General features: G+C 42.3%; 3 protein-coding genes and 1 pseudogene across 3 annotated transcripts; all 4 read left to right on the forward strand.

Moving 5' to 3' along the window:
• Positions 1 to 245982: 245982 nt before the first annotated feature.
• Positions 245983 to 330813, forward strand: LOC145348273 (histone chaperone ASF1-like; annotated as a pseudogene).
• A 72651-nt stretch (positions 330814 to 403464) lies between these two features.
• Positions 403465 to 921484, forward strand: negr1 (neuronal growth regulator 1). The gene is made up of 7 exons (XM_080195565.1): positions 403465 to 403659; positions 747933 to 748165; positions 788037 to 788162; positions 810386 to 810520; positions 873628 to 873748; positions 880775 to 880926; positions 917760 to 921484. Exons 1-7 carry the CDS (start codon positions 403487 to 403489, stop codon positions 917858 to 917860), a joined length of 1041 nt encoding a protein of 346 aa, XP_080051691.1. The 5' UTR covers positions 403465 to 403486; the 3' UTR covers positions 917861 to 921484.
• An 83790-nt stretch (positions 921485 to 1005274) lies between these two features.
• zranb2 (zinc finger, RAN-binding domain containing 2) lies at positions 1005275 to 1039319 on the forward strand. Its single transcript, XM_080195566.1, has 10 exons — positions 1005275 to 1005575; positions 1011835 to 1011887; positions 1015807 to 1015915; positions 1016109 to 1016191; positions 1018477 to 1018553; positions 1024041 to 1024172; positions 1026855 to 1027012; positions 1031746 to 1031832; positions 1038706 to 1038873; positions 1039132 to 1039319. The coding sequence occupies exons 1-10, from the start codon at positions 1005505 to 1005507 to the stop codon at positions 1039193 to 1039195; spliced, it is 1002 nt and encodes a 333-aa protein (XP_080051692.1). The 5' UTR covers positions 1005275 to 1005504; the 3' UTR covers positions 1039196 to 1039319.
• Positions 1039320 to 1074190: 34871 nt separating this feature from the next.
• ptger3 (prostaglandin E receptor 3 (subtype EP3)) lies at positions 1074191 to 1095683 on the forward strand. The gene is made up of 2 exons (XM_080196572.1): positions 1074191 to 1075116; positions 1093596 to 1095683. Exons 1-2 carry the CDS (start codon positions 1074268 to 1074270, stop codon positions 1093905 to 1093907), a joined length of 1161 nt encoding a protein of 386 aa, XP_080052698.1. The 5' UTR covers positions 1074191 to 1074267; the 3' UTR covers positions 1093908 to 1095683.
• The last annotated feature ends 57750 nt before the right edge of the window (positions 1095684 to 1153433 follow it).

The raw sequence follows: 1153433 nt of genomic DNA on the forward strand, positions 1-1153433 counted from the left end.
TCTTATCCAATTCTTCCCCCTACAGCTTCATTGTTCCCATCCTCAGCCTCCAAGGACAAGTGCCATGTCAGGACCATAAATCACATCATTAACAGAGTCCTCTTTGGCACTAATTACCAGCCCTAAATGATTGTGATGGGAATAATTTGTATTAGCGTTGTAAATCCAGCAATTTCATGATCACTATAATGTTCAATGTGGAGCCTATCGTCAGAAGGAACTGTAGGCTTAGGCGAGATCAGTAGTGGGTCAACACAAGTCATTCAGCAATTTGTAGAAAATCAGATACATAGCATACAGCAACTTGCTGGATTTGTTTTTTTAAACAAATTAATGATAGCTGCTCTTAATGCATTATTATGATCCTAACAATTTCTGGTCCGAAATTTATCCAGAGATCCTCCTTTTGCAAAACTATTGTTTGTCCTTACACCTATTATTAGTGGTTGTAGCCACCTGAAACTTAGGACCAGTTCAGTGACGTATCTTTATTAATATCAGAATACAGGATCAGGAGTAGGTCATTTAGCCCTCAAACCTGTTCTGCCATCATGAGAACATGGCGGATCTATGTCCTAACTCCACGTACCCATCATTGCCCCATATCCCTTAGTACAATAGATGAACAAAAATCTATCAGTTGAAGGTTTTTAAAATTAACAGTGGATCCAGCATTAATTGCTGTTTGTAGATGAGAGACTTTTGCTTAACATACTTATGCCAATCTTTACATGCAGAATTGTTTTCTAATTCTGCTCCTGGACAGGTCTGACTCTAATGCTGAGACAATGTCTTCCAGTCTTAGATTCCCTAACAATGGAAACATTTCTGTCAATCTACCCATCTTTTCCCCTGAATATCTTGATCAAATAGCCTTGTAACCTTCTGATCTATTCTCAGACCTTAATGTTTGAAATGCACCCATTCGATTAAATCTACACTGCACTTCGCAAAAAGACAATATAACTTACCTAATGTGTGATTTCCAGAACTGCTGGAAACCTATTCTAGGTGTGTTTGAACCAGGGCTTTGTATAGCAGCATGATTTCTAGGCTTCTGTATTCTAGTTCTCTAGATAGAAAGATCAGTATTCTATTATTTCAGTACTCCATTGGCCTGAATGGCTATTTTCTGTACTTTTTCATGACAGTTTAACAATCAACGTATCTGGGAAATCCAAATCTCTTTGCACTGTTTTTAGATTTGTTTTCCTATTTAGAATGCTCTATCTGACTCATTTAGTTCCAAATGACCAACCTCATGCTTGTTTACATTGAATTCCATTTGCCTGTATTACAATACTGTCTACCTTTTCATCATCAGCAAATTTGGATATGTGGTTTTTTGTTCCATCATTTAAGTCATTAACTAATATGGGAAATAATTCAGAGCAGCACGGTGGCACAGTGGTTAGCACTGAGGCTTCACAGTGCCAGGGGCCGGATTCAATTTTGGTCTCAGGTCACTGTCTGTGTGGAGTTTGCACATTCTCCTCGTGTCTGCGTGGGTTTCCTCTGGGTGCTCCTGTTTTCTCCCGCAGTCCAAAGATGTGCAGGTTAGGTTGATTGGTCATGCTAAATTGCCCCTCAGTATCAGGGGGATTAGCAGGGTTAAAACATGTGGTGATGGGGGTAAGGCCTGGGTGAGATTGTTGTCAGTGCAGGCTCAATGGGCTGAATGGCCTCCTTCTGTACTGTAGGGATTCTATGATTCTAGGGCCCAGCTCAGGACCTTCTGGGATATCACTAGTCATATCCTGCTAGTTATGGTGTCTACCATTATCAGTATCCTTTGTCTCTTGTTGTTCAGCCTATTTCCCAACCAGTTTGCTTACAGTTCCGTAAGTTTCAACTTTAGCTAACAGGAGGGACTTAATCAAGTACCTTTCACACATCCATATAAGAAACATCCATAGCTATTTCTCTATCTCTGCACATTAGTCACCTCTTCAATAAACTCAATCAATTTTGTCAGGCATGACCTACTCTTTACAAATCTGCCTACCTTTTAATTAACTTTCCCCAGCAATTAGATGACTACTTCATGGTGGACCTTGCCAGAGCTCTGGGGTCAATTTCAGTTCTAAAGTTCATTGCTTACTATTTTAAAACTGAATCATAATTCCCTACTTAAATAGAGGCTGAAGGCTAACATTATACAACATAAAGTTAAATCAGTAGCAGTTATCCATCCATATTGAATGAAAGTCCATATGCTGCTGTCTAACTACATCTAAGGCAAAGCAACCGAGAAAGATATATTTTTCTACTAGACCATTGGTACTGTGCTAATAACAACAGCTAACTTCATAATTCTAGCTTGTATCAACCAAGAAGAACCCTGAAGGTATGAACAGATATTAAATCGATTTCTAGTTTCTAGTAGAAACTGCCTTTGAATCATAAAATAAAGGCCTCAGTATAAGATGGAAGCTGTACAATCTCATATAGCATAGCTTCTCTATGAATAACTCTAGTGAAGGTAACATCCTCAGAGCCATTCTTCAGCTGTTTGGATTTTGTGATACAAAAATCAACAATTCCCTTTGTGGATGGATGAGTTAAAGGAACAAATAATCTCAACTCTCTGCATTGATCTCATGATGACATCTGCAGCATAAAGGCTGTTGCTGTTTTTCAGGGTTATACTGAATTCTTACTGTTCATGGTTTTTGACAAATAAGATGTCTAAAAATGGACCTTGCTCAGGAGCACAAGATATATTTGTCAACAACACATTGAATAAAAAAAAGGATAGCTAGCTATTTAGTGTGACAGAGAATTGTACTATAATAACATGGCTGAGTGTAGAGCAGAGAAATGAAAATGACTGCAAATGCATAAAAAGCAAACCTGTGAATTCCCTCAGAGCTTCATCTAATTAGGGCAACTAAGTTATCCAGAGAAGACAGGTTCTAATTTCAATAAGATCAAAGCAAAATACTGCAGATGCTGGAATCTGAAACAAAAACAGAAAATGCTGGAAGATCTCAGTAGGTCTCAGCATCTGTGGGGAGAAAATAGAGCCAATGTTTTGCGCCTAGATGACCCTTCATCAGAACTTAGAGCAAAGAGAATCAGCAGAGATTTATGCTATGAGGAAGGGTAGTGGTTGGAATGGGACAAGGGAAATGTAAATGAGGACACAGAAGGCTGAGAAGGTGCTAAAAAGTGTCTATTAAGAGATCAGAATGCGTGAATGGCAGAATAGGGGTGCAGACTGTTAAAGGAGTGCCTGAGGAATGTGACAGTTGCCCTGAAGGGTGGAGGGAAGGGGGCAAGAAGGAAAGCTGGAGTGGAAAATGGGAAAATGTAAGTGAGAAAGAAGGATGATAAAATGATCATCCCTCATGACAGGCTGGTGCAAAAGATAAAATCTCAAAGCATTGAAGGTGAACTAGCTAGATGGGTACAGAACTGGCTTGGCCATAGAAGGCAGAGAGTAGCAGTGGAGAGGTCTTTTTCTGATCGGAGGTCTGTGACTAGTGATGTTCTGCAGACTCTGTACTGGAACCTCTGTTGTTTGTGATATATGTGTCTGCGTGGGTTTCATCCAGGTGCTCCAGTTTCCTTTCCCAGTCCAAACATTGTGGGTTAGATGGATTGGCCATGCCAAAAGAAAGTTGCCCCTTAACAACAGGAAAATTAGCAGGGTAAATTAATCTGGTTACTGGGATACAGTCTGGATGAGATTGTTGTCAGTGCAACTGAGTAGGCCGAATGGCCTCTTTCTGTACTATAGGGATTCTATGAGTAGAAAGCTTTGGTTAGGCAATAGTGAATTCACAGTGTTTGGTTTTCCAGCTACAAAATATATAAAGAAGGAGCAGGCCATTCAGCCCCTCACGCCTGCTCTGCCATTTAATAAGATCATGGCTGTTCTGATACTAAGCACGATCTGCATCCTGCCTACGCCTGATAACCCCACCTCCCTCTTGCTGACCAAGAATCTATCCACCTCATTGTTTTCCATCTATTACCATTAAATAGACGGAAAACAAAGTCAAAGGTTGCAGTCTGAGATTTTCCAAGCAACAATCTGTCTCTTATTGGGAGTGCCTAACCTTGGGAGTCATCCACCTTCTGAAGGAATTTCCTTTAGGTTGTCACAAACAATGGAGCCATTTTAACTGAATCCACCTGTTGGCCTCTTTTAAGGTCAAACCAAATAAACAAACTCGAATTAAATCAGAACAAAGTAAAAGGGGGAACAGCCCAAACAAAATCAAAGTACAAAGCAAACTTAAAAAATATCAAATTAAAATGTAATTATTAGGGTCAATAATGCACCCCAGCCCCTGTGGTGCCCAACGGGCGTGGAATGCCTGTTGGAAAACTGGCAGGGTTTGGTTGGCCTGTCATTTTGTAATCTGCAGGAATTTACTCTGCACCAAAATATATGAATGGCCATTTCCCATCTCCCCCTCATGGATCAGATTAAAGATGACCCCATGTGGGTATGGGGGTAAACAGCGTTAGGGAGGGGTGCGGGCCTGGGCTCTGGCAGAGAGTGGGTACAGATTCAATCGACCGAATGGTCTCTTCCTGCTGTATAGGGATTCTATATTTCTTTGTGAAACTAGCTGGGTTCTGCAAACCACATGGTGCTCATTGGAATGGTAAGCAATTCAGTGCTACCTAAAACCATTGACAACACAGATGGTCAATGTCAAAGTTAACTACACATGTAGCCTTTAAACTTCCCAGTTGTACTCACTTTCTTCCTGTGCCGTAACATAATTGCATTTGCTTTCCAGTTGATTTACTAACTTTGAAGTAATTGACTAATTGCCTGTGATTTGTGCCAGCACTGCTTTCATAATTTTAACTCAATTCACTTCATTTGATGTTTTTTTTGTAGATTTGGAAGTCCTTTTATTGTTCATAATGAAATGAATTGTCTCAAATTCCCCTAAGTATTTATACTGGAGGATACAAGTGCAGATGCAATTGACAATTTAATTGATGGGCTGTTTAGAGCAATCAAAGAACCATCAGCAAAACAGTGTCAGGCTGGGAATCTATCAGCTTTGAGATGAGCAACTTGCAGAGATTATACACAAGGTTTTGAACTCAGCAGATTTGGGACTGTACACACCTGTGACACATGTGCAGCTGCAAAAAGTGGCGTTCTAACAGATCATGCTGAATTTTGCAAATGAAGGTGCAGCTTTTATTATTCTGCAGACGTGGGGAGAGTTTGGCCAGAGATGTTGGACTGTAACAGACTTGATCGCGGAGCACAAAATCCAATGAGGCAGCTGTTCTTAAAGGGCCAGAATTCACTAGGAAAGAAAATGTTGCAGGGGTGAAAAAAAGACTAATTGTTGAAAATAGCATAGCAAAACTGATTGGAGCAAGGTGCACTGGACACCTGAAGGCAGTGAATCGGCTTCCTTGTAACTGGTTCCAACTCTTTTGCATTGTAACTGGTTCCAATTGATTTGTTTCTGTTCAGGCCGTTCCCCCCTCCTTTTGGGAAGCCGCCCCCTTTTTCTTTGTCCGAATGTAATTTGAGTTTGTTTACTTGGTTGACCTGAAAGACTTGAATGATGGAACAGGTTTGAGGGGCTGAATGGCCTCCTCCTCTTCCTCGAAGAAAAAACTGGTTCCAATTGAGGAAAAGTTGTATTGGTATTCGGAGCACAATAAAGGTGAGTGGGTTCCTCGCTCTATCACGTGTTTCTTATTTGATCAATGACACAAAGTTCAAGTGGAAACTGGCTGAACCTCTGGGAGGAAACTATTTGAATGAATTTCACAACTGTGGCTCTTCTCTCACATTGGCTGGAATGTTACTGTGGCTCACGGTGGTGGGATTTTCCCATCCCACTGCACTGAACGCAGATTTGACTGGCCGCCGATTTTCCAACCTCACTGCATGGGAGCATGGCCTGAAAGGCCAGTAAGATCGTACCCGTTATCTTTCATCTTCAAGTTAGGTATGGCTATCAAGATATAGCAAGCAAATGTGAAAGTATCTTAGAATGGTTACAGCACAGGAAGAGGTCATTTATGTCTGTGCTGCCTCTCCAAAGGAGTAATTCACTGATGTCTCCTCCTCCCTCCTCCCTTTAGATCTGGATATTTTTCATTTTGAAATATAATTCAATTCCATTTTCAATATCTCGACTGAATTCTAGATTCACTAGTTACTTTCTATGTTCTCTGTCCAGACCCCTCATGATTTTAAATACCTCTTATCGAATCTCCTCTCAACCTTCTCCAAGGAAAATAGTCCCAATTTCTCTAACCAATCTATATAGCTGAAGTTCTTCATGCCTGGAACTATTCTTGTGAATCTCTTTTGCACCCTCTCTAATGGCAAAGTGTTACTCTGCTCTTAGGTTTACTTTTACTGAGGTCAGAAACCAGGGATAGTTCTGCCTTTCTGCGAATTATTCACCCATTGATTCTCTCCTTCAAATGAGGAGAGCATAGTGGAGAGCACACTGAAGCAACCATGGCTGCTTTTGGTTAATGACCATTGACGATGTCATAAGTAACATGGGAGCTCAGGCAGATTTAGGTCATGATAAAGATCATGTGGCTGATTTGAAAAAGCCTAAGATGCCTAAATGGATTCTGCCCTCGAGGGCACTCTTTTACCTGGTGAAAGCAGTGCAGGACAAGAAAAGTTACAAATAAAGGGGACGGTTTAACAATTGAAATTGACCCAAGTGACTTACCAGCCTGATCCTATCTTCCCATTTTAACCTTCTACAGAGCATGAGGCAAAGGAAACAGCCTGAAATCCATGGGTTCTTCTTTAAATATGAAAATCTTGGTCTGATCAGGCCTGAATGCAATTTTAACTCTGCTATGACAGGGGGAAATTGCTATGATTTTCCTGTTGAGTGAAGCTGGTGAAAAGAGGTTCCTGAGTTAGATCAAGACTATTTAAAGTCAGCCTCCCATGACGACCTCTCAATATTTATTTACTGTGAATTTCCTGCTTGTTGGTGAACTTTCTTTTGGTGATGATCTGTGTCCATCTTTCACTTCCCGCAAATTTTGCATGGCAGTTTATCATGTGTGGCATGTGGATAAAAGGCCTCATACTGCTGTTATTGGATCTCTCACTTGCCTAAAAGGGCACAGTGGGGTCAGCAGGGTGGCACAGTGGTTAAAACTGCTGCCTCACAGCGCCAGGGTCCTAGCTTCGATTCCTGATCTTGGATCACTGTCTGTATGGAGTTTATACATTCTCTCCGCATCTGCATGAGTTTCTTCCGGGTGCTCCAGTTTCCTCCCACAGTCCAAAGATTGCAGGTTAGGTTGATTGGCCATGCTAAATTGACCCTAGTTTCGGGAGGTGATTAGCAGGGTAAAGATGTGGGGCTATGGGGATAGGGTGGGATTGTTGTCAGTGCAGACTTGATGGGCTGAATAGCCTCCTTGTGTACTGTAGGGATTCTATGGTTCAAATCCTGCTCCCAATTGCACTTCTCCTGTAGAAAATGTCACCATTTCGATATATGCAGACTTCCTTATGCAGAAGATATCTCCTGGGCTTATTGGACATCCAGTGTGTGCAAGCGTCATGCTGTGGTAATCTTTAGTTCTAAGTAAAGAGTTGTCACCCATCCAAATGTTGTGAATAGGTCACTATACAACAGATGGCACAGCCTTCTGACAGCATGTGCTGTGAAACAGAGTTGGCAGAGGGAGGACTCCTCTAACGTGACCAGGTACAGTTCCTGATTAATGAGAGGTAAGGCCTAAATGCCTCAAAAGTTATTACATATGTGCATTCGGAATCCCTAAAGCCAAAGGGTACCCATCCTCATATTTTCACGTGACATGATGATTAAAGGTATTGGGGGAAGAGAAACCTCACAAGTGCAACAACTGAGGCAAGTCTAGCACAAAGCAACAAGAGGAAAATGAAAATACCAAAGACGATTTCAATCTATATCAAACCACTTGTTTTCTGGCTTTAACAAATCTATTTAAAATGACCAGGCGCAGTAATATTTTGTGGTTCCCTTTGATGTAACCTGCACAATGCATTTCCTTTTTAACGTGGTTTTGTCCTAGTCTTACACACTAGCTATTAACAGCATCTCCAATTCATATATCCTGTTGACATGAAGCTGTGTTCACTTCAGTTTTAGATAATCGATTAAATGATTCTGACCAAAATCATTTCTGTCAACCCTTAGCAAACTGTCAAAAGATTCAAGGAAAAAATCCTAATGTTTTACTGCAAATAGTAACAAGATGAAATTATGCTGTAAGGCTATTAAAGTTGTTTTATGTTTTAGGGAATTCAAAACACTTGAATTATAATAAACCTCTTTGACATTGATCATTACGAAGTAATGCTAATTAAGGGATAACTAATAGCAATTAAAATGAGTGGCAAACTAATCAATATAATATTTTCATAAATTAATTGCAGCTTTAAATATTGCTAATTATTTGCTTTGAATTACACAAGATTGTTAAATCTCCTTGAGAATATTCTCATTGAATAGCTTCATGTTGTGGTTACAAAGCAGTGTTCACTACAATTCAAAGAGTAATTCTTTGGATGAAGCACCTTCTGACATTTTATATAGCGCAATGTAAAGGAAGTATTATTGTTTCCTACAAACTGATGAAAATGATCTGGTAATACTGAAGAAGCAACATTAGAATGATCGTTCATATCATCTTTTGTGTATCACAGAATGGACAGCTCCTTCCAAACCCACAATCACTTCCATCTAGAAAGACAAGGAAGAAGATACATGGGAGCACCACCACCTGCGAGTTCCCCTCCAAAACACTCCCCATTCAGGCTTGGAAATATATCGTTGTTCCTTGGCAGTTACTGGGTCAAAATCCTGGAATTCCCTCCGTAACGTCACTGTGGACTGCAGCTTTTCAAGAAGTGGAGATGCCTGCGTTGGACTGGGGTAAACACAGTAAGAAGTCTGACAACGCCAGGTTTAAGTCCAACCGATTTATTTGATAGTAAACTCGCAAGCTTTCGGGGTTTGCCCCTTCGTCGGGTGAATGGAGAGTTCTGGCTTATGCTCTGTCTGAAGCCAGAACTCTCCACTCACCTGACGAAGGGGCAAACCCCGAAAGCTTGCGAGTTTACTGCCAAATAAATCGGTTGGACTTAAACCTGGTGTTGTCAGACTTCTTGCTGTGCTTTTCAAGAAGGCAGCTCATCACCACTTTCTCAAGGGCAACTAGGATTGGGCAATAAATGCTAGCCAGCCAGTGATGCCCATATCCCACGACTGAATTTGAAAAAAAATGAATGTAAATTGTTCTTTTTTAAAAGTTGTGCATGTTATATAAAAACAATTCTAGATGAATCCTCCGTGAGATCTTTGCTTCTAAAAATGTATTTTTGAATTGGGTGCTTGTGCCAATTTCACATGATTAAAACTAAAGGGAATCAACATTCCTTCATGGCATACATACAATGAGCAATGGATGAGGTGCCTGCTGTGCCTCCTTGATGACATTGATGGAAAGCCCAAACAATTTCCATGGTTAAACCTGATTTGCATTGATTATGTATGCTGCCAATGCTAATTGTGCTGTTTATAGACAGCTTGCTGAAGGAGAGGGTTGAAATCCGGCAGGGTGAATCTCCCAGTGTCCTTTTCAAATAAAATCCCTTCATTCAACCTTCTGAGCATAATCAAATGGACTCTCTGTAACAGGGCACCTTCTGGCAAATCCTTTGTCTTTAACTCTCCATGACCCTCATTTCGTCAAAGTGGAATCTGTCCTCACAGCTCTCTGTTTAGTGGTGAACCCAAAAACCATCCTTTCCTTCTACCTGGCAGAACAACATCTGCTGTGGAGTTTCTTCTCCAAATCTTTCTGTCTGACAGACTATGAGTCTACACGAAGCATGACCAGCTGCTTTCTCCTTCATTTTAACCATTGCACTTTGCTTTCAATAGGTTTTGATCCAAATTTGTGTGTCTGTAGGTCAGAGGAGCTGATGGCATAGCGGTATTGTCACTCACTTAGTAATCTGGAGACCCTGGTTTCAAATCCCACCATGGTAAAATAAAAATCTGGAATTAAAAGTCTCATGTTGACCATTAAGCCATTTGTTGTAAAAGCCCACCTGCTTCACTAATATTCTTAGGGAAGGAAATCTGCCATCTGGCCCACGTGTGACTTCAGAGCCACAGCAATGTGGTTGACTCTCAAATTTGAGGGCAATTAGGGATAGGGAATAAATGTCCACATGCTGTAAATGAACAAAAACAAAACATGGGCTTATTTCAAGGCAGATTCCTTAGAAGGCCACATCCAACTCCTCCTATCCCCCCTCCAAACTGTTCCATTTTACAGTTAAAATATAACCTCAACTTATAAAGTCCAGTGTTCATAAAAGACCTGGTCATAATGTGATGAAAACTTTTGGAGTTCTAGCATCAGTCATCTGTTTAATACAACTTGGAACCGGGCACTGGTCAATATCACCTTCAGAGGCTTTCAAGCAGTGAATATAAAGAAAGACAAAAATAAAATATGTCAAATGCTGGAAATCTGAAATAGAAAGAGAAAATGTTGGAAATACTCAGCAGCTCAAATGTTAATGACAGAAAGTCAGATGGCAATGAGAGAAACAGAGTTAATGGGCTGAAACTTTGCCACAGAGGTAGAAACTGGAGCTGAGTATGTTTTCAGGTCAGAACCCAGGCTGGGATCGAGTTCAGGTTCTCATTAGAATGAAGGTGATGTCTTTCATGTCCTCTTGGAGCCAGTGGAGACGGGAACAGAGGCGGGGCAGCTGAAGTGTGGGATTCGATTGGACAACCATAGCAGATGTGATGAATGCTACTGATTGCCCAAATGGAGGGCATTTGTGGTTTGCACCAATGCCTTCCACTTCACCACAAGGAAGTAAGGGAGTTGAAGGCCTGCAACCTAGGGCAGAGCAGTCCCTTCCTTCATCAATGCCAACCCAGAGAAGGCTGAAGACTGCAAGGAAATGGAGGATGGCAGGCAGAGGCCTTTTCATAGTCTGGCCATCTCCCTCTGCCTCCTTTGAACATGCTAAATTGGGGGAAGGCTAATTACAACAATATTAGGCAGGAACTGAAGAATGTAGATTGGGGGCAGATGTTTGAGGGCAAAACAACATCTGGCATGTAGGAGGCTTTCAAGTGCAAGTTGATAGGGATTCAGGACCGGCACATTCCTGTAAGGATGAAGGATAAGTCTGGCAAGTTTTGGGAACCTTGGATAATGAAAAATATTGCGGGCCTAGTCAAAGAGAAAAAGGAAGCATTTGCCAAAGCTACGAGGCTGGGAACACATGAAGCAAATGTGGAATACAAGGAAAGAAGAAAGAAACTTAAGCAAGGAGTAAGAAGAGCTAAAAGGGATCATGAAAAAGCATTGGCCAGCAGGATTAAGGAAAATCCCAAGGCTTTTTACACATACATAAAGAGAGAGGGAGGGTTGGCCCACTCAAGGACAAGGGAGGGAATCTATGTGAGGAGCCGGAGGAAATGGGCGAGGTATTAAATGAGTACTTTGCGTCAGTGTTCACCAAAGAGAAGGACTTGGTGGATAATAAGTCTGGGAAAGGATGTGTAGATAGTTTGAGCCATGTTGAGATCAAGAAGGAGGTGGTATTGGGGTTCTTGAGAAACATTAAGACAGACAAGTACCCAGGGCCTGATGGGAAATACCCCCAAACACAGAGGGGCAAGGGAAGAAATTCTGGCGCCTTGAGAGAAATCTTTGTATCCTCATTGGCTATAGGGGAGGTCCCAGTGGATTGGAGAATAGCCAATGTTGTTCCTTTGTTTAAGAAGGGTAGCAAGAATAATCCAGATAATTACAAGCTGGTGAGCTTTACATCAGTGGTAGGGAAATTATTGGAGAGAATTCTTCGAGACAGGATGTAATCCCACTTCGAAATAAGTGGGCATATTAGTGAGAGGCAATATAGTTTTGTGAAGGGGAGGTTGTGTCTCACTAACTTGATTGAGTTTTTCGAGCAAGTGACAAAGATGATCGATGAGGGTAGGGCAGTGGATGTTGTCTACATGGACTTCAGTAAGGCCTTTGACACGGTCCCTCAAATCAGACTGGTGCAGAAGGTGAAATCCCATGGGATCAGAGGTGAGCTGGTAAGGTGGATACAGAACTAGCTCAGTCATAGAAGACAAGGGTAGCAGTGGAAGGGTGCACTTCTGAATGGAGGGCTGTGACAAGTGGTGTTCCTCAAGGGTCAGTGCTAGACATTTGCTGTTTGTAACATTTATAAATGACTTGGAGGAAAATGTAACTGGTTTGATTAGTAAGTTTACGGATGAAACAAATGTTGGTGGATTTGCGGATAGTGATAAGGACTATCAGAGGATATAGCTGGATATAGATTGGTTGAAGATTTGGGCAGAGAAATGGCAGATGGAGTTTAATCTGGACAAATTTGAAGTAATACATTTTGGAAGGTCTATTACAGATAGGAAATATACAGTAAATGGCAGAACCCTTAGGAGTATTGATAGGCAAAGGGATCTGGGTGTACAGGTACACAGTCACTAAAAGTGGCAACGCAGGTGGAGAAGATAGTCAAGAAGGCATACGGCATGCTTGCTTTCATCGGCTGGGGCATTGAGTTTAAAAATTGGCAAGTCGTGTTGTAGCTTTATAGAACCTTAGTTAGGCCGCACTTGGAATATAGTGCTCAATTCTGGTCGCCACACTACCAGAAGGATATGGAGGCTTTGGAGAGGGTACAGAAAAGATTTACCAGGATGTTGCCTGGCATGGAGGGCAATAGCTATGAAGAGAGGTTAGAGTAACTTGGTTTGTTCTCACCGGAACAACAGAGGTTGAGGGGCAACCAGATAGAAATCTAGAAGATTATGAGGGGCATGGACAGGATGGATAGTCAGAAGCTTTTTCACAGGGTGGATTACTAAGGGGCATGTTTAAGGTGTGAGGAGCAAGGTTTAAAGGAGATGTACAAGGCAAGTTTTTTACACAGAGGATGGTGAAGGCTTCGAACGCGCTGTCAGGAGAGGTAGTAGAAGCAGATGCGATAGAGACTTTTAGGAACGTATTGACAAATACATGAATAGGATACGAATAGAGGGATATGGTCCTTGGAAGGGTAGGGGATTTTAGTTAAGTCAGGCAGCATGGTCGGTTCCTGTTCTTGTGCTGTAATTTTCTTTGGTCTTTGTTCTTTCCTGCTTTCCCCTCATCACCACTGGGTCTAAAATCTGACAACTGTGCCTCCAATGTCAGCTACAGTGCGCCTTTGAGACGTGGCTGTCCTATTGCAATTGACAGCTTTGCCCCCATGCCCTCCTGCCCTGTAATGCCAGGGTTAAGATGAATTGGGACAGCCTTGATTTGTTCCCATTCTAGTACCTACTTCCCTTAACTTGGCCTGAAACTGATGGCTTCTACAGCTGAGTGCCTCTTCAAATATTCCACCCTCCCCTTTCAATAAACTCTAAATGACATTTTCAACTAAGTTCATGGACGTTATTTGGTAGGAGAGCAGGATTCAGTATTGTCCTCCCCCTGCTTTGGGATTATTGCCATCAGCAAGAATCATGCCTTGAAATAGATATGCTGCTTTATGAAGAGACTCCCCTACACCATCATTCCCACCTCGGAAGACCCTGAAAATTCAGCCCAACCTTTCAGATCAATGACTTTTCATCAGGACCGAGAAAAGTTAGAAATCTCAAATGATTTCAGCAGATGTAAGTGTGGGTGGGAGTGGGAAAGAGTATGTCTGTCTTCCAGTCTACCAGAAACAATGGACAGTGCTGTGCCAACTATGGCATTTGCTTGTACTGTACTTTGTGGCAGGTTCCCGAGAAAAGTTCTTCAACAGCTTACTCAGATTGCTATGGGGATGTCATGGGGCAGCTGTAGTGGCTCCACTGAGCATGATACTGCTTTCTTCTCTCTGAATGACAGCGTCTTTGCTGTGACTGCTGCCACTTTGCCAGTGCCCTTGTTGTTGACTGTCAGCAAGCCAACCTAGAATGCTGCTCCAAATGCCAATATTGTTCAGTGCAAACTTAGGCCTTCTACACCCAAGGTTCCACAAGGGAGTCCTCAAAGTTCATCTACAGTGACCCCCAACCAGTCAGCATCCTTCTACTGCTCTTGCTGTAGTAACTAGTGTGGCACCACATAAGAGCATGACTAGATCAGGCAAAGTCATCTGCAAGTCCAGCACTGAGGGAATACACAAGAGTGATTGGTGGATTTTTGTAAATTTGGAATATCAGATGTTTGTTTGATTAAAGTTGTTCTGAAATGGTCATTTTCTGATGGTTTTTATTTCAACACTGTGTTCATAATGACACCGTGATGATCAGCGGTTGAATGAAAGTAAGAAATATGGTGGTTTGTAGTTGAAAAAATGTATTCTTTCATAGGATGCAGGCATCACTGGCAAGGCTAGTGTTTATCACCTGTCCCTAATTTCCCTTGAGAAGGTTGATTTCAAATTGTGTTCAGTAGAACAAAAACAATCACAGGCAGCCCAATTGGGAAACTGATGTCCCTCCTCTCTTCCTCCTCCTTCTCTGCTTCCTCTTTCGCCTCCTCCTTCTCCTGAGCAGCTCACCATATGCCCGGTCTCAAAGGCTGTTGATGGCAAGGTTGTGCAGGGCACAGCAGACCATGATGGTCAGATACATGCTCTAGCAAATACTGCGTGGCTTTTGCTGAGTGGTCTAGTTAGTAGAACCATTGTTTGAGCAGACCGTTGATTTGTTCCATGATGTTTTGTGTGCTGTCGTAGCTGTCAGCGTTTGTAAGCTGGCCAAGTGTGGTTATTTCCTCACAGTCATGAGCCAGTTTTTAGCAGATCACCCATATTGCCAAGCAACAATCCTCTTATTTATCATGATGTCTTAAATCATGAGGAAACAACAGACAGGTGCTAAATAATGCTTCATGACTGCTGCCAGGATAATAGGCAGTAAGCTGCTTGAAAAGCAAAGTGTGGTGGCATACCAACTGTACATTCATGGAGTGGAAGGGTGTATGTCTGTGGGATGTGAATTCCAGGGAAGTGCCGGAAGATTGGAAAACGGCTAATGTTACACCGTTGTTTAAGACGGGTGCCAGGCAAAAGGCAGGGAATTATCGGCCGGTTAGTTTAACGTCTGTTGTAGGTAAAATGTTAGAATCCGTCATCAAGGAGGAAATAGCGAGGCATCTTGAGGGGAATTGCTTGATAGAGCAGACGCAGCACAGTTTCGTTAAGGGGAAGTCGTGTCTGACAAATTCATTGGAGTTCTATGAGGATGTGTCTAGGGCGCTGGATAGAGGAGAGCCGGTGGATGTGGTCTTTCTTGATTTTCAGAAGGCGTTTGACAAGGTACCTCACAAGAGGTTATTGCAGAAGGTAAGGGGGCATGGAGTTGGGGGTAGGGTGTTAGCGTGGATAGAGGATTGGTTGTCAAATAGGAGGCAGAGAGTGGGGGTCAATGGGTGCTATTCGGATTGGTGGTTGGTGACTAGTGGGGTGCCCCAGGGGTCGGTGCTGGGGCCTCAGCTATTCGCCATTTATATAGATGATCTGGAGGAGGGAACCGAGTGTATGGTGTCGAAATTTGCTGATGACACCAAGATTGGTGGAACGGCAAATTGCGCGGAGGGTGTGGAGAGTCTGCAGAAGGATCGAGATAGGCTGGGCGAATGGGCCAGGAACTGGCAAATGGAATTTAATGTTGGCAAGTGCGAGGTGGTCCACTTTGGTAGGAATAATGGTAGGAAGGACTATTACTTACGTGGCAAAAAACTGCAGCAGGCGACGGTGCAGAGGGACCTCGGGGTCCTTGTGCATGAGTCGCAAAAACCCAGCCTGCAGGTGCAGCAGGTGGTCAGGAAGACGAATGGGATGCTGGCCTTCATAGCGAGGGGGATTGAGTATAAAAGTAGGGAAGTCTTGCTGCAGCTGTATAGGGCACTGGTGAGGCCGCAGCTGGAGTACTGTGTGCAGTTTTGGTCGCCACACTTACGCAAGGATATTTTGGCCTTGGAGGGAGTGCAGAGGAGGTTTACTGGGCTGATACCGGAGTTGAGGGGGTTGAACTATGAGGAGAGGCTGAATAAACTAGGCTTGTACTCGTTAGAGTTTAGGAGAATGAAGGGAGATCTCATTGAGACATATAAGATGATGAATGGGATGGATAGGATAGAGGTGGAGAGACTCTTCCCGCTCAGAAAGGACAGTAGGACTAGGGGGCACAGCCTCAAGATAAAGGGGGGGCAGTTTAGAATGGAGTTGAGGAGGAACTTCTTCACTCAAAGGGTGGTGAATCTCTGGAATTCTCTGCCCGTTGAAGTGGTGGAGGCTGCCTCACTAAATATTCTTAAGATGCGGGTTGATGGGTTTTTGATAAGCGAGGGGATTAAGGGTTATGGGGAGAGGGCGGGAAGGTGGAACTGAGCCACGACAGATCAGCCATGGTCTTATTGAATGGCGGGGCAGGCTCGAAGGGCGAGATGGCCTACTCCTGCTCTTATTTCTTATGTTCTTATGTTGCTTTAATTTGGAACAACAGAGAAAGTCAGCTATTAGGAGTTATATTGTGTCATGTTTCAGTCTTGTAATTGGTAAAAGTTATGCTAATTATTTTTGTTATGTTTTAACTGTGTTCTTAGTTGTTTGATAAAATCTTCCTTGTGGATCACTTGAATCATATCTAGAGTGAAACACCTTTTGCCCGCCCATGCCAAAATCAAATGTAAAACTTAGGGTCTAGGCTAACTTCACACAATACCTTCGAGGTTCTGGCCTGCATCTTAACACATGCAACAATTCCTCCTACTACTTCACCACTATAAAACTTCAGGCACTTCTACAACTCACACAGAGCCAGTAGGAGTAATTACTCCTGAGAGTAGTTGATGATCCCTTGAAAGAATGATGATGGCTGTTGAACATATGTTTATGACATGAGGGTAAGAGAGGGTATCACAGTCTGCCTACTCTGCATACTTCTGGTACAGGCATCTAATGCTCGCCTAACTGAATTCCCCAAGATAGTGTCTGGTGGGTAGCAAGGTAATAGTTTGAGTACGGAGCACAGATGCCATTGTGGAATCAAAACAGCACTTGCATTGCCAAACTTTTGTGGCCTGTGTAGCTCGATCATGATAAAGCAAATATAATAGCTTAATAATGTTCCAGCAGGATTAAGAACACACAAATCTTGTACACAATATTAATTATAAATGCATAAGCATTTTGTTTTTACATAAGTGCAGCTTCATTTTTCACTCTTACGAAGTGGACTAACTCCAAAAGCATTATGCATTCTGTTTTTGTGACATTTCTATGGTTGCAGGATTTGTCACATAATGACATTGCTTATTGTTTTATTCATCTGTGGTTGTTTCAAGTGTTTCACCTCTTTACTTTCATTTTGTTGTATTTAATTTTTCATATTCTGCATCGGATATGAGGCAGTGAATTTCAAAAAGGGCAATAAATAATCCAGTATTTCAATAAAACCTTGCAGTTAGTGTGCTATTTCTGTCCACAGCTGCAACTTCCTGTAACACCTCAAAATGTAAAATGTTAGCATGTATATAAATGTCAAAAATAGGAAATCTGTATGCAAAATGTGAAAAATTGCATGTCATTGCTTGTTGATTCAGTCAAGTCATTCGAAAGGCATTTCTGTAATCAACAACGGGAATTTCTAAGGATAATAACCCCAGTATCCATTTTGAGGAGGGGGGGAGGGGTGGAATTGTGGTGATCCATGATGCCTGCTCATTGTGCCCTGGTGTTGCCTCTATAACAAATTCTACTGATATAGTTAGTTGAATATTTGAGCTGGAAATCCACACAACAAGGATGCTTATCCCACAGTCCCAATAAGAAATTCAGACTGGCATCTTGCTTGAGGTCTGATTTTATAAAATTTCTCCTTGGGAACAAGTGAAATGGCACTGCCATTCCTTATAGATATGGATAGCTACAATCTTCCTGAGTCAGGACAGGGTGCCCACACCATCAGGAAAATGGGAGGCTTTCCCATTGGCACTGAAAGCATCTGCCAGGTGGAATCAGGCTGAGCTCTGTCATGTGAATTTCCCACTGGAGGGTGAATGGAAAGGGGGTGGTGAATGGTCTGTCAAATTCATTCACTGTATTACAATTAATGGATTTGCATAATGATAGATATAATTATAGGCGAGTACCCAATTAGGGGCTGCAGGGTTGGCTGGGAGCACCACGGCAGGTTTGGGACCCAGTGCCAAACCCATTTTTTGCACAATGCCTGATCATCCGGGCTACCACGATTCTTGCAGGGAGCTAGCAGCACCGGAGGATCCCCCTAATATTTCCAGGACAGAACCATAGAATCATATCATGGTGGATTAATCATCTTTGTTTTTTTCCCCAAACTGAAGCCTACACTAGACCAAGAACAACTCTCATGTCTGCGCTCAGAATTTCAGATGTCCAGCAACAGCATCACAAATGCTTCAGAGAGCTGAGCTTTTCTTTGTATTCATCCATGGGACACAGACATCGCTGGCTGGCCAGCATTTATTGCCCATCCCTAGTTTCCCTTGAGAAGGTGGTGGTGAGCTGCCTTCTTGAGTCGCTGCAGTCCATGTCCTGTGAGTTGACCCACAATGCCGTTAGGAATTCTGGGATTTTGACCCAGCAACTGCGAAGGAACAGTGAAACATTTCTGAGTCAGGATGGTGAGTGGCTTGGAGGGGAACTTGCAGGTGGTGATGTTCCCATGTGTCTGCTGCCCTTGTCCTTCTAGATGGAAGTGTTTGTGGGTTTGGAAGGTGCTGTCTAAGAATCTTTGGAGAATTTCTGCAGTGCATCTTGTAGCTAGTACACGCAGCTGCTGCTGAGTGTCGGTGGTGGAGGGAGTGGATGTTTGTAAATGTGGTGCCGATCAAGTGGGCTGCTTTGTCCTGGATGGTGTCAAGCTTCTTGAGTGTTGTTGGAGCTGCACCCATCCAGGCAAGTGGGGAATTTTCCATCAGATTCCTGACTTGGGGCTTGTAGTTGGAGGATAAGCTTTGGGGAGTCAGGAGGTGAGTTACTTGCCACAGTCTTCCTAGCCTCTGACCTGCTCTTTTAGCCATTGTGTTTGTGTGAGCCCAGTTGAGTTCCTTGTCAAAGGTAACCAGCTGAAGCTCAGTAAAATGACCCATGGAGCACAATATCCTCTGCAAGTCGAGAAGGTGCAAACAGGGGAGACAGTGGCACAGTGGTATTGTCACTGGCCAAGTAGACCGGAGTAAGACCTAGGATCAGATGGTGAAATTTTTAATTCAGTAAAAATCTGGAATTAAAAGTCTAATGATGACCATCATGCACGTTGTTACAGGTAATGTATTAGCATGGATAGAGGATTGGTTAACTAACAGAAAGCAAAGAGTGGGGATAAATAGGTGTTTTTCTAGTAGGCAATCAATGACTAGTGGTGTGCCTCAGAGATCAGTGTTGGGAGTGCAATTGCTTACGATTTACATAGATGATTTAGGGACCAAGTGTAGTGTGTCAAAATTCGCAGATGACAATAAGATGGGTGGAAGAGCAAAGTGTATAGAGGATGCTGAAAGTCTGCAAAGGGATATAAATAATCTAAGTGAGTGGGCAAGAGTTTGGCAGATGGAGTACAATGTTGGTAAATGTGAGGTCATCCATTTTGGTAGGAAGAACAGCAAAGTGGACTATTATTTAAATATTAAAAAATTGCAGCACGCTGCTGTGCAGAGGGACCTGGGTGTCCTTGTGCAGGAATCTCAAGGAGTTGGTTTGCAGATGTAGCAGGTAATTAAGAAGGCAAATGGAATTTTTTCCTTCATTGCTAGAGGGATGGAGTTTAAAAACAGCGAGATTATGTTACAGCTGTATAAGCTGCTGGTGAGGCCACACCTGGAGTACAGTGTACAGTTTTGGTCTCTTTACTTGGGAAAGGATATACTGGCACTGGAGGGGGTACAGAGGAGATTCAATAGGTTGATTCCGGAGTTGAGAGGGTTGGCTTATGAGGAGAGACTGAGTAGACTGGGGCTATACTCATTGGAATTCAAAAAAAGAGGGGAAATCTTATAGAAACATATAAGATTATGAAGGAAATAGACAAGATAGAAGCAAAGGAGCTGTTTCCACTCGCGAGTGAAACTAGAACTAGGGAACATGGCCTCAAAATAAGGAGAAGCAGATTTAGGGCTGATTTGAGGAAGAACTTCTTCACACAAAGGATTGTGAAACTGAGGAATTCCCTGCCCAGTGAAGCAACTGAGGCTACCTCATTGAATACTTTTAAGGCTAGGATAGATAAATTTTTGAACAGTAAAAGAATTAGGAGTTATGGTAAGTGGGCGGGTAAGTGGAGCTGAGTTCACAAAAAGACCAGCCATGATCTTATTTAATAGCAAAGCAGGCTTGAGAGGCCAGATGGCCTACTCCTGCTCCTGGTTCTGATGTTTTTATTGTCAAGTATCGGGAAAAAACCACTTGGTTCCCCAAAGTCCACAGCAATATGGTTGACTCTCAAATGCCCTCTGCAATAGAGGTCAGTTAGGAATGGGCAATAAATGCTGGCCTGGCCAACAATTAACTTACATAATTACAGGAAAAGAGACTCAATTGGGTCATTCATTTTCCTGAATTGTTAGAAGAGAATGTACCCTGAACCCTCAGTTGCTGCTCTTAAGAAATTGGACTTTGATACTAATTGGTCTCCCATTCAGTTCTCTGAGGTCTATAAGCCATTACTCAATGCTTTATTGTGGATGGTGTTACAGCCACATAAAGGGGCGTAAAAATGGCTCCCCATTATACCACTCCAAGTTTGATTGTAACAGGCTTTTTGTGAATTTAGTCAGAAAGTGCTTGGCTAATACATCAGAACCCTCACTATGACGTCTTCATCTTATAAAGAATTAGCCAGACAGGTTTTCTAAGTTTAAACATAAATCAAGATTTATGCATCTGCATGAGTTTGCTCCGGGTACTCCAGTTTGCTCCCGCAGTCTGAAAGACCTGCTGGTTAGGTGCATTGGCCATGCTAAATTCTCCCTCAGTGTTCCTGAACAGTGCTGGAGTATGGCAATGAGGGAATTTTCACAGTAACTTCATTGCACTGTTAATGTAAGCCTATTTGTGACACTAATAAAGAAATCAACTAAGACAGGTTTTTGACACTACTTCCTGAATTAAATAAAAAAAAAGTAAATCACAATCACCATGCATGTATCACACACATTCACTGGGCCCATACATTGTACAGATAGTAGAAAAACAGGATAGGCTTAAAGATGTATTACCACTATGAATAAAATAAATAATCAAATAAATACATGGTTAACTGTTTCTTGGCTGGTGTTGATGCAGTGATTCTACTTTGTGGCTGTTTTGTTTGGTTGTCCTCCTTGGTGTAGATGTGGGAGCAGATTTCCACATTCTATTCCCAAATTATCTCATCCCTCCTCTCAGGGTGGTTATTTTTCCAATCTGGGTGCAATACTTTTGAGAGAGAGAGAAAGGAACATCTTGCAGCTTTTCACTGCAGCATTCTAAGCTCTCCTTCTGATCTCTCTGGCTTGTTAAAACAGTCCTTAAAAATCTTGCTTGTTGTATATTCCAAAGGAATTTGAATACCGTGTCTGCTGCAATCATTGTTTTTTAGAGCAGATAATTCTGATGTCTCATCTCAGAAACTTTTCTGAAAAGTTTCAAGACATTCTGAAAGCCAACAGGGTATGGGGTCTTTCACAGTACTCTGTGTTTGGGGGATTGGGGGAAGGTGGGGGCGGGGGGGAGGGTGTTGGGGTGCCTGTTCCCTTTTCATCCCAAATGGTTGGAATACAAGTTAAGTATTCTGGCTGGCTAGCTGTCCTCCATTGTATTGATGAGATTATTGTTTCTTGTCCACCCAAAGAAAAGAGAATTAGAAATTGTATCTTTATTTAAAAGAAACATCCTCATAACAAGGCATTTAGTACCTGTGGTGCTCCCTATAACTGGGAACGGATGCAGATATTCCAGCAGAGCCTCCATGGTGTATCTGCAAACATTATTTTCTTCAATACAGCACCCCTTCCCCCAAGATTATCTCAGCGTGTTAGCGTGCTTCAGACCTGTGGGGTCTAATTATGGCATTCCACTCAGGAACAGCATGATCCTTTTTACACTCCCACATTCTCTGTGATCATTGTGTTCTGTGACTCACCAGTGTCAATTCCTCATTTAAACTAATTCACTCTGTGATTGCCTCTCTGTGCTGGTGAATGGTCGAGAGGAGGGATGGGGGGACAGGTTCTGATGAAATGGGGAGTGTTTTTAGGTTGCTCTCTTCTCCTGAGGCCCCATGTAGCTATATCTCTCGGCTTTCTTATTTTTGAGCTCTTGTTCCTTTTGCAGAAATAAGAAAACAAATTAAATTTCACATTTTTTCAGGTTTCTACTCACTGATAGGAAAATATAGGAAACACCTATTTTCACAATACGATGTCTGTGCTCAGAAAGGACCTACTCATCCAAGTTTCAAACATATCAGCCGCACCATAAAATGGGGCCAGGAGGTCTACAGAAAACCATTTGCTGGTCCTCTATCTGTAGCCCTTTATCCATGGTTAGGATTGGCAGTCATAGAATACTACAGTGCAGAAGAGGCGCTTTGGCTCATCGAGAAACACCTGACCTCCCACCTAATTCCATTTACCAGCACTTGGCCCTCAGAATACTGACCCTCAGATAGTGCAGCACTCCCTCAATATTGACCTCTGACAGAGTAGCACTCCCTCAGTGCTGACCCTTTGACAGTGCAGCGTTCCCTCAATGCTGACCCTCTGACAGTGCAGCGTTCCCTCAGTGCTGACCCTCTGACAGTGCAGCACTCCCTCAGTGCTGACCCTCTGACAGTGCAGCATTCCCTCAGTGCTGACCCTTTGACAGTGCAGCGTTCCCTCAGTGCTGACACTCTGACAGTGCAGCACTCCCTCAGTGCTGACCCTCTGACAGTGCAGCGTTCCCTCAGTGCTGACCCTCTGACAGTGCAGCACTCCCTCAGTGCTGTCCCTCTGACAGTGCAGTGTTCCCTCAGTGCTGACCCTCTGACAGTGCAGCACTCCCTCAGTGCTGACCCTTTGACAGTGCAGCGTTCCCTCAGTGCTGACCCTTTGACAGTGCAGCACTCCCTCAGTGCTGTCCCTCTGACAGTGCAGTGTTCCCTCAGTGCTGACCCTTTGACAGTGCAGCGTTCCCTCAGTGCTGTCCCCCTGACAGTGCAGTGTTCCCTCAGTGCTGACCCTTTGACAGTGCAGCGTTCCCTCAGTGCTGACCCTCTGACACTGCAGCACTCCCTCAGTGCTGACCCTCTGACAGTGCAGCGTTCCCTCAGTGCTGACCCTTTGACAGTGCAGCGTTCCCTCAGTGCTGACCCTTTGACAGTGCAGTGTTCCCTCAGTGCTGACCCTTTGACAGTGCAGCGTTCCCTCAGTGCTGTCCCTCTGACAGTGCAGTGTTCCCTCAGTGCTGACCCTTTGACAGTGCAGCGTTCCCTCAGTGCTGACCCTCTGACAGTGCAGCACTCCCTCAGTGCTGACCCTCTGACAGTGCAGCGTTCCCTCAGTGCTGACCCTCTGACAGTGCAGCACTCCCTCAGTGCTGACCCTTTGACAGTGCAGCGTTCCCTCAGTGCTGACCCTTTGACAGTGCAGCGTTCCCTCAGTGCTGTCCCTCTGACAGTGCAGCGTTCCCTCAGTGCTGACCCTCTGACAGTGCAGTGTTCCCTCAGTGCTGACCCTTTGACAGTGCAGCACTCCCTCAGTGCTGACCCTCTGACAGTGCAGCGTTCCCTCAGTGCTGTCCCTCTGACAGTGCAGCGTTCCCTCAGTGCTGACCCTTTGACAGTGCAGCGTTCCCTCAGTGCTGACCCTCTGACAGTGCAGCGTTCCCTCAGTGCTGACCCTTTGACAGTGCAGCGTTCCCTCAGTGCTGACCCTTTGACAGTGCAGTGTTCCCTCAGTGCTGACCCTTTGACAGTGCAGCGTTCCCTCAGTGCTGTCCCTCTGACAGTGCAGTGTTCCCTCAGTGCTGACCCTTTGACAGTGCAGCGTTCCCTCAGTGCTGACCCTCTGACAGTGCAGCACTCCCTCAGTGCTGACCCTCTGACAGTGCAGCGTTCCCTCAGTGCTGACCCTCTGACAGTGCAGCGTTCCCTCAGTGCTGACCCTCTGACAGTGCAGCGTTCCCTCAGTGCTGTCCCTCTGACAGTGCAGAGTTCCCTCGGTGCTGACCCTCTGACAGTGCAGCGTTCCCTCAGTGCTGACCCTCTGACAGTGCAGTGTTCTCTCAGTGCTGACCCTCTGACAGTGCAGCGTTCCCTCAGTGCTGACCCTCTGACAGTGCAGCATTCCCTCAGTGCTGACCCTCTGACAGTGCAGCACTCCCTCAGTGCTGACCCTCTGACAGTGCAGCGTTCCCTCAGTGCTGACCCTCTGACAGTGCAGTGTTCTCTCAGTGCTGACCCTCTGACAGTGCAGCGTTCCCTCAGTGCTGACCCTCTGACAGTGCAGCGTTCCCTCAGTGCTGACCCTCTGACAGTGCAGTGTTCTCTCAGTGCTGTCCTCTGACAGTGCAGCGTTCCCCCAGTGCTGACCCTCTGACAGTGCAGTGTTCCCTCAGTGCTGACCCTTTGACAGTGCAGCGCTCTGTCAGGAAGGGACTGTTACAATCATGTGTTATATTCTCTTACCCTTGCTTTACTATTAATATGATCTTTTACCCCTTAAAATGGAATAATGGAAGATAGAAACAAACATGCATATGAAAGCTGGCCAGTGTAAAAACAGGCTTGCGTGTCCCTTTGCAAGCAGATCTCTAGTTATTCTGCAGGAAAGTGGTGCACCAGGGGTAAGAGAGAAGATGATACAGGTTTGGCAATTTTACTTTGGGTGACTATTCTTTCTGATCCAGAATGCCCTTTCAAATTATTGAACAGTTGCATGTTAATGGACAAGAGTTGGTAACTGCTGCTTTGTCAGATATGGCTACAGCTGATGAGGCATCATACCGCCTCCATCACTGGAAGCCACAGGTACAGGGTAATGCAGAAGGATTCTGGTGAAAGAGTAATTGCACAAACATTTCTCATTGACACTCACGAGTAAAACTGTAGTGGAGCACACATCAGTTCTCAACCGTACAAGTGTCAGGGAGAACTTTGTTAAGTGGCACTAGAGGGTGATGCTACTGTAAGGGCTTTGTGAAATTCCAGCAGCTTGCTAACTGGCTAATGCCACCAGCCTTATTGCATACTTTGAAAACTTTTTAGCAGAAAGATAGGCCTCATCTTAGCCATTCATATAATCTATGCTTTGAGTTTTTCCTGGGACTCAAGTTGCTGGGGAATGGAATGGCAATTAGGTAGGTTTTGTATGAGATCTGCCTCAGCAAACGACCAGTTGTGTAGTGAAGGTGAAAATCTACCTTATTATCAACATTTAGCTCCATCCATCTGCTAGAAACAGAGTTGTAACTGAGTTTGAGCATCAGTTACAGTTCTGTTCCCATTCTGCTAACATAGGTTTCCAGATGCCTATGGTGGGGCACATCAGCCTTCGGTGCTCCACACCAAATGTTACAATGGGTGAGGTCAGAAAAGATGAGTACAGGAATTAATTTGATTTGATTTATTATTGTCACATATATTAACGTACAGTGAAAAGTATTGTTTCTTGCACGCTATACAGAAAAAACATACCATTCATAGAGAAAGAAACAAGAGAGTGCAGAATATAGTGTTACAATCATAGCTAGGGTGTAGAGAAAGATTAACTTAATACAAGGTAAGTCCATTCAAAAGTCTGACAGCAGCAGGGAAGAAATTATTCTTGAGTCAGTTGGTACATGATCTCAGGCTTCTGTATCTTTTTCCCAAAGGAAGAAGGTGGAAAAGAGTTTGGGTGCATGGGGTCCTTAATTATGCTTAATTAATTATTTTGTGCAGCTAGGAAGAAGTAGAATAATGTTGGCTATTACGACAAACATATCAAGTTATTGTAAAAACTCTACTGGTTCCCTTTAATCCTTTAGGACAGGAGATCTGTTGTCCTTACCCAGCCTAACCTATTGTGACTCCAATCCACACTAACATGGTTGATTGATTCTTAATTTCCTCCTGAAATAGCCTAAGGCGCTTATTTTAAACTGCTGCAAAGAATAACAATCCCAGACTTGCACTGGTTCAAGAAAGCTCCCACCACCTCCTTGTCAGAGTAATAAATGCCAGCCTTTCCCACAAGACAATGAATACAAAATAGAAAGCTTCAAAAAAATAAACTAACTGAAAGAGATGAAAAAGAGACAGACAAATGTTTGTTCCTTCCTAGTTTGATTAACCATTTGCCTTCTGTTTTGTTTATAATGGAAAATTCAGGAAGAGATGTGCAGCCTTCCTCTATTGTCTGATGTCACACACACACGTGGAAATAGCATTAAAAAATTTAACTTCTGAAGGTGTTATAAGTCAGTGTTTGCAAATAAGTTAACCAAAGACAGCAATAATGCATTCCGTCAGCTGTGGCTTTAGTTTTTACCTTAGTGATAAGATACCACTTATCTTCAGGTGGTAAGATAAATATTGTCACAGCACATAACATTCCATTTTTCTGACATCTGGGATGCTACCACTTAGAACAAAGATTAGGCTTTTACTGGATCACTATGAGTGATCTCATCACCATAAAATGGGGTTTGGCTGGAAGTCTGATGTCTCCTGTTGGCAGGCAGGCTCCTGCTCTAACCAAAATCTCAAGAAACTACAAAGGGTTGTGAGCATAGCCTAGTATATCACGTAAACCAGCTTCCCATCTATTTGTTCCATATAAACTTCCCACTGCCTCGGAAAAGCAGCCAGCATAATCAAGGACTCCTTACACTCCAAACATACTTTCTTCCATCGGGAAAAAGATATAAAAGTCTGAGGACATGTACCAACTAACTCAAGAACAACTTCATCCCTGCTGCCATCAGACTTTTGAATGGATCTATCATATATTGAGTTGATCTTTTTCTATGCTCTACCTATGACTATAATACCACACTATGCATCCTCCCCTGTGTAATTTATGATGGTATGTTTTGTCTGTATAGTGCACAACAATATTTTTCACTGTATACAAATAAATGTGACAATAAATCGAATCAAAGTCTTAACATCGCAGGAACAGTGGAAGGCAGGTTTCCGACAATGATGTGGCTGCACATCAGGTAATGTATTTAGAATTGCAATTAACTCATTTTATGGTTGATCTCTAATTTTATTAATGGGGCATGGAAACTATATGACCTGATTAAACAAGTTGCCAAGGAGTTGAGGGTTTAGGGGTGCCACTGCCAACCAACCATCCAGTGAGCTAGTGAATGGTAGAAGGGAGGGTGATGAGTGGAGGGCATTGCCAGATGATGGCAGGATGGTGAAAGGGGTGTTAGTTGCCAGAACTAACGAATAATTTATGTTGAATGGGTCACAGACAGCAGTGATTAGCCACAGGCATATCAGCTTGACTGCACAGGCAGGACTGAGAGAGTGCCTACCCTGCCATCAGCCTAATCCACTCAGTCTTCATGGCACCTCTAAGGAGGAGATGGAGGGAGGTCCAAGTGCCAGCCGGGGCATATCAGGAACATCAGAAGCAGCAAGCGGGCTATCCTTTGGGTGGGAGTGCCAGAGAAGGGGGTAGAGGAATGTGCCTACAGCCTCCTGTACAAAGAAGGGTCTATTCCCAGTTAAGAGTCTGTTGTGCATTGTTCAACCATCTCTAGATGTCTGAGCAGCACTGTTAGTGTAGATTGAAACTCTCAAGGGAGGCTGTCACCTATCTCCGTGCTGTTACAGGACAAGCAGAGACTTGTGGGATTGGGTGGGCACCTTATGTTTGTGACCTTGAACATCAAGTGGCTCTCAACTTCTATTCCACTGGATTTTTCCAGGGATCCACTGGGGACAGGCAGGGCCTCACAGGCTGCAATCCAAAGAGGTAACCAATACCATTCTAGAGAACAAACAGTATTGTACCCCATCAAATGACCCTTCAATGCATATTACAACAGGAACCCACACTGGATTTGGGGCACCTTGCTATCAGTTCTTTCATTAAAACAAAAGTCAGACATAAAATGGAGGACATTGATGATCATAACAATCACCTAGGCACTGTCTCACTGTTCTTATGGAAAATTGCACCGAAATGGTTGTTAAAAGCCAAGAACACATGTAATAAAAATACAACTTGACTCATTCAGTGATTACGAATAATGTGTTACATGGCATGAGACCTTTGCGTTGCACTCTGACCTCGTACATGAAGAGTGGTCACTTACTTAGGTAATTAGTGCTTGTGGAATATTATCCTGTCATCAGTCAGTGCCTTTTGAAGCTGGGATTGAGAAAGAAAAGAGCAGTATGACAGGGCAGTCAGTCTTGGTCTTGATGAAATTAAAGCGGTTCCAATTAGCTAACCAGTTCCAATATAGTCCTGAATCAGAACTCATTAATTACTGCAGAAAAATTAAGGGTGACATGTTGTGCTAAAAACTTTGTGAAGCATATTAATACTTGACAGGATCCTGTTGTAATGCCACAGCCTTCACCAGGCAAGAGAAGCGTTTGCACTGTGTGGTTTCCAGTGAAATATTGCATCCTAAACAATGTCAACTCAAAGTACAGCTGCATCAGCTGCTATTGTAAATTTCAAATTATTAGTTAATAGTATTGGAGCCAAAAATAGATGCTTTATGCAAATTAGATAGTCAATTTGTTTTAAAAGCAGGCAGCTACAGGAGACGGAAATGAATGTATTGGGGAATCAGATCAATCTTTGCCAGCATCAATTAGAAATCCAAATGTTTAGTGATGGTTGTCAGATGACATGTTATGATCCTTGTTTTCTATTATTTTATAAGGGGATCTTTAATTCCCTATTGCGTTTGCATTTTTATTAATAAGTCAACAACTGCTCATCAAGTCATTGCGCAGTAGTTTGTTTCTCCTGTTGAATTTAGCTCTCAAACAATTAAATGGTGACTGCTACAGTGTGTAAAGGAAGATAATTTAATAGGATTCAATCTTGCCTTTTATGATATTTAATTTTACATTCATTACAAAGCCCAAATAAATAATTGCAGTTTAAAATAACGTCGAATGATGTCTTTAAATTGCTTTCTATGATACATACTGAGTGCTTCTTTGTCAAGGTTTTGCCTGGATTTGATCAAAGCAAGATCAAAAAAGTGTTTTACTGAGCTATTTTTTTCCTCTGGTTTTCTCCTTGTCTTTGCTGAAGGCATCAACAGCTGAAATGATCCAATTTTAAAGGTGCTGGCAGTCAGCTACTACCTTTTATAAGGTGTTAGTGCCTTGATTTTCCAAGTGGAGCAAAAATGGGTTTGAGTTTGTTGTATGAAGTAGGCCACATAGTTTCTTGAAGTGAATCTGCCATTGTATTTTGATCATTTTTCACTAGAGAAAATATGGAGAGAAGAATTATTTTGATCTTGGCTCTTTACACATTGGCACAATGGTTAGGTTAGCACTGCTGCCTCACAGCGCCAGGGACCCGGGTTCGATTGTCGGCTTGGGTCACTGTCTGTGTGGAGTCTGCACGTGTCTGCTCGCATTTCCTCCAGTTTCCTCCCACAATCCAAAAGACGTGCTGGTTAGGTACATTGGCCATGAATAAATTCTCCCTCAGTGCACCCAAACAGGCTACAGAGTGTAGCAACTAGGAGATTTTCACAGTAACTGGTGTTGTGGATGGTCTGGAAGGATGGAAAAAGTTGCAGCAGGACATAGATAGGATGCAGGACTGGGCGGAGAAGTGGCAGATGGACTTCAACGCGGATAAATGTGTAGTCGTCCATTTTGGCAGAACCAACGGGATGAACAAGTACACTATCAAGGGCAGAAGTCTGAGTAGTGTTGAAGAGCAGAAGGATCTAGGGGTCCGGGTCCACAGGACTCTTAAATCGGCCTCGCAGGTGGAGGAGGTGGTCAAGAAGGCGTATGGTATACTGGCCTTCATTAATTGAGGGATTGAGTTTAGGAGTCGGGAGGTAATGCTGCAACTTTATAAGACCCTTGTCAGGCCTCATTTAGAGTATTGTGCGCAGTTCTGGTCGCCTCACTATAGGAAAGATGTAGAAGCTATTGAGAGGGTACAGAGGAGATTTACAAGGATGTTGCCTGGACTGGGAGGCATGCCTTATGAAGTTAGGTTGAGGGAGCTGGGACTCTTTTCCCTGGAGAGACGAAGGTTGAGAGGCGACCTGATAGAAGTTTACAAAATGTTGGGAGGAATAGATAGGGTGGACTCTCAGAGGCTATTTCCCCGGGTTGAAATGGTTGCTACGAGAGGACGCAGATTTAAGGTGCAAGGAGGGAAGTTCAGAAGTGATGTTAGGGGTAAGTTTTTCACTCAGAGGGTGGTGAGTGAATGGAATCGGTTGCCGTCAGTGGTGGTGGAGGCGAACTCGCTGGGGTCTTTTAAAAGACTTCTGGATGAGTATATGGGGTTTAATGAGATTGAGGGTTATAGATAGGTCTGTAGGTTGGTAGGTGTTGATGTGATCGGTGCAACTCGTGGGCCGAAGGGCCTGTTTGTGCTGTAGTGTTCTATGTTCTATGTTCTATGTTCTATAAGCCTACTTGTGATGCTAATAAATAAACTTTAAACTGTAAAATAAAACTTCAATCTTTTACACAGGTTGAACTGGTATTAATGTTATTTCCCTATTGACTATAAATAATAATTTGCTAGAATAATCCAATCATCCACAAAACCTCAAATATATTGGGTGGGTTTTGATGGAAGTGACAGGGTTCCTCATATGCCAGCTGGAGAGTTGGCAAGAGCACCACATCACTTCTTCCAGGGGTGCCACAGAGACACTTAACAGGACAGCAGATGGCTATGCTCAGGATTGAGGACCCCTGGTAGAAATCTTGCCGGCCAAGACTTGTTGATCAATCAGAGACTGGCCACTTTATTGAATGGCGCTGAGTATCGCCACTGAATTCTAGGCTACAGTCACATTATGCGAGGAGAAGGTTTGGCATCAGAGGAAGTGAATGGTTCTTGCTGGGTCCCCCTTTGCAATGCCTAGTCCCTTGAACAAGGAACTTGTCCCTCTCTCCCCACTGGGATGTCACAAGCAGTCTCATATGGGTTTTCCCACATGGTGATCCCCCTGCTCGCTGCTGGCTTAATACCGACAGCACCAGGATGAGGCCGTTAAGCAGGCAACCATTTAAATGCCTCAGTTCACAGCAGGGAAGGAGGCTGTCCATGAGTCTTCCTGCCATGGACTTAATCGAGGTGGAGGCAGGTAGGCAGTGAGGTAGAGATGGACGGGGACAGGCCAGTGGGAATTTTAAGAAAGGAAGCCAGACAAGGTTTCTGAAGAGAAAGCTGGGGGGACTTCTTCTGTATTGAAGAAGTAAGAAATGCTAAGATTAAAAATAAATTTTATGTAAGTAAAGTCTCACTGAGGGTAGCAATGGCATGCTTTTTATCCTTCATTAATACGGAAAGATAAGTTGTGCTCTAAGCCTAACGATCAATGCTGTTCTGTACATTAATCATACTGTGAAGTAAAACAAGATAACAACAATTTGTCCGTGCCCTTGTTTCACCAGATCTTTGCCTGATACACGTCTGGAGAGATTGAGGAAGTACAAGTGCAAAAGAAACAAATATCCAGTTCAGGTCACAAGGGGGTACTCTTGTTACACCCAGGTCATACTAACATGCAAGTAGACATGGGCCAAGTGAGTCAACACCCATTAAAAAAAAGCTTGCACCACTTCCCGCTTGATTCTTCTTTATTTAAACATCATTTTTTGAAATACATGCTTTGCTAGATTTTGTTTCTTTTTTGTGTGCCATACTTAACATTTATGTACATTAACTTTTACATGTGATTTTTCTGTCTACTTGTATGTTTTCTCCCATTCATGGACTTGGATTTTCACTCAGTCGGTGTGCCTTTAAAATGGCAGGCAGGTCCTGAATCCAGGATTCCCAACCCTGTTCCTGGCCTGTCAGATTTTCAGGAGCGCCTTTTAAGGGGCAAGGCCTGTTTACTGTCAAAAGGCCTTATCTGGTACTCCAGACCTGATGTGGAGATGCTGGCGTTGGACTGGGATAAACACAGTAAGAAGCCTCACAACACCAGGTTAAAGTCCAACAGGTTTATTTGGTGTCAAATGCCACTAGCTTTCGGAGGGCTGCTCCTTTATCAGATGAATGGGGAGTCCTGATCACAAACAGTGCATATAAAGGCACACACTCAGCACACCTTTCAGATGGTGGGAGGAAACTAGAGCATCTGAAGGAAACTTCGCAGACACGGGGAGGACGTGCAAACTCCATACAGACAGTGACCCAAGCCGGGAATCGAACCTGGGTCCCTGGTGCAGTGAGGTAGCAGTGCTAACTATTGTGCCACCTTGTGTCATTTCCTAGTTGCCTTCTGCAATTCCATGGTTCCACAGGGAAGAGGAAAGGCTGTGCAATTAGGATTACGTTGTTCTATCAGGGAGCTGGCAGGGAGCATTTGGCCAATATGCTCTCTTTCTTTGCTGTGAACATCAATGGTGTTCCGGGATCCCAACGCCTCACCTAATTTGGTAGCATTTCAAGATTTGACAACTTCCCGTTGGGTCATTAATTAGAAGCAGGAGTGATTTTGACCTTGGAGCTCCCAGCACCACATCCAGTACATGCCCTCCAGCCTGACATAACTCATTTAACAGCTACTCATTTTCTTTCTGAACTTTCAATTTCTATATCCAAGGATTATCTTGAATTTACATAACTTTAAAGTTAATGAATAGCCTTTAGTGCACATCTTTATCAAGTGCATTTTACAAGTCTATACATCATATTTAAGGGCTTTCCACATTCTAATTGGATTGTCGCCTCCTCAAAAAAACATTAAGAGGTTAAGCAGGTCTTCCTCCTCCTGAATCATGTTGATTGCTACTTTTATTAGGTTATTATTGTCAGTATTTCAATCGCACTATACAAAGTAAGGCGGATGATCAAAATACACTACATAATTTACTCCACTTCATTGCTGCAGGGAAACCTTCAAGTATACCTGGGAGTTGCAACAGCTCTAACCATAGAAGGGAGCTTACCATCATGTTGAGCTTTCCTTCCACTGACCAGTCCTTCCAAATCACCAGAGAGTACACCCACCCCCATCAAACAGCCTGCTATCACTTCTATTTTACAAATGACAAAATGTTTGTAGTGAACAACAGTTTTATCATGTTTCCTGTGGTAAGGCAGCATCAGCCACACAGGGAACAATGTTTTCACTGGGTGACAGATTTCTCTTGGTAGCAACATGCTGTAGGTGACCTCCATGTGGTCATCAGAACTCTTTGTTTCAAATCAATGGGTCCTTAAGAAGAGAAAGATTTTATACTCATTTGCACTTCAGGTGCATCTGATCTTAGAAATTCATGGTGTCTGCATATATTGAAGGAGAAAATACAATGGACGTGTGTTTTTAAGATAAAAAAATTATCCTCTGCATGGCTGCTGATACCATTGAGAGCCATCATACTGCAGACTGTGTATCACTGCCCTACTGTGTATGCTTTTATTCTGCTTACACTGCTCAACCTAGGTTTCTTAAGAGTGGACATCTCAGCCAGGGAACAGGAAGCAGACAAGTGTGTCCAGTACTTCATATGATATCTTCCCTGATCCCAGCTTGGGATTGTTAGGCTCCCCAGGAAATGGAAATGGAAGAGCGTATTACTTCAACCTGCTCTTGTTACCAGCAAAGCCCTTCCCCTTTTGGAATCTGGCACAATGGATTGGACTAACATTTCTTTGTGTATCCATTTTTGCTTTAACTGGAAGGCATTTTATCCCCAAATAGAGCCACCCTCTGTTTGTGCACTAACCACAATAGAGGGTCTCCATAATAAGATTTAGTAATGCTGTCTGAATATCTACATTACCTTAATCTGTCTTTTAATGGAGCAATGCAACACCTTAAGAACTGATGTTTTGTCAACTTCTCTGCTCCCCAAGTGTGCTGCATTCCAAGCTCTTTGGCAAGATTTTAATCAAACCATAGAGGTTTACAGCACAGAGCAAGAGCACTGTGTTCGTGCTGCCTCTTTACTAGAGCAAACCATTGCCTGTGCTCCCCCCTTAACCTTGTATCTTCCTCTGCCTCAGATATTAATTCAATTTTCTTTTGAGATACAAAAATCTCTACCCCACAGCCTCCTATGGTAAAAATATTTCAGACATCAACAACCCTCAGCGCCAATAAACCTCATCACCGACTCCATACCTAGATTAAAGTCTTCCTTAATTGCACTCAAAGCATTTCATTATTTGAAAAGAAACACGATTATGCCTCCTTCAAGTCTTTTCTGTGGAAATCGTACCAATCATTTGTAGTTGTCCTCATAAGAAAGTTTCCTACTCTGCTCATCATCTTGCTGCACAACACTCTAAATACTGTCTAAGGCTTTTCTGTAATGGGATGACAGTAGAAACCCTACAGTGCAGAAGGAGGCCATTTGGTCCATCGAGTCTGCACTGACAACAATCCTACCCAGGCTCTATCCCTGTTATTCCACATATTTATAGAGTCACAGATTCATAGAGTCATAGAGGTTTACAGCATGGAAACAAGCTCTTTGGCTCAACTTGTCCATGCTGCCCTTTTTTTTAAATCCCTAAGTTAGTACTAATTGCCTGCATTTGGCCCATATCCCTCCATACCCATATAACTGTCTAAATACTTCTTAAAAGACAAAATTGTACCCACCTCTACTACTATGTCTGGTAGCTTGTTCCAGACACTCACCATCCTCTATGTGAAAGAATTGCCCCTGTGAACCCTTTTGTATCTCTCCTCTCTCACCTTAATCCTACGCCCTCTAGTTTTAAAACTCATCTAACCTTGGGAAAATATATTGACTATCTAACTGATCTATGCCCCTCATTACTTTATAGACCTCTATAAGATCACCTCTCAGCCTCCTACGTTCCAGAGGAAAAAGTCCCAATCTATCTAGTCTCTCCATATAATTCAAGCCATCAAGTCCTGGTAGTATTCTAATAAATCTCTTCTGCACTCTTTCTAGTTTAATAATATCCTTTCTATAATAGGGTGACCAGAACTGTACACAGTATTCCAAGTGTGGCCTTGCCAATGTCTTATACAACTTCAACAAGACGTCCCAACTCCTGTATTAATGTTCTGACCAATGAAACTAAGCATTTTGAATGCCTTCTTTACCACTCTTTCCACCTGTGACTCGACTTTCAAGGAGCTATGAACATGTACCCCTGGATCTCTTTGTTCTGTAATTTTCCCCCTATCATTAACTGAGTAACTCCTGCCTGGGTTCAATCTACCAAAATGCATCACCTCACATTTATCTAAATTAAACTCTGTCACTCGTCAGCCCACTGGCCTAATTAAGATCCTGTTGCAATCCTAGATAACCCTCTTCACTGTCCCCAAGCCATCAATCTTGGTGCCATCTGCAAACTTACTAAGCATGCTTCCTATATTCTCATCCAAAACATTAATATAAATGACAAATAACAGTGGACTCAGCACTGATTCCTGAGGCACATTGCTGGTCACATGCGTCCAGTTTGGAAAACAACCCTCTACAACCATCCTCTGGCTTCTGTCATCAAGCCAATTTTGTATCCATTTAGCCACCTCAACCTGAATCTTATGAGATTTAATCTTATGCAACAACCTACCATGTGGTACCTTGTCAAAGGCCTTGCTAAAGTCCATACAGACAACAGCAACAGCACTGCCCTCATCTACCTTCTTGGTTACCCCTTCAAAAAACTCTATCAAATTACCCCACTAATCCCTCTAACCTATGCATCCAGGGACACTAAGGAGTAATTTATCATAACCAATGCACCTAACACACACATCTTTGGACTGTGTGAGGAAACTGGAGCACACGGGGGAAACTCAGACACGGGGAGAATGTGCAAACTCCACACGGACAGTGATCCAAGCTAGGAATCAAACCCAGGTCCCTGGCCCTGTGAGGCAGCAGTGCTAATTACTGTGCCACTATGTCACCCTTTTCAAAAGTGCCATGGATCAGCTGACATCTGCTTATGCTAAATTAAAAACACTATGCTTTTTGCAGTAAGGCATCATACATGAAAAAAGGGTTAATTGAATTACAAATTACACTGAAAGCTGAATTGTTCCAAGTCCCCAGGAGTCATGACATTAAGGGCAGATTTTATTTCCCCATGTTTAACAGCTTGCAGGACAGATCATCATAAGCAGCTTGTGGTGCCTGAATATGAGAAAAGTGTTTCCGCTCTATCAAGCACTTATCCCAGTTGCAAAAGAGGAAAGTCTGGCCTGCTGCATTTCTTAGTGTGGCAAAATTGGTTAGCTGCTCTGATAGCTTCGGGTGAAATTGTAATGGATTTCCATAAATCAAAAGGTGGATAACATTGATCTTATTGGAGCATTTTTCAAAAATTGATTTAGCAAAATATTTTTCATGGCATGCGCATGCAGATGATCTATGCTAAAAATAATTGTGCTGAATTGGGTTAACTAAAATTTAAAAGAACAAGTATATTTCCCCAGAATTTACTATACAGAGCAGCTAATACTATCATCAATGTGAAAGGTTTCAGGATGGGGAAAGTCTAAGCCAAAGCTGCAAAATAGTATTTGATGAATGTGATAAGAAAAAGATTGCCCAATTTATTTTCTTTTTTTATATAATGAAGAACCCAAGTGAAAGATCACTGCTAGCAATTAGCATAGACAAGGATTCCCAGAACAAAGCTGTCCAACTTACAATCTGAATGTTTCCACATGATTCTATGTACAAGTGCCCCAGGGGAGCAATGAATAATCAGCAATAGATCTTTTAAATAAAATCCTCTGAGTAATTTGGACAAATCATGGGTATAAGAAGTAAAGTGATTCTGTACAGAAAGAAGGAGAAAAGCAGAGACCTCGTGCTAAACAAAGTATTTGCCTTTGAATTCCTGTAAAATTGCAAATTATATCAGTTGTTGCTTGCTAAACACCAGAACAGTTTTAAAATTCAGAACAGAGAGCAACTACAGGTCCAAAAACACAAGAAATAAACATGTTGGTCCCCACAAAGGAAGCCGCTTTACAAATTAAAGGAAAGGAATTACAGTCAAATAGTCAAAAGACAATGAGGCCTCAGTTGCAGATCAACTCAATTATCTCATTCTCATCCTGCACTGATTTCCTGCAATCATCGTCTATGGCTTTTGTCAGTTTCAGGCTTTTCATTTCCATCCCATTTAGACTGCACTTTATCTAAAATGCTATTACCCACATCCAAAACTACAATAAATCCTTTACTCTCATCAGCTTTGTCCTCATCACCATCTTTTGTGTCCGTACTTCCCAATGCATTGAATTCAAAATCCTGACCCTCTTTTGCAAATCACTCCATGGTGTCAAAGTTTCCTCTTTCAACATTATGCACCCTCTGGCCTGGCTTGTTGTACACTTTCTGCCCCAATTTCATTTTCTCTGCCTGAAAATATCTTCAGGTCTCCTAGGGGCACTTACAACAAATAAATTATGTATCAGTAAATATATAAGCAACCAATCTTGGGCTCAGAAAGGTCCCTTGTGCAACAATAATGTGAATATCTGTTCTACTCTAGTGGCATTGACAGAGGAATAAAAATTGGCAGAAATACTGGAGAACCTCAAGCTCTTTATTCAAAGGACGGCCAGAAGACTCTTCTATCCATTAAACTGGCAGATAGGGCTTGGTTTAACATCTCTCTCCAAGACAACACATTCTACAATGTAGCATCCCCTTAGTAAAGTGTCGGTATAGATTATATGTTCAAGCTCTGACGTGGGGCTTGAATCCATTTCTAACCCAAATGTTGAGCCAAGCTGTCAATGTAGATTAATGTTTGGGGAAAGCACCAAACTGCTTCAGGCTGAAAGGTGACCATTAATCAGCCACAACAACATTTTTAGGTAAGCGGTGTACAAAATGTTGATACCTCTGGGACAGGTTACTGATCGTGGATGAGGAGAGAGTGAAATGTAAACACGTCCCACTGATGGCTTCTGGACTTTTACTTCTTTGGAATTAAAGTTCAAATGCAATTGCTGTTGTATAAATGCCACTGACCTTCATTAAAAGTTAAATCTAATTAGTAGTATTTAATCTCTTGTCATTTTATGTTAATTTGGTGATTGAGTGTAGTGAAAAGTGAATAATAATCATATTAAGAAAAGGCTCGGGAAACAGTTGGAAGCCATGTCTCACCCAAGCAGGTTTCTGGAAATATCATCAGATCTGGCAGATCAAAGGACAAATTAGATCAGTAACAGGAATTCAGGGAAACTCTTGTGACAAATAACCCAAGGGAAACACAGGCCCAATTTGATAGAGGTATATGGACACAGTGGCTGGTACCAGCCCTAATCAAAGCCCATTGGTAAAATTGGCAATTACTACTGAGAGAATTGCTCCACTAATTGAATGGAGAAGGATAAGAAACCTACTATGTTTAATGAAATAATCCCTGTGCCTGCCTGAATCTAATCTGACATTATCAAACAAAGAGATGTGGAAGTGTGATTTGTGAATCAGTTCCCAAACCCTTAATTATCTGTGAGGGGAACTCATCAATTCTTTGTTGTTTGCAAGATTAGGTATGGGAGGGTCTCTGAATTGTTTAAGCAACCATTCTTAAAACGCAATGATTATATCCAACAGACAATCCAAGCTGGGAAGCCATGATATAACAAATAACCGCCCACACTTGGGTGCTCCCTGCTAGCACAATTCAGATGATCCCAAGCCACTGTCTCACACCCTATAGACTCATTAATTCACAGTAATTTTGAGAATGCTTTTTTCCTATGTGATTTAACTACATTTGCTGTCCACAGTTATATTAATACCAAGTATAAAGGCAGTTCTGGTACTCAACAGAGGAGAAACTCTGACGTTGGATTCAGGAGATGAATGCCAGAGATGAGAGTGTAGCTTTCCTTGATGTGAAGCCATCAGTTGACCCAATAACAAGATGAGCACAACCTAAGTCAATGGTAATCAAAGGGAAGAATCTCCAGTGATCGGTATACCTAAGGAAAAAGAAGATGGCTGTGGTTATCAGCAGCCAGTCATCATAGCCCAAGGGCATTATTTCAAGAATTCTTCAGAGAAGTACCTTTGGCCCAACCATCTTCAGTCGCTTCACCAGTGACCTTCACTTCGACATAAGCTCAGGAGTGGGGCTGTTCAACATTGTTCAGCTATATTCCAATAATGAAGCAACCCATGCCAACCAGGAGCAGGGTAATGTCCAGATTCAGGCTGACAAGTGGCAGATGATATTTATACCATGAAGATGCTGAGCATTGGTTATCTTGAACAAAAGGAATCTTGACCATCTCTTCTTGACCTTCAATGATCAACATTTTGAAGGGTAATGATTGATGAGAAACTGAACTGTTCCAAGCACGTTAATACATTAGTTGAAAGAAGAGGGCAAGAACCTGTGTTTTCTGCAGTGACTGACCCACCAGCTGACCCCCCTCAAAGCATATCCACCACATATAAGGCGATTGAAGTATTTAGCACTCACCTGAATGAATTCAGGTGTAAGAAACTCAACAACTTCCAGGTCAAGGTAGTTGATTTGTGAAGCTCACCATGTCACTTGTCTCAACAACTACCACTCAATGATACAGTTTACAAGATACACTACGATAAATTACTAAGATTACTTCAATAGCATCTCCTTTTCAGCAGCTGCTAGCATTGAGAAGGATAAGGACAGCACACGTGATGGGAACATCTAAATTCCCTTCCAAATCAAATAATAACCTAACTGGGATGTACCTCACTTCTCTCTGTCATCATTGTTGAGTCATTATTCTGGAATTTCCTAGTACCACCATTGTGGAAACATCATCACCGCAAGACTTTGGGTCGGATTTTATGAGATTTTTTCTAAGTGTCCAGCTAGTGTGAAAATGGGCGAGTTGCTGATACGTTTTTTGGGTGAGTTTTCACTCCCAATTTTATACACTTAGTTTGTGAAAATATGGGCTAGACCATTTCTAGTCACCAGATAGCCTGCAGCTCAGATCGGAGCCACAAACTATGTGTGCTCAAGAAAAACGAAAAAATAAACAGCTCTGCTGACAGTATCCCCCCCACTCCCCCGGACCAGATACAACCTCCCCATAACCCCAGATTGACATCAAAGGCCTCCCCCAAACATTACCTACTGCCCCCCCCCCAGGGCCCCCAACACATGGCTCCCTCAGCATTCCCCCCCCCTGCCCTAATAGCTGACTGACATTGCCCTTTCTCTCTCCTCCCCCAACCATCTCAGAGGCACAACTTCCACCACCCTCCCCCCTCCATCAGCACAACTGCAAGTGTTGATGTGGCTTTCCCTTCATGGTAACAAGGCAAACTGTATTAAACTCACGGACGCTGGAGTCACCCAAACTACCTGCAGCTGACTTCCCTAACAAGGGACAGCTCCATAAAAACCCCAAGGATGGACAGACAGGCAGGCAGTGCAGGAAGAAATGGCCTCCAGGAAGACAGCCCCCCTTTTTTTTTTGGATGTAGATCTGGCCAGATTGCTGGAGGCAGTGAGGTCAGGCTGGACACTCTCTTCCCCCTGCCCCCAGCACGATGCTGGCCCAGTGGAAGGGATAGAAGCACAACCTGAGAGGTGGTGGCAACATGCGTTAGTGTCAGGGCACTGGCCAGGATATCCGGGAAGCAGTGCTGCAAAAAACTGAACGTTGTTTTCCAGACTAGCTGCAGCAAATGAGGTGGTTAAGGGAGGTGGGCTTGGGTGATTGGGTGTGAAACTCGCTAATTACATTATGACGAATGCTAAAAAAATGCAAATTGACATTTTGCCAGTTTTTGGGTGGGTTCCCAATTATGTTGATTTTTTTTGGTAAAATGAGAATGAGCGTGAAAATGGGCACCATCTCCACATGTCACATTGTGCCCGATTTTACAACATTCTTCTGCCACAAAACGGGCACGATGAGGTAAAATTCTGCCCAATATTAGTCAACATGCTGGCTTGGATATATATCACCTGATCCTTCATGTCACCAGATCAATACCCAGGAATTCCCTACCTAATGCCTAAGACTACCAATAGTATTATTAAAAAGGCTAGGCATCAAGCTTGCAGTTAAAGTGATTCATAACAACTTTTGCAATTGCATAGTCAGTGGAAGCAGTACAGAGTATTTCTGGAGGTGCTGTGATGAGTTTCTATATTTAGCAGGAGTATGCTTTTGATTTGATTTGATTTATTACTGTCACATGTATTAGTATGCAGTGAAAAGTATTGTGTCTTGTGCGCTATATGAACAAAGCTTACCAATCATTGAAAAGGAAAGGAGAGAGCGCAGAATGTAGTGTTACAGTTATGGCTAGGGTGTAGAGAAGAATCAACTTAATATAAGGTAGGTCCATTCAAAAGCCTGATGACAGCAGAGAAGAAGTTGTTCTTGAGTCAGTTGGTACGTGACCTTAGACTTATGTATCTTTTTCCCAATGGAAGAAGGTGGAAGGGAGTATGACTGGGGTGGGTGGGGTCCTTGATTGTGCTGGCTGCTTTTCCGAGGCAGTGGTGTGGCTGGTCATGTGCCTCTTCTTGCATGTTTGAAAGCAGAATATCAGAAAGAGGAAGACATGAGTGAGAGAAGAAAGAGGTCCATGGTGACTCCAGCTTCAGCTTTCTCATCATGCAGATAGCAGAATAAGGCTGACATGGCATTTGAAAAGGGGCATAAAGCAGCAACATCTTTAATGTTCTCAGCAACACTGAATGCCATAGGCTCTCTTGCAGCTGGCCCCATAATATAGAGAACCAGCTTATCCATAGGGCTCGGGAGATGCAGGTGCTCTTGTCCCACACTAATTCTGGTCTGTCCTTCCTGTTGTGTGTTGTCTTGTCCAGTAAGAGAGAGCGACTGTGTTGCACTTTATTTGGGTTATGCACTTCTCATAGTTCAATATCTGGGTATATTTGGAAACAGGGGAGCTGGGTGTGAAGCTGGGAGCATTAGTAGTAGATGGTCTTAGGAAGATGTGGAGTATCTGAATGTAAAATGTGTGAGAAGGCCTGTTAATGGTTGAGTCATAGAGCTTGGTGTACTGAGCAGTGTGAGAGGCTATGGAACAATGTTTGATGATGAGATATGAAGGTTTACATACTAACTTGACCATCTGCATGAGCTCATTAGACTTCTTGTGACACTAGCTGCCAGGTCTTTGGTACCAGAATCTTAGAGCTAACCTTCCAAGCCACCTTCTCCCAATTCCTTCTGAGTGCTGTCCCTATGGGCCGCATGGCTCTTCCCACAGAATTATAATGTCTCTGCTCCTGTCTACTTCCATGATTAAGGCCTCCAGTGCTTCCTTCATAAATCTGGGAGCGCCTTTTCTGCCTTGAGTATTCCGTTTTCCCTGTCCATAATTGGACAGTAGTATTCAGCAGCAGTGTCCTGTAATTCAGCACTGCCTTCCTTTGAGGGACAAAATGCCTTTTAGAAAAGCAGCTGGCTACATCATGTCAGCCCTTGCTGCTTAGCCTCCTGCTGAATGCTCAACCAGAAGTGGAGCCCCGCTTGAACCAACACAACAATTAGGCAAATAAAGAGAAAGCACCGAGTTTGCAAGCTGCTTACCTCCGTGGCAATGAGCCTTGGTATGTTCTGCACCCAGAAAGTGACAACAACCAATTTTGCAACCCTTGGACATTTTAAATTTTATTTAGACTCCTTTGTGTGAATTTCTGTAGAGAGTTGTCCACCAGAACTTTAACTGAAGAGAATCAAAAAGATGGAAACTGATGGACAATTTGGCAATGCTCTATAGAAACTTCCCCTCCTAATGACTTGAGTTGATCAAACTGTAATTTAGTAGAGACATTGACAGATTGGAAATTATACAGAAGAATTTCTGTTTAATAAAGATGCATGAGGCAATAAATAACTGCCCTAATAATTCAATTTTAAAGGCACAGGTTAAATTGTTTAATTAAAACTCACAAGCCATTTAAGGCAGAAGTAGCTTTTAAGATCACCATTATTATTTTGATTTTACATATTAACAATCTAACTGTGAAGACTGAGAAAGACATATGGCTCAATTTGAATAATTGAATGTTAATCACCAGAGTTTATTTATTGGAAACTGCAAGAGTGTAAATGGGCATGAACCACAAAAACAAGATGCTTTTTTAGACACTGCCCTTAATGATTAAAAAACAAATCCGAGGCCATTCACAGAGGTGGAAGGGGAAAAGTGGATGTTGGCAGGGCAAATCAAAAGCTTTGTGAAGAGAAGGGGCCTTGGGAGGAGAAAGAGGTAGAAGCTCATAGAAAGAATAATAGAAATAGAAATTTACAGCACAGAAGGAGGCCATTCGGCTCATTGGGGTGAATTCTACCTGCCCGCCACAGGAATATGAGCAAGTGTGGGGCAGGCCTTGGGCTGGATTTTCTGTTTTTGGGGCAAGCACAGCTGGAAAATCCCGCCCACTGTGTCCATGAAGAGATATCCACCTAACCCCAGCTTGTTTCAGCTCTCAGTCCAACCTTGTAAGTTAAAGCACTTCACATGCATATACTACACTATTTTTAAAATGTTATGAGTGTTTTTGTTGCTAATATTCTTTCAGACAATGAATTCCAGGTTCCCACTAGCCTAGAGGTGAAAATGTTTCCCCTCAAATCCCCTCCAAACCTCCAACCTCTTACCCTAAATCTGTGCCTCCTAGTTTTGATCTCCTGAACCAAATAGGTCCTCGCTATCAACTCTATTTTGACCCCTAATAATTGTATACATTTCAATTAGGTCTCTTCTCAGTCTCCTTGGTTCCAACAAAAACAGCCCTTTTCTTTTCCACCCAAACTAAAGTTCTTCAGCCTTGGCAACGTCTTCACAAATCTTTGTACTGTGTCTTTTGCAATCACTATTTTCCTGCAGTTTGGTGCCTAGAACTTCATGTGGTATCTAACTGTGGTCTGACTAGCGTTGTAGAGAGTTCCAGCATAACCTCCCAGCTCTTAGATCTCTAAAGACAAAGAGTGGAATTCTAGCAAAAAAAGTTCAAAGTATTGAATTCACAGGAAACCTGCAGTAATTCATGCTCGATTCTTTTCAGTGGGAGTTCAGACTAGAATCTCCCACACTCTGTGCACTACAGAGGGCTCTGGCATGAACATCATTAGATTTCAGAGGGTGGGCCTAGGAAGCTGAAACCATTGAGCACCTGCACATGCACAGTGGCCCCGAACTGTCAGCCTCCCATATGCTGTCCAGCTCAATTGCTGGCCAGCCCGGGACCCCTGCAGTGCTGCTCCTCCCCCAACCCGCCCATGGCCCAATTGCAGCTCCTCTCCCATCCCAGACTGCCCCGGTCTCCATCCCCACCCACCACTCTGCAGCGTTGATCTCCCGCAGGCAGACTGTACCCCTGGCAGACATCCCCCGATTGCTGGCCTCCCTCCTGCTCCCATTGATCTCAAAGCAAAGTGGCAGTGGGATCCTGTACCAATCAGCCCCTAGGTCCCACCCCCAATAGGCCCTGCTGCCAGCCTCCCGAAAGTCGGGGGCTACTTAAAACTCCGCTGGAGTGTAACACTGTGGCAGGGTGAGGAGGCTAGCTATCCTGGAGGATTCAGTCCCGGGCCCGTTAATAGCATGTAAAGAATATTTAAATTATCATTTAAATGCTAGCCCTGCCTCCCCCTGATTTTTGGTGTAGAGCGGACCGTGCCGGAAATCTGGCGCTGGGAGTCATTAGCGGGGCACGAGCACTTGTGGGGACCCAATGAATCACCCACCCTTGTGATTCCCCTGGCCCGCTGCACTAGAAAATTAGTGAAGTGGGATGGGAGAATCGCCCCCAAGTATTTTGTGTGGCTCTTAACCATCTAATCAACATGTCCAGTCACTTTCAGAGATTTGTAGGCATGCATTGCTAGGTCCCTCTGTCTTTCCTTCAGAATTCTATTGTTTATTGCACATTCCTTTGCCTTGTTAGCCTTCCCTAAGAACAATTCTCTCGCTTCTTCAGGCTGGACTCCGCTAGCCACTGTTCCACCCACCTTAGCAGTCCACTGATATGTTCCTTAACTCTACAGCTTTTGTTTTCAGTATCAACCACACAGTAAATATCTTAACCATATCCACTTTGTTCAAGTCCAAATCATTAATATGGAGTTTAAAACAAAAAGCAAAGGATCTGAACCTGAGCCCTGTGGAACCCCACTGGAAATAATCTTCCAGCCATAAAAACACCCTTTGACTACTACTCTTTACTTTGTGCCTCTCAGCCGATTTTGAAATAAATTTGTTAATTTGCCTTGGCCTTCAAAGTTTCCATCATCTCTTAGATGCAGACATGGACAGTGAACTGGGAAATATTGGCAATGTTGCCTGCCCCCAGTTGGAAGAATCAGGTTGCATAGATATTGCGTGCAATGATGAACTTGATAACCACTCGCAGTGCCATCCTTGCCCTGCTCCAAACCTGTCCTGGTGAAGAAAGTAGCACTGTTCTATGCCCATCTACTTGGTGAATTACAGGTGCCTCAAGCCTTGCCCCTGTCTAAGGTGAGATCGGAAAAATCCTCCTGAAAACCCTTGAGGATTGCGGAATGTAACGCGGAGAGCCCTTTTCTCATCTCTACAGCCTTTACTTCAACCCGCTGTCCTGTTGTAGAACGAGTGGGATGGAAACTACCGCCCCCAATGTTGTAACAGACTTTCTATGGACAGGTTGCAAAACACCTCTAACCTCCCTTTCACAAATCCAGCAAGTCACCAGAACTCCTCCAAGAGTACATTGCTATATTTTAGTAAGACGAAAACTCCTCACCTGCAAGCTGACTTAGAGCTGGTCCTTTAAATGGTTTTAATTGAGGGATTCCTATGCTACTGAACACACATAGTCTTGTAGCCAATGACACTCATTGGACCTTTGTGCTCTAAGTTTACTGAATGTACATCAAATCAGCCGAGTGATTGCAGGATGCCACAATCCATCCATTATTAAAGATTCCGGGAGATGCCATTCCCACACTGTTCCAAACATGGGGTGCAACATGGGCCATGCCTGAACTGACTGGAAGCACGGCACTTGTCACTCTGAGGGCCTCCAGCTGCCATGGCTCCAGTGAGCAACAAAACTGGGAACACATCTTGGAATTCATATTAGGGGGATTAGCAGGGTCAATATATGGAGTTACAGGGATAGGGCCTGGGTGGGATCGTTGTCGGTGCAGGCTCAATGGGCCGAATGACTTCCATCTGCACTGTGGGGGTTCTACAGATTCTATGACCCTCTGGCACCAATAAATAACTGGGACATACATTGAGCTTGGGAGATCGAATGGGAAGTGAGAGCGAAAAGTGCTCATTGCAGAACCATGAAGGAAAATGAGAATGGCCTGAGTGGGTAGAAACTATTTTTCCTGATGCTTATTTTAAATAGAAAGCATGTGAAGCTCACAGGTAAAAGGGCAGTGAATTCAGAAACAATTCTTAGCAAACACCATAGACAGAGGCCTGAATTGCACAAAAGAAATGTTGAATGTTTCATTACTTCATGACAATATAGAGAACACTTTATGTTTCTAAAATAAGGATATGATGCAGTAATGTAATTAAGAATGGCAGAAGTTACGATGTTTATTTTAATGTGGCCAGAGGGGCAAAGTTTACCTCAGCAAAATAATTGACACTAGCTAAGGCCCAGTCTTATTTTTCCTGATCTTATCCTTCATTCCTCATTTCATGTGCCTAAATATTTCAAGTTTGATCCCATTCTCCCCGGTTCCACATGTGTAGTTTTTCCAGTATGAGTTACTAAGCAATAATTAGGAGCAGGATGCTGTGGCTTGATTTTTTTTTAGTATCCCAGCTTTACCTGCACTTAATCAGCTCCCTCAAGAATTTAAATAGATTTGGTCAAGTTTATGACGACACAAAGTAAATAAGATATTAATAGACACATCTATTGCTTATCCATAGGCTGGGAATTTGCATCTGCATTTGCCGTGGACACAAACTCCCACAAGAGGCTAAAAACAAGAATGCTGCCAGTGAGGTCTTCATTACAACTGTCCTACCCCACCCCACCTCCCGGCCGCCAAACCCCCCCCACCCCCACCCCCCACCCCCCAGCCATTGATGCAATGATGTTCCTGCTCAAGAAAATCATGCAAGTCATTTAAATCTCATCAGCGGATTTTTTCACTGCATCATCCCCACCTTCTCCCCAAACACCAGGATTTCCTTCCTCGCCAATGGGACACCATGCCAGCAAGGTGTACAACAGGTCTGGAGCAGCATGAAGCAGGCAAAGAAACCATGCAGGGGATGCACAGGGTTAAGTTGATAGGCAATTTTAAATTGATCCTTTGTGTCAGAGGGATTAGCTGGGTAAATACCTGAGGTGGCGGGATTAGGGCATGGGTAGGATTGTTTTCAATGCAGGCTTGATGGATTGAAAGGCCTTCTTCTGCACTGTTGGGATTCTATGATTCTATGAAATAAATGTGATTGTTTGATAAATTAACTATTTCTGAGTTCTTTCCTGTCTGATATCAGATGCTGGGTCGAATACTCTGACCTCGCCCACAGCTGAGATTCCCTAGTCTGAATGCTGTGAATGGAGACTCGGCTGAACACCATATTCTCCATTCTCGCTGGCAGTGGTGTGAGCCCGGAAATTCTGGCCGCTATCCATGTATTTGGTGGTGTTCAGCACTACTTCAAGAAGTGGTTAATTCTAAGGAACCGGGTCTTGAGAACCACTTATGATGAGCTGTAATGGCTGATGGAGCATCAAGCACCATTTTGCTGGCTGGAGGTGAGATCAGTTTTTGTTTCGGATGTATCTTTTACTTTTATCCCACTTCTGGAATAGGCTTATGGTCAGCTCCAACTTGCTCCTATTCTGAAACTTATCTCAGCCAGTGATACAGTGGCTTTCCTGCGACTATTTTGTGATAGGAATTCTGAATTTCTCTTTATTCTCCAGTTCACTTGTTCTTTGAACCTGTGAATGAAGCTGAGAATTTTCTGAATGCCGTAGTTATTCACAGCAGACGTGTCAGACTGTTATGCCATGATAAGTGTCTGTACTACTGCTATGCAGTGAAAATGTGAATCCCCATAGGCAGGGCAAAGCAAAGGCTAGAGATCAAATTAGATTTCAGTGTAATAATAAAACCATAATATTGAAGTATCGGGTCTCATTACATTGTGGTATAAGTCTGGGCACTAAATTGTAGCCATTGCTCATTGCTATTTAGAAGGAAGAGAGACAAAGGAGCTATACAATGTAAGTTCTTCAGTTGATATGAAATATTATCCCGCTGCTCCATTTTCTCCTGATTCAAAAGGGGATGATGGGGCGGTCTGTGTTTTCTTAATCACAGGAAATAAATTGTCATGGAGGAGGCGGTGGAGGTTCAACAAAGGAAATTGAAGAGTCACTGTCGTGCCAACTAGTAATCTATCCATGAGCCAAATAGTACAGGTTGGGTTGGCATCAGTGGCTCAATGTTGCACTTTTGAGACTATCTAAAGGTTAATTGTTGCACCAACCCCATGTGAGCACTAGAAACAGTTGAGGCATAGAGATCAGAAATATCAATTTCCTTGTCTAGATAATCTCAACTGAGGCAACAAGAAAAATGCTACAATTAGCCAGGTACAGGCTCTAATTCATTAGACACCAAAGTTCAGACTATTTATTACTATTTAGAGATTATGGCCAGAATTTTATGCAAAAAATTCTAAGTGTCCAGCAAGCGTGAAAATAAGAGAGTTGAAGATCCACTTTTTGGGTGAGTTGGACTAGACCATTTCTAGCTATTACAGGCAGTGGGCAGGGCTTAATTTGCCAGCCAGCAGCAGAGGAAGCTATTGTGCATGTGCAGACCTCTGTGTCTGCACATGTGTAATAGCAATAGCAGAGCACTGACAGAGAGAGAGAGAGAGAGCTGTCAGGCTACTGCTGTTGGAGCCAATCTGAACTAATTCCATCCTCTCCGGCAATTGCGGAGGCCTGCAGCCAATCATGAGCCCCACATCGGCTGAAAGTGTAATCCCTGCCACCCCACCCAATACCCAGACCAATCACGTTCTCCTCCCACCACCGATCTAATGCAGAGTGGCAGCAACCCCCCCCCCCCCCCCCCCCCCATCTTTTTATCCCACCGATCAGAGTGACAGTGGGGCCTCCTCCCTCACCGATCAGGCTGTCCCAGTCTGGCCCTGCCCTTGGTACTCCCCAGTGGGCACTGCGAAGGTGCCAGGCTGTCCCTACCCAAGGGGCACCCCCACCCTCAGCCTTCCCGGGGGCCTTAATGGGCTTCAGTTCTACTGGCGAGGGCAACATGAACTGTTTCATGGGCAGCAAATGTTTTTGGAGAGAACATCTCCCGGTGAGGCCATGAGGGCAAGTGAGCCCGGACAATTGCGCATCAGTCTCACTAGTGTAAATCAATATTTTAATGGATTTAAATAAAGTATTCAGCCTCTCGCCAGAAACGTGTGAGAGGCTGACCTCACCTCCAGGAATCTGGCTCCGGTAAGATCATGAGAGCTGAGAAATCAAGCACGATCCTGATTTTTCGCATGATTTTACTGGTTCACTCGGCCCATTAACGGCTGGGGTGAGCTGGTAAAATTCCACCCACTGGCTATGGTTTTCCGATTGCGTTGCGTCTGGGGCACATCGTGCCAATCCGGGAAAACTGCTTGTGGGCCAAGTCTGAATGGGCGGCAAACAATCTGCTGGTGCAAACCGGATCTCACCCAGAAAAGGTACAAGGCTGATTAGCACAAGATGACATGATTTCAATCTCGTTAGCAAATTTAGCGCAAAATCAACCTTCCCTGGAATGTTCCCCTCCTCCCAGCAGGAATCACACAAGCGCAAATCACTGGTCACTTGAAATGCTTTCCAGGTGCTAAGGATCGTGAAGGTGAGTGAATAGGTGAGTTCCGTTTAGCACTTAACTCCAGCATGCAAAAGGGCGAGTCAACCGTTACCATGGTCCTTGGTGGAGTGGGGGGGGGAGGAACCTTTCAGGATGCAAGGGGCTTCGGTGGGATTTACAGGGCTGGAGGTCCGCAGGCCGAGGCCCACCACTGGGTTGGGTCTCGTGTGGAGAGTACTCTCACTAACTCTTGACAAGCACTTGAAGGACTGCCTAAAATGCCAATTGCAAAGCCCATTAACGTCGCACTGGTTACTCTGCTGGACAAGCTCCGTGGTTTATTCCATCCCAGGTCTCACTAACAATTACAAACACCAGGCCTGGCAGCTGTCGCCTTGTTAAGAGAGCTTGTGACACAGCTCTTCTGTTTAAACTCTGAAATGCTTCCTTCAATGAGAACCACGATGTCTAATTGCATGGAAGTTAGGAAGGTTTTCCTTCTGTCTGAACTGCATGCCATTTGCACCAGACATCCACCCTGAAATCATTACACCCAGAAATAATAGTGCAAATGTTCCTCAATTGGAGCCTTCTCACAGCCACCGGGATTGTCTACATGAATGCTACAGGGTTCAACCTAATCTGCCACATGCTGCTGCCAATCCCCAGGGTTGCCAGGGTCCGTGTCTGGGTGGGAGAGACTCCCAGCATTGAAATGTGCCAGCACAAGGGGCTGACTGTATGTCGTCCAGAGACCTGAAGGCAGGTGAGGGGTCTAACATCTAACTGTCCTTCAGGCTCACAGTTCATGCACTGATTGCCCAGGAGTATCATAGCAAGATACCTTCATACTGGGGCAATAGGCTATCCCTGGTGTCTTCAAGGATCACCCCAGGCTACTGGGATGGTTCGTGTGGACAAGGGGCTACTACCCACTGCAGGTCATGGCTGATGACGCCAGTGCGGAGGCCTGAGATTGAGGTAGAGACCCGCTACAGTGAGGCCTAGGCTGCCACTCGATCTGGCATTGAGCATTGCATTGGCATGATCATGACACTGTTCCACTGCGTGGAGTGTTCTGATGGTACTCTTCGGTATAGCCCCAGAGGGTCTTGCACATTGTGGTGTGCATTGCGCAGCAGAGGAGTGACATTCTGGAGGAGGACAACCAAGCCAATTCAGGTGGCACATGTCAACACTATGCCTCTAAGAGGTCTCACAACACCAGGTTAAAGTCCAACCAGTTTATAAACCTGTCAGACTTTAACCTGGTGTTGTGAGACTTCTTACTGTGTTTACCCCAGTCCGACACTGGCATCTCCACATCATGAACACTATGCCCGGACAGGAAGAGGTGTTGACCCTCACCCTTGCAGCTTGAATGAGGACATTCATTTTCATGCGGTATTGGATGGCAGTCCTCAGTGTCAGACTGCTGGCACTGACTTGACTGCCCACAGCCCGAGTCCCCTTGGCACCTGTTTCGACATAAGTCTAGGCTTAAAGCCTTCTTCCACCATCACCAGCAGCTGCCTGCAGCCTGAGTCCCCACGGATACTGGCCCCAGTGACGGCCGCTCATTCGATGACCATGGCTAGCACTCCTTTCCTGTCTTTGACTGCAACCCAAGTCTCCTCTGTGGCTGCTTCCCGTGATGTTATCAGCTGGTTCGCAGGCAAGTGCTACCTTCCTTCTGAATGGTCTATTCATATGAACCAATGGTGGTCAGAACACTCCTACCCGTTCTTCGTGGGGCTGCCAAACTCCGGTTCCTTTCCAGCACCGTCCTCCCAAAGTCTGGGGTGATGCTCACTCCATCAGAATGTATAGACCATGAAGCAGCCTCATTGCCAGTTATTATGTATGCACCTATTGAGTTAGGGTGCAATGAATCACCAGATAGGCTTGACAACTTGAACACTGGAAGCTGTCTATCGTAGGTGTGCACTGTTCCACTGTCAGATCTACAACTACCCAACTGGGTCCCACACTGGGAGGATCCAGTATCCCCAGGGGTCACCTGACCCATATTCTTAAACGGACAGAATGTACCCCAAACCCTAACATGCATTACATACAAATATCACATCACTAGGTAGTCTGAATGGTCGTTGTCTCAAAAGAACAAATTAATATTAAGCAAGTGCAGACTCACAGATTTAGAAGTTAAATGCATCAATTAGCTTACATCTCCTATTTTAACAAAGCTTCATGCCTTTTCAGCATATAAATGAAGAGAACAAAGGAGCAGAATAATACAAAAGGAAGTACATCAGATAGAATCTTAGAGCAGGGAATGGGATTTCAACCTATCATGCCCAAGTCAGTCCTTTGAAAGATAAAAGCTCATTCATACAGCTTTGTGAAAGTTTAATAATGGAAAGCAAGGTCATAAACATTAAATAAATACCCTGAAATAAGGGAGTAATTGTTTAGCATCTGTACCCAGAGGATTGTCTATTCTTCTTGTTGGACGTGCATTACAGGAGGATGTGGGAGATAATGCTGCATAAAAGTACTTATTATAAAGCAGGAAAGTAAGCTGTGGTTTTGAAGCACTTCACGAATTGTTAGTCAATCCTTTTTGTGAGAATAATTTGCATTTCATGATGCTCAATATGCCACAACGCTGCCATTAAACAGGAGTAGAATGTTCAGTGACTTTGGCCAGACCAATGTCAGTATTTACACATTCATCTATCACAGTTTGCTCTGGGAACAACATGAATGAAGTTCTCCAAATGAAATCATTCTGAATTCTTTCTTCTGATTTTAAGACATGCATTGAGAATGCCAGAATGTAAAGATTAACCAGGAATTTTTTTTTGGAAAACCAGCCAGGATGAAGGATCTTGTTGCCGGGCAACTGACTGCACGGGTTTAGTAATAACACACCGTTTTTTAAGCTCAAATATCTTTTGCTGTTGCATTGATATTTTGCATTTTTTGATACGTTTGTATATATTAATTTTACAATTCTGTGAGTATGTAGAATGTTTGAGAAGTAAGAAGGTGTTATCTAAGGGACTGAGGCTCTTGTGTCAGGGGAGGAACTTTGTGCTCGTTAAGGTGAGGAATGTCAATGATGAGAAATGGAGCTCTTCCCGCATTTTGCTACCTAGTGCCAGTAAATAGGACAGGTCAGGAACAGTGCAGTTCGAAGCAGCCGAGAGCTCCCTCGACTGAGGATCCTGAAAAAAATCTGTTTCTGTTATCTCAGAAAGTGCCTTTTGTCCTCCTGGTGGATTTTATGCATTCCAGCCGGTGCTCATTGGCAGTGTAACCAAGCATAATATTTCTACAGTAGTTTTAATTAGAAAGATGTTAGTTTCTGGTTCTATTACCAACACAATGAACAGATGGAGCCTTGACCTGCTAAAAACAGGATTTCAACCATGGCTGATGCAAGAAGCACCGTGGGATCAGGAAGTGGCTGCCACAGTAGCAACAAAGCCAGCTGGTGTCATCATTACTAGCAAAAGAAGGCTTTGATTTTTGAAACAAGCTGCTGTCTAGGTGTCAGCCTTGGCTCAGAGGTAGCGCTCTTGCCTCTGACTCAGAGGGTTGTGTTTTCAAGCTCCATTTCATTGACTTGAATATATAATATATGCTGACACTTCATTGCTGTACTGAAGGAATGTTATACAATATAACATTCAGATGTTCCAGATATGATGCTCACTCAAGGTTCTGTCTGCCCTCCCAGAAGGGTGACACGTCCTGGCAGCATTTATTTCTCAACCGACATCACAGATACAAACCATCAGACTATTTATCTCATTGCTGCTAGTGGAATCTTTACAGTAGTGGCTGAACTTGCTAATCATTTGGGCATTTTCTGGGCATAAGATAGGCGCAGGATGGCACAGTGGTTAGCACTGTTGCCTCACAGCACTAGGGACCCTGGTTTAATTCAGGCCCCAGATCACTATCTTTGTGGAGTTTACATGTTCTTTCCATGTCTGCGTGGGTTTTCTCCAGGTGCTCCAGTTTCCTCCCACACTCCAATGATGTGTGGGTTAGGTTGATTGGCCTTGCTAAATTGCTCATTAGTGTCAGGAGGACTAGTAGGGTAAATACATGGCATTATGGGGATAGGGTCTGGGTGAGATTGTCTTCAGTGCAGGCTCGATGGGTCAAATGACCTTCTGCACTGTAGGGGTTCTATGATTTTATGAAAACAAGCTAATTTAGAAGTCAGATACTCTGCACCCAACTAAATCCATGATTCCATTTTTTTATGTGCAGCTTAGGTCCCTAAAATATCTAAATTAGGTTGCCTAAAGGCTGTTAAAGGACCTCATTGAGAAATTAGTCCATGTTTCTCACTGCAGCAAATCTCACTTGTGATTCCTCAGCAGCCCCCACGAGTACAGTGCAGGTAAACCATATGTTTAACAAAACCCACCCTGTGGAGCCAGGAGGAGTAGGAGTATTCCCCCAATATCACAGAAAAATCATTCTGATCCAAAATGTTAACAGTATTTCTCTCTCCACAAATGCTGCTGAGTTTATCCAGCATTTTCTGTTTTACCACAGGAGTCATGATTGCTCCCTTACCCCTGCCTAGCTCCAGTTCTTCTTGCAACCCTAACTGTGAGGCACTGACATCCAGGCAGGTACCCAACATTGATACCATCACTCAGACAAGCTGCAGTGGAAGTATGCCAATGATCAAATTCCACTGATCCTCAGACCTCTCAGTTCAGAATAGGAGTTGGCTAATTTCCCACCCATCCAACGATTTAACTACAGCAGGTCACCCTTTGGCACCTGGAGCTGACTGAAAGTATTTAAGCAATACCCAAAGTTTGAATTTGGGTCTGACTTCAAGCTAGCATATAATGAGTGAATGAAGCCTTCACCCCCTCCAATCTAATTGAATTTCTCAAGCAAAAGTACACATTGCAAAACCAAGAAGAAGTCCAACCGACATCACCTGGAAGTTAAAATGTAACCGCTCTTTAAAATCCTCAGCCAGACAATTAGCAGGTTTTGTTGTCCATTTCAATTGCAGCAATTGGTTTATCAATCATGCATGGAGTGAAAGAGAAATTCAAGATTATTATTAACCTCTGGCACCATTTATTTTCTGCTGTTGCTGTTGTGATAATTCAAAGTAACATGGGAACTCACAAAATAGCAGGCTGGTGACATGAAATGATGTGGGACATCACAGAATAATAGGTTCTTTGGGATGATGAATTACAAAGAAAGTCAGCTTCCTCCACATAATATGCATTCTTATTCTGCCTGGTTTGTCATCAGAATATTTAATTGAGTGCTATTAATTTGATTTCTGACTTAGCTGAAGCGGTCAGGATATTTTTATGCATACTCTTTCAGAGTGTACAACTATGCTCTGTTTTAGAAATCATACAAAATTGCCAAATCTACTTCATAAAGAAATGCAATCTTGTAGGCTAAGAAATATCTTTTTAATTTTGTTTTCTTAAACTGATTATTTTTATTATCATTAAAATGGAGGTTTTGAAGTGCTATAGAATCGATGTTTTATTGTCTTGATGCCAACTCAGCACTCTAAAGTTAGATATGAAGTAAAAAACAATGTGATAATGTGCCTTAATCCTAACATTACAGATGCACCCAGTGCCACCCTGGTATATGTGAATTTATCCTTCCTCAATTGACTAGTAAGAATACAGCATAATTGTACATAAAGGAGCAAGTTTTCATAAGGCCATTTTCAAGACCGGAATATTATGAGTACATTTGGTCTAATGTGATTGTGGAAGAACTTGGAAGGGCTCACACCATATCCCTGCAATTTTTTCTGCCAGAAACATTATCCAATTTACTTTCTAAGCTTATGTCTGATTTTAAGCTTGATCCACACTGGGAATGGGGCAGGCTGATGTTGGTTCAGTGTGTCTGTGACGGGCTTTTTAACTCAGCTATCTTATTGTTACTTTTCGTCCAGGTTTCTCATCCTATCACTGACAACAGGTTTGGTGTGGAGCCATATAATGTGATCTCGGTTCTGGGTCTTGCCATGTTGACAGTTACATAGGTAAGATGGATATAGAGAGAGATATGGGTCAAATGCAGGCAATTGGTAAAAACTGGGTGGCATGGATAAGTTGGGCCAAAAGGCCTGTTTCCATTCTGTAAAATTCTATGACTCTATTTAAAGATACAATCCAAACATCCAAGTTGTAGGAGTTGAAGTTGGCTGTCAGAGGACTGGAAGTGTCAGCGCATAGTCAAAATAGCCATGTGCCTTTTCATGAATCCCTCCCTCCATATGCTGCTATGTTCTGTGAGGAGGGAGTAGGACAAAGTTACCTTTGCTGAGTGATAGGAGGAAGGAACCTGCTGCTAAGACCAAGTAGGTGTGGCTGGAGGTGGCACAGACAGTTAGCAACAGGATTGTGACTCCTGTTTTTAGATTCAGTGCAGAACATGCTTTAATGGTAAAAGCAAGTCAGTAAAAATGAGTACAGTGACACAGTCATTCTACATCCTGCTGTGCGCATCATCCAGCTCTTCATTCTGCCTTGCCAAGATATTCCATTCCATCACCCCTCACACTCACTATCTCATGTACACATAATTCTCTTTTTGTGCACTACTGCACAGCCCCGTCAATCCATCCACTACTCCACTCACTCTTATCCTCATGCAACGTCATGCCTCTCTCTCATATTAACCTCAGTAAATCTACTCCAACCACCAAATGAACACACGCCATAAGCGTCACTCATTCATCATCCCCTTCCCGCTTTGGAAGAGAAGAAGGCATTGAACATAAAGAGTTTAATGTCTAAGTTTATTTATTAGTGTCACAAGCAGGCTTACATTAAGACTGCAATGAAGTTACTGTGAAAATTCCCTAGTTGCCACACTCTGGTGCCTGATTGGGTACACTGATACCACTGATGGCCAATACATTTAACCAGCACATCTTTCAGACTGTGGGAAGAAAGCGGAGCACCCGGAAGATATCCACGTCGACACGGGAAGCACATGCAGACTCCTCACAGGCAATGATCCAATCCGAGAATTGAACCAGTGTCTGTGTGAAACAGCAGTGCTAACCACTGTGCCACTATGCCACCCATGAAGGAGAAAACCAGAAGATGCCCTCAGCAGATCAATAATAAAGGAGGAGGGGCTGGAGGAAGATGGAGTTATGGTCTCTGGCTTTTGGAGATGGGGAACTGTAGCTACTTGTCGACACAATTAAACAAAACCACACACATATCTATGACACTCAGTTATGTGGCTTGGTTTCAACAGCAAGTGAAATATGGTCACCTTCATGATGATGATGTGCAACATTTTGACATTGTAAGGGCTAATTAATATCTTTTATCTCCCATAGGGCCATCATGTGTACAGCAGAAGTCGGTGAATGTAACGGTTGACAACTTTGCAGAGGAAATGAACCCTTCTGAGTTTGCACCATCACAGGATACATTCAGATCATACACTTCAGTGGGGCCAGTAAGGCAGAATGTGAAGCGCTCACTTGGTGAATCACACAGCCAAAGTGAGTAAGAAACATAGAATCGTAGAAAGCAGAAGCAGGAGTAGGCCATTCAGCCCTTGAAGTCTGCACCTCCATTCATTTTGATCATGGCTAATCATCAAATTCAATATCCTGATCCCACCTTCCCCTCCCCATATCCCTTGATCCCTTTAGCCCCAGAGTTATAGTTAGAGTAGATGGTGCAGTCAGGGACAAAAATTGAGTAATCAAATTGGAGGATACAATTTTCCAGGATCAACTGAGTTAAACATTGCTATAAATTGATAGAGTTGACAAAAGGAACATTGACTAGCAACAGGCAATGCAGTGATAGACCTTCAAAGTGGAATCAGTTTGATTGTATAAACACTGGAGGAGACCATATCAAGCATGAGTGCCCTGGGCCATTCAAATGATATCTCTTCCATGGACAGAGTGGGCAGCACAATATGCTCCAATCAAATGAGTCCAGCAGGCTTTCAACACCATTGAGTCAATTTTTGAATGCTTACATATCTACTATCTTAAATAGGATACCATAACTTTGACCACAAAGCACTTCACTGATCTTCAGCACAGTGCAAGTATACAGAGGTAGCAGTGAATTGTGGTAGAGCCATGGGAGGGACAAAGCTGAAAGGAGTCATGTAAATGGGAAAGCCATTCAAAGCACTTCCCATAGCTCCTTCTCAGTCAGAGGCCCACACTATGCCTTATCTTCCCAAGGCAGTGTCTGCCACTGAACAGGTCTAGACAGAGCAGTGTTTGCTGGTGCTCTCACAGGTTTTAAAGCCAAAAATATCTGAGCAATCAGAGCAGGGATGTGAGAACTCTGTCTATACATCCGCTGAAGGCAAAGGAATTGCATCATTAAGTTTTAAGTTCATTTACTATTGTCATAAGTAGGCTTATATTAACACTGCAATGAAGTTATTGTGAAAATCCCCTAGTTGCCACACTCCGGCATTTGTTTGGGTACACTGAGGGAGAATTTAGCACGGCCAATGCACCACCAGATCATGTCGGAGATTCAGGTATAGGAAGAGTAAGGTTTTGTAGTTCCATCGCGGTATGAACATTGATCTGAAAAGCTTTATTTCAATTTACTTCATATAAATGTTATTTCTTTTCATCACATTGCCTTTGTTTCCATTGGGTTCATGGCAGTAAGTGGTCTTCTAATCCATTAGTTGATTAGAAGTGAAGACATGAGTTGTTAGGGGCCTATGGTGGAGATTTGTTGAGGGGGGAATTGATTACTTGCAACTGCAAAAACAACAAAAAATTTATATAGCATCTTGAACATAATTAAATGCCCTCAAAGCACTTCACAAAGCATTATAAGCAAAAGTATGACGCCAGGTTCACATAGGTGGATGTTAGAAAAGCAAAATACTGCAGATGCTGGAAATCTGACACAGAAAATATTGGAAACACTCAGGTAATCGGGTAGCATCTGTGGAGAGAGAAAAGAATTAATATTTCACATCAATGATCTTTCCTCAGAAGTGAGGAAAGATAGAAGTGTAATAGATGTTGAGTAAGTGAAAGGTGGGCTGAGGAGAGAACAAAAGGGAAAGCCTATGATAGGGTAGAAGGTAGGAATGACAAAAAACCAAATGAAATGGTAATGTGTATAGTAAAGGAACAAAAGGGGTGTTCAGATGAGGTGTGTTTAAAAAACCCAGATGCTTACTTTAATTTTAATTCAAAGTCAGGACAGAAGATTAGGGCCTTCTGCACATGAGTTGTCTGAGAAATGGATGTACCATATCGCATGTGTGCTGTACATTCGTTCTCACATCCTTTATTGCCAGGAACAGACCCTGTGCACCTGAGCAGAAGGAAAGAACAGATCAGCCATGATCTTATTGAATGGCGGGGCAGGCTCGAAGGGCTAGATGGCCTACTCCTGCTCCTATTTCTTATGTTCTTATGTTCTAAAAAGAAGAGAAGACAGGGCAGATGACCTGAACCAGAGTCCCATTCCAGAAAAGGTGTCCCATGGAGCAGGTCACAGGATAAGGCACAGGGAGAAGGTCCCAAACTGGGAGGAAGGAATAGGCCAGGAAGGGGCTACACAAGAAGGTTCCAGGTAGGGATAAAGACAGGGTTCAGAGATGGATCCCATTGAGTTAAGAATAATAATTGGACCAATTCAAGAAAGAGTTGTGAGGAGCAGAATGCAAGCAAAGTGGGTTTGAAAGAAGACCAGAAAGGCTGGCCAAAGGTTCGTGACTCCATGCTGCAGGCCATAAGGGCAAAAGTACCTTTTAGAGCAATGGTATCCTTCTTGACAGAGCCGAAGATCTGACATTGTACTTGGAAGGTGAAGCTTGAGTATGCTTAGAAATCCAGGGGAAAAGAACCTCAGGAGGCACTCCCCCGTACAGGTTGCCAGTATTGCTGAGGTTTTGCTGAGCCTTATGGGTTGCAGGCCTCCCTGAAAATATTAGAGATTTCTTTATCTATTACCATGGTCAAGGCACCTTTATTGACCTCCATATTTAATGGACGCCCATTAACCATTAACCATAAGGGGAATTTCAGTGTGGGATGTCTTATTTAACTTTACAATGTTGAGCTTATAAACTTGGGCCTTCTCTTCCGAACCTTCCTTAATCTTGATCACTGGAGTCCTCACTTTTTTTGGGAACTAGGTGCGGATGGTCTGACTCTGCATATGGTTTGTATGTGGCCTTTCCAATTACATCTGAAACAAATGAACTCTTTATATTTTCATCCATCTTGGGGGTGGTCTGCCCAACAATGATAGTACCTCTCAAGTCCTTATGTTTGGCAATTCCTCTTCCTTATCTCAGGCTCTGCTGGGCCCTCACAACTGGTATTCCGAGCAGCCGCCATTGCAGTTCAAAAGTGCTTTGTCAATGCTCTCAGTCACTTGAGCCGATTCAACCAGTTTATCCAGGGACATTTTAGATTCTGTGAGCAGCTTCCTCTGAATGTTCAAACTGTTAGTTGCGCATACGAGGTGATCATGTGACATGTCACTTTAAGATGGGCCAAACTCTCAGGGTGGGATTTTCCAGCTGCCTTCGCTCCAAAACCCAAAAATTCCACCCGAGGCCAATGGACCTTTGCATGGTTCAGCTCCTGCCTGCTACGATTCCCATGGCAGCCGAGACAGGAAAATTCCCACCTCAGCATTCGACATTTTGGCGAAGTTTAGCGACAAAAGCAGGAACTGTCTCCCCGGGTCCCTAATGGCTGAGTGGAATTTATATCACTGCATAATAAAGGATGTCCAACAGGTTTATTTGATAGTAAACGCTACAAGCTTTCGGAAGTTGTGACGTTTACTATCAAATAAACCTGTTGGACTTGAACCTAGTGTTGCAATTTCTTACTGTGTTTACCCCAGTCCAACGCTGGCATCTCCACATAATAATGGATGATCAGGGAAAATATGCAAACTGTCAGCCAAGGCCAGAATCAAACCCGGCTCCATGGTGCTATGAGGCAGCAGTGCTAACCATGGTGCAGCCCGTGTTCCTATAGTGTTCTGATGAATCTAAAAACAACGTTACAGAACAGCACCTCATCTTTCAACAGTGTACTTTATACTTTCTTAACATCCTTCCTAACTTGCCCTGCCGTCTTCAGTGGTTTTTATACTGATATCTTAGCTCATGCACCCCTTTAAAATTTCATCTTCTCAATCTTCCCACATCCCCTGGAACAATCAACCCTAAACTTAGGGGTGTTGTTGTCTTTCATATTTAACCTGTTCTAAGATAAAAGCCAGCACAACTCTTTTGAAGTAAAATATTTGATTCCCTTGTCAATCTATTTAACTCAGCCTTTAAAAATATTCAACATTTCTGCTTTCACTGCTCTCCACAGAAGAGAATTCCACAGACTAATGGCTCTCTTAGGGGAAACATTCTCTTCCTTCCTATCTTAAATGCACAACCCAGTACATTTAACCTAACTCCCCAAGTCCTCGTCTCTCATAAAAGGGAAGACATCTTCTGAGCATCTACACTGTCAAGTTACCTCAAGACCTCAAACATTTCAATAAGATTGCCTCATTCTTCTGAACTCTAATGTAGATAGGGTTTTGAAATAGATACAAATTACATCCTACTATAAAACCCAGCTTTTGAAGAGAGAAATGCTAGAAATAATTTCCAGGTCCCCAGTTAATAAATGATTTTGCTATCATTCACTTTGAGGAAACGAATTATTCAGCTCCTTCTATAACAGGAGTGATGGGAGTCTTTTAGAGTTAACAGTTTAACTAATTACAACATATCTACACAATATCAGCATTGGTTCTCCAAAAAATATCAGCTGCACCTGTGGCCAAATGAAAATTAGTGGATGGAACATTGCGTACCTGAATTCCTGATGTGCATTCAAGTTGTGCAAAGCTCTGCACTGGGAGTGCTGAACACAAAGTATATCTCAAGTCTAAGCAGAAAGTAGCAATTAGATGACCGTGAGATTAGGTGTATAAGGCCTTGTAGATTACAGGAGAAAGTGAAGACTGATGGAAGGTAAGGAGATCTAGAAGTTGGTGAGAGGATTGTACTTTTCCAAAGGTGATAGTGGCTAATTTTAATCCTGACAGGAAACCGGACAATAATCATGAATGGGAGGCTTGATCACAGATCTGGCAAATTTTAACTACTGGGCCTTATTTCACTGGGACTGTTTGGACCGACTCTGTGCGCTTTTTAAAATGACAGTTGGGACTTGGGTATGAAAATTTCACCCGATTCCTAACAAGAAAGTTGGAATAATAGTGAGAAACTTAAAATCCACCCACTGAAAGCAGGTAACTGGCAGGATCATGTTCCAGAGCTGACTCACCGGGGTCTTGTGGCCTAACGAGGAAAGGGGGGCAGAACCATGGCAAAAGAAATATTGGCTTTCGTTGTAGAGTCCCCATGATAATCAAGTCACAAAAAGCATCCCCCACTTTTTCTGGGAAAGTGAAGAAAAAGTATTCTAAAATCTGGACTTATTTATTTGCATCACAAGTAGGCTTACGTTGACGCTGCAATTAAGTTACTATGAAAATCCCCTAGTCACCACACTCTGGCACTCATTCGGGTACACTGAGGGAAAATTTAGTATGGCCGATGCACCTAACCAGCATGTCTTTCAGACTGTGAGAGGAAACTGGAGTACCTGGTAGAAAATCCACGCAGACACAGGGAAAACTTGGAGACTCCACACAGATGGTGATCCAAGCCAATAATGGAACCTGGGTCCCCGGCGCTGTGAGGCAGCAGTGCTAACCACGGTGCCACCATGCCAGACATTTTGATACCTCTTTGTAATCCAGAGCTACTACTGCATTAGATCAATGTGTGGGACATGAACTGCAGTTTCCCACTCAGGCTGTTTAGTCAGGTCCCCAGGGCGTTACCGAGGCCTGGCAAGATTTTGTTTGAAAAAAGGACCATGGCAGCTTTGGCCTGCAGTTCTTGCAGTCTGCTCGCCTGCACAAATTAAACTCATAAACACTGGGGAGGTGGAGGGTTGTGAGTGGGGAATGTGGTTCGGTGATGTTAACTGTCCATCCGTTCAGTTTTGGATGAGAAGGGTTAAAACCACCTGCCGTGTTTGAGATCCCACTCAGAGGTACATCTGCCTCTGGCCACAAGACCCATGCTGTGGAATGTGGTACCCTCTTGCTTTAAAGCAGTAATTGTATCCCTCCTTTCTGCAACGTTGGTCAGCAGCCTCACAGAAGTTCGATAGTCGTCTGTTTTCTTCTTTAGCATCAGCCTGTTCAGACCTGAAAGAGCTTATTCAACCCTCTTAACTTCGCAAATCATAGAATCATAGAATCCTGTGTAGAAGGAGGCCATTTGGCCCATTAAGTTTGCACTATCCACAATCCCAATACCTGTAACCCCACATATTTACCCTGCTAATCCCCCTGACATTAAGGGGCAGTTTAGCAATCCACCTAACCTGCATATCATTGGAGTGTGGGGAGAAATTGGAGAACCCGAAGGAAACCTATGCAGACACGGGGAGAATGTGCAAACTGCACACAGTCACCTGAGGCTGGAATTGAAACCAGGTCCCTGGCACTGTGAGGCAGCAGTGCTAACTGCTGTATCACTGTGTCACCCAAGTGAAGGGCATTAACTATGTAAACATAGCTCCATTTGCCTCCCCATGCATTATGGGTTCCCTTGTTTGGTCAGCATTACTTAGGTATTCTGAAGCTTAAATTCAACAGGATCACGTTTCATTCATTCATGCAGATAAAATGCCTGCTCACATCAGAGTCCTAAGAATTCCCAGGCTTTCATTTTTAAAGATTTTTGGATAAATCTCACAAAAATGTTGATGAATAAATGCTTCTGCGACCAAGGGAGGTTTAAGCATGTACAAAATGAAATTGCTCAGACTGCATCAAATTCAAAGCAAAACAATTACCGCAACCATAGCGACAGAAATTTCTGGCATCATCTGCTGTGTGATTCAGACTATAATTACACAACTTTTCATTTCTCACCTGATGAAAGCTCATCCATGATTTTGAAAGCCAATGTAATTCCAACAGTTCTTTGAATATAATTAGAAATCTAATTACTGTCATTGTTATTGTTACATTCCCCGTAGAGACCAATAACTTTTTAAAAAAAAGCCAAACTTCCAGTGAATGGCTGAAAGGATCACTCAAGACTTCAGGGGCAATTCTCCCAAAAGAATTCTAAGTGTCGGAATTCGTGTAAGAATTGGAGTAAATCACGCTGGTTTTTTTCAGCAGAGATTTCAAAATGCATCTCCCACACTCTGAGCACTGTGGATTGCCCTAGTGTGAATCAGTCCAAAAATCAGGAGGTGTGACCTATTCCTGCTGGAGAGGCCGGCAGCATAATGCTGAGCGGGCCACTGTGCATATGCCAATCTGTCAGTGCAGAATTGGTGTGTGCACAATGGCTCCTGTCTGCCCGCCTCCCAATTGCTGGCCAGCCCCGCAACCCCCTCATCGCTTTCCATGTGCTCCCACCCCTCCCACAGCCCAATCACTTGGCCCCCAGACATGTCCAGGGCCAGCCTTGATTCCATCCCCAGCACGCCTCAATGCAAGTGGTGAGCCATACTAAACCCTGCTGGAATGAAATATCCCTGGCAGCAGGAGAAGAGGCTAGCAGGCCCAGAGGCTTCATTTAGTCCTGGTCCTGCTAATTATATGTTAAAGATATTATAATAAATATTTACATTAATTATTCAACTCTGCAACGATTTCCAGCGTGGCGCTAAAGGCGCTGGAAATCCGGCTGCTGGAGATGCGCGGAGGCCCTGGTGTCCAGTGGGGAGCCCATGAAATGGCCTCTGCTAGAGTCTTCCAGCCCACTGTGCTACAAAAACAGCAGAGCTGGTTGGGAGAATCACCCCTTTTAAGTTGAATACTTTTACTGTAACACAAACACTAAAAACAACATTGACTGGAACAACATTGGGTGGAATTTGCCTATTTTTCAGCAGAATGACGCAGTGGCGGGAGAAAGCATGTGGAAGCTTCCATTCCCAATGGTAGCATCCTCTGACAGTGGAACAAAAATGAAGCAGAAGATGCCATGACACCGCAAGGCAGAGCCTGCACTGCCTACAAGTTAGGTTTTAAAAGATCAGGGAACCCATTTTAGTGGGTGCCCCAATACAAAACATTAAAAATAGAACACCCACCAAACACCATACTACCCCATCAGCCACCTGAACACCCTCCTGAACGCCACCCTCCCTGCAAAAACCCCTTGCATGGGGCACCCAGTGTAGAATACCAGGCAGCAATGTCAGGGGACAATGCCAGGGATCAGTGCCAGGAAAATTTCAGGAGGCAGTGCCGAGGCATAACCGTCTTCCTGCTGAGCGATACACTCACTTTAACTTTGCTGGTTTCTGCTCACCATAGAACTGTAGAACCCTACAGTGTAGAAAGAGGCCCTTCGGCCCATCGAGTCTACACCGAACACAATCCCACCCAGGCCCTACCCCCACATCCCTACAAATTATATCCACTAATCCCTCTAACCTACGCATCCCTGGACACTAAGGGGCAATTTCTTTGCATGGCCAATCAACCTAACCCGCACACCTTTGGACTGTGGGAGGAAACCGGAGTACCCGGAGGAAACCCACGCAGACACGAGGAGAATATGCAAACTCCACACTGACAGTGACCTGAGCCGGCAATCAAACCCAGGATCCTGGAGCTGTGAAGCATTAGTGGTAACCACTGTGCTAACGTGCCTCACCAGATGCAAACCATGGGAGAGCAGTCATAATTCATATTGGCATGGCCTCATGCTGACATGAATGGATTATGTAATGGGTGGATTATCATAGGCATAGAGGCCTGATAAAGATGTAGATTTATTGTACTGGGCTTCCTGACATTAAATGTCAGGATTCCCGATGTACCATTGACGAGGACAGGGACATTTGCAATGGGAAATCTCACTTAAACATTGCAGACAATTCAGATTAGCTGGTTTCTTGGATGTGGCAAGATGAAGAAAAAGGTTGTAATTATTAAGAGGTCTCTGTTCGCTGGTGGGTTTCTGGTAGAGTTGGCTTTTTAAATCGGCTAAAATATTTATGCCAAAAGAGGGAGAGCGAGTCTGTTCCTCTGTTGAAGACTTTCTCAACATTGCCTGTGTCACTTGCAATCTCCCTCAACTGGCTGAGTAGGCTTGCCTTGAAATTCTTCACATATTGTATATTTCCAGTGAAGTTTTTGGGTGTGTCTGTCCGTAACAGCCATTGTTTCAATATCCAGTACTTACCATTTTTAATGTCTCTTACTCAGACAATTGTGAGTTTCAATGGGGGTTGAGATTATAGGAAATGTCTCTCTCTTCATTATTCCCTGAGGGCGATCTGTTTGTTTCTCATAGTCACCTTGGGAGGCGGCCTTGCATTGTTTAAAGCCTTTTGATCTGTTTCATGCTAAATTGCCAAATTTTCAATCAGTTCAAAGTTGAACAGTCAAATTTTCAAAAATAAAGCGATATAGCTTAATGACATAATGAACTACACAAACCATGCTGTAAGTTTGATGCCTGGAACAGGTTGACACAGCTGTTCTCAGAAAAGGCAGCAGTTAGAGTGTTAAAATGTACATTAGAGATCACGGACAAGGGAGTGGAAAATTAAAGAGTTACTGATGGTTATCCAGTGTGTTATAAATATGAGGTTTTATGAGATGGGTTATGTTTAAAATGCCTCTTTAATTCAAGGTAAAAAGGTGCAATGAAAAAAGAACACGTGACCTCCTGCTAGTTCTGCTGGAAGATGAGCTGATATGATTTGGTTACCATAGGACAGTGGACCCCAGTCAAGTGCAATTGAAACCCCAAATGCTAGGTTTAACATCTGAAAATAAAGAAGAGCACTGTTCTCTTTACTATGTGCAGGGTTACAGACTCACAAGCGCTCTAGTTTAAAAACATTCTGAGCACAGGCAGAGAGAGAAAGGAACACAGCTGTTGTGGTCAGTGGAGGGAAAAAGGCTGTTTTGCTATTAGTTACCAGATAGAATACATACATACAAATTAGGAGCAGGTGTAAGCCATTCAGTCCCTTGAGCAAGCCCCTCCATTCAGTAAGATCATAGTTAATCTGATTGCAACTCGACATTCACATCTACCCCGATAACCTTTCACCCCCTTGTCAAAAATTTATCTAGCTCTGACTTAAAAATACACAAGGATTCTGCCTTTTGAGGAAGTGAGTCCAAAAACTCACCACCTGAAGGGAAGAAGTTCTCCTTATCTCTGTTTCAAATGGGCAAACCTTTATTTTTAAACATTGACCCCTCAACCAAGAGTATCCAATAAGATGAAACATTCTGTCCACATCCACTCAGTCAACACTCCTCATAATCTTATCTGCTTCAGCCTAGTCCCCTCTTCCAGGTAGATCTCTAGTGGAAGAGATGGAACGCTTGGAAGGTTAAGGATGTTGGAAGATTCATTCTGGTGTTGCCATAAGAAGGAATCACTGATGTTGATCTTACAGCTGGATGTTGGTTCAGAGTTTCCCGGAGGGCTGAGAGAAAGGATCTTTGATGGTCACTGGACATTATGGATGTGAAAACACAACCTATCTGCACCACGGTGTGTTTTCCAGCGGTGGTGACAGCTTGCCATTGGCCACCAGCAGGACTTTTCAGCCCTGCCAATCTTTACTTTTGTATGGCTCACTTGTCCCACTGCCAAGCAACCTGCCATGAGGGGGTCACCTTGGGGGGAGAGCTAGAAGGTCCCACTGATGGGAAAATCCTGTCCTATGACTCAGTGAAAGCTAGATGTAACCTTAATCTGATTTCTGTAAAGATTAGAATAACTGCAGCATGGGGTTTTCAGGTGTGCTAAAATGCAATTAAGGAATGCCCCTTCTGTAGTTTAGAGTATTAATTACTTACTAAGTAATGTTTAGTCAATGCTAATTTTAAGATTTTTAAGTTTAAGTTTATTTATTAGTGTCACAAGTAGGCTTACATTAGAACTGCAGTTACTATGAAAATCTTCTAGTTGACATACTCCAGCATCTGTTCGGATACACTGAGGGAGAATTTAGCATGGCCAATGTACCTAACCAGCATCTCTTTCAGACTGTGGGAGAAAACCGGAGCATGCAGAGGAAACCCACACAGACACAGGGAGAGTGCTCAGACTCTGCACAGATGGTGACCTGAGCAGGAATTGCACCAGGGTCCCTGGCACTGTGAGGCAGTAATGCTAATCACTGTGCCATAATACAGCCCATAATTTTACTTTGTTTGTTGCAGTAGGAGTATAATTTCTTTGAGTCAATCACTGGGAATTCAAATCACTTTTTAAAGGTTATTGGTCTATATGTGGATATTAACAAATAATTCTTGCTGAAAAATGCACATGCATGAACACTTGGGTAGGACAAACTGTGACACATTTCATAACCAAGCAGCCTGTAGACATTCAGGGGGCGATCTTACCAAAATAGCACTGAACAAGCCTGAAAATGGGAGAAAATCATGCTTTCTTTGGGCAAGTTAAAAATTGAATCTTATCTCACTCTAAGGAAAAAAAATGAAGTAAGATTTCCTGCCAGCAAAGGGAGGGGCAGGGCCTAAGATCGTAAAAAGCCAGCAGATTACAGCAGAGGGCACCACTGCACATGCACAGATTTCTCTGTGCAAAAGCACGGAACAGAGCGATCTGTCAGTCACCTTCCCCCAGTTACCGCTGGCTTCTGCAACTAATTGCACCCCTCCCCCCACTATTGCTACCCTCCAGAGCCAATTCCCACCTGCTCCCACACAGTCCACCAATTGCCCCCCTACCCCTGCACGGACCAGCCAATCTCCAGCCACAGAGAGCACAGTGTTTCCACTCCCTCCCCACTCCCAGTTGCAGAGTGCACAGCATCCCCCTGCCCACTTCTGCCTTGGGCCCTGCTTCCTCACAAGCCCCACCCTCTTGGCACTGCATGGTGCCAGCACTGTCCAAGAGGCAACCGCCCTCTCCCTCCCTTCCATTTTGTACCTCCTGGGGGGCTTCAATGGCCTCCAGTCCTACTGATGTGGCCATCACAATGTGATGCTCACCAGTGAAGACCTTCACCGGCATGCCCACAAAGGCAACTGAACCCAGACAATAGCGTCCCATGCCCACTTGCAATATTTAACTTCTATTTTAAATAAAACTTAAATATTACAATCAGCCTCGTGAACATTCCGGCGCCAGTAAGATTGTGAGAGGCGAGAAATTGGGCCTAAACCTGATTTTTTGGCTTTCCTGTGATCTTAGCAGCTCACCCCCACTTATTGACTGGCATGGCAAGGAGGTAAAAGCACCCCCTCAGTGTCTGAGCCTGTGGAAACCCAGAAATAATCAGCACTTTCAGACCAGGAAAGAAGAATAAAGGCATTTTGTTCTTGCCTCATGGAAATTTGTTGATAAAACCGTCAATAGTCCAAATGTCTGACCAAAAACTTGAATAAAAGTTTACTGGCAAAATCTTTCTTCCAATGGTGGAATCGCAGTCAGGTGGAACTGCTGAGTTTCAAAAGAGATCGCTGAAGTTAAGGTTATATTTCTACATCGACTTGCACTGCGGTTCTGGGTTTTCTTGTTTTTATTTCAGATTTCCAAGATTTTCAGTATTTTGCTCTTAATTGAAAGTTTTAATTCTTCAGTTTCTCAGCCAATCCAAAAACAAATGTCTTGTCTGCACTCAGTGGCAATATTAAGTTTCCGGACTCAACATAAAAGCGTTCCTATGGATAACTGAAAGCCCACAACAACATTGAAAATCCATTCACTGATCCTATTTAACAGGCAATCAAAAAAGACTGCTTTTTTTCCCCAAGGGGAAACAAAATAATTACCATTTTTCAGGCTAGCTTCTATACTGTAGTTAATTTAGTTAATTAAGATAATTAAGATAGTTCCAGTAGCTTTTTTTTCGTAAGGCGTATTAGATGAATAGGTTAGGTGTTTCTCACATGTCATTGCAGACTCAATGGGCTGAAGGGCTTCTTCCGCACTATGAGATTCTGTGATGCTCGATGACGGAACTGGAGGAGGCTTTTATCTTTCCCATACGAATATAATTGAACAAAAAATGCAAGTACAATTAAATAAACATGATTTTGGAAACAATATTATCAGCACAGCTAGTGGATAATAGCTTCTTGAAATAAATAATCTTACCAATGTGTGATATTTTGTCAATTTTATTGATTCAGTGAGTTCTTATTAACAGCTGTGAGACTTCTTTATTACAAGATATTTCCAGATATGGTAATATGAAAGGTAAAGAATAGGGCACAGTTAATGGTAAACTGAATAAAAGAATGGGTTATGAGTTTGTCCTCAGCATTATCTGGAACAGGTAAACCTGATGGAAACATGTACTAGCATAATTTTGCACTGCTGCATATCAAATCTTATCTTCCAGAGACTGCTTTATTTCATCCACACAGCAACTGCTCAATTACTGTGAAATAAATTTATAATCTCAGCTATATATTACAAAAATATCGAGCACTTTTTCTTTATAAAGTTTTGTATATATTTTACTGTTTTAATATTCAATTTATTGGAACACTCCTTCTGCATTTAAAGCCAAGGCTGGAATCTAGCCTATAAAACTGGGACAAATTTTATAGAACAGAATCATGGAACCATAGAATTGTTACATCCACAGCAGAAAGCCATGGTACCCATACTGGATCTTTGGAAGAATAATCCAAATAATCACAGCCCTTATACTCTCTCCGTGGCCTTCCAAAATCTTTCTCTTCAGATGCTGATCCAGGTCTATTTTGAAAGCCACAACTTAATCTCCCTCCACTGGACTCTAAAGCAGTGCATTTTTGATCCTAACCACTCATTGTGTTAAACAAATTTTCCTCATGCCATTGTTGTTTCATTTGCCATTTACCTTAAATCAGTTCTTGACCATTGTGTCAATGAGAAAAGTTTCTCTTTATCTACTCTGTCCAGACCCCACATGATTTTGAACACTTCTATTAAATCTCTTCTCAATATGCACTTTTCAAAGGAGAACAACCCCAACTTCTCCAATTCATAGAGTAGATAGAGAGAAACTTGTCTCATTGACAGAATGGTCAAGAACTGATTTAAGGTAAATGGCAAATAAAACAAAATGGCATGAGGAAAAATTGTTTAACACAATTCATCCACATAATTGAGGTCCCCCATTCTTGGAACCATTCTCATAAATCTTTGCTTTGCCCTCTCTAAAGCCTTCATATCCTTCCTGAAATGTGATGGATCAAAATTGGAGACAATACTCCAGTTGAAACCCAACCTTACTAAGATTCATTATAACTTTTGAACCCAAGCCTTTATTTACGAAGCCCAGGACCACTTTCTTAATCTGCCAGCGTCAACGATTTATGTGCAAATACTCCATGGTCCCATTCAAATTTGTACCCTCTATTTCTTATTGCCTCTCTTTATTCTTCCAATAACGGTGTATCACTTTGCACTTTGCATTAAAATTTATCTGTTCCTTGTCCACCCATTTCATCAGTTTATGTGTTCGTGAATTCTATCACCGTTCTCCTCAGAGTGCACAATATTTACAAGGTTTGTGTCAACTCCAACTTTTGAAATTGTGGCCTGCACACCTATGTTTTAGGTCATAAATGTATTTCAAAAAAGCAATGGTCCTGGTACTGACCCCTGATCCTCCGTACTTTTTCAGTTTCTCTGCCTTTTGCGTGCTCTTCCCTTTCATGAACCTCAGATCCTGATCTCTTAATTTCCTTTTCACTCAAATAGCCCCTTGAATGAGTCAGAAATTGGTGTGGGAGAAATGGATTTCAGTTTATGTAATTCAAAATACTGGGATAACTAATGGGACTAAAGGCTGACAAATCTCCGGGACCTGATGGCGTGTATCCTACCACCATAAAATATGTGGCTGCAAAGATAGTAGGGTGCATTGGTTATAATTGTTCAAGATTCCTTAGATTCTGGGAAGGTTCCAGCAATTGGAAAACTACAAATGTAACTACTCTATTCAAAAAAGGAGGGATACAAAAAGCAGGAATCTGTGGGCCAGTTAGTCTGAGTTCTGTTATTGGGAAAATGCTGGAATCCATTAGTAAGGAGGTGGAAGCAGGATATTTAGAAAACCATAATACAATTAGGCTGAGCTTGTCGAAAGGAAATTGTGTTTGACAAAATGAATTAGAGATTGTTTCATAACAAAAGGGTAGATAACATTCAGGGCAGATAAGGGGGTGGCAGTAGTTATAGTGTATTTGGATTTCCAAAAGCTGCACAAAAGGTAGATAAGATCATGGTATTGAAGGTGATATATTAACAGGGGCAGAGGAACGGTTCACCAACAGGAATCAGAGAGTCAGGTAGAGGGATAATTCTCGAGTTTGGCAGATTGTAATAGTAGAATGCCACAGGAATCATTGCAGGGCCTCAACTATTAACAATCTATATTGCTGACCTGGATAAACGAATTGATTGTATTGTAGCCAAATTTGCCAATGGTAAGAAAATAGATAGGAAAACAAGTCTTGCGGAGGATATAAAGAGTCTGCAAAGAAATTGATTGGTTTAAAAAAGGGCAAAATATTGCTGGATGTTGCTGTTCTTGCTGTGCCTAATGGGGCACAAGGCAGGCTTTCATCTTCACCCAGATTGAGGTTTCCCTGCATCAGATCACCAGCCTGTCGCCAAAAGCTTATAGCTTGAGGGGCACCACTCCTCATCAAACATGGCTGATCAAGAGACTCTCCTGCTCTTACCCTCAACAATCGGTGTGTTGGAAGGATTTTGCAGGTTGATACTCAAGCTGTTGGCCATGTTATGAACACATCTTCCTTGGGTATCAAGCCCTGGGATAGGATCTGGACCGAAAGCTTCTGGATCAGAGGCTGGAATGTTGCTAACAGATGTGCCACAAGACCTCCTAGATGGGGTAAATGTCCAAATAGATATCATTGTCTAGTGATGAAATGTTGAGAAGGCTGGGTCAATACCAAAAGAACAAGAGGTGATCTTAAAATAAATATAAGATCATTAGGGGATTTTACAGTGTGGATGCTGAGAGGATATTTTTGCTTATGGGAGAGATTAGAACTAGGGGACGCAATAAAATTAAGGGGTCTCCCATTTAAAATGGTGACAAGGAGGAATTCTGTTTCACAGGGAGCAAGTTTGGGTCATTAAATGTATTCAATGCTGAATAGATTGAATGGTCTATTCCTGCTCTTACTTCTTATGATCTTATGATCTTGGTTGCCATGATGGCTGACATTGTTAATAGTTCCTTTTTCTCAGTTATTTTTCTGCTTTCTTTTATCATCACCCCTTTCTCAAAGAAACAGTCCAAGTCTTCGCCATCCTTTTCAACTGGTGTCTCATCTCTAATCTTCTTTGTCTCTCTAACAGCTTGAATGTGTCATTGTTTCCTGCTTCTGTTTCCTGCTGTCCCAGATTTCCAGGTAAAGTTCCTCCAATCCAATTTCCACCCTTTACAAAACACTGAGATGGCCATGGCTTAAGCTATAGGTTACTGCCTCTAGTGCCTTATCTCTTCTTCTCTTCATGTCTTCAGACTGTTTGTCACATAAAGTCATGGAAAAGTCACAATTTGAATCCAAGCGGTTCTTTGCAGTGCATAAAGAAGTTTATTGATGTTAACAAAGCAGCTAAGGAGGTTACAGTTCTTTTGATCTTCCTTGCAGTCACTCTTTTATGCATCATATCTCATTAAATATCCTCATGGTATCGTCAGTCTTCTAGGCTGGTGTATCAGCAATCCTCAGAGGTGAAAATAGCATCTAAAAGAAGATGTAGAAGCTCCACGGAAATCAACCTCTGCTTCAGTTCTGCTCAAAAATGAAAGGACGCTTGATACCCATGACACTTACACGGGAGCACTGAGTACCATCTCATAGAACCTCAAGCAGATAGCAGGGTCACCACAATATCCAAGGTCACTCTCAGTGCCAATATAATGATAGGCTATTTGGAGAAAGTTTGCACCAGTTCTCACTGAAAACATAGCTCCTTGGAACTCTTTGGGGTTAACACGCAAGCCAACTTCCAAGAGCTCTGGGACACCAACTCTTTCAAAATTGAGAGAGCCAAATTCTTTAGTGGATAAAATGGTTCAAATGCCAAATAACAAGTTATAAAGATTTGAAAATATGGAAGAAAATAAGCACCTTATCATCTAAAAGGCTTGTAGAATAGAATTCAGGACCTGTTGAGCAGGTTAAGCAGGCATTAAAAATTGATCTGAAAGACAATTGATGTTTTTGTTGCGGGAGGAATGTTGAAGCATAGAGTGAGAAAGCAGGTTGGTGTGTTGGTCTGCGAAAAATTGACAATCTTGCTAACTTTAATGGCCTTTTTCTGATCTTAAAATTCATCTGTTCTTGATCCTGTCCAGCTTTCATAGATAGTCTGTCCAATTCTTCTTTCAGTCTTATTTATCAATTCCTTCAGATTCATTTCTTCCCAAGTTCAGATATCAATTTCAGAACAGGGCAAGTTTTCTTCCAGAGTATTGTCCTTTTTTTAAAAAAAATTGTTTTGTTATTTCTGGTCACATTGTTTCCAAATTGCGAGATATACAAGGTCATGGCCTGCTGCTTGTCAACTCTACTTCGAGAGCAGTTGAAAGTACAGAAGGAGAGGGAACACAAACGTATCAGGTTTTCCTTTCTCTTCAGGCAGAAAATTACTCTTGTGACCCCCCCAAATAAGAATGGACGAAAATTATTACAGCTGCAAATGACAGATTCAAATGTGACTGAACGTCAGAAGCTCAGCCAATGATCGCCAGCGTGCCAGAGAACAATATACTTCATGTGATCATTTTTCCTTGTCAATATGTTATCATTTTCTTTCTCTCATCTTTGCTTTGTAAAGGCATCCTGAACGAAAGAGACACTCTGTGATATTTTCAAAGATCTAAAAGAAACTGACCCTTTCAGAACCATATGCAGCAAACTACCCGGCCTTCAGGAGAACAGTGACCACAATACCACACAACCCTGCCACAGCAACCTCTGCAAGACATGCCGGCTCATCGACACGGATACCATCATCACACGTGAGAATACCATCCACCAGGTACACGGTAAATACTCTTGCAACTCGGCCAACGTTGTCTACCTGATACGTTGCAAGAAAGGATGTCCCGAAGCATGGTACATTGGGGAGACCATGCAGACGCTACGACAACGGATGAATGAGCATCGCTCGACAATCACCAGGCAAGACTGTTCCCTTCCTGTTGGCGAACATTTCAGTGGTCATGGGCATTCAGCCTCTGATCTTCGGGTAAGCGTTCCCCAAGGCGGCCTTCACAACACACGACAGCGCAGAGTCGCTGAGCAGAGACTGATAGCCAAGTTCCGCACACATGAGGACGGTCTCAACAGGGATCTTGGGTTCATGTCGCACTATCTGTAACCCCCGTGACTTGCCTGGGTTTGCAAAACCTCACTTACTGTACTGTCTGGAGACAATACACATCTCTTTAACCTGTGATCAGTGCTCCTTCCACTCACATTGTCAGCCACTTTAAGACTTGAACAGCAGGTTAGGTGTAAAGATTCACATTCTAATCAGTAATCTGTAAACTGTCTGTGCTTTATATGCTCTGTCCGAGGCCAGAACTCTCCATTCACCTGACGAAGGGACTAACCCGAAAGCTAGTGAGTATATTATCAAATAAATCGGTTGGACTTAAACCTGGTGTTGTCAGACTTTTTACTGTGTTTACCCCAGTCCAACGTCGGCACATCCACATCATAGACCATTTCTAGCCACTAGAGGGACTGGGCAGGGCTGAATTCACCAGGAAGACTGCTGCAGCAGTGGAGGGTGCCATTGCATTTGAGCAGACTTTTACTTGTACATGCGCAAAGCAACCAGCAGAGAGCTGACAGGTCTGAGCGATTTGTCAGCCCTCTGCTGCTGCAGCCGGCCTCAATGAACCCACCCCCCAGCTATCCTGGGTCCTGCAGTCAATTGCAAGCACCCACTCCCAGCCCGGAAATATCACCTCTGCTCCGCCTATCATCCAGACTGATCACTCCTCTCCCTCCCCCACTTATTGCATGCAGAATCACAGTGGGAGCCTCCTCCCCCCACCAAGCATGACAGAGTAACAGCAGGCACCACCTCCCTACTTGATTGGCGTGCCCCCTATTGGTACCACCCCCAGAGACCCTGTACTAGGAGTCACCCCACCCCTTCAGGCCCCACCCTGCATAGGCCCCACCACTTCAGAGTCTGGGTGCCCAGTGGGCAATGTCAGGGACCAGGCTGACAGTGCCAGGGTGCCTGGTTGGCACTGCCAGGCTGGCACTGCCCTCCCTCTTGCCCTTGACCTCCCTGGAGTTGCGGGGGGGGGGGGGCGCAATGGCCTCCACTTCTACAGGTGAGGCCATCACAACAGTTCTCATTCGTAGGGGCCATACATGATCCTCACCGGAGAGAATCTCTCTCAGCAAGTGAGCCCAGACAATTGTGTCCCAGGCTCGCTAATTTGATTTCAATCAGGTTTTAAATAATTTATTCACCCTCTTGCTGAAATGGTCGAGTGGTTGAATGCACCAGATATCCAGTGCCGGTAAGATCGTAAGAGGCGAGAAATCAGGCATGAACCTGACTTCTTGGCTCTTACATGATTTTGCCGGCTCGCCCTGTCCATCAACGGGTTAAAATTGCCACCCATGGCTCTAAGTGGACTGACTAACATTTGCTCTCTAGGGGACTAAATCTAATAGAGCCTGAAAACAGGCATGGTGATGTCAACACGTGATTAACCTGCCTCCTTTGATTGCAATGCATTTAGTATGCAATTTTGTACTACAGGCTTATTTTAATAATTCCAGCATTCGGTCAACATTAATCTTGTTGTCCTTTGGTTGGACACATCAGCAAGGGCAAATGTCATAACTAGCATTCCTAAGATTAACCTGCAGTGTGGCTGAAGCAGATACTGGCCTTGGAAACAAAACAGAATGACACACATGGGAGAGAGAGTTGCAAGGTTTTTGGATCCTACACTGAAAGGTCAATGACAGGAGGAAATACAGGAGGACTCAGAGACGATGTCGCTAAAGATTCAATGATCTCATGCAAAGAATTAAGATCAGTGAATTCAACTTGAAAGGCCGTGCCCCACCAACCTGCAGCATTGCTCAATTCACTACACCAACTCACTCACTCACTCAAGTCACTCACCAACCAATAATCGCTATCAATCAGATTAATACCTGACAAACGTATGCTTCATTGCATCCTCAAACACTGCTGCAAACCTCAGATCCTTGCTCATAGTTTACAAGAACTGCCAACTATTCAACTCTCATTTGTGCGGAGAACATGGAAGCACAAGAAACAAACTGGAGGAGGACTGGTGCACCAGCACGTCCGAACCTCCATGGAGAAGACATGTGTTGCCAATATTGGAACATCCCTGCTGAGGTCTAATCTGAAAATATCAAAGGGATCTAACCATCCTCACCTCCCACTTCCTCTCATTCCATGACTTACAAGCTGCAGATGGTGTCAATGTGTACCTCTTACTAGACCCCCTCCCCATGCCAACACACATTGTGGCATTCTCCTCTCAGATACTAAACAAGAGCAGCACGACAAAATGCTTGGCCCATTAAGAAGTCTGCCAGGAAGCCTGCGCTCAGTATCAAGGGGGTTGGATGGATTTGGCACCAACCTGATGTTTGCTGATTAATTGTTGATGCTGCATCACAAGGGGTTGGAAATGGTTCCATGCAGTGCAAAGCCATTACCTTCTCTCAGAAAGGCAGCAAGCATGCTCCCATTCTATTAGTGTACGTTATTGCCCAGTAAGCAGCCAGCCCAGCCTGCAGCCAACATTTTATCAGATGTTGTAGTCTGAAACTGGTCCTAATAGGGCCAAAGCTCCTGCAAAGCCAGCTGCAGTCTCCTTTGTGAAAGACAGCAGCCTTCCATTAGTCATAACCCAGCCCTGGGACTAGCACTGCATAGGAGCACGAGGACATCCAAAGGCAAAACATGAACACACAAGGTTCTTTAGCTGACCTTTGTAGGCAAGATGGGCTGATTTCATTTATAAATATAGTTTGGGATATTTATTTCAACACTGTGATCAATTCCACACTGGTGTGGCCAATGGCAGAGGGAAGATATGGTCTGGTCTGTTGGTGAATGTGGATTTGGGTCACTGTTAAGGATATTGGAGCCCATGACTTGCCTGGGCTTGCAAAATCTCACTACCTGTCCTGGCTGGAGACAATACACATCTCTTTAACGTGTGCTTAACCCTCTCTCCACTCACATTGTCTGTACCTTTAAGACTTGAATACCTGTAAAAACTCACATTCCAATTGAGTTTGTGTCTATATATGCCCTGTTTGTGAACACAAGTCCTCACTCACCTGATGAAGGAGTCTCGTTTTGAAAGCTTGTGCTGCCAAATAAACCTCTTGGACTTTAACCTAGTGTTGTGAGACTTCTTAAGGGTATTGTACTCAGAGGAGTTATTCAAAGACAGTTCAACCAGCAGGGGCTATCAAAGTTGATGTCTCTCTTCCGTCTCTTTGTCCCTTTCCTTCTTATTCTCCTGCTCCGTAAAGCTGGTGGTAAGGGTTTTCCCCTAATGATGGCACCATGTAGCCCACCATGAATCTTAACACCCACTCTGCTGAGTACAGCAGTGCTCCTCCAGAATGATCCAGACAGCAGAAACATTGGCCGCGATTCTCCCATCACAATCCAAAACTTTTCTGGTGAGTTGTGGTGGGAGATGCACATCTCCGGCCTTGTTCCGGGATTTGTGCATGAGCCAGGAATGAGCTTCTCCCCGAGCCGGTGAATACTCGTCAGTCAGATCACGGCTGGAAACCAGCAGGAAGGCAGCTTAGTCATTTGAATCTCTCTTAAATGTAGTTTAAATATGTTTTCAATGTAATTATCCGGAACTTACCCATCCTGATTGAATCTCCCACCCCTCCAGGAGTACTTCATTCCGCTGGGGTTTAGAATAGTTCCCACATTCGGGGAACTAGCAGGGGAACCAGCCAGAATGAAGGGCGAGCAATCAGGGGCCCCCAGGGGTCAGGTGATGGGGGGGTGGTACCAACTGGCATGGGCACCCTGGCAGTGCCAACCTGTGCCCCTGGCACTGCCCAAGGAGCAAAGTGCCCATGCCAGGGGGAACTTTGGCACTGTCCATTGGGCATCAGGCAGTGACAAAGGTGTGGGGCCTACTGTGGGCAGGGCCTGGGGCAATCGGTAGGGGTGGAGGTCCTGTTGCCACTCTGCACACAGGATCGGTTTGAGATGGATGGAGGGCAGCAATTGGGGTGGGTTGGGAGAGGGGTCTGCCAGAGGGGCCTGCCTTAGGGTGGGGTCTGACTCCAGGGGGGGTCAGCATGGGGGAGGCGGGGGTCTGTCAGAGTGAGGGGAGAGGGGGGATCGCCACTGTTGGAGGGTTGTGTACTGGGGCACTCCGGGACGGAGGGGGGGAGGCGCGTCAGGGCTGGCCCGGGAATTGTTATGGGAGCCATTATCGGACCACGGGTGGAGTTAAAGGGCTGGCCAGCGACTGGGGAGTCTGACAGATTGGAACCACTGTACGCATGTGCAGAGTTCCTGAACTGTCAGACTCCAGTGTGAATAGACCCTGCCCCCCCAAGGTTTTAATGATCTCTGCAGTGCACAGAATGCAGAGATTCGGGTGAGAAACTGAACTGACAAAACAGTTGGGATTTAGGACAATTTTCCTGCCAATTCTGTGCTTTTGGGAGATTATTTCCAATGCTGTTTTACTACATATCTTGCACCAGTATGGATTGTATGCAAGTGCCCATCTGTTAATGCACTGAACACCAGAGTCATTCAGCAGATGCCCTTGTCACCCAATAGCTACCCTTTGATTTGCAATGTTGACTCACGTGCAGGCAGTACTGCTGATTGTCACAGAAGTATCATGACTGCTGCTAGGATATCAGGCATTGACCGCATGATTTGCTGAGTAGGGTTAATCATCAGTTAACTCTCAATGAATAGAAAACCTGAGTGATCTTTCTTATGCATGTGAATGACAAACTATAAGGTGTTGCAAATATCTCCAGTTCCATCCTGGAAAATGCCAGGTGCATAAATTTCCAACTGCTTCACAGTCATTAGCAGTTTGATCCTTTGCCTGTTCTGAGGCTGCAGCTGTAGTTGGTTGCAGCATGTGGCAGATTTCAATAAGTGAGTCCTTATTAAAGTATTGTCGACATTACCAACACTTGTTGCATCAAAGAATGAGCCAGAAGAATTCAACCAGCAACTAATCTGTAAGTTGCTAATGTTCTCTTTAAAGAGCATTGGTGGGGCACTTTCCTGCTGTTAAACATGTGTTCAACTGTGCAAGGTTCAGAGAAAGCATTAGGTGGAAAATTGAACTCCAAATTAGCACCGTGGTGTCAAATCGCCATTGTGTCCTGCTGATGTTATGATCTACTTACTCTGTGTAATACTGGAAACCATTTACTCTGTGTCCTAATACCTCATTAATATGTTGCCTGGCACAATTCACCCCAGAGGTGGGCTCTCTGGCTTCAAGCACTTGGAGGTGTAACTATTCATAGCATCCAAGAAACAAACTTTTCCAATGTTGTGTTCTTACCATATAACACAAATGAGCAGGATTTGGTCTTGATGACGGAAGAGAATAAACTTGCTATTTGGAAAGCCAGCTTGTCTCCAGATTTCACAGTATCTTCTTTAAGAGAAGAAGGTTTTCTAAGCATCATTGGGAACACTGCCAAGCAATGGCTGCAGATGGCAATTTAGATAGAAGAGTTCGATAGCCATACAAACACAAACTTACGCAATAATTTAGCAACACTGCAAAATTCACCGTGGAGCATATGGCAACAGCAGGTACCATCTGCCATTGAGTCCCCATGCCAGAGACCTTAAGGGCATCAGTGCTCCTTTTAAAGATGTTTAACCTGCAGTCTGAGAGAAGCTGGCTATCTCATTTATTTTCAAAAGACCTGGGTATTGATTGGAAGTAACTCAAGACGGGGCTTCATTGATCATTGATTCTATTAGAGTTTCTATCACACTGGTCAGTTGCTATGCTGAGGTTTTGCCCAGCAGCAAGTGTTTGGTTAAAATGGGCTCTAATGATAATGTTGTTTCTCAGGGTGTTAATACACTTACATCCTCCCATCAGCATCTTCTCATACCTGCATGTATGATTGATAGCTAATATAGTGACTCTTCTTACATTAATTCAGGATTTATCCTGAGTCCTGATCGCCTTTCCACTGTATCTCCTCTTCAGTCAATCCTCCTCTAAACATCCAGCATATAATCATGCATACCACTTCATCAACATTTTTCAGGCCACAATCTTTATGCAGATAACTTGCATTCTTTCTGCAATACAACACAATTAATGAGCCATTATATTATTATCTCATGTATGCATTTTACATAAAAAAGTTTTACCAGTCCCACAAAGTTTCAATTCTTTTGATGTCTCTGACAATTCTAATCAACAGTTAACACTTTCTATCTTTGGCTCTTTGCCTTCGTAGCCATGATGTGGAGATGCTGGCATTGGACTGGGGTGGGCACTGTGAGAAGTCCCACAACATCAGGTTAAAATCCAACAGGTTTATTTGGAATCACAACCTTTCAGATCCCCTCCTTCACTCACCTGATGAAGGAGTAGCGCTCCAAAAACTCATGATTCCAAATAAACCTGGTGTTGTGAGACTTCTTACTGTTATCCTGCTTCATTTATAGGTAGCAGCGACTGACAGTCACCTTGATAGGAAGGGAGGGAAATACACACTGGGCAAAGATTTCCCTATTTGAATTTCCCATCATTCATCATTTTTCTCCTGCCAGACTTCACTTGGGGCAGCAGTTTTGCAGTTTTGCAGTTTGCAGTTTTCTTCTTTGCTGTCCAAATGTAGAATGTATGCGGTTGTATTCTATAGTATTATTATTCTCCATCATAATATGCACCAATGTATCTTCATTATCAATTGTCATAGTTTTATTATAGCCTTTGTGCATCCTAATTTTAAGCGATATCTTTGTCAGTCCTAATAGAATAGAGATAGAAGCTGTTGTTCATGACAATACTCACAAATCATCAAAATATCAAATAAATCATTTACTTGAAATAAACAGTGTTGTGAATATGTAATCCTATTTTATCGGGCTTGCCATTCTAGATTCCTATGCAATCAGCAATGGCTCCCTAATTTCCAGCACACCTCAGAATTAATCCAGCACAATCTTGCTACACACTGAAAGGTTGGAGGAGGCATAGCAACAGCAGCAATCCTCAGCCTCCATAAAAAGAACAGAAGGTTGCTTTAACATGCAAGTGATTTCACAGGTAAACCCTTTACATGAATATTGAGGAGCTGGTTTAACCTGGCTGTATAGCAGGTTGTATCAATTCAACAGCAGTGTGAGAGTATTGGTGCAAACATTGTCGGACTGCCCCTTACTTGTATCAATACAGAAATCTGACTGTTAGACTCCTCCGGTTGACAGAAACATGGTATATCAAATAGTCTCTAGAGTTCAAAGCAGAACTTTAATCTCTGCCAAAGAATGTTATTGCCTTGAAAACAGATGGTAGCAAGATGACGTCAACTCGACCTGGCATTATCCTGCTAATTTGTATTTCAGCGCATCGCCATCATTGAATAGAGCTGTCAAACTACATCTGTGATTTCATTAAACCAGTTAAGTTGTGATTGAATGAGTAGTATCTTAGTAAACCTTATTGGATTTATACTACATCTTCGTAAAAGCACAGGCTAATAATATATGACGGTACCTCTGGCATAAGCCAGGGATCACTGGCTGTCCATCTATCCTCACCTGTGTACCTCAGCTGACCTTCATTGCTTGACTGCTCTGGGATTTTGCCAGAGTCAAGGGGAGAGGAATGAGATAGAGAAAGACAGAAACGAAAGAAACATTAGTTTTGCTTAGGTTGATATTGTCAACACTCATTTTGTTAATAATTGTTTTGCGTTTCTCACAGTTACTTTAATACACCAAATTTATATGAGTGGATGGAAAACAATTTCTTTCTTTTCTATCTCTGTGTTCAAAACTAATATATTTAATCAATGGAAGTGTGAGCGTTAACAGTGCTTATTTTGTGTAGGTCTGGCAAAGTTGTCCTTACAAAATGTTAGTTTTATTAACCTTGGGATAAGACATTTGGCTGCTCAAATTCTGCCAGCAACACTTAACTGAGAAGCTGTTAAAAACCTTTACTTCACATTATAGGGATCGCTAGGATCACCAAAACTAGGCAAATAATTGTAGATGCGCAGCAAAAAGCATTATTCTGTTTATAACCACTCTGATAGCTGAACTCATACATACACAACATACACAAACCCTTACAGTTTAAGTTAATTCTACCCATGATTTGTTGAGTTTATGATTATGCCATTAAGCCAATCTCACTAAAATAATTGGCATATATGTTTTAGAAATACAAAATAACCTTTCAACATACAGTGGGCACATGCATAAAATTATTAGTCACTGCTAATGGATCAAATATTTGACACAAACTGATCTCAAAGCTTCCAGTTGATATTCCCAAATATACATGGGGCTCTTATTGTTATACTTACAATATTCAGAGGAGGGAGCTATTAAATTACAATTGTCATTGTAATTGTCAACATCCCTTACAATGTCAAGGTATCTTAAAATGCAAATTATTTGATTCCTATTATTTGATATTTGTAGTGTCTTCACAGAAATGTAAGCCAAGAAGGAGAAAGTGCATTTACTTGTTCATGTGGGAGGAGGGTGTACTTAGCCACTGAAAAAGCATGGATAGGGAGCACTACTACTGTGTATACATGTGGAGTCCCTTTTGCAGAAGATACCATCTTGTTAAAGGAATTGAAAGTGTGTAATGAAATGGTTGTTCTGAGGACAATTAAGGCTCTGATGCCCAAATAATATGGCTCACTCGTTATGTACAGTGACCTTTCCTGGTTCTCTGGAGTTCCAGTGCACCTTAACCTTTGAATTCCAGCTGGGATTACAGTGGTGTGGAGGTGTAATAGAAGTTGGGTTCTAAGTGATTCCTGTTGAAAATCAGGAAATGTATAGATTTTCTATGACCACTGAATCTGGCCAAGTTGTAATGGTCCCACATTCAAATAACTTGCTGACATTCATTATGTACACTCCCATATGAAAGGTCAAGTTAGGTAAGACAGCAGGGAGTTATCAGTATTGGTGCAACTTCATCCTATCATAATCACTGCCTTCAGGAGAGAAGGAAAGTAAGGAGAGAAAGTAAGGAGTGAAGAGCCTTTGAGAAAAGTGGGAAATAATTTTTCATGGCTATTTAGCCACTAAAGAGTCCCTGAGGTGGCCAATGTGGGGCCTTGAGCTGGTTAGCCTGCCTTTTGCACAGGATACCATCTTGTTAAAGGAATTGAAATGTACACAGGAATGATTGTCCTCAGGACAATTAAGGCTCTGATGCTCAAATAATTTCTAAAATTTATTTATTAGTGTCACCATTAGGTTTACATAAATATTGCAATGAAGTTATGTGAAAATCCCCTAGTCGCCACACTGCAATACCTGTTCGGATACGCTGAGGGAGAATTTAGCATGGCTGATGCACCTAACCTGCACATCTTTCAAACTGTGGGAAGAAACTGGAGCACCTGGACAAAACCCATGCAGACATGGGGAGAACATGCAAACTCCACACAGATAGTGACCCAAGCCAGGAATTGAACTTGGGTCCCAGGTGCTGTGAGGCATCAGTGCCATCCATTGTGCCACCATGCCAGCCCAATAATGTGGCTAACACAATAATGTGACTCCTATCACTCATTATAGCTGCATGTCATTTTGCAGGATAACACTGCAATTAATAATCTCTCTTTACTGTGGCCAGCTGGAAGGAATAATGAAAAAGTCATTGCTAAGGATTGCAAGCACTGGAAGTCATACTGAACTTTCACTGTTCATTGCTGCTGGAGGTTGACCACAGTGTTTGAAGAGGATCCTGTTAAGTATCCAGAGAGTTTCTGGGAGACTTTGCATCATCTCAGCATGGGTTGGAACAGTCTGGGCTGCTTGGCTGACAGATAACAGCAAGAACAATGGCAGAGCAGCAAGACAGGAAGCAGGAATGTTACAAGCTGGAGAGAGGCCAGTCAGTTCCTGTTCCATAGTTACCTACACTACTAGCTTAGGATACCTGTTCAGCCATCCCACTGATACACTGCAAACCAAGACCACTATGGCAATAGCTGAGCTTCCGTTGCAGTATTTGGGAGTTGTTATATTGCAGTGGAGGCTGCAAGTTCAGTTATCAGGCACTGCACAATGTTGAGTCCGGATGTTAGAGATGGAAAGGTGGTAGGACTGGAGGATCTCGATGACATTACTGTTACTAGAGAGGTGGTGCTCGACTGACTGGAGGGGCTGATTGTGGACAAGTCCCCAGGACCGGATGGAATGCATCCGAGGGTCCTGAAAGAAATGGCGGAGGTGATAGTGGATGCCTTGGTGGTTATTTTCCAGACGTCGCTGGATTCCGGGGAAGTGCCGGAAGATTGGAAAACGGCTAATGTTACGCCGTTGTTTAAGAAGGGTGCCAGGCAAAAGGCGGGGAATTATAGGCCTGTTAGTTTAACGTCTGTTGTAGGTAAAATGTTAGAATCCGTCATCAAGGAGGAAATAGCGAGGCATCTTGAGGGGAACTGCTTGATAGAGCAGACGCAGCACGGTTTCCTTAAAGGGAAGTCGTGTCTGACAAATTTATTGGAGTTCTATGAGGATGTGTCTAGGGCGGTGGATAGAGGAGAGCCGGTGGATGTGGTCTTTCTTGATTTTCAGAAGGCGTTTGACAAGGTACCTCACAAGAGGTTATTGCAGAAGGTCAGGGGGCATGGAGTTGGGGGTAGGGTGTTAGCGTGGATAGAGGACTGGTTGTCAAATAGGAGGCAGAGAGTGGGGGTCAATGGGTGCTATTCGGATTGGCGGATGGTGACTAGTGGGGTGCTCCAGGGGTCGGTGCTGGGGCCTCAGCTATTTACCATTTATAAAGATGATCTGGAGAAGGGAACCAAGTGTAGGGTGTCGAAATTTGCTGATGACACCAAAATTGGTGGAACGGCAAATTGTGCGGAGGGTGGGGAGAGTCTACAGAAGGATCTAGATAGGCTGGGTGAATGGGCCACGAAATGGCAAATGGAATTTAATGTTGGCAAGTGCGAGGTGGTCCACTTTGGTAGGAATAAGGGTAGGAAGGATTATTACTTACGTGGAGAAAAACTGCAGCAGGCGACGGTGCAGAGGGACCTCGGGGTCCTTGTGCATGAGTCGCAAAAACCCAGCTTGCAGGTGCAGCAGGTGGTCAGGAAGGCGAATGGGATGCTGGCCTTCATCGCGAGGGGGATTGAATATAAAAGTAGGGAGGTCTTGCTGCAGCTGTATAGGGCATTGGTGAGGCTGCAGCTGGAGTACTGTGTGCAGTTTTGGGCGCCGTACTTACGCAAGGATATTTTGGCCTTGGAGGGAGTGCAGAGGTGGTTTACTAGGCTGATGCCGGAGTTGAGGGGGTTGAGCTCTGAGGAGAGGCTGAATAGATTAGGTTTGTACTCGTTAGAGTTTAGAAGAATGAGGGGAGATCTCATTGAGACATACAAGATGATGAATGCGATGGATAGGATAGAGGTGGAGAGACTCTTCCCGCTCAGAAAGGATAGTAGGACTAGGGGGCACAGCCTCAAGATAAAGGGGGGGGGCGGTTTAGAACAGAGTTGAGGAGGAACTTCTTCACTCAAAGGGTGGTGAATCTCTGGAATTCTCTGCCTGTTGAAGTGGTGGAGGCTGCCTCGCTAAATATTTTTAAGACGCGGGTTGATGGGTTTTTGATGAGAGAGGGGATTAAGGGTTATGGGGAGAGGGCGGGAAAGTGGAACTGAGCCACGACAGATCAGCCATGATCTTATTGAATGGTGGGGCAGGCTCGAAGGGCTAGATGGCCTACTCCTGCTCCTATTTCTTATGTTCTTATGAGTTACACATGTCGGAGGCTGAAATTGGGTAGCCTTTTCATACTAGAGAAGATGGGTTCAGGCTGTAAGCCAAGCCATCTGTCAAGGAGGGCGTAGACCTCATCATTCCCCTCCTCATATACTTTCAGACAGGCTCTCCATTACTTCTGGTAATTGGTTCATTAAGTCCATTGATCTCCTTATGCCATTTGACCCTGCAAGCCTCAACAGAACTAGTGTATAGCCATGTATCCTCATCACCCTGCCCACCACCCACACTCACAGCCTCATCAAGATCATATCAATGATCATACCCTTCCACTGAGCCTAAAGACACACACTCATTCCACTGTGAGGTTCTCTGTTCTACTCTAGCCTCTTAGTTATGTGTTGTACTCTACACTGAGCTGAAGTCTCTGACAGGAGTAGCGATTAACATAGTGTCTCCTTCCTCCTCTTCTTCTATGTGGGCACCTGAATGATGTAATGGTTTTTTTTCCTCTTACAATTTTTTTGGGATGAGGGAATGGGAGAGGGTGGGATTGTGGTGCAGGTGGATCTTGCTCTTGGAAACCTGCAATAAAAAGATAGAAGGGTTAGTGTCCTGAATGTGTGGTCATTAAAGGGAGTGTTTGATGAGATTGCCTGGTGTTGTGAGTAAAGATAGATTTAGGAGATTATGAATAAGGAATATTTATAAAAACATAAGGAAACCTCTAGTCCTGCCTGTGACAATAGTGTCTACCACTAGCCTCCTGATCACTGCCTGCACTGTCTTTTCAAGGAGAATAATCTCCGTGCTGTCATTCTTCCCCTGCCTCAGTCAGATCCAGCTATCACCTGTTATGTGCTATCCTATCCTGGAAGAGAGAGCACAATGATTGTGCATGAGCAGATTGACAAGTGTGTTTATGTGTGTGTAGGATACCTCACATGGTTGAAGAGCTGTGAGGTGTGCCTGAGGTGCAAGCTGTGCCTATGAAGGATACAATAGTGTGCATTGTCTGAATGTCAGTGTATAGTTAGATGGTGAATGCAGCACATTGTGATGCTGATAGGGATGCAGTTATTGAAAAGTGTATCTGTGAGGATTCCTACTTGACCACTTGTGTCAAATCATTACATTTTTAGATGCACTTGAGCCATTTTCTAGGGGCACTGCTTCTGGCTATGACCTCCCAAGTACTCTCCTCCCACACCCGCAGTTATTTCTGTGGGCTCCCTCCACTCTGCAGAATCCACATGCTGCAGTCTGATTATATTGATACCATTACTGCCCCGTTAGGGGCTGAAGTCAATAGCCTCTCCGTTCCATGTAAAATCCACTTGGCTAATAACTGAATATTAACATTGCCATTTAGAGAAATAAATGGCGTTTTAGGCAGTATGGAATTTAACACTCGACAGCACAACTGTTAAATCCAATATTACTCACGTCGGGGAGAGATTCTACCTATGATGAGATTGCTGGAAAATATCAGCACATAATGTTGCTCAGATGTCTTATACACATCAGTGAAAGGGTGCATTTGCACTGGAAAGGCAGTCAAGTAGCATTGCAGCAGTGACGTGTGTGACATTTGCATTTCTGCCTGGACAGCAACAATCACCTCTCAACAGGACATCATTTTGCAAACGGATAGAACAAATGGTGAGTTAGTTCACAGGTCTCTCTCTCTGCCTGCACCAGTCTTGAAAAATGCACCATTTTAAAGACACACAACTAGATGTCCTTTCTGAAATAAAAATTGCAAAGCCTGGAAATTACAGTGACTGGTATTAATGAATAAAAATATAACCTGTTTTTGTGACGCTCCTCTGTCTGTTATTTTAGTTGAAGCATTAGTCATTCATTTAAATGGGTTAAAGGGTCTGAAAGTCCACAGACTATTGATTCAGGCATAAGGACTGAGATCCAATCAGCTGGATTGGGTACAAGAGCAAGGAAATTGTGCTAAACCTTTTAAAATCCTGATTACATTCTCACTGGAGTATTAGTCCCAATTTTAACTTCACAGCACGCTGAGAGTGAAGTGGGAGTGGCTGCAGAGTGAGGGGGGTAGGATTGCGTATGGGAAACCCAGAAGTAAATGCAGCATGTCGGTAAGTAGCTGTTAAATGCAGTCGACTCATTTTAATCTCCCTTCCAGGTTTCCCATTCAATCAAAGGCAGCTTGTGTGATGTGGACCCACATGACGTGATCTGAATTCTTGTATATAAAAGGACATTCCAAGCATGCAATTTGGAGTTGGGAACAAAAGAGTAGCAAGTGGCAGCATGGATTCCAGATGGACTAAGGATGTGTTTCATTTCCACAGTAAGAAGTCTCACAACACCAGGTTAAAGTCCAACAAGTTTATTTGATAGTATACCCACAAGCTTTCGGAAACACTGATCCTTTGTCAGGTGTGTGGAAGGTTCTGATCAGAGTAGGGCATATAAAGGCACATACAGTTTACAGAATACTGATTAGAAAGCGAGTCCCCACAGCTAATCTGCTACTCAAGTTTTAAAGGTGCAGACAATGTGAGTGGAGATAGCATTAGCATAGGTTAAAGAGATGTTATTGTCTCCAGACAGGACAGTAAGTGAGATTTTACAAGCCCAGGCAAGTCATGGGGGTTACAGATAGTGTGACATGAACCCAAGATCCCAGCTGAGGCCATCCTCATGTGTGCGGAACTTGGCTATCAGTCTCTGCTCAGCGACTCTGCGCTGTTGTGTATTATGAAGGCCGCCTTGGCCGCTCACCCGAAGATCAGAGGCCAAATGCCCATGACTGCTGAAAATCCACAGACTATCCACATCATGACTTCATTTCCACAACAGCCTCCTGAATATACCACTGAGACCTGTGAGGAGGGTGGGAAAGAGAAGCCATTCCCTACGAGTTGGGGGAAGAAGTTTGAAGCTGAACCAGGATGGTGCGGCTTGGAGGTACATGAGGTCATCCATGGGACCATGCTTTTTCTTGTTCCTCCTACAGCTCCTAACCTCTGTTACTCAATATTGAACAACACACAGCACACCACGACCATTTTAGAGTCTGGCTGGACTGCAGCAGAAATGAAACATCATGGCAGTTCACCTGCGCAGACCTGTGTAACATCTTGCTGTGGTTGGACATCAGCTGAACATTGATGGATTAGAAGCATTTGCAGTTGATGAATACGCTTGGTTCCTCTGGAGATGCTCAGATTGCCACATGCAGTCAGTGGTAGCCTGCATCTGTGAAAAGCCAGCCAAAGTTGTTAAGTGGAGTACTCACTCATTCTGACTGGCATCACTGCTGCAAAGTTGATCAAATTGTCAGCTCTGACAAACAGCTCCAGTAAACTGTCTTATTAATTTTCCTGCAATATCCTGGAAGACCCTGCATGTCCCTGCAGCAGTACTCTGAAAAGATCCCAAAAGGTTGAAGATAATGGTGACTTTGAGAGTTGCTGGTAACTTGTAGCCACCATGTCCAACAGGCAACAGGTCTTTCAAGAAGCTGCCAATATCTAATACATTCTGACTTGACATCCTGAGCTTCCTGAAACACGGGTATTCAGACATGTCACTGATTCTTTATGTGTAGATCCATTGTTTCATGGATAGCATCTCCTTTGAGCTGCATCGTTCTCCTGGTTGCCACTCTGCTGGACCTTCTCTGCAGTGCAGCTACAGGTTTTTGTGCAGCAGGTTGCTATGGGTGCTGTTGCTAGTCATCTTGGGCCTCATCTGAGATCAAATCTAAGGCAGCAGTAGTGACACTTACCTTGACGTGATAGGACAAACTTCCAAAGTGTAGAAATAAATCTCTTAAATTAAACAAAGTATCCTTTCGGCAAAAGTACAGTGAATGAACTCTTTCTCACTAGCAATTAGGAAAGTAGCTGTGAGTGTTGGGTATTTTTGGCATGTTTGCCTAAGAGAGCATTTTAGCTGCTTCAATTGCATTGTGTTCTTAACTTGACTTCACTGGTGAGCTTCAGGAAGCTTGGGGAATCTGTGAACCCAACGTCAAAGTGAACATAGTGGGCCTGATTTTACCATTTTCATTCTAAATGCTGAATCTGGGCACAATTCAGATCTGACTTGGAAACCTGCCTTCAGGTGCCCCCATATGCACTTAGCTTGAAATAAAAATCGTGAGTCTGAATCGCTGTGGGTGGGGCTTAATGCACCTGAAACGATCGGAGCTCTGAACTGCACAGGCGCAGTTAGAAAAGAAATTTGAAAAACACACCACTGTCACATTGGTCCCTAGCCGCAAAAAAAGGATAAAGCAGCCCAGGATCGATAGCTCCCACAGTCATCACCTCCACCCCTACAACATAACTGTTCCCCTTATCCACGCACCCCTCCGCTACCCAGACTGATGGCGACCTCCTGCCCCCTTCCCCCTCACCAATCACCCGCAGAGTGGCAGTGGTCCCCCTGCCCCTGCCATCTCCCTGCCCACCCGAGATCCATCTGGCTACCCTCCCCCTCCCCCACTGCCAGACATACATCTTACCCACCTCCCTCCTCCACCGCCCCCCCTCCACCAAACCAGGGAATGATTGCCACCCTCCCACCCCGAGAACGATTGGGCCTCCCTCTTTCATCCCACATCCCCCCCTCCACCAGGCAGAGAGCAATCAGCCCTCCCTTTGTCCTTCCGCTGCCCCCCCACCACCCCCACCCCCCCGCTATGCATCAACGACTTGCACTCCTTCACCTCCCCCCCCCCGCCCACCAAAGAATGATCAGGCCTCCTTTCTGCTGCTCCCCCCTCCCCCCCCCGCCCCCCCCCCCGGCCCCACCTCCCCTTTCGCCACTGATCTTAGTTAGAGAGCTGCTGGAAGCTTTGAAACTTACCTCTTCAGAAGCTGGAGTGCCCAAAACAAACCTTTTGCTGAGCATGTTGTATTGCAAGCTGAATCTGGATGCACGAACGTAATGGTAAAAGGGGAAATGCTGCTAGTAAAGCTGGATGGGCAATACATTAATTCAATTTAAACACATGCAAATGCATTTAAATCGCTGTTGCACCCATCTTAAGCATGAACTGGATCACGGCCATTCCCAGACCTTGGTAAAGTGGGCATCTGTGTGGACGCAGGCGCGGATCGCATTAATGGCCTCATGCCCAACTTTACCAAATTTTTGCGCCCGAAAACAGGCATGATGCAATGGTAAAATCGGGCCCAGAGTGTCAATATCACTCAAAATGAATGATGAAATTGGCAACCTGCTTCTCCCAAAGATTTACATAGAAGGTAGTCTGACCCATTAAAGTCAAATGTAGAAGTAAGCGGGTCAGAGTGGCACGGTGGCACAGTGTTTAGCACTGTTGCTTCATCGTGCCAGGGACCCAGGTTCAATTCTGGCCTCGGGTGACTGTCTGTGTGTAGTTTGCACATTCTCCCCATGTTGGCATGGGTTTCCTCCGGGTGCTCTGGTTTTCTCCCACACTCCAAAGATGTGCAGGTTAGGTGGATTGGCTGTGGTAAATTGCTCCTTAGTGTCAGGGAGATTAACAGAGTAAAAATGTGGGGTTATGGGGATAAGGGCCTGGGTGGGATTGTGGTCGTTGTGGATGCGTTGGACTGAATGGCCTCCTTCTGACTGTAAAGTTTCTATGATTCCAATGCATTGTCAATTCTGCCAGTTTAATCTCATTCCCAACAAAATATACGCTTTTGCATATTAAATTTCAGTCCATTTTGTCCAATACTGGGGCCTAATTACAGAAAGGTGTTAAGGTCTTAGAGAGAGAGAGTGCAGGAGAGATCTACATATTGTCTACATATACATGAGAGACATTGAAGACCAGAAGTGGGCAGCAATTACCGTATTCTACAGAAACCAAGCAGTGGAACTATCTGTTCTAGTAATTGAAGGTCACAGATCTTGTCTAATTGAAGCAGATACATTTAGATTGGTTGGAAATATTTAACCTATCACTTGGAGGTTTTCTGGAGTTTCTGCGTAAATACACTAAGATTTTCCAAAAGGAACTGAGACAAATAAGAGGAGCTAAAGCCAAAATTTATTTGAACTCTGAGGCAACGCCAAAATTTTTTTGGGCCCACCAGTGCCTTGTGTACTTCAGCCATAAGTAGAACTTGGGAGATTGGAAGATTTAGGTATTATAAAACCTTTACTGTTCTCTGAAAGGGCTGCAGTCATAATGCCTATTTTCAAACTGGATTACACTATAAGAATCTGTAGGGATTATAAACTAACTGTAAATCAAAGAGCCCTGATAGATAGATACGACACTCCGAGGATCTCACTGCCAAATTAGCTGGGGGCCTAAAGTACACTAAGTTAGATTTCAGTCATGCCTACCCTTAGCGCGAATTGGATGAAGACTCCCAGCAGTTAGTTACTATCAACACCCACAAGGCGTTATATCAGTAGACACATTTACCTTTTGAAGACTCATCAGCCTGTGCCAATTTCCAGTATATGATGGAAAGTTTATGATGGTGCATTCCTGACGTAGTGGTGTATCTGGATAACATCCTAATCACAGGAGCCTCACCTGAGAAAGGGTAAACTCAGGGGGATCTTGGAGAAGGTTTAAAGAAGTGGGTGTCCGTTTGAAATGAGAGCAAAGCACTTTCCAGGTGGATGAAGTTACACACCTGGGTTTCAGGGTAGACGATAAAAGTTTACATCCTTTGGAAGATAAAGTTAAAGCCATTAAGGAAGTACCACAGTCTGAACATATATTGGAGATAAAATTGTGAGGAATGATGAACGTCAGATTCTTACAAAATGTGTCTACAACCTTAGCCCCATTTCACCAGCTTTTGAAGAAGCATCAGCATTGGAGTGGGGAGAGGAACAAAAAGAAGCTTTTTACCAAAATAAAGCAAAGTAAAGCAGGCCTGGCAGTCACCAGCACTTTGATCCAACCAAACCATTGGTAGTCATCTGTGATGCATCAGCAAATGGAGTGGGAGCAGTTTTTTCCCACAAGATGTAGGATGGAGTAGAAAATCCAAATGCATTTCCATCAAGAACCTTATCAAATGCTGAGAAAAGGTATTCTCAGATTGACAAAGAAAGCCTGTCAGTAACTTATGTGGTGAAGAAGCTTCATCAATGTGTATATATATATGGTAGACATTACACCATTGTAGTAGACTACAAGCTGTTGTTGGGTTTATTCTGAGAGGATAAACTAATTGCCTTTGTGAAGGTGCAGAGATGGGCTCTATTGTTAGCAGTGTAGTTACTCGCTCCAGCATTGACCAGGAATGCAAATAACTAATGTGGATGCATTCAGTAGTTTACCTTTGCCACTGACAGTACCTTCAGTACTGGTTCCAAAACAAATAGCATTGGCACTGCATATGATAGAGACATGTAAAGTCTTGGACCGAAGGCTCCATATAAACAGTTTGATATCGAGTGGGTGCGGGACTTGATAGGCCAAATGGTCTCCTTCTACACTGTAAGAATTCTATGGTTGTGTGGCTCCCAAGCACTCCCCACCACTTGGTTCCATAATGACTACAGGAGATGGCAGGCAAGAAGGCAGCACTGTGCTTTTCGGGGTTGTGGGGGGGGAGCGGGGAAACAATCACAAGGATGCTTGATGGAGTGAAGCAGAGGCAGAACACACCCTACCAGGAGATGGCCTTCCAGCAGCTTTACCATTTGGGATGCTGTGACAGCCCTGGTCAGTGCAAATGCATTCCAGAACAGGACAGGACAGCAGCGTCAGAAGAAGATAAATGATCTTCTTCGCTCAGTCAGGCTAAGTGAACCACCCCAGTCTCTCACTGGACCCCTCGCACCCCCAACCTTTTTCTCAGTGTTGGCAAAGCCAGCTTGGCCTTTGCCAACACCAGGCTCCAGGTTGCCCCCCCCACCTTCCCACAATCACCATGTTCCTCCAGTAGCTGCTATACTCCTCATACTCCAGGTTCCCTGGGTACCACACTTCATCACCATTTTAAATGTTAACACTCCTACCTACACTCTTCCTCTCTGTGTCACTGCAGGACAAACTCAACCACAACAAGTGTCAGTGGGCACAGCCAGCATGGGAGAATCCTCACCCACTTTGAGGAGTGAGTCCTCGACCTGGCCAGGGAGGAGGAAGAGCATGTCTGTACTGCTGATAAAGTGGGAGCAGCAGGGAAATGTGAGAATCCTCAACACATTGATTACTCATTTGAGAATTGAGGAATGACAACATACATTCCCTCTGATTCCTCTGTTTGGCACTGATACCAGCTCCCATCTCTTGCAGGCCAACCAGCAGAATAGGCCGGACCATCCTCACACTTCCTTGACTCACCACGTGTAGTAGCTCAGAGGGGGATTTCCCTAGCCCCACCGTTGAAGAACCTTCAGAGCTGTCACCCGCAGCCAACACCAATGCAGAAATTCACACCTCGATGGGTCCAGTATGTAGGTTGGCATCTGGCTCACTCACGGTGAGCACATCACAGCCGAAGATCCACAGCAGGTGGAGGCAGGGACATCCCAGGATACCTGCACTCAGAGGGATGCTGAAGCCCAAGATTCTGCTGAACCACTTGCTGATGATGTTTTCCCCTGGGCCCCGTTGTCCACAGTTGCTGGAGCAGCAAAGACAGAAGTCACGAGTATCAGGAAGGGATGACAGCAGCTCTCCATTGAGTGCAAGTCTATTGGAGGAGTCCCAATGCCTTCTATCTGAGGAGATGGTGCCATTACTGTAGTGCATCAAGACCAACATTATGAGGTTGGCATCCACAGTGGAAATCTTGGTGTGTGACGTGCAGTCCATGGCAGGAGATATCTGTACCTCAGTGTAGGGCTTTGACTGCATGCTGCAGGCACCGGTGAGAATCCAGGAGTGTCAGTGCCGGAGGACAATGTGGCTTCTAGATCTCACTCCAGCTGCCCATCCATGCCATGGAGGGACACAGGGGCCTCCAGGAACCCAAAGGGTAAATGATTGGCAGGAATACAGCCTGGGGCCCTCCAGCTCTGCTGTCTCTCCACAGATGCTGTCAGACCTGCAAAGATTTTCCAGCATTTTCTATTTTTGTTTCAGATTCCGGCATCCACAGTATCTTGCTTTTATTTTTTAGTGTATGGGTCTGTAAAATCCCAATAATTATATTGGCCAGTAAAGATAGGCTTGTATACACAATAGTAGAAAACTCATCAGCAGATTCCCCAACTAGCATCTTAAGGAAATAGAGCATACAGTGCTCCAGTTTCAAGGTGAATTTGAGTGCAGGTTGGCGTGCATTACAATGTGCGAGAAATTCTTACATGCAGCTGCAGGTTTGAATAGAACAAGCATATCATCTATGTATTGGAACAATTCCTCATGCGCTAAGAAGAAAACTAACAACACACTTAAGATTATCAGTCAGGTTTGCAATGTAGCTCAATAGATTTGTTGGAAGCTACACATATTCATGCGCAGGGATCTGTCCCCTGCAGACAAAATCATTTGTTTACAGCCACTGTGGCTTTTTTGTATTAAAGAAAAGCATTGGAACAATAGCTCTCTGGTGCATTCTCTACAGCAACATCTCAAACAATCAGAGCCAACTTGCCAACCAATCAGCACCCTTTCTCATGCAGTATAAATTGCTGCTCCCTCTCAAATTTGGCATTCTTGCATCTGTCCTGAAAAGTGCAAGATGAGAAACTTTGACAGCATGTGTCATTAATTGAGGTGCTCAAAATTATGAGTGGGTTGGACACAGTAACTAAGGAGAAATGATTTCCAGTGGAAGCAGGGCCAGGAACCTGAGGACATTGATTTAAGGACAAAAGCACCAGAGATGACATGAGGGGGATTTTTTTTAATAGAGGAAACAATTATGGTCCAGAATGCATTACCTGAAAGGATGGTAGAAGCTGATTCAGTAATAACTTTCCAGAGGGAATTGGATAAAAACATTTGCAGGGCCCTGGGAAAAGAACATGGGAGTGGGATTAATTGGATAACACTTCAAAGATTTGGCAAAGATGCAATGGACTATCACTTGTTTACGGTGTGAAAGATTATATTATGAGTTCTGATGTGCAACCAGTAGGTATTAGAAAATCACAGGTGCTCTGCTCAGAAGCCAAATTGCAATATCATGGATGACATTATCACTATTTTAAAATATACACAGGTGACAGCGAGAGCTTTTAAAATCTACCCTCGCAAATCTTTTCTAGCTCTTTTCTCATCTTCTCAAAAGCTATGTCAAACAATTTTCATGAACATAGTGCCCCTTTAAACCAGCCAAATGGAGGTGGGTGACTGAAATGTGTTAATCTCTTCCCTTGATGTTTCTCTCCGTGTACTGCCGAGTGTCACACATATGCTGGTTGCCTTCATCAGTTGGTTCTAGTGGGAGCAGGACTTCACCATGCGAAAAATCAAGCAAGCAAGACTATGCTGCAGCACACTGGTGCTCCTATGTGTCAGCACATTGTGTCACTGAATCTCTTACCAATCTTCACAACTTTTAATAACCCAGCTGGGTTGTAGCTGAAGATTATGATTCTATGTACTGCTGACATCCCCTAGTGATCAGTGCATTGAGATTAAACAAGAGACTGTTTAATAAAGTATTAATTATGTTGAGTATCTGAAAACATAGAACTGGATTTATTGTGGAGATTTCATTATTTAACACCATATATTGCATGCTGTCTATTATCTTCAAAAGCGGTGCTGAATATTGGAAGAATGGCACTTCTTTAATTTTAATACTGAAATATTCACTTTAAATACTAAGAACTTTCAGTTATTTGATTTTTTTTTATTTGACTTTATTTATTATTATCACATGTATTGGTATACAGTGAAAGATATTGTTTCTTGCATGTTATGCATACAAAGCATACCATGTACATAGGGAAGGAAAAGAGAGAGTGCAGAATGTAGTGCTACAATCATAGCTAGTGTGTCGAGAAAAATCAGCTTAATGCAAGGTAGGTCCATTCAAGAGCCTGATGGCAGCAGAGGAGAGGCTGCTCTTGAGTCGGTTGGTACATCACCTCAGATTTTTGTATCTTTTTCCCGATGTAAGAAGATGGGAGAGAGAATGTCCAGAGTCTAGGATGGGTCCTTAGTTATGCGGCTGCTTTCTCAAGGCAGTGGGAACTGTGGACAGAGTCAGTGAATGGGAGGCTGGTTTAGTTCTAATGATTTGCTAGATGATAATTGTGACCTTTGTTTTCTTACAACAGCAAGAATGTTAATGAAGATTCTGCTATAATTCCAGATTATGGTTTGATCTCGCCTGAAGCACTATCCATAGTTCTGGCTCCAAAGATTCAGATGGAGGGTTTCTTAAATCGTGTAGGCGCTACATAAAGAATCAATGACTCAGGAATTTGATCCACCTTCAATAAATGAATCACACTATCAGACTGACATTTCTGATAAATAGCTTACTTATCAAATAAATGGCTGTCAGACATACAATAAGGTTGCCTACGCATGTACCTACATGCTTTATTACTGTTCAGAATGATGAAGAGTTTATGCATCGGATAACAAAAGTTAAAAAATATTAAATGTGAGCAAGAATGGAAGCCGGATGGGGTTGTTTTGACACAAAGTTGCACCAATGTGATCATTAAACTGGTAAGCAAACAGGTTCATGCTTTTCAAGTGAGAGGGGGTTTAAAAAAGATAGGGTAAGTTCTGTGGAGAAGCAAATAATCAGCAGTTCTGGCAGCATCCGCAGAGAGGGAAATACAAAATTAGCATTCTAGATGATCTTTCATCAGAACCCAAGGAGCAGGATTTCCGGCTATGCTCATCCCAAGAACGGAAAATCCGGCCCAACATCAAAAGACCACGGTCTTTCCATGGTTCTCACCCTCTACAATTCCCATGGTGGACAGGATGGGAAAATTCTGCCCAAGGTCTCCATCAAGAGAAATTCTAACCATTTCTCTTAACATTCAGTGGTATTACCATCACCGAATACCCCACCATCAATACCCTGGGATTTACCATTGACCAGAAACATAACTGGACTAATATAAATACAGTGGCTACAAGAGCAGGTCAAAAGCTAGGAATCCTGCAGCGAGTAACTCACCTCCTGATTCCCTAAAGCCTGTCCACCATCCACAAGGCACAAGTCAGGAAGGTGGTGAAATGTCTCCCTTTGCTTGGATGAACACAGCACCAACAACACTCAAGTGGCTCAACACCATCCAGGACAAAGCAAGCCACTTAAATGGGACTCATTCCATAAATACTCACTGCTTCTGCCACCATCAAACAGTGACAACAACATGTATCATCTACAAGATACACTGTAGGGCACTCACCAAATCTCCTTACATAGTACATTCCAAACCTACGACCATTTAGAAGGAGAAGGGCAGCAAACACAGGGGACATCACCACCAGGATGTTTCCCTTCAAGCCACTCACCATCTTGGAATTATATCACTGTTCCTTTATTGTCACTGGGTCAAACTCCTGGAACCCCCTCCCTGATGTCACTATGGGCGTACCTACACAACAGTACTGCAGCGGTTCAAGAAGGCAGCTCTCCACTACCATCCCCTTCTTAAGGTCAGTGAGGATTGGGCAGTAAATGCTGGCCTAGCCAGTGACGCTCAGATCCTGTAAATGAATAACAAAAAAGATGTTGCTCGGCCTGTTGAGCATTTCCAGCATTTCAGATCTTTAGCATTGACAATATTTTGCTTTTGTATTGAAGATATGGGGCTAAATTTTTCAGTTGCAGGTTAACACTCCACTTCCACAAAAATGTTCAATTTTCCTTTGCTTCTTTTCTGCTGACTGGGGAGAGTGCAATCCCCCTTGTAAATCTGTGTATATACAGCAATATACATGACAGGATTGGCAATGTACTTGATGTTTATTGTTTCTTACAATTAATGGGCCACATGACAAAGCAGCACTACGCAATATCCTAAACATTAGGAAATAAATAAATAGTTGCTAAAATGTGACGTGTTCTCTCGCTGTGAGGCTTTACTGAGTTTGCAGTGAAAGTACTAGTGAGATACATTGTGAGGTGCAGCATTGTGCAGTTAAGAACATTTTAAATACGTAGCAACCATCCTGTGAATAAGAAATACCTTTCTCACTTGCCCTTTGTTTCAGGAAAGATTTGATGGCATTTACTTTGACACCCCTCCATACAGCATACACTGCCATTGTTTATGACTGGAGGAAGTGCTCCTATCTTCCAAAACAGCTTCCGAACCTGCTTCAATGAATGAAATACTGATTCAGCCATTTTGATTTCCTCCCAGTAACAGAACATATGACAAAACCTTTCAGGTGGAACTAGTGCCAGATAACCTACCCTTGGATTCAGTGCTCTCCATTATTTCGCACATGTCAAGAATGCCACAGATCTTTGTCAATGAGCCAACTTCACATTATTTTTATTCATAGAATTTGTAAATGATTATATAAGTTCAAATTTGACTTGACATTAAGTGAATATGTTCAACTTCTTTCAATATAATACATGGCCCACTGAGATGCCTCACTACACTAACATTGCACATTGTATTGAGAATAGACCTTTATATTTCCTTGGGTTTGTACATGAGTTTCAGCCCCTTTAGAGAGCCTTTCCTCGTTGAACTTTTGTGATGACTTCCCCAAGCTTTAATCCCTTGGCACATAGTTCTGAACTGTGTAACGTGCAAATCAGCAGCACTTGGTCGTGGACAGCTCCTTGCACTGAAAGACCAGCAGGTTTTGGGTGAACCAAAGAGGGTCTTTCACCAAGCTAGTGATAGTCCAGCAGCAGTTGATATTTGTCTTGGGGTACAACCCTGGGAATAGTTTATCGTGCACATTATACTTCAAGGCCAACTCACTGAACTGCAGACATGTATAGTGCTGAGGAACAGGCAAAAGGCATTATGGTTGAATCATGTATTTGCTTGAATCTCCGATGAGTAATTCACGATGATTGCCAGTGTCCCATACATTTGTTCCTTGATATCCATGTGCAGTTGGCTAAAAAGTATTCATTAGTTTTTAGTAGCTTTGCCTATCCATTACATCTTCAAATCATCTATGATGTTACAGCCCCTACAAAAATTGCGATTTAGTGTTATTCCTTTTAGTAAATACTTCTAGACATCAGCTCACACATCCAGAGGAAAAGTAAAATTACATGATGCATCCAAGAGGAAGGAGAAAGCTAAGTTCTTGATGGAGAGTTATGTTTCATTTTAATGTAGGGTACTAGGAAATATTAACATTAAAGATGTGGCAGATATGGTAGAAGATGTCACATGGAAAAAACTGCTTCTTTAATTCCTGCACAGACTTTTCGATCTATAACAAGACTGAAACTGAAATCTTCCAAGCTTCATAAGTGCAATTAGGCTGAAATTCTTCAGATAACTGACCATAAGAAAGAGATCAAAGCAGAGAAATAAATTAATGATAGTTTATGCAAAAGAGAAGCATCCTGTAAATTTTGGAAGGGTACTCAGACATTCAAACTCCAGACACTGCCATTTCAAAATTAAGAAGTTCCCTAAGGGTTTCTTTCTTGTGACATTTTTGCTCATTTCTTTGACTCAAAAGCTCGTTGGGAAAATCCCTCCGTTCAGTTAACAGTTGGAAATAAAAGAGGTGCCAAGTGCAGCAGCTACGTTTCCATCTATACACCTGACACCTCACCAGGCAGCTACAATACTCACCCATTCTACAGAAGACCATCACGATGATCAGCCAAACGAACCAAAGGTGACATGTGGAAAGTTTTTTTTGATTGCAATGACTTGCTACAATCTATAATGCACTGCCTGAAAGATTGGTAAAAGCTTTTGTAATTTGCCTTTGAGAGATATCAGCATAACATCGCCAGAAGGGAAATGTCATGAGCTAAAAATGAGAGTGTTATGTCTGGCAAGTAAGCCGGTGTATTTCTCCCAGGGAAACAATTGGTTTTCTCTCTAAATTCTACCACACTCTGGCAAAAAAATTTACAGGGTGTAATTCACGCCATCATAGAGAGAGCTGGAGCCTAAACATGCTGGCAAAACCCAGCTGCACAGAGATCAGGACACTCTTTAAGAATGGCGCCCTGATCAGAACAGCAATAAACCTCACCCCACCCCACCACTGAGAGCTCAGGGACTCGCCAACCCAACCCCCATCGGAACCAGCATTCAGTCTGACGACCCCTCCTCCCTGCAATCAACAGCTCCTTCTTTCCATTCCTGTCCCATGATCATCGGTGCCTTCCTGCCCCCCCCCCCCCCCCGCAGTCATCAGTCCCTTCTGCCCATCCCCCATGATCATGCACCTTCTTTCCCTCCAATCCCCATTGTCGTGCCCCTTCTCTCCCTCCACCGCCCCACGCTGCTCGCCTGTCTGCTCCAGGCCCACAGCAAAATCTGCACGAACCCCTTCCCCCCACCAACCCCATGGGGCTCGCATTGAGGCCCATCCCTTGACATAGGGTGGCACTGCCAGGATCACACAGTGTCAACCTGACAATGCCAATCTATGCCAAGGGGCAGTGCCGGAGACATTGTCAGTGCACTGCCTGACTGTGTCCCTTTATGCACCCAGGGAAACCCCCATAACAGATTCACGTCACATCATGTCGGTGCAGTTTGAAGATCTGGCAAGAAGTCAAGATACGGTCTGGTGTGTGTTAATTATATTAAAATCCATGGAAACGTATGTAAATCAGGTCCATTCACGTTGTGGGTGTGATCCTGGTGATGTCACTGACGACCGGTGAGGAAAATCTGATGTCACAATTTTGCCAGCGAGAATGGAAATTTTCAGACCTTGATCCCCCAGCAACAACTTCTCACACAGTGAACACTGGCTTGAGATGCCACCCACAAAATTCAGTCTTAGTTTTGCTTTGACTTTGAGCAGATCACACACACACACACACACACACACACCTCTGATGTCTTCAAGATTTGTGCCTATGTATAACTGTTCTCACGTGCTGAGTGTTAATTAATGAATCCACAATGTGTTTACCCAATCCATTATGAGCGAATGGTGCCTTGTGTCTTGTACAGTAAATAAGCTCAAAGAATAACATGACAGAGGCAGATTCAATAGTAATTTTCAATAGACTCAAAAAGGGAAAAAATGACTTGGCCCTAGCTATATGAATAGTATGTTTAGGGAGGTGGTCACACAGCAGATTAGGAACATGCAGGTAGGAAAAGAATGGGTGACTGCCGAGCAGTCTAAGAGCACCAGGCTAGTGCTGCAGGAGTCTCCTGCTTGCCAATTAGTTTCTCATTTTGAGTACTGGCGAAGATATTTCTTCTTCAGCGAAGTGCAGCCAAAGCCAAATCCATGTGGAATAATGTTAAAAAGACAAAGTTAAGGACACTGTACCTGAATGCATGCAGCATTCGCAGCAAAGTATATGATCTAAAGGCACAAATAGAAGTAAATCGGTATCATCTAATTGCCATTGTGGAAATGTAATTACAGATTGACCATTACTGGGGACCGAATATTCAAGGATATTCAACATTTAGAAAAGATAGTCAGAAAAGGAAAAGGAGGTGGTCTTGCACTGATAAGGGATGAGATCAGTGCATGAGTAAGGGATGATCTCAGGTTGGAAAATCAAATGTGGAATCAACTTGGGTAGAGATAAAAAAAATCAAGCCGCAGCAAACATTGATACATGTCATTTATATGCCAGCAAACAGTGGTGGTTGTGGGGCATGGTAGTAGTCAAGAGATTAAAGAAGGATGTAGCGTGGGTAATACAGTAATCATTGGTGACTTCAATCCACACATAGATTGGATAAATCTAATGAGGATTCATTCTGTGGAAGACGGATTTCTGGAGGTTGCAGTATAGAGATGGAGCAGTATGTTAAGGAACTGACTAGAGAACAGGTTATTTTAGATATATTATGTAATGATGAAGGGCTAACTAGTAACGTTGTTGTTAGTTATGAGTGACCATAATATGATGGAATTCTACATTCTATTTGAAAATGAAATAATTCAATCTGAAGCTAGGACATTAAATTTGAACAAAAGAAAATTATGAAGGAATGAGGGGCAAATTGGCTGAGGTGGATTGGGAAAATACACTAAAAGGTCTGATGCTCTGTTGGCAATGGATAATCTTTAAATAATTATTACGCTCTTTACAGCAATTATACATTCCTTCAAGGCATAAAAAACCCAAAAGAAAAGTCAGTCAGCCATGGCTAACAAAGGAAGTTAAGGATTTTGTAAGATTAAAAGCAAAAGCCAATAAAGTTGTCAGAAGTAGTAGTAAAACTGAAGATTGGGAACATTTTAGAATACAGTGAAGGAGTTTCAAGAAAGGAAGAATAGAATACGACTGTAAACTAGCAAAAAACACAACAACCGACTGCAAAAGCTCCCATAGGTATGTAAGGAGGAAGTGTTTGGTTTAGACAAATGTGGGTCCAAAACAGGCAGAGTCAGAAGACTTTATACAGCAGAATAGAGAAATGGCAGAAAAATTAAGTGATTACTTTGTGTCTGTCTTCACTGAGGAAGATACAAGAAATTTCCCAGAATTAGAGATCCGAGGGATTAGGGAAACTGAGAAATTAAAGGAAATTATTATAACGAAGAAGATTAGGGAAGAAGAAGGAAGAGGGATTAGTGGGTAAATATGTAGGGATACGGCGATAGGGCCTGGGTGGTTGGTGCAGACTCGATGGGCCGAATGGCTTCCTTCTGCAGTGTAGGGTTTCTATGATTCTATGAATTTAATGGGACTGAAGATGATAATTCGCCAGGACCTGATATTCTACATTGCAGAATGTTGAAAGAGGTAACTATGGATATAGTGGTTGCATTGGTAATCATCTTCCAATATTTTATAGATTCTGGGAAGGTCCCTACAAATTAGAAGGTAGCAAAGGTCACCCAGTGTTTAAAAAGAGAGGGAGCGAGAAATCTAGAAACTAGTGCCTAGTTCGGCTCACATCAGTAGTAGTGAAAATCTATAAATGGATACTTGGGTAACAATGATCTGATCGAGCATAGTCAAAATGGATTTTTGAATGGGAAATCCTGTTTGATGAACTTGTTTGGAATTTTTTTGAGGATGTCACTAACAAACCTGATAAAGGGGAGTCAGTGGACATCTGGACTTTCAGAAGGCTTTTGATAAAGTCTTCCACAGGAGGTTGGTTAGCAAAATTAGAAAGCACATGGGGATAGAAGGTAATATACTGGGGTGGATTAAGAGTTTCTTAATAGGCAGGAAACAGAAGTAGGAATAAACAAGTCATTCTTGCATTGGCAGGCTGTGACTAGCAAGATACCACAAGTTCACTACTTGGGCCCCAGCTATTCACAATGATTTGGATGTGGGGACCAAATGTAATATTTCCAAGTTTGCAGATGACACAAAACTAAGTGGGAATGTGTGATGGGAGAAAGATGCAAAAAGGCTTCAAGGAGTTTTAAACAAACTTAAGGGGCGGGATTTACTACACAACCTACCGCATGTTTGGTGGTGATGGGAGGCAACCTGCCATTGTCTGGCAGCGGGATCTTCTGTTCCTGCCATTGTCAACGGGGTTTCCCCATTGAATGAACCCTTTGCCGCTGTGAAACTCGCAGTGGGAGGGGTGTGGCATTGGCAGGACTGGAAGATCCTGCCATGCTGATTGGCTGGAAGATTCTGGCTGGTAAATGGGCAAGAACATGGTAGTTGGAATATAATGTGCAAAAATGCAATGTTATTCATATTGATAGGAGAAATGGATATGCAGTATTTCTTAAATGGTAAGAGTTTAGCAAGTGTAGATGTACAAAGGGATCTGGGTGTTCTCGTCCATAACTCACTGAAGGTGAACATGCAGGTACAGCAAGTAATAAGGAAGGCTGATGGAATGTTAGCCTTTATTTCAAGAGGAGTTGAGTACAGGAGTAACAATGCCCTCCTTCAATTGTATAGAACCTTCGTTAGACTGCTTCTGGAGTACTGTGTGCAGTCTTGGTCCCCGTACCTTAGGAAGGATATTATTGCCATAGAGGGAGTGTAATGTAGATTTGCCAGGCCTGTTCCTGGGATGACAGACAATCCTAAGCAGAGGGAGATTGAGGAAACTGGGCTTGTATTTTCTAGAGCTTCGAAGAATGAGAGGTGACCACACTGAAATCTATAAAATGTTTAAAGATATGGACAGGATGGTTGCAGATGAGATGTTTGCCTCAGCTGGAGAGTCTAGAACTGGAGGATGCTATTTCAAATAAACCATCGAGGACACAATGGGTCACAGTCTCAGGATATGGGGTAGGCACTTAGGACAAATATGAGGAGAAATTTTTTCACATTGAGAGTGATGTCCCTGTTGAATTCTCCACCACAGGAGGCTGTGGAAGCCAAATCGCTGAATATATTTAAGAAGATAATTGATATATTTCTATGGGTCAAGGTGCATGGGGAGAGAGAGCGGTAGTATGGCTTTGAGATAGAGAATCGGCAATGATCATGTTGAATGGCAGTGCAGGCATGAGGGGCCAAATGGCCTATTCTGGCTCCTATTTACAATGTTATTTCCTATATGGTGATAATGAGGGAAAAAAAATCTTTGAAGTGGATGATCATCTACAATGTATTTACTGGCAAAGCAGGATCAATGGGCTGAATGGCCTCCTGCTCTTGCTCCTGTGTTCCTTTGTTTCGAAGCAATTTATTTTGTTTCTACCAATCCTCTAAAATCAGTAACAGGAGAAAATTGTTTGATATAATCACACATTACTTACACTTTTGTCAGATTATGACACTGTCATAAAATTAGGGAAAGGCTCCACATTTGAACCGTTTGATTTTCAACTCAGCATCACAGGGCGCAGTAAATCTTCATGTATCTGGCCAAGCCTGGAGCAAAGTTGGCAGACAAGGCAACAAAGGAGGTGAAGGTTCATCTGTCTCATGAAATTTGAGAAGCACCTTTCAACATAGAAAGCCAAACCTTTCAAATGAGATGTTTATAGCTGAGACTAATTTACAGAATGACACAGCATTACTTCTCAGGGAACTGTAAAATCAGAAATCCCTTCCACTTGCACCTTGCCAGTTGTAAAAACAAGCAGAAACTAGTTTGTGACCTTTCCAAATAATCCTACAGCCTACTGGATTATATTTAAATAACCACGTTTCTAATAGGGTAAAGTTTATAGTTTTAATATTTTCCATCTATTTTCCTCCCTTCTTCTGAGGCTTTGATTCTTGGTTTGATGTGACTTTGTGTGTCTCAATACCTTCAGTAGCTCACTGACATGGCTATTTCTTAATAGTGAATACTGTTGGTTTTGACCAGCTATTCAAACACAGAGAATGTCATAACTAAGCTCAATCTTACATCATTCAATAATCATGTGTGTTCACTTTCAAGTCAGAGATAACTAGGTAATAATTGATAGCAGGAAACATGCATTTACAAAAAGAATTCTCAGAATGTGCTGATGCGAAACAACATTTATTGTCTATTTCTAGTCATCCTAAGAAAGTGATGGTGGGCTGACCTTGGTATGGTCCTGAGGCACATAGGCCAGACCAGGTAACAATGATATATTTCCTTTTCTAAACAACATCAGCTGGCTAAGATCAAACATCAGATCAAGCACAAGATGGGGTGCAATGCCTTACCTTGTCAGCTTGGATCTCGTTTGTCTCTCTTGTGGGTACCTTGAATTGGATTCAATTGGAATTTGAATTTGGTTTTTGGAGCGAGCAAAGAATGGGTTTGGGCTTGCCCAGTCTATTCTGAGCATTGGCTTTGTAACTTTAAGGATGGAGTTTTTTTTTAACTAGTTAGGTTTTTATCGCAATCAGACAACTTAATGGTCACTTTTACTGATACCAAAAAAAGCTTCTGGCCGCAGTTAAAACTCAGGCTTTAAGATTAATTACTGGATTGTGAGAAGGAGACAGAAATAATCATTGTAATCATTTTCAACAGAGGGGACTCTTTTACCAGAGGCTTATTCAGCTTTGTTTGTTGCTTCACTGAGAATTTATTGTTGTCGTTCCTGTGAGACAGCCCTGGATTCTATTTGATTGGCAGCTTTGTCTAAGTATGGAAAATATTTTGTTGATCTTATGTAATTATACTTGAATTTTGAAGGATGTATCACATGCTAGTACCTTGAATTCTTTAATTTCTGTTTCATGTATTGTTGTGTGGACACAGAAAACAAATAAAAGGTTTGTGAGTTTGCCTTTCTGGTGTAAGAGCATTTCATTAATTGTTAAATTCTTTCCTACTGAACAACTCACTCCACCAACAGGGAACACAGGTATTTATTACATTCTTATTCACTCCACACTCCCAACAACAATTGCCTTCTCAGAGTGGTTCCCAGGCAGATCATCCCGCACCCAAGGTCACTTGACTTGTTCCCTTAAAGGGGCTACGCCCCAACATACATAAAATTAAGAATGCAAGTTATTTAAATATTTTGGGGCAGAAACATGGAAGAAGAGGGAATGGTGTATCCCTTTCCATCAATGACTGGACTTCCACACTTTTTGAGTGGCTGGGAAATAAATGAGTAAATTCCCGTTGAAAACAAAGGGATTAAAACTTGACCCGCAATCCTTTGCAGGCATGGGGATCATAACAGGCAATGACTCTATGCTTGTTTGTGGTGATGCTAGAAGCATGCAATCTGAGTGCTGCCTGCAATGTACAGCCCAGTGCTAAACACACTACGGACTGGCTGCATTCTCAGCAGGGGGCTCAGACATGTGCACGGTAATCACAGGTTGCAGCTAACCTGCACTTCTTAAAAGGGGATGCATAATCAGGCTGCGGAAGATCGACTGAAAAAAATATTTCCGAGAAGGAATAAGATTACCACCAGAGCAGCAGGTCAGAGAGGATTCCCAGCTTCTCTCATACAGCACTGCAAGGCTGGGTCCAGAGATGAAAAGCAGGAGAGAGGTCATGTTTCTGTACTCAGGAACATTGGAAATAGAAGCAGGAGTAGCCCATCCAGTCAATCAAGCCTGATGTGCCATTTAATCAGATTAAGACTGATCATCTACATCCTGCACCATATTTCCCCACCGTCCCAAATCCTGTGACGTCATTAGTAACAGAAATCTATCAATTTCTATTTTGAACTTGTTTAGTGATTGAGTTCCACAATCCCCTGGGTGTGATGTGGGTGATCTATCTACACATGTTCACATGGCAGATCTCTCTGACGTCTCAGATCTCTAACATCCTCCTCTTAGCATGGTGACATTCATGTTTCCAGCACTGTCACCCCACCAATACTCCTGCCTTTGCCCCTCAGCCAGCAAGCCTGAACTGCTGATGTCCATGTTGAGATTGCCCAATCTGAAAAGAGCACCTCAAAGCCTTGGACTGCTCAAGGGTCGTCCTGAAAGGCCATCTGCAGTCTCCTCCACTGAAATTCGGCATCTTCCACCAGCCATACTGCAGCCACTGGGGTAGGACTGCCTAGGAGCATTAGGACAGGCAAAGAATGAATTTTGTATATATTATTGGATGTGTTGTTAAATAAAGTTGCTATGGAATGGATTTTTTTTATTTTAGGGTTTTGTTACGGAATGGATTTTTTTTATTTTAGGGTTTTGGCCAAGAGGGTGATATGGGAATAATTTTAAGGAAACAGAATTCCTATTATTCATGTGGATAAATGTGAGTTTATCCATTTTGGTAGCAATAATAGGAAGACAGATTATTACTTGAATGGGTGTAAATTGAATGAGGTGAATATTCAACAAGACCTTGTAATCCCCATGCATCAGTCGCTGAAAGTAAGCGCACAGCTGCAGCAGACAGTAAAAAAGGCAAATGCTACTTTGGCCTTCATAGTGAGAGGATTTGAATATAGGGATGTTTTGCTGCAATTGTATGGGGCATTGGGGAGGCCACACCTGGAGTACTGTATGCAGTTTTGGTGTCCTTACCTGAGGAAGGATAATCTTGCTCTGGAGGGAGTACAGCAAGGATTTACCAGACTGATTCCTGGAATGGCAGGTCTGTCATATGAGGAGAGACTAAATCTGTTAGGATTATACACAAAGGAGTTAGAAGGGTGAGAGGAGATCTCATAGAAACTTATAAAATTCTAACAGGGTTAGACAAGTTAGATTCAGAAAGAATGTTCCCATGTGGGGAGAGTCCAGAACTGAAGGTCATAGTTTGAGGATAAAGGGTAAATCTTTTAAAACTGAGGTGAGGAGAAATTTCTTCATCCAGGGGGTGGTAAATGTTTGGAATTCACTACCACTGAATGTAGTTGAGGCCGAAAAGTTGTCTGATTTCAAGAAGAAATTATTGGGGCTAAAGGGATCAAGGGATACGGTGGGAAGGGGAAATCAGGATATTGAATTCAATGATCAACCATGATCAAGATGAAAGGTGGAGCGACTTGAAGGGCCAAATGGCCGATGCCTGCTTCTAGCTTCTATGTTTCTTTGTTTCTAATAGCTGTTAGTTCAGAGTGATGGAGTCCTGAATGCCTTTTCCCGAAGTCTTACATGGTGGCAGGAGCTGTGTCCTCACCAGAGCTAGGTTTTATAACATACAGGAGCCTATCACAGAAAATGGAGACACAAACTGGCGCGTATTATCGGGCAGCTCCTGAGTGGTTGAGGGAGTTTTCTCCACAATACTCCTGGTGGTAGAATGATTCTTGTTGTGGGTGAACCATCTGCACGTATTCAGATGGCAGAGTGAAATAATGAGCCAGCCAAAGAACAGGTAGTCCTTGAACCAAGCAGCAACCGGGTCATTGTGGTTCAAATATGGCAGGAATAGGTAAAATCATGGGCTGCTTCAGGATAAACTCGTCTAAATTCACAGGCCTCTTGCTGAGATGCCATGCTCACAGAGCCATATGGCTGCAATAAATAACTCCCTGCACCACTGTGAATCCCAGTACCGAGGCAAAGCCATATCTTCACTCCTTCTTCTCTCAAAGAGAAGATAATGAAGCCTCCTCATAGAAATCCTACAGTGCAGAAAGAGGTCCTTTGGCCCATCGAGTCTGCACCAACCACAGTCCCACCCAGGCCCTACCCCCATATCCCTACATATTTACCTGGTAATCCCTCTAACCTACGCATCTTAGGGCACTAAGGGGCAATCAACCTAACCTGCACATCTTTGGACTGTGGGAGGAAACTGGAGCACCTGGAGGAAACCCACGCAGACACAAGGAGAATGTGCAAACTCCACACAGATAATGACCCGAGCCAGGAATCGAACCCAGGTCCCTAGAGCTGTGAAGCAGCAATGCTAACCACTGTGCTATCGTACCACCCTCTCTTTTAGTGTACAACATCTGTTACTTTTCTGATGCAATGGTGTTGTGATGACTTCAGTCAGGCTATTGAGTTTGGCTTGCTAGAGTATGAACTACCTGATGAGTCCTTTTGAAAGAAAAACCTGATGGGTCCGTTTTGATGGTTAAGTCAGGGAGCATCATACTCTATTTCAAGCAGGTGTGTCAAACTCCCAGGTTCATTCAGCAAGGAGCAACTGGAGAGCTGGCTGTGTACAGATGTATGGTGTTAATTAAGCAACTTGGTGATGAGACTTCTCACCTCCGTGGAGTATTACAGGTGCACACTGAACTGTAGAGCTTTCCATGATGTTAGCTGCTCTAGACTGGAAGCATCCACCTGCATAGAAACTGAGGACCATGATAATCTCGGAGCCTATGAAAAGTGTCGTTCTTACCCTGCCCTGTGGCTGCAGGCCCAGTTGCAGGAGGCAGTATACTTTAGTGATCAGTTCCTTGGCGAATCATAGCTACTGCCACAGACACTAATCCTGGTTGAGGTGAGGGTAGGAGACTGCGATATAAATATGCTTGCTGAGTACAGAATTCTTCATCTCTCTGTACATAATCCATCCTCTCTGCTAATTGTTTCCATGTCCTTGCCATGTTGCAGCCCAAGAGAGGCTGCAACAATGACCCCATTAGAACTAGCCGGCTTTCTGCTGACAAGCCTTCAAATTCCATTGAACTTGGAGAAGTTCAGCACTATTCCCTTCTGACTCCAATAACTTCTCAAAGCTCACTAACATAGTACACCAGAAGTCCATCTACTCTATAGCAAAAAGAGCAAGTCAAAAGTCACCTCAGGTCCCATGCTAATGCCTCTAAATAATATTAACGCAGGGGTCCCTCTTGCAGCAGAAGGCATGTTCAGATTGATGTGTTTCACAGAAGTTATTACCACAATCTGTGAGGCTAAAATGGCAGATTGGATGCCAAATTTGTATTAGATTTGAGTGACTTCACATTCTGTCCACTGTAGATGCTTATGGCAGACTAGCTAACACCCTTCCAAGAATGGTGTTTCATGTGAGCTACGCTGCAGAAGGCCTTCATTTTTAGCACACCAGATTCCTCTTCAGCCAACACAAGCCGCACTATACAGCACAATCTTGCAGCTGGCAAGCTTATTACACATTGTTCTGAAGTTAAGTTTATAAAGAATGTAAACAAAATAGAGTGAAACAACATAGTGTGGTCCCTTTAAAAGCTGGCTTTCTGTCAATCCCTTTAAAATCTGGTTTTGTTCAATGCTGAGATGTTTAAAATGCAAAGTACACATAGTGCCCAATTTTACCATTTTGATTCTGAATCTGGGCACAATTCAGATCCAACTTGGAAAGCTGCTCTCAGGCGCCCCCATACACACTTATCCTGAAAGAAAATCGCCTGTCTGAATTGCACTGTGGGTGGGGCCTTTTACGCCCGAAACCCTCTGCTCTGATTGGAGCTCTGAACTGTGTATGTGCAGTGAAAAATAATTTGAAGAATACACCCCTGTCACATCACTCCCAGACCGCAAAAAGTGAATAAAACAACTCAGGAGCGATGGCCCCCATGGGTATCGTCCCATCCCCACAACATAACTGACCCCCTTATCCATCCATCGCCACCCCCTGCTACCCAGACCAATGACAACTCCCTGCCCCATCTACCCCCCACCGATCACCCGCAGAGTCACAGCAGTCCCTCCTGACCTCCTCCCCCCCCACCCACCCCTCCTCCCCCCTCCCCCCTCCCCCCTCTCTCTCTCTCCCCCCCCCCCCCCCCACCAAGAGATCCATCTGGCCTCCCTATCCCCTTGCCAGAGAGCATTCAGACCTACTTCCCACCCCCACAACAAGAGAATGTTCAGGCCTCCCACTGCCCCCACTAGAGAATGATCGGGCCTCCCTCTCCCCCCCACCAGAGATACATCTGACCCACCTCCCTCCTTCCTCCTCCCCACCATTGAACGATCGGGGCTCCCTCCTCCCACACCTTACCAGAGAATGATCTGACCTGTCTCCCTCACCCCACCTCCCACCACCACCAATCTGAGTCAGAGAGTCATTGGAAGCTCTAAACTTACCTCTTCAGAAGCTGGAGTGCCTGAAACAGACCTTTGCCGAGCAGGTCTGTTTCACACCAAATTTGGACACCTGAACGTGGTGGCAAAGGGGGGAAATGCTGGTAAAGTTGGGCAGGCAGTCCATTGATTCAATTTAAATGCATTTTGGGCGCGGTTCAGATCATGGCCATTTTCGGACCTTGGTAAAGTGGACATTCTGCACAGATGTGGGCACGGATCATGCTAATCGCCTCTCACCTGACTTCACCAAGTTTTTGCACCCAAAAACAGGTGCAATGCAATGGTAAAATTGGGCCCATAGACTCTAAATTGCAACATCTGTTTCAGAGATCAAAACAGCTGGATTGCCTTGGTAACAGACTTTGCAGGTTTTTTGCATTTTGTTAGCCTATGAGTTTAAAGAAGACACTCAGCTGAAGTGAACCTATTGGATTTGAATTTGCTGTTGTTGTCAACATCAAACCAATCTGGGTACAGGAATGTTGATAGGTTATAAGGATTATAAAAGAGGAACTCAACTGCCTTGAGTTCAGTTCAGTTCCACTAGGGGTTGAGCCAGGAGTTCAACCAGAAGCAGGGTCAGGTCCATTGGAGCAATTAAGGGCAGTTAGATCAACTGAAACAGTTAGTTTTTAACTCTGCCAGCTTCACATATGTCAGAATAGAACTCAGTAAAAAGTCTGACAACACCAGGTTTTAGTCCAACCTATTTATTTGATAATATTCTCACAAGCTTTCGAGGGGACAGCCTCTTCGTCAGGTGAATGGAGAGTTCTGGCCTCAGACAGAGCATATAAAGCACAGACAGTTTAGAGATTACTGATTAAAATGCGAATCCTTACACCTAACCTGCTGTTCAAGACCTGAAGTGGCTGACAATGTGAGTGGTAGGAGCACTGATCACAGTTTAAAGAGATGTGTATTGTCTCCAGACAGTACAGTAAGTGAGGTTTTGCAAACCCAGGCAAGTCACGGGGGTTACAGATAGTGCGACATGAACCCAAGATCCCTGTTGAGACCGTCCTCATGTGTGCGGAACTTGGCTATCAGTCTCTGTTCAGCGACTCTGCGCTGTCGTGTGTTGTGAAGGCCGCCTTGGAGAATGCTTACCCGAAGGTCAGAGGCTGAATGCCCGTGACCACTGAAGTGTTCGCCAACAGGAAGGGAACAGTCTTGCCTGGTGACTGTCGAGCGATGTTCATTCATCCGTTGTCGTAGTGTCTGCATGGTCTCCCCAATGTACCATGCTTCGGGACATCCTTTCTTGCAACGTATCAGGTAGACAATGTTGGCCGAGTTGCAAGAGTATTTACCATGTACCTGGTGGATGGTATTCTCACGTGTGATGATGGTATCCATGTCGATGATCCGGCATGTCTTGCAGAGGTTGCTGTGACAGGGTTGTGTGGTATTGTGGTCACTGTTCTCCTGAAGGCTGGGTAGTTTGCTGCGAACAATGGTCTGTTTGAGGTTGTGTGGTTGTCTGAAAGCAAGAAGTGGGGGTGTGGGGATAGCCCTGGCGAGATGTTCGTCTTCATCAATGATATGTTGAAGACTCCGGAGAAGATGTCGTAGCTTCTCCGCTCCGGGGAAGTACTGGACTCACCATTTAACCAGCACAAATCATACAGCACCTATAGATAGCGGACAACTATCGAAGAACTCCAAAACTTCTGAACGCTATCAGACCTAGTTGTGTATTTTCTTTGAGAGTGACTAAAATTCTGTTACCAGTGTTTTGGTAATGAATGTTCCTTGTGTTTATTTGAACAGCATTTCAGTCAAACTTTCCTTTAATTAAAATGTTACTGGTTTAGTTAAAGTTCCTGTCTGATTAAAAATAAAATAACTTGTTAATTATTCTCTTAAAGTGAGTGTCAGGTCTTCATGTTAATGAACCTCTAAGTGTTAAGTTAGAGGAGTTAACACTTTCCCAAAAACTTTAACAGATTAAGAAGCGAGGTAAAGGGGATTAACCTCTGCATCATAACAATATGCTAATCAGTGCTGTACACCTCTCCCTGATGAGATTATACATTCAGGGAATGAGCCAGTGCCCCTTAAAAGAGTTCAAGTGACAAAGATAGCTCTGCCATTGATCCTGGTTAGGCTGACAGATGAAAGGCTGCTTCTGGCCCCACAGAATCTTTTTGCCAACTGCTGGTGATGCTCACTTGGGATTGCCTACTCCCCCTCCCCATGTTCCAGATCAGGTTCTGCAGAGGGGTGGCTGCTTTTTCTATTCCACTGCATAGCAACCTTCTGGCAGGGTTTGGGCAGCATCTTCAGCTCACGGTAATGAGGCCCAAGCAAAGCGTCTTTGGGAGACATATTGCACACCATCCCCTTTGCCTTTGCATCATCTGTTGGATTACATTGTTTAAAAAATGTTTTGTAAGTAAACAAAGCACGTAGAATAGATAATTCTAGCTGCTATTATTTGACTATTCAAGTTGATGTTATTTGTTAGTAACCTGATTATTAATTACACATATAGAGCCTGCAAGAGTATATTTGCCCATCAGTTAGAGTATGCTAAAGTTGCTGTTGCCAGTAGCGGGTTTATTATTGCTGTGGGACATGCTACCTCACAAGTTACTTTGGTTCATAGGTGGCTTGGGCTTGGGTGGCAAGATAGCACAGTGGTTAGCACTACTGCCTCACAGCACCAGAGACCTGGGTTTGATTCCTGATTTGGGTCACTGTCTGTGTGGAGTTTGCACATTCTCCCCATGTCTGTGTGGGTTTCCTCCCACACTCTGAAAGATATGCTGGTTAGACACATTGGCCTGAACAGGAACCAGACTGTGGCGACTAGGGGACTTGCACAGTAACTTCATTGCAGTGTTAATGTAAGCCTTACTTGTGACTAATAAATAAACTTTTTAAAAAAACTTTTGCGCTGGGCATAATCTGGAATAACAATGTAACAGTTTAATTGCATTCAGAGCCCTGTAGCAATTCTGATCTTGCACTGGGTAGATTGCGTACTCCGCTTTGTGGGTCTGAGTGTTAAATGACCTAACAGGAAATCCTTAAAGTTGATTCACAAGAACATACCTGCCATATCTGGGTTTTGACCTAGTTTCTAGCTGTCCTGATGAATCCCACCAGTATGCCAGCTAATTTTAGGGCTTTGATGTTGCACTTTGTAAAATATAGTTTTCAGGAAAAATAACAATAAAGTATTTGAAAAAATATCTTGACAACCATGATTGCTTCAGCTTTTGTTTGTTTTTAATTGCTGTTGGTTTGACACTTCACACTTGCTAAATTCTAAGCTCCCTCCAATTCTCAAACGTACTACCATTGTACCACGTGCATAAAATCTCTCCTGTTTGGCTATAGACCCTAGCACAAAATCCTCTTCACTGAAGTGGTACAGGATACCACCGCCTCCCCCCCACCACCCACTCTCAGTAGAGACCATACATGCCTTTACTTGTAAGAAATGGAGTCGAGGGACATGATTAGTGTGAGTGTTCTTTCATTCTTATAGTCTAGGTTAAGTGAAATTCAGATAAATGAACATCTGTTGCACATTTTCAGGCATTTTAGTTGGAAGATGTTTTTTAACTGTACATATCATGCCTCCCCAGAGTTTAAGTTTAGCTTTGCGCAGCCCTCCTCAGGGAGTTACTGGGTATTCTGATTTTTGGAAGCTGGAGCACAATTATATCCCCTCAAGTTGACCCAGAAACTGTGTTTCTTTCATGCTTCCTTGACAGCAAATATACTTACAAATTGATGAGAAATAACAAAGGTGAAAAGGATTGCAGTTGCTTTTTTTTGAATTACTCTGACTGAAACTTATGGTTATGGTTAATAGATTATAGGATGTTTAATTACCATACATGTGGGGGAAATTCTACATTATTCACTGGTATCAGCCTTTGTAATTGATTTCACTCTGGATCCAATCATGGGACCCCAGAGTATTAAATTATTCCTTATTGACGATTCTTTAAACTCACCAGGGTGTTAGTGTTTTCTCCCCAACAGCCACTTACGTTGCAAATTCTTAGCAACTGTCAGAATTTTGTTTTACCCAAACAACATGTTTGCTTAATTACCTGTTATCGTGCGCCGACCAACTCTTTAAATGATATGAATTTCTTACACTAACTTCACTTGCACAACATTTGCTTTCACTTTGACTGAGACAAATGTGATTCTGGGCTAGGGGCCAGTAATAGACAATGTTTGATTGGACATTTGACATATCAACAAATTCAATGGATTGGAAATTTGACAGGGAGGAAGTTATAAATCTTAAAAAAAACGCACCAGCGAACCTGAGTGATCAGATGTAATCTGGCATCCCGGAAAGACTGCCGTTATATCTGATTGAGTCTGGATCCGCAAACAATGGTTTCATCAACCAGCACACATTTTAGGTACAATTTCCCCCCCAAATTTCCAAGAACTCAATGATTTTCCTGCCTGTTTTTCGGGCAAGCTTAGTGTAATGAGTCCTTGGAAGCAGAAGTCCTTTCACCAAAATCACCTTATTTACAAGTCCGACAAGTGCCTACAGAGTGCTTTCAGTTCACAGTCTACACTTGGTGTCCCAGAGGAATTGACATGCCTGGTTAAATGCAGAGCAAGAGGCTCCCTGATTGGCCCATCAATTTGGCCCTTAATCAGGGAGCTCATATTCTAACAGGTTCCCCTCACTTGCCTGAATAAAGTTGTTACATGTGGTTAAATGAATTTGCGCCATGCCAGACAACACAGAGGCCATCAGGTGATTCATGTCAGCAGAATGGGGGCAAGGCCCAAATCCTACTCAAGTGGCTGGCCTCAGACTGCTCAGGGGGCCATTGGGCATGTGCTGATCTCCCAATATACTGGGAGCTGGGTTGACTCTCTCCCTTTCCCCGCCCCCCTGCCTCATATTGCCAGCCATCAGATTCCCAGCCCCAAACCGCACCCTAACCCCTGGTCATCACCAGCACCGATCCCCCCAATTGACAGCCTCCCAATGCCTGGCCCCATCCTCCCGGTAGCCAGCTCCAGCCTCCCGATCACCAGCCCTGACCTCTGATGGTCAGCCCCGCATCAGCCCCCATCCCTTGATGACCCTTGCTCATGGGGCACTGCCCCACCTGCCCCCAACCACCCAGGGGGGCACAACGTCCTCTGGTTCCACCAACGAGGCCATCATACCTGATCCCAATTGCTGGGGACTACCTGTGATCCCCACTGGTGGGAACCTTCACTAGAGAAGTTGGAAATCCAAATAAGCCCAGGCAATCGTCTCCCAGCTCACGAAACTGATTCAAATGGGGATATTCATTCTTAATCAGCCTCATGCTGTTCCCCAGTGAAAACTGGCTGCCTGAGATTTAAAATAAAATGATTATTAAAACTTTCCAGAAGTGGAGTGGTTGCCTACCAGTCATCCTGCCTCTGCTCAAACCAAAAGTGGATGTGTTGAACGGTTGGATTCAAGGGTGCCACAGTTGCACAATGGTTAGACTTGCTGCCTCACAGTGCCAGGGATCCAGGTTCAATTCCAGCCTTGGATCACTGTCCGTGTGGAGTTTGCACATTCTTCCCGTGTCTGCGTGGGTTTTGTCCCACCGTCCATAAATGTGCGGGTTGACTGGCCATGGTAAATTGACCCTTAGTGTCAGTAGGTTAACAGGGTAAATATGAGGGGTTACGGGAATAGGGCCTGGGTGGGATTGTGCTCGATGCAGACTTGATGGGCTCGATGACCTCTTCCTGCACTGTAGGGATTCTATGATTTCTGTTTCAGATTTCTAGCATTTTGACCTCTGACACGAACACACTGCCCCTGTTTTGTGGAGTTAAAATTCATCCTACGTACCTTTTTCACAAGAGGATAGCCTTCAGGAAGAGGAACCCTTGCTGAGCTATAGCATCCTAACTCAGACTATCGTAACACTCCTCCTTCTGCCCAGTTTAACCTCAGCAAATTCAAAAAGAGACTGAGGATTCGACTTGGGACTCCCATGGTCAGAAATGCAGCCTTGCTTTTTAACACTGTTTGTCGTTCACTCATTTTATATCAGCAGATTGGGTTGCGCTGAATATATTGACATTATATATAACAGATGATGTATCTGCGGCATTCTCTTGATCCATGTATGCATATTACTGATGGGTAATTCAAGTAAGTTCACAATTTATGGCCAAATTATACAACCTGATTTGCTTGAACTGGGTGCATCTAAATTCATCCCATATCATCCTATCCAGAATCCAATATAACGTGGACATTAATGATTCAGACTGCACACAGGCAGAGATTTAGTGTCTTGTGACTGCAGGCAGCACTTTCTATTTATCTGTGTGTGGCATATTCCCCTGATTAACCAAAGGAAGATTATCATTCAGATCGATTTTGCAATAAATGATGTGGCTAATAATTTCATTATGACATTACTTTTGTCTGCTACCTGCGTGAATTCATTGGAATGTATAAAATTTCAATCAGAAAAGTTTCACTACACCAAACATCATTGCCAATTATGATTTGTCTAAGGGAAGAACGCCAGAGGACACAGAGCCATTAAATCAGTCACAGACAATATTGTTTATCCAGGTTGATTGGTGATCTCAATCTCCATCTCAATTCGGAAAATAGAAGAATCACTGGGGAGAAATTGGGCTGTGCAGCACCTGATTTTTTAAGTGATACGCAGTCTCCTAAAATAGTTCTATTGTGTGCACATAAGGGGTTTACATGCTCACATCTAATGACTACCAGCAGCATGCAAAGCAGGCAGATAATGATGCCAATCATGCAGCACTACCAGTTTCAAATTCCAGGCTCCAGCCTACACACTGGGCAGGACTCTCCGATCTTTGGGGTGGCACGGTGGCACGGTGGTTGGCACTGCTGCTTCACAGCTCCAGGGACCTGGGATCGAATCCCGGCTCGGGTCACTGTCTGTGTGGAGTTTGCACATTCTCCTCGTGTCAGCGTGGGTTTCCTCCGGGTGCTCCGGTTTCCTCCCACAGTCTAAAGATGTGTGGGTTAGGTTGATTGACCATTCTAAATTGCCCCTTAGTGTCCCTGGATGCACAGGTTAGAGGGATTAATGGGTAAATATGTAGGGATATGGGGATGGGGCCTGGGTGGGATTGTGTTTGGTGCAGACTCGATGGGCCAAGTGGCCTCTTTCTGCACTGTAGGATTCTATGGTCTCATCTGTACCTGCCCGGCTGCAAATGAGAACAGGGATTTCAGCGTTCCAGCCAAAGTTCCATTCACTTTCAGTGGCACTGGAGAGTTCCAGGTGCCACAAGGATAGAGGTTTTCGCTGGCTGTCTTAACCTGACATTCAACAAAATGAAGGATTCCCTTTCCCAATCATAGAATCCCTACAGTACAGAAGGAGGCTATTTGGCCCATTGAGTCTGCACCAAAAACAATCCCACCCTATCTCACTTAACCCACTCATCTACCCTGCTGATTCCCCTGACACTACGGAGCAATGTAACATGGACAAACAATCTAACCCACACATCTGGTAAAATAGAATGATGCAGTGTCGATGAAGGCCTTTCAGTCCATCATGCTTATGCCAACTCTATTCCTGGCATTTCCCATTAACCCTGCAATTTTCTTCCTTTTGAAGCATTTATCCCATTCCCTTTTGAAAGTTATTATAACTCTGTTTCTGCAAAGTTTTCAAACAGAACATTTCTAGTCATAACAACTCACAATTTAAATTGTGATCCAAATTGCCCCTTTAAAAATGCAATGTACATTCCCAGTGAAAATTAGCAAGTTCAAAATTGCCAAACACAGCTCCTTTTCTGAGGTTTTTTTAATGATCCACCACAAGTTAGTGTTAATTAAATTCTAAAGCATTGTGATTCGACTCTCTTTCCTTCCGCTCCAACCAGAGACACACACACACACACACACACCATACTCACATCATATACACACACACACATTTCCAACCCCAGAGGTCACTCCCCACCATATGCCGCTAACCTGGTTCTCCCCAAGCTCACATTTCTTGCACCAAGTTCTCCCCCCAACTAAGATCTCCCCTACCTCATTCATCAAGTTCCACTCCACCCATCTCTGGCAGACTGAAGGGTGATCTTATAGAGATGTACAAGATCATGAGAGGCATGGATAGGGTGAATGTACTCAGTCTTTTTCCCACGGTTGGGGAATTGAGAACTAGAGGGCATAGGTTTAAGTTAAGATGGGAAAAAATTCATGGGAAGCTGAGGACTTTTTTTACACAGAGGGTGGTACGTATGTGCAATGAGCTGCTGGAGGATGTGGCTGAGGCAGGGACATTGACAACATTTAAAAGGCATTTGGATACATGGATAGGAAAGATTTAGATGGATATGGGCCAAATCAGGCAAACGGAGTTAGCTTATATAGGCTTTTTGGTCGGCATGGATGAGCTTGGGCCAAAGGGCCTGTCTCCATGCCACACATTCTATGATTCTATGATTCTATGTCATCACTTCATGAAAGAGGTCACTTGAAATCTACAAGTTCATGCAGCTATACTGCAAACTTAAAGTGTAACAAGGACAGCTGTCTGTGGTTGTCAAGGTGGCTGCAACTGTTAACATTCATGTCTCTTGCTCTTTCCAAGCTGCTGCTGGAGAAATATGCAACAATCTGGAGTTCACTGCCTCATAAGGGAGGTCACTGAGGCTCCCTATAAACAGAGAGATAACTTCACCTCATTCTCTTTTGTTAAACACAAACAGCTGGAGTAAACATGAGGATTTGTACAGATTCCAGGCTTTTTGATACAGAGTGCCACTGATGGTGTGCACATTTCCTTCTGTGCACCTCATGTGAACTTAACAGTGTTCATGAACTAAGAGGGATTTCACTCACTCAAAGTGCAGATGGCGTCTCACTACAGGCAGATTTCAACAGAGGTGAATGCCCATTATTCTGGCAGTCATCATGAATCTTTCACTTTTGTATTGCTTCTGTAACCCATCAAAGTCCTCACCCATGCTTTGCAGCAAAACTAGTGTGTGACCTTGCCCCGTGGCAAAGTGGCACCTGCATACCCATTCCTCCATTCTTGCTCCTAACCATTTGTGAACAGTTTCACACCTCATGCAGAACCCTCCTCTATTCTAGCCTCTAAAATACATATCGAGTGCCTCTTCATCTCAACATCTTTGTCCTCTTGCTCCCACTAGTTGGGAAGGTTCCAGTTTTAAGGGTCAAACCGTGCTGTGGGGAAAGGAGAGGGGAAAGTACAAAGGGCAACACCTCCAGTAGCCACGCCCTCAGTGAAGCCCTTTCCCATCACAGCTACCACTACCTCCTCCATGGAGAATAACATATCCAAAAGCACTTGTCTTTCTCTGGCTTTTTTGATGCTGCCTGCTGTCACCTTGTCTTGTCAGTGAGTGCCGTGCAATATATTTGGGTGATGGTGTTTAAATAGTTGCCACTGTGCAATTTCTGAATTGCCTGTGTGTGATTTGCAACGTTGCTGTGTCTGTGTGTGTGTGAGGTAAAGTATATGAATATGACAGAGCACTGATTGGCAAAAATTGTTGGCAGGTGGATGATAAGGGTGTCATGAATTAAGCAATGGATGAAGCTATTAAAGCGATTGGTTAGATATGCCATATGAAATTTGAACTCACTCACCTTGAAACTTGCGTTAAATTGTTAATCTTATTCCTTTACTGAAGCCATGTTCTTGGAGCAATACTCCTGTCACTCACTTCCAGCACTATTTCTGGGTTTCCTCCCCATCCAGCAGATACAGCATATCACCCCTTTCACACCTTCTTTCCATCTCCTTCACTATGACCATCAGCATACTCTCTGAAGATGTTTTTTTCACATGTTCTTGTCCACAGCACTACAACCCCAGACTGACCTCCAAAACAACTCCATATCTTGCAGCCACTAGAAGAATTGCAAGCTACATCTAGAGTTACAATATTAAGCCCCTATTGATGCATACCACAATGAATAGTGCGAGGAGAACTGACTGCAAGCAGCAATCATTAAAAGAGCAGACAGAATGAATTTACCAAGTTAGCTGCAATGCAATGAATGAGCCTATATTAATACTATACCATTATCCTCATGGCTGCTTCAAGGATTTAATCAATTTATCCTGTACCTGCAATTGATCCGAGGCTATGCAAGATAATGGACCAAAAAATCTTGGAAAGTTATAAATGGCAATGCAAACTGATAATCGTCTATCACCTCAGACTTTCTCTTATGAATTTTATAGAATCCCTACAATGCAGAAGGGGGCCATTTGGCCCATCAAGCCTGCAGCAATCACAATCCCACCCAGGCCCTATCCCCATAACCCCATGCACTTAATCTAGCTAGCCCCCCTGACATTCAGGGGCAATTTAGCATGGCCAATCAACCTAACCCGCACATCTTTGGACTGTGGGAGGAAACCACAGTCCAAAGGAACTGGAGGAAACTCACGCAGACATGGGGAGAATGTGTAAACTCCACACAGTCACCCAAGCCAGGAATTGAAGCCGGGTCTCTGGCACTCTGAGGCAACAGTGCTAACCAATGTGCCACTGTGCTGCCCAACTTACTCCAAAGTTTTCTGGAAAATCTAAATATACTGCAGTAAGTGTAATGGGGAATGAGGAACCTCAGTAACAACATTGACTAACACTGAAAACATTCACCAGCCTTATAGGCAGACCATGGAAAGAACTGTTGACCTTGGGCAGGATTTTACAGTTTTGGGACAAGTGTTGGATAAAAGTTTAATAAAGCAGTTTCTTGAAAACAATATTAATTGAAGTTGTTTCCTCATTGTATATTTGATTTCACTTTCACTGGAACAAAGTTCTGTTGTTTGTTATGTTATCTTATGTTATCTCCTCTTGCTCATGGTTCCTAGCCTCGGGACGACACCGGAAATGTAGTTTTATATGTTAACGTATTGTCTTTTTATTCCACAGGGTCGGTCCACCTTGTTGTCAAACGAGGGGCATGCACACGGTGGGTCATGCGTGGGCTGCTCTTGGAGGTTCTGGGAGTGGCCTAGTACTTTGTGTTGGTGTGTGTGCTTAATCCAGGACCAGCAGATGGGCGCCGCAACAGCTCAGTGACTAGCGCTGCTAGCTGTGCAGATACATGGATTGGGCCTGTGTCTGTGGGAGTTTGCACATTCTCCCTGTGGTTGCGTGGGTTTCCTCCGGGCGCTCCAGTTTCCTCCCACACCCCAAAGATGTGCTCTTAGGCTGATTGGTGTACCAAATTGACACTTTTCTCCCCTGAATGTGGCTACATTAGGGGTTCCACTCACATACACACAGGGCGGGGTAAGTGTAGGAGGATGCGGCGGCGCGGGCTCGTTGGGCCGAAGGGCCTGTTTCCCGTGCTGGGTTGTTCTTTGTTCTTTGTTTATCTTTTGCTCCTTGACTTTGCAGTCCCAGAGGGATCGATTCACTGTATCATTTTTTCGGTCATCTTTGTGCCTGATTGATACAGTGGAATTGATGTGCAGGTGTTTCAGAGGTTTGGGAGCTATCACCAGCAAACAGATGTGCCCCCAGATGCTTTTCGGCTGGATTCTTTGAAAGATTATTACACCCTGGCAGGGTTGGGTATGTAGGTTGGGATCCTTGGTTTCGATGGCATCTTATCTTTCAAGTCTAGACTGAGCTGATCCAGCAGAGGAAATTGTGCAGTGCACAGCAAACTTCATACATTTCCATAACCCTTCACATTTTGATGTGAACTATAAGATTATTGCCCCACCCCCAATATAAGACTATTCCCCCACCCCCCACCAAGACTATTCCCCCACCCCCAATAATAAGACTATTTCCCATCCCCCACCAAGACTATTCCCCCACCCCCGATATAAGACTAATTCCCCCCCAAAGACGATTCCCCCATCCCCAATATAAGACTATTCCTCACACCCCACCAAGACTATTCTCTCACCCCCAATATAAAACTATTCTCCCATCCCTCATATAAGACTACTCCCCCATCCCCCCCCAAGATGATTCCCCCACCCCCAATATAAGACTATTCCCCAACCTTTCACCAAGATTATTCCCCATGTCCAATATAAGACTTTTCCCCACCCTCCACTAAGAGTATTCTGTCAGCTCAAATATAAGACTATTCCCCCACCCCAGTATAAGACTATTCCCCCCCTCCAACCCCCCACAGCCCCAAGCAAGCTTTCAGCAACTTATGGTTCTGTCCTCGACTTGCCAGGTCGCCACATCTTTGTACATCTCCTGTGGTACATTATTGGTGATTCAGAATGTTACCATCAGCCATTGCTTCAGGGATTCAGCTTCACCATGCTGATCCTGCCACCTCCCTAATTTAATTTCCATTGTTTACTTATTAGTGTCACAAGTAGGCTTGCATTAACACTACAGTGAAATTACTGTGAAAATACCCTAGTCATCACACTCCAATACCTGTTCGGGCACACTGAGGGAGAATTTAGCATGGCACTTAAGCAGCACATCTTTCAGATTGTGAAAGGAAACCAGAGTACCTGGAGGAAACCCACACAGACATGGGGAGAATGTGCAAATTCCACACAGACAGTGACCCAATCCAGGAATTGAACCCTGGTCCCTGGTGCTGTGAGGCAGCAGTGCTAACCACTGTGCTATTGTATCATCCTAATCGCCCTTTGATGAATAAAGTATAGATGACATCTTCCCCAAAGCTTAGAACTTAATCCTTCATGATTAAATTTAATCCCTCATGTTCCCTTTGATCCCTTGTGTGGAATCTTCAGCATTACGTGGGTCCCCAGCATTATGAAAAAGTTGAAAATAATGTGGAAATTGGCAGTCCCATCTTAGATCCATCAGGAATATGCCATATTTCCCAAAGTTAGGTGCCTGAAGGAGAGGTCATCTTCAGTTGTTGAATGTAGACCCTTACTGATGCTGCAAAAATCTCCAGTGGATGACTGAAAGGAAGCAGAGCCATATACTGGAATTTTACCACCTTGCCTGCCTGAGGCTCATAAGATCCCTCCCGAAGCCAACAGAGAATGCTGTTCTGTGAGCCTCACGTGCCCCAATTTTGGGGCAGGTGAGGCGGTAAAATTCTGGCAATAGAATTTGAAAGATGTGGTCATCTTTATTTCAACCAGCAAACCCTGCCAGATATTCATAGAGATTTCAGGTCTTCCTGTAGCTTTTCACAGCGGTTTGTCTGAACATGCAAAACTCCTCCAATGGCTGGAACTCCCTTGAGGAGAAGGGCTAAAGGTGATCTGGTGCAGTCTCTGCCCATCATGCTTCACTTACCATACATCCTGCCTCCATTTCTCTTTCTCCTTCTCCTCCTCATCCTTGATAATTCACAATAACAGTAGCCCATTGCAGACCTGAGAAATGTCACGAGAAAGATGGGTCCTGAAAGTCTTGCGTTCAGATACTCACCAGTTTTGAATGGGAAATCTGCAAAATTTGAAGATTTCAGTGACAGAGAAACAAATCTGCGAGGTAAATTCCTGGCTGCAAAATTGAAGCTCCACCACCTTTTAGTGCTTTTCCCAGGACAACTATGTGAGAGCCATAAATCGCAGGCATACAAGGGCACACCTGTACCATTATTTTTCTGTTTAAATGATTGAAGCAAGAAATCTAGTGTCAATCCATGAAATTTGTGATTGCCATGGACTTGAGCGACAAGTCAAGCTATACTAATCAACTTATCATGGCAAAATTTTCAGTGGAGCAAAGGTCACGGGTAATGATGACACAACATGCATAGTGGCATAACTCATACCTTGATTTCCTGGGACTTTTGTATATTGGGCCTGGTCTGAAATGTATAAAACTGCAAACTCACAGTGATTAAAAGTGAGAAGAACTGTTTTATGGTTTGCAACAACAGAATTCATTGCCATTTATGTGCATTTTGTACAATAAAGTATTACAAGTGACCCTTAATGAATCGGAATCAAGGATGAATTTCAGAGCTGGGGTATAAAATGCTTGAGCTAAGATGATTTCCAGATCTCTATATCATCTGACTATCATAACTCTGTATCTGCCTTGTAACTCCTTTACAGCCATCTGTTTCGAGCATGTAGGCAAATCAGCAATATTGCACAATGCATCCAGGGTTCATACTCAATGTGCTGGGTAATCAATTACTGTTGCTTGGCGTTTCTTCAATTTACTATGATTTTTAATATTCTCATTTTTTTATATAAATTTAAACAAGTGGCTATGCACAGCAGGGGAAAATGGATTAGTTTTTTTATATTAATGCACCAAACACATTGTTAAATCATCTGTGAGTGTTAAAGGAATTGGCTTCGAAGTTAATAATAGACTAGAAGCTTTGCATGAATAACTAGCTGTCTGCAGATTTCAACCCCCTAGGTTTTTCTTTTTTTTGTGTTGTAGCTGCCTCATATCCTCAGCAACATAAATTAAATTATTTATTAATAATAATTAAGAATGAAGTAGTTAGCCTTATTCACTGTTTCAGGATTCCACTCTGCATGCAAAATTGCAAATAATAATGTCCCTTAATATTCCTCAAATGCAACACATTTTCAGATGTTCTTTAAAAGACATTTCAGTCACTTTTATAGAGTTTTCTTTCTCCTTTGCATTGTGCAATATTGCTGATTTGCCAACATGCTCAAAACAGATGGCTGTAAAGGAGTTTTTTTCCTTTTTCCCCGTGCTCCCTCCCCCCTTCCCCCGACAACTCTTTCTCTGCTTTCCCAATGATATTGACTCTTGCTGGATTTGATCTCCAAATACTGGAACTCCTTCAAAGGTCAAGTGCCTATTCTGTCTGTGGACCTTGTCCGTGAATACTGGCAACTTGCTCTACTGTGAAAGGTGTCAAAACCGAGTTCATTTTGCCCGACCGGATGGCCAAAAGAAGACCATGAAGACTGGAACAGGAAACAATCGGCAGTGGTGGGGGGTGGGGGGAGACTGGCACATGGCAGCAATTGGCTGGAGGGGAAGGGGGGTTGACTTGCATGGGGGGGAGGGGAAGGTGGGCCATGGAGGGGACCATGATGAGGGGACCCATCAGGAGGATCCTGATACCCTGATGCCACTAACCTGTGTGCCCTGGGTTGGGGTGGGGTGGGGGGAGTGGCAGGGGGGATTACATTGCTTTTGATGGGGGGGATGGTGATGACAATGGATGGCAGGAGGTCTCAGTTCACTGGAAGGTTAGGGCATGTGTGCCATGGCACCCGAACAGTCTTCAGCCAACAAACTTAGGGTCCGCCCCACCACTGGTGAGAATCGCACTTCTGTCAAAAAAATTGACAGTGTGTCGTAAGATTGTATTTTCAAACTCACTCAAAAAACTGGTCCGAAACTCTTCCGTTTTCCCGCTTTTTCAAATTGTTTTCATAAGATTGTGCCCAGGGTGACTGCGTTTCTTGAACTAAAAGTCAAGATCTGATGTTTGCTGTGAAGCATTGAATTCACCACATGCATTTGTGCAAGATGCTTTTTATAGAACTATAATTGACCTTAGAGCGGGTGGCATTTTCTGAATTATCGACAGCAGAACCCACCCCACTCCCTGCAACACTTAACAGATGCTTCACCACGGCTTACTTCTGATGTTATTGGTATCTTAGAAAGCAATATTCACTCAGCTCTTCTAGTTAGTTTTACCAAACTGGGTAATCGATTGGATTATATTCTGACGTTGGATTTCCACAACATTTCTAGTAGCGCTGCTACCTGCTCCCATCCAAATCACAGACTGACCGATAAACTATCCAGCAGCATTAACATGGCAGAAATGGGCACAAAAAAAACAAATGTTACAACAGCAATGCGATCCATTTGTGTGGACTGAGCCAAAAAGCAGACAAAGTTAAGAACATAAGAAATAGGAGCAGGAGTAGGCCATCTAGAAGCCGTAGTAGCATCGGATGTGGTGCATGCAGCTGCAGGACTGTCTCAGGACTGCAACGATACACCAGTATCCCAAATCCTTTCTCTATGCGAAGCAGCAGTAGTTAGTACTGCTGCCTCACAGCGTCAGGGATCCCAGTTCTATTATGGCCTAGGGTCACTATCTGTGTGCGTTTTGCAAGTTCTCCCCCATCTCTGCATGGGTTTCCTCCCACACTCCAAAGATGTTCTGGTTAAATGGATTGGCCACGCTAAATTGTCCTTTAGTGTTGGGGGAATTAGCGAGGCAAATATGTGGGGTTATGAGGTTAGGGACTAGGTGAGATGCTCTGAGGGGGAGTCAGTGTAGACTCAATGAGCCAAATGACCTCTTTCTGTACGGTAGACATTTTATGATTCTCCATAATCCTTTCCAGCCCAACACCTCGTCTTCTCTTCTCAGAGCAGTACTATCTGTAGGAAATGCAAAATTTAACAGACACTAACCATAGCAAAAAATAAGGGGGCGAATCTCCCAAAAAATTCTAAGTGTCGAATTCGTGTAAAAACTGGAGTAAATCCTGCTGAAAAATTCAGTGGGCAGGGCCTATTCCCACAGAGAGGCCAACAGTGTGGCGCTGAGCAGGCCACTGCGCATCTGTCAGCGTCAAGATCAGCACATGTATAGTAGCCTCGCACTGCCGGCTTCCCGATTGCCGGCGATCCTGCATCGCTGGCTGTGCAACCTGCCCACGGCCTGATCGCTGGCCTCCCTCCCTTCATCACTGATCCCAGTGCAGAGAGGCAGTGGGATCCCATACCCCAACCTCTCTCCCCACAGAAGCCCCGCTCCCCAATTAGGCCCTGCTCCATTTGGCCCCATCTCCTTGGCACTGCCCAATGGCCAGTTGCAGTGCTCATATGCCCCCTTGGGCATTGCCACTTTGCCCCTTGGGCAGTGCCAGGCTAAGGGGCCTAATGGGGCAGGGCCTCTGAGGGGAGATTGGTAGTGCCCTTACCCCTGACCCCCTGGTGGGGGGTGGGGGCTTGAATGGCTTCCCTGCACTCCAGTGGGATCGGGCCACCACCTCCCCACAAGTGGGGATCTGTTGTAAACCGTGCTGGAGTGAAACACGTCTGGCGGGGGTGGGTGTGGGTGGGGGTGGATAGGTTAGCAGGCTCCAGGCCCGCTGATAATATTCAAAAGTACATTTGCATAAATTAAACAGCTCCATGCTGATTTCTGGTGCGGAGCTGATGGCACTGAAAATCCAGTGCCTGGAGACTCGCTGAAGCCATGGCGCCCAGCAAGGAGCCCGCAAACGGTCTCCACTTGAGTCTCCCGGTTTGTTGCATTGCAGAAGCAGCTCAGCAGGCTGGGAGAATTCCACCCCCCCCCCCCACCCCCCCAGCTCCCCCTTCCAAATGTGCAGCATTAAATTCACTGTTAGCAGATTAAAACATAGAGTTGCATTCTCATTGAACGTAGAGACTTCCTTTGTAAAGTGTAAGTTTAGTGTAGCTGGAGATAAAAAGTTGAGGATGAATGAGTGGTAAATGAGGCCAACAATGGAGAATAGCTCACATCTGATTGAGTCAAGTGAGGTGAAGACAATGCATTCCACATTACTTGTGCGGTGACCATTTTGAATGGCAAATTTTTCACTGAGTAAGGATTCACATATCAGGAGACATACATTGAAAGGAAGAAGTTATAATTAAAACATGAAGTGGATTAATTTTTCACCCAAAGGTAGAAGAGTTATGAAAAAAAACATTGAAATGGACAGCATACACAAGTATGAAAGGCAACAAAATGCATTCTTGCATTGAAATGTATATGGAAGATATACGTCACCCATCAACTTTTCATGCTTGCATCATCAGGCTGTAATGTCCTTGAAATGAAATTAAATGTTGAATTGCCACTCTGTGCCCAATTACCTACATGGATTTTCTTCCGTGCAAGTCTCACTGGACCTTCTGACTCAGGCAGGCATGATCCACACAGTGCAGCTGCCATTGAGGCCTAACATCAAATTTGGATTGAAGGAGGAATGTTTCCTTATTTTGCCTTTGTGGGGAAGTGGATGGAGTGTATATATGCCATGATTTCAGGTGGATTTGACATGAGCATAAATGGTGACATGGGTGTAAAATATCGTGAGTGTCAGAAAAGGACAGCCCACCCTCATCACTGATACAACAAGGTTCCCACCCAGGAAGGGCAAGAACCTCATTGCAGATTTTAATAGATTTCAGTATGACTAACAGGCTTCCCTGCCATATCATCCCCACCACTGGCATTTCCCCCTCGCCAACATTACATCTCATTAGTGAGATTTACAATTGCTTTTCACAAACTTGAGGCAGTGAAGTGGAACCAGTCCAAAGTGCACAGTTAGGAACAACCTCCAGAGGGAGAGGGACATGCTTGGGCAATGGGCACGTGGCACTGCCAGTGGGCAGTGCCATGAGGGAAATGCTAGGCAGGGCCTCTGAAGCGTTCCACTGGGAGGTTCACCTTGTGCATATGGAGGGGTGGTGTTTGCCTGTTCCTTGCGGGGGGCAGGGGTGGAGGTTTGAGTGCTGGCCTGGTTCTTATGGCGGGAGGGGTTTGCTTTGGTGTTTGTAGAGACGGTTTCCCTGCATCTATGGGGAATTGCCCGGTTCTTGCAGGGAGGGCTGGGGTGGTGGGGGAGGGGGTGAGGGGGTTATCCCAGTGCTTTGCCCTGCTATTTGTGGAGGGAGTTGCCCTGTATCTGTGTTGGGGGGGGGGTTGCCCGATGCTTGTAGAGGGGCAAGGGGGGCATTACCTCAGTGCTTTGCCCTGATGTTTGTGGAGGGTGTTTCCCTGTATCTGTGTTGGTGGAGGGGGTGGGGGGGGGGGGTTGCATGCTTCTTGTAGGGGAGCTGGCGGGGGGTCTTGCTGCAGCTGTATAGGGCATTGGTGAGGCCGCAGCTGGAGTACTGTGTGCAGTTTTGGGCGCCGCACCTGCGCAAAGATATTTTGGCCCTGGAGGGAGTGCAGAGGAGGTTTACTAGGCTGATACCGGAGTTGAGGGGATTGAGCTATGAGGAGAGGCTGAATAAACTAGGCTTGTACTCGTTAGAGTTTAGAAGAATGAGGGGAGATCTCATTGAGACGTATAAGATGATGAATGGGATGGATAGGATAGAGGTGGAGAGACTCTTCCCGCTCAAAAAAGACAGTAGGACTAGGGGGCACAGCCTCAAGATAAAGGGGAGGTGGTTTAGAACGGAGTTGAGGAGGAACTTCTTCACTCAAAGGGTGGTGAATCTCTGGAATTCTCTGCCCGTTGAAGTGGTGGAGGCTGCCTCGCTAAATATTTTTAAGAAGCGGGTTGATGGGTTCTTGATAAGAGAGGGGATTAAGGGTTATGGGGAGAGGGCGGGAAAGTGGAACTGAGCCACGACAGATCAGCCATGATCTTATTGAATGGCGGGGCAGGCTCGAAGGGCTAGATGGCCTACTCCTGCTCCTATTTCTTATGTTCTTATGTTCTTATGTTCTTTGCGCTGATGTTTGTGGAGAGGGTTTCCCTGTATCTGTAGGGAGTTGCCTGGTGCTTGTAGGGGTGCTGGTGGGGTGGGGGGTGGGGGCAGGGGGGTACCCCAGTGCTTTGCCCTGGTGTTTGTGGGGAGGTTTTCTTTGTATCTGTGAGGGGTTTGCCCGGTGCTTGTAGAGGCGGGGGTGGGGCGGGTTACCCCAGTGTTTTGCCCTGGTGTTTGTGGAAGGGGTTTCCTGTGAGGTTTGCCCTGGTTCATGTTGTAGCAGAGTGGGTTTCTATATCTTTGCGGTGCTTGCTCCAGTGCATAACAAGGAGTTTCCCTGTATCTGTGGGGAGTGGGGGAGGGAGGTGATGCCTTATTTTTAAGCGCAGTTCAGTGTGCCTTTTTGTCTCTATGGAACCGGCATCGGCTGCTGTATCAGTATGGACCACGCCTTCAGGTTTTTTTTTGCACTGAGTGCCAGATTATCTGGTGAGAAAGCCCAGCTGTGCAGCTGGAGAGCTGAATGCTGGTTTTCCCACTTCAGGCAGCACTCTGTACACCGAGTGGAAAATCCTGCCCATTGCGTGGACAGGGTCTGGAGAAGATCCAGTGCCTCTAAACATTAGCGGGAGCAGGTTGCAATGGTAGAGGTAACAGTGTGTGAATTAATAGTCTGGTTGAAATGTTGAATCTTCAAAAGTGTCCTTGGAAGTTAATCTTCTTCATATTAAAATCTAACAATTTTGAGTTAAAATGAAGCAGAGTGCATCATTTTTAAATTTAAAAAAAAAATTGAGTGTACCCTCAATCACCTTAGAAATAGGTTTAATGCTTTGCTGCTTCAGGTCTGTTTTATCAGCATAAATAAAAGGATGATAGCTACACACACAGTGCAGAGTAAAAGTCCTGTGAAACTATGTGCTTATAATCAGGCCATTCTTGTGCTGCCACTTTAGTAGTGACAATGTCAGCTCCTGTAAGGTATGAATAAAAACACAAGAACAAAAGAACTAGGAGCGGGGCCTCTTGAGCCTGCTCCACCATTCAATAAGATTATGGCTGATCTTTTCACCCTAACTCAGCTCCACTTACCTGCCTGCTTACCCTTAATTCCTTCACTGTTCAAAAATCTATCTATCTTTGCCTTTAAAGCATTCAATGAGGCAGCGCCAACTGCTTCACTGTGCAGGGACTTCCAGAGATTCACAACCCTGGTTGGTCAGCTCCCCCTGTTCTTCCAGGCGATCTGGTATCTGTGGTGATATATGTAGGTAGGGTTGATCTAGGTTTGGTGAGTCTACAGACAAATTCCTGTTTAGCAACAACAGCAATATGCATTTAGATATCGCCAGCTTTAATGTGGAAAATACCCATGATGTTCCGATAAATTTTTGTTCCAAAATGATCACTTTGAAATTTTACACAAGTTTTTCAAAGTTTAGTTTGTGGATATTGCACATTACAGGTGCTGTACTGTCTGTTGATCCAACTATTTCGCTTCAAAATATTATAGAATCTTGTTTTCATCATAGAATCCTACAGTGCAGAAGGAGGTCATTTGGCCCATCAAGCCTACACCAACCACAATCCCACTTAACCCCATGTATTTATCCTAGCTAGCCTCCTTACACTAAGTGGCAATTTAGCATGGCCAATCCACCTAACCCGCATAACTTTGAACTGTGGGAGGAAACCAGAACACCCGGAGGAAACCCACACAGACATGTGAGAGTGTGCAAACTCTGCACAGATGGTCACCCAAGGCTAGGAATCGAACCCGGGTCCCTAGCAATGTGAGGCAGCAGTGCTAACCACTGTGCCACCCTAATTTTATTGATGAAAAGTATTTATAAATTGAAATGGATATTTCTGCCTATCCAATGGTAGGCTTTTTGCCTTGGAGTCAGAACTTTGTTCGTTTTATGTTCCAGTTCAGAGAAATGGGCCAATATTTTACGACCTCGCTTGGACAAGGCCCATAAAATTCTGTGCAAGGCCAGCAGAGAATTCTGTTCTGCGCACTGCACCCTTTCCAATTCTGGGGCGGGCATGGCAGTAACATTCCAGCCATGGGGCTGGATTTTACAGGGGGCTCACACTCAATCCTGACAGCTAGCCTACAATAAACTTGATAATATGATAGTTATCCGGCAGCATCAGCTGGGAGTTGCGACCATTACTGAGACCGTGAGTAATCCCACCATGCTGAACAGCATGGTTACATTGGGTCAGAGGTCACAGCAAAGGGGGTAAAGGGAGCTAGGTGTCAGATTCATTAGGCCACTGGAGGGTAAATTTGGGCAGGGTGGGGGAGTGGCCTGGATAGCTTTGAGAGTACCCTCTAATGGCCCAAGGGAACCTGCGAAGGAGGCACACCACTCTGCACGCCGCCCCCCCTCCCCCCACCCCACCACGCTCCCCTCCACTCTCCTGCATCCCTGCCACGTAAAATTTCAGACAGATTGGGGTGAGTGGTTAGGCAGCAGAAAAGCCACCGGCTGGATTTAATGTACTCCACCCACCTTTAAGTCTACCAACGGGGGCGTGGTGTAAAATCTACCCCCTAGGTGAGAAAATCTAGACTGACACTGCAGTGCAGTACTGAGGGAGTGCTGCATTGTTGGAGGGATTTTTTTTAAGAGTGAGATATTAAACCCAAGACCGCATCTGCTCTCTCAGGAGAGTATAAAAGATCTGCAGCAGAATTTTGAAGAAGATAAAGTGCAGATTATCTGATCATTATCACAATGCTGCACAATGTATGTGCCTTGGGATGCCTTGATGCCGCAAAAGGTGCCATGTAAGTGCAAAGTCTTTATGTCATCTGAAGGGAGTCACTCTGACATCAGAAATGCTGTACGTAGGAGCTTTTTAACATTTAGAGCAACGTGGTAATTAATTTAGAATTTGTGATTTGTTTTGGGAAAGGAAGACATGATATTCATAAAAGGAAGAATCATTGGGCTGGAGCATCGGAATCCATTACAGACCTTAATGACACATTAATAATCCATGATTTTCCTGCAGTGTCTCTGAATCTCAGTCATGAGCACCATACTGGGCATTTACAATCAAATAAGAAAATCAAATTTCCTACAATGTTTAAAATGATTATGTCACTCCTTTAACTTATTGTTTATTCCCTAGGCCTCATTATGGAGTTGTTATTAATCTCTATCATCGCAGTAGGGGTTATATGCTGATGGATACTGTAATAATGAATATGTTTATTGCCAATCCAGTGTATGTGAATGTAATGTAGGTGCTGTTCATTCACTGCAGAAGGTGTAATCTTGTACAGTGCTCTGGAGGACTAGACCATCACGTTCTTGGCTGTGGTGATGAGGCACTTATCAACAAACGCTAATAATGTGCTGGGATGTTTCTGCAGGACATTTAATTACAAATCAGTCCTGCATTTCTCACTGATTAAGCCGCATTGAGAATATGGTGCACCATAATTGTGGGCCGACTAACTTCAAAAAGAAGCAAACTTGCTTTGAATATAAAAAAGGAAATTTAGAGGGAATATGGTCCGGGTCTTTGAACACTGAACAGCATGGGTAATGTAGGTGTAAATAAGCAAAATAGTTTAACTCTTAGAGTGCCACAATGCATTGATTTAGGGCTCAAAGAGACTGGTATGGCCATCACTTAGCTAATTCATCAATCTCATAGAATCATAGAAACGCCACAGTGCAGAAAGAGGCCATCTGGCCCATCGAGTCTGCACCAGCCACAATCCCACCCAGGCCCTATCCCCTTATCCCTACACATTTACCCGCTAATCCCTCTGATTATCACTTGTGATAATCTTGTGAAGTTATCATAGAATCATAAAAACCCTACAGTGCAGAAGGAGGCCATTCAGCCCATCGAGTCTGCGCCGACAACAATTCCACCTCACTCTATCCCTGTAACCCCACATATTTACCCAGCTAATCCCTCTTACCTACGCCTCCCGGGACACTAAGGAGCAATTTAGCATGGCTACTCGACCTAACCCACACATCTTTTGGATGGTGGGAGGAAACTGGAGCTTCCGGAGGAAACCCACACAGACACGAGGAGAATGCACAAATTCCACACAGACAGTGACCCAAGCTGGGAATCAAACCCAGATATCTGGAGCTGTGAGACAGCAGTGTTAACCATTGTGCCACAGTGCCACCCAAGTTAGTGTTTGTAAAATTATAAAACGATTGTAAAAATGCTAAGAGCAGAAAGAATTGCATGGTCTGTTTAATAAAAAGATAGGTTTTTCTCTGTACTAAAAAGAAGCAGGTGCATGCTGTGCACACACTGAAGCGATGTATCGCGAGCCTAACAGCAATGCTGCCAAAATGACAGGTTGTTCTTTAATTTAACCAATCAATTTAAACTAGGCATTTGAATAGCAGCAGCCTATCAGATTTAAAATTGATGTTTTGATAGCTGGTAAACCAATTCTATTATGGGGGCTTTTGGTTGTTATCAGGGATATAAAAGCAGCTCCCAGCTCCCGAGAACTGCCAGACGACCACCTGCCAGCAACTGCCACAGTTCACAGTTCTCAGAGAGAGAGAGTGAGAGAGACAGCGAGAGACACACAAGTAGCAACTATCTGCCAGAGTAACAGCCACATTTATGACTTAAAAGAAATCTTCAGCTCATTGTAAAGGTGCCAATGGAAGGCAGAAGAAAATCAGCAAAGAAGACAGAAGGTCCCAGAAGATGACAAACCTGATTGAAATTTGAGGGTGACAAAAATTCCATTTTTTTTGTTAATAAGTGGGAATAGAACATAGAACATAGAACGCTACAGTACAAGCCCTTCAGCCCTTGATGGTGCACTGACCTGTGAAACCAATCTAAAGCCCATCTAACCTACACTACTCCAATATCATCCATATGTTTATCCAATGACCATTTAAACGCCCTTAATGCTGGTGAGTCCACTACTGTTGCAGGCAGGGCATTCCACGCCCTTACTATTCTGAGTAAAGAACCTACCTCTGACATCTGTCCTGTATCTATCACCCCTCAATATAAAGCCATGTCCCCATGAGCTAGCCATCTCCATCCAAGGAAAAAGGTTCTCATTGTAATTGTAATTATTTAAACAGCATTCCATTAGGATAGTGTTTTATTCAGTTTGTCAATGGTTTCGTTAACCTGCTCACTGTTAGTTAGAGAACTAAAATGTTACTTGATTTTACAGTGAGAATCTCAGGTAGTTATCTTGATTTGACCACTAATAGTTGTTGAAGTGCAGATAATCCCCATTCACACATACTTTTTAACAAATTATGAAGGGAGGTACTTCTCTTTGATTGGTTGCATGTTTGTTCTCAGAGAGACCAACTTCCCCTTTGTAACAATTAAACAATGACATTTCCAACCAAACCATCTTGCTCTACTGAGTATCTTTGCATTTCTATTGTTACCAAATGCAGCAATATGTCTGCCCAGTAATGTGTGGCAGTGAACCTCTTAAATTGAAAATACTCCCTCGATGGCTCAGCAGGGAATTGCAAAATATGATGTAACAGTGAGCCAAGAAGGAGCTTCATATTTAAGACATAGGGCGGGATAAGTGTGTATTAGGTCAGGACCCTGATGTTTGGATCATTTTCCTGTTGGCCAATCATTGATAGAAGGCTGCTTGCTATCCAAATGAAGGCCAATAGCAGGTCCTCCAACAGTGGAGCTGTAGCCTGCCATGGCAGGTAAAGACCTACATTGTGAGGCGCCCCCTCAGCAACTTTAAAAAACTTGGAATTTAGAAATTGGCACTGCTCTTGGGCTACAAACTTGGGGGTGGTGTGTAGCCACAACAGTGCCTAAGTAAGCAGGGAGGGCCTCAAATCTGCATGAACACTATCCCCCACCACCCACGCTCCCAACCCCCGATGTGCTGTCAGAAGGTATTTTCAGGCAGCTGATCTATTATCAATGTTGTGGGGTATGGTCCACAGGCCAACTGCAAAATTCCAGGTCACCCTCTGATGATTGGTCTTAACTGATCTTTCACTGTGGGTGAGTAGTTCTCCGCACCCCTTGACTGCCTCCAGGAAAATAGCCCAGAGATGAGCAAGTGCTGCCAACCCGCCTGCTGGCTGACAATGTAAAATTGTGTCCATCCACCTCCGTTCTTTCCCCCATATCAGGATGAAAATTCAGCCACCAATCTGTGCTGACAAATCTAATCTTAAATGGGATGACAATGGGAGTAACGCTGTTAGCCTTTGAGTTCCTATGCCAACAAAGAGAAAAATTTGAACTTTTGTTCAATCCAGTAGGACCTGTTAGAACTAAAAACAAGATCTACCACAGTAACTGTGGCAATGGCAACCATCTCTGGCACAGCAGGCTCGAGGGGCCAGATGGCCTAACTCCTGTTCCTAGTTTTTATGTTCTTATGTTCTTAGAGTTAGTGGGACAAACATTGCCTGCAGTCACCATGTTGGACTTTAACAAAGTGCCCTCTAGATAAAAGTGATGCTCAGTTAGAGCCTTGTCGACAGTCCCCACTACCTTTTCTGTGATATATTGGCATTGTTTCAGATCCTGGTCATCATCAGGAAGGATTTCTGGCTCCACAATGGGAACAAAGCCATTCTGCTGGCAGATACTAACATATAATGCCACAACATTGGCTTTCTCAGCAATACCAAGGGGGGATGGAATTGTGTCAATGATTTTCAAGACATAGCGCCACATTACAAAATCTGTTTCACCCTTCTTCCTGAACAAAGACATTGGTCGGATTTTACTGGTACACCCACCCCAGGGTGCGGGAGACTCGGAAAACAGCATTCTCCATTGGCCTCGGGCGGCATCATGTGAAACTCGGGCGAACGTGCCAGTAAATTTCTGCCCATTATGTTGAAGCCTTTTGTCTTGCATTCATCAGGACAAATTGCAAGAATACCAATGCCAGGGGAAACAACAACTTTATGCTGCAGGAGAAGAAGGTGTTGATTGGTTGGTAAGCGAACTGGTAGAGGCATTGCCATGGAGAATACACCAACTAAATAGACAATAAGTAAAATGCTGCAGAGATGTAACCACAAAACCCTAACTCCAGTTGAAGTTAATTGAATGCACCCTCCATAGGGATCACTGGTTAGCAACGGGTTTGGGGAAAATTGTTAATTTTTTTTCATGATGCTAATCTCTACTGCAACAGATGGTCGACTCATTGCTGTTTTGTCAACAAAATTCAGAAAACAGGTTCCTGAATGGTATTTTGGATCTATTAATAAAAAAAACTGTGGTATCTCCATGGTGTTGCATAAATTAAGAATGTATCAAGGAATCTTTTGGCACAGCATATTTTGATAGCAAGTTGTATTCCTTAAAATATATTGTAATTTTATGCAAGTTTTACATATGGACTGACGTTAGAATTCATAGAAATCACATATGAAAAGATAAACTTCCTGAATTTGGAAACCAGCTGCCAATTATTAGAATTGTGATAAAACTAAAACTCCACAGAGCAGGAGAAATTCAGAGTGTGGCTAAGAATTTGGACCATGTATGCAGACAGATGGTGGATGAAATTTTAATCCTAACAACCAGAAAGACTAGAAGATTGAATAAAGGATTGTGTAACATACAGTACTAAATCAATCGGATAACATTAGCACCAGGATGACAGAGAGGGAAAACTGGTAGCAATAACTGTTCCTTTGCTATTGATACCCAAACGCAGGGCGATTTAAAACTTTTACAAAATTACAGCATATACAGCCAGATGAGCATAATCCAAGTTTAATGAGGTTATACCAATATTGTATAATGCACTGATTATACTAAAACAATAATCTATATTGCATCCATAACCTAGTAAAACATGCCAATATATTCCACAGAAGTGGAAGTGGAAGGGTGGCATGGTGGCACAGTGGTTAACACTGCTGCCTCACAGCACCAGGGACCTGGGCTCGATTCCTGGCATGGGTCACTATCTGTGTGGAGTTTGCACATTCTCCCCATGTCTGCATGGGTCTCTTTCTGGTGCTCTGGTTTCCTCCTACAATCCAAAGATGTGCGAGTTAGGTTGATTGGCCATACTAAATTGGCTTCAGTTTCGGGGTGATTAGCAGGGTAAATATGTGGGGTTTTGGGGATAGGTTGGTATTGTTGTTGGGGCAGCCTTGATGGGTCAAATGGCCTCTGTACTGTAGGGATTCTGTGATTCTATGCAATGTGAACAAACAAAACGTGACACTAATCCAAAGATGGAAACATGCCCAAAATCTGAATCAAAGTGGTGAGTTTTAAGGACTGTCTGAAAGAATGAGAGAAAGGAAGAGGGGTCAAGAGGTTTTGGAAGAGAATTCCAGAGCTTATGGCCAAGACAGTCGAAGGCACAACCATCACCAACGGTGGGGTGGAAGCAGTCAAGATACACAAAAGATCAGATTTAGTGGAAGATAGAATTTCTGAAGTGTTATGGGAGGTGGTTACCAAGAAAGGAGTGGGGATGCCATGGAGGGATTTGAACATGAAGAAAAGCATTTTAAATTTCAGGAATCTATGCGCTGGCTGAAGTAATGCTGAGTGTTGCAATCATGCTACATCAAAAATGTGCATTCGTATAAGGCAACACAGTGAAGCGTAGTGGCCAATGACTGATCACAAAGGTTAAGAAATTAATCTTTGCAGACTAGAGAGAGAATAGGTGAGGGAAGACTTTGTGGAGGTATGTAAATATTAAATAGTAAATATTAAATCAGTCAGTGTAAATAGTTGCAATGCATTTAAAATAAGATCGGACAGTAGGACCAGACATCAGAAATGTAGATTAGGGGAAGGTAAGTTTCAGGCAGATACCAGGGTGTGGTGAAGACAATTTTAAAACATAGTTGGCCAATTTTAAAAGATTTGAATGTTTGATTAGGAAATGCAGAACAAAGAAGGTACAACTTCTGTGGCCTGAAAGTTCATTTTCCATCTTTAGGTTGTTTTATATAAATGTCATGTAATTATTCTAATTTTTGAAGAGATTGGGATTTGCAGCTAAACTATTCAGACAAAAACACTGTCATAGCAAATGAATAAGCAATCATTAACCAAGTTCATAAGACCACAGAATGGGTCAGAAATCACAGCAGTGGGAAGAAAAATACGTTAATTCAATGTTTTTAAACTTAACATTGACATCACACTATATTCTTGCTGCAAATTGCTGGGATTTCAATGCAATAATACCATCATGATGTTAATGTCATTTGTGGGGCATTGTGAATGTTGTGCCAATGGCTTATCCCCCTTAACGACGGTACAGTACTATAAAAACTCAATTAACATATGGTGTCCAGCGGCGAATGAGCGACAACTTCCCAAATGATCTTAAATCAATTTTAAAAAGTTATTAATATATAACCACTTTACAATGCATTAAAATGTCATTAACAGGTTTGTACTTACACATTTCCATATAAAAATGTCTTGTGGAAAAAGTAACAATTGCCGAACTTTGGAAAGAAGGGCCTGCGATCTCTTCTGTTCAAAGAGAAGATGTGGCATGAGCAGAGTGCACAGGCAAAGGCTCTCTCTTGCTGGTACACCAGCACAGTAATGAGAAGGGAGCTGATAGAGACCCAAACCACAATCTCCATAGTCTCATGAACAGGGAACCAATCCATGAATAAATATAATGATCTAAACAGGGAAAGCAAGGTAAGCTTTTTGAGAGCCTCAACTCAAGAAAAATGACAAAATTTGTTTTTTTTTTGAACGAGCAGGAAGGAGTGTTTGTTCTATACAGAACCCAAAGACAAACAATAAAATTTAGTTACCCTAGGAGATGGCCTTTCCATAAATATAAATTTCACAGCTTTTATCTGTTTAAGAGGTGATTCCACTGCATAAGATGAATGCTTCACAATATTCAACGCTTGTGACTTGCAGTGTTACCTTCATGTAGTGCAAGTCGGGAGAGGACACAGATGGGAGACTGATTCTCTTCCTCAAGGAAATTTCTTCCCATAAGGACAAAGCCCTGTAGAACCCAGCTCCTGAGCATTATCCTCCAGTGATTCAGCCATTACTCAGTAGTAACAGCCTGCATATTCTCCGCGCTCCTTCAAAGCAACATCCAGAACCAAACTCTCAATCTATGATACCATCCAAAAGAAGCTCTGCCCTTAGCACATGCTGAGACTAGGCATAAATGCACAAAAGTATAGACAATGTCCTCCCATTCAGTCTCACCCGTAGCTGACCTTCATAATCATTTCAGTCTCTTGTTAAAATAGAAGTGAGTGAAGGTATTGGATACTATTAAGGCCACAGGACCTGATAACATTTTACAATAGTTCTGAAGACTTATACTCTGGAACTAGCTGCACCTCTAGACAGGCTGTTCCAATACTTGAGGAAAATGAGCAGACATGAGGAAAAACATTTTCACCCACACGGTGGTGAGTACCTAGGATTCACTGCCCAAATTGACGGCTGAGGCAGAAATGCTCATCTCATTTAAAAGTTCCCTAGATCTGCATTAGGAAGCATGGTGGCACAGTGGTTAGCACTGCTGCCTCACAGCTAGAGTTCGGGATTCAATTCCAGTCTTGGTAACTGTGTGGAGTTTGCACATTCTCCCCGTGTCTTCGTGGATTTCCTCCAGGTGTTCCGGTTTCCTCCCACATTCCAAAGATATGCAGGTTAGGTTGATTGGCCATGCTAAATTGCCCTTTAGTGTCAGGGGGATTAGCAAGATAAATATGTGGGGTTACAGAGATAGGACTTAGGTAGATTGTTCTCGGTGCAATCTTGATGGGCCAAATGACCTCCTTCTGTACTGTATGTATTTTCTGCTTCTATGATCAGCTCCTGAAGTGCTGTAACCTGCAAGGCTATGAACCAGGTGCTGGAAAGTGGGGTTAAAGTAAATGGCTAGTTTATTTTCGCTCTCTCTTTTTCAGTGGGTGCAGCAAGAATGGGCTGAATGGACACTTGCTGTGCTTTTCTATGGTACTAGCTACAACATTGGCATCTACCTGGCAGTATTAATAATTGTTCAGATATGTCCTGTTTGCAAAAAGCAGGACAAACCCAACCTGGGCAATTACTGTCCCATCAGTCTATCCAACAATGTGATGGAAGGGGTCATCAACAATGCTATCAAGTGACACTTGCTCAGAAATAACCTGTTCATGATGCTCACTTTGGATTCCTCCAGGGGCACTCAGCTCCAGACTTCATTACAACTTTGGTCAAAAGATGGACAAAAGAGCTGAGCTCAAGAGAAGAGGAGAGAATGACTACCCTTGACATGAAGACAGCATTTGACAGAGTTTAGCATCAGGGAACCATAGGAAAACTGGGGTCCATGAGAATTCGGGGGGAAAAACTCTTCACTGGTTGGAGTCATACCTGACACAAAGGTTGTGGTGATTGGAGGTCAATCATCTCAGTTCCAGTGTGCATCACTGCAGGAGTTCCTCAGGGTAATGCCCCAGACCCAACCACCTTCAGCTGCTTCGTCAATGACCTTCCCTCCATAATGTCAGAAATGGAGATGTTTGCTAATTATTGCACAATATTCAGCACTATTCGTGACTCAGATACTGAAGCAGTCCATGTCAACATGCAGCAAGACGTGGACAATATCCAGTCTTTGGCTGGATGAGTGCACCTTAAATAACATACTCAAGGAAATCCTTCTCTAATGGCACTGTGAGTGTACTTACACAAAACAGACTGCTGCAGTTCAAGAAAGTAGCTCATTACCAGCTTTTCTATGAGAATTAAGGATGGACAACAAATACTGGCCAAGCCAGCAATGCTCACATCCCACAAAAGCATAAATTTAAAAAGTGTTTGATGTGTTTTTGATGTTCTTTTGTTGCTGTTATTTGCTACTCTTGCTGTTGCTGCTGTTAAATAATTCTTTAAGAAATAGTTTGAGGCTTTTTGATACTTTAATATTTAACTTGTTTAACATTTTCAAGTTTTAATAATTGAGAGCTTGTTTCAACTGCTTTGATACTTGAAAGTTTACTTCTTTTGAACAAACCTGCATTTGCAAGGGTTGCCACTGAAGAAATGATACAGAATTACATAGAATATTGAACACAATCCAGCCCAGTCAATCAATGCTGATGATTATGCTTCAGTCAAGCCTGGTGTCATCTTTTCTCTTCTAATTCCATCAGTATGACCCTTTAGAACATAGAGCATTACAGTGCAGTACAGGTACTTTGGCCCTCGATGTCATGCCGACCTGTGAAACCAATCTATAGCCCATCTAACCTACACTATTCCTATATCATCCATGTTTATCCAATGACCATTTAAATGCCCTTAATGCTGGTGAGTCCACTACAGTTGCAGGCAGAGCATTCCTCACCCTTACTACTCTCTGAGTAAAGAACTTACCTCTGACATCTGTCGTATATCTATCACCCCTCAATTTAAAGCTGTGCCCCTCGTGCTAGCCATCTCCATCCGAGAAAAAAGGCTCTCACTGTCCACCCTATCTAATCCTCTGATCATCTTATATGCCTCTACTAGGTCACCTCTTAACCTTCTTCTCTCGAACAAAAACAGTCTCAAGCCCCTCAGCCTTTCCTCATAAGACCTTCCCATCATACCAGGCAACATCCTGGTAAATCTCCTCTGCACCCTTTCCAATACTTTCACACCCTTCCTATAATGCAGCGACCAGAACTGTATGCAATACTCCAAGTGTGGCCGCACTAGAGTTTTCTACAGCTGCAACATGACCTCATGGCTCTGAAACTCAATCCCTCTACCAATAAAAGCTAACACACCGTACACCTTCTTAACAACCCTATCAACTTGGGTGCCAACTTTCAGGGATCTATGCACATGGACGCCAAGATCTCTCTGTTCATCCACACTACCAAGTAACTTACCATTAGCCCAGTACTCTATATTCCTGTTACTCCTTCCAAAGTGAATCACCTCACGCTTCTCCACATTAAACTCCATTTGCCACCTCTCAGCCCAGCTCTGCAGCTTATCTATGTCCCTCTGTAACCTGCAACATCCTTCCGCACAGTCCACAACTCCACCAACTTTAGTGTCATCCATAAATTTACTAACCAATCCTTCTACGCCCTCGTCCAGGTCATTTATTGAAATGACAAGCAGCAGTGGCCCCAAAACAGATTCTTGTGATACACCACTAATGACTGAACTCCAGGAAGAACATTTCCCATCAACTACCACCCTCTGCCTTCTTACAGCTAGCCAATTTCTGATCCAAACCACTAAATCACTCTCAATCTCATGCCTTCGTATCTTCTGCAATAGCTTATTGTGGGAAACTTTATCAAACACTTTACTGAAATTCATATATACCACATCAACTGCTTTACCCTCATCTATCTCTTTGGTCACCTTCTCAAAGAACTCAATAAGGTTTGTGAGGTACGACCTAGCCTTCACAAAACCGTACTGACTATCCCTAATCAAATTATTCCTTTCTAGATGATTATAAGTCCTATCTCTTATAATCCTTTCCAAAACTTTGCCCAATCTAGAAGTAAGGCTCACTGGTCTATAATTACCAGGGTTGTCTCTACTGCCCTTCTTGAACAAGGGGACAACATCTGTTATCTTCCAGTCTTCTGGCATTATTCCTGTAGAAAGTGACGACCTAAAGATCAAAGCCAAAGGCTCCACAATCTCCTCCCTAGCCTTCCAGGGAATCCTAGGATAAATTCCAGCCAGTCCAGAGAACTTATCTATATTCATACTTTCCAGAATTGCTAACAATATCCCATCTGGGCCAGATGGGCTATATCCTAGGATTCTTTGGGAGGAAAGGGATAAGATTGCAGAGCTTTTGGCTTTGACCTTTGGGTCTTCACTGTCCACGGAGATATTATCAGAAGACTGGAGAGTGGTGAATGTTGGTCCTCTGTTCAAGAAAGGAAATAGGAATGACCCTGGTAATTATAGGCTGGTTATTCTTACTTCGGTGGTCGGTAAGCTAATGGAAAATGTCCTGATGGTTAGGATTTATGACCATTTGGAAAGATGCAGCTTAGTCTGGGATAATTAGCACGGATTTGTGAAGGGTAAGTCTTGCCTCACAAATTTGATTGAATTCTTTGAGGAGATAATTTAGTGTGTAGATGAAGGTAGAGCAGTTGATGTTGTATACATGGATTTTAGTAAGGCTTTTGATAAGGTTCCCCATGGTAGGCTCATGAAGAAAGTAAGGAGGTATGGGACAGAGGAAAATATGGCCGATTGGATAAGTAACTGGCTATCTCACAGAAGACAGAGGGTGGTGGTGGATGGAAAATTTTCAGACTGGAGGCCAGTTACCAGTGGTGTACCACAGGGATCAGTGCTGGGTCCTCTGCTATTTGTGATTTTTATCAATGACTTCGAAGACGGGTCTGAAGGATGGGTCAGTAAATTTGCTGATGACACCAAGATTGGTGGAGTAGTGGATGAGGTGAAGGGTTGTTGTAGGCTGCAAAGAGACATTGATAGGATGCAGAGTTGGGCCAAAAAATGGCAGATGGAGTTTAACCCTGATAAATGTGAGGTGATTCATTTTGGTAGGACAAATTTGAATTCAAGATTCTGAGGAATGTGGAGGAACAGAGAGATCTTGGGGTTCATATCCACAGATCTCTGAAGATTGCCACTCAAGTGGATAGAGCAGTGAAGAAGGCCTAGCGTGTGTTAGCGTTTATTAATAGGGGGTTTGAGTTTAAGAGCCATAGCATTATGCTGAAACCGTACAGGGCCTTAGTGAGGCTGCATTTGGAATATTGTGTGCAGTTCTGGTCACTTCACTATAAGAAGGATGTGGAAGCATTGGAGAGAGTGCAGAGGAGATTTACCAGGATGTTGCCTGGTTTGGAGGGTAGGTCTTATGAGGAAAGGTTGAGGGAGCTGGGGCTTTTCTCTTTGGAGTGGAGGAGGATGAGAGGCAACTTAATAGAAGTTTATAAGATATTGAGGGGGATAGATAGAGTGGATGTCCAAAGACTATTTCCTCAGGTGGATGTAACTGTTACTAGGGGGCATAACTATCACATTCATGATGGGAGATACAGGAGGGATGTCTGAGGTAGGTTCTTTACTCAGAAAGTGGTTGGGGTGTGGAATGGACTGCCTGCTGTAATAGTGGAGTCGGACACCTTAGCGGCTATTGGATAGGCACATGGAGCACACCAGAATGATAGGGAGTAGGATAGCTTGATCTTGATTTCGGACAAAGCTCGGCACAACATCAAGAGCCGAAGGGCCTGTACTGTGTTGTACTGTTCTATGTTCTACCTCCTAAATTTATTCTCTCTTACGTGTTTAACTATCTTCCCCTTAGATACATCTAAAACTTCCACTTCAACAATGTACTGTGGCAGCAAATTCTTCATCCTCACTGCTCTGTGAGGAAAAGATTTCCTTCTGATTTCCCTTTTTGATGTCTTGATGAGTATTCTAAATTGAAGGCCTCAAGTTTTGTTTCTCCCCACAGACACTGGCTGGAATTTTACCACCTCGTCCGCCCCAGAATCGGGGCGGGTGAAGTTTGCTGAACAGAAAACTCCATTGGCCCCAGGCAGATTTTTACGAACTCGTCCGATCAAAATATTTCATAATTTAAATTGAAAACCTCCATTTGGTCATGATCAGCCTTCACAACTACTTTTAAAACAAACCGCTACTTTTAAACAAACTTCCCCAAGTAGCATTCCCAATACTGCTCAGTTAACAGGCAATGATGTTCACTGCAGAAAGATCATTTGCCATTGTTAACAAAGATCAGAACATATATTTTTGTGCTATTTATATAAAATAGTAGGCTAATCCCTTGTTAATTTTTTGTTGATGAGAGTGCACTGTTCCCTGTTGAATTTGTTGACCCCTGTTGTTTAAACTGTTATACTGAATAAAATCTCCATTGAATCCCTACAATGCCAGAATCTTGTCTTTTTATTCCGCAGGTGTCGGTCCACCTTGTTGTCAAACGAGGGGCATGCACACGGTGGGTCGTGCGTGGGCTGCTCTTGGAGGTTCCAGGAGTGGCCTAGTACTTCGTGTCGGTGTGTGCGCTTGATCCTGGACCGGTAGACGGGCGCCGCAACAGCTCGGTGACTAGCACTGCTAGCTGTGCAGGTACATGGATTTGGGCCTGTGTCTGTGGGAGTTTGTGCATTCTCCCTGTGGTTGCGTGGGTTTCCTCCGGGCGCTCCGGTTTCCTCCCACAGCCCAAAGACGTGCTCTTAGGCTGATTGGTTTTACCAAATTGACACTATTCTCCCCTGAATCTGGCTAAGTTAGGGGTTCCATTCGTAGACACGCAGGGTAGAATAGGTGTAGGGTGATGCAGCGGCGCAGGCTCATTGGGCCGAAGGGCCTGTTTCCCGTGCTGGGTTGTTCTTTGTTCTAATGCAGAAAGAGGTCACTCAGCCCTTTGTGCCTGAACTGACCACAATCCCACCTAGGCCCTATTTCCATAACCCCACATATTTACCCTGCAAATCCCTCTGACACCAGGGTCAATTTAGCATGGCCAATCGATTTAACCCGCACATCTTTGGACTGTGGGAGGAAACCAGAGCACCTGGAGGAAATCCATGCAGACATAGAACATAGAACATAGAACATAGAACATTACAGCGCAGAACAGGCCCTTCGGCCCACGATGTTGCGCCGACCAGTTACAAAAACAATGACCCACTAGCCTATACCAATCCCTTTTCGTCCATAAACCTATCCAGAGATCTCTTAAACGCCCCCAAACTAGACGCATTTACAACTGCAGCAGGCAGGGCATTCCAATCCCTCACCACCCGCTGGGTAAAGAACCTACCCCTGACATCCGTCCTGTAGCTACCCCCCCTTAATTTAAAGCCATGCCCCCTCGTGCTAGCTTTCTCCATCCGAGGAAAAAGGCTATCACTATCCACCCTATCTAAACCTCTAATCATCTTATATGTTTCAATAAGATCCCCTCTTAGCCGCCTTCTTTCCAACGAAAACAACCCTAAATCCCTCAGTCTCTCCTCATAGGACCTCCCCACCATACCAGGCAACATCCTAGTAAACCTCCTCTGCACCCTCTCCAACGCCTCCACATCTTTCTTGTAATGCGGGGACCAGAACTGCACACAGTACTCCAAGTGCGGCCGCACTAGAGTAGTGTACAGTTGCAACATTACACTGCGACTCCTAAATTCAATCCCCCTACCAATAAACGCCAAGACACCGTACGCCTTCTTAACTACCTTATCTACTTGATTCCCAACTTTCAGGGATCTATGTACACACACACCTAGATCCCTCTGTTCATCCACACTATTCAAAGTCCTCCCGTTAGCCCTATACTCGACACATCTGTTGCTCCTACCAAAGTGAATTACCTCACACTTCTCCGCATTAAATTCCATCTGCCACCTCTCGGCCCAGCTCTGCAACCTATCTAAGTCTCCCTGCAGACTATGACACCCTTCCTCACAATCTACCACACCTCCAATTTTGGTGTCATCAGCAAATTTACTAATCCACCCAACTATACCCTCATCCAGATCATTAATAAAAATTACAAACAACAGTGGCCCCAAAACAGATCCCTGAGGCACACCACTCGTAACTGTACTCCATGATGAATATTTACCATCCACCACCACCCTCTGTCTCCTATCTGATAGCCAATTCCTGATCCAACTTCCTAGATTACCCACAATCCCATACATCTGCATTTTCTGCAGAAGCCTACCATGGTGAACCTTATCGAACGCCTTACTAAAATCCATGTATACCACGTCAACTGCCTTGCCCCCATCCACCTCTTTGGTCACCTTCTCAAAAAACATGGGGAGAATGTGCAAACTCCACAGACTCAGTGACCTGAAGCTGGAATTGAACCCGGGTCCTTGGAGCTGTGAGGTGATAGTGCTAACCATTGTGCCACCATGCTGCCCTATGATACATTGCTTCACTTTAAAATTGACTGTCCTTCATTATTTTCAGCTAGAACCAGAAATCATTCTGTGGACACATTCCAGGCTTCCTGTTGCTTCCCACAATTCTGTTGGTAGAATCCCTAGCATGCAGGTAATGATCTCTGGCAGCAATCATTTTTCACGTATATGTGCCACCATCTCTCCTCCTGCATTATTCCATCATAGCTCCCTTGCAGCAGAGGGGGTTTGGCAAATCGGTGGGGTGGCCATCATGTGGGCTGAGATTCTACAGAGCCATCAACATCTTGTAATCCAGGTTGAGGGTCAGCCCTTCTTGCAGTGCAGTGCACAGCAGACCACTTTGCACAGTGAGTACTGTAAAGCTTCCCTGTTCGTCCAACACAGTGACTTGGAATCGAACAACTTAGTTGTTCTCTTTACCACTTGGCACATAACACAAACAGAGCTGTATCTTACTGGTGCTACATAGTTGATAATATGGGGGGTATCATCAACCATAGCTTCAGTGAGTAAGTCTCATACCACTGACTTACCCAGCTCAGTGGTACAAGACTCCAGCCAGCTCTTGTCTCCCCCTGCTCAGCAGTCCTGGGTATTGAGATAATGAAGAACAAAGGAATCATGCACGTCCACAATACTTGGCAAAAACATGTAGACATTAAAGACTATCATCACATTAAACAAGTGCCCACCGTTCCTACTCATGAGCATCATAAGTTCATCAGATAGTGCCTTTAGTGGCATGTGGGTTCTGTATTTCTGGGGAAGCCAGCATTTTATGAATGAACCTATATTTTTGTTACACGGTGGACATATCATCATTAACTCAGATTCATTGAGGAATTGAGGCACCTGAAAAGTTGGCTGTAGCCTTCCACACCACTTTGTGTAATATTATAGATGTCCTGGCTACCTGTTGGAACAAAGCCACACACTTAGAATTGAACACTGTCAGCAAATTCGTGGACACTGACAAGGGATTACAGGAGGTAAATTGTGGCTTCAGCACCTCTTTTAGTATCTCAGCGAGCTGGCCAAGTCCCTTCTTGTTGAAACATAGTGTAGGGGCTTTTTCAGAGGCTAAGTATTGAGTTTAATTAATACAAAGACTGGTGACTAAAGCATCTTGGTGAAAGATGTTCTTTATTGACCAACATGTGCTGGAAGAGAAGGGCTGGGCAGCCAAACACTTCTCTGAGGTTACATCACATTGGCAATATAATTATACAATTTCCAAAGTCATTTTATCCACACTCTGGCTCATTCCAGTCGGAAGTGAACCACTCATTATTAGTACAGGTCAATCATTAGTAAAGTGCACCTGTTCCAAAGTGAGAAGTCTAATAGGTAAAGCAGAGCCTGTATTAGTACTAGGAACTACAATATTGTTGCCATTACAGAGACTTGGTTAAGGGAAGGATGGGATTGGCAGCTTAACATTCCAGGATACAGACATTTCAGGTGGGATAGAGGGGGATGTAAAAGGGCTGGGGAAGTTGCACTACTGGTTAAGGACAATATCACAGTTATATTCCAGGAGGGCACCTTGGAGGGCTCATACAGCTAGGCAATATGGGTAGAGCTCAGAAATAGGAAAGATGTAGTCACAATATTGAGGGTTTACTATAGGCCACCCAACTGCCAGCAGGAAATAGAGGAACAGATATGTAGGCAGATTTTGGCAAGGTGTAAAAGTAACAGGATTGTTGTGGTGGGAGATTTTAACTTCCTCTATATTGACTGAGACTCATTTAGTGCTAAGGGCATGGATGGGGCAGAGTTTGTAAGGAGCATCCAGGAGGGCTTCTTGAAACAGTATGTAGATAGTCAACTAGGGAAGGGGCCATACTGGACCTGGTACTGGGGAATGAATGTAGCCAGGTGGTCAATGTTTCAGTAGGGGAGCAGTTCAGGAACAATGACCACAATTCAGTAAGCTTTAAGGTACTGATGGATAAAGATAAATATAGTCCTCAAGTTAAAGTACTAAATTGGGGGAATGCTAATTACAACAATATTAGCCAGGAACTGAAGAATGTAGATTGGGGGCAGATGTTTGAGGGCAAATCAACATCTAGCATGTGGGAGGTTTTCAAGTGTAAATTGATAGGGATTCAGGACCGGCACATTCCTGTAAGGATTAAGGATAAATATGACAAGTTTTGGCGACTTTGGATAATGAGAAATATTGTGAGCCTAGTCAAAGAGAAAAAGGAAGCATTTGCCAAAGCTAGGAGGCTGGGGACACACAAAGCAAATGTAGACTACAAGGAAAGTAGAAAGAAACTTAAGCAAGGAGTAAGGAGGACTAACAGGGGTCATGAAAAAGCATTGGCCAGCAGGATTAAGGAAGATCCCAAGGCTTTTTATACATATGTAAAGAACAAGAGGGTAGCCAGGGACAGGGTTGAACCACTCAAGGACAGGGGAGGGAATCTATGCATGGAGCCAGAGGAAATGGGCGAAGTATTAAATGAGTACTTTGCGTCAGTGTTCACCAAAGAGAAGGACTTGGTGGATGATGTGTCTGGGAAAGGATGTGTAGATAGTTTGAGTCATGTTGAGATCAAAAAGGAGGAGGTATTGAAGTTTTTAAGAAACATTAAGGTAGACAAGGCCCCAGGGCTTGATGGGGTATACCCCAGGATACTGAGAGAGGCAAGGGAGGAAATTGCTGGGGCCTTGAGAGAAATCTTTGTAGCTTCACTGGCTATAGGGGAAGTCTCAGAAGATTGGAGAATAACCAATGTTGTTTCTTTGTTTAAGAAGGGTAGCAAGAATAATCCAAGTAATTACAGGACAGTGAACCTTAGATCAGTGGTAGGGAAATTATTGGAGAGGGTTCTTTGAGACAGGATTTATTCCCACTTGGAAATAAGTGGACGTACTAGTGAGAGGCAACGTGGGACATTTGTGAAGGGGGGGTCAAGTCTCACGAGCTCGATTGGGTTTTTCAAGGAAGTGACGAAGATGATTGGTGAGGGTAGGGCAGTGAATGTTGTCTGAATGGACTTGAGTAAGGCCTTTGACAAGGTCTCTCATAGCAGGCTGGTGCAGAAGGTGAAGTGCATGGGATCAGAGGTGGGCTGGCAAGGTGGATACAAAACTGGATTGGTCAAAGAACAGTAAGAAGTCTCACAACACCAGATTAAAGTCCAACAGGTTTATTTGGCAGCACTAGCTTTCAGAGTCTCAGGATCCTTCATCAGGTAAGAGCTTTATCAGGTGACCCTGATAACCCTAACTATAACCAGATGACCCCTTATCAAAGCTTTGACAAAGGATCATCTGGACTCGAGACGTCAGCAATTTTCTCTTCTTACTGATACTGCCAGACCTGTTGAGATTTTCCAGTGTTTTCTCTTTTGGTTTCAGATTCCAGCATCCGCAGTAATTCGCTTTTATTAAGTTCTAGCAGTTTCTGCTTGACTTTCACATGGTCATTATTGCTTAATCCAGACTCCCTTATTTGGTTGAAGGTTTTGTCTATTCATTAAGCCATCTGTGTTTGATAGCTTTTCCATTGCTTTATGAATTTTCTATTCATAAGAAGTCTACAGTCCATGCCGATAAGAACAATGCTTCTGTAAGTGTATTGTTATAAAGAATATAGTTCACTTTATTGGACTATTTTCCCATTATGCCTTAGAATTCTGTGCCATCAGCCAAGCTGTAACACACTTTGCAGAAATAATTAAAATTAAATTCTCTAACTGTGGTTATATGTGTTTCTATGCAGACAATTCGTCTGTAAAATATATATAAGGCAGTCTGTGATCCTTATCCTAAGTTAAAACATTCTGTTTTAATAGTGTTTGTTAGTGTTTTAATCCTAGGGTATTTTGAATTCCTCTAACACATAACCTGTGCATACACAGCATCTCCACCATGATCTCAAAGGACATTCCTTGCCTGCTGACTGTCTGGAGGTTGGGGATAATGGTAGATAATAATTACAACTTTGAGGAGGCCAACGGCAGAATGACACAAATCATTCGGCACGCAGAACTGATAGGGTATTTCGTGTTCTGTGCAAATTGCTGGATTTTTAAATGAATTAATAATGGAGGGGAAAATTAATGCATCATTTTAATGAAGCTAGCAATTTCTGGGTCATTAGCAATATTTTCCAACAGAAAGAAAGTAAGAAAACATTGTAGGGATAGGATGAGGCGGGGGGAGAGAAAGATGGGAAACAGCAGGTGTGCATAATAATGAGCAGTGACAAAACATCTTTGACTGATTAAATTGCAATTAAGTAAATTGCACAATGTAGCAACAACAATGCATCACGTTGGAACCAGGTGGCAAGGGCTAAAGCAGAAAGAAATTGTGCTATGTAAGTAAAACTAGGGCAGACTATCTGATTACAGTTAAACCAGACAACCATTTTCCAGGAGCCAATCCAGTCAGTGAAGTTTCATACATTAGTCCTGTTATTCTTACATCGAAAGTTTAAAGTTAATTTATTGGTCACAAGAAGGCTTACATTAACATTGCAATGAAGATACTATGAAAATCCCCTAGTCGCCACTCTCTGGCGCCTGTTCGGGTGCACTGAGGGAGAATTTAGCATAGCCAATACACTTAACCAGCATGTCTTTCAGACAGTGGGAGGAAACCGGAGCACCTGGAGGGAATCCACACAGGGAGAAAGTACCGAACAAAAAGAAAAAAAGTAAGGTGATGCTGCAGAGTCATCAGGTTAGACAGCATTTGCAGGACCTGGATGGGATTGTTGTTGGTGTTTCTCAATGGGCCAAATGGCCTCCTTCTGCACTGTAGGGATTCTGTTCTATGATTCTAATCTTGCATACAATCAACTGATTAAATTGTAATTTAACTCTGCATAGACAGTGACTCAAGCTAGGAATTGAACCCTGGTCCTTGGTGCTGTGAGGCAGCAGTGTTAACCGTGCACCACATGCCACCCTAACAGCTTATCTTTAAAAAACAAAATATTGTGTAACAGAAACTTTTTGTTTTGCATGTCAGGGATCAAGAGTCAGTATGAGGCTCCCTCCCATCCTTCCTGATGCCAATATACCTCACCTAACACAAAGTGTCAGCTGTCAGTCTCACACTGACTCTCTTTTGGTGGGGGGGAATGTTTGGTGGAGGGGAAGCAGAAATCCCCGGGGTAGGGAGTCTCATCACCTCTAACATGACTAACCTTGTAACAGGTGGGTAAAGATTCCATCCCCAACAAAACCAAGCAGGATTTTCTTGCTCAGGTGAGGACCCAGCGCATCCTGGTCCTGGTCCTTTTTGGGGCTGTTCCCACTGTCTGTGTGGAGTTTGCACATTCTCCCCGTGTCTGCGTGGGTTTCCTCCAGGTGCTCTAGTTTCCTCTGACACTACAAAGATGTGCAGATTAGGTTGATGGGCCATGCTAAATTGCCCCTTAGTGTCAACGGAGGCTGGCAGTGTAAATACATGGGATTACATGGATAGGACCTTGATGGGATTGTTGTCGATGCAGGCTCAATGGCCAAATGGCCTCCTGCTGCACTATAGGATTCTATTCTATGATCCTAATCTTGCGTATAACCAACAGAATAGCCAATAAAATTCTGTCAAATCTTTTGACTCTGCAGAATCATCTCTTTTTTTTGGTACTTCATTCCAAGCAAAAAAGCCAAGTAAGTCCAATCAGTGTCCTCACATGAGGGACTAGCCAGATCCAAGCTGACAAACAAGGAAATACATCCCATCTTGGACTTTATCAAACAAGATCCAAGCTGACAGGATGAGGCATTATACTTCCTCCAGGGCTTGATCTAATGCTTCACCTTAGCCAAAAGACTGAGATGACTTTAAAAAATTGTATCAGGTGAAGCCTCAGTTTAACCTCATTTGGTCCCTTGAGCACTTGCACTTGATCTTCGCCGATAGGCCATTTTTTGTCAGACAAATCAACATTGACATCTGCTTGCCCAGAATCACTCCCTATCCAGTTCTTCATTGCTACTCCATTACAAGACATACCTTGGACTTACTGTAAGTGAGGCAAACAGCTCAAATACAATTGGGCACAGAGGTGAGCTGCTTCTGGAGGAGTGGCAGGTTGACTGTAATTACATAGAACATAGAACATTACAGCGCAGAACAGGCCCTTCGGCCCACAATGTTGCGCCGACCAATTAAAAAAGCAATGACCCTCTAACCTAAACCAATCCCTTTCCATCCATAAACCTATCCACGGATCTCTTAAACGCCCCTAAACTAGGCGCATTTACAACTGCAGCAGGCAGGGCATTCCAATCCCTCACCACCCTCTGGGTAAAGAACCTACCTCTGACATCCGTCCTATAACTACCACCCCTTAATTTAAAGCTATGCCCCCTCGTGCTAGCTTTCTCCATCCGAGGAAAAAGGCTATGACTGTCCACCCTCTCTAAACCTCTAATCATCTTGTATGTTTCAATAAGGTCCCCTCTTAGCCGCCTTCTTTCTAACGAAAACAACCTCAAATCCCTCAGTCTCTCCTCATAGGACCTCCCCTCCATACCAGGCAACATCCTGGTAAACCTCCTCTGTACCCTCTCCAAAGCCTCCACATCCTTCCTATAATGTGGGGACCAGAACTGCACATAATACTCCAAGTGCGGCCGCACCAGAGTTTTGTACAGTTGCAACTTGACACTGCGGCTCTTAAATTCAATCCCCCTACCAATAAACGCCAAGACACCGTACGCCTTCTTGACAACCTTATCTACTTGATTCCCAACTTTCAGGGATCTATGTACACATACACCTAGATCCCTCTGTTCATCAACACTATTCAGAGTCCTACCGTTAGCCCTATACTCTACACATCTGTTATTCCTGCCAAGGTGAATTACCTCACACTTTTCCGCATTAATTATTAAATTGTGACCCAAGGCCCAAATTGTAGCCAATATTCAGCCTCTGAACAGAGTTCCAGCATACCCTTGAACAAGCACATATACATCTGAAAACAGATTATGACAAATTTCTGCCTGGCATTTCAATCCACCGTCTCACCTCATTCCTGGCCTGACAAGAGAATTCTTATCCTTGATTGTAAAATATAGTACTGAAGTCAGATAATGTGTAGATTAGAATTGAAGCCTACTGAAGTCTTTGACATTTAATCCATAAAGGATCTGATTGGATCTCAGATGATATAGCAGTCACTTTTAATATTTTGACATCTAGGTTTTGATTTTCTGACTGTGAAAATAAACCTGCAATACTCTAGTATTTATCTTTGGAACCCAAACCAAGTATGTGTAAGGTAGATCATTACTATGTGGCTTTTAAATGTCTTTTGTAAGAGGTGTTGGAATGACACCACAACACGTTAATTCATCAGCATGAAGTGATAGGATAGAAGATTTTACACGTAGCTTTTAGGCCAGAAAGTTTTACCTTGGTATTACATTCAGGAAGAGTATTAAGCCTTTAAATTGGCAAGATTGGTTCTTGCTGAACCTTGCAGGCCAAGATCCCTGTACAGCCAAGTTCTACCACTGCGCCTCAGTACAAACACCTTACTTACTTGGGAGAGACACAAACAATGCTGTATATTACCAAGAGTGTCCCTTCCATAGACTAAGTGGCAGACTAATCATCTTAAACTCAAGAAATGAAGGGGCAATAACTTTTCTTCAGCAATTTGTCTTCACCAAAATAAACTTCTCTTTAAAAAAATAGGGAAAATAATACTTCAATCTTATAACAGAAGTGCCAATGCCACAGAGACGCAAGATGAGGTAAGTCTCTGCACCAAATGGTGCATTGTTTAGATGGTGACCAAAACTAGCATAGAGAAAATAATGCATGGGGAAATATTTTTAAAAGTTTTGAAGTATGCTCAGTCTAGTGTATTGCTTGCTCTAATTCACACAATTTGATGTTGACTCCTGTATGTTTTCTGTAGCAGGCTTCCTATGAGACCATAGTCAAGAAGATGGATCCTAGGCCAACAGCAACCCAGAGAGATATGTTTTATTAAGATTACTTGTGAGTCAAGGAGCAGAAATCTTTCTCCAGGCTCTGTAAGAGAACTTTGGGCCATCCTTTCCCAGGCTTCCTTACCCCTCTACCAACCATAATCCCTCCAACCTCCATCCTGATCAGCACCAACACAAGCAAAACTCCAACCCAAATACTATCTATGGTTAGGTGAATTGTAGTCTAATAGCACTGATGAGGTGAAAACTGGCAATGCTGTTACATTCCACATTCTTCATGAACTCTTCATTGCATACAGAACATTTCTGTTTAGTCAAATATGCAAGAACAGCAGATTGTCTAGCAATCCATAAAACTGAATCCTGTGTAGATGTGTCCTTACACAGTGCATTCAGAAACTACCAGCCATTTATGACAGTTGTAATATCCTTAGACACAGCTGGGTTTTATAAGCCGAACCGTAATTAACGCTGCTGAAATATGTGACTAATTATAATGTTGAACATTACCTGGTAATGCCTCAATAGGACAATAAAATAATAAGTGAGGCATAAATACACTGCTAATCTTCATTTTGTAATGAAGATTAAGAGTGACTGTGATATATGTATGGTGTTGGTTTACCATACAATGAAAATCATGGCAGTAACCCAGGATAATGCTTCCACTATGTGTAAAACATTGTTAATGCTCTTGAAAGCAGCATTAAAACCTACTCCTAGAAGTCTCTAAGGAGACATTACACTTTGGCAACTAGTGGCATGCTGATGCGGAGTCTGGACATATCTACTTGGATGTGTTTATTGATGGATCTTATTTATGTTTTGTGAAGATCCAAATAGTTGGTGAACAGTCCTGTCAGAGAGTTGGTGCAGACTTGATAGGCTGAATGGGCTCCATCTGCACTACAGGGAATCTATAATTCTATGATGCTGGGTGCTCCTTCCTCATTCCACATTACAATTTCTTTGCGAAGCTGAAATGCCACTCCAACCATGCATTCTGCTGTATATTTCAGAGGAATTTTTAGTTTCACAATAGTTTTTTTTTCAATGAGGTACCAGGTGGGGGGTGGTGGAGCGGTTGCCCTTGACTTCCAAGCAGCATTTGTCCAAGTATGGCATCAAGGAACCTGAGTAAAATTGAAATCACTGGGAACCAAGGGACAAATTCTCTGTTAGTTGGAGTTATACCTTGCACAAAGGAAGATGATTGTAATTGTTGGAGACCAATCATCCCAGCCCCAGCACATTGTTGTAGTAATTCCTCAAGGTGGTGTACCAGGACCAAACATCTTCAGCTGCTTCACCAATGACCTTCCGTCCATCATAAGGTCAGAACTGAGATGTTTGATGATGACTGCATGATGTTGAGTACTATTGATCTCTAATAAGATACAATGTAATAATCTCCCCTTGACATTTAATGGTCATTGCTGGAATCCCCACCATCAACATCAACATGCCAACCTTGACCAAATGACATTAAATTGGACAAGCCACATAAATATCTTGGCTACAAGAGCTGGCCAGAGGCTGCGAATTCTATGGTAAGTAACTCACTTTCCGACTCACAAAAGCCAGTCCACCATCTACAAGGCCAAAGCCAGGAGTGTGATGGAATACTGTCTACCTGCCTAGATACATGTAATCAAAGGGTGGTGAATCTCTGGAATTCTCTGCCCATTGAAGTGGTGGAGGCTACCTCGCTGAATATATTTAAATCACGGGTAGATAGGTTTCTGATAGACAGGGGAATTAAGGGTTATGGGGCGAAAGCGGGAAAGTGGAACTGATCCACTTCAGATAAGCTATGATCTTACTGAATGGCGGGGCAGGCTCGAAGGGCTAGATGGCCTACTCCTGCTCCTATTTCTGATGTTTTTATGTTCTTATGTACATGTAGTTCCAAAAATACTCAGGAAGTTAAACACCATCCAGGACAAAACAGCCTGCTTAATTGGTACCCCAACCACCACTTCAAAATATTCACTCCCTTCAAAACCAGCCCACCGAGGCCACTGTGTGTGCCACCCACAAGATGGCAACTGGCCAAGATTCCATTGACATCAGTGTGCAAACCTCAACTATCTCAAAAAACAAGGGTTTGGAACACCACCACCTACAAGTTCCTCTCCACATCACATACCAACCTGCCTTGTAAATGTTTCATCTGTCACTCTTTCAGTGTTGCTTGATCTAAATCCCAGAACTCTGTCCCTAACATCACATTCTTGCACCACATACACTACAGTAGTTCAAAAAGGAGGCTCAATGCAACCTTCTCAAGGGCCATTAACAGCAATAAGAATTTATTTTACTTATTAGTGTAACAAATAGGCTTACGCTAACACTGCAATGAAGTTACTGTGAAAATCCCTTCGTTGCCGCATTCTAATGCCTATTCAGGTAGACTGAGGGAGAATTTAGCATGCCCAATGTATCTAACCAGCATGTTTTTGGATTGTGGGTTGAAACCTGAGAACGCCAGGGAAACCCACACAAATATGGGGAGAAAATACTGACTCTACACTGACAGTGATCCAAGCTGAGAATCGAACCTGTGTCCCTGGTGCTGTGTGGCAGCAGTGCTAACCATTGTGCCACTGTGCCACCCCTGAACTCAGGTCCCTGGCGCTGTGAGGCAGCAGTGTTAACCGCTGCCAGCATGCTCACCAGTAATGCTCAATGTATTTTTTAACCATTTGTTCAGAGGAAATCAGGAATTCCTATTTACCAATGGGCATGGGCAGAAGAATGAGATTATGCCATATTTTAACATGGAACAATTAATGATGTAGATCGGATGTGCAAGAAGTCCCTTTCAGGACTGTAAAATTCTGCAATTCTAATATAAGCTACATCTGGAAGCAGAGCAAAGCAAGAGGAGCCATGAGTGGTAACAGAAAGGTTCAGACAGGAGCCCCTGAGAATGTAGGTTGGCAGCCTCAGGAGGCATACATTCCTCAAGAAGCAGAAAGTAATATTGTTGGATCTAGGTATGAATACATTATGGTTATGGGGAAGGTGATTTATGATTTCACAACATAGATTCAATACAAAGTTGAGCTAAAGTTGCTGATGTAGGTGATTAACTCAGTCAAGCTTCAGCCTATTTATGTGAACCAAAGCACAAGGCTGAAGCTGATTGTGAAAAAACATCCCCATCCTAAAGTGCCTGAAACAAAAATTTGTGTCTATCTTTATTTGCTACAAGATAAGAATACCCTCATTAGCCTTAAAGCATAAATTGGCTGCTGAGTTTCCTGAATTGCAACAGTGACTACATTCTTTGACTTAAATCACTTTGGGACAAAGTTAATCTTTGTTTTACTCTTTCTGCGACTCTACTGCCACTCCAAAAATAGGATGCCCAGTACTTCACACAGTATTTCCACTGTGGCCATACTATGGGTGGGATTTTCCAGCCCTACCCACTGACAGGATTTTCTGGAAATCTGCCATCATTTCTTGGTCTGGCTGCAGAGCCACAATGATGTGATTGACTCTGAAGTGGTCAACCAAGCCAAGCTTCTCAGGTCAAAGGCAATTAGGGATGGGCAATGAATGCCAACGCCCTACATCTCCATATCATGAATGCTGGCCCAGCCAGTGACAACCACATCCCTGGAATGAATTAAAAAAAGGGAGAGATTCACCATGCTGCTACCAACTAGTTGAAAGAGGTACCACTCTGCTGCTCATTCACCATAGCTCAGAAAACATTTTCAATTTATTTCCTTTGATTCTCCTTTTCCACCACCCTTTTAGACAGTCCATTCCAGATCATAACAATTCATTGCATTTTTTTTCTTCATGTTGCCTCTGGTTCTTTTGGAAACTGATTTAAATTAGTTCAAAGATGTGCAGGGGTTAGATGGATTAGCCACACTAAATTGCCCCTTAGTGTCAGGGGGACGAGCTAGGGTAAATGCATGGGGTTATGAAGATAGAGTGTGGATGGGATTGTGATTGGTGCAAACATGATGGACTGAATGGCTTCGTTCTACACTATAGGATTCTATGATTCCATCAACATCTTTTGGTTACTAACCCTATTACCACCAATTACTTATTTAACCCGACAAAGGTTTTGAACACGTTTATCATATTTCCACTTAATCTTCCCTAGTCCAAGGAGAGCAACACCACTCCATTTTGAGCATCTCAGCATTCAGTCTTCATCTCATTTTGTTGTTGTATTTAATGAAATAACTATTCAATTAAAGTATGACAAAAACATGAGATAAAGACTGAATGATGAGATACCCTGAAGTTTCCATTTATTGATGTCAAAATATTGGTATTTTTGGATATACATGCTGTGTTTGACCTGTTGGATTAATAAATTTGCTGATGACACCAAAGTCGGAGGTGCGGTAGATTGTGAGGAAGGGTGTCATAGTTTGCAGGGAGACTTAGACAGGTTGCAGAGCTGGGCCGAGAGGTGGCGAATGGAGTTTAATATGGAGAAGTGTGAGGTAATTCACTTTGGTAGGAATAACAGATGTGTCGAGTATAGGGCTAACGGGAAGACTCTGAATAGTGTGGATGAACAGAGGGATCTAGGTGTATGTGTACATAGATCCCTGAATGTTGGGAATCAAGTAGATAAGGTTGTTAAGAAGGCATACGGTGTCTTGGCATTTATTGGTAGGGGGATTGAATTTAGGAGTCGCAGCATCATGTTGCAACCGTACACAACTCTGGTGCGGCCGCACTTGGAGTATTGTGTGCAGTTCTGGTCCCCACATTATAGGAAGGATGTGGAGGCTTTGGAGAAGGTGCAGAGGAGGTTTACCAGGATGTTGCCTGGTATGGAGGGGAGGTCCTATGAGGAGAGACTGAGGGATTTGGGGTTGTTTTCGCTAGAAAGAAGGCGGCTAAGAGGGGATCTTATTGAAACATATAAGATGATTAGAGGTTTAGATAGGGTGGACAGTGATAGCCTTTTTCCTCTGATGGAGAAAGCTAGCACGAGGGGGCATGGCTTTAAATTAAGGGGGGGTAGTTATAGGACGGATGTCAGGGGTTGGTTCTTTATCCAGAGGGTGGTGGGGGAATGGAATGCCCTGCCTGCTGCAGTTGTAAATGCGCCTAGTTTGGGGGCGTTTAAGAGATCCGTGGATAGGTTTATGGATGAAAAGGGATTGGTTTAGGTTAGAGGGTCATTGTTTTTTAACTGGTCGGCGCAACATCGTGGGCCGAAGGGACTGTTCTGCGCTGTAATGTTCTATGTTCTATTTTGTTAAATAATGAAATGTAGAATCTGTAAGTTCCTCTAATCAATATGCATGGAAGAACTCTTTGTGAACAAAAGATCACTAAACCTTGCAACGAATATATGCATGGCCATAATGCTGCCTGTGGAAGTTGACTTTGTTCAATTCCGAATTATTTTTGTGAATGAAGACTCTCATAGTGATAACAAAGATGCTAGAATATAGCTGGTACTGAAGCAGAAAAATCAGGAATTCAGTTATAAAGAACAAAGAACAAAGAACAGCACAGCACAGGAAACAGGCCCTTCAGCCCTATATGCCAAGCTGCCCATTTTAACACTTAGTGAGTGCCTTATTCAAGACCTTCTTCTACCTACGAGTTTTGTCTACATCTAGTGGACTCCACAATAAAGGGCTGCAAATTTAGGGAATTATATGTGGGCCAGATTAAGGGAGGTCCAATTTAGGGACAATTTATTGACACCAGTCAGCCTAAAAGCACATTTTTGGGATGTGGGAGGAAACCGGAGCACCCGGTGAAAACCCATGCAAGCACAGGGAGAATATGCAAACTCCCACAGACATTGATCCAAGCCAGAGATCCGACCCGGGTCCCTGTAACTGCACAGCCGACAGTGATAGTCACTGAGCTGATGTGTTGCCCGTCAATTGGTCCAGATGTGAAGTACTAGGCAACTCTCGAAGCAACATCCGAGAGCAGCCCTCGCACGACCCACTGCATGTATGCCCCTTGTTGGCCAACAAGGCGGATCGAATCGTCTGTGGATGTAAAAAGGAGACATCAATAAACATACAACAGCCTATACAGACATTAATGGAAGATCCCCAATCACTCAAACGTAAGAGTTAGGTGGGCCTTAAAATTTGTTGGATGGCCAATAGGAATCTATTAATTCCCAAGAACGTCCTGAGGCTCTTGATCTTCAATTAGAACATTCTTTTGTGTCCCTCCATCTCCAGTCTGCTCATGTGCCTATATAGGTAAGTCTTAAACAACCCTAGCGTGTCTGCCTCCACTTATCTCCAATGGCCAAGTTAGATGACCCACTTCACAAGCCCAAGAATTATATAGAATGGTTAGAGCTCAGAAATTCCTGCTCGCCTTTTAGAGACTCTCCTTTAGTTTCTATTGCCTCTCCTCATTCTTTCTATCAAAATGTGTCACTCTGCATTTTTCTACACTAATTTTTATTTGCCACATGTCTGCCCATCCCACCAGCCTGTTTATGCTCTCTTCAGGTTCAACAGTATCATCGTCATAATTCACAATACTTCCAAGTTTTGTAATTTGCAAATTCTGAAATGTTGCCCTGTAAACCCAAGGCTAAGTTAATAAGATATATCAAGAAATGTAATGGTCCCAGTGCTGATGCTTCAGGAATACAATTTCATATCTTCCTCCAGTGTGAAAAATAACCATTCTCCACAACTCTCAGTTTCTTATCACTCAAGCAACCTGATATCCATATTGCCATTGTCCATTTTATTCCATGGGAGTTAACTTTGCTGACTGTTTTGTGGTACTTTGTTGAATACCTTTTGGAACTCACACTTCAATCCACTACATCAACTGTATTGCCTTTAACTAATTGGTGCTGGCTTTCCTTAATTGACCCACATTTATCCAACTGACAATTAATTTTGTCCTGACTTATCATTTCTTGAAGACTTCCCAACTTTAATAGACTGGGCTGTAGTTATTGGGTTTATCATTATACCTTTAATGTTTGCCATTTGTCATGTCTCTAATACCACCTCTTTATCTAAGATTAGATGGAAGATTACATGGTCAGTCTATAATTTCTACCCTTGTTTCTCGAAGCATCCTTGGATGCATTTTATGCAGTTCTGATGATTTATCAACTTAATAAATGATTTATGATTTATCAAAAGTACAGCTAGCTGTTCTAATAGCTCCTTCTTAAAAATTTTTAGTCCATCCTTCTTACCACCTTCTTCATTATGACTTTACCTAGTAAAGTATCTAGCTGTCACAGTGGTCATTCAGTAACTCAACTATGCTCTTTGCCTCCTTGCATAGATTCTTTTTGATCCCAAATCAGCCCTCCCCTCTTTTTTTTAACTATTTGTACTGCTATTTACTATTTTCTATACAAAGACATTTGAGGGGAAGTGCTGGAAGATTGGAAAGCGGCTAATGTTACGTCATTGTTTAAGAAGGGTGCCAGGCAAAAGGCAGGGAATTATAGGCCGGTTAGTTTAACGTCTGTTGTAGGTAAAATATGAGAATCCTTCATCAAGGAGAAAATAGCGAGGCATCTTGAGGGGAATTGCTTGATAGAGCAGACGCAGCACGGTTTCGTTAAGGGGAAGTCGTGTCTGACAAATTTACTGGAGTTCTATGAGGATGTGTCTAGGGCGGTGGATAGAGGAGGGCCGGTGGATGTGGTCTTTCTTGATTTTCAGAATGCGTTTGACAAGGTACCTCACAAGAGGTTATTGCAGAAGGTAAGGGGGCATGGAGTTGGGGATAGGGTGTTAGCGTGGATAGAGGATTGGTTGTCAAATAGGAGGCAGAGAGTGGGGGTTAATGGGTGCTATTCGGATTGGCGGTTGGTGACTAGTGGAGTGCCCCAGCAGCCATGATCTTATTGAATGGCGGGGCAGGCTCGAAGGGCTGGATGGCCTACTCCTGCTCCTGTTTCTTACGTTCTTATTAAGTCATTTTGTTACAATCTCCAAAGACATCTATAACTTTTAAAAAAGTGATTTGAACTTCCAGTTGATAGCTGAAAGAATGAGAAGATTTCACATTTTAAAACTTTTACTGTAACAAATGATTAAAAGCATGAATGACTAGGCACTTTTATTCTTGTAGGAAAAGTCCAAATGGAATGTTGCCCTATTATATTTATCATACTCCCCACTGAATTACAGTCTTACAGAAATAGTCAACATGGTTTTGTCAAGGGCAGGTCGTGCCTTACGAGCCTAGTTGAGTTATTTGAAAACGAGACTGAACACATTGACGAAGGAAGAGCGGTAGACGTGGTTTACATGGACTTCAGCAAGGCGTTTGATAAGGTCCCCCATGCAAGACTTCTTGAGAAGGTGAGAGGGCATGAGATCCAGGGGGCTTTGGCCTTGTGGATCCAGAACTGGCTTGCCTGCAGAAGGCAGAGAGTGGCTGTGGATGGGTCTTTTTCTACATGGAGGTCGGTCACCAGTGGAGTGCCCCAGGGATCTGTTCTAGGACCCTTGCTGTTTGTCATTTTCATAAATGACCTGGATGAGGAAGTGGAGGGATGGGTTAGTAAGTTTGCAGACGATACGAAGGTTGGTGTTGTGGATGGTCTGGAGGGATGTCAGAAGTTGCAGCGGGACATAGATAGGATGCAAGACTGGGCGGAGAAGTGGCAGATGGACTTCAACGCAGATAAATGTGTAGTGGTCCATTTTGGCAGGACCAATGGGATGAAGGAATACAATATCAAGAGTAGGAGTCTTAGCTGTGTTGAAGAGCAGAGGGATCTTGGGGTCTGGGTCCATAGGACTCTTAAATCGGCCTCGCAGGTGGAGGATGTGGTCAAGAAGGCGTATGGCGTACTGGCCTTCATTAATCGAGGGATTGAGTTTAGGAGTAGGGAGGTAATGCTGCAACTTTATAAGATCCTTATCAGACCCCACTTGGAGTACTGTGTGCAGTTCTGGTCGCCTCACTATAGGAAGGACATGGAAGCTATTGAAAGGGTGCAGAGGAGATTTACAAGGATGTTGCCTGGATTGGGAGGCATGCCTTATGAAGATAGGTTGAGGGAGCTGGGACTCTTCTCCCTGGAGAGACGAAGGTTGAGAGGCGACCTGATAGAGGTTTATAAAATGTTGAGGGGAATAGATAGGGTAGATTCTCAGAGGCTATTTCCCAGGGCTGAAATGGTCGCTACGAGAGGACACAGATTTAAGGTGCAGGGAAGCAAGTACAGGGGAGATGATAGGGGTAAGTTTTTCACTCAGAGGGTGGTGAGTGAATGGAATCGGCTGCTGTCGGTGGTGGTGGAGGTGAACTCGCTGGGGTCTTTTAAAAGACTTCTGGATGAGTATATGGGATCTAATGGGATTGGGGGTTATAGATAGGTCTATGTTAGTAGGTATAGAAGTCATCGGCGCAACTAGTGGGCCGAAGGGCCTGTTTGTGCTGTAGTGTTCTATGTTCTATGTAAAACCGTTTGCATCTCTTCCCAGCTTCACTAGTTCACTTAGTAGTAACTTTGAATGAATGTCTCCAGGTGCTTTCCTAAGTTTTCAGTGAGCATTCCAAATCTTCCATCAGGAGTAAGGCCTGGATCAATTATTCTTCTTCACCTTACCACGCCAAAACAAATCTCCTGGAATATATAGAATGCAGCAGAATGTATCTTTGTAGCTACGGATTGTCTCCCTTTTGCATCTGCTGTGAGCATTATAGGGCCAAGTAGCATTTTCTCTCTACTCACCGTGTAGATCCACTGTCTATGTGAAATGTTCACTGATTTGTAGGAAAGTCTGTAACTTGATCCTTAAAATAACTGCTGTCAACATCTTGCTGACACTTATACCAGCAGCATCTAATGGTCCAGCCAATACTACACCCCACCATGGGTTTCCCTGCAGCAAGGAGTGCATTCCCATTGATAATAGCAGGATCATAAGGTCCACCTCCGGCTGCCACAGAGGGGGGAGGAAAATTCCAAACATTACCGTTTTTTATGCAGTTAAGTTTTCACCATCATGTGCTATGTTGGATGCAGGTCCTTATCTTCCCATGTTGGCTAAACTCAGTTCCGGTCGGCTGACTTGGCAATTTTCCAGGTATGAAGATTGAGTTCTTCATTTGTTGGTTAGTAATTAGCTGTGCTTATCAAGCCTTGTGGATACCAAATGACATATATCACCTTTCCCAGACTTCCAAGGTCTGTTTAATTGTTTTTTTGACAATTCTTCTTTGTCCTCTGATAACACTGTCTGGCTTACATATGAGGAAACTATTTCACAAAAACATCTCACAGTGCAATAAGTTAGAGGAAAACAAACTAATTCCCACCAGTTCAGTAACTGTTGCCTGCTCACCCTCCTCCACCACCTGACAATGCTTTGCAGCTTCACAGTGACATCCATGAGGATAATGCAACAACTTGGATTCATATCTATAGATGCAGAAATACTCTTCTCTTCCCCAAATAATAGAATCAGAATCACTGTTGCTTTCTCAATTTTTTTCCTGCCCCCCTCCCCCCCCCCCCACCCCATCCACCTTAGCTCCTGCATTGTGCTGTGAAAATTGTGCTGTGAAATTGGCTCTAGCTGCACGTCCCAGATGAGACATTATCCTCATTAGCATTCAAAACTGAATACAACTGAAAAAGCGCAATGTGTTCAGCAAAGTCTTAAACTACCTGCCTGATCCTCTTTGACTGATTGGTTGTCAACACTTCCTTCTCTATCTGCACACCCTTACACTGTAGGATAACCATCTCCATCATTGAAAGGCTCAGCCTCCTGGATGCACCATGTTGATGCCAAATGCTCATCAACCTCCAAAACCTGAAGGTAAAGCTATTCCAGCTGATAACACAGCCCATGGTTTTTCATGTCCCAGATGTCCCAACACAGATGTCTGTGCATTCATTTGGACAGAGGTACTCCACTCTGTCTCTATTTATAAGAATAACTAACCAAGAACTGTTTTTTGTTGACTAACCTTTGCAAGCTCTTTATTCATATATGATCTTTTAAGTTCAACAATAGAACTCACACATCTTTCTGAATAATGCCAGTTCCAGCTCCTTATAATTTCCCCAAGTTCCTGCAATTTTCAGAAATGCACCAATTAGCATATTGAACTAATTATACAAAATTATAGAATCATTATGGCACAGAAGTAGGCCATTTGGCCCATACTGCCAGCTCTCTAAATGAGCCTTATGCCTTAATGCCATTCTCCTGCCTTTTCTTGCATAACGTTTCTATTCTGCCACCTATTTGCCCACTCCAACAACTTGTCAATGTTTTGAAGTTCTACACTGTCCTGCTCACAATTTACAATACTTCCAAACTTCATATCAACCACAAGGTTTGAAATTGATTCCTGCACACCAAGGTCTCGGTCATTTGTACCTATCAGGAAAAGCAAGAGTCCTAATACTGATACCGAGAGAATTCCACTACAAACCTTTTTCCAGTCGGAAAAATATCCGTTGACCATTACTCTCTTCTTCCTATTATTTAGCCAATTTCATATACATGTTGTGCCTGTGTCTTTTATTCCATGAGCCACAATTTTGTTCATAAATGTGTTGTGTGGCATAGTGTCAAATGCCTTTTGAAATGTGCAAGGCTCGATTTCACCATCAAGTTGTGCCTGTTTTCAAGCACAAAAGCTTGGTAAAGTTGGGTATGAGGCAAATGGCGCAATCCACGCCCGCTTCCGTGCCAGTTCCTCCTTTACCAAGACACGAAAATGGCCACGATTGAGACCACGCCTGAAACATGCATTTAAATTGACTTAGTGGGCTGCACACCCAACCTTGCTGACACTTCCCACTTTACAATCACGTTCGCCCATCCAGATTCGGCATGAAACAGACATGCTCCACAAAAGTCCGATTCAGGCACTCCAGTTAGTGAGGAGGTAAGTGCCGAGCATCTGACTGCTCTCTGCTTGAGATCAATAAGGGATGGGGGTGATCCGCTACCACTCTGCCTGTGATCAGTGAGGGGGAAGGGGGGGGTCCGCTGCCACTCCGCCTGTGATCAGTGAGGGGGAAGGGGGGTCCGCTGCCACTCCGCCTGTGATCAGTGAGGGGGAAGGGGGGTCCGCTGCCACTCCGCCTGCGATCAGTGAGGGGGAAGGGGGGTCCACTGCCACTCCGCCTGTGATCAGTGAGGGGGAAGGGGGGGTCCGCTGCCACTCCGCCTGTGATCAGTGAGGGGGAAGGGGGGTCCGCTGCCACTCCGCCTGTGATCAGTGAGGGGGAAGGGGGGTCCGCTGCCACTCTGCCTGTGATCAGTGAGGGGGAAGGGGGGTCCGCTGCCACTCCGCCTGTGATCAGTGAGGGGAAAGGGGGGTCCGCTGCCACTCCGCCTGTGATCAGTGAGGGGGAAGGGGGGGGTCCGCTGCCACTCCGCCTGTGATCAGTGAGGGGGAAGGGGGGGGTCCGCTGCCACTCCGCCTGTGATCAGTGAGGGGGAAAGGGGGGGTCCGCTGCCACTCCGCCTGTGATCAGTGAGGGGGAAGGGGGGGGTCCGCTGCCACTCCGCCTGTGATCAGTGAGGGGGAAGGGGGGTCCGCTGCCACTCCGCCTGTGATCAGTGAGGGGGAAGGGGGGTCCGCTGCCACCCTGCCTGTGATCAGTGAGGGGGAAGGGGGGTCCGCTGCCACCCTGCCTGTGATCAGTGAGGGGGAAGGGGGGTCCGCTGCCACTCCGCCTGTGATCAGTGAGGGGGAAGGGGGGTCCGCTGCCACTCTGCCTGCGATCAGTGAGGGGGAAGGGGGGTCTGCTGCCACTCCGCCTGTGATCAGTGAGGGGGAAGGGGGGTCCGCTGCCACTCCGCCTGTGATCAGTGAGGGGGAAGGGGGGTCCGCTGCCATGCTTTTTGAGATCTTTGGGGACAAAGGGGGAGTCAGGGACACTTGATCGGTCTGGGTGATGGAGGGAGCGGGGGGATAAGTGGGTCAGTAATGTAGTGTGGGTGGGGCAATGTCTGTGGGGCATTATCTGGCCTCGGAGCGATGTGGCAGGGGAGCCGCGTTCTGTCATTTTTTTCCTGCGTGTGGACGTTTGGAGGCACCGATCGGAGCTGCAGGATTTTGGGCGCATTAAACCCCACCCACAGGCCTGTGCAGCACTATTTGGAATTGCTGATACTTTTGCAGTCAGAGTGGGCATGGGGGCACTTGAGTGGGTATGGGGTCTAAAAGTCGGATCTGAAACACTCCCAGTTTCAAGTCCGCCCAGCAAGTAGAATCAAAATGGTAAAATAGGGCCCACAATATCAACAAAATTATCCTCATAGACCTTTCCTGTTATCTCTTCAAAAAACTCTAGGAAGTTAATTAAGCACAATTTCCCCTTAGAAATACATGCTGACTCTTCCTAATCAACTCATATTTATTCAGGTGACTATTGATTCTATCCCAAGTAGTTGTTTCTAGAAGCTTCCCACCACTGAAGAAAAAACTGACTAGTCTGTAATTTCTAGCATTAGCCTTACAACCATTTTTGAGCAGTGGCATAAAATTTGCAATTCCCGAGTCCTCTAGTAGCTCCTCTGAACCTAGAGATTATGGCCAGCCCTTTTACAACTTCCATTCTCACTTCCTTCAATGTCTTTGGATGTATCTAATCAGGTCCCGGTGCCTTGTTAACTTTAAGTCTATTCATCAATTCCTCCTCATCATATTGAATCCTTCTAGTGACAGGGTTTCCACCCCTGTCACCATGGTCTGGGTGGATCGACCTCCTTGGTAAAGACAGAAACAAAGTATTCATTTTATACCTCAGCCATGCCCCAAGATTCCCTGTGTAAATTCTCTTTTAGGTCCTTGATCAGCCTTACTCTGTCTTTTACAACCCTTTTACTATATTATATATATATAATATATTCATGTAGATAGAGGCAGCATGGCGGCACAGTGGTTAGCATTGCTGTCTTGCAGCACCAGGGACTTGGGTTCAATTCTGGCCTCGGGTCGTTGTCTGTGTGGAATTTGCACATTCTCTCCGTATCTGCGTGGGTTTCCTCTAGGTGCTTCAGCACCCTCCCACAGTCCAAACATTTGTGGATTAGACTGTTTGGCTATGATAAATTGCTTGTTGTTTTACTTTCAACATGCAATCCCAAGAACACCCAAAAACTAATCTGTGTTAACATATGAAACATATTATTTGCCATCAATCCATAAAGAAGACACAGTGAAGCAGAGTTTTATTTGCTACCATTGCTTTTCAATTAGAAGTGGACAGTAGTGGTACCAAAGTCACACAAAAAGAATCATCAGCTTGTCCCTAGTCGCCTCTCATTTTAATTTTCAGGGAGATCCAGATTTAAGCGGCCAGTGTTCCTCCCAGAAACATAGAAATATAGAGAATAGGAGCAGGAAGAGGACAAGTGGCCCTTCAAGCCTGCTCCACCATTCATTACAATCATGGCTGATCGTCCAACTCAATAGAGACAGGCTCATTGGTATACAAACGCTGGGGCCTGTCAGGATCCTGTTCCACTAGAATGTCTATTAGAGCTACCATTGCTGCTTCCTCAAACCACTCCTAAATTACAGACAGTACAACTCAGAAGGCAGCCACAGGCAGCACTGCTGAAGGGACCATGAACACATCTAACAAAATTGTTCTTTCATTCCTCTTGCTACTTCATAACTTTAAAAAGCACACTTCTCTGTTTAGCTCCTTACTGTTTGGTGTGCTTTTGACATTTTCATTTCACTGAAGTCTGCTGCCCCATTGACCTCTTCACCATCTTTTCACCTCTCCTTTTTACAGCTGCTGCTACAGGCCCACAACTGTTTGTCTCTATTAGACTTTCCATTGCTCAGAGATGTCGACACGCCTATAAGCAACATGATTTGTTCTGGAAACACTTCCGATATTTCAATGACAATTCTCATTCATCGCCCACTCAATATAACCCCGCTGCATTACACTTAACTGGTTTCTTCAGAATAATTGATCAGCACAGTTAGGTAGCAGTCATTTTGAGTACAGTGTCAGGGTGCTCAGGGCTGAAAGACTTTACGTGTGGGGTAGCATCAGTTTGGGAGAACCATCTGTTGAAAAATAAATCTACAATACACTAGATACTGTAACTCTTACCAAAGACCAACAAAATCAAAGCAAATAAGTCCAAGGGGAGACTACTGACCTTCCAAGCCTCACAAGGACATGGTCAGGCAGAGTCATGAAACCTCCAGATTGATTAGATCTATGAAGTCAGAGACTTGCAGGGAGAAGGGATTGTATGTAAATATAAATGTGCAATATATTTGGAAAAAGACTTGGAAGGAGGTGTGGTATTAGGGTGTTCAGGGCTGAAAGGGTTAATGCATGGAACTCAAGAAACAGTATTACCCACAGGATGCAACAGAGAGTCACATGACTAGGAATCATAGAATGTAGAACAGTAGAGCACAGCTACAGGCTCTTCGGAAACTAGGAATCAGTTGGAGAAAGTTCATGGCTAAGACTGACAAATACCTGTAGTTTTATACAGCTGTAAATGGTTATGTACTTACAATAAGCCAGTTATTGTTCAAATATCTATGCCTCTGAACTTGTTTCTTAGCCAAACCCAAATAACACTCAACAATGGGATCATATACATTGATTGAACTTCAACTTTATTCTCAAGGTTTCATATGATGGAATCCTAAAATGCCAAAGGCAAAAGTTATTGTCAATGTGTGTATGGGTATTTTGTCTGAGGACTGTAAGAGTCTAACCAACAAATGAAATAAAGTGGTAAGTATGCGATTCACAAGAGTCGAGGTCACCACCCTTGCAAAAATACTGATCTGTTACTCAGGAAAAAAAGGAAGAAAAACAGATACAACTGTCAGTTACAAATACAGTTCAGGTCACATTTTCTGAATTTGTCAGCTAGCTTCCTAAGACTTACATTGCCAAGCATAAAGAAATCAAATGATTTCAAAATCTGTATTGAACGCTCTCTTGATATATTGGTTTAGAGTGTCATTGTGTTGTACAAATCTGCAGTAACTTAACACCATAGCTGATTACCATCAATCCTACTTGCAGCTGATGGAATCTATCATGATGGAAACATGAGTGTATAGTAGCAGATAAAAAAAAACTCACAACAGTTTGTTGGCAAGTGATTCATATCAAAACCATTTAGCAGAAGCAAAAGTTGCCCAGAAAGCTCATGATCCAGGAATACAGTGCAAGGACATGAATTGTTTGAGGGGGGGTGCCTCCAGAAGCTAAAGGTTCCAAATGCACCATGCTGTGAATCAATTTGTAGCAGACATACTGCTGAATATAAAACTAGGAATCAACATGATTATTCTTGTATGCTTCATAAACAATATAAGAAAAATTACTTCAGCTATTATTACCATGCTGTTCTCACATTTATGATTACTGGAGTTACGAGTGCAACGTGACAAACATATTGATTTACTGCATCAAATACATAGCAGCCAAACTGTACCTTTTTATTTGAGCACCAATAATACTCATTTTGAGACCAAGTCAATTTTCTCTATAGTGTAGATGAGAGCATGACACAGTCCACAGTACGAGCAACATTATTTGATTTGATTTATTATATTCACATGTACTGGGATATATTAAAAAGAACATAACATAAGAACATAAGACTAGGAATAGGAATAGGCCATTTGGCCCCTCGAGCCTGCTCCATCATTCAATAAGGTCATGGCTGATCTTTTTATGAATTCAGCCCAACCTACTTGCCCACTCACCATAACCCTTAATTCCTTTACTGTTCAAAAATTTATCTGTCCTTACCTTAACAACATTCAATGAGGTAGCCTCAACTGCTTCACTGGGAAGGGAAGTCCACAGATTCACAACCCTTTGTGTGAAGAAGTTCCTCCTCAACTCAGTCCTAAATCTGCTTCCCCTTATTTTGAGGCTACGCCCCCTAGTTCTAGTTTCACTGTCCAGTGGAAAAAACTCACCTGCTTCTATCTTATCTATTCCCTTCATAATCTTACATGTTTCTATAAGATCTCTCCTCGTTCTTCTGAATTCCAATGAGTATAGCCCCAGTCTAGTCAGTCTCTCCTTATTAGCCAGCCCTCTCAATTCTGGAATCAATCTAGTGAATTTCCTCTACAACCTCCTCCAGTGCCAGCTGCATTGCGTCTTGCCTGCTATACAGGCAAAGCTTAAAATACATTGGGGAGAAAGAAAGGAGAGGGTGCAGAATGTAGTGTTACAGTCAAAACTAGGCTGTAGAGAGTTTAAAAGAGTTAGAGTACAGTTTTAAAATCATAGAACAAAAGTAAAAGATGCAATTAGAGGGTATGCTGTGGACAGCACACCAGAAGTCGCTACGGTCCGGCGCCATCTTATTTCTTGAGAACAATCAGAAGTATCTTTTTCCCCTGAAAGAGTTGATTATTTAATTGCAGTGTTGGAGAAAAGGGATGGGGGTGGGGGAGTCAGGAGTGTGGTGGCCAAGTAATGTCAGGAACTCCAGTCAAGTGATCATTGTCCATGAATCTTAAAAGTGAGCATCAGCAGATATCTGACTGCAGTGGACACCTAAACTGGGGCCAATCGTATCCATAACTGATGTATAAGTTGCAAACCTCTAGCAAGAATTGATGAATATTGATCAGGAAAAGGAACCTTGTCATGTTTTAAATTTTATCAACTTTTCACCTTCTTGCTCAGAGCGTTTGGGCTAAAATATAGCAACTCTACTGCCACAATTGCTGAGATCATCTCATCAGGGTTTCAATATTTACATGAATGAAGGTGACAGGCAAGTTGCTAGTGGGGAAAATGTTGCCTCTCGAAACATGGTCCAGAAAGGTGTTAATGCTCCCAGGAAGAGGGAATGAGAAAGGAGAAAAGTTATAAGAAGGATCTGGTGCTGAACCCAATCAATTTGAAAATGTATCAATTCTGCCATGACCCATGGTTATACTTGGCACAAAAATCAAACGTGACTAACGTCTTTTGGAGTTTACTATGAGAATAACGTATGCACCTGCATTGGAAATTTCACATGGAACACAGGGGCATCCATCAGATAATAAATCCAAGCTTTGGGGGCTGTCATGTATGCCTATAAAATGCACAATAGAAATAACAAAGATGTATAATACCAGTCTCTATCAGTTTCATAGTGCCCTGAAATTGTTGGCATATTTTCCAGGAGATGGGCTTCCCGTGTCTACAGATGATTTTTGTAATTCGATCCTGTAAATAGAATTCCACATAAATCAGAGGAAGTGCTTTAGGCGCTGGTGGGAGGCCTAGGCAATTTTATACACCTGCACTATTTAAATATCACAAACCTGCAAATCCAAGTTGGTTCAAGCCTGGTCAGGTGAAGTATAGTTGGAGTGCACTTTCTCAGTTATACAGTGATGTTTTGTTCAAGTGCTTGTGTATTTACTTCTGTACACCTGTCAAATGTGCTTAATAATTTAGATAGTTTTGTGGACAGGATATATTTACAGTATCACCTGGCATGGAGCATATTTTGTTTTAATATTAAGATGCAAAAATGTCAGTTGAAAATTTTACAAATTGATTTCTTCATCAGTGAAATAATTGCATATGTATTGATCTAATCAACATGATTACACACTCCAGAATTATACTCTTGAATCTTTGGTAATGGGCACAATCATGAAATGTCAGCAGTATTAATGTTTGCTGTAATCACACTGTTAGATGCATTCTGCAAGATAGAACTGTATTGCTGTGAGAATCCTTTGTGCTCCTTAGAACTTAGAAGCAGTTGTGAAAGAAATCTGAAGCTTTGATTTGTAGCTTTAACAACACTAGAGCAGTCAGGCAGTCACCTACAAATCATGGGGAATGTGCCCACCAATATTGACATCCTGCCTACCATATCCACTTTGTGCTGAGGTCATCACTTGTGCCAGTTTTTTCATTCTCTTGTGGACAGCTCCATTAGACTCCTTCCCAACTTCTGGCAGCCTTCAGAGAGCTGCCTGAGATTGTTCTTTACCTACCTCTGGGTCACTATTTGAGGCAACACCCGCCAGGATCCCAGACCCGCCAGCTGCACCGCACCAATGTCTGGCCACATTTCAAGTTAGTCCTCCAACAAGATGACAATCATGAAATTCAGGCCTGTGCTAACAAAGGAGTTCAGATTTGGAGATATGGGCCAGAATTTTACTGCTTGGCCCAGCCCAGAATGGCATTCTCCATTGGCTTTGGGCAAGATCTTGTGAACCTCGGGCGGGCAAGGCAGTAAAATTCTCACAGTGGGGCACGATCTTGAGTAGAGAGATGGCAGATGGAGATTAATTTGGACAAATGAGGTAATGCATTTTGGAAGGTCTAATGCAGATGGGAAATATACAGTAAATGGCAGAACACTTAACAGTATTGATAAGTAGAGAGATCTGGTGTACAGGTACACAGGTCACTGAAAGTCACAACACAGGTGGAGAAGGTACTCAAGAAGGCATTGAGTTTAAAAATTGGCAAGTCATATTGTAGCTTTATAGAACCTTACTTAGGCTGCACTTGAAATATAGTGTTCAATTCTGGTCGCCACACAATCAGAAAGATGTGGAGGCTTTGGACAGGGTACTGAAAATATTTACCAGGATGTTGCCTGGTATGGAGGGCATTAGCTATCAGGAGAGGTTGGAGAAACTCGGCTTGTTCTTATTGGAATGGCGGAGGTTGAGGGGTGCCCTGATAGAAGTCTACAAGATTATGAGGGGCATGGACAGAGTGGACAGTCAGAAGCTTTTTCCCAAGGGGGACGAGTCAATTACTAGGGGGCGCAAGTTTAAGGTGCGAAGGGCATGGTTTAAAGGAGATGTACGAGACAAATTTTTTACACAGAGGGTGGTGGGCGCCTGGATCTTGCTGCCGAGGGAGGTAGTGGAAGCAGATACAATAGAGACTCTTAAGGAGCATCCTGACAAATACATGAATAGGATGGGAATGGAGGGATATGTTCCCCAGAAGGATGGGAGGTTTTAGTTCAGTCGGGCATCATGGTCAGTGCAGGCTTGGAGAGCTGAAGGGCCTGTTCCTATGCTATAATTTTCTTTCTTCTGTGTTCTTTGATCTTACCACCTGCTCATGCCATGCCCCTGCTGAGGTGAGGCTGGAGAATTTGACAGCCAGCCAAATCTTCGTTCACTGCAGTAGAATGGGAAAATCTGTCAGCATTAACAGTGGAAAGATTCCGGCCAAGATGGATTTAATTCTAAATTTATTCCCTGTAATTGTTCAGATATTTCAATATTACAGGACCAGCATTTATTCCTTATGTTGATTTGATAATTGTTTTCACTGCCTCACTGAAATATTCCACCTGTGGATAAACATGGCATTGGTGCAGTACCGCTTGATACCATGCCATATCTAACCTCACTTTTTTATTTTAATATCTTTAAACTGGTAATTGACATGTAGCTCTCTGCGCAACGCATCCACAAATGTATGCACCCACTGCAATGAGACAAACCCAATTGAAGCCACCAACTTCTCCTGGTCCTCTTTCATCTCATCCAGGTATCTGACATGGTTGCTTTCCAATCCCTCATTTCCATAGTCCATCTACTGCACTCACCTGGCTCCACTCAAAAGGTGTCAGCTTCCCTGGCTTTGTCATCTGGAGACCTTTTTTTCATATGTTACCCCTCAGCAACATTATTTATAGGCTTGAAATCATTTTCAAGATGTGTGTTTTCAGCTCTCCAACTTCATCACCAGCCTCAGCTCAATGTGTTGTCAGACTGCACTTCCTACTTCAAGATGTAAAGGTTGACTTTTCCAACTGAGCATTGGGAAGACTCAAACTCTTTTGTTTGGTGCCAAAATCATTATTCCCCTGCCCTCTCTATCCTGCTTTCTGTAGCTGATCTCTCCAGTTGATATCCTGTTGATTATGTTAAGTTTCAAATATAGTATCATTTCTTTCATAAGACTGAGAGTTTGCCCCCCCTGTATCTGTGCTGCTGAAGGCCTTTTCCAGAATCTCAGAATAGAATTCCTACAGTGCAGAAGGAGGCCATTTGACTCATTGAGCCTGCACTGTCAACAATCCCACCCAGGCCCTATCCCTATAACCCCACATATTTACCTTGCTAATCCCTTGACACTAAGGGGCAATTTAGCATAGCCAACCCACCTAACCAGCACATCTTTGGACAGTGGGAGAAAACTGGAGCACCCAGAGGAAACTGGGGAACCTGGGGAGAATATGCAAATCCTGGGAATTCCAATGGTACTTAATGATAGACTGACTGGTTATGACCCCTGGTCCATTGATCCTGTGATGTGGAGATGCCGACGTTGAACTGGGGTAAGCACAGTAAGAAGTCTCAATACATTAAAGTCCAATACATTTATTTGGCAGCACAAGCTTTCAGAGCATTGCTCCTTCATCAGGATGAGTGAGGACTTGTGTTCATGACAGGGCAGATATAGACACAAACTCAATTTGTGTCTATATTCAAAGATAATAATTGGAATGTGAGTCTTTACAGGTAATCAAGTCTTAAAGGTACAGGTTAAAGAGGTGTGTATTGTCTCCAGCTAGGACAGTTCATGAAACTTTGTAAGCCCAGGCAAGTCGTGGGGGTTACCAATCATGTGACATGAACCCAGGATCCCAGTTGAGGTCGTCCACATGTGTGCGGAACTTAGCTATCAGTTTCTGCTCAGTGGTACTGCGTCATCATATGTCGTGAGGGCTACCTTGTAGAACGCATACCTGAATGCCCGTGACTGCTAAAGTGTTCCCCGACAGGAAGAGAGCACTCCTGCCTGGTGATTGTTGAGTGGTGTTCATTCATTCGTTGTCATAGCATCTGCATGGTCTCCCCAATGTACTATACCTCGGGACATCCTTTCCTATCAGGTAGACAACATTGGCCGAGTCGCAAGAGCATGTACCATGTACCTGGTGGATGGTGTTCTCACATGAGATGATTGCATCCATGTCGATGATCTGTCTTATCTTGCAGAAGTTGCTGTGGCAGGGTTGTTTGATGCCATGGTCACTGTTTTCCTGAAGCTGAGCAGTTTGCTGCCGACAATGGTCTGTTTGAGGTTGTGCAGTTGTTTCAAGGCAAGAAGTGGAGGTGTGGGGATGGCCTTCACAGGATGTTCATCTTCATTGATAAAATATTGAAGGCTCCAGAGAAGATGTCATAGCTTCTCCGCTGCGGGGAAGCATTGGACGATAAAGGGTATTCTGCCATATCCCGTGTTTGTCTTCTGAAGAGGTCGGTGTGGTTTTTCGCTGTGGTTCGTCGGAACTATCGATTGATGAGTCAAGCACCATATCCTGTTCTTATGAGGGCATCTTTCAGCATCTGTAGGTGCCTGTTGTGATCCTCCTCATCTAAGCATCTTTTAGTAAAAGATAGCGTGGATTTGTTCAGGGGATGTTGTGGCTGACTGACATGATTGATTATTTTGAGAAGGAACAAGGAGGGTCGACAAGGGTGGTGCATTTGATGCAGTCTATGCATTTTAGCCATGTGTTTGATAAGGTATCATGAGACTGGTCACAAAAATAAAAGTCCTTGGGATGCATGACCAAGTGACAAGCTGAATCCAAAATCAGTTCAGAGGGAGAAAGCGAAGGATAATCACCAAAAGATTTTTTCCATTGGTGTTCCAAAGGTTTCACTACTCGGTTTCTTGCTTTTTGTGTTATGTAGCAATAATTTGGGCTTAATGTATGATATGATTATGAAGTTGATAGATGATACAAAAATCGGCTTTGCGGTTGATAATGAAGAAAAAAGCTGTAGACTGCAGGAAGATATCAATGGACTTGGCAGCTGGGTGGAACAATGCACTCCAGTCCAAGGCCAGAGAAGTGAGAGATAATGCATCTGGGGAAGGCTAACAAGGCAAGGAAGTATACAATCAATGATAGGAAACTGAGAGTAGAGAGGAAAAGAGAAGCCTTGGAAGTACATGTGCACAGATCCCTGAAGGCAACAATATAGTTGGCTAGTGGTTTGAATTTTATACTCCCCCGGGATAGGTTGACGGGTCGGGGGAGGAAGAGTGTAAAATTAGGTATAATGTTAGAGGAGCTATTCCTCATCTATTCACCCACTCCAGCCCACAGCAGAATTTTGCCTGTGACATGGGCCACCCTTAAATGGACAATTAATAGTCACTTCAGGGCCTCATCTCAGTTTTTCATGAGACAGGTATTAGCTAGCACCCACGTGTGAAACTCGGGAGAGTCACTGCTTGGGGTGGTTGTGGGCAGAATGGGTACCCAGAAAGTCCCCAGTCAAGGTCATAAGGCCCTGTTCTATATGTCCCTCACCCTGGCTTTTCCATCCTCGCCCCCCACCTCACAGGAGGTTGCCAGCTTTGTCCAGGCAATACTTCCCCTCCTTACTTTCACATTTGACTGAATTGATGAGTGCTGTTGCAACAGTTCCAGCACTGGCCACTACTCCCATTCACATATCTGGGGCTAGAGAACTGTCAACCAGTTGATTGGGGAGGAATTACCACCTCCAAGATTTGTTAACCAATGAGTTTAGAAGGCCTGCCTCAAGCCAGTTAATGGCCTGCCAACTATTAAATGGCTGTGGGGAAAGCCAGCAGAGTGGGGGGCAGGATTATCCCTGATATTTATGCCAGGGGCCAGTGTATGAGGTTCAGAGTGAACTGAAGGTGTCACAGCAATGGGAAATTCAGACTGAAACTTGTACTTGTAACTTCATCAGCTAACCTGAAATGCCTTTTAGAAAACCATGCAAGAAGGAAAAAAATGACCAAAGATGGCTGCCACCAGTCACCTGACATCAGGTATTGTATGTTGACAATTTTTGGGCAAGTTCCTCTATGAATTGCAGTGCAGATCTGCCCTGATATGTTGCATGGAATTTCGTACCTGTGTGGTGGGGGGATCGGTGTCAAGATGGACTTTAAAAAAGAGACTTTTGAAACGAAAGCATTAAAAATGCAAAATGCAGGATTTTAACCAACTGCAATTCTGTCAAGACAATGGGAAACTGTGAACGCAAAGAATCCCTATAATGCAGAAGGAGGACACCCAGCCCATCAGGTTTGCACCAACTCTCCAACAGAGCATTTTACCCAGGCCCATATCTCCCATAACCACATGTACTTACCCTACTATACAACCTAACCTATGCATTTTGGGACACTAAGGGGAAGTTTAGCATGGCCAATCCACTTAACCCACACGTCTTTTGTCTGTGGGAGAAAAACAGAGCACCCAGAAGAAACAGGGAGAATGTGCAGACTCTGCACAGGCAGTCATCCAAGGATGGAATTGAAGTGGGGTCCCTGGTGCTGTGAGGTAACAGTGCAAATCATTGTGCCATTGGAACTAGGCAGGGTACTTCCATAAGACTCGCAGAAGCAACTGTGAAGGGTGAAATAACCCCATCTCTTGTTTCTTTCAACTATCTTGAAAGGTTTTAAAAGTTTCTGGGATGAAAAGTCAAAAATGGGATTACTCGTTCCACAAGAATAACTTTCTTGAAATATACAGTCAGGAGGTTTTCATAAGAATTGGTCTTGCCAATTCAAACTCGGAGAGAAGTCATTATAGTCATCTGGAAAAAACTGCTAAAGGAAGTAGCAAGAAATCTCTCTCTCCCTCTGTACAAAGCTAAGAAAAGCACTATCTCTTAACAGTCTAAAAATCATTCACAAAGATAGCATACTTCCATCAGAAAAAACCTCACCCATCGATTTCTGGGAGACAGATCAGGGAATTAAAAGGAAAGAAATTGTCTCCAACAAAGTGAAGTTACATGTCACAGCAGAGGCTGGGTGGGTGGAGGGAATCCTGCCCAAGGACTTGATCGTACATTCTTTTAACTCTTATTTGGATTCTAACTGTCTCACTTTTGAGTATGTGTGTGTGTGCGTGCATGTGTGCGTGCCTGCGTGTGTGTGTGTGCGCATGCGTGCATGCGGGTCGCCATGTCTTTTATTACTGTTTCTCAACTTGAGTAACTAATGTGTACTTCTTTTGACACAAGGAAACCTGATTTAATTGGCTCCTTATTAAAAAGTAAATTCATTTGGAACTGGAAAGGGTACGCACGGGTAAGTGAATTTTGTAACAAACGTTTGGTGTGACACTGAGGGGGCCTAATAAAGGGGATCCAGTTTGTCCCTCCTCAGCCAGTCAGAACAAAATTGAGGGGTCATTCTGGATTTGTCCCCACAGACTAACAAAATAATTAGAGTGCAAAAAGCAAATTGGTCCTTCGAAAATAATTTACAAACTGCAAATGTTTTCTTAGGTTTGTAATAAAGTGAAAAAATGTCCATATTTGGTGCCAATGCCATTCTAGAAGAGAGGAGAGTTACATAGAAGGGTTTAAAAGCTCTGTACTCGAACAGCTAAAAATGATTCCCAAGCACTTAGAATTAGAGCTTTATCTGATGTTAAAATACACAGCCAGAAAATTAGATTGCGAATCTATGACAAGGGCAAGAAGCAGAATTGGTGAGAATACAGCTTGTACAGCAACAGAGAAAGTTAGAATCTTCAAGCATTCAGGAAAATAGAGAGAGAGAGAGAGAAAATATATTAGGAGCAAGAGAGTAACAAGAGAAAGAGTACGTCCATTTAACAGCAACGGAGAGGACTAATAAGAACACAGAAAGTGGGTGAGGTTCTTAATGAGTACTTTGTATCGGTATTCACCATGGAGAAGGACATGACGATGTTGAGATCAGGAATAGGCGTGTGAATGTTCTAGAGAATGTCAATATATCAAAGGAGGAAATGTTGGGTATCCTAAATTGCCTTAAGGTAGACATGTCCTTCGGACTAGATGGGATCTATCCCAGGAAACCTCCGGAAGCAAGGGGAGAAAATAGCTGCGACCTTAATATATCCTCTTTGACCACGGCGAGGTTCCAGAGCACTGGAGAATAGCCAATGTTGTTCCCTTGTTTAAAAACGGAAGCAGGGATAATCCAGGAAATAATAGGCTCGTGAGCCTAACATCTGTGTTGGAGAAGCTTTTGGAGAAGATACTGAGGGACAGGATGTTTGCATATTTGGAAGGAAATGGACTAGTTAGTGTCGGGCAGCATGGTTTTGTATAGGGAAGATCATATCTCACCAACTTGATTGAGTTTTTTGAAGAGATGACAAAGTTAATTGATGAAGGAAGGGCTGTGGATATTGTTTATCTGGACTTTAGTAAGGCATTTGACAAGGTCCCTCAGGCAGACTGATACAAAACTAAAATCACACGGGATTCAGGATGGGCTGGCTAGATGGATACAGAACTGCTTAGTTATAGAAGACAGTGAGTAGCGGTAGAAGGATGTTTAACGACATACTCATAAACTCAACAAATCATGGGTGAAATTAACTTAAACTGTAAGTGTTTGTGTATATTGTGCATGTATGTGTTCAGTTATCAGAATGATTATGAATAGAGTAATGCTTTTTGCTGCACATCAAGGACATTGAGTACAGGAGTTGGGAAACTATGTTGCAGCTGTATGAAACCCTGGTTAGACACATTTGGAGTATTGCCTGCTGTTCTGGTCACCCCTCTATCAGAAGGACGTGGAAACTTTGGAGAGAGTGCAAAGAAGGTTCACAGGATGTTACCTAGTCTCAAGGGTGTGCTTCTTGGCCTTTTGACTAAGATCAAGTGTAGTATCGACATGCTGTACTTGGTTGAAGTCATTAGGATACATTTTAGCTTCATTTGAAGCCATTTTTTAAAGCAGCAACTCGGCCTTTTGGCTAAAATGCAAATGAGATCAAGCCTTGGAGGAGGAGCTATACCTACTCCAATCAGCTTGGATCATGTAGATCAAGCCCAAGATAGGAGGTGAGAGCCCTGTCTTATCAGCTTGGATTGGGAATGTCTCAACTTGTTGAGACTCTGAATTGGATTTGATTGGATTGAATTGGAATAAAAACAAAAAAAAATGGTGTTGGCTATGAGGAGAGTTTGAATAAACTAGGATCATTTTCTCTGGAAATACAGAGGCAGAGGGAGACCTGAGTTCTACAAAATTATGAGAGGCGTAGACAGGATGGATAGAGGCTTTTTCCCAGGGTGGAACTGTCAATTAAGAGGGCACAGGTCAAGGTGAGAGGGGAAAATTTTAAGGGAAATGTGAGAGGGGAGTTTTTCATGCAGAGAGCGGTGGGTGCCTAGAATGTGCTGCTTAGGAGGTGGTGGAGGCAGGCAAATTAGCAATGTTTAAGAGACATCTGTGGTGGGGAAGCTGTTGGAGAAGATACTGAGGGACAGGATGTTTGCACATTTGGAAGAAAATGGACTAGTTAGTGTTGGGCAATGTGGTTTTGTATGGGAAAGGTCATATCTCACCAACTTGATTGAGCTTTTTGAAGAGATGACAAAGATGATTGATGAGGGAAGGTCTCAGATATAGGAATTGTGAGAAATAGAGGGATATGGACTGAACAGAGGCAGGTTTGTTTTAGTTTAGTTAGGGCATCATGATCGGCATGGCTTGGAGGGCCGAAGGGCCTGTTCCTGTGCTGTACTTTTCTTTGTTCTTTGGAAGGAAAGAATGTGAACTGGAAAGGGAGATAAACATAAGAACATAAGAAATAGGAGCAGGAGCAGGAGTAGGCCATCTAGCCCTTCGAGCCTGCCCTGCCATTCAATAAGATCATGGCTGATCTGTCGTGGCTCAGTTCCACTTTCCCGCCCTCTCCCCATAACCCTTAATCCCCTCTCTTATCAAGAACCCATCAACCCGCTTCTTAAAAATATTTAGCGAGGCAGCCTCCACCACTTCAACGGGCAGAGAATTCCAGAGATTCACCACCCTTTGAGTGAAGAAGTTCCTCCTCAACTCCGTTCTAAACCGCCTCCCCTTTATCTTGAGGCTGTGCCCCCTAGTCCTACTGTCTTTTTTGAGCGGGAAGAGTCTCTCCACCTCTATCCTATCCATCCCATTCATCATCTTATACGTCTCAATGAGATCTCCCCTCATTCTTCTAAACTCTAACGAGTACAAGCCTAGTTTATTCAGCCTCTCCTCATAGCTCAACCCCCTCAACTCCGGTATCAGCCTAGTAAACCTCCTCTGCACTCCCTCCAGGGCAAAGGCAGCCAAAGCAGGTCAACAGGTAATAATTCTGAAAAGACACAAATAAATCAAATGAAACTGAGAAGGCTGGAAAAAACCAGCAGGAATCCATCCAAGTACAGGATCTGAAAATGATTCATAGGCTCTGCAGGATGTGATGGAACTTGTAAAGGTTGAAGTAGCTTGGAGATAACAGCTTAATTTAAAGAGTGAAAAGCAGTAGCATTCTGCAGGGCTGCAGAGAGCTGGAGAGAGGCCCAAAATGAGGCAATAGAACCAATAGGAGGTTGGAGTAGCTAAGAAACAGAGGCTTGAATTTAAAAAAGGCCAAGGTTAGGCCTTTGTAAGGTTAAAGGATGTTCAGGAAGGACCAGTAAAATTTAAAACTGATAAAGAGGATGACTCCAAAGTTGGTGGAAACTGGAAAAGTTAAAAGGACCAAAGCTGGATCAGCAGAAATAGAAGAGATTCATAAAGATGAGCGAGGCAAAGTGAAATAGGTCAATGATCAGCTTGGCAGACAGCTTCATGGTAGACTTAAAGAGGAACAAGGGGAGTTGCCAAACAGAAGATCATGGGGTAGATGCATTACCCAGTTGAAGAACCACAAGGTAGTATGACAGGAGCTGAACATGCAGCTGGGGCAGGAGTGTTCCAGGGGACATAGAAGGCAAAGCAGCAAGGGTTTGCTAATCAGCCAATGATCTGTTTGGTAGATAGCTTCATGACAGATTTAGAACGTCAGGGACGTTTCCAAAGAGAACAAGGGTGAGGGTGATGCCCCACTTAGTTGAGGAACAACAGAGGAATACAGTAGGAGCTGAACATCTAGCTGAAGGCAATAGTATTCCAGAGGACATGGGACAGGTTAGGGGTACACTCCTTCCTAAAGCAAAGGAGAAAGAGAGGAGAATATATGCCAAAGCAGGCAATATTTGTGGAAATCATAAGGGAAATACCTATGAAATCAATTCAGTGTTATCCATTAGTGAATCAAATGAGCAACTTCAAACCCTAATCCTCAACAAACTCAGCAGTGTAGAGGCCTGAATGATGAGCTATCAGAAATGAGTTCAGACACCATACCAGAGCTTAAACACAAGTTATAATCAGGTCTGTAAAGAAGAAACCCCAGAAGGTAACTTACCCCAAAGCAGGCATTACTTTTGAGATCACAAGGGGAATAGCAATGAAACTCACACAGGGTTAAAGCAGGACCAAGCAGACCAAGTTCTAAACCTCAACCAGAACCATATTGGCAGAACAAATTACTGAAAGTTCTAAATATACAGGATTTGATTTTCAACTCCCTTCAGAAGGTGAAAATCAAAGTACAGCCTAATAACCTTTCAGCAATGAGATTTGTAAATGTGCCAGAGCTTGAGCAAATAAATTCATGATTATAGAGGTGGGCAGGGAAGCATAAAGCCTGACCAGAGCAACTCAGCCCTACAGTCAAAAAATGTGCATATTGAAAGCCTTCGTGAAAAACAGCATGAAGCTAGGGTCAGGGAGGAGAATACTCCAACAGGTAACCCAGAAAAGCTTGGATGTTATTAACAATCTGGGAGATAACCATCAGATAAACCCACTAAATCCTTTTAGATGATACTTAATCCAGAGTTACAGCAAGGGACAGGCACAATGTTACTGACCAAAGATGACATGTACCAGTGGTCCAGTGGTTAACACTGCTGCCTCACAGCACCAGGGACCTGGGTTCAATTCTGGCCTTGGGTGATTGTGTGGAGTTTGCACATTCTGTGTGAGTTTCCTCCATGAGCTCTGGCTCCCTCACACAGTCCAAAGTTATGTAGGTTAGGTGGTTTGGCCATGCTAAATTTTCCCTTAGTGATCCAGGATGTGTGGGTTAGGGGGATTAGTGGGGCTACAGCGATAGGATCTGGATGGAACGTTTTGTCAGGGAGTTGATACAGACTCAATGGGCCAATTGGCCTCTTTCTGAACTGTAGAGATTCTATGATAAAGTAACTTCAAAATGTGTCGTAACAAAGAGAAAATGTTTTCACCCAGAGGGCGATGGAGATCTGTAACTCACTGCATGAAAGGATGTCAGTTGCAGAAACCCTCATAACATTTTAAAAGTAGTTGATTATAACTTGGACTGCAGTAACTTTCAGGACTACAGACCAAGAGCTGGATGATGATGTTAGAAGTAGAGAAATATACATAGCAAATAGAAGCAGGAGGATGCCATTCGGCCCTTCATTGGACTGGGTTCTACCTGTCAGCTGCTAAAGGCACAATGGCTGGGACTTTTCACTTCTGCCCACTGTGGGATGAGAAATTCCCAGCCAAAGTCAATGGTCCTTTGGATGGTCCATCAAATTTTCTATCTCACCTGTGACAATTCTAGCCACACGTGGGACTGGAAAATCCCAGCTGATGGGTTAATGATATTGAATTCGATGATCAGCCATGATCAAAATAAATGGCGGAAGAGGCTTGAAGGGCTTTTAGTTTCTATGTTTCTAAATGTAATAAATTGTGGTGATCCTGTGATTTTCTTTTCTCCCCTCAATGAAGTCAGTGGCAATGTGGTGATCATGAGTTAATTATTCTTTTAGCATTTTACAACATCCTTCAAATAATAATGTGGCTGGAATATGAGAAGCAGCAAAAATCAGTACTGGTTTTAAAAATGCAGCGTTAAACTAACACATACGACTTTGGCATTGCTCTTCTAATTGGATGAAGTGCTTTTCATGGCCTCACTGCCACAATTTCAGCCCTAAGTCCCTGTTGGACACATATAATTGCAGTTTGAAACATAGGAATAGCAGTTCATCAGTCAGTGTTACATTGTGCTTCAGGTCAGTGTACTGCTCCATTTTGGAAGCAGCCTCTGCATATAATAACCATCACTGTGTGTACAATTAAAACAACTTAAATCATACACTATACATCCCAGCAGGCTCCGCAAAATGTTGTTTCATCACCACCACATCAACCAGTCTGAGTTAAAGAGCGATACGACAAAAGCTTGTCCCCCATAATTGCTTTGTGCAAAATCCATCACCATGGTGATAGTCTCAAAGCCCCATTGGCTATTCAGACAAAACACGGCTCAGAGCAATGGGCTGGATTTTCCTGAGCTATTCCTGACAAAATCAGATGGAAAAGGGGGCAAAATCAAAGAGTCAATACTGAATCTTGCATTGTTCACTGTTGATTTCCAGCATCCTTTTCTGGAACCACAGTAAACTCCTATGATTAAAAACTGATGTATAAAGTCCAGCCTCATGGCTGATTGCCCTTTTTAAAAGTAAAGTCTTCATAGAATCCCTACAGTGCAGAAGGAGGCCACTTGGCGCATCCCCATCACCCCACTTATTTACCCTGCCAACCCCCTGGCACTAGGGTCAATTTAGCATGGCCAGTCAACCTAACGTGCACATCCTTGGAGTGTGGGGGAAGATCAAAACATCTGGAGGAAACCCACGCAGACACGGGAAGAATGTGCAAACTCGACCAGACAGTGACGCGAGGCTGGAATTGAGCCCAAGGTCCCTGTGAGGCAGCAGTGCTAACCATTGTGCCACCATGCACAAGTAGGCTTACGTTAACACTGCAATGAAGTTACTTGGAAAATCCCCTAGTCACCATACTCCAGCGCTGTTCGTGTACATTGAGGGAGAATTTAGCATGGCCAATGCACCTAACCAGCATATCTTTTGAACTGTGGGAGGAAACCCACACAGGTATGGGGAGAATGTGCAGACTCCACACAGACTGTGACCCAAGCTGGGAATTGAACCCCGATCTCTGGTGCTGTGAGGCAGCAGTGTTAACCACTGTGCCACCCCTCTTGCCGACAATTTTCACCAACCACAAAGACTGCTCAGAGAAATTTCGCAGTTGCTTCTGGGGCAATTCCAGTAAATCTCTGAAGTTGATCAATGCCAAATCTCACCCCCCTTCACCGGCCCCCCATAATGGTCTTAGACACTAATCTTTTTTTTAAACACCTTGGTCTCAGCTAATGAATCATGTTGATTTCTTTCAGGGTTCTCCCAAACCCTTTGAAAGTGCAACGAAAACAGAAATGTGGTTAAATACTCCATAGGGCAGTAGCATCTGGAGCAAAGTAGAGTTAATGTCTCAGGTTGATTCTTGAATTTTCCTGAATTAAGACTTATCTGGTATGCAGGCTACTCTCTCAACGTTACCCCTGGCACCAAGAAAGATCTCACTAATGCAGAAGGGGGAGTGGGGTAAGGATTCATGCCATTGCTGCATTGCTATAGCTCAAGAAAATGGAGCAATAGCTGCAGCTGAGGTATCAATCAAAAGTTCCTTCCTGCCTCTACCTACCCTGCTGAGGAGATCCAGTTTAATAGAGCCTAAATTTATTAGGCCCCAAAGGCTGCTGTTATTCTCAGGGTGAGTGAGCAGCAAAAAAGTAAGGGAGGCCTGAGGACTGCCTGAAATTCGCCAGAATTCATTTGTGTTACAGACAGCAGTGAGCTGGTATAGCCCAGCTGTTGGAAACCAACCAGTTTTTCATGGAACTGAGGCCCACTCGGCATCTCTAGGTAGATTGAGGGTGTGTGTGTGGGGCAGGGTGGGCGGGGGTTGTTAGCATGTGTTGGATATTCACAATTTATAATTTTAGTGACTGTATTGTATGTTGGGGCAGAGCCCCTTTAAGGGAATAGATAATGTGATCTGGAGTGTTGGTGAGCTGGCTGGGAACCAACCTGAGTGGGCAGTCAACATTTGGAGTGTGGAGCAAAGAGACCAAATAAAGATCTCTGTTCCCTGATGCCTGACTGTGGAATAGTTCTTGAGGGAGGCACCGCGATACTAAGAGACTAAACAGTTACATAGATTTACATGACGTAGAACTTATAGCACAGGAATAACCCATTTGGCCCAGCTAGCCTCTGCAGATATTTACACTCCAAACAAATATTAAAGATAAAAGCAAATTACTGCAGATGCTGGAATCTGAAAACAGAACAGAAAATGCTGGAAAATCTCAGCAGGCCTGACAGCATCTGTAAGGAGAGAAAAGAGCTGATGTTTCAAGTCCAGATGACCCTTTGTCAAAGCTGAGTATAAATGATCTGGGTTTTCTTTGCCAGTCCTTCCCCAAAGGTGGCATTCCTTTACTGATTTATATTGTGAAGTCTCAGAGGTGCAGACGGAAGTCACCCAATTCTTTCAAGTGTTCCCAGAAGTAGCAGTACAGCTTGTTAACTAACCAACAATGGATTATATACCAGGTTTTATGATAAAACGCACTCGGGATTTTATTTTGATCAACTCTGATCTCGACAATGGGCTTCATTTGAAACATACATCACTTCGTGATACCCACACACATCGACAATTCATTGCTGACACTCTAAAATAAATATAATACAGACTGAATCAAACTATTCTCTTGTTGCCAGTAAATAAGAGGCATGCTTTCACAAATTTTTTTCTGTCTATTGCCCTGCCAGATGTCCACCAAGAATTGATTCCTTGTCAGCCAGCTGCTCTCCCTCTCTCTCTCATACTTATTTCCTGATGTCTCTCTGAATTTCAGTGACTGACTGTCAGTATCATAATTACACTCAACCAATGATTTCCTTTTCCTTTCACTTCCAAAGTATTAGTAGAATCTTTCTTTCCAAAAAGTAAATTTGCGTTAGATTTTCGCATGGATTTAAAAAAAAACAACAGGGCTAAAAATTCAATTTAATATCCGAGAGTGCAGGGATCAGGATGAATGATGATCCTGTGCCCATTAGAGAGGATGAAGTTAACAGATATTCTTTGTGCTCACTCATCACGATATGGCATGCAGCCAAGCCCGTATTCCTGATGCTCATAGAGTCCAAAAATTATTTTTTAATAATCTATTAGTGTCACAACTAGGCTCACATTAACACTGCAGTGAAGTTACTGTGAAAATCCCCCAGTCGCCTCATGCCAGCACTTGTTCGGGTATACTGAGGGAGACTTCAGCATGGCCAACATACCTAACCAGCATGTCTTTTGGACTGTGGAAACCGGAGCACCTGGAGGAAACCCATGCAAACACAGGGAGAACGTGCAGACTCCGAACAAACACTGACCCAAGTTGGGAACCGAACCCGGGTCCCTGAAGCTGTGAGGCAGCAGTGCTAACCACTGTGCCACCATGCCACCCTGTGATCAATCTCATGGATCTACTCATGGACTGACATCCACATTATTGTGTAGTAAAGAACTCCAAAGAATTACAACTCTCTGAAAGAAGAAATTACAGTCTGAAATGGCAGACCTTTTATGCTGACATTCTGCCCCCAGGCCACTTCTTCCCAATATGAAAAGCATCTTCTTTTAATCTAATACAATCATTAACAACTTGATTGTGACACGTAACCCAGTCAGAAATGTGCTGTTGACTGCCTGCAGGATCAGTGGGAGTCTCAGGTGCATGTGAAGTCACAGCTAACAGTTCGTAATGGCAACTCGCCCTTTTTAAAGATCAGATCCATTCAGGCTGCAGGAGCTGGTGTAGTGGAACTGATTGTGAAAGGTTTGAGAGAAGAAAGAGGCTACCAATGAAGCGGCACACCAGAAAGAGGCTTTCCAGGTTCTCTGGTGTGGCACTGGGGGCCTTAATCCCAGGAAGCTGGGAGAAGGGCTGCTTGTGGGAGCCTATGGAGAGAATGGAGCAGATAACCAGTGAGGGGAAATCCAGGGATTTGGCCCATGAGTATCTTTCCAATGCCCCAAAAATCACAAGTGGTTAAGGTAAACAAATCCAACAATGATATCTCCAACGCACTATACAGCCAATCTCAAACACTGCTTAATGCACCACAGCCCCAACATTTCTCTATTCGCAGTTAAGATTTGAGCCTAATATTAAAGTATTCCACCTCTCTGTCAAGGATTACCAGTGCTGCAAGCTTCATACCCATATCTCACAGCTTCCACATACATCCATCTATTCAGCTATAATTACATATATATAGTGTATTGCAATATACACTGGAACCTATTTTTCCAGGACAAAGTTTTCAGTCACATGAAGTAGCAGCAGAAGGGATTAGACATGTCAACTTCTCCAGAGTCCATTGGAGGAGATTGTACTCTCCATTAATAGACCTGTGACTGAGGTATTATATCCAGCGTCTTGGAGAACATTCAGGATGAAGATATGTTCTTGCCTTATGCTGTCACTTCATCCTGATTCTGTTATCTGATACGAAGTACAAACCGGAGGTGATGTGACCTTGCACCTCTTTAGTTTCCACCTCACACCTCACCAGCATTTATACTTCCATATTTCCACAATGAGGGGTGCAAATAAGAGCAATTGTCTGAGGAAGAAGCACCATCATTTGATCTGACATTCAGCACTTTACAGGGTATATAGTCTCTATCAACACCTAATGAGTCACCAGACACAAGTGGGCTGAAGCCAGGGCAGGTGAAAAGGATAGTAAATGTGGCAGCGTCCTGGAAGGCAAAATTTCAGATGAGATCTGTTACAGGGGACTCAGAAGAAGATTTTGATGGGATGACATAAAGGAGGACACTCATGATTACAAATATAGAAATGCTTGGTGTTTTGAGAAGCTTGCCACAGAGCCTTTTGCTATTAACAAGGAGCTGGAGGAGTTTAGCTCCAACTTGGCACAGACCTTCCATCAGAGCTTGGAGCCCAATCTTTCCAGTGGTATTAGTGGTGGCCAAACAGCAATGCCAGCTTTTCCAGGCTCAGTGTGATGCAACATTTGGTGACCTCTGAGACACCTCAATGCAGCACAGACAGAAGCTATTCAATATCCACACGTTGCAGTGAAAGCTCAGCCTAAGGTCATGTGATCCATACCTGATGCCATATAGGCTCAGACTGCTGCTATCATGGCTGTAGATATCAATGTTCTCAAACCAATCCAGCAATCTCTGATAAAGCAGGTTACAATTGGACCATGACATACGGACCTGCTGTTCTCTCTCAGGTTACCGTCACTCTGCTGGTGTTCTTGCTGTTTCCTGTCAGCCAACCAGCCCAGGCTACTGTTGCCCAAGCAAAGGGGATGCAATCCAAAGCTGGGTCCGTAAGGTCCAGAGCTGCTTAAGGTTGTCCCGCAACACTACCTACAGCTTCCTCCACTGAATGTCAGCAGCTTTCTCCAATTATACTGCAGCCATTGGGATAATGCAGAATAGGGGGTCAACAAAATAGGCAGAAAGGGAATGTACAAAATTGATTAGTCGATATTTGTATTATTGGGAAGGTTGTTAGATAAAGTTATGGATTTTTTTTGTAGTTTCTTTTATTTCACGATTTTAGCCAAGAGGACATTTTGATGGAAAGGTCGGAAATCGGAGCAGTGCTAATGTGAGGATAACATTTTGGGTGAATCAAAGTTTTATCAGCCAGACTGAAATGAAAATGTCCTGGATGTGTCTTTCCTTCTCCCTCCCAAAGTCCACATTGAAGGCCTGGAGACTAGGATTGTATCTTCATGACAATCGGCTCATAGGCCACCACAAACTTGTAAACACACTCCACTGAAAAGTTCCTCCCCAATAATCTAGACAGATGAACTATTGTTTCAGGAGGCCAATTTTTGCTCCACACCATTTCAATAGGAAACAGGCCTCTCATTGTAGGTGAGCTCTTCACACAATCCTGGAATTCCTTCACTAACAGCACCGTAGGTGCACCTACACCACATAGACTGCAGCAGGTTAATAAGGCAGCTCATCGCCACCTTCTCAAGGGCAATAAATGCCGGCAATGTTGCCACTCACGACACCCCCACTGTCTGATCGCAGCCTGATTGCAACCTGCACAAGCAATCCTGGGCGTCATCATGCTCACTGACTTTGGAGAGTCAGACAGCAGTTATGAGCAAGTTTCCCAAATCCCTGCAATATGATTATTTGCAAGCATGTTCTAAGTAATTTGAAGCCAATCCCAGTTCATTGAATCCTTATAATGCAGAAGGAGGTCATTCGGCCCACTATGCCTGCACCAGCAACAATCCCACCCAGGCCCTATCCACCACATATTTACCCTGTTAAACCCCCTGGCAATTTAGGTTTAAATTGCCTAAACTAAGAGGCAATTTAGCCTGGCCAATCAACCTCACCTGCACATCTTTGGATTGTGGGGGGAAACTGGACTACCTGAAGGAAATCCACGCAGACATGAGGAGAACATGCAAATTCCACACAGACAGTGAACCCAAGGCCAGAACTGAACCAGGCTCCTTGGCGCTGTAAGGCAGCAATACTAACTGCTGTGCCATCAATGCCTGACTCAATTTATCCATGGCTGTATTTACAATTTTGTAGAAATAAATGACTGCTTCACTGATTCTGTAACCTGAGACAAATTGGGAGGAGTAGGCAGTACCATGGATCTGTCCTACATCTGTTCATTGCTCATCAATCTCCACCTCTGCTAGTCACTGTGGTTCAGTACGTGCTTCCTCATCCAAATAAAAATATACTTGTTGCAATGTATCAGCCCTGTTTTTGGCTCTGGATTTAAGAGTTGATGTACTGCTCTTCACGTGGAGATGAGAAGTATTGAAACAAAGGAGAGACTTAAGCATAAGGATGAGAATTTTACTGGCGTTCATTCTTTTGGGAATCAGAAGGTGGGGGTTGAGCTTGTGAGGAAATTGGGTGGCAGTTGATTTGAAGATATGAAACTGACATGAATAGCCTTTCACCCCATTTTGCTGCCAATACCAACTTGCCCCAAAGTAATGCTGAAAATGGTCTGGAAATTCTTGGTTATATTTGGTGAATTTCACCATCGCTGGAATTCTACTGCCCTGCCTGCCGCAGAATCAGAGACAACAGAAACGGCCATTGAATTCAAAGAATCCTACAGTGCAGAAGGAGACCATGTGGCCCATCAAGTATGCACCAACTGCAATCCCACCCAAGCCCTATCTCCATAACCCCATGCATTTATCCTAGCTAATCCCCCTGACACTAAGAGGCAATTTAGTATGGCCAATCCACCTAACCCGCACACGTTTGGTCTGTGGGAGGAAGCCAGAGCACCCGGAGGAAACCCACACAGACACGGGAAGAAGGTGCAAACTCCACACAGTGACCCCAGCTGGGAACCTGAGTCCCTGGCACTGTGAGACAGCAGTGCTAACCATTGTGCCACCGTGCTGCCTACAGGCGGGATTTTTCGGTCTCGCTCGAGTGAGGCTGTAAAATCCCACATATGTGATGTTATGTGTGCACACAGCAATCATACAGAAGTGTCAAATAGTTTTTTGATGATAGTACAACATTTAAATGGAGAAGTGTGTATTTGATATGCTCATTTCACAAAATCAGTAGAAAAAGTATATCTGGAATTTGGGCATTCTGCATTATTCCCCCCTACAACAAAATAAATGAAGGCTGACAATTTGGGAGTGTGTGCTGAGTAGCATAGGAGAGCTGAATTAAGAGATGTAATAAGGATGATAATGTTAACGTATAAGGACAGATTAAACAGTTTGGGCCTAAACTCGCCAGAGTTAGGATGATGGGGGATCTGAGATATATAAAATTTTAAGAGGTATTGATAAAGTAAATGTAGAACAAATGTTTCCTCTTATGGGGCAATCTAGAAAAAAAGATCACAGGTATAGATTGAGAGGTGGTAGATTTAAAACTGAGATGAAGAGGAATTACTTCTTGCAGAGGGTGAAATTGTAGAACTTGCTGCCCCATGGCACAGTGGGGTCTGAATCATTGAACGGTTTCAATAAGGAGATAGATATATTTCTAATAAAAAAAGGGATAAGGGAATATGGGGAACAGGTGGATATTTATAAAATATCCAAAAGAACATTGCAAATATTTCAAAATGGCCATCTCAAAATGTGCAATAATATTCAGGTTCTCTACATAGATTATGTTACACTCTGAAGTACTTCAATGCAGTCAAAGAGACATCACACACTTTTCAGAATGGTCATTATAAATGGTGCAAAGATATTTAAAATGTTTGTCGAGAGTAATATGCATGCTGAGTGCTTCCTCAATTGTGAGGCTTGTAATATTCACTGTGTATATTCAATCTGAGTCATAGAGCCTGAGGGTGTTCTATACAATTTCCCTCCCCTCAGTTCATTGTGGCTGCAAGGTCTTAGACAGCAACCTTCCTCATTGTGCCTATGTGGCAGCCCAAGCTTTAATGTGTCCATCAGTGCATAATCCTGGGCTTTGGAATATGCCAGTCTGCAACACTCTGTTGGGCACAACTTTTTGTACTGGAAGACCGACAAGTTTTGGGCAACCCAAAGAGTGTCTTTCACTGAATTGGTGATCCTTCAGCTACAGCTGAGGTTTGTCTCAGTGTGCATCCCTGGGAATAGCCTGTCGAGTACAGAGTCACGGAACTGCTTGGGAAAAACCACGATAAAAACCATCTCATCTCTCTCCAGACCTTCTCTGCAAAGTCACATTCCATAAAGAAGTGGACAATGCTCTCTTACCCATTGTAATCACCTTGACAGCACATGCAGATGGAGTGAGACTCGTGGGTAGGAAGGATCAGATGGGGAGAACCTTTCTCACTACCAGCCATGCAAGGTCTTGTTGCTTGTTTGAAAGTTCTGGTGATGAGGCATCCTGCCAAATGACTTTGAATGTCAGCTAAGGAAACCAACTGACAGGCTCCATCAAGTCCTTCTCCCTTTGGGCCTTGAGAACGTTACGTGCAGAGCACTGCGCAAGCTTGTGGTGGTCAAATGCACTTCTCTGCAGACATTTTTCCACGTGGAACAGGTGGTATAGCACAATCCAACTTCTTGGAGCATTCTGTTGCCCATTTCAGTTACCTTGAGACAACATTTTCAGACAGGAGGACAGTTAAAAGTCAATCATGCTGCTGTAAGGGATAGAGTCACATTTAGGTTATAATGACTTCAAACTGTCTTCTCTCATACTTACAGCTGCTTGCTTCAACTTTTCTTTGTTCAGTAACCACACCCAGGCTTAACTAATCACAAACAGTGAAGCCAGAACAGACACCAGAGACACAATCAACAATTGAACACAAGTAGTCAGAAGAGAAGTGGAATTCTTCTCTGGACTCACAGAAAAGGTTGCACCCTCCGATAGCTTGGGATCTGCTCCCTTTCCTAATTCATGGCCCTTCAGGAATCTCCTTCCTTACACTTTCCTACATGACATGAGGCAGCTTTTTAACTGCCTCATTTTCCAGAGTACAGCAACAACTTCCTGTCTACTTCCCACTTGGAGTAGGTATCTGGAGCACAAAGCTATCTGGCAAGTTTCTGCCCCAAATTTAGATGGTGAACATTTCAAGAAATTTAATGCTCTGCATGTATCGGTGGTTACATAGAACAGGAGGCGTAGGCCATTCAGCCCATCGAGCCTGCTCCACCATTTAAAGAGATCATGAATGGTCTGAAAGCTACCACAACTCTGCACTCCACCTATTCCCATTAACCTATCACACCTATCAAGAATCTATCTACTTCGGCCTTAAAAATATTCAGACTCTGCTTGCACCAGCTTTTCAGGGAGAGAACTCCAAAGACTCACAACCCCCAGAGTAAAAAGAATTCACCTCATCTCTGTTTTAAATGGGCAGCCATTTATTTTTAAGCAATGACCCCAATTCCAGATTGTCCCACAGGAGAAATCATCTTCTCCACATCCACCCTGCCAGGATCCCTTAGGATCTAATAGTTTCAATCAAGTCACCCATTATGCTTCTAAACACCAGCAGGTACAAGCCCAGCCTGTCCAACCTTTCGTCACAAGACAACCCGCCCTTTCCAGGTATAAGTCTGATAAACCTTCTCTGAAGGTTAGAGATCTGTCACCAACACTGGTAGTAATTGTAATGCTTTGAGACAATAAAGACCATTACAGATTACATTGGCAAACATTATAACATATTGAAGTACAGTTTTTCTACACAGTATTGGTAAACTTTGTAACAAAATTGAAGTGCATAATCATCACCGACTGTGTTCCTTGGAAATGATTGTCTCAGAATGCCAGCTCAATTAACTGATTGGCTGTATTCTACATGAGACAAAACACTATTCTTCATTCTCAGAGCTGAGTCTTTCATGCTACCATTATGATATCAGTGCAATTTTACAAACAGGGATGTTGAGTGCAGTATCTCAAAAAATGATTGGGGAAGACAAAACTAAATTGAACCTGAGACCCATTTTCAATCAATCATGTCCTCATCTGCCTGTTTGTCGGATTTTAAACTCGTAAGTAAAGAGCAAAAACCCGAAATGCTGAGTTGCTATTCAGTTTTTTGAATGTACAGAGAGGCAGAAAGGACACTCATATGTCAAAGTGACTTGGAAGTAAATTAAGTAGATCCTATTCTATATAAACAGCCACTCTGGATAACAATCTCTAATGTAAAATAACAACTAAAACACAAGATTATATTCAGAGCTACCTGGTCAACAGGAAACAGAAGATCAGTTTCTTCACAAAGACATAATTAGGTTGTTCAGGAAGATTATTTCAATGGAAGATTTCAACCAACAGTATGTACATTGGAAAATCCCCCCAAATTGTTCAGAGTGGAAGTTGGTAAAATGTAACACATGACTGCTTCTTGATTCAATCATGATCAAGTGCATGAGGGAAACCAGAAGAAACCACCCTTATCTTGACCCAGTGTTTGTAAGTGACCCAAGAAATGGAAGTCAAAGCATTCTTGTCGAACAGTGACACAGAATGAACAAGTTCAATGTGATCTGGGATTCAGTTACATCTAAGATCAGCAGCCAGAATTCTAACCTTACAAAGGACTAAGTTCAGAAAAAAATGGGGAAGGATTCAAAGGCATGCATTCAAAGAGGATGCTCATCACCATTTCAGTGGAAGAATATAACATCTTTCAAAGATAAGTTGGATTTCAATAAGCTAAACAAACATGGGCTCTAATTTAAAATTGAATATAAGAGGAAATTACTTCAACAAATCTTGGAAAAGGAAAAGTGTTTCACAAAAATATCTATAGGTTCGTGTAACATAAAGTTGATCTGACAGACATCCCAGAGGGAAAAAGAGACAGAGAGAAAAGCATAGCCACCAAGGCAAAATGTAATTGTAAAAAACTATTCCAGTATTGCAACAGCAGGATGGTCATAAGAGAAGAATAGGCACCAAAAAATAATAGGCTTACTGAATACCCACTTCACAAACTATTCACAAGGGACAACATGAACAACCTGCCCTCCTCAAAAAAAGCATCAATGCAAAATTCAGCACTTCAATATAAATGTTTGAAGCCTTCGACAAGCTAAAATTACACAAGAGAAATAAATCCCCAAGGTTGAATGTTATTTATCACATAGTGTTAGCAGAGACAGCAGATTAAGACCCAAATTTTCATGGAGTCATGGAGGCACCATGGAGACTCCAAAATGACAGACAAGACCTGGATTCAGAAGTCCCATTTGCATTTTGGACAGATGCCATTTTTGCCAGCCAGGAAGAACAAGGTGTGGTTTACACATGACAGAAACTCAAGCTCAACAAAGCTGTTTGAATGTGGCGCTGAATTTGACCAGACCCAAATTTTGGTGTTTCAAGGCTGTTTAATCTGGACTGTCAGAGTTACAAATTTTTAGATTTATTATAAATGCTGCTGTAGGAAATCTGAGGTCTGATGGACTGGAAATCCGCGAAGTTATTTAAATCCCCAGGCAGCTAAGAAATAAAAAAGGCTGCCTGTATCAGTGAGAGTTAAAGATAAACTGCTGTAGCATTTTGCTGCTTGTTGCCATTACTTCAAGGGTGATTATTATGTCATTATTAATGTTTGGCTACTTTCAAATATCTATCACTATCTCAGCAGGGAATCCTAAACTCACAGTTTGATGCTCAGCTTAAAGAGATCATTAAAATATTAGCTTTCCTTGATGTGGGGCTATCAATACAGTCTTTGTTTTTTATAAGAGATTAAGTCCTTGAGAAAAATCAGATATTTTGAATGGACTTTAATCAATGGACATAGTTTTAATAAAGTGAAGATTGTAATAGATACTTAGAACTTTATCTCAACATGCTCCTAATGGCTGCCCACAGTGGATACCTGGTTAGTTGGCAAGGAGGTTGTAAGAGCAAAGGGTGATGAGTGTGCTGGTATGGGTTTATAAGGGATCAGGGAGTTGGATGGGCATGAGGCTATGACTGGTAGATGTTGGTAAAGCTTTTAAATTAAAGGCCAAGTGTTGGTAAATGGGGTTAGCTGGGAGGTCAGGTGTTTCTCATGTGATGGTGCAGACTCAACGGGCTGAGTGGCCTCTTTTGTATATGAATGGTGAAATACTAACAGAATAGAGCAAGCAATTGTAATGCCCACATTCAAATAAAGGATGACAAAATAGGCACAGGCAATTGTAAACCTATTAATCTCCAAATAAATCAGCAGTAAATCTAACAGATATCTAATAAACAGCAGTCACATGGCTTTAGAAAGTGGTTATCCTCTTTCATTGACCTCCTTGATTTCTTTGTGGAAATGGGATACCAAGTAAGCCATACGAAGTTGAGTACATCCAAAAGCAATGCGATAAATTTCAGGAAAATCCTGAAAATGGATAAATACAAAATTATCTAAAGTGCAGAGAACAATGGAGTACTGGTTAGAGTGCAATGTCAGGGTGGGAGGATAAGGTTCGTAGCAAGTAAGATCTCTAAGGGCTCAGTGTGGTTTCCATTATTGCTACAAATATAAATTAATGATTCAGATTCAGAAAATCAACGCATATAGGTCAAATTTGTAAATGCCACCAAATGAAAAGAGGAAGTGAAATTGGTATTGATATTGATAATCAAAGTGAATGATATTATAATAGCTGAAAATTCTGTCGATCCTGCACTCCATATCCATAACCGCTTTAGTTCAGCAAAACTGAAAACCAATTGAATGATCTACATAATCGAAGCAGTGGAATACATGTCAGAGGAATCCATAAATGCACCAGGCTATAGTGCAGAATAGAGCCATAAGGCTGCTCCTTATTATGAGATATAAGGGATAGGTTAATACCTTTTACCCTGAAAGGAGAGCATTGGAGTTGAGTAAATGCTGTGGATCAAAAAGAGTATCCTTTAAATTCAATTGAAATTTAAACTAATATAATTTAATTTTAAGATTGAAATCTTTAGGCCCTTCTTCACATCACAGAGATTACTCAACATTTGAAATGGTGGTAGGGGTAAAACCTCTGAAATCATTTAAGAAACAACACAATGTACTAATACTGTCACCCAGAATAGTTCAGATGGACCAAATAATCTTTGTTGTCTGTCATGTGGCATGCTTTTCTCACCAGTAAAATTGGAGGTAGAGTTGTCAGGTCAATGTTCTATCTACCTGTCCAGGTGGTTATAAAAGATCCTATCTGACTGAGTTGGATGACAGACAGAGTGGTTGCAGATGAGCTACACTAGATGTCTGAGAATGGCGGAAGACTGATTAGTATTTTACACACAACAACAGCAGATTTACAATCAGTAGCAGCAGATACTTATTTTAAAGAGCTTTGCTGGTGTTTTGGCAACATGTGAGTAACACAGTGGTCAGCACTGCTACCTCACAGTGCTATGGACCTGGGTTCAATTTCTGGCTTGGGTCACTGTCTGTGTGGAGTCAGCATGTTCTCTGGGTATTCAGGATAGCTTGGCACAGGGAAATACAGACAAATAAATTATGACAACTTGAAAGATTCCAACAATTCTGAGACCACTTCAGATCTAACTTTCTTTAATCATTTGCTTTTATGTGGGACCTTAGGCTTTAACAAATTTTTACTTTTCCATTGTCTGAATCAATTGTTGTTGTTTGTCCATCGTCATCAATGAGGACCTTGACACCATTAGTCATCTTGAGGCTGGTTGCGATGTGTCCGAAGATGACTGATCAGGCCAATTTGGGCACGGAATGTTCTGGCACATATTGGGCAAACTTGTGTAGACACTGTAGTTGTTGCACTGGTGGCTCTGGACTTACGCAGCTTGCGCTTGAGTTGTGCTTCAGCAATACACCTTGCTTCATGAGCTTGACAGCCTTTGCAGATGAGGCAGCGCCAGGTAGGGTGGTTTTGTGCCAGCGTTTCCCAGGTGGTCGTGTATATGTCAAGTGACTTCAGCGAGGCCTTGAGTGTGTCTTTGAATCGTTTTGTCTGCCCTCCATGCGAGGGTCTTCCAGCAGAGAGTTCCCCAAAAAGGAGCTGCTTGGGTATGCGCTCATCTGGTATATGGATGACATGACCTGCCCACTGGGTCTGCACTCCCATCAGCAGTGTGTGGACTGATGGTAGACTTGCTCTAGAGAGAACTTCAGTGTCTGGTACTTTGTCTTGCCATCTGATGCGTAATATTCTGTGACGACAAGTCATGTGGAAATGATTGAGCTGTCTTGCATGCCTTTGATACACAGTCCACATTTCACAGGCATACAGGAGGGTAGTGAGTACCGCGGCGCTGTAGACCTTCAGTTTTGTTACTGGGCTGATTCCTCGATGTTCCCACACAGTGGAGCGGAGTCTACCGAAAGCAGAACTTGCCTTTGCTATTCTGCAGTTAACTTCTGCATCAATAGTCACTGCTTGGGAGAGAGTGCTGCCAAGATAAGTGAACTGTAGTTCACTGCCTGTAGTTTCTGCCCTTTGATTGTGATTATGGGTTCTGTGTACGGTGCATGAGGAGCAGGCTGGTGCATGACTTCGGTCTTTTTAATGTTGATGGTGAGTCCAAAGTTGTCACAAGCCATGGAAAATTTGTCAAGAACATAACATAAGAACATAAGAAATAGGAGCAGGAGTAGGCCATCTAGCCCTTCGAGCCTGCCCCGCCATTCAATAAGATCATGGCTGATCTGTTGTGGCTCAGTTCCACTTTCCCGCCCTCTCCCCATAACCCTTAATCCCCTCTCTTATCAAGAGCCCATCAACCCGCGTCTTAAAAATATTTAGCGAGGTAGCCTCCACCACTTCAACGGGCAGAGAATTCCAGAGATTCACCACCCTTTCATACTGACTTGCATCTTTGGCTCTGAGCCAGTATACAGGGGCAGTCATTGGCAAAGAGGAAATCTCTCAGAACAGTCTCCTTCACTTTGGTAATAGCTTCAAGTCTCCTCAGGTTGAAAAGCTTCCCATCCACTCTGTACTTGAGGCTGATTCCAGCAACACTGTCCTGGAAGGCAACATTCAGCATGGCAGTAAACATCATGCTGAGCAGTGTGCGAGCACACAGCCCTGTTTGATGCCATTGGTGACTGGGAATGCCTCAGAGGATTCTCCGCCATCCAGTACTCTGGCCATCATGCCATCAAGGAACTGACGTACCATCTGAATGAATTTGGGGGGCAGCCGAACTTTGACATGATCCTCCACAGGCCTTGTCGGCTTACAGCGTTGAAGGCTTTTGCAAGGTCAACAAAGGTTGTGAAGGGCTCGCGATTCTGCTCCTGACACTTCTCCTGAAGTTGGCACACAGCAAAAATCATGTCAGTAATCCCACGACCTTTGCGGAAGCCACACTGTGACTCTGGAAGCAGGCCCAGCTCCAGATGAGTGACCAGACGATTTAGCAGGACTCTTGCGAGGGTTTTTCCTGTGATGGAAAGCAGCGAGATTCCTCGGTGGTTGTTGCATACTTGCTGATTGCCCTTCCTCTTGTAGAGGTGTACAATGGAAGCATCTTTAAGTTCCTGAGGAATGGATCCTTGCCTCCAAGAGAACTGGAACAACTCGGTGAGCTTCTCGATAAGTGCAGGACCAGCAGCTTTATAGATCTCTGCGGATATGGCACCTGCCCCTGGGGCTTTGCCACTGGATAGCTGGCTGACAGCTTTCGTGACTTCGGCTACTACCAGTGGGTCATTCATGGTGTTGTTGATATCAACCTGGGGAATCCTGCCTATTGCCTCAATGTTAATAGATGACGGTTGGTTGAGGACGGCTTCAAAGGGTTCAGCCCATCCCTGCAGGATCTGAGCCTTCTCTGTAATGAAAGCTGTACTATCTGTACTCAGGAGGGCGGAACTCGCAAGAAATTGAGGTCAATAGGGAGTGTTGGGGTCTTCATAGAACCGTTTCAAGTCATTTCTGTCAGTGTATCCCTGTATTTCATCTGCCTTGGCTCTCAGCCAGGCATCCTGCATTTTACGCAGTTTATTCTGGACCGTCCTGCGAGCACTGGTAAAAGCATTTTTCTTGGCAGCTGAAGATGGGTCATTCAGACAGGCCCGAGGAAGACGGTGCTTTTCAACTGTATCTCCTCATCATTTTCATCAAACCAATCATGTTGCTTGTGGATAGAGGGCCCGAGCCTCTTCAGTGCAGATGTACGGACAGCATCCCTACAGCGTTCCCAGTCGTCCTCAGCCCTGCCTGCGAAGTGTAGGTCAGCAAGCTTGATTTTTAAGTCTTCAGCCAGTGCTGAAGCTATGCTGGGGTTCCTTAGCTTTCACAAATTTTTACTTTTCCATTGTCTGAATCAGTATTGTAGGATTGAAGGGTTTCCCAATAATAACCACTTATCATGAGATGCAGGTTGGACAATGAGTTACAAAAGAATGCAAGGCTAATTGGGCTGCACAGGAAATGTTCTAAAACTGCAGAGTAGAACTCTGCGTCTGCAGACAAAACTGAACAGACTTTGCTTTCGCAAATAATTCATGCATAGGGCAGGCTGCAGTCTGAAGGCAGGTTGTTAGAGTAGATCTGATGGCATTGATACACATGAAGACTCGACAACCTACTATTCACAATTGTTCTCAGAAGCATTCTGCCCACTATATGTCCTAGTTTACATTGTGCTGCATAAAAGACGCCTTGCCAGGGTGATCATCAGCTAATTAGCAGCAACCACCGAGATGACATGAACCATATTGTGCTAGTCTTGTGCACTTACCTGTTACATCCAAAAGACTTTGAGAGTTTCTTTCCCCCAAATGTGATAAAAAAAAGTCCTTTTAAATTTCACTGATGTGGATTTTTCCACCCTTACTAATGGAGCACTCCGTACCTTTGCCCTGGTGCTTCCCTGATTCTGTGAATAAGATGAGCTGCATTGGCTAATGCAAGCTTTTTTTTAACGTTTATCACTGAGGCAGATGAGCACATGTTCTTATGCTTTGATGTAGGCTTTATTCAAGTGGAAGAATATCAGCTCTTCTCTTTCCTGCAAACTCTTAGCTGGTCTATTAGTTCTTATTCTACTGCCAAGAACAATCCAATGGAATCCCTAATTATTTCCAAGCCAAGTCTAGCATGATTAAATATGGAGGAAAGCTTTATCTACCACATCAATGTGACATCTTTCTCTTCCCTACGCTGGTTTTTTCTGTGACCCAAGCAAAATTGTCAATATATGAAAGTTACACCATCAACATCCACCTTCTTCTGTCGTGAAAAAGATACAAAAGTCACATACCAACCGACTTGAAAACAGCTTCTTCCCTGCTGCCATTAGACATTTGAATGGACCTACCTCGCATTAAATTGAGCTTTTCTACACCCTAGCTATGACTGTAACACTACATTCTGCGCTCTCCTTTCCTTCTCTATGAACGATGTGCTTTTCTACGTAGCATGCAAGAAACAATACTTTTCACTGTATACTAGTACTATGACAATAATAAATCAAATCAAATTTGTCAAAGAACCTCTAAAGTTAATACAGAGGATTAATAAAGTCAATCATGATTTGACTGAAGCAGTTCATAGAGGTGAAAGATTTTTATAAAAGCAAATTATTGCGGATGCTGTAATCTGAAAAAAAAACAGAAGCTGCTAGAAAATCTCAGCAGGTCTGACAAAGAGTCACCCAGACTTGTAACTTCAGTTCTCCAGACCAGCTGAGCTTTTCCAGCATTTTCTGTTTTTGAAACAGTTTATTGTTATTTTGTTTGGCTTTTACAGATCTCCAGTCAAATCAGTTAGTGTGGTGTTCAACTATTTATCACCCAAAAGTGCAAGATCCAATTTATAGCAGGAAGGAAACATGTCCACTTCTGTTTCAGACATCCTAAAGAGCATTAGCCTTTATTAGACTTGTCCAGGAAGTACTTTTGCCCCAGTGTGAAGCTGACTCAGAGCTCAACACGCTCCATTGGAGACAAAATAGATCAGAAAGTCAGCAAATAGCGAGAAAACTGAGATCTCACCAACATAGGATCAGATGTACACATTGGAATCGTGACGATTCCTTTATTGTGACAGAAGCTGATATTTATTAATGCATGTCTCAGACCCTAACCAGCAGCAGCAACACCAATACATTATTACAGGGCTAACATTTATAATGTGGCAAATTCATGCCAAAATAAGATACTTCAACATCAACAAGGCATAGAAGGCATAGAGAAGCAGATACTCAGGATGGGGGAGCTTGCAAATCCACTAACCCTCTCAGAGCATTTCACATCCAATGATTTATAACTGAAATGTAAGCATTGCTCTTATGTGGGCACATTCAGCAGTCCACGGGCGACACGGGGGCATACTGGTTAGCACTGCTGCCTCACAGCACCAGAGACCCAGTTTCGATTCCAACCTTGGGCCACTGTCTGAGGACTTTGCACATTCTCCCTGTGCCTGCATGGGTTTCCTCCAGGTGCTCTGGTTTCCTCCCATAGTCCAAAGATGTGCAAATTAGGTGCATTAGCCATACTAAATTGTTCCTCAGTGTCGTAAAATGTATAGATTGGGGGATTAGTGGGGTAAATACAAGGGATAGGGGATGGGACTGGGTAAAATGCTCGATTGGAGAGTTGGTGCAGACCTGATGGGCCAAAGGCCTCCTTCTGACTGTAGGGATTCTATGGTTCTAACTTAAGTAAGAAAAGTCCAATAGACAAAAATGAGATGAATCATAGAAACTTACAGCACAGAAGGATCCATTTGATCATAGTGCCTATCCCCATCCAATATCTTTTCAATTAGAGCACTCACAATCCCACCAGTTCTCACATTTTCTCCTCATTTCTCCTCTAGGCCACATGTTTTGAACTTATGAGCTCTGATTATTGATCTATTCCCCAAAGGGAATGTACTCTACCTCACATCATCTTTAAAACCACTTACTAATCTTCACAAATTCAAACAGAAATTTCCAAAATCTGACCACCCACTCTTTATAACTAAAGTTCCTTATCTTTGGTAACATCCTGGTAAACCTCCTCTGTAACCTTGAAGGCCTTTACATCTTTTGTGATGTGCGATGTCCTGAATTGTCTACATTACTCGAGCTGAGGTCCAACCAGTGGATAGTACAATTCTAGTGTGATTATTTTGCTTTGATATTTCATCCTTCTGTTCACAAATCAAGTAACCGATATGCTTTTTTTCAAACTGTCTTATCCACTTACTGTACCATCTTTAAAGATTTGTGGAAATGGATACCCAGGTCTCTCTGCACATCTATATGAATGATAAGTTTCTTTGTCTTTTACTGGTGTTGATGAACATTTTATTGCCAATGATTCAGTGTTTTTCTAAACGTCTAAATCACTATTTGGACACTTCAAAAGGTGAGTAAGTTATTAATATTTGTCAGACAATAAACTCTTAACATATATTATATCTGGCCATGCTAAATTGACCCTTAGTGTCAGAAGATTAGCAGGGTAAATACAGGGATAGAGCAGGATCATTGTCAGTGCAGGTTCGATGGGCCAAATGGCCCCCTTCTGCAATATAGGGATTCAATGATTCTATGAAAACAATATAAATCACACAGACAGCTGACTAAAAATAAATGAAAAAATATAAGGTAGCAATTCACTTTGCATGAAACAAATAACGAGAACAGATCTTTTGTCACAATTGGAACAGTAAAATTAAAACCACCTCATATAGATAATAATATAACACATCTTGCGACTTTCAAAGCACATATCACACCTCTACAAATGGTGCTAGACCAGGCAGAAAAGTCAAACCTCAAACATAAAACAATCCAAATGCAGGCGCTGCAGGGATGCTTGTGAGTGGGCGGGCGGGCAGGCAGGGGAGCTGGGGGTTGGGGGGAGGGGGGGAGGCGGGTGGGGTCACCCTAATTTTCAGCAAGCAGGGACGGAGAATCTGACCTCAAATGGCTTTTAAGGAGTTTTGAAGTCTGCAACTAGTAGAATAGATAAGGGTAAACCACGTTGGTACAGTGTTTAGCATTGCGGCCTCACAGCTCCAGGGAACCAGCTTTGATTCCCGTCTTGGGTCACGGCCTGTGTGGAGTTTGCATGATCACCCTGTGTTTGCGTGGGTTTCCTCTGGGTGCTCCAGTTTCCTCCCCCAGTCCAAAGATGTATGGGTCAGGTTGATTGGCCGTGCTAAATTGCCCATTAGTGTCTGGGGGACTAGCAGGGTAAACGCGTGGGCTAAGGAGATTGTAGGCTGTGAAGACTTGATGGACTGAATGGCCTCCTTCTGCATTGTAGGGATTCTACATGATGTATTTGGATTTTCTGAAAGCTTTATTAAAGTCCCATATAAGAGGTTAGAGTGCAAAATCAAAGGGCATGGGATTGCGGGTAATATATTGGCGTGGATATAGAATTAGTTAGAGACAGAAGCAGAAAGTAGGAATAAATGGGTCTTTTTCAGATGGAAAGTGGCGACCAGTGCAGTTTCATAAGAATCAGTGCTTGGGCCCAGCTATTCAATATCAATGATTTGGAAGAGGAAATCGAATGTAATACTTCCAAGTTTGCTGATGACACAAAATTAGGTGACATTGCGGGTGGTGAGGAAGGGGTAAGTAGGCTTCAAGTCATGTAGACACATTGGCGGACTCTTATCAGAATTTGGCAAAACGTCAGGCTCAGAGAGAAAATTGGTGTGTAATTCTGCAGTCGCACAGACAATTTTTTCTGCAGGTTGTGAGCCTCCTTAAAGCACAAAAATGAGGGGGTGTGCTTTACGCCATCACTCTGGCATGGAGTGACCTGATAGAGCAGAAACACAGCTCCACAGAGAATAGGACACCATCTTTAAAGGGTGCCCCAATCAGAGCTGAAACTGAATGACTCCCAGCCCCCGCCACAGGTTCATTATAAATGGTTTAGCTTAATGATGAATCAAAATTAATAGAGGGAGAATTGCCTAAACATACTTGGAGTGATTTGATTGGTTCACCTTCTGCTCCTTGCTGTATGTTTTTGCCTCAAACATTTACGTGTTTGTTCTTTTAAATAAAGCAATTTAATTAAAACTGATTTAATTAAAAATTCCATAGCAAGCATGAACGAGGTGCGATAGCTGATGACATACTAAAGTTGGATACATTAAGTGTGACAATTACAAAGAATTCATTTAATTTTCTGGAGAACCTTGAACTCTCTTCAGAAATCCCAAAATTACTTTGGTGCAAAACAATGGGATTTGAATTGCTACTTGGAAGGGATCTATTTTATTTCTTATGCTTCGAGAGGTGATTTAACAGTGTAAATACATTTTTTAGATATACTTGCGGGGGAATGGTTCTCTGGGACTGCTAGCTGTAGGCAGAATTAGCGATGACCTGTTGAATTGTGTGTAAGGGCCATTAGGGTTATCTCACTGGTTGGCAAACACACTGCAAATATCACAGCCTCTTCCACCAACCCCCATCTGGATCTAGCCCTGAATGGGCGTGAACCTCATGAATTCTCATTAATATTAATTAGTTACCAGTTCTGAAGCCGGCTGGTTCAGCCTCCTGGTATGCTCCCCCACCAACCTAATGGTAGGTCCAGCAGGCATCAAACAGTATAGGTCCTGACAGGCATGAACCTGGCACCTTGGACTCCAGAGTGGGGCAAGGAGGTAAATACTATGCCCATCTACTGCTCTGTCACTGCCAGGATGCAGAGACAGTGTCCCTCAAGGCTTCTGGGGGCTGGATGGGCTCATGGTTGGGGGGGGAAGGGGTTCATCTCAGGACTCTCCTCTGGGATGAGGGTCTGCCGGCTGGACTTCTCCTGCCTCCTCAGGAAAATGAGGGGATCACTTTTTAACATAGTGATTTCGGACCACTTTCCGTTAAAAAATCTTTATTATTGTCTGTGTTCTGTAAAACCTTTTGAAACGATCACATTAATATCCATGCCCCCCGAACATTTGGAAGCCTTCAAAATCACAGCAGCACTCTATCCTACAGAAGGGATTGCCCCTGGCTGACTTCAGAAGCCCTGGGTGAGACCAGACCCCTTTGAAGTACCCTGAAAGGAGATGTCAGTTTCACTAATGAGAATTTGCCTTTGTGGCCTGAACGAGCCACGGGTGACACCTGACCACTATGAACAGATTTGATTGACAGCTTCAGAGCAGATCTGTCAGTTCACTGTTGAGGCAATCAATTCATGCTCCAGTAGTCTCAAAAACTTCCTTGTTTCACTGTGAAGTATCAATACTATGATGTCAACCACAGTACGGCAGGGAGAATTGTCAGGGTGGCACTGCCATGGGGCAGGGCCTTCAGTGACCCCATATCGGAGTGTCTGTCTTGTAAAGGGGAATGCGGGTGAGGTTTCTGACTGGGCTGGGCCTCCCTCATGCCTACATGGTGTGGTGGGGTTGGGAGGGGCGGGGGGGAGCGGGTGGTGGTGGTTGGAGTTGTTAGCACACACATGAAGTGGTGAGGGGGTAAGGAGAGGTCGCCTCTTTGTGGTGAAGATTTGGGGAACATGCCCTGGTCTGCAGGATGTCAACACAGTAAGAAGTCTCACAACACCAGGTTAGAGTCCAACATGCTTATTTGATAGTAAACCCACAAGCTTTCAGAAACACAGTGATTTTGTGTGACAGTCTGTGTGACTTTATATGCCCTTCTCTGATCAGGACCTTCCATACACCTGATAAAGGGACATCGTTTCTGAAAGCTTGTGATTGGTCTTTAACCTGGTTTTGTGAGACTTCTTACTGTGTTTACTCCAGTCCAACGCCAGCATCTCCACATCATGACTGCAGGAGATCATCGTTTCTGTGGTTGGGCGGGACAACTTTCACTTAACTCTCAGATTGGAGTGCCCTTTAACAATAGCACCCGCTCTCTGTGATGCTTGGCATGTTTCCTGTTGGGGATTTATTTCCCCAATAAAAGGTGGTTGAATCCCACAAGTCTACTGTCGCCAATGGCAGTGGGAAATACTCTGATTTTCCCACCAGTGGCAACATTTAGTTTTCACACTGGAGAATCACGGCCAGTATTTCTACACATATTGTACATTTACTGAAGATTTTATTTTGAAGAAAAGGATGGTGTTAGGATTATTCGTTTCTTTGAATTCTATTCACCTCATTAGAAATTCCATTGGAGAAAGAAAATGCATAACATTCTTTTTTTGAAATTTACGAGCCGCACACTTCAGGCGAGTGTAAATGTTCAGCACATCATATCAAAATATATGAACTAAGGGACTGATTTTTATGGCCCCCAGCAACATGTTTACAGGTGGGGAAGGGCATAAAATTCCATGGGCACCATGCCCACTACTTTCCTACTTGCCATGCTCCAGTCACAATTTACCAATGCTTTGGAAGGTGTTGGGCAGCCTGCCCATGGAGCAAATGAAGTCCGTAATTGATCAATTAATAGCCTCATCCTGCTGCCATTGGGATTACATCAGCAGCAGAAGTGGCCCACACCAAATATCCTGTCAGCAGTTTTCACTGTATAAGATTGTGAAGGGCAAGGTTGGGGGGGTGGGGGGGTGGTGTGGTAATCCTAATGGGTTCCCATCTACCCAGTTCCCCTCACACCCTTGCCTGTCTACCCCAGCCCCTACCCTTCTTGTCAGGGCCTTCTAGCTTGGCGCTGTTGATCCCCTTACCATCCTTCCCTAACCCCACCATGTGCTTTTGACTCCAGCTCCTTGTGTTTGGGGATTGGATGTAGTCCCAGCAGTGGCCAACATGTCAAGTGCAATTGCTGAAATCAGAGAATTGCATGCCATTTATCTGGTTGGCTGTATTTGGGACTTCCTCCCCAGTGGTGGCGTAAGAGCCACCTAATGGCTATTAGATACCCAAGGGCATTACACCAGAGTGGCAGCAGGCTTTCTCCCCTCCCTTTGCCTTTTGTCCATATCAATCTCCCCTTAGCTCTCATCTATCCTTGGCTTTTTTATTCTGCTCCACCTTCTCCAACTATGTAATCTATCATATTTCTACCCTTCTTTAGCTCTGAAGACTCACACGGGCTCAGAATATTAACTCTGTTTCTTTCTCCACAAATGCTGCCTGATTTGCTGAGTTGATCCAGCATTTCCTGGTTTTAATATGTGAAAATCGAGTGATTTAGGATGGATGATGCTTTCTCAGTCTATAACCATTATTTACATGATTTCATTAAGCGCTGACCTGGTCACATTTTTCTGATAGCAGATCAAGATGAAGAAGCTAACAGAGCACAAGATGGGATAATGAGGTAGATCGGAGGCACAGTAAAAATTCCAGATGGCCCCTGACAAGTTCCACTCTTCTCCCACCATAACCCAACATCAGAATTCAAGGTGCCTCTCCTCCAATTTTCTCCTGAAGGCAATGATCCATATTAAAGTTTCATTATCTGTGGAATTCCCTGCCCGGTGAAGCAGTTGAGGTACCTCATTGACTGTTTCTAAGGAAAGGATAGATACATTTTTGAACAGTAAAGGAATCAAGGGTTATATGGTGAGCGGGCAGGTAAGTGGAGCTGAGTCCATGAAAAGATCGATCATGATCTTATTGAATGGCAGAGCAGGATCAAGGGGCCAGATGGCCTACTCCTGCTCCTAGTTCCTACGTTCTTGGTACATGGTGCCAAAGGCCCTTTGTGACTTCACCCAAGTGGTATTGCTCATGTTTAATTTTACTGTTCAACCAAAGGGGTGGGGTGGAGGGGGAGGGGGGAGGTGTGGTGGCAGGGCAAGGCAATGATCCAAGCCAGACTTTCACACCTTTCCATTGGGATAGCTATTCAGAAATATCTGGATAAACCAAAGCCAACTGTTGTGCTGAGATGGGAAACACAGCACAGATCGCCAATTAAACGTGGGATATCCCTAGTCTCTATGGTTCCCTTCCATACACATTTACACTCCAGACCATCAGATGATGCCAGTAAATGTTTTAACAGTAAGACTGCTACCGCTGAAGTTTAATTGCCAATGCTTTCAATATGCATCAGTGGACAGAATTTTTATCCACATATGGAAGCAGGAGAGCAGGAAGGAGGATTTGTGTGGTATACAAGATTGCTGGCACCATTCTGGCCCAGGCCATTTTTCCAGAGGCAGGATCAGGAATGGAGGGGTCCTGTTGTGTAATGTTCTTTTAATGATGCAGGAGAATGTTAAATAAGGGACAGACTAGAATTATAATCTCTGAACTATTATAATGGTTTATTGAAAGACTGTAAATAATATGAAAGAAATGCAAGAGAAATGAAAACAAGCAGTGAGTGTCAAGCTTGTTCTGCACATCGGGGACCTTGGCCCTGGCACTGGCACTGTTCACAATCCCGGTCCAAGGTGAAATCCATGTATCTGGGTTGAAGCCCCCTTTAAAAGTGTGGCACAAGCAAGCTTACGGAAGACTTGTTTTAAAACACAGGCTTATTGACCTACTTTGCATTAAAGGTGATCTTTCTCTACACCCTAGCTATGACTGTAGCACTAAATTCTGCACTCTCTCTTTTCCTTCTCTATGAACAGCATGCTTCATTTGTATAGAGCCCAAGAAACAATACTTTTCATTGTATACTAATACATGTGACAATAATAAATCAAATCAAATACAGGCGTGGAAAACAACGTACAAAGATATACTTGAAAGTCAGCTAGTCATTGTAGAGCAGCTGCATTTTTAGATTCTCACAGTATGAATATTACTGAGTTGAATATCTTAATTCCTTATTTTCAATACAGGCCCCAGCCCACAAAGAGCGGGTAGTTAATTAAGGTAAGTAAATTGACAATTAAGGTCGATTGTCGGAATTGGAAAACTCCAGTCAGCCTGCAGAAACAGGCCAGCTGATTGGTGGCAGGCTCCTGAAGCAGACAGGGTTCTAGATCTGACGTCTTTCTTGCCCACAGCTGTGGCTGTTACGGAGAGGCTTCTGTCCACAGTGGTGGCCTGGCAACTGTGGCATTTTTAATTTAAAGTTTTAAATGTTGCTGACAGAAGGCCTCAAGATGGAGATGCCTCTCTCTCTCTTACCTGGAACAGTGGGCTGCTGCTCCTTCTGAGCTGGGAACCCTTCTATTTGCCTTTGAGCTTTGAAGGTTGAACTGTCATCTTTAACTGGATAGCAAACAAGGTATCTTGCTACTAATTGGCCAATTCAGACAAATTCATTGCCAAATGACTGATCCCCACACAATGTGGGGTCGTGACCCCATCTGACCAAACATGGGAATCAAAATACTGCCTGGCATTTCGATTGATTCTGGTGTTAGAATGTGCAGCGTTTTAATTTCACAAAAAGTGAGAAATGCTTCCTATGATAAAAAGCAGCTACTACCAGGCTCACACATAAAAAGGGAACTGAAGGAATAACCTAGATATGTTGCTCAACAAAGGGAAAACAATGCAGATTGACGGGTGACATGGTAGGGTTCAAGGCATCAGTCATGACCTTGAAGTTAAATTGTTATGAATCATTGAATCACAGAAACCCAAGAGAAGGAGGCCATTCAGCCCATCAAGCCTAAATTGACAACAATCCCACTGAGGCCCATCTATTTACAGCATTAATCCCCCTGACACTAAGTTGTAATTTAGCATGGCTAATCCACCTAACCTGCACATCTTTGGAGAGTGGGAGGAAACTGGAGCATCTGGTGGAGACCCACGCAGACACAGGGAGAACACGCAAACTCCACACAGATGGCCACCCAACCATGAATCAAACTCCAGCACTGTGAGGCAGCAATACTAATCACTGTGCTGCCCTCTTATGCTTTAAAATACATTAATACTACATTTTCTGTACGAGAATTAACCAATTAATTTCTCTGATTTTCCTTAGAATTGGCTGGAAGGATGGGATATAGGATTGCCAGCTGTGATTAAATGTATTCTCTGCAGGTTTCCTTACGTGACTGGTCCCATATTCCAACCATTAGTCGGCCAACACATCCATCCTTGTAATGTACAACTTCTCTATGACAAGTGGAAAGCAAAAAGACTCATTACCCAATTGGATGATGCTTGACCATCAAATACACAGTCCCTTTTTTTCCCCATTTTAAAATCTTTCCGTTTGGCACAGAGAAACGTTAAGAGAAAATGACAAAGAAAAAAAATCACCACTGATTTTTCACCAGGGTTGCACATAGCAGCATCCTAGAGATTAATCTTCAAATCCTGCAGACTCCGGGCCAATCCTGGAGAGTTGACAACGCTGGCAGGATATGATGCCTAACACTGGGAAAAATGTCATGCATTGTTGTTCCTGTTTCAAATATAAGCTCCAACTCCGACTGTCGTATTTTTGAAGAATAAAGGCTATAAAGCATAATCATGTAGCCAAGGTATGTTATATAAGCCCAAATATACAGGTGGCCTAGGACTGCCATATTTTCAGCATTATTACTGGGCAGCTAATGCAAGAGCATTGACATACCGGTAGAATGGTTTCCCAGGTGACACTCCTACAGAGATTTCTTCATGGCTTGCTTATTGAAACAATTGTCAACACTAACACCTCCCTTTTAGCACTGCTATTTTCCATAATGAAATCATCCAATATAATATCAGATAATTCTATACTAAAAAATTATTCAAGAATATGGAAACAGATAAAAGCCTATTGTAACTTATCAGATATTCCCACTCACAGCTCAAGATGTTAAAACCACACTTTCACTCCCATTCCCAATCAGATGCATTTTTTTACAATTTGGAGATAAAAAGGAATAATTACACTTCGCCACTTTGACTCATTTGAAAAATTAAGAGATAAAATTTTATTTACCTTCAATACATCTTTTTTCTGATATTTGCAAATAAGAAACAATCCACATCAAAACATGCCTCAATTTTGAAACTCTCCAACCATTCTAAAGGAATTAGAAATGGATAGACTTTTACTGAGCCCACCTGGGTCCAAGACATTAATTTCTCAATTTGTAGTCCTTATTTTCTAAACAAATGTGTGATTCCAATAACTTTCCTAGATACACACGGAGTGAGGCAATGGGGTTGAAGATATCAGACAATGTTTGGGAGGATAAAAGCAAATTACTGCAGATGCTGGAATCTGGAAAATCTCAGCAGATCTGGCAACATCTGTAAGCAAAGAAAAGAGCTGACATTTCAAGTCCAGGTGACCCTTTGTCAAAGCTTTTTGTAGTAAAACAAAAGGAAAAACCTATGCCAAAAATGTGAACCAATTATAGCAGTGGTACGAAAATGGGGATATAGTATTGCAACGAAGAGTGATTACGCAGAGTTTTGAGAAAGGGGTATCTGGACACAAAACGTCAGCTCTTTTCTCTCCTTACAGATGCTGCCAGACCTGCTGAGATTTTCCAGCATTTTCTCTTAAATGGGAGGAGACTCTGAAACAGAATGCATACTTACAGAATAAATATCAGACATCAACTAATTCAATACAAAGTAATGCACAGACTCCATTATTCAAAAACAAAGTTTCATAGGAACTATCATACAGTTTCCCCCTCTTGTAATAAATGTAAATTAGACGAGGGGACCTTAGTTCATCTTTCTGGACATGCCCTAAGCTTCACAAATTTTGGTCAGATGTATTCCAGCAGTATTCAGATGGATATGAATGCGATTTCACCCCCACCCTGAGATCACTGAATTGTGATGCTCTGATTAAGAAAGCTGAATGGGGGTGACTTACTGTACCATTTGGAATGGTAATAGCAAAATAAATCGTTATTCTACAAGCGTGGAGGCAAACAATATTGCTTTTTAATTCACAACCAATGAAATTAACATGAACATTGCATGTGGAAAGGGTCCACTTGATGTATCTTTTAAAATATGCAGCCATGTCTGGAGCACCTGGAGACTGGCGAAATAGAAGTGGGGCTAAAACCTACACCATAATTACCTTATAAATGATGCTTTAAAGCGATGACTAAAGGCTGACTTTCCTCATGAATACTTTTCCGTTAGGAGCAACAAGGTTCATTGGTGTTCTTTTTGTTTTTCTGCTTGCCTTTTTGTTCTGCTGAAGGATTTCTTTTCTTCTGTTTTAGCGCTCTGCATAATCACTCTTTGTTGCATTATTGTATTCCCATTTTTGTACCACTGCTGTAATTGGTTCACATTTTTGACAGGTTTTTCCTTTTGTTTTACTACAAACATAATACACACTAAAACAAAATATATAAAAAGATTAAAAAAAAACACATCATATTTTCAGGAAGAGGTCCTAGCCTAACAATCATATGTTTATCAGCTTAAAACAATCTTTTTGTCAGAAAACTGTCATTTTCTTGTTATAATGGCCATCAGACAAGCTTCCATATAAGGAAAGAGGAAAAAGAACTCGTACTTATATGAAGCCATTTTACATCTCTAATTAACAAATTAGTTATGAAGTATAATAACCTTAATAAAGGCAAATTTTTTTTGAGTAACCAAGATGCCATCTATTATCATAAATTTCTGCAATAAAGTCCTTCCTTAAGGTTCTGTATTACGCCTCTTTCGTTGACAAAGCCTACTCTTTAAAATTTGTTAAATCTGTCACTGGTTGCTAGGAGCTGTGCAACAGCACATCCCGACAGCATTCCTGGCCATTACAAGTAGGATTAAATTCTACTTGGTATCAGCATTAGCAGGCTGGCCAAAACCAGGAAGTCACCAATGGCCAGAATGATTCCATACCCCATTTTGCAGAATGTGCTAAAAATAATTGCTGTGACAAAATTATATCACTGTATCATGGGTCACTTCTGGCCATTAATGTTGAAACTTAAAAATATAACATTTTCTAGACATTTGTCAGAAACATAGACAAATATTATATTTAGTATGGCAGATGGTGGGAAATGGTTGTAATAAGTCTTTGGAGGCAGAGGCCTCTTCACCAAAATCCCCTTATTTACACTTCCAACAGCAGTACAGAGAGTGTTATCAGTCAGCAGTCTACCTTCAGGAGTGCCAGAGGAATTGACACCCCGGTTAAATACAGGGAAAAGACTCCTTGCTTGGCCCATCAATTGACCACTTAATCAGGGATATATTTTGTGTTAAACCAAATAAACAAAATCAAACTAACTTAAGGGCAACTCACGAAGGGCAGCTGCCTAAAAGGAGGAGAACTGCCCGAAACAAAAGACAAAATCAAAAGGAAATTTAAAACATCAAATTAAAATATGATTAAAGGGGTCAATAATGCGCCCCCATCCCTGCAGTGCCCAACAGGCATGGAATGCATCAGCTGTGCCCTCGGACACTGCATTCTCCCTTTCCAGCTGCGATAGAAGGGCAGACAGTTAGATTGGAACTCCTTAATCAGGGAGTTCATACTCCAATAGGTCAACCTCAATGGCCTGACTGAAGTTATTACAGTGGACTTCTGCAAGTATCAGTGCTGGAACCAATGCTGATCAATTTACATTTGATTATTGGATTCAAAATTGCTGGAACTGTAATCCCCTTGCCAAGGCAGGTTTGGGCAGGGGTGGAATTAAATTTGACAAGAGGGTACTGATGGAAACCGTTGCTTTCCCACCCCACCCTAATTAAGTCTGGGGTGGGATGGTTTATGGACAACCTTGACCGACTATGATTGATTGTGCCGTCTTAAGAGCTTCATCCCACCACAGATGGCATTCAACCAACAGCAGACAGGGCTATAACTAGGAAGATGGCCTGAAAAGCTAGCCCTGACTGCTTGAAAGTTGCCTGGAGAATCCTTCATTCAAAAACATTACCTGCTGTTCACACCACATTCCCACTGCAGCAAAGTCAGAGAATTTGGCGGCCAGCCCAAATTTCCATGCACTGCAGCAAAATGTGGAATGGGAAATTCCTGCTGGCGTAAAAAGTGTTAAGATTCTGGTGCCAGTGTGTGATCAAGAGACCCGGCTTTATGAAGGAGGGGCCCCACTGAGGCCCATCCTTTGCCTTGCTATGGTTTCCTCCTCCATCCCTCCCCCCCTTTACTCACCTTGCAGTCTCTTGCTGTTCCTGGGCCTCTGGATGCATTGCCAGCACCTACCAGAGCCCTCCCAGTCACATTGCCCGCTCCCATGCTATGTATCCCATACAAGAGCAACATTTATTAAAACCCACTACAATCCTCAATAACTCTAGCTGTATCATTAATCTTGGTGGAATTTGATTTTTTTTCAATTAATGATGGAAACTTCATTCCCATGAATCACACCTAAAACATGTAAATAACAATAATGTACATAATGTTCTAATTTATCTACATGTACTTGCCCTTCTTAGAACTGTGACCACAGCTTTTTATTTTAAATCTCGAAACAGCTCAGGAATGTGCTCTCTGTAAAATTGCAGTTCAGTACATTCAGACACCCTGTTAATATGGATGAACCAACATCTATTTCCTTTGGTTAAGTGATTTGCTCTATTTTGTCATTCTAACCTTTCCATGCTAATTAGTAAACGATTTAAACTAATGCCAGCTGTTTTTTAGTTAAATACCCTCATGCTTTCATCAAATCCATTCAATTGCTAATTGAGCAACTAAAGAATTGAGGGCAATTTTAAATTATAGATGGGTTAATTAGTCGATAGGATAGCATGAGGTAAGTGGTGGAATCTGCATTTTGGATCTCAAGTGAAAATATCATGTAGCAAGTACTACAACCCCCATTCTGCTCAAAAGCTTGCCGTCTTTAAATACCATAAAACAATACAATTTATTTCTTTTTTTTTGGAATTCATCCTCAGTGTTGTTTTTGACATTATTATTACCATTTTCTTGTCAAAGCTGTCAAATGCAAGTGTATGCAATTCTCGCTAAATTGGGTGATGTAATCAGAATCTACATAAAATTGCAATGGTAATCATTGGGTAAAGTGACTGACTTACCTATAATTATTTTATTACAAAATGGCTCATCTCAAATATTTCTTCAAATTGCTCTTAACACAATCGTATTGGAGTAAACATTACTATCGTCAGATTTCTTTTGAAAGCTAAACTGAAGTTACAAAAAAAAATCTACTTTTCTACAACTTCTTGGCTTAGTTGAAAGTGCTCAGAGTCATATTGACCAGATAACCATCTCACCTTTGTACCGTTTCAATATTTCATTCAGATCCTTGTGCCTTCAGATATCCATCTTTGTCTCAAGACTACTGTTATTTTCTGCTTCAAAGCCCTTTATTCATAATTTACTGCAGGGGAATATTATTTTTGAATTTGGTAAGTTCAATTGATTTTGCCACCCAGAAACTGGTCATTCAGCCCAACTAGACTATGTGCTGTTTATGATTCACATCAGCTCCGTCTCTGCTTACTTCATCTAACCCTATTGCTACATCTTTCCATTCCTTTCTCCCTAACTACTTCTCCAGCCTCCACTTAAATGCATCTATTACTTCCCTCAATTACTGCACGAGTAGGATATTCACTTATGGGCTTCTGAATCCTACTGCCAGGATCAAATGTGGGTCAGAAGCCTGAACAGTAATTTAAAATCATAGAATCCCTGTAGTGCAGAAGGAGGCCATTCGGCCCATCAAGCCTGCACCAACATCAATCCAAGGCCCTATCCCCCTAGAATTATTTTTTCTGGTTTAGCCAATTAGTGGGCAAAGGGTGATCCAATCAAGAATGGAGAGTGTGTTTTTGAGGCAGAGGATCAATAGGAAGCTTCTGAGTTTTCAATAGGCTGCTATATGACAAGTAAGTGAGGAGGAGGGCGCCCCTCAAATGAAGCACCCTCTCTACAATCATCACTGGATAGCTCTAAGCCTGCGTACTGGCGGAAAGACCATCACTGGGAGGCCACCTCCAGAGAGCTAAATTGTCCCTTGCTGCCTGTGGGGGCCTGAAGGTTGACAGGAAAATCCCAGTGGATCTCTGTTAATAAACCTTAACTTGCACTTAGCAGACTTAGGTTGCAAGCAGGTATCCCTGCTACTCCATACCCTGCTTCTGAGAAAATGGCTAAGAGTACATTGGAGCCATGGAACTGGCAAGCAGGCTGGCAGGACAGCCCCCATTCCTGTCCCTGCGGGTTTACAAATCCAGTCCTACCCAGCAGTAAGTTCCACATTGTAATCACTCTCAAAGAAGGTAGTCTCTGAAAACTGATAACATAGGATGCAAGGTTAGATGGATAGCATGGAGTTTTGCCAGGGTTACCTTTGGTGGTTCGGGCTAAAATTTTCAGAGTCTTTTCTCCAGAACTTAAATAATTTGGATAGGATAAAAACGTTTGATATAGAATTAATGAGAGGAATGGATTTCATGAGCTAACAACATTTCTTCATTTCATGATTTCCTGATCTTCTAATGCGCAGCTCAACATTTTTTAAATGTTTATTGGTGGGTTTTCTGTAGCATTGCTAATGCTAACTGGGAGTACTTTATTTAAAAGGATGGGAGAATTATAAATGGAATGTATTATTGTACTGTTGAGATGAAGATATGTCAAAGTTGGCCTTCCTGTTAAGCCACAAAGCCAAAGTGTTGTAATTCCTGAATTAATTTTGCGTTTTGTTGTTTGTGAGGGTATTTTGTTAGATTGGGAACTGCTTATAATTTTCTGGTTCAAGAGGACTATGAATGAATTAACTGCCACCCTTTCTCTCTCCACGTTTTTGAGAGTTTAAAATATGCCAATCACCAAAACATTTTGCACATCTCAGAAATAGTGATCAAATGGGAGAGGGGACGAATATAATAATTGAATGAAGTTCAAAAGAAGATTAAGATACTTTTGAAGAAGGTATTAGTTTGATGGGTTTCTAGAACATTTGCAAATCAAACTCACATGGGATATAACACTTCTTAACATCTCTCTAAAAATAAATATTGGCCAGAATTCTCTGGCTATTCATACCAGCAAGATTTTTCCCAGCAGTGTGAGGCGCAGTCAATGGGAAATTCCATAGGCAACTATGGGGCAGAAGATCCCACTGCAATGGCACACCACCTCTCACCATAAGAAACATGCTGCAGGGAGGCTAGAGAATCACCCCAATGATGCCTTTCTTCATCTGACATCTACTCTGTCCCTCTTGTAGCTGATCAACATTTCAGCTTGGATTAAGAACATAAGAACATAAGAAATAAGAGCAGGAGTAGGCCATCCAGCCCTTCGAGCCTGCCTCGCCATTCAATAAGATCATGGCTGATCTGTCGTGGCTCAGTTCCACATTCCCGCCCTCTCCCCATAACCCTTAATCCCCTCACTTATCAAAAACCCATCAACCCGCGTCTTAAAAATATTTAGCGAGGCAGCCTCCACCACCTCAACGGGCAGAGAATTCCAGAGATTCACCACCCTTTGAGTGAAGAAGTTCCTCCTCAACTCCATTCTAAACTGCCCCCCCCCCCCTTTATCTTGAGGCTGTAGGACTAGGCTGCCCCCTAGTCCTACTGTACTTTCTGAGCGGGAAGAGCCTCTCCACCTCTATCCTATCCATCCCATTCATCATCTTATATGTCTCAATGAGATCTCCCCTCATTCTTCTAAACTCTAACGAGTACAAGTCTAGTTTATTCAGCCTCTCCTCATAGCTCAACCCCCTCAACTCCGGAATCAGCCTAGTAAACCTCCTCTGCACTCCCTCCAAGGCCAAAATATCCTTGCGTAAGTGCGGCGACCAAAACTGCACACAGTACTCCAGCTGCGGCCTCACCAATGCCCTATACAGCCGCATGTGATGCATATTGCTGTGGAGATGGCACTTGAGTGAGGGAAGTTTACGGAGATATTACTAAAACTCAGGCACAGGCAGTCTGTCAGCATCTGGGAGCGGGGGAGCAGCTTGAGGCCAATAGTCTTTATGGTTCCAAATGTAGGTGAGATCTTGCACTTAGATTGAAAAGATCACATTTGTGAGGATGTGATATGGGGCTGAAAGAGTTACTTAGCTTGTACTCGAGAGAGAATCTTCAAGAAAAAGACACGTCTGTTATCAAGCTGTGAAAGGAAAGGAATTGAAGTAAACGCTCAGGATTTAAGAATCACTTCAGACCAGGTTCAGGAAAAACAAATGATTACTTAAGGTTAAATATGCTGTGAAGTGTGAAAAAAAAGAAGTCGGAATGCAAGGAGGAATTATGAAATTAAATTATCAATGGACATAAAGTAAAATATTTTACAACACATCAGTAAAAAGGAAATTAGAAAAGGACTATTAAGGGAAAGACAGGTTAATATCGCATGTAACATTCTCCCCATGTCTACAAGGGCTTCCTCTGGATGCTCCAATTTCTTCCCACAATCTGGAAGTGTGTGGGAGCTAGGTTGATTGGTCATGGTAACTTGCCCCTTATTGTCAGGGGGATTAGCAGAGTAAATAGATGGGGTTACAGGGATAAGGACTGGGTGGGATTGTTGTCAGTGTAGGCTTGTTGGGCTGAATAACCTTCTTCTGCAGTGCAGGGATTCTCTGATTATATGATAGAGTGATGGCCAAAATATTAAATAGTTTTATTTTGGCATTCAACACGGAGCTGGAACAGGCAGACATGAAATTGAATGAGGAGTATGAGATAAGTGCATTTAATATAAGGAAAAAGGGAACAAATTCAAAGAGGATAAAGCCCCTGACCTGGATGAATTCCTCCCATTTTTTGAAATATAGGAAAGAGATAGTGGAAGCATTACTACATATATTTAGTAACTGATTAGAAGGTGGTGTAGTGCCACAGGACTGGCAGGTGGCTAATGTAACTTCTATATTTCAGAAAGAGGACAGATCTAAGTATTTATAACTTACCATCTGTCATAGGACACGCAATGGAATTCCTGCTAAAGCCGAGAATGGAAAAACATCTTGAAATGAAGAATATAGTAAAGAGTGCACAGCATGAATTTCAAAAGAGAAAGATTTGCTTGATTGACCTTATTGAATTTTTGAGGAGTTTCCAGGGAAAGTTGACAATGGTAATGCAGCAGAAGTAATTTATCTGGATGTTCAAAAGGTCTTCGATAATAGACTAATCAATAACATCAAAAAATGGGGAATCAGAGGACAAATTGCAGAATGGATTGCTAGTTGACTTCAAAACAGAAAGCAGAGAGTGCAAGTCAAGGCTGGTTAATCAGAGTGATAGAAAATGGGAAGTGGTGTTCCTTCAGGGTCAGTGAGACCACTGCTACTCACAATTTATACTAACAATTTGAACTTTGGAATCAAAAACAAGATTTCTAAAGACACGGATAACAGCAGATTGGGAGGGATAGTCAACAGTTAAATTGTAAAAATTACAGGTGAGCATTAATACACTTGCATTGTGGGAAAATAATTGGCGAATGATGTTCTGCACCAATAAATATGTGGTTTTACATTTTGATAGGAAGGGTAGGGAGGTTGTTCATTACTTGGAAAGTGTGAGTCTAGACATGATACAGAAACAAAGGAATCTCAGAGTACAAATACACCAATCACTAAAAGTTGCACCATAGATTAGCAAGGCCATTAAACAAAAGTAAAGCAATTGCTTGGCTTTATTTCTAAAGGGATAGAGTTGAAAATGAGGAAAGTTGTGCTAAATCTGTATCACCCTTTGCTTACACAATGCCTAGTAATGTGTGCCATAGTATAAAGAAGGTATAGAGCCTGAGAAGCAGTGCAAGGAAGATTTACAAGTAAATGCTTGGCTGTACATATCAGGAGGAGGCCTGAAAGCCTTTTAGGTAGCACCCTGCTATTTAGCCAGAAGCTAAACTATCTCAGGACTTTAAAGCCAAGGAAGGTGCATTCATAACACAGACAAAAAGGTTGACTATCAACCTACAGATCCTTCCAATGTTTGCCAGTGGCAGGTGGTAAGACTGGGAGACACTCCTGGTTAGCCATGTAATAGAAAGAAAATTGGAACCCTTAATCATATTTCCAGATTACAACATGCAGGTAAAAGTGCATGTTGCCATAGCAACTGATTCCCTGAGTGAAATGCAACATACTACCACCAGGTATCAGGAAAAGATGAATAGGCAGAGTCTTTCTTTTCTTGACAAAAGAAATAGATATCAAACGAATAGAGATTTTAAAATGGAAACGTTTTGACAGAGTTTAAAGTTTACTTATTAGTGTCACAAGCAGGCTTACATTAACACTGCAATGAAGTTACTGTGAAAATCCCCCTGCCGCCACACTCCGGTACCTGTTCGGGTACTCTGAGGGAGAATTTAGCATGGCCAATGCACCTAACCAGTGGGTCTTTCAGACTGTGGTAGGAAACCAGAGCACCTGGAGGAAACCCATGCAGACACAAGGAAAATGTGCAGACTCCACACAGACAGTAACCCAAGCCAGGAATGCGAACACAGGTCCCTGGTGCTGTGAGGCAGCAGCGCTAACCATTGTTCCACCATGCAAGTGGATAGTTAATGGAAATCACTGACAGCCTATTTCAAAACTGTTGGATTGGTTGTCCTAGGCCAGAGGAAACTGACCACTACATGGAAGGAATGAAAAAAGTACTAGGTTAGTTGCAGTCCAATATGAGAGAATGGACTAACAAGACACTAGACCATGGATATGCATAAGAAGAGAACAATGTAAAGTGTGTGAATCAAGGGCTGAAAATCTCCGGCCTCCCAGCCTTGTGTTTCCCTCTGACGGGAAGTGGCGTGTTGTTAGCTAGCAATGGGATGCTCTGGTCCCAACATTGTCAATGGGAATTCCCATTAACGTCACCCCTTGCCAGCAGGAAACCCATGGGTGAGGGGTGTGTTACTGGGCAGTGGAGAATGCCACCAGTGTGGATGGCCAGAGAATTCCGGCCAACCTACTTTTCATGAAAGAGAAATCATGTTTATTTAAACCACTTTATTGGAGTTCTTCGAAGGAGCTGCATGTGCTAGTGATAAAATGGAACCGATGGCTGCACTGTACTTAGATTTCCAAAGGCATTTAACAAGGTGTCACATCAAAGGTTATTGCATAAAATAAAAGTTCATGGTGTGAAAGACAACATATTGCCATGGATTAACAATAAGCAGAGAGTTCGTATAAATGGGTCTTTTTCTGTTTGGCAGAATGTGATGAGTTGTGCCACAGGAAACAGTGCTGAGGCCTCAACCTTTTACAACTGGATGAAGGGACTGAAAGTATGGTTTCTAAATTTGCTGATGACACAAAGGCACATAGGAAAGCAAATTGTGAAGAGGATGTAAGTAGGCTAGAAAGATCATAGATAGGTTAAGTGAGTAGACAAAAATCTAACCAACAAATGAGAAACCAAAAGAGAAATTGCTGGAAAATCTCAGCAGGTCTGGTAGCATCTGTAAGGACAGAAAACAGCAGACGTTTCAAGCCCAGATGACCCTTTGCCAAAGCCCTGCTGAGATTTTCCAGCATTTTCTCTATTCGTTTCAGATTCCAGCATCTGCAGTAATTTGCTTTTATAGGCCACCAAATAATGGCACCATGGAGGGGCGAGAAATAAACAAAGAAATAACTGATGCATATAAAAAACTGGTACAGCAATTAACATGGGGGATTTTAATCTACATATCAATTGGTCAAACAGGGTCAGTCAAGGCAGCCTTGAGGAGGAGTTCATAGAATGTATCCACGATAGCTTTCTTGAACAGTGTGTGATGGAACCTACAAGGGAGCAAGCTATCCTAGATCTGGTCTTGTGTAATGAGACAGGAATAATTAATGATATTACAGTTAGGGATCCTCTCAAAAGGAGTGATTACAGTATGGTTGAATTTAAATTACAGATGAAGTGTGAGAAGGTAAAATCCAATACAAGTTCTAGTGCTAAATCAAAGGAGACTACAAAGGGATGAAGGAGCGTTGGGTAAGATAGATTGGGTGGCACGGTAGCACAGTGGTTAGCACTGCTGCTTCACAACTCCAGGGACCTGGATTCAATTCCCGGCTCGGGTCACTGTTTGTGTGGAGTTTGCACGTTGTCCTCGTGTCTGTGTGGGTTTCCTCTGGGTGCTCCGGTTTCCTCCTGCAGTCCAAAGATGTGCGGGTTTGGTTGATTGGCCATGCTAAAATTGCCCCTTAGTGTTCAAAGATGCTGAGGTTACAGGGATTAGCAGGTAATAGTATGTAGGGATATGGGGGTAGGGCCTGGGTGGGATTGTGATCGGTGCAGACTCGATGGGCCAATGGGCTCTTTCTGCACTGTAGGGTTCTATAGACTGGGAGCAAAAGCTTTATGGTGGGGCAATTGAGGAACAGTGGAGAGCTTTCTAAGTGATCTTTCACAGTGCACAGCAAAAGTATATACCAGTGATAAGGAAGGAGCGTAGAAAAAGAGATAATCAGCCACAGATATCTCAGGAAATAAAGGAGGGCATCAAATTGAAAGAAAAGGCATACTGAATGGCAAAGATTAGTGGGAAACAAGAGGATGGGAAATCTTTAAATGTCAGCAGAAAGCCACACAAAAGCTATAAAGAAAAGTAAGATGGGTTATGAAAGTAAACTAGCTCAGAATATAAAAACAGATAACAAAAGTTTCTACAAATATATAAAACAAAAAAGAGTAGCTAAAGTAAACATTGGTCTTTTAGAGGATGAGAAGGGGGATGTAATAACTGGAAATGAAAAAATGGCTGAGGCATTGTACAGATATTTTGTGTCGGTCTTCACAGTGGAGACACAAATGACATGACAAAAATTGATGACAGGAAGGCTATGGAAAGTGAGGGCCTAAAAAGTATCATTATCATGAAAGAGATAGTGTTGGGCAAGCTAATGGGGCTGAAGATATTCAAGTCTCCTGGCCCTGATGGAATGCATCCCAGGCCACTGAAAGAGATGGCAGGGGAAATAGCAATTCCCTAGTGGTAATTTATCAAAATTCGCTGGACTCTGGGGTGGTTCCCGCAGATTGGAAAACAGCAACTGAGTTTAAAAAAGGAGGAAGACAAAAGGCAGGTAACTATAGGCTGGTTAGTTTAACTTCTGTAGTAGAGAAAATGCTTGAATTTATCATCAAGGAAAAAAAGTATGACATTTGGATATAAATTGTCTCAAAGGTAAGACACAGCATAGGGGTCATGAAGGGCAAGTCATGTTTGACTGATTTGGTGGAATGCTTTGAGAATGTTACATGCACAGTGGACAATGGAAAACCTGTGGATGTGGTGATTCTGGATTTTCAGAAGGCATTTGACAAGATGCCGCACCAAAGACTGCTGCATAAGATAAAGGTGCACAGTGTTACAGGTAATGTGTTGGCATGGATACAGGATTGGCTAACTAACAGAAAGCAAAGAGTGGGGGTAAAAGGGTGTTTTTCTGGTTGACGATCAGTGACTAGTGGTAAGCTCAGGGATCAGTGTTGGGACCGCAATTGTTGACGATTTACATAGATGATTTGGAGTTGGGTACCAAGTGTAGTGTGTCAAAATTCACAGATGACATTAAGATGAGTGGCAGAGCAATGTGTGCAGAGGATGCTGAAAGTCTGCAAAGTGGTATAGATAGTCTAAGTGAGTGGCGAGGGTCTGGCAGATGGAGTACAATGTTGGTAAGTGTGAGGTCATCCCTTTTGGTCGGAACAACAGCAAAATGGACTATTATTTAAATGGTAAAAAATTGCAGCATGCTCCTGTGCAAAGGGACCTGGGTGTCCTTGTACAAGAATCACAAGGAGTTGGTTTGCCAATGCAGCAGGTAATTAAGAAAGCAAATGGAGTTTTGTCCTTCATTGCTAGAGGGATGGAGTTTAAAAACAGCGAGGTTATGTTGTAGCTGTATAGGGTGCTGGTGAGGCCATACCTGAAGAACTGTGTACAGTTTTGGTCTCCTTACTTGAGAAAGGATATACTGGCACTGGAGGGGGTGCAGAGGAGATTCACTAGGTTGATTCCAGAGTTGAGAGGGTTGGCTTATGAGGAGAGACTGAGTAGACTGGGGCTATACATATTGGAATTCAGAAGAATGAGGGGAGATTGTATTGAAACATATAACATTATGAAGGGAATAGATAAGATAGAAGCAGGGAAGTTGTTTCCACTGGTGGGTAAGACTAGAACTAGGGGGCATAGCCTCAAAACAAGGGGGAGCAGATTTAGGACTGAGTTGAAGAGGAACTTCTTCACAGAAAGGGTTGTGAATTGTGGAATTCCCTGCCCAGTGAAGCAGTTGAGACCACCTCATTAAATGTTTTTAAGGCAAGGATAGTTAAAGGTTTGAACAGTAAAAGAATTAAGGGTTATGGTGAGCGGGAGGGTAAGTGGAGCTGAGTCCACAAAAAGATCAGCCATGATCTTATTGAATGGGGCCAGGCTCAAGGGCCCAGATGGCCCACTCCTGCTCCTAGCTCTTATGTTCGTACATTCTTATCCAATTAAATGAGAATGTGAGCAAATGTGAAATTGTCCATTTTTGCAGGAAGAATAAAAATGAAGCTTATTATCAAAATGGTGAGAGATTGCAGAGCTCTGAGAGACAGAGAGGTCTGGTTGTCCCAATGCATGAATCACAAGAGGCTAGTATACAGGTACAGCAAGTAACTAGGAAAGCTAAGAGAATGTTATCATTTATTATGAAGGGACTTTATGACAAAAATAGGGAAGTTACACTTGGGTTGTACAGAGCATTGGTAAAACCACATCTGGAGTATTATGTTCAGCATTTGTCTCCTCATTTCAGGAAAGATGTAAATGCATTGGAAGCAGTTACAAGAAGGTATACTAGACTAATACCTTCTATTGGTCTAGTATACCTAGGAATGGGTGGGTTGGCTTATGAGGAAAGTTTGGAGAGGTTAAGTTTGGTCCACTGGAGTTTACAAGAGTAAGAGGTAACTTAATCTTTAATATCCTGATAGATATTGACAGAGTAGATGTGGAGATGATGTTTCTTCTTGTCAGAGAGCCTAGAGTTAGAGGTCACTGTTTAAAAATAAAAGGTCACTCATTTAAGACAGAGATGAGGAGAAATCTTTTCTCCCAGAAGGTTGAGTGTCTCCGGATCTGTCTTGCTCAACAGACAGTGGAAGCAGAGCCTTTAAATATCTTAAAGGCAGAACTAGATAGATTCTTGATTAACCAAGGAGAACAGTTACTGGGAATGTGAGATTGAAATTACAATCAGATCAGCAGTGATCTTATTGTCTGGTACAGCAGGCTGAGGGGCCAAGTGGCCTACTCCTGCTCCTAATGCACATGTTCTTTATATGTTCGCCCTAACCTTTGAACAACCTAACCTATCTAGTTTATGGTGTTCCAATGCTGAATGAACACGTCCACATCACAGGCTATATTAATGCTATTCAGATGACATTTGTCTCTCAAAAAAGTGGAGATGCCACTGTTCAATTTCTGATGGAAAAGGAAAAGCATTGAAAAGTGACAAGAAGCATGAATGGAAAATTGAAAGAAGCTCCTGTTTACTTTGACTACTGAGTGTCAGAAAATCTATTTTTAGTAATTAATTTGAACATTTTACAAATTACCCTCTAAAATCTTGTGCAAGTTGAAATTTATGTTTATTCATTCTCGCAATACAGATAATACTGGCAAGGCCTCATTTATTGTCTGTTGACCAGAAACTAAATTGGGTCACTGATATCAACAACATGACAACAAAAGCAGGGTCTGATGATGACGATGAAAGCAAAGGAAGCTCAGGATTTCAATGCACAAATAAAGGAGTTGGAACAGTTGGCCAAATCGTGATGTCTGACTTGGAGATGATGGTGTTCACGTGACTTTGCTGATCTCAGGAGTAAGAGTTCAAGGGACAGGAATGAATTGTTGGAGTTGCAATTATGTCAACATGTGGTAGACCACAATGTGGCAATGGTTTGAGGATGAATACTGAGCTCCTGGCACAGAAATTGATCAAACATCAACTTAACAATGCTGTATTGGAAGGAGTTGGATGTTTTAATTATTGATACAGCTGATGGTGGCGACTCTGATTGACAAAGTTCGTGTATTAACACTTGAACTTTCATTGTATTCCTATGTGCGCTTTCTTGTCTAACACATTTAAATTAAATAGATTATTGCTTGCGCATGAAAAGCACACATGGGCATGAAATGGAGGCATGTTATGGGCTTTTACATCAATTTCACAGACCTAATATCCTCTGCTTAATTTTCTCCCTGCTTTCTCTATTACAGCTCTTTTCTTTCTCTGCTACACAGAGCAATTGGTACTTTCCCCCACTTTGATGTGATGGCCTGGATTTTCTTTCTATTAATTGTGTCGAGTGCTTATTGATTCGGTACATTCAACATTCCTGCTGTTTCTTTAACCACTATAGACACCTCATGGTGCTGAAAAACAAAGGCACAGCAAAGAACACGGATAAGGAAATGAAACGATGGCATGGAAATCAGAAGTCAAAAGAAAGAAAAAAAACAATATCGGAAAAAGTGCTGAGGAAACAAAGATATCGAAAGCAAAAGAAGATCAAAAATGAAAGTAACCAGTAATAAAAGTAAGGCGAGCGAAAAACGAAGACGGACAGACTCAAAGGAAGAAATAAATCAAGAGCAAACAAAGGGGGAAATGGAATTTGTAGGTCTCTTTTTGGACGAGAGTCTGGTTATTTTGTTTCTTATTAACTATCCTAATTGATGCTGCGTGCAATGCTGTCAATGATAAAATCAGGACTATAGTCTCCTGTTCCAGGCAATCCACTGGGGAGCTTTTGCACAGAAGAATATGTCAAATGATGACTAGTACTTACATTCAGACACTGTGACAGCAGCTGGTAAATTACAATGGAATTTTTTTTCTCTCTCTTGTGTCAAGCTTAGATGCAATAAAGCAAACCAGAACATGAAGCTAAAAAGCTGCGTTAAACCATAACTGGGAATCTCATGATCAGCTTAAAAGGGGTGTGTTTGTTTTCTCCATCCTCTTTACTGTCTTGGCCATGAATCAAGCTGTGTATGCTTAGGGTAGGATTTTACAGCTGCCATGGTGTATGTTTTGCAGCGGCAGAGGTAGCTCGCCTTTAGACCAGAAACTCCTATCAATTTCTACAGCATTTTGCTTGGCTCACTCATCCCTTCGCCAAGGAGCCTGTCGTAAGCGGCCTGCCTTTAGGAGGACCAGAAGATCTCATCAGCGGGCAGGGCCAGATGATCCTGCCCTTTGACTGGAATTTTCCGGGGCTGTGCTCACCAGTAGGATATTCTGGTTCCGTTGACGACAGGCCCCGCAATGAGTTTCCCAGAGGTGGGGAGTGGGGGATGAAGGGATGCAGGAACTCCATTGACAGCAGTGGGATCTTACAATCCTACCACCGACCGTATCCCCTATACCGCTGTGAAACACACCACGGGGGGAGAGTGCAGATAATCCCATCTTTAATCATTGTTATTTAAACATGTTGCAACATGCTGCTTGCACTGTTGAAATGATTATATTGAGAATCAGATTTGGAACTCTTTTACATTTTTTCCTGGAACGTGGGTGCTCATTGCCCATCTCTAATTACCCTGAACTGAGGGACATTCTAGGCCATTTTGGAGGGATGCTTTAAGTTAAGAGTTAACCACATTGCTGTGGGTTTGGACTCACATATAGGCCAAACCCAGATAGAGATGGCAGAATAATGAACCTGATGGGTTTCATACCAATCGTTTCATGGGGACGAATTCCTCATCCCATCTGGGAATTGTAAAGAGCAGGGGTTGGGGGAGCAAACCATGCAAAGGTCCCTTGATCTTGGCAGTATTTTCCGCTTTTGGGTGAGCACATTGTCACCATTTTTGAGACCAGCTTTCAATTCCAAATTTACTAATTGATTTCAAATTCCACCAGCTAGGCCTGGTCTCTGGATTACTTGTCCAATGGATTACTCTATTTTGGGTTAAAACAATTCAGTAATTCAAATAAATCAAACAAACTGAAGGACAAATGAAAGGGGCAGCCCCTTAAAGGGTTACTGACTTTAACAAAAGCAAATCATAAATAATATTTAAAAACATCAAACCAAAAGGTGATTAAAGAGATTAATAAGGCACCCCAATCCCTGTGGTGCCCAATGGGCACGGATGGCCTTGATGGTGCCAATGGACACCGAGTGCTCCCTCCCGCAGTGGAGGGGCAAATAGTCAGGTTGGTTGACCCCCTCAATGGTCTGCTGCCTCGACCTGTTGATGGTGAGTTTGGCCAGCCCATGAGCAGGTTCTCAAGAAGGTCCTCCTCCTTCTCTGCCCCTCTCCACATGGGTGTCCATAGATCAGGATTGTGCGGCTGAAATGCCAAAAGAAAACTGTAATAATTTTTTTTTAAATAACTGAAAAGGGAGTGCAGCCTAAAGCAACCTATGTAAACATGGTGCATAGATTCCACAAGAAATTAACTAATTAGGGAAATTCAATAATGACGATAGAAGCCTACAGACCAGAGAGGTGCCATATTTCATTCAGATTGTACTCGGCTTATCTTAACTGTTATATTGAGGGAATTGTAATGTTCAAGTTGTAAAAAAGCTGTTATTATCCAGTGAACCCTGCTCAGAAGAGCACATGTTTGACATTAGAGTAAGTAGTAAGTTATTTTGACCATGAAGATCCCAAATTCCATCTTCAATGAATGCTGAGTTACTTGATCTTACCCACTGTAGTATGGTACAATTGTCTTTATTCAGATAAGATTTCCCTTAATGATCACCCTTCTGACAGATGGGATCCTGCTCAGCTGTAGTGGAAACAACAACAACATTTATTTATAAAGTACCATTAACATAGCGTAATACCTCAATGGAGCATGATCAAGCAAAGTTTGACACCAAGAAGCATTAGTAGCTATTTGGGGAGGTGACCAAGAACCCAGTCAAGAGGTCAATTTTAAGGACAGAGGCAGAGGTTGAGAAAGGGAATTCCAGAGTTGGGAGCTGAAGGCAGCATAGACCAATTCAAATTGGGAATGTGGGAGAGATCTGCCGAGGTGCAGAAATCTCCAAAATTGTAGGAATGGAGGAGATTGCAGGATGAGGAGGGTGGGACCATTGACATACTTGAAAACAACAAAGGGAATTTTGAAATGGTGGTGTTGCTGGACCAGGGGCCAACGTAGATAACATAAATTGTGGCTTATATGTTGACCTGGTGCATAAGATGATCCCACTTGCCTGGATGGGTGCAGTTCCAACAGCACTCAAAAAGCTCGGCACCATCCAGGACAAAGCAGCTCACTTGATTGGCATCACATCTATAAACATTCAATCCCTCCACCACTGACGTTCAGTAGCAGCAGTGTGTACTACCTACAAGATGCACTGTGGTAATTCACTAAAGATCCTTAGACAGCACCTTCCAAACCCACTTCCATCTAGATGGACAAGAGCAGCAGATATATGGGAGCACCACCACCTGCAAGTTCACTTCCCTGACTTAAGTAAAAATAAAATGAAGTTTATTTATTAATCATAAGTAGGCTTTCATTAACACTGCAATGAAGTTACTGTAAAATTCTCTTAGTCACTACACTCCAGCGCCTGTTCAGGTCAATGCACCTAACTAGCACATCTTTCAGATTCTGGGAGGAAACCAGAGCACCTGGAGGAAACTCATGTAGACACGGGGAGAATGTGCAAACTCCACACAGACAGTGACCCAAGACGGGAATCTAACCTGGGTACCTGGTGCTGTGAGGCAGCAGGGCTAACCACTGTGCATTTTGCCGCCTCTCCCGCTGTGCTGCCCCTTGGAAATCACCACTCCTTCGCAGTCACTGGGTCAAACTCCTGGAATTCCCTCCCTAACAGCATTGCGGATCAACCCTTGGCATGTGGACTACAGCGATTCAAGAAGGCAACTCACAATCACCTTCTCAAGGGCAACTAAAGATAGGCAATAAATGCTGGCCAACCAGTGATGCCCATGTCCCACAAATGAATATAAAAAATTGTCAACCTCAAAAATCCTGTTTTTTCATATACTCGGCATAAAAGTCAATGCTCCCTTTCATGTTAAACTCACATAAGGAGTCAGCTTCAATTTTCCCTCCACAAATGTATGTGTTGTTTTAAATCTGAGTGCAAGGGATCAAGCAGGTGCTGTGCTGCAAAGGTGCACGGAGGTTTAAAACACACTCACTCAGAGCAGACCCTGCACAGCAAATAACAAAGGTGGCGACTACACACACTGGCAGCTTACTTTTATAATCAGCGTTTAAGTTGAACCTGTCTTTGGAGGAATTTCTCAAGATTTCAAAGCTTAACTTCCATGCTGACATTCAGAGTGAGTGAGCACGTGGATCATGGATGAGTAGGACTTGGTGTGAATTAGGTTACGGCAGCAGGACCCTGAGTAAGTTCAAGTTTCTGGAGGTAGAAGATGACACAGCAAATAGTCATGTCTAGAAGTGGCAAAAGCATGGCTGGGGTTTCCAATGGGGAAGCTGAGCTGAGGAAGTGGGCTGGAGTTATGGAAAGCACTCACTGGTTAAACTTGCTCAGGAAGCATGGCACTTGGGCAAATTCTAAAAAGATGGGCAGTTTTGTACTCATCAGAGGAAAAGGGGTGGCTGAAGAACACAGTGGCAATTTTCACTCCCTTTCACATCGCAAGAGGAAATGAAACTTCTACGTCTCTCAGATTCTAATTCCCCGTTCCAAAGGGTTTGATATGCTTTATGGTCCCAGTACCTAGAGATTTTTGTAGAAAATTAACAGCAAGTGTGGTGACCCTGGACCAAACATTAATAAAACACTGGACAGGATCACAAGATCTAATCCAATCTCCGGGTTCAAATGCTTGGTTTAAAATCTCTCTTGGCCGCAACAATCCAGCCAGTGTCCTCTTGCATATTAGATTTAATAAATGCATAAACATATAATTCGACCAGTTCAATGGACTGTTCTGTTGAAAATTAGGATCCAACCTCTTACAAATTTTATATGAATTCTTAATATCAAATAATGCCGTCAGTTAGTTTCTGCGTGGTGTACCAATTGCATTATAAATTAGACAGGCACATTCATTATAATGCTAATCTCCCCCATGGTGTGATTTGTGTTAGCAGGTCTGCACTCAAACCAAATGCTGTTATGGAAATAAGGTCAGGTTACCAAGGCGAAGGATGGCTCAGTATCTCTGCTGGCAGAGGTCCACATATTCCAACAGATGCACAAGCAGCAATAACACATCACATGGATGTCAGCATTACATGAAATAAAATGCAAATTATATGAAGAGGAATTGACATCAATGTTGTGGAAAAGTAAAACAGACGTGAAAAATGCAAATATTGCTATAGAGTTTAATAGATCGAACATTTCTGTACATGAGCAGCTGTTAATAGCACAGACTGGGAAATTATTCAGAAATTGTCATAAACTCTAATTTATTTCAGACAAGGGAATATCCGAATTCAAAATATAATCAGACTTATGGATATTGATTCTTCTGGATAAATCTTTGCTTTCAAGCTAGAAAATCTTAAGATTTTCACAGTATATAGCATGACAGTTACTATAAATATTCTGGTTTCCAATTAGAATTTTTTTTAACACTGTCCACTATATATCCAAGAGCAGGATTTTTTGGATGGTGGAGGTTGCACCATCTAACTGGAGAGTCAGTGGGGAATGCAATCTGGCTGATATCAGTTGCCCTGCAACCATTTAACTCTTCTTCATGCTTTAATTGGCTAGAGTTGGGACTTTAGCCCCTCAGCTTAAAGAACTGCCAGCCAATAATCTCTATAGTTTCAGCAGTTCCAGGTTGGAGCATTGTCCACTACTGGAACTACAAAGAGTCCCTGAGGAGCTAATGGAGACTGGTCTTCAGGGAAATCTGGAGTATGGGTGGAGCCTGGCTTGCAGGCCCCAATGAACTGGGTGGGGACCAGTTTTCAAAAGAGGGAAGGTTAAAGGGGACGTATAACCTTGTGGGTTGGTGTCTCCAATTGGCACAGTTGGGAACCTCCAAAAGAGAACCCACTTGCCCAACACAAGCCTACCCTCTAAAAACTGATTCTACACAACTGACACGGACCTCTCCCTGCTGCAGACAAAATAACAGTGGGAGTAGGATGAGACACTTCGGGCCTCAGTTCAGAAAGAATGAGCAGACTATCTACCACCTCCATCATCTCCTATAAATTGGCAGAGAACTCAGGATGGGAGGATAAGCAATGAGCAGGCCACACACTGCACTTTACAAGGTTTTTACCTTCAAACCCAAAATGAGGGTGGGGGTAAAGTTGGAAGGGGCTGTGCCGGGGTGGGGGGTGGTGGGAGGGGGTGGGTGGTGGGCAAATTACTTCTCCAAATGTCTGTCAAATTAGCATCATGCTGAATCAGCAATCAACAAAAATGGACAATGTTGTACTCTGGGTGTGTTGCAAGATTTATTGTTTTTACATTAATGAGGCAGTCAGGGCCTCAAAATGAAGTCAGTAGATTTATCCCTCCATTAACGACAAGAGTCCAGCAATTACCATTTAGAAAGAGGCCTTGCCCAGCTTGTAGGAGGGCCCACCTGGAACAAATGAAAGATTTCTTATCAATGAAAATGAATGTCTTCACGACATAGTTAGGACTCTGATTTCAATTTTGTTGGAGGAAAGGGCACATTCTGTGCCGTGCGCTGATGTTGATCAGCCTAAGGGGCCTACAAAATGCCTCAGATGGAGAGAGGTAAAATAAACTGGCTTCCCATTGTCAACTCCTAGCTGCTGCTCTTTGTTAGACAGTATTTGGGTTATCACAGGATTAGACTTCTCTGGCCAGCCAGTCAAACACATAGAAACAATGCTCAGTCTGATAATTTATGAAGGATTCTGGCAGGCATGTAATTGTACTTCAGCATGAAAGGCCACCATCAGAAAAAAGTGGGAGAAAATTAGAGACAAATGTCACATTTTTAGAACTTATTATTGGGAGAATGTGTATTTATTGTGCTTGCCAGTGATGTGGCTGAGTGATCTAAGATGTTGTGCTAAAGTAGAATGGGTTTGAGTCCCCCTGCTACCAAAATTTCAGTGGTTTTCTCATTTTCATAGACCCCTCAGGATGCACCTGGTTATTTTTTACGTGTTATAATCCAGATCAGAAACTCCAAGGATTTTTATGAATTCAACCTGGATTATAAGTTTTACACTTTGAATTTTGGCACAGATAAGTATAAGGTGTTTCATTCCAGGTATGATTCAAATGACCCACAAGGGAACTTTTATCAAACGAAGTTTATTTAAGAATATGATTAACACATAGAAAATTAGCAATAACTTTTATCAATTACAAACAAGCAAACAAAAACAACCATGATATTGTATAAACCTTAACAGCTTAATGTACTGTTTCAACAAAATAAATATTCTTACAAACATATACCCATCCTAGGTTTAGCACAGGAGATAAGTATGCTGACTTGATGCTGAATTTGCAGCTTTCCAACCCCCTCTATGGTTTACTCCTTTGGATGTTGAGTTGAAAATGCTGAGGCCTTCTAACCTTTCAGTGCACTTCAAGACACACTTGTCTCTAGTCACTAGCCAGCCAGCCACTAAGAGCCAAACCTCCAATAACAGGGGAGAGAATCAGAAACATTATTTTCAGTCTGGATTCCAAACAGCTTCTAATGAGCCAAACTAGAATAACACTGGATTTCCCCATAAAGGAACCACATGACCTTGACCTAACAATCAGTCACAAGCCAGACAACTCATAAGAACATAAGAACATAAGAAATAGGAGCAGGAGTAGGCCATCCAGCCCTTCAAGCCTGCCCCGCCATTCAATAAGATCATGGCTGATCTGTCGTGTCTCAGTTCCACATTCCCGCCCTCTCCCCATAACCCTTAATCCCCTCATTTATCAAAAACCCATCAACCCGCGTCTTAAAAATATTTAGCAAGGCAGCCTCCACCACCTCAACGGGCAGAGAATTCCAGAGATTCACCATCCTTTGACTGAAGAAGTTCCTCCTCAACTCCATTCTAAACCGCCCCCCCTTTATCTTGAGGCTGTGCCCCCTAGTCCTACTGTCCTTTCTGAGCAGGAAGAGCCTCTCCACCTCTATCCTATCCATCCCATTCATCATTTTATACGTCTCAATGAGATCTCCCCTCATTCTTCTAAACTCTAACGAGTACAAGCCTAATTTATTCAGCCTCTCCTCATAGCTCAACCCCCTCAACTCCGGCATCAGCCTAGTAAACCTCCTCTGCACTCCCTCCAAGGCCAAAATATCCTTGCGTAAGTACGGCGACCAAAACTGCACACAGTACTCCAGCTGCGGCCTCACCAATGATTTCAAAAGGATTGTAAAACTCCAGGATATTGCCTTAGGCCCAAATTAAAAATAAACATGGCTATATTTATCCTGCTATAGCAACCATTAAAGATATTGGTACAGATAATACAGGCACAAAAGGCCAGGCCCTCTTAAAAGAACTTCAGAAAAACATGACTAAAATACATTTCTTAAAGGCACAGTAGTGTCACAGATGGCACAGTGGTTGGCAGTGCTTCCTCATAGCACCAGGAGCCCAGGTTCAATTCCAGCCTTGGATGACTGTCAGAATGGAGTTTGCACACTCTCCCTGTGTCTGCGTGGGTTTTCTCCTGTTGCTTCTCACAATCCAAAGATGTGCCGTTTAGGTGGATTGGTGATGCTAAATTGCCACTTAATGTCCAAAAATGTGTAAGTTATGTTAGCTACGATGAATGTGCAAGGTTATGGGGGTAGAGTGGGGGTGTTGGGTGGGCCTGGATGAGTTGGTGTAGACTCGATAGGCCAAATGGAATGACCTCATTTGCACAGTAGTGATTCTGTAGATTCTATCACATCTCAGGAAGGATTCATTGTCCTTGGGGAAAGTACATTGAATAGCAACAGAATGATAATGGGATTTAAAGTGATAAATTACAAGGGAGCTGGTTTCATAAGCTTAACTTATACTCCCTTGAGTCTGGAATATTGGGAGGTCATCAACTGTATAAAAGAATTTACAAATGGTACAAAGATACTGGCTGGAATTTTGCTGCCACACCCACCCTGGAATCTGGATGGGCGCGTCTTGCAGAACAGAATTTTCCGTTGGCCTCAGGTGGGATTTTACGAGCCTCACCCAAGCGAGGTTGTAAAATATCGGCCATTGTTTCTTCTGGCATGGAATCAGAAACTAAGGGAATAATCTTAATATTAGAGTGAGCTCATTTCGGAGAAAAATCAGGAAAGTGTTTTTTCTACAAAGCATAGTGAACATTTGGAATTCTTTCCCTTATAAGACTGTGGATGCTGGGAAAATCAGAACTTCCAGGGATGAAATTGTTAGATTTTTATTAGGTAGGACAATCAAGAGACATAGAGCTAAGAAGTAAATGGAGTTAAGATACAGGTCAACTATAATATAACTGAATGGAAGAACAGGTTTGAGGGGCTAAATGGCCTATTACTACATAGGGTAAGTGGCACAGAAACTGGTCATTTAGCCTAATGAGATCATGCTGGTATGCATTCTCCAAGCCAGCCTCCTTGTCTCTTCTTATCCATATCTGCCATTGTAACCCTTTATTTTCTCCTTCTTCAAAGGCTTGTCCAGCTTTCCTTTAAATCCAGCTATGCTATTCACTCCCATCACTCCTGCTAGTAGTGAGTTTCAAATTCTCACCATTCTTTAGGTAAAGAAGTTTCTATTGAATTCCCTATTTGATTTCTTGGTGATTATCTGGTATTAACGATATCTACTTCTGTTCTTTCCACAAGTGGAAACATTCTCTGTCTGCACACTCTATCAAAACTTTCAGAATTTTTAAAACTCTCTGTTAGTTCACTCCTTGGCCTTCTTTTCTCATGGGAAAAACCTCTTTTGGTTCACCCTTTCCCGATACACACATCCACACATTTCTGGTACCATCTTTGTAAATGTTCTCTGCTCCTTCTGCATTGCCTTTCATATATCCCTTTCACAAAGTAGTATGCTAAGTGTAATGTGATGTGGGTATGCCAGCGTTGGACTGGCGTAAACACAGTAAAAAGTCTGACAACACCAGGTTTTAGTCCAACCTATTTATTTGATAATATACTCACAAGCTTTCGAGGGGACTGCCTCTTCGTCAGGTGAATGGAGAGAACTCTCCGTTCACCTGACGAAGAGGCAGTCCCCTCGAAAGCTTGTGAGTATATTATCAAATAAATAGGTTGGACTAAAACCTGGTGTTGTCAGACTTTTTAAAGTGTAATGTGACCAAGCTTTGTTGCACATTTAATTTGACTTCCCTCTAGAAATAAAGCCTTGCTCTTGGTTTGCCTTCTTTATGGCCTCGCTAACCTATGGTGCAAATTTTAGTGATCAGTGTATTTGTTCCTCTATCCCACTAGATTCCACCTTTCACATAATAAGTGTTTTCATCAAGGGACATGGGGGAAAGGGAGATCAGGATATTGAATTTGATGACAGGCCATGATCATAATGAATGGTGGAATAGGTTTGATGGGCCAAATGGCCTTCTCCTGTTTCTAGTTTCCATGTTTCTATTACTCCTCTAGTTTTCCTATCAAAACGTACTACCTCACATTCAACTGTTTGGAGATCCATTTGCCAATTATTTGTCTATTCTACGAGTTTATTAATGTTCTCCTATAATTTATTGCAGTTATGCTCAATATTAACAATTCCCCCTCCCCCAATTTGGTGTCATCTATAAATTTTTGATTCCAAAGTCCATACTGAGAAGGTAAATTGGGAACAGCAGTGCTTCGCAACACAAAAATTATTTTTCAGCAAAGCAATCAGAATCCAATTCTAAGTCCAACTAAACCACTAGATCAACCTTACACTGTGGTGAACACTGCCAGTTTCTTCATGTTATAAAGTTGGCAGCACAAATACAACTAATAATGCATTACTTCTGCCACTTTTCTTAGTTGTGCTTAGTGTGTAACAAGTTGTTAAATGCAAGATGCTCATATAATTTGCGCTACAAAAAAAAGCTTGCTTCAATTATGCACTATTTCTTGTTGTTGGCAGATAAATACACAAGAGCTACCTGTAACACATGAAATAAATAATAACCCAGTTCAAGCATTATGTGTTCAACATTTTTTAATCTGATCTCCAAGGGCCCTTTTAATGTGTTGGCACTGATGAACCAAGAGTATTAAATGTGCTCATCTGTGAAGAAGCCGTTGATCGTGGCACATATCAGCTGTGCGGTTGCTCAGTGTCCACTAGGAGAGAGGAGATAGAAATGGAAAATGATATGTGATTAGTTCCTGATGAAGTGAACATTATGAAGCTAGACAACAAGGCATAGCTCTTTAATGAACAGCATGAATAGAATTCATATCAGTTTCCTCAATCAAGAGGTTGTTATTTTTCACTATAACAACTACAGTACAATGTAAAAAAAATTAAGGAGCCGCTGAGCAACACTTGTCAGTAAAATTCAGTTTATCTCTTCTACATTCACCTTATCAATGTATGAACAGACCACTGTGAAGAAGAAAAAGGTGTTTCTGTGTTTAAAGAACCCTTGAAAACTCTTAAATGAAGCCACATGTGGATGTTATAGATTGACATCAGTCGTATATTGCCACATTGATCAGTGTGACATGATGGACAAGTAGCAAAACATTGCTGAATCAAATATGATTCAGTTATGTTTTGATCGTTATGACATTTTCCCTGTTATGATGGCAAAATAAACAAAGGGATTGAAAAATGAAAGATGTAGGATAAGCAAGAAAAACATCAGTGGGATTCATAGAATCACTGTAGGATTCATAGAATCCTACGGTGCAGAAGGAGGCCATTCGGCCCATTGAGTCTGCACTGATCACAATCCCAGCTAGGTCCTATCCCCTTAACCCCACATATTTACCTTGCTAGCCCTCCTGACACTAAGGGACAATTTACCATGGATTATTTTGTGCCCTGCTGTATAATCAAAGAATTACAGATGAATTTGATTTTCTCATCTTAGTCAAAACTGGTATTCAACAAATGGTGGAGCCTATGGGTGGGATTTTTTTGGTCTTGTGTGCAGCGGACGTCTTTGCGAGTGGGATGGGGCATTTTGAAGAGCAGCCAAAAGTCACTTTTGGCCGCTCTCTGAATTTTCCTGTCCCGCCCACAACTATGCTCACTGCTGGCAGGATCAAAAACTGCCAGCCTAAGACTAAAAACACACTTCACATGAGGAGGAGAGGAGCTATTTAGAAAGCAGGGTCCAAAAGATGTTTCAGCTGTAGATTTTAGTGTGTATAAAAACATTGGTAATTAAGTAAGTTATGGTATCCTATGTTCCTATATTATACATTTAAATGCTCAGTGTAAAGTATGATAGCTTTCAAAACCTCAGGATGTCCAAAAGTACTTTACAGCCAATAAAGAACAAAAAAATTACAGCACAGGAACAGGCCCTTCGGCCTTCTAAGCCTGCACTGACCATGCTGCTTGACTTAACTAAAATTTGGTTCCTCCCGGGAACCATATCCCTTTATTCCCATCCTATCCGTGTATTTGTCAAGACGTCCCTTAAAAGTCACTACCATATCCGCTTCCACTACCTTCCCTGGCAACGAGTTCCAGGCACTTACTATTTTCTGTGTAAAACATCTGCCTCATACATCTCCTTTAAACTTTGCCCCTTGCACCTTAAACCTGTGACCCCCTAGTAATTGACTCTTCCATTCTGGGAAAAAGCTTCTGACTATCCACTCTGTCCATGCCTTTCATAGCCTTGTAGACTTCTATCAGGTCACCGTCTCCAAAGCCTCCACATCCTCTTGGTAGGGTGACGACCAGAATCGAACACGATATTCCAAATGTGACCTAATTATGGTTCTATAAAGCTGTAACATGACTTGCCACTTTTTAAACTCAATACCCTGGCCGATGAAGGCAAGCATGCCATATGCCTTCTTGACTACCTTCTCCACCTGCATTGCAACTTTGACCTGTGTACCTGTATACCCAGATCCCTTTGCCTATCAATACTCTTAAGGATTCTGACATTCACTGAGTATTTCCTATCTGTATTAGATCTTCGTTTCTTATCTATATTAGACCTGTATTAGAAGTACTTTTACAACCACAACAAAAAGAGAAAATGCTGGAAAACTTCAACAGGTTTGACAGGATCTGTGGAGAGAGAATAGAGCAAACATTTCGAAAAATGCTTCATTAGACCTGGTACTTTTTCAAGTGTTGTCACTTTTGTGATGTCAGAAACATGGCAGCCAAGTTGCATACAGCAAACTCCCACAAATAGCAATGTGCGATGATCAGGTAAGTTGGTTTCGTGATGTTAATTGAGAAAGAAACATTGGCCAGGATACCGAAGATAACTTCCCTACAAAACAGTGTCAAGGTCTTTTAAGTCCATCTGAACTGAATTGATTGAGAGGGCAGAGAGGACCTCCATTTAACATCCTACCTGATGGATAGCAACTCCAACTTTACGCAACTCCCTTTAGTACTGCATGGATTTGTTAGTCCCAATATTTTTGTGAGCTGAAGTCCTGAGCTGAGATTTTCTGGGATATCGGCAAAGGCTGATGTTGAGCAGGAAAAGTGGTGTTGAAACCATTGGAGGCACAGGTGCCTTTCTCTGGCATATAGGGGAGACTTTGAAAAAACCTTGAAATCACAGGTACCACAACACATTGTTGACAGGGCTGCCACTGATTCACCAGTTCCATCGGCAACTCAGACACAAAGTGAACCAGGACACCATTTTTAAAGGCTGCCCCCACACATAGCACAGTTCACCCAATTACACCTTCCTTGCACCACTACCTGACATCAATGCTTTGCACTGTTTAACCAGCATGCCACCATGGGTGGACTTTTTGACATGGGGGGATGATTCTGGCTTGTGCGCCTGATAATTGTATGCTAATTTATTATAATAGAGGTTCCCAATGTCAAACATTGGCAAATGCACCCCATCACTGATGGAGGGGAGGGGATAGGTGGAATGGACACTTGTGTTACGCTTTCGTGCCATTGTGAAATGTGACTTTAGCCTTCTCGTGATATTTTCTGCTCCCATTGCCAAACCCCCCTGATTCAGATGAGAGTGGAAAGTCCCAGCCCTAGAGTGGGGCTTAAACCCATAACCTAATGATTCAGAAGCAAGAGTGCAACCAATTAAGCCGCAGCCAATTCCTGTCTCAATGACAATACAATAAACAATTTATAATTCCTACATTACAACAGTGACTTAACTTCAAAAATACTTCATTGGCAGTAAAGCACTTTGAGATGTCCCCTAGTCATGAAAAGTTCAATATAAATACAAGTCCATCGATCTATCCAACTATCTACAATTATTTCTAGAATTTCCATTGGACTTCCCTGGAAGGAGACCATCAAATTCCCAGAGTAAGGGCATAAATGGCAAAAAATGGTCACTTAGATTTTCTGGATCTCCCACTAAATAACGAAAGGAGATAAAAAGAAGGTCTATGTAAAATCCCAGAGGACTACTGAAGCACACAAGTGATCAGGAGGAAGTCATCAATTTGATATGTCACAAGCTGGAAATTTACAACCTCCACCAGATGTTCAGGCAGCACAGTAACACAGCGGCTAGCGTTTCTTCCTCACAGCACCAGGAACTCAGGTTCCATTCCCAGCTTGAGTCAGTGCCTGTGTGGAGTCTGCGTGTTCTCCTTGTGTCTGAGTGGGTTTCCTCCAGGTGCTCCGGTTTCCTCCCACAATCCAAAAGATGTGCTGGATAGATGCATTGGCTGTACTCCCTCAATGTACCCAAACAGGCGCCAGAGTGTGGTGGCTAAGGGATTTTCACAGTAAATTCATTGCAGTGTTAATGTAAGTCTACTTGTGACTAATAAATAAACTTTCCAAAAGAAGGTTCCTGCCATCCAGTTTTTGTGCAGCTGAGTCTTTTCAGTGTGTTTTTGCAAATGTTAGTAAATTTAAACAGTCAGTGATTCACAGATAAATCAAGTAAATTACTGATCTATTCTGATTGCTTCAATTAGCAGGTAAATTGGATTCCCCATAGACATTTGCTCCAGGCATGACTGCGCATGGTAACTTTAAAGAGTTTCTGAATTCACCAAAGTATATGGATAGATTGTATTCACACAATCTTGACTGTAATCTGATCAATCGTATCAACAAGAAAGGAACCCATTCATTCAATGTTCAGTTTGTTTGGGACAAGTGGCATCTCATCGTGCATGCTCACTTCCCTTGGTACTGACATGTTTCTTTCATCTTGAGGGAGTTACTGTTACATTGCTGTTTTTGACAAGAAACTAAGTTTATGTAATGATCCTGGGGGAACAACACAACTCTTTACAATTCATACATAATGACATCTGTGTGTTTTCCCAGGATACCGGAGTCAGGTTCATTAATGTCATTTAGTGAGGAGAATATATTGTTCTTGTCTGGTCTGGCTTACACATGACTCCAGATCAACAACAAAGTGATTGGGCGGAATCAGCTCAGAAATTGGGCAGGTCCAATTTCAGGTGGAAAAAACAATGTCCACTGATGGCAATGGTAGCTCTTGCTGCCATTTTGTGCAAAGAATTGCAGGCACAGCTTCCATACTGTGTCACTGGTGGGCAGTTTCTGATTCACTCACCTTGCTATTAGTTCAGTGCTTTGATCATCCAGGCACCATGTTTAAAGACCACCCTTGCACACAGCTAGCACATTTGAGTTCACTGAGAAGACATGGCTGTCAGACCCAGGAAACATTCTGCACCCTCCCTCCAGTACCTGTTAGGTGCAGTGGAAGCCTGTCATGATGTACTGTGCCCACGTTCTGGACAAAGACATACAACCAAGCTGACAAGTCCAGCATGGAAGACAGCAGCAGTGGTGTAGGTGCTGAAGAAAAGCATAGCTACCCCGTGCTACAAGAGCTTGAATGATTCTCTCCATGCTGCCAGGGTAAGTCATGCTTCTCACAACTCACACACTCATAGACCCATCACACATCTACAGGGATCTCACTCAATACCAGTTCAAGGAACATCATCGCTAACCCTCCCAAACACATCTTCATCTCTCCTGTGGGTCATATCTTCATCACCTCACTCCTTCCACTCACTATCCACAAATGCCAGGCACCCATATCACCTGCACTGGCATGTGTCCTGATAAGACTCTGTCCATCTGTCTTCTTGCAGGACATGCTGGTACACAAGAGGGAGAGATTCCAGACAAGCAGAAGGAATGGGGATGTCAGAACTCAAGATCCCTCAGACTTTGAGGAGGGAGTCATCCAGCTGGGCAGTGAGGACACGGATCATGAGGTTGGTGGCACTCAACCAAGTGAGGATCCCAACACTGCAACATCCATCAGACTGCCATGTGATATCTCCTGTTTCTCAGACCTTTACTACACAATAACGACCTTTCCTCTTTTTCACAAGCACATCTGGGAAGGAAGTGAATGGGTCCTTGAGCCAGATTCTCGATTCCAGCCCTGACCATGAATTCAAGGATCTCAAAATACCCTCACCCACACCCTTCACCAGTATAGAAACATATACTTTGGTGGAACTTAACTCTAGAGTAGTCCTGGGACCACGATCTGGTGAGTACATCACACGGCGATGCAGAGCAGGTGGAGGGAGGGGCATGCCAGTGTGCCAGTACTTAGAGGATTGCTGGAGCTAGGAAACTACTGAGTCCCAGTCAGATACAGAGTCTCTGATCTTAGTCATGCCACAGTTGCTGAAGCTCCAAAGCCAAGATAGGAAAAATTAGAAATGGATATCTGCTGCATTCCTCAGATTGAAAAGCTCCATGGAGTCCGCTGTTTAGTCTAAGGTGATTATGCCGACAGGCCAATGCACTGAGGGCAACACAGCTAGGGTGGTGGCTGCCATTGAGACCTTGGCCTAAACCAGGAACTTCACTCCAAGACAGAAGTATAGGCTGATATCCAGGTTGGGGTGGGTGGGGCGGTGGGGGGGGCGGTGGGGGGGAGGTGGTGATCAGGCCATCTCAAGTTCACTCCAGCTGCCCCTCTCTCTCAGGAAGGCAGCCAGGGGCCCTCAGGAGCCATAGCATCACCCATCCATCTGGGTGAGTTTGGGAGTATCCTGCCCATCTGAATCCCCTTTTCCTGTGACACCAAATTAAAAAGAACGTTGTTGCCAACTGCAATTGACAATCTGATATCAGACATCTTCTTTTCACCAGTAAATTTGCCCAGTTCATTAACATTCCAGGGACATTCTTCCCCATTCATTTTGTTTGTCTATTAGTACACATAAACACATTCATAGATGTTGTAAGTCAGAATTGCAATTGAATGAAAGAAATACCATTCAACACTAAGCTTGGATTTTAAAAAACCTGAAGATCCACTGCCAGTTTTGGCCCCCACTGTGAAGTTGATTAATGGGTTTCCCTCCTTTATCAAAGACTCCCACTTCTTGCTTTGATTCAAAGGTTGCAACAGCAGCTAAGGTAATAAGAACTGCATATTTATAATTTAACACCTTCATTATTTTAAGCATTTAACAATAAATGTTTGTAATTTTAGCACATTATTTAAGAAAGGCTATAAAATTAAAATTTTATAGAAATAAGTTACTGGATAATGGATGCCATTTAAACACTCCACCAACTAATGGGTCTGAATTTTACCCATGCTGGTAAACACATAGCTGACAGGACTAGAAGTGGCCAAGTTTTTTACTTCTGCCCAAAATCTACCAAAAGACACAATATCGTGCTGGCTAGCCAGTTAAGAGCCAGACGGCATGAAACATGTCCGGACATAGATACTGCAAGACCATGATGATAGGAGTATGGGGGGGTGCCGTGACTCATGATAACCTAATAGAATGTTTAGAATCAGACCACAGAAGACCTTGGAGGAAACCTAGCAAGCTCTCCAAAATGGCAGCCTCACCCATAGGACACACCAAATCGGGTGGGTCAGTCAGTTTTCAGAAGATATCCTGTGCACTTGCAGGAGACAGTGAGTGCCAGGGAGGTCATCCTAATGCCCCGGGATGGCAAGAGGAGGACCCCCCCCCCACCTCACCAAGAAGGCCTGAGCAGAGGTGGCATCTGAGGTCGGGGGCACAACTTTGGTATGCTGCACATTGATACAGTGCCAATAAAGGTTCAATGATCTTGTGTGCTTGGCAAGAGTGTGTACTGAGTTGGTATAGCCTAGTACAGAGTTCTGGAAGGGTGCCTGTTTTTGGTACAGCTCAGGGCTGTAGGAATCAGAGTCATGGAGTATACATTTGCCCATGCGTGTTAAGATTGAAGATAAGATCAGAACCCTGGGTCACATCTAAGGGTCAGATGTAAAAAGATGTTGGGAACATCAAGATGATTCATGGGAGTGGGGTTGAGGAGCAGGGGAGCATGGTATGGTAGTGCAGATGGAGGGCTAAGTAATGAATGGACTTTTGCCATATAATGCCAATCAATCTGCAACTGGTGGGGTGGGTTGGCCAACCTAATAATCCTAACCAGCCATGAAATAGGTGCTCTGGAGTTCAAGTATGAGCATGAAGAAATGTCCTCCGGTCACGGAGAGGCAGACGTTCTATGGACGGAAGAAGGATAGGCAGGGAGTGAAAAGAATATTGGGTCATCTCATCCCTTTTAAAGGCTTCGGAAAAAGAGCCGCCAGTGATTCAAAGAACAAACAATAAAGAACAATACAGCACAGGAACAGGCCCTTCGGCCCTCCAAGCCTGCACCGATCATGTGTTCCTAACTAGACCATCCATTTGTATCCCTCTATTCCCAGTCTGTTCATGTAGCTATCTAGATAAATCTTAAATGATCCTAGTGTGTCTGCCTCAACCACCTTGCTTGGTAGTGCATTCCAAGCCCCCACCACCCTTATGTAAAAAACCCCCGCACATCTGTATTGAATCTTGCCCCCCTTAACCTTGAACTTGTGACCCCTTGTCTTTGTCATTTCCGACCTGGGAAAAAGCTTCTAACTGTTGACACTACATCTGCCCTTCATAATTTCATAAACTTCTATTAGGTCACCCCTCAACCTCTGTCTTTCCAGGGAGAACAACCCTAGTTTACTCAATCTCACCTCACAGCTAAAACCCTCCGTACCAGGCAACATCCTGGAAAACCTTTTCTGCACTGTCTCCAAAGCCTCCGCATCCTTCTGGTAGGGTGGTGATCAGAACTGGACACAGTACTCCTAATGTGGCCTAACCAATGTTCTATATGACTGCAACACCATACACCAACTTTTATACACTATGCCCTGTCCAATAAAGGCAACCATGTCATATGCCTTCTTCACCACCTTTTCCACCTGTGTTGCCACCTTTCAGGAACTTGGACTTGCACACCCAGATCCCTCTGTGTGCCTATACTCCTGATGGCTCTGTCTTTTATTGTATAGCTCCCCCCTGTATTAGATCTACCAAAATGCATCACTTTGCATTTATCTGGATTAAATTCCATCTGCCATTTCTCTGCCCAATTTTCCAGCCTATCTATATCCTGTCGTATTCTCTGACAATGTTCATCACCATCCGCAACTCCAGCAATCTTTGTGTCGTCCACAAACTTACTAATTAGACCATCATGATTTAACAATCATAAAGCCACTATGATGTATTTGATATCAGCCAAACTCAGCCAGCTAACATGGGTATTGATGTTGTGATGAGTAATAATATTAACCAATCGGTTTCCTTCCTCAGGTGAGCCATCCTCAGAACCAGTCAGGAACCCCAAGGCATTCCACCGAGACCTGAGGTAGTGCCACTGATAGATCCACCCAATCCTGCCCTCTCTCCACATGAAAAACCAGTCATGGCAGTTGTCAGTTGTCAGTGTATTGGCTCAGTTGGTGGTGCACAGTGGTGAGGGCACATCACGGTTGCATGGGTGGCTGGTGGAGGCAGAGAGTGCCCGGGGTGCCAGCATTCTAAGGACTGCTGGAGGCCAGGATGATGCTGAGTCCCAGGCAGACGATGGGTCTCTGGCAACAGTATCCATCAGGCAGATGTTGGATGTCCAGTGGGAGGAATGCAAGATCTGACAGATCTTAGCGCAGATCTTGCCCTAAGAGAAACCCATGCAGAGTGCGAACACTGAGTTGACTCTGCACATTGAGCGCACAGCCTTCTTCATTGAGAGAGTGATGACCCTGTGGAGAGACAGCTCCAAGAACAGAATGGGGTTCCTGGAGTTATGCACAGACCAGCAAAAAGCCACACAGGCAATGGCCTCAACAGGTCAATGCCTGTGTGAGAGATGGATGTGGTACCTCTGCTAGGTGCCCATCCATCAATGATAAGTGGGGAGGTAAATCAAGGTTTTATGCCAGCATCCTAAGTGTTCTATGTTTTTGCATGGCTGCAGGCCTTATCAGTGCTTTGTGATAGACAGTAGGGGCTGCAGCCCTTTTTACTGAGTTACTAAGGCGATATTGAGGTATTGACTGAAAGTTTGTGAAGGAGGCAGTGTTCTTGGGCTCAGAATGAAGGCAAGCCTTGGTAGCCTAGCTAAGAAACATTAAATCAAGGCCTCCCTGGTGTTCCTGCATCCTTAAACGTTCTTCATGTCTGGTTCCACATCCTCACCATGTTCTTGTCCAGGCTCCCCCTCACAGTCATCATTGAATTCTTCCTCTGAGGCACATACACCTGATTCAATGTCTTCCTGGTTGAGTGGTTTCATCCTTGTGAGAGCTACATTATGCAGAGTACCACACACAATGATCATGAAGAACACTCACTCTGGCAGATATTGCAGAGCCCTTTCTGGAGCAGTCCAGACACTGGAATCTCATTTTAAGCAGGCTTATTGTCCTCTCCACCACCACCCTTGTGGAGATGTGGTGATGATTGTATTTTTCCTCAGCCTCCGTCCTCAAGTGCCTGAGTAGCATCATGAGCCACCTCTTCAAAGGATACCCCTTGTCACCCAGCAACCATCCGTTGAAACAGGCTGTAGCTATGGACAGCCTTGGCACTTATGAGTGGTGTAAAATGTAGACATCATGTGAGCTGCCAGTGTATCTTGCACAGATCTATAGAACCTGTGGTTCGCACAATTTGAGGATTCATGGAGTGATACCCCTTCCTCTTGACAAAGATGTTCAGCTGGCCAGCTGGCACATTGATGGCCACATGAATGGAATTGACTGTACCCTAGATATGGGGGAACCCTACAATAGCCACAATGCCTCTGGCCCTCAGCCTGGCTAACTTGGTCCATTCTGAAATGGATGAAACTCATTACCTGCCTGAACAGTACAAGATACCACCTTGGCACAGCTATACACAACTAACTGAGAGACCCCCACAACGATCACCCATTAACCCCTGGAAAGATCCAGAAGCATATAAGTGACCTTGAGAACCACAGGCATTAGATGTCCACCCAACTGGGGACTATCTCTGGCCTAATCATTTGGAAGTGTCGGCTTCCTCTGAAAGCCAGAGCCTCCTGGCCACGTAAAGGCAGCTGCACTGTTGCCTGTACACCCTGGCAGCTGCACTGCTGCCTGTACACCCTGGCAGCTGCACTGTTGCCTGTACACCCTGGCAGTTGCACTGTTGCCTGTACACCCTGGCAGCTGTGCTGCTGCCTGTACATCCTGGCAGCTGCACTGTTGCCTGTACGCCCTGCCAGCTGCACTGCTGCCTGTACACCCTGGCAGTTGCACTGCTACCTGTACACCCTGGCAGCTGCACTGCTGCCTGTACACCCTGGCAGCTGTGCTGCTGCCTGTACATCCTGTCAGCTGCACTGTTGCCTGTGCACCCTGGCAGCTGCACTGCTGCCTGTACACCCTAGCAGCTGCACTGATACCTGTACACCCTGGCAGCTGTGCAGCTGCCTGTACACCTTGGCAGCTGCACTGCTGCCTGTACACACTAGCAGCTGCACTGCTGCCTGTAAACCCTGTGCAGTGATGATTTCTGTGAGGCTGTTCTTGTTGCTCTCCTGGCTGGTCTAAGGATAGGGCTTGGGTGGGATTATTGTCAGAGTGATGGGCTGAATGGCCTCCTTCAGCACTGTAGGGATTCTATAGGACACCCTGTAACTGCATCTCTCCTCTGAGGTGATGCCTGCAAGAACATGGCCTCCTCTCTCTTTGTCCCCTGTCTTCGTCCTGCAAGGCGCTACTCCCTATTGGGTAAACAGTACTCATCAGCTGAGGTGCAGATGGGACTGATCCGTGCACTGCAGATGCCAATGGGATGAAAATCTCAGAGAGATGTTACAGAACTAACATTTGTTTAGATTTTCATTCCATTCAAAAAAAATCAGATTGAATCCAATTCATGGTGCCCACAAGAGGAGCAAACAAGATCCAAGCTGACAAGATGAGGCATTGATCCCATCCTGGGCTTGATCTAATGCTTCGTCTTAGGTGAAACGTCCAGAGAAAATGCAAAAACCTCACAAGACAGCACTGAAAACAGTCACAAATCTTTACTTTAACCCTACACCAAGCTCTCACTAGCTCCAACCAACTTGTTTCTGCCTCTTTGGGTGAAACATTGGCACAAATGAATTGGCACCTGCCCGTGTCGCCCATGTGCCAACCTAAAAGCCTCATGGGCAACATAAAATTCAAATCAATTGGACGTTTAATCCTTTTAACTGGCTGCTTATTTGTCGGCGACTCCACTCATACCTGCCAACCACAATATCGCATGAGCGCATGATGGCTTTGAGCATTTTGGAGTCTGACGTGTACACTTCCAACATAACATCTGGCCACAATCCTGTTGCTAACAAGGCTCTTAGTGAGCCCTTAAATTGGTTAAACATATAAGGGTTCGTTTCTAAATTTCTGATGTAGGGTTTTAGAAGCAAATGTTGGGAATTTAGGAATGAAAGTCAGCACTCTTCAAATGATTTCTTTTTTGGCATTTATGTCAATATTCCTCTTCTGTTTATCTAGCCACTAAATTATAACAACGTACCCACATTTATCCAGTAGAGCAAGAAACTACATTTTTGGCACAAAGCCTGACTTTCCATAATTAATGGCAAAATTGTACCTGCATTCTGCAAAATATAAAATTAAATTCAATTAATCCATGATCCAGACGACCTTTCTTAAATAAATTCTGAATTGCTGCTTGGAAACAATTGTCAGAAATGATCCCTCAATAATTACCATTCCACGGGAATCCAAGTTTGAATGTCCAATCCTAAAGTAAAAGGATTGTTTCAGCTAATCACATAGTTGTAAAGATTCTCTTTACCCCACCTGCAATATGAAGAGTAATGAATTGTTCAACAACATCTCACAATGCTTCATACACAAGTATGATACGTGACAATTGGTAATAAACACACGATGACTAGTTCACAGAGTAAATAGATACTGTAAGGAGATTTAAATAAATGGTGTTATATTAAGTGGCTATCCAATGAGGAGTTGAATTTATTAGCACTATTCCATTGGAGGAAGATTTCTTCCAGTTCTTTAAAATTCATCCACCAAATCTAAACTTTCCTTATGAGACCTGGAGAAGCATTCATACTCATCCTGCCTGCCCCCTCCCCACTCCCCCATGATAAACTACTACTTTTGAGGAAGCAGGTTGTACTGTAGCACATATCCACACCAGATGCTCCCACAAGTGGGCCATTGGAATCGCTTCTGGTTCCTCTCAAGGCAATTTGGTATGAATTTACCAAATCCCTATTCAGGCAGAAATCTTGTAGAAGAACCATTGAATCATAAAATCCTTACAGTGCAAAAAGAAGCCATCCAGCCCACTGAGCCTACACTGACAACAATCCCACCCAGGCCCTATCCCCATAACCCACGCATTCACCCTGCTATTGCCCCTGGCACAAAGGGGCAATTGAACATGGTCAATCAACCGAACCTGCACATCTTTGGACTGTGGGAGGAAACTGAGCACCCAGAGGAAACCAACAAAGACACAGAAAGAATGTACAAACTCCACAAAGACAGTCACCCAAGGCCAGAATTAAACCCAGGTCCCTGGCGCTGTGAGGCAGCAGTACTAACCACTGTGCCACCATGTTGAACCATGCGGTGTTAAACCAGACATGGTGGTCTCTGAGTGGCAAAATGTGCCACACGGTTTTAATTCCCATTCCATCTAATTTCTGCTGGGTGCAGTGAGTCAAAATTCCTCCTACAGTCATTCTGATTGCTTTTTGTCAATGCTTAGAGATTTTAAAAAGCCCTTTCAGAAGTGTAAAGGTAGGGGTGAGCTAAAGTGAATTAATTACAGTTTGTGTACTTTATATATAAATGTGATCAGAAATTTTGGTACATTTAAGAAAAATAAATCTTTTGCATGAATTCAAATTAAGTACATTTCCACAACCCTTACATTAACTTATTCATGAATTGCATAGTCTCTTTGAGGAAAGAATTTAATCAATGTTATTGGCTTAAATTATTTCTCAGAATAAGTTTCAGGGGGCTGCATGGTGCCACAGTGGTTAGCACTGCCACCTCACAGTACCAGGGGCCAAGGTTCAGTTCCCAGCTTGGGTGACTGTCTGTGCAGAGTTTGCACGTTCTCCCCATGTTTGCATGGGTTTCCTCCAAGTGCTGCGGTTTCCTCCCACAGTCTGAAAAACATGCTGGTTAGGTGCATTGACCATGCTAAATTCCCCCTCAGTGTAGCCAAACAGGCGCCGGAGTGCGGCGATTAGGTGATTTTCACAGTAACTTCATTTCAGTGTTGATGTAAGACTACTTGTGACACTAATAAATAAACTTTAAAAAGAAATGTTCCCTAGATGGCTCAATGAACTTATCCATTGATTGGCTGAGGCATGCAGACCAGATAGTTCTTGGGTTTGATGTTCAATCATTGCTGAGGTATTAATTCTCCCCCTGGAGTATCAGCAATTAAGAGTATTATTGTACCTCAGTTAGCCTCACTGACCCTGGATTAGGGGAGAATATATGAGCCAGCAATTCCAGTCAATCACAATTTAAGCGTACCTATTGGAAATAACTGGTTATGAGAATAGGATTGAACTAGATGAAGGTTGCCATCAAGGCTCATGCTTAAGTAAAGGTCACCTGGGTGAGGCCTTTGTGGGTAACTATGACTGATAAAATCATAACTCAGTAAACAGTTGCTACTTCAGGAAAGGGAAGGAGAGATTATTGGAAAATAGGAGGAAATGTCATTTAACAAGATTCAGAGCTGTAATTAGTTTCAGAGTTCACACACAGTACACTCCAGCAAACATAAAACCTTTTGCTGACAGTGTGATATTTCCCTTTATTATAACAGGATGAACAAGCACAGGACAATAACACAATAACCAAAATTTTTGAGAATATCACCATGAATCCAATTTATTTAATAAGAGGATATTTTTGAGAATATTTCAGCTTCCGATACACCAGCCTCAGGGAGGATTCTTCTAGTTGTACTTATGAACAGAAGCAGCATCTTATTTCCTCCTATTTAAGATGTTTGCCCATGCCACACACATCTGTTAGGCTAAGAAGACTACCCTGACATTTGCATGGCTGCAGGCTGATGTTGATTGCTGGGAAATATAATTTGGGGAGTCGACCAAATTTAAATTTCTCCCAATCTCCCTCCCAATAGAGCTAATATCCTGCCAAGAGGTAATTTCTTCCCTTCACCACTTGAGCAGTGGTGGCATGGTAGCACAGTGGTTAGCACTGCTGCCTCATAGTGCCAGAGATCCGTTTCTGATTCCCAGCTTGGGTCACTGTCTGTGTGGAGTTTCCACATTTTCCCTGTGTCTGCGTGGGTTTTCTCCGGGTGCTCTGGTTTCCTCCCACAGTCTGAAAGATGTGCTGGTTATGTGCATTGGTCATGCTAAATCCCCTCTCAGTGTATTCAAACAGGCGCCAGAGTGCGGCGACTAAGGGATTTTTACAGTAACTTAATTGCAGTATCAATGTAAGCCTACTTGTGACACTAATAACTAAACTTAAAACAAACTTAAATCCCAGAGGAATTGATCACCTGTTTGATTTTTATTCCATATAAATCATAAGAATGAACATTATCATGTGGATAATCCACTCAAACTGGATCATTGTCCAGGCAATGGTGGTGGTGATGAAAATTTACTCCCAAGAAATTCATCATTGCATACTTTGTACAGATGTTCAGGACTAAAAGTTTACAAGCCCCTTAGACCTGTCGGCACACAACCAAAATTCTTAAAAGAAGTGGCACCAGATTTGGCGGATGCATTAGTTGTAATCTTCCAAAAATCCCTAGATTCTAAAAAGGTCCCAGAAGATTGGAAAGCCACAAATATAACACCCCATCAAGCTAAGAGGGATGCAAAAAGTAGGAAACTATAGACCAAGTAGCCTAACATTTATCATTTGGAATCCTTTAATAAGGAAATAATAGCAGAATGTTTAGGAAATTATAGTACAATCAAGCAGATTTTATTAAAGGAAATTCAAGTTTACAAATTTTATTCAAATTCTTTGAGGATGTTGTGAGAAAAGTGGATAAAGGAGAACTAGTAGATGTACTGTATTTGGATTTTCAAAAGGGAATTTATAAGATGCTATCTAAACGGTCAGAGATCATGGTGTTGGAGGTGATATATTAGTATGGATACTGTATTGACCAGCTAACCAGAGACAGAGAGATGAGTAAAAATGGGTCATTTTCAAATTGTAACATTTGGGATGCATAGGGATCAATGTGGAGCCTCAATTATTTAAAATTCATATTAATGGATAGAGTGTGTGTTCTAGCCAAATTTTCTGACAATACAAAGGTAACTCTGAAAGTAAGGAGGAGACAAAGGACAGGATTTCCTCCTCAAGTCAGGAAATGAGAGTCAAGCCATTTCCCATCATTACGGTATCAATTTCTAAAAGTCAGTCTATTCATCCAGATCATTTGTCTTCCAGAGACAGGGGCAAGCTGCAATTTTAGCCACCATATCTTAATGCAGCTATGCTGGCAAGTTAGGTTTCACTGGATACTAGCCCAGTTCTCTATATAACTGTGAGGTCCCTTAGCCCTCACTGTTCACAAATCATCATGCCCACATATGTCATTCATGTCCATTCACTCAGTGCCCACTATGTACAGAACTTATGAGCTATACTGGGCGCTCAGAAAATAATGAAAAACAGGCATTCAACTGTCAAGTTAAAAAATGCCCCTCATAAATGCTCCAAAAGAACTGTCAATCAAACACAAGAATATTGAAACTCCCTTTGATAAAACAAAGTGCTCAATAATCTGTCAAAATAAACAAACGGCCATTCAAAAACCTTTTCAAAATATTTAATTCGATTATCTTTTATGTTTATATATTGGTCCATTGTTGTCATCAAAGGAGCATTAAATGGATCTGAAAAATTAATAATTAACTTTCATCATTCAAGTACATTTCTAATTAGGAAACTTTACACTCAGAAAAACTATGTCAATGCTGACATATAATAGAAAACCAAACTGTAAATTAGTGGAAATTTGGACAAATGTTGAAAATGCTGCACATCATAGAAATCCAATTTGCATCAACTGACTCAGGAATAGCTTTAGCCCTGCTGCCATTAGATTTTTGAATAGACCTACCTTGTATTAATTTCATTTTTGTCTGCACCCAGTCTGTAACTCCAACACTTATTCTGCATCCACTCCTTTCCCAATCCCCTCTGTGCTCTATGAATGTTACATTTTGTCTGTATAGAGCAGAAGAAACAATACTTTTCACTATATCCCAACATATGTGGCAATAATAAATCAAATCAAAAAAAATAGAAGTGGCCTACCACCTGAAGCAGGCAGGCACTTTATTTCCCCAGTGACAAGTGACAGTGGGCGAGGCACCATCCCGAAGTCTACAAACATCATTTTACGACACATACTATCTACTTTACATTGATTTTGGTCAATTAAATTCGACCCTGCTGTGAGTTAGCTAATCTCAGTTCAGGTGGGAGTTAAGCTGCTAACAGTGGCCTCAGGAATTCTGACTTAGCAAGGATATAAAATCAGCATGTTGCTCCTGATTAATAGTCCCTAGACAGCAATGGAAAATACACATCTGTGAATATTGAGTGAGAACAAGACTGAGCTCAGCTGTGGAGCTCATTAGATACTTCACAAGATATTTCTACAAGATGGAATCTTGTAAAGTTAGTGTGACTGCTGCAGCGGGTTGAGAATTGGTTGATTGTGCATAGGCAGAAAATTGCTTTCAATGAATTTGTATCTGCTTTCACACTGCTGGTGACCCCTCCCTGTTGATCATAGTTATTTATTGTTGCTATTTATTATGTTTATTAATGGTCCAGGTATAAGTGCTAAGGGAAGGTTCGGCAGGTTTGCATTTAAGGGAAGGGATTTTCCGACTGTTCATACTGGCCAGATTCTCTGGTCCACTGCAGTGAACGAAGATTTGGTTGAACGGCAAATTTTCATCCTCGCTTGCAGCGGCAGCGGGGAGTGAATGGCCGCAGGTCTTTGAAAAGAGAGAATTTGCAGGGTTCTCCCACGGAGCAGGGAAGTGGGACAATTCCTTTGTTTTTTTCTCTTTAATTGGCTTGTGCTTTTTTCTGGCATCTCACCTCTCTCAGGAGATGGCATGGTCCCAGGTGAGTGGGGAGTATCTGTATCATGATGCGTAGGGCATCAGAATTATGTAGGCCAGGCTACCTAGAAACTAGAAAATATAAGCAGGAGTAGGACATCAACGCTTCATATCTACTCCACCATTCATTTTGATCATGACTGATCATCAAATTTGATATCCTGATCCCACCTTTCCTCCCTATCTCTTGTTCCCTTTAGCCCCAGGAGCTATATCTAATTTCTTCTTGAAATCACACAACATTTTGGCTTCAATTACTTTCTGTATTATTGAATTCCAAACCTTCACCACTTTCTGGGTGAAGAAATTTCTTCTCATCTCAATCCTTAAAAAAATTCCCTTATCTTCAAACTATGATCCCTAGTTCTGGATTCCACATCTCAGAAATATTCTTTTGAATCCATTTTGTCTAATCCTGTTGGAATTTTATATAAGTTTCTATGACGTCCCCTCTCACTGTTCTAAACTCCAGTGAATATAATCCTAACCAACTTGGTCTCTCCTCATATGACAGACCTGCCAACCAAGGAATCAGTCTGGTAAACTTTTGCTGCACTCCCCTTATAGTAAGGACATCTTTTCACAGATAAGGACACCAAAAATGCACATAATACTCCAAATGTGGCCTCACCAACACCCTATACAATTGCAGTAAAACATTCTAGAACTAGAAACCCCACAATACAGAAACAGGCCATTCAGCCCATCGAGTCTGCGCCAACCACAATCCCCCCCAGGCCCCACTCCCATATCCCTACATATTTACCCAATAATCTCTCCAACCTATGCATCCCAGGACACTAAGGGCAATTTTTAGCATGGCCAATGAACCTAACCCGCACATCTTTGGACTGTGGGAGGAAACCAGAGCACCCAGAGGAAACCCATGCAAACACGAGGAGAATGTGCAAACTCCATACAGACAGTGACCCAAGACAGGAATCAAACCCAGGTGCCTGGCACTGTGAAGCAGCAGCGCTAACGATTATGCTACCATGCCACCCCACGGAATATTCCTATTTCTATGCTCAATGATCCAGTGAGTCTTCCTTTCCATCGTTTTTGTTTGTTTAGTTTTATGTGTATCATGACAGTTGAATGCCAAATTGATATCATTAGCTCACAAATACAAGAGGAGTTTATCTCAGGATAAGGATAGGTCATTTTGGACTGAGATGTCTTTACTCAGAAGATTGTGAATTGTTGGAATTCTCCATCACAGAGGGCTGTGAATGCTCAATCAATAAGTATATTCAAGATTGAGATCAGTGATTTTTGGACACTAAGGCAATGTAGGATAAAAGCAAAACACTGTGAAACATCTGAAACATCTCAGCAATCTGACAGCGTCTATAGGGTGAGAATAGAACCAATGCTTCGAGTCTAGATGGCCCTTCGTCAGAGCGATGAAGGGTCATGTAGACTCAAAACGTTGGCTCTATTTTCTTCCTACAGATGCTGTCAGACCTGCTGAGGTTTTCCAGCATTTTCTGTATTTGTTGAAGGGAATGTAGGGATTTGGGGATCCGGTACGTAAGTGAAACTGAGGTAAAAGATTAACCATGACCATATTGAATGGTGGAAGGTGTTCAAGATTCCTTTTGACTTGCACATTCTCTACTTCTAATGTTCTTATGTTATTATCATGTAAGTTATGCCTCACAATATATATACTTCTTCCTCACCTGAGATCATAAAATCCCCTGAGAGAGGTGAAAAGCCAGAAAATAGCACAAGCCAATTACAGGACTGCTTTTGAAGCTATACCCCGCCTAGAATCGGCAACATCAAGAGAGGAAAGGGAAATAGATGGGGAAAATTGAGAAAATGCTAAAACTGATTGCAGAACTGGTAACACCTGAAAGGAAAGCCTCGGATATTGCGGTCAGAGGTCCTATTCAAAACATTAACCTAGCCTTCTTCTTCTGATGGTGACTACAATGTTGAGCATTTCCAGCATTTTCTGTTTTCATTTTAGCGTTGAAAGTTGCTTTAAAGGTTACCTACAAAGGCTTTTCCTTTCAATAAAACCTACATTTGAACATAAATGTGTTCTATTCTCATTTCACAAAATATCAAACATGTTTACCGTATTTTATTTCTCAGTGCTTGACATTTACCAAGAGCTACCTTGCTGCTTTGGACAAAAAAAAATCTTCACAACAGGGCGGGTGTCACCAGGAGCCAACCTGTCAATTATAGACTACTGGGCATGAAGTTCTTTCTTAAATGGAAAGCCTAAAAATATTTGTTTTTCTCTGGGATTATCCTGCAAACCAATCGCTGCATTAGAATAATGGTAAGATCTGTGAATTCTGGGATTTTGTTCACAAGTCACTAATAGAGCTCTTGAGCCATAGAAGATTACAGCACAAGAGAAAATTAATCATCCCATTATAGCTGTGCATCTCAGAGCAAGTCAAACCAAACCCTACTTCTTTGCTTCAAGTATTTATTTAATTCTCCTTTAAAAGATACAGGTTGGGATTTTCTGATTGCACTCCTCCCCCAAGACCGCAAATTCTCCCCCGAGGTCAACAGACCTTTAATGGCCCACTAAATTTTCCGTCCCAGTTGTGATGATACCCATAGTAGGGGCGGGACCAGAAAATTTACCTCACAGTGTCTTCTATCACAACCATTCCCAATGGCAATGAATTCAATGCTCCCGGCAACCCTGTGAAGAAATTTCTCCTAAACTCCCTCCTCACTGTAATCTTGGAATAATTTTATGTTGATGACTTTTTGTTCTGAACTCCAAATGGACATCACGTTTCTCTGTTCCCTGCATCAAAATTCTTTATACTTTTTAAAAAAAGCTTTATTAAATCCCCTCTTATTCTCTGCACCAGTGGAATATCTCAAGTATTGCCTCATAATTATGGCTGTCACCCCTTGACATCCTCATGGTTAATCTATGCTGTTAGGTGTAATCTTTGTGGGAGTTCTCCTGATCCTCCATTGAAGATACAGAAGAATCCCTGTGAAAATTCCAGACAGATGGCTTTTGCATCTTTCTTTATAATAGGGCATCCCAAAACTATACACAGTACTATAACATGGTCTAACCAATTTATCATTATTGCTAAACATCTGTATACTGTGTCCCTGTTGATAAAATTCAAAATTCTACTGAACATTTTTAATGGCTTTGCTATCCACACTCTCACTCCCAGGAAATTATGTATTTACAGGTCATCATTTCACTATTCATTCAAATCCTTCAGTATCTTTCCATTAAGGATATATTCCTAATGGTACTTATTCCTTGCTTTTTCTCCCAAAAGGGATTATCTCGCGAAACGAGATCCTGCCAGTGAGAAGCTCTTTTCTGGACTCTTGCTGGATTTTGCACCCACATTGCCATTTGTGTTTGCCATGAACACGGGCACAAAATCCTCCCCATTTCCTTTGGAGAAATTGGTAATAAACTGGTCAGGGATTGCATCCAGGACCAATTCCGATGTAAGGAGATAATCATAGTCCTGCACATCCAAGAGCCTAAAAACAATGCCTTGCAGAATATCAGTGCTAATGGGACAATGGGTTGACCAACCCCATTTTGAGACCCAATTTACTGACAGATTCAGCATAAAATTCACCTATTGCTATCCAACATAGAACAAATAACAAATCCACCAACGTATGTAGTGATGTTAAAAGCAAATTACGGCAGCTATTGGAATCTGAACCAAAAACAGAAAATGCTAGAAAATCTCAGCAGGTCTGACAGAATCTGTGGGAAGAGAATAGAGCCATTGTTTTGAGTCTGGATGCCAAAGAGCAGAACGTGGAATCGTTGTGGGTAGAGATTAGGAACAGCAAAGGGAGGAAGACGCTGGTGGGTGTCGTCTATAGGCCCCCGAATAATGATCTGGAGGTGGGGCGGGCTGTTAACGCGCAAATAAGTGTGGCGTGCCGGAATGGGACAGCCGTAATTATGGGGGATTTCAATCTACATATTGATTGGTCAACCCATGTTGGACGCAGTGGGCTCGAGGAGGAGTTCTTGGAATGCTGCCGGGATAGTTTCCTTGAACGTGTGCGTTGGAGCCGACAAGGGACCGAGCTATCTTGGATCTGGTGTTATGTAATGAGGCGGGTAGAATTAGGGACCTTGCGGTGAAGGATCCTCTTGGGGAGAGTGATCATTGTATGGTGGAGTTTCTGGTGCAGATGGAGGAGGAGAAAGTGGGTTCTCGGACACGCGTCCTTTGTTTGAACAGAGGGGAGTACGGTAGGATGAGAGAAGAATTGGCGAATGTGGACTGGGGGAGCGCGTTGGAAGGTAGGTCTGCTGAGGAGCAGTGGAGGATCTTTAAGGAGATCTTTCTTGGTGTTCAGCAGAAATTTATTCCGATGGTCAAAAAGGACCGTAGGAGGAGAAGTAATAAGCCGTGGATAACGAAGGAGGTGAAGGAAAGTGTTAAATTAAAAGCGGAGGCGTTTAGAGTAGCTAAGAGTAGTGGGCGAGAAGAGGATTGGGAGAGGTTTAAATGTGAACAAAGATTGACAAAGAATTTGATAAAGAAGGGTAGGAGAAACTATGAAGCTGGGCTAGCACTTAATATAAAAAAGGATAGCCAGAGTTTTTATAAATATATAAAAAGGAAGAGGCTGGCTAGGGTGAACGTTGGACCCTTAGAGGATGAGAAGGGGGACTTATTGGTAGGGGATGGGGAAATGGCTGAGGTCTTGAATAACTTTTTTGTTTCGGTCTTCACGGAGGAAGACATGAATAATTTGCCGGGTGTTAGAGATGGAAAGGTGGTAGGACTGGAGGGTCTCGATGACATTATTGTTACTAGAGAGGCGGTGCTCAACAGACTGGAGGGGCTGATTGTGGACAATCCCCAGGACCGGATGGAATGCATCCGAGGGTTCTGAAAGAAATGGCGGAGGTGATAGTGGATGCCTTGGTGGTTATTTTCCAAACGTCGCTGGATTCCGGGGATTGGAAAACGGCTAATGTTACGCCATTGTTTAAGAAGGGTGGCAGGCAAAAGGCAGGGAATTATAGGCCGGTTAGTTTAACGTCTGTTGTAGGTAAAATGTTAGAATCCGTCATCAAGGAGGAAATAGCGAGGCATCTTGAGGGGAATTGCTTGATAGAGCAGACGCAGCATGGTTTCGTTAAGGGGAAGTCGTGTCTGACAAATTTACTGGAGTTCTATGAGGATGTGTCTAGGGCGGTGGATAGAGGAGAGCTGGTGGATGTGGTCTTTCTTGATTTTCAGAAGGCGTTTGACAAGGTACCTCACAAGAGGTTATTGCAGAAGGTCAGGGGACGTGGAGTTGGGGGTAGGGTGTTAGCGTGGATAGAGGATTGGTTGTCAAATAGGAGGCAGAGAGTGGGGGTCAATGGGTGCTATTCGGATTGGCGGTTGGTGACTAGTGGAGTGCCCCAGGGGTCGGTGCTGGGGCCTCAGCTATTTACCATTTATATAGATGATCTGGAGGAGGGAACCGAGTGTATGGTGTCGAAATTTGCTGATGACACCAAGATTGGTGGAACAGCAAATTGCGCAGAGGGTGTGGAGAGTCTACAGAAGGATCTGGATAGGCTGGGTGAATGGGCCAGGAACTGGCAAATGGAATTTAATGTTGGCAAGTGCGAGGTGGTCCACTTTGGTAGGAATAATGGTAGGAAGGATTATTACTTACGTGGCGAAAAACTGCAGCATGCGACGGTGCAGAGGGACCTTGGGGTCCTTGTGCATGAGTCGCAAAAACCCAGCCTGCAGGTGCAGCAGGTGGTCAGGAAGGCGAATGGGATGCTGGCCTTCATAGCGAGGGGGATTGAATATAAAAGTAGGGAGGTCTTGCTGCGGCTATATAGGGCATTGGTGAGGCCGCAGCTGGAGTACTGTGTGCAGTTTTGGGCGCCGTACTTACGCAAGGATATTTTGGCCTTGGAGGGAGTGCAGAGGAGGCTTACTAGGCTGATGCTGGAGTTGAGGGGGTTGAGCTATGAGGAGAGGCTGAATAAACTAGGCTTGTACTCGTTAGAGTTTAGAAGAATGAGGGGAGATCTCATTGAGACGTATAAGATGATGAATGGGATGGATAGGATAGAGGTGGAGAGACTCTTCCCACTCAGAAAGGACAGTAGGACTAGGGGGCACAGCCTCAAGATAAAGGGGGGGCGGTTTAGAACGGAGTTGAGGAAGAACTTCTTCACTCAAAGGGTGGTGAATCTCTGGAATTCTCTGCCCGTTGAAGCGGTGGAGGCTGCCTCGCTAAATATTTTTAAGACGCGGGTTGATGGGTTTTTGATAAGCGAGGGGATTAAGGGTTATGGGGAGAGGGCGGGAATGTGGAACTGAGCCACGACAGATCAGCCATGATTTATTGAATGGCGGGGCAGGCTCGAGGGGCTAGATGGCCTACTCCTGCTCCTATTTCTTATGTTCTTATGTCCCTTCATCGAAGCTAAAGGCAGAGATGATATTTATATTTGGGGGAGGCAAGGTGGGTGGCAGTTGGGGGTGGCAGCTGATGCTTCTGAAAACCTGGAGCCTTGATTCTGACTCATCTTCAACACTCAGACGTTCAGTGAAGTCACGGGTAAATGTTAGTGATGTGAATGCAAATTTGCTTTCAAAAATATATTCAAACTTTAAGCAGTAACATAACCGTGGGCCACAGAAAATGTTGCCCTGCATGTGGGAAGGCTGTCTGTCACCAATATATGGGAAAACCAACACTGAGGCCAACTCACAACTCCAACCCAATCTACCACCAGCGGTCTGAACACCCCTTCCAGGGAAAATCTCCTACTTTCTTCCATTTCAGATATGGCATTTATTCTTTTAAATATTGACGTGTGCTGTAACATTCTTTATTTGTGTTTCAATTAAGAGTCTTTAAGAGGATTCTCTCCTTCAAGAGTTTTGTTTTTCTACTGCTTGGCAATGAAGGATCCACAATAGACATACTGATCCAGACCCTTCCAGTATTTGTACTATTGCATCATGAAAGTTAGCCCCCAAGGATGTCATTTTATGATACATTAGATGGCCCAATTCTACATGGTTTTTACTTTCAAGTATAGAATAGATTGCATGCCCATGCAGGGTTCTGTCAATCAGTTGACAGTGAAGAGAATTCTCCAAGAGAAGCATATATTCAAGGGCCACTGCTGTAGACCAAAGTCATAAAGTATATAACTATGTGTAATCACTACATTAAGAAAATAAACTGTACCTGAGCCTTCAAAACTGTCCTCAAGGCAACATCACTACAGTCACATAAAACTCAAAATGCTGGAAAATCTCAACAGGTCTGTCAGCTTCTGTGGAGAGAGAATAGAGCCAACATTTTGAGTCAGGATGACCCTTTGTGAGAGCTAAACACAAAGAAAATAGGATAAGATTTATCCTGTAAGGGTCTGAATTCATTGGAATTTGAAGGAATGAGACAGGATCTTATTGAAACATATGCATTTCCGTCAGGGCTGGACACAAGGAATGTTTGTTTCCTCTGGCTGAATGGTCCAAAACGAGAGGTCACGGTGTCAAGACATGATCAAGGCCATTTAGGATTTGATAAGGAGAGGATGGTGAACCTATGGAATTTTCTACCACAGAAGCTGTGGAGGCTAAATCACTGAATATATTTATGAAGGAAACAGATAGATTCTCGACCCTCATGGTCGAAGGCCATGGGGATGGAGCTTGAGTATGGTGTTGGGGTAGAGGATCAGCCAAGATGATTTAAATGGTGGAACAGGCTTGAAGTACCAACTTCTGCTCATATTTTCTATGTCTCCATGTTTCTATGTCAATGTTTTTGTGTTTCTGTGTCTCTGTTGCTATGTCTAGTTTAGTTTGTTTATTGGTGTCACAAGTAGGCTTACATTAACACTGCAATGAAATTATGTGAAAGTCCCCAAATCGCCACATTCCAGCGCCTGTTCGGGTACATCAGGGGAGAATTTAGCATGGCCAATGCACCTAACCAGCACATCCTCATGTTCTGCCACAGGCAAAATAACTCCTTGTTTTAACACAAGCGTCAATCTCCATCGTTATCTTTGGCAAGGGAGAATGAAGAATTTTCTAAATGTAATCGTGCTCATTGGCTTTGTTTCAGAATGTAAAGAGATGTGATAAGTTGTCTTCAGTTTTCTCAGTCATGTGAAAAGTTTAACATACTCCACTGAATTAATCATCTTTAGGATCTGATTTTCCCTGTCACCCCGAATCAATGATTGATTTTCTTCCTGATCTCAGCTTGTTTGCTTATGTGAATTGCCTTTAAGGTGAAGTTATCTCTCAACTGCCAAGTGGTCAGAAAATGTTTCATCCAAGATGCCAGCAACAATTCTCTCCATGATTACTTTATCTTTTAAGCCGGCATATTCACGATTCTCTGCAAGTCTGTACAGATTGTTTATATGGCACAGTGACACGATGGTTAGCACTGCTGTCTCACAGCTCCAAAGACGCAAGGTCAATTCCAAACTTGGGTGACATTCTGTGTGGAATTTACACATTTTGCCCATGTGTGTTTCCTCCAGCTGCTCCAGATTCCTCCCACAATCCAAAGAGATGCAGGTTAGGTGAATTGGCTATGCTAAATTGCCCCTTAATGTGCCAAGGTGTGCATGCTAAGTGTGTGGGGTTATGGGGATAGGGTAGGGATGACTGGGTAAAATACAGTCAGAGGGTTGGTACAGATGCATTGGGCCAAATGGCCTCTTCTGCACTATAGGTAGTGCTTGTATTACTTCATCGTATGTAGCTTTCTCTTCTCAATCCTTTGCCTGACTAGGTTATCGTCTGCACAGCCACCCATCACATATGACAGCATACTGACCTGTTCACCATGCATCTTTGCAGTGAGGCCCAATGTGGCGTGATAGCTGGTAAATCTTCGGTGCCAGTTTTCATAGAATCATAGAATCCTTACAGTGCAGAAGGAGCCCATTCAGCCCATTGTGTCTGCACCAGCCACAATCCTATCCAGGCCCTATTCCCATAGCCCCATTTATTTGCCCTACTAATCCCCTGATACTAGGGTCAGTTTAGTATGGCCAATCAACCTAACCACAGTTCAGCCACACTTCTGCTTGTTTGAGACCTGCAACCTGCCCAATTTTCTAGTAATGGACCTTCCCATAATTATTCCATTACTCACTGCTAGCATATAATATTCTTGGTCTTTGTACCGAAATAGAATATTTACAGAATCTGCTGAGGTGAGGAAAACATGAACTTTATTGGAAGATCTCTTACTTCAGACAAGAGAGAGCAAGATCATGAAACAATAAATCACTTCTGGTGTTGATTATATAATAGTGTCTGATTCGCATTTCACACTATTAAAATTAACCCCTTATGCCACATCTCCTCCAACTCTCTAATTCTCCCCATTAAACACAGCCAGTTGCCTTCACAACCACTGGCACAGCTGGCCTCACCTTACTGAGGTAGTAGGCCTACATGGAAGAGGTAGCAGATGGAGCTGTTGCAAATACTGTTCTTGCCTTAATTAGAAATAAGAGAAATGCTCTCAGGAAACCCTAGGTGGATAGAATGAGAACCCTTCTCTCTCTTCCTGTTGCCCTAGGGAGGCAGTGGCATAGTGTTATTGTCACTGGATTAGTAATCCAGAAACCCAGGGAAATGCCCAGGGCACCAGGTCTCAAATCCCACCAGATGATGAATTCAATAAAATTCTGGAATTAAAAGTCTAATGACTATCATGAAACTATTATTGCAAAAACCCATTTAGTTCATGAATGTCCTTGAGGGAAGGAAACCTGCCATTCTTACCCGGTCTGGCCCACATGTAACTCCAGGTTAGCAATTAAACAAATCTCTTCTCCTGTTTGCTCTGTGAGCAGTTTGTCCTCTCCTATGCTGCACCTGAGCAATTCCCCTTATGTGCTGCAGGTCAGGGGGGGTTGGTGACTACTGTTCCTGTGTCCTGACCTGAAAGTATTTGATGAGCCATTTAAATAGGACTGCTGGAGGAGGGGGACGGGTGTGGGTCCTTCCTGTAACTGAATGCATGTTCACCTGCATACCGTATGTTTAGAAAAAGATATTAGCTCAGTGACATGGTTGGTAATTGGCGTCAAATCAGCATACTGGCTGATATTCCCATCTGACTACGCTCCATACTTCAGACCTAACCTCCTAATTTAAGACCATAAGATATTGGAACAGAATTAGACCAGTCAGCCCATCAAGTCTGCTCTGCCATTCAATCATGGCTGATATGATTCTCATCCCCATTCTCTTGCCTTCTCCCCGTAACCCTTGGTCTCCTTATTGATCAAGAATCTATCTGTCTCTGTGTTAATGGCACTCAATGACCTGACCTGCAGTAAGTTCCACTGATTCACCACACTCTGGCTGAAGAAATTCCTTCTCATCTCAGTTTTAAAGGTGCATCCCTTCACTCTGAGGTTGTGCCCTTGAGTTTTAGTCTCTTCCACTGGTGGAAACATCCTCCCCACATCCACTCTATCCAGGCCTCTCAGTCCACATTACCATCTTCACCAAAATAGTGCCGAATACAGGTAAGCCCAGAACGTTGCATGCATGGCAGGATTGCCATTTTTGGCACAAAAATGCTATTGATAGTGTTGATATGACAGCTAAGAAGCCATGACTCATTGAAATCTTTCAAAGGCTATTACACATGAGTTCATAATGAATCACCTTAAGAAGGAAAAATTACTTTTCCTGTAATCTTTTTTGTAAATGGCAGTTAATCACATTTTGTGAAGCTGTAGGGATTGTGGGACTTGCCGAAGAGTGGATTGATAGCTTGTTATTGCTCTCCACTGTTACTGCCGGAACTTTTCCTGCTTCCCACACCCAAGTAAAAATCCAGGCCTGTCATTGATTGCTCTACCCATGGCTAAAAGAGACACGTTAGCCGTGAATTTTCATTTTATATTGTGCTTCTGCAGGTAAGTCAATACGATTGCAGTGATGTTGCTAAAATCACAAAGACCACCTTTATTCGGGAGGTGCTGCTGTTCCTTACATTTTTGAAAGCCACCAAAAAGCACTCAGTCAGCGTTTTATGTAACAGTGCAAGTTTGCCGAGTGTGCTGAGTGACTGTCCTCAGATGTAGGCAAGCAGGTACATGAGTAATGTTAGCTCGTTCAGTTCCATTCCCACGATAAGCTGATGACGAGGTCACTGGATTTCTGCTTCCCGATCTTTTCTCTCAACCGCATTCCCAATTTTTCTCAGAAAGTGGACGGTCAGGATCCACAGGCCTCCAATCTTGTTCTAAGCTCTCATTATGGTTGATGATTGATGATTAATTCGGGTGATTAAGAAATAAAAGTGAAAAAAATTGCACAATAATAGCTCAGGGTTAGCTTTATATAATGTTAACTATTGCTTTTGTTGCCAGAAGTTTTTGCCGTTCCTTAAAGAATTGAAAAGAAACAAGGCGGTGGATTCTACTGCCCTGCCTGCCATGTGAATCGGGGCAGGCAAGGGGCGAACCCTGGAAAGGTCCATTGACCTCAGGCAGGATTTTCAGGGTGAGTGTAGCCAGAAAATCCCACCCTTTGTTCCTTTTATGCACACACAGTGGCACGGATTAGCACTGCTACATCACTGCCCCCAGGATCTGGATTCAATTATGGCCTTAGGTGACTGTCTATGTGTTGTTTGCACATTCTCTCCATGTCTGTGTGGGTTTCCTTTGGGTGCTCGAGTTTCCTCCCACAGTCCAAAGATGTGCAGGTTAGGTGGATTGGCCATGGTAAATTGTCTCTTTGTCTTCCAAGGTGTATAGGTTAGGTAGATTAGCCATGGTAAATGTATGGAGGAATAGGGTGAGGGAGAGAGCTTGGGTAAGGTACTCTGACAGAGAGACTCGGTGTAGATACGATGGGCCGAATGGCCTCCTTCTGCATTGTAGGGATTCCATGAATGTTAAACAAAACCAATAAGAATTGAAAAGATAAAGCATCTGAAAATAAAAGAGAAGATTAACACTTGGATTGAAACTCTTTATCCATGATGTATTTTCTTCAAATGCTGACTGGTCTCCTTTGCATTTCCAGCTTTATTAAGAAGCTTACAGAAAAGTTTGCAAAGATTATTTTTAAAAATTGTTATCTGATTACTTTTATCAGAATCAGCAGATTCCTTGGGTAGAACTTCCCGAATTTAGAAATGGCATGCAGGTCCAATTGAATCTTTTGGACAATGACCCAGTAAGAAGCTCACTGCAGGATTGCTGCCCAATTAGTGACACACAGAGGGGATTGAGGGCATCCCATTGCGAGGGATGTTGGCACCCTCCATTGTGTTTGCAGTAGGAACGCTGCTGAAGGAAGTGGAGTAAGAGGAATGTAATCATTCAGTCAGTCTGTCACACTGCCTCACTCCTGGCATTATGAGAGACAGTAGCCCAGGGAACTCCTCACTCAATGGGAAGCCCCTGGCAGTGGAAGACATTAACCTCACTATTTTTCACTATTAAATGTTAGAAAACTTGAACTTTTCTACGAATCCATTCTCTGTGCAGCCACCTCTTTTAAGTTGCCGAGGTGTTGATATAGAGTTAGGTCTTGTAACAGTGGTAATGTTGCAAAATCAGTGCAGCTAGATGCCTAATTATCTACTTCAGTTAGCTTCTTGCTGATGTCAGGTGATCAGACTCAGCCCATCTCTGAGAAAAAAGGAACCTGATGTTTTTCTCTTCAATTTAGCTCACTCCACCACCTCGATTGCTGCTCTCGAGGGTTTGGTTAAAAACAAAAATCCTCCCTATTTTATCTGAATATGTCAAATATGTTGGATTTTTTGCTGTGTATTTTAGCTGCTGCTGCTGCAAGTTTCTGTAAGGCTTAGTTGTAGATGTGTTTGTAAGAATCTGTGTGTTTTTAGATACGTGTCTGTGTGCCCTTGCACAGAGGGAAATTTTAGCTTAGTTCATTCTCTCAGAAGAAGTGAGCTCAAACATAAAGGGGTTCAATCTAGACTTATGTGATCGTGTAAAACAGGTTGTTGTGACTCAGCAGCCTATCTTACAGCTGTTTTGATCTTTATTTCCATTGACTTCAAAGGGAATAAAAAATGGGGAGAGATGTAAACTACTGTCAACTCACTATCACCTGTTTTACATTATCACACAAAATCTAGATTGACTCGTGAGACCAATAATGTAAAGTCTACATTTTCCCTCTTGCCGTTATACTTCATATCTGCAAAGTGAGCACTGCCATTACCATGGTGATGTGCCTGCTTCTACACATTTAAAGGATATTCTAAGCAAGCATAACACTTCAGTAATTATAATTCCTAGCACTGATTTGATCTTCTTTGTGGGCGAGATTGTATTTTTGAGTATATTTGGCAGTTTAACTCCACAAGTTGGGGTGAATGATAAATCTGAAGTACTAATCGAAATTGAGAGCTACAGATTACTTGATGAGAATTTGAACTTGGTCCAAAATAGATAAATGCCTACATATTTTCCTCTGAAAGAAATGGCTCTCCATATACAAATGATCATACAAATTAGGAGCAGGAATCGGCCACTGGGCCCCTTGAGCCTGCTCCACCATTCAACAAAATCGTGACTGATCGCATTGTAAGTTCAACCCCACATACCTGCCTATCCTCGATAACCTTTCACCCCCTCCTTACTCAAGAATCTATCAAGCTCTGCCTTAAAAATACTCAAAGATTTTGCTTCCTTCACTGTCTTTTCAGGAAGAGAGTTCCAGAGACCCTCAGCCTTTTGAGAGAAATAAAACCTCCTCATCTTTGTCTTAAATGAACAACTCTTTATTTTTAAATGGTCTTCTAGCTTCTTCCACGAGGGGAAACATCATCTCCACATCCACTCTGTCCAGGTGCCTCAGGTTTTTAAAAGTTTTGACCAAGTAGCCTTACTCACCTGAATTCCAAGGGGTACAAGCCGAACATGTCCAACCTTTCCTCATAAGACAACCCACCTATCCCAGCATCGATCTAGTAAACCTTCACTGAACTGCTTCTAATGCATTTATATCTTTTCTTTAATAAGGGCACAGTATTCTACACAGTATTCCAGATGTGGCCGCACCAATGCCCTGTATAACTGAAGCATAACATCTCTATTTCTGTTATCAATTCCGCTCACAATAACCAATGACATTCCATTAGCTTTCCTAATTAATTGCCGTGCCTGATTTGATTTGAATTATTTTTGTCACATGTATTGGTATACAGTGAAAAGCGTTGCTTCTTGCGCACTATACAGACAAAGCATACCATTCATAGATAAGGAAAGGAGGGAGCGCAGAATGTAGTGTTACAGACATAGCTGGCATGTAGAGAAAGATCAACTTAATGTAAGGTAGGTTCATTCAAAAGTCTGATGGCAGCAGGGAAGAAACTGTTCTTGAGTCACTTGCTATCTTCTTGTGGTTCTTCCACCAGGATGCACAGAACACTCTAAATTGCAGATGTCTGCAATCTATTCCCATTTGGACAATAAGGTTCTTTTTCACTCTCCCTGCCAAAGTAGAGAATTTCACATTTCATGTTTTTATATCCTTTTAAAAATTATCCATGATAGACTCAAAAAGCATTTGAACGTTCCCTCTCTATTTTATAAAATCAGTGATACCAAGCTGATTGTGATATTTTACCACCATTTCTTCATCTGGCCTGATGTGTTTGGAAAGAAAGGAACTTGGCTGACTGAGGTTTTCTGAAAGTATACCTGTTCATTTCTTGAGTTCTCAGCAGTGGTAATGGTTGCATTTCAAACTCCTCTCTCCTTGCTCACAATCTGGTCTCTTTATTCAAATTTCAGGTATGGCTTAAGGTGAGGATGGCATGATGGCACAGTGGTTAGCAGTGCTGTCTCACAGTGCCAGCGACCTGGATTCAATTCCTGGCTTGGATCATTGTCTGTGTGGAGTTTGCACAGTCTCCCTCTGTATGCATGGGTTTCCTCCAGGTGCTCCGGTTTCCTCTCACAGTCCAAAGATGTACGGGTTAGATGGATTGGCCATGCTAAACTGGCCCATGGTGTCAGGGGGACTAGATAAGGCAAATGCATGGAGTTATGGGGGTAGGGCCAGGATGGGATTGTGATCATGCAGACTCATTGGGCTGAATGGCCTCCTTCTGCACTGTAGACTTTGTGGCTTTCAATTATATCAATTTTGAATATTCCAAATTTGAAATCTAAAAAAATCTTGTTCAAATTTTCATCCTGGTTTATACGTAGGTGCAGTTTTACATTTTGTTTATGTATATCTGCAGTTAAAATAAACCCTTTGGCATTACGCACCATTCTAATAGTGTTGCACAATTGGGAGTAGAGGTACTGGTGATAGTAGCTACTGCAGAGTAACCTGGCTGGGATGTACAAGGACAATTATGTTTTGTATCTTTGGATCACTGGTCTTCGACCAAATATTCATCACTGTTACAAGTGAATATTGATATTTCTTCATATCCTTGTTGGGCTTTTTCCTGTTAGACAACTTTATAGATTTTCTACTTAAAGAAGATGGCCTAGTTAGCTCAAGCAGTTAAACATCATGAATTCAAATCATAGTGCTGTCCTTGTCTCAGTCTCGTTTATCTCAATTAAATGAGTTTCATTGTTGTAGAGTTAAGTGACTAAATGAAAGGTGATTTATTCTGGAGGAGAGTGAAAACCAATCTCAGCCCTGGCAAAGTTTCACATCCTCCATCCCAAGATTAATGACTTAAAATCAAAGATTGTGGAACAGCATTGCTAATGGACATGGAAACATCTAAGGCCCAAACCAACTTGTGCCTGAGTTGACCAAGACAGACAACCTTTGATAAACTATCTTCAAAAACCAAATTCCTGGAGCACAAAAAACCCACAAGCTAATAGGTGGAAGATCACAAATATGCTTGAACATTTAGAAGGCTGAAAATAATGGTTACTAACGAATAGACAACATACAGTTATATTCACTCTGGGTAGGTACAGGCATAAAAACCCAGATTTAGCATTGGACAGCAATCTGTAGAGAAAGTGATGCCAAACTTCCCAGAACTAACCTCCTCTACCCAGAACATAAGATTAAGCTTCCAGATCTCATTTATATCCCATTGCTGCATGCCACCTGATGCTCCAGGGATGACTTCACCACTGACAGACAGGAATCAAAGCTCATGAGAGATCAGCTGCACAGAGGCCCATGAAAAGGGTTCTCAGCAAGATACGTACAGAGTTTGAGGGAGCTGAAAGTCCAATTTTGTAATTTTAAACTGGAAGCTCTCATACCCATACCTAGACGGTACTGATTCATGAGACAAATTATTCACAATTTTGAGCTACTTGTCAATTTTCCACAAATAATTTACAAACACGACCAGTATGGAATGGAAAAGTCATTACTGCAAAATGTGTCTCCTGATGTTCAAGTTAAAAATAAAAATTATCATAGAAATAGCACTAGCATCGTTCTGTTCTTTTAGGGACATCAATAGCAGACACATTTCAGGATCTACCTATGTTGTGTCATGCTTATTACATATAAACAACATCAAAGAACATGCATGATGATATCATCAACATAATCTGCAGATGCACCCTGGGATTCACAAAAGGAAAAGAGAATTTAGGATTTAAATATAAGGATATGGAAGGATTTGTTTTCTGCTAATCTACCAACACAACAACACAGGGAATTTATTAATGGAAATCAATAGAAACTAACCAGGATAATCCCTACACATAGATCTATTGTAGACTCTACCTCCCGTAACAACAGAAGGTCGAATTCTCCAAAATCAGTTCCAGATTCCTAAAGATAATCAGTATTCATCTATACACATTTCTCCGTTATTCGATGGCCTGCTGCCCTCCATGACAGCGTTATATATTTTAATTGGATGTGTTTGTGGTAAAATCTTTGTACTGCTACCATCAACAATGATAATTAAGGATCACTACTCCTTTAACAGCGAGTCTGTCATAACAGTCACACTTTTATAATCCAGAGATGTTTGCCCTTTCCACCCACACTTCTGCCTTGCTTAGTTCAGACGTCAGATATTTCATTTGATATCACAGCCTTTATTCTTTCATGATGTCAAGCCTGACAATTTCCATTTTTGCATTTTTCAGCTTCTCTTCATTTTTAAAAGACAGAAGGCCTTAGTTCTTAATCCTAACAATCCAGCCCTAAAACACATCCAAATGAGTCATTATGCAGCTTGATGCTAAATGTGAAAATTCTTATTTCCATTGCTGGTTTCAATAACTACCACATATGTCACTGCTTTTGCCCACATTATGTTTCTCTTATTGATTTTCAATACTTTACACACAGCCTTGCTGCTTCCTTTAGCTTTTTAAGACTTAAAAGCAGGGAATAATTTTGGCTATGACCTTTTATTGGGAAGCAAAGGGCAAGTATTGCTTGCAAACTTGACACAGTGCAGATCAAATGCATGACCCAACTTTTCAAGTAACATTTCCCAGAAAGTTCCTGAGGATTGTTTGACTGTTTAATACAACCCTGAGTATAAATCTCATGAAAGTATAAATGTTGCCTCTCTGGCTGTGGGTATGAAAGCATAAATGCTTTAGGTAAAAACGTTTATATCACCGAAAAACAGCTTTTGTTGTGATCAAGATGATAATCTTTGAGCTTTCCACCAGATAACCAAGGAGGCGGGTGGGTGTTGTGGGTGAGGGGTGCAAGTCAACCCACTGGTTTTCATGCAGCCACATGACAGGACTGAAAAGCTTATGGTCAAAATCTGATTACCTGATCTGAAACTACGAGTTGAGTAATATCAGCTGCTAATACAAGTGCAGCAACAAAGAATTCTATTTGTTACTGGCCACTGACCTTCCTCTTTGGATTTCAGTTTCTGTGAAAGCTTATATTGTCAGCAAAATGTCAGATTTCATCAGGGCACTTTTCCCCCGCAAAGAAGGAAATAGAAAAAGCTTTTGAGAAAACTGTGTTGGTTGCTATTTGAATATCTGTTACCTTGACATTCATCATTTTCCATTCAAAGATTATTTCAATTTAAATTGATGTGCTGGTTGTGAGCATCCTTCTTCATGCAACAACCACTTTAACTTTTTTACTCAGTTATGGTTCAAGTCAGAAACTCCAAAGTGTTTTATGAAGCCCACCTGAATCATAAGTTTTGCATCTCAAATTTGGCTATGATAAACATGATATGTTCCACTTCAGGTATGATTCAAAAGACCCTATAGGGAGCTTTTATCAAACAATGTTTATTTAAGAAATATAGTTAACATGTATGGAAAGAAAATTAGCAATACCTTCTATCAATTGTGAACAAGAAACAAAACAACTACTATAATGTATAACAATTAACAAAGGTATCTGATATGTTCCAATCAAACCAAAACCCTTGCCATAGACAAAACCCTTTAAACAAGTTCAATGTCTACTGCTCATGTGATAATGGAAATTGAACCCTTTGGTTGGAGTCTGCAGCTCCCTGGATTCATTCCGAACAGTTTGAAACAAGGCAACTTCCTAAAACACCAGACTCTAGTCCAGCTCCCAACAACAGCAGCTTTTCATCCTTCAAGAACACAAGATCTTGTTTTCAGCTAACCAACAGAATTTTCAAAACAACATGGAGAGAGGAAAAACTCTACGTTTTAGCTGCTGTCCCTTCTAAAACTAAAACTCAAACTTGCAGTTCCACACTGAAAATGAAAAAAACTGTCCAAAAACACATGACGATCCTCCTAACAATGCAGGATCATAAAACTAATCCCAGAGTAAACACAAACAACCCCATTTAAACCACTGAAATAGCAATAAAAGAACAATTCCAGTCAAGCTGGCAACTAAAGCTATGAAACCACTGAAATTGTGAGATCTGCAAAAACCATGGCTATGATTCTCCCATTGTGACCTGCAACTTTTCTGGCAGATTGTGATGGAATATATGCATCGCCGGCCTTGTTCTGGGACTTGCACATGCGCTGGGAACGCATGTGCATCTCCTAGAGCTGGAGAGCAATCAGAGACAAGATCATGCTGGAAACCAGCAGGAAAGCAGGTAATTTGAATTTTTTTAAGATGTATTTTAAATATGTTTTCAATGTGATTATCAGGAACTTTCAGGTTCTAATTAAGTCTCCCACCTGCTGGAAGTATTTCATTCCATAATATTTTACATTAGCTCCCCACGGTCAGGGAACTAATGGAAGACCCTGCTGGAATGAAGGGTGGGCAATCGGGGTCACCCAGTGGAAGGGTGGTGCCCCCTGGACATGGGCACCCTGGCAATGCGAGCCTTTGCCCCCAGCACTGCCCTAGGGGGCAATTGGTGGGATAGGGAGTCCCCCTGCAACTCTGCACTGGGATTGGTCTGGGCTGTAAGGAGGCCAGGGGCACATCTGCTGGGGGAGGGGGTCTGCCTCCAAGGGAGGCTCTGAACCCAGGGATGGTCACCTGGGGGGGAGGCTCTGCTGCAGTGAGGGGGTAGGGGCATCACCACTGTTGGGGTGATGCCACTGTTGGGTGTATTGGGGTGCTCCAAAACGGGGGTGGTCAGGGCTGGCCCAGGAGTTGTTGTGGGTGCAGCAATTGGGCTGTGAGAGGGCTGGAAGGGCAGCACCTTGGGGGTACCAGGCTGGCCAGGGAGTCTGACAGATCGGGGCTACCGAGCATGTGCAGAGTTCTAGAACTGTCAGGCACAAATAGGGTCCACCCCCAGGGTTTTTAATGATATTCATGATTGGGACCTCTGCAGTGCACAGAGTGCAGAGATTCGAATGAAAAGCTAAACTGACAAAACAATCAGGATTTAGAATAATTTTCCCACCGATTCAGTGCTTTTGGAACTCGCAACCTGCAACTTTTCTGGCGGGTTGTGGCGGGACATATGCATTGGAGGCCTTGTACTGGGATTTGTGCATGTGCTGGAAACGCATGCATATCGCCCAGAGCCGGAGAACAGTCACCGGTCAGACCACGCTGGAAACCGGTGGGAAAGCAGGTAAGTAATTTGAATCTTTTAAACATATATTTAAAGTATGTTTTAAATGTGACAATCGGGAACTATCGGGTCCCATCTCCCATCCCGCCAGGAGTACCTCATTTCAGCAGGGTTTAGACTAGTTCCCCACATTCGGGGAACTAGCAGGAGACCCCGCTGGAATGAAGCGAAGGCAATAAGGGCCCCCAAACGGGTCGGACGGTAGGTGGTAGTGCCCCCTGGGCATGGGCAACGTGGCAGTGCCCAAGGGGCAAAGTGCCCATGCCCAAGGGGCACCTTGGCACTGCCCACCAGACATCAGGCAGTGCCAAGAGGCCGGGGCTTATTGTGGGCAGGACCTAGGGGCAATTGGTGGGCATGGGGGGGGTCACACTGCACTCTGCAGACACGATCTGTCTGATGAAGAAGGAGGGTAGTGGTTGGGGTGGGCTAGTGGTATGGATGGTCTGCTGAGGGTGCCAGCTAGGGCGGGTAGGTAGGGAGGGGGCCTGCCAGGGTGTGGGGTTGGGGGGATTGTCACTGCTGGGGGGGTGGTGGGCTGGACATCAGGGCACTCTGGGGAGGAGGGACATCAGGGCTGGCCCAGGGAATTGTTGTGGGGGCTACAACGGGGCAGTGGGGGGGACTGGAGGGGCAACACTGCATGGGTCCTGGGCTAGCCAGAGATCAGGCTGGCCAACAAGTGGGGAAACTGACAAATCGGGACCACTGCGCACATGCAGAGTTCCAGAACTGCAGTGTGAATAGGCTCCACACCCTGGGTTTTTAATGAGATTCATGACTGGGACCTGCAATGCACAGAGTGAGGAGATTCGGGTGAGAAGCTGAACTGACAAAACAATCAGGATCTAGAACAGTATTCCCACCAATTCAGCACCTTTGGGAGAATTGCAACCCATGTTTTAAACAAAAACCTTTCCTAAAGATACACTAATGTTACAGCTATAAAGACCAGAATGTTACCAACATTCACGCTGATGGGATTTTCCCATCCTGCTGCAGTGAACGGAGATTTGGCTGGGCATGAAATTCCCCAACCTCGCTGCAGCAGGAGCATGGCATGAACAGCTGGTAAGAATGTGCCTAGTATCTTTGACATGTTCAAGCACACAATAAATATTGTGTACACCGTCCAAAAGAATGTGAATGATTCCCCCTCATGGATCGGTGCTGGGTCCACATTTATTTGTCACTTATATTAATGATTTGGATGAGAATTTAGTAGGCATACTTAGTAAGTTTGCAGGTGACACCAAGATTGGTGGCATAGTGGACAGGGAAAAAAATTATCTAGGATTGCAATGAGATCTTGATCAATTAGACCAATGGGCCAACGAATGGCAGATAAATGTGAGGTGATGCATTTTGGTAGATTGAATCAGGACAAGACCTACTCAGTTAATGGTAGGGCATTGGAGACAGTTATAGATCAAAGAGATCTCGGGGTACAGGTTCATAACTCCTTAAAAGTGGAGTCACAGGCAGACAGGATGGTGAAGAAGGCATTTGACATGTTTGGTTTCATTGGTCAGAACATTGAACACAGGAGTTGGGACATCTTGTTGAAGTTGTACAAGACATGTGTAAGGACACATTTGGAATACCATCTACAGTTCTGATCACCCTATTATAGAAAGAATATTTTTAAACTTGAAAGATTGCAGAAAAGATTTGCTAGGATGCTACTGGGACTTGATGATATGAATTATAAGATGGAGGCTGGATAGACTAGGACTGTTTTCGCTGAAGCGTAGGAGACTCAGGGTAATCTCATAGAGGTCTATAAAATAATGAGGGTAGATAATTAATATATTTTCCCAAACATAGGAGAGTCTAAAACTAGATTGCATAGATTTAAGGTGAGAGGTGAGAGATACAAAAGGGTCCAGAGGGACAACTCTTTCACACAGAGTGTAGTGAGCATCTGGAATGAGCTGCCAGAGGTAATAGTAGAGGTGGGTACAATGGTGTCTTTTAAAAAGCATTTTGACAGTTACATGGGTAAGATGGATATAGAGGGATATGGGCCAAATGCAGAAGTTGGGACTAACTTAGTGGTAAAAACTGAGCGACATGGACAAGTTGAGCCGAATGGCCTGTTTCCATGCTGTAAGTCTCTCTGACTCGATGACTCAATCATGGCTGCTATCTCAGACTTACATTGTCATTGGTTAGCTTGGGTTTTATTTTTCTATGTTGATTGTCTTAGTTCAAAGGGGCTCTGATGATTGCAATCCTCAAGTGGAGTTGTAATCTATTAGCATTTTGTACACATCTGGAAAGAATCCTAACCAAGGCACAATGAAAGTTGTCTGAGTCTGAGAAATAATTTTCTCTCGCCTAGCCTCTGATGCCTCTTTCCATTCCAACTAATTCTTTCTGTACTTTGTCAGTATTCTATCTTGGTCTTTTGAACCTCTCAGTTTTGTTCTTCCTAAACTATAAATGTGGCATTTTTGTCAAACAATTGAATCAAAATCAAAAGTGATCAAACCATATGCCGTGCAGTACAGTCCTCCGTGCAGTACAACCCCCTACTTCTTCCCACAGTTTAAATAATTTTAAATACCACCTTAAATAGCATTTTACAATGTTTTCCTTAGAGTTAGAACACAGAACATAGAACATAGAACATTACAGCGCAGAACAGGCCCTTCGGCCCACGATGTTGCGCCGACCAGTTACAAAACAATGACCCACTAACCTAAACCAATCCCTTCTCGTCCATAAACCTATCCACGGATCTCTTAAACGCCCCCAAACTAGGCGCATTTACAACTGCAGCAGGCAGGGCATTCCAGTCCCTCACCACCCTCTGGGTAAAGAACCTACCCCTGACATCCGTCCTATAACTACCACCCCTTAATTTAAAGCCATGCCCCCTCGTGCTAGCTTTCTCCATCAGAGTTCTCTCTTTTTTCTCCAATTCTTTTCAGCTTTGCTAGCATTCTGCATTGTGAGCCTTGGCCCTGTAACTATGTTTCTCAAATTGAAAATAAAAAACATTCAATTGTAAAATAGGCAGACAAAAGAGAAACAGACCATCCAAGCAGATCAAGTTAACATCTGTTCAGTATAGTCGCATGCATTTGATAATTCATTTTGTGTCTAAGCAGTCCTTGCAATATGTCCACTATTTAATTCTCTGAGGTTAATCCATCTCTCACCAAACTGTTTAACAGTTCCAAGCACCTGCTTGCTGTGTTCGAGCGCAGGAATTGGTATATTAAATAAAAACTTGCAAGCGATCCTTGATTTCAACTTCAATACTTCTAAATGCCTTAGTGTTGCAATATGTGAGATCTTGTGTTCCAATGCAAACAACTTTAACTTGAAAAACCTGTCACAGAGAAACATTTGATCATTTAAACTCAAATTTTGCTCACTTATGCAGACACCAGATGGCACTATGTTGTATTTCAAGTGATATTAATAACAATGATATAATCTTTGCAGAGAAGATAGTTTTTAATATTTATGTTTCACCTACCCTTCAAACCATCTGATGTGCATCAGCACTGTATAGTGCCATATGCAAACTAGATATGCAAGAATATCTGCATAAGTTGTCGCTGGTATAGTAGCTTGCATTCTTATTAAAGGAGTTCAGAACATACTGCCAAGATTTGGGTTTATTGAAGGAAAACAAATTACTTCAAGTCCAAAGCACGTATTTATCATTTTCATTTTGAAAACACAGTTATAGGAAAAGTTCCCTCTCTCATTTTCTGACTGAATTTTGCACTCATTGAGTTTATTAAGGTCACAGTTATTGGAGAATGGGACACTTTTATTTCAGAAGTGCAGGGGCAAATTTTCCCATTCCACCCATCACGGAAATCATAGAGGACGAGAGACAAACCATGGAAAGATCCACTGACCTCGGGTGGGATTTTCCGGCTTGGGGGAGTGTGGCCAGAAAATCCCACCCCCAATGTTTGCAGCAGATAATTCCCAGTCAGGAATAATATGTTTTAATGTTGGGAAGATTTCCTTTAATCATGGAAGAATACAGAACAGAAGTATACCATTGACCGATCAAGTCATTAAGTCTTAGTCATAGAGGTTTACAGTATGGAAACAGGCCCTTCAGCCCAACTTGTCCATGCTGTCCTTTTTTTTAAACCTCTAAGCTAATCCCAATTGCCAGCATTTGGCCCAAATCCGTCTATATCCATCATATCCATGTAACTATCTCAATGCTTTTTAAAAGCTAAAATTGTACCTGTCTCTACTACTATCTCTGGCAGCTTGTTCCAGACACTCACCACCCTCTGTGTGAAAAACTTGCCCCTCTGGACACTTTTGTATCTCTCCCCTCTCACCTTAAACCTATGCTTTTTGGTTTTTTTCCCCTTTCTTTGGGAAAAGATATTGACTATCTACCTTGTCTATGCTCCTTGACTATGGGTCAATTTTCAAAATGATTTCTTCAAGAGTTTTCATTTGCAATCTATCCAAATTTAGCTTATCTTTTCATTCTAATTTTGCTTTAAATTATAGAGGGAAAGTTTTCCAAACAATACTTATTCCAGAATGTTCACTTGTGGTCTAGGGGCAGAATTCTGCATAAAAATATTTGTGAATACATCATATATTCCTTTCTTCAACATGTTTTATTTTTACCTCTTAACATTCTTAAATCTGTAATCTGTGTGTACTGCTTTCAAATGCGGGAATGTGTATAAAAAAAAGCAAGTCTTGTAAGTGATCGCTGATTTCAACTTTGATATATCTAAATGCCACGAGATGGTGTACCAGATATACGAGTATGTGGAGGCCAACAGTCCTTGGCTCTTGCTGCCATAATGTCAGGAGAAGCTTGGGGGAGATAGTGGTGTTGTAGTAATGTCACTGGTTTAGTGATTCAGCAATCTGGGGACCTGTGTTCAAATCCAACTGAGGAGGCTGGTTAAATTTAAGAAATAAATCTGGGATTCAAAGCTAGCCTTAGTAATGGTGACCAGGGTACGCTTTTGTTAAAACCCATCTTGCTTTTCCTCTTATATATCAATGATCTAGATAGACCTTGGTGCACAGGGCACAACTTCAAAGTTTTTTTGCTGATATGAAACTTGGAAGTATTTTGAACTGTGAGGAGGAGAGCATAGAACTTCAAAAGGGCATAGGCAAATTGCTGGAATGGGTGGATAGGAGGCAGATGAAGTTCAATGCAGAGAAACGTGAGGTGATTCATTTTAATAGAAAGAACATGATGAGGCAATATAAAATAGAACATACAATTCTAAATGAGTGCAGGAGCAGAGAAACCTAGATGCATATGTGTATAAGTCATTCAAGAAGGCAGGACAGATTGAGAGCATGGTTAATAAAGCAGAATATCCTAGGCTCTGTTAATAAGGGAGTAGAATACAAGAGCAAGGACCATAGGATATAAGAGCAAAATTTGACCATCCTGCTCCGCCATCAGTCATAGCTGATAAGCCTTTCAACCTCATTTCTCCCGCCATTTCCCTGTAACCTTTGATCCCCTTACCAATCAAGAACTTATCTATCTCTGTTTTAAATGCACTCAGTGACTTGGTCTCCACAGTCTTCTGTGGCAACAAGTTCCATAGATTCACCACCCTCTGGTTGAAGAAATTTCTCCTCATCTTGGTTTTAAAGTGTCGTCCCTTTACTCTGAGGCTGTGCCCTCAGATTCTAGCCTTTCCTACTTATAGAAACATCTTTTCCATGTTCACTCTATCCAGGCTTTTCAGTATTCTGTAAGTTTCAATGATATCCCCCCTCATCCTTCTAAACTCCATCGAGTACAGATTCAGAGTCCTCAAACACTCCTTGGACATCAAGCTTTTTATTCCTGGGATTATTCTTGTGAACGTCCTCTGGAGCCTCTCCAAGGCCAGCACATCCTCCTTTAGATATGGGGCTCAAAATTTCACACAATGGGGGCGATTGTCCCAAAAGTGCTGAACTGGTGGGAAAACTGTTCTAGATCACGACTGTTTTCTCAGTTCAGCTCCGCACTCTGTGCACTACAGAAGTCCCAATCGTGAATCTCAATAAAAGCACAGGGGGCGGGGCCTATTCGTGCTGGAGTCTGACAGCTCAGGAACTCTGCGCACCCGCAGTGGCCAAAATCTGTCAGTCCCCCCATTTGCTAGTCAGCTCAATCACTGGCCAACCTGGGACCCCCACAGTGCTGCCCCTCCAGGCATCCCCATGGCCCAATTGCGGCCCCCACAACAACTCCCAGGCCAGCCCTGACCCCCCCCACTGTCCCAGAGCGCCCTGTTGTCCAGCCCTTCCCCCAGCAGTCTGATACCCCTACCCCACTCATCCCGGCAGACACTCACCAGCAGGCCCCCCTCCCAGCAGACCACGTCCCAATCGCTGCCCCCCACTTTATGCCAGACTGATGCAGAGTGGCAGTGGGACCCCCTACCCCCACTGATTGCCCCAGGCCCTGCCCACAATAGGCCCTGCTCCATTAGCACTGCCCAAAGCCTGGTGGGCAGTGCCAAAGTGCCCCCTGGGCATAGATACTGCCCCTTTGGGCAGTGCCAAGGGACACAGACAGGCACTGCAAGGGCACCCATGTCCATGGGACACCACCCCCACACTCACTACCTGACCCCTTTGGGGCCCTGATTGCCCCCCCCTTCATTGCAACAGGGTCTTTTGCTAGTTCCCCGAAGGTGGGAAGCTAGTCTGAAGCCTGCCGGAATGAAGTACTCCTGTCAGGATAGGAGATTCAGTCGGGACCTGCAAGTTCCCGATAATGAAATGTAAAACATATTTAAACTACATTGGAAAAAGATTCAATTGACTTACCTATCTTCCCGCTGGTTTCCAGCATGGTCTGGGCTCTGACTGTTCTCCGGCTCTGGGAGATGCGCATGCATTCCTGGTGCATATGCAAATCCCGAAACAAGACCAGTGACATGCATCTCCCACCCCAACCCACCAGATAAGTTGAGGGTTGCGATGGGAGAATCATCCTCAATATTCCAAGTGTGGCCTGATCAGAGCCTTATAAAGCCTCAGCAGTATATCCCTGCTTTTATATTCCAGACTTCTCAAAATGAATGCTAATATTGCATTTGCCTTCCAACCTACCAACTCAACCTGCACGTTAAACTTAAGAGAATCCTGCACTAGGACTCCCAAGTCCCTTCACACTTCTAATTTCTGAATTCTCTCCCCGTTTAGAAAGTAGCCTACGCCTCTATTCTTCCTACCAAAGAGCCAATAACCTCAGACTTTCCCATGTTATATTCCATTTCTTTTCTTTGCCCACTCTCCTAACCTGCCCAAGTCCTCTGCAGCCTTCCCACCTCTTCAATACTACCTCCACCTATCTTTGTATCGTCTGCAAACTTAGCTACAACGTCCTCAGTTCCTTTACCGACTCAAGAACAGCTTCTTCCCTTCTGCTGTCCTACTTTTGAATCGGCTTACCATGTATTAATTGATCTTTCTATACACCCTAGTTATGACTGTAACACTTTATTCTGCACTCTTCATTTGTCTGTATAGCATACAAGAAACAAAACTTTTCACTGTAAATACACGTGACAGTAATAAATCAAATCAAATCAAATGATGTATAAAGTGAAAAGTTGTGGTCCCAACACTGACCCCTGCGGAGCTCCATGAGTCACTGGCTGCCATCCTGAAAAGAACTCCTTTATCCCCACTATCTTCTTCCAGTCAGCCAATCTTCTAGCCATGCTAGTACCTTTCCTTTAACATCATGGGCTCATATCTTACTCAGCAGCCTCCTTTATGTTAATTTGTCACAGGCCTTCTCGAAATCCAAGTAGATAACATCCACCGACTCTCCTTTGTCTAACATATCCTTTTACCTCCTCAAAGAATTTGAACAGATTTGTCAGGTATGACCACCCCTTGACGAAACCATGCTGACTTTGCCATGTTTAACCATACACTTCAAAATATTCCAAAATCTCATCCTTAATAATGGATTCTAAAATCTTTCCAATGACTGAAGTCAGACTAACCAGCCTGTAATTCCCCATCTTTTGCCTCCCTCCCTTCTTAAACAGAAGTGTTACATTAGCTACTTTCCAGTCCTCTGGGACACCCTGACTTCAGTGATTCCTGAAAAATCACCACTAATGTGTCCACTATCTCCTCAGCTATCTCCTTCAGAACTCTGGGGTATAGTCCATCTGTCCAGGTGATTTATCCACCTTCAGAACTTTCAGCTTTCCTTGCACCTTCTCTTTAGTAATGGCCACCATACTCACCTCTGCCCCCGACTCTCTTGAATTTTTGTTATAGTGTGTTCCATCATGAAGATTGATGCAAAGTACCTATTCAATTCCTTCACTATTTCTTTGTTTCCCATTACTACTTCTCAAACCTCATTTTCCAGCTATTCAATGATCACATTTGCCTCTCTCTTACCCTTTATAAATCTTAAAAAAAACTCTTGCAGTCTTCTTTTATATTACTGGCTAGCTTACCCTCATATGCTTCTTCTTCCTTGGGATGAAATTTTGCCATGAATTACTCCCAGAAACTTCTGTCATTGCTGTTCCAATTTCTTTCCTGCTAGGCTCCTCTCCCCAAGCAACTCCGGCTAGCTCCTCTCTCATGCCTCTGTAGTTACCCTGGAGGTTATGTATAGGATACTAATTGGGCTTCAACTGGAGTATTTCATTCAGTTCTGGACACTGCACTTTAGGAAAGGCATCGGAGACTGTGGGGAGCACAGCATGGTGACATATTAGTATTGCTGCCTCACAGCACATAAAACAGAAATCCACATTTCATCTAATTCCCAAAATTTGAAAGCTTAACCTGTCCTTAGTGTCTTAATGCTGCTGAAACCTCATAAACTCTCACTCTCTCCACGGCACTGTGCACATTGTGAAAGATGTCATATAATCTATTGAAGATAGTAGATTCATTGCACTTTTCTATTATCCAAACCATCACCGCCTTCACTTTTCTTCATTTTTTTTAGTGATGTGGATGACACAAAGTGTTTATTGCTGATTCCTTTCCTGAAGAATATTATTGAAGCAATTGTGTTTTACAGCAACCCATTACTTTCATGGGCATTTTATTGGTGCCAACTGAAAAATTACAGGATTTATTGAATTAAAATTCACAATGCTCAACGGTGGGATGTGAACTTGTAACCCTTAAGTTTCTAAATCACCACTTTACCAACTCAGTTACCATTCCTTACATAGGAGCACAAGCCTTTTATTTCCAGAGCAGTGTGTGACTGTCTTAGTTTGTACATGATAATATGACTATTAACACAGCAGATATATTGAGCAAAATCTTTTTCTGGAAACATCGTCATTTAGTCAAAATGTTCAGGAGCAGTCAAAATGATATCAAACTGCATAATAATTTTCCAATACTGTATTATTCTCAGCTGTTGCTCCAGGGATTGTCAAACAACCTAGCAAAGACTGCAGCTCATGGAGCAGATAACAGAGATCCTTGAGGGTCTCAGTGACTACTGACTAGTGACATGACAGCAACTAGGGTCAGAAAAGTTCACATTTCATAGAAATAAAGTGATTTCTTTTCACATTCGGTGATCAGTAGGTCATAAGCGTGCTATGAAGGTGCAGAATACTTGAAATCCTCTTCTTACTCTTCATATGCATCAAACAACACGTCTCGTTAAATCTAAGCCTACTGCAGCAGAGACTGTCAAACCATTCTGGGAAGTTAATTCTCTCTCTGATCCTTGGGGACTGTCCTCCTCTTCTGATAACTCAGTGTCTTGTGAACACCTGGTATCCCTGACTTTCTGATATTGTCGATAGCCTCAGGCTCAAAGTGTATTCCTGTGCTGCTCTCGGCTTCAACACCATGACGTGTGATTTTATTGACACTATCAGTGGCAATACTTTAGTTGCAACCGGCGAACAGAATTATGCATGCGACTAACAGTGCATTATCGGACACTGGGTGAAATCTTACCACAAAATAGCGGAGTGTTGGTTCCGGTGGAAAAAACAAACTGTAGCTGTCGTGGACATTCCCCGAGGAATAGACATAGAGGTCATCAAGGTCATCATGCAGTCACAGACACATTGACGGAGTCGGATCTCTTGTGTTTATGCATGGTGCCATGTGGTGCTCTGGAGTGTGCAGGGCCATGTGGATGCAGCCAATCAAACCTTGCACCAGGGGCGAGGCTGCGAAAGTGGTGAAGCATCTGGACTCGCCTGGTCCTAGTCCAAGCTGATATACATGTGAACCCTTGCAGAAAGGGCATCTGTAATCCCCTGGCTGCATTCGTGTATGGCTGACTGGGAGTTGCCACACAGATCATAGAATCATACAATACAGAAGGCCATTCAGCCCATCATGTCTCTACCGACTACTGTCCCTATCCCCATACCTCCATGCATTTACCCTAGCTGATCCCCCTGACTACTAAGGAGTAATTTATCACAGCCAATCCACCTAACCCACACATCATTGGACTGTTGGAGGAAACCAGAGCCCCTGGAGAAAATCCACGCATACACGGGGAGAATGTGCAAAATCCTCACAGACAGTGACCCAAGCCCGGAATCGAACCCGGGTCTCTGGCGCTTTGAGGCAGCAGTGCTAATCGCTACGCTACCGTGCCACCCTGAAATGAGCCTCTCGCATAGGAATTTAGACTAGCTTTGTGTTTGAGGGCCAAAGACAGTGGGCGTCCTCCATTTCACATGATGCCAGCTCTTGCAGTGTCTGGCAGGTGCAGTCCAATGTCTCCAGTGATAGACGCAGCCTTCTACTGCCCCTCTGACATCTACAAGTATGATGCCTGACATTGGAATACCCTCAGCCAGTGCCTATGCATCTGCAATGCAGCTGCAGAATAGTAAATCCCCGAGAAATCTGATGTCACATTAGCAGGCAGTCGAGTGGCTGTACGTGAACAGTGTCTGCATCCTGAAGGGGGACCTTGCTGATGCACCCTGTCCTGACCTCCATTAGGTGATGAGCAACATCACCTTCAAGCCTTACACAAGGGGGCACATCAGTGTTGTGTGTGTGATGTTTTGGCCTTTCCAGGAATGTCAGCTCAATGCTTGGGACATCGGCTTACAAAGGGTGGCTGCCACTAAATGGCAGCGCTGGTTGACTGCACTGCATTTATTAGCATAACCACAAGTGAGGGGAGGTCGGGGTGCCTTCAATGACCCATTGAAATCAACTATTACACGCAAGCACCCCTGACACTGTCACCTTAGTCCTGGCACTGCTGCCTGAGTGTAGGTTGCAATCACACTGCGGTCATCCTCCCCTGAATGCGAGATCCTTCAGGCTGCATGAGGGGAAACACAGCCCATTACTGATTACTGTGCCCTGACAGCCCAGTCTCTCATGGGACCCCAGCCCAGCCTTTCATGGGACTCACAGTCACCCCCAGTGCTGAGCCTCTTATTTTCAAGCCTTCTCACCCTCTTGCCAGCCCCCAACAAGGAAGGGCACTATGTCAGCTGTGATATGGACAGGAATGCAGAGGAAGTGTTGCCTGCATACCAGCCTTCACAAATCCTGTAAAGCAAGCGGCACCCCAACAGGAAGGGAAGGTAAGGCTTGCAAGTGACTTCCCAACCCCCTCTCCCCGAAATGATGATTCTGGGACCCGCACCCCCAACCCCGAGCTGAGCCAAGCTGGGTCCCCTGAGTCCTCTCAGTGCCTCCTGAGCTGTGCACACAGTAGAGGGTCCTGACTGTCTGAGCGCTCAGCTCTGAAATCTGCCTCAGGGGTGAAGACACCAGGTTCATGCTTGTGTAGATCTGTTGTAAACCTTGCCAGCATGATGTCAGGCCAGCGCCTGCTGAATATCCCAGGAGGGGAGATGTCCTGGAGAGAGTGTTCACTAATGACATGCAAATGTATTAAAATGAGCTCTCTGCGGTCTTGCGGCGTGTTTCACACAACTCCACTGGCAAGGGGCCAGGAGGATCAGAAACTTGCTGGCGCGAGTCGCAGTCTCCAAATTCTGAGCATGTACTGCCATTCCCGCAGACAGAGAGTGCGGGCTCAAAATCGCCCCCCTATTACCAGAAGCACGATGCATACCAGCGTTCACTGGTAAAGTTGAAGACTGTAAAAAGTCTGACAACACCAGGTTTTAGTCCAACCTATTTATTTGATAATATACTCGCAAGCTTTCGGGTTAGCCCCTTCGTCAGGTGAAGACTAACAGCACGGACAACAAAGCATAATGGTGCATGATGCCACAATAGAAACAGTGATTTCTACAAAGGAATGATGGAATTGTGAACAAGATTCCTTACTCAGGGGTGCCCCATACTTTAGTGACTTGAGATCTACATTTTCAACAGTCATCCTAATACAATCTAACAACGCAGTCTTCCCCCCCTCCCCCCAACAGGGACACTCAGATGTACAATATAGGCCTTATATTGTCTGTCTATGGATAAAAAGACAAATGCAACAAGAACACTCTTCCACTCTGTTATGTAAAGATTTCCTCCCCCAAAGGATATTAGTGAAATAAATGGGTTTTGACAGCAATCTGGTGCTTTTGTGGTCAATTCTCCAGAATTTTGACCTAGTTTAATTCATTGAGTTTAAATTCTCTAACCGCATGATGGAATTTAACCTCTTGTCCTCTAGGAGCTCAGGCCACTGGATTCCAAATCTGTGACATAACACTGGCTTCTGTTCTTAAATAGCAAAGGTTTAATATTGTGTAATGATCAATTAGCACTTCTTCCAAGCGCCCAGAATGTCTTTTATTTTTAACTTGAATGCAAATAAGTGAGGAGATTTTTGTGCAGTAGATCCATACCCAATAGGAATTGAGTGGAGACATAAGGATAATGGGGACAATCTTACTAGGTTGTCAGGTCCACTGAGACAAGTGCAGTGAATCGTACCGGTGCCTCCACTGTAACTTCTGACCAAATCTTCAGCTTCATTAACAGAACTTCCTATGGCTACGAGAATAACGCCACGCCGCCAGTGACCTCCCCTAATTCACCTGCCATGGTTCCACTTAATCGCACTAATCACTGGGGAGATCAATACAAACAGCTCCCCAGTACTTGTTCCACAGCAGCTGCAGGGGATGACAGCCAGGAAGCTGGCACTACATTTCTCAGAGGGAGCCCTGACCAGACTCCTTGATGGAATGGAGCTAAAGCCAAATGCACTCCACCCCCGCTCCAGGAGAAAACCTCCCATCAAGTCCACCATTCCCACCTGGGATGCAGTGAGTATCAGATCGCTGCAAAAGAGGACAGGGCAGCAGTGCCACAAGAAAACGGCATGGTGGCACCGTGGTTAGCATTGCCGTCTCACAGCACCAGGGACCGGGGTTCGATTCCTGGCTCAGGTCACTGTCTGTGTGGAGTTTGCACATTCTCCCCGACCCGAGAATCTTCAAGACACGCTGTCATTCTTCAAGACTTGAGTAATCAATGTTCTCTCCTTTGTCCTCTATAATGCACTAATGCAGGCAAAGCAGCTGAATAGGCTGAGCCATCCTCACACTGTTGGATCCACCAGATTCTGAGGAAGATTTCTCAGATCCCACCATTGAAGTGGCTTCACAGCAGTCATCTGCTCCCAGCACAGATACTCACAGCTTGGTGGGATCACTAATTGGACAGTTATCTGCAGCGCTCAATAATGTGCATCTCATAGCTGAAGATCCACAGCAGGTAGAGACCTAGGCATCCCAGGGAACCAGCACTGGGCAAGATGCTGGAGACCAGGACTCTGCTCAGCCAGGGGTCAATGATGTGTCCCTGGGTGTGGCCATCCCAGAGCTGATGGAGCCGCAAAGGCCGAGTCAGGAATATCAGGAAGGGATGACAGCAGCCCTCCTAAGAGTGCTAGGCTGACTGAGGGAGTCCCATCACCTTATGCTAAGGAGATGGTGCCGTCACTTCAGTGCAACATGGCCAACTCTGAGGGTGGCATCCACAGTAGAGACCTTGATGCAGGACATGCACTCCATGGCAGGAGATCTCCACACTGACCTCCATGTCTGAGGGCTTCAACTGTACGGAGCAGGCACTGCTGGGAATTCACAAATGTCTGCATTACAGAATGGTAGGCCTTCTGGTCCTCACAGCTGCAGAAACATAACCTTCCTCCTACTGTCCACCTGCATGACGAAAGCTCTCATTCTGCATCCGTGAACCTAGGAGCCTTATCTCTTTCTAATGTTCCATTAGAGCAACTCCTAAAAGCAGAGGTGCCTGCAGCAGCTCCCTTTCACTTGATGGAGGACAGGTTCTCTTTAAGAGCAGCAAGCTAGCTGTATCCTAGATCACGTTGATTAAACCTCTGCTAGAAGCACAGTCAGCCAGCAGCATGGGCTCCCCCTTTTGATTTATTATTGTCACATGTATTAGGATACAGTGAAAAGTATTGTTTCTTGCACACTATACAGACAAAGCAGACCATTCATAGAGAATGAAATGAGAGAGTGCAGAATGTAGTGTTACAATCATAGCTAGGGTGTAGAGAAAGACCAACTTAATGCAAGGTAGTCCATCCAAAAGTCTGACAGCAGCACAGAAGAAGCAGTTCTTGAGTCAGTTGGTACGTGACCTCAGACTTTTGTACCTTTTTCCTGACGGAAGAAGGAGGAAGAGAGTATGCTCAGGGTGCATGGGTTTCATAATTATGCTGGCAGCTTTGCCTAGAAGTATAGACAGAGTCAATGGATGGGAGGCTGGTTTGTGTGATGGATTGGGCTATATTCACGACCTTTTGTAGTTTCTTGAGGTCTTGGGCAGAGCAAGAGCCATACCATGCTGTGAACCAACCAACAAAATGCTTTCTATGGTGCATCTGTAAAAGTTGGTGAGATTTATAGCTGACATGCCAAGTTTCCTTAGCCTTCTGAAAAAGTAGAGATGTTGGTGAGCTTTATTAACTATAGTGTCGGCATGGGGAGATCCGGAGAGATCCTTGGACCAATGTTACAGTAACATAATTGAGAAAAGCAGCACCAAATGGGTGATGGCAGGTCACAAAGTATGACACTCATGTTGAAAACTATCCACAACAAATTTTTAGCACTATGTAATGACCATTTTGGTGACTACAATTGTGTTGGGAATGAGAACGAACAGTATTATTACCTATTATACCTTTACTCTATGGTTTCTTCTCTTTATTGATTATTCGCCTGTATTGTTAGAAAGTCATTGGCTTTGAGGTGAGAGACAGTTTCAGTGTTCTTTAATACAGAATTTAGTGGATGGGAAGTGAATTGTGGAGATCACCATAATTGCGACTCAATCAATTGTATTGTTTGCTGCTGGCCCTCCTTGTGGTTCACCTCCTTCACCTTCAACTTTATCCAGTTCTTATCTATCTGATGATTTTCCTTCTTGCTTCCTTACCTTGACTCAAGTCTTCTTTGTATTTTTCTGCACAACATTAAAATGCAATAATGGTACTGATTATTGTTAAGGACTCCAGTGCTGTCACCATGTCTGATTTGGTTTGAAAGTACAAGCAGTGTGCCATATGATGTTCCTGATGAACCCATGGAATTTATTGCACTTGCGTTGTTTGCGTTCGTATTCTGGCATGGTTGTGACGGGTGACATCTGAGTAACCTTGTGCCCTATGGGCTACATTTTCATGTTCCAGAATAAAAAGAAAAGCATGAGGAAAGAATGAATGTCACAGAATGAAGGTATCATGTCAGCTGCCAGCAAAACTGTCACAGATGTAAATTATCCTTCTGCAGTGATGGCATACCAGTTGAAAATTGATAGTGCGGGAGTCCTTCCTATTGCCAGCTACTGGCTCACCTTTTGGAGCCCTAATACCAAGGAAGCTGACCACTGTTGCAAGTCCCATACTTCTATCATTCTGACTGTGGGCATCCATTATAAATGTAATTTACTGGCTTGCTCTGGCAGAGGGAGGTATTCGTGGACTGTTCGCTGTGCAATGCAGACTGAGTGATGCAAGCAACTATAACTGGTTTTTGCCCATAATACATTGCCCTGGAATTTGTGAGATGTCCCCAGTCAAGTGGTCCTTAGCCTGCAGATAAACCAAGTGTTGGGCCAGCAAGCTATGCTAATGAGGCAGAAGAGGAGGGTTCTCACTTTCTTATTGCATCAATCAGCTAAGGACGATCACTTGGAGGACTGTCCAGAAAAGCTCTCGGTGGCTTTTGTGTCTTGGGCCTCCTCAGATTTGAGCATTTGACTAAAGCAGGAAAACAGACAATGTTAAAACCCTGGCCCAGTAAACACTGATATTCTCAAGTCTGGTTCTAGTTCCTTGTTCTGGTCTATTGAGGGCTCGAGATGGAGGAGCAAGACCAATGCATGGAGGATTAATCAACACCAATATTTTGGAAGCTGCATTGGAAAACACAAACATGAGATTGATAGTTTATTATTAGGTATGGGTATCAAGTGTTACAGAATTAAGATGGGTAAGAGGAGTTAAGATAGAGATTAATTGTAATCTAATTGAGAGACTGAATGCCCTACTCCCGTTCCTCTGTTCTTTCCTTTGGTACTACAGTAACTTGAGGTGACTTGATGTGGTAACTGACTAATAAAAGGATTTATTTTTAAGAAGAACTATATGCCACAAAGGGATTAACAGCACTACTATGCAGGTGTACTCCGAACAATGCCCTGATTCCAGATGAGCTCTCCAGCCCAGGGAATGCTCCCCTTCCTTTCAAAATTGGCCAGGTTCACGTGCTCGAGCTCCATTGATTCTGGCCCAGTCTCGTGGCCACGAAGGATTGGCTCTTAACGTCATACAGCACTACTTGGGAAGAAATGATAGCATAGTGTTAATGTCACCAGACTCATAACTCAGAGGCCTGGGAGAACGTTCTGGGACATGAATTCAAATTCCAACTTCGCAACTGGTGGAATTTAAATCAAATTAATAAAATATGGAATTAAAAAGTGGTCTCCGTAATAGTGGCTATGGAACTGTTGTGAAAATCCATTCATTTCAGTCTGCTGTTTTAACCTAGCCCATGTATGGCTCTAGACCCACAGCAATGTAGCTGATCATTAACTGCCCTCCGAAATGAGGGCAACCTAGCAAGTCACTCTGTTCAAGGGGAATTAGAGGTGGGCAACAAATGCAGGATCTTGTCATTGGTGTCCACATCCCATGAAACAGTAAATTTAAAAAAAGTCAGTGGGTTAGCACATCAATTATTCCCTTAAATCAAAGGAAATATTGAATGTTTTGAAATAATATTTCTGAAAGAATATTTGTTGCATTTTGATTTTCAATAGCCAATTCACATTGAATGTATATTTTGACATTAATGAATGTTTTTAATCTAAATCAGTATTTTATCCTTGATCAAATCATCAATGAAACAAATGAACCATAGGTCAAAAGGCAATAAACCAGGGCTTAAATGATTCATTATAGTGACTAGACCATATCTCATCACCATGCACTCACACACCACCCTGTGTTACTGTTTATAACAGTAGCTTCAAAGTCAGAGGGAGTCTGAAAGCATTTTGTTTATTGAGCCAGTAATCAATATACAATGTTCAAAGCAGAGGTCAGTCCTATTTCTTATCTATTATCTGTAATGAATAAAATGCAGCTTTTTTCAACAATGCAATTGTTTCATTGTGGAAGCTGCTTGAAATTATTATTTGATTTGCATTTGTGCTGGAAGTAGGGGAATGCTCTTGCAGATTGGAGTAAAATCATGAAAGGTTTCCTCTTTCATTACTAATTATTTGGCATACTGATAGTTCTGGTGGCATCCGTGGGTCAGAGAGATTTGTCAAAATTGGAACCATGAAATTATCTTGTCACTTTAAGCAAAATTATACTTTCCAAGCCATGCTACTGATCTTTATATTTATGGACATTTAGGGTTTAACCCAATCTGCATTAAATTTGACCTAGAAATCCAATGATAACATGCACATTTTACAAACACAAAAAGGGTGCCCAAGCCTCAAATGGCGTTCCCAACAAAATCAGTGTCTGTGTTTGGAACAATCCTTTGCAAATGTAAATAAAGGGCCTCCTCTGCAACAGTGCTTTGTCCTGATGCCATCAGAACCAGCAACAGGTCTGCATGCAATGTAACTGGTGGCCCTTAAAGCAACAATTGCAGATGGCCCACCAGAAAGGTCAGTTTATTAAAGTGTTCCCCAGAATGTGGGGCCAAAAGGCATGGGAGTGCTCCTCCAACCATACATTAAAATTACCGTCTGCTCCCACTTGCCTCCATCATCATTCAAGTACCATCCATCTCATCACTTCTTTCTTAGTCAAACTGCTCACCAGTTTCCAGCTTCTTGACTGCTTCTGTCCCAAGCAACTCTTATCCCAGTCAACCTCTCAGGGACAAAGAACAAAGAACAGCACAGCACAGGAAACAAGCCTTTCAGTCCTACAAGCCTGCACCGCCCATTAAAAACTTAGCCAGCGGTTTCTGCTGTCAAAACAGAGGCCTAAACTACAACGGTCTCCACTATAGCAACCTGCCTGAGAATACCCATAGCTCATTGGTTCAAATATAATGAGGCCTGAAGCCAATTGTTAGGTGCACTTCAGGCTGTTTTATTTCAGTGCAAGGATCATTAAAGACAAATATATAAATTTACTCCTACTTCTAGTTAGGTTACATTATTAACACCTGCAATGGCAATACCTTCCAATGGGAGGGAAAGAGAACAGTGCAGAACAAAAGGCATTGGAGGTGGGCAGCAAATCATTGAGGAGGAAGATGCAGGTAGGGACCTCATCCCTTCACACCTCCACCCAGTTAAATTGGGGACAAGAAGGCTTGGGGATATATTTCCCACCTGGAAGCTTACTCAAACCCTTTAGTGAGCAATCAATGCCCAACAAGATCTTCACCTGGCTATTGCTGATATTCAACCTGCCACAGGCTGGTAGTCACTGCACAGGAAGCCTGAAAAACAAACCCTGACAAGTTTGCTTGGAGGCTTCCAAGGTAGAACCATAGAATCATAGAACTTTATAGCACAGAAACAGGCCTTTTGGCCCTTCTTGGCTGTGCCGAACCATTTTTCTGCCTAGTTCCACTGACTGCACCTGGACCATATCTCTCCACACCCCTCTCATCCATGTACCTATCCAAGTTTTTCTTAAATGTTAAAAGTGAGCCTGCATTCACCACTTCATCTAGCAGCTCATTCCACACTCACAACACTCTCTGTGTGAAGAACTCCCCCCACAATATTCCCTTTAAACTTTTCCCCCTTCACCCTTAACCCATATCCTCTAGTTTTTTTCTCCCCTAGCCTCAGTGGAAAAAGTCTGTTTGCATTCATTCTATCTCTACCCATCATAATTTTATACACCTCTATCAAATCTCCTCTCATTCTTCTACGCTCCAGGGTATAAAGTCCTAACCTATTCAATCTTTCTCTGTAACTCAGTTTCTCAAGTCCCGGCAACATTCTTATAAACCTTCTCTGCACTCTTTCAACCTTATTAATACGCTTCCTGTAATTAGGTGAGCAAAACTGCACACAATACTCCAAATTCGGATTCACCAATGTCTTATACAGCCTCATTATAACATTCCAACTCTTGTACTCAATACGTTGATTTATAAAGGCCAATGTTCCAAAAACACTCTTTACGACCCTATCTACCTGTGATGCCACTTGTAGGGAATTATGTATCTGTATTCCCAGATCCCTCTGTTCTACTATACTCTTCAGTGTCCTACCATTTACCTTGTATGTTCTATCTTAGTTTGTCCTTCCAAAGTGCAATACCTCACACTTGTCTGCATTAAACTCCATCTGCCATTTTTCAGCCCACTTTTCTAACTGGTCCAAATCTCTCTGCAAGCTTTTACAACAAGCTGTTACTAGAGAGGTGGTGCTTGTTACTAGAGAGGTGGTGCTCGACAGACTGGAGGGGCTGATTGTGGACAAGTCCCCAGGACCGGATGGAATGCATCCGAGGGTCCTGAAAGAAATGGTGGAGGTGATAGTGGATGCCTTGGTGGTTATTTTCCAGACGTCGCTGGATTCCGGGGAAGTGCCGGAAGATTGGAAAATGGCTAATGTTACGCCGTTGTTTAAGAAGGGTGCCAGACAAAAGGCGGGGAATTATAGGCCGGTTAGTTTAACGTCTGTTGTAGGAAAAATGTTAGAATCCGTGATCAAGGAGAAAATAGCGAGGCATCTTGAGGGGAACTGCTTGATAGAGCAGACGCAGCACGGTTTCCTTAAAGGGAAGTCGTGTCTGACAAATTTACTGGAGTTCTATGAGGATGTGTCTAGGGCGCTGGATAGAGGAGAGCCGGTGGATGTGGTCTTTCTGGATTTTCAGAAGGCAAGGTACCTCACAAGAGGTTATTGCAGAAGGTAAGGGGGCATGGAGTTGGGGGTAGGGTGTTAGCGTGGATAGAGGACTGATTGTCAAATAGGAGGCAGAGAGTGGGGGTCAATGGGTGCTATTCGGATTGGCGGATGGTGACTAGTGGAGTGCCCCAGGGGTCGGTGCTGGGGCCTCAGCTATTTACCATTTATATAGATGATCTGGAGGAGGGAACCGAGTGTAGGGTGTCGAAATTTGCTGATGACACCAAAATTGGTGGAAAGGCAAATTGTGCGGAGGGTGGGGAGAGTCTACAGAAGGATCTAGATAGGCTGGGCGAATGGGCCAGGAAATGGCAAATGGAATTTAATGTTGGCAAGTGCGAGGTGGTCCACTTTGGTAGGAATAATGGTAGGAAGGATTATTACTTACGTGGAGAAAAACTGCATCAGGCGACGGTGCAGAGGGACCTCGGGGTCCTTGTGCATGAGTCGCAAAAACCCAGCTTGCAGGTGCAGCAGGTGGTCAGGAAGGCGAATGGGATGCTGGCCTTCATCGCGAGGGGGATTGAATATAAAAGTAGGGAGGTCTTGCTGCGGCTGTATAGGGCATTGGTGAGGCCGCAGCTGGAGTACTGTGTGCAGTTTTGGGCGCCGTCCTTACGCAAGGATATTTTGGCCTTGGAGGGAGTGCAGAGGAGGTTTACTAGGCTGATGCTGGAGTTGAGGGGGTTGAGCTATGAGGAGAGGCTGAATAAATTAGGCTTGTACTCGTTGGAGTTTAGAAGAATGAGGGGAGATCTCATTGAGACATATAAGATGATGAATGGGATGGATAGGATAGAGGTGGAGAGACTCTTCCCGCTCAGAAAGGATAGTAGGACTAGGGGGCACAGCCTCAAGATAAAGGGGGGGCAGTTTAGAACGGAGTTGAGGAGGAACTTCTTCACTCAAAGGGTGGTGAATCTCTGGAATTCTCTGCCCGTTGAAGTGGTGGAGGCTACCTCGCTAAATATTTTTAAGACGCGGGTTGATGGGTTTTTGATAAGCGAGGGGATTAAGGGTTATGGGGAGAGGGCGGGAATGTGGAGCTGAGCCAAGACAGATCAGCCATGATCTTATTGAATGGCGGGGCAGGCTCGAAGGGCTAGTTGGCCTACTCCTGCTCCTATTTCTTATGTTCTTATGTTCTAAGCTTTGAAAATCTTCCTCACTATCCACTACATCTCCAATCTTTGTACCATCAACAAATTTGCTGATCCAATTTACCACATTATCATCCAGATCATTGATATAGATGACAAACAACAATGGATCCAACACTGATCCCTGTGGCATACCACTAGTCACAGGCCTCCACTCAGAGAAGTAATCCTCCAGTACCACTCTCTGGGCTTCTTCCACTGAGCCAATCTCTAATCCAATTTACCACCTCTCCATGTATACCTAGCGACAGAGCCTTCCTAACTAACCTCCCATGTGGGACCTTGCCAAAGGCCTTACTGAAGTCCATGTAGACAACATCCACTGCCTTCCCTTCATCCACTTTCCTGGTAACCTCCTCAAAAAACTCTAATAGATTGGTTAAACATGACCTACCACGCACAGAGCCATGTTGACTGTCCCTAATAAGTCTCTGTCCATCAAAGTATCTGTAGATCCTATCTCTTAGTACTCCTTCCAATAATTTATCTACTACTGACATCAAACTTACCAGCCTATAATTTCCTGGATTACTTTTTGAGCCTTTTTTAAACAAAGGAACAACATGAGCTATAGGAGGTTGGAGGTGGGGTTGTTCCTTGCTCAAAGGCATTGGAAAGCAGGGAAGCAACTGAAAACCGTCCTCCCAGGCTTTGTCTCTGACACCCCTCCTGTGATCCCCGCCCCACAACCTCTATCCTGCCTTAGCTCACCTTTGGCCTGGCATCCCTCAATGATTCTAGGTCCCTGGTGGATATATTACAGGCGGCTGCCACTACTCCCAGTGACATTGATGGCAATGGGGGGTTGCTGGCCTCTGATTGATTTTTCATCTCCCCAATCTTTATTTCTGTTGAAGCCACAGAAAGACAATCCATGAGGAGTCGAAGTAGCTTTGAGGAAACCGTGGATGGTTTATATCATCCCTTGGAAAATGCTTGTAAGCAACCTGCAAAATAATCACTGCACTGCAAGGCAGCTGCAGAAGTGACATTAGCACTGAGTCATTTTTGTAGTAGTCTCTTTCCAGATCATTTAATTTGTAGGTGATCTGTTTCAACCAGAACCACATATTCTCATCTTTAATCTAATGTGTGAGTGGTAACAATAGTCCTCAAGACCCATGGAAATCCTGGGCCTTTGTATCCTTTTGGAAAAAGCCGTGCGTGCTGAAAAGGCAAGCATCAGTTTCCTGAGTAGATAATGGGGAAATTATCCAACTCTTAATTTACAAACTGGAAAATGTTAAAGTAGCAGAGAGATCAGGTTCAAGGTTTATAATGGGAACCATAGAATCCCTGCAGTGCAGAAGGAGGCTATTCGGCCCATCAAGTCTGCAGCGACTCTCCAAAAGAGCATCTTACCCAGATGTACCCAGCCATCCTATTCCCCAAAAACTTACTCATTTACCATGGCTAATCCACCTAGCACATCTGTGGACACAACAGGCCCAAAAACAGGCGCAAAAACGCGGTAAATTTGGGTGTCGAGCCTTTAACGCAATCAGAACCTGAATCCAAGCAGATCATGGCTTTACCGACTCCCGATTTGGGCGTAGAGCCAGTCCGCAACCGAATCGGACGACCCAATGATTTAAATACATTAGCATGCATTTCAATTAATTTAATGAACCACGTGCCCAATATTACCACCAAATTCCACTTTACTGTCTTCTGGCCCATTCTGGATCCGCGCTGTAAGTGACCTGCAAAATAAAAATCCGAAGCCGATTTTTATTTTGCAGGGGAACCTCCGAAGCGGCTTCAGAGCCTGCAATGGCTCTCTGACCCAGATCTTTCCCTGGGGTGGGAGGAGGAGGAGGAGAGAGGTGGGTCAGAGCACTTTGGTAGGAGCAACAGATGTGTCGAGTATAGGGCTAACGGGAGGACTTTGAATAGTGTGGATGAACAGAGGGATCTAGGTGTATGTGTACATAGATCCCTGAAAGTTGGGAATCAAGTAGATAAGGTTGTTAAGAAGGCGTACGGTGTCTTGGCGTTTATTGGTAGGGGGATTGAATTTAGGAGTCGCAGCGTCATGTTGCAACTGTACACTACTCTAGTGCGGCCGCACTTGGAGTACTGTGTGCAGTTCTGGTCCCCGCATTACAAGAAGGATGTGGAGGCGTTGGAGAGGGTGCAGAGGAGGTTTACTAGGATGTTGCCTGGTATGGTGGGGAGGTCCTATGAGGAGAGACTGAGGGATTTGAGGTTGTTTTCGTTGGAAAGAAGGCGGCTAAGAGGGGATCTTATTGAAACATATAAGATGATTAGAGGTTTAGATAGGGTGGACAGTGATAGCCTTTTTCCTCGGATGGAGAAAGCTAGCACAAGGGGACATGGCTTTAAATTAAGGGGTGGTAGCTACAGGACGGATGTCAGGGGTAGGTTCTTTACCCAGAGGGTGGTGAGGGATTGGAATGCCCTGCCTGCTGCAGTTGTAAATGCGTCTAGTTTGGGGGCGTTTAAGAGATCCGTGGATAGGTTTATGGACGAAAAGGGATTGGTATAGGCTAGTGGGTCATTGTTTTTGTAACTGGTCGGCGCAACATCGTGGGCCGAAGGGCCTGTTCTGCGCTGTAATGTTCTATGTTCTATGTTCTATCCTCCGGGGTTGGGAGGGGGAGGAGGAGAGAGGTGGGTCAGAGCATCCTCCGGGGTTGGGGGGGTGGAGGAGGAGAGAGGTGGGTCAGAGCATCCTCCAGGGTTGGGAGGGGGAGGAGGAGAGAGGTGGGTCAGAGCATCCTCCAGGGTTGGGAGGGGGAGGAGGAGAGAGGTGGGTCAGAGCATCCTCCAGGGTTGGGAGGGGGAGGAGGAGAGAGGTGGGTCAGAGCATCCTCTGGGGGGGAGGGGAGGAGCAGGTGGGTCAGAGCGTCCTCTGGGGGTGGGGGAGGAGGAGGAGGCGGGTCACAGCATCCTCTGGAGGGGGAGGAGGAGGAGGCAGGTCAGATGTATCTCAGGGGTGTGTGTGAGAGGGCTGATCATTGTCTGGTGGTGGGGGGGAGGTCCGATCGCTCACTGATTGTGTGTGCGGGGGGTGGGAGGGCGGATGGATCTGTGGTCAGGGGGTGGGCAGCGGGGTCCGCTGCCACTTTGCGGGTGCTCAGTGGGGGGAGAGGCGGGGAGAAAGTGGGGGGGGGGCAAAAGTATTCACTGCTGCTCTGTACTCTGGGAGGAGGGATTCGTTCCTCGGGTGGGAAAGAGGGATTGCCCACAGAGAGGCAGCAGACACTCTGCCTCCCCCCCACCACAAATCCATCTACCCTCCCCATCAGTGAGTGATCGGGCCTCCTCCCCACCACCAGACAACGATAACGCCACCACCCCACCCCTCCCAGAGATACATCTGACCTGCCTCCTCCTCCTCCCCTGCCCGAGCTCCCAGAGGACGATCTGTGTCAGGGAGCCGTTCTTTCTGCTTTTTTGTTCTTTCCCTCCCAGGCGCGCTGCTTCGGATCTTTTTCGAACTGCACACGTGCAGTTCAGAGCTCCGATCATTCCAGCAGCTCTAAGCCCTGCCCACAGCGCGAATCGGACCAGCGCCAGCAAAAAGCATATGGGTGCACTGCAAAGAAGGCTCCAGGCTCGGATCTGTATTACGCTTGGATCCAGCCCTTAGGCTCCAAGTAGTAAAATCAGGCCCAACGGGTCAATTTACCATGGCTAATCTACCTAACCTGCACATCTTTGGTGCACCAACTTCCAAGCTGTGATGGTGTTCTTAGGTATCTCCTGCTCTTATCCTTCCAGGCAGCATGTTCCAATCCACCATCACTACCATCTAGAAGGACAAGAGCAGCAGATATGTGGGAACACCACCACATGGAGGAAGTGCACATTTTCACCATACCGTGGAATATTCTTGTCCACATGAAGATCAAAGTGGAAACAATGGCAGTTCAGGAGACTCTGAAGTATTAGGATGTCACGAGAAGATCCTAAGATCAACTGTAGCTTTGAGAGTGGTAGATGTTTTGGATAGATGCCTTGATGCACATTCCGAATCCAGGCTTTCAAGATCATATTGGAACTATTTATTTGCTTTCAAACAGACCTTTAGTGCAACAAATCACATGCATATTACTGGTAGTATTTGCATAAATTACTAATGCTCATGTAAGTGACAATATAGTTGCAGTAATTCATCCCTCCTGCAATATGAGCGCAAGAGAAAACTTAAAGCATGTGTCCAACAGCCAATGGACATGCCAACAATGTGAATGATAAGCAAGGAGATTGGCATCATTGAAAAGAGTGCCAGGTCAATCATTGCATCCCAACAGCAACAGGTGAGACAAGTACAAGTTAAGTGGTGAGGTGATGGTAGGACTCACCACTCAGATGTTCCCTTAATCTCTGCCTATTGGCCCACCTGGTTTGGTTCAGAATGAAGGCAAAGAATCTAGTCCCATGTGACAAAAGGCTAATCAAGCATGGAAAGCATTGAAGCTGAACCCAATCCCGTGTGCGTGCAGTTACTTCTCTATAGGAAGTCACTTCCCACAAATTGATGTTCACCTAATGAGTTCCTGGCATTAATTCCAAATGCAGCATCTCTGCTTTGAGATGTTTCTGAGAGCTGGCTTTATGACAATCCTTCCTTGCCAACCAAAACCAGTTTGCCAAATATTTTCTCTTAAAGCGTTGACCATCATACATTAATCATCCAAATACATGTGCTGCTAAAATATTCTAATGCTTAGAGGTAAGTGATAGTTATGAAGTGAAAATTACATCTGAGAATCTCCCAGGTTCCATAATCCAACATTATTTTTAGAGTGTGACACAGTATCAGGGAGGCAGTGACACAGTGGGAATGTCACTGGTCTAGTAATCCAGGGATCTAGGGCAATGCCCACACTCCACAAATGAATAAAAAAATCTGTGGCAATCTGTCGCTGAAAAATCATTACATGTAGTTTTAAGAATTTCTCACAGACACTAATAGCCAATGAGCAGATTATGCTTTATTAAACTATGTAATAGCAAACTGCCAGAGTTGCTGGTTTGCTAAATATTCAGGCATATGCATTCATGATGGGAACTGGACAAAGTATATAGAGCGAAACTGTTCCTACTGGGGGAAGGATTGAGAACCAAAAGCCGCAAGGTAATTGGCAATAGCAGCAATAGTGAACGTAAGGGCATCTAAAACTCTCAACAAGTCCCAATCAATCATCAATCCAGTGCTCACAGGTCTAAATCGATTTCCAAGACAGAAATACCTTAATTTTAAAATTTGTTTTCAAATTCCCCCATTGTCACACTCCCCCCTATTTGTGTTGACTCTTACAGCCCTATGATGCTCCAGGATGTATGAGCTTCACCAGTCCTGGCCTCTTATGCTAAAAATTTTAATCACTCTTAAGCCTTCTTCTTCCTAGGCCTCAGACTCAGGAACATTTTCCCTCTAAACCTTCTCCCTCTGTCTATTCCTCCAAATTGTTCCTTGAAACTTATTTTGACCAATCTTTTGGGCAACTATCCTAATAATTCTGTGTCAAATTTCCTTTGATACAGTTTCTCAAATGCCTTTTGACATTTTACAATGTGTTTTTGAATTTTGTTTCAATCAATACTTCTTTCAGAAGTAACGAAACACACCATAAAATTGCTGCTGGTTTTCACTGCTAGAAAATTCAAATGCCTATTTGCAGTAGAGACATACTGACACATACAAAATATATTTGGCTGCTTAAGATGGGCAGTTTTAGAATTTAAGAGGAAATGTTTCATTGATGGGAGTGAAGATTTAAGCATATTTCTAAATGTTCCCACACTGGTGTAGAGATTTTCTCACTGTTTCTTTTTCACATTTCCCAAAGCTGACAGACTGCTCGAGGTTACGATGTGCATTATTTGCACCTTAATTGACAGTATGGTACAGGTTTGAAGAAACTGAACTGCTCTTTTTTTCTCTATTTTTGATGGGTATGTGCTACTCTGTTAAAGGCTTAGATTGTTACTATTGATTACACTTAACATTATCCAATGGCCTATAATTGCATTAATCTACCATATTATTGTGTTAACTTTTCTTTCTTTTGTGTGCCCAGGTAAACCTCTTTACCTTCATGCACTGAGGCCTCATTTGATTTGACAGTAATTGCAGAGACAATTCCTTGTAAGAATGAGAAGGGACAGGAGGATGACACCAGGTCTCTTTTCATTCAAAATCAGTACTTATCCTTTTATAGGTATAAAATAATTTTAGTTCAGCTAAGTAAATCTATACAAGTAGAGGGTGTTCAATTATTATTTAACAAATTTTATAAACAAACAGTTGATAGCAGTGGTTGAATTGAGTTTTGAAATGTGTGAATTGTTCATTATTGTTTGACTGTTTAGCTATTTTGGTGCGAGTGGTGGTGCCAGATTTTTGTGGTGGTATTGTTGGTAGAGGTGGCTTCAGTACTGACCATTGTAGCCATGCCGGCAGTAAATGTTGTTCGGGTAGTTAGGATGAGAGAAACGATGCCAGTGCCTCATTGTTGTTTGTGATGCCCTTTCATAAACCAGTTCAGAGATAGAGGAATGAAACATTGATAGTGATTCAGATTGCATCCAAATAGAAACCGCTGCTCTCTTGAAGTAAGCTGAATGAAGGGTAGGGTTCACCTCTACTCATTTATTTCTGTCTTTTAATTTTGCACATCTCTCTTCCTTCAGTCCTAATTACATGTTTCCAGATCTAGAACATAGATCATTACAGCGCAGTACAGGTCCTTCGGCCCTCGATGTTGTGCCGACCAGTGGAACCAATCTAATGACCTTCTGTGTCAGGTCTAGAGTTAAGATGGGACTTGGGTGTGTCTCCAGTAAGAAAAGGACAATAAGGTGATTTTTCAAAGTTAATGACTCACCCAATCTGATTGAGTTAGGTTTAAATTAGGGCCCTAATCTTTTAACCTGCCTCTTGTTCAGTAAAACCATTGTCTCCAGAACTAAATCTGATTCATAGAAGAAAGCTGATAGTTTGTGTTCACTTTCAGCACTGACTGGGTTGATTGGTCATCCTTACCTGCACTTATATAGTTAGTATTCCTTTTATTTCAGCGAAGCAAAATCAGCCAGCTGTATAACGAAGCTCCATAAATCTGCTTTCCTGCATTACCACTCAGGTGGTGATGGAAATCTATCTTGAGGTGTGATAATCAGAATTTTTACAAGAGGTAGCAAACTGGCAGGCATTATGGAATTGTATTACATAATAAATTCTTGAAGAAAGAAAGGAATAACATATGGACAACTCATCAACTACAGGGAAATCTTGGTCATCCCAGCATACGCCAGGAATGGGATCTGCTACTTGATCAAGGATGTAAGGTGCGTTCCACTTTTCATCCGATGAGGAAGTTCTAGCATGATCATGCAGACATTGAGTTAGTGAATTGAGTAAATGCACTGAGGGCAGAGGGTGCTATAGAGCAATGGGAGGCTGAGACTGGATAAGCTGCTGATAGCTATGACCAGTGAGTGTGACATCTCCAATCAAGAAAAAAGACACCACAGTGCCTACCCCAGAATTCTGGTGATTAGAGGATTTAGGTTGGATAACAGAACTGTTATACATTTCACTGGCACGTTTAGATGAGGAAATCAACATTTGGACAGGCGTCAAAGGATTCTCAAAGTCTGCCTCACTTGGCTGACTTACGACTTGAGCGTAGATTGGTTTATGCAGTCTGATTTGCATTAAGGTGCTCCACAAGGGGTTGATGTGTGGCAAATAAAGAAAAGCTGTAGGAGAGCTTACTATAGGCTGATTTTCAAGTGGTTTAAAGTCAGTGAGAATAGCAAAGTTCTTTGCTTTACCATCAGCCTTATCACTGGTAGATTTAATTTTACTTGAAAAGGTCCAGAAGTTACTGAGGCTGAAAATGTAGCAGAGAATTTTAGGGGCCACTCCTATAAGAAGAGGGAGGGTTTTGTGGAAAACTGAAATGAATGGGCAGAAAACTGTGGGTTTCACTCTTGCAATGCTCTAGCAATGTACACCTTGCAAACCAGATTCACTGCTGGGAATGTGATACTGGTTAGGGTCACAATGTTAATGAAGGGTGGGGACAATACATTAGTGAGAGGAATTTAGATTGGAAGATCAAAATGTAGAATTATTTTGGGTGGAGCTAAGAAACACCAAATAGTATGATAATATAGGGAACGGAATATATCAGGGAAATAGAGATGCATGTAACTAAGGTAGAGTAGCACAGTAATCTGGGGGACTTCAATCTACATCTAGACTGAATTAGCGCTAATACTGGAATGTACATGTGATAGTTTTCTAGAGGAGTATGTTGAGGAACCAATTCAACTACAGGCAATTTTCAATGTTGTATTGTGCAATGAGAAAGAGCTAATTAATAACCTATTTGTAAAGGAACCTTTAAGTGGCCATAATATGATAGGATTTTACATGAGGTTTGAAAATGATATAGTTTAATCAGAAACTAGGGTCTTTAATTAGGATTCTTCCCGCTTAGAAAGGATAGCAGGACTAGAGGACACAGTCTCTAGATCAGAGTTGAGGAGGAACTTCTTCATTCAAAGGGTGGTGAATCTCTGGAATTCTCTGCCCGTTGAAGTGGTGGAGGCTACCTCGCTAAATATATTTAAGTCACGGGTAGATAGGTTTCTGATAGACAAGGGAATTAAGGGTTATGGGGAAGAAGTGGGAAAGTGGAACTGATCCACTTCAGATCAGCCATGATTTTATTGAATGGTGGGGCAGGCTAGATGGCCTACTCCTGCTCCTATTTCTTATGTTTTTATGTTCCTAATCTCAACAAAGGAACACATAAAGATATGAAGGGGAAATTGCAGAGGTAGATTAAAAGATATGATGGTAGATAGCAATGGCTAGACTTTAAAGGATATTTGTTTGCAACAAATTTACATTCCTTTAAGTTACAAAAAGCTAGCAGGGAAAGTAATCCAACTATCACCAACAAGAAAAGGTCAAGATTATATTGGATCAAAGGAAGAAACATATAAATTTGCCAAAAATGTAGTAAGCCTGAGGATTTGGAACATTTTAAAATTCAGCAAAGGAGAACCAAGATAGAGAAAATGGAATATGGAAGTAAACTAGTGAGGAGCATAAAAACAGACTGTAAAGGGCAGCATGGTGGCACAGTGGTACTCACAATGCTGCCTCACAATGCCAGGGACCTGGATTCAATTCCAGTCTTGGGTGACTGTGTAAAGTTTGCACATTCTTCCCGTGTTTGCGGGGCTTCCTTTGGACGCTGTGGTTTCCTGCCGCAGTCCAAAGATGTGTAGGTTGGGTGGGTTAACCATCGTAAATGTCTGGGGTCACGGGGATAGGGAGGGGCTGGTTAAGATACTCTGTCAGGGAACCGATGCAGACTCAATGGGCTGAATGGCCTCTTCTTCACTGCAGGGATTCTATGAAGGGAAGCTTCTGTAGGTAAGTAAAAAGGAAAAGGTTAGTAAAGTCAAGTGTGGGCCTACTACAGGCAGACATTGGAAAATTTATAATGGGTAATAAGGAAATGGTAAAGAAAGTAAAATACTTTGCATCTGTAAGAAGATACAAATGCCTTCCTGAAGTACTGAGAGGCCGAGAGACTGCTGAGCATGAGGAAGTGGAAGAAATTAGTATTACTTGAAAATGCTACTTGAGAAATTAACAGGACTGAAAGTTGATAAATCCCACAGACCTAATGATTTACATCCCAAAGTGTTGAAATAAGTGGTTATACAGATAGTGGATGCATCTTTCAAAATTCTATAGATTCTGTAAGGGTTCCTGCAGATTGGAATGTAGAAAATGTCACCACACTATTTAAGAAAGGAGGGAGAGACAAAAGAGGGGACTACAAGCCTGTTAGCCTGACATCAGTAGTAGAGAAATTACTAGAATCCACTGTAAAGGATGTGATAACTGGGCAGAGTCCACATGTACTTATGAAAGGGAAATCTTATTTGACATACCTGTTGGAGTTTGAGGATTCTATTAGTAGGATAGTAAAAGAGAACACCCGGTGATAAATTGAGAAGTGTTGATGTCTAAAAGGGCAACTATATTTTTGTTCAAAGTCACAGAAAGCAATTTAGAAAGGAAGTGATATGTTGGCCTTTATTGTAAGGAGGTTTGAGTACAAGAACAAGGAGGTCTTGCTGCAGTTGTAAAGGGCCTTACCAGAAGCAGTGTGTTCAGTTTTGGTTCCTTATCTAAGAAAGGATATACCAGCCATAGAGGGAGTGCAATAAGTGTTCACCAATTAATGGCTGGGATAGTGAGATTGTCCCATGAGGAAAAACTGAAGAGGCAATATTCTCTAGAGTTTAAAAAAGTGAGAGGAGATCTCATTGAAGAGTATAAAATTCCTACAGCGTTCAACAGGATAGTTGCAGAATTGATATATTCCCTGGCTGTGGGGGACATAGTCTCAAAATGAGGGGCAAGCCCCTCAAGGACCAAGGATGAATCTTATCACTCGAATAATGGTGAATCTTTGGAATTCTGTATCCGAGAAGGCTGTGGAGACATCATCATCAAGTGTGTTCAAAGCAGAGCTCAGTACATTTCTAGATACCAATGACATGAAGGGATATGGGGATAATGTGGGAGAAAGGTTGGCATGGTGGCATAGTGGTTAGCACTGCTGCCTCATAGAGCCAGGGACCTGGGTTTGATTCCCAGCTTGGGTAGAGTCTGCACGTTTTCCCTGTGTCTGCATGGGTTTCCTCCAGGTTCTCTGGTTTCCACCCACAGTTTGAAAGATGGAAAAAGTCAGTGTAGTCGAGGAGAATACAGGGTTGTAGACTAGACAGCATTAAGGTACATAAGGAAGAGGTGTTAGCAATTCTTAAGAGTATAAAAATAGATAAGTCCCTGGGCCAGATGGCATTTACTCTAGGATTCTCTGGGGGGCTAGGGAGAAGATTGCAGAGCCTTTGGTTTTGATCTTCATGTCATCATTGGCTACAGGTATAGTGCCGGAAGACTGGAGGATAGCAAATGTTGTCCCCTTGTTCAAGAAGGGGAGTAGAGACCATCCTGGGAATTATAGACCAGTGAGCCTTACTTCTGTTGTGGGCAAAGTTTTGGAAAGAATTATAAGGGATAGGATTTATAATCATCTAGAGAGAAATAAATTGATTAGGGATAGTCAACACGGTTTTGTGAAGGGTAGGTCGTGCCTCACAAACCTTATCGAGTTTTTTGAAAAGGTGACCAAGGAGGTGGTTAAGGGTAAGGCAGTTGACGTGGTGTATATGGATTTTAGTAAAGCGTTTGATAAGGTTCCCCATGGTAGGCTACTGCAGAAAATGCAGGTGCATGGGATTGAGGGTGATTTAGCAGTTTGGATCAGGCATTGGCTAGTTGATAGAAGACAGAGGGTGGTGGTTGATGGGAAATATTCAACCTGGAGTTCAGTTACAAGTGGTGTACCTCAGGGATTTGTTTTGGAGCCACTGCTGTTTGTCATTTTTATAAATGACCTAGATGGGGGTATAGAAGGATGGGTTAGTAAATTTGCTGACGACACCAAAGTCGGAGGAGTTGTAGACAGTGAGGATGGATGTTACAGTTTGCAGAGGGGCATAGATAAGCTGCAGAGCTGGGCCGAGAGGTGGCAGATGGAGTTTAATACGGAAAAGTGTGAGGTGATTCACTTTGGTAAGAGTAACAGGAATACAGAATATAGGGCTAATGGAAGGATTCTTAGTAGTGTTGACGAGCAGAGAGATCTCGGTGTACATGTGCATAGATCCCTGAAAATTGGCACCCAGGTTGATAAGGTTGTTAAGAAGGCGTACGGTATGTTAGTTTTTATTGGTAGAGGGGTTGAATTTCGGAGCCGTGAGGTCATGTTGCAACTGTACAAAACTCTGGTGTGGCCGCACTTGGAGTATTGTGTACAGTTCTGGTCACCGCATTATAAGAAAGATGTGGAGGCATTGGAAAGAGTGCAGAGGAGGTTTACCAGTATGTTGCCTGGTACGGTGGGAAAGTCTTATGAGGAAAGGCTGAGGGACTTGAGGTTATTTTCATTAGAGAGAAGAAGGTTACGAGGTGACCTAATTGAGGCATACAAGATGATCAGAGGGTTAGATAGGGTGGACAGTGAGAGCCTTTTTCCTCGGATGGTGATGGCTAACACGAGGGGACATAGCTTTAAATTAAGGGGTGGTAATTATAGGATGGATGTCAGAGGTAGGTTCTTTACTCAGAGGGTAGTAAGGGCGTGGAATGCCCTGCCTGCAGCAGTTGTGGACTTGCCAAATTTCAGGGCATTCAAATGGTCAGTGGATAGGCATATGGATAACATTGGAATAGTTTAGGTGAGAGGATCATTAGATTGGCTCCACTGGTCGGCGCAACATCGAGGGCCGAAGGGCCTGTACTGCGCTGTAATGTTCTATGTTCTATGTCCTAGATGTACTTGTTGAGTGTATTAGCCATGCTAAATTCTCCCTCAGTGTACCAGAACATGCGCTGCAGTGTGGCAACTAGGAGATTTTCACAGTAACTTCATTGCAATGTTAATGTAAGCATACTTGTGACAAATAAATAAACTTTAAAGAAAAGATGATGTTGAAGTAGAACACCAGCTACAATCCAGTTAAATAGCAGAGCAGGCTCAAGGGGCTGAATTGTCTTCCCCTGCTCCTATATTCCTATGAGTTATTTATAGCCAATGTAAATCCTGATCATGATCTCACTTGATATCCACGCACACATACGGACACATTTTAGTTGTGGCGGTAGGTGCACTGAATAAAAATCAAGCCAGACTAGGGGATTTTCGCAGTAACTTTATTGCAGTGACCAATAAATAAACTCTAATAAATAAACTTTAAATACAGAACCTCTGTGTAATTCAGAGATGCGGAGGTCACTTGTAACAACCTAGGTATTTGTTGATAAGATTATTGAATATGGTAGCATGTTCTCGGGCATCAAATCCTGGTCTTCAGTGGTCTGGGTGATACAGTGCCACACCAAGCATTACCTTTATCCATGAGAATGTGAGGAAAATAATAGAGATTATTTTCTAAATAATAATATTGTTGTCAGTGTTAAATATTCTTCAGTGATTGTTAGCTGATGCTTGGTTAGCTCAGAGAAACTGTTTATAATGAAGTAAAATGAATGCAGTGTGCATGTTACATGTGAATTCTGTCATAAGTCCAATCAAAAGCAGAAAAAAATGCCAAATGCTGATGGCACACTAATGAGAATACCTCCTCCTTCTGTAATCCTGATGTGTTGTTCTATGGTGGTGAATTGAGACTTAGTTAATGAAGAATTTTAATCACATGAAAAAACTGTAGTGTCTGACTATTATATAGATACAAAGAAAGAACAAACAGGTTGTTCCAGTGGCAGTTGAAAGGGCTCTTAACGTGCAAAGATACTGTTCTGCTGAATTGTTTGTTTCCCTTTCCCAAACCAAACATTTTGCCACTTCCACAAAATCAATTTTGACAAGCTAAAGGTCTCTATGGACTTGAGCTGATGTGTTTTTTTTAAAGCAGCTATATCAAGACAACAAATGACTATGGAACTGACTTGAAAACCTGTTTGAAGAGGTTTGGGTGGTGATATCTCAAGCATATGCACATTGTCAACATGTCTAATTGATCAGGCTTTGAAGTCTGTATATGCATTATTCTTTATTGGAATAGGTTTAGTAGACTTATAAATAAATAATGTGCATCTTCAAAAATGTTCAGATCACAGATACAAACAAAGAAACTCTGGGACAATCCACCTCATATTGTGAAAAATAAAAAAAATTGGAACAGAAGTTTGTTATTATAAATGTTTTGCAATACAATCCTCATGCATTTTCTCAGCAAAGCTCTATTGCCATCACTTTACAGATCATAAATTGAAGAAGACACAGCCTGATACCTTAAGGTTCCCCAATGGCTCATTGTTTATCCTGCGAATCGTTCAACCGTACAAACCAGGGAGGTCCCAGCTTCAGTCTCTTCGAAATCAGTTGAACTGAGCTGAGGAAGCAGCATTGAGATTAGGGAAAGGGAAAATATGACCAGAGTTGCCAATCCTGATCATTTTCCAATGGCTCCTCTTGCAAATAGGAGTATGCAATCACTGGGTGGGATAGGATGAGTCTGTGATACCCTCACTGTAAAATAGGGTACACAAACAGGGTCAATGCTGGTCCACACTGGCAGCTTTAATCCCAGCATAAGTAGCAGCTTCACAGTTTGTGTAAATTTTGCGTTGCCATCTACAGGTCCGCCTTGAAATCAAATACCTAGAAGCCTGAAATTCTATCATCTTTTCGACAGTAGTGTTCAATAAAAGGGAGGTCACCATCTAATGAAGGACACTTGGAGGGCCCCCAATGAGATATACAGCAAGATGGCAGGTCTGAAGCTGCAGCAGCCTGAAGGGTAACATTGGGGCATATATAACAAATAAGAATTTGGACAGGAGAGGAAATCCCTCTGGATGGTCCTCTGGAGCCAGGAAAGTGACTTTCCCTGCCTGTGGCTCCCTCTTTATGCCACAATGTTGGGAATACCATCCCTAATTAAACCACCTCTAATTTAATGGTCACAATCAGCTGCCCACCTCTATTGAATGGGAAGCCAACTCATGTGTAGGCACACGACTGAGAACTTCCCTGGCAGCAAGAGTGAGTCAGATGCCGTCTCAACACGACTCCCTGCTTGGTTCCCCACTCTCCCCATTGTAGGCTGCCACTCACCTTTTCTCTCTGCAGATTTGTTTTGAATTAGCCCCCATTTAAGCACAAACCACATTACTCCTACTTGTTTGCTCCAGATGTTACGGTTTACAGCACCTAATGCATTATGATAATCCCTGTAACACAACCTATTGATCAGCTAATAATATATCCATTTAAAAATATTTCCACTAATTCCTATGGAATTAAATGAAAGACCTTACTGTTATTCAAATGCAACACACTCATGACCTTACTTCTGTCCAGTTACTTTGTCACACCTTCAAAGAAAACCAGAGTGACCCATATTGGTTTTATTTAATTTTTCGATTTGTTTCAAATGCTCCATAATTTTGTCTGTAAAAACGATTGCCTATTTTACTCAAAATGGATGTCAAACTCAATGCTCTGTAATTTGCAGGGTCCCTTTTGCTACTTTCTTCAAAAAAAATAGGAATAACATCTGCCTTTCTCCAGTCCCCAGACGCCTCTTCAGTGTTAAATGTTTTCTGGAAGATTTTTGCCAACGTTCCTGCAATTTCCTCACTTATTTCCTGAAGAATCATCAGCTGCATTTAAACTGGCCACTGAGATTTCTTCACCGTATGTTTGCACAGCTGTTTGGCAACCATGTTGCTAGTAATGTGAATAGTGTCATAGCTTTTCTTGTCTGGTCGTCGGTTAAATCTGAAGGAAAAAAATGTATCTTCCACTTTGGTAGCTGATGTAGTATCAGTTGTCAGACCTTAACCTGACCCCCAAACCTGACTCCAATCACAGTGATTGTACTTCATCCTTCAGTTTTCTTCTCTTTTTACATTTAACAGTAAAATTCATAATTATTAATCCAATAGCTTTGTAGGGTGGGGGGGTATGATGGCACAGTGGTTAGCACTGCTGTCTCACAGTGCCAGGGACCCGGGTTCAATTCTGACCTTGTGTCACTGCCTGTTTGCACATTCTCCCCTTGTCTGAGTGGGTTTCTTCCCACACTCCAAAGATACGCGGGTTGGATTCAGTGGCCAAGCTAAATTGCCTTTTAGTGTTAGGGGGACTAAAAGGGTAAATTTGTGTAGTTAGAGGGATAGGGCCTGGGTGGAATTTTGTCAGTCCAGGCTCGATGGGCCGAATGGCTTCCTTTTGCACTGTAGGGATTCTATGATTGTTTTATCATATTCAATTTGAAAATTCTCTTTGCCATTTTGATGACCTTTTTAAAGTCTGACCCTACCTTGGTATTAGAGCCTGCAGTTCCTGAGAAATGTTGCCCATGGGAGCTTCTGGTAATTCTCAGAAATTTCTCCTGTTCCCCCAAATTATTCACATTGATAATGCAGAGAGACTTGTACTGGAAGCTTCCAAACCTGCATCTGTGAGACCAGAAAGATTGCATTCATTCAAATATTTAGTACGTCTATGGATGAAGGACTGAACACTGGAGAGAATGAGGCCATGAAAGTGAAAAATAGAGGGTGTGTCAGTTATCTGCAGAGGGTGGAGAGACAACAGGCTGAGATAAGTACACATCCAGATCACAGAGGCCCACTCGCTGAAAGAGCCATGATTGGAACACTGATTTCCTGTGCAAAGATATGCCCACGTAAAATCAGGCAACACAGCATCAAGGACACCGGCCACTTCTACTAACCCAGAAGCAAGGCTGACGGAGGGTGACCAATATCCACACAAAAATAGAAAAAAATCAGCATCAATCTTCCAGCAGCTCCACATAGTTTGGGTCTCGAACTTTATCAACAGGGAAATGAAACTACCACTCTATTGGCTACGGAAATTTGAGGGCCCAGGGATGGGTGAGAAAGTGGGGGTCCAGGGACTAGTGAGGATCCAGGGAATGGGGAGTGAAGCAGAGTCAGGTCTGTGAAAAATAGGGGGAAAGGCCCCTTGGTGGTGGTGCCCCCCTGGTTGGGGGCGGAGTGGACAGCAGGTGTATCTGGTATTTTCCGGGAGAGAGGGCATGTGGGTGGGGTGGGGGGGGAGGTGGGGTGGGGCGGGTGGAGAGGGACCGCTCCTGGTAGAGGTGGTCAGATCTGTTGAGAGGCAAGGTGTCAGTCAGATCGTGGGGGGAGTAGGACATAGCGCCAGGCCCATGTGTTGGAGGGGAGAGGAGGAGTCAAATGGGCCTGTGGGGTTGGGGTGTGGCATGACACTGTGGGCTGATTAATCAGGGGATGTCCAGTGCGGAGCTCAATCTGGGTGTTGAGAATATTTGCGCTGAAGTTAGAAGTGCTTTTGTTTCTTCTAATTCTTTCAGTGTAACTATTGGTGTAAAACTGGCAGAATCATTCGAAGTTAGCGATTTTAATCACTTTGTTGGATGTTCCCAGCATAGCACAGTTGTCCAGGGGAAGTTAGCATCTCTGGACAATTGCTGCATAAACCTTTATCTGGGAACTTCCAAATGGAATTCCCAGCGCACCTTTGGGATTTTTTTTAGTTCATTTACGGGATGTGGGTGTCATTGGCTATACCAGCATCTAATGCCCAACCCTAGTTACTCTTGAGAAGTCCCCGAGATGTAGGTACACCCACAGCTCTGCCAGGGATGGAATTCCAAAATTTTGACCCAATGAAAACGAAGGAACGGCAATATATTTCCAAGTCAGGATGGCAAGAGGCAACTTGCAGTGGTGGTATCCCAGCTATCTGCTGAACTTGTCGTTCTAGATGGTAGTGATCATGGGTTTGGAAGATACTGCCAAAGGCACCTTGTTGAGTTCTTGCAGTGCATCTTGTCAGTGGTACGCACAGCTGCCAGTATTTGTCGGCGATAGAGGGCACATTTGTGGAAGGGGAAGCAGTCAAGTAGGCTTTTGTCAAAGCCTAAACTAGCAAACCCTTAGTCTTCACTCATCCTTCTACTTTCTTTTTTGAGGACTAAGAACAGTGGGCGTGCTACTAAGCAAACTGAATCGTCAGTTGAAATTCTGCCAGGCTTTATTTAAATCATATTTTTCTAATATTAGCAAGCATGTGAGAATGACAGGCCAAACATTGCCTTCATTCCGTGATAACTTTTACCTTTAGCTTTCAGAGAGGTATCAGCATTTAAACATATGCACAGATAACTTTCCTCAAATGTTGGCACCACTTCTCAAATATCATACCTCATAATTTTTATTATTATGCTTCTACAAACCTATTAATCTTAAACTCATAAATAATATTTCAATATATTTCTTGCAAGTTTACAAAATTTCTTGGTTTTTTTATCTCTGCAGAAGATATATCATTCGGATCCTGCCTTCATGTTTCCCTTTTATTACCCAATTTAGCTACACACTGGGAGATTGACAACATCTCATTTACCTGTCAGAGCTTGTGAAGCTGAAATAAAATCAGCAGAATAGCTATGTACTCTACTTAACAAAGCATAAAGAGAGTGCGGCCTATAAAAGTTTTCTCATCCCATTGTAGTATTTTAGATACCTCCCTCACAAAAGCTGATTAACAATCCATGTCGAATGTTGCTTACAATACCTGACTCTTGAAGGTGAAAAGAACATAAGAACATAAGAAATAGGAGCAGGAGTAGGCCATCTAGCCCTTCGAGCCTGCCCCGCCATTCAATAAGATCATGGCTGATCTGTCGTGGCTCAGTTCCACTTTCCCGCCCTCTCCCCATAACCCTTAATCCCTTCTCTTATCAAAAACCCATCAACCCGCTTCTTAAAAATATTTAGCGAGGCAGCCTCCACCACTTCAACGGGCAGAGAATTCCAGAGATTCACCACCCTTTGAGTGAAGAAGTTCCTCCTCAACTCCGTTCTAAACCGCCTCCCCTTTATCTTGAGGCTGTGCCCCCTAGTCCTACTGTCTTTTTTGAGCGGGAAGAGTCTCTCCACCTCTATCCTATCCATCCCATTCATCATCTTATACGTCTCAATGAGATCTCCCCTCATTCTTCTAAACTCTAACGAGTACAAGCCTAGTTTATTCAGCCTCTCCTCATAGCTCAATCCCCTCAACTCCGGTATCAGCCTAGTAAACCTCCTCTGCACTCCCTCCAGGGCCAAAATATCCTTGCGCAGGTGCGGCGCCCAAAACTGCACACAGTACTCCAGCTGCGGCCTCACCAATGCCCTATACAGCTGCAGCAAGACCTCCCTACTTTTATATTCAATCCCCCTCGCTATGAAGGCCAGCATCCCATTCGCCTTCCTGACCACCTGCTGCACCTGCAAGCTGGGTTTTTGCGATTCATGCACAAGGACCCCGAGGTCCCTCTGCACCGTCGCCTGCTGCAGTTTTTCGCCACGTAAGTAATAGTCCTTCCTACCATTCTTCCTACCAAAGTGGACCACCTCACACTTGCCAACATTAAATTCCATTTGCCATTTCCTGGCCCATTCGCCCAGCCTATCTAGATCCTTCTGCAGACTCTCCACACCCTCCGCACAATTTGCCGTTCCCCCAATCTTGGTGTCATCAGCAAATTTCGACACCCTGCACTCGGTTCCCTCCTCCAGATCATCTATATAAATGGTAAATAGCTGAGGCCCCAGCACCGACCCCTGGGGCACCCCACTAGTCACCATCCGCCAATCCGAATAGCACCCATTGACCCCCACTCTCTGCCTCCTATTTGACAACCAATCCTCTATCCACGCTAACACCCTACCCCCAACTCCATGTCCCCTGACCTTCTGCAATAACCTCTTGTGAGGTACCTTGTCAAACGCCTTCTGAAAATCCAGAAAGACCACATCCACCGGCTCTCCTCTATCCACTGCCCTAGACACATCCTCATAGAACTCCAGTAAATTTGTCAGACACGACTTCCCTTTAATGAAACCGTGTTGCGTCCGCCCTATCAAGCAATTCCCTTCAAGATGCCTCGCAATTTCCTGCTTAATGACGGATTCTAACATTTTACCTACCACAGACGTTAAACTAACCGGCCTATAATTCCCCGCCTTTTGCCTGGCACCCTTCTTAAACAACGGCGTAACATTAGCCGTTTTCCAATCTTCCGGCACTTCCCCGGAATCCAGCGACGTCTGGAAAATAACCACCAAGGCATCCACTATCACCTCCGCCATTTCTTTCAGAACCCTCGGATGCATTCCATCCGGTCCTGGGGACTTGTCCACAATCAGCCCCTCCAGTCTGTCGAGCACCACCTCTCTAGTAACAGTAATGTCATTAAGACCCTCCATTCCTACCACCTTTCCATCGCTAACACCCGGCAAATTATTCACGTCCTCCTCCGTGAAGACAGAAACAAAAAAGTTATTCAAGACCTTCGCCATATCCCCATCCCCTACCACTAGCTCCCCTTTCTCATCCTCTAAAGGACCAACGTTCACCCTAGCCAGCCTCTTCCTTTTTATATATTTATAAAAACTCTTGCTATCCTTTTTTATATTAAGTGCTAGCCCAGCCTCATAGCTTCTCCTACCCTCCTTTATCAACTTCTTTGTCAATCTTTGTTGACATTTAAACCTTTCCCAATCCTCTTCTCGCCCACTGCTCTTAGCTACTCTAAATTCCTCCACTTTTAATTTAACACTTTCCTTCACCTCCTTCGTTATCCACGGCTTATTACCTCTCTTCCTACTGTCCTTTTTAACCATCGGAATAAATTTCTGCTGAGCACCAAGAAAGATCTCCTTAAAGATCCTCCACTGCTCCTCAGCAGACCTACCTTCCAACACATTCCCCCAGTCCACATTCGCCAATTCTTCTCTCATCCTACCATACTCCCCTCTATTCAAACAAAGGACGCGTGTCCGGGAACCCACTTTCTCCTCCTCCATCTGCACCAGAAACTCCACCATACCATGATCACTCTCTCCAAGAGGATCCTTCACCGCAAGGTCCCTAATTCTACCCGCCTCATTACATAGCACCAGATCCAAGATAGCTCGCTCCCTCGTCGGCTCCAACACACACTGTTCAAGGAAATTATCCCGGCAGCATTCCAAGAACTCCTCCTCGAGACCACCTCGTCCAACATGGGTCGACCAATCAATATGCAGATTGAAATCTCCCATAACTACTGCCGTCCCATTCCTGCACGCCGCACTTATTTGCGTGTTAACAGCCCGCCCCACCTCCAGATCATTATTCGGGGGCCTATAGACGACACCCACCAGCGTCTTCCTCCCTTTGCTGTTCCTAATCTCCACCCACCACGATTCCACGTTCTGCTCTTTGGCTCCGATATCATCCCTTGCTACCACCTTGATACTATCCTTAATCAGCAGAGCTACGCCACCCCCTCTTTCCTCCTGCCTATCCTTCCTAAACACTTGATAGCCCTGTACATTCATCTCCCAGTCCCTGTCACCTTGCAGCCACGTCTCTGTAATGGCCACCAGATCGTATCCATTTGTGTCGATCTGCGCCACCAGCTCATCCACTTTATTCCGAATGCTTCGTGCATTCAGATAAAGCGCTTTCATCCCAGCCTTCACCTGGACCCTATTTGCCGTAACGCCACCAATTGGGACATCCTCGGCCTCTTCCCTTACCTGTACCCTATCCTTAACTTTAGACCTCGTAGCGTCACCTACCCTCGCACCCTCCCCCCCCCTAATTAGTTTAAAGCCCTGTCTACAGTCCTCTTTACTTGATTCGCCAACACTCTGGTCCCAGCACGATTCAGACCAACCCCATCCCGCCCGAACAAGTCCCACCTACCCCAATACTGGTGCCAATGCCCCATAAATTCGAACCCATTCCTCCCACACCAATCCCTGAGCCACCCATTCACTTCCTTTATCCTGTCAACCCTACGCCCGTCTGCACTCAGTTCAGGCAGTAGCCCAGAGACGACCACCTTGTCGGTTCTACTTTTTAATTCCATTCCCAGCTTCTCATACTCCCTCCGCAGATCCTCAGTCCGCACTTTGCCTACGTCGCCGGCACCCACATGTACTACAACGACCGGGTTCTCACCCTCCCACTCCAGGTTCCTCTGCAGCCCAGCTGTGACATCCTGTACCCGAGCACCAGGCAGACAACACACCCTTCTGTGCACTTTGTCATTGTGACAAAGGACAGTGTCAATACTCTTCACCCCACTATCTCCAATCACTACTATGTTCCTTTTCCCCTTCTCTTTGCCTATGTCCTGCTGCATCACTGTACCGTGTGCAGTTTGCTCACCAACCTCACCTGCCTCGTTCTCGTCCAGACTGGAAGCAAGAACCTCAAACCTGTTATGCAGATTAAGAGGCTGAGGCCTCCGCTCCTCACCCCCCTTCCTCCTCCTCCCAGCAGCCCCCTTTTGTCCCTGACCCTTAGATTTAGCCAGTCTAGGGGCACCCTCTCTCCCCCTGATGAGCCTCAGTGTCTGTAGCTCAGAGGCCAGCTCATCCACCTTGAGCTGGAGCTCCTCCAGCAACCTGCACTTACTGCAGACATGGTCACTGGGAAGGACCCTGGGGTCTGCCAGTTCCCACATCATACACAAACCACACATCACATGCCCCTCCATTATTCACTGTAATTTTTTATGGGAAAAAATTTTTTTTTCCTTGTTTCTTGCTGTAGTAGTTTTGAAAAAATTTTTTTTCCTTGTTTTTTTTCAAACAAACTCACCTGGCCTTTTTTCCCTCCAGCCCTTTTTGATATTAAGCCCTATTAACTCACTCTGCTTCCCCCTCACTCCGCTGCCCGCTCAGACGCTGCCCGCTGTCTACACCAGGCCTCCTTTTAAACCTGGCGCTGATTTAAAGCAGGCTGGTCCACAAATGCCTTTTCACCACACCCTCAGAATTCTTAAAGCAGTAAATACAATAAATAAATGCTTTAAACAGTTCTACAAAGAGTAAAGTGCTTTAAACTTATTTTAAACAGGTTTTTAACAGGTAAAATCTTAGCTCTGTCTCTCTCTCTCTCAGCTCCAGCAAACAATGGAAGGCTTCACCGTGTGGCCCCTTGATAATTAAGCAGGCTGGTCCACAAATGCCTTTTCACCACACCCTCAGAATTCTTAAAGCAGTAAATACAATAAATAAATGCTTTAAACAGTTCTACAAAGAGTAAAGTGCTTTAAACTTATTTTAAACAGGTTTTTAACAGGTAAAATCTTAGCTCTGTCTCTCTCTCTCTCAGCTCCAGCAAACAATGGAAGGCTTCACCGTGTGGCCCCTTGATAATTAAGCAGGCTGGTCCACAAATGCCTTTTCACCACACCCTCAGAATTCTTAAAGCAGTAAATACAATAAATAAATGCTTTAAACAGTTCTACAAAGAGTAAAGTGCTTTAAACTTATTTTAAACAGGTTTTTAACAGGTAAAATCTTAGCTCTGTCTCTCTCTCTCTCAGCTCCAGCAAACAATGGAAGGCTTCACCGTGTGGCCCCTTGATAATTAAGCAGGCTGGTCCACAAATGCCTTTTCACCACACCCTCAGAATTCTTAAAGCAGTAAATACAATAAATAAATGAATTCACTCCGAGTCCCTTTAACAAGAGTTACATCTGTTGAAGTATTGACCTTCCATTTCCACCTATTCTACTCACAGCAGAACAGGTCCTGCCAACCTGTAGTGTGCTCACTTATCTGGGATGGGTGGGAGAGATCTTGTCATTTCGACACTAGTCATAAATGTCTGAGTCATGGTTGTCTACCAGGGAAGGGGAAAGACACCACAGGTCAGCCATACTTTTGGATGCCAGCAGTACTGGACTTTTGAACGGCCTAATATTTTAATAATGTATCCAAAAGACTGCTGCTTTACGTATCTAGGGAGCTCCAGACTCCAGGGTAATCACTGGAGTAGGTACAGCAAGCTTCATACTATTCACAATGTCAAAGCACCCACATTGAATTCACTGACTGATCTGGCAGGGTCTCTATTAGGGGAATGGTGACGCAGACATCCCTGATGCTGCCACTCATTCTAATGAACACAAGTACTGTGTCAAATCTTCCCTGGCATTTTCCATTGGAATCTGCTGTTACCCCTACCATCTGTCTCATGTTTTCTGTGATGGCCCTCAGGCCATTCATATGAGTGCAATGCTCATGCAAAATTCCCTTTTGGAACAACTTGATTATTGTATCCAGAAAAGAGCCGGGGTAGATCCAACGACCAGCCCCGTTACTGAAAACTTCCAGAAATTTGGCTAGAGGAGGTGGTGCCAAGGAAATTGTTTGAGAGCAATATGTAGAACCCTTTAACCAACATAGCTAGTGTACAGCAGCTGTGGTCAGAGATGGCCAATCATGTGAATAATATTTCTTCTTTGTGTCAATCATAGGACCAAACGAGATAAAAGGCGTCTGTGCTGAGATAGAGGGAAAATATGGTAGGACTGGTTGGTGACATCTGGATTATGCATGCCCCAAACACTCAGGCATTTTTATGATGCTGTCTACAAAACAATCACTCCACTTGGAAGGGCTTAATAAACCCATCTGCAGCTGAACCTCAAACCTGACAATTGCCAAAAGACACTTAGAACATAGAACATCGAACACTACAGCACAAACAGACCCTTCGGCCCACAAGTTGCGCCGATCATATCCATACCTACCAGGCCATAGAACTATCTGTAACTCCCAATCCCATTAAATCCCATGTACTCATCCAGAAGTCTTTTAAAAGACCCCAGCGAGTTCACCTCTACCACCTCCGATGGCAGCCGATTCCACTCACTCACCACCCTCTGAGTGAAAAACTTACCCCTAACATCTCCCCTGTACTTGCTTCCCAGTACCTTAAACCTGTGTCCTCTCGTAGCGACCATTTCAGCCCTGGGAAATAGCCTCTGAGAATCCACCCAATCTATTCCTCTCAACATCTTATAAACCTCTATCAGGTAATCTTATCTCATTATTGATGATTTCACAATGACACACAACTGGAAACACAGCATCTAGTCAGTGGGGCACAGGCACAGTTGCATGTCCTGATCTCCATGGAGGAGAAAGTGCTCCCTATTACAGAAATGACTGTTATTAAATCCGTTGTACCAAGGCTTCTCCTCAGTGACTACTCCACAGTCAGGCATCAGGAAAGACAATTCCTTATTGTCTACTATTTTCACACTCAAAACGTTGACTGCCCACATAGGGTGGTTCCCAACAGCTTAACCCATGCCTGAGGTCACATGACCCTTTCCCTTAAAAGCTGCCAGTACCCCAAAGGCCAAGGTTGCACACCAATTCTGGTACAGAAATTCAATTGAGGACTTCAGTGGCATGGATAAAGAAAAAGGATGATGAGTATGCACAATGGAGTGCTTGGTGCATTGAGAAACCTGCCCAAAAACCAGCAGTCAAAATGTCAAGGAGCATGGCGGAGTCCAGCACTAACTTGACAGAGGGTTTTGCTCAGAGCCCATCTATAGCCTCATTCATAGCAACACGTTGGAAACTTTTTCATCACTCCATACATCAATGGGACTTATCATATCTTCATTGGAAGAAGGTAGCGCATGGAGTCCATCTTCTGCAGCATGGAAGTGGTAGCCAACTTGGAGAGTCACCCATTATGCTGGTTTTGATGCCTGATATTCCAGCTTCCATTGCAGCACAAGCAGAGGCTACCCAACAACTAGTTGTTGTCAAGGAAATTGAGACTTTGGCCACCAAAAGCTGCATAATGGCTGGGCCCTTCCATGCTGCAGATGAAGTCACATGAGCTTAGCTTGGTGCCATGCAGAGTCAGGCTGCTGCCATCACAGCTGTGAGTACCAGTCTTCAAAAGTGATTACAAGGTGTCACAGCAATTTGGATTGGTGAGACACGGCCTGGAAGAGTGACAGTGGTTCCATGGAGCATGGGGCTGGTGTCCTCTCTCAGGGAGAAATTGACTGTCCTCCTATCACTGCCACTTTGCCAGTGCCTTGCTGTTGCTTGCCACTCAGCCAATCCAGGCTCCTGCTTCCTGTGGATGATGATGTTGAACATTTCCAAAAATAGCAGGTGTATGTGTTATAATGAGAATTAAAGTCAACGAGTGAACTTGAAAGAGTGCTTTTGTTACCATGTTAGCTCAAGAGTGTAATAATTCTTGTTCATCAGTTAGGCAAAAGACAACTGCAACGTTTATTTACATACAACTAGAACACTGAGGATTGCAGCCTGTGGCTGCAGCCAGCTTCCGAGAAGAAGGCTCTGGAACAGAAACCTGAGCTCACCAGGGTGATCGCCATACCCTGCTCCCCAACTGTTTCCCCGGGTGATGTGGCTACGACTCTATGATGGATCCTTAGAGGGACAATCACCTCAAGAAGGGTTTCATCGATAACTTGCAGCGCCCTGTTAGTTTTGTCACCTTAGCTGGATTGAAAAGGTACATAAGATTTCTTATTCTTTTCTCACACCCTGCTTTAAGTGAGTGTTTTATAAAAGTCCTTCTTTCTCTCGTTCAACTTGAGTATTGCAATTGCAAGCATCGATTGGCTGCTTTTGAGATACCCAAGACTGGGGACTGAGACTAAGATTGCTCTGTCTTCTGAAAAAAGTTTTAACCTCAGAGGGAGTGACTTCTGGCTGCATTACAAGAGCTCCTGTCCGGGAAACCACTCATCTGCAAGCAGGTGGCTCAATGGCAGGAGTCATATTCCGAAAATCCTGCCCCGCATTTCGGTCCCCAGTGTCTGAAAACTAATACAGAGAATGCTGTCAAATCTGCTCCCTGTGACCACCAGTGTAGCTGCAGCTTGGCTGGAATCACTGCAGCATTTCCACAGCGGGGAAATTGCCACAGATTGAAATTAAGTCACTATAAGTCCCATTGATAAATGGAATGACAAAAATGTTTCCAAGATGCTGCTATGAATGAAGCTATAGATTCTAGAATCATAGCTATCATTTGCTGCGTGTCCTTGGGAATTGACCTCAGAGCCTGCATTCAGATGTGCTGTTGCTTGAGGTGCCACATTGTTACCCAGTCTGCCAGCTCCTTCATGCTCTGTGAATCATTCAGTACCATATCCTCACTTACACTAGTTCAGCCAGGGTAGCAACATTAGAGCTGGTGTGTGGGAGTGAGAAAGTAAGTGATGTAGGAGGTGATATCAGGAAGTTAATGTCGAGAAACATCTGGCATAACATTGCTCTCGGGACTCCAAAGTGGCCTTTTCCTCAGCGTTATGAATTAGCTTTGGAGGATGTCTCCCTCTAATGGAACATATTTGACGGTATTACCGTGCTCAAACGGAGAAATGGGTTTTAAGGTTCCACTTGCAAACAGTTGTGATTATGGGAGATGACAACACAATAATGTAATGTCCTGAGTTAGAGAAGCCCTCAGCCATAGCGCAGTGTCAAGGTTATTTTGTGCACTTGTGTTAATTTTCAAGGGTGAACAGTGTTGTGTTTAAGGAGGAGCCAGAGTGTGCCACTATGTTATGTCTTCTGTTTTTTTCAGACCAGTGATCTATTTCCAGCACTGGTCTTGAGTTCTGTGAATGAGAGGGTTGCTCAGTTCTCACTCGATATGGAGTTTCAGGTACGATTTTGCAGCATTTTCTCATGACTATGTAATTGTCTTCCTGACCTTTGTAGGGCTTGTTGGTCAACTTCATTAAAATGTTGAGGCCACAGTTATTGCCTCTTTCCAATGTCCAGCTCATTTCTTTGGGTGTCTCTGCCAGCACCTGCACTTGAAGATTAAAATTCCCACAAAATCTCAATTCATCAGTTTTCTTTACATCTCTGTCAGTAATCTCAACATCATAATACATTCACAACAGGGAGCAGAGCGAGAAAGCCAAGACTTGGGGCACATCACACCCTTTGAAGCATGACGGTGATCTCAGCTTCTGTTTTAAATCATTACAGCTGGGCCTAATATGGGATTTTAAATAAACAAATAAAAAGACACACTTGGGAGCCAAGTCTGAAGTGTATTTGAACAATATGGTGGTGCGTGATTACTTGTTTTTTTTCAATTCTAGATCACTTTTGAGTGCATTGAAGATCCATCCAAAGATTTGGAATGAAAAATCATTTATATGGGTTGAATAAAAAGTGAAGAATTTGACCAAGAATATGAGTTTTGAGCTCTGTCATGTGGGACTCATTCCTGCTGGCAGAGACATTGTTGAAAATCCTTCCCTTATCCCAGATCGGATGCAGATAGAGCAGCTGTTGTTGTAATAACCTACGCCTACTGAGGTCAAGAATTGATCAAGGTTGGGTATTATACAAATAATGAATACAAAAATCTAGAGCTGCATGAAAATCCTCTTGTGAAACCAGATTTTTCTAAGCCTCAGCGAAACATTTTGGCATCCAATCTACGAGTTACAATATTTTATATCAACTGGGATAACAGTGGTGAAAAAACAGATGATTTTGAACATACAGGTCCCACTATGTAATCCATTCCTTCCACAAGTATGTTACCCTCATGCTTCAAAGTAATACAAGGGAAAAATAAAAAGAACTGTTAAATTTAAAGATATTGGGGCAAATGTTACTGTCCCACCCACCACCGGTATCTGAGCAGGTTAGGAGCAGACTGTGGAAAGGTCCTTTGACCTTGGGTTTCGGGGCAAGTGAAGCCAGAAAATCCTGCCCACGATATCAGAACATGTGAAGCATTCACAACAAAATAGGTGAACAAATAGCACAAATAGAATGAAAGGATTTGATTTAGTAAATGTTATGCAGGCATGGTTGGAAAGTGGCTAAGATTAAAAACTAAATATTTCAGGATTGTTGACTTTTTAAAGAGCAAGGCACAATGGAAAAGGTGGCCTGATAATAAAGGATAGATAAAGGCAGTCAAGAGAAAATCAAAATATGCAATGAGTTTAGGCGTCCCTTAGAAACAACAAGGATTAGAAAAACATGGTTGGAGTAGTTTATCATCCTCAGAAAAATGGTTGTAGTGTGATTTACGTGTACCAAGGGTGACAGAATAATCATGGTGGACTTCAAATTTCATACTGACTGGGCAAACCAACTTTGCAGTAATAGTGTAAAAGATTAGTTTGTGAAATGTATACAAACAACATAACATTTTCTTTTAGATGTAGTATTTTGCATTGAGAAAATGTTAATTAATAACCTTGTAATAAAGGAACCACCAGTGAAAAGTAGTATGGTGGCAGTGTGGTTAACGCTGCTACCTCTCAGCATCAGGGACCAGGGTTCAATTCCCAGCTTGGGTCACTGTCTGCGCAGTCTGCGCAGTCTACACATTCTCCCCATTTCCATGTGTGTTTCCACCACCTGCTCCAATTTCTTCCCACGGTCCAAAAGTCATGCTGGTCAGGTGTATGGGTCATTCTAATTCTCCTTCAATACACCCCGAACAGATGCTGGAGCCTGGCCACTCAGGGTCTTTCATACTAACTTCATTGCAGTGTTAATCTAAGCCTATTTGTGACACTAATAAATAAAACTAAACTGATCATGAGCAAATAGAATTTATTGAGTATGAGGGTGATTCAATCAAGTGCAAGACAGAGCTTTAAAACTAAATCAAGTGAACTGTTGGAACGAGGAGCGAGTTTGCTAAGCTAGATTGGGAATCTAGGTTAAAAGGTATGATGGTCAGTAGCAATAGAAAACATCAATTTGCAACAATTATACATTCCCTTAAAGGATAAACACCAAGGGGAAAATGGAGCAACAGATCAAAGATAGTGTTAAACTAAAGGAAGAGGTTTATAGTGTTGTCAAAAAGAGTAATAAACTGAAGGGTAGAGCAAATATTACCTCAGCAAAGGTTAACCAATAAATTGATAACGAATGAGAAAAGAGAATAACCCAGCAAGATTATTGCTGCAAGCATTTTTGCAAAACACTACTGCCATTTAATATGTCAAAGCAAAATAGAAATGTTTTATTCATTCTCGCAATATGGGCTTTGCTTACTAAGCCAGTTTTTATTACCCATATGTAATTGCCCTTGAGAAGGTAGTGGTGAGCCATTTCTTTGCAATGGTGTAGGAACACACAAAGTTTTTAGAAACATGCTGCTTGAGCTGTCGTATACTGTGTTTTTCAGAATGCACAAGCTGTTGAAGCTGTTTTCACAGTCAGTGCACTGGAAGACTCTTACTAGCATATGTGTTCCAGTGACCTTCCAGTCTCACTGATGTCCCAAACCCTTTCAATCAGACACAACAGACAAACACCTCTCCTTCTAGAGTCAAAGGCCAATGACATTCAGGTCCCGAACGTAAAAGCTTCTACAGGTGTGTAGATGATACTGAAAGTAAACAGGGACCCCTTGGACGCAAAGAAAAATTATTTTGGGGGATAAGGACATGACTGAGATGTTAAACAAATACTATGAGTGGGATTTTCTGGCCGCACTCGCTCCAAGACTGGAAAATCCCACCCGAGGTCAATGAGTTTTGTCAATGTTCAGTGTTCTGCCCGCAATAATTCTCATGGTGGGAGGGATGGGAAAATTGTGCTCTTAGTGTCTGCCTTTGTGGCAGAAGGTGGAAAAGACATTCCAAAAATACTGACAAAGGCTTGAGTGAAATGAGGAACGTAGGAATACAATATTAGTAGCAGTAAAAAAATTGTACTGGGGAAATTAATAGAACTTAAAGTTGACAATGACTGCATTTAGCTCAATGCGACAGCTAGCATTAGATCAGATTAATGCAAATATTATTTACTTTCCTAATTGCTTGCTATACCTACATATTAACTTTATGTGACTTGCGTAGACAAACACTCAGTCTCTCTGAATGCCAACATTTTCCAGCCTCCCACTGTTTAAAAAAAGTCTGCTTTTCAGATTCCAGAACATTCTTCGCTATTCAAGAAAGGAAGAAGAAGGGCAACACAGTGGCATAGTGGTTAGCATATTGCCTCACCCCGGGTTCAATTCCCGGCTTGGGTCACTGTCTGTGCGGAGTCTGCATGTCCTCCCGCGTTTGCATGGGTTTCTTCCAGGTGCTCCGGTTTTCTCCCACAATCCAAAGGACATGCTGGTTGGGTGCATTGGCCATGCTAAATTCTCCCTCAGGTACCCGAACAGGCGCCAGAGTGTGGCAACTAGGAGATTTTCACAGTAACTTAATTGCTGTGTTAATGTAAGCCTACTTGTGACACTAATAAATAAAAAGAGAGAAAACAGGGAACTATTGGCCAGTTAGCCTTGGTGTTAGGAGAAATGCTAAAATTTGTTATTAGGTGTGTGGTGTCAGGGCACTTGCAAAATTATAGTATGATTAGACAGAGTCACCACCATTTTATGAAAGGAAAATCAGAAATCTGTTAGAGTTTCTGAAGATGTAATTAGTAGGGCGGATGGGAGGAAACCAGTGGGGGGATTAAATTCGGAGTTAAAAAAAATTGATAAAGTATTCAGAGGTTATTACACATAATGAGAGCTCCTGAGATTGGGGGTAGCATGTGTTCAGGGTTGGTTAATGGATAGAAAACAGAAAGTATGAAACATAAAGATCATTTTTGGCTTGAGAGTTATAGTGGGGTGAAGGAATAGCCATTACTGGGGCCTTAGCTATTTACAATTTATATCATTGACGCAGATGAGGGGACCAGGTGTAAGTTTGCTACTGACAAAAAGCTAGGCTGAAAGAAAGCTATGAGAGGATGCGATGAGATTGCACAGTGAATTAGACAGGTCAAGTGAGTTGGCAAGAACATGCCAGATGGAATATACAGTAAGTGTGAAGATATCCACTTTGGAAGGCAAAATAGAAAAGCAGAACATTTTTAAACAGTGAGAGACTGGAAAATGTTGGCATTCAGAGCAACTTAGTGTTCATCTGTGCAAGTCACAGGAAGTTAATATGCAGGTATAACAAGCAATTAGAAAAGTAAATGATAAATTGGTATTCATTACAAAAGATTGGTGCACAAGAAGAAAGAATTCTTACTTCAATTGTATGGGACTTTAGTTAAAGCACATTTGGAGTACTGTATACAGCTTTGGCCTCCTTCATAAAAAAGACCAACCAGAGGTGAGGGGCAACAAGTAATGGCCATTGTTTGAATCTAGTGCTGCTGAGATTACAGAGCTTCAGGTCAAACAGATTGATTGGCAGCTTTCTAAGATGAGACTTCCTCCCAGAAGGAGATGGAAATCTTATCCTGAAACAAATGATGCTACTCCCAATGTAAAATAGGCATGGCCAGCTGGCTTTTGGGTGGATGGGCTGATGAGGCGGGGGTGGGGTGCTGTGCGGTAATTAAAGCCACAGAGTTAAGGTAAAAAAAAGTCCATGGAGTTAAAGTCAAAGATCAGCCATGATTATTGCAATCTGGAAAGCAAGTTGCTGAAGGATAGTACTGGAGTCAATCTTTACTCATTTCTACCTCTCTTCTCTACTGCAGAAGAAACATACAAACTTGAAAAGTTAACCCTGTTTCCCTCTCCATAAATGCTGCCTGACCTGCTAAGGTTTTCCAGAACTTTGCGTTTTTATTTCAATATTTACTCAGCTTCCCATCTATTGACGCTGTCTACATTTCCCACTGCCATGGCAAAGCAGCCAGCATACTTAAAGACCCCATGCACATCCTCTCTTTCACCTGCTTCCATCGGGAAAATGATACAAAAATCTGAGGTCACATAGCAATAGGCGCAAGAACAGCTTCTTCCCTGCTGCCACCAGACTTGAGAATTGACCTACCTTGCATTAAGTTGATCTTTCTCTATCATCTTAGTTATGACTGTAACACTACATTCTGCGCTCTCTCATTTCTTTCTCTGTGAACGGTATGCTTTGTCTGTATAGCGCACAATAAACAATATTTTTCACTGTATACTAATACATGTGACAATAATAAGTCAAATCAAATCAAAATCAAAGTCTGACATTTATTTACAGTGTGAAACTTATGTTCTTACCTGCTGCATCCTTCATGTCTACCAGAACAGTTCCTTTTAACGAACCACTAGATTGTCATCAAATGATTTTGCGGACAACAACATACACAAGCTGTTTAAATATTTTTATTTTACATAGCCTATGGCTGACAGGAGGCAAATCTATATATTAATGGATATTAATAATGCAGCAATTCCTAATAGTTTATGATGCACACTCACAAATACTTTCCACTCATCATAGCACATTTACCTGCAATAGGCCTACCAGTGGAAACAGATTGTGCTTTCTCAAAAAGGAGGCTGTTGTTGTTTCACAGACATCAAAAACTGAATGTCAGCTTCCAGAGATCTGGTTCAATGTTAAGTTTATTCCAGAATTTGTCTTCAATGCAGCAAGAGAGGATCTTATTGAAACTTTCAGGAAACTGCAAGGACTGGATAGAGAGGATGTTTCCAATAGTAGGATAAACTAGAACCAGAGGGCACAACCTCAGGCTAGAGGCTCAATCCTTTAAAACACAGGTGAGAAGGAATTTCTTTGGCCAGAGAGTGGTGAATCTGTGGAACTCTTTGCCGCAGAAGGCTGTGGAGGCCAGGTCATTGAGTGTCTTTAAGACAGAGGTAGATAGGTTCTTGATTAATAAGGGGATCAGGGGTTATAGGGAAAAGACAGGAGAATGGGGATGAGGAAAATATCAGTCATGATTGAATTGCAGAGCAGACTCGATGGGCCGAGGGACCTAATTCTGCTCCTTTGTCTTATGGTCTTATAATCTAAGTAGGGAAGTGGGTTTAAGACCAGAGAGAGATCAGCCACGATCTGATTAAATGGCACGGGGCAGGCTAGAGGGGTTGAACTTGCCTGCTTCTGCTCCTAATTCTTATGTTCCTAAGCCCTAAAAATCCAGTTTTGCAAAGGTAGGAAAAGACATCAGATGCTTTATTGCTTTATCAAACAGTTCAAGGTATTCCGAAGCAACTTAAGCCAAAAGTCAGTCAGCTCCTCGAGGCCGTCTTGCATTTTAGAGGTCAGGCTTTCAAGGATGTCATTATCAAGGCTCACAGGGAAATATTTGCGTAGCTGTGTTTTCAAACTTTGCAAGTGCTGTCTGATGTCATGTTTTACACTGTTTGGGAGCTGCATTTCTGCCGTGGCCAAAAAAATGTGACAGATTCACAAACGGGTCGCAATTTGGCTACTCAAGTTGTTTAACCCACATTGCTATTTTCTTGATCATCACTTCTATTTTGGCCTGCACATCAGAAACTGTCACTGATTTTCTCTGAAGAGTCAAATTGAAACCATTGAAGTAATCGAAAATATCTGCCATATACGCCATTTGGCAAGCCACAGAAAACAACTGAAGCGTTGTGAGTTCAAACAGTGGTTAGCCCTGCTGCTTCACAACACCAGGGACCCGGGTTCAATTCCAGCCTCAGGTCACTGTCTGTGTGGAGTTTGCATATCTGCCTGTGCCTGTGCGGGTTTCCTTCAGGTGCTCCAGTTTCTTCCCACAGTCTAAAGGTATGCAGGTTAGGTGGATTGGCCATGGTAAATTGCCCCTCAGTGACCTAGATGTATAAGCTAAAGGGGAATTAGCGGGGTAAATACATGAGATTATAGAGTTAGAGCCTGGTTAAGATGCTCTGTCAAACAGTTGGTGCAGACTTGATGGGCCAAATGGCCTCCTTTGCACTGTGGGGAATCTATGATTTAAGTCAAGTAAAATAATTTTTATTTCATCATGCAACTCAAGGAAAATGTGAATATCTTTCCTCGAGAGAGCCAACAGACCTCAGTGTAGTTGAAGGCGATCATTGCACACCTCATCACATAGGGCCTCAAATATTCACAAATTCAGTGGATGAGCCTTGATAACATTAATTGTTTTAACCACTTCTTCCAAAGCAATCATGAGATCAGCCAGCATTTGCAACTAATTTGCAATTAATGCTTCCCTTTGGGCAGCATGGTGACACAGTGGTTAGCACTGCTGCCTCACAGCGCCAGGGTCCCAGTTTCAATTCTGGCCTTGGGTGACTGTATGGAGTTTGCACGTTCTCCCCAATCCTGCGTGAGTTTCCTCTAGGTGTTTTCTCCCACAGTCCAAAACTGCGGATTAGATTAATTGGCCATGGTAAATTTCCTTTTAGTGTCCCAAGGCATCTAGTTTAGGGAGGTTTAGCAGGGCAAATGTGAGGGGTTACAGGCATAGGGCCTGGGTGGGATTGTTGTCAGTACAGGCTTAATGGGCCCAATGACTCCTCCTGCGCTGTAGGGATTTTATTCTGTGATTCTATGATTCTTTTATTCTATGATTCTATGGATGATACAGTGAATGATTGTTGCCAGTGGAGCCACTGCTCTTACACACAAACCAGCCTATTGTGTTGGTTTAACTTCTCACAAGTCCCATCTGTGCTAACCCCTACACATTTTGGCCAATCCATTCCATTGCAAATAATGATGTAATATTGATTATAATACATATGATTGTATTTTTTCCTCTTCTCACAGACCACCTGCAGTACTCTCATAGACCACAGTTTGGGAACCACTTTACTAGAACAGTCAGTCTTTCTAGGTGCTTTAAAGGCTTGCATCTTTATTTTGTACTCTTACAACTAGTACCAGCAACTTGCTTGGAGGTTGCGCTTAGCCAATGTTAATGGATCTGCAAATGAGCTAATCCTATGATTTACAGTGGATACAAGGCTGCAGAAGATCACCAAGTGCAAACTTCCCCGGAAAATAACGCCAGCGTAAATGGCTTCTCTTTTTTGGGGTTCACAGGTGTAGATTGGCCAACTGGGAGAGACTGCTAGCCTTTATGGAACTGTGCTTTAGTATGATTGTTGTGCATTAAGTAAAACTAACAAGTACACAGCTATAGGCAGCCATTATTAAACTAAGTTTATTTACACCTCCAGAGCAGAGAGGGCAGCAGAGAGGGCAATATAACAAAATGCTCAGATCTTACAACATTGATTTTTGGAGAAAAGGGAAGAATAAAATGTAGAAAGAAAAGACACAATAACTTAACATATAATCTTCCAGGTCATAAATGACTCCTGTGTTCTGGTTGAAAGGTTAAGCTTAAGAATCCTTAATCAGCCCAAGAACCATTTATTACCGGTACACTGTGCACAAACAAAAATGGACAATTATTTGGCAATAATACTGTCTTTTTTTCACAATAGCATGAGCAGTTATTTGTTCATCGTTTGGTAGGTGGAGGCAATCAATAAAACCCTGATGATTCTGTGCAGAATGACTTTCATTTTATTAGACCTATTTCATCTAAAATGAAAGGAATAAATATTAAACAGTGTGACAGTTTGTCACTACAATCATCCGAGGAACAGACGGGACGAGAACTCGGCGCTCATACATTCAATATTCTCCACAGAATTCCTGAGATTCATTGCTTTTCAGGGGGGATAATTGTTTCCTATTTGAGTGAGGGACAGTAGAGTCCATCCTTTCAAATCTAATTTGAATATAATTTGACATCATTTCATTTTAAAGGAAAGAGGGCAAACTCTTGAGATTGAAATTCCTAAATATTTTAAATCAGCAAAACGAACTGGACTAAATGGAAGAACCAGAATCAAAATGAGTAAATCAAATTCAGTAAGTGGAAGTTATCTTCCTGCCTTAATCTTGGAAACTAATGGGGTGCATGGAAGTTATCTCAGCAATAGCAATGAAATATCTGCAACTATGAAAGATCTATAACTCATACAAGCTTCTAGATTACATCTGGAATACTTTACTAAACCTCCCGCTTCCAAAAAATGAATGTTCTTGCTTTTTCTGGTTACCCAGCTATGTGTAAATGATTCCTGAAACATTGAATTACTCTCCGCATCTTGAATGGAACTATTGGTTGTCATACATCACCTCATACTGTAGATGAATGCTCCAGTAAATATATAGGCAACCCCACAATATGACACAAAATCTTTTAATGGGAAATCTAATTTGTAATAATGCTACTTGTCAGAAAAAACCCACATGATAATATAAAGTAAGTAAAGAACAAGGTGTCGCAACTTCTGCTTAATTTCTTAAATTACAAGTGTGATGGTGTTCTTGTTGTTCAATGACATTTATATTTTATTTTAAGATTTGGGCTTTTTATTTCTGTTTAACCTACACTTATATTCCTCAAGTTATTTTCTCTCTATGCACTAATAACATTGTTTCGTTAAATTTAAATTTCTCATCAACATAACAACAGCAACAATTTGAATTAATACAGCATCTTTAGTGCAGCTACCCATTATAAAATAGTTCACAATGGTGAAAACAGGAAGCTCCTGTAATGTAATGCTCCTGAATGTAATGCTGGCAGAAGAATTCAGTGGGGCAGCTAAATGCAATCAAAGGGATCAGTTTAGAAGTGGCTGCTAAGGGAAGAAATGAAACAGTAGTCAGGAGGAATGGTTTAAAGACCGTACCCATAGTGCAGACGCAAGATATCACTAAAAATAAAGCAAACGGGGCTAAAGAAGTCCACTGACAATGATACACACCGTTGAAGGATGTCACAGAGAACAAGTGTCTGGACAGATTTAAAAATAAGAATAAGAGTTTAAATTCATTGCACTGGTGGATGAGGAGTCAATGTAGATTGATGAGGATAGGGGGAATAAGGGAAATATGAAATATTACATTATTATTGCTAATAAAGATACAAAATCCTGTAACAGCAGTGTCTCAAATTTCCTCAGCCGTCTGACAGTCACAGAAAAATTGTGCATTAGGGATGCTTGTCAGTTCCCAGTGTTTCTGCATATGCCAGAGGTGAGAGGTTAGAGGGCCAAAGAGAGTATGTAATTTATTACTAAGAGGCTTCTTTGACTGTTGAATATACATTTTAAATTTATGAGTCAGCACAGAAGGTTACCAACCATGCTGTCATTCCCTGTACACTGTACAACCTACCCCCTCCCTTAGTCAGAATTGTACAAAATTCCTGACACGTAATTGCCCAGGAAGTTTAAACTTCAAGTGAGTTGATTTCTGCAGTTCTGAATCCTCTGCAAAGTTCTGACATTGAGCTCACTACCAGAGACTTGGTCAGGTTCCTGAGTTTTAGGCAGATACTTATCCAAGAAATGTTACAATGATTAATACCTGGTCTAATTCTTTTTGATTTGATTTAATTTGATTTGGTTTATTATTGTCACATGTATTAGTATATAGTGAAAAGTATTGTTTCTTGCGCGCTATACAGACTGTATAGCGCGTACTGTACATAGAGATGGAAAGGAGAGGAAGCAGAATGTGGTGTTACAGTCAAAGCCAGAATGTAGAGAAAGATCAATTTAGTATGAGGTAGGTCCATTCAAAAGTCTGATGGCAATGGAGTAGAAGCTGTTTTTGAGTCAGTTGGTATGTGATGTCAGATTTTTGTGTCTGTCTCCCGACAGAAGAAGGTGGAAGAGACTATGTTTGGGATGTGTGGGGTCCTTGATTATACTGCTTTTCCAAGGCATCCTGAGAAAGTAGAGGTGTTGATGGGCTTTCTTAACTGTAGCATCAGCATGGAGTGCCAGGACAGGGTTTTGGTACTCTGGAAACCTAGAGACATTAAAGAAATGTCAAAGATATCTACGAATACCCCTGCCAGCTGGTCCACGCAGGGTCTGAGTGCTCATCTGGGTATGTCATCACCCTATCTGGGCCAGTCACTTCACATGGGTTGACTCTCAAGAAGGCTGTTCTGACGTCTGCAATTGTGACCACAGATATTGGTTTGGCCGAGGCTTCTGGGTGGAAGGCATGCTCTCGCTGATGAGATTAGCTGAGACTCTGTAATTAGCCAGCGGAAATGGACTGAGCACTATACTCAACATCCCATTATAGCTTCTCTCAAATTAACCTAACATGATTACCTTTCCAACCTGATCTGTCTACCCCATTGCCCAACTATCCTTCCAAACAGATTAACCCCCGCTTGACTACCCACTCACCAACTTACGCACCCATCCAACTAACCACCCATACACTCAGTCACTCACCTTCTCACCACCCACCCACGCATTCATCAATGCATCCACTCACTAACCCCTCTGATAGAGTACTGTTGGGATAGTCTTCACCTGAATCGTGCTGGGGCCAGTGTTCTGGTGAGTCAGAGGGAAGATTAAGAAATGGGATTGTGGGGTCACATGTGGGAAGATGTCAGATTGTTTCCTTGTGTGTGCATGCACTCAGGAAAATTACAGGGAAAGGACAAGATGACTAAGCTAGGTAGCAATAAGACTAATGTTAACCAGCATTGCAGGAAGGGACTGAGCGCATAAACTTAAGAACATGAGAGAGGATCAAGGCAGATTTTGCAAAAATAGTAAAAAGGCAGAACCAAAGGCTTTCTATCTAAGCACCCGTAGCCTTCCTATCAAAACAGCTGAATCGTCAGCTCAAATAGAAATAAATATGTATGATCTGATCGTCATTACAGAAAAGCGGCTGCAAGGTGACCAATGCTGGGTCCTGAATATTCATGGGTACTTGACATTTCAAAAGGCCAGGAAGCTAGGAGAAGGTGTTGGGTTTTGCTTTGTTAATTAAGGGTGACATTATTAAGTGATGAGAGGTGACTTTAGTTCTAAAGATCAAGATGTAGAACCAGTCTTGATAGAGATAAGAAATTGCAAAAAGGTAAGAAGTCAACTGTAGGAGTAATTCATAGGCCTCCTAACAGTAAAAATGCTACAGGGTGGGAATACAGGAAGAAATAATGGGGGTGAGTAAGAAAGGTACTGCAACAATATAGAGTATTTTTAATCCACATATAGTTTGGATGAATTAGATTGAAAAAGGAAGCGTGGAAGATAATTCACAGTGTTTTCAGGACAGTTTATTAGAGCAGCACAGTTTAGAGAGCAGGCTATTCTATACCTCACTGTGTGCAATGAGGCAGGATTAATTAATGACCCCAAAATAAAGGAGCCTCTAGATAGCAGTGATTCAAACATGATTAAATGTTATGAAGGCATACTTGCCTTCATCGGCCGGGGTATTGAGTTTAAAAATTGGCAAGTCATGTTGCGACTTTATAGAAACTTACCAGAACGATGTGGAGGCTTTGGAAAGGGTACAAAAAAGATTTACCACGATGTTGCCTGGTATGGAGGGCACTAGCTATGAGGAGAGGTTGGAGAAACTTGGTTTGTTCTCACTGGAGCGACGGAGGTTGAGGGGAGACCTGATAGAAGTCTACAAAATTATGAGAGGCATGGACAGAGCGGATGGTCAGAAGCTTTTTCCCAAAGTGGGAGAGTCAATTATTAGAGGGCATAAGTTTAAGGTGTGATGGGCAAGGTTCAAAGAAGATGTACGAGGCAGATTTTTTACACAGACAGTAGTAGGTGCCTGGAACTCATTGCTGGGGATGTAGTGGAAACGGATACAGTATTGACTTTTAAGGGGCGTATTGACAAGTACATGAATAGGATGGGAATAGAGGGGTATGGTCCCCAGAAGGATAGGGGGTTTTAGTTAAGGTGGACAGCATGGTCGATGCAGGCTTGGATGGCCGAAGGGCCTGTTCCTGCGCTGTAATTTTCTTTGCCCTTTGTCCTTTGAATTTCACAATAACTTCATTGCAGTGTTAATGTCAGCCTTGCTTATGACTAGTAAATGAACTTTTACTTTTTAAACTTAAATCAAGGCAATCAAAAGGGTATGAAGAAAGAGTTGGCTAAAGTGAACTGGGAAATTAGGATAAGAGGGTAGGTCAGTGGAGATGTAGTTGCAGACATTTAAGGAGATATTTCATAACACTCAACAAAATCAAGGACCTAACACACTGTAGACATTTTCTCTTCTACCTCCTTCCATCGAGGAAAAGATACAAAAGTCTGAGATCATGTACCAACTGACTCAAAAACAACCTCTTCCTTGCTGCCATCAGACTTTTGACTCAACCTACCAGATATTAAGTTGATCTTTCTCTGCACATTAGCTATGACTGTAACACTACATTCTGCACCCTCTCTTTCCTTCTCCTCTATGTACTCTATGAACAGTATGCTTTGTCTGTATAGCATGCAAGAAATGATATTTTTCACTGTATCCCAATATATGTGGCAATAATAAATCAAATCAAATCAAATACATTCTGGTGAGAAATAAAGACCCTAGTGAAGGATACACCATCCATGGCTAACTAAGGAAGTTAAAGATAATATTAAAGTGTATGTAAAAGCCCACAATCCTGTGAAGATTAGTGGTCGGTCACAAGATTGAATTTAAAAACTACCAAAGAATGATTAAAATAGTAATAACGAGGGAGAAATTAGAGTGAGAGAAAGCTAGCTACAAGTATTAAAAATGGTAGTAAGAGTTTCTACAAGTATTTAAAAAGAAAAGAGCAACTAAAGTATGGCATTTATCTTTTAGAGTGCATGTCTGGGGAATTAATAATGGGAATTAAAGGAACAGAAGAAGCATCGAATAGACACCTGTCTTCATTGCAAAGGACACAAATAACACCCCAAAAACACTTGTAAATCAAAAGGTGAAAGGGGGGGAGGAACTTAAAACAGTTTACAATCGCTAGGGAAAGGCTGCTGAGAAAATTATAAGAGCCAAAGGCTGTCAGCCCCCCAGGACCTGATAGACTTCAATATTAGCAATCAACTCATAAATCCTTCCACCACTTCCCCCAATATTCCCCAAAGGGTAAAACAGAATGTGTGTGAAGATATGCAAGAGACAGAGAGAGCATGAGATGACATCTGGAGTACTGTGTACAGTTTTAGTCTCCTTAAGAAAGGACTGGAAGCAATTCAGAAAATATTCACTGATTCCTAGGATGAAGTGGTTATTTTATGACAGGTGGTTGGACAGGTTGGACCTGTATCCATTGCGGTTGAAAAAAATGAGAAGTGATCTGACTGAAACATATAAAGATCCTGAGAATGTTCGATGTTTTTGCTTATGACAGAAAATAGAATCGGGGTCGTGGTTTAAAAATCAGAGGCCTCTCATTTAAGATACAGCCTTGGAAAATTTTGCTCTCTCAGGGTAATTAATCTGTGGAATTTTCTTCTCCCAATTGCAGTGGAGGCAGAGTCGTTGAGTAATTTCTAAGGATGTGTAAAAGATTTTTGATTGACAAGGGAGTCAAAGGATTTGAGAGGTACACAAGAAAGTAGAGTTGAGGTCACATTCAGGTCAGCCATGATGATCAGTCATCAAATGATGAAGCATGTTTGAGGAGACAAATGGCCTACTACTGCCCCCTAATTCATATGTTATTTTGTAAGCATGCATGTAAGATTTGGGACCTGTTAAAAACATGACTGAACACAACAGTTAATGCTATAAAAAGGTTTGTGTCCTCTCTCTCTGCCTGTCTAATCCTGAGCTTGCCAATCTTCCACAGCAATGGCTGTTACATTTGGGATTGGTAGCTCTGGCTGAAAAATTGCAGAACGGTTAGATCACAAAAATTCTTGTGGGCAGTGGCAATGAGTGCAGCATCAGATATTAAGCTGTACATTTTTCGAATGTGGAGTTGTAAAATTGTGCAGATTTTTTTTGAAGATGTGAGCCTTGATTCTTTTCTCAATGCAGAGATAAAATTGCCAAGGTTGAACATCCACCTGGCCAGCAAAATATCCTGCTGACACCAGCATATTTCTGGAAAAATATCTGGAATTAAGAAGCTACTGATGACCATGAAACTGTTGTCAATTGTCAGAAAAACCCATCTGGTTCACAAGTGTCCTCTAGGGAAGGAAATCTGCCGTCCGTGTCTGGTCTGCCCTACATGTGAATCCAAAGCCACAGCACTGTGGTTGACTCTCAACTGTCCTCCAGTTTAGCTTAGGGAAAATATTTAGCACATAAGCACAGGAATGTTTCTGCCTACAGTTGGAAGCTCGCCACTATATTTGAATATCTGAAGGTGCTTAATCAACCAGTCATCCTTAGGTGACAAAGACTATTAAATAAGGTTACTAAAAGTGGCCACCTCTGGACTACATGGGCAGAACTTCTGGGTCAGGGAACCAATGTCCGCACCATTTTTAGGTCTTGACCCAACTCTTTTTGGGGAAGTAACTTCAGGATGTGATTTTTGCAAAGCTGGACAGTTAGTTGGATAGAGAACAGATGAGGTTTTCTTTTATTCATCCATGGGACATGGGCTGGCCAGCATTTATTGCCAATCTCACAAGTCAACCACATTGCTGTGGCTATGTATTTACATGTAAGTCAGATCAGATAAGCACGGCAGATTTCCTTCCCTAAAGGACATTAGTGAATCAGGTGAATTTTTCTCACAATTGACAATGGTTTCGTGGTCATCAGTAGATTCTTAATTCCAGCTATTTTTTAATGAATTCAAATTCTACCAACAGCCTTGGTGGGATTCGAATCTGTGTCCACAGGACTTTCACTGAGTTTCTGGATGAATAGTCAAGCGATAATACCACAAGGCCATCACCTCCTCCGGGTCAATTAGTGATGGGGGAGGGAATGGAGGCTGGATTGAATAAATAAACAGACCATAGCAAGCATCACTACTCTTTCACTGAAAGAATGGATGCACCAGGGCTAGCACCCATGACAGAGCTGGCACTTTGTTCTCTGATGCTGACTTCAGTGCCTTTCTAGAGGCTGTGTGGCAGAGTAAAGAGGTTGTCTTTCTAAAAGCTGATAGGAGATGGCTGCCTTTTCAAACAGAGCTGGCTTGGCTGCACTGAGACCACGAGCAACCTAATTGTCAGGAAGGAACTGGGTCAATGATGGGAAAGATTCAGTAACTATATATATAGAACCCCTACAGTACAGAAGGAGGCCATTCAGCCCATTGAGTTTGTACCGACCAGAATCCCACCCAGGCCCTATTTCCATAACCCCACACTGCTAATCTCCCTGACACTAGGGTCAATTTAGCATGGCCAATCCACCTAACCCACACATCTTTGGATTATGGGAGGATAGCAGAGCACCTGGAGCAAATCCATGCAGACACAGAGAAAATATGCAAACTCCACACAGAGTGACTGAGGTTGGAATTGAATCGGGATCCCTGGCACTGTGAGGCAGCTGTGCTAACCACTGTGCCCCCGTGCTGCCCCAATTCAATCTGTTAAAGTGAGTGCAATGCTAAACCCTAATGATCAGCCATCTGGGCATCCAAACTCTAACAGATACACCAACTGAGCAGCTTGGTGACTCATACTGCTTCTGGGTATGGGACGAATGTTTATCCAGAGTGTTTACTGAACCTAAGGAAGGCCCAGAGCTCACGCATTGCTGTGGACTTGCCGGCATTAATATATGCAATTTCCTACATCAATAAACTGCTGGTATTGGTCTCACAGACCAGCTGTGCCTTAACTCTTCCTCTTTTGTCTTGCTGGGAAAAGGACTCATATTAGCAAAGAAAGGGCTCTGAAAGGAGAGTGTTTCATCTCCAAATTGTGACTGCTATAAGGGAGAAAACCATGGAGACCATAAGGTGGTACCCCATGGCCAAACAGACAAGAGAGATGGGGATATCTAGAAGAGAGGATCAAAAGATATTTAATTCGATGGATGAAGGGTCTCCTCCCCATCTGATGACATGCCAAAGAGTCAGTTACATTGAGAAGCCTCGGCACTGCAGAGACATTTGCTTTCTAGTTCCCATGATCTTTTCTGTGTCTCACACAGGTTCTGATATAGAGGGAGAACAACAGAGTCTTGCAACAACACTGAGCTACTTGCAAGGAAGAGAGACATCACATCTAGCACTGTCACATTTTACCATTGCAACTTCCATCAGCACTTATACATTCACATCAGTGGGTCCTCAAATGCAATTAGAAAGGGTGGCACTGGGAGGAGATTGTATTACAAATCAGCAAGAGGAGGTAAGCAGGGCAGCCAGAGCTTTGAGTAGTCCCCTGCAGAGAATAGCGCACAGACAAAGTCAGGCTGCACCTGAGGCAGATAGACGGCCTCAGGAGTCACAGAAAATGAAGCTCCACTTAGACGAGCAGTAAGGGCTGTATACGCACATGTCAGTGTTTCCTGAGGCAGTGCAGGGTCACAGGCTGAGAATAGTGGAGTCTTTTCAATTCGTACAGCAGCGTGGTTCATTCTTCTACAATGAGGAACAGTGCTATGTGCACCTCAACCACAAAGAAAGATAGAAAGGTGGCTTACCCAGCTCATCCAAGGCCACAATGGGAGCATCGCATTGCAGTAGGTGGGATCAGAGGCTGTTTTGTCAGGCAGAGAACTGGGTGATAGTGAAACCTCTGGACAAATGTGTATCATTCTTTGGTGGTAAGGGTGGATCAATTCCAGGCTGCATTTTCCATTGAGTTGTTCTCAGGTGCAGCTCAAAATGGTTCAGGTCTTGCTGCCCTCCAAAGTTACAGCAAATCAGCTGAAACCTGCCTGGATTAAATATGTAAAAAATTTGCCCCATACATCTCCCTTAAACCTTGCCCTTCACACCTTAAACGTGTGCCCCCTAGTAATTGACTCTTCTACCCTGGGAAAAAGATCCTGACTATCCACTCTGTCCATGCCCTTCATAATCTTGCAGATTTCTATCAGGTCACCCTCCCAACCTCCGTCTTTCCAGTGAGAACAAACCAAGCTTCTCCAACTTCTTCTCATAGCTAATGCCCTCCATACCAGGCAACATCCTGGTAAATATTTTCAGTACCCTGTCCAAAGCCTCCACATCCTTCTGGTAGTGTGGTAACCAGAATTGAACACAATACTCCAAGTGTGGCATAACTAAGGATCTATAAAACTGCAACATGACTTGCCAATTGTTAAACTCAATGCCCCGGCCAGTGAAGGCAAGAATGCCATAAGCCTTCTTGACTACCTTCTCCACTTGCATTGCCACTTTCAGTGACCTGTGTACCTGTGCACCCAGATCCCTCTGCCTATCAATATTCTTAAGGGTTCTGCCATTTACTGTATACTTCCTATCCGTATTAGACCTTTCAAAATGCATTACCTCACACTTAAACTCCATCTGCCATTTCTCAGTGCAAGTCTCCAACTGATCTATGCCCTGCTGTATCCTCTGATGGTCCTCATCACTATCCACAAATCCACCAGCCTTTGCATTGCCTGCAAACTTACTAATCAAACCAGTAGCATTTTCCTCCAAATCATTTATATATATTACAAACAGCAAAGGTCCTAGCCCTGATCCCTGAGGATCAGAAACGCACCCTTCCAATGCTACCCTCTGTCTTCTATGACCGTGTAAGAAGTCTCACAATACTAGATTAAAATCCAATAGGTTTATTTGGTAGCACAAGCCACTAGCTTTCGGAGCACTGCACTTTCACCAGGTGAATGGGAGTTCTGTTCACAAACTGGGCATATAAAGACTCAAACTCAATTTACAAAATAATGGTTGGGATGTGAGTCTTTACAGTTAATCAAGTCTTAAAGGTACAGACAATGTGAGTGGAGAGAGGGTTAAGCACAGGTTAAAGAGATGTGTATTGTCTCCAGCCAGGACAGTTAGTGAGATTTTCAAGCCCAGGCTTGGGGGTTACAGACAGTGTGACATGAATCCAAGATCTCGGTTCAGGCTGTCCTCATGTGTGCGGAACTTGGCTATCAGTCTCTACTCGGCGACTCCGCACAGCTGTGTGTCGTGAAAGGCGCCTTGGCGAACGCTTACCTGAAGCTCAGAGGCCAAATGCCCGTGACCGCTGCAGTGTTTGCCAACAGGAAGAGAACACTTTTGCCTGGTGATTGTCGAGCGGTTTCATTCATCTGCTGTCGTAGTGTCTGCATTGTCTCCCCAGTGTACCATGCCTCAGGACATCCTTTCCTGCAGCTTATCGGGTAGACAACGTTGGCTGAGTTGCAAGAGTATGTGCCGTGTATCTGGTGGATGGTGTTCTTACATGAGATGATGGCATCTGTGTTGACGATCGAGCACATCTTGCCGAGGTTGCTGTGACAGGGTTGTGTGGTGTCATGGTCACTGTTCTCCTGAAGGCTGGGTAGTTTCCTGCAGACAATATTCTGTTTGAGGTTGTGCAGTTGTTTGAAGGCAGAAGTGGGGGTGTTCATCTTCGTCAATGAGAAGATGTCATATCTTCTCCGCTCCGGGGAAGTACTGGATGACAAAGGGTACTCTGTCCTCTGTGCTTCGTGTTTGTCTTCTGAGGAGGTTGGTGCGGTTTTTTGCTGTGGTGCATCAGAAATGTCTATCAATGAGTTAAGTGCAATATCCTGTTTTTAAGAGGGCATCTTTCAGCGTCTAGAGGTGCCTGTTGCGATCCTCCTCATCTGAGCAGATCCTGTGTATACAGAGAGCTTGACCATAGGAGATGGCTTCTTTAACGTGTTTAGGGTAGAAGCTGGAGAAGTGGAGCATTGTGAGGTTATCCGTGGATTTGCAGTAATGCACGCTGCAGGAAAGAATGTCCCAAGGCATGGTACATCAGGAAGACCAAGCAGACACTATGAATGGACACCGCTCAATGATCACCCGGCAAAAGTGTTCTCTTCCTGTTGGGGAACACTTCAGTGGTCGCGGGCATTCGGCCTCTGATCTTCGGGTAAACGTTCTCCAAGGCGGCCTTCATGACACACGACAGCACAGAGTCACAGCCAAGTTCCGCACACATGAGGACGGCCTCAAGCGGGATCTTGGGTTCATGTCACACTATCTGTAACCCCCACGACTTGCCTGGGCTTGCAACATCTCACTAACTATCCTAACATCTCTTTAACCTGTGCTTAACCCTTTCTCCATTCATATTGTCTGTACCTTTAAGACTTGATTACCTGTAAAGACTCACATTCCAACCATTATTTTGTAAATTGAGTTTGTGTCTTTATATGCCCTGTTTGTGAACAGAGCTCCCACTCACCTGATGAAGGGACAGCGCTCCAAAAGCTAGTGGCTGGTTTGGTAGCTAGTGTGCTATCAAATAAACCTACTGGACTTGGTGTTGTGAGACTTTTTACTGTGTTTACCCCAGTCCAACGCCAGCATCTCCACTTCTATGACTGAGCCAGTTCCAATTGTTTGGGACAATTTTGGATCAGGTGGACCCTTTGGATGATCATTCTCACTTAAGGTTGACAAAGACAGACCATTTATGATGTATCTGATGGACTGATAACTCTTCCTAAAGGAATGGAACAACCAGAACATATTACTATCCTCCAGATCGTCATTTTAACGCACTTTAGCTGGATTATAACAAGCTAGATATTATTAGGGTCCAGGCATCTTCATTGAAGAGTGTACAGTCTTGGGTTTTCAAGTTTGGATACAAAGGCGATATGAAAAAATGAACCTTCTAAATTATATAGAAATTTATTAAAGATCCAAACATACCATACACTTTTGATAGTAATCACAACATTGATTGTTTTATGAGTGGTAAGTATAACCTTTTTTTCTATTAAAGAATTCAGGTCTTAATAATGTTCCAGTGACAAATTTAAGATCTCCATCTATAATTCCCTTAAATCCATGTAGAAAGCTCCTGAGCCTAGCAAGATAGCCCTATCCAAATTAAGGGGAGAATTCTCATCCCTACATTAGAACAACAATGCCTTTATCTTGAGAAGTACTGGAGTAAATGCAAAATCTTATGTGTGGTTTCAATATTTATATCATAGAAGAACTCAGCCAGCAGGAAGAATGTTGAATACCCGTGCTGTACAACATCCTTAATTTTCATCAAATCCTTTATTTTAGTCAACATCCTCCAAGCAGATAAGATATTTGCAAAATGTGTAGATAGTGGGTCACTACACTCAGTTTCCAATATTCAGTTAACAAGTTATTCCTTAAAGTTATCCATTGTTAGATTGTGGTATCCAAAAATTTACCAATGAATTTCTAAGGCAATGGAGAGGCCAGTTCTGTTTCTTTTAGAACTTCCTTGTGTTGGAACCATATTCTATTCCACAGAATGTAAGTATCTTTGAGCACATGGTTATGCCCAGGCATGTTTATAAACAAATGGCTGTAAATTGGGAGAGGGGAGTGTGTAGCAGGACCTGGGTGTCCTTGTGCACCAGTCACTGAATGTAAGCGTGCAGGTGCAGCAGGCAGTAAAGAAGGAAAATAGCATGTTGGCCTTCATTAAGAGAGGTTTTGGGTACAGGAACAGGGATGTGTTGTTACAATTATGATGTGGAGATGCCAGCATTGGACTGGGGTAAACACACTAAGAAGTCTCACAACACCAGGTTAGAGTCCAACCAGTTTATTTGATAGTAAACACCACAAGCTTTCAGAATGCTGTTCCTTCGTCAGGTGAGTGGAGAGTTCTGATCATAAACAGGGCATGTAATGGCACACACAGTTTACAGAATACTGATTAGAATGTGAGTCTTTGCAGCTAATCTGCTATTCAAGTCCTAAAGGTGCAGACAATGTGAGTGGAGATAGCATTAGCATAGGTTAACGAGATGTGTATTGTCTCCAGACAGGATAGTAAGTGAGATGTTGCAAGTTCAGACAAGTCATGGGGGTTACAGTTAGTGTGACATGAACCCAAGATCCCGGTTGAGGCCATCCTCATGTGTGCGGAACTTGGCTATCAGTTTCTGTTCAGCGACTCTGCACTGTCATATGTTGTGAAGGCCGTCATGGAGAATGTTTACCCGAAGATCAGAGCCAAATGCCCATGTCCGCTGAAGTGTTCACCTACGCGAAGGGAACAGTCTTGCCTGGTGATTGTCGAGCGATGTTCATTCATCCGTTGTCGTAGCATCTGCATGGTCTCCCCAATGTAGACAACGTTGGCCGAGTTACTAGAGTATGCACCGTGTACCTGGTGGATGGTGTTCTCACATGAGATGATGGCATCCATGTCGATGATCCAGCATGTCTTGCAGAGGTTGCTGTGGCAGGGTTGTGTGGTGTTGTGGTCATTGCTCTCCTGAAGGTTGGGTAGTTTGCTGCGAACAATGGTCTGTTTGAGGTTGTGCGGTTCTTTGAAGGCAAGAAGTGAGGGTGTGGTGATGGCCCTGGTGAGATGTTCGTCTTCATCAATAACATGTTGAAGACTCCGGAGAAGATGTCGTAGCTTCTCTGCTCCAGGGAAGTACTGGACAATGAAGGGCAACGAAGTGTCCTGTGTTTGCCTTCTGAGGAGGTCAATGTGGTTTTTCGCTGTGGCGCGTCGGAACTGTTGATCGCTGAGTTGAGCGCCATATCCTGTTCTTATGAAGGCACCTTTCAGCATCTGGAAGTGTCTGTTGCGATCCTCCTCAACTGAGCAGATCCTTTGTATACCGAAGTTCGCTGCCCTCGACTTGACATGTATGCCCAAGCCATCAGGAGGTGCATCAACACCAGATTCATCAACCGCACTCACAAGACAGCCGCGAACATCACTCAAGCACAACGCAATGCCATCCACACTCTCAAGACCAACCGCAACATTATCACCAAAGCAGCAAAGGAGGGGCCATCGTCATACTGAACAGAATGGATTACTGCAAAGAAGTATACCGACAACTGAACAATGAGGAAAACTACAGACAGTTGTTAAAATTATACAGGGCCTTGGTGAGACCATACCTAGAGTATTATGTGCTGTTTTTGTCTCCTTTTCTGAGGAAGGATGTTCTTGCTCTCGAGGGAGTAAGGGAAGTTTAACCAGGCTGGTTCTGGGGATGGTGTGCCTGATGTATGAGGAGAGTTTGACTAGGTTAGGATTGTTTTCACTGGAGTTCAGACGAATAAAGGGCGAATCTCATAGAGACTTATAAAATTCTAACACGACTGGACAGGATAGATGCAGGGAGGATATTTCCAATGGCGGGGGAGTCCAAAACCACGGTTCACAATCTGAGGATTCAGGGACACCATTTTGTACAGAGGTGAGGAGACTTTCCTTCACCCAAAGAGTGGTGAGCCTATGGAATTCATTACCACAGGAAGTATTTGATGCCAAAACATTGAGTGTATTCAAGAGGTAGTTGGATATAGCACTTGGGAAGAATGGGATCAAAGATTATGGGGAAAATGCAAGATTAGCCTATTGAGTTGGATGATCAGCCATGGTCATAATGAATGGTGGAGCAGTCTCAAAGGGCCAAGTGGCCTCCTCCTGCTCCTATCTCCTATGTTTCTATGTTTTTATGTAAACCTTTATCCAGTAGGTAACTCTGTTTTAAATTTTTAATCCCAACTTCATAAGAATTCACCCTTTTTAATCCTATAACTCCATTTTTTTAACTTGAATTTCTTATTGCTCTGTTTTTATAGCTGCATTCTCTCTCATTCATCCTCTTCAAGATCCAAAACTCTCTGGAGGGCCATCATGTGTGAAGTGCAACAGACCACCGCAATGCACAAGGCCATTGCAGGCATGTATTGCACCCAACCGGTCCAGGGAACAACCACATCTTCAGATGGCTTGCTCATAGCTAATCCATGGAACTGAAGGCTTCATTTCTGTGTTTTACCTTGGTACTTCATTTCAGATATGCCTAGTGTTGTTATAGGTGTACCCGGCCACACTCCTTCTGTTTTGAGTCTTTTCAGGTTGCTTGGTAAAAAAATAAATGAATGTTAAATGATACAAATTAGTCAGAGCATATCTGCTGGTTTCTGTCCCCTCTTTTTAATGTGCATACACTGAGAGTCTGTTTGTGACATTACCATTCACATTAGTGTTTTATAAGAGGCCTAAATTAGCTGGCATTAGGACTCTATCACAAAACCCTGGCCAAACAATATTAATCTTTATGCAAATTATAATACAGAGTGATACAGAGTATAATTAAATCTTACTAGAATCAAGACAGATGAACTTGGACATGAAGATCCATTAACTAACACAACTTTAATTGATTAAACAACATCAGAAATAATAATTAATGCTAGTGTAAGGTTAGCAATTAAGAAATTTCAATATTTTGATCGCCCAGAATATTACAGACATCACAGTAACGCACCAAATGACAATACTGTAACTTAAGTATATCACAATAGCTGGTGTTTAATTAATAACAAGCTCACAGAGCTATGTGCAAGGTTACAATTTGGCATTTGTAAGCTTGAGTTTCATATTTAATATATCACAGGCAAGTTTCCAACAGTCAGCTATTCATCTGTAATCTGACTATAAAACATACAACCGCTTCCTTTCAATAGATTGGCCGCTGTATCATTGGGTTGTTCCAAGTTTCTTAGGAGTTCTAAGATCCTTCGCCAGGAGACTTGCGATTAACCATCATCTGTGGTTGTTGTTTTCTTTTGTTGGTGATTGTCTTGTCCTTATTTACATAATGTTCCATGTTTTTTATGTTTCGATGTGACATATTGTTGCTTTACTCTGAGTCCAGAGAATTAAGGCATTAACTAAGAGTTTTTCTACACTTTATTTCTACTGATCATTTAGCAACATAACATTTTTCAATCTTCCAAATTCCACTGCAAGGTGGGAATATCTCAGGCACCTGTGTTGTACCCCTCAACTATCTTTCCCAGGGTCCTGGATCCTTCAGCCCTCTGTTCCCAGACCCAAGGATTCAACTGCTCATTTCCTGAATCACTTCCATCCACACCTGCTTGGTTGTAGAGGTTGTCTTCTTCTTCCTTTCCTTGGAGAGTTCACCTCACAGAAGACCCTCAGATCCTTGAGCAGGACCCCTAGGTTAGAGTGGGTGAATCAGGGAGCAGCCTTCTTAGATGTTTTCTCCATTCCTGTTGCAGCCTCAATAATCCAAATGCTGGCAAGTCCTTGCAACTCATGTCACAGTCCCTTTACTTATAAATTCCCGTTTTGACAGAATATGCATGTTATCCAGCCAGATATACTCTCTTCCACCTTCTTCATCAGGAAAAAGATACAGAAGTCTGAGGGCACATACCAACCAACTCGAAAGCAGCTTCCTCCCTGCTGCCATCAGACTTTTGAATGGACCTACTTCTCATTGTTGATCTTCCTCTATGCTCTAGCTATGACTGTAACACTACATTCTGAATTCTCTCCTTTCCTTCTCTATGGACAGTATTTTTTGTCTGTATAGTGTGCAAGAAACAATACTTTTCACTGTATACCAATACATGTGACAATAATAAATCAAATCAAATCAAACCCTCCGTCATTGGTTATGCAAGCTGCAGATAACAAATGATGCCAATGTTACAGAAAGGATTAAGTTTAGAAGATAAGGGTAGCACAGTAACGGAGTGGTGAGCACTGATGTCTCACAACAGTGTCAGGGATGCGGTTCTATTCCAGCTTCGGATCACTGTCTGTGTGGACTTTATACTTTCTCCCTGTGTCTGCATGCATTTCTTCCAGGTGCTCTTCTTTTTCATTCATCCGTGAGACATGGGTGTCGCTGACTGGCCAGCATTTATTGCCCATCGCTGGTTGCCCGAGGGCCGTTCAAAGTCAACCACATTGCTGTGGCTTTGGAATCACATGTAGGTCAGACTAGGTAAGGACAACAGATTTCTTTCCCTAAAGGACATTGGTGAACCAGATGGATTTTTCCGCCAATCAACGACGGTTTCATGGTCATCAGGAGATTTTTAATTCCAGATATGTTTTATTAAATTTAAATTCCACCATATGCCGTGGCGGAGTATAAAGTTCAAAGCTGTGTGGGTTAGATGAATTGGCCGTGCTAAATTGCCCCTTATTGTCAGGGGGACTAGCAGGGTAAATACATGGGGTAACATGGATAGGGCATGGGTGGAGTTATTTTCAATGCAGGCTTGATGGGCCAAATGGCCTCCTTCTGCACTGTAGGAATTCTACTTTATGCTCATTCTTCCAATAGAATCAACAGTGGCACATTTGTCAACCATCTGACCTAGGACCAGGATCTCAAAAGAAAAGATATTTTCAAAACGTGGTTGGACTTGCACACGTTTACATAACAACTGAGCAAAGTAAGATATGATGTTTTTAACATTTGACTTTTACTCAGCAATGCTATTTGTGTTTGCTGTCAGAGCTGTATTTATGGAATGTTCAACTAGAGATGTAGATAAATGCAGTACTTTATAAAATTCCTGTTACTATAACTTTTTAAACAGTAAATGCATTGTAATTATTGACTTCTTCTCCAACAGTCTGCTGCAAGTACTTGTATAAATTTTCAAAATACTGCTCATGGAATATTCAGTTGCTTTCCCTAAAATCCTGTAAATTTCTCCAAATGGATCTTGCAGTTTAAAATTGCAGATGTGTTCCTGTTGAGGACTGGACTACTTTCTTACGAAAATCTCTCATTGGTGTGCTTTTTGAATCTAGTTTAAATGTTGTTCTATTTTCTGTGGATTAGTGCTCCATTTTTTTAAGCCTGAAGTTTCTACCTATTTGAAAAACACTTAAATTTGTTTATCAGAAGTTCTAAAAGTAATGTATTTATTGCATCTTTGTGATCACTTTTAGATTAATAGCTAGTCAGTTTTTTAAATAAAGAACAAAAAAAAAGTGGGGTGGCACTGGTTAACATGGGGGTGCTTAACACTGCTGTCTCACAGCACCAGGGACCGGGTTCAATTTTGGTCTTGGATGTCAGTTTGTATGGAGTTTGCACGTTCTCCGCTGTCTGTGTGGGTTTCCTCCGGGTGCCCAGTTTCCTCCCACAGATGTGCAGGTTAGTGGATTGACAATGCTAAATTGCCCCTTAGATCTGTAGGTTAGGCAGATTGGTGGGGTAAATACATGAGATTATGGGGAGAGTCAGTACAAGTTCAATGGAATGAATGGCCCCCTTCCACACTTGGAGGGATTCTATGAAAATTACTTAAATGTGATGCTTAGACTTACCTCTCCCTTACTACATATTGCAGCCTCAGAAGATGCAAATACCTAGGTGCAATTTCCAGAAGCAAATGCCTCTTGATGTAAGTTAAATTAAAAAAGATCTCTTCTGATTCCAAAAACATTCACCAGAATTCTAACTCCCGCCCACTACAGTATCAGAGCGGGTGAGGAGTGGACAATGGAAATGGCTATTTGTCTTCGAGCAGGAGTTTCCAGTCTTGTTTGAGCGAGGCCGTAACATCCCAACCTTTGTGTCAAGTATAATATGAGTGACATGGGTCATGACGGCAGACCAAAAGTTGCTGATGAAGCAAAAACAGCTGGCTGATCAAGCAACAGCCAGTCAATTAACAATCCCCACTGTGCATAGCATATCAAATCATGTGTTGGGCATGGACTGGAAAGTGGAAATCTTAGATGTAACTGCAAATTTCAACACATGGTCAGGCAATGCATTGAAAGAGAGACCTGCCTGCATTGATTTCTGTGTGTCTGTCTTGCATTTGGAAACCACAGAAATTGAGCATTTAAACAGAAAACAGCACCAGCTTTCAGCAAACGGTATTAAACTGCAGGTTGCAGTTCTTCCAGTGTGAGCCACATAAATCATTACTGTCAGTGCTTAAAGTTATCTAAGAATCTGAGAGAAGTATCAGCAAGCTTGAGAAAGGCAATGGCTTCCAAGAGAATGGCTTCACATTTCAGTGATGCCTCCCTGCAAATTCTCTACTAGTCAGCCCAAGAGCAGTCAATGTTTTGTTCCCAACATGCAGTAAGAGGAAGTCACCATGTCTCACCTGGAATCTTAGATGGAGATCGCTGTGGAGGTCAGCAGCCATGGGGTCCAACAGCACCACTGTGTCCAATTCTGAAAACTGCCAAAATGTGGCCTGCTTGTGACAGTTCAAAGATGTAACTGCCTGTGGTCAAGAAGCAGGAAGTGTCAAAGAAGGAGGGGATTTAATAGGAGGGAGAAAGGAAGGAATGCTCCAGGTGTAGTGGCCTCTGGAACAATGCCTTGATGTGAATCTCCAGTATTTGCCTTTCAATGACAGGTTATCCCAAGACTGCTATTTTAGACATGTGAGTTTGGAGACCCATTTTTCATTTTGCCTGCAGAAGCAACAAAAAGGAACAAAAACGGGTGGAAGTATAACAAGATTTAAGGCCTTATAACTTGCAGAGAAAGATCCTCAAGGCTGGAGGCAAGGTTGTCATGACATCGCAGTTACAGAGATCAGAGTCATGGGTGATGAGAGTGAAAATGCTTGAAGCGGTGTCACCCTACAGGTAGAAAGGAGGCATGCAGCACATATAAATGGAAGGATCAATTGCAAAATCCTTTTGACTAATTATTTATCTTACTCCATTCAGGGGGCAGGCTCTGAAGAAGCATGTAGCCACCTCAACTGATGTGTGTGTTGATGACTGTTGCTTGGCCATCTCCATTGGTGGGGCAGTGGGCATGGAGAGGCTGTGTGCTGGATGGTGGAATGGTTGGAGATGTGGGTGAGGCACCTTCAATAGTTGGCGATTGCCTGACATTTCAGCAACCTCACAGTGGAGGGCCCAACTCTGAATGAGGTTCTCACAAACCTCCCTGACTGTAGTACTCTGATTTCAGGTGTGGTTGCTAGATGATGATGTCCTCCTTCCTAAACCTCCTCTCCTACATTACTCCTCCTTGTAAGACACAGTCACCTTCATTTTGTCTAGATTTAAGCGCTTTGCTGTGCAACTTTGTGAGGAGCGCAGAAAACTACAATGATCCCAATACTGCAGAGCATCCTAGAACAGTCCAGGTACCAAAATCCAGCTACTCTCCAAGTGGAGCTCTGGCAGACATTGTATCACTGCTCGTATTTCTCACTGGTGTTAACAGCTATGTTTATCCAATGATCCATCCATTGAGTCGCGGGTGAAGCTCGAACAGCTGTGGCAGTTCCAAATTCTGGAGGATAAATGGATTGTGAGTGACTCCTGGGAAATGGGCCTACTAATGGAGGATGTGCTTCCTATGGTCATATACAAGCTTCAAGCAAATTGCCTGACCTGTTGGTGAAGATTGCAGGGTGGTCTGATGGAGCTATGATGGCCACATGTGTGAAATCCATGATTCTCTACACATGTGGGAAGTTGACAGGCCTCTCAGCCTGACTTTCCAGGTCTGTTGGAAAATGTAAAAACTCCCCATTGCACTGATGCAGTGCATTTTGATTTTCCTGATGCATTAGGTTAGGTTTAATGTGTGGCTATTCGTGATATCCTACTATCTCCAACAGAATGCTGAAAAGATCTGGAGAAGTAAAAATTTGACACAGTGGTATCATTGACATCAGTCACCCACCCAACTCCATTGGACATTGGTCATCCTGCAACCATGACCAACTCCCCAGAGTTGGCCTTCTCGTCTACCATCACTTAGGCAACAACAGACGTTTCCAGTTCTACAGTCTTTGGAATGAGGATAACTGTGTCTTCTGCTTCTGTCCTGGAACCATTTCCTGTGGTGTCCTGGTGGTTCCAGCCCAACCATGTGCTGCACCTCTTGGTGCTCCTGCTGACCCGGTGGTGCAGGAAGCCCTCTTCCTCTGCTCCTTCCTTCCACTTTTCATGGGTTCAGGAGTTCTGAGTGTTTGATTCCCATTCTCTGAAGATTTACCCTTCACTAACTGCTTCTCTTGGATGCAATATACAACTTCAGAACCTGCGCATCTCTGAGCATCCACTCCCCTCTGGAGACCTGGTCCTCAGTTTCTGTGAGCAGCCTTTCCCCTATAATGTTTTATGCACTTTCTCCCTCATTTCCAGTCAGTTACAGAGATTGTGGCTGTAAAGTGGCTGATTCCAGTCAGGGATTGAGACCTCACCTGTTGAACAGTCAGCCAGGTAATAGATGGTGCAGGAACCTCGTCAGCCTCCTGTTAAATTCAGAATGCACTAATAAATTACAGTTAAGGATATGCAGATAACAGATACATGCCTTTTCTATTTCCTTCATTAATTTTCTGCTGCTTGCATGCAGCTTTGCTGCCTTTCAAAAGCCCACGTGATTCCTTCTCCCGTTCCTTATATTGGGTCTTTGGCTCTCAGCCTCATGTACCATTCTTTGCCCTTGTCACAATTTCCATTCCTTTGCACATTGTAAAATTCTGTCCTTTGTCTTATATGCCAGCATGTGTCACTCTTCAATTTTTTGAGTTATTATTTTTGTTCTTAATCTCTTTCTTATTCTCCCCACCCTGCCCCCAACCCCTATTATCAAAGCAATGCTGTTCAGCCCACACAATTTCTTTCAACCAAGAGTGCAGAAGAGTCTGGTTCACAACATGCTGCTGGAGCACTATTTCTATTTGATTAATTCTGCCAGTTTGGAGTACCCTGTAATAACAAGTGTCTGGGGCTTTCATCGGATTGTTGAAATCTGTTACATACATCTGTAAAGGCGTAGAAGAGACAGGCACCATTTAGATTTGGATCTTTGACCATCTCATTCAGGTACGGATGCTGTGACTTCCTATGCTCCTGTTAGCTTTATCATTGAGACTGCAGTGTTAATTTATACTCTAAAAAGATTCTCTTTTCACAGAACTCATTTTCTCCACAACAGGACCATTGTTTAGATCTATTTTCAAGCAAAGAAACATTGAATGTTTCACATACCTGGCCATTTGTAAATTTACAATTCACTATGGACTCATTTTGTTCCTCACTACATACCTTCTTACCTTGACTGTATGACTTCTGCAAAACTAATAGCAACACACCACACAAGTCTAGCGGAATTCTATTTCCTATAGTCTTGCTCTTAAAGATGAGATAAGGTCTTGGGGTTCCAAAAACTGATATCTTGTGCCCCCTCAGTAATGAAAAATAATCTACAATTAATTAAAAGAGGGATATCAGTTGGTAACATCAGTTGAGACCAGCAAAGGTAAGACCAGCTAAATGCGAGGTGATGCATTTTGGAAGAACTAATGTATGGGGGAGTTATACAATAAATGGTAGGACCATTAAGAGTATGGAAACACAGAGGGACCTAGGTGTGCAAGTTCACAAGTCCTTGAAGGTGGCAGCACAGGTGGAGAAGGCGGTGAAGAAGGCATATGGTATGCTTGCCTTTATAGGAAGGGGTATAGAGTATAAAAGCTGGAATCTGATGTTGCAGTTGAATAGAACATTGGTTAGACCACATTTAGAGTACTGCATCCAGTTCTGGTCGCCGCACTACCAGAAGGACATGGAGGTCTTAGAGAGAGTGCAGAGGAGGTTTACCAGGATGTTGCCTGGTATGAAGGGTCTTAGCTATGAGGAGAGATTGGGCAAATTGGGGTTGTTCTCCCTGGAAAGACAGAGAATGAGGGGAGGCCGAATAGAGGCGTATAAGATTATGAAGGGTATAGATAGAGTGAATAGTGGGAAGCTTTTTCCCAGGTTGGAGGCGAAGATCACGAGGGGTCACGGGCTCGAGGTGAGAGGGGCGTGGTATAACTCAGATGTCAAGGGACGTTTTTTACACAGAGGGTTGTGGGGGCCTGGAATGCACTGCCAAGTAGGGTGGTGGAGGCAGACATGCTAGGGTTGTATAAGACTTACCTGGATAGGCACATGAGTAGACTGGAGATGGAGGGATACAAAAGAACGTTCTAGTTGAAGATCAAGAGCTTCAGGACGTTCCTGGGAATTAATAAATTCCTATCAGTCGTCCAACAAATTTTAAGGCTCACCTTGTCACTTACGTTGGAGCTGTTGGGGATCTTCCTTTAATGTCTGTATAGCCTGTTGTATGTCTGCTTATGTTTATTGATGTCTCCTTTTACATCCACAGGTGATTCGGTCCGCCTTGTTGGCCAACAAGGGGTGGGTCGTGCGAGGGTTGCTCTTGGATGTTGCTTCAAGATTTGCCTAGTGCTTCACGTCTGTTAGTGTACGCTTAAACTGGACCAGTTGATGGGCAACACTTCAGCTCAGTGACTATCACTGTCTGCTGTGCAGTTATAGGGACCCGGGTCGGATCTTCAGCTTGGATCAATGTCTGTGGGAGTTGCACATTCTCCCTGTGCTTGCGTGGGTTTTCTCTGGGTGCTCCGGTTTCCTCCCACATCCCAAAAATGTGCTTTTTAGGCTGATTGGTGTCAATAAATTGTCCCTGAATTGGATCTCCCTTAATCTGGCCCACATATAATTCCCTAAATTTGCACCCCCTTTATTGTGGAGTGTTAAAGTGGGCGGCGCTGGCTTGTAGGACCGATGGGCCTGTTTCCTGCACTGTGCTGTTCTTTGTTTTTTGTTGTTTGTTCATGGCTGTAAGACCATAAAATATGCAGAATTAGGTCATTTGGCCCATCAAGTCTGCTTTGCCATTTAATCATGGCTGATAAGTTTCTCGACCCCGTTCTCCCGCCTTTTCCCCAAAACCTTTGATCCTCAATCAAGAACCTATATCTGTCTTAAATATACTCAATGGCATGGTCTCCACAGCCTTCTGTGTCAATCAATTCCATAGATTCACCATCCAGTGTCTGAACTTAGATGATAGACTGCTGAATTACTGAAGTTTTTAATTCCTTTTTTGTTGATCCTATTTTTAAATTGAACTTAGGACTGAGACACTGAGAGCCTGGTATCTTCTATTTTCTCTATCAAACATTGCACAAAGGGAAAAACCTACACGATAACCTATTCCACTCTACATTGATCTTTTCTCTCCACATTACCCTAAAACATATGTCATAATGGGGCCAATACTTCCTCAAGTACTGCAAAGGCAAGTAACACAAAAATTTTACTAACATATTATTGGTTTTAGTAAAAAAAAATCTGAGAGATAAGCACAAACCTGGAGAAAAATAGTTTGTAATAGGGTAAAAACAGAAGCATGATCAACAGGGAGAGGTGAAAGAAAATTATTAATAACAGAAGAACGCTCATATAAATGTGTTTCCACATACATGGATTATACACAACATGGAGATGTTTTAAATGCATATTGACTGATAGAGCCCAGATGATGGTGGTACAGGGATTGTCATTAGCCCGACACAATGTAGAGTCCCACAGGGGATTGTTTTAGGACCCCCCTTAATTAATGTCACTTGAAGTGATCAGGTGTTAGGGATCACAGGCATAGTGGCTAAATTTGCAGTTGATGCAAACCTAATGTAGATGGTAGACCCCCAAACTGAGCAAGATAAACTACATGTGGATTTGGATAAATTTTGGGATTGGGAAGGGAACTGGCAGGTGGAGTTCAATGTCGGGAAATGCAAAAAGCTTCTTACAAATTTCAGAAGTCTGAGAAGGGATTATTCCTTAAATGAAAAGAAAAGAGTGCACAGAAATTATGCTTGGTGGCAGTGAGTAAATAAAGCAAATAAGATTTTACAATCTATTACAAGATAAACGTTGAATCAAAATAGCGACCTGCCAAATTGTAAATCATTTGTGCACCTGCACTTAAAATCCTATGAAGATGTTTGGTCAACAAAGTGCAAAAAGTAATTGCAGCTTTTGAAAGCTGAAGAGAGCAACCAGATTGATTTAAAGACTGGAGAGATTGGATTATAAGGAACAATTATGTAAATTGCAGATATTCTCACTGGAGAGGTGACATGTGTCTTATTCTTAGCCAGTCCCTTGGGATCAAGAGTGATTCCCTTCCACCCTGTTTAGGAGATAGCTACTAAGCCCAATGTGTGATCTGCAGACTCTACCATATGCAAAGCAGATGGTGTTACATAAGAACATAAGAAATAGGAGCAGGAGTAGGCCATCTAGCCCTTCGAGCCTGCCCCGCCATTCAATAAGATCATGGCTGATCTGTCGCTGCTCAGTTCCACCTTCCCGCCCTCTCCCCATAACCCTTAATCCCCTCGCCTATCAAAAACCTATCAACCCACGTCTTAAAAATATTTAGCGAGGCAGCCTCCACCACTTCAACGGGCAGAGAATTCCAGAGATTCACCACCCTTTGAGTGAAGAAGTTCCTCCTCAACTCTGTTCTAAACCGCATCCTCTTTGTCTTGAGGCTGTGCCCTCTAGTCCTACTGTCCTTTCTGAGCGGGAAGAGCCTCTCCACCTCTATCCTACCCATCCCATTCATCGTCTTATATGTCTCAATGAGATCTCCCCTCATTCTTCTAAACTCTAACAAGTACAAGCCTAGTTTATTCAGCCTCTCCGCATAGCTCAACCCCCTCAACTCCGGTATCAGCCTAGTAAACCTCCTCTGCACTCCCTCCAAGGCCAAAATATCCTTGTGTAAGTGCGGCGACCAAAACTGCACACAGTACTCCAGCTGCGGCCTCACCAGTACCCTGTACAGTTGCAGCAAGACCTCCCTACTTTTATATTCAATCCCCCTCGCTATGAAGGCCAGCATCCCATTCGCCTTCCTGACCACCTGCTGCACCTGCCGGCTGGGTTTTTGCGACTCATGCACAAGGACCCCGAGGTCCCTCTGCACCGTTGCATGCTGCAGTTTTTTGCCATGTAAGTAATAGTCCTTGGGTAGATAAGAATGGAAAATGCTGGGTAAAGTCAGCAGGTTTAGTGGGAGCTGCAGGGAGAGAAATAGAGTTACTGGTTTGAGTCCAATATGACCCTTCTACAGGACTGAAGAGGGGTTGAAATGTAATGAATGATACAGTTGGAGAGACAGGTAGAGAAGGCGGCACGATGGCAGAATGGTTAGCATTGCTGCCTCACAGCTCCAGGGAGCCAGGTTCAATTCCAGCCTCGGGTCACTGTCTGTGCGGAGTTTGCATGTTCTCCCCATGTCTGCGTGGGTTTCCTCCAGGTGCTCCAGTTTCCTCCCACAGTCTAAAGGTGTGCGGGTTAGGTTGATTGGCCATGCTAAATTGCCTCTTGGTGTCAGGGAGATTAGCAGGTTAAATGTGTGGGGTTATGGGAATAGGCTTGGTTGTGGTCGGTACAGACTTGATGAGCTGAATGGCCTCCTTCTAAACTGTAGGATTCTATGATTCTATGAAGATGGGGCAGAATAGAAGGACAGAGGTAGGTCAGAACAAAGAACAGATTGACAAAGGTGTCATGGACCTAAGACAAAGAAAGTGTTAATGGTGCCATTAAGAACTGAAGAGTGCTAATGGTAGTAAAGGTAAGATAGTAAAATGTGTTCATAGGAGAACTGGGTCAGGGCTGAGTGGGAGCAAAACTGAACAAAAAGGAACAATGGCCATGTTGGCGAGGGGTGGAATTGTTTTGGGACAAGCTAAGGAAACTATAAAATAATAAAAAACAAAAGAGGATATCAAGGAGGAAGGGAAGGTTCACAGTCTAAAGTTGTTGATCTCAGTGCTGAGTCCAGAAGGCTGTAACATGCCTAATCAGAAGATGACGTGTTGTTCTCCTGGTTTGTGCTGGACATCACTAGAGCATAGCAGCAGGCCTAGGATGGACATGGAGGCATGAGAGCAAGGTGTTGAGTTGAAACGGCAAGTGACTGGAAGGTGGTGCCACACTTGTGGATGAAACAAAGGTGTTCCCCAAAATGGTCACCCTCTCTGCATTTAGTCTCCTCAAACTACAGGTGACCTCTACATTGGGAGCAGTTAACTACAATGGACCAAATTGAAGAAGGTGCAATTGAAATACTGCATCAGATGAATTGTTTTAGAGGATTGTGTAGTCTTTCTGATGTGTTGTCTTCTCCTCTTGTGTTCCTGATGAGGTCTCTTGCTGTGTTCAGTGCCTTCCCTAATAAATATTCTCCACTTTTGTCAGCCACAGGTCAGGAACTCCCATGAACTGGCAGGGATATTTGACCTCTTGAAGACAACTCTAAAGCATTTCCGCTGTCTTCCAGGGAGTCTCCTGCAGTGACGGATTTCTGAATAGAGAGGTTGCTTTAGGAGTCTGGTGTCAGGCATATAAATCACATGTTCATCCCAATGGAACAGGAGGTATTAACCTCTTGATACGAGCCATGTTGGCTTGGGAGAGGACTACCTTTCTTTTCACTGGCTTTGGAGGATCTTTCAAAAACGTCACTGCTGATTCTTCTCAAGTGCATTGAGGAATGAGTGCAGTGAACATTCTCTGAACTGCTTCTAAAGCAATTACATCTTATTTTTAAATAAGGAGTCCAAAAGCGCACACACTATTCCAGATGTGATCTCACCGAGGATCTGTACAGCGGCACTAAAATTTCCCTACTTTTATATTCCATTCCTCTTGCAATAAATGCCAAAATTATTTTTCCTTCCTAATGACCTGTACTTTGTGATTCATTTACCAGGACACCCAGATCTCTCTGTATCACTGAGTTCTGCAATCTTTCTCCATGTGGATAGTATGCTGCTTTTTAATTCTTTGTTGCTATGTTATATTTATCATGTTTGACATGTTTGTGCATAGATTAGGCAGCTAGAAAATTCTAAGAGTTCTTGTAACTTTAATGAGAATTTCTTAATCGTCAAATATGCAAACATATTAAACTAAAACCTGCAGAAGAAGTAGTATTCAGTATTTTCTGATTCTCAAGCTTCCTTCAGAGATCTGGATACAAATTATAAAAATCCAACAATGCGATTGCTCTTTTTAGGATTCTGAAGTAGATAATTTCAATCATGATAAGCTATTTCACCTTGTTTAAATCAATAGATCCAGGGGACACAGCTGTGGATTATGAGAGGTAAATGAAAAAGCAATCTATGGAAAAACTGGCACACTTTTTGCATAACCAACCCACTTACAGCAAGAGGGTCAGCCATGGGTTAGGAACACAATTGTTAGTGAAGTGAGTTTTACCATGGCTTCTTAACTCAGTTCATGACATTATGTATCCTGCTGTCAAGTATCCTGACCAATTACAGTATGGGCCTGATGACAACCTGTACTTGTCAATTGAAGGATCTTAATTTAGAGGGACCCTGCTAAGGGTTAGAATGAGGGTGAAGCAACAAGAAGACTGGCTGTGTACTATGGAAGTCCACCCCCAAATTCACCCTCCTGTCTTCAGATGCTTCCCTGGAGATCATGTTGTCAGTACCCAAAGACAAGTTTTATTCCCTATGAATGAGTGGAAAAGGCCAGCCTCGTAAACAAAGTACTGGAAATAGCTGAAGTGATTAGCAGGGACATGGTGCCTCGCAGATGGATCCAATCTGCAAGAGGGTTGTGCTTTAGGACAGAAAAGTCATCTCAAGCATCTCAGGTCAAAGTGCCAACTGTCATTCTCTTGAGTTCCCCAATATTCTCCTGCATTACATTCCTTAGAACCTTGCAACTCCACTCATTCTTTTCTCTCCTCCACTCCCTCAGAATGCCACTCATCTGTGACCGCTCAATGTGCATCATGCAGATGTGTGCACATTTCTTGGGAGCACCCAAATACCAGCCACATTTGAGGAAGAGCAGTGGCTGGAGGAATGCCTCCTCATGGACAAGGGGTGACCACTCATGAGCTGGCTGATGACACCAGTACTGAGGCCACAAACACTTACACAGACTCGATGCAATAAGGCTCGTGCTCCAACATGTGTGTGCTGTTCGAGCAGGTCATTGGACTGCTGAAGATGCGGTTCTGGTGTCTGGACTGTTTGGAGGGTGCCCTGCAATACAGCCGCCAGAGAGACTCCGACATTATTGTGGTGTGCAGCAGGAAGAGAGAAGATGGAAAAGAGACACAAAGATGTTGGGTCTCTTCATTATCACTCATACTCTTTCTTCCTTGTCCAATGCCACAGTGCCCCCCCACCGCACCCCCCCCCCCCATTTCAAACACCCCCTCAAAGCCCCACATGCTGCCTTCTGCCCCGATGACTAACTCTACCCTTGTACAGATATCAGCACATAAGGCAGTCTCTGGGAGATCGTCATGAACCCCAAAACCAATAGGTCATATATCCAGGGCAACATAGCCATCAGGGCAGAACGAATATCTGAACTTTAACCCTACCGAAGTGCAGAAGACAAGACTGAAGCATTTGCAACAATCTTCAGTCAGAAGTGCTAAGTGTTTGGTCCATCTCGGGCTCCTCCTGAGGTCATCAGCATCACAGACGCCAATTTTTGTCCAATTCAGTTCACTCCATATAATATCAAGAAATGGCTGAAGGCACTGGACACTGCAATGGTTATGGACCCTGACAATATTCTGGCAATAGTCATGAAGAGTAATGCTCTAGAACTTGCTGCACCCTTAGCCAGCTCCAAGAATACTCAAGAACCTCAGCACCATCCAGGACAAAGGAGATCACTTGATTGCTACGCCTCCCATAAACATTAATCCCTCTATCACCAACAAACAACAGCAGGCATTGTGTACCATCTACAGGATACGCTGCAGGACCTCAGCAAGGTTCCTTTGGCAGCACCTTCCAAACCATGACCATTATCATCTAGAAGGACAAGGGCAGCAGATACATGGGAACACCACCACTTGGAGGTTCTGCTCCAAGTTGCTCACCATCCTGACATGGAAATATATCACCATTCCTTCACCTCGCTGGTTCAAAATCCTGGAAGTCCCTCCCGAACAACACTGGGGTGTACATACACCACATGGACTGCAGTGGTGTACAACAGTTCACCACCACTTTCAAGGGTAATTAGGGATGGGCAATAAATGCTGGTGTAGCCAGTGATGCCCAAATCTCGTAAATGAATAAAAAAGATGTACCTCATATAAGTGATAGGAAGCAAATGAGGAAGAAATTTCAGTTGCATAAAAGGAGTCACTTGAGCGTCTATTACAAGCCAAGGTTGTAATGTATTTGAAAATGTTTATGAATTATAATGTTTCTTTCCAGCTACCATTGTCCAGTTATCTTCTTTGTAGCCTTCCGAATTCCAAATAGCCATTAGCCTTGAGGAGGATTGTATGGACAGATTAAAGTTGAGAAAGGGATGTGAATGAAAAATTGAGATTTGTGAGTGTGCAAATGACTTACGTTGTGATTTTGGAGAGAGAGGGTTGGGAGGTGGTATGTGGTTCAGCAGTGCTCCTGCCTCTCAACCTCTCTCCCTCTAAAACAACAACACTAATCATCTCTACAGTCACAAATCCCAATTTTTCATTCAGCAATGTTGTGTTCTATGGCTTTGCATACACAGGTTATCTGAAACATGCCTGGACCTGTCCATCATAAAGATCTCTAGCAGCTCGGCAAGCAGTTGTAGCATCCTTACCACATTGGGTTCCTCTTCATTCTGAACCTCCCCCTCTTCCAAGGATGCAGAACAGTAATTTCTTTCCTCCTGCACTACTAAATTGTGTCAAGAATAGCAGGCCAGTGCCGTGCTGGTCACCCTTGCTAGTGCATGGCATCTTCAGCAACCCAGTGGTGAGTGATCTTTTGCTCATGTAGCTCTGTTTCTAACTTTCCTCCCTATCAGTGATAGGGCTGTTCACACGTGTCATGAACCACATCTTTTGAAAGTAGTCATTGCCTCCAAAAGCAAAATGCAAACGCCTGTGGAAACTGTGACGGGCACAGAATAAAGGCAAAATGGCAGCTTCCAAGATATGCACAAACATGCATGAAAACCTACAGGTGGGCACATACCAGCTGAAAATTGATGGAATGGCATCCCTTTCGATTGATAAATAGTCAGGTGGAACTCAAGGTCAATTTGGTTGCCACATGCGTGCGGTCCATGACTCCACTTACTTGTGGAAATCCAGCCAATGAAGCAAATGCAGGGGCCCTCTGTGTCTGACTGGCCCCATCAGCAGCAAAATGAACTTAGGTGGTGACCTTGGCAAACATTGCATCAGTTACCTGAAAGAAGTACTTTTATGAACAGACTGCAATTTTTTCCAAATGTCATAGCAGATCCTTGGATTGAGATGGAAGTGAAGAATTCTAGGGCTGAGGTGAACTTAATGACTGTGGGCAATGAGTATTCACCCAGTCTACAGAGAAGGATGCCTTATTCCAGGAAGATGAAGATGTCAGCAAGGTCCTTTCAAGGTTGTCTTAGCCTTCTAAAGCACTATTGCTCAGTCATGTGGAGAAAGTATATACCCTAGACTGGGTATTACCTTCTTCAAGCTGGAACACTTTGTCTATTCCCTCTGTCCTGTGAAGCAGAGGTGGCTGTCGAGGAGGTAGCCACTGCTGCTGTTGGTGCTGCTTTTCTTGTTCCACGTTTGGCATGCGAGATTGAGTTGCATAAGCTGCCCTTATGCTGTTGTGAAGGTTGACAGCAGGAAGGTGCAGGTCAAGGTGAGTGATGTTCAAGGCACCAGACATTATCTCCTAAATGTTGGAAATCAACCTCTGAAACTGTGACATTCCCAGAAAATGCCCTGTGAGAAATAGCTCTTCACCTATACAAAGAAGCAGCTGTGCTGTTTCAGTCATTAAGGACTTTCCAACCTGTCATTGTTACAGAGTCATCAAACCCTGCTGTCCGCTCAGCTTGTTGACTCTGGCAAGTTTCACATAGTTCAGGGAATCTGTGAACTAGCTGATAAAGCCAGAATGCTGGGTTCAATTTTCACTCAACTGCCCAGCAACTATTCAAATAACAGACCCTCAATCCCCTAAGGGGGTATCCAACATGCCAAAAGATGCATGTTTCTCAAAGATGGAAGTGCATGGGACCACGTCAGCCTTCTGATATGCTGGCATTTTTTTGCTGATTCATCTGCACCGGGACCCACATGCTCATCTCACCCCATCCTCCCTTCCCCACCCTCCATTCCCCTCATTATTCAATTGATTGATCTATTGATTGGTAAATCTATGGAGCAGTGCCCTAGGTTGATGGTGGAAGCAGATAGTACTGATTCATTTAAATACAAATTTTAAAGGCTTTGCCCAGGATTCACATTTTGGGATACACTCTAAGGGATAGGAGACAGGACATTGTGGTAAATGCAGTGTACTTGGCAGGAACAGATAGAACATTACAGCGCAGAACAGGCCCTTCGGCCCACGATGACTTTCAGTACTTTATTTCTCATCAAAAAAGCCAATTCAAATTGTATCTAATCATTGTCCCCACAGGAGGGACAAACAAGATCCAAGCTGACAAGGCAAGACTTGGACTTGATCTTGGACTCGATCAAACGAGATCCAAGCTGACAGGATGAGGCATTGCACCTCCTCCTGGGCTTGATCTAACGCTTCATCTTAGCTAAAAGGCCCAGATGGTTTTGAAAAATTGCATCAGGTAAAGCCTCAGTTTAACTCATTGGCTGCCTTGATCTTTTACTCTCCTTGCTTAGGCAAACCACAATCGCAGGTGTCAGCACACCCCAAGTGCAATGGGATAGCCTCATCTCCAGATCAGGGCTGATCGTGGTTTCAACCCTGCCATGGTCAGTGACTTTGAATCAACATTTCCAAGGATCTTCACCGCTGATGTTTTCTTGCCCATCATGCCTGGATTTGCTGTAGACTAACTGATAACGATTGATTGTTATGATTAGTCAACAACTCCAATATTGTCATATCGAGCGACTAACAGGATAGTCGCTGGTGAACTAGATGGACCTTGGTCTTTCTCGTTTAGCAATTATTATATTCCTACACAGTAATTTCACTGCAAAAATCACATCAATATATGGTATTAAAAATTGATTGTTAATACATGAGCCAGAATTCATCTTAGTCTGTAATTTCACTGAAATTCATTTCTGAAACTGTATGATTTAATTTTTGACCTCTGCCTCCAATTTCAAACTCAGCCTTGAAAAAGATAGAACAAAATATCAAGCACATGGGCAAGAATTCTTTCTGTTTTGTACCGTGTTCTGTGGTCTAATTTTTATTTGCTTTATGTTTTATATTTTCTTCCATTTCTACTCTATCCCTATTTATATGTTTTGCACTGATTAATTTCTTCCATGGCCATTGCTCTAGGACCCTTCTCTCTTTTTATTTGCTATTTACAGACTCTTATTCAGCTGTAGTTCACTAACTGCCATTCATAAAAATTAAGTTTTAAGAAAATGTGCATATCAGATGCTCAGACCTGTCACTAATAATTACTGTGAATTTTAACCATTAGCATTATGCCAATCCAACGAGTCTTTCAGTTCTCTGCGGATGTTTAATAGAAAACACAAATTATACAAGGTGTTTCCTGGCACTGGCATTTTAATTAGCATAATTGTTTCAAATGTAAGCACTGATTTCTGCACTGATTTAATATTGTTAATCTATATCTTGCAGGAAACTGGTCTCCTTAATATATTCCTTCAAACCTCAGCCTAAGAATCTAAAACAGAAAAGGACATCTGGATATCATCCTTTGGATCAACCTCAGCCATGCCTCTCTGCCTTCTCACAATGCACCTCAATCCCTTCTCTCTCCGCCATTACATCTCACTGCCTTTTGACCTGGTTGTTATTGGTCACTTTAACATTCTTAGCTAATGATCTGTCCCACAAGTCATCCACCTGACTTTCTCTTAACTTTTAGCTTCCTAAATTCTAAGCTGCAATTTCCGGAGCAGAATTTTATGCTTCCTCTGGCGGGTTTTGAGGCAGGGAAAGAGTGTAAAATTTTTTGGACAGGATTTCCCTCCCCCTGCCCCTGGGATTTCACCTGCCCCGTTCCAGATGCAATTCTTCAGTTGGGCTGGCAAGACCTTGGTGGGAGACCCAGCCTTTCCCTTATTAAGGCCACTTATGGGCCTTTCCCTGCCCAGCCTCAATTTTTGGACTGGCGGGAGTGGGTCAGGGAATAACGGGGAACTGAGAAATGGATGGAACTCCAATGGAGGTGGGAAGGGTGGGGGGTGGGGGGGGGCAGGGCAGGGTGCGGTTGGGAGGACCCTTCCTTCAGATTTTGGATGCCCTCCCTCCCTCCCTGACCTGGGAGTTCTGACCCTCCCACCCCCCAGCTACTGTCCCCCCGCCAACATGACAACACAATAATTGCCTCCCACCCCCAATCCCCAGGACATTCCCTGCTCCTGGGATCCGCAGGATTTACCTTTAGAGCAGTCCCAGGATTTGTTTCAGGCAGAGCACTGCAGTGTCTCTTCCAATGCCCTGTTTGTGAACAGAACTCCCACTTACCTGATGAAGGGGCAGTGCTCTGAAAGCTAGTGGCTTTTGCTACCAAATAAACCTGTTGGACTTTAACCTGGTGTTGGGAGACTTCTAACTGTGTATCTCTTCTGGTCATTGCATCACAGTGGCTGGACAGGTTGGGCAGCTGCTGGCCAATCAGATTGGCTGCCAGCTCTCCATGGTGAGACTTCCTTCCAAAGGTAGACAGACATCTCACCTACTGCCAATTGAGAATTACACACCAACTCTCTAGATCTCTGCCCCAGGTATTTGAACACTTTCCCATAGTCAGCATAAATAGTTCATTCCATTGCTTTAATCATTTGAACTGTTGTGATTGGTTGTCTTACACACTGGAACACTTAAAGACATGGAAAATTTATGGCACAGAGGAGGCCATCTCACTCATTGGGACTATCCTGGATTAAAAAAAGTAGATCCATTTTGATATCACTTTCCAGTTCCGGGTCCATAGGCCTCTAACTTATTTCAAATCCCCATCCAAATATTTTGTAAATGTAATGAGGATTTCTGCCACCACCACATTTTCAGGCAGAGAGTTCCCAACCCCCAACACCCTCTGGGTGAAAATAATTATTGTCAACTTCCCTCTAATCTTTCCATCTATTTTGCTTTGCTTTATGGTCTTGGTTCTTGACCTCTCCACAAAGAGAAATTAGTTCTTCCTATGCACCCTATCGAGGCCTTGTCATAAATTTACACACCTCAATTAAATCTCCCTCAGACTCCTCTGCTTCAAGGAAAACCATAATTATTTTGTGGAATATAGACATTGCTGAATTGCCAGTGAGAAGATGGCCCATTCAATATTTCCTGAGCCATTTTCCAGGTCTATTCAATATTTCTTCATAGCTAAAATCTCCTATACCTGGCAACACCCTTGTAAATCTCCTTTGTACACTCTTTAGTATGATTGCATGTTTCCTGTAATGCGGTAAATAGAACAGTATGCAAAACTCTAGCTGCAAGCTAACTCATAGAGTTATAATTTAATCCTCTTGCTGTCATGTTCTATGTCTCCTTACCTACCTGCCCTGCGATCTTTAAGACTCTGACCAAATGCACTCCAAGTTTCCTCTATTCCTCTACACTTATCAGTTCCCAACATATATTGTGTATTCCTTTGCATTATTTGCGTTCCCCAATTGAACCACCTCACATTTTCCAAATTTGAAGTCCATTTACCACCTTTCTCCCCAGCTGACCAAACCATTGGTATTTTCCTGCACTCTACTGCTTTCACCCTCACCATCAACTGCAAAAATAATATTTGCATCTTTGGAAAACATTTTGATCGTACCCTTTTCATCTAAGTCAATACATAACAAGACAAACAGGAAATTAGGTACTGAGCTCTGTGGATTTGATTTGATTTGATTTATTATTGTCATATGTATTAACATACAGTAAAAAGTATTGTTTCTTGCGTGCTATATGGACAAAACATACCGTTTGTAGAGAAGGAAACGAGAGAGTGCAGGATGTAATGTTACAGTCATAGCCAGAGCACAGAGAAAAATCAACATAATGCAAAGTAAGTCCATTCAAAAGTCTGACAGCAGCAGGGAAGAAGCTGTTCTTGTGTCAGTTGGTACATGACCTCAGACTTTTGTATCTTTTTCCCAAAGAAGAAAGGTGGAAGAGAGAATGCCTAGGATGTGTGGGGTCCTTAATTATACTGGCTGCCTTGCTGAGACAGCGGGAAGTGTAGATAGAGTCAATGGATAGGAGGTTGGTTTGCATGATGGATTGGGTTACATTCACGATCTTTTGTAGATTCTTGCGGTCTTCGGCAGAGCAGGAGCCATACCAAGCTGTGATACAACCAGAAAGAATGTTTTCTATGGTGCATCAATAATAGTGACATTCATAGCTGACATGCCAAATTTCCTTAGTCTTCTGAGAAAGTAGAGGCATTGGTGGGCTTTCTTAACTATAGTGTCGTCATGGGGGCCCAGGATAAATTGTTGGTGATCAGAACACCTAAAAACTTGAAGCTCTTGACCCTTTCTACTTCATCCCCATTAATATAGACAAAAGTATGTTCTCCTTTACGCTTCCTGAAGTCGATGACAATCTCCTTCATTTTGCTGACATTGAAAGAGAGATTATTGTTACCACACCAGTTCACCAGGTTCCCTATCTCATTCCTGTACTCTGTCTCATCATTGTTTGAGATCTGACCCACTACAGTGGCGTCATCAGCAAACTTGAAAATCAAACTGGAGGGGAATTTGGCCGCATTGTCATAGGTGTATAGGGAATATAGTAGGGGGCTGAGAACACAGCCTTATATGGCACCGGTGTTGAGGATGATTGTGGAGGAGGTATTTTTGCCTCTCCTTATGATTGTGGTCTGTGAATTAGGAGCTTCAGGATCCAGTCACAAAGGAAGGTGTCCAAGCCCAGGCCATGGAGTTTGGAGATGAGTTTTGTGGAAATAATAATGTTGAAGGCTGAACTGTAGTCAATAAATAGGAGTCTGACATAGGCGTCCTGGTTATCTAGGTGTTCCAGGATTGAGTGCAGAGCCAGGGAAATGACGGCTGCTGTGGGCCTGTTGCAGCAATAGGTCAGCTATAGTGGATCCAGATAGTCCAGGAGAGTAGAGTCGATTCGTGCCATGACTAACTTTTCGAAGCTCTTCATAATGATGGATGTCAAAGCCACTGACCAATAGTCATTAAGGCGTGTTGCTTAGTTTTTCTTAGGCATCGGGATGATTATCATCTTCTTGAAGCAGATATGGACACCAGATTGTTGTAAAGAGAGAATTCCACTATAAGCAGGCATTCAGTTATAGAAAAAAACCCATCAAACATGACCCTTTGCTTCCTGCCACTGAGATAACTTTGGATCCAACTTGCCGATGCTTGACAAATCTATTGGCATTCTTCAAGGGTGTAACTAGTAGTGTTGACCAAGGAGAACCAGTGGATGTGATCTATTTAGACTTACAGGAGGCTTTCAACAAGGTCTCACATAACAGACTACTGTGTAAAGTTAAAGTGCATAGGATTGCATGGAATGTCTTGAGATGGATAGAAAGCTGCTTAGCAGATAGGAAGCAAAGAGGTGGCATAAATGGATCATTTTTCCAACTGGCGGTCAGTGATGAGCCGGGATCTGTTCACATTATATATTAATGATTTGGAAGAGGGAATTGAATGTATTATCTCCAAACTTGCAGATGACACAAAGTTGGGTGGGAGAGTGAGCTATGCAGAAGATGCTGAGATGCTTCAGTGGGATTTGGCAGGCTGAATATGTGAGCAAATGCATGGTAGGTGCAGCATAATATGAACAAATGTGAGGTTATCCACTTTGATAGCAATAATAGGAAGACAGACTATTAGTTGAATGAGTGTAAATTGAGTGAGACCTTGGTGTTCTTGTGCATCAGTCGCTGAAAGTAAGTGCGCAGGTGCAGCAAGAAGTAAAGAAGGCAAACGGTAAATTGGCCTTCATAGCAAGAGGATTTGAATATAGGGATAGGGGTGTTTTGCTACAATTGTATAGAGCGTTGGTGTGGCCACACCTGGAGTATTGTATGCAGTTTTGCTGCCCTTATCTGAGGGAGGATATCCTTGCTATTGGAAGAGAACAGTGAAGGTTTACTAGGCTGATTCCTGGGACGGCAGGTCTGTGATATGAGGAGACATTAAATCAGTTAGGATTACATTCACTGGAGTTTAGAAGAGCGAGGAGGATCTCATAGAAACTTATAAAATTCTAACAGGGCAAGACAGGGTAGATTCAGAAAGAATGTTCCCAATGGTGGGGGAGTTCAGAACTAGAAGGATTGTTTGAGGATAAGAGTGTGACATTAGTATACCTTTCTGTGTTTTTTTTAAATCATGCTTTCACAGCCTTAGCTGATGTCATTGTTGCCGAGCTGTCCATGAGGAGTCCTTGGCTTATTTTATGGCCCTGCATTGTTAGGAGGAAGGTCATGGGTTCTGGTCAGTTTTTTTTCCCTTCCTGGGGAATTCAAGGTTTCATTTTTGTTTTCACCATCAACAGCATTTTTGTTTTTAGAAGGGACATCAAGCTGGAAAGAAGTGTCCCTCTGTCTCTCTCTTTATCTCTCCCTGGTTTTGGAAATTCTGCTGGTTAGCTAACAGCAAGGCATATTGCCTTCCTGGAGTAAAGAATCTGCTGTTGGTGGCTTGACCAGAGTCTCTCCCTAGTGTTCTGGGAAGTTAGTTCTGATTTCAAACTGTTCTGGGTGTATCCAGAGGGCTGCTAGAAGTTATAAGGTGAGAAGTCAGGGTTTTCAATTCTCCAACCAAATGACTCAATTCCAGATTCACATGAGCATTAAACTTTGCTGTGTTAAACCTGTAAAAGGGTTTTGTCTATGGGAAGATTTTGTTTGATTGGAAGATTTTGCTTGATTGGAACATTTTATACATAATTGTTAAGGATCATACATTATCGTGGTTGTTTTTCTTTTGTTTGTAATTGATAAAAGTTATTGCTAATTTTCTTACTATACATGTTAACCATATTCTTAAATAAACTTTATTTGATAAAAGCTCCCTGGTGGGTTATTTGAATCATATCTGAGGTGAACCATATCATACTTATCCTAGCCAAACTCAAGGTGCAGAACTTATGATCCAGGCAGACTTCACAAAACACTACAGAATTCCGCACCTGAACCATAACAAGAGGTAAACCTTTTAGAATTGAGGAGGAGTAATTTCTTTACCCAGAGGGTGATGAATGTGTGGAATTCAGTGCCACAGCATGTAGTTGAAGCCAAAACATCTGATTTTAAGACAAAATTAGATATAACTCTCAGGGCTAAAGTGATCAAGGGATATGGGGGGATCAGGATCTTAAATTTAATGATCAGGCATGACCAAAATGAATGGTGGAGCAGGCTCGAAGGGCTGAATGGCCTACTCCTGCTTCTAGTTTCTATGTTTCTATCCCATCAGCCTTTACTTTTCCGGCCTGTCATTGACGTGGATCTTTACCAAAGTGTGACTAAAATCCAAGTACGCTACATCAAAACGTTGTCCTCGTTAACCCTCTTTGAAAATTTAACCAAGTTAGTCGGACACAACTTTTCCTGAACAAATCCATTCCCTGCAACTAAGTCCAGAATTGTGTCTTCTCTTCTGCTACATACTGGCTGAAACTGTTATCCTGAATGGATGTTAAGAATTCTGCGCTCAATTTATTTTGTCTGCATTTTATTCCAGTTAATATTAATGCAGTTGAAATGCTTTACATGTACATCCCTATTGCTTCTGAGCTTCTCAGGAATTTGCCTACATATTTATTCTTCTTTCTCCCTCTAGCTATTTGTGGGTCTATGTTGAAAAACTCAAATCATATCTAAAGAGTTCAGAAACTACAATTCCCAATAGGAGCAATGTTTGGAGAGAATTCCAAAGTAAACTCTTCAAATGTGAAGATTGTAAACCTTTGTGAGAAGGACAGAGTTTCAATGGGACCAATTGGCTCACAACATAACAACCTATCCACCATCTCAATAGTTTGATGAGAAATCCATGAGTTTTTTTTGGTGGTGGTATCTGTCACTTGTTCTGGGGTTGAGGTGTCTGACTACTGATCACCGGTTAGTTCAAATGTACTGCATATGTACCTTAAACATTCCAGTATAAGATAGATAGAGTAAATTGTTCCATCTTTTCAAAATTGTATGCATCTAAAGATATAGGAGGGCTAAAGGAATAGTGAATACTTGTGTTTGTATTGCAATCTTTCCAACCTTTTTGTCTCGTGTAATATAATTCATTTTCTTCTTTAATAAATGTTTTATTTTCTGTGATAAAAGTTCAGCAGCTGGCTTCTGTGAATTTGTTCAGTAACAATTTCATGATTTGTAAAAACAAAATAAAAGTTAGGATTGTTCAAGCCAGATTTTACTCTGGAATCTGTTCAGTATTAACATCACTGGGACATTAACATATACTCCAAGTAGTGTGGACTCAGGATGCTCCTGCTAGACGTAATTCCTTTTGATAGGTGTGATTGTTTCTTTAATTAATATTGTGACCTGCATTTCTTTAACTCCCCTCTCTATCCTACCTAAAACCTTGTAGCCTGAGATATTGAGCTGCCATTTTTGCCCTTTCATAAGTCATATTTCTTTCTGTAGCTATATGATGTTGGTGCTGGGAGGTCACATTCTAGCATGGGTAGTGGATTAACAAGCTAACAGGAAGCAAACTGGCCAGGGTTTTCCAGCCCTGTTGTGACAGAACCCATCCTAGGAGATTTGGGGTCTTAGTCAAACGTCCACTGACCTTTGGTTGGACCAGATGATCCTATGAAGGGTGAGGCTGGAGAATCCCATCCAGAGTTGAGTTTAATGAGTCATAGAGTTTACAGCATGGAAACAGATCCTTTGGCCCAACTTGTCCATGATGCCCTTTTTTTTAAATCCCTAAGCTAATCTCAATTTGGCCCATATCCCTCTATACCCATTTTACCCATGTAACTGTCTAAATGCTTTTTAAAAGACAAAATTGTACTTCTAATTTACAGATTGGCAAATTATAAATTGTAGAATGCCACAGAGATCAGTGCTGGGGCTTCACTTACTTATATTCTATATTAATGACTTGGATAAAGAGACTGACTCTATTATAACCAAATTTGCTGAGATAGGTAGAGATGGAGGGATATAGGAGACTGTTTTAAATAAGGATCAAGAGCCTTGGGACGTTCCTGGGAATCAATTGATTCCTAAGGACCTTTCAACATATTTTCTGGCTCGCTTGTTTTACTTTTGAGCTTCTGGGGATTCCCTTGAATGTTTGCGTAAGATGTGCATATTATTGATGTTTTTCTCTTTTAATCCACAGGTGCTTTGGTCCACCTTGTTGTCCAACAAGGGGCATACACACAGTGGGTCGTGCGAGGGCTGCTCTTGGATGTTTCGAGAGTAGCCTAGTGCTTCACGTCATTAGTGTACGCTTAAACTGGACCAGCTGATGGGCAACACGACAGCTCAGTGGCTATCACTGTTTGCTGTGCAGATACATGGATTTGGGGCAGTAACTGTGGGAGTTTGCGCATTCTCCCCATGCTTGCGTGAGTTTTCTCCAGGTTCTCCGGTTTCCTCCCACACCCCAAAGATGTGCTCTTAGGCTGATTGATGTAACAAATTGTCCCTAAATTAGTTTCCCCTCAATCTGGTTTCCAATGTAGAGTGCCATAAGCGTAGACAAAGGTCATGGGTGGAAGAGGGAACTCACAATGTTAAAATGGCAGCTGGGCTTGTTGGGCCAAAGGGCCTGTTCCCCGTGCTATATTGTTCTTTGTTCTTAGGTAGGAAAGCAGATTGTGAGGAGGATACAAAGGGATAAGTGACTGGGTAAAAATCTGACTGATGGAGAATAATATGGCAAAATGTGAGGTTGTCCACTTTGGTGGGAAGAAAATTTCAATGGAGAAAGACTGCAGAACATTGCAAGGATCTGAATGTCCTTGTATATGAATCACAAAATGTTAGCATGTAGGTACAGCGAGTAATTAGGAAGGCAAATGGAAGTGTTAGCCTTTATTGCAAGGGGGATGAAGTACAAAAATAGGGAAATCTTGCTCCACTCTATCCGGCATTGGTATGATCCAGAGTAGAGAGATGACAGTGATGTCCCCTATCTATTTATTAGACAAGTAACTAAACTTAGCAGAAATAAATTTTTAAGATTTGTCTCTGATCTGAACTAAAAGACCAACTATTCACTGACCAATTTGTACTCCATTATGTTCCTGTTGCCTGATTGAAAATTATTTTTGTTAAAGTTGGCTCACCCTATTTATTCATCCTCAGAGCTCCTCCAGTATATTTCTGTCACATCACTGTCAATGTTCCTTTATTAGAGATTCCTTGGGTGTTAGTGCTAGACAGCTCCTCTCACAGTGCTCTGTGGCCAGTGAACCTCTATCACTGCTCTTTCTGTATAAATGGAGACGACACTTCTCCTGGTGCTCCGTGCTGACTGCAATTCTTTCTCACTGCCATTCCATTTTAAACATGGATGGCTGGTCCCTTGGTGATCCATGCTGACTGGCCGTCTGCAGCACAGTTTTATGCAAAAGTCACACACTTTGCAATTTAAAGTGTCTGATACTCAGATTCTTCCAGTTAATTAATTTGAATTTAGTGGCTTTTTTCGAGATGATTCATTTATATTCCTATGTATTAATCGCAATTTGAATGTATTAATTGTAATTTGATCATGTGTAAATTTCTCTGAGAGGCAAGTGCAAATCAATCAAGTTACTACAATTCTACTTAATACAAAACTTTACTTTTCATTTGAATGGGTAACATAATTAAAATATTTTATAATGTATTTCACAATAATCTAAATGTAGTCTTTGAGGATTAAAAAGAGGTAAGGGCAATTTTCAACTTTTTTTATTCATTTGTGGGACATGGGTGTTGCTGGCATTCGTTATCCATCCCTAGCAACCCTTGAACTGAGTGGCTTGCTGGCCATTTCAGAGAGCAATTGAGAATTTACCACACTGCTGCGGCTCTGGAGTCACAGTTAGGCCAGATCAGGTAAGGGTGGCAGATTTCTTTCCCTAAAGGACATTAGTGAACCAGATGGATTTTTCTGACAATTGACAATAGTTTTGTAGTTATCAATAGATTCTGAATTCCAGATTTTTTTTATTGAATTCAAATTCCACCACCTGCCGTGGCAGGATTCAAACCCAGAACATTAGCTGAGTTTCTGGGTTAATAGTCTAACGATAATACCACTACACCATCGCCTCCCACTTGTTTGTTATCTGAAAAACAAGCAACTGGCAGTTGAAAATAAGGAGTTAGGCACTTTAGCTGCTCCATTGATGCCTAATGCAAATTTCATGTAGTCCTCTGAGTGGGCAAATACTTATGCTGATCTATTTCAGATGGTAATCTGTTTAATTAAGCAAATTAGGATCCTACATTGGTAGTCAGATTGAGAATGCAATTTTCAGATTAAAATGGATGGAGCACGGGATCTGCCCATATGAATCAGGCACTGAGCAGTCTACCCAATGTTACTCAAATGGGTGACTGATGGTAGGTGGCCACACAGAAGTAAAGGCCCAAAGATACTACAGATCAGTGCCATCTTATGCTTCTGCATGCCACCTCTCCCCAACTCCTGCATTCCAGAAGGAATGGCTCCCCATCTCTGATGGCTGGCTCTGCTTGTGTACAGACTCATTTCTGTCCTTCGACATCCAGAAAGTTCCATGTGTGTTGCTTACTGGTTGCAATTGGATGATACCCAAACCCAAAATTAGTATGGGCCTCCCAATACATGCTTTGGACAGGCAGCACACCCATTCCATTGACTTTAGGTTGGAGTCCACAATCAAAACCCATAACGTCTGAACTTTCATAATGTGTTTGTAATTTATCAGCCCAACTGAAAATCCTTAAGCGTATGGGTCCCAGAAAGGGTAGGGGTTTTAGTTCAGTCAGGTAGCATGGTCGGTGCAGGCTTGGAGGGCTGAAGGGCCTGCTCCTGTGCTGTAATTTTCTTTGTTGTCTTCTTTGTTCCTATAGCAATATCTTGTTGATGGTTTTTCCTAAATCATTTGTACTAAATCTAGAATATGAAAGTTTTATTCCGGCAGAGTTAGCATTGAATTGCTAACCACAGAGAAACAGAAATACAAAGGGACTTCTCCAAACAAAGGAGAGAATATTGCACACTCTTTTGGTTATCTATTGTTTTGTTTCTCCATTGAAAAGCTGCATCATGTTTTTGCATGAATCGTAATAGTATTTTGGTTACAAACACTGCGGATGCTGAGAATCTGAAATAAAAACAGAAACCGCTGGCAATATTCAGCAAATCCAGAATGACCTGAGGAAAGAAAAACAGAGTTAACTAGTGTTCTGATAAACGGTCATCAACCTGAAATGGTAACTTTGGGCAAGACTCTCCCATGCCCCCGCCAACAGGATCAATGATGGTTGTTGGAGGAAGGGGTGGGGGGTGATGGGCAGAGAGTGAGGAGAATTTGGTGGGAAGTCAGTTTCACTTTGGCATGAAATGACAGCCAGATCTTCTAATGCTGCCCATCACAGCAGATTAGGAAACCCACCGGAGACTGGCATGAAAGTGATTTACATTCCGCTAATGGGATGCATATGAAGACCCAACAAAACCCTCTCCACTCACCCCCCCCACCCCCACCCCATGCCTGATTGACTGCCTTGGCAGTAGGAAAACTATCTGTTCAGCATAGCATGTAAAAAGTCAGGACTTACCTTAAGTGGCCTACTCAACTTCATAGAATCCCTATATTGCAGAAGGGTCTGCACCAACACTCTGAAAGAGCATCCCAAACAGATCCTCCCCTCACCCTACCCTGTAACTCTATGTATTTACCCCACTAATCCCTCAAACCTATATACCTTTGGACACTAAGGGGCAATTTAGCACGTCTAATGCATGTAACCTGCACATCTGTGGACTGTGGAAGAAACTGGAGCATCCCAAAGAAGCCCACACAGGGAGAACATGCAAACTCTGAACAGTCACCCAAAGCCAGAATCGAATCTGGGTCCCTGGTGCTGTGAGGCTGCAGTGATAACCACTTTGTCATTGACGTGTCAATGTGATGATCACCAGCTTGTGAAACCCTTCCAAAACTAGAACTAATACCCACTGAGGTGCATGTTCCTGGACTGGTGGAGGATGCAGGTGTTAGCTGTGAAGCCTGTACAGATGTGGGAGATTCATTTTGAAAGTCCTGCTGAAAAAAAACCAGTGGGATTTACTTCAGTTTTTATGCAAATTCAGCATGTAGAATTTTTTTGGGGAGAATCGCCCTCTATTTCTTCCACCTGCCTTTTCACCAGCATGCAAAGACATGTTATACAGATGGTATAGGGAGTTGAAATTCACATAATATCTTCCTTGTCCAAACAGATCTATTAAAAGAAAGTTGTCCATTAACTAGACAGCTGGGTAATATTTTCCTATATGGCAAATTTGCCTATATATTCCAATGATTTTGCTTTCTTCTGTGGAGCTGGTGAGTTGTACTTCAATGTTTCAGTGCTGCTGGCTCTGTGGAGGTCAGGATATTTTTGCTCAGGGATACCATAAAACAGCAAGAAGGATAAGGATGAAATATAAAAAGAAACAGAGAGTGGAATCAAAAGAGGATGAGGTCAAACTTCCATCCACTCCCCCAATTCTACATGATGACTTTCCAGAACTTGGAGATCTTATTATGAACTTAAGATGCGTTGTACCTTATTAATTTCATTAAGAATGTCCTTATGAACTTGCATTGGATGATTTGCAGCTTAAATCAAGTAACTGAACAGTTGTGCTACAAATGTTAAGGCACCACTACTTTTAGTCTTAATAAACTGTCTCCTTCCAAAACACAAGAGACAATCAATCTGAAATGTTAACTCTGTCTCCGCACATATGCTGCCTGACTTCATAAGTTCATAAGAGATAGGAGCAGAATTAGGCCATTCGGCCCATCGGGTCTGCTCTGCCATTTGATCATGGCTGATATGCTCCTCCTCCACATTTTCCTGCCTTCTCCCCATAACTCTTTAACCCATTACCAACTAAAATCTGTCTAACTTCTCCTTAAATTTTCTCATGGCCCCAGCACTTTGGGATTCACAACCTTTTGGGAGAAGCAGTTTCTCTTTAACTCTGTTTTAAATTTGCTACCCTTTATCCTAAGACTATGACCTCTCGTCCTAGAATGCCCCAAAAGAGGAAGCTCTGCCCCAAATCTACTTTATCCATTCTTTTTGTCTTCTTGTATACCTCAATTTGATTTCCCTTCATTCTTCTAAATTCCAGACAGTATAGACCTAAGCTGTTCAATCTTTCTTCATACAACACACCCCTCATCTCTGGAATCAATCTCGTGAGCCTCCTCTGAACAGCCTCCAATGCCACTACATCTTTCCTCAAATAAGACCTACTGAGTATTTCCATCATTTTATTTTTCATTTCCTTCGCGTTGTAACTAGTAACTTCTTTCATAATGTCTGCACTGGCCTCCTTCATTATGGTCCCCAGAGAAATAAAAAGAACTTAAAAAGAAAATCAATTTTTCAGTGAATAGTTGAAAGAATTAGATAACACAATTTCACATTTTAACGTTTACAACAATAAAATTAAGAAAGCCCAAAGAATAAGAAGTATTTTTGTAGGCAACTTATACTTTGAACAACAGAATGGAATATCTCCTTCTTATTTTTAGCATAGCCAGTGACGTATTTCACAGGTAAATGTTACACTGTCCTTTCAATAGGCATTAGGCTCTTCCAGAATCGTCCAAAAAGGTTGTTACCTCTCGACTTTCTACTATTCTTCTCTGTCCTCAGTCTGGTAACTTCTAACCCCAAAACTGTCCTTCACAGTGAGTATTATGGAAGATTCCCCTAGCACAAGCTGGACAAATTTTGTAGCTTTTGTTCAAGACCCTCACGGATCTGATCTTTTCAATCTAAATGTAAATTTCCACCCATTTTCCAATGTGGTGAATGATAGGAACTTTGATTTCTGGTTACTCTCTCTGTTCCTGACCCTGGATGAGTAACCCACCTATCCGTGATAGTCAATGTTTTTTTAAGGAAATCTTCTAACCTGATCTTTACAATGGCTTCCTTTGCACCTTTCCCATGGCAATATGAATCATACGGGCCTGGTAGCCAGGCAGAGATGCTGCTTAGCTATCCTGGAGAACCCAACCTTTTTTCATTTTTGAACTAAAACATAACTGTTTACTATCCAACATTCTCAACACCTACCTGGAACTTTCAAGAGTCACAGTATAACCAAGTGTAAATTCCTTGCACTGTCATCTTCAGTAAAACAATATGCGCTCCCTTCAATCTTTAATAATCAAACCACACAGGTTTGCAGCAGGATGCACCTCAGAATAGATCAGATGACCCCCTTCACTTTAACCTAAATTAAAGACATCAGGTGAAATTTTCCATTTTATGTGCAGAGTGCTGACTGAGGTGAGAAAACCAGCTTTATTCACCACATTGTGCAGCACTGTAAGTAGAAAGAAATTCAGGCTTGGCCCATGCTGGAGAGGTAGCACCAGAAGAAGATCTCTGATAAAAAAGGGACTCCCCACCTCCACGTACATGGAACATTCCCCCACATGCAGAAGAACCCCTTCCCTACCACACACAGTGAGAACACCCCTCCCACAGACATTGGGAACCCCTCCCCACCCCCCCACAAATAAGGGTAATCTCCTCCCCTGCCTTCCATCAAACTTCCCGGAGGGTCCATCCTTGGCAGTTTGGCGCTGCCATGAGCGCCGGAACCCAGGGGCGGTGCCAGGGTTCTAAGGGGCAGTTCCAGAGTACTGCCAAGGCATGACTCTCTCCCTCCAAGGGCTATATATACCTGTGCACCCCCAACAGGTTCCCTTTGCCTGATTCATGTTTTGCAAAACCTGTTGTAAGCCTTGCTGATGTGACATGAATTTTGAATGTGGTGGGATCCAGCTGGTGAGGAAGCCTCTTATTAAGGTGTTAATTTATTGAAATTAAGTTCCCGAACTTTCAGGGCAGGAGCTTGCTCCATCACCAGTTAGGGGGTGGGGAAAATCAGAAATTGCAATCTTGCTGGCAAGATTCTCATTTACTGACTCTTGCAACATTTTGCACCCACATCAACATTTGCACAGGAGTGAACTTGCAGCCATGTTCTAAAACATAGTCATCTTATACACTTCATAATTGCAACACATTCTTTTGGAGAGCTTATGAATTCATCCATTTTGGCTGACTAGTCAGAAGATGTTCAAGTGCAAAATTACCATCTGATTCTCACAGACCCAACAGAAAGCTAAAAACTTCCAGCAGCAAGTTAACACATCCACTGGAGACTGAATAAGAGAAAACCTACATCACTCACTCTTTCTCAATTTTTCCACAAATAATTTTCATTCCAAAGTGCCGAAAGCATATGGGAAGTATCATGGGCAAAAATTCATATTTACCTTATGCATATATTCAAAACTATGCACACCAAATAGGTTTTGTATTCAAATACGATTCAAATAAATTATGAATGGGATTTCTGCTGAAAAAATATTAGTGCTTTGAAAATATTTTGGACAAATGCAAATAGAGCAATTGGTGGGCTGACCAAGAGGCAAAGTAGCTCATGTGGTATGCAGTATAACATGTTTAAATAAGTCTAGAAGATACAATGATTCCATATGTGTTATAGAGGTTGTTGCTTGAAAAGTGCAGTGCTTCTACGTGCAAAGGAAAATGAGAAAAGGTATGGATAGTGATCATTAGAAGTGCCATGCTAAGTGTTAGTTCTATCATGTTAGTGGTCTCATCAAAGTTTAGAGAACTACAGATGGCACCCACAATGCATAGTGAGCTGCAGTAGATCCTTTCAATTCCCTGACCAGAAAGGGAAGCCACTCCCTCAATGCTCAGTTTGTTTTGAGCAATTACAACGAATTATGTATTTCCATGCCACATTTTGCAGGGAATTGCAATGATGCTTTCATTGTGATCAGTGGACAGGCCTGTTTTGCTATGTTTATTAATGATCTGGAGCTGGGGGATAAACCGTATGGTTATTAAATTCACAAACAATACTAAACGGTGTTTAATGCTAGAATCCGTCATCAAAGAAGAAATAGCGAGGCACCTAGAAAAGAATGGTTTGATCGAGCAGACGCAGCACGGATTCATTAAGGGGAAGTCATGTTTGACGAATTTATTGGATTTCTATGAGGATGTGACTAGTGCGGTAGACAGAGGGGAACCGGTGGATGTGGTGTTTTTAGATTTCCAAAAGGCGTTTGATAAGGTGCCTCACAAAAGGTTGCTGCAAAAGGTTAGGGTGCACGGAGTTGGGGGTAAGGTGTTAGCGTGGATAGAGGATTGGCTGCCTAATAGGAAGCAGAGAGTTGGTATCAATGGGTGCTATTCTCGTTGGCAGTTGGTGACTAGTGGAGTGCCACAGGGATCGGTGCTGGGGCCTCAACTGTTTACCATTTATATAGATGATCTGGAGGAGGGGACTGAGTGTAGGGTAACGAAATTTGCTGATGACACGAAGATGAGTGAAAAAGCAAATTGCGTGGAGAGTGTGAAAAGTCTGCAGAGAGATCTGGATAGGCTGAGCGAGTGGGCGAAGACCTGGCAGATGGAGTATAATGTTAGTAAGTGTGAGGTTATCCACTTTGGCAGAAATAATAGTAGGAGGGATTATTATTTAAAAGGCAAAAAGCTGCAACATGCTACGGTGTAGAGGGACCTGGGGGTCCTTGTGCACGAGTCGCAAAAACCTAGTCTGCAGGTGCAGCAGGTGATCAAGAAGGTGAATGGAATGTTGGCCTTTATAGCGAGAGGGATAGAATATAAAAGTAGGGAGGTCTTGCTGCAACCGTACAGGGTACTGGTGAGGCTGCAGCTGGAGTAATGGTGCAGTTTTGGTTGCCGCACTTGTGCAAGGATATTTTGGCCTTGGAGGGAGTGCAGAAGAGGATCATTAGGCTGATACCAGAGATGAGGGGTTGGCCTATGAAGAGAGACTAAATAGACTGGGTCTGTACTTGTTGGAGTTTAGAAGGCTGAGGGGGGATCTTAAAGAGATGTATAAGATAATGAAGGGGATGGATAGGGTAGAGGTAGAGAGATTCTTCCTGCTTAGAAAGGATAGCAGGACTAGAGGACACAGCCTCAAGATAAGGGGGCGGGCAGTTTAGATCAGAGTTGAGGAGGAACTTCTTCACTCAAAGGGTGGTGAATCTCTGGAATTCTCTGTCCGCTGAAGTGGTGGAGGCTACCTCGCTAAATATATTTAAGTCACGGGTAGATAGGTTTCTGATAGACAGGGGAACTAAGGGTTATGGGGAGAAAGCGGGAAAGTGGAACTGATCCACTTCAGATCAGCCATGATCTTATTGAATGGTGGGGCAGGCTCGAAGATGGCCTACTCCTGCACCTATTTCTTATGTTCTTATGTGTGGAGCAATCAGGATATTTGATGCAAGAAATTACTTACAAATAGTATCTGTCGCTGAGGTGAGCCCAAGACAGATAAAGTTAAAAAAAAGTGTTTGACTAAACATATCAATAAAAAGTGACAAGAAAGGAGAGAGAGATTTAGGAAGAAATTACTGACAATTCCCCAAAGGTTCTCAGTCAGTGGTAGATGACATAGTCTTACAGGCATCTAACTCAGATTATTTAGCTTTATTTGGTGGACACATTAATTGAGGTAATGAGGCCAGGTAGAACTAGGGGTCATTTGTTTAAATGGAGGAAGCCTGAAGTGAGAATGGATGTACAAAAATGTTACCATACTCAGAGATCGATAGGTTTGTGGAACAGATTCTGAAGGCAGTGCTGAGGACTAATTCCTTGCAATCCTCTAAGAAGGCAATACACCAGTCAGGTAGCCCAGCTGATCAAGATCTTGGGCTGTATACCCAGGCTGTTTGGGAATCTCACGATAACAAGATTATATACAGACTATTTTTAGAACTTATCTTAAGTGTTATGCATCTTACTGCTCCTGAAGTTCAAGAATGACATTTGTAGAGAAGGATAAAAGGGCGCCGCACCTGCGCAAGGATATTTTGGCCTTAGAGGGAGTGCAGAGGAGGTTTACTAGGCTGATACCGGAGTTGAGGGGGTTGAGCTATGAGGAGAGGCTGAATAAATTAGGCTTGTACTCGTTAGAGTTTAGAAGAATGAGGGGAGATCTCATTGAGACGTATAAGATGATGAATGGGATGGATAGGATAGAGGTGGAGAGACTCTTCCCGCTCAAAAAAGACAGTAGGACTAGGGGGCACAGCCTCAAGATAAAGGGGGGGCAGTTTAGAACGGAGTTGAGGAGGAACTTCTTCACTCAAAGGGTGGTGAATCTCTGGAATTCTCTGCCCGTTGAAGTGGTGGAGGCTGCCTCGCTAAATATTTTTAAGAAGCGGGTTGATGGGTTTTTGATAAGAGAGGGGATTAAGGGTTATGGGGAGAGGGCGGGAAAGTGGAACTGAGCCACGACAGATCAGCCATGATCTTATTGAATGGCGGGGCAGGCTCGAAGGGCCAGATGGCCTACTCCTGCTCCTATTTCTTATGTTCTTATGTTCTTATGATTCCCACTTGAAAGTTCACTAGGCTATGAAGATAAACTTTGGCTTTGGGCTCAGTAACATAATCAAACACAGATTATTTTGCTTTCATATTGGTGGACACATTAATTGAGGTGATGAGGCCAGGTAGAACTAAGAGTTGTTTGTTTAAATGGAGGAAGACTGCAGTGAGAATGGATGTGCAAAAATGTTACTATACTCAGAGATTGATAGATCTGTCGAACAGAGTCTGAAGGCAGTATTGAGAGCAAAATCCTTGCAGTCCTCCAAGAAGGCGATGCACAGAGGCAAGCAGCCTGCTTGCACACAGATTTTTGGATGTGCTGAGAGAGTAACTAGCAGCAGGGGGATAATAAAAGCTGCTACGGATAATGGAGATATCTTAGCCACACCATTCAAATCGATGTAGATACATTATATAGAATTACAGGTTCAAACAACCATTGCATCAATGCCTGTAGTTGAAAGGTCACCCACATACCCAGAATAGAAAGGTACTGGGGCATAACATCCCCAGAGGAAGCCCCTAAATTCAGAAATACATTTGCTTCATTTCCTTTATCCACTGCTTAGGAAACAGGAGGCATGCTTCAGCACTGTGAACAGAAGCCCACAAGTAAAATGCAATGATCACACTTGTGCTCCCACATTGTTAGCAAAAATAACATATAAAATTCTTACCTGGAAGTGTCTTGAGGGTTCTTTTACAATTAACTAGCTAGTAAGAAATATTGCTGTATTCAGAAATCCTAGCATTCATTTTGAGCAATGGGGTACTGAGCATAATTGGCTATAACACTGAGAAACAACAAGCACAATCTAACCAAAAAAATTCCAAATGTCAAAAAACTCTGAGAACTGGTATGTTTCATACCTGTTTTTTGGGCACATTTGGCAATGCAATCTTACCACGCTTTTTAGTCAACAGTGCAATTTGCACCAGTTGGGGGGAGTGCAGCCCAAGCTGGCTTCAAAGCGCTTAAGCACTATTGCGCAGGGCTTCCCAAACTCTCAGTGAACTGGGGGAACCTCCTCCCGCCACCTCCCCTCAGTTTCAATAGAAAATTAAAAGCTTCCAGCAGCAAAGCAACATATCCATTCCAGACTAATGCTGAGATTTAAGTGAAAACCTCAATCGAGTTTCCATGTTGTTCTTCCTCAATTTTTCTGTAAGCAATTGTTCAAAACCATATGGCAATTATCATGTACTAAATTCATATTTATCAAATGTATAATTTCCAAACAATGCACACCAAATAAGTTCCGCATTCAAATACAATTGTAACAAATTATGATTGGTATCCCTGATCAAAAACTTTCTGTACTATGGAATTTCTATGAAAACATTTGAGTAATGTGTAGAAAGTGTTTTGGAAAAGTGAAAATGGAGCAAATGGTGCACTGACCAAGAGGCAAAGTAGCTCATGTGGGAAACAGTATAACATGTTTTAAAAAGTGTTGGAAAGTACAATGCATTATAGAGACTGAAGCATTGTTACTTGAAGAATGGACTTCTACATGCTAAGGAAAATTAGAAATACTACTGAAAGTGATCAAGTAATTTCACACACCAATGTGAAACTCCATTAGAGCCATAGCTGGATGACTATTCTAAAATTGAAGAATAAACTTCAAAATCTTGATATATTATTTTGATGTTAATTTTTCAAAATTGGTCCTCTGGTTGCATAGATTAACAGGTGACAGTATTAAAATTGTGAATTTAAGACATTCATTGTGCCTCTATACATATAGAGTACCTCAAAATTAGCAACTCCATGATCAAGTCCATGCTAGATTTTGAGCTTGTCTGTTTTCGGAAAAGAAATGAGAACATTTTAATTCTGATCGGAAAGCCTTATTTCAAAGTGGAACACTTTAATTCAAATTGGAACACCTTAATTCAAATTAGAATGCCTTAATTTAAATAGAATACCTTAATTCAAATCAGAACGCCTTAATTCACTGAATAGTGGACACAGGAAAATGAACTGATATGATTGCAAAGCACTTTAGGTTAATGGCTATGTCGCTTCTGATATTAATTCACTTCTCATGCAATGGATGTAACAATCTTTCTTGCCTTCCCTACATCAGTGCATCTTATTTAATAATTCTCTTTCAACCAAATTGGACCACTTGCAAGAAGGCAACTAGTGCCCATGGAACTTAAAGGCTTTTGGGAATCAAGGGCTACGTTTTATTTTTGGTCGGCGGGCTTATATTTAGGTGTCCTTTATGGCATCAAACTCAATACAGGCATTGTGTAGCAGAGTAAGAATTGGTACATGTCCTGATCCCAGGTACAATGCATAGCTCAACATTCTACAAGTGTCTTTTGTCATTCCTGGGGGAATTCAACCAACTCTGCCATATCTGCACTGCGTAGGGTAGGGCCAAGGTTAGCTGGAGTGAGGGAAATACAGGCATGCAAAGCCAAACATTCAGCAATTCCCCAAACCTTTCCAAACTGGAGTTGCTCAGGTGGGATCAAGATTTACTGGACTATAGGAAAAAATCTGCAGTTTTCAAATACTGCTGTTTTCAGGTAGCTGGACTTGAGGCACTCTACCTGTAATTGATTTCCTTAATGTGGAGATGTCAGTGTTGGACTGGGGTAAACACAGTAAGAAGTCTCACAACACCAAGTTAAAGTCCAACAGGTTTATTTGGTAACAAAAGCCACTAGCTTTTGGAGCGCTGCCCCTTCATCAGTGGAGTGAAAGTTCTATTCACAAACAGGGCATGTAAAGACACAAACTCAATTTACAGAATAATGGTTGGAATGTGAGTCTTTACAAGTAATCAGGTCTTAAAGGTATAGACAATGTGAGTGGAGAGAGTGTTAAGCACAGGTTAAAGAGATGCGTATTGTCTCCAGACATGACAGTTAATGAGATTTTGCAAGCCCAGGTAAATTGTGGGGATTACAGATAGTGTGACATGAACCCAATATCCCGGTTGAGGCCATCCTCATGCGTGCGGAACTTGGCTATCAGTCTTTACTCAGCGACTTTGCGTTGTCATGTGTCATGAAGGCTGCCTTGGAGATCAGAGGCTGAATGCCTGTGACTGCTGAAGTGTTCCCCAACAGGGAGAGAACAATTTTGCCTGGTGATTCATCCATTGTCATAGCGTCTGCATGGTCTCCCCAATGTACCATGCTTCAGGACATCCTTTCCTGCAGCGTATCAGGTAGACAATGTTGGCCGAATTGCAAGAGTACGTACCGTGTACCTAGTGGATGTTCTCACGTGGGATGATGACATCCGTGTTGATGATCAGGCACGTCTTGCAGAGGTTGCTGTGGCAAGGTTGTGTGGTGCCATAGAACAGCCATGGGGACCAAATTTGCACCTCAATATGCCAACATCTTCATGCATAGGTTCAAACAAGACCTCTTCACCGCACAGGACCTTCAACCGATGCTATACACTAGATATATTGATGACATTTTCTTCCTTTGGACTCATGGTGAGCAATCACTGAAAACAACTATATGATGACATCAACAAGTTCCATCCCACCATCAGACTCACCATGGCCTATCCTCCGGTAACGCTTGCAATCTTGGACACGCGCATCTCCATTAAGGGCGGTCACCTCAGCACTTCACTGTACCGCAAGCCCACGGATAACCTCATGATGCTCCACTTCTCCAGCTTCCACCCTAAACACGTTAAAGAAGTCATCCCCTACGGACAAACCCTCCGCATGCACGGGATCTGCTTAAATGAGGAGGATCGCACCAGACACCTCCAGACACTGAAAGATGCCCTCATAAGAACAGGATGTGGTGCTCGACTCATCGAACGACAGTTCCGATGCGCCACAGCAAAAAACTGCACCGACTTCCTCTGAAGGCAAACATGGGACACAATGGACAGAGTACCCTTCGTCGCCCAGTGCTTCTCCAGAGCGGAGAAGCTACAACATCTTCTCCGGAGCTTCAACATGTCATTGATGAAGACGAACATCTCACCAAGGCCATCCCCACACCCCCACTTCTTGCTTTCAAACAACCGCACAATCTCAAACAGACCATTGTCCGCAGCAAACTACCCAGCCTTCAGGAGAACAGTGACCATGACAGCACATAACCCTGCCACAGCAATCTCTGTAAGACGTGTCGGATCGTCAACACGGATGCCATCGTCTCTCGTGAGAACGCCATCCACCAGTTACATACTCTTGCAACTCGGCCAACATTGTCTACCTGATGCACTGCAGGAAAGGATGTCCTGAGGCATGGTACATTGGGGAGACCATACAGATACTATGACAACGGATGAATGAACACCGCTCGACAATCACGAGGTAAGAGTGTTCTCTTCCTGCTAGGGAGCACTTCAGCGGTCACGGGCATTCGGCCTCTGATCTTTGGGTAAGCATTCCCCAAAGCGGCCTTCACGACACACGACAGCGCAGAGTCGCTGAATAGAGACTGATAGCCAAGTTCCACACACATGAGGATGGCCTCAACCGGGATCTTTTGTTCATGTCACACTATCTGTAACCCCCATGACTTGCCTGGGCTTGCAAAATCTCACTAACTGTCCTGTCTGGAGACAATACATATGTCTTTAACCTGTACTTAACGCTCTCTCCACTCACATTGTCTGTATCTTTAAGACTTGATTACCTGTAAAGACTCACATTCCAACCATTATTTTGTAAATTGAGTTTGTGTCTTTATAGGCCCTGTTTGTGAATAGAACTCCCCACTCACTTGACGAAGGGGCAGCGCTCCAAAAGCTAGTGGCTTTTGCTACCAAATAAACTTGTTGGACTTCAAGCTGGTGTTGTGAGAATTTTAACATTGATTTCCTTACCACAGAACTATAATACCAAGAAAAACAAGTGTCCACGGATGAATTGAATCGGTGCACATTCGATGGGCTTCTGCATTGTAAGGATTCTATGATTTTAACAAATAGTTGCCTTGTTTCTATGTTGCAGAATGACTGACACTACTGCTGAAAATTAATTTTATCACTAACACATTTTCAGTACATGAACACACAACTGCAAGGCATTTACAGCCTTGTCGCAATCTTCTCTTACATATACTATCAGACTTCCAACCCCAGGTCAGCTGACCCCATGAAGTACAGAGTGTACCGTATTGCATCTAATACTACCACAATCACTGAATTATTATGACAGATAATGCACAATGTTAAGTTTGACAGATGTTTTGTATTTCTACTTCATTTACCTCAGTGAGGAAAAAGCTTTAGAATTTATTTCTCAGGAGAGTAAATGGGTCGGTGAAATCCAAGAAAATGCACTTCTCATAGCTAAGCACAAACATTAAATATGTACTAATAATTGTGTTGATTTATTTTTTCGCTTATTTTTTCCTCTTTCTCTTTTGAAGGTCTTAATTTTCATTGGTATACAGCTCCACAGGTACTGGCAACCCTCTGGTATCTCATCTAACTGGTCATTCTTCACAGGTAGACATAGTCAGTGAGTGTTGACAGGTTAGTTCATCATAGGAAGCATCACAACTAAGCCTGATTATGTGCTAACAAGATGTTCATTCAAATACTTTGCAGAAGGGTTAGTACACAACAGAAACCCCGAGTCTGCAATGATCAATTGCACCATGGCCTGAGGTTACATAGCCATCATAGGGCAGGGATCGAATGGAACAAATTCTGGCTTGTATGTCTCAATACTAAACCAGGAAATATAACTGCCCCATTATTCAATAGGTTTGGACTGTGTTGGTTTGTGTGGAGCTCTATTTACAAATTTTAGATCATGGGTGATTGACGAGTAGAGCTTCCATTCAATCAGGTTGGAGAGGGTGTGGAATGGGCCCATTTCAAGGGCTGGGTCTCACTAGCATGCCGATAGCAAACTGCATATTTCAAACCAGCGTCTTGCTGCAGCTCACCACAGGTGTAATATTAAATGGCCTGCTTATTGACTTAACCAGAGTCGAGGGGAAGAGAAAAGGGGCAAGGAAGTCTGAGTGACAGCGATCCAACAGCAACAGCCCACAGGCACTCCCGTTCCTCCTTGACATCACCAAAATAATTCCAAAGATTTTGGTATCTCTTCTCCCTGGCCAGCAGGTGCTGGCCATCTACAAGAAATACTTCAATGTTCTATTGGCATTCAATCCTGACTTATATAGATTAATGTGGCTTCTGTCTGATTTTCAGTGGATGTCTGCGCCATCCACCCACAGACCTTTATCATTACCTCAGAAAGCTGGCATGGAAAAGCCAGGGATCTGCAAGTCATTGAGCCTAACATCAGTGGTGATAAGTTGTTGGGGCGGATTCTGAGAAACAGGATCTACATGAATTGAGAAATGCAAAGACTGATTAGAGATAGTCAGCACAGTTTGTGTGTGGGAAGTCGTGTCTTACAAATTTGATAGAATTTTTTTGAAGGGGTGACCAAGAAAATAGATGACAGCAGTGCAGTAGACATTGCCTACGTGGAATTTAGCAAGGCCTTTAACAAGGTACCACACGGTAGACTAGTCAGTAAGGTTAGATCACATGGGATCAAAGGAGAACTAGCCAATTAGATTCAAAATTGGCTTGCCAGTAGAAATGATGTGGGTATGTGAGAATATTATCAAATAAATAGGTTGGACTAAAACCTGGTGTTGTCAGACTTTTTACTGTGTTGCCAGTAGAAGACAGAGGATGGTGGTATAGGGCTGTTTATCAGCATGGAGGCCTGTTCCACAGGGATTAGTGCTGGTTCTACTATTGTTTGTCATTTATATAAACGATTTGGTTGAAAATATAGGAGGCATGGTTAGTAGGGATGACCCCAAAATTGCTGGTATGGTGGACGGTGAAGAAGGTTATCTAAGACTACAATGTGCTCTTAACCAACTGGGCCAGTGTGCCAAGGAATGGCAGATAGAGTTTAATTCAGGTAAATGCAATGTGTTGCATTTTGGTAAGACAAACCAGGACAGGACTTAAACAGTTAATGGTATGACCCTAGGGAGTGTTGCCAAACAGAGAGACCATGGGGTGCAGATACATAGTTCCTTGAAAGTGGCGTCACACATAGGCAGGGGGTGAAGAAGGCATTTGGCTCATTTGCCTTCATAGGTCAGAGCATTGAGTATTGGAGTTGGGATGTTATATTACAACTGTGCAAGACATTGCTAAGGCCACATTTGGAGTAAAATTCTTGTTACCCTGCTATTGGAAGGATGTCATAAAACTGGAATGGGTACAACAAATTTACAAGGATTTCACTGGGACTGAAAGGTTTGAATTATAAGGAGAGGCTGGATAGGCTGAGATTTGTTTTTCTGGAGCATAGGAGAATGAGGGGTGAGGTGTATAAAATCATGAGGGGCACAGATAAGACGAATAGCTAAAGTCTTTTCCTCAGGGTAGGGAAATCCAAAACCAGAGCACATAGGTTTAAGGCAAGCGTGGAAAAATTTAAAGGGGACCTGAGGGGTAACTGTTTCACACAGAGGGTGGTGCAACTTTGAATGGACTGCCGGGGAGGAGGTAGAAGTGGGTACAATTACAACATTTAAAATACATTTGGATCGGTACATTGATGGGAAATGTTTCGAGGGACATGGGCCAAATGCAGGCAAATAGGACTAATTCAGTTTAGGAAACCTGGTCGGCATAGATAAGTTGGGCCAAAGGGCTGTTCCTGTGCTGTACATCTCTCTGACTCTATGACCTGAGGTAAAATGGCCACAGTGTGTAAACTGTGCCAATGAATCAACTATCTCATGTTGGGCAGAGGAAGTTAAAATTACCCTTTTAAGGCTATAATAGTTATGAAGTACTGCAATGCTACAGGACAAAATATAAATTACAAAACACTGCTTCCCATTTCAGAGCCTTAATCAGCATACATGCAGGTTGGAGTTGTGACTATAATACAGGCTGAACCTTGATCTTATCTTTGCTCCTCATAATGGGTGCAAACATAGGATCATAACATCCTACAGCACAAAAGAGGGGCATTGGTCCATTGTGTCTGTTATTTTAAACTTGTTTCAAAAGTGTGACATATAATTGATTAGACAATAAAAATGTATTAACGAGGGAATGTCATTTTACCTACTCAATTAATTTTAACAACTATGTGTTATGCGCGCCCCTGTGGACTAAAAGGCATGAAGAATCATAAGGTGGACTTGAATTTTTCAAAATTGGAAGCTGTTTATTGAAGGTATGCACTCATTCACAATCAGGTCTAAGACCATCCAACAGAGTCCCACACTGGGCAGAGCAAATCCCGCAGGGGTCACCTGACCCATAATCTTAAAGGGGCAGTCTGCACCCCAAATCCCAATAGACTATATTATACATATCATAGAAATCATAGAAACCCTACAGTGCAGAAAGACACTGTTTGGCCCATCGAGTCTGCACCGATCTCAATCCAGCCAGGCCCTACCCCCATATCCCAACATAGTTACCCATTAATCCCTTCAACCTATGCACCTCAGGACACTAAGGGACAATTTTAGCATGGCCAATCAACCTAATCTGCACATCTTTGGACTGTGGGAAGAAACCGGAGCACACAGAGGAAACCCACGCAGACATGAGGAGAATGTGCAAACTCCACACAGACAATGACCCAAGCTAGGAATTGAACCCAGTTGAGTTGTGAAGCAGCAGTGTTAACCACTGTGCTACTGTGCCACCCCTTTATATACAAATCACATTATGCAGGGGCAGATTTACAATGAAACACACCATGGCCTTGCACAGGGCCACCTAAAGTAGTGGAGCCCCAAAATGCTGACTCATTTCACTCACAGCCAATCACATACTGACATACATTGCAAACCTGCCCATAATTGAAAAGTAATGCTCCATTCTCAACCAAGCACCAACGAGGGGATGAAACATATCTAATCCATTATCTGATCGATTCTGCGCTATTGGGATATTCACACATTTGGAACAATATTAGCCATGCTGCATGTAGCCAAGTATCTGTGCTGTTAGGATAGTCAGTACAGATTCAGGGGAGGTCCAGCCCCACTGCCTGATGGGAACACAGCAGTCATTGGCACCCAGTGTTCAGGAGTTCAAACCAAGGAATGCGTGAGAAGGATTGGCTTTCATGTGAGCAGGATTGAAAATTGAGGTGTGTCAGCTCTACCCCCCATCTCACCATCCTTCACCTCCATCTTGTCCTCCTTCACCAATCCATGTCCCTCCTTTACCACTCCCCGTCTTTCACAGTAACTTCATTGAAGTGTTAATGTAAGCCTACTTGTGACACTAATAAAATAAAATCTTGCAACAGGAAAATGCTGATGGTGTGGGAATGAAAGAATGAATGAATGTTTGTGTGCGTGTGAGAGTGAGAGACCCTTTTGTGTCCAGTTTCCTTCAACCGTGAGCCTCTATCCCAAGGATGTTCTCCAGCCATTGTGATGCAGTTGGCTACTGGAATGTTCAAGAGCTGCTGCCATTGCAGTGAGATGTGGTGTACAGAAGTAAGCCACAGCTCACTGGGAGAAAAAAATCACATTCCACAGGTAAATCGCTCACCCTTGCATTGAGACAAGGTTAAGTGAGTCCACTTGCATTGCTTGGAAGAGCAAATCAAAGCCATTGCCTCTATTATAGAATCTCAGCATGAGGATTGCTACCTCTTTAGAGTCCCTGACCTAATTAATAGTTTGTAAGGATCAAGCCTTGGGTAAAATGAAGTCAAATTCTTGAAGAGTCCTTATGCATGAGTCGCAAAAACCCAGCCTGCAGGTGCAGCAGGTGGTCAGGAAGGCGAGTGGGATGCTGGCCTTCATAGCGAGGGGGATTGAATATAAAAGTAGGGAGGTCTTGCTGCGGCTGTATAGGGCATTGGTGAGGCCGCAGCTGGAGTACTGTGTGCCGTTTTGGTCGCCGTACTTACGCAAGGATATTTTGGCCTTGGGGGGAGTGCAGAGGAGGTTTACTAGGCTGATACCGGAGTTGAGGGGGTTGAGCTATGAGGAGAGGCTGAATAAACTAGGCTTGTACTTGTTAGAGTTTAGAAGAATGAGGGGAGATCTCATTGAGACATATAAGATGATGAGTGGGATGGATAGGATAGAGGTGGAGAGGCTCTTCCCGCTCAGAAAGGACAGTAGGACTAGGGGGCACAGCCTCAAGATAAAGGGGGGGGGGCGGTTTAGAACGGAGTTGAGGAGGAACTTCTTCACTTAAAGGGTGGTGAATCTCTGGAATTCTCTGCCCGTTGAGGTGGTGGAGGCTGCCTGGCTAAATATTTTTAAGACGCGGGTTGATGGGTTTTTGATAAGCGAGGGGATTAAGGGTTATGGGGAGAGGGCGGGAATGTGGAACTGAGCCACGACAGATCAGCCATGATCTTATTGAATGGCGGGGCAGGCTCGAAGGTTGATGGGTTTTTGATAAGCGAGGGGATTAAGGGTTATGGGGAGAGGGCGGGAATGTGGAACTGAGCCACAACAGATCAGCCATGATCTTATTGAATGGCGGGGCAGGCTCGAAGGGCTAGATGGCCTACTCCTGCTCCTATTTCTTATGTTCTTAAGAGTATAAAGATTTCTTTAGACCCCATAAGATTTGTCGATCACTTCACTTCTCCTATGTGAAACATAACAACAATACTTAATACTGGCTATGTACATTATGAAATGATGATAATTAGTCATAAATTAGGGTGTGTTACTTTGTTCAATAGATAGTATGGCAGGGAAAAGATAGTTGACTGTTCAGGCAAGAATTTCTTCCTCACTTGACATGTTGGGAAGTAATCAGAGGCAGTATTCCTGAGATGATATCTGATATCCATGTGGGAACTATAGAAATTCACAGCACAGGAAGAAGTTACTTGGTGAAGCACTCTAACTACACAGCTTCAGAAAGAAATATCATTCTTCCTTTTTTTAAAATTTCAGATATAAAACATGATTGATTCCATCCCTGCACTGTATCTGGTGTGAACATTCCATGTCTTAACAATCCCTCAATTCATACCAATAGTTATGTTATATATTTCATTTGATTGATATTATTGCTCCAGACAACCTTCTGTACCCACTGCATAAGAGTGGGGTTCAATTTTCAAGAATAAGGAAATATTTCAAAAATGGAGATTGGGGTTCACTCAAGGACATTTTCTATTGGAGTAATTGAATGATCATCTCTTATTTTCCCATGCCATGGGTCCCAGGACAAAAGTCAATTGAAATAATTCATATCGTTGGCTGCTTGACAAAAGAATAAAGATTTTTACTTATATAGAATCCTTCCTGACCTCAAGACATTTTCAATGAAATACTTCTGAAATTTAGTCACTGTTGGAGGAAACACAAAATCCCATCTATGCATAGCAAGATCTCAAACACTGCAATAAAATAATATGTTTTAGCGATATTGCTTCAGCGATTAGTAACGTTGGAAAAAATCCTGTGTTTTTATTCATATTACCATGAAATTGTTGATGTCTATCTCAAGGGTTGACAAGTCTTCAATTTAATGTTGTCCCACCTGAAAAATGGTATCTTCTTTTGTACTACCAGGAAGTCAGTCTAGATTTTATGCTCAAATCTCTGGAGTGGGCCCACAAACTTCTATCTCAGGTGAAATTACTACAGCCAACATTTTGTTATTAGTTAAGTGAACACAGCTCACAGCTAATATAAGGATGAGACTTCTCGTTTGAATGGCCTAACTCCACACTGAACAGTGTCTTTGCTAAGAGAGTAATTAGAAACACAAACAATACGAATATTCTTGATCTAAGTATGAAGTCTTTTAGTATCTCAGGAGATTTGGAGGGGTAAACATTGAAGTTCAGTGTAACAGCTACAAATCTTGGTGGTTCTCAGGATTAGTAGAAGGATTGGTAAATTTAGCATAGCTACATCCCTGATTAAAATAAATCAGCTACAAAGGAATTGCAATTAAAGGGTATTATTGCCTTAGTGGGGAGTCTTGATGGTTGCTGAGGTGGTTCCTTAGTTCCTGAGCCAGCTTATTGCTGTCCAACTTGAAAATAACACTAGCTCATTGCCAAATCTTTCTGGAGGAGACACATGAACTTTCAATGTAACCTTGCTTTCATTTTTACTAAAGTTGTCATTACAAATAAATGTGTTAGTGTGTGTTAGATGACATAATGGCATCATGTAGACGGTCTGTTTTCAAACAAAATATTATTTTGTAAAAGGACTTCAGCATGACAATGCCCTTTAATTACATCTCATTTTTTAAAAAATAATATTGCTATTTAAACTTTATGCAATAATTTGAGCAGCAAGAATGTCTGTGCTGATTTAACACCTACACAGGCAAAAACATTTTGTGTCTAACTAATATTGATCCAGCTATCTCAGATCGTTATGATTTCTTAAACTATTTTGAAAGCCAAAAGAAAAAAAAACAAATAGTAAGTCATCTGCCTTTTGTTTTTCTTGATAATAATAATGTTAAACTCATTAACTTTTTATCATTTCTTTTACGATTTTAATCTTTAATCTTTATTTGAGTTCATTGTTCCCATGACACTTCATTGGCTCTATCTCAGGTTATGGCTACTTCTTGGGTTATGGCACCTAGGAAATTGCAAGTTTAAAGTTTATTTATGTATGTCACAAGTAGGGTTACATAAACACTGCAATGAAGTTACTGTGAAAATCCCCAAGACGCCACACTCCAGCGCCTGTTTGGGTATACTAAGGGACAGTTTAGTACGGCCCGTCCACTTAACTAGTATGTGTTATGGACGTAGGCTTGTGAATAGTGTACCGGGCAGCAAAAGTCTTCTGGCATAAAGCATGCTGGTACATTTTGTTTTGCAAATTTTTTTAAAAAGTTAGAATTGCACAGCACTCAGAGCCATTTGAACAGTTCTTTGCAAGACATTAATGCAGCAGCAGAACCTCTGTTGCTAAAGGCTGTGGGATTCGACATGACATGGGCATATCCCTTTCTACCTATGTGCATATTGAGGGATGGTTTGGAGGTTGAGGAGTCGCTGTGCTGATGGGTGCAATACCTGTACAGCGGTACCTTTAATACTCGGCGCTCCCAGTCAGTCGGACATGTTGCCTGGGCAACGGCCATGGCAACTGGCTCAGAGCCTGGGGCTGTCTCTCTCTCTCTTCTCACACACTCTCTCTCTCTCACACACACACACAAACGCATTTTACATCAGTTCGTCGCTGGATGATGTGGCAGCCGCTGGAGAATAGAGAGCTCCGACTTTAGAGTCAGAGCAAGCGCCAGAGCAGAGAAAAAAAATAACTCTGTAGGCTGGGCAGAGAGAGAGAGAGAGGGGGGGAAGCCGGGCAGGGGGGGGAGGAGGTGGAGGGGAAAGAGGGTTTTCCCAGCTTTTGCTCTGAGACAGGGGAGAGGAGGAGTGGGGAGAGAAGCGATGGACACCGTGCAGGATGCTTCACCCTGCGCCTCAGGCCAGTGGCTGGCGGCTCTCCTGCTCACCCTGTGCTGCTTGTTGCCCACTTGCCTCCCGGCCGCTCAGAGCGTGGATTTCCCCTGGCCAGCTGTGGACAACATCATGGTGCGACAGGGAGACACGGCCGTCCTCAGGTAGGGAACAACCTGTGACACCAGCCCACCCGCGCCGGCACATCACACACTTTTGGTCACCTTTTATTTATATATACATATACAATTTTTTTTTCCTCTCTCTCTCCAGTAGAGGGGGGAAAAAAAGACAGCGTTTGGGATGTTGTGGTGGGCGGAGGTTTAAGTTGCACATGGTTGACCAATCTGTTGTATGCCCAGCTGTGTGTGTGTGTGTTTTCATAGTTCCTGCACAATGTAGTTTGAGTGGAGGAATTAAAACGGATGTAAATATACAGCAGGAACCACTTCATACCATCCCTTCCACCGCATTGTGCGACAATTTTACTTCCTGACCTCCCTTTCTAAAAATTAAGACCATCGCGATTTACTGGCGCCTGTCGTATTTTGTGTAAGTTTTGATACATCGTTTGATCCCGCAACTTAAATAGAAATAGAGGGAGAGAATACTGTCACTGATGCAACGAATTGTGCTTGATTTTACAGAGCTGTAATAACGGTAAGAAGCAATAATAGTTGACCTGTAAGAGTTGTATTTGAATGGGCAGACTTCATTTTGCCACACCCTTTATTTCCCACCCCACCTACAGTCAGAAACGAATGGGCAACACAGATGTCTAATTGTCGTTATTATTCTGACACAGACACTGCCCGTCACTAGCTCCTGAGCAGAAATGTGAAATTACCTTTCATTTTCTTATCACCATTTAATGTGATGTTGATAACTTCTGAAGTACATAATGTGCTGTACTTGTGCACCCACACAAGAGATTTGTACATGCTAATACCTGATATGACAAAGGATGGAAAACATTCATTTTAAAGGTATATTTCTGTATTGATGTCCTCGTTACACCTGCAACTAACAGAGCAATAAGGTTTTACTGACTGATACCTTCAACATTTGACTTTTTTTGGGTCTTCTTAGAAGTTTCATTTTTTTTATCCCCATAATCAGAGCAACATAGGACTAAATGTTAAAAAATCTTTAATTGCATGGTGTATGTCATAATCATCAACTGCTTGATGGTTAGCCAAAAATGCCTAGAGCACTGAGTACAAATCAGAGTCAATTGAATTTCCTATCTTTCAGTGATTGAATTTTTGCAGCTCTGAGTTGGGGTGCGAGATTGAGCACTTAATAATAGAATCCACACGAAAAGAATAATTGGCAGGACCAGTTCAACCCTGGAGTAGTGCACCTCCTTTTGGCCAATCACAGTGTGGCATTGACAGCTTTCTACAGCTAGATAATCTCACCTTCTCAAATGAGGAAGGGAAGCGCAGTGATGCTGTTCACCTAATGGGGAAAGCATAGGGGGGAGAGTTCCATTTAATCCTTTACGTGAACTGTATTTTAAACATTTATTGAGAATTAGTAACTGATTATAATAGATGTTTCTTATGGCATCAAATTAATGTAAAATGCAGCATTCTATGTCGTGTCAAAAATTTGACTGCATTCTGTTTTGATTTTCTTTCCCTCATGACTATCTTATTGAATGTAGTATTACTGCATGCATCTCCATCCATATTCTTCTCAATTTTATTTGCTTATCATTTGGCTGTCCATGTATAATAATATTTTATATTTCAAGGCGGAGTCCAATAACTACACGCTGCAGAAAACTAATCAAGGAAATTAATCTGAAGGAATAATGATTTGGGTTGCAATTGCATTCTGTAACTAAAATACAGTTTACTGGGTTAATAATTGTTTCAAAATTTGAGTTTATAAACTTCTTGAAGTATTGTAAGTATTTTAACAAATAAAATAACAATTTGTTTTCACATAGTGTGAAAAATGGCCCTTGGCATGTGTAAGGATGTAGGTGTAAGGATAAAAGCAGATCCTAAAACAGATTTTATTTTACTTGCTCATAGAATGAGAGCATCATGAGCAAGGCCAGCATTTGTTATCCATTCTTAATTGTTCGTGAGAAGGTGATGGTGAGCCACTTTCTTAAATCGTTACTCTTTCTTAATTGTTCGTGAGAAGGTGATGGTGAGCCACCTTCATGAATCACGACAGACTGTGGTATAGGTATGCCCACCATGCTGTTTGGGGGGGAGTTTCAGGATTTTAATCTACTAATAATGAAGGAATGGCAATGTACTTCTCAGTCAGGGTAGCGTGTTAGTTGGTGATTAACTTGCAGGTAGTGGTGTTCCCACCCTTATTGTTTTAGGAGTTAGCGCTCGCAGTTGGAAGGTGCTGCTGTTGAAGGAGCCTTGGTGAGTTGCTGCAGTACACCTTGTAGATGATTTACATTGTTTCCACTGTACACCTATGTTGGAGGGAGTTTAACGTGGTGGATGGAGTGCTGATCAAGTGAGCTATCTTTTCTTGGATGGTGTTGAAATTCCAGTGCGCTGTTGAAGCTTCACTCATCCAGGCAATTGCAGTGTATTCCATCACATGTGTGATTTATGCCATGTAGCTGGTGGACAGGTTTTGTGAAGTTAGGAAGTGAGTTAGTCACCACAGAATTCTCAGCCTCTGATTTGCTTTTGTAGCTTCAATATTTATACAGCTGGCCCAGTTAAGTTTCTAGCCAATGGTATCCTCCAGGAAGTTGTTGGTGGAGGATGCAGTGATGGTAGTGTCATTGAATTTCGAGAGCGAATGGTCAGGTTCTCTCTTGTTGGAGATAGTCGTTCTCTCGGGAACTCGAGCAGCTAGGGAATCATGGAAGAAATGTCCGGAGGGTGGAGCTTAGCATTTTCAGAGCACCAGGAGAATCTTCAGGATTGCTTCCAGTTGACGTCAAATTTTGAAAAGCGAGAGCAGCTCCTTGTTTTTTTTTAAATCTAAATCAGGTAACACATGTCCTTAACCCATTCATTCCCAGGTTCAAAGAAGTAGAATCTGAGCTGCAAGGCATTGGACAGGGAAGTACATAAATGACAATACTTCAGCGGGATTTGGAGCTGAATTTTATGCCTCTCCCAAGCCATTTAATTGGCTCTTGGTGGTGGAGACGTTTCTGATGCAAGCCAATTAAAGGGCCAGGGCTGCTCAATGGCTGTGGGACAAACTGGATAACATTTATCCTCAGAGAGGAGGTGTTGGTGGTGTAGACCTCATCCCCTTGTAAAATATAGCCCTGATGTGTGAGGATATGAGTGGCATAACTTTGGATTGTTTGTAGTACTTGTGGGGTGGAGGATGGGAAATTGGTTAGGAATGCATTCGCTGAATAGGGGGAAAACCTATCTCCACAGTCATCATCCATTGGGATTGATGATGACTTGCTGCCATTGCAGTTTGGGCTCTGAGATAGCTGATAAGTCCAGTGCTTGATCTGCAGACCCTGCCATGTGTGGCGGACGTGGTACTTGAAGCGTTGGGTAGGTGAATTGTTTAGAGGTTTGTCTGTTTTCTCCAATGCATCGATTTCTCTTCTGCTTGTTCCCAACAAAGTGTCTGTTTGGTGTCTTTCAGTATGAACCTTCTCCATTTTGGTGGGTCACAGGCTAAGGATTCCCCTGCATTTATGGGAATGTTAGGTAGCTTCAGACATGCTTTGAGGACATCCCTGGAGCATTTCCGCTGTCCTCATGGGAGTCTGCTACTGCTGCTGTCTGCTTTCAGGTGGAGCAGTTGTTTCAGGAGTCTGGTGTCAGGAATGTAAATGACATGTCCTGTTCAATGGAGATAGTTTTGAGTGATTAACACCTTGATGCTGAGCATGTTGGCTTGGGAGAGGATGCTGCTGTTGTACTTGCTACAGGATTTGGAGACACCGCTGATGGTACTACAGTGCTTTGAGGTGTCTGCTGTAGGTTGTCATAATCACTGACACATATAGGAGCATGGTTATGCCTAATGAGCTCTGATCTTAGTCTCAGGTTTGAGATCCTGGTTCTTGAATACTCTTTTCCTTAGTCAGCTGAAGGCTGAACTGGCATAAAAGAACAAAGAACAAAAACAGCCCGGGAAACAGGCCCTTTGGCCCAACAAGCCCGCGCCGCCATTTTAACATTACCATTCCCCCCCTCCACCCATGACCCTTATCTATTGTTTATGGCATTCCACATTGAGGGGAACTAATTTAGGGACAACTTATTACCCCCAATCAGCTTAAAAGCACATCTTTGGGGTGTGGGAGGAAACCGGAGCACCCGGAGAAAACCCATGCAAGCACGGGGAGAATGCGCAAACTCTCACAGACTCAGGCCCAAATCCATGTGTCTGCACAGCAAACAGTGATAGTCACTGAGCTGTCGTGTTGCCCAGCATCTGGTCCAGTTTAAGCACACACTAACGACATGAAGCACTAGGCTACTTTCGAACATTCAGGAGCCGCCCAAGTATGACACATCGCGTGTATGCCCCTCGTTGGACAACAAGGCGGACTGATTTAAAACCTGTGAATTAAAAGAGAGAAACATTATTATCATACCACATCCTTTTACATTACGTCCCAATGCTAATGAACCTTATTTAAAACAATCTCCTATATCCTCCCATCTCCAACCCACTCATGTGCATGTCATGTGCTGGAGGTGGTGATGAATTTCATTGGCTCTATCTGCCTTCATTGTGAGGAACCTTCTAAGATATGGAAAATGGTCCACGTTTGGTGGAACAGGAGATGTGTTGGCGGTATCTTGGTAGGGCACTCTTAAGTTTGGCCTGATTGAAGTCCCCAGCCACGATGAACAAGGCCTTGGGATGTTTCGTCTCAAGACTATTTGTGATGGTGTTTAATTCGTCCAGAGCAGTCTTCATGTCTGCGTGTGGTGGGATGTAAACTGTTGTCAGGATATCAGAGGTGAACTCCTGTAGAAGATAGTAGGGATGGCATTTTAGTGTCAAGTATTTTACCACAAGGTGTTGATTAGGAGGTAGACCCACCTCCCCTAGCTTTGCCTGAGGCCACTATACGGTCCATTTGGTAACATCTTAACAATTCCTGTGATAATGAGTTCCACAATTTTATTGATATCACCAATGGATGTCACGTGGGCAAATAGTGACCCATGGCACTGTCAGCCCCTGGGGAATCAATGTTGTCTGTATAGCATCACTTGAAGCAGCATTATTGAACAAATTTCTCTTCCATTAAATTTGGAAATAATATTGATGAGATACATCAGTAGATGGACTGAAGTAGGGTCGGAGTGGGTGGTATTGGAAGGTGGAAGTATTCATAATGGAGAGAATCTTAGAGCAGAAGTTGAGTTTTGAATCAAACATGATTAAAAAGATTATGCTGCCTCCCTTTTAATACAACAGACACAATCATGTGCTTTACCTGTGCTAATCATCACTAGACACAGGAAGCTTCCAATCCTCCATTGGGCTGTATTTAATGCGGATGGTGGTATCTTAATGACGGGCTAGAAAGCAGGGGGCAACTGCACATTGGCTCTTTCCAGGAGCCCCAACCTAATTATGAGCCCATCAGGGTAATTAACTGCCTGGTATTGGGACTTGAGTCCTTTTAACGGTGCAGATCCTATCACCAAGAGCTGCTGGCCAATTCAGAAGCTGGCAGTACTTTAATCTCAGCAGTGCCTCTGAGAATGTAGCTACTGATGGGACTGTAACCAGCCAGGAGCAGCACTTTGGAGCAGATCCAGTCACAGGTGTGTGAGGTTGCTAGGCCAGACCACAGTGAGAGAGAGAGAGGGGATGTCAGTGGTGAGGGGGATTGTTTCCTTGAGGGTGGTTCTTGCTTTTGGGGAGAATTCTTCAGTGGGCAACAGGTACCCAATCAGGATGGTAGTAAGGGGGGGGGGCAGAGCGTAAGCACACTGGGGAAGCAGATTGCTAGGCAATGTGATATACAAGTGTACACAGTATATGGGAGATCTGTAACCACCCCCCACCTCCACCCACAGACGTGATCATCGGCCTCCTGATCATTCCAACACCCCCCCCCCGCCCCGATAACTGGCCACCAGATCGCTAACTTCACGCTTGCCAGCCCCGACCCCCATTCAGTGGTCTTGACCCTGATCACTGGTCACATCATCGGCCCCTCACCTCCCAATACAGAGTGCTCCCCACCCTCCCCGGTCTGGCTCTGCCTCTGTGAGGCCCTGACCCCTCTTGCTCCACTCCTTCAGCACTACCCTGTGGCATGGGCACTGGCATGGCCCCAGGCAGTGGTACTGTCAAAAGGGCACAGCCTGTCCCCAACCACCTGGGAGGCCCTTAATGGCCTCTGGTGACACTAGCGAGGCCATCATATTAGGTCCCCGTTGGTGCGGGCCATTTGTAATTCTCGCCCCATAAGAAGCTCCATCAGTGAGGTTGGAGAGCTAAGTGAGCCCAGACTATTATGTGCTGATGTCACTAATAGCATTTAAATCATCCTGAGGGCAAGAGGCTGATTAAAATGGCCCGGGAGGATCATGAACAGCCTGACACCAAGCGTGTTTCCCGTTTTTAGCCTCCCACTAAAATTTCCTGCCCTGCTACGCTACTCAATCGGCACAGCAGGGCAGAAAGACCTTTATCTTCAAAATTGGATGTCCATAACCAGAGGATCTCAAGCCCCGTAGACCAACAAGTAAAAAGATTAAAGACCTTTTGTTTCACCTTCTCTGTACTTAAGTGTGAGAATGAAGCAGGTTCTCTGATCCTTGGCAATTCCCACAGGATGATCTCCTTGTCCATACAAGAAATCCTTGCACTGACAAAGAAGAAAGGTTTGAGAGTGGCCATTCCACCCCATTATCCACTGGACACTGCTGTAAGTTTGAGAAACACAGGGGGAACCCTTTGTTTGTGTTTTGCAAATGGAGACAAGACGGAACATTCCTTTATCCCAGTTCCACTTTTCCTTTCCTGTGAACTGATCATGGTCTCAGGCAACAGGACTGAAAATTTCTTGTGGTGTGCTACATGAGGGCATGGCCATTATAGCCCACGTCTAAAGTTGCTAACCTTCTAGGAATGTTCTTCATTCTCCAGGAAGTTAAGATTAATCTCAGAACACAGTTGTGAATAACTCAGAAGAAACCTCATCATTAGAAATGTGTGTGGTTTATCTTAATTTATCTTGGACACCCTTGCTTATTAATACAGTGAGAAGTCTTACTACTTAAACTTGGTGTCAGGCTGTTTATGATCCTCCCAGGCCATTTTTACTGATGTAATCAGCCTTGCCCTTGGAATAATTTAAATGCTATCAGTAACATCAGGACATAATAGTCTGGGCTCACTTAGCTCTCTGACCTGAGGAACAGCTCTTCGAAAGCTCGTGCTACCAAATAAACCTGTTGGACTTTAACCTGATGTTGTGAGACTACTTGCTGTGCCCACCCCAGTCCAATGTCTGCATCTTCACATCATTGCTTATTAATAGTAGAGGTATAAAAATTGGGGAAAAGGCTTGTATGACCATCAAGAACCAGACTATTATCAAGAAAAATCTGTTCAGTTAGCAGTAGGGAGGGGAATGTGGTGTACCGTGAGATGGATTTGCTGGGGAAACAATGACAGGAGCACAAGGCAGGACAGAATGTAGTGAAACCGGCAGGAATATGTTCAGTCAGAATTGGCAACCCTAAACAACCGGATCTCCACAGGTTAACAATATGGTTTGTGAAAGCAGAGAAGTCCCCAGCCCTCCATGCTATACTGAGCAGAGACAATGTAACTGAGAACTGTGAAGTTACCGTCAGGTGGCAGGTGAGACCTCTTTAGTCTGTTTGGCCAAAGTTAGAATGGTTCAGCGGTTTGTGAATTGAAATTCTGGAGGAACCAAAGAATCATTTTAATTTTCAAAAGGCACAGCCACCAATGAAATGGAGAACAGCTGGAATGGGTGTGTGTAACTGCTTTGTCTTCACATTCATAAATGATGCATGCTGATGATGAAAAGATATTTTCAAAACATATTCCTATTGAAATTGAATTTCAGTACAAGTTGGGTCGACAGCTCAATTTGGCAAATGGCCAGATAAGCAATGTATCCAACTCAACACGGCAGCTGAAGTTGAATCAACTTCCAACAGATTACATCAATTTCTTTTACTTTTTCCCTCTCCTTTGTATATATTTTGCCTTGGAGAGATCATCATAGCAAAGAAGATTGCATTTCAAAACTGATGCAAATCCCACAAGTGAGGCGACTTCAATAAGTTCAGCTTGGTGTCAGTTGTTGTAAAACCTGAAATAGGAATTTGGCATATCCTGGTGTCATGACAACCACTGTGAATTATGGGTAGTCAAAATGGCAAAGCTGCAATGCAGCAATGAGTAATTTCTTTGAAATATTAGGGCCATCAGGCTCCTCTTTGAGTGATGTGTCTAATGCAGTGAACATCACAAGTGTCTGCCACATTATTGCTCAATGTAATTTGATTCTGATGTTTTGGAGGATTGGAGCTGTGCATGGAAACTACAGCAGGTAGGTGAGTGCTACAGGTGGATTCTTCCGTGTTGCTCGGGGCAACCAAAGGAAAATAGGTTTGCTGTGCCTCTGGGCTCAGGATCCTGACTTTGTAATCATTTTCATGTCCTAACCATGAACGGAAGGGATGTGGGGGTGGGATGCAAATAGTCATAGCTATGATTTCACCCAAACTTGGCAGCTAATTGTCTGAAGGCATGTTAGATGTCAATTAGCAATGGTAGGCATGGGATGGAGGCAAAACTTGGTGTAGGCCTGATTTAAAGGCAGCTTGGCAGCCATTCTAATAGCAGTCATTTTATGTTGCAATAAAAGCAAGAGGCAAAGGCTCAGCAGCAGAGCTGTCCGATGGTTGAGATTTTGTTGGGGCAATAAGAGAGAAGTCTTGTTCCCATGAGATGACAGGAGAAAGCCACCAGCAAAACACAACAGGCCTGGCTTGAGGTCAAACCCAACAGTAGCTAAAGTGTTCTCTGGAGCACCAGCTTGCTGTACTGCATGAGGTTTAATTACCTCTCCTTTGGGGAGGTGAGTGCAACTTGACAGGTAGGTTGAAGGGCAATCATCAACAGACATACAAGTTGAGTTGTGCAAGTATGCATACCTGAACATGGTACGTACTGACCTTTCAGCAATGTCTAGAGATCAAGCATTGCTGAGGAGAGGATCTGGCAGCACAGATGCACACAGCTTCTTATTTAAATGAGCCATTGGCATTGTTGACAGAGGCCAGCATTGCCTTATCTCTCTTTTTTTCCCTTTTCAGGAGAAGTGGTCAAAGATTTCAGTGGACAGAACCCATGCAGGAGGAGGATTGACCCAGCTCACCATCCTCATTGCCATGGAGGATGCAGCAATGGGAATCTCCAGTGTGGCCACATACAACTAAGTGAGCAATGGGGAAATAGGAATACCTAAAGGAGCTGGCTCAAAGCTATTGATGCCTGTAAATATAGGGGATGAAGTGCACTCCTCCCTATCTGACGGCATGCAAATACCTCAACTGTATTGAGAAATCTCAGCTCTGCAGAGCCTTCTGCAGCCCAAAGTGGTGTTCTCATGATCTCTTTTATGTATCTGCTACAGAATCAGTCATGGATGGTGTGCCTGACCATGCAAGAAACCAGACCAACAGAACCAGCATTGTCACACCATTCAAATGCACTTTTGCAGATGCATTCACATCAACATATCCTTGTGTATGGTTAGAAAGGGTGCTGCTGAGTGAAGAGCTTGGTATTGCAGGAGTAAGTGACAGAAACTGAGTCAGCTGTGGACAATTTCCCTCATTGAATGGAGCACAGACACAGCTATACTCAGTTTGGGCATAGATGCAGTGTACTGAGAGTCACAAGCCAGCTGTATTTTGACCAGTGGCGCACGAGGTGTACTGACATGAGGCAATGCAGGTGATGAGAATGGACTTGTGCACCACAGTATCTCAGGGCTTTGAACACATGGCTTATTCCAGTGAGCATGATGCCAATCTCATGGAAAACCAAATGCAGCACTGAGTTGATGCCATGCTCTTTTTTATTCAAATGTGGGACATGGGAATCACTGGCTGGCCAGCATTTATTGCCCATCGCTAGTCATCCTTGAGAAGGTGATGGTGAGCTGCCTTCTTGAATCACTGCAGTCCATGTGCTGTATGTTGACCCACAATGCCATTAGGGAGGGAATTCCAGGATTTTGTCCGAGCGACTACGAAGGAATGGCTATATATTTCTAAGTCAGGATGGTGAAGGGGAACTTGCAGGTGGTAGTGTTCCCATGTATCTGCCGCCCTTGTCCTTCTAGATGGAAATGATTGTGGGTTTGGAGGGTGATTGTTTAAGGATCTTTGGTGAATTTCTCCAGTGCATCTTGTAGATAGTACACACTGCTGATACTGAGTGTCAGTGGTGGAGCGAGTGGATGTTTTTGGATGTGATGCCAATCAAGCAGGCCGCATTGTCCTGGATGGCGTCAAGCTTCTTGAGCATTGTTAGAGCTACACCTGTCCAGACAAGTGGGCAGTATTCTATCACACCCCTGACTTGTGCCTTCCAGATTGTGGATAGGCTTTGGGGAGTCAGGAGGTGAGTTACTTACTGAAGTAACCCTAGTTTCTGACCTACTCTTGTGACCACCATGTTTATGTGGCAAGTCCAGTTAAGTTTCTGGTCAAAGGTAACCCCAAGGATGTTAAAGGTGGGGAATTCAGTGATGGTAACGTTATTGAATGTCAAGGGGCAGTCATTAGATTGTCTCTTATTGGTGATGGCATTGCCTAGCATTTGTATGGCACAAATGTTGCTTGCCACTTGTCATCCCAAGCTCGGATATTGTCCAGATCTTGTTGCATCTAGAAATGGACTGCCTCAGTATCTGAGGAGTCGCAAATAGTGTTGAATATTGTGCAATCATCAGTGAACATCCCCACTTCTGATCTTATGATAGAAGAAGGAGATAGTTGGCATCTGGAGATAGTTGGACCTAGGACACTACCCTGAGGAACTCTTGCAGAGTTGTCCTGGAGGTGAGCTGACTAATCCCCCCTCCCACAGCCATAACCATCTTCCTATGTGCCAGACATGCAGCATTGACCCTTGACGTCTGAGTGCAAAGTTTTTTTATTTTAAGATATTGTCAGAACTTTGCAATCAGATGTCAGTACATTCTGAACTTGCTGTAGCCCAGACATTTTGAATAGTAGTTATATTAAACAATCCAGAATTTGCTGATTCCGCATTAAGAGAGCCATCTAGCAGTCTGGTTAGGCATTTATATAATTATTTGGGTTTGCTTCCACAGACTATCTTGAAAATTGGATCTTCTTCATTCCCTCGGTTCTTTTTAAAGTTAGCTCTGTGAGTTTTTGTCTGCAAGTGTAAGTACATCTCTGGTGTTTCATATAATTCTTCCACTGATCTTTTCTCTTGTCGTTCTTTATTCCTGAGATATGGGTGTGATAAAGTTGACATTTAATACGTGTTTGTGTATATACAATTGAATAACTTGACTGCCTGGGCAGCAGCAGGAGTAACGTGCAGCAGACTAAACCTGGGGTTTAGTGGCGTCAACTTAACTAAAAGAAATCTGAAAAGTTAAGGGACTGAGAGTAATATTTTTATGTAAAAAAAACCCCCAAATTAACTGAATAAGAGATGGAAGTGCAGATTATGTGTTGTAACTATAGTACATGGGAACTGGTGGATCCCATTGCGAGCCACAGTGACCACATCCAGACAAAATGTTTGCAGCTCAGGGAACTTTGGTTCGGAGTTGGTGAGCTTGAAATTGAGCTTCGAACACTGCAGCACATCAGGGAGGGGGGAGAGTTATCTCAACACTGTTTCAGACATTCACGCTCCATAGGTTGAGTAGTTCACATCTGGACAGTTGTCAGGGACAGGACGATATGACTACGAGTGAGGCAGGTAAGGGATCCTGAATTTATCATCGGAAGAACCTCCAGTCTTGACCTTGTCCAATAAGAAGTTTTTGCTTCCTGTGTGGATGAGGAAAAAGACTGTAGGGAGGATGAGCAAACTGACCACTGCACCATGGTACAGGAAGCCATTCACGCAAAGGGAGCAAAAAGATAATTGGTGGTTGCAAATGATTCTATAATCAGGGCACAAACTGCACCCTTTTTAAGCAGAATTGAGAGTCCTGTAAGGTGCATTGCCTACCTGGTGCCAGGGTAAAGGACATCGCGAACTGACTTGAAAGCTTAATGGAACATGAAGGGGGGGAACGGTGGGGATACAGTTGTTGCGATCCATGTTGGGACCAACAACGTAGCCCAGATACCACAGTCCCAGATGACCATAGGCTGCTCTCCCCTTTGAGGGGGAGAGCTGACTGGTGGCGGTTTAACCTTAGGATCATCACACCTCAGGCAAGGGCAGGGTGAAGAAAGTGGGCCTTCATAAGCAACCACAGCCAATACAGGAATTGAACTCGTATTGTTGGCATCACTTCACATCATGAACCAGCCATTCAGACACCTGAGCTGTCTGATCCCCAAGAGCCCCTGTTTGGGGAATATCAGGAATTAGGAACAAAATTAAAGAATAGGACCTCCAAGGACTTTAACCTTTGGATTATTACCTGAGCTATGTGCAAATTTGCATAGAGATAAGAAAATTAGAGAAGTAAATGTGTAGATAAGAGAGTGGTGTGTGAAAGAGGGGCCACTGGCATCAGTATTGAGACAGGAAAAAACTGTACCATTGGAACAGACTCTACCTGAACTGATCTGGGACCAGTGTCTGAGCAGAAAGGCCAAATAGGATGGTCAAAAGGCCTTTAAAATAGTAAATGTGGGGAAGCCCTCAGGAAGTCAATATAATTTCAATAACCAGTAAGAAGACAGAGAATAAAGAAATAGTCAATAATCCTACTTCAGGTATAGCTGGTCATAGCAAAACTATCAGAAGCATATTGATTAAACCAAAAGAGAGAAATAATAAACAGGAGAATAAAACATAGTGCTGAGGGACAGGTTAGAATCATTGGCCCAAATTTGTTCTATATACAAATGCACAGAGTTTAAGGAATAAATTAAATGAGCTGCAGGTACAAATTCAAGGTGGAGGATATAGTAGCCATTACTGAGACATGGCTGCAGGATGCTCAAGAATGGGAACTAAATAAGCCAGGTTCTAAAGTTTACAGGATGGATCGGGAAAATGGCAGAGGGAGTGGTGTAGATAGCCTTATTGATTTAAAAAAACAAAATCAAAGTACAATGTAAGTTTACAAGAATTATACCTGGACTTCAGGGGATAAGTTTTGAGGAGAAATTATACAAATTGGGCCTGTTTTCTCTGTAATTTAGAAGGTTAAGGGGTGGCCTGATCGAAGCCTTCAAGATATTAACTGGAAAAGACTAGGAAGATAAAGAAAAAGGGAATGATTTGTCAAGCGTATAAATGGGACAGAATTGATTTTTTTTGGCGAGTAAGAAATGGAATTTTACCTCACTCTGTGAAAAGAATATGCAAGATCTGTTTTCCATTAGCAGGGGGAGGAGGCAGGACCTAAGCTCACTGAAAGCCAACAGATCGCAACATAGGGTACCATTGCGCATGTGCAGATCGCTATGTTCTCTATGAACAGAGATCTGTCAATCACTATGTCCCCCAGCTACCACCGGCTTCCGTGGCCGATTTTGGCTCCAGCATGAGCCATCCGATTTCCTCCCTCCCTCCACCCCCAACCCCACCCCCCTCCCCCTCTCCAGTTATTACAGGGCTCCGTGGGCAGTTTTCTTTCCTAACCACGCCCCCCCCCCCCCACCTCCACCAAGGTACTTAGTGGGCGGTGCCAGTTTTTGCTCTTTGGGCAGTGCCATGGTGCCAGGCTGGCACTGCCAAAGCGTGCTGCCCTCTGTCCTCAACCTCCCGGGGGGCCTCCAGTCCCACTATTCTTGAGGACTGGATGTGATCCTCACTGGTGAGCATGCAGAGGCAAATGAGCCTGGATGATTGCATCCTGGACTCATGCCCTTTTTTGGGCACAAGGTTGATCTTGATGGATATCTGGTGCTGGTAAGATCACGAAGGGTGAGAAATTGGGCGTGAACCTGATTTCCCCTGTGCTCTCATTATCTTACTGGCTCATCCTGCCCATTGGCCAGCAGGACAAAATGGCAAGATTGTGGCTAAAATGTTTCCACTGGTTGGAGGTTCGAGAACTAGGGGCATTGACTAAAAATTAGGGTCAGACCATTCAGGAGAGATGTTAGGAAGAACTTATACACACAAATGATGGTCGGGGTTTGGAATTCTGTTCCACAAAAGGAAGTTGGTGCTAGATCAGCTGCTAATTTAAAACCTGAGGCAGATAATTTTTTGTTAAGCAAAGGTATTAAGGGCTATGGGCCAAAGGCAGGTATATGAAGTTAGGTCACAGATCAGCCATGATCATATTGAATGGTGGAACAGGCTCAAGGGACTAAATAGCCTGCTACTGTTCGATGTTCCTAAAAGACAGTGACAAATCAACCACCTTGGTGTTGGAATCACATATAAACCAAACCGGACAAAAATGGTAGGGTTCCTTCCTTAACAGAGCATTAGTGGGTCAGTTGTGTTTTTATAACAATGTAATAGTTTGGTGGTCACTTTAACTAATACCAGTTTATTTTTTCCAGATTAAAAAAAAGAATACACATTCTTAAACTGCAGTTGTGAGATTTGAATTCCTGTTCTCTGGAATATTAGTCTAAAACTGCTGGATTATGGGTCTTATAACAAAAGCACTTGAAAGAAGAATTTCTCATTTTGGAACCCATTGATAACACTAATGGAGCTAACTGCCCATATGCTTTTGTTGTGCAGTTCCAGAAGGCTGCTCACCTTCACTTGGTTTGTAAACACAGTTCCACTGGAATGATGCAGTTAGAATTGACTCTTTAACCTGGCAGTTGTGTCCTCTAAGGTAATGTGTGTTTCTGGCATGGGCATCAATATCTTGGCTGTCACTTGAGATAGAGCATTGTATTGATTAAGGTGTTATCTTTTAGGTAAAATGTTAATTGGAGGCCCCTGTTTTCAATCTCAGATGGATATAAAATATTGCAAGGCATTGTTTAAAGAAGAGAAGGGCTGTTGACCCAGTGAGCTGGCCAAGATTTATTTCAATTAGTACCTAAAACTATAATTTATTTCAGAGTTGTCTCTGGCAAACTTTGTGCACAAATTGGCCGCAGAACTCCTTGCATTAGAGTTCCAAACTGCAGTACTTAATTGCTTTAATGTGCTGTGATTCCAAAGACATGATATAATTGAAAGATCTTCTTTCCTATTGAGGGAGTTCAGGGAATGCACTGTTGTAGCCTGATGGGCATTATAATCACTTAAACTGTGGAGAAATCCCATATTATAAAATCTTGAAGTCCTGATCTTGTTGTGCATATATGTGAAAATTAAACTGGTGATACCTTGTTAAACTGACTGATGTGCAGCAGAAATGGGCAGTATATTGACATATATTCATGAAATGAATGTTTCTTTCCCATGGCGCCTTTCCAGCAAGTACGGAAGATGCGATACCTGCCATTTTACCTCCTACCTTCTCGTTGTCCAAGGCCCGAAATATTCCTTCCAGGTGAAGAAGCTTTTTCAAGTACTTCTTACAATTTAATATATTGGGGGCGATTCTCCTGGCCCACTGCGCTGTTCCAGCAGGACACGTGGAGGCTTTGTAGCGGGCTTCCTGCTGGGTGCCACAGCCTCCGCATGTGTCTGGCTGCCAGATTTCTGGTATCGTCAGAATAAATCATTTAAATCAGCATTTTAATATCATTAGCGGACCCAGGACTGGGGTGTCTGGGCCTATTAGCATGTCCCCCCATCACCCCAGCAGGGTTTAGAACAGCTCCCCACTAATGGGGAGTTGGTGGCCCAACCATGCTGGGCCATGGAGGCCCTCCCGCCCCCTCACTCCCCCCACCACCCAGAGGGTCAGAGGCAAGGGGAGGGGGTGGCCCCTGGGCATTGCCAACTTGGCACTGCCCATCAGGCACCAGGCAATCCCAAGGAGGCAGGCCCTATTGGAGGAAAGTTCGGTTGGGGTGGGGGGTGTCCCACTGTCACTCTACAGTCAGGATCAGGAGCAGAAGGAAGGAAGGACTGATCGGGGCTGACCATCATGGTGGGAGTGGTGGATTGGGGGATTGGGACTTCTGGGGGGATGAGATTGGGACTGGCCTGGACACAACTAGGTGGCCACATGGCCAGTGATGTGAGGTCACAGGGCTGGCCAGCAATCAGGAGGCTGGTAGTGTGGGTTACTGCACATATACCGATCTTCGTGCTGCCAGGTTGGCCCATGAGCAGTGGCGTACTCAGCACTCGACTGCCAGTCCCTCTATCAGGATTTTTCTGATTTTTAGAGTGATTTGTGCTAGGGCACTCTGCAGTGCTCATTCATTTTGAAAATCTAACATTTAAAAAAAAGCAAGATTTACTCCAGTTTTTACACGAGCTCGGCACTTGGAATTTTTTTGGGAGCTTTCCACCCATTGTATTTGCTATTCGTAATGTGATCTCCTCAACATTGTGGGGAATTAAACACAGGTTGGCTGACTGCTTTGCTGAATACCTCTGTTCAGTGAACAAGCGTGACCCCGAGCTTCGGGTAGCCTGTCATTTTAATTCTCCTCGTTCTCACGCTGGCATTTCTGCTCTTGGCCTGCTGTACTGTTTCAGTGAAGCTCTCATAAGCTTGAGGAACAGCATCTCAATTAGGCAATTTACAGACTTCCGGACTTGACACTGAGATCTGTAATTTTAGATTGTAAACACTGTTTTCCATTTTGTTTTCATTGCAGATTTTGATTTTTCTCTTATTTTTGCTTTTACACAAGTTCTGTTCTTGCACCGTCACCATTTCCTGTAGCCTTGTCTATCATTTAATCTTTTCTGTCTTTATCACAGACCTGATTTTGTCACTGTGCCACCTACTCCTTGCAGAAACCTATCGCACCTTTTAAATTTTTCCCTTTTCCCTAACCTGTTGGGAGGTCATTGACTTGAAACATTAACTCCATACATACTGCCTGACTTGCTGAATACTTTTCAGCGTTTTCTGCTTTTTATTTCAATTTTTCAGCATCTCATAATATTCTACCTTTTTATTGTCTGGTGAAACACTGCTCAACTCACTGGTGGTTACCTTGACTGATGCAGTAATGGCTCACTGAGCAATACAGATAAATTTGACTGCTCGCTGCCAGTGCATATGAAAGGTAACCTTTCACCCTTCTGTCTCCCGTATTTCGTTGGGTGTGCAAAGCGCTAACCAGCCACTCTGTTCTAGGCTTAATGAGGACCTTAAGTTGCCATTTAATGGTCACTTCAGGGCCTTACTTCACCTGTGCTGCAACTTTTCATCCAGTTCGGGAAGGTGGGAAGTAAGCAAGCAGCCTGACAATTTCCACTGCATTGTGGATGAGGGTGGGGAGTCAACTCCTTTGGAGGAAGGTCCGTTGTGATCATTATTAAGGTCTGCTAAACAGGAGCGACCAAAATTTACTTTCTTATGGTTGTATCAATGTTTTGTTCTGGACTGTTCGGTAGTCCCATCATCAGCCACTAATGACTTCTTGCGCTACTAGAATTACAACACCGATAGACAATTCCTCCCCACCCCATGCGTCCCCATCTCTCATCGCTGCTTTCGCCGCCTCCCCACACTGTGGTGGTTTGGCAATCTGATTGCGAAGTTCAATCAAAGCTTCTTTTGCAAAATGTGATCTTATTAAATAGACCTCAAATTCCATCTTAGAGGAGCTTCTACACAATGACAGCACATCTCACCCTCCTCCAGTGGCATCTTATGAGAAATGTTCCTTGTAATTCTGTCAGCTACCATTAATAATGAATATTCATTGAGAAACCCACAGCTATGTTGGTAATTTTTTTAAAATCCAATTTTGCCCTGATAGTACATACTGACAGGTAGTATACCCTGCCTTGTCACTTCAGAATAAAAATAAAACCCAACTGTTGTACAAATAGCTAAACATGAACACACAAATTTGAATGCCAAGAAACGTTGAAAACTGTATTTCTAATTTTTGAAATACTACTACCAGTGCTCTTATCTACTTATCGTGTAATTAAGTTCAGAGTACCATTGGTACTTAAATGATAGCATTTTTGGTGGCCAAAATAGCCTTAGCATTATCCTTTTTTTTATGTAGTTTTGCAAGTTGGGGAAGAACATTAATTAAGGTAGTGAACAACAAATCTAAACAAAGTATCTCTCTTGGCCATTTGGCACAGAGTAAAGTCACACAGTCCCAGATGACCATTGGCTGCTTTCCCTGTTTGAAGGGGAGAGCTTTCTGGTAGTGATTTAACCTGAGAATTATCACACCTCAGGCAAGGAGCAAAGTTGAGAAAAATAATCTCAGCTACTATGGGAATTGAACCGGTGCTGTTGGCATTGCTGTGAACCACGAACGAGCAATCCAGCCAAAGTTCCAGATTAATTCTGCAATTTGTGCTAAATTGACTAGCTGTAATGGCTTGATTGCCTAATATGAAAGGGGTAGCAGTTCTCTAATTAGTTTCTGTGACCCTAAATTAAGAAGAATCAGACACTGTTCCTACAACTGGTCACCATAAAATGACCCTTACTGAAGTGCGCAAGAGTGGATGTCTGGTGCAAACAGATGAGTCTGGACTGTGATGCTTCTTCAAATTTAATGGCTTGTTGACATTCTCTATTTAGGCTCACACGAGAAGAATGGGTACTTGATGAGGTACCAGATGGTAATTGATACCTGTGGAACAACACTTTATCAAAGAGTCAGTGCTTTCAGGAGAACACTGGGAAAACAAATGTCTTTGTACAGTGATACATGACAAGAATTTTCTTGATCAGATTTTTTTCCAATTTTCTACGTTTTGTCTTCCCATCTCCCAAAGAAACTTATTTTTGTTCAGGTACAGTCCCCTGAGTGCCAGCAGCCCTCTAATACTTCACCCCAAGTGTTATTTTTCATTTGTAAGCCTGGGCACTTGCGATCAGTGGACTATTTAATCATGATGGCCATTACAGCTGAGCTCAATCTTGGCTTCAGTAAACATCCATTCACACAGATTCTAGCAAAGTACCCTGGCTTATCTACCTCCCAACCCCCTAGCTATGTAGGCTGAGAGTATTGAATTGTAGCAGCTCCAAAGAGATCAATTGACTCTTCATATGCCAGGAATCAAGCTTGAAAATTTACCAAACAAACTGTTCAATATCATTCTAAATAGTGTACTTATTACCCACAAACCATCAGGAGAGCTTATGCAAATATTTATCTCTTGAATATACAACATTTCTTAATTTCAGTGTGAATCAATGTTTTATGGTTTTTAATGTGCTGTGTGGTGTAAGTATTTTAGTTGAAATTTCTAGACTGTTGTCACACAACCTATTCAAACTTTGAACTGAAAACTGTTACTGAGCTAAGATAAGCTTGTGCTTTGAGTTTTATATCAATAGGATCATTAATATCTGCAAAGTTGCATTGTAAATATTTTTCAGTAATGTAACTTGCACTTCAAATTTTTTTTTTTGTTCTTTTTTCATTCATGGGACATGGGAGTTGCTGGCTAGCCAGCATTTATTGCCCACCCCTAGTTGCCTGAACGCTGTTGAAAGTCAGCCACATTGCTGTGGCTCTGGAGTCAAATGTAGGCCAGACCAGGTAAGGACAACAGATTTCCTTCCCTAAAGGACATTAGTAAACCAGATGGGTTTCTCTGACAATCGACAATGGTTTCATGGTCATCAATAGATTCTTAATTACAGATATTTTTTATTGAATTCAAATTCCACCACCTGCCATGGCAGGATTTGAACCCCGGTCCCCTGGAATATGAGCTGAGTTTCTGGATGACTAGTTAGCGATAATACCACTAAGCCATCACCTACCCTAGATCACCTTCAGACAAAGTAAAGAAGTGTGCACAAAGATCACGTTATGATCAAACCAGCAGAGGTTGAGAAAACCAGGGATATGTGTGGTTATTACAACAGCCATATTTATATAGCATTTTAATGTAATCAAACATCCCAAGGCACTTAGCAGGATGATTATAAGGCAAGGTCTGAGCCATGTACAAAGAATTGGGTCAACAGAAAGCTTGGTCAGAGAGATGTGTTTTAACTGGTGTTTGAACGAGGGAAAAAAAGACAGAATGGTCTAGGGAGAGAATTCCAGAGTTTTGGGCCTAGACAACTCCTGGCCGCCAATTGTAAGGTGATTAAAATCTCTCAGAAGGTCATGATGGGGCTGGAGGAAATTACGCAGATGGTGAGAGTTGAAAGCATAACAAGGATGAGAATTTTAAAACACTTTACTTGATTGTTTGTAAGAATGATGGAATCAAGTGTTTGATTTTGGGGACAGATGATAGCATCAGATTTGAAGAGGAGAAGTACAACTCCTGAAATTAGTGAACTATTTACACTACAGGCCAATATTGTACTAAGATAGTCTGCTATGTGCATTATCTGGCTGACTAGATAAGTACAATCCCGAACAGAACAGAGTGGCCTAATTAGGAATTTAGAGACAGCGGGAATTCGGGGAAAAGGGGGAATATATGACTGAGGATATAGATAATGAGAGTAAATTATAGCTGCAGGGGCTAAACCGGGATGGAGCACTTCCCACACACTCAGTAGGAAATGGGTAAGTTGTTTTCTCTGCTTTGAAGCAGAGGTTTAAAAATAAAAAGCCTTAAATTTATGCCCAGTAGAAATTTATTTAATGCAACAGTCTTTAAATTAAAGTTGTGGCAGGGAAGCTCAGTACTGTGCGTTCACTGCCTGCAGCATGTGGGAATTTGTAGATGCTCTTTGCAGTCTGGATGACCACGTGTGTGGAAAGTGCCACAGTTTTGACCAACTTGAGCTCCACTTTTTGCAGCTTGATTGTCAGCTTGAGGCAATGAGGTGCATCCATGAGGCTAAGAGTAACATGATGCCAGGGTTAGGATGTTGCTGAATTGGCTGCATGGCATTCTGAAGGGAGAGGGTGAACAGAGGTCATGTTTCACGTTGGTACCTATAACATAGATGAAAAGGGAGATGAGGTTTTGCAACAGAACTTCAGGGAGCTAGGTAGTAGACTGAAAAGTAGGACCTCAAAGATTGTAACCTCTGGATTACTCCCAGTGCCATATGCAAATGAGTATAAGAATGGAGGTTAAAGCAGATCAATTCATGGTTTAAGAGATCATGTAGGAGGGAAAGCTTTAGATTCCTGGATCACTGGGACCATTTCTGGTGAAGATAGAAAGAGTACAAGTTGTTGGACGAATTACACTAAACCTGAATTGGGCTAACTTGCGAGGAGTTTTGTTACTGCTTTTGGCGGTAGGCGTAGGGACAGGGACTAACTAATTTGGCTGTCAGATGGGATCTAAGACCATAAGATACAGGAGCAGAATTAAGCCATCAAGTCTGCTCCACCATTCAATCATGGCTTTCTGTTGGTCTACCCCATTCTCCCACCTTTTTCCCATAACTCTTGCTCCTCTTTTCAATCAAGAATCTATCTATCACTTTCTTAAATACTTTCAATGATTTGGTCTCCACAGCCTTCTGTGGCAATGAATTGCATAGATTCACCAGCCTTTGGCTGCAGAAGTTCCTCCTCATCTTGGTTTTAAGGAGTGGGGATGTAGAACAGGAGCTGGTGTCGTAAAATTGATCAGAGTCAATTACTGCAGGGCTGATATCTTAGAAGTTCCTCAATTGAGGCCATATGGGTAGAATATGAAAACAAAAATGTGGCAATCACATTGCTGAGTATGTACTATAGGCCCCCAAATAGTCAGTAAGAGATAGAAGGTCAGATATTTAAACAAATCTCAGAATTGTAAGAATAATAGAATAATAATAATTCACTAGCATTAACAGAGAAAGGTTTAGCCTAAAATGCATCCAGAAGAACATTTTATGCCAATACCTAGAAAGTCCTGCAAGAGAGGGGGTGCTGTTGGACCTAGTTTTAGGAAATGAAATTGGACTAGTGATAGAAGTTTCAGCGGGGGAGCATTTTGGTGGCAGTGACCATAACTCAATAGGATTGAAGATAGTTATGGAAAGGGGCAAAGGTGGACCAGAAATAAAAAGGTTCTGGATTGGGGAAAGGACAATTTTAATAGGATGAGACAGGATCTGGTCAAATTTTAACTGGGAACAGCTAGTCGTAGGAAAATCTACATCAGAGCAGTGGATTCATTCAAAAACGAAATAGGCAGTGAAAAGGGCCAATTTGTTCCAGTGAAAGTGAAGGTGGGACCACAAGTCCAGAGATCCAACCCTGGATATCCCTTGACACCCAGGGATATCCAGGATTGGATAAGGAAAAAGGGAGGCTTATCGCAAGATACCGAGAGCTCAAAACATCAGAAGCCTTGAGAGTATAGAAAGTGTATGCTTACTTAAAGTAAATTAGGAGAGTGAAGAGGAGGCATGAAAAAACACTGATGGGTAAAATAAAGGAAAATCCAAATGTGTTTTATAAGTATAGGGCAGGATGCTGAGCAGGGAGAGAGTAAGACCCATTAGGGACCAACATGGCAATTTAGAATCATAGAATCCTACAGGGCGAAAGGAGGCCATTCGAGGCCATTATGGTCAAGTCTGCACTGACCATAATCCCACCTAGGCCCTATCCCTGTAACCCCAAGCATTTACCATAGCTAGTCCCCTGACACTAAGGGACAATTTAGCATGGCCAATCCACCTAACCTGCACTTCTTTGGACTGCGGGAGGAAACCGGAGCACCCAGAGGAAACCCACGCAGACATGTGGAGAATGGCAGTGACCCAAGCCGGGAATTGAATCCACATCTCTGGTGCTGTGAGGCAGCAGTTAACTGCTGCGCCACTGTGCAGCCCAGTTTTTCTGTGGAACTTAGAGTCATAGAGAGCCATAGAGATTTACAGCATAAAAACAGGCCCTTCAACCCAACTTGAAGATGTTTTAAATGAGTATTTTGCATCTGTGTTCACTATGGAGAAGAATAAAGTAGAAATCAGGAAGGGGCATTGTGATTAACTTGAACAACTTAACATTGAGAGGGAGGAGGTATTAATGGTTTTAACGGGCCTTAAAAAAAGGATAAATCCCCAGGTCCAGATGAGATATATTCCAGGCTGCTATGAGAGGCAAGGGTGCAGATTGCAGGGGCTTGACAATTTTCAAACCTTCTCTGGCCACAGGAGAAGTGTCAGAAGACTGAGGACAGCTAATGCGATACCTTTATTCAAGAAGGAAAAAAGGGGAAAACCAGGAAATTACAGGCCAGCGAATCTAACAACTAGGGAAACTATTGGAAAAAATTTTGAGTGACAGAATAAATCTCCACTTGGGGAGGCAAGGATTAATCAAGAATAGTCTGCATGGTCTTGCCAAAAGGAGATCATGTCTCACAAATTTGATTGAATTTTTCAAGGAGGTGACTGGGGTTATAGATGAGGGCAGTGCAGTTGATGTTGTTTACATGGACTTCAATAAGGCTCTTGACAAGGTCCCACATGGGAGGCTGATGGACAAGGTAAGAGCCCATGGGACCCAAGGCAATTTGCCAGACTGAATGCAAAATTGGCTTAGCGACAGGATTCAGAGGGTGATGGTCGAAGATTATTCTGTGACTGGAAGCATGTGTCTAGTGGTGTACTGGAGGGATCAGTGCTGAGTCCTTTGGTGCTTGTAAGGTACATTAATGATATGGACATGAATGTAGGAGGTATGATAAGTAACTCTGCAGATGTCGCAGAAACTGATAGTGTGGTAAATAGTGAAGAGCAAAACCTTAAATTACTGGATGATATAGATGGACGGAACAGTGACAAATGGAATTTAACCCTGAAAAGTATGAGGTAATGCATTTTTGGAGGACTAACGAGGCAAAGGAATATACAATGAATGGTTGGATCCTAGGAAGTACAGAGGGACTCTAGTATACATGTCCGTAGATCTCTGAAGATAGCAGGACAGATAGATAAAGTGGTTAAGAGAGCATCGAGGATACTTGCCTTTATTAACCTAGGCATTGAGCTTGAGTAGGGAAGTTATAAAACATTGGTTCGGCTACAGCTGGAGTACTGTGTCCAGTTCTGGTTGCTACACTATAGGAAGGAAGTGATTGCACTAGAGAAGATGCAGAGGAGAATTAACCAAGATGTTCTTTGGGCTGGCGTGTTTTCACTATCAAGAAGGACTGGATAGGCTGTATTGTTTTCCTTGGAGCAAAGAAGGCTGAAGGGGGATCTGATTGAGGTGTATAAAATTATGACGGATATAGGAAGGAACTTTTTCTGTTAGCAGAGGAGTCAATAACCAGAGGGCATAGATTTAAATTTGGTTTATAGCAGATGTGAGAAAAAACTTATTCACCAGAGGATATTGGGAGTCTAGAATTCACTGCCTGAAAAAGTGGTAGAGGCAGGAACTCTTGCAACATTTAAGAATTATTTAGATGAGCACTTGAAAAGCTCTGCCATACAAAGCTATGGCCAAGCGCTGGAAAATGGGATTAAAATAGATAAATGCTTGATGGCCAACACAAACAAATGGCCCCTTTCCACGCTGTAAAACTTTGACAAACGTTTGTACACAACCTGTGTTGCAAGGTTTATGGATGATGCATAAAGATAGGGTGAGTACACTTGGGCAGCTTTTCACACTAATTCAGCAGGAAGGGATCTCGGTTACTGCAATGATGTTTGTAAATTTAGAACATGAGAGAGCTTCCGAGACCATCTCTAAAATGTTAATTGAAGGATTTTTTGCTGTAATGTGTTCTGTAGCAGTGGTTGTTATTTGGTGGAAAATTACATTTGCTATCTTACTGGGTTGAGTTGTTAACTTTGTGCCCGAGGCCAGCAGGAATGCAAAACAAATCATCTGTTTCTGTGAGTAGTTTGCAGACTATTTCTTTTACTGCCTTCCTTGCTACTTGCTCTATTCTCTCCAGAACTGCAGCCCCAATTGCTTGCTTTCTTTATTCTTCACCACTCTTGATCCCTTACTGCCACCTCCACGGCTTGACCAATCTGACATGAATGGTACAGCGCTGTATCCCCAGCTGTCACTGAAATCCTGCCGAGCAGCTCAAAGTGGATGTTCCTCTCTATGATTCATTCCCTCTAGCTAGAGTTCAAGCTGCTGTCTTTGATGTTGTTAACAGACAATTAAATGTTGCCTGCTAGCAACGTAGCTCCAAATGGTACAGCATGAACTCTTCCTAAAGGAAGAAAAATCAGAAATACCTTCGGCAGATAAAAATGAAGATTAAAGAAAGAGGATGAGGGACAAAAATGAGGATTTAGAAGTGAGTTTAAAAATGAAGACTTTCCACCTTCCCTTGCGACCAACTAGTTAAATGTACTGCATGCTGGGCTTTTGAACCAAGCAAATCAAATGGGCCCTGGGTTATACCAGTTGATTTCAATCAAGAGAATTCTTAGGAACACTACATGTGTCTTTGCCTGGGTTATGTGTTACCCTTGCCTTCATAATGTGAAGTCAGCTAATAAGTATTTAGATGTTACATTCAATGTGGAACATGATGTCTTGGGAGAGTGCTGGATAGAGTTTTGGGCACCAGCTACTGTTAGTTACTGGTTTCCTACAAAGCTGTGTGTGCTTCTAGTGAGAAAAGGCCATGGGTGGAATGTCCCAGATCAGGTGTTGAAGACCTTGCAGGACCATCTTCTGCAGTGAAGGGCAACTCTTTATAGAGGAGATGATATGTCAGTAATAAATAGAGACTGTCATATTCTTTGACATTTCTGTTAGGAATGGGCACCAGGTGTTTGGAACAACAGTCTGGTGTTACAGGTATGTCTCAGAACTTCCTTTTCATGTACACTAAACTTAAGACTGTTATGAACCTTCAGCAAAATTGTGCTGAGACTCTAAATAAGCAAAGTGACTATTGGCCCAATTATCATTTGCACTGCAAATTGAGTGAAGAGTAAGCATTGGCTCTTTGCCCCTGACAATATGCAGCTTAAGTGCCATTACATTTTACTTTTGGTCAAATTAGATACTTTTCATCAAATTATCAGCCCCAATCTTTCTTGGCCTGAGTTGAAAAATTAGTCAGTTTTCTCATCCCTAGGCCAAATGTCATGAAAATATCAGGGAAATCTAAGAAATTGGAATACGTTCTGTTGGTTATGTTGTGGTTTATATTTTGAATTGTGGGAAAATGTGAATAATTTAAGGCAGGAACAGAACTAGTGAATGGAACTAGTGCATTTAAGATGTTAATGAACCTAGCAAACAGATGTTTACATAAGGCAATTTAGTAGCAATGGATATAGAACATGAAGAGGTTGTTAAGGATTCAAAGGCAGAAATGCAAGGTGTGAAGGAAAGGTGTTATTGGGAATATGGACAGAATGAATTTACTTTGTTTTTAAACTCTAGAATTTAAAATAGATGAAGGTAATTAACAAAGAGCAACGCAGCACGGGAAACAGGCCCTTCGGCCCAACGAGCCCGCGCCGCCATCTTAACAATGTGTTTTTCCTCCTCCACCCTTGACCCGTGTCTATGCTTATGGTACCCCCATTGGAAACCAGATTAAGGGGAGAATAATTTAGGGACAATTTGTTACACCAATCAGCCTAAGAGCACATCTTTGGGGTGTGGGAGGAAACCGGAGGAAACCCATGCAACCACAGGGAGAATGCGCAAACTCCCATAGACACTGGCCCAAATCCATGTATCTGCACAGCTAGCAGTGATAGTCACTGAGCTGTTGTGGTGCCCATCTGCTGGTCCAATTTTAAGCATACACAAACGACGCAAAGTACTAGGCTACTCTCGAAACACCCAAGAGCAGCCCATGCACGACCCACCGTGTGCATGCCCCTTGTTAGACAACAAGGTGGACCGACGCACCTGTGGAATAAAAGAGAAAAAAAATCACACGTAACAGTAGATTTCCAGGAATGTCCCGAGGCTCTGATCCTTATTTAAAACAGTCTCCTATAATCCTCCATCCCTGTTTTGCTCATGTTTAAGGTTTACTTAGACACAAGTCCAGCGTGCCTGCCTCCACCATCTTACTTGGCAGTGCATTCCATACCCCCACGACCCTCTGTGTGAAAAACCTCCCTCTCGCATCCAAATTATACCTCTTCCCCCCCTCACCTTAAGCCCGTGGCCCCTCGTGATATTTGTCTCCAACCTAGGAAAAAGCCTACCACTGTTTACTAAATCCATACCCTTCATTATTTTATACACCTCTATCAGATCCCCCCTTAATCTCCATCTTTCTAAGGAAAAGAGCTCCAGTTTGCCCAATCTTTCCTCATAACCTAGTCCTTCCATACCACGCAGCATCCTGGTAAACCTCCTCTGCACTCTCTCCAGGGTCTCCACGTCCTTCTGGTAGTAAGGTGACTTGGGAGTGGATAGTTCTAAAGAAATTAGGCCAGATAGGGGAGAGATCAAAATGAGTAAAATGTATTTAAGGGGTTACTTATGCAAGGGACTGTTTTTTCAGATCTCAGATCTCAGCCCACAGCAGGAATAGTTAAGTCCCAGGAAGAAGTTTGTGAAAGAAACTGGACACGGAAAAGCAAGCTGCTGATAAACCTCAGAAACAATGTAAATGTGATAACAGATATTGAATTTTTATACATCTTTAAAAGTGTTGTGGAACAGATTGGTGAGAGTTATCTGGAAAGGTAATTTGATTGTTTGGAACTGTTTAAAGTAGTGATCCTATATAAATTTATTATCTTTGTTAAATGTACTTCAAGCTTGTTTTTATTTCTATTTCTTAATAATCATTTATTGTAATTCAGGTCAGAAACTCCAAAGTGTTTTTGAATATAGAACAGCACAGTACAGGCTCTCAGTATTGTGTTGAGCTTTATGAAGTCCGCTTAGATCATAAGTTTTGTACTTTGAATTTGGCTAGAATTAGCATGATATGTTCCACTTCAGGTATGATTCAAATGACCCACTAGGGAGATTTTATCAAACAAAGTTTATTTAAGAATATAGTTAACATGTATTGAAAGAAAATTAACAATTAACTTTTATCAATTACAAACAATACAACCATGATAATGTATAACCCTTAACAAATATGTCTAAAACATTTCAATCAAACAAAACTTACTGTAGATAAAACCCTTTTCCACACGTTTAATACAGCAAGGACTAATGCATGATATTGGGACTGGATTCTTTGGGTGGAGAATTGAAAGCCTGACTTCTTAGCCTTGTTACTTCTAGTAGCCCTTTAGATACACCCAAAACAATTTCAAGCCAGAACAGCTTCCCAGAATGCCAGGAAAATGCTCTGGTCAAGCAAATGTTCTACTTCAGAAAGGCAATAAGCCTTGCTTTCATTTAACCATCAGGATGTCCAAAACCAGGGAGTGAGAAATACTTCTTTTTAGCTTGATGTGTCTTCTAAAACAAAAGCTGCAGCCAGTGAAACAGAATATAAAACTTACAGTTCACTAGGAAGGAAAAAAACACATGACCTGCCAATCAGTCTCCCTCCTAACAATGCAGGGTCCTAAAAGATCCCAAAGTAAAAATAAAGCTCCATTTAAGGAGCAATAAAAGGACTTCTCCAGCCAACTCAGCAATAATGACGTAAGTTGAGGCTGGGAGAGCTGCAGAGAACATGATTTAAAGAAGAGAATCTCATAAAGACACACTAACTTCACACATATACTTTCTTAAAATCATTACAAAGAGATGGGGACATAATTTTTTGGATTTCAGACCTCTCCTCATACTATACAATTTGCAAACACAATAGACAAAGTCATTGATTCAAGTTTCCCCTTCAGGAATTTGAACAACTCGACTTTTGCCATAAGCTGTGCCCTCGACACGGGATTTTCCAGTCCTGTCTGCCACAGACCGTCAAAGTGCCTATTGACTTGGGGTGTGAATTTCTGGTCTTGTGGTGGAGGGGACAGGAAAATTCCATCCATGTTGCTAGATTAATTTGATCATGCTAGGAGATGAATTGAATCCTCCCAGCATGCATATAGACTCCCCTAAATTAGAATTTTGGAGGGAAACAAGGTGTAAGGTATATTTGTGAGGATAAAAGTTATCTGCAATGTTGCAGATGTATATAGAATCTTACAGTAAAGAAGGGGACAGTCTGCTCATCATGTCTAATTTAGTTCCACATTGCATCATTTTCTCCCATAATGCTGTAAATTATACAATTTATACAAAGTTTGAATTTTAAAAGCTCCAGTGGAACCTAATTGTATCACCCTTTCAGATGCTGCATTTCAGATCTTAATGCTCTCTGGGAAGACATTTCTCCACATTTCATCTCCAGTTGCAAATTATTTTGAATTTATGACTTTTGATTATCTGCTCACTTGGTGCTTAGTGTGGTGACTAGGGGATTTTCACTGTAACTTCATTGCAGTGTTAACGTAAGCCTACTTGTGACTTATAAATAAACTTTAACTTGCCAGAGGGCAGGGAAAAACTATCAATATAGATTTGTAATTTTTGAATATCTTAAGACTCCCCATAACCTTCTCTGCTCCAAGGAGAATAATTCTATATTCTCCAATCTTATAACTAACTCCCTCATGCCTGGTAAATGTCCTCTGTCTCTGCATCAGAACCTTAATATGTTTCCAAACGTGCAATGCCCAGAACTGTACACATAATCCAGCTCAGGCCTAACCAATGATTTGTAAAGAGTTAGTATGACTTCCTTATTTTTATATTCAATGCCCCTACTTACAGAGTTGTGTCCCATAAAGTTAAGATTTTAGATGAATGACTTAATTTCAATTAATTAATTGTCAGAACTTCATTAAAATAACACTGCCTTGTCATGTTACTTATAAAATTATTTCTTCTAAAGTATATCACTTTACACTTACCTGCATTAAATTTTATTGCTATTTTACTGTCTATCTCATCAGTCTGTCTAAGTCCTCTTGAAGTCGACTACCACATGCTCAGTCTTTACTACATTGCCATCATTATCTACATCCTGACGGTTACTGTTGACCAGAAACTAAACTGGACTAGTAATATAAACACCATGGCTACAAGACCAGGTCAGAGGCTGGAAATTCTGCGGAGAGTAACTTACCTCCTTGCCTCCTGATTTCCCAAAACCTGTCCGCTGTCTACGCGGCACAAGTCAGGAATGAGATAAAATCTTCACTGCTTGTCTGGATGAGTGCAGCTCCAACAATGCTCAAAAAGCTCAACACCATCCAGGACAAAGTAGCCTGCTTTATTGGCTGCCCATGCATCACTTTAAACGTTCACTCCCTCCAGCACTGATGCACAGTGGCAATAGCTGCACAATATACATAGAATCATAGAAACTCTACACTGCAGGAAGAGGCCATCTGGCCCATCAAGTCTGCACTGACCACAATCCCCCTCTCTCTCTCACACTCTCCCTTAAATACATTTTACCCATTTTGATCTCTCTCTTATCTGCAGCAACTTGCCAATGCACCTTTAACAACACTTCCCAAACCAGTGATCTCTACCACCTACATGGACAAAGCAGATGCATGAGAATACCCCCTCCAAGCCACGTACCATCCTAAGTTGGAACTACATCACTGTTCTTTCACTGAGACTGAGCCAAAAAAACTAGAATTCCCTTCCTAGCAGCATTGTGGGTGTACCTATACCACACGGACTGCAACAATGCAAAGGCAGTTAGAGATGGGCAGTTAACACTGGCTGATGAAACCCAATCCCATGAAGGAAAACATTTTAAAAAGTTTGGCATTAACTGCAAAGTTTGGAAATGTACTCTTTACACCAAATCCAGGTATTTATGTATATATATATATATAAAAGCAATGATCCTGAGAGGCTCCAATGCAAACTTTATCTTGAGGCGGAAAAACATTTGTTCACGATGGCCTTTTCCTTAGCCAATTTCAAAGCTCAGTCACCACAGTCCCTTTTGATATTTTCTATATGTCAGTTATGAAGTAATTCACACTCTACTACCTCGCCCTCCACGGAATTGATGCCAGGGTCCGACAACGGAAATCCCTATTGGCTTCAGACAGAATTTTCCATTCTCCTCTGAGTGAGGCCATAAAATTCTGCCAATATGTTTTGAAGGTCCATAGATGCAATCTTGACTGTATTACTTTCATCAACTCTCCCTGATACTTCATCAAACATCTGATGAATTGATAGAAACATAGAACATTACAGCACAGTACAGGCCCTTTGGCCCTCAATGTTGTGGCGAGCAATATCCAAACCCAAGATCAAGCTATCCTACTCCCTATCATTCTGATGTGCTCCACGTGCCTATCCGATAACTGCTTGAAAGTTCCTAAAGTGTCTGACTCCACTATCACAGCAGGCAGTGTATTCTATACCCCAACCACTCTGAGTAAAGAATCTACCTCAGACATCTCCCCCATATTTCTCAGCATGAATCTTATAGTTATGCCTCCTAGTAACAGCTATGTCTACCCGAGAAAATAGTCTCTGCACATCCACTCTATCTATCCCCCTCATCATCTTATAAACCTCTATTAAGTCGCCTCTCATCCTCCTCCGCTCGAAAGAGAAAAGCCCCAACTCCCTCAATCTTTCCTCATAAGACCTACCCTCTAAACCAGGCAGCATCCTGTTAAATCTCCTCTGCACTCTCTCCAATGCTTCCACATCTTTCTTTTAATGACGTGACCAGAACTGAACACAATATTCCAAATGTGGTCTCACCAACGTCCGGTAGAGTTGCAGCATAACCCTATGGCTCTTAAACTCAAACCCCCCGTTAATAAACGCTAACACACTATAAGCCTTCTTCATGGTGCTATCCACTTGAGTGGCAACCTTCAGAGATCCATGGATATAAACCCAAGATCTGTCTGTTCCTCCATGTTCCTCAGAACTCTGCCGTTGACCCTGTAATCGGCATTCAAGTTTGTCCTACCAAAAATAACTAAATAGAATTTTATAAGCACAAACTTCACAAAAGATCTTCCAAGTGTTTTACAGCCAATTAATTAGAAATCATAGAATCCCTACAGGACAGGAGGAGGCCATTTGGCCCATGATGCCAGTACCAACTCTCCAACAGAGCATCTTACCCAAGCTCTCACCCAGCAACCCCCATAATTACCCCACTGGTCCGTCTAATCTACACATTGAGCAATTTAACACAGCCAATCAACCTAATCTGCACATCTTTGGCTTGAGGCAAGAAACCGGAGCACCTGGAGGAACTCATACAGATTCGGGAAGAACTTGCAAACTGCTCGCTGTCCCTTGCGCGTGTGCGCCCCCGCTCGCCGTCACACGAGGCCAGAATCGAACCCGAGTCCGTGGTGCTGTGAAGCAGCAATGCTCACCACTGTTTTTGGAGTGGTGGAATGGCAATTTGTCCACAGCAAGATTCCACAAACAGAAATGTAATAATGACCAGATAATCAGTAACTGAAGGATTGCTACACTATCAAAGATGCTGTCTTTTTGATGGAATATTAATCTGTGACCCTGTCTGCCCCCTCAGGTGGATGTAAAAGATTCTATGGCATTGTACAATAAAGAGCCAATATTTACCCTCTAGTCATTTATCTCTGCTGTTTGTCAGATTTTTCTACATACAAATTGGCTGCCAATTTCCCTTCATCAGGATAGTGAATACACTTGAAAAATATTTAATTGTGAATCTGTCTGAGATGTTCTGAGCGATGTGAAAGGTGGTTTTTTTCTTTGACGCATGGTTTTCTTTTGCACAATGTTGATCTCGTTGTGGATCAGATTGAATGTCTTCCAGTTTGTCTGAGCTTATAAACTTGGGAATGAATGCATGTCCTAACATCCTGTTGCTTGGGAATTAATGTTGTAGTAACTGGACCTGTCAATTTAAATTTACCTTATTAAAAAAAAGTACCCCACAAGAAAGAAAATGCTGCAAAAAAAGAGTTAATTGTTGTGGTATATTTTCACTATTGAGATCTCAATTTTTTATCGATTTTATCTGTTGGTTAGGTTGAAATATTCACTACACTTCTTAACTATATGTTTTAATTTTCTTAAATGTATTCTCCCCTGCACACGCCATATCTATTTTTTTAACCAGAGCATAAAGGAGGCACATTAATTTAGAAAGTTCCCTCACAGAAGAAGCCAATAGTTGAAACTAGTTCTTAAAAGGATAACTGGGCAATTGGAGAATTTTGTATTGGATGAGTAGTTGATTGAAGTGCTATTCATCAAAGGTTTGTCATTTGTGTTTATAAGACTTGGGGCACTTGCTGGTTGCTCATTAAGGTTGTTTAATAAATGTGGGGTACCTTTAGGAAAGGAAAATGAGATTTTAGTTGTCTTCATAGGTGCGTGTGTATTAATTTATTTGCTATAGGTAGGGGTAGATTAGAGTACATGCTGGTAGAAATCGGCTACCTGGGTATGTGTTGGGTATGGAGATGCCACATTATTTTAGAGGATATTTCCTCGTAGCTGCTGATCTGCTACAGTTTAAATTTTTCTGGTAGGTAATAGGAGAGCTTTTTCAGGAACTGAGTCTGCATAAAGATTTCCCAGATGGAAAATATGCTCCTTATCCTAGGTTATGATTCTTTGACTGTTTTCCAACAGAAAGCAATTGATCATAAGCTATCTAAGTTGTGTTTGTTTTAGCAAAAGAATGCCTTGAAGGAGTTGTGTTCTCCAGATGGTTCCATCCTGAGTAGTGGTTTCATTGGCAGGTGAATGGTATTATTATTATTATACTGTAAGATGAGATGTTCTCCCACAGATCCAAACACTGAACAATTGATTATCGATAATATAAAAGCCAATTACTGTGGATACTGGAATCTGAAACAAAAACAGAAAATGCTGAAAAATCTCAGCAGGTCTGAGAGCATCTGCGGAGAGGGAATAGAGCTAATGTCTGAAGTCTGGATGACTCTTCAGAGCTAAAGAAAACTGGAAATAGGATGAGATTTACACTGTTGTGGGGGTGGGGGCGGGAGGATAAATCAGTAGGGGCTGAATGGATGCTAGGGAGAGATTGGCAAAGATGTCATGGACAAAAAAAAGGGAATGTAAATGGTGGTGATCATGGCTAGAAAGGGCACTAATAGCGGTACATTAAGAGATCAGAGTGTATTAGAGCAAAGGTAAACATTGACAAAGAGCAACCTGAGACAGGTAGCAAGTGGTCCTGGTGGAATTAGGGGAGGGGAGACAGTGGCAAAGGAAAAATTGATTAGCCGTGTCTGGTTATTCAGAATTATATTTTCCACCTTGATAATGGAAAACCCCTTTGATGGTGCACTGCTGCACGAGAGGTTTTGAAAAGTCTGAACAGGGATCAGAAAGTCGAGGAGCAAGAAACTGCAAAGGGAAATAGCTTCTGTCATGGCTGTCAGAATGATAGCAGAGAGACAGTCTTTTTTGAATTAGGTAAGGACCTATTGAATTGAGCTTGTGTATGTGTGTTGTTTATTTTCTTATCTTTCCATGAACAGAAGTTCTGATTTACCAGGCAACTCTTATCATATTCTGTCGTGTATGTTTTATCCACTGTGGAATAAAGCAGCTTACAAATCAAACCAATGTCTCACATAGTATTAACTCAGTTCGCCTTCAGACAGATTTAAACTGTACACTTGTGTAAGATACGGAGAGTCAGCTTAGACCACAAGGGAATTTCATTTTGGCATCCCAAGTCTCACTACTGTGTTAACAGACATAGGGCAGTGTGACACAACTATACAAACAAAAAGCAGATCATCATACTACTTAAGGGAGCAACTGACACTGCAAAATGCTGGAAGCTGCCTTGCAAGCTAAATGACAGATCGCATAACCTTCACCTTTGTCCAAAAATCTACCCAGAATGATGGTATGAAGTCTAATTTCTCTGTCGGTTACAGGGACATTCACTGAAATAATTTGGATATTCTCAACTCAGTTTCTGGTGGGTGTAGAAATATGACTCAAAATGGTCAATAATTCAATATTAATTAGCAGACTCTGTCAATTTCCAAAGCATGGTCGATGTAGGAAGTAGAAAATACATAATGGAAGAGCAAAGGAGCCTTTTGTGAAGGTTCAAATTAAAATACAATATTCAGACAGAACAGAGGTCAGTTTGGGGTTTATCTGCGTAAAGGCTGTGTTAAGTGTTAAAGCCAAAAACAATATGGAATTATTAGGTGTGACCTTTGCAATTGGCACCATTTGTAAATGGTAGATTTAATCATGGAGCTTTAGGTCGGAGTTCTATCACCTTGCCCACCGTGGAATCAGCGCCAGTGAGGATCCGACAGTGAAAATCTCCGTTGATCGTGTGAGTCCCGCCCATAGTCACAGACGTCAAGAGCACAGAAAAAGGCCCCTTTTGCTTATTTTGAAGACATTTGCAAAAATAAAATTGCGTCGCTAACTCAAAATGACTGTCACTCTTAATATGTGATGCTTTACAAGACTATACATGACTTGGGAGTTCGTGATGTTATAATGCAGAAAGCCAGGTGGTGAAGGATGGAACTGGAGCCAATGTTTACACACTTGAGCATTTGTTTTCAGAGATGCACATTACAAACATGCAATTCTGAATCCAACATCCAGAGTTTGTCTGTTCCTATTTACAGAAGCTCAAATGAATCCCCAGTTCATGCCCACCACCTGCGTACATTTAAATACAGTTAATGTGTAATTAGTACGCATGATGCTAATAGTGAGTGGCAAAAGAGGAAAAGTGGTTCCTTCCCTTGTAATCTGGTGAATACAAAGTTTCAGCTAACAAAATGCTTTTGCATCACGCAATTCCTTTTTTTCCAAAATCAATTACTTGTGAAAAATTATTAGTTGGAATTTTCTCAACTCCGGTATTGACTCTTTGCACAGGATTGAAAGCAGGTCATGACCCCAAGTGGACAGGTGGCAAGATCCTGTATGGCATCTCAAGTTTAAAGCTTATTAGTATCACAAGTAGGCTTACGTTAGCACTGTAACAAAGTTATTTTGAAATCCCCTAGTGGTCACACTCTGGCACCAGATACACAGAGAGAATTTAGCATGGTCAATGCATCTAACCAGTATGTCTTTCAAACTGTGGGATGAAACTGGAGCACCATGCAGATACGGGCAGACTCCACACAGACATGACCCTAGCCGGGAATTGACCCCAGGTCCCTGGCACAGTGAGGCAGCAGTGCTAATCACTGTGCTGCCCTGGTGGTCAGTTAATAAGCTGCTGGGACTACCATCCAATTAAAGGCAGCCTGCCTCTCAGAGATGCTGGTCAAATTAACTGTTTTTACAACCCTGACAGTGCCAACAATGGAGATAGCTTCTGCTGCAGCTACAGGAAGAAGAGACACCTTTGACGTCCAGGTAAGTTTTTTATTTAATGTACCGGGGCCAGACAGGGTGGGATGGTTGCGCAGAGGGGTGAATCCTCTAATATTGGTGTTGGAGCCATGGAGTTGGCCAGTGTCACTTGTGGGGGCTTCTCCATGGGCCGTAGATTGACAATTAGAATCATAAAATCCCTACAGTACAGCAGGAAGCCATTTAGCCCATCGAGTCTGTACTGACCATAATCCCACCCAGGCCCTAACCCTCATTTACCCTTCTAATCCCCTTGACATTAGGGTCAAATTAACATTGCCAATCAACCTAAGCCACACACCTTTGAATATAGGAGCACCCAGAGGAAATGCAGACATGGGGAGAAAGTGCAAACTCAACACAGACAGTGACCTGAGGCCAGAATTGAACCCGGGCCCTTGGTGCTGTGAGGCAGCAGTGCTAACCACTACTATTGTGCTGCCCTTTTAGGAGGATCTTCTCTGGAAACCCACTGGGAGACTGTCATGGTTCACCTTGTGGTCTCCACATGCCACAGGGGCCCTTCCTGATAGCAGTAAGACCAGTGGGGATGAGACTTGGACCTTAATTTGCCTATTTATTGGCTTGGTTTATTTCTGGTTGGTTGCCACTGCACTCTGCTGTTCCCTCCAATCAGAATATCCTTGGTAGCAGTAAGACAGCAGGCTCTCCTCCCAAAATCTTCCAATGCCATTTTGCATGGGCTTCTGCCTCCCTTCTTCAGAAGAGACAGGTGGAAGAGCTTTGGATGTTCTCAAGGTTTGGAAGGTAGAGTATCAAAACCAGTCCAGAATGCATTGAAATAATCAAGTCTGAAGATAATAAAGGCCTTTCAGGTGCAGATGAGCTGGTATAGGAATATAGTTGGACCTTGTTCTGGAGTTGGAAATAGGTGGGCTAAGTGATGGAAGATATATGGAAGATAACTGTGTTCCCAGGCTACTCGAGGAAACTTTGAATCATCCAGGACTGGGAATTAGAAAACCAGTCCCATACTTCAGGAGCAGTGGAACACCTAATCTTATGCTTCAAAACCACATTCTCAAAGTTATCAATGTAAACTGTTTACTGTGATTGAGTATAATGTGGGTTGCTGGCATTGGAATGGGGTGGGCTTAGTAAGAAGTCTCTCAACGCCAGCTTAAAGCCCAACAGGTTTATTTGGAATCACAAGCTTTCAAAGAATTAAACCTTCATCAGGTGAGTGGACTGTCTGCTCACCTGAGGATGTACCAGCGCTGTTGATGATTCAAACATCACTACTAGCGAACCTACAATTTCCTCCCTAACCTCCCACAATGGGATACGCTTCATCAGGTCCCAGGGATTTATTTACCTTAATGCACTTTAAGACTTCTGGCATCTCTTTCTCTGTAACATGTACAATCCTCAAGAGATCATTATTTATTTTTCCATGTTCCCTGACATCCGTGCCTTTCTCAACAGTAAATACTGATGAGAAATATTAATTTAGGATCTCATCCATTTCTTGTGGCTCCACACATAGATGATCTTGTTGATCCTTAAGAGGCCCTATTCTCTCTCTAGTTATACTTTTATCCTTTATGTATTTGTAGAAGCTTTCTCATTTGCCTTATCTACCAAAGCAATCTCGTGTTCCCTTTTCACCCTTCTGATTTCTCTTTTAACTCTACTCCTACACCCTCTGTACTCTTCAAGGGATCCAATTGATCCCAGTTGCCTATGCATGTTGGTAACTGGGGAACATAGTTCGGAGCTAGGTCCAAAAACAGTCTTCACAAATGTTAAAAGAAACGCCTGCTAATCTGTCGGATAAACAGTGAGGAGCTGAGAGTTGGTGACATGGACCTGGATTTTGTCAATGTACTTGAGAAAACAAATGGTATGCCTTCAGATGACGTCACTGAGAAATGAGAAATAGGAGAGAGTCAAAGAGCAGGATGAGGAGCCATTGCAATTAATTTGTCGAACTATGATTAGATATATAAGAATGGAAGTGAGGGAAGTCCCACTTAGCTGGATGACAGTGGGCAGGTATAGGAGGAAAATGGTTTGATCGGAAAAATCGAGATGAATGGGGAACATTTACCTTTGTCACAATCGCACCGGGTGTCATTTGTGACTCTAGTAAGAACTGTTTTGGTAATGTGGCAGAGACAGAAAGCTGATTGGAACGATTCAAATATGGATATCTGGAAAAAATGGGAATGTATTTTGGAGGCAATAGCATGTTCATGGGCTTTGGAGTGGAAAGGGAGTTATATGTAGGAGTTAGATTGGTAGTTTGCAAGGACAGTGGGGTCAAGGATTGTTTTACTGAGGAAGGGGATTATGACAATGGATTCAAAGAACAAATATATATTTGTTACTGAATATTAACCATATTAAATAATTTTTTTTTCCAATTTAACTCAAAAATGCACATCTGATGTTCAGCCACCATGTTCCACAGCATTCACTGAAGAGTATAGGCTAACAAATGGAGGCCAGGAGAGAAAGTTGTGTGATCAGTTTATTGGGGATAGGATCAAAGTTTCAGGAATTGGGTCTTATGGACAAGATGAGCTCAGAGAATGCTTGTGGGGAAGCAGAAGATAAACTATTGGGTTAAGGCAGTAGGAGCATTAAAGTAAATTTAGCCCGGTCAAACACTAACAGAAGGATGCATCAGAGGCAGCTAATCAGATTGTCTCATTTGTGAGTGGTAAAAAGCTCATTGTATTTATTGGTGGTAACTATGGTGGGGAGAGGGTTTAGGAAGATGATTTGGTGGTTATCTTTGATTTTCAAGATGATCCTGAAATAGTGAGCAATTTTAGCAGATGAGCGCAGGAGGACCTGATAGTGCTTTAAGCAGTTAAGTCAGCCTGGTTACAAATGGCTCACGGTAGCACAGTGGTTAGCACTGCTGCTTCACACCTCCAGAGTCCTGGGTTTGATTCCCGGCTCGGGTCACCGTCTGTGTGGAGTTTGCACATTCTCCTCATGTCTGCGTGGGTTTCTTCTGGGTGCTCTGGCTTCCTCCCACAGTCCAAAGATGCGCGGGTTAGGTTGATTGGCCATGCTAAGAAATTGCTCCTTACTGTCCAGGGATGTGTAGGTTAGAGGGACTTGTGGGTGTAATATGTAGGGATATGGGGGTAGGGCCTGGATGGGATTGTGTTCGGTGCAGACTCGGTGGGCCGAAGGGCCTCCTTCTGCACTGTAAGGTTCTATGGTTCTATGAACAAGTAATTGTGTGCTATATCCTTTCAAGTTACAGTCTATTGAATATAACAAAAAAATTTTAATGTAGCCTTATTTATCATTATCCATTAATGAAGAATGATTTGTTGTAAACCAACTGTGGATGGCCACTCATTTAGTGCAGTCCATTTGTTTTAATTATTAATCATTCAGTAGTTATTCACCACTGCCATGCCATCACTAATTTTGAAAAAGATACACTCGCAACTTTTATTGAATAAGGCTCCAAATAATAGAAAATACATATTGCAGGAATGATTTCCAGGCTGTAATTTTATCTTGGAGTACAGATATAAAGGGAGACTCTTTGTTTCCCAAAGGAATACAAATGAGGTTGAAAAATGCTGCAATTGGTTCTTTTGCTTGGCTGGGAAAACAGTTTTCCTCATCCTATATGACCCACAGCATTCTCATGTGGCCATTTCCTGAATCATGAAGGTCTTGGGTGAAAAATACACACACACGTCTCTTCAGAAGTCAGGATCCCCATTGTGAGGACCACTTGAAAACTGAATTTCCTCCCACACATTAGTTTCCAATGCTCCTGTGGGTTTTGCAAGTCCTAAAAAATGCATGAGCAGATGACCAATAGGTGAAGCCAGCTGGAAATATTCTGAAAGATGATTGTAAAATGTTTTGTCTCCTTCAAACATCACTATTAGATGCCGTTCTGTAATGTAGATGTACTTTTGATGCAGTCATTAATCATTGTCATGCAGTGTCCTATAAGGGTACAACTATCATTCTGTTAATATCCTCATGTGTTCTAGTACTTCTTTCCATTGAATAAAGTGCAATAATGCATTAAAAATTAAAAAGAAAGTCCTGTTTTATGCTGTGATTTAAATTGACTGCCAGCTCTAGCTGTTAAAATATCCAGCTTGAGAAAGTTGAAAAAATCTCTGCACCTGCTCCTCTCCATTGATTGACAGGCACACTGTTTTGAAATAGGATACCATTCTGTTCTGTTATATTCAAGCAATATAGCTAGAAACTTTATGACTGCTATGATTTGAGTTGATGTGGCAACAGGCACTTTTACGCATGTGCTGTAATCTGAACAATGGATAGTGATGCCATTGTTCTTTATACCAGTTGGCTGGCTAGAAATCTCTTCTGGCCTTATTGCCTGCCTTTGAAAGGATTTTCAAATTAATACTCAGCCTATTTGGCCATGTTACAAACACATTTTCCTTGGCCAACAAGTCCTAGAATGGGACTTGAACCTGGAGCTTGTGGCTTATAGGCATGGCCACAAGACCTCCTGTGACAGCAGTAGTCATTATGATTGCCTTGGCTGTGTTTCAAAACCTAGTTATGACTTCAGCTCGGCAGGTGGTCTGTGGATTCGAGAGCAAAGATACTTCTAAGAAGTTGTAATAACAAAATATGTCCTTCATGTATTTGTTTGCTTCCAAACCCAATAGGCACTTAAATGCTTCTAATGTTTTGAACTGGAACAGTTACTTTTCTTCCCAGCATCAATGATGGAGGGTTTGAATTTAACATTTTATTAGACAGTTGGTGGTTTTGAGGACTATACATTGTAGATACTGAGTGAGTGGCATTGGACAGTACAGTGGGGGCATGGGTAATTTGAGGGGGGTGGGGGGACATGGGAGTGAGTGGTGTGAGACCTGCGGTTTAAACAATGTTGTGAGCTGGGCTGTCATGTTAGAGAACAAAATAGTCTACTTCTGCACTTACAGTCCTTACATAAGAACATAAGAAATAGGAGCAGGAGTAGGCCATCTAGCCTTTCGAGTCTGTCCCGCCATTCAATAAGATCATGGCTGATCTGAAGTGGATCAGTTCCACTTTCCCACTTTCTCCCCATAACCCTTAATTCCCCTGTCTATCAGAAACCTATCTACCCGTAACTTAAGTATATTTGGTGAGGTAGCCTCCACCACTTCAACGGGCAGAGAATTCCAGAGATTCATCATCCTTTGAGTGAAGAAGTTCCTCCTCAACTCTGATCTAAACTGCCCCCCGCCCCATCTTGAGGCTGTGTCCTCTAGTCCTAAGCGGGAAGAATCTCTCTACTTCTACCCTATTCATCCCCTTCATTATCTTATACATCTCTGTAAGATCCCCCCTCATCCTTCTAAACTCCAATGAGTACAGACCCAGTCTATTTAGTCTCTCTTCATAGGCCAACTCCCTCATCTCCGGTATCAGCCTAGTGAACCTCCTCTGCACTCCCTCCAAGGCCAATATATCCTTCCGCAAGTGCGGCGACCAAAACTGCACACACTACTCCAGCTGCGGCCTCACCAGTACCCTGTACAGTTGCAGCAAGACCTCCCTGCTTTTATATTCTATCCCTCTCGCGATAAAGGCCAACATTCCATTCGCCTTCTTGATCACCTGCTGCACCTGCAGACTGGGTTTTTGCGATTTGTGCACAAGGACCTCCAGGTCCCTCTGCACCGTAGCATGCTGCAGCTTTTCGCCCTTTAAATAGTAATTCCTCCTACTATTATTTCTGCCAAAGTGGATAACCTCACACTTGCTAACATTATACTCCATCTGCCAGGTCCTCACCCACTCATTCAGCCTATCCAGATCCCTCTGCAGACTTTCCACACCCTCCACGTAATTTGCTTTTCCACTCATCTTCGTGTCTTCAGCAAATTTTGTCACCCTACACTCAGCCCCCTCCTCCAGATCATCTATATAAATGGTAAACAGTTGAGGCACTCCACTAGTCACCAACCGCCAATCAGAATAGCACCCATTGATACCAACTCTCTGCTTCCTATTAGACAGCCAATCCTCTATCCATACTAACACCTTACCCCCAACTCCATGCACTCTATCATGGCTTACGAAATGCACTGTGAGCCCAACCCTCATGTGAAAAGATAAAACTCAGGCCAAGTGGCTCATGAGCCAGGTGTGAATTTTGGAAGATAGGAAAGTGTGAGGTCTGGTCTTCCTGTGCCCAAAGGAAAACCCTGCCTAAATGCCCTCATTATTTGCACTCCACCTGAATCATTGACATTCTGCTTGTAGCTATGCTGAAAGTGTTTTGATTTTTTTTTAGCCTGGCAGCTTTTATTATAAATTAAAAGATACTGGATTGATGTCAGGATAGATATCCACTTGTTTATTTCACAAAAGAAGTGGGATGGAAATCTAGAGGTATTGTTTGTTCATGGCATTATTAAGAGTGCTTTACTACTTTGGTTACTGAATGGTGGTTGGTGGTGCGTATACACAATTGAAGCACATTTGCCTGACTTGTATGAGTGTATGTAAGGCTTTTTCTATTAAGATTAGTCATTCATTTTTACATGAGTCAAAAATATTGTCACAGTTGGCGCATCTGTGGTTAGTTGATAATTTCTATCGGACAAAATGGCTTTAGATTGATTAGCAAATTTGGTAATTCTATATGCTGGAGCAGATTGGTTTCTCATCCAGCACATGAATACTTCTCAGTTATGTTGGTTTAATTAGGAAAGAATGATTTAACAAACTCAGTGAAGGGCTGAATTTAATCACATTATAGTAACAGCTGTTTCTCTTTATTGGGAGAGGATGAAGTGATTTTTTGTTGTGTTCTGTTAATCTTGCAGTTTGGTCCATGGTGTCCTCCTGTAACAGCAGTCCATATACATAGCAGAAATGACAGCATCTTACATTTCTATACTGCCCCAACAACAATATTGCAATTGTGTGAATTTAAATTACAGTTTTGTCCCTAGTCTGCATTAGGATAAATGGTCAAGAATGGGAGGATTTGCTGAAATATTTACAGGAGAATTTTGTTGATCAGTATTTTTAGCCCAATGAAGAAGGAAACAGCATTTCTGTGGAATGAAGCAAGGTTAGTGAAGCATTTTTCATTGTCAGTGCATTTATAAAAGAAATAGTGATCACATTGTTAGTTTTATTGTTATGGAAAAAGACATTTAGGGAAGTCTTGTGGAGTTGTGGGTAACAGCCCTACCTCTGAGCCAGGAGCTCCAGATTCCAATCCTACTCCACAACTTGATGACCATGGAAGGTGCATTCGTAACATTGCCTAACAGAATGATTATCAACTTGCATATCCTTCTGATATGTCCAAGGCAGGTGGTGTGTGAAAAACGAAACTTGGGCGAACACCAAGTTTGTGGATACTGGTGGAGCTGGAGGTGTTTGTAAAGACTACTGTGAAGGGATTTAAACACAAGAATAGATATTTAAAATGGAGGTGCTAGATAGACTAGGAAGCAATATGGCGTAGCTTGAAGGTGACAAATCTATGAGAATTTTGGTCATAGAAGAGCTGAGGCAGGTGCAATGATGAGAATTGTTAGGAAGGGGGAAGCAGATGGTTATGCTCGTTGAGAGATTATAGACTCGGAAGTTCAAGTCAGGATGCCAAGAGTATGAACCTGAAACAATGGCTCGGGAGAGAGATAGAGTCAGTGACGAGGATATGGAGTTTGTAGCAGAAGTAGGAGACCATGGCTTAGATTTTTAACCTAGAGGAAATTATGGCTTCTACAGATCAGGCAAACAGGTGATCAAAACTGAGGTGGTGGAAGGGTCAAGCTTTATGATACAAAGATAGAGTTGGTTGTCGCTGAAAGGCAACATTTTGATGAGGAAATGGGGAGGAACTCCAGAGGTAACAATATTGATGTTGGAAATGAAACTCGCTTAAAATGTGCTGGCCATGATTGGATATGTCAAGCGTGGAGAAAATGAGGACAGTCCCTTTCATCTGATAGCTGAAAGACAGTGGAAAGAGGAGGAGATTGAGAACCACATGGAGAGATGGTGCACAATATTTAAATGATTTGTCCAGGAAATTGATTCTGCAAGAATCAGTGATGGTAATGCCATTGAATGTCAAAGAACGGTAGTTAGATCCTCTCTTATTGGAAATGGTCATTGCCTGGCACTTGATTGGCATGAATGTTACTTGCCATTTGTGAGCCCAAGCCAGAATATTGTCCAGGTCTTGTCACATTAAGACATGGACTGTTATAGTGTCTGAGAATTCACAAATGTTGCTAAACATTTTGCAATCATCAGCGAACATCCCCATTCTGACCTTATGGTGGAAGGAAGATCATTGATGAAGATGGTGGGTGGCAGATGGCCCAGAGGTTAGCACTGCTGCCTCTTAGCGCCAGGGACCCAGGTTCAATTCCTGGCTTGGGACACTGTCTGTGTGAAGTTTGCACATTCTCCCCTTGTCTGCGTGGGTTTCCTCTAGGTGCTCTGGTTTCCTCCCACAGTCCAAACGTGCCGGTTAGGTGGATTGGCCATGCTAAATTGCCCTTTAGAGTCAGGTGGACCAGCTAGGGTAAATGCATGGGCATAGGGCCTGGGTCGGATGGTGTTCGGTGCTGATTTGATGGGCAGAATGCCTCCTTCTATACTACAGGATTCTATGATCCAAGGACACTAGCCTGAGGAATTCCTGCAGTGATGTCCTGGAGCTAAGATGATTGACCTTCAACAATCACAGCCATCATCCTTTGTGCTAGGAATGTCTCCAACCAGAAGAGTGTTTTCCCCCAGATTCCAATTGACTCCAATTTTGCGAGTGCCCCTTGATGTCACACTTGATAAGCTGGCCTTGATGTCCAGGGCAGCCACTCTCACCTCAGGAGTTTAGTTCTTTTGTCCATGTTTGAACTACTCCCCCCCCCCCCCCCCCCCCCTCCACCGTCCTCCCCACTACAGCCATCCAGCAGCAGCCATTCCCACCTTGCACTCTGGCTGCAGGGCAGCAGATCACCTGGCGGCAGGGCAGCTATCATGTCCGCAGCCCACCCTCACCCTGGTCATGTGGCAGCTGGCCCTTAACACTCTCTTTGCCTGATTACAGCAGCAAGTGCAGTACAAAATGCACATGGCTTGTCTTCTTTCAGTAGACCTACACTGTGAAGAACCGAGAACAGGTACACACTGCATTGGCTAAGAAGCTAGGAGACTGGAAGAAAAATGCGAAGTTGCAATGTATAGTAAGAAAATATGAGTAAGGTGGTAATTCTATGGTAATTATTATTCCTTGGAGAGACTTGACCCATTGTTAGATAACTTGAAAAGAGTTAGGAACTGTGTTGTTATGTACTGCGTATATACTGAAAGCCTTATGAAAGCCCACCAACACCTCTACTTTTTCAGGACGCTAAAGAAATTTAGCATGTCTGCTACAACTCTCACCAGCTTTTACAAGTGCACCATAGAAAGCATCCTTTCTAGGTGTAACACAATTTGGCATGGCTCCTGCTCTGTTCAAGAAACTAGAAAGGGTTGTGAACGAAGTCCAATTTATTGTGTAAACCAACCTTCCATCCATTGACTCTGTCTACACTTTCCGCTGCCTTGGAAAAGCAGCCAGCATCATCAAGGACCCCACAGACCCCAGACACACTCTTCTACCTTCTTCCTTCGGGGGGGGAAAGGATACAGAAGCCTGAGGATATGTACCAGCTGACTCAAGAATAGCTTTTCCCCTGCTGCCAACAGACTTCTGAATGGACTTACCTTATATTAAATTGATCTTTCTCTTATACGTTAGCTATGACTGTAACACTACATTCTGCACCCTCTTCTTCTCTGTGAATTATATGCTTTGTATGTATAATGCTCAAGAAACAATACTTCTCAGTGTATACCTAATATATGTGACAATAATAAATCAAATCACATCATTCAATACTGCACCACAGTCAGGATATCAAATCAACAGTGCATCACTCTGCAGCATATGGTGAGATCCGCAGAGATACACTCGATAAAATTTTCAATATGTGTATCTAAAAGTAAGATTTTTTTCAGACTTCTGGCAACCACAAAACATAACATGGTAACAGTAGGTGTTTGTCAGTAAAACTTGAGCATTTAACAAGTTTACTGCTGAATTAGATAGAAGGAAATCAACTCGGAAATGTGCCTGACGGAGAGCTGAATGAAATGTGTGTAAACAAAATGGCTGCCTCCAACAATGAATAATGTTGTTCCAGCTCGGGGTGAATCAAGAGGCCGTTGACATTGTAAAGGTACTTGAGAAGTTTAAACAGAAGTGTAGGTTGATACTCAGTGGTGTTCTAAAACGTGTTAGTGAAGAGGAAAATATCCTGTGGGCAGGAGAGAAAGAAGAAGACTTTTTTTTAATCACTTGGAAATGATTGAGGATGGCAGTAAAAACCTAAACAAAATTTTGGAGAAGCCCAGCACACCATTCAGATCAGGCAGAAGCTGACAAATGAGCCAACAATCGTGAAGCTGAGGTTTGATTTTGGAGCGCAGAGTTAAATCATACCACTCGGGCCATACTGGATGTTTGGCATTTGAAAGAGTATTGGATACCCAAAGTAGAAAGCTCTGAACTGAACAATGTTATGTTGATGATATCTGAAGAAATTGAGATTAGATATTTAGAAACAACCCAAATCGGCAAACAAAGATAAAGATGTTAACTGTACACTCTGCATCATTGAAACAGATGGTCCTGCTTTCTTATGCTTGAGCAGTTGCAAAGAGCTGCAGCTGATTTCAACAAAGCTTGAGATGAAAAACACATCAGAAGGGGGTCAAGGTAGTACACCCATTGAAATATACCTTCTGATCTGAAGCAAGAAAACTGGTGTAAATGTGTCCTGAATGTTTTAGTGAGACAGGTTAATGCTTTGAAGATTTTGAATATCACATCACCATCATTGACCCAGAGAAGGAACCCATGAATCATGGTCCATGGTAAAGTACCAATAGAACTAAATGGAAAGGTTGAAAGAGAGCTCCGAGATTAAACCAAAAGAGTGATTGCTAGGTCATAGAGTCAACAGATTGGGTCAATTCCATCATCGTGATAGAGAAGCCAAATGGAAAACTACAAATTTGCCTGGATCCCAAAGATATTAATCAAACCGTCAAAGAGGATTCAAAGCCCCCACTACAACACTGGAAGAGAGCAGACCAAAACCGGCAAGGTTTCCAGCAAGCTTGATGCCAGAAATGGCTGCTTGAACATGGCATGTGAAGGTTGAGGAGGCTATTGATAACATTCAACTCAACATTTGGATGGGGTATAAATTCTTGTGTCTACATTTTGGCCTTGAAGTGAGCCAGGCTGAGTTCCAGCAGAAAATAGATGAGACATACAAGGGATGTAAAGGAGCAGTCAGCGTAGCTGCTGATACCCAGATCTGTGGTTGTAGATGAAAAGAACATGAAGCCACGGACAGGCAGGAAAATGGGGAACAAGCTAAACATAAACAAACAAATAGATTATGAAGGTAACAGACTTTGAATTCTTTAGCATGATGTACACCTTATGGATTTGAGCTGAGAGAAAACATTACAGCTATCTCTGAGATGGAAACTCCAAGAAACGAGACAGAGCTGAGAAGTTTCCATGGCTTGATCCAGTATTAGCCCCCACCACCTGCCTATGCCCCTGATTCGACCTGATTAGCCCCTCCCTGACCTGATGACCTACCCCCTCGCCTACCTACCACCCTTGCCCACCTTTCCCACTTAGCATCACCACCTATCCATCCTGCCACACTACCCATTCACTACAATTCATCCATTCACACTGAACACTTCAACTTGCCTTGCAGTGGCAAGTGCTGTAAAAAGGGGCTGTGGATTCTCTGCTTGTTTTCTTGCCTGCTCTTTCTGTGGATTCCTGTGCTGAGAGAATCCTTTTACATCGTGGATTGGAAGTCTGGTCTGTTTCAACGTTTTGGGAGAAGTGGGTAAATTTTGGTTTGATTGGTGTCAGATTCATTTGTTCCAACTTTGATCGGAAGACTGGACCGATATCTCACTAGAACCTGATGTTCTGCCAGGTGGATCCGGAGTGACCTTGCCCATAGCAATGCAAACAGAACTTCTCCAGAAGCTACATGAAGGACACATGGGTATGAAGAAGTGTAAACTCCGAGCCAGAAAGCAGTGTATATTAGAAGTGTAGAGATACACAGCAGAAAGAGAAGATGATAGCTACTAACAAGACATACTGTGGGAATTGATTTATTCACATGCAATCAATAATGCTATCTCATAGTTGCAGACTATTACTCAAAGTTCTCGTTCATCAGAAAGGTGAAAGATTTGAGAACAAACATCTCAGCACCATGAGATATGTTTGTCAGGGAAAGGATTTCCTAAAAGGATGAAACAGGGAAGTCCTGCCATTCAAGGGGGTTACATTCCTGCCAAAGATCCCAAATGGTGAAATTGCGAAAGAGGAACATGTTTTTGAATTGGACTCAATTAAATAGGTTCCAGCCATGCAAGAACAGCATTGGTTTGGGGAGCTAGAATACTCTACATTAACCCATGTTTTTCTCCACTCAGGTTTTTAGGTCTGTTGTATATGCTCCAATTTTTGCTTTTCGTTTCTGATTTCCAGCACTGACAGTTTTATTTTCAACCCATTTAAAAACCATGGTCAATGCAAAAAGAGTAAAGTTCAGGGTCAACAAGGGTGAAATATATCCTGGAAAATTCCTCTCCAGGTTTGAATGTCCTGTGTGAACAGATAAGTGGATGAATATTAGTGATGGACAGGCGGCGACCTAAGTGGGGAAAAGACAAATCAGCTAATATCCAATCTAGTGCTATCATAGTTTTAACTCGTGTTCGCTACTTCTCCCAAATCCATTAACCTGGAATAAGATATAAAATTAGATTGTGAGATACATCTGATGCATGCATTTTCAAACAATTATTGTAAAATAAAGGATCTTTTGCAAAATTTGGACATTGGATAAGCAATAGGTGACACAATGGACAAAGAATGGACAAAACACAAACAACAAAATCACAAAAGATGGAACTTTTCTCTATGTTCACTGAGCAGTTTGAGTTCATTACCATCACCACGTTGCTTTGTTCCCTAACGTTAATCGAAAGGCACATCAAGTCCATCATTCCGTAGAATCCCTACGATGCGGAAGAGACCATTCAGCCCATCGGATCTGCACCGATTTTGACAGAAGTTAAAATAAAAGTTTGTTTATTAGTCACAAATAGACTTACATTAACATTGCAATGAAGTTACTGTGAAAATCCCATAGTCGCCACATTCCAGCACCTATTCAGGTATATTGAGGGAGAATTTAGCATGGTGAATTCACCTAACCTGCACATCTTTGGACTATGGGGGAAACTAGAGCACCTGGAGGAAACCCACACAGACACGGAGAGAATGTGCAAACCCCGCGTAGACACTGAGCCGAGTGAAGAATCGAACTTGGGTCCCTGACACTGTGAGGCAACAGTGCTAACCACTGTGCCACCGTGTCTTTCTACCCCAGCCCTCTCCCCTGCCTTATCCCTGCAAACCTACACATTTAACATGGCTAATCCATCTAACCTACACACCTTGGGACAACTTAGCATGTCCAATCCACTTAACCTGTTCTGAACCTGGAGGAAATCCACACAGACGCAAGGAGAAAGTCTGCCAGTCATCTGAAGCCAGAATGGCACCCAGGTTCCAGAAGCTGTGAGGCATTAGGGCTAGCCACTGTACCACGGTGTTGTCCATTAAATGACAACAGACAAAGGAAGACCCAAACTTTGCCTTATTATCACTATGAGCAAAACCTCTAGAGACCGACGTGAAACCATTTGCAGAGTGACTCAACCAGAGAGTACAAGACAACTTAGCCAAGGGAATGAAATAAACAACATCCCAGTAATGCACAGGCAGCACAAAGTCAACACTTCAAACTAGCATGCCATGTCCTTGTCTGCATTGTTGAAAGGGCAAAGTATACGTGTATAGGATCCGATCATGAAAACCTGGAATCCAGAAAATGTTGTTATTGAATCTGAGACTGAGTCCTTGGATGGGATTAATGGGTAAATCCCTAGGGTGGGCCTTGGATAGATGCTCTGTTGGAGGGTCAGTGCAGATTCTGGGCTGAATGGCCTCCTCCTGCAAGTTGGGCTTCTGTGTTCTTTTATCAAGACCGAAACTGGTAAACAAATGAAAAGGAACTGAAATAAATACAGATAATGCTGAATAAACTCAGCAACTCTAGCAGTACCTGTGGACAGAGAGTGAGAAATACAATTAACGTTTCGAGTCCAGTATGACCCTTCTATAGAAGGATTCTGTATAATGGATTTGAAACGTTAACTGTGTTTCTCGCTCCACAGATGCGGTCAGACCTGCTGAATTTATCTTGCATTTTCTGTTTTTATTCCAGATTTCCAACATCTGCAGTATTTTGATTTTTATTTGAGAAGGAATGGAGTTTGTTTTCAATCTATACCCCAGCAGGGAGAGTAGAAAAGATCATTGACGTCACTGACCAATGAGACAGCATCACCAACAAGCAATGGAATATCATCAATGTCAATAGCACATGATGCAACATCAACATCAAGCACATCTGACAACACCGGGAACAACACATAGAACATTGCTAGTACTGCTTGCCAACTCATCACTGAGAAATGAATAACAAATCCACAAGATGGAGGCACAGCATCCTATCAACTAAGCAATGCTCTGAACAATATTCAACATTGTTCAAAGAGCTACAAATGACTCCAGGTTGTTCATTTTACTTATAAAAATTGATTGCTAATCTTCTTTAACATTTTTATACTGTCAACAAAGTGATAATTGGAACAATTGTATTGATATATAGAGGCATAATGTTTTTTTAAAGAAAGATGTTCTATTATTCAAAAAGAGTTAGAAACTATGTTGTTACGCACATGTATATATGTAAATCCGCTAAACTACAGTCAAGGTATCAAAGCAACAATGCAGCATTCTGCAGCACATTATCTTCAATATTTGTGTCCAAAACTGTGATAACCTGCCTTCTGGGAATTGCAAGAACTAACACTTCCTTTGTAACTGTTGAATTGGTTCTGTGTGTCAATAACTTAAAAAGCTTTCTAAATTTCGATGGTTCTCAAGTAACCCGTTTTTTGTTATTAATTCTTGGCATAATGATTGCCATTAATGGTGCACCTTTGATTCGATTTAGGAGCAGTAAGTAATTAAAGAGACTCTGGTGACACTTATTAGTAAATAGGAACAGAAAAAGCAGAGCAAATTGATACCTTGGAACTGAGATTGTGTCCCCTCAGGGAGTCAGCCCCAGTAACAAAGTTGTCATGCTTGTGAGATTATCTGCTTGCTTGAATTATGGTGCAAATTTATGCAATAGCATTTCCAATTTATGTATTTAATGCATTAAGTCACAAAATTGATAAAGCCTATCTGCAATAAATGTGTGCGTGTGTGTGTGTGTATGTGGCACATGACTTTATTTTTCTGTTTTGTATTATTGAATCATTACTCGATTTTACCTAAATCTTCACATAATGATGTGCCATATTTTATTTGAGCAATAAAAGGCTAGGTTTTCATAAGATGTATAGACCACTTCTTCTCTGAACTTATTAAATTTACATTAAAAAAATTTGCAGCCATCATTTCTTGATAACTTGATATACAAAGACACTGTTTGCAGTAGTTCCGAGCCATAGATATGAAAAATGTCTCAAATTTGGTATTTTAAATGCTGCTGAATTAGAAAATCTCTGATGCAACTGTGGAAGCACTGTAGTTACATCAACGGACTGAAGCAGGAAGCATGTATTGTGTTCTTAGTGCTGATTGTTCCTATATGTAGTCAATGGATAGCATTCAGATTTTTGGATGCTGGATGAAGCCTGACCCTTATGTGAATCCCTTTTCATATTCACACATGAAGAATGCTTGCTTTGGAGTAAATTATTCGAAGCTTACTGGAATCTAAACCCCAGTGTTAATTATCACGATAAGGAGAAAAGGATGAAAGGGAAAGACAACTATAAAATTGCCCAGAAATGAAACAAACCTGGAGCAATTACCTTATTTGACAAAGCTGATATTGATTTCATATTCTTCGTAGTATGTGGAATTGTCTGAAATGAGCTGCTGCAATGCAGTCTGTTTCATGCTGGGGAGTCTGTCAGAAGAATTGTATTTTTTTTAAATGGATAACAACATGTTATTGATGAAGGATACTCTCAAATCTCCAGAGAACAGTAACTTGCACCTACATAGTAGTGGATTGACTTACTTACAGTCGGCATTTGATGTTGCTTATTCCATGCAGGCAGAAGAGACAACAAAAGTGCATTTATGTCAGTTCTGCAAAGATATTTACTCGCAATCATGTTAACAGTACATTGATTCAATACATCACACTAACTGATTAAATTATGATTATTGTGATGAATAGATAACTCAGTCCATTCCATTACTGCGTCTGTTGTAATTATATGTGATGCCCACAGTCTTCTGGAAAGTGGCAGGTAAGGACCATAAATGATCAAGAAATGATTGAAGCCTCTTAGATTAAATACTTATTTGAAGAAGTGCAGCATGGAGGCAATGGATATAGTGATATCACTGGTGCGCAATGACGGGCAGGCTGTAAAAATAATAAACTGAAGATAAAGCAACATTGTGGATAATTTGTACCCCAATTTCACATCAATTCCATGCAAAAAAATCAAATCTGTGGGATCCAGAGAAGAAAGGCCGATTGGTGCCAAAAATTGGAATAGAATTTTGTTCGGCCATACAAATGGAGGAAATATTTGTAATTTTTTCATGTATTCTCCAACGTTGCTGTTGTGTAAGGCAAACGAGGGAATGACTGACCCAAGCTGGGTTGGTTGTGCAAAGAGTCAAACTTGTCATTGTTATTCTCGTTTTTTTAAAAAGCTAGTGAGTTGTGCATTTAGGCCCAATTTAGAACTTGCTGCCTCCAAGTGAGGAATGTGAAAGTTTTTGGAGAAAAAAAGCAACTGTTTAAAAACAAGCTAAATTTTAATGCTTTTTAACCATTTAGGAGCAGTGCTTTAAATTTTAAGGAAGAGAATAAATCAGGCTTTGTGAAGAAAACTATACCAGGATATCAGGCTATCTGAAATTTCACATGAAAATGATTCTTGGACTACATGAAAAGAATCTATGTCTGAAATTATTATGAAGTGCTTTGAAAGGTTAGTCATGACACAAAGCAATTCCTGCCTCCCAGACTGCCTGGATCCACCACAGTTCGCCTATCACCACAACAGATCCACAGCAGATGGCACGGCCCTGGCCGCACATTCAACCTGGAACACATACATAACAAAGACACTTATGTCAGATTCCTCTTCATAAACTACAGCCAGCCTTTAACACCACTATTCCTATGAGACTCATCTCCAAACTTCGTGGCCTGGGGCTCAACTCCTCTCTCTGCAGCTGAATCTTAGGCTTCCTAACTCACAGACTATAGTTAGTAAGGATAGGCAACAACACCTCCTCCATGATCATCCTCAAAAATGGTGTTCCACAAGGCTGTGTCCCCAGCCTCTTACTATGCTCCTTATACACCTCTGACTGTATGGCCAAATTCCCCTCCAACTCGATTTTCAAGTTTGCTGATGACATCACCGTTGTGGGTCGGATCTCAAACAATGACAAGACAGAGTACAGGAAAAGGATAGAGAATCTGGCGAACTGGTGCGGCGACAATAATCTCTGCCTCAATGTCAACAAAACGAAGGAGATAGTCATCGACTTCAGGGAGCACAGTGGAGAGCATGCGTCTGTCTACATCAATGGGGACAAAATAGAAATGGTTGAGAGCTTCAAGTTTTTAGGTATCCATATCACCAACAACCTGTCCTGTCCTCCCATGCTGACACAATAGTTAAAAGAGCCCACTAGCGCTTCTACTTTCTCAGAAGACTCAGGAAATTTGCATGTCTGCTACAACTTTCACCAACCTCTACAGATGCACCCATAGAAGGCATTCTTTCTGCTTGTATCACAGCTTGGTATGGCTCCGGCTCTGTCCAAGACTGCAAGAAACTACAAAGGGTTGTGAATGGACCTAGTCCATCACTCAAACTGGCCTCCCATCCACTGACACTGTCTACACTTCCCACTGCCTTAGAAAAGCAGCCAGAATAATTGAGGACCCTCGCACCCCGGACATAGTCTCTTCCACCTTCTATGGTGAAAAACATACAAAAGTCTGAGGGCATGTATTGACTGACTCAAAACAGCTTTTTCCCTGCTGTCATCAGACTTTTGAATGGACCTACCTTGCATTAAATTCATTTTTCTCAACACCCTAGCTATGACTATAACACTACATTCTGCAGTCGTTTGTCTGTTTGGCTCACAAAAAACAATACTTTTCACTGTATATGGAGTGCCCCAGGGGTCAGTGCTGGGGCCTCAGCTATTCACCATTTATATAGATGATCTGGAGGAGGGAACCGAGTGTATGGTGTCGAAATTTGCTGATGACACTAAGATTGGTGGAACGGCAAATTTGGCAAATGTGAGGTTGTCCACTTTGGTAGGAATAATGGTAGGAAGGACTATTACTTACGTGGCGAAAAACTGCAGCATGCGACGGTGCAGAGGGACCTCGGGGTCCTTGTGCATGAGTCGCAAAAACCCAGCCTGCAGGTGCAGCAGGTGGTCAGGAAGGCGAGTGGGATGCTGGCCTTCATAGCGAGGGGGATTGAATATAAAAGTAGGGAGGTCTTGCTGCAGCTGTATAGGGCACTGGTGAGGCCGCAGCTGGAGTACTGTGTGCAGTTTTGGTCGCCGCACTTACGCAAGGATATTTTGGCCTTGGAGGGAGTGCAGAGGAGGTTTACTAGGCTGATTCCGGAGTTGAGGGGATTGAGCTATGAGGAGAGGCTGAATAAACTAGGCTTGTACTCGTTAGAGTTTAGAAGAATGAGGGGAGATCTCATTGAGACGTATAAGATGTTGAATGGGATGGATAGGATAGAGGTGGAGAGGCTCTTCCCGCTCAGAAAGGACAGTAGGACTAGAGGGCACAGCCTCAGGATAAAGGGGGAGCGGTTTAGAACGGAGTTGAGGAGGAACTTCTTCACTCAAAGGGTGGTGAATCTCTGGATTTCTCTGCCCGTTGAAGTGGTGGAGGCTGCCTCGCTCAATATATTTAAGACGCAGGTTGATAGGTTTTTGATAGGCAAGGGGATCAAGGGTTATGGGGAGAGGGCGGGAATGTGGAACTGAGCCACGACAGATCAGCCATGATCTTATCGAATGGCGGGGCAGGCTCGAGGGGCTAGATGGCCTACTCCTGCTCCTATTTCTTATGTTCTTATATGTGACAATAATACATCAGATCAAATTGGTACCCTATGATATTTTACATCAAGCATTCTAACAAATGGGTACGTTAACATATTATAGTGACCCATTCCTGTGGCTGGGCATGCCCATGCTGGTAACCCAAGTGGAAATATGTAGTGGGGCACACACATAATATTTTGTCTGAGGGTCACCCTAAGCTACAATACATGCACATGCATGGTGGCACTGCAGTTTCAAGAGGAGGTGAGAGCATCTGCTAAGTATTAGAAGGTGGAACGCTGCAGTGTTAGGTCCTCTAACCTTAAAAGATCACACAAAAAAACCACACAATCGTTTTGGTGCAATGTGTTTGATGCAGTAAAATTAAGATAATGATTGAACAGAATTACTCAATGAATGGTAGGATAAGTTCTGTGGGACAAAGCGATGTTGCCGTGTTTTGTCCATAGATCTCTGAAAGCGGAAAGGCATATAGGTAGGGTGATGAAAAAGGCATAAGGGACACTAGCCTTTCTCAATCGAAGCATAGATTGCAAAAGCAGGGAAGTCAGGTTGGAGCTGCATAAAATTTTGGTGACGCTACTGTGTGCGGTTCTGGTTCCCACATTATCAGAAGGATGTAATTGCACTGGAAGGGGTGCAAAGGAGATTCACCAGGATGCTTTGTGGGATGGAAAATTTAAGTTATGAAGAGAGATTGGATAGGCTTGGGTTGTTTTTGTTGGAGCAGAGAAGAATGAGGGGTGACCTGTTTGAGGTGTACAAGATGAGAGACATGGACAGAGAGGATAAGGAGCAGCTCTTCCCCTTAGTTGAAGGGCCAGTCATGAGGGGCCACAGGTTCAAGGTGAGGGGCAGGAGATTTCGGGGGGATGTGAGTAAAAACCTTTTTATCCAGAGGGTGGCGACAGTCTGGAATGTGCTGCCTAGTTGGGTTTTGGAGGCGGGTTGCCTCCCACCCTTTTAAGAAGTATCTGGATGAGCACTTGGGACATTCAGGACTATGGGCCAAGTTCTGGCAGATGGGATTAGGTGGCAGTTCAGGTGTTTCCAATTTGTTGGTGTGGACTTGATGGACCAAAGGTCCTCTTCTGCGTTGTATGATTCTGTAAAAAATACTTTACATAGGTAATAGCAGACAAACTACTTTTGATCTTTGCTTCTTGAAGCTGCTTGGACATTGTTGATAGGAAAAACAAAATACTAGAAAAACCCAGCAAGTCTGCACCATCTGTTGAGAGAGAATCAGAGTTAATATTTTGAGTGTAATATGACTTCTTTGAACAATAGTGTCTTTTTTTCTCTACTCCACCTGTTCTTGAGGTACCTATATTTATACCTAGCCACCGTACCTGACTCCTGATTAAGGCCTTCATTGTGTTTTGACCTGGATGTGAGTCATGCAATTCTTGTAACAGGAGTTATCTCCCTTGGGGTGGAGCTATAACTCTCGTCCCTACTGTAACACCCATCTTGACAGGTTATCTCAATGCCTACTTTTCATAGTCTAACTTTTCATAGTGCCATCTTTGCATGACCATCTTCTTTTGGCAATGCAGGGTCACTTTCTGTCCACAACTTTGTGTTTTGTTGAGACTCACAAGGTACCTACCAAATGCAGAGCCATTATGAGGAACTGATGGTGCTGCTACTGCTTGTGGTGAAGGCAACCGACTCAGTCCATCTGCACGTGATATCTGCATTTCAGGGTGATGCTGAAACAAATAACCGTACACTGCTAACAATAGAACCCATATCTGTACCCGTAGACAAGCAATTGGTGGCACCTACTTAACTTCTCTGAAGAGACCTAAAGCGGTCTGTGGCCTGAGACCATTTTAAAATGTTGGCTATAAATATACTGATGGAATTTTTTGACCGTATAAATGATGAGCTTTCCTTGTCTGGGAATATCTTCTCTTTGCATTGGATAATCTTCTTGAAGTGAAGGCAGTGGGCCTTTGTGCACCATCAAGCACCTGGTGAGTCAAAACAACTCCGTCTCCACACCATAACACATCACAGGTTACTATTAAGGGTTTGTTTGGGTCAAAATAGATCAATACGGGAGATGACTGCAGAGCCTATTTAACTTTTGTGAAAGCTTCCTTCCATTCTCCTCCCAATTTCCATCTTTGGTGTTTCTTTTACAGATTGTGAAATGAGGCTAAAATGAGCACAAGGTTGATCTCGCTGGATATCCAGTGCTTGTAAGATGGTGATAGGCACGAAATCAGCCATGAACTTGATTTTTTTGGCTCACAATATTACCAGCTCACCCCGCTCATTGACTGGTGGGGCGAGAAGGTAGGATTGCTCCCTTCGTGTCTGAAGCATCTGGCAACATTAATGTTCTCACTAAGCTATAAGTTTGTGAACCACAGGCTGTAAGCAAATAACCTTCCTCTTCCACAATTATTTCATTTGCAATGAAGTAATACTGCAGCCTTTCTATGTATTATTCCCAGTCATCTACCTCGGGGTCAAATGGCTTGACCTTTTTCTATCATAGGCATTGTGGATTGAGTGTATCTTACTTCTTACTCTTGATGTTCAAGATTCTTCATCCTCTAGCTAGACATTGCGAACCCCAACGACTTTGATGTTTTGTGTCATCGCCAATGTAATAGATCAAAGGTGACTAATGCAGCTTTATTGCCGACAGAATGAATATCTACGTGTTCAACAAGGTAAGACCACATTGCAAATATGACTGCTCTTCCTGGCTCCACCTGCGAGTCCTTTGAACCATGGCCCATGCCTTCCTGCTGATTGGCTCAGCTGTTCGTCGGGATGACCCACAGGGTCCTCGCCAATTACGTAGCCCTGGGGAAATGTTTGTCAGCCCCGTCCACTTTCAAGAGCCATGCTACAACACAAGTTAAGCAGAATAACTCATTAATGATTTGAGCACCATTTTAACAATTTATTACAGAAGCTTGTATGATACAGAATTAAGTGGTAGTACTGTTATTAGTACAATTATTCGCATTATAGCTACTTAAATAAGACTTCAGACTTTGTTATAGAGTGACTACAGCAGTGAAGCAAGCACATTAGAAATAATGCTGAATGAAGTAAATTTATCATTTTGATTTGAATGGTATGTTCTGTTGATTGCTTCCTGGTTTACATTATATAGCCTGTCTTCTGGCCTAAGGCAGAATCCCACTGCAAACTTCACTTCTATTTTAATTTGAATATTCAAAATGATCATAACTAATAAATATATAAGTGAATACAACACTTCAATTATATTTGTAAGTTACTGGATAAAATGACAGCTGGACTTTTAGTGCAAGATGTCATTTTGCAGAAGAATGTATTTTGAGTCGCATATGTAGTGACAGGAAAATATACAAAGGCATCAGTGGTTGTTCACAGCTGCACACTTATTGAGAGTGCTGCAAATTCCTGTTAAATAATGAAACTTAGTGACAGGATAGACATGCTTAACAGCACATAGCTAATTGTGGCACTGCAGGGAGTGTGACCGTACTGCACTGGCTGTATTGAAAAAACAAAAATAAAACAACCAAACAATGTCATTGTGGAGATGAAGAAAAAGGACCATGTTAGGCCACTCGATTGAAATAATTTCCATACAGTGGAGATGAAAAGAAAACTGAAAATGTTGGATGTTTGAAGTAAAAACACACAGTGCCAGAAACATGCAGCATATTAAGGAGCAAAAAATCATTTCAAACATTTTCATTTTTTTTGTAGGCTATACAGCATAAACTGATGGGTTCTTGGGTTGCCATTTAAACAGTTATTACTCACTGGCATCCAGTTTATTGCAAACAATAGGTGGAATTTCCCACCCTTCGTAAAAGTATGAAATGGGAGTGTTCTTTTGGGTGAGTGCAACACTGCAATCTTCCAGAACACACTCAGCTTTTCTGACAGCTGGGAGCTTTACGCCGGTAGGAGGCTGGCAGAGCTTCAGTATGATAGGTAAGCTAGCTGCAGAGAGAGCTTGGGTGTCATTGCGTAGGCCACCCCAATCTGCTACTGAACCAGGAGACCTCCTCTCACCCAAACTGCTCTCCCGACCACCACCACCCCACCCCAATTGTCGGTACTATTGTCACCCCTTTCCACACTAAGTTGGGTGGCCAACTTCAGGGCAACATTTGTGATGAGTCCCCTGGCGAACCCCGACATGCCCCCATTCCGCACCTTACACTCCTGTCCCCCCTTCCCCCTATCCCCACCCTTGGATAACTTCTCCTTGCATAAGTCCTCCCTTCATTGTGGAAGTCCTTCCCCACTCAGGCCTCATTCCTCTAGCTCTGCCCTGACACACTTATGGTGACCAACCAAGCACTGCCAGGGTGCCAGGTGGGCACTGCCTGGCAACACCCCCAACCTGAGAGCTTCAGTAGTCTTCAGTTTCCCCCCTGGCATAACAATGTCATCTGGTCTCAGCTACTGCAAAGCAGTAGTGATTCTCATTGGTGTGACATCTTGCCGATAAAGAGAGAAGCAGCTGTGCCGGACCAGATAAGTCCTTTTAACACTCATTCTTTTTACATTAATAAGCTCCTGCACTTTCTGGGCACAAAGCTGTTCTTGTCAGCAAAACAGGGCCAGGGGAATATGAAGCACAAATCGGATATTTCCCCCTCGCATCCTATCTTCATGATTCACTGCACTGTCAGTGAGCCTAGAAGGTTGTGCCTGATATATTTTGAGTTTCTGTCTGAAACTCAATGCAGGTATGCTTCTGCTTGAGCATCCACACTGAGCTCAGGGCAATTTGCTTTTATACTGAAGAAGTATAATTTGATATATTTACATAATGTGAATTTAAAAAGAAATAATTTCCAGAAGCCAAGTGATGAAAATATTGTACAGAAGGACCCTTGTGTATTAGCAGACATCACGGTGGTTATTTTGCTACATGGCTTTATCTCAAGCCAAACTATTGCCTAACATATACAGACTAGTGCTGCCAGTAAAAGTGAACAGGAGGTGTGATAGGAGCAAACAGAAGTTGGGATAACAAACAGCTTTGCTGCTAATGAAAGTTCCTTGGTGACGTACATAATTATGTTCATGTTTTTCAAGGCATAAAATAAATAGAAAGATATTCTTTTAAGAAGCAAATCATTATTCATTTTGATAGGGAGACATATCTCCATGTAACAATTATTCTAGCAGACTTTCTATTTACATCTTATAGAATTGCAAATACAATGTCCAGTATATTTAAATAAATCTCTTTTGAAGTGACTCTTGACATACTCAGGTGTGAAATTCTGGAGAAAGATGCTGTAGCACATCTGAATTGCAATTCATATTTGAACATTCCAGAATCTTATCAACTTGTAACACCTAGTCTTTTCTTGCCTTTAACTAGTCCCTTTAAAACAGTTTAATATGTGTTTGGTCAGTCAATGGAATCAATCCCCACAGTCCCATCATTGTGACATCACTGACCTGGAATTAACCTGCTGCAACCATGTTTGGGTAACTGGTTAGATCTGAGACAGGATCATGTGATGATCCAACTAAACAGTACTTGTGTTTTAAGAAACTGATTTTATTCAGGCCACAAAACAGGAAAAGCGGAGAATAAAAGGTGGTGGTCTTGCTCGCTCACTCACCATAGACAGTGTTTTAAGGATCCACCCACAACCCAGGAGACCACATAGAAATCATTGTCAACAATTTTGAATGGTCCCATTGCAGAGTTCAAAAAGACTCATGGGTTCCCTCTGAAATTGTCTAAGGCATTGATCGCCAAATCTGTGTTGAACTCAATTTTATGAACTTTAAAAAAAACCTGTTTAACCTATTCTTCCACTTTAACTATGTGCATGTATAGGGGGTCTGTGTATGTGCATGTGTGAACTCTTGAATACGTGTGCGCATGAGAGTTGGAGAGTTTTTATTACTTTTATTTTGATTGGGTGTTACATACAACAAAAATTATTCTCTTAAAATTAAATTTATAAGAAAGCTTAACTGTATATCTTTTACAGCCACAGCACTAAAACAGTTAAATGCTCACTGAATTGTCAAGCATAATCTTCAATTTAAAACAAATTGTTGCAGTCAAGGTACAAATGGGAAAAGGGGGGCACCATTCTACCACTTCTCACCTGATCATAACAATGCAGAAAACATCAGCTTAGCCTTATATAATTTCTATAATGCAGTAAAACTTTTGAGGAGTCTCACAGAAGCGTGAATATAAACGGATGCAAAGCAAAGCAGAAAGTGAGAGAGGCATTCAAAAAATTGGTGAAAGGTTTTAAAGGAAATAAAAGACAAAGGGGAAGAGAGAGAGAAAAGGGTTTTCTAGTTTGTGTAAACCAGGCAATTGAAGGCATGCCTGGTGGTGTTAAGGGAGGTGATAGAAATTTTAGATGAATTGATTAAAGGAATGTGGAATATAGAACATAGAACATTACAGCGCAGAACAGGCCCTTCGGCCCACGATGTTGCGCCGACCAGTTAAAAAACAATGACCCTCTAACCTAAACCAATCCATTTTCATCCATAAACCTATCCACGGATCTCTTAAACACCCCCAAACTAGGCGCATTTACAACTGCAGCAGGCAGGGTGTTCCAATCCCTCACCACCCTATAGGAGACCAGTCAGGAAACTCCAGGAATGATCAAGTTTGACAGTGACCAAGACATGACTACGCTGTAAATGGGCTAAGATTGGGTAGAGGTGTTGATCGATTTTTGTCATGGAGAGGTAGTGACTGCTGAAAGTGGTCCCTGATGTTGAAGAGTGATTTAGGTTGTGTCCATCCCATGCTGTTTTGCAGCTCTGATTGGCTGGATTCAGGCTGTCTTTCCAAACCTCTGCAGTAGATCTTCTCGTCTCCACAGCTGCCATTGCAGCCTTGGAGGAAGGGAAGCTTGCAACCCTAGTGTGACTTCTGCAACCCCATCTGTGGTCGTGACAGAGAGTAGGGAACTCCTGGGCTATGGGATCTGAAGCTCAACTCTTAAGGACATAGAACTAGGCAGTCCTACCCTTTGAGCCTGCTCCACCATTCAGAAAGATTGTAGCTGTCTATTTACCTCAGATGCCCTTTCCTGCACTGTCCCATGTCTTGGGACTCCCTCAGTGTCAAACAGTCCTATCAATCTCTGACTTGAAAACACTTGAGGCCAAACAGGGCCTGAAGATGTGAACGCTTTGATTTAGTCTGACACAGTGACAATAATGGCATCAGTGACGATAGAGTTTGTGGCCAAAGCTGAAGCTGATGGCTTCGGCCCACCCAATGATGGATATTGGCTATTCTAAGACTAGTCAAGCAGTTTCTGCTAAAGGCCCTGACTTGTGGTGGTGAATCTTGCAGATGTAGTCACTCATTAAATGAATCTAGGCAGTGAGGCACCCTGGAGGGGTCAGTGGAAGTGGTAGGAGAGTTAAAACTGGATGTTCTGTCAAAGCTGAACCCCTTGCCTCGGAAGATTCACCAAAGGACATCAATCAAGAACGGTTCCTAGGGTGGGGGTGGAGGGGTCTCTGAACATGAATAACTGTGGGGAAAATAGAGTGATGAATGGGCAAGAAACACTTGATTGAGATACTCTGGTTATGACTGGGCAGGTAAAAAAGTTGAAATGTGCAGTTCCACAGAGCTGGACAATGGAGGAGAGTTGTTTGGGGAGGATTGTTTGATCAGCTGTGTCTGTGTCTGTAGGGTGGTTAATCAGAACACAAAAGAAAAATGCTCCATGGCCACATGTGCTGTTCATTTTTCACACACAAATCCAACTGGCCAATCCAAACCTGAACAACCTAACTCATGCTGGATTAATTGTGTATTGCTTGGCTAAGCTGATACTTTCAACTGAGCTTTACAAGCTGCCATGCTGCTATTGTTGAATGGTGATAAAAGACTGAGAGACAACAGAAGAGAATACTTTATTAAAACACAATTTTTGTATAATACAGACAGATCTTAAAAATGTGTTTATAAAGAGGTTAGGACTATGTAATTGCTTTTAAAGAGCAATGATATGAATTATAAACCAAAGCAAATCAAATCATCAGCTAATAATAAATGAGAAAGTGTTCAATTATTGTGGTTTCCAACACATCAGGGACTGATATTGCCTGGTGTCAAAATCAGCGTCTGATGTGTCGGAACCCAGAATAATTGAACACTTTCTCATTTATTATTAGTTGATGATTTGATTTGCTTTGGTTTATAAATCACCTCATTGCTCTTTAATGGGAATTTGTTCCGGCAGTTTGAGTCTCTGGGCCTGTTTGTTTGAACCCCTGTTTTCACTGGTGCTGAATGATGTATGAAAATGATGTATATGTGACTAAAGGACATGACCTCCATATTTTTCTAGGTTAGAGTGAGTGTCCTGGGAGAACAAAGTAAACACAGTAAATGAACCTCCAGCTACACGTGTTGCAAGTTTGCTTCATATGTATAGCCTGTGATGTTCAGTTGCTTTGCTATTTTATTTTCAATTATCATACCTATATTCCTCTTGCCTGCTCGGTGTAGCACCAAACCTACGGGTAAGCATCCAGCACCTTACCTGAGAGGGTATTTCTGCATAAATGAACCTAGATAATAGGTATTGCTATCCAACTGTCGTAACAAATGCTCTCCATATCCATGGGATAGAAATCGGGAGCCACGGAAGATTTTGTTTTAACCCCTGCTGCCTGTATGAGCGATATCAGTTAGAGTTCACCTGCTACTACCCTGGCTGAGATCAGTTAACTGAAGACAAGAAAGATATCAGATCTGGGAAAACCCTGGTCTGTACAACATAGGACCACATTAGATGGTTTATGTGTCTATTGAGCCTTCAGGGAAGCTGATTGTTTTGTGGCTGATGCACTGTACCTGGCAAAGAATCTGAGAAATGTAATGGAATCTTTCAGCAGCAATTGCAGCTGAGTTTGTATTGACAACTGAAGTGAAAACATTTTTGTCCTGGAGATTGAGAAACATGTTCATTTATTCCATTTGTAAATTGATTGGTAATTGATTATAATTGAAATGTATCAAAAGTTTAGTTTAACTTCTTTTAAAAAGAATGTTCATTTTCATCATTCTGTGCGTCATAATCTCTGTGTGATTCATGTTGTGCACATTTAAAAATGTAAACTGTCTTATAAATATGTATGATTTAAAACTTCCAGCAAATGAGATTAAACCTGATAATTGGAAATTTCAAGACTGGTGCACCAGATATTAAGCATATTGCTAGGGTGTAAATTATATACATGGCTTACTATTCTGCAGTCAATCAGTTCTTCATTTGTGAGATGATATTTAAATTATAGCTTATAGGTGCTGTAATTATATGGTTGTTCAAGCTAAATGGTTCAAAATCCATGACATTAGGGTCAGAAAGCATGTTTCATTATGTCACTGTCCCTGTGGTTTACGGTTGTATGCGGTAAGCTTCTTTATTTTCTTTAGTAAAATCGTTTTCAGCATATTACCCAGATTTTGAAGTGGGTGTGGTCATACATTTTGCTTGCACTAGATTTAGAGGAACGTAACTGGTTTAATTGTCCATGCCAATTTAATGGTGCTGCACGCGACACGATCACAATGTTTAGTTGGCTTTGGCCAAGAGGATAGAGAGGATACATAGCTGATCAGAGTTGCACAGGCACCCCCCCCCCCCCCCCCCACTGACCTTTTGAACCAAAAATGCTGATTAACTTGAGGTAAAGCTCCACTAAGTGCTTTGCCTAATTGGCCAACAACATGTATGAGTCTATATGATAAAAATGAAAAGTGAATTTCACCATTATAACCAAATTGAATTTTGTCCTTATCCAATGCCCATGCATAAAAACCTTCAATATCGTTGATATAAATTGGGAAGAGGAATTCTATTTGAGGTTTCATTTTTTAATCCTCCTTCCAGCCCCACTGCCAACTTTAATGAATCCAAGAACTAAAATAGTTTACAGAAGGCTACAGCTTTGACTTTGGGCTCTTTACTTGCTCTTTGCTCAAGAAATGTAAAATCAATGTCACTGCCTTACTCCTGTCTCTGTAGCACTGCATTATCCTGTGCTTCAAATGTTTATATGCTATTCTCTTTAAGGAAGCAATGATGCCTCCCTCAACCACACCCCGTGGCAAAGCATTCCAAGCTCCAAGAATCTCTGCTTAAATAAATTTCTCCTCACGTATTCTTTTGGTGGTAATTTTAAGTTGAGTTCGAGTTAAATGAATTGATTTCTCAAAATAAAGAATTTCCTTATTTACCCATTGAAATCCTTCATCGTTTAAAACAAAACTCTGTTGAACCTACAGTATTGCAGATGCTAGAAATCTGTAGGTTTTGCAGTATCTATGTGAAAAGAAACATAATTAATATTTTAGGTTGATGATTTTTCATCTGAACCATGAGACTGAATATTTAGGCCATGATGACCATCAGTGGAGGAGACAGGCTGTTTACTAGAGTTTTCCAGTTGGCCACAGAGGCCTCACGAAGTGTGGAAGACCAGGCCAGCTAGCTGAGGTAGCTTCATTATCCCTCCGCCGCCCCCCCCCCCCCCCCCCCCCACCCCCCACAGCAGACCAGAAATGCTAGAATTTGTATATTGACACACTAAAGCCTTTCTGTCCATCTATACATTTCAAAATTGTATCATTTATAGAATATTGTCTTTCCACATCAGTCCTCCCAAAGTACATGAGCACACTCCTCTGGCATTGAACTCCATCTGCCATGCCTCTGCCCATTTTTCATACCCGTTTATGCCATCCGGAAGCCGATCATCATCCTCATTTTGATCAGCTACTTTGTTACGCTTCGTATCATTTGCAACCTTTACAATACTCCTTTCTAACCTGTGTATAAAAATTGCAAAAATAATGGACTCAAAACTGACCCCTGAGGAACATCACTGTGAACTATCCATTAGGTCTAAAAGACGTCCATTCATCCATCCACTACCACCCTTTCCTTTCAGTCACAGAACCAATTCAATATCCATGCAGCCACTTGCTTCTTCACTGTATGAGTCTCGTCTCCTTAATTAGCCTCCTGTATGTCACTTTGTTGTAATCCTTTCTCCCAAAGGTTCATTACTCTTCCTTCATAAGTCTCTTCCATGTAGTTTCCTAGTTAACCCTCTCTCCTTTAATGAATAGGGGTATAACATCAGTAACCCAATACCATCTGGAATTATTGCAGTATCCAATGGATATTGAAGAATTGTGAGCAATTCCTTTGCTTTGACTACCTTTCCAATATCCTTTTCCACTCATTATCTTGTCTGTAACGTCGTAATGTAACCTTCAGATCATCTACTTCATTTATGAAGACAGATGGAACATTCTCAGTTAACACTTTTTGCCATGTGTTCTGTTTCTACTTGTCAGTTTTGGTTCTTAATAGGCCCAATCTTTTCCTTAGCAAACTACCTTCACTTTATAAAATGGTCTATGTTTCAATTTAATGTTGTTTGCTAATCTCTTTGTAACCTGTCTAATGACTGTATTAACTTTTTCAGTTCCCTCTGGTAGTTTCCATAATCTTGCTGGTTATTAGCTAAACCGTGCTGCTGACATTGGTAATAAACCTCCTTTTTCTGTTTTATTTTAACTTTCATTTTCTTTGCAACCCAGTGTGCATTAGTTTTGCATACTCTACCATCTTGCCTTTAAAGGAATGTGCCTAGATTGCATCCAAACTGGCTTTTCCCTAAATAATCTCTATTGCTCCATTCCAGCATTAACTTGCAATCATCTTTTCCAATCTACATATGCTGGATTTCCTTTTAAATCACTGAAATTAACCCTTTCCCAGTTGTGTATTTTTACCTTTGATATTTTGGAGTCTCTTTCCATAATCACTTCAACTAAATTTACACTATGGCCACTCTCTAACATACTCCCACTTGGCATAATTCATTTCTCAATACTTTACTCTTTACCCTCTGGACTATGGCGTCCTGTGAATGATCTGAGAATCTGTCATTGACCACATAAAAACTAGCAGCAGCTCAGTTTGACAATGGTGAAGGGTGTAGGCCATCAGAAACTACTGCTGGCTCACTGAAAATTCTTCACTACAATGTGCACGCTGTTTAGTCACCAGAACACTTCATTCCCATATCAAATTTAAATTATGCTAATATCACCAGGTGCATTCTATGATTTCCCTTCATATTTTTAAGCTTGATTTGAAAGTTCTCTCCATTGACCTGGAACTCTGTCTACTATTCTAGAACATGTTTTTCACTTTGATCTCACCTTTATTTCGGCTAAAATTGGGATGGTTAAAATACCCAATGTCATTGCCTTTTTGTTGTACATATATCTTTAAACTACGCCCTTCCATCTAATACCCATTATATTTTTATGGCACAGTGGCACAGTGACACAGTGGTTAGCACTACAGCCTCACAGTGCCAGGGACCCATGGTCGATTCTGGCCTTGGATGTCTTTTTGGAGTTTGCACGTTCTCCCCACGCCTGTGTAATTTTCCTGCGAGAGTGCTCCAGTTTCCTTCCAGAGTCCAAAAATGTGCAACTTAGTCTGATCGGCCATGATCAATGCACAAATTTATGGAGATGGGGAGAGAGAGTGGGCCTAGATAGAGGGCTCTTTCAGAGAGTGCAGACTTAATGATCCAAATGGCCTCCTCCTGCACTGTAAGGTTTCTATATATACACAATGAAAATTTACATTTTCTATCACCTGGGACATCTTTATGACTTGGTTGAGAATCAACAACTCAGAATAGATGAAGGAAAAAATTGGAGATTTTAATGTTTCATGTGAGGCTGGGGTAGGATCACTATCTTTCTGAAACCTGGGGAAGGTTAATATACTGCCACCTCTTGTAAACTCTTCTATAAGGTTATAGGATATCCTGTATATGTGATTTCAGTATGATTTCTTATGGCAGTTTTGTTAATATAAAAAACAAATATAATACAAAACTTATTAGCCCCAAAGACCAATTTATCCAGATGATACATTGTAGGTAGAAACAAAGGGATTGGGTAATGGATACTTACTTTCAAAATATTGAATGCATCAAATAAGGTGGTGAGAATTATGCATGGCTATTTCCAGAAAATTGCTAATGTTACCCACTGCCAAAGGCCAAGAACTATCAGAGACATTCCTTTCATTTTCCCTCTTTATTCCCCATCACCCTCATAGAAATTCTGTAATCTTCACTTGATGTCTCCCATCTCAACTGAATCTGTAACTAATTGATGTGTGACTCCAAACCTGCATCCATCTTATTCCAACTCCTCCATTCTCATTATCCATGAGTCATTAAAACTGGTAGCCCGTGAATTGGGTGTACATCAATAGTTGGTTTAGTAAGAAATATCATTTCTCACCGGCCTTTGACACTCAGTTACCAAAATAGATTTTGTGTTGCTTTGGCAAAACCTGCTGCCACACTATTAACTTCATAAAATAATTGCCAGATAATTATTTAAAATCTGTTGTTACAGTGTTTGACAGGCAGGCATTTAATTTGTGGACCTTGTATTCAAATAACTGGATGAATCATAATCCCTCTGTTCTGTGTTGTATTTTGGAAACTAAGGTTAGAATCTTTTCTGTTCTCGTGGCAATGAATAAAATTTCAGAGTGCCAGCGAAAGGAACAGGCTCACTTTAAGGTGGTTCCTACCTAGAATCATCAAGGACACAAAAGGTTAAGAGAGATTACGGAACATTTTTTTAAAACTTAAATTTACTGTTAGTATTAAATTTAGCCTTGCTCCAAAATCTAATGAAACTCCTGAAAAGAAAAACACAAAGCTGAATATATTTTGTTTGCCTGAGTATGTTAATTATAAAGTAATAAAACTCTTTTTGTTTACTCATTGCCAGTGCACAATAGGTGCAGTGGAGCGATTGATCACGCAGGTCCTCAGAATGCCAACTGCCCACAGTGGTATGAATTATGACCAGGAATTGTGAAAGCATCTACAGCCAGTATGAAATTCCTAATTCCACCATTTTATTAAAAAATCTTTTATGACAATTCAATATTTTATTCCTTTTTAAGTGCACTGATACTGAATACAACCTTCTATTATTCTGCATCTGCAGTGCTCTTGGCACAATTGCAAGCAAGTAAAATACATAGCTGTAGTAGTTATTTCCTAAAGATAATGAAGATTAATAGCTACTGCATCCAGTAACACAATACTGATTTTTTTTTTTAAAAGAAACACGTGACAGGAAGGAAGTGACTAAAAGTAAAGTTTTCATTCTGTCGCTAATGGGAAATTTTATATTTATTTATTTCAGAGTTTTAAAAATTGAAGTTGTCCCTGTTTTCAGAGTTTAACAGAGGGCCACAGGCTGGATCGGAACATCCTGGGGGTTTCTATTTGACCTGAAACATAACTGAACCAGACAAATAAATCGTGTAGCAATAACAGCAAATCAGAGGCTGAGAATCCTATGTCAAGTAACTCACCTCCTGATGCCCCAAGTCAGTAGCGTAATGGAATATTCCCCACTTGCCTGGGTGAATATAGCTCCAATAACATGCAAGAAGCTAAACATCACCCAGAACAAAGCAGCCCACTTGATTGGCATCTGATCCACAAACACTCACTCCCTGCCCCCCTGCCCTAATACCGACACAGTGGCAACTGTGTACATCATCTACAAGATGCACTGCAGGAACTCACCGCGTCTGCTTACACAGCACCTTCCAAATTCACAACCACTACCATCTAGAAGGACAAGGGCAGCAGAACCATGGGAACATCCCTGACCTGCAATTTGCCGCTAAGTGCCTCACCATCATGACTTGGAACTATGTCGCTATTCCTTTACCATCACTGGTAACTCCCTTCCTAACAACACTATGCGTGTATCTACACCAAATGGACTGCAGTGTTTCAAGAAAGCAACTCAACACCAGCTTCTTGAGAGCAATTAGGGTTGGGCAATAAATCGCTGGCATAGACAGCAATGTCCATAATCCCATGAATCAATAATAAAAATAATAATTTCACTGGCAGGCCCACATACATTTGGGCAGAATCAATTGCTTGCTATAACATGGGTTTAATATGTTTAATATCAATAAGTTACCATCAAACTTTCACAATATACATAAAGTATGCATTTGATGAACAATACATCTCTCTCCCCCAAGCCACCATCAAAGCAGTCACAAAAGATCTGATGAGGAGCCAAGAACTATATGGCAATTCCAAGGAAGATGGGCGGCACAGTCATTAGCATTGCAGCCCCACAACGTCAGGGACTGGATTCAATTCCGGCCTTGAGTGTCTGTGTGAAGTTTATGCATTCTCCCTGTGTCTGCGTGGATTTTCGCTGGTGCTCCGTTTCTTCCCACAGACCAAAGACATGCAGGTTAGGTGGATTGACTGTGCTAAATTGCCCTTTAGTTTTAGAGTGATTAGTGGGGTAAATATGCGGGGTTACAGGGATAGGGCCTAGGTGGCATTGTTGTCGATGAAGGCTCGATGGGCCTAATGGCCTCATTCTGCACTGTAGGGATTTTAAAATGCAAAATTCTGGTGAACAATTGCTCTGCATTTGGGAACTATCCAAAAATGCTGTTTAAATCACAAACTTTGGATAGTTCTGACTGTTACAGCAACAGTTACCCAGAAAAAAAATAGAAGAATTAAAACAGCTTTTTTCGGGTAACTATTGTACGTACCCACACAGGACACGCCAACGTTCAATGGCCTGTCCATCCCTCAGCTTCTACGGGATAAAAACATAGAGAATAGGAGCAGGAAGAGGCCATTTGGCCCTTTGAGCCCTCTATGCTATTCATTATGATCATGGCTGATCGTCCAATTCAGTAGCTTGATATTGCTTTCCCCCATATCCTTTGATCCCCTTCATACTATGTCAATTGCTTGTTGAAAGCATACAATGTTTTAGCCTCAACTATGCTGTGTGGTAGTGAATTCCACAGGTTTACCAGTCTCTGGGTTAAGAAATTTCTCCTCTTCTCTGTCCTATACAATCTACCCTGTATCCTCAGATTGTGACCCCTGGTTCCGGACACCCCCATCATCAGGAAGATCCTTCTTACCCTGTCTAGTCCTGTTAGATGATTATAGATTTCTTCAAGATTCCCTCCCCCCCCGCCCCAATCTATTGAATACAACCTAACTGACTTAATCTCTCCTCATGCATCAGTCTGGCCTCTTTGCACTCCTTCCTCAGATAAGGTGACCAAAACGGCACACACTATTTCCAGGTGTGGCCTCACAGTAATGGCATCAAGACATCCCTGCTCCTGTACTTGAATCATCTTGCTATGAAGGCCGACATACCATTTGCCATTTTTACAACTGCACCAGCATGCTTACCTTCAGCGACTGGTGTACAGGAAAACCCAGGTCTCATTGCATATTCCCCTCTCCTATTTATTGCCATTTGGATAGTTATCTGCCTTCCCATTTTTGCTACCAAAGTGGATAACCTCACATTTATCTGCTATTCGTTTGCCCACTCACTCAACTTGTCCAAGTCCCACTGAGCAATCTCTGCATCCTTCTCACAGCTTGCCCTCCCACCCAGCTTTCTGTCATCTGCAAATTTGGAGACATTACATTTAGTTCTCTCATCTAAATCATTAGCAGGTATAGTGAATAGCTGGAGTCCCAGCATTGATCCCTGTGTTACCCCACTAGCCACTGCTTGCCATTTGGAAAAAGATCTGTTTATTCCTACTCTTTGTTTCCTGTCTGCCAATCAGTTATCTATCCATTTCTGTATAGCATTCCCGAGCCCATGCCCTTAGTTTTACAAGCTAATCTATTATGTGGGACTTTGTTGAAAGCCTTCTGAAAATCCAAACAAATCACACCCACTGGCTCCCCTTCATCAACTCCACTAGTTACGCCCTCGAAGAATTCCACATTTGTCAAGCATGATTTCCCTTTCATAAATCCATGATGCCACTGTTTTCCAAGTATTTTGCTACAAGATCTTTGATAATGGATTCTAGAATTGTCCCCACTATCGATGTCAGGTTTACTGGTCTATAATTCCCTGTTTTCTCTCTACCCGCCTTCTTAAATAGTGGGGTTACATTAGCCGCCCTCCAATCCATAGGAATCATTCCAGAATCTTGGAAGATGATCTCCAGTGCATCCACTATTTCTCAGGCTATTTCCTTATTACTTGGGATATAGATTACTAGGTGTGGTGACCTATCAGCCTTCAATCCCATCAGTTTCCTTAACACCATTACTCTAATTAATACTGATCTCCTTCAGTTCCACCCTCTCACTAAACCACGTGTTCCTCAACATTTTTGTTATCTTATTTGTGTCCTCCTTTGTGAAGCCAGAACAAAAGTATGTAATCAATTGGTCAGACGTTTCTTTGTTCCACGTTTTGAACTCCCCTCATTTCTGATTGTAAAGGACCTACATTAGTCTTCACCAATATTTTTCTCCTCACATACCGTCAATGAGTTTTTATGTTCCCCATGAGCTTACTCGTACTCTGTTTCCCCCTTCTTAATCAGCCTCTTGGTCCTCCTTTGCTAGATTCTGAACTGCTCCCAATCCTCATGTCTGTTTTCCCCCTCCTCCATCACCCAGTTAGTCTTTTCCAGATTCTGCATGTCAACCACCAGCTACCCCTCCACTCTCCAGACTGACCAATCCCCAAGTTTGCTGTTTAAAAAAGGTAGCAGACAAAAGGCAGGGAATTATAGGCCGGTTAATTTAACGTCTGTAGTTGGAAAAATGCTTGAATCCGTCATCAAAGAAGAAATAGTGAGGCACCTAGAAAAGAATGGTTTGATAAAGCAGACGCAGCACAGATTCGTTAAGGGGAAGTCGTGTTTGACGTATTTATTGGATTTCTATGAGGATGTGACTAGTGTGGTAGACAGAGGGGAACCGGTAGATGTGGTGTTTTTAGATTTCCAAAAGGCATTTGATAAGGTGCCTCATAAAAAGTTGCTACAGAAGGTTAGGGTGCACGGAGTTGGGGGTAAGGTGTTAGCGTGGATAGAGGATTGGTTGTCTAATAGGAAGCAGAGAGTTGGTATCAATGGGTGCCAGCCTGATTGACGGTTGGTGACTAGTGGAGTGCTGCAGGGATCGGTTCTGGGGCCTCAGCTATTTACCATTTACATAGATGATCTGGAGGGGGGGCTGAGTGTAGGGTGACGAAATTTGCTGGTGACACGAAGATGAGTGGAAAAGCAAATTGCGTGGAGGGTGTGGAAAGTCTGCAGAGGGATCTGGATAGGCTAAGTGAGTGGGCGAGGTCCTGGCAGATGGAGTATAATGTTAGCAAGTGTGAGGTTATCCACTTTGGCAGAAATAATAGTAGGAGGGATTATTATTTAAAGGGCGAAAAGCTGCAGCATGCTACGGTGCAGAGGGACCTGGGGGTCCTTTGTGCACGAATTGCAAAAACCCAGTCTGCAGGTGCAGCAGGTGATCAAGAAGGCGAATGGGATGTTGGCCTTTATAGCGAGGGAGATAGAATATAAAAGTAGGGAGGCCTTGCTGCAACTGTACAGGGCACTGGTGAGGCTGCAGCTGGAGTACTGTGTGCGGTTTTGGTCGCCATACTTGCGCAAGGATATTTTGACCTTGGAGGGAGTGCAGAGGAGGTTCACTAGGCTGATACCGGAGATGAGGGGTTTGGCCTATGAAGAGAGACTAAACAGACCAGGTCTGTACTCGTTGGAGTTTAGAAGGATGAGGGGGGATCTTTTAGAAACATGTAAGATAATGAAAGGGATAGATAGGGTAGAGGTAGAGAGATTCTTCCTGCTTAGAAAGGATAGCAGGATAGAGGGCACAGTCTCAAAATAAGGGGGGTGGGGCAGTTTAGATCAGAGTTGAGGAGGAACTTCTTCACTCAAAGGGTGGTGAATCTCTGGAATTCTCTGCCTGTTGAAGTGGTGGAGGCTACCTCGCTAAATATATTTAATTTACGGGTAGATAGATTTTTAACAGACAGGGGAATTAAGGGTTCTGGGGAGAAAGCGGGAAAGTGGAACTGATCCACTTCAGATCAGCCATGATCTTATTGAATGGCGGAGCAGGCTCGAAAGGCTAGATGGCCTACTCCTGCTCCAATTTCTTATGTTCTTATGTTCTTAAGTTGCTATTACTTATTTTGTTTAGCTGAAACAGCTGCAGTGTGCAGAAATGTTCTCTCTAGCTGCAAAGAATGGGCCCCCATGCATCTATATCTATGGTTTCCACTGCACGCAAATGCACCATACTGTCAGCCTGACTGACTACCTTAAATTTGCTGTCAGTGTATTATTTAGCACACTGAGGATTACTTAGTAAATGTTGTCAACTTGCAGAATCAAATCTAATATTAGAAAGTATGGGTGAAACCTGACCAAACAACGATGAGTATCGATTCCGGCATGAGAAACAGTGTTTCCCACTGAAAGGTGCCGGCGTGCTTTTGGAGCAAATCTTATGTCTCGTTAGTATTAATTTTTATGCCTATGGGTTTCACACCACTCCAGTGGTGTGTCCCTCTGATTTGTCTGCTCCGTAATAACTGCTACAAACACTGGGGAACTCCATACAAACCGGCTCTCCGGTACTTTTTCCACAAAGACTGCAGGAAATGGCAGGCAAGAAGGGGGCCTTTTCGGAGGGGGCTCTTACAAGGATGCTTGATGGAGTGGAGCAGAGGCGGAACATACTCTATAGCACTCTAGGAGACAGCCTTCCAGCAAAATCCCTGTCTGGGATGCAGTGGCAGCCCTGGTCAATGCAAGTGCACTGCAGAAGAGGACAGGGCAGCAGTGTCAGAAGAAGATGGATGGCCGTCTTTGCTTGGCCAGGGTAAGTCAACCACTCCCAGTCTCCCACTGGACTCCATCACACACCTCTCACACCCACAACCCTTTCTCCCACTCAGCCACTTGGCCTCTGCCAACACCAGGCACCAGATTCCCCCCTCCCTCCCACAATCACCATGTTCCCCCAGTGGCCGCTATGCTCCTCATGCTCCAGGTTCCACGGCTGCCACACTTCATCATCACCTTAAATGTCAATACTCCCACCTACAGTCTTTCTCTCTGTGTCACTGCAGGACAAACTCAACTACAACAGGCGTCAGTGGGCACAGCCAGCTGGAATCATGCCCGAGTTGAGAATCCTCACATACTTTGAGGAGTGAGCCTTTGACCTGGCCAGGAAGGAGGAAGAGCGTGCCTGTGCTGCTGGTAAAGTGGGAGCAGCAGAGAAATCTGAGAATGTTGCCATTCCTCAAGTCTCAAGTGAGTAATCAGTGTTCCCTCCTTTATCCCCTGTAATGCACTGATGCCATCTCCCTTCTACTTCAGGTCGACTAGCAGGACAGACTGAACCATACCCCCACCGTACCCCCAAGACTATCTTCAGCAACTCAGAGGGGGATTTCTCCGATCCCACCATGGAAAAGACATCACAGCTGTCACTTGCACCTGGCACCTGTTCACAAGTAGGCAACCTTTGGGGTCACACTGCTGAGCAACTCACAGCCGGAGATCCACAGCAGGTGCAGGCAGGAATAGCTCAGGGAATCAAGGGATGCCAGAGCTCAGGACTCAGCTGAACCCCTTGCCAATGATGTGTCCCTGGGCCTGGTCACCCCATAGCTTCTGAAGCTGCAAAGACAGAATCACGAGTGTTAGGATAACAGCAGCCCTTCTTGGAGGAATCCCATTGCCTTCTATCCGAGGAGGTGGTACTATCAATGCAGCCCAGTTAGGCCAGCACTGCAAGGGTGGCTTCTGCACTGGAGATCTTGGCAGGGGACTTGCATTCCATGACAGGAGCCAGTGCGTGAGCTCCATGGTGCAGGGTTTTGACTACATGATGCAGGAACTGGTTGGAATCCATGAGTGTCAGCATCAGGGGACAGCGGGGCTTCTGGATCTTACTCTGGCTACCCGTCCATTCCGTGGAGGAGCACAAGGGCCCCTGGGAACCTGAAGGGACGGAGTCCAGCCCGGGGTACTCCGGCGAGGGAAGCCTGAGTGTCTCCAGCCCATCAGATACCTGTCTTCCTGTGAGCGACACCTCCAGCCCCTGACACTGAGGAAGGAAGCGGTCCAGTTGAAGATTTTGCCCCTGCGTTCCACTGAAGAGACTCCAGCTGTAATCTGTGATTTGGTGCTTCTGATTCCCAAACTATTTTCCAGCTATTCTGCTGAAGGGATGCTTGTGTACATGTTATCTGGGGCCTCTGTCCTTGGGTACCCCCAGATTAACTAGAATCATTAACTAGAATTATTGAAGATAAAGTTCTTTTTAAATGCTATTAAGCATTTGTAGGTGATATAAAATGAGGATTAGATACAGGGTCATACTTAGGATATTATTGACCAGTATATATTTCAGGTTCTTCAAACTCAAGTCAAAATGCATTTATAAATCATAAGGCAGCAAATCCTATCATGCAATTTTGATCATGGAAATTTCAAAACCTTTATTTTTGTAACAAAACAACATGCAAATGTTTGTTTTCAGATCCACCGATTTGTAATATTCTTGCTGTTCAGGTATTCATTGATGCTATATTTTTAAAGCAATCATTCTTTTCCAATCACAAACTTTGTACAGAATGAGTTACAACATATTTTCAGTAGCCATCGAAATCCTATCTAGTAAACATCTCGCCTGTAATCTTGACACTTCTTCTGGCATTCTGAGTGAGACTGATTGATTTTTATCCACAGCTTCCTAGCAATAATGCTTGTTGCTAAGGAACAGTAGCAACGGACAATTGCATGAAGTGTCGCAGCAGTGAAGCGCTCTGCATGGCCCATCTCAACCTGAACATCTTTATCCATGAATAATGGCAAAGCGTGAGCAGAATTTGATATGATAATTCCTGCACTGATGCGTCGTGCACTAGGTATTCAGATCTTTCTCTTACTAATGAATCTCCCCTGAAGTTGCTCATGGTGAGGGCAGGACCAAAGGCCAAACTTTTGCAGAGCCAGAAAACGTCTTGTCCTTTAAAATGGGTGGGATTGAGATGACCAAGTCATGGCCCATTTCCGACTGATTCCATTTTTGCCACCAGAGTAAAGTGGGTAGGTGTGATTCACACACAAGGAAAACCCAAAACTCAGCAGTTCTGAGTTCATGCAGATTCCATTTTGGCTGCTGCAAGGAACTTAAATTGCAGTGTAGGAGTCATAAATTCCTGGGAGTGAATGGAATGAAAGGATCGTTTAACAGTCATAAGAAGAAGATTTGTAAATCCTCATCACTTGAAGCGTAAAACAAAGTATCAATGACTGTTTTATATATAAAAAAATTGTTGAATTATTGTGACTGATAAGCCAGCTGGGTACAGCATTTTCTTTTATTCGTGGGATGTAGGATCACTGACTGGGCCAGCATTTATTGCCCATCCCTAATTTCTCTTCAACTGAGTGACTTTATAGGCCATTTCAGAGGGTGTTGCTGTGGCTCTGGAGTCACATGTAGGCCAGACCAGATAAGAACAGCAGATTTCCTTCTCCAAAAGGATGTGTTTTAAGACAATCAACAATGGTTAGATTAGATTTTTAAATTCAGATTTTTTTAATGAATTCAAATTTCGCCTTCTGTCATGGTGAGATTTGAACCCAAGTCCCAAAAAGCTACACTGAGTCTCTGGATTACTGGTCTAATGACAATACCACTATGGCACCTCCTCTCTTGCTGTAATATTTGCTGACATTACCTGAAGGACTATTTCTATATCATTATGCAAGCTTGGCTGAGTTTCAAAAGTTACAATTATCTCTGCAGCAGTTCGGAGTTCAGTTTGACTGACAGTTTAAGTAGTCTGTTAATGACTGAGCTGTTATATATATTTTTTAAGTAAGAGATTAGCAATTTAATATTTAAAAGCTTCATGAATGCAAGTTTTTCAGTGGACTTCATGAAAACGTAATTTTTCACTGTCACATTTATAGAGTGAGAGTTATCAGATTTTTCTAAATTTATTTTATTCAGTCGCCATCTAGCTCTTGAGGTCTGCCCATGGTGGATACTGGAATAGTTGGCATGAGCACAGGACAGGAGTTGGCACTAAAAAAGGATATAGATAGTCTAAATGAGTGGGCAAGGGTCTGGCAGATGGAGTAAAATGTTGGTAAATGTGAAGTCATCCATTTTGGTGGGAATAACAGCAAAATGGACTATTATTTAAATGGTAAAAAATTGCAGCATGCTGCTGTGCAGAGGGACCTGATTGTCCTTGTGCAGGAGTCACAAGGAGTTGGTTTGCAGATGCAGCAGGTAATTAAGAAAGCAAATGAAATTTTGTCCTTCGTTGCTAGAGGGATGGAGTTTAAAAGTAGTGAGGTTATGTTGCAGCTGTATAAGGTGCTGGTAAGGCCACACTTGGAGTACTGTGTACAGTTTTGGTCTCCTTACTTGAAAAGGGATATATTGGATGGGGTGCAAAGGAGATTCACTTGGTTGATTCTGGAGTTGAGAGGGTTGGTTTATGAGGAGGGACTAAATAGACTGGGGCAATACTTATTAGAATTCAGAAGAATGAGGGGAGATCTCATAGAAATATATAAGATTATGAAGGGAATAGATAAAATAAAGCAGGAAAGTTGTTTCCACTGGCAGGTGAAACTAGAACTAGGGGGCATGGCCTCAAAATAAGTGGGAGCAAATTTAAGACTGTGTCGAGAAGGAACTTTTTCATACAAAGGGTTGTGAATCTGTGGAATTCCCTGCCCAGTGAAGCAGTTGAGGCTACCTCACTGAATGTTTTAAGGCAAGGATAGATAAATTTTTGAATAGTATAGGAAGTAAGGGCTATGGTGAGTGGGTGGATATACAAAAAGATCAGCCATAATCCTATTGAATGGTGAAGCAGACTCGAGGGGCCTGATGGCCTACTCCTGCTCCTACTTCTTATGTTCTGAGCTGGAAAAGAGGTAATAGACGTGCCCCAGGGGAGGGTGACAACAGAATGGGATTTGAAGGATGTAAGAGAGCTAGAGGGACAGGGACAAGTCCCAGAGAACATAAGGGCCTTCCATTCAGTCCATCTTGGCACACAGTTGTCCTTGTTGCTGCGTTGAATTTGCTTCCAACTTGGTGGGTCTGATTCTATCCTGTACCCATCTTCTTGAGGTGATCATGCATGAAAGGGTGCTGTCAGTGTGGGGGGAGGGGGAGGGGACTACTGAGTTGGGAAATTTCCCTATTTGAGCTCGCTGCTTCTGTAATGAAAGTCCAGCCCAAGTGAGTCACTTACTTTATTCAGTAAAGTTACACAATGAGGGTTGACTAGAGTGGAGGAGTATTGTAATATTCAAAGCTGGAGAAGAAACTTTGGCTAGGTTGGGTGAGTGATGATGAGCCAATAGATTGAGGTCAGAGCCTTAGAAGGTACTAGAGAAGGATTTTGCAATCAGAAAGGATTGGGAAAAAGTAAAACAGTATTGGAGGTTTGGTGGGAGGGAAGGGATAGAAAAGGCTAGAAAGGCATAGAGACTGGGTGGGAGGCAATGGTCAGAGAAAGAAGATAGCATATGAAAAAAGATAACAGATCAAAGCTAAGCCCAGAGGAGGAATAAGAAGGAAGGATGTATACAGAAGGTAACAGAATACATATAAAGGCAGGAAGATTTAGAGAAGGGGAGGGACAGGAGGTGAGAGACGGCAGGAGGGGGAGTAAGAGATGAGAAAGGGAATGAGGAGTGATTGTGGGGAATAGTGTCAGAATGTATTGGGGAAGTTCAGGAATCAGAAAGTTGGGAGATTTTATATTTGGGTAATGTGAGTGGGGTTGTAAACTGTCTGGTGTGCAGTGGAATATTTGAGATGGTCCTGGAGCAGCGTTGTAGATGGCAGAGCCAAATGGAAATTAGAAAAAAGTTTGTGCTACGGGCAGAATTCAGTGCTTTCTGTGAGGCAGGTTCAAAGATTGGAGGTTGTTTGACGGGGCGGGGGGGAGCGGAGTACAGGAGCCCTCCCACCTTTTTGCCTGCCTCCGAGTTATTCTAGGACAGGAATTCTCGAGGATAGCTTTCTGGTCCAGAGGCCAGTTGAAGCCTTTTCATAACCACTTATATTAGCAAATGGCTGGGGCCATCACATGGCCATCATAACCGCAAGGAATATCTGGCAGAGAGGCCTGGGGCCTGACTGGGGTTAGGGGTGTTGGGATGTTCTTCCTTACTGAACACTCCATGACTGATGGTGGCACAATGGTTAGCACTGATGCCACACATTGCCTCCATTGATTCCAGCCTCGGTCACTGTGCAGAGTCTGCACGTTCCCCCAGCGTCGGCATAGATTTCCTCCGAGGGCTCCAGTTTTGTCCCACAGTCCAAAAGATGTGCTGGTTAGGTGCATTGGCCATACTAAATTTTCCCTCAATGTACCCGAACAGGCGCCGGAGTGTGGCAACTTGGATTGCAGCGTTAATGTAAGCCTACTTTTGACACTGATAAATCTTAAAAAGGCATCTGCTAATGGAAAAGAAAGAACCTGAAGAAAGATTTTCCTCCAGCCTTCAAATCGGCAGCCTCCCTGCCCAGTGAATCTGCCCCACTTGCCTTATTCCTGGGACGCCATCGCCAATCCTCTGCAGTACCAGCGAAGACCACCCCATTTCCAACTGGTAGTCAGGCCTGGTGAAATGCATTGGCCATGCTAAATTCTCCCTTGGTGTACCCAAACACGCGCTCGAGTGTGGCAACCAGAGGATTTGATAACTGTGACTATTATAGTCAGCCCATAGTCTTACACGGCTAACTGCTGACCTACCATGAAAACAGTAATACTGACAGAAACTGCATTTTGGAGCACAAACACATCTCAATGGAGATAAAATTAGCAAAATAATTTCTAATTAAAATATAAATAAATCAGAGTAGCAACATGGAAGAAAAGGAGCAGGATCAGCACAATAATTGCTCTACAGAGTTACAGCTGCATGCAGCCTGAAAGCAGTTACTTTATAATGCACTCATATTACATAATGGATGGCATTGAGTGACCCCTGGGACATTCGTCCTCCTGTTCAACATAAGGGCCCCAAAACAATAGATTTTTGGTCATTTGATATTTTCATGATGGAAATCAATTAGTTTACTTTTCAGTTGGGTTCTCAAAGGAAGTTGAGGTACTCGGACATAATTTAATCAAATGGTGAAACAAGATCAAGGGGCTTACTCCTGTTTCTGTGCTGCTCCCTTTCTCATGTATGCTTTGAAGTGGATTCTGTCAGGGATCAAGAGGTCAGGGAGCAGAACTAACAAGGTAAAGGAGGTGGGAGGGAAAGCAACACAGGAAAAAATCGAGCAAAAGTCTTAGGAGGATGGGTAAGGGTGAGAGGGTGGGTGGGGGTTGGGGGGAATATATTTAAAACTTAACACAGTTTTGAGATACCTCTGAAGTTCTTTTAGCCTAATGTATCTGCAATTGGATGGGATTGGGTTTCAGCCTTTTAACCTGCTTGCTCCCACCTTGGGTCTGCCACAGTGAGTGGCAACAGGAAAAGCCTTGGCACCCAGAGATGGAGGTTGGAATCTGCCTAGGCTTCAGTCCCATCTCCTGATTCCTACTTCCCACCTCCCATGGGAAAGTTGAGCTCCAAACTTTCCAATAAGAATAGAATACTTTGGTGCGAAGATTTGAATGGACATACATTAGATTGAGTGTAGTTCCCTGAAATACTCATTGTGTTTGAGACTTCTTCCTTTTATGGATATTAAAAACATCACTGCATGTTAAGAAATATGATTATTTACTGTGAGATGCATTAGGCTGGGAGAAAATACAAGACACGAACAAGTTTGCAAGATGGGCATATAACTGACAAATTAATTTCAACTTAGATAAGTGAGGGTACAATTTGGTATGATGAATATGTTTGATAGAATGCAAAAGAGGCTACACTCTGCTTGGATCAAACAAATATAAATGCAGTAGAGGAGCAAAGGAATCTGGAGTATCTAGAACCGTTTAATTGCCTAGTCATTAAAAAGTAGCAGTGCAGTTTAATAAGGCCATAAAATTGCAAATCAAGCACTGGGATTCATTTCTGGAGGATTCAAAAGCAGAAAAGCTGTGTGAAACTTGCACATAACTTTACTTAGACTGTGCTTTGAGTACTGTGTTCAGTTCTGGACTTGGCATCACAAAAAGAATACCAAGATACTTGAGCAGTTACAGTAAAAGATACTAGAGAGGTGATAGCTTCCAGGCAGAACAGAACATGCTGTTCCTCTTTTCTCCAGAAAAGAAAATACTGAGAGGTGACCTGATAAACATCTTAAAAATGTCTTAAAATTATGAAGAGGTTCAGCAGGATAGTGGTGTGAGATATCACGGAGAGAGACCCTTTGGATATGATAACCTGTGTGATTGAAAGGACATCCCAACCCATCCCACTCAAGGTTGTTGACCAATTCTGACCAACAAGGGCTCATAAGCTCAAATGTTCACTCCTGGATCTAGTGTACAGAGACAGGAGAATTCCTGGCTCTGCGAACCTGAGTTTTAAAATAGGGGGCAGGCTGGATTAGATGTCGAGCACCTGGAACAATTGGGGAGGTGAGCTGAGCATAAGGCCTGCCTCTGTGCTCCAGAACTTAGTTGAATTTAATTAAAAACTGATTGAAACAAAAAACGGCTCTCGCCCTGTAATACCTCCCACCACCAACCACCCCCCCCCACAACATACCCTATCCATGCAAAACTATGTCACCTCATGCCCCTACCCACCCCTAAGGCTCCTGATGCAACCTATGTCCTTTAACCCACCCATGACCCTTCCTACCTGTATGCCAACCCAAGCCCCTCAACCCAGCTCTTTATAGTTTCCATACTAACTCATGCCCTCCATGCGCCATCCTTTACCCTTATCCCCTCTATGCTAACCAGCTTAGCATCCATAGTGGGCCAACCTCGGGAGCCATGATGACATAAAATAAAGTCTATTAATGACATTGCTATTTTGAACAAAAAAAAATTTAAAAGAAAGAAATTGCTTGAGCTAATTACATATGAAACCACACATTTATATTCTAAAACCACTTAAAGCTGTCAATCAAACTGCTCATTGAACAAACACTCCACTGTGATCATTTTAGCTCGTAAAATCTGTCATTAAAGCATAAGTCCTATATGGATAAGCTTCAAACCAATCCAAATCAACAGAATGAAATATCAAGCTCTTTTATTCCTTGAATTTCAGATTTAAAAAAAATTAAAGCCCAGCTGAGTTCAACCCATGGAAAGTTTCAATGAGTTTGTGCACTTTTTACATACAATCAAATTCAATATCCTGATCTCTCCTCCCCCCACATAGCCCTTGAACCCTTTAGCCCCAAAAGCTACATCTAATTTCTTCTTGAAATCACACAACGCTTTGGCCTTAATTACTTTCTGTGATAGTGAATTTCAAGCATTCATCATTCTCTGGTGAAGAAATTTCTCCTCACCTCACTTTTAAAAGGAAATTTTGTTCTTACTACTTTACCTTTCCAGTCCCTTATTTTCAAACAGTAGTCCTTAGTTCCCAACTATCCCACCATTAGGAACATTCTGAATCTATCCTGTCTAGCCCTGTTAGAATTTTATGTTTTTGTGAGATCCCCTCTCATTCTCCTAAACTCCAGTGAATATAATCCTAACCAATCTCTCCTCATGTGACAGACCTGCCATCCCAGGAATCAGCCTGGTAAACCTTCGCTGTAGTTCCTCTTTAGCAAGGACATTCTGCTTCAGAAAAGGACACCATACTTACACGACCATACTCACCCACTCAGCTACTTCCACTTGCCTTGTGGCACTTTTCAATCCTGCCATCACCTCTGGAGATCCAAACTAATACTGTGCCCTCAGTCTCAATCTTATTTTAACTACTTTATTCATCAGGCTCCACTCTCGGTCTTGCTCCTACTTTCACTCCTTTATCTTCCCAGCTGCACTGTGCATTGGCAGCGTGGTGGCACAGCGGTTAGCACTGCTGCCTCACAGAGCCAGGGATCCAGGTTCAACTCCAGTCTCAGGACACTGTCTGTGAGGGGTTAGCACATTCTCCCCGTGTCTGTATGGGTTTCCTTTGGGTGCTCCAGTTTCCTCCAACATGCCAAAGATGTGCAGGCCAATTAGGTTGATCAGCCGTGTTAAATTGGTTTACTAGGCTGATGCTGGAGTTGAGGGGGTTGAGCTGTGAGGAGAGGCTGAATAAACTAGGGAAGAATGAGGGGAGATCTTATTGAGACGTATAAGATGATGAATGGGATGGATAGGATAGAGGTGGAGAGACTCTTCCCACTCAGAAAGGACAGTAGGACTAGGGGGCACAGCCTCAAGATAAAGAGGGGGCGGTTTAGAACGGAGTTGAGGAAGAATTTCTTCACTCAAAGGGTGGTGAATCTCTGGAATTCTCTGCCCATTGAAGTGACGGAGGCTGCCTCGCTAAATATTTTTAAGACGCGGGTTGATGGGTTTTTGATAAGAGAGGGGATTAAGGGTTATGGGGAGAGGGCGGGAATGTGGAACTGAGCCACGACAGATCAGCCATGATCTTATTGAATGGCGGGGCAGGCTCGAGGGGCCAGATGGCCTACTCCTGCTCCTATTTTTTATGTTCTTATGTTCTAATTGACCCCAGTGTCAGGGGATTAGCAGAGTAAATATGTGGGGTTACAGAGTAGGACCTGGGTGGGGTTGTGATCGGTGTAGACTTGATAGGCTGAATGGCCTCCTTCTGCACTGTAGGGATTCTATAATCTTGACCATTATGTTGTTCCTTATTCTCCTGACTCTGTTCTCAGTCTTGCTCTTAATCCTTTACCCTTCCAGTTCCACGCTCTAATTTCATTTTATTTTGTTTATCTAATTACCTGATCTCACCTTAACCTAATTCAATTTGACTTCCCTTTTGTTAGTGTTCCTTACTGAAGTTCAAGGAGTTAGTTCTTTATAAATGATACATTTTTCTAGTTTAAGCTATTTAAACACAATCCATAACAGCACTTCTCATAAACTTACCATTTTCCTGTGACAGCACTCCTGAATTTATGTTTCAAACTCAGCCACTGCCCAGAACTGACCTTACAGGTCTATCTGACACCAGTCCCAGAAGGTACTTACCCAAGAAGGTGCCTTATCTCTCCCAAGGATGTCCAGGGCTACAGCCATTGGAGTACTTTACCTCCCCAGGAGTGTTGAGTGAATGATCCATCTTGGCCTTATCTGGAGGTCCTCAGCATCACAGATGTCAATCTTCAGTTAAATTTGATTCATTCCATATGATGTCATGAACTGGCTAAATGCATTGGACACTGGAAAGGCTCTGGGCCCTGACAATATTCTAACAATAGTACTGAAGAGTTGTGCTCCAGAACTTACTGCACCTTTAGCCAAGCTGTTCCAGTACAACTGCAACTCTGGCAACCACCTGGCAATATGGAAATTTGCCCAGGTATGTTCTGTACACATGAAACAGGACAAATTCAACCCGGCCAATTATGATCATCAACAGTTCAATCAGACAGCACCTGCTTAGAAATAACCTGCTGACTGACGCTCAGTTTAGGTTCCACCAGGATCATTACAGCCTTAGTTCAAACATGGACTAAAGAAATGGATTTCAGAGGTGGGGTGAGAGTGACTGTCCTTGATATCAAGACAGCTTTTGACTAAGTATGGTATCCAGGAGCCCTGGCAAAACTGGAGTCAGTGGGAATCAGTGGGAAACTCTCTGCTGGTTGGAGTCATATCTGGCACAAAGGAAAATGGTTGTGATGGTTGGAAGTCAATCATCTCAACTCCAGGACATCTCTGCAGGAGTTCCTCAGGGTAATGTCCTAGGCCCAACCTGCTTCATCAATGATCTTCCTTCCATCACAAGGTCAGAACTGGGGATGTTCACTGTCAATTGCGCAATGTTCAACACCATTTGCGACACCACAGATACTGAAACAGTCCTTGTCCAAATGCAGCAAGACCTGGACAGTATCCAGGCTTTGGCTGACAAGTGGCAAGAAACATTTATGCCGCACAAATGCCTGGCCAAGACCATCTCCAACAACAGAGAATCCAACTATTTCCCTATCCAGTGACACCCACATCCTGTAAATGAAGTTTTAGCAAATAATTCAACTTCTACAATTTTGTGATTTCACATTCATCTCATCCATTAGTTTCTGCAGACGGATATATTTTATCTCCCTTGGTCTTAGTTCTCGCACAAATGATTCATGGTCCATGGAACATTCCAGAATCCAAACATAAGTCTATTTTATCTTGAATGAAAACCCAATAGGGAAAGAACAATCCTGTAATGATTTGCAAAGATGTGAAAAATTCAACAGATTTAGTTGTAGGACTTGAGCTGTGGAATTCCCTCCCTGCATCTCTCCACCTCTCTTAAGTTACTTTCCTCCTTTAAGACTCTCTTTAAAGCTTACCTCTTTGACTTAGCCTTTGATCAACTGACCTAATATTTCCTATTTTGTTTCAAGATGCTCTTGTGAATTGCCTTAGGACATGTTGTTGTGTTAAAAGAACTCTGTAAATGTACCTTACTAAAAAAAAATTAGCACATCGTTCAGAATGAAAATATCTAAAACAAAATACGGATGCCATGCTGGTAACCAGACAAAGTAAAGTCAAAACCAGCTAAAATGTTTTAAAATTAATTAAAATTATGGATAAAACAATGTAGGTTGGCTGTCACTGTGGAAACACTGATATTCAGCATCATGCAATGGGAGAATCGATTATCCCTCTGGATGAATATTGTCCCAAGATTATTAGATAATATATACAGTATCTGTTCAGCCACTTGATATCCTGCTTGGGTCATAGCTTGTGTTTTCCGACAGCTAGCTAAAGATTTTTGCTAGATGATTATGCTAGATCACCCATGTACTGTCAGAATTGAGGTAGACCTAAATACGTAACTGATGCAATGAATTTTATATTTGAAACATTGAAATATACTTACTTGGAATTGAGTTACAGGGTAGAAACCAGTACTTATGTTTTTTCTATCACTGGAAAAAAAAACAGGAACAAAAATGTTATGCCCTATACCCCAAGGATGGGTAGGCTAGGCAATTTTTGAGCGTTTGGGGTGGACACCTAAAAGAAATATCCAACCCATTGCATCTACTACCAAAGGATATGACAGCTTGCCTCAGAGAAGTTGGACAAGTCTGATTGGGATCAGATGTTTTAAGTGCAGATATAACCTCGCAAGTGGCTGCACCACAGAGGTAAACTAAATTTACAGCACTGCTAATGGCTGCAATTGGCCTTCCGACTTTACTACTTTTCTCTCCCAGTACTTCCGCCCCTCTCACCCCTGCCCCATACAGTTACTTGGGGGCTGTTCCCATGAGGCGGACTACGATTGTAGGGCACGACTGTTTGCTGACAAAATAGCATGATTTATTTACCTGGGGCCTCAGACCTCCTGGTTTGGATACAGCATCGATTTTGAGTGCAAAGACGGGACTAAGTAAATTTCTGTCTCTCAGACTTTGATCATGTTTTATGAAACATATGGAATTGTGACTAACCGGTTTGCTGCTTATGATAAACTTGTCTATTTGAGCAGTTTGATTTGTATTTGGAATTACAGATTACTAAGACACTGAGACAAATCTATGCTCAAGAAAGTGTGAAATACCTCCTGATGTTATTTCAAATATTGTATTGTTGCCGAGCTGAAAATCAAAGTTGAAACAATTGTTTGTATTAATTCACCATTCAGTTTCTGCGATTTGTCAAATTGTGATTGTTAGATTTGAAATATAATTAGGAAATTTGATTGCTCATCTTGTCTGCTTCTCCTTTGTTCCTCTTTGGCATTTGTTGAATTTAGCTACCTGTGAATTGCTCACGTTTAGTCAATCCTATATTTGATAACTCAACAGATGACTATATTATAAATAACGCTGTGAACACCTAAGATGTAATCATAAGTATGAAACTTCTGAGGGTACATTTTCTGGCACAGTGCCTTTCACAAGCATTGGCACATTGAACATGTGAATAACATTTACTGGGCCAGACAGTGATGAGAAATTAATCAAGGATCTATTCTGCAGGATCTTCACCCACTTGTGTGCTTGAGCAATCTTTGCCTTTAGTGACAATATGTGCTGGAAGAGCCTGCCACTTTCATACAGCTGTATTCAGATAAAACTAGAAACTGTAGAAACATCATGTATCATAGTTTGTGTTACTTTTCGTTAAGTTTTACTTGTGCTACAAAGGAAATTCCAGAAAATGTTACTTATATTTGTCAGTGCCTACTAACCAGAATTTTCTGACCATATTGCAGATATCCAGGGACATTGCTGGGGGATGTTCCACTTCACAAGGGAAATCATTGGGGAATTATGTTGCACATTGCAAACTAACCTACAAAATAGCATCAGGGCACCCATCATACTGCATCCCGATCCCTTCTAAAACTTTACAAAACACCAGTGACAACCTGCCACGGTTTACCAAAATCCAATATTTATTTACAAGACTGACAAGGGTAGGAAACCTATTGGTTGCAATCCAAGTGGAACCACGGGAATAGCAACACTAGATTGCATTCCAGCACTGATCCTGTCAGTTTGAAAGGTGAATGAGAGGTCACCTTATTCCCATGGAAACAGTATAAGTGCCACTCTATTATCTATGGGGACTGGGAACTCTAGAACGCTAGCCCCCATTGCAAACAGCACCAACGTGAAACTAGAAACATCGAGAAAAAGACAGTCAGGTGAACTGAATTTTTGATTAAAAATAACCTCTAAGGGAAAACTGTCAGCCTGATGTGGAGAAAAGAGATTTTGGAAATCATTGAAGTGTGAGGGTATATGTGTCTCTGTTTCCTCCAGCTGCCCTACAGAGGAGTGAAATGAATGCTAGCCACCCCCCTGCTGCCTCCCCCGCCAACCCGTTCCTCCAAGCCAAGCCATGATGACACTGTCCTCCCTGGTACAGGGGGCAAGCGGCAAAGTTTGCTTCAAAAAGTCTGCTTCAAAAGTTGGGACTACTCCTTTGACCTGAACCCCACTAGTGAAGCCCGTTTCAGCTCACTAGAAACTGGTACACTTCATTTCACTAGATATACCAGCCTTCACTGATGATTAGGATTTCTATTAGCATGTCTAAGCAAACATTCCAGCGTAAGAAATGCTCGCCTTATTGCTCTTAATAAGGCAAACAGGAAACTACAGAAAATAAGTAGCTCTCTGTTACTTTCAAGGTGGATTCCTGATGGAATATAGTGGGAAATTGACGAAACCCCAGAGGAATTTTGTTGCCAACTTCTTAGTACATACTTATCATTTATGAAGTCTTTCACCATCTTTCCGTTAGTGCCAGTGTGTGACCTTCACTTCCTGTGCGCATTTTGCTCTTTCTCCTCAATACTATCTGAGGAACAGGTGCACATGAATTAGATGGCTGCTGACACTTGGGATAATGGTGGCTCTTCTCATGCTAGCGTCTAGAAAAGGACAAACTGTACTCAGAATCACCAGTGAAGATAACTGGACAGTCTGGCCCTGTTTTCTTATTGCAGAAGATACCGACATCTAAGCAGATCAGCAGAAGACGTGTTTGACTCCAGAGAATAAAACAGCAATGTGAAGGCAACAGTTAAGAGATCATATATCAGATTTACTGCATGCAGTATTTTGGGAAATCTAACAGTGTCAATCAGCGTGATCAGTTGTATTATCTCAAAAGAAATTTTAAATTATGTAAAGACAGTGGATGGGATTCTCTCAAAAAAAAATTTGAAGTGTTGAATTTTCATAAAAACGAGTAAATCATGCTGTTTTTTTCGACGGGATTTTAGAATGAATCTCGCTCTGCATCACAGAGTGTACTAGCTTGGATCATGTTAAAATCCAGTGGCTGGGGCCTGTTCTTCCCACTGGAAAGGCTGGCAGTATAGCGCTGAGCAAGCCACTGCGTGTGCACCGATGTGTCAGTGCTGAGATCGGCGCATGCTAAGTGGCTGCTGTCTTCCTTCTGACTACTGGCCAGCCCTCCCCAATCCCACAATGCTGATGTCCTGCCCACACACCCGCCCACTCCCACCGCTCCCGAACGTGTCTGGGCCAGACTTGACCCTCCCACTCCCCCATCAGTAACCCCGATCATCTGTGCCCCCTTCCCCAAGCAGGCTGCCGCCTCCCTGTCCAAATGGCCGGCCCCGATGGCTGCCTCCGTCCCTCCCCCACCGATCCCGAGTGCAGAGTGACAGTGGGACCCCCGCCAATTGCCCCCCCAAAGGCCACACCCTCATTAGGCACCATCCCCTTGGCACTGCCCGATGCCCAATGGACAGAGCCAAAGTGCCTCCTGGGCAAAAGGGCTTTGACCCTGGGGTAATGCTAGGGGGCCCAGGCTAGCACTGCCAAGGTACCAATGTCCAGGGTGTACCCCCAGTGTCTGATCCTCTGGAGGGCCTCGAATGCCCCCCTTTCATTCCAAGCAGCATTGGGTCACCCACATGTGGGTAGCTCCTGTAAACCCCGCTGAAGTGAAACACTCCTGGTGGGGATGAGATGCTAATGGGCCCAGAGATTTCAGTCTTGAGCCTGCTAATGGCATTCACATAGTATGCATATTAGGCTATGCACGCTGCGCCAATAACCAGAAATCGGGCACTGGGAGGTGTGCTCAGGCCTGGGTGCCCAGTGGGGAGCCTGCAAAACAGCCCCCGTTAGAGTCTCCCGGCCCACTGTGCTTAAAAAAGCAGCACAGCGGGATGGGGGAGTCGTCCCCAATGTATATGCTTCTCTTTCCTTAGCTGCACCTTGTTCTTCTGTAGGAAAGTGAAGAAAAAGCAGACCGTTAATCCTCACTCTCCAGTGTTTTCCAAAAACCCCTTTCTCCTCTGCTTCGCTCCTACAGGTTTCCCTCAAGAGGTTTTGTTAGCAAAGTTCAACTCACTCTCAGATGTCTGTTTTTCTGTTTCAGCGGCATCAAGAAATAGAATGCTTATATTTTCTGTCAACGAAAGACAATTGTGATAATTAGAGGATTCATGTTTCCTTCAAAATTCAACTTTTTTGAAAACTGAACTACTATTGAGATACAGAAAGACATTTTGCTTTTGTCACTAAATGTAGTATGTTTTCTGTAGTTTGTTAACAAAAGATATAACAGGTGTGTAATGAATGCACCCTTTCATTCTCTCTTTCATTTCTTCACACCACTTTACTCTTTTAGAAGAAAAATTCAGTATTGCTGAAAAAAGGAAAATGTCAAAGCTTTTTGTCTTGTAATCTTCAGGACGCTTCAAGATTACCAAAGTAAGGGGAAAAGAACAATTTATATGGTTTGAGAGGAGAATGCTGCTTGGGGGCAAGTACATTCTGCTTGATAGAAGCATTGTATTGGAGAATGCACCAGCCAGTTGATGGTGGCTGACAGACAACTGCTAAATATTGTTTGAAATTTAAACCAGGCAGCCTGATCCTGATTGGTTGAAACATTGCCCTGGGGAACGAATTAACAAATGACTGTCACTTATTTTGTTTAGCTGAAACAAACACAGTGTACATGCGTGTTCTTTTTGTTTGCAAAGTACATGGCCTTGTATTATGTATTAATAGCTTTGCTGATGCTCTGTCAGTTAAAGGTGGGTGATTGGTTTTGGAGGCCAGACTTTAGAGGCACAAATCTTAGAGGGCAAGGGGGGCTGTGATGTACACAAAGCCCTCCCTGAATGATGCATCACCCTCCTTTTGAGGAAGAATTGGAGAGCTCAGAGACCATTGTAGTGGGGAATAGAGGTGGAGAGGAATTGGATGTCGATAACAAAGAGGAAGTGGTTAGGGCTGAAAACTAGAAACTGTTGGAGCGATATAGGGCATCGGAAGAGTTGTATACCCATTGACGTGAAAATTGTTTGCCTTAGAATGCACAAACAGGAGAAGAAGCATCCATGAAGGTGCCAATCACCTTGGGTGTTATCAGGTGGAGCACATGAAGGACAAACGTAAACATTGGGAAGAGAGCGCAGAGTCCCGAATGTCCGACCCACCCACTTCATCAAACAGCACCTGCCAAACCTGCAGCAGAGTCTGCAGCTTCAGGGGTGGACTAGTCACTGCAAACCCACCTCCCCGAAGAGGAAGCAAGCCATCCTGAACCCTGAGGGACTGCCAAAATGAAGGATGCAAGTAGGAAGAAGCATGCAGTTGAGATAGGAATACGTTCAGTAGTTTAGGAACAGGCTGAAATAATGACTGGGAAGTTGAGGGTTTGTGGAACAAAAAATATGTCAAATAATGAGCTCTCCAGCCCAGACCTGTTCTGCTTAATTCAGTGGGAGTGAATAGGGCTGTAGAGGAAAGGAGCTGGCACAGGTACTGTGGACCAAATGTCTGCTTCTGTGTTGTATGATTCTATGACAATCTCTGTATCAGTGTTAACTTGATTAGCAATGTAAAAAAATCATAATCGAAAACCAGTTAGCAGCTGATGGATTTTGTCAGAAGGCATAAAAATACCTTGCTAATCAGTTTCTGGAATATACCTGTGTAGACAATATAACATAGCAATTCAACCCTAACTAGAAATTGAACAGACCTCACAGAAATGAGCCTAGAAGATTTTGCCACAGTGGAAAATAGTCTGTGCAAAGCTATAAGTGTAAACAAGTTCTGCTAACCTGGTAGGATAAATTGGATAAAAGAATGAATGAATCCAAGTGTCGATCAGGCAACTGATGCTATATTGTAGAAGTACTTTAAGTGACACATAGAGAAACTGTGGCACTCTTCATCATTTTCACTGTTTGTGTTCATTCATTGCTGGTACTGGCCCATTCCTATATTATTGGATTTTCAAAAAGTATATAAGCACACCCCCCCCCCCCCCCGCCACCCCTGCCACCTTCCCAAACAGTACACACTAATAACATTCTACTGCACCATGAGTGTTTGATCCAGCACATAATGAAACTTTTTTTTCACAACAAAGTCTATCTATAGCAGTTAAATAAATAGGTTTTCATGTAAAAGTATCCAGCTTCCACTTACATTTCTTTCTAACATTCATTCCCCATCTTTCATGAAGGCACAGCCAGTTATTGATGTACAGTCCCAATGATTTTACAAACCCTATTGTGCCTCACTCGAGGGATGATTCATCTTGGTATCTACATTCCGAGCATTACCAGTGGAGGCTACAAGAGTACAATGGCACCCTGATCACAGTTGAATTTTGATGAGGGGGCGGAGGGAGTCAGATTGAATGATCAGCCTGTGGTTCTGATAAAGGCTAGACGAATCATCAAGAGAATCCACCTGTGATGTGCTCTCCGAGCTACTTCAGATTAAAATTCAACAACCCTCTACTATGTGTAATTGTACAAAGATTGGTTTTAGAGTGGGATCATATAATCCATCCTGATTTCTATCAATTTCATCTTTTGCACTATAATACAGTCAAAATTTTTATAAAGTTTCACATAGTCAAAATGTAACTCTCATTCTTTGGTGGTCGATCACAATGAGGCTCTAAGTTAGGGCATTTTTAAAGTTTATTCATTTATTAGTCACAAGGAAGTCTTACTTTAACACCGCAAAGAAGTTACTGTGAAGTTCCCCTCATTGCCACAGCCTGGCCCTGTTTGGGTCAGTGCACCTAACCAGCACATCCTTCGGACTGTGGAAGAAAACCAGAGCACCCAGAGGAAACCCACGCAAATATGGGAGGAACGTGCAAACTTCACACAGACAGTGACCCAAATGGGAAATCAAACCCGGGTCACTGGCGCTGTGAGGCAGCAGTCTTATCACAATTCTAATCAAATAGTCATCTATAAAAGGTGAGGGGGGAAAGGTTTGTGTGGAACCAGAAGAAATGGCGGAGGTGCTTAACGAGTACTTCGCCTCAGTATTCACAGTGGAAGCCAATCGGGGAGATTTTGTTATGGATTTGCAGCAGATGGAAAGGATTGAGTACGTGAATATTAAGGAGGAGGATGTGTTGGAACTTTTGAATTCTATCAAGGTAGATAAGTCGCCTGGACCAGATGGGATGTACCCCAGGATACTGTGGGAGGCGAGGGAAGAGATTGCAGAGCCCCTGGCGATGATCTTTGCGTCGTCAATGGAGACGGGAGAGGTTCCAGAGGATTGGAGGATTGCGGATGTAGTTCCTATTTTCAAGAAAGGGAACAGAGATAGCCCGGGAAATTACCGACCGGTGAGTCTGACCTCAGTGGTTGGTAAGCTGATGGAGAGGCTTCTGAGGGACAAGATTTACGAACATTTGGAGAGGTTTGACATGATCAGGAATAGTCAGCATGGATTTGTCAAGGGCAGGTCGTGCCTTACAAGCCTAGTTGAGTTCTTCGATAATGTGACTGAACACATTGACGAAGGAAGTGCCGTGGACGTAGTGTACATGGACTTCAGCAAGGCGTTTGATAAGGTCCCCCATGCAAGACTTCTTGAGAAGGTGAGAGGGCATGGGATCCAAGGGCCTTTGGCCTTGTGGATCCAGAACTGGCTTGCCTGCAGAAGGCAGAGAGTGGTTGTGGATGGGGCTTTTTCTGAATGGAGGTCAGTCACCAGCGGAGTGCCTCAAGGATCTGTTCTGGGACCCTTGTTGTTTGTCATTTTCATAAATGACCTGGATGAGGAAGTGGAGGGATGGGTAAGTAAGTTCGCTGATGACACGAAGGTCGGTGGTGTTGTGGATGATCTGGAAGGATGGCAAAAGTTGCAGCAGGACATAGATAGGATGCAGGACTGGGCGGAGAAGTGGCAGATGGACTTCAACGCGGATAAATGTGTAGTCGTCCATTTTGGCAGAACCAACGGGATGAACGAGTACACTATCAAGGGCAGAAGTCTGAGTAGTGTTGAGGAGCAGAAGGATCTTGGGGTCCGGGTCCACAGGACTCTTAAATCGGCCTCGCAGGTGGAGGAGGTGGTCAAGAAGGCGTATGGTGTACTGGCCTTCATAAATCGAGGGATTGAGTTTAGGAGTCGGGAGGTAATGCTGGAACTTTATAAGACCCTTGTCAGGCCTCATTTAGAGTATTGTGCGCAGTTCTGGTCGCCTCACTATAGGAAAGATGTAGAAGCTATTGAAAGGGTACAGAGGAGATTTACAGGGATGTTGCCTGGACTGGGAGGCATGCCTTATGAAGTTAGGTTGAGGGAGCTGGGACTCTTTTCCCTGGAGAGACGAAGGTTGAGAGGCGACCTGATAGAAGTTTACAAAATGTTGAGAGGAATAGATAGGGTGGACTCTCAGAGGCTATTTCCCCAGGTTGAAATGGTCGCTACGAGAGGACACAGATTTAAGGTGCAGGGAGGGAGGTTCAGAAGTGATGTTAGGGGTAAGTTTTTCACTCAGAGGGTGGTGAGTGAATGGAATCGGCTGCCGTCAGTGGTGGTGGAGGCGAACTCGCTGGGGTCTTTTAAAAGACTCCTGGATGAGTATATGGGGTTTAATGAGATTGAGGGTTATAGATAGGTCTGTAGGTTGGTAGGTGATGATGTGATCGGCGCAGCTTGTGGGCCGAAGGGCCTGTTTGTGCTGTAGTGTTCTATGTTCTATGTTCTAAATAGTCATCTACTGATTTACTTTTGAACACAAAAGTGAATGGAGACAAATAAGGAAGTTGCAGTAGCTCCCTGCCAACTGGGATTGCTAACTCTGGTTTGATGTATTCCTCGAGATTTGATCACTACTCATAGAATCCTAGAATCATAGAATCCGACAGTGCAGAAAGAGGCCGTTTGGCCCATCGCGTCCGCACCAACCACAATCCCACCCAGACTCTATCCCTTTAACCTGATGCATTTATCATAGCTAGTTCCCCTGACACTAAGGGGCAATTTAGCATGACCAATCCAACTATCCTGCACATCCTTGGACTGTGGGAGGAAACAAGAGCTCCCGGAGGAAACCCAAAGTTTGCTATTTCTACCGACTGCTTATGCTGCATACAATCTAACAGATTATTAATTTCAAGAAATGAATCTTATTTTTGACCAGTTTTCTTCACTGTAGCCATCAGTGTCTGCCATGAACTTTCCAATGGGAAAATTTCCAATTCGCAAATGTTTATCTTAGCTGAGATTCTGAATTATCATCAAGCCGCAAATAAAATGTTTAACCTTTTGTTTTACAGTAAAATAGTGTAATTTATAAACTAAAAAAAATTCACATGAATGTAAAAATTTCAGTGTTGGTAATATTCTTTAAAAATTGTAATGTTACCACAATGAAAATAACAAGTAAATTCTACTGATTCAACAAAAACATCATGATAATAAGTAATATCTAACTAAAATTTCTGCACTATATTTATCATGCACAAAGTTATAAAACAGTAACCAAAAATTGTAAGAAAAGTTCTATTCACTGGCACCCCCATCTCATTGCTGAAACCCAGCTTTAATTTTTGTGGCACCAATTCCATCGTCTGGAAATGAAATGGTGCATTAGGAAAAGCAGAGTTGCGAGCAGGGCTTAGATAATGAATGCAGTTTCATTGTATGTTACTGTCCCCAGGATACTGCATAAAAGTGGACGATATCTTCCAAATTTGGGGGGACCAATTAAATTGTTAAATCAATTAAGTTACCTTTTGTGTGTTTTCTTTAATTTATAAATTATGCTATTTATCTCATGGTAATCCAAAACAGCCAACTCAATGAGTTAGACTCATGCGCAAAACAGGAGGGCCGGGAACTCCACTTGTACTAATATAACAGAAATATTATTTCTAACAGTTTTGTCACTAGATATCTATAAAAATCACAATTCATTTTAAAAATCGATTTTCTTTCATCAGTTGAACTTCCTAATGCTCATAGTAAAGGCTGATATGAAAGGTAAAATAAAAGAAATGTCAAAGTAAGTACATATTTCAGAATGATACAAAATATATCCAATGAATTGACTTGTCTTTTAATGCCTTCATCACTTGAAGGCCTCAAGGTCTCTGAAAATCCTTGGTTTGGTTTTGATAGTTTTGCTAACAGCGGCCCTAAATCAGTGAATCAAATTGGAATTGTGCAGTTTAAACATTGTTGAACATAGTAATTTTCTAAGGTGTATCAGTGGCACTCATTTATTTATACAGACTTTAGCTTCTAGCATACTCTACTCAGTAATATTAATCCCGCCCCCCCCTCCCCTCCCCCCCACCAGTGATTTTGGAAATAAAACAATAGATGTCAGGAGGTTTTATTAAGGCAAAGGTTATATTTTTCCTAAATCTCCTGTGGGTAAGATTTTCCACATGCCCAATGGCGTGTTCTTCAGAGATGGCCAGCCATTGGGCAGTGGCAGGATCTTTTGGACCCATCGCTGTCAACAGGATTTCCTATTGCTCGCACCCTCTGTTGCTGGGAAATCTGTGGAGGGTTTCATTGTTGGCGAGATTGGCTAGAAAATTCCAGCCAAATGTGAGAGAGAATAAGAAAAATGACTTCTAATTGATATTTGTATCTTTTGTTTCTATAATCTTAAAGTGCAGTAAAGCGAGTGATACTTATATAACTAATTAATAGTGTTTTGTTGAAAGTTGGAAAAGGTAATTACTGATTTCTACCTGTGAATCAGAGATACTAATTGCTAGCACTTTTGACAAAGACAGGCACGTGCACCTCATTTTAATTTGACATGATGTTGTAAAAGCAAATGTATCAATTTTGAAAGCCTCTTTGAAAGAGCCAGATATTAAGGGTGAGAGAGAAGACAGCAGGCTGAAAATAAATGCATCACTGACTGCTTGAAAGCAGCCATATGAGAAAGTAACTCGGAGTAGTAGAGAGGAGATGTAAGTTAAAGGATGGGGCGAATGATAACAGGACGATGTGGGAAAGATATACTGATTAAATAGATAGTTCAAAAAGGATGGACTGGAGGCAGTGATATGAGATATAAGGGTAGTAGTAAGGAGATAGTAGATTAAGTGAAGGGGAAGAGGTCATGATGGAATGTTTACCTGACCTGTGCATCCTAGTTGGGTCGACATGTTTCTCTCCTGGATGCTGTGTTCATTTATAAGGCTGCCTAGAGTCTCTAAACAGAAGTTAGAATCCAGAATTATGGTGGGAGTCCACCAAAACTGCCAAGGCTTTGTGGCCTCACTGTCTATATGGCTAACCACAATTAGAAATATGATTCTGTCAAATGGCCCATTCAGCCTGCCCTGCGATTTTGTTACTCATAAAATATATTTAATGTGAATTCGAAATAGTTATTTCCATACTCATTACTGCCCTTGGTTCCAAATAGGTGAGTTCCTCCTTTTAAATGTGTAATTTATTTTGCATCTAAGATCCTTGGGATTGTGCACTCTACATGATCAAAATTTTCTGGTTGTTTTCCTTGTTCAATTTGTTCATGTTTTAAGAATAGGTTCCATTGTTCTAAGCTCCCCTAGAGAGAAGGCTTGTTTTCTATTTAACCTGTTGATCCTCTTCATTATTTTAAGCATCTCAATCAGATTATCGTTTTATTCCCTCTCTGCATTATAAAACAAAATTATCCAGTTTATCTTTATAGCCAAGCTCTTTCATCACAGGTTCCATGATACTGATTAATCGTTGAACTTTCTGTGACGAAAATACAAAGTAGATTTCCCATGAACTTTTTACAGTGGTGAAGATGTGTGAATGGCAAATACAGTACATCTCAGGCAGAGAGGGAATTTCTTAACCATGGGTCATGAAGCACTTCCAGACCCCTGTTTACTCTTTGGAATGAGATTAGGGAGCAGGAATAGGAGCGTAGCTTCAGGGAGGGTGGCACAGTGGTACAGTTGTTAGCACTGCAGTCTTACAGCACTAGGGACCCAGGTTCAATCCCAGTGATTGTGTGTAGTTTTCACGTTCTCCCTGTGTCCATGTGAGTTTCCCTCAGGTGCTCCAGTTCTTCCCACAGCCCAAAGATGTGCAGGTGAGGTAGATTGACCATGATAAATTGCCCCTCAGTGTGCTATGTTGTGTGAGTTAGATGGAGTGGCTGCTAGCATCTGGAGGTTTTTGGATGGGAATGTTCTTTGAAAATGTAGAGCTTCATTTTTTTCCATTTTCAGATTGCTATAGGGACTTCATCTAATCCCTAGCACTTGTGATTGGTAAATACTAATTGGTACTCTAATGACACTCCATCCCCTCCTTCCCTACTTCACTGTGTACCTCCTGCACCCCCCAGCCACAACTTTCCAGTGTTTGGGCCACTCTTAGTGAGGCAAATGATCTGACATTCATCTTTATAAAAGAGGCAGGCTTGTGGAAACATGACAGGTACCTGCTGATTTCCCAAATCAAGCAACTGATGCTCAAGGACCATGGACCAATTTTGGAGTTTACTCCCCGCCTTTCCAGATGAAGACATATGTTATCAGTGCCCTCTAGTTATCTGAATCTGAAAACAGTTGATGGCCTGTTTCAATGTCGATAATTCGTGAATGCAGCTGAAGATGTCACACCTTTACATTTACCCAATATTAACTACTGTGATTTATTATATCTCCTCATGGAGAGAATTATTATTTCAAGCAATGCTTCAGGTAATGGCATACACTTTAATTGAACTGTTCACTAATGGTATATGTTCAAGGTCATTTATGCTGCTGGTGCTTTTCACTGTGTGTAGTCATTTACTTGCAATTCACTTTTTTTGTATTGCACAACCAACTTGGAAAAAACAATCAGTTAGGAAACTGATGCTATTCAGGCAGCCATATCTAATGTTGAATTAGCCAATTACTGCAGCAATGGTTTCAGCAAGGGGCAATAAAAAAAGCAACAGCAGGCCATTTGGGTGGTTCAACTTCTAACAATTGACATTGTATTGTCTGTTTGTCTTAGAGCATGTTGGAGGTATTGCGCAACTATTTTCTCACAGTTCAGCCGTCATGTTAATCAGCCTTTCAAGAGTTTGTCTGCATGATTTACTTTCATATAGCCACATACTGTTCCTTTTTTCCTGCATTCTCACTCTGACAGCATTAATACTCACTACACCATCTGCTACAAATCTATGAAGCAGCTTACCACACTCACATATTCATTCATTTTACTGATCTATGCACTCTTATTGCTTAGTCTTATACAATCATTGCTCCTTAATGCATTCTTCTATTTTACAATTTGGTCCTTTATTTACACTTCTCAGCATTTGAAGAAGATATACTATCCTCTAGCTTCATTTTATTTCATGCAGCTATGTCTAACATCCCTTATATATTTGGTCTGTTTCTTCTGTGTAGTCATTTAGAGATGTTCTGGATGGAGTGAAGTGATGCTGGCATAACTTTTCCCCTGTTGCCACATCTCTTGGTTGGTCGCGACAAGATGTATATTCTTGGAGGGATTGTTTTTTAATCCCTTTTCGGTGTTTTGAATTTTAATAATAGACACTAAAAAAGGGTTTCTGGTGACTTTAAATCAGAAGAAAAGATGAGCATTTATTCGCAGAACACCAGGAAAGTAAATGCAAAGTAAAACTCACGGATAAGATGAGACTTACAAATGATTTGTGCACTTAACTTGTTTTCTTGTTGTTTCTCTGTTAGTAATTTATGTGTTCAAAATAGATCTTTAAGACAAATTAATTGCTGACCTGGATGGAGTCCTATTTCATTTCTTTTGAAGATGAATGGAAGTTGGAACTCTGGGGTTTTCATTCAGAGTTGTGGTTAAGCTTCTGTAGGAAAAGCAATTTGTTTTATTCTTTCATGGAATGTGGGCATTGCTGGCCAGGTCAGCATTTATTGCCCATTCCCAGTTGCCGTGGAATAGGTGGAGGATTCAGATATCTCCTCTGACAAAATGGAATGAATAGATAATGCTGATGATGAGGGAGTGGATGTGCTGATGACAGCAGATGCCAGGATGATGGTGTGATGTGACAGAAAGGCCCCCCTTCGTGACTGAGTGAGGTGTCGTAACATCTCTACGCCATTATAGGTTATCAACATCTGGTATCTAGGAGCCTGGGGTTCTGTCATGTGTGATGATATCTTTGCTTCATTCCATTGTACTTTAGTTTTAGGAGCTACATTTTAGGAGCTGCTGGTATTAGGATGTGCATGTGCTAATCTGAAATAAAACACACCTTACTGGCACTAGATGTACAGTCAGTACCAGCAGACAGGAACACTACCTGCATAACAATGTACATTATCACAGACTCTGGCATCTGAAAGGAAGATTGCTGTAGCACCATTTGTCTTGGCACAAGTAAGCCTGTATGTATGCTTGGAAGTGTGATGATATCGTCGTATTGATATATTTTATGGTTGAGGGGAATATTTCAATATTCAGTTTTTTTTACAGGCATTGGTATGTTTAGAAGATATGCTGGTCAGATGCTGGGAAAGGAAGATAATTACTTATTTTAACCATGCAGTGTTTATTTAGGAAAGAGCTAATGGACTTTTGTTTATTGATATAAAGGTCCCCTGGAGTTTTTGATTAAAGGAATAGAAACTGAAGTTTTTGTTTAGGTATACAAGGTCATGTGAAAATGTGGTTAATGGGAAGAGCTGGTTTATAGCAGAGAAATGGTTTTCAGTTTCTGGCTGGAGGTTATTTAAAGACAAGTCTGCAAGCTGCCCTTAAAAGCAGAACCCCTCTGAAAGCTTCAAGGGTGTTAACCCAATTTCTAGCAAGCATACCTGGGTTTGCTAACTGTATTTACAGTGGTATCAGAGTCTAAGAAGATGGTTGCTTATTTGGAACTGAAATAGTGATATTAGAAGTTAGAGTTGTTTCCTTTTTTTATTGTTTGACCATTAAAAGTTAAGCTGTTTCATTTTGTTGGAGTTATATTTAAACTGTGTTATGAATAAAGCTTGTTTTGATAAACGATCCCTAAATTGCTTCGGAATTACTTATGCCAAAATAAAAAAATTGTTGAGGTCTAGTCTGACTCCATAACATACCTTGGGGTTCAGGTTCAGGACCCTAATAGAGGCCGCATCCACTTTTAATATAGCAGGGAATAGCACACATCTCACTGATACACTCAACAAATAGGGGCAATGCTTCTCAAAGAATTCTATCATGCGGAACTAGCAAGACATACAATGTCTTGCCTGCAGATACTGTCCAGATAGCAGTAGGCTTATAAATGGATAAACACAATTTGCTGCATTGCCAGATGCATTCCAAGCTCCTGACTTTACAAATGATGCACTAGGTTTAATCCTACATATGTCGAGATACTCAAAGATACCACTGCTGACGATGTGACTCAATAAATGGTGAATCTTTAGACCTATGTCATCCAAAGCTGATCAGAAACAAAGTGCAATGCCCTTCAATATATGCAACCATAGCAGCAGCCAGGATTATAATAAAAATACAATATAGGTGAATTAAATGAAACTAATCAAATATTTACAAGTGTGATTCATATATGTGGTGAATAGACAATTGTGCGTTTCTAACTTCTTAATCTTTCTTTTCCTACTATGATGCCTAGCTGCAGTCCTGACATCTACAGCTGATGTGGGGACGGCCTGCTGATATGCTTTACCTTGTTGATTGAGATCAATATTGAACTAAGATCCCTGGTGCTGTGAGGCAGCAGTGCTAACCACTGTGCTAGTGTACCACCCCTAGCTTTGCAAAGCCATCAGGTTTCTGAATCCAGAGGCTCATCATCTGGATGGGGCTCAGCATGAATTGGTCTCCAACAGTCCTCTGAGTGTAAGAGATCTTGGCTGTTCCATTTTCTGTCAGCTACGGGCATGTATTTAATGTGCTCATTGGATTGTGACCCTGAGTCTAATCTGGAATGAATATTCACTGAGGTGAATATCTCTGCCTGGATGGAGGGTAGAGGGGAATGCCATGATTGTGTTTCCTCCGAGGGATCCAAGCCACCCTCAGGGGTGGTGTTCATTGTGGAGATGGAGCTGCAGGAAGGCTGTCTCCTCCTACTTTTTAACTTGCTGTGGGAACCTGCAGTGAAGGACAAAAAGAATTAGTTGGTGGTGATGCACAATTGCTTCTCTGAACAATGTTTCAGATGTTACTCCTGTCTGTCCATTTGTCAACAGCAGACTGGAGGCATCCTCATTAGATTATTGAGGAACTCCAGTCTCCCCAGCTGTGGCTTAGCCTCCCTGTCAATTTCTCATCAAAGTGGATTAGAATTCATATGTCTGGGACACTTACATCAGTCTTTGAGTGCTCCTGCCTGCTATGAATGTTTTTTATTCCCCCAGACAGACAGAATGATAGAGTGTCAGCCCAATGGGTGCATATCTTCTTTGAGAAAATGTCTGTGACAGCTCCTGAGCCCTCCCCAGTTAATGTTTGACACCCACACTGTCCTGCAACTGGTACAATATTCACAGCATGAAGTAACTCTCACACATTCAGTCCAAACGTTTCATCTGCTGCTGAGGGCAGCAAACCAAACTCTTGTCTGATATTCTGATATTCCTCTGTAATCTCACAGTTACACTACTTGATGCCCTTACAAATGTTACTTTGTAGTGACACTACACAGATGAGAGTGTGTAAAATCGCCAGCATTAATGCATCCCCCCCAGTGAGCTCAATGCATTATATGCCCGTTTTGAGCAAGAGGTCAGAGAGAGCACGCCTTCCACCCCGGAAGCCTCAGAAGAATCTTTATTTGAAACCACCATTGCAAACATCAGAGCAGTCTTCTCGAAAGGCAACCTATGGAAAGCAACTGGTCTCGGATGGGGCACCTGGATGAGCGCTCAGCTCCTGAGTGGACCAGCTGGCTCGGATATTCACAGACATCTTTAACCTGTCTTCATGCCAATCTGAGGTCCCTAACAACTTCAAAAAGATGACCAAAATCCCCTTACCGAAGAAAAGCCAGGCAGCGTGCATTAATGTTTATCATTCAGTGGCTCTGACATCCATCATTATGAAGTGCTTCGAAAGGTTAGTCATGGCATGAATCAGTACCAGCCTCCTAGGTTGCCTGGATCCTACAGTTTGCCTACTGCTGGAATAGGTCCACAGCAGACGCCACCTCCCTGGCCCTACTCTCAACTGTGGAACACCTTGACAACAAAGACTCCTATTTATTGACTACAGATAAGCCTTCAATATCATTATTCCTACAAAACGCATCTCCAAACTCTGTGGCCTAGGATTTGGCTCCTCCCTGTGCATCTGGATCCTAGACTTCCTAATCCAAAGACCACAATCAGTAAGAATAGGCAACAACAACTCCTCTATGATCATCCTCAATACTAGTGCCCCACAAAGCTGTGTTCTTAGCTCCTTACTATATTCCTTATACACCTATGACTGTGAGACTGATTTTCAAGTTTGCTGATGCCACCAACATAGTGGGGCAGATCTCAAACAATGAAAAGAGTGAGTAGAGGAAAGAGATAGAAAATCTGATGAGCTGGTGCAACAACAATACTCTCTCCCTCAATGTTAACAAAATAAAGGAGAGGAGATAGTAATTCGATTCAGAAGCAGAGTGGAAGACATGCCCCTGTACATGAATGGGAGTGAAGTAGAAATCATTGAGAGCTTCAAGTTTTTAGCTTTAAGTCCAGATCACCAACAACCTGCCCTGATCCCTCCATGCACATGCTGTAGTTAAGAAAGCCCACCAATGCCTCTACTTCCTCAGGATGCTAAGGAAATTTGGCATGTCCATTCTGACTCGCACCAACTTCGCCATAGATGCGCCATAGAAAGCAATCTTTTCAGCTGTATCATAGCTTAGTCTGGCTCCTGCTCTGTCTAAGACCATAAGAAACTACAAAGGGTCGTGAGCGATGCCCAGTCCATCATGCAAAGCAGCCTCCCATCCTTTGACTCTGTCTGCACTTCCGGTTGCCTTAGAGAAGCAGCCAGCATAATTAAGGACCCCACGCACCCCAGATATACTCTCTTCCACCTTCTTCCATCGGGAAAAAGATATAAAAGTCTGAGGACACGTACCAAGTGATTCAAGAACAACTTCTTCCCTGCTGCCATCAGACTTTTGAATGGACCTACCTTGCGTTAATTTGATCTTTCTCTACACCCTAGCAATGAATGTAACATTACCTTCTGCATTCTCTCCTTTCCTTCTTTATGTACAGTATGCTTTGTCTGTAAAGCATGCAAGAAACAATACTTTTCACTCTATACTAATGCATGTGACAATAATAACTCAAATCAGTGTCACTTATCCTTATGGAATGCAGCCGGTCATTCATTCTCTACCTGCACCGGACCCTAATTCTGCTGTGGGCCCATCGCCGCTAACTTGAGCTGCTACCTCCAGCCAGGCTGCCTTAATCAGACCGAGGGCACCCTGCCTCCATTCCCTAGGAAACAGGGCCTCCTGTCTTTCTCTCAGGCAGCCTGGAGAAGAATCTGCAGTAAAGTATCTCTAAACCATGAGGTCACCCATTGTCTGCTCTGAGACATCATTCTGATAGCAGTAGTTGGTTTCTCATGGGTTTGAAAGTTTGAAAGATTCTAACATTAGCTATCGGGTCAAAACCTCCAGTCATAGCCAGACTGATGTCCTGGCTTGCGAGGGATGAATGCCTGTCCGGGTGTCCTTTAATTATGGTACCCGGACCATTAACCTTTTAAGATAATGGCAGGGGACTCAACCTCCTGACCGCTCCTGCTGCATGATTTGCTCTGCTCCTCAACCTTACATAGCTAATTGGCTGCCTATCTTGTGGTTACAGCCAGCCAGGCATCCCATCCCTGTCCAGAGGCATTGCTCACTTCCTTTCCTGCTGCTGACAACAACACCAGTACTAGAAGATTCCCATCTTCACCTTTTATCAAGAAGCATTTTCACACATTGTGTTCCCAACTTCAGAGATTAAGCCCATTCACCTGATATTGGGTGTAATCTAGTGTTGGTCAGGCAGCAGGTTCAGCCTGCTATGCCAATGTAGTTTTGAGATAGAATTTCATTATGAATGTTTGGCTGAGCTCAATAATGGATCCAGCCCTTTGGGGAACATTTACACAGTAGCAAAATGGATTGCTAACTTGATTGACAGTTTTTATGAGCTTGTATTAAGTTTATCTTTCTTTGAGCAATTTTTCAATGTCTGTTTATTTGGATCAGATTAAGAGATGTTAGATGGATTAAAGCTTGTTCATTGGGATATAAATAGCTGTGTTTGATTGACAGTCTTATGAGCTTATAAGAAAGGCAACTATTTTGAATGGCTGGAATGTTTTTAATCTTTTTAATCTTTTGAACATTTCAAACACTTACCATGTTATTATGTGGTTCATTCATTCTGTATCTAAGGGATACTGAGAAGAGTGCTTCAAGTGGTCAGGAAGTGTCAAAACATTAAATCTATGTGAAAAACAAATGACTGCATTCCCTCTATTCATTTGTATTTGATTTTTATGCTGTTGAATGCAGAAGAGGGCTTTATCCATAGATGAAGTACTCTAATGCATCTCAACCCTTACAGAGTGCTTGTCAATTTAATGGTCTCCTGCCTTTCAAGGACAGGCAGTGACCAATCACTGCATCAATAACATATTTAACTTTGCAGCATATAGTTACAATAGTTGAAGCTGACAACAGCTTTAAAACTCACCTGTCAAAATGACCCAACTCCACAGGGCGTTTCCCCTAACATTCACAACCTGACTTACCTGGAATGTTTCCACAGCCTTTAGAAACTTATCTTTCACAATGAAAAAAACAATCTAAAGGCAAATTGTACTTGAAGCAAGCATTTAAATAGCAAATCCAATGTCACTTATGCCATGTGTCAGGTTACGGTCCACCATGTTTTCCAACATGGGAAAATGGCAGGCAGTGGAAATGATTTTAAATTTGGGGCCCTCATACCTCACATCTGTTCCTACCAGAAAATCCAGCTCCAGAAAGCATTAATTTGTTTCTCCATCTGGTTGTATGTGATGTTGGCAATGTGTGGATACCTTGTTGCATTACAATATTGCCTGTGTTCCGTATATGAAATGTTCAATTTGTATAAGCTTAGGTCTAATGATGCACATTGCCTTGAATGAAATAAGAGACAGATCAGAATCGTAAAATCATGGACACTGTAGTAAAGAAGGAGACCATTCAGCCCATCATTCCTGCACTGGCTCTTTGAAAGACCAGTTGTTTAATCCCACATCCTCACTTTGTGTCTGTAACCCTGTGAGTTTCTCAAATACCTGACAAACGTCCTTTTAAAATTATCTATGCAACCCACTTCCATCAACTTTTACAGCTAGTGTTCCAGATGCTGACAACTGTCTTCATTTATTTCTTCATCCATAATTGGGAACTGAGATATCTTAGTCTTTCTTAATGCCATCTAGTCAAATTAGCCAAATTAACCTTATGTCCAGTTCTTTATTGGTCTCTATTCAGCTTATCAAACTATGTTGGCCTCAAAAGCTATTTTGTTTTGATACAAAATAGCTCCTAAGTGTTGTTTTGGCTTGACATATTGGGCCCAATTTTACCACCTGTTTTAAGACGTGAATATCTGGTAAAGTTGAGTGTGAAACGAGTAGCGCAATCCGCGCCCACCAAGCAGCCGTTCCCCCTCTAACAATGGCTGAAAGTGGCGGCAATCGGGACCAGGCCTGAACCAGGTGCAACGGCAATTTAAATGCATTTACATGTATTTAAATTGAATTGAACTAAATTGAATTATATTTATATTGAATTGAATTAAATTGGGTTGGATGCCCAACTTTACCGGCATTTCCTCCTTTGCCACCGCGTTCACCTGTCCAGATTCAGCACAAAACAGACATGGGCGGCAAAGGTCCAATTCGGGCCCTCCAGCTTCTGAGGAGGCTGGTCAGATGGCTCTCTGGTGTGGGGGTGGAGAGAGGCGGGTCAGATGCTTCTCTGGTGTTGGGTGGAGGGAGGCGGGTCAGATGCTTCTCTGGTGGAGGGGGCAGAGAGTGAGGCGGGTCAGTTGGCTCTCTGGTGGGGGAAGGGAGGCGGGTCAGATTGCTCTCTGGTGGGGGGACAGCATTTCGGGTGCGATAAGCCACGCCCACAGCACAATTCGGAATCACTGATATTTTTGAAGGCAGGGTGCGTATGGGGTCTACAAGTCGGATCTGAAACACTCCCAGATTCAAGTCCGCCCAGCACTTAGAATCAAAATGGTAAAATTGGGCCCTATACCAGAACTGTAACATGTTTGTTCCTGATACCCTGCAATAACAGTACAACAAACAGTCAAACATGTGTATTGGTCTGAAGGAACTGAAAAATATTCAAAATGTTACATGTAGTTTCTCTTTCCTGGTTCAGCGAAATTGGATCATCTTCTTTGCGTTTGTTTTTGCTCAGTTTTATCACACGGAGACCTAGAAATCTTTAGCAGTTACTCCAGGATTGCAGATGTTGATGGCTGCAGTCTTGTGGTCATTGGGCAAGAAAGCTAGATGTCTTTATCCCAACAGCTGGAGCGTGGCGACACTTTGCGAGCTATGCATGGTATGATTTGTATAGATAGCACGCAAATCAATACCTTTCACTGTATCTCGGTACCTGTGACAATAATAAATCAAATCAGAATCTGCCAAGAAACTGGGCCAATCCTGAACTTCCTTGCTTAACTACTCAGAGGAATCCTCTGTGGTTTGCCTCTCAGCATAGGTCCAGGAGTAAGTGATTCCTGTATCAGCTCACCAGATTTGCATTAACCAGTTCATGTTAGAAATAGTTTATTTTATAACTTCCTACCTTGGGATGGCATCATCTGTTTTGCGTTAGTCACTGGCCCTCATTAAATTTCTCCTCCTTTCTCTGTATTTGCATGCACAATTCCCAGTTGGAGGCATATCTGATACACAGACGATCAATATCCACTTTTTCCCCCTTTTCTTGGAGGTGATAGACCTCATTTGGTCATACTTAGGTGATTCGGCTGATTTTTCTCCTCCTCCCAATTCCTCAATTGTAGCACTCCTATTGCTGTCCTGGTTGAGATCAATATGATCTGCAGAGATCAGAGATTCAACCTGAACCAGTCCTGTCTGGTGATACTGGCACACTAACAAGGCAAGTGTCCTGTGCTGTTGAGGGAGCCTCTTAATTTCCACTTTCAAACAGTCTGTCATTTAAATATAATAAATGCACCTTTGTAGGAGAATCCAGTTTCTAAGATGGATAAGAAACTTGAATATGAGGAAGATGTAACCCTGAGTAACAATGATGGAAGTTATCAATAACAGACTTGTGGAGGATGTCAGAGCACAACTTTATGATGAAGAGCAGCAGTCAACATATTGTCAGCTATTAGCTTATCTAGAGGCTTGACACGCCAACCAGGTATTAGATGACAAGCTAATTAAATAATGTTGAAAAGAGTTATCATTTAATACATATTGAGGTTAAAAGTCACACAACTGCAAATATTGTTAGCAATTTACTTTTCCCTAACCTGGTCCTTCAAGGGTTGTGGGAATTATACAAAACTTCCTTGATGTTGAAATTGCTTTGTGGGCAGTGACATGACATCAGATAAAATCATCACTTCATTCAACTCAATTTTATTATTTCTTGTTAAACTAATCAGTGCATCCATCGGGGTATTTACACCTCAATTTACATTGATTTCAGCCTGCAATGCTCTATTTGAAATCCAGAAATGATATTAAGTCTGTTCAAATAAAAGAGTTAATTGCTAAACATACTTCTGGTTTGGGCTACTGGTTTGGACATTGATAACGTCTATTCCTTCAACCTTCCCATGCCTCCTCCCTCGTTTTTCTCTCCAAGGAATAATTGGGGTGTCTGTAGTAGTTAATACAAACAGAAAATTGATGGTCATTTTCTTTAGATACTACTTTCAAGATGGTAATTAGATAGAGCAACAGATCCAGCAGAGCTGAGCTATATTGCTGGTGTGGCATTGCATTCTAGCCAGGAGAAACAGGGCTATGAACATTCATGCAAGCATAGATTCATAAAGTCAAGTTCAGTTTTAGCACAATGCTAAACTGTATTTTACTAACTTTAAGAACAATGATTAGAAGTATCTGACAGTTTATTGGACCTCTTGCAGATGTTTTAACTTCACGTTTTGGTACATATGAACCAGTATCAAGTTGAAGTGATATGAGGCTGCTCTACTCTCTTGAGATGATCTAGCCCTTGGTGCTGCACAGTTTGCTTTTGTGTGGAACTGAAGCTATTATGCATCGGTGTGATATGTATATTGTAATTCATCTATTTATTTCTCAAAAATAACATTTGGCGAATGAGAACTATGAGAATTTTTAAACAGTATCTTTTCAGCGTAATGTTACTGTGTGATTCTTTGATTTTGTATTGTAGGAATCAGTGCATCAACAGATCTAATCAATGTACTATTTATTCTCTCTCTAATGTTAAAGACTAATAAAATTCTTGCTGTTGATGCAGGGTGTATTGAATCAAATTGGCAGAAGGTCCTTGTCAATTGCAATAGTTTTTATCTTTTTATGATTGTATAAACCATGTTTCTGAAATTTCGACTAGTCAATGAAAGCTTTGTAACACACAACTCACTGTTTGTTTCCAATGTGACTAATTGCAAGTTGGCACATGGATAAGTGCTGCATCTAAGGACCTGGGTTTCAAACCAGCTGGAATGATGGTAGAAACATCTTATCCTGGCATTAATAATGATCTACTGTGAAATGAGCTTGATCTGCTTCAAAGTGGCTGGCAAGTAACCAAAGGAAAAATTGGTGAAATGGCAGAAGGTAGGAAAAGTTAAGGAACAAAAAGGATGATGGGAAGAGTTTTGTTGGGTGTTGAGGCCTCTCCTGCCTGCTGGAGAACTGGCTGGAAGCTGTCAGAAGACCCACAGTGCCTCTTTTGGGAAAGGCTCAAGATTCCAGGGGCAGAAATTCTGCTTAGTGAGAGCTCCTGGCCACACTATTGCTGGGAACTCTTGCGCTCAGCGATGCCTCTGAGGAAGCTGTGACAGCTACAGGAAGAATACAGTCTAGAAAACCAGGATTGCAGAAGACCCAGTCTATAGGTAAATAATGTGGGAGACAGTGGGGGTGGGATCACGAGGAAAGGAGGCTAGAGTGTCAGAAGCAAAAACAGGGGGTGCTTTCAGCAGGCCACCCATTCCCAATGGCCAATCATTGACCTTCCCTTTCAGTTCCTAAATCTGGTGGAGGCGGAGAGGCCATGGAGTTCAAATACCCATCATTTCACTTAAGTGGCCTTCTTGCCTCCAAGACCATCACCAGCAGGAGCTGAAGATTCCACCCCACTGTACAAGGCAAAAAGGGTGGCAATGAAGTATAAAAGCAAAAGATGCATTTAGAGGAGGTTTGTATGGAAAAGGCAGAGACATCATCAACCGCTGTTGTCCAAAAACACACTCACAAAATCCACGTGTCTGATTTCACACACTACCGGTCTGCCAGCAGAAATTTCCCATAAACTCTGTTCCTCAATCACTAACTCTATCGCTTTCCATGAAACTGTCTGAAGCAGACTGTTAGTGTCATAGTTCACCTTGGGATAACTTCCTGACCACTTGTTTCTATCTGTAATACTGTTCAACCAAGCCACTGCCTCAGTTCATCTGTTGCTGAAACCCTCATTCATGCCTTCATTACCTTTAAACTTGACTATTCCAATTCTCCTGGTCACTCTCCCACATTCTGCACTCTGTAAAATTGAGATAATTGAAAACTCTGTGTGACCCTCATACCAAGTCTCACTTGCTCATCACCCCATGTGCTCACTGACCTATTTTGGCCCCTGATTAAAACTTTGCTCCTTTCAACTTTTTAGTCAGCTATCCTAATGCCCCCTTATGTGGTTTGATGTCATTTTATTTGCTAACACTGCTAGGTAGCATCTTTGTAGTATCACAGAATTACACAAAATATCTGACTATATTAAAGAGACTGTACAAAAGCATGTTATTGTTGTGAACTATTATAATTAGAGTGCAGCGGGGCATAAAATTACATGATGACAAGGGTGAATAGAGTAAATGCATGGGGTTATGAGAATAGGGCCTAGGTGGGATTGTGGTCACTGCAGAATTGATGGGCCAAATGACCTTATCCTGCACTGTTGGATTCTATGACAATTGCAGCTACATCCAACATCCAATATCCTTTCCTTCATTGTGGAAAAATAATTGAAAAGTAGTGCTAGATTTTGAAATTTTTGAAGTGGCAGGTGAAATCTGATGGAACAAGATTATTTCCCATGTTCCATCACCTGGAAAAATTTGACATTGTCTTATTTTATTTATTTTCCAATTTTTTTGAAGTACATTAGGAGAAGGAGGCACAGAAAAAGCTCTGGGATACTGAGGGAAGAGAAATCCAGTCAAAGTACAACACTACCAGAAGTTGATCCAAAATTAATTGGCTTGAACTTGACAAAGTGGATTTTATACCCAAAGAGACCACACTGCTGAATGAACTCTGGGACAGAGGGATGAGAAAGCTAATGATCTTGAAGAGTCACATAAAACATATTTTACATCCTTTGCAGTTACTACATTCCTTTAAATAGCTGAGGAAGTACGTAGCTAAGGATCTAATAACTGGGGGGAATACAGTGAACCAGATGAGGACCCCAAGTAACAATGGTTCAATTAGAAATATACTCTCCTCTGAGTCAGATGGTTGAGGGCGGAGGTCTCATTCAAGGTACTTGAGGGCAAAATCTAGGATAACACTCAATTGCAGTGCCGAGGGAGTATTTCACTGTGGGAAGAGCTATTCTTCAAATGAAACATGAAGCTCCGACACCACCTGTCTCTCAGGTGGACATAAAAAAACCCAGGATGCTTTTCCAAAGGTGAATGGAAAAGTTATGTCCCGGTGCCCTGACCAGTATTTATTAATAAATCAACATAATTAAAACAGATTATTGGCTCATTTGTGGGACCTTGGTGTGATGCAATTCAACTGTTGCATTTTCTATTTGTAATGTGACAACATATCGAAAGTAGTCCCTGACTCTAAAGCTTTTGGGGACATCCTGAGGTGACACAATTTTCTATATGAGAAGAACCCTATAGTCTTCAGGCAGTCACTCACTTGTCCTTTCAAGGCCCACCTGCCCTCCCTGCTTACCTGGCGTGGTTTGTCACCTGGCAAGGGGTCCAAGAGACTATGATCCATCTTGCCTCCCGTCAGTCCACAAAGCTAATGGTTGAGCCATATTGGGGAAGTCAGTTCACACCTCCTGCACCGACTTGATTGTCTGCTGCATCTGGTTCTCCATGTTGGTTGTCAGTCTCTGTGGAGGCTGCCGTACATTTGCAGGACCGAGACATGGTGCATTCATGGCACAATTAGACTCTTCCCTTATATGTGGATGGGAGCAAACAGCTTCTTGAAACTCTAAACATCCATGCATTGTGTGCTACTGCTCCAGTGATCCAAGATTTGATGGACTTCTCCTCCCATCTACAGAAAAGTGCACATTTCTATCCATTCCCTTGCTGCTTGTATCAGCATCTTCAGTAATCCTTGGTCTAATCTCTCCACTGACTGCATTGCTGCTCAGCATTACTTGGTCAACACCCCTTCCATTGCCCTCATTGTGTGCAGCCTGGAAGAGGGCTACTCAGTTCCCTTTAAATGTAGTGCCTGCCTTTGAGCTGCTAGAGCTTCCTCATGCCTGCCACCCATTATTGACTGGTTCTCTTGCCTATAAGGCATATACTGGCTGTAGGTGGCAAAATCCTCAACGAGCCCTGCTGCTGCCCTGTGCAGCATGTGACCCATGCTGAACCCTGACATTGGGATTTCCTCTCCTTTGTTCAAATTCAATTCTTAGGCTCTGAATACAATCAGTTAAATTCACTGTCACTTGCGGGTGAATGACAGACAAGTTAACCACTCCAGCTCACTGCAGGAAATTGTTTTTTTTGCTTCTGCAGGCATCATGTTCTATCTAAATATTCATAGTATTGAACCACTGTGAATTGAGTAAGACTCACTACAGAAGAAAGTACAAATGAGTTTAATTCTCTTTGTGCACCTGGGAGACAAACATGTGCTCTGGCACCTGACAAAAACATATGTTAGCTGAGAAATATCCTCTTTGGGTTGTCTTTGAGAACAAAAGGCCTCCCTCGCTCTTATTTAAAAAGTTGGAATAATGTTACCACAACATTTGCTATTTCCCTTGAGGGACAGGAGCCTGAAGTATATTACTGTGATTTACGATAGTTACAAAGGGATCCTAAATCTAAGACATAAACTCCCAGAAGGGAAAGATTGAGGTGCTTGATCTCTTTGGAACAGAACATTCAGAGCAAGAGAGATATATTAGCCATATATCCTGGAACATCGTCTTCATGATTACAATATAGTGCAAAATCGTAAAATAATCCAGGACTAACCCAGATGGATGGAAGTTTTTCCACACAACAGTCATTGGATACAATTAAGAAGTGAGATAAAGAAATGAATCTAAAATGTTTTAAAAATACTGTGTTAGTGTTTAGAGGATAGATTTTGAGAAGGAAAAACAGCACTGGACTGAGATCAGGGTATATGGGGCGATTCTCCCAAAAAAGTTCTAAGTATCGAATTTGCGTAAAAAGTGGAGTAAATCTCGCTGGATTTTTCAGCGGTAGTTTCAAAATGGATCTTCCACACTCTGTGCACTGTAGGTTTGGGTGAAAATTCAGGGGTGGGGCCTATTCCTGCCTGAGAGGCTGGCAGTGTAGCACTGACCGGGCCACTGTGCATACACTGATCTGTCAAAGCCGAGATCAGCCCACGTGCATTGGCCCTGCACTGCCTAGTTTCCGATTGCCGGCCAGCTCAATCGCTGGCCAGCCCCGTGACCCCCACATCACTGGCCCTCTGACTCCCCCGCGGCCCGATCACTGCTCCCCGAAACATGTCCTGCCAACTTCAATCAGCAACCCCACCCCCTCCACCCACCCCCGGCCATCGCCCGCCTCGATCAACGCTGTTCCCCCCCCACACCTCAATCCCAGTCCTAATCGCTGGTCTCCTCCCTCTGTCATTCAGTCTGATTGCAGAGTGGCAGCAGGACCCTCCACCCCCACGATCTCCCCTGAGAGGCCCTGCCTCAGTAGGCCCTGCTCCCTGGGCACTGCCCAGTGCTAATGGCAAGGTGGCAATGCCCAGAGGACACCTCCCCAGTGCCCAAACCCTCCCCCTCCCGCTTCACTCCAGTAGGACTGGGCCACTAGTTTCCAACAATTGGGAAACCACAATGAACCCCGCTGGAGTGAACCACCCCTGGTGGGGTTGGGGAGGAGCGGATGTGGAGACACTGGCAGGCCAGGAGATTTCGGCTCTGGGTGGGCTTGAGAATGATGCTTAGAATGTATTGAAATTAGAATTTAAATACATTATTGCAGCTCCACTCCCATTTCTGGTGCGGAGCTGACAGCACTGGAAATCCGGCTGCCGGAGGCTCACGGAGGCCATGGCGCCCAGCAGGAATCCCAGGGAACTGCCTCCCCTTGAGTCTCCCTGCCCATTGCACTACAAAAGCAGCTCAGTGGCCTGGGAGAATCACCCCCAACAAGTTCAGCTTGCCTGTCATCGTACTGACAAACTCAACTGGTAGGTTTTTATGAATCAGGGTAAGTATGGCTTGTTTTTGGTGGAGGGTTGAAAGGTATAACTGCAAAAGCCCACCCAGTTCTGACAAAGGTCAGGGGAAAGCAAATCCCCTGAAGAGGAAATGACAATCAAAAGTAATGCATAAACATTAAGGCACAGAATATTTATAAGAATCGCCCATTAATAAACAAAAATAATTAAGTGCAGTTGGATCCCTTACTATGAATGAAAGAACTGAACTTATCTTCTGGCTGATCATCCAAAAAAAGGAACCATGCCAATGCTAATATAGCATGGACCAAATGAACCTCTGCACCCACTGAGATAAGTGTTCATCTTTAAGACCTTTCCCTACTCTGGCAATGTAAATGAAATATATACTCGATTCTTAAAATGCAAGATGAGAAATCCATGAATTCCCAACCCTCTACAATCTAGAAACAAACAGGCAATATGTGAAAACAAATATTCAACTCCCTCTTCTCTCCTTAGGGTCTGAGACACAGCCATATTCACACCATGAAGCAGAAGCGACAGTCCCTCTTCAGTATCAGCCTCTTGCTAATGACAGCTGGCAGCTGCAGGCACATAGAGAAACAGCCCTGTGTGCTTTGCTTGCAATCACAGGAGTCACTCCACATCTGTCAGTAAGGAAGGGACAAAGACCCTGCAAACATAATATTGTAAAAAAAGGGACTGTAAATGGTTATAAGTATCCTCTGCCAGAAGAAAAGTAATAGAAAACAATTACAATGAAGTTAAGCAACTAAAAAAAATCTCTCCAGTAAATGAATAGTATGATCGATCTATCCTTCAAGTATAACAAATTAGCCAGCACTAGATTTCCTCCAAATGTAGCTTGGAAAAAGCAATGAATTAAAGCATTCTGAAATCAAATTTGGCAACAAAAAGGAGCATTTTATTAACAAGCAGCTTGAAGAAGCTTTCAATTAAATCTGGAGTTCTGTATTCTGGTGATTATGTTACTGAATTAATAATCTAGAATTATTGGGAAAATTTTTTGACTCACCTGGATAAGAGGAGGGTGCCTGACAGAGGATGACAGTCCAGAATTTGATGCTTTCTGCCCCCATTCGACATAGTGAGTGTGACACCATCAATTGATTCCTCACCCGGACACCAGCCTGATTGACAGGTTTGACTTTTAATCGAGTAGGAGTGACTGAGGAGGGCAATTGATCTGAGCCATGATGGGCAGCACCATGGCACAGCGGTTAACACTGCTGCCTCACAACACCAGAGACCCAGGTTCAATTCCAGCCTTGGGTGACTGTGTGGAGTTTGCATGTTCCCCCCTATGTCTGCATGGGTTTCCTTTGGGTGCTCCAATTTCCTCCCACAGTCCAAAGATATATGGGCTAGGTGTATTGGCCATGCTAAATTGCCCTTTAAACGTCCCAAGAGGTATAAGTTAGGGGAGTTAGTGGGGTAAATATGTGGGGTTACGGGAATAGGGGCTGGGCTGGATGCTCTGTCGGAGAGTCGGTGCAGGCTTGATGGGCCAAATAGTCTCCTTCTGCAAAGTATGGATTCTATGATTCTTCTATGAATGGGCAGGGGTTGGTGCTGAGGGCAGGTGCTTTGATCAGGTTGGGGGGATTGGAGACCTGGGCACAGGTGGAGTTTGGTGAGAAGAAATTGGGTTGGAGGTGTAATTGGAGTAGTGGGTGGTGATGATCAGAGGCTTTGTGGGGGAAATAAACCATCAAGTGGCTTGTTTTTATTTCCACTTCCAAATGTTGGAATTTCAGATCCCACCACAGCCGCTTCAAACTTTGTAAGTGTAAAAATGCTACATTCCCCAGTACTAACGTCACTCTGCTTGAAAACAAAATCACTGAATGAGAGAAAGTGCTAATTGTGCTGCTAGTAATTGCTGCTACTTTAATCGATTAAAGCCAAGACCAGCTGGAAGATTTTGTAATAGGTTGGCAATTGCTTCGCAGACTCATTTCTTAATTTTAGCTATTTGGAGCTGCAGCAACCTATAATTATTTTCTCCTCTTTCCCCCTCTGACCTCCTGTAAGTTTTGAGATTCAGTTTCACAGGTGCTGTTCTTTCCCATTTTAAAATGGTCATCATTCACACATGACCATTAATCATGGTGAGCAACACTGTGGCATAGTGCTTAGCACTGCAGCCTCACAGTGCCAGGGACTTGGGTCCGATTCCAGCTTAGGTCACCGTCATCAAAGAAGAAACAGCAAAGCACCCAGAAAAGAATGGTTTGATCAAGCAGACGCAGCACAGATTCATTAAGGGGAAGTCGTGTTTAACGAATTTATTGGATTTCTATGAGGATGTGACTAGTGTGGTAGACAGAGGGGAACTGGTGGATGTGGTGTTTTTAGATTTCCAAAAGGCATTTGATAAGATGCCTCACAAAAGGTTGCTGCAAAAGGTTAGGGTGCACGGAGTTGGGGGTAAGGTGTTAGCGTGGATAGAGGATTGGCTGCCTAATAGGAAGCAAGAGAGTTGGAATCAGTGGGTGCTATTCTGGTTGGCAGTTGGTGACTAGTGGAGTGCCACAGGGATCGGTGCTGGGGCCTCAACTGTTTACCATTTACATAGATGATCTGGAGGAGGGGGCTGAGTGTAGGGTAACAAAATTTGCCGATGACACGAAGATGTGTGGAAAAGCAAATTGTGTGGAAGGTGTGGAAAGTCTGCAGAGAGATCTGGATAGGCTGAGTGAGTGGGTGAGGACCTGGCAGATGGAGTATAATGTTAGCAAATGTGAGGTTATCCACTTTGGTAGAAATAATAGTAGGAAGGATTATTATTTTAAAGGCGAAAAGCTGCAGCATGCTATGGTGCAGAGGGACCTGGGGGTCCTTGTGCACGAATCGCAAAAACCCAGTCTGCAGGTGCAGCAGGTGATCAAGAAGGCGAATGGAATGTTGGCCTTTATAGTGAGGGGGATAGAATATAAAAGCAGGGAGGTCTTGCTGCAACTGTACAGGGTACAGGTGAGGCTGCAGCTGGAGTACTGTGTGCGGTTTTGGTTGCCGCACTTGCGCAAGGATATATTAGCCTGGGAGGGAGTGCAGAGAAGGTTCACTAGGCTGATACCGGAGATGAGGGGGTTGGACTATGAAGAGAGACTGAATAGACCAGGTCTGTACTTGTTGGAGTTTAGAAGGCTGAGGGGGGATCTTATAGAGACATATAAGATAATGAAGGGGATGGATAGGGTAGAGGTAGAGAGATTCTTCCCGCTTAGAAAGGATGGCAGGACTAGAGGGCACAGCCTCAAAATAAGGGGGGCAGCAGTTTAGAACGGAGTTGAGGAGGAACTTCTTCCCTCAAAGGGTGGTGAATCTCTGGAATTCTCTGCCCATTGAAGTGGTGGAGGCTACCTCGCTAAATATATTTAAGACATGGGTAGATAGATTTCTGATAGACAAGGGGATTAAGGGTTATGGGGAGAAAGCGGGAAAGTGGAACTGATCCACTTCAGATCAGCCATGATCTTATTGAACGACAGGGCAGGCTCAAAGCGCTAGATGGCCTACTCCTGCTCCTATTTCTTATGTTCTTATTGTGGAATCTTCTCCCCATGTTTGTGTGGATTTCCTCTGGGTGCTCCAGTTTCCTCCCACAGTCTGAAAGATGTGCTGGTTAGGCACGTTGGCCATGCTAAATTCTCCCTTAGCGTACCCCGAACAGAAGCTGGAATGTGGCGACGAGGGATTTTCACAGTAACTTCATTACAGTGTTAATGTAAGCCTACTTGTTACACTAATAAATAAACAAAAAGGCATCTCTGCCAGGCCATACCCAGCTGTGCTCCCAGGCTGAATCCACCTTTGCTTCTTTTCCTGTGCTTGTACATAGAACATAGAACATAGAACATTACAGCGCAGAACAGGCCCTTCGGCCCACGATGTTGCGCCGACCAGTTACAAAAACAATGACCCACTAGCCTATACCAATCCCTTTTCGTCCATAAACCTATCCAGAGATCTCTTAAACGCCCCCAAACTAGACGCATTTACAACTGCAGCAGGCAGGGCATTCCAATCCCTCACCACCCGCTGGGTAAAGAACCTACCCCTGACATCCGTCCTGTAGCTACCCCCCCTTAATTTAAAGCCATGCCCCCTCGTGCTAGCTTTCTCCATCCGAGGAAAAAGGCTATCACTATCCACCCTATCTAAACCTCTAATCATCTTATATGTTTCAATAAGATCCCCTCTTAGCCGCCTTCTTTCCAACGAAAACAACCCTAAATCCCTCAGTCTCTCCTCATAGGACCTCCCCACCATACCAGGCAACATCCTAGTAAACCTCCTCTGCACCCTCTCCAACGCCTTGTGGTGGCCAAAAGTTAAAATTCTAAATTGGGGCAAGGACAATTTTGATGGTATCAGGCAGGAACTTTCAGCAGTTAATTGGGGAAGTCTGTGGGATGTCTGGTAAGTGGGAGGCTTTCAGAAGTGTGTTAACCAGGGTTGAGGGTAAGCACATTCTTCTTAGAGTGAATGGCAAGGCTGGTAGAGGTAGGGAACCCTGACTAACTTGGGATATTCAGGCCCTGGTCAAGAAGAAGAAGGAGGCAAATGACATGTATAGGCAGCTGGGATCAAATGAAGCCCTTGAAGAGCACAGGAGGTAAAGAAGTATAGTTAAGAGGGAAATCAGGAGGGCAAAAAGGGGACACGAGATTGTTTTGGCAGATAAGGCAAAGGAGAATCCAAAGGGCTTCTATAAATCCATAAGGCCAAAAGAGTAACAAGGGAGAGAGTAGGGCCTCTTAAGGATCAACAAGGTCATCTATGTGCGGATCCAGAAGAGATGGGTGAGATCCTAAATGAACATTTCTCATCTGTATTTACTTTTGAGAAAAGCATGGATGTTAGGGAACTTGGGGAAATACATAGTGATGTCTTGAGGAGTGTACATATTACAGAGAAAGAGGTGCTGGAAGTCCTAAAGTGCATTAAGGTAGATAAATCCCAGGGACCTGATGAAGTGTATCCCAGAACATTGTGGGAGGCTAGGGAGGAAATTGTGGATCCCCTAGCAGAGATATTTGAATCATCGATAGTCACAGGTGAGGTGCCTGAAGATTGGAGAGTGGCAAATGTTGTGCCTCTGTTTAAAAAGGGCTGCAGGGAAAAGCTTGGGAACGACAGGCCAGTGAGCCTCACATCTATGGTGGGTAAGTTGTTGGAAGGTATTTTGAGAGACAGGATCTACAGGCATTTAGAGATGCAAGAACTGATCAGGAACAGTCAGCATGGCTTTGTGAGTGGAAATTCATGTCTTACAAATTTGATTGAGTTTTATGAAGGGGTAACCAAGAAGGTAAATGAGGACAGTGCAGTTGATGTTGTTTACATGGACTTTAGCGAGGCTTTTGACAAGGTACCGCGTGGTAGGTTGTTGCGTAGCGTTAAATCTCACAGGATCCAGGATGAGATAGCAAATGGATACACAATTGGCTTGTTGACAGAAGCCAGAAGGTGGTTGTAAAGGGTTGTTTTTTGAATGGAGACCTATGACCAGCGGCATGCCTCTGATTGGTGTTGGGTCCACTTTTATTTATCATTTATATTAATGATTTGGATGAGAACATAGGAGGCATGTTTGGTAAGTTTGCAGATGACACCAAAATTTGTGGCATAGTGGACAGTGAAGAAGGTTACCTTGGACTGCAATGGGATCTTGATAAATTAGTATAGTGGGCTGACAAATGGCAGATAGAGTTTAATTTAGATAAATGCAAGGTGATGCATTTTGGTAAATAGAACCAGGGCAGGGCCTATTCAGTTAATGGTAGAGTGTTGGGGGAGAATTACAGAACAAAGAGATCTAGGAGTACAGGTTCATAACTCCTTGAAAGTGGAATCACAGCTGGGCAGAGTGATGAAAAAGGCATTCAGCATGCTTGGTTTCATTGGTCAGAACATTGAATACAGGAATTGGGACGTCTTACTGAGGCTATACAAGATATATTGTGTACCGTTCTAGTCGGCCTATTGTAGAAAGGATACTATTAGACTAGAAAGAGTGCAGAAAAGATTTACTAGGATACTACCAGGACTTGATGGTTTGAGATATAAGGAGAGGCTGGATAGGCTGGGACTTTTTTCTCTGGAGCTTAGAAGGCTGAGGGGTGATCTTACAGAAGTCTGTAAAATAATGAGGGGCACAGATCAGCTCGATAGTTCATATATTTTCCCAAAGGTAGGGAATCTAAAACTAGAGGGCATAGGTTTAAAGTGAAAGAGGAGAGATACAAAAGGGTCCAGAGGAGCATTATTTTCATGCAGAGGTTGGTGTGCGTCTGGAACAAGTTGCCAGAGGTAGTAGTAGAGGCGGGTTCAATTTTGTCTCTTTAAAAGCATTCAGACAGTTAGATGGATAAGATGGGTATAGAGGATATGGGCCGAATGTGGGCAATTGGGACTAGCTTAGGGGTTTAAAGAAAAAGGGCAGCATGGACAAGTTGGGCCAAAGGGTCTGTTTCCGTGCTGTAAACCTCTATAACTCTATGATTCTAATTGCTGCTTTTTGTTCAATGCTGATTCTGCTTTTAATAAGCTGGGTGTGAGATTGAAACTTAAAGGTGGTGTTAGCTTTATACAGTTGCAACCAATTTTCATTTGGAGATTTTGGAATTTACAGCTGTTTATTCTGATGGATGTGTGGATGTTAGCAAAGGCCTCCAGATGATGCAGTTTCACCATGGTGGAATGTATCTTCCTTCCTGTAGCGGTGGTGACACAACAACTAATTATATTAATTTAGAATCTCTAACATAATGAAGCATTCCCAAGGTGCTTCATAAGTGCAATATAGAACAATTAGGGTGGCACAGCGGTTAACTTTGCTGCCTCACAGGGCCAGGAACACAGGTTCAGTTCCGGCCTTGGGTTACTGTCTGTGTAGAATTTGCACTTTCTTCCCGTGTCTGTGTGAGTTTCCTCAGGGTGCTCCAGTTTCCTCCCACATTTGAAAGATGTGCGGGTTAGGTGCATTGGCCATGCTAAATTGACCCTTAGTTTCTGGGGGATTAGCAGAGTAAATATGTGGTGTTACAGGAATAGGGCCTGGGTGGGATTGTGATCAGTACAGACTTGATGGGCTGACTGACCTTCTTCTGGACTGTAGGGATTTTATGATCCTATGAAAGTATGACCTTGAGTCACATGACTAAAAGCTTGACCAAAGAGGTAAATTTAAAAAAGCATGTTAAAGGAGGAAAGTGAAGTAGAGATGAGGACAGGTGTAGGGAAGATAGTTCAGAGTTTGGGGTCCAGGCAACAGAAAACACAGCCATCGAAGGTGGACCAATTCTCATTGCAGATGTGCAGGAGGCTATATTTAAAGGAGTGAAGGTGTTGTCAGCTGAAGAGGATTACAGAGATGGCGGGGGGGGCAAGACATTAGAAGGACTTGGAAACAAAGATGAGGACTTTAAAATCAAGACATTACTGGTTTGGGAGCAGTATAGGTCAGCTGGCAGAGTGGGTGATTGGGTAAGAGAACTTGGATGACCTGAAGATTATAGAGGGTGGAATGTGGGAGATGAGCCAGGAATGCGTTAGAATAGACAAATCTAGAGATAACAGAGTCATGAAAAATGGGGTTCAGCAGCAGATGAACCCAGACAAATGTAATGTTATGAAATAGAGCCAATGTTTTGCGCCTAGGTGATCTGGCGCAGGATCATCTAAGCTCAAAACGTTTGATCTATTCTCTCTCCACAGATGCTGTCATACCTGCTAAGCTTTTCCAGCATTTTTCTGCTTTTGTTAAAGATTCCAGCATCTGCGGTATTTTGTGTTTATCTGCGATGTTATGAGATGGAAATAAGCAGTCTTAGTAATGCATGAATGTATGGTAGGAAGTTCATCTTGGGACTAAGTGTTGTACCAAGATAGCAAACAAAATATTTCAGACTGTTGAAGGGAGCAGATGAAGTCAGTAGCTAGGAAACAGAGTTTGAAGCAGAATAAAAACAATAGTTTCAGCCTTCCCATAGCTAATCGAAAGAAATTTCTGCTCATCCGGTACTGGATGTCAGGTAGATTAACCTTTGCTCCATGTAGCCACCTCCATCAGAGTCTTGGAGTTGTGCTTGGTTGAGTGGGAAAAACGTGGGAAGACATATGCTGTGATTATTGCTCAGTTCTGGGTTGCATGTAGTCTCAAATGCTGTTTGCCCTGGGGAAGAAGGCTTGAAGTGACTGGCAACAGGTCAGTATTGTTTGGAGGGGCTGAGAAAGGTCACTCCTGCTCCTCTTAGCCTCACTTTATCATGAAAAAATACATTTCCTGTGCAGTTTTTTGACTGGAATCCAGCAGCATAGGTTACTTAATGCCTGGCACTGCAGAGTGGATAACCCATGACTAGATTTGCCTATTACAAAGTCTCCCACTTGATTAGGCAGGTGGCTGCTTATCATTTGTAAGACCTCCTGAAAGATGTGTCAGGCCATCCTTGGGTCTTAATGGGGTGGCCAAAGTGATTCCCCCCCTTGATTGTCAAGTTCTGATTCATTCTTCAGGCAGGAAATGTGCCAGCGGTTGGAAATAACACTGCCTTATTCTGCTCATCAGTTTACCTTAATTTTTTTCATGGTATTGGAACTTTGCATTGGATCAACTCAAAGTCTTTCCACTTTTAATGAGAGCCATATCAAGTCCCTCAATGTTGTGGTACATTTTATGACTAGAGCATAGTGAATGGCACCCCCCCCCCACCCCCGAGGAGGTCAGGGATAATGGGAGTGCCACTGGGCATTGCCAGCTTGGCAGTACCAGCCTAGTCCCCTGCTGTTGTCCAGGCAGCAAAGTGATACTGCCCACTGGGCACTGAGCAGTATCAAGGAGGCAGGGTCAGAGGAGGGTGGGGCCTATTGAAGTGGCTACTGTTCTGCACTTGGGATCAGTGAAAGAGGGAGGGAAAGGGCTGATCAGGGTAGCCATCAGGATGGGAGGAAGGAAGATCAAGGTGGGCTGGGGGGAAGGACTAGCCTGCAGATATCCAGGAGGCCAGCAATCGGCGGATGGGGGAATCGGAGTAGCAGTGCTGCAGGGTTATTGTGCTGGCCAGCACTGCGCATGTGCCAATCTCAGTGCTGACAGATTGGCACAAGGGCAGTGACCTGCTTAGCACTATACTGCCGGCCTCTTCGGCTGGAATAGGCCCTGTCCATTGATTTTTCCTATTATCCACGCTAATGCACTCTGCAGTGCTCAGTGTGGGAGATGCATTTTGAAATTTCTGCTGAAAAACCAGTGGGATTTAGTCCCATTTTTAAGCAAAATTGACACTCAGAATTTTTGGGGGAACATCCCAGCCAACATGATTGATTAAAATTTTTAAAAAATCAAAAAAGATTCAAAATTCTACTGACAAAGATTGCATGCAATTATAATAAACTTTGATCTACAAAGAAAGAACACACTGTAGTGACCTAACTTTATAGTTTCTGCACTATCCTTCAGTAATCTATGATCAAATTCAAGAATGGGGCCAAATGCTAAGGAAAAAGTTAAAGAATTACCATAACTTACTTAATTTCAGTTCTTGTTGCATTTATAACTTTGAATTTACTTCTTGGTTATTTGGATAAATTAACCTGAATCCCTACAAATTAATTGGTTTGTGATTTCAAGCACGGTTATTGAGACTTGATCATCTGGGACATTGTGTCAATTGGTGTTTTTGGAATGTAACTTCCTTGTTGTCTTTGTGGTTGCTACCTTTCTATGTGATTCTTGGACGTTTTCAAATAAAATTAAGTTATCGCAAATGACTTATTTGAAGTAACAATAACGAAGTTATACAGCTCTACACCTGCTATCTTGTTAAGTAACAGATGTTGCTGCAAAATGGAATCAGATCTAATATCTAGATTATGTGCTGGTTTAAAGCAATTATTCACAATTAGGTTATAATCACACCCTCCCTGTAGCTTCCTGAGCATTTTATTTTCATTTGTTTTCAGCATATGGGCATCATTGTTAAGGCTGGCATTTATTGGTCATCTCTGATTGCCCTTTGAGGCTGTGACCTTCTTGGTTTGTTGGTCTGTATGTGACTGGCCTGTTACCCTTCTGTAACATTTGATATAATTCTATGACTGTTCTCAATACTGTTCCGCAGTTCCTGAAGTTTGACCTTTGTAGAAATTTTATCCAACTGCGTGTCTTTCTAGATCTCTTCAGGGGGTGCGAGCCAGACTGAGCAAAGAAAGCAAAATGCCCTTAGCATGTTTTACATTGTCGGTGGAACTTCACAGAAGTGGGCCTTTAATAATTCATTTACATTTTAGAAATTCCCAAGCAAATCACTCAAATCACAGGCAATGCCAACCGATGTGCAAACCGGTTTCATTCTCTGACAAGCACACCTTTTTCTATTTTGAAATCTATAAATTATTGAACCCACTAGCTCCTGCTGAGACTAAAACAAAATGTCTGAATCTCACTCCAAATGTGTGAGAATGAACTGATTGATTCTTGAGTCAATTGACAGAAAAATGCCCAATTTTGCAACATGTGCTGATGACAGGTACTAGCAACAAGGACTTGATATCTACCTTGAAAAGTAAACACTATGCAAGGGTGTATGTTTTCCTGGTCGTATGAATCATTGCAGAAAGGTTTAGTGCACAAAGAGATGATGATATTCACTTCCTTTTGTACAATCCCTAACAATTATCACCCAAAAGCCTCCTCCTCCACCCTTGTAAATGTGAACATCAAGGTGCCATTGATGAATTTGCTGTATTTAATGTACAAGCATTGAACCATTTACGTCACATGTGTGATAAATTAGGAAGAAAGAGCTTGCATTTGGAACATAGAACCACAAGATTCCACTCCGTAGCAGCAAAATGTGAGGCCCTCAAAATGGTTAGCACAATTTCCATGCAAATTTCAGGCATGTTTGACACATCTTTTGCAATTTTGGAGTGTGGAGGTCAAGGGAAAACCATAACCTAACAATTCCCAGCCAAATAAGCATTCAGCAGCTCATGGGATCCCTTTAGCAAAACTTAAGGAACATTTTAAGCAAATTTTTTGGCAGTTTGTGTATTCTTGAAGGAGATTTGGTAACTTGTTGGGTTTCAGAGGGTGTGTTTTTGCTTTCTAATAGGGAGGTCAAAAGAGTTTTTCACCATCTGAACAGAGAGCCAGCTAGCATCATTGAGAAGTGGAGGGGAGGGTCATTTTCAATCTCTATTCATATTGGTCTTGATGCAATGCACAGAGATGAAGCTTGGACTGTAGAGAGGGGATGCCATTTTTGACAAAGAGAAGAGGTCTCCACAGAATGTCTTTCCAATGAAAGATCTTCTGGAAGCACCTTTCCTACTGCCACCTAAGTCGAGAGCTATATCTGAGGTCGCTACACTTCATCAAGGAGGTAATCATAGAAATGTGCCAAATCCTACAAGAACCTTGCAGCAGGGCAAGGACACCACTGCTAATGGTAACTGATATTTCTGCACAGATTCTTCCAGACTGTAGTGGTGACAATGCCTACATTTTCCAGTTGGCTAGAAAATTTGATGGGGGATGGAGGCCCTGTATAACAGGAAAGACTTTGTCATCTTCTCCCTCACCAGAGAAAAGCAGGGGGAGTGGGAAGGTGGCCAGAATAGCTGGAATCCCAATGATAAACAGGAACAGCAAAGAGTTCCACACCATTAACATGAAGTTGGTTCTCAAGCAACACTTTTTTGGGGCAGCCTTGCAATACTCAATGAAGCAAGTCTCCAAATTCTTAGCAGTCTCCTCCACAACCTTGATTTTCTGAGGGTACAGACCTTGAGACATGGCACAGAGGCCATCTGGAAAAGACAAGGAAGGAGGGAGGAGGCACATGGGCCTCTTCACTTCAGGCAGACTTTGTGTATACTGAGACTTTGGTTCATTTGGGATGTCACCCTCTCAGCACTAGAGCTTGACATTGTGCCACTCTTCAATCCACCTGGAAAGTCCCATCACATGTATGCATGGCCAAAATCCTGCAGTAAAATCTGCCACCATAAACCTTGCCATAAAAGCTTTATGCAGCAGTACATCCAACGATGCTATTCCCCTTTGTGAATTGTTGCCTCTTTTGGAGTACCTTTGCTCCTAAACAGTGCTACCCCAGTGCCTGCAGCTTGGCTGGTGGAAGATTCCTGACATTTACTTGGGGAGGCTGCCGATGGCCTTGCAGGCAACCTCAAGTAGCTCCAGGCTTTGCGGACTCAGCATGGGATCAATATGGGCACAACAGTCTAGGGTGATTGCTGACAGGCAATGGGTAATGGCAATGGTGGCAACACAGAAATGCTGCCTTTTCAAGAGAGGGCAGCAGGTTCATGCTCAGCATAGCTACTGGAACTCCCTGGGGTGGTCACACAGCAATCGTAGTAATTTTTAGAGGACTGCTGCAAGACCCTGTCTGCATACCCCTCTGAGCATCAAGATTAGCAGCCATGATGGCAGCAGTCTCAACCTGCATGACAGCAAGCACTCAAAATTCATCACTGCCAACTGATCTTCCACTTCTGCACCCTGACATTGGGTGGGTGATTTGTGCTTCATAGAATCTTACAAATGGGGAGAACGTGCAGACTCCATACAAACAATTGCCTGAGGTTGGAATCGAACCTGGGACCCTGGCACTGTGAGGCAGCAGTGCTAACCACCTCTTCCGCTGTCACTCTCACTATCATTCTCCCTCTCTGTTATGTTGCAAAGAAAGTTGAGACCCAATGCATCATGGACAGGCCTGCAAGTTTTGTCATGACATTACCCACCACTTTCATATTGGAAAGGATGGGCTCCAAGTTCTATATGTTTCCTGCTATGTTAAAGCTTCACTCCTCCATTCTGCTTGACAGTGATAAAACTGACTGCCAGAGCTGTGTGCATGCACATCAACTTTCACCACAATGTTGTTCCATCCAGACATAATCTGAGTACCCAAAAGCAGAATTTGTCCGTAACCTTGTTCACTGTGGCACTGGCAAAAAAACTGTCCTATGCCTCAAACTGGCTATAGCCCAGTTGTGCTCAGTAATGCAACATGTGCTGATCCTGATTCTAAGGTATTTGTAATAACATCTGAGCTGTGGCTGCAACTGTCACATCAAGTGAGGTGGGTTGTATCTCAGAGCAGCTCTTGCCTTCTTCCTGAGGTTCCACTGCCTGACCAGGCAGCAGTTCTTGAGTATCTGGAAGTAGAGACTCAGAAGGGGAGGGTTGGGATGAGAGATTTAGAGAGGAAAGTGATTGAGATCCATGGTTACGCGATCTGCAGATTGCACTTAATGCCAATACCAAGATGAATTTGAAGGGGGATTTGAGAAAGTGCATTAGGGAGGAACCAAAGTAGCAGTAAGAATTCACAAAGTAGCTTTATCATCTAAAATACAATCTTTCACATATCGGAAATTGGTCACTACAATTACTGATAATTAAAATACAGAAGAAAAATACGCCAGCAGTGCAACTAACTGCATAAACATCACCTCTCAACATAGAATTGAAAAGCAGAGAGGTTATACTAAATGTTTATAAAACTTTTCCATACAAAATCACACATTTTAATAAGCAAATTAGAAACAGACTGAAGAAAGATTTGAACTGTAAGGAGTGCAACCTCAACAGAATGTTGAAAGTTTGGTGAGTTGAGGGAAGCCCAAGTTTCTTTCTAAATATCTAATATTGTTTGCATTTAACTGCAAGCAATGTTTACATTCTAAATTTCATCCAGGGGGCCAATCAGGGAGATGGCGCTATGCATTGGAGATAGTTAATTAAGGAAACTAGCTTAAACATTTTTTCTGCACCCGGGCTCAGCTATATTTTTAGAACACATATATTCAGATATTTCAGTGCAACCTCAACAGAGTGCTGGGAGTTGGGTGAGTTGAGGGAGTTAGGTATTCCAGCAAATGTGAGACTGCCCATTTTGACAGGAAGAATAAAAAGAAGCATATTATCTAAGTGCTGAGAGATTGCAGAGCTCTGAGATTCAAAGGGATCTCGGTATCCTCGTGCATGAATCACGAAAGATTAGTGTGCAGATACAGCAAGTAATTAGGAAAGGTAACGAAATGTTATAATTTATTGCAAGGGGCATTGAATACAAAAGTAGCAAGGTTATACTTCAGTTATACAGGTTACCGTTAAGACCCATTTGGAGTATTGTGTACAGTATTAGTCTCCTAATTTAAGGAACAATGTATATGCATTGAAAACAGCTTAGAGAAGGTTTACTAGACTAATACCGGGAATGGGAGGGTTACTTTATGAGGAAAGATTGGACAGGCTATCCACTGAAGTTTAGAACAGCAAGGGGTGACGTGATTGAAACCTTTAAGATTCTGAGAGGGTTGATATGAAGACGATATTTCCTCTTGTGGCATAATCTAGAAGTAGGGATCACTATTTAAAAATAAGGGATCACTTATTTAATTAAGACAGAGGTGAGAATTTTTTCTCTCAGATGGTTGTGAGTGTTTGGAAGTTTCTTCCTCAAAGGGAGTGGAAGCAGAGTCCTTCAATATTTTTAAGGCAGAGCTACATGATAATCAAGGGGGTGTAGGGTTATCAGGATTAGGAGGAAGGTTACAACCAGATCTACCATGATTTTATCAGTTGGCGCAGCAGGCCTGACACCTGTTCCTAATTCGTATGTACCTACGTTTGTAAAAAATGCAATTGTTGTAGTGCTATATAAAACAATTCTGACTGTATGAAACCAAAGATTTCAAAATGATAGAATTTCAAACTGAACCCTTGGCAATAGATGTTGATTGCTGTGTTCCTTGATGGAGGAAAGTCAGGAATTATATAGCAAGTAAGTGCTGCAGTGCACAGTGGAGTTAATTAAAAAGCTAATACTGCTGGCTTTAGAACATCCAGGAGCTACATGAGAATAAAACCAGCTATAGGCTGCCCTCGTGGCTTCTGATTAACAGGTTACTGCAACATGGATGTATAAATACCAATTACTTTTCCAATGAAAACTTTGGATTTCTTCTGAGTTGGTAAACACCAGTGTCTGTCTGCCACTTTCTCTCTTTTGTCTCTAGTTAAAAATGTTACCCTGTACCAAGCACGATGTTTGCTTGATTCTAACCAATTGCAATTTTAGGTTACCTGGCTGCTTTATAGCAGGTGTGCTATTACCACAGCAGACAATACATTATCAGTATTAAAGAAGTGAATCCTCTGAGTCCAATAGCCTCTGGATCTTGAATTTTCTTATATATCTTTAGGGGTTACAAAAATATGGGCCTTCTAGAATTGACATAATGACAACAATATAGAAATGGAGAGTGTTAATTCCTGCATCTGATTATTTGATTGATTGGTTGAGTAGCTACAGGTTTGTCAAATGGTCTTGACTTGGTGTTATGATAACTTCTGACATCCTTCTTGTCCTTATAAGCTACATTTACTTTAACCAATCATTTCCAACTTTCCATTTGAACTTTGTGTCAAAAAACTGAGAGAATTAGGTTATTGCATGTTTTCAGTCGATATGTTTGTGCTTAAGAATATGTTCTTTTCATAAACTGTCCATTACCAACTAAAAATGGCAGGCTGGAATTTGTTCCAATGACATGGAGGTGAGGAGAGAGGTAGCGAGGTCAAAGGAAAGGTTGGCAGGACGCTTTCGATGACGTGCATCTTTTCCTATTATTAACAAGCATAAAGTACCTTCAGAAAGCATGGGAGAGCAGGGGAAGTTCAGGTGAATCACTGAGTCACCAATAGATTTTAGGGGTAATTGGCTTTAAGTAGTTCATTAATGAACCTGATTGCCTTCCTGCTGTCAGAGTCAGGATTCCTGTACCAGACGCTTTCTGCCTCCAACTTAACTGGGAACAATTTTCCCCATATCAGGATCCTGATGAAGGTACTACTGCCCAATTCACCCGCCTGCCATATCACCATCTCTGTTTTGGCAGGCTCCACTATTATCAAGCCCATTATTGTTACAGTGAGTGAGTATATTCTTTTTTCACCTAAAATCTCCAAAAATTTAAATTGAAAAATCTGCAGCCTGATCTGGAAAAAAAAGGTTCCAGAATAAAAAATTTCAATGAAACAGTTGCAAATTGCCAGAGAAGCTGTGTAACAGACGTGTAAGTTGAGAGGCAGAAAAGAAATCACTGTTGTAACTCAAGGTTCCACCATGGCCCATTCATAGAATGTAACAACAATCTAGGATGCATGAGTGCATTTTTATAAAGGCTTTAACATTTTCTAAACAAAGCACAGTAACCAGGCAGCATGAGGAGACCATTGATTTGAAAGTGCACTCCACAGCCTGGAACCAAGATCAGTGCCATTTATGTGGTGGCCACATGGTGAGAAATAATAAGAAAAAATTGGCTACTAAATTTAAACCTTCAATGTAGCAAAGTAGCTAACTGACTTCAATAATCTTTTACATGATTTTTCCTGAGACTTGGAGAAGGTTTGAAACCTCCCAGTAACTGTGGTGGGTGCTCAAAGAAACCTGATCCACATGGGAAAACTTCATTACTGCAGCACCATTTAAAAAAGTTAATGCAAGCCTCCCCTAATCTGGATTCAAAATTTACTTTGCAGAACAAGCTGGGTGGATGGAAGGGCCAGACCCCACAGAATTGGGTGCTATGGAGCAGGAAGTGTTTAAGATACAGAATTGCATCAGTATCAAATAATAAATCAGAGGCTGGGAAGCTTAATATATTTTGTATTGAATTGCTGGTGACATGGTAGGCAGACAAGAAGGGGGATTTTCTGTTTTTAGCAAGTGGGAATGGCGGGGGTGGGGGGGGGTGGAGGAGGGATGTGGCAGACAATCCAGTGGGAATTCCAAAATGGCTTTTAGTGGGGTTTCCTGTTCCTACCCCTGCCGGTAAGATAATGGGGTTCCTGCCATGAAAGATCATAAGGTTTTCTCAATTAGCATATTTACACCTACTTAATGGGTCTCACCACTGTATCATCTCCCTATGTAAGGCATTCTCCCACCCTCCCCCCCATCTCCCCTGCCAGCAAGATATCATGTCAGCTGGGTTTACAACAGCTTTTGTAAAATGGGGATCTGGCAAAAAGAACCCACTGAGAATGCACAGGTAAGTGCATCCCCCAGGGTGGAGAGGGTCCCAGCACTGCGTCCTGGTACTAAGGCAATGGCCAGGGACATTGCCTGAGCATTGATGGCGGGGTGGAGTGATTTTCGGTTGGGTGGATGGATTTTCTGGACAGGGGAAATCTTTGGGGGAAGCCGAAATTTCTTGCTCATTCAGCATTTGCCTCCCGTCACATGACATTACAGGACCCACCCGTTAAACCTTTTTCATCAAAGTGTTTAAAGGTATGATGGGAAATCCCAGCAAGACAGTCAATTGTTTGCCCTTTGCTTTCCCCGCCAGAGACAATCAACACTTCAAAAAAAGTCAAAACATTCCACCCAAGGCATTAATGAATCACGTAACAAATTTAAGTAGATCATAAAATCTTTTGAATGTTACTTTAACCCCTGGCGTAACAATATTTTGGGAACAGCAACACTAATAGAAGGATCCAAAAACCAGGAGAAGCTGTGGACGCTTTTATCAATGATTTGTACCCTATGGCTAAGGCTGTGAATATGGTGATCTTAAGTCTGCATGCAATATGTTTTTTGAAGTAATTGATGTAAATCAAATAAGGAAGGAAGAGGATTGAAGCATAAGTGCAAACATAGGCCCAGATTTTTATTCCTAGATCCGGTGCACAGAGACAGAAATATTCCTAAGTCTGCAAATGTGTCCTTTAAAATGGGGCTGTCTTTAGTTCTGATTTTTACTGGTTGAGAGGGGTGGGGGCTGTGTGTGTGTCTGGAACAGAAAATTAACTCTCCCCCCCACCCCCACCAAATCACACAAATGCACACCACCCACGGCCCATGCACCATCCATGTCAACCTATGTCAATCCATGCTCCCCACCCACCCTCCTCGGCCTCTCATGCCAATCAGTGCCCTTCTACCCAGTCTCATTGTCCCTCATGCATCCTCTGTCACTCCATGCTAAGTCAACCCACCTCACTCCACCTGCAGTACAGTCCCTGATAATCCTATGCCAACCCATCAATTATTCTTGCATCCACCATCCTTACACCCTCCATGCCACCTCACCTAGTATCCATTGACAGTTTTTTAACAGCTTTGACTATTTTGAGAGTTCTTTGACAATAGTTCTTGGACTCTTCCTTGACAGTTTGAACAGTTCTTTCAACAGTTTTATGCACTTTTTGCACATGTTTACTTATAACCATCTCAAATGGTTTCTTACCTCTCCTAAGGGTGTCAAGAGACAATATCCAGAGGGGTACTTTGCCTCTCCAAATGAATTAGCCCTTAATTGTTCTAATCTGTAATCCTGTCCTCCAAAAATCCCACTTCAGTGGAGGAAGCTGGAGATTTAAATTGCCAGTTGCCACTGTGAAGTGTGTATGCTTGAACCCCTGTCCAATTCCAGTCCTGTCCCCACAAAATTAGGAATTGCTGTGTTCACGAGTGAGACTTAGAATTTCCAGGCGTGTCTGGCAATTTCATCACAATGGAGAGATTGTCTGTCATGACAAAAACCTTGGCTGTAGCTTTAGAGAACGACATGGATAAAATTACCTTTTGAGTACAGCTGACGATTCTGCACAAATTCCACACAAAATTGCATCAATTTTTAAAAGTGCATCTTCTTTTTCCCATAAGGTTCACAGGGGAAGCCACCACCACTCTCCTCAGGCAAAAATAGCAGTTGGACCTGGATGGATGTAATTAGAACCCAACCTGCATATTCAAAGAAGGATCAGTTGACCTGATCAATGTAATATTATAGTAGGTTAGGCTGGCATAGGAATGGAATGGGTAAGTTCCTCACACCTTTCTTCATAAAATCTCTACAGTGCAGAAGGAGGCATTTGGCCCATCGTACCTACACCAGCAGCAATCCCACTCAGGCCCCATCTCCGTACCCTCACATTTTTCCTGGTACCCCCTCTGACACTAAGGGGCAATTTAGCACAGTCAATCCTCCCCGAAACTGCATATCTTTGGATTGTGGGAGGAAACCCATTCAGGCACAGGGAGAATGTGCAAACTCCACACAGACAGTGGCCAGAATTAAAACTGGTCCTGGAGTTGTGAGGCAGCAGTACTAACCACTGTGCCACCGTGCCACCCTAACTGCCCTTTTCCCAGTTCCCGCTGTGCAGGTGAAGTTAACAACACCATTTGCACTTCATTAAATGGAATGTGATTAATTTCACAATTCCAAAATCAAATAGTTGTTCGTGAACATTAAGTTAGGAATCATCTTATCATTTCCTATATAAAATGTTGTAAAGATAATCATTATAAATCTCTGGTGTATTAGATACATATTGACGTACTGGCATTTAACAAATATCAACCACCTTTGGCCTAGCAAATATTTTTTCCCTTTGATAATCATTCAGTCTCGTGTGTTGATCCCTAGGCCTGTCCACCCAACTTCAGCACGTATCACAAGAACATTTCTACACTATCCTGCTTCTTCACACAGACCATACTTTCGTATTCACACAATTATTATTTATTTCAAAAGTATGGATTAAGACCATATTGTCATGTTTCAAAGGTGAAAAGCTACATTTCACAACGCTCAGTAACCTTATTACAAAAAGAATTGAATGTGTTGGCAGTATCACACTAGCAAATCCCAGCAAATTCTTGGGTTAATCTGATTAATCCTTTGCATTATGTTTTATTCCAGTAGTCTGAAGTCATTTGGTGCACAATAAAACAGTGTGCGCCATCCTTCAAATAGTTGGGCTGTGCTAAAAGTTAAATTGTTCCTTGTAATTGGTCAAATAGAATGTCTTAAGCCATGATGTCTTATATAAGACTCTAGATATAATTCTATATCCCTGCCATGTGTTGGAACAGTCCTAAGGACACAGCATCATTATCTGGATGGGTTTCTGAGATACTATGGAGAGAACTTCACTCTGCATCAAACTTGTAATTCTGGCTGCTAAAATTAAAAGTGTTCCATTTTGCAATGCCAACATCCCTCACCTTGACAAGTATAATATTTACTGAAAATAGAATATTTAATGAAAACAATCCTGAATATGTAACGCTATTCTTGCTTTCATGATAGTTGAATTCTGCTGCAGCAGAATTCAGCCAAACAGATTTTAGACTTTAAAGCCTCCCCACTGTGGCGAAAATAGTTGAACTGCTGAAAAAATCTTAAGGCCCACTCATTTCTGCTGGGAACAGGGCGTGTTTTGCACATAGATATCTTACAAAGGCCATTTAAGTCAGTTGCTGCCTTCACTGAAATGACATTTTGGCAGTTATTGAGTATAAAACCCAAAGGCCTATTAACGATCAGATGTTCGTCCCCTGGGTGGGCTCCCCCACCAGATGGGCTGCCCCCATATTTTAGTGGATTGGGGTGGAAACAGGGACAATGGCATCTATATAATTCAGTCGATGGCATAAAACAGACTATCCCTACCCTTCCATCTCCACTGCCTGCAGCGCTGTCCCTCCCTACCACTCCTCCCTGCTCTATCCAGCTAACATAACAATAGGAATTAGCCCAACGAACAGCACACTGTAGTGGTATAATTAGCCATGCTGGCGATGGATTGGGATGGGTACAGTAAGAAGTCTTACAATACCAGGTTAGAGTCCAACAGGCTTACTTGGAATCACGAGCTTCCAGAGTGCTACTCCTTCATCAGGTGAGTGACTCATTTGATGAAGGAGCAGCGCTCCAAAAGCTTGTGATTCCAAATAAACCTATTGGACTTTAACCTGGTGTTGTGAGATTTCTTACTATGGTATAATTAGGGCATTAGTACACTAATATTTAATGAAGTAATTGTTACAAAAATTAGAGAACAGTAAGACGAGAACAAAATGTTGTAATCAATTTGTTTTGATAGTAGATCAGATGGGGGTGGGTGGATCAGTCATCATGTTCACCTGACCGAGGTGAGAGGTGCAATTGACTGGTTTGTTTGGCTCATCAAGATGAAATCAGTGACCTGCCAATGCTGAATGACTGCTGACAGACAGCTCACCAATTGAGTGGGAAATCAGGTGGCTGGTGCATATTTTACAAAGGCAACGGACAGTGGATGTTGGAAATCTGAAATAAAACAAAAAAAATGCTGGAAAGCAGCACTTCCTGTTTTTATTGCACATTTTAATTTCACTCATGAATCTGGGCATCAAGGATATGGCCAGCACTTATTGCTCAGCTATCATTGTCCTTGAGAAAGTGATGGTGAACTCTTCTTGAACTGTGGCAATGTGTGTGGTGAAGGCACACCCACAATGATGTTAGAAAGGGAGCTGCAGGATTTTGACCCAAAGACTGACGCAATGGTAATATATTTTCAAGTCAGGATGACTAGACAGGAGCTTGTGGGTGGTGGTGACCTATCCATGAACATGTCCTTCTAATTGGTAAAGACTGCGGGTGTGGAAAGTGCTGTCAGAGGAGGCTTGGCGAATTGCTGTCGCACATCATGTAAAAAAAAGAGTTGCATTTGTAAAGCACCTTTCAGAACAACTGGATGTCTCAAAATGATTTACAGCGTATACTCTTGTAATGTAGGAAACACAGCAGCCAAGTTGAGTACAGCAAACACCCACAGCAGTGTGATAATGGGCAGATAATCTATCCTTCTGGCGTTGGCTGAAGGATAAATATTGGCCAGGATTACCTCCTTGCTCTTCTTCTGAGTAGTGGCAGAAAATCTTTTACAACCAGCTGAGCTGACAGGCCTCAGGTTCACATCTCATCCGAGAACTTATCTCAAATAGAGCAGTACTTACTTGATATAGTGCTGTACACAGTGCATACACCTAGGAGCCAGTGGAGGAGGGAATGAATGTTTTAAGGTGCTGGATGGGATGTCAATTAAGATTGCTTTCTATCTGGTTGGTCTCACCAGGAACAGTAGCATAATAACTTTGTTACTCAATTAGTAATCCAGAGGCATGGACAGCAATACCATATACCATGATTTTTTTTTTAAAAGGGGTCCTTGAGTGTTGTTGAAGCTGCACTGATCCAGGCAAGTGGAGTGTATTTCATCATTATGCTGACTTCTATCTTATAGATGGTGAAAATATTAAAATGCTTTTGAGAGTCAAAGGGAGAGCCACTTACTGAACCAGAGGGGAATCAATATCCTGGGGGGTAAATTTGCAAAGGCGATGCAGGGAGGTTTAAACTGATTCGGAGGGGGGGAGGGATAGTGAGGAAAGGGGGTGAAAGTGAGGGGGGCATAGTTGGGGAATGCAAGGCACGGCATAGTGGGGGTGGGGCGGAGCAGGGTTTGAAATGTGTGTACTTTAATGCGAGGAGTATTCGCAATAAAGTGGATGAACTTGCAGCGTGGATCAGTACCTGGGACTTTGATGTTGTGGCCATTTCAGAGACATGGAGAGAGCAGGGTCAGGAATGGTTGTTGCAGGTTCCGGGGTACAAATGCTTTAGTCGGAGTAGAGATGAAGGTAGAAGGGGGGGTGGGGTAGCATTGCTAGTCAAGGACTGTATCACAGTGTCGGAGAGGAAGTTTGATGAGGACTTGTCAGTTGAGGTAGTATGGGCGGAGATTAGAAATAGGAGAGGAGAGGTCACCCTGTTGGGAGTCTTTTATAGACCTCCTAAAAGTTCTAGAGAGGTTGAGGAAAGGATTGCGGAGACAATCCTGGTTAGGAGTGAAAGTAATAGGGTAATTGTTATGGGAGACTTTAACTTTACGAATATTGATTGGAATTGCTATAGTTCTAGCTCGCTAGAGGGGTCAGTGTTTGTACAAAGCATGCAGGAAGGTTTTTTGACTCAGTATGTAGATAGGCCAACTAGAGGTGAGGCTATATTGGATTTGGTGCTGGGAAATGAGCCAGACCAGGTGCTAGACTTGGAAGTTGGTGTGCATTTTGGTGATAGTGACCACAATTCGGTTACGTTCACCTTAGTGATGGGAAGGGATAGGCATGAACCTCGGGTCAGTAGTTTTAGCTGGGGTAAGGGCAATTATGAGGCTATTAGGAGTGAATTAGGAAGCATAGATTGGACTAGGAGATTACAGGGACTGGGAACGTCCGAAATGTGGAGTTTTTTCAAGGAGCAGCTACTGCGAGTCCTTGATAGGTATGTCCCTGTCAGGCATGGAGGATTTGGTAGATCTAGGGAACCGTGGTGCACTAAAAGAGTTGAGTCGATGGTTAAAAAGAAAAAGGAGGCTTATGTTCGGATGAGATTGGAGGGCTCAGATAGTGCACTAGAAAGCTTTAGATTGGCTAGGAGGGAGTTGAAGAGTGAGTTGAGAAGGGCTAAAAGAGGACATGAGAAGACTTTGGCTGATAGGATTAAGGAGAATCCTAAGGCGTTCTATAGGTATGTCAAGAACAGAAGGTTGGTCAGGGCAAGATTAGGGCCAGTTACAGACAGCAGGGGGAAGTTGTGTGTGGAACCGGAGGAGATTGGAGAAGTATTGAACCAATATTTCTCTTCGGTGTTCACGCAGGGGGACATGAATATAGCTGAGGAGGACATTGGGTTGCAGGGGTGTAAAATAGACAGTATTACGGTTGATAAGGGGGATGTGCTGGAAATTCTTGAGGGGCTGAAAATAGATAAGTCCCCTGGTCCGGATGGGATCTACCCTAGGATTCTCTGGGAGGCTAGAGAGGTGATTGCAGAGCCTCTGGCTCTGATCTTCAGGTCGTCATTGGTCTCTGGTGTAGTCCCGGAGGATTGGAGGATAGCGAATGTTGTCCCATTGTTTAAGAAGGGGAACAGAGACTTTGCCGGGAATTATAGACCGGTGAGTCTTACTTCTGTTGTGGGCAAGGTTTTAGAAAAAATTATTAGGGATAGGATTTATAGTTATTTGGAGTGTAATGAATTGATTAGAAATAGTCAGCATGGTTTTGTAGCGGGTAGGTCGTGCCTTACTAACCTTATTGAGTTTTTTGAGAAGGTGACCAAAGAGGTGGATGGGGGCAAGGCAGTTGACGTGGTATATATGGATTTTAGTAAGGCGTTCGATAAGGTTCACCATGGTAGGCTTCTGCAGAAAATGCAGATGTATGGGATTGTGGGTAATCTAGGAAGTTGGATCAGGAATTGGCTATCAGATAGGAGACAGAGGGTGGTGGTTGATGGTAAATATTCATCATGGAGTTCAGTTACGAGTGGCGTGCCTCAGGGATCTGTTTTGGGGCCACTGTTGTTTGTAATTTTTATTAATGATCTGGATGAGGGTATAGTTGGGTGGATTAGTAAATTTGCTGATGACACCAAAGTTGGAGGTGTGGTAGATTGTGAGGAAGGGTGTCATAGTCTGCAGGGAGACTTAGATAGGTTGCAGAGCTGGGCCGAGAGGTGGCGGATGGAATTTAATGCGGAGAAGTGTGAGGTAATTCACTTTGGTAGGAGCAACAGATGTGTCGAGTATAGGGCTAACGGGAGGACTTTGAATAGTGTGGATGAACAGAGGGATCTAGGTGTATGTGTACATAGATCCCTGAAGGTTGGGAATCAAGTAGATAAGGTTGTTAAGAAGGCGTACGGTGTCTTGGCGTTTATTGGTAGGGGGATTGAATTTAGGAGTCGCAGCGTCATGTTGCAACTGTACACTACTCTAGTGCGGCCGCACTTGGAGTACTGTGTGCAGTTCTGGTCCCCGCATTACAAGAAGGATGTGGAGGCGTTGGAGAGGGTGCAGAGGAGGTTTACTAGGATGTTGCCTGGTATGGTGGGGAGGTCCTGTGAGGAGAGACTGAGGGATTTAGGGTTGTTTTCGTTGGAAAGAAGGCGGCTAAGAGGGGATCTTATTGAAAGATACAAGATGATTAGAGGTTTAGATAGGGTGGATAGTGATAGCCTTTTTCCTCGGATGGAGAAAGCTAGCACGAGGGGGCATGGCTTTAAATTAAGGGGGGGTAGCTACAGGACGGATGTCGGGTAGGTTCTTTACCCAGCGGGTGGTGAGGGATTGGAATGCCCTGCCTGCTGCAGTTGTAAATGCGTCCAGTTTGGGGGCGTTTAAGAGATCTCTGGATAGGTTTATGGACGAAAAGGGATTGGTATAGGCTAGTGGGTCATTGTTTTTGTAACTGGTCGGCGCAACATCGTGGGCCGAAGGGCCTGTTCTGCGCTGTAATGTTCTATGTTCTATGTTCTACTGCAGAATTGCTCCCTGACCCTGGCTGGTCCAGAGAGTTTTCTGGTCAATGATGACCCCTAGTATGTTGATGGTGAATTTGGTGATAGTAATACTGTTGAATGACAAGGAGAGGTGGTTATTTTCTTCTTGTTAGAGATGATCATTGCCTAACATTTGTGTGGCACAAATTTTACTTGGCCCCTAACTGCCCAAGCTTGAATATTGTCATGTTAAAAACATGGGCTGAATTTTCATCCTGAAATGGGGCATGCACACAGGTGGGTGAGTAGATAATTTTGAGTTACTGGCCACTGTGCTACAACCATCTTACTGCCCAGCCATGTTCCTGGAGGTATTTGTGGGGCACTAGGGCTACCTGCCTGCCAGTGGCAGGTAGACAATTAAAGTGTGTAACAGGTCAATTTTCAGAGGCTGGCTAGGATTGCCTGTAGGGCAAGAGGAATAGTCCAGCTACCTGGAGGTAGCCTCTGTGTGGCAGACTTATGGCTTTGGGTTCCACTTCCCTGCCTGCCTTATTATAGATGCAACCACAGGCTGTCCTCTGAAGAGATTCCCCTTCCAGATGGTGGCCTGGCATCTGTGACAACATTCAAGTCAAAAGTGTAAAAAGTTGCTGCGAGGGTGCCTGAGGATGATAGATCTGCAATGGCAAGCTGAAGCTCATTCCCTGCTGGTGGGCCTCCTATTGAATGTCCAACTTTGAAAGCCCATTTACCATCCTTAATTGGACGAAGAATTGGGCAATTCAGGGACAATTAGTGTCAAGTGACTGCTGCTAACCAAGTATGGGATCATGATCCTCATTTGATCCTAACAGCGGGATCCTGACCAAAAGGCCATTGTTACAATACCTGGTTTCTTTGCACCTTACCATGACGATGTACTTACATTAGAGTGAATCTACCATATTCAATCTACCAGTGTCATTGATCCAATCTCTCTCAAGATATATTTGTTGCATGTGCACAAAGATATCCCTCTAAATACTAGTTTTTTAAAAAATGAGCCTTCAAATGAGGCATTGATTTCCATTTTTATTTCCAATCAAATGGTGCATTGTAGAGTTGGCTGAGGGGTTAAAATATGACTAATATTTCTCTTAATCGTTATCCTTATGGACATAGGACAATGACCAAGTTGGCTCTGGCTCTGATTTTTAAGTTTATCTATAGACTCCTGATACCCTCTTGAGCTGGTTTGGAGTCTTGTCCAAGTAATCATTGTAAACATTGCATTTGTAAATATTGCATTTTATCCTTTTAAGACCTGAGTAAATATAAATAAACTCAAACTCATTGCATCCATTTGGCATAATTATACTCTGAATATTGGCCACTTGTGTAAAATATTGGAGGGCAGCCAGCACCGATAGGTCTGTAACTTTACACCATTCAGTGCCTTCTGAAATGGAGAGAGAAAAGGGAAGAAAATTTTTAAAGTGGCTACAGATGAGCAGACTGATGCGCCCTGATATTAATACGAAGCTGGCTTCCGAACATGGGGAGAGGGTCAGTGGGAGGGGATACCCGGTGGCCAACTGAGCCTGGTTGGAATCTGCAAACTCAACTGTATCAAAATTTACTTCCCTTTTTAACATACCTGATCCATGCCCACATGCCTTTGGGCCTGTGTCTGTGGGAGTTTGTGCATTCTCCCTGTGGATGCGTGGGTTTCCTCCAGGCGCTCCGGTTTCCTCCCACACCCTAAAGATGTGCTCTTAGGCTGATTGGTTTTACCAAATTGACACTATTTCTTCCCTGAATCTGGCTAAGTCAGGGGTTCTATTTGTAGACACGCAGGGTAGAATAGGTGTAGGGTGATGCGGCGGCGCGGGCTTGTTGGGCCGAAGGGCCTGTTTCCCGTGCTGGGTTGTTCTTTGTTCTTTGTTTTTGTATGCCATGAATTTCAACACAATTTAAATGGACAATTCACAAATGGAAATTAAATGCATTCAGGATATTGTGTTGGACATAAAATAAGGACAGCACCCGGATGCAATAATGCTTTGCTGGAATTATTGTTGGGTTTAAAGTTTATTTATTAAAGTTTATTTATTTATTAGTCACAAGTAAGGCTTACACTAACACTGCAATGAGGTTACTGTGAAATTCCCCTGGTCACCACACTACGGTGCCTGTTCAGGTCAATGCACCTAACCAACACATCTTTCAGGCTGTGGAAGGAAACTGGAGCATCTGAGAAAACCCATGCAGACGCAGGCAAACTCCATACAGACAATGACCCAAGCCGGGAATCAAACCCAGGTCCCTGGCCCTGTGAGGTAGCAGTGCTAACCACTGTGCCACCATGCCACCCTAAACAGGGTGAAAATAGGAGGCAGAGGGAGCATACTTTTTCCCAGCACTGGGAGCAAGAAACCTGTGATTCTGTCTAGAAAGGCATACTTGGAGGTAACTGAGGAGATGACCAACAGACGTGTTGTGTCCAAGTCAAAGATTTGATGTTGTGTCCAAGTCAAAGATTTGATGTACAGAATGGTTTAATGACCTAACTGGGAAAGGTGAGTGCATTTGCTGATCGAACTCCCCTTTGTGTGTTTCTACCTGTGCATGTTCTGATCCCACCACAGAATGCAGTCATTCCTGTAGATGGTCATAGGCTTCTTCTTCTGATGTGTTATTGATCACATTCAAGGAACCTCTCATATTGATGTTGCCAATTTGAAATCCTCAAAAGTTTGGAAAAAATATAGTAAACACACTGGGCGGGATTTTACAGCCTCACTCATCCCAAAACCGTAAAATCCCACCCAAGATCAACGGACTTTCCCATTGTCCGTCCCTTGTCCGCTCCGATTCCCATAGCGGGCAGGACAGTAAAATTCTGGCCACAGTACCAAACATTTGTCAAAGGGAACTGAGACAGCAGGTACAATAAGTATGATTTTATTTAAATGGAACAATAACAAATTTACCTATTGAATTGCTGTTGAAATTGCCTCGTTTCACTGATTAGTTTCCTGGGTCCATCATGCTCAAGTGTCCAGTGTGCATGAGAGGCATGATGTGGGCTCACATGACACAATTTACTCTGACTATTTAAAAACTCAGTTCAATGATGCTGAAGTACTGAGGTTCTGTGCAACATGTTCTGTTAGATGGAAGTTGTGAAATAGAATCAGGAAGGGCCAATGTCATTACTCAAATTTAATCAGGCGTAACTGGACACTCTGCTGTATGCGATAAAGGAAGAGTGCTCTTCCTAATGGGAGTAAAAAAAACCTGCTGCTTCAGAAAACCTGCTGGAGGTGAGCAGCAGGAGAGTTGTTTTAAGTAAGTGGATCCTGTGTAGTAAATGTTTGAGTCATTTATCAGAATGATAAAGGTGAGTAAGGTTGGAGATTCACCTACCCTCTTGTCATGCCTACATCACTCTTCTTACCGACTTAACTCTAAGTAGGTCTCACCATTACGTTTGACCTCCTTCCACCACTGCCATTAACCCCAACGTTTATATAATAAGATTCCGCCCCAATCAACTCCACTAATATCCAGCATGCCGGTGACACTCATAATACATCTATCCAATAATCATGTTTACCAAATGCAATGCCTTTCAGACACTCGTTGGTCTGAAGTGCCCTCTTACAGGAGAGGAGAGCACAAAATACAAGGGAGAGGATTACAGGCCAACCCCCATTGACTGTAAAATTGTCAAATGTCAAGTAGAAAGTGTTTAAAATGAGTATCATATCAGTCTCACCAAACATTGGCAAAAGCGACATACAGTTTTATCACTGCAGGGTGATATAAATTCATCTTCATAATTAAACATATTCAGCATCATTCTTTGCATTGCTACATGCAAATAATCACTTTAAATATTGCACTGCATTCTTTTAACAACTGAGTGAAAAGGCACAAACACAAACTCGCTGCTCCTATTTGGAATAATTACACTCTGCAGGCATTTGCAGCTGCAGATTTTATCCTTTACATCAAATAAAACTTCAAAGACAGCGACTGAAACACCCACATAAATTGCAGCACTAATCATCATCAAAACAAAAGCTGAAAGCCACCATCATTCAGAAGTATTTTTCATCTTCATGCCTCGCTGCTGTAGCCTGAACTGATGAATATACACTTCTACTCTTGCACCTTAAAATGCTGTAATTTGCTGTTGGGCAATTAGATCTGTGATACCAGATCACACAAACAGGTCGTAGCATTTGTAAATTAATCGGTCATTAATGAAGGTGAAAGACACATGTTAACAATGTGCTGTATACCTTTTGACCTTTCACATAATAGTTCCTGATGTTATTTAAAATGTTTTTGTGATTGGTTATAACCATTACCTTTGCTGGCTGTATTTCCTAATGTCATAGAATGTTCTTCACATCTCATAAATTAAATGCAACAGTTCATGGAACTAGTAAATGAGAAACTGTTCCAGTGAACTATTTTTGAACAGTTTAATATGTGGCAGACTATACTGCAGTGCAGTTTTATTGCACCATACAGCATAGAGTTATGAAGCTTGTGCGTATAATCATAGCAAGTGTTAGTTTAAAGGTTAATGCTAATCTATCAACTTGACAATCGTTTTCTCCTGAAGTATTGTATCACTGCATCAACTTGCATTTATAATAGACCCTTAAATGTAACCAAACATCCCAAAGCACTTCACAGAGACAGAATTAAAAAAGTGGATGTCAAGCCAAAGAAGATGAGTGAGTTTTAGAATGTTACAACACAAAAGGTGGTCAGTCCACTGTGCTGAGCGGCACCTTGTAAAAGCTATCCCATTAGTCCCACTCCCGTGCTCTTACCTGATAGCCCTGCACATTTTTCCATTTCCGTTATTATTTAATTTCCATTCAAAAGTTATTACTGAATTTGTTACCCTCATCCTTTCAGACAATGCACTCCAGATCATGTGTTTCTTTTTTCCCATGCATCTTGCCAGTAACCTTAAATCAATCTGTGTTACCTGATTACTGACTTCTCTGTCACAGGATGCAGCTACTCCTTATTTACTCTATATCAAAAACTCTTCAACTCTTCCCTTTACATTCTTTTCTCTAAGGGGAACAATCCTAATTCCACCAACCTCAGTATGTAACTGAAATCTTTCATTGTTGGTACAATTTTATTAAATCTACTGTGAACTCTGTCTCTGTGAACTCATAACTGAACACAGTGGCCTAATTGGGGCCAAAATATTTCACATTACCTCCTTGCTTTTTGTACCTTTCCCTCTAGTTATAAACTCAGGGATCTCAAATGCCTTTTAACAGCTTTCTAAGATTGTCTTGCCAGCTTCAAATACATATCAATGTACACCTCAGGTCTCTATCTTTTCTTGAACCCCCTTTAAAATTGTACAATTTAGTTTTTATTGCCTCTCTTCATCCTTTCTCCCAAAATGAATCACTTCACACTTAAGTACATTAAATTTAATGTGACATATGTGTCTCTCCTTATTTCATTCATCTTTGTTTTCCTGAAGTCTGTTACAAGACTCAGAAATTGAGTAAAAAGTATCAAGTTATACATTGTTCTGGGGATTGGTTAGCTTAGTTGGCTAGATGACAAGCGTGTGGTGCAGAATGATGTCAACAGTGCAGGTTCAATCCCTGTACCAGCTGTGGTTTGCCTTGTACTTGGTGTAGTGTGGTGCCCCTCAATCTATATAAACAATTTCTGTTTCCAATTGTGAGATACCAATGTTCTTTTGTGGCCTGCAGCTAATTACCTGCCATGCCTCGGACACTCAAGTCCAGATCATGAATATATATCAAAAAGTGTTACTGTCCTGACATTGATCTACAGGAGCACCACTGCACACTTCCATCTAGTCTGCAAAGCATCCATTTAGAAGTACTATTTGTTTTCAGCCAATTTCATATCCATGTAGCCGTTGACTTAAATTACGCTAACTTGTTTATGACTTTCAAGAAGCTTTGGTATGGACAGTGTCAACTGCACAATCTTCATCAACCACAAGTTGCCTTCAAATTCACACTGCCTTTCATTTATAAATGCAAATTTGTTTTGTCAAGATTTATGTCGCTACCCAACCACTTTAGGATGACTAGCCCTATAGTGAACAAAATTATCTCTCCCCTTTTTAAAAACAGGATCTAACATTTGCAATCTTACTGGACTATTCCCAGATCTAAGGATTGTTAGATTGTGTCCAAGGATGCAGCACTTTCCACCGTCAGCAACCTAGGAAATATCCCATCCAGAACAGATAATTTTTCTACTTTAAAGCACAACCAAACTTTAAGTAGCTCCTGTTTATTTTAACCAACACAATTTTTTTTTTACAATCTCCTCCTTTATCATGACATTGATAGCATTCTCTTCTGTGGTAAAGACAGATGAGAAGTATTCATTTAGTCCCTCCGCCATGCCCTCTGCTCTACAAGAAGATTCCTAAATGGCCACACCTTACTCTGTCATGATATATATGTTCATAATGAGGAAAAGATAACAAAAGCTTGGTTATAGCATTGGTTTTTAAGGTGTATCTTCAAGAAAGGGAGAAAGATGGAGATGTTAAGGAGGGAATTCCAGATCATGTGACATCAGAATGAAGAGCAAAAGCTGAAATGTTGAGAGAAGGGAAGGGAGGATGTAAAAGGCCGCAAGAAATCCATGAGGAATGAAATGCTTGCAGGTGTCAGGTGTGGGGTAATGTTGGGCTTGGAGGGGTTACAGTAACCAGTAGGGGTAGGGCCATCCAGGAGTTTAAGCCAAAAGTAGACAGCTTTAAATCTGAGGTGTTAGGGAACTGATAGTTATGGTAAGCTGGTGAGAATGAGTTCATAGGCAAGTGGCTCCTGAGACAGGAAACGATAATGTTATGTTCCAGTATATTATGAACTTTCAGTCAATACTTTATTGGTTTACAATAAAGGCTGAAAATGACAGCTGCCCAAGGATCACCTGACCTCTTCTGTAGATTGAAACCACTCCCTTATATCAAGAGGGGACCAGATGAAACTTCCAAATCAATGTTTTATCAATGACTCTCTAGGAACTAATTCAAATGGATAATTTCAAATTGAATGTGTCATTCCAGCACGGACACATTGGCTGTCTTAAACTCTGAAAGAACAACTTAGGATGTCTCATCAACACAGCACCCTGTCTTGAAAGAAAGGACTTTGAGCTTTTACAAGTTACATAATGAGAAGTCATTTTATTGCCTACATTAAAAATTTAGCAAGAAGCTGCTTGCAGACAAAACTGCACTGAAATCCATCGGACCAACTAAGTCATCTAAACAGTCAAGGTGCTTAACAGCAATACTCTGAAAGTGGGAGAAGGGCCTCCCTCCAACCTGTTCCAATTTTGAGTTCACCTGAGAACCAACCTCCTTGAAAATTGACTAAAGGAAGCCCCAGAGTTTACTTTCCAACACCTTCACTTCATCTAAAGCAGCAACTTCACATAAGAAAGTACTGGTCTGCCATGAAAGAGATGGAGATAATTCTTAGTCATACCCAGTATTGTTTTATCTTTATCTCTATCTAATCTTTATGTGTCTGATAGAATGTATGCGATGAATGAGTGAGATATCCAGTTTTAAACATTTGGGATGAGTGAGTGATAATAAATAACCTCATTTATTTATCAAGTCACAAAAAGGTTGATGCTGAAATAATTTAATTGGGACAATCACTCTAGGGTAAGAAAGGGCAACCCCTATTTCATAAACATACTGTTATGGACAGTGAAGGAAAACACATGAATTTTGTCTGCAACAATCAGCAGCAGAATTTGGATAAATTCAGACTCAGGAGATGGAAGAATGGACAACAGAGCATTGGAGCAGTCAAGACACAAGGTAATAAGGATGAAGATGATGGTTTCAGCAACATGTGGCCCTCAAAGTACATAAAAGGTGCCTAGATTTGCACATCAAATGCTGTAGCCTACAGGGATACAGATCAAATGCTGGAAAGTGAGAATAGGTTGTGTGGTTTGTTCCTCAGCTGGCATAGATATGATGGGCCAAGTAACTTCTTTCTGTGCATGAAATTTCTGTGATATAGAGATGACATTAAATAGATGTTCTTGGCGAAGGAGAGAAATTGGACCTAGAAGCATGTCCTGGGGCTGAAAAGGATGGCTAAACTGCAAACAATCTGGTCCAACGCAAGACCGTCACCAGAGAGGGGGATGGAATTAACAGCAAGGGTACAATTTGTGGTCGATTTGTTTCTACATTCCAACAGTTAACTGAAGGAAATTGTGGTTCATGGAGCACTGCATGATACCAACGAGTTAGTGGAGGGGTTAAGACAGATGTAAAGAGAGAGAGCTAAGTGTTCTCAGTTTACTTGTGGAAGCTGACCTGAAGTCTATTGTTAATGCTGTCGAAGAGCAGATGACGAGGAGAGAATGAAGTATGCTGATAGATCATTAAGGCGCTCTGGGATAACAATGTGGGTAGAAAGGAATTAACAGGAAATGTTCTGACAACAACAGGTAGGCATGTTTGAATCCAAGTGAGTTTAACTATGACAAAAATAATTAGCATAACTTTTACCAGTTGAAATATAAACATGACAAGGTATAATTCTTAATGGTTAGCTACCTCTATTAGTTCCAATTTGAGCAGTATTCATCATAGACTTAAATGCCTCTTCAGAATCAGTTAGCAAAAGCACACAGGCTTATGTGAGTTGCAGTCTTCCAGCCTTTTAACACTGTGGGACAGAGGGATACCTGTCTTCTGATTCTCAGAAAGCAAACTTCACAAAGAGAGAGAGGGTGTTGTGAGGGAGGAGATCTCTTCCTTTTGCAGACCTCTGGCAAAAGATACCTCTTTTCTAACAAGTCCCAGACTACAATTTCCAGAGCAGAGGAAAAGCTACTACTCAGTTCAAATTCAAACAGCCATTGTCTGCCTGTCTCTCTGTAAGCCTAGCTCTTCCCATTAGCACATGACATGCACATGTCAATCAACTTAATTAAACCCTGCTCTGAAAGGACCAGGGGACAATCCTACAAATAACAAAACTGCATTAACTCAGATTAAAAGGAACACTCCAGTTATCAGGAGCAATTATTTCTTTGCATGCTCAGCCAGTGGACTGCCGGCTGCAGATAATTGCACCATAATCAGAGCTGCAGTATAAAACAGTCCCTTCACAAGAAACCTGACACAAATGCAATTCTTAAACAAATAGTATCATCACAAAGTCATACTTCTATGAATCTTCTTTCCTTTAAACGATAATCATCCTAAGGGTGTAGTTTTCTAGAGTTCTTTTCCAACAACTCAAAAAAAGACACAAAATTTGTGGATTGGCCACTTCTGGGAAAATACCCAACTCTTTCGCATATCTGAGCTATTCCAAAGCTTTCCACATTTTCAATCTTTTTATCCAGCTTGAACACTGTTTCCAAAATCTCTGTCCCCTTTTCAACCCAAGAGAAAAAAATTGACCTCTACCTGAGAGTAATTTTCTTCTTCTCACAAGAATTCTCTGTATTCTGCTGTCTGTCTCTGTCTACTTTCTCCTTGTGTCTATGTGGGCAAATAGCCTTCAACGTCCATATCCTTTGCCTGTGGCTTTCTTTTGTGTCTGCAGTGTCTTATGACTGCCAGCCAGTCAGCTTCTGTCTGCTCACTTCCTTCCTATTGATACGGCTTCCAGATCAATAGTGGCTGGGTCATATGAAATGGTATATTTTTATTGTCCAAGGAAAATAAAATTTATCCTTTACAATCTATATAAATACTAAAAAGTCCCTTTCAAACGTTTTAATCAACCACCAACTCCACAGACATTTTGAACTTATTACAAATTTTCCTTGCTGTACTGCTTCTGGGTCAAGGCCATCATAATGTAAATAATAAAACTCGTTACTCTCACACAGCACTGCACACAGTATATTGATGCATGTGGTAATACTATCATCTGTCTCCGGCAACCTTGTGTTACAGTTTTTCTGTCTTTTTTTCTACTTGTCTTGCTGTGTTCTCTCTCATAACATGTTTGTCCCTCCCATTGTTTTACTTCTTTTGTCTGTATAGTTGGTAGATGGTAATATGCGCTGTGGGAGGAAAAGGTGCAACCAGTCCCTGCAGGCTGCATTCAAAGTGGTGTAATATGGGAAGTGTAGCCCTACCTGCTTAATTCTCTCTGACTCATATTGGCACCTCTTCCTCACTTCCATCTGAGGCCCTACCCCTTCATCACTGACTGTTTCCTTCCTTCCTTATCATGAAAATTATGAGGTGCATAGACAGGAATACATTTTTCCTTTTAGTAAAGGGGTCAATAACAAAGGGATATAGATTTAAGGTAAGGGGCAGGAGATTTAATCTGGATTTGAGGGAAAGACTTTTCACCCAGAGGATGGTGGGAATCCAGAACTGCCTGAAAGGGTAGTGGAGGTGGGAACCCTCACAACATTTTAAGAAGCACTTAGATGAGCATTTGAAACACCATAGCTTACGGACCAAGTGCTGAAAAAAGGAATTAGAATAGCTAGGTGCTTGATGGCCAGCACAAACACGATGGGCCAAAGGGCCTCTTTCTGTTCTGTAAAACTCAATGACTATGACTTCTCATTCCTCTCATTAAATTATCTCACCTTCTAATGATCTGATTAACAACTTTCCCCTTGATGTGCTGGTATGACCTCGCTTTTAACCCTGCACATGTTTTAACCCTGCAATGTTGTGAGGGTTCCCACCTCCACTACCCTTTCAGGCAGTTCTGGATTCCCACCATCCTCTGGGTGAAAAGTCTTTTCCTTAAATCCTGATTAAATCTCCTGCCCCTTACCTTAAATCTATATCCCTTTGTTATTGACCCCTTTACTAAAGGGAAAAATGTATTCCTGTCTATGCACCTCATAATTTTCATGATAAGGAAGGAAGGAAACAGTCAGTGATGAAGGGGTAGGGCCTCAGATGGAAGTGAGGAAGAGGTGCCAATATGAGTCAGAGAGAATTAAGCAGGTAGGGCTACACTTCCCATATTACACCACTTTGAATGCAGCCTGCAGGGACTTATCGCCTTGGAGTTCCACACCCCATCCCCAAACCACCCGACCCGGTCAGACCATTTCCCTCCATCTTTGAATGTGGAAACATACTGCCTGTCTTCCTTTTCTCTCTTTCGCTCTCTGTCCGTTATTTTGGATAACAAAACGTCATTTTCTTTTCACAAAGTAATTTGAGCGCCTCATGTGAACCTTGTTGTCAGACTGCAGCTATTAAATTGGAGATATAGAGAACATGAATAGGTGGGAAGTTAAAAGTTGCCCAAACTGCCTGTCATTAAGGAGGAAATTGCGAGGCATCTTGAAGGGAATTGCTTGATAGGGCGGACGCAACACGGTTTCATTAAAGGGAAGTCGTGTCTGACAAATTTACTGGAGTTCTATGAGGATGTGTCTAGGGCAGTGGATAGAGGAGAGCCGGTGGATGTGGTCTTTCTGGATTTTCAGAAGGCGTTTGACAAGGTACCTCACAAGAGGTTATTGCAGAAGGTCAGGGGACATGGAGTTGGGGGTAGGGTGTTAGCGTGGATAGAGGATTGGTTGTCAAATAGGAGGCAGAGAGTGGGGGTCAATGGGTGCTATTCGGATTGGCGGATGGTGACTAGTGGAGTGCCCCAGGGGTCGGTGCTGGGGCCTCAGCTATTTACCATTTATATAGATGATCTGGAGGAGGGAACCGAGTGCAGGGTGTCGAAATTTGCTGATGACACCAAAATTGGTGGAAAGGCAAATTGTGCGGAGGGTGTGGAGAGTCTGCAGAAGGATCTAGATAGGCTGGGCGAATGGGCCAGGAAATGGCAAATGGAATTTAATGTTGGCAAGTGTGAGGTGGTCCACTTTGGTAGGAAGAATGGTAGGAAGGACTATTACTTACGTGGCGAAAAACTGCAGCAGGCGACGGTGCAGAGGGACCTCGGGGTCCTTGTGCATGAGTCGCAAAAACCCAGCTTGCAGGTGCAGCAGGTGGTCAGGAAGGCAAATGGGATGCTGGCCTTCATAGCGAGGGGGATTGAATATAAAAGTAGGGAGGTCTTGCTGCAGCTGTATAGGGCATTGGTGAGGCCGCAGCTGGAGTACTGTGTGCAGTTTTGGGCGCCGCACCTGCGCAAGGATATTTTGGCCCTGGAGGGAGTGCAGAGGAGGTTTACTAGGCTGATACCGGAGTTGAGGGGATTGAGCTATGAGGAGAGGCTGAATAAACTAGGCTTGTACTCGTTAGAGTTTAGAAGAATGAGGGGAGATCTCATTGAGACGTATAAGATGATGAATGGGATGGATAGGATAGAGGTGGAGAGACTCTTCCCGCTCAAAAAAGACAGTAGGACTAGGGGGCACAGCCTCAAGATAAAGGGGAGGCGGTTTAGAACGGAGTTGAGGAGGAACTTCTTCACTCAAAGGGTGGTGAATCTCTGGAATTCTCTGCCCGTTGAAGTGGTGGAGGCTGCCTCGCTAAATATTTTTAAGAAGCGGGTTGATGGGTTCTTGATAAGAGAGGGGATTAAGGGTTATGGGGAGAGGGCGGGAAAGTGGAACTGAGCCACAACAGATCAGCCATGATCTTATTGAATGGCGGGGCAGGCTCGAAGGGCTAGATGGCCTACTCCTGCTCCTATTTCTTATGTTCTTATGTTCTTATGTATCTGCTCGGGGGGGAGGTTTGACCTTTGGAGTTTCCACGTATGCCCAACTACTGCAGAGAAGCTCATTCATGCTTTGGTTACCTCTGAATTTGACAATTTCAGTGCTCTCCAGGCTGGCCTCCCATCTATCATTCTCTTTAAACCTCAGCTCATCTAAAATCCTTGAGCTCATTGACCTACATTGGTTGCTGTCCATCAGTACTTTCAGTTTTTTATAAAAAAACAATCCATCGCCATATTCAATCTTCTACATGGTTTTGTATGTTCCTATCTCTGGAACAATTTTAACTGTCTGAGTGATAACTCGGTGCTACTCCCATTCTGGCCTCTGGTGCACCCCTGATATCCTTTGTCCACTTTTGCCAGACCTGCTTTCAGTCATCTGGAATTCCTTCTCAAAATCTGAAACTATCTGCCTGCCTCCATGTTGCTCTCCATGGTTAAGGTGCTGCTTAAAACAGTGAGCACCTGTGCTGATATCGCATTCCTTGGTGTGGTGTCATTTCTTCTCCACTATGAAGAATCATCTAAACAGCTGTCCCCTGCTTTGCACACCCTCACCTCTTGCCATAATGCCACCATCTCCCAGTTTGGAGGAATTAGAATGGTTTTTTTTATTGCAGACAGCACTATGACAACTGATTCAGGGAAAATCAGTCCTTCACTGGGGATCCCTTTATCATATATTCATAATGCCCAGTGCCAGTTTCAGGCATGGGTACTACATGCCAATTTTATGGCCATTTGTAATATAACAGCTGATATAATAAACATGAGCTTGCAGCTGCCATATCTGTAAAGGCCAGAAAAGCAGGCGAATTACTAAGCCATGGAGTGTTTTCACTCAAGCAATCTTTTTCCGATCTCCTGTCAGTAGATTCATGGAACAGCATCATCCGTAATCTGGGAAGAATTAGCAGTACATTTTTTACTCATTAGGTTGGCAATGAGACTGCAAGGCTGTGCACATTGGGAGAAATAAAGTGGACAGCCGCATAATTGAACGAATGTCATCTGAAATCACATAGTCATTAGAAAGATTCAATTTTGTTTTTTTATAATTTAAATAGTGAACGTCATTGTTCAAAAAAGGTTCATTCATATTCTGTGCTTTCAGATTAAGGTTATCAGTCATCAGCCACCTTGCATGTTAATGATGAAAGTCTTGCTGAAAGAACAAAATAATAGTAAGCAGCTGAAAGCATTTTGCACTGATTACAATCAAACATATTAATTATATAAAGTTAACACAGAGAAACAACATTTGCAAGGCTCCCATTACCAGTTTAGGTCAATGTAAGGACCACCCACAATAACAATGAAGGGTACAGACTGTTCAAATTTTGACAAATGAGTCTATATCCCTAATTTGAATAAAATGCTGGCAAATTAAAAGCCAGAGATGGCATACTTGGCTGGGAACCAGAATATCCAGCAAGACAACACTCTTAGAGCGGCATGGTGGCACAGTGGTTAACACTGCTGCCGCATAGTGCCAGGGTCCCAGTTTGATTTCCGGCTTGGATTACTGTCTGTGTGGAGATTGCATGTTCTCCCTGTGGTCTGCTTGGGTTTCTTCCGAGTGCTCCAGCCTCCTCCTATAGTCCAAAGCAGTGCAGGTTAGGTGAATCGGCCATGCTAAATTCTCCCTCGGTGTACCCGAACAGGTGCCAGAGTGTGGCGACCAGGGGATTTTCACAGCAACTTCATTGCGGTGTTAATGTAAGCGTACTTGTGACAAATAAATAAACTTTATTATTCTTCACACTAATCATTTGAAATTCCAGTTAACAGTGGAAAACAATGACACAAGGAATTACAGGAATAGGGCATGGGTGCGATTGTGGCTGCAGACTTGATGGGCTGAATGGCCTCCTTCTGCACTACAGGATTCTATAATTCTAACAATGGGAATTCTCTGGCTGTTCAGACCCTGCCACTGCTACCAGCAAGGATGGAGAATTTGGTGCTCAACTGTATCTCTGTTCACTGCAGCAGGACCAGAGAAACACAGCTGCGAGCAAGCTTGGAGAATCGGCCCCAAGATTTTACATTTGCTAGTAAATAAACACAATTTTTGTAGACAAGATTTACTTTAAACTGCAGAACAGTACGGTCCCTTTTTGTACTCATTGCACTCCCCACAGAATTACAGTCTACATGACAAAAGGCCCACAGTTGTTCCCTGCTCCCAGTGGGTTCAGCTTTTCCTTTTTCACTGAATAGTAACTTTGAATGACCACCTACAGCTGCTTCCCTTAGTTTTCAGAGAGTTTCCTAAGTTATCCACCAGCAGTGAAGCCTGGCCCAATGATTATTCCCTCTGGCTGTGCCAGGATGAATCTCCCGGAATCCTTAGATGACTGCAGGATGCGTCTCTTCCACCAGAGGCTGACTTCCTCTCACATCCAGCAGTGGTAGATTGCAAAGGCAAGCAGCCTCTTCTCTCTGACGACAGCACACCAGCTACTGTCGGTTTGTGATATTCACTGATTTGTAGGAAAGCTTCTAACCTGATCTCAAAAATGGATTCCTCTATCTTCACTGAGACAACACTTCGTCTAGGTAGAAATGCTAATTAACTATCCTTGAGACCCCAACTCCCTTTTCATCTTGGAACTAAACAAGCAGTTTAAAGCACAACTGCTTACAAGTTGATATTTCTGAACACTTATCTGGGATTTTGGAGACTCAAAGTCTACACTATAAGCACGCAGGCTGCTGCTGTTGTCTCCAAGTGTAAATACATTGCCCCTTCTCCTAGAAAAATAATCCAAGCCTTCCCTTTGTCTCTAATAACCAAACCAGCCAGGCTTACTGTTAGGCAGACTTCAGAACAGGACGCATAACCCCCTTCATTTTTAAAAATACAGCCACAAAATATCATCATCTTCTTAAAAACCTCATTTTTATACCATTATTAAAATGCGAATGGGTCATAGGATTGTTCTGTGCATAGCCAAATGCCTGCTTAGATGTAATTACAGTCACATTGGTTGCCTTTGTTTTCTCTTCTCAGTTGTTTAGAATAGTGGGAACTCACAAAGAACTAGCCATCCTCACCTTTTCATTATAGCGCAATGTAAAGGATATTTGGACTGATCCCATCGCATGCACTCAGATTTTATAAACAAGGCATATGCTCTGTGCAGACCCTCATCCATAGGTGTGAAATTTAACCCAAGGCCTTTGAATTGTGATTTATATCTGTAAATAAAGCCACACTATTGAGATCATAAGCTCTAACTTAGCTCCCGAATCAACTATTGTAAAATTCGACATATGATTTCCGATTGATTTTCTGATCTATTCCCAGTGGTGATTTGCAAATGATGCCCTTTTGAATATTAAAGCTTATTTTTCCTGACTTTTAACTTTGATTTCCATTTATGTCTTCTGGTCCTACTTTGAAGTAGTAATCTGGGTTTACCATTTCTGCACCACAATTTAGTATTCTAAATTTGTCACTAAAGCCCCTTTGACTATTTATTTTGACATTCTACAAGGCAGGAGTTTTTTTTTAAGCCTAACCCCTTTAAACTTAAGTTCACTTTCTTCTACCCTAAATGAATCGGATGTCCAGTAAAATTAATGGCCTGTGAGTTTAACTCTCCACTCCCACCCTCTGCTGCTGGATCCGAATGGGGTGAACAAGGGATTAACATGGGCCTAGTGTACAAATGAGCTCAAGATCGCCCAATTGTCCAGCACATTTTAATGGTGGTGAGTTTCTTCTGTGATGATATTAGGATGTAATATAAACATGCAGAACACAGGCAGGATCGATTCTTCATTGAACAGGCTGCTGGATTTCGAAAGACACCAACTCAAGGTTAGTTACAGGTGCTATAAATGACCATTTTGGAATATGGGCCTGTGGTTGTAGCGTATTGTATTGAATATTTTTGCTTTATTCTTTATTCATAAGTTACTGCAGCCAGAACTACTGTGCATGTATTCTGTTTTTCCTGCACTATGTTGAATGGGGGAGGAAAAGGCATAGTGAATGCATTGGCAGCAGAAAGAACTCCAGAAGAAGCAAGGGCAGCAGGAGGGCCTTAGTGAAGTCAGCGGGTGAAGGAGTCTGCTCACAGAACAGCTCGCTAACTTCACAGGAGGTAAAGATTAAAGGTCACCTTCTTGGACCTGTCTGAGGAGCTGTACCTCAGGAGGCTGATATCATCCAGGCATGTAGTCGCTAACCTTTGTTGTCTCCTGGAAGATGACCTAATAGGCCGGGTAGGAGTGGAGCGTAGGGATAACCATGGTATGGTATGCTAGTGGCAGCATGAGTCATCAATACCTTTGGATTTTATCCTTCTGGATTGTTCCAGGCTCCCCACTGGAGGACGTTACTGCTCATGGCTGACAGCTACCTCGAGGGTGAAATCAGACAACCTGGGAACCTTTCTCACTTCACAACTTTCACAGCTTTTTGATAGAAACTTCTGCTATGTTTCACTTCATCAACTCTAGAGGTTTTAAACAGCAAACCCACTGGAAATTACATTACATGGGCAAGCATAAAGATGCATTTTCACAGATTTCATTGGAAACATAAAAGTTATTTATTAATAAGAAAACAGTAGGCTGAGGATTGTAACTAGCTCCCAAAACATCTCAGCCTAGGAGAACTCCACCCACTGGGGTGATTCCACACTTTGAATCCCAATTGGTCACATAGATGATGTGACCCATACTCACTGTGTGCCCTTAGAGGGGCAATCACTACAGCAAGTGTGTTACAGCCAGCAGGATGGACTGACCAGCCTGCCAGTATTATGGAGTTGCTGTGTGAGACTCGCCAGTGCTCTCCTTTCCAAATGCACTGCCTGCTTCAGGCATGTGGTCACTGTTCATGCTTTCTTCTGGGCCACAATTTAATTTGTTCTGAATGGTTAATGCTTTACGCCAAACAAAAATAGTGATCTGCCACTGTAGCTACTGAAACATTTCATGAATTCATGACAGTTTACTGCCAGCTATACAGTAATTATCAATTAAATATCTTGTTCCCCCCACCACCACCACCCAAGATGTACTGCAGAACCTGACAGTGGTTATTGTGGATCATTGTCTATGCTTTCTGGGCAGTAACTGCTAAGGTGGATTAAACAGTTTTTATCGATGTGTTTTCATCAGAGGTTTACACCTCACTGAAATTAATGGCTTTTGAAGGTTATTAAAACTTGTGAAAGGCATTCCCAAAACTGTCGATGCACTAAGAGTAAAGCATTCTGCAATATTTTAAACAATCCGCATATGAACTAACCGCCCGAGTAACCCTTCTGTCACTGAAACCATCATCCATATCTGTCACTTCCAGATTTAATCTTTTGGCTGACTTCCCGTCCTCTTATAAACTACAGTTCATTGAAAACTGCTGCCTGTAGCCTCACCCACACCAAGGCCCAGATTTTCGCAGTATCAGCTTTAATAAAAATGGTGCAAGGGACCCACATGAATGTTTTGTGGAAACAGCGGAACATCTATAGGTACAGCTGACCGCTCGTGGAAACATTTTTTTGCCATTGGCATCTCGAGAACTGACTTGTGTCCCGAATGTGAAAAAGTCATAAAGCTAGAGGAAAATTTGTGTCGATATCAGTTGACATTCTGGAGAGTGCAAAAGTTTCAAGAAATGCCACATAAGTTCGACCATTCCAATCACAAGCATGTTGGAGGGTGCGGCCTGTGGCATTGGAAAGGCATTTCTCTTTGACTCTCCTGACTTAGGCATCCAGGTGGGAAGAAGGAGATTGTGCCACATAAGGGGAAAAGTGCATGTTGTCCCTAGGAAGCTGCAAAGTGGGGCTGCACCATTGCATTTTTGCACCATATAGGCACCTGAGCAGCAGTAACATGAGGCCAGATTAATGGGACAAGGATAAAGGTTGGAGGCAGTGCACTCAGTATTTTCTGGTGTTCCTGGACTTCCTTGACCAGGATCGGAAGTTCCTGATCACTGAAGCAGGCGAAGCCCATCCCGTTCTTTCCCAACATGGCCTTTCTTGTGAAATTCGGGCTTGACCAAATTAAAAACATGGGCTTTCCAGATTAGATTGGTCTCCCACTGTACATATGCCTGTTTACATGCACAGACCATGTTCTGAAACTCAGCAATGTCTGATATTTGAGGGAGTGGGATTGATGGTGGTGGGAGTGGGAATGGCTCAATTGCATAGCCACACCCTGAGAGCTGGGTGGAAAGAGGCTCAGTGGAAGGACAAAGGCTTTGTCTGTCATGGTGCGCCTTCTCTTCCTGTGTCAGCAACCAATTGGATAACTATTACATTGAGTGCTTAGTTGTCTCTTGATTGACATCTCATCCCAGGACCAGCAGGATATCCATCTACCCCCCTGCCTCACAGCAGGAATTCTTTATAGCTTTCCTATACCACACCCAAGACATGATACCCAAACAGTATTCGCCTCTGCATTGGTATGGTTTCCAAGATCAGCAGGCTCAATTCCATTCCACATCTCAGAGTGAAATCTGGCCTTTTGGGTTATTTAAAAAAACCTTTTTACAAAAACAAAAAACTGCTCCTGCAACTAACTAAATTAGCTAATTAAAAATCAGTCTATTGTCAAGCAAACTAAACTGATTTATGATTCAGGGATTTATTACCAAATTGAGTGGCAATCATTTGAGGCAGTGAACTATGGCACAAACCAGGTGATGAAATCACATCACTCTGCTGCAGATTATAATGATCTTCAGTGATCTGGATGACAAGTTGCTTACGAGCATGATAAAGTTAATGCATTTGTGCTCATTTCATTCTGTTATCTAATCTATCATGTAATTTAGGGTGATGGGAGAGTGTGATACCAGTTCTGCAGGGAAACAAATTGCATTGTTGCTGGTAGAATTTTTGGTATTTCATGGTTTCTAACATTTTAGGATCCTAATTTTTGATTTGTTTTGACTCTGTGTAATACAGCTGTCTTTTTCTGTAGCTTATTGTTTTGAACCCCCTATTTTGATTCCTATGGTCCCTGCTAGCCCTCTCATCCCATCCATTAGCTAGTCTTCATCTGTGAGCCAAGACAGCAAGTACAGCAGTAGCATGTTGTTGGTTTGGGGCTATTACATTTGAGCAGAGCTTTTCTCTCATTCATTCCCGATATGGGACATTTTCTAGCAAGTTTTACTGAGCAAAGATTAGAATCAGCAAGCCTGAGTCCAGTTGTGATTCCCACTGATGCTGCAACTTAGATCAACAAACTAAACAGTGGTCCGTAACATAGCATCACAAGATGAAGTACGTTTATTCACTGAGAGTTGAATGTGCTGACCTTTTTGGAGTATTCTTTCTGTTTTGGAGGTGCCTCGCACCATTTCACTAAATTAGGTTTAAATGTTCTAATACTCAATTACACAACTCAGTCTCTGTAGGTGCAAAGTTAAAACATTACAGATTGTGCAAACGGTATAGTTAATTGGTTTATAATGTGGTGCTTTTATACCACTCATGAAACAGACATCACCAAAATAAAATGCAAAGGGCACTTCATAAATCTATAAAGTACATTTACAGTAGTATGTATTCATATTGAAGTACTTGCTTGGCATATCAACTGCTAGCATATTATGAGAAGTGCTTTGCATTAGAATTAGACTGTCAGGCACTGAGGAATAAGTTCAACAGATGGGCCAGTGTATGCCACAGGCGGACTCATGGGATTAGTGACAAGGATTTAGCAAATTTCAAATGAATTATGAGATGGTGTTCAAAATATTATAATGTGGTGGCTGCTACAGAATTTGAATCTGTTTCTCCAGAGCAAGAAGTCATGATGAAAATTCTCACCAAATTTCCTGGATAGAATCAACAATAAGTGCATACTTTTGAATACTATAAATTGCAGTGCATGTACGACTCCAAAAGCCAGGATTTTGCATGTAGTCAGCATGTTTGTTGACCCTATTTTTTAACCACGACATGTTAAACTCACATTAGTACTCAGACTCAATTTTCACCCCACAAATACATGTTTTACTTACCAGTAACTTATAACTGGACACAAGGGATAGAACAGACAATATGGACTGTGTTGCAAAGATGTGTGGGAGTTTAAGACAGGCCAACTCATTGCATCGGATGCCAATAACACTTCAAGATGGTGACCGCTAACACTCACAGGTTGATTTTTATACTGAATATATAAGTCAGCCCCCATTTTTGAAGAGTTTTTTTGAGGTTTCATTGAGTTCTATGCTGAGACTCAGTAATAAAAGTTATCTTAGTCACAGGAAATACAAGATACTCAGTAAATGTTATTTGCTTGAAAGGCCATAGCCTGTTGCAAAGCTCTTATTTCCCAGGGAAACTGATATTTGTCTTACTACTACCTCATAGGAATTCATTTCTCATTAGCATGCAAAATTTAATTTGGCCGGGAGTCTCCCAAAAAATTTCTAATTGTCAAATTCACTTGAAAACTGAAGTAAATCATGCTGTTTTTTTCAGTGGGAATCTGTGCATTGCAGAGTACACTAGCGTGAATCCTGTTGAAGATCTGTGGGTGGGCCCTATTCCCACCCGGGAGTCCGGCAGCATAGCGCTGAGCGGGCCACTGCGCATGTATCAATCCGTCAGCACCGATATTGGCACATGCACAGCGTCCCCTATCTCCAAGCCTCCCAGTTGCTGGCCAGCTCAATCACTGGCCAGCTCTGCCATCCCCACAATGCTGGCTGCCCACCCCACGGCCTGCTTGCTAGCCCCCCGAACATTTTTGGGCCAACTCCAACCCCCACCACTCCCAGCCTGCCCCGATCTCCAGCACCGCCCCCCCACCCGATCTATCCCAATGCCGCCTCCCTCCCTCCCCCACCAATTCTGACTGCAGAGTGGGAGTGGGACACCCCACCCCCACCGTTCACCCCATCAGGCCCTGCCCCCTTGGCACCGTCCAACTGGGAAGTGCCAAGATGCCCCACAGTCATTGGCACTTTGCCCCTTGGCCAGTGCCAGGGGGTCCAGGCCTGGGTGCCAATGCCCAAGGGGCATTCCCAGCACCCAACCTCTTAAGGGGGCCCAAATTGCCCTCCTTTCACTCCAGCGGGGTCTGGCTGCCAGCTCCCTAAAAGTGGGGAGATACAGTAAACCTCACTGGAGTGAAATACTTCTGGCAGGGTGTGGAGAGGCTAGTAGGCCTGGAAACCTTTGTTCTGGGGCCACTAATTACAGACAAATAATATTTAAATTGCCCCTTGCATGTATAATGCAGTACCATGCTTATTTCCGCTGCGAAGCAGATGGTGCAAGATATCTGGCACTGGGAGATGCGCTCAGGGCTGGACGTTCAGCGTGGATCCTGCAGATCGGGCGCTGCTTAAATCTCCCGCTGACTTTTTTTGCACACATTACCTATTGAATACTCTCAAATGGAATTGTTGTGAATTGCTCGGTTCCAGAAAACTTGAATCTGTTTCTAATTTCTTACGTGTCATGATGATATCTTGCACAAGTGATGAATTGACTTTTAAAACAGACTGTGGCACAACAAGAACAAAATGAGTGAGATTGGTACATCCAAAAATCGTGAAATCTGAGGCCAGATTCTCCGACCTCACTCACAGCCGGGTTTCTCCTGTTTTGCTGCAGTGGATGGAGATTTGGCTGGGCACCAAATTCTCTGTCCTCGCTGACAGCAGCGGCAGGGTATAAATGGCCGGTGAATTCCTGCCCTGACATAGAACTATAGAACCCCAACAGTGCACAAAGAAGCCATTTGGCCCATCAAGTCTGCACCAATTCTCTGAAACAGCATCCCACCCAGGCCCTCCCCCTCACTCTATCCCTGTAACTCCACGCATTTAGAATGGCTGATCCACATAATGTATACGTCTTTCGACACTAAGGAGTAATTTATCATGGCCATTCAGCTAACCTTGCATACCTTTAGATTGTGGGAGGAAACCAAAACACCCGGAGGAAACCCTCGCAGACACGAGGAAAACGTGCAAACTCCACATAGGCAATCACCCAAGAGCAGAATTGAACTCAGGTCTCGAGGAATGTGAGGCAGCAGTGCTAACTACATATAAAAACAGAAAATGTTACAGGGATACCCTGCTGCTGCTGTCAGTGAGGACAGAGGATTTGGTACAGACAAATCTCCATTCACTTCAGTGAATGTATTGCCCAGATCAGCATTATCATTAGCACAGTGGCACAGTGGTTAGCACTGCTGCCTCAAGGCCCCAGAGACTTGAGTTCAATTCTGGCCATAGTTGACTGTGAGGGTTTCCCCTGGGTGCTTTTGTTTCTTCCCACAGTAGACTGGCCATGTTAAATTGCCCCTTAGTGTTCCAGATGTTCAGGTTAGATGGGTTAGCCATGGGAAATATGTGGAGTTAACAAGGATAGTGTGGAGGAGAGGACCTGGGTAAGATATTCTATCAGAGAGTTGGTGCAGACTCAATGGGCCACATGGCCTCTTCTGAACTGTAGAAATTCTATGATTCCCCTCTTAGAGGGTGCCTCCTCAAAGTCCTTTAAAAACATTTTACCTTTCTAACTATCTGTATGGTTTGATTCATAGAAGAATCATAGAATCCCTACAATGCAGAAGGAGGCCATTTGCCCCATCAACTCTGCCCACAATCCCATCCAGGCCCTATTCCCATAACCCCATACATTTACCCTGCTAGCCCCCCCAACATTAAGGGGCAATTTACCATGCCCAATCCACCTAATATGTACATCTTTGGACTGTGGGAGGAAACCGGAACACCCGGAGGAGACCCACGCAGACACGAGGAGAACATGCAAACTCTACACAGACAATGACCTAAGGCCAGAACTGAACCCAAGGTCCCTAGCGCTGTGAAACAGCAGTGCTAACCACTGTGCCACCCCAGCGAGGCAATGGTTCCCTGGCTGCCCACAAGTTGCAATAGTTTATTGTAACATGTATAACAAGATCATGATTTTTCAAACCTTTTGGAGTAGAGTAACAACTTGTAATAGTATAGCAGCTGTGATATAGGAAAATGTCCTATGATACAACACAAGTGCAGCAAATGAAAATTGGCTCTGAGCCAAGGAATGAAATCTGAGGAGTGACTAATCTCGCTTGAGCAGAGAGATAAGATTTAAAGGAACATCTTAAAGAACAAGAGAGATGGAGAGATTTGCAGAACTTAGGGCCGGAGTGAAGAAATACTGCTGCCAGTGATGGAGGGTTTGGATACCACATGACGCCAGAATTAGAGGCAAAGAGTATTGTAATGATGGAGAAGGTTGCAGAGACAGGAAGAGGTAAGATCATGGATGGATTAAGAACAGGAGAATGAGAATGTTATATTCACTGTAATGGTGGAACAAGAATCAGGGTCAGTCAGTGACGAGCACAGAGCTTTAATGGGTGGGTGAGACTGGTGCCAGACGATAGACGTTTGGATAAGCATGAAATTATGGGAGGTGGAAAATGGGAAACCAGCTAAGAGAACACTAATTATAACATTTCTGCAGGGCTTAGTGAACGTGGCTTTAGCCTTGCCAATGTTCATTTGGAATAAATTGTGACTAATTTAAAACTGATGTTTGACAAGTTGAAGAGAATGGGTGGAACCCTATGCACTCCCTATGGCGTGTTTGGAGGCATCTAACTGAGCAGGAGGATATTGCATGGCGTCAAGATCGTGTCACTTTCCTGCTCCACGCGATTAATTTCATGGCAGGAAAACCTGAGACGACCTCTCGCCCTGCTGCAAATTGAGGCCCTTAAATGGTCAACTAGTGTCCACTTAAAGGCTTCCTAATATCGCTGATGGCATTAACCCAGCAGAGGGCAAGGCACTCACCATATGGCATACATGACGATAGCTCTGTGCTTGGGAAGTCCATTGTTCAAAAGCACTAAGTGCCTGATCAAGGCACCCAGCATTGGAAGGGAGGAGCCACCAAGAGCCAACCCTGGCCCTTGTTGCTGACTACTTCACACCCCTTCCTCCATAACCGCACCCTGTAAACTGTGTCCTGTCATCGCACATCATTGACCTGTTACCTGGCCCTTAAATGGTTTTCATTCAGGCAGCAGTCGTGATCTCCCCGGCAGTGCAGCTGTTCAAAAGAGCTGCCGGCTTCTGCTTGGTCAGTAATCTCAGTAGGCAAACCTTCCACCCCCCCGGGCCCTGATCTCAGGAAAAAACCCGCTGCTGGCTTGTTAACTGTCAGATTGGCATGTACTACCCTGGAAAGAGGTGATGCAGGGTCCTCAGTGGCTCTCCAGCTAATGACTGAGATTCCCAACACCAGCAGGAGATTCCACCCAGGGGAGAAAAAGAGCAGAATGGTATTAAAGTAAATCTCGACATTGTCAGCACGTTTTATGATTCCTGACATTGTCTCTTCAGATAATGCTGTAGTGGCAGAAATCAATGAGAACCAAGAACACAGTGAGTGCCTGGGAAGTGAAACTATTTCAGGAGATTCTGGAGCTCTGACTTGACGAGTAAGATGGGAACCATTCCTATTCAACTGGACAGAAAATAAAAGGCATTGCAGATAGAGATTGTTTTCAAGTGAGTCAAGTGCTGCGGAGGCGTTGAGAAGGATGAAGAGGAATTATACACAATGGTTACAATCACAGATATTTCAGTGCTGTATCAGGGATGGAACTCTGAGAAAGTTTCAAATATGAGGTTGAAAAAAGGCAGGCACAGATCTGAGAGGTGTCAGTGCATTCAAGGTCTTTAGCAGGAATTGAGATTGGAAATGGGATGGTTGACTGTAAGATGAGAGGGCTCAAGAGTATCTATTCTGCAGAGGCGTGATGACAGAAAATTTAAAATGGGGGACATTATTTCAAATGAGAGTACAGTTTACAAGTGTTGGCAAAAGAGATGGAGATCTGCATTTCAGTGGGAATAGGGTCAAGAGCAGAAGGGTCAAAAAATGAATGAGATGAGCTTCAACTGAGTATGAAGGAAGATAGGAGGGAAAACTATGGATCCAAGGTAAGGACAGGAGGAATGCTGCTTATCTATGTTTCCCAGAAGTGCATTCTGAATTACTCACAAGGATTTTTGTGGGTAACTGAAGATCAGTTCTTTTACCTGTCACATCTCCTTTGTTCTGCTTCACCCATCTTACCTGTAGATCAACTGGTTATCAATGGAGCTTTATTAGTTAATCCACTAAACTGAAAGTCCCAGGTAAACCCTGGAATCAGTTCTTCTAGTTGTCAGACTTGCTATACTACAAGAGCACAAGGGGAAGATACCTTTCAGCATTGTCATTTGTGGTTGAATGCTCTCCATCTCCCCACCTGTTTGCTTCAGACACCTCAATAGCTTTGATCCACTCCTGCCGACAAGAGGAAAATGCTCTTGGCATTGTCATTCATGGCCCCGCAGTCATAGAGGTGATCACTAAAGCAATTCACCCAGGTTCAGCTGTGGAGTGCTAATCTCAGCAGAGATTGAAGGAAGGGTTTGCTACCTACAATTTTCACTTAGGAGATTGAGGTTGATGTCAAAATAATGTTTTGGCTTGTATTTTGGCTCGTGATGCATCTGGTGGCTCAAAACACAACTGGGGTATGTGAGAGAACTTTGAACTAGAACTGGTAGATTGTTGCCTTTTTGGCAGGAGTGGGTCAAAGGACGTTGCTGCTGAGGTGCCTTTAGCAAACAGGTGGGGAGATGGGGAGCATTCAACTATCAACAATAATGAAGAATATGATTTTAGGAATTTTTTTGTTCACTCAGCTCAATTATTCACCAAGGTTGGTCCCCACCATTAGTGCAGATAAGTAAATGTTCCACATATCTTGATTATGAGAGTATTGTTTATTGAGCTGCTCAGTTGTACTTGTGAAGATACCTTTTAGTAAGAGTCTCATACACCATTTAAAATGTGTGACATATGATACTAACTTTAGAACTCTTAGCTTAATTGGTAAAGGCAACCTTTGATGTAGACAGAGCTATGCAACCTTTAAACACCCTCAGTTTATTTGCCATTCTCTGATGAGTAATGCACATATCCTCAGCTTGGCTGGTAATGGAGGCAATATAATTTTCCTCATTACTCTTGGGTGAAGGGAGAAGGGTGAAATCAGGGTTTCTATTTTGTTTTATATCAATATCCTGTTACCATATGGGGGATATGCATGAGTCGTCTTTGGAATCGCTGCAGACTCAGTTATAATATGATGCTTCCCATGCTCATATTCTGCTTAAACTCATGCAGAAAGAAAAAAGAATCAGTTTCATTTCTGGTGTAGTTTTAGTCCACTAGAATAAATTATTGTAAATGCAGGCATGTAATGCCCACATTTGTGCAACCATTTGCTTCAGTGTTTAGAAAATCATGTACAGCAACTGCCTGCATTTCTAATATGTGCTTACAGAAGATGAGGCTTCCTGTAAAAGTATAAAGTCAGAAAACGTCTCCACTTGTGCACAGTTCCTTGGTGTAAGTACCTGGCATTCAATCGGTGACATAAAAGCATGAGTAGAGTGTAATAACTCAAGGCGACTCGATGTGGCAAACAATTAGCTAAAGGGTTTGTTGATAAGAACTATATACATGAAGGGTTTAACACAACTATACAGGTCTACTTCTAATAATGCCCTGACTCCAATCGAAACCCTCCAGCCCCAACAATGCTCAGCCTCCCTATCAACTGACTCACATTCCACACTCCATTGGCTCTGGCCCGTTCACGTGGCCCGTGAAGAGTCGCCTCTTAAAGGTGCCTCGCTACTACATGGAAGATATTGGAATTTTTTTAAAAAATCACCTTTGCGTTAAAATACTGTGAATGTTTCATTTTGCAGTTTTTAATACATAAAAACAGAGAAATGCAAGAATCCAACTTAATCTCATCAGCACGCATTTAATGGATTACCTTGAAGTGGTAAAGGAAATTGCCCAACATTTAGTCTAATCCAGCAGTAAACAGATGAGAATGCATGCATGTAGCAATCCCAACACTGTGCGGTTACGTTACAGATTTGTTGCCGGGTTTAACACAAGAGCTACTGGGATTAGAAAGCAAATAATTATAGATATTTTTAAATGTTTATTATTAAATCCTACACTTAATATCTTGCCCATCTTTTAAGTATACATTAAGAGACAAACAATGCTGAATGATAAAAAGAAAACTGACGTTTGTTTATACGTGACATTGACTTTATAGATTTCACTTGCATCTAATTTTCTTTAGTTTTTTTTATTTTGCACTTTGAGAAGTCTGAAAATGATGCTTCTCTTGCTTCAAACAACCAGTGTGTTGTTCCAATGGATTTTGAATTGCAATTTTAGTGCTTTTGTTTCCTTTTTAAATTTGCCATTTTCATTAATGATATTGAAATAAATTGCTGTATCTCTGGGATCAGCCAATGCCATACATTTGATTGCTATAATAATTATGCTGCCAATTTTCAACAACTTTTTTGTTCATGTAAATTAGCTTTGTCAGATTTAGTTAATAACTTAATGGTGCCTGAACGTTTAACAGTAATCATTATATGATCAAGTTCAACAGAGTGTTTGGAATGTGAAACAGCAACTAAGATTCTAGGCTTTTGTAAGTTTGACTTCAATGGGTTGAGACTACACTGTAAACTTGGCAAGTCAGTTAATGTGTAACAGAAGATTAGTGCAGAATGTTTAGGAAAGAATTTAATACAATACTGTACAGTCTTATTTAGAGCTCAAAGACAGCAGTGGATAACTGAAGAAGTAAACAACAAGGGTGACAAAGCAGATAGTAAGTTGCACAAAAACTTGTAAGGTACGTTAAGATCACCACAACATTTTTACCATTGTACTGTATGAGGAAATTGAGGTTGTTCAGAAGCAATATGAGTCCCTTGAAAACTGATTTTTTTAATTCATTTCTGGGACATGGACATCACTGGCTGGCCAGCATTTATTGCCCATCCTTAGTTGCCTTGGGGCAATTGAGAGTCAACCACATTGCTGTGGCTCTGGACTCACATGTAGGCCAGACTGGGTAAGGACAGCAGATTTCCTTCCCTAAAGGACATTAGTGAAGCAAATGGGTTTTTCCAACAATCGACAGTGGTTTCATGGTCATCGGTAGATTCTTAATTTCAGGTTTTTTTATTGAATTCAAATTCCACCATCTGCCATTGTGGGATTTGAACCTGGGCCTCCAGGACTTTAGCTGAGTTTCTGGATTAATAGTCTAGTGATAATGTCACTAGGCCATCACCTCCCCAATAATGGTGATACTGTTAATGAAACTAAGTAGAAAAACAGAAAGCAGTATAGGGTGAATTTATCTAAAGCAGAGTTAGACAGATTTTTGATAGACAAGGGAGTCGTGGTTATGAGGGCCACAAAGTGGAGGTGAAACCACAAGCAGATGGAATGGGCTTGAAAGGCTGAATGGCCTACTCCTGCTCCTAAGTCCTGTTTTTGAATCGTAGAGTTACAGAATTATTACTTTGGCTGAATTTTCACTTCTGTGTTGGGAGCGAAGAGTCAGGAAAATTCCCACCTCCACAAACTCAATATGCTGAGTGGAAATTCGGTGCTGAGGGGAAAGGAGTGCCCGTTTTCAGGAGGTGTGGAGAGGTGGACCTGCAAGGGAGGCTCAAGGGCAAGTGAGAGGTAGAAAGAAATTGAACCATGACGTCACAGTCAGGAGGAAAGTGATTGGCTGGTGACTGGTAAAAAAAAGTTTTTCTTTTTTTCCCCTTGGCATTGTAGTTATTATTGTAAGTTTATTTAAGGTTAAGTCATAGCAGGACATCCCAGACCCCTGTCATGCTCCTCTTGTGTGATGTGGGAATTCAGGGACCCTTCTGGTGTCCCTGGCTCCTTCACATGCAAGAAGTGTGTTCAACTGCAGCTTCTGTTAGACTGCTTGATGACCCTGGAGTTGCGGATGGATTCACTTTGGAGCATCCACAATGTTGCAAAAGTCATGGATAACATGTTCAGTGAGTTGGTCACACCGCAGATAAAAATTACTGAGGGAGATAGAGAATGGGTGACCATCAGACAGAGGAAGAGTAGGAAGGCAGTGCAGGGGTCCTCTGCACTCATCTCCCTTCAAAACAGATATACCATTTTGGATATCGTTAGAGGAGATGTCTCATAAGGGGAAGGTGACAGCAGCCAGGTTCATGGCACCATGGCTGACTCTGCTGCACAGGAGGGCAGGAAAAAGAGTGGTATAGCTATAGTGATAAGGGATTTAACTATAAGGGGAATAGACAGGCGCTCCTGTGGATGCAAATGAACCTCCAGGATTATATGTTGCCTCCCTGGTGTATGGGTCAAAGATGCCTCGGAGTGGCTGCAGGACACTCTGGAGAGGGAAGGTTAACAGCCAGCTGTCGCGGTGCATAAAGGCACCAGTCCTACAAGCTGAATTTAGGGAGTTAGGAGTCAAACTAAAAAGTAGAACCTCAAGGGTAGTGATCTCAGGATTGCTACCAGTGCCGCATGCTAGTCAAAGTAGGAATATCAGGATAGCTAGGATAAATATGTGGCTTGAGGGATAGTGCAAGAGAGAGGGATTCAAATTGCTCAGACACTGGAATGGATTCTGGGGAAGGTGGGATCAGTACAAATTGGACGGTCTGCACCTGGGCAGGACTGGAATTAATGTCCTGGGGGAGTGCTTGCTACTGCCATTGGGGAGCGTTTAAACTAATGTGGCAGCGGGATGGGAGCCAATGCAGGAAATCAGAGGGAAGTAAGGTAGGGGCAGAAACAAACAGCAGTAAGGCGAAAAGTGAAAGGCAGAGAAACCAAAGACAAAAGTCAAAAAGGGCCACAGTACAGAGTATGGAGACTGTGGAGAACTCAACAAATGAGTCCAGTAAGGCTAAGAGAAATAAAACACAGGGCGATTGTACAAAACATGACAGCACAGATGGAGAGAGGTGTGTTTGCTTTAACACAAGGAGCATGACAGGCAAGGTGGATGAACATGAAGCTTGGATGACTACATGGAACTATGATGCTATGAGAATTACAGAGACTTAGATGAAAGAAGGGCTGGACTGGCAGTTTAGGATTCCAGGAATTGGATGCTTCAGGCAAGATAGAGAGGGTGAAAAAAGAGGTGGGGGCATTGCTTTACTGATTAGAGAGAATATCACAGCTATACAGAGGCAGGACACCTTGGCGGGATCATACAATGAGGCCATATGGGTAGAACTCAGGAACAAGAGTGGTGCAATCACACTGTTGGGTTTTGTACTACAGACCTCCCAACAGCTAGCATGAAGTAGAGAAACTGATATGTCAGCAAATTATGGGAAGCTGTAAAAACAACAGTGTTGTTGTGATGGGTGGTTTTAACTTCCCCAACATAGACTGGGATTCCTTTAGTGCCAGGGCATGGACGGGGCAGAGTTTGTTCAGTGTGTCCAACAGTGCTGCTTGAGGCAATATGTAGATAGTCCCTTCCCGGGTTGGACTATCTTAGACCTGGTTCTGGAAAATAAGCCCAGATAGCTAATTGTTGTCTCACTGGGGAACCACTTTGGGAATAGTGATCACAATTATATAAATTTCAAGATACTTGTAGAAATTCCCAGAGTGAAAGTACTAAATTGGGGGAAAGTGAACTACAACAGTATTAGGCAGGAACTAGGGAATGTAGACTGGGACAGTTGTTTGAGGGTAAGCCTACATCCAATAGGTGGGATTCTTTTAAAAGTCAGTTGTTAACAATTCCGGACAAGTATGTCCCTGTTAAAATGAAGAATGAAAATGGCAAGATTCGGGAACCCTGGATGACAGAAGAAATTATGGACTTAGTGACAAAGAAAAAGGAGGCATACATAAATTTCAGGAAATTGAAAACTGATAAGGCTCTTGAGGAATACAAAGATAGCAGGAAAGAGCTTAAACAAGGACTAGGAGGGCTAAAAGGTGCCATGAAATGTCTTTGGCAGTCAGGATCAAAGACAATCCAAGGATTTTTATGTGTGTATATGGAGGGAGAGGGTAGCTAAGGAAAGGGTAGATCCACATTAAGGACAATGGAGGGAATTTGTGTGTGGAGCCAGAGGAAGTGGGTGAGGTCCTTAACAAATACTTTGCATCATTATTCACAAAGGAAAAGGATGTGGTGAATGGTGAGTGTCGAAAGGAAGATGTTGACATTTTAGGATATGTTGAGATAAAAAGAGAGGAGATTTTAGAGGCTTTGAAAAACATGAAGGTGGACAAATCCCCAGGGCCAGGTAGGGTCTATTCCAGAATACTGAGAGAGGCAAGGGAAGAAATTGTTGAGACCTTGGCCAAAATCTTTGTATCCTCTTTAGCCACGGGCGAGGTACCGAGGATTGGAGAGTAGCTAACCATGTTCCTCTGTTTAAGAAGGATAGAAGAGACAATCTGGGAAATTACAGGCCTGTGATCCTTACATCAGTGCTGGGAAATTATTGGAGAAGGTTTTTAGGGATAGGATGTACTCACATTCGGAAGAGAATATGCTTATTAGTGATAGGCAGCATGGTTTTGTGAAAGGGAAGTCATGTCTCACAAGCTTGATGGAGTTCTTTGAGGAAGTGACAAGAAAAATTGACCAGAGCAGGGTAATGGATGTTGTATACATGGACTTTAGTAAAGTATTTGCTAAGGTCTCTCATGGCAGACTGAATAACTGTAACTCTCTCCACTGTACTTCTAATATCTTTATAATATAACTGACAAAGATAAATGTAGTTATTAGTATTCATGTTCGTAGAATTTTGTGCAATAAAATTATTTTGTTTTAAACTATGAGCCTTGTGGCTTCATTCTTTTAGTAAATAGCTGGGTTTTGGGTTTTCTAAAGATAAAGAAATAGGTCATGGTCTACCAATATCATAACTATTCCTTCCTGGAAAATTGGGCACATCATGTACCATTTAAGAAAAATGATTGCGGGAAACCGTGAATTGTAGACCAGTTATCTGAACATCAATTGTCAGGAAATTGCTGAAGTCTATAACTAAAGATAAGGTGACTGAACACCTTGAAATTTTTCAGCTGAGCAGAGAGAGCCACCGTGGATTTGAAGGGCTAGGTCATGTTTGCCGATCCTGAATGAAGTTTTGAAGAGTTGACACAAGTGATGGACAGACGAATCTTAATGGATGTTACGTATATGAACCTCCAGGAGTCATCTCATAAAAGACGCCCAGAAAAGACTTTTAGATAATGCTAAGATCATGGAAGTGAAGATGTGTTAGTAATCTGATTAGGAAATTGGTAGAGCGATGGAGAAAACAGTAGGAATGCTTGGCAGATTCTCCATGTGCCAGGGTTTGACTAGTGGTGCTCCACAGGGATCCATATTAGGACCTAACCATTCATCATATTTTGTGCACAACTCAGATGATGGAATAGAAGGCCACATAGCCAAATTTCCCAATGGCAGAAATTTAGACAGCATTGTAAGCAGTATGGATGAAAGCATAACATTATAGAGCGACACTGATAGATTATTAGAATAGGCAAAATTGTGGCAAATGGATTTCATTGTAGGCAAAAGTGAAGTCATCCATTTTGGACCGAAAAACCATATTTTCTAAACGTTGAAAAGTTAGACATCCAAAGAGACTTGGGAGTCCAGATACACAAATCATTAAAATGAACATGTGCATAAAATAGTTGAAAGGCTAATGGAATGCTGATCTTTATAAAATACACAATGTAGAATTCATGTTTCATCAAAAATACCCTAGTCAGACTACACAGAGAGTGCTGTTTGCTGTTCTGGGCACCGCACCTTAAGATATGTATTGGCCATGGTGGGAGCACAGCGTAGATTTACAGGAATTATAAAAACAAGATACAGTACGGCCCCTGTTATACCGCCATGGTTGGGGTCCATAAAATGTCATCACAAGAAAAGCGGGGTCGCGCTAAATCGGGGTGCTGTAGTTACATTACAGACTATCTTGGTGTCCATCAGAGTTCTGTTTGTTTATACAATCACTACACGCTTTATTAACTTCTACAAACCTTTTGATTGGCAGGTCCAGGCTAGTTCAAAACAGGCAATGGGGATGTTTATTTACACAAACACTTCCATGGTCCATTAACTGTGAAGTACTCCCTCTTTTGAACAACTGTCTAATGTAGTTTTTTTCTAAGTGAGAACCCCTTTTATCTGAACTGGACAAGGGGGGAAGCAAGTGTTTTCTGTTCACAATTTCTTTCTAAGGCAGATTATTTTCACTTTAGAAATAGATTGCAGTAACTAAAAACTTTTCAGTTCCCTGGAAAGAGCAAAAAAAAGGTTCAACGATTCATTGCGTCATATCCGAATTTGTGCTAAATTGGGGCACGCAAAATCGGGGTTTCACTGTATTGTGGAAATCTGATGTAAAAGCAGTAAATGCTGGAAAATCTCAGCAGGTGTGGCAGCATCTGTGGAGTGAGAAACAGTTAACGTTTCAAGCTCTGAAGAAGTCATGTAGACTTCTAACTCTGTTTTTCTTTTCAAAAATACTGCCAGTCTTGCTGAGATTTTCCAGCATCATTGGGCGCGATCTTACCTGCCATTCATGCCACGCTCCTGTGTAGTGCTGTCAGAGAATTTGGCAACCAGCCAAATCTCTGTTCACTGTGGCGGGATCAAAAAAATCCCACTAGCGTGAATGATGGTAAGATTTTGATTTTTACCAGGATAATGCCTGGACTCCAAGGGCTAAATCATAAGGGAAAATGTACATACAATGACTTTGTTCCTTGAATTTAGAAGGTTAGGAGATGATTTGATCAGAGTTTTTGCAATATTTAGAGGAACAAATCGTGTCGATAGAAACTATTTCCGCTGGTTTTGGAGGTTAGGATTAGGGGGTCAAACCTTTCAGGAGTGAAATTCAGAAAATCTTCTATGCACAAAAGGTGGTAGAAAAATGGAATATGCAAATGACAGTTGATGTGAGATCAATTTTTAATTTAAAATCTGAGACTGATAGATTTTTCTTAACCAAAGTTATTAAGGGATATGGAACAAAGGCAGGCATATGGAATTAGGTTGTTACTGTTAGTTCAGATGACTATCGGCTGCTCTTTGAAGCGGAGAACTGACTGATTTAACCTGAGGATCACCACACCTCAGGCAAGGGGCAAGGTTGAGCAGGTCTGGCCTTAGCCAGCATGAATCAGCCAGCTGAGTTAACCAACCCTTCAATTAGATAGCAGCACAGTTATAATCTCATTGAAAGGTGGAAGACCAAATGGCCTTCCTCTGTTCCTATGTTCAAAAGAACTGGAAAGAAGTAGGTGCCTGCAATGGAAAAGAATTCTATTTCTAATCACATTTCTTAATTTTGCAATTGCAAAGTTAATCAAAAAAGAAAATATGCAATGAAAACTGTTGTATGTTGCATATCAGCAAAGAATTGAAGGCACCTCTTCCTCAGCATGCTTCTAACTTGAATAAGTCTTGTTTGTATCTGACCCTATAGTTTTGATATTACATGATGTAATTTCTTGAGAAGTTGATTTCTAAGCATGCCTTATTACAGCCACTATTATGACGCAAATTTTAAGCATTGTTTAGCAGTGTTCATTCATAGGACCAATTTACATATGGCCATAACATCTGAGTTCTGGTGCATAATAACCTTGGTGGTACCAAAAGGATTGCATGGCAATTGCCTGGGGAGTTCAAACTTCCATTGGATAATTGTCCTGCAGTGGGAATCATCCAAAACTCTGTTTTAGATCGCAAACTTCGTATGGTTCTCACTTTCTTACAGCAGTAGTTACCCAGAAAGAAAACCATTTCTGACTTCTGGATAACTATAGTACTGACACACCTCAAACCAACACAGGACCCCTGACTAACTTGCCACCACCTCCACCACAACCCCACCAGCCCAACTGCTACTCTAACAGGACATCCCAACTAACCCCCAACCACCCCCTCCCCCGACTTCTCCACAGGACTGTACCCAAGCCTTGATTATCCCCTTGCTCCCTACCCCCCAAACCCTGAATACTCACTCTTCCCACCAAAACTCCCCTCCACTAACTGCCTTCCTCACCCCCTGACTACACCGCAACACCCCCTGCCAACTATATTACCACCTCCCTCCCAATTGACCTTTCAGCACTGACTATCCTCCCCTTAACTCCACCATCATCGCCACTCCCCGACTACACCACATACCCGACTACCCTCCCCCATCCCCAGGTACACCCACTCACTGACTACTCTCCCAGCACCCCATTCACAACCTGACCACCCCACTGATCACACCATCCTATTGATCACCCAAACCCTCATCCCCACACTGGCAACCCTCCTGACCACCTGATCCCCATACTGATCACTCTCCCACAGACCACACCTCCCCTGCTGATCACCTAAATCCTCCCACCACTGATCACCCACCTATTCACTCAATCATCCAAAGACCATCCCCCTTCACTGATCACCTTCCCATTAACTATGTGAACAAAGCATTCCCAACCATCCTCCACAGTCTTGATGGATGCAAATGTATGCATCCCATGATTCATGCTAGCCAGCCATAGCAACATTTGGAGGCATCTGGATGGGTAGATGAATAGGGAGGAAATAAAGGAATATGGACCAATAAGGGCAGAATGGTTCTTTTAGTTAGGGCATCATGATTGACACAGGCTTGGAGGGCCGGAATGCCTGTTCCTGTGCTGTACGTTCCTTTGTTTTCTGTCTCCCCACTGACCACCCTATCTCCATCCCTCCAAACCAATGTAGACCCCATCCCCAATCAATCCCAACCACTTACTACGTACAGTTATCTTCATTAAGTAGCTGGATCTTTAAACCTACCGGATTATGTCTTCCTTATCTCTGACTCAGCTGCCCTTGGGAACCCACACACCACGCTACTATTCTCACCCAGCCTGAGCCAAAAAGGCGATTGAGAAAGGTGCAGCTGAATTAGAGAGTAGGTAACTAGGAGTGGACTGATAATCCAATTCTCATTGCCACTTTATGGAAGCTACAGCTCCGCATTTGAGTTCAGGAATAGGAAACACATCAGTTGATGCAGATATACCAGTGACATAATACTTATTGAGGGGTGTTGCCTTTTTTATTATTCTTTCACAGGATCTGGACACCAACGTGACACTTCACATTGTGTTTCTTCTGTGAAGGTAGGGTTAGGGTCAACCTCTGAATAAATCGGTGGTGGCTGAAATCGGAACTCCTGAATATAAGCAAATATGGGGCTCCCAAATTCATGCTCCAAATGATCAGCTTGTGGAAGGGATGGAAATTGTCTAGCAAGGTCTTCCTCAGACCTAGGCTAGCACTTAATGTCCATTCCTAATTGCCCTTGAGAAGGTGGGTGGTAAACCGCTGCAGTCCATGTTACGTAGGTATACCCACAACGCTGTAAGTGAGGGAGTTCCAGGATTTTGACCCAGCAGCAGTGAAGGAACGGGGATATATTTCCGAGTCAGGATGGTGTGTGGCTTGGAGGAGAACTTGCAGTTGGTGTTATTCGCACGCATTGGCTGCCCTTGCCGTTTTTGCTATTAGAAGTCATGGGTTTGGAAGCTTTTAATTAATATTAAGGAAATGGTGGAGAAAGAAGGCATAAATGTCCATATGAACAAAGAGTTATGAGTGCGTGCTGAAATATGTTCTCTAATTTGCAAATAGAGGATTTTATTCAAGCGTGTTAACAGACTTTTAAGTCAGTGGGGATTATGATAAAATTTTACAGAATTTATGCAGTTTATAGAATCAGTTAGAATTATAGGGAAATGCAATACTAGCATGGTATCCCTGTTTAATATCAATATTTTAAAATAGAACAACAATTACTGACTATTTAGTTCATTGTAAGGTGTAAAACAAACTGATAGCCTTGTCTAGAGAGGTAATTCATCATTGTTATCAACCCTGGTTCGATTGCCTATATGTTTTACAAAATTATAATTACAGACATACGGGGACAATGACTCACTCTGAAACTTAATTAAATTGAAGTCCAAAGTAAAGGAGCAGCAATTGTATTGTTAAACAATGAATTATGTTTCTTACTCTAATTGTGAAAGAAATTCAGAGTAGAATGCTGGCTTAAGATGTTTCAACTAATTGTAGATAAAGGAGAATTCCATTTGGTTCTGCTGGGAAATCAGATAGAGAAAATCCAATAAAAAACAGAAAATTCTGGCAATACTACACCAGTCAGGCAGTAGCTATAGAGAGTGAAACAGAGTTAATGTTTCAGGTCTGTCACCAGAACTGGGAAAACTTAGAAGTAAGGGAGACTGAAAGACAAGAGAGTTAGAGTGCGATCATAAGAAAAATATTCTAAGTGCCGAACGGGTAAGAAAACGGGAGAGAATCGCCCTGGTTTTTTTGGTGAGCTGCAAGCTGCTGGGATGTGTGTCTCTCCAGCGGGATAGGGGGGAGCCTGAGCCTCCTGAGGAAGCTGGCTGCTGAGCTCTTGGGGCGCCATTGTGCAGATCCCCTGATCTCTCAGTGTACTGGGGAGATGGGGAAGGGGTAGTCTCTACTGATGGAGACGAGCTGTAACTCTCACCAATGAGAAGCTCGACTGACGATCAGGTAAGTTCAAGTGATCCCAGACAAAAGCATTTAAAATCCTGCTGGCAGTGGGTGGGCGCCCACTCCAGACTTTGCACAGCTGACAGGCAGCAATGCAGAAATTGATTATAAGGCTGCCTGAAATCCAGGGGGTGATCTTCAGGCCTGCTGGTGCAGTCCAGTCGCAACACCCCTATCCCAGCGGAGAGTGGCAAGGTCAACTGTTTGTCGCTGGCCTGAACACAGCCAACCACCAGGACCCTCGACGGACCCTTCCTCTGTAATGTGGCGGCAACAGAGGGACAAATGGCCACCAGTCCTACTTCCTTCAGCCCAAGGTGCCAGGCCAGGGTGTCAGTGTCAAAGTGTGTGGCCTGAAGAGGTTTGGGAGCTAAAGGGGGGGAAGGGAAAGGGGCTGAGTGGGATTCTGAGGAGGAAGAAAGGCTGAGTGGGGATCTGAGGGGGAAGGAGGCTGAGCAGATTGTCTGAGGGGGAAAGGAGAGAGGGCCATTGGGGTCTGAGGGGGAAGGGAAACAGTGGGGTGTTTGAAGGGGAAGGGGGCTGGTGGGGGTCACCTTCATGCCTGCGTAGTGATCGGTGTTACCCGGTATCTGTGAGTTGGAAGAGAGGATGCCCATCTTTGGTGAGGAATTAGTTCCCTGGTCAGTGTGGGGGATACCATTTTTTTTTTGGCGGGGGGTGCCATCTCCAAGCATGGAGATGGGATCGCCCTTTAAAAATGGCAGCCCTGGTCTCGGAACAGCAGGGCTGGCCGGCAGATTGTCCACAATGCGTAAGTTAGCATCTATCAGGTGGGAGAATCCCAGATGTTGCTGACACCAGCATGGGCACTTAGTCCAAAATTGGGAGAATCATGGCCATTATCTTTGTTTCTCTCCACAGATGCTACCTGACCTGCTGAGTATTTCTTGCAGTTTCTGTTTCATTTTAGATTTTGAACACCTGCAGAGTTCTGCTTTTAGAGAAAAATTTATCTTTTCAAATTGAACTCCCATAATTCAAATTGTAGTAAGTGGGAATGCTAGCATCTTGCATTGAAACTGTAACCATATAAAACAAAAATATCCTATGAATTACTAGGTTATGTTGAAAGATTGTCAATCTGAAATATTGGTTTGGGTTTTACACAGCTGCAAGATAGCAGCATGTGTACTTTCCCATAGTTTCTAGGTGGGATTTTGCACTAGAAACATGTTGTAATTTCACCGATCAAGAATTATCATTGAATATTGAATTCATTTTCAAGTGAAGTTCTGAAAGAGAAATAGAGAGAAAAAACAATTAGATGAAGAGTGAGATACAAAAGATAAAAAATGCTTTAAAAATAATTTAGTTTTTATTTATTTGATCTCCAACAATAATTAAAATCAGATGGACTGAGGTGCCAAGCTTATAAAAGTTATTTTTCAGTGCCTGTGAGGTTGTTTGACAGTAATTAAGACTGCCATGTCATTAGAAAGATACTTACAGTGGAATGAACAAGCCCCATATTTTTCCAGCTTTTGGAGGAGCAGAATATCTGACAGCAACTTCCTGATTTCCACATGTGACTGGTTATGTGTCGTCACCAGAAATTGCTATCCAATTTCCATTTAATTATGGTGAGCCCCGTTAGCCTCCCCATTATTCTGTCACAAATTTTGGGCCCATAAAAACTCTATTTTTATCTCTCCATAGATGCAGCCTGACCTGCTGAGTGTTTCCAGTATTTTGTATTTTTATTATTTATAAAATACTTTTGTATGTGCAGATGGACAGGAAGTGAAGAACAGTCAAATCTGGTGTAGCATAAAGATATAAAATGTTGTAAATGTGATAAAATTCCATACAAGTAAATATAACGTGAGACATGGGAATTAAAGACAGGTAACATAGGCCCTTTATGAATGATATCTTTTTTATTCATCCATTGAATGTGGGCTTCATTGGCTAGCCAGTATTTGTTTCCCATCCCTCGTTGCCTTTAAGCTGAGTGGTTTGCTAAGCCATTTCAGAGGCATTTAAGAGTCAACCACATTGCTCTGGGCCTGGTGTCACATGTAGGCCAGACTGAGTAAGGATGACGGATTTCCTTCCTTAAAGGACATTAGTGAACCAAATCGGTTTTTATAACAATCGACAATGTTCCAGATTTTTTATTGAATTCAAATTCCACCATCTGCCATGGTGGGATTAAAATCCAAGTCCCCAAAGCATTACCCTGGGTAAATGGATTATTAGTCTAGTGACAATACCGCTACACCACCAGATTGAAAGAGTTTGTGCAGCGCGGTGACACTGTGGTTAACCCTGCTGCCTCACAGCCCCAGGGACCTAGATTCAGTTCCCAGCTTGGGTCACTGTCTGTGTAAGTTCTCCCTATGTCTGCATGGGTTTCCTCTGGGTGCTCTGGTGTCCTCCCACTGCCTGAAAGATGTGCTGGATAGATACATTGGCCATGCTAATTTCTCCTTCAGTGTACCTGTACAGGCACTGGAGTGTGGCAACTGGGGGATTTTCACAATAACTTCATTGCAATGTTAATATTAGCCTACTTGTGACACTAATAAATAAACTTTAAATTTTAGTACTATTTAAGATTTCTATTTATCATGGAATAGCAATTAGCAAAAAGAATAATGTTGACGATAGAGCCAAATCAGTCAAGATTGTCATGCTATATCTGTACAATAATCTAGTGAATTCCCAATCCAGTATCCACTCAGCAGGGGCCTGCACTCAAGAGTTTTGTAGCCCTATCACTAACCTTCTTTTTCATTGAGCTTAGATTATTTCTGACCTGCTTTCTCTTTGAGCTCAGCTTCCACACTGAATTGCAGACTTGCTCCTCTTGTGAGTTATGTCCATTTTTGAGTTCTCAGACATGTAATCAAAGTTGTAGATGTTTACCACGATGTGAGGATCAGCAAAAATGATCATAAAACTGTAACCTACACCAGCTAGAAAGGGCTCAAGCTGATGGTCTGAATTAGGAGAATGCATCTATAGAAATACATTGAGGCTGCAACTGGGAAAAAGAAGCCATTCTGCCCAACATTTCCATGTCTGTGTTTATCTTGACAAATAGAATTATTTTTACCTGTCTTAGTTACCTTGAATGGTGACATAGCTTTTGCATCAACCACTCAACGTAGAAGTAAGTTCCACAACCTAATAACATCCTTTAGTATACTCTCCGTTCTCAATTTCTGACTTTTAATCTTGAATCGATTCTAGATCCTTCAACTACTGGAAGCAATTTGCTTCTAAGTACATTGACCAAACCTTTTTGTAATTTTGAACACTGATGGTGTTGGAATGCTGAGTTATAAAGAAAGGGCAGGAAAGCTGTGGCAGCAATCCTGAAAAAGAGACAACTGAAAGGAACTTCCTCAGGCAAAATAAAATAATAAATGTACATAAAGGTGCGGCACATTACATCAAGCTAGACTAGTGCAAGGTGACCCAAGCTCAAGCCAGCTAAGGTAAATGTAGGATCGATTATCAGAATGTTCTTCCTCACACAAGGACTGAACATTCATGAAATGGATTTCATATTGATTAGTCTCTGCCATAAATAAACTGGTCAGTTGAAAGGTGCCAGCCATTTTGACAGCGGAGTAAGTGAGGTGTGGCAGGAGGTTTTCGAGAGCAGAAGAGAAGTGTGAGGCATTCACACAGTTGAGATCGGGTGCCATGGGAGGTTCATGTTGTCAGGTTGGGGGGAGCTAGAGGGTTTTTGGGTTGGTGGAGGGATCGGTAGGTTATAGGGTTGGGGTGTAATCAGAGGCGGGTGTTTGGAGGTTAGTCTGGGGGTTGGCTAATCACAGGGAAAGTTGGGGTAAGGAGTATTGGTTGGTCAGAGGTTGGGAGGATGGAGAGATAGAGTGGTCAGGAGGGACGCAGGATAGTAAAGGGATGGGGGAGTTTGGTGGGTGGGGTTAATTAGGTTTGGGGGTTTTGTGTGGTTGTTTAGGTAGTTGGAGGTTTGAGGTCTGTTGGCTGGTTGGAGGATTGGGAAGATAGTCAGAGGGTTGGTGGAATGGGGCAGTCAGTGGGATCAATGCCATACTTGACAATGGAGTTAGAAATGATTTTGATCAATCTAACTTTTCCTGGGTAACTATTCTGCTAAGAGACTCTGAACTATTCAAAGTCTCCAATTTAAATCAGAGTTTTGGATGATTCCAGGCGTAGGGTTACTGCCCACAGTAAGTTGAAACTTTCTAAGCAGTTCCCATGCAATCCTTGCTTGAGGATCTCTGGAGTTGGAAGAGGGGGTGGGGGTTGTTGGGAGGAGGTGGGTGTGTTGGAGGAGGAGAAGACTGACACACCATTCTGGAGCATAATTTTGAAAGTGGGTCTGGACCCAGCCTCATCCCCACCCCTAGTGTTAACACTTGTTCTGCTTCCCATTAATTTTCAGGGAGAAATACAGAATGCATCAATGTAAAATAAATCTAACTGCTGAAATGAAAGTCAACCACAAAACCAAAAGTGAAAAACAATATCAAAAGAGGAGGAGGGAAACATTTTCTATAATATATTTTGAAAATCTTTATAACAGCCTGGATTTTCAATCTCAATTTTAGTTTTCCCTGTTTCACTGTGACCAATGTTCCAGGAGAGACACTGCTGATATATCTATATTATTGTCTGCCTTTGGTGATAATAGATTACATTGTAACAGAAGGTTACTGCTTTCATAAAAGAATTTTCTAGATAGGATAAAATAAATCTTTAATCTTCACATTTTCACGCTTTAAGGGCATCCTTTTCTATTGGTAGTGAGCATACTTAAAGCCTCGGATTGTTAATAAATATCAAGAAAAATGAAGGTGTGATTTTTCAGCACACATAGAAATTAATTGTTTGAAATAGCCCCAGAGAATTAGAGGGTGCCAGATGACCTTTAAAATCTAATTTCACACCTGTTTTCCATCATTCCAGTAAAATTGATTATGCGAATATGTGTTAGATTGAAATTTTTTTTTAGATCTGGAAGATGTGTGACATAAGCAATATCTGGATTGCTTTAATACCAGAGTTTAGGTTTAGTTTTAAATTTACTGTACGGTTGTAGATAAGGAATTTTGTCGAGGTTTACCGACAGGATTGTTTCTCTGGCATCGTCAATGCCGTACATCAAAAGCAGATGGATAGGCTTCATTTTACTTGACTTTGAGCAAAATCTTTTAAAGCATTTCACTTGGGTGGAAATAATCAATTACAAGTAATGCAGATTCATGGTTCAGCTAGGTTCATGGGAACAAATGGACTATTCAGGAAATTATGTAAAAAGTAATTTATTCACCCCAAAACCAAATCATTCACCCATGGTATTTATTAGTAAGCTGCTTTCTGACTCAAAAATAATCATTTAGCACTGCCCCTATCTTTATGAAACACACTTCCAATCCAGTAGCAGTGGATTCACTGTAGATCTCAAGTGCTTACTCTTGAGATGTATGTACTATTGAGCTTGACAGAATTCCCAAGAGACCTCATGAGTGGGATTTTTTGGCCTCGCCCACCCCAAAACCGGAAAATCCCGCCCGAGGTCAATGGACCTTTCCATAGTCCACTGCTCGCCCGCTCCAATTCCCGCGGACGGTAACATTCGCCCCCATGAGTGCAATTTGGATTGTGCGATGTAATAAGAAGAAGCACTGACGCTTCCTCAGTTGGAATGTGCTGGATAATGGGGTGGAAATGTTACTCAGGGAAGTGTCCTTACCCAATTGACTTCAGCTGCTCCATTGCTTTCCTCCTCTCCGCCATAAAGTCGTGAGTGGGGCTGTTTGCTGATGGTCGCACAGTATTCAGCACAATGTACGTTCCAGAGTTAATGGGCAAGGTAGTCAGGTTCCTGCAGGCTGCAGAGCAAGTACAAAGATGGCAGATGTGAAATCTTGCACTGCCAACACCATCCTGCACCCCGCAGGTAATTTCCCCGGAGTCAGAATGAGTTATGGCATGGCTAGGCACTTGCAGCAACAGATGGCCAATTCAGGATATTTAAAGCCAGATTAAGGTATATTGTCAAGAGACCTACTGGAATTTTTAGCCAGCTTCTGGGTTCCCCTGAGTCATTGGAACTATGCCAGTTGCGGGGTGCAGATTTTGGGCCCATGCTCCAGACAGCCTTCAAGAGCCTATCCACATGGCTGCGGCTGCAGCTGCAGGCCAGCCCGCGTGGCGAGATAACCCCTCTACAATGGTTTCTTGACTGCTGAGAACACCTTTACAATGGAAAGTTTAGAAGGTTTGAGAGAGGGCATCTCAAAATGGAGGCACCCTTCTTCTCATTGAACTGAAGTCGTGCGCTTCTTCTGGTGAAACCTCCGATGCATCCCACAGTTTCATGAACCTACTCATTAACCTTAATTAGATGACAAGCCCGGCCTCTGGGCATTATTTGGCCAATTCAGGGAAAATCACCGTCTCCCACATAATCTGGGGTTTTCATACTCAGGATTAAAATCTGTGGGGTAAAAATGTACCCAATCTTTAAGGTTGTTGGCTTTCCCTTGAAATTGGAAAATATTAGAGACCTAACAGATTTGAAACAAGTACAGAGGCCGGGAAAGTGAGGATGGAAGGAAGGAACAATAAAGTCAGCAGAGATTAAATAACAAAAGGACACATAGTGTAACAGAGGGTCCTAACACATCAAGAAAAGATGGGCGAAATCTTGAGCCTGCATTTGCCATCTGTGAGGTTGCCAGGGACTCAGTATCTGGAAATTGCAGCTCCTGCTGGCAAATTCAGACCTTCCTTGCCTCTTGCCAGTGACATCATCACGTTCACATTCACACCAGTGAAGGGCATAAACCTGCTTTGCATGTATTTGCATGTAATTCATTGCCTTGGTAATGCTCTCTGAGACTACCCTTAGCACAGGTTGGCAGCATGCCACTCTGGCAATGCCAGCCTGGCAGTTCCAACCTGTGCCAAAGGGCAGGCCCCAATGGGAGCCCCATTGTGGGGAGCGTGGTAGGGGTTGTATTGAGGTTGTTGTGGACTGAGCAGTCCGAAGAGTGGTCTGAAATGGCAATAATGGTTGTGGTGGAGGGAACGGAGCGTGCTGCCTCCCGGCTCCAACTGTGATGGGGGGAACTTGGATGGTGGCGGGGGGGGGGGGAGATCATTGATTATGGGGACAGAAGGGGTCGATGATGGTGGGGGTGGGACGGGGAAGCAGACGGGACCAATGATCGCAGGAGATGGGGATCTTGGCCAACTGTGGTACAATCTGGAGAGAAAACTGTCTGATTTCTCTGGAGAGGAACTCACTGGATTTCTCACTAGAAACAACAATCCACCATTTTTTGGTAAGATTTCACCCAATTTGTCCAGAGAAACTGGATGTGGCAAACGAGCCTGCAAATTTCACTGTTCAGTTAATAAGGCTCTGTAATTTATATGCCCAGTTCATGTGTGAACATCATTAAGCCCGAGATTTTATGCCAAAATATTTAGATGAGACTATTCAAAATTCATTGGCCTTTATGCCATGCATGCTCATTTTCCTTTGTGTACTCAGTTTGAGTAACCTTAAGGGAAGGTCCGTCTCTTTGAAGATTTTGTTTGGTGTCAGTAATACCTTTCTCGGTGTAATGTTCTTACTGAGATACATTTTCATAATTGTGAAGTTGTTTTGGAGATAGGTTTGCTCTCAAAGTACCACATTTTCATTACAGTACAGAAAGAGGGCATTCAGCACAGTAAGTCTGTACACACCCTCCAAAAGAGCATCCCACCCAAGCCTTTCCTCTGCCCTATCCCTGTAACCCCATTCATTTACCTTGGCCAATCCACCTAATCCACTCATCTTTGGACTGTGGGAGGACACCGGAGCACCTGGAGGAAGCCCACGCAGTTGTGGGGAGAATATGCAAATTCCACACGGATAGTGACCCAAGGCCAGAATCAAACAAGGGTCCTGTGTTGGAGCTGTGCTAACCACGGTGCCACCTACCAGCTCATCCAAAAAAAAGCATTTCTGGCAATGCAGCACTCCTTCACTACTGCACTGGAGTGTTAGCCTAGATTTAGTGTTCAAATTTCAGGAGTGGAATTTTAATCCATAACCTTCTGACTCAGCAGCAAGAGTGCAACTCCTTAGCTACAGTTAATACTCCCAAATTTCTTGGTAATTTACATTGCTAGCCATGGCTGCTGGGTATTATAAGAACATAAGAAATAGGAGCAGGAGTAGGCCATCTAGCCCCTCGAGCCTGCCCCGCCATTCAATAAGATCATGGCTGATCTGTCGTGGCTCAGTTCCACTTTCCTGCCCTCTCCCCATAACCCTTAATCCCCTCGCTTATCAAAAACCCATCAACCCGCGTCTTAAAAATATTTAGTGAGGCAGCCTCCGCCACCTCAACGGGCAGAGAATTCCAGAGATTCACCACCCTTTGAGTGAAGAAGTTCCTCCTCAACTCTGTTCTAAACCGCCCCCCCCCCCTTTATCTTGAGGCTGTGCCCCCTAGTCCTACTGTCCTTTCTGAGCAGGAAGAGTCTCTCCACCTCTATCCTATCCATCCCATTCATCATCTTATATGTCTCAATGAGATCTCCCCTCATTCTTCTAAACTCTAACGAGTACAAGCCTAGTTTATTCAGTCTCTCCTCATAGCTCAACCTCCTCAACTCCGGTATCAGCCTAGTAAACCTCCTCTGCACTCCCTCCAAGGCCAAAATATCCTTGCGTAAGTGCGGCACCCAAAACTGCACACAGTACTCCAGCTGCGGCCTCACCAATGCCCTATACAGCTGCAGCAAGACCTCCCTACTTTTATATTCAATCCCCCTCGCTATGAAGGCCAGCATCCCATTTGCCTTCCTGACCACCTGCTGCACCTGCAGGCTGGGTTTTTGCGACTCATGCACAAGGACCCCGAGGTCCCTCTGCACCGTCACCTGCTGCAGTTTTTCGCCACGTAAGTAATAGTCCTTCCTACCATTATTCCTACCAAAGTGGACCACCTCGCACTTGCCAACATTAAATTCCATTTGCCATTTCCTGGCCCATTCGCCCAGCCTATCTAGATCCTTCTGCACCCTCTGCGCAATTTGCCGTTCCACCAATCTTGGTGTCATCAGCAAATTTCGACACCATACACTCGGTTCCCTCCTCCAGATCATCTATATAAATGGTAAATAGCTGAGGCCCCAGCACCGACCCCTGGGGCACTCCACTAGTTACCAACAGCCAATCCGAATAGCACCCATTAACCCCCACTCTCTGCCTCCTATTTGACAACCAATCCTCTATCCACGCTCACACCCTACCCCCAACTCCATGCCCCTTACCTTCTGCAATAACCTCTTGTGAGGCACCTTGTCAAACGCCTTCTGAAAATCAAGAAAGACCACATCCACCGGCTCTCCTCTATCCACCGCCCTAGACACATCCTCATAGAACTCCAATAAACTTGTCAGACACGACTTCCCCTTAACGAAACTGTGCTGCATCTGCTCTATCAAACAATTCCCCTCAAGATGTCTCGCTATTTCTTCCTTGATGACGGATTCTAACATTTTACCTACAACAGACGTTAAACTAACCGGCCTATAATTCCCTGCCTTTTGCCTGCCACCCTTCTTAAACAACGACGTAACATTAGCCGTTTTCCAATCTTCCGGCACTTCCCCGGAATCCAGCGACGTCTGGAAAATAACCACCAAGGCATCCACTATCACCTCCGCCATTTCTTTCAGATCAACCCAGTGAGGACTCAAATCCAAGCTTGGTAATTATCTAAGGGCCACTGTATGACTTTCTTCCTTATGGACAGCAAGGTCATGCTGACAGAGAGATTTGTACTTGTTTGGCAGATTCAGTAATCCAGTTTTTGAGCCAGACTGATCCACAGTATTGCATGCCACAGTTAGCCTGACTGCTCAGTCAGTCTGGGTTATTAATGAAATTTGGAAAGGTAGACCAATCACTAAATGCTTGAATTCTTTCTTCTCGGCTTCAGATAATGAGATTTTCTTTTCAAAATGTGGCCTTTGGTGCCTGGAAAATGATGTGCCTTCCTCTTGACGACTGCTCCTTTATATAGAATGATTTTCTAAACTACTTCAACCTACCTTGTAAACATGACATGGTAGCTCTTATTTCTCCCCACACAAGCTCACATGTTTACTCAAGTTAATTTTCCAATTTAGAATCTCTGGGTTGCTAACCCAATATCTGAATCAGCACTGTACTGTATTCATTAAATTCCATAACTGGGGTAGAGCAATCCTAGCTGGATAAACAGTAGGAATCTTACCAGAGTTCAGCATAGATAGGTTTTGTGTTTTTTGTTGTGATGAATTGGGCATCTTTTGGTAGGTCTTATTAAAATATTTGTGGCCTTAGGTAGGTAAACAGTATTTGTTAACTACCAGAAAGTCTGTATATATGTTTATTTAAAGTTTAAAATTATTTATTTGTGTCAAGATTAGGCTTACATTAATACTACAGTGAAGTTACTGTGAAAATCCCCTAGTCACCATACTCCAGCACCTGTCCGGGAACATTGAGAATTTAGCGTAGCCAATGCTTCTAACCAGCATGTTTTTCGGAGGAAACCCATGCAGACTTGGGGAGAACATGTAGACTCCGCACATACTGTGACCCAAGCTGGGAATTAAATCTGGGCCCTTGGTCCCAACTACTGTGCCATCGTGCTACCCACAGCTGTGATCTATTTCCGATGGTGGTGGTATAGTGGTATTGTCACTGGACTAGTAATCCAGAGATCCAGAGTAATGCTTTAGGGATTGGGGTTCTAATTCCACCATGGTAGATGGTGGAATTTGAATTCAATACAAAATCTGGAACATTGTCAAATGTTATAAAAACCCATTTGAACCCGGAATTGAACCCAGATTCCAGGCACTGTGAGACAGCAGTGCCAACCACTGTGCCACCATGCTGCCCTGTACAGTAAAGGATCAAGCTAGGAGCTGTCCGCATGCTTGTATACACACATCGCTTTGTCCAACACTACGTTGACCCCCCCGCCCCTCTCACCGCCTCCCCCCCCCACCCCAACCAGGTGCAGGTTATATGCCCTCTTGCATCAGTCTGTGGGCAGTACTGTACTTAGTCCCATGTTAACCCTTTATGTGCCAGACCCTTGCACTACAATTTTAGCTAGCAAGAGCTCCCCTTTACCCCATGCACATGTCCTTGAGCCTTCTATTTTATCATACAATGTGTCTAGATTCTTAGGGCTAGAGGAATGAGCTGATTGATTCTCAGAAGTTTTTTTGATTGAAACATACATAGGAATAGAAGTAGGCCATTTAGCCCTTTGAGCCATTCGGCGAAATCATGGCTGATTGATGACCAAACTCCACGTACTTGTCTTTGCCCCCAATCCCTTATTATATTTGTTTAACAAAAATGAATCAATCTCGCACTTTAAATTAAGAATTGACCTAGCATCAATTACTGTTTGTGAAAATGCATTTCAAACTTCTACCACCCTTTGTGAGTAGTGCGTGTGTGGTTCACTCCTGAAAGGTTTATCTCTGATATTTAGATTATGCCACCTAACCTCATCTTCTCTTTCAGCAGAAACCATTTCACTTGATCTATCCTATCTGTTTCCCCTTCATCTCAGCAAGGACACCTTTTCAAATGGATTATTAATCACAGACCCCTCTCAACTAAATTATAATACTCATAATATCTGGGTAAACATATATTTTGACGCATTTTCTTTGCATTCACTTAAATGTTCTTTTTAAAAATACTCTTTCTTGAACAAGACTGATTTTAGCTGATATTGAGTACCAGCTTTGCTTATTGTGGATCTACTTCCTGATCTCAATGTTTCTCCATGTGGACTCCCCTACAAGCTGAAACAGCTAGACCACTCTGCTCTACAAATTTAATGGCTGCGCTAAACTGCCTCCTCACAGTTTGTACCAAGCGTGCCTTTGAGAACTGTTCAGTTTCATTTTGCTGGACTATTTCGCCGATAGCCTAGAAAATTTATATGCTTCCCAGTTTTAGAAACACTGTTCAACACAAAACCTGCTTGTGCTGATTTCTCATTAACTTAGTTTAGACACACTGGAGCAGTGATACATTCCACACTTGTCAAATCTAAAAAGTGATATAGGGAATGTTTCTTTTTACAAAATTATATTGCCGCTTAGCAGTAAAGGACTAGAATATCATTGAAAAGAGAAACGTGTTGCCATATCTTTTCATCTTGCACTAATCAGGACAAACGCAGGAGTGTAAAATATGCTACAGGAGGTTTAGAGTGCTGATTGGTTATCAAGTCGATTCTGATTGCCTGAGGCTTTGCCAGGGCTAAAGTAATGGGGAAACTGTAGGTTTCCCTCGCTTTCAGTAATTCAAAAAAATGCATAAGGCTTGAACATATTACTTTTGTCTGCAGAGAATGGGTCCCTGTGTATGAATGTATGTTGCTTCTTGCAAGTGTAAATGATTCATATCATGAGCTCGATTGGTTATCTTAAATTGCTTGTTAGTTTAACTATTAATGCACCCAGGATTGTTCAGCAACTGCTGTCCAATTGCAGACTCACGTCTAATAGTAGACATAAAACAGAAGGAATATGTTCAAGCCTTGCACTGAGCTATGGTTCCCCTTTGCACCCTTTTCTCCTGTAATATAAATTGCAGTGATTGTTTGAAAGTTGACATTCTTGCATTTGTCCTGAAGACTGCTGAATACTGGCAGGGTTTAAACTATTCATTACTCTCCAGAAATAAAGCACAACTGTAATTGATTATTTGGTTGTTCATGCCTGCCTTTATTAATATATTATGAAGCTGAAAACAGTTAAATTGTTTTACAGCTGAAAGCTTTGTCCTGAATTCCAAACGTGCAGTGCAGGCATTTGTCATGCAACCTTTTTTTTACCCCCTCCTTCATTGCAGATTGTGTAGACTTCATTTATTATTAATATTCTGGAGACTATAGGGCTTTTCAATAAAAATCTTTTTGAGTGCCGATGTTATTTTAGATTTTAAATCCTCACCATCTATAATGAAATTCTTGCATCTAACCCCACACATCCTGCTGTCACACTTACTTCCTATGTCACAAGTGTCACTCTGTATGGAGGTTTTATTTTAACTGGAGTATGATTTGGATATTATAATGTATACCATAAGACCATAAGAAATAGGAACAAGGAATAGGCCATTCAGTCTCTCCAGCCTGCTCCGCCATTCGATAGAATCAAAACTTCGCTGGATTCCGGGGAAGTGCTGGAAGATTGGAAAACGGCTAATGTTACACCGCTGTTTAAAAAAGGTAGCAGGCAAAAGGCAGGGAATTATAGGCCCGTTAGTTTAACGTCTGTTGCTGGAAAAATGCTGAAATCCGTCATCAAAGAAGAAATAGCGAGGCACCTAGAGAAGAATTGTTTGATAGAGCAGACGCAGCACGGATTCGTTAAGGGGAAGTCGTATTTGACAAATTTATTGGATTTCTATGAGGATGTGACTAGTGCGGTAGACAGAGGGGAACCGGTGGATGTGGTGTTTCTCGATTTTCAAAAGGCGTTTGATAAGGTGCCGCACAAAAGGTTGCTTCAGAAGGTTAGGGTGCATGGAGTTGGGGGTAAGGTGTTCGTGTGGATAGAGGATTGGTTGTCTAATAGGAGGCAGAGAGTTCGTATCAATGGGTGCTATTCTGATTGGCGGTTGGTGACTTGTGGAGTGCCGCAGGGATCGGTGCTGGGGCCTCAGCTATTTACCATTTACATAGATGATCTGGAGGAGGGGGCTGAGTGTAGGGTGACGAAATTTACTGATGACACGAAGATGAGTGGAAAAGCAAATTGCGCGGAGGGTGTGGAAAGTCTGCAGAGGGATCTGGATAGGCTGAGCGAGTGGGCGAGAACCTGACAGATGGAGTACAATGTTAGCAAGTGTGAGGTTATCCACTTTCGCAGGAATAATAGTAGGAGGGACTACTATTTAAAGGGCGAAAAGCTGCAGCATGCTACGGTGTAGAGAGACCTGTGGGTCCTTGTGCATGAGTCGCAAAAACCCAGTCTGTAGGTGCAGCAAATGATCAAGAAGGTGAATGGGATGCTGGCCTTTATAGCGAGGGGGATAGAATATAAAAGCAGGGAGGTCTTGCTGCAACTGTACAGAGCACTGATGAGGCCGCAGCTGGAGTACTGTGTGCAGTTTTGGTCACCGTACTTGCGCAAGGATATTTTGGCCTTGGAGGGAGTGCAGAGAAGGTTCACTAGGCTGATACCGGAGATGAGGGGGTTAGACTATGAAGAGAGACTAAACAGACTGGGTCTGTACTCGTTGGAGTTTAGAAGGATGAGGGGGGATCTTATAGAGCCGTATAAGATAATGAAGGGATGGATAGGGTAGAGGTAGGGAGATTCTTCCCGCTCAGAAAGGACAGTAGGACTAGGGGGCACAGCCTCAAGATAAGGGGGGTCAGTTTAGAATGGAGTTGAGGAGGAACTTCTTCACTCAAAGGGTGGTGAATCTCTGGAATTCTCTGCCCGTTGAAGTGGTGGAGGCTACCTCGCTAAATATATTTAAGACACGGGTACATAGGTTTTTGACCGACAAGGGAATTAAGGGTTATGGGGAGAAAGTGGGAAAGTGGAACTGAGCCACTTCAGATCAGCCATGATGTTACTGAATGGCGGGGCAGGCTCGAAGGGCTAGATGGCCTACTCCTGCTCATATTTCTTATGTTCTTATGCTCCTAGAAACATGACCGATTTCTCAGATTTTCTGCCCTTTTGCCATAACATTTGATTGCCTTACTGATCAAAAATATATCTCAGCCTTAAATATACACAAAGGGTAGGATTTTACAGTCTTGCTTGTCCTAAAACAGTAAAATCCCACCTGAAGTCAACAGACCTTCCCATGTTCCGCCCCTCGCCTGCTCTGATTCCCGTGGTGGATGAGGTGGTAAAATTCCAGCCAATGACCTTGCCCCCACAGCTCTCTGTGGCAAGGAGTTTCAAAGCCTTACAATCCTTTAAGAGAAGAAATTCCTCCTCATCTCAATCTTAAATAAGCATCTCTTTTTTCTGAGATTATATCCTCTGGTCCTAGACACTTCCATGAGGGAAACATCCTCTCATCCTGTCAAGCCTCTTAAGAATCCTATACGTTTCATTAAGATCACCTCTCATTCTAAATTCCAATGAGTAAAGACCAACCTGTTTAACTTTTCTTCATCAAACAATCCCTCCATACAGGGGATCAACTGAGTGAACCTTCTCTCAGTGAAAAGTCTGACAACACCAGGTTTTAGTCCAACCTATTTATTTGATAATATACTCACAAGCTTTCGGGGTTAACCCCTTCGTCAGGTGAACCTGACCTTGGCATTGTCAAACTTTTCACTGTGTTTACGCCAGTCCAACGCCGGCATACCCACATCATGAACCTTCTCTGAACAGCCTTCAATGAAATAATATCTTTCCTTAAATAAGGGGACTAAAACTGCTCACAGTACTCTAGATGCGGTCTCACCAGAGACTCCCCTACTCTTACACGCCAACCTCATTGAAACAAGGTCCAACATTCCATTAGCCTCCCTGATTAGCTGCTGTGCATGTGCATTAGCTTTCTGGGTTTTGTGCACGAGAACTCCCATGTTCCCTTTGTGTTGCAGTGTTCTGTATTTTTCTCCATTTAAATAATATTCCTCTTTTGTTCTCCCTTCCAAAATGAACAACTTCATATTTTTCCACATCACACTCCATTTGCCAACTTTTTGCCCACCTGCCCTATCAATAACTCTTTGTAGCCTGTTTGTATCCCTCTTGCAACTTGCCTTTCCACCTGTTTTTGTATCATCTGCAAATTTGGCTACAGTACATTCACTTCCATCTTCCAAGTTATTAGTATATAGTGAACAGTTATGGTCCCAGAACTGATCCCTGTGGAGCCCCACTGGTTACGAGTCATAAACCTGAAAAGAATCCCTTACCCTACTTACTGTTTGCTGCCTATTAGCCATTTCGCTATCCATGCCAACATACTACCTACAACTCCATGAACTCTTATCTTATGACTTACCATTTTGTGAGGTACCTTGTCGAATGTCTACTAGAACTCCAAATACAATGCATCAACAGGTTCTCCTTTATTCAGTCTGGTTGTGGCTTCCTCAAAAAACTGTACTTAGACACAATTTCCCTTTCATGAGCTATGTTGACCCTGCTTGATTTGGTTATGATTTTCCAAATGTACCATTATTGCTTCCTTAATAATTGATTCCAACATTTTTCCAACAATAGACATTAGACTAATCTGCCTATAGTTCCCTTCATTTTGCGTCCTCCCTTTCTGAATAGGGTGTCACATAGGCAGTTTTCCAATCCTCCAGTACTTCTCCAGAATCCAAGCGTTTTTTGTAAAGTTACAATCAATGCATCCACTATCTCTGTAGCTACTTCTTTTTGGAGCCTAGGATGCAAACAGGGCCAGAGGAATTATCTGCCCTTAGTCCCATTACTTTGTCTAATACTACTTCTTTAGAAATGGTGATGGTACTTAATTCACCCCCATATTCTTTAATAATAAGGGGGATGTTCGCAGTATCTTCCACCGTAAAGACTCTGCCATTTCCTTGTTCCCCATAACTGTCTCCCCCAGATTCATTTTCTAAGGGGCCTATGTTCACTTTGACCGCTCTCTTTCTTTTTATAAATTTAAAGAAGCTCTTATAATCAGTTTTTAATTTGCCCTCGTAGTTTATTTTCTCTCTCGTTTTTTTTAATGCTACTTTGCTGGTTTCTGAATTTATTCCAGCCTTCAAGGCTATTGCTGACTTTTGCCTCCTTATATGCTTTTTCTTTCAACTTAATACCCTTCATCTCTGGTAGTGGAGATCAGTAGTGATTCTTGCTGGGTTCATACCATGCTCGAGGGTTGAAAGATCCCGGGAGCTAAGAGAATCCAATGTTGAATGGGGTAAGCGTACCTAAATGCTATTTTAAATATGCTAATCAGCCTCACATTCTGGGCATGATGTAGTTTGCAACAGTAGAAAGGGACCAGGATGATTGAAAACTGTCTGGTGCTGGGCGCAAAGCCTGTGTTTAGGCCTGCACACTATTTTCTGGATTGGCACAATCTAGTCCAGGTGCGGCAAGGTAGGAAAATCACCCCCATTGTTTTTTGCAAGATTTCCACCAAAGTTCTGGCAGGAGGTCAGAAATTCTGCTCCATTTTGTTCAATGCCTTATCCTTGTTTTATTTTCACTGGGAGCAAGATAATCATTCAACTGTGCTTTCTTTTTTCTGCTGTGCAGAATAAAACAAAGACAAGATGGATCATTTATGGTGAAAGTAGCTTGTTCAGCGTGCAACAGACTGCATGATTAACAATTCAGTAGTGTTTTGTTATATATGTAAATTGTAAAAGAGCAGGACCTGGCATTCTTTGGTAATATGTGTGCAGATGGTGGCCTAGTTCTGACAGTAGCTTATTGGGTTTTTGCTGCAGGACTGAGTACAAGTCTTGGCATCGACTAGTACCTGAACTTAGATATCCTCAGCAGTGAATTTCTGTCCCCCTTCCTGACGCACACATGATATATGTGTGTACTTGCAGATCTTCTGTGGCATTTTTCATAGTCAGTTAAAAGATAAGCTATTCTTTGCTAGACAACATCCATCTAGTGTGTTATCAGGACATTTGAGTTATGCTGATTAAATAAGTGAAACTGGACATTTATTAGGAGATTGTTAGCAGTATTTTTGAAATCAGATTATAATGTGAATTTATAGAGACTACACTCCCAGCACAGCCCCACTGAAAGGTATTGCAGGTTGAAGAATTGATTTTACAATACTGTCATCAGTCCGGCTGTCTTGTGCTCCTGTCAAATGTGGCTCAGCACTGGCAGTGTAGTTTTGGTGGATTTACTGTGTTGTTTGCCAGTTTCTCATGGAAATTGTAAATAAATTGAACGTGATCCGTATTACAATAAATTGCTTAATTCCCAGATTCCTGGATCACTACCATGGATAGAGAACTGGCTGGCAGACAGGAAGCAGAGAGTGGGAATAAACAGGTCCTTTACACAGTAGGGAGTGACTAGTGGGGTGCTGCAGGGTTCAGTGCTGGGACCCCAGCTATTTACAATATACATTAATGATTTGGAAGAAGGAACTGAATGCAATATCTCCAAGTTTGCAGATGACACTAAGCTGGGTGGCAGTGTGTGCTGTGTGGAGGATGCTAAGAGGCTGCAGGGTGATTTAGACAGACTGGCTGAGTGGGCAAATACTTGGCAAATGCAATATAATGTGGGTAAATGTGAAGTTATTCACTTTGATGACAAAAAACAGGAAGGAAGATTATTATCTGAATGATGGCAGTTTAGGAAAAGGGGGAGTACAACGTGACCTGGGTGAAGAGGTGGAAGTCTCTAAAGGTTGGCATTCAAGTATAGTAGGTGGTGGTGAAAGCTAATGGCATGCTGGCCTTCATGTCAAGAGAATTTGAATACAGGAGTAAAGATGTTTTGCTGCAGTTATACAGGGCCTTGGTGAGGCCACACCTTGAATATTTGTGTGCAGTTTTGATCTCCTAGTCTGAGGAAGGACATTCTTGCTATGGAGGGAATCCAGCGGAGGTTCACCAGACTGGTTCCTGGAATGGCAGGACTGACATATGAAGAGAGATTGGATCCATTGGACTTTTACTCAATTTAGAAGAATAAGAAACATAAAAACACATGTATGTTCCCAGTGTTGGGGAAGTCCAGAACTCAGGGTCACAGTCTAAGAATAAGAGGTAAGCCATTCACGACTGAGATGAGGAAGGACTCCTTCACTCAAGAGTTTTGAACCTGTGGCATTCTCTAATGTTGTACTCCCCCTTTCACTAAACTGCCATCATTCAGATAATAATCTTCCTTCCTGTTTTTGTCATCAAAGTGAATAACCTCACATTTATCCACATTATATTGCATTTGCCAAGTATTTGCCCACTCAGAAAGCTGTTGGGACAAGTTAATTAGTTATATTCAAGAGGGAGCTGGATGTGGCCCTTGTCATGGATCAAGGGGTATGGAGAGAAAGCAGCAGTGGGATTCTGAAAGTGCATGATCAGCCATAACCATGTTGAATTGTGGTGCAGACTCAAAGGGCCAAATGGCCTCCTGCTTATCTATTTTCTCTGTTATCCCAAACCAAGTGATCCATTCCCCACTGCAGCTACATATGTCCACCATCTCCAGCTAGGAAAACCTTCCCTCCCTTCTTTTGGAAGTATAATATTTTTTCTAAAAGCTAAACAAACATAATTCAACCTAATCTGTGAAAATATTGATATTATCAGATAATTTGATTCAGGAAGTATTGTTACAATGATCATAATACTAAAAATACCATGTTACTTACTGAATTCAGTAAGACATCTCACAACAGCAGGTTAAAGTCCAACAGTTTATTTGGTAGCAAACGCCACTCGCTTTCGGGGTTCTGCCCCTTTGTCAGGTGAGTGGGGAGTTCTGATCACAAACAGGGCATATAAAGACACACACTCAGTTTACAGAACACTGATTAGAATGCAAGTCTTTACAGCTAATCAAGTCTTAAAGGTGCAGACTTGATTAGCTGTAAAGACTGGCATTCTAATCAGAATGAGTGTGTGTCTTTATATGCCCTGTTTGTGATCAGAACTCCCCACTCACCTGACAAAGGGGCAGAGTCCGGAAAACTAGTGGCGGTTGCTACCAAATAAAACTATTGGGCTTTAACCTGGTGTTGTGAGACTTCTTACTGTGTTTACCCCAGTCCAACGCCGGCATCTCCACATCACTTACTGAATTGCCAGAAATCATATTGTATGATGCTACCATCATACTAAATGGGTTAGATTTTGAGTAGATTTAGCAACTCAAAACTGGTCACCCGTGAGGCACTGTGCACCATCAGCAGCAGCAGAATTGTTTAACCACAATCTGTAACCTTATGACCCTGCCATTACCATCAAGCCAGGGGATAACCCTGGTTCGATGAAGAGTGCAGGAGGACATGCCAGCAGCTGGACCTAATATACCTATAAATGAGATTTCAGCTGGTGAAGCTACAACACATGATCACTTGAATGCCAAACAGCATAAGCAGCAAGTGATAGACAGAATTAAGGGATCCCACAACCAGCTCAAAGCTCTGCAGTCTTGCCACATCCAATAGTGAATGGTGGTGGACAAATTAAACAAATAACTAGAGGGGGAGGCTCCACAAATATCCCACTCTCAACAATGTGGGAGCCCAGCACTTAAGTGCAAAAGACAAGGCTGAAGCATTTGCAACCATCTTCTGCTAGAATTGCTGAGCAGATGAATCATCTTGGCCCCCACCTGAGATCCGAGGATCACATCAGTCAGTCTGCAGCCAATTCAATTCACTCCCACGTGATATAAAGAAGTGGCTGAAGGCACCAGATACTACAAAGGCAGTGGTCCCTGACAACATTCCAACAATTTATGGCTATTGCCTGGCACTTGTTTGGCATTAATATTACTTGCCACTTACCAGTTCAAGCCTGAATGTTGTCCAGGTCTTGCTTTATATGGACACAGATCTCTTCAATGTCAGCGGAGTCATGAATGCTACTGAATGCTGCAAAGTCAGCGAACATCTTTAATTCTGACCTTATGATGGATGGGAGGTCATTCATACAGTAGCTGAAAAGGACACTACCCTAAGGAATTACTGTAGTGATGTTCCAGGAATGAGATGATTAACCTCCAACAATCATAACTGTATTCCTTTGTGCTAGGTATAACTCCAACCTGCAGAGAGTTCTCCTGCTGATTCCCATTAACAGTGCAGTTTTGTTAGGGCCTCCAACAAGAAATAATCCACCATATACCCTTGAAATTCAATGGCATTACCATCGCTGAATCTCCCACTAACAGCTTGGGTGTTATAATTGACCAGAAACTGGAATGGACCACCTATATAAAAACTGTGGCTACAAGAGCAGGTCAAAGGCTAGGAATTCTATGCAAGTAACTCATTTCTTGACTCCCAGCCCCTGTGCAACATCTACAAGGGCCAGGACGTGATGAAATACTCTCCACTAGCTTGGATGAATGCAGCCCCAACAAGAAACCTGATACAACGCAAGACAAAAAAAAATGCGGATTCTGGAATCTGAAACAAAAACAGAAAATGCTGGAAAATCTCAGCAGGTCTGACAGCTTATGTGTAGAGAGCATAGAACCAACATTTCGAGTCTGGATGACCCTTCATCAATCCAAAGCAAAGCAGACTGCTTAATTGACATCCCATCCACAATATCATTGATCTAGAAGGATTTGGATTGATCTAAAAGAGAGCAAGGCGAATGGGAACATGATTACCTGCACATTCCTTTCTATGCCACACACTATCCTAACTTGGAAATTTATCTCAGTTTCTTCACTGTTGCTGAGTCAAAAATCCTGGAACTCCCTCCTTCTTAACAACACTATGGGCATACTTACACCACATGAACTGTAGAAATTCAAGAAGGTTGCTCACCACCGCTTTTTGTCCTTCCTAACTGTAGTAGTAACACAGTCTCTGCACTATTCTCAAAGACCTTCTTTAACACCAGGATCTGTTCACCAGGATCACCGAACAGAAAACTTCTCCTTTGCAGAGAGCCATGATTGTTTTCTCTTTGCAGGAATTCTTTGCATTCTGGCTGCCAAACTGAAATCGCACACTGACTCCATTCCATTTCAAATGGCTGGTAGCTTTCCATTTACTTTTTTACCCTCCTCATTCTTCCTACCAAAAGACATCACTTCATGTTTATGTTAAACTCTTATCTGCCATATTTTTGCCAACTTTAGCAGTCTGTCATTCTAATTGCTATCCTCCTCGTTGTTTACTATTTTTCCAAATTTTGTGTCATCTATAGACTTTGAAATATGCCCTATATGTTCAAACTCAGATCATTAACATACGTTTAAAAAGATCTGTGTTCCTAATATCAGTTCCTCGGGAATACCACTATGTACAGAAAAAAAAAGTTATCTGGCATGTTGCAGAAATTGGTATTGCTAATGTTGAAAAATTGCACTGTTGGATTCTTCAATTACATTACTCTGGATGTTGCTTTGTTTTTGAGGGGAGTGGAAAAGCAATTGAACAGTCAAGGGTCCCAGCACAGCAGGAGATCACAGTAAAACTACCACAAGTGACACCACAAATTCACACCAAATTTTGAAAGAATTCCAGTTGGTATATTGCTGGATAACAAAACTTTTACTGTACGTTCTTCCAGTATTGTAAACAACTGTTTGGAACTATTATGAGCCTCTTACCCAATTTTGTATTCATGCAGCCACTGTCCCTTTGATCACCTGGCATGGAGGAAGATTGGTGCCAGTCCTTGTGCTTTAGATAGGTGGACCCCTGATTCTGGACACTCCTACTATTGAAAAAAATCCCTCCTGCATCTACCCTGTCCAGTCACGTTAGAATTTTATAGGTTCCTATGAGGTTCCCCCATCATTCTCCTGAACTCCAACGAATGCAATTCTAACTGACTCAATCTTTCTTCACATGTCAGTCCTGCCATCCCAGGAATCAGTCTGGTAAAACCTTCTCTGCACTCCCTCTGGAACAAGAACGTCCTTCCTCAGATAAGGTGACCAAAACTACATGCAATATTCCAGGTGTGCCCTCACCAAGGCCCTGTATAATTGCATTAAGACATCCCTTCTCCTGTACTCGAATCCTTTTGCTATGTAGGCCCATATACCATTTGCTTTCTTTACTGCCTGCTGCACTTGCATGCTTAACTTTAGTGACTAGTGTACAAGGACACCTTTCATTACACATTCCCCTCTCCTAATTTATAGCCATTCAGATAATAACCTGCCTTCCTGTTTTTGCTACCAAAGTGATAACCTCACATTTATCCAAATCATACTGCATCTGCCATTTGTTTGCCCACTCAGTTTGTCCAAATCACACTGGAGGATCTCACTCTCATTGCTTTATGGGCTCTCCCCGAACTCCCATTGCTTTATGGGCTCTTTCTCTCTCTCCAAACCCTGCTGCTTTATGGGGTCTTTCTCTCTCTCCTAACTCCCATTGCTTTATGAGCTTTGTATCTCTGAACTTCTGCTTTTTTGGCTGTTTCTCTCTCACTCTTCAAACTCTGACTTCATGGCCTCTCACAACCCCACTGCTTTATGAGCTCTGTCGCTGAACTCCTGCAGCTTTATTTGAACATAATTATAAGAAGGAAAGTTTATAACGTACACATGATTTCTTGATATATGCCAACCGCATAAGAAGTCTAGTTGATGGTTTGAGGCTTTGCAAAATTTTTCTTAAGTTAGTATTATTGATTAAAAAGAGAAGCAATTGTCAATAAAAATAATGTTTTTCTGCGGTGTTGAACAAATTGAACAAACTAGATTTTCAACAACTAGCTGAAGGATTAATCATGCCATCAACATATATAAATCCGCAAACTGCATCTTCCTCATAGGGATGCTGGAAGGGATGGCCAACATGGATTCTTATCCTAAGGTATTCTTTTACAGAATCACAGAATTGTTACAGTGCAGAAGGAGAATACTTGGCCGGCCTTGTCTGCACTGAATCCCCGAATGTGGTACTTACTTAGCACAGTTCCTCCACCTTCTGCATGTCACCCTACACATTTTTCTTTTTCAGAAAAGCAGTCCAATTCTGTTTTGAATGCTTCACTTGAACCTGCCTCCACCACACTCTGCCTAATTTCTCCCATCCATCTTCGTAACTGAGGTCCTCATACCTAGATCTATACAGAAAGCTATTTTAAATATTTAGTATCTAATGTCCTGGAATTATTTCTGACCCTAAATTTCCATAGGGAGTGTCCATCCACTTTGAACTATTTACATCATGTCCCCAGCGAGTGTGCACTCACCAACCAAAGAAAGTTTGAAGAACAGGATATCCAGATCTATATAACCCCAGAAACTTAGGTTGTTGGGATTTCTGTGACAATTTTTACCCCACTTGTAAGAAGTGTTAAATATATGTATCTAAAGATTCAAATATTTGATCATCTTCTATTGATACAGTCGTTAATTGCTTAAATAAAAAGGGAGGAATTGCAATATAGATGGGTTGTTGAGCACAACTGCAAATTCTACTGTGGTATTACATCTGATTTTTAGCTGGTAAATGTGTGTGGTGACCCAGTTGATTTGTACAGTATGCTGTGAATTCTGAGATAATAACCTGGTGGTTCAATCTAACGACAGTCTGATGAAAAGAATAGTGGGCTGAAAAGCAAAACGTCTCTTTGCTTTAAGCTTTAACCCTCTTTCATAAAAGCTCCTTGCTTCCTAGTTGCATTCCAATATTTGTTTTGAACTGAAAATTTATTTGTAAATTCACCTGTACTCACATTTATTTAGCTCCAAGAAGATTGCTTGTTCAGAATAGAATCTATGTATGACACTATGTGTACTGGTTAGAATTGTAGTTCTTGTCTTGAGAAATACTTTTTTGATACGCAGTGGTTGTGATATATTGTAGTCTAAAAGCCAATCAACCAGCTTCAGTTTGTTAAGTTTGGGAATTTTACTTCAGTAGTCTAAATGCTGAAAATAGAATTGCACTCTGCAGAGAAGTACTTCAGACTTGCCAAAGAGAAGTAAGTATTTTAGCAGTTTCATAGATTTACTACTCATGGGCTTCTCAGCTACAAAATGTTTTACTTCCTAAACATCATGTTACATAATTATTTTAAACACACTTGCTCAATATTTTCCCGTATCTATAAAATTATTTGTGACTGTTAACCTCAGAAGGAAGAAATGTGTTACTGCCTGGCATAGCACATTTTCACATCTCATTAAAGCATTAAGTACATCTAGGTTGTGGGCACATGCTGAATCACCAGCCCAAACAACCTACCTCAGCCCCAAACATGGGAGCAGATCCTTCCCTGACATTCTTGTATTTGGCCTTTCAGACTAAGAGGAATTTAAGGGGTCAGTTGTGATGTGTTATAACAGCCTGATATAATTTCAGATGAAACCTTTAGTCAGTATGAACTGAATTTCATCCCATCAGTCTAGCATGAATTCAAACCCAGAAGTGTGCCCAGTGCTTAAACTACTGTCTCAATCTGTATTCTGTAATAAATGATTCAGGTATGAAAGCTCAACAGTGTTGTAGTTATTACAGTGAAAACAAATACATTGGCAATTTTAGGAGGATTAAAAGACTACTTTCTTCAGCAAGTCCTGCTACCTTTTGACTAATTCCACCTGTTTTCCCACAGTTTCTTCATAACCTTCATAACACATGACAACGCGGAATCACTGAGCAGGAACTGATAGCCAAGTTCTGCACACATGAGGATGGCCTCAACCGGGATCTTGGGTTCATGTCATACTATTTGTAACCCCCACAACTTGCCTGGGCTTGCAAAATCTCACCAACTGTTCTGGCTGGAGACAATACACATCTCTTTAACCTGTGCTTGCCCTCTCTTCACTCACATTGTCTGTACCTTTAAGACTTGATTACCTATAAAGACTCGCATTCCAACCATTATCTTGTAAATTGAGTTTGTGTCTTTATATGCCCTGTTTGAGGACACAAGTCCTCACTCACCTGATGAAGGAGCCTGAGATTCTGAGAGCTAGTACTGCCAAAAAAACCTGTTGGACTTTAATGTGGTGTTGTGAGACTTCTTACTGTGCTTACGCCAGTCCAACGCTGGCATCTCCACATCTCCATAACCTTCCATGTCAGTGGTCCTCAGTTTGTGGTTTGTGCTCACTTGTGAGGGCTTGATCAAGTGGCAAGAGGGCAGGAAGACTGCAGGTATCTTAATACCTGTACCCTGGCATTTCTGTATTTGTTGTTCTGAATTGTCTGGAACTTGCATCATTCAGTCATAGCATACATTTCCAATCATTGATTTAGGTTAATAATTTTTGCCTTTATTGCATTTCCACCTTTCCACTCCCTGTGTGTTTCAGTGATTTGATTCTTCTGAGATCCTGGCTGCTTCATTGCTCTATTTCTTTCTCTCCTCTGTTCCCTCGGTAACACATTACCATCTGCTCCTGTGCTGTCACAGTAGTCGAGTTGATTCCCTTTTTCTTATGACTTGCTGTGCATTCTCCCATACCGATTGACCACGTGCTTTCAGATGATGTTATGATAGATCCTTGAGGGAACCAGAAGTAACAATGGCAGCAACAACAGTGCATGCGATGTACAAGATGCAGTGCAACAACTCATCAAGACTCCTCTGACAACCCCTTCCAAACTTGTGATTTCTACCACAGAGTCAACTATGCAAGGCCATATGATTTATCACGCAGATTCAAAATATTAACTCCTATGTTTCTTCCTCCACAAATGCTGAGTTTATCCAACATTTTGTTTTCATTTCTCAGTGCCTCATCCTAATAAGGTTGAGGTGCTTGTTGTTGTTCAGTCGTCATTGTCTTTTTGCAGCTGAAGTGTAAACTAACCTTGGCACTGGTACCTCTATACCATGGTTATGTCCAGGAGTACACAGGAGCAGGGCGATGTCACCTGCAAAATATAGGTTCATCAACCAATGGTGTTGCCAACAAATGCCAAAGTTTGCACTCACTATTGTCTTCCTTATAACGAACTCAAGGGAAATGAGAGATTATGCAGCCTTTCCATATTCCTGTGATAACATTGAAAGAAGAAGAAAGTAATGAAGAAAGTAAGGAGGTGTGGGATAGAAGGAAATTTGGCCGATTGGCTGTCTCATAGAAGCCAGAGAGTGGTGGTGGAGGGAAAATTTTTAGACTGGAGACCAGTTACCAGCGGTGTACATAGGGGTCAGTGCTGGGTCCTCTGCTATTTGTGATTTTTATCGATGAGTTGGAAGAGGGGGCTGAAGTGTGGGTTAGTAAATTTGCTGATGATAGCAAGATTGGTGGAGTAGTGGATGAGGTGCAGGGCTCTTGCAGGCTGCAAAGAGACATTGATAGGATGCAGAGCTGGGCAGAAAAGTGGCAGATGGAGTTTAATCCTGATAAGTGCGAGGTGATTCATTTTGGTAGGACAAACTTGAATCCGGATTACAGGGTCAATGGCAGAGTTCTGAGGAATGTGGATGAACAGAGAGATCTAGGGGTTCATATCCACAGATCTCTGAAGGTTGCCACTCAAGTGGATAGAGCCGTGAAGAAGGCTTATATTGTGTTAGCGTTTATTAACAGGGAGTTTGAGTTTAAGAGCCGTTATGCTGCAACTATACCGGACTGTGGTGAGACCACAGCTGGAATATTGTATGTAGTTCTGGTCACCTCGCTATAAGAAAGATGTGGAAGCATTGGAGAAACTGCAAAGGTGACTTACCAGGATGCTACCTGGTTTGGAGGGTAGGTCTTAAGTGGAAAGGCTGAGGGAGCTGGGGCTTTTGTCTTTAGAGCGGAGGAGGATGAGCAGCGACATAATAGAGGTTTATAAGATGATGAGGGGATAGATAGAGTGGACGTGCAGAGACTATTTCCTTGGATAGATGTAGCTGTTACTAGGGGGCATAACTTAAAAGTTCACAGTGTCTGAGGTAGATTCTTTACTTAGAGAGTGGTTGGGGTGTGGAATGCACTGCCTGCTGTGATAGTGGAGTCGGACATTTTAGGAATTTTTAAGCAGTTATTGGATAGGCACGTGGAGCACACCAGAATGATAGGGAGTGGGATAGCTTGATCTTGGGTTTGGATGTAGCTCGGCACAACATCGAGGGCTGAAGGGCCTGTATTGTGCTGTACTGTTCTATGTTTCTACGAAAGAGACCATGATGCCTGGGCAGGTTTATTTCAACAGCTGGGGAGGCCTGAAAATTCAGCCCAACAACTGTTTCTGTCACTCTCAGCACTGTTGAATATTTCCAGCACTTTCTGGGTTTATGTCTGAGGGAAACAAGTCTTAGTTGTAGAGGTTTACAGTGTGGAAACAGGCCCCTCGGTCCAACTTGTCCGTACCACCCAATTTTTACCACTAAGTTAGTGTCAAAGTCCTTCTGGGTTTTCTGGCAGCAAAACAGCCTCACCCCCAACCTTTAATAACATCAATAATTTGGACCAAGCTTCCCTCAAGCCTAGTCTTTGAGTATTATAGACCTGATATAATATAAACCAATTACAATAGGTATGTTAATACCAAAGTTAAAATAGTAAAACATCAATTCAAATTTCAATTGTCATGGATTGTTCTGGTATAGGACATATTTCAAAGTACTTAAATTATGAATTGAGTATGAACAATTGGGCTGGTATCATTACTCCACTGCTAGGTATGCAGCAAATCTGATTTAACTTATAAGACGCAGACATCTAGTTCCTTGCACCATGCCAAAAATGTGCCTCAAACATAAACTGCAAATGTTGTACTGGTGTGTGCCACTTAGATTTCCCTTGCCAGCCATTCTGTATCACCTCTGAGTGAGCCTGCCACTTTAGTCCTAATTAGCACCACATTATGGACAGTTTTGTGTTCGAAATTCATGCCAACTGTAAAAACACATTGTCAATGCCCAGAATATTTTGGCTCAAAATGTTTCACAGATCTATTATTTCAATCTGGTTCAAACACTTAGTAAAATATTATGGTCTAGATTTTTTTTTGTTGGAGATACAACAGAGAGACAATTTAACTCTAACAGAATGTAGTGGAAACTTTCTTCCAAGCTGCCCTGTCTCCTCTACACCTTCATTCTGGGATTTCACATAGAAAGTTGCAGTCATTGCACTCTGAAGATAGTAAACCGTTATTGACTTCAATAGACTGTCACTGTAAAGTTGGTAGACTATCCCTCTGAGGTTGGTAGATTGTCACAATATGTTTGATAGACTGTCCCTTTGATGTTGGTGGACTGTCACTGAGATTGGTGTTCATCACTGAGGTTGGTGACCATCGCTGTAGGGTTGGTGGACTGTCAGTGACATTGGTAGATTTTCACTGTGAGATTGGTAGATTATCGCTGGAGTTGAGAGTGCTGACTAGACTGTGCAGTTGACAGCTCTCACTACCCTTTATCTGCTGAGGAAAGATATCTACTAAAACCGGACAATATCTCTTTGCTAATGTGACATTTGATCAATGGCCAGGAGTCTATGAGATCCAACAGCGGTTTCCAGTTCTTTGTGACTTGTGCTGTGTGGGTACTAAAGTGATACTGTGCTCATGTTAATTGATTAGTTAGCACTGGAAAGTAAAACTCTCTCCTTGATAGTGTAACCTTTCGAAATTGGTACTACATTTACTTTCAATTATCTGCATTGTGAAGATGGGCCCAAATTACTATTGAGTCAGAAGGACTTTATGTCTTAGCCAAAATGTTGCTGGAGCCCGATTCTGGAAGTCCCAACCCCAAACCTGGCACTCATCATTTTTGCTGGGGAGTGGGAGAGGACAGGGGCAGGAGTTCCACAGTTCATGGAGGCAGCAGTGTATTTAAAACTGCAGCTATCTTGTTTCAGAAGCAATTTTTGTCACCCAAACACAAATCGTAGGCTTCAGACATTTGTGGAGATGTTGAGGTGCGTTAAAGGTGGATAAGATCTGTACAACTGTCGAGCTGTCAAGTCCTTCATACCCCTGTTCTAAAAGTTTTGGGAAAGCATCAGTTGTGACTGGCAGTTGAAAACAAATTGGTGCTTGCAATTTTAATAGATGTTTGTTAACATAAACCTGAGGATAATCATTATAGGATTAGTGCTGCTCAATTGCTTCCAATACCTATCAACCAATCATTATCAGCGGGGGGCGGGGTGCGGTGGTGTTCGTAGCTTGATAGTTTGATTGGCAAATCCAGGTGGTTATAAAGGTATTATCTGTCTTTGATACAAGGCCGTCTTTTTGAATAATGAAGTGACATTAGCATTAACAGTACAATTCACAAAACAAGAGAGCTTTAATAGATCAGGTGCAGTGCTTTGGAAATGTCCTCACTTATTTCTTCTTATGGAAATTTATTAGAAAAATCTTCAGATCCTGGAATTTCTTTTTATTCTAAGTCCTTGTTACTTTTTCTTCCAAGTTGTATTGATGCCAATAAGTTATTCACTTTCATTTTCTATTTCAGCTCTATTACTGGTGTTTTATCATTTTTTTTTCTTCTGTGGAAAGGAATGCAAAACTTAATAAATCTGCCATTACCTTGTCATCTATTACAGTGTCACCTATATCTGTCTTTATGGGCCAACATATCCCCATTATAAACAGGCGCAGGTCTTACTGGAGTAAACCACAAGATACTGACAAATTAGTTAAACTTGTACATTCTGTCTGTTTACAGAGTAAAAAATTAGGATAAAATATCAGTGATAGAAAGAAACTAAAAATAAAAGGAAGGGACAATAAATATTGTCCTTGCCAGTGAAATCCGCATCAAGAGAGAAAAGTTATTTTATGAACCAAAACTGATGTGTGGAGTTCATGTCCTATTATTTTGACATGTCAAACTTAATAATTTGTGGCAAAAGTTGTCAATTATTTTCTCTCCCAGTGCCAAAGAAATGACACATCTCACAACAGTTATGGGCAACTGTAGCCTGAAACTTTGGCCCCACACAATGTTGCAACACTGTCCTGTGGAAATGATACATATAATTGTAGAGAAGGCCAACATCAGCACTCCATTGAGTATCACCTTTCCCTCATCAGCCTTCGAACCAAGGAAGGGGGAAGAAGTGCCACACTTCTGTTACTTACCTGCATACTCACGCTTGCACCTTAGGATTCCTTTCCTTTCATTCTTTCATGTATCTCGTAGTTCATTGTATCGTCTGATTCGATAAAAGCCACTAATTGGTTGAAATGTTCTTTTGGAGTCGCCGAAGCCTTTTAAATTTTGTTGCCACTTTACTGTGATACACTCTTCTAACTGCCCACATTTTTTTAACAAACTTCACATATTAATGCGTTTTCTTGGTTTATCCTAATCTTCAAATGCTATGCTAATGAGTTAATCCAGAGAAATTGAGTTCAAGCACCACAGTTCGAATCTGACTAAAACTGTGCCAATACAGGAAAGTGTAGCCTGCAGATTCAACGGAAGAACATTGATTTTCACCATTAATTTGCTTGTTTACTGGATTTCCAATTGTTCTCATTCTAGCTCATTGCACAAACATTGAAGTAGAACTCTGTAGAATATCAATGGATAGCTATACCCGTTTCAGATATGCAACACAATTCATTGCATAATTTTCTGACAGTGGTTGATCTCATTTTTCCCACTTTAGTCTCTTTCCGCTGTATGACAAGTGCAAGTATTTACTTTTCCTTTTATCTGCAGTCTAATTTTTGCAATGCGAGATCACAGTTAGTCAATCCAAAACATCTGAAGTTTCAACAATATTTTATTAAAAATTACAAAATTTATGCTAAATCCTTTTAACTTTACTTTAAAAAGGTATTTTTAAACTATCAGGGCAGCAAATGCTGAGTTTGAATGGACTTGCATTTGTACATTTTGACAGCCTTTCCAAGAAAAGTCGAAGTATCTGGGATTCATGCAAGTTATCTATTTCAAAAAATTGAGCAAGTGCATGTTTGAAACAGTCCCAATACTTATCCAATTTCCTAGGCTACTGTTGGGATCACATGTCTCAAAGGTAACTATTTTCACATAGTAATGCAAGAAAATTGTAAAATACTTCTAAATGATCAAGGCTGGCATTGGGATATAGCAACCATCTTTAGTTGCCTTTGCTGGTCACTCATCTAAGCCTAAAAAAATTGAATATCTGAACATGCTCAGAGTCATATAAGACAAGTTCTCAGCATGAAAATTATCCTTCACAGTAACACGGTTGGCAGATTAGGTTTCTAATTTAAACCCAAAATAACTCTAACCGGTCAGTCAAGGATTTTTATACACATCACATTCCTAACAGTTTCAGATTTAGTGACACTACAAAGGACCATCATCTGGATATACAAAAGTATCTGGAATTTTAGAGGCAGTGTAACAAATGCAGTAATCATTTCTACTGTCTCTAGTTTCGTGCCCTTTATAGGATTCTTATAACTGTTGGTTTTGTGCAATGCCTCAGTTGAAGCTTCAGAGTGGTGAAAAGATAGTCCAGCAATTTTTCATACATCTCAAAAACAACCTTTTTTTGATATCAGTCAGACCTCCCTCTCTGACTTGATCAGAGTTTATCTAGTTTGTAAGTCTTTCCCGCTTACATTAGAACACGAACGATTCTATACGCAGCTACCTCAAAGACTTGGCAGATTCTGGCTACATCTACACTCACTATTAAACAATTCTTGTGGAATTCTAACAAAGCTGTGTGAATGACTACTTAGTTTGTTCTCAGATTGCTTTCTCTGAACTATTGTTGAGGGATAACCTGCTGGTTCATCCTTCACTAACCGAAGAGCTCTCAATGTACTGTTTCCTCTCCCATTCTATTCCTTGTTCATGGGTGGCACTCATGATCTAACACTGTTTTGCAAAGCAACTTCATCAATGTCTTTTTGGTCATTTTTTAGCTTTAAATTATCTTGTGTGATAATTGTTAAGCATTATCACCCAAGAAGAAAAATATCCTACTGTGCCATTGCTAAGCAGAGACAATTAAAATAAATCAAGTAACAATGTAATATCGCATGATAGAGTTAAACTATATATGAAATAACTCACAATTCTCCCATATATACATATGTATGTATGTGTATTATATACATGTATGTGTGTATGTAGTAAAAAACTTACTGGTCCAGATTGCACATTGAGAATAATGTTGCGGTGAATACCATCCACTGTTGTTATGGAGTGGGTGGCACAGTGGTTAGCACTGTTGCCTGACAGCGCCAGGGACCCAGGTTCAATTCCTGGCTTGAGTCACTGTCTGTGCAGAGTCTGCACGTTCTCCCCTTGTCTGCGTGAGTTTCCTCTGGATGCTCCAGTTTCCTTCCACAGTCTGAAAGATGTGCTGGTTAGGTACTTTGGCCATGCTAAATTCTTCCTCTGTGTACCTGAACAGGCACTGGAGTGTGGTGACTAAGAAATTTTCACAGTAACTTCATTGCAGTGTTAATGCATGCCTACTTGTGAGATTAATAAATAAACTTAAATTGAACTGTAACTCTGATGTACATTTAATGTGTAAATTTGGAAACTGCTGTTTAATTTCCCCTCCTCCTGCACAAGCTGCATTCCATCTGTAACTTAACAATAGATTAGTATTGAAATCAATGCAAGGGCTTGAAGTTACCTTACTTAACCATTAGTTAACTCATAAGCATGCTATATTAAAAAATTAGGGTTGGTGCATTCAGGTGAAAATGGTCTTTTAAAACTTGACAACTTTTAATCAAACAATCTCACTGGCACTGGAAGCACCTTTCTGCTTACCTGCTGGGTGAAGCATTCCACTGCTCCACCCATCTCTGTCGGTCCCCATCATGTGTCTGAGCTTCACTCCATAACCACATCCCATTCCTCATCAATGTGTGTCTGGTCCTCCAAATGTCTCTGGTCCCAAAATTGATCCTTGGCGCCAATTACAATCTCCCCCTCTCTTTACTCCCTGGTTATTTCCTCTCAATTGGGCCATCTGCAGCCAGGAATTTGAGACAAAGTTATTAATCAGACGCTGTCAATAAAGTCGACGGGCCTTGAAAAAACCTGCTCTCCTGGGTTTCCCGGCTGTAAAATAATGCCACTGCCCCCCTTCCCCAAGCTTCTCCGCCTCCCCCATCACCATTTTGTGCAGGTTCTCTGTAGAGGAAGCCATACTGAAAATGATTTTGAAGGATCATAACTTGGCACTCAGAATCCTGCAAAAAGCCTTTAGGCAGCTGTCGGCATGATGAGCATAAGTGCTTTTCCTCCACCGCTGATTTGAAAATCCAGGCCATAGTTTCTAAGCTGTGGAGTTTTTAGAAATGACGATTGAAAGACAGTGAAATATTAGGGTTTGGGAGCAATGTGTGGTATTTGCAAATGATCTATACTAATGCAGTATGTTATGTAGTTTATTTAAAGATAAACTAATGCATATGGATGGAACTTAGAAATGGGCAATTATTTTGATCAATTATTCAGAGGAAAGCAAACTATCTGAATTCATACAATAAGAAAACAAGCAGACCAAAAAACACAGGCCATTTGTCAGGCACCCCAGAAAGTAAAGGTACAAGATACAGGGCCATATCACAGCATGATCACAATAAAGCTGTTTTTTGATTTCAAGGGATATGCATATTTTTCAGATTTAAAAACATGACCATTTTGAAATATTACCTTCTGCTTATCAAGTATTCAGTAAAAAAAGACATACCTCTAACTTTGCCCTTTGCATGTGTTTGTGGCCAATTCTGTATTATTATTGTATATTATTGGCAGAACTCATTGCATTGCCCATGGTCAGTCAGAGGATGTACTGTTTAAACAACAGAAGCATGCTTCTGAAAAGCAGAATGTATTATTATCAGATACACTGATTTAGAACGTAAGAACATAAGAAATAGGAGCAGGAGTAGGCCATCTAGCCCTTCGAGCCTGCCCCGCTCAGTAAGATCATAGCTGATCTGACGCGGCTCAGTTCCACATTCCTGACTTCTCCCCATAACCCTTAATCCCCTTGCCTATCAAAAACCTAACTACCTGCGTCTTAAATATATTTAGCGAGGTAGCCTCCACCACTTCAACGGGCAGAGAATTCCAGAGATTCACCACCCTTTGAGTGAAGAAGTTCCTCCTCAACTCCGTTCTAAACTGCCCCCCCTTATCTTGAGGCTGTGCCCTCTAGTCCTACTGTCCTTTCTGAGTGGGAAGAGCCTCTCCACCTCTATCCTATCCATCCCATTCATCATCTTATACGTCTCAAGGAGATCTCCCCTCATTCTTCTAAACTCTAACGAGTACAAGCCTAGATTATTCAGCCTCTCCTCATAGTTCAACCCCCTCAACTCTGGTATCAGCCTAGTAAACCTCCTCTGCACTCCCTCCAAGGCCAAAATATCCTTGCGTAAGTGCGGCGACCAAAACTGCACACAGTACTCCAGCTGTGGCCTCACCAGTACCCTGTACAGTTGCAGCAAGACTTCCCTACTTTTATATTCAATCCCCCTCGCTATGAAGGCCAGCATCCCATTCGCCTTCCTGACCACCTGCTGCACCTGCAGGCTGGGTTTTTGCGACTCATGCACAAGGACCCCGAGGTCCCTCTGCACCGTAGCATGCTGCAGTTTTTCGCCCTGTAAGTAGTAGTCCTTCCTACCATTATTCCTACCAAAGTGGACCACCTCGCACTTGCCAACATTAAATTCCATTTGCCAGTTCCTGGCCCATTCGCCCAGCCTATCTAGATCCCTCTGCAGACTTTTTTTATTTATGATGACTTAAAATGGAAATTGGATTTTAATTACGTGGCATCCATGATTTTTCAAGATTGAGTTCCACCACTAGATTTTCTGTTATTCAGCTACTTTGATTATCTATTTAATTAGGCATTCAGAGGGAAAGAGGCTGGGAGCGTTGGATTTTGGTAGCATTAAGAAAAGTGATGTTGTGAAATAGAATGTGGGCTTTGGCTCAGTGGAGAGATCTTGGTGTTTGCCATAATGAGGGTTTGACCATATGGAAGGTGATGAGGAATGTAGACTAGCTCCTCTGCACTTTCTTGCTGCTCTTTTTGACAGTCTTAGAAAGGCTAGTATATCAAAGACACCTATTCCTGGTATCCATTCAAGGTTGACTGCAGAGAGAAAAGAGATTTAAATGTGTATTTCTCATGATTGTGTTCGTTGCCTCCTGGATCAAATTATTGATTTTTAACACTTTGGAAGGACAGTGAACTACATTTCTCAATGTAGATGGTTTTCCCATCGGTGGAGTGGTCACTCAGTAAAAGGGCCAGAATATCAAACTGTACGGTGTAAATCCTTATCAAAAATATATAATTGTGTGTGTTGCAATGCATTAACCCACTGAAGCTAGGTTTCATTTTACCTACACATTAATTACTCCTGGGTAGCACTCAAATCTCTGAGTCAAAAGTTTGAGTTTTCAAGTCTCACTCCAAAGACTTGAACACATAATGTAAGCTCCAGCGCATTACTGAGGCAGTGCTACACTATGGGGCATATGGACTTTCAGATCTTAAATCTGATTCTCAGCTGTCCCTTTCAGCCAAGTAACAGATCCCACGTTTTTGAAAAACAGCAGGGAGATTTCCTGATGTCCTGGTCCTACTCTAATCAACATCATTAAGATGCAATATCTGGTCATGTACTCCATTATTATTTGTGGGACCTTTCAGTGCATAATTTGGCTATCTTAGTTCTTTGCATTGTAACAGTGAATACACTTCAAAAATATCTGATTTATCTGGAAGGACAAGGGAAGCAGGTGCGTAGAAACATAGCCATTTCATGTTCCTCTCTATACCACATACCATCCTAACCTGGAATGTTATTGCTGTTCCTTCACTCTGGGTGAAAATCCTGGAGCTCCTTTCCTAACAGCAGTGTGTGTGCACCTACATCTCATGGACTGCAGCAGTTCAAGAAGGGAACTCACCATCACCACGAGTGCAAATAAGAATAGGCAATAATTAAGCTTGATCAGTAGTGGTGCTGCCAAGCCATTCTTAGTGATGGGCATTGAAGTTCTCCGACCAGAGTACATTTTGTGCTCTTGCTACACTCAGTGCCTTTTCCAACATGGAGGTGTAATGATTCATAGAGGGAGGACAGTAGTTGATAATCAGCATGAGGTTTACTTGCCCATGTTTGACCTGCAGCCATAAGAAACCATGGTGTTCACAGTCATTGGTTACTCCCAGAACCACTCTTTTCTGATCATATGCCTGAGTGCCTCTAGTGGGTCTGTTATGCTGAACCAGAAATGCCTCCCTGTAAATATTTAGGGTCATTTCTTTGTTGCTGCAGTACACCTTATCCATAGTGAGTGGAAATGAAGATATAGCAGATAGCTGCAGATCATCTGATCATCCAAACAAATCATTAATATAGCAAGAAGCCAAATGAACCATTTTTCCCTTTCATTTCACTATGAGGTAACAGTAGAATAAGTATTTCACCAACAATTGAATTTATCCCTTAGAGGCCATGAGCCTCGAAGAATGGAAATTATAAATTGATTTGTATCCGAAAGGCAAATTTGAAAAGTATAGCCTTTCTGCATGGCAACACAAAGGTTAATTAATTCTGACACTTGCCTAAATCTAAAATATTTAATTTTAACTGAACAATGAAAGCTTTATTGCCAAATTAATTTGGTAGAATTAGAGGAATTATCAGTCATGTTATTGTCTTCTCATTTTCTCCAATTCCTGTGTTTATGATCAGGACATTTACCTGGCCTCCGTAACCTGAATTCCCCTTGTGACTATTCAAATGCATATTTTAATTGACATCCAAACTAAAACCTGCTATTCTCCTTTCCAATCTCCTTCTTAGTCTTGGCCTGTCTTGAGTGTTTCTCTCCTGTCTCTTCCGTTCTTGTCACAAAATCATGCATCTTGGATTTCTCACCTCTCAAGCACTTTGTGTGGAATTTTACCTGCTGAGCGGTTAAATGCCTGAAAATTGACATGTTGGAAATCTGACATGATTCTGTCCATTTCTGGGTTTGACCTGGGCAGAGTTCAAGGCAGATGGGAAAGCCCTGTGGAGTTGTTGTTCTCTGGAATTCAGGATGGAGACCACCAGCAACTCTGCAACACCACAGCAGCAGGAGAGCATCTAAAGGTGGATCTTCCAGATTCAGTATCATTGAGGAAGTTCATCTTCCAGCCTCAGAGTGTTGAAAGTCTATCTTTCTTTTCAGGATGCCCACTTTCAAGTCTCAGTGTTCCCAAAGATCTACTTTCATTTTTAGAAGGTACATCTTCAGTAGTAGGCCAGTGATGTTGGGTCCCTTTTCAATATGATGCCTGGTGGACTATTCACCATTAAGCCTGTCCCTCCATGGAATACATCGCAAAACTCCCTATTGTATAATTAGATCAGGGCAGAAGATAGGGCGTGATTTCCTGCTGGCCTCCATAGCAGAAAATGCCATGTTCCCACCCTTGCCATAGGACTTAGTCCCATTTGGGAGAATTCTCCCAAGACCTTTAAAATGGCCACTGCAAATCATCTGACCTTTTGGCTTCTGAGCTCCAGATATTGCTGAGTCTCAAACAAATAACTAATTAAATATAGGCTTTCACAGGCACTACATCCCAATAGCGTCCTCGGCAGCTCATCTTTCTGTCTCACCATGGACAAAAGAAGCATGGAAACTGAATGTGTGTTAGATGAATGGATTCCCATTTACCTTCCATTATATTGTGATAATCTCTCATCTAAATTAGATAGGGTGAAATTCAAAGTGTCAAATGACAATACAGGAAGTATCCATAGCCTGGAAGATACCAACCTCAGACTCAAATGGACTGGCAGGAGGACAAGGTAACTACAAGACTTCTTATAGAAAGGAATAATGACTCTTTAAATCACAAACTCCAAGAAATAACTATTTTCAGAGATGCGGTGCGTCTTCAAACACTGTTAGGAACGAAGGCTGCTGAGTTGTTACCTGAAAGCAGAACAAACACATTGTGCCAGTAAAAGGGCTTACTGACACATATTTAAAGGTTCCTCTTAACAATTCATCTACAGAGCAAGTGACTCACTGATGTGGTGACAGCTGGGGGTTATTCTGAGCTTGCCTATCTATTGTTGGGAATGACTCAGTGGGGTACCAAGCATTGTGTCCATAGGGTCAAGTTTAGTCCACAGAGACCAGGGAGACAGCAGACATCTAGAAAAATTATATTTGGCTAAAATACGCTGAAGAAGTCCAAGCAGAGGGTGATAGAGCCAGTGAGAGCGGCGGAAATAGAAACAAAGGTTTTTTTATTCATTCATGGGACATGGGTGTCACCGGCTGGCCAGCATTTATTGCCCATCCCTAATTGCCCGAGGGCAGTTGAGAGTCAACGACGTTGCTGTGGCTCTGGAGTCACATGTAGGCCAGACCAGGTAAGGACAACAGATTTCCTTCCCTATAGGACATGAGTGAACCAGATGGGTTTTTCCAACAATCGGCAATGGTTTCATGGTCCCAGATTTTTTTTAAATTGAATTCAGATTCCACCATCTGCCATGGCTGGATTTGAACCCGGGTCCCCAGAACGTTAGCTGAGTTTCTGGATTAATAGCCTAACAAAAATACCAGGCCACCACCTCCCCAAATGCTTTCCAGATGCCTGAGAAGGGCCTACTGGAGTAGAAAGAGTCAGGATAAAATCCATGAAAGCTAAAAACACCAAGGTAGACTGTATATCAGAGTTTGAAGAGACCAGGGCAAGGCACGTATGATGTGGGGTTAACAAACATCTTCAATCAGGATTTAAATAGGAACAAAGGGATTTCCAAAAATCAGTACACAGACACAGTGAGGGAGTCACTTTATCCAATGGAAGAGTTACAAGGCAGTGCTGCATAAGCTGACTGGCATCTGTGGGCAGTAGTGCCCAAAGGATATGGGGCAGGTTGGAGACTAAACCATCCCCAAAGTTACAGAAATGGGGAAGCCATCATCTCTTACAGCAAACCACACTTGTGAAAACCACAAGTGAAATGCAAGTGCAGTTAACACAGACCCGTCACATGTTCAGGTTCAAATCTTAAATCGAGCTGTATACAACAGCTTAAATTCCAAGGCCACGAATATCCGGATGCAGGAGGAGAACCCAGATACCTCACAGGGGTCTAAAAATATTGCAACCCACACCATCGGGGCTGCACTGTAGCACAGTGGTTAGCGCTACTGTCTCACAGCACCAGGGACCCGGATTTGATTTCCGGCCTGGGTCACTGTTCATCTGGAGTTTGCACGTTCTCCCTGTATCTGCATCTGTTTCCTTCAGGTGCTTCAGTTTCCTCCCACTGTCTGAAAGACATGCTAGTTAGGTGCATTGGCCGTGCTAAAATTCTCCTTCAGTGTACCCGAACAGGCACCAGAGTGTGGCGACTAGGGGATTTTCACAGTAACGTCATTACAGTGTTAATGTAAACCTACTTTTGACATTAATAAATAAGCTTAAAAAAATACAAATAATCACAATTATCAGATTCCTTGGCATGGAAGCAGACATGAAAGAGTCTTGCAGGCACCACAACAAAACAGTCAATATAATTTACATATTAAAAGCTTTGAAATCAAATCCAGCCTTGTGAAACCTGACACCTCCCTGGGAGCCAGCATGGATTTTGAACTTTCTCCAACTACTAGCTGCATTGAGAATCATATGTTCAGTAGAGTCACCATTCCAGACATCCTGTGAACCGATATTAATGAACAAAAACCAGATACCACCTAGCTAGGGATTTTAAGAAGAAGAGAATGTGACAGAGAAACTGCAGCAATATCAAATTACTGTGTGAGAGTATGTATGAAGAACTGATTATGTACATTTTCCTTTTATTCTGCAACGGAGCATTGAAAAACAATCATCGCAGATTTCATTCTTTCCCCCTTGCACAGTGCAGGTTTGTCACGTACCAGTATATTATGAACTTGAGACAAAAATGTCATTCTTCAAATATAAAAAGACTATTAAAATAGCTACTCCAGACAGTCTCAAGAAAATACCTAATTAAATATGGACATTCACAGTGTGAGTTAAGGATGGACCGTCAACAAAATGCTATAGCATTCCGTCAATCCGTTATACTGTTTCACCATGGGCTAAAGAAACATTAAAACTGAATGTGTGTTAGGCAAACATGAATAGATTCACATTGATCTTCCATTGTGGTTATGATGGTTGCTCCTCAGAACCAGTCAAAGTGAATTTCAGAATGTCAAACGACAACACAGGTGGTGAATTCCAGACACAATACTCCCTTTTTGGAAAATAACTTTGAACCTGTACAACAGAGAGCTTCTGGCCCTCACCACCTTCAGCATCATCTCAAGGGAAGAGGTAACTGCAGGAGTGTGTCAACTTTCCTGTGCCTCTGCCATCATTCTCCTTCCTGCTCTTTGCCTCGTTAATCACTATCCCAACCCATCAGGGCTAAAGCCTAGGAAATCACACATCAGCTAAATCAGTAGATTGTTATGGCAAACTGAATGACCTCAGGTGTTTCCCTTTTTTGCCTGATGGCTTGCTAAGCTATAATTTATATAATTCAGGTTATCAGATAGTACTTTCTCAGACATTCTGTACTAATACCAGCTGTTTCATGGCTCAATAAACAAAATTCATTTATGATTAATAAGGTGTGACGAGCCAGTTTAATCAAATCAAATGCAGATTCATGAGGTTATTTTGCATTTTCCAGAACAGACGTTATGAAAATTGTCCAAGAAATAACAAATGGCTTAGCATAAAGGATCACTTCATATGTGCACTCATTTTGAAGTTATTAAATAAGTATAATTTCATTATTTCCTCAACAGCAGTGCTATTTGCCATGTATTAGAAATGCAGATCACTTGACATTTTAATGAAACTTCAGTGCATTTTTTTAAATATTTCTAATCCCAACAAACAACAGAATCTCCTGAATCTGAAATTAAAGTTTTTCAGAAAATATTACTATTCTCTAATAAGTACTGTTCTCTGAAATGTGCTCCTGTATTAATATTGAAGGTATGAATAAATGCATGTTGAAACATTCATAGGATGAATTGCAGATGTATTGCTTCCACTTGTGAAGATATTGAATCAAGTGAGGATGCCAGTCTGCACACTCTGGAGGGTGGTGATGTGACCTTTGATGTGGAGTTTGTTGCCCAGAATGGCAGTAGTCCCCATTTTGTGGTACTCTGAAGAGCAGTATTATTCCTGCAAGCCTGATAGAAATAACATAAAACCTGTAGGGCTCTATCTCTCATGGAATTGATTGGAGGAGGCTAAGTTCTGACCATTCCCACCCAAAGATGACAATTAATTTCTCCACAGAAATTCAACTACTGTCTGCTGCAGATGGGTGCTTTATATGCTTTATGGCATGCTTGTTTTAAGAAGGTACTACCTGGAGAATCAGTATAAAAATATGGTAAATCTATCAATTCTTATTCAAAGGCGAGGGTGGCACAAATTAAAATTGTTTTCATCTGGTACCACTAAATAAGCCCACAGTGAGGAAAATCACTGGTAAAGTTTATTTATTAGTCATAAGTAGGCTTACATTCGCACTGAAATTAAGTTACTGTGAAAATCCCCTTGTCTGTTCAGGTACCCTGAGGGAGAATTTAGCATAGCCAATGCACCTAATATGCACATCTTTGGAGCATGGGAGGAAATTGCAGCACCTGGAGGAAACCTACGTAGAAATGGGGAGAATGTGCAAAGTCCACACAAACAGTGACCCAAGCCAGGAATTGAACCCAGGTCTCTGGTGCTGTGAGGCAGCAGTGCTAACCACTATGCCACTGTGCAAGCTAAATCCTGTTTTCACCTGAAATCTACATAATCTTATGAATTGGGAGAGATGTGTGATAACTTCCCCCATTTCTCCCCTCTCAGCTGACTGCAACAAAATGTAATTTTTGAAAAGGAATGTTTTAACCCATCTAGTGTTGTGACTTCACGCAACAAGCACAAAATAGGCTTTCTTGTAGATGTAAGTTAAAGGAAAGGATAAATATTCATTTTCTACAGCACCTAAAATTTAATTGCATCTAACACAGACTCCTCCCAGATATTACTCACACACCACATACACACAAGAAAAGATGATTTTTAAGGATGTAATATTCACTTAAATTCCATAAAAGATCAAAGAAAGTGGTAATTTTTTAAACAGATGGTTGTTGAAACTTTGTGGGCCTGATAAGTTCTCTCTTGGTTCACTGAAGACAAGGGAGTTTGACAATGAAGCGTCTGGCTTTTTCAGAATAATATTGTAGTTGACCTCTAAACTGAATAATTTGCAATCCTACAGGAAAAATTAATCAGCTCCATTCCATTTCCTGCGTTTGCCTACTTTTTGAGGCAGGGTCTAGTCCTGCATTGGGTGAGAGATGGCATCCCTCAAGACTTTGTATTGTAGACTGATTCCCTGGCTGCTCTTGTGCATTAAAAGGATATTGGCTGTCTCCAGTCAGTTTCAGTAATGCAACAACAGTTTCAATATATCCTATTGTCCATACAATGAATTGATGACTGATATAATTGACACGCAATGAAGAATTTTGATATCCCATCATTTTCCAGCTCTGATTAGCCTTGTGAATATCTTTATTTGAAGTATCATCTTCTTGAGGTTAGAATGTCAAATAGTCATTGTTATGTTGACATCTCTGCAGTTGAAATAGAGAGGATGATCATCACACCCCTCCATTTCAAGAATAGTACTGTGGCAGAGTGGTTAGCACTGCTGCCTCACAGCACTGGGAACCCAGGTTCAACTCAAGCCTTGGATAACTGTGTGCAGTTTGCACATTCTCTCTGTGGCTACGTGGGTTGCCTCTGGGTGCTCCAGTTTCCTTCCATATCCAAAGATGTGTAGATTAGGTGGATTAGTTATGGGAAATGTACAGGGTTATGGGAATAGAGCGGAGGGGAAGGCCTGGGTGAGATGCTCATTCAGAGAGTTGGTGCAGATTTAGGCCGGATAGGATTCTTTGGTTCTAACACTTGGGAAGGCCCTTTACATTTTGAAGACTTTCCAGAGACATGTACACACACGAAGTTAGCCCCTGCCTGTATAGAAACCACAAAATAAATAATCTGATCCTTCTGGAGTTCATTTTATCCATGGTCCAGTGCCCTTAAAGTGGAGAGGGTTGATGATCCATGCTGCTTTTTAAGATTAATGTGTCTATCTTCCAATAAGCTTCACATCACCTGATGTGACTGGGACAATACAAACTGACTTTTTAGCAGGGTGTTAGAAAGTAGTAATCAACAAAAATGCCAGATGATTTGACTCTACTCTTACCCATAGATGCCCACTATTCAAACAATTCGATTTACCAAAATCAGAAGAGAACAGGGATCAAACCTGGAACATTCTTGTCCTTTACAGATCACTAAGTACAGCTTTAAGTTCTTGTTTTTGATTTTATTAGATTGCTTCCTTTTTAAGCAAGACCTTTCTAGTACTTGATGGGTTAGATCTCTCTGGAAAATAACAGCATGTTAACAACACACATTAATGCTCACATCAGCCAGAAAATTTAGGGGATTAAGAGATGTGGCATGAGTTGTGATTCTCCAGAACTTGCTGGCAAATTTACACAACTGATGTTTGTGTCACATAAGCTGCATTTCATAGAATCATACAGTGTAGAAGGAGGCCAGTCGGCCCATTGAGTCTTCACTGACCACAAGCCCAGCCAGGGCTTATCTTCACAATCCTATTCATTTACCCTCGCTATTCCCCTGACAATAAAGGGCAATTTAGTATGGTCAATCCACCTAACCTGCACATCTTTGAAATGTGGGAGGAAACCGGAGCACTAGGGGGAAACCCACACAGACAGTGACCCAAGTCAGGAATCAAACCCAGGTCCCTGGCAGTGTGCGGCAGCAGTGCTAACCACTGTCCCACCATGTTACCCTGGGCCTCTCAGCCTCCCTTTATTTGTAAGAACTTGTTTGATTTGCATATTAATTTCTCATTAAACTTGCCACAGAGATTGAGTCTGGTAATTGGCAGCATAATTATCTTTTTCACTATGTGATAATTGCCAATGTAGGACCAATCAACTACTCTTGCCTAGAAATTGAACAATTAAAACTGTGCAGTCTCATTTCTTTTGTTGGTAAATTATTATTAGAGACTTTTAAAATGTCAATTTTCTTTTCATTTTGTTCTTTAATTTGGTTGTTTTATCTCCGAATTAGCCCCTTTCTCACTATTTATATCTCTTTCCCTCCCTGATTTGACTCTAATTCACTTACTTACCTCTCTGTCTTACCCCATTTCTTTCTTAATCACAAAAAGTTAAGGCCCCAATATTTACTGAGGACATTATTTTCCTCACTGTGCTGTTATCAGCTCATACTTCTGGGCAGTTGTGGTGCAAAAATCATTTGAGCTGAAGGGTGCAGAAAAATGTCTTACCAATGGGGCATGCTATCAGATGCCAAGTTCCATCAAGATCTGACCCATTATTAAATTAGTGCATGCCAGTGTTCATGAGATAAAGGGTAACACTATTAAAGGATTTTTTAATACTTTCATAGGATGTAGATGTTTCTGCCTGGGCCAACATTTGATGCCTATCCCTCATTGCCCTTAAACTAAGTGGCTTGCTGGGTCATTTCAGAGGGCAGTTAAGAGTCATGTAGGCTAGACTGGATAAGGATGGAAGGTTTCCTTTCTTAAAGGGGCATTCATGTTGTCAAATCTTTTCCTGTTGTATGAATTACACTCATCCAGTTAAGTGGAAAGTATTCCATCATATACGCCATCGGAAGGACAAGGGCAGCAGATAGCTGAGACGACAGCCAACTGTCAATTCGTCCCCAATTCAGGACAGCACAGTGGCATAATGGTTAGCACATTGCTGCCTCACAGCACCAGGGACTCAGGTTCAATTCCTGGCTTGGGTCACTGTCTGTGCGGAGTCTGCATGTTCTCCCCATTTTCCATGCAGGTTTCCTCTGGGTGCTCCTGTTTCCTCCCACTGTTCAAAAGACGTGCAGATTAGTGCATTGGCCATGCTAAATTCTTCCTCAGTGTACCCAAACAGGCACCGGAGTGTGGCGATAGGGGATTTTCATAGTAATTTCATTGCCATGTTAATATAAGTCTATTTGTGACAATAAAAGTAAATAAATTTAAGCATCCTGAGTTGGAAATATATCGCCATTCCTTTACTGTTGTTGGGTCAAAAAGATTAGAACCCATTCCCTAACAGCACTATGGGTGTACCCATGCTTCAGGGACTGCAGCGGTTCAAGAAAGCAGCTCACCAACACCTTCTCAAGAGCAACTAGAAACAGGTAATAAATGCTGGAAATGTCCACATTCCATCAATTGCTTAAAAAAAAGACCCTGACTGGCACCTTGAACATCGTGGACAGGCTTTGGGGAGTCAGGAGGTGAATTACTCACTACAGAATTCCCAGTCTCTGTCCTGCTGTTGTAGCTACAGCATTTCAATGGGTGGTCTTATAAAGTTTCTGGTCAATGGTAATCCTCAGGATATTGGTGGTAAGGGAATTCAGCAATACCAAGCTGTTGCATGTCAAAGGATAATGCTTAGGTCCTGATGTGTAGTCATTGCTTGGCTCTTGATACCAAAGAGAGGAGCTCACACCTCACGTCAGGAATTCAGCTTTTTTGCCCATGGTTGACCCAAGGCTGAAACTACTTATGGAGCAAGATTGTTTGAGTAAAACTTATACAACATAATTTATTTTTAATTGCATTTGTGTAGGCTTTTGCTTAGTAACACATCTATTATCTTGTGTAGTCCCCTTTTTTGCTAACTAGAGCCCTTATGTCCCTGAAGAGTATAAATTGGTGCTATACATTACTTTTTTTCAACGCTATTATCCATGTATGCCATGTTACCCATTAACAGATATGCTCAGTTTACTGTGGACAGTCTCTGTCTCATCTCACTAAAATCAGCCTTACCTAAATCTAAAATCTCGTAAGCTATTTCAGTTTTCTCCTTTTCAAATATTACTTTCAGCGCAATCAAATTATGATCGCCATTAGATAAATGTTAACATACTGTTACAGCTTATATTATTCATCTCTGTCTGATTATATTCTTTAGTGTGACATTTCTATGGCACAAAATCTCAAGGACCATTGTGTTCTACACATCAAATCAATCAAGCAAACAATAATTTTTCTACTATCTGTGTGTTGTCTTATATGATTCAATTCTACTCTGAAATAGTTCTACATCCAGGTCTTCCATAAAGATGAAAATCAAGTCCACAGCTCCGTGGGGTGACAATATGTCAATCTTCACTCATTAATTTTGGGCCGGCTTGGTGGCACAGTGGTTAGCACTGCTGCCTCACATCGCCAGGGAACAGGGTTCAATTCTGGCCTCAGGTCACTGTCTGTGTGGAGTTTGCACATTCTCCATGTGTCTTTGTGGGTTTCTTCCTGGTGCTCCGGTTTCCTCCCATAGTCCAAAGATGTGTGGGTTAGGTTGATTGGCCATGCTAAATTGACCCTATTGTTAGGGGGATTAGTAGGGGAAATATGTGGGTTAGGGGTATAGGGCCTGGATGGGATTGTGAGTCGGTGCAGACTCGATGGCCAAATGGCCTCTTTCTGCACTGTAGGGTTCTATGAATTTTATACTTTTCTTGTAGTTCTGTGCTCACAGTCCAAGTGAAATAACCTGCATAGATCCAAAGTATCAACTTCTCCAGCATTTAAAAGAAAAGTCATGGCTTCTTTTGATCAAAGCCATCTATTTTTCTTCAAAAGAAACATCATTTAAATAATGCTTGATCTGATTTAATGCAACTGAAATCGGTTAGTGGAGCATCAGTAAACTGTCCATTCATGATTCACTTTAATAAATAAAAGCAAAATGCTTTGGATGCAGGAAATCTGAAATAAATACAGAAAATGCTGGGAAAAATACAGCAGGACTGGCATCAACTGTGGAGAGAAATAGAGTTAAGAGGGAGAATTTTCTGGCCAGGGTGCCCCAAGACTGGAAATTCCTGCCCAAGATCAATGGACCTTTAAATAGTCCACCAAATTTTCTGTCCGCCCACTACGGTTCCTGCAATGGGCAGGACAGGAAAATTCCAACAAGGTTTTGAGTCTGACTAACTCTTCTTCAAAATCTGACCGATTCAGGCCGACAAGTCTCCAGGACTTAATGGCTGAACTCTGGGTCTGGAAAGAAGTGGCTGCTGAGATCCTTGATTAATTATAATTTTCCAAAATCCCCTATATTCTGGAAAGATCCCATACTCCTCTGAAGAAAGGAGGGAGACAGAAAACAGAAAACTGCAGGCTAGTCAGCCTACTACTTGTCATAGGAAAAATGCTAGAATCCAATATTTAAAGAGTTGAGAACAGAGTCCTAATGTAATCAGGCAGAGTCACCATGGTTGTGTGAAAGGGAAATCATGTTTGACTAATTTATTAGCGATCTTGAGGAAATAGCAAGCAATATAGCTAAAGGGAATGTGTGGATGGTACTTGGGTTTCCAAAAGGCATTTTGATGAGGTGGCCCATCAATGGTTACTTCACAAAACAAGTACTTACAATGTAGGGGTTAATGTATTAGTATAGAGGATCAAATGGCAAGGGGAAGCAAAGAGAGGGATAAAAATGGGTAATTCTTGTGTTAATGAGCCACAACTAGCACCATAGGGGCCTCACCTTTTGCAATCTATATCAATGGCTTTGATGAAGGAACCAAATATATGATTGCTAAACTCTGTGGCTACACAGAGATAAGTAGTAGAGTAAGTTGTGAAAAGGACATGGGAGTGGAATTTTCCAGTCCCGCCTGCCACGGGAATCATAGCAGGCACGGGCAGACATTGAAAGGTCTGTTCACCTTGGGTGGGAATTACCGGCCTTGGGAAATGCACGGCCAGAAAATCCTGCCCAGAGTTTGTAAAGGGATTTAGGGAAATGAATGCAAACATTTTGCATATTGTTTAAATTTCATTCATGAGATGTGAATGATGCTGGCTAGGCCAGCAGTTATTGTTATCCCTCATTTCCACTCAGAAGGTGGTGATGAGCTGCCTTCTCGAACAGCTGTAATCTATGTGGAGTAGGTACACCCAGAGTGCTGTTAGGGAGGGAGTTCCAGGATTTTGACCCTGTGACAGTGAAGGATTGGCAATATAGGTCCAAGGCAGAATGGTGAATGGCTTGGAAGGGAACTTCCAGTTGGTGATATTCCCATGTGTCGGCTGCCCTTGTCCTTTTAGATGATAGTGGTCAAGTGTTGAGAAGGTACTGTCTCAGGAGCTTTGGTGAGTTTTTATATTGCATCTTGTAGATGATACACATGGCTGCCACTGTGTGTCAGTGCTGGTGGAAGTGAATGTTTGTGGATGGGGTGCCAATCAGGTTTGCTGCTTTGTCCAGGATGGTGTCAAGATTCTTTAGTATAATGCAGGAAAATGTGAATCTTTCCACCTTGCCAGCAAGAATAGAAAAGCTGCATATTATTTAAAGGAAAAGTGACAGAACTCTGTGATACAGAGGGATTTTGGTGTCCTGGTATGTGAATAGTTGATATGCAGGCATAGCAAGTGATTAGGAAGAGAAATTTATTTTGAGGAGAATTGAGTATGTAAGTGCCATGATGTGAAGATGCCGGCATTGGACTGGGGTGGGCACTGTAAGAATTCTCACAACACCAGGTTAAAGTCCAACAGGTTTATTTGGAATCATGAACTTTCAGAGCGCTGCTCCTTCCTTGGGTGAATGGAGAGTTGGGTTCACAATCATGGCAGATATAGACAGGAAAGCAATTGCAAGATAATGGTTAGAACATGAGTCTTTACAGGTATAGACAATGCAAGTGGAGAGAGGGATAATCACAGGGTAAAGAGATGTGAATTGTCTCAAGCCACAATAGTTAGTAGGATTTTGTAAGCCCATGCAAAATGGTGGGGGTAACATGTAATGTGACATGAACCCAAGATCCCAGCTGAGGCGGTCCTCATGCATCTTTCAGAAGCTGATAGCCAAGTTCTGCACGCATGAGTTTTACTACATCTGTACAGAGCTTTGATAAGACTACATGTGGAGTACTGTGCAGTTTTGGTTTCCTTACCTAAGAAAGGATATAATTTTATTAGCAGCTGTTTGAAGAAGGTTCATTCCACTGATGTGGGAAGGGGGGGCTGTTATCTTATGGGAAAAAGTTGAACAGCTAGGCCTATTTCTATTGGACTTTCAAAGAGTGAGAGGCGATTCTATTAATATGTATGATTCTGAGGGGAGTTTACAGGTGAATGTTGAAAGAATGTTTCCATTGTGGGGGGACACAAGAATTAAGGAACACAGTTTAAGAGTAAGGAATCTTCTGTTTGACACAGAAATGAGAAAAAAAATTCTCTCAGGATGGGGAGTCTTTGGAACTCTCTTCCCCAGAGAGTAGTGGAGGCAGGGTAATTAAATATTTTTAAAGTAGAGGTAGACAGATTCATAACTAACAAGGGAGTCAAAGGTTATTGGGGGAAGGTGGGATGTGGAGTTGAGGCCACAAAACGAAGGACGTTGCCATTGATTTCAGGAAACGCAAAAGAGAACGTGCCCTTGTCTACATCAACATGAATGAAGTAGAAAGGACTGAGGGCTTCATGTTTTTAGGTGTCCAGATCAGCAACCTGTCCTGGTCCTCCCATGCTGACAATATAGTTAAAAAAGCTCACCAATGGCTCTAATTTCTCAGAGGACTAAGGAAATTTGGCATGTTAGCTATGACTCTCGCCAACTTTTACAGATGCACCATAGAAAGCATTCTTTCTGGTTGTGTCACAGCTTGGTATGGCTCCCATTCTGCCCAAGACCTCAAGGAAGTACAAAAGATCATGAATGTAGGCCAATCCATCACGCAAACCAGCCTCCATCACACAATCCATCACGCAAACCAGAAATTTGCTGATGACACCAAGATTGGTGGAACGGCAAATTGTGTGGAGGGTGTGGAGAGTCTGCAGAAGGATCTAGATAGGCTGGGCGAATGGGCCAGGAACTGGCAAATGGAATTTAATGTTGGCAAATGTGAAGTTGTCCACTTTGGTAGGAATAATGGTAGGAAGGACTATTACTTACATGGCGAAAAACTGCAGCATGCGACGGTGCAGAGGGACCTCGGGGTCCTTGTGCATGAGTCGCAAAAACCCAGCCTGCAGGTGCAGCAGGTGGTCAGGAAGGCAAATGGGATGCTGGCCTTCATAGCGAGGGGGATTGAATATAAAAGTAGGGAGGTCTTGCTGCAGTTGTATAGGGCGCTGGTGAGGCCGCAGCTGGAGTACTGTGTGCAGTTTTGGTCGCCGCACTTACGCAAGGATATTTTGGCCTTGGAGGGAGTGCAGAGGAGGTTTACTAGGCTGATACCGGAGTTGAGGGGGTTGAGCTATGAGGAGAGGCTGAATAAACTAGGCTTGTACTCGTTAGAGTTTAGAAGAATGAGGGGAGATCTCATTCAGACGTATAAGATGATGAATGGGATGGATAGGATAGAGGTGGAGAGACTCTTCCCGCTCAGAAAGGACAGTAGGACTAGGGGGCACAGCCTCAAGATAAAGGGGGGGGCGGTTTAGAACCGAGTTGAGGAGGAACTTCTTCACTCAAAGGGTGGTGAATCTCTGGAATTCTCTGCCCATTGAAGTGGCGGAGGCTGCCTCGCTAAATATATTTAAGACGCGGGTTGATAGGTTTTTGATAGGCAAGGGGATTAAGGGTTATGGGGAGAGGGCGGGAATATGGAACTGAGCCACGACAGATCAGCCATGATCTTATTGAATGGCGGGGCAGGCTCGAAGGGCTAGATGGCCTACTCCTGCTCCTATTTCTTATGTTCTTATGTTCTCCCATCCATTGACTTTGTCTATACTTGCCGCTGCCTCAGCAAAGCAGCCAGCACAATTAAGGACCCCACACACCCCAGACATTCTTTCTTTCTGTGACTTAAACATAATCTATCTACCTGTGACTTAAACATGTTCACTGAAGCAGTGGAAGCTACCTCATTGAATATGTTTAAGTCACAGGTAGATGGATTTCTGATCGATAAGGAAATTAACAGTTATGGGGAGAAAGCGGGTAAGTGGAACTGAACCACTTTCAGATCAGCCATGATCTTATTGAATGGCGGGGCAGGCTCGAAGGGCTAGATGGCCTATTCCTGCTCCTTTTTTGTATGTTCTTATGTTCTTCCATCTTTTTCCTTCAGGAAAAGATACAAAAGTCTGAGGCCATGTACCAACCAACTCAAGAACAGCTTCTTCCCTGCTGCTGTCAGACTTTTGAATGGATTACCTTGCATTAAGTTGATCTTTCTCTAGCTATGACGGTAACACTACATTCTGCACTCCTTTCCTTCCCTTTGTCTATATAGCGCACATGAAACAATACTTTTCACCGTATGCTAATACATGTGACAATAAATCAAATCAAAACAAATCACAATCGGATCAGCCATGATCTTATTGAAGAATGGAGCAGGCCCAAGGGACCAAGTAGTCTACCCCTGCTCCTAATTTTAAGTTCGTGCATGTACGTTTCCATTAATTCAGGTGATTCTTAAGGATTTTCATTTCCACCAATTTAATTGACAACTCTTGGATTTTCACGTGCATGTGCATGTGCAGATGCCAGATGTTGCTGTCTCTTTCAGAGCTATAATGACAACAAATGATTTTTTTGCCACATTGCACTTGTAGAATCTGGGCCACTATAAAACTTATATCATGGCCTAGGCTTTACATATCCACTTAGATGACATTTTTGAGAAGAAAGATGAGCTTTTCATGGAAGTGGCCCGGGAGATATAGAGCATAATTCTTCAAACTAATTCCACTAGGGATCCATTGAAAAGAAAGCACCAAACGGAGGCAAGTATATTAACTTGACTTAGTATGGAGAAGGAGGGCACATGGTGAAGTTCTGTTCAAATTTTTAAAAGTATGAAGATAATTCAGTACTTAAGCAGAAAATTAATCATTGGAAACCAGGCCAACCAGTCTTGTTACAGAGATAAGTATAAGAAGTTAAAAGTAGGATTAGTTTTCACACATATCTCAATAAATGCTATGCTCACTGTACTCAATATTGTGAAAGATGTAGCAAGGAATAAACATGATGGGCTAATTAAAATTTCTTGAATCTGGTCTTGATAAGAAAGGAAATGCACTGCAAGAAGTGAATTCCAAACCCAAATCTGTCGTGAAACTTCCAATTTTACACAAACAACAAATCACGGAATTAATAGGAAGACAATGGGATGAGTTTTCCTGTCCCGCCCACCACGGGAATCGTAGTGGGTGAGGAGTGAACTATGGAAAGATCCCTTGACCTCGGGTGGGATTTTTCGGTTTCGGGGTGAACATGGCTGGAAAACTCTGCCCAATCTCTGAAAAGCATTGGTCCTTTGAAGATTACTTGCTACTTACCATACTAAATCAAAATTTTCTGACTCAATTTTGGGTTGAATGTTTCTCAGGCATCCTTTTGGTGCAGAACTTTAGTCCCTGAAATTGGGCTTCATTATAAAATTGGGGCAAGGCCTGGTATGTAACCTATTGTTTTTTTTTACAGTGAATACTTCTCTGCTTATGTATCAAATATCTTGCAAAATTTTTATCTGTCTCTATTGTTGGGAAGCATTTATTTTGCTAGGAGGTTTTATTTAAGACATAACAAAGGCCTCTTTGGCTGATCCTATTGTTCTGTATGATTTGAATGAAGAAGGCCAATTCATCAAGGAACAATTCCATGGTGCTTACGAAACTCTGCTGTCCAGCATGATTAGGTGGGTAGACTTTATGGGTGGCACAGTGGTTAGCATGCCGCCTCACAGCAACAGGGACCCGGGTTCAATTCCAGCCTCGGGAGACTGTTTGCAAGTTCTCCCTATGTCTGTGTGATTTTCCTTCCACACTCCAAAGATGTGCGGGTTCAGTGGATTAGACATGATAAACTGCCACTTAGTATCAGAGGGATTATCAGGATAAATACATAGGGTTACGGGGATTGGGCATGAGTGGGATTGTTGTCAGTGTAGGCTTGATGGGCCGAATTGCCTTGTTTTGCACCGTAGGAATTCCATGATTCCATGACATCAACACACTTAGTGTTCAGCTCCAAATCTGAGTCACACATTTTTAAAGATATTAAGGTAGATTTATGTATGTACAGTCTGTTTGTTTGCCTGTGAAGCATCCCGAGACATTTCATTACATTAAAATTGCTATATACGTACAAGTTGTTGTTAATTATTTAATCCCTATTTTTCTTTCACACAGCCATTTACTGATTCATTCAAACTATGCTGTATCCCAATTTAACTTGTCTTACCTTTCCAAGCTCAGGCTCTATAACTGACCAACATGCATGTCTGACACAGATTGCTAATCACCTGTGTGAACCTCAATCTGACCCTACTGCACTTTGACCTCACCTTCCACTCTTGATCAGCTTCCCAGCATTGTGCCCTAATATAGTGTTTTATCAGCATTTGATTCATATTCTGACTACCCGTGTGGAGTGCTTTAGCTTGATTTGGGTACAATCAAGCAATGTCATTTGTTAGAGGACTATTAAAATTCAGAGTCTGTACACAACAGCAGAGCCTGGAAGTGCGTCGAATAGAAATGTCACACTAACGGATTGAGTCACACTGGTAGCTTGCTAGAGGCAGCTATTAATGTTGTCACTGGCTAAGACATGAGAAGTGTTTACTTTCTCAGCAGTGTCAGACCTCAGTTAATGAGCACACATGTTTCTGTGGGCAGGATTTTCCCTCTGGCCATCTCAGTCCAGCTGTCAGGCACAAATGGGGGTCAAAAGCTCACACTGTGTCGGGAGCAGTTGTGATTTTCCCTGGATTGGCCACTTCATGAACCGAGGGTGGGCTCACCTTCCAATAAGGGGCAGCGGAGGGACTCTTGAAACCGGGGCAGGGGTGCCAACAGGAGTTCCTGAAGCGATAGGATGCAACGGCATGTAAATGAAGGAGAGGGCAATGCAAAAGGAAGGCTGCCTCTCATGAACGTTTTACAATCTGAAATAAAAAGCACCTCGGCAACCAGGTCACCGCGATGATGGGGGTGAGAGGGGAAGGAAACTTTTCCATAGGGCAGCTGCAGCTGAACCCGGGCAAGCAGGAAGGGCCTCAACTACCCAGAACACTAGCCTCACAGTCCACCGCCAGTCCCAGCTGCATATTCACTGCTCCAACAATAGGCCTTAATGTGCCTTTAAGTACCTCAATTGGCTACCCATCCCCCATTTCCCATCCTGACTTGAAGAAAATTACTGTGTGTGCCGGTGCGTGTCTGTATATGGGTCCCCGTATGTCTGTTTGTATGTGTGGGTGTTTGTGTGTGTGTGTGTGACTATATGTGTGTTTCTGTGTGTGTCTCTGTATGTGTGTGTGTGTGTGTAATAAATTAATCTGGCGTTCACTCAGGCTCAAACATTTCCAGTGAGCAAATTATAGGTCATCTTCAAAATTTTCACCTCATTCTGCAGCAAGTGAATAGACCCAGTGTTAAGGCGCATCCTAACTTCCATATGAGAATTGAATAATAATAGGGGAGGAAGTATGTTGAGTCCAAATGACTCCCACTCTATTAGATTATTTCATGTTTTTTCTAATTTAAATCAGTTCCACATTTTATAAGCGAGAGGGCAGCCTGCTGGAGACTCATCATGTCAGATTGCTGACATTTGCAGCACAGCTTTCAGTGAGTGGCGTGGCTTTGTGCAGAGATTGTATCCTTTCTGGCCTTAGATACTGATTGGAGCACTTTGGTACAATTTAGAAAAGCTAGCGCTCGCTGGATTCACATTGCTAAAAACAAGAACTAAAACACAATTTATTTCTAGCTGTGCTGCCAAGAATGTCACAGAATCACAAATTGTTATGGTGCAGAAGGAGGCTATTTGGCCCATTGTGTGCACCAGCTCTCCAAACGAACATCATGACTTACTGCCATTACGCTGCCTTTTCCCCTACCTGTGCACATTGTTCCTATTCAAGGAATCATCTAATTCCCTCTTGAATGTCTCTATAGGACCTGCCACCTTCACACTTCCAGGCAGTGTATTCCGCACCCCAACCACTTGTTGAGTGAAAAAGGAGTTTCTACATCACATTTGCTTCTTTTGCAAATCACTTTAAATCTATGCCCGTTTGTTCTTCATCCTTTTACAAGTGAAACAATTTTCCTTATCTTCTTTGCCTAGTTCCTTCTTGATTTTTGAACATCTCTACCAAATCTCCTCTTAGCCATCTTCCCTCCAAGGATAACAGCCCCAACCTCTTCAATTTATCCTCAAAATTGAAACTTTTCATCACTGGAACCATTCTTGTAAACCTCTTCTGCATTCTCTCTGATGTATTCACATCCTTCCGAAAATGTGACACCTAGAACTGTACACAGTATTCTAATTGAAGTCTAACTAGAGTATTGTAGAAGTTCAGTATTACTTTCTTGATCTTATACTGTATGCCCCTACTAATTAACTGAGTACTATATGTATCTCTCCACTTATACGAACATTAGAACATAAGAAATAGGAGCAGGAGTAGGCCATCCAGCCCTTCGAGCCTGCCCCGCCATTCAATAAGATCATGGCTGATCTGTCATGTCTCAGTTCCACATTCCCGCTCTCTCCCCATAACCCTTAATCCCCTCGCTTACCAAAAACCCATCAACCCGCGTCTTAAAAATATTTAGCGAGGCAGCCTCCACCACCTCAACGGGCAGAGAATTCCAGAGATTCACCACCCTTTGAGTGAAGAAGTTCCTCCTCAACTCCGTTCTAAACCGCCCCCCCCCTTTATCTTGAGGCTGTGCCCCCTAGTCCTACTGTCCTTTCTGAGCGGGAAGAGTCTCTCCACCTCTATCCTATCCATCCAATTCACCATCTTACATGTCTCAATGAGATCTCCCCTCATTCTTCTAAACTCTAACGAGTACAAGCCTAGTTTATTCAGCCTCTCCTCATAGCTCAACCCCCTCAACTCCGGTATCAGCCTAGTAAACCTCCTCTGCACTCCCTCCAAGGCCAAAATATCCTTGCGTAAGTGCGGCGACCAAAACTGCACACAGTACTCCAGCTGCGGCCTCACCAGTGCCCTATACAGTTGCAGCAAGACCTCCCTACTTTTATATTCAATCCCCCTCGCTATGAAGGCCAGCATCCCATTCGCCTTCCTGACCACCTGCTGCACCTGCGGACTGGGTTTTTGCGACTCATGCACAAGGACCCCGAGGTCCCTCTGCACCGTCGCCTGCTGCAGTTTTTCGCCATGTAAGTAATAGTCCTTCCTACCGTTGTTCCTGCCGACTTAATAATCTATGCACATATGCACCCAGGTCCCTCTGTTCCTGTACCCTTTAAGACTTTTATCTCAAATTTTATATTGCCTCTCCACATTCTTTCTACCAAAATGCATCACCTGACACACCTCTGCATTGAACATCATCTGCCACCTGTTTGCCCACTCTGTCATCTTTTCTATACCCTTTTAAAGTTCTACACTGTCCTCTTCACAGTTACAATACTTCCAAGTTTTGTACCATCTGCAAAGATTTGATTTGTTCCCTGCATACCGAGGTCTAGATCATTAATATATATCAGGCAAAAGAAGGATACCTGTAGTGGCCCTGGGACCACCACTACAAACCTTCTTGTAACCCAAAAAATAAGCATTGATGGTTATTGAGCCCAGAAAAGTTGGAGTGAAGCCCCAACTCAGTTCCCAATTGGTAAGTCTGGGTCATGTGACTCTCTTCAGAAGTTTGCCCCTTAAAAGGGCCAGACAACTATTTTCCTGGGTTCTTCCACCATAGTAATTATCTGAAAATTTGGCTGGTCCGTCCAAAGAAGCTTCAAAGAAATTGGACAAACAGGCTCCACGAAGAATGAAGACAATTCAGAGCTGAAATTTCATTCAAAGGTCTCTTCAGATGTGGGCCTCTTGGGAACTTGTAGCTTCATGTAGTTGACAACAGAGATTGTCTTAATGCCCACTCTTTTTATATGTATGACTGTGTGGCCAAATTCCCCTCTGACTCAATTTTCAAATTTGCTGATGACACCACCATAAGGAATCAAACCTCAAACAATGATGAGCTGGATTACAGGAAAGAGATAGAGAATCAGGTGAACTGATGCAACGATAATAATCTCTCTTTCAATGTCAACAAAATGAAGAAAACTGTCATTGACTTCAGGAAGTGTAGTGGAGGACATGCCTCTGTCTAAATCAATGGGAATGAAGTGAAGAGCTTCAAGTTTCTTGGTGTCCAGATCACCAAAAACCTGCCCTGATCCCTCCACACTGACACTATAGTTAAGAAAGCCCACCAGCGCCTCTACTTTCTTAGGAAATTAAGGAAATTTGGCATGTCCATCGTGACATACCAAATTTCACTAGGCTGATACCGGAGATGAGGGGGTTGGACTATGAAGAGAGGCTGAATAGACTGGGTCTGTACTCGTTGGAGTTTAGAAGGATGAGGGGGGATCTTATAGAGGTGTATAAGATAATGAAGGGGATGGATAGGGGAGAGGTAGAGAGATTCTTCCCGCTTAGAAAGGACAGCAGGACTAGAGGGCTAGAGGCCTCAAGATAAGGGGGGGGGGAACGCAGTTTAGATCAGAGTTGAGGAGGAACTTCTTCACTCAAAGGGTGGTGAATCTCTGGAATTCTCTGCCCGTTGAAGTGGTGGAGGCTACCTCGCTAAATATATTTAAGACACGGGTAGATAGGTTTTTGGTAGGCAAGGGAATTAAGGGTTATGGGGAGAAAGCAGGAAAGTGGAACTGAGCCACTTCAGATCAGCCATGATCTTATTGAATGATGGGGCAGGCTCGAAGGGCTAGATGGCCTACTCCTGCTCCTGTTTCTTATGTTCTTATGTTCTTATGACTCTCACCAACTTTTACAGATGCAAAGTAGAAAGCATTCTTTCTGCTTGTATCACAACTTGGTATGGCTCCTGCTTTGTCCAAGACCACAAGAAACTACAAAGGATTGTAAACAATGCCCAGTCGATCACTCAAACCAGCCTCCCTTCCATTGACTGTCTACACTTCTTGCTGCCTCAGAAAAGTGGGCAGCATAATTAAGGATCCAATTTGAAGTTGGTGAAATGACCGTTTACTGAGATGCCCACATTCCAAAAAGGGAATCTAGGATCCTTGTCCTCACCCAAGCACCATGGTTGGATCTCTTCCTGGAGTGGTACCTTAATCTCATGGATTGTCTTGGGATTCTCCACCTGTCTGGGTGCCGTGGCTTTGCATAGTTTTCTGAAGTGTCTCGGGCAGTCGTAATTGGACACTGCGCCGAAGTTGTTGACATTGCTCTCATCTATGAGGACATTTGGCTCCACATGGTCTTGTACCCTCTTTTGGTCTGGCATCTCTCTGCCCCATCACTGTTTCACTAGTTGGGCAGTTGCCAGATCAGTGCCATTAGCAAATTTCAGACTGTTTGACTATTTGGATGGCCTTTGCTAGACTCAGACTTTCCTTGGCTTGTAGTTTGCCTGAAAGGACATCATCAGCCACTCCAACAGCAATTCTTTCCCTTCTATGTTCTGACGTCAATATAGTCCTAATCTACAGAATGAAAGTGGTGCTATTGAAGTTATTTGTGTGAATAGGATTCAGAGAAGTGTTGTATTTTATACTGAGTTCAAACTGAAAAATGGCTGCTGCATGAAGTGCTAGCTCTATCTACAAATGATACAAAGCATCTCAAAATGAGAAAACGGATCAATGTAAGTCTGCCTCCAGCTGCCCTGCAATGATTTAGGCTAGAAAGATATGCAGTAGCTTGAGAATTGGGAGACTCCTAGCTCATCTTGTAATGAATATCTGGAGACTATGAATTCTGAAACAAATGTTGTGAAAAATGGAAAAAGGGATATTCCAAGGGAGCAAGAATGTCAAAATCAATGCCAGTGATTTTTTTCTGAAATTCCTGTTTAGTAACAGAGGGCCAAATGCTTTAGACTGGATTACTGGGGTAGCCATGTGTATATCTGTGTTGAGTAGATAAAGAGCAGCAGTTGAGTAAGGATGACGGTTTGAAGAAGCAATCTATTTCCCTGACTGCTTTTCATAAAACCTAAATTAATCTGGTAAAATTCTTGTTACAATGACTGAATCCAGATGCAGCACAAGGGCAGTCCACAAAATAAGCTTCTTAGTTCTTTATTGTGTGATTCCAACTATCAGTAATGATGCCATATACTATTTACCCTGTGTCATTAAGCATGAGCTCAGCTTCTGTTCTTTTGTCTCTGTTTTAGAATGCAGTCACATGAGGAGGAAGTTTTAACACCAGGTGGTAGTAAAATTGAAGTCTGGGACTTACCTATTGGTTCCCTAGCCTGTTCTACCTGACTGTAAATTCAAATTGCAGATAGCGAAGACATCTGTCTGAATTCTTTTAATAAGTGGACAAATCAGCTCCTAATTATTGTTAACTTGGGACTGGAGGGAAATAGCAGTGGTGCCTTTCCCACCAGACCGAATCTGTCAAGAAGTAGATCCAGGCCTAAGAGAATTATTTTACTTTTAACTAGAATTCAAGTTAGCTTACAGGCTGGGAGTGCTCCTGTGGGGCATACTTTGAAATTTTCAACCTCTCCTGTCCTAGGCTTACCTTCCTTCACCAAGAATCCTTTCAACTCCCCCCCACCTCTTGAAAATGTACCTTTGCACTCTGGGACTGTGCATTCTGGTGATCTCTTGCTGTCTGACTATAGGATCATTTAAGAAGGCAGCCAATGGATTACAAACAAAATCCTCCTAGCCGGAAATTTTGACATTTTTGCATTCATTGTGCTCAAGAACTATCAGCAATCGTTTGACATCAAATGTTCTTATTTGGAATGAGATTGAATTAAGAGCAGCAGCATTTTTCCACCTTTGACATTGAATGCCAAAAGACACTCAAAGGCATTGGGTGTGTTCAGTGCTGTCGTGCACACAAAATGTACTCAAAGCTATCCAATGTGCCCTGGTACCAAGGGTGCACAAAACTATCAAGTGAAGTCATCAGCTATAAAGTTTAACGTTAAGTTTATTTATTAGCGTCACATTAACACGTCAATGAAGTTGCTGTGAAAATCCCCTAGTCGCCACACTCCGGCACCTGTTTGAGTACATGGAGGGAGAAATTAGCATGGCTGATGCACCTAACCAGCATGTCTTTCAGACAATGGGAGGAAACTGGAACACCCGGAGGAAATGCACACAGACACGGGAAGAACATGCAGACGCTACACAGTCATCCAAGGCTGGAATTAAATCTGGGTCCCTGGCACTGTGAGGCAGCAAAACTAACCACTGTGTCACCATGCTGCCCCGAGTACACTAAAAGCTATCAAATATACTCAAAGCAATCCAATATTCAAAGAGCTATCTGTTGCACTTGGCAACTGCATTGAAATATACAAGGAAATTAATTACTGAATTTACTCAGCTTTTTCATGTACACAGAAAAAGTTTACCCTATACAGTACATGCTTGAGAACACCACACAATTCATTTCAATCTCATGTATATACTTCCCCCCTGCCACCCCAAACCAACCTTCAGGTCTCAGTGATTGAACTCTGCCCCTGCCCCTATCTCAGGTTTCAAGGTCTAAACTCTTCTTCCCCTCATGCCAAGTCTCAGGGTCAAACCTTATAAATTGCATCCCCCTGCCCATTCTCAGGGTTAAAAACTTCCCTCGATATACTCCCCTTCCAATTTCCAAACTCGTCCTCCTCCTCCTCCAATCTCCAAGCTCTTCCCCCTCCAGCCTCCAAGCACTTCCCCCGTCTCTCCCTCCAAACTCTCTCCCTTCTCTCTCCATAGTTACCAGGACTCAGGTTTCGCTGTCATCACCAAAATCCAGGCTCCGGGTCCCACCGGAATTGGAGATCCTAGCTTGATCAAGCCACCCCAAATCAATCCTGGCCATCCCCTCCTGAAAATACACATTACCGATGCACAAATTTTAATCAAAATGCCATATTTTCTGAAGCAGGGTTATGTCCAAAAACCCAGGGTGAAAATTCTTTTGGAGAAGGGCAGAATGAACGAATATGATTTTTACACTCTGCCTGATTTTCTTTTCCATTGGTCCAAGATAAACTTTACTTCGGTTCACTTTTCAGATGCCACTTTTCAGATTTCATCTGAAATCCATTTCCAGTGCATTTTCATTTCAAGTTTCCAGCATTTGTGCAGGCCTTTTTTTGTAAATCAGTTTTAGCCATACGATCTCCTTCTAATGTCAGACATTAGAAGATGCAGTAAAGATACCGCACTAGAGTTAATGATTGTGCACATTGAAGAAGAGTTGAGGCTTATGAATCACTGGTAAGTAGATCTGGCATTCTGCTGGAATATGTACTGTGCAGCATGCAGCATAACATTTCAGACTCCAAAGGTCAGGTCTATTAGACATGCTCATGCTAAACAGGATTAAGTCTATAAAAGATAAGTTAATATTTCAGGTGTGACCAATTATCCAAAATAGTAATTGTAATGAGATGCACACTAAACATTAACCTATTTTTTGATGTGGAGATGCCAGCGTTGCACTAGGGTGGACACAGCAAGAAATCTCACAACACCAGGTTAAAGTCCAACAGCTTTATTTGGTATCACAAGCTTTTGGAGCGCTGCTCCTTCATCAGATGATATGGGCAGCACAGTGACACAGTGCTTAGCACAGCGCCAGGGACCTGGGTTCGATTCCCGGCTTGGGTCACTGCCTGTGTGGAGTCTGCACATTCTCCCCATGTCAGCATGGGTTTCCGCCAGGTGCTCCAGTTTCTTCCCACAGTCCAAAAGACATGCATTGGCCTTGCTAAATTCCCCCTCAGTGTACCAGAACAGGTGCCAGAGTGTGGCGACTAGGAGATTTTCGTAGTAACTTTATAGCATTTAATGTAAGCCTACTTATGATACTAACTAATAAACTTAAAACAAAGTTAGATATGTATCAGCTAACAAATAACCAGAGTTTGAATGTTCTTTTCAGTGCATTCTCTGTAGTGGACATGTAACCAAATTTCTAAAGCTCATTTCTGTTGTGTACTTGTATGTGCTGCCAGCAACAAAGATAAAATTTTCTCTCTTGGGCTTTCCAGTGTTAAGTTCACCATTGGTTGAAAGTGTCCATGTAATGTATTGAAGTTTGTGCAACTATCTTATGTTCCTCTCTGACGTAGCTGTGGACCTTGCAGTGAAATATTTCTGGTTTAAAGTCAGGATTTCAGTTTACAAATGCCATGCCCTGCACTTTCAATATCAATATCCTCTTCAGAAAGTTTGAAATCTCCCACTGCTACAATCTGTGCGTACTTCAGTCTTTTATCTCGCAGTACAAGTTGTAGAATAATGAATATAACTTCAATTTAACATTATGATGAGTTCAAAGCCCACTACACAATTTCTTCCCTGAACCAGTCTGTTCAATGTTATCAATCTGTCATCTCCTTGAAGTTGTTGGTGAGCTTTTGCCAGTTTTTGAGCTTCACATATACACAGCATCAAAGGAAAGAGAGTGAGTGATTCTTAACTCACTAAACATATTTTTGTATAAATATATACAACTTGCCAGAAGATACATTTATTCAGTGTACTGCAGTATACATGCCAACCATCTGTGTTTGCCATGTATTAATTGTATAAATTAATGTTAAGTATATAGAGGTGCAGGGCATGTTTTGGATGATTGCTTGAGCACACATGACGAGACACTTATTGACATCGGTGAAAAAGTAATGTCAGGAGCTATTCACTTGCAATGTTTCATACTGTGAATAAATCAAAAACAGGATCAAGATTGGCTTCTAGTCTCCTATTTCATTAACTGGTTGTCAAGAGCTTATCTGGTTCCAGAGGATGGTTGCCTCAAGGTGAGGGTTGGAAACTAAGAAATATGTTTTCAGAGGATTACAATTGGAGTAATGTTTGTGAAGAATGGCTTGTGAAGGCAAATGTAAATTATCAGGGAACGATTAACAGCCGATGTTCTTACAGTCTGAACCTTATGGCCATTGGAAGAATAGAGTGGATAGAGTAGACACTGGTTGCATTCCTACCATGGAGGTAGCATGGTATGGTCTTGGCATTGTCACTTCCTAACAAAAAGAGAACCAGTAGCAAAGTATTTTGCTGTCACTTTAATACAGATGAAGATTTGGTTCTATTAGGGTTTATGGATAAACTTACCAGAAAGATGATCAATTAGGGCCTAGGGGAAATTATCAGACTTTGGTAGATTTAGATCTAATTTCCTCTCTTCTTCCCTTGCTGGGAACTTAATTTTTAACTTCTCGCAGTCCTGTTGCCTGTTTTTGTAACCTCTCTCTGTCTCCCATTTCCGATGTGGAGATGCTGGCATTGGACTAGGGTAAGCATAGTAAGAAGTCTCACAACATCAGGTTAAAATCCAACAGGTTTATTTGGTCACTCACCTGAAGAAGGAGTGACATTCTGAAAGCTTGCACTACCAAATAAACCTGTTGGACTTTAACTTGGTGTTGTGAGATTTCTTATTCTCTCATTTCTCCCAGGGTTTTGCATCCTTTTTGAGTTTTTGCTTTTTTGTGAAGGCACATGAGGACCTTTGTCTTCAGCTTCAAGCCATGTGCATGGGTCTGACCATTGTAAAAAATCTAAACAGAGCACATGCAACTCTTTCCCGGCCGCACATGCACAAATAGCCTAAGATTTGTCAGGTCTTGAAGATGCCAACCACTGAGAAGAAAATAAAGGTTAGTTTTAGTTTAATTACGTGAATTTTGAATATCTTTTCGTGACACACTTCGGGGTTCTTGCACTGTTACAATGGAAGAGTTACAGACAAAAAGAGTGAGCATGAAAACATTTTCAGCAGATCTGGAAACTACAACAGCTGACAGGATTGGACCAGCAATAGTAGATAAGTGAATTCTAGGAATTCCTAGGGAACAGATAGCAGGTGTCCCCGGTTTGACTCAAAATATCATGATGCAAAGAACTGCCCAAAGTAGAACAGCAGGCTTCTCAAAGTGATGCATGGTACAAATAATTCAGACACTATATTATGACGGTAATAAAGAAAAGGATAGTAAGAGTTTTTATAAATATATAAAGAGGAGGAGGAGGCTGGCTAGGGTGAATGTTGGACCCTTAGAGGATGAGAGGGGGGATACAGTAGTGGGGGATGAGGAAATGGCTGAGGCCTTAAATAAGTTTTTTGCTTCGGTCTTCACGGAGGAGGACGTGAATAGTTTGCCAGGTATTAAAAATAGAAGGATGGTAGGAGTTGAGGGCTTGAATGCGATCACTGTCACTAGAGAGGTAGTGCTTGATAGACTAACGGGACTGATGGTGGACAAGTCCCCAGGACCGGATGGACTGCATCCCAGGGTTCTGAAGGAAGTGGCAGAGGTGATAGCGGATGCCTTAGTAATTATTTTCCAAACCTCGCTGGATTCCGGGGAAGTGCTGGAAGATTGGAAAACGGCTAATGTTACGCCACTGTTTAAAAAGTGTAGCAGGCAAAAGGCAGGGAATTATAGGCTGGCTAGTTTAACGTCTGTTGTAGGAAAAATGCATGAATCCGTCATCAAAGAAGAAATAGCGAGGCACCTTGAGAAGATTGTTTGATAGAGCAGATGCAGCATGGATTCGTTAAGGGGACGTCGTGTCTGACGAATTTATTGGTATTCTATGAGCTTGTGACTAGTGCGGTGGACGGAGGGGAACCGGTGGATGTGGTGTTTCTCGATTTTCAGAAGGCATTTGATAAGGTGCCGCACAAAAGGTTGTTACAGAAGGTTAGGGGGCATGAAGTTGGGGGTAAGGTGTTAGCATGGATAGAAGATTGGCTGTCAAATAGGAGGCAGAGAGTAGGTGTCAATGGGTGCTATTCTGATTGGCGGTTGGTGACTAGTGGAGTGCCCCAGGGATCGGTACTGGGGCCTCAGCTATTTACTATTTATATAGATGATCTGGAGGAGGGAGCTGAGTGTAGGGTGTCAAAATTTGCTGATGACACAAAGGTAAGTGGAAAAGCAAATTGCGCGGAGGGTGTGGAAAGTCTGCAGAGGGGTCTAGATAGGCTGAGCGAGTGGGCAAGGACCTGGCAGACGGAATACAATGTTGGCAAGTGTGAGGTTATCCACTTTGGTAGGAATAATAGTAGGAGGGACTACTATTTAAAGGGCGAAAAGCTGCAGCATGCTACGGTGCAGAGGGACCTGGGGGTCCTTGTGCATGAGTCGCAAAAACCCAGTCCGCAGGTGCAGCAGGTGATCAGGAAGGCAAATGGGATGCTGGCCTTCATAGTGAGGGGGATTGAATATAAAAGTAGGGAGGTCTTGCTGCAGCTGTATAGGGCACTGGTAAGGCCGCAGCTGGAGTACTGTGTGCAGTTTTGGTCGCCGCACTTACGCAAGGATATTTTGGCCTTGGAGGGAGTGCAGAGGAGGTTTACTAGGCTGATACCGGAGTTGAGGGGGTTGAGCTATGAGGAGAGGCTGAATAAACTAGGCTTGTACTCGTTAGAGTTTAGAAGAATGAGGGGAGATCTCATTGAGACATGTAAGATGGTGAATTGGATGGATAGGATAGAGGTGGAGAGACTCTTCCCGCTCAGAAAGGACAGTAGGACTAGGGGGCACAGCCTTAAGATAAAGCGGGGGGGGTGCGGTTTAGAACGGAGTTGAGGAGGAACTTCTTCACTCAAAGGGTGGTGAATCTCTGGAATTCTCCGCCCGTTGAAGTGGTGGAGGCTACCTGGCTAAATATATTTAAGACACGGGTAGATAGGTTTTTGGTAGGCAAGGGGATTAAGGGTTATGGGGAGAAAGCAGGAAAGTGGAACTGAGCCACTTCAGATCAGCCATGATCTTATTGAATGGCGGGGCAGGCTCAAGGGGCTAGATGGCCTACTCCTGCTCCTATTTCTTATGTTCTTATGTTCTTATAATGAGTGAATTACACCATAACAGTAAGTTTTAGTCTTGGTAATGGTGAAGATTCATTTAACTGTGCATTGTTAGATATTGGTTGCACCTGGACAGTGGATGGAACAAGTTGGTTAAAATGTTACCTAGATTCACTTGGGAATGACAGCACATTTAGATCATTAAAAACAGTGGTGAGTCTATGAAAAGTAGCTGGAGTAAATTACTTTTACGCAGTCTCTCGTGAGATACCTTTATAGTTTAGTAAGCATTCCATGAAAAAGGCATAAATGAAATCGACTTGGAGGGTGATAAATGAAATATTTTTGGAAAATTAGTGGATTGTAGTTCATCCAATCAGGGTATTATTATAAGCCTTTAAGAAAACCTGATATTTTTAATCAGAATGTTAGAAAAGTATTACTGGTATCAAATGATAGGAATAAGAGAGAATAAAAAGCAAATCATCTTTACGCTGCACAGCTTTTCTTCTTATCAAAGATTAAAAAACCCTGCTCAAGGATACAGGTATGGTTGATGAAAAGATATAGGCTCATCAAAGAGATTAGTGCAAAATGTGAAAGATGTAAAAGGTATCGAAGAACACTGCCACATTGTATTGTAAGCCTTCCATTCGGATATCACTTCAGTGAGGTCACTGCCATGGTTCCAAAGGTATGTGACTAAAAAAGAAATACTTTCATTTTACATTTCATAGATATGGCAACCAAATTTAGTCTTTTGATATTAATACATGACAAAGGCAAAATGATTGTAGATAAAACCATGAAGAATTAACGAAAGCTGGATTTGGGCCATTGGCTAAGTGCCTCACTAATAATGGAGGGAACTTCGCAAATAACAAGTTTAGAGATATGAACTTTGTAGTCATTCAGTTCTTCCAGCAGTGTGTGGTACTCCGTGAGATGCTTCACAAAATCAACCAAACTGCAAGTTGACAACTAATGACTTCATAAAATGTTGACTTCGTAAAAAAAATTCGCTTCAGGTGCTTGGAGCTTAATCCCTATTTCTTGGTCTATTGGAGTATTCTCAAATTATCTTCTTTGCTGGGTGATAGTCCCCCTGATCTTGAAGGGACTACAATTAGTTCAATTCCGCACCCCACCCACACACACACACACACACACACACACACTTTGATGATTTATGTGCAGGAGAAAAGGCTTTCATTATGCTCAGGGCAAATTCCGTGAGCTCTGAAGCACTGTATAAGACTATCTGAGACCATAAGGTCCGTGGGGTTATGGGGATAGGGCCTGGGTGGGATTGTTATCGGTGGAGACCCAATGGGCCAAATGGCCTCCTTCTGCACTGTAGGGATTCTACGATTCGATGTTTCTATAAGACCATAAGAAATGGGAACAGGAGTAGGCCATTCAACCCCTCAAGCCTGCTCTACTATTCAATAGGATTATCACTGATCCTACAATCCTCATGTCCATGTCCACTTTCCTGCCCTTTGCCGTAACCCTTGATTTCCCTCCTGATTAAAAATCTATCTTTCTCAGCCTTAATATGCACAAATGATTATTCTAATTCTTGGGATTTGGTGTTTTACAAAAGAGAACACCATCGGGAATGGAAAGGCCGTGCTAAGATAATAGATTATGATGGCTGGAAATACTTATCCATATAGGTAATTAAGCTCTTAAGAGTAAATTGAGAGATGCAACAAATATAGGATAGACAGGAAAAGCTACTGCTAAGTTTAAATATTGGTCATATAGTCAAGACGTTCAGGTATTAGGTGAGAGTGAAGTAAGAAAGAGCATTAAGAGTTCTAATAGTGGGTCTTGAAATTACTTTTATATTGGAAAACAATTGCATACCAGTGCAAAAGCCTCTGATCATGGAAGGGAGGGGTCTTCAGTAGTAGTCCTGAAAAACACCAAAGTGAAAGTAGAGGCCATAGTTTGATTGGGTTACACAATGAAATGAGAGCTACAAAACAGTGGGCAGGATTTTATGGCCATGCTCGACTCAAAACTGGAAAATCCCACCTGAAGTCAACAGATCTTTGCATGGTCCTCCCTGCCTGCCACAATTCCCTTGGTGGGCAGGGTGGGTAAATTTCCCCCCATCTCAAAACAGAATGAAAGGCAGAAATGCTCAACCTTAAAGCTTTGGTGGCTGCCAATAAAACAGAGGATAAACTAATAATAAGAGGCAATATAAAAAGAAATAGCTATGTTGAAGGAATCTGTAGCTTATTGGACAGTACCATTTAGGAACTTTGCTTAACGCAGAGATGTAGACTGCCCAAGTTTCCTTCTGGTTCTGGTAATAATAGATGTGCTATCTGAAGACCATTTCAGTCACATGATCAACTGCCATTATCCACATAGTATTTTCTCCTATCTCCAACATTTTTAAAATTAATGAATTAAAATTATCAAAGAAATTGATAAAAAATTTTAAATCCCCAATAATTTTTCTCCTGGATTGCATATAGCTGTATTCCAGAGATTAATCAATGACATATTTCTGGAGCCACCAGGACAATCCTGCAGAGTTGACAATCTTTAATGCAGCTATAGTTAATTCAGAAACTTAATAAAAATGCATCACCTGGTTTATGCTGGGGTGCATAGGAGTAGGAAGATTAGGCCCAAATTGGTACATTTTCCATTTTTTTTTCACGGATGAACACAACACTTGCTTCATGTCACTGAGAACTATTCGCTGTCAAGTGGAAATTCATTATAGAGAGCTTGCTTCTCCCAAATTATCTATTATTGGTAGAAAGGTTTTTGTTGTTAAAATTGTTGAATACGAAATATAGAATTTCATCCCAATCTTCTTGGATAATCTCATAAGTACCAAACATCAGCTTTTTAAAATTATATTAATTTTCTCCCATGTGTTAGCTTGTTCTCTAGTACTCACTGAGCTGTCGGACAAATTAATATTGCAACTTTTAGGCCAAATAGGCAGCTCCAGCACTGGTCAATGAAACTACTGCAGCCACATGATTAGTACTGCTCCTGAAACATTTATCAAACGATGTGTTATACCAGATCTATTTGACCAAATGTTTAAAACATAGGGGGCAACTTTTTTTGGCTCAATCAGATGCTAAAGAACCTCAGAGGTGGCCAAAACTGAGCCTTGAGCTGAAGTGCTGGTTTACCCAAATTTGAGCCTTGGTAGAGGAGCTGAAGGCTGCATGAAGGATTGTTTAAAGGACTGGTCACCACTCACGTTGCCTGCCAATACACATTATCAAGACAGCACAGGATAGCAACACCCTCTCTAAACAGAGACCAACTGAACAGTGGTAAAGCAGTTTCAAATGCTACTTTAAGACGCGTCACCATCTACTGCTTACTTGCTGCTGGAGGTTTGAAGAAGCATTTTAAAACACGTTGGAGACCTTTTGGAACACTTCGTCAAGACTTCACTAACATTTTATCAACATTCATTTCAGAAATTCTCTGAGAACTTCATCTCAAATATGGGAGTGATATGCTAACTATCTTATTAGACACCCTAGTGAAGTTGTCAGGAGAAAAGGAGTGCTTGGTGATCAGCATTTGTGTTAGGCTCTCCTCAACCTGCAGTGGAATGGAAGGAGGACGTGAAACAAGGACAAAAGCACAAGCTGCTTCAGAGCGGGTACAGGAAAGTGAAGTGGGCTTGTAACCAGATTGGGTACAGAACATTCCTCCTCCTAAGATCTCCTCCTGCAATACTTCCAATGCCACTGCTGAGAACATGTGAGCCTCTCACTTAGTCACTGAGCCATCTAGTGCCACTGTGCGTCAGCCAACAGCCACCATGGCCGGAATTCTCTCACCATTCACACCAGCGGCATTCTCCGGTCCTGCCAGCAGCGCACCCCTGCCCATGGGTTTCCCACGAGCGTGGAGTGAAGTCAGTGGGATTCGCCATTGACACCAGTGGGATCAGAGAATCTCACTGCCATCTCCTGCCCGTGGGAAGCACACAGCTGGGAAGCCAGAGAACCTCATTCCACATGTGGAAATGGGTGAGTGGGGTATATAAATACTGCTTCACTAAAATTGCACCCAATCAGCACTTGAGTGCTAAATTTGCAGGAATCTGTTCCAGCACATTCAGGCAAGTTCAAGTGATGCTAATCAGCAATTAGGACTAAAGTTGCATGCTAAAATCTGACCTTCAAACATGCCTGATTAGCACACCACCCATTTACTGCCTGATTTATCATTTTACTAAAATAACTCCCAAAATGTTTTGGCATTTACTAATATAATTTTCTACCTTCTTTCATTGACCTCTGGAGAAAGTGATGACTCCAGATGTATGCAGGCCTTTCTACTGAAATCAGCTATGCTTAGGCAACAGTTAAATTAAATCAATGCTTTTATTTTGTGGCAAATCTCCAAAGGTATTACACTGCTTGATCTAATGAACAAATAGATCTCAAAATGGTGTCAAAACGAGCACTTTTTCATTTATTTATTGAAGAAGATAGTTTTTGCAAGCATATAACATTAAATTTATTATGAGATAGTATAAATCAAATTCCCCTTTCCAGCATTCTACATCATTGGCTGGTAGAAGTCTGCTTGCGGTGTTGTCAGTGTTTACACTCCAAGATCCAGTGACATCTGAAAGCAAAGAGGGCTTGGGTGGAAATAAGACCATAAGATATAGGAACAGAATTACATTCGGCCCATCAGGTCTGCTCCATCATTCAATTATGGCTGATATAATTCTCATCCCTATTTTCCTGCCTTCTCCCCATAATCCTTGATCCCCTTATTGGTCCAGAACCTATCTATTATGCCTTAAAGACACTCAATGACCTAGTCTCTACAGCCATCTGCAGTAATGAGTTCCACAGATTCACCACCATCTGAATGAAGAAATTCTTCCTCATCTCAGTTTTAAAGAAGAGCTCTGAGGTTGTGCCCTCAAGTTGCAGTCTTTCCCACTAGTGGAAACATCCTCTCCACGTCCACTCTATTTAGGCCTCTCAGTATTCTGTAAGTTTCAATTAGATCCAGCCTCATTCCTCTAAACTCCACCCAGACTGCTCAACCACTCCTCATATGACAAGCCCTACATTCCAGGGGTCATTCTTGTGAACCTCCTTTGGACCCCCCCCCCCCCCCCCCCCCCCAAGGCCAGCACATCCTTTCTTACTATGGGGCCCAAAACTGCTCACAATATTCCAAATGGGATCTGACCAGAACCTTATACAGCCTCAGCAGTACATCCCTGCCCTTGTATTCTAATCCTGTAGAAATGAATGCTAACATTGAATTTGCCTTCCTAACTGCCAACTGAAACTGCACATTAACCTTAAGAAAGAATCAGGACTCCCAAGTCCCTTTGGGCTTCAGATTTCCGAAGCCTCTGCAGTGGAAATGACATGATGTCAGCAAAAATGGAACCAAGCTTGTTAGTAAAGTGATAAAGCTAGTTTGACACCCTTTGTATTTTAAATAGTAACTGCTATGTGCATGCTTATCATGGATTTCATTGACATGAGCTTCAACCACTCAGGAACACCAACAAACAACCTGTTCTTTGGAGATTACATTTATGAAACTGTCAGAAAAACTTCCTTCCCCATTTTCTTTTCTCATTTCCTTAAGGTTTTTGCTGAAGGATGTTGATGCTGGGCACCCACTCATATCTCATTTGGATGGTGTCTGTGAGCACTGACAGTGATTTATGGCAGATTATTCAGGACACAACGGTGGAGCCTGATGTGCTTCTCACCCAACACCCATAGCTCTTATGAGTATAAAAAACTGAGGACCGATCTGATCGAGCTGTTTAAAATCTTGAAGGGATTTTGCTCTGGGCTGGATTCTAAGGACGACTCCAGAGCCATTTAAAAATGATGGATGTTCCTGATTCTGCGATTCCCACCCCCATTCCCAGTGCCTCCGCTTTTCATTGGTGTGGGTAATGAGCAGGCACCCTGCACTCCTGACCTGGTCAGACCCATTATGGGGATAGGCAACTCCTTATTTCTCCACATCCCACCATCCCTCCCCCTGCTCCCACACCCCACTCCATGCCACCGGACCGCTGGCCACAGTTTGTGGAGTTAGAACAGCTTCTTCATGACTCCTGATTCAAGGCCCTCAGAGAAATTGTGAGCCATTGTTTGGATTCAGGAATTTTCTGAAAGGAAGTTTCAAAATGTCTTGCCCATGCCTATTTCATGTCAATTCAATACTAATTCACTCCCCTCCTGCCACACCATGCCCCTTATAGTCCCCATGCCAACTCAGGCTTCCCACCCACCACAATAGCCCCTCATACTTGCATGCTAACTCATGGCCCTTTGCTGCCCACTTATCCAGCTTACAGTATGTGCAAAACCAATGAACGCAATAGTGCCAGTGGCAAATATAAAAGTGCCGAGAAAAAGATAAATTTTTGTCAAAATAAAGGTGTTTCTACAAGCCTATAAAATCACTAAATTACGAATAAAAGAAACTTTTAGCACTTAACACCTCTTATTTTGCATAAACAAACATTGAGACATTGACAAAAGAAGTCACAATAAATGTCTTATTATAACCCAAAAAGATGCCAGTTGAGCAAATTCAACATCTCTCTGCATGTCTATAAACAAATTCACTTGTGCAATCATTTTATATGAGTCTGGGCTGAATGGGTCTTTTGTTTCTAAGCAGTTTTGAGTGTGCCTTTGTCGCTATAGGGTTTATCGTATCTGTACATAGTGTATATTGGATGAATGGAAAGGGCAAAGAGATGCCATAGAAAGTACTTGGGGCCATGGGGATGAGTGGGGTATCATGAGTTCGCATTGAGTTGGCATGGGGAAATGGAGGTAACATGAGGCGTGTATTGGATTGATGGCATGTGAGAGGTAAGGACTAGATTACCTAAAATATGACCAAACAACTGAGACCAGGTCCCATAGAAATAACACAGACCTTTTAAGCAGCTCTTCTTGGCACTCAGTTGTCCCTGTGGCCACCTTTGATCTGCTTCTAGAGACAGCAAGCATAACTCTCTCCTCCCTCTACCTCCTTGGAGCAAGAATAGAATCATAGAATCCTACAATGGAGAAGGAGGCCATTCAGCCCATTGAGCCAACACCAACCACAATCCCACCCAGGATCTAATCCCATAACCCCATGCATTTACTCTAGCTAGTTCCCCTGACACTAAGGGACAATTTAGCATGGCTAATCCATGTGCGCATCTTTGGACTGTGGGGGGAATCCAGAGCACCAAGAGGAAACCCACCTAGACACGGGGAGAGTGTGCAAACTCCACACAGACAGTGACCCAAGTTGGGAATAGAACTTGGGACCCTAGCACTGAGAGGTAGCAATGCTAACCACTGTGCCACTGTACCACCCCCCAGAATGGCAAATATAAAGGTCATCGTATGCCGAGGTAGGTTCGCAGATTGGCTGACTTGAGCTACCTGTCTTTGGTAATGAAATTCCAACCCAGAGGAGCTATTTCTTCTTCTGGAGGAGTCATGAACAAGACGACATAATTTCAAAATAAGAAGTAGATCATTTAGGTGTGCAACACAAGAGAAAAAGTACCTTACAATTGAAGCCAGACTATTTTTGAGGGAAATCAGGGAGCAATTTTTCACGAGAGTCAGTAGCACTCTCTCCCCCTAAAGGATGTGGAGGCTGAGACAACTGGACCTTTCAAGAGTGACATCAATAGATTTTTATTAGTTAAGTGCATCAAAGAATACAGAGTGGACAAATGGAGTTGAGGTCCAGGCCAGCCGTGGTCTAATTGAATGCTAAGGCTAAATGGCCTGTACCTGATTCTGTATGTTGTGGTTGTTACCCAGCTATACAAATAAGGAACACTAGCTATTTTGTTTCTCTTCCCCTTCCTGGAGGTGCTTATGTCAGTTGTAGAATTCTAGCTGTAATGCAATTGAGGTTAGATAACTCAGAACAAATGGAACAATCTGAGACCCTCTTAATCAGTACAGCTCAATTCTACATCAGGCAGTAAACCATCAGGGAGCCAGTTGAGTTCTTCAGCTCTTGTGGTTTCTGACTAATCTCTGATACTACCATATTGATTGAATCCCCATGAGGCTGATGTGATGTAGTTTAATCAGTGCCATAAAATATAACTGTTATTCTAAACAGAAGCCTCTGAAGCTTTTACAAAGATTGTAAAGAAAAATGCAATGAGGGAGAAATTTGGTCTATTAATTATGTCCTCCATTGAAATCTATGGTTCATCCATCACAATAGCTAATTGTCTCCTGACTTTCCAGAAGTTTTAATTTTTCACAACAACAACTTTCATTTATTTAGCACCTTTAATATAGTAAGATGTTTAAAGGCATTTCACAGGAGCACTTTGAACCAAAATTTGACACTAAGCCACATAAGGATATAATGGAGCACATCAGAATTAGAGGAACACAGCTGCTCAAAGAGTTGAGGTTTGGAGGAGATTAGATAGATAGGAAAGAGCAAAGCCTTTTGAGAGATTTAAAAATAAGGGTGACAATTTTCAAATCAAGGCATTATTTAACTTGGAGCCAATGTAGGTCAGCGAGAACAGACGTAATGAGTGAATGAGACTTGGTCTGAGTTAGGATGTGGGCAGAAAAGATTTGGATGAGTTTAACTTTATGAAAGGTGGATGATGGGAGTGAGGCCTGGGGGAAATAGCTCCTGGGGAAAGCCATTGTCTTTAATCAGTTGCCAGCAACTTAACTGAGGCTCTGGATGACATTGAAGTGGGTTCGCTTTCCACTATCAGCCTTTGCAGCATGACTTCTGCCACTTTTAGAGTTCTGACCAAAAAAACAAAATCATCTGATGTCTGATCATCTGAAACAAGATAAGCTGGTTGGAAAGTGAAATGTAAAAAGATAAGAATTATAATCCTCCTGTGCATCAGGGAATCCTTCAATATTACAAGGACAGATTTAAAGAGGAGAAAATGATGTGTGAGAAGGTTCAATTGAACAGAAAGTCTGTTATACGGTGGATTGCTCTCACAAGTAACGTGTGCTGACCGGCAGAGTGCACGCGTAGTCTTTCGAAATTGTTAATGGCGAAAGAAGTAAATGTCAGAAAAGATCAGAAAATGAATAAAGGGCTGCCCTAAAAGAATTTCTGTTTACTGAAATTCAAGAATATAGATCATAGCTCAAGGAATTAAACAATTCTACAAACATCTACAAGAAGGTTCTCTCCAACATGTGAAGTGCTTTGAGGCCGCACGTAGTGAGGAACATTATAGGAATGTAAATTTGCTCGGATCATGAGAAGAAATGGGAAATGGGGAGGTATTGTCCTACTGGTATTTTCACCAGACTACTAATCTAGAAACTCAGATAATGTTCTGGGCACCCAAGTTCAAATCCCGCCACGGCAGATGGTGGAATTTGAATTCATTAAAAAATATCTGGAATTAAGAGTCTACTGATGCCAATGAAGCCATTGTCGATTGGCAGAAAAACCCATCAGGTTCACTAATGCCCTTCAGGGAAGGAAATCTGCCATCCTTACCTGATCCGGCCTACATGTGACTTCAGAGTCACAGCAATGTGGTTAACTCTGAACTGCCCTCTGAAATGGCCAAGCAAGCCATTCGGTTGTATCAGCCTTTCTCAAAGGCAGCTCACCACTACCTTCTCAAGGGCAACTAGAGATGGGCAATGAACGTTGGCCAGCCAGCGATGCCCATGTGCCACGAATGAATAAAAGAAAATTAGCTTACAACTCCAATATAACTCCAGAATACATTATTTTAGCATATAAATGGCTGGTTTAAATTTCTGAAGTGATCCTCCCAATCATTTGCTCTAACTTGATGAAAGATCATGGAAAATTAAGAGAAATGGTTCTTGCATCATTCTCTGGGATTTCGGCAGATCTACTGTCAAAGCTGTGGCAGATGAGAGGAGTAGTCTCTGCAGAAATCCATGGCAAATGCCTGTTGTTGCATTTAATTATCTTCTGTGCTGGCCTACTTTGCTTTTTATAGTCAGCCCAGATAACAGTTCATGAGATGTCAAATAGTTTTATTGCTAGAAATGTATCAGAACTGTACTTCTGCTTATTGGTCCGATCTTCCTGGAAGCGTCAGCATTTGACACTTCCAATCTTCTCACACACAACCCCACCATTGGTCACCCAACATGTCCATCTTCATCTGCCGCACCTTTCCATAGCCAATAGACTCTTCGATGCTAATTGGATGATACTTAATATCCATTAAACGGCTTTTGTTTATCTCATTGATGATACTTTCATAAACTGTACACAAAATATTCAGAAAGAAAATGAAGAAAAATACAACTTTGTATCTCTATTTTGGCTTTTCATTTGTACGGATTGTGGCACTGTCCTAGAGATTTTCTAGAGACTTGCAAAGACAAGGAACAGTGCAGCATAGGATCAAGACCTACGGTCCAAAGCCTGTGGCAACACATGATGCCTTTCTAACCTAAAGACCTTTTGCCTCAATGTGATCCCTATCACTCTATTTGCTGTCTGTTCACATATCTGTCAAGATGCCTCTGAAACATTGCTATTGTATGTGCTTCCACCACCTCCTCTGGCAGCATTCCAGGTTTTTACCACCCTCTGTGTAAAAATGTGCTTCTTACATCTCCTTTAAACTTTTCCCCTTTTACCATAAACCAATGTCCCCTGGTAAGTAATATTTCTACCCTAGAAAAAAGACTAACTATCCATTTTATCCATGTCTCTCATCATTTTGCACACTTCTAACAGCTCGATCCTTAGCCTCTGATGTTCGAGTGAAAACAAACCAAGTTTGTCCAATCTCTCCTCTTAGCTAATGCCCTCCAAGCCAGGCAACATCCTAGTAAACCTTTTCTGTGCTCTTTCCGAAATCTCCACATCCTTCTGGTAGTGTGGCGACCAGAACTATACACAATATTTCAAATATGACCTAACTAAAGTTCTATACAGCTGCAACATGAGTTGTCAATTTTTGAAAGGACAATTCTTAAGGGCAGTGCTGGAGGGCTGGCATTATATAATGGACTGGATTTTCATGCCTACATCCGTGCCAGAACAACAATGGGGAATTTAAAAACAGTGAGCAGCCTCCAATTCTGGAATTCTCTCCCCCATTCCCGCTTTGTTGGGTTCCTGCTCTTGCCTGCTCCATTGCAGGTACAGGCATATTAGCCCACCAGCAGTTTTGATGCAGCGAACCATGATTACCCTGATTCAAAGGTTTCAGTGCATTCAGCTTCTGCAGGAGATAGGGTTCACGGTTCCTTGGTGGAGTTGTAACCCATGAGCAATGCCTGGTTTGGAGTCGTGACCCATGAGCGATGCCTAGTTTGGAGTCAGGAACCTTTTTACAGTCAAGTTTTTAAAATGTTGCATACCTCACAGATCATGGCTAGATGGTGTATGAGAACTTAAGTATGTTTTAGTTCAGTGATTGATGATAGAGCTTTTTTTCTTAATAGGTACATTACCATTAAATTGACCAGCATTGGGTAAATGTTCCCATGCACTAAGGCAGTTTATCCAATGGATTAAATTAATATGTCATTTGGATATTGTGTTTTCATCTTCAGATTGGTTTAAATTTCTGTTGAGCACACTTCAGTTTCCAATATGGGTATACCTCTTTGAACCTTCTAATAATGGGGGATGTCTGAAATGCTCCAGAGGCTATCTTAATAAACAAGCATCTATTTAAAAAAACACTTTAAAGAAACATAAATCTTTCAGAAGCTCCTAATATTGTCAAACAAGGACATTTATGCTCCCAGTGAAAAAAAACCTTCACTCTTAACTTTCTCTTAAGCGAACCCAAAAAGGGTACACAGGGATTGAAAAATCATTTCAAAGAAAGATAAAGCTATTGTAAGTTCAAACAAAACTAAAAATCCCCTTCACATTAGTATAAAAAAACCTTCTTCTGAGCTGAATCCATGAGTGGGTTTGAAGCTCAGCCACACATTCATAATGGGATTTCATTGCAAAGTATGTCAACAAAGATTCTAAACCTGAATACACTGAAACTTTTGATGTAGGCTGAACAGATGGCCAACCTGTCAGTCAAACAGGTTAGCTATCCAATGAGCCACATGACCATCTGTCCATCCTGCTTCAAGAGTTTCAATGTATTAAGTTTTTGAGCTTTTATTAACATAAGTGCACAATAGAATCTAATTATGAATGCTAGGCTGGGCTCCAGATGCATACATGGATTCAGCTATCTAGTTTACACAGCTATAAAAGCTATATTCAGCTTTGTTTGACTGACATTTTTATAAGCTGCTGAAGGAATTATGGTTCTTTGAAGTAGTTTTGAATGGATACATGTTTATTTTAGTAGTTTCATTGGTATTTAAGAGATTTGCCAATGTTATTTTGTGGCTAATGGATACAGAAGAGTGAGTACAGAGAATGCATCGGAATTTGGAAGGGGCATAGATGGTATGGAGGGTTCATGAGATGTACGGAGGATGCATGGGAGATATCAAGGGTGTATGAGAGATGTGGAGGGGGCTTGGGGCGAGTAAAGAATGCATGGCAGATATCAAGGGTGAATGAGAGGTTTGGAGGGGGCTTGGTGTAAATAAATGATGCAGGGCAGATATCAAGGTGTATGAGAGATTGGAGAAGGCTTGGGATAAATAAAGGATGCATGGCAGATATCAGGGTGTATAAGAGATCATAGAATCATAGAACCCTACAATGCAAAAAGAGGTCATTTGACCTATGGAGTCTGCACCAACCACAATCCCACTCAGGCCCTACCCCTGTTTCCCTACATATTTTATTCACTAATCCCTCTAACTTACACATTTCAGGACTCTAAGGGGCAATTTTTAGCATGGCCAATCAACCTAACCTGCACATCTTTGGACTGTGGGAAGAAACTGGAGCACCCGGAGGAAACCCACACAGACACGAGGAGAACGTGCAAACTCCACACAGACAGTGACACGAGCCGGGAATCGAACCCAGGTCCCTGGAGCTGTGAAGCAGCAGTGCTAACCACTGTGCTATCATGCCGATATGAAGGAAGCTGGGGGTAAATAAAAGAGGCATGGCAGATATCAGGGTGTATGAGAGATATGGAGGAAGCTGGGGGTAAATAAAGGATGCATGGCAGATATCAAGGATGAATGAGAGATATGGAGGGACTTGGGATCTGAAAAGCACATATGAGGGGTATGAAGAGGGCATGGAGCATGGGTGGGGGTGAGGTATGAGGCCAGGGGGGCCCAAAAGTCATGTTGGGCTCATATCCCAGTGATCAGAGGTGGGCTTTCTAACTAACTGCCTCAGCATCAGGCTGGCTCTGTTGCTGCCTCAGGCCTGCCTTGGGACGCAGCAGGCCCAACTCCAGCCCATCCTCAGCTTTTTGAGATCAAAATAAACTGGCTGGCACTGCCAAGATGAAGGCAAGGTTGCAGACTCTGGAAAATTTGCAACTCCTCATTCCCACTTCAAAGCTGAAGATTTGGCCTGTGACCTCATTGCATTTTCTCATGGTAGCATTATTACAATATTATGAGGGAGCAGCTGCGTCATTGTGCTATTTTTGGAAGCTGACCTTTCTGGAGGAAGGAAATCTAGTGCTGTTACAGTATTAAACTATCCACACCAACTTAAAGGAGCATTGTGGTCATTTTGAAAGGTAGAATAAGGAGCAGATGAGTGGAGTTAGTTTCCCTTTGGTTGCAGCATGGGCCTGAAGCAAGCATTAACCCTCTCTATTGTATCTGCAAAGGGACTAATAACTGTTTTGAGAAAGAGTAAAAGATGTCTCTTGTTTGTTCTTTACCACCAAGATACCCTCAATTTTGAGGAGTTAAGAGCCTGCTTGGCCCATGAAAGGGATAGGTCAAAAATGATTTGATTTTGATTTGATTTGTTTTTTTATTGTCACATGTATTAACATACAATGAAAAGTATTGATTCTAGCACACTATACGGACAAAACATACCATTCATAGAGAAGGAAACTAAACAGTACAGAGTGTAATGTTACAGTTATAGCTAGGGTGTAGAGAAAGATCAACTTAATGAGGGGTAAGTTCATTCAGAAGTCTGACAGCAGCAGGGAAGAAGTTGTTCTTGAGTTGGTTGGTACATGGCCTCAGACTTTTGTATCTCTTTCCCATCAAAAGAAGGTGGAAGAGAAAATGTCATGAGTGGTTGGGGGCCTTAATTATGCTGGCTGCTTTGCCGAGGCAGCGGGAAGTATAGATAGAGTCAGTGGGTGGGAGCTGGTTTGTATGATGAATTGGGCTACATTCACGACCTTTTGTAGTTCCTTGCGGTCTTGGGCAGAGCAGGAGCCATACCAAGCTGTGATACAACCAGAAAGAATGCTTTCTGTGGTGTATCTGTAAAGGTTGGTGAGAATCATAGCTGACATGCCAAACTTCCTTAGTCTTCTGAGAAACTAGAGGCTTTCTCAACTATAGCGTTGGCACGGGGAGACCAGGACAGGTTGCTGGTGATCTGGACACCTAAAAACTTGAAGCTCTCAACACTTTCTACTTCGTCCCCATTGATGTAGACAGGGGCATGTTCTCCTTTACGCTTCCTGAAGTAGATTACAATCTTCTTTTTGTTGACATTGAGAGAGAGATTATTGTTGCTGCACCAGTTCAGCAGATTTTCTACCTCATTCCTGTACTCTATCTAGTCAATGTTTGAGATCCAACCCACTATGGTGATATCGTCAATAAACTGGAAAATTGAATTGGAGGAGAATTTAGCCACACAGTTGTTGGTATATAAGGAGTATAGTAGGGTGCTGAGAACACAACCTTGTGGGGCACCAGTGTTGAGGATGATCGTAGAGGAGGTATTGTTGCCTATCCTTACTGATTGTGGTCTGTGAGCTCGGAAGTTCAGGATCCAGAAGGAGGCGCCAAGACCCAGGCAGTTTGGAGATGAATTTCATGGGAATAATAGTGTTGAAGGCTGAGCTATAGTCAATAAATAGATCCAAGTTCTAGGCCCAAAGTCCCAAAGTGTCCAGATTTTTACAAGAGCAAAATGAAGCATTAGATCAAAAGACTCATAAAAAATAATGAAAAGAATGTAAGTGGAGTTCCCTTGAGCCACATAATATCTTGTGATTTCATATATAAAAAAAGCACAGCCTGTCCTATATAATCCTGAAGGGAAGAAATGTTGATGTTTATTGTTAGGGAGAGAAAACGTGGAGTTGATGTGGGGGAGCGGGGATCCTGTTGCATTTTATATCTCATAAATGCTGCAGGAAGAAGTTCAAGCTCAGAATGAGAATGACAAGACAGCAGTTTAACCTTTAATACTTCACACTGAGGGTCACAAATGAGTACAATTCACTGCCTGGAAAGACACGAGGGGTGAATTGTCAGTTGGTTAAAACAGGATTTGGTAATGAAAGGGATTTAGAAGTATGAAAAACACACCAGTGTATTACACTTTTTAGACTTTGGAATTAGCTTACAGGATATAATGTCTCTTCCAATTCTCTATATTCTCACCAGCGGTTTGTACGGTTAACTCAAATTACTAGAGAGGAACTGTAATTTTGTTCCTGTTTAAAGCAAATCTGTTTTATAACCATTATTTTTAAAATTCCAATGCTTAAGTGAAGGATGAAGCCTCAGAGCTCAGAACACATTAAGGTTAGTAAAGTCGGAGAAAGATGATCATCGTCACAATCTGTAAGCTATGGTCCAGCATATCCCTTACTCTACCGTTATCGTCAAGCTACGGGGGTCACCCTGGTTCAATGAGATGTGTAAAAGAGCATGCCAGGAGCAGCACCAGACACGTCTAAAACTGAGATGCTGACCTGGTGAAGCTACAACACAAAATTATGTGCAGATCTGGCTGCATGCTGTAAGCAGAACTCAGCGATCCTATAACCAACATGGATTAGATCAAAATTCAGTCCTCAATGGTGATCAAAAATTAAATAACAAATGGAAGGAGGGGGCTCCATGAACATCCCCTTTTCAATGTCGGCAGAGTCCAGCATGTCTGTGAAAGAGGCAAGGCTGAAGTGTTGTAACTATTTTCATCCAAAAATGCCTAGTGGATGAAAAGCAATCTCAGCCTCCACCTGAGGTCTCCACCCTCTTAAATGCCTGAAATTAGATTCACTTCAAGTGATTGCCAAAGATAGCTGAAGGCATTGTATTTCACGATGGAAACAGGCCTCAACATCACCCCGGCTGCAATGCTGAAGACATGTTCTCCAGAACTAGCTGCGTCTCTGGCCAAGTTGTTTCAGTAGAGCTACCAGTGCAACAATCATCTGACAATTTTGGAAAATTTCCCAGTTATATTCTGTCCCCAAAAAAAACAGAACAATTGGAATCCAGCCAATTACATCAGTCTATTCTCAAGTGATGGAAAGTGTCATTGACAGTGCTATCAAGCATCTCTTACTCATCAGTTGAACATATGAATTAGGAATAGGAGTCAGCCATTTGGCCCCTCAAACCTGCTCTGCCATTCAGTAAGATCGTGGATGATCTGATTGTGGCCTCAACTGTACATTGCCACACACTCCTGATGACCTTTGACAACCAGCTTGTTATTCAAGAATCAATCTAGCTCAGCCTTTGGTTTCGGTTATTGCAAACCAATTATTTCAGCACCAGGATATTGCTGCAGGAATTTCTCAAGGTGGTGTCCTTGGTCAAACCATCTGTTTTCTGCTGATTTCAGAGTGTTCAGTAGCAATCACAACTCCTCAGATAATGAAATAATAGTGCCCACACAGAGCCAACAACCCAGGTTTGAGCTGATAAATAGTAAATAACATTTATTCCACACAACTGTCAGGCAATGATTATCTCTAAGAAAAGTGAGTCTAATTACCTCACCTTGAGACTTAATGGCACTGATGACCATCAACATCTTGGGAGCTGACCATTGACCAGAAATGTAACTGGACCAATCACAAAAATACAAGAAAAGATCAGAGGCTGAATATTCTGAAGTTGTAACCCACCTCCTGACTTCCCAGAGCTTGTCTGACATTTACAAGTAAATGTGATGACAAAACTCCACTTGCCACTTGCCTGGTTGAGTGGAGCTCCAACAACACTCAAGAAACTTGATGCCCAACTGGGACAAAGCAGGTCACTTGACTGACATCCTGTCCACCACCTTAAACATCCATTTCCTGCACCATTGGCAGAAAGTGCCTATAGAGTGCACCGTCTGCAAGACACAATGTAGTGGCTTGTCAAGGCTCCTTTAACTGAACCTTCCAAACCAGTGACTGCTACCACATAGGTGAAGAAGGGCAGCAAGCACATGGAACACCGCCTCTTGCAAGTTCCCCTCCAAGTCATGCACCATACTAACTTAGAATTATGTCACTGCTCCTTCATCATTGGGCCAAAATGCTGAATCTCCCTCCCTAACAGCACTGCATGTGTACCTACACCACATGAGCTGCAGCAATTCAAGAAGGTGGCCCTCTACCACCTTCTCAAAGGCAATTAGGGTTGGGCAAAAAATGCTGATTTTACCAGCAACACCCAGATCACTTCAACAATTAAAAAGAAAGCATAGAATGTGCTTCAGATTATAATCCTCAGTGTGTGCAACCCTCATTCCCCTCAGCACATTGATCAAATTACCTAAGCATTGCCTAACCAACATTTCCAATTTTATTCTAAGCTTTTATTCTTTGCTACTTTATCTATATCTTACACAACAGATTTTCATCCTTTTTAATGCCCAATCAATAAATTGAAATGTAGCCCAATTTTTCTACAAATGCATTTTCATGTATTTATTGTTAGCTTCCTTTTGGCTTTCTCTGAGCCCCTTTGTCTTTCTTTGTCACCCTTCATGATCTCTTGAACATTTTTTCTCTGACTTCAGAACAAGTATGTTTATCAGAAAAGATTTATAGTTTTGAGGCACAGTCTCACGTCTGATTATCATCCTTGGATCTCCATTTTAGTGTGATAAAAATCTCAGTATTATAGCAGCTTCAAGGTTGCCATGGAGAAAAGTTTAGCACTGTCTTAATTCGTTGACTGGACATATGAAGGATTGCATCACCTTTCAATCCTTCAGCTGCTCCTCTATCTTCTTTAACACCACTCAGTCAGTACCTTCTTTTTTTCCTAGTATGTGTCACCTATGTTCAATTTAGTTTACTGACAGCAATTTTTTTTCAGACTTTTTGTGGTTTTGTTAATCATTCTCAGCTCCTCCTCAGTAAACAAAAGCTTATATTTATATGCTGTTTCTCATGAAACAAAGTATGGCACATAAGGCTGTAGAACTCTATAGAATTATCCCTCAAAGACAGGGGGATGTGTGCCACAGGATAGACAGTGTGGAAAGGGCTTGTGTTTGGGATCAGGGAGTCTGTTTCACTGCAGCTACCACACAGCTCTGGCTGATCAGGAAGCACTCCTACTCAACCAGCCTGTTCTGTTGTGTTGTGGCCATCAAGTCCTGAGGTGGAACTTGAACAGATATGTTGCACAGCGGTTAGCACTGCTGTCTCACAGCACCAGAGACCTGGGTTCAATGCCAGCCTTGGGTGACTGTGTGGAGTTTGCATGTTCTCCCTATGTCTGTGTGGGCTTCCTCCAGCTATTCTAGTTTCCTCCCATAATCCAAGATGTGCAAGTTAGATGGGTTTGCCATACTCAATTGCCGCTTGGTGTCCCAAAATGTGTAGGTTAGATGGATTAGCCATGAGAAATTTATGGGGTTATGAGAATAGGGTGGGAGAGAGGGCCTGGGTAAGATACTTGTCTGAGAGTTGGTGCAGATGTGATGGGCCGAATGATCTCCTTCAGCACTGTCGGGATTCTATGATTAACCCTACCTCTGAGGTGTTCAAATCCCACTTTAGAACTAGATCGCCTTTAGATGGCAAGTTATATTAAAATAGGAGGTACTTCAGTAGAAGAATCAGTAATTAAACTAAATAGGGTTTGTAATGTGAGAAAGGGGTTCATAACATTAAAAAATTGTTAAGGCAGTAAAAGATGTGTGGCAGATTATTGTGGCTGTAAAAAAATGATGGAATTTAGGCTTTGTCTCAGGGATGCTACCAAAGCCATAATGAACGCAAAGGTAATTGAAGTACTAGATTTGGGAAAGTGGAGCAGTGCAGCTGGCAGTACGTAAGTTGAGAAGTCACCAACTTTGATTGGAATGCATTTAAGAATGCTGTGATTCTGTGAAGGAAGGGTGGAAATTCTGGTGTTACTGATCACAATGGACCAATCCTCTTTGCATATAGCAGTAGTTTCAGAGAATAAGTGTGTAGGAATAATGTCAGGAACTACAAGCCAGTCACTTTAACCTAGGGAAACTTTTAGATATGATAATCTGACATAAAATTAGCAGTGATTTAGGCAAGTGTAGATTAAATAAGGAAAACCAACAGTCATTTGTTAAACGCAAATTGTGTTCAACCAATTTGCTTGATTTTCTGATGAGGTATCGGAGAGAGTTGATGAGCGTAATGTCATTGATGTGGTATACATGTCCAAAAACCTTTTGATAAAACTTTGTATAACAGGCTTGACAGCAAAATTGAAAGGGACAGTTACATAAGAACATAAGAAATAGGAGCAGGAGTAGGCCATCTAGCCCTTCGAGCCTGCCCTGCCATTCAATAAGATGATGGCTGATCTGAAGTGGATCAGTTCCACTTTCCTGCTTTCTCCCCATAACCCTTAATTCCCCTGTCTATCAAAAACCTATCTACCCGTGAATTAAATATATTTAGCGAGGTAGCCTCCACCACTTCAACGGGCAGAGAATTCCAGAGATTCACCACCCTTTGAGTGAAGAAGTTCCTCCTCAACTCCGATCTAAACTGACCCCCCCTTATCTTGAGGCTGTGCCCTCTAGTTCTGCTATCCTTTCTAAGTGGGAAGAATCTCTCTACCTCTACCCTATCCATCCCTTTCATTATCTTATACGTCTCTATAAGATCCCCCCTCATCCTTCTAAACTCCAGCGAGTACAGACCCAGTCCATTTAGTCTCTCTTCATAGTCCAACCCCCTCATCTCCGGTATCAGCCTAGTGAACCTCCTCTGCACTCCCTCCAAGGCCAAAATATCCTTGCGCAAGTGCGGCGGCCAAAACTACACACAGTACTCCAGCTGTGGCCTCACCAGTACCCTGTACAGTTGCAGCAAGACCTCCCTGCTTTTATATTCTATCCCCCTCGCTATAAAGGCCAGCATACCATTTGCCTTCTTGATCATCTGCTGCACCTGCGGACTGGGTTTTTGCGACACATGCACAAGGACCCACAGGTCCCTCTGCGCCGTAGCATGTTGCAGCTTTTCACCCTTTAAATAGTAATCCCTCCTGCTATTATTTCTACCAAAGTGGATAACCTCACACTTGCTAACATTGTACTCCATCTGCCAAGTCCTCGCCCACTCGCTCAGCCTATCCAGATCCCTCTGCAGACTTTCCACACCCTCCGCGCAATTTGCTTTTCCACTCATCTTCGTGTCATCAGCAAATTTCGTCACCCTACACTCAGCCCCCTCCTCCAGATCATCTATATAAATGGTAAATTGTTGAGGCCCCAGCACCGATCCCTGCGGCACTCCACTAGTCACCAACCGCCAATCAGAATAGCACCCATTGATACCAACTCTCTGCCTCCTATTAGACAACCAATCCTCTATCCACGCTAATACCTTACCCCCAACTCCGTGCACCCTAACCTTCTGAAGCAACCTTTTGTGAGGCACCTTATCAAAGGCCTTTTGAAAATCTAGAAACACCACATCCACCGGTTCCCCTCTGTCTACCGCACTAGTCACATCCTCATAGAAATCCAATAAATTCGTCAAACACGACTTCCCCTGAACGCATCCGTGCTGCATCTGCTCTATCAAACCATTCCTTTCCAAGTGCCTCTCTATTTCTTCTTTGATGACGGATTCAAGCATTTTTCCAACTACAGACGTTAAACTAACTGGTCTATAATTCCCTGCCTTTTGTCTGCTACCTTTTTTAAACAGCGGCGTAACATTAGCCGTTTTCCAATCTTCTGGCACTTCCCCGGAATCCAGTGAATTTTGGTAAATAATCACTAAGGCATCCGCTATCACCTCTGTCATTTCCTTCAGAACCCTGGGATGCATTCCATCCGGTCCTGGGGACTTGTCCGCCATCAGTCCCGTTAGTCGATCAAGCACTACCTCTCTAGTAACAGTAATCGCATTCAGGCCCTCAACTTCTACCATCCTTCTATCTTTAATATCCGGCAAACTATTCGCGTCCTCCTCCGTGAAGACCGAGGCAAAAAAACTTATTTAAGGCCCCAGCCATTTCCTCATCCCCCACTACTAAATCCCCCCTCTCATCCTCTAAGGGTCCAACATTCACTCTAGCCAGCCTCCACTTCTTTATATATTTGTAAAAACGCTTACTATCCTTTTTTATATTTAGTGCTAGATTAGCTTCGTAGTCTATCCTTCCTTTCTTTATCAACTTCTTCGTCATTCTTTGTTGATTTTTAAACATTTCCCAATCTTCTAATTGCCCACTACTTTTAGCCACTCTAAACGCATCAGCTTTTAATTTAATACTCTCCTTTATTTCCTTCGATAACCGCGGCTTCGATAACCATGACAGTTGCAGCATGAAGCTGAAGTTCTGAGCATCAGAAAAAGGAGTCGTGGTGAATGGTTCTTTTTCAGACTGAAGGAAGATATAGGGCCCGATTTGGAGTCTAAGGGCTGGACCCAGATGTAATACAGATCCGAGCCTGGAATCTTCTTAGCTGCGCACCCATATGCTTTTTGATTCACGCTGTGGGAAGGGCTTAGCGCTGCCAGAATGATCAGAGCTCTGAACTGTGCATGCGCAGTTAGAAAAATATTTGAAAGAGCGCGCCCGGGTCAGGAACGAAAAAAAAGCAGAAAGCAGAGAGAGTGGCTCTCTGACACAGATCATCCTCTGGGGGTGGGGGGTGGGGGAGGGAGGAGGAGGAGGTGGGTCAGAACATTCTGTGGGGGGTGGGTGGGGCAGGAGGAGGAGGCGGGTCAGAACATCTTCTGGGAGGGGGGGTGGCAGAGCCAATCACTCACTGATGGGAGTGGCGGTGGCGGCGGGGGGGGAGGCAGTTGGATCTCTGGTTGTGGGGGGCAGGGTTGTCCACTTCCCACCTGAGGAACAAATCCCTCCTGGGAGGAGGGATTCATTTCTCCAGTGGGGAGGCGGGGTCGCCCACAGAGTGGCAGCGGACCCCTTGCCCCCCTCCCTCCCCATCGATCGCCCACAGAGTAGCAGCAAACCCTTCTGCCCCCCCAGCAGAGATCCATATCACCACTGCCCCCCATCAGTGAGCGATCGGGCCTCCCCCCCACCACCAGACAATGATCAGCCCTCTTGCCCTGTCCCCCAAAATACATCTGACCTGCCTCCCCCTTGCCCCCGCCCCCCCCCCCCCCCCCCCCCGCTGTAGAGGATGCTCTGACACATCTCCTCCTCCTCCTCCTCCTCCTCCCCCCTCAGAGGATGCTCTGACTCACCTCCCCGCACTGCCCTCCCCAGAGAATGCTCTGACCCACCTCCTCCTCCGTGCCCCCCCCCGAGAGAATGCTCTGACCCACCTCCTCCTCCGTGCCCCCCCCCAGAGAATGCTCTGACCCACCTCCTCCTCCGCGCCCCCCCAGAGGATGCTCTGACCCGTCTCCTTTCCCCCCGCCCAAGAGGATGTTCTGACCCGCCTCCTCCTCCTACTCCACCCCAGATGATGCTCTGACCCACCCTCCCCACCCCCCCTTCAGATTTTTATTTTGCAAGAATGGACCAGAAGAAGGTAAAGCGGGATTTGGTGGGAGAGTTGGGTGCGCAGTTCATTAAATTGATTTAAATGCGTGCTAATTGTTGAGCCGCCAATTCGGGCGCAGACCGGATCCGCACCTGAATCAGATGTCGGTAAAGCTGTGATCTGCTCGAATTCAGGTGCAGATCGCGTTAAAGGCCCGGCACCCAAATTTACCTTGATTTCACACCCGAAAACGAGTGCAACGGGTGTTGGTAAATTCAGTTCCATCGAATAATATTCCCTTGGGGAACAAGGACCGCTGCTCTTCTTGATCTAAGTGACTTAAACTTTGGTGTTCATGGCATAATTTCAAAATTTGTAAATGTCACAAAGCCTAGGATATAGTGAATTATGATAATGATGGACTCCAAGACTCATGCTTGGTTTCATTGGTCGGAACATTGAATACAGGAGTTGGGATGTCTTGTTGAAGTTGTACAAGACATTGGTAAGGCCACACTTGGAATACTGTGTGAAATTCTGGTCACCCTATTATAGAAAGGATGTTATTAAACTAGAAAGAGTGCAGAAAAGATTTACTAGGATGCTACCGGGACATTATGGATTGAGTTATAAGCAGAATCTGGATAGACTGGAACCTTTTTCTCTGGAGCGTAGAAGGCTGAGGAGTGATCTTTTAGAGGTCTATAAAATAATGAGGAGCATAGATAAGGTAGATAGTCAATATCTTTTCCCAAAGGTAGGAAAGTCTGAAACTAGAGGGCATAGGTTTAAGGTGAGAGGGGAGAGATACAAAAGTGTCCAGAGGGGCAATTTTTCACAGAGTGTCTGGAGCAAACTGCCAGAAGTAGTGGTAGAGGCAGGTACAATTTTCTCTTTTAAAAGGCATTTAGATAGTTACATAGATAAGATGGGTATGGGCCAAATGCGGACAATTGGGATTAGCTTAGGGGTTTAAAAAAAAAGGACGGCATGGACAAGTTGGGCCGAAGGGCCTGTTTCCATGCTGTAAACCTCCATAACTCTATGACATGGACAGGCTAATGCAATGGGCAGACATGTGACAGATGCAATTTAGCTCCCAGAAATACAAAATGATACATGTTGTCTTTAACAAAAGAACCAAAAGTGATATGAGGAAAAACATTTTTATGCATCGGGTGGTTCGGATCTGGAATGCACTGTTTGAGTGTGTGGTGCAGGCTGATTCAATTATTATGGCTTTCATAAGAGAATTGGATAAGCAATGGAAAGAAAATAAGAAGTTACAAGGAAAGGGCAAATGGCCTTGTGGGGAGCTGGCATAAATATGATGGACAGAATGGCTGCCTTCTCTTTTATGATAAGAGGGTAAAGTATACCTCGCTAAATATTTTTAAAATGCGGGTTGATGGGTTTTTGATGAGAGAGGGGATTAAGGGTTATGGGGAGAGGGCGGGAAAGTGGAACTGAGCCACGACAGATCAGCCATGATCTTATTGAATGGTGGGGCAGGCTCGAAGGGCTAGATGGCCTACTCCTGCTCCTATTTCTTATGTCCTTATGTTCTTATAAAACCCAAGAGGTAAACCCACATAAATCTTGATAAGACATCAGTTGGAGTTATGCAGTACTGCGCTGCACATTAATAGAAGGATATTCAGATTTTAGAAAGCTGAAGCCTAGGTTCAACACAATGTTGCCTGATATGAAAAAATATAAAAGCTTTCAAAAATTAGTTCCTTTCTTTGATACTGTGCAGCTTCAGGGTGAATATGGTAGAAGTGAAATTAAGAAAGATTGTGTCCTGATAGGAAGAAGCAAAGTGTTTCCATAGTTAAAAGATGAAGAACATTGGGGCCAAAGGTATAAGATTAAATAGACACAAGATTAGATTTATAAAACAGGACAGGAGAAATTTGTTTACACAAAGACTTGCGAGGATGTGGAATTTATTTCCAGCATTCGCGGAGAGGCAGAACCTCCAGCATTCAGGATTAGATTGGATAAGTGGATGAAGAAACAAGGTTGAAGGATTGGGCAGGTTAATGTGATTAGAAGTATTTGCTTGCAGGGAGAGTAAGTATGCCAGAGGTTGACTGGACTAAATGGCCTGTCTTGTGTTGAATTTATAGGCCATTCAAATCTATTGTGCTTTATACTTTTCCTGTCAAATCTGGCTTTCAGGCTGTGTATCCTGGATTCTGTCAGGAATCATAATGGGATCCCAGGGAATTGTCAAGGTTATCTGCCTGTCATCAGATTATCTGTATTTGTTGACTTACTACCATGTTATTTCTGTTACTGTGTGCTAATGTGAAATGTCTCTGCAGTGAAAGCTTTGTGCAGCTGACATTTTCTTTTGGAGGTTAAGCTGGGAGGCTCTGCAGGGAATTAGTCAATATTTGTAAATGGTGCTCAGCACGGAAAAATAGACAATTACCACTCAACCATTCTTTTTCATAATCAGAAATGTTATCAGATGTTGCCTTGTTGATCAATTCTGAATATGTAGAATATCAGTTATTAATGTGCAACCAAGTTCCACATCTGCCCAAACTTTGTACTAAAAAGAATAAAATAGAAAATGGAAGTAAGAAATCAATGTATTTCTACAGCTCTTTTAAAAGAATGAAACTTTCTGAAGTATGTCCCAAGGCAGTAACACATCCTGGCATTAAAGTAACAATAACTATTTCACAAAAAGAGACATAAATCACCAGGGAAGGTCACTGAAGCAAATAGCACAAACGTTCAGAGGAAGAGAAGATGGCAGAAAAGACAAGACGGTCAAGTTAAGATCGGTCCAAAAGAGATAAGCTTGTTGAGTGAAATTATCTTTGCCTACTCCTCAAAATCCTCTGTTTCTTAGGATGTTCATGATATCTCAATTCCTCAATGAATTCCTCCCTTGTTAAGTATTCCAGACTGTGCTATCCTCAGGATTAATCATTGAGTTCTAGGAAACTGTGAACATGTTGCTTCATCTCCCTTATCACTCCAGTGGGCCACCATCTAAGTCTTGACTTTCACTGATGAGTCATTATTCATTATTATAGACACCAGCTTCAATCACCGACTGCTGTCACTTACAATATGTACAGAATGACAGCCCTGAGAGCCTATGTCCTACTACATTTAAACACCTTCGCCTAACAATAGTTAAATTAGATCACAAAGAGCTGAAAAGGAGTAAATTAGAATAAAGAGCAAGACAGAAGCATAAAATAGCAGCAGAAAATCTGTGAAAGCTAAAAGGGAATGAAATTGAATGCAAATTATAGAAAAATGGGTAGAAAATTATAAAAGGAAAAAAAACCTATGAAGGGAACATTCTTATCCCTTCCTGCTTGGGTAGTTGAGCACTTTAAATCCCAGACAATTTAGCCACACTGAAGTTGTTGGAAGCTGATAGACTAAATTTTAACCTGCTGCCCTGAGCAGGCTAGAAAGATACTGCCACAGCTGCTGTTTTTCTTTGGGATTTGTACATCAGGCCCTGGTAATGAAAGTATAACCTGACTGCAATATTGACTGCAAAGATGTGCGGGTTAGGTTGATTGGCCATGCTAAATTGCCCCTTAGTGTCAGAGGATTAGCAGAGTGGGTTATGGGGATAGGGCCTGGGTGGCTTCTTTCTGCACTGTACGGATTCTATGGTTTTAATATGCTGGAGTGGGCATCCCCCAATGAATGCCGTGAGTTGTATGTTTTTCCTGATTCCTCAGCTTGAGTTAAGTTTATGCAGCTAATTTCTACAAGAGCAAGTTGATCGCAGGACATCTGCGACATTGGTGAACAACCAGACCAACAGTCCATCCATTAGTCCACGAGAGTAATAGATGGAGAACTAAAATAGATGGAACAAAATAAAAAGAAATAGCACAAATTTGAGACAAATTATACCAGCAGAGAAATAAAGAGAGGGATGATTTGACTGAGAGGAGAAGAAGTGAGGAAAAGGGAAAGTAAGAATAAAAACTTCAAAATTTAAAAAAATTTCTGGGAATAATTTATACCCTGCAGGTGTCAAAGTTTCAATTAGTTCATCTAATGAGAGGCTAAGTGGCTTTGTGGGAAAATAAATCTCATCATTCAAAGGATTCATGTTGTGAAATACCATAGCCCTAACTTTCCACTGTGAGTTTAATGCATATTTAAGGTGCAAATCCAGCAATTTCTTTAAACACATGGGAAATTAAGGACAGGTTTCTTTATTTCCAAGACTGACGCTGTAGATCATAAAAAAGGTTTGCAATGAATTCTACCTTGCCACAAATCATTGTTTCTTTTACAAATTGATAATTTCACGCCACAGTTCTTTTATTAGTAAATTCTAGCCAATTTAGTCAGGCACTGAAATTTACTAGGCCAATCCAGTGCTGGACTGGATTGATACTGTACAAAGTCTCACAACACCAGGTTAAAGTCCAACAGGTTTATTTGGTAGCAAAAGCCAGTAGCTTTCGGGGTGCTTGCTGCACCTTTGTCAGGTAAGTGGGAGTTCTGTTCACAAACAGGGCATATAAAGACACAAACTCTATTTACAAAATAATGGTTGGAATGCGAGTGTTTACAGGTAATCAAATCTTAAAGGTACAGACAATATGAGTGGAGAGAGCGTTAAGCACAGGTTAGAGAGATGTGTATTGTCTCCAGACAGATTGATGCCAGGAAAATCCACGAAGGAGGATTTGTGAATTGTCCCTTATATTCTTGTGGGACCAGAGGAGCAGACTCCACAAAGAAATTGGAAGCCTCCTCCATGATATTACCTCCTCCCTCTTGACTGCGTGGACTCCCAACGGGTCAGCCTGGAAGCCAGTCCATTGGATTTGCGTACTGGTCAATCCAATGGATTTGCCTCTGGTCCATGTGGCTTTATGTCACTTCCTGCTGCTAAACTAAAATCAATATTCCACCATCAAAAATTTTATTGACGCACCCCACTCCTCCCTAAATTTCTTGTAAGGTTTTTTAGATGCATGTTAAATAAAAGTCAGATGTCTTTGCACATAGATTTCCTGTAATAGTACAAGGTCAGCAGGAATTAGGGAAGATATATGGAATGTCGACCTACATTTCAAAGGCAATGGAGTATAAACAGAGGGAAATCTTGCTAAAACTTTGCAAGGCACTAGTTAAACCACATCTCTGAACAGTTTTGGTCCCCTTTTCTAAGGAAAGATAGTCTGACATTGGAGGCAGTCCAGAGAAGGTTCACTCGGGTGATCCTAAGCATGAAGGGATTTTTTTATGAGGAGAGGGTTGAATAGGTTGGCCTTATACTCACTGGAATTTAGAAGAATGAGGAGTAATCTTATTGAGACATACAGGATTCTCAGGGCACTTGACACAGTAGATGCTGTGAAGTTGTTTCCTCTATGGGAGGGTGGAGGACCAGAGTGCACAAGCTCAGAATAAGGGGTTGCCCATTTAAGAAAGAGGTGAGGATGAACTTCTTCTCTCAGAGGGTGGTGAATCTGTGGAATTCTTTACTGCAGTGGGATGTAAAGGTTGGGTCACTAAGTATGAGACAGATTTCTAATCAATAAGGAAGGCAAATGTTATGGGGATTAGCATGACCTCATTTAAGGGTGGAGCAGACTCAATGAGGTGAATGGCCTACTTCTGTTCCGAAGTCTTATGATCTTAATAGTGCCAGATGATGATGAGAGAGAGGCTAATCCCATAAAACCTGACCTCATTGTTTCCAGAGCTACCGTGTAAGTTTTTTTTCATTACATGGGTACTGGAATGCTACAAACTCAAATTGTACCAAAGCTTCTGGGAAATCGTAATGTGGGAACATGACCTAATATTTATATATTGTTCTCAAGCTGTTTTTTTCCCCCTATTAACAGCAATGATGTGGCAATATAAGAACACTGAACCGTTTCAGTTATTATTACCAACATCATCTCCCAACATGGTGCAGACAGTGAGTCTGATCTTATTTTTTTTCCGCAATTATTATACCTTGTCTTTGGAAGATGATCATTACTCATGGGACTTTTCCTGAAGCAGGCTTTTGGATGATAAACTTCCTTTACAACCCAAGAAGCAATCAGCATGGCAACGCAATAATGTGTCCCCACAAGTGCTTGTGCACCAAAGGGTACTTTAAATGAGCACATTAGAAATTTCCAATGTCAAGGTCATGGACCCGATGGAAAGTACTTAAGACTATAAGACCATAGAGAGCAGAATTAGGCCACTGGCCCTTTCAGTCTGCTCTGTCATTCAATCATGACTAATATTTTTCTCATCTCCACTCTCCTGCCATTTCCCCATAACCCTGCTCCTCTTATTAATCAAGAACCTATCTATCTCTGACTTAAAGACACTCAATGACCTGGCCTCCACAGCCTTCGGCGGCAAAGAGTTCACGGAGTCACCACCCTCTGGCTGAAGAAATTCCTCCTCATTTCTGTTTTAAAGGATCGTCCCTTTAGTCTCAGGTTGTACCCTCTGGTTCTAGTCTTTTCTATTAGTAAAAACATCTTCTGCATGTCCACTCTATCCAGGCCTTGCAGTATCCTGTAAGTTTCAATAAAATCTCCCTTCATCCTTCCAACACCAACGAGTACAGATCCAGAGTCCTCAACCGTTCCTCATACGACAAGCTCTTCATTCCTTGTGAACCCCCTCTGGACCCTTTCCAAGGCCAGCACATCCTTCCTTAGATACGGGGTCCAAAACTGCTCACAATACTCTAAATGGGGTCTGACCATTTTTGCTAATTCACAGATGTTTTAAATGTGCTTGTGGGCCATTATTATCTCATTTAGCCTGTTGCACCCATGCAGTCAAACATTTCGTGGAAAATAGGACACTACCAGAAAAAAATAGAAAGGAGAATGGATCTGCTTTGAAACAAAACAGAGTGAAGGGTTGGGCAAATTATTTTCTTTTCTACCAATATACATGAAACTATCCAGGGCTAGAAGTTAGCCTGTTTGTCTGGACAGGACATTAAAATGCAAACAACTTTTGGGACATTTCATTGAGAAGGCGCTAAATTGCAGCAAACCTTTCCGATGGATTTAATGATTGCCGATGTCCAAATAACTGTAGAAGCTAGTTCTCACTGTGGTTGCAGACGTCTTGGCGACAGAACCAAATTCCATAGAACGGGTGTCAGAAGAAACCTATGATTCAGCAAATGGCTGAAACTCAAACACTTGCCTTTCAATGCGCACATTGTTGAAGACTATTTGTGTGAACAATGGAAAACAGAAACTATGGGCAGTTGACAGAAACCAGCAGCATTTCTTTTGAGAGCATCCTAAATCTATGTGACAAAGACAGTCTGAGGGAATAGATCCAAGGGCATCTGCATGGTGCCTGAAATCAGCTGGGAGGCAGGGCTGATAGGTAAATTCTAATGTAAATGTATTTAGCAGGCCCGGGACTGAATTTGCCCACGAGCATCTCCCACCTCCCCAATAGAATTTTAAACCGACAGCAATCAGACTAGCTCCGCACTTTCAGGGAACAAGCGGGGAACCTCACCAGAATGAAGGGGGGGCAATCAGGCGGTCGGTGGGGGGCCATGTGCATGGACACCTTGGCAGTGCCAACCAGTGCCCCCTGGCACTGCCCAAGAGGCAAAGTGCTCATGCCTGGGGGCACCCTGCCACTGCCCACCTGGCATTGGGCAGTGCCAAGGGGGTGGGCCTATTGTGGGCAGGGCCTAGGGGTGATTGGTGGGGTTGGGGTGTCCTGCTGCCACTCAGCATGGGGATCGGTCTGGGACGGAGGGAAGACAGCGATTGGGCGGGCTGCGGGGTGGGGGGGGGGGGGGGTGGCACGGGGTGTGTTGCCAGGGGTGCCTGCCTCCTGGCGGGGTGGTCTCACCCTGGGAGGGGTCAGCGGAGGAGAGGGAAATGCTGGGGGGGTAGACTGGACATCAGGGCACTCCGGGTCAGGAGGGGGGTGGGGTCCGGCCTGGCCCAGGAATTGTTGTCGAGGTCGCGATCGGGCTGTGAGGGGTCGCTGTAGAGGCAGCACTGTGGAGGTCCTGGGCTGGCTAGAGATTGACCTGACCAGCAAACAGGGAGACTGACAGATCGGGGCCACTGTGCGTGCGCAGAGTTCCAGAACTGTCAGACTCTGGCGTGGATAGGCCCTGCCGTACCTGGGTTTTTAATGAGATTCACTATTGTGACCTCTGCATTGCACAGAGTGGGGGGATTCAAGCCTAAGTTGCACTGAAAAAACAGTCGTGAACTAAAACAGTTATCCTACCAATTCAGCACTTTTAGGAGAATCCACCCAGGATGAGGAAACTTGGGATGCATTAAGTACAGCAGCTGCTGAGGAACTAAGAATAGTCAAGCAGGTAGGCGTGAATGCAATGCCAGAAGCAAGAAAGGTCATTAGAATCCTAGCTAATCATTTTGGTACTAAATCTGAAACAGAGGAGGTAGACATGGGATCAGAGTCTGACAGAGTAGCATTAGCTAGAATTCAAATGGATGAGGAAATTTCCATGAGAAAGATGGAATTAGAGCTTAGAAGGGAAGAAAGAGAAAAGCAAATGCAAAGGTAAAATGATCATAGAAAGAGAAATGCAGAAAGAGAGAGGGATCAGGCAAATAGAGCTGGAATGAAGAAAATGAAATTGAATAATGCAGGCGGTATGAGCAATTCAGATACTCATTCTAATTCAGGGAAAAGCTTTGATTTTCTCAAACGCTTACTATCAGTTCCAAAATTTCATGAGGAGGTGGTTGAATTCTGTTTTATTTCCTTTGAGAAAATTGGTGAGAGATTAACATGGTCAGAAGAGTCTTGGGGCCATGTATTGCAAGGCAACAGAGTTGAAAGAGCTTGTGAAGCTTCCTCCATGTTATCAAACTAAAGATTCCATTTTAAACATAGATGCATTAGTGCCTGAGGCTCACCATCAGAGCATGATGGAACAGGGCAGCAGGGTGGCACAGTAGTTAGCACTGCTGCCTCACAGTGCCAGGGACCCAGGTTCAATTCCAACCTCTGGTTATTCTCTGCGTGGAGTTTGCACATTCTCCCTGAGTCTGCATGGGTTTCCTCTGCACGCTCCGGTTTTACCCCACAATCCAAAACACATGCTGGTTAGGTGTATTGGTTGTGCTAAATTCTCTCTGTGTATCCGAACAAGTGCCGGAGTGTGGCAGCTAGGAGATTTTCTCAATAACTTTATTTCAGGGTTAATGTAAGCCTACTTGTGACACTAATAAATAAACTTAAAACTTTAAAAAATACAGAATTACCCTGAAAAAAAGGCCTCCCAAACCTCCATTGAATTTGAGAGAGAAATACGCATGGCTTTTGGCTGCAGGATGAGGTATCTAAAATTAAATCTCTCTGATGAGACTTGATGAAGGGCATTTCTATTAAAGTTTCAAAACAGTCTCTCAACTAATGTCAGGACTCATGTTGAGGAACACAAGATCTGCTGTAATGGTAGAAGACTACAAACTCATCCATAAATACCTTGATCAAAGAAAACCCTTCCATTAATCTTCAAACACTTGGGAAAGACAGAGGGTAGGATTCCAAAAAAATTTTTAGTGTCGAATTTGCATCAAAACTGGAGTTAAAAAACAGTGGGGTTTTCAAAATGAATCTCCCACATTCTGAGCACTGCAGAGTGTCCTTGTAGGAATCTCACAAGAAATCAGGAGGCAGGGCCTATACCCACTGGAGGAACCGGCAGCATAGCGCTGAGTGGGCCACTGCTCACGTGTCAATGTGTAAGTGCTGAGATCAGCACATGCGCAGTAGCCACGCACTGCCAGCATCCCAATTGCTGGCCAGCTCGATCACTGCAGACCATGGCGCTGCAATGCTGTCCCTCCAACCCACCACCCCCCCTCCAATTGCTGGCCACCCAGGCATGTCCGGGCCAGCCTCAACCACCCCCTCCCCACTGGCTCGCCTCAATCTCCTCCCCCCATCTCCCGCCACCCTCCCACTGCAGTCTTGAACTCCCACCCCCAACTTTTAGCCCCAAACACACCCCCAAGCAGGTTGTTCTCCACCCTAACGGGCAGCACCAATTGCTGGCCTCCCTCCCTCTGTCACCACCGAGTGCTGAGTGGCAGCAAGACCGCCCATCCCCACTGACCACCCCCTTCCAGAGGCCATACTGTCTACAGGATTTGATGTGGAGATGCCGGCATTGGACTGGGGTAAACACAATAAGAAGTCTCACAAGACCAGGTTAAAATCCAACAGCTTTATTTGGTAGCAAAAGCCACTAGCTTTTGAAGCACTGCTCCTTCATCGGGTAAATGGGTGTTCCGTTCACAAACAGGGCATATAAAGACACCTACTCAATTTACAAAATAATGGTTGGAATGCAAGTCTTTACAGGTAATCAAGTCTTAAAGGTACAGACAATGTGAGTGGAGAGAGTGTTAAGCACAGGTCAAAGAGATGTGTATTGTCTCCAGACAGGACAGTTAGTGAGATATTACAAGCCCAGGCAAGTGTGGGGGTTACAAATAGTGTAGCATGAACCCAAGATCCCGGCTGAGGCCGTCCTCAACTGTGCGGAACTTGGCTGTTACTGTCATGTGCTGTCACCTTCACGACACATGACAGCACAGAGTTGCTGAGCAGAAACTAATAGCCAAGTTCCGCACACTTGAGGACGGCCTCAGCCGGGATCTTGGGTTCATGCTACACTATTTGTAACCCCCACACTTGCCTGGACTTGTAATATCTCACTAACTGTCCTGTCTGGAGACAATACACATCACTTTAACCTGTGCTTAACACTCTCTCCACTCACATTGTCTGCACCTTTAAGACTTGATTACTTGTAAAGACCCGCATTCCAGCCATTATTTTGTAAATTGAGTTTGTGTCTCTAAATGCCTTGTTTGTGAACAGAACTCCCTCTTACCTAATGAGGAGCAGCGCTCCATAAGCTAGTGGCTTTTGCTACCAAATAAACCTGTTGGACTTTAACCTGGTGTTGTGAGACTTCTTACCCTATAGGACCTGCCGTCATGAGGCCGTGCCCTCTTGGCACTACCTGATGCTCAGTGGGCAGTTCCAAGGTGCCCCCTGGACATTGCTACTTTGCTCCTTCAACAATGCCGGGGGAAGGGGGGGTGGTGCCAGGCTGGCATTTCCATGCTGGCAGTGTCCAGGGGGCACTCCTCTTTCCCCCAACCTCCTGGGGGGCCTCGATGGACCTCTTCACTCCAGTGGGGCCGAGCCACGGGTGGGGAGCTATCGTAAACCTTGCTGGAGTGAATCACTCCTGGCAGGGAGGTGGAGGGGGGCAGCTAGTGGGCCAGGAGATTTCAGTCCCAGGCCCGTTAATGAAATGTAAATAGTGATTTGAATAATTTGTATAGTTCCGTGCGGAGCTGATGGCACCAGAAATCCGGCGGCTGTGGCGCTCAGCAGGAAGCTCAGAAAATGGCCTCCGCTTGAGTCTCCCGGTGCATCAGACCAGGTGAATCGCCCACAGAAAATGGGATAATAATTGGAGATGGGACAGGAGTAAAAGAAAAAAACAAAAAAAAGGCACAGGGAAACCCTGTGGTTTCAGGTGAAGTGGGCAAGGTGCAGACCTTGGGAATAATCCTGGAAAGCCTGAGTGTTTTCACTGCACTGATGTAGGGCACATCAAAGCTGACTGCTGGATGCTGAAAGGGAGGCTAGTGGGTTTTATTTGAGTATACAAGGCCAGTCCAGGTAACAGTGTCCTGGCACGTGGGACCTCAGACAAGCCTGTGGCTCTAACCACAGTTATTGATCCCTCCAGGAATACCACGCTGTGTGAGTTAGTGTAAAAATCCCTGAGGGTTACCAATACTTTGTGTTGAAAAGAGAGATGTCCCCATACCCCTCTAATAAGGTAAGCAAGAACACTGGGGGGGTGGGATTCACTGGGCTCTCTAGCATGCGAGGACTTGTCTTGTTGGACATCAAGGGTCAAAGAAGCACCACCAACCCCTTAGCAATGAGAGGCTTCCTCCCTCCCCCTCCCGCCCCCATACAATGCAGCCACCTGTATTTATTTTTATTTCCTTTCAAGGTTGATGGCACCTCAAGCACCCCGTTGATCCTGACTGCAATGTCTAATCCTGATTGACATCCAGTGGTTTGACTCCCTCTTTTGCAAACCACTTCAAAGGGGGCTGGAGGATGATAGGAATCCATTGATCTGATAGCTAAATCTTTTAAAAGGCACTGCACATTGAATTTACAGATAAAAGACTTCAAGTGCAATGGAGAGGATTTCAACAATTTCAGCTTGCTAGGAAGCCTTAGCAACCCCAGCAAGGTGGGAGAATCCCATCTGATAGACAGTGCTAATGCCAGTGGGAAACACTCCAGACTTTCCACTGGCATGGACACTTAGTCGCAATTCGAGAGAATTGTTGCCATTGCCACTGGGACACAGGTACCACCCAATCACTTCTGCTGGATGAAGACATGACCTTCCTATCAACGTGTGTAATGAATGCAAAAGTTCTAATAAAAGGCATTGAAGCTGGATACTTGCCCATACCTCACTAACCCCTCTCACACTTAGAGTGTAACTCATTTCTGGATCCCTAGTGGATAAAGTAGGATTCCTTCTGGGAAATTATTTGACTGGGGTCCAGTAGTCTTGGATAAGCCAGATGAGATCAGGGAGATGGAACAGTTACATGAGGAAGCCCCAGGTTATCTTCACCATAGTAAGCTCCACCACAGGGAGCCGAGTTATCACATAGGATGGGTGACCCAGCCATCTGGCTGCCGTAACGTTCTTCGGAGATTTAAATAAACAGATCCACCTTGATTGAGGACAACAAGCAGATGAAGATTGAAAGTGAATAGCGTAGACTGCCTGTTCTGAGGCAGAATCAGAAGGGGCTGTAAGTGTTATTGCATGAAAATAGTGAAGTAATAGATGAGGAAGTGGAGATCTCCTCAACGACCCGTGGAGGAGGAGTGGACAATGATTCACCAAATAATTGTTGCTGCTTTGTAACAAAGAGCAATCTTGAGGGTTATCCACAAAATCCCAATGGCTGGGCATGTGAGTATCAGAAAGACCCAACTCCGGAAAAGCCAGCACTTTTATTGACATCTCTTGTAAAAAGAAGGGGGGAGGTTAATAATACGTCTCCTTTCTTCCCAAACAGTATCTACTGATCTGACTATAAATGCAAACCCAGTTTGTGCATGGTGGCGCAGAAGGTGGCACAGCAGCACAGTGGTTAGCACTGCTGCCTCAGCGCCAGGGACCCGGGTTCAATTCACAGCTTGGGTCACTGTCTCTCTGAAGTTTGCACATTCTCTGCATGTCTGCATGGGTTTCCTCCAGGTGCTCCGATTTCCTTCCACAGTCTGAAAGATGTGCAGGTCAGGTAGATTGGCCATGCTAAATTGTCTCTTACTGTGAGGGGAACTAACAGGGGTTATGTGGGGTTATGGAGATAAGGCGTGGATGGTATTGTTGTCCGTGCAGGTTTGATGGGCCAGATGGCCTCCTTCTGCACTGTAGGGTTCTATGATTCTATGATTACCAACAGCCCCAAACTTTACTTTCTCTCTGTTACTGACTATCACGGTGGCCACTTGGCCAGAACGGAAAAATAAAAGACACCAAAAACATTCCAAACCAAATTTATAAATCAAACCACGCCCTCACATGCAAATATCAGCTAATAATCTTCCTTGTGCATTCCTTTAGCGCCTGTCTTCTATGTGCCTTTGACGGTTTCATTGCATCTGTTCAGTTCTATCCAGTGGCTGCAATATGGCTGGTGTAAGCTGCTGACTTTCAGTGCAGGAGACTGCAGACAGCTTCGCAGGATGTCATCAGGGAATTCTGGCCCTAGAAGATCCAGCATGGCAAGGGCAGCATCAGTTAGGACTGGCTGGCTGACTGGCAACAACAGGGTATTGGCAGAGTGACAGTGGTGGGAGAATGCTGTTGTCCTGAAAAAGTACAGCAGATTCATTTCTCTGAGGCAGCACAACAATGAATCCAGAGTATGTTGCTAGCCTGCTGTGAGAACCTGCATACTTCTTTGAACATTGTTATCTGCAGCTATGATGACAGCAGTTTTGAGGGCATATATCTATCATATAAATTAGCAGGTAGCATGAAGTTGGTATGCTGCCTGCATCAACAAGGCAACAGGTATTGGGTAATATGCACTGTGATCATAGATTCCCTACAGTGCAGGAGAAAGCCACTGGGTTCATTGAGTCTGCACTGACCACAATCCCACCAAGGCTCTATTCCCCTAACCCCACATATTTACCCTCTTAATTCCCCGACACTAAGACGCAATTTAGCATGGCCAGTCAGCTCAACCCGCACATCTTCGGACTGGGGAAGGAAATCGGAGCACCCAGAGGAAATCCACACAGGCACGGGAGGAATGTGCAAACTCCACACAGACAGTGACTCAAAGCCAGAATTGAACCTGGATCCCTGGTGCTGTGAGGCAGTAGTGCCAACAACTATGCCACCTTGCTAGCCTGGGTCCGTTTTTTCGAAACTGTCTATTTTAACCTTTTATGATAACAACTTGTATTTTAATATATATTAAAATGGTCTGAATCTTCCAAGTAGCAGTAGTGATTGTCAGATTGTTGCTGTGCTCCAAGATTTCACCAATTCCACATCGCTATGCATTTCTATGGGGTCCTTCTGAGCTCAGAAATACGTAGAGCAACATCCATCCGGAAACTTTACCGCAGTGGAGTAAAACCAGGGAAAGACAGAACGTTCCATGATGACAGAACATGTAAGGCCGCTGCCTGCCTACCCACCCCACACACACACACGGCACTGGCTGCTGAATTCTAAGTTTAACATGGAAACAAAACAGGCATGTGTTGGGTGCACGCGTGAGTGCCTGTGTGTGTAAAAATGACTCCTGCTGATGTGTAATCGAATGGTTCTCAACTTAGAGAGATTCCAAAGCAACTTTAAATAGCCACAAATAAAGAAGTTTAACAATTTGTTCCACAATTGTTCAAGTCTGACTTAGTAGCAAAGTCACTTTTAAGCTAAAATACAATATTCATTTTTTCTATGTTTCAAGGATTTTCGAATAGAATATAGAGCACTACTGTTGCTTCTCCCACGTCTCTGCGCTTGCCATTGAAAGAATATTTTAGTTGAATTCCATTTTATCAGCATTGCGAAAATAACACACAGAAGGTGATGATTTAAATTAAAACACATCATGTGCTTTGCGCACATATTGCTATTTAAATGTTGCACTTCACTAAAGCTCTGAAAGGTGATTGTCACACACCGCTCTTGATGTGATGGAGCTTGTAATGTGAAACCAGTGTATCATGTTCATCTTGAGACTGATGTTTGGTGACATAAGTATCAGTTTTTTACATTGGACTGTTGTGAGAAAAGCAGCAACAACCTGTTTAACAGTCCACAATTATACTGGTGGTGGTAATGTATTCTGTAAGTCACAAAGCTTACAAATACTGTACTCGCACTTTGCTGAAAGCATCCAGTTGACTACCCAAGTGACTATCTTCAGTTAAATTAAGGAAAACGTAGCAAAACGATATGCACAAGTGGGAGCGATCACATGTTCAGAAACAGAGGAAGTGCCCAAGCATGCAGATCAAACTGCAGAACTTGTCACTGGGGAACAAAAGGTGCAGAACAAAGAAAGAAGATATTAGAGGAATTACCAGAAGCAGAGCAACAAGGTGAATTAGAAAGAAAAGAAATCAAAACATCCAGGTCCTGAAAGATTATGGGAATACAATGGATTTAGGAACTATACCCTCACATGAAACGTCAAGATGTGAGGTTCCCAGAGAAATGGAACTCACCAAACCATTTAGATCAGGAAGCAGGTGAGAAGTAAGCCCACAATTGTAAATCTGAAGCTAACACATGATACTGAAGCAGGGTGTAACATCATCCTGTTCAAAACTATACCAGAAGATCTTTCCTGACAATTTGACAGAAAATGGTTACTCAAAGAAAGATCCCCTAAAAAAACCAAGCAATGTCATGCTGACAGCATATGGTGAAGCTGGGATTCAACAGCGAGGAACGACCCAATCAAAAGGACACATTAAAGGAAAAGACGTTAGCTGCATGTTCAACGTCACTGAAACAGATGGCCCTGCTATCCTGGGGTTGAACAGTTGCGACAAGCTGCAGCTGATCTCAGTAAACTAAGAGCGGGTACAGCGTATGATTCCACAGCAAATGATGAGATCTGGAAATCTGCAGTCAACGGAATCTGCAGTATTTGTGCCTAAAAGTGATTGTTTCAAACCTCTGAGAACCATCCAGATAAAACAGTAAGTTTTGGGCAATGCCTTAAAGGAGGAGAGGCTTAGGGAAGCAAACACAACGTTTATGAAAGCCAAATGAAAGTAACGGTGGGGCCAAGGAAGTCAGGTGGATATGTCAGGCCAGAACTGGAGGAATGCAGAACTCTCAGAAGATAGTATGGACTTTTTCACACAAAAGAATTGGAAATCTGGAACTCTCTCTGCCCACAGACAATGGGTGCTGAGTCAATTTTAATATTCAAGACTGGTGTCAATAGATTATTGTCAGATAATAAATGTGGTAAAAATGTGATTAAGTGGGTTTCAGGTACAGATCAACCATACTCATGTAATCTTCCTCCACATTCTCCTTCTCATCACGCCTCTCTTCAGCTTGCCTTCTCCTCATGCTATTTTCCTCTTCCTCCATTGACTAACATTCACCTTTATTCCTATGCCCCCCCGCCCACAACAACTCATCACCTTCCTTCCTGTGTCTTAGTTTCTTCTACTATTTCATCAAAAATTCTTTCTTTTACTTCGGTTGCTTTTCATTTAATATATTATTTTCACATGTCTTAGGATACAGTGAAAAGTATTATTTCTTGTGTGCTATGCAGACAAAACATACCATTCATAGAGTGCATAGGAGACAAGGAAAGGAGAGAGTGCAGAATGTAATCATAGCTAGGATGTAGTGAAAGATCAACTTAATGCAAGGTAGGTCCATACAAAAGTCTGACAGCAGTAGGGAAGAAGCTGTTCTTGAGTCAGTTGTACTGAATCACACTACGCTGAAAAAAAAGGTGTGTCAGAAAAGCAGGATTTCGTGGAGAAAATGATCCCAGACCCTACAAGGAAATATTGCACCACCATAGTTGATGTCAGGCTTTAAAAATACTTTAAATCTATCTCTGCAAAGGTGTGCACTTTGATTTTCACCCCTGTAATAAAATATCATCTAATAGAAGCTTAGTTATCATAGTAAACAGAACCATTATAAATATGTTTCATTGTTACAATTTTTCTTCCATATATCAGAAACGAGGCCATTGAATTTCAATTTTCTCAGAAAAACAAACTGAATTGTGATCAATGTGTATGTGATCCCAAGACACAAATGAAAGTCCTGAAATCCAATAGAACAAAAAGGAATTTAACTTATTCAGTCACCTTGAAGCAGTGGGCATGGCCATGGACCTGTATTCAGGCCTGGGCTTTTGTGTTTTTCAAAGTTTAACTTTGTTAAGGTTTCATATCAGTTTTACTGAGGTTTGGAGATTGACATGGATGCAACTTACTCCAACAGCTTAGGAGATGCTTAATGTTCCAGCAGCAGTATTGAACCTTTATACAGCAAGAAACAATCACTGATTTCATTTATTTTCAGTCTCTAGATTTTCCTTCCATTGTAGTGCTCCTAATATTACCGTGTGATATTAAAATTCATTATTTTCCAATGCACTATCCAATTGCATATCAAGACCTGAAAAAAGCTGTGATATAAGCTCTGCTCAAACCCAGGACTTAAAATCTTTATTGATCAAAATTAGTAGACAATTCTATTGATTATGCTGCTTTTATGAATATGAGAAATGTCTCTCGGCAGTAGATTTATTTTGTTATGGGTTCTGGGCTTATCTTAGTATCCAAAGAGGATAGTCCAGTCAGATCCTCAATTGCAGGACTAAATGCTGTTTCCATGTTTCCATTCCCCTGTCCCCCCATGCCCGTGGATGCAGCGGGCCATTTAAATTTCTATCCAGTATGATGGGGATTGTAATATCCCCCCGGGCATAAGGAAATCTTGGCCATGATGTTAGATCTCAATGGTGACGACTAATTGTCTATCTGTTGCCCTCTAATGCCATTCCCTTTTTTTCAGTAATTTAAGAGTTTACCAAAAATATACTACTGCTGCTGCTTCAGTCCATTTTGCACTCAGCCTTTCCTCTAGGTTTTTTCATGCCACTACCCCATCACCTGCTGCTGCCTCATGCCTTCATTGCACATCAAGCATCCAGGGGAATGGGACTGATTGGATTGCTCAATGAGAGCTGGCGTAGCCTCAATGGGCTGAATGGCCTCTTTCTGCACTGTGAATGATTCTACATCATGCTAGAAGTCTTGAGCCGCAAGGCTTCAGCCAGAAAGTGGAGAGGAGAGAGAAAGGAAGAAAGCATTCCATTCAGGAAGTGGCCATGGGTTGCAGCTGCTGCAGGGGTTGGAGGGAACTTTAAGTCGAGGATTGGCGAGGGGTATTTGGATCAAACAGCCTTCAGGATATGTATTGTTGAGATTTGATGAGATTTGGTGTCAAGGTTCTAAATATATGTGGATCTTCAGACAAGATGGCGTGCTCAGGTCATAGCTTGGGAGGGATCTGACCAGTGTAGGGGTTTTGGGACTGGCAGGGTTAGTTAGTTGTGGTAGTTTGAAAAACTGCAAGAAAGGAGACTGATCACCTCAAATGTACTTGTAGGTGGACAGTTTCTTCTTATTGGATGATTCATTCTTGCCTCCCTTTGGCTGCTGGGATTCTTGAGCCTAGGAAGTCAAAATCCCCAGCTATTAAATGTAAAAGACTGCTACACAGCCTCATGAATATATTTTAGCATCCGAGCCCATCACTGTCTGACTCAAAGGTGAGAGTGCTGTCCACTCATCAAAGCTGAAAAAAAAAGTTTACATTCAACAAAATAAATCTTGGCCACACTGGTGTATGTCCATTTGTTCCTGGAGAACTGGTAATCATCCAACCCTAATCCCATCAGTTTAAATGGGGTACATTGGAGGCTGGTTGGGTTGAGTTCCAGGTTTTGAGATGTTAACCCTTCCCACCCCTTGAAGAGGGTTACAGTTTCCCCATTCTATCCCATCCAAGTCTTCACCCTTTCAGAAGCACCTAAACACCTTGCCCCTCTAATTCACAGGAGGATTTCTTTCCCATGCCACTTGAGCTAGGCACTTGTCAAGCATGTGTTCTTCCTTCTTCACCTCTCCAGTGTTCATAGTGACTTGGTTTGAGCCCTCAGCACAGGTTAGCATGCCAGCACTTTCCCTCTCATTCTGTCTCAATCAGTGCTGGCATTCTGTTTCTTTCCCCATTCCAAAGCATCGCTTGCAGATTCTCTTTGTCCATGATCTCTGTTTCTGTGCTTTTCTCTCTTCCATTCTGGGAGAGCTGGAGTGTGGCATTTGCTCTGTGATGTAATTACCTGTTTGGGCACAACACCAATTAGCATTTTGAAATTAAAACAATGGAAAACAATGCTCTTTACAATTGGAGGACAATTCCTAAATCAAAACACCAAGAGCAATTAGCATTAGCAACTGGAGATATATGCAAATTAACCTGGACGTGGACTTAAAATTTACAAACATTCTTTCCTGATTTGTAGTTTCACCTGCTGGCAGTGCACATTGGGAACTCAGTCATAGAATTAACCTGCTGACTTAAAATGTTTGTTCAGTAAAATGCATGGACAGAATGTTCTGTTAGGTGATGCCTGAATTATCAATTTGTAATCTTGATGAGCAATGTGTGTAATAGCCTGAGTAATGCTTTATATCGTCCATATCAAACATATACCCTTATACTCTATTAGGGAGGAAGCTGCGCTGGCTCTGATTCTAGGAAATGAGGCAGGCCAGGTTGAGAACATCAGAGTGGGGGAGCAGTTGGGAAATAGCAATCATAATATAATAAAGTTCAATATTTAGTTGGTAAAGGATAATAATCAGTCACGGATTAAGATCCCAGACTGGAAGAAGGCAAATTTTTGGGGTCAAAAAGTTGAACTGGAGCAGGTTGATTAGGAACACATTTTGACGGGTAAAACTGAATGAAAAATGGGAGATTTTCAGAGAAGAGATGAATAGAGTGCAAGCTAGATATATACCCATGAGAAATATATACGGGGTACCCAAAGCTAGAGTATCCTGGATGGCTAAGGATATTGATGTGAAAATAAGGAAGGAAAAAGAGGCATATGATGCATGCTAGAATAGAGTTAGCAATAGAAATCAGGAAGAGTATCTCAAGTGCTGGAAAGAGGTTAAGGCTGGAATAAGGAAGGCTAAGAGGAAATATGAGGAAAGGATGGCAGGCTGCGCTAAAATAAATAGTAAAATGTTCTTCAAACATATTAATGGAAAATGATTAGTGAAGGATAGAGTGGATCTATAAGGGTAAACTGCTCACTGAAAGCAAGGTTATGCCCGGGGTGTTAAATGAGGACTTTGCTCCTGTCTTTACCAAATTAAAAGATGGTGACAATGGCCCAGTTGAAAATTTGATGTTGAACAACTGAGCAGTATTGGGATAAATAAAGAAGAGGTCCTAAAAAGGCTCGCAGCTCTCCAGGTAGAGAAGTCACCAGGCCTAGGTGGGATGCATCCTAAATTGGTGAGAGAAGCAAGGGAGCAAATTACAGAGCTGTTGGCAGAAATTTTCTAGGCCTCTGTGAACATAGGATTAGTCCCGAGGGACTGGAGGATTGCAAAGGTGGCACCATTGTTTAAGAAAGAGACAAAGGATAACCCAGGAAACTACAGACATCAGTAGCAGGAAAATTGATGAAGGACATATTACAGGATAAGATAAATATATACTTAGAGAAATATAAGTTAATATTACATAGTCAACACAGCTTTGTCAAGGGTCGGTCATGTCTAATTTTATTGAGTTCTTTGACGAGGTGATACAGGCAGTGGATGAAGGTAATGCCATGGATGTTATGTATTTGGACTTTCAGAATGCATTTGATTTGGTGCCACATGGCAGTTTGGCTGACAAATTAGAAATATTTGGGATTAATGTGTCCTTTGTTGCATGAATTAGAAGTTGGCTAAGAGATAGGAAACAAAGGGTAGATACAGATGGGCATTGCCCAGGTTGGAGACCAGTTGAAAGTGGTGCTCCCCAAGTATCAGTATTGGGACTCTTGCTTTTTCTGATTTATATAAACAATGTAGAGATGGGTGTTGAGGGCAAAATCTCTAAATTTGCAGATTAAATTAAGCTAGGGAGCATAGTGAATTGTGTGGATGATGCTGAGTGACATCAGAGCGGCATTGACAAGTTGGCCAAATGGACAGACATCTGGCAAGTGAATTTCAATGCAGTGAAATGTGAGGTAATGCATTTTAGTAGAAGAAACACGAGGAGACAATACAGGCTCAATGGTACAACTTTGAGGAGAGTACAGGAGCAGAGGGACTTTGGGGTTCAAATGCATAATTCTCTGAAGGTGGCCAGGCAAGTTGAAACAGTTGCTGAGAAGGCTTTAGGATGCTTGGGTTTATAAGTAGAGGCATAGAATATAAAAGCAAGGAAGTGATACTACAGCTCAGCAAATCGTTGGTCAGACCACAATTGAAGTATTGTGTTCCGTTCTGAGTAGAGAAATTGGGCTAATTCTCCTTGGAGTAGAGAATATTAAGAGGTTACCTTATCGGGGTGTTCAAAATTATGAAGGTTTTGGCAATGATATTCTGTTTCTACTAGTCAACACATCAGTAACTAGTGGTCACAATTTCAAGATTACTAGAGAGCTAGAAGTGGGATGAGGAGAAACTTTTTTATTCAGAGTTATTGGGATTTGGAATATACTGTCTGGGGGAGTGGTGGAGGTGGATTCTGGAGGAGGTTTCAAAAGAAAGCTGGATACGTACTTGAAAGTGATGAATTTAGAGGGCTATGGAAATAGAGTTGGAGAATGGGACAGGCTGGGTATCTCAGGAGCTGGTGCAGGCACGCTGGGCTAAATGGTCTCCTTCCATGCTGTAAAACTCTATTGCTGGAATTCTACTACATTGCTCAGCACAGGTATCTGAGAGGCCAAGTGACAGACAATGGGAAGGTCTGTTCAGACGGGATTTTTCGGTCTGGGTCTGGGTAAAGTCCTCCCCTGTGAATCTCTGTGGCCCCAAGGCTCCATGCATGTATCTGTGCAGTCCATAAAGACAACAAGATTGATCATTTCTGATATAGACAGATCCATTTAGGATAATTTGAAAGATCAGGATTTAATATCATTGTGATGTGCATTAGATGGCGGGATATCAGAATAGATCACATGAGTCACAAGCATTGACCAAATAAGATGTGTTATGCTGTGCTGTGCAGCATCATCTTGGAGCACTTTATTAAAGGCACTGTAAGTTGTGAAGGGTTGTGAAGCTGTGAAGTTATCATGTACACATCTGCATGTGTGCAGCAATGCCTGTTGCTGATTAACTGTGCTGAACATCTCCTAACCTTATTTATGACAATTCGGTGAGTGGTTGTATGCACATGTTCATCAATTATGTCTCTCCTGAGGTCAGATTTATAGGCCATGTGGTGTCAGACAGACTCTAGCACCTGCAATAGGCAGAATGATATTAACTAAAAGAATACAGACACCATGCATCCAGATGTCTTACTTCTCATCAATCTATTAATCAATTCAGCTTCCATTACCCATATGCTTTTGGCAGAAGTGATGAGGATAAATGAGGGGAAGGTGGGCGCTGCGAGGAAAACTGGCAGAAGCATTTGTAACATATCTAATATGAAACATCACCTCCAGATTAGAAAAATTCACACTTCTTCCTGTTATAAGAGATGAGTTATAACAGGGTGCAGTTAAAAACCACAGTCAGCAAGTGTAGAGAACAACTCAGTTTTCTGTTGTCGCCAGTGATGGTGTTGGGAAGCTGACAGGCTGAGGGAATATCTAACAGTGGAAATTGACAATGGCTGAGAGCACTGCCGGCTAATTGCTACCCAGTCATTCTGGAAAGGTTTGAAATTGCCAAGTAGATGAAAAGCAAGTGCTGTTACGACTTTTGCCGATACCAGCAGTCATAATATGTGAACAAATCTTCTATTAACTCCTCAAACAAGTTGTGCAGCATTTGCTTCTGCCTCTCAGCCTCAGTAAGCAAGGCATGCAAGCTAATCAATAAATCTGTTGTTGACCTTTGGGAATCCTCTCTATCCACAAGTGTAGCAGTGCCCTTCAATCCGCTGTTGTGCGCTCAGGCTGAGTTTACAAGTTTGTATAGCAGATACAAACCTTGCTTTCTGCCTGTGTGTAGCAGCCAGGCACCGCGTACTGCTCGCAATCCATCACAACTGCATAATCAGGGACAGAATGTTCAGGATTTCCTGGCAGACACCTGTTCTCACTTGCAGCTTACAGCAATTAATATTAACTTTGCTTTCCATTCACCAGACAGAATTTGGATGCCTAGGGCACAATGTTTTGAGTTTTCACTGGCAACAAATGTAATGTTCACTGCATTACCAACCACTGAAATTATGACCTTGATTTCTTTCATGTGAGGAGGTTCTGGTGAGGATGTGGGAATGGTGCAAGAATCCAGAGTGGGTATATCTAATTTCTTCTTAAAATCACACAGCCCCTTACAAGCCAATAGTGACAAGAAGGCAGAACCAGAAATGGAGGCAGCCTAACAGGGAGTTCCCAATCCTCAACTTCAGTCAGGGCCCAGCTCAGTGAGGTGCGACATACTGGACTGTACAAGATTAGACATGCAACCCCAAAGAGTGAGGCCCAGATCCATCAAGCAGTTGAAGAAAAGTCCTTTCTTTAATAGCTCCATTTTCTTGTTTAGCTGATTGAGGAATGCATGATGGAGCCTAGGCAATCCAATAGCCCTCTGACATTGGAAGAGCACTAGAGCTGCCAGTTTTTTTGGAAAGCCGGGCAGAAGACATGTATCTGATATGGCGCTTTCACCTACCTAGCTCATGCTAATGAGGTGCTGTCTCACTGACAGTACACTCTCCAGCTGAATCAATGCTGAAGGGAGCCACTGAGAGTCACAGTCCCATTGTCAGAGCTGCGACTCATAGATTTTCATGTTCAAGTGACCATTCTTCATTGTCAGCTTAGACAGCAAAAGGGACATTACAATCCTGTTATTATTCAGTGTCCACAGTCATGTGCTTTCTAGAATGGAGCACTAGCTGGCATTCTGTTTTCATTCCCTATCCAGAAAATACAGACATGAACCGTAGTATTATGACTCAACTGAAATCAAATAACTTTGCATAGATCAGACATTGAAACTTGGGCCCTCTTAGCCCATGTTTCTTAGTCCCAGAATAAGCAGTAAACATTACCAACTGAACGATTTGGAAAGCTCACTGTAACAGAAGGAGAGAGAAAGCTCACTGTAACGGAAGGAGAGAGGTCATGGAATAATTTTTCTCCTTTTGACTCATCTCTCAATTAATTGCAGCAGGATGTATTTTTAAGACCTTAAAGAAAGGACACAAACATGCTTTCTGGTGGCTTTCAATCAAAAGAAAGGATTAGTGTTTATTCACACAACACCCAAAAAATTAACAAAATGAAACACCGACTTCCTCAAATAAATAGACACAGCAAGAAAAGATGAGTTTGAGAGATGAAGCATACTTAGAGTACAAACAGTAACAAGAGTAACAAGTTAGTATTCTTAACCAGCTCTTTGAGATGTAAAGCATTGCTGGCCTGAGAGGCTTTCCTTCTTGGTTATTTACAGATAATGAAGGCTGGAAGTTAATTGGGTTTTCATACAGAATTGTGGTAAGCTTCTGTCGAAAAGAAAATTAACCTTGCAGGTGAAAGCAAATTAGCCCCTCTTTGCATTGCCTGAAATTATTGTCTGTTTGAGGTAGGTTTCTTTCATTTTGCTGGGTGATTTCTCTGTGTTGCTGATCACAGACTGCCTTATTAGGTTCTTTTGTGTAGTAATAAGGTATTGACTCCTTCCCCAACTGGTTTTAGTCATTTGATAATGGTTTCAATGCCTCAATGGATAGGAGCCAATTTGATTGATATACACTGGGGGAAAGATTGATATCCCACCAACATACCAGTTATAATCAGCTCACTGAAATACTTTATTTGCCATTCCATCTTCATAGGGCAACAGATCTGGTACATAGTGTCTTTTAAATCTCTTCCATTAATTCAATTTGGAAAAACTATTTGTATTTTTAAGTAACTTCCCAGACATTGGCCTGTAGAATATGATCTGAAACAGATGAAAAATGCATACAGGCCAATGTATTATTGGGCATGAAGATGTTGGGTCATTTTCTTGGCACTATAACTCCAGTCTGGGTTAAAAATAGTGAGTGGGTGGGTGGGTCTGGAGATCGGGAGCCTGTACACTATGCAGATAGAAGGTAATAGCCTAACTGTGTTCAATAAAAAGGTAATTGACTGCCATAAAATGTGTAGAATGAAATTTAACACTTCCAGTGTGGGATTCACACCAGTCATATTTCATGCTTTTTTTTAACAGGCAAGCAGTAATCGTTAGTTGTCTAAGGGCAGAGCTAAATATTAGCTTCAGTCCTCTTTAGAAGTGCTTTGTGAAAGAAATAGAATTGTACTCACTTAAATTCGTGATTTAGGAGCATAGCACCTCATGCAGAGGGGTCATTTTCTGCATTGCTCTGTAAAGAGCTAGAGTCGCCCTTTAAATTCTGGGCTACGACCTCAAATCAGGTGACAGTCAATGAGATCCAACACCAAATGTTCCACTCTACTGTTCTCATTGGGCTGGACGCACTCAGTGTGCAGCCCAGAACTGACCCATCTTTCTTAATTATCCCAATTAACGCTTTATTCAGTGTCACTGGGTGGTAATATCAGAAGTCTGAATGCCAGCCTGTCCACCATATTATTCAGCCCATTGCCTCTATCTGTCCAGAATCAATAAAGAGAAGTCCAGACTTTCTGGCATTCATTTCATTTGGGAAGGCAACAGCCCAGTGGTATTATTGCGAGACTATTAATCCAGAAGCTCAGCTAGTGTTCTGCGAACTAGAGTTCGACTCCCGCCATGGCAGATGGTGGAGTTTGAATTCAATAAAAAAAATCTGGAATTAAGAATCAACTGATAACCATGAAACCATTGTCGATTGGCGGAAAAACCCATCTGGTTCACTAATGTCCTTTAGGGAAGGAAATCTGCCGTCCTTACCTGGTCTGGCCTCCATGTGACTCCAGAGCCACAGCACTGTGGTTGACTCTCAACTGCCTCCCAAGGGCAACTAGGGATGGACAATAAGTGATGACCAGCCAGCAACGCTTGAAAAACCTGCTAAGAAACATGATTAAATACATTTCTTAAAGGCAATACATTTCTATTGTCACAGTTTAGGCATAACCAAGAAATGAGAGCAGAATGTTTCATGGGCAATACAGTAATCATGGGTGACTTCAATCTGCACATAGACTGGTTAAACCAAGTGAACACTGATGTGGGAGATGAGTTTCTGGAGTGTAGTTCTGGGATGGGTTTCTAGAGCAGTTTGTTGAGGAACCAGCTAGAGGGCAGGCTATTCTAGATCTAGTATTATTCAATGAAAAGGGCTAATTAATAATCTAGTTGTAAAAGAACCTTTCAAGATGAGTGACCACAATACGATAAGAGTTTTACATTTGATAGAAAGTGAGGAAGTTCAATCTGAATTCAGGGTGTTAGTGTTAAAGGAACTTATGAAGGCATGAGGGACAAATTGACTGAGGTGGATTGGGAAAATACATTAAAAAGTATCACTGTGCATAGACAATGGATAGTCTACTAAGAACTTTTACATAGCTTAGAGCACCTATACATTCCCTCAAGGTGCAAAAACCCCCAAAAAACCCATTAACCGTGGCTGACAAAGGAAGTTAAGGATTGTATGAGCTTAAAAGAAAAGTCTTATAAAGTTGCCAGAAATAGTAGCAAGCCTGAGGATTGAGAGGTTTTTAGAATACAGCAAAGAAAGGCTGAGAAACTGATAAGGAAGAATAAAATATGAATGCAATCTAGTAAAAACATAAAAACAAAATGTAAATGTTTCTATAGTATGTAAAATGGGAGTGTTTATCTAACACCATCCAGGCAAAGTCAGGAGAATTCATAATGGGGAATAGAGAAATGGCAGAGAAATAAGATGATTACTTTGTGCCTGTTTTCACTCAGGAAGGTGGAGGAAATCTCTCAGATGTACAGACCCAAAGGACTAAGGAGATTGCGGAGTTGAAGGAATAAGAAGGTTGTATTGGAGAAATGAATGGAACTGAAAGTTGATAAGTCCCCATGACTTGATACTATACATCCCAGAATGTTGAAAGAGGTTGCTATAGAGATAGCAGGTGCATTGGTGATCATCTTCCAAAATTCTGTAGATTCCGAATGGTTCCTATAGATTGGATGGTAGAAAATGTCACCTACTATTTTCAAGAAGGAATGGAGAGAGAAAACAGGGAACTACAGAACTGTTAGCCTTTCATCAGTAGGGAAAATGCTAAAATCTATTAAAATGGATGTGATAAATGGACACATGGACAACCATGATCTGATTGGGTGTAGTCTGCATGGATTTACGAATGGGAAATAATGTTTGATGAACTTGGAGTTTCCTGAGGATGTTACTAACAAAATTGACAAAAGAGAGTTAGTGAACATAGAATTTTCAGAAGGCTTTTGATGGAGTGTCCTACAGGAGATTAGCACATGGGATAGCAGGCAGTATACTGGCATGGATAAGGATTGGCTAACAGGCAGAAAGCAGAGAGCAAAATAAATGGGTCATTCTCACATTGGCAAACTATGACTAGAGGGGTACTGCAAGGATCAGCAACCCCAGCTGTTTGCAATATACATCAATGATTTGGATGTGGGGACCAATTGCAATATTTCCAAGTTTGCATATGATACAAAGCTATGTGGGAATGTGTGTTGTGAGGAAGATGCAAAGTGGCTTTAGAAGGATTTGGATAAACTTTGTGAGTTGGCAAAAACATGACAGATGGCCCATAATGATGAAAAATGTGAAGTAATCCACTTTGGTAGAGAAAAACAGATGTGCAGAGTATTTCTTATATGTTAAGAAATTAGAAAGAGTAGATGTACAAAGGGACCTGGCTGTGCTTATCCATTGGCACTGAAGGCTAACATGCAAGTGCAGCAAGCCATTAGGAAGGCTAATGGAATGTTATAGCAGGAGAATTTGAGTCTTTCTTCTATTATATAGAAGCCTGTTAGACCACACCTAAAGAATTGTGTGTAGTTTTGCTTCCCTTACCTTAGAAAGGATATTATTAATAGAATGAGTGAAACGAAGGCTCACCAGACTTGTTCCAGGAATGGCAGAACTGTCTTATGAAGAGAGATTGGGTAAACTGGGCTTGTATTCACTAGAGTTTCAAAAAATGATCCCACTGAAACCTACAAAATAAAGGATTAGACAGGGTCAGTGCAGGTGAGATGTTTCCCTTGGTTGGGAGTCCAGAACCAGGGGACACAATTTCTAAATAAGAAGGATACTGCTTAGGACAAAGATAAGGAGCCATTTCTTTACATAGAGGGTTCTGAAACTTTGGAATTCTCTATCCTAGAGAACTGCGGAAGCTCAGTATTTGAGTTGGTTTAATAAAGATTGATTGGTTTTTGATTAACAATAAGGTGAAGGGATCTGGGGATAGTGTGTGTAAAAGACATTGAAAGAAGTTTCACAACACCAGGTTAAAGTCCAACAGGTTTATTTGGTAGCAAAAGCCACTAGCTTTCAGAACACTGTTATGGTGGCTTTTGAACATAAGAACATAACATAAGAAATAGGAGCAGGAGTAGGCCATCTAGCCCTTCGAGCCTGCCCCGCCATTCAATAAGATCATGGCTGATCTGTCGTGGCTCAGTTCCACTTTCCCGCCCTCTCCCCATAACCCTTAATCCCCTCTCTTATCAAAAACCCATCAACCTGCATCTTAAAAATATTTAGCGAGGCAGCTTCCACCACTTCAACGGGCAGAGAGTTCCAGAGATTCACCACCCTTTGAGTGAAGAAGTTCCTCCTCAACTCCGTTCTAAACCGTCCCCCCTTTATCTTGAGGCTGTGCCCCCTAGTCCTACTGTCTTTTTTGAGCGGGAAGAGTCTCTCCACCTCTATCCTATCCATCCCATTCATCATCTTATACGTCTCAATGAGATCTCCCCTCATTCTTCTAAACTCTAACGAGTACAAGCCTAGTTTATTCAGCCTCTCCTCATAGCTCAACCCCCTCAACTCCGGTATCAGCCTAGTAATTGCCACCAGACAAACCTGTCAGACTTTAACCTGGTGTTGTGAGACTTCTTACTGTGTTTACCCCAGTCCAACGCTGGCATCTCCGTATCATTAAAGACATTGAGCCATGATTGTATTGAATGACGGGGCAGGCTCAATGGGCTGAATGGTCTACGTTTGTTCCTATGTTCCTGTACTAAGTTTCTGAATACAACACCTTAAAATATCAACAGTTTTACGGTTAAGCAGATTTTACAAGATGTCTGATAAGTGCAGATGGATGGGGTTGACGTTATTGCACTAGATTATTGCTTGTGCAAATTAAATGTTAATGCTGAGCATGTTTTCATGTTCAAGCCACTCCATCACAGAAAATTAATTGGCACTGTTACTGTCTTTTGCTTACGTTCCATACGTAAATTACATTCTGATTTATAAATCCTTGATAAAACCCATTACAAGTTCATTATAGTAATTTTACTCAGTCCTGCACTTCAACCAATTATTTTATTACCGATAACACCTTTTACTTGTGGAGCGGATTGGAATTGTGCAGAAAGGCAATTGAGGCAGAAGGAGACCTGTTTTGTTTGAGGAGGCTTCCATGATTTAAATAGAGGAAGTATTGTAGAAAAATTGGACTTCACTGGGGGAGCCTAAAGACCCATATTACAGTTGGAGTTGGAGCTATGCTGCCAAAGCCACTGCTGCCCTCTCCAAGGTCTTGGAGGAAGGGCAGGAGGCATTTGGATAGAGTCTGGGCTTACTGCCACTTTTCAACAACAGGTTGGTTGGTGCTTACTGCTGGAGGAGGGGGGAGTTTGAGAAATTGAAACTACTGAGGTGGGAGGTGAAGACACATAAATGAATGACCAATAAAAGGAACCTCAGAAAGGTTAGATGAAAGAATGGACTGAGTAATCGATAGCACAACATGTTTTGGTGTTGAAAGGGACACTGGTATGTCAGGTGCTCACTGGAGTTTTAGACCATAGACCGTAAGACATAGGAGCAGAATTAGGCCATTCGGCCCATTGAGTCTGCTCCACCATTTAATTATGGCTGATATTTTTCTTATCCCCATTCTCCTGCCTTTTCCCCACAACCCATTTATTAATCAAGAACCTATCTATCTCTGTCTTAAAGACACTCAATGACCTGGTCTCCACAGCCCTCTGCGGCAAATAGTTCCACAGAATCACCACTCTCTGGCTGAAGAAATTCCTCCTCATCTCTGTTTTAAAGGATGTCCCTTTAGCCTGAGGTTGTGCCCTCTGGTTCTAGTTTTTTCTACTGGTGGAAACATCCTCTCCACATCCACTCTATCCAGGCCTTGCAGTATCCTGTAAGTTTCAATAAGGTCTCCCCTCATCCTCGAAACTCCAACGAGTACAGACCCAGAGTCCTCAATCGTTCCTCATACATCAATCTCTTAATTCCAGCGATCATTCGTGTGAACCACCTCTGGACCCTCTCCAAGGCCAGCATATCCTTCCTTAGATATGGGGCCCAGAACTGCTCACAATACTCCAAATGGGGTCTGACAAGAGCCTGACACAGCCTCAGAAGTACATCCCTGCTTTTGTATTCTAGTCCTCTCAACATGAATGCTAACATTGCATTTGCCTTCCTAACTGCTGACTGAACCTGCACGTTAACCTTACGAGAATCTTGAACAAGGAATCCTAAGTTCCTTTGTGTTTCTGATTTCCTAAGTATTTCCCCAGTTAGAAAATAGTCTCTGCCTCCATTCCTCCTTCCAAAGTGCACAACTTCATACTTTTCCATATTGTATTCCAGCTGCCTTTTTTTGCCCATTCTGCTATCCTGTCCAAGTCCTTGTGCAGCCAGCCTGTTTCCTCAATACTACCTGACCTTCTTTATATCTTTGTATCATCTGCAATCATCTGTTTAATTTCATGTTGATCCCCAAAAATGTGTTAGAAACAATTCAGTAAACTGATTTTTATAGCCCATTGTCTATTGTAGGACGCAGAAAGTGTGAACTGGTCATCTGAATATTCAGCTGTTTGCATTTTGTCACGGATGTTTTAAAATGTTGTTACATTCCAGGCTAATGTTACTGCTGGACAAGTCAGATCCCAGGAGAGAATGTGGCTTCATATAGTCTAACTTTTATTTGTTGTTTGAAGACCTGAATAGAGCCACAGGATTTCAGATGAACTTGTAACAGAAGAATTTATATTATACATTTATTAAACATGATTATATTAGCTTTGTCTCAGTTGTACATTTACAGATGTATATAGATTGATAGGGATAAGTTGCAAAATAGATCTTAAAAGTCCAATGTTCCCAATAAGCACAGAGCCCATGTAAGTCAACAGTCAAAATGTTGTCAGGCACACCACACTCTGAAACCAAGTGATAGAGGCCACCTTATACAATGTCTGCGGATTTCCTATCAATTGTCTTCAATCCTCGCCCCCCCCCCCCCCACCACTTCCCCACCCCTCCCCCCAATATTAGTCACCCCGTGAGCCAAGTGGTCTCACTAGAACATTTATTTTCACACAAGGGTGTCCAATCTTGTCTCTCAAAGAACATGCCTTGGAATCTTCTAAATAACACTTTCCCTTGGATGCTTTCATCAAGGGTCCATATCCAGGATTTCAACCTCTCCTTTCAGTATTTCTCTGCCCTGGATCGCCATGTGCATTTTAGCTTCCATGAAATTTCTTAGGTAACTAGCCATGCCAACAGAATACCATTGTTTCACAAGTGTCATCAATCTTTAGATTACCTGAAATATCTGGCTTCCTGCAAATCAATGCCCCCATGTCTGCAGTGTGCAGCCTTGTCTTTAACAAAGAGCCTTTCTCTGTCCCTTACTTTAACTTTGGTGGGCAGTACCTTGTCCAGATTCTTATTAATTTTTCATTTGACTTCACAGTCTTTCTGTTCTTTAACTTCTGGGACTTGCTTTCTGTCCCTCAGTATTATCCTACCTGTGTTGGCAGTGCCGTGAAATGCTCCTTGACTTTGGGTTACCTAGTTCCAAACTGACTCTCACTGCTTCTCCTCTTCAGTTTGGACCTCTGCTTGCTAAGCAACAGCCTAATTTTTTTTAAAAACCCTGTGTTTGCTTTAAGGGCCATTAAACCTTATTATAATGCAGGCAACGATTAATATGAAATGAAAACTGAATCAAAGTTGTTACATCTTTCTTAGCACACAATACAGAAACACAAAGTTAACCGTAAAGCTTATTCTGAACACACACTATACAAATATAATTACTTAAACTATCTATATATATCCTTACAAGATGTCTCCATAAATCCACCTACGAACAATGCATCTGTATGTGTGTGTACTTTCTTATCCATGGAGTGAAACTCAATTTAAAATAATCCAGAATCAAAGCCTCATTGTACTTAAAAAGGGGAAGGTTAATATATTCTACTCTATTGCTCTGGAAGTTACAGATACAGATGCATACAAAAAATAGTGCCAAATGAAAATAAAACAGTTCTTATAAAATTTGGATTTGTTAGATCCATATTTGATGCAGGCATGCTATGTTTTAAAGTCAAGGTGTTGCAGTTTCTGAAGGGTAAGTCATGAGGTTATATCGTTGAGCCTGCAACTGTAATATCTTTCACTGTTGATTTGCCGGAGGTGGTTTTAACAGATGAGTTTAGTTGTGGAGTCAGGGTTTACAGAGAGGTGAGATAGTTCCTGTCTTCTTGTTATACAGATGTGGTACTTTCAAACTGCCTAGTTACAGCAGAAGCTATGTTTGTTTCTAGGTGCCTTTCTCTGTCTTTCTCTGGGTTGTAGATTTTTTTCAAGATGGTTCTCTCAGCTTCTTACCCCTTTCAATCATCTTTGTAGGGGCTAAGACGGCCGCTGTTATCATGTGCAAGTGCTAATCGTCTTCCAAATAAGGCATCCACACTTCAGACAATCCTTCCATCACCTGTGGTTCTTAGTTTTTAACTTGGTCAAGGCACAATTTACATTCTTATAATGAGATGTCAACAGACCATCGTTATGTCCTGGACAAAACCACAGTGAGCCATAACTAAATGAAATTGTCCTCTCAGAAGAGGAGACCCAGTCTGCTAAGTCCACAATTCTGTCTACAGTTTGGAAACATTTAGAAACAGTCTTTGAATTCAGGCGAACCAATGGATGTACTGTACTTAGAATTCCAGAATGCATTTGATACGGTGCCCGCATAAGACATTATTGCAGAAAATAAAATCTTATGGTATGGAGGTAATTTAGTAGCATGGATAGAAGATTGGCTGGCTAACAGGAAATAGAAAGTTGGCAAAGTGTAACAGGTGGTCTGCCAAAGGGTTCAGTGCTGGGACCTCAACCTTTTATAATTTATATAAATGACTTGGATGAAGGGATGGACAGGATGGTTACCTAATTTACTTATGACACAAAGATAGATAGGGAGGGAGGTTGTGAAAAGGACATAAGGAAGCTGCAAAAATATGTAGATAGGTTAAGTGAGTGGGCAAGGATATGGCAAATGGAATTTAATGTGAGAAAATATGAATTGTCCATTTTGGCAGGAAGGATAAAATAGAAGTATATTATCTAAATGGTGAGAGATTATACAGCTCTGAGATCAGAGGGGTCCTGATGGCTTAGTGCATGAATTGCAAAAGACTATTTTGCAAGTTAACAAGTAATTAGAAAAGCTAATAGAAAATTATAATTTATAGCAAAGGATATTAAGTACAGAAATATGAAATTTATGCTTTAGTTATACAGACCGCAAATGGAGTACTGTATTCAATATTCAATATTGGTCACCTTATTTAAGGAAGGATGTAGATATATTGGAGGCAGTTTAGAGAATGTCTACCAGACAAATATGTAGAATACCTGGGCTGTCTTATGAGGAAATGTTGGAAATGCTAAAGTTGTATTTACTGGAGTTTAGAAAAAGTAAAAGGCAACTCGATTGGAAATATAAGCTGCTGAAGGGTCTTGACATGGTGGATGTGGAGAGGATGATTTCTCTTACGGAGAATCTAGAACTAGGGGTCACAGTTTAAAAACTGGATGTCGCCCATTTAAAATGGGGACAAGGCTTTTTTTTCCTCTCAAACGGTTATGAATCTTTGGAACGATCTGATGTAGCATATTGCTGGCCCACTTTTGATGCCTTCTCCATCACATTGATGCCAGTTATTATTGTACCATGGAGCTTTGATTTCAACATATAAATAACATCAATGGAGATATTCAGCAATATGTCCCTTTGCCGTATCTTCACTCAGAATCAATGAGTATTCCGTAGCAGTTGTCAGATGGTTAGTGGCAAACGCCTCAGGCTTTGGCATTGGCAGTTGGCTACGTGAGGTTGAGTTCCCTCTATTGCACTGGCTGATATTTATCCCACAACTAACATCATTAAAACTAATTTTCTGGTCATTATATCATTGCTGCTTGTGCAACCTTGCTATGCACAAATCAGCTGCTGCATTTGCTTCTTTATAATAATGATTACTTGCACTTCAAAAAAAAATGCTTAATTGACTGTAAGGCATTTTGAATGTCCTGAAGTTATACTTTGCAAATTGAATTAATTTGTGTTCTCTGGCTACTGACCTTTCTGCCAAAAGAAACAGTTTCTCTAAGAAAATCAATTGGTGATTCTGAACACCTCTATAAAATCTTCTTTTAACCTTCTTTGCTGTAAGGAAAATAACCTTGGCTTCTCTGGTCTCATAACTGAAGTTCTTCATCTCTGGTCCCATTCTAGTAAAACTCTTCCTCTTCAAAGACTTAATAGCTTTCTCAAAGTGTGCTGCCTAGAATTGATCATAACCAGTGCTTCATACAGGTTTATCATAAACTCCTTACTTTTATATATTGTTCATTCAGCAATAAAAGCAAGAACTCTGTATTCCATTTCTAATTAATTGCTGAACAACAACTTACTTTCCTGGTCCCATGAGTAGCAGGCAATTGGTCCCTCTCCTTGGGTGACTGTGCCACAATGGTAAGTCCAAGGCAGCAAGTTTATTTTCTGGATATTGTAAAACAAGTTACATCCTGCTACGATGAACAGTTATGCCTTTTAAATACATTTATTTATTCTGCACTTTGGATAGCGAAATACAAACATAAATTAGGATCAGGAGTAGGCCATTCAATCCCTCAAGCCTTCTGCACCATTTAATAAGACAATGGCTGATCTGACTGTGGCATTAACTCTACTCTCCTTTCTGTCTCCTATACCCTTTGACTCCCTTGTCAATCAATAATCTACCTAACTTAGTCTTTAAAATATTTAAGAATTTTCTCATCTCCATCTTAAATAGGAGTCCCCATATTTTTAAACTTTTTTTTGTTCATTTGAGGGACATGGGCATCGCTGGCTGGCCAGCATTTATTGCCCATCCCTAGTTGCCCTTGAGAAGGTGGTGATGAGCTGCCTTCTTGAGTCGCTGCAGTCCATGTGCTGTGAGTTGACCCACAATGCCGTAGGGAGGGAATTCCAGGATTTTAACCCGGCAACTGTGAAGGAACAATGATATATTTCCAAGTCAGGATAGTGATTGGCTTGGCGGGGAACTTGCAGATGGTGGTGTTCCCATGTATCTGCTGCCCTTGACCTTCTAGATGGAAGTGATCATGGGTTTGAAAGATGTTGTCTAAGGATCTTTGGTGAATTGCTGCAGTGCATCATGTAGATAATACATACTGTTGCTACTGAGCATCGGTGGTGGAGGGATTGCGTCTTTATAGATATGGTGCCAATCAAGTGGGTCCTTTGTCCTGGATGGTGTCAAGCTTCTTGAATGTTATTTTAGCTGAACCCACCCAAGCAAGTGGGGAGTATTCCATCACACTCCTGACTTGTGCCTTGTACATGGTGGATAGACTATGGGGAGTCAGGAGGTGAGTTATTCGTCACAGTATTCCTAGCCTCTGACCTGCTCTTGTAGCCACTGTATTTATGTGGTAAGTCCAGTTGAGTTTCTGGTCAATGATAACCCCAAGGATGTTGACAGTGGGGGATTCAATAATGGTAACACCATTGAATGTTAAGGATAGTGGTTAGAGTGTCTCTTATTGGTGATGGTCATTGCCTGGCATTTGTGTGGTGCTAATGTTAGTTGCCACTTGTCAGCCCAAGCCTGGATATTGTCCAGATCTTCTTGCATTTGAACATGGACTGCTTCAGTATCTGAGGAGTCATGAATGGTGCTGAACATTGTGCAATCATCAGCGAACATCCCCACTTCTGACCTTATGATAGATGGAAGGTCATTGATGAAGCAGCTGAAGATTGTTGGGGCTAGGACACTAGTCCCCTGAGAGACTCCTGCAGAGATGTCCTGGAGCTGAGATGACTGACGCTCCACAATCACAACTATCTTCCTATGTACCAGATATGACTCCATCCAGCAGAGAATTTGCCCTGATACCCTTTAATTCCAGTTTCACTAGGGCTCCTTGATGCCACACTTGGTCGAATGCGGCCTTGATGTCAAGGGCTGTCACTCTCACCTCACCTCTGGAAGTCAGCTCTTTTGTCCATGTTTGAACCAAGGCTGTAATGAAATCAGGAGCTGGGTGACCCTGGCAAAACCAAAACTGGGCATCAGTGAGCAATTTATTGCTGAGCAGGTGCTTCTTGATAGCAATGTTGATGACCCCTTCCATCACTTTACTGATGATAAACTATATCCTCTAGTTCTAGTCTCTCAGCATCCACCCTCTCAAGTCCCATCAGGATTTTACATATTTCAATAAGATCACCTCTCAATGGATAGTGTTCCATCCTGTCCAACCTTTTCTTATAAAATAACCCCTTCATCCCAGGAATCAGTTGAGTGCATCTTGTCTGTACTGATTCTAATGAAATTATATCTTAAGTAAGGAATTCAGAATTGTACACGGTACAGATATGGTCTCACCTATGTCCTGTACAACTGTAGCAAAACTTCCTTACTATTTTTATATCCCACCCTCTTGCTACTAACGCCAACATCCCATTTATCTTCCTAATCACTTGCTGTAATCACATACCAACTTTTTGTAGTTCATATACCAGGGCACCCAGATCATTGTTCTCTCTCCTCCGTTTAATAAATATTCTTCCTGCCAAAGTGGACAAGTTCACATTTCCCACATTATATTCCATTTGCCAAATCTTTGTCAACTCTCTTAACTTATCCCTTTACATCCTCTTCACACTTACTTATCTTTGTGTCATTGACAAGTTTTACAATCGTATACTCAGCCCCTTCATCTCTGTCACCAATATCGAAAATAATTGAAAACAAGCACTGATTCCTGTGGCACTTCACTGGTGGCATCTTGCCAACCTGAAAATGACCCATTTATCCTTCTAATTTCCTGTTAGCTGATATGTAACCCCCTACAAGTAACCTCTTATTTTTGTAGTATCCTTTGGCATGCTGCCTTTTGGAAATCCAAATACATCACATCTACAGGTTCCCCCTTTATCCACATTGCCTGTTACTTCCTCAAAGAATAACAAAATTGTCAAACGTGAGTTTTATTTCACAAAGCCAGAATGACTCTGCCTGATTGTGTTAAGATCTTCTAAATGTTCTGCAATAATCTCCTTAATAATGGATTCTAGCATTTTCACAATTATAGATATTCAGCTAATTCGCCTGTAATTTATTTCTTTCTGTTTCCCTCCTTTCTTGAATAAAGGAGTTAAATTCACTATTTTCTAGTCTGATGGGATCTTTCCAGAATTTAAAGACAAATTAAAATCAGTGCATCCATTATCTTAGCAGCCACTTATTTTGAGATCCTAGGATGTAATCCATCAGGGAGTTGTCAACAATTAACATTATTTTCTTTTCTCATTGATTATAATTTTTTTTTAAGTTCATCCCTCTCATTCACCTCTTGATTTACAAGTATTTCTAGGATGTTATTTATGTTTTCTACAATGAAATTTATGCCATTTCCTTATTTCCCATTATTAGTTCCCCAGATTCTCTCTCTAGAGGAGCAATATTTAACTTCATTAGTCTTTTTTCAAACTTGTAGAAACTCTTAAAATTGAATTTTCCAACTCTTCCTACCAGCTAGCTCTTCCAATCTCACCAAAGTCAATGTTTGAATGGCTTGTCATATTTGCCATTGGGGAACTTGCAGTGGTGGGGCCAAAAAAACCTGATTTAAAAAAAAAAATCCATTTCTGGTCTTCTTCTTTTTATACTGTAATATTTTTTTCATTAGTCTTCCTTTACTCATTTCTACATTCTGTCTGATCTTTTAACCTGCCACTAACCTTCACAGAATTCTAAGTGTTTTCTTTCAATTTGATACAATCTTTATATTCCTTAGTTAGCCACGGATGATGCATTCCTCCATTGAGTGTTTCTTTCTCACTAGAATGTATCTTTGCTGAATGTTATGAAATATCTCTACCTTTACATCTCTACTGACTTATCCTTTAACCTAATCTCCCAGTTCACCTTAGCCAGCTCTGTCTTCATAACTTTGTAATTGCTTTCATTTAAGTTTAAAATAATATTCTTAGACCCATACCACATCTTCAATCTGAAAGTAAAATTTGATCATGTCATAATTACTGCGACCTAGAGACTCCATTACTATTCCTGTCTTATGACACATAACCACTCTAGAATAATCTGCTCTCATGTTCTTTAAGATAGTGTCCCAAAAACGCTCCAGGAACCTGTCTACAGACAGCTTTGCAAATCTGCTTTGTCCAATTTGTATATAGATTAAAATCACCTATTATTATCATTACATCTTTCTCACAATCTCCCATTATTTCTTCCTATATATCCATCCTACAGTGTAGTTACTATTAGAGGACCAAAACACTATGCCCACAAATAATATCTTGCCTTTTTATTGCTGCACAAACTGATTTTACATCTTGAACTTTAGACCAACTTAAAGCTAACTCTCACTTGTACTAATGCACCCTTAATTAATCCCAAAACTTCTAAAATGTCACATGTCTTTGAATGTTCATATCCCAGCCTCAATCATCCTACAGCCATGTCTCTGTAATGGCTAACAGGTCATATACATTTATTTCTATCTGAGTTGGTATAAATGATGTGCCAACACAGATACAGAGCCTTTAGTTTTTATTTACTACTTTTGGAAACACTGCTGCCTCACAATGTTAGGGACCCAGGTTCAATTCCGGCCTTGGGGCACTGTCTGTGTGGAGTTTACTCCCCGTGCCTGCGTGGATTTCCTCCCACACTCCAAAGATGTGCAGTTTAGGTTGATTGGCCATGCAAAGTTATCAGGGGGACCAGCAGGGCAAATACATGGAGCTATGGGGATAGGGCCTGGGTGGGATTGTTGTTGGTTGCAGATTCGATGGGCTGAATGGCCTCTTTCTGCACAGTGGGGATTCTAAGATTCTATGATCTGCTGGTGCATTCTTAACTTTGTACACTCTATTCCTACCTCTGATCCATGCTCTGATTATCATTATCCTTTTTGCTACCTTGATTTCTTACTTTGTGCTTTCCCTCTAATATTTCACATCTTCTCTCACATGATGCCACATCCTCACTATTTAGTTTAAAACCATCTCTATGGACCTAGTCTTACAGCTGACCAGACACTGGTCCCAGCTTGGTCCAACTGAAGACTGTCTCAATGATATAGCTCCCATTTTCCCCAATACAGGCGCTAGTGACCCATGAATTAAAACACATTTCTCCCACACCAATCTTGGAAGCACGCATTCAATTCTCTAATCTTATTTATCCCGCACTGATTTATTTGTGCCACAGATAATAATTCAGAGGTTATTAGCTTTGAGCTACTCCCTGAGCAGAAACTGTTTCCTGGTCTTATGTCCTTATGTCACTAGTAGTTACTGACACTAGATCCTCCCCTTCCCACTGAAAGTTCCTCTCCAGCCCTGAACAAACCTCCCAAACACTGGCAGTGCGCAGCTGACATAGCCTTCTGGATTCTTGCGGTCAGCTACAGGGCGCTATGTCTATTCCCCTGACTACATTGTTTCCTATGTTTTGTTAACTCCTCCCACTTGAATTGCTCTCTGCACATTGGTGCTATGCTGCAGGAACTTCAAACCTGTTGGGCAATTGCATGAACTGAGGCTCCTCCAGTTATTCATAGAATGTACAATACAGATACAAGCCACTTGATCCAAACTAGTCTTTCTAATCCACACAAGTTTTTTAAGTTCTATCAACCTCATCTCAGTCTTTCAGCTTATCATTCACTCATTTCTCTCTTACAAAATTAATGATAGAATGCTACAGCACAGAAAAGAGTATTTTCTCAATCCTCATGCCTGCTTCACTGACAGTCATACCCTGTATACCCCATTCTCCTATACACCCCCATGTAGGTGTAAACATATTCTCCAATATACTTTGCTCTGCTATAAACTCTGCCATCCTCAATATAGACTCCACTCTCCTTACCTTATATCACTCTCTTCTATCCATCACTTTCCTCTCTGAAATCTCACTCATTATACTTTGCTGTCCTGGCTAAAGTCTTGCACTGTAAAGCCCCACTCTCTTCACTGAAGTCTTGCACTTTACAGAGATGATGCAATCCATAAGCTGGTTCCCTACATTGGTCTGGCTGCAAGATCATAGAATCATAAAAATATTGGGCTGCAGCTTTTCCAGATGTTTCAAAAATGTTAGCTCTGCGAATCAGTTAAGGACTTTTTCTCTTTCACCCTGCAAAAAAGATGGGGCTAAATGTAAAGAAGTCCTTTTTTGCTTATTGAGATCAATTTGAAAAAAGATGTTCTCTATTTATCAAAACACTGGAAAAAGTGGTGATGATCCCTTTTACTGCATTATGACAAACAAATTATTGAATTGTTCAAGGCAAATACAGAAAATTGGAACTGTAGTTAGCACGGTGGCCTCACAACACCAGGAGCCCATTTCTGATTCCAGGCTTAGGTCATTGTGCGAAATCTGCACATTCCTTCTGTGTCTGTTGGGCTTCCCCTGGATGCTCCAGTTTCTGCCCACAGTCTAAAAGACATGCTGGCTAGGTTCATTGGCCGTGATAAATTCTCCGTCAGTGTGCATGAATAAGTGCTGGAGTAGGGGATTTTCACAGTAACTTTATTGCAGTGTTCATTGTAAGCCTCCTTGTGACACTAATAAATAAACTTTAACCTTTAATGGATAACCCTTTGCATAGTCCTTAAAATTTGCTTGCATTCATTTCTTATTTATTAAATATACAATTTTAAACTATATCCCAGAACAATAATTGAGTGTTCTAACTCATACAGTTTAAATTAATTTAAGCAAACATAGAATTCATGCAGATTCGTTTCTGACATTTAAGAAATGCCCAGTTTGTTACTAAATGGTGGTTTTTTTGACAAGTCACCTTTTGGTCATGGCCGTGATTGGAAAATTTAACCAAAGCAGCCAGCGTAATTAAAGACCCCACATTCTCTTTTCCACCTTCTTCCATGGAGAAAAAGATGTAAAAATCTGAGGTCATGTGCCAACAGTCTCAAGAACAACTTCTTCTTTGCTGCAATTAGACTTTTGAATGGACCTATCTTGCATTAAATTGATATTTTCTACACCCTAACAATGACTTTAACACTACATCCTGCACTCTCTCGTTTCCTTTTCTATGAACGGTGTGCTCTGTCTGTGTAGTGTGCAAGAAACAAAACTTTTCACTGAATGTTAATACACGTGACAATCAAATCAGATTAAATACTAGTTTTTTATTTATTCACAGTTTATTTGTTTTATGTCTTTAACTGACTGTGCTAAGTATATTTATTTTGTATGTAGCTTGTTAAACAACAGTTCCTGATGTAATTTAACTTGCCAAAAACTGTGAGTCTTTGCATGTCATGAGGAAGGGAAGGAAATAAATGCTAAATGGTAAGCTTTAAATGGAGTAGAAGAGCAGAAAGTATTCGGCATTTAAATCCATAAATCTTGAAAAGCAAGATAGCACATGGAATCCTAGATTTTATAAATCTAGGAACAGAACACTTCATTAAGCCCTCTCAAAGATCTTTCTGCCTTGGATCTGTATTTCAACTACATTTAGCCATTCTTGTTCCATACAGTCCAAGACTCTCTTATCTAAAATGATCTGCTGATCTCAGTCCTGACAGTTTCAACTATCCAAAATCCAAACCTTTGAGGGGATTGAATTCCTGATTTCCAGCCCTTTGTAGGAAAAAACACTTCCTTATTTCACTCGTAAATGAACTAGCCCTAATTGTAAGATTGTGCTGTCTCATTCTGGAATCACCTCCACCCCCTTACCTCCCACCAGAGGCTATAGTTTCCTTGTACTTACTCAATCAAAACCCGTAAACATTTTATACACCTCAATTAGATCACCTTAATCTATTCTTTAAGGCTAGGTATCATAAATCGGCTCTTCTTCCCTGAAGTCTGAATACAGTATTGCAGATGTGGTCTGACCAAGGCTCCATCCACCTCAATCATTCCTTCCACAGTTTTCAGTTTCATTTCCTTTGTGATAAAGTTCAACACTCCAGCCTTGTTCATTATATGGCATGAATTTTACAGCCCCTGTAGCAACCTGTTTAACGGTGGGGGGGTTTGTAAAATAAAACAGCTGGCCTGCTCACCATCTTTCTGCCCACCTGAGAGCTATTGCTCATATTACGATAAGGAATCAGGCAGCTTGCAACCAGCCTCCCTGCCCCACCCACACCCAGCTAGACCGATTGAGGTTCATGTGACCGATTGATGGCTGCTTAAAGGCCTGTCACAATGCTACAGGTAATACATGTGACTGGAGAAGGCAGTAGTAATGTGAGTAGCTCAGCAACTTTCATTGCATGGACTGCTGGTGAGCACAAAGAAGTAGTTACTCCTTTAGGGGGTCCCCATTTGCCCATCTGATACACCCCTGCCATGATCATGCGTTCCATGAAGCTACCCCCAAGACTCTAAAACACAGCCTCCCACCTCCTCCCCTTCCTAGCTGGTATCCCTTTTCTCTTCAACAACTCCGAACCTCTTACGTTAAGTAAACATATAGTTAAGTTTTAACCAACACCAGTCTTCCCATTCCGTAAACCTGTCTATGTCACCCTGAAGTTTCTTTTTGTTCTTCTGTCAAATCTACCAATATGTCATCACCAAATTCTGTGCTCCTCCTGTCCATGTCTAGCGTATACCCAATACTAAGAATGAAAAGTGGATCCACAGCCCTTACCCTGGGATACACCACTTGCAATTATTCACCAGTTTAAACAACACTCTTTATTGTCTAGCACGCTACTGCATTTTCTCCAATATCAAAGGCTTGAATTTATCTAACAAGACCCTTGTAGACACCATTTTGAATCCCTTTAAAAAATTTGTATGCATTACATTGACTGCATTCCCTTTATCTCTATAATGGGTCACCTCTTCAAAAAAGCTATTACGTTTGTCAAACACAACTTGCCTTTGACTAAGCCACACTAGTTGTCCTTGATTCGCCGCCCATGCATCTCAAAATTCAGTAATGTTATCTTGAATTGTGGTTTCTAGGCTACATCAGCTCATTTCCAATCACACGGCACAATTTGCATGGTTAAGAACATCTGAAAAAATGTGACTGGAGCCTCTGCTAGCTCCCCTCAAACACATTTGAACAGCCTAGGCTGCACAGCACTGGAACTTGATAACTGTTGCACTTTCAGTGCTGATAACTTTTCAGTCCCAATTCCTTTTTTACAGTTTTCTGCCATTTATGAAGTCAGGATGGCCCTTGATTTAAACAACTTTTGTCTGCTGGAGCACATAGAGAACATAAGAACACAAGAACATAAGAAATAAGAGCAGGAGCAGGCCATCTAGCCCTTGGAGCCTGCCCCGCCATTCAATAAGATGATGGCTGATCTGAAGTGGATCAGTTCCACTTTCCCGCTTTCTCCCCATAACCCTTAATTCCCTTGTCTGTCAAAAACCTATGTACCCGTGACTTAAATATATTTAGCGAGGCAGCCTCCACCACTTCAACAGGCGGAGAATTCCAGAGATTCACCATCCTTTGAGTGAAGAAGTTCCTCCTCAACTCCGTTCTAAACTGCACCCCCCTTATCTTGAGGCTGTGCCCTCTAGTCCTGCTATCCTTTCTGAGCAGGAAGAATCTCTCTACCTCTACCCTATCCATCCCTTTCATTATCTTATACGTCTCTCTAGGATCCCCCCTCATCCTTCTAAACTCCAACGAGTACAGACCCAGTCTATTTAGTCTCTCTTCATAATCCAACCCCCTCATCTCCAGTATCAGCCTAGTGAACCTTCTCTGCACTCCCTCCAAGGCCAGAATATCCTTGCGCAAGTGTGGCGACCAAAACTGCACACAGTACTCCAGCTGTGGCCTCACCAGTGCCCTGTACAGTTGCAGCAAGTCCTCCCTACTTTTATATTCAACCCCCCTCGCTATAAAGGCCAGCATTCCATTCGCCTTCTTGATCACCTGCTGCACCTGCAGACTGGGTTTTAGCGACTCATGCACAAGGACCTCCAGGTCCCTCTGCACTGTAGCATGCTGCAGCTTTTCACCCTTTAAATAGTAATCCCTCCTACTATTATTTCTGCCAAAGAGCCAACCCTTCTGCCTCCCCGTCAAAGATGCTGCAAAGCCTGATCTAGAACTCCGAGACCAGGAGGACGTCAGTGGGTCCTCCTCTGTCCCCTCACATGCCCACCTGGAAAAAATCCCTGCTGCACTAATGACCCATAAAGAAAGGGGCTGCCTTAAAATAATTTGGAAACCGCATTTTATCTTCAAAAGTTCAAGCCATGATCCTAGTCACAACAGTCGAATACAACACCGCCCAGCCACCAGGATGACAGTGTTTAAGGGAGAGAGAAAATGAACAGAGAGCAAACTGTAATGAGTAGCTAGCTCTCATCACTTTGTAAGCTTGTTAGGCAGAATTTATTGAAGACTGTTTATCATTCATTATGTGCCGCATGAGAATACTATTAGTGGATTGTGCAGTAACAAAAGTGACACTTGGTTCCGCCAGAGCTGATTGATTATTATTGCTTCTGCAAAATGCAAATGATTCCCATTTTAAGAAAAAGAAATGATGAGTTTGTTTAACTCTACAGAAGAAACACTTTAAATTACGGTAATCACAACAATTAGTACAGGTGGTAAGCTCCTACTTACTTCCACAAGCAATGTAAAGATTGAGGAAATATGTTTGAGAATGATTGAAGATGCGAAGTGTTAAAACATAAAAGTGAGGAACGTACATTTTTTAAAGAAACAAATTAGCAATCTGTGCAATCTTTTAAAATGTTTGGTAATCGGTCTCACATAGACCAACAACATTTCTGTTGTTGTAAAGAATTTGAAGATGTTGGATCTATTGAGTACCGTTCTGCTAATACCAGCTATCCTCTGGTACGTAAGCACAGTTACCATTGTACACATGGGAGTTCCTGCAGTGAGTGTTGGTAAATTATGCAACATCATCCTTTCCTGACATCTCTATACCAGTGCATTCTGATAGTAATCAGTTGTATGAAACATAGTTCATTTTATTTTCTCCTTGTAGTCTAAATACATCATGACAAAAATGTACTTTTTGAAAGACGGTACCGGCACTCTGCAGTAAATCCCAATTTCACCTATGCAGTCAGATTGCAGAAGATCAGTTTTTTGGGTTTTTTGCACTTGTTTTCTGTAAATCTAAAGAAAATTTATATGAACCCCTTAACTTGATATTTAATAATTGATGAGGAACGTAAATTCTGAATCTCTCAAACAGTCCAATTAGAGTGCTTAATAAATACTTGTTTTGCAGGATTTGTCTTGCTCACCAATCTGAAATCGACAGTGTTTATCACCTATTCCCAAAGACAATACCATGTTTTAATGAGAATGGCATCATGTAACAATATGCTAATTACCTAAATTAATTAGCTTTGATATCTATAATTTAGTGGCCATCTTGAAGACATGGAGTTTCCTGGATTGAACTCATACTGAAATTTCCTGATGAATGCTTTTGAGTACACTGGAATGTAAAAAAGCAACATTAAAATTGCATAATTGCTGCACCAGCAATAAGATAGTAGAGGGTGGGAGCTATGTTCTGTCAGGATGTCTCACTCATTAAGCCTCTTGCCACTGTTGCTTCTCTTCACCTTCATTATTGTGTAGCAAAAGAGGTGTCTCCATTGAGAGGCCATTCCAATGCTTAGGTCTTCAAAATGAAGGGTAGGTAGGACAGAAATAAATAGGGGCCCCTGGGAAATATAGCACCTTGATAAATATAGTTCAGGTCTAAGTCGGAAGATTTCCAAATAAGTTTTGAAGAGAATCACTATCAAGCTCCTGCAATCACACTTACTTTGATTTGTGTTATACCTAAGTGCTTGACCATAGATCTAGTCCAGTTGATTTTGCTTGTAAATCCAACAAATGCAAGAGATTAACTAGGGATAGTGAGGAAGAGGAGGAGAAGGGGAATAAATTTGGGGGAAACTTGATGATACCCTGTCCTCTCACCTCATGACCTATGTTTAATCCAAACCCCAGTTTATATGGAAAAGGTACTTTGCTTTCCCTCTGCAGGCTTGAAAGATGCTGCATGAAACAATATTTGAACAGCCCTAACCCAGTTCTCACTGGGGTTGGGACCACCAGTTCTACAAATATGCCTCCAGTTTACAATCTCAACCAGGTCATGTGAGTGGTTGGTGTGCAAAATGGATAAGCCACATTATACCAATAGTTCATCATTTTCATTTGGGACACAATGGTCCAAACTCCTCCTACCTAAAATGTAATAATTCATGGAAAGTTACTAAAGTTTATTTACTGATGGATACATTTTCTGTCTTTGCTTCATTCTACGGGTTACAGACAGCATTAGCATTTTGAACAGTTTTTCAATGGTATTTAACCAAGCATTGGCAAAACACTGTGAAACTGAGTTGAATATTTCTGAGATAATTGAAGCAACATGTCCCAGTGTTCAGCATCCTAGACACTCTGCACAATATCAGCCTCACAGCATCCCAGAAACACACAACCTGTTCTGTTGACAGTTGTCTCTCTCTTTCGCAACTGAGAGAAAGGAGCTTTTGAAATTGAAGGTTCCATCTGCCAAGAGGGTTATGAGGCTGGTGATGGGAAGAGAAATGAACCCTACACCATCTACCCACACCCAACTTTGAACAGGCAGCACAATAATTAAGAGTAGTCCTAAGAGGAAATCTAAAGCAGCCAGCCCCAGTTTCCTCAACAAGTTCCGTCTATCCCAGGGTTGGGGCAACAAGATTCCATTCCCAAAGATCCCTCATCTTTCAGTGCCAGACCCGGTGCATCTTGAAGTAAGACCAACTGGTGCATTATATCAAAATTAGAATTGAAAGAACCAATAGTCTTGCTAATGAGTGACACAGTGTAAACGTAACATGACTTCATCTGTACTCCATACCTCATTACTGGATTTCAAGCCAGCTCCTCCTCCTCCTTTCATTGTCCAGCAATTTGTCAAAGCAGTTGGTGCCTATGCCAGTTGGTGCTGAAGGTCTCTTGCCTGAGTGTGGCCAAAATAACTGTTCCTCAACCTCCAGTCACCGGTTACCTCCCTCCTGCTCTTTCTACTCATCCAATCAGGGATTCTGTCTTCAGGAAGAGTGGGGAGAGAATCTGTAATTGGAGGAATCAGAACAGCCAGCATGGGGCAGATTGTGATTGGAGGAGCATCTCCTCGTAGATTCTGTCTTTCCTATGTTTGCTATTTCGCTGATTAAAGCACATGGGGGTGACCTCCCTTTGAATATTTTGAATTTTCCATCCCCACATTTGATTTTTTTTATGGGTTATTTGTGAGATTTTGTGGGTGAACACACTTGCCATCACTATGTATTTTGATTTGATTTTTGATTTGATATTATTGTCACATATATTGGGGTACAGTATTGTTTCTTGCGCACTACACAATCAAAACATACTGTTCATAGACTACATAGGGTAGAAGGAAAGGCCCAGGTGCAGAATATAATGTTACAGTCATAGCTAGGGTGTAGAGAAAGATCAGCTTAATATAAGGTAGGTTCATTCAAAATTCTGATGGTTGCAGAGCAGAAGTTGTCCTTAAGTTGGTTGAACCCTGTCACCAATGTTTTTCATGTTTAACTGCTCTCTTAAATAGTCTAACAAGCCATAGAATGTAGACGCTGCACAAGGGCAATGAAGGATAGGCAAAAAAATGCTTGCCTTGCCAGCAATGATCACATTCCAAGAGTGAATCAGAAAAAGAATTTATGAAATTGACTCATAAAAAGTGGTGCAGTATAAGTCAGCATAGATCAGTTGCACGCAAATCCCATCCAGACGACAGCACAATATTGCTGTTATGCTGAAACCTTGCAGGAAATATCAGGCCCAAGCTTCTGTCCTGGGGATAATTTTAACTTTCAGCGGCGTTGTAAAGTGATGGATCTCTGTAAACTGCCCATCAGGTGCCCATCAAACACAACACTCACTCTTGTTTGACTTGAATGGAAATGAATATTAACCAGGATATATCAACTGGCAGCAAATTATATGTTGCCCTTTGCGCAATTTTTGTAATAAAAAAGTGTAAAATTGCTCCCAACTTGCTTGGATTGGTAATAATAACACTATCCCATAATCTACCAGGTATACTTTCCACTGATCCTTGCTGAGTCCTCTGAGAACCATGAAAATGGGAACTCTTGATTTTGAGATTTTCACTTACTTTAACACTCTTGTTTCAGGTCAGCAGAGGCTACAATGTTAGTCTGGGACCTGACATTCTGGGCCTGAGACTAAAGAGTAGTCCCTCTGGAAAATTCTGGACACAGTTATGGTGGGAATCTCAATTATAAGGAAATATACTGGATTTTATGAATCATAGTGCTGTTTACCCAATTAAAACAGGATGCTGGATGCTTTCAGAACACAATTTTTTCAAGTTGTGTCTGACTGCTTTTTAGTAGATTGTTGTTTACTGTTGATTGTATTTGTTGTACTTTGTTTCTGATTTGGCCATTGAGCTTTGGTTTTATTTTCTGTTGTATGCTGCTGATTTTCCACAAAAAATAATTTCATTTCCATTTACCTGAAGCTACAGAATTGCCACATCTATTAGTTTTCAACCTCATCTCCTTTCACACTGCTCTCCGTGCACACTCTTAGTATGCTTGTCAATGGCTGATTTGAATGAAAAAGAAAAGTTTAAGCAGGGAAAGAAAGGAATGAAAGGCTGATACACTTGCACCTTGGGTGTCAGTTGGCCAAGAAACTACCTTTTCAAACCTAGGCACACTTACTTGTCTATATTTCTCTATATACTGTTATTTGTCATTTATATTAATGATTTGGATGAGAATATAGGAGGCAAGGTTAGTAAGTTTGCAGATGACACCAAGATTGATGGCATAGTGGACAGTGAAGAAAGTTATCTCTGATTGCAACGGAATTTTGATCAATTGGACCAGCCGGCTGGTGAATGGCAGATGGAGTTTAATTTAGATAAATGCGAGGTGATGCATTTTGGCAGATCCAACCAGGGCAGGACTTACACAGTTAACAGCAGGGCATTGGGAAGAGTTACAGAACAAAGAGATCTAAGGGTACATCTTCATGGCTCCTTGAAAGTGGAGCCATAGGTGGACAAAGCGGTGAAGAAGGCATTCAGCATGCTTGGTTTTATAGGTCAGAACATTGAATACAGGAGTTGGGACATCTTGCTGAAGTTGTACAAGACATTGGTACGACCACACTTGGAATACCGTGCACAGTTCTGGTCACCCTATTATAGAAAGGATATTATTAACTAGAAAGAGTGCAGAAAAGATTTACCAGGATGCAACCGAGACTTGATCGTTTGAGTTATAAGGAGAGTCTAGACAGACTGGGACAATTTTCTCCGGAGCATAGAAAACTGAGAGGTGATCTTATAGAAGTCTATAAAATAATGAGGGCATAGTTCAGCTAGATAGTCAATATCTTTCCCCAAATGTCGGGGAGTCTAAAACTAGAGCGCATATGTTTGAGAGGGGAGAGATACAAAGTTGGCCAGAGGGGCAATTTGTTCACACAAAAGGTGGTGAGTGTCTGAAACAAGCTGCCAGTGGTAATTGTAGAGGTGGGTACAATTTTGTCTTTTAAAATGCATTAAGACAGTTACATGGGTAAGATGGGTATAGAGGGATATGGGCCAAATGCAGGCAATTGGGACTAGCTTAGGGGTTTAAAAAAAGGGCAGCAGAGACAAGTTGGGTCGAAGAGCCTGTTTCCATGCTGTAAATCTCTATCACTCTATGACTCTGTATGTGAAGTTAACAACTCCAATCTGTCTCACCAGGGAGGCCATTGATTTATGCTGTCTACTAGGGTTTAATGTAGACAATATCTGATGCAGGGCATTCTGTAATGGAAGTCACTGCAGCATTTAAGGTTTATATCATTGGAACTGCCACTGATAACACTGATAACCACTTAAGCCAGACTTTGGCCCATTGATGTATTAGGCAGGTGACTGAAGAAGTATGTACAGGAGCCACAATTTTGGCATATTCTCTGAGGAGACCAGAGGGATTACTACAAAAATGAGTTACTACTCTGAGTAGTGAATGCTTTGTGCAATTTTTGACAATAGCCCAAGCAGATTCTTGGCCATATTCAGGAGTATGACTTCTACCATCAAAGCGCTCTCAAGCTAATCTCCTATCTGCTAGGGTCTAGAAGTGAGAGCATCCTGCAAATGGAAGCTGGGAGTCTCAATAGCAGAAACAGCTACCTATAATGCCGCATCTGCATTTGGATTCTCTGCACTTGGATTCTCTGCTCTCAGAAAATTCCTGTAGACGTCTAAACATTTACCACTCAGTCCATGGTGCTCTCAAAACTTTCCTGAATCTACATAGATGTCAGAGTATCACTGTGTGTTGACCCCACTATTCCATATGTGGAGTGCCAAAGATTTTACCAAGCTTTTATGAATGGTATATATAGCTCTGTAGACAGTCCATTTAAAGGAACCAATCCATTAGTCCATAAGATATAAGAACAGTATTAGGCCATTCAACCCAAGCAGTCTGCTCCACCATTCTATCATAGCTGATAAGTTTCTCAACTCCATTTCTCCCACCTTTTCCCAGTAACCTTTGATCCCCTTACCAACCAATAACCTGACCTTCACAGCTTTCTGTGGCAATGAATTCCATAGATTTATCACCCTCTAGCTCAAGAAATTCCTCCTCATCTTGGGTCTAAAGGGTTGTCCCATTATTCTGAGGCTGTGCCCTCAGATCCTAGTCTCACCGACTAATGGAAACATCATCCCAATGTCCACTCTATCTAGGCCTTTCAGTATTCTGTAAGTTTCAACGAGACCCCCCGTCATCCTTCTAAAATCCATTGAATACAGACCTCAAACGCTCCTCATATGTCAAGCTTTCCATTCCTGGGATCATTCTTGTGTACCCCCTCTGGACCCTCTCCAAGACCAGCACAACCTTCCTTAGATACAGTGCCCAAAATTGTTCACAATATTCCAAATGTGATGTGACTAGAGCCCTATAAAGCCTCAGCAGTAAATCCCAGCTTTTGCATTCTAATCTTTATGAATCACAAAGTAGCAACGTAAAGCCAATGAAAGAGAAGGGCTTGCAGAGTCATTCTTGGGCCATATTAGCATGGTTACTCGCATGATTTACACAATTGTGATCTGGTGTCACCGGAGAATAGATGGAATCAACTGTCACCCTTTTACAAGATTGATGCCAACCTCCAGTCTTAATTATTTGTTACCCTCAGATGGATATCTCAGCAACTGCCCCAGGAATTTGCTACCACAGAAAGTCATTGAGGCATAAACATTGTATGTTTTCAGGGAGGTGTTATGTATAGATCTTGGGATGAAGGTGATAAAAAAAAGGGGAAGGCGGAATCAGACTTGAGTTGGATTGAGTTGTATTATCAACCATTATTTATAATGAATGGTGGAGTAGGTTCAATGGGCGAAATGGCCTACTCTTGTTCCTATGATTTATGTTTCTAAAAAGCAGAATCGGGCTTTCTATTGAAATGAGGGTGTTCCTTCCACTGGCTGTAGCTTTTTTTCCCTATCACTGTGGAACAACACACAGGCTGGATTTATATTATTTGCTTGAAAATACCAGCAATAATCAAAACAATTGATAAGTACACCATGTACGCGAAACATAAAGTGATAATCTGGAGTCCAGTGTGATTTTGCAGCTCATTTACACCAACACAATGGACAGGATTCACCAGCCAATCACTGGCGATGGCATTCTCTGGGACCAAGCTAAGAAGTGTTTTTATTTAGAGGGTTTTAAATCTTTGGAATTCTTTGCCCTTCCTTGTGGAAGCTTAGTCATTGTGTATGTTTAAGGCAGAGATTGACATATTTCAAAATACCAACTACATAAAAGGATAAGGGGATAATGTGGGGAGGTGGTGGGGGAGAGGATTGATGTGGATGATCAGCCATTGTCATATTGAATGACGGAGCACGCTCGATGGGCTGAATGGCCTACTCTTGCTTCTATGTTCTTGAGAATGGTTCCTCAACAGACAATTTGTTCAAGGTAGGTGAATAAACTAAATTGTAATACGTCCTCTTTGGAAAGGAAGTTATGTGGGTGCTTTGGGTTAAGAAATGGGCACAGATCATTATTCATGACATTATTGATTTAATTTATTATTGTCACATGTATTAGTATATAGTGAAAAGTGTTGTTTCTTGCATGCTCTGCAGAGAAGGGGATTTAAACAATTCATAGAGAAGGAAAGGAGAGAGAGCAGAATGTAGTGTTACAGTCAAAGTTAGGGTGTAGAGAAAGAACAACTTAATGCAAGGTAGGTCCATTCCAAAGTCTGACAGCAGCAGGAAAAAAGCTGCCCTTGGGTTGGTTGGTACGGGACCTCAGCCAGTTCATAAACAATATGCAGGGTCAAAGATTACACAAATCCATTTTCAAATGAATATCATTAACTTACTAAATCATTTTTCATTTGTTAGCTCCTGGCCAATGTATTCACTAGTAATATCAAGTCATTCTGAAAATATGCAGCAGGCCTGTCAACTTTTGAAAAGGAAAAGATCCTATGGATCTGGATTCCTATGAAATGGCAATCGCATTTTCATTTCTAACTGATGGGTGAAATGAAGCCATAGACATGGAATAACTTGCTCGCTACTGAATTTCCATTAACTAAAACATTTGTGCACATGTCACAGTTTAGAATAGAACTATGAATTAGGTGCACATCAATAAAATAGACACCTCTTAGTCTGCACCAAGAACTTGATGTGAATTTCTGACCATATGGAAGCAGGAATATATTAACTTGTCACTTACAAGGATTGATTTGATTTTGCTGAAAATAGCAGAATTAAGAAATATATCAAGAAACTGAGGGGAAACATGTTGCCAGGCATGGCTAACTTGACAACTGTACTTCTTTATATTTTCTTCTCTCCTCTTAGGTGTGGAGATGCCAGCACTGGACTGGGGTGGGCACAGTAAGAAATCTCACAGCAGCAGGATAAAATCCAACAGGTTTATTTGGAATCACAAGCTTTTGGAGTGCTGCTTCATCAGTGAGTGGGTCGTCACTCACCCGATGAAGGAACAACGCTCCAAAAGCTCGTGATTCCAAATAAACCTGTTGGAGTTTAACCTGGTGTTGTGAGATTCCTTTTCTGAGGACATTGAAATATGCTGGGTTAAAAAATCCACCGGTAATGACAGCCCCTTGGCAAGCCCTTCAAGTTACCCATTTCTACGTATGGGCATGTAGGGAGTAATGACATGTTATTCAATTGGAGAGCAGCACATATAAAGCCTTACCCAACATCTACACATGGACACTTCCTAAATAAAATCAGGATCATCAGTCTATCTGAGAATCGGATAACTCAATATATAGATCAGGAGTGAAACCTGGGATCTTCCTGGAATCAGGAGCTACGTGATGTATCAAACAATGCATTTCTGTAAAAATAGAAAGGTCTTAAAATGTTGAGGATTTTTTAAGGATTGTACCTTTCACAATGATGAAAAGCACAATAAAAAGAGAAAAGACTATCTGCAGTGTCTGCTAAATGAAAACGCATTGATTCCAAAACACTGTACAGAAAAGTATGCATAAAAGAATGAAAAATTAAGAGACTGTACTAACAAGAGACTGCATTGATCTAATATGCATCGTAATTTCCCGATTAGAAATGCACCCATACTGCTGCACATTTGATATTACTGTGTCTACTTTAATTACTGCAATAATTGCACTGTAAAGCAGAGATAAGTGCACATTTCATCTGACTGCAATTTAAAAAGGTTCAATACAGGGTTCAAAGAATAAAAATCAGCACAAATGAAGCTGCAAATATTTAATTGGGCTGCTTTACGTTGAGAAATTTTTATAGTATGGAAGTACAAAGCTGAAGAATTCATGCACAGTTAATTTAATACACTGAAACTCCTAATGAAATGCATATTCCACTGAAATCCAGAACTGAAATGAATCAATTATGTTGGATTTAATGTGCTGCACGCAAAACAGGAAAGGAAGAGGTTGAATCTTTTGTCATTTCCAGAAACTGATTTACCTTTGTAGTTTTCTTCGCATTCTTCTAATTTATTCCTCTTTTACATCGTAAATTCTATCCGTGGGCTGTATTTAGTTAGCTGCTTTGATAGACAACATTGGTAGAAACACTTCAATTGGTTTTAACATTCTACAGCTAAAGAAGGCAGGGTCAGCATTTATCTTGTAGCGAGACCGTGCAAGGGTTTAGTTTGTGGCTTTTAGATTCTGCGAGATGATGCTACTATAAATTAACTGTTTAATCTCGTGGTAAATCTGCTCACCAACTATCATGATAATGTTTGTTTGCGGTAGGTTCTGCCTCAGCTCACTTGTTGCTGAAATCCTTATCAATGCCTTTGTACTTCAAGACCCGATTGTTTTAATGTACTCCTGGCTGGCCTCTGATATTCTACCCTCCATAATCTTAAAGTCATTCAAAATTCTGTTGCCCAAGTCCTAGCTCATGTCAAGTCCAATTCAGTTGCCACTGTCTTGGTCATGACCTCCTTATCTCTGTAACCTCCTGCAGCTTTTCTAGAGCACCTCCATATTCTGGGCCTATTTTAATCATTTCAGTATTAGTGTCTGTACTTTCAGATGCCAAGGACCTAAGTTCTGGAATTCCCTCCCTCGACCTCGCCAACTTTCTGCCTTGCTTTTCCCCCTTTAAATCAGTAATCAAAACCCACCTCTTTAACCAAGCTTTAGGTCTTCTGCCCTAATATCTCCTTATGTGACTTGGTGTCACTCTCCCATGAAGGACATTATGCTATGTTTAAAAAAAACTAGCACCGAAATTGTTTCAGCAAAACCAGACGTGTCGAAGTACTTTAAGTCAACTCCTCCTTATCTGCACCAGAATAGCCAATGCCATGCCCAAGAACCTGTGAGCCCTTTCTCCCCTTTCCAGTGCTACACAAGTGACCAATGTCTGTCAATTATCGCAGTCTAAAACTTTAGTAGAAGATGGTGCGTCAAACCTATTTTTGCAACTCTGATTACCATGACCCTCATTTAGTGTCTATTTTTATCCTTCCATCAAATGACCCCCAATGTATCTAACAATTTAAATAAATCCAAAACTGGAAGTGCCCTTATTATCTTTAGTGCACTGAATTTTGCTGACTTCAAGTGCCAGAAATGTAGACAAGCAAGTCTGAGAATATAGCAGAGAGCCATGTTGAGTACAGAGCAGTGAGGGGGCCCAGTTACACACTCCATAGAAATGGGTGGTGCATTTGCATAATTGAAGACCATTTTGCAACAGCAAAGTTGTTGGCCCACTGCACTGGGAGGCCACCAGTTTCATAGTGGTTGCCTCTCTGTGGTACTTCACAAGCCAAAGGAGGGACCGTATATATAAACAGCTCCCACAGCCCCAAACAAAGAACAAAGAACAAACAAAGAACAACCCAGCACGGGAAACAGGCCCTTCGGCCCAACGAGCCCGCGCCACCACATCACCCGACACCTACCCTGCCCTGTGTGTCTACGAATGGAACCCCTAACTTAGCCAGATTCAGGGGAGAATAGTGTCAATTTGGTAAACCAATCAGCCTAAGAGCACATCTTTGGGGTGTGGGAGGAAACCGGAGCGCCCGGAGGAAACCCACGCAACCACAGGGAGAATGCATAAACTCCCACAGACACAGGCCCAAATCCATGTATCTGCACAGCTAGCAGCGCTAGTCACCGAGCTGTTGCGGCACCCATCTACCGGTCCAGGATCAAGCACACACCGACACGAAGTACTAGGCCACGCCCAGAACCTCCAAGAGCAGCCCACGCACGACCCACCGTGTGCATGCCCCTCATTTGACAATAAGGTGGACCTCCACCTGCGGAATAAAAAGGTTCCCTTCAAGGGATTTCTCCTCTGTCCCTCTGCCACTTGCCTCAAAATTTGAATTTGTACTTAATTGCCTAAGGGCACTTTTGTCTTGAGGTACCCTCAAAGTGCCTTCTTCAGCAGAATCCAGATACCTCCCAGTGGTGTAACTGAGGCCTCCGAGCTGCTGTCCCTCTGAGTCGTTAATTGGGTGGCTAACCCATTGGACGGCAAATTAGAAAGCTGCCTGCAGTAAAATTACTAATGACAAATGTGGCCTCAGGACCCTCTTTTTGACCTCACATCAGGGTCACAAAGCCCATGGTAAAATTCAGTGCATTGACAGACAGGATCAGCCAACATGGAGGCTTTTCCAGTAGTAAATGTAAGTGATTCTGGAAAGACAACATTTCAAAGGATAGTCAAGCAACCACAATTTCTCAAGGATGGTGAAGAAAATTAATGAGACTCTAGTACTGTGGCTCTATTCTTATTGTATATCAGCATGTCCCATGGAAGATAAATATCCTGACACCAGAATTGCACCAGACAGTTTTTTCTCAGGACCCCACACAATTGCGCATGTTTCGCAGACATCACACTGCCCCTGAGAGAAGGAAGCATTCGGTAGATTTCTTGCTTGTTTGTGACACATTTAAGTAGACTCCACGCACTTGTTTAGATTCAGACATGAAGATCAAGGAGATTTAAACAAGCTTAGAACTGTACCCTGACACAAGTCACTAACTTTAGGTAACAGAAATTGAGAAGAAAGGTCGGTACAGTACATTGATTTAGTAACAATATGTATATAATGTGACAGCATGGATAAGAGAATGGCTGAAGAATATAGAGTAAGAGTAATTACATTTTCTTGAATTGGCAAGCTATAACCAAGGACATTTTCAGCAGTCTGCATTGTGACCTCTCTTGTTTCAAATGCATTAAATAATTTGAACACGGAAATGCATAAAATTATTTTGTTGATATCAAAATAGTGGAACTAAAATAATACAGAACTATTGAGAACATGAAAAAACAGAACACACGGGCAGGTTTGCGGAAAACGCAATTGAGTGTAGATCACATGAAGGATTACAATTTCATTAAAGAAGGAAACAATACTTAAATGGCAAAACAGTAACAACAGTGGATGAATAAAGATCTAGGAGTTTAAGTGCGTACAGCTTTAAGAGCAAGACTGCTGGTGCAAAATGGTTTTAAAAAGTATGATTCTGGCCATTGAATATAAAAGCAAGGAGTTGATGATATATCTGTACAAGGCATTGATTAGGCCACAGCTGGAGTTTGGGCATCCCATTATAGAAAGCATATTGGAGCCAATTGAAAAGACACACAATAGATTGACTAGAATGAAGCACAGTTGAGAGAATACAATTACAATGACAGTCTAGAAAAACACGGTTGTATTCTGGAGATCAGAGAAAATTATGGGGGAAACAATGGAAAGTAAAAATTATGAAAAAGTTTGAGAGGATATGAAAATCTATTTCTGTTGGTGGTGAATAAGTTTTCAATTACTTCTAAATGGGTGTTTGGAAGATTTATTTTCATGTAAAGTGTTTTAGAGAATTGAATACAAAGCAGAAGTGACTATTGAAGTCAGATGGTTAGAATATTTATGAGGGAACTAGATAAGCCAACAAAAAATGAATACTTCTCAAGTAAATAAGAGGAGAGCAGCAATGGGATTAGACTAGACTGTCAGACATATGGGGGTGACTTTACCATTGCACCCTGCCAGCTGATGGACAGGGCGAATTGGTGAGATCACGAGAGAGCTGAGAAATTAGGTTTGCGCTGGACTTCTCGCCTCGCACGATGTTACCTGCACCAGATATCTGGCACGATCAGCCTCACACTCTTTTTGGGATATATTACTGAAACGTATTATTGAATCTATTATTTAAATTAATGTAAAATCTAATTTTAATATAATTAACTAGCCCAGGAGGAAATCATCTGGGCTCACTGGCTTCTGTGGCCTCAGCAATGAAGGTTCTCTCTGGCGAGGATCATGCATGGGCCCCAACAACAGGAACAAGATGTGATGGCCTCACCATTAGAACCAGAGGCCATTAAGGCACCTCTGGGAGGTCAAGGACAAGGGAATGCTCCTTGAGCAGTGCCAGCCTGGCACCTTGGCACTGCCCACTGGGCACCTTGACACAACCAGCCTGGAACCCTGACAGTGCCCACTGAACACCAGGCAGTGTCAAGAGGGTGGAGCCTGAGGGGGTAGGGCCTGGCCTGGGGGGCAGATCAATTGATGGGGAGGCTGGGAACTCTGCATTCTGCACAGCAATCAGTGGGGGAGGGAATTGGGACTGCTGTGCACTTGACACAGTGATCGGTGGGGGTGAGGGGGGTCACAAATGTTTTGGGGGGGCACGATTGTGGTAGCGGGGGATGGGATGCTGGGCCACGGAGGCCAGGTCTCTGCACAGAAACAGAAATCTGCACATGTGCAATGGTGCCATCTATTGCTATCAGCTGGCTTTTAGGTGATTTAGGCCCCATCTAGCCCCCTACTGGTGGAAAACAGATCGAGGTTTTTTTATTGCACAGTGTGTCATAAGATTTAATTGGTAGCCTTGCCGAAATAACAGATCTGAAACCCTCCATTTTCATGCTCATTCTGGACTTCGAATTATTTTGGTGAGATCATCCCTATGCATTGTGTACAAATGCATAAAATGGTGGTATCTTACAGACATTGTTGTTGTTCATAAGGTCCTTAAAATTTCCAGGTATATATTGCTAGCATGCTTCTGAACTTCGGGGGCTGAACCCTTGTCCACTTCCATTCTGCATGGCTAACCATTTACCATAAACACAATCGTAATTGAGGCTGCCTTGTTCACCTTAATGGTGTTTAACCTGTTTATCTCAGAATCGGTTTTCAAGGTTATTCTCAATACTGATTGGAGTCAGAATTTTTTTTTGCTGGCCTCTGATAGGCCCTGCTTAGTCTTGCATTTACTCCCAATGTGCCCCTTTGCTATTGCAGGCATGTCACATAGTCCGTAAGTTTACATCTCTCTGAGGGTGATCTCACCCATAGTGGTAGCATTCTTCATAGTTCCTGGTCTGTTGACTGAATTCCCTATAGCTTTACATTCTGTTTTGCTCTAAGCCTCTCTGCTCATTGACTTGTGCCCTCCTCTCTGGTTACCAGCGGCTCCCCAGCAAATTTATTGGACCTCGCCTTCATGCATGTTCTGCAATTCCATCACCCCCTTTTGGCACTTGTCTTAGTCTGGGTGACCTCTAATGTCTTCTTTAAAGTAATCTTTGCCTCTATTAAAATTTATTTTGTATAGTCATGTTGTTAGCACCACAGACAAGCCTATCTCTCAACATGTCGTTTAAGAACATAAGAACATTTAATACTGATTCAAACTCTTGAGCGCATCACAAACGCTGCGGACGACTTCCCTGGGCTCTTGTTGCTGAATTAAATTTGTATCACTGCATTATTACTAACAACTTCAGGTGATAATACCCCTTGACTAATTGTACAAGATCCTCAAAAGTGTTGGAGTCGGGAGCATCTGGAAATGTTAGGCTCCTTATCAGGCTATCATTACCTGCTGCTTCCCTTTCCTTCTTCGATTTCATTGACCTTAAATGAATAATGCAGCTGTTTCAAATATTACATCCGTTGCTCCTGTTAGGGTCGAATGGGTCTAGTTTCCTAAAAAGAGGTATTTTGTCACCCACAGACTGCCGAACAAATTTGCTTCAAAAAGGCTTCCACAGGCTGATCTCCTGATTTTTGCAGCAATATGAAGTTGCTCTGATCGATCCTTGTCAAATATAGAGTCTAGTGGATGACCATCAAGTAGATTAATGAATGAATGATTTATTAAGATAAATAACTATGTATAGAGAGTGATATAAAAGCTACCGTACTCCATGACACCAGACTCCTGACTGGCCTGGAAAAAACACGCTCAACTCCAGGATTCATGCTCTCTGGACCGATTGGGTCATATGTCCCACCAAAAGCCTGCCCCCCACATGCTACCACATTTTTATCTGCTTTAGTTTTGTTTATTTATTCTTAGGCTATGGGCATTGCAGCATTTATTACCCATCCTGAGTTGCGCTAGGAGGGCAGTTGAGAGTCAACTGTATTGCTGTGGCTCTGGAACCACATGCAGTTCAGGCCAGGTAAGGACGGCAGTTTTCTTTCACCAAAGGACATTAATGAACCAAGTGGGTTTTTCCACCAGTGACAGTAGTTTCATGGTCATCAGTAGATTCTTTATTCCAGATATTTTTTATTGAATTCAAATCCCACCGTCTGCCATGGTGGGATTCAAGCTTGGGACTCCAGAACATAAGCTGAGTTTCTGGATTCACAGTCTAGCCTCCCCTAGTCAGTATTATTTCTGAGATTTCATTGTCTGATTTATTTTTGAAAGAATTTTTTTTTGTCTGCATTTTTTAAAAGTTTTCTGTGACATTTGCTCAGTGATCCCATTTACATTTGATGCTAGCATTGGATAAAAGTCTGTCAGGACAGCAGTTGTTAGGATTTGTCTCTTAGGATTAGATAAGCATAACGTAATAGAATACTGTTGGTCAATATACTTGTCTTGAATTACATTGCCAAGATTTACCCTGGATCAGAAAAGTAGCGCACCTTCTCTTCATTATACAAAAATTAAGTCATGACTGAATCGATGTGCAAATGAATCTTTTTTATCAACATCCAATGGGCCTGGTTTAAAATTCAGTAACGGTGGTGGAAGTGTGATTTTGTAAATACAATTGGCAAGTATCCATCTTTCTTCATGTTGTTTTCAAGGTTCCCTCTGTTTTTTCCCTCTTTCTCCTGAACATTTCCACTGTGGTAATATTCCATAGATATCCTGTGCTGTCTTGTCCAAGGAACTATTCTGTGTTTTGGCAGTTGTGCAGTCAGGTTCCTCAATTAACTTAGGCAGCCTATGTGGCGTGGATTATCCTCAAGCAGGAATGCAGTCAAAAAGATCTCCAAAATCACTTGATAAAAGAAGGGCATTGGTGAGGCCGCAGCTGGAGTACTGTGTGCAGTTTTGGTCGCTGCACTTACGCAAGGATATTTTGGCCTTGGAGGGAGTGCAGAGGAGGTTTACTAGGCTGATGCTGGAGTTGAGGGGGTTGAGCTATGAGGAGAGGCTGAATAAACTAGGCTTGTACTCGTTAGAGTTTAGAAGAATGAGGGGAGATCTCATTGAGACATATAAGATGATGAATGGGATGGATAGGATAAAGGTGGAGAGACTCTTCCCGCTCAGAAAGGACAGTAGGACTAGGGGGCACAGCCTCAAGATAAAGGGGGGGCGGTTTAGAACGGAGTTGAGGAGGAACTTCTTCACTCAAAGGGTGGTGAATCTTTGGAATTCTCTGCCCGTTGAAGTGGTGGAGGCTGCCTCGCTAAATATTTTTAAGATGCGGGTTGATGGGTTTTTGATAAGCGAGGGGATTAAGGGTTATGGGGAGAGGGCGGGAATGTGGAACTGAGCCACGACAGATCAGCCATGATCTCATTGAATGGCGGGGCAGGCTCAAAGGGCTAGATGGCCTACTGCTGCTCCTATTTCTTATGTTCTTATGTTCTTATGAGAGGTTGCTCGCTTCCCACAACCAGCCGTGTTCCACTTGGTCTCCTACATGGGATATTTGGCAAAACGATTGACACCCTTTCAAGATCCTGCTTGCTACGCAACCAATAGGTAGGGACTACAAGTTGAGACTTCCATCACACACCTTACACAAAAACCCCTCCACTTCTACAATGCCAAACTTCCAGGAAGCCAGAGAAGCATGAATTTCTGGCTTACAGACTTGTTTTGTTGAAGGGAGTTCCAACACTTGCGTAAGTATAGCAAGAACTTCTGTTTCATTAGTTTAAATGAATAAATAGAGGCATGGCAGAGCATCACACTCCCATGGATTTCACATCATGTCTCATGTGAGAATTCCAGGCACCTCTCATATCCTGGATAGCTACGTGCAGAAAATGTCATCAGCTGGAGCAGCTCTGAATTTTGAGATGGAGCACCAACTGCAGTGTATCTTCTAGGAGGCTCAGGCTGGGAAAAATGAGTAAAACACATTTCTGGAAGTGTGCACCCTGCAGCTTAAGGGTGTGCAAGGAAGGAGAGGGAATGGGTGAACACCACATTGTCAGGAGACTGCTAATATAGGAGTCCCCTGAGTGCAACTTGCTCTGTAGCTGGTTTTTATTTCTGAATACTGGTGAGAGTGATGGTTCATTTGAGGAGTGCAGCCAGAGCAACATTCACAATCTATGGTGGCTCAGCTGTACCTGAGTTCACGCAGATGATTGGGAATGCAAATTAGTTCTACACCTAAGGGACAGACAGTTCATTCTGGGGCTGCAGACATGAATCCAGGATGGTATGTTGCCATCTTGGTGCCAGGGTCAAGAAACTCATTGAGCAGCTGCAGAACACTGTTGAGGAGAGGGGGCTGAACAATCAATGGTTAATGGACAGAAAGCAGAGTGGGAGCATTTTTAAATTGGCAGGCTATGATGGCAGGCTATGACTAGTGGATCACCATCAATCCTGGAGCCTTAACTATTTACAATCTACATTAATGACATAGATTAAAAGACTGGGAGTTGTGTATCTAGGTTGCTGATGGTAGTAAGCCAGGTGGGAACGCAAGATTTGAGAAAGACAAAAAGACTCTACATATTTAAAAAATTTATTCTTGGGTTGTGAGCATCACTGGCTAGGTCAGCATTTGTTGACCGTTGCTAACTGCTCTTGTCCTTCCAGATGGTGATGGTTGTAGATTTGGAAGGTGGTGTCTGAAGAAGTGGCAGATGGAATATAATGTGGGGAAGTGTGAAGTTATTCACTTTGACCATAAAGGTGGTTCAGTCAAAGCGCTACTGATCGAGTTGGTCAAGTCCTGAAGAATGTAGTGTTACACTGGGTCTGCAGCAGTTGGTAAGTGAAAAATCCATTTGGTCTTGTCCTCGCCAATCTATCTTTCGTATAGACATCTGTTCACGGCAATATTGCTAGGAGTAGCCACTGCACAGTCCTTGTAGAGACAAATTTCCATCTTCACATTATGAATACTCTATTAGGTTGTGTGGCACTACCACCAGGTTAAATGGGATAGATTTCGAACAGACTGAGCAACACAAAACTTGGCATCAATGAGGTACTGTGAGCCATCAGCAGCAGCTCCACTTTCTCAACCACAATCTTCAACCTCATGGCTTGGCATATTCCCCACTCTACCATTAGCAACAAGCCGGGGGGCAATTAATCCGAGCTCAACAAAAAGTGCAGGAGGGCATACCAGGAAAAGCACCAAGCATACCTAACACTGAAGTGTCAACTTGATGAAACTACAACATTGGACTATTTCCATGCCAAATAATGGAAACAGCAAGTGATGGACAGAGTTACACATTCCCGCAGCAATAGATTAGATTTAAAATCTGCAGTCCTGCTACAAACAGCCATGAATGGTGGTAGACAATTTAATAACTAAATGGAGGAGGAGGCTCCACAAATCTCCCTAACCTCAATGATGGAACCTAGCAATCAGAACAAAAGATAAGGCTGAAGCATTTGTAACAATCTTCAGCCAGAAATGCTGAGTGGATGATCCAGCTGAGCCTCCTCCTGAGGTGCCCCAACATTACTGATGCCAGTCTTCTGTTAATTCAGCACATTCCACATGATATCAAGAAACAGCTGAAGGTACTGGATGCTGCAAACTGTGCAAAGGCAATGGGCCCTGAGATAATCTCAGCAGCAGCAGTGCTCCAGAATTAGCCATATCCCTAGCCAAGCTGTTCCAGTACAGCTGCAACGCTGGCATCTAAATGGCAATGTATTAATTGCCAAGATGCGTCCTGTCCACAAATACCAGGACCAATCTGACCCCGCCACTCACCACCATATCGGTGTGACAAAGCAATGCTTATACAGCAATAACTTTCTCATTGCTCATTTTGGGTTTTGCCTAGCCACTCATCTCCTGACCATATTACAGTCTTGGTTCAAACATGGACAAAAGAGCTGAATTCCAGATATAAGTGTGACTCCCCTTGACATGGAGGCAGCAATTAACTAAGTATGGCACTGAAGAACCTTAGCAAATCTAAAGTCAATGGGAATTGAGGGGAAAACTTCTCTGGTTGGAGTCATACTTGGCACAAAGGAAGATGGTTGTGATGGTTGGAAGTCAAACATCTCCATCCCAGGACATCTTAATGATCTGGAGGAGGGAACCGAGTGTATGGTGTCAAAATTTGCTGATGACACCAAGATTGGTGGAACGGCAAATTGCACGGAGGGTGTGGAGAGTCTGCAGAAGGATCTAGATAGGCTGGGCGAATGGGCCAGGAACTGGCAAATGGAATTTAATGTTGGCAAGTGCGAGGTGGTCCACTTTGGTAGGAATAATGGTAGGAAGGACTATTACTTACGTGGCGAAAAACTGCAGCAGGCGACGGTGCAGAGGGACCTCGGGGTCCTTGTGCATGAGTCGCAAAAACCCAGCCTGCAGGTGCAGCAGGTGGTCAGGAAGGCAAATGGGATGCTGGCCTTCATAGCGAGGGGGATTGAATATAAAAGTAGGGAGGTCTTGCTGCAGCTGTATAGGGCATTGGTGAGGCCGCAGCTGGAGTACTGTGTGCAGTTTTGGGCGCCGTACTTATGCAAGGATATTTTGGCCTTGGAGGGAGTGCAGAGGAGGTTTACTAGGCTGATGCTGGAGTTGAGGGGGTTGAGCTATGAGGAGAGGCTGAATAAACTAGGCTTGTACTCGTTAGAGTTTAGAAGAATGAGGGGAGATCTCATTGAGACATATAAGATGATGAATGGGATGGATAGGATAGAGGTGGAGAGGCTCTTCCCGCTCAGAAAGGACAGTAGGACTAGGGGGCACAGCCTCAAGATAAAGGGGGGGGCGGTTTAGAACGGAGTTGAGGTGGAACTTCTTCACTCAAAGGGTGGTGAATCTCTGGAATTCTCTGCCAGTTGAGGTGGTGGACGCTGCCTCACTAAATATTTTTAAGATGCGAGTTGATGGGTTTTTGATAAGCGAGGGGATTAAGGGTTATGGGGAGAGGGCGGGAATGTGGAACTGAGCCACGACAGATCAGCCATGATCTTATTGAATGGCGGGGCAGGCTCGAAGGGCTAGATGGCCTACTCCTGCTCCTATTTCTTATGTTCTTATGTTCTTAAGTTCCTCAGGGTAGTGTCCTCGACCCAACCATCTTCAATTGCTTCAACAATGACTTTCCCTCTTTCGCAGAGTCATAGAGGTTTACAACACGGATACAGGCCCTTCGGCCCAACTTGTCCATGCTGCCCTTTTTTTAAGGGCTAATCCCAATTGCCTGCATTTGGCCATACCCCTCCATACCCATCTTACCCATGTAACTGTCTAAATGCTTTTTAAAAGACAAAATTGTACCCGCCTCTGCTACTACCTCTGGCAGCGTGTTCCAGACACTCAGCACCCTCTGTGTGAAAAATTGCCCCTCTGGACACCTTTGTATCTTTGGGTCTATATTCTCTGAAGTTTAGAAAAATGAACAGTAATGTCACTGAAATAGTCAAGGGCTGAAATTTTCTGTCCTTGTTTGTGGATGAGATTTTCCAGTGCTGCTAAGAGTACATGGAGTTTTTGACTAGAATATCAAATTTTTCATTCTCATTGGCAAAGGATCCCGCCACAGACAAGACCAGAGGACAGTTTCAAGAGTGATCATTCAGAACTGTGATAAGGACAACTTTATTTACTCAAAGAGTTGTGAATCTTTGGAATTTGTAGGGACAGTGGTAATGTCACCAAACTAGTAATCTAAAGGCTGAGGCTAATGCTCTGGGGACACGGTGTTCAACCCAAACGGCAGCTGGTGAAATTCTCTTATTATTTAACAACACGGTGGAGATTTACTGGGCTGTCAAACTGACAAGCTGGAAAACCTTTCAATATTGAACTATGACTTCCTTATGTAAGTGGAAGGGTTTTGCTCACAGGACTTGCACTTAGAGTGTACTTTCACTGCTTTGGAGATTTCCAACAATTTTGAGGTCATTTCTGCTAAGTGCTAACTTGGACTTTCATGACTTTGATGTGCGCCTCTCTGCTGTCAAGCTTCACTGCATCATGGGAGCAATTTATGCACCTCTGCCTTGAACCTCAGACAAGGAGGAGCAGCAGCACCAGCAGCAGCAACAGCAGGAGCAACAGCTTTCTCCTTAACCACCTGCCTTCCCACATGATAGAGAGGATGAACACATAGCTGCAGCTTGAAGGACAATATACCACAAACTCCCAGTGAACAGAAACATGATCGGCTTTCTGGACATGACTGAGAAGCAACGGTTGCCTCAAGAGGCTCCAAGTTTGTTGGCCGGTAACTGTTGACATCTGCAGCCTCTTGGAACAGACCTCCTTCCTACGGGACCAAGTGGGTACGCATTGCCAGTGGCCAACAAGGTCTCCACAGCCCTGAATTTCTTCACCTCTAACTGCCTGCAAAGAGCTGCTGGTGACGTTTGTGGGATTACACAATCTGCTGTACCGAAGAGCAGCTCACAGATATCCAATGCCATATTTGCCAGGGCCACATCCACTCATGAATGCAGAATGAGAAGGTCTGTAATTTGTTGCAACGGCTGTATTCCTATAAGCCAAAGGCATCATAAATTTCACCCCATGACAATCAAGGTGTCCTCAGATCATTCAGGAGTATTTAATGAGAGATGCCATTCTATCAATATTTAGCTGGTATATAATCACCACAAATTTATTGTACATGTCTGTGCAACATATCCTGGAAGATGCACTGAAGCCTGCATTCTGCAACAGTCACATTTCCAACATATCTTTGCACCTCCAAACATGAACAAGGATGACACCATGGAGACATGGACTGACCTCCAGTGGAACTGGCTGATGACAGCAGTGAGAAAGCCTCCAACTAATGAACAGGGTGCAATCTGAGCCATATCAGCACAAGAGTAGTCATAGAGCAAACCACTGCGTGTAGAAGACGTGTTTCAGATGCTTGGAAAGGTCTGGGCGTGTGTATCTAAACTGATAGAGAGTACTCATTAGTACTGCAACAGTGCTTTTTCAGAGTTCACAACCACCACCCTCCCTCTGAGGACTTCTTGTCCTAAATAAAGTTATTGAACCTCTTTTGACAGCATAGTGCAAATTTTCCTATTTCGCCTGCCACAAGAGTCATAGTGGGCGAGGTGCGGACCATGAGAAGGTCCTTCGACCTCGGGCAGGAATTTCTGGTTTTGGGGCAAACACATCTGGAAAATCCCGTCCAAAATGTTAGGTGTGATTGACGTGTTTTTTATATTATTTCTGTGTTTGTGTGTATATATGCTGCGTAGGTAAGGGTGTGCCTCTGTGTCCAGGCTTAATCAAAGAGAGGGTGTTGGAATCAGATTGTCTGTAGAGTCAAAGGGATGAAAGATTAAAGGTGTTATCTTCTTGTATTTTATAATGGAACCTTAGGGTGGGTGTTAACTTACAAATAAAGAGTGGATCTGAAATGTGCATTTTGGGGGTAAGTGTTGAAATTGATGAATAGCTGTTGCACTTCAAAGGAGACAAAGAAAATTGACTCAAAGAAAAATGAGTAAACAGGGGCAGACACGTGTAAATGTATTGAACTAAATGAGAGGGAAGATAGGAACATGAAAGGTTTTAGTATTTGGTAACTTGAGTTTTCAAAGGGATATTAGAAGACAATGGAGAGAGCTAAGATAAAAGGGATGCAGAAGTATTTATGAAAATGGATTTTCAGTTATAGTTAGTTGTGTGGTGTGTGTGTGTGGGGGGGGGGAGCGGTTGGAGGCGGGGGGGGGGATGGCGGGGAAACAGGTAAGCTGTGGTTGTCCTATAGAAAGCCAGAGGGTGTTTGGAGTGTGTTGTGTTATAAAGCAGAGGTGGATCCCCCCCTCCTCTGAGAACCAACACCCAGACACCCAAAGAGGAGTACTTCACCCTATAATCTGAAAAAACTGTGTGTGAATCATAGAATCTACAATGAAGAAGAAGGCCATTTGGCCCATCAAGCCTGCACCAACAACCATCTTATCCAGGTCCTCTCCCCATATTTTGCCCTTCTAGTCACCCTGACACTAAATGGCAATTAATCATGGCCAATCAACTTAACCAACACATCTTTGGACTGTGGGAGGAAACCAGAGCACCTGGAGGAACCCATGCAGACATGGGGAGAATGTGCAAACTCCACACAGACAGTAATCCAAGCCAGGATTTGAACCCAGGTCCCTGGCACTGTGAGGCAGCACTGCTCGCCACTGTGCCACCCAACCTCCCTTGACAGGATCCCTGACCCTTTTAAATAGACCATCACCACACCCACCACTCTCACTAGTTCAGAAACCCAAAAGTGGGATGTTAATGCCCTGACTAAGCTCCAAAGCCCTTGGCCAAACGGACTTCTACAGTTTAAGTTCCAGACCCACTGCCAGGCTTGCAAGTAGCTCTAAACATTAAAATTCTGCCATTGGTATTGAACACGTTCAGGTAAAAAAGTTTGAATAATTATAAAACATGTCTTATTTGATCCACCTCTTTCTTCAAACCTTTACAAAAAGATGTCTGTCCAGAAGGGTACCTGCAGCATATGAATTGATGATTTAGTAAATCAGGTGCATAGGTTCCAAGTAACTGAAGTGCTTAATCCCAGATCAGTTATACATTGCTTTATATATGGAACATTTTGTACATCCTGGCCTTAGTGCCCATTATGATAGGACACCTAGCTGGCACAACAGTACAACAGAGACTGATCAGTCACATTCTGAATGTATATCAGCTAATTAGGTTAGTTTACAAGTATTGATTTTGTCAAGCCCCTTTAAGAGTTTTGGATGTCAGGGATTGAGTTACAAAATTACACTTTATATTTTTCCCTTGCTGTAGTGTGGTCAAGCATCAGCATTCAACATCCATCAGTCCTCTGAAGGTCTACACAGGATAAGCACTATAAATGTTAAAATGAAAGAAGGGTGGGGTTTTCTGGTTCCGCCCACCCTTGGATCAGAAATTCCCACCTGAGGTCAACTCACCTCTCAATGCTCCAATAAATTTTCCATCCCACTCAGGACCTGGGAGATTTCTGTCCTGCCAGCTGATTAATGTCATTTACCTCAAAGAGGCAACTCACAAGTGATGAGAGTAATACAGTGGGACTATTTCCAACAATGTTTCTGAGCTATTTTAACTGCAGGAATGTGTTTTTTAAGAGGGAATGCTGAATTAAATGTGGTGTTCTACTGCCACATTTAGGCTGCAGCAGAAATTCGACCAACTGCAACATGAATAATTCCAATTTTTTTTTAAAGATCTCCTGATCAAAATATTTCTCCAGTTAAACATCAGTGTTCTTTGTACCACTCACTCACTCCATGCCTTTACCACTATTTTGATCACCTTCCCTGCTCTCAGGATGAACAATGCTGTTCAGCATCCTGTTTGATCCTGAGTTGAGTATCCAACTCCATATTCTCTCCATCATAGTGACTGTTTACATCCAACTCCATTCCTGCCAAGTTCACCTGCTTCTGAAAACCTCATCTGTTCATTTGTTACCTCCAACTCAATTAATACAGCCATGGATGGCCTCCTATCTTTTATCCTGTGTAACCGTCAGTTCACCCAAATTTTGTTTGTCATGTCATATCCAGCATTATATCCTAATCACCCCAGTCCTTATTAATCTACAGTGACTCCCTTGTTCCCTTGAATGAGTAATTTAAAAATTATCTTTCTTGATGTCACTAACCTGGAATGTAAATTCCTTCACAGCCTCACACTTCCTTTTCCTTATAACGTGCTTTCCCCAATCTACCATCCCCATATCACTTTCCCTAATGCCCTCCTCCACCCCCTTTTGGCTCATCATTCTGCATTCCTCTGATATTGGCCTCTTGGGCGAGGCTCTTGAATTCCTTCCCTAAAATCTTCTGCCTCTCTCTCACCTTCCACACACCTGACGAAGTAACACCATTTCCGAAAGCTTGTGAGATTACTATCAAATAAACTGGTTGGACTCTAACCTGGTGTTGTGAGACTTCTTACTGTGTCTCTCTCACCTAACGAAACTTTAGAGACCATCTTGAAACCCAACTCTTTCACGAAAGCTTCAAGCTTTGATTTGATGGCCATTTTAAAGTCTCTTATTTTCCATGTTCAATGCACAATGTAAATGTAAGTTGTTCTTATGTTAAATTTAAGAATACAGGAGTGGATTGATGCCAGGAACGAAGCTCCTGCTTTTTGAATACCCACGTTGAAGTACTGTTTCGTAATGATGTGCATTGTTCAAAATAACTCAAGCCTTCAAGTTCATTGTTAGCAAAAAGCTATTTACTTCTAAAAATATAGATGTACATGAATAAATTTCAAACTTTTCTTCAATTACTGAAATATTCATCTACTAAGGTTTCAAGGAAAAAATGATACAACCAATTGCTACGTGAATATTGAATACAAACAACTATAAAGTGGATAGAATGTTGCCAAAGAAGAAATAACTTACTGGAGTTTGACGAAGGACAAGGATACCCTTTGGACTTGCAAGCATGAATGGCAAAGACAGAAAATCAAAGCAAGATAATGAGACCAGCTTATCTTGGCTTATTTATGAAGCTGATTCACAAAGCATTCATTAATAGTATTTAACAATGAAAATGAAATATTATTCTGTTGAGCAATGAAATGTATTACATTTCAAATTCATGGAGAATAATTATCGAACAAGAAGATCTAATAAAGCAATAATGAAGGAGAAATGACAGGTTCCAAATTGAATGTGATAAAAGAGTTCAAAGTGGCTAACTAATAGGAAATTATGTAATTGTGCTAAAAGATGATTAATATTATCAAAGAAACCAATTTTTTTAATATCAGGAGAGCCACAAAATTACCTACAGCGTTATTGATTAGATTTTGGTGAAATACTAACACTACAATATTAGCAATTGAAAGTGGACCAAGTTTATTTTACAGAGTGAGGTGGATAAATAGCATAATACCAGCTATCAGAATTTGAAGTCACAAAGGAGGTTGAAATTGGAATATTAGTATTTAAAAAAAGGAATCTTCAGGGTTGCTTAATGAAATTATGAAAGGGGTTTAGAAAGTTGATTAAGCCAACTTGTTTGTTATGGTGAAAAGTTCAAAGAAGCACAAATTGAAAATTTGGAGTAGAAAAGGTAATATGCTCACAGACTGTTGATAGAAAAGAGGAAGTAAAAGCACTTAGCTGCTTTGAGGTTGCCTGCAGCTGTCAAGCAGAACTATAATGCTTACAAACATTTGGTTAGGAACAATGTGGCACATCCTGAAAGGAAAGATTAATAAATAAACTTCCAGTGTGCTGTGAAAAAAGCATTAAGCTATTAAAGGCCAGTCCAAGATATTAGCCCATGTAATTGAATGAAAACAAAGGTCTTCAAAGACTGGCAATGGATTTCAAAAGACATCGAGCGTTGGTAATGGAGGCGATCTTTCTAGGAAGGCTCAGAGCCTTGAAACAAATGCACTGTTACAAGAATGGACCTGAGGGAGCAGCTGTGGGGAAGGGAATTCCACCCCCTCCCTTCAGTTGAAATTACTTTTCCTGTGCTTCACATCTGCAACTTTGAGAGAGAAAGGGGAACCCCTTCTGCAGAATAGAGTGCTGATGTGGTTTGGAAGGCTTTCAGCTGTCCAGGGGTTATGGCAATTAAATTGAACAGGCCACTTCAAAGTTTTCACAGTACACAGAGCATAATGAAGATTTTGATCAGAGAGCTGCCTGAAATCACCATGCCAAGAGTCGTCTTCAGCTTTGCCAGAGCTAAAAGGAGCAGTGTAGCATGAGACCTCCATCCCAGGGTAGAGTCACGAGATCAACCCCTTACCCCCAGCCCATCCCTAGGTCCATTGGGGACCTTCCCTCTGCAGCCTGGAAGTGGCAGTAGGGTACATGGGCACTGCATTTACTTCCGTAAACCTCCCTCAAGTCCACCACACCAGATCCACACATGTCAAAACCATTATTAAAGCCTGCCTGGTACATTTCCTGCTAGAGAAGTAGGTACATCACTGGAGACTGCTGAATCGGGCTTCCAACCCACTAATGAGATTACAATGAGAGTTTTGCATTATCAAGGGGTTCCTGCCTGGTCTGAGTGGGCACCTGATCTAGGTTGGCTGGGCAGGCCAGGTGGATGGTGATGGGTTTGCCGCCCATCAGGAGCCCCATTTTAGCCCCAATGCCCCATTCAACAGGCCATTGGGATTCCCACCGTGGCTAGAGTACCCAGTGACCCTCCCCTTACATAGGGTCTTAGCAGAGATAAGCTTTGGAGGATAGGCCTTATAACATAAAGTTCACAGAGTCTCAGTGCTGTTGATCTGGAGCTCCCTTATGTGAAGGTGGGCAGCTGGACCCAGTAGATGACTGGAGGTTCTTACCAATGGAGTTTCAGCATGGAGGTTAATATACAGTTGGATCAATTCTTCTTGTCTCAGCTTTTCAAGTTTTCAAATGCAGACCAGTTATACTCAGATGAAGCTTCTCTGGCAGCAGGTTGATAACCGCATATGGAAATTCAGGCAAGGCAGGGAGAGAGTTAGTGAAACCTTGCTTATCAGCTTATTTCCCAAAACACGCTGATATCAAAAACCAAAGATCCAAAACTTGAAGCTTGTCTCTGTCATGTGGTTGCCAGTAAAGTGGTAACTTTAGCCAGTTTCTTCCCCATCAATTAAAGTGATTGCAGTTCAAAACAATAAACAGCACCCCTCCCCCCTTAAGACTACACTGATGAAATGATTTGCTGGGAAAAGGCAGGCTTGTTCCCAGGCCAAAGTTGGACTTGTGATCCTTCTTAAAAAATTCTCCAGGTCAGCACCCAAGTGTCCAGACATGCAATGCCTTTCCACATTTTAAAAGAAAAATATGGTTTTGAAAGATATGATTTTTTACAACACAGGAGTAGAGCCAGGTGATTTTGCAGAGATGGAAATAGACAGTCACAGCAATGGTGCAATCAGGAGAACTGCGGTCCATCATTTGAAAGAGAGAGAATGACAGGATAATTTTGCAGTTTATACCCTTCATCGGAGTTGGCATGGTTTTAATTGAGTACAGCCCACTTTTACAAATTAAAGTAGAATGAGATATTCACACATACACAGATTAAAAACCTAATCTATTAACTGGGGCCATTGAAGCAAGCCCAGTGCATTGTCAATGGGGCACTTATGTGTTTAAGTGCTTTTAGAAATGTACATAGCAAATTATCCTTACAAGATAAAATATAATATCAGAAAAGGCTAGCTTTTGAATTGTAGTTTTTACTTAACTGCAGTATGTTAATTATCTGACATTTTACCAGTCACTGATATTGATAGGTATGATTTATGGGATTTGCAACTGCTTCATATATAATCCTTGGCCCTTTTTGATAGACTGCAGTTCTCCTAACAAATGTGAACTAAATTGCATTCTATAATTGAATATGTCAAAGTCTGTGTGTATATAATTTACAGTCTGTATTATGACACATGACACACACATAAAATTGCTTTGACCTCCAGAATTTGTTTAAAGAGTGCATGAAATTTCCTGGGTTAATCTGGTTCATTCAGTCATCAGAAAACTATTTTACAAATGACTAAGAGTTCACTTAAAGCGAGATAATACTTTGACAAATGTTTCATCAGTTTCAGTGTGTAAATGGCCATCAAATTTATTTATTTCTCTAGTGCATTTTACTCAACTTCTGTCCTAAGGACTTGGGGAAACTTGGCACTACAGCAAGGAAAGGACAATTTTGGGGAGACGGCAAATGCCTTCAAAGCATCTCTTAGGTCAAGAGGTATAGGAGTGCTTTCTGCTCTTTATTCAAAGTGCCTAAGTAACACAATATTAAGTACTTTGGCAAAAACGTCTTCCATGCTTGAATGGGATGCAGAGAAGGTCGAATATTATGCAATGCTATCGATGTTAGACTGTGTCCTGCACTGCAATACCTTATGATCATTGAAGCAATATTAACTAAAGGGATGCAGAAGCTAAACTGTGAATTATGTCCTAAAGACCTCATTGAATCATAGAATCTCATTCAATTTCTTTGCAATTGAGCATTCATTGCTTGAAAGATTAGGTTCACTGAGCTTTAAGAAGATAAAAGCATTGCAATCGCATGTTTTGTTCCTGATACTAGCATTTTTTTTTACCTACAATGAGTTAAGTAAGCCTGGAAAGTTTTCACCAGATGTTAAAGGCACATTCAGTCAAGGTAAAAAAAAATCCAGTCTGCAGTGGATTAGGTATTGGTTAGGCATTTACCTCCAACACTTGAGTGATGAAATTCAACTTTGTCCAGGCACAAAATTGATGCTAACAGTTCAGCCAACTCATAATGCAACACTGCCGATTTTTCTTCAGTAATTTGGCTGGGGTGTAAAAAACATGACATTCACAAAGTGGTGCCAAATGAAAAGAAAGATCCATAGAATCAAATTGTACTTTCATTATGTAAAACTAATCCTTCGGATGTCTGTTATTGTCCACAGGTGCTATCTTGAAGATGTTGCTTCGAAGGGAGCATGGTTGAACCGGTCCAGCATCATCTTTGCAGGGAACGACAAATGGTCCGTGGACCCACGGGTGTCAATCGCATCAGGTGGTAAACGGGAATATAGCCTTCAGATTCATAATGTAGAAGTCACTGATGATGGTCCATATACCTGCTCAATCCAGACCCAACACAATCCCAAGACATCGCAATTGCATTTGATAGTACAAGGTAAGCCACTTGAAAAGATTGAAAGAAACCCTGCATCCATCAAGATCAGAAATCAGAAGAAGAATACGTAATCCTATTATTGGTAGTTGTGATGGTTGTTTCTGGAAGGGTCACAAGGCCTGTGTTGCGCTTAATGGGACAATCACCACGTTAGTCCAATAATATGTCACGTTGATTACATACGGATCTTTTTAATTCAATTTTCTGTTGTCTTCTCCTGAAGGTGCTGACTTGTATTCATGTACAGTTCTAAAGGCAATTATTCCCCTTAGCTATAAATGTAAGAGGTTATTTTAGGTGATGTGGTGACACAGCGATTAGCATTGCTGCCTCACAGCGCCAGGGTCCCAGGTTCAATTTTGGCCTCAGGTCACTTTTTGTGTGGAGCTTGCACTTTCTCCCCGTGTCTGCGTGGATTCCGTCCCAGTGTTCCAGTGTCCTCACACGGTCCAAAGATGTGCAGGTTAGGTGGATTGGCCATGCCAAATAGACCCTAGTGTCAAGGGAGTTAGCAGGGTAAATGCGTGGGTTTACGGGAATAGGTCCTGGGTGGGATTGTGATCATTACACACTGAATGGGCCAAATGGCCTCCTTCCATACTGTACGGATTCTGTGAAATTTTCATTCATATGTGATGAAGACGTTATAAAGGACAACACAGAGGCTTAATCTTGACTTGCTCAAATATAAAGCAGTGGTCACTGGATAGTGATCAGGAGATCTGAAACAAGGTGACTTTTTCTTCCTCTAACCCAAGAGCATTGAAGCCATTTTTAACTTAGCTGATGTTAGCAAAATCAGGTTGGAGATTGAACACGGGATTTTCATGGTCAGATTCAGATCAGTGTATTCGTAACTAAGGCATTGGAGCAATGATACAAATTTACTTGAAACTAACTTTTAAGACATCACTAGAATTCAAAATAGATTTTTTTTTAAATAGGTGTTGCAAACAAGAACTTTCATTTATGTAGCCATATATCACATTCTTGTGTTGTCCCACATGGCTGCATAGGTAATCAAAGAATGGTCTCCTGTGTTAAAAACCATTCAGCCCATTTTGTCATGTTGATTCCCTGCAAAAGCAGCCCAGTTAATCTCACTTCCCAGCAACACTGCAAATGTGCTCTTTCAAACAATTATCAAATTCCCTTTTGAAAGCTACAATTGAAGCTTTCACTACTTGGGCTTCCAGGCAGTACATTTAAGATCCTAACCACTCACTGTAGACTTAAAGATTTTCTCATGTTGCTGCTGCATCTTTTAACAATAGCCTTAAATCAACTTGCTCTGGTTCTTGCCAATGGGAGCAGTTTCTCTCTCTCTACCCCACCCAGAACATGCCTGGCTTTGAACATCTTTATTAGATCTCCTCTTAACTTTCTCTTCTCATTGGATATGTAGAACTCTGCACAGCCAGTCAAGACCAGGGTTTATGCTGCACACAAGCTCTTCCCATTTTTCCCTCATCCAAATCTATCGTCGGGACCTCCTATTTCCTTCTCTTTCAAATGATTAGATTAAAAACAGAAAATGTTGGAGACATTCAGCTGCTCTGGCAGCATCTGTGATGAGAGAAACAGAGTTCATGGCCTGGATCTTCACCACGAAGGTGGGTAGTACAAGTGGGAATATTTCTGTCCCTAAACACCTCCTGCTGGGAAGTAGGCCTTAAGTGGCCAATAATTGGCACCTAAGGAACTCAAGTGGGTCAAGAGTGGGCAGCAAAGAGACAGGTACACCCCACAGGGTATTTTAAAAGCCCCCTCCCACCTGCAAGCTCTCTGGCACAAGACTTAAAAACCTGCCCTATGTTTCTGTATATAAAGCAGGGGTATTGTTTACTTTTGAAATGTAGCCACTATTGTGAAACGTATCAGCCAATTGATGAACAGCAAGTTAGATAAATGGTCAGTAAACCTTTTGGTTGAGGTCTAAATGTTTGGAAATATATTTGTCGTCTTCAGATAATGTCATGGGACATTTTATATCTACCTAAATGGACAATAAGGTAGCTCGATTTAAAACATAGCACCTATACTCCCTCAATACTGCATATAAATAGAGTCAACCAGCTTAATCTGATACCTACTTTTGATACTTTTCAGATGTACCTACAATGCAATAGTTTGCTTTTTTAAAAAATTTTAGTCATCATTGTTTTGCACCACCGTGACTACATAGGCACAGTATAAATTCCATGTTATACCAGAACTTGGTTTACTCTAACAAAAAGAGTTGCCTAAGGATAGGTCAATTTTATGAGGAAAAATTAGATTTCTCAGTACTTTCTTCAATATCATTGTCATATACCATGAATCAGGCTTGCGTGTAAAAGTATGGGTGTGATTGGTTTAATTAAACTGAAGTGAGTAAGACTGCAAGTAGCCAGGAAGGGGTAGGCGTGAAGGCAAGTGGTTGAAGTGGAAATGAACAGAGTTAAGATGGAGTATCAGGGGATGATGTGAATAGGAATTTACATTAGGCATAAGGAAAGTGCTGTAAAAGTTAGTTGTTGTATTTTGTAAAGAACATATACAATTAAGAGATTTAAATTGGAAGAGGCAAAGTTGTAAGTTTGCTTTGGTTAAAAAAAAGTAGCAGTCATAACGTAACATGGTAAACTCTGGGAACAGGAACTTCAAAAGGACTATAAAAACAATACAGTGGAAGATCAAAGAAAATAAACATTTAAAGAGATCTTGACAAGATAGTTTGTGCTAGCAAAAAGCATAAGAACACCAGCTGCTGCCACCCTCAGAGAAATGTGTTTCCGTCAGTATTGAGTAAGAGAGGAGTAAAAGCCTGCTTCAGGTTTCCCCTACACCAGCACTGCATTGTGTGGTGATATCACTGGAATTTTTTTTAACAAGATTAAAAATTTGTGAAGACTATTGCCATCAAAACGGGGTTTAGCTCTGAGTTACTTAACCCGAACATTTTCAGGAAACGTTTGTAGAAATACTGTTAACTGTGTAAAGGAGTTCCTGTGTCTTTTAAGCGTCAGTTTCTTTTTTCTTTTATTTTAATAAATGTTTACATTTAAAATTTAAAACCTTCACAAAGGGAAACAATGGGGTTTAAAGATGAAAGAGAAAAAGCATATTTAAGGACAATTGCAAGCTATTTAGGGAGAGAATAGCCATGTAATATCCTGAAGCATATGCTGTGCTTAGAGACAGCTGTGAAAGAAGCAAAATGAGCTCCAATCAGCCTCAGAAAAATCTTTCTTTGTTCCAGAAAACAAAGTGGTGGATTTCCTTTGTCAATTGATGGAGGGAGAAGTCTTGTGAAACACCTTCCTGATAGCAACATTGAATGTCTTTAGTAATATTATTGGAATTTCTATAGATTAAGAATCTGTAGGGACTGTGTTTAGTTGTAAGTTTAACTAAGCAGAAATCTTTTGGGAACAAATATTTGGAGGACTGCTTTTAACTGTGTAAATGCAATTGTATGTGTTCACATTTTCTTTTTGTTGATGGATGTTTTAACTTAATACTTCAAATCGCCAAAGATGGTTATTGGAATTCTAACTCCTGACTTTAGTGCACACACTTCCTTGTAATAAAATACAAATTGCCATAATACCATAAGACTGTAAGACTTAGGAGCAGAATTAGGCCATTCAACCCATCGAGTCTGCTCTGCCATTCAAACATGGCTGATATTTTACTCATCCCCATTCTCCTGCCTTTTCCCCATAACCCCTGATGCCCTTATTAATCAAGAACAGCTTTCCAACTTTCCTTTTGGGATTTTGGCAGTCTAACACTTACCATCTGCCATATTGTAGCAATAAAATATTCCTGGTCCTCAAGGGTGATCAAACAAATCAAAAGAGTATCCAACTTACCCCGTACCTCTAGTACTCAACTCTGACCTGTTGCTGCATCACATTAGCTACAACAGAAGAGGACAATTCTATCCTATTGTGAACGTAATCATCTTAGTCACCATTGCACAGTTGCTCTCACTTTAATACTTCACACAGAATGATATGTGTTCAAACATGTCACAACCACGTAAAAGGTATTTCCTCAAAGTGGTTCATAAGCCAACAATTTGTATATGTTTGCCTAAAGCTCCCTTATAACTTATATGTGTTTCAATTTAAAAATAATCACTAGCAACTCTTTAGCCTTAACTAAAATCAACATAGAAAATAGAAGCAGGAATAGGCCACTCGGCCCTTCAAGCCTGCTCCGCCATTCATTTTTATCATGGCTGATTAGCAAATTCAATATCCTGATTCCTCCTTTCGCCCCTATCTCTTGATCCTTTTAGGCCCAAGAATTATATCTAATTTCTTCTTGAAATCACACAACACTTTTCAACTACTTTCTGTGGTAGTGAATTTCACATATTCACCAGTCCCTGGGTGAAGAAATTTCTCCTCACCTCAGTTCTGAAAGGCTTATCCCTCAGGTGCAGCAGGTGGTCAGGAAGGCTAATGGGATGCTGGCCTTCATAGCGAGGGGGATTGAATATAAAAGTAGGGAGGTCTTGCTGCAACTGTATAGGGCACTGGTGAGGCCGCAGCTGGAGTACTGTGTGCAGTTTTGGTCACTGCACTTACGCAAGGATATTATGGCCTTGGAGGGAGTGCAGAGGAGGTTTACTAGGCTGATGCCGGAGTTGAGGGGGTTGAGCTATGAGGAGAGGCTGAATAAACTAGGCTTGTACTCGTTAGAGTTTAGAAGAATGAGGGGAGATCTCATTGAGACATATAAGATGATGAATGGGATGGATAGGATAAAGGTGGAGAGACTCTTCCCGCTCAGAAAGGACAATAGGACTAGGGGGCACAGCCTCAAGATAAAGGGGGGACGGTTTAGAACGAAGTTGAGGAGGAACTTCTTCACTCAAAGGGTGGTGAATCTCTCGAATTCTCTGCCCGTTGAAATGGTGGAGGCTGCCTCGCTAAATATTTTTAAGACGCGGGTTGATAGGTTTTTGATAGGCAAGGGGATTAAGGGTTATGAGGAGAGGGCGGGAAAGTGGAACTGAGCCCCACAGATCAGCCATGATCTTTTTGAATGGCGGGGAAGGCTCGAAGGGCTAGATGGCCTACTCCTGCTCCTATTTCTTATGTTCTTATGTTCTTATCATCAAGCTATGACTCCTAGTTCTGGACTCGCCCACCACTGGGACCATTCATTCTGAATCCACTATGTCTAATCCTGTAGAATTTTATGAACTTCTGTGAGATCCCTCTCACTCTTCTAAATGCCAATGAATACAACCCTAACCGAGATTAGTTTATTTGCTGCTGCTGCTGTTGAAAGTTACATGAGGAACAGTGAGGAAGTTACTAACTAAAATATAGATAGATACAAGATTAAAATGCCAAAAAAGACACTTAAGATGAGATTTCAAATCAATCTCTGTGAGATGTCAAAAGAAAAAATGCTGGAAAATCTCAGCAGGTCCGGCAGCATCTGTAAGGCGAGAAAAGTGCTGATGTTTCGAGTCCAGATACCCCTTTGTCAAAGCTCTATGAGATGTTGTTGCTTGAATTCCTTCTTTCTGAAGTGAAGAATTGAAATTGATGTTCAGTTTAGCAGCCCCATACTAACTCCCAGTGGCAGAGAGAAACACAGTTCCCATATGATGTTCACTGTGAACTCGACTGAGAGCTGTACACTGGAACTAACTTCCTGAAGCCAAAACATTTTTTTGCACTTTTTAAAGATTCAATATACATTCCCGGAGGACTCTTGGCATTTTAATGACTCTTCATAATCAGCTCTAGAGATAATAGTCTGACAAGGTTCAAACAAAAGCAAAAAGGTACCAGGTTATCTGTCCGTATTTCCATTTTGAAAGAGGTTTGAAAACAGAAATATGTCTTTAAAACAGTTGTCCTTAAAATCTTTGGTATCATAATTATATGTCTTTAACAGCTCCAAGACTTAGTACAATCTAACAGTCCAGTGCAGTACAAGTGGAGTGTTGCACTCTCAGAGCGCCATCTTTCAGATGAGGCCTGGTCACCCTTTCGGGAGCAAAAGATCTTAAGACGCAAAATAATCCTGCTTCAGACACCGCTAAGTAGGCTTTATTTTCTAGTGTACGTTAACTGCAAATCTTTATTAACAACTCTAACTATGTACATATTTTCAGTAGAAGGTACAAGTGTGGAGCTGGGTCCAGTCTAAGTCTTCACCCATCTCTAGACTGATGCTAACGTTGGGTCATGTGCCTACTTAATCAGTGTGTGGGTGATACTGCACTCAGTCGCACATTAACCCTTTGTGTATCAGACCGTATTACTAACCTTTCCCCAAGCTTTTATCCCAGGAATGTAGAGTTACTTTAGTTTACTTTCAACTCTTACGTTGTTATAAGTCTTGGGCATTAATGCTATTTTAATGTTACTTTAACATTTTTGCTGTTACAGTATTAACACTAATAACATTCTCACTACGCCATCTCCCCCTTTGTGTTCTTGAAGTTCGTGGTTCACATGGTCGGGAATTCTTATCACCCTTCCAAATCTCATTCACTGTTCTGTCAGGAGAGTAGTAGGCTCTAGTGTTCCTTGTTCTTGTTGTTAGCTTGGATGTTGAACAGGAGCTTGGGTATGGTTACATCCATTTCTACCATTGCTTGAGGTTAAGCCTGGTTGATCTGGCTGGTTTGGCAGTGTATGGTTGTTGTTTGTCTTAATTGGGGTGGACGGAAACGGTATTTGTCTACTTGCTGGCGCTTTTCCTCCTTTCTATTCCCTTTAGGCTATCTGGAAGCTCTCTGACAAGATTGGGAAGCATTTTCACCTCTGATTTTTGTTGATGATGGTGCACAACTGCTACCAGATTCCACATCCCTTTTGGCACATTGGCTGGAAGTTACTGTGCACTCACAGTGGTCCACCAATTGTATCATCATCATTTTGGAAGAAAACGTTTCTCAAACCTTGGAATTCTTCCCTGTTACCACTTCTACCAGAGGTATTATGGTAACTTTATGTGCAGTAGGTTGGTCTGACCATCAGGGACATTCCAGGACCTGGAATGATGATGAATATACCTGGCCCTCAAGAGTAGAGAGAAATCACAGTTGAAATCAGAGCCTGAATAGTCTTTAGTGTTTGAAGACTCAGGGCTGTGCTGTTCCAGACCACCTGAACCTCTAACATTAAGGACATAAAGGGGGAGATGATGGACTGAGAATATTGCTAGTATTAATATAATAATAGCATTATGTTCACTGTTGTTAGTGGCAGTGGTAGTTTTGACATTTACCACTGCTAGAGAAGATCGAGGGCCAGACAATATCGTTACTAAGAAGAGAAAAAGGCCAATTGTTGACTGACATACATCAGCTCAAAGATCTATCTGGTGCCATAACTCATAGTTCAAGGATCATGTTAATGACTGGGAGTAAGACTCCCCCTGCTCCACACAGTGGAGAGTCTGTCATTCAAATCCAAAGATTTGGAATCATGTCTCCTTCTCCAACAGGACTGTCACCATGGCACCTGAATCCAATTTAAATTTTGTTTAGATGAAAAGGATATCAGCATTGCAATACAAAGAACACATTCTCTGTGTCCCTGTCTGTGCATTGTCAGGAACACTTTGATCACAGAAAATGACTTATCTTCAGGGACTGAGAACATTCTGGATGAATTTGTGGTTTAAAAGTCACTATTCTTTAAAGGGTTAATACAGGGCTTTGATTTCCACTTCTGGGGAAGAAAAAACATTCTTTTACAAAAACAGGTAATTAGGCAGTATTAAAAGAGCAGGAAATCTCCAAACCCTGGTGGACTGTGCACAAAGAGGATTACATGGTAGTTTATGACTCTGAAAAAAAAATGCCTGGAAACTGTGTTTAAAAACTTGGTTTTGCTTTTAGTAGAAGGAGGACCAACTGCTGGGCATGACTGGGCCTGATGTCCTGGGGGAGTACTTGTGAGAATGGTTGGGGAAGGTTGAAACTATAACGGCAGGGGTATTGGAACCTATGGAGTCAGAGGAGGGAGAAACCAGGATAAGAACAAAAGACAGAAAGGGGACTAAGAAAGCAGGAGCAGGAATGTCTTGCTGCAATCATGCAGGGGCTTGGTGAGGCCGCATCTGGAATATGGTGTGCAGCTTTGGTCTCCTTATCTGAGGAAGGAAGTTCTTGCTACAGAGGGAGGAAAGATTTATCAGACTGATTCCTGGGATAGCAGGGCTGACATACAAGGAAAGATTGAGATGGTTAGGATTGTATTTACTGGAGTTTAGAAGAATTTGGGGCATCTGATAGAAACCTATAAAATTCTAACAGGCCTTGACAGGGTGAATGCAAGAAGGATGTTCCCGATGGTGGAGGTGGCCAGAGGCAAAGGAAATGGGGTAAATCTTTTAAGACTGAGATGAGAAATTTCTTCATCCAGAGGATGGTAAGCCTGTGGAATTCGCTAACACAGGAAGCAGTTGAGGCCAAAACATTGATTTGATTTGATTTATTATTGTTACATGTATTAATATACAGTGAAAAGTATTGTTTCTTGCGCTATACAGATAAAGCATACCGTTCATAGAGAAGGAAACGAGAGTGTGCAGAATGTAGTGTTACAGTCATAACTAGGGTATAGAGAAAGTTCAACTTAATGCAAAGTAAGTCCATTCAAAAGTCTGACAGCAGCAGGGAAGAAGCTGTTCTTGAGTCAGTAGGTACACGACCTCAGACTTTTGTAACTTTTTCCCGACGGAAGAACTTGGAAGAGAGAATGTCCAGGGTGCATAGGGTCCTTAATTATGCTGACTGCTTTGCTGAGGCAGCAGGAAATATAAACAATCAATAGATGGGTGGCTAGTTTGCATGATGAATTGGGCTACATTCACCACCTTATGTAGTTTCTTGCAGTCTTGGGAAGAGCAGGAGCCATGTCAAGCTGTGATACAACCAGAAAGAATGCTTTCTATGGTACATCTGTAAAAATTGGTGAGAGTCATAGCTGACATGCCAAATTTCTTTAGTCTTCTGAGAAAATAGAGGTGTTATTGGGCTTGTTGTCTATTCTTATTGATTGTGGCCTGTGAGTTAAGAAGTTCAGGATCCAGTTACAGAGGCAGGAGCTGAAGCCTAAGCCACGGAGTTTAGATATGGGCATGGAGAATCGCGTGTGGGCCGAACAGTTATTCCACACCTAGTGTCTTCCAGCCCCGTCCGGCATGCTCCCCTACCCCTTTCCCAACATGGAACACAGGCATTGGGGCATAGGAGCCCTTCCAATAGGTCCTACCTACATGCCCACCTTCATGTCACCTTCATGTTACACCCCTGCATGAGCCCCCGCCTCAGGCACAACCCTCACACTCAGGCCATGCCTTTTGGCAATGTCCTTGGCACATGGGTAGAGCTCACTGCCAGGGGCTGAATGGGTATTGCCCAGCCACGTCCCTGAATGCCTAGTGCCTCAATGGCCTCCGCTGGTGGAGACCAGTAGAGATTCTCACCGGCCTCACACCGCGCCCAAAGGTCGTTAGGTCCCGGGTGCTGGGAGGATTCAGTTTCAAAAGATAATAGAGATTCAAATGCTACTTCCAATATGCTAATTGGCCTCACACCCTTTCTGGGCCCGGTCTGGTTTACACCATTAGAAATGGACTGGGCCAATTGCAAACCGTTTGGTTTGCGGGGCACTGAACTGATTTTTAGACCAGTACACTTTTTTCCAGGATCGGCAGGATCTGCGCTACGTACGGTGAGGTGGGAAAGCCGTCCCCTATTGTCAAGTGAAGAGTATGTTTGACATGCAGCAGCAGCAGTGTGGCCAGCAAGCAAGCAATTCAAATATATTTAAATGTTCACACTCTGCAAATCATAAAGTTAAAAGCACATCAGACCCTCCCAGGTTAAGATTTTAGAAAGTAAAAGATTTTATTATGTTTGGATTCAGATAGAACTTAAAATAAAGATAAACATTTACAAAAAGAATAAAATTTATTTTTTTGATTTGAAATTTTGTTTGATGTTTTGGATAATGTTGATTTTCCCACATAAAGTTAGCTTTTCAGTGCCAATGAGAGTGTTGTGCAGCATTTATTGAAGATACAATTCCTGTTACACTTTATGCGACAAGGGTTTTTTTTTAGCAAAACCAACAGCTTCAGAATGGACCTTCATGTCAATTCAATTGATTTCCATTAATTGCAATCTGAAGGACCTCAACAGTACACTGTCTTGAGAAGCATAGAATCAATGACAGCAAGCTTTGTGTCTCTTAATTATTGTGCGTAGGTGTGGACAGCAGAAATTGGTGTCAGTTTCGCTGGACTAATGATGACCAATGCTGATAGTTTCACTGTCATTACCGCAGCAAAATCCGGACTATGTCAGCGGAAAAACAATTGGCAAGTTGTTATTTTCACCAGGATTTGGATATACCTAGCCTTTAAATTTAGCTGTAATTATTTTGTTCTCTTTTGTAGCAGCAGTCAATTCTTTTATATTTATCAACGTTATCGATGCGGCAACAACTCCTTGGATGCAATGTTACAAAAAAATTTCTAAATGCCAAATGAGTGAGAAAAAGGGGGAGAGTGGCATCCATTTTTTCAGCGAGCCATGAGTTGTGATCTGACAGTATTCATTGTGAAAAAAGAGAACCTTGCCATTCTCACCAGTGATGGGGGTGGGGGGGGGGGAACCTAAGGCCGCCAGCGAAGCCATCTGCAGACGCTTGGGATGCCATTGCACAAGTGCCTTGATCTCCCTGTGCCAACACCCCCCCCATCCCCATAGACATTACCCCCCACCCTGGTAATTGCTCCCTGCACTGATCACCCCCACCAATCAGCCCCCATCTGCAGAGTTTCCCTCCCACCAATCACCCCCACCCCCTGCAGATCTACATCCATTCCTCCGCCATCACTGTGCACTGCAGAGATTCTATGAATGCCTGACGTCCATTTAGGCCCCACCACCTTGGCATTGTTCCTGACACAGTTATGGTACCCGATATGCTGCCACACAGGCACTGCCAAGTTGACACTGCCCCAGGGACGCTCCCCAGCCATACCCCCAACCACCTTGAGGCTTCAGTGGCCTCCAATACCTCAGGGGTGGTCGTCACATCTGGTCCCAGTTGGTTAAGTCCATGAGTGATTCTCTTCGATGAGACCTCTCGCTGTCAAGAGAGGGAAATAGCTGGGAGGCCGGAAACGGCTGTGCCAGGTGTGTTAGTGACTTGGCCGCTGGCAGAACACAGCCAGGAAGATGGCTTTTGATGTGAGACCAGTAAAAGCCTCGTGTGCTATCTTCCTGTCCTGCTGCTCCAATTGATTGGTGCAGCAGGCCGGAAAGATCATGTCCCTTGTCTCTATATAGCCCTCAAGAGGCTTCACATGACTTTTCAAATAAACTTTGGCTGGAATTTTACTAGCACGCCAGCCCGAGGCTCATAAGGTTGCACCCAAGGCCAACAGAGAATACCATTTTGTGAGCTTCAGCCGCCCCGAATTTCAGGATGGGGGTGCCAGTAGACTCAGGGCCTTTGAGTCCAAGCCATGTAATTAGGTCACACTTGGTCAAAGAGCTATGTTTTAAGGAGCATTCTAGAAGAAGAAAGAAAGGCAGAAGCTCAGAGAGGATTAGGGAGGGAATTCCAGAGCTCAGGACTCGGGCAACTGAAGGCAAGGCCACCAATGATGGAGCAATTAAAATCGAGGATGTGCAAAACACCAAGCATTAGGGAAGCACAGAGATCTTGGGAATGTGTAGGGATGGTGAGGTTACAGTGATGGGAAATGATGAAACCATAGGAGGATTTGAAAACAGGATTGAGAATTTTAACATTGAGCTGTTGTCAGACTGGGGGCTAGTTTGGCGATGGGTGAATGGGGTCTTGGTATGTGTGTCAGGATATGGGGGAGTCTTGCATTATAATGCTTACACCTGAATTTCTCAGTATTAAGAGGAAAGCAATAGTATTACACTATTACCATATGCTCTGGATTTTAATCTATTTCCTGTCAAATATTGTGACTGTCTGAACCACTCTGGTAAAACTTCATTGGTTGTAGCCTAGGTCACAAGGTGACAAACCTCAGGATGGTACAGTGCTCCATCTTAAAGGAGTTTGGTTGGCAGGGGAATATTTCTTAACGCATGATGCAAATTTCCTATAAAGTGAAGCGCAGTCTGCAGTATGAATATGACTATTTTCATTTTTATATATATATCATTGGTAAACCTAGATGAAGTAATGGCTGATGCAATAACAGAATAATAGAATGAGAAAAAAAATCATCTAAATTCAGTAATTATCACAGAGCTCTATGTTTGAGTTTTAAAACCTTTAGGAGAAAAGGAGAAGTGATTGAAATAAATCAGTTTGCAATTTTGAGCTATTTGAACGGAATCAGTTTGAGTAGGAGATGGAGTGATGAATCTGAGCGATAAAGCGTGGAGGAAGAAGAATTGTTGACCATCTATCATTAACATTGAGTTTTAACCACAAAATCAGGCCCGGGGTTTCTTATTTATTCCTAGAGGAACCAGAATTTCTCCTGGATGTGATTCCAGCATGGGAAAATATCTGTTGATGACCTCTGCCAATGACCTCCACCGCAGGGCAACAGTAGTGAATTGGAAGAATAGATTGAAGCCTTGTTTTTCATTCTGTATCTTCCTGTGATGTTGATGCAGTGGTGATTACATCCTGGAGCTTTTTAAAGAAAAAAATAAATGGCATTCAAATATATCTGTTTACTTTTCCTACCTAGAAGTGCACTCCCATTTGAATTCAGCCAGAACAGTCCAAACGCAGGTTTAAACTGCTTGAATGCTGATATCAAAGCTGCATTATTGCCAGCTTTTTTGTCCTTCTACTCCAAGAGTCAGTTGTAATGTTTCTGTTAAGTGGCAAAAAAAACCTCATAGCAGCTGTATTCATTTGCATAGAAAACAATTAGTCTTCCTTTTTGAAAGAGTTCAAATATGAAATTCAGAATTAATCCCTAGACTGACTAGCTGGAGATTTGGCCAATACAGAAAGTGAGTTTACATGAACATGTCATTTAAACATTGGATGACAGCAGCTTTCACTGAGATACTAGTCTCTGTTATTGATACAACATCTGTCCTGGGCAGGAAACTAATGGCACCCTTCACTGAAAACAGTGAGATTTTTGGCGCAGGGTGGAAAGTGTAGACCATCTATATTGGCATCTGATGGTGACCCAGGGAAATTTGTCCTGCATTTTGGCAAAATACAGCTATAGAATTTAACATTTGGCTGTTGGTATTCAGCATTACACACTTAATTATTGGATTGGAAGGCAACCCAATAGAACTATTAATACTTGTAATATGAGTTTATAGTCGGAATTGAACAGGCTGAATGGATGAATCTGTAGTAATTTCTTGAGCACTTTAAGTAAAGCCTGGTTGGCATCTGATGCAGAAATATTTGCTCCAGGTGCTAGACCACATGGGGAAAGAGAAATGCTTCTTTTCCCAACAGTTTGGCAATCTATGGTTTGGGAATTATGAACAAATTGACCAGATACTGGAGCAGTGAAGGAATTTGAGAGTTCCCTCCATGGCTTAGTTGGTAATTGCACAGAGCCATTCAGACCAGGAAAATGTCTAGACTCAGTCCCCTGTCTCTGCTCAATTATTTATCACAGCTTGGGTTGGCAATAGAAATATAATAATACCTTTGTACCCTGGGATAAAGTGTGCAAAAAGGTCAGCCAGGATTCCAATCCTGATTGCCATCCAAATCTGGGTGGATGTTCAACTAGTAGCTCTGCATTTCTCCCCTGAAAAACAGGTAATCTGCAATGGAAGGATAGCCTAAACTGAGGATGTTAGACCTCTTTTGACCACCATTTTAGCCAGATATTTTTTATGGATGAAGAGTATTTGCATCTAAAACATTCAGTCAGCTTTATATAGCTGCAAATTGAAATCCTGCTTCAGTTTTAGAAGCTCCTATTACCATTTTAATGTACAAATGGGTAGAGCATGTGCCATGTTCACAAGTACTCAAAGGAACTGATGGAAGCCTCTCAGGAAAAGACACATTTTAGGCCTTTTGTTTTAAAGATTTTTGTGGGACCAGGAAGAACCGTCATGTCCTTTCTGGCCATACAAAAGTCTTGTTACCTTACTGTCAGCCTGTTCTGTACCCTTACAAGATCTCTTCCCCTGTTTCCAATAGGTCCCATCTGTCGGCCAGCTCCATGCATAAGGCACCAATTTTCCAGCAAATTAGTTTCTGTGTGGTGCGAACCCTTTACTGATAAAATTCAGAGAAGGTCTGATTTTGAAAATGGATGAGCCTCCTCACAGGGCAGGTGCTGTGAGAAGAATCAAAACTTTCAAGCAATAAGGGAGAACTCTAAAAGAAAATATCTTTCACTGCCTTCCATACAATGAGGGTCAGTACTGAGGGAGTATTGCATTGTCAGAGGGTAATGAATTACACTGATTATTTCATATCATGGATTAAAAACAAAGTTATCTCGTGTTTGAGGGATTTTGTCAGTCTGACTAATTATACTCAGTATTATTTATTGTCAGTTGGCCACACTTTCTCTCTCTTGTTTTCGTTCTCATGTTTAAACTTTATCTATTCGTGTCACAAGTAGACTTACATTAACACTGCAGTGCAGTTATTGTGAAAATCCCCTAGTTGCCACACTCTGATGCCTGTTCAGGTACAATGAGGGAGAATTTAGCATGGGCAATGCACCAAATTGGCACATCTTTTGGACTATGGGAGGAAACCGGAGTACCCAGAGGAAACCCATGGCACAAGGAGAACGTGCAGACACACAGTGAACCAAGCCAGGAATCGAACTCCGGTCCCCAGCGCTGCGAGGCAGCATTGCTAGCCACAGTGCCACCCCCATGTATGTGTGAGATAAAAATTTACAACGGAATGCAAGACACCAAGACTTGAATCTTATTACTAATCATTTAAATTATAATTAGCATTTCTACTTCACACTGAGTAGCAGATATAATAAACATTGAATTTATTTCCCGTGATGATTTGTAGTTTGAAATTGTGAGTGCATCACAGTATTTTTATCTAAACACGATAAGGCTCTGGAAATGTATTTGAATAAATGGAGCCTTTGTTCACAGTAAATAGGAATGAAATGAAATTATCTAAACATTACATCAAAGCTGCAGCCGAAGAAGTGGTGATCTTCCTGCAGTCAGACAGCTGGACTGTTTAACTGTTTGCTTTTCATTCTTCTCCACACTGTACAGACAGGGAGATAAGAAATACTTTTCCAATTGTTTCTTCAGTGGCCTCCAGTGGTCCATTTAAAGATCACTTTACAGGCAGCTGTAGAACTGGAAAAGCTAATTGGAGCTTGCACGGCTGAGCATTCCACCTTTTTCACACATTTTGTAGAATGATTCTGAAACAGACATGAGTTCTTTGCTCTAAGGCCCAGGAGACCGCAATCTGAAATTGATGCACTGGCTTTGTGCCAAAACACACATATCAGTCTCTATCCTCAGCGTGTCCAAATAGGTTTCACTGAATGTGACCACACCATGTGCTGGGTAGGAGATTGGAGCAGGTCAACCATAGAAAACGAGCTCAATGTTCTGCAGTGTTTACATGTACATCACAATTTCCAGGTTTCTCTCCAGCTGACTCCTTTCCGCACATAATGTCTACATGGGCAGCAGTGTAACTGAGCTGGTCAGTAAGGGTGAAGAATCCAGTAATATAAAAATTCAATGCAGGACCATGGAATCTTTTATTTTGCTGGTCTAATTATAGTAGATGACATAGATATGTGACAGCATACTCTGTGCAACAGTGGGAACAAAGCTGAGCTTTTGATGGCATATATTGAGTATTGGGGATCAGTAAAGACATATCCTGCTACAGTTTGAATGTACAAATGACAGCAGCAGTGGATTTTGTATAGCTGAAGCATTGTTTCTACCTTCTTCTAAGTTCTCATGATGTATATCAGCATTTCATTAACCTTTTTGATTATTTTTCTGTTTCTGTTCATGACATTTTAATAATCTAGTTCCTGAACTCCCAGTCTCTTTGGGCACCAACTGCTTCAGGCATTTCAACATTTAGAAATTATGCTTTTCTATTCTTTATAGGCCCAAAGTAGATAACCTCATAATTTCCTATATTGAAATTCATTTACCATATTAAATCAGTCCACCAATAAATCTTTGCAATGGTAGGTTTCCATTTACACTGCTTGTGGTGCTGCCTATCTTCATGTCATCAACAAATTTGGATATGTGTCTTTCTATTCCATCAACTCAGTCATTAACAAGTACAGTGAATAATTGAGACCCTGATGCAGAACCTTGCAGATTATCATTATTCATATCTTGTCATTTAAGTAACTGCATTCTATCTCAAGCTACCCACCAATTTTCTTTAATTCTATGGGCCTGATGTTATCATCAAGTTGCACCCATTTTTGGGTGTGAAAACTTGGTAAAGTCAGGCGTGAGGCGAGTAGCATGATCTGCGACCGCCACCATGCCAGTTCCCTCTTTACCAAGTGCCTAAAATGGCCGTGGTCAAGACCACGCCAGAAACAGATGCGATGACAATTTAAATGCATTTGCAAACATTTAAATTGACCTAATGGGCTGGACGCTCAAACCTACAGCAATGCCCTCTTTACCACCCCGTTCACTCTTCCAGATTCAGCGCAAAACAGGCATGGTCCACAAAAGTCCGATTTGGGCACTCCAAATCTGACGAGGTAAGTTCAGAGCTTCTGGCAGCTCTCTAACTCAGTGGGGGAGGGGTGGGGGAGTGGTGCAATGGAGGGAGGCAGGTCACATCGCTCTCTGGTGGGGGAGGGAGGGAAGCAGATCAGATTGTACTCTGGTGGAGGGATGAGTGAGGAGGAGGGAGGTGGGTATGATGGCTCTCCAGTAGGGAGATGCGGGGGGGGGGGGGAACCACTGCCAATCTGCATGCAGTCGATGGGGGGATCACGGAAGGAGGCCACGATCGGTCTGGGTAGCGGGGTGATGAGGAGTAAGGGGGACAGTCATGTCATGGGAGTGGGGCAGTGTTTCTGGGGGGCCAGAGAGGAGGCATTATCCAACCTGGGAGCGATATAGCAAGGTAGCATTTCTCTATTTTTTTACTGTGCATGCGCAATTGAAGGCACTGATTGGAGCAGCAGTGCTTTGGGCACAATGAGCCCCACCCACAGCCTTCTGCATCACGATTCAGAATCGCTGCTTTTCTTTCAGACAGAGTGTGTTTGGAGGCGCCTGAGAACGAGTCTAAAAGTCAGTTCTGAAATACCCCCAGACTCAGCACTTAGAATCAGAATGGTAAAATCGGGCCTTATAGGTTTTAGCTCAGATAACAGACTTAATGAGGGATTTTATCAGCTACCTTCTGGAGTCCATATAAGTAATGTGCATAGACATTCCTTTGTCCATCAATTAGTCACCTCTTCAGAAATTTCACTCACATCTGTTTGGCATGACTTACTCATTACAAATGCTGATTGTAAATTTTCAGCTGATTCGAGACAATGGGTGGGATTTTACAGCCTCGCTCAGGCGAGACCAGAAATTCCTGCCCGAGGTCAATGAAAATCTTCGTTGTCGGACATTCACCCATTCTTTTTCAGTGGCGGGTGAGATGGTAGAGTTCCAGCTAATGTGCTCAATCATCTTGCCTTTAATCATTGACTCCAGTGATTTATCACAACTGACATTAAGGTAATTGGTCTATAATTTGCTAGATTCCCCCTTTCACTGCTCTTAAATAGCACAGTGGCATACACAATTTTCAAATCTAAAGTAATGATTTCTGAAATGTCCCAACTTTGTAGGGTTATAGTTACAGCATCTCCAATGGTCTCACCTGCTTCCTTTAAAATCCTGAGCCCAGAACCATCTGGTCCTCAGGATTTGTCACTGTTTAGTGCCATTATTTTGTTTAGTCCAATCATATGCAGGGACACATTCTTTGCAAACAAGAGAAATATGTTCAAACCTTGTGACTTTCTGATATTACCCAGGATCTTGGCAAAGACCTGTTGTTCCTGTTGTTTTCTCCATAGCAACAACTTGGCCAATCAGATTCTGCTTTGCTAACCAATCAGCACCATTTTCTCCTTTAAGTTGTTGTGATTATTTAAAGTTTGGCATTCTTGGATCTGTCCTGTTAACTGCTGGATTAAAAACTTTGATAATATGTCTCACTTTTCTGCAATATTCAGGGTCTATAATACTTTTCTCTGCAGTCTTACAAAATCAGGGTCCTGGGTTGGGTTCTTTAAAATAATAAAACTCTCCAACATGTTTATGTTTCTTGTACCATCAAAGGTTAGGATCCATTATTTGTTGGATATTTGATTTGTATGGTTCTTAATGATCAAATATTTTCCATTGCTATAAATGCCACCAAAATGTAAAGCTTTTGAAAGGTTATAATCGTCACCTTTGATATGGATAAATGCAGCATAGCCAAATCAAATGCTAAGACAAGCTTTTTCCTCAAAAAATGATTGGTGCAAGTACATTCCACACCTTACAAAAAAAAAATACGCTTCCAGTGGAGTTCAGTAAGATCCACTTGAGAAAGAATATCAAGTTGTGTAGGTGCGGTGTCTAGAAATTGGCAGTTAACATCAGCTGTCAATATCACAGTAACCTTTGGAAATTATTTTTAACAGCGACTATTTATAATCAGTTTCACCATTCGCAGATAACATAGCATTCATTTTTGTTATGAGACCACAATAAAGCTTTCCACTCACAATCTGTGAATGAAGGAATTATCATTTTATTTATTATAAATAAAAGTTTGAAGTTTGTTTATTGTCTCGAGTAGGCTAACATTAACATTGCAATTAAGTTACTGTGAAAATCCCCTAGTTGCCACACTCTGGCGCCTGTTTGGGTACACTGAGGGAGAATTTAGCATGGCCAATGCACCTAACCAGCACATCTTTCAGACTGTGGGAGGAAACAGGAGCACCTGGAAGAAACCCACACAGACACGGGGAGAATGTGCAAGCTCCACACAGACAGTGACCCAAGCTGGGAATCAAACCCAGATCCCTGGAGCTGTGAAGCAGCAGTGCTAACCACCATGCCACTGTGCCTCCCACAAGGCTGCTATAGGAAGGTACCATTGATTATACTTAAAAAAAAAGTTTTACTTCTGTTTCAAATGTGCCTATAATGCGATATATCGGTCCTAAAATTAGTACTTTTTTTCTGTCTGCGTGTTTTATTAGCTAACTTTCCAAATCTGCCAGCAAGATAATCCAATGACACTTTCACATTACGGGAAGGGAGCACTAAGTACAGGCTCAATGGCAGTTGAGCTGAGCATTTTTCTACCAGATATTGCTAAAGCAGCCATTCACCAGAATCACTAATATTCTGTTCTAGGGGGCTGGTCAATTTATGAACTTCCTAATTCAAACAGCTGGCAAACAAAGAGAGAAAAGTAACCAGATTCTGGACTGCAATCTTCCCACAGATTCAAGGAACAATTGAAAGATCACATGTGCCTCTGAAGCCCCATTTGATAAGGCCTTTAATGTTATGAACGGAAGGACTTTTTATTCTTCAGCATGTGTGCAGTTCCCTAATCATCTTATCCAACACATCAATACTACTTACTTAGGAAGCCGCCTTAGTGCTTCATAAAGTTACAATCTACCATGTCAGTCATCAGTGACTCAGAATCGTATACCAAGTAAGCTGGTTAGTTGATATAGCCTTGCTTGATGATTCCAGGAACATCTCCACAGACAAAGTGGAACAGTAGATACACCCCACACTGGCAGCGGGTTTATTAGTGGCGGAGTCAGCTAAGCATTGGCTGCTGGTGGGATCTTCTGGTCCTGCCAAAGTCTATGGTATTTTGCATGGCTCACCCATCCTGCTGCCAGAGAATCCGCCGCAGGGCATTGCCTGTGGCAGAACCAGAAGATCCTGCCAGTGGGAAGGACTGGAAAATTCCTCCCGTGTGGAAGCTACTGATGATTGTTTATTTTCAGGAATTGGATAAATAGTTAAAGTGAGGCTCACTGTTGGTCTATGCAGCCAAAGCAGGGGAGTGGGACAAATTTGATAACTCTTTCAAAGAGCTAACACAGTCATGATTGGCTGAATGACCTCACTCTGTGCTAGTCATTCTCTAATTATAAGGTTCAGTGAATATAGTTGGATCCCTGAATCCTCAGAGGATTTCAACCCCATAGCAGAGGACCTTGCCCTGTGGCAAGCTGCCACCTGGCTCTGAGTGTTGCACTATCTTAGACCATGCTGATTCATTAGCTGACCCACACTGAGTGCCACTGTTGGTAGGGATGAAGCTCATGATGACCTAATCAGGAAGATTGTTCCTCCCTGAGGTGTCCTCTTCAGAAAGCTTTTGCTGCCCAGAAGGACCTGGAGGAAAGGAAAAATCAGCAACTGAGGGGATGGCACTGATGGGCTAGACAGTAACAGATCACAATTATCTCATTATAACTTCATGAAGTCGAACTGTGTGATTATGGGGAGTTTCAAGGTCCCTTACCAGCGTATTTGAAAATGGGAGGTGGGGGACACTCAAATAAAAGTGCCTATCCTACTGACTTCCCATCCATCTCCGTGCTATTCCCCATCTTGTTAGGGGTGGGGGGCAGGTGGTGTAAGGCAGTGAATATGTCACCCACTTATGTTGTGATCTGCTCAGTTTCCCTTCCACTTACAATGCCACTTCCTATCAAAACGTGCAGTCAAACCTACATTCAAGGCTCTGTTTAAACTGTCAGCTGTTCCATCTTTCTGAAACTAATTGTTAGTCTTTTGTCTGTTTTTCTTTAAGTTTAGATGCTTCGGCTTTTGGTGAATGCTTTCTGGAGTTTTCTTTGGAATACCACCTCAGAAATAGTCCATGATGTTAACAGATGGTAATTGAACCCACAAGGATTGGCATTAACCCATTTTTTTATTCAGATAATCTTCCGGGTTGTTCCTGATGACCAATCCCATTGTTGCTCCAACTATTAATATAAAATCAATGAGTTTATATGTGTCCAAATTAGCTGTGATGTGGAGATGCGAGTGTTGGACTGGGGTAGACAAGATGAGAGGTTACACGACACAAGATGAGAGGTTACATGACACAAAGTCCTGACAGAGGAGCAGTGCTCCAAAAGCTTGTGATTTCAAATCAGTCTGTTGGACTATAACCTAGTGTTGTGTGACCTCTCAATTTAGCTGTGACTCTTATTTTTGAAGATGGAAACCAAGTTTTGATGTTTTCAACCCGGTGAGACTTCCTTTACATTTCTTGACTCCCTCATGATGATGTATTTACTTATTTATAGTACTGGGCTACTGTTGATGTTGGATTTGCTAACTATTGTAGTGGTAAGGCATATGCAAGAAAATTGACTCCAGTAGATTCCCTTTAGGTTAAAGCTGAAGTTCACACAAATCAATTCAAGCATTTGATTTTAATCTCCTGCTTCACAGTTGGGAATCAAAATACTTTTGTGGAAAACTCCATCCTCATCAGCGGCTGGGATTATCCGGCGCCACTGCAGTGAATGGAATTTTGCTGAGTGCCAGATTCTACAAGCTCACTGGCAGCGGGATCGGAGAATCCATGGCACTGTGAGGCAGTAATGCCACCATTGTACAAGAGCTGGCGCAGGGGTTTAGCTATTGGTGAGATAGATAACTGATATCAAACCACAAGGATCTGTGTTGGGCCCCCAATTATTCCTCATTTATATAAATGACATTGATGACTATATGGGAGATAGGATTAATAAGGCCTCTGAAGGTGGAAGAGCATGTTGGTAAGGGTGGTGAGAAGGGCATATGGGACACTTGCCTTTATCAATCGAGGCATAGATCACAAAAGCAGGGAAGTCATGTTGGAGTTGTATAGAAATTTCACAAGGCCACAGCTAGAGTACTGTGTGCAGTTCTGGTCGCCACATTATGGGACGAACGTGATTGTACTGAAGCGGGTGCAGAGGAGATTCATCAGGATGCTGCCTGGAATGGAATATTTAAGTAATGAAGAGAGGTTGAGTAGGCTTGGTGTTGTTTTCGTTGGAGCAGAAAAGAATAAGGGGCGACCTGAGTGAGGTGTTCAAGATTATGAGAACATGGACAGAGTCGATAAGGAGCAGCTGTTCCCTCAGTTGATGGGTCAGTCACAAGGGGCATTAGGTTCAAGCTGAGTGGCAGGAGACTTAGAGGGGCTGTGAGGAAAAATGTTTTTATCCACAGGGTGGTGATGATGTGAAATGCGCTGTCTGGGAGGGTGGTAGAGGCAGGTTGCCTCGCATCCTTTAAAAAAAAGTATCTGGATGAGCAGTTGGCACATCATAACAATCAGGGCTGTGGGGCAAGTGCTGGCAGATGGGATTAGGTGGGAGTTGAGATGTTTCTAATCTGTCGGTGCCAACCCGATGGGCCGAAGCGCCTCTTCTATGCTGTATGATTCCATGCTAGGGACACTGTTTAAACAGAGATATGATGTGGAGATGCCAGCGTTGGACTGGGGTAAACACAGTAAAATGTCTCACAACACCAGGTTAAAGTCCAACCAGTTGTTGCAAATGTGAGGTTATCCACTTTGGTAGAAATAGTAGTAGGAGGGATTAATATTTAAAGGGTGAAAAGCTGCAGCATGCTACAGTGCAGAGGGACCTGGGGGTCCTTGTGCACGAATCGCAAAAACCCAGTCTGCAGGTGCAGCAGGTGATCAAGAAGGCAAATGGAATGTTGGCCTTTAGGGGACCTAGTGGTAGGGGATGGGGAAATGGCTAAGGTCTTGAATAACTTTTTTGTTTCTGTCTTCACGGAGGAGGACGTGAATAATTTGCCGGGTGTTAGCGATGGAAAGGTGGTAGGACTGGAGGGTCTTAATGACATTACTGTTACTAGAGAGGCGGTGCTCGACAGACTGGAGGGGCTGATTGTGGACAAGTCGCCAGGACCGGATGGAATGCATCCGAGGGTTCTGAAAGAAATGGCGGAGGTGATAGTGGATGCCTTGGTGGTTATTTTCCAGACGTCGCTGGATTCCGGGGAAGTGCCGGAAGATTGGAAAACGGCTAATGTTACGCCGTTGTTTAAGAAGGGTGCCAGGCAAAAGGCGGGGAATTATAGGCCGGTTAGTTTAACGTCTGTGGTAGGTAAAATGTTAGAATCCGTCATTAAGGAGGAAATTGTGAGGCATCTTGAAGGGAATTGCTTGATAGGGCAGACGCAACACGGTTTCATTAAAGGGAAGTCGTGTCTGACAAATTTACTGGAGTTCTATGAGGATGTGTCTAGGGCAGTGGATAGAGGAGAGCCGGTGGATGTGGTCTTTCTGGATTTTCAGAAGGCGTTTGACAAGGTACCTCACAAGAGGTTATTGCAGAAGGTCAGGGGACATGGAGTTGGGGGTAGGGTGTTAGCGTGGATAAAGGATTGGTTGTCAAATAGGAGGCAGAGAGTGGGGGTCAATGGGTGCTATTCGGATTGGCGGTTGGTGACTAGTGGAGTGCCCCAGGGGTCGGTGCTGGGGCCTCAGCTATTTACCATTTATATAGATGATCTGGAGGAGGGAACCGAGTGTAGGGTGTCGAAATTTGCTGATGACACCAAGACTGGGGGAAAGGCAAATTGTGCGGAGGGTGTGGAGAGTCTGCAGAAGGATCTAGATAGGCTGGGCGAATGGGCCAGGAAATGGCAAATGGAATTTAATGTTGGCAAGTGCGAGGTGGTCCACTTTGGTAGGAAGAATGGTAGGAAGGTCTATTACTTACGTGGCAAAAAACTGCAGCAGGCGACGGTGCAGAGGGACCTCGGGGTCCTTGTGCATGAGTCGCAAAAACCCAGCTTGCAGGTGCAGCAGGTGGTCAGGAAGGCGAATGGGATGCTGGCCTTCATAGCGAGGGGGATTGAATATAAAAGTAGGGAGGTCTTGCTGCAGCTGTATAGGGCATTGGTGAGGCCGCAGCTGGAGTACTGTGTGCAGTTTTGGGCGCCGCACCTGCGCAAGGATATTTTGGCCCTGGAGGGAGTGCAGAGGAGGTTTACTAGGCTGATACCGGAGTTGAGGGGATTGAGCTATGAGGAGAGGCTGAATAAACTAGGCTTGTACTCGTTAGAGTTTAGAAGAATGAGGGGAGATCTCATTGAGACATATAAGATGATGAATGGGATGGATAGGATAGAGGTGGAGAGACTCTTCCCGCTCAAAAAAGACAGTAGGACTAGGGGGCACAGCCTCAAGATAAAGGGGAGGCGGTTTAGAACGGAGTTGAGGAGGAACTTCTTCACTCAAAGGGTGGTGAATCTCTGGAATTCTCTGCCCGTTGAAGTGGTGGAGGCTGCCTCGCTAAATATTTTTAAGAAGCGGGTTGATGGGTTCTTGATAAGAGAGGGGATTAAGGGTTATGGGGAGAGGGCGGGAAAGTGGAACTGAGCCACGACAGATCAGCCATGATCTTATTGAATGGCGGGGCAGGCTCGAAGGGCTAGATGGCCTACTCCTGCTCCTATTTCTTATGTTCTTATATTTCTTATGTTCTTATGTTCTTTATAGCGAGGGGGATAGAATATAAAAGCAGGGAGGTCTTGCTGCAACTGTACAAGGCACTGGTGAGGCCGCAACTGGAGTACTGTGTGCAGTTTTGGTCCCCTTATTTGCGAAAGGATATATTAGCCTTGGAAGGAGTACAGAGAAGGTTCACCAGGCTGATACCGGAGATGAAGAGGTCAGCTTATGAGGAGAGATTAAATAGACTGGATCTGTACTCGTTAGAGTTTAGAAGGCTGAGGGGGGATCTTATAGAGATTTACAAAATAATGAAGGGGCTAGATAGGGTAGAGGTAGAGAGATTCTTTCCACTTAGAAAGGAAACCAGAATTAGAGGGCACAGCCTCAAAATAAGTCGGGGGGGGGCGGAGTGTGGCAGTTTAGAACAGAGTTGAGGAGGAATTTCTTCACTCAAAGGGTGGTGAATCTCTGGAATTCTCTGCCCATTGAATTGGCGGAGGCTACCTCGTTGAATCTATTTAAGTCACAGGTAGATTTCTGATAGACAGGGGAATTAAGGGTTATGGGGAGAAAGCGGGAAAGTGGAACTGATCCACTTCAGATCAGCCATGATCTTATTGAATGGCTGGGCAGACTCAAAGGGCTAGATGGCTTACTCCTGCTCCTATTTCTTATGTTCTTATGTTCAGTTTATTTGATAATAAACCCACAAACTTTCGGAAACACTGTTCCTTTGTCAGGAAGGTTCCACACACCTGACAAAGGAACAGTGTTTCCAAAAGCATGTGGGTTTATCATCTAATAAACTGGTTGGACTTTAACCTGGTGTTGTGAGACTTTTTACTGTGTAAACAGAGAAAGCCAATTAACACAAATGAAATGTGTCAGACAAGCCACAGACAGGTGAGGGTTGCTTGAGTATGCGAGAAAGCTTTCCTGTATGAAACACTTCACTGAGATTCACTATTGATTATCTATAGGAAGAAAACATAGAAAATATTCAATATTTCTATGTGTAATGTGACTTTATATATAAAATATGATATGCTTGCTCTGGGAATGATTGCAGCTCTGGGTATAAATTTGCATTGATGACTAATTATTTTCAATGAAACAAGTCAAGAAAAACAAGGCTTGTTTCCAACCTACCTTTGATATCTTCACACTGAATACCAGAAAACCTCAGAAATTGTTCACAAGTTGATGAGGATGTCATTATCACATCGCTGATGCTGCCCTTTCATATTGCACAGTGGGCAACTAAATCTTGGAATCCATTGTTTGATTGCACACTGCGGAACTTGTTTGGCCAAGGGTTTCCTGGAGACTGAAAATAATGGCAGTAATCCATGTTTAAATTATTGACTTTATAATAATTAAATAAAGGGCGCATTTAATGCTGATTTCCCTAAGGGAGCAGGGAAAGAGGTCAGTGGGGATTAGGGAGAGAGGCAAAGTTTCAAGTTCCTGACATCAGGATAGATGCGCTGAAATCTCCCACCAGTGGGTTACAAGTGGGATGCAGTGTCAACGGCAACAGCAGAGAGGTAATTATAATAGATTTGCATATGAATACTCATCAAGGTTTTGTAATTAAATGTTACCTTTGCAATTAAGTTGGAGGAGCATAGGAAATACACAATTTCGCTTTCACAACTACTTAAAGCTGGATGGAGCAAGTCAGGCAGACTTCAAGACTGAAGCTGAGTGAGTTGGAACTAGATGAAATTTCAGAGAATTTGTTGGAATAGGGGAGATTGGAAATCATCACAGGACAGATCAAGGGTGACCAAGGAGAGCTCAAAGCTGACAAGGGAAGCTCAAGGGTGACTGAAGGAAGGGCAAGGATGTGTGAAAGGTTAAGGGACACTGAGAGCAAAATCAGGGTATAGTTGATGAAGATCAGAATGAGTGCCATTCGTCCATAGGCCTAAGGTTTTGCTTGAGGGTCAGATCAACAGTGGAGGGCACACCTTTGCTTAGATGCTGCCCTTTGTTCAATTTCTGAAAGAAAAATATGTCTCATTTACCCAGAGCAGCTAGAGCCTGGAGTGGAGGAGGAACAGGAATATAGAAGATGGAAGATGGTATTGGGTCAGTGCTAAAGATTAAGAAGGAGCAGCATCAGATTCTGAGGCTGATCAAGATGGGGCAACCAGAGGTCAATGTGATGACAAGCAGTGGTGTGTCCTCAAGTATTCTGAACTGTCTGCAGAAAACTGATAGCCGGAGTCAAAGACAGCTGAAGATAGAGAAACAGTCACGGAGCAGTGGATTCTCCTTCAGGATGATCTGCAGCCCCTTGGACCAGGAGGGAATCCAATGCATTAGAAGTCACTGCAGCATTGAACTTCTATGGCAGCAGCTCCTTCCAGGGTTCCACAGGAGACATGTGTGGCACCTCCCAGACAGCTGCACATTGCTGCATCATAAAGGTCACCAATGCACTATTTCAAAGGGCTGTGCAGACCCAGAGAGGTGGAGATGCTGGCGTTGGACTGGGATAAACACAGTAAAAAGTCTCACAACACCAGGTTAAAGTCCAACAGGTTTATTTGGTAGTAAACACCACTAGCTTTCGGAATGCTGCTCCTTCGTCAGGTGAGTGGAGAGTTGGACTTTAACCTAGTGTTGTGAGGCTTCTTACTGTGCAGACCCAGAGAGCCAGTGTGCAAGAGCTGAAGGCTTTAGAACATAGAACATTACAGTGCAGAACAGGCCCTTCGGCCCACGATGTTGCGCCGACCAGTTACAAAACAATGACCCACTAACCTAAACCAATCCCTTTCCATCCATAAACCTATCCACAGATCTCTTAAACGCCCCCAAACTAGGCGCATTTACAACTGCAGCAGGCAGGGCATTCCAATCCCTCACCACCCTCTGGGTAAAGAACCTACCCCTGACATCCGTCCTAAAACTACCACCCCTTAATTTAAAGCCATGCCCCCTTGTGCTAGATTTCTCCATCAGAGGAAAAAGGCTATTACTATCCACCCTATCTAAACCTCTAATCATCTTATATGTTTCAATAAGATCCCCTCTTAGCCGCCTTCTTTCCAGCGAAAACAACCCCAAATCTCTCAGCCTCTCCTCATAGGACCTCCCCTCCATACCAGGCAACATCCTGGTAAACCTCCTCTGCACCCTCTCCAAAGCCTCCACATCCTTCCTATAATGTGGGGACCAGAACTGCACACAGTACTCCAAGTGCGGCCGCACCAGAGTTGTGTACATTTGGTACCATTGTGAGTTTACCACAAGTGCAGAGAGGAACTAGCTTGATACATGTTGTGATCAGAGCTCCCTGGGACCTGTATACTTCATAAACAGAAAATAACTCCATGAATGTGCAATAGAACATAGAACATACAGCACAAACAGGCCCTTCGGCCCACAAGTTGCGCTGATCATATCTCAACCTACTAGGCTTACCTATAACCCTCAATCCTATTAAGTCCCATGTACTCATCCAGAAGTCTCTCAAAAGACCCTATCGAATTTGCCTCCACCACCAGAGACAGCAGCTGATTCCACTCACCCACCGCCCTCTGAGTGAAAAACTTACCCCTGACATCTTCTCTGTACCTACTCCCCAGCACCTTAAACCTGTGTCCTCTTGTGGTAGCCATTTCAACCCTGGGAAAAAGCCTCTGAGAATCCACCCGATCAATACTTCTCAACATCTTATACATCTCTATCAGGTCACCTCTCGTCCTTCGTCTCTCCAAGAGAAAAGACCGAGCTCCTTCAACCTATCCTTATAAGGCATGCCACCCAATCCAGACAACATCCTTGTAAATCTCCTCTGCACCCTTTCAATAGCTTCCACATCCTTCCTGTAATGAGGCAACCAGAACTGAGTTCTCCAAGTGGGGCCTGACTAGGGTCTTATAAAGTTGCAGCATTATCTCCCGACTCTTAAACTCGGACCATAAATCTCAACATTTGGTGATTACCCCAAAGATACACTGTGGAATCCCTCGCAGAAACTCCAAGGTAAGGGTTTGCATGGCATAGCAGTGTTAGCTTCCTCTGGGCAATTGTGCTGTGCTGTGAACCATCTAAGAATGCAATTTAAATCACAAATTTCAAATGGTTCCAACAGGGTTCCACTAATTTTTACCCAGAAAATTTTAGAAGAATTAAAATAACTTCTGGGTAGCTATTGTACGCACCCAAACTGACCTCCATGGGTCTCCCCCCTCACCCCCGACTATGCCTCCCAATGGTATCTCCCAATATCCCAACTCTCCCCCCAAGGATTTCCCCATCCTAACCCACAGGTCCAAACCGACACCCTCAACCATCAACTGCCCCCCCACCCCCCACTGATTTCCACCATCCCCCTGGCCTTCTGACTACCCAAATCCTATCCATTTGCCTTCTGCATGGTCTGCCAATTTAACTTACCTGCTGCATGGCAGCTAGAGCTGTGGCAATAATTTGGATTTATCTAGCACCCTCAACTTAGTAAAATGTCCCAAATTGCTCCAGATGAGCTTTAACAAACAAAATATAACACAGAGTGACTCAAGGAGGTCTTAAGGCAGATGGCCAAAAACTTGGTCAGCAAGGTACTTTTCAAGGAATGTCTTAAAAGAGGAAGGAGAAGTAAAGAGACAGTGAAGATTTGGAGAGGGAATTCCAAGGCTCAGGGTCCAGACAATGGAAGGAACAGCCACCGATAACAGAACAAAGAAAATCCTATTCTGCTGCCTGGTGTATTTGAAAATGTTGTTTCAAGTTTACAGTCTCTTTTCCGATTAATTACCTTATCTAGTTTGCTTTGAGATATCCCTTACGTTGAAGAGCCCCAGCTTAGCGAATCATCCAAAAAGCTCTTCATTCCCGCTCTGGAGATTTTCCATGTTGCTATTCTCTATTCAATTGTTGAAGGAAAAATGGGTCTCATTCACTACCTTTAAGTCATGGATGGCTTCCTGATATCATGATAGCCAAAGATTTTTCAGTTTGTCCAGCTTTACCTCAACAGGACACTACAGCTTTAATACAATCGTTGGCAATTTGAACTCAATTGCTTTGGCAATAGAACACAATGTGACTAATACAATGGCATGTTGAGTAAAGCATTCTATATATTGTTCTTTAATACAAATTAACAGCTTGGCACCCATTCGCTCCTGTAAAATCCAGCCAATAGAGACAGAAAGTGGCACATTTTACAAAATTAACTTCAGAATATATCATTCAATACTAGTCATTGACTAGTGATGACATTTATTTAGTATGTGTATGACTGTGTGGATGCGAATGGAAGTCAAACCAATCAATAGATCGATGAGGTCTTCAGTTTCAGGTTTCTGTTGCTCATCTCAGTGTCCTTTCAAGTTAGATTGTCAAACTTGATCAGTTTGAAAAAAAGTTTAGGGCTTGTAATTTCTGAGTTTTCTTCCAGTTTGAATTTGTTTGTTGATAATAAGCGACATCCTGTCATGCAATCCCATAAACATTCTTGATCTGTCATAAATTGAAGGAGCATGTGCACAGTGACAGATGGGTGCAGAAGCCAAAACCCTCATCTTGGCTATTGTTATGTGACAGTTTATCATTCAGCTAGGCTATGTTACAATGCTTTTATATGTGAGGATCTTTGACAATTGAGTGTAGTGACAATTTCAAGCATGTGTTACAGTATTAACGTACATAGAACCATATACCTACAGGTATGCATAGTCAGCAATGGAAGAGCTATATGACTGCATGAGAGCTTTGCATGCACTAGCAGTAAATATGTAATATGTCACCTAGAAAAGCGCTGTGTCATGTATTTGCTGGCGACGCACCTGGAAAATGGAATTGTCGCGTAGGGAGAACCTAACTCTACGCAAAATCTGGGTGGGTAGGAACTCAGGTGGCCCAAGTTACTTTGCCTCCATCGTGCTATTTTTAACTTTAAGTGACACTTCGGGACAGGTTGTCTTATGAAGAAAGAGTGAGCAGGCTGGCACAAACTCTTTAAACTTTAATAGAATGAGAGCTGATTTTATTGAAACAGGCCAGAATTCTCCAGCTGGTCACATCTCGCTGCCACTCCAGCGAGAACGAGAATTTGGGCTCAGCCAAATTTCCATTCACTGCAGTGGCATGGGAGAATCCTGGCTGTGGGCGAGGTCAGAGAACCCAGCACATAATTTTGGAGAGGCTTGATAAGGTAGCTGCTGAGAGAATGATTTCTCCTAATCTAGAACTTGGGCCTCCCCGTTTAAGACTGAGAAAAGGAATTTGTTCTCTGAGAGGGTCATTAGAATTTGGTATTCTGCTGAGAGCAGTGCAGGCTGGGTAATTGAATAAATTCAAAGCTGAGTTAGACAGGAGTAAAATCAGTGGGATCCAAATTCACTTTGTAAATCAGGATCCAACAAAGCCATCAGACTCCGAAGACAATTTTAACTATAGTTTGAGTATGTCATAGTTTCCACACTGAGCAAAGGTCAAGTTGAAGTGATTTAAGAAGCTAAAGAGGCCTTCCAAATAACTTTTTTACATTACTTTATGGGATCTGGGGGGAGCAGGAGTGCCTTGACGTCTCCTGCATTGTACAACCACATTCATCAATATCTCATACAATCCCACTGCCCATGTCTACTTTAATCCCTTAGTTGGAGGTTGGTAACTGCTTCTCATCCACTTTCCACCCAGTTTGGTTGGGGAAAAATCCTGAACCTGTTGCAAATTAATGAAGCCTAGTAGTTAAAATTGCTCTGGCCTCATATTGTCACTGGAGGATAAGTAAGTGAGATATACTGAGAAGTCAATGTACACGCAACATTTTCTTTCTAATCATTTCACTCATGCTGAACTCTTGATACATGGTCTTGTCATCAAAGTGCGTCAGCACGAGGACTAGTTTATAAACCTTGTGAATCTTGCTTATTTAAGTACAATTTTATGCCTTTGATCATGTTTCAAAATTTATGTTAATGTTGCGAATATGTGAGCTTTCTAATTAGACTTGTGAATTATTGGCATGCTCATCTGGAAGCGACTGCCTTGAATTACCCTATTTCAAGTGGATTAATAAGTGTTAAAATCACAGATAATGAATGTTTCATGCAAGTGTTAAGTAGTTGTACATTAATGTTGCACGCATTATTTTCTAAACTGTAATTTTTTTTGCCTATCTTGTTTTGGTTTGGATTTGACTTTATTTTGACAGTTAAAAAAAATTCTTAAACAAAACATTAATAAAAATAATCAAGAACTGCAGAGAGAGTTTTATCAGAAAATATTCCAGTGATAAATGCAGCCTTGTTGCATCCACTGAGAATCACAGCCTACAAGGCAGTGAATTATAACTAGCTGACAAGATGTTGAAAAAGAATATTGTTTTAAACAAACCCATATTTCTGACAATTGATGGACAACTCTATGGTGGAAATTATGTTATGGGGAGAAAAAAATCAAGTGTTGCAGCTTGGCTATGTAAACTCTTGGGCTACTGAAATGAGTGGGTAGTGAAATTTGAAGTGTCAGTATCTTCACTCATAGCTTAAAAGGGAGAATTGACTCACCAAATTGACTAGGATTCAGAAGAGGAAAAGCAAAAAAGCCTTCACTGATTGCTATCTTCATGGGAAAACTGTTGAGCAGCTCACTATCCAATTATATTATGACACATGGTTAATTAGATTACTGATAATTAGTGGGCTTTTAAAAAAGAGAAAACAAAAACACCTGAAAGCTTGAAGTGAAGATTTCTGAGCTGCCGCTTGTAGCAGGTGTGCTTAGCGAAGCAGGTGCATGCTAATATTTTTTTGCGGCACGAACTGCCTGGTTTAATTCCACTCATCAACTCACCCCAAGACTTTAAAGTCATCTTTTACAACCAGGGACTTGCAAACTGCACTGCATACTCTGCCTGGTATTTTGGTCTTTTCCTGCAGGGTTCAGGTTCAGTATGCAGTTTGCGATCCCTGAACCAGTATGGGAGAAATGCAGGCATAGAGGTAGGCAGATAAGAAGGCTCTCTCAGCAACAGCAGCATGGCTCTTAACATTGTTTAATGGCCCCTTAAACCTTACCTGTCACCATTTCACTCCTCTCTACACAACTCCCTTCCCCATCATCCAGTGTTCCCCTTGATGCACTTTATTGGTATGCAATCTCAGCATCAATATCCTCACAGGTTGGCCAATTAACTTCCACATCACCCAGAATCTATGTGATTCACCCATTATGGGTAAGAAGTTCAGTTGGAGCTCTTCATCATGTTTCTCGACATTTTCTTCTTCACAGTTATAATTCTTTTCTTCCATGTTGTAAATTCTTTCTATAGATTGCAACTTGTGCCTCCTCTTGAAAGTCCCCAGATTCTTCTTCTGAATATTTTCTCACGGAAGCTGGTCTAACCCAACAAGCTCATGCAATATGATCCATTTTGCGACAATTCTTGCATTGACTATCATTGCTCTAGCATTCATCTGCTCAATTACCCATTAGCTTGTTGCTTCTTATGGGCAGTTCCCAACTTGTGGATCTTCATTCCTGCACCAAATTGTGAAGCCTCTTTAGCAGCCAGTTCCAACGACATTGTGATTTCTATTGCTGTCTTTAAAGTCAAAGCATGTTCAGTAAGCAATCTCCTTTGGATAGCCTCATTTTGGAGACCACAGACTAGACAATCTTGAATGGTATCTTCCAATGACTCTCAGACTTCACAGTGTTGTTTTAAGTTTGCCACAAATTTAGCAAAGCTTTCGTCTTCTACTTGATTCCATCAGTGGAACCTGAACTGTTGACTATCAGTGGATTTGGACAATAATGCTCTTCAAGAATCTTTGTCAAGTCATTGTGAGTTTTGGCTTCTGGCTTTGCTGGATAAAACAAATTCTGGAACAAATTAAAAGTTTTACATGCTACTGTACTGCAAAAGACAGGTACAAGCGCTTTGTTTGCAATTTTATTCGTTTGTACAAAGTACTGAAAAAGTTCTACATAGGAACTCCATGATTCATTTTCTTCATTGAAAAGGCCCATGGATCCTACTTGACCCTCATTTCTCTTGCAGGCACTAGAACTCAAGATTGTTTCATATATATTATATCATATGTAAGTTTTTATTGTCTTCCCAGTATTCCCCTTTTTACCCTGGAGACCGTTGACTTGATGTATATTTTTTCCTTTCACATGAGCCCAACCATCCAGCAAAGCATCTACTCTTTTCAAATATGCCAGATATTGCCTGATTGTTAAAAAAATGCTCTTTTAAAACTACACAGAGAGATCCTTTTCTTTCTCGTGTCTTCCTACACTGGCACTTCAATCTTTAATCCTGTTGTGGGGCAGTGTGGAAAGAAGACTGCGCAAGGAATAGCTCACAATGGCAGACAGAGGGGCAAGGTGATGGATGGATAAAATGAACAACGGAAGGCAGAGGGAAAACCAGAGGGAGAGAAGACCCTAACAAGACTGAATGAAAAGCTGACAAACAAAGGAGTCAACAGTTTTCCACATCGTTTTCTGGAAACAAATGGATAAAGATTCCAGTGGTGGTGTGTAAAGGTCCAAGTGGAGCATGGGCACCTCACAGGTAATGGACTTGGGGAGAGTGAATCAAGGAACAGACTTCTTCTTGAGGCTATTAGCCTTTTCCTTCAGGGCATCTGGACATCCTGCATGATCTGGTGAAGATCCGTGGGCTGGAGAGAGTCTTATGTGTGTGCTGCCAGTGTATTCATTCTGAAGAAGTCATAACATAAGATGCAAAACATTAACTCTGTTTCTGTCTCCACAGATACTTCCAGACCGGCTGAGTTTTTCCAGCATTTTCTGGTTTTAATTCTGATTTCCAGCTTCCAGAGTATTTTGCTTTTATCTTACCATGTCTCTCTGTGTTTGACCACGTATCTATCTGTGCAGTCATTTGAGTATCTGTTTATCATTTCAATCTGTGTAATAATGATTATTTAATACTTCTCAGGCACCTAGAATGTCGCTTCACCGGCATAAATGTGAAAGACCAGAAGAGAAAATGCTGGAAAATCTCTGCAGGTCTGGCAGCATCTGTAAGGAGAGAAAAGAGTTGATATTTCAAGTCCAGATGGCCCTTTGTTAAATGCAAAAGAGTTTGTTATCCACCTGTGAATTACACAAAATCTGCTGAGAAATACCAAATACAGCTAAATTCTCAGTAATTATTCTTTCCTAAACTATAAGCTCTGTAACTCAGTTGCAATCTTCCTACCACTGATCCAGTTGAAATGATCTAACTCAGCCAGGAACTGCCACTGAGATCTTTCTATTCTGATAGCTCAGATATGGAGACGCTACCTTTGACAATGGTTGGATATTTATACTTCAAAACATCAGATTTCATGACATCACAGCTCTAGACAACTCACAAAGCAAAGTAGAAACTAACAGGGATAATGTTTCCTTTGGGAAACTGAAAGGTTTGGATGAAATGCCAGATTTACACACCAACCAGAATTACTCTCCAGTGATTATAACTGAAAGTAAAATCAGATGAGATGCAAGACCTAATCCCTTTAAGTTAGGTTAGGTTAAAATTGCCAATACTGCTGATTGCGAAAACATTCATAAAGTTGAGGGAGTGTCAGCACTGCTACCTTCCTGTAGCTGTCTGATACAGACACCATGTTTAAACTCCACAAATATCCCCATACTCAATGATGAAGGAGCCCAGCACACCAATCCAAAAGATAAGGCTGAAGCGTTCACAGGAATCTTCAGCCGGAAGTGCTGAATAGATGATACATCTCGGCCTCCTCTGGAGGTCCCCAAAAGTGTTTTTGCTACCAAATAAACCTGTTGGACTTTAACTGGTGTTGTGAGACTTCTTACTGAGTTGTCCCCAGCATCACAGATGTAAGTCTTCAGCCAATTTGATTCTCTCCATATGATATCAAGAAATGGTTGGAGGTACAGGATACTGCAAAGGCTATGAACCCTGACAATATTCTAACAATAGCACTGAAGACATGCTCCAGAATTTCCCTAACTCCTAGCCAAGTTGTTCTAGTACAGCTACATCACTGACATCTACCGAGCAATGTGGAAGATTGCCCAGTATGTCCTGTACACAAGAAGCAGGACAAATCCGACCCAGGCAATTACTGCCCCATCAGTGTACTCTCAATGATCAGAAAGGTGAACTCCGGAGGTGAGTGACTGCCCTGACGAGATAGTATTTGACTGAGTGTGGCATCAAAGAGCTGTAACAAAACTGGAGTCAAGAGAAGTCAGGAAAACCCTCCTCTAGTTGGAGTCTTACGTAGCACAAGAATGATGATTGGAGGTCTATTTTCTCAGCTACAACACATCACTGTAGAAGTTCCTTCAGCTGCTTTGTCAATGACCTTCCATTCATATAAGGTCAGAAGTAGGAATGGTTGCAGATGATTGCACAATGTTCAGCACCATTTGTAACTCCTCAGGTACTGAAGCCGTCCATGTCCAAATGCAGAAAGACCTGACAATATCTAGGCTAGGGGTGTAAGTGACAGGTAATATACATGCCACATAAGTGCCACGCAATGACCATCTCTAACAAGGGGGAATTTAACCATTGCCCCTTGACTTAATGTCTGTGTTGATAGATGTGATCTTCGTGGAGATCCTCTACACTTTGAGCTGACAGTTTGTGGTGTTGGTGGTAGCCACGATGCGGAGATACTGGCATTGGACTGGGATAGGCTCAGTAAGAATTCTCACAACACCAGGTTAAAGTCCAACAGGTTTATTTGGAGTCACGAGCTTTCAGAGTGCTGTTTCTAAGGAGGAGCTCCTAAACAGCGCTCCGAAAGCTCGTGATTCCAAACAAACCAGTTGGACTTTAACTTGGCATTGTGAGACTTCTTACTGAGCCCACCCCAGTCCAGCATCTCCATATCATGTCTACAAACAGCAGCAGCTGAGTAAGTAGGTGAAATAAGAAGGAAAAATTAACCCAGTTCATTAATTTAAAACATGTTTGTCACTCCAAAGATTCTGCCAGATCTGCTGAGTATTTCCAACATAATCTGTTTTTGTATTAGATTTCGTATATCCACAGTTTATTTTGTAATTACAAAGCAGAGGTTCAATATAGGGAACAGGAAAAATGTTGAATTTTTAATCAAAGAGGAAATTACTAAAAATCTAGATAAAGAGAAATTAATTTGAGCTGCCAACACAGATTTTTGAAAGAAAGATTGGCTTGGCAACATAGTTCTTTGAAGACATGACAGATGTTATAGATGGGGAACCATAATGGATGTGTATGTGAACTTTTAAAAAGCTTTTGACAAGGTCTCACACAGGGAATTATTGAAGAAGATCAAGAGACATTGAATTAAGAGAAAGTTAGCAAATTGGATTAAAACTGGTTTGAAAAGATGAAACAGAGTTGAGGAGTTAAGGGCAATTTCTCAGAGCATGACGCTGCAACAAATGCAGAAATAATTCTGTTCTGATTTCAGAACTGGTTTCATCACCTTGATGTTGCAAAATTAAAAATAAACAGCTTGAAATATTGTATTTCTCCAATTTCCTTTTTGATATCTTCATTAACATTTCCCCCAATTTCCTTTAATTTTTATCATTTGAGTTTTACCTTTCAGATTGGTTGTAACTAAATCCAAATTTTTCTTTTTAATTCTTGGGTAATTGCATTTCCATTTTCCAGTGCTACCACTGTAATCCATTATTTGTTCCAACAGTTGGAGTTGCTTCATCTGAAATTCCCTCCAGTGAAACAGCAAGTCCAAAGTTTTATCTTCCAACCAGTCATGGATAAGAACCCTAGAAACTGTCACAGAAGGAACAGAACCAATCTTTAAAAACTGGAATACTCCTTCCAATTCCACTCTAGTGTTGAAGACAGTTGCCAGCTTCCACTTTGCCCCCTGCTAATAGTCTCTGCCTTCAACTTCCAGGATCTGCCTGAGGATAATAGCTCAAAATCTGATATCAATTCTTCAGTGCACTACCTAGTCATTTCAAACATCCCTTCTCAATTTAACATTTTTTTAAAGGAGACACGAGGCCATGTGAGCTTTGGGTCTAGCTGTTCTTGTGATTGCTAGGCGAGCATGTTTACTTAACAGTAATACTTTAACACATAACTATAAAATATAGAAGTGAAGAAAACGTGTACTTTTTTGTCAGAGAAATGGGTGTAGCAGCCATTGCCAGGTAATTTGCATTGACTAGGAGGTGGAAAGGGAAAGAGTATCTCAGGTCATTCAAAGTTTATGGCTTGAAGTCACGTTCTCAGCTACTTTGACAATTCAGCTGTTACACATGGCTTAAGAGCCCCTGCAGTAAGATGAAGAAAATTAACTAGGGTCGTTTCTCCTGATTGCTATCTAATGACTCCTAGAAGGTTATATGAGTGTGGATGTGAAGACACAGCTTGCTAACTCACTGAGACACATAGGTTGCCACATGCAGGATGTTTATTAGTGTAAGATGTTGGATGGTGCACAGCAATCATGAAAGTATCTCGGGGAAGAGGCATTACCATCAGGGGAGGAGTATGGAACAATAGCTTGGTCAAAGAAGGAGGAAGTAAATTGTGTAGTTTAATGCCAAACATGTGCTCTGGGACAAATTTGTAATGTTGTCACCCACTTCTATATAAGGGCAGCATGCTGGCACAATGGTTAGCACTGCCGTTGCACAGTGCCAGAAATCCGGGTTGGATTTATGGCTTGGTCACTGTCTGTGTGGGGTTTGCACATTCTCCCTGTGTCTGCGTGTGTTTCCTCCAGGTGCTCCAGTTTCCTCCCACAATCCAAAGGTGTGTGGGCTAGGTGGATTGACCATGCTAAATTGTCCCTTAATGTCAGAGGAATTAGCTATGGTAAATGTATGAGGTTGTGGGGATCGGGCCTGGGTAAGATTGTGGTCAGTGCAGATTTGATGGGCCAAATAGCCTCCTTGCGCACTGGAGGATTCTATGATTCTATGAATTCTGCAACTTTTCATGTTTGGTACAGAATCAGATCTAAATTAATCTCATTTTTCAGTTTCAGTACCTTTTTCTAAAATATAATGAGTGATTTTAACTGTCAACTGGTTTCCTTTGGCAAACTGCTAACGCCGACTAACTTCCTAACAGTCAATGCAATATGAAAGAGTGACAGTTTTAACTAGTGGATCCCATTAACCTGCCACTGATCTATTTCCCATCAAGAATTAGTCAGACGTGGGTGGGAGGATGTGCTGCTGGCCTCCCAAAAACCATGATGTGGAGATGCCGGCGTTGGACTGGGATAAACACAGTAAGAAGTCTCACAACACCAGGTTAAAGTCCAACAGGTTTATTTGTAGCGAATGCCACTAGCTTTCGGAACTAGCTGTTTCTTTGTCAGGTGGGTGACGAAGGAACAGCCAGTTCTGGAAGCTAGTGGCGTTTGCTAAAAATAAACCTGTTGGACTTTAACCTGGTGTTGTGAGACTTCTTACTCCCAAAAACTAGCCAGTTAGAGCTTCCTCCACGATTCTCAGGTAAGTGTAAAGAAGGGGGTGTTGTAATGACAATGATGAGAAAGTCTGGGGCAGGGGATGTCTAAACTTTTCATGTGAGCATAGAGGAGTGCTCCTGTTCCTGGCCATCACCACAACATTGGAAATTGCCCTACGCAAATAGAAGTTAAAATCACTATTGATTGTTATTAGACCGCAATTAACACATGTAAATTAGCAGCAGTCTATCATTGGTTGGGCATCTTCTATGAACATACAAATTAGGAGCAGGAATAGGCTATTTAGCCCTTTGTGCCAGCTCTGCCATTCAATAAGATCATGGCTGATTGTAGCCTCAATTCCACGTTTCGTTGCCTCCCTCCGATAACTTCTGACTCCTTTGTTACTTCAGAACGTCTGCCTTAAAAATATTCAATGACCCCGCCTCTGTTGGGGAGGAGAGTTCACAATCCTCTGAGAAAAAAAGATTTTTTCTCATCTCCAACTTAACTTGACCAAGGCTAGCTTAGGGGTTTATAAAAGAAGAGCGACATAATTGGGAGACCCCTTATTTCAATAAATATAATTCTAGTCTCTCCCTTACGTAGACATATCTAACTGTAACCAGGCACTTTGCCGGTAAGTAGCCCAGGGCATTTTAACTGCTCAATTGTTCTGTTTTCATCCAGTGAGTATTAAAATTCCCTCCATTATTTTCGTTGTGTATGAATTGCATTGCTTCTATTTGGGGAGTTTGGATCCAGAAGGTTTTGATTAAAAAGATTGCTCTAGGTTATTCGTATTTTGTGGAAAGCCTGATAAAAGTTTAATATTTATTGGCTGCTTAATCCAGTGCTTATCAGCTTCAGTTAAAATGTTTATAGGTTAATAACACAATAAATGTTATCTAACTATCTTCCCTCTCTGTTTTCTTTTAGTTCCTCCAAAAATTATTGACATCTCTACTGGCTCTGTCGTGAATGAATTCAGCAATGTCACTCTTTTTTGTCTAGCAAGTGGAAAACCAGAGCCCACCATCACTTGGAAGCACATATCCCCATCAGGTAAGAGAAGCTTAATATATCCTTTAGTTAAATGTATTCTTCAATTAAAATCTGTCATCATTAGTTAATACCGAATATAATTAGTTACAACTAGGAGGTACTTATTTCTTTGCCAATATGGAAGGTCAAATTTTGTAGTCTATTAGGCTAATAGAGAAATTGTTAATAAGATGCATTTTCCTTTAATTCAGGTCAACCTTTCAGACTCCATCAATACAGTTCTGGGTTTAACATAATCTGTTACCCTTTGGGGATTTAAACCATTGAGTGTACAGCTATTGCTCATTTAGTCCTCCTAATAGGTTACTTTAAAAAATTGTATGCTAAATGATAACGTGCTAAATGCAAATCACTTTTCCATAAGAAAACATGCAGTAGAGGCAGATTATGTTCCTGCCCTGTAATCTTTATATTAAAAATTTATTGGCTGCTTGAACCGAACTTCAACCTCTTTAACTTGTTCTACTTACCTCCCATGCACCACTTCTCACCTTCTGATCACCTCCTGATCCTCCATCTTGCCACTTGTCTCTCCTGCTCCCTCTTCCAAACCCTTATTTCTTCCCACTTGCTGCCTTGCTCACTACCCTGTGAGGAGAGGGGTGGAAAGAGTGAGAAGTAAGTGAAAGATGTGGCAAATGGGGCAAGGAGCCAGAAGAGAGCAATTGGTGAGTGGGAGATGGAAGTGACGGTAAGTTTTAAAAACATGACAGCACGTGCAGTATCAACATGGTTCTTGGCACATGCAAGTAACCTCTCTAAAATGAAATGGAAGCAGCTCTAGTCAGTAACTTTCCTAATTTACAAACCACACTAAAATAAAAATATGCTACAAGAGTACACTTTAACCGGGGGATACCTGCGTATACAATTATACAACAGGGCTCTATATTGTATTTGGTTACTGACTGCCCATTATCCCAAATTTTCCAATCACGATGGCCCATCTGGGCTAGGGGGAGGTGGTGGCATAGTGGACTTGTAATGCAGAAACCCAAAGTAATGTACCAGGGTCCCAGGTTCAAATCCCACCACTGCAGATGGTGAAATTTAAGTTCAATAAAAATCTGGAATTGAAAGTCTAAAGATGACCAGGAAACCATTGCCATTGTTGTGAAAACCCATCTAGTTCACAAATGTTCTTTAGGGAAGGAAATCTGCCATCATCACCTGGTCTGACCTACATGTGACTCCAGATCCACGGTGATGTTGTTGACTCATAATTGCCCCTTCAAGGACAATTCTTTCTACCAATAAGAACACTTCTTTTCAAGCTGAATGATAACACAGAATTAATTCTTCCAGATAAATTATATCTTTGAACAGATGCACACATTGCTTTACTATGAGCTTTAGAAGTTTCATGACCAGCAAGATATCTTCCAACATTTCTCCAGTTAAAGTACCTATTGATGAATGCCTATTTCCATTTACTAGGGTAAGGGAATAATTTTGCAATACAATATTGCAAACATAACAGTAGACTGCCTCAGAGTTTTCCAAAAGAACTCAACCAAATTCTACTTCCTGTAATCCCATTTCTTTCCATCTGCAGAAAATGGTGCTTATGAAGGCTCCTAATTGGCTTTCAGCCTGCAACCTCAAACCCTTCTCTCAAATTTTCCATAATTGCCAGCTTTCTGGTTTATTGATTGCAAATTACTCTATCATACCCAGGGAAACAGGTGTTGGCTATAAGGCGATATCTTCTGGGTAGCTTTCTTAACTTACTTCAACAGAAGAATCAACAATGTCTCATAGCCTCATTGTCATTTTAGAGATCACTTCTTGTTTAACAGTTTCAGACAATGTGCGATGGATTGGCAAATCTAAGTCATCTAATAATTCACCCATTTTATGGATGAGGATGAATGTGCAGTTTGTGCATTGTTAAATACTTTGAACTTTTAAACTAAAATGAAAACTGTCTTTTTGCCTCGCTTTGCCCTCTTGCCTTGCCTTGCCTTCAGTTTTTTGTGTTTTTGACAGCCTGATTAATGTCGCCCCATATCACATAAGCAACTGACCTTGATTTTAGACAGCTACAGAAATGTTTGAAAGAGTAGGCATTATTTTTGCACAGTCAATCCCACATTTTTATCAGGATCAAGCTTTGCAAAAATTAATCATTTAACTATGAAGCTGTGATTCAAATGAACTGGATTTCAAACAACAGTCACTCACAATGATGAGACAGAATACAGAAAAGAGATAGAAAATCTGGTGAACTGGTGTGACGATAATAATCTCTCCCTCCATGTCAACAAATGAAGGAGATAGCCATCGACTTCTGGAAGTGTATGGAGAACATGCCCCTGTCTACATTGATGGGGACAAAGTAGAAATGGTTGAGAGCTTCAAGTTTTTAGGTGTCCTGATCATCAGCCACCTGTCCTGATCCCCCCCATACGGATGCTATAGTTAAGAAATCCCATTAATGCCTCTACTTGCTCAGAAGACTAAGAAAATTTGACATGTCAGCTATGACTTTCACCAGCTTTTACAGATGCATCATAGAAAGCATTCCTTTTGGTTATATCACAGCTTGAAATGGCTCTTGCTCTGTCCAAGACTGCAAGAAACTACAAAGAATCGTGAACAAAGCCCAGTCCATCATTCAAACCAGCCTCCCACCCACTGACACTGTCAACACTTCCAGCTGCCTGGGAAAAGCAGCCAGCATAATTAAGCACCCCATGTACCCAGACATTCTCTTGTCCACCTTCTTCCATTGGGAAAAAGATTCAGAGGTCGGAGGACACGCACCAACTGACTCAAAAACCATTTCTTTCCTGTTGCCATCAGACTTTTGAATGAACCTACCTCGCTTTAAATTGATCTTTCTCTATACCCTAGCTGTTACACTACATTCTGCACTTTCTCCTTCTCTATATACAGTATACTTTGTATAGCAAGCAAGAAACAATACTGATCATTGTATACCAATACATGTGACAATAAAAGATCAAATCAAATGAGAATCTACTTTTCTCCCGCCCACTTCCTTCACAAACTCTCCTTCTCTGCAAGTCTGCAACCTAATCTGCTTGCACACTTGCACACTCTCCTCCACCGATACCTTCACAATTTTCCACCCCCCCTCCCAACTCCATCCTCTGGATCCACCTTATTGAATCTTCCACTGTGCTAAATACCTCGATTTGATCATCTCTAATCTTTCTAAATTCGAAGGCATACAAGTCAAATTTATGCAACCTGGCCTCATAATTTAAGTAAAAAGTCTCACAATGCCAGGTTAAAGTCCAACAGGTTTATTTGGTAGTACAAGCCACCAGCTTTCAGAGCACTGCCCCTTCATCAGGTGAGTCCACCTCAAAATTAAACCCATTCCAGATGTGATATCCTGGTGAATTGGCACAATAATCTTTCCTTCTGTATAGTGCCCAAAGCTGAACACAGATGGAGCCTGGCCAATGCTCCGTCCAACTGAATTATAATTTCCTCCCTTTTCCAACCCTCGAGATAAAGGTCAACTTTACATTCACCTTTTTGATTGCTTCACGTACCTTTTCTGTAACTCTCAGAGATTTGTGAATGTGGAAATCCAAATCTTTTTATATCTTCACAAATTCTAGTCTCTCACCACTGAGAAAATACTCCAATTTTATTTTTTAGATTCTGAGAATATTCTCACATTACCCCACATCGAATTCCATCTATCAGAGTTTTGTTAAATCTGCTTTCTCTTTGTGATTTCTTACATCCATTTCTATAGTTCTCCTAACCGTGCTTATTACAGATATTGGCTTTAAAATGTTACAGAATTGTAAAGGGCCTGTCTAATGCAGAATTTATATACTGGCCAGAATCCTCCGGTCCATCTCCACTACCAGCGACACTGGAGAATTTGGCGCTCAGCAATACTCCATTCACTATAGTGAAACCAGAGGATTCCAGCCATGGGCTAGTTCTGAGAATTCCGGCAAAAATCTCAAAATTCTCTTAGAATTTAGAATTATTGAGTTAGTTTTAAGTTATTATTTTGGTGTGAAAGTTATTGACCTAGAGAGGGAGAGATTTTTATTAGGTATCAAGGGATTATAGAACAAAGGTAAGCAAATTAATTTGGGATAGAGATCAACTATGCTCTAACTGAATGCAGACTCAAAGACATGAATACCCTCTACTTGGCCCTATGTTCCCAAATGTGTGCTAAATGAACTAACCTCAGCTGGGTCAATAGTGGGCTACAAATGATTCATTGTCAGTGAGAGGGGAAAAACAGCTCTTGATTGCTAGAAAGTAGATCTCTGAAGATTAGCAAAACAGCATCAGGTTCATCCTTGATGCTTTCTGCCTGATTAACCTGTCTGCTGTACTTACTGCCTGGGCTCACATGGAGGACACAATGCTTTAAGGTGAGTGACCTGAGAAACCCAGACCAGCGAGGGTCTGTGCTTTCATTAAAAAAGGAAAGGAAGTTTGTTTTAAAAGAAACAAATTCCTCAAGTGAATTCAACTGTTCTTGAGCTGTTCCAAAATATCCTATGATAGAATCATGGTTTTAGAGGATTTGAAGCCTATATATTGCTGTCAATTTAAACTAGATCAACACTTCAATTAAAATAGCAGACAGAGAGATGGTTGTTTTATGCACTGTTGCCACAAAGCACATGGCTGCGTAACAATCAAGCATTCCTATGCACTGTGCGTGAAGACAGTCCCTTTAAGATGCTGCCTGTGTGTGGCTGCGCAAAATAATCTAATGAGTTGGCACATTTAAATAAACCACCCGTGGATTACAGAAAATTGCACCAAATCTTTATAAGTTAATATGGTCAATAATAATTCCTCATTAAAGAACAATAGAAACATCAGTACAGAAAGAGGTCATTCAGTTCTTCTTGTTTGTGTCAGTCATAGCTCCACGTTGGCCTGTCATATTCCTGCCTATCCTTATCCCTCAATACATTCCCTCTTTAAATATTTATATAATCCTGTCTTTGATGCCTTGATTGTCTCAATTTAAAAAGCATGTTGCTTATCAACACACCTTAATGTGAAAAGTTATTTTAATCTTCCGCTTGATGTTTCAGTTCTAATTCTAAATTTATTATCCCTTGCTACTGATTCTCCGCGTAGTGGAAGTAGTGCAGTACTTATCCTAACAAAAGTTGGAATATTTCTGTTGGATCCTCTTAGCCTCTCTGCTCCAGTTAATAAACACAGATTAGTCACTCATCATAATTATATTCTCTCATTCCTGGTATTATCTTAATAAGTCTAGACAACCACTTTTGTATGACTAGCTCAATGGCAACACTGTGAACAGTGCTCCAGCAGTAATCTACCCAGTTGTACTAATTCATTATTGCGTCCCTTATTTTCTAGACAATGCCCTGATATATTAAACAAAGAAAATAATTTACTACGTTATGGCTTCATCCACCTGCACCAAGGTTAATAAATGATTTATTTCAATATTAATGATTACAAGTTGCAATTTATATAATTACTAAATGGATCACACAGTACAGAGACTGAATTAGTCACTGTATATGTTAGCAGATAATTTATATAAAAACAATTAATCCCATTGATTGTTGAACTGATGTTCATTCCCATGTAAAACATTTCCTATGGAAAATAATTATCAAAGTACAATGGCCTTACATGTTTTAAGAATAATCATGTGTCAAAATCAGGTATCTACTGGCCATAGTGTGGAAATACTGATATTCCTTGTTCATATTGGGTTTACAAGGCCAATGGAGGCATAAAGGTATTACCTAATGCTTTATTCAACCTCAGTTTTTCTACATTAGCACCATAATCCCATATAAATGAATCAGACATTGAACATGACATTAAGTAATCTAATGTTTTAGGAACATCTGTAACTGTCAATGCTTTTATAAGAACATTTTTTATCTAACCTTTTGTGCAGTAATTTTCAAACAAGACATAATTAGGTCACTTACAGTCCTTTCCTCAAACACAGCATTTTATTTGGAGGGTGTTTTAATGTTCATTCTACTTATTCTACAGATTTGCAGTAGGACAAAAGTCAACCAGCACTGACATAGATCTCCTTTTATTTAAGTTTCGATAATTGGCAAAAATTCCAATTTACCAGAGGGCCTGAGATTTTCTTTCCCGTCTGAAATGTGGAGTTTTTTCAAGGAGCAGCTACTGCGGGTCTGTGATAGGTATGTCCCTGTCAGGCAAGGAGGAATTGGTAGGGCTAGGGAACCGTGGTGCACAAAAAAAGTTGATTTGTTGGTTAGGAAGAAGAAGGAGGCTTATGTTCGGATGAGGCTTGAGGGCTCGGGTAGTGCAGTAGAAAGCTTTAGATTGGCTAGGAGGGAGTTGAAGAGGGAGTTAAGAAGGGCTAGAAGAGGGCATGAGATGACTTTGGCTGATAGGATTAAGGAGAATCCTAAGGCGTTCTATAGGTATGTCAAGAACAGAAGGTTGGTTAGGGCAAGATTAGGGCCAGTTACAGACAGTAGGGGGAAGTTGTGTGTGGAACCGGAAGAGATTGGAGAGGCATTGAACCATTATTTCTCTTCGGTGTTCACGCAGGACGATATGAATGTAGCTGAGGAGGTCACTGGGGTGAAGGGGTGTAAAATAGAAAGTATTGCAGTTGATACAGAGGATGTGTTGGATATTCTAGAAGGGTTGAAAATAGATAAGTCCCCTGGTCCAGACGGGATTTACCCTAGGATTCTATGGGAGGCAAGAGAGGTGATTGCAGAGCCACTGGCTCTGATCTTCAGGTCGTCGTTGGTCTCTGGTATAGTACCGGAAGATTGGAGGACAGCGAATGTTGTCCCATTGTTTAAGAAGGGGGTCAGAGACTTCCCTGGGAATTATAGACCAGTGAGTCTTACTTCTGTAGTGGGCAAGGTTTTAGAAAGAATTATTAGGGATAGGATTTATAGTTATTTGGAGAGTAATGAATTGATTAGAGATAGTCAGCATGGTTTTGTAGCGGGAAGGTCGTGCCTTACTAACCTTATTGAGTTCTTTGAGAAGGTGACCAAAGAGGTGGATAGGGGTAAGGCAGTAGACGTGGTATATATGGATTTTAGTAAGGCGTTTGATAAGGTTCACCATGGTATGCTTCTGCAGAAAATGCAGATGTATGGGATTGGTGGTAATTTAGGTACTTGGATCAGGAATTGGTTAGCAGATAGGAGACAGAGGGTGGTGGTTGATGGTAATTATTCATCATGGAGTTCGGTTACGAGTGGTGTGCCTCAGGGATCTGTTTTGGGGCCACTGCTGTTTGTAATCTTTATTAATGATCTGGATGAGGGTATAGTTGGGTGGATTAGTAAGTTTGCTGATGACACCAAAGTCGGAGGTGTGGTAGATTGTGAAGAAGGGTGTCGAAGTTTGCAGGGTGACTTGGACAGGTTGCAGAGCTGGGCCACGAGGTGGCGGATGGAGTTTAATGCGGAGAAGTGTGAGGTAATCCATTTCGGTAGGAATAACAGATGTGTTGAGTATAGGGCTAATGGGAGGACTTTGAATAGAGTGGAGGAGCAGAGGGATCTAGGTGTATGTGTACATAGATCCCTGAAAGTTGGGAATCAAGTAGATAAGGTTGTTAAGAAGGCGTATGGTGTCTTGGCGTTTATTGGTAGGGGGATTGAATTTAGGAGTCGCAGCATCATGTTGCAACTGTACACAACTCTGGTGCGGCCGCACTTGGAGTACTGTGTGCAGTTCTGGTCCCCACATTACAGGAAGGATGTGGAGGCTTTGGAGAGGGTGCAGAGGAGGTTTACCAGGATGTTGCCTGGTATGCAGGGGAGGTCCTATGAGGAGAGACTGAGGGATTTGGGGTTGTTTTCACTGGAAAGAAGGCGGCTAAGAGGGGATCTTATAGAAACATATAAGATGATTAGAGGTTTAGATAGGGTGGATGGTGATAGCCTGTTTCCTCGGATGGAGAAAGCTAGCACGAGGGGGCATGGCTTTAAATTAAGGGGGAGTAGTTATAGGACGGATGTCAGGGGTAGGTTCTTTACCCAGAGGGTGGTGAGGGACTGGAATGCCCTGCCTGCTGCAGTTGTAAATGCGCCTAGTTTGGGGGCGTTTAAGAGATTGGTGGATAGGTTTATGGACGAAAAGGGATTGGTTTAGATTAGTGGGTCAATGTTTTTTTTTAAAAATAAGACTGGTCGGCGCAACATTGTGGGCCGAAGGGCCTGTTCCGCGCTGTAATGTTCTATGTTCTATGTTCCCTGTTACAGACAACTTTGGGAAAGTTTAAAGTCCTGGAAATGAAAGCCATGTACTGAAATGTTTGAAGACTTATTATATCATCGATAACACACTCGTTTAACTGCAGTCAGTTTTATCAGTGCCTAGTTGGTCTATCATGTCCGAGCTGTCTATTGCTAGTTTTCTGTTTTGATGATGACGAACAACATCAAATAGACAGGCAACATTAGTAGCGTACACTCCCATATGCTTTGCTTTTCAGTGAGGCAAGGTGTGGAGAAGAAAAACCACAGGGAATGTCAAAATTCATACTCCTTTCGCATCAGCTGGGTCAAAATGACTTTATAGAAGGTCAAGAAGCATTTGACTCAACTAATTAGTAAGCAGGGATGGTGTAAGGAAGGAACACAGGAGAGAAAGTAAAGAGGTTTTACCTCCAGTGTCAATTTTAAAAGAAGAGGGCAGTGTTAAAAGATGTAATAAATTTATCCACAGACACATATTTCCTTTCCTCTCTAATAGCTGGTGATCGGCTAGAATTTGCTTGTTAAGAATGTCCAGAGTTTTGCTCTGCCAAGTGGCAGAGAGACAGGTATTCCATCAAGAGAGAACCCCCAAGGAAAGTCTGCCTCAATTCCTCTGCTGCCCTTCCGACTGGCATTACTGATCTGAACCACGTTATTCAGACTAGCTTTTAATTCCAGATTTTATTAATTGAATTTAAATTCCACCAGCCGCCGTGTCCCCAGAGCATTAGCTTGAGCCGCTGGATCACCAGTACTGGCGTTACAATTATGACACAGTCTCTTCTCTTAAGTCCGCATTGAAAATGTTTGCTGGATATTTCCAACAATTGAAAGAGAGGTGATGGATTTCTCCTTGTGCTTTGAGTAGAAAATGATGAGGACATGGAAGAGGAGGGAATCGAGACATTGTGCACACAAGGAATGTCTAACCAACTGATAGGTTATAGCAATAGCATGGTTACAGCAGAGAAGGAGACCATTTAGCTTATCGAGTCTGTGCCAGCTCCCTACAAGAACATTAAAAGTAGTTCCTGTCCCCCACCTTTACCTCACAGCATTACAATTTGTTTTCCCTTCAGGTGCTTATCCAATTCCCTTCCAAAAGTCACAATTTAATCTGACTCTATCATCCTTTTAGTTGATGCATCCCACATCATGACCACTTACTGCATAAAAGTTTTTCTTTTTTGGCAATTATTTTAAATTAATGGGTGAGTTGTGCAAAGAGAACCAACAACTCTTCCCCACCAGCCCCTCCCCTCCACCCCTTCTTGCATCCATGGGAGTGGCCTGATAGGCCCTGGGAGTGAGTGCATGTAGATTTTGCCGGGCCTTTTATAAGTTCCATGTTCTGAATTATAGTTGATGTATGCCCCAAATGGATGGAGATACATCAAGCTCCAACACTTCCCATGTTACCATTGAGACACTAAGACAAAATCTCTGCATACATGGGATACCTGATGTCCTGGTTTCTGACAATTGGACTGACGTTGCCAGCTCTGAGTTTCAGACCTTCATGCTTTTCAATGAAATCAAACACATTACGACCACACCCTATCATCTATCATCAAAGGGATTGGCTGAACGAGCGATGCAGATTTGAAGTTTGACATGAAGAAACAAACTGCGGCGTCCATAGAGACCAAACGAATGCATTTTATTATGATTAACTGAATGGCAGGAATTGCCTTAGCAGAATTGTTAATGGGATGGAGGCTTTGGACAGGATTAAGCCTACTGTTACAAAACCTGGCAGGGAGGGGGGAATCCCAGAAGAAAAGCTATGATTCTGCGAGCACAGAGAAAAAGTTCAAAACCAGCGACTCAGTCCATGTGAGGAACTTTGGGGACAATCTCAGTCAGGTCCCTGGGATCATAATGGAAAAAACAGGGTCTGTGTCTAATAAGGTGCATGGACAGGACAAAGATGTCAGACAGCCCCTGGGCTAGCTGAGGAGTAGGAAGCCTGCACCAGTGCAGACCTCATTACCAGCCAACGGAGACGATCACTGCCAATGTTGAGCCAGCACTAGACGTTGACCTCACACCTGTCCAACGGAAGTGAGACCTCTGGAAGAACCAGTGTTGTCAGAAGCTTTAAGGCACTCTCTTCGGAAGCAAAGTTCTCCACTCAGATCCAAGCAGTGAGATGTGAGGGAGGAGGGATTTTATGATGGCCATGGGGGATTATCAATAGATCTCATAGTAGAGTACAAGTGATTGGTAGCTTGCCCAATTGGGAGCAGACAGCAAGGGCTTTCAAACCAGCTGGCCCCTGGCAGGCCAGCTGTCAATGGACTCTGGGGCTTGACATGTATATTGTAGCCACTGAGTGGTATTTATGTATGTTGTAAATAAAGGGTAATAGTGACAGAAGACTGGCCTCAGCAAGATTATTATAGTGGCTTTAATTTGTGCAGAGTGAGACTTACACCTATCAGGGACAGGAAATCTCACCCTAGAGAGTTGCGGGATTTCAATAATGGCCATTACCACCAGTACCCAGGAAGCAATGAAGAAACTCCTTGACTTAAAGGTTAATGTTTATTTATTATTGTCACAAATAGGCTTACATTAACACTGCAATGAAATTACTTTGAAAATCCACTAGTCGCCACACTCCAGTGCCTGTTCGGGTATACTGAGGGAGAATTTAGCATGGCCAATACACCTAACCAGCATGTCTTTGGGATTAAGGGAGGAAACCAGTGCACACCACCCTTGCCCCCATGAGGTGTACACTTCCCTACCCAACAGCAGTCTGCACTATCAAAATTGCCAGGTGACCCATGTTGCTGCCACCTTCCCCCGCAGACTGAAAAATTGCAGCAGAGAGGGAATGAGATCTTTAAGTAACAGTTAGTTGTTCACTTAAGAGCCTCGGTAGGCTGTGGTGGTGTTAATGGCATCAGTCCATCAGCAATGTGTCAATGCACAAGTGATCTATTTCCTGTTCAATCATGCCTCTTGACTTCTGAAATAAAAACACAAAATGCTGGGAAGTCTCAACAGTTATGGAGGGAGTAAAGTCAGATTGACATTTCAGATCTGTGATCTTTTGTTAGAATCTCAACTGCTGAGCTCATTAACCTTTTCAGTGCCCTACCAGTCAACCAAAGTCAGACAGCTACTTTTGAGTGGCTGGAATCCCACAGGTACAAAGTAGCATTGATGTCACACATATGGAGAACAGGCCCCAGCTGAATTGCATCAACAGAAAGTGATTTCATTCATTGATAGTGAGCAATGCAAATCAATGCTTCTACATATCTTTGCATTATTACTTTGGAAGCAGTCACAAGTCTTTGATTCTCTAGCAATACCAGTTAGCTACATTTCTCAGCCAGAGCATCATATCAGGATGGTTGAAAAGAGATGTGAGGTGCTCGTTTCTGACAGGGTCGATTACTTTTTCTTTCCATTATCTGCAAGAAGAGGTTTAACAAAGTGCTGTGCTACCTAAACGATAATTGAGCACTGGTATTCTTAGTTGCTTGGTTAGATTCAACAGAGCGGTGAAAGGTTGGAGGAGGTGGGTAGCCATGCTATACAGTCCAGCAAGGTTATCCAGAATTACAGGCTTGCTACAATCTGCTTAGTTTAGTCATTGCAAAGGAATTGGGTCTTTCATCCAGAACAGCTGAAGAAAATGAAAGTGGTCGCAATGATAAAGAGAGGGAGAGTAAGATAAAGAAAAGACTAGGGACAGCCTTCAGATAGCAACATGTACCATCAAACTGCTCATCATAAGCAACTTCTTCCACAAGAAAAAGGGTGCTTAACATCCCCCATCTTGTTCTCAAATTATCTCAATCCAATTATATTACAACATTGCTGTGTGTTCCACAGAGGGCACCTACTGAGAGATGAAGTTTTATAAATCAGGAGACCTCCACTGAGTACACTCAAACAGCCAGTCTGCAAAACATTTCTCCAATTACTTCCATCTCGTGCCTTCATTATGCCCTATTGTTACATAGCAATGTATGTTCCCCTTGCTTCTAAAATTGCTTTTAAATTGCATGATCTTCTTGCTCCTATGTGATGCTACATCACTGTCAGGAGATTGTAAGATTAATGACTGAGATTGTGCCAAAGTATTTTTAAAAGTTTGAGATGGCATTAACTTCTAGACACTAAGCTCCTTCTGGAACTGCTTCTGATATTGTGTCACTTGTGGCATCTAATGCCTATTAGGCCCAAGCCAAATGCTTTATCTTGCACTGATGTGGGAGGGGGCTGCATTGATGCTTTTACATTAACATGGGACATCTAAACACACAAATACTGCTGGTACTTTCTGCTGATTAATGGTCTGTGCACAAACAGAGCCAAGAGTTCATTTTAAGTTATGAAAGCTGGCTAGGCTGTCCTCAGGACATCGATAGAACACATTACTGGTACTCCAGAAGCAACTTTGGACCTTTTCTTGACAGGTGAACACTGTAGTGATCTCCTGGATTACCACACCCATTAGAATGTTTTTCATTTATGCCTTGTTTCTTTTGTGATCTCACAGATGGTTTCTGTTGATTTATCCACTATTTACAGCACGAGATGACTATTGTTCCCAATTCCGTACACATGAGATCAATCTTCTGGAATCATAGATACTTCAAGCACCAAATGCCTAAGATTTTAGTCCTTGATTCATTTTCAACAAGTTACAGACCAATTCATAATTTTATTTTACCAGTCTTTGCAGATCAGTAACCTGATTGTAGTGTTAATGTAACCCTACTTGTGACACTAATAAATAAACTTTAAATGCGAAACTTTATTTTGTTATCATTATACTCAGAGGTGCAGGCAATGAAGCAATCACTATATTTCTCACTCACTTAAACATGCTAGAAAGTATGATAGGAGACAATATAATGGTAGGAGAGAAATTTAAATTGTGAGAACAGGAGGGACAGTTTTTGATGAGGTTTCCTTATGCAAAATAACTGTCTCATTACATCATTTCTTTAATCTTATACTGGATACTGTGGAGTTGAATCAAACTTCTATTGTTTCATAAAATCTCCACAATGTTGCACAGTCATTCACGGGCTGGTTGCTGTGGCATCAGCTGCTTGAGTCACTGTCTTTCAAACAGCCAGAAGCTCCTTTTTTCGTGAGTGTCCTTTACTGAATGTTAAAGAGACTAGGGAAGAAAAATTGGATACTGTCTGTTAGGTGATGAGGGGATTGTGATTACCCCGCTCCCAATGGAAGTGATGCTGGATACCTGCTTAACCCCAAGATTGCGACGTGCAGTCCAGTGCCAAACATGTTGTTGAGGGCTGCATCCTCTACAGGCAGCCTCGGTGTGTGCAGGACTTCAGGTGCTGGAAATGGATGGGAGAGACTTTGTAAAAGAAGAAATCAGGAGGCCAGATTTAGGGCTCCAAGGTTCCTAGAGGTAGTGCTGGAAACCTTAGTGAAGGAGATGGATAGGAAGAGAGAGGTCACTTTTCTGCAGGGGACCAGCAGGCCCTTTGGACATACATTACAAAGGCAGTGGAAGAAGGTAACCATAAAAATCAACATTAGGAGTCCAGCCTAAGGATCTGGATAAAAACCAGTAAAACGTCACCAAAACATCACCATACCTTCAACCAGACTCCATCATAGCTCTCGCAACCCCCAACTTCAGAGAGCTGCAAGGATTCTGTGGAACAATACACTTTGTGAAAATGTTTACAGATAAAAATACAAAAAGACTTCATTGTACCGTAATGGCTGATACCCAGAGTGGACATTAGGATTTTTCACAGGAGTAGGGTTTCCTGAGTATCCACTATAAGTTGGACAACAGATCCAAAGTGACACTGGAGACTTTCATGTCATTTCTCTTGAGTTTCCACAGATTCTCTGCCAAAATTACAGTGGATGAACAGGATAAACCCATGGAAATTAATGGCATGAGTATAATAGCAAATAAATCAAAGAAGTAATTAATAAATGACACTATGAAGTCTATCGTTTATTATACTATAACCCCAAAGTATTTCATTCAGGGATATTGCTGCTAATCTACTTATATCTATATTAAAAATCTTCCAATTGAAGAATTCCATGTCACCTTTTCCAAAATTATAATTTCCACATTTATAATGAAAGTGTCTTGATGAATTTCTTAAGCTATAAATACAACTCCCCATTAGTGGAGATGCTGCACTGTTGGGAGTGCTTTCATTATAAACGTGGGCAATGGAATTTATAATGGAAAAATAGGGACAAACTGTATAACTTTAAAATGAGAAATTTCATCTCTGTGTTCTCATCCTCTGGTCTCATCTGAAAAAAAGCTTCACATATTTCTGACTCACCATGTATGATGTTGCGGGAAGCTGACGAGTAATATGTAAAAATCTTGAGTTATTTTTGGTTGTCGCATCTTTGACAACGCACCATGCTCTTACAATGTTTGCTATCTGTTCTTTTCACAATCGTGGTGCTCTGGCAAAGTGTCCAGATCTGGCTGGCATTTTTACTCTGCATTTCACCTGGATTTGATAAACGCATATGTGAAAAGGAACGATTGCTACAATTTTCTGTGTTCTCTAGCCTAGGTAATGTTTTCGCCTGTCAGTCTGTTTGCCTGTAAATAATATTGCCAGAATTTTACTGCCTCGCCAGCCCGAGGCTCGTAAGATCAGCCTGGGGCCAATGGAGAATGCCATTCTGTAAGCCTCACCTGACCCAGTGGTAAAATTCCAGCCTATATCTCAAAAATTAATGTAGATTTCAATGAAACTTGGTACAGAGATAGAGTAGGTTATAGCCCAAGGAATAATTGATTAATTTTTGATACAGATCAAGATTTAAATCCTGATCCTGAAGTATTTTAAAGGATTTGGTAATGTTGGGAGATTGTCTGAGTTGACTTTTTTTTAGCATACTGTGGGTTGCATTGTTTAGGATGTTATTGATTGTTTTAAAATGTTGTACATTGTCTCGGCTGCTGTGGTCTCTGTCTCCACTGTCAAAATGTGAGCAGAGTTTTCAGAGCAAGTTGTTGGATATAGATTGGTTTAGAGCCTCCTTTGAGAGACGGAAGCTTTTAAGAAAAATATTTATTTTTTCAGCTTTGTATTTACAGAACATGAACCAGACAGGGAAAAACCTTGAGGAAGAACTACATAATTGTAATAACATTGAGTAAACACAGTGTGACAGAGATACTGAGTACCCTCTTTTCTAGTTTCATATGATTTCCACATACAAATCCATTGTTCATTGGTAAAGCTTGTTCTGACAAAAAAAATCAATTATTTTGTCACCTTGCTCAGATTCTAACCAATCCTAGGAAAAGCTGAACACCATTGAGCATCATGCCAATGCTATGTTTTCTTGACCACATCTTGGAGCCTACACCACTGCCTCTCATCACCACCGTCTGAACAACATTCCTCCATCCAACCAATTTATTCAACGCCAGTGTATTTCTTCCTCCATCCCGCTTATAACGTATCTCCCCATTACCACTTCAACCGCAGCCATCGAGGTCAAAGCATTTCTTCTTTGAGGATGTTTTCATTAATTGACAGATGAGTCAATTTTTTGGAAGGCATTTCACCTGCTGGTGCTTCATAGATCCTGAGCTGGAGTTCCCTGTTGCCTGCCTTCACTACGAAATGGGGAAGCTTATGTTGATCCATTACACAGCTTTTCTGAGGATTATAAACAGAGGACGCACTACCACCAACAACTCCAGCAGCAAAATGAGCATCACCAACAGCTGAGGTTCAAGCGGAAGAGCTGGAGAATGAAGGCAAACAGCACGTAAATACAGACATAAGGAGAAAGCAGAATGAGGAACACAGAATTCTTGTGAGGAGAAGACAAATCAATCCCAGGAAGATGTCTGTTTTTCTGTTTGGCAGAAAAAGAGAGACAAGCTCTTAGATGTACTGTACAAGCTGGCTAAAAAGATCAAAAACCTGGAAATCTGTGTGAATAACTCAGAGATGCTGAAGAGCTGGGTGTTTTCCCAGAGGTGACCAAGCCATGAATGATTAATATTGGCTGGTTGGTTGAAAGGAATTCTGAAAAGCTACCAGTAGGACTATTGCGACCCGAGGGAGAGAGGGTTTGTGGAAGTGTGTCTTGCTGATGAGAATCGCACCTGTGAAACTTGAAGGTGAAAACTGCTGTCGGATAGGATTCCTGATCTCTCCCATTTTAATTAAGAACAGCATATTGTGGAACTGTGTAGCTAAATCATGTCATACACACTGAAAGGGTACGCTTGTAGTTGTGTAAGACTTTTCTTTGTTACATCAACTACTTAAAGTGAAATTTACCTTTTCATTTGATGTATATTTTGCCTGTTAACTTATGTTTAATTTTTATTGGTTCTGATTCATGTGGATGTTACAAATTGTGAAATCTTGTTGGTAATTTCATTATTTGGGGATCATTTAGTAAATGTGGTTTACAGTTCACTCAAAGAAATCAAAACATTACATTGATGGAGAACATAATTGAAGGGAGCAAGAATATACAACAAATCACCCAAACTAACAGTGTTTATGTACTTATCCTATTTTTTTTTTGCTCTTCTTAAATTAATGATGAGCTTCATTAGATATAACAAGGGTGTAAGCAGCGGCATAGCTAGAGGGGAGGGGAGGGAGCGATGCTCCCCGTGAGCACATTCTTCAAAAGTGGCGCCTTTTCAATGGTGTGTTCCTCACTGGCCCCTCAGATCTCTTCCCGAGATCTGAAGTCCTCAATCCGTGTACTGCAATTGTGGGATGCGATACGGATGTGGGGACTTCAGGCAGCGAGGAAGGAATGCAATCTCCCAAGAGGGCATGCAATCATGAGGATAATTGCAGAGGCCGCAAAGGACATAAATATGCAGCCACCGCAACGAACAGGCAGTTGAGACCAAGCATCCCTCGCCGACGGACATCACCAGCTGACATTGGGTGAGTAAATAGATTTAGTGATTATCCTAACCTGTCCATATTGTACCACATTTTTCTGACCTTACCAATAACTAGCGCAGTTGTGGATTGATCCTTTAGCCAGCTCAAACACATAAAAGTCCTACCTTCATTCTACAATGGGCAAGGATAGATTGTCTGGGTTAGCTATGGTCTCCATTGAAAGACAGTTGGCTACTGAGGTAGGTTATGGAAGAAATAAAAAATAACTTTGGAAGAAATAATAGTAAATGGAATATTATTTAAATGGTGAAAAATTACAACATGCTACTGTGCAGAGGGACCTGGGGGTCCTTGTGCATGAATCGCAAAAACTCAGTCTGCAGGTGCAGCTGGTGATCAAGAGGGCAAATGGAATGTTGGCCTTTATAATGAGGGGGATAGAATATAAAAGCAGGGAGGTCTTACTGCAACAGTACAAGGCACTGGTGAGGCCGCAGCTAGAGTACTGTGTGTAAATTTGGTCCCCTTATTTGCGAAAGGATATATTGGCCTTGGAGGGAGTACAGAGAAGGTTCACCAGGTTGATACGGCGATGATGGGGTTAGCTTATGAGGAGAGATTGAGTAGATTGGGCCTGTACTCATTGGAGTTTCGAAGGCTGAGGTGTGAGCTTATTAGAGACATATAAGATAATGAAAGGGCTAGATAGGGTAGAGGTGGAGAGATTCTTTCCACTTAGAAGGAAACCAGAACTAGAGGGCACAGCCTCAAAATAAGGTGGGGGGACAGTTTAGAACAGAGTTGAGGAGGAACTTCTTCTCTTAGAGGCTAGTGAATCTCTGGAATTGTCTGCCCATTGAAGTGGTGGAGGCTACCTCGTTGAATATGTTTAAGTCACAGGTAGATAGATTTCTGATCGATAAGGGAATTAAGGGTTATGGGGAGAAAGCGGGAAAGTGGAACTGATCCACTTCAGATTAGCCATGATCTTATTGAATGGCGGGGCAGGCTCGAAGGGCTAGATGGCCTACTCCTGCTCCTATTTTTTATGTTCTTATTATAATAAAGTAATAGATATCTTTGTTAGAATGAATCCTAGGCAAAAGAAGTTGTTGTAGTTGCTTCATACCTTTTTCATATTGCTTTGTTTTGTTTTCATTTTATGTTTGAAATGTAAAATAGTTAAATAACACACGTGTTTGTATTATGTTTTGATTTTAAATACAAAATAAAAATGTATAATGAATTTAAAAGTATTTGGTTATGAGTTGTGGCACCTTTTTTATGTGTTCGCTCCCCCTAACTTTAGAACCTGGCTACGCCCCTGGGTGTAAGCATACATTTTTTGATGTGTTGAGTTACTGCCTGCAATTGTGCAATGAAGAAAAGTATGTCTGTAATATGGCATTAATTGTATGGTCAGTTTATTGGATAGATTCCAACTGTTCTCCTAAAGGAAGAGTAGGTTAAGATAAATTTGATAGAGATTTTCAGAATCATAACAGATTTGGATAGATTAGTTAGGGAGAAACTATTCCCATTGACAATTGGGTCAAGAACCAGAGGACATCAATTTAAGGTGAGTGACAGAAGAACCAAAGTTGACACAGGAAAATCCTTTTTATTGATTTTTGTAGTTAGGATCTGGAATGCTACGCCTAAGAATGTGGTAGAGATTGATTCAATTGTGCCTTTCCAAAGAGAATTACATAGTTATCTAAGGAGAAGAAGAATCACAAGATTATAGGAAAAGGCAAGAAGTGAGTTCTCTTGCAGAGTGCTGGCGTAGACACAATGGGCCAATTGATCTCCTTCTATACTGTAACCATTTAATGGGCTGAATGACACCTTAAGTGCCTCCTCTCAGAGCAAGGAAATCCTGCCATCAAGAGCTGCTAACCAATTATAGAGTCATAGAATCCCTACAGTGCAGATGGAGACCATTCAGCCCATCAAGCCTGTATTGACAACAATCCCACACAGGTCCTATCCCCATAACCCCACATATTTATCCTGCTATTCCCTCTGACACCAAGGGGTAATTTGGCATGGCCAATCAACCTAATCTGCATGCCTTTGGAGTGTGGGAGGAAACTGGAGAACCCAGAGGAAACCCATGCAGACACAGGGAAAACACGCACAGTCACCCGAGGCTGGAGTTGAATCCGGATCCCTGGCACTGTGAGGCAGCAGTGCTAACCACTGTGCTGCAATTAGATTGGCTGGAAGCTCCTGCAGTTCCAGCAGTGAGTAGTAGGAGCTGCTGGGGTTGCAAGCAGGCACTCAAAGATCAAAAATGAACATGGGAGAGTGGGTAGGTCCACGTTTTCTTTGGCAGGAGGGGCAGTGAGTGGATGGGCAGGTGGGTTTTGTTGGCCAGGCATGAAGGCACAAAGAGGGTAGTTATTATCTTGGTGGGTGGAGCTCCTCAATATGCACATGGCACCACTTAAAGGATGTACCCCATTTCCTTCCCGCCCTTTCAGCAACTGTGGTGAAAAATCAACCTTCTTACTCTTGCCTGCCTTCCACTGCCCAGCATATTATGCTAATGCAGGCAGATGGAGGTCTTTAATTGCCACTTAATTGGACAGGTAAGAGCCTCAATGTGTCTATGAACAGACAGGTAAATGGGCAGCCTTACCCACCCCTCATATTATGAGATTGGGTTGGGCAGCAGAGCTACCCACTCAACCTACTAAATGTGCTCCCCTCACTGATAATATACCCGCGTGGAGGGTGGGGGGCTTTAATATTCACCCTCTGATTTTAGTTTCTAACTTGTCTCTGAGTGCAGATATTTCTGAATTAGGATGTAGACAATGCATTTTGTTTTCGCTTGATAAACAATGAAGGTGGAATATACAAATTTGCTGAAAATGTATTTCACTTTCATACCATTATAATTAACTTAATTAAATCCTGAACTTAAGCACAAGAGGGAGCTGGCAGAGTTCCAGTGGTGATCAAGGAAGGGGATGCTATCTAAAGGATGAGTTTTTCAATAAACTGCAAAATTGCTCTAGCATCAAGTTCAACAATGGTGTTTCCTTTGAAAGAGTGGGAGCGGCTGAGACAGAAGACTAATGCAAGAACTGTTCTACCCACCATCTAAATGTATGGCACTTCTAACAGTATGTCAGCAGCAATTGCAAGCACCTCCACTCAGATTCAGTGGGAGAAATTAAATATTATTTCTCCTGTTCTATTTTGGATCTAAAATTGTGAATCAGAATCCAGTCCCTATCGCCAATCTTCTCCAATTGTCAAATTGGAAGCCAGCGACTGTTTGGTCAGTAGGGGAGTTGGGGCCTTTGTCTATGCCAATTAGATTCTAACACCGTTGCAAGGGAATGACCACTAGTCCTAATGAGAACTTTTTAAAAACTTATTTTCTACAGAATCTTCACAGAAATACTGTGCACTGCTGCCAAGCAGGATTGTCTTCCCCAGCTCCCTACCAGCACCCCCCCCCGCACTTCTTTGCCTCCTCATCTCAGGATCTGCCTGCGTGCAAGCTGGTTCAACAACAGCCAGTGGAAATTTGACAAAGCCAAACCAGCAAAGAGTATCAGAAAATACCAATGCCGCCCCCCCCCCCAATGCCCTGCCCCCACCCTTAACTGGCATTCTTAGCAAGCTTGTTCAATTTCCATCACAATTCTGACAGATAGGGACTAGTACATAAAGCACATTGGAAGTATATAACTATCTTTGCATGAACATAAGAGAATGGTCGACTCCATAAATTTCAGCATCTCCCTGGTTATGTAGAGTCTTCCAATCTTCATCATTGACTGTACATAGATAATGAGATTGCGTTGCCTTGGCATGGAGATATCTGCTGAGGTTCTTCTTTTGTGAAGACAATATCATTATATACTACTTTGAGATAGCAGTTTGGAGACAAACAAAGTTGGGGATTACATGACCAAGTCAGTGTAAAGAAATATAAAAGACAAAAAGAAAATGGAGAAGTTTATCAAGCTTTGAAAGCTTGTGATACAATGCAGCAATATGTCACTTAACAATGTACTCTCTTAGAAGAAATTAAAAACCACCAGCGAATTTAACAAAACTCTGGGGAATTTCCCTTAATGTTGCAAAACACAGGTGTCCAATAAGTTAGCCAAGAGCCAGATGTAGCTAATGGGGAATGCAGATGTGGCTAATTGCAATTTTGATGAGTAAATGAAGAATGGACTGAGATAACATAGTCATCTTGACTGATCATAATAACTGCTGTAGGCAAGGAGAAGAATTCATTCCAGCCAATAACAAGCAGTTCTCAGAAGGTCTTCTTGGAGAATATGGGTGGGTCTGAGGTAACATGAAGTGCAAGTCAATGTTCTCAACAACTCACAGCTTGCAAATGCTAGGAATGAAAAAACAAAGATCAAATGCCAGTATATTGTACATGTAGCATTCTATCAGGAGTTGCTGGATGCAGTTACATCAGGAACCGTGGTTAAGGCATTCGTTACCCTTTCAGTAGCTCCAGCTGAGGCAAGATAACTCAGCACAGAGTGATTGGAACATGGAAATTCATGGATTGCATGGTTATATTCCATGCATTCATCAGTTACCGAGAGAATGTTTCTTATTAGTACCTTGGACATTAATTAAGAAACTTAAAGGAATAATTGTACTTAATTTCCAATATAATTTCTATTCTATGCACACGCAAATAAACAAGTCCATATAATGGGTAACATGACAAAGACCTCCTGAGAAAAGAAAACCTATTTTGTTGTCAGTGCATTTAGTTGATGTGAGATTAGCTGATGTGTACAAGACTTTAAAAATGGAGTAAATCATGTTGTTGAAGGGTCAGTGAACTCAATTATAGAAATAGTTAAGGGGCTGACAATGTGCACAAGGTTTAAAAGATATGTACAAGGAGCATATTTATACCCACCTTGTTATAGATGTATAATAGAGCTTGTTTTTCAATTTAAAGTGTCCCTTGTCTCTCTCTGGTTAGTCAATACATTACACTAATAATTTTACATGATTCTATTAAAGTACACAAAACAAAGTATCAATTTCACATTATAAGTCATGCAGTCAAATAGATTCTGATCTTTTAACACTGTGTTATTACTTTCAGCAAAAGACTTTGACAGTGAAGGTGAATACCTTGAGATTACTGGCATTACTCGGGACCAAGCTGGAGACTACGAATGTCTCGCAAACAATGACGTGTCTTCTCCGGATACACGAAGAGTTCACATTACAGTCAATTGTAAGTTGCCTTTTAAAGAATGCTGTTCATTTAGAAAGTCAATTGGCATAGATGTTTGTACCGAACACAAAAAATACTAGTAAGCATCTGAAAAATAAGGAAAAGTTAACAATTTTAAAATAAAAACAAATTACTGTGCATCTGAAACCAAAAGAGAAAATGCTAGAAAATCTCAGCAGGTCTGGCAGCATGTGTAAGGAAAGAAAAGAGCTGACATTTCAAGTCCACATGACCCTGTGTCAAAGCTCTGAAAAAGGATCCTCTGGACTTAGAATGTCAGCTCTTTTCTCTCCTTACAAAGTTAGCAATTAGGTGGAACCTGGAACCAGCTCTGACAAAGGATTTCATCCATATCATTAACTAATATTTTTCTTTTGGATGTTAACTGCCCTGTTGTGTTAATTTATCAGTTTCTGTGTATTTTTCTTGGAAAAGCGTTTCCTGCTCTTAATTCAGATTTATAGCAGTTGTGTTTTGTTTTAAAGCACTACTCTGTATTTATGTTTTAATTCCTTGAACTGTAAATTTGCCTCATGGTACAAATTGTATTGGCATTGTACCATTAACATGTAAAACATCCCAAGATGCTTCACTGGATGCTGTCATAAGACATTTGATACCAAGTTACATGGAATATTAGGGCAGTTGGTCACCGAGGTAGCTTCTCAAGGCTGTCTTAATGGAGGAAAGACAGCGAGACAGGATTGAGGAGGCAATTCGAGGGCTTAGAGCCTCAGTAGCTAAAAGCATGGGCACCAGTGGTAAAACGATTAAATCGGGGATGTGGAAAAGGCCAAGATTGAAGGAATACTTTTATTTCAAATAATTATTCAAGTAATTGATGGCAGCTGCAGAAATAAAGTAGGATCAGGTAATGAAGAATTTGTAAACAAAGGTGGGAATTTTAAAATCGAGCCACTGCTTAATGGAAAATAAGTGTGAGAGAGTATTTGAACGATCGGTGAATGATACTGGACTGCAGAGTTTAGAAACTCAATGAGTTCAGTAATAGCCTTTAGGGAAAGAAATCTGCCTGCCCCTTGCCTGGTCTGGCCTGCACATGACTCCAGACCCACAGCAATCTGACCTTTGAAATAGCCTAGCAAGCCGCAGTAAAAGATTGAATAAGAATTAAGCCAGACAGCACATGGCACTCACCAAGGCATCGGACATGAGAAAAACACATTCAGCCCAGCTGTCCATGTGGGTTTGCCACAGTTCAGGAAGGTGACTCATCATCACATTCTCAATAGCTATTAAAGATGGACAATAAATACTGGCTGTGCAAGCAAAACTCCCAACCCATGTGCAAATTTTTAAAAAGATAGCGAGGAGAAACCAGAATAGTAAAGCTTTGGGTTTACAGAACCTTGGTCAGACTCCAGCTGGAGAATTGCATCTAGCTACTGTCCACCTCAGGAACATTGCATGGCCTTGGAAGAGTGACAGCACAGATTCACCATAGAAATACCATGCCTTAAAGGGTTAACTTAGAACAAAAGGCCACTCAATGGGGAAGCGCTGGCATTGTGGTATTATCACTGGACTAGTAATCCACAGACCCAGGGCAAGATCTGGAGACCTGGGTTCCAATCCCACCTTGGCAGATGCTGAAATTTGAATTCAATACAAACCTGGAATTGTTGATTATCATAAAAACCTATCTGGTTCATTAATGTCCTTTAGGGAAGGAAGTTTTCTCTGGCCTACATGTGACTCCAGATCCATGGCGATGTGGTTGACTCTCAAATGCCCTCTGAAATGGAAGACAGTTAGGGACAAGTATTAAATGCTAGTCCATGGCAGGCTTCAGCACTGGGAAACCCATGATCAGAAGATCCCGCCTGCGAGAACAGCCAGAAAACCTGCAGAGTCATAAAGTTCAAGTTAGATCACACAGGAGTGAAAGTAGGAAAGGCTTTTTCACACAAAGGAAAATGGAGACAGAAATGCAATGCCCAAAGGCTGGGACTGTTGGGTTAACTGAAATTTTCAAGCCTCAGATCAGCAAGTTTTTATTAGTTACTTTAACAAAGGATGTGAATCAGGGCAGTAAATAAAGATGAAGTACAAATCAACCATGAACTTTCTGAAGAACTGAACAGTTTGAGGAGCTGAATGGCATTCCCACGTTTAATGTTCCTGATCATCTCTTTTGTCCATATTTTCCTCCATTGTCTCCCCTCTCCCTCCCTTCCTCTCTCCATCTCCATTCCCCAGCCCTCCTTTATTCTCTTCCTTCTCTGCACACTCCTTTCCTGTCCTCTCTTTTATACGAACTTATAAAAAGGAGCAGAAATACGCCATACGGTCTCTTGAGCCCACTTCACCCATTCAGTGCTGACCTTCAGCCTGAACTACACTTTCCTTTCCTCTGCAGCCATCACCCACAGATCCCTGTCACACCCCCACCATTCCCCAAATCTCTTGATTCCCTGAGAGATCAAAATTCTGCCTGTTCCAGCCTTGGATATTCCATCGTTGAGTATTTTCCTGATTCTCCGGGATAGACCATTTCAAAGATTCACAATACACTGAATGCAGAAATTTCTGCTCACCTCAGTTTGAAATAACTAACCCTTTGTCCTGAGACTGTATCTTAGATTCCCAAGCAGAGAAATACAACATCTTGTATGTTTCAAAGACATAACCTATCTATTCTTCAAAACTTCATCTGCCTCCTTCCTCTGCTTCCTCTTGCCTATTTTCTGCTTTACTCCAATTATCACTCGGATTCCTGCCCTTGCTTGGAACCTGATGATTGGATTGGATTAAGAGACAGGAGCAGGGAGAGAGAGCGAGAGGCAGAATCAGAATGAGAGAAAGGAGCAAAGCGAGAATCAGACAGAATCAGAGAGAACGTGGAATCAGAGAGAGAGGAGGAGTGCATCAGAGAGAGGGGGAGCAAGAGAAGGGGAGTGCGCCAGAGAGAGAGGGGGAGTGCATCAGAGAGAGAGGAGGTTGTGCTAGAGAGAGAGAGGGAGAGTGTGTCAGAGGGAGAGAGGGGGAGTGTGTCAGAGAGAGAGAGGGGGGAGTGCGTCAGAGAGAGAGAGAGGGGGAGTGTTTCAGAGAGAGAGAGGGAGGGAGTGTGTCAGAGAGAGGAGGAATGCGTCAGAGAGAGAGGGGGGAGTGCGTCAGAGAGAGAGAGAGGGGGAGTGTTTCAGAGAGAGAGAGGGAGGGAGTGTGTCAGAGAGAGGAGGAATGCGTCAGAGAGAGAGGGGGTAGTGTGTCAGAGAGAGAGAAGGGGGGAGTGTTTCAGAGAGAGAGAGGGGCAGTGCGTCAGAGAGAGGAGGGAGTGCGTCAGAGAGAGGAGGGAGTGCGTCAGAGAGAGAGAGGGGGAGTGCGGCGGAGAGAGATTGGGGGGCAGTGCACTTCCACCCCTCTCTCTTTGATGCAGAGAGAGAGAGAGGGGGAGTGTGCCAAAGAAAGAGAGGGGGAATGTGTCAGAGAGAGGGAATGTGTCAGAGAAAGAGAAGGAGAGTGTGCCAGAAAGTGAGGGGGAGTGTCAGAGAGAGAGAGAGAGAGAGGGAGAGTGTGTCAGAGAGAGAGAGAAGGGGGGCAGTGTGTCAGAGAGAAGGAGTGCATCGGGGGGTGGGGGGTGAGTCAGAGAGAGCGAGAGGGGGGAGTGCGTCAGAGAGAGAGAGAGAAGTGCGTCAGAGAAAGGGAGAGGGGGAGTGCGTCAGAGAAAAAGAGGGGGAATGTGTCAGAGAGAGAGAGTGTGTCAGAGAAAGAGAGGGAGAGTGTGTCAGAGAGTGAGGGGGAATGTGCCAGAGAGAAAGGGGGAGTGTGTCAGAGGGAGAGAGAGGGAGAGTGAAAGAGAGAGGGAAAGTGTGTCACAGAGAGGGGGGGAGTGTGTCAGAGAGAGAGAGAGGGGAGTGTGTGAGAGAGAGAGGGAGAGTGTGTCAGAGAGAGAGGGGGGGGAGTGTGTGAGACAGAGAAGGGGGATTGTGTCAGAGAGAGAGAGGGGAGTGTGTCAGAGAGGGGGGGAGTGTTGTCAGAGAGAGAGAGAGGGGAGTGTGTCAGAGAGAGGGGGGGAATGTGTCAGAGAGGTGGGGGGGAGTGAGTCGGGGGGGGAGTGTTGTCAGAGAGAGAGAGAGAGGGGAGTGTGTCAGAGAGAGAGGGGGGAGTGTCAGAGAGAGAGAGTGGGGAGTGTGTCAGAGAGAGAGAGGGGGCAGTGTGTCAGAGAGAGAGGGGGGAGTGTGTCAGAGAGAGAGGGGGGAGTGTGTCAGAGAGAGAGAGAGGGGAGTGTGTCAGAGAGAGAGAGAGGGGAGTGTGTCAGAGAGAGAGAGGGGGCAGTGTGTCAGAGAGAGAGGGGGGAGTGTGTCAGAGAGAGAGGGGGGAGTGTGTCAGAGAGAGAGAGAGGGGAGTGTGTCAGAGAGAGAGAGAGAGTGTGTCAGAGAGAGAGAGAGAGGGGAGTGTGTCAGAGAGAGAGAGAGTGTGTCAGAGAGAGAGAGGGGAGTGTGTCAGGGAGAGAGAGAGAGAGGGGGGAGTGTGTCAGGAAGAGAGAGAGGGGAGTGTGTCAGAGAGAGAGAGGGGGGAGTGTGTCAGAGAGAGAGAGGGGGGGAGTGTGTCACAGAGAGAGAGGGGGGAGTGTGTCAGAGAGAGAGGGGGGAGTGTGTCAGAGAGAGAGGGGGGGGAGTGTGTCAGAGAGAGAGGGGGGGAGTGTGTCAGAGAGAGAGAGAGGGGAGTGTGTCAGAGAGAGAGAGGGGAGTGTGTCAGAGAGAGAGAGGGGGGATGTGTCAGAGAGAGAGGGGGGGAGTGTGTCAGAGAGAGAGAGTGGGGAGTGTGTCAGAGAGAGAGGGGGGAGTGTGTCAGAGTGAAAGAGAGGGGAGTGTGTCAGAGAGAGAGAGGGGGGAGTGTGTCAGAGAGAGAGAGGGGAGAGTGTCAGAGAGAGAGAGAGGGCTGTGTGTCGAGAGAGAGAGAGAGGGGAGAGTGTCAGAGAGAGAGAGAGGGCTGTGTGTCGAGAGAGAGAGAGGGGAGTGTGTCAGAGAGAGAGAGGGGGGAGTGTGTCAGAGAGAGAGAGGGGAGAGTGTCAGAGAGAGAGAGGGCTGTGTGTCGAGAGAGAGAGAGGGGAGAGTGTCAGAGAGAGAGAGAGGGCTGTGTGTCGAGAGAGAGAGAGGGGAGAGTGTCAGAGAGAGAGAGAGGGCTGTGTGTCGAGAGAGAGAGAGGGGAGTGTGTCAGAGAGAGAGAGGGGGGAGTGTGTCAGAGAGAGAGAGAGGGGAGAGTGTCAGAGAGAGAGGGCTGTGTGTCGAGAGAGAGAGAGGGGAGAGTGTCAGAGAGAGAGAGGGGAGAGTGTCAGAGAGAGAGAGAGGGGAGAGTGTCAGAGAGAGAGAGAGGGCTGTGTGTCGAGAGAGAGAGAGGGGAGAGTGTCAGAGAGAGAGAGAGGGCTGTGTGTCGAGAGAGAGAGAGGGGAGTGTGTCAGAGAGAGAGAGGGGGGAGTGTGTCAGAGAGAGAGAGAGGGGAGAGTGTCAGAGAGAGAGGGCTGTGTGTCGAGAGAGAGAGAGGGGAGAGTGTCAGAGAGAGAGAGGGGAGAGTGTCAGAGAGAGAGAGGGGGAAGTGTGTCAGAGAGAGAGAGAGGGGAGTGTGTCAGAGAGAGAGGGGGGGAGTGTGTCAGAGAGAGAGGGGGGGAGTGTGTCAGAGAGAGAGGGGGAGTGTGTCAGAGAGAGAGTGGGGAGTGTGTCAGAGAGAGAGTGGGGAGTGTGTCAGAGAGAGAGTGGGGAGTGTGTCAGAGAGAGAGTGGGGAGTGTGTCAGAGAGAGAGTGGGGAGTGTGTCAGAGAGAGAGAGAGAGAGGGGAGTGTGTCAGAGAGAGAGGGGGGGAGTGTGTCAGAGAGAGAGTGGGGAGTGTGTCAGAGAGAGAGGGGGGAGTGTGTCAGAGAGAGAGTGGGGAGTGTGTCAGAGAGAGAGGGGGGAGTGTGTCAGAGAGAGAGTGGGGAGTGTGTCAGAGAGAGAGGGGGGGAGTGTGTCAGAGAGAGAGCGCTGTGTGTCAAGAGAAGAAGGGGGGAGTTGTGTCAGCGAGACAGTGATAATTGTATTGAGGTTCAGCCTATTAATATATTAACTGGCCTATCTGAATAGTTATCGGGTTCCCATCCACCTGCAAGAACTGATCAGGGCCAGCAAGGCACCTGGTGAGAAATGTGTTTTCTGCGCGACACCCAATTGTCCAGGTCATTATGATACTCACCCAGAGCTAACAAACTCTGTGAATTCTCCCCCAGAAACAGAGAGAGACAGTGAGCAGCGAGGCAGGAGTCGCAGTGAGCAGCGAGATAAGATTCGGAATGAGGGAGGCAGGAGTCGGGGTGAGGGAGACGGAGAATCAGAACAGGTTTGAACTTGCCATCTATAATGCACCAGGAATTTCAGAATGAGTGAAATGCAGAGTTGGATGATCACAGACCTCTATTGTTTGTACAAAGATCTCCTTGCTGGCGATTCACTACTTTGGGAACTAGTTTGTGTTTGGACCTGTTCCAAATGTATATATCCCAGGGAACATACTGCAGATTTCTACTTATTTATGCTTCAGGCCATCCTGGAGGCTGATGTGGAGAAGCTGGGTTGTTGGTACTCAGCACAACAAAGTTCTCCCCACCTTCAACATCTCCAGATCTGCCTTCAGGCAAATCAGAAATGATAATCTATACATATGGAAAATTAAAGACGAAAGTGCTACCAGAGACAAACATTTCAGTGCTATTTCTGGGCAGATTGAGCTGGTTTTAATTATTCTGCAAAATGTTTACTGTTTCCCATTTGGACAGAAGAGCAACAATTGCTGCAGATAATTCAAGTGGAGAACAGGTTTCTCAGATACAATAGTGCTGATAATGAAGGATGTCATTTAACAGTGCTGTCAAGTGGCATTTACTCACCAATCACCTGCTAAGCAATGCCCTGTTGGTGTTGCGCCAAGGCCACTCAGCTCTTGACTTCATTACAGCCTTGGTCCACATGTGCCAGGCAATGACCATCTCCAACAAGGGACAATCTAACCATCTCTCCTTGTTGTCCAATGGTATTAATGTTGCTGAATCCCCCATTATAACATCTTGGGGGTTACCATTGGTGAAAAACTGAACTAGACCAGCCATATAAACATTGTGGCTACAAGGGCAAGTCAGAGGCTAGGAAGTCTGTAGCAAGTGATTAATTTTGGTAGGACAAACTTGAATGTGGATTACAGGGTCAAAGGCAGGGTTCTAAAGAATGTGGAGTAACAGACAGATCTTGGGGTTCAAATCCACAGATCTCTGAAGGTTGCCACTCAAGTGGATAGAGCCGTGAAGAAGGCTTATAGTATGTTAGCGTTTATCAACAGGTGGCTTGAGTTTAAGAACCGTGGGGTTATGCTGCAACTACACTGGACCTTGGTGAGACCACATTTGGAATATTGTATTCAATTCTGGTCACCTCACTATAAGAAGGATGTGGAAGCATTGGAGAGAGTGCAGAGGAGATTTACCAGGATGCTGCCTGGTTTGGAGGGTAGGTCTTATGAGGAAAGGTTGAGGGAGCTGGGGCTTTTCTCTTTGGAGCGGAGGAGGATGAGAAGCGACTTAACCGAGGTTTATAAGATGATGAGAGGGATTGATAGAGTGGATGTGCAGAGACTATTTCATCAGTTGGATGTAGCTGTTACTAGGGGGCATAACTATAAGGTTCATGGTGGAAGATATAGGAGGGATGTCCAAGGCAGATTCTTCACTCAGAGAATGGTTGGGGTGTGGAATAGACTTCCTGCTGTGATAGTGGAGTCGGATACTTTGGGAATTTCAAGCGGTTACTGGATAGGCACATGGAGGACACCAGAATTATAGGAAGTGGGATAGCTTGATCTTGGGATTGGACGTAGCTCGGCACAACATTGAGGGCTGAAGGGCCTGTACTGTGCTGTAATGTTCTGTGTTCTAAGTAAACTCACTTACTGACTCCCCAAAGCCTGTCCACCATCTACAAGGCACAAGTCAGGAGTGTGATGGAACTCTCTCTACTTGCTTGGATAAGTGTAGCTCAAACACCAGTCAAGAACTTGACACCATCCAAGACAAAGCAGCCTACTTGATTGGTACTGCATTAATCACCTTAGCATTTACTTCTTCCAACACCAATGCAGAGTGACAGCAGTGTGTCTCATACACAAGATGCACTTTGACAACTTACCAAAGTTTATTTGACAGTATCTATGGACAAAGTAGAGCTAAAGTTTCGAGTCTAGATGATCTTTCGTCAGAGCCAATATTATCAATGAAGCTCTGACGGTGGATCTACTCTCTCCACAGATGCTGTCAGACCTGCTGAGATTTTCTAGCATTTTTCTGTTTTTGTTTTATTTGACTGTACTTTTGAAATCCGCAACCTCTTGTAGACGAATAATTCATGATGTGGAGATGCCGGCGTTGTATGGAGTAAACGAATAAGGACATGGGAACACCAGCACCTACAACTTCCCATCCATATCACACATCATTCTGCTTGGGAACTATGTTACGGTTCCTGAATCAGAGTTGCATTAAAATCCTGGAAGTTCTTTCTTAATAGCACTGTGAGCATTCCCACACTGGTTCAAGAAGACAGCCCACTTCCACCTTCTCAAGGGCAATTAGGATGGACAATGTGCGGAGTTTGGCAGTGATGTCCACAACTCATGAATGATTAAGAAGTCACCTGAACCAGTAGTTCTTTGCCTTATGAGTTTTTGAAGACATATTCAACTTTATTGCCTGATTATGCCATGCCTGTCACTTTAGCTAAAGTTTAGTACTTGACCTTAGAATTAATATATGTTTCCCATACTGTTTTGTGAGGGATGTTGCCACCAATATTAGTAATCATAATCTCTTGATCTCTGACACATCTTACTGAATCACATCCCATCACACTTTATTTCTGCCTCAGCCTGATACCACCTGTGCAGCAAAGAAATTGGGCCTGCCCCCAAAACTGACAGCAAGTCAACAAAATTGACTGTGATGGTGCAAAGCCTGATCATAATTTGGGTCCAACCTCATTTACATTAAATAGACACCTGACAACTCCAATCAGGAGCTGACACTGCGGAAATCCGGTGCTGGGAGATGCTATTGGGGCATGATGCCCAGCGCAGATCCCACGCATTAGATGCCGTTTGAATCTTCTGGTCCACTGCGCAGTAGGATGGGAGAATCGCCCCCTGGATCTTTTCCTCTTCTCTGTAAAACTAACACGAAGGTTGGCTGTCTGTAGAGCACGCACAGTCGGTTGCTCTTTAATAGAGTCATTTCACACATGTTAAAGAGCATGAAAGGAGCAGCCACCATTACAAATTTAATTTGTAGCAGTATAAAATCTAAGGACGTGAGGTGATTTTTGTTTAATAATTTAACTTTGACCATCAATCAACTGCATTTCTTGAGGGCACTTCATTAATTTAGAGACAATTGGCAACTATGATCCTTGTTGCATAATAACCTGACCAATTTTATCACTGAGGCTGAATGCATAAATGGGAATGCTCCCACCATAGTACAAACCAACAAAAAAGAACCAGGCTTGTTGTATACCAAGCTGAGTTGAAATTTTAAATCACTTGAAGTTGCTGGGTGAGTGTTGCCAGTACCTTTTTAAATGCCACTTGAACGCTAATGAGATTGAAATAATTCAGTTCTGAATACTGAGAAGAGCGATGATTCATCTGGGACTACAACCAGAACCAGGTCCATGGCACCACGGTTGGCACAGTTCCACAGGGGTCACAAAGACAGATCAATGGGGATAAATGAGTTGATAGTTAGGGGGATAATTAGCCGTTTCTGTGGATGCAAAGGTGAATCTAGGATGATGTGTTGCCTCCCTAGTGCCAGGATCAAGGATATCACTGAGGGGAGACAGAGACAGACTTGCATTTTACATGCTATGCCTCCGTGAAAGAAATTATTTATTAAACATGAAAAGTTTAACAATAATGCAGTACTCTTTCTGTCCCAATTATCCTCACAGATCTACACAGATCTTAAGGAAAACACTGATTACAAGATATATCTAATGCTACAATATTCTCAGTAAATACACAGTCCCTCAGTAAATACACAGGCTAACTATGGTCAGACCACACCTCTCTCTGAAACCAAGTGGCAGATGCCAGCTACCCAATCAAGCTTCTGTGGATTTCTCCTCAAGTGCCCCCAGACGATTATTATACTGTGAGCCAACAAATCTCAGTGCACTCCGCTTTCCCACAAGTGTTTCCAAACTCCACTCACAAGAAGACATAAGGTAAAATCTGCCTTCCCTCAACTCTTTCTAGCAAGGATCCACTCCCAGGATTTCCAATTCTTGGTTCAGTATTCCTTTGTCTTGAATAACCACAAGCTTTGAAACTTTCACAAAATCTCTCAGGGACCCAGCCACCAATTACTTCATAATTACTTCAACCTTTAGTTCACATGCTGTCCTTAAGATATCATCAATCTTTAGGTTTACTTCTTATCTCTCTGGCTCCTCATTAGCCACCTTCACCAGACCTTCACTTTTAAGCTCCAACTTCAATTTGAATGAAGAGTACCCTGTTCCAATTCCAGTTCTTCAGTTCTTTTGACTTTGAACTTCTCTTTTCATCCCCTGATTTATAGAACTAACTGCCCTTAGTTCTACTGGGACTTGCTTTCTTTTCATTACTCAATTATTCTGCTTCTGGCACAGCTCAGAGAACTGTTCTCGTTCTAGCTGCTAAGCTCCTTCTGCCTGAGTTCAGTGAAGTGAAACTAAAACACTAGCTATTTTTCCCTAGAAGTGGCCCCTGGTTGCTAAGCAGTAGTTCATTCATTCTCCAAGCTCTTGTTTACCTTTCATGTCATAAACTTTCTAAACACAATACAGACACAACTTAAAATGAAACCAAATACCCCTGTACATGCGAACACTTATGTTTAACATGAAACTGACTAGAATTATACTTCTACTTACATTGAAACACTAAATTAAACTCACTTAAATCTATAGCTTATTTCTAATATCCACAACTCCTGCCCTCTCCAAGGGTGAGGAGTTTGCACGTTCTTCCCCTATCTACGTGGGTTTCCTCCAGACAATCCCACAGATCAAAGATGTGCAGATTAGGGGAATTGGCCTTGTTAATTTGCCTCTTCATGTCCAAAGATTGTAGGTTAACTGGATTAGCCATGGCAAATGCACAAGGTTACAGGGATAGAGCAGAGGAGAGGGATAGAGCAGAGGAGAGGGATAGAGCGGAGGGGAGGGCTTGAGCGGAATGCTCTTTCAAAGAGTTGGTGCAGACTTGATGGACTGAATGGCCTCTTTCTGCACTGTAAGTATTCTATGGGAATACAAGCGTAGATCACTTAAAACTACCTCTGCTTCCTAACAGAATTTAAAGAGAAATTAATAAAGTCTAAATCAGCGTTATGTGCATAAAAGGAAATCATCAAGTTTTAAAAAGCAGGAGTCCGCTGATTCAGGAGCAAAAGAGGATTTATAGATGGAGACAGGAGGCGTAATTGAGGTATTAACTGAATCTGTCTTTACCAAGGAAGAAGATGCTACCCTGTGGTAATTTGGACACTAGAAGAGTTTACAATTAATTAGGAAGAAGAATTGCTTAAATTCTTATTTATTTGTACTTAAAGTGGAGACAGAGCCAAATGAGATGCATCTATGAACATTGAGTGAAATGAGAGTGAAATTATGCAGGCACTGGCCATAATTTTTCAGTCACTTTTAGACTCAGGGTTTGTGCAAGAGGGCTGGAGAATTTGAAGTGTTGTACTCCTGTTCAAAAAAGGGTATAAAAATCAGCCCGGCAACAACAAGCCAATCAGTTTAAATTCAGTGATGAGGAAATTATTAGGAACAATAATTTGGGGCAAAATTAATAGTCACATTTACAAACGTAGCTTAATGAAGGAAAGCCATCATCAGTTTCTTGGGATAATCATGTTTAATTAATTTTTTGAAGAATTAACAAAAAGGGTTGCTGAAGACAAATATTGTGTCCCCGGTTGTTATGGGGGGCAAGGGAGGACATTGCAAAGACTCTGACTCAAATTTCTTATTCCTCTCTGGCCACAGGGGAGGTGCCAGAGGACTGGAGAACAGCTAATGTGGTTCCGCTATTTAAGAAGGGTTGTAAGATAAGCCAGGGAATTTAAGATCAGTGAATCTCACATAAGTGGCAAGGAAACTATTGCTGGGAAAATTCTGAAGGAGAGCATCTATCTCCGTTGGAGAGTTTAGGCTTGATCAGGATAGTCAGCATGGCTTCGTCAGAAGGCAGTCATGCCTAACCAGTTTTGTTACTTTTTTTGAGGTGGTAATCAGGTGTGTAGATGAAGGTAATGAAGTCGATGTATATGGATTTCGGCAAAGCCTTGGACAAGGTCCCACATAGGAGAATTATAATGAAGGTAAATGCATATGGGATATAGAGTAATTTGACAAAGTGGATTCAAAATTGGTTTAGTTGTAGGAGACAAGGAACGATGACAGAAGGCTGTTTAGTGACTGGAAGCCAGTGTCCAGTGGCATACCACAAGGATCTATGTTGGGTCCCCTATCATTCACCATTTATTTAAACGACATAGATGATTATATGGGGGCTAGGATTAGTAAGTTTGCGGATGACACAAAGATTGGCCAGATGGTTAACAGTGAGGTTGAGTGTTATGCGCTACAAAAAGATATAGATGGGATGGTTAAATGGGCAGATAAGTGGCAGATAGAATTTAACCCTGAAAATTGTGAGGTGATACATTTTCAAAAAAGCAATTTGACAAGGAAGTATTCAGTGAATGGCATGACACTAGGAAGTTCTGTAGAATAAAGAGACCTTGACATGTTTGTCCATAGATCTCTGAAGTTGGAACAGCATGTTAGTAGGGTGCTGAAAAGGCAAATGGGACCTTGCCCTTATCATTCGAGGCATAGATTACAAAAGTAGGGAAGTCATATTGGAGTTGTATAGAACTTTGGTGACGCCACAGCTGGAGTACTGTATGCTGTTCTGGTTGCCTCATTATCGGAAGGATGTGACTGCACTGGAGGGGGTGCAGAGGATATTCACCAGGATGCTACCTAGGATGGAACATTTAAATTTTGAAGCAAGGTTCCATTGGTTTGTTTTCATTGGAGCAGAGAAGACTGAGGGGGCAACCTGATCGAGGTGTACAATATTATGAGGGACATGGATAGAGTGGATAAGGAGCAGCTGGACCCCTTATTTGAAGGGTCAGTAATGAGGGGACAAAATTTCAAGGTAAGGGGCAGGAGAATTGGGGGGCAGAAGGGGTGGCAGGTGATAGGGGAGGTGTGATGAAAAAGCTTTTCACCCAGAGGGTGGTGATGGTCTGGAATGCGCTGCCTGGGAGGGTGGTAGAGGTAAATTGCCTCAGATCCTTTAAAAAGTACCTGGATGAGCATTTGACACATCATCCATTGACTCTGTCTGCACTTCCCACTGCCTGAGCAAAGCAGCCAGCATAATTAAGGACCCCGCGCACCCCGGACATTCTCTCTTCCACCTTCTTCCATCAGGAAAAAGATACAAAAGTCTGACTCAATAACAGCTTCTCCTCTGCGGCTGTCAGACTTTTGAATGGGCCTACCTTGCATTAAGTTGATCTTTCTCTACACCCTAGCTATGACTGTAACACTACATTCTGCACTCTCCCTTTTCCTTCTCTATGAACGGTATGCTTTGTGCAGCACGCAAGAAACAATACTTTTCACCAGATACTAATACACGTGACAATAATAAATCAAATCAAATAATGTACATGGGCCAAGTACTGGTGAGTAGGATTAGGTGGGAGGACAGGTGTTTCTCACGTATTGGCGCAGATTTGATGGACCGACGTGCTACTTCTGTAGTGTTTGCTTTTATAATTCTAGACATTGCAAAAGATTGTTTGGGCTGCTGCCCCACATCTTGCCCATATACCAAAACCCCCATTCCCCAGCCTCCCCGAGACCCTCCCGAAATTTCCTTTCCCCCAACAACATATATTGCTGACAGCCAGGTGGATCCCAAGTGCCTGAACTTACACTTCCAGAGCCAATAAAGCTTCATGTAGACTCCTGTTAAAATAGGCAGCGGTATTTAAATGAGGACCTGCTGTTATCATAGGCCAGGCCTCCGCCACACATTCTGCTCGACCAGCCAAGACATGACTAATGATGGCCAATTAAGGTGACAAATTTGGCTATGTCACTTTTAGAGGTATCATTCAACTAAAAAGACATATTCCAGAAACTGTAATTGGCAGATTTTAATTAGTTTAACAAACACCGTAATGTCCCAATCCCCCATTTTTCATTTTCCAGTGTTTAAATTACCGAGGAGTAGACAACACTCTCTTTCAAGGCCTTAGTAAGGTTATCTGTCCAGAGACCGTGACATCATTCTTCTTCTTGCATTTTGACAGGCTCCTAGTTTGATCTGTTCCCAGGGTTTAATTAGCTACAGCTGGCTATGTCACAAACTGTGTCAACCGAATATATTTTACAAGGGCTAATCTCACGCAGAATCAGTCATCACTGTGAACAATTCCCGTTAGCTTTACCATTCCCCTTCATAGGCATGAAAACTTAATCTTGGTCACTTTGAAATCTCTTTATCAAGGAGCATGTGTAATTTCCTTTATTTTTTTTTCCATAACTTATACTCTTGATACTGGAATCATCTTCAAAACTATTCTCCATAGCTTCCCAGCCAACATAATCTGAAGTTTCATTCTACATTCATTCGCATGAGTGTTTTGGCTCCCATTTTAGGCCAACAATAGTACTCACCTTCCAGCCATTTCTGAGTTTGACTAACTTTCCTCCTCATTTTCCTTTCCATCCAGTTATGCTTCCTCCCTGATCTCCTGCTCCCCCTTTTTTAGCACCTTACTTCTCTTGATTGCCTCTCTCCTCCTTCCTCCCATCATCCTGAGAAAGCCCACACCCTCATTGCACATCCCGTCATGCTCATTGAGCAGCGTAAAATCATCTGCAAAAATCACCACCCTGATCCTGCCTGATTCTTGCCATGTGCCATATTCATGCAATTCATGGAATTTGGGGTCCTCTATGTCATCAGGAACCTACCACATTTTCATCTCTAAAATTACAAAACTGCCCTTTGCCCAATTGGTTTCTGAGGCTGAGTGCACGTGCTATATTAAGTGCTCTCAGGTGCAAGCACTCAGTTGACAATGATATATGCGCAGTCGTGCTTTTTAGATTTCTGGGATAATCAAGCTTGGTGTTGCATTTCTGAATTTCCTTTCCTTACTCACCTGAAAAGGCCCTCATGGTCTTATCATGGGTATCATTCTTGCTTCATTGTTTTGGATAGAGGAGATGGAGCAGTAGCAGCAACTTAACAACCAAGAGAAGCGGAAGGTTTGCCGTACGCTGCAGGTGAGGGAATTTGCTTAGAGAAGACCTTACTCAGCCTATAGAAGCTATAGGTCAAGAGTGAGTTTACCAGATATATGCTGAGAGGCTGTGCAGGAGAAGAAGGCTGTTGCTGTTCTCTGCACCCCAAAACCTGCTGTCAATGGTGATACTTAAGAGCAGTTGTCAAAGTCACCAATGCCCTTAACTTTTATAACTGAGGCTCCTTCCAGGGTCCTATAAGGGACTTTGCACAGTTCATCAGTGCTTTATTTCCAAGGTCAACTCGCCTATCACTTTCCTTGTAGACCCCAAAAGAGTTTCTGGACTGCACTCTTGTTACCATAAATCAAGAATCCGTAGAATCCCTACAGAGCAGGAGGAAGTCATTTGGCCCATCAAGTCTGCACCAACAACAGTCCCACCCAGGCTATCCCCATTACCCCATATATTTACCCTTCTAAGCTCCCTGACACTAAGGGGCAATTGAGCATGGCTAATCAACCTAACCCACACATCTTTGGAATGTGGGAGGAAACCAGATCACCCAGAGGAAATCCATGCAGACACAGGGAGAATGTGCAAACTCCACACAGACAGTGACCCAAGCCGGGAATCGAACCCAGATCCCTGGTGTTGTGAGACAGTAGTGCTAACCATTGTGCCACTGCCAACTTTTATCAACATTCCATAAGTGACTTGCTGATCTGTACTCTTTGGAGAACAATTTTGCAAATATGTGCCAACTTTTGATGCCCTCATCTTGCAAAACTTAACCATTTCTTCATTACATCACGTTTTCAAGAACATTAAGAGGCTGCTCTTAACCCACAGATTCCACCCAGGGCTGGTGACATTTTTTAGCAACCTTGCCATGCTGAAGAACCACAGGCTCAGGGCCAACAGCAGCCACACTGACCACACTTTAGCACTCCTAAAGCGGGTTTGGGTGCCTGAATAGGCCTGGGAACTCATGCTGTAAACAAAATCTGTTTCACCATTTGGAGGACACAGAACAATTGCAGTTTGTGACCTGTCCCTTTAAGAGGTGCAATCTCGCTTCAACATGTCTTCTGGAAGCACAACAGAAATCCAGTCCGGAAGGTGACCTGCATCATGTTCTTTATGCAATCAAGTGGGGAGTTTGCCAATCAAATGTAAATAAGGTCCAGGATTTAAATAAACTTGTCACTTCCCCCTCTATTCTTCTGACATCTCTTTAAGCATCTCACCCCGTTCAATTTTGTAATTGTTGTGATGCCCATTGGCCAACAACTTTAATATCATGGCGATTTATTTCTTTTTACAATGGAAAGAAAACTGCTGGACAAAATTTCACTTCTTAAAACTTTTACTGTAAACAATCAAATTAAAATCAAACACTAATTAACAGGTTAAGGATATTTCCAGTAAAATGATCATTTTAAATATGGTACAAGGTAATGATTAAGACTTGAGCGTGAAGGGCATAATTTCTATGCTTCTATGATTCTAAACCATTTCATAATTTACTGACGGTACAAAACTTGGAAGTATTGTGAACTGTGAGGAGGGTAATGAACATCAGAGGCCTTTGACAGGCTGTTGAAATGGGCGGACAAGTGTCAGATGAAACTTAATGTTGAAAAGTGTGAAGTGATTCATTTTGGTAGAAAGAATGCAAAGGAACAACATTACATTGCAATTGAGGCCTGGGCGAACAGGTAGGCAAACTGTCCATTGGGATTAACATGCCCTCTCATCCTCATACCCTTTGGCAGGGAAGTATTATGCCCTCAGAAAATACTGGATAAACTCAGCAGGTCTGGCACATTCTATGAAGAGAAACAGAGTTAGTGGGGGTGGAGGAAATGCATGTCATCTGATTTGCAGGATTCCCACAAGCGTTTACTAGGATGCTAACAGGACTTGATGGATTGAGTTATAAGGCGAGTCTGGATAGAGTGGGACTTTTTTCTCTGGAGCATACGAAGCTGAGGGGTAATCTTATAGAGGTCTATAAAATAATGAGGGGCACAGATCAGCTAGATAGTCAATATCTTTTCCCAAAGGTAGGGACTAGAGGGCATAGGTTTAAGGTGAAAGGGGAGAGATACAAAAGTGTCCAGAGGGGCACTTTTTCACACAGAGGTTGATGAGTGTTTGGAACAAGCTGCCAGAGGTAGTATTAGAGGCGGGTACAATTTTGTCTTTTAAAAAGCATTTAGATAGTTATATGGGTATGATGGGTATAGAGGGATATGAGCCAAATGCGGGTAATTGGGATTAGTTTAGGGGTTTAAAAAAAAGGGGGCATGGATAAGTTGGGCCGAAGGGCCTGTTTCCATGCTGTAAACCACTATGACTATGAGTGAACCTCCAAGGCAAGGATTTCTGACGGCATCTGCATGGCGTCATAAGTCAGCTGGGAGGTGGGGCTAATATGTAAATTCTAATTAAAATGTAATTAGCGGGCCCAGGATCGAATTTGCCAGGCCCGCGAGCACCTCCCACCCCACCCCTGATATAATTTTAAATCGACAGTGTTCAGACTAGCTCCCCATTTTTTTTACACAGAAAGCAGTGGGTGCCTGGAACACGTTGCCAGGAGAGATAGTGGAAGCGGATACAGTAGTAACTTTTAAGGGGCACCTTGACAAAGACATGAATAGGTTGGGAATAGAGGGACATGATCCCCGGAAGGGTAGGGGTTTTAGTTAAGTCGGGCAGCATGATTGGTGCAGGCTTGGAGGGCCAAAAGGCCTGTCCTGTGCTGTAATTTTCTTTGAACTAGTGGGACACCCCCACTGGAGTAAAGAGGAGGCAATTGGGGCCTCTCCAGTGGCTCAGGTGGTGAGGGAGTGGTGAACCCTTGGCATAGGAACCCTGGCAGTGCCAGCCTGTGCCCCCAACACTGCCCAAGGGTCAAAGTGCTGATGGCCAGGAGCCATCTTGACACTGCCCATCAGGCAATGGGCAGTGCCAAGAAGGTGGGGCCTCGGGGCAGGGCTAATTGGGGGTGGGGTCAAGGGGTGGGATCAGTTGGGGCAGAGCCTTGGGGTGATCCATGGGGGTGGAGGGTCCCGTTATCAGTCTGTATGGGGATCGGTCAGGGCTGGAGGGAGGCTAGCGATCAGAGCAGCCGAAGCGGGGATGGAGGTGGTCAGCTGAGGAGTCTGCGGGGGTGGGAGGAAGGAGGTCATCATTGCTGTGCGGGGTGGTGGGGGGTGTGGGGGGTTGGAGATCAGAGCGCTCCAAGACGGTAGGGGGGAGTTGGAGCTGGCCTGGGTGTGGTCATGGGGGCCACAATTGAGATGTTGGGGGGTGGTGGAGGGGCAACACTGCGAGGGTCCCAGGCCAGCCAGCAATCAAGCTGACCAACAAGTTGCAGGCTGACAGATCGGGGCCACTGCACATGTGCTGATTTCCAGAACTGTCAGACTCCAGTGTGAATAGGCACCACCCCACTGTCCCCCCAAGCTTGTAATGATATTCCTGATTGTGACTTCTGCATCACACAGAGTATGGGAGATTCTTGTCTGAACTGAAAAAACAGCATGATTTACACCAGTTTTTCTGCGAATTCGACACTTAGAATTTTTGGGGGAAAGTTGTAGCCAATGTTTCTTGTCTAAATGACTCTTCGACAGAGCCAAAGTAGAGTTGAAATGTCAAGAATGTTGGAAAGTGGAGGAGGTGGGGCCGAATAGAGGAACAGGGATATGTCGAGGCAAAGGAGAGATTACAATTTGTTCCTGGACATAAGACAAAAGGGAATGTTAATGGTGCCATTAATAATGACGAAAGGTAGAATGTGTTACTAGAAGCAAAACTGAACAGCCAGGGACAGGTGGCCATGTGGGGGAGGGATAGGGTTGTATGGGGGCAGATCATGAGCTGAAAACTACACAGGCTGGGGGTTTTAAGATGGAAGGGGAAGTTATTACAGCATTATATCCTGCCCTATGATTCATTACCAGATTTTACTAGAGCATTTCATTAATACTCCTTCAGCCAAAGCTGCTTATTATTCCAGGATCATTAGATGTCATAGAATTTTACAACGCAAAAAGATGCCCTTCAGCCTGTTGTGTCTGCGCCAGCCATCCAACATCTCTCCATTCAAATCCCATTTTCCAGCACATGTAACCGTCCTTAGAGTCCCTACAGCGCAGGAGGAGGCCTTTTAGCCCATCAAGTCTGCTTTGACTCCCTGAAAGAACAACTTATCCAGGCCCACTTTATCCCAACGGTAGGACTTTATAAAACATGGTTTCACACTGATGAGTATTCATAGCATGCAAACATATTACAAGTATAAACTTGTCACAGGCTTGTGTAATGCTCAACACACTACAAACACACCAGTGACATCTCTGCATCTCAACCCACAATCAAGAAATCAAAATTTCACATTCCACCAAATTCAGTCACCCTGCATGCCATGTTTCCTGCTCTTGCAGGTTCCATAAAACTCCCAACATTATCAAAGATCTGCACAAGCTGCATGTCCCCTGACATGTTAGATTTAAAGTGTCCAGAGGAGGTTTACAAGAATAATCCCTGGAATGAAGAGCTTGTCGTATGAGGAACGGTTGAGGACTCTAGGTCTGTACTCATTGGAGTTTAGAGGGATAAGGGGAGAATCTTTTTGAAACTTACAGGATACTGTGAGGCCTAAATAGAGTGGACATGGAGAGGATGTTTCCTTAGTAGGAAAACCTTGAACCAGAGGGCACAAACTCAGGCTGAAGGGATGATCCTTTAAAACAGAGATGTGGAGGAATTTCTTCAGCCAGAGAGTGGTGAATCTATGGAACTCTTTGTCACAGAAGGTGGTGGAAGCCAGGTCATTGAGTGTCCTTAAGACAGAGATAGATAAGTTCTTGATTAATAAGCAGATCAGGGGTTTGGGGAAAAGGCAGGAGAATGAGGATGAGAAAAGTATCAGCCATGATTGAAAGGCAGAGCAGACTCAATGGGCCGAATGGCCTAATTCTGCTCTTATATCTTAGGTCTAAGTGCTATCCCTACCTTCAAAGCCTTGCCCCATCCTAACTCTACAACAACCTCCAGCTTACATCCTTCTCTGTACCCTTCATTCACTTCTCAAGTTCAGATTTGCATGCATTCCTGTCTCTCTTCACCTCACCAGCCTTCAGCTGCTTTGGCCTTTGTCACTGAAACTCTGGTACTAAGCCCTATTCACCTCACCGCTTCTGTCCCCTTTAAAAGTCTTGTCAAAGCTAATCTTTTCAATCGGCATTTGCTCATCTTCCCTAAACTGTATTTACATGGTTTAACATCTGTTTCTCTATTTGTGAAGTCACATGTAGAATAACAGAATCTGTACAGTGCAGAAGGAGCCATTCAGCCCATCGAGTCTGCACTGACTTTCTACAGAGTATATTACCCAGGCCCTCTCCCCCACCCTGTTCCTGTAACCCCACAAATTTACCATGGCTGACCCATCTAACCTACACACCTTGGGACTCTAAGGGAAATCTAGCTAAGCCAATCCACCTAACCTGCACAGCTTTAGACTGAGGGAGGAAACTGGAACACCTGGAGGAAACCCATGTAGACACAGGGAGAATGTGTAAACTCCACACTGATAGTCACCCAAGGCTGGAATTGAACTCAGGTCCCTGGCACTGTGAGGCAGTATTGCTAACCGCTGAGCCACCCATGTGTTACATGTGTTTACACGTAGCATATATAGAAAATGCTGTTGTAAGAGTACCGTACTATTATAAGGTCCAGGTTTGAAATAATAAAAATCTACTTTTATTGTGGCATATGGTACCTTCTCCATGTGTTTTTCTTTTGCTGCGTTAAATTGAGTTTAGTGTAGTTTAGCCTAGTTTAATTTAATTTATGTGGGCAGAGATGAGTGAGTGCTCTGTAGAACATGATCCTAAGTTGCTGGAACTAGAAATGTCATGCCGATGATGTACTATGTTGAATATAAGAACATATTAATATTCTGCACCACAGGTTTGGACAAGATGACTTTACATAAAATTACATAAAATTGTACAGCATGGAAACAGTCATTCTACCCTACTGGTCCATGCCAGTGTTTATGCTCTTCAAGAAGCTGATCCTACAGTTCTTTATCGAACCCTATCAGAACATCCGCCCATTCTTCCCTCCTCATGTGTTCAGCTAGGTTCCTCTTAAATGCATCTGTGATAGTCACCTCAACCACTCTTTGTAATAGCAAGTTCAACACCCTAACCACACTCTGAATAAAGAATTCCTGAATTTCCCAATAGATTTATTGGTAATTATCTTATATTTATGATCCTCAGTTTTGATCTCGCCGATAGATTACCCCTCAGCCTATTAAACTTTAAAGAAAAGAGCACTGGCTTGTTCACTCTCTTCTGTTAGGTATAACCTCTTAGATTAGGATGTAGCCTTGCAAATCTGTTTTGCACCTCGTCTAGTGAATTTATATCCTTTCAATCATGTTGATACCAGAACTATGCACAGTGCTGTAAGTGCAGTCTAGCATTAGAACCTAGTTCTATTTAATGTTGACACTTTGGCCAGAATTTTCCAAGCCCCGCATAGTGGGCTTTTCCACAGTGGAAGCGGCTTGCTATGGACCACCAGCGGGATCTTTCAGTCCCACCAAAGTCTGGAGTGATTTGTATGGCTCGCCCATCCTGTTGCCAGCAGAGGTCGACACTGGCAGGATCGGAAGATCTGTTGGCAGTCAGGATCTGAAAATCCCACCCTTCATCTTCGATTTTCAATTCTTCCAGTCTATAAATAAATGCCAGTGCTTCGTTCTCTTTATTTATGGTCTCCTGTGCCATCGTGTTTGCAGCCCGAAATCAATTTACTTTGTTCTCCATTTGGATCCTTAGGAGGTCACATCAGGCTGGTGTGAAATCCCTGAGAATTCCAGAATAGGTTCCTCAGTGTGCCCTTGTGCATGCGTGCTTGTCTTGCAAAGCACTTTATATGAAACCCAGGCCGGAGCACAGGAGCTTCAGCCTTTACAATTTTCAATTTACAGCTTACAACCCTCCAAAAGGTTTAACATTCTCACCACTTGTTTAGATGAGAGTGGAGGCTGTAGGATGGATGAGCTAATTTACCATGGCACCTTGGTACAGGAAGTTCAAGGTGCCATGGTAAAGGAATGTAGTGGTAGTAGGTGAGGATATAGCCAGACTGATTGATGCCATTCTATGCAGCAAAGAGTGTGAATCCAGATGGCTGTGTTGCTGCCAGAATTCGGGAACATAAAATAAAAACATAACATAAGAACTAGGAGCAGGAGTACACCATTTGGCCCCTCAAGTCTGCTCCACCATTCAATAAGATAATGGCTGATCTTTCCATGGACTCTGGTCCACTCACCTGCCCGCTCACCTTAACCCTTAATTCCTTTACTGTTCAAAAATCTATCCATTTCTGTCTTAAAAACATTCAACAAGATAGCTTCAACTTCTTCACTGGCCAGGGAATTCCACAGATTCACAACCCTTTGGGTGAAGAACTTCCTCCTCAACTCAGTCCTAAATTTACTCCCCCTTATTTTGAGGCTATGCCCTCTAGTTTTGGTTTCCTCCAGTAGAAAAAACTACTGCTTCTATCTTATCTATTCCCTTCATAATTTTATATGTTTCTGTAAGATTCCCCCTCATTCTTCTGAATTCCAATGAGTATAATCCAAATCTACTCAGTCTCTCCTCATAAGCCAACCCTCTCAGCTCCAGAATCAACCTAATGAATCTCCTCTGCACCCATTTCAGTGCCAGTATGTTCTTTGGATGGGGAGGAATATGCAGTGGGAGGGAGAGGACCCAGTCATTGTGGCCCATGCAGGTATCAATGACTTAGGCAAGACAAAGAAGGAGGTTCTGCATAGTCAGTATGAGGGCCTAGGCACTAATTTAAGAAGCAGAACTTCAAAGGCCATATCTCTGGATTATTACCTGATTGCAAATCTGAATTGATCATAGATAGATCATAGTAGAGGGGTGAATGTGTAGCACAAAGAGAGGGCTGGGAGATGTGGGTTCCTGTTCTGGGGCACTGGCTCCAGTACTGGGAAAATGGGATCTGTACCTTTAGGAAGGTCTGTGCCAGAATCATGCTGGAGCTGGTATTCTTGCAAATTGTGTAATTAGGGAAGTAGAGAGGGTTTTAAACTGAATAATAGGAGCAAGCGATCAAATTTGGGAAGATGTGGTAAATCAAAAAGAGAAAAGGCAAAAGAGAAAGGGATTATTAAGGAAAATGAAAACAGACCAAGACAGGAAAGGTTAGCAAGTACAATTCTAACAGTAAATCAATGAATGAGACTAGGGGCCCAATTTTACTGTTGCGTTGAGCCCCTTTTCGGACACGAAAACTTGGTAAAGTCAGGTGCGAAGCAAATAGTGCGATCCGCACCTGCTGACTGCGTTTGGGGATGCCTGAGAGGAGGTTTCCAAGTCGGATCAGAATTACGCCCAGATTCAGCACTTAGAATCAAAATAGTAAAGTCGCCTCCTAGATGTTACAAAATAAGAAAAGGATAGAACTAAAGGCTCAGTATCTGAGTGCACTGGTATTTGAAACAAAACAAAAGAATGTGTGAGAGCACATATGGGAATAAATAAGTATGATTTGTTAGCCATTTCAGAGATATGGTTGCAGGAAGACATGGATTGGGATCTGAACATTGAAGGGAACAGGATATTTAGGAAAGACAGGAAGTGAGAAAAAACTGGAGGAGTGGCTGTTTTAGTAATTGATGATATTAACACAGTAGATGGACATGATTTAAGTTCAGGAAATCAGGAGGTGGAAATGGTTTGGATAGAGATGAAAAAGGGTAAAGACAAAAATTCCTTTCAGGAAGGAAATCTGCTGTTCTGTCTGGTCTGGCCTACATGTGACTCCAGGATCCACAGCAATGTGCTTTGACTCTTAATTGCCCTCTGAAATGGCTGAGTAAGCCACATAGGACAAGAGCAATTAGGGATGGGAAATAAATGCTGGCCCAGCCTGTGATACTCGCATCCCATGAATTAATTATTTAAAAGTCACTTTGGTCAGGTCCCCTAACAGTAATCACATGAAATGGTGAAGCATAAAGAAAGAAAGAGCTTTTCAGAAAGGTATAGTGATAATCTTGGGAGATTATAATTTAAATATAGACTGGAAAAATCAGATGGGCAAAGGTAGATTAGATGAGAAATTCATTGAATGTTTTCAGAATTGTTTCTTCTAGCAGCATGTCCTGGAGCCAAACAGAGAACAGACTATCCTGGACCTGGTATTGTGCAATGAAATGGGAGTAGTTCATGATCTCATAGTGAAGGCCCCTTAGGTAGCAGCAACCATAATATGATTGAATTTTATATTCAGTTTGAGGAGAGAGGAGAAAAGCAATTATGAGGGCATGAAAGCTGATCTGGCTGAAGTGAATTGGCAAATTAGGTAAAGGGATAGGTTAATAGACTTGCAGTGACATATAAGGCAATATTCCAGAATGCACAAAATAGATACATTCAAACAAGTAAGAAAAAAGGCCAGGGACAGACCCACCATCTGTGGTTAGCTAGAAAGATTAAAGATTGTATCAAACTTAAAGAGACAAAGGCAGATGGCAGGTCAGAAGATCGGACAGAATATAAGAAACAACAAAGGATGATTAAAAGATAAATTAGGAAGGAAAAATTAGAGCATGGGAGAAAACTAGCCAGAAATATAAAAACAGATGGTAGGAGTGTTTTTATTGGTATTTAAAGAAGAGTTAACAAAGTGAGCGGTGGTTCTATAGAAAGCATACTGGAGAATTAGCAATGGAAAACAAGGAAATGGAAGATGAATTGAACAAGTATTTTGCATCAGTCTTCAGCATAGAGGATACAAGTAACGTCCCAGAAGCAGCTATAAACCAGGAAGTGTAAGGGTCGACAGCATAGTGTTTAGCACCACTGCCTCACAGCGCCAGGGACAGTGGTGGTGGGGTGGGGGTGGGGGGAGGGGGGGTAGTCAATTCTCAGCTTGAGTCGTTGTCTGTGCAGAGTCTGCACGTTCTCCCTGTGTCTGCGGGGATTTTCTCTGAGTGCTCTGGTTTTCTCCACAGTCTGAAAAGCATGCTGATTAGGTGTATTGGCCATGCTAAATTCTCCCTCAGTGTACGTGTACAGACACTGAAATGTGGTGACTAGGGGATTTTCACAGTAACTTCATTGCAGTGTTAATGTTGTGACACTAATAAATAAACTTTAAATTCAGGAAAATTACGGTCACCAGAGAAGCGGCACTGAGAAAATTGTTGGTGCTTTGCACTGACAAGAACCCAGGTCTGATGAAATTCACCTCAGAGAATAAAATAAATGTCTAGTGAGATAGTTGAAGCATTGGTTTCAATTTTCCAAAATTCTCTAGATCAGGGAAGCTCCCATTAATTTGGAAGATAGCAAATGTAACTCCATTATTCGAAAAGGGAGAGAGACAGAAAGTGGGAAACTACAGGCTAGTTAGCTGACATCTGTTGGAGTGAAAACTTTGGAAGGTATTAGAGAAATTACAGCAGGGGACTTGGATAAGCTGAAGGTCACCAGGCAGAGTCAGCATGGTTTTGTGAAAGAGGAATTATGTTTCGTGAACTTATTGGAGTTCTTTGAGGAAGTAACTTGTGTTGTAGAAAAATGGGAAATGATGGCTGTATCATGTTTAGATTAAAAGCTGAAGTTACAGGGGATAACATATTTGCATGGTTGGTCGTGAGTCTTTGGAACTCGTCCCGAAAAGGTTGTGGAAGTAGAGTCTTTGAATTTTTAAGACAGAAACTGACAGATTTTGGGCAAGCAAGAAGATGACAGATAACCAAGGTTAGGTGGAAGGTAGATTTGAGGTTACTGTCAAATCAGCCATGATCTTAATAAATGGCGAAGCAAGCTTGAAGGGCCGAATGGCCTATTCTTTGTTTGTTTGTTCAAAAAGGGGTTAGTATGTGCACGCTTACATCTGCTGGAAATGCACAGAGCAGACTGATCATGACCCAGCATTGTTCATTTGGAGCACCCTTCTCCAGATGACACCATTTCTTAACTTTGCACAGCGGACATAAGTATCACAAAGGACTACATCCAAAAGTGCCATCTAAAGGGATCATTAACTAATTACAGGTTAGTTGCTGCTTTATTTCTTCCAACTGTAGTTAGTTATATGCACATATATATTTTATATATATATACGGCGCTTTCATACTTGTCTCAAATTTCAAAAGCTTATAGGCAGCGGTGTGACAGGTGTTGAAGTACTTTATGTTCACTTCAAAAGTTTCTGTGCAAACAAGTTATAACGAGATATAGGTGTGTAGTGAGCTGTCTTCTGGGAATTCGCAATTCATCACATGTTGACTTAGTTGGTATCCATATGCAACAAAACCAGGACACCATTCAGGCTTGGGCTGATAAGTGACAGGCAACATTCACACCAAACAAGTGCCAGACACTGACCATCTCCAACAAAAGAGATTCTAACCATCTTCCTATGACATTCAACGGCATTAACATCACTGAAACCTCCACTATCAACATCCTGGGGGGTTATCAATTACCTTGGACTGAACTAGCCAAATAAACACTGCAACTCCAAGAGCAGATCAAATACTGGGAATTCTACAGCAAGTAATTCACTTCCTAACTCCCCAAAGCCTGTCCACCATCTACAAGGACAAGTCATGATTTTGATTGAATACCCTCCACATGCTTGTAACTCCAACAACACTCAAGAAGCTTAATACCATACAGGACAAAGCAGCTTGCTTGATTAGCAACCCATCCATCACCTTAAACATTCGCTCCCTCTATAACTAGTGCATGTGACAGCAGTATGTACCATCTACAAGAGGCACAGCAGCAACTCGCCAAGTTCTGTCTAAAGCACTTCAAGTTGATGTGAGGGGCAAAACTTTTCGCAATAAAATGACTAAGTGTTATAATGGTGAGAATAATAGAGCAATCCATGCCAATCTCTCTGGCATGCTCTGCACCAGTCATCCCACAGGTAGTGTACTGAAAGAGCTTCTATGTGACCTGCCCGTATCAGCTGTAGCTACTAACAAGGGGAAGCTACATTTAAACACTCCCGCTGCACCCACAGCCAGTCACACCAGGAAGATGGCAGTGTGCAGCCTTCCACTATTATCAAGCTCAACTGTTTTAGAGTAAAAGACAGATAGAGAATGGAAAAGAAAAGGATTGTCACGATGATAAATACATTTTAATTTAAATTGTTGGGCTATCTGATCATTCCATTGTCTGCAGTGAACCAAAATCATTCTTGTTGGATCTCTGCAAAGCACGTGTGAACATTGTGTGTGTGTGTATATATATACAATATATACATAAATATACATATATGTATATATATATATCTCAAACTTTGTACCTAAGCGTAAAGCATTCTGTTAACATGCGTACCTTTTCTTTTTTCCATAAATTGATTAAATAGGCAGTAGGTAATAAGGTGAAGTGAGTTGCAGGTAAATGGCCTGAACTTTACAGCCAACCATTTACTGTCTGCATTAAACTAAGCATAGATTCTTTGGGCTTTGGACAGAAAGCAGGAAGTTGGATTTTGACAGAAATGTGGTTTGAGCATAAAGGGTGGAATTTTACAACCTTGCTCATCCCAAAACCATGAAATCCTACCCGAGGTCAATGGACCTTCTCATTGTCTGTCCCTCACCCTCTCTAATTCCTGTAGTGGGCAGGGTGGTAGAATTCTGGTGAAAGTGAATATATGAAAAATGCATAGTTTTGTGTTCAAGACCACCATCTAACTGAGCTTTGGAGGGGAATTTTGTCAGATGCAGTTGTGAGGTTTGTTGAAACAGTGTTGTCAGGGCTATTAATCTGAAGGTACATCCCTGCTGGTGTCTTCAAATACTTCATTATTGAGGAATGTAACATCCAATGGATTGGTTCTTGGTATGCTTTATTTGCCACAGGCAACAATAAATTGTCCAGCTTCTCATTTGCCAAGCGTGGTGCATAGTTCTGAGGCACTGTCAGATTGAAAATTTATAACACAGTGTTTCTTATCCTCTTCATTAGAAATATAACCATTGTGCATTGCAGCATGCCCTGTCACTGAGCGTGGCGTTTGGTTCACATGCAGTTCACAAACCTCCATATTACCATTGTAATCATTATTGAGAAACCTAAGTGATAGGTCAAATTCCATAATACTGATTACTACCAAGGTTAAAAAGTTTGAGGGAAGATACAATAAATCAAGAAAGCTAGGTTATACCAAGTTTAAAGAAGGAAAGAGGCCAATGCAACAGTTTTGAAGTTACACTGCAACTTTTTGACTTCAAAAGAATGTGACATGAGAACCTTTGGATGAAGTAGTTGCCTCTGCTTTAGATTTGACACCACATAGAGTGTAACTCCATAAAGATCGGTGGCCAGGGATGAGAGATGGTCTATCAGTTGGACAGCAATGGTTTTCTTATATCTGTTAGAAAGGGACAAGATTTGCTTCCCTAGATAATAACAGTATGGTGAGAACCACCATTGGAATCCATAGCTGAAAAAACATACACAAAAATGTCATATTCTCAACAGACAGCTAAAACACTAATTTGTGAGATCACTGCAGTATACATATCACATCCCTGACCTTTAAGGAAACATTGATTGACTCTTCCCTGAATTCACTAAGTGTTCTTTCAGATTTTAATTACCAATTAAGACCAGTATAATTAACATATGCAGAAACCCCACATTTTACAGAAAGGTCAGACAGTCATATTTTCTATCTTCTTTTGGCAAATTTATGTCCAAGTTATACTCATATTTGCTGAACTATTAGAATGGTAAATCCAATGTTTTACATTTTCAAGCCATCAAAACTCATTATCTTTCTACTGTTAACTAATTTGAATAATATGTCACAAGGAGAATCTCCTTCATGAACATTCAATTTGGTAAATCTATAGTTGCAGAGCAAAAGAGAGTGAAATATCTGTGTAAAATAGCAATCATGATGTGGAGATGCCGGCATTGGACTGGGGTAAACACAGTAAGCAGTCTGACAACAGCAGGTTTAAGTCCAACCGATTTATTTGATAGTAAACTCACAAGCTTTCGAGGCTCCCCTCTTCATCAGGTGAATGGAGAGTTCCGGCCTCAGACAGTACATATAACAGTACAGATAGTTTACAGACTACTGATTAGAAATCACGTCCGCACACATGAGGACGGTCTCAACAGGGATCTTGGGTTCATGTCGCACTATCTGTAACCCCCTTGACTTGCCTGGATTTGCAAAACCTCACTTACTGTACTGTCTGGAGACAATACACATCTCTTTAAGCTGTGATCAGTGCTCCTTCCAGTCACATTGTTAGCCACTTTAAGACTTGAATAGCAGGTTAGGTATAAAGATTCATATTCTAATCAGTAATCTGTAAATTGTCTGTGCTGTTATATGCACTGTCTGAGGCCAGAATCCTCCATTCACCTGACGAAGGGACAAACCCCGAAAGCTTGTGAGCTTACTATCAAATAAATCGGTTGGATTTAAATGTGGTGTTGTCAGACTTCTTACTAAAATAACAATATCATATACAAATGAATAAACGACATGCTCAGAATTAGATTAATTAAATCTGATCAGCACCAGTAATGGTCATGACATAATCGGTCTCCTAAAGGAGAAACTAAATCAGTTCACTGAGAAAAGCATGCTGAGTTGAGGAATAACAGAAAACTTTTATTATAATAACAGGTTATATGTTCAATTTATCTTAAGAAAAATAGTACAAGTGCTGAGGAAGTTCAGGCTCAACAAGAAGATTACAACTGAAATGTACCACCTATTCTGGGATGTGTTGGAAAGATTGCAAGCCCTGTCACACTTCCTGTCATTGCTAAGAAACGTCACTCTTATCCTCACAATTTGTAATTATGGGTGGCACAGTGATTAGCACTGCTGCCTCACAGAGCCAACATTGATTCCAGCCTCGGGTTACTGTCTGTGAGGAGTTTGCACATTCCCTCTGTGTCTGTGTGGATTTCTTCTGGGTGCTCCGGTTTCCTCCCACTGTCCAAAGATGTGCGGATTAGGTTGATTGGCTATGATAAATTGGCCGTTAGTGTCAAGGGGATTATCAGGGTAAATACTTGGGGTTACGGGCATAGGGATTGTTGTCAGTTCAGGCTTGATGGGCCAAATGGCCTCCTTCTGCACTGCAGGCATTTTATGATCTTTCACATACCTATGTCATTTATGCCAGCTTTAATCATCAACCTGGCAGAAGACAGTTTCAAACATTAGAGAGGTAGGAGATCTTGTGGCCCAATGGTAGTGTCCCTACCTTTGAATTGCAGGTTCAAGTCTTATGCCAGGACTTGTTGACCATAGAAGGAATGTTCATGATGTGGTTGAATGAGCTGATAAGCAGCCTGGGAATCCTTCCACCACCTCCCCAATATTCCTCAAAAGGGACAAAATGTGTGTGAAGATATGCTTTAAAAAAGAACAGTACAGACATGTTCCCCAAAAAATGCAAGCTGTAGAACGAACTCGATTATAAATCCCTGATGTGTGAAAACAAATTGGCAGACTTCAGCTCCACTTTCATTGGGAGAAATGAAAATGCAATTACATGGAAGCTCAAAGATCAAGGAATGAAATTGGTAGTATGTTTTGGGAGGGCAGAAGTATACTGGCCCAGAAAATCTTATATTTTCACAAAATAAATTATACATTCCGGTTAATTAAAAGTGCTGATACATGCACAGTTGGCTGACTTCTAATCCAAATAAAGGGAAAACAAAGTGACGTTTACATTTTCAAAAGTCATCTCAATAGGTATTATCTAAAAACAACACTCCCCTCTTTAACACAGTAAAAGTATCCCAAGCATTTTCTCAGAAACATTATCAAACAAAATTTGACTCTGTGCCATTAAGGAGATATGAGGATAGATGACGAAGAGCTTGATCAAAGAGATGGATTTTAAAGAGCATTTTAAAGGAGCGGACAGATTTACAAAGGTTTTATAAGGGTATTTCAGAGCTCAGGATTTTTACCTCTGAAGGCACAACCACCAATGATGAAGTGATTTAAATCAGGTATCTTTAAGAAGCTGGATTTGGTGGAGTTCAGAGACCTCAGAGGGTGTGGCACTGGCAGAAATTAGAGATAGAGATGGATATGAAATAAGGATGAGAACTTTGAACCCAAGATGTTACTGAAGAAGGAGCCAATGTTGATCAGCAAACACAGGCATAACGGTTAAACAGATCTTGGAATGTGTTAAGGTAAAGGCTGCAGAGCATTGGATGCACTCAAGTTACAGAGCATGTAAGATGAGAAGCTAGCCAGGAGTGTGTTGGAATAGTCAAACTGAGGTAATAGAAGTACTGATGAGGAATTCATTTACAGCTAAACTGGAGTTGGGGGCGGCAGGGGGTGGGTGGGTTGCAGTCAATTGAAGCAGTGAAACCTCTGATATGGAGCTAGCACCAGATTTAGGAACATGAGTGTAAAGAGTTCTAGGCAGAGTGAATGATCCCAGCAATACGAAGTAGCAGCACTTAATGAAAGATCAAGCTGCTATTGGAAATTCATCAACTGATTTGAGTTGATTTGATTTATTATTGTCACATGTATTAACATACAGTGAAAAGTATTGTTTCTTGTGCTATACAGACAAAACATACCGTTCAGAGAGAAGGAAATGAGAGAGTGCAGAATGTAGTGTTACAGTCATAGCAAGAGTGTAAAGAAAGAACAGCTTAATGCAAGGTAAGTCCATTCGAAAGTCTGACAGCAGCAGGGAAGAAGTTGTTCTTGAGTTGGTTGGTACGTGACCTCAGACCCGAAGGAAGAAGGTGGGAGAGAGAACGTCAGGGCTGCGTGGGGTCCTTAATTTTGCTGGTTGCTTTGCCAAGGCAGCGGGAAGTATAGACAGAGTCGATGGATGGGAGGCTGGTTTGCGTGATGGATTGGGCTACATTCACAACCTTTTGCAGTTCCTTGCAGTCTTGGGCAGAGCAGGAGCCATACCAAGCTGTGATACAACCAGAGAGAATGCTTTCTATGGTGCATCCGTAAAAGTTGATGAGAGTTGTAGTTGACATACCAAATTTTCTTAGTCTTCTGAGAAAGTAGAGATATGGTGGGCTTTCTTAACTTTAGTGTTGGCATGGGGGGAACCAGGACAAGTTGTTGGTGATCTGGACCCCTAAAAACTTGAAGCTGATAACCCTTTCTACTTCACCCCCTTTGATGTAGACAGGGGCATGTTCTCCTTTATGCTTCCTGAAGTTGGTGACAATCTCTTTTGTTTTGTTGACATTGAGGGAGAGATTATTGTTGCCATACCAGTTCACCAGATTCTCTATCTCATTCCTGTACTTTGTCGTGTCATTGTTTGAGACCCGACCCACTACAGTGGTGTCATCAGCAAACATGAAAATCGAATTGGAGGGGAAATTGGCCATACAGTCATAGGTGTATAAGGAGTATAGTAGGGGGACTGAGAATACAGCCTTGTGGGGCACCAGTGTTGAGGATGATCGTGGAGCAAACGTTGTTGTTTATCTTTACTGATTGTGGTCGGTGAGTTAGGAAGTTCAGGATCCAGTCGCAGAGGGAGGTGCCGAGGCCCAGGCCACGGAGTTTGGAGATAAGTTTTGTGGGAATAATAGTGTTGAAGGCTGAACTGGGCAGTAAACTAACCTAGTGGTTTGCCCACCTATTACAGAAATTGTCAAATTTTCAATTCTGTTTGCACCCTGCAACTCAGCCATGTACATTGCTGGGAATTAAGTGATATTGTTATACTTTTTCTGTTATCCCTCTTTCACATTTGCAACTCATCTCTTACATACTGTCAGATCATTATTGCACCAGCCAAAAACAGATGAGGTGCAATTTAAAGTGCAACTACCTGGCATAAATGGGGCATTAGCAAATTGGAAATACTTCATTTCTGTGGGAACTCTAACATCTACCAAATTCGGTAGGGTTCTGAGATGGGTGGGCTGCAGAGTGAATCCCCCTCTGTTTCAGGCAAGCAGGCACTTGTAATATTCAAATCCGAATCCTGCAGTTTTGAGTAAGAAGTGGGCAAAATGTAAGCATTGCTGTACTACAGTGGGATCTGCAGGAGGGATCAGTAATTGATCCTAAGACAGATGTTAGTGCAGGTGGAATGTGGGTCATGGGGAACCCAATGAGAGTAAGAAGTCTCACAACACCAGGTTAAAGTCCATCAGGTTTATTTGGTAATAAACGCCACTAGCTTTCGGAGCACTGCTCATTTGTCAGGTGAGTGGGAAGTTCTGATCAAAAACAGGGCATATAAAGGCACACACTCAGTTTACAGAATACTGATTAGAATGTGAGTCTTACAGCTAATCAAGTCTTAAAGGTGCAGACAATGTGAGTGGAGATAGCATTAAGCATAGGTTAAAGAGATGGGGGGCGGGGGTGCAGTTCTACCCTTTCCAAATGTCAAGTTCTACAATCAAGTGTGTACTCTATCCATTTGTTCCTATGTTGAGTGGCCTTAAGTTGTTCTCGTGTAGCTCTTAAAAAAGACTGCTGAAGGCTTCTCAGAAGATGGATGACATTTCCTTTTAACCTTTATTATTGCAGAGCCAGAAGGAGTGGGTGTGAAGCAGGACTTGTGAGTAATAGTGGAAATGTCACTTCCAATGTCCACACATGTGATGAAGTAATTAAAGTACGATACAAGAGTAAGTTCACTGATCCCACACTCTCAATAGAGAGGTTTACATGAACTGAGTGATGATTGGTGAATCTATGCTAGTATTGTAGCTGTAGTTCCAATCTTCGCCCCCATCAAGCGCAGCTTTCCCACTGGAATTGCAAATTGCTGAAAAAAAAGAAAACACATCTACAGAAATTATAATTTGTTTTAAACTATGCTCTGGGCAGACCACCTAAGGATACAATATCACAACTTCCATTTACCTTCCAGGCATTTTATCACCAGCCCACAAGGAGAAAGTGGCATTTCAGCTCTGCTGGATACTCTCAGTCACAGTTAGATAAATGTCAAAGTGCAACTCTGTCGATTCATTGAGATTGGCATCCCTGTTTCCGGATGTTGACTTAAAGCAACCAGCCTATAATTAACTCAGTCTTTAGTTTGTGTTGCATAGAATTATGTACTGCAGCAAGAACCAGAAAAGATTTGGGAAAGAAATGTATTCTTGGAAAAATGTGAAGACATTTTTAAAAAAGCCATTTAGTAACTTCAACATTAACTAAAGGAGAAATGCTAGTACAATGAGTATCACGGTGATGCTGAAAGAAATTCAAATGTCAAGAATCACATTCCTGTAAAATTAACTCCAACGCACAAAATTAATACCAAATCTTAATTTAAATGCATTTGAAGAAGTGTCTTCTTTATGATAAAGTTAATTACAAAAAATAATGTTTGTGAATCCTTTCCCGTCTATTAGAATTCTTGAACCTTTTCCCTCTTGTTCCTCCTCTTCATTTTGGCAGTGAAACAACATATTTTTAAAATCTTGTCAATTAATTGGCTAAAAGAAGACCCCATGACCAACTTTTCAGTTGTACGACAGACAGCTGAAAAGGGACAGAGTTGCACTAGAAACACTTCTCACATTAATTAGCTGCTGATTAGTGACCCATGGTAGAGCACAACCAGTTAAGGAAACTCATCCACAGCATGGTGAGGATTAATTTGTTCTGCCATTTAAAAGAAATTATTAATTCTTGTACTATGATAAAATGCATAGAAGACTATAAAAATCATTGAAACCCCATATCAAGACTGTCCCTGCTAACCACATCGCTTCATTAAACCACTGCACACAGAAGTGTACTCTTCAATTGATCTAAAAGAAAGAACATTAGATTGAAAGGTAAAACATTGCAAATCTGATATAAAAATAACATGCAATTTAAGCACATGGATTGTAGAGTTATAAAACAAGGGGTTTTTTTCTACCGACGTCAAAGTAGCATCAAGGGAAAGTGTAACACCAAGAAACAAACTATTTATAGAATTTATTCACTGACAATGCTGGAGATTTCTGTCTTTTTCAAGGCCTTGGCTAAATGCAGCCACTGATTAGAGTTGTTCTGTGGCCCAAATCCGAGCTGAAGTGTGTCTCTTCCACTCTTTCTCTCTCTCATAAGGCCTCCCTGACTCAGTCGTGCAGCCAGTTAGTTTGATTAGGTTTACAATCTCCTTCTGGTTCCTTAACCGACCTTAGGGCTTCGTGCTGCCCTAAGGCCCAATAAAACCATAAGACAAAGGAGGAGAATAGACCATTCAGCCCATCGAGTCTGCTCCACCATTCAGTAAGATCATGGCTGACCTAATGTGATAATCCTCAATTCCACTTTCCTGCCTTAAACCCATAAGCCTTTATTGCCTCACTGATTCCCTCTCAGCCTTGAATGTGCTTAATGACCCAACCTCTACAGCTCTCTGTGGTGAAGAATTCCATACCTCTGACTTAAATGGGTGAACCTTTACTCTGAGATTATGCACTCTGTGCCTAGACTCTCCCACAAGGGCAATCAATCTGTCAGCATCTACTTTGTCAACACTGCCAGTCAAGCCCTGGCTGCTTTTTCCCTCAGCTCACGGCACCTAGCTCTGTTGCACTACTCCATCCCCTGTCTAACCAGTCAAAGACACTCCTCCCTGAAGGGAGGGGCTCATTAGATTCGACTAGTTTCCCTGCTCAGTGTGCATCACCACTTGCTGCCAGAAGCCCTACAACACATAAACAACAAATGCTGGAAATAAATAGCAGGTCTGGCAGCATCTGTGGAGAAAGAAACAGAGTTCTGTTGAAAGATCATTGACCTGAAGCATTATCTCTGGCCAGAGTTTAATGTGGGCATCAAGGGTCTCACCCACTAGTTGGTGAACCAGTGGGAGCTCCGTGTCACTTTTCTCTGGAAGACCAGACACTATTTAATTCCAATCAGGCACTAAGTGCTCTGTGTCAAGCCTCCCATCTGGTTAAGCTCCGAGAGTGACTGGCTAATCAGATGCTGGCAGCTCTGTAGTACTGACTGCGCCACTGGGAGCAGTGACCACTGCCGGGACTTCAGCGAAACCTATAGGAGGGGTCAGCAATGAATCCCTGGATCAAAGTGAGTGCGGGCAGGTCAAGAGAATTGGTCACTGCTGAGAGGGAGGGAGAGGCTGTTGAAAGCAAGGGTAGGGGATGCCTTCCTGCCAGAGTCTCCAATCTCACACCAGGTCCCTCAATCAGGCACAGAATGAAAGAGGAAGCCCCAAACAGGCTGCTCGCACATCTGACAAGGTTTAGTGGGTGGCCTTCCTAGATGGTGAGTTCCTCCCTCCACTGCTGGTTGAGTACCAAGGGTTTCAATTGACCTCTGGGCTGGAAGGCCACCTGCAAGCCTTCCCACTTTGGCCCTAATTGGAATGAGGCAGGAAGGTGACAGGATGTTAACTCCTGCTAACTCTCACACCTCTCCACCATTTCTGAACTTGGCAGGTGGAAATGGACATCAAAATTCACCCTGCGTTTTTCACTCCACAGATGCTGTGTACTTGCTGAGAATTTAAAAGGTGGAAGTTTTAAGGAAAGTGGCAATCTTCATACATCACATAATGATTAAACTTATGCAAAGGATCATTAAATTCAACGCAATGATTTATGTAAATCTTTATTAATATTATAATGAGTAATTAGGCAACATTAGTGCAATGTGTGGACTCAACACAGCTCATTAGGTCTTAAAGGATGACACTGTCTTGTGATGCAGTCCTATTGTACATAGTTCATATTTTTCTCCTATCTGGATAAAATGCCACAGTGATAATAAATCAAATCTATTGTCGCAGTTTTCTACAGGTGGATATGAATAATCAGAAAAGAGCTCTTTTATTGCGGGAGCATTGGTTTGGAACAAATGCCCTATTTTAAGTTGAACTCAACATTGCAGGGCAAACCTCTTGTCCTGAAATTCAAAAATATATAATTTAGTTGTGGATTATATCAATTTCATGAATCAGTGATGCTCACCTCTTCCCAGCAGTTACCTAATCCCATCAGAAATGGAGTATTGATGGAACAAAATACCCAGTGAAAAATCAGCAAATAGATTTTGCTCTACTGGGCACATTAGTATAACCTTCATTGTTAAAGAACTGAATTTCTCTCAATAGTAAAACAATCACCTTTCCAAACCAAGTTATTCCCTCAACAGGGACTAATCCACTGAAATGAACTGTCCATCCATATTTCAGTGGTGATATATGAGTATGGTACATGATACAAGGAGAGCCATGGGGAGAGTCAGGGATCATTGACCTGGGCACCAGCAGCAATCAGAGAGCTGTTGGCTCCCTGCTAATTGAGCCAATACTTTTGGCAACTTATAACACTGAGACCAAAACCTTACCACCATTGACGCTGGTGAGATTTTTCCATCCCACTGCCGGCCACCAAATTCTCTGATCTTCCTGCAGCAGGAACATGACACGAACGGCCAGTAAAATGGCGCCCCCAGCTTGAATCTCTTTGCAGGATTTGGATAGAGAAGGCTAAGAAAAAATGGCAACATCAAGGATAGGGTCCTGTTCAGAATCAAAATATTTTAAAATTTGAACCAACTTCTTTTGAAGCCTTTGAACCAAATAGGGGCTTAATGATTGGAGCACTGCTTAGTCATTCCAATTCATTTCTGGAAGAAGCCTTGATTCACATAATTGACTGAATGGTAACTGAATGAGCCTCACACACGTGGTCTGAATTTTAGACAAGGCAGTGGCCCTATCCACTGGTCAGAAAAACAGTGGCAACTGTGGATGTACCTACACCACATGGACTGCAGCAGGTCAAGAAGGTGTCTCACCTTCTGAAGGGCAATTAGGGATGGTCAATAAATGCTGACATAGACAGCAATGCCCATTCTCATGAATAAATTAAAAAACAAGAGAGATGACTGGGGAGAAAGTTCCTGGGCCTAGTCCAGTAGGCCCTGGTAAAGGGACAGGAATCAACGTGGAGGTCAGAGGGAGCAGGGTTGGCATTTGCTGTCATTGGGGATGAGATAGGCAGCACCGGATGAAGCCCTGTCCTCCTGAGCCTGTAGTGGAGTGCACCTGGGCACCTTGGCAGTTTCTCCAAGTGCCATGCAACATCCAGTGGGGCAAGTGAGAGGAACGATTTGGATGTACAGCACGTTCATTTGAACCTATCTTTTTGTAGACAGCACAGCAGCAAAAGAATATTGCAAAAACTGATTGAGATTATGAATTAAACTCTCTAATGACTGGGAGGACAGAGTGGGGAGACAGAGTGAGAGGCAATGGGAACGTCACTCATAAAATCATAGAATCCTACAGTGCAGAAAGAGGCCATTCGGCCCATTGAGTCTGCACCAACTGCAATCCCACCCAGACCCTATCCCCATATCCCTACATATTTACCTGCTAATCTATGCATCCTGGGGCACTAAGGGGCAATTTAGAATGGCCAATCAACGTAGCCTGCACATCTTTGAACTGTAGGAGGAAACCAGAGCACCCAGAGGAAACCCACGCAGACACAGGGAGAATGTGCAAGCTCTGCACAGACAGTGAACCAAGTCGGGATTCAAACCCAGGTCCCTAGAGCTGTGAAGCAACAGTGCTAACCACTGTGCTACCATGCCGCTTCTCCATAATGGTATTGTTCATTCAGAGGAAAGGAGGTGGGAAAGGAGGTTGTTTTGATGTTTCCTTGAAGTTTCAGCCTTTTTGTTGTGTGTGTAATTGGGGGCTCAGGCAGCACTGTTTTCTAGCAGAGCAGTAGAGCAGTGGAACTCTCAATCTTGGCATTGTACATGTTTCAATCCGGTCATTAACATACCATGTGCTAACTGATTGCGCCATGAGAACAGAGCAGTATTCATTTGCATACACTTTTACATTTTATCATCTCATAAGAAACTTTTTTTTTGGTTGAGTGGCAAGAACTAAGGTCATATGATAGTCTCCAGAAGTGGTTACATGCCAGTGGACTAACCATAGTTTAGTTGGGCCATGTGCGGGTGTGGGAAAGAGCTTACAGGGAGGGGATCTCATCCAAAAATGAAACTAAGCACACAACTCTACTAACTGCAAATTTGTCACTGCCTGGTTCAATGAGAAGTGCAGGTGGGAATGCACCGAGCTTATTTCAGTAACATGCCAACCTGGTGAAGCTGCAATAGGACTATGTACATGCCACCAGCAAGTAGTATGCAATGGACAGAGTTAAGTTATCCTAAGCAGCACCACAAAGAGAGAGATACCATCTTCAGGCACCTGTAGGTCTGCTGCTTTTCTTTTGAAGTATGGTGCAGTTTCCAGTTAGTGAAAGCTTTGAGTTTATGTTCAGTCAGATGTCTTGCAACACTTGTGTGTGCATTCACTCAGAAATTGCACTCCAGGCCATTGATAATTCTTTCTCTGAAGCACTGAGAAAACGGGCCTTTCATAAATGCCTACAATATGAAGGTCTTCTTCCAATCAGTTCCCACAATATAACACCCCTCCGATAAAGATCAATGGTGAGATCCCAGAAAAAACGAACCACTTTCAATATCTTAGGAACTTCCTTTCAATAAAAATAGACATAGACAACAAAATTCTTCATCCCCTCCAACGTGCCTTGACTAGGGAAAGACTATTTGAGAACCAGGATCCCAGAGCCAAGACAAAAGCCATAGTTTACTAGGCAGTAATGATCTCTGCACTCCTATGTGCTTCAGAAATTTAGACAACCTACCACAGACACTTCAAAGCACTGAAGAACTACCACTTATGGTGCTTTTGCAAAATCCTCCAAATCCAATGGCTCAAAGAGCAATACCTTAGCAGGGTCCTTTCTCTCAAAGCAAATTGTTCAGCATCCAGGCACTAATCACTCAAAACCACTTCTGCTGGGCAAGATATGCCATTTATATACCTGACTCCAACCCCCAAAGCAACTACTCTACTTAGAACTTGGTTACAGCAGGAGGACAGTGGAAATTTTCATCTCTGAAGGGATCAAACATCACCACTGACTGTAGGGAATCCCTGGCTTGTGACTGACCAATAAGAAGAAGATTCATTTGGAAAGGGTACAAACATGTCAAAAGACTTTGCGAGAAACACATAGAGACCAGGTCAAAGCATCAGAGAGAGCCCACAAGCCCATCCACTTGACTCTTCAAGCACCACCTGTCTGGCATGTGACAATGTCTGCAGATCATGCATTAGACTAAGCAGCTATCTCATCGAACCAGAGTTGAAATAAGTCTAAGGATCTGGTAACTCTCACTTATTACGAGTATATATACAAATAATGTATATAGTTATATGGAATTTGAACTTTATGTAAAGAAGGAAGAGTGTAATCACAGCCTCTTGCGCTATGTTTGTAAACAAACCAGAATAAACAAGTTTCATTTGGGTATCAGCATTTATTGCCCATCTAGAATTTCTCTTGTGAAGTTGATGAGCTACCTTCTTTAACTACTGAAGTTCCATAGTATTGTTAGACTATGGGTTCAAGGATTTGATACAGCGACAGTGAAATGACAGTAATCTAATTGTAGATCAAGATGGTGTGTGACTTAGAGGGGAACTTTCAGGTAGTGATGTTCGCAGGCACCTACTGCCTTTGCTCTTCCAGGTTTTGCAGGTTGCAGGTTTGGAAAATCCTGTTGAAAGAGCCTTACTTAGCAAATTGTTGCAGTGCATCATTAAGGATGAAAGACACTAGATTAGAGCCAGATACAAAACTATTTTGGATGATAAGTTTCCCTCAGAACAAGAACAATGAGCCAATGGAATATTTTTAGAATAGATCCCCAAATTGCCCGGATAATAGTGTGGAATTAGAACTCCCCACTGCCATATGTTAGTAGAAAAGCCCAGATAGGTGGTTCTAAAAGAATATTAGTATTAAATATGCCGATCTGAATAAATGTGGCATTATAATGTATCCTCATGGGAAATCTCTCTGACAATATTTTTCTTCAAACCTGTTCAAAAATGTATTGATGGATTCGCCAGGGGAGAAGCAATAATAAATGTACGCAATGCTGTATCTGGTTAAATTCAAAGCAGTTTGTAAGATTGGTTCAAATAGTTGGGTTATGCAAGCGCTAAAAAGTTTACCTTCAGTAACCAAGACACCAACATGGTTGGTGACCAATATGCAACCTGAGCAATTTGATTCGGGTTTGAGCGCAGATCTGCATTAATATGTAGTTCAAAGCATGTTGATTATTCCAGGAAAAGAAAGATCACATCCCACATTTTCCATGCTGTTTTCACCATGCCAGTTTCAAAGCCATTTTTTTGATGGTAAAGTGGGGTGGAGGTCACTGATATTCTGCCACAAATCAGTTCCGTGCTCTTTTTGGCCCCCACCCACTGTCCGCCACACAATCCCAATTGAAGTGATTGATAATATTATAATGAGGCTCAATCAGACTGCAGCCACAATTTCCCTGTCTTTACACTCACCAGGCAATAGAGTGTTGACCAATATATTAATCAGTGGTAGAGAAAGCTGCCCTGATCTGTGCCCTGCTAACTGGGGATAGACATCTGACATAGAACATCTGGTGAAATCAGATTTTGAAAGCCATCATGCAATACCTGCACACAGGTCTGAAGCTCCACCATCATTTTCTTCTGAAAGTAGTATTTGTGAGATTGATAATCCATAGGCTCTAAAAGAAGGATCTGATATCTCAGGGATATTATCATCCTCCCCCTCCATCCCCAAGCTCCTACCCACTTGCAAGTTATGTTTTCATCCAAAAAATTAGCCTCCCTATTGCTCATCAGGAACTAAAGTAGATGATTTACTCTTCACCAAAATAGATTAAAAACTTACATTTGTAACAAAATATTATGGAACATTTATATATTTAGTGTTGAAAGGAATGTCAGTAATATGGTCATGAAGTGCATAAAAGCGTATTGATAAGTAATGTTTAAAAAATCTCATCATCATATTGTTTTTCAAACATTTTTTAATGCAAGATCTAGGCAGAGATTCCAGAGGAGTGCTGAGAGATTTTATTCAATTTTTTTTCATTCTGGCACCTTTATATCTTATCCCAAGATGTATAAGTTGTTTCGAACAATACCTCGCATCTTTTGTAAGTTTTCATTGTGGCCTTCCATGGGTTTTTACTGTACCAGTGGGGTAAATATGAGCCAGAAGTTATATATTAATATACTGAGACTGCTTTAAACCAGAGCAGGTGTAAGTGCCTGCTTCATGTGCCTCATGCACCTTTAAAAATGGGAGGAAAGCAAGGAAGGAAGGTTCTTTTATGTGACATGAACCTATCTTGATAATTGGTTTCCAGCTTTACCTTTTGTAAAAACAGTATCCTGAAACTGTTGGCCATCCATAACCATGAATCACTCTCTATAGTAACACCATCAGCAAAGGCAAAGGCAAAGGATTTTCAGTGCAGGTGGATTTGATATGAAAGCAAAACTCTCTTACAAGATACATAACAGTAAATCAAGCAATGGTAAATAATTAAGACAAAATTGCATCTCCCTATTTCATCCTGTTAATTTAATTTCCGTTTTAGATGTTGCCACATTCATTACCATTATGTCAAAATATAGGTTATGGATCAGGGCTGTGGTGTGGAAGGCTTTTGCTGGAGCTATGAAAAATAACCACTATCCAGATTGTTATTTGCTGCACTTATGATGCTCTAAAAAGCAATACTACTGCAATTATGGACTAAGGTTGCCAGTATAAATCCATTTTATCTCAAGTTGAGACATAATGCAATGGCAAGCCATTTAACAAATAAACTGTAGTATGGCCACATGCATAATTTGTTATCAATTATGTTGCTCCTAAAATGCTTCCTGTCTTCTGTTTTCATCAAAACAATTTGACTTGCTTTTATGTTTTGGAGTTTTTGATATACAACCATAATAAGCAAAGAATCTGAAATGTGAATGGATTGGTTGGATATAATGCAACAATAAGGGACTGCAGGTAAAACACATTGTTGTTGGGGCATATTAGAAGGGCAAGATTGCGCAGAAATGAAGAAGAAATCCTATTTGTTATAAGTCACTGGTGTGAGTGTATGTAGAATGCTGAGTACAATTTTGGGTGCCATAGTACAAAAAGGACATTGCGGCTAATAAGAGCATATAGAAGAGAGCAATCCGAATGATTATAACAATGGGGCATTGGATTAGGGGAAACATTTGAGTAAACTGTGCATGTTCTCACTGGAAAAGAAATGCTCGAGAGGTAATATAATTGCTAATTTTGGATTTAGAAGCAACGAGATAATATAGACCATAATACCTAGTCCAAAACAAGAGGGTCAGAGGATGCAACCTGCATTCAAATGGAGGTTAAATCAAAACTAATGAGCTGAAACAACACTTAAAAGATTGGTCACTTTATGGACCACCCCTAGGGAGGCAGGCAGTTGAAATTGATTCAGTCGAATGCATATTTGATTGTTTTCAAAAAATAATATTTTGTGATAGCATTTGTGAATAATTTAAGAAGTGACATGGGGCCCAATTTTACCATTGCATCAGGGCTCGAAAATGTGGTAAAGTTGGGTATGAGGCCATTAACGCGATCTGCGCCCGCATCCACACAGATGGCCACTTTACTGAGACCCGGGAATAGCTGCGATGTGATTTGCACCCGAAACGGGAGTAATGGCAATTTAAATGCATTTGCATGCATTTAAATTGAATTAATGAACTGCCCGCCCAACTTTATCAGCATTTCCTCCTTTACCACCGCTTTCGCCAATCCGGAATGGACATGCTGAATCAAAGTCTGAATCAGGTGCTCCAGCTGCTGAAGAGGTGAGTTCAGTGCTTCCAATGGCTCTCTGACTCAGATTGATGGTGGGGGGGAGGAGGGAGGTGGATCAGATCATTCTCTAGTGTTGGGGAGGAGGGAGATGGGTCAGATCATTCAGATCATTCTCTTGTTGGGGGGGTGAGAAGGAGGGAGGCCCGATCATTGTCTGGTTGGGGGGGAGGGCCGATAGCTGGGGGGACAGGGATGGTGAGGCCAGATCATTCTCTGGTAAACTGATGCGACAACAGTAATCTCTCCCTCAATGTCAACAAAAAAAAGGAAATAGTCATTGACTTCAGGAGAACGTGCCCCTCTACATCAATGGGGACGAGGTCAAAAGCTTCAAGTTTATAGTTGTCAGATCTCAACAACCTGTCCTGGTTCCCCCATGCTGACACTATAGTTAAGAAAGCCCATCAACACCTCTACTTTCTCAGAAGATGAAGGAAATTTGGCATATCCACTACAACTCTCACCGACTTTTACCGATACACCATAGAAAGTATTCTTTCTGGTTGTATCACAGCTTTGTACGGCTCCTACTCTGTCCAAGACTGCAAGAAACTACAAAGGGTTGTGAATGAAGCCTAGTCCATCACTCAAACCAGCCTCCCACCCATTGACACTGATTACAGTTCCCACTGCCTTGGAGAAGCAGCCAGCATAATTAAGGACCCTGTGCATCCTGGACATACTCTCTTCCACTTTCTTCCATTGGGAAAAAGATACAAAAGTCTGAGGACACGTACCAACCGACTCAAGAACAGCATTTTCCCTGCTGCCATCAGACCTTTGAATGGACCTATCTTGCATTCAGTTGATCTTTCCTTACACCCTAGCTATGACTGTAAAGGCACATTTTGCACTGTCTCCTTTCCTTCTCTGTGTACGGTATGCTTTGTCTGTAAAGCACGCAAGAAACAAGACTTTTCACTATATACCAATGCATGTGACAATAATAAATCAAATCAAATCAATCTCAAAGCTCTATCTTATTCTTAACACCCACACATTAGGATATAACTTACTTAAAACTATGCCTAACTCCTAACAATGTGGTAAGTGTAGGATGGTTGAAAGAATCAAGTGATTCTGGATCTATGGCTCCTGTAGTGTAAAAGGCTAATGTTAAGTATATAATTAGACAGTCTACAGCATCAGTGACTTACAGTCACATAACAACATAGTGTACTGGGGGCTGGTTCTGTGTGAAGCCACATGCTAACCTTTGTCCTGTTTTTACTTAGATTAATATTTAATAGAAGGTAATGTTTGCCATCAACTTTTACTCCAGCAGTCTCTATTAATCCTAACCAATGAGGAGGGTGGGGCGGGGGAAGCAACTGAAAAGCAACAGGCAAAATGTCTGTAAAGAAGGGAGAGCATGGAAAAAATGCCAACAGAATTTGAAGAAAGGTTAGAGCAAAGAAAAGCCATGGAGAAAACCTCCCCAGTACCAGCGCACTGTGAGCATGTGAAAGGCCTGGATCAAGCCATATGTCACACTATTTGTAACCCCCATGACTTGCCTGGGCTTGCAACATCTCACTTACTGTCCTGTCTGGAAACAATACACATCTCTTTAACCTATGCTTAATGTTAGCTCCACTCACATTGTCTGCACCTTTAAGACTTGATTAGCTGTAAAGACTCGCATTCTAATCAGTATTCTGTAAACTGAGTGTCTTTATATGCCCTGTTTGTGATCAAAACTCCCCACTCACCTGACGAAGGGGCAGAGCCCCGAAAGCTAGTGGCATTTGCTATCAAATAAACCCGTTGGACTTTAACCTGGTGTTGTGAGACTTCTTACTGTGTTTACCCCAGTCCAACACCGGCAGCTCCACATCAAGCCAAGAATTGTCAGGTCTGGCATCATAGGTTTATCAGGTACAGAAGTACTTCAGAATTAGCAGGGAAGCCTGGCAAGGAACAGGTCAGGATCCTTTTTTAGGTTGTAGGTAGTCATGCATGTGACATATTGGTCAGATAAGGCATTAATGAAGAAGTGGTGACATCCAAAGATGTTATAAAATGTTTGACATATATTTCAGCCTTAGAAAGAACACAATCTAGAAAGGGTGATATTTAGTCAATGTATTCAAAGACTGGAAGAGAGTATGGATTCCTTCATGAATGATTTATATTGACTACTAAGAATTGCAAATAGGAAGCCCTGAAAGACAAATTAATTCAGGGTTGCATTGTTATAGGAGTCTTAGAAGAGACTTTATCAGATTGTCAAGGGAGGATTTAATGTTATCACAGACTGTGCAGTTAACATGGCAGGCAAAAGTGAGAAAGCAAAATCATGTATTTATTCAAGGTGGCAGAGAGATTTTGTGGAGAAAAAAAATGACACAGTGGTGTTTGTAGGACACCAAAGTAGCAGTGCACCTACTGAAAAACAGGGAAGAGTGAAGAAGGTGCACTAGCTGCCATTACTTAGTGTTCTTGCTGCAGTGGGAAGAGGGTCCTGCCAAAAATGTGGAATCCCATTCCTGTAAGAAAAGATAATGTTTTAATGCAGTGTGCAGCAGCAAACAGCTCTGAACTCAGAAATTTAAAGAGAAACTGATTAAAGCAAGTAGAATTCAGGCAATGGAAAATGCAAAAGACAATGAGGTACCATTCCTGGGAGAAATCACAAAATCTAAAGGGAGCACAGATGTTATGGTCAACAGACACAAAACTAGCTTCAAATTAGACATTAGCAAGGGAGTTTTAGTTCTTTCAGACAAAGAGCAATAGCTAAAGCAAGACTTCCTCCAGCCATCATTACATCAAGGAAAATTCCACACCTATTTGTACAGAAGGTGAAACCAAAAATTGAGTTACTGTTGCATCAGGGAGTCATCTCACCTGTAACCAAACTTACAAGTTGGTGTTCAAGTATAGTTCCAATACCAAACCAAACAGCTCACTACAAAACTGTGTTGACCCAACACAATTAAACAAAGCATTAGAAAGGGAGATCCACCCAATGGTGTCTGAGGATTCAAGTCTGGCAAAGCTAGCAAAAAGCACATTTTTTTCCAAACTGGATGCAAATGGTGGCTCTTGGCAACTCCCTTTGGATGAGCAATCCAGATTACTGACAATATTCACACCATTTGGGAGATACTGCTTCAATTGACTACCCTTTGGTATTACATCAACAGCAGAGATTTTTCAGAGGACAATGATGAGTATTGTAGAAAGATTAGAAGGGTTTGTCTATCACATGGATGGCATCCTGATCCAGGGGTCCACTGCATCAGAACATGATGTGAGTATGAGAGCTGTGTTGCAATGCTTGTAAGAAGTAGGGCTATAACTTTGAGTCCCTGCAACTAGCCATTAAATTTCTAGGACACATTCATGCGTCAGGCATCAAATTCTCAAAAACCCACAGCAATCAAAGAATTTCCACTATCTCACAATGTCACAGAGCTTCAGCACTTCGTGGGAATGGTGAATCAAGCAGAAAAGTTCTTATCTAATTTGCCACGTGTGAATGAAGTATTGCGACAGTTGCTTGGTAAGACCAAGCATGGTTTTGGAAAGAAAGTCAACAAATTTTGTTTGAAAGGATAAAAGAGATGCTCATTTCACCAGAGATATTGACTCACCATGATCCAGAATTACCTATGACAGTTGCCGCAGATGTATCATCAATTGGACCAGGGGCAGTAAACTTTCAGACTCAGAGAGAGATGGTAAAAACAAACCAGTGTACTTCACATCTAAATCATTAACTGAATTGGAATGAAGATAAGCTGTAATTAAAATTGAAAATAAGCAGCTGCATGGGTTTGTGAGAAAGTTTTCCACTACATGTTAGACATAAAGTTTACCACTTAGTCCACAAACTGTTAAATGCTATAGAATTAGCAAAGATGCCACCAAAAGTGCATTCTGGAATTCCGACTGAAGCATGAGTGGGCATACTGGCACTGCAGGACATTGTATCTGCCTACTCAACTTGAATACACAGGTGAGAGAATAAATAATTTGGTGCATAAGGAATATCTTTAGACTCGTGAAAGCATTTTAAGGTAAGTACCCGTCCACAAAATTTACATCAACTGCAGATTGCAGCATTGACACTTATCTCTGTTGTCACTCTCACTACTTTTGTCACTTCTCTCCATGTGGTCCTGGTTGAAGTACAGGCAGATTTGTTGCCTCCCACTCCAACTATTTCAACATCTTTCTCCTACCTAATTTTATTCACAATCTTCTTTATGTCGTTCTACAAGAACATTCAGGTCTCAATCCACACTGTCACCCAATAAGTGATTTTCTCTGAATTGGCTTATTAGTGACTAGAGGGCTGCTCATCATTCAGTTTAGGATGGTGCGCTGTCTCTCAGAGATGGAGTGTCAATAAGAGGCCTTAGATGGTGCTGCAGCCTGCCATTTTAGGTAAAAGGCACATTCACAGCGACGTTTGAAACTTTCAAATTAAAATATGGCCACTGCTGTCAGGTCAGCACCGTGTAATCCATCTCTCCCCCATCACAGGCAGCCTGTGGCCATTGCAGTGACCAGACAGGCAAGGAGAGCCTCAAAGCCTGCCAAAAGCGCTGTACCCCATCCCCCGCACCACCAAGCCACCCCTCCCCCCACCCACCCTGAAGTTGCCACCAGGAGGTTGCCTCTTGGTCTTAACCTGTTCCCTACGCACTGGCGGCTCAAGCCATGGAAAATTCCAGTCAACTTTTGATAATTAGCCTTAATTGGCATTAACTTACATGAATTTGCTGCATACTACTTGCCTGACCCTGCCTCTAAGAAAATGATTTGGGGCAGGATCATGCTGACACACTGTCTAGCTGAACAAATTTACACACTGCTTCCCCAAATGGTGGGGGGCGGGAGGGGGATCTGTCCTCTTTAACCTTGGATATTGAAATTAAAACTCATCATCTGTGCCAAAAAAAAGAGCTTTGTTGTGGATAAATGTGAGATTATCAATTCAGTAGCAAAAATAGGAAGGCAGATTATTATTTGAATGGGGGTAAATTAAAAGAGTGGATACTCACTGAGACCTTGGTGTCCTTGCGCATCAGTCACTGAAAGTAAGGGCACAGGTACAGGCAGTAAAGAAGGCAAATGGTAGGATTATGTTCATTGGAGTTTAGAAGAGTGAGAGGGAATCTCATCAAAACGCATAAAATTCTAACAGGAATAGACAGAGTAGATTCAAAAAGAAAGTTCCTGATGATATGGGAGTCCAGAAATAGGGGTCATAGTTTGTGGATGAAGAGTAAATCTTTGGGGACTGGAGTGAGGAGAAATGTCTTCATCCAGGGGACAGTGAATGTGTGGAATTCACAACCGCAGTAAGTAGTTGAGGCCAAAATGCTGTGTGTTTTGAGGAAGAATTTCGATATAGCTACTGGGGCTAAAGGAACCAAAGGATATGGTGGTAAGGGGGGGGATTTGAATTTGATGATCAGCCATGATCAGAATGAATGGCAGAGCAGGTCCAAAGGGCCAAATAGCCTACTCCTACTTTTATTTTCTGTGTCTGTTTTTATGTGTGTTTGGATCGATAAAGTTAACAGCTAAATTCTGCTTAGGGTTGTAATTGTAGCTAACTAGCTTAACATCAGCTACTGCAGCTCTTAATACACCTGCAGACATTTATTTTCATGATAGGTTTCATTCTACTTGGACTGTATAAAATTATTTTACTTCTAAATCTTTGGAGGTTTTTAACTTCCTTCACCAGCAGAGAGAATAATCTATAACAAGAAACATCTCTGAGACCCCTTCAAGAGCTTTCTAGTTATATGTCCTATTAGCATGTTCAGAATTAAACATGTTACCACATTCAGACCTCCTTCAGCTTCACCTTTAGCTAGTTCATCACCATTGGATAAGTACATTCACTGTAATTTCTGCTGATGTTATCTGTGAAAGTTGGAAATGTTGTCAACGCCCTGCTGTAATTCTTTGGCTGCTTCATCTGACTTACAGCTCCCCTAGCATTGTACCATCTGTGTATTTGATCAATTTACATCGCATATTTGAATCCAGGTCAGCATTCAATGTAAAATACTCCCCTTCCTACCATTCAAGCTCAGTAGGAATAGTTACAGGCTGTGATGTTCAGCTGCTCTATAAAATTAGTGATGTGCAGTATCTTTTGGAATCCTGTGCAACAATTGTTAATAAACTGCTTGGGAGCAGCCTTCTTTACTGGGTTGCTGCTGAATTCCAATATTACTGACACCTCCAATTAATACAAAAGCATAAACTGCTGGAAATACTCAACGTGCCAGGCAGTGTCAATAAAGAAAGGAACATATTGACCTTGCGGGCATAAACCTTCATCAGAACGAATTGATAGTTGGGTTTGAAAGAAATCTTAGCTTAAGCTGATTATGTACAACAGCTGATTGGAAGGACCCACACCTAACAATAACTTAGGACAGGATGGCAGATTTAAGTGATACCGGAGTTGGAGAAAGGGGTAGAGAAAATACTTTAAGGACAGTGTGCCAGCAATGCGTAAATTAAAGAGACTGATTTTCAGTAAGATTAATATAGCATAAATGAACTCTATGGTTATAAATTAGAGGCACATTACTCACAACCATTTCTTCTTTGCCTTTCTAAATAATTTCCAATAAATCAATAGGTATTTTGACAATTTTGTGACATAAAGGCAAAGTAATTAATGAGGAAATGAGAGTCTAGCATGAGGGGTAATATCAGCAGACAAAAGGAAGACCTGTTCCCACGACATTCCTCTGTCTATTGTTTTAACAAAGGTGATTAACATGTAACTAGTTTAAAGAAAATTAGTAACCACATGTTGATATAATGCAAGTAAGATGTTGTTCAAATGCATTAAGCTTTTGCCCACTAATGCTGTCAATACTAATGGATGAGCACGTGAATTCTGGCTAAATTACATTTCCCTGCATGTGATGTCAGGCTGAACAGGGGCACTGTCAACCTCCTGCCATTATGGCAGCGGAGAGATAGCCTTTCTTCCCCACTAAATACTGAATTACAAGACCTGGTATTAAATCACTTAGAGAGATCTATTTCAGCTCAGGAATGGTGAGTGAGGAGATAAACTATTAGCTTATGCATTTTTATTATAGTTATTGCCAGTTATGGGATGTAAAAATTTTCATAATTTGGCAGTCAAATATATTTTTACATTTCTTCTCTGAGAGGTTTGTTCCTTTTAGACTTTTGACTCTCCAGCCCCCAGTTTCACTGGAAGTAACATTAAAATAACATCATTTTCAGTCCTATTTATCAATCAAAGGTGTCAGTGACTTTTATCATCTGATTACAAAGCCCATTATCCATGTGGGAGGAAATTAGATCATTGCAATGAAGCATTCTGTGAAGTAGCTGTCTTAACCCAGGGGTGGAAATAGTTCTGTCAGCTTGGTGTAATGATGTTGGGTGGGGGTTATTTACTGGGGGGAGGGGAAGGGGGAGAGCCTGTACCTACTAGAGATGTAAGTCAGACAGAGGGAAGCATTGCCAAGTTTCTAATTTCTTACCTTATCTTTCTTCATGCAGGTCGATTATGTTCCCAGTTAGAGATATGGGGAAAGCTAGTAAGAATTTCTTAAGGAACAAATTTTTCTCTCATTTTTTTCTCATGTATAACAAGTAAGATTATTCTGAGTTTTATTCTTAAGAGTTCAGCATTAACTCTGCTGCATTGCCCTTGTGAGATACTCCACGCCTAATACTGTAATCCTGTTCAATTTGAAAAACTTTTGAGTTGATTGCACTCAATTCAGAACAACTGGAATATTGTTTTCTTAGACGAAGGGACAAGTAATGTAACCATGGTGATAAGATGATGTGATTACTGTTCCATCTACTTCACAGGCTTGAAGTTAGTCAAGCAATTTCAGAGATCATGCTGGAGAGCTAGATCATTTTGTCCAATTCTGAGAGGCTGTGACAAAAGAGAGAGGATTTTCTGTTGTTAAGAATGCAAGATTTTATAAAATGGTTATGTATTAAATTGTCTCTTTGAAGTCAAAATGACTTCCTGGTTGTTCTGCCCAGCAATCAGCAGATATGACCTGGGGGCAAACGATCCAGGTCAAGTGCTATTGAAATCCATAAATGGGTTTAATACCTGAAAACAAAGGTCTGCTTTGTTGGCTTTGCCATGGGTAGACTTATTGAGTAGGATTTTTCTCCCCGTCCGCAGTGTGTTTCATGGCGGCGGGAGGCGGCAAGCCACTTGCTGGTGGCAAGATCTTATGGTCCCACTGTTGTCAACGGGATTTCCCATTGAATGCACCCCTCACCACCAGGAAACTCACAGCGGGTGTGTACCATCTGTGGGACCATAAGATCCGGCAGAATTAATGACAGCGTGATTTTGGCGATGGTCTCTCAGGCAATCTGATTAAAAAATGCTGGACATGGATGCAGAGAGATACGCACACAGGAAAGCAGCAGTTATCGTGAGCAGCAAAGGAAATGTAATTTTCTGCTAGTTACCAGGCAGAATGGGAAGCTTGTCTTCCGGTTGAAGAAAAGGCACTTGCAAAGAGTTAAGAACACTGAAAGGTGCACCCTGATGAGGCCTGGTGGTGGAATCAACAGCAGGGTAGATGTAGAAAGAATATTTCCTTTCTGTAGAATCTAGAAATGGGGACATAATTTCAAGATAACAGGTAGGCCATTTAGGACTGAGATAACTTGCGCACCTCTATGAATATTATATGCTTCAATTAGATCGTATCTTAGTTTCTAAACTCTAGAGCACACAGGCCCAGTTTCTTCTGCGTCTGCCCTGCCATCCCAGGGATCAGTTTGGTGAACCTTTGTTGCACTCCCTTAGTGGCAAATATATCCTTGGATAAAGAGATCAAAATTGTACACAGTACTCCACCTGTGGTCTCAGCAAAGCTGTATCATGAGATTCCTTTAAGTCGGTCACTGGAAATTCAGAAATCAAAAGAGAAAATGCTAGAAAATCTCAGCAGATCTGGCAGCATCAGTAAGGAGAGAAAAGAGCTGACGTTTCGAATCCAGATGACCCTTTGTTAAAGCTCCTCAGTGGTATGCTGGCCAATCAGAGGCAGCAGTTCTTTAGCAGTTCAGTCCTGGATGAGGTATGGTGATGGATTGGAACTGGCTGGGAGGGGAGGGAACTTTGCTTGGACTGGGCTTTTCCCTCAAAGTTCTCTCTCAAAATTCTTTTTTGCTTTCAGATTCCAGCATCGGCAGTAATTTGCTTTTATTCACTGGGAATTCAAATCCCTTTTTAAATGGAATTTTGTTTTCTTAGACAAAGTCTAAGTCTCTTTGGTGATCATAACACTGTGCTTTATTTTGTTTCTTTGGTGATCATAACACTCTGCTTTATTTTGTTTGATTTTAAGTAGATGAGATGAATGTGATTTTAAAATGGGATTACTGAGTGGCAGCATTGTTTCTGTAGCAAAGGGATCAATACAGCTAATTGATCAGATCTGTTGACATGTTAATTGGAAAGCATTTGATCCAAGTGTCAATTTGTATCACCCTCACCTCTGAGTCGAAAGGTTATCAATTCAAGGTTCATTGAAGAACTTGGACAAATTGACTGAAGTTCAGTACCGTACTGAGGGAGTGCTGTAATGTTGGGGATGCCACCTTTTAGATGAGTCGTTAAACTGAGGTCAATCTGCAGATTCGATTGGAAACTAAAGAACTTTACAGAGCTGAGTAGGAGAGATCTGCTGGTGTTTCTGTTTTGGCCAACATTACAAAAATAGATGACCATCCCTTTCCTCCTTGTGGGACCTTGCTGTACTGTAATTTTTTGCCATGTCTGCCACATAGTTTAACAGACTGAACAATACAGTCGAATATAAAATTAAATGCTTCAGATGCTGGAAATCAGAAATAAAAATAGCAAATCCAGGGAGTACTTTGTAGGTCTGGTAACATCTGTGTAGAGAGAAGCAGATTTAGTATTTCAAGGTTGATGACTTTTCATCAAGAAAGACAAGAAAAGTGAAACATTGGGCAGGATTTAATGTCCCTCGCTGCAGATTTGAAGTGTGGGGGAGGGAATGTTATCCAGCCATCTCTGCCCCCTCCGCAATTGTACCAACAGCAGTAAGCAGAGTCAGCAGTCTGCCAGCCAGTGGGCCAATTGAGGCCCTTAAGTGGGAAATTAAAGCCCACAGAATTGCCCCATCCTGCCACCACTTGGATTTGATTGGCGGTGGGAAAGGCCCAGTCCCAGCAGATGTCCCTCTATCCCCTTGTCAGTTTCAATCCATGGCTGCACGTCTCATCCAGGACCGAATTGCTAAAGAGCAACTGGCCTCTGACTGGCCAACATCCCACTGAGGTGGAACTTTCTGTCCCCAAGAGGCAGATATCCACCTCCTGCCAAATGATTGCGGGGCAGCCAGTATTCCCCTCGCTGTGTTCCCCCGCAACATGGAAGGGAAATTTAAGAAGAAAAGGGAGGTGCTCAAGCATGAGACTGAGTACAGATATAATAATCATAAAATCCCTACAGTACAGAAGGAGGCCACTTGGCCCAACGAGTCTGCACTGACACTCCAACAGAGCATTTTACCCAGACCCACCCCCAGCCCTCCTCCTAAAACCCCATATATTAACCCTGCTAATCCTCTTAACCTACACATGTTGTTTGAGACACTATGGTGCAATTTAACATGGCCAATCCACCCATCCTGCATACCTTTGGACTGTGAGAGGAAACCAGAGCACCCAGACGAAACTCACTTGGATAGGGGGACAATGTGCAGGCTCTGCACAGTCACCCAAGGCTGGAATCGAGCCCAAATCCCTGGCACTGTGAGGCAGCAGTCCTAATCACTGTGTCACCGTGCAGCCACTATGGTGGGATAGCATTCTGCTGCTTGCTGATGTATTCACACAACGAATAGCCACTTGCAACTTGGCTGAGAGCAGCTGAATTCCAGTGGAAAGCGAACCAGAAGGATTCAGTGGCTTCAGGAGACTGGAAAAAAATGAGGAATCATTATACTCACACTGCGAAATAGTAGTTTGTACATTTGTCACATATGTGCATCTAATGTTGGCCGAAATTATACATTGCCAGACAGCTAATCTTAAAATAATAGGAGCTTCTCACTTGTACTTCTAATTTTCAGCCTTACACCAGCCAACACATTCCCTGACTATATAGTAATTAAACTTCCAGTGACCTACAATCTACTTACAACATTAAACTTTATGACCTTACAATGATTTAGCTCCACCTTACCAAAATTAGATATTGTGCATGACATGATGAAGCCAATTTAGCAGGGTCAGTTGTGTTCTTTCAGTCTCTGCTAAAAGCTGAGTGCCATTAGTTTCCTTAAAAAAAAATCAGCCTACCATACGCCCTACTTCGAGCTACTGTCTGCATTTTGCAATGAAGCTGTTATTATAATATTTCACCAAGCAAAGATCCCAGAAACTACAATACCTGCAGACCCATCATCTTGACAGTATAAATGGCAATGCACTTGCAGAAGAGCTGACAACTGACATATAGCTCCATCTTTTTAATCCAATATTCTTCTGGCGCTGGTGTTGATCCTACTGCCTCTAGTGTACCTTTTCCCCTCTTTGATGTGCCTTTATAAACTACATTAACATTTGCTTCCTGTCCATACACTTGCTACCATCTTGTGCATCAAATGTTTAGCCATTTTAAGATGATGTACTCATGCATTGCGGAAGGAACAAATTTGCTGCAAAAATCCATAATATATTACTTAAAAATAAATAACAAAACCTAATACTTTTCAAGCCACCAATCTAAGCTAATGTAGTTTCCTTAAGAATCCACCTTGAGGTGAAATAAATTCATTCTGTAGCAATACTTAAATGCTGCAGCAGACAGCAAAAATATAGTGAATCCCTACTTATTGTATACAAATGTGTAAGCAAATATTATGATCCATTATAATGCAGTTAGGCAATGAAATATCATGGGGTTAGCACATTAGTCATGCAAGAATGCATATTGCAAGCAGCAGAGGGCAAAGAACCCAATTAGCTAAGGTAAATGTATTTGAGTGGAATGTTAGCATAATGGGTGGTATCGTCTCAGAGCCAAGCTGATGGCAATGGCAATGATTTTCACCCGATAGTGTGGCACTTAGTGAAAACATTTCCAGCACGATTCCACACCATGTCGCTGGCAGGCAGCCTCTGATTTGTCCATCCTGCCAACAGCCAGTGCTTCAATGATCTGGGTGCACACAGGTAGCACATTTCAGAAATTTCTGGGAAGTCTTGGCTGCCAAACCTAAGAAGCACATCAAAGTTCACCAACACTTTCCTTGAGCACCTCCTGAATACAATAGAAGCTGACTACTGGGCAAAGACCCTCATCCAAGGTGATCAATCCAGCAATGGGAGGTGGTGGTAGCAGCAGTGGTCAGTGACTACACCCTGCAGAAGAGGACAGCCATCCAATGCTGCAAAAGGATGAATGATTTTCTCCATTCTGTCAGAGTAAGTCATTCCTCTCATCACTCACAGCTCAAGCCCACACACTTACAGAGGCTTCACTCAATGCCAACTCAAGGGTCATCATCACAAGGACAGGCAGAGTTACTGAGGTCAACACTGGGAGGGTGGTGACCACAGTAGAGACTTCTATCCTGTGCTGCTGCAGAAGGAGCAAGCCATGGTAGAGGCTCCTAGTGGCACCCACCAGTATCAATGCCGGGGAGGGCAAGGCTTCTCGAGTTCACTCCAGCTGCTTCTTGTGCACAAGGAGGCAGCCATGAGCCCTCAGGCATCCACAGGGAAGAAGATCCATTGTTTTACATCTCAAGGCCATCCATCTGGGTAACTCTGGGAGTGTACTACCTATCCAAATCTCCTTTACCTGAACCTGCTTCAGCTCCAACTCCACAGGCCACTGCCACATGGCAAGACCCCAAAAGTAGGCCAGGGTCCTCAGGTCTTGGTCCTCCAGAGAACACTTAGCAAGATCATTAGAGACCACAAGGTGTAGCAGTCAGCAGGCTACTTTCATCTTCCACTGCGGATGTTGTGGATACACCAAGACATAGCAACAGGGTAAGGAGGGTTACAAAATTGTAGCTGCACAGTGTGGGCACGTGTGTGAAGCACTTCTGTAAATAAACTCCTACTAATTTCACCCTTTCTATGGCTCCTTGTCATGATAAGCCATGTTTCTGTCAGTCTGAAGTGAAAAGTTAATTCCTGCACAAGCTAAAGGCAAAGTTCACAGTCTAGGGCTTCCTCCCTGTGCTTTGTTCAACCTTCTCAGCTCATTGATAGTGTCCCTTCACAGTGACTAAGCACATCAGTCATGTCTCCACCTCTCTGGCATTATAATGTCTACCTGAATGTACTGGCTGGCTTTGCACAGTTCAATCATTCTCTCTGTGTGCTCTATATCTTTGAGCTGTGGCTGGCCCCACCAACCTGGTGGCTTCTATCTCCAGTGACACTTTGGTCTTCAAGGGTTCCGCTCATGAAGAAATGCTGCTGAATCAGGAAAGGTTAAAATTTCTCTGCTGCGTCACCATGATGCGACCTTAGTCATTGAGAGCAACCAAGCTGCCATCAGGCAGACAGGAATCAGACATTCACATCAGCTCTGAGGATCTATGCACTGACCCCAATACAGATGATTATCCTTCTCCTGGAATGTCGAGGTACGGATCCACTACATCCCTACAACAGGAGCCTTATCACAGAGAATATGTATGCTGCCTTCATCCAGTGTAAGTTTAAAGTTTATTTATTAATGCCACAAGTAGGCTTATATTAACACTGGAATAAAGTTACCATGAAAATCCCCAAGTCGCCACACTCCGGCACCTTTTCAGGTACACTGAGGGAGAATTTAGCACGGTCAATGTACTTAACCAGCACTACTTTCAGACTGTGGGAGAAAACCGGAGCACCCGGAGGAAACCCACACAGACACGGGAGAATGTGCAAACTGCACATAGCAGCAACCCAAGCCGGGAATCGAACCTGGGTCCCGAGTGCTGTGGAGCAGCAGTGCTAAACACTGTGCTACTGTGCAGCCTCAGACTCAAATACAAAGCTCACAGAAGCCATGTGAAGATAATGGGATGTCCTCACTGGACATTCTCATCACCCTCCATGAATCTAACGATAATGAGCTCCGAAGCTCATCTGCCTCGTTTGGACATCACCATGGCCTCATGGCCAATATTCCTGACTTCAAGAACATCCTAATCTTCCCTTTCAGCATCCTCCTCATCAAAGGAGATGTGCCACTCCTCCATCTCCTTCTCAGGTTTACTTCTGTGGTGGGTAAGGTTTTGGAAAGGATTATTAGAGACAGGATTTATAGTTATTTGGAGAGTAATGAATTGATTAGAGACAGTCAGCATGGTTTTGTAGCGGGTAGGTCGTGCCTTACTAACCTTATCGAGTTCTTTGAGAAAGTGACCAAAGAGGTGGATAGGGGTAAGGCAGTTGACGTGGTGTATATGGATTTTAGTAAGGCGTTTGATAAGGTTCACCATGGTAGGCTTCTGCAGAAAATGCAGATGTATGGGATTGGGGGTGATCTAGGTAATTGGATCAGGAATTGGCTAGCAGATAGGAGACAGAGGGTGGTGGTTGATGGTAAATATTCGTCATGGAGTTCGGTTACGAGTGGTGTGCCTCAGGGATCTGTTTTGGGGCCACTGCTGTTTGTAATTTTTATTAATGATCTGGATGAGGGTATAGTTGGGTGGATTAGTAAGTTTGCTGATGACACCAAAGTCGGAGGTGTGGTAGATTGTGAGGAAGGGTGTCATAGTTTGCAGGGTGACTTAGAAAGGTTGCAGAGCTGGGCCGCGAGGTGGCGGATGGAGTTTAATGTGGAGGAGTGTGAGGTAATTCATTTCGGTAGGAATAACAGATGTGTTGAGTATAGGGCTAACGGGAGGACTTTGAATAGTGTGGAGGAGCAGAGGGATCTAGGTGTATGTGTACATAGATCCCTGAAAGTTGGGAATCAAGTAGATAAGGTTGTTAAGAAGGCATACGGTGTCTTGGCGTTTATTGGTAGGGGGATTGAATTTAGGAGTCGCAGCGTCATGATGCAACTGTACACAACTCTGGTGCGGCCGCACTTGGAGTATTGTGTGCAGTTCTGGTCCCCACATTACAGGAAGGATGTAGAGGCTTTGGAGAGGGTGCAGAGGAGGTTTACCAGGATGTTGCCTGGTATGGAGGGGAGATCCTATGAGGAGAGACTGAGAGATTTGGGGTTGTTTTCGCTGGAAAGAAGGCGGCTAAGAGGGGACCTTATTGAAACATATAAGATGATTAGAGGTTTAGACAGGGTGGATAGTGATAGCCTTTTTCCTAGGATGGAGAAAGCTAGCACGAGGGGGCACGGCTTTAAATCAAGGGGGGGTAGTTATAGGACTGATGTCAGGGGTAGGTTCTTTACCCAGAGGGTGGTGAGGGACTGGAATGCCCTGCCAGCTGCAGTTGTAAATGCGCCTAGTTTGGGGGCGTTTAAGAGATCTGTGGATAGGTTTATGGACGAAATGGGATTGGTTTAGATTAGTGGGTTAGTGTTGTTTTTTTAAAAGCTGGTCGGCGCAACATCGTGGGCCGAAGGGCCTGTTCTGCGCTGTAATGTTCTATGTTCTATGTTCTATGTCCCCTGTTGCAAGACTAGGTTGTGTGGGAGGCTGCAGGCTACAACGTTGTGTGACACCCTCTGCTCTTTGGCCACTGGAAAGGTGTCATCAGCCATGTCCTCAATGGGTAGCCCTTGTCCCAGAAGAAGCCAACACTGCATCCTCTGTGAACACAAAAAAATGCCACGGACCTACACAGAATGTAGGAGCCGTGCACACTCCCATGAATTAAGCACACACATGCAGAACGTGTTTGCTATGGTCACATTCAGTGAGGAGAAGCCCTTGTCGTTCTTGCAATTCAGAGCTTGATGCCACAGAACTCTTCCTTCCTGGCTTGCCTGATCCTGATCAAAATGAATGAAGTTGTATGCCCTTGCAAAAATTATGTCTGTAACCTATTCGATGCTCTTGTGTGCAGAAGCTTGTGAGGTCCCACAAAGATCACCTGTGCAGCCCAGGAAGGAGCCACTGGGGTAAAAATTGACCAATGCAATCACTTGCTGCAAAACTGGCAGTGGAAACCCTTCAACTTCCCATGGTACCAAATCCTGCAGCAGGTGGCAGATGAGTTGCCTGGACAATTTTTTAAATTAATTGATGGGATGAGGGCATCGTTGGCTGAGTCAACATTTGTTATCCTAGAACTGTGTGGCTTGCTAGGCCACTTCAGAGGGCATTTGAGAATCAATCACATTGCTGTGGGTTTGGAGTCACATACAGTGCAGACCAGGTGAAGATGGCAGATTTCCTTCCCTAATGGACATTAGTGAACAAGATGGCTTTTACAACAATCGACAATGGTTTCATAGTTATCCTTAAATTTTTAATACCAGCTTTATTTTATTGAATTTCAACCTGGGTCCCCAGACCATTTCCTAACTGTCTCGGTGACTAGTTCAGTGATGATTCCACCATGCCACTGCTTTCCCTATATACATAGTCTTCAGCCACACTGACACTTGGATATCTACAGCTATGTCAAGTACTTTCAGTAGACCCTGAGTCTTGTGATGTACCTACGAGCAACAATTTTCTTGGGTTCATCTTGTGTGTAGAGCCAGCCGAGAATGACAGCGAGATTGATAGGTGTTCCTGATCATCTTCTCACTACAGTATCAAAAGAGAGAGACTTGGTAGCATTTGTCTGCCAAGACCCACACTTTGTCCATTCACCATCTGCAGCTGCCTCTCAAAGTCTATTGACTTTCATCTTGGCCGCAACATTGATGCTCCATACTTAGGTCGCATGTTGGTTGACCAAGACCCCACACCATGTGATTGAATGATGACAGTTTTGGTCACTCTCCTGCTTCCAATGCTCTCATCTCAGTGCAGGCATTATCCAAACCTTCACTGCAAGACCTCATGCTCAGCTTGGCCCATGGGGTGCACTTGTCAATAGATACTTCAGTACAAAACCAAGGATTAGAGGTGCCATCCTTGGGCAGTCTGCCATGGCCACCTTACTCTAGTTGCCTGCCCCGTCGAGCAATGGTACAACCACACCATAGTAGTCGTTGAATTTGGAAGTCTGTGCACCAAGGGTTAAATGCAGAGCTGCAATCATTGGCATTGCAACACATAGGTGCTGCCTGAGTGAGCAAAATTGGTTTTCCTCCCTGAAGCCCTTCAAGCAGACCGTGCCCCTGGTTTTCCTTCCGTCTATGCAGCCCTTCAAAGAACCCTATAGCCCTGCACCAGAAGGCAGCCTCGAATACATTTCTGTTCAGACTTGCTTGTGATCACCACGCTCCCCACTCCCCTTCTACCTCTGCCCCCTCTTCCTCCTAAAGGTGCGGAGTCGCCCTGCCAGCACCAAGTCAGCATGAGTGCATTTACCTCCAAGCCCCCCTTGGAGTTCTGTTTGTCAGGTGTGCGCCATTTGAATCAGTCATATATTGTGCAATTCTGACATCACACCACCACAGATGCTTTATTTGACATGGGGGTATGATTCCAGTGTATGGGACGGAATATGATCTGCTATTATGTTACGATGACATTGCTGGGAGCTGCGGGGGGTTGGAGGGGGAATTACATTCTGCACTTACATTACCAGGAAACATATCTAAGGCCTTCTCATGATATTTTTCGTGCTCGCCGCTAAACCTGCCCAACACAAGTGGGAGTGAAAAATTCCACCCCATGAGGTGATAATTGAGATGCTGTGTGACCTTGTGCAACCAAATTTGAATTCCAAAATGCAAGTAGTACTTAAATAGAACAATGTTTAAAAAACAGTAACCTTTTCTCTTTTGGGATAACTATTTGTATCCATTTGCCTGAAGCTCCATAAACTTATGAATATGTTTGGAGATTAGATCTAAAGCCGTTTGAAGTCATTATCTAACTTCCATTAGTAAAGTAGAACATGGTTATTTCCATACATCGTTTATCAAAGTAATTACCCATTTGGATTCCAAGTTTTGTTCTCAAAGCAAAGGAATGCTACAGCATCAGAAGTGTTTTCTTTCATGTAATAATTACACTAGGCCTTATCCATTTGTTCAGATGGGTGTGGAGAATCCCATGGCACGATTCAAAGAAGATGTCCTCGATAATATTTGTCCATCGACTAGCATCATCAAAACAGAATTATCTGGTCATTCATCACCTTGTTGTTGTGGAGCTTTGCTGTGTACAAGTTGGTTGTTGTATTTATCTACACAACGGCAGACATTGCACTTTAAAGGTAACTGATTAGTCAGGTCCTGAAGATAGGAAGATGTACTATGTCTCCAGAAGCTCCTCCTGTTCTTATAGGAAATGGAATGAAACGTTTGTGAGATAAAGTTATTAAAAAAAACAGAATTGATTATTAACTGTGATAAGCTTTGAAATTCTTTTATGAATGAATTCCATGTAATTTGTGCATATGATAGACAACATTGGCAGCATGTTTTGCACAATTACCTTAATTTAATTTGATATGGAAGTAATGGTGCATGTTTCATGTGTGAACCACATTCTACATTAAAGGGAATGGACTGTAGACCACTGCAGATCCAAGAATGATTACAAAAACAGAAAATACTGGGAAATCTCACCAAGTCTGACAGCATCTGTGGAGAGAGAATCTGTGGAGAAAGTCAGTGATTAAGTCTGGATGATCAGTCAGAGCTGATTCCAGCATCCACAGTATTTTGTTTTTATCTAAAATGATTAATCCAGTTTCACAAAATAGTAAAATAATGTCATTTTCCCTGAGTTGTTTCATGGCTTCTGTGTTAATACTGTGATTGTTTTCTGTTCTAGACCCTCCCGCAGTAATGGAAATTAAGAGTCCTGGGATGGTACTGGGTAAAGGAGGATTGTTGCGATGTGAGGCCTTAGCAGTTCCTGCAGCAGTATTTGAATGGTATAAAGGAGACAAAAAGTAGGTTGACGCTCCGAACTAAAGTATTTTTCTGTTTTTTCTCTGATTATCTTTGATTTCAGGCTTCATGTTAAGCAAGATATTGACTCTTGTTAATAGTTATAATGGTAAACTATTAGTTTGATTTGCTACAGAAGTGACTGAAATATAATATACCCAAAGCTAAAACTTGATGTATTATTGAACACCCAACATTCCAAAAATCAATAATTTACATGAGAAATCCTAACCTATTCAACCTTTCTCTGTAACTCAGTTTCTCAAGTCCCAGCAACATCCTTGTAAACCTTCTCTGCACTCTTTCAACCATATTAATATCCTTCCTGTAATTAGGTGACCAAAACAGCACAGAGTACTCTAAATTCGGTCTCACCAATGTCTTATGCAACCTCACCATAACATTCCAACTCCTTTACTCAATACTATGATTTATAAAGGCCAATGTACCAAAAGCACTCTTTACGATCCTATCTACCTGTGATGCCATTTTTAGGGAATTATGTATCTGTATTCCCAGATCCCTCTGTTCTACTGCACTCTTCAGCATCCTACCATTTACCTTGTACGTTCTACCTTGGATTGTCCTTCTAAAGTGCAATACCTCACACTTGTCTGCATTAAACTCCATCTGCCATTTTTCAGCCCATTTTTCTAGCTGATCCAAATCCCTTTGCAAGGTTTGAAAACCTTGTATAGAAAGATTTCAGTCTGTGACATCAAGATGAAAAAATCAGTGGCAAGGGGAAATAAGGAAGTGGAGGGGGTCGAACCTTCAAATACCCTATCTACCTTCACAGAGGGTGCTGAGGGTGGGTTAGTTAAATCATCTGTGAGGGTGACGGTAGTGCTGGCATACTCTGAAAAATAGCGCACGTGGATGGTATGTCAGTAATCCCACATCTCTGTGATGTGTTGGAATTTCCTGCATGCCTCCAATTAACTTCCTATTAAACTCATTGAATAGCTCGTTAACAGGCTGGAGAGGGACAGAATCAAATTTTCAGTGTTAATAACAGGAAGAGAAAACTGTTTGGGAAACATTAGTGAGCAGCCAGTGGGTACGCAGCAGGGAGCCATTATTGTTTGTGTCTGCTGATGAAAACTCCATAAAAAAGAGGAGTCAAACTGAGGCCCTAATGCATGAAGTTGCCATTGCTTGAGCAGATTGGCTTGATTTGTTCAGCGTCCAGGCACTTGTGTGGACCATGAGACTGCTGGTCCTCTGCTCTCCTGCCTGTTTCATTCTTCAAGGCAGTGGCAAGCTGCTGGTGGTGGGGAGGGCTGAGGAGTGTTGGCATTGGGATGGGGTTGGTGGCTGCGCTTCAGGTGATCCTAAATACCGTATTGGCACAGAAAAGGAACTAAGTGAGGAGATAATGGCTGGGATGAAAGTAACCCTTTGTCGCCACAGTCACTTATTGAGTCAGAATCACTACAGAGTAGAAGGAGGCCATTTGGCCCACTGCGTCTGCACTGACTCTCTCTAATAGAGTACCTTACCCAGACCCTCTTTCCCACCCTATCCCTGCAGTTCCATACATTTACCATGGCTAATCCATCTAACCTAACATCTTGGGATGCTAAGGTGAAGATCAATGAGGGCAAGGAAGTTGAGGGTCCAGAGAAAGAAGCCATAGCATGGCCAGACTAGGTGGGTGTGTACATGAAATGCTAATAGTCAGCAGGTTCCAGGAGGATTAGCTAAGACAATCCTTTCACAAGTGCCCTCCATGCTGGGTCCACCTTTCCTCTGTGCTGTCTTCACCACAATGCACCAGTCCAGTGTCACAATGTCCTCATCCTTGGAAGGTAGGACAGGCTTGGGAGCAAGTGACCTTTCTTCAAAATGATAATAACAGAAACAGGGAGTTCTGTAAGCATAGCCAAGATGATGCAGCCTTTTTATGCATCTCACCAACATTCCACTGTCTAGGGCAGCCTACAAGAGGCTGGAGTAGCACTGCCAACCTCAGTGCCCTTGTAGCAGTATGCCTGGTCTGTGACAAGGTGCCTCAGGGAGGCCAATCTTCACTCAATGGATTTCACTTTCACATGTGAGGCAGATTCTGATACTGCACTGTGCTTTTTCTACACAGCCAATCACTCATGCAAGGCAAATATTGTTGCTTCTTCAGCATACTTAATCCTCAGCATCTCACACATCCACAGATCACAGTCATTTGTAACTTACGTCAACAATGTGAGAATACTGTTCGGCTCACTTTTCAGTGGATCTCAAATTTCAGGAGCAGCAGAATTTGATATCTGCCTACTGTTTCCCAACTTTTACTCCTGCCTAGCCATGGCACTTCTGCTCCTGAAAATTCTGACACTCCATCTAGCCCTTAATGACCCAATTCACCGATAATAAAGAGCATCCATCAGATGTATTGCTGCCTCACTCTAGTGTCAGGGCTGCCCATTTTCATCCCAACATGAGCACATGGAAACCAGACACACCAATGCCACTCGTGTTGCACATAACCATTTTGACTGACCATCAGAAACCTTGATGTGGGTATGCTGGCGTTGGACCGGTGCCATCAGAAACCTGGCAGAGGGTTAATGTCAATAGATGCAAGTCAGACTTTATAGCCCAATTCATCATCATCTTATGTCCATGTTGGCATTCTGGGGCTTGTGCACACAACTCATAGATCACATCCTTTTAATCAACTAGCAGGAAACACAAGGACCATCATGTGTCAGTAAAGTCAAAAGCTCAAAAACGTGAAGGTGAGAAGGCAGAAACTAATCTTGGGATGTACAAATGGGCATGAGATAATGCTGAAGAAAGACAGGAGCACATAAGGACTCAGAGTTTGGATTCATAAATAAAGCACACTCGAAGGTGAAGCAGAACAATGAAAATTGTCCCGTCTCAGTGCACATCAATCGTCTAGGATCCACACAAAACACTACCATACAGAAGTACCAGGGAACCAAAGCAACCTCCAGATTCTAGACTCATGACTCAAATTCAGATGAACCTCCGATGCAAGATCTCAGCAATATCTTGGCCAGCCACAAAGTTCTTTCAATCTGATGCTTCATTCATGTCGGCACTGAGCAGAGAACTAAGACTCTTCTGAGATGCTTCCAGTTACTATTGAGTTAAGGCACATGACGGGACATCTATGAGAATGTTAGGAGAGGGGTTGAAATCTCTGATCATGAAGCATATCATCTGATAGAAGAAACATACACAACATGATAAGTGGAATGAATGGAAATCCATTTACATTTGTGCAAACCCCATACATATTGTGAACATCCACGCAGCAGGATGCTCCTAGTACTTTTTAACTTTTCTAATCCTATCACTACATCTTGGCACATCCCCGACAGCCACAGCATAGGTAGAGGCAGCCTATTAATTGTTACGCACTTTTGCATGATAACAATGGAGGATGTCCTTCAGAGGGCCGAAACCAGTAGGATCCAGCCTGCTTTGGGTCTCCTTCTGTGTGGCAGGTGCACTCTCTTCAGCTTTGGACTTGCAGGTGGGGTCACAGGCAAGAGGGGATTGGGATCAGCTTGACCTACTCGGAGTTATTTAGCTGGAAGGTTTCAGGTTGTCCGCTGCTGGCCTTTGGCCTTATGGGAACCTGGCTGATTCCTTGAATTGAGGTAAGGTGCCCTACCCCCTTTTGCTTAGATGCAGATTTGCTTAGATCCACCTATGCTTGCAAGTGATGGAGGGCAAATATATGCCCCAGTGCATTGGACCAACATTTCTACAGCAGTCCTACCAGTGTCGATCTCTGTGGTAGAGTGCTCCTTTAAGGAGTGAGTGCTTCATGAGTCATGTGACTCAGTTGGCCAATCAGGCCAGGGCATGCAGTTCCAGGGAGAGAGCGTGGGGTTTCTCTGAATGTTAGGAGTCTGGAGTCATGGAATAGGGTAGCCTTTCCATCGCTCTCTGTAAATAGTTATTTATCTCAATAAGCTGTTTATTCGTTAATCTACCTGGTGATCGTCTCAAGATGCTACAACCTCGAAGCAGTAGCATGTCAGCACAGTGACCTCAGACTGGACATAGACAGACTCCTTCACTGTCCATTGCAATGTGTTGACTGCATCTGACAACATTGCCAGACATCACTGTATCTTTCAGTGAAGCTCCAACATCTGTGTTAGGGCGGAATCCACAGGTTCATCATGTGACTTGGACTCAACAGAATGTTGGCCTCCAGCAGTCCTCTGGATGTCAGAAGCCTTGGACATTCCTGTCTCCACCTTCTGTTCACCAAAATCTGTGTTGTGCTCACCGGATTGTGATACCGAGCCTGCTCTAGAGGTCCTGCCAAGATGTGTGTCTCTGCACTGGTGAAAGGTGCAGGTAAACACTGTGATGACTCTACACCTAATAGGTCCTCAGAGTCCTTATCTGAGATGGTCTGGGAGCTGGGACTGAGATGCTGGCTGCCAGTGTGTCCCTTCCATTTCCTACTAGCGTTTGTCAAAGACAGAAAATGTATTAGTGATTTGCTATATAGTATCCAATGTTACAAAGGCACTCACTGTTTTGTTGGGTGAACGATGAGCTGGTGATGAGTTCCCAATTGCTTGAGAGACAGGCATGGTCCTGGTCCTTGCCAGCCAGCTCTGCCCATCCTCTACAAACTGACTGAGGGGCCTGAGTTTAGACAACCCCCGTGGGTCTGGGATCTCTCCGTTTTTGTTATGGGCAGGTTTCTCCTGCAGGAAGACAAATAGACTGACTATGAGCTGAACAGATGCCGAGGTTAATGATAAGGATGCCTGCCTTCCAAGGGTGTTGAGCATACCTGTGTAAGGACTGAGGATGAGAGCTACACAGGATGCGAGAAGAGATGAAGATGTCGAAGTATGTGTGAAAGTGCAGAACGATAGAAAATTACAGCTCAGAAATAGGCCTTTTGGCCCTTTTTGTCTGTGCCAAACCATTTTTTGCCTAGTCCAACTGACCTGCACTTGGACCATACCCCTCCACACCCCTCTCATCCATGTACCCATCCAAGCTTTTCTTAAATGTTAAAAGTGACCCTGCATTAACCACTTTATCTGGCAGCTCATTCCACACTCCCACCACTCTCTGCGTGAAGAAGCCTCCCCTAATATTCCCTTTAAACTTTTCTCCTTTCACCCTTAACCCATGCCCTCTGGTTTTTTTCTCCCCTAGCCTCAGTGGAAAAAGCCTGCTTGCATTCACTCTATCTATACCCATTAAAATCTTATACACCTCTATCAAATCTCCCCTCATTCTTCTATGCTCCAGGGAATAAAGTCCCAACCTATTCAATCTCTCTCTGTAACTCAGTTTCTCAAGTCCCGGCAACATCCTCATGAACCTTCTCTGCACTTTTTCAACCTTATTTACATCCTTCCAGTAACTAGGTGACCAAAACTGTACACAATACTCTAAATTTAGCCTCACCAATGCCTTATATGACCTTACCATAACACTCCAACTTTTATACTCGATACTCCAATTTATACAGGCCAATGTACCAAAAGTACCCTTTATGACCCTATCCACCTGTGACATCACTTTTAGGGAATTCTGTACCTGTATTCCCAAATCTTTCTGTTCAACTGCATCAGTGGTGATATCTCTTGATCTAGTCATGTGTGAGATCCCTTGGACTGTAACCCTACGAATGTCTGATGGGCTTTTGAGTGAGAGTTGAGAATAAGGAAAAAGTTGACATATCCAGGCTGTGCGGATGAGATCATTCATCCTTTTTCTGCACTAGATAGCAAACCACTTCTGTGCCGAGTTGGCACTGACTGCTGGTCACCTTCAGAGCCAGAGTGGTGAGGTTGGCAGATCTCCTTCTCCCATCACTAAGGTAAAGGGCAATACGATGTGACTCAACCACATCAGAAGTCACCTCAGTTCATTGTCACTGAATTTGGGAGCACTTGGCTTCTTTCCTTGAGGAGCCATCACTCTCTTCCACCAAGTCCTGGACTGCAGACGGTGAAGGATTTGGGTTAAATAAGGTGCACAGAAAGATGAATCAATGAGGTCACAATGGAGCAGATAAATTGCAGCCCATCCCACCACAGAATGCAAAGTTCATTCATATTTAATGAGCTGTACAGTGGATAATCTGGCACAAAAACCTGCCATTCCGGCCACTGGGAGACATGCTGCTTTTCCGACCCTCGATCACACATTATCTCTAGAGAGAAAAATCCTGTCTTGTGTATTTTCAGCATCCTTTTTTTCAGCTTTTTCAGGCGATTTTCTCTTTTTCTGCGTGATGAAACTCAATGTAAGCTTGAGGAACAGTCCCTTATTTTTCAATGAGGCACTTCACAGACTTCCCGACTCAACATTGAATTCAACAATTTCAAATCATATGAGTTCAAATCCCACTCAGAAAATCTGAGTCCAATTTCAAAAGAAAACTTTTGTAAAGCAGCAAGAAAAATACACTGTAAAAAATAAATTCTAATTGCTGAAAAATCACAGCAAAATAAAATGCACAGAATCTGAATTATACAAAATCTGCACATTGTACAGTTGCAACGTACCTTATATTTCTAGTAACTGGGAATACAATATACTTATATAAGTATATTAAATTGCAAAACAATCTACCTTGGAATTTTAAAACTCTTACTTTTACAAAACTCATTACAATCACTCAGTAAAAGTTCTGTTTAGTGTTTTTGCTGTTCAATTTAGTTGTGTATTTTGGGTCTGTCTCATTGTATACTGCTACCCACTCCCACCATACACACATGCGCGTGTACATATACACATATGCACACATACACACACACAAACACAAACATACATGCACTCACGCACAAACACACTCATACACATACACATACATAAACACACACACTCACATACATATACACACATATGCACATACATACACACATAGTTAAAATATATATTTCAGCAGGAATGTGCATTTAGTTCATTTCTACATCATTTGTGGTAGGGTGGACAGGCTGTGATTGCTTTGTTTGGTGAGGTTCATTGTTTTTTAATCACCTAACTTGTTTCTGTCAATCCATTAGGTTGGCCTCTGGCAGGCAGGGAATTGAAATCAAGAACTTCAGCACCAGATCTATTCTCACTGTTACCAACATTACAGAGGATCACTATGGCAACTACACATGCGTGGCTGTTAATAAGCTAGGGACAAGTAGTGCCAGTCATTTTCTACACAGTAAGTCTTGCGGAATATTCCTGCATTTATTATCTCAAAATGAATGGGCATGAAAAAGCTACATTTGTGAGCTTTCTGTTTTGTTTCACAAATGTTATTGTGTTTCAATGTTTGTGTCAAGATCTTCCTATGTAATTCCAGTTAACCATTCTTCCTTTAGTTAATTTAACAATGAAATGAGCACAGCTCTCTAATGGATTCATCAATAAATGCGATACCTCCAGCAGTTGATTGAACTGCACAGGCTTAACATTCAGCTCACCATAAGGAATGGCCAGTCCATGTGTCCCCTCCCCAACTCCTGCTGCCGCGCCCCCCCCAAAACCAACTCCCCCCTTCCCTCCAATGCCAGCCAATAAGCTATCACATCCCAATATGAATAAGCAATTACAGAAAGGAGGCTATGTAAATTGGGAAGGAAAGAAAAAGTTAAAAGCATTTGTTCTTATTTTATATCCTGCCCAAAAGTGGTTCAATAAAAATAAATGGGAGTGAGGGCTAATTGGATGTTTCACATGTTTAAATTTTTCTAAACCTCCAAAGGTCTGATTTAAACATTTGTGCTTTTTCAGTCTTCATGACGATTTCGATTCCTGCTGTGGATTCCAGCTATCTTGTGGCCAGAGAGTAATTGCTGAATTTAGCATGCAGCTAGTAGATGGCCTGGGAGAATTATGTTGTGTTCACATACACTGGCTTTAATGACCTATTCTGTACACATGGTATCACTACCTGTGTTGTTTCAGTAACAGAATCAGAGATGAATTTGGAAGATAGAGGAAGGAAAAAAAAACATTCAATCCATCATTGAATGCCTGCTTCAGACAGGCATCAGAATTCTTCCCCAATAACTCCTCTGCAGTTTCTCCCACAGCCAAGGATAGATAGCTCCTCGTCTCCCTGCTGTCTTCAATCTTTACAACCCTCCAGCCTTCAGAGGTCTCAGTTTCATTTTTAAAAGTCTGATTGCAATGTTAGCTTTTTTTGTCAAAACTGACTACCATTCCTTCCCAGGGGATTAACTCACATGCCCAACTTGGCTGTGTGTTCAAGTTCAAATGAATCAAATTGTTGCATAGCAATGAGGGCGGATAGTTGCTGAAATGTCAAATTATCTTGTCATTGTCTCCAGACATCCTATCTAAAATCTAATATACACCTGCCAGCCATGCAGTGCTATGAATTTAACCTCTTGAGAATGAAGTTTAGCTCAGTAGCAACATTTTTAACACCATGGTCCTCCCATGGCTGCAGTGTAAAGTAACAAATGGAGCAGTGCAATTAAGCTTAATTTTTTTTAGTGGAGTATCCAGAAATGTCTAAGAGCTAATCACAAACTGTGGGGTAGGTAGCCTGGCTGTTCAAATCAATGTTTTAGTCTGCATCCTGTGTGCTATTGAGCACTGTTGCTCAGCGAATTGTGCAGTATTTGAATAGAGGCCCTGCTGAGTATTACTTCCCTCCATTATGAACAAACATTAATTGGAGATTTTTGGTTCGGCTTTGAATGTGGGCCAATAACATGACACTGGTTTTGAGCCCAATATCAGCAGAACAAATACCTCTGCAAGTGTCCTCCTCAAGCAAAGGACATCAGTGACACAATACAAGCGGTTCAATCAAATTAAAATTTCATGCATGGATTACATTTGGTCCTCATCACCGATGAACCAAACAGTATCCTGTGTTGCCCACTGATTATGAACAAACCAGTGGAGGCCGCGTGATCCAACTCCATGGCTGTCTGGACACTAGGGCTTGGAACAATGGCAAGCGATCAGAGCCTCTTGATGATAATATGTATCGCGGACCTACAGACGGCAGTTTTTGCCAAACCTGGGAGCAGACTCACCAGGAAATCTGCTGTCCCCAGTGCACTCATAGATGACAAATGTTGGTGTGAAATGCAGTCAAGAAATTAGTAGTCCTGTGGAAAAGCAGGTGCCTCTAGCACTGTAAGATCATGAGAAATAGAAGAAGGAGTAGGCCATTTGGCCCATTAAATCTGATTGTCATTTAATAAGATCATGGCTGATCTGAAAGCGGCTTTAAAACCATTTTCCTACAATGACCCCATTACACTTGACTCCTTTGTTGATCAAAAATTTGTCTAACTCATCCTTGAATACATTCAAAAACCCAATCTCCAGTGCTCTCCATGGAAGAGAATTCAAACGAAAAGTGATCCACTAAGAGAAGAAATGCCCTGTCTTCTCTGTCCTAAATGGGAGACCCTTATTTGTAAATCACTTTCCATAGTTTATGATTCCCCCAAGAAGAGGAAACATGTTCCCGGTAACTATCATGTTAGGCACCTTTAGAATCATATATGTTTCAATACGATTACCTCTCATTCTTCTAAACTCCAATCAGTAAAGGCCCAAAATGCTCAACCTTTCCCTAAAAGATTACCCTTCCATCTCAGGAACCAATCCCTTCTCTAAACCACTTCCTGTACAAGTATGCCCTTCTTAGAGTAAGGAGGCCAAAATTGTACACAGTACTCCAGGTGCAGTCTCACCAATGCCCTTTTGAGCTATAGCAAGACTTCCCTACTTTTATACTCCATCCCCATGCAGTAAAGGCCAATATTTAAATGAACTTTCTGATTACTAATTTTTGTGATCCATGTACAAGTACACCCAGATCCCTACAGTCTCTCTCTCCTCTTAAATGAAATTGTGCTTTTCTATTCCTCCTGTCAGTGACAATCTCACATTTTCTCACATTATACTCCATCTGCCAAGTTTTTCCACTTATTTAAACTGCCTATATGCCATTGCATCTTTCTTACAACTTGCTTTCCTACCTATCTTTGAATCATCTTCAAATTTGGCTACAATTCAGTCAGTCGCTTCATCCTGGCCATTGATATAGATTGTAAATAGTTGAGGCTCCGGTATTGAGTCCTGTGGCATACCATTAGTTAAAGTTCGCCAACCTGAAAATGACTCACATATCCAGACTTGATGCTTCCTGTTAGTCAGAGGATCCTCTACCCATGGTAAAAACTCACCCCAAACACCACATGCTCTGATCTAATACAGTAACCTTTGTTTGGTACTTTATCAGATGCCCTTTGGAAATTCAAATGCACTGTGTCTACTGGCTTCCCTTTAACTACCTTACTTCTTAGAAATGACAAATAGCAGCAGGCAAAATCTGACTGTTGGGATTGAATATCATATTTTCCACAATGAAACAAAATAATCACTAACAAAGTAATCACTATTAAATTGTGCTCAATACTCCAGGCATAGGACTGCCTTCAGTATGGCACATTTGGTCCATGTTAATGCTATTAAGTTGTGACAGAAGTAATTTTAGAACATTAGTATGTTTAAGAAATTCCTACTCACATTAAGCATAATTAAGGACCCCACACACCCTGGATATTCTCTCTTCCACCTTCTTCCTTCAGAAAAAAGATACAAAAGTCTGAGATCACGTACTAGCCGACTCAACAACAATTTCTTCCCTGCTGCTATCAGACTTTTGAATGGACTTGCCTTGCATTAAGTTGATCTTTCTCTACATCCTAGGTATGACTGTAACACTACATTCTGCACTCTCTCATTTCCTTCTCTATGAACAGTATGTTTTGTCTGTATAGAACGCAAGAAATAATACTTTTCACTGCATGTTTATACATGTGACAATAATAAATCAAATTGATGACTAACATTTCAGTCAGGCTGCATTTTGCTTTGAAGATGAAATTAGCTAATTAGGCTAGGCCAGTTCATTTAACATCTGTCACTGGGAGCCATCGATTATTAAGGAGGGAACATCAGGACATTCAGAAAATCATAATACAATCAGGCAAAGTCAACATGGTTCGTGAAAGAAAATTGGGCCTGACAAATTTCTGAAAGTCCTTTGAGGATGTAAGAAGCAGGTTTGTACCATAATCAATCACTATCACACCCTGGGAAATTGCTTGGTAAAGTACCAGAAGACAATCATTTCAAAGAATTTTCCCTCTGCTATAATGTGAGAAAACGTTTACCTAACAAAACAAAGAACTGAAAGTGAAAGTTGTAAAAAGAGGTCATTAAACTGGAGGGTCCTCAAGAATAGGACTTGTAAATTGTCTCACCAGTATCAACATTCAGTCACATACTTACCAACTTCAATACCCATTGGCAACTCATTGTTGCATTAATGCAGAAAGCTGGCCAGTTGCAGTAAGTGGTACTTTGACTGATGCCAGATGAAAGAAGGCATGTCATTGAGATCAACTGGATATTTTCCACCTGCCAGGATGCCATCAATCATATCTGGAAGACCGATCTGGAAGTGGCTACTGGTAATTATCTGTGCGGGAACCAGGTCAGCATTTTCTGGTTTTCAAAGTCACCATCAGCTGAACTGCACCATATTTAGGTCCACTTTGGGCCTAGCTGAAAGGGATAGAACAGCGTGTGGTGAAAAACTAGAAATTGTGCAAGTCCAAAGAAACTTGGAGAACCTAGTGCAAAGGTTATTAAAAGGGTAATGGCTTGGTATAGAACATAATCAAAAGACTATTAGAATGCTGGTCTTTATGTCAAGAGGATCAGAAGACAATGTAGTAGAATTCATGTTTAAGCAATATAAAGCCCTGGTTAGACCATACCTGTAGCACTGTGAACAGTTCTGTGCGCTGCAGCTTAGGAGGAATACAAAGTATCATAGGGAATGTAGTGTAGATTTACAAGAACAGTACCAGAATTCCAAAGGTTAAGTTATGAATAGAGTTTATAAAACTGAGGTTGTATCCGTTACCTGGTTGTGCAGCTATGCAACACCCTGTTGTATGATGGATAACTTGTGTGTGCAACTTTTCAAAAAATGTAAAGAGAATGCGGACTGAAGTAAGGGGTCGTGTGTTACAACTAAACGTCAGAGGGGCATTGGCTGTATTCCCTGGAATTTAGAAGATTAAGGAATAATTTGATCAAAGTTTTCAAGATGTGAAGGGGAACAGTTAGGGGTAAATGAAAGGAAACTGTTTCTGTTAATTTGGGAGACCACAACTTGGAGCATTATCTAAAAATTAGAGCCAAATCTTTCAGGAGTAATTTGGGACACACTTTTACACACAGAGGATGGTAGAAGCTTGGAACTCTCTTTTGCAAATGGAAAATGATGTTAGGTCAATTGTTAATTTTAAATCAAAAGTTGGTAGATTTTTCTTAAACAAAGGTATTTGAGGATATGGGGCAAGGGCCCAAGGGTGGTTATACTACCAAAGAAAACCAAGCTGCTGAGAGAACTGGGAGAGACAGATAACACTAGAGTGAGAAATGATAAGGGATCTGGTAGGCTTAGAGTAAAAAGCATTGTAATCAAGTTTAAAGTAGGTTTGCTGCTTAAATGTGAATGCACAGAGTGTGGTAAATAAGGTTCATGAGCTACAGGTTCCAACAGAGACATGGAAATATGATATCTTGGTGATAATAGAGAATTGGCTCAAAAAAGAGGAGCACTTGATACTAAATATTCCAGGATACAAGGTGCTCAGGAAAGATGGAGAAAGAAAGTAAGTAGGAGGGGCGGGAGTATTGATTAAGGAGAACATTGTAGAGTTTGGGGAGATGGTGGCGTAGGGTATTGTCACTGGACAAGTAATCCAGAGACCCAGGGTGAGGCTTTGGGGACCTGGTTTTGAATCCTACCACAGCAGATGGTGAAATTTGAATTCAATAAGAATCTGGAATTAAAATTCAAATAATGGCCATGAATCCATTGTCAATTGTCATAAAATGCATTTGGTTCATTAATGCCCATTAAGGAAGGAAACCTGCTGTCCTTACCTGGTCTGGCCTGTGTGTGACACCAGACACACAAAAATTTGTTTGACTCTTAAATGTCCTCAGGAAATGGCAATAAATGTCAGTCAGTGACAACCCACATTCCATGAACAGAAAAAAATGTTGGAGAGAGATGTCCCTGATAGTCAAGGACAGAACTTAATAGATGTGAGGAAGTAATAACAATATCATTACTTTGTCTTATGTATTCTGTAGGACACAAACTAGTGGGAAAGATATAGAGGAACAAATGTGCAAGGTAATTGTAGAAAGGTGTAAGAATTATAGAGTAATTACAATGGGGTACTTTAATTATCTTGGTGTAGACTGGGATAGCGATAGTGTAAAGAGAGTGATAAGAGTTTCTAGAGTGTGTTGAGGAGAATTCTCTATATTTGTATATTTTATACTGCAATGAAGAAGGGGGCATTGTTGGATCTGGTTCGGGGAGAAAAAGATGGGTCAAATAATTCAGGTATAGCAGGGGAACATTTAGAGCTCAATGATCATAGCATTATAAGGCTCAGATTAACTATGGAAAAGGGCAAGGAGCAATCTGGAGTACAAATAATTAATTGAGGGAGGGCCAACTTCAATGTGGTATGAAAAGATCTGGAGCAAATTGGAATCAAAGACTGGTAGACAAAAACTGGACCAATGGTCAGTCAAGATATGTTCCCAGGAGGGAGAAAGATAGGACAAACCAATTTAGCACTTCCTGGATGACAAAAATAATAGAGTAAGATGAAGTAGAAAAAAGGGTGCATATGACAGACATCGGATGACTAATACAGATGAAGAAAGGCTCAGTATAGAAGGTTCAGAGGGAAAAGGGAATCCAGAAGCCTTCTATTGGCATTTAAATAGTAAAAGGGATGATAAAAGAAAGAGTGAATTTGGTTAGGGACCAAAAGGAGATTTTTTCATTGAGGCAGTGGGCCCGGCTGAGGTACTAAGTACTTTGCATCTTTCTTTACCAAGGAAGAGGTTGCTGCCAATGTCACAGTGAAAGGAGGCAGTTGCAACACTAGATCACCTAAAAATTGACAAAGAAGAGGTTTTGAATAGGCTGGCTGTACTTAAGAGCTAATACATAGATGAGATGTAGCCAAGGAATCACTGCCCATATTTTTCCAATCCCCTTTTGATATAGCAGTGGTGCCAGAGAACTGGAGAATTACAAATGTTACATGCTCAGTTCAAAAAAGGATGCAAGGAAAAGGCCAGTGATTACAGTCCAGTCAGTTTAACCTTGATGGTGAACATAAGAACATAAGAAATAGGAGCAGGAGTAGGCCATCTGGCCCTTCGAGCCTGCCCCGCCATTCAATAAGATCATGGCTGATCTGTCGTGGCTCAGTTCCACATTCCCGCCCTCTCCCCATAACCCTTAATCCCCTCTCTTATCAAAAACCCATCAACCCGCGTCTTAAAAATATTTAGCGAGGTAGCCTCCACCACTTCAACGGGCAGAGAATTCCAGAGATTCACCACCCTTTGAGTGAAGAAGTTCTTCCTCAACTCCGTTCTAAACCGCCCCCCCTTTATCTTGAGGCTGTGCCCCCTAGTCCTACTATCCTTTCTGAGCGGGAAGAGTCTCTCCACCTCTATCCTATCCATCCCATTCATCATCTTATACGTCTCAATGAGATCTCCCCTCATTCTTCTAAACTCTAACAAGTACAAGCCTAGTTTATTCAGCCTCTCCTCATAGCTCAACCCCCTCAACTCCGGCATCAGCCTAGTAAACCTCCTCTGCACTCCGTCCAAGGCCAAAATATCCTTGCGTAAGTACGGCGCCCAAAACTGCACACAGTACTCCAGCTGCGGCCTCACCAATGCCCTATACAGCTGCAGCAAGACCTCCCTACTTTTATATTCAATCCCCCTCGCTATGAAGGCCAGCATCCCATTTGCCTTCCTGACCACCTGCAAGCTGGGCTTTTGCGACTCATGCACAAGGACCCCGAGGTCCCTCTGCACCGTCGCCTGCTGCAGTTTTTCTCCACGTAAGTAATAATCCTTCCTACCATTATTCCTACCAAAGTGGACCACCTCGCACTTGCCAACATTAAATTCCATTTGCCATTTCCTGGCCCATTCGCCCAGCCTATCTAGATCCTTCTGCAGACTCTCCACACCCTCCGCGCAATTTGCCGTTCCACCAATCTTGGTGTCATCAGCAAATTTCGACACCATACACTCGGTTCCCTCCTCCAGATCATCTATATAAATGGTAAATAGCTGAGGCCCCAGCACCGACCCCTGAGGCACTCCACTAGTCACCATCCGCCAATCCGAATAGCACCCATTGACCCCCACTTTCTGCCTCCTATTTGACAACCAGTCCTCTATCCACGCTAACACCCTACCCCCAACTCCATGCCCCCTGACCTTCTGCAATAACCTCTTGTGAGGTACCTTGTCAAACGCCTTCTGAAAATCAAGAAAGACCACATCCACCGGCTCTCCTCTATCCACCGCCCTAGACACATCCTCATAGAACTCCAGTAAACTTGTCAGACACGACTTCCCCTTAACGAAACCGTGCTGCGTCTGTTCTATCAAGCAATTCCCCTCAAGATGCCTCGCTATTTCCTCCTTGATGATGGATTCTAACATTTTACCTACAACAGACGTTAAAATAACCGGCCTATAATTCCCCGCATTTTGCCTGGCACCCTTCTTAAACAATGGCGTAACATTAGCCGCTTTCCAATCTTCCGGCACTTCCCCGGAATCCAGCAACGTCTGGAAAATAACCACCAAGGCATCCACTATCACCTCCGCCATTTCTTTCAGAACCGTCGGATGCATTCCATCCGGTCCTGGGGACTTGTCCACAATCAGCCCCTCCAGTCTGTCGAGCAACGCTTCTCTAGTAACAGTAATGTCATCGAGACCCTCCAGTCCTACCACCTTTCCATCGCTAACACCCGGCAAATTATTCACGTCCTCCTCCGTGAAGACCGAAACAAAAAAGTTATTCAAGACCTCAGCCATTTCCCCATCCCCTACCACTAAGTCCCCCCTCTCATCCTCTAAGGGTCCAACGTTCACGCTAGCCAGCCTCTTCCTTTTTATATATTTATAAAAACTCTGGCTATCCTTTTTTATATTAAGCGCTAGCCCAGCTTCATAGTTTATCCTACCCTTCTTTATCAACGTCTTTGTCAATCTTTGTTGACATTTAAACCTCTCCCAATCCTCTTTTCGCCCACTACTCTTAGCTACTCTAAACGCCTCCGCTTTTAATTTAACACTTTCCTTCACCTCCTTCGTTATCCACGGCTTATTACCTCTCCTCCTACGGTCCTTTTTGACCATCGGAATAAATTTCTGCTGAGCACCAAGAAAGATCTTCAGGGAAACATTTTCCATGAAAATTTTGCATGGGCAGCATGATGGCATAGTGGTTAGCACTGCTGCCTCACCAGGAACCTAGTTTCAATTCCAGCTTCGGGTCACTGTCTGGGTGGAGTTTGCACATTCTCTTCATGTCCCTTCTTTTCTTTCAGAGGATGGAGACAAAACCTTATTTTACAGCAACCAATCACCAAGACTTAATGTTCATCCTTTGCTACCATGTTAATTCTCAATAATTGTATATAGTGAAAGAATACGTCTGAAGCTTGTCTTAAGCAGGTTTATTCTCCAATCCCCATGTTTGCGTGGGTTTCCTCCAGGTGTTTAGGTTTCCTCCCACACTCCAAAGATCTGTGGGTTAGGTTGATTGGCCATGCTAAATTAACCCTCAGCGTCAGGGGTACTAGCAGGGTAAATACATGGGGTTACGGGGATTGGGATTGTTGTCGGTGTATGCCCAATGCTCCAAGTGGCCCTCTTCTGCACTTGAGGGATTCTATGATTCTGTGGTTAACAGTCAATTGGACAAATGTGGATAAATTAAAGAAAGCCAGCACAGATTTGTTAAGCTAGTCCTGGGAGAGAAGGGAAGCAAAAGGTGCAAAATGCAGAGGCTCCTGATCTCAAGGGAATGGGCTCCCGGTTCATCTCGCAGTTCCTGCTTTACTGGCAACACCACTCATCTGCGCAGACAGCCATACCCATAGACTGCATTGAATGCACATCCCGATTCTGAAACCCGATCGCATGTCTAATTGGATGGAGTTCCTAGACATGGCATCTGAACTGACCGCCTCCAGGGAAATCTATCCGACAGGTGCACCAGAAGGATGAAGCTAATTAACTGATCTATTAATGGGAAAAATTTCACTCTTTTCCAAATTAATTTTAAAACTTGAAACATGACCAAATCGCCAAAGAATAGAGAGAATATGTGGGCAAGATGACGCAGGGTCAGAAATGTAAAAAACATTCATCAGTATGTATGGAGAGTTTCTATGTCACACCACATGTATAACACACTATATATATCCAGTGATCTTCAGTGAAGTTGCCAGGGGTTTAATAGCAACAGCGAAAAGTAACAGGGAAAGGGGACAGTCCTGTCTGGTACCTCAATGGAGGTTGAAGAGTTTAGAGTGGATGTTCTTTGTGTGTACTGGGGTAACTGGGGGGGGAATACAATTGTTTCACCTAATTTATAAACTGGGTCTAAATCCAAATTTCTGAAGAGCGAAGAAGTGGTGGTCCCATTTCATCTATTAAAATTCTTTTCTGCATCCATAGTTATAAGAACCTCAGGAAGAGGAGTAGTTGAATGTGTATAAATAATATCGAAAAGACACCTTAGATAAGAGGATTGCCTGCCCTGTATGAAGCCTGTCTGGTCAGGGTAGATAATAGCTGGAAGGACAGGTTCAAGCCGATGGGCTAAGGCTTTAGCTGATCTCTTTAACATCCGCATTTAAAAGCGAAATAGGCAGGTATGAACTGCTAGGCAAAGGATTTTTATCCTTCTTGAAAAGAACAGACACAGATGCCTCACACAGCGAAGGAGGGAGCATTTTAGAGAGATAGCATCCAAAAACACAGACAATAATAATGGACAAAAGTTGTGATAAGAATTTTTTATAAAATTCTATTGGGAATCCATCAGGCCTTGGTGCCTTTTTACTTTGCATGGAATTTCATTGCTTTGAATACTTTATCTTTGGAGAGGGCTGCTTCGAACACATTCATAGAATCAGGCAATAGAGATATCAATATTGTCAAAAAAGTTGTGAAATAGGCTAGGATCTGAAAGGGACTCTGAGGCATAAAGAGTGGAATTTAAAAAATTAAATTGATTATTGATCTCCTGGTGCTGGTCAGTGGTTAACCCTGTTGGTATAGTGATTTCAGTAATAGTTTGAGAAAAAGCAGATGAGCCAAGAGTTGACCATTTTTTTCCACTATGTTCATAAAATGTACAACGTGATCTGAGTATAAGCTTTTCTGTTTGTTTAGTAGAAAGAAAATCAACTTCAGTTTGTAGAGCAAGATCCTTGCTGTTACTATAGGGCAGGAATAGATTTATTAGCAATCTGTCGGTCTACTATGAGAATCTGGTCAATCAATTGGGACAATTTTGAGGGATTGCGTTTGTTGAACAATATATGAAATTATTTGTCCACTTCAGTAAGCCTTCAAACTCTCCCAAATAATAGCAACAGAAATATCTGAAGTAGTATTAAGTTCCATAAAATTATACATTTGCAAGGAAATAAATTTAGTAAAATTTGAGTCTGCTGGAAGGAGAGAATTAAGTCGCCATGGTGGATAAGAAACCAGTTGGCCATCAAATCATATTGTTAAAACAAAAGGGGCCACGGTCAGAGATAGGAAATGTAAGGCATGCAAGATTGACTTTACGGGAGCAGCCTCTTGTCATGGAAACAATAGTCAATACATGAGCCTTGTGGTGAACAAGAGGGAAAAAGGAGCATTGATTTGCTTATGGGTACAGAAAGCTCCATGGGTCCACCAATCCGTGTGTAGCGGCTAAGACCAAAACAGAACATGCTGGAAAATCTCAGCAGGCCTGACAGCGTCTGTGGGGAGAGAATAGAACCAAATTTTGAGTCTGGATGACCCTTTGTCAGATCACTGTGGCTGAGGTTGGTTGCGATATTGGGACAGATTGGATAACCTATCTAAATTTGGGTTAAGATCACAAGTGAGGTTTGTTCCAAGAAATAAATTATTTGAATCTAAATCAGGGATGGAAAATAAAAAGTTTGAAATGAAGCATTGATTCTCCCAATATAATGTAAAGATAAAAGCAAATTTTTGTGGATGCTAGAATCTGAAACAAAATCAGAACATGCTGGAAAATGTCAGCAAGTCTGACAGCACCTGCAGAGAAAGAACAGAGCGAATGTTTTGAGTCACAATGACTCTTGGTCAGAGCTAATCTCCTCTCGTCTTTCTCCTTCCCAGGTGAATGAATCCTTTCCTTGCCAGCATTGGGACCAATAGCCGTGGGTTCCATTCAGCCTCTGATGTATATGCCCATACATGGAACTCAGGAAGCCCAGGTGTGGGCAGCTCTGGCTTCGGCACTGCATGATATCCCTAGATTATCATCTGAGTCTAGAGAGCTGCCTCTGGGCTAGGAGCTATTTGTCACAATGCCCCTCCCACATGTACCAGCAGCCTGATCAAAAAATGTTTCCTGTTATTTTTTGCGTGAATTCGGAAGCAGAAGTGTTCCTCCCGGCTACACAAAAATACTATGGGCCACTTCTGGCCCAGCCTCTTCCCATTCTCCTCTGCTTTTGCCTCGCGTGTCTTATCCTCTCTCTACCTGCATATCCCTGCTGGTGTTCCATTGCTGAGATCAAAAAACAACATTGAGACAGCCTCTGGGTGACCTATGATTCTTCTGCCAAATTAAAGTGAGGCAAGGGTCTCAGAATCAAGACCTCTTCCCGACCATGGGATCAGGGCATGAGCACAGTGCAAATTCTGTCTGGAAGAAACTGTGTTTGTAATATAATATTCAACAAGAGAAGCGAAATATGGAAAGAGAGGAAAAGGAAATTCTGTCGTTTAAGACAGACATTAAGATACACAGTTTCAAATCAGAAACTCAGTTGTGATGGAAGATTAAAAACAAACACCAATTGGGTTTATGTATAACTTGCTGCAATTAATGCAGTTTGGACATAAAATAACAAACCAATCTTATTGTGTTACAGAACCAACAGCCGTAGTTACCCAATTAGGCAATGAATACCGTTTTGTCCTGGGCAGTCATACTATAACTTACTATGGGAAAGTACAATTGTGTTCTTGAGAAAAGCAGAATCTTCACGCTGTATGTTGAAAATCTTATTCACTCCTCTGAAAGTTACAGGTGGGCGAACAGGGTGGAGATGTCTTCATGAAATCTGGCTTTAACAGATTTGTATCTTCCACGGCACTGAGCTAGATCCACATTGTGGTCAGGGTAGATGAATATCTTTCTTCCACAGATATATAGTTGAGCCTTTTCTCTAGACTGGCGCACAACTTGATCCTTCACTCTTTAGTGAGGCAGTCTTAGTATTATCAGTCTTGGTGGTTCGCCATGCTGCTGCCATGGCGACAAAGAGCGATGAGCTCGATCCACTACCAGTGGTGAATATAAACTCTCCTTGGCGAAAACCTCCAAAAGAATTGCCTCAGTGAAAGTTATAGGGATTCCCTCAGGTACCAAGAGAATCCTTAAATTATGCTGCCATTCTCCAGGTCAGTGACCTTTGTTAGCAATTTAGTGTTTTGGGCTTCTAGCTGAGTGTACCAGGTCTCCAGAGCCACAATTCTGTCACTCGAATCAATAACTAACTGTTCAACATCCTGGAACCTTTGATTGAATGAAGCAACAGAGGCTTGTAGAGTAGCAACAGATAAACACAATTCTGAACTTGAATCTTTAACCTGTTATTAGTCAGTTTTTGAGGGATAAATGACAGGAATCGTGGGAGCTGTCAACAACCGTATTCTATTCCCGTCATGTCTGGCACTTTTAAATGATCACTTTTATTTATTATTCATTTCTAAATTATCAATTTATTGCTTTGACTTGTTTTTGCTCAGCAAATTGTTTATGTTTTCTTCATACCTTGTTTTTTTTTTCAATTTGTGATTAATGTTGTGCCAAGCAGATCTCAGGCTGCTGCTGCTGGGCTTCTTACTGAAGAGGAATGAATGCTTTTTCGAGGGCTAGCAAAAGAGATATTTTTTGCTCAAGAAGTTTTGGAATTGCTTAGCACATCTGGTAGCATCTGTGCCACAGAGGTCAGTGATTCTTCATCAGAACCAGCACAGATCAGGGACCTGAAATGATGACTTTGTTTCTATCTGCACCGATGCTGCTCGATCTGCTGAGTATTTGTGAACATTCTCTGTTTATATTTCAGATTGCCAGCATCTGCAGTGGTTTGTTCTCCTGTTGTGTGTTCCACGCTAGGCATTTGTAACTGTTGTTAGTTTCAATCTAAAATGAGAAAGTACTTATTACCGGGTGTAAAATATACCTTATTTATTAACAAAGCCTATTTGTGTGGCTAGAAGCAGCAGATAAATCGATCTCTTCCAATTTACTTTACCATTTTAAAAATTGAAATCGAAACCAGGAGTTATGTGCGAATCGAGTATGTCACTGTTAGTTCAAAATATTCTCATTTGTACATGCAATTGTTGCTTGCGGTTTTTATGAGATTCAAATCTTTTGGCTGTTTATAGGGCAATACGGTGGCACAATGGTTAGTAGCGCTGCCTCACAGTGCTAGGGATGTGGGTTCCAGCCTCAGGTGACACTGTGCAGTTTGCATGTTCTCCCCATGTCTGCATGGGTTTCCTCTGAGTGCTCCTATTTCCTCCCATATTCCAAAGATGCACGGGTTAGGTTGATTGCCCATGGCAAATTGCATCTCAGTGTCAGGGAGATCAGCAGACTAAATACGTGGGGTTACAGTGATAGAGCCTGGATGGGATTGTTGTAGGTGCAGGTTCAATGGACTGAATGGCCTCTTTCTACAGTGTAGGGATTCTATGTTGTTCTCCGGATATTGCATAGAGCCAGGTTGGAAGAAGTGGAGCTGATTGCATAATATGACTGAACATTTGTGTGCAATTGTCCAACAAAGCTGTGGTTGTAAAGTGTATTATATGGAAACCTACACTTTCAATGAGCTTTATAAGTAGATGCAGGGAGTACAAAAGCCAAGATGTTTTGCTTAACATACATCCAACAGTTCAGCCCGCTGTGACTATGCTTCCAATTCTTGGCACCCGAAGGATGCAAATGTTTTGTAGAGAATTCGGAAGTGATTTACTGGAATAGACATTGAAGGATTACAGAGAAACTGCAGTTGTTCTTAGAGCCAAGAAGTCTGAGGGAATTTGATGGAAGTGTATAAAGTTATGAAGGATTTAAATAAAAGAATAGAAACAGTTTCCAATGGCTGAAGGATCAATAATTAGGTGGCCTGGATGTAAGTTTATTTCAGTTGACTGGCAAAAGAACCAGGGAGGTGACATAAAAAAACATTTACATGTAGCATGGTTAGGATTTAGAATGCACTTCCTCCCTGTTATTGTGATGGATACAGATTCAAATGAGTGTTCAAAAGGAAATTGAGTGAATACTTGAAGAGAAATATTATAGAGAAAAAGCAGGAGGGAAGGGATTTTCTGACTGACTGGGCTTCTCTTCAGAAGAACTGACAGAGACTTGCTGTGCTGAATGGCCTTCTTTGATGCACTATTCTGTTCTAGTCTGTAGGACCCAAAGTGTATTGTGAATGGACTCGGTAAAAGCTATTGAGGGTAGGATGTCAGGATACGGGACTCAGGAACAGGAGAAGCACCAGGGCCCATGATTTCTCTCCATGATACTGTTGCTAAGGGCAAATTTTGTTTAATTAACTTGCTTGAATTTTTTGAACTAATAGACAGTTGGTGTGATGGTAGTGCGATTGTTGCACATGTTATGATTCTGCTAGGGACCATTAATGTTTAAAGACAAATATGAGCGCTTAACTTTAACCAATAGAATTATATATCACAAACTTTCACTTTTTTAACAAAACAAACATTATTGTATATGTGAGGGGAAATTTTAAAATGTAAGCACTGCTAACTTAAACCATGGCCTATACAGGCTTTAAATTCAGTTCTACTTTCAATTTCACCCAAGAGTTATTTCCTTTATCCTAAGAAATCTTTGAGGTTCATTCATTTTTCTTGATGTTGCATGTCTGTAGTTTATGGCTCATGCATTTCAGTATATAACTTGTAGTTTTAAGAATCAAGGTCACAATTGTAGAAAATGGGGAATACCGTGTAAACAAATTGGGAAGTTATTACACTTCAAAGGTCATGATAGGAGAGATAGAACTATAAAACAGCAGGTAGAGTAACTTAAGTATAATATGATCTAACTGAAAGCAGATACTGAAATGAAAACAGAAAAGGGGAACATAGTAACTGGGAGGGTCAGGTACTTACAAAGGAAACAAAAGCTAAACATGAGGTTTGGATGCCAAAGATCTGGGCAGATAGAATCTGGTTGTAAGCAGTGGTCACAGAGTCACCCAAGGAGAATTGCAGTTTGGAATGCACTTTGCAACTCAGTGAGAGAAGATAGCCTAAATATTCACAATTAGGTAGACTTGCACTGTAAGCAGAGTAACATCATCACTTATCTATGTGGTGTGCAGGTGAGGTTTAATCCCAGTTTGAATTTTATGAGGGAACAGAAGCAGGAACATTATCCAATTTAAGTCTAGTCCAATAAATTCCTTAGGTCTTGTGATGACAAAAGGAACCAACAGATTAGCTGGACATATTGAATAAGTAACTAAAACAGAAGACTGAGGCAATCACCATCAAGACATGGTAAATGAAAACTCTGAGAATAGCTGGAGCTAAACAGAATTGAAGTAAATTCTAGGACTCTGACATGCTTATATTTGTTCCCTCTTTAAGTAAATCATTTTAAATATCAAAACCGTAAAAGACTTATTGGGAAAGTACAAAGTAACCTTGAGGGCCGAGCATATGTGGAGTTAAGATTTTAGTGTAACTTAATCATATGGGCTTTGTCTGACTTGTACTACTTACAATAAAGTTTTGTTTAAAGCAAAGTGAAATCGTGTGGCAAAGTTCCGTTAGTTAAAACAAAGTGTTCACATTTCTTTTTGGATGTTAAAAGACTCTAATTGGATCGTAAAACTGGGACCAAATCAAAAGATGTATCAGTGTTCTTTAGAATTCACTCATCACTGTTAGACATATTTACTAAGGTACAAGATTTTATGGGGGTCATCCTTTAGCTTTCGGCTATATAATTCCCAAATTTCTTTACTGATCTCACAACTCTGAACTGGCCTCTCTATGACTCCTATGCAGTGGCTTAAAACATCCTGTTTTTTAATAGCCTGTTGCTATAACTTCAAACTGCATTTCTGGAACCCTCACTGCAACAAGATTAAATCATAGAATCCCTACAGTGCAGAAGGAGGCCATTCAGCCCATCAAGTCTTTACCCACCACAATCCCACCCAGGCCCTATCCCTGTAATCCTACATATTTACCCTAGTCCCTCTGACACTAATTTAGCATGGCCAATCAACCTAACCCGCACAATTTTGGCGTATGGGAGGAACCAGGTGAAACCCATGCAGACACAGGGAGAATGTGCATACTCCACACAGACACCTGAGGCTAGAATTGAACTCAGATCCTTGCTGCCATGAGGCAGCAGTACCAATCACTGTGCTGCCCTTAACTGTGAGAGGGTTACTGGATATTTATTCCTTATAGCTAAACAAATCTTCCAGTTGTTTTTTTCCCCTTTCCAGCTTTGTCTAATACTGAATCTCAGCTCTCAGCCACTGGTTGTGTCATGGACAATAGATCTAGCATTTACTCTACTTTACATGTAAGTCTGGCTTTACCTCCACACAACCTTCACAGAGCTACAACCTGCAGAAGATCTAAAGCTGAAGTAGTCTCATAACTGTTCAAAGCTAGTGGGTTGGATTGATTAGCCATGTTAAATTGCCCCTTAGTGTCCAGGGATGTGTAGGTTAGAGGGATTAGCGGGGTAAATGTGTGGGGTTGTGAGAAGAGGGCCTGGGGTAGGATTGTTGTCAGTGCAGATCTGTTGGACTGAACGGCCTCCTTCTGCACTGTAGGGTTTCTCCATGAACTGCTTTTTCCAAACATTAACTAGTGTTCCTGTTGGCTATGCCCTAACAGAATTCATAGAGATAGTTTAAAACAAAGAATCTCACTAAGCTCCATGGCAATGTCACGTACATGACCTGTTCCCAAGTAGAAATCGAAATGAACTACCTTTTAATTCCAAAGCTTTCCGTAATTCTGGGAAACCACATGAATAACTTGTAAAACTTTTAATAGAATAACTGCAGGCATCATGTCTCCAATTCTTTAGCTAACTAATCCAAGCTGTCATTTTATGATCTTTCTGCACAAATTACCTTTAGAATTGTAATTATCTTAAATCTCTGTAGTTTGCCAGCCTGTAAATTTTTACTAGGATTTTCCCCACTGAACAGAAATTTAAAATTCAATTTCTAAACTAAAATGCTATACCTCTAAAACATGAACTATGACATTAGGAATACATAACAATGGATTTCCAAAAGGTATTTGAGAAGGAGCTACATAACAGGCTTTCAAAGTTAGAGCCTATGGAATAAAAGGGAGAGTGGCAGCACTGATACAAAATGGGTTGGGTGACGGGAAGTAGAGATTAGTTGTGACGAATTGTTTCCCAAACAGGAGGCAGATCTGGGAGGTAGACCTGCACTGTAAGCAGGGGAACATCATCACTCATCCATGTGGAGTGCAGGTGAGGTTTAATCCCAACTCGATTGTTATGAGGGACCAGAAGCAGGAACATTATCCAATTTAAATCTAGTCCAATAATCGCCTCAAGTCTTGTGGTAACAAAAGGAACCAACAGATTAGCTGGATATATTGAAAAAGTAACTAAAACAGGAGACTGAGGCAGTCACCATCAAGACAGGGTGAATGAAAACTCTGAAAATAGCTGAAGCTAAACAGAATTGAAATAAATTCCAGAGGATTGTGACATACTTATGTTTGTTCCCTATATAAGTAAATCATTTTAGATATCAAAACCATAAAAGACTTATTCAGAAAGTACAAAGCAACCTTGAGGGCCTAGCATATATGGGTTTAAGATTTTAGTGTAACTTAATTATATGTGCTTTGTTTGATTTGTACTAGTTACAATAAAGTTTTGTTTAAAATCATGAATGGGGCTGATGCCCCATTATCCACGGATCATTATTAGAATCATCGTTTTATTGATCTATATTCATGACCCATACTGTCACTTTGTTATAAATAACAAGCAGATGCAGCATAAATTCAAGGTGTAGTTCTAGATGGGGTGCAGGAGCACAAGTACTAGTCATTGAAGATGGCAGGGCAGGTTGAGAAAGTGGTTTATAAAGCATGTGGCATCCTGGGCTTTGTAAATGGGGGCATAGAGTACAAAAAGAAGGAAATAATGATCAACCTGTCTAAAATATCTCTTTAGCCCTAACTGGAGCACTGTGTCCAGCTCTGGGCACTACACTTCAGGAAAGATATGCAGGTGGGACAAACTCGAGGATCCAAACGTCCTGCTCTTTTTCCAGCGTTCCAACATGAACAGCCCTGTCAGTAAGCTGATAAGGTCAACAGCACAATCAATTTGTTTGTGTTTCTGCCAACCTCCTGTGTAGTTAGAAACTGTGCACTATCATCTAATGTGTCACCCACTGATGTGGTAAATAACATAACCAGCCATTTTGTTTAATTTCCTAATGACAAATGCTCGGAGCAGTACATAGTTTCAAGTCTGTAAAACTAAAAACATTCTCTTTGGCTCAAATTGTACATTGAGCATTGGTCTTAATCTGTCAATCTCTCAAACTATGACCTCCAACTTTATAATGTGCTGCAGAACGTTGATGTATTGTCCAACATTGAGCTAAGCCACGTTCCTCAATATGCATTCTATTAACTAAATCTTAGTTTCTTCAGTCTCCACAACATGCTAGCCTCCACCTTTACTGGAATTAAAACTCTAATTAACATCTTGAGGTCAAACTTTTCCACAATTCTGAATCAGCCTCCCAGCTCATTCAAAATAGTAGATCTTCACTTAAAAAGTCCTGAATTTTGATCTGTCCTGTTTTCTTGACTCCCAATGTGTTCCAATGGGTTAACTTGAAAAGCTGTGGCCTCACTTTCAAAGTCATCTTGCCCCCGCCCAAAACTGGTGATTGCCTGTAGCCCTACATTCTTAAATGCAATCATTGCTTTTTGAACCCATGGCCAGGATTTTCTGTAGCAATTGAGAGCCGCTCCATGATTGCAAAAATAGCCAAAAAGATCCCACCTCTGAAAATAGCAACTACCATTGTTGCAGGGGTAGGAATGGACCCAGGCTGGGATTCACACACCCACATTTTGCATAGGCAGCTGCCTATAGAAATCAGCATCAGCCCCATTCATGATTTTAGTGTGAGAGGTGTCTGAAACTTGATGTGCACAGATTAGACCTGGTCAGAACAGGTCTAAACTTGGTGGATTGTTTGGTTACCCAGGATATCCTTTGACATTTGATCCTGGGACATCTATGGGGAAGGTTGGGTGCCTTTTGGGTAAGGTCAGATTGCCTTTGGGCAAAGTAAGCAGTGGTGTGTGTAAAATGTGCATAAGCGCACTAGAATTGGCATGCTGGTTAATGACATAGGGTTGTAGGTGGGGGCATGGGTTGGCATTAGCTGACATTAAATTGGCATGGGGCTATAAAGGATCATGTGGAGTACAAGTTGACATTGAGGGTATGAGGAGAATGGGGTAGGCAGAGGGGCATATGTTGACATAGAGGGTATGAAAGGCCATGGAGTTGGGCAGAGGGAGATGAGGATGAATGGGTTGTCATGAATGGGGCATGGGGAGTGTGTAGGGGACATGAGAGGGCATGAGGGTTGAGGGTTGGCAGATGGTTTTATATTTATCTTTTTGAACTTTGACACAGTGCCCGCCTCTGCGCCCAGAATTTTTCACTCATTCCAGGGTCACCCAGTCCAACTCCCAGGGATCCTCATCATGCCAGAACAGAAATCTGACCTTCCAAGCCACTTTCTATTGGGTCAGATTTGTGAAACTGAAAAATATCCTGATTGACGGAGTGAAAATCCAGGCCCATGTTACACTTCATCCCCCAAATTTATCCACTCCTTCAGCCATTGTCTCCTTTACTTGTTCTCTCTCCTGTCTTCCCCCGACTTTCTGATTTCAAGGTTTCAAAACACTTCAACCTCCTTTTGAATCTTTTTTCCTTCATGTTTTGCGTCCTTTTTGTTTTTTAGATGTCTCAGTGAGCACCTGCATCCACTTGTCACTGCATTTATTAGAGTCATTCAACTTGCATGCAAATAGTATTTTGGGTTCCATGGTGGCACAGTAGTTAGCACTGCTGCTTCACAGTGCCAGAGACCCAGGTTCAATTTGGCCTCAGGTCACTGTCTGTGCGGAGTTGGCACATTCTCCCCATGTCTGCGTGGGTTTCCTCTGGGTTCTCCCGTTTCCCCCCCAGACTAAAGATGGGGGGGTTAGGTTGATTGACCATGCTACATTGCCCCTTAGCCTCAGGGTGACTAACAGGGTAAATACATGGGGTTAGGGGGATAGGGCCTGGGTGGGATTGTTGTCAGTGCAGACTCTTTGGGCCAAATGGCCTTCTTCAGCCCTGTAGGAATTCTATGACATCAAAGCATGTCTCCTAAAGCTTCACAGAAAAGCATTAGAATGGATGTCATGCTTTGAGAACCAGAGAGAAATGACTTGAAGTTTTAATCGGCAGAGTTTAGAGCAGAGGGTGGTAGAGAAAAATGGATGATTTAATAGAAAGTTGAAGTTAGTAGGGTCAAGACAGCTGCAGACATTGCGATCAATTATTTTACTAAAATATTTTCAACATCTTTGCTTCTGTAAGGCATCTCATTAGAAATCATTTGAATTTAATTGCTTCAGCATTTGGTCAGGGTCAAGCAAATTATTTTCCATCTATTTTCAGATTGACAGCTGTAGGAAAGATTCTGAAAAAGACCCAGAAAATGGGTAATTGCTAGCCTTGAGCTACACAAAGTTGCGAAGTATCATTCACAAGTTAAAAACAGTAAAGTGCATGGTGCTTACGAAAATGCTGTCATCTGGTTGTTTGCAGAGTGGACAGGGTTGTGGGGGGAAAGTGTATGTATCAACGAAAGCTTTGCATTTGAAACTCAGTTTATGAAATCTCCTGAAGGGGAGTGCCTTCTAAAATCAACTGCAATACAGCCACTCAGATTCTGGGGATTGACATTGATTCCTTTTGCCCTTTGCGAATGTAAATGCCCAAAATTAGCCAGTCATTGGCACACTTACACAATCACAATGTTGGAAAAATGGATGCACATATATAAGTGATATATTATGATAAGCTTTATCTTGCTTCTGCAATCATCCTACATACACTTAAGCTTTTCTTATTGTACTTCTATGAGCTATCAAAACAGAAGCCATTCTATTTTTAGCATCTCCCATAACCCCCAACCTCTGCAACAAACCCATCCTGTCTCTGGATACATAAGCCAGCTTCTGCCACTCACCGACACACTGTAGGGATGGTGAAATCAACCTCTGCTGAAACCTTCTGAGGCTGCTTTAAAGCAGGAATAGCTGCTGGCTTTAGGGCATCAGAATTGGCCTCCTAAATAGCAGTCAGAATGCCCATCTGAGACCAGCTGTCTGTTAGTTACTGCTGACTTGCCTCACCTAGTTGCCCCTCAAAAAATGTGCAGTTTTCTAATACTGGGGCTGTATAGAAAATGAAGCTAGGAACACAATTCACAAATGTTTCCCATGAGAGACCTTAACATGCACCTATTACTAGAGGAAGTCACAGAAATTCCAGGGCAGCTTTGAGGGTATGGAGACCAGGGGAAGTAATTTCATTAGCCTGCAAAAATGGGCATGGGGATCATGATGCAGGATCAACCAATGCTTCCAATGTAGGCATTGTGACAATTTCATTCCGCTTTAAAACTGACATAATTGCAGTGTGTAACCAGCAGTAATTGCGCTATTAAATGGCTGCATGCCTAAGCAGAAGGCTTAAAACTGTTAGATGTTAGTACCAATTAATTTAAAAGGGAAATACAGCATGGCTGCAGCAGGTGTTGAAAGTCATTCTACAACTAATTTTAACAAGAATGGTACAACACGACAGGAGGCAGCTTCTAAACTTTTCCAACATTGGAATGGAGGTCTTTGCTGCGGACATACAGAAGAGTTGTTGTCTATCCTGGAGGCCCCAGACAAGCTGTTAGGACCAGATACCCACAGCAGTCAGTGCCGGGAGTCAAATGCCGCAAATCTGCACGCACTACTGCAAAATCCTCAACAGCCTGCATAAATAGTCAAGGTCAGTGAATGCATATCCAAATGCAGTATCCTAACACCACAACCAGATCACTCATCTACAAACAGTCTCTATCAATCAGGACGCTGAGCCAACATTCATAGCATTACCTTCCTCACACACATTTACCACTGCTGAAACCTCACCCACATCACACAGCTTGCACATGTTGCCAGCTGTTCAGTCATGACAGCCACATCTTGAAAACAGACTGTAACCCTAACCCTCACTGATACATTTCCTGCTCCTCTGCACAATGAAGTGGCTCACAACTGGAGCCAGCAGTTGTGGCACAAATGTAGGATCTTCCCAGGCTGGAAAGATGATCTTGCAGATTTTATATACATAATTACACTGTACAAGTATTTGCAGATATGTTCAGCACCATTCATGACTTCTCAGATAATAAAGGAGTCCATGTTCAAATGCAACAAGATCTAGACAATATCCAGGCTTGGGCTGACAAGCGGCAGGTAATATTCACGCCACACAATGCTAGGCCATGACCATCACCAATAAGAGACACTCTAACCACCGTCCTTTGACATTCAGAGGTATAACCATCACTGAATCTTCCAATGTCACCATCCTTGGGGTTACATTGATCTGATAATCAACTGAACTCACCACATAAACACAATGGCTACAAGAGCAGCACGGTAGCACGGTGGTTAGCACTGTTGCTTCACAGCTCCAGGGTCCTGGGTTCGATTCTCGGCTTGGGTCACTGTCTGTGTGGAGTTTGCACATTCTCCTTGTGTCTGCGTGGGTTTCCTCCAGGTACTTTGGTTTCCTCCCACAGTCCAAAGATGTGCGGGTTAGGTTGATTGGCCATGCTAAGAAATAGCCTCCTAGTGTCCAGGGTAGCGGAGGTTAGATAATGGGTATAATGTTTGGGATATGGGGGTAGGGCATGGGTGGGATTGTGTTTGGTGCAGACTCAATGGGCCGAAGGATTCTATGATTCTATGAAGAGCAGGTCAGAGGCTAGGAATACTGTGGCGAGCAACTCACCTCCTGACTCTCTAAAGCCTATCCACCATTTACAGGACACAAGTCAAGTGTGTGATGGAACACACCCCACTTGCCTGGATGGGTGCAGCTCCAACAGCACTCAAGAAGCTTACACTGTCCAGGACAAAGCAGCCTGCTAGATCCACAAACATCCACTCCCTCCACCACTGCCGCTCAGTAGCAGCAGTGTGTACTATTTACAAGGTGCACTGCAGCAATTCTCCAAACATCCTTAGACACCATCTTCCAAACCCATGGCCATTTCCATCTAGAAGGACAAGAGCAGCAGATACATGGGAGCATCACTATCTGCAAGTTCCCCTCCAAGCCACTCACCATCCTGACTCGGAAATATATTGCCGTTCCTTCGCAGCCACTGGGTCAAAATCCTGAAATACCCTCCCTAACGGCATTGTGTATCAACCCACAGCACACAGCAGTTAAAGAAAGCAAGTCACCACCAACTTCTCAAGGGCAATTAGGACTGGGTAATAAATGCTGGCCAGCCAGCGACGCCCACATCCCTCAAATGAATAAAAAAAAGGAAAAGTTCAACCAAATGAAGAAAATAATGTCAATAAAGAGTAATAGAACCCCAGGATCAGATTGTTTCCTTTCCAAGGTTTTAAAGGACATAAGTGAGAATATTGAAACTGCTCTATTTATAAAGTTCTCCCAGTTCAGGAACCTTTCCTTTCACTCAGAAAATCGTGCATGTCGCTCTGCTATTTAAAAAATGGTGAGAGAGAGAGTCTCAGGAATTCTAGACCAGTTAGCCTAATAGTTATTGTTCAGAAATGAGGGAAGGATAGCATGGTGGAAACATTACTGGACAAGTTCAAAGACCCAGACTAATTTTCCAGAGACAGGAAAGTTCAAATCCCACCAGATCATTTGGGAAATTTAAATGCAATGAATTAAATACATATAGAAAAAGCATGTTTCAGTAATGGTGATCATGAAGCAATGGAATTGTCATAAAAACCCACCTGGTTCATGAGAAGAAATTCTGCTGCCTTCACTGCTCTGGCCTATACACGAGTTCAGACCCACAGCAATGAGGGTAGTTCCTCTGAAATGGCCTAACAAGCCACTCAGTTAGTCTGAGCATCAGAAAGAGGTCATTTGGCCTATCATGTCTGCACCAGCCATCAAGCACCTATCTATTCTAATCCCATTTTCCAACACTTGGCCCAGAACCTTGAATGCTATGACATTTCATGTACTCATCTAAATACTTCTGAAATGTTGAGTGAGTCCCAGATTTCCATCACCCTCTGGATAAAAAGGTTTTCCTCGCCATCTCCTATAAACCTCCTGCCCCTTCATTTAAATCTATGACCCCCTGGTTATTGACTCTTCTGCTAAGGGAGAAAGCTCCTTCCTATCCATCCTATCTGTGTCCCTCATAATTTTAAACTCTGCAATCAGGTATCCCCTCAGCCTTCTCTTCACCAAGGAAAACAAGCATAGCCTATCCAGTCTCTCTTGATAGCTGAAACACTCCATCTCAGACAATATTCTGGTGAATCTCCTCTGCACATTCCATGGTGTAATCATATCCTCCTATTATGTGGCAAGCAGAACTGCAGACTGTAGTCCAGATGAGGCCTAACTATTATTTTCTTCAGCTCCATCAGAATATCCCTGCTCTTATATTCAGTGCCTCAGTTAACAAAGGCAAGTATATGCCCTTATGCCTTCTTAACCACCTTATCTACCTGTCCTGCTGCCTTCAATAATCTACGGACATACACACAAATGTCCGTCTGATCCCTTGTACCTTCTGGTATCTTGTCATTCATTGTATATTTCTTTGCCTTGTTAGTCCTCCTAAAATGCAATACCACACACTTTTCAGGGTTAAATTCCATTTGCCACTGTTCTACCTATCGAATCAGTCCATCTATATCATCCTATAACCTAAGCCTTCACTACTCACTATTTACCACACCAACAATTTTTTCACTAACAAGCTTACCTACCATACTTCGTACATTCTCATCCAGATCATTAACATATACTACAAACAATGAGGGACCCAATACCGATCGCTGCAGAGTACCATTGGACACAGGCTTCTAGTCACAAAAACAACCTTCGACCATCACCGTCTGCCTCCTGCCGCTAAGCCAATTTTGGATCCAATTTGTCAAATTGCCCTGGATCGCCATGGGCTGTTATCTACTTCAACAGCTTCCGATCTTATCAAAAGCCTTACTGAAATCCATATGGACTACATCAACTGCACAATCCTCATCTACACCCCTAGTTACCGCCTCGAAAAATTCAATCAAATTTGTAAGACATGATCTCCCTTGGAAAAAAAAACCATGCTGACTATCCTTGATTAATCCTCGCCTCCCCAAGTGGAGATTAATCCTGTCCCTCAGAATTTTTTCCAATAACACCTCGAAGAGCAAGGATTTCAGAAACATGGTAACCATGCCACCTGTAAACTTCATTTCAACTCGCTCAGCATCCTGATTTGGAATATATTATTGTTCCTTCACTGTTGCCTGGCCAAAGTTCAGGAACACTCTTCCTGACAGCACTGTGGATATGCCTACATCACATGAACTGCTGCAGTTCAAGATTTTTGTGGCCCCACCATTCTCCAGGGCAATTAGGGATGAGCAGTGACATATATCCCATGAACAAATACAGAAAACAAATTACTGGAATCAATAATTAAGGGTGGGGTGACTGAACACCTTGAAAATTTTCGGCTAGTCATGTTGAACCAGCAAGAAGTAGTAAAGGGTAGGTAATGCCCAACAAACTAATTAAATTGTCTGAACAGCTTGTTAATGGAGTGGACAGGAGAATGTCTATGGATGGTATTTGTATGAACTTCAGGAAAGCATTTGATAAAGCCCACTGTACAAGGCTGTTTAAATAAAATTGAAATGCCTGGAATTGCCGTGGGGCAGCACGGTGGCACAATAGTTAGCACTGCTGCCTCATAGCACCAGGGACCCAGATTCGATTCCTGGTTTGGGTTACAGTCTGTGTAACGTTTGCATGTTCTCCCCATGTCTGTGTGGGTTTCCTCCAGGTGCTCAGGTTTCCTCCCACAGTCTAAAAGATGTGCTGGTTAGTTGCATTGACCTGAACAGGTGCCAGAGTGTGGTGACTAAGGGAATTTCACAGTAACTTCGTTGCAGTGTTAATTAATGTAAGCCTTACTTGTGAATAATAAACAAACTTTAAACAATAATTATTGGTCTGGTTAGGAAATTGGATGAGTGGCAGGAAACAATGATTCGTGATAATGGGCAGTTTGTCTATAATTGGCAGGGTGGTGTTACCATTGCAAGCATCTATTTTGGGGCCTCAAATATTCACAGTATTAATGACTTGGTTAATGAGGAAAAATCCACATATTCAAGTTTACTGATGAGATAAAGATTGTAAGCCTTCTTAATCCATTTAAATAAATATTAGCATCTCTTATTGATAGTGTGTTGAGAAGTACAGGCTTTTAACCAGAGGTTTCATACCGTCATGGTGTACAGTGTATCCTTGGGAGAAAAATCTTCTGTTTAACAAAGTCTCCTGTTACATTTTTTGAGAAATGTCCGTTAGCTGTTGAAATAGGATAATTTTAATTTACAATTGTAGATTCTGACTATATTAAGCATCAGATTTATAGCTGAAGTTCCTTTTTTGATTTTTTCAATCCAAAACAATTGTTCAGGTAATTGAGTAACCTGAACAAACGGTTATTATCATTACCAGATTTAATTATTTTCCATTGATCACATACCGTAAGTGTGTTTTAATATAAAAATAGGGAAAATTAACCACAGCTGTAATTGGAAGCACTGTAGTGTAAATGGCCTACAACAATGGATTAAAGAAAGTGTTTTTAAAGTGTTAGACTGTAAGCCTGAGGAAAGAGAAATTATATCACAATGCTTAACCAAGCGAAATCTTTGCTTATGGTACACCAAGAGTGGAAGACACTATATGCAGAGAGGATATTTGGGACTTGTGGTTTGAGGGGAAACCACCATATAATTCATGAAAATCTTGAATATTAGTGAATTAGGTCAACTGGAATGCAAGTGATTGCAACAGTATATGTTTCTGTTACAATATTTCAAATGAGGAATTAATTCAGTAACAATTTAAGAATTTCCTGCTATTTATCTCTCAAGGCACAATGAAAAAGAAAAAGATTTACATCATGTTAACTGGTCTAGAATGTTTATCATTTGCATTGCCAGTTTGAGCCTGGAATTTGAAAGCCATAAAGCAGTTGTGAGAGGAACATTGGGACAAAGCCATGTGTTCCTATTTCCCTCAGGTTCTATCTCGTCCCTTCCACTAGCCTCCAAACCTATCTTCCCAGTAATTGAATATCAGCACGGCATTGCTCCATTCCTTTATTCCATATCAGTTAGCACAAACTTGTTTGTTGGCTTTATTCCTTCCCTATATTTCAATTCTGATCTGTTTCAGGCTCCCTTCTCCTCTGGCACCATTCCTCACTATTCCCTGTCCAGATTTTGTTCAGTTTCCTTGTCCAGTTCCCTGTTATGTTGTAATATAATCTGGTCTCTCTCGCCATCGATATTCACACTACTGACTATATGGCCTTTTGAAGTCATCTGACACTAGAACATTGCAAACATGAATTCTATCCCTCCTTCAATGAGAATAAAAACCAGTGAAATTTAACCATAAACTGCTGGACACATTTGAACAATTCATTGTATCACAAAATTCAAAGTATACAATGATACAATAGTCTATTTCTTCCATAGTAACATCTAATGCATTTCCACACTCTAAAATCATACTTTTGCCTTAACGAAAGAAAGTCCACTAAGACTTTTGTTTGCCAAAGATATATTTTTCTATCAACATATATATATATATTCTATGTTTTTCTAAATCCATTTGTTGAGAATAGCACAATGCTTATCCATTAAAAAATAGAGCAGAACATTTCCAGAAGCACAGTTTAATAACAAGTGCTTCAGGTCTAGAAAGCACTGCCTGCAAGTGTGGTGGGCACAGGTTCAATCGAGGCTTTCAAGAGGACATTAGTTGAATAGAAACAATGTGAAGGGGTACAGGAAAAAGGCAGGGCAATAGCACTAAGCCATGATGCTTATTGGGTGAGCTGATGCAGACACAGTGGACCAAGTGGCTTCCTTCTGCACAGTAACAATTCTGTGATTCTGCAATCTACCATATCCTGTCAAAGGTTAATGACATAATACTTTTCTTTTAGATTTTCCAGCAAATAGTCCTTCCCTCAAAAGGGTTTCTTTTGCTCCATCGTCATTGATCACTCTCAAAAGGCAAATTGGCCTGAACTGTATGAAATGCGATTGGTATTTTAATTGGAAGAAGTGTGTTGATGGTTTTACGTCTGACACCAATTGCTGCATGTGCTGCTTTTTCATGTGTGTAATATCAAATCAATGAGTCTGGAAATAGTCAAAAAATAGATGCCAAACAATAAGACAATTTTTCCAAGTCCACTGTTGTCTCAAGTATTGTGAATGTAGTGAACTGGAAGCATGCTGTGCAGGCAAATCCAGTTTGGAGTATGATTTTCCAATGGTTCATCATTGCCACCTTGTGATGTTGGAATGTTACACTGAGCTCAGTGAGAAATATGAGAATATATTTTGCTTTGCCATGTCCTTAAATACTTCTGCAATAAAAAAGGACAAGTCAAATCATTGACCCAGAAGAAAACCAGGGGTTTCTTGAGGGGCAACATAGGCACATGTGTTTGAGGGGCAGTGGAGGCATTTGTCTCTCTGTTACAACAGAACCAATTTCCTGTGTCAGCCAAACCTTTCAATGCCTTCTAACCTGTTGTGGCATGTCCACTACACTGCTCACAAGCACAATCTATACTTCGTCTGCCATCTAATGGACTAGTGCTAGTTTCTGCCTTGTTTGTTTTTTTAATTTAATTTTTATGTGATATAACAATTACATGGCAGAAAAATTATTACTTCCTCTTAGAAGCCTCTTTATTTATTAAAAAAATTAAAGCTTACTGAGTTGCATTAGTGATCTTACTTAAAACTGAAATTTTAACTATTTTTAAATATGAACTTGTCTAAAAGTAATGTTAAGCTGAGGAAGAAAATTCCACTTGATGGCTGCCTTCACGGATGAAAAACTGTTGGGAAATTATGTTGGAGTGAAAAGGCTGAATAGGTCAGTTTGTACTAAAAGCATCACCTGCAAGTGGTAGAACCGTGCATTTCAATGCAGATTATATAGCTTCCAGAGTTTCCATGTTTCCCAACGCTTTTTTTATCAATACATGTTGTGTGGAATATTTCAAAAAAGATGGAGAAGTGTTGGGTTCAGACTGAAAACCAGCGTGTTTCTCTCTAGGCAGGTTTTCTCACCAGATCTTCTGACACTTTGTCCAAAAAGAAATCGGGGGACGTTGTTTTGCGCTGTCATTCTTGTGGGGCAGGGCCTGACAGAGCTGGCACACTTGGCTCCACAGAGATCAGAGTGCTCTTTGATTACAAAGTAAAGCTAAAGGCCCTCCTCTTTCCCCTCCCCCCCCCAGTGGAAATCAGGACCCCTGGCAAGCAAAAAGAACACTCGCCAACCCTCAAATGCAAAGGGGCAACTTCCCTGCCACCACTGACTGATCAGATCAGGGGACGCCCCCCCCCCCCCTTCTTCATCTCCCTGCCGGCATTGGGACAGCCTCTTTGCCTACCCCACATCCACAGTCTAAACCATCCCCAACCCCACCAGACATCAGGCTGCCCACACACATAGAGAACATGCGCCTCCACCCAATGGGGCTACCCAATGGATTTGCCTTGTCTCTCACCACATGGAGGCTATAATTACCTTCATTTCTGCATTTTTAAAAACCAGTAGTGGTTCCCGCTGGCGTGAGATCATGCTGGCAGGGTGGGGGAGCATTTAACGTGGCTGGAAGCAATGGCATTAAGGCATGTAATGACTTTAAATTAATTCAGTTTCATGGATTCAGGTCCATGCCTTTCTAGAAGCAATGACATTAAGGCAAATAATGAGTTTAAATTAATTCAGTTTCATGGAAATCAGGTCCATGCCTTTCTGGACATGAACCTGATTATGTTGCAGGCAGGGGCGGGCAGGGAAGATGTCAAACCAAGATCTGGCCACTGCAAACCGTGTTATGGTCCTCTGGTGAGACTTAGCGGCCATAATGGGATTTGGACCTCCAGTGAACGTGTTTTAGGTTGATGAAAATAATTTCAGTCCAGTTACAAAGGCCAATCTTTCAAACCAATGCAGTTTTGAATTTGAAAATTTGGAAGTTATTATACATGGCATATATACTTTTAAGAAATACACCATTTCTTTTAACTTGTCATCCAAGTCTGATAGCTATCTGTAAATCATCTGTCTGTCTATAATTGTTTCTTTGCATTATCTTCCATGTGTTGATGAAAGATATATGTCATTTTCTTTTCTTTTCCTTTCCCCCTTTTTGTAGAGCTAATTGAGTCTACTAGTTTTACTAGTCCTTCTAATCCTCCCCTAACCACAGGTCAGTATGCCCGCATGCATTTAGCCAGACTCTCTTAATACTTTATTATGGAAACTGAGAGAAAACTTGGGATTTTATACTTAAATTATGCAATGGAGTACCTTTTCTTTGATGTTCCTGAAATTTTGACGGAAGCTGTAAACTGTTTGATAATCCCGTGCATTTAGGGGTGATTAGATAATGAAATTCTGAAGGCTGTTTATGATATGCTTTTTTTGCTAATCATCATCTTTGTCACCTAATTAATTCTCACAGTTATGTACTGGATTACCAACAGTGCCTGCTCCAGGGTGATTTCAGTTGAGCGCAATTATTCACACCAGACCTTAATACTGAGTTAGTGATGCAGTTATTCCAGAGTGCTGACCTGCACGTACACCTAGAAACTCAATTTGACTAGAGACTTGTGGCATGGTGGCTCAGTGATCAGCTTTGCTGCCTCACAGCATCAGGGATTCAGGTTCGATTCCTGGCTTGAGTCACTGTCTGTGTGGAATTTGCACGTTTTCCCCTTGTCTGCGTGGGTTTCCCCTGGATGCTCCGGTTTCCTCCCACAGTCAAAGGTGTGCAGGCTGGGTGCATTGGTCATGCTAAATTCTTCCTCAGTGTACCGAAACAGGCGGCAGAGTGTGGCAATTAGGAGATTTTCACAGTAACTTCATTGCGGTGTTAATGTAAGCCTACTTGTGACTAACAAATAAACTTTTTGAAAATAACTTCAGTAGAATTTATGTACTTAGGATCATTTCAGCAATAAAGGTGCAATAAGGATATCTCTGTTAAATATTGAGGCAATGCAAACTATAATTTTATTGTTTCGGATTTGAAAATATCTACTTCATGGATAACGCCATTAATTATACAAAACCACTTATCTGATAACTTGCACAAAAACAAAATCAATTATTTTACAATAGTTTTTGAAACTGAGTGACTGAAGCACCATGTTTGGTTGCTGATATCATAGGTGTGGTTTTACACAGCATATCAAGACCATTTTCCAATGCTGAGTAAGCAGATAGTAATCTGAAAATGAAAGCACCATCGGTCTCTGTGGTGGAATATTTTCATCATCCTGATTAGGGCCTCAATAGATGTGAATACCTTTGAATGTGTGAATTCTTTTGAAGTTTAACTGATGTGAGTCATTTCAGCTCACCTCAGCTCTATTTAAGAAAGGGTCTTGCAAGCGTACTCAAGTGAGAGTGAGTGTGGACATCAGGAATTTGGCGCTGAGTGGGAATTCAGCGCAGGAGAAAAAGAGATGCTTTTTGCTTTTTCTCCTCGCTTTCTAACTTGTAAATATTCGGAGAGTGGTCTTGCCCTGCTGCAGTAGTAGAGGCCACAAGGGAAGAGAGAGTTGATTGGTAAGTAGTGGGTAAGGTCAGGTAAGTATTTAAAAGTTGTATCACTTTTAGGTTCAGAGATCATTTTTTATGTAGTTTGTATGGGTATATTCGGTAGTAACGAGGACCAGAAAGAACACCCAAATTTGTTGCATCACAGATGGTTCCACTGCAGAGGGAAAGAGTAAAAAGTGTGAGAATGCTTATAGTTATAGGGGATTCAATTGTAAGGGGAACAGATAGATGTTTCTGTGGCTGCAAATGAGACTCCAGAATGCTATCTTGCCTCCCTGGTGATAGGGTCAAGGAAATCTCGACGCAGTTATAGGACTTTCTGGAAGGAGAGGTTGATCAGCCAGTAGTCATGGTACATTTCAGTACCAATGATATCAGTTTAAAATAAGGATGATGTCCTAAAAGCAGAATACAGGAAGTTAGGAAGAAAGTTGAGAAGTCGGACCTCAAAGGCAGTGATCTCAAGATTACCACCTCAACCACTCTCTGAGCAAAGAATCTACCTCAGACATCACTCCTATATCTCCCTCCATGTACCTTATAGTTATGCCCCTTAGTAACAGCCACATCCACCTGAGGAAATAGTCTGTGCAGTCCCCTACAGTCAAGAACAGGAGAATTTATAATGTGGAGCAAAGAAAATGGTTGACCAGCTGAATATATACTTTGGTTCTATCTTCACGAAGGAGGACACAAATAAGGTACCAGAAATGTCAGGGAACACAGGGTTTAGTGAGCGGGAGGAACTGAAGAAGATTAGTATTAGTAGAATAATGGTATTGGGGGAAAATAATGGGATTGAAAGCTGATAATCTACATCCCAGAGTACATAAGGAAGTGGCTGCAAAATAGTGGATGCATTGGTGGTCATCATCCAAGATTTTATAGAATCTGGACCAGTTCCTACCGATCGGAGGATAGCTAATGAAACCCCACTATTAAAAAGGGAGATAGAGAGAAAACAGCGAATTATGGACAGTGAGCCTTATGTCAGTATTGCGAAAAATTCTAGAATCCTTTATCAAAGATTTTAAAGCAAACACTTGGACAACAGTGGTAGGATTGGACAGAGTCAGCATGGATTTATGAAAGGGAAATCATGCTTGGCAAATCTACTGGAATTCTTTGAGGATATAACTGGTAGAGTTGATGAGGGGGAGCCAGCAGCCTCATGGAGGGGATGGGGAGGGAGGGACACCCCAATTGAGACAGCGAACTTAAAGAACAAAGGGCCTCACAGGAAGCCAACTTGTGCCTTTTCTTCCGTCTCCCATCCCTACACCCAGCAAGTCCTCCTTGTGATCCACCCGCACTTTCACCTCTGTCTGATGAAATCTACACAGTCAACCTCACTGTAGCAGCAGGAGTTGCTCCCGCTCCAGGTGGCACTGCCGGTACTAGAAAACTGCTGTCCTCTGGTTGCTCTCGGAGGCAATTATCATCCCGCTGGTACCTCAGTTGGATGGAAGGCCCACAGGTAATTGCCTGATTGGAATGAAATTGCTTTAAGCCTACCGCAAAGCAGTAGCACAGGGTTCCCAGTCGTTCCCCAACTGGGGGACAAGACCCCACTCACCCACAACAAATATTGGTCTTGATCTCATTTGTTTTTGGATTACTCTTGGTAAATGGGTGTGAGCACAGAATTTCTATAACTGCAAAAAGGTAATTGAGCTCAGTCTGTTTCTTAATGACAGATCAAACAAAGCCACCTGTCTGTTCTTTCTGAAAATACATCAAAGGATCTCTTCATCCATTTATATTGTCCACCTCAAAAGCCTTCCCTAGTAATTTACTTCACAAGCGTGTTGTTGTTTGGGTCAAAGGTTAGTACCTGGCCACCTTTCGCCTTCCTCTCTAATTATAAATTGCATTTTCTGGACAAGAACTCTCACATCATTAGGAGCAATTTACCTGCATCAACGTTGCCATTTACTTTGAATTATGAACTCAGAAGATTGAGATTAAAGAGCAGTTTGGGCAGTCATTATTCAGTTACTTGCAGCCTTTCATGAATTCCACTTAAAAATGGTTTTATATTGCCCAATTCGCTAAAAAACATTTCCTTTACAGCTTTACAATTAACTGTGCAATCGGATGTGAGCAATGTGTCAAACTATTCATGTGGCAGTGCATGTGAAGCTATTAAAATCTTGTGGAAAGTACAGTTCTGTTAAATTTAAGTTGGCTGCTGCCTATAGGCTCAGTGAGTAAATGCCGCACGTGGGTGGTTTGTGAGCCACAGCTTTGATCCCTACATTCTTCTGGTTTATGTAATGTTCATCCAAGATAGTTGTGAAATTGCTGTAGTTGACATTAATGCCCTGGGCTAAAGAGGAATAAAGTATGGCAGTGTTCCTGCTCTGCAAATTCTTCCTCAAAATGCCCTAAATTATCATAATGTGTGAATGTCAGTTGAAGTGGAAAGTGGGCTTGACCACCTATTCTGTCAAGGCCCAGACATGAGTGGGGGATGTTTTGGTGCGATTCCAGTGAACTTTCAAGACCAAAATAGGAGAGTTTTATTCCCAGTTATTATTTTTGTGAGCACAAAACTTATCAGTAAATTTTAATTTAAAAATGCCACTTGGTATGCTAAATTCTTGTTATTACAGAATATAATTTAATTCCCTCTGCCTGCAGTCTTATTTGCTTTGGTATGACATTATTGTAAATTATTTAATTTTTGTTAAACCGCTGACTAAAATCATTTTACTGTAGAGAGGCTTTAAACTAAAGGGCAGGATCTTTTGGATGTCACCTTTTCACTTAAAGGCATAGCGGGGAATATATCCCTGCTGATACTGGATATCCCGCAGCCATTAAATGTTGACAGGGCATTAATTGCCTAAGGGAGAGACTTCTGCTCCCATCTAGGGAGGAAGTCCTGCAATAGAGTGCTGCCAGCCAATCAGATTGCCGGTGCCTCTGTAGCCCCAGCAATGGCCACTGCAGACAGTCCCCGAAGAATCGGAGCTAATGGAGATCAGACTGAAGGTAAGTCCAGGCTATCCGCGGGGCTTGGTTGGCAGACTCCTGATAGGGATAGGGGGCCAAGTTTAAGAGGCTGGAGGGATAAAGGGGGGAAATACATAAGTAGGAAGTCTTGCATAACATTGTACATAGCATTGGTGCGACCACACCTAGAATGCTGATTACAGCTTTGGTCACAAAGACATACAATAGAAGCAGTTCAGAGAAGATTCATTTGGCTAATTCTTGGGATGAAGGGTTTGTTCAATGAGGAAACGTTGGGCCTATACTCATTAGAATTTAAAAGAATGAGAGTTGATTTCATTGAAACATAAACAATTCTGAGGGAACTTGATAGAGTAAATGTAGTGAGGATGTGTGCCCTCACGGGGGAATCTAAACCAGGGGTTACAGTTTCAAAATGCAAGGTCTTCCATTTAAGACAGAGATGAAGAGGAATTTATTTTCTCAGAGTTGTTAGAGTTTAGAGTTCTCTTCACAGTGGAGCTGAGTCATTGAATATGTTCAAGGCTGAGTTAGAGAGATTTTCGGATTGACAGGGAAGTCAAAGGTTATGGGAGACAAGGAGGAAAGTGAAATTAATGCTAAAACCAGATCAGCTATGGTAGTGAATGGCTGAATGGCCTGCTCCCGATCTTTTTTATGTTCACATGTCTTTATATGCTTCAAAACTGTGTTTTTTTTAACTATGTAGTGACTTATCATTTATCTTACTTTCATAGTGCAAAGCACAGAGCATTATTGGACCACCGGCAGTGCTGAAGTTATTTTATCCTGGTGGTGCCTGGTGATGGCATTATCCTGTCTGGTCAGCACATACTAGCAGAGGGGAAAATGTGCAAGCCGCAGTGAACAAAAAGAACCACAAAGAAGTTGAAGAATCTCTTCCAAGTGCTGGGAACTGGATACAATCTGGTACAGTTCATTCACGGAAAAGTGTGAGAATCAACCAGCAGTACAAACACAGGGATGTGAACCTTTCCTAGGATTAATGATTCTGTAAATGTATAAACTATATTCTTTTCAGGTTGTCATCAAGTTCTAACACTGAACTCATTGTCCTTTATCATGCTTTGTAGGCTGTGGAAATTACTTTTTGAGAACATATATTGTAATATCCTGCATATAAGCTGCAATGCTTCACAGACTAGGTTAACCCTATCCACTGTGCTGAATACATGCAAGAAAGATATGGCACTTGCATGAGATTTCACCACCTATAATATGATTTAACCTTCATTATTGTGTCGTAGGGTCACAGAGCATTCAGCGAAAATGGACCTTTTGTGTCTAGTTCTGACGTTTTAATAGAAATGTTAAAAAAAACTAAATCAAGGAAGCCCATTTGTACAATTGAATAAACTGACAACAAGAAAAGCATCCACTTCAAATAACCATTTGTCAAAATATTAGAACGAATGCCACAGGAATACCTTTTAACACGCTTCGATTTTCTTTTAAAATCCCATGCAGTTGTGGAATAATTTATCTGGAGAAAATTAGAAAGAATAGGTCAGTCGTCTGTCATGCTTCTATTTTTCCCTTTTACTTCACTCCCACACATACACTTAAAGTGACATTTCAGATCAGGAGATCTCATTTAAATCATTTTTCTATGATTATTTTGTTCCAAAAGATTTCTGTCCTCTCCTATTGTAAATAGAAAATAAAACCTGAAAATACTAGAAATATGAAATAACACAATCATTTTTTGGAAATAAACAACATGTGAAAAAGGGGGAAGGCAAGTTAACATTTTAGCTGGGAACCTCCAAATAAGAACTGTTCTATTCTAATGGAAAATCCATTCCCAAACTTTATTTTTTAACTGGTGACAATCATTGACTATTCATTTCATTGTCGAATAAACTGACATAAAGGCATGATTATTTTTTCACTCTTGTGTATTTGATGGTTAGGTGTTTATATCCCCAGTTTAGTATACAAATGGGCTCATCCTGGCTGGCTGACTTTGTGACTTCACTACCCACTGCTTCTTTCACGCCATTTCCACCTAAAAGGCTGTGTGACTTACATGAAGCTGCAGCACATAACAACCACACTTGTTTATATATGGAAGATAACAAGAAAATATTGTGGTTACTTTTAAATTCTAGCTCATCCTGAGACCAGGAGACAGTAAGGATGGAAACCTCCAATTTACATGTTGCAAGAACTCTACCATTCACTTGTTTGACCAGATGGCTGTGCATCAAGTTGCAACAAAATGAAAAAGTCATATCTAGGTTTCAATGCTTCAAAAAACAATCTGTGCCAAACCTTGTAGCCTTTCCACATGCAAAATACAACTTCAATAGTAATGGTGTTCTTGGCAGGATCTATGTTCAATTAGCATCTTCAGCACAGAAGCACGCAACATATTAAGATATTAATTTACTCCAACAAAATTTTTGTCTGCAAAAAACCTGGAATAAGGAGGAAATAAAATCAATTGTTGTTATTAAAGAACAAAAACAACTAATAGTTATACAATTGTACAAGGTTTGTAAGATTAGGGTTTACAGGAGCTAGAACAGCAAAGTGATGTTCAGTAAGGAATACCTTTATAAAATATCTGCAATTACAGTCTTGATTTATTAAAGTGGAACTGTCTTTGTTCAAATGTTTAAACTCTATTATTTGGATTTGCTTAACAAGTATTGTGACAGGATGCTGCAGTTCACTACAAATAGTATCATTTATCTGTAGTGCCATCGTGAAGAAAATGATATGCTGATATTCTTCCCCAATCCAATGATCAGACCATCTCTTTAGTGTATTAACTTAATGAAGGAATGTTTGGCAAACTCGTGGAGGAGGGAGTAAAACCAAAAAGCTGTGCATCATTTTCAATCATGGTGACCTCAAGTGCAAGCAGTGATACATTTCTCTAATGCAGTTTATATAAAGGCATGTGTTCGGCAATTTTGTTTTAGTTAAAAACACTTTCTTGTGAAGATTGTAACCCTTTATATATGTGTATGTGTTATGGTTCTACATGATGAATTTAGTTGACTAACTGTAATGGTGCAAATGGTAAAATAGAACAAAGGTGTGCAGCAAATCAAATACACATTTTTTTCTGGGAAAAATCCTTCAGTCATCCCAGATATGATATCAACTTTAAACTTTAAGGAGATACTCAGTGCTCCCCCGAGGATTTGAAAAGCTGAATGTGAGAAATATTCATACCAGATTCACGCAAATTATGAAAAATATACAACAATTCAGTTGTCTTTCCAAAACTCAACAATACATCTATGTTTTAAATAATACATTTATGATTTTTAAATAAAGCAGGAATAGATCAGGGAATCACAAATAAAATGCAGTGAAGTGATTAACTAGTATTTGTCTACTAATATATTTAAAAAATCACTTTAGGTCAATATATTTTAGTAATGAACCAATACTGATTGATGATTCCCTTTAATCACTGCAAATAAAATAAGTTATATATCTGTAATCTTTAATATTTCACCTTAACAGTATACAGCTCAAGTTTGGAAAGATGACAGTTCTACTTGTACAACTGGGTACATGTCATTGTTGAGTGAGCCAGGTATGAATATTTTATGAGTCGAGCGTAACACTTTACTAACATCCTAGTGAAATCATTTGGCATCCCTGAAATCTAAAGCTTTTGTCATATCTGGACCAATTGGAGATTTTCTTTTTCAGAAAACAATGTTTTTGTTAATATTTTTGGGAGATTACATGACAATGTCTTGAGTTCTGCTGCCTGCCTGGGCTGCCTGTAGTGATTTGTGATGTGGAAAATAATGTTTACAACAATAAGGCAGATTTTACATTCTTAATGAAATTTCATCAGTGTTATTAAGTCTCCTTCTCTTGTGAGATTCTCCAGTTACAATCCACCCACTTTAATATGTAAAGTGTTTACAGAAAATGTGTCCTGTGCAACAAAAATAGAGCGGAAAAAAGCTAACATATGTAACAAGATGGTGAGTAAAATAGTACAGTGACTTATTTGTTTGCTTGCCAAATGGATTTTATGGTAATAGAATAAAACATTGACAAATACAGTAGCACTGATTTTCGGAATATTCTGCTCCAATAATTTTGTATTAAGTTTTGAATTTAACACTAGAGAATTATTGATGCTACAATAAACGTAACTGGTCTGTAGTCAACCTTGTCCACTATAGATCTGAATCTGAGGTCTTTGTTTTGATCCCTTAGCTTTGCTCCATTAGGTTTGCTCAACTGGAGCTATAATAGAGACATTACAATTGGTTTCTGCATCCTTAATTTAGGCAGGGTAAGAAGCAGCTATAGTTCTTGATTATTCTCCTGTGATTCCTGCTGTAAAGTACTCTTCTGTGGATAGTGGATGTGGAGAAGATCAGTGTTTGATCTCATGTATCCCATGAACCATTAGCACACTAATGCTGTCATAATTTATGCGAGCCTGGCCACTTAAGGAAGGAGGCTACAGTACCATTAGAATTGTAACCTGCTGTGGGGTCTTTATGTAAAACAAATGATATCCAGTCAGTAGGCACTTTCATATCTCCTGAATTTATTTCCATTGAAGTCTTACTATCACCTGCTTTACACTTAGATCTAACCCTACGAATTAGTGCCTTCTGGAGGGAGGAAGTGTAGCTGTGGACTGGCAGGTTTGTAGTGTACTTTGGTTGTTTAGTTGAAGCAGCCTATCCAACCAGTGTTGGTATTATATAATTTAATTTCCAGAATCTCTTTGCTCTTCTCACAGGAGCATTGGTACTTAACTACATGAGTTAGAATTTGTACCAGAAATGGTAAAATGTTATAAGACAGTTGTGTCCAATACTTATGGCATTAAATACACATTTTAGACAGTGTTGTTAAGAATCTATCATGTTTATGGATAGGTAGAGCAGTAAGCTGTTGAGAGGATTTAATGAGTCTACAAAGGAATATAGATGGGTTAAATGAGTGGGTAAAAATTTGGCAGATGGAGTATAATAATGAAAATAGAAAAATGGCATACTATTTAAAACGAAGAAAGACTGCAGAACTCTGCAGTACAGAGGGACCTGGGTGTCCTGGTACATGAATCACTTAAAGTTAGTATGCAGGCACAGCAAGTGATGAGGAAGGCAAATGGAATGTTGTTGATTATTGTGAGGGGGTGGGATACAACAGTGGGAAAGGTTTGCTGCAGTTGTGCAGGCACTGGTGAGACCACATCTCAAATGCTGTGTACAGTTTTGGTCTCCATCTTTGCACTGTTCCTAATGCAATTAAGTATATAAATATATATATATATATGATTGCATTAGAAACAGTGCAAAGATGGTACACTCAACTGATTCTTGGAATTCAAATTGGGCCTATGTCCATTAGCATTTAGAAGAATGAGGGGTGATCTTTTTGAAACATACAAGATCCTGAGGGGAGCTCACAGGGTGGGCGCTGGTGTTTCCCCTTGGGGGAGGAACTAGAACTAGGAGACACAGTTTAAAAATAAGGGCTCTCCCATTTAAGACAGAGATGAGGAACAATGTTTTCTTTCAAGAGGGTTATGAGCCTACGGAGGCAGGATCATTGAATATTTTTAAGGCAGAATTAGAAAGGTGCTTGATTGGGAATCAAAGGGTATCGGGGTAGGAGGAGAGTGAAGTTGAGTTCTCAATCAGCCATGATCCAATAAAATGGTAGAGCAGGCTTGAAGGGTCAAATGGCCTATTTTGTCTCTTGCTCTTAATTTGTATATTTTTATTTATATTCATACTGTTACATTTGACTTCGCTTATTTTTACTTGTTTCAAATGATTAATTGGAACTTACATAATTGTGAAAAGAACGTCCATGGTTATCAATAATCTAAAGTATATTATTAACCAGAATAACTTCTGCAAATACTGATCAGTTGTAACATTAAGGATAGAATTGCAACAACATACTGGTTAACAATGTGCCAAGTTTGAGATTTGCCTGAGATCTGAGCTAGTGTGTTCATAGGAGGAGGAAAGTATAACTTCCATCTCTTGCCAGTAAAAGGTCCCAATTTATAACCAAGGCAATTATAATGGAATATAAAGCAGCCTATGCCAATCTATTTAGTTCCAGTATCCTCACTGAATAGCTTGGAGATGCAATGGGGGAGCTAAGAAGGTCCTACATGCTTATATAGTTCCCAATCTTTCAAAAAGTGACCCCAAGCCCGGAGAATTTGTTCAGATGAAGATGCATGAATTGCATTGTTACATAAGAACATAAGAATTAAGAGCAGGAGTAGGCCCTCTGGCCCCTCAAGCCTGCTCCACTTTTCAATAAGATCATGGCTGATCTTTTCGTGGACACTCCATTTATCTGGTCACTCACCATAACCCTTAATTCCTTTATTGTTCAAAAATTTATCTTTCCTTGCCTAAAAACATTCAATGAGGTAGTCTCAACTGCTTCACTGGGCAGGGAATTCCACAGATTCACAACCCTTCTGGTGAAGAAGTTCCTTCTCAACTCAGTCCTAAATCTGCTTCCCCTTATTTTGAGGTCATGTCCCCTAGTTCTCATTTCACCTGCCAAATCAATTTTGTTGATTAGACTATTGTCACAACTTGGAGATACAGTCTGTTCCAGTTAGTCATTTCAGCTTGAATCATGTGTTAAAAATTACAAGCTCTACAAATAACCTGGCAATCTGAAAAATGATGCAGTCAGTTTCATTCAGCATTGACTCTAGCTCCAGCTGCAGCACACTTATTGCTGTTTCTTGCAACTAGGTAGATGGCAGCAGGTAGATGAGATGGAGCTTGATCTTTTATTTGTCCATCAATTCTTACGTTTCTGAGAACAGGCTACTTTAAATGTTTGCTGTTAAATTAACTTACCCACAATTTGGGATAACATTAATACAAATACACTAATTCCTCATCTACCACACTAAAATAAATCTTCCATGATCATTAACATCCCAATAACTTGGGATCTACACTTGTAGCACCATAAAAAGTATCAACTTCAAATTAAAATTGATCCTGAATACTCTCATAGATTCCAGTTTATAAAACTGATGAACAGATTGGTTGAAGTTTTTACCTTGTATACTCAAAAAGCCCAGTGCTGCTATTATATAGGGAGCAATATGAGGATTATTCCATAGCAGTATTTTAAATGAAAGGCTTAGATTAATGTGAAAGAAACTACAGATATCCCTGAGATTCTTTAGAATGAGCTTAGTTAGTAGTCTGAGCAGTTACATGGCAAACTGCCTTTTGAACAGCATGGTTTCAAGTTTGATCAGCTGGTATGAATTGAGTTAACTGATATTATCTGTTAGCAAAGGCTTATTTACGGCCTTAGTACCATTATTCTGGCAAGGAGCAAATCCTTCACTGCTACAGGGTCAAAATACTGGAACACCATTTTTAATAGCACAGTGAGAGCACCTTCACACACATGGCAGTGATTAAAAAAGTGGCTCACCACAAGGACAATTAGAGATAGGAAATAAATGTTTATCTTGCTAGCAATGGCTAAATCCATAGAGGGAAAAAAATGAAATCCCCAAGACTTCTGCTCCAAATCACTCCAGCATCCACTCTCAGAAGAGGGCAAGAATTATAGACATTGCCTGAAGACAGGATTAGTCTCAGTTTTGATTATCCAGTTGATTGAGTAACCTACAGATACGTACCAAGTAGACTGATTAAGAGCATTAGCTACTTGAACAAGGTGCCTTACTGTGCAAATGGAACATTACAGTATGGATATGGCAAGTTACATCATCCTTGGCAAGCTGGGATATGCACCTTTACCTTGGCTGGATACTTTCAATGGGTCAAATTTTGCATCATGGTGAGGATGATCTGATGCTGATGTGATTTATGGTCTTACTTGACTCTCAGCCTGGGAAGAGAACAGTTATGGAACCACGGGCAAGCAGACTGAAAATATTTCTTTCCTTCTAGTGTTTGCAGGCAATACTTCTGGAATCTCCCGTCCCCCAACCAAATATGACAATCCACCCATCCCCAATTTAAAAAGGAGAAAGGATTGCAATGACCTGTTCACTGAACATTGTCCTGGGGTCTTGATTAACTTAGAAAAGCAGAGGTAGGAAGCACAGCACTTAATGCACCATGGCCGGAGAGTGCAGCAAAATAGCTATTCTTCCCCCACCCAGAGACTGGAGTCACTGTCAGAGATCAAATATATACTTAGACTTTGCTTCACCAAAGAAGCTGCAGTCTACCTGCTGTCAGTGAGAATGTCCAGATACTACAAACTCAGACTTCATTCAGGTATTGCTATAATACACAGAGCTCCCAGTTAATAGTTGAAGATAAAAGTTCTTCATCTTGGAGGGCAGCAAGTGTGACCACTCTTGATTATCTTTCTTTGTTCAGGCTATGGCAGTGTGGAATTCGTTGTGGACGCAATAGCTCACGATTATTTATTGAATAATTCCATCTGTATGGAATTATACATTTTTTTCTAATTATCAGCATTTCACTATTATTTGTTTGGTTGTTTCAAATGCAACTAGTAAAAGTAGGGGAGAATTTTTGGGAGGGTCAAGAGATTCTCAGTTGAACTGAATCTAGAACATCTTTTATACATTAAATAATCTGGCACTTTAAACACGCTTCTTCGCGATGATGCCCTGATACTTTGTAGTTGGGCCTTAGCAACTGACAATCAATTGGCTTGCTGCTATGCTGCCTTGTATAGTGTGGTTCGATGATATCAAAATCACTGACTGACTCGTTTTATGGCACAACATCGTTCTCCATTCCACGACATCAGAGCCCACAACATGCAGTCTGGCATAGATATTTATTGTGTTAGTTATGGAAAATTGCAACTCTTTTGCAAGTCAGTTCTTCCTCCTCCAAAATCTATCTTGCAGACTAATAATGATTGATATTGTATTAATGACGGTTATTCCCCAGTTGCATACATTGAGATTGAAAGGAAAATCTTTGTAGATCACTAAAGTTGGAGAACTTGAGGAAGAAGAAGCAAATCCTAATAGCAGTACTGGTTTTTGCTGATCTCTGGCCTTGAAGCTGCAGTTGTTTGAATACTCCTGCAATCCAACCTTGACTGATGGTGTGAATGTATATGACTGCAGGATGTAAGAGTTGCATGTGAAATTAGTTTTGATGATCCTGTTCCAGTGTATGTGGGGCCACAAAATAAAACTGCATGTAATTTCATTACTAAACAGACAATCTTACTCTGTCAGTGGAATTGTTTCAACTCAGAATGGCTAACCGAGTAAGAGACAGTGGGCAAAGGATGGGGGGTTGCGATGCTGCAGCAGATCTCAATCTATCGCAGGAGAGATGCTTTTCTATGGATCATAATGTCTTTAACATCCCAGATCTCCGAAATGAAAAATAGTTTCCAATATCTTGCAGAAGTACCATAAAAGTTCACACAAAAACTAAAGGAATAACGATTTGACCATAAACAACAATTACCCAGGTGTGCCCATTAAATTAAAAAGAAACAGTTTAGTTACATCTGTTGAAATTGGAAAATGCAAGAAAATGAGCCCAAACCTGCTTAACACATTGGTGTCTTAGTTGTCTCATTTTGGCTCTATTATTTGTTAACTTTTACAGATTATGTTTTACAGAAGAGTCTTTTAGTTCAACAGATTTAAATATCCTGATAGTTTCTTTCAATTATAGTCGATTAAGCTGCTTCTATTTAGCAGACTATCTATTATTTTGTAAGTTTACTGTACTTTTTTGGAGAGGTTTCTAGCTGTGTCCTTAATACAAACCATGTTGTTTAAGACAGCCCAAGTAAGTTGAAGTACAAATTAAAATTGGATTAGCCATCACTTTGCTCAGAAACAGGATGACATGCATGTAAGCATGTGCAGAATGAATCAATCTTAATGATTTAAAGGAAAAGTCTAGCGAAATAAGGTTTCTTTATTCTATTTCTGTTTTGACATTTGGGAAAAAATACCAAACCTTTGAAGGGAACCCAAAACCAGAAGACACTTTTGAACATAGACGTAAACTGGAAATTTTACAGCACATTAAATAAAAAGGGATGTACTTTGAATAAAAAGAATTTAATTCCAGAATTATAACGTACTGCTTCTGGACTTTAACAGACATCTGTGAAATTGATTTAATGTTTTTAAAATCTACAGTATGATGTAATAGTATCAGCTGAAATAAAGAAAGGTATCTCCAAGATGTTTTGTTTTAATTGTGTCCTGGCATTTAACACAATGAATATTGAAAGGCTTTACACCAATAGATTGTATAGAATTTAGAGGTTTTCCTACATGATTGAGAGGGACAGAAGGAAAAATAGATATTTACCAGTTGGCCTCAGTTATATTGGAGGTGCTGAAAATAAATTGCAATGGATAAAATTGATATTTATTAGGTATTCTGATTATATGGTTATGCTGAAGCAGTTTATAATGCTTTTCATTCAATACCTTCAAGACTTCAATCCAAAACTTCCTTGTATAATACAGATTTAAAAGGGAAAACTTTGTATCAAACCTTTCTTTAAATTAAATTATTCTTTCTCAATCCTTGCCAGAGCTGCAAAGTTAAGACACCAAACTGAAAGAAAGCCTGAAATCATATAGTCACTCACTGATTTTCTTAATTTCTCTCCTATTCTGTTGATCTTGGGTGTCCTGTGGAGCTAGGTTCCTGAATGTATATTTTTTTCAAAATAGATGATTCTTTGTGGATACTTTTGCCTGGGTTTTGAGTGTTGATTTCATAATTATAAGCACTGGTAGAGTAACTGTAATGCAAGATAGTTGAATTAATACATTGGTAATTAAGATAATTAGTAATGCTATAATAAAGCTAAAGCATCCGTGATTCAGTGACCTTGTTGTATCTTAACTCCTGCTAAGTTCGCCCCTTCACACAGTTGGACACAGTAACTCCTTGATGTTGGGACATCTGGTGATCTATTTAAAACAAATGCAATGCAGCGGACCAAAAGCTAATTAATTATAGTTGCATTTTTTTAAAAGATTGGTTCTGCTGACACCCTTCTGCTTCTCAAATTTCAAAACTCTCTTATAGATTATCCATAGCGGAACAGATTATTTATGTTCCTATGTTACCTCAGCCAAATGAAATAAAACCCTAATTTTTTTCTATTAATGTGACACTGAAACATCTCTTTGAGGTGGGAGTGAACGGGAAGGGTTGCCAATGATTTAAAAGCTTTAAGTGCCATCTGGCTGTATAAATTTGCATACTTTAGTGGAATATTAGTCCCACATTCCACATTGGTTAAAAGTGAAAACACACCTGTTATTTTTTGGCTTCCGCTTCACAGCAATACAAAGTTTTTTTTTATCATTTAAAATGAAAATGTCTAAATGGGAGCAATCAGCATGAGATGAACTTGAACTTGAGAAGGAATATTTCACAATTGATGCAAAGCAAATGTTTTAGCCTGGATTTGTAAGTTTTAGTATTGTAGTTCAGATTAGATACATTTGAGCAGATCATTCATCTCCAGCACTACCTTATCTCTGACCAAAGAGAAAAATGGAGTTTGCAGTATAACTTGGGTCTGCCTTTTGCCATCATGCAAAAGAGGTACTAGTTTCAAACCATTACCTGTGATATAACAGCACTCTTCAGTGGTCAATGTTTTCCAAATCACTGTGACCTGCTCAACAGAAGAATCCTACACAGAAACAAGCTTACAATTCTTTTTGATATTCGCACTCTAAAATAATAAATCTTTATAAAAGTGAAATGATCAAGCTTCAAACGTGTCCTGGTTATTTAAAAAAGAGCAAAAACAAAATCAAAGTGACTGACTTGCAATCCATTGCGCCTGTTTCGCTCTCCTCTCTCTCTCGCTCTCTCTATGCTGAATGATATTTGCTATTAGCTTTAAATTTCAGATAGGCCAGGAGTGAAACTTAGACAATTTACCTCTGAAGAAAGTGGTATTTTATTGAAATGATTGATGAACATTTTAACTGCCTCTGTAGAAATTAAAACCAGCTGGGATGACTGACAAAATGGAAAGATCTACAATTTAATCAGAAAAGCAGAAGGACTCTCATGTGGAGCAAAGTGAGCTTTGAGGCAGGAAAAATCCCACCTGATTCAAAATGTATCTAAATACGAACTCTCTCCTCAGCTCAACTCTCAATTTTCAATATCACAGCAGTGTTCCAATTTGGGGACACAAACAAAACTTGATACTTCCTATGTTTTTCAATTACGCTGCAGTGTGGCTGTTTTTTTTTGTAACTGTTGAAAGGTATACTATAGAGTCTGGGCTGAACTTTTCTTTCGGGGGTGGGACCCGAACTGTAGCTCAATTTCACGATCCCAACCCCATATTGCGCCAGCATCAGATATTTGATAAAGTACTGCATGATAGACTTACTTATTCGCAAAATTCATCGAGTGCGATTAAAGGAGTAGCGGCAGTGCAGATATGAACTTAGCTAAGAACAGAGAATGGAGGGAAGTTGTTATTGTTCAGACTAGAGGGAAGTAAGTATACATTGTCTACCCCCTCCATTGCTGCCAACTCTTCCACCCCCCCGCCCCCCCGCAGCCCACACCCTGCAGAACCCTTCCTGTCATGATTTACCTCTGGCCTAGGTCACTCAGAAATCTGGGCCTCTGATGGCAGCAAAACAGCCGGCAGCATAAGAACATAAGAAATAGGAGCAGGAGTAGGCCATCATCCCCTCGAGCCTGCCCCGCCATTCAATAAGATCATGGCTGATCTGTCGTGGCTCAGTTCCACATTCCCGCCCTCTCCCCATAACCCTTAATCCCCTTGCCTATCAAAAACCTATCAACCCACGTCTTAAAAATATTGAGCGAGGCAGCCTCCACCACTTCAACAGGCAGAGAACTCCAGAGATTCACCACCCTTTGAGTGAAGAAGTTCTTCCTCAACATCGTTCTAAACCGCCTCCCCTTTACCTTGAGGCTGTGCCCCCTAGTCCTACTGTCATTTCTGAGCGGGAAGAGTCTCTCCACCTCTATCCATCCCATTCATCATCTTATATGTCTCAATGAGATCTCCCCTCATTCTTCTAAACTCTAACAAGTACAAGCCTAGTTTATTCAGCCTCTCCTCATAGCTCAACCCCCTCAACTCCGGCATCAGCCTAGTAAACCTCCTCTGCACTCCGTCCAAGGCCAAAATATCCTTGCGTAAGTACGGCGCCCAAAACTGCACACAGTACTCCAGCTGCGGCCTCACCAGTGCCCTATACAGCCGCAGCAAGACCTCCCTACTTTTATATTCAATCCCCCTCGCTATGAAGGCCAGCATCCCATTTGCCTTCCTGACCACCTGCTGCACCTGCAAGCTGGGCTTTTGCGACTCATGCACAAGGACCCCGAGGTCCCTCTGAACCGTCGCCTGCTGCAGTTTTTCTCCACGTAAGTAATAATCCTTCCTACCATTATTCCTACCAAAGTGGACAACCTCACATTTGCCAACATTAAATTCCATTTGCCAGTTCTTGGCCCATTTGCCCAGCCTATCTAGATCCTTCTGCAGACTCTCCACACCCTCCGCACAATTTGCCGTTCCACCAATCTTGGTGTCATCAGCAAATTTCGATACCATACACTCGGTTCCCTCCTCCAGATCATCTATATAAATGGTAAATAGCTGAGGCCCCAGCACCGACCCCTGGGGCACTCCACTAGTCACCAACCGCCAATCCAAATAGCACCCATTGACCCCCACTCTCTGCCTCCTATTTGACAGCCAATCCTCTATCCACGCTAACACCCTACCCCCAACTCCATGCCCCCTGACCTTCTGTAATAACCTCTTGTGAGGCACCTTGTCAAACGCCTTCTGAAAATCAAGAAACACCACATCCACCGGCTCTCCTCTATCCACCGCCCTAGACACATCCTCATAGAACTCCAATAAATTCGTCAGACACGACTTCCCCTTAATGAAACCGTGCTGCGTCTGCTCTACCAAATAATTCTCCTCAAGATGCCTCGCCATTTTCTCCTTGATCACGGATTCTAACATTTTTCCTACAACAGACGTTAATCTAACCGGCCTATAATTCCCTGCCTTTTGCCTGCCACCCTTCTTAAACAACGGCGTAACATTAGCCATTTTCCAATCTTCCGGCACTCCCCCGGAATCCAGCGACGTCTGGAAAATAACCACCAAGGCATCCACTATCACCTCCGCCATTTCTTTCAGAACCCTCGGATGCATTCCATCCGGTCCTGGGGACTTGTCCACAATCAGTCCCTCCAGTCTGTCGAGCACCGCCTCTCTCGTAACAATAATGTGCTTGAGACCCTCCAGTCCTACCATCTTTCCATCGCTAACACCTGGCAAATTATTCACGTCCTCCTCCGTGAAGGCCGAAACAAAAAAGTTATTCAAGGCCTCAGCCATTTCCCCATCCCCTACCACTAAGTCCCCCCTCTCATCCTCTAAGGGTCCAACGTTCACCCTAGCCAGCCTCTTCCTTTTTATATATTTATAAACACTCTTGCTATCCTTTTTTATATTAAGCGCTAGCCCAGCTTCATAGGTTATCCTAGGCAGCTCCTGATTTTCCAACTATTCTTGGGGGTGGTTGGGGGAACAGAATTCTGCAGGGTCCTTGACCTTGTGGAAATGACTGTTTAAGTACCTGAGATGGTTTCTTGTCAGTTTTCCAGCTAGCAGATGGAGGGTGGGATGACCCCCTCGGAGTTGGGGTACCGTCTTTCCCCACCCTCACCCAGGCCCCCCAGGACATTGGAACTGAGTATCCCTCACCTCCCTCCCCTGGCCTAGTACCGGATGCCACATTTGCACTCCTTCCAACACAACAATGTGTCCCCTATCCTCCCGACCCTGGGATCCCGACCCAATTTGTCCATGCTGCCTTTTTTTTAAACCCCGAAGCTAATCCCAATTGCCCGCAATTGGCCCATATCCCTCTATACCAATGTTAGCCATGTAACTGTCTAAATGGTTTTTAAAAGACAAAATTGTACCTGCCTCTACTACTGCCTCTGGCAGCTTGTTCCAGACACTCACACCCTCTGTGTGAAAAAATTGCCCCACTGGACACTTTTGTATCTCTCCCCTCTTACCTTAAACCTATGCCCTCTAGTTTTAGACTCCACTATCTTTGGGAAAATATACTGACTATCTAGCTGATCTATGCCCCTCATTATTTTAGAGACCTCTATAAGATTACCCCTTAGCCTTCTATGCTCCAGAGAAAAAAGGTCCAGTCTATCCAGCCTCTCCTTATAACTCAAACCATCAAGCCCTGGTAGCATCCTAGTAAATCTTTTCTGTGCTCTTTCTAGTTTAATTATATCCTTTCTATAATAGGGTGACCAGAAATGTACACAGTACTCCAAGTTTGGCCTTACTTGTACAACGGTCTTATACAATTCCAACAAGACGTCCCATCTCCTGTGTTAAATGAAACAAAGTATGCAGAATGCCTTCTTCACCATTCTGTCCACCTGAGACTCCATTTACAAGGAGCTATGAACATGTACCCTTCGATCTCTTTGTTCTGTAACTCTCCCCAACACCCTACCATTAACTGAGAAAGTCCTGCCTTGGTTCAATCTACCAAAATGCCTCATCTCACATTTTCTAAATTAAACTCCATCTGCCATTCGTCAGTCCACTGGCCCAATTGATCAAGATCCTGTTGCAAGCCGAGATAACTTTCTTCACTGTCCATGTCTAGCCACTGCGTTGCTGTGTCTGGTCAGGTTGAAGAGCTGATGACCGATCTTCTTGGCCAATGGCTTTCAGAGGTGAGACTTACTTCCAAAGCCAACCAATGCTCAACTGAGCATGAAATAGTAGTCGAGTGCGAGGGTCAGCCGGTGAATGTTAGGCACCACTCGCGGGATGATGAGCGCTGATTGCTCACCACCCTCAAAAATCTACTCGTAAAATAAAGGCAGCATCTTGGTTCCCAGTCACCATCTCCAGCAAATAATTTCAATACTGACAATTAAAGAAAATATCACTGCCTAATGATGAAAGTGTTGAAATGAATTATTGTTTCACATGTGTCCAGAGTCCAGAATCAAAGCACAGTGAAGTATGTTGAAAAGCAATGTTGTACGATTCACATTTCCAGTGGAGTTGACATCACGAGGCGATTGGCACAATAGATGAATCAATTTTATAATGGTACAGAAGTTCCAGTAGAAACAGTGCAGAATGCACCAGGCATTCAATTTGGGCAGAGCCCCTTTTCTGCGCCATTGCTTGTAGATGGAAAAAAAATGGCAGACTGAGCTTTGTGGTTGCACAAGGCAATAATACTGGTTCCACGAGCTAGGTCCAGTCAAATGACTCCCACCTCTCCGCTCTGGCTTTGGCAAAGGGTGTGTATCACTTTGTACCTTTGAGATTGTTAAATGTTCCAGCCTTTAGGACTTGAAAGAAAACTTGTGGAGTGCTTTGTCCTCGCAGACGAATTAACTCCAGTTGGCCATATCTGGCTTATGAGATGTAGATGGCATTTGTGTAGTTCTTTTTGAATTTGATTTCTGCAGCCCACAGAGGGTCATTACTGCAACGGTCGCTCCTTTTGTTTAAGTGTCATAGACCAAATGGATTCAGCCATTTTAAAAGATCTTTGTCCAGTTTTAACATTTTAAAAATTACTTATAATGAGAGAAGTTCTATAAAAATATACATTTGAGGTCTTAGTCCTCTGACAGTGTTCACATACACCTTCAGCAGTCAGTTACTTCTCCACAATTAACTTGCCGCAGGAGCTAACTCAATTTTGGACCACTGGTAGAGACACTCGGGTGAGATGTGTGAGGCAGGAGTCAGTTAGGATAATGTGGATGAATTATCAGGACTGTGGGTTCAGGGGAGAGCACTCCCACATCTTCTGGCTCCAAGGGAAAAGGAGAGGTATACGTTGCTGATGTAGATGGGGAACCATGAGGGCACCACAAGATGGAGATGCCCTCTGAGGTTTTCAAATGCTTAAGAATAAACTGTGGCCACAACTACCAGACCATCATTGTGCAGGGGAATTCCCTCCACAGGATGGTCTATGACTGTATCACACAAAACTGTGGGTAGAGTGAGCAGACTTAAAGAAGGCATTGCTGGTATCTAATCTGCCATCAGGAGCCACTTCCGGGCATCTGTTGAGCTTTAATCTCAGCGAGGGCCCATCTGAAGCCAGTAAGACTGCAGCAACATCAATTTGTCCCAAGTGGCCACTTAATTGCTGATAACTCGCTGTACTCAAATGAGTAGCTGTTCGCACCCTGTTTCCAACGTGGAGCCGAGCACGTGATTCAAACCTCACTTCACCTCACCTGGCACAGATCGTGCTGAACTCGAAGAATTGAATGTGGGCCTAAAAATTGGTCTCAGACTCAGAGCAAAACAGTTTGTGATTCTCCCGGCCCCTTTCTAATGGCGTGAACTGGATCTCACCCACAAAGGGTGTGAGGCCAATTTGCATGAGATTGACTGAATTTCAATCTCATTGACAAGACTGCCCTCACCCACCACTGCCCCCCGGCCCCTCCCCCTCTCCCACCACTTCTGGAATGCTCACACCTCTCTAACAAGAATTACTACTGGTCCCTTGAAGTTTCATTCAGGTGCAGCAGCTGTGAGGGAAAATGAGGAGGTGAGTACCACTTAACACTAACTCCAGAATGTAAGAAAGTGTGTCAATCACTGCCATAGTGTGGGGTGGGCTGGGTGGCCCCCATAGGCACAGAGGCTTGGGAGTGTTTGAGTTGGGCCTCAGGCCATAGGTCACCACAGAGCTCAGGCCCATGTGACAAGCATTCTCTCTGCTTGCCCAAAGACCTTCAAGGGGTTCCATACAAGGTTGAGTTTGAATTCCATTAATGTCACACTCTTAACCCTGCCACCCATCTGCTGGACAGACTCTGTGGTTTATTGTGGACATCCCATCCCAAGCCCACTAACAGTTAGTTACAAGCACCCAATCAAGGGAGAAGGTTTATACAGCATGGGTTCCCCAATGAGGACCTTCTCACAGTCATCCTTATGTTCTACATGAGCGCCAGAACGCTAAGCCTTCCCTGCCTCATGCTGCCGCTAATGGCCTATATCAGGGGTCCATACTTGGAAGGGGGGGTGAGATGGGCAACCAGCCATCCAGAAGGACACTCAACACCACACACTAGTGACCACACAACTATATTGGGGGTGCATAAGGCATTGTGTCGTATCATGACACTTTGAAGTTTTTGGGAGAATTCTGTCCGGGAGCTCAGATTGAAAGTACTTGGTACCAGGCATGGTGCATTTCTAATGGATTATATAAAATATGATGGTAATCCCTTTATCTAATCATCTGTTTCATTAGATGAAACTGGTATGTGATAGTCACTGATATATATGGAAATGTTAAATACATAGTTCAGAAACAGCAATGCAGGAAGTTGCCTGTGCCTGCTGAATAGTAAAGAGATAAGTGTTTTCATTGCATCACTGTCAATCTTTAAGTAACACACTTCAACTAATTAATTTCAGGCAATTATTTGGTGACTGCCAAATCATTAAAAATTTCAGGCCTTGATTGCTTCCACAAATCATTACCATAATTCACCATGTCCACAATGTATTAGAGGAGATTAAAGTTGCACTAATCACCAACAGAATGAGATTTCTTCACTTCACATCAGAGACCCACGTATTTGGCTGTGTGTTCTGCTGTTGGTAACACAGAGGCTGAATGATTCTAGTTAGATATTTTAGCAGTGAAATAACTAGAGAGCAGCTGAATGGAAAACTGCAATAGTTGGAATTACCGACAAGTTGACTGACATTCAAAATTTTCAGTTTTTTTAAGAAGACTGAAATTAATTTGTGATTGCAGCAACAGCAACATTGAGACTACCTTAAAACCTTCAGTATACCCATATCATTTGGCAGAGAACCAAAGCTCCATCATGGAAGAAGCAATAGAGTAAGCATTACGCAATGGAAAATATCTTCTTGAAGCTGTGTAAACTACTCTGTGCTCTTTCCAGTTGGTTTATTATCGTAACTTCATTTGTTGAAACATGAGAAATAGATAGAAGGGTCTGACAGCAGCATCCTGATGGCTCTGTTTGATACTGAGTCATACAGATGCAGAAGCTCTAGGGTTCGATCTACACTATGCTGAGTTAGTTTTATGGATTCTGTGTCTGATCAGGATTTCAATTGCCACCACGACATGTTATAAAATTGAAATCAATAAATCTGGGAACTAGCAGCAGAAAAGTAATCAGTAAAACTGCTGGAATGTTGGAAACCCAACTGATTCACTCATGTTCTGCCGAGAATGAAAACTATCACCCCACACAATTTAAATTACTATAACTCTAGTCTCGCAATATGTGGTTGACTCAATGTCCCCAATTAGGAATGGACAATAAATTTGACTTTACCAGTGTCACCCATATCGTATAACTGTTTTCAAATTCTGGTCTGGAAGGAGAAACATGCAAGCATTCCTGTCCTGTTAGCCGTGCTTAAGAACGTGCAGTTAACGGGTTTGGACAAGACCATGCTAAAAAAAATCTCAATACTTGCTGTAAAGTATCACACATAAACCAAAAAGTCTTGTCCAAGTTACCAAATATCAATTAACACCCTTGAAATCATTGGAAAAGGAAGAGGAGGAAATAAATGGAAAGATAATTTGGACAAAACAGAAGTACATGTCACCAATATCAGCATAGGCAGCCAAGGATAATTGTATTTTCAGTTTCAACTTCAATCACTTGTCAAATGCTGTATTCACTTTAAAACTATCATTTCAAAGAAGCAGAAATCTTTAATATCCTGAGTGACATGAGTTTGTATTACATGGAGAATTCCACACTAAACCAAACAACTCTAACTACCCTCTCGGCCACAAGAGTTTGTGGTACAAAGAACCCAAGAGACAAGGGATAAAATCATCTTGAAAAGAAACTACTGCTCTTTTTAGATTTAAAAAGAGCATAAGCAAAGCATGTAACATGGAGCCCTTTTGTAAAAAGTTCAGTTTGCCTCAAGGAAGAAAAGTCATTCAGGTATTAATGTTATTCAAAAAAAACATTAAGCAGTAACATTTGATTATGACATGCAATTGTGTTTTGGCCTGCATGGTAATTTGAAGTATTAAATGTCACCATTAGTTCAAAAAAAATGCCTCATTGATGCCTTTCCTCTCAAAACAATAGGGCAGGCATTAATGCATTATTGTTGAATCAGGAGAACATATTTATGACTGAAACTTTAGTCTTAAAATCATAAGCAGAACACTATATTTTTGTTAGAGTTTATGACATGTTGGTAGAGACTTGACGTGTTTGAGGAATTCAGCCGCTCTTGTAAGTTGTTTGTTCTTGCTCATTACTGATTTTTACTGGCTTAATGTGCCCCGAAATTCTCCATCCTGACTTCCAATTGACCACAAACCGTTGTTTCAAGTCACCTGCTGCACCTTTTGCAACATGCTGTTCTTTTACGAGCATTACTGGGAAGCAGCCCTATTTGAGTTTCTTGCGCAATCTGAATGAAACCAAATTTGCATCTCTAATGAGAATGGACCAGTATGAGAACATAAGGGAATGTGAAAACCCTGCCTCCTAATAACAATTGCTGTGAGAGCTGGAGCAAGATAAACGAGCAATATACGTCTGACATGAAATTTTGGAGTAATACATGTTGAGCGAGAAAAATCTTAATTATTTAAATCAGTTCTCCAATAGAACCACTCTCCTTGATAATATCAGATAAATTGTTAATAGTGATAGTTATAATGAATCTGATTGACATCACATTTAGCTATCCACAATCTGCAGACAAATGTCTCACGCATTTCCTATTATTGCAGTAAATTGACATACAAATAGGGAACCTATATTCCACAAAATAAATAGCAACTTCTCCGAGGGGCTTTCTTACTACATTATTTTTGAAAAGACTGACGGCAGTCAGATTTGACCCCAGTGGTATAAGCCTTGCTTTTATCACTGATTTAAACTTAACTGGCATTTCAGCATGGCACCCTTCTGGCGTTAGCAAGCAGTATTCCTTTCTCTTGCCACCTTCAAATTTCATTATTTAAATTTAGCTGTTTACTTTCTTGTTCTTCACCACTCTTCTCCAGGAGAAAGGTGATGGTCAAAATTCTGAGTAAGTTCCATATTGATAACAATGTTAATGTGCAGCTCATAAAAATGTTAGGCAACCTCAGTGGCATTTGATCATGTTTAGACCTTCTGATGGTGCCTGTGGAATCAGGTGGTTCCATGCAATATGACCAGCCTGAAGTTGACAAGGAAAGTTTCTGTTCCCCGTAAATAATGTCACATTTGAATTTTATAGTTGTTTGCTGTGGAGAATCTGTATGATACAGTACATTGATTGTGTTCTGGGAAGCTCAAGGTTGCCAATAAAAACAAAACATGCTGAAACAATGCTACTGATTAAAGCATCATAGGGTCAAAGAGGTTATAGCATGGAAACAGGTCCTTCAGCCCAACTTATCCATGCCGCCCAATTTTTGTAACTAAGCTATTCCCAATTGCCCACATTTGGCCCATGTTTTTCTCTATGCCAATCTTACCATGTAACTGTCTAAATGCTTTTTAAAAGACAAAATTGTACCCATCTCTACTACTACCTCTGGCAGCTCATTCCAAACACTCACCACTCTTTCTGTGAAAAATTGACCCTTTGGACCCTTTTGTATCTCTCCCCTCTCGCCTTAAACTTATTCCCTATAGTTTTAAACTCCCATACCTTTGGGAAAAGATGTTGACTAATTGCCTTATCTATGCCCCTCATTATTTTACAGACCTCTATAAGATCACCCCTAAGCTTTCTCTGCTCCAGGGAAAAAATCCCAGTCTATCCAGCCGCTCCTTATAACTCAAACCATTACGTGCCGGTAGCATCCTAGTAAATCTTTTCTGCACTCTTTCTAGTTTAATAACATCCTTTCTGTAATAGGGTGACCAGAACTATACACAGTGTTCCACATGTGGCCTTACTTATGTCTTGTACAACTTCAACAAGACGTCCCAATTCCCGTATTCAGTGTTCTGACCAATGAAACTAAGCACGCCAAATGCCTTCTTCATCACCTGTCCACCTGTGACTCCACATTCAAAGACCTGTACTCCTAGATCTATTTGTTCTATAACTCTCCCCAACAGCCTAATGTTAACTGAGTAAGTCCTGCCCTGAATTGATCTACCAAAATGCATCACCTCACATTTATCTAAATTAAACTACATCTGCCATTCATTAGCCCACTTGCTCAATTGATCAAGATCCCATTGCAATCCTAGATAACCCTCTTCACTGTCCAATATGCCACCAATCTTGGTGTCATCTGCAAACTTACTAACCATGCCTCTGAAATTCCCATCCAAATCATTAATATAAACAAACATTGGACCCAGCATCGATCCCTGAGGCACACCATTGCTCACATGCTTCCAGTTTGCAAAACAACCAACACAACCACTCTCTGGCTTCTGTCATCAGTCAATTTTGTATCCAATTGGCTACCTCATCCTGGATCCTGTGAAATTTAACCTTATGCAACAACTTACCACGCAATACTTTGTCAAAGGCCTTGCTAAAGTCCTTGTATACAATGTCAACTGCACTGCCCTCATCTACCTTCTTGGTTAACCCTTCAATAAACTCAATCAAAATTGTGAAACATGATTTTCCACTCACAAAGCCATGCTGACTATCCCTAATCATTGTTTGTCTCCTTAAATGCCTGTAGATTCTGTCTCTCAACAACTTACCTACTACAGACTTGAGGCTCATTGGTCTGAAGTTCCTGGGATGCACTTCATCGGGCCCTGGGTAGTTATCTACTTTGATTCACTTTAAGATTTCCAGCACCTCCTCCTCAAGACATCACTTATTTCCCCAAGTTCCCTAACATCCATGCCTTTCTCAACAGTAAATGCTGATGAGAAGTATTTATTTAGGATCTCACCTATCTCTTGTGGATCCGCACATAGGTGATCTTGTTGATCCTTAAGAGGCCTTACTCTGTCCCTAGTTACTGTTTTGCCCTTTATGTATTTGTAGAAGCTCTTTGGATTCTCAGAATCAGAATGAGTCCATTCATCAGGTACAGCATGATGAGGTAAAGGAAAGCAAAATCACCTTCTTGATTCACAGCTATGGCATATATAGGATTAATAAATCTCTGCAGTTGGAAATTTGTTGTGTTTTTCTCAGCTGAAGGAAATTATGTCAAAGTCTTTAAGGGCGTCTCTTGCCAAAGGAGGACATTTGTTTTATTTGTTGAACTAATGTTTTTGCTGAGCTTTGAGTCTGTAGTTACATTTGTGATACTATTTGGATAACAAATGGCTGATGTTGGTTGGTGGATTTCATCTCTAAGATCTGTATTAAAATTCAACCCAGACTGGTGGGACGGGTATCTCCTTTGCTGATTGGCTGTTGGGGCCCTATGCCTTTGAGCAAATGCAATCCAGTTCTGAGTGGGTTTGTGTCTAGACTGTAAAATTAGAGTTCAGACTCAGGACTTCAATCTCAGGCACCTTGCTGAAATAGAATAATCTGTGTCTAACTGAATGAGGAGTACTTAATGTGCCTGGAATGGAAAGTATTTTATTTCCAGCCTTGAATCCATTCAGCTTGATTTATACTGTTGAGGGGGCACAGTAACAACAAGGTAATTATTTCTGTGCCTGGAACTTCTCTTGCAGTCCTAGCCTCTTTTATGAAAGAAAAAATTTCGAATTTATCAGGCAATCCAGCTGTCCCCTCTAACATCCAATACCAGCCTTCCTACTCTGCTCCTTTCTCATCTTTTCAATTCTGGATTTTCCTCCCAAGTTCTTCCTTGCCTCAAAATGCATAGTCTGGCATGTTCTTTTTCCTGCTCTAGAGACATTTTTTTGTTTCTTTATTTCTTGCATCATCTCCACTGTCTTTGGACTTGAAGGACTAACATTCATGTCTCCTGTCTTCTACCCTATCACAGACTTTGCTTTTGTCCTTGTCTCACCCACTCCCAATCACAAAACCTGTCACAACAACAACTTTTCCCAGGCATGACGAAAGGTGACAGACTTGAAATGTTGGCCATGATTTTTCCATCCAATGGCTGCCGATTCACGGGGTTTGCATGAACGTTCATACTCCGCTTACGTCTCCCAGTGCCGGATTTCCGGCGGTGTCTGCTCCACACCGGAAAACAGCCAGGGGATGCACAGACAATTTAAACGGTCATTTCAATACTATTCAAATGTGTCTCCCACCCACCAGTGTATTTCACTCCAGCAGGGATTACACTAGCTCTCCACTTTATGGGAGGTCTAGGGGGTGATCAGTGGAGATGTGGTGTCCTGCTGCCACGCTGCAGTTGGGATTGGTAGGGGAAGAAGGAAGGCCATTGATTGGGACAGGCTGAGGAGTGGGGGGCAGGAAGGGGGTAATCAGCCTTATTTGGGGGGGGCGGGGTCAGCACTGCAGGGGGGGAGTTTGAATTGTGGGAGAGGCAGGGTTACTGTTGAGGGTGCGATGGAGATCGCGGCGGGTCGGGAGGAGGGTTTGGGGCTGCAGCGGGGGTAGTTCAGTGTCAGGGGAGGGGTGGGCTGGAAATCACAGTGGGTCAGGAGGAAGAGGTAGGGGCTGGGCCCAGGAATGGTTAGGGGGCTATCATACTGGCCTTGTGGGGGTGGACAGCTGTCATTGCAGGGGTTGCGCTGGCCAGCATTTGGGAGGCCATTAGTGCGAGGCCACTGCGCATGCAGCGATCCCGCCCCTCCCACGATCCCAACCCCCCCCCCCTCCCGCAGTGCCGACCAACCCCCCCCACCCCAAGCAGGCTGATTACCCTCTTCCTGACCCCCCCATTCCTCAGCCTGTCCCAATCAATGGCCTTCCTTCTTCCCCTACCACTATATGCGTAGAGGCCTGCTCAGCACCCTGATTTCAGCCTCTCCAATGGGAATAGGACCTGCCCTTTGAAATTTAATATTCGCCTCAGCAGTGGACAATGCGTGGGAAAATCTTCTCTGAACTCCCACTGAAAGAAACAGAGTGAATTACTCCAGTTTTCCCGCAAATTCGACACTTAGAATTTTTTTGGGAGAATTCAGCTCGTTAACTCTGTTTCTCTCCCCACAGATGCTGCCTCACCTATTGAGTTTCTACTGCATTTATTTTTCAATTTGAGACTTTTATTTGAGATTTCCAGTATTCTGATTTTCAATTATCGCTGTTGAAATCAAAACTTCCAATCAGTCTGATTTGTTATTAAGAACAGTTTTTTCATTACAGCTGTGATACAATTAGGATGTCAACTTCTATTGTAAAGACAAGCATGCAGTGAATCAGTACTACTTTGTGGGGCTAGTTTCTCGGTAATTTTACAAATTTGTGACGAGTGAAGGTCAGAAAATGAAGGCAATAATGTGATGGCCCTATCTTTAGGTCCATGCATGCATCTAGCAAGGCTGTGCGTCAATCGCAGAGATTTATAAATTACTTCTTATGTCCTCTTGGAACAGCCTTTATCTGGTTTGAAAAGTGGAGTTATGAATTCTGTCACAGTAATATCCACTTAGACCTTGTTAAAGTGGAAACTGAAACTCTAAACAAAGTAGCATAATGAGCAGCCAGTCAGTCATAAATAAGCTGCTCATACATGCCACAAGACTGCTTTCTCTTTCATAGAAAGCATTCTTTCTGGTTGTATCACAACTTGGTATGGCTCCTGCTCTGCCCAAGACAACAAGAAGCTACAAAAGGTCGTGAATGTAGCCCAATTCATCTTGCAAACCAGCCTCCCATCCATTGTCTCTGTCTACACTTGCCACTACATACGCAAAGCAGCCAGCGTAATTAAGGACCCCCACACCCCAGACATTCTCTCTTCCACCTTCTTCAGTAGGGAAAAGGATACAAAAGTCTGAGGTTAGGTACCAACCAACTCAAGAACAGCTTCTTCTCTCCTACCATCAGACTTCTGAATGGATCTACCTTGCATTAAGTTGTTCCTCCTTTGCACCCTAACTATGACACTGACATTAGATCCTGCACTCTCTCGTTTCCTTCTCGGTGAACGGTATGCTTTATATAGCATACAAGAAACAATACTGTATGTTAAAAGATGTGACAATATTAAATCAAATCAAATCTTTCTCTCCCTCTCTCTCTAGTCCCTCTGGTAGCCCCCACAGCTGTTTGGCTTATTATTATTTAACCAGACAGATCTTACCCCACACTGTCCCACCATCGTGGCTTTAACCTTCCTGTGCAGCCACTTTTCCATTCAGATCCATTCTGTCACCTTTGAGGATGCCAGTCTTCATACAAATCAAGTCCCCATGGCTACCTGCTGCAATCTTTTCACCATAATGTAATCTTACTATACTGAGATAATCTACATTATTACAGTACCTGCATGAAAAGTACATGATCCATCACAATGAGAGTCTTCTTGTTTGAAAAAACAATGATTCCATCTAATTATATCACACCACAGGAGTTTCAAACCATGGATAAGGTGCAATCTGAGAAAAGAATTCAAGATTTCTTTAGGTGTCCAGTTGGAGAAAAACATTGGTTCACATCAGGATTATTAATTCTGCACAGGCTTTCCCAGATCTATGTTTCATTTATTTGTTTCATTAGGCACTCTGTTCTGATGAATATGTATCTGCAAAAAAACAATGCTGTCTTTTAAACAAGTGAGTCACACTGATTAGTTCCAACAGGTACCAAGTGTTAAGCCTGTCAAATTCCTACACTAAACCATATTCTGACTTGAATATGTTACAATTTCATATTTAGTTTAATCATCGGCAATGTTGCACAAGTAATCCATTTACATCCATTTTCCCCATTCTACATGATTGTGACACTGCAGAATGTCTTTCATATGACTTACATGCAGTTACTTTGGATGTGTTCAAGCTGTGTATTCAATTGTGTTATGCAATTCTAGAATATCAGGTGGGAGGCAAGAAGAGCCACTTTATTCGTGCATAACTGGCAGAAACCTCAATCATGGGCAGATAAATTTGTCCTTATTACTTACCTACCAGAAAGCTACCTGCATCTTTCCATTCCGGATTTTAGTTTGTTGCCCTCAGCAGGTATCACAGGCTGCCAAAGCTGGTGAGGTCCTCCTCCACACATGAATCTGTAGACACTTTGATAACATAGGGCATATTGCAATTTTAACTAATGGCCAAAACCATTCTTTTTTTACTTTAATTGCTTGGCCATAAGGAGCTGCATTGGCCCCCAGGTCACAAGGACACATAGGTAAATTTGAGATTCCCCTGTTATAGATTCCCTCCACTACCGCACCCACCCTCCCTCCTGAAGCCGATCCTACCACCTACCAGTTTTGGCAGGGTATCACCTGAACAGTTCTATTTCCTTTTACTACGACTTTCTGCCTGTTCTGAGTAGAAAGTCAGCTGGCAGAATAAAAATAAAGTGGTGGCGGTGATAAAAGTATTCCACTCTCATTTCTGGGATAGCGAGTTAATTCATCTGGCTACCCACCCAGAGTTAAAATTTAGGGAATATTGCCAAATTACTCAGGAGAGGTTTTTCAGTATTCCAATGTTATTCATTGGGTAGTCTGGTAATGATATGCTAAGAATAGGCTGATACCATCATACACACGTCTATTTTCTTTGGCCAAAATCTTTTTATGAGATAATCCTACAGGTTGTGGGAATGCTGCTAATTTGCTGTGGGCTGTTGTAAGATATAGGGTAAACCAGAGTCATACACACCACTGTTTGGGCATTACTGTATTTGGTTCAGGAAACCACATACACCAGACAAAAACATTGGCATCCATACAGAAATTGCTGAAATGCTTTTTCTAAAGGTAACTAGCAAGCAATATTTATGTATACTTCCACTTTCATTATTCAAAGTTATAATGTTTCTTTCAATACATGACACCTTCAGCATGTTAGCAACATGGGAACCACTGGCAGAATCCTTCTCCTCTGGGCAAGAGTTCTAGCTGGGCGGGCCTTCAGCCTACATTTTCAAAGTCATACTAATCCTGAAATGTTTCTCTGGGTCAAGGTTCATCTGAAGGGCAAAATGGGCAAAATTTATTGGTGAGGGGTCATTTAATTGAACAGGAGGCTGCCACCTTCTCACCTCCACCCCAACAAAGTCTGGGCCAGGAAAGCTAATCACAACCTTCCCATCGCAATGCCAAATGAAGCCCCTAATTAACACCCATTTGAGGGCCTCATCCTCCTCATTGGTGTTCACTCAGCAGTGGATGGGGAACTCGCCATGCGAGAATTCCCAAGAGCAAACCCTGTCTGGATTGCTGGTGGGCACCAGTGGGGGTTTCAGTTGTCAGCCACTTGATACATGATCGAGGGACCTGGCATCAGAAAGAGAACTTCTGTGAGAGGCACACCCTGCTCTTGGTGCTGATTCCCCACTTGATCCCCCTAAATGTGACTAAGATTCTCATTACACTTTGATCCAAACACGGACAAAAGATATGAATTCCAGAGGTGAAATGAGAATGACCGCACTTGATATCTTTGACCAGGTGTGGCATCGAGAAGTGCCAGCAAAATTGAAGTCAACGGGCATCAGTGAGAACATTCTCCATGGTTGGAGGCATAACCAGCATAAATGAAGAATCCAAGGTCATCACTGCAGGAGTTCCTCAGAATAGGGTCCTAGGCCCAACCATTTTCAGTTACTTCATCTATGAGCCATCCTAAGGTCAGAAGTGGGATATTTGCTGAAGATTGTAGTGTTCGCCACCATTCACAACTCCTAAGATACCGAAGCAGTTTGTGTCCATGTGCAACAAGACAACATTCAGGCTTGGGCAGATAAGTTACAAACGGTTTTCATAGCATACAAATGCCAGACAATGATCATTTCCAACAAGAGAGAATCTAACCAGCTTTCTTCAACAATAAATGGTATTATCATCACCAAATCTCCCGAAATCAACATCTTGGGAGTTACCATTGTCAAGAAACTGAAATGGATCAGCCATATAAGTACTGTGACTATAAGTGCAGGTCAAAGCCTAGGAGTTCTTGCCTGGATGAGTGCAGTTCCAACAACATTCATAAAACATAGAAAAATAGAAGCAGGAGTAGTTCATTCAGCTCTTCAAACCTTCTTCGCCATTCAATGTGGTCACATTAGATTGATGGCGTGGGTGAGAGATGCCATCTAGTGATCTGGTAGAAATTGCCAGAAAAACCACTCATCAGCTGCTTAACATCCAATGAAACAGTGTTTTGCTGATGCTGATGATGTTTGTAGAGTGTAATTATTTTAATAGCATTAAGCAACTTCCACAGTTGGACCTGAGCTTGGCCAAGGATGTTTAAATTAGCTGCATCAGGAAACAAACATCCTGAGTGGGTTTATGACATATCTTACCAGCACAACAACAGCTAATTGATATAAGGAAAATTCAAGACTAATGAAAACTTTGCTTTCAACTGCCCTTATCTACACAACCACCAACGATGCACCACCCCCCCCCACCCCCCCCTCGCAGCGACTCTTGGACTTCATGTTGTGTCCAGTACCAGCAGTATTGCTAGCTGGTTGAAAACTGGCCACAATGGTAAATAATCATAAAGCTCACAGACCATTCTGATTCAGGTTTATTTGTCCTAGTGAATAATTATGAAAATCCATTACAATATGAAGATTGTTTGAAATTAATGAGTTTATCCTGATTCTAAATTGCTATTTGTGAACTGAGCACAGAATACAGAATGCATTCCATGAGTCAACCATTAAGGTGTACAGATTCCATGCCTGCACATATATGCTAAACATAATCATGGCAGGTCTTTTATGAAGCTTCTAGATTGACGGAAAAGTAGTCCAAGCTTTGCAATTTGACATAAGAAATGGAGTGTGTCAGACAGCACCAGTGAAACCACAATATGATGGTAATGAAACTGTGCATATACAAAGCATTTCACTAATGACAAAGATCAGCATTATAAAGAAATGCAAGAATAGAGAGCAAACCTTAGCCTCTTTGAAAACATATTGTTTCTGTAATTTATTCTACTTAATAGCAACATTTGCAAAAAATATACATTTTTGTCCATTAAAATGTAAAACATATTGCAACTAGCACAACCTAAATCTGGTGTCTGATGTATCTAATCTCTAGCTGTTTTAAATTTCAATTTACCAATGTCTTTGTTTCTTGATTCAGGTATTCAGCATTAACCCACTTCCCCAGTGGCTTGAGTAATTAAATACAAACTGTGTGCCATGGTACTAAGTTCCGCAGACCAAAATATTCTAACTGCAAGATTGTGCTGAGTTACTTGGTCTCACCTGGGACTACAATAGAATTGACTTCAATGTCTGTGGACAAATAGAGTAAAAAAAAACTAGGGCTCTCACTTTGAATTCCTATCTAGTGACCTTGTTGTAAAGTCCATGCATGTGAATGTCAAACAGGGGATAGAACTGGATTCAACTGTGATGCTAACCATGGCCTGCCTACCTGTGAAGAATCCTATTTGGACTAGGTGCTGGTATTTTGGAACTAAAATCCAACATAAGTCAGCACCTTCAGAACACATAAGAATAACATGGGGAAAACACTTGTCAAGTATGAGATTGGAAATGCAGAACATAAATTGCCATTTAACATTTCCATTCAATGTCAGCATATATCAGCAACTTGATGATACCCTCTACAGCCACCTTACGCAATTATGCATGGGAAACACACTATACCTCTATTACAAAATGCAAGACTTGGGTTTTATGTCTCGAAATGAGATTAGAACTGCAAAGCACTAGGGAAATCAAGTAATAGAATTATAGCAAATAGGTGTTGATCTCAAGATGAATAGGATCACACAGTGCAAAGGTTTAACTTAATGGTGCAGTATCTCAGTAGTAAGTGAAGTAAAAATAAAGAATTAGATTAGAAAGCAGTCAATAATAAGGAATTGCAGGGCATATGTTTGCAGGCTCCTAGATTACTTCTCAACATTACTTCTCATGTTACAATAAGTGAGCTGTATACAAAATGATTGATTTACAGAATTGGTTTATTATTTCATTACAATCTTACTCTAAGTAAACTAACAAAAAGCAGAAGAAATGTATACATGCATGGACACATAATGACATATTGTAGAAAATCAGTTAACAATTGGATGGAATTAATGTTGTTACCAGAATTTCAGTAAAGCACAAAGGTGGAGATGTGAAATTTTCATATTATGTTTGCTAGGGCTATGGAAAGTGGCCCAGAGTAGAATTATAGTTTTATTCTTTTTATTCAAATTATAATTTTATTCTTCCAAATTTTCAAAGAGTATTTTTGAACTGTATTGCACTAGGTTCTGGTTACATACCTATTACCAATTGTGTTGGTGGTAGAAGCAATTTGAAGTGATGTCAGGATATCGTGCAAGAAGTATGTCACATAACAATTTTGGCTTTAATGTAAATTTTTGGTGTGGCATATTTATAGCATTGTGCAAACAATATAGACAATCCTATCACCAAAATGACCTTTTTGGCATTTTAAATGAGATGTCACTGCATTTTCACTGATTATTTAGTAAATATAACAGTTATTACCTGTTGAAATTCCAATAAGAAAATAAATGCCATTCTTGTAAAGCTGAATAGTCAAAGGATATTCAAAGGATAAATTAAATCATCCATCTGATATGACATTTCACAAGACAACATTTCATCTTGACATGCGAAAACAGAAAAGTTTGTTTTCAGTGTATTGTGCAGTTTATAACTTATGATATTCAGTCTTTGTATTCTATAGAATTCTAGTTCATTTTAAGCGTCAAGTGTAAGTCTGATTTGGCAAAGGAATTAAAACAAGATAACTCCAATGCGGTGTTACTAACTTTAGTAACTCCAATGCGGCGTTACTAACTTTAGTTACTAGCCTCAAATTAAGTGGTGCCTTGCTCAAGGAGCACATACCATGAGGTGAAGGGATGCACACCCATACTTACAATTCTTCATGCAGTGAGTTCTAATTTACATCAGACTACTGTATTTGGTAAGAGATGACAAAACACATTCCCACAGGAAGAATGCAGGACTGATAATTTTTTGTTGAATAGATCTATTTTAATAGGGTGCTTACCATATGAAATCCGAGCTAACAAAGCCCCCTATATTAGCACTCCCTCACCTTCTTTTGCTGGCGAGCAAAAAAACGAGAGAGAGCAGTGTTAAGTTGAAGCTTGGTTATTAGGGTAGACCACAAACAAAAACCCAGAGGCAAATTGAGCAGCAAACTGCTAAAGGCAATAGATGAAGAGGAAAGGAGCTGCAAAATAGGTCTAGCTATCTTCTGAATACCACTACTCCAAAATATAAAGGGTAAACTCTTCTTTGTCTTACATCCCTGTAATACACACCTTTGGAGTTCATTACTGCGTTAATGTAAGGTGATGGTGATGTTGATTAATGTAAAGTGCCCTATCAATGTACAGTTTGAATCAATTTGACAAGTATAGGGTTGCACTGTTTTGCAATGTTACTGCAGAAATTCTTGTTGTATAGTGCAGTTTAGAATTACAGTTAAATGTTTTGAGAGTGCAGTTTATTGAGTGCAAAGAGAGTAATATGCCTTGGTCATTCAATGAAGTGTGACACGATTCTTGCCATGAACTTGAATGAGCTAAGACTGCTGTAGAGACATACGACAGCATAATACATTTTAGGGTTCATGACATTAGAAGCATGTCATAGCGTAGAATTCTAGCAGTCTCATGCATTTGAGGTTATAGCACTATTACGCTGTGTAATATTTGTTTTTTTCATGCTCCTATTTAATATTTTTGTATGGTTAAAACTATAAAATGATTGTTGCCGTGCATTCTTAGCAAAATGTACTCTTTGAAAGCTGTACTCTGTACATTATATTGGTGAAAAGGTTTTGTATAATTCAGTGGGTTTTTTTGTCAGCAAAAATTGCCAATTATGTTCCTGTCTACAACAATTTCTAATGTAATTGAAATCTGTGAAATCTTTGGTTCTGCTGTATTTGTACCAATCATGTACATTAAAATTCTTTTGTCATTATTATCAAACCAATATCGATTTATGTGTAACCTCAAAAAAAAATCTGTTGACTTGAAATCCTGCATTTTCGGGGAGAAACATTAGCAGCAGATTCTCCCAGTTTCCCAGTGGTTAAATACCATGTGGCACTTATCTGGATGGTCAGGGGTTTAATCTTCGATATGCACTGAGATAGGAGTTACATTCCAAAACCAACTTTCATCCCCCTGATTAAGGAATGGAAAAACCTAGAGGGCCTAATTTACTAGCAAATGGATATTGGGTGAGGGCAGAATTCTGTTCAAAGATCATACCTGCTAGAAGAATAACTCATTGTTCAGACATATGTATGAAGGATAAACACTTGTGGGATCCCGACATGAGTTGGCACCTTCAGAAAGGAAAGGAACAACAACAGTTAATACTATAATTTTTAAAAATCAACAACCTTTTTTTAAAAGTACGACCCGTAACAATTTGGTTCAAAGAGTGTATTTTGCAGAGCTAATAGATCCCACAGTCTTCATAGAATCCATCAACTATATGTGATGGCAGGCAGTAAGAGTGAGAGAATTTTCTGGTCTGTCATTTTGCAGAAGACAATAGCAAGTAACTGCATTACTTTGCTAAGCATAATCATGGACCAATCCAACGGAAGTCCATGGTTGCCAACTCTGTCTTTGGATATGGCACTTGAAGCAGGAAGATGGATATTCCTGGAAATGCATAGAACAATATACATAAAGCCATGGAAGGAGTTCATAGATGGGACAATCAAATGTCTGTAATTGAAGTGTTTTAAGGAGAATCTTTAAAAAAAGAGAGATTAAAGGGTTTTCGGAGGATTCCAAAGATTGAGGCTAAGACATCTGACGGGACAGACGTAAGTAGCCGATAAAGAGTGGGTGCATCAAAGGCCCAGTCAGAGGAAAGCGAGTTCAGAGATGTTGTATTGCTGAAGGGTGTTGTGGAAAAACACTACTATTCACTGGTTGAAGGCTGTCTATGATTGGATTTATTAATTTAGTCTCTTCACCCTTTTGGGGTCCTAAAAAAATGTGTTTAGTGCTCAGCTTGCTTAATATTTAATTAAAACATTTTAAAAAGATATGTGGAAGAACTAATCAAAATAGTGTGACGGCAATTCTTTATTTTTGATTCTCCATTTGCCGGTGGGGTGAAGGGTTTGTCCAGTTTTTGTAGGGTCAATGGTTTGATAGCTGTTCTGTGATGAATTGTCAAAGTATCAGCGTGATTCAATTGTTAGCCTCTGTGTCAAAAGGTTTGGGTTCAAGTCCCACTTGAGCACAAAAATCAAAAAGCTGACACTCCAGTGTAGCACTGATAAAGCACTACTGCACTTTCAAGATGTCACCTTTAGAATGAGATGTTAAACTGAGGCCCCATCTGCCTGCTCAGATAAATAGAAATATGGCATTAATTCAAAAAAAAACAGAGGAGCCATCCCAATGTCCTGACCAATATTTATCTTTCAATCAACATTCCATAAAAGATTATGGCTGCAATTTTCTGAAAATCCCCCACCCCAGCCCGAAAAACAAGGCGCAGACTTCTCGGCTACCATCCCATGCAGTTACTCTGGGACAAGTGCTGGGCAGCTGTATATATGGAGCTTCACAGTGCTTGCAGTGGTTAAGCTGTTGCGGGGCAAACAAATCAGAGGGAACAGCAGGAGCGAGGTGATTCTTATGGGTATAAACATTTTCAGCAATGACACATAAGATTCGTTCCAAAATCATGGCAGCACTGTTAGCGGGAATCACTCCATATTTCATGCTGGAACCAACACTCCGCTATCTTTTGGTAAGATTTTGTGACGTGTCTTTCTTGGATGTTCTCCATTTGAATCGCTCCACCACTAATGGCTATGCCTTCAACTGCCTAGGCCCTAAGCTCAGGAATTTATTTCTTAAATCTTTCCATCTCTCTTTCCTCCTTTAAAGTGCTCTTTAAGGCCCATCTCTGACCAAGTTTTGATCACTTGGTCTAATATTTCCTTATGTGGTTCAATTTCAAATTTTGTTTGATAGTGTAAAATACCTCAGGATAGTTTATTATACCAAAAGTCACTACATAAAGGCAAGTCATTATTGCTGATTGCATTCCACTCCCCAGGGGACTTGAGATTTTTTTTAAAGCTTGTCCCATTTTTACAGCTGCCCCATTTGGCTGTTGGCCCCTATTCTTCTCTGCAGACAATTGAGGACAAACATGGATTTTCATCTCTTCCTCATCCTAACATTTCTCAATTCCCATCTTCACTGCTTGGTGACTTCTTCACCACAGGAAGGAATTATAGTAGGTGCCTTCCAAATTTATACTAACTAGGCTGAATCAAGAGCACATGCCAACACAGGCAATGGGTGAACATATTATCCGCCATGCCAACATTATGACCAGAGCAGAAAGTCAGAATTGTGATCAAGTCCATTCCTGTCCTCACTCAATATCCACAAGGAGCTGTCTTGCCAAGACTTGACGACATTCTGGCAATGGTTATTGGATGGTAATTAGGAACAGGAAGATTAGCTGATGTTTTCTATTCCTGTCCCCAGACCAGGGTGCTAAGGTCAATTGTACCATACCAACTGTTGACCTCTCAGTTTAGCTCAGACTAGCAATAAAACCTGATACTAACCTAGTCACTTTGGATTCATTATTCACTGAGTAATTTATTTGCCCACTTAGCCATTAGTGAAGATTTGGGCTCAGAAATAAATCCATATAATTGTGTATCCCCTGTAGTCACAGCATTAATTAATGCTTCATTACAAGAACTTCCTCTGGAGCCATCTTGACATGCAGCATTGAACAATAATTAAACTAAAAATACATTATAAGCCAGTGCTACATTAGAATAAATAGTTACCACAATATTTACACAATCATTACGGTACATATGATTTTAGAGATTGCAATCTTGATTCTGACCACATCATAATAAAAACAGATTTTTCTTCTTTTCAAAAAAATTAAAACCTTTCTCAAAAAATAATACAAATGGTCTGAGCTTTTCACCCATAGGGTGCATGCAACTGATGGACCCAGAAACGGGCATGAAGCATGTTCTTGGTTGCAGTCAGCCCCCAGTGGGTTATTTCATGTTGGCTGGCCATTTAAAAGCTATGATGTGGAGATGTCGGCGTTGGACTGGGGTAAACTCAATAAGAAGTCTCACAACACCGGGTTAAAGTCCAACAGGTTTATTTGGTAGCAAATGCCACTAGCTTTCAGAGCGCTGCTCCTTTGTCAGGTTCCATCCAGCCATCTAGTGTGAAACGTGTTCTGTGGAAGGCTAAGCACTGGGAAGAGAGAGCGCTGGGATACAAGGCCAGGTATCTAGATGGGTTGAGAACTGGCTTGCTAAGAGGAGACAGAGAGTAGTAGTGGAGGGGTCCTTTTCTAGCTGGAGGTCTGTCACTAGTGGTGTGCCGCAGGGCTCAGTACTGGGACCTCTTCTCTCTGTAGTATATATAAATGACTTGGAAAAGGGAGTAGGTGGTGTGATCAGCAAATTTGCAGATGACACTAAGATGGCTGGATTGGCAGGCAGTGAGGAGGAGTGTCTGGCAATACAACGGGATGTTGATAGGCTGGTATACTGGGCAGATATATGGCAAATGGAGTTTAATCTGGATAAATGTGAGGTGATGCATTTTGGCCGGAATAATGTAGGGGGGAGTTATATGATAAAGGGTAAGCCTATAAAGAGTATAGAAATGCAGCAGGACCTGGGGGTGCAAATGCACAAGTCTTTGAAGGTGGCAGTACAAGTGGAGAAGGTTGTGAAGAAAGCCTATGGTATGTTAGCCTTTATAGGAAGGGGTATAGAGTATAAGAGCTGGAGTCTAATGTTGCAGTTGTATAGAACATTGGTTAGGCCGCATTTAGAGTACTGCATCCAGTTCTGGTTGCCTTACTACCGGAAGGACGTGGAGACTCTGGAGAGAGTGCAGAGGAGGTTTACCAAGATGTTGCCTGGTATGGAAGGACTGGGTTATGAGGAAAGATTGAGCAAATTGGGGTTGTTTTCCCTTGAAAGACGGCGACTGAGGGGGGATCTAATAGAGGTATATAAGATTATGAAGGGTGTAGATAGAGTAAACAGAGGTAAGCTATTTCCTATGTTAGAGACACAGAGTACGAGGGGCCACAGGCTTAGGGTGAGGGGGGAGCGGTATAACACGGATATTAGAGGGAGGTTTTTCACACAGAGGGTAGTGGGGGTATGGAATGCTCTGCCAAGTAAGGTGGTGGAGGCAGGCATGCTGGAGTTGTTTAAGAGTAACTTAGACAGGCACATGAGTGGGTTGGAGATGGGAGGATATAGGAGATTGTTTTAAATAAGGTTCATTAGCATTGGGATGTCCCTGGTAATGTAAAAGGATGTGGTATGATAATAATGTTTCTTCTCTTTTAATTCACAGGTTTTAAGTCGGTCTGCCTTGTTGTCCAACAAGGGGCATACACGCGATGGGCCGTACTGGGGCTGCTCTTGGATGTTCAAGAATGGCCTAGTGCTTCATGTCATTAGTGTGTGCCTAAACTGGACCAGGTGCTGGGCAATACGACAGCTGAGTGACTATCACTGTTTGCTGTGCAGACACATGGATTTAGGCCAGTGTCTGTCGGCGTTTGCGCATTCTCCCTGTGCTTGCGTGGGTTTTCTCCGGGTGCTCCGGTTTCCTCCCGCATCCCAAAGATGTGCTACTGAGGCTGATTGGCAGTAATAAGTTGGCCATAAATTAGTTTCCCTCAATGTGGAATGCCATAAACAATAGATAAGGGTCATGGGTGGAGGGGGGAACTGGTAATGTTAAAATGGCGGCGCGGGCTCATTGGGCCGAAGGACCTGTTTCCCGGGCTGTTTTTGTTCTTTGTTCTAAGAGGGTGCGAGCTAGCATTTCCAATGTGCTGCCTCAAGGGCACAGCTGCTGTGGAGCTGTCTGAGGGAGCTGCTGACCTGTGAAAAATAAATATTGATGTTAAAACTATGCCATGAGTGTCTAGGTAATACAATAGACCTCAGACCCCAGACATACTTATTAATTTTATTTGAGCCCTAACCTTTCATCCCGCCCTGGACCGAGGTTGCAGTTTAAACATAAAGGCTGTCAATTGGCTTGCCTGCCAAACATAAAAGCAGACATAAAATCCCAGTCAATTGCTGTTTAATAAATTTATATTCACTTCTTGATTGTTGGTGGGTGCATTTCTGATTTGCATGTTGTGTGCTCACCAACCAAAATATTGCATGAGGGCGCAATGATGTTGGAATGTGTGTCCAATGTCCTCTCGCACATTATTACGCACTTCAGACGTGTGCTCAAACTTCAGATTTTAAATTCTGGCAAAGGTTAACATATTCTATTTCACTGCAGTCATGAATGGTATTTAGTTTGAGATGTTCAAGTCCTAGACTGATGCTGTCAGAGCACAAATGTATTTTGTACGGTACTTTTGCAACACTTCCATAACTGAAGATAGTTTTCAGAATTTAATGGGGATATTTAAGTAAAGTAACACTGCATTTCCTCAGCCATCTGCCTTTTCAGAGTTGAAAGCACCTGAATAAAGGAAAGATAGTTGGTGATGTTGGAGGAATGGCTGTATTTGGAGGCAACAAAATTCAACAATTTACAGCCATGGCCGTACACCAGAGAACTGAATGTGATCCCTGCCACAGGGATGGCAGCTCATCACTGGCTTTAACAAAATCTGGGATATTATTTAGCAACACAGGAACAGGAGTAAGCTAGTCAGCCTCTCAGACTTATTCCACCATTTAATGAGATCATGGTTAATCAGTGGTCTAACTCCATCTATCTGCCTTTGGCCCACATCACTTAATAACTTTGCTTAACAAAAGATTATCTGTCACAGATTTAAAACGAGCAACTGATCTAGCATCAACTGCTGTTTGTGGATGAGAGTTCCAAACCTCTATCACCCTTTGCGTGTAGAAGTGCTTCCTAACATCTCTCCTGAACAGGCCCTATTTTTAGACTATGCCCCTCAGTTCTAGAATCTCCAACTAGTGGAAATAGTCTATCTTTATCTACCCTGTCTTTTCATGTTAATATCTTGAAGACTTTGGGCAGATCGCCCCATAAACTTCAAATGCTAGAAAAAACAGGTCTAATTTGTATAATTGCTCCTCATAATTAAACCATTGAAGTCCAGGTATCATTCTTGTAAACCTACGCTGTACTCCCTCCAAGGCCAATACATTCTTCCTAAGGTGTGGTGCCCACATCAGCTCACAATATTCCAAGTGTGGTCTAGCCAGGATTCTATATAGTTGCAGCACAACTTTTGCTTCCTTATACTCCAGTCCCCTAGATATCAAGGCTGGCATTCCATTAGCCTGCTTGATTATTTTCTGCACCTGTTTGTACCATTTTAAAGATCTATGCACCTGAACCCCCAAGTCTCTTTGGACATCGACCATAGTTAACTTCATATCATCTAGAAAGTACCCTGATCTGTTCTTTTTCAGTCCAAATGAGAACCTCAGACTTGCTGAAATTTATTTGCCACAGTTTTGCCCATTCATCTAGTCTATCAATATCCCTTTGTAGTTCGATGCTATCTTCCACATTGCCGACAACGCCATCTAACTTTGTATCATCAACAAATTTGGATATATGACTTTACCATTATCCAAATCATCAATAAATAATTGAGACCCTAACACAGATCTTTGTGGGACACCACTAGTTATATCTCACCAATTTGAGTAACTACCAATTATCCCTACCTTCTGTTGTCTGCCACTCAACCAATTTCCCAGTTGTATCAGTAATTTGCCCTCAATTGAATGAGTGTCTACCTTTGCTAACAGTCTCTTGTGTGGGACCTTATCAAAGGCCTTTTGGAAGTCCATATAAATAATATCCATACACATAAACCATGGCACGGTGGTTAGCACTGTTATCTCGCAGCAGCAGAGTTCAATTCCAACCTTGGGTGACTGTTTGTGTGGAGTTTGCATGTTCATCCTGTGGGTGCGTACGTGGGTGTCCCAGTTTCCTTCCACAGTCCAAAGATGTGCAGGCTAGGTGGATTGGCCATGATAAACGTGTGAGCTATGGGGATTGGGTAGGGGTAAGATGCTCTTTTGGAGACTCAATGGGGTCCTTTTCCACTGTAGGAATTATATTGCCCTATCCACCACCTGAGTAAGCTCTTCAAAAAATTCAATGAAGTTTATTCGGCCTGACCTGCCTGTCATGTGATAGTGGCTGGGGGCAGGGGGTGGATCTCCTGTGATTATCATCTTGATGGCCACTAGCAAAACGTGGTCACTTCCTCCACTGCAAAGGAAGCCTTTCTCCACGAGGCTGCATACCAGCAATGACTTGCTGAGAGGGTGTGCCCCTGACACACTAGCACTCACACAAGGCGAGGAAGCTGATCCTCTGCTAGGGTGTCCCGGCTGCTTGAAATGGGATCTCTGTATCTATCTTTCCTGTTCTCTGAAGTAGCATGTAGCTGAGGGAAAAGTAGCTAATGCTTCTGGTATTGCTCTTGTTATTCCCATACCTCAGTGAAGGCTGACAGCAGGAACTAGAGATCAAGATAAAATGACTTTCAATAAGTTGGAAATTACCTGTCAGGCGGTGAACGCACACTCCCTGACATACTTCACTGGCACCATCCCCTCACCTAGGCAGGGCTGCAGCTAATTAGTTTAACTTTTATTAATTTGTGAAATGTGAGCTTCACTTGAAAAGACAGCATTTGTTGCCCAACCCTAATTGCCCTTGGAAAGGTTTCACTCTTTGAAGATTTCCCACCCTGCCAGTTTCACAACCCCCACCGTGCTCTGACCTGGTTGACCCTGGCAAGTTCCTCACAATTTAGGAAACTGCGAGTTGGCTGTTAAAAACAGTAAGTGTGTGTTAAATCCTGTGTCAACTGGGGTGTCAATATTGAAACTACTTATCTCATAGAAGTTTCCCACATATCTGCAAACCTGCCCAGGTTAAACCCTGAATGGGCAGGATCATGACTCCTTTCTGATCTCATGCAGTTTTCAGGGCTTTAACTGTCAGCCAATACCCTAGTTCCCATCCGCCCCCCCACCCCCGGTTTGGCAGTTAAAACTCTATCCAAGATGTTTTAAAGTGTAAAGTTTATTTATCAGTGTCACACAAGAAGGCTTACATTAACACTGCAACGAAGTTACTGTGAAGATCCCCTAGTTGTCACACTCTGGCTCCTGTTTGGGTACATTGAGGGAGAATTTAGCATGGACAATGCACCTAACCAGCGCATTTTTTGAACTGTGGGAGGAAACCGGAACAGTCAGAGGAAACCTACGCAGACACTGGGAGAACATGCAGGCTCCGTACAGTCAGTGACCCAAACCAGGAATCGAACCCAGGTCCCTGGCACTGTGCGGCAGCAGTGCTAAGATGTCAGAGGGTGGATACTGCAATAACCAAGTGGAGGTGATTGCTTTCAGGAGGAACAAGGAGAAAACTGTGTCCAAGGGAAAGACATCCCTCAATTAAAGACATTTCATTTGCAGAACACATTTGCAAATAAAGACAGACCCTACATAAGAATAGAAGCAAGCAATTGAATCTTTACCCTGTTCTACCATTCAAATATCCATGGATGATCTGCACCTCAATTCCTTTCTTCTTTAGTATCGTATCATTTCATTTCTTTCTCTCCATGCAACTCACTTTTTACACTCACAATTGTTAGCTTTCTTTTCTAGGAGAAAGGAAAACAGAAATCCAGGCACAGGCACAGGCACAGGTCAGGGGGAGGGGATGGTGGGGACTGGTGGAAGATAGTCTCCAGTGATTGCTTACAAATATATGTTGACTTCATCCCAATCCCCTGAAATAAAGAGGCCTTTGACACCTCCTGTTTGTGAATCCGCACTGATCCTTTGATCAGCTCATACTTGTCCAAGTGCAGTCACATTGTCCCTGATGAAGGATTCCAGGTGTTTGTCCAAAACAGATGTTAAACTGATTAATCACCTGATATCTCCTTCCCTCTTCTGTAACTTTTATTTTTGGAAGCTTTGCAAAGTTATAACTAAATCATCTGCAATTTCCTCATCTAGTTCATGAAATATTCTCATGTGAAAAGTATTAGTCCCTGCAGATTCGTCTCTTAGGCCCTAATACTTTTTCATTACATTTTTAAAAATTTATATTAAATCTACTAAGTTCTGCCTTTTGACATCTTGGTTGCCCTGTACCAATGGTATTGTGTTCTCTTCCTCCATTATAAATTGAATTAAATATTTGTTCAGCCAATCTTTCATTACCTAATCTTCCATAATGGAATTACTTGCATCCATCTTTTCCAGGCTCACATTCCCCTTTTCCACGCTGCTTCTCTTAATGTATTTATAAATGCATTGTTCTATTGTTGTTTTGATATCCCTTGCAAACCTGCATTTATATAGCCTCTTTTACATCAATAGCACATTCCAAAGTGCTTCACAGTCAACTGAATAACCTTTGAGAAATATAAGGTGCCAACTGGCACTGCCAATCTGTGCCAAAGGGGCAGTGCCAGGGTGCATTGGCAGGGCACTACATGGGCATGTCCCTCTCCCCCAGGGGAAATGGGCACAGAGCTGACTTCAATATTTAAATTAATATTTACATTTGGTTAGCGGGGCTGGAGACTTCGGGGGTGGGGGGTGTGGGGTGGGAATGATGCCCCTCCCCACCCCCCTGACAGGGAGTGGTTCACTCCAGCAAGGTTTACGACTGCTCAGATCGTCAGGGGTAAGGAGCATTGTCCCTTGGACAGTGCTAGCATAGCAGTGCCAGCCTGGCCCCTTGGCACTGCCCGAGGGCAAACTGGAAATGCCCAAAGGCACCTTGGCACCGTCCACCAGGCATAAGGCAATAACATGAGGGCAAGGCCATAGGGGGCAGGGCCTATTGGGAGCAGGGCCTACAGGGGGTAAGGGGTCTTGCTGCCACACTGCATTTAGGATTAGTGGCAGAGGGAGGGAGGGAGGACAGTGATTGGAGCTGGCCATTCAGGTGTGGGGTGGGAGTCGGGGCCATTGGTCAGAGCTGTTGGGGGGTGGGGTGTAAGCTCAGGGCTGCCGGGGGGTGGGGAGAGGGGATGTTTAGGGAGATTGGGATTGGCCAGCAGGGGTGGGCAATGCGGGGCTACTGCGCATATGTTGATCTCCTCTCTGACAGATTGGCGCAAACGCTGTGGCCTACTCAGTGTTATGCTCAGTAAGAAGTTTCACAACACCAGGTTGAAGTCCAACAGGTTTATTTGGTAGCACAAGCCACATCAGCATCTCCACATCAGTGTTATGCTGCTAGCCTCTCTGGCAGGAAAAGGCCCTGCCCCCTCATTTTCAGAGGGAATCCTACTAGGGCACTCCGCAGTGCTCAGAGTTTCAGAGATTCAATTTGAAAATCCTGCTTAAAAACACCAGTGGGAGTTACTCCTGTTTTCACATGAATTGGGGATATATAGTTTTTGGGGAGAACCCTGGCCCTGCAACTCCTGGGATTTTGTCAAACCTTGATTCCCCCGCTGTCATTTCCACAGACAATGAGCTTGGACTCAAGATCGCCCCCTGTCATTGTTGTTCTGTAGGCACATGCAGCCATTGATTTGTATATGGTAATGTCCCAGAAACAGCATTAAGATAAAAGAGCAGCTTGGATGATCTTGGTTGAGGGGGCAAAATTATGTTAATTATCACACTCGGAGATTTCTCTGCTCTCCTTCAAGCGCTGTTATGAGATCTTTTTGCTCTACTTGAACACGTACACAGAGCTACAGTTTAAATTTCACTTAATGACAGCACCTCTGCTAATGCAATACTCCCTCAGTAGACCCAGCTCGCATTACACTCTCAGGCCCTGGAGAGGGTCTTGGATCCAAAACTTTTGACTCCTGTTTGAGATTCTCACTGCTAAGCCAGACTGACATGTTAAGGATATATAATGCCATCTGCTTGTAATTATACAGCTCCTTACAGCCAAATAAAATTTGACAACAAGCCACAGAAGGAGATATTAGGGCAAATGAACAAAATTTTGGGAGGTAAAACCTAAAACTTAAGTAAAGGTAAAACTTAGAAAGCAGCACATTCAAGAACTCAAGAGCACAAGAGATAAGACCAGGAGTAGATCATATGACTTAACAAATTCAATATGATACAATCATGGCTGATCTTGGGCTTCACATATACTTTCCAACCCACTCCCCATGCCGTGTGAGACCAAAACTCTATCTCCCTCAGCTGTAAATTTTTCAGTAATAGAACATCCACAATCTTCTGGGGTAGAGAACTGCAAAGATTTACAATCATTTGAATGAAGAAATTTCTCTTCTTCTCAGTTTCTCCCAGCCAGCAGAAACAGCCTCTCAGACCTGATTTTACTATCAAGTTACGCCCATTTTTGGGCATAAAAACTTGGTAAAGTCGGGGTGAGATGAGTAGCGTGGTCTGTGCCCACCTCCAGGCCTGTCTACGCCCACCTCCGTGCCGGTTCCCCCTTTACCATGGCCTGAAAATGGCCATGATCAGGACGGCACCTGAAATGGGCACGACGGCCATTTAAATGCGTTTGCATGCATTCAAATTGACTTAATGGGCCACATGCCCAACCTTACTGGCAGTTCCCCTTTTACCACTGCATTCGACCATCCAATTTCGGCGCAAAACAGACACGCTCCACAAAAGTTCAATTTGAACGCTCCAGTTAATGAGGAGGTAAGTGCTAAGCATCCAACGGCTCTCTGCTTGAGATCATGGCGGGGGGTGGGGTCCGCTGTCACTCTGTCCATGATCAGTGAGGGGGAATAGGGGTCCACTGCCACTCTGCCTGAGATCAGTGAGGGGGAAGGCAGGGAGGGGCCCGCAATCGGTCTGGGTGACAAGGGGGTGGGGCAATGTCTGTGAGGACCAGGGGAGGCATTATCCAGCCCAGGATGAATGTGGCAGGGGAGCCGCATTCTATCAATTCTTTTCTGCGCGTGCGCAGTTGGAGCTACAGGATTTCAGGCACGTTAAGCCTCGCCCACAGGCTTCTGCAGCGCAATTCGGAATTACTGATATTTTTCAGGCAGAGTGTGTATGGGGGCACCTGAGAACAGGCCTAAAAGTTGGATCTGAAACATTCCCAGTTTCAAGTCCGCCCAACACTTAGAATCAAAATAGTAAAATGGGCCCATGATGTTTACTTTTTTAAACTCCTTCAGTATCTTGTATGCTTCAATAAAATCATCCCTCATTCTTCATACTCCAGAAAGCATAAGCCCCATTTAATCAGCTTTGATCAAAGTACAACCCTGTCATCTCAGGGACCAATCTTGTGAACCAATGATGTCCTGCCTCCAATGTGAGTATATTCTTTCTTAAATATATAAAATTGCGTACACCATTCCAGGTTGTCTCACCAAAACCCTGTACAATTGCAACAATTACTCCTGTTGTAATAATGGGAGGTGACTCAAAGTGGCTCCAACAACAAAGGTTTTATTAACTGCTGATCATATCTATACAATTCAAGGATCTGACAGTAAACTCTCGCACATGTCTACTCTCTTCTCCACTCTGGTTCCAACTGAAGGTTCTCCTCCTTCCAAGATGTGCGCCCACACTCCAGATTGGCCTGGCTTCCCACACAGCCTCTCCATGGGGTCCAGCTTGATCATGTGCCCCTCAAAGGATCACCCCTTAAAGGGGTCACATTACCTCACCTATAATCCAATTCCCCTTGCAATAAAAGCCAACATGCCATTTGCCCTCCTGATTGCTTGCTATATGTGCATCCTTGTATGAACATACTTAAGTGTCTCTGAACATCAGCATATACAAAATTAATATGAGCATAAAGTAATGAGTCTGCTGTGCTATTCAATAGGATCATGGTTGATCCAACATCCCTCACATCCACTTTTCTGCCCTTTCCTCATAACACCTAATTTCCTTACTGATTAAAAATCTATCCATTTCAATATTAAATATACACAATAACTGTCCTCACAACTCTCTGTGGCAAGGAGTTCATAAGACTCACAACTATCTGACAGATAAAATTCCTTCTCATCTCAGTCTTAAATTGATGCCTCCTTATTCTCAGACTATGCCCTCTGGTCCTAGACTCTCCCATGAAGGGAAATATCCTCTCACCATTTAATCCCCTTAAGCCCGTTAAGAATTCTATATGTTTCAATGGGGTTATCTCTCATTCTTCTAAATTCCAATGAGTAGAGACCAATCTGTTTAACTTTTCCTCATCAGACAATCCCTCCATACTAGAAATTATCCTAGGGAACTTTCTCTGATCTGCCTTCAATTAAATAATATCTTTCCTTATATAAGGGGACCAAAATTGCTCACAGTATTCCAGATGTATTCTCACCAGTACCTCGTACAGACTTCCTTACTCAGAAACTCCAACCCCCTTGAAATAAGGACTAACATTCCATTCGCTTTCCTGGTTACCTGCTGCATCTTTGTGCTAGCTTTCTGTGTTTCATGCACAAGTATACCCAAGCCCCTTTATGTTGCAGCTTTCTGCAGTTTTCTCTTTTAAATAATACTCTGCTCTTTTGTTCTCACTTCCAAAATGAACAATTGCACATTTTCCCACGTTATACTCCATTTGCCAACTTTTTGTCCACTTACTTAATCTATCAATAGCTTGTCGTAAACTGTTGGTATTCCTCTTGTAACTTACCTTTCCACCTACTTTTCTGTCATCTCCAAATGTGGCTGAAGTATATTCGCTTCCTTCCTTCAAGTCATTAATATATATATTGGAATTGCTTGATAGGGCGGACGCAACACGGTTTCATTAAAGGAAGTCGTGTCTGACAAATTTACTGGAGTTCTATGAGGATGTGTCTAGGGCAGTGGATAGAGGAGAGCGGTGGATGTGGTCTTTCTGGATTTTCAGAAGGCGTTTGACAAGGTACCTCACAAGAGGTTATTGCAGAAGGTCAGGGGACATGGAGTTGGGGGTAGGGTGTTAGCGTGGATAGAGGATTGGTTGTCAAATAGGAGGCAGACAGTGGGGGTCAATGGGTGCTATTCGGATTGGCGGTTGGTGACTAGTGGGGTGCCCCAGGGGTCGGTGCTGGGGCCTCAGCTATTTACCATTTATATAGATGATCTGGAGGAGGGAACCGAGTGCAGGGTGTCGAAATTTGCTGATGACACCAAGATTGGGGGAAAGGCAAATTGTGCGGAGGGTGTGGAGAGTCTGCAGAAGGATCTAGATAGGCTGGGCGAATGGGCCAGGAAATGGCAAATGGAATTTAATGTTGGCAAGTGTGAGGTGGTCCACTTTGGTAGGAAGAATGGTAGGAAGGACTATTACTTACGTGGCGAAAAACTGCAGCAGGCGACGGTGCAGAGGGACCTCGGGGTCCTTGTGCATGAGTCGCAAAAACCCAGCTTGCAGGTGCAGCAGGTGGTCAGGAAGGCGAATGGGATGCTGGCCTTCATAGCGAGGGGGATTGAATATAAAAGTAGGGAAGTCTTGCTGCAGCTGTATAGGGCATTGGTGAGGCCGCAGCTGGAGTACTGTGTGCAGTTTTGGGCGCTGCACTTACGCAAGGATATTTTGGCCCTGGAGGGAGTGCAGAGGAGGTTTACTAGGCTGATACCGGAGTTGAGGGGGTTGAGCTATGAGGAGAGGCTGAATAAACTAGGCTTGTACTCGCTAGAGTTTAGAAGAATGAGGGGAGATCTCATTGAGACGTATAAGATGATGAATGGGATGGATAGGATAGAGGTGGAGAGACTCTTCCCGCTCAAAAAAGACAGTAGGACTAGGGGGCACAGCCTCAAGATAAAGGGGAGGCGGTTTAGAACGGAGTTGAGGAGGAACTTCTTCACTCAAAGGGTGGTGAATCTCTGGAATTCTCTGCCCGTTGAAGTGGTGGAGGCTGCCTCGCTAAATATTTTTAAGACGCGGGTTGATGGGTTTTTGATAAGAGAGGGGATTAAGGGTTATGGGGAGAGGGCGGGAAAGTGGAACTGAGCCACAACGGATCAGCCATGATCTTATTGAATGGCGGGGCAGGCTCGAAGGGCTAGATGGCCTACTCCTGCTCCTATTTCTTATGTTCTTATGTAATCAGTTGTAATCCCAGCATTGATCTTCATAGAACCCCACTGGTTACAGTTCACCAACCAGGAAAAGAACCCCTAATCCCCACTCACCGTTTCCTGATCATTAGTTAATTCTCTATCCATACCAATACACTACCTCCAACACCTTAGACTCTTGTAGCTTAACCTTTTGTGAGGTACCTTGCTGAATGCCTTCTGGAAATCCAAGCCCAACACATCTACTGGTTATCCTCTATCCACTCTGGTTGAGATTTCCTCAAAAATCTCAAATTAATTAGACACAATTTATCTTTCTTGCTGACTCTGCTTGATTAGATTATGATTTTCCAAATATGCTGCTATTATTTCCTTGATAATTGACTCCAACATTTTTCCAACAATAGATATTAGGCTAATCAGCCTCTAGTTATCGGTTTTTGCCTCGATCTTTTTCGAATAGGGTTGTCCAATTCTCCAATCCTCCAGTACTTTTCCCCAGAATCAAAAGATTGTTGGAAAATTACAACCAATGCATCCACAATCTCTATAGCTACTTCCTCTAGGAGCCTAGGATGTAAACTATCAAGATCAGGGGACTTATCTGCCTTTAGCTCCATCAGTTTGTCTAATACCACTTTTCTAGTTATTGTGATGGTATTTCATTCCTCCCCTGTATTCTTTAGTTTTAATGAGATGTTCAAAGTATCTTCCACTGTAAAGACTGTCACAAAATATCTGTTTAACATAGAACATAGAACACTACAGCACAAACAGGCCCTTTGGCCCATAACTTGTGCTGATCATATCCCTACCTACTAGGCCTATCTATAACCCTCAATCCCATTAAATCTCATGTACTCATCCAGAAGTTTCTTAAAAGACCCCAGTGAGTTTGCCTCTACCAGCACCAATGGCAGCCGATTCTACTCACTCACCACCCTCTGAGTGAAAAACTTACCCCTGATATCTCCTCTGTACCTGCTCCCCAGCACCTTAAACCTGTGTCCTCTCGCAGCAACCCTGTGTCCTCTCATAGTGAACCTGTGTCCTCTCGTAGCTCGTCTGCCATTTCCTTGTTCCCTATAACTATTTCCCCAGATTCATTTTCTAAGAGGCTTATGTTTACTCTGACTTCTCTCTTCTGTTTTATATATTTAAAGAAGATCTTATCGTCAGTTTTTACATTCATCATAGTTTTCCCTCATGGTTTATTTTCTCTCTTTTTATTAACTTTTTAGTCCTCTTTTTCTGGATTCTGAGTTTATCCTAGTCTTCAGGGCTATAACTGACTTTTGCTACCTTATATGATTTTTCTTTCCACTTAATACTCTCTTTAACTTCCTTGTTTAGCAACAGTGGGTTAATACCCCTCTTAGAATCTTTCTTCCTTTCTGGGGTATCTTTTTGTTGAGAATCATGAATTACCTCCTTAAATGTCTGCTGCTGTTTGCTTTCTGACTTTCCTGCTAATCTATCCACCCAGTCCAATTTAACTAACTCTTTCCTCATTTCATTGTAATTCCCTTTATTTATGTTAAATACAGTTGCTTCCAACCCAATTTCTCATTCTCAAACTGAATATTAAATTCTATCATGTTATGATCACTACTTCCTAGGGGATCTTTTACTCTGAGGTCATTTATTAAACCTACCTCATTACTCATTACCAGATCCAAGGTAGTCTGTTCCATGTTTGGCTCCATTACATATTGCTGTAGGAAACTATCCCTAGCGCACTCTGAATTTGTTGCCTTGGTTACATTTTCCAACTTGATTAACGCAATCAATATGAAGATTAAAGTCATCCATAATTATTATTAAGACTCATAGATAGACTCATAGACTCATAGAATATTCTATTCTTTTAACATGCTCCATTATTTGTTGATTTATACCCTTGCCTACAGTGTGGCCATTGTTTGGGGGTCTATTTACTGCTCCTACAATGTCTTCTTTCCCTTGCTTTTTTTACCTCCATACAAATGGACTCTACATCATCCAAGCCTAGATCATCTTTCACAATTGACCTCACTTAATCTATTATTATTAGTGCTATCTCACCACCTTTCCCTTGCCTGTCTTTCTGAAAGATCAAATATCCCTGGCTATTAAGTTCTTAATTTTGATTTCCTTTTAACCATGTCTCCCTAATGGCTCTGAGATCACATTCACCTTATTCCAAATTCTTCATGTATTAAGATACAAAGTCCTTTGGCTTGCCTTTTTTGCCATTTTTAATCATCCTAACTTTCTTTGTACTGTGACCCTTTGTGGTTCTCGCTCTTCGTTACCCTGTCTATTGTTTTTGCAGTTTACTGTTCATGCCTTTTATTACTGACCTTATTCCTCTTTCCTTTGTCACTTTGCTTAGTTTCCCATGTCCCTGCCACTCCACTTTAAAACCTCCCCGACCACACTAGCAAATATTCATCCTACATGGCATTAGTCCCAGTCTTGACCAGATGTAACCCATCTCATTTGTTCTGGTCCCAGCTCTCTAATGTCCCACATATTTTTTTAAAAAATCTACTTACCTATTCTTAAAACGAAAATGAATAACCTCACACTTCCTCATATTATATTCCATCTGCCTTGATGCTCATGAACTTAACCTATCTCTACTTCTTCGCAGCCCATTTGTATCCACCTCACAGCTTTCATTTCCATCCAGATGAGGAGGGATATTTTCTGTTACTTTATGTCTAGGATATCAATTTATGGAAGATATATACCTGCACACTTACAGGTGTCACTCACCAGTTACTATAGTGTTTTACGCTTTACAATTGCTACTACAAAAATGTAACACTATAGTCCCTACAGTACGAAAGAAAATGAAAGAAACCTTAGAACATGCCAAGGCACTTTACAATGAAGTAGTTTGGAAGTATAGTCATTATTGTAATGTAGAAAATGCAGCTGGCCAATAGCACTTGGCAAAATTCCAAAAACAGCAATGAGATAATGACCAAATAATCTGTTTTAAATGAATATTGGTCAGGACACCAAAAGAATTCCTCGTTATCTTTAGAGAAGTGCCTTTATATCCACCTGAGAAGGTAGATGGAGTTTCAGTTTTAACGTGGGCAACTGAAAGATGGCAGCTCCAACAATGAAGTACTGAAGTAGCAGCCTAGATAAATGGGCTCAAGTCTCTGGAGTGGGACTAGAACCCACAACCTTCCAACTCAGAAGCAGAAAAGCTATCATGATAGTGGTACAAATAAATTGTTTTGTGTTTTCAATTGTGTTTGTGGTGTCATAGTCAAGAGAAATGTGCTGTGAATGATGGCTGTTTTACCTAATTGTCCATTATCAACTGTATTAAAGCAGAAACATTACTGAGCATTGTGAGTTAAAAGGTTTCCATTTATTGGAATGTTTATAATGATGGAACAATCAACTTGTAATTTTTTCCTGCTGCTTGAATGGCTCAGGTTTAAGTATCCCAGTGAATGAAGACATAAAAGAACCTAGATTTGATACTCTGTGTTGATCTCAGCCATGGCAATGATGTAAGTCCTACAGCGTGTTTCTGCAGCCCTGGCCAAGGCAGAGCTTCCTGATTGCTGTTCACCCTGGCAAGAAATTAATTGAGGACAGGTTCAAAATTGGCTGTGATTCCTCCTAATAGTTGAGTAGTCTGCCAGAATCCACTATCAGCATAAAGACTTGTGCCTTGGGAAAGGCATTGCCATGTTGGTCAGCACCTGTGAATAAGAAGGGGGCCTTGAGGTACTGGGAAGTGAAGTGGTTTGTTTTTTTTATCTCTTTTAGAAGGAAACCTGTGAATCTGATTTGAAAAATGTGAGATGAATGGGTTGTAAAAAGGTCAAGCTTCATCCACTCACTGTCTACCATGTATCATGCTAAATCTTGAAGGAATAAAGCTGCACATTTTCTAGCAATTAATTCCGCATTCGCAAATATGTTAGGAAAGCTGTTTTTTTTTACCCAGGGAGCCACAATCTGCTTTACAGATAAAAACCATTTGTCAAGGGCCGCTGCCACTCATATAAAGTAATTCTCTGGTGTGATAGGACAAACGTTTGCTGTAAGCCATAAATTGTCAAGAATACAAATAAGGCAGATTCTAGAGGGGTAGTTAAGTACAGGTTATCTACTTTTCAAATCCAAAGAAAGCCATAAAAATGGATTTTGAACCACACATGGTTAAACAATACACTTTAGTGAAATATGCGCTTTAACCCTTGGTTATTATCAGAAGGTTACTCAGCAGAAAGAAAACTTTTCAGTTAGAACTCTCGTAACGTCAAAGATGTAAATCAGCCAGGGGGGTCCCAGTTTCCATCTTCAGTCTGGGCAGAAGTAGTTAATGGGTAGGATTCTCCGGTCACGCTCACCCCAAAACTGAACTCACCCCAAAACTGGACCTTTGCGTGGTCCGCTCCCCACTTGCTACGATTCCCGTGGTGGGCGGGACGGGAGAAATCGCCCCACATGTAAGCCTCATATCAGCAGGTAAATAGGAGGTAATGCAGCCAGGCTCAAACCTGATTATATTTTGTTAATTATCTTTTCATTATAAATTTCTGTTTCCACATTTATAATGGAGACTACCTCTGCAAGTGTGCCACACTGTCATTATACCCACTACCAGAGCAAATTGTGTTGTGCTTTATTTAGTACTGCATTTCAAAGCTCCTAAGCCTGTGAAGGAACTCTACTTCCCTGCTTCCAATATTCTGTAAATGTGTCTATTTAATATGGAAACAATTATAATATTAAAATAGGAAACGATCTTTGATTTGGAATAGAGACTGAATTATGCATGCTTCCTGAGTCTTGCCCCTTATTTCATTTCATCTGAATGAGAAGAAAGATCAATTGGTTTACAGGAAAAAAATACATATTTGCATTTAAGTCTTTAATATTACCTGTTCCAAAGAACAAACATCAGGAATAGCAACATTGTATCTGAAGGGGCAAAGCAAAACTTCAGCCAAGCACGTTGTTGTATGGCATGGCGCTGGCAGTTGCTTATGATCTTTTACTTACTGTTTGTAGTAGCGTGGCCTTTTAAGGAGGAGTGTTTCCTGAGGGCCATATGATTGGCCAAGACAATATGTATCGTCCCAGTGTGAAGTTGAGTCAATTGGCAGGAGAGCACAGACCATAATTCGTGGAGGGACTCACAGTTGGAGCCAGAAAGTCAGAAGAGCTGTCACATTTGTAATGTGGTCTTACCTTGTTGTACATGTTGATATTTATTCCATTGGCAATAAAGCCTTTATTGTTAAAGCTGTATTGAGTCGCCCTGGATCTACTACATTGTTTTAACTCAATAAATATGTGCATAAGTCCGACTGGAGTTTGTCAAGGTCTAATGGCCTGTGTTGGGCTGATGCCTTTGAAGAAGGAATTAAATGATAAGAGGAAAGCAAGGAAGGATAAAACATTTAAAAAGTACGTGTAGGATGTAAAAAATTAGAAGGGTATGAAAGAGGAGGGAAGACATAGGGAAAGGTATAGAGGAAGAAATTGGGAAAAATATTAAATGACAAAGTAAAAATGCACTTTTAAATAATGTTAGGTGAGTTTGCATTCACATAGCTTGCATTTTGTAATTTCCTCCAAATTTTTTTTAAAATGCAAATCGTATCAGAGCAGAAAGATGTGTTTAGAAGTTGCTGCGTATATGGGTGAAAGATGTGACCTCGGGTGCTAGTGAACTTTCTGACATTTGAATTTTGAGCCAAAGTCAACCTATTACCTGTGCCTTAGCACTTAGAGACCAACAGCAAAAGAAACATGGAGAGAGGAAAGAGTAACAAGTACAAGTATAAGCAAGGGAGAAAGTGCTCCACTGATGATATGAATCTAGAATTGATGTAGAATCCCACTTGGATCTTGATCAATGAGTATCAATCAATGAGTTTGCTGATCTTGCCTGAATACAATTTATGCCCTTGTGTTATGGGGTATTGTCGTACAAATAATTAAAGTGCAAGCCCTCTAGTACTGGTGCTACCTATTTAAATGGACTAATGATTCTTCTAAATTAGGAGAGGGAGAATGCACTGAGTGCTCATGCCCCACACCATCATTTCTGGACATGGTGCTTTATGAAACATTTTCCCAGTGAATTGCAGTTTTCATTTCTGTTCTTGAGGCTGTCTATAATTCACGAGAGATGTCGGGTGGAATTCTCCACAAAACTTTCTAAGTGTCTTTATGGGGAGAACAGTGCATCTGCACCGACCTCTTTGGTGCACTCGGCACTGCATATTCACTGACATTCAGTGCACTGAGAAAGCTGTCACATGAATAATGCCGTTATGGAGTCTTCAGGTGTAGGACCCGCCTGAGGTGGCCCCAGCTGTGTGAGGTTAACAAGAGGGAGCTGCATTTAAGTGCTCCTGGTGTACTCACAGCCAGTCACGCCAGGAAGATGGTACCACGCAGACCAACCACATGGTTCACAGAGGGAGTGCTCCTGAATGCCGTGGAGAAGAGGCAGGACACCCAGTGCCCCTGGGAGGGAAGATGACCTAGCAGCAGGGGCTCCAATGCTGCCTGGGAAGCAGTGGCTGTGGCATTCAGTGCCCATGGTCTGACATGCAGGACTGGCTCATCATATCATAAGAAGATGCATGACCTTATTTGGGCTGCAAGGGTAAGTGCTCGTCCACCTTGTTCTGGCAGCAATCCCATTTATCACACCTGGAATGCTCACTTTGACCCATTCCAGGCACCCCATGATCATTCAGTACCCAACCCCACATCATTTTCTCATACCCCCTGACTGGTGAGGCATGCTGCCAATCTATGCCACCCATTCCCTCCCTCCTCCCCCAACATTAAGCTCTCAATCATCCCCTTATTCTCCCCAGGAGAAGATGGCACATAGCGAGCCCTGGAATGACCCAGTGGGGTAGAAGTTGAGGGCAGCCGTTATCTTAACTGTTACAGAAAGTGGGTGTCCGCCTTTCCCACGAGGTGCCATGAATATGGTGCAGGTGCTGTATTGTTTCCACTCTCAGGCAGAGCCTTCAGTGGCGCGTGGCATCCAGCAGCTCATTGAAGGATATGTAAACCCTCTACAGCCAAGTTTCCTCCTCCACCATCTGCTGGCCAGCACCTTGGGCTAATGTGTGGCCACATCCTAACCTGAATCAGTGGCCCCCTACTGGCCTGGTGCGGTCTCCTGCCTGAGTTGGCCGGTGCGGGTGGCATTGTCTGTTGACCACCGTGGCAATGACAATGGTTGCTGAAGCTGTAATCTGGAGAAGGACAGAGTGAAAGAAAAACCATAAAGTTATCCATCCTGGGCCCTCAATCCCTCCATGTCCCCATGTGTTTGAATCTTGGTAGCACAACACCATCTCTAGTGCCACCGCGTGGCAGCACAGTAGCACAGTGGTTAGCACTGCTACCTTACAGCACCAGGGACCCTGGTTCAATTCTTGGCTTGGGTCACTGTCCCTGTGCAGAGTCTGCACATTCTCCCAGTGTTAGCCGGGGTTTAATCCAGGTGCTCTGGTTTCCTCCCACAGTCTGAAAGATAGGCTGGTTAGGTGCATTGGCTATGCTAAATTCTCCCTCAGTGTACCCGAACAGCTGCCAGAGTGTGGCGACTAGGGGATTTTCACAGTAACTTCATTGCAATGTTAACGTAAGCCTACTTGTGACAAATAAACTTTATATGCTACTTCAACTGTCTACCGACTGTTACCACCTCATTTCCTCAGCAGCAACGGAAACTACCCCCCCCCCCCCACGGGTCACCAATGGTGTCAAAGATGGCTGTACCCTCCCTTCGCATAATGTGGCACAATGTCTCCTGCATCCCCAGTGCAGATCTGCGCACTCTGATATGGAGCTTTGACATCACAGGCCATTGATGGCAGCAAGATTCAGACTAGACTCAGTACTCTGGCATTCACGTAGGCTCTGGCAACCACATTCAGGTTGGCTGTGAGGATGTCCTCATTGAGGAACTCTTGCAGTATGAACTTGCGTGCACCCCCAGGATATTTGGCGAAAAGTGGCTTCCAGACATGGAGTGCTGTTCAGACAGACAGTGGGGAGATGCCCTCCTAACTTTCCTGTGACAGGTGGTCACTTTAGGGGGCACCACAGAGTTCATTCTGTGTGCAGAGACGTATTAGTATGTGCTGAGCTCCCTTGTTTTGGGTGACACCTGTCAGATGCTTGTGACTGTTAGTGGGACCTGGATGGGATGTCCACCACTCAGCTCTCCCATCCGCGAGATAGTAAGGTGGAGGGTACAACATTAATGGGATTTAAACTCAATCTCTAAAACCCTTCAGGGGTCCTTCAGCACACAGAGTGAATGCTGGCCACATGACACCCATCCAGCTTAAAGCCCCCCAAGTCCTAGAAACCATTGGAGGCCTAAGTCTCAGAACTCATGGGGGTGGTGGGGCGGTGGGGGGAACCCTCTTGCACTTTGGAGGTTGGTGCACAGCAGTCTCACCTCCTGACTCTCCCTTACAACTGTTGTGCCAGAACCACACTTTAAAGGACCAGTAGTGATTCATGTTGGGGTGACATCCAGAGATGAGGGTGCATTTCAGGAAGGGGGAGAGGTGGTGGGTCATGTACCAATTTCACTAATAATATTGAAATGCAGTCAATCTCATGCTAATCACTCTTGTGCTATTTAGAACATAGAACAGTACGGCACAGTACAGGCGCTTCGGCCCTCGATGTTGTGCCGAGTTATGTCCAAACACAACATCAAGCTATCCCACTCCCTATCATTCTGGTGTGCTCCATGTCCCTATCCAATAACCGCTTGAAAGCTCCTGAAGTGTCCGACTCCACTATCACAGCAGGCAGTGTATTCCACACCCCAACCACTCTGAGTACAGAATTCACCTCGGACATCCCTCCTATATTTCCCACCATGAACCTTATAATTATGCCCCCTAGTAACAGCTACATCCATCCGAGGAAATAGTCTCTTCATGTCCACTCTATCTATCCCTGTCATCATCTTATACACCTCTATTAAGTCACCTCTTATCGTCCTCCGCTCTAAAGAGAAAAGCCCCAGCTCCCTCAACCTTTCTTCATAAGACCTACCCTCCAAACCAGGCAGCACCCTGGTAAATCTCCTCTGCAGTCTCTCCAATGCTTCTTATAGTGAAGTGACCAGAACTGCACACAATATTCCAAATGTGGTTTCACCAAGGTCCAGTATAGTTGCAGCATAATCCCACAGCTATTAAACTCAAACCCCTTGTTAATAAACGCTTACACATGATAAGCCTTCTTCACGGCTCTAACCACTTGAGTGGCAACCTTCAGAGATCTGTGGATATGAACCCCAAGATCTCACTGTTCTTCCACATTCCTCAGAACCTTGCCATTGATCCTGTAATTCGCATTCAAGTTTGTCCTACCAAAATGAATCACCTTGCACTTATCAGGGTTAAACTCCATTTGCCACTTTTCAGCCCAGCTCTGCATCCTATCAACATCTGGCTTTGTCAAGGGCAGGTCGTGCCTTACAAGCCTAGTTGAGTTCTTTGAAAATGTGACTGAACACATTGACGAAGGAAGAGCGGTGGATGTAGTTTACATGGACTTCAGCAAGGCGTTTGATAAGGTCCCCCATGCAAGACTTCTTGAGAAGGTGAGAGAGCATGGGATCCAAGGGGCTGTTGCCTTGTGGATCCAGAACTGGCTTGCCTGCAGAAGGCAGAGAGTGGCTGTGGATGGGTCTTTTTCTACATGGAGGTCGGTCACCAGTGAAGTGCCCCAGGGATCTGTTCTAGGACCCTTGCTGTTTGTCATTTTCATAAATGACCTGGATGAGGAAGTGGAGGGATGGGTTAGTAAGTTTGCCGATGATACGAAGGTTGGTGGTGTTGTGGAAAGTCTGGAGGGATGTCAGAAGTTGCAGCATGACATAGATAGGATGCAAGACTGGGCGGAGAAGTGGCAGATGGACTTCAATGTGGATAAATGTGTAGTGGTCCATTTTGGCAGGACCAACAGGATGCAGGAGTACAATATCAAGGGTAGGAGTCTTAGCTGGGTTGAAGAACAGAAGGATCTCGGAGTCCGGGTCCACAGGACTCTTAACTCGGCCTCGCAGGTGGAGGATGTGGTCAAGAAGGCGTATGGTGTATTGGCCTTCATTAATCGAGGGATTGAGTTTAGGAGTCAGGAGGTAATGCTGCAACTTTATAAGACCCTTGTCAGACCCCACTTGGAGTACTGTGCGCAGTTCTGGTCACCTCACTACAGGAAGGATGTGGAAGCTATTGAGAGGGTGCAGAGATTTACAAGGATGTTGCCTGGATTGGGAGGCATGCCTTATGAAGATAGGTTGAGGGAGCTAGGTCTCTTCTCCCTAGAGAGATGAAGGTTGAGAGGCGACCTGATAGAGGTTTATAAAATGTTGAGAGGAATAGATAGGGTGGATTCTCAGAGGCTATTTCCCAGGGCTGAAATGGTCGCTACGAGAGGACACAGATTTAAGGTGCAGGGAAGCAAGTACAGAGGAGATGTTAGGGAAAAGTTTTTCACTCAGAGGGTGGTGAGTGAGTGGAATCGGCTGCCATCGGTGGTGGTACAGGCGAACTCGCTGGGGTCTTTTAAAAGACATCTGGATGAGTATATGGGATCTAATGGCATTGGAAGTTACAAATAGTTCTATGGTTTGGTAGGTATAGATGTGATTGGTGCAACTTATGGGCCAGAGGGCCTGTTTGTGCTGTAGTGTTCTATGTTCTATATGTCTCTACAGACTACAAGAGCCCTCCACCTCATCCACCATTCCACCAGTCTTCGTGTCATCAGCAAATTTACTAACCCACCCTTCAGCCCCCTCTTCCAAGTCATTGATAAAAATCACAAATAGCAGAGGATCCAGCACTGATCCCTGTGATACACCACTGGTAACTGGCCTCCAGTCTGAAAATTTTCCTTCTACCACCACTCTGTCTTCTGTGAGACAGCCAGATACTTATCCAATCGGCCAAATTTCCTTCTATCCCACACCTCCTTATTTTCTTCATGAGCCTACCATGGGGAACCTTATCAAACATCTTACTAAAATCCATGTATACAACATCAAATGTTCTACCTTCGCCTACACACTTAGTTACCTCCTCAAAGAACTCAATCAAATTTTTGAGGCAGGACTTACCTCTCATGAAACCATGCTGACTATCCCAGATTAAGCTGCATCTTTCCAAATGGCCATAAATCCTATCTCTCAGGACCCTTTCCATTAACTTGCCGACCACCTAAGTAAGACTAACTGGCCTATAATTACCAGGGTCATTCCTATTACCTTTCTTGAAGAGAGGAACAACATTGACCACTCTCCCGTCCTCTGGCACAATCCCTGTGAACAGTGAGGACCCAAAGATCAAAGCTAAAGGCTCCACAATCTCATCCCTTGCGTCCCAAAGTATCCTAGGATTTATCCCATCTGGCCCAGGGGACTTATCTACCCTCAGGTTTTTCAAAATTGCTAATACATCTTCCCTCAGAACATCTATGTTCTCCATCCTATCAGCCTGTATCACACTCTCATCCTCAAAAACATGGCCCCTCTCCTTAGTGAACACTAAAGAAAAGTATTCATTCAACGCCCCACCTATCTCCTCTGACTCCATGCACAAGTTCCCACTACTATCCTTGACTGGCCCTAACCTCACCCTGGTCATTCTTTTATTTCTCACATAAGAGTAAAAAGCCTTGGGGTTTTCCTTGATCCAACCTACCAAGGACCTCTCATGCCCCTCCTAGCTCTCCTAAGCTCTTTCTTTAACTCATTCCTAGTTACCTTGTAATCCTCAAGCAACCCAACTGAACCTTGTTTTTTTTCATCCTTACATACGCTTCCTCTTTCCTCTTGACAAGACATTCAACCTCCTTTGTGAACCATGGTTCCCTCACTTGGCCATTTCCTTCCTGCCTGCCAGGGACATACCTATCAAGGACATGTAGTATTTATTCCTTGAAAAAGCTCCACTTTTTATTTGTGCCCATTCCTGACAGCTTCTGTTCCCATCTTATGCTCCCTAATTCTTGCCTAGTCATATCATAATTATCCCTGCCCTAATTATAAACCTTGCCCTGCATGTGACACTATCCCTCTCCTTTGTAATGATGAAGGACACCGAATTGTGGTCACTGTCTCCAAAGTGCTCTCCCACAAACAAAACTAACACTTGGCCCGGTTCATTACCCAGTACCAAGTCCAATGTGGCCCTACCTCTTGTTGGCTTATCCACACATTGTGTCAGGAAACTCTCCTGCACACACTGTCCAAAAAGTGTCCCATCCGAACTATTCAACCTATAAAGGTTCCAATCAATATTTGGAAAGTTAAAGTCACCCAAGATAACTACCATGTGACCTCCACACTTATCCATAATCTGCTTTGCTATTTCCTCCTCCGCATCTCTATTACTATTTGGGAGCCTGTAGAAAACTCCGAACAATGTGACTGATCCTTTCCTATTTCTAATTTCAGCCTATATTACCTCAGTAGGCAGATCACTCTCGAAATGCCTTTCTGCAGCCGTTAAACTATTCTTGATTAACAATGCTACTCCTCTACCTCTTTTACCTCCTTCCTTACTTTTACTGAAACATCTATTCCCCAGAACTGCCAACAACCATTCCTGTCCTTGTTCTAACCATGTCTCCGTAATGGCCACAACATCATAGTCCCAAGTACCAATCCACGCTCCAAGTTCACCTACCTTATTCCTGATGCTCCTTGCATTGAAGTAGATACACTTCAATCCACCATCCTGTCTGCCTGTACATTCCTGCGACCTTGATACCTTCTTCAGTACCTCATGACCCTCAACACTGGCTTTTGGACTACAGCTCATTTTCCCATCCCCCGATAAATTAGTTTAAAGACCCCCGATTCTGAGTGAAAATTGGTGTGAAACAATTAGCGCCATTAAAAAAGGGGCTGAGAGAATTGCAAACTGCCTCGTGCCAGGTGTGAAACGGATTTTTAAGCTTGTGTGCTATTCTCCAGATCCTCACACAGCAAGGTTGGAGAATGTCATTTCTGAATAATTCTGTCACCTTTTTCCTTATTATAGGTTGAAAAATGTAATGTCTTCAACATTTACATCACTTATAGGTAAGAACACTCTGGGCAGAATTGCCTTTCTCTTCAGAACTGAACAACGTTAAAAACCATAGCGATAGTCAGTTATATTATTTAACAGGATTCAATCTGTGCTGCTCCATAATTTCATTTCCTTATGTCATTGGAGATGGGAGTCAAACATGGGTGATTACCTAATTGTGATGCACCAGCAGAGTTGAGAAGCGACATTGCAACTTGAACATTAACTCAATGTTACCTAAGGTGGGTAACATTGCAGGTGGCCTGGAACATACACTTGTAAGATACTTAATAATTCCAATGCCCAATAGCTCAACTAATCTATGCCTGTCTAATACAAATTATTCATATGTTCCCTCTTGGTGGTACTGCATGATATAGAAGAGAGTTACTAACTTGATGTAGAAAATGTGCTTTAGCAGCTCTCAGTGAGGCAGTTAAACAAATGTACTTTGTAAACCTGCCGTCTTTACCTGGCCTTGTTACACGTGACCATAGACCCACAGCAATGTGGTTGACTCTTAAATGTCCTCCTAAATGGCCACTCAGTTGTAGCCAACTGCTACAAAGTAAACACAAAGGAATTAGCTGGATGGACCACATAGCATTGACCTAAGCACTGCAACACCCAGCCCTGTTGACCCAGCAAAGTCTCTTTACTATTACCTAAGGGCTTGTTCCAAAATTAGGAGGGCTGTCTCACAGACTAGTCAAGCAACACCTGATATTGTCATACTCACAGAATCTTACCTTACAGATAATGTCCCAGACACCATCATCACCATTCCTGGGTATGTCCTGTCCCACTGGCAGGACAAATCCAGGAGAGGCGGTGGCACAATGGTATACAGCCAGAAGGGAGTTGCCCTGGGAGTCCTCAACATCTATTCTGGATGCCATGATGTCTCAGGGCATCAGATCAAACATGGGCAAGGCAACCTCCTGCTGGTTACTGTTAGGGAAAATAAATGATAAATGTTGAGATTTTAATATAATTAAGCAGTGAGGTTTAATATTAATAATTAATAAGAAAATAATAGAAAATGGTTACAGATATCTTTGTCACAAAGATTAGCATCAAATTGTTGTTCGTTTCCTCACCACTGGGTACAGACTCGATGAGCAGAATGGCCTTCTTCTGTATTGTAGGGATTCTATAAACAGGATTGACCTTCATACAACTCAGCAGAATTTCCAGCTGCGTTTGGCACCTCACAAAGTCTGCATTAGCTTTATCAATAACCGAGTTTTGGAGTCAGATAGCAAGGACCAGATAGAGAGAAGGGTAGTAGTCATACCCAAGATAAATTAGAAGCCTCAGCAGTGGGTGCAAGGATAAATATGTGATTAGTACAAGATGTGCTTGTTTTTGACGAAACCTATATATATTGTTGGATTGAAATTTGAACAATGTCTGTGTATGTGTGCAACATGCTGTAACACCAGAGTCTGTTTCAGAGGCCTTTCTCTGAAGCAATGCTCTCCCTACATATGTTTGAATAAGTGATGGTAACCTCCTCTGAGTCTCCTGTAATTATTTCATGAGAAATTGATGAATCAGTACTCATCCCACGTTGAACACCACTTGGAGGTGACACTGAGGATGTCAAGGGCACAGCGTGTACTCTGGGTGGGGGAACGTCAATGTCCATCACTAAGAGTAGTTTGTAGTACCACCAGAGAAGGACCCGGCCGGGTCCTAAAGAATATAACTGCTGGACTGGGTCTGCAGTATGTGGTGAGAGAACCAACAAGATGAAGAAACATACTTGACTTGACCTCAACAACCTGCCAGATACATCTGCCCATGATAGTATCAGTAGGAGTGACCACTGCATGGTCCTTGTGTAGACAAAGCCCTTTCTTCCCATTGAGGACACCCTCCATCGTGTTGTGTGGCACTACTACTGTGCTAAATGGGGTAGACTTCAAACAAATTTAACAGCTCAACAGCATCCATCAGGCACTGTGAACCATCAGCAGCAGCAGAACTGTACTTAACCACAATCTGCTCATGACCCGGCATATCCCCCACTGTACCATTACCACCAAGACAGGGGATCAATCCTAGTTCAATGAAGAGTGCAGGAGAGCATATTAGGAGTGACACCAGGCATACCTAAAAAATGAGCTGGAATTTCCTCCCTAACAGAACTGTGGGTACATCTACACCTCAGGGGCTGCAGCGGTCCAAGAAGGCAGCTCACCAACACCTTCTCGGGACCAGTTTGGGATGGGCAATTAATGTTGGCCTAGCCAGCGAAGCCCACATCCCAAGTAAACATAAGAAGCAGAGGGGAAAAAAATTGGAAAGAGATACATGGCAGAATTTTACCTCCTTGCCTGCCTGAGGCTCGTACAATCTCACCCGAGGCCAAAGGAAAATGCCTTACTGCGAGCCTCGCCCATCCCAGAATTGAGGAGGGAAAATTCCAGCAATAATGTTCATTTTTTTTGTCAAAAAGTAAATGCTTTTTGCTTATTTTCAGCCCTCATGTCATTTCAAAATTTCCTTAACTGTTGCCAAGATTGCAAATGAAGAATGAAGGAATAGAATAATTTTACATTAAACAAGCAACCTCTATTTGGTGTGTGTGTGTGTGTGTGTGTGTGTATCTATGTATTCTAATTGAAATTGCATATTCTTTCTTCAGTGCCTATCGCAACCTCTCAATATGATCTCTGTGACGTTCACCACGAACACTTTCCCAGATCACAGTGCTATGCTGTAAACAGACTTGTTAAAATATCTCCATGGCAACTGAGTATTAAACTGGAAAGCTGTTTCCAAAAAGCAGAATATGACATTTCAGCTGTAACATGCATATTACTGCAGCAGACTATACAACGTTCCACACCCCACAGCTCAAGTGCTGACCTCCTACAAAGAATGAAGGGTTGTTAACAAATCATAGTTTAAACCTCTTGAATTAGGCAGTAGATTATAATATAAATGGATAATCCTGGACAGAACCTTACTGGGATCAAATTAAGCCAAGCAAAACAATCATGACAGAAGATTAAATTGGTTGTAACAAAATGTCTCCACTAGTTACCATTATGCACATTGTGCCTTGAGTATCAGAAGCTTTAACTAGAAATATAACTATCAGAAAAATTTATGGCTCAGAAACAGAATTTAAATTCTTGACATGGACCAAACAAAATCTGGAAAACAAAATCTGGAAAAAAAATCTGAAGCTTTGTATATGCAAATATCACCAAAAGATTGCAAATTAAGGTTTGAGGAGAACACTGTGTGCAGAATAAATTAAAGGCAGTGGAAAATTAACTGTAGTCCTTTTTAACATTACGTTATTTTCCCTTGTAAAAAGCAATATTGGATTTGGCATTAGCTTTAATATCTGGCTTAATCTGGGCAGATGGTAGTGCAGGAGTGCCACCTACAGGATTTTCCTATTTTCAGCCTTTCTAGGAAGAAGGGGATATATAAAAAGTGACTTCTTGCAATCATGAGAACAAATAATAGTTTGGTGGAGATAATTAATAGGATGTGGGAAGCAAAGGACAGAGAAGACATAGAAAGAGTGAAGACTGAAAAATTTGCTGTGGTCAATAAAAAGTTGAAGACACATGAGAACATTTTTTTGGAGATGTTCTCACATCGCCTGCTTAATACTCTGTGCTCAGTTCAGCTATGCAACCACTGGCAATTTCCAACAAAAGAAAGCCAGCTACTTCTCCTGACCTTCAGTGAAGCCACCAATATGCTTTGGCTGTTTCTAAGGGCTCTGGGACTTAGCTCTGTGGCATTTTCGTATTCTTAGTGCTGAAAACATGACATACAAAAGTATGTCCTGCAGGAGGGCAAATAGCTCCAAGATTCACTGAGAAAAAATTATGTATTCTTCTGGATCAATGCGCTTATACCATATCAAATGAAAAGTGGAGCTTGTTCAAGAAACAAATACTGCATGTCCTTGATAGGTATGTCCCTGGCAGGCAGAAAGGAAATGGCTGAGTGAGGGAACCATGGTTACAAAGGAGGCTAAATGTCTAATCAAGAGGAAAAAGGAAGCATATGTAAGGATGAGAAAACAATGTTCACTTGAGGGTTACAAGGTAGCAAGGAATGAGTTAAAAAAAGGGCTTAGGAGAGCTATGAGGGGGCATGAGAAGTCCTTGGTGGGTCAGATCAAGGAAAACCCTAAGGCCTTTTACTCTTATGTGAGAAATAAAAGAATGACCAGGATGAAGTTAGGACCAGTCAAGCTTAGAATTTAAGAGCCATGAGGTTATCCCGCAACTGTACAGGATCTTGGTGAGACCACATTCAGAATATTGTATGCAATTCTGGTCACCTCACTATAAGAAGGATGTGGAAGCATTGGAGAGAGTGCAGAGGAGATTTACCAGGATGCTGCCTGGTTTGGAGGGTCGGTCTTATGAGGAAAGGTTGAGGGAGCTGGGGTTTTTCTTCTTAGAGTGGAGGAGAATGAGAGGCGACTTAATAGAGGTTTATAAGATGGTGAGGGGGATTGATAGAATGGATGTTCAGAGACTATTTCCTCCAGTGGATGTTGCTGTTAGTAGGGGACATAACTATAAGGTTCATGGCGGGAGATATAGGGCGGATTCTTTACTCAGAGAGTGTTTGGAGTGTGGGATGCACTGCCTGCTGTGATAGTGGAGTTGGACACTTTAGGAACTTTCAAGCAGTTATTGGATAGGCACATGGAGCACACCAGAATGAAAGGGAGTAGGATAGCTTGATCTTAGATTCGGACATAGCTCGGCACAACATCAAGGGCTGAAGGGCCTGTACTATGCTGTACTGTTCTTTGTTTCATTGTTTCTGTGTATCTCTATGACAATAATGAGATGCTAGTGATGATGTTTCCATGACATTGCTGCTCTTGTCCTTCTTGCAGTAGTAGAGATCCTGGGGTTGGTTGGTGCTGATAACTTTAATCCTGGCACTATGCCCAATGACAAATGATGTGCAAAATTAATTGTTTTCCAATTTATCTGATTGCTGTTTATGTAATCATGCTGTGTGCAAAATGGCTGCCACAATTGCTTACAAAAGCAACAGTGACTACATTACCACTGAATCAAGTTGGCACCACTAATAAGTGAATTCTGTGACGTTATGCTGCCAGCCAAGTCTCAAAATTTTCAATTAACTAACCCCAGGCATTATTTAGATACATCTGTGAGAGGAAAGGTATCTTTGCACTTAAAAGCATTTAATATTCCGTCGGATGATGGATGTTGTGTAGTCTAGCTGATTAAAAGACACTCCAAATGTCATGCTATTTGATGCAAATGCATGGTCATTTACACAATAAAGGTTCTTTGGGGGAAAATGTAATTTAGGTTTCAAATTGCTATGTAAAGCTGTTGAATTGCTCCCAGTAATATTCTGCCATTTATTATTACTTGTGTTGTTAATTGTGACCGTTCTACAATGCATTGTGAATTATCAAATCTGTCCCCTAATGCAAAGAGCTATCACAGTAAATGCTTTCCTTGTGCATGATAAAGCGTAATTGTGTTTATTCTACAAAAGGATTGTATGAGCACTGTGGAAGGATCCCATTGCAATGTCTGATTATTCTCTTTAATTCAATATGGGAATACCCATGCAGTCCCTCAGCAAAATCATTTGAGGTTTTACAAACAATTACAGTGAAAACTTGTGTCATAATGACAATAAATATTTTAAGTAACTAATTAGGAGGAGCTGAGAAATAAAGCTCAAAAAACAGGCATATTATTATGGATATATTAGTAAACCTATTAAACATAATAGGGGCTAAATTGAATAGCTTATGAATTTGTGACTACCTGGTGAACATGTCAGCTACGACTCTCACCAACTTTTAAAGGTGCACATAGAAAACATTCTTTCTGTTTGTATCACAGCTTGGTATGGCTCCTGCTCTGGCCAAGGCCGCAAGGAACTACAAAAAATCATGAATGTAGCCCAATTCCATCATGCAAACCAGCCTCCCATCCATTGACTCTGCCTACACTTCCTGCTGCTTTGGCAAAGCAGCCAGCATGATTAAGGACGCCGGATACTCCGGACATTCTCTCTTCCACCTTTTTCCGTTGGGAAAAACATACAAAAGTCTGAGATCACGTACCAATCGACTCAAGAACAGCTTCTTCCCTTCTGTCATCAGACTTTTGAATGGATTTACCTTTCATGAATTTGATCTTTCTCTACACCCTAGCTATGACTATAACATTACATTCTGCGCTCTCTCGTTTCCTTCTCTATGAATGGTATGCTTTGTCGGCATTGTGTGCAAGAAACAATACTTTTCACTACATACTAATACAAGTGACAATAATAAATCAAATCGAAAAATCAAAAAAATTGCGTATGCTTTGGCAATTACATTGTTAAGTAAAGTTTATTAAGGCTGCAATTAAATTACTGTGAAATTCCTTTAATTGCCACAGTCCGGCGCCTGTTTGAGTCAATGCACCTAATCAGCATATCTTTCAGACTGGGAGAGGAAATCAGAGCATCCAGAGGAAACCCATGCAGACACGGGGAGAATGTGCAAACTCCACACAAACAGTGACACAAGCTGGGAATCGAACCCAGTTTCCTGGTGCTGTGAAAGAGCAATGCGAACCACTGTGCTACCGTACTGCCCCATTAAGTCAATTGCCTTATTAAAGACTGGTAATGATTATTGGCTTAACCTCCAATAGAATATAAATGGAACAGTTAGGTGGTGGGGGGTGGGCAATGATTAAATGGATCTGTGCTGAGTCGGATGCAGAATAAACTTGCTGAAGTAAAAGACAAGTGGCTGTATTATTCCTCCATTACATACTAACAACCTTGCTAAAATGCTGAGATACTGGGAGACTAAGCAATCTTCAATGAAAGCTTTGAGCATAATGAAGCTCCCAACAGAAAATGAAAGTGCAGAGAAAATTTGCCAGAAAATTCTTTAGAGAAAAGTCTTGAAAGCTGAAGGCAGAATTTTTTACTGTTTGTCTACTGCTCAGTCATCTTCTCTGACCTGTCTTTGGCGGTCAAACACACTGAGCTTCTCTGCTGTCCAAATCCTTGGAAATAGCCTTGCTTAGTTCCATTTTTACTCGAAGAAGGGGAGAAGAGTAAAAACAGCAATTTTCAAGACAAACTCCAGCAAAGACTCCGCCAAACCTACTGTTAGTTGGGATGATACAAGACGCCGTGCAAAATTAACGTTCGTATCAAGAGGACCCTGAGTCTATCTGTCGCCGTGAGCTCAGTGAATTAAATCCAACAGCCCCAATCCAGACTTGGTAGTATCTATTTTTCCGGCAATTAGCCTAGTTTGGGAAAAAGTTAACTTCATTTATTGTGTAAGAATTGTTTCTTTATCTGGTGAGTGCTTTTAATAAAGCTAAGTTTGAACTATAGTCTTTTGTCTCATAAAGTAAGCTCACCTGGGTAAATGTGTTTTGAGTGATAAACTGGTTGAATGTCTGTATAGAATATTTCACAAACAATAATTCCCTGTCATGATTGAAACATTATGTCCACCAAATGAAAATTAAGCAAAGCAAAGTTATTATTCTTAGCCACCATCACAAGCTCTGAACACTCAATTCCCCCCACTTTCCCTGCCATAATCACAGGTTGAATCAGTGTTTTAAACTTCAGCATTCTATTCAACCTCAAGTTGAGCTTCCAAATCCATATATACCACAAAGACCATCAGCTTCCACTTCCATCTCTCCCTTAATGTCAATAAAACGAAGGAGATTGTCATTGACTTCAGGAAGCGTAAAGGAGAACATGCCCCTGCCTACATCAATGGGAACACAATAGAAAGGGTAGAGATCTTCAAGTTTTTAGGTGTCCATATCATTAACAACCTGACCTGGTCCCCCATGCTGACACTATAGTTAAGAAAACCCACCAAAGCTTCTTCTTTCTCAGAAGACTAAGGAAATTTGGCGTGTCAGCTATGACTCCCACCAACTTTAACCGATGCACCATAGAAAGCATTCTTTCTGGTTGTATATGATATGGATAGTTTCCTTGAACAGTGTGTGTTGGAGCCGACGAGGGAGCGAGCTATCTTGGATCTGGTGTTATGTAATGAGGCGGGTAGAATTAGGGACCTTGTGGTGAAGGATCCTCTTGGGAAGAGTGATCATTGTATGGTGGAGTTTCTGATGCAGATGGAGGAGGAGAAAGTGGGTTCCTGGACGTGTGTCCTTTGTTTGAACAGAGAGGAGTACGTAGGATGAGAGAGGAATTGGCGAATGTTGATTGGGGGAGCGCGTTGGAAGGTAGGTCTGCTGAGGAACAGTGGAGGATCTTTAAGGAGATCTTTCTTGGTGCTCAGCAGAAATTTATTCCAATGATTAAAAAGGATCGTAGGAGGAGAGATAATCAGCTGTGGATAACGAAAGAGGTAAAGGAAAGAGTTAAATTAAAAGCGGATGCGTTTAGAGTAGCTAAGAGTAGTGGGCGAGAAGAGGATTGGGAGAGGTTTAAACATCAACAAAGAATGACAAAGAAGTTGATAAAGAAGGGTAGGATAAACTATGAAGCTGGGCTAGCGCTTAATATAAAAAAGGATAGTAAGAGTTTTTATAAATATATAAAAAGGAAGAGGCTGACTAGGGTGAACGTTAGACCCTTAGAGGATGAGAGGGGGGACTTAGTGGTAGGGGATGGGGAAATGGCTGAGGCCTTGAATAACTTTTTTGTATCGGTCTTCAGGGAGGAGGACGTGAATAATTTGCCGGGTGTTAGTGATGGAAAGATGGTAGGAGTGGAGGGCCTGAATGACATTATTGTTACTAGAGAGGCAGTGCTCGAAAGACTGGAGGGACTGAATGTGGACAAGTCCCCAGGACCGGATGGAATGCATCCGAGGGTTCTGAAAGAAATGGCGGAGGTGATAGTGGATGCCTTGGTGATTATTTTCCAAACGTCGCTGGATTCCGGGGAAGTGCTGGAAGATTGGAAAACGGCTAATGTTACGCTGTTGTTTAAGAAGGGCGGCAGGCAAAAGGCGGGGAATTATAGGCCGGTTAGTTTAACGTCTGTTGTAGGAAAAATGTTAGAATCTGTCATCAAGGAGGAAATAGCGAGGCATCTTGAGGGGAATTGCTTGATAGAGCAGACGCAGCACGGTTTCGTTAAGGGGAAGTCGTGTCTGACAAATTTACTGGAGTTCTATGAGGATGTGTCTAGGGCGGTGGATAGAGGAGAGCCGGTGGATGTGGTGTTTCTTGATTTTCAGAAGGCGTTTGACAAGGTACCTCACAAGAGGTTATTACAGAAGGTAAGGGGGCATGGAGTTGGGGGTAGGGTGTTAGCGTGGATAGGGGACTGGCTGTCAAATAGGAGGCAGAGAGTGGGGGTCAATGGGTGCTATTCGGATTGGCGGTTGGTGACTAGTGGAGTGTCCCAGGGGTGGGTGCTGGGGCCTCAGCTATTTACCATTTATATAGATAATCTGGAGGAGGAAACCGAGTGTAGGGTGTCGAAATTTGCTGATAACACCAAGATTGGTGGAACGGCAAATTGTGCGGAGGGTGTGGAGAGTCTGCAGAAGGATCTAGAAAGGCTGGGCGAATGGGCCAGGAACTGGCAAATGGAATTTAATGTTGGCAAGTGTGAAGTTGTCCACTTTGGTAGGAATAATGGTAGGAAGGACTATTACTGACATGGCGAAAAACTGCAGCATGCGACGGTGCAGAGGGACCTCGGGGTCTTTGTGCATGAGTCGCAAAAACCCAGCTTGCAGGTGCAGCAGGTGGTCAGGAAGGCGAATGGGATGCTGGCCTTCATAGCGAGGAGGATTGAATATAAAAGTAGGGAGGTCTTGCTGCAACTGTACAGGGCACTGGTGAGGCCGCAGCTGGAGTACTGTGTGCAGTTTTGGTCGCCGCACTTACGCAAGGATATTTTGGCCTTGGAGGGAGTGCAGAGGAGGTTTACTAGGCTGATACCGGAGTTGAGGGGGTTGAGCTATGAGGAGAGGCTGAATAAACTAGGCTTGTACTCGTTAGAGTTTAGAAGAATGAGGGGAGATCTCATTGAGACATATAAAATGATGAATGGGATGGATAGGATAGAGGTGGAGAGTCTCTTCCTGCTCAGAAAGGACAGTAGGACTAGAGGGCATAGCCTCAAGATAAAGGGGGAGCGGTTTAGAACGGAGTTGAGGAGGAACTTCTTCACTCAAAGGGTGGTGAATCTCTGGAATTCTCTGCCTGTTGAAGTGGTGGAGGCTGCCTCGCTAAATATATTTAAGACGCGGGTTGATAGGTTTTTGATAGGCAAGGGGATTATGGGGAGAGGGCGGGAATGTGGAACTGAGCCACGACAGATCAGCCATGATCTTATTGAATGGCAGGGCAGGCTCGAAGGGCTAGATGGCCTACTCCTGCTCCTATTTCTTATGTTCTTATGTTCTTATGTATCATGGATTGATGTGGGTCCTGTTCTGCCCAAGACCCCAAGGAAATACAAAAGGTCATGAATGTAGCCCAATCCATCACGCAAACCAGCCTCCCATTCATTGACATTGCCCACAGTTCCCGCTGCCTTGGCAAAGCAGTCAGCGTAAGTAAGGACCCATGCACCCCAGACATTTTCTCTTCCACCTTCTTCCATCAGAAAAAAGATATAAAAGTCTGAGATCACGTACTAACTGACTCAAGAACAGCTCCTTTCCTGCTGCTATTGCCTTTTGAATGGACTTACCGTGTATTAACTTGATCTTTCTCTACACCCTAGCTATGACTGTAACGCTACATTCTGCACTGTCTCATTTCCTTCTCTATGAACGGTAATAAGATCATAAGAACATAAGAAATAGGAGCAGGAGTAGGCCATCTAGCCCCTCGAGCCTGCCCCGCCATTCAATAAGATCATGGCTGATCTGAAGTGGATCAGTTCCACTTTCCCGCTTTTTCCCCATAACCCTTAATTCCCTTGTCTGTCAAAAATCTATCTACCTGTGTCTTAAATATATTTAGCTAGGTAGCCTCCATCACTTCAGCAGGCAGAGAATTCCAGAGATTCACTACCCTTTGAGTGAAGAAGTTCCTCCTCAACTCCGTTCTAAAGTGCCCCCCGCCTTATCTTGAGGCTGTGCCCTCTAGTCCTGCTGTCCTTTCTGAGCGGGAAGAATCTCTCTACCTCTACCCTATCCATCCCTTTCATTATCTTATACGTCTCTATAAGATCCCCCCTCATCCTTCTAAACTCCAACGAGTACAGACCCAGTCTATTTAGTCTCTCTTCATAGTCTGACCCCCTCATCTCCGGTATCAGCCTAGTGAACCTCCTCTGCACTCCCTCCAAGGCCAAAATATCCTTGCGCTAGTGCGGCGACCAAAACTGCACACACTACTCCAGCTGCGGCCTCACCAGTGCCCTGTACAGTTGCAGCAAGACCTCCCTGCTTTTATATTCTATCCCCCTCGCTATAAAGGCCAGCATCCCATTCGCCTTCTTGATCACCTGCTGCACCTGCAGACTGGGTTTCTGCGACTCGTGCACAAGGACCCCCCCAGGTCCCTCTGCACCGTAGTATGCTGCAGCTTTTCGCCCTTTAAATAGTAATCCCTCCTACTATTATTCCTGCGAAAGTGGATAACCTCACACTTGCTAACATTGTACTCTATCTGCCAGGTCCTCGCCCACTCGCTCAGCCTATCCAGATCCCTCTGCAGACTTTCCACACCCTCCGCACAATTTGCTTTTCCACTCATCTTTGTGTCATCAGCAAATTTCGTCACCCTACACTCAGCCCCCTCCTCCAGATGATCTATGTAAATGGTAAATAGCTGAGGCCCCAGCACCGATCCCTGCGGCACTCTACTGGTTACCAACCGCCAATCAGAATAGCACCCATTGATACCAATTCTTGCCTCCTATTAGACAACTAATCCTCTATCCACACTAACACCTTACCCCCAACTCCATGCCCCCTAACCTTCTGAAGCAACCTTTTGTGCGGCACCTTATCAAACGCCTTTTGAAAATCGAGAAACACCACATCCACCGGTTCCCCTCTGTCTATCGCACTGGTCACATCCTCACAGAAATCCAATAAATTTGTCAAACACGACTTCCCCTTAACGAATCCATGCTGCGTCTGCTCTATCAAACCATTCCTTTCCAAGTGCCTCGCTATTTCTTCTTTGATGATGGATTCAAGCATTTTTCCAACAACAGACGTTAAACTAACCTGCCTATAATTCCCTGCCTTTTGCCTGCTACCTTTTTTAAACAGCAGCATAACATTAGCTGTTTTCCAATCTTCCGGCACTTCCCCAGAATCCAGAGAAGTTTGGTAAATAATCACTAAGGCATTTACTTTCACCACTGCCATTTCCTTCAGAACCCTGGGATACATTCCATCCGGTCCTGGGGACTTGTCCACCATCAGTCCCTCTAGTCGATCAAGCACTACTTCTCTAGTGACAGTAATCGCATTCAGGCCCTCAAGTCCTACCATCCTTCTGTCTTTAATATCCGGCAAACTATTCGCATCCTCCTCTGTGAAGACCGAGGCAAAAAACTTATTTAAGGCCTCAGCCATTTCCTCATCTCCTACCACTAAATCCCCCTCTCTCATCCTCTAAGGGTCCAACATTCACTCCTCCTCCTCTTTATATATTTGTAAAAACTCTTACTATCCTTTTTTATATTTAGTGCTAGTTTAGCTTCATAGTCTATCCTTCCTTTCTTTATCAACTTCTTAGTCATTCTTTGTTGATTTTTGAACCTCTCCAAATCTTCTACTCGCCCACTACTTTTAGCCACTCTAAATGCATCAGCTTTTAATTTAATACTCTCCTTTATTTCTTTCGACAACCACAGCTGATTATCCCTTCACCTACATTCCTTCTTTGCCATTGGAATATATTTCTGCTGAGCACCAAAAAAGATCTCCTTAAAGATCCTCCACTGTTCCTCAGTCGTCCTACTGACCAATCTGCGCCCCCAGTCTACATTTGCCAATTCCTCTCTCATCCAATCGTACTCCCCTCTGTTCAAACAGAGGACACAGGTTCGGGACCCTACTTTCTCATCCTCCATCTGCATCAAAAACTCAACCATACAATGATCGCTCGTCCCAAGAGCATCCCTCACAACAAGATCCCTAATTCTTCCTGCCTCGTTACATAACACCAGATCTAAGATAGCTCGCTCCCTCGTCGGTTCCGTCACATACTGTTCAAGGAGACTATCCCTACAGCATTCCAAGAACTCTTCCTCAAGCCCACCGTGTCCGACTTGGGTCAACCAATCAATATGCAGATTGAACTCCCCCATAATTATCAGTATGCTTTGTATAGCGCGCAAAAAACAATATTTTTCATATTTGACAATAATAAATCAAATCAAATCAAATCAAATCAAATGAGTAGCATTGCCCACATCTGCCCATATGCTGCTGAAACCCCTTTTCATGTCATTGGGGTTTGGAGAGCACTGAATATATAGTCCCATTATTCAGTAGCTCATCAGTCACTACTGATTAAATAGTTTCTCAATATTGTGGGGTTGAGAAGTTGACTAATGGCACCATTGAATAAACAGCCCCTTCGTAGATCTGAGAGTGCCATTGATTAAATAACACTTTAAACAATAAGGATGAATGTCAAATCCTGAAGATATGAAAAGATCATAAACTGTTGAAATTGAATCTTACCTCCTGTCTATTTAAATTGAACAAAAAAGGCAGCTACAGATCACACGATTCACAATTTGGCTCCAGCTTCTGGAAATTTCCAATAACAGTTACATGATAAAAGCTTAACTCTCACCTCTCATTCTGAACGCACATTACAATTAATGAAACGGGGGAACAGCAGATGATCTGTCTCCCCAGCCTGGTCCTATAACAAAGTGAAAACTATCAAAACTCATTATACCTGCAGATATGCTAATAGTCATCATCTATCTCCTGGGGTGAACAATGGATTTTGACCAGAAACACAGAAATTGCTTGGCCACGTACAACTGACTAATCGACAACATCACTGGATTTAAACTTGGGGCTTTTAGAAAGTTTCAATATTACATTTCTCAACTTGCAACTCAGCCTGCTGTTTCATCTCTGTCCTGCAGACACCGCAGCAGGACTTCAGGCTGACCAATAGCTTGCATCAACCTCATCTTGCTGCCTCACCGTCAACTTTAGAGTAGTCCTGCTATTCCTGCTTTAGCCAGCTGAACTCGCCAAAACTGTAACTCCTCCAAAAAGAAATCCTCAATGGGCAGTGACTTCCTAGACTCTGGCAATTGAGAAAACTGATATCCATACCTGTGTTTTTTAGTTAAGTTATGTATTGTTATAAAAAAATCCTCTTTGCTTTTTCTTATTGTGCGCTTGTGTGTGCATGAAGATGCAACCATTCCCAGGTTTGAATGCATTATTAAACAATGGGTGAGATATTCTGTGGCGTGTTTCACTTCTGCTTCCACCATTGTTAACAGTGCTTCCCATTCTATGCACACCCCACTGCCGGGAGACGCATGGCCAAGGTTCACAATTGGCAGGACTGGAAGATCCCACCAATGACAACAGCCAAATTTGATGTGAGTCACTTTAAAATTGACATCACAAATAGGGTTTGGGAAACGTGCCATGGCCTAATTCAAGCATTCAAACACCTGTTCTTATGTACAGATGGCAAGAAAGAACTCCGGAATATGAGCGTAACGTTGAACAAATGACACCATTGGACAACAGGTCTCAAGGAAAGACTGAATAATTAGACCCTTTATACATAAATTGCTACGGCCACGTTAGCTCATCTGTCTTTGTGGATAACCAAACAGAGATTCCATTCATCTTTAATCCCTTATGCAAGAAAATTCTTGCATTGTGACAGAAAAATACAGCAATTTTGTGATTTACTATCTGCTCAATTCCAACAGAATGAAAGCAGAACATAATTGTATCAATGTTTTCAAAAAATGGTCCCTTTATATGGTAGCTCTGAGGTTTGAGGATAAACTGATTAATTATACAGTAGCTTTTACAGTAACACTGAATAAATAGTCCCTTTACGCAATAGTACTTATGTGGCACTGAATAATTGGTCGTTCTGTGGAGTAATAGAGTCCAGTGCTGAATAAACAGTCCCTTTATACAGATGAATCAATTACTGTACTGAATAAATGACTTCTTTATACACCAGTATTGAGTTCAGTACTGAGTAATTGCCCCTTTTACATGGTAGTAGTAAATGCACTGCCAAATAAGCAGTTCCTTTATACAGTAGTAAATGCAGTATTGAATAGTTGGTCCTTTCATACACTAGGTGGCATCTGGCATCAGCACAAACAAATAGTATTACAAGCAAAATAGTGTGGATGATGGAAATCTTGAATACAAGAAGAAAATGCTGAAATGATCAGTTGGCCTGGCAGCATCCATAGAGAGAATTAAGGTTTCAGGTCATAAATTTTCAGCAGATGAAACGGCACAAACTGAATTGTTAACATAGAATAAATAGCCCCATTGTACAGTGGGTGTAAGGGAAGTATTGAATAAAACCCACGTCTTTTATCAATGTGTTTCTCAGATCTGGCATCACTGTGCATGACATTAATTATTGTTCATCCCTAGTTGCTTTGAGAATGTTGTGAAGGACGACTGTCTCTTGATACAACCCAGTAAATTGTTTGGCTGCTTCAAAGGAAGTGAAGGCAATGGGATTTTCTGGCTGGTGGGGTCCTATAGTCCCACTGATGGTGACCCCCTGTCATGGGTTCATAAGTGGCGGAGAGTGCGAACAGCCGGAGACCCTGTTGACAGCTGTGGGATCAGAAGATCCCATCCCTGGCCATTAGAATGTTGTCTCTGCTGCTGAGAACACGACGCAGAGAGCATAAAGTCCTGCCCTATATTGTAGGTTGAAGACCCAAATGCTATGCTGGGAACCTAGCATTGGAGTCCTGGTACACTGTTTGAGTTGGGGCAAACCAATCTGCACAAGAGAAAATCTGAACCATATTGATAGAGTCCAAAATAGTAAAAAAAAGTGGTTCTGCTAAAAAGGACATTGAGCTGGAACATTGGCCTGGATTTTGCCAATCTCACTGGCACCCCAGCATCAGAACTGCTTTTGTATTTCTTAGAATCGTAGAAACATCCATCAGTTACAGCATGGGAAAGGACGTTTGAACATTATGGAGGGGTTTAAACTAATTCGGCAGAGGAAGGGGACATAGGCTGTTTGCAGAGTAGGGACACAACATAATAAAGTAAAACAATCAAGCCAAAGGAAGTACAACTATATTGAGTTTCAAGGGAGTAAGGCAAAGTTGGATAGCCTCTACTTTAATGCCAGGATTATTGTAGATAAAACAGATGAATTAAGGATGTGGATTGACTCATGAAATTGTGATATGGTAGCTGTTGCAGAGATATGGTTGAGGGATGGGCAGGATTGGCAGCTCAACATTCTTGGATATGAAATCTTCAGGGGAGACAGGGGAGCTGATAAAAGAGGAGGAAGCACTGCATTATCAGTTAAGGAGTCAATTACTGTCGTAAAGAGAGATGATGGCCATGATTTTATCAGCTTGCCTGGCCCATCAACAGGCAGAGTAAGCCAGTAAATTTGCACGAGAGCCGTGAAATCAAGATCACACCTGATTTCTCGGCTCTCACAATCTTACTGGCACCAGATTTCCAGTGCGATCAGCCTCTTGCCCATGTCCAGCAGGAGATTGAATACATTATTTAAATGATCATTTACATCTGCTTAGGGAGCCCAGTGCTCAATCGTAAAGATTCACTTGCCTTTGTGGCCTCGCCAGGAGAGGTTCTCTCTGGCAAGGAAAACACCTGCTCTTCATGAACAGGGAATAGTCGTGTTGCCCTCACTGGTAGAACCAGAGGCCATTGCCTCTGGTTCTACTGGAGAGGTCGAGATCAAGGAGGATGTCCCTTTGGTTGTGCCAGCCTGGCACCTTGGCAATGCCTACTGGGCACATTGGCACTGCCTTTTGGGGCCTGACTGGGGATTATGGGGATGAACCTGGAGTGGCAGAGTCTATGGGACATAGTCTGGAGTGGCGGGGCCTATGAGGGCAGGGCTTGGATAGGTGGGGCCAAGTCAGGGCGGCCCGATAGGGGAGGGATAGGGAGACCATGTGGATGGGGAGAGACGGGTGTCCACTGCCCACTCTGTCTGCAATCAGTGGAGGGAGGAGGCTGCTACTGCTCTGCCTGCGATTGGTAGGGGAGGGCGTGATCAGTCTGGGTGGTGAGGGGTTGGTGTGGGCTATTTTTTGGGCAGTGTGGGGCTCATGATCAACCACGGTCCCACGTGATTGCGGGGGGCTGGGAGGTAGCGAATGAGTTGGGGCTGGCTCCAGCAGCAGAGGCCTGACATATTTCTTTCTCTCTGTCAGGCCTGTGCTGGGTAGTATTACGCACGTGCAGGCCACAGAAGTCTGCACATGCACAAAAACTTTGTCTGTTGCCTGATCAGGCTGGCTGGTGAATTCAGCCTCACCCATTGTCTCCAGTAGCTAGAAACAGTCTAACCCATTTTTTCATGAACTCAAGTGCATAATACTAGAAACAAAACTCACCCAAAAAACAGACTTGCAACTCTCTGATCTTAATGCTAGCTAGACACTTAGAATTTTTCTTATAAAATTCCGCCCATTATCTTAAAGGGGGCATCGAAGGAAACTTTGAGGATAGAACTAAGAAATAAAAAAGGGGCTAGGTGTTATTCCAGACTCTCAGACAGTCAGCGGGATATTGAGGAGCAAATATGTACATAATTCGCTGAGGTGTATAAAAACAAAAAACAGTAGGTCAATTATATTAGATGAGTTCAACTTTCCCAACATTAATTGGGATAGACATAGTATTAAGAGCTAGAATTGAGTAGATTTCTTGAAAAGTGTACACGAGAGCTTCTTAGGTCGATATGTAAAGGGTCCAACAAGGGACATTGCAGTGCTGGACCTAATTCTGGGAATGAAGCTGAACAGACGGTTCATGTGGTGGTGGGGGAGCATTTTAGTGATAGCAACTATAGCATGGTACAAATTAAGCTTGTTATGGATAAAGAAATAGCCAAGTTGCAAAAAAAGGTTTTGGATTGGGGAAGAATTTATTTCAGTAAGATAAGGCAGGATGTGGCCAAAGTAGACTGGGAACAGCTACAAAAATGCAGTGGCAGTGGGGGGTTGAGGTGGGGTGGGGAGTGCCATTCAAAAAGGGATTGAAGAGGGTACAGGCCCCAATTAATAGGGTTATTAGAAGTAACCAGCCCAGAGAACCATGAATGGACAGAAATAATCAGGATACAATGAAAAGGAAAAGAGAGGCTTTTTTTGCAGGCTCAAGGGGAGCAGATCAGCAGAGGCATTAGTGGAGTGCCCAAAGTGCAGGGTGGAGCTTAAGAAAGCAATTAGGAGAACAAAGAGGGTATATGAGAAAGCTCTGGCTGGTAAAACTAGGGAAAATGCCAAGATATTCTGTAAGTATATCAATGAGAAGAGGATAACCCGCGAAAAAGTGGGGCCCACAAGGATCAATGGGGCAATCTATGTGTGGAACCAGAGGACATCAGTAGAGTATTGAATGAATAATTCACATCCATCACCCAAGAGAATGAGGATGAAGATATGAAACTCATGGAAAGTGATGTCGGGTATTTGAACAAATTGACATAGGGAAGGACAAGGTATGGGAGGTGTTGACAGCCTTAAAAGTGGACAAATCTCCAAGTCTAGATGAATTGTGTCCCAGGCTATTATAGGAGGAAATGGAATGGATTTCAGGGGCTCTGACCCAAACTTTTAATTCCCCTCCTGCCTTGGAAGAGATGCCGGACAAGTGGAGAACAGCTAGTGTGGTTCAGCTATTTAAGAAGAGTTGTAGAGATAAACCAGGAAACTACAGACCAGTGAGTCTCACGCCAGTTATAGGGTAACTATTATAGAAAATTCTGAAAGAGAGGATCTATCTTCACTTGGAGAAGCAAGATTTGATCGGGATAGTCAGCATGGCTTCATCAGAGGGAGGTCATACCTAACAAATTTGATAGTTTATTTTGAGGAGATAACCAGGTGTGTAGATGAGAGTGGTACAGTTGACATAGTTTATGTGGATTTCAGCAAAGATTTTGACACGATCCCCCGTGGAAGACTTATAAAGAAGGCAAATGGGATACAGGGTAATTTCATAAAGTGGATTCAAAATTGGCTTAGTTGTAGGAGACAGAAGGTGATGACAGGAGACTGCTTTAGTGACTGGGAGACAGTGTCCAGTGGCATACTAAAGTAATCCGTGCTGTATCCTCTACTATTTGATATTTATATAAATGACATAGAACATAGAACATAGAACATAGAACATTACAGCGCAGAACAGGCCCTTCGGCCCACGATGTTGCGCCGACCAGTTACAAAAACAATGACCCACTAGCCTATACCAATCCCTTTTCGTCCATAAACCTATCCAGAGATCTCTTAAACGCCCCCAAACTAGACGCATTTACAACTGCAGCAGGCAGGGCATTCCAATCCCTCACCACCCGCTGGGTAAAGAACCTACCCCTGACATCCGTCCTGTAGCTACCCCCCCTTAATTTAAAGCCATGCCCCCTCGTGCTAGCTTTCTCCATCCGAGGAAAAAGGCTATCACTATCCACCCTATCTAAACCTCTAATCATCTTATATGTTTCAATAAGATCCCCTCTTAGCCGCCTTCTTTCCAACGAAAACAACCCTAAATCCCTCAGTCTCTCCTCATAGGACCTCCCCACCATACCAGGCAACATCCTAGTAAACCTCCTCTGCACCCTCTCCAACGCCTCCACATCCTTCTTGTAATGCGGGGACCAGAACTGCACACAGTACTCCAAGTGCGGCCGCACTAGAGTAGTGTACAGTTGCAACATTACACTGCGACTCCTAAATTCAATCCCCCTACCAATAAACGCCAAGACACCGTACGCCTTCTTAACAACCTTATCTACTTGATTCCCAACTTTCAGGGATCTATGTACACACACACCTAGATCCCTCTGTTCATCCACACTATTCAAAGTCCTCCCGTTAGCCCTATACTCGACACATCTGTTGCTCCTACCAAAGTGAATTACCTCACACTTCTCCGCATTAAATTCCATCCGCCACCTCTCGGCCCAGCTCTGCAACCTATCTAAGTCTCCCTGCAGACTATGACACCCTTCCTCACAATCTAACACCCTTCCTCACAATCTATAGATTGTCACATAGATGACTATGGGGGGGATAGGATTAGTAAATTTGCGGATGACACAAAAATTGGCCAGGTGGTTAACAGTGAGGTTGATTGTCTCAGGCTACAGGAAGATAGAGCCCCTGTGACACCATCCAGTTAATGGGGAACTGGAGAGTGTCTGAGCTCTGGGTTTTCCACCCTTACAAGTTAGACCTTCCTTGAGCCGCAGTATGACACTTCAACAACAATTCTGCCCTTTATGAGTTCTGTCTTAAGGTCACCGTAATCACAGCCTTCAACTAATCTGCATAATTTATTTCTAAAAGAATTAACCAGTTTTCCAGCCTATTGGACGCGTTTGTTGAATTTCACTCTCTCTCAAATGTTTTGCTTCTCAGATTAAAATATGTATTGTATGATTTTAGAACGTCATCAAATTTATTTGAAGATTCATTTATTTCTTGCTTTGCAATAATACTTTTGAATATCAGACTTACTAAATAAAGTAATGCATTTACCTGTTTAGCTTCTGTCATTTTATCTAACCCTGAAGTTATCAGTTTTAAGAATCTTTTCTATCCAAGTTCCCAATTTTGTGTTTGGTCTGGCGCTTGGATCATCCCAAAACGATCTAGTGTTGTTGAATTGTTGCTCGTGGTTGCTTTAAAATTCAGGTGAGTAGAGCTTTAAATGATGTGAAGGTTTTCAAGATGTCACCTCAGCAAATGCCTCCCCACACTTGCCACATATTTGCAAGCTGAATATTTTACAATCAATTCCCTGCTGTAGTTTTAAACCTACCACTTCCAGTTTTTCCCTTCTTACAGCGAACTTGCCTCCCACATGGTATGGCACCGATTCTGAACCCAGACAGGCCACCTTCAGAAAAGGAATGTTCTAAGTTTTTTTTTAATTAAACTTGCCTTGGCTTAGAACTAAACTTTTTCTTCATCCCTGCTGGAAACTTGGATTCTTCATTCCGTGGGCATTCACAATGGAGCATCATGAGATCTTGTGGAGTCCTCAGTTGCACAGTGGAATGTTTTATTCTGCATTTCTGCTTCCAATTCTGCAAAGGAGTTTCTTTCAGATAACCTTCTTCTGTGTCTTCACTTCAAGTACTTTTAATCAGGTAAGAATACTGTTCCTTTAGTTTCCTAATGTTTGAATTTTTACTCCAGCTTCTCTGAGATTCTGGCCTTTTCCCTTAGCTGCCACCATATTGTATGTTATATGCCTGTTCATGAAGAAGTTCTGAACCTGGTATGGTTGAACATTGAGTGTTTATGGATAACATATCATTATGTACCTGTATACAGTTTATAACCCAAGATATCAGCAACTCCATGCTTGCTTCTACACAAGTCTCTGCGGAGTCCCCAACCGACCCTAATCTCGTCATGTGCCTCTTTACATCACACTGTGGTCAGTAGTATTTCCCAGTAAAACAATCCAGAAGAGGGGGCATATATCTTCAACTTTAGTGCAGGGTGTTCAGGGTGATATCAGAAAATATTTCATCAAATGGTGAAGCGGAAATCTAGAACAGCATCCATCAAAAAGCTGTTAAGGCTAGATTAATTAACAGTTGCAAAACTGAGATTGATCCAATTTTGTTGCATAGATGTATTAATGGGCTACAGGGACAGACATAAGAAGTTAAGATACAGATCAGCCATAACCTAATTCTTCTCAAGGGTAAGTAGGGATGGGCAATAAATGTTGTTCTAACTAATGGCGCCCACATCCAATACACAAATTTTAAAAGTTGAATGGCTGAAAAGGTTTGAGGGTTTCAATATCCTGGTCCTATCTTCCTCTCACTTAAAGCAGACACTATGGGCTCTAGCTAATGTGATGATTAGTTTGAAGGCATTTGTGGAAGTCAATAATATAATAAATCTCTCAGAAAACTCTAGTTCTTCTTGTAGTAGTAGTAGTAATAACCCTATAATGTCAAATGACTCAAATAGCAATGCTTATAGATACAGTTTATTAGGAGTTTGACGAGGACAAATGTTGGACATAACTTATGTTGAGGAGGTGGGATTATTCATATACAATGCTGTTCAATGAGCTTTTGCCAAAGTGCACTAGTTTCTTTATTATTCACCAAGTTATCCACGTTCTCTTCCACATCCTATGAACATTTGAATTAGGATCAGAAGAAGGCCACCTGGCCCCCGATCACGGCTGATCATTCTAATAATCCTTGTCTTATGGTTACTCCTTGCATTGTGCCTGCATAGAGAAACATTATGCAGCACAGAACAAATCAAGGTCATATGAGACACCAATGCCAGGAGTTTCCACCCACTCTCCTGCGGGTTTCCCGGTAGCCTATAGAACGGAAAACCCCATTGACAGCAACAAAATCAGAAAATCTTGCTGCCAGTCAATGGTGGGCCATCTCTGCCATGGTGAAACATGCTGTGGGGGCATGGAAACTCCCATCATATGTCTGGGCCACATGTAGACCCATCTGTGGAATAGTTGCCAGTGAGCTCCAATGGTCTGCTTAATGATGGCTCTTGTTAACTACAGTTTTGATATTAATGCAGTTCGGCTTCCTGTGTGAAGTCATAAGCCAAATATTCTTGCCCCCATGCAACCAGCCTCACTTGTTGTACAGAGGGGGAGGGAGGAATGCAAGATTGTGCATGATGGTGGTTGCTGGGAATACAGCTATAGACCTTCCAGATGCACTACTGTAGTCACACATCAGTGACCATTAAGGTCTTGTAACTCATGAGAGCAATTCGGTCATTCAGGGCGATGTGAGTACAATGAAACTCTGGACTTGGAGAAGCCCTCAATCTGAATGAACTTGGAGACTTATCCTGATGATTCCATTTGTCCAAAGGAAATATAACTTATCAGTCACCTTCTTAAGAAACATTCAAGAATGAGAGATTGACAGGTGTTACATATACACTGAGTTACAATCTATAAAAAGCTGATGATAAAATTCAGGTCCACTGTGACTTAGGCTGCAACAGGTGATATAGTTTCAGCTGTAGCAATATGATGCAAATCCTGTTCTGGTAATTGCACAGTCTTATGACAAATGCCCTTGACAAGTTTAACCTATTTAGTATACTTTTCCAAGCTTACAATTCTGGTTGGGAAAGTAAGGATTTCTGCAAACTGCCTTCTTCTTATCTGGCTTTCCAGAAACTGCAACTCCATGTATTCTTTACACCTGCCAATGTAACTGCTGTCCTTCCAAATGGAATGAAATTCCTCAAAGAATTACAAGTTTTTAAAAAAATGTCCTTGCCCCTTCATATTTCAGAATATTACCCAGCCACTACACAAGCTTTAATTTTGAGAAATTTGTCATGAAAGGCACTGCAAATCAATAACAAATCATTTTCTAAACCTTCGTAGCATTTTAAATTGAAGTACATAATAATCCTGTCCTGGAGAATGGAAATAGCTGCTTCCTGGTCTGTCATCACACATGACATGTGGGCACATCGAGAAAATACCAGTGGATGAGGCAATAGTAAGACAAAATCACTTGATTAGAGTAAAGAAATTGCCATGATTTTAGAATTTATATCTTAGACAAAGGATAAATAATCAACACAAAACATACCTTGACTGTAATTCCATTCAAAATGACAACTGCAGTTTCACTAAGTCACCATACCACTAGGATATGGATCGATTGGAAATTTGGGCAGAGAAGTGACAGATGGAGTTTAATCTGGACAAATGTGAGGCAATGCATTTAGGAAAGTCTAATAAAGAGAGGAACTATACAGTAAATGACAGAACCCTTAAGAGTATTGATACACAGAGGGATCTGGGTATACAGGTACACCGATCACTGAAAGTGGCAACACAGGTGGAGAAGGTAATCAAGAAGGCATGCTTGCCTTCATCAGCCGGGGCATTAAAAATTGGCATGTCATGCTGCAGGTTTATAGAACCTTAATTAGGCTGCAATTGGAATATAGTGTTCAATTCTGGTCGCTGAAGGGCCTCTGCTGTAATTTCCTTTGCTCTTTATTCTTTGTTTGACTTTGGTTTGACAAATTTACATAGGCAAAACTCAGTAAATATGGACCAATAAAAGTTGAAAATATAAGTTTAACAAAAATTTCATAGTATGCCTGTATGAGTGCAGTTTCAACAACACCATCCAAGACAAAGTACCCAGTTGTTTGGCACTCCATCCACCAACATTAACTCCTTTCCCCCAGTGATGCACAGTGGCAGTGGTATGTCCCATCTGCAAGATGCACAGCAGAATTCATCAAGTTTCTCTCCGCAGAACCTTCCAAACCTGCACACTCGAACACTGAGAAGGACAAGGGCAGCAAATGCAGGGGAATACCACCACTGGAGATTCCCCTCCAAGCCATACACCATCCTAACTTGGAAATATATCGCTGTTCCATTACTGTCGCTGGGTCAAAATCCTGGATCCCCCTCCCTAACTGCACTGTGGGTGTACCTACATCACATGGAGTGCAGCAGTTCAAAAAGGCAGCTCACCACCACCTTCTGAAGGGCAACTGAGAAGGGAAATAAGTACCAACCTGGCCAACAATGCTCACATCCTATGAAAGGATAATTTTTTTAAAAAGTCAGGAAGGAAACAGATGTCGTAAATAGGCATGCAGTTTTTGTCCAAGTCCCTGTTGTCATTCAATTTACCGTATTTCCAATGCGAACACTTAACTATAACAGTGTAATTGTGCTGCTGTTGACCCTGTAATGCCTCCTCACTCCTTTTCCAGCTGCCCAATTCTTCTGTCTCCTCAGCCTCTGGTAAGTTCATTCATCAACTCTCCCCTGACCTAGAAAGCAGTTCTAAAGAATGTTTCCTTTCTTTCACCAGGAACCAGCTTTTGGAGTGGGGTGGTGAGATTTCCTAAAGGGCTTTACCAGGACTTTGGAGAATGTAATTTAAAGCCACAGAGAATATGAGCATCTTGCTTTTTAGCATCTTCCCAGCCTTGTTTTTCACATGTTCAAGAATCCTGCACAAAAAACAAAAGTTCTCATGGGAGCAAGCTTCGGAAAAGTTAGTTGTGTGGATAGAGAAAGACATTACACGCCATTTTCTCCATCCCAAGAACTCTGTTGGAGAGCATACCCAATGAGGACAAAGAAACCCACCAGTCACATTCTCTTTTCTTTCTCTGATACACTCTAATGCGGATATTACATTGATAATGTACCAAATGATATTCATACATCCACCAATGGATGATTAGTCCAATGTTGATTGTGGGTCCTCACATGTGTGATGCCAAGCCAAGTTACATTCTTCCAACTGTAGTATAGGTTATCATTTTTCATCATCATTAATATGCTTTCAGGTGTGGACCTGAGTTGTAATATTGACAGTCTTATTGTCCTATAGAAGCTCTTGGTATGAAATGTCCAATGGTTTGTCAAGTTCTTCGTTTAAACCTTGGGGGTGAAAGCCCACCTTGACATTATCCATCTTCCATGAGTTTCGGAAGTCTTATTCAATTGGTTTTACACCATTTTCCCCTATCTTATCTATATTATCTCCTCTGACATTTTAATGACTCCTTGGCGTATCCTACTTCTTACAGCTTACAGGTGTTTACTTGACAACAAGAAAAAAAGTACCAGGTTTGTGTTCTCTACTAAATCTAATAACATTGTTTGCACTATATTTTACCTTATAAACATTGATGCTAGAAGGAGCAGTAGTGAGCAGTTTAATTCTGTCATGTGAAAATTAGGATATCTGTGACTTTCAAACAGAATGGGAGTTGTTGCATTAATCTTGCAGTCAAATATATAAGTATTCTATAGCAGGGTGGCACAGTGGCAGTGGTTAGCACGGCTGCGTCATGGCGCCAGGGACCTGGGTTTGATTCCCAGCTTAGATCACTGTCTGTGTGGAGTTTGCACATTCTCCCTGTGTCTGTGTGGGGTTCCTCCAGGTGCTCTGGTTTCCTCCCACAGCCTGAAACATGTGCAGATTAGGTTGATTGGCCATGCTAAATTGACATTTTGTGTCAGGGGGACTAGCAGGGTAAATATGTGGGGCTACAGGGATGGGGCTGGGATGGATTGTGGTCAGTGCAGATTTGATAGGCTGAATTGCCTCCTTCTGCACTGTAGAGATTCATGAATCTATACCATGTTGTTAAAAAATTAAGATAAAAAGAATAACCTTTTTGCAACAAAAGGCCCAAATTTTATTGGAACAATCAATCAAATAGTTTGAGGGATATTTATTGTAAAGGATGTGTTTCAGCCACTTTTGTAGATAAGCTTTTGTTTTCAACTCCAATGATGTGTGGGTTAGGTTGATTGGCCATGGTAAATTGACCCTGAATGTCAGGGGCCTGGCAGGGTAAATACATTGGGTTACGGGGATAGGGCCCAGGTAGGATTGTGGTCCGTGCAGACTCGCTGAACTGAATGGCCTCCTTCTGCATTGCCAGGATTCAATGATTCGTTTTATAATTTTGCTGGAACACAAGGAGGCAAACTTCCCCAGGACCGACCGACTAAAAACACTCAACTCCCTTCAAAAAAAACATGTTTTACATAATACAGGCAAGAGCAGAAAGAAGTTCAAAGTCTGATGAACTTATAAACGTTCAATTTTAAAAGTGAATTTTGTTTTTGCATATATGTACAACATGTTGATGAATGCAAGGTTGAGCAACTGCCAGCAAGACTTTCTGTCCCTTTAAACACAGGGAGTGCAGGGCTAGGGTGAGTCAGCCAATCAGGGCCTGGAGTTGAGGTCCTCCAGTATCCCGGGAGGCTGTGCGAGCGGTAGGCCGGAGCTGGGGTGTGCAGGCGCTGAGGGGGGCGTTGGTGAATGTAAGATTAAAAAAAAACACACCCCCACAGTCACAAACACATCGGGAAAGAGGGCGAGAGAGTTAGAGCTGCTGGAGAAAGTTTTTGTGTCGCCGTCTGAGTGATCGCTGAGCCGGCCGCAGCTTCTCATCCCCTCCCTCTGTGTGTGTGTGTGCGTGTCTCCATCCCCGGCCTCTTCAATGGAGGCGGAAAAGATGTCGGCGAAAAGCTTTCGCGTCAGCGACGGGGACTGGATTTGTCCCGATAAAAAGTAAGAGGACTGAAGTAGTAATAAGAGTAGTAGTAGTAACAATAATGGTGCTGCTGAGGGCTGGGGGGCTGGGAGCCGCGCTGATGTCTGCACTCAGACGTAGGCCCAGTGAGTGAGGGGAGAACGTGGACATCAGGCCCCGCTCCGCTCACTGAGGCAGAAACCGCGCTGTCAGCCCAACGATTCCTCCTCCAGCTGGCTTTATTTTTGATTCCATATTTATTTTAATTGATAACATTCGCCGTTCAGGCAGGAATCTATCTCATCTGTACTCTTCAGCGGGATTTATGGTGCACGCTACGTCCTAAAGTGTTCGCCGTATTTCAGGTACCCTGAGCCCCTTTGCTCTGTTATCCGTGGGTTCTTCGGCCCCGATCTCTTAAAAGTGTCGCCGTGTCATTGAGTTACTTTTTAAAAATTCTGCTTCTAACGCTTGCCAATTTTTGCAAAGCCGAGCTATGCTTGTTTCTCCTCGCCGTGTTTGATTATGGCCTGACTCATTTACAATTAACTTACAATTTTACTGGGCCTTTAAAAGTTCGCGATGTGGTGTATTTTTGATTCCTTTCTTGTTGTGAACTGACGGCAAAATTGAAAGTAATGATAACAAAGAAGTGTTGTCATCACTGAAACTTTTGGACGTCTTGATGCTGTAGCATAATTTTTTTAACAATCTTGAACGTGAACACACAGTATACATACAATGCTTAATAGTTGTTGTTAGTCATTTTTCTTATGGAGAAGTTATCATCTTAAGGTATTAATGGTTTGGCATCATGTAGTTCCTCACCTGTTACTTGCTTTGGCTTTGATAACTAGTGTTTTGATGGGTGGGGAATCGATACATGAGATCAGTATGATCTTCATTCAACGTCCCCGTAGCTGCGCTTTATAAATTTCTACCAGAACCTCAACTTCCCAACTGAATGATTTACAGCTAATTGAAATATCCCTATCAGCAACTGAGAGTGTTCAAATGATAGTACTCATTCATAGAATCCCTACAGTGCAGAAGGAGACCATTTAGCCCATCCAGTCTCCATTGACTCTTAGCCAGGCTGTACCCCATTACCCCACATATTTATCCTGCTAATTCCCAACCTATATATTTTGGAACACTAAGGGGCAATTTGGCACGCTCAATCAACCTAACTGACACATCTTTGGACAAGGAAGGGAAACCAGAGCACCTGGAGGAAACCATACAGATGTGGAGAGAACATGCAAACTCCACACAGTCACCTAAGGCAGGAATTGAGGCTGGGTCCCTGGTGCTGTGAGGCATAATGTGGAGGTGCTGACATTGGACTGGGGTAAACACAGTAAGAAGTCTCACAACACCAGATGCTGAAAGGCAACAGTGCTAACCACTGTGCCTCTGCTCTCTCCTGAATAGCCCCCCTCAAGTGAGCTATTTCAAAGGAAAGCCAGGGGCCAATCTGTAGTGTTCAGGTCAATGTTAATGCCTCAAACAACACAAAACTGATTATTCTCATGTTGCTGTTTTTTGGGAGTTTGCTGTATGCAAATAGGGTACTGCATTTCCAAAAAACTGTCATTGAACATGGACAAAAGAGCTGAACACGAGAGGGGAGGCAAGAGGGACTGCTGATGACACATCAAGGTAACATTTGAATGATTGGAAGGAACTTGAGCGCTGCTGCTGGTTGTGGTAGTTGGAGGTCAATCATCTCAATTCCAGATCATTACTTCAGGGTAATGCCTCAGACCCCACCATTTTTAACAGCCTCATCAATGATATTCTCTCAACCATAATATTAAGAGTAGAAGTGGAATGTTAGGATGGTGGCAGAAGATCAAAAGCTTGATCATAGAGGTTTTCAGATACTTTCCAAAAGAGGGAATTTAAGAGTTTCTGACGTCATCGCCAGTGATTGCATAGTGTTCAGTAATGTTCATGACAGCGTGATCCATGGTCTGATGAGTGGCAAGTAACATTAATGGTACGCAAAAGCCAGATAATGATCGTCTTCAACAAGAGAGAATCTAACTTGTAGCTCATTGACATTCAACAGCATTACCATTGCTCCTCTCCTTTCCTTCTCGATGTATGGTATGCTTTGTATAGCATGCAAGAAACAATACTTTTCCCTGTATACTAATACATGTGATAATAATAAATCAAACCATTCACAAACATAGAGTGCCAGTCAAGCGTACTGTTTTGCCTGAATGGTGTCAAGCTTATTGAGTATTGGAGCTGCACTCATCCAGGCCAGGGGAGAATATTCCATCACATTTAGACTTGTGCTCTGTAGATTGTAACAGGCTTCATGGAATCAGGAGGTGAGTTCCTCCTAGCTTTTAATCTGTGCAAGTAGAAACCACGTTTATATGGCTAGTCCACTTAATTTTCCAGTTAGTGGTGTCAGAAAAGAGAGTTTAGTTTTTATGTTCTAACAATTATAGAAAGCATATTATGCTGAAGAAGACATGGTCTGCTTGGGAGACTGTAGGTCTGCATTTAATGTTCTCTTTTTTTGAGAAAGAGAAATTACTATTTTGACAGCAATTATGTCCTGCTGTTGACTGAAAGGTCAATGCACGATGTGTACACCTGTGAGACGGACTGAAAGACAGGCACGGTTTGTTTTAAAGCAACTGATGCCTCTAAGGAAGGTGATTTTCCAGTTGAGGGAGGCTTTCACCTTTTGAAACTTTGAAGTGAAATTGGAAGCGAATACAGGGTTTTGGTGAAATAAGTGAAAACATGAGGAAAAGCAGATGCAATTTGAACAACGGGAGAATGGGGGTGGAATGCTATGAAGTAAGGAAGGTTAATGATATGGTGTAAGATATGATGGTAGCCAGCAGGTAGTGGTTGCATTGGGGATGGATGGGGTGGGCAGAGAATGAGAAGGGAAGACAGAATCTGGTAGAAACAACATCCCCACACACACCTCTCTGCTTGCATTTATTGGTGGCTGCATTCTTTGCATCCCATTTAAAACTGTGGGACTTTACCTAAAATTGCACGGCGGTTTGTTCTGCACAAATGCCTTTTTTTCTCCCAAACCATTATAAAATTGCAGGAACGACCACCTGAAGCCTAACAATTCAAACTGTTAAGTTAGTGTATTAATATTGCATTTGCAGTCAGCACCAGGCGTGTTTTTTTTTAGTGGCCCACCCTATGCATACATTATTACATTGTAAGCTGATCCCTGGATTCAACTACTAAAATTAGCAAGTACTTTCTTGGAACATTTGTTTTGTTCACTTTGCCAAGAACAAACTATCATCCAGTTGATCCAACAATGGTATTGGCAAATAACCATGGAAAATGGTCAGGTGTGGTGGTGGTAAAAGCCACTGTGAACAGAAGAATTAAACAAATGCATCATCTTGCTGATGATTTATCAGCTCAAACTGTTCATCTGTATCCCAACAACTGTCGTCTTTTAATCACCCATCATCACAGGAAGAACCTAAGGCCCCTCCACCTACCGTGTGCTGAGACTTGGGATTCTTCCCGACAGGGCTGGCAACTTAACATTCCAGGGTGTAGGATTTTAAGGCATGATGGGAGGCTGTTGTATTATTAATTAAGGAGTCAGTTATTATACTAAGGAAGGATAACATCTTAGACTCTTCAAAATGAGGCTTTGTGGTAGAGCTTGGGTATAAAAAGGGCAGTCTCATTTTGGGAGAATATTGGGAGAGATGATGAGTAAGTTTGCAGATGGCACGAAGATTGGCAGGCTGGTTAATAGTGAGGAAGAAGATCTTAGTTTGAAGGAAGACATAAATGGGTTGGTCAGATGGATTGATCAGTAGCAGATGGAATTTAACCTTGAAAATTGAAAGGTGATGCACTTTGGAAGGAGTAGCAAGATAAAAGGGTACTGGAGTCAAAGATGACTTGCTTCCAAATCAAGAATGAATCAAGTGACTGAGGAGTCCATTGTGCGACCTACAATCTCTGTACAGTTGGGGGAGCGGGTGGGTAGGATGCCTAGGTTGTTGTACGCTGCTTTTACTGTCGACGCTTGGTTTCAGTTAGCTCACCAATGAAACTTAATATGTTCAGCTCCTTCAAAAATGCTTTTTCTTCACTTCACGTGGTCTTGGGCCAGAGAGTCCCAGATGTCGGTGGGAATGTTGCACTTTTTCAAGGAAGCTTTGAGGGTGTCCTTGAAGGATTTCCTTTTCCTTCCTAGGGCTTGCCATGCCAAATCTCTCAGTAGAAAGCTTGTTTCAGGAGTCTTCTGTCAGGCAAGCGGATGATGCACCTCGACTAGCAGAGCTGATTGAACGTGGACAGTGCTTCAGCGCTGGGTGTGTTGGCCTGAGTTGGACCACTGGTTGTGCCTATTCTGCCAACGAAGTTTCAGGATCTCGTGGAGGGGCAGGCTCCTAGAGGACCTTTGTTTAGTCTAAGGCCCGTACTCTTGTACGCTTCAGTGACGATGATGGCTTGGAGCTCGGTCTGCAAGTTTTTGCAGATACAAGCATCATACTTCATTGCCTGGGATGGGGCAACCTTGGTACTGTTTGCCACACAGTGAAGACCATTTCCATTATGCCCATTCATAGGCAGAATCTGCATTGTGACTCTGGTAGGAGCTCTTCAGTCACAGGCAGAAGACAAAGAGTACTCTTGTGATGACCTTCCCTGTGGCCAACAACAGGGAAATTCTTCAGTCGTTATTGCAGTTGGAATTTTCGCCTTTTTTGAAGATGGCTACTTCTGCTGCTTGTCTGAGATCTCCTGGCTTGCTTTCTTTCCACATAAAGGAAATGAGGTCATGTATTCACATCAATACTACTTCTCCATGTTTTTAGTGGTTTATCAGGGATTCCATCTGCTCCTAATAACGTTTTTTTTAAGCTTTCGATTGGCCTTTTCTGTCTCATGCTAGGTAGGTGTTGTGCTGAGATGTTGGCAGGTGGCGTGCTGAGAGATCGAGTCAAGGATACTTGCGTTGAAGACACAGCCTGTGTTCAGGAGGTGCTCCTTTCAGTGCTGATTGCCTGTCTTCTTCACGAGCACCTTTCCACTCTTTCCCAGCAGTGGAGTGGGGCACTGGGTGCTCGGTCCATAGTTCTTGACTGCATTAAAGAAACCTTGTGCGTTATGGTTGTCAGTTAACTGCTGGATCTCCTGCCCTTTCTCCACCCACCATCTGTTTAGATTGTGGGTTTTTTTGCTGGACCTTAGGCTTCAGCTATCTGGAGTACAGCCTGCCTCCTGTGTTCAAGTTTGGCCTGTTTGTATTCATGTCCATGCAGCATTTGGAGTTTTTTTAAAAAAGGTTCAGTTGGTGGTAATTCCGATCCTACAAGAGCAACCGCTGGGTTTAAAAGCAGAGAAACAGGAATTTTTTGTTCGTAATGCATTGTTGGAGAGTGATCGAGCCAAGAAAATTTATTTAACAGCTATAGCACTTTTAGAAACTAACATTTTAAACCATTGTTCTATATATTAAATCTCCGTACTTTGGGGATCAATTGTCATTTCATATGCTGTTCATTGCTGGAGGAGAAATATATTTATTCCCTGTCATCATTATAGTATCTTTGTAAGTACCTTAAAAATAAAAGCTTCTGCTGTTTATACATGGAGTTACAGTTCTGTAAACTTTTTAATCACATTGTTAATCAGTATTAATATATTCAAGTCGTTAGTTAATTTGAGTTTAGTATTCAGACATTATTTGTTAAGAGTCAGTGTTGTGAAGAGGCAGACGGTTTTTCTTCAAATATGTTGTCAATTTAATGTGCATATGTTTTGGACTTAAATTTTAAAATTTAAAACTCCTGCTTATGAGAGGAAGCCATTAATTGTTACCACTATTTCCTTGTCTGTTAAGAGAAAAATGTGATATCGTGACAAAGTTGCTTACTGTATTTCCAGGTCAATGAATGTTACTGCAAAATATGCATGTTTAAATGGTTTTTTCTGTACAGATGAAAAAAACAAAAATAGATATGGCATAGTATTCAGCTTGCTTAATGAGCAGTCTGCAGATGAAATAAAATAACGTACTTCCAAAAAGAGATTTAAAGTTTGTTTATTTGTGTCACATGTAGGCTTACGTTAACACTGCAATGAAGTTGCCATACTTAGCGCCTGTCCTGTTACACTGAGGGAGAATTTAGCGTAGCCAATGCATTTAACTAGTACATCTAAAATAGGAATAACCCAAAGTCCTATTAAAATGAATTGTATTGATTTCTGAATTAATGTATCTTTGGGAGCAAGCTTTTCATTTGTAGTTCTTACCTTTCTTTTTAGATGTGGAAATGTTAACTTTGCAAGAAGAACAAATTGTAACAGATGTGGAAAAGGTAAGTGGTACTAGATTTTATTTGGGCTGCTGCCTTTAAATCTAGTCACTTTATCACATTTTGTACATTTGGACTGAGTTTTAACAATTGTTTAGGTAAAATATTTAATTTTTCTTCGCAACTTTCTTCCCTTCCCTTCAAGTATTGAATCCTTTTCAGGACACAGTGCCTTGGGCATCTTGCAATACTTTGCTTAGGTGGTCAGTATCTATAAATAACCTTAACATTAAGTTTCAGCTGACTGTTTTCCAATGGGACGTGATGGCCAAATTTGATTTCATGCCTGTGACTTCATGAACATAAGTGTTCTATTGTAGGTTTCCAAATCATATTAATTTTGATCTCTGGATTTTAAGTAATGCTAACATCATGGAAATACATAAGTTACGATACAGAATAGATTATTCTGCCAACTGAATCCAAGTCCATGTTTCTGATCTTATTTATTTACTGTTTCAATATCCTTTCAACCTCTTTCTCTCCATCCATCTATCCAGCCTAACCTTCAATGTTGCTGCCTCTAATACTAACTCTGGAAACTTTGTTCCTTCCACAATTTTGCACCTCTATGTAAAGAAGTTTCTTGTGCCTTCTGCTCTAACTTCATTCCCATTAGGGCAGGGAAATTAAGCAATGCTATTTTGTTCTGAACCTTAATCTGTTTCTCAACCTTTATAGATGCAGATTGGATTTGAGTTGTTATCTTTAGAAGTATGCTCCACATGTTATCTTCTGACATTTCCTATCTGCCATGGATTGGATTTTTATTAATGTGTTTTCCAGGTGTATTCATTCTACCAGTAAATTGGTCATTTAAATCTTCTTGTTTTGATAACTTTGGGGTATCTGCTCTATTTTAATCTACAATGAAAATAGGTTTATGCTTTTCTTGACTCTCCACAATGCACAATTTTGGCATGGATAATAATGAGTTAAGAAAGAAAGATGGTATTGTGAACCTTTATAAAACACTGGTTAGGTCTCAGCTAGTATATTTTGTTCAGTTCTGTACACATGGTTTAAGAAGGATGTCAAAGAGAATGCAAATACTGAACTGCTACCAAGGATGAGCAACTTGGGTATATAAACTGGGGTTGTTCTCCTTTGAGTAGAGATGGTTAACTGAAGATTTGATAGACTTGTCCAAATCATGAACTGTTATGCTGAATTAAATAACAGCTGTTTGTGACTGACAGTTTGGTAACCACAATATACCAATTTAAAGTTGATGGCAAATATAAATTTAAGGTGACAAGTACTTGAAAGGAACAAATGTACAGGGACGTGGGGAAGGGGCAGTGCAGGGAGATTAATTGTATAGTTGTACAGAGGACCCTTCATAAGCATGAAGGGCTGAATAGCTTCCATCTGTGCAGTAAAGTGCTTTGGGAAATGCATCCTGTTAGAGAAGGGCTTTCAAACAGGTGTTAACCTTGGCAGGCAGGTGAGCCAATTTTCAAAAGAACTGACTTGAGATGTTAACTTTCTTTTCTCCAGAGTTTAATTCTAGAACATTCTGTGCCTGTAGTAGCCAGACACAGGTGTCTCTTTCTCCATTGAGTGAGAAAGGTTACAGGGAAATTGTAGCATGTGTATATTTAGCCTGTGGAAAAAAAACTATGCTTGTAGTTAGGAAGTTTTAAGTTTTTCCCATAATGGTAAATGTGTACTTTATTATGTTGCAAGTAGTAATGAATGGATTGTTATAAGCTAGTTTGGTTTACAAATAGCCTTGTCTTGCTTGAGTGTTTGTTACTCAGCTCCCCTGAAAAGATGATTGCACGTCAATGCATGCATGATTATTAAGTGTTCTGTGCACATATTGAGAAAGCTGTTTGTTACGACTGCGGGTTCTTTCTGTTGTTCAACTGGAAATTGATTACTGGACCCTGAGCTTAAGCGATTTACTGCAGGTATGTAAATTTGTGACTCCAAGAGATCAGTTAATCTGAATGTACTTTCCCTTGGCTCGTCACCTATTGTTGGGAGAATCCAGATTTTTCTCTTCGCCCTTACCAAGAGCACACTTGAGCCAAGGGAATGGATTGGAAAAGGAAAGACCTTGTTGTATTTTCTGATCAGTTAGATACCACCATGCGTATAAATTAAATATAGATTATTTTGGAAAGAGTATTTTGTTTTGTGATTTTTGCCTCTGCCTTGATTTATAAAATATGCCAAATGTATAAACAGACTGGCTTTTTATATGGATCTTCACTTCTTCCAGGAGATCTCTCAGTCTTGGACAGAGTGGAAAATGTACATACTATGAAGCATAAGATATCACATGTATGGGATGGACAGGGGGTCTTTTCCCTTTATTTGTATGTAAACTCTGCTCCCTTTACTTGCAACTCATCTTGAGTGAATGACCTCAAGATAGATCTTAGCAGAGATTACTGGGATAGGACCTGGGTGGGATTGTTGTCAGTGCAGGCTTGATGGGCCAAATGGCCTCTTTCTGCACTGTAGATTCAATGATTGTATTTTCAGCCTTGGTGGTGCCTTGTACTATGTGGATCATGGCTCACTATCTTGATTTCTCTTTTTTAAAAAGAGTCACACAGTAAGTGTGACAGTGATGAAGGAGTAGAGGCTGGAATATAGATAAAGATTCCACTTTCAAGACTTAACTTTCAAATTAATTTGAAAAGCTTCCCTACTTGACATGTGCCCTTGTTGGTTATTTCCATGGTGATTCCCCTTCCATTTCCAAAGCCCAATTATTTATCTTTCAAGCAATTCAACCTTTTAATTAAAAGTTTCTAGTTGCGTGAATCAATTAAGTCCACTTCAAGGTTGGATCTTCATATATGTGCTGCAATTTCCTAGGTTAGTATTTCAATATATTGTTTAATTCAACCTTCCATGTAACTTGCGTTAGGAGAAGAATTGAAATGGATTAGTTAGGATTAGCTGAGTGAATAGTGATCTTCTGTTGAGTGGTCCTCAAGCCTTGGTTTTTGTATTGGCCTCACTTCTCCCTTTTAAACCGAAGATTAAGTTCTTCAGTGAAGACACTGCAGAAGGATTTCTGTAAATGAAAAAAGAACACGCAAGACAAGTTGTTGAATCAATTCTGAAAACGCTCTTTCAATTTTGTCACCTAGACTGCTTAAGGTCCCACTCCAGGGTACAGCACTGTCTTTAACTCTAACCGGGGAAGCCTGCCCCTTTTACAACGCTAGTGTGAAAAATCTCTACTGCTTACACTACCTGTTTTTTGTGGTATCTCAAAAAGGGATTGTCACGTAGGTTAGCCAGCCCCAGTAGTGGACAACCAATGGCCCTTCTCCCCAAAGCAAGGCAGCAGGTTGAAGTCATTGTGGATCTCATTATTCAAAGTGAAACTAAAGGCTGCAGAATGTGGACTTGGAGAAGCCATTCACGAAAGTGCAAACAAAAAGGAGGCCAATTCTGATATTGCCAAAGCTTAATGTCAGACCACCAGAAGACAGAGAGACTTTCAGTCATTAACCTGGGCTCCAAACCCCAACCCTAGAAATTAATTGGTAAGTGTCCCACGTACCAGTGCTCCGATTTCCTCCCGCAGTCCAAAGATATACGGGTTAGGTGGATTGGCCATACTAAATTGCCCTGTAGTGTCAAGGGGGTACTAGCTAGGGTGAATGCATGGGATTATGGGGATAAGGCTGGGTGGGATTGTGGTCGATGCAGATTTGATGGGCCGAATAGCGGCCTCCTGCACTGTGTGATTCTATGGTTCTCTTACCCAGCAGAGATAAATGTTACAGAATTCCAGATTGAATGTCAAAACTTTTTAATTTGATTTAGTTTTCCAGTGCATCTCTTGTCATATCATGTGGCAGATTGCTGGGCTGGAAATCGTGGTTAAAGCTTGATTTTGAAACAATAGAATGTCGTAATTTTGATTGTAGCATTTTTATGTATTCTTCAGAAAGAACATGTGAGGCAAAACTCATGAAGGCTGGAGGAACAGAAATTGGGAAGACTCTTGCAGAAAAGAGCCGTGGCCTCTTCAGTGCCAATGACTGGCAATGTAAAACGTAAGGTTATCAAATTTAAAGTGTGTTCAATTTTACCGCAAAATAAAAGTTCTCTGAAACTTGAGTTAAATTCAAGTGCTCTTAGTTATGTGCCAGTTTTTTCTATTCAAATTCAGTTGGGTATAACTGAATATGGTTGTTTGTATATTTTGCTATAACTGTAGATACTAATGATTGAAATTTTAATTTTTAGCTGTGGGAATGTGAATTGGGCACGAAGATCAGAGTGCAACATGTGCAACACTCCAAAGTATGCCAAATTGGAAGAAAGGACTGGTGAGATCTGAATATCCAATAGTAGAATATATCGCTGGTAAAAGCCATCTGACTAAAACTTTAAATCTGAGTCCAATTGATATCCCCACGTGTTCAGCTTATGACTAACACCATTTTTTAAAATTGCAATTCAGTGTAAGCTATAATGATGAAAGTCATTTCGAGCATAAGTTTGATATCTAGATTTAACTGAATAAAGCTTTAGAGACTTTGTTCTGAATACCGCTTGCCAAGCAGATTTGCAACATCCTTCCGCAGTCAAGCAGGGCTGATTCATTGATGTTAAAATCTGTGTTTCAACAAAAGATTAATCTTTCAGAGACTGGAATCCAAAAGCATAAATGCTGTGTTAAAGTGGTTATCCACATTTAGATTTTTAGTTAGATAATACTTGTAGAATTGTGCACATTTCTGTCTCCATATTACAAAAGAGATATGGAAGTCCTGGAGGAAGTAGCAAAAGGATCTGCGAGGATAATGCCAGAACGCACATTGGGCACTATTTAACAGGCTGTAGCTTTCTCTGGGGTAAGGGGAAAAGAACTGAGGAGAGGCCAGAGCAAAATATTTAAAGTTCCAAAGGGGTTTGATAGAATAGTCATGGAGATGATATTTCCACTTGAAGGCCTGTCAGACTCGAGGTCAAAAATAGTCGATGGTCACTAATAAACTCAATAAGGAATTCAGGAGAAACTTCACTGAAAGATTGCTGAGAATCTGAAAATTGCTATCTGAGTAGAAGAGGCAGAAAATCCTGGATATAATCAAAGCAAAACTTGATAAATGTATGAAGGAGAAATAAATGGGACGTGTTCATCGGGTGAGCTGGAGTAAGGTGGGAGCATAAACCTGTTGGACTAAATGACTCGTTTCTGTAATTTCTGGACTACCTAGAATATTTCATGCAGTGTAGTAATGTGAAATCCTACTCATCTTTGTGGATGTGTAGAATGTGAATCCTGTGTTTCTAAAGCAAATATTGAAGTTTGGCTTAAGTGCTGTTGACATTTTGATTTGTTCTGCAACATCAAAAGCAGTATGTCTAAATGGCCTACAGTGCAGATGTGATCATCTGGCCTGAGAGAACTTAATGGCATATTTTCTTATGTTTCATAAGCTGTTAACTTATTCCTGTGAATTTTCTAGGCCTTATGGTTTGGAAGGGATTTCAGAGTGCTGCTTCCTCATTTAAAAATAAGTGAACAGCACTAACCAGATTTTTCCAGTTTATTATTTGAAAAATTCAATGAGATAATTGACTAATAAATAGAAATCAAAGAAAATTTGAAGAGCAGGAACTAAATCCATGGCAAAAGTAGTTTTTAGGGAGTGAATCCAGATAGCAGATGTCTAAAAAACAGATCAAAGGGGGACTTTTTGTTGGAATTAATGTGGTTAAGAGCTGATTGGGCCAATTTAAGCAGGAAAGAGAACAGATCAGGGGCTCGTGAGAAAATACATGCACCTTGTTTGGTAGGGAGGGAAGGAGGAAGAAAGAAACTACCCTTGTACATTTAAATCCTGTACAATCACCGCCATTAACTTTAGTTTGGAAAATTTTCGCACTGAATAGTATGTTGGTGTTTGTATCTGGAATACTCCCTATAGGCATTGTGTTTCAATACAGGATATTCCATTTAAGGGCTATAACATTGCTGGGGCGTAAAATTAAGCTCTGTATTCTGCTCTAACAGTGAAAAAAATCTGTCCTTAGCTGACTGTATACTCAGTATAATAATACTGTGCACTTATTTGTACAATACTGCTGTCAAATGTTGGTGTGTAGTGTAATATTTGTAATTCTGGACCAGTTAGCATGTTTGTTGTGTAGCAGCTATAGCTTTGTTTACTTCTCAATGGTTATAATGAATTACTAAATATTATTGCAAATGCAACAGAAAGGTATAATACATAATTTCTAATAGTAATTAAAATCCTGTCTGTGTTAACAATTTTTATAGCTTGGAACTTGATATGTTTTTGTCACTATATAGGAAGATAGGACTTAGCAGATGTAGGCCTATCAGTCCTTCGATCCAGTCCTGCAATTCAACAAGATCATGGCTGATCTGGTTGTGGTCACAACTCGACTTTGTTGTCTGCAAATATTAACTGTTTAGTTTAATTTTTGTATTAACATATTTTTGATTCATGACCTGGGATTTCTTGGTTACGTTTTCTAAAAATATACATTGTCTCCTAATAAATCACAGTATTTGGAGTGCAGTTCTTATGGCATTTAATCAGATTTTCTTTAACTTGTATTATCACCTCACTTCTAACAGGATATGGAGGTGGATTTAATGAAAGAGAAAATGTAGAATACATTGAGCGTGAAGAATCTGATGATGAATACGATGAGGTAAGACTTGGTATAAATAAGAGACATTTTAGAAATTGTATCATGCAAACACAAGAACTAGGAGTAGGCCACCTGACCCCTCGAGCCTGCTCTGCCATTCAATAAGATCATGGCTGACCATTTCATGGACCCAGCTCCACTTACCCACTCACCATAACCCTTAATCCCTTTACTATTCAAAAATTTTATCAATCACTGTCTTAAAAACTTTCAATGAGTAGCCTCAACTGCTTCACTGGGCAGGGAATTCCACAGATTCACAACCTTTTGTATGAAAAAGTTCCTCCTCAACTCTCCTAAATCTGCTGTCCCTTATTTTGAGGCTATGCTCCCGAGTTCTAGCATCACCCGCAGTGTAAACAATTTCCCTGCATCTGTCTTGTCTATTCCCTTCATAATCTTGTATTTCTAAAGATCTCCCCTCATTCTTCTGAATTCCAAAGAGTATAGCCACAGTCTACTCAGTCTCTCCTCATAAGCCAGTGTATCCTTTCTCAAGTAAGGACACCAAAACTGTACACAGTACTCCAAGTGTGGCCTCACCAGCACCTTATATAGTTGCAACGTAACCTTACTATTTTTAAGCTCCATCCCTGTAGCAATGAAAGATAAAATTCCATTTCCTGCCTTGATTACCTGCTGCACCTGCAAACCAACTCCTTGTGATTCATGCACAAGGACACCCAGATCCCTCTGCACAGCAGCATGCTGCCATTTTTTACCATTTAAATAATAGCCCATTTTGCTGTTGTTCCTACAAAATGGATGACCTCACATTTACTAACATTGTACTCCATCTGCCAGACCCTTGCCCACTCACTTAGATTATCTATATCCCTTTGCAGACTTTCATTGTTCTCTGCACACTTGGTTCTGCCACCCTTCTTAGTGTCATCTGTGTATTTTGACACACTACACTTGGCCCCCAACTCAAATCATCTCTGTAAATTGTAAACAATTGCGGTCCCAACACTTATCCTTGACTAGTCACTGATCGCCAACCAGAACAATACCCGTTTACCCTCACTCTTTGCTTTCTGTTGGTTAACCGATCTTCTATCTATGCCAATACATTACCTTTAACACTATACACCTTTATCTTATGTAGCAGTCATTGGTGCGGCACCTTGTCAAATGCTTTTTGAAAATCCAGATACACCACATCCACAGGTTCCCTGTTGTCAACTGTACATTAAATGTTCTCAAAGGATTCCATCAGATTAGTCAAACATGACCTTCCCTCCATGAACTCATGCTGCGTCTTACCAGTGGGACAATTTATATCCAGATGTCTCATTATTTCTTCTATGCCGATAGATTTGAGCACTTTCACTACTACAGAAGTTAAGCTAACCGGTCTATAGTTTAGCTGCCTTTTGTCTAACTCCTTTTTTTTTTAAAACAGTAGCATCACATTTGCTGTTTTCCAATCTGCGGGAACCGCTCCAGACTCCAGCAAATGTTGATAAATTACCACTAGTGCATTGCTATTTCTCCCACCATCTCTTTTAATACGCTGGGATGTATTCCATCAGGACCAGGAGGCTTGTTTACCTTTAGCCCCATCAACTTCCCCAACACTACCTCTTTTGTGATAGTTTCTAGGTCCTCATCAGACATAGCCTTCCTGTCATCAATTTTTGGCATGTTATTTGCCTTCCATTGTGAAGACCGACACAAAATACCTATTCAGTGCCTCAGCTGTTTTCTCACTTCCAGTTATTGCATCGCCCTTCTCTAAAGGACCAATGTTTACTTTAGCCACTCTTTTTGCTTTTTACATATTTGTAGAAATTTTGCTATGTTTTTATATTGAGCAAGTTTACTCTCATAATCCACCTTAATTTTCTTTAAAGCTTTTTTTGTTGCTTTCTGCTGACCTTTGAAGATTTCCCAATCCTCTCGCTTCTCACTAATCTCTGCCACTTCGTATGCATTTTCTTTCAATTTGATACCCTCCCTTATTTCCTTAGATATCCATGGCTGATTATCTTTCTATAGTCCTTCCTTATCACTGGTATATACACTGTAAAGCATAAATTGATGTTCACTTTCTTGTACAGTAATGTCACTTTCAGACCAAGAGTAATCCTCTTGCCCTTAGTCTGAAAGGAAAATGTTGTTTAGACTTGGCAAAAGCATACTTTTTAATAAGAGACAGAGTCTATTTGGAGGAACTTTATTTGCTGAAATGTCGGAAGTTGAGCTCCCAAGAAGAACAGCTGCTCTGCTTTAATAGATTCAGGAGCAGAGAGAGAACACTCATCTTTAATGTTACAAAGCCAATACTCAGACTGGATTGGGGAAGGTTGGAATCCATTCATGGTCTTCTCCAAATTCAAATTCCAAATGAATCCAATTCAGGTTCCCCACAAGATTGAGGCATTGCACCCCATTCTAGGCTTGATTTGAAACTTGAACTTAGCCAAAAGGTTATCTGTCTAGGTGTTATAGTGGTAGGGGAGAGCAGGTTGCTGGTCAAAAATGAGAGCCACTGGTGTTAACTCTGATAATGCATAGCCTAATAAAATGAATCCAGTACTAGTATTTGCCCTATTAAAGTTTATTTTCAAGCCTACTGAGCGGGATTCTTCCAGCTTGTCCCCTTTGAATGCACCAGGCGGCTGTACTACCTGACTCCTCTTGCACACTTTTTTTGAAGACAGACACGGATTTTCCCACCACTACCATTGGGCTGATTAACATTGCTTCAGAAAGAATACTCAAGTCTAAATTGCTGCATAGGCGTCAGTTGAAGTATTGTGGACAGCACAGGGGTGGCAGTGGCCAGAATCCTGAAGAGAGCAACTGGGTTGGTGGGTCTTGCTGTGGCCCAGAATCCTAATGAGACATTGAGAGTTTTGTACTCCAGAATTCTTTGTCCTGAAATCCATCCCACAGGATGCAGTCTGTCTGATGTTCTGTTCAGTGTACTTCGCCTATACTATGCAGTTGACTTTTGCTCTCAAGTGATCCAATATCTATATATTCAGGGCAATCAAGGATTGTCAATCAAAGTAACATTCAGTGGACTAATCCAATAATAATTAAAAAGAATACTGATTATGTTGTCAGGCAAGCATTTGGAAGATGTATTGGAGAGGTAATCTTTGAGTTTGGACATTTCAAAGGAGTCATTAACAATGTCAGCAATTATTGTGGTCAGAAAGATAATTGCATCATGGGGAAGAACGAGGAGACAAGATGTGGGTTTCTGAGGAGCTGACAGAGTGGGGACGGGGTGTGTTGGTAAAGAAATGTTTATGACATGAGAGGCGTTTGGAGGCGGTGCTTAAGAAGCACGGGTCTTGGAAGTGAAGAAATCCCTGGATTTCTTGCACTTGCTAATTCAAACAAGCTGGGAAGAAAGTGATGGGAAGGGTAGTTTAAAAATCGTGATCACAGAAGAAAAAGTGTGGATTTTCTTAGACTCTAGAATCACTTCAGAATTAGAGAAGGATTTGTTTATAGAGTGAAGGGCAATAACACTTTGGTAATTTAATAGACCTCTTGCTGCAGCTGTATAGGGCATTGGTGAGGCCGCAACTGGAGTACTGTGTGCATTTTTGGGTGCCGCACCTGCGCAAAGATATTTTGGCCTTGGAGGGAGTGCAGAGGAGATTTACTAGGCTGATACCGGAGTTGAGGGGGTTGAGCTATGAGGAGAGGCTGAATAAACTGGGCTTGTACTCGTTAGAGTTTAGAAGAATGAGAGGAGATCTCATTGAGAAGTATAAGATGATGAATGGGATGGATAGGATAGAGGTGGAAAGACTCTTCCCGCTCAAAAAAGACAATAGGACTAGGGGGCACAGCCTCAAGATAAAAGGGGGGCGGTTTAGAACGGAGTTGAGGAGGAACTTCTTCACTCAAAGGGTGGTGAATCTCTGGAATTCTCTGCCCGTTGAAGTGGTGGAGGCTGCCTCGCTAAATATTTTTAAGACGCGGGTTGATGGGTTTTTGATAGGAGAGGGGATTAAGGGTTATGGGGAGAGGGCGGGAAAGTGGAACTGAGCAGCGACAGATCAGCCATGATCTTATTGAATGGCGGGGCAGGCTCGAAGGGCTGGATGGCCTACTCCTGCTCCTATTTCTTATGTTCTTATGTTCTCTTCCTTTGATCCAATCTCTAACTTCTCGTGTTAGCCATGATTTAATAGTCTTTCCTGTGTTGTTTTGTTGCTCCAAGGAATCTAAATTCACTTCATACCACATATTGACTCTTTAAATGCTAGCCATTGCTGTTTACCGATATACCTCCTTAGTATAGTTTTTCAATCTATCCAACCAATTTGCCTTTCATACCTTTGCTTAGATTTAAGATCCTAGTTTTGAATTGAACTTTGTAACTTAATCTTAATGTAAAATTTCTCATTATGGTCACTCTTGTCTCAAGGGCCCTTTACAACAATTTATTTATTAGCCCATTCTAATTGCACAGGGCCAGATCTAAACCCTTTTTTTTAAGTTTGTTCCTTAATCTGTTGTTCTAGAAAACATCTATATGTTCCAGGGATTGGTCTTCTGCAGAGTTAGTGTTAATTAGATTTACCTAGTCTGTGGATTGAAGTCCCCCATGATTGCTATATTACACTTGCTACATGTACCCTCTAACTTCCTGATTTATGCAGTACCCTACATTACCACCAATGTTTGACCTATAAGCAACTCTTGCCAATGTTTGTTGTTTCTTAACTCCATCTAAATTGATTCTACATCCTGATTTTATAATCTAAGATCCTCTCAGTAATGTACTCATTGCATCCTTTATTATCTCCACCTCCTTTTCTTACATCTTTCCTAAATGTCGAATACCCTTGCACACTCAGTTCCCAGCATTGATGACCCTGCAGCCATGTTCCCAAAATGGCAATTAAATCATAGCTGTTGACTTCCATTTATGTCATCAATTCTTCCACCTTGTTGCAAATACTGTGTGCACCGAGTACCGTTGTTTTATTTTTGCAACTTCTCACCTTGTATGCTAGTAAATGTGGTTCCGTCCTGTTGCATTCAAACTAGCACATCTTTCCTTGTCTTCTCTCGCAGTTTATCACATCTTTTCTCAGCTGATCCATTGTCCCCATAGTTTAGTTGCAATCATCCTGATCCATCTCAGTTATGATTCACCGGAATGTGTATCCCAGCACGCTTTATATGATTACATCTCAATAATGCAGCTCCCATGTTCCCCAGTACTGGTGCCAGTGCCTTGAGTTGAAACCTATTTCTCTCTCCAATCTGAGTCACGCATTTAATACCTTAACCTTACTTTCTCTACTCCAAATTGCCTGTGGCTCAGGTAGGAATCCATAGAACTTTTTAAAGTTCTGCTTTTTAATTTAGCCCTGAGCTACCCATACTCGCTAAGCAACATTTTTCATATTTTGCAATTTCAAAACTGCTTTTTTTTTGATGCAGTTGTAAAGGAATTTCAAATTAGAGGCCACATTTGGAATAATGTCCTTTATTTGTTTCCTAAATTAGTTTGGAAGGAAAAAGAAGAAATTCCGTGGAAAACCAGTTGGACCCAAAACTATCTTGCAAGAAGAAATTGAAAGTGAAAAAGATGAAGAGGATGATGATGAGGATGGAGATCTGTCCAAATACAAACTAGACGTGAGTTATTCTATTTTTAAGCAGACACTGTGCATGCATGTATCTCTATGTACAGTTGCATTAAGAAAATGGTATTTATTTTGACAAGGTCCTTAACCTTGAGTATTAGTGTGAAAGAGACACGGCTGCAGTTAAAATAGTTAGCATTGCTGACCTGTTGGAAATAGGGATGGAGAAGGAAGGCAGAAAATCTGAGGCCTAGTAAATATTTCTCCTTAGAATTATGCTGAAAGTCAGTATTTTGGGGGAAAACATGGTGGATACTAGTCCCTGTATTTTTAGTTTATTCTCTGATGGTCTCTCAAAACACATTTTCTTTATATAGCTGCCAAGTACGTTCAATGCAGTGGAATTAACAAAGGCAAGAGATGACTGTAAAAGGCATTTTAAACACTCCACTTTGGCAACTGGCATCTCCGTGATTACCTCCAAACTCCATCGAACCAGCTGGCCTGAACTCAGCACTTGCGTGCGCACGTCGAATTGTGAATTTTCCTAACTCATTGTACAGCCCCGTTGACGTAATGGATAAGGCACTGGCCTCCTGAGCCAGGGATTGTGGGCTCAGATCCCACCTGCAATGGAGTAAAGTTTGGTCCAGAAGTAAATGTCAAAGCTGCTTCTCTGGACATTGACAGATGTGACAATCAGGAAGCTTCCTATTTGGAATTTGCACATTCTTCCCATGTATGTGTAGATTTCCTCCAAGTGCTCTGGCTTCCTCCCACAGTCCAAAGATGTTTATGGATTGGCCATAGTGAACGTGTGGGATTATGGATATAGGATAGAGGAGAGGGCCTTCGTGGGATGCTCCTTTGAAGTGTTAGTGCCGACTCAATGCCAGAATGGCCTTTTTCTGCACTGTAGGGATTCTATGGTTCATGTGCCTGCCTCGATGAAAATCCACCCCATCATTTGGAGATGTATTCGTCTCAGATGAGAAGGGTATTTTGTTCATAAAGTAAACTCGGAAATTAAGTTATTTTAAAAAAAACTACATCTGTACCATAAATAATGAGGCACATGCTACCCTTTGAGCTTGTTTTTAAAAATTTTACTCTACCACAAAAGGTCCTACATTTTATTTGGTCACTCCACACAATCATAGTTGACTTTGCATAGTAGTTTCAACTAAATGTATTATTTTGGTGTTTTTACTATGAGATCATTTAAGTCAGCTCTCACTCCTTATGACCCAGACCTAATTTATAGCAAGTTCAGGAATCAAACAAAACCATGTTGCTGTATTTCAGCTGTTGTTCACATGTGGCCTCACTGAATCCTAGACTTCAGAAGGCTTTTGAATAAACACTTCCTGCAGTGACGTTTAGGATTCTTTTGTTGGCAACTTCATTAAAGCAGGCATATTTGTATATTTGCCCATTAATGCAATTATATGTGGTCAAATTTAAGTTCAATAACTGATCGGTAGCTTGTCATTTATTTCAGAAATTAGGGGACAATTCTGCTGCATTAAACTGTACCAACCAAGAGTTCCCTGAATGTTAGCTACCAAGATTTCCCTCTGGCTTTAGGCAAACTTCCTAATTTGACGACTGGCTGAGAAATGCAAAGCAAAATTGACAAACACAGTTTAGTCTAAATTTAAATATTTGACTCTTAACCTCAGCAGCTAATCGATTATAATGGAATATATGTCTAATTTAGAACACCTTTACTGCAGTAAAGGCACGATATTAGTAGAAGTTGTCGCACGTTATTTAAAATCCAATCATTTGAATTAAATGGGTGCTCCCTCTGACGCATAACCAAACTGATCTATATTGTGATAACAAAAGAGTTACAACACTTCAAGAAAAGTAACTCATTCGTTGTTAGGGCTTTTATGGACTTTGTGTAAAAGATGCTGCAAGATTCGAGCTGTTTTCCATTTTAGATCAAAAAAAGGACCAGCTTTCTATCATATTCCTGAATCATTATTGAATAGAAAACATTATTTGGGAGTAAACCATATTTTAAATCCCACCTGTAGAAGAAAAAACGACAATGCGTTAAACAAACAAGATTAATTTACCAGAGTGTTATATTTTGTTGCTTTCAAAATGACTTCATCCCAGTTTGTGAATTCTGTTTCTAAAGCTAATCACTGGTGAAATGTTGCAAACCAATTGATTTCCATTTGGGCCATACCAAGAAAAGTTGACTTTCCTTGATTGAATCATAAATGTTGACAATTTCTAAAATACAGCAAGTTCTTGCTTGATGTCACCTCTGTTTAACAATGATAATACCATACATGTCCCATTTAATTTTGCCAGATTTACTTTTAACATTGTTTGCAAGACTTCCCCTTCTGTGGCCTTCCTACTCTCAAAACCTTTCCCCCACTTGTGTGCCTTTTCCCCACTGGCTGCCACCTGCCCTTGCTCCCAGGCCTCATCTCTTGTTCTCTGTTCTTGCACTAGATCCTAGCATCAGTTCTCGCAGCTGCTCATCCCACAGCTGTCACCTCCAGTGCTGAAGCTACATTAATTATTTGAAGCCCGTCTAAGACCAATATATTCAGGGAGCTACTTTGGAGAGGAAAGCTAACAAATGAAAAAATTTGTTTTGAACATGTAACAGATCTATCTATATTTCTTTTTTGCAACTTCTATTAAATTGAGAGGTCAGGAATATTCAATTCCGTACGTGCTAGCATAAACTTACAACACTTTACAGGATGACGACGACGATGATGATGAAGATGGGGATCTCTCAAAGTACAACCTGGATGCAAGTGAAGATGAAAAGAAGCCTCCCAAAAGCAGAAGTCGTTCTAAGTCACGCTCATCTCGATCTTCGTCGTCTTCCGCTGCTCATTCCAGTTCAAGGTCCAGGTAAACGGGTACAGGTCAAGGGTGACACCGGGCAAAATGTCAGTATCAGTTTAACTTCTTTCTTTTAAATGTTTATTCATGTGATATGAAGTTTTGAGTCAAGTCTTGCATCTGAAGTTACATTCCTTCCTTTAGATGGCTGCTATTGGATCACCTAAAATATTGCAATATCAAATGTATTCTGTAGTTGTCATAAGATCAAAAATTGCAATCATAAGATCTTTAGCCATAAGACTTTAATAATTTTTTGTTTTTAGGTGCTAGAACGTGAATTTATTTCCAAAGTTCTGAGACTTGTATGGTATCTCCTCACTCAAAAGTTGTGGTTGCATTCCTGAAACTAAAAACTTTTAAATGAATCATTGTTGAAGCCCGAGTTAGGTTCCTTTGATTTTTTTTGAGGCAAGAAATATTTGATGTACAAGTTGAAATACTGTACCATAGCACTATGCATTCCTTGCAAAATAAACTGCATTATTAAATAGAAAAAATACAATGCAGTATCAGATTTTTAAAATGTTACAACCAGATTCCTGTACTGAACAGTATTTGGGTCGACCAGACTCCATCTAGTGACGGAATTTGGTTGGTGAAGTTGCAGTTATCAGCTGAAATCCCGGAACTGTCTGCGCTGACCAACCTCTGCCACAAGATGGAGGGAAGGACTTCAGAGGGAATTCAGCACAGGAGGTGGCAGCTTGGAGCGAGCAGCTGCGAGAACTGATGCTAGAGTCTAGTGCAAGAACAGAGAACAAGAGACGAGGCCTGTGAGCAAGGGCGGATGGCAGAGGTGACAGTGAGTAGGGAAGAGGCACGAAGGCATACAATTGGGGGAAAGGTTTTGTGAGTAGGAAGGCCACAGAAGAGGAAGTCTTGCAAACAATGCTAAAGTAAATCTGGCAAAATTAAATGGAACATGCACAATATTATCATTGTTAAACAGAGGTGACATTAAGCAAGGACTGGCTGTGTTTTAGAAATTGTTGGGTGGGGGAAGTGAAGGTATGGAGAGGCCTAAAGACTTGGTCCTCCTTTAATATTACCATAGTCTTATTTATCTACTTTGTCATATTCCTCAATCATTTACTTTCTGTTCAGGTGCTTATAGAAGGAAGACTCCCTCTGTGTATTTTATCAAGAACCTGTTTATAATTGATAAAAATAGGAAAGTGAGCAAATGTAACCAATTGGCCTCAAACCTATTTATATCCATTTCAGTTACCCACTTTCTTTGAAACCTTTTGTCTGGATCAGTGATGTTAATCTTTCTATTCACTAATGGCAGGAGCACTTGAAAGTTTTTTTCTCTTTTTATAAAGCACGTGTACCATTTTACTTTCCATTGTAACTTACATTTATATCATTTGAATTTTTTTTTTGCTTCCTTATGTACTCTCGGGTAGTAATTGCTCACTTTAACTGGGGATCAGAACTGTGTACAGTAATCCAAATAACATGAGAAACACCTTGCATGATACAGAAAGAGTTGATGGTCAATGGAATAGTAGTGTAAATGATAGAGAAGGCAGTAATTCCTACTGTGTGTTCAGGAAAATTTACTACAGTCTCTTTCTAGCCCAGTGAAAAAGAGGCAGTGTTGGACCTAGCTCTTGGGAATGAGGTAGATTGATTGGTGATCATGCAATCATTGTATCATAAGACATTGGCTGTGAAAAAGATAAAGCACAATCCAGAGTAAGAATAATTAATGGGGGAAATCCAGTTTCCTCAATGGGTAAGAATGGATCTGGGCCAAATAAATTGAATCAAAAATTGATAGGATAATGGTACATTAAAAAATGGGTTATCTTCAAAGAAGAGAGCATTTGGGAACAATCTCAATATTCGCCTGAAGGGGAAAGGTAGGGCAAACAAATCAGAGCTCCCTAGATGAAGAAAAAATATATAGATTAAAATGAGGAAAAATACTTGCGACGTTTCTCATGGGTAATAAAACGGAGAATCATATATACATAGGTTTAGAGGGAAACAAAGCAAATAAGTGAAAAGGAAATATGAAAAGAGATAGGAGATAACATTGAAAGGAATCCCAAAGTCTTTTATCAGCAGATAAATAGTAAAGGTGGTTGTTTAGGGACCAAAAAAGGGATTTGCGGATGGAGTAGAGGGCAGAGCTGAGTTGTTGCATGGTTACTTTGCAACTGATTTTTATCAAGTAAGGAGAAGCTATCCAGTTCAAAATGAAAGATGAAGCAGTTAATACACTCGAGGTATTAACTATGTTGTCTTAAAGTTAACAGGCACCAAGACCAGATGCAAGGCTTCCAGGGATACTGAGGAAGTGAGAGTGGAAATTGTTGCGGCTCTGGCCGTAATATTCCAGCCTTCCTTAGAATTGGAAGCTGCCAGAGAACTGGGTAGTTGCAAATATTGCACTCTAACTCAAAGGATGCATAGGCACATTGGCCATGCTAAATTCTCCCTTCGTGTACCTAACTGCGACTAAGGGATTTTCACAGTAACTTACTGCAGTGTTAATATAAGCCTACTTGAAGGTGGGCTTGCCATCCAATTAATTAAGGCTGGCAGGCTCTGGACATTGGAAGGCAGATCATCGGCCTTCCAGCTTCAAAGGAGCTGCAGCCTGCAATGAAGGGCAAGCAAGGAGAGGGCACTTCAAAATGGAGACACACCGTATAAATAAACTTCAAGTCCATAAGGCCAGTAATTACAGGCCAGTCAGTTCAATTTTTGTGATGTGGAAAGCTTTTAGAAAATTAATAGTCACTTGGTCAAATGCTGGTTAGTTAAGGAAAACCAGCAGGGATTTTTTCAGGGAAAGTTGTGCTTAAGTTCAACATTATTTAAGAAATACAGGTAAGATTGAAAGAAATGCTGTGTGGACTTCCAAAAAGGCATTTGCTCCAGTGCCAGACAACGGACCTGTAAGCAAAGTTATAGTTCGTGGAATAAGAGGGACAGCGGGAACGTAGATAAAAAATTGATAGAAAATAGGCTGGTGGTTAACCGATTTCTTTTGTAATGGAGGCAGGCTAGTAGAAGAGGGTCAGTGGTTGAGTTCCCCATAGGAACCCCTGCTCTTACTGATTTATATTAATGACTTAGGCTGTGATACAGGGTACAACCTCAAAACTTGCATGTGATTCAAAATTTGGAAGAATTGTGAACTGTGGGGAAGATAGTGTAGAAATTCAAAATGATACAGAGAAGCTCGGAGAGAGAGAGTGCAGAAAAATTTCACAAGAAGGGCTTGGGGGTGAGGATCTTCAGCTATGAAAATAGGCTAGGAAGTTGAGACTATTATCTTTGAAGCCGAGAAGGCTGATTCTGGACAGAGATAGCAAGAAACTGTTGCTATCTACCCATTTTTAAAAGAATCAAGAAAACAAGGGTGCAGATTAAAAATCATTGGCAAAAGAAACAAAGGTATTTTTTTTCAAGCAGGGAATGATTAAGACCTGGAATGCACAAGTGCTTTGCAGAGCAAAGATGGGCAATGGCACTAGTGAATTGCTCGTTTAGAGAGTTGATGTACAATGGGTTGAATGGCCTCCTCCACTAATAATCCTGTGATGCTCCTTTTTGTGCTGTCCCTTGTTTTCTGTTAATCCAGCCCAGTAGCTTGCTTGTTTTTAATTTGCCAACTCCTGATCTTTCCTATACTGACAATTCCATTCATCAGTTGGTCCATTTTAATTCCCCATGTGAACTTTTAAAGCCAATTAATGTAAATATTGATTCTGCCTATTGGTTAGATTAACTGGAAATTCACCCAATCCCTTTGAATTGTTCTTCATTATTGTGATGTCTTGGTTACAATTTTTTGTTTTGGCTGTGCTCAGTCAAGTCGTTTATAACACAAGCAACTAATTATGTAATGAATTGATTTGCAATAATTGAGACTTGACACTCGTCAATAATATCTTACCATTTCATAGTGGTTTTGAAAAGTTGTTGTAATGAAGCTAGAAAAATAAAAATATAATCAAGCGAAGTTTGGCCACATGAATGAATGAGACTAGCAATTTTAATGTTAGTTTTCACTAATTTTGTTAAAGCTTAAATCCAGAAATAACTTGTACTGGAACCAATGTAAATTGGTGGGAACGAGGATGGCTGAGAAATTAAAGTCAATGTTGCCTATTGTCACATACTTTTCCAAACTCATGCACAAACTGTGCTTGGTTGACCATGCATGTTTCCACATGAGTGAAGAGATGACTGCACTTCTGTTTTCTTTTTCTTTGAAAAGCAAGCTGTTTTAATTGATGAATTTTAATTATGCTTCCTATTTGTAGGAAGTAGTATGAAATGTTGCAATAAGAACAGTTTTCTAAATAACCATGCTAGAATTACTTTTAGCTGGATGTCCATCTCGTGTTTTATAGTGACCCTTGGGTTAACATTTTGTTTCTTAAAATCTCTATTTGCTATCTACCCATTTTAAAAGAATACAAATGGTGTTCTGTGATCAATGATTCTAAAAGTGGGCAGTGATGAGGTCTTTTTGTAACGGATGAGGGATTGTTTTATCGGGACTTTGTGTAATCAGCACTGGAAAATATGACTTAATTTCCATTATTCTCTCAGCTTGGCTACAAGGCTGATTTGTTTTCTTTTGTATGTGGTAGTTAGTAAACAGCATTGAGTAGCTTTATGAATTGTGTGAAATTGAAGTGTTTCTAGTTCCAGTTTTTATATAGTTTGAAATATAAACTTAGTATTGGAAAATATTTACCATTTTATTGCAGGTCCCGGACCAGAAGTTCTACCACTTCCAGATCCAGGTCACGTTCCAGCTCCAGAGGTCAATCTAGATCACCCCGGTCGAAGTCAAGGTGAATGGGGTAACATTCTCTCCTTCTAGGAGAGTTTAAAAAGTACTTCTAGGGCAAGGACACCTAAGCTCCTTTTGATATTGACATTTTCATACCATCATTATTACCATTGCCATTCAAATAGGACCACAGTTGACTTCATTCCTGGATTTGCATCAACCTGAAAGGATATTTTATAACCTGAAAGGGTCAGTGTATTATTCAACCATTTTAGTTTCCTGCCCGCAGTAATGTCGAGCTTAATAACAGTTTGGGGTAAACGTTCTGCTTCTGAACTGACCAATATTTGATTTTTGTCCAATTGCTTTAAAATAAAAACTGGTCTGGTGAGCACAGAAGTGAAATAATTACCTTGTTATCTTGAGTTGGCTGCAATTATTAATTATCTGTAAAATAGATTTAGCATAAACTTAAAGATTAAACTTAATAGGTATATGTATTGTCCCATAAGATACTGTGCTTATATTAGCAAATAATGTCCTTGGTTTGATCCACATCTTGTATAATTTGGATATGTTAGCTTGACCTGGTTGGCAGTAGAATTGATAAAATTGATTTTAGTCACCAAGTTAAAGGGAATAGAAATGCACCAGTGTTACTAATTATATGTATTCACCCCCTGCTGGAAAAGTGTGACTTTCTCAGGTAAGTAAGTGCATTGTGCTCAGAAGTCCCTCTCCTTGGACATGTGAACTCCATGTTGAATTAGTTAATACTACTTGCCAGAGAACAGCTGGCACACCGTCTAAGAGAACAGCTTTTAAGAGGAAAATTTTGGACCAAATTACAAAATCTCTTTATAAATGCAGTTAATTTTCTTCAGTATAGTGTTTGCTATTGAAGTAAAAGGACAGGAAATACCAGACAACAATTGATAATCACCAATATCAGGAAAGGTTTGCTGCCTGAGAGCAAAAAGCATTATGAAATGTAACTTTATGATCCAGATCATTGTATGTTTATATTAGTATTTTTTAATAGATTTAATAGGTGACTGAAGTCTGCAAACTTTACCTCCAATTAAGAACAAACATCCTCAACACCTGTATAGCAACATAATATTAATTGTTTGTTGAAACATGTAGTGCAAGGCCAAGTCTGTTCTATGCAATGTTGAGTAGATTTAATTAATAAAAGTCCTAAAATCTCAATTGCATTGTAAGAAATGGACTGGTTGGTTAACAAATTTTTAGCAATCCAGATTTGTTTGATTTCTGGTACCAATTACAATGCATATTTACACAGTCAGTAATGAGTAAGTGAGAATGGATTTAAGTATAACATAATGGAACAAGATAGGAACAGGAGTAAATAATTCACTGTATCTCTTCCGGACCCCTTCCTTTCCCCAGGCAAGCCTTTGTGCCAATCAGTGAGATCATGACTAATGGGTAAATAAACTATCCATCCACCTTGGCTCCATATTCCTTAATACACTTGGCTAACAAAAATCTTATCAAGCTCTGGTTTAAAATGACTAACTGACATCTGTTTATTTTTGTGGGATGGAGTTCCACACTTCATTCAACCTTTTGTGTGTAGAAGTGCTTCCTAATTTCTCTCCTGAATAGCCTGGCTCTGATTTTAAGGTTATCCCCTGAGCTATGCTTCCCTCATCAGCAGAAAATGTTCCTTCCAAAGTTCTAAAACTTTGGATCAAATCATCCCTTAGCCTTTTGTATTCCAAGAAATTTATATATAGTTGAATTTATCTCATTTCATAATTTAATATCCTGCTGAATTTCCACTATACTTTTGAGACCACTATATCCTTGCTAGAGTTTGGTCCTAGAACAGTACCCTGAAATGAATTCTGATCAGACCTTTTGTATGGCTATTGAATAGCTCACCTCCCCTCCCTCTCTCATATTCCAACTCTCTAAATGTGAAGCCTAACATTCCATTGGTCTTTTAAGTCTTGTATCTGACTGCTACATTTGAGTGATTTGTGGACATGACCCCTAAATCTCCTTAGATCTTCACTAGCTTTCAACATTTTAAAAAAAAAACTCAGATTTTTCCTTTTAATGATCCAAAACAGATGATATCACATTTTAATTATTTTGGAGTTGTATAGGATCCAAGATTATGAAAAGCCTAATGATGGAACATTGCTTTCCCCTAATTATGCTCGTATGCTCTAGTATTTACTTTGTTTTACAACCAATTTATCCTTTGCCAATTTTCCACTAGTTTGTAGCTTATCAAACAAATACGATTTCCTCACCTTTTTATTTCTGTTTTGGCACATCATTTGCAGAACTGTTTAAATACTTTGTCAAATTATTTAAATTCTGTACTTTGCCTCCTTTTGCTTATAGAGGACTTGATCTCCATGAAATAAGATTAAGTCCATGTGGCCATCTTAGAATGCAATTAGTTGTCACATTTCGTTCTTTCATACTTGATTATTAAACTGTGCTGGGGTTACCTTGGTTTCCAACACTGTATAAAGTAAGCTAACAGGTACTTGTTAAATACCTCAGACCTTTTCAAAGCGAAATTCTGAGCATCACTCAGTCTCCTTCCAAACATTTATAATTGGTGGCCAGAACATAATAACTGAAGTAATATATGTAATTTAGTTTATTATTTATTGCTAGGAAATTTGTACCTTGTCTTTGTTTTTGACAAGTAGCTTTGTATCTGTTTACAATTATTAACAGCCTGCTGTGTAACCTTTAATGAATTAATTTGTTTGTTTTTATTTTATTAAAGCGCAAAGTTCAACTTTAAATATGGAAGCAATATTTTTCAATAGTGATATAAATGTTTGTACATTTTAAATTAGGGCGAGTTTAATTTTTGAAACATCAAGTAGCATATATTCAGAAACTTTGCCCATTTCCAAACACTGCAAGTTACATCATAACAAAAACAGAAAATGCTGCAAAATCTCAGCAAGTCTGAACCCAGACTTGAAACGTTAGCTCTGATCTCTCCATAAATGCTGTCAGACCTGCTGAGGTGTTCCAGCATTTTCTGGTTTGATTTCAGATTCCAGCATCTCCTTTTACTATATTGCAAGTTATATTCTGTTTTGCACATTTTATTTAATATGTAATGTGGGAAACTGTTTTGGTTTGTATATATTTCATATCTCAGGATATTCTCAACTACACAAGGAATCCAGCTGAATTGAGTTGTGTATGTAACATTGGACCTAGACAAAACTGTGTTTAAAATCAAGAGAAACATGTTTTGGCTAGTCATGATTATGCACACAATACTCTGCAATACCTGACGTAAGGAGAATACGAACGTTTTAAGTGAAAATTAAAGCTGTTGTAGTGTATTTCAGAATATGTGCTGTTTTTTCTAGAAGTCCAGAATTTTTAAGAACTTTTGAAATTAGAATATTTTATTCTGTCTAATGCTTTTTGACGTAATTTCCTGAGATTCCAGCTTTAGTCTCTGTTATGCACTTTTCTTCCTCATTTGTTACCCTTAACAAACACTGGTATATTCCAGCACCCCGGGAAGATTTTTTGAGTTTACAGATTTACTGTTCTTTTCTGCTGCTGATATCAGTTTCTGTTCAATTGAACTGGTGAGCTGCATGTGCTAAATGATACTTAGGTGTTGAGGGGGAATGGATTGAGGTGGCCCCAGCTTTTTTGGAAAGCTGAAAGAAGTCCCGTTTCTCCTGGAACTTTTAAAATTTCCTTTTTGTAGCAGTAACTTTGTACTGGCCTCTAGTAGTCCCTTAATGTTGATTAGGCCATTCAAGGTTGGGAAGTAGGTAGAACTTATGCAATGTGAATGCCATGAACTTGTACCTGGGATTTCTGCCAGAATCTTACAACTAGCACAAGGCTGAATTTACATATGCCTGTTACAAGGCAAAAGACCATTCGGCCATTTACAGGCTTTTCTGAATATAAAAATCTTTGGGTATCAGCAGAGTCATCAAGGAACCCTGCACCCCCCCCACCCCCCTTTTTTTTGATGTGCAAAGTAGATGCCAGAGAGTCAAAATTTTCTTTGTCTCAGAAGGTCTCAAGACTGGATATGCAATTATTGAAGTTATGACTTGGAGGCTGATGTTTTGATGGGGTGGGAAGCAAGACAAAGACTAGATTTGAGGGTGGGGGAAGAAGAGTCCCAAAGATTGGAGGGTGGGAGATTGTGGGGAGAAAGAGAACTGGAGAATGTAGTATTGTTTTGTAGGAATGGTGCCCATTGGAAGCAACATAATGAGTGAACGATGCTGAAAGAGAAGCAGCCAGTGTTGAGTGAGTGAAATCTGGGAACTTTATGCATAAATAATGGAATTGTTTTCCACAGATATGTGAATGGGAGACCAGGGAAATTGAGAGCTCCCTCTGTGCGGAAAGAATAGTGTGCTCGATATGTCACAATCTGCAAAGGGTGGGTAGAGGGCTTCAGGGTTGGCACTGCTAAAACATACAGCACCTCCCTCAGTTTCTCTCTTAGGCAGCAACTAGAGGCTTTATTTCCCCATCTCAACTTCAGTATCATCACTGTTCAAGCTGCAGTGGAAGTGAAAGATCTAATGAACTTGAACAGCAAGTGCTGTACTTGGCTGAAGTGTTTTACAAAATGGTCCTGAGGCAGCCACTAAACCTTCTGCATGTTTAAATTAAACTAGTGCTAACTTCAGACAACTACCAGGGCTGCCTCAGAGGATTGAGTCAATATGGATGCTGCCTGTGCAGATTGAGTTAAAGACCATGTGCTCTAGAAATAGTACATACTATACTAATTTTACATTCCAAGAAACTGCAAAGTGCATACTATCTCAGTGTCTTCAAATAATTTTGCTGAGTGTCTCAGCCAGGTTGCCAGGATGTCATGTCAGGCCAGCATGCAAATTGAGTTTGATATTCCTGTCTTAACTCTGATCTTTTTCTATTTTTATGACTTTGGTGTCCAAGTTGTATTATATTTTGATTTCTTGTCTTCCCAATTGTAAACTATGTTCTTCATGTGAGAAGCACCATAAAGATGCATGCTGTGTGTCTACTCAAATGCTCTACTACCGACATTGCATAGTCTTTACAAAGGTTGGAGTCGGATACAGGCTGTGTAAGTAGCTTGTGATCCTCTGCACTGTTCTAATTGGGCATCGTATGTCAGGATGCAACAGGAGACTGCTGTGCTAAATTTTAGATGCAGTTCTGACACTTGAGCTCTGGTGAATGAACTTGTAGAATAGTGGTTGGTATATTTTATTAGTATGAGCACATCTTTTGATCAGTTGAGAGAAGAGCAAATCAGGTATTTCTGAAGGCAAACTACCAAGAAAGATCGCCATAAATTGGATGAAATAAATTGAAGCAGAAAGAAGACTCTGAAAGAGAAGCTGAGGAAGTATTTTAAAGAGAAAGTAATTTCAGTATCTTGTATTTATAAATACGTTTTAGTGTAGAGTGTAATCCAACAAAATTTGTTTTCCCTGATGAATACTCTACCACATATACCTTCCCATCTTAAAAGAAAATCAGTAAATGTTCTTAACTATTTGGCTGCGCAGCAGTGATAATTTTAAGGTAATTGGATCATCATCTCAGAGTGGAGTTTTTTTGCCTGTCCAAATTCTATTGCAAACTTGGTGTTTGAAAGATAGTCTCTCACTGAATGATGAACAATAGCTGGCAATGTAAAAAATACCAGATATAATCTAGACTGTATTATGAATTAGTGGAGAGAAAAACAGGATCGGTGTTTTAAGTTGAGGCCTTTCAACAAATTGATGCTGTTGTTTGCTTGAAACAGATTTGGATGCCCTGTTCTTAAAATCCACTCTGAAAAATAATCTTTTAAGAAGTACCTTATTCAGCCAGGCTTTAAAGAACTGAAGAAGTAAGGGCAAAGCCTAGTTTTATATTTCAGAAGCATGTGGTACTATATATGTAAGATCAAATCTTGATGTGTTCTTGCTTCCTTGATTACTTTAAATATTTCATCAATAGAGGTCTCTGCTAGGCTTATGTGATAGTGACTAATTCAGTACATGTTTCAAAGACTTGGCAATTTAGTATCCTATCATTTTATTCATTGTCAATGAGTTGCTGCAAAGGTTAATTTTTATATCTAAAACCTTGTTCTTTGCAGTTGCTGGCGTAACTGCTACAATGTGAAATGAGCCATTGTGTAACCGCTGGATGTTCACTGTGTCAAAATGCTATATCAAAAGGCCGACACTTCCAAAATACTGTATAATTCTTATTATATTCTGAGTAGTAGAGTGGATTAGAGCAGGGCTGTCAACATTTTGCCTTCAAAAACAATGTAAGTATGCACTATGAAAGCTCAGGATTAAAATGCAAGTTCCCATTAATCAGTTTGCACGTATCTCCAATTGTTGACACCAACAGATCTTGGTTATTCCTGATTTAACAGTTATCCCAGAAGTGAGGCAACAGTGCTAGAAGCAGGCCTTCAACATTTGTAAAATTCACCAAAAGGAGAAACAAACAAATTTTGGGTTGGGGGGAGAAGCATAAGTGTAAGTTGAGTGCTGGATTTCAAAGAAATACTTTGGCCATCTCTGGATTAGAAAACACTTGTGTTTTTTATGATTTGAGCACATATTTATCCTATCCCTGTCTTGTCACTAACTGATCGCTCTTGGTATTTAAATGAATGTTGATGCGTTCATAGCTTTAATCGCAGTTGCATCTCTGTAGTTAAGACAACTTGTGAGTCCCTTTAATCTATAAATATTTGGCTGCAAGAATCTGAACAAGCAAATGCCCAGCATTATAATATCTTCATGCTGTAGCGATAACCTTGCACTTAAACAATTAATTAAATTTAAAACAGCTAAAAACAGTCAAATGTAACCTTGAATCTGTTGGATTGGTAGTTGCCACAAATCTAATTTTCTCCCAATCAATCAAAATCCAGCTCCAGATCACGACGGGGGTCATCATCTCCAAGGAAGAGGTCTCGTTCAAGTTCACGATCATCATCATCCTCTGAAAGAGGCAAAAAACGAAGCCGTTCCAGGTCATCATCCTCAAGTGGCCGCAAAAAAACTAGACGTTCTGACTCAAGATCTTGGTCTGCAGAAAGGTTTGGGCTTCTGTAGAATAAGATTACTAGAGTTTAACAGGACTGCAGAAACCATCCCATTTAAAACAAGGGTTTTTTTTTGTTAATGTTGTTGAATTTAAAAAGTCAGAGGATACTTCTTTACACAGGTTGTGAGCTTTGTAATAGAAGCAATGTATATTTTTGATATATTAATTTAGAAGAGTTATTGTAAGATGTAAGTGCAATTTCCCAAATTTCAGCTTTGCACACCTTGTTGATTTTTTCTGTCTTTTGCAGGCGCAGTGGATCGTCCTCTGGATCCTCTCATTCGGGCTCCCGTTCAAGTTCTAAGCAGAAATAGCCTTTTAACATCTGCAGTTTTTAAAAGTTCAGTAATTTCTGGATAAGTGCATGAAACTTATTTTAAAGTTATTCGTGTCTTGAGCAAATCCACCTGAGATGTTGTGAAAACATTTAAAACAAAATTGGGCATATGTCCTGGTGAAATCTTGCTGATGTAATCTTAAACCTATTGTTGCTTTGAGTGTGCTAGAATTGTACTCCAGTGTACTAAATTAGTATATTAAGCCATAATAGTTTTTTCCTCATGGAAAACTGATTTTGATGCATTTTTTTTTACAAGAACCATAAAGACTAGTGAGTTTGAAGTGCACATTATGTATACATCTGTATGTCTACAGCATACAATGCAGAGGGTCTGTGTAAGTACATGTGGTCTTTAAAGGAGGAGAAACTTTAAAGAGGTAAATTCTACAGGATATTTGTTCGAATTGCCACATCATGACTCAGGATACAGTAGTGGTAACAGCTGAATTCTGTTTGGCATTTTTGTTAAATTACAGTTTTTGTTGCAAGAATTCAGACCCTCAAATCAGGACTCCCTCTGTTTAGCTTTTTTGTTATCCTTGTATTTTCCATAAGAAACTGAAGAGGAAACAACTTCAAACCAGTTTGAGGTGCGCCAGATTTCCAGTACCTTGGAAAATCATGCTTTGTTAGGAAATCTGCACCTCAGTGTAGTTTTCCAGAGTCATGGAACTTTAGCCAATTGGTGTCACTGTCCTGTTATTCCCTACAGAAAAAAAATCTGGACTACTCCATCCTATTAAATACTTTGAATGAAAATGATGAGGTTTATTTGCACTCCCCTATAAATATGTCCACTCCATCTTTTTATGTTCCTCATGCTGATTTTAAAAAAAACAGCTATGCAGCTGATCACAGCATTTCTGTTATGGGAGGGCAACTTGCAGAAATCTAGAGCCTCGTGCTGATCCTTCAGTTTTAGGTTATCTTCAGTAACCTTTAATGTGCTTGGAAATTAGTATATGTTGAAAAAAAAATTGTGTGGAATACATTGAATGATTTCCATTTTACATCAACATTCTTCAGTGCAGGATATTTTTCAACCTGTCCTGGACTGAATTTAAACGTGCCAGTGAATAGATCTTGAGGAGCAGTAGTTCTCGGTAGGTACCACAGCAAAAAAAAACCTACTTGTGATCAGTCTGCCACAGCAGCTACAACTAGTGATCAGAAATTGATATCATGTAGTATTTAAGAAGAGTTTTCCTGGACAAAATCGCATTCACTTTTGGAACCGAATGGAGTTAGCTGACAGCTTTACTTGTGGAGATGCTGATGATGTAAAAATGGAAAATGCTCCATGTTTGAGCACTGATCACTGGAGAAAATGTGAAGCAAAATATGAAATATTTACAATTACACTTTTTGAATGCATTAGTGCATTTTCAATCTGCAATCTTAAAATATCATTTGGGAATACTGAAGTTAAAAATTGGGGACTTTTAAATCTTTTTCAAAATCATCAATTATCTTCCATCTTGATGACTTGTTATGGCTTAATATACTTTGCTAATCTTAAACCTGGTTAGAAAAAATGGTATTTGCACCATCAAACAGAAGCTCTGCTTTTCAGAACTCCAAAGGTGGTTTCAGCTATATTAAATGGTAGAGGAAGGTAAGTATACAGCCAAAGTTCTTACTTTGTAAATTGTACTTGCCAATACTAATTGCGTACTTGGTGCAAATGTGGACATTGTTCTTAATGGGTCTTTTTTCCTTCAGTTTTATCATACAGGCACCAGAAGTGTTAGGCAAGTAAGGGTTGGCATTTTTATTTCTGAGCATACACCTTATTGCTTAAGTAGTATAGTTTCTTGTGATTTTACGGTTTTAATCTCTCTAACACCTTCTTTCAGAACCATCAACTCTACACGTTCATTTGTATTTGTAGCTCGTATAAAATCAACTTGAGGAACATGTGACCAATATCTATTGCAGTCTGGAAATATTGGAAGATCTGATTTGTTCAGGATTCCTGAGCGTAGACTTTCAGTGTAACTCATGGGCAACAAGATTTTGGCAGTGGCATCAATGTGCATAATAGTAAAATTTACAGGATTATATTAAGTATGGAGTGTAAATTAATAATGTGACTTCCATTTGCGTTTTCAAGACTAGTTTTATAAAAACCAGTTATATTCAAAATTCTATAGAATTTTGTCTGCCTTTAAACTTTGCCTATAATAGTCTCTTTCTGTATTAAAGAAAAACTTAGCTGAGACCACTTAATTTGATTGCTATTATATGGGTGGGGTTTTGGTAATTTCATCAGTCGTAAGTTTTGGATATTTCTAAATGGTAAAAGCAGCAATTAACTTGCTTAAGGTCATCAGCTTGTTCATCTAGCTAGCCCTGTGTAATAGTTTTCATCAGAGACAAGAAAAATCAATTTGTAGACCATGTGTGTGTAAATAAATCTTCCAATGGTACATTATCCAATGTCATGTTCAAGCACCAATAAAGAAAACAAAAAAAATTGTCTCTCTGCTTATTTGTGCTTTTAAAATAATTTCATTTGACAATGTTTTGGGGAGTGGGTTCCATATGATTTAATAAAGTATGTTTCCTCATTGCTGTCTTGGGAAAAAATTGCTTCCAATACGTGCTCATCTTGATCGATATTACAAAATGAAACTTTTTAAAGATAATTAAAGCAAACACAATGGAAGGCTAATGGGATGCTGGCCTTCATAGCGAGGGGGATTGAGTATAAAAGTATGGAGGGCTTGCTGCAGCTGTATAGGGCATTGGTGAGGCCGCAGCTGGAGTACTGTGTGCAATTTTGGTCGCCGCACTTACGCAAGGATATTTTGACCTTGGAGGGAGTGCAGAGGAGGTTTACTAGGCTGATACCGGGGTTGAGCTATGAGGAGAGGCTGAATAAACTAGGCTTGTACTCGTTAGAGTTTAGAAGAATGAGGGGAGATCTCATTGAGACATATAAGATGATGAATGGGATGGATAGGATAGAGGTGGAGAGACTTCCTGCTCAGAAAGGACAGTAGGACTAGGGGACACAGCCTCAAGATAAAAGGTGGGGGGGGGTTTAGAACGGAGTTGAGGAACTTCTTCACTCAAAGGGTGGTGAATCTCTGGAATTCTCTGCCCGTTGAGGTGGGGGAGGCTGCCTCGCTAAATATTTTTAAGACGCGGGTTGATGGGTTTTTGATAAGCGAGGGGATTAAGGGTTATGGGGAGAGGGCGGGAATGTGGAACTGAACCACAACAGATCAGCCATGATCTTGTTGAATGGCAGGGCAGGCTCGAGGGGCTGGATGGCTTACTCCTCCTCCTATTTCTTATGTTCTTGTATTAGCTTTTGATGTCAACTCATACAGCTTGACCCTCAGCCAGAGTGCTATGGCTCTGTGGGTGACAATTTTAAATCGTTTCAAAAGAAATCAGATCTTGCAACCATGCTACCAGTAAAAAGATTCATTGGGAAAAAGACAGTGGCGGGGGGGGGAAAAGATTAATGACTTGTACATCAATACTTGTTCATGGTATTGACACTAGCTGGGACTCTCCTCCTGGAGGGGAGCAAGCCAAGTGCAGACCCTGGTATTGCCTGATCTTTGAAATTGTGCTTCACATTGGCACCAAAGGAGGGGGCATTTTCTGTTTGTTACTCCAGGATTGGTAGTTCCCAGCTATCACAATCCAGTCTGTCGTATAAAGCTGATCACTAAAGGGCTTGAGGAAATTTTGCATCTGTAGAAGGTCCTCCACGTCATACCCTTTAAAGTAAAGGCCTGTTGAATAGCAGGCTTTTGGTTGGAACTTATCGGGCAAACCAGTGTATTGGTGGACAAGGCCTTGCTACAACTTGCTGCCTGCCTCCACAACCATCAGCTGATTGTCCACTGAAGGATTTTGTTGTGGTTGGGTCTCGTTGAATGGTGGTCCTTGCTGTGTCAGAGTGCTGTAAAGTAAGTTTATGGTATTTTGAATAATGTCACAGTAGCATCTTCAACATGTCAGAGCAATCTGCGGCTCTCAACTGCGTCAACAGTTGGTGGATCGCCAGATCAATTTCCAGATAGATGCTAGCTGCAAAATAACCTGTACCTTTTCTGACAAATAAGCAGCTTGGGATTGCAGTGAAAAGGTATTGTTTCAAAAGCAGAATGATGTATTTTATCAATCATTATTTGGGTGGCAGCTGGAGTAATATGTCTTAATTCTGGGCGTCACTCTTTAGAAAAGATGGCAGGACCATGGAGAAGGGAAATGTATAATACAAAGTTTGAGAGAACTGAGATTGTTCTTCAGTAGAAAAGGCTGGGGTGATTTAAGACATATTCAAAGTTTGTAAGTGGGATGGGTTGGAGGGGCACATTCTGGCTAGAGCCATATCTACGATTAAGAAAGAGGCAATTATTGCAGACCGAAAATCTTGACCCCAGGACAGGCTGCAGGAGTTACTCAGGGTAGTGTCCTAGGTCCCAACTATCATTAGTTGCTTCAAAAACTATCTTCTGCCCATTGTAAGGTTAAGCCTGGGGCTGTTTGCTGACTGCAATGTTAAGTTCCATTTGCAACTCCTTAGATAATGCACTAGTTTGTGCTTGCACAAAGCATGAACTGGATGGGGCTGGTAATGACAAGCAACATTGGGCCAGGAAATATCTATCTTGCTACTGAACTGCTTCAACTGTTGCCCTTGATCTTTGGTCAACTGACACTATCAATAAAGACACTCAAGCTCTCAAATTACTGTATTACAAATGTCCTTACCCAGTTACTGCAAAATAACACCAGGCCTCAAACTCTGATATAAAGTAACTAACCTAACAACATAGGTCATGCATAAGAAATCAAAACTTCACAAAATATCCAAAGTTATGATTTGGACTTAGGGATACTACATGTGATGAGGCAAACTGATCAGATTTCCCCCCTGATGGGCTCTGGTGCTTCTTATACAGTGATTGAGCCAGGGTTACTGCTACTGATGTCTTTTGTCTTTTATACAGATACTGCTGGCATTGATCATGTTTCCAATCTCAGACTCACAGGACAGGCATTAATTAATCACTCTTTGGTCATGAATACTGTAGAGTTGTGCCTCTGTCAGAGGATCATGTTCCTGAGAAACATGACACATAGGGACCTGTTCAATCACTATTCTGTTCAAGACATTGCAACAGCAACTGTCAAATCAATTCTCGTGATGCTTTTCCATAGCTGTGCATCTTATTCTTTGCTACTGTCACTGTCCTCAGCCTGATAGAGTTAGCCCTTTTAACCATCAGGCTTTGCTGGTGCCTTTATTATGCTGGTGCCTTCATGAATACCCATCCACTACACAATAAAATTGAAACTTTGGTCAATACTTTGCATAAAACATAAAACCTACTACCTGAGACCATTTCTACAAATTTATCATTGCAACATATGACAACTCAAATTCAGATTGTGACTGCAAAGATGTGGCAAACAAATGTTTTGATCCTTGAATACATCTCTTGTAACTATTAATTGGGTCATTGAGCAATTGGAGTAATGTTCTTATTCTTCGCGGTTGTTTTCCTGAAATTTATTCTCTTACCAACCGTTGTCTATTCACTTCCTGTTGCAATACTGTGAGATAAATGTGGAATGAAACATAACTTACCAGGAATAAATACATAAGTAATGATAAAGGTAATTGGATTTTATCAGAATAATGGAGTTGTATTTAAAAACATTTGTAGTCACTAGGGTAACTTTATTTGGACAGCCAATTGGCAATTTCTCTGTGGAGTGAGCCTTCTTTCTGAAATGACAAGCATGATACTGGAATATCTGAACCAAATGGCCCTCTGCGGTAGATTTCTCTCCAATACCCATGAAAGCCACTGATCCAGTAGGTGGGTGGTCTGAAATAGGAACTTGTGAGTACTTTGTATTGAAGGTTACGCTTTTAGTCGATAGCGTTGCATCCAGCAGTATCCCTACAAAACCTGAAGGCAAGAATAGTTTGATATTGCTACCTTGTGCCTTAACTCTATACTTTAAGTATATAGAGAAACTCTGTAAGTCTGATGCATTTCATTAAGGAAACCCTAAAGAAAGCTTCAGATTTGACTGGAGATTTTCAAACTTGCTAAGGGATTTTTATGAGCGGACTCTCACTCCATCTGCATAGACCAGTTTTCACTCCAGATTTAAACTGCTTAGGGTGAAAAATAAATGAATAAATGAGTGGATGCAGTTTGTGCCATCACTGTATCAGTACGGGACCTGATACAGCCAGCAAAACCAACTCCCCAGAGATTGTGACCAGTTTCTGAAATAAACATTTGTGACCTTCCCAGCCACCACTCCCCCCCCCCCCCCCCCCCCCCGGCCAACAAGTACAACGTTTAGGGGATCTCTGCTCCCCTGCCCCCTATCACCAAGGAGGTATTGCCACACGTTTCCACCCCCCCATGCCCACTCACCATCACCACCCCCCCCCGCCCCCCGCCTCATGCCTGTAAGTTGCCCATTCTTCTTCCCCCAACCACACAACTGCTAATGCCTCCAGAACCAATAGGATTTCAATGAGGGCCCACCCTGGCACATCCCCTTGGCACTAATCCTTGCCCAAGCATGTTCCTCCAAACCCTGAGGACGTCCCCGATGTCCTTTATAACAGAGAGACTGGAAACTTAAACTTAATAGTCTTTAGGTTTTGGCTTATCTTTCAAGAAGGAGATGTGTAAATTCTACTAGTGGCAGTAAGGTACCATCACCTGTGTCCATGTTTAATTAGGTATTCACCAAAGACTGGATACTGTCTGTAACCCAAATGGCAAAAGCTGCATGATTTACAATAGTCATTTTAACAGCTTGTTTGTCCAATTTCTAAAAGCATTGACCAAAAGTTTATAGTGTAACATGTCTATACTGGGCATGAAACAATGTTAACAATTAACTTATCAAGCAATGGTTACAAAATTTTTCTTTTAATTCAGTTGGTTAACAAATTTGATACATTGCATTTTCAAGGTGAATTTCCTGTATCTTTTACCTTCCCATGCGATTATAGCATTGAATCTGCTCTACCATTCTGTGAGATCGTGACTGTTATAATTATCCTCATCTCCACAAGTTATGCATATTGAAGTTGTCAAGACAGACTTTTAATAATAAAGTGGGGCAACAAGCAAAATAATATTACTTGTATGTATTAAGTTGGTTGCTACTACTTTTCAATATTGTATTTTGATAGTGTTATGGAAAGAATTATAAGTTAGTTTTTTGCAGAGGAAATGTTATAGGTGTGAGGTTTTATAAAATGTTTTAAATTGTCTCCTTTGACTCAAAGTAAAATAGAGTAATAAAGAGGGCATGTGGCTTATTACTAGTTCTGCCCATAAATAAGCCTACCTGACCTATTCACTATGGAGGCTGAGGACCCAGTCAAGTCCTACTGAAGTTCATGTGCAAGCTTTCAGACCGCAAAACAAAGAAGCAATTGGATTTGCTATAGATGTACATCAGACTCATACCTTGGAGAGAGAGAGAGAGATACAGAGATGCTGTTGGATGTGTAAAAAAGTAGGAAGCTATTTCTGTGGGAGCAGAATGCTGTTGAGAATGAACTTTTCATTTGAACAAATGGATCTTATGCCAGAGGGTGCCTTGCTGTTGTAAGTAAATTTGATTATGATTTGAGGATTGATTGAAAAAACTTGCAAGAGCACTTTTTAGAAGACTCCTCCCTGTGTAGTAGGGAGAAGCGACCCTGTTGAAAAACTGGGAGGTATTCAAGACTTGATAACATTTATATTTCTGCTGGGAATGTGGCATAACATAAATGTATAGGATTATCAGTCATGTGAAGAAACTAATAAGGAACATTTTTTCTATAGTTTGGTAAATTAGCTATCAACTAAGTAACATTTCATCAATGTTGATTTTAGCTTGTTTCATCAAAGTCTTAATATCAAATTTTATTGTACGATCCTTTGAGTTGGTCAGGGGGAATTCAAATCTTTTTAAAAATTATTGGTGTCTATAGAGGTTATTATATTTTTGTAGCCTAATTGCGTGATGTTCAAATAACATATAAATAAACTCCAATCTCTTAGAGAGTAAGTATAAATGGGAATGATGAGAAAGAAATTGAGAAGCATATTGAACATCAAATACTGTTAATTCATTTTTATTTGTCTTATTTTATTTGCCAATCATTGCTAACTGGGATCTGTATTTACATTCAAACATCAGAATTCATTATGATTAAATATCAACTTCAATAGCACCTGACCCTGATGTATTATAACCAAAGTGTTAGATTTTTTAACCTTGCTCATTTTATTTCATATAATTGCTGAGGTGATATTTTAATCATTAATTTTTGTTTCTCTGATATCTACCATCTGTATTGTTATCCAAAAATTAAATTGTCAGGTGCTGCATGCACCTGACTTGTTTGAGTCACCCACTTCAAATCAACTCTTAAGATACTGTTATCTATCTCTATTCTCTGACATAACTTGCATGGCTATCTACACTGTCATAAAACTTACAATTTCAACTTGTCTTTGACTGTGTTGTCTTTAACCATATATCTCAATGCTTTAATATTCTTGATATTCACCTTGGAAGTTCCCTGCCACAAGTCTATTGGACCCAGACTCGTGGTTATGTTTTGCATGATACTTTGGCGTTCTACATTAATATTTTCAAACAGGACCCATGTCACATTGTTGTCCAAACCTCCAAATTAAATGAGTGCTCTATATTGTCTAAGCACTACCTGCTTTAACTATTAGGCTGGATGTTCAGTACTGTAATGACCTAACTATTTTAGGGATTGTGGGTTTTACACAAAAGAAAACGTGGTTTGCACACGAAGATTCAAACTAACGTAAACATTTATTCTAGGAGCCCTGGCCTGTATAAGTATAAACTGAATGTAAAAACAGCAGCCTCTGCAACATCCTAATGACATCACCATTAAATCATGTGATCAGCACATAGCGCAACCTGCAAACATTTAAATATGTAACTAGTACAAAATGCATTATGGGCATAAGCTTTCAAACAATATACATTGACTAGAAATGTTTTGAGAATTATGTATCTGTGTTGCACTATGGTTGTATAGTACTACAATGGATCTCTAAGACCACCTTGCTGGTACCAATCAGATGTTGGGCTTTTCCTCAAAGGCGGTATGAGGGAAATTAAAATCAACCTTCTGCTCTTGATAGCAGCTTCAGTGTGAAACAATCTCTGTATTCCACAGGCAGAAGGTGGACAAAATACATTTGTTGAAGTTGCATCTATTCAATGTTTTTCTAACAATGTGAATCCACTAGTACGTGGTGGTCTTGTCATACTTTGGCTTCACATAGTTGCATTTTAAAATTTTGACACCTTGAACTTTCAATGTTACTAGTGGTCATGTGGAATTACTGAACTTAAAGTTAGAAAACAACTGATTGGCGAATTAGTTCTTATCAACAGCAAGTTTCTGTCCATGTTATCCAGATTCTGTTCAGTAGCCTCTGTATTGAAGTAGGCTTGTGCACTGCACTGTTTGCATGAGCAGGCAATGTGACTTTATATTGCGGTCACACTGTTCTAAATGTATCAATATCCTACTTGGTAGCAACTGTACAATAAATGTGTACAGAGGTCAACTAGCATGTTACATGCCCTTCCTTTCAGCCAGTAAATTCTATATTTAGCTTGAAAAAATATAGAGAAAGTGAGGAACGTAGATGTTATGTGCATGCATTTTATTTCAAAGGTGACTCATCATGACTTCAAGTTTAATTGATTTATTAATAACAATATTTTTATATGTACAATCAAGGGTCTGACAGAATTGTAATACATGTTTACTCTCTTCTCCTCCCTGGCTCCAAATGACGTTCCTCCCTGACCCAGGACACATGCCCTTGCTCTCAACTGGCTCAGCTTCCTGTGTTGCTTCTCCATAGGGTCTGGCCCCATCAAGAGCCCTCAAGGATCACCTCCTTAAAGGGGCCATGTTACCATGCTGTTTCTTCCCTCTAACTCCTGAGTCCACTAATGAATGAAACAGAAGGACCATCATTACACATAAGCATGCATAGCACAACAAGACATCAGGGATGCACCAGGTAAAAACCATCACAAATTCAGTCAATCAGGAGACTTCTAAACCAGGGAGAAATGTCTCAATTAAGTACCAAGTCATTTGTCACTTGTGTTTATGTGGAATTACTAAACTTAAAGTCGGAAAACAGCTGATTGAGGGATTAGTTCTTATCAACTGAAGGTTTCAGTTTATGTTATCCAGATTCTGTTCAGTAGCCTCTGTGTTGAAGTAGGTTTTGTGCACTGCAGTGTTTGCATAAGCAGGTAATGTGACTCTGTACTGTAGTCACACTGTTCTAAATATATCAATATCCTACTTGGTAGCAACTGTGCAACAAATGTGAGTAAAGAATCTGGATGGAGAAATGCAAAAGTAAACTCATCAATCTGGGATCAAAATCCTCCTCAGTAGCTTTTGTCTCTTTGGTTTCAGAAACAACTGGTTGCCCCAGTTCCATATTTACAACAGGAATCCCTAGATCAGCAACTGTTGAACACAGATCCACTGCAGGGCACCCCTGTTCACCCTGTATCAGGCCCAACTCTCTGCCTCAAATAATCCACATTTTCTTTTGCAGAGTGGCCTTATACGTCTACATAAGAGACCAATCCTGATCTTTCCACAATTTTGCCAGCCAGCCATGTTGATCCTGCTGCAAAGTTTCTGGCCAGAGTAAATCACCAACTTGGAAACATCTGTCCCCTTATCTTGAGTCGTGGTTTTCTTTCAGGGAGGCTTGCATAACCTCCGCCCTCCTCACCAAGTCTGGAAATATCAAGTCCAAATGGGTCCATAGGTAGTTTCCCATTGGTATTCAACTGGCATAATGCCAGTGGTCGCATTGGGCATGGTATTGTGTTACAAGAAGAAATTTGTTAAACAAAAAAGCAGTGACGTGTGAACTTGCTTTATCATAGATGATTTGAATGTTTGTGCATCTGCTAAACCATTGGAAGCTGGCTGATAAGGGGCTGATTGAATGTGGTGAATACTGTTTGACTTGATACATTTATGAAACTCCTCTGCTGTAACTGCTGTGTCATTGTTTGACAGTAAGACCTCTAGGATGCCATGGATGGCAAAAATCTGCCTCAACTTGTCATTGGTGGCTGTGGCTATTATAGACTTCAACTGGACAGCCAACCACTTAGCAACCTCATCACAGCTAATGCCCATTCTATGTCCATGAATGGTCCTGTGGAGTCAATATGCAATCTTGACCATGGCAGATCCAGCCACTCTCAAGGCTGTATATTTGCCAAGGGCGGCAATAACGGTTGAGCTTCAGAACTTGGCTCTAGCTGACCATTCTTTTGATTTCATTATCGATGCCTGGCCATCAAATGTAACTTCGGGCTAATGCTTTCATCTTACGTTGTCTGGGGTGTGCATCGTGCAATTCCTGTAATAAATGCTTTCGCCCTTGGGATGGCATGATAACATGAGATCCCACAATAACAATAAATTACTGCAGATGGTGGAATCTGAAACCAAAAGATAAAATGCTGAAAAATCTCAGCAGGTTTGGCAGCATCTGTAAGGAGAGAAAAGAAACATCAGCTCTCTTCTCTCCTTACAGATGCTGCCAGACCTGCTGAGATTTTCCAGCATTTTCTCTTTTGACCCCACAATAACATGTTGTCTTCACATGTTTTCTCCATCAGTGCTGCTGGTAAGATCTAATTTGCCCAGACTTATCATATCCTTTTAACTTTTGATAGAACTGGGTCCCTTTCAGTCTAAGTTTTCTCATGAGTAGCTGAGACTGGCAAAGTCTCTATTAAGTGCAGTGCCAACAGTATTTCTTGTGGTACAGATAATGATGGTACTGTCTGCAGCAGAGGAAGGCAGCTGTCTGAATTTGATATTTGTAGCCCTGGCCTATGCTGGGAAGAATAGCTATACACAGCTAGCAATAGGGGTCATCTCTGCACCCTCTCAGAAGCAATTGATAGCATTGGTTTATCCCTTCGGAATAAATCTAACAATGGCTTGAGATCTGATACTATGGTGAAATGTTTACCATATCTATATTTTACCACATAAATTACCACCAGTCTAGCTGAGAATACTTTTTATCATCTTGAAGCAAATACATTTGGCTTTTCTACTCCATCTGACATCTTGTGGGAAAAACTGCTCCCACTCCATATGGTGATACGTGGCACAATGGTTAGTACTGCTGCCTCACAGTGCCAACGACCTGGGTTCAATTCCTGGCTTGAGTCACTGTCTGTGCAGAGTCTGCATGTGTTTCTCAGGGTGCTCCAGTTTCCCCCCACAGTCCAAACGATGTGCTGGTTAGGTGCATTGACTATGTTAAATTCTTCCTCAATGTTACCTGAACGGGCGCCAGAGTGTGGCAACTAGGGGATTTACAGTAACTTCATTGCAGTGTTAATATAAGCTTTTTGTGACACTAATAAACAAACTTTAAAAATGATGCATCACTGGTAACTACCAATTGAATCAGAGTGTACTGGCAATGACTGCAAGCCTTGCTTTACTTTTGCAAACACCCCCTTTTGTGCTTCCCCCCCCCCCATTTTCATTGTTGAGACTTCTTCAAAAGCTGGAAGTGGAGCTAAAGTTGTAGATACATTTTGTAAGAATCTGACATATTAGTTCACCATTCCTAGGAGCGATTTTAACTCCAACATATTTTTAGGCTATGGTACTTCCTTAATAACTTTGTTTATAAGTTTATCCTCCAAAGGATGTAAACCTTTAGCTTCTAACCTGAAACCCAGGTAGTTACATTCTTCTACCTAGAAAGTGCATTTCTCTCATTTTAAATGGACACCCACTCCTTTAAATCTTCTTAAAACTTTGTCTAAATTTGTCCTGTGTTCCTGAACACAGGACACTCCATACATAGAACATCATCCAGATGCACCACTACATTAGGAATGCCCTGCAATAAATTTTCCATCATACGCTGGAAAATGGCACAAGTTGATGACACCCAAAGGGTAAATGTGTACTGTTGTAAACCCTTGTGGGTGTTGATGGTAACTAACCGGTAACCGGCAATCTTCATCCAACTCCAGCTGCCAGGAGGTGTGACTGAAATCTAACTTGGTGTACTTAAGGCCCTCTACTGATCTGGTCTAGGAGCACAGGAATTAGGAGCAGAAGTAGGAAAATTCAGCCCTTTGGACCTGCTCCACCATTCAATCAGATCCTGGCTGATCTCTCCCCAATCTTAAATCTATCTCCCTGCCTGTTCCCCATATCCCCTCAACCTGCTGTTTTTAAATCAGAAATGTATCTATCTCCTTCTTGAAACCATTTAATGATTCAGACTTCACCGCACTATGGGGCAGCGAGTTCCACAAATTCACCAGTCTCTGCGAGAAGTAGTTCCTTCTTTAAATCTACTTCCTCTCAACCTGTACCTGTGATCTCTTGTCCTAGATTGCCACACATTTGGTCTATGTTTACTGTATCAATCCATTTTAGTATTTTATATATCTCGATCATCCTTCTTATCCTTCTAAGCTCAAAGTGTTTAATCTCTCCTCATACATCAACCCTTTTCATCCCCAGAATCAATCTGGTGTAGAGGTCCTTAATTCTAGGAATGCAGTATCAACCATTTGAGCTCTTCAATTTACTGTTAGTTTATAATTCCCACGGACTCTTATAGTGCAATCCAGTTTGAGAATGGGGACTATGAACAGAGCCCAATCAGAGAACTGTACAATTCTACTTTTATTTTACGATGAAGTACTTAAAGTACTGGGCGGAGACGAAAGAATTTTGGCTTTGCCTAAGGGTTTAAATATGGTGCCCCAATCTCAGTGCAGCCAAGTTTTGCTGACATGTTTAGGTCCCGCCCCTCCATATGATGGCATGGAAAACACCCACCTTTTTTTGGACAGAGTGTCATAAGATCTGAAGAGAAAACCATCTGTTTCTCTGGAAAGAAGCACCCAACACTTCGCCAAATTCTGGTAAGATCATCCCATTGTGTCTGGTGCATCAGGTGATGTTAGATTCTTCACTGGGCTGTATGTTGGTTGGCAACAGATAGTAAGTAGTATCACCTTTTGTTTGTCCTCCTCTGTGATCTCATTAGCTACAAAGAAATAATACAGCCTTTCAATATATGGTACCCAGTTTTCCACTTGTGTGTCAAATGGCTCAATCTTTCCAATTAAAGGTATTTTTATATTTACCTGTCTCTTTGCAGCTTCAACGCTCACTCTCCTCCCTCTGTAGCTTCAATCTTCCAACAACTAATTAAGTTTTCCTCATCACCAGTGTAGTAACTTCAAATGCAACTGGCCATGGTTCAAGTTATAACTGACTTGTTGATAACAACATTTTTATATGTACAATCAAATGTTTGACAGAATTGTAATACACATCTACTCTCCTCCTCCCTGGCTCCAACTGAAGTTTCTCTCCACCCAAGACATATGCATTTGCTCCCAATTGACCGGGCTTCCTGCGCAGCTTCTCCATAGGTTTGATCACTTGACTCTCAAGGATCATCCCCTCAAAGGGACCAAGTTACCACACACTGAATAGTAAAAAGTGTAATCTCCTGACATTAGGAACTAATTTTATTTTGTTTTCATCAAGGATCAATACAGGGTTGAACAGATTTGTTTTACTTCCTTTCAATTTTAAAATGTTTATTAATTTTCAGATCTTTATTTAATTTTCTTTCAAGGCGGAGTTTGGCTAACTCCATTATTACTGGAAAAATCAATAGTGATTCATATTGATTGTTCTTCGGTCCAAATGAAGAAGCTTTAAACTCATCACTTGAAAAGCAATTCAAAATCATTAATCAATTTGCTTATGAAACATGATGAAAATTTTTTTTGCTAAAATGAAATTCTGTCTATGGGTGATCTGATTCTACTCGGCAATCTCTAATATGGTCAAGTTATACACCAGGGGCAGAACTTAGAAAAATATTAACATTAAAAATGAAATGCAGGTTTGATTCTTTGTTGTCTTTTAGCCATTTTGTTTAACATGCTGCACACCCTTTGTAATATATTTACTGAGTTGCAATATATTTTGAGTTATGTTTTACTTTTATTCATTCATGGGACATGGGCCCATTGCTAACTGGCCAGCATGCATTCCCATCGCTAGTCACAGTCGTCAGTGTATTTTGAATACAGTACTTCTAGATTGCAATCTTAGAAAAAAGAAAGGTCAGAGCGTGTCAGCTGGATCATCATATTACTCTTTCTCTTAGTATTTTCCACTTGGGTTGACTTTAACCTGATTTGCATTTGTATTTGTGTATTTGCATTTGTGCAAATCTTTGCTCTTGTTTGGAAATCTTTTTGTATGTTTTGCAGCTGAAAACTTGTTTGTTCTGCAACTGAAGTATAGTTTAGATCTTTATTTCGCTTTTGTAACAACTGATGGGACAATTTTTATTGAAGCATCCACCACAGCAGAATGGGAAGCTCACTGACTCCTTGTTCTGCTGTATCTAAAGAGGGTCTTGTTTTCTCTTTGTGTCCAGTCCAACAAACAAGAATGCACTGTTGGACCTAGTTCTTGGAAATAAGGTGGGCCAAGTAGATCAAGTGTCAGGAGGGAAACACTTCGGAGACAGTGATCATTGTATCATTAGGTTTAGGATTATTATAGACAAGGATAATAGGTAATACAGAGTAAAAATAATTAACTGGGGGAGATCAGACTTCAGTGGGGCAAGAATGGAACTGGGCCAGTTACATTGAAATTAAAGGTTAATGAGAAAATCTATAGCTGAATAATGGGCTGGAACGATCTGGAAACAGTCAGGCTATATTCCCTTAAAAGGGAAAGGTAGGACAATAAATCCAAAGCTGCCTGGATAAATTAAGATAGCGAAGAAAAAGTGTACTTAAGACAGGTGTTGGGTAGAAAATACAGTTGAGAACCAAGAGGAGAAAGGAAGGTTCAGAGGGAGGTGAAAAAGTCTAAGAGGGATTATGAGAAAGTACAGGCAACCAACATAAAGGGGAATCCTTCGTTAGGCATAGAAATGATAAACAGGTGATGAAAGGAGGAATTAGGGCCCATTAGAGTATTAGAAGAACTTTATACATGGAAGCTGGAAGAATGGCTAAGGTACTAAATTAATACCTTGAAACCATCTTTATCAAGAAGGTAGATGCTACCCAGGGCATGGCAACAGACAAGGAAACTCTGTCCTAAAAATGTTCGAAATTGATCAGGAGGAAGTATTGAATAGACTGTCTTGCTTGCTGACAAGGCACTGGGACTGATTGAGATGTGTCCAAGGATATTGAACAAAGTGAAAATGGGAATTGCAGGGATGCTGGCCATAATCTTCCAGTCTTCTCCAGACTCTAGGGAGATGCTAGAGAATTGAAGAATTGCAAATCTTATGCCCCTATTCAAAAAGGTTGTATGGACAGCCCCAGCAGTTACAGGCCGTCACTTTAACATCAATGATGGTCAACATGCTAGAAACAATTATTTGGGGTAAAATTAGTAGAAAAGTAGTGAGAAAATGTGGACTGATTAGGAAGAGCCAGCTAATGGGGAAATTGTGCTTAACTAACGTGCTGGTGTTTGTTGAAGAGATAATGGAAAGGGTCAATGAGGATGATGCTGCTGAGGTGGTGTCGGCGAATGTTCAAAAGGCATCTGATACAGTGCCACGCAACAGATTTGTGAGAAAAGTTATAGCTCATGGAATAAAATGATGGTAGCAGTGAGGATATAAAATTAGCTGAATAATAGGAAGTAGAGAGTAGTGGTCAATGAATATTTATCGGGCTGGAGGAAGAATTACAGTGGTGTTCCCCAGGGATTGGTATTGGGATCCTTGCTTTTCCTGATATAATCTAGATTTTGTGTGTAGGGAACAATTTCAAAACTGTGGAGGGGACTGTGTAGAACTTCAGAAAGACATTGACAAATTGGTGGAGTGGGCAGAAAGGTAGCACTTGAGGTTCAAGGTGAAAAAATGTGAGGTTATGCATTTTTGTATGAAAACAATAGAAAATAATTTTTTTTAAAAAAGTGCAGGAGCAGAGGGACCTGGCTGTAAATGTGTATAGATCATTGAAGATGACAAGACACGTAAGAGCAGTTAATAAAGCATTTGGGCTTTAATAATAGAAGCATAGAGTACAAGAGCAGGGACGATATACTGAACTTATATAAACGCTAGTTAGACCTCAGCTGGAGTATTGTGTACAGTTCTGGGCATCACACTGTAGGAATAATGTGAATGCATTGGAGAGAATGTGGAAGAAGTTTGCAAGAAGTTTCCAGGGATGAGAAACTTAACTTATGGAGACAGATGGGAGAGGTTGGCAATATTCTCCTTGGAGAGAAGAAGGCTGAAGGGGATTTGATAAAAATGTTCAAAATCATGAGGGCCTGTATAGAGTAGCTAGGGGATAACTATCCTAATTCATAAAAGGATGAAGAACATGAGAGCACAGTTTTAAAGTGATTTGCAAAAGAAGCAAATGTGATATCGGCAAAGCCTTTTTCACAGAACGAGTTGTTCAGGTCTGAAATGCACTGCCTGGAAGTGTGGCGGAGGCTGATTCAGCTGAGGCAGTCAAGGGGGTGTTAAATAGTTGTTTTTCATCAAGTAATGTGCAGGGGTACATGGGAGTGGCACTAATTCATGCTGCTCATTTGGAGAGCCGTGCAGACATGCTGGGCCAAATGTTCTCCTTCTATGCTGCAAAAATGCTGTGATTATTTGTATCAATCTTTCTAATACATTTTACAGTGCTCAAGTCATTATACAGTGCAAACTGTTTTGACCTAATTTATCTGACTTAACCAAAGCCCATTAGCAACAATGAAGTGATGCCAGCTCCCCATGTTATCTACTTCAAATCTCATAAAATGCTTTTTAAATTGCATTCACTTAGATGCTGATTAGTGCTTTAATCTATCAGCTGAAGATTTGGCCATAAATTCTGAGTACATGAAGCATATCTTGCAGCACTGAGACTAGGGTTTAGAACACAAACTGTGATGAAGTAATGTGAGATGTTGCTTCACGTTATAGTATGATAATGAACAAAATAATTCCAAATGTACTCAAACTGGGACTAATTTACCTACACTTTCTGCAACTTTCAATCTTACAAAATGTCCAACAGAATGATATCTTAACCTTTGTAACTGGTAAACATGCATTCCCTCTATTATTTATGGAAAGTTATGTTATCTGCAACAGTCTAAATGGAGCAGATAAATTTACAGCATGTGGAGGAAGCCATTTGCTCATTGTTTTAACACTGGCTCTTGATCAGAACAATCCTGAGAACTGGGGAAGATTTTGGGATTAATTTTGAAACAAAATCTAGTTTTTCGTTAATATGGCAATCAGCTGAAAATTACTGATTAGGTTAAGAGAAGCTAAGTTTATTCTTAAACAAAGGTATAACAACTCTCTGAGAGCAGCAGCAACTAATTAGTTAGGTAAGAAGCTTGCATCAGTTGTTTTTCAGAAAGTATGAAAACGGGGCCCTCGGTGCTGTTTGATCTACACTCAGGGTTTGATGAAAAAGCTGCTCCTTTATTTTTCAACCTCTGGTAGTTGATTCTTACATTGGTGCAGGAAAAAAAGCTGACTGATGAATAGCTGGTAAATTGTTCTATTCATTTTAATTCTAATAAATAGTTTTTAAATTTACAACATGGCAAATCTGCTCAGCTGGGTGGAATGTGGTATGTGGGAAGTCATGGACATACCATGTGTCCTAGACAAGCAGATCAGCAGGAAGTGTCATTGGCTGTGGGAGCTTCAGCTTCAGGCACAGAGCTTGAAAGACAGATGGAGTCTCTGCAAAACAGTCACGATATAGAGAACTACATGGATAGCACACTTAGGAGGCGGTCATACTGCAGGTTAGAAGCTTGCAGGAAGAGAGAGAATGGGTGACCACAAGTCAGTCTATGAAAACCAGGCAGGTACTTCAGGAGACCCACGCATATACCTTACCTGCTATTTGGCTTTACATTTTGGATATTTGTGGGGACAATGGTTCCTCAGGAATGAGCAGCAAGAGACTATTCTATGACACCATAGTTTGCTCAACTGCTGCAGAAAGGAAGGAAGGAGAATGGAAGAGCAATAGTGATGAAGGATTTAAAAGTTAGGCAATTCTGTAGCTGTAAACATGATTCAGTGATGGTATGTCTACTTTCTCAGAAGACTAAGGAACTTTGGTATGTCCATTACAACTCTCGCCAATGTTTACAGATGCCCCATAGAAAGCATCCTTTCTGGTTGTATCACAGTTTGGTATGACTCCTGCTCTGTCCAAGACCTCAAGAAACTACAAAAGATCGTGAACGAAACTCAGTTCATTACTCAAACCAGCCTCCTGCCCATTGACACTGTCTATACTTCCCACTGTTTCAGAAAAGCCACCAGCATAACTAAGGATCCCACACACCCCAGACATTCTCTCTTTCACCTTCTTCCGTCGGGAAAAAGATACAAAAGCCTGAGGACGTGTATCAACCGACTCAAGAATACTTCTTCCCTGCGGTTATCAGACTTTTGAATGGACCTACCTCGCATTAAGTTGATCTTCCTTCACACCTTAGCTATAATTGTAACATTACATTCTGCACTCCTTTCCTTCTCTATGAACAGTATGCTTTGTCTGTATAGCATGCAAGAAACAGTACTTTTTACTGTGTGTTAATACATGTCACAATAATAAATCAAATCAAATCAAATGTTGCTTCCCTGTTGCCAGGGTCAAAGGTGTCAAGAAGCAACTGCAGAACGTTTGTCTGGGGAGGATGAACAATCAGATATTCACATTGGTACCAATGACATAGGTAGGAAGAGGGATGAGGTCCTGAAAGCAGATATTAAAAAGGAAATTTAAAAGCTGGAGCTCAAAAATAGTAATCTCAGGATGACTCCCAGTGCTATTCCCACTGGGAGCATACAATTAGAAGGATGAGCAACTGTTCCTGTGGCTGGCAAAATGGTATGGAATGGAAGGCATCAGATTTCTGAGGCATTGGAACCAGTTCTGGAGCAAATGGGATCGGTACTGATTGTCTTAACGGAGATTTGCTAGTACTGTTGGGGAGGGTTTAAATGAACTTGGTAGGGGAATGGGAATCTAATTAGTTCAAATTGAAAGGAAGTAAAACTAATAACAGGAAGTAGAAAAGTAGTAAGTAGCATTAGAGGGCAGGTGAATCAAGGCATGTGAGTATCATCTAAGTTTAGCATGTGGAATAATGTCAAAAAAGCAGTTAAGAATACTTACCTGAATACACATAGCATTCACAACAAAATATGTGATCTAAAGGCACAAATAGACGTAAATGATAATGATCTAATTGCCATTTCAGAAAGAAATAACTGCATGATGGTTTGAATTATAAGGAGAGGCTGGATATACTGGGATTTTTTTCCCAGTATGGAGCATAGGAGGCTTAGAGATGACGCTATAGAGGTCTATAAATTTTTTTCCCAAAGATAGGGGAGTCTAAAACTAGAGGGCATAGCTTTAAGGTGAGGGGGGAGAGATACAAAAGGGTCCAGAGGGGCAATTTTTTCACTCAAAGGATGGTGAATGTCTGGAACAAGCTGCCAAGAGGTAATTGTAGGGGCGAGGGCAATTTTGTCCTTTAAAATGCATGGGTAAGGTGGATATAGAGGGATATGGACCAAATGTGGGCAATTGGGACTAGCTTAGTGGTTAAAAACTGGGCAGCAGTATGTTCAAGTTGGACCGAAGGGGTTCTTTCCATGCTATAAACCTGTATGAGAATGAGTCTATGAGACCAAGGGCCCTATTTTACTGTTTTGATTTTAAGTGCAGGGCAGACTTGAAACTGGGAGTGTTATAGATTTCAGACTTTTAGACCCGTTCTCAGGCACCCCCATAGGCTGCCTGCAAAAATATAAAACAAAAAAGAGTGGCTAAAATGAACATTGGTCCTTTAGAGGATGAGCAGGGGCTGTAATAACTGGAAATAAGAAAATGGCTGAGGCATTGAACAGGTATTTTGTGTCAGTCTTCACAGTGGAAGACACAAATAACATGCCAAAAATTGTTGACAGGAAGGCTATGACAGGTGAGAACCTAAAAACTATCATTATCACAAAACAGGTAGTATTGGGCAAGCTAATGGGACTAAAGGTAGACAAGTCTCCTGGCCCTGATGGAATGCATCCCAGGGCACTAAACGAGGTAGCGGGGGAAATAACAATGCACTAGTGGTAATTTACCAAAATTCGCTGGGCTCTAGGATGGTTCCCGCAGATTGGAAAACAGTAAATGTGACACCACTGTTTAAAAAAGGAGGTAGACAAAAGGCAGAAAACTATAGGCCAGTTAGCTTAACTTCTGTAGTAGGAAAATGCTTGAATCTATCATCAAGGAAGAAATAGCGAGACATCTGGATATAAATATTCTCATTGGTAAGACGCAGCAAGGGCAGGTCATGTTTGACTAATTTGGTGAAATTCTTCAAGAATGTTACATCCGCAGTGGACAATGGGGAATCTGTGGATATGGGTATCTGGATTTTCAGAAGGCATTTGACAAGGTGCCACACCAAAGACTGCTGCATAAGATAAAGATGTACAGTATTACGGGTAATGTACTAGCATGGATAGAGGATTGGTTAACTAACAGAAAGCAAAGAGTGGGGGTAAATGGGTGGTTTTCTGGTTGGCGATCGGTAACTAGTGGTGTGCCTCAGGGATCAGTGTTGGAACTGCAATTGTTTACGATTTATATCGATGATTTGGAGTTGGGGATGAAATATAGTGTGTCAAAATTCACATATGACACCAAGATGAGTGGCAGAGCAAAGTGTGCAGAGGATGCTGAAAGACTGCAAAGGGATATAGATAGTCTAAGTGAGTGAGCGAGGCTCTGGCAGATGGACTACAATGTCAGTAAATGTGAAGTCAATCATTTTGGTAGAAACAACAGAAAAATGGACTATTATTTAAATGGTAAAAAATTGTAGCATGCTGTTGTGCAGAGAGACCTGGGTGTCCTTGTGCAGGAATCACAAGGAGTTGGTTTGCAGATGCAGCAGGTAATTAAGGCGGCAAATAGAATTTTGTCCTTCATTGATGGAGGGATGGCGTTTAAAAACAGTGAGATTATGTTGTAGCTGTATAGAGTGCTGGTGAGGCCACTTCTGAAGTACTGTGTGCAGTTTTGGTCTCCTTACCTGAGAAAGGATATACTGGCACTGGAGGGAGTGCAGAAGAGATTCACTGGGTTAATTCCAGAGTTGAGAGGTTTGGCTTTTGAGGAAAGACTGAGTAGACTCCGGGTATACTCATTGGAATTCAGAAGGATGAGGGGAGATCTTATAGAAACATATAAAATTATGAAGGGAATAGATCAGATAAAAGCAGGGAAGTTGTTTCCATTGGCAGGTGAAATTAGAACGAGGGGGCATAGCCTCAAAATAAGGGGAAGCAGATTTAGGACTGAGTTGAGGAGGAACATCTTCACACGAAGAGTTGTGAATCTGTGGAATTCCCTGTCCAGTGAAGCAGTTGAGGCTACCTCATTGAGTGTTTTTAAGGCAAGGATAGATAAATTTTTGAACAGTAAAGGAGTTAAGGGTGATGGTGAGTGGGAGGGTAGGTAGAGCTGAGTCCATGAAAAGATCAGCCATGATCTTATTGAATGGCAGAGCAGGCTTGAGGGATCAAATGGCCTATTCCTATTCCTAGTTCTTATAGAACATAGAACACTACAGCACATACAGGCCCTTCGGCCCACTAGTTGCGCCGATCACTTCTATACCTACTAAGCCATAGACCTATCTATAACCCCCAATCCCATTAGATCCCATATACTCATCCAGAAGTCTTTTAAAAGACCCCAGCGAGTTCGCCTCCACCACCACCGACAGCAGCCGATTCCACTCACTCACCACCCTCTGAGTGAAAAACTTACCCCTAACATCTCCTCTGTACTTGCTTCCCTGCACCTTAAACCTGTGTCCTCTCATAGCGACCATTTCAGCCCTGGGAAATAGCCTCTGAGAATCCACCCTATCTATTCCTCTCAACATTTTATAAACCTCTATCAGGTCGCCTCTCAACCTTCGTCTCTCCAGGGAAAAGAGTCCCAGCTCCCTCAACCTAACTTCATAAGGTATGCCTCCCAATCCAGGCAACATCCTTGTAAATTCCTCTGCACCCTTTCAATAGCTTCCACGTCCTTCCTATGGTGAGGTGACCAGAACTGCACACAGTACTCCAAGTGAGGTCTGACAAGGGTCCTATAAAGTTGCAGCATTACCTCCCGACTCCTAAACTCAATCCCTCGATTAATGAAGGCCATTACACCATACGCCTTCTTGACCACATTCTCCACCTGCAAGGCCGATTTAAGAGTCCTATAGATCTGGACCCCAAGATCCTTCTGCTCTTCAACACAGCTAAGACTCCTACCCTTGATATTGTATTCCTTCATCCCATTGGTCCTGCCAAAATGGACCACTACACATTTATCTGCGTTGAAGTCCATCTGCCACTTCTCTGCCCAGTCTTGCATCCTATCTATGTCCCACTGCAACTTCTGACATCCCTCCAGACCATCCACAACACCAACCTTCGTATCATCTGCAAACTTGCTAACCCATCCCTCCACTTCCTCATCCAGGTCATTTATGAAAATGACAAACAGCAAGGGTCCTAGAACAGATCACAAGAACATAAGAACATAAGAAATAGGAGCAGGAGTAGGCCATCTAGCCCTTCGAGCCTGCCCTGCCATTCAATAAGATCATGGCTGATCTGTCGTGGCTCAGTTCCACATTTCTGCCCCCTCCCCATAACCCTTAATCCCCTTGCTTATCAAAAACCCATCAACCCGTGTCTTAAAAATATTTAGCGAGGCAGCCTCCACCACTTCAACGGGCAGAGAATTCCAGAGATTCACCACCCTTTGAGTGAAGAAGTTCCTCCTCAACTCCGTTCTAAACCGCCCCCCCTTTATCTTGAGGCTGTGCCCCCTAGTCCTACTGTCCTTTCTGAGCGGGAAGAGTCTCTCCACCTCTATCCTATCCATCCCATTCATCATCTTATATGTCTCAATGAGATCCCTGGGGCACTCCACTGGTGACCGACCTCCATGTAGAAAAAGACCCATCCACAGCCACCCTGGATCCCATGCCCTCTCACCTTCTCAAGAAGTCTTGCATGGGGGACCTTATCAAACGCCTTGCTGAAGTCCATGTAAACCACGTCTACCGCTGTTCCTTCGTCAATGTGCTCAGTCACATTCTCAAAGAACTCAACTAGGCTCGTAAGGCACGATCTGCCCTTGACAAAACCATGTTGACTATTTCTGATAATTCTAAACTTCTCCAAATGCTCATAAATATTGTCCCTCAGAAGCCTCGCCATCAGCTTACCAACCACTGAGGTCAGACTCACCGGTCGGTAATTTCCTGGGCTATCCCTGTTCCCTTTCTTGAAAATAGGAACCACATCTGCAATCCTCCAATCCGCCGGAACCTCTCCCGTCTCCATCGACAATGCAAAGATCATCGCCAGGGGCTCTTCAATCACTTCCCTCACCTCCCACAGTAACCTGGGGTACATCCCATCCGGTCCCGGCAACTTGTCTATCTTGATAGAGTTTAAAAGTTCCAACACATCCTGTTCCTTAACATCCACATACTCAATCTTTTCAGACTGCTGCAAACCTGTAGTACAACCTCCCAGATCACTTACCACCGTGAATACCGAGGCAAAGTACTCATTAAGCACCTCTGCCATTTCTTCCGGTTCCACACAGACTTTTCCCCCTTCACCTTTTATAGGTCCTATCCCTTCTCTTCTCATCCTTTTACTTTTTACATATTTGTAGAAGGCCTTGGGATTTACTTTAATCTTACCTGCCAAGGCCTTCTCATGACCCCTTCTGGCTCTCCTAATTTCCTTTTTAAGCTCCTTTCTACAAGCCTTATACTCCTCTAGATCCTTAACATCTCCTAGCTCTCTGAATCTTTTATACACCTTTCTTTTCTTCCTGACTAGGTTCACCACAACCTTCGTGCACCACGGTTCCCGTGCCCTACCAAAGCCTCCTTGTCTCATCGGAACGTTATCGTGCAGAGCTCCAGTCAAGCATTCCTTGAATATCCGCCACCTTCCTTCTGTACTTTTCCCCAAGAACGCCTCCTTCCAGTTTATTTGTCCAATTATCTGCCTGATGTCTTCATATTTCCCCTTACTCCAGACAGACACCTTCCTAGCCTGCCTGATCCTATCTCTTTCCAATGCTATTGTGAAGGAGATAGAATTATGATCTCCATCCCCAAGATGCTCTCCAACCGAGAGATCCGACACCTGTCCTGGTTCATTAGCCAGCACCAGGTCAAGTACAGCCTCTCCTCTCGTAGGCTTATCCACGTACTGTGTCAGGAAACCCTCCTGAACACACCTAACAAACTCCTCCCCATCCAAACCCCTTACCCTTGGGATATTCCAGTCAATGTTTGGGAAATTAAAGTCTCCCATCACGACAACTCTGTTATTACTACATCTCTCTCGGATCTGTTTCCCTATCTGCACCTCAACTTCTCTGTCACTATTGGGCGGCCTATAGAAAACACCCAGCAAAGTTATCGACCCTTTGCTGTTCCTAACTTACACCCACAGAGACTCTGTAGACAGTCCCTCCATGGCATCCTACTTCTCTGCAGCCATGACACTGTCCCTGATCAACAGTGCCACTCCGCCACCTCTTTTGCCCCCCTCCCTGTCCTTCCTGAAGCATCTGAATCCTGGCACCTGAAGTACCCAGTCCTGTCCCTGAGATATCCAAGTCTCTGTAATAGCCACCACATCACATCCCCAAGCAGCAATCCACGCCCTAAGCTCATCTACCTTATTTACTACATTCTTGGTGTTAAAATAGACACACCTCAGCCCCTCAGTCTGGGCATTTCTCTTCTCCACCACCCGTCTAACCTCCCTCTCATACTGTCTACAGTCCTTCCCTACCCGGGAGCCAACCTCCTCTGTCTCAGTCACCTCATGTCTGTTCCTTCCCCCCAACCTTTCTAGTTTAAAGTCCCCCCAGTAGCCCTAGCCAACCTTCCCACCAAGATATTAGTCCCCCGGGATTCAAGTGCCACCCGTCCGTACTGTACAGGTCACACCTGCCCCTAAAGAGGTCCCAATGATCCAGGAACCGGAATCCCTGCCCCCTGCTCCGGAATCCCTGCCCCCTGCTCCGGAATCCCTGCCCCCTGCTCTTATGTTCTTATTAATATCAGCGATTCCAAATCAAGCCTGTGGGCAGGGCTTAACATGTCTGAAACCCTGCAGCTCTGATCAGAGCCTCCACCTGCACATGTGCAGAAAAAAATGATAGAATGCTTCTCTCCTGCCACTACCCTCCCAGGCTGGCTAATGCCTCCATAGACGTTGCCCACCCCCACAACATTACTAACCCCCTTAGCCTGCCCACATTCCCGCCACCCAGACCGATTGCGGGCCCCTCCCCCCTTCCCCTGACCAATCTCAGGCATAGTGGCAGCAGACCCCCCTATCCCCCCACAGCAGATCCCCCTTAACCCCTACTGATCTCGGACAGAGTGGCAGTGGACCCCCTTTCCCCCCTACTGATCACAGAGTGGCAGCGGAATTCCCTTTCACCCTGCCAATCTGAAGCAGAGAGCTGTCGGGCCAACCTCTCTCCCCCACCCCACCACCGATCTCAAGCAGGAAGTCGTCGGACGCTTGGCATTTATCTCCTCACTAAGACTCACTGAGGAAGTGCCTGAATCGGACTTATATGGAGCATGTCTGTTCCACGCCAATTCCGGATGGGCAAATGTGGTGATAAAGGGGGAAGTGCTGGTAAAGTTGGGTGTGCAGCCCAGTAAGTCAATTTAAATGCATGCAAATACATTTAAATTGCCATCGCAGCCGTTTCGGGCACTGTCCCGATCATGACCATTTTCAGGCCTTGGTAAAGGGGGAACCGGCGTGGAGGCAGGTGTGGATCATGCACTTGCCTCACGCCCGACTTTACCAAGTTTTTGCGCCTGAAAACGGACGCAATGTTATGGTAAAATCAGGCCCCAAGACTGGGAACTGAATATTCCAGGATATTTAACATTTAGGGAGGACATCCAGAAATGGAAAGAACAAAACATAGAATCTGTTTGAGAGGAGCAAAAAACAGCAAATGTTGGTAGGACTTGTTTATAGGCCATCATACCATAATGGTAGTGTGAAGCATGGTATTATTCAGGAGAAATTAGCGAATCATGTTGCATGGGTAATACAATTATCACAGACGATTTCAATCTGCGTATAGAGTGGGTAAATCTAATCTGCACTAACCCTTTGGAGGACAAGTTTCTGGAGTGGGTTTGGAATGGTTTTTTCTAAAGCAGTATGTGAAGGAACTGACTTGAGAGCAGGTTATTTTAGATCTAATGTTATGTAACAAGAAACGGTTAGTTAATAATCTTATTCTAAAAGAGACTTTAGGGATAAATGACCATAAGATTATTTTGAAAGTGAGGTAATTCAATCTGAAGTCAGGGCGTTAAATTTGAACAAAAGGTATTATGAAGCTATGAGGAACAATTTGATTGAGATGGATTGAGAAGATACATTAAAAGTTATGACTGTGTATAGGCAATAGTTTAAAGCAATCATATATTTCTTTAAGGCACAATGTCAGTTAATTGTAAGTAACAAAGGATAACCTCAACACTGGTGCCCCACAAGGCTGTGTTCTCAGCCCCCTACTATCCTCCTTATACATCTATGACTGTGTGGCCAAATTCCCCTCCAATTCAATTATCAAGTTTGCTGACAACACCACCGCTGTGGGTCGGATCTCAAACAGAGTACAGGAATGAGATAGAGAACCTGGTGAACTGGTGCGGCCACAATAATCTTTCCCTCAATGTCAACAAAACGAAGGAGATTGTCATCAACTTCATCAAGTGTCAAGGAAAACATGCCCCTGGCTACATCAACAGGGATGAAGTAGAAAGGATTGACATTTTTAAATGTCCAGATCTACAAACAACCTGTCCTGGTTTCTCCCACGCTGACACTATAGTTAAGAAAGCCCACCCACATCTCTATTTTCTCAGAAGACTAAGGAAATTTGGCATGTCAGCTATGACTCTCACCAACTTTTACGGATGCACCACTGAAAGCATTCTTCCTTGTTGTATTACAGCTCTGCCCAAGATCGCGAAGAACTATAAAAGGTGGTGAACGTAGCCCAATCCATCACACAAACCAGCCTCCCATCCATTGATTCTGTTCACACTTCCTGCTGCCTCAACAAAGCAGCCAGCATAATTAAAGACCCCACGCAGCCCAGACATTCTCTCTTCCACTTTCTTCCATCAGGAAAATGGTACAAAAGTCTGAGGTCACGTACCAACTGACTCAAGAACAGCTTCTTTCCTGCTGCTGTCAGACTTTTGAATGGACTTACCTTGCATAAGTTAATCTTTCTCTACACCCTAGCTATGACTGTAACACTACATTCTGCGCTCTCTCGTTTCCTTCTCTATGAATGGTGTGCTTTGTTTGTCTATTGTGCAAGAAGCAACACTTTTCACTGTATGTTAATACATGTGACAATAATAAATCAAATCAAATCAATCAAATAAAGGATTGAATGAGATTAAAAGAAAGGCCTATATAAATGTGTCAGAAAAAGTAATAAAACTGAGGATTAGGAGCATTTCAGAATACAGTAACGGAGGTCTATGAAATTTGATAAAGAAAGGAATAGAATATGAACGTAAACTATCAAAAAATACAAAAATGGATAGTAAAATCTCCCATATTTATCTTAGACATAAGGAAACATTTGTCTGAGATAAATATGGGTCCAATACAGACTGAGTCAGGAAAATTTATGAGAAATAGAAAAATAGCAGAAAAATTATATGATTCCTTTGTGTTTTTTTCACCGAGGAAGATGCAAGAAATCTCCCAGAATTAGAGATCCAAGGGACGAGGGAGAATGAGGAATTAAAAGAAATTAGTATAAGTAAGAAGGTTGGCAGATGGGAGATAAAGTGGAAAATGTGAGTGTATTTCTTTATTTGCTGACTTTGCTGACTAGGCCAGAACTTATTACTCAGTACTTTTGCCCTTGAGAAAGTAGTGGTGCATTCCTTTCTTGAACCGCTGCAGCCCATTTGGTGTAGTTACACCCTCAGTACTGTTAGGGTGAGAATTGCAGGATTTTGACTAGACGACAATAACGAAACTGTGATATATTTCTAAGAAGTGGAGATGCTGGCATAGGACTGGGATAAACACAGTAAGAAGTCTCACAACACCAGGTTAAAGTCCAACAGGTTTCTTTGGTAGCACAAGCCATTAGCTTTTGGAGCGCTGCTCCTTCATCAGGTGACTCACCTGATGAAGGAGCAGTGCTCCGAAAGCTAGTGGCTTGTGCTATCTAATAAACCCGTTGGACTTTAACCTGGGTGTTGTGAGACTTCTTACTGTAATATATTTCCAAGTCAGGAGTGGCTTGGAGGGGAACATCCAGGCAATGATATTCCTATATAATTCTGCTAGCCTTGTCCTTCTAGAGCAGGGCTGTCCAACCTTTACCCATGGAGGGATCACATTTCAAACATTTTCTCAACTCAAAGAGCCAATGAGTGTATTTCAGAAAGATAAAACTTGAATCAGCAATAAATATTTTTAAAAATAAAATTTTAAAAATGAGGTATGTAAAGAAACAATTGTCTGTCTTTCTCTCTCTTTCTCTCCGCACCGCACCACCATCCCCCCATATCACCCCCACCCCCCCTCACCCCCAACCCTCATCAACACACACACTCACCCTCCCAGGAATCCAATACTCAAGAGGAAGTGGGGAGAATGATGGGGATACAGAAAAGTGAAACTCAGGGCTAGGGGAGGGTCATTGTCACCATCAAGGTGAGGGGATGGGGTTTGGAGGTGTGTGATGGGTGAGAGGCCTTGCTTGCTCTGAGGAGCTGTGCTGGCTGCCAAGCAAACAATGCTTCCTGGTTCCTCCCTGTCAGTTAGTGTTCAAACAGTAGCTGAGTGGGTGCCCTTCCTTGTTGGAGCTGCAAACTGGGTGGGAGATGGCCAAAACAGAGGGGCAGTTATGGGTGTGTTCCTAAGGTCCTGGGGTCCTGCTTTGTGAGAGGCCATGCAGAAAGGGTAGTGTGAGGGTCTCAGTGATGGAGAGCTGATGACACATAAAGATCCTCTCACTTGGGAGAGGGTGAATGCCGTGAAACCTACAACCCTCACTCTTTCAATGGTGTGAAGCCAGAGGAAATCACTGGACAGGAAGTTTGAATCCATTGGTCTACAAACTCTAGACCTGACAGCAGTGAAAGTGCATTGATTGCTTTTATGCAATTGAAGCATTGAAGACACGAAAGAATGAGTCTGCCTCCTAGGGAATTGTTTGAAAAGCTAAGATTGTTGGCAGAACTTTCAAGAAACAAATATGTCTTGTCAAGGTGAATGCTGTTGCCAGAGCAAATAACTGACAATTCATAGAAACATAGAAGATAGGAGCAGGTGGAGGTCATTCGGCCCTTCAAGCCTGTTCTGCCATTCATTATGATCATGGCTGATCATCCAATTCAATAGCCCAATCCTGCTTTCTCCCCATAACTTTGATCCCCTTCATCCCAGTGCTATATCTAGCCCCCTCTTGAATACATTCTTTGAGGAGCCCAGCATGCCACTTTAATATCCAGACCTAGATCTAGCTGCTTAGTCTGGGGACAAAGATTGTTCCTTTGAAATACTAAACCCAAAGAACATAAATGTATCTTTCAATTCAAGCCTTAGCAGTACACAGCCCGCACTGTGGAGAACACGGTAGGATAGCAGATACCACATGCCCTGTTTAATATCATGTCTGACAGCATATTTAAGGTGCCCCATCAGGATGCAGAATTTATTGCCATGCATTCTTGCTGATGCAAGTCAGTGCTCTGCAAGATCAGGACATATGTTCTTTGGCAGAGGTGGAGGAGAATGTGTGGGTCAGATGCCATGAGACATTACAGACTTAATGCTGTTCATCCTGCTGGAGTACAGAGGAAGCTATGTGGAGATGTAGCTGCAGTGCCAGAGGGGAATTCTATTCACTTGTACAAAGTACTGAAAACGCCTGAAGTGGGAATTGCATGATTCATTTTCTTCATTGAAAGGTCCCACAAATCCTAATTGACCCAATATTTTACCTGCAGGCATTAACGACTCAAGACTGCTCTGTATATATTTTAACTATTGTTCCAGTACTCCCCTTTTTACCCTGGAGACCATTGACTTGATGTATTTTATTTTCAAGCTGCCCCAGACATAGGGCAAAGCATCCACTATTTTTAAATATGCCGGATGCATTCTTCTCTAATCAGAAAACCTCTTTAAAATCACACAAAGCTTTTTTCTTACTTCTCCTTCACTTCAATTTTTAATCCTGTCAGTGCTTCTCCCCCTCAGTCTAATATGCAAAATGTGAGGACTCTCAATGTTTTTTTCCTTCTACTTATGATCTGCTTTCAATGTTCTCAATGGAACAAAATCCCAGTATGGGGTGGCAGAGTAGCACAGTGGTTAGCACTGTTGCTTCACAGTGCTAGGGACCCAGATTTGATTCCTGGCTTGGGTCACTATCTGTGTGGAATTTACACGTTCTCTCCGCATCAGTGTGGGTTTCCTCTGGGTACTCCAATTTCCTCCAACAGTCTGAAAGACATGCTGGTTAGGGGCATTGACCTGAACAAGTGCTGGACTGTGGCAACTAAGGGATTTTCACAGTAACTTCATTGTAGTGTTAATGTAAGCCTTACTTGTGACTAATGAATTAACTTTAACAACTCATTGCCAACTTTCTTTTTGTAATCTTTTAACTATGTTGGGAGTTATGGATTTTAAACAAAAAGAAAAGATGTGGTTTGCACACTTAGATTCAAGCTAATAACAAAAAATTTATTGAAAGAGATTTTCACTGCACTGATAATGGGAAGCCACTTAGGACTGAGATAAGGATCATTTATTTCACTCCAAGGGTAGTGAATCTTTGGAGTTCTCTATCCCAGAGGGTTGTGGAAGCTTAGTCATTGAGTATGTTTAACATTGGACAGCATGGTGGTGCAATGGTTAGCACTACTGCCTCATGTCACAAGGGATCTGGGTTCAATTCCTGGCTTGGGCCAGTGTCTGTGTGGAATTTGTACATTGTCCCTGTGTCTGTGTGGGTTTCCTTCTGATGCTCCAAAGACGCGTGGGTTAGGTTGATTGGCCGTGCTAAATTGCCCCTTGGTGTCAGGGGGATGGCTGGAGAAAATATGTGAGGATGGGGTCTGGGTAGGACTGTTGATGGTGCAGACTTGATGGGCCAAATGACCTCTTTCTGTACTGTAGCATCCAATGATCCTATCTATGATCAATCATTTCAACTTACAACAATCAGCGCTGACTCAAAACGTTAGCTCTATTCTTGCTTCACAGATTTTGTCAGAACTTTTACGATTTTCCAGCATTTTCTATTTTTGTTGACTTAATGAAAGGGTTGCGCGCACTTTCTAGATCCCCCTTATCACAAGGATATTAAACCTATAGACAGTGCGCTACATAAATTTCTCAAGATAATGCCAGGATGGGAAATCATAGTCGCGGGGAGACATTTGAGTGAAGCCGTGTGCACGAACTGGGACGGGGAATGTTGGAAAGGAGATCTTCTGAAATGTCTTAAAATGAACGCATTTAAAAAAGTGAATGGGCGAGCGACTATTTCCTTTAGTTTGGTAGATAGTGAAGAAGGATCATTAATTTAAGACTGCCACTAAGTCCGTGAAAAGAGAAGTTAGGAGAAATGGTTTTCAGCAGGGAATTGTTGAAAGAGGGAATGTTTTACCATGGGGTAGTTGGGCATTTTTTTAGGGGATCAAGAGGCAAATATATATGGCGGGTCGATGCAGGGCTACAAGAAGAAAGCGAATTGATTAGATTAATTTTAAACTGCTCGAGGAAATATGCAGCAAAAGCTGGTCTGCTCTTCCAATTCTAGACTCCATGATCTCGGGGTTTTCCAAAACGATTGAGAATTGATGAAAGGCGGTATTCCGGCAAATCAGTAAGTAATCTTACTGTGTTTATCCCAGTCCAACGCTGGCATCTCCACATCTCCGGCATATCAGGAAGAACCAGCGGATGTTGGAAATAAGAACATAAGAAATAGGAGCAGAAGTAGGCCATCTAGTCCTTCGAGCCTGCCCCGCCATTCAATAAGATCATGGCTGATCTGTCGCTGCTCAGTACCACTTTCCCGCTTTCTCCCCATAACCCTCAATCCCCTCTCTTATCAAAAACCTATCAACCTGCGTCTTAAAAATATTTAGCAAGGCAGCCTCCACCACTTCAACGGGCAGAGAATTCCAGAGATTCACCACCCTTTGAGCGAAGAAGTTCCTCCTCAACTCCGTTCTAAACCGCCTCCCCTTTATCTTGAGGCTGTGCCCCCTAGTCCTACTGTCTTTTTTGAGCGGGAAGAGTCTCTCCACCTCTATCCTATCCATCCCATTCATCACCTTATACGTCTCAATGAGATCTCCCCTCATTCTTCTAAACTCTAACGAGTACAAGCCCAGTTTATTCAGCCTCTCCTCATAGCTCAACCCCCTCAACTCCGGTATCAGCCTAGTAAACCTCCTCTGCACTCCCTCCAAGGCCAAAATATCTTTGCGCAGGTGCGGCGCCCAAAACTGCACACAGTACTCCAGCTGCGGCCTCACCAATGCCCTATACAGCTGCAGCAAGACCTCCCCACTTTTATATTCAATCCCCCTCGCTATGAAGGCCAGCATCCCATTCGCCTTCCTGACCACCTGCTGCACCTGCAGGCTGGGTTTTTGCGACTCATGCACAAGGACCCCGAGGTCCCTCTGCACCGTCGCCTGCTGCAGTTGAACTGAGCCCTTTCTGAGCTGCAAATTGGCTAACACTCAAACCCAATAAAGAGCATGTGATGAACCCAAAACAGATACACTTCTTTCTTAACCATCGCGATGTCTGCATGGTTTCTACATACCCGTGAAAATTTAAAGAAGGGTTCATTAAAGGGGTGTGAGAGTAGACCGCACTCTGAAATCTAGTACTCCTCCTGTATTCATTTATGACACTGTTTGAAATATGTTCTGCTGGACAAATCTATGTGAATATCTGCACTTTTAAATGTGATTATCGATTTTTATTTTAACCTTAAGCAAGCAAAGAAGGAAATGTATCGCACGGCGTGTGTCTGTTTCGCCGACCTTGGCATATTCTGGTTCTTCCTTTACTCCGCTATATATATTTATGCTAACACTTACCAAATGATGTTCTGCACGACCATTGATTTTTTTAACTAACTCTTTTAGCTCTTAAATCATTTGTAATGTTTGTGGAGACGCCCGACTCGTTCAGAATCACAGTCAATGTCTGCATCAAATGATACTGCAAAGATACAAATTGCTATCTTCCCTCCTTTCTCAAACAAAGATGCTGAAAGTACTGACGTTAAAACATTAGATACAGCAATTATCATTACAGAGCACTGCCAGTTGTTTATTACTGGGGGTCGGCTTACTTGCTCTCCTACTCAATCTCGTTAGAAACTAATTGGAAAAGGAGGAACTTGGATTTACATCGCACTTTTGACGACCTCAGCAGGTTCCTGCTCTCTTTTACAGCTGTTGAAGTACTCTGGGAGTGTAATTTGAAATGATTTATGTCAAGCTGATTCAATTCTCCTCTCCGTTCCGCCAATAACCCGCCTCTGGTGGATCAGAGTGACGAGGTTTCAGTGTTGGAGAACACGCCTACCCACGATTATAACTCTGTTACAGAGAGAGATAATCTTCATTCTTTCTCCCAGTCTCCCAGCCAATAGGTCGCCAAGCCGAGTACAACAGACTGAGGACAGGTCTCCATCCGCCAGCCAGCCAGCAAGCAGCACCAGGCGGTGATGGACTTGGTTTGCCTGCACTCTCAGACCGACATGTGGAACACGTCGGTAGAGGAGAGGATGTGGGGCGACAGTAACTCCAGCTCCGAGCAATCCGGCAGCAAGCCCTGGGAGAAAGAATGTGTGTCGGTGTCTGTGATCTTCCCAGTCACTATGATGATCACGGGAATCGTGGGCAATACTCTCGCCCTGCTGCTGGTGTACAGGTCCTATCATAAGAAGGAGAATAAGAGGAAAAAGTCCTTCCTGTTGATCATTGGAGCTCTGGCTCTGACCGACCTGACTGGCAAACTGCTCACTAGCCCGGTAGTTATCTCAGTCTATCTGACCAACAGGCAGTGGAGCAGGGTGGACCCATCCGGCAACTTGTGCGCCTTCTTTGGAGTGTGCATGACCACTTTTGGCCTCTGCCCCTTATTTCTGGCCAGCGCTATGGCAATCGAGAGGACCTTCGCTATCCACGCTCCCCAGCTCTACTCCAGCCATATGACAACCAGGCTGACCAAGTTGGTGGTGCTCTCCATCTGGGTGGGTGTGGTGATCTTCGCCTTGCTGCCCATTGCTGGCGTTGGGAGGTACACTCTGCAATGGCCGGGGACCTGGTGCTTCATCAACACTGGCAATCATATCCTGGGCAACACCATTTTTGCTTCCACCTTCACCGTGTTGGGCATCACCTCTCTGCTGGTCACACTGAGCTGTAACGTGGCGACTATCCGAGGATTAGTGGTTCGCTGTAAGAAGAAACTGTCCTCCTCCAACAAGCAATGGGAAAGGATCACAGTAGAGACGCTGATACAGCTGATGGGCATCATGTGTGTGCTCTGTGTTTGCTGGTCCCCTCTCCTGGTAGGTAAATCGACCTTTCACAATACGCCACTGAAGGAGAGAACGAGTTGTCCCTGGAAATCCGGCGGGCAGTGGTTAGAGAACTTATCTTCCCAGTGAGCAAAAGTTGATGGAAATTACATTCTAACCATACCGAATTGTCGTTTATTTATAAAGGCAGTAATTTTGTTTCTTAATAAAAGCAAATTACTGCGGATGCTGGAATCTAAAACCAGAAGTGAAAACGCTGGAAAATCTCTGGTGAAAATCTTCCATGCTGAGATTTTCCATCAATTTATTTCTTAATTTGAGGGTTTAAGATGATTCAGTAGTAAAAAATCCATTTTATATACCGTGGTCTTGAGCTGGAATAAAACATTTTTTTCAGTTGCTAGCTATTTCCCAGTAACTATAAAGAATGTTACGTGTTAGATCCCCAGAATAAGCAGTGCTACACTGGATGGGACAGTCTGTTAAAATAAAGCCTTTGTTATTGCGGTATTTGAGCTCCATGATCGGACTCCATCCGGAAATAAAATATTGACTTAATGGCTAGAGAGCTTTGTAAGCCTGAGGACACGTATACACACATGCTACTATTTGTCATGATGTCCTTTACATATGCAGTTGTTTAGATTCACAATCTTAGTGCAAACAGAATATACAGTAAGAAGTCTGACAACACCAGGTTTAAGTCCAACCGAGTTATTTGATAGTTGTGAGTTTACTATCAAATAAATTGGTTGGACTTAAACCTGGTGTTGTCAGAGTAAGTTTACTATCAAGTAAATCGGTTGGACTTAAACCTGGTGTTGTCAGACTTCTTACTGTGTTTACCCCCAGTCCAACGCCGGCATCTCCACATCAAACAGAAGACGCCAGACCTGAGGATTTATATGAATCAGGAAAGACTGAACAGCCTGGAGCTATTTTCTCCAGAGAAAAGAGAGCTGAGGTGTGATCTGATAGAAAGGTCAAGATTATTAAGGGTTTGAAAGGGTGGACTTAGAGAATGTTTCCATTTGTGGGGGAGATCAAAACTAGAGACCATGAATGTAAAATAGTCACCAGTAGGGTATTCAGGAGGAAGTTCTTCACCCAGGTGGTGGTTAAAATGTGGAACTCACTACCAGGAGAGAAATTGAGATGAATATCATAGATACATTTAGGGAAAGCTAGAAATGTGCAGATGGCTGTGCTGATTGAGCTTGATTAAGAGGTTTGGGAGAAGACTCACATGAAGCATTAACAACAGCAAGGACCTATTGGGCCAAATGGTCTCTTTCTGTGTAAATACAATGTAATTCCATAACATACATTTAGCACTTTCATAGCAGGAAAAATACATAGATGTTGAAAAATGCAAAATGTTGGAAATAGTCAGCAAGTCAGTCCGAATTTGTCAGGTAAAGATATTATTTAAAAGACGGGTGGAATATTAACCTTCATACCTATTGGGCTGTAATATAAAGGGACGAAGTTTTGCTATATGAAGATTTGGTTAGGCTACATTCTAAGTATTGTTTACAGCTATAGTCAACACGCCGTAGAAATGTTATATTAACCTTGGAAGCAGGGCAGTGCAAACTCAACAAATGGGTATCAGGCTCCAAATGAGGAATTGTGTAAATTGCATTCGTATTTCCTGAATACATAGAAGGTTTTGGGGTTGATTCAAATGAAGTTTTATTGAAATTTTGAAAGGAGATGGTAGGGTAGAAAGAACAAATAGTTTTTTTTCCCCTGTTGATAAGTTATTCCAGATGAAGGGGAATTGATTTTCAAATCAGACCTTGCTGATGTGTGCAAATGTGGGTGAATGGAGTTCAAATGCCATTCAGCTATGATCTTGATTTTGTTTAAGTTCATTCATGGGATGTGGGTGTCATTGGCTAGGTCAGCATTTGTCACCCATCTCTAATTGCCATTGAGAAGGTGGTGGTGAGCTGCCCTCTTGACATACTGCAGTCTTTATATTCTAGGAACACCAACAGTGCTGTTTGGGGGGTAGTTCTAGGGCTTTAACCCAGTGACAATGTGGGAACGGCAATATATTTCCAAATGAGGATGATGAGTGGCTTGGAGGAGAACCTCCAGGTGATATGTTCCCATGTATCTGCTGCCTTTGTTCTGCTAGTTAGTAGTGGTTGTGATAGTACTTCCGTTAAATGTCAAGTGGAGATAGATACTTTGCTGGAGATGGTTATTGTCTGGCACTTAGCGGAGCCTATCTGCCCAAGCCTGTACTTGGACATGGCTTGCTTCAGTACCTGAGGCATTGCAAACGGTGCTGAACATTGTGTATTCATCAATAAACATCCCCACTTCTGATCTTATGATGGAGGGAAGGTCATTGATGAATCAAGCCGCTGAAAATGGTTGGTCCTAGGATACTACCCTAGAAATATCCTGGATCTGAGATGATTGACCTCCAACACCACAACCATCTTTCTTTGTGCCAGTATGACTTCAAACAGAGGAGCATTTTCCCCTGATTCCCATTTTGTTTGGGTTCCTTGATGTGACACTCAAATGCTACCTTAATGCCGACTGCTATCACTTTCATCTCATCTCCAGTTCAGCTCTTTTGTCCATGTTTGAACCAAGGCTGTAATGAGATCAAGAGTTGAGTGAATCTGGTGGAACCCAAACTGAGCAGCAATGAGTAGATTATTGCTAAGTTATTGCCACTTGATAGCACTAGCAATGACCCCATCCATTACTTTGCTGAGAATAGACCGATGGAGTGGTATTTGGCTGTGTTGGATTTGTCCTGCTTTTACTGGACAGGACATACCTGGGTAATTTTCCACATTGTTGGGTAGATGCCAGCATTATAATCATACTGGAACAGCTTGGCTGACAGCACAGCTAGTTCTGGAACACAAATCTTCAGTACTATTGCCAAGATGCTGTCAGGGCCATAGTCTTTACAGCATTCAATGCCTCCAACCATCTCTTGATATAATGTGGGATGAATCAAATTGGTTGAAGTCTGACAGCTGTGATGCTGGGGACCTCAGAAGGAGGCTGAAGTGGATCATCCACTCAGCACTTCTGTTTGAAGATGGTTGCACTTGTTTCAGCCTAGTCCTTTGCACTGAAGTGTTAGGCTGCCCCATCATTGATGATGGGGATGTCTTGGAGTGTCTTCCTCCTTTAGTTAATTGTTTAATTGTCTGCCATCATTCACATTTGGATGCTGTAAGGCTGCAAAGCCAAGCTCTGATCTGTTAGTTTTATATCACTTAGTTCTGTCCAACACATGCTGCTTCAGCTGCTCGTCATTTCCAGTGCCTAAGTTGATGCTGGGTGGCCTGTCCACTTTCATTCATTTTTGACTTAATAACCACTTAATATAACTGATGGCTTGCTGGGCCATTTCAGAGGGCAGTTAAGAGTCAACAACAAATGTGTATCTATATCTGCCTTGACAGGTTGCATTGTTACTGCTATTCCCCAGTTCTTATCAATGTGATCGCAAAAGCATTATTCAAAAATTGTATTGAAGACTTCAGTCATTGTTTCATGTCACATATTCACAATGAAACCTTTAATTTGCTGTTGTACCGCATTGCTATTCCCTTAATATTGTGATGGCAATGGACAAAAATGAACAATCTTTGAATCTTTTTATTTTTGGCAATCACTTTCCATTTTAAAAAAGAAATGATGACAAAACATCAGAAGAAAAAAAAACTTTTTCTTAATTAGCAAGACTAAAACTGAATTGAAAATGGTTAAAATCAGAATGGAGAAATTGTGAAGGAAAGGAGTTAAAGGAAATGACAAAATGATAGGCCATTGAACCTGTTCAACCTGCTCATTCTATTAGATCAATGTTGACCAGTTAATCAATTCTATTTACCTGTCTGTACATCATGATATCTTGACACAAGAAAAATAAACAATCTAAGTCAAACAAGGCTAAATTAACCCAATATTCACAGCCTTTTCCAAGAGCGAGTTCCAGATTTTCAGTGCAATTTCCGTGACAGAGTATTCCTATTTCAGTTAGAAATGATATTAAATGTCATTATATTAAAAACTGCAGTTAAATCATTCCATATTGTATATATATATTGAATATATATATATTCAAGAAAATACAAGCCAGGTTTATGCAACCTGTTTTCAAAATACTTTGTTTAGCCGAGGTATCATTTTGGTATATCTTTCCTGTACTTGCTCCAAGGTCAAAGCGTTATCAAAACTGAAGGCAGTACTCCAAATGGAATCTGACCAATTCTCTGTACAACTTTCTAACTTAAGAATCCCAAATCCCTTGAGACAAAGACTAACGCTCCCTTAATTTTTTTGAGCACATGTTGTACCTGTGCTTTTAGTGAACTAGATACATGAACACCTAAATCCCATCACATTTCCACAGGCCCTAGCTTCTCATCTTATTGAAACAATTCTGATTAGCCTATCTCGGATCGAAAGTGAATTACTTCATATTTCCCCACATTAAATTCTACCAATGATAGGTTTGCTAACTTATTCAATCTGCCCAGCCCAATGTCCCTTTGAAAACTAATCATACTTAAAAAGTTTACTGTGCCTCCTTAGTGGCATTTGGAAATACGCAACTTTCTGGGCTAAAGATTCATTCATGTAGAAACTCTTCAAAACAGCACCATGTTCACCAAATTGATTCTCCTTGTGGCAGAAAGCATCACAAGCAACTACTTGCATGGCCCACATGATATTTCTCATTGATGTCTTGAAAGAAACCCACATGGGTCACATTGGTAATGGCTCATAAAATTGTCTGCACCCAAGAAATTGACATTATCTATGTAACATCATTTTGAAATTGGATTATGAGAACACATTTTTGCACCTCTGTTCCTTCATCCCTGCCACTGATATATATATATATAAAGCTAACGCCATGGTACAGGTCCCTGGGGTGCACATGAATTGTAACACCTCACCAATCAGAGAACAAGCCATCTAGCCTTGCTCCCTGACTCAGCTGGTAGTGCTCATACCTCTTACAAGGCTATGGATTCAAGTTCCTCGCCACTGACTTGAACACAAAACTCTAGACTGACATTCGAGCACAGTGCTGAGGGAGTACTGAGCTGTCAGAGAGCTGTTTTTATATGGGGCATTCAAGACCCCATACACTTTCAGGTGGATGTATAAGATCCCATGGCATTATTTTGAAGAAAAACAAGGGAGCTACCTCTGATGCCCATCCCTCCTTCAGCATCACCAAAACATATTATCCAGTTATGGTGATATTGCTGCTTGTGGGAGCTTGCTGTGCACAAATAGACTGCCAGAGTTTTTATCTTCCAACAGTGACTACACTTCGCAAGTATTTCATTGACTGTAAAACACTCTGCAATGTTCTGAGTTTGTGAAAGGTGCTATGAAATTCAAATCTATTTCTCTATTTCTTCTCTACATTTCAACCAACTGCCAACCCCCATGCACAATTCTCAAATGCTTACTTTTACATGTTCTTGTATTTTGTCTAGTTGTTTGGGGTTACTATTCTAGTAATAATGACATTCCTGATGTTGGACTAGTTCAGCAGTTATTTCAATATCATTGAATGTGAGTTGAAAGCAAAACTGATTTCACCAAGCCTAAGAGTTAATTTGACTTTATGTACATGGTCCCTTAATGTAAAAAAGGAAAGACATGCATTTATATATTGCCTTTTTATTGCTACCAGATATCCCATAATGCTTAATAGCCAGCGAGGTACTTTTGAAACCTAATCACCATTGTAAGTTGTGGATAATTTAGGAAGAGAAACCCAGCTCTTTATCTATTTGTTAACATTGTTTTCAATCACCTGTTTTCATAAATAAAAGCAAAGAGAATGTTATCACTTGTACAGAAGACGTATACGTGGTCCTTTTGTTTCTTGTGGCGCTGGTAAATTATGCTTTGATTATCAAACACACATATTACATTTTCTGTGATTTTTAAATAATCCAATTTGAGCTCAGACAATTCATGGTTTTTGTTTTAATTATTTCTTTAACATGTGCCGCCAGAAGCCCTCTTTCCTAGCTATGAATCAACAATTACACAATCAGTCTTTTCTGTATACTGCTGATTTTCCATTCTGGCTCAAGAGAAATTGAATCTGCCTCATTTAATGTGACAAAGAGCCTACTCAAGGATATACATGTTGCACTTTAGAGTCACTGCTAGTACATTGCTGAGGTTGTTTTTTCAGTTGTTTTGTGACTTTTTTTGGTTTTGAGTATGTTCCCACTCTGGCTAATGGAACACATTTCCTTATCAGAGAACAAGGACTCATAACAAACAAAGAGTGGCACGATAGCACAGTGGTTAGCATTGCTACTTCACAGCTCCAGGGACATGGGTTCAATTCCTGGCTTAGGTCACTGTCTGAGTGGAGTTTGCACATTCTCCTTGTGTCTGCATGGGTTTCCTCCGGTGCTCTGATTTCCTCCCTCAGTCCAGAGATATGCAGGTTAGGTTGATTGGCCATGCTAAAATTGCCCTTAGTGTCCTGAGATGCATAGGTTAAAGGGATTATTGGGTAAATATGCAGAGATATGGGTGTAGGACCTGGGTGGGATTGTGGTCGGTGCAGACTCGATGTGCCAAATAGCCTCTTTCTGTGCTGTAGGGATTCTATGAAATTACTAGACTGAGACAGTAATGATCTCAGAATTCAAAAAGTCACAAAGGTCAAATTATGGAATTAATTCGCAGAAATAAATGTGCAACTGAACAATGGTAGGATCGTAGGAAATAGCAGAAGTATGCCATTTGATCCCTCAAACCTATTCTGCCATTCAACTAGATCATGGCTAATCCTCTACCTCAATATTATTTTTCCGCACTATCCCCATATCACTTGATATATTTAAATCTAGAAATCTATCAAACCCTGTCTTGAACATACTCAATAACGAAGCACCCAGGGCCCTCTGAGGTAGAAATTTACAAAGATTTGTCACCCTGAAATGTAGAAGTTCCTCTGCGTCTCAGTCTTAAATGGTCCACCTCTTATTCTGAGACTGTCCCCCAGTTCTTCCCCACAACTCATGTTCTCACCTAATTTTTTCATCAGCATCCAAATTATTGATATGGATTGTGAGTAGTTGTGGCCCAGATACTGATGCTTTCTGTACCTCACCGATCTGCCAACCTGAGAATAACCCATTTATTCCAACACAGTTTTCTGTCCGTTAGCTAATTTTCAGCTCATGCTAATGTCTTACCCCAAATCCAAAGGAGTGCTCTAATTTTGCTTACTAACCTTTTGATTGAGAGTTATCAAAAGCTTTCTAAGTATCCCATATACGGCATCCACTGGTTACCCCGATCTTCTACATGCATTTCGTTCAACACTCTGGGATGTAGATCATTAGATCTGGGAGAATTATCAACATTGAATCCCATTAATTTCTTCAGTATTATCTTTTTATCAGAACTAATTTCTTTCAGCTCCTCATTCTTGCTAGTTACTTGATTCTCAAGTGTCCTGCGGACAATTTCTCTATCTTCCCCCATGAGAACAGACACAAAATATTTGTTTACTTTCTCTGTCATTTGCTTATGGCTCATTATAAATGCTCCTGTCTCTACCTGTCATGAGCCCACATTTGTCATTGCTAATATTTTCCTTTTTACATACCTATAGAAGCTTTTACAGTTTGTTTTTATGTTTCTTCTTAGTTTATTCAAATTCTATTTTCTCTTTCTTTATCAGTCTTTTGGTGCTCTTTGTTAATTTCTAAAATGTTCACTTACAACTCTTTTGGCAGGGTTATATACCTCTTCCTTAAGAACATAAGAACATAAGAAATAGGAGCAGGAGTAGGCCATCTAGCCCTTCGAGCCTGCCCCGCCATTCAATAAGATCATGGCTGATCTGTTGTGGCTCAGTTCCACTTTCCCGCCCTCTCCCCATAACCCTTAATCCCCTCTCTTATCAAGAACCCATCAACCCGCTTCTTAAAAATATTTAGCGAGGCAGCCTCCACCACTTCAACGGGCAGAGAATTCCAGAGATTCACCACCCTTTGAGTGAAGAAGTTCCTCCTCAACTCCGTTCTAAACCGCCTCCCCTTTATCTTGAGGCTGTGCCCCCTAGTCCTACTGTCTTTTTTGAGCGGGAAGAGTCTCTCCACCTCTATCCTATCCATCCCATTCATCATCTTATACGTCTCAATGAGATCTCCCCTCATTCTTCTAAACTCTAACGAGTACAAGCCTAGTTTATTCAGCCTCTCCTCATAGCTCAATCCCCTCAACTTCGGTATCAGCCTAGTAAACCTCCTCTGCACTCCCTCCAGGGCCAAAATATCCTTGCGCAGGTGCGGCGCCCAAAACTGCACACAGTACTCCAGCTGCGGCCTCACCAATGCCCTATACAGCTGCAGCAAGACCTCCCTACTTTTATATTCAATCCCCCTCGCTATGAAGGCCAGCATCCCATTCGCCTTCCTGACCACCTGCTGCACCTGCAAGCTGGGTTTTTGCGACTCATGCACAAGGACCCCGAGGTACCTCTGCACCGTCGCCTGCTGCAGTTTTTCGCCACGTAAGTAATAGTCCTTCCTACCATTCTTCCTACCAAAGTGGACCACCTCACACTTGCCAACATTAAATTCCATTTGCCATTTCCTGGCCCATTCGCCCAGCCTATCTAGATCCTTCTGCAGACTCTCCACACCCTCCGCACAATTTGCCTTTCCCCCAATCTTGGTGTCATCAGCAAATTTCGACACCCTGCACTCGGTTCCCCCCTCCAGATCATCTATATAAATGGTAAATAGCTGAGGCCCCAGCACCGACCCCTGGGGCACCCCACTAGTCACCAACCGCCAATCCGAATAGCACCCATTGACCCCCACTCTCTGCCTCCTATTTGACAACCAATCCTCTATCCACGCTAACACCCTACCCCCAACTCCATGTCCCCTGACCTTCTGCAATAACCTCTTGTGAGGTACCTTGTCAAACGCCTTCTGAAAATCCAGAAAGACCACATCCACCGGCTCTCCTCTATCCACTGCCCTAGACACATCCTCATAGAACTCCAGTAAATTTGTCAGACACGACTTCCCTTTAATGAAACCGTGTTGCGTCCGCCCTATCAAGCAATTCCCTTCAAGATGCCTCGCAATTTCCTCCTTAATGACGGATTCTAACATTTTACCTACCACAGACGTTAAACTAACCGGCCTATAATTCCCCGCCTTTTGCCTGGCACCCTTCTTAAACAACAGCGTAACATTAGCCGTTTTCCAATCTTCCGGCACTTCCCCGGAATCCAGCGACGTCTGGAAAATAACCACCAAGGCATCCACTATAACCTCCGCCATTTCTTTCAGAACCCTCGGATGCATTCCATCCGGTCCTGGGGACTTGTCCACAATCAGCCCCTCCAGTCTGTCGAGCACCACGTCTCTAGTAACAGTAATGTCATTAAGACCCTCCATTCCTACCACCTTTCCATCTCTAACACCCGGCAAATTATTCACGTCCTCCTCCGTGAAGACAGAAACAAAAAAGTTATTCAAGACCTTAGCCATATCCCCATCCCCTACCACTAGCTCCCCTTTCTCATCCTCTAAAGCACCAACTTGATCTAACACAATCCATAACTTTTCTTGATAACCACGATTGGATCACTTTACCTTTTGAGTTTTTTTTACTTCAAAGGAATGTAAATTTGTTGTAAACCATGTGTTAATTCTTTAAGTACTAACCATTGCCTGTTTATCATCATATCTTTTAATGTTGTTTCCCAATTTACCCAGTCATATCTTTGCAGCTTCCTTTATTTAGATTTAAGACTCCAAGTTTCAGATTGAAATACAAACAGATCCTAAAATACTATCACATTGTGGTCCCTATTTTCTTTAGAAGCCCCTTTCCAACAAGATTATTCATCAGCTTTTTCTCATTGCATAATACTAGATCTGCATTCAGATAGAGTGCCTTTTTCAATTATTTCCATGACTCCAAACTTTATCTGCTACTGCGCTCTTAAGTGCTCTGTCCCTTCCTGCCACACTCAAGTTATCTTGCTGTCTTGGTTTGTCCCCTCTCTTTACTGTATTTCATCATCCCTTACCTGATTTGTTGACCCCACTATTTAGTTTAAAGCCCTCTCTACCGCCCCAGTAAAAGGATGTGCCAGCAATAGTCCCAGCACAGTTCATGTAAAGATCATGCCAGAAGTTAAAGTTTATTCATTAGTCACAAGTAGACTTACCTTAACACTGCAATGAAGTTACTGTGAAAATCCCCTAATCATTTTGGTGCCTGCTCAGGTACACTGAGGGAGAATTTAGCATAGCCAATTCATCACTCTGCACATCTTTGTACCGTGGGAGGAAACCAGGGCACCCGGAAGAAACCATGCAGTCACAGGAAGAACATGCAATCTCCACATAGACAGTGACTCAAGCCGGGAATCAAACCTGGGTCCATGGCACTGTGAGACAGCAGTGCTAACCACAGTGCCACCATGCTGTCTGCCAATGGTACAACTTTCTATTTCTTGGTAAATTGAAACCCATTCTTCTCACACCAATCTTTGAGCCATATATCTAATGATTATTACCTTTGAATTTCTGCTTGACAATTTAGCCCCTAACTGTTCATATTCTGTAAGCAGAACCTCTTTCCTGTACCTAAATATGTGGACCCAGACAACTGGATCTTCCCTCTCCCACTGCAAGTTTCACCCCAGCACAGACGTCTCAAATCCTGGCACTGGGCCGGCAAGTCATGTTGTGGAGATGCTGACATTGGACTGGAGTAAACACAGTAAGAAGTCTCACAACACCAGGTTAAAGTCCAACCAGTTTATTTGATAGTAAACCCACAAGTTTTAGAAACGCTGTTCCTTCGCCAGGTACAGCCGCAACACAGTCTGCTGGATTCACATTTTGGCTACATAGTTCTGTGCCTGTCGCCCTGACTATACTGATGCCTACTATATTCCTATTAACTCCTGCACTTGACTGGCTTCCTGTCTCACAATGCTACGGTCAGTTTGCTCACCAACCCTGTAACCCTTAATTTTGTCCATACCAGCTGCAGGAATCTGAAACCAGTTGGATAACTGCAGGGGTCACAACCTCCTGTTCTTGACCATGGACCAAATCAGATGACCCTATCCTAAGAGGTGTGATCATCTCCAATGTCTAGGGAACCTCCCCCCTCCCTAATGTGACTTTGAACGGAATTTCCTCCAGCCACAGACACTTACATGTTTGCTTTGGGTCACACAGCATCCACAAACTCACATTCTGTGCAAGATATCACCTGCCTCGCCATCTATCATTGTGTTTAATTAATTAATTTAATGATTACATTTTAATGAATATCTCTAGTCCTTATTATTTCAATAAATGTTCTACTTACCTCTATTGAAATTCTCTAGTTAAGATATGCTCACCAACCAACCTAATAACCTTTCCTAATATTATTAAGCCTTACTCCACTGATAAGACCTTACAATTAGTAAAATGATCCTCGCTGACGCTGTATTAGTTACTGCTATCTGTCTCTGCATCATCCTGTCTCTCGTTCTCTTAGCTGCTCCTATCTATCGCCAGGTTCTCCTGTTTCTACTCTTTTAGCTGTTGCTCTCAGTCTCTGCATCCTCTTTTCTCCAGCTAAGTGTATGATTGCCCAAGCTGTTGAATTTCTTTGAGAAAGTAACATCTGGATTAGACTGTGCCCAATGAAGTGGTTGAATACAAATTGGTGCTTATTTTCTGCAGTCCAGTTTTGGGGACCAGCAACACAGTGTAACACTATAAACACAGTGTTAATTCCAGACCCAAAAATAGACCCAGATTAATCTCTACCACTTGTATCTAGTCTTTCAAAAGGCATATGGTAATAGACTCAAACTCAGTGTACTGTGGTCAGATTTGCTGTTGATGCCAAACTATGAGGGCCTGAGGAAACAGCTTAAACATAGAAACATTTGGCCCTTTGAGCCTGCTCTGCGATTCATTACAATCATGGCTAATCTTCCCACCCAATAGTCTAATCTTGCTTTCTCCCGTTGATCCCATTCGCTCCAAGTGCTATATCTAGCCACCTGTTGAATGCATTCAATGTTTTGGCATCAACTACTTCCTGTGGCAATTAATTTCACAGGCTCACCACTGTTTGGTTGAAAAAATGCCACCTCACTTCTGTCCTAAAATTTTATTGTGCGAGGGGCAAGGTTTAAAGGAGATGTAGGAGACAAGTCTTTCACACAGAGGGTGGTGGGTGCCTGGAATTCACTGCCAGGGGAGGTCATGGAAGCAGATACGATAGTGACTTTTAAGGGGTGTCTTGACAAATACATGAATAGGATGGGAATAGAGGGATATGATCCCCAGAAGAGTAGGGTGTTTTACTTCAGTCGGATACTATGGTCAATGCAGGCTTGGAGGGCCGAACAGCCTGTTCAATGATGTAATTTTCTTTGTTATTTGTCTTTTGTTCTTTGTCCTAAATGATCTACCCCAATCCTCAGGCTGTGACTCCTGGTTCTGGACTCACCAACCATTGTGAATATCCTCCCTGCATCTACCCTGTCTACTCCTGTTAGAATTTTATGAGTCTCTATGGGAACCCCTCCCCGCATCCGCCACACCCCCCCCCCCCCCATTCATCTTAACTCCAGCAAAAACAATCCTAACTTAGTCAATCTCTCCTCATACATTAGTCCTGCCATCCACAAAATCAGCCTTGTAAACCTTTGTTGCATTTCCTCGAAAGCAAGAACATTGTTCCTTATAAAAGGAGACCAAAACTGCACAAAATATTCTAGGTGTGACCTTACCAAGGCCCTGTATAATTGCAACTACACATACCTGCTCCTGTGCTCGAAACCTCTCACAATGAAGGCCAACATATTATTTTCCTTCTTTACCGCATGCTGCACCTGCACACTTACCTTCAGCGACTGATGCACAAGGACACCCATGTCCCGCTGCACACTCTCCTCTCCCAATTTACAGCTGTTCAGGTAGTAATCTGCCTTCTTGTTTTTGCTTCCAAAGTGAATAACCTCACATTTGTCCAAATTATACTGCATCTGCCATTGATTTGCCCACTCACCCAACCAGATCATGTTGAAGAATCTCTGCATCCTCATCACAGTTCACCCTCCCACCCAACTTTGTATCACCTGTAAACTTTGGGCTGTTAGATTTTGTTCCCACATTCAAATCATTAATAGCTGGGGCCCCAGCACTGATTCCTGTGGCACCCCACTCGTTACTGCCTGCTAATTTAAAAGGACTCATTATTTCCTACTCTTTGTTTCCTCTCTGCCAACCAGTTTTCTAGCCATCTCAAGACACTTTCCCCAATCCCATGTGCTTTAATCTTACACGATAATCTCTTATGCGGGACTTTGTCACAAACAACAAAGCTACAATAGAACTGACAAAATTTAAATGTGAAGAAGAAGGTCAATGAATTTTAGTCAGTTTTTCACTAAATATATCTGGCCAATGCAGCACAACCATCAACAAAGCCAATACCCAGAAATGAAGAATATAAGTCAGAGGAAGTCATTCACAAGCTGGATAGTATTCTAGTAATACTATACCCTTAAATTGTATGGCCAGTTGTGATCACTGAAACACAAGAGAGGTACTGCTGAGAAAGCTCACAGCGCAGAGTGTCAGGGTTCTGCTTTCTGTAGAAAGGCTGGTGAAAATCTTTCTATTTAGCCTGAAAAGGAAACATCTGAATTTAATACTTGGCGTGTGCGTGAAGTCGATGGATCCAGAAGCAGATGCAGAATCCGCTCCCGGCCAGGACCACCTTCTCCACATGACAGTACATGGGGTGGCCCACCCAGTGGGAAACTGGTCTCCTGTTTGGAACGAGTCGGGCACCAGGTCTAATGGGGACTCGGGGGGAGTTTCAACTCTGCAGGCAGAACCCTAAGGGCTGCCAGGGCTTGGTGGGGAGACAAAGGCAGTTTTCCAAAACTATGGAGCATTGAATTTGGAGCAGTCACATCCTCAGCACCTAGTGAACATACAAGGCAAACTTGGTGGCTACACTGCGCCCTGCTTGATGGAGGAAGTCAGTGCCAGGCAGGACATACTGATACTCAGAGACGCCAAGAGAATGCCATTTAACCAAGAAGGCATGGACAGAGCTTGACACCCAGGTCATTGGATGCATCTTTACTGCTGTGCTCCATGTGGCTTCAGTGTCACAAAAATTATCTTCTGCAGCAGCAAGGGTTAGTGCGGGTATGACACGGAACAGTGAGAGAAGTGGATTTGGGTGTCCGTTTCTCAGGATGCTCAGGAGTGTAGGAGTGCGTGTGTACACTGGTACTGCCAGCACAATTGGCCTCATGTATTTCAGGGTGAGGTGTGCAACTGAGACACATTCCAATAACTGGCTGTGGGGTGGGGGAAACTGGAAAGGACCTTCAGGAAGAGGAAGCACTAATAATGAATTCTATTTACCCCTTTCAGAAGAGAAGCCATAATGCAGCATAGCACCGAAGAACAGGGGGTGGGTGCCTAATCTATACATCTTCAGCCAAAGCACTGGAGCTGGGGTGCCACTGGCCACCAAGGCTCTCTGATGAAGGTAAGAATGCAGTGCACAGATGTGAGAATGCCCATCGAAACTCCAAAGCAGATAGTCCCATACTGCAGTTTTCTATTGTCTCATTAGTCCACCTAGCATGCACACTGACTATGATGATTAAACATACTGATATGTTGTCTTCCTCCCACAGATATGCCATCTGCAAGAGCCACCGGTGATCCTGAGGACCCCCCTTTAAACTCTGAGGAAGAGACTTTTACACTTGCTCCCACATCACACCCTCTCTCTAAACCAGGCACCAGAGCAGATACTAACACCTTGGCATTAAGTCATCAGCTCCACAGGTACAGCACAGTGGTGAAGGCACTTCACACTCATGTGAGGAGCTGATGGAGGCCCCAGAGCACCAGCAGTGGGAGCACTACTGGAGGCCAGAATAGTGCTGAGTCCAAAGCAATTGATGAGCCTCTGGGGTTGTCCATCAGACAGCAAATGCTAGGTGTCCAGCAGGATGAGTGGGAAGATCTGGCAGAGATCCAAGAGGGTCTGATGTTTTCTTTCATGAAGGAGTCCATGTGGAGGTGAGCACTGTGTTGACACTGAGCACTGAGTGCACAACCTCTTGCCTTGAGAGAGTGGCAACTCCCATGGACAGGCAGCTTCAGAAACAGAATCAGTGGTTCCAGAGATCAAGCTCGCATCTGCAATCCAATTCACTGGCTGTCAGCTCAGGAGGTCACTGCCAGTGTGAGAAATGGATGAGGCACTTAGTCTCTCTGCCAGGTGCCCATCCATCAATGAGGAGCAGGGAGGTCCAAACATTATTTACACTGTCAAACAAGATGCCTATCATTGCCGTAAGCTCCTCTCAGGGCGCTCTGAATGAGCACACTAGCTCCTTTACCCCTCTTACAGTGGTTGCTGCGTCTGATGATACTGCAATGACTAAAGAGTGCCCAGCACGTCACTGGTAATATTATTTGTGCCTATTATTTTAGGATTTGTGCTCAGTTTGGCAACTTTTTATGTCCTTTGTTGGAGCATTGACAATTATATAACTATTTATTCTGCTGTAATGGGCTGAGTTTGCTATATGGTTGCAATAGGTGCCAGATGGAGCACAGAACTGTAGTAACTGTATTGCATTGTATGGAGCTGGAGGTTTTGATTGGGTTATCACATAGCAATTATTTGTAAAGGAGATGCTGTCATTGGCATGAGGAAACATCAATGCCTCAGATGTCTAACTGAAAGTTTTCAGGATCAAAGCATTCCTGTCGTCTGCCTCTACATTCTCACCCTGCACCACCTCACCCTCAACCCCAGCAACCCCAGAGGGTCATCCTCCTGGATCTATGGGAGCTGCCTCACTTTCCCCAGCCTCCATCAGGTCCCCCCTTGCCAGAGCCAGATTGTACAGAATGCAGCAGGCTATTGCTATAAGGGAAATATGTTCTGGAGGGTACTGCAATGTTCCTCCTGATCGGTCCAGGCATCTGAAGCTCATTGTGAGCAGCCTGATGGCGCTGTCCACCACCACTTTGTGGAAGCATGATTCCTGTTGTATTGCTCCTTTGCCTCAGTTCTTGGGTGATGGAGTGGGGTCATTGGCCACCTTTTCCAGCGATAGCCTTTGTCACCCAGGAGCCATTCATCCAATCATGCAGGAGCCATGATCAGCCTTGCTATTTGTGACTACTGATAGATGTGGGCATCATGTGAGGTGCAGACTTGCAGAACTGTGCCATGTGGTCACAGACAATCTGCATGTTCATCAAGTGGAACACTTTGGCTCACAAAAACTCCCAGCTCATGCATTGGCATCTTGATGGCCACATCAGTGCAATCTATTACACTCTGAATACCAGAAATCTAACAACACTGCAAAGCCTCTGGCTCTGTCCACCTGGCTGGCATTGTCCATCCGGTAATGGATAAATGTGTGGACACATCTGAAGAGAGGGTCAGTGATGAACTTGACACAATTGAGTACAGCTCAGTGGGACACACCACACAAATCCCCACTGACCCCTGCAAAGAATTGGTGAAGTGGAAGTTGAGGGTCATCATAACTTCAAAGCTGCTGGCATGGGGTGTCCATCGACACAGTTAGAAACAACATCCATCCCAATCATCTGGCATATTGCGGTCACTGTGTGCCTAGAGAGAGATGAAACTTCCTTCAGCATTGGACCTCGGACATTTGGAGGTAGACAGAGTACTGCCTGTACATTTTGGCCACTGGGTAATGATGTCTTATGTCAAATTTACCACCTTGAGATCCCTGCTGGCCATGCACCAACTGAACTGTTTCTCCCCTCTTACAGGTCTCTGCCTGGAATGCTGCCTGTGCTCACACCTCGTCTCCTCTCTTTCCTGCCCCTCTTTTCTGCTTCAGAGGAGATCTATTCTATTAGATGAGATGCACAAGGGCCTGTGCCTTAAAACTAAGGTGCACCAGATTGCAATCCTCAAGTAAACCTTTCAGCGTAGAAGATGTCCTCAAATTTGGGGTGACATTGTGGCTCAGTGGTTAACACTGCTGCCTCACAGCTCCAAGGACCCAGGTTCGATTTCAACCTTGAGTGGAGTTTGCACATTTTTCCCATGTCTGCATGGGTTTCCTCCGCATGCTCTGGTTTCCTCCGTCATTCCAAAGATATGTGGGTTAGATCAATGGTCAATACTAAAATTACCCCTTAGTGTCCCAAGGTGTGTAGGTTAGCGGGATAAATCCTGGGGTTAGTGGGTAGGGTCTGAGTGCGATGCTCAGTCAGGACTTCAGTGCAGACTCAATGGGCTGAATGGCCTCCTTCTGCACTGCAAGTTTTCTATGATTCCAGGAATACATCCAGGCAGATTTGAAATGAAAGTCACAAAGAAACTGAATATGCTTGTGATCCAACAGCTTTTATCCTGCCTTTGAATAACAAGTTGATGAAAATGTGCTGGCTGCCCACAAGCTTTGCCCATGCAGCTAGTGGAAAATCACTCAGGCAGTGTAAAATTCATTCAGTAGACTTGTCAATGGCCTCAATTGGCCCTGTAACTGTGGTAGCGGGTGCAGCCCTGATTCTCATGCATGTAATGCACATGCATTACACACCAATCGTCCTCAACATTGCATGTGTGTGCTATGATATAGGAATACATACCTGACATCATTTTACACAATTTTACATGCATTCAGATTGAACGTAAAATTCAGGCCATGGGATTGGAATGTTTAATAGTAAATACTGCTTAAATAACAATAGTGTGAGATGGACAAAGGACACAGGTTCAAAACAGTGAAATATGAATCTGAGACTGCTATTTTTCATGCCGGAAGTGATCAACAGAAAGGAAGGAATAAGTTTATGAAATGATGGTCTAATGTAGACCTTCCTCCACTGGGGGCAATTTTTGGGAATTGAGATGTATATCCTTTCACCTGCCATCCTTTAAAATTAACTATGGGAGAAATGTCCAAATTCATGATATGTGTTCCTGACAGGCAAGGATATCTAATGGAGATGCAATTTACTAAAATGACTCCTCTCAAGTCAGCATCAAATACTCCCAGATCAGCTGGATAGAAAGTAAGACTTGTTGTGCTCCAGTTACTCAGCTACATACCATACAAAGAAGTTATCAAACGCACTATGTTTTCCTTTTCGGATACCACCCTTTTGGTTAGGTCAGTTGAAGCTACTTCAAAGATCTTGAGGCTCATTTTCAGGTGCATCCACCCACTCCCAGCCCCAAAGTGTACCACAAGTAGTTGTGGTAACAATAGAACTTCTACACTCCAGGGAAGGGCTGCTGGTGCTGAAGGAAACTTCTTCTCCTCCTTGAATCACTTCCTTAAGTTTAGGAGGGTTAAGCAAAAAAGATTAGAAAATGTAGTTATGTGATTTGTCACAAATAGTTTTTGTTTTTGCTGAGTCTTCTAATCGTGTCTTTCCCAGGTACTGATGTCAAAAATGATCTACACTGAAAGTTCTTCTGATCATTGCTACACATCTCCACCGGATGAGCCCTCGTCCCTCAATGCTGAACTGAAACCAGATTGCAACTTTCTCCTCACAGCCATTAGACTGGCGTCTTTAAATCAAATTCTTGATCCCTGGGTTTATTTATTGCTCCGAGAAATCCTGTTAAGGAAAGTATGTCAGGTAGCCAATGCTGTGACTAATTGTTCCGTAGAGGGGTTCAAGGAGATTCCTGTAACAGTAGAAGCAAGAAACCATTTGAAAGAACAAATAACAGAAGTGAGATGAACCCAAAAGAATGACAATTGATTGTACGATAGAAAATACTGTCCTTGGCTGTCTCTAAAACGTGAAATGTCCTTGCAAAGCAACTCATATAAATATTGTTTAGGCTTTGAGTCCATTCATTTGTTTTATCTGAACCTCTGATGAACTGAAAAATTATTTGATAATCTTAAGAAAATGTTTAATTTATATTACATTTGATGGCTGGCAAGGAGCTGGTACTACATCTGCCCTTCAATGTTAGTGCAATATGTCTGGCTGGAAGTGGCAGCTAGGCTAAGCACTGTATACAGCACCTGCAGGTAACAAATGCTAGAGAAGGTGACACATCTTAAGAAGGCTATCAAAGTAAGTTTCACAACAATTCCAATTCCCGGAGAAATGGTCCAGATATGCTGAATACAGTGAAACGTGTGTTGGTCTGTTTCCCATTTCCTGCTGGATCGTGCCAAAGCCAAGATCTCTTGCAACTTTTGTTTATTTTCTCTGCCCTTACACAAGTAGGCACACACTGAATCTGAAATTGCAACTGACATCAATAGATGGCTCAGATGAAGCAATTGGAAATTAAGATGGATAGACAGTATAAAGAGGAGATTTGTATATGAAGCAAGTTACTAATGGAAAGAATATCAACTGGAGCAAATGTTCAAAAAAAATGGACATTTGGAGAGTGACTATTTATGTATGACATATCCTTACTTCTCCTTATTGGGAGAAAGCTCCAAATAAAGAAATTGCCAAAAGAACCAGAAGGAAGATGAGAGAAATGTATTCCCTAGTAAGCTGTTTTTGGAAAGCACTGCCTGAAATGGAGGGAGAAGCTGTTTCAACACACTTTTGAAAGGAAAGAGCAGAGGAAGTTGGACTAATTGGAGAACTCTTTCAAAGAGCCATGCAGGCATTGTGGACTGAATGGCGACCTTTTGTGCTGTAAGCTTCTATGCTTTCTATAATAATTTATCATCTTCTGCAATCATTTCAATGTTCTTTATATTCCAACTTAAACCCTAATAAAAAAAGATGAAACATTTTAAAAAAGAGAGAAAATGGCAGGTTAGAGAATTATCTAAATGCATGGGATTTTTTCCAATTTTCCTGGGTTACCTATGATATATGGGCTAGCAATAGGAACACCATTGTTGTTTTAATAATTTATTCTGATGTTTGACACAAAGATATAAGTCTAATTGTGCTCAGTTATTTAATGAATATCCTGTCTTCATGGAAACTGCAGTCAGCTACAGACTAGACCATCTGTATAATTTAAAACCATTGTTAATTGTTTACATGTATATGGTACAATGGTGCATGTATTATTACATGTAATTAATATGGTAATTAATGTTCCCATATTTAGGCCAAAGATTACACATCAATAATCAAGTTTATTTTCTTTTAAACGGGCTTGTATAAACTAATTCGGAAAACAGATGGAAAGTGTTCAAGGTATTTTATCATATGTGCATTCTTATACTGCTGTGTTTGAATATAAGTTTAGTTGCAACTAGATATATATAAATATATGGAAATGCAATGTTAAATGCAGTAAAGTTATAAATTAATAATGGTGTCCTGAAGCGAAATGTTTTAAAATCAACTGGTGCCGATTATTTGGTTCTTTTCCATATAACTTATTTGCACTTAAGGTCCATGACAGATTTTTTAACCACTTTGTGTAATTGTATTTTATGTTTTGTAAATGTTGACATCAAGTTGCATTTTTCTGAGAAAAATTCTAAGTTGCACAGTTTTTTTCAAAATATATATCAATTGAGATAAATGGTCTGGCTGCTTATTATATTGTGTATGCTTACCCATGTTATGAATAATAACTATCAAAATTAAACTTACCAGCCTCTAATGGATTCTTTCTCCAGTACTTCAAAATGTGGAAGTGCCTGTCTAAAGTTTATTTATTAGTGTCACAAGTAGACATACATTAACACTGCAATGAAGTTACTGTGAAAATCCCTTAGTTGTAACACTCCAGTGCCTGTCGGGTACACTGAGAGTGAATTTAACATGGCCAATGCACCTAACCAGCACGTCTTTTGGAATGTGGGAGGAAACTGGAGCACCTGGAGGAAACACATGGAGACAGGGGGAGAATATGCAAACTTCACACAGACAGTGACCTGAGCCAGGAATCAACCCCGGTCCCCAGCACTGTGAAGCAGCAGTGGTAACCACTGTGCCACCGTGCTGCCCAACTTGGTCAGCCCTTCCTGTTGGATTTATATGTTTTGTAAACAGAGGATCAATGTTACCTGATCATTATTATTTGATTTAACTTATATTTGTTCCCTACTGTATTTAACCTTGGTACATGCAACAGCTTTTTGTTTCTTGATCCAGATTCTCTAATCTAAAAATGCGACAATGAAAAGGCCACGTAAGCAAGTAATCAGACTTGCTCTTGGAACAGCTCTGATTAACCATAGAAAGCTTGAAGTTTAATGGATCTATTTTGAGTAATGTTGATGATATCGGCTAAATATGTCACAATGACCATGTGAGCAGTCTCAGAGTCAAAACACTCATCAAACTAGATTATGAAGTATTTAATTACAGCAGCCAGTGGCAGGGTAGCAAAGGGAAACATTTAACTTGGTCAAATTAGGTTATTTGTCATATGTATCTTAAGGATTTGAAGGTGCACCTCAATCTAGCAAGTAGCTACTTACTTACTTGACATAATTTGATGAATTTTAAACAACTTTGATATGTGTACAAGTTTTTAAAACTTAAATATATTATAAATTTTTTGCAAAACTTACGTACTCATAAATATTCAACTATGGACTCCACTGGATCGTGCTATTGTACAATTCTTGCTAGCCGTCTCGTCATCTCAACTTTAGTCTTTCATCAGGCCTCTTTCCAGCTGGGAACCATTTCATAATTTCTTCAAGATATCCTTAGTTCTATGCCACAAATCTCTGCTGACTGCAGTTTCACAAGGAGATATTATTGACTTAACTGGTAACAATTATTCCCACATAATGGTTGTGTGTGCTTCTCTCTCTGTTTGCAGAGTGTTGATCTGTGGCCGTTAGCAATCAGCTTGCCATTGTAGTGATTGGCAGGTTGCCTGTCTTACTTTCCGCATGAAAACTTCACCTTAGCTAACCAAGCGTTCATTCAAGACAAGGTGAATGGTTTTCTCAGGGCTACAAAAGAAGAAATTGCTGGCAACCATTGTTTGATCTGGTGTGTAGCCTGTATGCATAATGTATTCCATTCCTGCCTGGTGGTCTCGTTTTTCAGATCACATAGCAGGACAGATTATATAGCAAGGTCAAGAATGAAGCAGCTATAGTTTCTGATGCAGACTCTGGGATTCCTACACATTTGCAGGATCTGCAGCATTTGCAGACTTGTCCTAATGCTTGTTGAATGATATTGACAATCACTTCTGTATATATAAATGCACCAACCGGGAGCGGAAGCATCCACTACACGTCTACTTAATCCATACCTTTTATCATCTATGTCCAAGCGGCCAATGATAAGTTCATAAGAAATAGGAGCATAATTAGGTCTTTGGGCCTGTCAAGTCCACGCTGCCATTCGATCATGGCTGATATGCTCCTCATCCCCATTTTCCTGTCTTCTCCCCATAACCGGTCAACACATTACCAATTAAAAATCTACCTAACTCCTCCTTAAATTTACTCACTGTCCCATCATCCACCATACTTTGGGGTAGCAATTCCACAGATTCAGAACCCTTTGTGAGAAGTAGTCTCTCCTCAATTCTGTTCTAAATTTGCTACCCTTTACACTATGACTTCTCGCCCTAAAATGCTCCACCAGCGGAAGCATCCACTCCATATCTGCTATATACCTTTTATCATCTTGTACACCTCAATTTGATTTCCCCCCAGTTCTTCTAAATTCCAGACAGTATGGGTCTAAACCGTTCAATCTCTCTTCATACGACAAACCCCTTATCTCTGAAATCAATCTAGTGAACCTCCTCTGAATTGCCTCCAATGCTGCTATATCTTTTCTCAAATAAGGGGGGGATCAAAACTGTGCACAGTACTCCAGGTGCGGCCTCACCAATGCCTTGTATAGTTGCAACAATATTTCCTTACCTTTATATTCTATTCCTTTAGCTATAAATGCCAACATTCTATTTGTCTTCTTTATTATCTGCTGTAACTGCTTGCTAGTTTTCGGTGACTCATGAATAAGGACGCCCAGATCCCTCTGCACCAGAGCACCCTGAAGTCGCTCCCCATTTAGATAGCAAGTTGCCTTTCCACTTTTCCAACCAAAATGCATGACCTCATAATTATCCACGTTAAGCTTCATCTGCCATAATTTGGCCCACTCTCCTATCCTACCATATCCATTTGTAAGGTTCTTTGCAACTTACTGTCCACCTACTTTTGTGCCATCTGTAAATTTGACTATAGAGTCTTCTATCCCTGTATCCAAACCATTAATATAGATTGTAAACAGCTGGGGCCCAAGGACCAAACCCTGTGACATCCCACTAGTTACTTCTTGCCATTCAGAAAAAAAATCATTTATCCTGACTCTCTGTCTTCTATCCATCAGCCAGTCACCTATCCAAACTAATAAATTACCCCTAATCCTATGTGATTAATAATCCTAATTCATCTTTTGTGCAGCACCTTATCAAATGCCTTCCGGAAGTCCAGATATACTACACCTACAGGATCCCCATTATCTACTTTGCTTATCACATCCTCAAAGAACACTAGCAAATTAGTCAAACATGATTTGCCTTTCATAAAATCATGCTGACTCTGATGGATAGTGTTTTGACTTTCCAAATGGCCTGATAGTGCTTCCTTAGTAATTGATTCTAACATTTTCCCAACAACAGATGTTAAACTAACTGGTCTGTAATTTCCCACATGTTGCCTCCCTCCATTTTTGAATAAGGATGTTCCATTAGCATTTTTCCAATCCATTGGAACCTTTCCTGTGTCCAGGAAATTTTGAAATGTTATAACCAATGGATCCACTATCTCCACTGCCACTTCCTTTAATACCCTAGGATGTAGGCCATCAGGCCCATGGGACTTATCTGCCCTCAATCCGAATAGTTTGTTGAGTACCTTTTCCCTATCGATGTTGATTGTTCTAAGTTCTACCCTTTCTATTATTTCTGACTTTAGGCATAGTTCCTATAGGAATGGTACAAGTGAGCTCCACCATGAAAACTGAGGCAAAGTATTGATTTAGCATCTCTGCCATTTCAGTGTTCTCCACTATTAACTCTCCGGTTTCATCTTCCAAGGGACCAACATTCGCCACAGTGACTCTCTTCCCTTTTATATACCTATAGAAGCATGTGCTTTCCTTGTTGATTTTTGCGCTGGTTTTCTTTCGTAATTTGCAAAGTGATTTTTGTCACATGTGGCTGGTTGCTGTGTCTGAAAGAGAACAAATCTGCTGTTACATCGGCTATGTTCTCTTGTCTGTCACAGACAGAATTTATTTGCCTCCTTTGCTGCTCACGATAAGTGTGTTTGTATGGAAGAGGTGCGCGTTTATTCATCCGCAGAGTGAGTGTCCTATAAATCCAGCAGCAAGTTTTTTGCAATTTAAAAACAAAGCAGGTTATTTATTCACACACATTTAACACATTGGGTGAAATCTTACCAAAAAATGGTAGTGTTGGTTCTGGAATGAGAGAAAAGGAGTGTTTCCCGCTGACAGCACTGGCACATTTTCTGACCAAATCTTACGTTTCATTAGCAATAATGTTTAAGCTCACAAGGATCAGTGGTGTATTCCATATGATTTGCCCGCCCTGCAAAGCCAAGCACTGGGAGCTCCAAATAAACACTCTCCAGCACTTCTTCCACAATGACTGCAGGAGATGGCAGGCAAGAAGGCAGCACCACTCTTTTCAGAGAAGTCCTGCATGAGGAAGTTATTTTCCTTGCGGTCTTGGGCAGAGCAGGAGCCATACCAAGCTACAATACAACCAGAAAGAATGCTTTCTATGGTACATCAGTAATAGTTGGTGAGAGTCGTAGCTGACACGCCAAATTTCCTTAATCTTCTGAGAAAGTAAAGGCATTGATGGGTTTTCTTAACTCTAGTGTCAGCATGGGGGGACCAGGACAGGTTGTTGGTTATCTGGACACCTAAAAACTTGAAGCTCTCGACCCTTTCTACTTCGTCCCCATTGATGTAGACAGGGGCATGTTCTCCTTTACGTTTCCTGAGTGCAAAACCAAGTGGAGGAGTCCCATCACCTTCTATTCGAGGAAATGTTGCCATCACTGCAGCGCAATGAGGTCAACAGTGCACAGTTGGCATTCGCAGTGGAGACCTTGGTGCAGGTTGTGCACTCCATGGCAGGAGGTGTTCACACCATGAACTCCATGTCCAAGCTCATGAGCTCCATGGTGCCAGGCTTCAACTGCATAGTGCAGGGTGGTGGGAGTCTGGAATGCATTACCTGGGAGAGTGGTAGAGGCAGAAAATCTCACAATCTTTAAAAAGTATGAGGATGGGCTCTTGAAACATTATAACATTCAAGGCTATTGGTCAAGTGCTAGAAATTCAGATTAGTGCAGACTTAGTGTAGTTTTGTCAGTACAGACTCAATTGGTCAAAGGGCCTTTTCTGTACTCTGACTCTATGATTCTATTGCTGCCACCATGTTTGAGATTGGATCCTTCTGTCTTGGACTCTGAGTGTTGGGCGTGGTTCTTAGACACATTGTACATGTACTCTGGTATCTGCTTAACACTTGTTTATTAGTACCCCATCGGAACAGGTTGCAGAGTAGACATGTTGCACCTTGTCGTAATTCCAACTGCTTTCTTGAGACCTGACTAGTGCAGTTGTATGTCACCATATGCATTAGCAAATCCCATCTGTTTACCCTTTATACTAAAGGAAAACTGCTAGAATCACAAATCTGGGACAAAACTAACAATCACATGTTGCCAATGGTGGCACAGTGGTACAATGGTTAGCACTATTGCTTCATGGCGACAGGGGCCCGGGTTCGATTCCTGGCTTTGTTCACTGTCCGTGTGGAGTGTGCACTTTCACCCCATGTCTGCGTGGGTTTCCTCCGGGTGCTCCGGTTTCCTCCCACATTCCAAAGATGTGCAGGTTAGGTGGATTGACCAGGCTAAATTGCCCCTTAGTGTCAGGGAGACTAGCTCAGGTAAATGCATGGGATTGTGGGGATAAGCCTGGGGTGGGCTTGTGATTAGTGTAGACTTGATGGGCCAAATGGCCTCCTTCTGCACTGTAGAATTCTATGACATGGAGAAATGTGGTTTGTTAAGGTAAACTAGCACAAATTGGGGTTGCATAGTGGTTAGCACTGCTGTCTCACAGTGCCAGTGACCCAGGTTCAATTCCCAGCTTGGATCACTGTATAAATAAAGGATTATATTTAACTAACCTATTGCAGTTTTTTTGAAGAGGGAACAGTGATGGTTGATGAAGATAATGTTGTTGATGTGGTGTATGTGGACTTCCAAAAGGCACTTGATATTATGTCACACAACAGACTTGTGAGCAATGTTATAGCTCTGCAACAAAAAGGAAAGTAGCAACATGGATACGTAATTGGCTGAGTGGCTAATCGATATTTTTTGGGCTTGAAGGTTTGTCATGCTGTTCCCCAGGGGTCAGTGTTGGGTTAGGGTTAGGGTTAGGAATCCTTATTTGCTCTTCCTGATGATGAATTACTGACCTAGACTTTGGTGTTAAGGGGAAAAGAACAGAAGTGACAGGAGAAAAATCTTCATTCAGTCAGTGAGTGGTTAATGGCTGAAATGTACTTCCTGAGACTGGTGGAGGCAGGTTCAAGATGGAATCAGACTGTTACATCAAAAGGAAAAATGTGCAGTGTTTTGGGGAGAAAGCAGAGAATTGGCACTAAATCGTTTGGAAAACCACTGTAGACAGGGTGGGCCCAATTTTACCTTTGCGTCGTGCCCGTTTTTGGGCGCGAAAACTTGATAAAGTTGAGCATGAGGCCATTAGTGCGATCCGTGCCCGCGTCTGCACAGATGCCCACTTTACCAAGGCCCAAAAATGGCTGCAATCCGATTCACGCCCCAAACGGGTGCAACGGCAATTTAAGTGTGTTTCCATGCATTTAAATTGAATTAATGGGCTGCCCGCCCAACTTTACAGCATTCTCCCCTTTACCAACGCGTTCATGCATCAGATTCAGCGGGAAACAGACCTGCTAGGCAAAGGTCTGTATCGGGTGCTCCAGCTTCTGAAGAGGTAAGTTCAGAGCTTCCAATAGCTCTCTGACTCAGATTGGTGGTGGGGGGAGGGAAGGAAGGGCGGAGGGAGCCGGTCAGATGTATCTCTGGTGGGAGGAGAGGAGGGAGGACAGATCGCTCTCTGGTGGGAGGGGTGGTGGGAGGCCAGATCATTGTCTGGTTAGGGGGTGTGGGGGGGGGGGGCTGCTGGGGAAAGTGGGAGGCCACATTGTTGTCTGGTTGGGAGGGGAGGGCAGAGGGAGGCCACATTGTTGTAGGTGGTGGGGAGGGGGTTGGGGGAGGGAGTGGAAGGCCAGATTGTTGTCTGGTTGGGGGTGATTGGCAAGGGAGTCCGCTGTCACTCTGCGGGCAATCGGTGGGGGCAAAGGGGGGCAGAAGGTCATGAACGGTCTGGGTAGCGGGGTGGGTGAGTGGATAAGGGGGACAGTTATGTTATGGGAGTGGGGTAATGTCTGTGGGAGCCATCGCTCCCACTTTTTGTCCCTGGACCGCTTTATCCACTTTTTGCGGCCTGGGAACGATGTGACAGGGGAGCATTTTCCAAACTTTTTCTTCATTGCACATGCGCAGTTCAGAGCTCCGATTGTTTCAGGCACGCTAAGCTGCGCCGACAGCACGATTCAGACCCATTTTTTTCTCAGGCTAAGTGCGTATGGGGGCACCTGAAAGCAGATTTCCAAGTCGAATCTGAATTAAGCCCAGATTCAGTACTTAGAATGAAAATGGTAAAATCGGGCCTGATGGGTCTAATGATCTCCTTCCAGGCCATAAAAAATTTTGTGGTTACAATTTCCTTTATTTGTGGATTGCCTCGTTTGCCTTTTTTAATGATATATTTTGACATTCAAGGTGATATGAACTGGGTGTGTGAAGCTAGGTATATGCTTTCATACTTGCTGTGAACTCTTGCCTTGTAAAATCAGCTTCCTGATATTTGTTAAAAGGTAATTATTGAGATAATTTAAATTTCTAAAAAGCTAATATATTTTCAATAATAGATGATCAATTTCTTGTTTTCTGTAAATGATGAATAACTATGATAAAATAACTATTAAAACAAAACGTTATAGCTTGTAAGGTTTAATCAATTTTGTGTATTTTTAATTTATAATGTACGTTTCAAATTAATTGCAATTTATACTCCTACTGAGGTCATTGCTGTATATTAAACAAGTAATTTGCTAAAGGCTGGAAAGAGTTAAGAATATCAAACTAGGCGAAGCCATTTATAAGTTCTTAATTATGTTAAGCCTCAAGATGCAACCTTTTATTTTATAAAGCAAAACCACAGCAGAGATAGTTGAGAACATGTCTGCAAAACAGCGACAGATAAAGAGAGGTGTTAAGCTTTGTGATTAGTGGTCAGGAAGCATCTAATGAAATAAATCTTCTGGTGCCTTCTTGTATTATGATTTTTTAAATACTTTTACATGTAAAAATGTGTGTGTGTGTTCTGTTACCATTATAGTCAATTCTATGTGTATTTTACTGAAATACCGCCTACATTGTTAAAGTTAAACATTTGTGGCCAAACTTTAATTAAGGGGGTGTCAGGACATGCCCAGGCTGCACGTGCTCATCCAGGGGGATGTAGCAATGCTCCCAAACCAATTTGTAGACACACCAAAGGATTGTAACTAAATATGGTGATGAGTCTAAACCAAAATAAGGATAAAAGGAGCCTCTTTAGCCAGCATGGTAGCGGATCTACCCAGTGGACAAGAGGAAAAATCTAGAGAAAAGACAATATTGCCTGTGTTCCAGCAACACCAGATATCAAAGGCCAATTTTTGCAGTTTGCCGCTGCCTTTTGTTAAATATTCTTTACTTCACAGAATCACAGAATTTTTAAAGAAGGAGGTCACTTGATCACGTTAGCACTCTGGATCTCTGAATCAGCAATTTACTTAGTGTCTTTCTTGCTTCTTCGCTCCATAACCACACACATTGTTCCTTTGCAAATAACAGTCAAATTTCCTTTTCAACACCTCAATTGAATCTACTGCCAGCATATTCTCAGGCAATGCATTCCAGACCTTAACCACTTAGTCATAGAGTCATAGAGGTTTACAGCCCTTCGGCCCAACTTGTCCAAGTTCCCTTTTTTTTAAACCCCTAAGCTAATCCCAATTGCCCATATTTGACCCATATCCCTCTATCCCCATTTTACCCTTGTAACTGTCTGAATGCTTTTTAAAAGACAAAATTGCACCCGCTCTACTACTACCTCTGACAGCTTGCTCCTGACTCTCACCTCTATGTGAAAAACTTACCCCTCTGAACACTTTTGTATCTCTTGCCCCCTAGTTTTAGACTCCTCTACCTTTGGGAAAAGATATTGACTATCTAGCTGATCTATGCCCCTCATTATTTTATAGGCTTGATCATCCCTCAGCCTTCTACGCTCCAGAGAAAAAAGTCCCAGTCTATCCAGCGTGTCCAAACCGTCAAGTCCTGGTAGCATCCTAGTAAATCTTTTCTGCACTCTTTCTAGTTTAATAATATCCTTTCTATAATAGGGTGACCAGAACTGTACACAGTATTCCAAGTGCAGCCTTACCAATGTCTTGTATAACTTCAACAAGATGTCCCAACTCCTGTATTCAATGTTCTGACCAATGAAACCAAACATGCTGAATGCCTTCTTCACCACTCTGTCCACCTGTGACTCCACTTTCAAGGAGTTATGAACATGTACCCCGAGATCTCTTTGTTCATCCCCAGTGCCCTACCACTGACTGAGTAAGTGCTGCCCTGGCTCAATCTACCAAAATGCATTACCTCGCATTTATTTAAATTAAAGTCCATCTGCCATTTATCAGCCCACTGGCCCAATTGATCAAGATCCCGTTGCAATCAGAGATAATTTTCTTCACTGTCCACTATGTTACTAATCTTTGTGTCAGCTACAGACTTACTTACCAAATCTCCTATATTCTCATCCAAATCATTAATATAAATAATAAATAACAGTGGGCCCAGCGCTGATCCCTGAGGCACACCATGGTCACAGGCCTACAGTTTGAAAAACAACCCCCTACAACCATCCTCTGGCTTCTGTCAAGAAGCCAATTTTGTATCCATTTAGATACCTCACCCTGGATCCCATGAAATTTAACCGTCTGCAACAACCTACCATGCAGTACCTTGCCAAAGGCCTTGGTAAAGTCCATGTAGACAACATCAACTGCACTGTCCTCATCTACTTTCTTGGTTACCCCTTCAAAAAACTTAATCAAATTTGTGAGACAAGATTTTCCACTCACAAAGCCATGCTGACTGTCCATAATCAGTCCTTACACCTCTAAATGCCTGTACATCCTATCTCTCAAAATACCTTCCAACAACTTACCCACCACAGACGTGAGGCTCACTGGCATGTAGTTCCCAGGCTTTTCCCTGTAGCCTTTTTAAACAAAGGCACACTCCAATCTTCAGGCACCTCATCTGTGACTATCAATGATTCAAATATCTCTGCTGGGAACCCGCAATTTCTTCTCTAGCCTCCCACAATGTCCTGGGATACACTTCATCAGGTCCCAGGGATTTATCTACCTTGATGCACTTTAAGACTTCCAGCACCTCTTTCTCTGTAATATGTACATGCCTCAAGACATCACTATTTATTTCACCAAGTTCCCTAACATCCATGTTTCTCCCAATAGTAAATACTGATGAAAAACATTCATTTAGGATCTCACCCATCTCTTGTGGATCTGCACATAGATGACCTTGTTGATCCTTAAAAGGCTCTATTCTGTCCCTTGTTACTCTTTTGCCCTTCACGTATTTGTAGAAGCTCTTTGGATTCTCCTTTGCCTTACCTGCTAATCACTAGTTCTTCAGTTTTGCTTTCACAGAGCCTGAACTTTTTTCAGTTACTAACACATTCTGCTACCTTACCTTCATGCCACTATCTTTACCCTCTTTAGTCCTTAATATTACCATTAACATTTCCTTTGTCTAATGCCCTTAACATCTTTGTAGCTCAAACCTACCCCTGACATTCTAATTTGCTTTGTGTTCCACGTCACTCATCCAACTCAATAGGCTAACCTTGTTGCCAGGCTGAAGACCATGCCATTTATAAGGAAGCACTGCTACTCAGCATGTCATACTTTTGTGTTGATATAAAGGCGTCAATTGCACATGAGGGATTGTGTAAACCCATTGTGGGTTCATTTACTGATTTGATCTGATTTATTATTTCCACATATATTAGTATGGAGTGAAAAGCATTGTTTTATGCATGCTATAGACAAAGCATACCAATCATAGAGAAGGAAAGGAAAGAGTGCAGAATATATTGTTCCTCTACCTACTCTGTCCAAACTCTTTATGATTGTATATTTCTACAAAATGTTCTCAGCCTCCTTTTCTCCAAGGAAAACAGCCCCACATTCTATTTTCATAATTGAGGTCCCTTATTCTGGAATCATTTTTGTGAATCTTTTCTGCACTCTCTCTAATGTCTTCCTGGGAAAAAGCAAGATAAGGCTATTGAGTTGGATGATCAGCCATGATCGTAATGAATGGCGGAGCAGATTCAAAGGACCAAACGGCCTCCTCCTGCTCCCATCTTCTATGTTTCTATGTTTTTATATCTTTCCTAAAGAACTGGATGCAATATTCCTCCTGAGGCAAAACTAGTGTCTTATACAAGTTCAATATAACCTGCTTAATCTTGTATCCTATGTTCCTATTGATGAGGCTAGGGTATTGTATGCTTTATTAACTGCTCTCTTAACAGTTCTGCCACCTTCAATGACGTGTGCACATTGACTTCTTCTGCTCCTGCACCCTAGAGTTGCACCATTTATTTTATATTGGTTCTCCATGTTCTTCCTATCAAAATGAATCACTTCACTTTTCTCTATATTGAACTTCACCTGCCATCTATCCATTCCACCAACTTGTTCTTGTCCTTTTGCAGTTCCATACTACCCTCCAACATTCACAATACTTCCAAATATCATATCACTCCCAAATTTTGAAATTATATCCTCTGCACAAAGTCTAAGTTATTAAGAGATATGATAAAGAGCAAGGATCCCAAAATTGACCCTGAGAAACTCCACCACAAACATTCCTCCCAACCTAAAAACATCCAATAACCACTACTCTCTACTTTCTGCCATTCAACCAATTGCTATTTTCCCTTTTATTTCATGAGTTATAACCTTTCTTATTCATTTGTTGTGTGGAACTGTATCAAATGTCTTTCAGAGGTCCATGTATGCCACATCAACATTGCTATCAGCCTTCTTCAAAAAGTTTTTAGCAAGTTAGTTCAACATGATATTCCCTAAACAAACCCATGCTGATTTTCTTTAATTAAACTGCATTTGTCTATGTGACTATTAATTGGTTATGATTTATTATTCCTAGCTTTCCCACCATTGATATTAAACTGACTGGCCTACAGTTACTACGCTTACCATTACATCTTTTTTGAACAAGCGTGTAATGTTTACAATTCTCCAGTCCTCTGAAGCCATGTCTAAATCTAAGAAGAGTTTTGAATAAAGGGTGTTGTGTTATGCCTTTGAAGGTTTGCAGCATGATATCACCAGAAAGGAAGTGAGTCATGCGATCCAGTTTTAGTTTCACTTTTGCTTTTAAGCAGAGCACGCAACTTAACTGCCTTATACTTTTGTGACACCACCGTAGTGGGTCAGATTGCAAACAATAATGAGATGGAGTACAGGAACGAGATAGAATCTAGTGAACTGGTGTGATGACAATAATCTCTCCCTCAATGTCAACAAAATGAAGTCATTGACTTCAGGAAGCATAGTGGAGGACATGTCCTTGTCTACATCAATGGGGACAAATGGAGCAGAGCTTCAAGTTTTTAGGTCCTTGTCACTCCATGTTGACGCTATAGTTAAGGAAGCCCATCAATGACTCTACTTTCTCAGGAGGCTAAGGAAATTTGACGTGTCTGCTATGACTCTTTCTAACTTTTACAGGTGTACCATAGAAAGCATTCTTTCTGGTTGTATCACAACTTGGTATGACTCCTGTTCTGTCCAAGACTGGAAAAGCTACAAACTTTGTGAGCGAAGCCTAGTCCATCACGCAAACCAGCCTCCCATTTATGACTCTGTCTACACTCAGCCCACATACCCCAGACATACTGGGCACAATTTTACCAACTTGGTAGTTGCAAAGTAAATAAATGTGTTTTCAAAGATTCTTGCCTCCTGAAAAATTACAGCTGGAGTAAGAAGCCAGTATAACAGAAACATGACTGAAAAATTTTGGCTACTGCCTCTGCAATTTCCACTCTCACTTGCCTCAGTATTGTTAGGTGCATCTAATCTGGTCCTGTCACCTTATCAACAACAGAAAGCCTATCCAGTATCTCCTTGTCAGTTTTAACTTCTTCTCACTAACATCACAAACTACACTAGATCTTTTATTTATTGATCAGTAATTTCCTTGCAAATTTGTTCTTCTACATCTTTTCACTAGCTGGTGGTCTATAGACTGCATTGAGCATTGTAGTTGCAATCTTTTGTTCCTTAATTCCCACCAAATAGATTTTAAGCTTGAATCATTTTCTAGCACTCCTTAATCAATATTGCCAATCATCCTACACCCCAGCTATCACCACTTCCCCCCCCCACATCCCTCCCATCCCCCCACCTCCCCCCACATATTCCCCCCCAACACCTCCCCCCTCTCCACCCCCTATATTCCCTACCACTATTTTTTGTTTCCTTTCCTATCTTTCCTGGACACCTTGTATCCAGGAATATTTAACACCCAGTCTTACTCTTTTCCTTTAATAAATCTTGCTTGATTTACAAATTACATCAATTGTCTGACATTATTGGGTTGAGTTCTGGTCCGAAAACCCACAAGGTCCAGTTAATAAGGTAATGCATGCCTGTTTATTTTTATCTGCTCAATAGTCACATGATCTATTTCTGGAAATAGAAAAAAAATGGAATGCCAGTCACTTTGAATTTATGCATCAGGAAGATTATAAAGCTTTCAAAGTAAGATCTATATTTAAAACTATGAGGTAGATTTTCTGATTTGTTTTCATCATTAGCCATTACTGTCAACAACAAAATATGATGTGGAGATGCTGATGTTGGACTGGGATGGGTGCAGTAAGAAGGCTCACAATACCAGGTAAAAGTCCAACAGTTTTATTTGGTATCACGAGCTTTTGAAGCACTGATGAAGGAGCAGCAGTCTGAAAGCTCGTGATACCAAATAAAGCTGTTGGATTTTAACCTGGTGTTGGGAGACTTCTCACTGTGACAATAAAATAACAGTGATTGGAAAACGTTTCACAGCATATCTGTGATAAACCCCCCATAAGGTCCATGGGGAAATCACTGATTGGTCTAGCTGTGGGTCTTGTTAAATATGAGTTCCCCTGCTCATAGGCAGTGGCCTGATTGGAACTCCATGCCAAACTGGAGCTCTTTTATAAGGCAGGCCCAGGACTGGACTTGCTGAATGGTAGTCCCAGGCAGGCATTAGAGTGTGTACTCCACAATAGTCATTTTACTTGGCATTCTGTAATGAACTTTGTTCCTTTCAGTCGAGCTTCCTGAGTCATTACAATATCTTACCTTGGTGCACAAAGTAAACAGCTCAATACCTGAGAATCTGTTAAATCTACATTCAGCTTTCAGCAAAGTCCAAACCCTAGTCTTTTCTTAATGTGAGGCTGTGGTCTTCAAGTCAAACTAAATTGAAGGTATGATGTGGGAACTGGTGGACCCCAGGGTCCTTCCCAGTGACCATGTCTGCAGTAAGTGCAGGTTGCTGGAGGAGCTCCAGCTCAAGGTAGATGAGCTGGCCTCTGAGCTACAGACACTGAGGCTCATCAGGGGGAGAGAGGGTGCTATTGTCAATGGGATACAAGTGACATCCACCCCCCCCGGACTGACTAATTCTAAAGGTCAGGAACAAGAGGGGGCTGCTGAGAGGAGGAAGGGGGGTGGGGAGAGGAGGAAGGGGGGTGGGGAGAGGAGGCCTCAGCCTCTCAATCTGCATAACAGGTTTGAGGTTCTTGCTTCCAGTCTGGACGAGGACGAGGGAGGTGAGGTCAGTGAGCAAACTGCACACAGTACAGTGATGCAGCAGGGCATAGGCAAGGAGAAGGTGAAAAGGAACGTAGTTGTAATTGGGGATAGTGGGGTGAAGGGTATTGACACTGTCCTTTGTCACAATGACAAAGTGCACAGAAGGGTGTGTTGTCTGCCTGGTGCTCGGGTCCGGGATGTCACAGCTGGGCTGCAGAGGAACCTGGAGTGGGAGGGTGAGAATCCGGTCGTTGTGGTACATGTGGGTGCCAACGACATAGGCAAAATGCGAACTGAGGATCTGGGGAGGGAGTATGAAAAGCTGGGAATGGAATTAAAAAGTAGAACCGACAAGGTGGTTATCTCTGGGCTACTGCCTGAACCGAGTGCAGACAGGCGTAAGGTTGATAAGATTAAGGAAGTGAATGGGTGGCTCAGGGATTGGTGTGGGAGGAATGGGTTTGAATTTATGGGGCATTGGCATCAGTATTGGGGTAGGTGGGACCTGTTCGGGTGGGATGGGGTGGGTCTGAACCAGGCTGGGACCAGAGTCCTGGCGAATCGTGTAAAGAGGACTGTAGATAGGGCTTTAAACTAATTGGGGGGGGGGAGGGTGCGAGGGTAGGTGACATTAAGAGGCCTAAAGTTAAGGAGAGGGTACAGGTAAGGGTAGAGGCTGAGGATGTCCCAATAATAAAGGGAGTAGGGGGCGTGAGTATGGTTGGTGGCGTTCCGGCAACTAGGGTCCAGGTGAAGGCTGGGATGAAGGCACTTTATCTGAATGCGTGAAGCATTCGGAATAAAGTGGATGAGCTGGTGGCGCAGATCGGCACAAATGGATATGATCTGGTGGCCATTACAGAGACGTGGCTGCAAGGTGACAGGGACTGGGAGCTGAATGTCCAGGGGTATCAAGTGTTTAGGAAGGATAGGCAGGAGGGAAAAGGGGGGGGCGTAGCTCTGCTGATTAAGGATAGCATCAGGGTGGTAGCAAGGGATGATATTGGAGCCAAAGAGCAGAAAGCGGAATCGTTGTGGGTAGAGATTAGGAACAGCAAAGGGAGGAAGACGCTGGTGGGTGTCGTCTATAGGCCCCCGAATAATGATCCGGAGGTGGGGCGGGCTGTTAACGCGCAAATAAGTGCGGTGTGCAGGAATGGGACGGCCGTAGTTATGGGGGATTTCAATCTGCATATTGATTGGTCGACCCATGTTGGAAGCGGTGGGCTCGAGGAGGAGTTCTTGGAATGCTGCCGGGATAGTTTCCTTGAACAGTGTGTGTTGGAGCCGACGAGGGAGCGAGCTATCTTGGATCTGGTGCTATGTAATGAGGCGGGTAGAATCAGGGACCTTGCAGTGAAGGATCCTCTTGGGGAGAGTGATCATTGTATGGTGGAGTTTCTGGTGCAGATGGAGGAGGACAAAGTGGGTTCCCGGACACATGTCCTTTGTTTGAACAGAGGGGAGTACGGTAGGATGAGAGAAGAATTGGCGAATGTGGACTGGGGGAGCGCGTTGGAAGGTAGGTCTGCTGAGGAGCAGTGGAGGATCTTTAAGGAGATTTTTCTTGGTGCTCAGCAGAAATTTATTCCTGGTCAAAAAGGACCGTAGGAGGAGAGGTAATAAGCCGTGGATAACGAAGGAGGTGAAGGAAAGTGTTAAATTAAAAGCGGAGGCGTTTAGAGTAGCTAAGAGTAGTGGGTGAGAAGAGGATTGGGAGAGGTTTAAATGTCAACGAAGATTGACAAAGAAGTTGATAAAGAAGGGTAGGAGAAACTATGAAGCTGGGCTAGCGCTTAATATAAAAAAGGATAGCAAGAGTTTTTATAAGTATATAAAAAGGAAGAGGCTGGCTAGGGTGAACGTTGGACCCTTAGAGGATGAGAAGAGGGACTTAGTGGTAGGGGATGGGGAAATGGCTGAGGTCTTAAATAACTTTTTTGTTTCGGTCTTCACGGAGGAGGACGTGAATAATTTGCCGGGTGTTAGAGATGGAAAGGTGGTAGGACTGGAGGGTCTCGATGACATTACTGTTACTAGAGAGGCGGTGCTCGACAGACTGGAGGGACTGATTGTGGACAAGTCCCCAGGACCGGATGGAATGCATCCGACGGTTCTGAAAGAAATGGTGGAGGTGATAGTGGATGCCTGGGTGGTTATTTTCCAGACATCGCTGGATTCCGGGGAAGTGCCGGAAGATTGGAAAGCGGCTAATGTTACGCTGTTGTTTAAGAAGGGTGCCAGGCAAAAGGCGGGGAATTATAGGCCGGTTAGTTTAACGTCTGTTGTAGGTAAAATGTTAGAATCCGTCATCAAGGAGGAAATAGCGAGGCATCTTGAGGGGAACTGCTTGATAGAGCAGACGCAGCACGGTTTCGTTAAGGGGAAGTCGTGTCTGACGAATTTACTGGAGTTCTATGAGGATGTGTCTAGGGCAGTGGATAGAGGAGAGCCGGTGGATGTGGTCTTTCTTGATTTTCAGAAGGCGTTTGACAAGGTACCTCACAAGAGGTTATTGCAGAAGGTCAGGGGGCATGGTGTTGGGGGTAGGGTGTTAGCGTGGATAGAGGATTGGTTGTCAAATAGGAGGCAGAGAGTGGGGGTCAATGGGTGCTATTCGGATTGGCGGTTGGTGACTAGTGGAGTGCCTCAGGGATCGGTGCTGGGGCCTCAGCTATTTACCATTTATGTAGATGATCTGGAGGAGGGAACCAAGTGTATGGTGTCGAAATTTGCTGATGACACCAAGATTGGAGGAACGGCAAATTGTGCGGAGGGTGTGGAGAGTCAGCAGAAGGATCTAGATAGGCTGGGCGAATGGGCCAGGAACTGGCAAATGGAATTTAATGTTGGCAAGTGTGAGGTGGTCCACTTTGGTAGGAATAATGGTAGGAAGGATTATTACTTACGTGGAGAAAAACTGCAGCAGGCGACGGTGCAGAGGGACCTCGGGGTCCTTGTGCATAAGTCGCAAAAACCCAGCTTGCAGGTGCAGCAGGTGGTCAGGAAGGCGAGTGGGATGCTGGCCTTCATAGCGAGGGGGATTGAATATAAAAGTAGGGAGGTCTTGCTGCGGCTATATAGGGCATTGGTGAGGCCGCAGCTGGAGTACTGTGTGCAGTTTTGGTCACAGCACTTACGCAAGGATATTTTGGCCTTGGAGGGAGTGCAGAGGAGGTTTACTAGGCTGATGCTGGAGTTGAGGGGGTTGAGCTATGAGGAGAGGCTGAATAAACTAGGCTTGTACTCATTAGAGTTTAGAAGAATGAGGGGAGATCTCATTGAGACATATAAGATGATGAATGGGATGGATAGGATAGAGGTGGAAAGACTCTTCCCGCTCAGAAAGGATAGTAGGACTAGGGGGCACAGCCTCAAGATAAAGGGGGGGCGGTTTAGAACGGAGTTGAGGAAGAACTTCTTCACTCAAAGGGTGGTGAATCTCTGGAATTCTCTGCCCGTTGAAGTGGTGGAGGCTACCTCGCTAAATATTTTTAAGACGCGGGTTGATGGGTTTTTGATAAGAGAGGGGATTAAGGGTTAAGGGGAGAGGGCGGGAATGTGGAACTGAGCCACGACAGATCAGCCATGATCTTATTGAATGGCGGGGCAGGCTCGAACGGCCAGATGGCCTACTCCTGCTCCTATTTCTTATGTTCTTATGTTTCTTATGTTCTTATGTATTATAGGACTCAAAAGATTACTCCACTGATAAATTGAGTCCTGTCATTTCCAAGTAAGTAGGCCTAGAAATCCTGCCAACCTTGGCTGGTACAGTTAGTATAAAAAAGGTTTCTCGTTTTGAATGTCAGTAGCATAAATTGTAAATACAGCAACTAAAAATGGTCAAGCACAACTTTTCACCCATCTGGACTGAACCTAGATCTGGGTCAAGTACTTTCCTACATCACAGGATGGTGGTATAGTAGTCAGCTTCATGTTAACACTTTAGATACCAGACCCTACTACTACATTAGGTTAGGTGCATTGGCCATGCTAAATTCTCCCACAGTGTTCCCAAACAGGCAACCAGGAGATTTTCGCAGTAACTTCATTGCAGCGTTAATTTAAGCCAAGCTGTGACACTAATAAATAGACTTAAACTTACATGTAGACAGACATTTTTGTGCAGCCTTTTAAAAGCAACCTGAACTTGTTGTCAACACTCTGAGAAACAAACAGACACATCGCAAGCACTGCTTCTGTTTTTCAAATTACTTCAATGCATTTGTCACTAAAATCCCAGTTATCCTCTTGGCAGAATTATGGCTGGTTAAATGTCAGATGTGTCCATAGAGCAGCAAGATATTGCTGGAGCCGAAAGATAGACCCAGAACCTCTGATATGCATTTTAATCATTCCTGGATGAGATAAAGTTCCTAGTTTAGTCAGGAGAGACAACTGTGCCCCCTGGAGGGAATTGCCGCTGCCAATAAATTGCAGTCCCCTCACTCCCAAGAGCGTAGAACAACCAGTGCCTAAAGAAGTTTAATAACTTGAACACACTTTTACTTTTATCCTTGGCCAGCCCAGGCACCACTATACTTTTCAACAATCTAAAACAACATATACAGACCTAATCATCCACGCTGAATTCTCCCTATCCTGCGCTGTGTTGCAGTTACAATGACAATCACAAAGTATCAAGCAAACAAAAAGTGTCAGATGGACGCACATGCGTCATGCAACATAATGACCTTCACAGATTTGTGTGCAGTTGCTTAACATCGCCATCCGAAAATTAAACCCTCGAAAGTAAGATTGAAGAGATATGATGGCACAAGGCTCATACGGAGAAACCAAATTAGTCTGAGAGCCCAATGAAATGACAAGAAGGAAGTTCTCAAGTTCCGGATCATAGCTGGCATACAAGATAAAGGGGGGGGGCAGTTTAGAACGGAGTTGAGGAGGAACTTCTTCACTCAAAGGGTGGTGAATCTCTGGAATTCTCTGCCCGTTGAAGTGGTGGAGGCTGCCTCGCTAAATATTTTTAAGACGCGGGTTGATGGGTTTTTGATAGGAGAGGGGATTAAGGGTTATGGGGAGAGGGCGGGAATGTGGAATTGAAACACGACAGATCAGCCATGATCTTATTGAATGGCGGGGCAGGCTCGAAGGGCTAGATGGCCTACTCCTGCTCCTATTTCTTATGTTCTTATGTTCTTAAAACACCACTAGCTTTCGGAGCACTGCTCCTTCGTCAGGTGAGTGCGGCAGAGGCAGGATGCTTTCCCGCTTTAGGAGAAAGACTCCCACTGAGGTCATCACCTCTGTCTGGAATTCAGTGGCAGCCCTGGTGAGTGCCAGCTCGCTACAGAAGAGGACAGGGCAGCAGCGCCACAAGAAGATGAACGATCTTCTGTGAGCAGGCAGGGTAAGTGAGCAGCCTCATGCAGTCTTTTTTTGAATCTCCTCACACCAGCAACTTCATCTCTCCTATACCTATGGCCACTCTAGTCTGAAAAAAAACACCCAATCTCATCTGATCTCGGAAGCTAAGCAGACTCAGGCCTGATTAGTATTTGACTAAAAAACATTTAGACAGTTACATGGATAAGATGGGTATAGAGGGATATGGGCCAAATGTGGGCAATTGGGACTAGCTTAAAGGTTTAAAAAATAAAGGCAGCATGGACAAGTTGGGCCAAAGGGCCTGTTTCTATGCTGTAAACCTCTATGACTCTCAGCCAACCATCTCAGCCTTTACCAAGGAGGCCTTCTCTCCCCCAACTCCAATCACCATGTTCTCCCCGTTCACTGCCATGCTTCTCATACTCCAGCTCCAACTCAAGACTCAGGCCTGCCATACCTCATCACCATCTTAAATGTCAACACTGCCATGTAAATTCTCCCTATCTGTGTCATTGCAGGACAAAATAAACCACAACATGAGCAAGCACACCCAGCTGGAGTAATGCCAAAACTTAGAACCCTCGTGCAATTGCAGCAGAGCCCGGTGGGGGGAGAGACTGTGCCTGTGCTGATGGTGAAGTAGGGGCAACAGACAAAGGTGAGAAACCTCAAGAAATGCTGTCATTCCTCAAGTCTCGAGTAATCAATATTCCTTCCTTTATCCCCTGTAATGCAGTAATGCCATCCCTCTTGCAGCTAAAGAAGCTGAGCATTACAGACCATCCTTGTGCCCCCTGGACCCACTGGTCTCGAGCAGCTTGAAGGAAGGGTTTTCAGACCCTTATATTCTGCACCCCCACCCCTGCCAAAGAATGTAACTCCCGAACTTGCATTGTGTTAAAGTGCATTAGAGAGAATGCATGACAACAAAATTTGCACCCAGGTGGGCCACCTCATAGTGCCAGACCTGATATTGGCCAGACAAGATATTGAACATGGGGAGTGGTGTCAACTATTCATATTCTACCTTTCCCGGATGTTCTCCACGGTGCGAGCTGTGTACTGCTAAGGCTTGAATTGGAAAACACATTGATATTCTTGGTGCTTGGTGTTCTAAATGGTTAACCTTTGTCCCCAGACTTTGAGCCACCTGGTCTAGCTCTGGATATTAAACTGGCATGTCAGACTCCTCAAAGAATCCATAGTTAGTCCGTCTGGCAATAACGTTTATCTTTTCAAGACACAGCTGAGATAAATGCAAATAGCTTTTGAAGCAATTCCCTATATGGCAGTCTCATTCTCCCAGGTCTTCAGTGCTGTACACTCAAGCAGCCTCACACGAGAGCATGATTCGCCCTCTCACTGCTGTACCTGAGAGACAGAGTTCACAGAGAATTGGATTTGAACTTCTCATGCTGTGATCTCCTTTGGCCTCACACTATTAACAGAGTGAGGGTTGTAGTTTTCACTACATTCCCCAGGTGAGAGGTTCTTTATGCCTCATGATGGGCAGGGCAGTCCCCCATCATTGAGATTTCCACACTGGCCTTCCATTCTGGCCTCTCCCAAAGCAGGATCCCAGGACTTCATAGTCACACCCAATGCTGTTCCTCTGTTGTGGCTGCCTCTCACCCAGTTTGCAGTTCCCAACGAGGAAGGACACCCATTCAGTTATTGTTTGAACAGTAACCCAGCATGGAGGAACCAGGAAGCTATGCCAGCTTTGCAGATAGCACATCCCCTTGGAGAAAGGGAGCGACCCAACTTGAAGGGGAAGTAGGGCATGTGAGCATTTATCATTCCGCCAGCGAGGTTGGTTCAAAAACAGAAAATGTGATTTCGCCAGCAAGAATCAAGTATCTCTGAACTTTGCATTCTGAGCCCATGCTGCCATTCTCCAGATGGAGAGTGGGCTCAAGATCCCACCCAAGAATAGCTCTATCAGCATCCCATCTGGAAGGCCATATGAAATAAGTATTGTAACAGAGTGCAAAATGTGTTAATGTTTCAGCAAAACATTAATTTATCTCACTGCATGGTAAGGTTTTAAAAACAGCATTTTTCATTATGTGACATAATATATAAATTTTCGATCCAGAATGGAGAAAATAATAAAACTGGCATCAGCTTCACAAATACAAACTCAACTTGTAAAAATTGGCTGACTGTGTTTGTGAATGGGATAGAAATTAGACAAATGGTATTACCAGGAATCTGGGAACATTCCTGATAGAGTAATACACTCGGAGTCTGGATAATGTTATAAATCACACAAGTATCTTTAAATGTCAGATGAATCACTGAAGTGCATTACACTTTTAGAATTATAGACATCTCTGTATAATTAAATAACTCTAGTTATAAATGTGATACTCCCTTCCAAATGTTCATTAAGACATCTTTTTCTCTGCAGCTATATTGTTACCTTTGGAACTTGTTTTCCTCTATCTCTGCAAGAATAATTTTAAGTCTATTGCTGCTTGGTAAAAATTATGCCGGAGATGTCAATGGGATTCGTTCTATCTTCCTCCCCAGAACCAACTCTATTTCAATTTATGGTAAGATCGCCTCCCCTTGCATCATCTCTGACTTCCAGCTCTTTCTCAATCATAATTATTTTGTCTATTATTTTACCAACATTATGACAGTCATTATCCTTTCAACTTTTCTGTCTTGTTCTAATTCCAAAGACGTCTGGGGTGATTCTCCCAGCAATGCAATGGTCCGGGAGACTCAAGTGGAGGCTGTTTTGTGGGTTCCCTGCTGGGCACCATGGCCTCCATGAGTCTCCAACAGCTGGATTTCCAGCACTGTCAGCTCTGCACCAAAAATTGGTGCAGAGATATATAATTTATGTAAATCATAATTTAAATATATTTAACATATACTAAGTCTCTGGGCCCGCTAGCCTCTGCCTCCTCCAGGAGATTTCACTCCAGTTTACAATAGCTCCCCAGTTGCAGGGAGCTGTCAGCCAGGCCATGTGGGAGTCATGGAAACTCTCAGGGTATTGTGCACAAACATGCATTATGTGCTTCCGATAATTGTACACCAGTCGTAAGTATGTTGTTGAAATGATAGCCCTTGCTGTTTATAAACATTAGGGGCTGCTGCCATGGAACTGTATTGCTGCATGGTGCTGTTTATTGCACCCTGCATTCTTAGGAAGCCTGAGATGGTGGCTCTCAGAAACTCTCTTTCTCTCTGAGACAAATGCTGGTCGGTCCTGAGACAGAGGCTGGTTACCTCAGGGCCAGCCACCGTAATACGTAGAGGTGATCCGTGATGGCTGTGGTCACCTCTGAATTCCCTTAGGAGGGGTGCTTGACAGGTGCAAGCCTTTTGAACAGCCCTAATTTGTCCTGCTCTGACATCATGCCGCCATTAATTTTTTGATGGGGTGGGAGCGGGTGTTTGATTTTGGTGTGTATTGCCTGATAATGAGATGTAAATGTATTATAGTGAGATTCTTGATTATCCTTTTGCCTTCGCTCTGAAATGAAACATTGGCAACAAGAATGACAAATGAGTCCAGAGAACGATGCTCTGAATTGGAAGCCTATGATAAATGTAGGGCTCCACAAGTTTTGTTGCCTTACTTACATGATGGCTGATGCAGCCTTGTCTCTTTGACACTAGCACACACACACAGACGTGATCAAAATGACATTCCAAAAAGGTGACAATTGGAGCCCACTGTGGATGATAAGGAGTAAATGAGATAAGTTACCGAAAGAGGCTCTGTGCTCTAAACTCTGAAGTGGCATACTAACAACTTCACAGTTGCACATTGTCAATAAGTGGAAACCATTTGGCCAGTTATGAATGGCATTTATGGTGAACATATGGCTGGCCCTCATTGATGGAATACCATATATGATGTTGCTGTTCCCTCGTCACAATTGCTTGCATTCACCAAGTCTCCTTCTCTTAGTTATACTCTTGATGATATGACTTGGATGTGGAGCCAGTGAGTTATACGTATCCCTTTAACAGGGCTAATGAAAGGATTGTCTTTCAGTTTCTTCCTTGGCAAGGAGGTATTCCTCCTTTGTAAATAGCCTGAATCCTGTCCATTTTTGTTACACAAACAAGTACCCAGGAAAAGGTCCCTTAGTCCAGCATACTGGTCCTCCCACGTTGCCTCATACTGCTCCCAGACAGAATCATTGTTATTCTCATTTTCAGTGAATGCTATTACTGTGGGATGATGTCTCTACACCTCTACTATAAGACAGGATTCAATGCCCCCTCACTGTCCATGTGTCTAAAATTTACCTCAAACCTCATGATGTCAATGTAGTTCTTCTGCCTCCTTCAATAGTACTGGATCCCATACTTGTTGTGATGGACATTCCTCTACCTCCCAGCCCCAATTTAGTGAGCCCATCACCTGCAAAGTGCCCATGCCCCATGTGGACCTCTACTCACCCCATTCTAGGGGCTGGGTGCAAGGTCACCTACCAAGGTGAACCCATGAGAGCTTCATGTAACCCCCACCTTATTATGCTGTCCTAAACTGCAGGTTGCAGATGCTTCCAGTAATTATTCCATCTGCAGCCTAGTACAGAGCCTGCCAAACCTAGTGAAAGTGACTGTAAGACAGCCCTCCAAAACAAGTTGTACTTTCTTGATGTTGTGCACACAGCCTTTGCACTTCCCCCACCCAGCGCCCCCTGCTGCATGGTACAGTGTGCTTCAAATGATTGGTCTTGCTGCATGGTGTCAGCATCGGGAGCAGAAGATCCCTGTGTGCCCCAACCCTGGGGATAGTGATGGTCAGTGTCTGAAAGTGGGGGCTGCATGAGTACCACAGCACAGTAATATCCTTGTAGACAACATTGGCAAAGAACAAGAGGAGACTAACTCCACAGACCCAGCAATGTAGCGTTGAATGCAACAATGGTATGTAGGCTATGTATGTTGCACTCACTGCAAAGTCATGAGTGAACTGAGGTGCGACTTGTGTGCACCAAACACTTTCAAAAGGCTTTAATGCTGACACACTTTCCCGCTGGCATGTCGCAAGATTGGAAGATGTGAGGAGATTCCAGCTAGCAGCTGTTCTAATGAGCAATCATGAGATGTAAATGAAAGCAAACGATGTTCACACCTCTGGCAGAATTGCAGACTGGTTTTACACTGGCGAGTTTCTGACTTTTTGCCTGCCACTAAATTCTTCACTCCCGCCCACCATGAAACCCAGCACAGACAGGAGGTGAAAATTCCAGCCATATGTCCTGACTGTGATAAACGTGACAGACACTGAGATGTTTGGAGCTACAGGACTGTGGAAGAAAATTACAATCTATGTACAATACAAGTAATGTGAATATTGTTGAAACCAACTGGTTTTCTAAGGCTACAAAATTCTAAAGGAAAGAAAATATCATGGATATGCTGAGAAAAAAAAAGCAAATTAACCATTTTATTGTTTCAGGCCACAGTTCTTCTTCGGCAATCACTCATTAGTGAGTATGATTACCCACCTAAGAAACTCTGTGTCACTGTTCATGGGTTCTGTGGGTCCTTAAGTGGCTGATGAGCCCAATCCTGGAGCCACATCTTTGACCTCACACTTTGCGGGATTTTCTAGGAGATGGGTTCAGTCCATGGACTGGCGATCACTAGCATTCTTTTTCAGTCTCTTTTCCCAGACTTCTTCCTGCTGTTGGGTGTTCTGAAAGAATTGTGTCCCTTCAATCAGAAGGTTCCTCCAGGTTGGTTTCTTCTGAACAAGGGTCTCCCAGGCATTGACATCTATGTTGCATTTCTTGAGGTAAGTCTTCAGGGTGTTTCTGAAGCACAAAGAAGACTTGCTTTGACAGTTGAGACTCTGACATCCTAAGTACATGACCAGCCCAGCAGAGTTGGTTTCAGATGATCATGGCCCTTGGCTCCTTTAAGGATGTTGAATGCTGATGTTAATATGCCTGTCCTTCCAGCTGACACAGAGAATCTGCCTCAGATAGCATTGATGGTACCTCTCCAAAGCCCTGAGGTGACATCTGTATGTAGTCTAAGTTCCTGAGGCATACAGAAAAGTTGGGTGGATGATTATCTTGAAGATCTTTATGTCAGCACAAATGTCATGGTCATCAAAGACTCTCAACCTTAAGCATTTGAAGGCAGTGCTTGCAGATTGAATACAATGTTGGATCTTCGCATCAATGTCAGCCTTCAAAGAGAGTCTCCCCAGGTAGGGAAAATATTCCAAGTTTTGGAGGGTCACTCCATTGATCCTGGTGGAAGGAGAAACCAGATCCTGCCCCATGACAGGTTGGTAAAGAACTTGAGTCTTCTTGAGATTGAGCTGTGACTGGTTCTTCAGTATGTTTCCGCGGAGGTGTCAAACACGGCTTGGAGATTCTCTTCTGAGAGCACGGAAATTGTGATGTCATTTGCATACTGAAGTTCCATGAGTGATGTCAGTGTTGTTTTCTTCTTGGATTTCAACTGATTTATTTTGAGACGTTTTCTGTCCATCTTGGAGATGATGTCCACTCCGCTAGGAAGCTTGTTCTTGACAAGCTGAAGGATAGTGATGATGAAGATTGAGAAAAGGATGGAGGCGATGATCCATCCCTGCTTGATTCCACTCTTGACCTGAAAGGTTCCTGCCTTATTTCCATTAATGAGGAATGTTGCTGACATGTTGATGAATTTCTCTGGACAGCCAGCCTTTAACAGGGTTGTCCATAGTGCTTCCCGACTGATGGAGTCAAAAAACCTTGATCAGATTGATGAAGGCCATGTAGAGTGGTTGATGTTGCCCCTGGCATTTCTCTTGATGTCGTTGAGCAGTGAAAATCATATCCGGTCTTCCACAGTTTGTTCGGAAGCCACACTGGCTTTCTGGAAGGATTACTTCAGACACTGGGAGAAGGCAGTTAGTGAGGATTCAGGTGATAATTTTCCCAGCAATGGAGAGAAGGAAGATTCCTCAGTAGTTTCCACAGTCTGCTTTGTCTCCTTTCTTGAAGATGGTGGCAATGACGGCATCCCTGAGGTCAGCAGCAATTTATTCTCTGCCACAGGTTTTCAGGAACAGCCGATGGAGATGACGGGTGAGCTCTTCTCCTCCAATCTCCACTGGAATTCTGTCCATTTCTGCGGCTTTTCCATTCTCCGTATGTTTAATGGCAACTTCAACTTCATCTACTCTTGGTGGAAGTTGAGGGATTTTCTCAAACATGTCCTCATTTATGATTGTATCAGTTTAGCAGTTCTTTGAAGTGTTCTCTCCATTAAAGGCTGGTGTTTACTCTGTCTCTCAAGAGTGTTCGGTCCTTACTTCACACCTGTTTGAGGCCTAAGGTGTTGGGCCCATACATTGCCTTAGTGGCACCGAGCAAGCCCTGGGTGTCGTACTTGCTGGCGAGGAGTTGCAGCCCCTTAGCCTTCCCAGTCCACTGTTGGCTTTTAATTTCCTCAGTTCTCCTTTGCTGATTGTAATCTCCCCTCTTTTCCTTGTTGCTAATGCAGTTTTGCTTTCCTCTTCTTATCCATTAGGTCTTGAATGGTGTGGTTGTTATAGGCAATTTAGACGTGATAACAAAGTGAAAAAAATAATTGTATGAGATTAAACCAACCCCCACATATACACGTATGCAATAATTGGTTCTCTTGACACAGAACATGCCCTAGCGTGCCAAAACATGCCCCCTTTCATTATATTTCCTGGAGAAGTTGATCTTTTTTTTATAAAAGCAGATGCAGCTGACACCATTTTTTGTCTCACTCTCATCAAGAGCCCAGCATCAAGTTCACTCTGGGCTGAGTGCTCAACACACATATGAATGGAATCAGTCTCAGCAATTCCTGTGAGAATGGGACTGTACATCCCTGATGAGCACTTCATTTGCTTTTTCAAAGGTGAAGAGCATTACGCCCAGAAAAATATATCAATTTTGTAAATACTGTAGTAGTACCTAACCATTAAATTTTGTGAGCTCAGTTTCTGTTTTCTTGGAATTGATCAGGCAAAATCAGCTTTTAAAATCCAGCAGTAATGTTCAGAGTAGGTTGCCAAGGAAACTGTTTACTCATTAGTCATATGTACCTTCCAATTTTAAGAAAAGGTTCTTTTGAGTACATGGCCAGGATTCATAACATGAATTAAATTAATTTCTCTGGTAACATAATTTGACTTTACAAGCATTATTCTATTCAGTGGAACAGGAGAAATGCCCATTCACATTATAAAGGATAACTCCACAGCATAAATCCATGACTACCACAGGTTAGATCCAGGAATCAGAGTATAGATACATGACTAAAAGAGCATTTTGACTATCCTTTGGTGCTGGAGCCGTAGCATATTTTTTATGACTGCCGTGATACAGAAAGAGCTGATTAATTGTTACACTTTGGAATGGGCAACTGGCTCTGCCTCATCATAATTTTAATATTATGCTTCTTCATAATATTAAAGAATATTTTATTTCTTAATTTCCATCTGCTTCTGGTAGTGTTTTGCATCGAACATATTAACTAATGTCTTATAGGGGATACATGATAATAAATCTGTGGTATGATTGGGTTGACGCAACAACTTCTAAGTGGAAGTTTTGAGAGTGATTTGAGCATGATTTTGAGTGACAACTAATTTCATGGCTCTGCTTTGTATTCCATAAGATAGGTTGGGTTTAATGAGCAAGTTTAGGCAGGTAACTCCAGTCCGTAGCTTTGAGAAAAATCTGAAGATTCTTCCCCACTAATTTATGCTCAACACCTTCCCAACTGCACTCTTCATCTTCCCTGTCTCCTCACTCTGTTCAAAATAAGATTCACCATCTTCTCCAGTCATTCAGTCTATACCTCAGAGTTGGAGAACTTCTTCCATCCTTCACTTTCCCACAGTCTGTAGATTAAAATGCAAGATTTGCATTTCACCCATCTCAATCATTGTAGTGCGGTGTAGTATGGGCATTTCCTATTTACCTCAGTTTTTGTGTTAAAAATGTGTAATCATGAGAAGAAAAGCTAGATCCATTGTGGCAAAAATGACCTGCAGTAGCATTCCTTTGAACCAGTTCCAAATAGCAGGAAATAGAGTGAAACCTTAATTTATTTCCCCCCTTATTCCATAGAGGCAATGGCAACAGTCTTTAGAATGGAGAAGAGATGGTATTGAGCTCTAAAAATTAAAGTGCTGCATTTATCACCTAATTCCTGCTCTAACCAGAACACAGTTACTTTAATCAGGGCTCTCCTGAATAAATGAGCTGCAAAAGTATATCTCTTTGACATCCATCACTCACCAGCTGGGACGGCACAGTGGCACAGTGGTTAGCACTGCTGCCCCACAACTCCAGGGGCCTGGGTTCGATTCCTGACTTGGGTTACTGTCTGTGTGGAGTTCATACATTCTCCCTGTGTCTGCGTGGGTTTCCTCCAGGTGCGGGTTAGGTTGATTGGCCATGCTAAATTGCCCCTTACTATCCAGGGATGCATAGGTCAGAGGGACTAGCGTGGCAAAAATGTGGGTTTATGGGGATAAGGCCTGGGTGGGATTATTATCAATGCAGACTCGATGGGCCGAATGGCCTCCTTCTGCACTGTAGAGTTTCTATGATTTCTATAAGAGTGACTTAGGCAGAAGTCACATTAACCTATGCAAATCAGGTCTTACAAATTACATTGGATTCTGATTGCAGTTTTACTACACAAATGGACAGAACAAAAGGGAACTTTAGAGACCACTCATTAAAAAGTCTAGAAATATTGATTTGTTTTTATTTAATGGGGCCATGAGGAGAAATAAGTGTCTTGCTGGAAAATAAGTGTCTTGCTTGACTCACACCAAAAAAACTAAGCTGCTGCTAGCCTGCCTGAGGCACTCTGCTTCCCCTTCCCCTTTTGAGCTCAGTTTCTCTCTCCCCTGAAACCAATGAGCTGCAAAGGGATATCTGTTTGGCATCCATTGCTCACCAGCTGCCTGGCTCTGTTAGCAAAAACAGATAAGCAGCCAGCTGTCCGCCCATCCTCCTCCACCAGTAGTTAAAATCAGCCTTCATTAATTCCAAAGTCTGGCCAACAGATTGCCCTTCAGAAATAACTACTAGAAATATACAAGGATGGGGTCAATTTTGAGAATGTGCTACTGTAGGAAAGCTGAAAAAAGCTGTGTAAAACCACCCAAGTTTTGAATGCCTAATTGAGAAAACCTTCTTAGGTTAAACAATACCTTAAACCTGCTGCTGTATAAAGGGTCTCTCTGCCAAACCCATGCCAGGACTGAGAAGGGTTCCACTAGATGTGAACTGACTTTGCTTCAGACTCCGAACGGTGTAGTGAGCATTTCCCATTTGTTTTTCAAATTTGTAGCAATTACAATTTTTACATTTCTATTACCTATCCTATGAGGGACATCTGATTCAAGCTGAAAAGAACTCTAAAGCAAGCAGTGCCCAAATTTATGAGAATGCATTGTGAACGACATTCGTTAGGAGAAATGAGCAAGAAAATCGAATCAACGCCTAAAATCTGAAGGTCATCACTTTGTGAGACTCAAACGAGTGTTGCATTAAATTAAATAATACAAATGGGTGTCCTTTCTGCAAACTATGCAAACTGTCTCTTCAACAGAAGCTTGGCAAGTCAGTCAGAATAAGGGAAAAATCTATCCAAAAAGCATCTGTGTATTCAAGCAACACCTTCGGGATGAACTTTAAAGTACAGCTAATAAAATACTCCAAGCAAGAAACACACCCATACAACAGGACAAGGGCACTTAAATGTTTGGGGTCCACTGAAAATACATTGTTTATGAAAAAATGCATATGTTTCAGATTTAATAGATAGCTCTGAATAATTTTAATGAAAAAGGAGGGAATCAAAGTGTTCTTCCAATTTTACCCAGTGATGTTTTATGCAAAGTACATAGTTTTAGAAGTTGTTTGAAGGCAGGGTCATGTTCATCTGTGACCCATCTGTGCAACCCCCACAGCAACCCCCCACCCCTCACACACTATTCCCACCCAGAAACCTGGTTGCATTGCATAGAGTGTTACTAGTACAAAAATAGACATGTACTGAAGGACTTTGTAATTCTAAAATTCATTTTTTCATGGGATGTGGGCATCGCTGCAAGGCCAACATTTGTTGCCCATCCCTAATTACCCTTGAACTGAGTGTATTACTGGACTGTTTTCAGAGGGCAGTTAAGGATCAACTATATTGTTGTGGGTTGATAGTCACGTGTAGAACAGATCAAGTAAAGGCAGCAAATTTCCTTCCTTAGAGGATATCAGTAACCAGAAGGCATTTTACAGCAATTGATGATAGTTTCATGGTCACCTTTACTGAGACTAGGTCACAATTCCAAATTTTAACTGAATTTAAATTCTACCATCTGTCATGCAGTTCATTCATCTGGATCTCTGGATTACTAGTCCAGTGTCATCACTACTACATCAAGATCAGAGATTACCATATAAGGCAACATGGTTTTAGATTGCTAAGAAGACTAATGTATATAATAGCTATTTTCCTTTGTTCAACAGTCTCAAGAAGGATTGTATGCCTATATGTTCTGTGTGTTCTATCTGTGAATAATACCTTACTCTCTTTCCTTAGCTAAAGCAAGTAATAAAGGTATGAAACCGCTCAGAAATGATTTATTTTTATTGCTGCTCAGGTGCACAATGGGAAAGTTGTTTTTAATAACTGAGATTTTGGCAGAATAAACTTCTGCTGCTCATTTCCCACCGTATCTCATGGGTGCCTATTTTTGAGCAGTTATATCAGTTCAGAATCTATCCCATTTAGCACAGTTGTAGTGCCACACAATATGATGAAGGGTGTCATCAATGTAATGATGGAACTTTGTATCTATTGGGACTGTAGGGTAGTCATTTCCATCATCAATATTGTCATGAACATTTGTGACATAAAGACTAGTGAGGAGAAGGTCAACTAAGTTTTTTTCATTTTGCACATTCTCTTATTACCTTTCTGAGGTCCGCTTTGGCACTTATGCCCTTTAAGTTTTAACCAGCTCAGTCATTAGTGGTATAACGTTGAAATGTTCCAGCCAAAGTATGTTCTGTGCACTTGCTACCTTCAGTGCTTCTTCCAAGTAATGCTCAACATGGAGGAGTATTGGAAAAGTTCAAGGTCCTGTTAAATCTCAATTAAATGGATACGTTTTTAACATCTACGTAATGGAACTTCAGACAAGTTTGGCTCTGCTGTCATTACCAACTGCATGCAGTTTCTATCCTTCCAGAAAAACTATTTTCAGTGTATATTAGTGTTACACTCAAACCCTTATTCACCTCCCTCTATAAAGTACTTTACATGGCAGAGGCTATGCTGACAACACTCCAATCGATGGAGCCAGATTGCTAGGTAAGTACAAAATGGAGGCAGAGGTGGCTCACAGATGCACCTGATGACCTAAAACAACACCTAAAAGTATGCGCTTTGCATAAATCACAATAATTAGAACATTCTGATCTCCTTTTTTTCCTTTAAATTTATTCAGATCTATCTTATTAAGCCTGAAACAAATGCATTTTTCTTTGAAGTAGCAGTGACGACAATAGAGGACATTACCCACAGCTTATTCTAACACAGAACAAAATTAATATATCATAATTGTGTTGATGGACCCAGAGATTTGGAATAAACATGTAAATGACTCAATTAAACCTTTCTAAATGCTCAAAGCATAGAAAATTCTCATAACCTAAAAGCAACAATCAACAACACATGGGAATCATTAGTCATTTGTTCGGAATTTCCAATAATCTTCTGTTTTGCTAAGAGTAGGGATGTTGGTTAGTTATGTGTCCCATTAAACATTTCCTAAAAGCCGATCTTTAATTGGTCTATAGAATAGCTGTGGTCAGAAGTAGAAGGTGCCTGTAAATAAATGTGCATTTGCTGAGTGGACCGCTGTCCCCCTAATAGCAGTATTCTATGCTGCTCAGCTCTCCCAGTAGCTAATTACCTCAGCACTACGCAACTGCTCTATCATAGCAAGCTCCTGATGCTTCCAGGCCTGAGTTTAGGTGGCACTGACAGAACTTCAGTAAGCTTCAGTATCCCTCGGCTCAGAGAAGGGAGGGTAAAATGGTAGCCTGATAATATGTCTTCTCCTGAGCATGATGCACTGATCTCTGCTGGAAGAGGTATGCCCCTGTAGTGAACCTGTCCTGTGGTATGCTTTCTTCCCTCTGGAACACTACAACACAAGGAGGTAGATGTCATGCTTCAGCTTTACAAAGTCCTGGTTACACCTGAAGCATTATGAGCAGTTGTGAGCACCATTCCTTAGGAAGGATAAATTGGCCTTGGAGAGAATGCAGCATTCGTTTATCAGAATAACGCCCAGATCCTGAGGGTTAAATTAGGAGATGAGATTACACAAACCAGTATTGTATTCACTGGAAGTTAAAAGGTTAATGGGTGATCGGATCAAAGTTTTCAAAATATTAGAGGGAACAGATAGATTTGATTCATTATTTTCACATGTGTTGGTATACATGAAAAGTATTGTCCCTTGTGTGCTATACAGACAAAACATACTATTCATAGAGTACATGGGGGAAGGGAAAGGAGAGGATGCAGAATGCAGTGTTACAGACATACCTAGGGCATAGAGAAAGATCAAATTAATATAAGATAGGTCTATTCAAAAATCTGATTGCAGCAGGGAAAAAGCTGTTTTTTGAATGGTTGGTGCATGATCTCAGACTTTTGTATCTTTTTCCTTGACAGCAGGTGCAAATGGGAGTGAATAAAATATTCAGCAATATAAACCAGAAGGATAACAGATGAAATATATCTATATATCAGGGACATCTTGAAGATAAAATAAATTGAAGGATTCAAAACAAATTACTCTGGTTAGAAAGCTTTAATATGAAAAACACAAAACTAACACCACAGGCTGGATATAGAACATGTGGTCATTATAAGCAGGGAGACAGGAAACAAATGTGAGCACATGAAAGTTACTTTAATAAGAAGCTTTTGTAAACATAATTTAAACATGAAAAGCTCAAGTAGCCAGGAGTCAGAGTTGATAAATGTAATACATGAAATATCGAGCCATAAAATTGATAAAAGACCTAGAAAATATACAGGGAAAATAAATTAAAATACCCTTGGGGAACAGCGATCACAGAATGATAAAGTTTAAAGTGATTTAAGATTCGGCAAAAGCTAAGGCCACTGGCAATATACCACCTCCACATTCAATGAGGTAAAAGAACAGCTAAAGCAAATAGATGGAGAAAAGTAGAAGGCAATTTTGCCACAGATACATTCATGGATTTAGTGGCAACTTAATGCCTTGCTGTTACGGAAGTTGATCAGAACGGCTCGATGTCTATACATGTGTTCTCATGTACTGTTACCAAAGCACCCAATTTTGATTTGGGTTTGCATATTCATATAACTTACATGCATGCTTCTTAAATCTCTCCCAACTGGACTGAGCAATCACTTGATAAAGTGATGCTGAAATACAAAGTAATCATGATCTGACTCACTTAATCCAATCAGAATAACTTACCTTTGCACAGTAATATAAAATTGACATTATTGTCACTTTGTCACACCAATGGTTCAATCAGTTTCACTTCAACAAAATATTTCCCTTGCATTCACACAGCCTTTGCTCAATATCTATGTAAGAGAAAGGAGAAATATGGTACAAAGTGTTAAAGAAAAACTTAGATGAAGGCTTAACTTTAAACACAATTGTAAAAGAAATCTCAGTTCAAAACCAGCAAGAAAACAGAGAACTTCTAACCATAGTTAAGCACTTGTGAAAAAGGTTAGATATAAAGTGTTCTCATAATACAGAAACTCATATTTCAATTCATGGATTACTATTTGCCAATGTCCCCCTCTTTAGCCCTCAACTGTCTTGTTCTTCTATATGTCAGTAGCTCTGGTGTAATGTTGGCTTTGTTTCTGTACTGCAAACCCCTTCTTGAATCCTTTTCCCTACTTCCTCCATTCTCGTCTCCAACAAAAGCTCATGGACTTCTTTGTTACAAAGATTGAGGCCATCTGATCTGCCTCTGCTATTTCTCACACTTTCCCTAGCCCACTGGACCAAACTTTCTCCAGTGTCCCTCTTGCCCTAACCCTGATCTCATAGTCTTCTCTAATTTCTCTGCTACTTCACTCATGCCCTCCCTCAGTTTATTTTGTCCACAAAATCTATCTCCTATACCTTCAACCTGGTTTCCACTGAATGGTGGACCACTCAACTTCCTTCGCTGCTTCCCATGCCAACTGATTTTGTTAACCATTTTTTCTTTTCAGGTTCTGTCCCACTCTGCATTATCACCCTTTCTTCAAAAAGACAATTTCTGTCCATGCAAGCTCATTTAGTGGCAGATGTCTCAGAGTGAACCTGACTGCCACAGCCTTTATTTCATATGTGACCCAAGATAATCTTCTGATTACATATCAACGACATCACAAAGACCGCCCATTTCCATTCTGTAATATCGCACAACTCCACATCTGATGCAGCTGAAATGTGCCTAGAACCATATTCCTCATCTGAGTTACGTCTGGTCTTCATCATTTCAATAGATTTTTGGCTGGGGGGGGTCTCTCATTCTCCAACTCTCTGTAAACTTGAAGTTATCCAAAATTCTGCTGCCTGTGTCCTGACTCACACCAAGTCCTGTTCACCCATCATCCCTGTGTTTCATTGACTGCATTGGCTCTCATTTTAACAATGCTTCAGTTTTAAAATTCTTAACTTCACTTTCCAATGCCTAAATGGCTGAGCCTGTTCTAATTGCTGTAATCACCTCCACCACTAAAATACCATGACACAGCTGCTCTCACATAATTCTGGACTCTTGAGCATCCTGATCATAATTTCTCTGTCAATGGTAGACATGCCTAGACCCTAAACCTGAAACTTCTTCCCTAAACATCTCAATCTCTTTTGCCTTCTTCAAGGTGCTCCCTAAGTTATCTATTTGAGTAAGTTTATGGTCATCTGCCTTAATATGTCAAATATATCCATCTAATTGTTCAGTGTCATGGATGTTTCATGAGGTTAATGGTACTATATAAACAAAGCTTATTGTTATGGCGGCACGGTAGCACAGTGGTTAACACTATTGCATCAGCATCAGGGACTGAGTTTAATTCCTGTCTATGTGGAGTTTGCACGTTCGCCCCATGTCTGCATGGGTTTCCTCCAGATGCTCTGGTTTCCTCCCATGGTCTGAAAGATGTGCTGGTTAGGTGCATTGACCCGAACAGGCGCCGGAGTGTGGCGACTCGGGGATTTTTACAGTAACTTCATTGCAGTGTTAATGTAAGTCTTATTTGTGACTAATAAATAAACTTTCAAGGAATGTATTCCTGTTTTCCAGAAAAGGAAAAAAGGGAATTTTATTAGGGAGCAAGCTAGGCCAGCTACAGTACAGTTCTGAAGTAAGATAGAAAGGAATTATTGGATCTGTTGTGACGATTTTTCACTTCCACTGAGTAACCCACTGTGATATGAGTGAAAACATGAGTTCACTTTGTGGTGACTAATAGGAACAGACCTCTCATGTGTTGCCACATTTCTGAGAAAGGCACTCAAGCAAAGCATTGTTTGTATGTGTGGCCTTTGGTAAAGTTTTACACCATTTCTTTCTGTAACCTTTCTGAAAATCATTTTGCAAGGGTTTTTTGCATATCTTCCATCAAGGTTAAGCTGGGCAGTCAGGGAAGCTGCAGCAAAAACTCAACCCTTTAGTAACACTGTTGTAGAGTATGTTAAACAACATCTTTTTTTGTCAGAAGGAGGTAAGAAAATCAACAGCACCACATTAGTATAAAAGCATGGAGCAAATTTTTGGCAACTTGCACAAAAGTAAGCTGCTATATTATATTTCACACTCTGGAAAGCAGAATAAAGGTGAAAATTGAAAACTGCAATACATGGAATTTGTACAAACGATCAGCCAGGAAGAATAAAGCAATATCCTGATGTAATTTAGTCAAAGTCAAACAGCAAAAATATATCATATAGTGTTATTTTGCGCTAATGCAGTCCTTTGAGTTATAGTGACAGAAATTGACCTGGGTTATATATTGTAATCAAGTAGAAAGATCGATGAAGTTAAAGGGAAAAGGGAAGGAAATATCTACATTTTCCAGTGGAAGGCTCAGAATAAGCTTTCTGTTCCTGTGTCAGCAATCAGTTGGACAATTGCCTGGATAACTATAGTCAGTGGACCAATTAATGCTCACCTGACTCCTAATAGACATCTTCTGCTAGCAGCAGCAATGATTCCTGCTTCACAGCAGGAACTCCGAACAGGTTCTTCTTTCACAGTTCACCAGAGATGTATTCCCCATGCAGGGCCCAACTCTGTAACCTGGGGCCAGTGAGCCCAACTCCTTTACATATCTGCATTCCTGCAGTGAAAATTTGGCCACCTGGGACAGTTTATCCCAAGGTGGGTTTGGTCAGCTGGCAAAGTTCCCAATTCTGTGCGCTCGCCATGGGAGCGAAACATTTGGTTAAGAAAACCACCTATGTCAGATTCCTATTTATTGACTACAGCTCAGCCTTCAACACCATTATTCCTACAAAACTCATCTCCAAATTTCATGATCTGGGGCTTGACTCCTCCCTCTGCAACTGGATTCTAGACTTCCTAACCCACATACCACAATGAATAAGGATAGGCAACAACACCTCCTCCACAATCATTCTCAACACTGGTGCTGCTCAAGGCTGTGTCCTCATCCCCTAATTATATTCCTTATATACTTCTGTCTGGTTGCCAAATCCCTCTCCAACTCGATTTTCAAGTTTGCTGATGATACCACCATGTTGGGTCGAATCTCAAATAATGATGCGATGGAGTACAGGAAAGAAGTAGAGATTCTAGTGAACTGGTACAATGATAGTAATTTCTCCCTCAATGTCAGCAAAACGAAGGAGATAGCCATTGACTTCAGGAAACTAGTGGAAGACATGCCCTGGTCAACTTCAGCAGGGATGAAGTAAGGTCGAAAGCTTCAAGTTTCTAGGTGTCCAGTTCACCAACAATCTGTCCTGGCACCTCCATGCAAACACCATAGTTAAGAAAACCAACAATGCCTCTACTTTCTCAGGAGGCTAAGGAAGTTTGGCATGTCTGCTACAACTCTCACCAAGTTTTACAGAAGCACCATAGAAAGCATTCTTTCTGGTTATATCACAGCTAAGACCGTAAGGAACTACAAAGGGTTGTGAACTAAGCCCAATCCATCACACAAACCAGCCTCCCATCCATTAACTCTGTCTACACTTCCCACTGCCTCAGAAAAACAGCCAGCATAATTAAGGACCCCACGCACCCTGGACATTCTGTCTTCCAGTATCTTCCATTGGGTAGAACATACAAAAGTCTGAGGTCATGTATCAACTGACTCAAGAACAGCTTCTTTCCTGCTGCCATCAGATTTTTGAATGGACCCACCTCGCATTAAGTTGAACTTTCTCTACATCCTAGCTATGACTGTAACACTACATTCTACATCCTCTCCTTTCCTTCTGTATGAACAGTATGCTTTGTTTGTATAGAGTTCAAGAAACAACTTTTCACTGTATACCAATACATGTGACAATAATAAATCAAATCATATTTTTGAAATTCCAGGTGACTCATTCTGTTTCTTTTCTTCCACAAGTGCTGCCTTAAGCCCTGCTCCGTGTTTCCAGCATTTCCTATTTTTATTAGCTGCTTTCATGCTTGGTTTGTTTTTGAGGAAACTGAGCAGTTTAATGCATCTTGTACCATTAAAGTGCCAGTTTGATGTGACCTGAATCAAAACCAATCTGACCAGGACCAATTACATGAAGATTTTAATCTACTTGGGAAATGAGCACATGGAGATTGTTGGAGCATTATTCTTTATAAGTCACACTATTAATCCTGACAAGTGTATTTTTGAGCAGTTTGCTCAGATTAAGATCAGATGACATTTTGTTCTGTTTGTTTGAGTGAGGGAATGTAATGCTTAACAATATTGCAATAGAAACAGTAAAAAAAGAGGCACAGATCCCTCAATTCCGCTTAGGTCCAATGCCAGCAGCTTAGAAAGAGAGAGCACACTGACTTGTTTCCCAAGGGGTTATTCCTCTGGACTGCTGTCCAAGAGTATGAGACAGGCGCCAAAATGCTCATTCTGTATTTGTGATTATTTTCATTTCAAGGCTAAAACTAAATCCAGAAAATGACTTTTGCTGGAATAAAAAGAAAAAAAAAATTTGTATGTATATATACAGCGCTTTTCACAATTACTGGATGTATTTTTGAAATGAGACACTGTTGTCACATAGGAAACACGACAGCCAATTTGCACACAGCAAACTCCCACAAACAGAAATGTGATAAGGACCAGGTAATCTGTTTTTGTGATGTTTTAGTGGTAAAGACTTGTCAGAGCAGTTTTCCCTTGTTTACGTCAACTCAAGCAGGTAAATGGGGCCTATGTTTAACATCTCATCTGAAATACAGCAAATCTGACAGTGCAGCTCCCTCTCAGTGCTGTACTGGGATGTCAGCTTTGATTTGTGTACACAAGCTCTGGAGTGGAACTTGAACCTGGAATCTTTTATCTCTTGCAGATAAGAGTGCTACTAACTGAGCTGAGGCTGCCATAAATGTAAAGCAGATAATGTGTGTGGAAAACAAAAGCAATTTGGGAGTTCTGATTGATGATTAATTGAAATTATTGCAACAATGCTCAGTGGCAGTGAGTGACGCGAATCAGATGTTGGGATGCATTAACAGTCAACATTGAACTGAAATATAAGGTAACCCTGTATAAATTACATATAAGGCACTGTATAAATTAATTATTCTGTACTTTAACGGGTGGCACAGCGGTTAGCATTGCTGCCTCACAGTGCCAGGGACCCAGGTTAAATTCTGGCTTCGGGTCACTGTCTGTGTGGTGTTTGCACTTTCTCCCCGTGTCTGCGTAGGTTTCCTAAGGCCACTTCATTTCCTCCCAGAGTCTAAAGATGTGCAGGTTAGGTTGATTGGCCATGATAAATTGACGCTACTGTCAGAGAGATTAGTAGGGTAAATATGAGGGGTTACAGGAATAGGGCCTGGATGAAACTATGATCGGTGCAGACTTGATGGGCTGAATGGCCTCCTTCTGCACTGTAGGGATTCAATAAATAAATTGTGTGGCTGCACTTAAATGCAGTGTACAGTTCTGGTTGATTCTATGCAGACAGGATATTGGAGCCAGGGAGAGGCTAAAGAAGAGGAAAACCAAAATGATTGAGGAGGTTTGGATTCTGACAATCAATTATGTAAATTGGGTATTTTTACTAGATAGGTGAAGGTTGAGAAGTGATTTTTAGGATTCTAAAAGGACCAGATAATGTCAACTATCATAAGCTGTTTCACTTAGTCCAGAAGATATAACTAAATTTATTTACCTTGGAACTAGTATGTTGTGAGCTCTTCATTGAATTGTTAATTTCAGCTCATCTGTTATTTCAAGGGACAATGGTGGAAAGGTATAATTGACTTCAGTACTGTTTATGATGCCATTGACATCTGACCTGCTGTCAACAAACTTATTTCCCTTCAGTTTAAATGACTATTATACAGACATATTTAAGGGGCTATACAACCCTTGTATAGTCCAGTTTTGGATTTTACGTATAATGTGTGGAAACTAGTAATTGTGTATGCATTGTTGGAGCATTATTTTTAAAGTCACATTATTAACCATGATCTGAGCATTTTCTGTGCAGTTTGATCCTATTAAGATCAGATGATATTTTGTCCAGTTTGTATGAGTGAGGGAATCTAATGTTTAATAATATGGCAACAGAAACAGTGGAAAGAATCTTTCATCACTAAACATCTAATTTAAGAAGCAGCCAGCAGTTTGGAGATTCTGAAAACCAACCACAAGTATTTTTGCCTTTAGTGCATGAAATAACTCAGTAAATAAAAGATAAAAGAAGTCAGATGTATAACGCATTGACTTGTTTCTGGAGGAGTTGAATTTTCTTGACAGCTATATTGAGCTGGAGTATATTGAGTGTCCTCTGCTCTACGGGCTGTTTCCAAGCATGAGTTGCCTTCCTAACAGAATACAAATGAGGTTTGATCATGAAAATAATTTACATCTTCAATTACTTCCAATGACAGGCAGAAGATGTGTTTATCCTCTTCCTGTCCGATGGACATAGTCCTTTGAAAATTGCAACCTCTCCTCCCCTGGGTTTGATTTAACTCTTTTACCCCTAGTGTAAACCTATCACCATATTAATCTGGTTCACAAATTACCAGGGTTGGGGTTCACAGGGACAGGCAGGAAAGGAGGGGAGGAGAATCTTGTTAGACTTCCTAATTCTTTATAAACCTATCTCACGTTATGTTTAAAGAACAAAGAATGTTCCTTTCCTTTCTGCTAAACAGCATTGTTAATGATTCATAAATAAAAACAGAAAATGTTGGACAATTTCAACGGGTTTGATAGCATTTGTGGAGAGAGAAATAGAACTAAGGTTTGACCCTCCTTCATATAAGCTCTGTTTTTCTCTCCACAGATGCTGCAAGACCTGTTGAGTTTTTCCACCATTTTCTATTTTTAGTTCCAATTTCCAGCATCTGCAGTATTTGCTTTGGTTAATCTTTTAGCCCAGGAGAAGTTGAATAAAGTAAACACGAATCTGCCTGGCCAGACCCCAAACTGCAATTACTGAGCTCAGACAGATGAATCCTAACTATGTAATACCCAGCCTGGGAGCACTTGATTTTGATGTTGATGCTGTGCCCAAGCTATTCCTCACCACTCTCATCACACTGAGATTTTAAAAAATACAATAAAGCTTCATAACCTATAAACAGCTTTGGAAATCAGTATTAGCAGTAGCATAACCAATACCTGCAGCCATCTTGAAATCCAAGTGACACTGAGTTAAGATATAAACTGGTGAAGTTTTGTGTAATTTTAAGCAGACCACAACTGCTTTGAGCATCTTGGGTTTTCAGTTATCACTTATTGCACAAAATAATGATAGACCTTCCACCTCAGAAAACAATTTGGCTTATCAGATTTAACCAGCGATACCTGTCCAGCAGGACTATCTAATTTGATCCTTTTCCCCACTGTCTGCTTTTCCTTTCAATTTTTTTTTTCTAGCTTCCCCCTTGGAAGTAATGGTGACTCAGCTCTAATTTCTAATTCTGACAACACATTCCATATTCTTATCAACGTTTTCCATCACTACCCCCTTAATACAATTTTTTTCAATGAACCTTTCTTTGACTTACAGCTCAGTTAAGCAAGACTGCACATGTTACATTCGGGTAACATAAGAGCGACTCCCTGCTGCATTTATAAACCCCTGCTTCTGAATGGAAATCATTTGCCATTGTTTTTCCTCCCGCGATCTTACACAGCTTTGCACACTGTGATTGGTTTTCCTTTTTGTACTCCACTGGATGCAGCCCTTGTTTCTGAAGGCCACTATGACAGCTCTCTCCTTCTCTTCCTGGCAGATTAAATAAATCTATGTGCACCTTCTCAATGGCTAAGTGTTCCCTCCAGCACGTCATTTATGGCAAACAAGTTTTTCCTGCTGATTAAGAAAAGTTAAACAAGTACCTAAGTGGGGAAATGTCGGAATGATATGCTGATATAGCAAAGTGAAAGGAAGCTTCATCTCAGGAACATTAATTCCAACACAAACCTATTGGGTTCAATGGCCTGTCTTTCCTGTAAATGTTATGCTATTCTGTGCCAGCTTTTGTATTCAATGCCTCCCATATAGATAAAACCTATGACTGGATTGTTGGGCCTAATTCTCCCAAAAATATTCTAAATGCTGCATTGGCGAGGAAAATGGTGTAATTCACTATTGTTTATTCAGTGGGAGTTCAGACTCGAATCTCTCACACTCTGTGCAATGCAGAGGTCACAAATATGAATATTATTAAAAACTCAGTGGAGGGGAGCTTATTCACGCCAGAGGCTGACAGTTCAGGGCCCCTGCACTTGCGTAGTGGCTTCGATCTGTCAAACTGCAGTTTGCTGGCCAGCCTGGGACCTCCACAGTACTGGCCCTTGCAACACCCTCATAGCTCGATCGCAGCCCGCACAAGCATTTCCACACCAGTCCCGCTTCCCCCCCACCGGTCCCAGAGCACTGCAATCTCCAGCCACACCCCCCAGCAGTGATGATTCCTCCACTGACCCCCTCAGAGGCAGATCTCCATCGATCCTATCTGCAGAGTGGTAGCGGGACGCTCCACCTCACCGATCACCCCCTAGGCCTCACAAAAAATAGGCCCCACCCCTAGGCCATGCCCCTTTGGCCTCATCCCCTTGGCACTGCCCGATGCCCGGTGGGCAGTGCCAGGGGGCATAGGATTCCGCTGCCAGGATGCCCATGCCCAGGGATCACCATCCCCCCACTGCCTGACCCTCTCGGAGTCCCTGATTCCCCTCCGCCTCACTCCGGCGGGGTCTCCCACTAGTTCCCTGCAAGTGGAGAACTACTGTAAACCCGGTGAAGTGAAATGCTTTTGGCAAGGTGAGAGATGCTATCAGGCCCGAGAATTCCACGCCAGGCCAATAATTTAAATAAGATTAAAAACAGATTTAAATTACTTACCTGTCTTCCCACTGGTTTCGAGCGCAGTCCCGCCTGCGCCTGCTCTCCGACTGCGGGAGATGCACATGCGTCGGGAACACATTCACGAATCCCGTGAAATGACCGACATGTGCATCTCCCAACCCAATGCGCCAAATAATGTGCATGTCAGGATGGGAGAATCAGGCCTGTTATCTCTCACCACTAGTTGGTTTGACCGTCCATTTTCCACTTGCTCGAGTTCCGTGATCAATAATAAAGAATAATTGGATAGGGTATCGAACAGGTGAACATTCCATCAATATCAATTTTCTACACAGCAACGATTGTTCAAATCTACTTTGCATGAATTTATTTTTCCTTTCCATCATTATTTGCAGCTGGCATCCTCATTTTTTTCATAAAATAAGTTTTTAATTGAAGATTTTTACAAACAATGTAACAAAACCTCAAGAATTGGTACAGTACAGCGTAATCATTCCTCCACATGTACATCTTGGATTAGACAAGGGAGAACCAATGCAGTTGGTTTGAATTATTCATTGAAGTTGTTAAAGTGTAAAGTTAATTTATTATTGTCACAGCTAGGCCTACATTAACACTGCAATGAAGTTACTGTGAAAATGCCCCAGTCATCACACTCTGGTGCCTGCTCGGGTACACTGAGGGAGAATTTAGCATGGCCAATGCACCTAACCAGCACATTTCAGAGATTGGAAAATAGGAGAATAAGATAAAGCCATGAGTAGATGACATAATGGTGCACACTTTCACTTTCAGGATACTAGAGATGGAGCCACCTTAGTTAGATTGCAGGATTTTCAAAGTAGCTACTGCCATTTTATATTCAGCCATGGGGAATCTAGGATATTGATGCAAGTATAGAAAAAGCTGATTAGCTAAAGATTCTTGCCCTATGCTTAGCATGCACACACCATACCTCCCCCATCTCCAGCTACACCAAGGGTGCCATTAATTATAGAAAGAATATTATTAAACTAGAAAGAGTGCAGAAGAAATTTACTAGAATGCTACCAGGACTTGATGGTTTGAGTTATAATGAGAGGCTGGATAGACTGGGAGTTTTTTCCCTGCAGCATAGGAGGCTTAGGGGGTGTTCTTATAGAAGTCTATAAAATAATAAGGGGCATAGATCAGCTAGATAGTCGATATCTTTTCCAAAAGGCAGGGGAGTCTAAAACTAGAGGGCATAGGTTTAAGGTGAGAGGGGAGAGACACAAAAAGGTCCAGAGGGTCAATTTTTTCACACAAAAGCTGGTGAGTGTCTGGAACAAGCTGCCAAAGGTAGTAGTAGAGGCGGGTACAATTTTGTCTTTTAAAAATCATTTAGGTAGTTACATGAGTAAGATGGACCAAGCGCAGGCAATTGGAGCTAGCTTTTTGGTTTAAGAAACAGGCAGCATGGACAAGTTGGGCTGAAGAGCCTGTTTCTATGCTGTAAACCTCTATGACTGTATGATTCCATCATACAAAGCAATGTCTTTTCCAAGTTATGTGCTGACTGCACTGCGGCTGGGAGTCCATCAGGGGTTCTATGATCCCAAAATAAGAATACAGAAAAGCTACGCAACACCAATAGTTCTAAGGGGCTTTCCTTATCAGCTGTGATGCCATAGTCACAACCTCTACACCAAAGAGTAAAGGATACTGCATAGTGTATGCCACCATTATAAATGTGAGGATTATAAGAGAAGCAGATAAATATTGCAGAGCTCTATTATCATACAACCCACCCAATGCACTCCATAACAATCTCTAAATCTTTAAGTATATTAAACCCATGGGGTTTAATTTTGTCAAGGACCAGACGCAATACAGGTAATCTCCCATGCAACCTTGCACCCCTGAACAACAAGCAGAAAATAAGATCAAATCTGTGTCCTAAACTTAAAGTAATTCAAGGAAAATATTGGGAGATTAATTCCATTATAAACTAATGACATTCCTGGTTTTCAAAAGATAACAAGAAAAATTCACCTTAGTGCTCATATACTAGATTACCCCTGACAACATGATAACTAACATCATAAAATCAAAAATGACTGTAATGCCAAGGAGTCCAGGACTGATGATGAACTGCAAATTATAATCCCGAATTTTGCTATCTAAGGTGTTTAGAGATGCCAAAGCCTTAGTGAGATTGTCGAGCAGCCTTAAGGATCCATCAGATGTTACCCTCAGGGTAGCAAGATAAAGCAGGGTAAACTGCAGTCAGATAGTCTTCAGACACTTCCCAGTCTCATCGAAACCTGTTTGAAGTTATGAAAACACGTGATTACCAACTGGGGGCCAGGCCTCGAAAACAGGATATGATGTTCCCCTAGGCGACTAGGTGGCACAATGGGAGGCCCAGTGGTTCGCACTGCAGCCTCACAGTGATTCCGGTCTCGGGTCACCATCAGAATGGACTCTGCACATTCTCCCCCTGTCTGTGTGGGTTTCCTCCAGGTGCTCCGGTTTCCTCCCAAACTCCAAAGATTTGCAGGTTAAGTGGATTGACCAGGCTAAATTGCCTCTTGGTGTAGGGGACTAGGAGGGTGAATATGTGGGGTTACGGGGATAGACCTGAGTGAGATTATTGTTGGTGCAGGCTCAATGGGCCATCTATGATTCAAGCTTAACACACCCAGCTTTCATGTCGAGGCTAAGAAAATATGGCAGCCAATCTCAAATAATTTAGTTGAGAGCTCGCCCTCAGACCCTTCTGGAAAGCTGGTCACACAGACCATCCTCCTCTGGTCCTGGCTCACTAGATTGATCAGGATATCTGACATATCATTTAGTTGACATTCCAAGGATTGAAAGCAGGCTCAACTGTGCAAGCTGCATTCTTGACAATGAGGATCCTTTTCTTCACTTCATTAAGCTTCTTATCTGTACTCTGCAGCTCAGCAATATGAGCACTGAAATTCTGTGCCAAAAAACCAAGCTTATCGTCTATAACCTTAGCCATATTGACGGTCATCATCTACAACACCTTCAACATCACTGGGTTGAGAGCCTGCTCACTGACCAAATTGCCGTATTCAGGGACGCCAGCTTTGTTCCTCTTTCCATCAAGGGTTTTCATGATTTTATTCAGCATTTTGTCCCAAAACTTAACTAAAAATCTTCTAATGACATAGTACATAGTTTTCATTCTGAGGTTAGGTACTTATGGGCTGTGCATCAGAATAAATGAAAGGCTTAAAGGATGAGACGGGCCAGAGATTATGGAAACACAGTTGTTCCCGTACTCACATCACATGACTCCCCTAATTTTTAAAAATGTATGTTTTTATTTGAGTTTTTCCATTTTTATAAATAACGCAACACACCCTCAAAATGGTACAGTACAGCTTTTGATTTGATTTGATTTACTATTGTCACCTGTATTATCATACAATGAAAGGTATTGCTTCATGCGTGCTATACAGACAAAACAAACCATTCATAGAGAAGGAAATGAGAGAATGCAGAATGTAGTATTACAGTCATAGCTAGGGTGTAGAGAAAGATCAATTTAATACAAGGTAAGCCCATTCAAAAGCCCTTCAGCAGCAAGAAAGAAGCTGTTCTTGAGTCGATTGGTACTTGACTTCAAACTTTTGTATCTTTTTCCCAAAGGAAGAAGGTGGAAGAGAGAATGTCCAGGGTGCATGGGGTTCTTAATTATGCTGGCTGTTTTTATGAGGCAGTGGGAAGTGTAGACAAAGTCAATGGAGGGGAGGCTGGTTTGCGTGATGGATTGGGCTACATCCACAACCTTTTGTGGTTCCTTGCAGTCTCGGGCAGAGCAGGAGCCATACCAAGCTGTGATACAACCAGAAAGAAGGCTTTCTATGGTGCATTTGTAAAATCTTGATCATTTCTCCATATATAAATATGCAAAAAGACAGGAGGAAACCAACACAGATAATTCAGTATGTTCTGTATGCCCGATGCTTCCGTATATACAAAAAATAGACAGGACAGGTAACAGTATGGGGGTATAGAGGATAAAGCTGTGAAAGCATGACGAAGTGGTGCACAACCTCACATATGGTACTTTAGAGACATTGCTACATAGCCTATAGAAGGCCTCGTAGGAGTAAGTCAGATGTAATGGAACCTGTATATTTGAGATAGGGGCCCCATACTTTCCAGAATGCATCCAATTTGCTTGGAGTATACAGATTAGAAATTCTGCTGGGATCCATCCCATAATAATTTTATGTCAATTCCTAACAGAAGGAGACTTGTTGCTAATTTAGGAGCAAAGGATGTTATTCCATACTGCAAATGTTAGGGTATTGTACAGCCTTTTCTCATTAGAGTCAATTGTCTTTTTATCTGGGATCCCCAAAACCAAGTACAAAGGATCAAATTCTAAGGCTGTATTAAATATCTTCTCATGCTCTTTATGTAGTCCCAACAAGTAGGATTTAATTTTGACACAGCACCAGACATACTATGTGTAGTTACCTCCCACGTTTGGCACAGTGAAGATTTAGTGGCATCTATCCTTGTCTTAAGCTTGGTGTAATATGCAGATAATGCAATATTTTAAATTAGCTCATCTATTACCGATTGAGATTCTATCGGTATTTTCCCAGATACTGCCCCAAGTCTCCTCATTATTATTCACTGAAAGATCTCTTTCCCAATATTGCAGAGCCTCCAGCTTATTCACATGGGACCTAGAACATAATGAGTGGGATTTTCTGACCCTGCTTGTCTCAAAACTGGAAAATCCCAATTGGCATGGTCGTACCCCCCTCCCCCCACCAACTACAATTCCTGTGGAGGCAGGATAGGAAAGCTTCCCCCAGTGTGTCACAAAACTAGCTGATCAATTTCTTCAGTTCCATATATAATGGGATTTTTTTCCGCCTGGAAGTCACTTGCGTCAGGATGCAGAGATGTCTTATTAAAAATAAATCTCTGAATTGTAAATATCGAAAAATGAGTATCTGGTGATATCGTGTTATAGAATCCCTACAGTACTGAAGGAGGCCATTTGTTCCATCGAGTCTGTACCAAGCACAATCCCACCCAGGCCCTATTTCCATAACCCCACACATTTACCCAGCTAATCCCCCAGGCAATTTAGCTTAGCCAATCAACCTAATCCACACATCTTTGAACTGTGGGAGGAAACTGGAGTACCTGGAGGAAACCCATGGAGACACAGGGAGAAAATGCAAACTCCACACAGACAGTGCCCCAAGGCCGGAATTGAACATGGGCCCCTGGCACTGACGCAGCAGTGCTAACCATTGTGCCGCAGTGCTGCTCTTACTCTGTGTTGTTGACGCTGTTGCTCAAAAGATAACAAGGAGGCGTCACTAAACATCTCACCCAATCTAATGAGTCCACCAACCTTCCAAATATCAAAACAGTGGTCCTTAAGACCCCTGGTGGGAAATCTGGGTCACCCTGAATGGAAGAGAGAGCAGAAGTCAAATTAAATCTTCCCTCCAACTCATGGACCATCCTCCATGCTCTCAAATTATTAATGATTATTAGGTTCTCACACTTGTGAGAAGACATTACAGAGTTTGTAAGCAATACTCAGACTGGCCAGATTCAGTATCAAGTCAAATGGAGGTAAGGTCTGCTCTTACCCACTCTCACATAAATTTAAGATGAGAGGCTAATTGATATAACTTAATACTCGGCACCCCAATTTGGCCAATTTTAAGTGAGATCTCTTTTTGTTTCATATAAAGGAGCTAAATACCCCATTAGCTTCCTTTAGGACATAGCAGAAAGAAAAAAGTAGCATCAGGATAGCATTGATGAAGACATTCATCTTAATTAGTGCTATCCTGCCCAGCCACAATATTGGTCAGGAAAACCAACAATGGAGGTCCCACTTAATAAACGCAAGTAATGGGAGGAAGTTTGCCTTATAAGGTAGTCAGAAAGGGGTCATGAGTAATGTCCAAGTAAGTAAACACAGTAAAAAGTCTGACAACACCAGGTTTTAGTCCAACCTATTTATTTGATAATATACTCACTAGCTTTCGGGGTTACCCCCTTCGTCAGGTGAATGGAGAGTTCTGGCCTCAGACAGAGCATATAAAGCACAGACAGTTTAGAGATTACTGATTAAAATGCGAATCCTTACACCTAACCTGCTGTTCAAGACCTGAAGTGGCTGATAATGTGAGTGGAAGGAGCACTGATCACAGTTTAAAGAGATGTGTATTGTCTCCAGACAGTACAGTAAGTGAGGTTTTGCAAACCCAGGCAAGTCATGGGGGTTACAGATAGTGCGACATGAACCCAAGATGACATGCCTGGGTTTGCAAAACCTCACTTACTGTACTGTCTGGAGACAATACACATCTCTTTAAACTGTGATCAGTGCTCCTTCCACTCACATTATCAGCCACTTCAGGTCTTGAACAGCAGGTTAGGTGTAAGGATTCGCATTTTAATCAGTAATCTCTAAACTGTCTGTGCTTTATATGCTCTGTCTGAGGCCAGAACTCTCCATTCACCTGACGAAGGGGGTAACCCCGAAAGCTAGTGAGTATATTATCAAATAAATAGGTTGGACTAAAACCTGGTGTTGTCAGACTTTTTACTGTGTTTACGCCAGTCCAACGCCGGCATACCCACATCAAGTAAGTAAACCCAGAGGGGGACCAGCTGAAGTGGATAGAAGCAAGAGGGTGCAGTCTCCCTCTAAGCCTTTCCAAAGGCATGATGCTGGACTTCGAAAAATTAGTTTGATAGCCCAAAAAGGAGCCAAACCTGTCCACAATATCACTAACACTGGGAACAGAGACATCAAGCTTAGACAAGAATAGCAACATATCATCAGTGTGTATCATGGCCTTATGTTTCCACCACCTCTAGAGAACCTAAATACTGAAGCATTATGTCTAATTGCCTCCATTAAGGGATCAATAGCTATTGCAGATAGTAAAAGGAAGAATGGACAACCCTAATGAAGACTAAAAATAGCAGACCTATAACCACTAGTAAGAACTGCTACAGTGGAATTTTATAAAACACTTGTATCTATCCACTTGACAATAATTTCAAATCTACATGCAAGAGTGAAATTGGCCTAAGCATGACTATTCCTGAGAATTCATGTCTGCCTTCAAAAGGAGATATTTTCTTCCCAAAACTATTAAGGAACAGGCCTGCTTCAAATGAATGTTTATACATAGTGATCCGAGGATCTATTAGAAAGTCTTTTAATTTTTTATAAAATTCAGTCCCAAAACCATCAAATTGACAATCGGACATTTTTCCTCTGGCCTTGATACTCCAGATCGTCACGGAATTTTGTTTTTCCGAGGATGGTAAATGAGCTTCACCCAAGAAGTTGCATTTTCTTTTATTTTAATACGTTTTATTGATTTTCAAAATGAAATAGAAACAAATAAACCAAGTACAATACAATACAATGGAATAGCCCCCTTCTCCCTAAGTAAACAAACCAAAAACTATGCAAAAGAGAAAAACTAAGAAGTTCAAAAATGGCTAGTCTACAGTAATCAATTATTTAGAAATAGAAACAAATAGCTGCCTTCTACAAAAATATTTCACAGCCGATCCTCTTATGGTAAACTTCATCTTTTCCAAATATAAAAAAGACTTCTAACCAGGATAGAGTAGAAGGTGGCTTAATAAATCTTCAGTTTAATAAAATCTGCCTGCAGGCGATCAATGAAGGGAATCAGTGACATCCATCTTAAGCTTAATGAAAGTGACCAGTTCAGATAAGCTTTCGAAGAACACATTTGCAAGTTAATATTTAGAGCTTTGGAGAGAGTATCAAAGAAGTATAACCAGAAGCCAGCCGGCCTTGAGCACGACCAGAACATTTAGGTATTGTCTGCAGGGGCAGATGAACAGCTGTTTTCTGCTTGAGTTGGGGAAGAAATTACTAATTCCAGCTTTGGTGAAGTGAATTTCTGTGCAAAACTTTCATATTTATATTCATAAGCTTAACTGAACGCAGGAGGATGTGGAGTTGAGCCTAAGAAGGGCCTCCTCCAACCATTGTCCATGAAGTCAAGCCCAAGCTCTGCTTTTCAATCATTTCTTACCTTATGGAGAGGAGAGGGGCCAGAGGACAGCATGAGACCAGGCAATCTTAAAATAGAACCTCTGCGAGTTTGAGGCAATAATAAAAATGTGTTGGAAGTAACGGAGGAATGGATGAACAGTGAAAACGAACAAAAATACGTATGTGTAAATAGTGTTAAAAACCAAATTGGGGCAAATTAGCCACAAGCTCATTAAAACTGGCAAAGGCCCTATCTACAAACAGATTCATAAATTGTTCAAGTTCTCTTTCCCTCCATAAGGCAAACCCAAGTCAAGCTTGGAGGCAAAAATAAGTGGTTATTGCAAATAGCATCCAGCAATAAAAAAGTAGAATGTTTAAAATGTGGACAAAATGGTTTCCATATTTTTAGGGTGGAAATCACAATGGGGCTTGATATGCATTTTGAGGGAAATATAGTGGGGCACAAACTAATCCAGGAAGAGAGGATGGGCAGCAGGAGAGCGTGCTTCAATAAGCATCCAACTTATAATTGGATCACAACACTATATTCAAATCTTCTGATTATTGGCTGCCCAATAGGTTAGGTAGAACTAGTTTACCAACATATCTCCCCCTCTGAGGTATCACTCTACAGCCTCTAGAGGTCCTGTCTGCCCAGATAAATGTTGATATCAGCTTGTTTACTGTGACAAAAAATGATTTTGGCTAAAAAAAAGAGGACATTAAAAAAGAATCAAGAATGGCCAGAATGTTCATTTTTATGGGTTGAACTCTGCCAGTTAAAGAAAGAGGCACACTATCCCAGCGCTGTAAATCCACCTTCACTTTGGTGACCAGCTTCAAAAAGTTTGTTTGATGGAAAGTCGTAAAAGACCCTGTTATGTTCTCACCTAAGTCATGAAACGTGGCACAAGATATATGAAATGGCAAAACTTCTAGGGAATTAGTGTGGCAATAGGGTTGACTGGAAAACATTCACTTTTGCTGATATTCAATTTATAGCCAGAGAATGAGTTAAAGGTGTTAAGAATATTCATTATGTCTTCAACACTGGCAATAAGATTAATAAGATCTAATGGGTGGTTGTCAGTATAAAAGGGCACACTTTGCTCCACATAGGCTCAATGGATACCTTTTAGCAGCATTGACAACTTTAAGATTATGATCAATGGTTCTATCACCAGGGCAAAGAGAAGTGCAGGCAGCCTTGGCTTGTCCTTCTGAATAGAAGGAAATACTTCAAGTATAGAGAGTGTGTTTGCAAGCTTACAGTAGGTGAGGTATAGAGAAGACAAATCCATGAAGTAAATTTTGAACTAAGCCCAAACTTACCCAAAATTCTAAACAGATATTCCCACTCCAACTGGTCAAAGATCTTCTCTGCGTCTAAGGAGATCTTCAAGATCTGCCAAAGCAGTTGGGAAAGTGTATTGATGAGAAGACGGTGTAGATTTATAAACAGTTGGCACCCCTTCACAAAACCAATTAGGTCCTCTGATATTACACTACAAAGAAAAGGCTCCAATTGGCCTTTAGCCAACAGCTTGACTTCTGCATGTAACAGTGTTGCACATGAGACAAATAGATGAAGTCACTTATGACTGTTGGAGAAAACACCAAGGGTCAACACAACCCATTTTTAGTTATAAAGGTAGAGAGAGCTGGAAGTCTTTGGTCTTGAATGGTCCAGCCTTGGACGCAAGGCACAAATTAGGTCCCCAAATTAGGTCGTGTGTGTTAAGGTTGGAATGGGGGATAGAAGCAACCTAATAAATTTTATATCATCCAGTTAGGGGCATAGACGTTTATCAACACTAAAGGGGGCTGAAAAAATGTGCTACTAAGTATTGTATAATTATTGGGCATATTAGAATAACTTTGTTACCAGAGAGCTAAAATTGGTTTTATGTGTTAGCAAATAGGAATATATCGGCATGATGAAAAACGTTAGGGAAACACCCGTTGGAAGAAACACCATATGTGTTTTTCCTGCATTGCTCAACTGGAAGTCCAAAGTTGCATTTTCAATGGTAACAATTCTGTCCCTCGCTTCATCAAGCCTTTTGCCAGTATTCTACAGTTCTATTGTCTGAGCACTGATACTTTGTACTAATAGACTGAGTTTCTCATCAATGACCTTAATAATATTAGCAGTCATCAGTTGTAGTGCTGCTGTGAGTATCGGATTGAGAATCTATTCAGCCACGAGGTACCACGTTGAGGAGTTGGCTCCATACCAGTTACTCCTGATTGGTCTCTTTTGTCAATTATTTTCTTAATTTTTTTGGCACTTTGTCACCAACATTTAATCAGAAATCTTTTAGGGACATAATATGAAATTCTCACTCCAGGATGAGGTAAGTATGAGCTGTGTAAAAGCGATAAATGAAAGGATCAGGGGCTGAGGAGTGTCAGTGCTCATAGAAACACAACTACATCCACATTTGTATCATGTGACTCCCACAGCATCTTAATTGTAAACATCCGTGTGCTTGCACTCACAGGCCTTTCTGTTGCTCTGTTTCATCAATAACTTGATTGTTTAGTTTATAGCCTGCAGTATTTCACATTTACTAATCTTGTATTGGAGTTGGCTCCGTGCAGGCATTTTTAATTTGTTTCCTCCCAAATGTGAGAAAATGAAACTAATTCAATTAAACATACACAAAAATTAAATCAGAAAATCAATTTTTGAAAGTCTGAAAACAAGTAAACAAAAGAACAGCTGAAGTAAAAAGATTTTTCATAATAAATATAATTTCGCTCAGTTGATTGTCTCTTATTCAGGTTTGTAACTGGATCCCTGCAGCTAGATATCTGAGAGTTAAAATTCCACAAGACCAAATGCGTCTTGTCAAGTATTTCAAGGATGGGGCTAGGTTCCTGTGCCAGCAATAGTGCTATTGGCATACCATGTGGGTTTAATCTTTCCATCATAGGAAAGGAAGAGTGAGGGAGGGGCAGGTCAATCTGGACTACTTACAGCAAGCTAGGAACTTTCAATGATCCTTGAGCTGCATAACCCAAATAGTGTTCAACTTTCTAATGCCAATTATTGTTTGTCAGGCCCACATACTGCCTTTGTAAAACATTAATGTTTGCTTCATTCAGGTACATTCACCTGATGAACCTTGAAGGATATCTTGAGGAGAAAATTCCAATCTCACCTTCAAAAGTGTAGTTATGATAGATCTGAGAAGCAGAAGAAAGTCCCTCTAACAGATTTTAATACTAGGGCGGAAACAGCCAAAACCTAGCAAGTAAAGATTCCTATAGTAGGAGCCCACTAAAATTGTCCTAGAATGCTAGGACTAGACTCTTTACAAGTATTTGAAATTGAAGCTGAAAACTTCAGGAGGCGATCTTACTGGCTTGTCACACCGGCTGATCAGCGTGGGGCATTGACAGGAGATCTCCCAGTGTGCACTGAGAGATCAGGGCACTGGGAAGCTGGCTTCCCAGTGAGAAAAGGCTCAAGTCCCTCCCCCTGCTGGCAAGAATCACAAGAAATCTTTCAATTAAGCACTGTACAGTTGCAACCGGGAGCCCACCCAAAACATGGGCATGATTCTCTCCCGTTTTTACACTCATTTGGCCCTTAGAATGTTTTTGGAAAGATCGCCCACATGTACCTTTATACTTCTGAGTTTCTATCCACTCTTCGCTATACTGACAACTTCCAACAGAGGGAATATGATGAGTTTTTTAAGATTCTCACTCCTTCCTATCCTGATCCCAATTAAGAGGCATATTGAGCTATGTGACCAGAGGAACTCTCATTACAAAGACCCTTGTAGAATACAGAAGAATTGATAATCATTCTACTATGTCTTACGACAGTAACATCTTTAAAATCAGTTGAACAAATATCTAACTAGGAACAGAATCAAGGGTTACAAAGACAAGTTTCTGTTGAATTTTAGCTGTAACCTAGTGGTGATTGTGCTGTTGACATTGAGTAAATGTTGTGCCAGAGAAAGGTTTGATGTAAGATGTCAGGTAATAGGCAAGATAACAATTTGAGTTTTGTTTAATGTAGCTTTGGTGGCACCAGGATGAACCTTTGGAGAAGTTTTCCTTGGAAAATTCAAATTTTCATCTTAGGCTGTCACCCAGGATCAAGAATGACTTACTTGCACTCTGCTTCAATCTGAGATGGTTGATAAGTCAATACGTGAACTTAGATTCTCCCATATGTCGGGGAGGTGGCGCTGAAAGGGTTGGGCAGATAAGATGGTGACAAGTGCCTGATAATAAGGGAACTGTTCAGGAGGCTGCTGGCAGGATGCAGGAAAGTGCTTTGAGCTAATCATTGAAGGTTGTGCAACTGTCTGAGACTGATGTGAAGCTGGACTCCATGGTTCCCACTGCATTAAATCCTGCTTCTGAAATGTAACCTCAATTAAATGACTCTGAGACAGTAATAAGAGTTAATCATTAATATTAATTCCCCCTGAGAAGGATAATTCCAATACTCACAGGGGAAGAAACTCAATCATTATCTGAGAAAATTAAGATTTGGATCAATTATTAAGAGATAAAATATTTTAATGAATTCTTTTTAACCAATTTTACACAGACTGCCATGTCATCGACTGCATGTACCAGAATTTAAAATTAAGTTTTCTGTTGCTTACTCAGAGCAAGATTGTACCAAGTACTCAGAAAATTGGATTTGTATGATGAATCGAAAAGTGATAACACTTAATTAGCATGACAACAATTATGCTGCTAAGATACTAATGTTTCTGTACTGGAATTGATTGAAAAGATGTCTGATGCTAAAACTGAAAAGCCACTGGATAAGCAGGCAAATGATCATCTAAAACGGAGATGTTGTTTTCTTGTCTTTCACCCTACATCACATATCGTTTCAATTGTTAAAAATGGGTACTCCTGCAATTTATCACCTTAAAACGATAAGACATGAGGGAAATTTCTTTCATGTATAGGCCGAATGGTCTCCTGCACTTTAGGTATTCCATGATGCTATGATTCTACATAGTGATTTCCCAGGGAATGCAGTGGTGAGAGCCACTAGCCACACATGTCATTCTTCATTGAAGAACACTGTGCAGATGCACATAACATCAGGTCAGGACAAACCTAGGCATGGAAACCTCTTGTTGAATACTATGTAGTGTCCCCCCCGAGCTGATAAACCAGCACTCTTCCATTGAACACAACTTGGAGGAAGCAATGAGGCTGGCAAGAATGCAGAATGTATTCTGGGTGGTGGACATCAATGTCCATCATCTAGAGTTGCTTGGTAGTACCACCACTGACCAAGTTTGCCATGTCCTAAAGGGCATACTTGCCAGACTGGGACTGTGGCAGATGGTAAGTGAACAAACAAGAGGAGAAAAGAAATACACTTGGCCTCATTCTCACAACCTGCCTGCTGCAGATGCATCTATCCATGACAGAATTGGTAGAAATGACCATTGCATGGTGCTTGTGGAGGCAAAGTCCTGTCTTCACATTGAGGAAACCTTCCATTGAGTTTTGTTGCACTACCACCATGCTAAATGGGATAGATTTTGAATAGACCTAGCAACTCAAGACTAAGCATCCATGAGGGACTGTAGGCCATCAACAGCAGCAGAATTGTACTCAACCACAATCTGCAATCTCATTGCCCAGCTTATCCCCCACTCCACCACTATCACCAAGCCAGGAGATCAACCTTGGTTCAATGAAAAGTGTAGGAGGGCATGCCAGGAACAACACCAGGCATACATAAAAGTGAGGTGTCAACCTGGTGAAGCTACAACACAAGACTACTTGTATACCAAACAGCATAAGAAGCAAGTGATAGAGCTAAAAGCTTCCACAACCAATGGATCAGATCTAAGCTCTGCAGTCCTGACGCAACCAGTACAAATGGTGATGGATAATTAAACAACTCACTGGAGAAGGAGGCTCCCCAAATACCCCCATCCTCAATGATGTAGGAGTCCAGAAATCAGTGCAAAAGATGAGCTGAAGAATTCAAACAATCAAAGTACCGATAGGATGATCCATCTCAGTTTCCCTCAGAAGTCCCCATCATCACAAATGCCAGTCTTGAATCAATTCAATTCACTCCACATGATGCTGCAAAGACTATAGGACCTAACAATATCCTGTTGCTACTATTGTGCTCCAGGACTTGCCATACCCATAGCCAAGATGTTCCAGTATAACTACCATTATCCCTTGACATGTGATGGAATAATCTCCATTTGCCAAGATGAATGCTTCTCCAAC

Source organism: Carcharhinus amblyrhynchos, chromosome 9 (genome assembly GCF_965287045.1).
Source record: "Carcharhinus amblyrhynchos chromosome 9, sCarAmb.v2.hapA, whole genome shotgun sequence".
Classification (NCBI taxonomy): domain Eukaryota; kingdom Metazoa; phylum Chordata; class Chondrichthyes; order Carcharhiniformes; family Carcharhinidae; genus Carcharhinus; species Carcharhinus amblyrhynchos.

What these genes read in the sequence shown, in the direction of transcription:
- negr1 (XM_080195565.1), top strand. Translation starts at nt 403,487, where the DNA reads ATGGACACCGTGCAGGATGCTTCACCCTGCGCCTCAGGCCAGTGGCTG. An exon ending in ATTGCATTTGATAGTACAAG is followed by an intron (nt 748,166 to 788,036) that starts GTAAGCCACTTG and finishes GTTTTCTTTTAG; the next exon opens with TTCCTCCAAAAATTATTGAC. An exon ending in TGGTATAAAGGAGACAAAAA is followed by an intron (nt 873,749 to 880,774) that starts GTAGGTTGACGC and finishes TCAATCCATTAG; the next exon opens with GTTGGCCTCTGGCAGGCAGG.
- zranb2 (XM_080195566.1), top strand. Translation starts at nt 1,005,505, where the DNA reads ATGGAGGCGGAAAAGATGTCGGCGAAAAGCTTTCGCGTCAGCGACGGG. An exon ending in TTGTAACAGATGTGGAAAAG is followed by an intron (nt 1,011,888 to 1,015,806) that starts GTAAGTGGTACT and finishes TGTATTCTTCAG; the next exon opens with AAAGAACATGTGAGGCAAAA. An exon ending in AATGACTGGCAATGTAAAAC is followed by an intron (nt 1,015,916 to 1,016,108) that starts GTAAGGTTATCA and finishes TTTAATTTTTAG; the next exon opens with CTGTGGGAATGTGAATTGGG.
- ptger3 (XM_080196572.1), top strand. Translation starts at nt 1,074,268, where the DNA reads ATGGACTTGGTTTGCCTGCACTCTCAGACCGACATGTGGAACACGTCG. An exon ending in TTTGCTGGTCCCCTCTCCTG is followed by an intron (nt 1,075,117 to 1,093,595) that starts GTAGGTAAATCG and finishes TGTCTTTCCCAG; the next exon opens with GTACTGATGTCAAAAATGAT.